The sequence below is a fragment of the Aythya ferina genome (assembly GCF_964211825.1).
Source record: "Aythya ferina genome assembly, chromosome: 12".
Classification (NCBI taxonomy): domain Eukaryota; kingdom Metazoa; phylum Chordata; class Aves; order Anseriformes; family Anatidae; genus Aythya; species Aythya ferina.
The window spans coordinates 3,937,476-5,070,587 of NC_140308.1; the positions used below are offsets into that span (position 1 = coordinate 3,937,476).

Below are 1,133,112 nucleotides of genomic sequence, written 5' to 3' on the forward strand. Positions count from 1 at the left end.
TCAGATCCAGCTATCGCAATACTCCTGAGCTGCTGGTTATATTCTACATTAGAAAATGCATGTACCATACCACGGAGCTAATTACAAAATCTGCAGGCTGAGATGAATGACAGTTATGTGCCACAGGAAAGAGAAAAGAACATGACGCATCCAAAAATTTAACTTAGAAAAACAAAAAATGTGTATGTGGAGGGAGGAATAAGACATACTAGAAACGTGTAGAATTCATGCAGACATGCATTTTTTTTTTTTTACTCTTTGAACAACTTTTTCTGGTAAGCCAGGTATCTGCCTCTTCAGAAATCCATCTGAGAGCTGTTTGTCATGTAAAAAACATTGGCTATTAATAAATACCATGAAGTGAATCTGTGTTACCATGACTTATCATCCAAACACAGAGATTAAATTCCAGCTTAAAGAAATGGAGGAGTGATTCAGAGGGTGCTGAGTTACCCAGTACACCGAGCTTTATGACACTGTGTTACTGAGGAACTCCTGGTTACTTAAGACCTATTCATTTTTAGGTTGTTCTAAGTTGTGATGTACTGGATATGTCCTATAAATGGGAATATTTTGGAGTCACGCTCAGCTTTATCACATCCAGAGATGTAGGACAGCTGTTTAGTTGGCTGAGGCATTGATGCCAAAAGAGAAACATAAATAACAAAACCACTGCTTTTCAGTAAAGCTGAGGACAGAACTCCAAGAGTTTATCTGCTCATCAGCTTTACTGGAAAACATCTGAATTTTTCAGAGGAACTTTTAAAATTCCATACCCAGTCTGGAAGGAGTCCCTCACAGCCTGACTGACCCAGTAGATGTAGGGTGACACTAAGTTTTCCATGAAATGTAAAGGCATCCTCCACATCACAGTATAGTCATTCTGCAAAGCTTGTATATCTATAAGAACTCTCTGCTGGAAGGCAATGGGACAAATTAGTTATTAGGATTTGCCCCCGCCCCCCCAAATCAATAGATCAGCATACTGAAAGCATGTTCAACAGGCTTGGGAGCCTTGTCTTGTATAGTTTCCCTACAATTTAATCTGCATTTTTGCTTTCTCAGCTGTATTGGCTATGGCTTCTTTTAAAGCTCCAGGAGACCCCATCCTTCTAACTACTGCTCATGTGCTTGTTCTTCACTTGACACTATTTCCTGTCAAAGACCATTTTTTTTTTTCATCAGTGAGGGTTCATGAAGAAAGCTCAAATGGTCTTTTCCAAGGTCAGATTTTAGTCACTCATACAGCAACCTTCCCATCCTGTCCCCTGTTTTATGGATATTCCAGACAGTAGAAATGACTCATCAGACTTCTGGCTCTTGTGAGCATCAGGTCACATGGAGCTTATCCATTTTTCCATTCAGAAAACTGGTGGCTTGTCTGTGCAGGGTGGCTTTTTTCATAATCCAGTAGGAAATAATTGATTTTCTTTATAAAACACCTGCATATTTTGGAAATAATCAAAAAATAATTTACAGACCAGAAGGCTTTGCTAATGTGCTGTGTTTATGTAGGTGCATATCACTGTGTAATATACAATATAAAAGTATTTGCTGGCTTTTGCTCCTGCAAAATCTGAAGGCTGACAGAAATGTGTCTTAACTATAGGGCCTGAACAGTTTTGTTTATTCTCTCTCTTTTTAATATATTTCAATAGGTTTCACACTATATTCAGAACAAACCAGGGAAAATGACTGTAAGCCTAAATCACCAGTGAAGAGAAATGTTAGATCTATTTATTCTGTAAAAACAGATGAAGAAGGAACACCTTAAAGTTTACATTTTGTTAATAACTCATTTTTTCTCACTGTTCTTCAGTTTCTCTTCTGATTCCATAGATATGTCTGTTCATTGATCCCCTCCAACTCTGTCTGTACACAGCTTCATGCACTGTGTTTGCACACAGACAAATTCTACCTCTCCTCCCAGGTATCACTTCTATATTCTTAACAGCGTTGTTTGTAAAATTAATTTCTACTGCTATATGTGGATTTTTCTGATGCTATTTGCTGCAGTGATTATAGCGTAGTAGTGCTTTCCCAATAGAAATGTTTATGGCAAACCATATCACTGTAACTGAAACAATCACTGTTTCGAGTTGTATGAAGAATTGACACATTTTTTGCTGACTTTATTTTCATTTCCCTTCGATACCATCAAAGTCAAATCAAATCAAATCACCCCCAATTTATAACAGCATTTAACACCAACACAGCAGCAACACTCACTACTCACTTGTTTGAAACTGCTCTTTAAAAGACAGTTACATCTCTTTTATTCTCCCTTCCTCCTTTGAATAAAGTGGTAACCATTAAAACAAAAACAAAACCAACATAAGGAATCGAGGATGTGAGGATAATTTCAACAGCTCCTTAGTTTTCTGCCTGAAGATTGGCTTCCCCAGCCTATTAAAAGGAATTGGAGTCTTCCAGTGACATTGTGTGCTCTGGGTCAGACCTGAATTTTCTGGAATACTCCATCTCTGGTGAGTAGGCAGGCTAGATTTGCATGGGGGAGTTTGATTTACTCTGCCTTAACCATATTGTTTGTCAAGTTTAATATTTTTTCTTAGATTTTGATATGTTTGAAGTGTTTATCAGACAAACTTATAAATTAAATTGTATCAGACTTTCAAATGCCAAGACCTTTTGTGTTGTCTCTGCACATGTATAGAGAATAAAATTGCTGCAGTGAGTGATGCTAGAAGACTAGCCAGAATATAGCTTTGATTAATACTTTGAATCCATTCCCAGATTAAATATATATATAGGAAAACATTTAATAATAACCTTTTTCCTGGCTGAGATGATGTGCTTTGCATTTTATTCATTTCCGTTTGGGGGCTACTAGTCTGATTTCTGAAAGTTAGGTTTTGAATGCTGCATTCCTCAAGCCACAGAGATGTGGATGTTATTTTAGTTGATGAGCTAGAGGAAAATGTATTTCCAGCATTACTAGGATGGTTATAGCAGCAACACAAGCTATTATTCACATGGTCAGGTGGTGATGTGGTAAACATGACTATAAGTTACTGTGCAGTAATCCTTTTTGTCAATGCAGTTAGCCTGGAACCATTAAAGAGCCCCTCAAATATAGTATGTATTATTTCACAGCAACTCATCTAAGTTGTATGACTTGTATCAGCACTACAGCTCATCTTGGCTTTATTTTTTTCTAGTGGAAATGCTTAGTGGTATTATGACTTTATACCAAGGCAACCAAGAGAGGGAAGCTTGTGTTCTGTATGTGCTTTACAGGCACTATGTAGCTGGTTAAGGGAGCTCACTAGCACAAGAATCACAATGGGTGGTTTTAAACAAAAGATTGGGTTATTTTATGATGGTGTCGTTACAGCAAAAATGATAATGGTTCACGTATCATAGTTCAAGCAGGGAACCTGTAAGTACAGTGGATAACAGAGGTGAACAAATGCTGTCTTAATGCAGAGCCAAGGTGAAGAGACTTTCCACCCTGAGTCATGAATCAGAGGCCATTTATGGAGCCAGAATATTAGACGTGACAGGTCCTTATCAGAAAGGCAGGGCAGCAAGGCCATCACTTTGGAATATTCTATTGCACATCAGACAGTTTCCTTTATTAGATATCCTGGCTAAGCAGTGTTATTGTGCCCTTTAATAAAGTATGCTGATCGATGTCCCATGGTAGGAATGTTTATGCGTTATTATCTGTATAGCCAGCTGTAACCCAGGTGATTCAGAGGTACCTAGTGCTGGCAGCACACAAACTTTACAACTTCTCTTCCACAGCTTTTGAAATGTTAAAATACTAGACAAATCTAGTGAACACAAGGAGTTCATGGATTTAACATGAAGCTTGAAACACTCGTAAGGAAAACACCTTAACAATATTATTTCTTCACCGATAAGATGCCCAAATCTCTTGCAGTTGAAAAATTACAGAGGATTTAAAAGGCTTCGTGCTCCAGGTTATAAATTGACAGTGAGCCAGTCACAATGAGAAGTTCTGTCTTACAGGGGCACTGAACTACTATTACTTCAAGCTTTCTAAATCTCTGCAACCTGAGTCTTGACAGATGACTGCAAAGAGAAGGCAGAAATGTCACTTGTTCCACCCCCTATCATGGTTTAGTTATTTACTTAAATGCTTCTTATACCATCCTTCTGCAGAGATAGAAGAATAATAAAAATGGAAAAGAAATCTGTCTTGAAAACACGGTGAGGTCCTCCCGAGAATATGCTTCACTGAAGCACAAGGGTGTTTCCTGGGGGAGGAAAAACCATCTGGTAACTACATTGATGGGGAAACCACAGAATGTCGAGCCTGACTACTCTGTTACCCTGAGTCTTCTGCAGCCATTTACTCCGGTCCAAGTGATGCAGCCTCGTTCTGTACCCACCTTGCACTGAGCACAGGCGGCTGATGCTGTTGAAAAGAAGCTAGAAGGGCTTAGGTTGCTTCTTGTGTGATACATCACCTCTGCAGTTTCTCCCTTGGAAACATTGCTCTCCAAACCACAGCCTCTCCCTGAAAGCTATTAGAAGAAATCTGCTGTTAAAATATTGATTTCACTGTAGTAACGACACGGTTATGCTGCACCGATACATTATAGTTCCTGTAAGTCAGTGAGTCCAGGATGTCAGGCTGGGATTCTGGATACGAAGCTGTGTATGTTAAATGTGTCACTGATTTACTGTATAACTGTGCAAATTAAAAGGCTGTCTGTAGTAGGATTTCTCTGCAGGAGGTGATTCAAACTGACGTGTCATAACTTAGATACCAGTGAGATGGGCCAGGACTGTACACAGTTCAGCTGAGGACAGATGTCCAGGTTGTACGTCACCATGACCCCCTTAGGTCACCTCAAATCCTTACAGAGAAAGAAAGCTCAGTGCTTCTGACCAAGATCGAAAGCCACAGATGTTGGGATGGCTGAAAAGGGGGCGAGATTTGTGATTCCTGGCTTACCCTGGCCTAATACAGATACAACAGGGAGTCTCTAGAACAATTCTTTGAGAGAACTGGAGCAGACACACACCCTTTTCTTTTTAAAACACCCCAGCCGTGATCCAGGGTCTCTTGGTTGGCATAAGTGGGAAAAATACTTGTCTAGGAAAAGGGTTTTCATTTTAGGATTGAAACTTGAAGCTTCCTAATTCTCTGTCATTCCACCATGCCTGCCCTTCCTGGGCTTTCAGTCCAGCCCTGCCTGATTCTAATACAAGCAGAAATGAGAAAGAAAGAGTTCCTGGTGCACTTCTTCTGCCCCTTAAATCTTGTGCATTTATGTGATGACCTCATCTATCCAATGTGACAACAGTGACTTATGAGTGCTAATGCCAGTGGAAGGCAAGAACCCCCAGCCTGCAGCAGAGGTAGGAACACTGCTGTTGGGGGCAGCACCGACGAAGGTTAGCTCACTGTGTGCAAGTGCACCCACTGACTGCGCTCTAGGACCCCTTAGAGAAGATAATTTCACCCCAGTGCTTAGGCTGCGATTCAGCTGTGCCCTTTGGTTACGCTACACAGAACCCAAAGGACTTTGAGCTAAAACCAAACAAATGGTGGTTGCATTTTTATATTAATGGACAAGATCTGTAGTAAAGGCAGGTACAAAGGAAGTTTCTAGGAATAAATACTGAATGTAGCTGACTGTCTTGCAAGTCTCCTTATCAGTTCAGTCCTTTCAGATCCCAGTAGGTTTAGTAATAGAACAGACTTTTAAAAGAGTTTTTGCAGATACAAAGACTTTTAAAATTCTTTTCAGGCCTTTTCTTTCCTGAAATTACATCCTCCCCCAACCAGCTTAAATAGGTCCATCAGCTGCAGACCCTAAGCAAGAGCTCAGGTGGAGGTAAACTGTAGTCATTACACTGAAATGAAAGCAGCTGTATGGACTTGCACCAGCTGGGACTGTAGTGAGGTGCTTAGAAATGGTTTCTGTAATTTAAACAGTATCTGGGATAGGAAAAAAAAATAAAAATAAAAAACAATGCTCACTTTTCCCTGGAGATAGCCTAGAAACCCACACTAGGATCATATCATGCTGTAAGTGCAGGGAGCTGTTCTATACTGCATCTCAGCTACAGTCCCTAAAGCACAGAGAGATCTTCAGGCAGGGTCTCTGGTGTGTTGAGTCAACACATTGAAACTCGTGGGCATGCTCAGGGAAGTGTAACTTAATGATGCAAAACTGCCAAGTTTTGCATTTATGAAAAAAGGGAATGCTAATTTAATGAGTGCATGTGTCTCATATAGCTAGTTTTCTCCATTTTTTTTCTATTGATGTTAGTTACATTCTAACTGCTTTCTCAAGCTCATTCTTATTATAAATCCATCAGGATACTTTTTATTTGTAAATGTTTTGCATTTAGCTGCTTCATATGTATACAGAAAACAAATTTAGAACTCTCCTGAGAAAAACGAGCATTATTTTATCTAAAATATTATTTTTCCACATGAATAACTACCCATATGCAACAGCTCAGCTGACTCATGGTTTCAATACTTTCATAAGGGAATCCAATACAGTCCATATGTGTTAGTGTTTCTCAGACATTAATCAAGGCCACTTAAGAAGTATTCTCCCCTAACAAAAAAGAGAAAACACATGGATCAGTCACCTGAAGTCTATTGAGGTTTTCTGGGGGGTAGTGTTGCTGGTGTAGATCATAGGCTGCACAAAGGAGTCGAGGTCATATGAAGGGCTACAAACTGGGACTGTAATGTTTAGCTGGCAATTCTTCTAATGCAGACATTTTTTCAATGAAGTGTCAGTACTATTTTAGGACTCAGTACTTCTGTCTTTTGTTACTGGATTTTCTGGTTGAAAGACCAGGTGTTTTCACGATTTCTTACCTAGCTCCCCATTAGAGGTAAGTGAGATCCTAACTCCTAACCTTTGCACCTTGTCAGGTCTGTTGTTGATCATCAAAATGAGAAAACAGAGGGGCACGAAGTGAAGGGCAAAATAGCTTTCTAACTGTCTGCATTTTTTTTTCTTGATTTCTCTCAGCTTTCTGAAGTTGTTGTTGTTTTTTTCCTTGGGGGAAGGAGGCATCTACAAAATATGAAGTTACTTATGGGTAACTCTCGTGAGCTGGAGACTGAATATTTGGATTAAAGATTTAAGATTTTAGTAAACAATTTAATGAACTGAACAAATAACATATAGATATTTTTCTTCCACATGTCAGTCATCCTAAAACTATGTGAGCATCTTAACTTTTGTTTTTACATGTTAATGACATCTCATTATTCCATTAATGGTCTGCAGTGGGATTACATGTATCTATTTTCTATTGCTGCTTATGCACATTGGCATGTTTCCATGAGTATTAGAAAGTTAAGCTTCGCTTTTCCTAGGAAACATGGAAGAATGAAAGTTTCTTACAAAAAACTTCTCAGTATGCATATATAAATATTTAGTTCTAGTTCATACTTTCTTTCAATTCCTCTAAGTTTTACTATTTTAATTTTCCAGTCACTGATTGAGAGGTTGGTGGAAACAGGTGCTGTTAGATAACAGGGCAGCTCTGCCCAGGATGGGTTTTCTCTAGTGACGTGAATGGATACACTTTTGCTAATTGCTGGAGCTGTGATGGTTTATACTGTTTAAAGAGCTGGCTCTACAGCTTTAGTGAAGCTATCAATATCCTGCAAGTCCTTGGAATCAGCTGATGTTATCTTCATTAGTTATGTCTGTAGAGTATTTCTATTAGGACAAGGTGGAATAAAGTCCCTAACCTCAAATTAAAGAGGCAGAAAAAAACCCAACAATGTATTTTCTTAGTTTTCTTCAGTACTTCTTGCTGAAGAGCGCTCTAGAATCCTGGCTTCATGACAGTGTAAATTCCCTCATGATCTGAGCAAGCGCTTTCCTGACTCAGTGCAAGACCTGATAATCAAAGAGGTTATGGGAAAACCATGGGGATTGAAGTTGATGTTATCCACTTGAAAATATTTTTGAAGTTCTGAAATAATATCTATTAAGAAACATTTGTGCTAAGACATCTTGCATAAGGAGATGGAGGTGTTTGAATATAAAAGTATGACTGCTTCAATTTGGCAATACAATTCATGCTAAAAGACAGTTGTGAAAGAGAACCTGAGCCAGGCAATGACCTCATCTGCTCTGCTATCACTAAAGCAAAGTAACTTGCTACTTTAGAAAATAGAGGGGCTGGTGTGTTTTCCAAGACTATAAAATAACTATGAAATATGGTATTTGATAAATGGTTTCCCAGCATGTAGCTCCTATTTCTTTGATGTTCTTTTCACTGTTACTGTTTAGCAGTTTTGTTTTGTTTTTTTCCATAATGATAAAACTTTTTACTTAATATAAAGTAAATCTTGTGCAGTGATTTACACTTAAGCAAGCACAGAAAAGGGATTAAAAGTCAGGATTAAACTGAAACTGCTGCTTTTGCCATAAAAAGTCCTGTGTGGTTAGGGGCTGCACTACTAGAAATCTCTCTCTTCCTGTTTTGTATTTACAAGTATTGCAACAGGTTGAGGGCCTTGCTATGGCTTGTTACAGGTTTTGCCCAAAGTGGAGGAGAGGTAGTGTTGTGCATTAAAAAGTTTTAGCTGTTGAGCAGAATTTCATCTCAACTTGCAAAAGCTCAAGCCAAGCCTGATGATGTCCCATCCCTGTTTGTACTGGGTTTGATGGAGCTTGATCTTTGAGAAAAATGAGTATGTGTGGTCAAAATGAGTTTTAGTTTACCTGCAAAACAAATTATTGACTTTCTGCAAGAACTCAGACTTGCAGATGTGGGCTCCTTCAGTAAATTGTTCATATATGACTTATTCTTAGTCTTTTATAAAAATAATTTCATGATTGATCAGGATTCAGTGGTACTGTTGTAGAAGTGAGTATGATGTAGGACTTTTTTTTTTTTTTTTTTTTTTTAACTCTTTCAACTCTTCAATTTCTTTACAATGTTTCTCAGATTACCTTTCTTTCCCTTTCCCATGTTTCATGCTGTACTTGCTACAAGCTAACCAGGTAGTTTATTTTGGCCCTGCTGAACTGTGATACGTCTATTTTTGTCTTAGTTGTGAGGCTTCAGACATGCTTTGGGAAAGTACACACCTTATTTCTACTGCATGTTTATCATATGAGTCCTGGTGTGAAGCCACAGGATCTGACAAGATATCCATGGTGATTTCAGTTGATGTTGTATTAGCCCCATGGTATTGTTTGATAGTGTTTTTAAAGCCTTCAGTTAGGTTCATAAAACAGATCATAGAATATTTGTAGCCCAGCCATATAACCTACTTTATGGTGATGGAATAACCTCTTCAAACACTTACTAAATTTATGATGTAGTACAATATTTTGTTGGCTTTCTTTCCAACTTCTGTAAAGTGAGATTTATAGTTTTTTTTTTTTTTTATAATTATTATTTATTTAATCTACTGGTAGTCCTACTTCTCCCCCTTTTTGGCACATGACCAGTTGAGTTGTTGCTTTTCTTCATTCCATTTTTGTCTGCTCGCGTTTCTGTCTAAAAATGCTTTGCAGCCTTGGAGAAATGTTTTTAAAGTATAACTTTGGTTTTAATTAAGGGAAACAAGAAGTATTACAGAAAGTGAAGGAAAAGGTGAATATGTAACAGATGTGAAGAAAAATGTGCTCATCCCTATTTGTCTTTAATTGTTTAGTGTCTCTTCTGAAGGAGTGGGAAGGGTTATTGGTTTGAGAAAAGAATTGCTGTGACTCTGGCTGCCTTTCTGTGAGACCATTAAAGCTCATCTAAGTTAAAATCAGAGATGTTGATATTGAACTTCTTAGGAGTATTCCAAGATGCTTTGACCTTTAGTGTAGCTGCTTTGGGCTAGTTAACAAGTAAGTGACTGTAATGTGAAACAATCTTATTAAAACGTTCAGAACCACCTTTTGATGTTGAACGTAGGCTGAGTGTGCAAAAGCGACCATAGTTCTCTAATGTTAGCAGTGGTGCTCACAAAATTTCTGTGCCTTAATTTAATCTCTGTAATCCCATAGAATATGAAGAGGAGTCAGTCTGATGAATAATTCATTCTTTTACCAGGGTTTGGGCTAAAGAAATTTTAAATTTGCTTTCTATGCAAGAACATCAGAGTAAGATTAAGGCAAACTAACTTTTTCTGGGGTCTGTCAGATTTCGGGTAAAGTTTAGCTTCAGATCAGATCCAATTGGCCTCCAGAAAGTAAATGCTTCCTTCTCTACAGCACTGTATTGGATCAGAAAAGGGCTCGCATCTACTCGTGACATAGACCTACCAGTTGTCTAAGCTCTGATTAGAAGGATACCTAATTTGCTTTGGTGGTGGCTACCTTTAGGAGTTACTTCTCCATCGTGAGAAGTAGGTAATGTTCTAGTGAGGCCTAGCAGAAATTTTGACAGAATGGAAATAAACATTACTGTGAGAAGTGTCAACTGCCAGACTTTACTGTGCAAATCTAGCAGTCTGCTAGGTGAAGTGTTCTGCAGGTCTTGTTTTTGCCAGTTTAGGTTCTTCATTTGACTACTTACTTATAGGTGTTTTGCTGAGGTGATCAGGAACATGTCAAAAAAATAAAACTGCATTAAAAAAAAATTGTGCCATGTAAAGCTGCAGAACTTTGTTTTATGATATGTATTATAAAGTCTTTTTCTAAATGTTCATTTTTTATTTTCAAAAATTATAGAACTGCAAAATACATCCCGTGAGTCAGCACCTTCTGTATCTAAGAATAATTTCAGGGAGAGATGGCAAACTAGATGTGCATGACAGAGCTACATAAAATGCTTCTTAGACTGTAACACAGTGACAGTTCTTCTGTGACAACAAATAAATATTCAGCGTAGAAATTAAGAAAAATGCTTTTGGTGTGTGTGAGGTATGTGTCACGCAACACATACCACCAGCCAAACCATTGTTTTCAAGAATATCTGAAGTATCTAATGTTAGATCTGCCCTACCCTGCTGAATTCATGAAGCAAACAGTCTTCCCTGCAATCCCTCTTTGGGAGAGCATACTAGAAAATACACAGAAAAATACCTGTAACTCTATTCCCGTGGTGCAACATCTGAATTACTCTTCTTGACTACAGTGGGAAAACAATCTTCAGTTTATTGTACATCTCACACACCCTCACTGCTTAGCTTTGCAGCTTTCATTTTTCAGCATCAGTAATCAGACATATCGCAAATTTCTCAGAGCATCTTACTTTTCTCTTTCTTTGGCTCTGTTTTAAGTGGCCACGTTGCACTCACTTACTGAGATGATTTTTACCTGCTACTTTGCAGAAGGTCCCATGCAAGTTGTAAATAAAGAGCAGGCCACAGGGCATTGCGTGATAATTCTACCTTTACCTCCTGAGTAAGGAAACCAACCTAATTAATGGCTTCCTTCCAACTAGAGATGTGCAGAATAGTAATTTGGATACTGGCAAACCAGGGATTTATTGTCAATTCAGAAGACTATGAGTGCCAACTCTGCAGTTCTCTATATCTCAACTTACAACTGGGATCAATACTGCACTTGCAGCTTCCCCTTGTATATTTTATTTATGAAACACATATTTTGAAACTTTTTTTTTTTTCCTGTTGTTTTTAGAGCTACTGCTGCTACCTACTTTGATTTAGGCTAACCAGAATTTATTTTGTTTTCTTTTGAAATTGGGACAGCTGCTAGTGATAACAGGGTGCGTTTAGGAATGTGTGTACCTTTCCTTGTGTGTTGTTAGAGGTACCAGTATATATGTAAATCTGCCAGTCTGAATTTCAGTTAACTTTAAAATTTCTTTCCACCTACTCTGTCAATGCCGTTGTCATGAACACCTACGACATGGCCACCAGAATGGAATAAAGTCTTTGGTGTGCATGAGAATTATGCGTTTGTATACACCTGGAAAATTCCAATAGACTTTCTATGGGCAACTACAATTGATGGTACAGAGGTGCATTTAAACTACAGTCACGGATCTGAATATTGCTTTTTTTTTTTTTTTTTTTTTTCTTCTCCTGGGGTTTGTGTCACCATTTGTATTCAAATGCTCCTGCTCTGTCCCTGGTGTGTTGACCCTTGCAGGTTATGCTTGATGTTGCATTTAATGAGGAAGTATATGTTATTTGATCACAAAAATGGGACATGCTACTTCCAGATCTTCATTGTGTTTTTACACCCACCCCTCTCTACACAGAACAATAATGTAACCACTCTAATGAGCATAGGGGTGAGCTAATACATTCTTGTCTTTGAAATCTAGCATGAGAATGCCTGGTTAACTATGTATAGGCATTGGAAAAAACAGATATTTATTTATTTATTTATTTATTGTATAGAAGCCATGATATATAGTTGTACAGTCACATACAAAATGGCACTTTGAATACAAACAGGAAAATACTTTAAAGGGTGTTTGTCTGTCTTACTACTTAGCTCAGCTTTCACACAAGTGTTACTGATGCCAAAGTATGCAAGTAGGGATCAAGCTGGCATCATCTGTCCATTTGCTTTTTGGGGAAATCTTTCCTGTTTTATGGGAAGAGTACTTTAGAGCCCATATCTAATAGCTGTCACACACAGCAAACCCTATCATTCTGTCTGTGAGCTCAGCTGCCTTCTTGGATGGTTTGCCACTGTAACATGAAAATTAAAGTATGCACTGTATACAGAAAGATCAGATATTTAGAATTATTTGCTATAACTTCTTTTGATGGATAAAGCTTGGTTGCTGTCCTCCATAAAATTGGAGGAGCCTATTTGCTCAGGAGCGGGAGTCGCAGCTACCAAATAAATTGAATGAACCTAACATTATTTATTAGTACCTCTGTTTTGCATTTACTTAATTTATTTATCTCTATTTTATTATATTCATTATATAATAAATATGTATTAATATTACATTTATATTTAGCTCTTTATTTATTTTCAGAAAGCCTCTTGTTTTAAATTATAGATTTGCACTATGGCAATGCAACTGTGGGTGTTTTATTTCCAGGTTGTCCTGGACATAAGTTTGTCTTCTACTAAATACCTGTGAATTTGGTGTGGTTTTGTTTTGTTTTTGGTCTGGTCAGAGTAATAACAGCTGAACAAAATGGAAATTAGGCAAACTTATATTTTTCATTCACTGCAGTTAATGCATCCCAGTTCACTGGATTTCATGATTTACTGGTGACAACGACTGTGTTCAGGCTAATTGCAATATCCCTAGGTCTCAGGACTTCAAGAAAAACAGCTAGAAAATCCTAATTAGGTCTGTGTTTTTACCACCAGACAAAATAATATTTTTTTCTTTTAATTTTTTGGGGTGTTTTCTGTTCTATAAACCATGGAATATCAGTTTAACCATTGCCTAAAAGGTAATGTGATGGAAGCCTGGCTATAGATTTGATATATTGCAGGAAGGCTGCTTACATGAATTGTGAATAAGAGCAACAATTTTTCAAATATATATCGTCAAAGACATTTTCTTTCCAATAACATTGCACATAAAATGTTACAAGTGTAATGGCTATTTTACTTGCGGTTAAAAAGTGCATACAATTGTAATATATCAGCTGTTGTTAAAATGACATCTAGGGATATACGAAGACCTTTTTTTTTTTTTTTTTCCCCCTTATTCTGTTTCAGACTTCTTTGCTACCTTTGTTTCCTGTTAACTGTACTAGTATTAAAGAATTTCTTGAGAGGCACAGTACCTATACACATTTATAAATAGATGTATATATTTATATATACGTATTTGTTCTTGGCAGGATTTAATACTGTATTTAACATTTCTTATTCAATAGGTAGTAACATAGTTGTTTCTCTCTAGTTCAAATATTGGACCTTGCAGTTTCAGTTGCATCTGTTAAATACCAGCATCCTAGCTGGCCTATGGTTGTTCTGAATGGCTGTAGGTTCCTACAAAGTTCTTGGAAAATTCAAAGTTCTTTGAATTATATGGTTGATTCTTGTTGCAGATACAGAGATCACAAAACTTAATCTTAAGTTTTAAGATTAATTTAATTTTTAATCTTAAGGGTGATCTTAATTCAACTTGCACGGCAAAGTCAGTTGCAATAAAATTAATTCTTCAGCTGTGTTTCAAAGATATTCTAATACAGGTTGTTAAAAACTCATGGTCTGACAAAGAAATTTAAAGTGACTTATCGGAAGGATTTCTCTGTCATAAGCAGCTGTTGTGCAATCCTTGATCAGCAGAGGACAAATGCAGAGCTTTCCTTTTTCTAAGGCCAGGATTTCATCTGCAGCATAGGATTTTTGAAATGTGCTTGTCATGCATATTTGAAGTCTTTGATAGGAATACCCGTGCTGAAAAATCCCTCTTAATATACTGTGCATATGGCACACACAAATCATCATGTTCCTTCAACTCATCATTGAATAAGTCATTGCTTAAACTTAATGCCTTATTTTTATAGTTTCTCTGTGGTCCTACACAGGAGTTTGTACTTGCAAAGTGCACACCACAGTTTCTGAAGGATTTGCTAGCTATGTCTACTTTGGACCAAGGCTTTTAGAAGGCAAATCCTTGAGAGCAGGAAGCTGCATTTATTCATTTAGAAATCTGTAAAGCTTCTTATTTACCTTGGGTTTGGATCTGACTCTGAGAAGTGCAGGCTGGGACTACTGCATTGCCTGGAAGATGCTCCTCTAAACTTTCCCTGCTTGACCAGCGATCCTGGGCTAGCAAGTGCAATTCCTTGCACAAGATGACTGCAACTCCATGATCTTGGATGGAAATGCAACTGAGCTTCTGTGACCAGCCTCATTTCAAATTCTAGAAATGAGAAGGCTGAAAGCAAGAGTCTGTTATGAAAGTTAATATATTTGAATATCCCTGCTTTTGCTGAAGTGTCTCCTCTGTCCTTTTGTCTGCATTTCCTGAGCACTTTCATATTGCAGCGTGTGCTTTATCAAGCTCTATTCTGAGCTGCTTACCTCGTTAGGTTTAATGTTTGATTAGTGAGTCATTAAATCCTATAAATCAGGATGCAAAATGTATCCAGTTTTCCTTTGATTTCTAGTTATGATTTGAAAGTTTTCAAATCCTGTGTGACATACATTTGTCATGGTCAGGACAGAAGGAATGGCAGTTGGTAAAAAAAAACAATAATAAAAAAAAATGAATCCTAATCAAATATTTTATAATGCTAATTCACCCAAGATTTGTACACTGAAATGACTAATCTAAAGACTTTGTTACTATTTTTTTTTTTAATACGATACTTGGCAAATTCTAGTCTCAGATGAGCATCTCTTTCTGTTGTGTTGAGACAAAGATTACTTTCAAAGGAATTCAGCTCTGCTAAGAAAGCAGCAGCAGAGATTGCGGTAATGCTAAGCCAGAGAAGTGCCATAGAACAGTTCAAACCTCAAGAATGCTGTCAGTGGTGACTGTTCTTCTCTTCCCTTCCCTCCCTGCATTCCATCTGGTTTTCCTCAAAGTAGTCCATTATCAGCCATTCCTAACATAATCATGCTGAAAGTATGGAAAAGTTTAGCACAGCTATGATCAAAGCCAATGGGGTTCTCTTTCCATAACCAGCCTGTAGGCTACTTTTGATAGTAAAATTATGATGATTGCAACTTCTTTTGACTCAAGCACATGTGTGTGACAGTATTTTAATGGTGAAAACAATCTTGCTGTGTGGGGGAGAGGGCGGGGCAAAGAGAAAAGAGCATCGCTTAGGGATATGGTTTAGTGGAGGACTGTTAGTGTTAGGTCAGAGGTTGGACTCGATCATCTTGAGGTCTCTTCCAACCTAGAAATTCTGTGATCCTGGGATCCTTGTAGCTGGGCGTAGTGCCCTGTGACATGTGCGAGTGTCAGGGCTGTGCAGCAGGACTTGAAGCTGGCTCCCCCAGATGTTCTGGGGAGAGTTCTTGCTGTGATGGACTTCTTGGAGGGATGCTAATTGATTGGAATGTGGGTGTATTGGGAGTCCAGCAAATGAGCTGTTAGTGCTGCATGTACCTGATTTGGTCTACTTGTACCACCTCTCTTCTCCCTATACTCCATGTGTGTGTATATATATATTTCCACACACGCTTCCACTGGATTGCTGCAGGCCTCCTGAGCATTAAAGCAGCAGTCTGAGTTTGGTAGCAATATGTTATTGTGCCTGTGATAACAGCAAATTGGCAGCATCAGCCTTTTTACGGCCTAGTTTAGGCTGCTGTACGGAGCAGGCAAAGTCAATGTAATGTGGTCAAAATATTACAAATGCGTGTTTATTGGAACCATATTGTTGCCCTGACACTGACTTTTTTTTTTCTCTAATAAAAGTGGCTGCCTGTTGGCACTCTGATATTCATTTTGATACCTTCTTTCTTATGGAGCCTTTTTTTAACATTAAGGATTATTTTTCTAACACATGCTCAGATTCCATATTCCTACCTTAATCCTTTCCTTTATCACTCTTGAATGCTAGGGATTGAATAACAGCTACTCTGTTAAGAGACTTGGCCACAAGAGACTGGGATTAATAGAGTCATACTGGTAGGACATTCTCCTGCTCTCTGGAGGCTGAATATCTCTCTCAGACTTTTCAGCTCTGTGTGGCAAACATGAGCTAAAGCAGAGAATGTCTATTAATCTCCTAAATTAAGATTAATTTTGACTTTTTTCACCTTCACTTGTTCCTTTTATGACATTGGTATCTACAATGGAGCGAAGGTATTTCAAAGTAAATTCTTCAGTGAAGTTTTTAGGAGTTCTTTCTTGATGGGAAGTTTGGACTATGGGAAAAGGAGCTAGGGAGATGGCCGAAAGCATTAGGATCTGATTAAAATCACTGCTGGAGAGGAGAAGAGCTCAGGACCTTTCAATTAGGATGTTGGAAACTTTATAATGAGAGCTGGATAGGCAATTCTTTCATATCTGCCTTAAGAAACTGGGTGTTGAAAGATACAAATGTATTGTTGAATAATGAGTTAATAGCACATGGTGTTAATATGAATGTTTCTTTGTTATTATTATCCTCTTACAACTTTTTCCTCTTGGGGGGAGAGGGGGAGGATGGGGATGACGAGACTGTTGGCTAATAAGACATCTGGCTATCTTAAAGCAGTGTTAGCTTTGGGTCATATCAAGGTTGTTTTCTTATTTGATTTTGCTATTGATCTTTCCTTCATACAACTTCTATAACTGTCATGATGTCACTCTTGCATTAAACAGGTTTTCCTGTGGTTTCCCGTGTAAAAACAATAAAGCAGACTAATGAAGGTATAGTCTGGCCCTAAAAAATGATGTGGCAGATGAACCTGTAAGGGAAGCCTTCTAAAATTCAGAATTGCAATGCTAACTGGTATTATAGAGCTGTGCCCTAGCACCTCATGGTACAGAGCAAGTACTGTTAGAGCTCAGTTTCTGCTTGGTTGTTTTCAGGACTCTACGGCAGAGTCCTTTTGCTTAAGGTCAACTGTGGGAAGGGGAGGGCAGGGAAGAATATTTCAAAGCTCCCTCCCATTGCAGGTGGCATTGACAAGAATGCTCTGAGCATGAGCTGGATAAATTTGATAGCTTTCTGAATGGGAGGTTACAGAAGCTTTTCAATTGCCTAGTTTGATGGGGAAGATCCATCTCTTAAAAAATGGAAACTTATTTGCCTGCAACTTTTTTTTTTAATTCTGGGTGTAGGGGTTTTTTCATTTCATCCTCTTCTCCCCTTTTCCATTTTGATACATAGGAGTTTAAATAAAGGGCAAAGAAAATACACCAAATCTAAAAATGAAACTTTAAAAGCTTTCCATGGCAAACCACACTCTTTTTCTTCTTGCTTTAAGTAAAGGACTGCACTAGCATGAAGCTGGCTCATTCTTGCTTTACTCAGAATCCATCATTCGATCAGGAGCTAATGACTCTTTGTTACCCCTTTGGGGTAGTGGCATATTCTATTTACTGTCATCCTTTGTACAGCTAGTGTAGAAGGGAGCAAGAGAGGATGGGATAATCTCTTTGGAAGGCAGCATTTAAAACCTGTCTGGTAGGAGATAATTGCTGCATTCCTGGGGGATTAGCACAGGGAACTTTATTATAGTGGAGTGCAACTGTATCCAGCTATCTTCCACCAGATGAATGTCAGACTATTTTGTTGCAGGAGACCCAGAGCAAGGAATGAAAGAAGTGTGAATAAAGCATGTTTGTGCAGATGAAATGTAGTTTGTGCCATCCTCTCTGCTTCAAAACCGGATAGAGATTTTTCTTGCTGCTGTCCTGCTTCAGAACTGTTTGAGGAACACTTGGGAATGACTGAGGCAGTGTCTATATTGGAGTCAGAGGAGTGACTGCATAGGAGGCACATCTATCTGTCATCTATCTTGCTGAGCAACAAAAGCAGTGTTTCACAGCAGCATGGCTTTTGGACAGGTAGCATCCTCAATCAGAAGTCTGGGTCACCGTGCCTGTGTTGCTTTCCACTGAGCAAGCAAAGTTAAAGATATCTTGGAAGACATTTGCTGCTTCTCTGGCCAGTTTCTGTTGGCATCCCTGGGGATTTGCTGACACACTGAGATATCGGCAGGTGCACCCGAGTCACCCTGAGAAAAGGGTTTTGGATCATCTGAAACCACGTTAGTATCCAAGCAGCTCTCTTACTTCTGCTATGTAGACATACCTTGGCATTTTTCCACAAATGTAGTAGCCGTCAGTGCGTACTGACCTTTTTGGCTTACAAATAAAAACAAGTATTTTCAAATGCACGTGAAGTAACTGGAACTTTCTTATGAAATGAAAAACCCCTTGGACACTGGTGCTGTAAACTAGAGGGGGTTGGTGCATTTTCAGCAATGTAGTTTGTCTATATTTGGATCCTCAGCACAGAATTTGAATTGTTAGCTGATATACTAAGAAACATATAACATGTAGGAGAGACAAAGGAAAGGAAGCTGAAAAGGTAACAAATAAATTCAGGGATTGGCATACATCTAGTAAGCTATAAATACACTGCAAGTTAGTTTGGATGCCAGTTCCTTACATCAGCTAGAAGAACAAGTTGATAGCATATAAATTCTGATGTTTATTTGCTTTTTCAGTTTGTTTTGTACATGGATTATAAAATACTGCAATCATTTTTTTTATTATTTTTTTTGTAAGCCTGAATATTAAATTGCATCACTTCTTTCTATGCAGCACATAGGGTTTAAGTCTCCTGGGCAATGCCGAGTCCTTAGTCTGATTATTTAATCATACTGTGATATAAAGAAAAATACATGTAATTGTACGATCTGTCCTAAAACATCTTCATGCTCTGAAATTGGGAGTTCAGAATAAGAAACTACTTAAAACCTTGCTTTGCAGTTCTTCTTTTGTTCTGGAATGTTGTTTGAGCAATGAAAAGTATTATTTTTTGGCACTTAATTTGCAGTACAGAGCTACTTTAAGAGTAGACTTGATTTCATCTACTTAATGACCTTCACTATATATAACAGTCGAAGAACTGGAAGTTTTGTGATAGCCGCAGGATTCAAGGGTAGAGGAAAAACAGTTTACTAGTTTTGTGAATAATAAAACCAGAGCAGTACCATACTTGGTGTGCAGCATTTTGATTCAGTGGTGAAACAAAACAACAAAATTTTCTATTTCCATTGCAGTTGTGTGAATGTTGTCAATACAGAGCACTGCTAGTAGCTTGTGGGAGTTGTGTTCTTTATTTGCTAAAAGAAAAAATGGGGTTTAAATTTCAGTGTTAATTGGTGTTAGCTGGATGATGGATCTGGAAGAAGATCTTGTTTTGCTGTGGACTTCAGCATCCATAATCCTCAAACTGCTATTCTTTTACATCGTACACAAACTTGTTTTGTGGTGATCCTTGTCAAATGAGATTGCTGCCTCTGAAATTTAACTTAAAAAAAAAAAAAATCTGAACTCATCTTTTCAACTTGATGTTGTTAAGGTAAAAAAAAAAATAATATATATATATATATATATATATATATCTTTGGATAGATTGGGTTATATAAGTAATTTCTTATGCTATTTCTAAAGGAATTTTAAAGAATTGTTGAAAGCGTCTGTCAAGAATAATAATTCTAAATCATCTTCATCCTAGGATCCTTTGAAAATTGTCTTCCATCTTGCTGATGCATTGGGAATTGTCTGTTGTTTAGCAGGCAAGATAAGTCATAACCCAACTTACCGTCATGGCCTGAAAACACCTGGTGTTAGAGTGAAGATTTTATCACAGTCAGGAGGCGAAAAATGAACTGTTTGTGTTAGAGTTACTTTCCTGTCACAGTGTGAATGGTGTTAATAGACAGGGGACTGTAACTACCAAAGGTGTTTTCAGCTAATGTGTCCTAGTGTTGCATTGGTAATAGGAAAGGAATAAGCAGTAAAAACTTCTTATTACATCTTGATTAAGTATATCTTCTTAAAATGCATCAACTTAGTTTGTTATCATATGAGCATAAATGGAGGAAAGCTTTTTGCCTTTCCATGTTTTGAATATATATTTTAACGCACATTCTATCATGTTGGAAGCATTCAGCACTGACGCTAATTTCCTGTGAAACCAAACGATCAGAAAATAGTGAATGATCTAGTAATCAGAATCAGCAAGTGGAGTTTAATTCATTTGCCTGTAGAGTGCTTGCCAACACTGTCGTGTAGAGCTCGCTGCTGTTCCAAGAGCCACTTGTGCTTATAATAATTAGAGTTCCAATGATCTGGAACTGCTTGATTCAGCTAAAGTTTTGGCAGGTGGCTGACACACTGAAGCATATTTAAACACTGTGCTAGCCTTGAAAAAGTTGCTTCAAATTATTTGCAAGCCTGTAATACTGCTGCCATCATCAGAAAAAAAAAAAAAGTGGCCAACCTGTCAGCTATGGATGTATAGCTATCACTTTATGTCATATAAAACATATGAATTACTGATTTGGAGGAAGAAAAGGATGAAGAAAGCTTAATTGGTTAGCTTACATTAAAAATTTTATTCCTATAAATTAAATTGTTCCTCTGTATATTTTGATGTATGATATCTCATGCACACTTAGCAGTATTAGTAAGCCTTCATAACTGTAATTATGTCTGAACATGTGGATGTACCAGGATATATATATATAAACATGGATTTTATTTTTTATATATACGCACACAAAATATGTATCTACCCACGTTTCATTTTTGAATCTTCTCAACTTATATTTTCAGTCTTATTTATCGTAAAATGTCAAGTTTGCCACCAGATGTCAGTTAAGGCCCAAGGAGCTACTGTTTTCTTAGATGTCTAAACTGAAAGGTACTTTTGAGATGGTTTAGTTTAACCTTTGTTTGGAACTGATATAATGAATGCTTCAGGATTTATTTTCTACCTGAATGTTAATTTACTTTTTAGATAAATTATAAGAGAAGTCTTTTTGTCTGTATTGCTCACTGACCCTCCATTTAGCTGATTTTTCCATTGCAGCTGGGTAAAGCTGTCTCATGCATCCTTTGAGGATCTGTTTGAACTTAAGGGGATTTAGCTGGAACTTGTGTGTGTGTGTGTGCACGTGTTAGTTTAGGGATCAGATGGTCACAGCTATTGTCCTTACTGTGAACTGTAGAACCCACAGTTCAGGAAGTCAGTCTGTGATCCTGATGAACTTCAGATGTAGTCCAGGAGTTTGATAAATGTGAAATCATGTTTATGTGCTTGAAGTTCCTGGAGGCTTGTGTCCAGTTAATAATGTTCAACAAATAATAATATTTGTGGTCAGCTTCCAAATCCCAGGGTTAATAAAATATATTACTTGGGAAAGCAATGTGGTGAGCTGAAGTGCAACAAAGTGTATTTCTTTGGGATGAAAATGTCTGTGCCTCTTATGGAGGAGTAGCTGGTATAAGTAGAAGAAAGGGGAGGAAACAGAAGGGAGCCGAGATGAATTGAGGACTGATGTCTTTTCACTGATCTCTTACTGGCTTATTTTATGTGGTCATAAACTTTTTGTCATCACATGAGTACTCACATAAAAATGACTGCTAACAACTCCCATTGACTTCAGTAGGAATTGGGGTTTTAGGCCTTAAATGATCTACCTCCTTTATAAAATTTTGTATAACATTTTTTGATAAATTCTACTGTGTCAAACCATGGTACTGTTTCATTTGTTGTCAACAGCCTTTTGTGATGCTGTTTACTTGTCACAAGTTCTCAGGGGGGCTCCAAGTGCTTTGCATTTTTCATCTGATTCATTTGTTAACAGCAGTAGATGCTTATTTAGGAGAACTATAGACAGAAAAATAATGGAATAAGTTTTTTTCTTTTTTTTTTTTTTTTTTATAACTTGCAAAAGTCAATACAAAGCCAAAATGAAAGTAACTCAAATTACTATGTTTCCACCAAGAAGGGAAAAAAAAACCAACAAACAACTTACAGGAAGTTTTTCATAATAAATGTTGAATTACTAAAAGCCAAAAAGCAGTACAAATAAGGACTTGTTATGCAAAGATGCCTGTTTTGTGGCTTTCTGATATTTGAGTCCTGACATAATGTCTTGAACTAGTGCTATCCACCTGTGTTTTTGTTAGTGTGCAGTAGGAATGTTTTGAGCACCCATTAGCATTGTATCTTTACTAAAAAGTGCCCTGATCTGTGAGGGGACAGGATGCGATTAGTAGAAGTAGTCAGCACTGTAAACAGTGTAAACATTGTGCAGGCAACATTCATTAAATACTAATTGGCACCAGCATATAAACACGTTCTGACCACGTGAGAACTCTGCACCCAATTTTGCTGAAAAGCTTTGCAGAAAAAAAAAAAAATGAATCTTGCTCCCATCAATAACTGGTACACTGTTAAATAGAGTAGACATATCTGATCTTGATAGAAAAGTTATGGTGAAATCCAGTGACTGGAGCTGAAAGATAAAATCAGACACTTCCCAGTGGATGACTTTCCAAAGGGTATGTTAAAGCTCCAGCTGAAGTGAAGGGCAAGATAAAGATGATGCCTGAATGTTCTTGAGCTGTGCCTCAGTAGTGGGCTGAAAGTTCCTTCTACAGTCTTAAGATCAGTGGAAGAAAGCTTGGAATAAATCAGTGTAACGTTTAGGAGCAATACCTCTGCATTGGAGCAGCCCAAGGCTTAGGTCTTCTGGGCTTGGTTCCTATTGCACCGCAGGTTCTCTGTGCAATTTCAGGCAGATTGTTCATTGAGCTGCACTTCAGCCCTTTCCCTGTAAACTGAGTGTTATCATCTCTTGGCACGCTTGGAAAGTGACACAGCCTCCTATGTGCATGTGCATTATTTGCCATATAATCTTAAACACTTGGGTCAGTGGTGACGAGGGAATTGCAGTTGTCCAGACTTGGCATTGGTGCTGATTTTTATCTTCTCCCTTCCTTATGTCCTCTCTACATGTTTTTCTACTCAAATTTTTGTATTGTTGGTATTTTCCCTTTGTCTTACCCTCTGTCCTAACCCTTCCCTCCCTCACTGGGCTGGATAATAGAGAGTTAGTTGACAGATGTGAAGTTAAATACAGGAAAGGTTGTGAAGTACTTACCCAGCTTCTGTTGTGGTAGTGTGTAAGTACCTGAGAGTGCTAGATGGATGCACATAGGCACAAAACCTCACAACATACATACTTGTTCTTGGTATCAGTAACATCTAAGCTTCATTCTCTATAAAGTCTGTTGGACAGCACAGCAGTTTCCTTAGTCTTTTATCCATTCTGTCTTTAGTGCTCTCTGAAGGAGTCACTCTTTGTCAGTGTCACACCACTAAAGGAAGAAAATGTAAATAGTCTTTCTTCAGTAATAACATAAAAATTGGCTAGTAAGAGCCTGAAATGAAGTTTGAAAGCTAATTCTCTGAAGATGAATATTATGACTTTTTTTGTGCACAAAACTTGTGTGTCAGGTTCTGCATTACATGAACTGTTTTGTAATTTTGTAAATAAAGCACCTATGGGCTTTTCAATGTGCAGAAAGGGGGCTGAAATCTTGTCTTCTGCAGTGATTCATCTCAGCCTTAAAATTCAAACGTGAATGCATCCAAGCTGTTCCATGCACTCAGTGCAATAAAACTGGAAGTAAATGTGCATGTAAAAAGTTGCATGTGCACAAATAGTCTGAACCAGATCTCTTTGAATATTCAGCTCTTAACATGTAACATTTAATCACTAAATACTGAGTTTAAATAGAGCTTTTGATGATGATGATGAAATGATTAATAAAGTGGTCTGAAATGCAGTTCAGAGCCTCTCTCTGGGGAGTCTTGCTTTGCCAGTTCTGGCAAGGTGGCCTCCTACAGCAACAGAATCAGAAATGCCAATTCTAATTGAAGTCTTTAATTACATTTCCTGCTTTATTTCAAGGTAACAAGCATTTGAGATTTTTTTTTTCCTCTTCTTTGAATTTTGGTAGTACTGAAAAATGTGTTTAGGCTTCCTGTGAGCCCTTGGCTTTATGAAAATAATAGATGAATATGAAGGAAAAAATTAGTCTCTTCCAGAAATAACTATAGCATTTTACAAGCCTTTTCAAAGCTGTTAGGTCTTGTCAGGCATACTGCAAGTTTGCTTGAATATACTCTTCAAATTTCACTCCATATTAGAGGAAGATTTAAGCAAGTAGAATGGTATAGCTGAAAAGAATAGTACATGCCCAGGCTCTTCAGCCCTCACAGCATGAACCATGCCTTAAATCATAAATCACAGAGAAAGGGCAGAAGGAGATGAAAACAGCTATGCCATTTCTTAGCAAGACAACTTCTTTACTTGTAAAAGGTTAGCACCACCATCATCCTCATCAACACAAGAAACACAAAAAGGGGCTGCTGGAGGGATGTTACCAGGAACAGAAGGGTGGAGAAAATAACTTGCACTGTGCATCAAGAAAACATTGTGCCTGATCACCAGATGCTGGGCAAATGCTGCTTTTCATACAGCCTGCAGATAATGTTCTGGCCTGGTATCTACTAAATGCTTTGATGCACTTAGTCATAATGTCATGTTTATGCCAAATCATTCTGATGAAGCTATTTGGGATTTGTGCAGCTCTAGAGTGAAAATAGTGCAGTAAAAGGCAAGAGACATCTCCCCAAATTGTTTCTCCTCATGTTGCCCACTTAAGCAATATGTGATTAAATGACTCACCTACAGTTGCTTTCCACAGTGCTGTTTTTGCATGCCTGTCTGACCGTTTATTTTTTTTAGCGTACTTTTTTTTAGTGCACATTTAAAAGACTGGAGGGAAGATGGGAGTTCTAATTTTGACAATGAGAGGAATAGACTTTCAATATGGAGTGTGTTCAATGGAAAACTGGTGCTTTTAAATGACAAACATGGAACTGCTTGATAAGTTGCAGCAAGGACCATAGAAGCCCTTCCTCTGGTCTGATATTATAATCTTGTTTCATCCTGGTATTCTCTTTGTGTAGAACTGAAGAGAAAGCAGAAAAGCATCTTTGTTCTGGCCTTGATTTCCTCTGTTTTCTTCTGGTGCACATGAGCTGCTGCAGAATCTGTTGCAGACAGCTGCCACATCTTGTCCTCAGCAGTGGATGTGCTGTGTGCATGAGTATTTGCTCTTGGCTTTCAGTTCTGCTTCTGTCACTCTTGCTTCTGGAGAGGAATACTCAGTGAGGTCAACACTGAGTTGTATAAACTGCTGTATCTGTATCTTGTTATTGTGATTAACCTTTCAGATGGGTTTATTTATTTTTTCTACTGGAATAGTGCAAACAAAGCTGAGACCTTGGTCTAAAGATATGCTGTTCAACACCTTCTGTAATTTATTTTTAAATGCAGTTTATGGTTATGCTAGATGTCACTCTGACAGATTGCTGGTATACACAATATGCAGGTATATTCCCGGAGAACTCCTATTAAATTTGTATTTCACTTGGCCATAGCTTTCAAAGTGAAGACAAAACTTCCTTAAGGAGATCTGACACGTCACCATTGTGATGGCTTTGTTTGTTTTAAGCTGATGGCAATGTTTCTTATACATAACAGGGCCAAATTTGTCTTTCATGTGTCTTTCTACCCTAGAGATGCTACAGCAGACATCTCCTTCAGGCTGTGTTGTCAAAAGACTATGTCTCTTACTTGAGAACCAAAATGGCCTGATTTTCAGAACATATCAGTGCAGCAAGGACATTTGGACACTGAGCATCTGTGAAAAGATTGGGGATTTCTAAAAAATCTTTTTTTTTTTTTTTTTTGGGGGGGGGTTGCATAAACTGTAGCTGAGTGGGTTTTTGTTTGTTTTTAAGGAAAATTTTGTTTTCGCAATAGTGCTGATAACTTCAAAGTCAGTGAACATCCTAAAAATTTAACTTTCATGGAGCCAATAGCTGGTTTTAGAAGCTTTTGTGCATGTTCATTGATTTCAAATATCTCATTTAGAAATATAAATTAGCAATTATAATAAATATATATAGTTTACAGGACTTACAATAACTTTGCTTTTAAAACAATTTTTTCATCTCAAATATATTTCCTAGTTATTTTTTACTTTTCAAGAAACAGTCTTTGAAGTTTTTTAAGACATTAGATTAAATTTAGAATGCCTTTAGATTGGGAGGGGGCAGGCGGTGCAAATCCATTTTCAAAAGGAAACTTTTGAAATGGGGAAGTTTCAGTCTTTATTAGGATTTTAGAAATTCTTTTGAACCCTATCATGTCTGAAAACAACAGTAAAAAGTGAGTTAGTGTTCCAATAGGTATGGATTTCCATGACCAGTGTTTTGGCACGTGATATGGAGAATATGGGGGGTGGGGGAGGACATGACTTGAAATATTACAAAAATACATCTATTCCTTTTCTGAGCAGCATTCCACCTTTTTATTTATTTATTTATGACTGCTTAGGTTTTGGTTTCATTGAAGTGCCAACTGCAGCAGAGTCCCTGGAGTACTTTGTCTCTGTTTTGTTGGTGCTTGTTTTACAAAAACTACTTCTTGCATGACAAAGATGATTTGGGTTAAGGCTATGGAAATTGTGTCCCCAGAGAGGTGGTCACTGGAGGAATTATTTCTTTATTCTTAGCTTGAGAATTTGCTATACACAGCTGCATATGGATAAATGATATTACCAACTTTAATGCTTCCACTGAAAGAAAAAAAAAAATCTAAAGGAAGTTTGCATTCTCACCAGGGAAATAATTAGTGATTGCAGGGGAACATGGTAGCACCTGAAGTGCTACATGCAGCACTATCTGTAAATTGCTGTTTTCTTGTCCTTGCTTTATTCTGCCAAAGGGTGATGCACCAGTTCGATGTCGGAATAATCCTTGATGTGTTTTGTTGTTGTTGCTGCTCTTGCAGCTCTGTCAGGGAGCCCCAGGAGCATGCGGTGGCAGCCAGCTGCCCAGCAGGTGACTTGGCTGCGTTGGCTCAATTGCCTTGATAAAATCTCCTGTCTCCCTGGCATGCCTGTTCTACTGTTTAGTGTGGTGGAACCTTGCTTACTGCCTCTCTAACAGGAATAAGAAATTTTCAAATGGGAATTTGCTTTGGATATGACTAAAAACGTAGCTACCACCTTCTTTCTTCCTTGATGTTTGCAATAAAGAAATAGTCATCGGACAGCAGAGGTTATTTTTATTCACTCTTGTTGCGCTTTCCCTAGAGTTTATGGTTCACTTGTGCTGTATACATAACTCTTCTTCCAACTGTAATGGAAAAGCATCTTTATTTGAGAAGTTTTCTTCGTGAGAACACAATACTCTGTCCTAGGGCAACAGTTGCAAGTTCAAAGTTAACCATGACTTAATAGAAAAGGGGGAGAAAGAGACTGTAGGCTGCTGAGGAGACATTTATACTATGAGTTACAAAAACAAGTATTTTGTAGTTTTCATATTTTTTCCAAAATTCTCACATTGATACCTAGCTTGAACTCTCACAGTCTTTCTCTGTAATGTCTCCGAATATACAGTCTTTCCTAACACTCCTTGCAGCAAATGCTCTCAGTGAGGCTCATATTTCAGCTGTAGCAATGTTCCTTTTGTTGCCCTTGACTAATTCATTCATGCTGTGTTTTCTTGTATCCCCTTTTTTTGCAAAGATCTTTTTCCTTGCCACTGCTCTCTTGCTGTTCCTTCTTTGCCTCTTTCTTTATCGCATTAAATCTCCCAAGTTCACTGTTAGGGCCCTTCACAGCCTGTCTGTGCCCTACTCCTTATCTTAAGGCTGGTATCAAAAGTCAGCTCCCACATCTGATCAGCCTCAGATGCCAGTCCCTATATCCCAGCTGCCAAATATTATGAGCAAACATCTATGTGCCTCTCCCTCATCCTTGGGAAAAGAATACATACAGCAAAGCGATGTCATGATTCTCTTTCAAATTCCTCTCTTAAAAGAAGCTTTTCTTCTAAAACTCTACTTTGTTACAGTACCTTGGAAACTTCTGAGAGTGTTTAGCTTTTGCTGAGACAAACCATTGGTGTATGATGTGGATTTAGTACCAGCTTGGTGTTTAATTCTTTTCCCTTATCTGTTGAAATCCATCTCTTTTCTCATGTGGTAGATCCTTGGCATGGGCCATCTCTTTCTTTTCTGTCTCTGTAGCCTGAAACTTGACATAAGCTATACAGAAATGCAAATAATGTGTGTAATACTGACAGAAATATTTATCCTCTTCATGCTATCTGTAAGCTGATGTCCCTTAAATACCTATAATGTTAGAAGGTAACGATGTTCTTTGCAATGTGAATTTTCTCATGTTCCCTATACTGATATGCTGAATTTCACTGTGTTTCAAGTACTTAATTGCTTTTGGCTCTATTTGAAACCTTAAGTGTAGAACAATTCATCTATGCTGTGCTGTGAAGTTAAAGTTGAATAGCTTTTCTGGGTTTGCTTGTTTTCTGGATGTATAGAGGCAGGCAGAAACTGCTAGATAAGTTCAGGGTGAGAGAAGCCACCTCTGTCTCTGTGCCAACACCAGGCATGTAGTTGTACACAAAAAATGGAAATGATCTGGCTCAACACTGACCCAGGAGGGGCTGAAAAAAAATAATATTACAATTAAAATGAGCAATGGCCACATAAGCTTCCTGCTCTGGTTTGCTAGGAGGTCGTGCGATGCGCAGGCACAGGGATGGTGTGGAAGCAGAGCACCAGCCAGAAGGCAGAGGCTATCTCTCGGCAGCAGCCAGCCCTTGGATTACAGCTATCGTGGGGTTGCAGGCGCAAGTAGGAATGTTAAAACAGCAGAGATACAATGAACAAAAATAGCAGGGTTATGAACTAGGTAGTATATCATCTCCTGCAGTATTCCCAGAATGAAAACTAGCTGGAAATGCCCATCTTAACATTGGTTGTCACTTAGTCCCCTTAACAGAGTAAGGCTACTTGAGAATGAGCCGTATTTCCAGAGTTAATGTATGTGTGAGTTTGTGGCCTAAGAATGCATTTAATATACTGAATACATTTAAAACAATAACAAAGTTGAAGTAGCAGGACTTTGTTATTCCCAAATAGGTTGCCATTATAACAAACTAGCACCTATGCTTCTGGTAGCTTGAGAAGGTGAAAGGGGAGAATATTTGAACGGGGGCTGTAGCTTTTGTGAGAGTGTTTTTTTTTTTTTAAAAAAGATTTTGGCTGTTTATGTAGGTCCTTCAAAACAAATCATAATTTAATATCGTGCCTGTAAAGCTGTCTTAGTCTTGATAAGAAAGATGTTGAAAACAATTCTAAAAAATTGAGAAAAGGTTTATTTTGACACTTTAAAATTCTATTCTGTTGAGTGACAGCTCTTGGAATACATCTTTTAATGCAAGTTTAACTACTGGAAAATGAAATAAATTCAAGTTGAATTGTGTGAATTTAGAACTGAATGGTGGGAGTTTGGAGGCTGAGGAAGGCATATGAAAAGGCTGTTTGGTCTTTGTAGGGAACAGTTCTGGAGAATGGGATGAATCTGATATAAAAGCAGCATGTATCAGACCGGAGACTACTCAAAGAAAAGGGAAATGTAGTTGCCTGTACATAACTGCAGACCTAGAACAGATCCCAAAAGACTGTCCTGTCCATCTTTCCCTATCAGGGTCAAGTACACTTCCGAGATCTGTCACTCTGCAGCTCCAGAGGCAGGCAGACTGTTACAGTACCTTTCTTAATCTGACGAAGTCTTTCCTAGTACCTAATGTGACTCTTTTTTTCTTTTTCCTCCCTACTTTAAATCCATCGCTATTTGTGATGATTTTTGTGGATATGGTTACCATACTTCTCTTCCTTGCTTTTATTTTAAAACTATTTATTTCCCTTTCTGTTTTTATGTCTTCAGCAGCTGCCTTTGTCCTCTGAGGAAAGATGACACACATCTTTGAGGCTCATTGATGATTAGGTATAGATGACCTATATATATGGGTCATTCTTCATCTTCTGAGCTTGTGTAAGACTTCAGAGTAGAAAAAGAGGGTGTGAAGACATAAAAGTCCTGCAATCCTAGATGGAAAAGGATTTTGTGGAGAGGAAGAGTTTCTGCAGCAGAGGAACAAATAGGTGATTGAATATTTAGTTAGGAATTCAATCACTGTATAGATTCTCAGTAGGCCTTAATTATACTCTTCTATGCATGATCCCACATGCTTTCTGCAAGCAAATTTTTATTAAAGTTGGAGAGATCTTTTTTCTTCCCTGAGAATTACAAGTTTAGCCCATTGGCATGCATTGATTTTCTTGTTTAATTCTATGTGTTTTAGGTGTGTATCTGATAGTTAACCTTTTAAACTCTCCTTCTAATGCCCAGATCTGCCCAATTTTTGTAAGGTAAATAAGGACAAAATTGTGCTTTTTAGAGCAACAAGGTAGAATTAATATTTGGTTATTTCTGTGATCACTTGGTTTCTTGTCTTTAAAATAAATAAATACATAAATAAATGAAGTATGTGACTTCTCAGTTTTGCCAGGAAATTCCTAAAATAGGCAGCAGTAAAGTGCATGCAGAACCTTGCTGGCTGTTTTCTGTATGGGCATAAAGGCAACACAATCAGATGAGGAAGCTAAATCCAGTTGCAGAGCCAGAGGAGTATGTTGTATGTTGGAAAGTTCTTGCTGGTCTTCGTACAGGAGTCATGAAGTAGCAGCAAACTCTGCTAAGGATTCCACCTCATGGGGACTGCAAGCCCAGTGCCCAAGTTCCCTGCTATGAATATCTGCGTGAAGCTTGTTGAAAAGCTTTCCTTTGCATTCTTACATAATGCTGGGGAAAAGCGTTTGGAAAGGATCTCTTCAAAGCTATAATACTAAAAATAAATGCTTCTTCTGTATTTTAGCATAGCTTCTATTCCTCCCCCTCCTCCCCAGGATTTGGCCTTACTTCCTGAAAATACTGAGAAAAAATGATAAAAATCCACTCTCTACTTTCCACAGTGATGGAGAGAAATATTTTTTATAATCCCTATACAAATAGGAAAGTGTTCCAAATATGAGAGAGACAACATTTTGCAGCTGAATTTTCAGATCTTTGCTCTCAGTGGAATATGTATAGGATGACAGCGTGCTCATTTGGGGCACAAGATAAAGTGCTGGGTTTGAATAGCATGCTTCCATTTCTGGTATCTGACTTGGATACTGCATTTGACAGTAGAGCAGAAGTAGTAGAAAATAATACCAGAGTTTGTAGAGGTCTGGCACTCTGTGCCATGCAGCAAGTTGCATATCCTGTAGCATTTGCAATCGAAATAATTTGGAAATTATTCACTTAATATTCAAAGAACTGTATATAATTGAATGTATGCAGTAGGATTGTGATTAGAATTGGTTAACTTGCAAAGGATGAATAACAGGAAGGATAAAGGTTTACCTGAGAGGTGCAAAATTGTCTTACAGCACTCACTTCAGAGAAGTGAACTTAAGGATGGGGCAAGGAAAGAAGAGTATTTGTTCAGGTTAAGTGTATGTATCTGGATGCCCTGGAGTAACTGCTGTTGGACACACAAATCTATAGCTCTGGCATCTGGGTTCTGCATTGCTAGCAAAGCATGCTTCTGCTTTTGTACCAGCAGTTGGAGCTTGCAAAGAACACTAATACGGGCAAGTTTGTCAGCTACTCCTTCATTTGCCTTACCTGAATTATTCTCTGCTCCAAGGAGATGTGCTAGTTTAGTTAGTATTGAACCAGCAACTGGTCTTTTTTTCCAGAAGGCTGCAAACTGGAGCTTGAACCAATTAGAGCTAGTTGTTGTTCTGCCCCACAGAAGCAAAGCCACTGCTCGTCAGTTCCTGGTTTGTTAAATCATGCTTTCTGAGACTGATTAGCAGATGTGTATATATACTGCTACATTTCTCTTCTTTTTTTTTCTTTGCTGTTAACTTTTACACATTGCGTTGTTTTTCCTTTCTTGAAATCTGTTTTCATAGGCATAAAAAAGCAATAACAACAACAAAAAAAAAGCCATCTACACCTATAGACAGAACTACTGATTTGTTGACCTGTCCTGAGTTTGCAGTTTTCACTAATATTTTACAGCTTAATTCTGATTACTCATCACTTTGGAGAACAGAAATAAACAATGAAGGGACAAAAAATTTCCTGTAGCTCTTTAACTAATTTCAGTATTAGATACTTAAGGACAGAAGAACAAAGAACAACTTTTTTAAAAATCTCTTTTTTTTTTTTTTTTTTAATCATTAGGTCAAACATCAAAGAGGAGGATAAATAACTTTAATGTGTTTCATAGTTTATTATGTTACCTTTCTAATCTTTGGTAATCATCTTATGAAGCCAGAACAATCAGCTACCTCTATCACAAAACAAAATGGCATTTCCTAGGCTTACATCAAAGCTCATACAGAGGTTTAAAACATGGCCTTTGTGTTCTAGCTACTACTTGGAAGGCACTAAAAGTAGGTCTGTTTTTCTCAGTGGTCTTTCTTGGGTTTATTTATTAATCCAATTCTTATTCTCAAACCTCATGAGACATTTGGCTCTGATAGAAACCTTTTAGCGTATTTGTTCATTCCTTGGGGAAGGTCCTGCTCCACTGTAGGATCAGGCTGGCTCTGACAGATCTGCTTTATTCGTAGTTATAGTCATTGACAATTACCTTGGTAACTGTAACTACAGACTAATTAGGAAGAAGCACTATTAAAACACTAAATAGATAAGCAAACTAGAATTCTTTTAGCTTGTCAAATTGGTCCATTAAATCTGTGTGTGTGTTGTACCTGTAATTGCAAAGCTCCAATTATCATACGCTTAGTGAAAAGAGTGATAAGGTTTTCTGGAGTGGAAAGAGATAAGAGATAAAAGTGAAAAGTTTCCTAATAATAACTTTTAGTAAAAGCTATCAATGGCAAATGTATACTTCTGATAAGAACCAGAAGCAGAGAACTTTTAAATCCTGGTATCTCCAAGCAAACCAAATAAGGGCAAGTAGAAAAAGTTGGAGAGAAACGTCATCACCTCACACAGATCGTTTAAACAATATAAGACACTTCAGTATTCACAACCTACTTGTATTGCTCCTAGTATGTTCTGTTTGGAGGTCTATGCAGCACTGATATCAAGAGACTATGGTCTTTGGTGAAGTTTAGCACTCAGCATGCTAGAGGATGAAGGGTCTGACCCTTCACACTTCTTGCTGTGGAGCACTTTTGACCATAACCATGCCTGGGAGATGGCCAGCTCATAGGGATCATTATAGTTTGTTTTGAAAATGGTGCTTCCTTACTGGTTCTCTTCAAAATCTTTTGAGTGAAGATGGAGACGGATGACCAAATCAGGGAGTTCAGAAATACAGTTCTGAATTCAAGCACTGCTGAAGACTTGAGTTTATGTAGAGGGGGAGGGAAATAGATGTGTTTATATTTCTGCCATAATTCACAGTGGTAGTAAGTTGAATAAAGATATATCTTGTCTTAGTACATTTTGATCTGAATCTTTAAAGAGGAATCTGGAGAGATTTTAGAAAGCCTGGAATCTGTCTGTGAAGGGGTAAAAAGGGGTAGATATGTACTGTGGAATCACTAATTTTGAGAAATACATAAAAGGAAGAGAAGGGTGGCCTTAAGAGCAAGCAAGATTGAAAGAACTGTTTTTACTAAGTAGGATTTAGTGTTTTTTTGTTTATTTGTTTGTTTTGTGAAGTGACAGCTATTTGTGAGAAGGGGGTGGGAAGGAAAAGGATAATTCTTCTCTGAGGGCCCAAGAGGCTTTATCCATTTTAAAACTAATTCTGTACAAAATAAAGGCAAGCAAGCATATGTATTCTAAATGGCACTTCAACCTCTCTCCAAAAAGAAGTCATCAGTGTTCAAATAGGCATCATTACTCTGTGGTGTTGCTTTCTTTCTTTCCTTTTCAGTTAGTGGATTGCAAATGACAAGCCTGTTTTCTAATTGGTTTTAGAGATGTTTGTGAAGTTTTGCATGAAAAGGGAAGCTTTTTTTTTTTTTTCTTCCTAGTTATATCAAAAAGAAAAAAAAAAAGATGCAGATAAAAACCAGGAAAAGTGGAAAAGGGTCATCACTTCTACACTCAGTATGGCTTTGGAAATTTGATTTGAAATGAAGGAATATTCTCTTTTGAATGGTTGAGATAAAACAAAAATGTTTTGCCTCTGAGAAATCAAAATGTTTGTTCCAAGCAAGTGAAGTCTGATGGTCAGGTGGGTAAAATTACACTTCTAATGGCTTCTTAAGCTGAATTATATCCACTCAAGCAGTGGCAGTCAAGCATGATACTGGGGGTTTATAGTTAGAAGAAGAAGGTAGAAGAGAATGCTGGGGAAGGAAGTAAAAACATGCTCTCAGATTCTTGTATTTTTCAATAATTAAATTAGTATACTACTTTTCCAGTTTTTGTTTTGCAGAGCCTCATTCTGAAAGACTTTTTTTAAACTTAAATTTTGTAATGTGTCTTAGGAAGGAATAACAAGGCAGTAAAATGAGGGATACATTGGCAGCAAATCTGCTCTCAAAGAAGGAGGAATCTTTACACTAACATTGTCATTTTCAAAAACAATTAGCTTAGGCTCTGATCTTGAAAACCATGGTTGTTACGATGTAGGGCCTATCTACTAGCTGTAGAGCTGAGGGTTTCTAGATGAAAGTAATCTGACTTCATGAGCTTGTTGCTTAAAGGAGATACTTCAATAGTTGTGCTCCTAAAAACATAGTTCATATACTTGTCTCTCTGTTCTTGTAAATATATGCCAGTTTTTCAAAGGTTATTAGTAAGAAAACAGGTTAAGTACCATTAGAATGTGGAAAATGTGAAACCCTAAATTTCACATTTCCTTAAGTGGCAGGAAGATCTGGTCATGTTGTGATTTATGTTTGACAGACTGCTAACATCCAATCTGACAGGACAGAGGAAAAGGCAATTACTCAGTTTTAAAAAATTTATGATAGCTTTTCAGTAGCTTGGATCACAGCAAATGATTCTTGGGACAATCCAATATCAAATTAATAAATGAAGGATTGAAGTACTGACAGAAGAGGGCAGGGGGTAAGAACCAGCTGAAAATTTTCAACTGTGTGAATACGATCTCAAAGAACACATTTTCCTAATGTCAAAGACAGCCTCCAGAATCATGCTCCTTGAGAAGTTAATTAATATGGGAGAAAGGTACCAAGCTACGACCATTCTGCTACTGCCAAAAATGTATTGGAATCTGTGCTTTATTCCACGTGGAATAAGCTTGCTGAGTTTCAATGTGGGCAGAAACAATCAAGCAATATCCTTCTGTAAAGTTAAGAAGCAGCTTGGGCGGTTGAAAATAGATGATCTTGAAGGTCCCTTCCAACCCAAACCATTCTGTGAAATGCTCTAGCACTTCTTGCTTATGAAAAGCAGCCCAAATAATTTCTGCAAGCTATTGTAAAATAATTTTTATTCTCTCTCTCTCTTTCATTTTGAGCCCTGATATGCCAAACTTTTGGGCAATATGCTTTATTTAACTGAATAACAGCATACCTGTGATTTAAGAGTGGATCATGCGATCTACAAATGCTGGCTACAAATCTGTGTCACTTTGAGCTTATCAGCACTGGAGGAAGCAGTTTGTTTATTTACAATATTTGAAGATGCATTGGGATGAAATATAATAACTTAATAAAAATAATACTTGAGAGGCTGTAAATATCACTGGATTTTATTAGACAGTGTTTATTAAGTGTGACTTAAAAACTAAGCACTGCATCAAAGGTCTGTAGTGACACTAGACGCAAACACTTCTACAGGATAAAATATTTCTTGACCAATTTTAAAAATAAAAAAAAAAGCTTGTTTAAATCCAAGTACATTATGCTTTTTCAAATGGCACTTTTATTTTCTTTTTATTTTTTTTCTCTGGAAGTAAGGGATGGCTTTTGATTGCATAAAGAGGTTTCTTCAGGGAAATCAAACATTCTTGGAGGACTGTAGAATTCCTTTGCTGAGCTACAGATGCAAAAGAAGGGCTTTAGACATTTGTGTCATGTTAAATGTTCACAGCAGGAAGATAGCCAGGTACTTGGACTGACATGATGGATTCCCCTTTCACCTGCTGCCTCTACCTCATTAAACTGCAGTGATTAAGGAGTTATCAAAATTTAATACTTCAAAATGACTGCACAAAAGCAACTTCTTATGGGAAGCGATCTTTTAAAAACTGCCACCTACATACACAATTTCTCCCACAAACCTCTTCCTTTGTGCACCCCTCCCTCCCCTGCATATTCTTCCCTTTAATTTATAGGGAAGTGGTGAAACCTTTAGCCAGCAAGAGCCACTCCTGAGAACAAATATGGGCTCTAAATTATTTGAGCCCATCGGGCATATTGGTTATTAAACTTCATCTGGTGTAAGAGGGCAGATGGATGTGCTGTGTCATTGCCAGTTATATTAATTGCATACTAAAGATTTTCAATTTTTTAGGTAGAAATATGGATTGGAATTATAGCAGGATTATTCAGGTAACTCTGACAAGCTGTAGTGTTAGAGATGTATTAAAACAAATTAACACTTTGGCTTGATCAGGCACTAAATGTTGCCACCTTGCTACTTTTTTTTTTCTCCTTTCCTCCTCCTGTGTAGTCCACACACGTTAGCTAAACCTGACAGAAAACAGATGCTAGAATTTGGTCCTAAATCACCTAATTCTTAGTATTTTTCCATCAGCAGATCTCAGTGAAGTAGATTTGCTCCCACCTTTATTACTTAAGAGGAAATGAAGGAAACCAAGTGACATGCCCAAAACCTCTTGGAAGAGGAGGCTGCAGCATTACCTATAGTCTGCTTATTGTGAATCTCAACCCATTGCAATGTTTACAAAGCTACACTGTTTCCCAGTCGATAACCTGCTGACTGACATGAAAAAGTGCCTTAAGAGAATAGTGTCTGGCCAAGGCTCAGTGCAGATTGTGCCAGCCGGTGGCACGGCCCCTGAACAGTGTTATTCCCGTGTGCCAAGAAGGGCAGCTTGGAGCTCTCTCTGTATCAAGCAGCAAAAGCAAGGGGATTAAAAAGTGGGGAAAAAAAACCTTTGGGGCCTCCAATTTGTCAAGTCTGCCCGCAGCTGACATAATGTGATTTTTTTTTTTCCTGATAGCAGTAGATCCTGTGAATTATGATACAGTGCCTGGCAAAAATCAGCTATACAGCACGGGTACTGATAAAGCTGACAGTTGGTGTAGGATAGAGCTCCTTGATGATGTTCCTTGTGCACTGCAGTTTTACCATTTTGAGGTTGGATGCCTTGTGTGTTTAGGCTTGTAGCATTTTTATTAACTAAATTCCTAGTGGCAAATAATAAAAGAATGGCCTTTCTACCAGAAGAGAGAACTTCCTGTAGGAACTCCAAATGTTAACAAAGCTTATGCAGTCCTGCTTTTATAGGCAGCAAAAGCACGAGCCTTTAGCAATTCACAATGTTAGTAATAGATATCAAACATTGAAGGAAATATTTAAAGATGTAATTTAACAAGATCTAGATTATATTGCAGGAATCCCTCGTTTAAACGAAGCCTTTAAAATTAGTGCTATTAGCACTATTACAGATCTGTATTGTGAGCCTATCTCATAGAGTGCTTGTGTTGTGTGTACACATATGCAATGCAAAGATCTCTGGCCTTAAAAGCTTTTAGCCTGAATATAGGAGAAGAAAAACAGATTGATGTAGGCAGACAGTGGAGAAAAGGAGGCAAGGCATTGGTGTTGGTTAGCCTGATGGATGGTGGTGTCGCTATGTGCTGTTCAGCTACTCTGAAACCCTCTGAGGCATTACAGGAGGGAAGCACTAGGAAAGGATTGTAATGCATGCTCTTCTTTTGACCATGGTTGGTTTGGTTTTCAAGGGTGATATCAGACAAAGTCTGAAACATGTAAATCAGATTAAAGTTGCATTAATGTCTATATTAACTACATTATATGGGTGTCTTTATACTCCAATTTAGAACCCAGTGTAACACATCTAAATTTATGGTCCATGTATATAGAAAAGTGTGCACGTGTATCCTCAAAGATTCCTTTTAAGGAAAATGGAGCAACTGCACAACACTTGCTTTTATTTCTTGAGTTTTGGGGGCAAGAGTTGTTTAATAAAAATTAGTCAATCTGCCTTCCCTCCTCCATCACAGATGTCATTAATCAACTCACAGTTGTGCTTTATATAGATTACTTATTAAAAGGCAATATTTAGGTCTTCACTTCCACTCCTATTTATTAGCATGTCCCATTGGCTGCTCCTGTGTTACATATGTCAAAATCTTATGGCCAGAGGAAATAAAGGGTTATTTAGGTGATGTAGTTACCATTGGAGCACTGTGCTTGCTTGTCAGAAGTTCCTAATATAATTTTCAGTATATAAGAGAAGAGTGTGTGAAAGATGAAGTAGTTAACATTGGTGTTGGTCGGAGATAGCAATGGCTGCAGCATACCTGTGGGATATTTGTGTCATACAGAAGTTTGGTTTTTGTTTGACCTGGTGGGGGCAGAAGCCCTCCCCACTTTCACTGCAATGTCTTAGCTTATGTTAGAAAATGCAAACGATAGCAGAGCCATGATCAGTGAGAATGCTCTTCATTCTATTTTTTACCATATATGTGTGTATCCAAACAGCTTGCACTGTATTAATAAGCAGTGAAAGGCAAAAAAACATCAAGTATCCTGGACAAATAGATATTAGGACAAGATACCCATACTTTCAAGCGCATAGTTGAGGGGTCTGACCTTGTGTAGAATAGTGCACATTCAGTCTCTTGTAGATACTTGCCTTCAGTCTACTTCAGATCCATGATATGACTGCAGGGATAAAGAATTTGCATTGTTTGTGTACAGACACTTTTAACACTACTCTAGAAGCATAGAAAAGTCTTGAAGATAGTAAAAATGACATTATACAACATATTAGGTTACTACGCAACCTCTTTTACCCTTGGAGAAATTGAGCTACTGATTGCTTGTGAAGCCTCTAAAGGTCAACATTGTCCACTGTAGGGTGAATGAATTATTGCAAATGGTGGTCAAAGTGCCTATCAATAGGCTTGTGTATATTCAGTGCTGGTATTGCTGAGCATGTTGCCTACTTGCACATTGCCCGCTTTCACTGTAATTTGTTTTGCTCTGAGCAGAACTGAGGGTGTTGCTTTTAACTGGATATCCCAATGATCTTGGAGCTGCTGACTGTAGACATATGAGTGTTGTAGCTCTTCTGCACAAGAAGGAGCTGTACAGAAACAGTCATGATAATGATGGTATGAATATGCAAGTAGTTCTCAATGCCAGCATCATCATCACAGATGTTCCCATGCATCTGGGGTCCATGCACGATTCATTCATTTTGCACATGTTCCCACTCAACAAGCTTCTCTGAATGTTTTCACCCAATGGGGGATGGCTGATTGTTCAGCCTTTTTGTCATGTTTTTCTCAAGTTTACTCTAGTAACATCTGTGTACAGTCATTATAGACCTGGCGCCTGTTCTGAGTTGGTACTGATTTTTCTCCCATGGTGACAGGCAGTGCTCCTTTTTTCTATCCCATTGAACAGATCTGTAGTAGAAAGCAACTTATGCTGTCAGATTCTGCCTGGCTAAATGTATTTCTCAGAGACTCTGACAAGATAAGTCTTTCAAGAGCTGCAGAGCATTGGCAAAACTGATGACAACACCTATTGTACCAGAAGCCTTAGGCTGTGTTCTGCTGGTGTTGACCTCAGATTTGGCTAGCCAGCTGGACATAATGCAGTGCCATAAAGCATTTTCTTAGCTTGGAGTATGAGAGATGCCCCACCAATCAGATTTCACATCACTTCCTTGTTTTCTAGCATATCCCAAAAAGATGAAAGCAGCTATTGATCAAATAGTTACAGAATACTTCTGGGATTTGGGTCTGACGGAGTCAATCCCTTTTTGGGTAAGGAAAGCCTAGAACCTTTCTTCCCTTTCTTGAGAGTTGATGGATGATTTACCTGTTAAATAATTGTCCAAAATTATTTGCTTCTTCTACCATACCATGTATGTGCAGAAATGAATGATAGCAGAGCTGTCAGTTTAGCATGACCTTGTTCTGCCCATATTTGAATTTCTAAGCACATCATAGGCACCTATGAAATGTTGTGCTTGAGAAGCCAGGTGCCAAATGAACTTATAGTTGCAAGCTCTGGCAGTCATGATAAATACAAGATCTCTACTGTTCACATGGATGCTTACTAAGGTACCTGTCTCCTGCCTTGGCAATGCAGAAAGCAGCTGAAAAGTTCAGAGAAATCTCTATTTGTAGGAGAACATGATTGGAGAAAAGTTATTGAGTATATAGCGTGTTTTGATTATCAAAGTAAGTTTGTAATAGTTTGTTTGGAAAGGAGATTGTTCTTGGCTTGCTCATTCTTGGTGTGTGCTTTTCATGAGCAGTAATTGAGATTAAACATTCTCTAGGGTTGTAAGTAATTTATCTTCTAGTAAACTGATATCTGTTTATATGTTAACATTGCTTACATTATTTATATGTAGATTTGCATCCATGAACTGGAAAATATAATCTTTTATTTCATAAAAAAGTAATTTAATGTTTAAAAATCAATAAAATATTAATTACATATGAAAAGGCTTCTGTAACACAGAACACGTACTGTATATTTTGGCAAATTGTTCATGCTGAATAAATCGTGTAGCAAAGGAAACAAGAATGCATTAGCAAAAAACAAAAACAATGGAAGCTGGCCGTTGTGTGCTTAAACAAGTTGCACGTGTAGATTAATCTTTACTTGAAGACAACAAAGAGAAATTGGTGTACTGCAGTTATCTGCCCTTGCTCCTGAAATGCATCTGATGGCTAAAATTTTCCCAATTGTACTGTATTAGTGCCGTACACAATTGTTTTATTTCTTTTTTTCCGTCTCCCGTTGGAGTGTTTGAGAACTTGAAATTGGGAAACTTTGGCTTCCACAGTACAGCTTTACAGTTCATCACAACTCTAATGATTCAAGCAACAGCGTAATTGGGCAGAATCGGATTAATGTTTTGACAATTAATTTAAGACTTCAGTTCTTGTCGGGCAAAGGACAAGCTCGGCTGGTGTTGGGGAGAGCGTTTTGTTTCATTGACAATGCTGATATTCTCTGTTAACAACAGATTTCATTGCAAGCCATCAGCACACAATTATTCCTAGACTGTACATTAATTTCCGTGTTGAGTCTTGGCGTCACTTAATGTCTTATGTGCTGAACTGAATGACATCTGAAACAAGGAACTGTTTTTGTTAGATAGGTGATCTCCAGGCTGTAAATGCAATACCTTTCAAAGTTGTTTGAATAATATGTGCTCCCTCAAGAAGGAAAAACCTACCTGACTTTCACATGGCTGAGAGAAGTCATGCCTTTTAACTTTGCATTGCTTTTGGTCAAGATGATTTATTCTGAGGAAATACTCTTACCTCATGCACTCTAACCTTTGCAAAGCTCGTTCCATTACACTTTCATAGCCTCTTCTACAGGAATGGTACTTCTCCTTCTAATGTGCTCTGTGGCTTTATAAATGGCAAGGTCATGTCTTTGTAGGATTTGCAACAAAGATGAAAGTTCTCTCAGAGCCTCTTTCCTGAGAGCTAAATCCACCATAAATCCAGGGCTTTCAAGATTTTTCTAAACTGAGAAATGTTGAGCACTTGGATAAAGATCGATCTTTTTTTTTTCTTTTTTTTTTTTCCTTCATTGCAGTAGCTGCAGAAAGGAATATGTATGCAGAGTGTCCATAAATTAAGTATGTTTAGGACTTTCCTATGATTCCCATAATTTTTCTGCAACCACTGTAAATCTGAGCTAATCTGGGTAGTTCTGGTTCTACATGTTCCGTTGGCTGGCTGTTGACTGATTAATTATTAATACCGTGTATGTTTCCTCTGAATATCTCACAGTTGATGATTTTTGCAATATCCTTGAGTACTTCAGATTAGCAACTTCCAGTTCAAGCTTGTGCATGCAAAGCAATTGTAAAATTTATGGATTGAGGCCTGAATATTTGGGCTGAAGCTAACTACATTTTAATAACTTCCAAGTGCTAAGATAATATGCATATTCACTATGCGTAGCTGTCATGGTGTGTCTGTTCCTTATGTTTTCCTTACCTTTCTAAGGGCTTTTAAATCACAGCCCCTTTTGGTGCATACAGTGATGCATGCGTTTAAAGTTATGATAGTGAAGTGAAATGTTTTCCTAGTATTTCTTTTTCTCTATATGTTTAAGAAAATTCTAGTGCAGTACATATTTATGATGCGGGATGACTCCTGCTTATTCCTCTTCCAAAACTATCAGTATATTTCCTCTGTTTCCTCCTTGACTCTCTTGGTATCCAAGGACAGTGATGAACTTCCTTCTGTTAAAAATGATGCTGTTGTATGGCCACATGTGCACACTCACTAACTATATATTGCTTAGAGCAGCTGTGATGGAAGCAGCGTATGTGCTTCTACCAGCTGCACCAGAGCTTTTGTATGGCTACAACAAAGACCGAGTCTCTTCAGATGGAGGCAGGAATTCCTTCATTCATGAGAACACATGTTCTCATGAACATATTAATATATATCATTGAAGCAAAACATTCAGATATTTCCCAATAGGAATACCATTGGGATTCTATGTGCCTGTCATAACATTGATCCAGGCAGTCTGCTCCAATGAATTTGTTAAACAGGTTTTTACATCAGCACATAAAATCAGGAATTTATGGCTTGCCATAAGGCATACAAAGTGAGATTTCAACTCCCTGTGGTGCACAGCACATCGCACATCAGGAATGTCACTATTCCGTGTAGCATCTATTACTCCAACCTGCTGCTAAAATGCAATTCTGGGCTGTGCTTCATGTATTTCAGGAGCTAGGATAAGACAGGAAGATGGATAAACTGCCATAGGCTAATGGCACAGAGGTTGCAAAGCCTATCATTCTCCAAAACTACTTTTTAAATTTTATTTCTGAACATGACCTCTCCTAAAACCACTCTTGATAACCCTAGCTGTTCAGATCCATGGAAACAGAACAAATTAAGTAGGAGAAAAGTCAAAACACACTTAGCACGTAACAAAAAAATAGTGATGGAGTTTAGAAAGCATAACAAGTGATATAATTGATTGTCAGTCTGAAATGAAGTTTTCTTTCATGCAGGGATCAACAAACTATTCTGCAAGCTTGATTTGTTTGTATAGTGCCTACTGTTAGTTCCTATAAGCAGTGCTACTTGAGATTTTCTCTAGTACTTCTCAGCTGAAGGGACCATTTTGGTCCTGAAGAACAGTTCTTGGCCTCATACAGCCAGCAGCAGTTATCTGGAAAGTCCTTGCAGGGTTTCAAAACCTTCTACCAAGACTTCATTTTCCTTTCACCTACTCATGATTACTAATCCCAGTGTTCTCAGTGATAATACCAATTATCCCCAAAATAGACAGTGAGCATGGCTGTATTATAATGCTTTTAGATGTATTGAGTTTGGGTATATTAAACCAGTGATGTGCTTCATAGCAGCTAGAATCGGATAGTCCCATGCAGTTAGTGTTGCTTCAGTTTTCAGTACAACAGGCAAGGTCACGGTCAAAGTGTAGCTTTTGTTATCCTCAAAGATGTTGAGAATCTGATGATGGTGATACTTTAGGGAGGAAAGTCATAAACTCAGTTGTGCAGGTTTTAATTACACATAATTTGTGTTTTTCTGGAAGGCACTGAATCAGTCTTTACATGTATCCAACGAGCCCTTGAATTGACTGCTATTTTGTTGGATGAATTTCAGCCTTGTTTCATTTTCATTTCATGCACCGGTGTACAAATTTCCTATCAGCTTCTTGCCAGAGTAATGCATATGCCATGCCAGAGAACTTGGATGTCAGGGTAGCATAGAAGTAAAATCATTTTTATTGGCTGGGCTTTTGAAATGGATAATGAACTGAAAAGTGTGTTACACCCTGGCCTCTGATACATTTCTCATGTAAGTAGTGACCACAATGAATGAGTTGCTTGCTGGCTAATTGATAGCTGGTATAAGGAGAAGTAGTAGCATCTACTACAATGACTGTTGTTAAATTCTGTACCTTTAAGATATGATCCCTGTCTTTATATCCTCTCATCCACAGAAGATGCCAGTGCATTTTTTTTATACTATACATACACAGTCAGACTTCTCAAGGAGGCTTCTAGTCATTTTCTCTCTAACTGTACCCCCATTTACAGATTTCAGACTTTAGTTCTTCTGTGGAATCCAAATTCACTTTGTAATGAGTGGATAGTGGTAGATAGGGAAGCTGGTTGGATGCTGCCTGACTCTTGCCTAGACTGCAGCTTCTCAGCCTTCTGAGCTCTTGCAGTAACAGAAACTCACCATCTTTCAAGGTGCCCACACATTGTATTTTATGCTGATAATGCCACCCTTCAATGGGACAAGGACAGACCTTGTAGGGAGTGAGAGCTGGATTTTGTGCCATCTCTTAAGTGAGCAGGGGTAAGCAATTGCAATGGTTGGCTTGCTGTAGCTGATCAGGACTCCCATCCAAGCTTTACCAGGCATACCCCTGCCCAGGGAGAGTCGTACCTACCCCTGTTCCACCCTGGGAATACATTTGTCCTGCTATATTTAGTCATCCAACTGTATTCACTACAGAGGCACAGGGAGTTGTGTCTTCTCCTTGTGAGCATGGGCTCCAGTCTCCCACAGTAATGGAGTAATATATGGAAGGGGAAAAAAGTTTCTATTTTAATTCATCATAATTTAACTTCCTTTTCTCATTTATTTTGGCATTGATAAAAAATGGAGGAGAGGCTGCTGTATGGCTGTGTTATTGCTTGGCTCATTTCCAAGAGAAACCTAGCTGATTGAGGTTTCTGTGCTAAAGGCAGCTGGTCTGCCCTGCTCGGGGGGATTTGAATCTAGCCTGCCAGCTTTTGCATGGGTACATGTTCTGCCTCTCAGGCTCTGAGGCCACGTTCCAATTACTCCTTCAGAAGGGCAGATTTAAGAATGAGGGTAGGCACTACTTTATTTATTTAGCTTATTAGCTAAAATCAACAGTTATGATGTTGCTCTGCTGCTTTCTGGCTAGGTGGCACAGAATGTCTTGCCATCAGAACTACCCAATACTTCTTAGTATGGCTAAGAGGCTGCTTTGTACAAGGCAGGCTTAAACAGAAATACAGGGAGAAGAGGGGAGGGAGTACAATGACCAATTAAGCTGAATCCTACCAGTCTTACCTACTCCTGTGGTGTAAGCTACAGCATACAGCTGGAACACTGAAAGTCCAGGACTGTGAGTAGGCAAAACCACTAGTTGTGCTATCTGCTACTGATTACAGATGGATGCTATCTGCTGTATACTGCTAGCTTTTGTAGTGAAACAACCTTTCTGTGTTGAGCGGATGCTTTTGTATATATATTTTTTTCCCTGTAGTTATACTTTGAGATGGAGCAAAAGTGTAGATCTAGAACAGAACAGATGTCATGAAAGGTCAATCAGAACATCACTGGGTAGTATCTAAGTGTCTAAGATTGCTTATGAGGGATTGATGGCTTGTATGTGTCTAATGAAGTTGCATGTAATCAAAGCTTTATCCAAGTTAGCACCCCTTTATGAGAAAGTTCTGTCTGGTGGCATTCTACAAATGGGAACTTATCCACTTCTCAATTCATTGGAGCAGTCACTTCAATGCAGTTTTCAGTATATAGACAAGAAGAGGGACAGAGAAACTCTGGAAAGTGATGTGTGGACAGAGGCTGAGAGCCAGTGTTGTTCAAATTGGTGATTGCAGAAGTTTGGTCCAAATTACTTAAAAATAAGTAGCCCTATGGGAAGAGGAACTAATGAACCCTATTTTGTAAAGCATTTGGGACTCTAGTTGATCTGGAATAATAACTTTTTAATGCTGCATCATGGCCGCACCCTGATCAGACATGAGAGTCCATGCAAGCAGAGCAAATTGTTGGGAGTGCTTCAAATGGTGTTGTCTGGATTTGCCTCTCACTGAAGATGAGGGAAACCTTAAGAGTTGATGAGCTAGTAGTATCTGATAAAGATCTGGATAGCAGTGCAATCTTTTTCTCAGGGCATAATCTGTATAACCTCTCTGTTCCCTGAGATCTATCCTCCATCAAAATTGATTGAAACATAATGGACAGGTTTAAAGGCTGTTTGGTGGAAGACAAAGATGTGTATGTTGTCATATATCTTACTACCTGATCAGATACTAGGCTAAAATCTATAAATCTGAGAAGAGCCATCCTAAATTTAGCAAGTTAGGCATTGTCACAAGGAAGAAGAAGGGATAAATTTGTTTATTCTCTGGAAAATGTTTCAGACATCATTATTCTTGGAACCCTGTAGTTTGCCACATCAAGCGAAGCATCAGTTTCTAGACACCCTGCTGACCACACAAGGAGGAATGCCAAGTCCTTCCCAAACCCAGGACCTTCACACAGCAAACAGATGTGCTGCCTGCAGTGCCGAGCCACTGAGTATAAAGGTTGGATCAGTTTCTAGGAAATTAACATTATTTAGCCTTTAGCAGAGAAATCCCATCCCTGGTACTCTTCTAATAATTTTTCTAGTAGCCTCTGTTTTATTTGAATGTGTTCCCCAGGGTTCCATCTAATTTTTGTATCTGCATAGAATCCATTGTGGAGGATCAAACAGCAGAGTCTGAAAAAGCAAACACGTGAGCATGGGTGATATGGCACAGAAGTGCAGTCTTAACACCATTGCCTACTGCTCTGAGCACAACAAAGTCAATCACTTTCAAAATACAATACAATGACCGTCTGAAGTTTATTCAAGCTGATGCAGTACAAACCCCAGAATGGCCTGAGGTTCTGGTTGGCTCAGATAAGCTTCAGAGAGCATCCAAATGTTTTGATGATTATCAAAAACTCTTGGATCTGCTAGACTGTGCTGGAAAACTTATGAGAAGCTCCCTGCTTTCTTCTGGGATTTTTGCTACTACCTGCTTTAGTCCAGATGTGCCTCTGGAAGGGTCTCAGTAGTGAAGATGAGTGGCATGCTACAAAGAACTAAAATGGACAGAAGCGTCTCATCTCCAAGGAATTTGGCCCTTCTGTTTCTGATTCCAGCTGGGAAGAGATGATAGAAAAATATGTAGAAAGGATGAACAGCCGTTGCCTTTTAGATCTTAGTAACAGCAATTAAAAAAAAAAAAAAAAAGTCTGCGCTTTGTTCTGGTTACAAGACTTAATTTTCCTGAGCTAGTTGTGTGATCTCCTTCTGCCACCTTTATTCCACCTGGTGAAATAAAATCCAGATCCTGGCTAGTGTTCTTACAAAATACTGTAATATTATTGGATGGCGTTAATTTAATTTCTGTTTCTTCACTTGACTCTGGTCAAACCATTGACTTTTTTTGTGTTGATCCTGCCTTTTTGTTATTTGTCACCACTTTCTTCCTCTGATACAATTTTCTTTTCACTGCTAACATTCAGAGAAATTGATAAAGTAGTAGAAAACTAAGTGTTAGAAAGGAACAGCCTTTTAGGAAAGAACACAAATATCATTATCTCATCATGAAGATTCTGTGTGTCATGCTGTATTTGTCTGTGGGAGTTGGGCATGTGCATATTCGCAAGACAGTGGGAAGAAGAAAGTATTCTCCAAAGAAATTATAAATGTTTGAAAGTAGCATTTATCTTTTAAGGCTGTTCACTATATTTTAAAGTAGCCCTTTCATTAGTTAAGTTTATGAGATTTGTCAGCTAAGTGAAGTTTGACACTTAAGAAAAAAAGGAAAACAGTGAGCTGTCCCTGTTGTCTTTCATCCTACATCTCTGCTTTATGAAACGATTTTGATCACCAGATTATCTTGATCCAGTATGTAGCACATCATGCATGGTGATGCTTCACAGCTGTAAGGCTACTGCAGTAAGTGCTGCCTTTGTGCCATACAACTCCTATGTAACACCTACCCAAGGACCTTATGTTGCACTTTCTGAAGCTGATAACCAAACTCCACTGGGAATTTTGGTGTTACACTCTGCAAGTGAAAGATTTGACCCACTCTGAATAGTAACAGACTTCCGTTCATTGCTTTGGATAGGTCAACAAGCTTGCAGATGCACATGTGGTGACTATGTTCCTTTAAAACGAACGCATGTAAATTGGAAGTTTAGGTTGCTGACATGATGTATAAATATCTAATACATTTAGAACAGCTTGCTTGCTTTCCTAAATAGTTTGAAAAAAAAAAAAAAAAATGCTGGGATCTGTTAGCACTAAAATTGTGATGCTCAAGTATAAATATTTGATTAAAAAAACCCTAATAGGCAGTTAATGGATCATATTGCATGTGAGAGAACTCTATTAAAAAAAAAAAAAAAAAAAAGACTAGATCTGAAAATCATAGATCTGAGAAAGAAATCAATTGTTTGCAAGTATGAAACTGAGATGGCTTTACAGTTGGGAGTTTTCCTGGACTTGCTTGTCAGGGACATGATCTTAGAGTCAGGCTTTGTGCTGTAAGCTGAAAAATGCATTATGACATCAGATCCCTGAAACATTATCAACGTCAGACCATGAAGGCAATACAGGAGTCATGTGAGGAAATTCTGAAGAAAGCACTCAGTGAGTAAGCTCCTAGTTTTTTGTCAACAGCCATGCAGGAAAACTGCTTTCATGTTTCTGTTGTATTGAGTCATATGCCAGAAAGCAACTGCTTATTTGTGTGTAGGTTTTTCTTTGGTGAAGTTATGGCTCTTCTTTCTTTGGGCTCCAGAAGCTGGGATCCAGTTCCACCTATGTTGTTCTGCTGATGCCAGCAGAACTGGTAGTGAATATAAGTTTGCAAGTTCTCCTTGGTTTTGATCAATTTGTATATATTTTTTTCAGTTTCTTTTCTGAAAGTCAAGTATCTTTAGCTTTAAAATGAGAAATTGTATTTCTTCTACTGTTATCCCTTCTAAATCTGAAGGGCCTTTGGCCTTAGCTTAATACCTTGTTTCCCACAGGATCAAGCAATTAGGTCAATGGGAGTAGTCAGGGTTCAAAGACAAACTGCCACTTCTAGATCTAAAAATAAATAAATAAATAAGGTGGTTTCTACATTAATTTTTGTTGTTGTTGTTGTTTTTTTTTTATCAGTATTTAACTGTATTTTGGTTATGGGAATACTAATCAGCAATAATATATATTTTAAAAGCAACTTTTAACAAAAATGTGATATCCTTGCTTCAGAGCTTTTGCTGAATTCTTAAAATTATCAGGGTTAAAACATTGTTCACATGGCAAAGGGAAAAATTCAGGGCTTCTCGTCTTTATTTACAGAAAATATGTCTAGAGGTAACATTCACTGGTAGTTTCCATGTTATCTGTGTTGCTTTAAGTAACTCTTGTTGAAAGGGACATGTTGCCTATATCTAACTGTGCACTACAGTCTTTTGTGATGGAATTCTCTTCTTTATTACTTCCATTGTGCACATTACATTACTAGAAGATGACAGACTCAGACTTCACTTTATGTTCTGAACAAATATATGATGAGTGGTTTAGAGACTTTGCTGTGTAAAAGTGATAAGCAGGTAGACTAATAAAGAAGGCAAAGGTGAAGGATGGTAACATGAACAGACATGCTTATGAGTAATAACTGCATTGTGAGAGGTGCTGATGTTAAATCTGATTATTATTATTTATTTTCTTTAAGAAATTCTAATGCATTTCTGTAGATGTTATAACACCATCCTCAAAAATTCAGTTAGGGCTTCTCTGCTTGCTCACTCTCAAGGACTATATATTTTTTAATTTTAGCTCTGCAACAAATCCTCTATCAACTTGAACTGAAATTAACTACCAGAAATAAAATTTCTAATTTAGATTCTTAATTACCTGCCTTCAGGTAGTCTCATGGATCATCAGAGGCTAAGGAAAATCTGTAATGATTGTGCAATAATTTTGGACTGGCAGTACATTAAACAAATGTATTCAGCCACACAGGTTTACTGAAACAGTTACCTTGGGGACAGCTCTCCAAGCTGCCACATACATCTGTAACCTCAAAGACACTCAGATTGTTGCAGATCTCCTCTGGACAAGGACAGATATGTGCCTGCATAAGAATGTATTCAAGGGGAGGCTCTAGTTGCGATGCTTGAATGAAATGCTCTGTAGGTTTTGTTCTGTTAGTGCAGAAGAAAGGCTTTTTTACTAAGCAGAACATTGCCATGTTCAACTATATCAGTCTGCTAACCAGTTGTGCCTGTTCATAGGTCTGAGAGGTAGATAAGGCTTTTATACTGCTTGTCCCTCAAGGAAAAGCTTTTTAATCAGTCTGTCATTTGAGAGACAAATCCTTCTAATTTTGTCCATGCTGATAGTCTCCTTATCTTGAATGGGACAACTTCTACTGATACTGATCTGGAAAGCTTTTTTATTTTATTTTTTTCAACAAGAGAAAGACAGCAACAGTTATCCAGACCTTATTGTATGTGGTTAACTACAGTAGCAAATTACAGTTTCTCTTTCATTTTATTAGCCAACTTTGGATTCTATATATTGAGTATATATGGAAATTCCAGTGACTAATTCTCAGTAATCCAGCAAAACTGTAGAATCAAGGGGATGTTGAATCAACTGCTGCAAGGTAGCCAGTGGAGCTAGCCACCTGACAACAGGAATAACTAGTGGGAGAGCAAGCACTGCACCAGTGCACCAGTGGTAGTGCAGCTGGAGGAGGGTCCCTTCTGTGATAACTCTTCTTGGTTTTCCTAAGTGCTGGTGCATGATGTTGGATGAAGAGTTGGTGTGTATTTTGTCTTTTCAGATTTGGCAAAATATTTAATTGGAAAAGTGATTTTTGTTGTTGTTTGCTGAATCAAAACAAAGATATATATATATATATATATATATATATATATATATATATATATATATATATATATATATAAAATTTTTCCTTTGGAGTGCACTCATTAGCCAGTATCTCTCTGCTTCTTTACTGCTATGGCTTGTTCTGGGTTGTATAAGAGTATCTAGAAAGGAAAAGGCTGGGGTACAGGTTTGTTTTGTTGAGGAATTAAATAAAGCTACAATGAGGTAGGTTACCATATTTCTTTGTCTCTTACATCTCCTGCAAGTGATCAGTTATATGGAATAATCAGTGAAGAAGATTTACCTGTTCCATAATTGGTGTTTTTGCGCTCATTTAGTGAACTACCTTTTAAAACAAGATAGGTGATTAAACCATGTCAGCTTAAGTGAGAGTGTATAATGAGGGTCCAGCTTCTAGGATGTGCTATTAGATGGTGATTAAATATAATCCTGTCATGTAGCCCAACCAGGAGCAAAGCAGCACTGGCGTAATGGTGCTTGCAGGGACAGATTTCCTCACAGCCACTACAGCAAGCTAGCATCTGGTGTGCTGAGACTGCTACCCCTCGTGCTGAACAGCACTCTCTGCTTTTGCTCTGACTCAGCTGTAAGATAACCACACGATGTCCAGCTGAGCTGTCATCAGGGTGGGCGAGCTTACTTTTGGCATTGAAGAGCAGCAGTGTTAGGTTGTGTGCTGTGCAATGACTGTATGCATACAGTTATTGTTCTTTGGTTTAAAACTGCCTGGGACTAGAATTAGCATAGTGGGGAGCTGTTTATAATGATGCTTCCTGACCTCGCTGCAATATAGTAATCGTATAGAAAAATATTTTACTTGCAAATGTTTCCCAATTGAATCTCTCGGTTATGTTCAAATTAAGCTACTGTTCAGTGTGAATGAGGATGACAGAATTTAACCATTACAGAATAAAAAATCTGCCACAATTTACGTTGCACTCCCTACCACTTTCCCACTTCTCTGCAGGAAAATGAGCTTCCCTTGTTACCAAGACTAGTGTGTGCTGAGATATTCCAGCTAAAGCACGTAATGTATGAGTCAGCCTGCGTTAGCCTTGCAACCAAAAGGTTCATTAAAGGCTACAAAATGGTGCTATGTTTCAGGTAAAACCCAAGGGATGAAACAGCAAAACTCTCTTCAGTTTTGTTGAATTCTACTTAGAAGTTTGGGTGCATCTATAGAGTATAAAAAAACAGGCAGAAACCAGGCAAAGGTCACCAAATAATGTGAATCCATTCTTTAATTAGCTTCCATTAGTCAAGTAATTTTAAAGAAACATCACCTAATTTAAAAGTTTATCCCAAGACTGTTGGAGTTGATCAGATTTTTTTCATTGATTTTTAGCAGGCTGAAGTCTGAGTTTTGACTTAATCTGAAAATATGTCCCTGTGAAGCAAGCCATGTTTGCTAATACATGCCAAGTAGCTTTTTAGCTTGTTAATAAAATGAAATATTTCATTTGAACAATAGTTTAATATAATTGAGCAATTATCTGATAATCTGTACATGCTTAATGGGGTAAATGCAAAAGGCAGGTGCAAAAAAAATCCTTCAGTAAATTGAACTAATACAACATTGAATGAACTAATGAGGTGCTATGGGAGTTGTGTTTCAATTAAAAATCTATGAAGTTATAAGCACCTTATGAAAGTTGTTTGTTAGTTTTTCCTGCTTTCAATGGAAGGGAGAACCAGTTAAAAGCTCCTAAAACACATGACTGAGTCTGAAATGAAAGCTGAAAATGTTTTAATGAAGAAATAACAGTTTCTCTTCCAACTGCATTTGGCAATCCTACTTCTTAGCAACCTGCCTGCCCTCACTTACGTTCCACATAGAGCAACTTGGATTTTCTCATAATGCTTTATGAAAGGGCCAACTGTAGACAATGACCAACATACGTCTCAATTCCTACAGGCGCAGTAGAGACTAGCTGTGCCTGAGAAAACCATTAGGTTTATAGACTTTAGGAATGAATAACTCCTGATATGCTTGCAATAAGCTAAGGGGATTGATCTCCAATGGTCTACAAGATATGTGGAGAGTTATTCAGCAATTTGGAACTCCAGAGGCTGCAGCTGAAGCAGCCAAGAGCAGATTTGATTGTCAGCCTTGCAGTTGTCCGATGAAGATATAGATCATTCAGCAGAGTAGTGTTCTACAAATGGGCTATTTGAAGTGAAGTGAAGCAATAGGGAGGACATGCACCAAAGGGAGTGCCATTGGCAGGACTACTGTAACTGCTGTAACTACTATAAGCTTGAACTAAAGTTTTTTTGAAGTTGCAGACAGTTCCATGTGAATTTAATGAATATTAAACCAGATGCCATCGCTATGTTACGATGTTATAACAATGCTTTTATAAATTGTAGTTACACTTCTTGAATTGTGGTACCAATAGAAAATAACACGAACAACACCAATGCCTAGATCTTTCTTCATCTTTCACAGGAACATGCAAAAAGAGGTGGAATTTCTCTTGAACAGCTTGTTCTCCTTATTTTGTTAAATTGAATCTGTTCTTGAAGAGTTTATGGAAATTGGAAAAGAGTTTATGGAAATATGAGAATTCTTCTGTTTTGTTAAAATTTGTGTCATGCTGTTGTATGTGCTAAAACAAAACAAAGCAAAGTGATTCATCCTGGACTTCTAAAAACAGCAAATAAAATTAACAACAACATGCCTCCTCCATGTATAGAAAGCATTAATGAGAGAGAGAGGTGGCCGAGTAATATTGTGGAACTCAATCACCTCCTTTGATTTCTCTGTTTTGCTGGGAAACAGATTCCCAAACAGTAGTAGAATGATATTTGCCTGATATTATACTGGTATGTCCCACAAAATAAATTATTAGATCCTATGTAAATGATTTATTGTGAGGGAATTTCCACAAAAAGGTTAGAAATAGACTTTTAAACCCTCAAAATGAGAGGGACATTGTTCTCTACTAGAATAGTAAAATTACCAATTATGGGATTAATGAGCTTGGAATTTGCTATTATTTTGTTAACCTGAATGCGTATACGTGTCTATTGACATAGAATTATTCTTGACAGGTGAACCTGTAATTTAGCGTATCAGTTTCTTTTTCTTGTTATAAAAATAATGTTTTATACCAGGAGAAAATTATTTGTCATACTCAATGTGTCCAAATATTTGGAAAGTTGCCCAAAACATGAATTAACCAAACACCATACAACATTAGGTTTAATGTAAATTTCATTAGCTGCTCTATAAATTACACAGTGGTTGTTTTTCCCTTATCTACTGGTTTATCCCAGTGAGTGTGTCAGTATGAAAACTGTTTTGATAATGATAAACTATGTTTTGATAATAGACAAGCTATGGAGATAATCAAAAGTTCTGCCTTGGAAAAGAATTAGACTTTGGGCTGGAAATGGTTCCTATTCTGCACAAGCCTACCTTCACACCCACTGAAATCAACAGAAAAGATTCAGCTGACCTTAGTGGCCATTGAGTAATGATCCATATATCTTTCTCAAAATAGCTCAAAATGTACCTTCTCTGAGATCAGTGGCAAAACTCCCAATGTCGTCGTTATGGCCACAGTTTGTCTTTCATTTTGATTTTTTTTTCAGCCTGCATGTAGACACAAATTCAAGAATGAATGAGAAGGTCATGCAGTCATCAACGTTTCATAACTTGTGATGATGTTTTTAAAGATTTAATAATGCATTACATTACAGTTTTTTGTTATTTTTACAAGTGCAACTATTTCAGCAATTTTTAAATATCACTTGGAGGGGGTTGCATTGTTATGCTTAGAATCAACATTTAGTCTTTCTTAATATGTTACATTGCAAAAATAGAGTTCAAAATATCAATCAGTGTTGACATTGTCATTGTAGCAAAATGTTTTAGAGATATCTGCAAGTGGTCTATGAAAATAGGTATTTCAGAGGAAACATAATTCTCTTTGAAGTACTTATTTTAAAGCAAAGACATTATCTGTATTGCAGCCTTGTATGCTTTGGAGTTTTGCATAATTTCTAGCAATCTCAGTGTCTGAGTTCTTCTCCATTATGCATTCCACTGGTTAATTTATGAAGTGTAAGGAATAAAGCTGGTTAAAAATAAATTTACTTTGGTGATAGTTAATCTTTTTCCACAATATGTGCTGTAATTAACATATTAATCTGTAACAAATGCTAAAAGTTTCTTCCTAATCGCTTTGCCATACATTTCATTTGACATTTCAGTTATATTTCACTGGCTTGTCCTATGTGCATAAAGTGATAAAAACATTCAATGAAATTGAGCATATTCATACTAAGAATCTGATTTATTTATTTTTTTTTTTAAGATTAATTTGATTTTTGTAAAAAGTCCCCATAGTTGGGAAGAATGTGATTTACATGAACAAAACTACTATTTGCTAAATGTCATAAGTCAGGAATAGAATACGAACATGGAAATGATTATGTAACACTTTAGGTGCTCTCCAAGCTATCTCAGTATAAGTTAAGTGAAAAACATTACAGAGGCACATTAAGTTGCATCTTTACAGGGAACAAAAAGCTTACAAATCACAAAACCTGCTACATTCTGCAATGAATGAATAAGTGTGCTGGCATCATACCATGCTGTGGGTCAAAATTCTCTCTAAGCACAACAGCCATACACAGTTGAACTTTAGAAGCAGTTTGAGAACTTCAATAGGATTGATTGAGTGATTCATTTTGTTGCAGTGGCAGCAATATTTAGGATTTTTTTCATTTCAGTGGTGGGAATTAAATGTTAACACTGAGATTAATATCTAAGATTTATAGAAGCAAGGTGATTATGAAAATAACTCAGTTTCATCAGTGTTGTATTCTATCAACTCTACTCTCTAATGCCCCAGTGCATTTGGGTAGTTAAATTATTATAGTTACCTTACTGCTTCATTGGACTAGCAGTTTGATGTGCTAGTCGTGGACTCCCTAGTGACAGATAAACCGACGTGGAGAGATGTTGGTGAGATGAACCCTGCCTCTGATAGCTCATAATCTACTATGAAAGAATAGTAGGAACCCCTATGATAGAGTACTGAGGTGGTACTTTTGGCATAATATGCAACGTGATATACCTAAACTAATTTAATTATGAATCAACACTCTCCGAAGCTTCCATAATTGATGTTCCAAATACTGCAGGAGGGAAAAACCTTTTTTATGGGGATTAGAGGCAAAGTATGTCATTACATAGAAGGAACAGGGGGTTAAGGTGCCAAGTTCCCATTAGTGCTCCTGCAAGGAAGAAGGTCCAGAACTTCAGATCCTCAAGATTTCTGTTCATCTGCGACTGAATCCTGGCAGCAAATTCTCTAAGTAAAGGTTGTAATCCTGGGTTATAGAGGGGAAAAAAAAAAACACAAACAACAAACACCATGGCTCCAGACCCTGTCAGAGCACTGACCTGAGAAGTGAAAATTACAGCTCAATACGGATTGTTCCAATTGTGACCCCATTCCCCCTTGTCATTATCCTTTCCTGAATTGTTTCTGCTTGTTGAACTCCTCCTCATATTGCATTTGCCTGTTTGAATCTTCTTTCCAAAATGAAGCTATTTGCATTTGCCTTTTTAACAGGCATAATACTATAGTTTCTTGAATATTTGTCTATTTTACTAGCTTATTGGTAACCCTTCTCTAAAGTCTTCATCAGTTACCTTTCTGTCTTTGGATCTGTTTTTACAGTTTATTGTCAGGCATCCTTAAAGACAATCCTTCTATGGCCAACTCAATATATAATGGCTCTTTGAGTAGGTTTATTAATCTGTTCTTCTTCCTTGTAGTAACCGACTACTGGATGGGAAATGCACATAGGCTATCTCTGGCCCACCAGAAATGTTCAGTCCTCTGTGTGTTCCCCTAAAGCCCTTTTCCTTGAGGAGTGCTACCTGCAGGTACTTGGTTGGGTTAGTCTGGTGTAGAAGGCATCAAGATGCCAAACAATGACGTGGCAAGGCAAAGAACAAGGAGTTATCTGCAGCATAAACTCTTCAAGAACAGATTCAATAATCTATGTCACTGTGTAGGAATTATTGATGAGAAGCTGTACTAGATCTCAGATATATGACATCTTACTGCCTCTATGTATTAGGCCAGTTACCTTGCAAGAGATGGAGACCAGACATGTTAGATGTAACAGATTCTTCAAAGAACTTGTCAGCCATTTCTTGTCAGTTATTTATCCCCAGGCACTTACAAATTAATCCTCTAATATTTTTTTCTGGGCACTGAAGCCAAACTATATGGTCTCCAGTTGCCTATATCCTTCTTTTCACCACTTGTGAAGTTATGTATGATATTTGCCCTTAGTCTTCTGGGGCTTCTTCTCTTCTTTGAAAGCAAGCCTGCTTATGGAAACCAAGTTAATCATTCCATTTTGGCTTTGAGTTGCTGCTGTGGCATGACTGACATTTGATTCAGCACTTCTATGATATTAGCATTTGAGAGCATACAGAAGAAACAGCTTCCTCTTTTTTCCTAGTTAGCATTCAAGGCATGATTGGAGCACAATAGACAGAGATGTCCAGGCTTAGCAGGATTATAATTAGAAGAGAACAAAGAAACTGAGAACAAAGGTGAAAAATAAAAGGGAGGGGTGAGAAATAGAAAAGACCTTAGAGTGTCAAAGAGTAATAAGAATTGGATCTCTTGATTTAAATCATTGACGTGGTTTTTAGGTCATTTTTAGCTTAAGGTCTCGTCTTTCTACCCCATTTTTGTCTTAAACAGAAAAAGGAAGTTTTACCACATAAAGTTGCTACAAAATACAAATGTTGTGATTTCCTTTTTCTAGGATATCGAGGCGTGTTGTATACTTATTTAAATATATGTTTTATAAATATGTGTGTATTTATATAGTATATATACACACCAAAAATCATAGCTGCCCAGTGTAGCACTAAGCCTCCAATCCATGTAGAAATAGATTTTACTTGGGATACTGGCTGTAGCTCATAGTAGTATCTTAACGTGAGATCCCAGTGTTCCTGAATTGTGGTTTAGTTCCTGAAAGAAAAATTCATTACAGCTTAGCACTGGACATCTGGTACAACCCATCTTTGGCAGCATGTTGTTACAAATGTCCTCTAATATTCTGGTTGGAAGATGGCTGCCAATGTACTCGGCATCAGACCAGAGACCAGAAAAATCTAGGTTTTTAAGCCCTCATCTCTTATGTAATATAACACTGTGTGATAAGTGATTTGGCTCTCCCTGCTACAGAGGATGGAAATTATTCTGTAGCTGGGATATTTGTTACACAAATACATTCTAGTGAATTCACCACTGAAAGTCTGCTCTGTTTTTACACTATCAACTTGCAGATTTGGCTGGGTTTTGTTTTGATTTGTTTGTTTGTTTAAAGACCCATTCTCTAGATGAGCTGAAGTAATAAATAACTGCTTTCTATTTTCCAACTTGTTTCATGTATATCAAGAATACGGAGTCACTCTTCTAAACCATAAGTTGACACTTTAAAAACAATAATAATAAAAAAAAGCATGACAGGGTCCTAGGATAAGCACTTGTTTTCTGTTCACCTTTCTCAAACAATCTGTGATTGTTCATACTCCTGTCAGAGGTTCTCTATTCTAAGATGAAGAGCCCTAGTATATTTAACCATGCTAGTACAGAAGCCAATCCATGCCTCTCCATGAGGTGCCTTGTTTTGTACATGCCTAATTCCAGTAACTGAGAAAAAAGGCAGGGAACCAACCTGCAGATTGAGAAGGAGAAGATAAAGGATTGTTGGCAAAATGTCAGTCTACATGCACGGATATGAGTTATGAGAGTATGGCCATAAAGACAATAATCCTTAAAGGAATGAGGTCTTTTTATTGAACAATAGGATAGTTGCAAAGATTTCTGTGCAGCTGGAGTAACTCTTACCCTTGGGGAAGTGCTAAAATGTCTCCTGTGTAGAGACAGAAAATTGATAAAAATTACGATGTGGTCTGGTTCACACACGCACACACACAAAAAAAAAAAAAAAAAAAAAAAAGATGAAAGCCGTGCATAACACAGAAATACAGTGAAAACTGTGTGTCCTTGAAGGTAAGGAGAGGAGGAATATCATTATGTAACTCCTGGGAGGGAAACAACACAACAACAAAACATTCTATTCAATATCTCCTACAGCTGCTCAAATACATACCAGATGATCAGAGAGCAGATGAGTGCATTATAGTATTGCATATTCTTTCAAATGCTGGTTGTACACCAGGAAATGTATGAAAAGGCTGCGCTTCTATAAACAAAAAAACTATAACAAAGAAAGCTAGAAAACTGAGTGGATAGGCTTTTAAGGAAATTAGGTGCACATTTATCAGCATATCTGTATAATGAGTTTGTAATGAGAGGAGAATGAAGTAAAGTAACTGAAATGTGGAGCAGGGGGAAGATTTGCCAGCATTGAGACATGGCTTGCCCTTTTACATGGTTATGCTTTGCACAGTACCTGTGTCACTAGGCAACATTATCATGGGGCTTCAGGCAAGTTAATTCTCATCACCCTCTTAATTCTCATCACAAATACATTGTAGAAAGCCTTCAGGCTGTTTTTCAGAGCATTTTGATTTTATTAGGAACTTGAACCAGGGGTAGCTGGATTCCCTAAACTAGTGAATCTCGATACGAGAAATGATGATGCCCGACAGTGATTACTAAAGGACAACTCTGGAGTGGAATCAGCAATACAAAAAACTTCCATCTAACTATACCAAACAAAAGGATGCTGGATAAATGAAAAGCCAGCACTTTTCAATCAGAGTTCTGAAGGCAAAGGAGGATGAAACGAACAAAATAATTTTGGGTGCAATGAAGCATTCATGTGTGGTATTTGAGGAATTTCTTAACACTGAGTAGTATCAACAGAGTTCTACGTTATCACTTTGATGTATCTGGAAAACGCGTACATGTGGAACTCAACAATTTGTCACATATATTTATACTGAAGTAGACCAGAGATAGGTTACTTAATTTAGCAGAAAGAAGTGGAAATGTGGCAACTCAAAAAGTTTATAACAGAGAATTACATTAGCAAAGAGTATAGTTAGTGGTAGAAAATAAGAAGTGTGGCATTCATAGGTGAAGACAGTTAAGTATCCAAAGTAATTTGAAAAAATACTGCTGCGAGGATTGTAACATCTAATGTATTTCTCTTAGACAAAGCTCTTAACTGTGAAAAAAAATTCTTAGGGGCATATTCATAGCAATTTACATTGGATACACCTCCAATGTTTCAGAAGAACCATGAAATCCTATATCAGCTAAAGAAACTGTCTAAAATAGTACTGAAAGTGATGTCTGAAAAGAAAATAACAACACATCCTGGTATTCAAACACATCCAAATCAAATAATTATTGTGATCAAATATTTAGAAATTTAAGGCTGCTGCTAAAGTATAGCTCATTAAAATGGTGATTATAAAACTGTTTCCTAGATGCAGCTCTAGGATTTGTCTACACATTTTCATGATCTTTTATTGCTCTAACTAAAAACTTTTAATAAATCTCATTGAAAAATGCCACTCCCCCTTAATTACCCATTTTTTTTCCCAGGAAAATAAAATTATAATCAGTGTTATCAGTGACTTAAAAAAAATACTTTAATAAATTCTGCAGTTTTGAATATCTGGAAAAAGTTTTTGGCAGCATTTCAAAGCTCTCAAAGACATTGCCACTTTCACAAAACATTCAGTTTTCAAGAAAAAGCCGTTTATCGTAGGAAACACATTGTATAACAAAGTTGCAATCTCAATTAATACAGGAGATTTTCACTGTGAGTTGAATCCCAAATTTGGAATTATCAGAGAGAGAGGTAATTAAGGATAAAGCTGCTGGAGATAAGTAACTCTTCAGCCATCTTCCAGGTGACATGAAAATGTCTATCCACTACTGCGAGCAATTAGTCTTCTATAACTCGCATGATATGCAGATTAGAAGAGATCTGGTACCACGCTACACAGTGTATATTCAAGTTTTACATCTATACGCACAGTCAACATCACTTTTCAACTTTTGCCTTAGTGTGTCTTTCATTAAAGGTTAGTTCTGGAGATGAGAAAAATAATATATGCTGTTAAATTGTTTATTAGCAGAACTTCACACGGTGGAAGAAATGATTGTTTATTGAAACAAGACCTTCAAGGGACTCTTTAATTATAAAACAGCTTGATATTTTAAAGAAAATGACACAGACAACAGAAAGAACAATTTGCTGTGGGTAGCAGGTTGAGTATAGCTTGGGGCCTATTAATCAGTCATGCATAACAAGTATCCTATAAAGGAATTGGAATAAACATACAGATAATGCTGCTTGTGCTAGAGGATGCAAAGAAACAGTGCCAGGTTTTCAAGTGTACTTAACAGTTGCATCATGTTACATTAAGAGGAGCAAAAGCAGTATGTATCTCACAAAAATAGATAAAATAAAGACATCAGTTCTTCAGATTTGCAGCCTCCTAACAGCAAAATAATTGCAAGTTCTGAAAAAATGGGAGCATATTAACTATGTGCCATTACCAGCTGCAGCCATTGGCATAGTGGCAGCAAGCAAGGGTTTGAAGTGGAGTTTTGTGTTTGGTTTTGTCCGTATCCCTCCACCCCCCCTTTTTTTCCTGGACATCTGACATCTCAAAACTGGAAAGATAGTAACAGAATTTTGTGCTGAAGATTTCTAGGAAGTAAACACAGTAAAGCCATTGCTGTTAGTTTTTAAAAACCATACATCTGTAAGTATGCATAAATGCATAATGATGGTAGAGGATGTTTTCCCATTTAAATTGTCTACAGCAATATAATTAAAATGTATGGAGGGGGCAAGAACTTTCCATGTTTAAATCCTTAGTTTGGGTTATCTAAATAGTTGTTTGTGTGGGACCCAACGGGGTTATTCAGTGGGCAGTGATCAACTTTCAGCTCAGCCCTGCAGAGGCCTGAAGTAACCTGCTCGCTGCCTTTGGGATTCACTAAAAGAGCTTTCCCTTACCCCCAGCACTATTGTGAAAGAGCAAAGCCTTTTGAAAACCATTATCTGTCTGATGATCTTGCCCCAAGAAGAATACATGAGATTACTCTGACAAAAGGGCAGCAATTTTTATTTTTATTTTATATATATATATATATTTATTTATTTATTATGAAGCAGACAAACAGAACAGTAAGGAGGTATGATGGAGAGCTTGTTATCAGACATGATATGAGGTGAGATAACTGGCATAAGACTTCTGGGATTCAAAAGCTACAAATATTTCAGATGAAATAATAACCTAATTTCCCAGCATCAGTACTGTTCTGTTGCATCCATTGAACTGCAGCTTAGCTATGGTTATTGTGGTGTTTGGTATGTAATTATGTTAAGTTTGGCTGTGATAACACGCAGATTTTCCTGCCCTTGTGTCTTCCCACTGGCTGAGTGGCAGGACAGCTGTTATTTACAGCAACAGAAGTGGGGTCTGGTTCACTTGTGATTCCCAAGTGGGAATCTGTGGGCAGACAGCATTCGTATGAGTGTCATTAAGGGAATAGTGGTTGGCCGCCAGCATTATCACAAAAGGGTTAGATGGTGTATCCAAGTCTCTCCACAAAATGCATAGACAATGCAGCAGCGATTCTCCATGTTGCAACAGATGGTAAAGGGTGCAGAGAGCAATGACCTAACATTTTGCAGTGGTAGGATGTATTTCTTCTGGAAATAAATTGGCTGTAGCAATCAGTTAGCTGGGCATCTAGTATAATATATTCAACAGTAAGGAACTGGCCCCTCCAAAGGGCAGTTTGTCCTGTCCTAAAATAAATTAGGTGAAGTGACTCACGCTGACTGCAGAGGAAGGCTGGATAATTAGCTTAGGTTCAATTCTTGGTTTTCAGTTGACCAAAGTTAAGCTGGCCCGGATCCCTCTCACATACTTTTCTGAAGCAAATAGAGGCATAGAAAAGCTTCTAACGGCAGCTCCCCCTTGATTATCAATGTTCACAGGAAAACAGCACTAACATGTTGAGTGAGTTGTGAGGTTCTATGGCTTCAGTGTATACATGCTGGTTGGTAAATGCTGAAAATACCATTTCTGCCTGCAATAACACATCCTTCAATAAGTCAAAGCAGACTAATGCATACATCAACACGTGTAAACAGTGTAACTGCAGGGGATAATAGCATGCATAGATAGTGAGTTACGTGACTAAGTGTAAAAACAAGTAAGTATTTCTCTTCATCCCTCCAGACGCAGTGGTTTTGGTCCATTTCTAGGCCTTTCTAAATTGTGGAGATAGAGACCAGATCACTTGCAGTGGTCTTCACCCTCTGTAAAGCTTGAATTTTAGCCATTCTTTTTTGCAGCATCTCCAAATTAGATGCATTTTACCTCATTAATCACTGCTAGGAAATATCACATTTTATTCACCCTGAACCCAGAGTCTGATCCCCATCATTAACTGCCATCTGCTGCTTTGTGATAAAGTTATCCTCAGGCTTCCTCTATCTGAGTCAGGTAAGAATGTCAAAATGGCATTATTAAAATTGGAAAGACTGTTGTGTCATTAGCACCCCTGCAATCACGGAGCCTGGTTGGAAAATTGGATGGGTTAGGCTGTTTACAATCTGCAGTTTGGTTTTGTTTGTCAGAGCCTGTAGTGACAAGCACCCATGACTTTCAGTCTTCTGCAGAGCTGTGGTTGAGGCCAAGTCCAGTACATGACTGCCAGGGAGGGTGGCACTAGACATTTTAGTGTGAGGTCTAGACACACAAAACAAACCAAAGAGGCTGGTACCATTGCACTTCATGTCCTTGTAGTCTGTTAAATATGTGTTTGGCATTGGTGGTAGCAGACCGCATGGCACAGGGCTTCATTTCAGCCTCCAGAATTTTCTTGAATCCTCTTGCTTCCCTTGGATGCAGAACAGGTGGTTAAAGTCTAATAGCAAAAACAAATAGTCATGGGGTTGCAGCTTAGCCACGGGTCTTGTTCACTAACCTTCCTTCTTGGACTTATTTGGACTTTTTCAGTGAATAGTACAACCTAACACCTATCTACAGCTTGTCTGATAATCCTGAGTGATAGGTGAGTGGCAAAGCTCCAGCAAACACCCTATAGAGAGGGGAAAAAAAAAAAAAAAAAAAAAAAAAGTAATATGTTATGAAATTGCTGATCAAGGGGAGAGAAAAACATTGACAAAATAACCAAAAGCCAACCCCAGAGCAGCACCATCAGTACTGACCTCCTGACAGGAGCACAGGGTGCTGATGTGGCACCTTGCCCCCAAACTGTCCACCAGGGACACAGCAAACCAGGGTCCTTCCCCCCCCCTTCCCCCCCCCTCCCCCCAGTAGGGGGAAGGAGCTCAGATAAAAGTTATTAAATAGCATATTCTACATGTTACACCTTTAATTATGTTATTAATTCCTTCTCCTTTAGTCAAACAGCTTGCATTGTTGTGCAGGTGACATTTTAACTGGGCTAGTCATATCTTTAGCTTGATTTTAATTGGAGTAGCAATAAATTCTTGTGCCTGTGTCTGAGGTATTTTTTGTTTTTGCCCATAGCAAGTTTTTGAATGTAACAATTAAAAAGGCCTTCCTGAGTCCTTCGTTAATGTCTCCTGCTACTGCAAACACAGACACTGTCTTTTTAATAAATTTTCACATTCCCACTTAGAAGTAATTAGGGTTTATGAGGCTTTTCTGAACACCTCTATAAAGAAGGGTTTTATTTTGTTTTTTAAATGCTCATTCCTAACCATGAGCTCTCTTCTGATCAGAGTGGGATAGAGCTTGTCCCTAGAAGGGACATTTGAGGTCTCTCCTAAATTGTCTGAAGTTAGACACCGACATGTGCAGCAGGATCAGACCCCTGGGCAAAGTAAGTGAATGTGTGAAGCAAGAATATCCAGTGCTTTGAGGGCTCAGCGTCAATGCCCTCCTGCAGCAATACCTCCTGAGAGTTAATGAAGATTTGATCTCATCTCGATATATAGCTCCAACACACTGAAACTTCCTTAATAAATTTTAGGGTAGATTTTAGTGTGGAATTACAGTGTAGGTCTCTAGCCATTAAAAAATGAATTATTGTTACCTATGTAACTCAGCAGCGGAGCACCCTGACAGCAATGGCCCGAGCTAATTCCCCCAAAGATTAGTCTCTGCTCCTGGAAGATAAGTGCTCTTGCCTTGTTTCCTTATGTTGGATTTTTATATTGTACCTTTTGTAGCCCTGCACCATTTTCATATGCATGTACCGTACAGTACTCTATCGACAGTATCAGGGAAGGTATTATATCCTAGCTAATTTGGAAAGACTTGGTGAAGGTTATCTCTGCCTCAAGCAAAGGTACTACTGGGCTGAGTATAAAACTGTTGGAATAATTTCTACTGAACACTGCCTTAAACAATTTTGTTTTCCCCCTCCCTCCACGCATGAATCATTTGAGGCCCTTTTTAAAGAAAAAAAAAAATTAACAATTTAGTAGGGAAAAAGAAACTCAAGAAACTGGCTGCTCTTGGCTTGGACTGGCGCACGCTTCGTTGGGTTAGAAACTGGCTGGATAGCCGGGCCCAAAGAGTCGTGGTGAATGGAGCCAAGTCCAGTTGGAGGCCAGTCACTAGTGGCGTCCCCCAGGGCTCGGTGCTGGGGCCGGTCCTCTTTAATATCTTCATCGATGATCTGGACGAGGGCATTGAGTGCACCCTCAGTAAGTTTGCAGATGACACCAAGTTAGGTGCGTGTGTCGATCTGCTTGAGGGTAGGAAAGCTCTGCAGGAGGATCTGGATAGGCTGGACCGATGGGCTGAGGTCAACTGCATGAAGTTTAACAAGGCCAAGTGCCGGGTCCTGCACCTGGGGCGCAATAACCCCAAGCAGAGCTACAGGCTGGGAGAGGAATGGTTGGAAAGCTGCCAGGCAGAGAAGGACCTGGGAGTGATGGTGGACAGTCGGCTGAATATGAGCCAGCAGTGTGCTCAGGTGGCCAAGAAGGCCAACGGCATCCTGGCTTGTATCAGGAACAGCGTGACCAGCAGGGCTAGGGAGGTGATCGTCCCCCTGTACTCAGCTCTGGTGAGGCCGCACCTCGAGTACTGTGTTCAGTTTTGGGCCCCTCGCTACAAGAAGGACATCGAGGTGCTTGAGCGGGTGCAGAGAAGGGCGACGAAGCTGGTGAGGGGCCTGGAGAACAAGTCCTACGAGGAGCGGCTGAGGGAGCTGGGCTTGTTCAGCCTGGAGAAGAGGAGGCTCAGGGGTGACCTTATTGCTCTTTACAGATACCTTAAAGGAGGCTGTAGCGAGGTGGGGGTTGGCCTGTTCTCCCACGTGCCTGGTGACAGGACGAGGGGGAATGGGCTTAAGTTGAGCCAGGGGAGTTTTAGGTTAGATGTTAGGAAGAACTTCTTTACAGAAAGGGTTGTGAGGCATTGGAACAGGCTGCCCAGGGAAGTGGTGGAGTCACCATCCCTGGAAGTCTTCAAAAGACGCTTAGATGTAGAGCTTAGGGATATGGTTTAGTGGAGGGCTGTTAGCGTTAGGTTGGAGGTTGGACTCGATGACCTTGAGGTCTCTTCCAACCTAGAAAATTCTGTGATTCTGTGATTCTGTGAAACTATAATAATACTGAATTGAGAAGTTACTTACAGGTAGTATATCTAGAGACAGACTTTAGTCCGGTTAGATACTTTAAATGCTCAAATTATTAGCTACTATTCATTGCTGGTAAGTTTTGATTTGTAGGTCTTTTATGAGGGATCTGTAATAGGCATCTTGACAATCCAGTTTCAAGCTATTTTGATTGGATGCTCAATCTCCTGCTGCTATTTTTCCTCCCTAAATGGCTAAAGGTTTTACCCTTTTCAGTTTGAAGATGAAATTTAGTTTATACCAACAAGCTGAAGCACTGATTGCTCTGATAGCCATTCCCTTTTTACTTGTTTTTTTTTTTTTTTTTTTTTTTGTTGTTGTTGTTTTAAAGCTGGCAGAAACAAAATAAAAAATGGGCAATTTTTTTTTTTTTTTTTTTTTTTTTTAGAATTCATTTATGATGATTTTTGTAACACAGCTACATGTTTACAGGAAGATAAATGTGAGGGACTCAAACTGAGAAAACATTTATGGCAAATACTTGTTAAAATCCTCACGAATGCACTGCATTTGCAGACATTTAATGATATGTAGGAGAGGTCTCTAACATTCCTATTTTTATGGAAAATCTTTGCTTTTTCTTTCTTTTGATTATGCTATTTTGCCGTCAGTGATGATGTGGTTGCCTGAGTTTTTGGTGTCCTGGTAAGTGACAGATGTGGACTGTCAGCCTGATCTCTTTCATGCTTAGGAGCAGGTTGATTTGGGTGGCACTAAACTTACAAGGTAACATTCCCTTTCCAGAGTTCAGTTCTCTGGAACTGTTTTAAATTTTATGAATTCCTCTTTGAGGAACAAATAATAATGAGAGAGGAAGAGAGAGAAGTTCATCTGTAAAAGGGAGAAGCTCTGCTCATGATTTTGTAAAGCTTGTTCAGATGTAACAACTTCATAGATAGCCAGAAGCTGTATTTTTCTTGAGGAAAAAACACTAAAGTAACTGCCTTCAAAGAAGTAAGTAAATATATTTTCATGACACCTTCCTATTCTAGTAGTCTTCACATTGTTTCAGTAATGACAGCTTCACAGCAGTCTTTCCACCTTTATGTTGTTCCCCACCACCGCCTCCCCCCTCTATTTTTTTAAAGCAGGTTTAAAATTGATAATTGCACCTATCCTGGGATGTTTGTGGTATATTTCATAAAAATGAGATAAATCCAATTAACATAATATGCAGACAAAGCTCATAACATTTGAGTTCAATGCATAAAGGGGCTGCATGATAAAGCTTCTGACTTTTTTTTTTTTTAATAAACAGAAAGGCAAATCATTTGCACAGGGCTGATATCAAAAGAGCAGGACCTGGTGCACAACTTAATTGAACATTTCTTCTTAACTTTACTCAGGGACATGTGACATGAGAATCGTTACTATATTTGGCAGGAAGCCCCACTGATTTCACAGATGAAACCAGTTGCATATATCCAAAGCTTGATGGTTTAGCGAGACAGTGGTAGGTGATTGCTTATTGTACAATCTCACGGGCTCTCTGGGGCAATTAGAAATGCAAACCTGTTACCCTGGCAACTGTGGAATTGGACAGGGCTTGAAATATCAGATCTCTTTGGATAAAGCAGCAGCATTTATAAAATTTCCTCATTCACCTTACTATAGTTGTGCTGTTGAATTGCATCAGATACCCTCTTCTCTGCTGAAAAGACCTCAGATGACTATAGAGCTAATAAATAACAGCAATTGTACAGAATAGAGCTTCCAAAATTTCACTCTATGGACCACTGCTGAGCTGTCAAGTGCCAGCTGACTGCAAGATGGTGGTTCACCCCCTGTATTTCCAGCTGTTAATATTTCACTAAAAGGCAGCTAAAAACATTAAATGTTCTACTAATAACTCCAGAGAACAATAAAATCAACATCAAACATCTAAACTGCTAATGCCAAGCTTGTTCTCTCATTGGTTTTCTTTCTCATCCTCTCTTTTGCTGTGGTCACATGCTCTAAGTTTTGTTGAATTTGGAGGCCTGTCTGCACTCAATCACAATAAAGTCATATTCGCATAGCTGCATGGTTTTGCTGTAAAACTGAAAGTGGGGAATTCTGCCTTGTATGGAGCTGGATCCTTTCTGGAACTCAGTACTGCAGAGGTTGATACCAAAGAATCCAGTTTAGTCTTGGCGTCTGTATTGTTTCTTTAGGTTTGTCCTGATTTCAGCTGGGATGGAGTTAATTTTCTTTGGAGCTGGTACAGTTCTATGTTTTGGATTTAGGATGAGAATAATGCTGGAATCACCCCAATGTTTTGCTTGTTGCAGAGCAGTGCTACTAATAAGTCCAGTCTTTTTGGCTTCTTGTGCTGCTCTGCCACTGAGGAGGCCAGGGGCCAAGTTTTACATAGTCCAAACCACAAAGTTTATGGCGAGTTTATTGAGAATGAAAAAAAAAAAAAAAAAAAGGCCCTAAAATGATAGAAAGAACTAAAGGTAATAAGTAGAATGTAAAGAAGACTGACAAGAGTCTTTTTTCCACATAGAAATAATTTAGTCAGGGAAAAGCACAGCAGGTTCATACAGGTGTCTTCACAAACAGAGGAGATAACAGGAACTACACGTGAGTTAAACACAGAGAATTGTGAAGTAAAATATATATTTTTTTTAATTGTAAGGTGAACACTGCATAGGGAAGCTCTGGATTCCCTATCTTTTTGAACTGTTCAAGGAAAGACTGAATTTCCTTTTTTTGTATGTGTGATAATACTAGTAATTTTATTCAGTACAGTCATGATACTGTAGGGGTTTAAATATAGAAAGATTTGGCAAAAAGTATTCATGTTCTAAACCTTAGCACCAAAATGTATTTCACTCTTCCTCTGATTGTTTAAAAAAAATAGTTTTACTGTGTTCTCAATATTCTCAGTTAATGCTCAATATTATATTTTTATTCAGTCAGCCTACTTTAGAATGTTTTGTCTAATTTTATGAGAATGATTTGGAAGAGTTCACTGAAAAAATGAAAAATATTGATCTTTTTGCTTAAAAAAGGTCTGCATTCTATTGGCTTCCTTGAAGTGCCCTGGTTAGAGAACTTAAACTTCTACTAATCTTGGAGTATCCTGGGTAAGATTTGAGAAATGTCAAAATCATTCTCCACCCCTTAACTAGAATCTATTTCAGAATGTTTGTCTTGGCTTTATGCTACAATAACTATTAAAAGCTCTGATAACTTCTAAAACACTTATTCTCCTTAATTAGAATTCTGGATTCTACTCACCCTCTTTTCCTCTCAACTTTCAGCAGATTTGGCATTTGTGCCCAGCACTGGTTCATAGCCTTAGGAATGAATCCTTCTATGCAGGGAACTTCCTCTTGCCTAATTTTCTTCCTCTGATGGGAAAAGAATTGCCTCCAAACTAAGGTGCTAATTACATCATTGGCTCAGTGACACAATTGCTGACTTATTTTACTTACTCTTCTTAATAACTAGCACTAACTAATGACTTGGCTGCTGTTAAGCTAGGGCTTTGACATTAAGTGGCAGAGTCAGTGAAACAGATCCAGATGCCTGTAGCTATCTAAATCCCTGTAATCTTAAAACTAGATTATACTTTTATCTTCAGAAAGAAGTTTCATGTAATGACATTTACTTTTCTTGCAGATGTCAATGAAAGGGCTAAGAGATTGCATCTCAGCTGCATCATAGTTTCATTTACTTCTTAAAACAAAAAAACTCTTTTTAATTATTTAATATATTTTTCTTTTTTTTTCAGAAGCAGGAGGTTTGTTTGTGTATGAATTTGTGAATTTGAAGATGCAAAAAATTCTGAGGGTGGGTCTTTTTTTTTTTTTTTTTTTGTTCTTGCATTTTATTTGGGGTTTTCTGCTTGTGGAATGTCAGCTAATTAGTTTTTAGGCAAATTAATCTTCAAGTGACTATAGGAGGTGCAAAGTTAATTCTCACTCATTCCTTGTTTCTTTATCACTATCTAATTATTCATGAATGTTGTAGGAGTTATGTTCTAGAAAGGCAACTCAACATGGGGTTAAGCAGTGCCCCAACAGAGGAAGTAGGGTAAAAAATTTACATATTTGACAGGCATACAGCTGCTTTGAGATTGTCATTCTCCAATTTTCATTTCTGTCCTGTTGGTGTTGTAAATTATTAATCAAACAATGATTACCTATACAATCCCCTGAATTTCCAAAGAGCCTTGTTAATATGAACTAAGACATCTGTCGTGCTCAAGAGAAGTTCTGGTCTCGGAGCCAAATTTTCCCTTGCATTATGGTTATGCATACTTGCTTATGAATCGAGGAGTTTGGCACACAGGAAGAAATGTCATTTTGTTGAGAATTAAATAGTACAAGGAAAGACTTGTGATCCTGTTTGGGATAAAGTTTTTTAAAAAAATGGGAAAAAATGCTGGATCAGATGGTCATGAATCTGTACAATACAGAAATAAAGGTAAAGAAATTTCTATAGATACTGTGATCTAAAGGACAAAACTAAAAGCAGATAATGATCATAAAGAATTTTAATAAAAATCTGGGGAAGAATGAGGATATATGGAGATAGTTGAGGACGAAATAGTCAATGAGACTAAAAATATATATGAAGTCTTACAAGAGCACAATTGAATTTCAGGAATATCTAATACAAGAAGCAAATATTTCTGGAGGATTGCCAAAAGAGAAGATAGACTCAGCTGCAATAACTGAAGGAAAGGAGGAGGATGAAGTCACAGAGGTAGGATTGAGAAAGTTTTGCATTATTTCATCTTTTTTATTTGCAGTTACTAGAGTTGTATTTAATCTGCAGGTAGTGAAAGTGGTCAAATGTGTTCAGCGACTAGCAGAAATAAGGCCTGCAACAAAAAGATAGAATACTGCGAGTCAGAAGGGGGAGGGGAAAATGCCTGTAATATTTTCCCCAAAAATTAATGAGAAATAGCTTTGCTGAGTTTTGACAAAAACATGGTATGTTATTTGGTTTCTTTGAACTTCTAGATAAATAAATAGATAGAGATGCCAAGGATAGCCAAAGGATCTAAAATTCAAAAGACAAGCTTTTAAATCTGAATGCAAACCATAATTGCAACATTTGAAACAGAGAAAACTCAGCAATGCAGATTAAACTGACAACCTCTCACCTTGCCACTGTCTTTGTGCAGGACCCTCGAGGTCTTTCTCAGTCCAACAAATTTCAGTGCATTCCCTGTTCACAGCATGTTCCACTTTAAGTCCTTCTGGGACTTGGTGCTCGCTTCTTTCCATCACCTCTAAAGCTTAACTCTGCATCCGTTCCCTACCAACACCAACACACTTGTGTTGCAGGTTTCTTGTTTTCTGCCTGTTTTCCCACCTTATACTCCAGAATCTGCTTTTCCTTATTGATTTTTGCACTTTTGGTTGCTTTACAAGAAGTAACAACTCCTGTTCTTGCCCGAGGGTCTCACCTTGGCCTGGGTCAGGGAGATGTAAGCACAAAGCCTCCTCCCATCCTCCCCACTGCAACCTTCTTAGCAGAACAGAACATACAAAAAAAAAACAAACAGATGCCATCCATCTTATAAACATTTCATTTCTGAGTACATGCTTCCTCCTGCCCTCATGTTTTAGACCACTATGAAACAAGTACTTGGAATGTTGTTTTTTTTTTTTTAAATAGGAAAAAAAAAAAAAAAAAAAAGGCCAAATTAACAACAACAAAAAATCCACTACTTTTTGGTCAAAAAGCTACTGTTTATTAAATGGTTTATATGGTGATAGTTCTGAACCTGATTTTAACTGTAAAAGTCCCAAAGAATCACCACATACTGATTGCTAAAGAAGCCAATGAGTTTGCCCATTGCAATTCCAGGCAAGCAAAGAATATAGGTGTTAATCAAATTGGCAGTTGGTTTAGAAAACAGAGAAGACAATTAGATTTTCAGTTATGGCAGAATAAAAGCTGAGGACCCAGTAATGGGAACAAATATTTACTAAAGTAGGTGACAAGGTAACTCACCTCCTAAAGCTTGTCAGTGTTAGTGAGAACTGCAGACAGGCTGCAGAAACAAAACAGTAAGTATGTACTAACTTTGTGTGCCATTTTATTTTGATCCATCACAGACAGAAATTATTTTTCAAATGGTGTTTGTCCAGCCAATTTCACTACCTCTTCTCTTTTTAAAATCAAAGCACTCTAAGCAATATAACGTACTCTAGGGGGAAGAAAAAAAGAAAGGTAAAAAGAAAGAAAAAAATGGAAGAAAATAGGAGCATAATATCTTGATGATTTCTTAAGAGATCTCTTCTCACAATTATAGGTATCTTACAAAGGAAATTGATGTATCTTCCTTTCTTCTTTGCGTGTTCTTGGTACCACAAGCTGTGCACAGCATGCTTTCAATTAATTTAAACTAACTTTCCATCTGCTCCAACAAATGTAGGATTTGAGTGAAAGACAGTATGATGGAGTGACGTGAAATACGCTAATAGCAAACGCTAATGTGAGAGCCGGTCTTCTGTGGAAAATGTAACACACAGTACACTCTTTTTAGTCCATATTAAAGACTCACTTTAGTGAAAAATGTTTATTGTTTTCAATATTTGCCTAATCAAGATGGGGAACTAAAGCTTTACTGAAGGAGACGGAGTTTTACATTTTACAGAGCATAGTAATTTGAAGAACAGGATGTATCAGATCGATTCCTTTTTAATTGCTACTTTCATCAAGCTTTGTTATGGAATTATTTCAAAGTGTTTCTACATTTAAAACAAAAGAACACAAAAATGCTGAATATGATTAGAGGTTGGAATGCTTTGTCTTTATTATCTGTTCAATCAGAATAGTATGTATTTTGTGAATATTTTGTTTTTCCCTGACAAATTAAAGTTCCAACATTTAAAAGATATTTAAATTAGAAAAGCCAAGCAAAATATACACAATGTCTACATTCAAGTAATGACATGGACTAAATTATAGTAACTATGTACAATAAAAACCTTTTACTATTGAATGTATGCACTTTATAGACATTACTGTAGTCCTTTTTTTTTTTTTTTTTTTTTTTTTTTTTTTTTTACAATTTCTTTTTTTCTTTTAGTATAAGTTAGGAACCTAACTAGTTCTGGCACCCACCTTTCAAGCAATAACCATTTAAAGCCATGTGGTAATTAAATTCTACCTGCAGCACGATTTTGTTCCCTATTGAACCCTTGAGAATAGGGCTATGGCCTTTTTACCAATTTAAATTAGCATGTGAATTTGCAAAGGAGAATTTATTTTGGATCCTGGTTCCTCCTCCCAGTATTTCTCACATTAAGTACTGTACTTTTTAACCCTGGTTTGTCCACTTTGATCAAATAGCCACAAAATTATAGACTTGGTGAGATGCACAGTGAAGCGTGGTGGCAGCATTAGTATGAACAACAGCAAGTGGGAGATAATGAGCTTATTCTTGGTAGTTATTACCTCAAAACCAATACCACTTGCACTTAAAAGTAGAGTTCCATAGAGGATAATTCTATGTAATTTTGTGCAGATCCCCAGGAAACAATGTCATATTTTCATGACAATTATGTGCCCGAGTTCAAACTTGCAGTAAAGGTACCTCTCAGCTGCTGCGGTCTGCAGCTGCCACCTCTTGCCAGGTTAAAATTCCTCAAGCACTGACAGTTTTCTTTAGAGCTGCCCTCAGTCTTGGCAAGGCTGTGCAAGAGCTGACTTGTGGGTGTCCTCAGAGCCTACCTACAGATCAAGCAGTGTAAAAGATACACAGTAGATGAAGGAAAGGGTCCCTCGAAGTGAGAAGTTAAGCACAGAATTTCTTTCCGTGGGAGAATATAAGCACCTAACATCTAATCTCTAGCAGCAGTGTGCCCTCCACACCAGTTTATGGCAATCTGGGGAGACACAGCCTGTCAGAGCTGTTCTATTCTGCAGAAAAGAGTTAAAGATTTCTCAGGGTGAGATGGTATATGAGCAGGAACTGTTTAATTTCCTTTAGATCCCTTTTGGTTTGCCACAAGCAGACCCAAATAAAGAGAAGTGTGTTTGTCAGCTACTTTTCTTTACTTTAGATGTATCAGTTGCTGCAAAGATGGAAGGATATGAGATGTGGAAGGTTCATAAGTCTTTTTTCTGACCAGATGAGACAGGTGAGGAATTGCAAACAGACATGCTTTTGGACATACAATAAAATCATTCTTCACTGATCTTTAGCAAAGTGTTATGTCTCCAAAAGCTTGTCCTTTTTCCTATACAATCTAAGAAAAAGTATTAACTTTCTCTATGGACCTTTCCTCCTTACTATTCTACAGGACAGTTATACACCTACAGAAGATAATGTCCTAGAGAATTTATATGTTCAGCCTGAAACCCTTGTCTGAGAAGTGATTAGACAAGCTTAATTAGAGCTGGCATGACAAAATATGTCAGTAAATCTGCACAATTCTGCCCAGAAAGGCATTTCCAAAGGGCTCTGACTGCTCTGTTAGTCATGCTCATTTTTCAGGTAGTATATACAGCAGTGTGTAATATTTAACCACCATTAAGTGTTTTTCCACTTGGGACTGTTTCATGCACAAGCCAACCATTTAATCAATCTCATTCATTGTTAGATTACAACTGGCGTGACTGCAAAAAAGTGAGAGGAAAGGGGAAAATGAGATGTACTGTTAGAAAACACCATCTAAAAGTGACAGATTAAGCTATTTGAAATGAAGGCAGTGGTAAATAAGTTTGGGGGTGTTTTACTTTATGACTAAATTGGATCATTGACTGAAAAATAATCACTTGGTCCAACAAAGACATAACCTGGAAATGGAATAGAGGCAGAAGTCAACCCGGGGATGAGTAATAGGGTAAGAGATCAAGCATGCAGCAAGGCAGTGGTGATAATACAAGTTATTTAATGCAGGAAACAATGGCAACTAACAGTAATTAGCAGTAATGCAAACACATTTTCCCTTCATAAATTTGGTGTTGGTGTCAGTGTGACTTGCCTGAATGCAGATTCAGGGGAGAACATGGCACTAAAATGCTAACAAGAAACCAGGAAATAATTACTAGAGCATCACTTGTGAAGGGGGAAAAAAAAATCCACGAAGATTAGGAGAAGAAACATCAAAGAGGAATGTATCAGAAAAGATGTGCAGTCTTTTGGTATATGTATTTCTAGGTCTTTCCAGTGGCCAGAAGAATAAAAAATCCTTATGTACTTAACTCTAGAGATCAAGTTGCATATTTTTAGCCTGTTGTTTCCAAATTGTGTTGATAGTCATTACTGAAGGGAAGAAGTCTGTCGTGAGATTAATTGCCCTCCCAAACAGAGTCTCTTACAAGATGAAAATCATGTCAGAAAAGTGTTTTTTTTCCTTTTTGTTTTTTTTTTTTCCCCGTGTCTCATATGAACACTCATGCCTGTATACACAATTGTTGTACCTATGGCCTAACATTAGCAGATCAGTACTCTTTTAGGTTATCCTAATGTTTTATAGCTGTAACAGTTCCCTGCTAAAAATTGTTCCAAGCTGTGATAGAAGAGGGTCTTCACTTAAGAGTTGTTTCAGCATTTCTTTCATTATTAAAAAATGTTATAGTTTTTGCAGGAGTAGGAGGATGCATCCTGATAAATAGCTCAGCTGCTATTTACAATTTTTTTTTTGAATAAAATAATAGATATATTTATAACATAACCTACCTGTTTATGAGGTAAATTAGGATATATTATCTGGCTTTCCTGCTTATTTCTTAGAAGCTTGAGATAAACCATACATGCAACATATGTGAATACATATATAAGTATGTGTGTACTTCCCAATTGTTATCAGGGCTACCTGTATAATGTAAAAATATTTTCAGAGTCAGGTTATTCCATGCAGCATATGAGGGACAATCCAGTTATCAGGTACTCAATATTATTCATTCATGTACTGGCAAATTCTCTCTCACCTACTTGTCCTTAGCAATGTTTATTACATGAAATCATTCAGTGTCCCAGTCATGAAGGGTGTGAAGGATAGGATTCAAGATTAAGTAAAGCTGTTTGTGACTAGAAAGATATGTAAATCTTGAGGCTTCTAGATTAAATTCAGAAGTTAAACTTGTCTAGTATAATCATAAAATGAAAATACACCATCCTACTGTCAAAGTAGTTAAATATTCAGGAGTAAGACTACGGTTAATGGGATATTAGTCATTAACCATTAATCAGAGACAGTTTAGATCAGGCTGGAAGAAATCAAACTATAAATGAGCTCTGAAAAAGCCAGATAAGTTTGGATGACAAAGCTATCAAGTGGACAGGAAGAAAAAAAACTACTCTGGAGCCAGAGAAGACCTGTACCCATGACAGACCCGTGGACTGTAATGAATGAACAAGTCTCTGGCTGATTGATTTACTCAGATGTTAATGAACAGTTTGCTATCAGACAGGTCCACTGTCTCAGTACACCACTGGTCTCCTGGGAGTCATTCATTGATGGGCTTTGGTCTGCCCACGTGGCAGCAAGCTGCAGAGGCTGCTGTATTTCACTGTAATTCTTCCTCCTGTTCAAGAATGCCCTCTTAAAGAGCTTCTTACGGGCAGCTACACTGCCCTGCAGGATGGTTACAGGGGATACGCAAATGTAGTGAAGGTATACATGAAAGTGGTTAAGTCACGGACCTCCTGTTAGCTCCTGGTGAGTTCATGAAAATTCTCCAGAATTGGAAAAAAGAATTGTTCTGCATTTAAGCAATCCAGACACTGTATTCCTTCAGAGCTCCGGTATTGTACAGATGAGTAAGAGCTGTCTTTTTTTTTTTTTTTTTAAAAAGCCTGCACATCATTCCTGTGCCGCTGACTGAATATAGATGTGGTTTAATTTTATAGTAGGCTACTGGTAATACACATTTCTTTATAATGTGGGAATTGATTTAAAACATATAAGACTTTTTGAAATACTTCCTGACATAAAGTTTTAGCTTCCCAGTCTGAAAATGTGGACTATAATTATTAAATGTTTAAGGTACTCCACTGTTACGAGAAATACTTTTGAGTACTATTTACCATTTCTTTTGTTGTAATTTTGTAACAGTTTCCATTATAAAAAAATCAAATCTTTTGTATGTGATTTAAATAATTTAGAGGTAAATATTAAGGTTAAATACCTGGTTTACATAAGGCATGTCACCTGAATTTATAGTCAAGTAAACCATAATTGCAATAAATATATTTTTTTTCCCATATAATATTTTTAAACACTGTTTTTGGTATACTCCAATTCTTATTATTATCATTTTTGTCTTGGTTTCTGAAGACTGGTATTAAATTAGTAAACAGGCTTTCAAGGCTCATGGTAGGTCTTAGATAAGGTGCAAAAACAATGCTAAAATATGCAGTGATAATTGAATGTCAATTTAAGAACATGTTCCCCCTTGAACAGGTGCCTGTTGTTTCCTGTGAACTTGAGGTTATTGTTAATACACTGTTAACAGGATCCCAGGAGTTTCCATGCAGTTCATTTCACACTTGGACGTTGCAATATTTGCAACAATTCACAGAGTTCAGAAATGTCCAGGAGACTGGCAGGGACAGCCAAGCAAAATGCTAATAAGGAAAACAGAATAGAAGCTGGAGCCAGGTTTGACTGTTGCCAGACATCATCGGCACTACACAATGTTGACATGAAAAAAAAAAGAGTTCTTTCATCTCCTATAGCCATAAACCAATGGGGATTTTATTTATTTATTAACAGAGAAATAACAGAATGAAATGGAAGGGAGAGCTTGAAAGAAGCTCATTGTGTTAGGCCAGTGACATCTCTCTCAAATGAATGAGTATTTGTGAATGGGTTTAGCTTCATAACACAGCTATATAACACAATGATCTAACAGTCAGATCAGTGTTTGTCATCCTGCAGAGTAATTTACAGCTCTACAAACTGGGAGGAAAATACTAGAGATTCAAAGGCAATCTGATTTATGGTCATATGCTTTGGTGTAAATGCAGCAGTTGTATAAATGACATATAGGATATAAAGCAGTAGTATGTCAGCCAATTGGATTTCCAAGATCTCAGGTCATTGAAACATCAGATCTTAAAAAAGTCTTAGACTTAGGCTTTTCTTCTGCTTCAAACAGTAAAGTCATGTGATATAATGACTGACCAACCTGCAAAAGACAGGAATCTGAGTAGTCAGAGTTACGATGTTCCCATCAAGATAAATAACAAGACAAAGATTTCTAGGCAAATGGCTTGGGGGCACCATCATCATCATCAAACTTTTGTTTGGCTTTTAATCCAAAGCTCATCCTAGCTTTTGGTATACAACAACAATTTTTAGCACGTTTCTGGAGCAGGACCCTTTGCTTTTAACTGTTTTTATGATGCTATTATAATCAAAAGTGAGTGGCAAGTTTTCAGTCTTGAGTCATGTGACATTCTACTTCTAAACAGGTTAATTTCTGGACTGAGTTTAAAAATAAATAAATAAAATGTTAGCAGGCTCCTTGAATTGCATTTCCTTAGAGAATCAGCATACTTCTTTCATCTCAATTACAAGAAAGACAGCCAGATACATTTCATAAAAGTCTGTTCTATAACTGGTAAATGTCTTCTGACTCACAAGAAATTGGACAGCTCGTAAGAATTGTTCTTGAATCAGCAGCCTTTGGTAAGAACAAACTAACAGGGATCTCCCATAGGGAAAAGATACTACATGACTGAGGTGCTAAACATGCTGAGAATCTTATATTACACTTTCTAGTCCTAAGTTGTTTCAAATGTATTTGTGTAAAGAAAAGATGTGGAGAGCCAAGAGTGGGTCTTCTCAGGAGAAATGACAGCTGAATGTATTGTGGGGATAAGTAATATCTAAATCTAGTCCCTTTTTTAAATTATTATTTTAAGATTTTTTTCCAGATTTTGTAAAGATCTGTATTAGATTTTTTTTCCAGACTTCCTTTGAAACTATAAACAAAACAACGACAACAAAGAAACAATAGAGCCCTCAGCAAAACCTAAATGTAGCAGAAATTCCATCTTCTGGGCTAATGAAGATGACTAGTACAAGCCCATGCTGCCTACAGTCCCCACTTCCACCCCTTTAAAGATATTTGAATCACCCAATTCCCATATTAATTAGTCTGTAGTACAGTTTAATTGCATTGTACTTTTTTTTTTTTTTTCCCAACGAACTGAGCTTTTAATGAGTACTCACTGTTTAATAACAAATTTAAAAAATAGATTATTCTTTTGTGGGAGAGAGTAATGAAATACATCACTTTAAATTTTATATTTGTATATATATAGACACGCATTTATATCAGCTTCATTTGGACATTACAATTATTCCGTTTATGTATCTATCTTTGTTGTAAGTGAGCTACACCTTTGCTAAATAATGGCATTTAAATGTACCTACTGTCTTCCTCTCTCTTCCTCAGTCTAAGCAGGGCAACAGAGGAGGACAAGCTGCAGCAAGAGAATTCTTATTTAAAATTGTTCCATGAAGAAAGTATGTCTTGGATTATATCCACTCAACCCCGGAAGACAGAGCTGCATACGACACACATTTTCATTAGCTTCAGGTACTCAGTGCTCATTTGCTGAAGAACAAAGTACACAGTGCCAAGGAACAGAAATTGAGAGAGCATGAAAGAGCTGCAGCCCACAAGTTGTGTAAATGATGAAGACAACTGCAATTAAAAGTAAGTTTATCATGGACCTGATAAAAGAGTAAGCCCTGATAGGCCTTTAATAAGGTGCCAGGAAAGTGCATCAGTACAAGGGTGGTGACTGGATGTCAGAGGCACAGGACCCAGATGAAAGAACTGTCTTCAGAGAGTGAGAAGGGGGGGGGCGGGGGGGAATAAAACAAAACAAACAAAACAAAAAAAAAAAAAAAAAAAAAAAAAAAACCTTCCAGTAACGCTGTTGTTTCATATGCTGAGGGTCTGTTTGTCTTGTACAAATGCTGACTGGCAACCCAGTGATATGCTGGGCCCGACATGTCCGTCAGGATTAATAACAGGTTTAATGTCTGGCAGGTGTCCTGGGCAGAGTCTGACAACTGCTTGGCAGCCACGCGGCCGTGGGGCTACCTGACCTTTCCAGCCCTGTGCCTGAGTGGCTGAGGCTGTGGTCCCTGCCCCAGGCAGGGTTCAGCTCTCAAGCCAGTGCCCGTGTGAGGTACTGGCACAAGGTGCCTCTGCATCTTGGCTCTTTGGTCACTGTGCTGAGGTGGCTGCACTTGCCAGGAGGCTGAGTCTCCAGTTGGCTCTGACACCAGCATGGTTTTGAACTGTGCCCTCTGACTATTTCTGTGTTTCTACCTTTACATTGCAGTTCTGTCCCTACCGCCAAAAACAGAGTGAGAAGAGGGCACTTTGTGGTCTTGTGGAAGTAAAAACAGAAGAGAATGCAGCTTGATGAGTACACACAGGTCAAAATGCCACCGTCAGCTCTGCCAGCACAATGGTGAGCAGCTGCACTGAGCCCTCGGCAGGGCTGAGTGTGCAGGGTTTTTTAGTCAGCTCAAAGAAAGGATTGCTCTCTAGAGCTGCTATTGTTGAAATTTCTCTGTGCAGCATCCAAAAGTGAGACATTTTCAAATGGATTAATGCATTTTTTACCATTAGTAACAATGGCAAAACTTGCCAGGTACCATGGCTAAGCTTTCTAGCACTGGTCTAGTTCTTACATGATGGAGCTAATAGCCACAGCTTGAACATGTGCACCAGGAAGTCTAAATCTTTCCTCTAAACTTACTGTCTAAAGGAAAAAGGTTTATTGTAGTTACTGCAATATATCATTTCTACTTTGTTTTATTGTTGGACTCTGTCACATTCACTATCATCCCATTATGAAATAAGTATTTTGATCTTGTTCTTTTTGTTTTTGGCAATCCAGTGTATGACAGGCTGAATATCTGTTAATTGGGGCACCTGCTCTCTAGAGGTTTTGCTGGTTTTGTTCGATATGAAGGATGATGACAGTTAAGTTACCTTGGAGATATAGGGAACATTTCAGTGTATATTAGCTTTGGACAACTTAAAAAAAAAAAAAAAAAAAAGTTTACAATTACATAATTATTTTATGTGTTGGGGAGTTTCAGCTCTCAGTGTTCTAGCTGTTTAGCACTGCCAGTGAACTAGGTGGTTCAAATCCCACCAAAAACTAACTCCCTTGGTACCAGCCAAGTCAATAATACATGCTGTAACCCCAAGGCAGGTTATAATCCCTGTTTTATGGCTACTTGGAAGGTGTTTACTGCAGCTGATCAAATAGCACAAAGAATGAGACACAGCTGTTGTTATGTTTTATTTATTTATTTGTGTACAAAGAAGCACTGTTTGATTTGCTGTCATTTCCAAATGCAGGCTAGACTTATTATCTTGCCACTGTCCCTAGCAGATCAATTACAGCAAGTGCAGAGTTGGCAAGATAACTAGAATGGCAAAATTAGCCCCATATAAAATTTGTTCCCTGGTGGCTCCTGGCATGAAGCAAGATAACCAGTGTAAACAACAATGGCTGTATCTATAAAAGTTAAAATTTTAAAAACCTGTTAGTGACATGAAGATTTAATCCAGTCTGTAAGCATAGTCTACTTATGGTTCGTTATCCTTCTGTTAAAGTATGTCTTCAGTTTGGAAAGACAATACAGTGAGAGGTGTTTGTTTTTTCATATGTACCCCAAGAGAAGCTGCTTATGAGTATCCTGGTCCCAGGTCAATTATTCCAGTATTGTAACTGAAGAACACTTTGCAAACAATTTGTTAAATGTAAGAGTCCAGATACAGTTTTTCATTCTGAATTTTCAGCATGCCTGCAGTAAACAAGTACTGTAAATACTTTCACTTTTCAAATTTGGATGGTAAGTCATAAAAAAGTACATCCAGCTACAGTGATGATAGTGAGTATCCCACAATTAAAACACTAACCAGAAAATGAGTCATGAGTTATAAAATATAAAATAATGTTGAAATGTACTGGACTACAGTGACTTACATGCTGTTGTAACTGCAGGAGCAGTGAAGGTCATCAAGCACCAGGAGGTGGCTGAGTAGAGTCTGGCCAGAGGCGTGGCAGTTGAGGAAGAGCATCCCGGTAGTTTTACAGCAGGAACAATGACCCTTGCTTTGTTTCTGCAGGTAAGAAGGTTGTACTGAATCCAGAAGAGGCTGTTCTGATTTACTATTGCAGGCAAAAAAATGTAACTGGATTGAACTGTGCAAAGTTAGCAAGTAACAGTAAGACTGCAATCCAGAAGGTGTGCTGTTAGATGAGGCATAAGGTCAAAAGGGCAATGGAAAACTTCTACCTGACTAAAAACCTTCAGCATTTTCTCTCTCTGTTACTATTTCCTTACTTATGATTTAACTTTATAGTGTTTCAAATGACCCTTTTAAGATAAAAGGCACAGCATTAGTTGAGGACAATGATCTCAACTGACACCAAAGAAGGTGACACTCTTTAGCCATGGCTTTCAGGTAATGACCTTTTGCTCAATTACACTGCAAGTGTCATATACACTGTTTCATCCTCTACTTATTACGGACCACATAAAAAGCCCCCTTTAGATTCAAAGCCTGATAAATGTTAGGCAATAGGCAAAGATACAAAGCAGAAGCCCGTGGAGGTGGATCTCAGGGAAAGCAAACTGCTGTGGCTTGTACTCAAATGTTTCCTTCTAGCACTGCCCTTCCTCCCCTGTGTCCTCTATTCTCAAATGTAGTAAAACCCTTTTTCAGGGATATTCTATCTTTATGCTTCTCTGTCACTTTAGGTAACTTTCTAGAAAAACATTAAAAAAAAAAAAATCAACTCACATGATTTTCAGAAATCCAACAATCTCAGGCTATGTGCAGGAAAAATAATTTCCTGGCAAAAAGGCAATACTGTCATAGTGCTATGATGCAAATTCCCTGCAATATTTTAATTCTGCCTAGCTTTAAGTTCTTTATTCTGGCCTTGGTTCTGGTCTACTATTTATTACGTCACCTGCTGGAAACTTTTGCAATGACTGGGAGCAGCTGGCAGCACAGGAAAAAGCACACAAAGCACCCAGCTTCCTTACCTCTCATAAATAGAGATTGGACAAAAAAGAAAATAGCATCTTATAAACCTTGAGTCCTGCTATTAGGAATGCATGTTAAAGGGACAAACTTCATCAATAAAGCCTGAAGTTCTTGGTACAGAACATTAGAGCAGTGCAAACTTCTGGGGACAACCTGTCCTAGAGCAGCACAGGCTTGAAGGACATATGGGCACTAAATGTTGGACTAAGACTTTATGAGTCAGGGCAGCAAGTAGACCACATCTGCATTCATATCTGCATGATGATACTGCCACAGCACTTAAGCAGGGGGAGGGAGCATATCAGACATGACTACAGACTATGGCAATACTCACTGTTAAATGCCATCGTGTCATCAGCCATGACAGCAGTGAGTACTACTGAATGACAGCAATGCCATCCTTTCTGTAGCTTGCCAATGCGGTTCTTGCCAACTGATATTTGTTCAGCATGTTTCAGTGTTACTATGTGCACTTTTCTGGATATCTCTTCTACGTAAGCTGAAATGATGGTAGTAGGTGGGGAAGGTGAACAGGTGAAGCAGAAAGGAGGTGCAACAAAAATCCATTAAAGCTTCTGCACACAATTCAGACTAGGGACATCTGACCTGGATTTCACTCAGTGTGACTCTTTGTAATGAAAGTGTGGCTTCAGATCGCAAAGCATTACTGTTAGCTGAATAGATGCTGAATAATCTACTACTGCTTTCTTGTATGGTCAAACTTCAATTACATCTGTGACCTCCAGATTTTCACTCTATAAACATGGCATGATGATGATGGAGGCCACAATTCATCTCTTTTGCTTAGAGCAATGTAGGAGCTTCTTGTATTTAGCTCAGGCTACTCCAGTGCTTTGACAGTCACATGGTCGTTTTGTAGTCCTCCTTTCCTGCTATACTGCATCAGCAAGGTCTACGCCCAGACAAAAGTTAAAAGCCCATACATCCTTTATTTGAGCATTTCACAAATAAATTACAAGTTTCTTTGCAACCACGTCAGAAATCAAAACGTTTATTTACACCTCAGAAACAGCAAGCAATTCAGCAACTAGGGCCCAAAGGAACAATTAACTGGAAAAGTAGCTGAATTATTATTATTATTTTTAATCAAACAAAATATTTTCTCCTTGTTTGAGCTTTAAAAAAAAAAAAAAAAAGAAAAAAAAAAAAAAGAAAGGAAAGGAACTCATAAAAACATCTTGTTGATAACAGAGAGAGATAGAGAGATTGTTATGGGGCAAATATGTTTTTACAGGCGGTGTCTGTTTGAAATGGCAGTAACAACACAGCTTGTTTGTACTGAATTCACAATCAGTTCACCAGACTTGCTCTTGCTCTACAGTCCCGGGTGGTGTGTATGCACGTACATACACATAGTCTATCTTTACATTAATTTCTACCCCCAAATGATCAAATACAGCCACTTATTGATGCAGAGAAGGAGTGTAATGGTCAAAGGGTTAATGAAACTTTCCTAAATATTTGTCCTGTCAAAAGCAGAGAAATGCAGAATTCTGGCTCTAAACCCTTCCCTTTCCACTTTTGATGACCAGCTGATATGTAGACAAGAAAAAAGAAAAAAAAAATTAAAAAAAGAGAGTTGGTAAATAATTATAGATATCTTCAAATGATATAAATTTTATTAAGAGGGGACAGCTACAGGTAGCATAAATACAACATGAGAGTTGGAATAAGCCTGGATTTCAGTGTGTGGAGTTTGTTGGTTTTTTGTAATCACTCTGGTTTGGCATACATGTACATAACACAAGCTTTCTCTTAACTCATCTGTGAATCATTGGATTAAACTGCTTATTCCAAGTCCCCATGTTGTATTAGTCTCCATCTGCATATAGTATATATATATATATATATTTATATATGTATGTGTATATCTCTATATATCTACATATATACACACACATAGCAATTGTGCAACTAATAACTTTCCACGGAGAGTGGATGAGTGTATCCATTTCATTTTGACAAATATAAACCAACTAGCATATCTTGATGTGAAAACAGTGTAGTCAATGGGTTATATGGTTTACACAGTTAAATAGTCAGCTATATCTGCTTTAAAGAGAATAGCTGTTATAACTACTACTGAAATACTTTGCTTGTTAACTCTAAATATTATAGATCAGAGTTAATAGAAAATTATTTTTATTTTAGTTATTTCTCATTTTGTCACCATTGGCCAGCATATCTCTCAGACAACTGAGTCTCTAGAGATGCAACAAAGGAAAGATAGGATCAGAGTTTTGTCCTAGACTTGCTGTTCTCAAGCTGACATGACTCTGTTTAACATGATTAATCGTGTTGTTTTTTTTTGTTTTTTTTTTTTTTAACTTTAATTATATGAGTAATTATTAAACCCATTCAGAAAGAAACTTGGCTTTTAGATAAGGTGTAAAATTATTTGTGTACAAAATTCTGCTGTGTCTCAAATGGCTAAGTGCACTATTGAGACAAAACCCAGCATTTTTCTCAGTGTTTCAGCAAGAAGTCTTGCAAAGGAAAGATCAATGATGTGAAAGTTGTTACTATAACATCTTTCCTTTTCTAGTGACAAAACATTTAACATAGGTTCCTATGAACTGATTGTAAGTCCACAATTTAATAAATGAGGATTGTATTACAGTGATACCTTACTTAAATGGCTACACGAGAGACCAGGACAAATTACTTGACTACAGGCCACAGCCACTTCAAATAAAGGTTAAACCAAATTATGCTGGGTTCCTTAGAGACATGTTAAAGTGGTTGGTGAAGGAAGTGAGTCATCTGTGCTTTACTGTTCACAGCAGACCAGTAAAAACAATATGCGGAGAGGTTTAAATTAAAAATTTCATCTAAATACAACTAACTGAAGCTCAAACAAGACTATTAATGGCGTTGCTCTTTAATTTACACCAGTGTAAGTAAGATGAGAATGGGGCTCAGAAAGTGTATTAGCCAGTGTTCCGCTCTTACCTAATTTTCCTTGCTAACCAGTAGGAAATTTTAGCTGTCTTCCCTTTGTTTTAATCTTCAGACCTGCAGTTACTGAACAAAATGTACATTAATAAATGCACATATGCATATCGTGAGCACAAGCATGAGGTGCACAGACAGAGTTCAATTAGCAAGTACACCACAAATGACACCTTCACCTTGCTAATGAACTCCTCTTGCTGATTGTTATACCCACTTTGTGTTTTAACAGCAGATACTCTTTTAAATTGAAATGGTTTTTGCACAAGACATGATGTTTCAAAACCAAAAATATCAAGTTCACTGCCTTTCTGACACCAGACAGCATTGTATGTCTGCAAACATAGGCTGGAATAAACATTGTAGTGACCAAAATAGCTAGGGAGAAATCAGCGTTGTATTATAAAAACAGCAAGCTTGGCTGAACACGTTAAACATAATTAACTAAAAAGAAAAAACAAAAACACCAACTAATTTTGCAACCTCTCTGCTTTTTCACGATAGTGTGAGAAACTAAAAAAAAATGTTACTTTTCCTTTGTTTCAGGTAATGAATAGCATTTTTGAGCTTATTTTCAGGTAAGAAAATTCAGATTCTCATGCGGTTCCTCATTTGTATAATGCCACAGAATGTGACACAGTCACTTGTTAAAGTGTTGGTTCTCAGGTACGGTGGAGAAACATTAACATGGCAGCTTCATCTTCTCTTTGAGTGCTTAGGTAGTCCAGTGATTAGCTCAGTCGGAGGCCTAAAGAGATACACAGTGAAGGCTGGGTGACTTTAATTTGGTTGGAGTGATAAAGTGATAATGGTGATTAAAGCCTTTGACGCATCTTGACTCAGCATTTCAGCCATTGTACTGACTTCTCTACATGTCAAAAGGTTGCAGTATTATCTGAGAAGAAAGATTTATTGTCCTTGGGCACAAATTAGTAGAAAGAGTCTATCCATTGTCAGTGCAGTTCCAGGTAGAAGAATTTTTTCTTTGTTCCTGGTTTTGAATGTCCTTGGGATGATCCACCAAATGCTGTGTGAACCTTGGTGTAAATTAGAAAAGGGTAGCTTTATGTGGTACTTGATAAAAATGACACAAATGGCAATGGGTGTCTCTTCCAGAGGTGGGTTTTGCTTGATAGAAACAGGAAGAAAGCAAGTAGAAAAAGAGTATTTTGGGGGGAGGATATTATCATTTCTTTTATTCAAGATAGAGTTTTCATAGATAAAAGCGGAGAGTGCAGTTCGTCTTTGGGTGCGCTTGGATGAAGTCACTAAATATGTATCCTGAAGATCCAGTAGTGTTAGGCAGTTGTTGATTTATTTTTTTTTCCTTTTGAAAACATTGCCTTTTTTTTTTTTTTTTTATAAGACATGACTGCTGATGATAAAGCAGCAGCACATGATTTTTACAAGGCATGGGCAGAGAAAGAGAACTAGAAGCATGCCCATGTTAATGTTTGAGACCAGGCACTTCCCTTTTAAATGCCTGCAGCTGCATAACAGCCCACTCCTGAAGTTCCTTGCTCAACAGAAACACCCACTAACCTCAAAGCACCACTGTGGAAAGCGAAACACCGAGAGCGTGCTGCAAGAGAAACAAGGTCAGTGGGAGATTTCACTTGGCTAGGACTGCAGGAGTTAAGCTGGAAGAGAAAAACAGATTCTTGTTTGAAGGCAGCTTGTATCTTATCAATAAATTTACAATGATAGGGAAACTCACGGCACAAACTAATTTTTCCTCTGTTGCCATTGTTATTACTCCTTTTGAATAGAAACAAAACAAAAATCTGTTGTCATATTTGGTACAATACAGGAAGTCAGAGAAAAGCTATTGTACAGCAATTTTTAACCACCAACACACATTTAATATCTAGTGTAGCATTATGGAAAACTAAATGTATGTTTGGAGTTTTTAATGTTTCCAAAAAGCTTTACTATTGAAACATATATGTGATGTGGAAGATATGCTCATAATCTCACTGTAGTAAAGACAACATACAGTATGACTCATAAGTACTGTAAAAATGCTAACTAAAGAATGCAGCTGCAAAGTTCTATTGCATAAGGAAGCTTTCTTGTTTAAACTTTAAATAAGCAAGTTTATTAAAATATTCTAAGACACTTACCTTACCCTAGTTACTGGCAAGCTCTAATAAAAGCCACAGTCTGTCACTAGTATACTTGTTGTGTTAAATTTATAAAAATTTGGTGTGAGCTTTGATGGATCATTTACAATTTATCGACAAGATGATCATCTTGATACAGTTAGTTTTTTTCTTTTTTCTTTTTTTTCAGCCTTACATGCTCACAGAATATAAAAGGATTCATATTCCTGTGTAACGAACACCCTTTTTTCCCATGTCTGCAAACAAGTGTGGTAAGTTTATGCACACAAAGAAATGCTCTTGTTACTCTTAACTGGAAACTGTGTGTACATGTGTATGTATGTATATATATATATATTCAAAACTATATATATATGTGAATATATTTATATAATAGGGTATCTGTTTTCCTCCTTGCGCATGTATGTGTGATGACAGCTGCACAGAGGCTGAGAGAGAGACCAGTGCTTCTGAGAAACACCTTGCTTATGCTGTTCTGATCAGCTTCTCATGCAGACATCTACTGACTTAACTGTGTCTGCAGAACTGACAAAAGACTTAAATTTTGTAAATTGCCCCAGCAAATAATTATCTGCAGGAACATAAAGGAAACTGACTTTACCCCCTTTAAAATCAGGCCCAGCATGTCCCACTGCTGTCGATAGCAACCCACACGGAGCCAGTCGCAGCTGACTACTCCCCACTGTCTCATAAATCTGAGCTCGTCTCACCTCCTGGCACTGCTCCCGCTGCAAGGGGAGTCTAAGAGCTGTGTTCCTGGGTGATCTTAAATTTCAAATGGGGCATAAGGAAAGAAGTCCAGATCAGAAACGAGCCAGGAGGACTTGCATTTCCTGTTTGCTGAACCTGAGGTACAAGAAGTGCTGCTGCAGAGCCTTGGGCCTGCTTAATTTGGTGTCAACAAAGAAGCTCTTTTAGTGATATGCTTGCAATAGGCTCTCTCCTTCTGGCTACACCATAAACAGCAAATACAGTAGGTTTAGCCATACAGAATAGTTACAATTCATCTGTGGCTGTATTATTCTGCTTTGTCACTTGCACAGTCCAGATGAATATTTTATAAAAGCTAAACCAGTCCTATAACTCTTCTCTCCATATAAATATATATATATATACATACACTCATACATATACAAATACTAACCCACAGACAAAATATTTTCTGAACAGTTGAATAGCAACAAGTCAACAGTTAGAAAAAAAATGGAGTCAATCTGTTTTCTGCTCCCCGAAGGTCAAGTTTAGATGTCATGGTCTTTTAACATTCAGTGAAAAGTCACATAAACCTTGCATCTTGCAAGAGGAGTCCATTAATAAATGGAAGTTAGGGTAGAGGCTGTCAAACACCAATGTATAGTTGGACAGATTGTGAGGTTGCAAATTAAACAGAATCTGGAGCAACTGAGGCCTAGTAGTGAAGAACAGTAACTGTAAACTGCAGTCTTCAGATCTGACGTTTTCTTTTTTCTTGTTGCCACGGCAACGTGGTAGGACAGCTTCAAATGTCAGGAGTTCTTACAGACCTAAATGATGGGAAATGGGTATGATTATTACTATGCAGATCACAGTACCTTTTAGCTTGCCCTCCCTCTCCCCCCCAAATTACTTATTGAGTAGATGCACATTCATCAGTAATTCGCTATGAATTATCCAGGTTTAGAAACAATTATTTGTGAACACAGAAATCTCCAGGAGGAAATCCCAAAATGTCACTTGGAGCATTCAGAGACCTTTGCAGTGCATTTCAGAAAGATGTAGAGTGGAGGCCTGAACATAAATCTTGAGTCAGGACCTAATTCAGGACCCATCTGACACCTTGTTCAGTTATGTTGGTGCAAAAGTGCAAGTAAAATGCCAGTAAGCCTCCCTTGCGTGTGCACACTGACTAGTAAAGAGCAAACAAACAATATACTTTTTAAGAATAACATTCTAATTTGTGAATATACCAGGGACTAAAAGAGCTGACATAGTTTATTAACGTTGCTACAGAAATGCAAATCTTATCTTTGTTGCCTAACCTTTTGATTGATTTATTTATTTTAAGTGAAGGTAGCACAACTTGAATGATTTTTCCTGTTTTAGATGGGTACCCTGATAATACGAAGCTAGTAAACAAGCTTAGGAAAAAAAAAAAAAAAAAAAAAAAAAAAGAAAGATTAAGGGCTAATCTATCAGTTGTAGATAATGGGTTTCTTTCCTCCAATTTCACTTGGCATCAATAGGACAGTACTGAGTTGCGAATATTTGGCTTTGCAATAGTCATAGAATCATTTAGGTTGGAAAAGCTCTCTAAGATCATCTAGTCCAACCATTAAATAAAAAACATATAAGAATGATATTAACAAAACACATAGCTAAGGTCATCTGGACGTCAGTTTAGAGCTTGCTTGTGGGCTGATGCTGGTCTGGCCCCTCTCAAATGAATTCAATTTCTGACCTTACAGTATTGGTTTACTGGTTGTACTGGATTTGGCTGGGATGGACTTCACTTTCTTCTTAGAGGCTTTTATGGTGGTATGCTTTGGATTTTTGATCAAAAGAGAGTTTATAACAAAGCAACGTTTTAGTTACTGAACAGTATTTGCATGGTGTGAAGGCCTTCTCTGTTTCTCATGCTGCCATGCCAGCTAGTATACTAGAGTGCACAAGAAGTTGGTAGGAACACAGCCAGCACAGATGACCCCAACTGACCACAGGGATATTCCATACGCTATGCCATCACGTTTCTCAATAAAAGCTGGTGGAAAGATGGGGAGAAGGATATCCAGTGTTATGACCTTTGCCCTCCCAGGTAACCATTATGTGTGCTAAGTCCTGCTTTCCTGGAAATGGCTGATAGGAAGGAATACCAGGAATATCTATATAGGATATATATATTCCTATGTATCAGGAATATATAGGAAGGGATGGCAGGAATATCTGCCTGCTGATAGGAAGCAGTGAATGAATTTGCTTTGCTTGTGCTCACAGCTTTTGCTTTACCTGTTGAACTCTCATCATCTCAACCCATGATTTTTCTAGCTTTTACCCTTCTCAGTCTCTTCCGTGTCTCACTGGGGCAGCAATGAGTGAGCAGCTGTGTGGTGCTGAGCTGCCCACTGTGATTAACTCACAACAGTGTAGCAATGGCCTTATGGAGATGCAGGGCTCTGTAACCTGGGCCAAGGTGACTGTGGCATCAAAACACACAGCTGCTATCAAGCATGCACATGAAAACTGACACAAAGGCAGGAAATGTTTGTCTAATGTATATTGCATTTGTACCCTTAAATGATGAAGTATATAATTCTGTTACTATTACAGACACCTACAGAAGAAGCAGTAACATCACGGTCATTAATAGACGTTAGGCTGTGCTCTTTATTTGTTTTTAATTATCTGCTTTTCCTTCAAGGCAACTCAAATTTAATATAATTATTGATAAGGCTGTTTTTACTTTATCTGCTTTTTTCTTGTTATTATTTTGGTATTATTTTAACTGGCTTCAATATTAAATTCCTCCAGCTAGGGGCCTGTCCATATGGGCTGTACAGCAAGACAGACACCTGGATAGCACGCCACAGCCTGCCCTTCCCCTGCAGCATGGCCTCAGTTCTGTTAAACAAAGGTCAGTAAAGCAAATTAAACAAGTATGAGAATCCATAGAGGGAACTGATGGATGGGGCTCACTGAAGTGAGAAGTGCCACTGAGATTTCCAAATAAGATAAAATCTGGAATTGCTTGGGATTGGGATTTTTAGCATGCATTTTAAAGAAAAAGTCTGACCACAAAATTAGGCTCTAGGCTTCTATAGGAATTTTGTAAGCATGACTGCCAGAGTTTGGATATGTTTGGATTAAGGACTGGCTGGGACTAAATTCTCATAAACAACTTGATCTCCTGGGATAGTGAAAAGCAAAAGTTTGGGAGTTTGATTTCACAAACTATCTGAAAAAAATGTATTTCCAAGTCACAATGAAGTTTATTATCATTTAAGGGCATTTGTTCAAGCCTGACTCCAAGTAAATAATACTAGCTTTTGAATCAGCAATGCTCCTCTGAGTCTTTTGGAGGTCCCTGGAGGTCTCCTTGCTGGGGACAGGCACTGGTATGTGATGAATGAACAGCACCTCTTACACTGAATTGCTGTATAATCCATAGGCTGAAACTTTAGAGCAATCTGTCAGCACAAAATTTATAAATATCACACAAATTCAAGCAGCTAGTGACTGCTTCACCAACAGCTTGTAAATAAAGGGCAATATATGTTGATTTATGTGCAGACCTGAAGAAAAGCTTGTATATTTTACATCATATTGACAGATGCAATGAATGTTACTACCTTATCACGCACCTTGCCTTTCCTGAGTAAACTATATATTAAAACTAGTTAGGTCAGCTTTAACTATGAATATGTTTGTTTGTTTGTTTGTTTTACAGTACTAGTTGAAGGCTAGCTTTTCTCACAAATGTAAGCATGCTTTTGATTTTCCCTGCCTGTTTCCCCACTTGCCTCTCCAAACACCGCCCCAATTCCCTTCTCCTTTTCATCCTGAAGCACTGCAGTTCCTGCTTTGACTTTCCTTCTACTGAAATCACTTATCAACCTCATCATCTGACCTGTCAGCTCTCTTTGACACATTCTATCACATGCCTGGAAATCTGATGCTTCCCTCAGCTCCTGTGACTACATCTTCCTGTCATTTTCCTATGAGGTCTGTAATCACTTTTCCTGCACATCTTTGTCTTATTCTTTACATTCCAGGTTTCTGGGGAAATTTTGTTTTCCCCACTTCAATTTCTTCCCTTTCTCTGTGCTACCATTCATACACGTTCACCGATTGCTTCAGGGCTGGCAGTTCAGAGATCTTACTCTTCCTACCTGTTTTTCCATTTAGGCTACAATGTTGACCTCTACCTTTTCAATGTTTAGCAGACAGCTCTTCACAGCTAAAAACTGAGCTCTTAAATCTTTCCCCTAAAGCACTCCCTTCCAGTTATTCTTTTGATTGCTCTGGACAACACTATCATCTTATTCAAACTTAAAAAGTGAGACAAAATGGAGAACATTTTTGTCACAGAATCTTCTTTCTAGGTCTGTGTATTTAGGTTGCATCTTAATCTAGAGGATTCTTTCACACATCATCCCAAATGGCTGTTTCTAGCCATTCAAACAGCTAAATATCCTGCCCAGGCACTCCTCAGCAGGTTTGTAACATGTTTTCACAGCCCTTGTCAAAATCAAGATACTATAGTTCATATCCTGACAGTCTTTTGCTGTACAGAGTATTTTCCTACTCTGCCACTTCAACAACACCTCTGTTACTGTGACTCCTTCATTGCTTCTTCCCTAATGCGTGTCTTTTCATGGATCATCCCCACATGACCACCTTTTCGTATTCATACACTATGACACCAACTTTCATTGACATGTTTTCAAAGAAACCTTTTGGGCTTTCTTTTCTTTTTTTTTTTTTTTTTTTTTTTTTTTTTTCCCCCCCCCAGGCTTTCTTGTGTAATAGGAGTAGCTCCCTGCAAGCATCTGTAAAAAGCTTTCTCCTTAGCATGTGTTTCTTCTGACAGATCTACAAGAATCTTGACATTTAGCAATGGGTGATAAGACTACTATGAATCCAGCTCAGCCATTTCACCAGCCTTAATTAAAGTTGTGTTAAAATAATTTGTTCTAAACGTTGATTGGAGGAATAGTACATATCCTTTGCTTCTGACTTTTAAAACAGCTCCAATATTCAAAATTAGGGGGCTATAAAAGTTATGTAGCTAACCAACTTCAGTACTTCCAGTAAGACTATTCAAGACCAAATCTGTTTTGGTTCTTTCTATTGCAAACAATGGTGAATTTTATATATATATATATATATATTTTTTTTTTTTTTTTTTTTTTTTGCTTGCATCCAATGGTGAAGTTAGACTAACTTTTAGTTTCTGTGGTTAATGTCAAAGTTTGTCGATAAAAATTTACTTTCTAAAAATATTCTGATATAATCTTATAAGGTGCGTTATTGGACATGCATTCTGGCTAGTAATGCCCTTAAAACAAAATCCACAGAAATCAGAAATGACCAAAGTATTGTGCAGAAACCTTAATGATGAATATAAGCAGAGCTATAGAAATCACAGAACTGCTCTAGTATATATTCTCTGCAGATCTGATCAAGTATTGTATTTAAAATGTCTTTATTTTCCCAGCTGGATTGCTCTTGTGCATTATTGTTTTCTATAGAGGAATTGTAGTTTTCTTGTTTGCTTTTCTTTCTTTCTTCTGCCAACAAGGACCAAATGAAAGTTCCAGAAATACACACAGACTGCCAAAGTGTTAGGGCATTCTCATCTCTAAACAACCAACCTAAAGATGACAGGCTTCAAGTGTTTATCCACTGACTTTAATTTTGTTTTGTTTTGACACATTTTCATGCATTTTATATTTACAGTTTGTGTTCAGCAACAGGTTCTTACTATTTAAGGAATATTGTGAGTATAAAATGTGCAAATGCATGCAAGAACATTTGCTGACCCATGCTGACTAGTTCTTTTAGGAACCTAATGTCCTGGTAAGCCTGTACCTGGCAGGTTTAGATCTGTACATTAATTACCATTATGCATAGTAATTATTTTATATTTGTAGTAAAATATAGATTTGTAAAAATCATCACTATATTTTAGCTCATCTCAGCACTCAATTATTGCACACTGTGTGTTAAAACCATGTTTTAAATGAGATTTTCTGTCTACCTACTACAAGTAGGTAGGTTAATGGCTTGCTAGGTTGGACATGATGATCCATGATTCCAACTGTTTTGCTGTATACAGCTGCAGGTATGAAAGCCACAAAGGTGATGTGTACATCGTTGTTCTTTTATTGCCAATAGCCACCTCTCACCCCTTCCATTTAGAGTATCTGGGGAATGCACAAGCAGCATAAAGCTAGCATAACTATATAGAACTTATTTTCTCCAGAACTCACTCTCAGCGCAGTCTCCAATGTGATCATTGCCATTTTTAATCTCACAGGTCTCTGCTCTAGCTCTTCTATTTCTGAGAGAAATGTTCAGCCACGTTCCTTTTAAGATAGTAGTCAAATATGAGGTAAGTGAACTTTACAGCCTTGTTCTTATGTGCTTGCTGTCTGAATTGTTACTATTATGGTTAATTTGTCTCAGATAAGAATTCAGGGCTTGTTATTGTAAATGGATGATGTTGGTTGGCATTAGTACTTTGGAGGATGATTTTTGCTTTTGTTGGTCAAGAAAATGAAAACTGGATGTGTTTATCTGGATGGAGTGTAATAATGCTATAGGAATATAGGTCTAAGTATGCAGTTTAGGGTAGGGAGATTCATAATGTAGTTACCTAAGATGGAACAAAATCCCCCTTCTACTCCCACTAAAGTTGATTGGAAAGTCAAAAGGTTTGAAGTAGGTAGCAGAAGACTCTACAGGACTGATATCTGAATCATCATCTAGGTATCATGGTTTCAGACACTGAATTGCTTCAAAAAAGGAGCAAGCCGCCTAATAAAGACAGTTTCTATAATATCGATTTCTTCAATGACTGCAGCCACCTGTCTACTTCACACTAATTTAATGTTTATTCCCTACTCTGATTCATATGATAAAAGACAATGGAGAAAAAAAATGCACATAACTCTTTAAAACCATGAATGCAGAATGATATTAGAAAAAAAAAGACAGCCTTTAGCATGTAACCTTGTTTACCATGGCTCAGGATCTGGAGAGCTCATGGTCCATCAGAACCCTCCTAATCAGCCAGTAAACAACCTCATTTGCCAAATTACTTCTACTTAGCTCAGAAAATTATTTGTGATTTCCAGACACTTTACCTTTCTGCATTGCAGCCTTAGCTTTCTCTGAACATGTTTGTAAATTAGTGACCCATACCCCTGCTTATTTTAAAGAAACAGAAACAACTTGATTAATCCAAAGCCTTTGAAAGATGTGTACCTTATGAGACCAGACAAGCTCCCTTCTTTCCCCACCGTTACAGATCCTGTGTCTTAAATGGCAGTTTAAACCTTATAAAAATTAAAGGCATTTAGGTTTCATGCTGACCCTCTGTACAGGAGTGAACTTTACCCAAGATGTATTCATCCTGTAATTCTCATTTAACATAGTGGAGAGAGTTAACACAGTTGAAGTCTGGAGTTCAACTCAGGCATGCTCCATTTCCTTAGATTTCCTTTAATTACCCTCTCATCAGAAATATTACATTAATCTCTGCATAATTTAAGGTCTCCATTACATCATGGACTTTATCAAAACCTCGGTAATGTTAAAGGAGTAATGGGAAAATGGAAGAAGAGATCAGAACCATGTTTTTGATTAGACAGTTAATCAACATTCAGATACCTTTTTCCTGGCTTTAGCATCTATAAAAGAGCATTAATTGGATACACAGTTATTAATATAGCCTTCTTGTAGAACTTGCTTAGAAAAATTTAAATTGTTTTCATGTACATCACTGGTTGATTTGTTGTGGGTTGTTTTAAACACCAGAAGTGTCATAGTGTTTGCACCACTTGCCTATAAAGTATATCTTGTACATTTCTGTAAAAATAGTAATTTAATAACTATGTTATACATATATATATATATACACGCTTTTTAGATAATAACTGTGTATGTTCACCTGTAACCTCTTCAGTGGTCCAATGCACTGGCTATGTTTTGGGTTGTGTGCCAAATTTTAGTGGTCACTAGTTTTGACTGTCCTGGAATTGTCTTCTGAAGGAAGAAGGGAATCTTTTCATTGCAACTCTCACTGAATTTGAAAGGCTGAAACAGCTGTCTCCAGACAGATAACACACAACCTTATTCCAGCAGCTAAGAAATCAATTTTTAGTATCAGGAGTAGCAGTAGGTATGCTTGTGGCTAGAGCAAATGCATGAACTCATTGAACAGTAATAACATTGTAAAAAAGGTTTATAAAGAAGAGAGAAGTAAGTGAATTTATCCTTAAAATTTGCAGCTTATAACATCACATAAATGGGAAACAAATTATATATGCGGAGATGATTCCAAAATTCTTAATGCTAGGAAAAACACAGTATGCGTTAGTACTGTGTGTGTGAAATGAGTGTCTTATAATTCTACTCAAAGCTCCAGTAGGCACTCATATATCAATGTCAATATTTAACTTCGGGAGCTAAAATGTCGGCATGTGCTAAGCAATTGGCCAAAATTGGCAAGACTGGGGAGAAACATGCCAATCCAAACTAATCAGCTTGCACAGGGGAATAGGTTGCTCAGGCTGAAGTCGTTTTCAAAGGGTATCTGTTTGACACCAGCAGATGATATTTCCGAGTCTCTCGCACACTGCTAACTCATTTATTATAAAACTATACTGGCAGATCTGGAACAGTGCTGATATACACCAACGCACTCTTCTAACTTCTTGCACTGGCCTTGCTCACTGCTGAATCCTTGTTTCTGCTTCTCCTACTTGTCTTGTACCTACATATACACACCCTATTGGGCTGTTCTTGTGATGTGCAAAATGTACATGCATGTAGGTAATACTAAGACAAAAGTTCAGCAACTAAAAGACTTTGAAATTCAGAAGCATATATTACCCAGTGCAGTGCTATGTTTATGTAATACAATTCATATTTACATGTACTACAGATTTGACATATCTTACTGGGGGTGATGTAATTTCTCTGGTAAAGCAGCTAATAGTGTAGATATTTTATTTTATATTTGACATTGTTACAGATTTTAGTTGATACTTTGCCAGAGTAATGTCACCTTCATTTGACCAACACTAAATAAATTCTCCCTTTCTCTTCTGATTCGTTCAAAACAAAACAATTGCAGAGGTGATTACCTGCAGTCTGGAAATGCATTTTCCAATGCTCTAATATGATAAACTTAGCTGAACAACTGGAAATATTCAGAAAGTGAAATTAATAGGTACAGTTTTGAAACAGTAGCATTGAACAAATCTAATTTCTCATTAATGCATAAAAAATATAAAAAACCCAGCCTTTTAAAGCACAGTATAACTTTAAGCAGTCAGGTCTCAACTTCCATAGGTTAGTTTACTAATAGTTATCAGTAAGTAGAATATATGCATAAATAAGTTCGTAGAATCATAAGGGTTGGAAAAGACCTCCAAGATCATCTGGTCCAACCATCCCCCTACCACCAGTATTACCCACTTAACCATGTCCCTAAGTACCACATCTAACCTTTTATTAAACACCCCACATTTTGTAGTCTATCGCTTTTCCTGGACAGCCTCTATAGATGTCTATTTCAGCAATGTTATTTCTCAGATCTGTAGGTGTACACTAATCCCAACTTACTTCATCAAGTAACATCATCTAACCTTCAGGCCCAATCTAATCTTTCTATTCAGTTTCAATATCACATATCACATTTAAAACTGAACATCAAGCTGTCAGCATGAAGAGCATATTCTGAGGTGTTGGGATGTCACAGAGTGGGGAAATATCCAAGGAAGTAGACACTTAAAAGAAAAAAAAAATCCCATTATGTGTAGTAGCCATTATTGACAGAAAAAAATAATGAAGTGGTAACCAGTTCAGTTCTAGTTTTTAGTCACAGTCCACCCCAGAACAATTCAGATAATTATGTTAAGTTATATATTTAGCTGACTTTAAGTGGTCACTCAGAAATACAAAATATTATAAATCTACGGTTTCTGTTCAGAAAATGAAAACATAAATGTTCCTTTGAATTCATACCACTAAATGGTCTATCAAACCAGTCTCTTTAAATTTTCATTGCATATATACAGAATAACTGTCAGGAACGATATTACAGATTTAAAGGAACTAGCTGTATTTGCTTATTTATTTATTTATTTATTATTTTTTTTTACATCACAATCACACATCTAAACTGTAGTGTTTTTTCAATTGGTATATTTCTGGAACATGTTTGAATGGTTTAAAATGTACAAAACCTGTCACTTCTTACCTAATTAACTCAATAAAACTTAACATAATTAAGTACATTTTAAATATGTTTATGTACAATTTGAGGGTATTTCTACTTGTCATGTATATGACTAGGTATAACATCCTCTGTACAATTATGTATGTGCATATGGACTTCTGTGTTATTTCAAGCCCCATTTACTTTAGGTGGGCTCCCAAAGCCAACTGCACAACAGGTTGCAGAACTGAGTACACCTACACAGAAATTAGAAGACTTGACACAGATGTCTGTGGTACAAGTGAAACTCACATCATGACAATCTTGATTTGACTTCAATCCCTTAACCTTTAAACTCTCCTTCCTTTACTAGAATGTAATCAAGCAAAGTATCTAAAGAGACCAAAAAAAAAAAAAAAAAAAAAAAAAAAAAAGGTATTTTTCTCTTACACACATTCAAGAATGTGTCTCTATTCACTGATAACTTAGCAGTAACAATAATGATGTTAATACAAAAAAAGCACCTGTAACGAAGATAGTAAGTATTAAAGTAATAGAGGGAATTGCTGGTGTCACTAGTTTTAGGAATTGAGATTTATACCTCTGGAACTCACTGATTGTCAGTATTTCCAGTTACTTGGGTATCGTCATTTAGGTACCAGGTTATATACCCACATGGTATGTACTCTAATGGAAGAAAAGAACTTTAATTAGACTTGTGCAAACAAATAACTTTCACAGCAAAACTCTCCCCGGTTTTTGAAATTCTGGCCAATATAAGAATATTTTGCTTCTCAGAAATGGGAAAGTTTCTTCAGCAAAATTTCCTAGTTGTACTAGTTAAATTTTTGTTTTGTTTTAATTATCACTGCTCTGAAACACAGAAAAATGCTAAAGATTAAAATATGCTAAAGCAACCTAAAAGGTTCAGGATAAACATAAATAAATTTACAGGTATATATTGTTCTTAGCAAAGTCACCTTTTGTAACAAGCTCCTCTGAAGCTTCCTCTTTAGAACAGGATTTTTTTTTTTTTTTTTTTTTTTGGGGGGGGGGTGGGGGGGTGGAAGGGAACAAAAATACTACAAAAATAAATACTAGTTGAGCCCTGAAAAACTTAATTACACAATTGTCTAAGACTCAGCCAAGCCATTCACAGTAAAGACTGAAAACTGAATCTGTGGGTAACCAAACTGCACTTGTGAACAGAAAGAGCAATGACCTTAAAGGTCTTTTCCATTTGAAACTTTCTGTGATCTGTCTTAATCTCATGCCATTCAAGAATGTATTGCTTCAGTCTTCAGACATTTGATGTTCCTGCATAAATAACACAGGATGTACTAGAAACACAGATGCTTCCATTGCTTTGGAAAATGAACTGAGTGAACAATAACACTTTAAATCTGCCTGTCCATGTTCAGGACAATTCAAATCTGTCAGCTAATACCATTTAAATTTTTCTAATGGTTTAATACCAAACATGTAATTTACGAGGAAAAAAAATAAAACATTGTCTATTGATACTGTAGCTGCATGCCTCAAACCAGAAAAATATTATGGTAGGGGAGGAGGGGCATTAAAATTGGAAAAGTGAATGTAATTAATAGAAGTTAAATTCAAGATTGTCTTTAAGGCTTCTTTGCAATCACAGTACTGACATCTGTCCAAGTCTCTGTTTTTCAACACACCTGAGGCCTTCCATTCTCAGTTTAACAAATTAATTCCAATGTAGAGACTTCCAGCTCATTTAAAGTCTTCATAGCACTATTTCCCCTCCAGCCTCTCACCTTACTTTCTGTTCATAGTAAATATTTTGCTTAGTAGGTTCAAGTCAATTGGCCAGGTTAACAACGACAAAAAAAAACAACCACAAACCAAACCAAACAAAAACCACATACACACACACAAAAAAAAAAACAACCTTATCTTAGTTGACTGTCAACTACTGATATCGTTTTTTTTTTTTTTTTTTTTTTAACATGAAGTGTTTAAATTTCCATGTGAGAAAAAAAAAAAATAGACTAAGTAAAATATTATTTCTGGTGTGACTGACCTACTAATGAATGCTCCAAAGTCTCCTTGTTCAAGACATGACTGCTGTGTTTTTGAATCTTATTTCAGTACCTTGTTTCAATGAATTTGAATCTAACTTCATCTTTTATGTTTGTAAAATATAAAAGGAAATATGAAATGCAATTATCATTCTATGATTAGCCAATTAAGTGAAATAATTATTGTCAAATTAAAATTCCAGAATTAAAACAGTCCCTTAAATAACAATATAAATATTTTGTCATTGATATAAAGCCTAATCCTGCCAGCTAGAGTAGTTCTTTTGCAGATTTCCATAGGGTTTTTGTTGCTGAGCTCATTATGACAATATACACAGATTTGTTTTTGATATTTTACCTTTTTAACTTGTCATGTTTTCCTCATCACTTGTGCGTAACTCAAATCCTAAAAGTTCTTTAATCTATGTCTTTGACTTGTTCTAACCGAATTTTTCACAGAAACTTTCTCTGACACATCATTCCCAGTGTAGAAAAAGAACAGCTTTACCAACCTCAATATATCTTGTGATGAGATTGCTGTTAAATGTAAAACGTACACTTAACAGTCATTTGTTTTTAAATTGATGAGAATTGAGCAAAATTTGCAGGGACTGCTATTCTCCCTTTTAGGTATGTTTCATTCAAACCTAAATTAAATGTCAGCTACCACTTTGTAGGTTGCAGTAAGGGGCCTGTTTTCTCTCCCTCTCATCATTAGGAAGTTTGTAGATATTCTCTTGTTGAAAATGTTTGGGAGCCTTCCAGAGGTACCGTCTGTACCTCTAGTGTTGTTGAGCCCCTCACTTTGGTTACGTTCAATCTGAACAGAGCTAATTTACCTGTGTCAGTTGAAAATATGAGGAAATGAGTGAGCAGTAAGGAACAACATGGGCAATCTCAGGCTCAGCACCAGTCATGACCCATAACATACGTTTTTTCTCCTGCTTTTCCCTTCCTCAAGTATGATTTTTGTAGTCCTGCTCCCTGACTAGGAACCCAGATCTAGTTTTTGATATCTTCTTCTTCCTCAATCTGAATTACTAAAGTCTAAGTTATATCTGAACAAATTGGTTCTATGTTGGCTGCAGTAGGACCTAGAAATCAACTGTTCATTCAGCATCTTTTAATTCCACCAAACAGTTTATTGTTTTGTTGTGGAAAAGCTGCAGTCTGCCCATATACTTCATTATCTCACATTTCTTACTTCTGATTGACAAGAACTCCTAAAATTTCTCTTGTTATAAGTATATCTGGGCAACTCTCTAGTCTGTATACCATTATCCCTCAATATCCTGAACACAGTAGGCAGCTACAGAATAGGTGAGACTGCTGCTTTTTGCATGCATTACAGTTTTAATCAGGCTCTTCAGTTCTATGCTGAGTTACTTCAGAAATCTGCCACATATGACTTCTTCCATGACTTACAAAAGAGGCACATATTCTAAGTATAGATAATAATTGTACCATTTAAATGATAATACCAAGATGTTTTGTAAAGGGAGGAAATTCATGCAGGGCATTTTTACCATGAACAGCTCTTTCACAGGGCTATCTATCCTCACACCAGATGTCAAATACAAAAAGAAATACTTTGGCATGAATAACAAAGTTCATTTGACTGAAGGATTTACCTCCTAGGAACAAGAGCCTCATAAAACATAAATACTGGGAGCAAAGTGAGCCTCGTAAGGGCTTTTGCAAAAATTAAACCCATAACTTGCCACTAGAAATGGGATATTTCATCTGTTCAATAAGCACTAAAGTTCTCTTTGTTTTTATGGCATCGTAATCTTTGATTACTCTGATAAATATTTGGACTAGACAAAACATTGCAATGGAACTAATCGCAGCTATAAACGAACTGTGTGTAGAAATGAATTGGGAATGCAATGATACCAGCACATTCTATGATTTTATAGAAGTTCAGATACAGAACCACATTATTTAAACTGTCTCGTGGCCCCATTCTTTCACATCTCTCTGTCTCCATCTGCACCTAAGGAAAATGCTTGTTATGCTTGCTGGCTTCGCACAAACATGAATAGATAACTGTACCAGACACGGAGTACTACCCTCCCTCTGCATGACTGGGTGAAACTGAAATACACAACTAAATGGTAGCAAATGTTGGCAAAGAAAAACAATACAGTCCTGTGCTGAAGACTACATCTGGCTATGCTGAAACCTAGCTAGAGAATTCATGCTATCACTTACAACAACTGTGTACAAACATCCTTAGTCTCAAGGAGGAGATCCTTCACCATCCCTTCAACTCACCTGCAGTGTCCCTTTGTTTTGGTTTTATTGCTCAGAGAACAGACTGGTACCAGTAAGTAACACTGAATAAACTGCTGGCAGATTACGTGCACATTCTTACTCCACTCGTTGCTTAAGATTACAGTTCTCTTTCTCAATACTTACTATTACAGCACTCTGAAGGAATATAAGACTTGCCTAGAAAGGCTTGAGGCATGTCTTATTTTTTCACGTTGTTAAGACTATTCAGTGCTACTTAATCTTTTACAGTAGGAGAGGGAATCCCTGTGTCATTCCGAGCACCACGTAGTGCTCAGATGCCAGGGGCCTATATTCCGCCCACAGTTCAGCTGGGGAAGATCTGTAGTCAGAAGATCAACTCAAGAAGCATTTTCCAACACCTAGAACTGCTTTTTATAACTCAATCTAAGGAAAGTGATCAGACCTCTTTGGGGGCTAGAAAACGTCAACATGAATACTTTCAAATGCAAATGCTTTTCTCTACCCGAATATATTCTAAGCAGATTCAATAATGCAAATAAAGTTCAAGCACAAATCGTATCTAAAAATGTTAGCCCAGTGGTGAAAGTCATGCTTAGTGTAGCCCCAGCAACATTTATGAAGTGGTAACAAGAATATATTTGAATCAATGGGCTGCATATTTATATCAATGATGCAATGGTGTCATGTACTGTCACATATTTCTAACATATTACTTCTAACAGCTGAAGTCTGCATTTGTTTCCAGTCGACTAAACTCAGAACAACTGAAGCAAAGCCAATGGAGATACTTCAGATGTCACTGATTGGAACAAAGAACAGGAATTTGCACTTAGCATTTATATAGTCTTTTTCATCTTCAAAGAGCATCACAAACATCAGCTACTTCTAATTCTCTCACAATGACCTTCATGCTAACCTTTTGGGATAAAAGTAATATGTTATAAGAAAACAAAATTGACACTGTGTGTTATCAAGCATACACCAAGCCTCAGATGTGTAAACTATATCTGCCTTGACCTCTACCTCTGCCTCATGGTAGGCTGTACCTCATCAAGAATATATGGCCTCTTACTATGGCTCAGGTAGTATTTCACCATGCAATGCATTCTGCTAACATTAGATGATGGTAATAATCCTTGAATAATAGTTTGCTACAATAGGGGATACAGCAATTCCTTTTTAACAGACATCAAAAAATTGCTGAAAACCGTCACAGGGCAAGGCAGGTACATATCTAGGTTAGACGTCAAAATTCTGTAGCTTTGAATTTCTACTCTGCAGTTATTCTGGGATTTCCTTTTTTTTTTTTTTATTATGATTTTTTATTTTTAATCACCTTCTAATTCAGATTAGGAATTTCATAAGACTTTTAGAAAGCTTTCTCAGAAGCAGCAGAAGCGTCCTCTGTATGCATCAGTTCTCTCTCTCCCCCAACCCAGATGTGCAATTCTGATTATCAATTTTGTCTGTCTCTAAGGCCAGAATCTTGAGTAAGTTCCTTATGTTCCAGTTGCTTGTGCACTTCATACAGAGGAATAGATCGAAGCAGGCAGTACTCATTTTCATGGTGACCCAGAATAGCTATTGTTACAAGAACACCTTTAATCTCCTGTTTCTGATTTTGAATTGAATTCAAGTGGGGAGAGATGAAAGAAAGTGTCTCACAAATCTGTTACTACAGCTGGTACTTCTTAGTTTATCATATGCTAGCTTTAATTCTCTTTGATTCTTAGAATTATTGCTTCTATTTCTTAATTTGACAACCAGGCATTTTTTGCTACTTTGTGAGAGTGAAAAAGCCCTCCCCTCCTACTTTTATGTAGCTACTTCCTCAGGGAAAAAATAAAGTTACTGCATTATGCTATCAATGTATGAATTTAACTTCTCCCTTGGTAAGTTTTCTTATAGAGTGCACAGATAAGCAGCTAAATAACACTTCATTACTTACAGTTAAAGAAAAGACTTACAAAATAAACTGAAGAGTGAAAGAAGGATCAGGGTCATGCTGATATGAAGGGAATCAGTTGCACTGCAGTCCATTCTGGATTTCTTGCAGGAACACACTTGTAATTTCAGTTCTGTGTTGTTAGTCAGAGGTGGTTTTCCAGAATCTGTCACTGAGATTGGGATGTTGTAATTGGCCTTTTTCAGGTTTTGAAGCAGGACGACCTGGGCATGAGTATCTGAAAATGATCAGGAGGTAAGAATTAGCCAAATAGTAGTCACTTGGGTAAGAAGAGGAATCTGTAAACAGTATCAGATATGCCACAGTTACTCCTGGAAATTAAGAAGAAAATGAGAGCACTCTAAGAAAAAGATTAGAGAATTGAACTGAATTGAAGAAAATTGTACTTCTTACATAAAGAAGAGGCAGTTACAGAAATTCTTTCAGGGGCTTACAGCTAATTGCAAACATATTCCAAACCCCATCAAAAGAAAGACTTTCAAGAGTCCCTTTTGTTTAAATATATTATTTGGTCTTCAAATTATTGGCAGAGTTTACTGTGGAAATGAATATAGTAATGAAATGCTAAGGCATGTCATCCCCAAAGCAACACGAGAGGGAAGAACTTATCTATTTGCCAAAGGAAAATTCCCTTCTTGCAAGGAAGCACAGGTGAAACTGTTTAACTGCTTCCACAATTTCACTAAGGCAGCAGTGAAGGGAAATAATGCCCCTTCAGATCCACAGTTCTGCTTCATCTAAGCAACAGTGAGACTTAACAGCTCTTAGTAGCCAGGTGTGCTCTTTTAGGAGGTTTAGCACAGGGTGGTTTCATCACTGGCAAACAGGGAAACAGCAAAGAAAATGACTCCTTCACACTGTCCATGATAACCTTCAGGCAGGCACAGACATTTTTAGTCCTTTCTAAGCAGAATATGAAATGAGTTGCTAAAAGTCCAGAGAACAGCTTTGCTGAAAGAGACATGGGGGACATCAAGCTTAACGTAAGCAGTGTGCCACTGCAACAATTGAGACAAAGTGGATCCTTGGCTGCATCAGTAGGCTCATCACTAGCAGGGATAGGGATGTGATCATCCCACTCAGTGTCAGGCCACTCATGATGTACTGTGTCCAGTTCTGGTCCTCACAATTCTAAAATGCTCTTACTGATGATAATATATATATATATCCAGTACATTTGGGTATTGTATTTGTGAATTCTAAAGTTCAAATACATGAAATCAGCAAGTTTTTCAGTTGTACTGCTAAAGCCCATGCAAAAGATCCATGCTGTCCTATAGCAAAGCTTTGTGCATCCCTTGAAAACAAATTCCATGGAAAAAAAAATATGGTAACCTTTACAAAATTATAGGTCATCAGTAGACATTCTTTAAAGCAATACTAAAAGAGAAAAGTTTGGACGATGTATTAAGAGGAGAAAGAATCTTGTGTCAGACAAAATGCAGACAAACTATTAGTATTTCCCACCAGGCAGCTGGTCCTAGAAAAAAACACTGGACAGCAGCAGTAATGGATTCATCCTGCAGGACTTCCATGCACTGCTGCTGTTGAATTCACATAATGAACAGCCTCGAGGTGATTATACTTTGAGTTAGAGGCAAGAGGACTAAATGCATAAGAAAAATAAATAAATAAATAAATACATAAATAAATAAACTTACTGTTAATCTTGCTGATTCTCCACAATTTTTCTGGGCCGGATTGCTTACTCAGTTCAAATTTAAATGGATCTGTGTTGGGATGAAGGTCTTTGTCTGATGCTCCTAGTACCACTACTCTGAGATCTTTTGCATCATCACAGACTTTTGCCAGTGTTGGATAAAGGGATGGGACATTGTCATTGACATCCTCCAAGGTGATGTGTAAAGTTCCTGTACCTGTAGCAGGAGGGTTACCTAAGCGAAGAAAGAACACAAGTGTTTATTAAATCATACTTCATAAACATTTCTCTTATTCTCTTGGCATGCTTGCCAAGGAAAATAATTTTTATATGTCTTCCTTCTTTTACATGAAAACTACTGTTTCAAGATATGGAAGAGTCACTATTGTAAATTGTTGCTATATTTTCAAAATGCACCCTATCTGTTTCTCTACAGTATGCACAACTATTCTAAGGAAACCTCTGGAAGAATAATATTTTGAAGTCAAAATGAGATTAGGACATGAATAGGTATCTGGAACAGAAGCTGTTCATGGACACATACTGAGAGAATGATAGTGGGAAACATCCCCTACATAGACAGTGTGGTATTAAAAGAACCAATAACAAGACAAATAGGAGGAAAAATGACAGCAGAAGAGAATCAATGGTTGGGACCCATAAACAGACCAGGAGCAGATCATTCCTCAACAGCCCTTAGGCCCAACGTTTACTTATGTTGTGAAGTAAAACCTGCCAGCCTGCAACGCTAGAAAATGAGATCTTTTATTTTCCCAGAGCCATCCTGTGCTAGCAGTGGAGTTTCAAGCTTTCTCGAATTATTTGCCAGCCTGTCTCAGCCCTGACCTGAAAGATCCAGTTTCAGAGGTGAGGATGGTGTTTATTCACCATGGTACCAGGACAAGCCTTTACACTGAGGCTATGACTGACAAACCAGCCATGGCACTGGAAGTGTTTGTAATGGAGACATCTGCCCACTGGGAGCCAGACTGATCCAAGCACCTCATTTCACAGAGGTCAGAGAGGAGCTGACAAGTAATAACTTTCAGTCACTACAGATGTGTGCCATGGTTGAGCCAGTAACCTACTGATTTTGGTCTAAATATCAAAATCGTATTACAGATCCCTTTGCTATCCCATTTGGACTGATCTAAAAGTTTTCCAAAAGGACATTTTTTCCTTCATTATATACCATACTTGCTAATTTCCCACTTTAAATGCGGAACTTACTGAAGAGTTGTTTGTGTTGCTCATTTTACTGGTTTACTATTCAAGATCTGTAATCTCTGCACTTCCCTTACCTATAAACCCCTCAGCAGGTAGAAAGGATTCAAGAGATTGTTCTTAACCTGTAAAGCAGTACTGCAACATGTGACAGTGGTTTTGAGTTTATCATTGAAAGAGGTACACTTTAGCAGCCCACCAAACTATGGAATTACTGCTGCACTGTGAGTGCATAGCAAGGGAGAAGTAAATACTCTGTGGTCTGGATCTGATAAACTCCTAACTGTAACAGAATGCAATTAGTCCTTTCAAATAACAAATGTTACTAATGGTGACACTTCATCTGTTTCATGCACACATAAATGCATAATAAAGGCAGAATTTTCATAGTTCCTTAGCTCCCCCCCATCTCTCACTTTGTCATCAGGAGGTTTAGGGTTGAGTTCTTTTTAATGAAAAAGAAATTATTTTTCACTTTTTATTGGACTAATTGAATTTGCAGAAAGACTCCAATACATTTTTTGTTCTTGATATATTATTAAGTAAAATCATACAGCAGAATGGATGAAAAGACATTCGAGTATTTGAAATATGATCATAAAAGCCAGCCTTTCATGCACTTAATTAAACTGCTGTCTTTAATTTTGAATGCATTATTTCCACACTGGACTGATAATGTCATATGCACTGCCCTTCTTATCTTTCTCTGAAGTCAGTAATATTAAAATCTGCCTTTTGAAATTAAGAAGCCAACAGCATTATGAATGTACTGTTATTTTGTCAAATGCAGATATGGCTGCATTTTTTTCTGCTATGTTAATGTTTCACTATCTTTATATGGCTTATGGGCCAGTCAACTATTACGCACAAATAAGGAGAAAGGAAATTGCTTCTGTCCATTTCAATGACTTATTCTCTGGTTGTTTTATTTCTAATGATTCAAACAAAATCTTTCAGTGATTTATAAAGTCTTCCTAAAGAAAAAATAAGCTAATGTCAAGGTCATAAACTGATGCTTGTTAACATGCATGTCATAAAAAATGCAACAAAAAGTGAATCAAGGAAAAATGGTCACAACATATCCATTGGGAATATATGACTTTTATAAATTTGACAGTAATATGCCTTTGAAATAAGAAACACTCAAAAATCCCATGATCTCTAGACAGCTCTAGTTTTGAAATGAAAGAGTTCCTTAGCATATTTAAATTCTGAAATAAAACTTCTAATTTTTATTGTAAAACTTTAGCTGAAAGGATAATCAAGGCTTAAACCAAGGGCTCAGTCTGATAACCCTTGGAAGCACCTTTTCAAAAGAGCTCAGCTCCCATTTTTGCCACTGAACTGGCTATTCCTACTGAGGCTGAATTCTTTGAACCTGCAGGTACTTAGAATCATTTGGGACAAAGAAAATTTCACATTCCTCCTAAGGCTCCCATAAGTGGCATAGCAGTGAACATACTATAGCATATGAATGAAATCTCATCGTGTTACTCATTACTCACATATGTAAAAGCTGCTAAACAGATTGAAGGATGGCTAGTTTGGATACTGAAAGAAAATCAGAGCTTGGTATTGAATCCTGATTTTAATAATCTAGGTCAAAACTGAGAACCTTAATGAGTAATCTTCAATGAGACTGTAATGCAGGTAAGGTCTTCCAAGTTAGTTAAGGTCTGTGAGACTGAAAATGTGGTTGGGAACACTAAAAATGTACAGATTTGTCTTAGATCATGCTGCAATTGGAAATCTATGATACATTATCTGAATTGCATTAGGACTGTTAATGTCTTCATATCCTAGCATTAGACCACATAAAAAGCTTCTGATAGCAGTCTTCAGTTCGGCAATAGCTACTGCTGTTGTAAGATGCAATGAGCAAAAAATAGACTAAAAAAAGTAGTTCTATTTCATGAGTTAGATACCACCATAGAATATGATGGGATCTATTGTCTGTGGATCAGACTCTGTAATGCAAAGAACTGTTACTAGATGATCTAGACGTTAAATTTAATTTTAGTGCTATCAGCATAAATGACTGTGTTGCTACCTTTACTTTAAAGAACAGTATCAAAAGAAATATTATAGAAAAATATAATATGTATACTTTTATTTAGTTATATTTTAATGAAAAGCTAGGCAGAATCATATCAGAATTATTAATATAATGTCTTGAGATATGAGCCCTCTATAGAAAAACCTGGCCAAGAAATTTGAAAACTAGCGTTAAGCTTTGGTCCAGAAAGTTCCCATAGGAACAATGATGGCATTTAGACATCTAACTACTCAAATGAGGCTGCGAATCAGGTAGTTCGATTCTTAAAAGATACCAATTATGGACAACGATGGCCATGGACTAAGATGACATTTCTCTGAAGTATCAAGACTTGCATAAAATGGCATGTCTAACAAGCAATCATATGGTTGAATGGCTGATGATGCATTTAATCTGAGCATAACATTTTTATGGACATGAAGAGACATTTCACGTTCCCCTTTCTAATTTTCTTACAGAGATGTGATGTTGTTGTATACAGATTTCTAATATGGCTGAACTATGCTTCCTGAAATTAAAGATGATATTTGACCTGTTTTGAAACTGAATTAAGATATTCCTCATCAGTGTATCTTCCAACAACAACTATTTTCATTTACTTGACATGACAACAGAAATACAGAGTTGGCAAACACCACGCAGGAAGTGAGACTTTCAAATATGCCTAGCACAGTAAGAAACTAAACATCTTTAGAAGTCAGGGAAAGTCAAGGGCTTAATTTTTGGGGGTATCCAAAGGAAATGTCATGTGACTAAGGATTGCCTGCATAGCATCCTATTTCATTGCACCTGCATTTCTATCCTACAGTTAGTATCATAAAAGTTTGATAGATGGTTCCATGCTGCATGAGTAAGTCCGCAATCATGTCCAAATGTCTCACCACACTTTATGTAGACATATCTACAGAAGCTTTAAAGTAGTCAGTGAAGATGTTAATAGCTATGTAGCATCAAATCATTTATATGAAAGTTGTTTTTATATGATGTTAACTCAATATGTGACTTTAATGAGAGCATTTTGAGTTCACACATTTGTTTCACTCAATGCTAAGGAAGCCCTGGGAAACATACCACTGGCTGTACCAGCATGTGAGCCATGCCAGCCTGACATTTTCACATGCAATGGTGTTTTCCTCCATTAACCGAGCAATAACAACAACAATAACACTGGGAAAAACTAATTAGGCACTTCACTGTTGGAACAGTTTTCATGTTTAGACCCTACATTCACTTCTAAGAGTAGGGTTGGGCATGCAGTGGTTAAGCATAGACATCCATTTACACTGAATTGCTGGCATGTACTTACAGGAGCCAGATAGAATGATTGTTCTAAATTAGTAGAATATTTGCAAGATGGAAATGTTGTTTAAATGCAACATAAACAAACACACACACAAACAAAATCATGAAAGATTTAGTCCTTTTCTTCCAGCTTTCCTATTTTCAAGTGCCAACATTAGCCTAAATGACCCTGAATACGTTATACAAGCATTCAAAAACATACTCAAAACTTAGAAAATGAACAGTTTGGGACATCTGAAATTACGGTGAATTTAGATTATTCTTGAAAATGAAAAAGCATATTTCTTAAAGCTGTGGAAATGTTCTTAAGTATGTATCCAGGTAAAACAATTACTTGAACAGTGCTACTTAAAATGATATTCTTCGGTTAACAGGCCTCTAAAATCAAATAATTAAACCTATATTATCCATCCTTCATTAAGCTTTGAGTTCTGAATTTTATTTTGTTTTTTAATTCCGAAGTCCCTCTTTGGAATAACCGAGATATATATCTTCTAGAACTGTGTTTTTAAAATATATATATTTTTTAATTTGTAGATTTAAAGGATATTATTAGCTAAACAAATTGGATATAACAACATTTTTTCAGCTAAACTGAATTTCATTTGTGAAAACCAACATGAAAATCTTCAAGAAATATTTTCTCTTTGAGCTTGACTTTTTTTCTCGTTTGACACCAAACTTGATTTGATCTAAAGCAGAACAAGTTGCACAAGGGATAAATAAGTATTATCAAACACAAAAATAATTTTCCACATGCTATGTGAAAGGTAGCCTTTGCTAAATCAGATGAAAGTCAGTTTATACTTGTACATAATACAATTTGTTTAGTGGCGCGGTTAAGAAACAAAGGATTGATAATCAACTACCAAAATCCCAAGACACAAAACATAAAGAGTTAAGGCATAAGAATACATGTTTTTACTTAAGTTTGGAAAGTTCACCTAATGGCATCAAAAGCTAAATATATAAATTATTCTGTTTATAAAACATTAATGTTTTCTATCTTGGTCTTTACAGCAAAACAATATTTATAGAACTGCTTTTACAGAACAATGTTTATTTAAGAATTATTAGGAAAAAAAGGAATTTAATTCAAATTAATATACCTTCTTTTTGAAGAACATTGGAGATCAGGGATTCTGGTGGTATTTATCAAATTTCCAAAGAAGAAAAATCAACCGCTTTAAAGAATCCAGTGGCTACATACATGTAGATCTAAGCCATAGTACTGCTTGAAACTAGAACAGTATTTTAGGAAGAATAGAGCATGAACTGTCCCTTTCTACATGCTCATTATGAATGGTAAAAAGACTTCTGCACTATTTTCTTCTTACTGAATTAAGCTTCCAGAACCATCAAATTAATACATATTATTTATGTCCTTCTATGTCATGATGCAGAAATTACAAGGCCATTTAATTCCTAGAGCAAGTGGTTTGTCCTCTGCCAAATCTGTAGGGTATCCATTGCCACACAGATTTTCTCTCAAGCTGATAGAATGGAAATTATTTATTTTCAATTTTGCTATTTATGGTTTACCATTTAGCAGTATTTTTTAATCTTGCACTATCATTTATTTAACCCGCAAAGACTAATTTTTTTTATTTTTTTATTTTTTCCAGATGCTACTTCTTAGTTGGCTAACAGTTAAATGGATACAGAATGAGAAGGTAGAACTAACTGTTTGAGCAATTACAGTAAGAACAATTTTTCTTCATATCTGAGCAGAAAAAAAGCCTTTGAGAATATGAGTTTTCTAATTTCTGGCACAATTACCTTTCCTCTGACCCATCATGAATAAAGCTTTCTCTCTTTAAACTTCTATAAACCATATTTGAATCATAGTCATATCAAAGGTCAATTTGGAACAACTCTAATGATGTCTACAGAATTTCCTTCATTTTACTCCCATGTAACTAACTACAAATTGCAGGACTGCCTACGATCTCTCCTTGGATGTGTTTTTTTTTCACCAATTTCTCTATTTTCATCTTCATGTATACGGGAAGGAGAAGCTGTTTTGTTGTATTCAATAGGGCAAGAAAAGAGGAGAACAAAGAATGAAAGGAACATTGTAGAAATTTCCGAAGTGTTGGAGGGAGCTATGCATTCAGACTGTGCAGTATGTGGTTAGACTATGTAACATGCTCTCTCTTTAAGTGATTATATTTCAGATATAGACTGTGAGAAATAATGGTTCATGCTTTATAACAATACTGCTATGAAAATTTAACTGAAATTTCTGAGTCTCCTCCCTCATAATTCTCTTTTTCCTCCATATGCTGTTTTTCTAATCAGAAAACGTGTGCATGCCTGGTGATTTGGCAGCAGGTACTCTCTGTGCAGGCATAAATCCCATTCAGAAAGGCATATTCCAATACTTTTTGTGTTCAAGCTGAACTCCATTAATGGTTCAACTAAAGTAAATGGAACCAACAGTGGGAAGATACTAAGATATGGATGTGCTGCTCAGAATCTGACATACTCAGAAACTGGCCTTATAAATGCCACACGCTGACATTTTCTATAAAAGAGGTCCCAAATTTCCCATGAGCTGAAATTTCCTATTTTAAAAATATGCATTGGCATATTGATTTTTTTGATTTATAAAATAAATAATTGCTAAAAGTTGCAATCCTTCATTCATTCAGATAATATATGCAGATCCTATTTTTGAGTAATTACATTTCAAAAGAGCACAGCTCTTTCAGCATATTGAATTGCTACTGACATATGCCATCCGTCTTAAATACTGTTTTCAGCATTCTAATTTCTTTTTCTAATCATGAGTCCATGATGACAAATTAAAACAATATTTTGTGTGCGATTCATATTTTATTGAAATTTAAAATGGCAAGAAAAGGATGAGTATTCAGTTTATTTTCTCTTCTCAATTAATACAGCAATTAAGATAAGGAGTATAAAACTGGCTTAATTGGGTAGCCATGGCAACTAATTGCCTGATTTCTTCAAAAATAGCATGTTTTAGGTGGAATCAATCCGTGGTAATTTAATTACATAAATATGAAGCAAGAAGACAGGTTAGATACATGTAAGGAAAAATTCTGTTTCCAAATTGTTACACATCTTTGTTACTCCATTTTTTTCTAGCTGTTGTCTGTTTCTGTTCATTACCTGTACTACAGAATGAAAATTTTTCCTTTTAACGATTAGGAGTATCAAGAAGAGCACAATGAATGCCTGAAAGTAGTTCATGTGGTACCCAGAAAAAAGGAAAAAAGTGAAAATTAGACTCTGAATCCTTCCTCATTTTCCTTAGAATGGCAAACTGGATACAGTCATGGAACCAAAATTCCCTTTTTAAATATAAATCAATAAATAAATAATGACCAGTGCAACTCGAGGCAAACACTGAAATCACTCCAATCTAGACATAACTTCTTATGGCTTCTTATAACTTATTGTTTCATGTATAGTCCATGAAATAGAGATTACTGCTCCTGAAGCTGATTTCCTGCAGCTCAACCCTCCTGTTGGACATCCTGCCTATACTAGGGATGGCTGCCATGCAAACACTTAAGATGTCAAAAGCTGGGGATGGTGATGGAACACAGGGAGCAAAACACTTTCAGAAAAGAAAAAGGTGGTTTTCACTCCTGGGTTATTGCTGTAAGAAACTCTGCTTACTGCGATTTAGTATATTGAAAGCTGTATCTATTAAAAACTTGAACCTGGCAGAAGCTGGCTCACTGGCAATAGCTGAGAGTTTCTGTCTCAGTGGGAGAACACTGCTAACTTACTTGTGCCCTGCCCAGGTGGCATCAGAAGAGGGAAGTAGAGAACTGTATTTAAGCCAAGTCAGCAAGACTGAGCATTGGTTTTTCAGCATTTTTCACCAGCAGCTTACATACCTGAACAGCATAGGTGGTTTTTCCATGTATTATGCAAACAAAGGTAACCAAGGTTTTTCTTCTAAAGAGATGGAAAAGACTATACAATGGGAACATTAACTAGGATATTGTGCCTCACTACAATAACATTGTTCATTAACTTAAGACTGTTTGAATATATATCGTTATTGCTTCCTCCCTCTTAAAGAAAAGGAGAAACCATAGTTAGCTTTTTTTTTTTCTTTTAGATTTCATACATCTTCCAGATTATTTTTTAGCTTCCCCTCCATAATACTAATGTTTTTCTCCTGCCTTATGTTTTCTAAATTCTAACGTAAACTCTAAGAATGTAGGTGAAAAATGGACCCTTCCTGCAGAGTCTTTTAGCATGACTGACCTTATAAGAAAAACATAGAGACATACACGTATTCTGCTTTATGAGTCCTCCATATACTCCATAATGTGCTACCATGTGTAGGATGACCTTATAACATGGTTACATAGCAGATCTCCTGGAAGGTCTGATGCAAGCAGATTTCTCAAATTGAAATGACTTCTTGCCTTTATTTAATCTATACGAGTTTTACAAATACACTCCCAGTAATTGCACTGTATTGTGGTGATATTGCATTGTTTTTACTGATTAGAATAATGAATTCAATAAATAAAATGATCTCTATTGTTGGCACTTTCGTTAATTGAAAGAAACCTCTGATGTTTTCTAAGTTTGCATAAATATGACTTTGTCCCATTATGAGCTCATTCTCAGATTAAACACAGTTCATGACACTTCAATGTATTAACTCTGCTTCATGATATTTCCTACCATTATTTAATTTCTTCTTTAATAGACCAGAGACTCTATGTCCACACAAGTATTTAATAAAGAGTTTTCAAATTCTAAAGACACTACCTTGACCTTTACTGAAATCAAAAGTACAGAGCAAATTAGGATATTCATTCCAAAAAGTCCTTTTTAACGTAAAATTTCCCTCAATAAAAGGTCAAACTTTATTATCTATAAAATTAATACCGTGTCCATCAAACTTGCTATTACACATTGTTTCACTTGTGTTTCTGAAGGTACAGGAACCTTTAGATGTTTAGAGCAGAAGTAATGTAGTTCATACTTACTTAGCTACATTTCAGTTAATTAGACAATGCTGAAAAAGAGCATCAAGTTCAAAAATAATTTTGTAAACAACCGTATTACTTACTGCAGTAAAATGACTCAATTTAGAGTTGAATGACAGTAAAGAATACTTTTGTGATTTACTGAAAAAAAGATATATGGATTTATATAAAGAACTACCAACCATGAAGCTCCTGGTTTTACTTCTGACAGAAATCTTCAACATTTTACAAATAAGAAAAATGCCCCAGCACTTGTCCCCTGCACTGAAGTGTAATAACCAGAAGCTAGTGTCTGATGAATCCAGTGACAGATTCTCTGTTGACATCAGTGAAATGGTATGAAAAAAGTATCACTGTAAATTTTGTTTTCAGCTGTCATTTCTTCAACTAAAATAGCACCCAAATGGTATGGTCACTTTAAAAACAATGACCATATGTGACAAAAAATGTTAAAAACATTTTTTTATTTCATAAAAAAAATGAAATATGATGGGACAACCGGATCCCTTCTGTAATTATATAAACTCTATATGCTATGAATACAAATATTGTTAAAAATTAGCACATAACTCACAGACGTTTCCACAGTAAGCATCATGTCTGCAATCCCTTATACTATCAATTGACATTAACACTGCTGAAACTCCTGGCAGTACTGTCAGAAACTGAACTTGGGAAGATGTGCAAGCATCTTCCTCTGGCTTTGCCCATTGAGGCTGGAGCTCCAGAGCAGCTCTTGCTCCTACCAGCTCCCCCAGATATCATTATTACATAGTTAGACAAATCAACAGCAATTTTTCCAGTTACCAACCTGCTTCTAAGTTTAATGTGTTCTTTGTTAATTAATCCAGGGCTGATACAGACCACAAGGTTAATACCACCTATTTAAGCACTGCTATTTAATGCTATTTCCACATATGTCTGAGCTACATATAATGAAGTAGTACAATACTCTGAATGATCATTATTAACACCTTAGCATCCCCATACTAAATACACACTTGTGGTTTCTAATTACTTCATTCAAAGAAGTCAATAATGTTCAAGTAGATCAGCTCCTGTGCTAACAGGACGACCAAATTACAAATAAACACAACAGATGCTAGAATTAGATGCTGACCCAGTATCTCAATGGAAGAGGGTTCCTTCCTCTCTAACCCATGTTAAATACCTTCCCTTCTTCTGCTGTTCAGTGCACAGACACCTTTCCCTCCTCTTGTTTTTCCAGAGTTTGAATGTTTCCAGGGAAGCGTTCTGGGACTTAAGGGGTCACCTAGCAGTAAGGCTCCTGGCTTGGAATGGATGAATGAGTGTTACTGCCCTGAGAGCACGATAAAGTTCTACCCAAAAAGTTATGAAAATCCATTTTCATTCAGACCAATTTCCACAGTAAGAAATATTCAACTTTCTGTTCCACATTTTCTCTTGAGGATATTTGACTCCACCTTTAAAAAGGATGCAAATTTGTCCTTCTGATAATGCCAAAAAAATATTATCCTGACTTTTTACTCTTATCCTAAGACATTTCCCAGTGTACCCCATTTTATAGATGCATTTAAAAGATCTTTATTCAATAGCAAGTAAAAACAGAAATAAGTTTAGAACTACATTTTTCTATGAAAATTTCTTAAGACAAATACAGAATCACAGAATTTCTAGGTTGGAAGAGACCTCAAGATCATCGAGTCCAACCTCTGACCTAACGCTAACAGTTCCCACTAAACCATTTCCCTAAGTTCTACATCTAAACGTCTTTTGAAGACTTCCAGGGATGGTGACTCCACCACTTCCCTGGGCAGCCTGTTCCAATGCCTCACAACCCTTTCAGTGAAGAAGTTCTTCCTAACATCTAACCTAAAACTCCCCTGGCTCAACTTAAGCCCATTCCCCCTCATCCTGTCGCCAGGCACGTGGGAGAACAGGCCAACCCCCACCTCGCTACAGCCTCCCTTGAGGTACCCATAGAGAGCGATAAGGTCGCCCCTGAGCCTCCTCTTCTCCAGGCTGAACAAGCCCAGCTCCCTCAGCCGCTCCTCGTAGGACTTGTTCTCCAGGCCCCTCACCAGCTTCGTCGCCCTTCTCTGGACCCACTCAAGCATCTCCATGTCCTTCTTGTAGCGAGGGGCCCAAAACTGGACACAGTACTCGAGGTGCAGCCTCACCAGAGCTGAGTACAGGGGGACGATCACCTCCCTAGCCCTGCTGGTCACACTGTTCCTGATACAAGCCAGGATGCCGTTGGCCTTCTTGGCCACCTGAGCACACTGCTCTATTCATACGTATATGAATAGATAAGTAAATCATCGTGTCAGCAGATTTTTTTTCTTTTATATTGAAGATAATACTTTCTTTTTCCTGTCAGGCCCTGCAAATGTTCCCTGAGTCATGTGGTTACAAAAATATAGAATTACCCTCCTAAAAAGAACATTTTACAATTCATCAGCAGGACTAAACCAGCTGCAGCTGTGAAAAAGTGTTAACATATTAGCTGTTATATTGCAGACAAATCTTTTATTTATTTTGTGCCGTCAGCTCTAGAGATTTGCAGAAATGCTCAGGATTTTCTCTTTCTTTCTGTGCCACTGAAGTCACTTACTGAGTTTTCACTAGATACTTTAATTTTGATTATATTTGACAGAAGGAACTTTAATCCATGTAATATGTAAAAAATACTGCATTTTAACAAGGGCTTTTACTTATGTTTTTATTGCCACTGTCATTTCATAGAATAGAATTCAGCATATCAGGGATGGGTTGTTATTGGTATTTAGGTGCCCGAGGCTTACTAACTACGCAAATATTGTGAAGAAATTAACTCTGAAAAAGATTATTTATAACTTTCCAAGACTGTTCATATACTATTTCCATCTCATATTGAGATCTCAGCACAGGAATATATGTGTGAGACGTAGCCTTAAAGTGGTTCTAAATTTAAAGTTTTTTTTCTGTTTTGCCACAATGACCTCTGATACCGTTAGGTGTCTGCTTACCAAAGTGCTGAATCATATGCTTACTGTTAATGTGCACATTTTGAAGATGAGCTTTCAAACAGGGAAAAAAAAAAAAAAAAAAAAGTCATATACTTTAATGAATACAATCCATAATAGTTACTCACCACTGTCTATTGCCAGAAAGAGAGCAGTGTATATGTTGTCCTGAACATAAGGTGATTCCCGATCCAGGATAGCAGTGGTGCCAATGGTACCATTGGTAGGGTTAATTTCTAGCCAGCCTGCTGGATCCTTATAAACTGAGTACCTATATAAAAAGATAAAAGTCATTAACAAATTATATATCTAGACATAGACTAATTACATTACTACAAAAGAATATGCCTTTGCACTCACTGGCTTTTATGAGGTAGATCTCTTAAGGCTTAAAAAATACAACTTAAACCTTGTGCCTTCCTTTGAGGTGTATCGTTACTGTTAGGCTCATTTGAAAGAGAAAGGTAGAAAAGTTTGAGTCAATGTTTTTGGGTACAGATGCCCCAAAGCTTCGTACAGAAATCAATATTTGAAACATTACATATGACCTGTTTCCTACTAACAATCTTTGGAGTGATACGTAGAGTACCTAAACACTTTCAATGGACTTCTGCAACAACAGGGGTATTTACAAACTTTATAAATTCTCTCACAGTACTTTTCCAGACTCAAAATTCTGTCTGGACTAGCAGTTTTATTTTTTATTGCCTGAGTGTTTTTCATTTTTCTATTAAAATTATTTATCTCGGGCGGGACTGAAGATGCTATAAATGGTGGTGTACAGTATCAAAAAGAGAGGTTTGATTCATTAGATCTAACGCAAGAGCTGGTTACATGCAGACCCCCTAATTTGTACACATTTGATTTGCAGTTTGTAATCCAAAGTTACCTGCTTCTAACGGTTTCATTTAGATGCTCGGAGTCTTGGAACAATTCAACCACATGTGTGTTGTTCAAACAAGGATTTGAAAATGCTGTCTGCCCAGATCCTGTAACATAATTCACTGCTGTGCTTTGTTTGCAGTCATCAGCACAAATATTTAGACCCCACTACTGGAAATATTTAGATTGTGAACTTTATGCACTAAGAACTGCCCTATTAGACTGAAGTAATAAATGTAGGAATGTTCTGATTCTATAATGAGTTAAAGATATTAAGTCATATAACAACACAGAGATGAATGAACTGGCATGAATTCCCTCTCCAATTAAATGTTTATTATTTTAAACAAAACCTCCAATCATATAGTCAATACTTACTATAATAACCTTTTAACCTTTTTTGTAGTGAATTGTTATAGGTCATGAACAGACATAAAATCTACAGATATTTTAAATTGTAAATAATTGACATGAAACCTGTTACTATTTAATGAGTAGGTGCCAAGCCTTTCATGTGAAAGGTGCCAACACCTTTCATGTGAAAGGTGTCCTATGTGATAATGCTGCGAAAAATAATTTATCAGTGCAAATATCTCCCGAGAGAATATTCAAAACTAACAGATTGTTAGAAGGGGAAAAATAAAGTAGGTAAAATGAAATAAAATGGCAATAGGTAGAAGAAAGGAAAATTTGCAGGCCAACAAAGACATGGTCTCATTGAATTCCTACTTCAGAAGCGTGATTTGGTCTCTTGTGTGCTCTGAAAAGGTAAAAATAAGTGGTGGTGAGTTACTAAATCCGCGTAACAAACTGTAACAAACCTTTTGGAGTTCATGAGAAAAAGAGACAAACACTGAAAACAGTTGGCTCCCACAGAAGTCACTCAGAGTTTCTCCACTGTCTTCCCCAGGAGCAGAAATCGTCCCCATAGACGTTATATGAAAAAGAACCAAACACTAAGACTTTCCATCAACCCAACATGTTCTTCCACTTAACTATGTAAATATTAATCAATCCAGAAGCTTTATCTTCTGTAAAAACAAATTGCTAGAATAGTAACAATGCAGATCATTATTTCATTTCACTTCTTTGTTTCTTTTTTATTGTTGTTTTTATAACTTTGCAACAAAGGTATGCACAAAAGTATGGAATCAGGGCAGCCTAAACAATTCGTAGTCTATTGTAAAACTGCGAATTCTCAATTAACCCTGAAACAATTTAAGAAGATTCAACACTTTTAAAGTAATGAGAATTTAAAATGGATTGTATTATCTTCCCTGATTGCTCTACAAAGCACTGATGGCTGTGCAAATAAAAAACTGAATTGTATAACCTGTGATTTGGCACAGGATATTGTGAAAGTAGTACTTTGTCTTTCCTACCACATTTTTTACTTATTGTAAGTACATTGCAGTACAGATGATTATTCTTTTTTTTTTTTTTTTGAGTACTCTGCTAGAAAAAGATTTAGAATAGACTCATTAAGAAAAGCACTATTAAAAAACAAAACAAAACAAAACAAAACAAAAACACAGATATAGAATACAGAGCTTCACTTTTTACGTTTAACTGTAGTGAGACCTATTTGTATGGCAGTATTGAAAATCAGACCATTTTTTAGGTGGTTAAACATAAATGTTTCTGCCTACTTGCACCCACTCAGTTTTTGAAAATCATAAGCACGTTGAGAAGTCTGTATAGATGTGTACAGGACTGTGTTCTCTGGAGTGCCGATTACTGCTTATTCCTGACTTTACATTGCACTAGTGAAATTTAGTGCTGCTTTGTGAGGTTTCTGTGTTCTGTTGTTTAGTTTTAAAACATGTCAACACGTGACAGTCCCCAAGGTTTTATGTGAACACCAGGACACGAGTAAGTGTTGTTGTTTGTCAAGCCTATTTTCTTTGTCATTTCCTTGCACTATGTTCATGCCCTGGCATTATATGTAAGGCAAGTATTGCAAAAGAAGCAGAAAAAAAAAAAAAAAAAAAAAAAAAAACAATAATTCCCTTAGACTGGGATCATCTACTGCAAAACATTAGGTATACATTTCAGATACAGACCTACAAACAGATGCAGAGAGGCTATAGCTGCAGAACAACAGAATACAAATCAAAATATGCAGTTTGCCTATTCAGTGCAGAACTAAAATAAAATAGCATATATATGGAAATAATTTAAAATGTTTAAATGTCATCATCTTCTTCCTGTAATGCAGGTAAATCATTCAGAGAACACCTCCTGGGGTTGCTAGCAGACATGCATGGTGGTTGTGGCTAGCGGCTTGATTAGCACAGAAGACTCTTCACAGAACAGTGTTGATAATATGGACATGGAAATCTAATCAGAGTCACAACCTTGCACTAGACAAAAAAACAATTTCACAGCCAACAGTCAAATAGCTCAGGGGGTCAAAGGAGAGCAGCCAGGCAACTAGGCACAGAGCCAGATGCTGCTTTTGACTTCTAGAGCTTGGTAGATGCCAGACTTTTCCCATGTGGAGTCAAGGGGTCTTGGCTCTTATGTTTTAACAGAAAGAGAAGGAAGGCAAAATGAAGCATTTTGAACATACTGAGTATCACCACAACAGAAAAAATCAGTGCCAAATCTGTGCTGAATGACACATCTGTGCCAGCTTGTTGTGCAGCACTGACAGGAATTAAGGTGAGCGATCTGGAAAGGCTCATTGGGGTGGAGGTTCTCCAGCCTTGTGCATCTGGATATTGCTCAAGTCACCTTCCACAGAGACTCTCTAACCAACAAGATGCAACAGAACAGAAGTGGTACAGCAGTACTGGCCGCATGAAATATCTACCTGATCCTTCAGTTAGGCTTTGTACTGCTGACTGCAGGCATTAAGATGCCACTGTAGTAGACTACTGGGCAAGACTGTTATAGCGTGATTATGACCTGGAGATTTGTACTCCCAAGTCGTGGCGCTGTCACGATGGAATCTGGGAAGTCATTTAATTCAAGCTACACACCCAATTCATAGCGGTAAAATGGTAAGGATGTATTTCTGCCTTGAAGAGCTTTTAAAAGTATAACATCTATAGCTGATTGCTAAAGGACAATGAGAGACATCAAAAGTACTGAGATGCAGAACAGAAAAGAATAATTTGAACAGTTTTCTAAAGATGCGGGGAAATAGTTACTGTCATTTGCAAATTGTAAAGTTGCTTTTTTAAACTATATTTAAAACAGAATTAAACCCAGATGATTCAAAATTCATTCTCTCCTCTGCATACATGTGTATGCATGTATGCGTGTGTATGCTGACTGGTCCTGGGTGAAACTTAAAGCGTCAAAATATTGATAGTAACCATTTTCATAGTGCTTCAATCTGTTCAATCTGATTGGAGGGAGTCTGTATCAGAAATGTAACAAAGCTTATTCAGACATTAGATTTCCAAATCATATTTGCAACTTTTATGGATCCTGGTCCTGCTGACATAAGGAAAAAAAACAGAGTTGAATACACCCAATATTTCCCCTAAAAAGTATAGGCACATTTGTATTTTGAATGAAAAGCATTTACATTATCCAAATTTCTGAATCCACAGCATTTCACCTACAATTAAGTTACATATTGAAGTTACCATATCTCTCTTGCTCCTGCTGGGACTATACCATATAATGACAGTCTCTGATTTTTTTCTATGAGCTCTTCATGAACTACTCAAGTGAAATGATCAGTGGGGAAGGTAACTTGATATTTTCTATGCTTAAGAGCTCAGCATGAGAACTCCCTTTTGTCTCTGAATGAAAAATCCTCTAAATACAGATATTATATAATCTTTAAATCAAGCAAATATGAACTTCATCTCATTATATCAAGTCCACCACCTTTGGAAAAACATTTACAGGTATTTGGGAGAGATCAATGTAGCAATTGCAGCATAAATATACACACCTATATAAAAAGTGTTGTTCTAAGAGAAAGATAAAAAACACTTCTCAAACTGTAAGCATAACATTGCATACCTGGATTAAAACCATGTGGTGCTGCATATGCTATAGTAGAGATGACATGACGTAGAGCTTTAGAGATCAACCTGCACCCCATCATCATGTTCCATCTTTTCCCCTGTGCTAACATTACCTTTTGCTTGCACAAATTATGGCAGTGTATAGCACCAGAAAGAGCACAAAGGAAGCTCAACTGCAACACAGTGATTCTCCAGATGAAATATGCTCTAGACTCGTTTATGATGACACATGTATTTTTTCTGCTATTTGACTGTATGATAACAAAGGTAGTCCAGCTCCTATATGGTTTTAGGTTATAAGCTTTGGGAGAGAAACTTACATGTTGTGTATGTATATTCACAGCCTGGCACAGCAGGGTCTCTAATTGCTATCCCACCATACTGAACACAAACAATAGTAATTCTCTGACATATATTACATCTAATATTCTCTAACTACATTTCTACATTTTCATTTTTTTTTTTCAATGTTTGTGTCAGTAAAGCCATTGGAAGAAATTCTTTGGAGGCATTGTGGGTTTTCCCTTTTTTTTCAGATATTGAAACAACTGTTGATGAAAAAGAAATTATAATTTCAAGATCCAAGTGAATATACAGGTTTACTTTCCTTATAATATCCAGAAAGAAAGCTACTGCCTGAAATTTTCCACTGTAGCCCCTAAGCACTATTTCATACAGGTCAGTCACACGTGATTCATGGTCCTTGTGTTTAGTGTGTTTTCACATCTCCTTTTTGTGTGCTGAACTTGGGCTGGTAGTTTGATGTTCAATTTGGAAACACCTGGATCTGAGCCTGCATGTGAGCATTACACTCTTTGGCATTTCTTTCAACAGTCAGCAACTGTCTGCAGTCTAGCAAGTGCCAATGCCAACCACACAGCCCCAGTGCAGTTGGCACTGGTCTGTCCTAATAGTTTTGAGACTTCTTTTGCAACTCCTTTTAAATGAGTTAGTGTGGCAGTGTTGTCAGAACTATGTAATTACTATTATGGGCACGAGATCACAAAAATTTCAGCATAACTCTGCTATTGCTTAGGGTGTTCTGCAGGCATATCTGAGTAATAATTTAGAGCTAAGCCTTTTTCTCATGATTTATTAGCAATTCACATAAAACTGCCTGAAATAACAAAGGCATGTCAACAGGTAAATGTCTTTGTGTTAGAAGAGATAGGGACAAAAACTAATCAGTATTGTTTTCTGTACATATACAAACTTCACTGCTGTTGGCAAATGAATATGCAATGCTTCCCTGGCACTTTCTAATTCCCATATTCCACACTGCTTTCAACACACTGCTCTGTACCAAAGCATGTAGGCCTTGTGCTTTCCAAGGGGCTACAATGGGCATTTCCCTCAATTATAGACATATTATGCATATATGCAATACCAATATGTATATGTGTCATCAATATGTATATATGACATTAATAGCTCAATGTGCTATTTGCAATAGGTCTATGGTTTGTACACAGTAGATTTGGCTACTAGACAATTCAGATATACATATGACATTTGAATTATCAGTTGGGCATTTTTGTGGGAATTGGTAATAAGTACTCATAATAGCTAATGGAGATTTTTGTTGAATAATGACTATTGTTTCATCATCCAGTGAAAAGGACACCAACACATGCAGACCTACCTAGGGCTAGCAGCACATGCAGCCCTACCAAGTCAGCCAGATGAACTAGCTCTTTAATTTTTGCATTTTCCTTTTCATCCATGTAATATAAATGAACAGAAAAAAAATATATCCTGCATTACAAAATCATAGAATATCTGTAGAGTTGCAAGGGATCCACAAGGATTATCATCCCCAAAGGCCAATACATACACACAAACAAAATAAATCAGATCATGTTTTTTAAGAGTGTTGTGCAAACATTTCTTGAACTCTCCACACCATTACTAGTACCATACTGGGACTGCTAGTAGTAAATTTTAAGCTAGACCAGATACCTGTCTGTACTGGGGACACAATCTAAAACACCATTTCCATCACAGGTAACAAACTAAAAAGCAACTTTGAATTTCAGATCACAGAGAAAACAGAAGCATAAGTATTTCATCACAGAATATTACCAAAACCTACACATTTATTCCTCTCAAAACCTACAGGTGAGGATATACGTGGTATAAGAGAAATGACAAAGGCAACAGTGCTGATATCCTGTTAAAGGTCTCTTTCAGATCTTTCTTAATCAAGTGCATAAACACATGTGTTGATTCCTGATCCTCAAGGCTTTAAAAAAATCTGTTATTCCACAATACCATCACTGACAGTTTTTAAGACCCATTTTGTATCGTAAACCTACCTGTATCTGGTAGGTTTGACATCTACATATCCCTCATAAACATTCTCTATTAAGAGATTTAAGAAGCACACAACAACCTGCAAAAGACACTATTAAAAACTCAGAAAGGAAAAACAACCTAGACTGTCTACTTGTATTTTCCCCATATTTGACTTACACACTGCAAATGGCAGACCAAGCATAGTTAGACATCTTTTCCCATTAAATATATGATCATACAAAATGAATGCCTTTCAATTTGGGTTGAAATGCTGTTACTAAAAGTATGGCTATATGCTAAATGTGCAGTAGTCTGTAAAATATCTCCTGTAGTGCTCTCCTGCAGAGATTCAGGCACGCTCAAATTATTTTGGGTAGGTTCTTTAAAATAAAAAATGTTAAAATAAAAAATGTTAAAATAAAAGAAGCAAATTTAACAGAAATATGCTATTATTGATAAGAATAAATACATCATTAACAAAAAAATAAAACCTGAAGTAAATCACATTTTCTGGCAACATTGTTGAGAAAGGTATTAGGTCAGACGCATTTTTAAACTTACTGAAGATAGAGGATTTATGCAATAGCCATTTTTCAGCTTCATGGAACAGATTTATGGGCTTGTGGACTGTCTGTATTTTTGCAGGGCTGAAAATGTCAACTTAGAGTACAATTTAAAAAAAAATAAATTAAAATCCCCATCAATGTTGTGCCACAAGTCACTCTATGCATTTTTTTGGTCAGAAAATTCATGTTTCTGTGTGATAAACTGGACATATTCCAGGGTGAATTCATTAGCTACGCACCAGTGCATAGCTTAGCTCTGCAGGCTGGGCATGACGATCTCTGTAGTAACTCACTGCAGAAGCTCTTTCCCAGGTGATCTCTATGTGCCTCTTGAGTTTCTAGTTTATGTATGAACATAAGCATGCACATACTTTATTCTAACACTATCTGAATAGCCATGTAGTTCTCTGGCTACAATGCCAATCTGGCACATGAAATAATGTAATAATTCCCTCCCAAGTCCACGCATATCTGTTAGGATGTGGAGTGGACAGGATATACACACTACTAAAATCAGCACTGCTGCACACGACTGATATACATTGCTTTTTAAGGTTTACACATTCATGTTTTCGGTCAGACACTTGATGTTAATATCAGCTTTCCATTGATTCAGTCTCAAGAAAAATTCCTTTCAGCTTGTTCTAAAGAAATGTGTTTATAGAGAACCAAAGCAGGAACACTGTGGTACTATGGGGCTGAGCACACTACTGAAAAAGTTCAGTTTTTCCTAAAACTCCTCCATGCTATGTGAACACAGAATATTCTCTAGAACAAGCTTCCATTTGAGTCTTCTTTCAGTCACCCTTTCAGGTTATAAGTAATATACAGAAATGTATGGCAAGAAAAGGAGACTGCCCAGTGCTTGGGAGGATGACTTGTCTCTCCTACAGCCCTTCTTATGGTATTTGTCTGAACCAAGTAATAAGTGACCGTAAAGTCTGCTGGAAGTGTAAAAACAATTTCTCAGAAATATTGAAGCTGTTAGTTTTTTTTCTGATCTTTACGACTGAAAGTGTGCACCTTTTTAGTTACAACATATTTAAACAGGCAGACAAAATAAAATGGAAACTTTAGATGCTACTTGGTCTACAGCAATATGCCAGTACACCTAGAAATACTGTAACATTCTATTCCAGTTTTAAAAAATAAAATTCCAATTTTTTTTTTTCCATTAAAAATAATAAAAATTAACACACACAAGGGTATTTTCTACAAACAACAAATCTTGGCTGGAATGATAATAAATAACAAAGCAAAACAAAACCACAAAAAATTGCTTACTTAAATCCTTTTTGCAGTTAATTGGGCTGTAACATAAATATAGTTTTATGTGAGTGGGAGGGGTTCATACTGTTGAGATATATCTGTTTGTGGAATTTCCTCTTAACTACATTCAGAGCCAAGTGCAGACCCCACAGAAAGAATTAAGTAGCATACCTCACACAGAAATGTTTTTGTCCTGTTCAAGTAAAAATGAAGTATTGCCAGTACAGGCAAATTGGAGCATATGGGACTTCGCACAGAAGGTCAAATGAGAGAGCTTCAGCTGCTCATCTCTACTGCTAAAGACAGATCAATATATACCCAATATTGTCTCCCGCTACTCACTGAATCAGAGGGAGCACAGTGGAAATAAAGTGTTAGAAATGTTAAGTCTATTCTGCATGAGACTTAAAAGGCAATGAGCTGCTTTGCTTGGACGGTGAGTAGGCTGGGGCTCTCATCTGGTAAATTTTAGCACTGGGAATGGTTCTGTGCCCAAAAGGAACAGTTTGTGGGGTTGCAGCCACAGTACAGACAGTAATTTCTTCTGTTTTCATCTGCAAGGCACTTCTAAATTATGCACCCCACCTCATCATCTGAACAAAAATAATTTTGGCTTTATTTTCCTTGTTACATCAGTGCTTTAGCAGGTTTGCTTTCATCACAATTCTCTATCTACAATGATATGATGAAAACAGAATGAAAAATTAGATGAAATTCAGTTTCTAGTCCCCTGCCACTGAGAAATATGAGCTCAGAAAATGGTTGACTAATTAGTTATTTGTGTGGAAAAAAAATAGAAGTAAAACCCTTGGTAAACATAAAGTAACTGTAGAGTCATTGCAATTATAATAATAATAATAATACACCAAAACCTACAGCAATTAATCAAATGAAATTACTAAAACTGTAATAATGAGGTAGTTAAATAAACTGTTATGAAAAGGAAAACATTTTTGTTATTTTCATTGTACAGTCTTCCAAACACTTCTCTACACCAAGAACTAATATTCAGTGTTTTTTTATTATTAGTAGTAGTAGTATTATTTTCCTTCAGGGCAAAAAAAAAAATCCTAGAAGCTGATGTGTAACAACAACAACAACAAAACAAATGCATTTATGTCTTTTTTAATCAGAAGTGATTAGGGCTATGGTTAAATGAACCCAGAGGCTATAACTATCTGAATTATTCCTAAAGCTTGGGAATAATACACCATATCTGGGACTAACATACCTAGCATAATCAGGTTGTTACTGTTAGAATAATTGTTGACATGCAAATCAGTAAAAGTTTTTTCATTGCAGCAATTGTGCCTCAAAAGCTAATCAACGGGAAGAGCTGGAGGTTCTTTTATACAGTACCTAGAGAAGGTTTTGGCAGTAAAACCCTATCAAGTTTCTGTATATGCCAATTCTTTGCAAGTGTGCTTCCAGCAAAAGCAGTTTCTCCCACTGCAAATCCATTTGCTGCTTTTCTTTCAAGCTGGGGTCCTGGTAGCTCTCAAACATAGGAAAATTTTCCTAAGAGCCCAGCAGATTCACTACTAAAATGTCACTATTGAACACTGCCACGAAGTAGCACATTTCTCCAGATTTAGTGGGAGGTATTTTTTTTCTGAGGGATAGACAGAAAAGAGGTGAGAATTGGCTCACTGCTGTGAAGCATTAGTCTATCTCGATCAATACAACTCCCGTTGCACTGCAGATCATACTGCCAGGAGCCAGGCTGCTCCCAGCAGTGGATTACTCTGACCAGCTTGCCATAAAACCTCAGTTTTTCCCTGGCTAGTACTTCCCAGAATTGTGAAGTGTTCTCCCCAAGAAGCAGGGCAGTGGAGCAACCATTCTAGGTTTGTAGCCTGTGCTTGTGTGATGCTTGGCTGTTCATGAGATCTCCTCCAGTCCCCATCAAAACTGTTAACTCTGGGACCCATCTCATAGGGAAGCAACAGGATTAATGTTTCTGCAAATTAATTTTCAAAAGGAATGCATAACAAATTGGTGAATATACGAATAATCATTTTAGCACAGTTTATGTCCTGTGCCAATCTAAGGCCTTCACAATATCGATGCCATTTAAAGCAGAGGTTAGTGTACCAGGTAACCCCTGTTCATTTGTTTGTTTCATGCTTGCTTGCCTCTTTTGTTGCCCTCTTGTTCCATTTTCCTCATCAGAACTTTTCAAAGAATTACAGGCCAGTATAAATCTAGATGGGATCTAGATCCTAAAGGACTAGGCCATGCCAGAGATGGGGAATAACTCCTTGTCACACTGAAAATAAACAGTAAGCTTTGAACACTGATGGGTCATTTGTCCTATTGCCAGAGAAGCAAGCCATACCAAGGAGGACATTTCTTGAATTGGTTCCAGCAGATTTAGCAGGATGACTTCCTTTGATATTAAACACACACAACTCCCTTTAATTACAACTGTTCATTAGGTAGTGAAGAATATTAACAAACAACACAAATGAAATGAACAATGTCTAAATCTGAATACTTTCAGAACATAAACATGTGGGATCACTGGGACCACGGCCTCTGGCTGTCCTCAAGGCATTCAGAATTATTAATAGTGTGACCTTCCTCTCTTATTGCCTTACTATATGTAGCCATTTTTACCTCTTCAGTGGCAGAGAAAATCTTTGGAAATTTGAAACTATGAATTTGACACAAATTAAAAACAAAATGCTTCCTTGACTTATGTGAGGGATCCTAAATGGGAATTTGAAAGAGGAAAAAATGTGAAGTATTTTTTATCATGCTGGCTAGTAAAAAAAAAAAAAAAAAAGAAAAGAAAAAAAGAAAGAAAAAAAAAAAAAGAAAACTTACTTTTACCCCTCTATCAGAAGACTAAATTATGATCCTCAAAGTGCTAGACAATGCTTGGAATTTTTCCTAGGGAAAAACATGCCCAGTATTTATGACTTATAGCCTTTTTGTTTGTTTTTTGTTTTAATTAAAACCTGGACAAAGGGGGGGGGGAGGGGGGGGGCAAGGAGGAAGAGATGTACTCTTATAGAAGTCATGAAAGTTATGAATTAAGTTTTAGCCAAAACACCGCAATTCCAAATAAAGAAAAAATACTGAATCTTACAAATTGTTATCTCTGATTTGAAAGAGACAGTAAACATTTCTGAATGGACAGCTGCTTAAAAGTCAGAGGCCTTGAAAATGCAGTAGCTCTGTGAAATCTATTCTACCAGAAAAATCTGGATAATGGCCAGAAAAAGCAAATATATTAAAAAGATAGACCTTTTCTAGAAGATAAGTGCCAGACTCACAAACCTCAGCCTTGGAATCAGTGGACAACATTAGTTAAAGTTGTAAAAGAGATGCCACCAAGGAAATGTCTGCCCAGTCTGTCAAGTCAAGGTCAGCAAAGATAATGTCAAAGGCTCCAAGCAACAAAGACAATGAAGCAGAATCTATCTTGGATCCCTCAAACAGGGGTGTGATGTATCTGCTATGAAGAGCATGTAACTACAGAAAAGGACAGACCTGGCAATTAGCATTTACAGAAAAGCTATCACATTGATCATGTGGCAATTTTCTATGCCTAAGTAAATCCATGAAAGATAAAATTCATTATGAAGACCAAATACTTCTAACAAAGTAACTTGGGACCAGATCCTAATTCCATGAAGTTTTTCTTCAAGGAAAAAAAAAATAATTACGTATCCCTTGGCCGTATCAGGTATTGAAGCCAAAACACTTACATAAGACTATTTACTGTGATGAACCAGCACAAACATTTTCACTATTTTTTTCTTAGCTTAGCAACAAAGGACAAAGAGAAAAAGAGACTAGTGTAAGAGAACAAAATTTAACACACAATAAATTGACCATGCAGTAAGTAGCAACTCAGAAAGAAAATCTGTGAAGAAGCTGATACTGCCAGAAAAGTAATCGAAATAGTTTTCTGTGCTGACAGAGCTGGGACATTCCTGAGTTGGCTGAACTTGCACAGGACTCATTTCTAAGATTCAGCTATTTCTAAGGCAAGCACCGTAATGCAGGAGATGATAGGAGAGCAATAATGTTCTGCTGACTTATAAAAGCCTCCACGTGGCTCTGAGTTTCTTGGCAGATTGCAGTTAGGGGCCTGGCAAGAGAAATAGTCCCACTCCAGCTTGTTTGCTCTCCTGTCCCCATTGAGTGCACACCACTGTACCCCCAGCTCTGTTCAAAGTGTGTAAGTAACAGCTAATGAAAGTATGCAGCTGGTGCAGGTTCTCTCTCCAGAAGCTCATTGTGGTGAGATACAACGTAGTTTCTTTGCTAATCATATAAGAGTGTGTTTTCATGTATTTGACAGGCCTAATCTAGAGTGGCAAAGATCCACATTGGAATCCAGACTTCCCCCAAGTAAAAGGAAAACGCTGAACCTGGGAGTAGAGTTGAACCTGATCCAGGCAAAAAAAGCTGGCTTGAATCTTGTTTTTCCTCACATTAGAGCACTGCCTGAGCTATTATTTATAGCCTTTGCTGTATGTAGAGCTGATCCCCAGAAGTGTATTTCATGTTACCAGTTCACAATAACAACTGAATTAATAACTGACACCTCTTAGAGAGGATTTGTTCAACAGGGAGAGAGCTGTGCAAACCCGTGGCAGGCTGCGGCATCACCCCTGGCCTCTCATGTCATCCTCCAGAGCCCCGTGCTGCTCTTGCCACTGCAGGCTCCCATCAGCCCCTGCCACCCACTGATCCCCCTGTGCACACCACTACACAGCCCCATGCACATGCTTTAATTTACACATCTCCCGATTTGTTTTTCTGTACCTGTGGGATGGGTGTCTGACAGTAGAGCTTTATCAGGAAGACTGGACTGCTTCATTAATCCACCTCCTGCACCTGCCACAACATAGATGCCAGCTCAAAAGACCAAAATGCCACCACGTCTCTCCCCTGCCCACCACCAGGGAGCTTGGCAGAAGCAGCAGCGTGCTGCAGATTCAAGTTCCTGCTAATACACAGCACTGGTAGTGGGGAATGAAAGGCTTTTCCTGGCTCAAACCCTTTATGTGAATGTTCTAAATGCTATCTCTAGGGAGAAAATATGTGGAATTCCCAACCTAGTCAAAATCACAGAATCACTCAGGTTGGAAAAGACCTTTAAGCTCATCTAGTCCAACCTTTAACCTAGTAAAAAGTCTACCACTAAACCATTCTACGAAGTTCTACATCTACACATGTCTAGATGACCACCAGGGACAGTGACCCAACCAGCAGCCTATTCCAGTGCTACACAACCCTTTTTCCATAAAGAAATTTCTCCTAATGTCCAATTATATTTTAGAATGAAACAGAATCAAACCTGAATGATCTTAGTTGAGTGCAAACCCAAGAGTTAGTTAAAAATTAGTAAACTTCTTGTTCCCTATTTCATCTGCTAAGCATCTATTATGAAACTTAGATTCTCTAAATGTCAATGCCAGAGGAGGAATTAAGGATGGGGTTATTTTACAAGAAAAGAGTCAGGCTTTTAACAACTTTATTTTAGCAGCCTACATTTTCCTGTGTTTTTTTTTTTTTTTTTTTTTTTTTCCTGAAATCCTAGTGTTAATTCATTAAAAGTATTTTACACGCAAACACAAAATAAATTTGTCCAAGAAGCACTTCTTAAGGAAATTCTATTAGTTATTCACATAGATGTGAGAATCACTCTGCGTGCGCATTACTTTTGGAAAAGTATACAGAAGCACATATGCAACAACTCATGTTAAACTGAAGTCCTAGTGAAAACAACATCCTTAACATTGCTCAGTATCCGACTATGTTTTCAGTTGTGTATTACAATACATGAATATGATGATGCAAATTTCACGTCAATGTCTGTGTGAAAAATATATACAAGGCTGTCTGATGTTCGATTAATGGTCTGAGTTTATCTGGAATAACTGGAAATTCTCAAAGGTTTTTTTCAAATCACTTGAAGAGCCAAGAAATTAATATCTTTGTTTCCATAGAAATAGAAGTCAACTAATTCCAGAAAATATGTCACTCTGGTATTATTATTGCAGCAATTAAGATGTTTTTCCTTTTAGTTCTTTAGTTTAGCTTTGTTTAAAAATAACTGTATTTGTAGTAGGAAAATAGTCTGTCTTGATGCATTTGTATAGTTTTGTAGCCCTGAGGAATTAATACCCACTGAGTTAAAATACTTTCCAACATTGTAGCATTTAATAACAAAGAAGGAAAGGGTAGGTTAGAACTTCAGTAGCATGTCTGATAATGTGAGAATGTAATATTCAAAAAAAAATCACACTACTGTCCAATCCAATAATAGGAAGAAAAAGGCATATTTATTCATGGCTAGTAATAACAAAAATTAAGTTTTCAGTTTTCTCAGCTGATTTTGAATACACTATGCACTTCATGGTGCAGTTCTTACAGAAAAAAATTAATTCTCTTTCATTCTTTTTGTAGTAATATTTTCCTACTGTAATAATTAACTGCTATGTACCAATAAACTGCTAAGTTTTATTTGACTGAGTACACTGAAATATACAAAAAAGTGCAATCCCTTTCCGTCAGAAATGTTCAAGCAATTTGTGATGTCATGTCATAACTTTTCCTTTATTTTAGGCCACTCACTTTGGTTTGCCTAACTCGCTGTCTTTAATGGCCATGACAAATGAAAAGGGAAGTGTGATTTACCTGATCTGATCTCTATGAATCAGGTTCTTAAGCACTCAAGCTGTCCAAATGCACTTTAAAATCCATGGAGCACCCTCCTACCTGTCTGGCCCTCATCACTTTTCAGGATTGTGTATAACCAAGTCTTAGTTGCTTTATTTATAAAGTCATCAAGTCTAGGTTGTTACATTTATTATAGGTTGCTGTGATTATTTTTTTTTTTCTCTTCCTGCTTGTGCCTTCAAGGAATGCCGGAAAAATGAAATACTACTTTTCACTTGTTGAACAAAAACATTGAAAGCCAGATTCCATAGAGTTATATTCTGAATGCTTACTCTGATTGATGCATTGCCTACTACAAGCCTACTTTGTACAGCCCAATTATTCTATCGTGTTCATCATTATAACAGCCGTGTCCCTTCCAGATGTACATTAAGCAACCTGACAAATATGCAGCATTTAAGAGATCTGCTGGACAGTGATGGAGAATTTGAAGAAGTTAGAGGAAAGAGCTTCACATAAGTATTCATTTATGACACAGAAAAAAAGCTTTCATTAGAGGTTATGAGATTAAGCACTGAAAAGACAAGAAATGGAAGAACTACAGTTGTTTGTTTAACCTTAATTTGCCACAGTGATGCTTCTTGACAAAGAAGGACATTTTACCAACAGTCTTTCACTATTTGGTCGTAACTAGTCATAGTTAACTTTGCTTCCACGGCCAAAAGCAACTTTTAAGTTCTCCATTTTGAAGCAACAAGCCTTGAGCCCTATTAATACAAAAAAAATAATAATAAAATAAAATAAAATAAAATAAAATAAAATAAAATAAAATAAAATAAAATAAAATAAATCTTGTTTTAGCCCTGAAGCATAATCAGATAAATTCTGTGGCTGCATTTAGTTTTTATGTATAAAATGCTACTAATGACCCAGGGCTGAACCTCCAGAGAGGCCATGCCTTAGGCAGGTAGAATTCTATTGGAAATTTCTCTTTGGAAAGGAAAAGAAGGAAACATTATTCTGACAGACACATTAAAATAGGTAAATGTGTAAAAATTCTCCAGGGTTTGGAAAATTCAATGAAATGTGGGTTATACAGGTTAGCATCTCCAAGGCAATGCTATGCCAAGTACTACCCAATAGAGCTGCCCCAAGGGATCATATGGATAATAATTATCTAGCTACATGTAGGCAGGCATGTCTCTATAGGCATATTTACCAAGAGCATACTGGTCATAAAGTTAGGAAGAAGTCAGTCCTGAGCAATTCATGTTTGAATCAAGAATGGATCTGCAGGGTTACTGCTGCTTAACAAAGTGCATAATTTCACACTTACTCAGAAGCTATTTTACAGAAATTGGCGTCCTTATTACTAAGTTAATAGAAAAATTCCAGTTGAACTCTACAAGACTTTTTCCTATTACAGTAACATTGCAGAGCTCCATTTAGTAAAAATGAGTGCTTAGGCCTTCTGACAATTTCCTTACTGAACTCAGATTCCACTGTAAAAATTATCATTTGTGAGTCTAAAGATGGTTTTTTTCATTTTTTGAAACAGCCAGACTAGGCATGTTTTGCTGTTCAGTAGTGGTTATAGACATATATCAGAAGCTCTGTGTATTTCAGAAAACTTCTGCTCTGAGATGAAATCCTATACTCAGATTCAGTGGGAATTTTACCACTGAATTCAGCATGTCCATGGTTTACTCTCTCTTTATTCTGGAGACTACAAATTAATGAAATGTAGCCATAACATCAGCATTTTATATCTTCACAGCATGGCAAAAAGCTCTGAAAGAATTATAGTGCTTCCTGTTTCCAATCAGGAACTGAATACCTGACAACACCTGCTCTGGTATCATCTGAGATCTGCACCTGCTTTAAAGAGGGAAGCGCTGAGCTCCACAAGAACAAGAATGGCTTACTTATACGCTTCTGCTTGGTGACAGGAGTCTGGCCTGGATGCGTAATTGGTCTCCTTGGCAAACTTTTGAGTACTTGGTTTCCCAGCTTTTGCCGTGTTATAAAATAACACTGGTCACTGGGGTTACAATCTTAACATATTACCAGTGCAAATAAAACTCTGTAAAGGCACCGCTGAAAACTGTTGCAGCTACATCCAGACATGCAGGCACAATCCAGTTTGGCTGAGTTGTACTCAAGAATTCAATGCCCATAAAACATTAACTGAACTCCTACCACCTCCTTCCCTGTCAACTTGCCTCCTCATACGGCATCCACGGATTTGATGGCCAACTTATTATAATCAAGATACACTTTACTTTTTCCAGAGGCAAAATCCTGCCTTCTTTGAAACCAGAAGAGAACAGTAATGACAAAGTGAGTTATTGTTAGGATATGACTTCCACTGCAAGCATAACTTGTGACTGATATATCCTATTGTTATACTTCTCAAGAAGATCTGCAATATTGTTTAGTCAGTGACATGAAAAATGTGCCCTATAATTTCACAGTTCACAGAGATTCGTTCTGAGTGCTGACATGGTTGAAATCATAATATGGCATAATATTGTTATTCAGGAAAAAGACAGAGAGTCTAATTAAACTCCCCTTAAATGTTACATTTATCCTTATTAATCAAGAATTTTAGATTCTTAAGGTAATATCAAGGGAAGTTAAAATTGGTTTCTGTGGCTTATTTGATTACATGGAAACACAGGTTCTCAATTTTATCATATACAGCTTTAATATCAGCATATTAGGTATAATTTATGCCAACAGAGTAGAGCAGATAGAAAATTTTAGGAATACAATCCTCTGACAAGTCTTGTCAGGAGTGATAAAGGCTGGTTTCTGGTAGATAGGTTCCCTTCAAAACTGTGAATGACTGGATTTAAAATTCCTGAGACACTTGTGTTAGCTTGTCTTTTACAGTTTAATTCATACACTTCTGCTATTTCAGGAACTAATGAAACGAAGAGGGATTAACACCCTCTACATCACCACCACCTTTTTTTTTTTTTTTTCTCCCCTCCCTCAGGAAAGCGATGCTGTTCTTCAGGAGACCTGGCTCACTCAGATTGGGTGAAAATTTGCTCTCTGCTGGGCCTCCATTTATACTAGGAGAGGATAAGGAAAAATAGCTGTTACAGCTACCTGTTCGCATACATTAATCTTTCCCCCAAAACCTTGGCAACAGCTGGGAAGAACAATCCAGTTCTAAGACGTTAGTGTAGATAAACCAGAGAGCATGGGAAGAGAGCATGAGAGCATTTACACCTCCCTGCAAGGCAAAAGAAGCGATATCAAAACTTAGCACCAACTGGTTAGATGGGATCGTTGTTGAACACAATAAACTAAAAATGAAGATATACAAAATCAGAAAAGAAGAGGGCTAACATCTGCCTCTACACAAAGACAGAGAATATCAGTAAGAACAGGGTGAAAAGAAACAACTAGGGGGCCTTTGAGCTGTTTACTAAGAGAAATGCTGGAAGCAACTGAGGACTCCTAGGAACTCCCCAGGGTGTTAAATGGCAGGTGTTGACAGGTTGGCTGTAAAGTAAGCAAGACAGGGAATCCCTATGAGTAACAAAAGAGCTGAATAACAGACTTTGGGAAGCAAACTATCAACACCTGTTCACTACCCTGAGGAAGAGTAGGTCCTATACAGCTCCAATATCAAAGCTGACAAGAGTTCAAAGTGACTTTCCTGAATGGTCAGTGTAAGATGCTGCCCATAGCTCTTATAAGGCCTTTTTTCCAGATTTGGCAGTTCAGCTAAGATCCCAGCAATGGGATTTTACTCTGTTTACTTTTATTCCCTTAAATCTGATCTTGGGAATTCACAATGGTGATTCTGATTTTTATCAGTTGTTTCCACCAAGTTAATTCAGACTCTGTGATCTGTCTGAATAGTGCTGGCCAGCTTCATATCAGCTGAACAGGAAAATCAGGGCCTGATTTTGCTCTTAAGTCACTAGCAACCTTCTAGAGTTAAATCAGTGTGATCACAGGTATAAGAGGAGAATAAAAGAGAGACAGTATGCTCCAGACACAATTTTGCTCCTTTCCCATCTTTATGCAGGCCTAAAGAGTTTTCTGTAGAGGGAAAGAGTGGTATGCTTCGTTTATTAAGCAAAAGGTGGAAGTCCATTTGGTCAAGCAAGGAAAATAAAAGAAAATGTATTACTATTAGGATAATTACACATATACATATCACCATGATTACCAACACTGCTAGTATTAACACATTCAAGAAACAGTTTCAGTAAAAAGACTATTGAGCTAATTACTGATGGGAGAGTACCTAAAATTATAGGTGGTAATTGTGTAGCATGAGAGAATTGGCCAAATTTTGTCTTTTAGAAGTAATTGGATTGCTCCTTTTCTGGCTTTGCTTGCCTGCCCTAATACATACAGTTCTCTAGAATTACGTTTTTCATGTCTCAAAATTTTGCAGGAAAGACAGAAGGGGAAAAAGTTTTGCTTTGAGCAGATTCTCTCTCTACCTGTCTTTCCTTCTAATTTAAAATTGTGAAAGGAAGAAAGAAAGAAAGAAAAAAAAAAAAACAAAACAAAACAAAACACAATTTCCATTGTCCAATATATGGCAACTTCAGATCCAGAGATGTGCTACAAATTCCCAATGGCTGGGTTCAGGCAGGTCATAAATAAAACTGCAGAGCCAACTCAAGATGCTCTTGGGTGTAACTTACAGTGAAAAACTCTGGTGCTGCATGCAGAGAGCATGGCTTAGACATTCATTTATAACAACAGAACTATTCTTCTGTCTGCAGAAGGAAAACAAATCTCCTGTTGTTAGGAATCAAAGACAAGTCCTTCAGACTCTAGGAGACATATTTAACAATGACTAAGTATGTTACTTCATAAGCATTCACTTTTCAGGACTTTCTGTCTTTCATTATATACTACTTCTGCAAATGATTGCAGTGTATCCCAAACAGCAAGTTTCTTGACCTCCATCTGCAATAAAAGTGCTTTTAAAAGGCATGATGTGAAACAAAGTATGTAAAATTGATCCCTCGAATGATTGTGAGGAACATGATTTGAAGTCTCACCCTAGTTCTGATGGGGTTCAGAATCTCTGAAAAAATCCCAGCAAGAGACATGAAATAGACTTCTTGAATTTTCCTTACTATTCAAGGCTTATATATTCACTCATACAAGGGTGGTGATTGGTAGCAACAAGAGAAGTAACAGAAGTAAACCCTCCCCTGCCCGCCCCCCCTCCTTTTTTTCCCCAGTGAATCTTCCTTAGTTTTATCAAGTATTTGAGATTTTGAATAAACTCACTGAACTGATTTTTTTTGAATAAACTCACTGATCCCACTTCAGCATAGTTTCAGCACTATTTTACAGAATTTTAGGCAATCTTTTTTGAGACATTGTACCTTATTCCATGCTTCCAGAAATAATTTATACTATGTGGAGTCAGCTGGAATCAGGTGCAGATAAAAAAATACACACACACACAAGTTGCTTACATACACTGCTTTAGATATTTTTGGCAACCTTTTGTATTCCCATGAAACTTATTGTAGTTTGGGTTCTGTTTCTAAGTTCTCCAGCTCCAAATACTTCATTTTAATTCTACTTAATGAATTAGATATGCTTTAGAGCTATAATAAACTTTTCTTGTGAAGATATCTCTGAAGCACTGAATCAAATTGCTTACTGAGAATAAATACTGCAATAATATATTTACATAAATAATTTAAAATCCAAGAGCACAGTAGGTAATAAAAATATATCGCCACGATAAACCATGAAACCAGAGAATAACACTGCTTTAATTAAAAATTACGAATAAACTGCAGTAAACAACTTATTTACACATAGTTAAAAGTCTAACTACTGAATATCCTGGACTTGTTGAATACAGAAAGGAAAAAATATTTAAACCAATCTCTCCACACAGACAAAATATTGAGGATCGTAACTGTGTTTAATTAAGATCTACTGTTAATAATGGATTTCAGAGAGTAAGACTCTTCTTTTAATTTCCCAAGGTGGAAAATGTTATTAAATTTGGCCTTTAACTTCTCATTGACATGTACACTTGAAACTTCTGATTAAAATTTCAGAGGTTGGGAAGAGGCACCCAAAATTAAACTCTTAAATCTGGCACAAAAATAACAATGATCCCTGATTAAGAAATCAAATTTCAGAAACTTCATTAGTGTTCTAATAATAAATTGTTGGGTTATAATTAAAATGGTGCCTGCTGGATTTCTTTCTTTTTTAATTCTAAAAAAGTTAGAAATGAGAGGAAATTAAATACTTTAAAAATAGGTTAATGAATCTAAGAAATGCGATCCAACTTCAATAAGTTTTTTTTCTTTCTGGCAGTGATCACAGAGGAAAAAATGTTGCTCACCACCCAAATGTATGTGTTCAGGTAAATTCTCTTGTTCTGTCTGCTCCTTCCTTTCTATAACATCCATGGTACAAAGCACACTATACTCATTGCAGCATTTTCACAGGAAATCATAAATCTGGGCATAGTTGGGGAAAAGTCAGTGTTACCCTAGTTTTAAATGGGTATAATTTAGAGTAAGATTAAACTAGATTCCTACATTATTTGGCTGGTCAACATAAGCAAGTGGTTCTTGTTTCCAATAGGATGTTTCTCCCTTGAGTTTCTTTGAAATCTTAGCATCAGTAGGTCAGAGAAGAGCTGACAGTATGAAAGTTCACTGCTAATTGTGTGCAAAACAGATAGCTAGAGCTTGTTACGTGGTTTTGAGTCTAACAAATACTCAGAGTCATATTTTTTTTTCAGTGTAATATATTTTGCCAGCTTGCTTGAGCTTTTAAATGAAATTTCTCAGTCTGCAAAAACACATCAAGCTGAACAATAAGAAGGAAAATTGCTTCAAAAGTACAGCTGTCTTTAGGAATTTTTACAACATAAGCCATATTTATCAAAGAGATAAGTAATTTGAATCTCATTCAAACATGAAGTGTTCAAACTATAAATTCAATCTACATGTGGACAGTGGTACGAAAGTTTTCAATACACTGTTCATGGTTCTTGAAATGCATTTATAATGTTATATCTAGTAGAGTAATTAAATTTCCTGATTACCAATAGCCATCAGCCCCTTCTAACAAGTTTTATATAGAAAACTAACCAAAAAAATAAGGCTGCAATTAGACATATCTCAGTTGTTATAGGCTGAAAATAAAAAAGTAAAATTAGTAATTCTCTTGTTATTTTGTTTGTATGTCTGCACATTTTGAATAGACACATACTTTGTTGTGGGTGATGGACATTGTTCACATTCATTGCCATTCTGATATTCATTGCCTGTTGCAGACACACAACATTGCTTTCTCATTGTCACTGATATTTAGTGTAATGTTTTCTTAAAAATTCTGTTCTGTGTCTGCATGGCCTATATTTTACCAGTATAATCAGAGTAAAGACTCTGATGATGTAATTATTACAGAATGGTCTGAGAATTATGTAAGTTGGCATGCAACCTGCATAAAAGCCCTGGATGTAGGCCCAAACTCTAAACAAACACCTGCCTGTAGGAACTTAAGACAAAAACATTTCTGCCAGACCCAAACCAGTGAGTAGCTTTGGCCTTTATACATGCAATTTCACATGACCCAAATTGTAGATGCTGCTCCCATATACTGCAGACTTCCTTTTTCACTGCTGGTAGCTGTGTTTCAGTTATATTGGTCAGTGTTAAAAGTATCTTCTAAGAATGCTATTTTATGCTTTTCTGTAATTTTATCAGAAGGACATAAAGGTAGTGAAACTAGCCTTGCATTCCACTTTTTCCCAGATTTCCATTATATTTACACTATTTTCTTCTAACTTATACAAGCACTTCCTTTTAAATAGTTTCCATATATAATAATTCTTCATTCCCAACCCAAACTAGCTTATTTCTGTTCTTGCATATCACAGAATCACAGAATCACAGAATTTTCTAGGTTGGAAGAGACCTCAAGGTCATCGAGTCCAACCTCCAACCTAACGCTAACAGCCCTCCACTAAACCATATCCCTACGCTCTACATCTAAGCGTCTTTTGAAGACTTCCAGGGATGGTGACTCCACCACTTCCCTGGGCAGCCTGTTCCAATGCCTCACAACCCTTTCTGTAAAGAAGTTCTTCCTAACATCTAACCTAAAACTCCCCTGGCTCAACTTAAGCCCATTCCCCCTCGTCCTGTCACCAGGCACGTGGGAGAACAGGCCAACCCCCACCTCGCTACAGCCTCCTTTAAGGTATCTGTAAAGAGCAATAAGGTCACCCCTGAGCCTCCTCTTCTCCAGGCTGAACAAGCCCAGCTCCCTCAGCCGCTCCTCGTAGGACTTGTTCTCCAGGCCCCTCACCAGCTTCGTCGCCCTTCTCTGCACCCGCTCAAGCACCTCGATGTCCTTCTTGTAGCGAGGGGCCCAAAACTGGACACAGTACTCGAGGTGCAGAATACATGATACAATACATATGCAGAATACAAAAGAAAATCTTGCTTTTGGTTAAAAACTTTCCAGATTCTAGCTGCACAGATATGAACACACTTCTGAGGAACTTCTTCATAGTTTGTGAGCCAGTAATGGTCAAGCTTTTAGAGCTCCTTTGCAACCAATTGTGAGGTGGGGTGGACTGCAAAAAATGTTTATGTTATGCAGCTGGTTACACACAACACACAAAGCTAACAGAGTTTTCAGTGACTTAATAGTATTTCCTAAAATTTCAGTGGCAATTCAGATAGGAGAAACTCAGCAAAATCAGTTGGTCAAGGAGAGAAATTCAGATAACAGGTTCCAGATTGTTCATTCTGATAACCAAATCCAAATATTTTTCTTGACTTTTTTTTCTTTTCTTTTAGAATTGCAAAATCAACTGTTAGAATAACTATTATGACTCTACTTATCTGCCATGGAAATATGTAAACTTATGGAGAACTTCAATAATTTTTTCTTAAACTGAGTCCCAATCCCAAAAGGCATAAGTATCTTTTCACTACACAAACCACGTTCTGAATAGTGCCGCTGAAGGTCATATTGCTGTATGCAATAGAAATCCCATAGTTTTACCATCCATCAACACAAATCTGTGTGACAACAGTGAAAGAAATAAATCCTTAGAGCAAAAGCTAAAATTAAGAATATCAATGCATTCAGTACACAAATAAATTTAGAAAACAAGGGAAATGACATCTGCTAAAAATCATCCTTCAGATAAACTGATCTGAAGATAAACTGAATGGCAAAACTCAAAATTTCTTTTGATAGAAAGAACTGAAATATTCACACTCCATTAACTAGGTATTTTTTAGGTGATGCAGAGAATTGAAGCTTCTAATTATGTGCCTTGCCTTTTTCCTTCTTTATTGCAGATGACAATGCTCACCTGATAAAATTCACCTTCTCCTCATTTGAATCCAAGATTGTCAGTGCAGTCCTTTACAATGGCATGCTTACCAACATTTATTACTGAAAAAGAACATCTTCAAGATCCTTCTGTAAATCAACATTCCTTTTGTAAAACAGTACCTATGCCAGACCTTCTTAAGGAAATGCAAAATCAATGCTAAATAATCGTGTAATAGTAAGGAAATCTACCTCCACAGTGTAGACTGATGTTACACATTGTTTAGGTAAAGCTTTGAAGTCGTTTTCACAAAGATATTTATGCTTTTATAGATGTACGCTGATATCTAGGGGAAATTAGACTCCCGAACAAAAAACAAAAATTACCTAATGTAGACTTTAACTTTAGTGCCTTATCTGCAGTCCTAGAACGCTAACAAAAGCAGTCTGTAAAGCCAAGTTAGTATTAGGGAAAAAACTGTTGATCTTTCATAAAAAAAAAATAAAAATAAAAACAAATCTGAAAACAAAAGACCAGTAGAGGTGGATCAATTTATAAGACCATGGCATCACTTAATACCCAGTTTTGCTCCTTGTGGCATGGTGCCTGTATAGATTACATTACCATAGTACAGAAATCAGCATTTACTTGCATTGATCTGGGCAAGAACAAGTCCTAGCTTACTGTAGCTTCAGTGTTTCAATGAGAAATATTGTCCCGTAGCCCTTGAACACAGATGTACAATCACTATTTCACTAAGGAACATTATAAATGATCATAAACCAATATAATCAATATGTAAAATAGATGAGTTCTATCCATGTTTTCAATTTTACATGTTTTCTCTGGCTCTCATGAAGGAAAAGGTGTAAACAAGCAGGTTAAAGGTTATTCTGAAACACTATGCTAAGGTATATCTATTACTTGTCACACTTGATTATTCCACTACACTCTCATAGCCTGGAAAACTATTGTCCCCTGTCTAATGCAGTTCTTTGTCTCCATCATACTGAATCTCTTCACTGCAGGAAAAAGAAGGCCACTTCTTCCACTTTTTATTATCTGGAGCCCAAATGACTTTAATTTAACTCTGTACTGACAGACAAATTATTGGGCACAAAAGACACTCACTTTCTAGGGGATGAAAATTAGAGGGTACTGCACTCACCTGATAGTCTGATGTTGCAAAGTATCTGGATCAGTGGCATTTACTGTTAACACGATGCTGCCAATTGGGATGTTTTCTTGTTTTGTCACTGTCATTGGGTTTGGGTGGAAAACAGGGCCTTCATTCACGTCCTTAACAGTGATCTGAACGGTTGCTGTAGAACTGGGGCCATAGGCTATTTCTGGAACCAGTGGGTCTTCATTTTCTACTTTAATCAGCAATGTGTGGAATGCTGAAATCTCATAGTCTAAAGGCTGTAAAACATCATAAATCAGAATAGAAAGAGCAAAGAGAGTGCTTAACACATTTCTTCATTCAATTTCCCACTCAAAGTTTGTGGGAGAAAAAAATTAGCCAGAAAGGGACAACAGCATTTATTGCATCTGATGCTTGGCCAGAGTTTAGTAATAGACATGGCAGTAGTTATAAAATACACTGAAGATAATTTCTGCCTTTATATTTATATACCATTCATTTATATTACCATTCATGTGAAGGAAAAGGGAAATATAATGTGAAAACCAGAAAGTTCACCATGCTTTGAGATTAACAGACGTATCATGGGCTCCTAGAAATTTTCATAATTCCTCTATTTCATCACGCTGAAGAATTCATACTGTTATACTATTCAGCTGTTATTTTTTAACAGCTTCATTTGAGCTTTATTATTTGCAAGTTGACCAGTTGCACTTAATGAAAGATCGAGATGTCTCTGTATCCAAGAGCATATATTTTTCTGTCATACCTCAAACATACAGTTCTTACATGTACGTGCTTATTTATGATATTATATGCATTTTTCAAACAGAGCAGAGTTACACTTAATAGGTATATATGATAAATAACATAAGGCTCTTTTTTCAACTCCTACATTAAAACCAAACCCCCTGCCATGGAAAAATACTCCATTACTCTTTAGAATTGAAAATGCATTTTCTGAGGCATTCTCAAACAGAGAATATTCTGGTACAAGCAGCAACCAGGATTATTATTATTTTTTATTTTTTTTTAAATACAGGATTATCTTCAACTATCTTCATACAAAGACAGGTAGTGGGTTTTTTTGTTTGTTTGTTTTTTTATGATACTTTAGAAATGTGGAATCAAAGGCAGCACTCTAGTTCAGTTTGAAGCCACATTCCTTACTTCCCTGGTATTTGTATATGTGTCCTCTGAGTACAAAATGTGGCACTCAAATTCTAATTGTGCTCTCAGTCACAAAAAAAACAGCACTGTAAAGTCTCACTATTAATTAATTGTGATGGTTCCGAAAAAACTAGCTGTTACTTAAGGACAAAGGCAGTGTAGTTAGCATCATGCAGGTTGTTATCATTAAAGAAGCAAGGTTATTGTAACAGAAAGGGAGTTATACATATTGGTTTAAGGAAACAAGTGCTGGTAGCCAAGTATGTATTTTTGAGTAATTTATCCTTGCTGTGCCTTCTCCAATGTAGTAAATCCAGGGGATGTAACTTACAGTAATAATGCAGTATAATAGCAAATTATCCTTACTTTGACAACAGAGAGCATTCCCTCATTAGTCTCGGGATTGGTATGGATTTCAAAACTCTGGCCTGGATTTCCATTAATAATGGTGTAGACAGCTCTCCACGCTCCAGTTGCGGGGTCATCTCGGTCACCAACAGTTAAGTTTACTATTACACCTGTGACTCCTTCTTTTACTGTGGCCTGAAACTAGAAAAAAAAATGGAGAGGAAATTGTTAATATTTTCAATTAATGACCACGCAGATGAGATATACAAGCCAGCATTAATTATTTATCACAACAGGAGAAAGATGTAATCCTTGAGTAAAACTGAATGTTATTGGCTCTAAATAATACATTATCACCCATGAAATATAAGGTAGCACACGTTACTACTCTACATTCAATAAAGAGCAGATAAATAGAAATGTGATAGTAATCAAGCGTTAGAAAATTCTGACCACAGACAGTTCATCTCATATTACTGGAAAAGTGAACCCTGAAAATATATACAGGGTTGCATGGATGCATGTGCTGTCAGAAAGGGAACTACCCTCAAAGCTATGCACCATAGGAAGCTATCTAATACAGCCCATTCTTGTCCCTTAATGTAATTTTTTTTTTTTTTTTTAAATAATCCAGTCTTGCATTTCAGACTATTATTTTTATAAAGTTCCACATCCTAACTAATTGTTCACTATACTGTTATCAATATGTAAAACGGTTTTCACAAAAAGTGTCCACATGCCATTTTGGGCAGGCGGGTGGGTTTGCTCTAAGACACTAAAATAATTGAACATGCTATCACTTTGTCTGTATAACTTTATGTCAGTGTTACTTTCTCTTTTTAGTGGAAGAATTTTTTATGACCTTGTGAAGTTTGTTGCATTGCTGTCTTATTCAGCTGGCCAAACCCTATATGAGAAAATTCTAATTTACTGTCCAGCCAAACAGTGTATAACATCAATCTTATTTATGTAGGAAAAAAAAAAAAAAAAAAAAAAAAACAAACAAACATTAAGAAAACCATTCAAAAAGCTTGTAAGGGTCAGACTTAATAACACTCCTCACCTTTCAAATACTTACAGTTGACATGCTAAAAGGATTGTATGTAAGAGTGATAAGATAATACCTGCTTTAGAGCTGGATAAACCAGAATGATAACATACCTAATCCTCAGAAGAGCTGAACATCGGCAGTACTATTTTGGTTTATTAGGGAATCTTAGCATTTCTGGGGATTAAGCCTTCAAAAGTTCAAAATTACAAACCTTAATGACGCGAATAGGTTTTGATATACCTCCACTACTGAAAAGCTACATTGTCAGTGGCAATGCTTGATATATCAATCAAGAGCAAAAATCACTCCAGCGACTTCAGGACCTGAATAGACAGATGTTCTTGTCCTGTCTTAAGACCACATCGTCATAACACTACAGAAGATTTTGTGAGAATGTGAGAAAATGGTATTTTACTAATATAGAGATTTCAAAATCTGGGCATATAGTAGGTAAAATATATTTCCTGATAGTAAATTACAGAGGAGACAACTACATCTGCTGTTATCTTTTTTTTTTTTTTTAATAATTTATTTCTTCCAACAAATTTGACTTATATTTGTAAGCCCTTTTTCAATTTGCGTGCATTCAATTCAAGTTATCCAGCCTCAAATCTGATTTTATAAAAGGATGACATTAATGATTGGCTATCTCCTTCCTCTTTGGTACATTTAACAAAGAATTTAAAGGTTCTTTTGATTTTGATAGTTAATATGTAACAGGTTGTGATTGAGCTTTGTTTTGGACAGATCATTAAGCTCATTTGCAGTTTAATTAACGTTAAATGATAATATAACAATATTTTCTCCTGCTTTGAAGTGAATCAAGAGAAATGCTCTATTCAGGATGTTGAAAATAACAGAGGAATTATTACAAAGATTGTATTCCCTCCTGTTCAGCAAAAAACATTGTCACTGGAACACATACTTGGATACCTTTTAATCTAACTGAAAATAAATGATTAGTCTGATATTTTTGTATTATTTCTTACTGTCTCAGTTTGATCATGTATAAAACACATCAGCCGACCCATAATGGTCAGAATTTTTCTCAACAAGTGTTCGATACCAAATAATTCCTATTAAACTATGTAAAATGGTGCCAAGGTTTCAAGGAAGTGAAAAGTAAAGAATCTAACTCTTATCTTATCTGCTCCTAATTCATATTGATCCTTCATGAAAGTCTTGTCCTTAGGCCACTAGTCTGATTCAACTAAGTGTTCAATACTCCCTCCATCACCTGGCGAACAGTTAGACCTGTTAGGGTTAAATATTTTAAAATCTGTCTTATCTTATTTAGATGAATAATTATGAAGCCAGTGAGATAAATTTAGTATGCTTCATCCACCAGTGACAAACTGTGATGGAAAAGGTTGCTGTGGTGTGCCACCTATCTCAAAAAAATATTTAATGTCATTTTAAGGATATCTAATTCAAAGGTATCTCAGCTGGGGTTGGCTCTCTTCTGCACTCTTATTTTCTCCTTATTTAGGAAGGGCTCTCAGAAGCTTCAGTTGCAGTGAATTAGCAATGCAGAAAGGGCACGTACACTTGCTAGGGGCATAAAACTGCAGAGCTTCTGACACCTGCAGATCAAGGAAATGACAACGTCTATGGGCAAAGGCTGTGCCAAGATGGATAATTCCAAGCATAGTGGTACTTTCGCCCCTAGCATTCCCTACATTTTAGAAATGACCATATAAACGCAGGGGGTATTTGAAGCTGTCTGGAACATTAGACTAAATTCTGTTCAAGATGGATGAAAAAGCAGAATGATCAAATCACAGAAGTTGTCATATGGGTCTACTCTAAATTTATAACATGAAAAGTGTAATAAATCACAGATTTGTGATTGCAAAAGCTAAATATCTACTGTGAAACATAGAGGCTCAGAAAAATACAGGGCATATGATCTAGAAAGTGAACTCTCTTGCCTGTTAATGTCACCTTTATATAAAAAATAAGCTTCTTGTTATTTAGAAAAATCTGTTGTATTTATATGAGGTCCCTTTCAAAAACATAAGGCAAGAAGGAAATTTTAAAACCATTAAAGGACAAAAAAAAAGGAATTAAATTTGCAGATAGGGAAAAGATAACCACAGGTTCATCATATTTCAACATGAAAGCTTTACATTCTCAAAGCACAGTGCTTAACTGGGAGATGCTGATCCAATGCTCTAAAATAAAACCCCACAGGGGCTAACACAAATAATTGGATCACGAATTAATTGATTTTACTCTTTTTAAATATCTGCACATCCCCTAAGCACCGCTATAAATTAAGAATAAAATAGATGAGTTCAGAACTTTATTTAACTGCCATAATCTGGACCCATATTAAAAATAATAATTTGGAAGGCCTTGGGACAGAGCTACATTTGGCTGGAAGGAGCTATGTTCACAACCAAGCATTTGAATATGTAAGGTTAACTTGCTCTGTGAGTGATATGCCACATTGCCATTTAATTGTCATTTATTGTCATTTAAACATTTAATTTTGATATTAATAAAAAATATAATTATGTTTATCATTAATACAGACTACAAGTTCTAGTCACTGTGTCATATTTGGAGGTTTATCCAATTTCTTATCCAACAGTCTTATTTAAAGCTTCCATAACAAGTGAGGGTTTTTTTACTGAGCAGAGAACAGAGTACAGAACAACAAATGCACTTAACTGCGTCAGAATCACCTCAGTGTTTGTTGTCCAGCAATGACATGAGCATGCAGGAATAACCTTAATGCCCTTATGAAGTCACTAAAAAACGTCTGCCTCAGAGTGGACTGCTGACATAACCTAAATTAAAGAGCTGCCACAAGCAGCAAACACAACGTGAGATATACGTGTCTGGGATTGGTGATCGCTACTCCATGGCTCATTAGGATTCTACACGCTGTGATTCCCAGTCAAGAACAACCAAATTAAAACTGCACATCAGTTTGCATTAATCAGGGTAACATTCCAGTTGAAGGTATTCTGTGTTATCATCATCTGTTTGTTTCCCCATTTATATATCACAAAAGATGAGAAATAATGGGATATGTTAATTCACACAGCTCCATTACAAACTCCCCTAGGAAATTGTATTATTGTATTTGTCCTTCTTCACTGAAGACCACCTTTTACAACCACATTTTTCTATCTACTTTCTTGAAAATACAAGAACAAGCTTAAGAAATCTTTTGCAATCTGTTTGCTGTTTGTCTTTACTTCTTTTACTTCACATGCTGTCACTCAGCATGTGTGCACCTTAGTGGCCAATATTTTGTTGTTAATAAAATAATGTATTTTTTGTAGCTCTGTATCTGGAATATCTCCAAAGACAAATAGATTTTTAGAGTAATCACAAAGGTTTGCATATTCAAGCAATCAGGAATTAGGATGTTATGTCACTAATGTGGAATTTCTTGTGAAATTCACTGGGACACAAAGCCCAGCTTGCTGGCTAACAATAAAGCAAGTAATCTGGTGCTCAGAGCTCATCAGACTTCAGACGTGAGGCAGGTGAAATAAATACTAGCTGGAAATACTTACCATAACATTTAAGCATCGAACAAAGTGATTCTGATGATTCTTCAGTCACCTTTTCAGCACAATGACCACATGTGCTGCCCTAGTATTGGGGGCTCCAGGTGGGCCATAAAACAGAAAACCTGACTGACTGCAGCCAACCTGAACTCTTCACACCAGCAATTTTATTTTTAATTTTGTGGCCAGGGCAAATTGTAATTTAGTAGTACATTCTCCCTAATCTCTTCTACAGATTTTGAAGGTATTTTCTCTCTCTTTAAACTGTGCATAGCCTTTACCATATGGACTCGAATAGCTGCTGTACCTTGCTGCAGAGATAGCTGTATTAATGTAATGGATTAAATTGATGTAATCTGTACATGGAGCAATGCATGAAGCACTTTGGAAGCCACTTAGGTGAAAGATACCCTGTAAATATAAAGCATTATCATAGCATGACAAGAATTTGATGGTGTAAACTACATGCAAAACACAAATTAAAGCTATGAGTCACCTGAACAGTCTTTAGTAATTGTCATTTTCTTACTGCTATAATGCGGGCTTGTAGGCATTACATTATTTCTTAACTTAAAGTGTGTCTTTTAGTTTATTCTGTATTTTTTCTAAGTACATAATATTCTCCATCTCCTTAGTGAAATTACAGAAAGAATTCAATTGTAGCTTAGAAAAAATCTTTCTGAACATATGAAATTGACCGTAATCATTTTGGATGCATTTTCCCTTTTTACTTCGGAATTAATTTCACAGGCTATGCAATGTAAATGCTGTGTGATCTTTCAAGGCACAGGCCAGTTACTTTACAAAACAGAAGTACTTCTCAATAATGAAACACCAAATGGATATTTGTGTTCACTGTATGCTGCCACCTGCAAAAACAGCAACAAATCCAAAGGATTAATTAGATAAATGGAAGGCCAGAGATTAAATTCTGCTCTCCGTAATATGGCTATAATTTCTGCAGGTTCTATAAATTTGTGCCTTGTTATTGAAAAACACAAAGATGCTTAGCAATGCTGATATTATATGCATGAATGATGAAAGGAAAGGCAAGAGGGTTTCAGCATGACTTTATCTTGTTTTGCTGCTCATCAGTCTGCTTGGAAAAGCACTGCTAAGAAGTCCAAGTAATGCAGCAAACAAAGAAACAAAACTCATTAATCAGGCTGTTTCCCCATGCTCCATGTACAAATCCTTCTGTGAGCAGCCTTCCACGTAATGAAGCCAAGCCATCTCCAGGACTCGGTTGGATCTCTTGAAGAACTCTCTAGGTATTAGGACTCATGGTGGTGTAGGGCAGGAACAGAACACAAGTGTAACAGGGTAAAATAGATGGATGGATGACCTGCCGGGTGCAGCAGGAATTGCCTGTTAATTTGCCAAAGTGGCCATGCGAAGAGCTTTTTATTTCTCTTGCAGACATCATAAATCTTAGAAAACTTTGAGAGATTTATAGAGTAAGATACTCATAAAATTCACAAATGAATGAATAGAATTTTCCTTTCTGCTTCTTTCCCCACAACAGTGGCTCAAATCTCTTTCAGAGATGATGCTGTATTCCTATCCCCTCATTTACATGCTTGCAGTAGAATAAAAGGCCTTTCAGAGACTGTAAGTGATTGTGAAGGACACTTGGAAATAGCTACTTTGGGGAGTTGTTTTGAAGACCTTTGCTTACACAAAATTTTGACTACTTCTCAATCCACCTCTTGAAGCTGGAATGAAGGCAAAAAGAGAATTCTAACGTATTTTAATCATATGTTGAATGCCTGCATCAAAGCCTATTACCTAATGGGAATACACCAAATGTAGTACAGAGGTCTAAAGATTCAAAAGGAAGGCATTTATTATTATTATTGTTATTATTATTAGCATATGTAAAACATTTAGAAAGGATTCATTCTCTTTTTTTCCACTTATAAATACAACATGCATTAATTTATTTATAGAATAATTCAAATATCCTTAAATGCAATGAATACTTCTAGAATGATGGTCAGATCACAGAAAATACTCTTTCTCCAGGTGGACAGAAAGGTGACTATAATATTTACTACACTTTAGGTACTTTTGAGAACAAGCCAAAGCAATAGTGACGTTCTTTTCTTATTCGCCAAATAATCTCCTCCCACACCCCTCTAGAAAGAACAAACCTTATATTTAAAACAACAGCATCAGAGAAAATGATGATCTGACCAAGCCTGAAAGAGCAAACTACACCTATTCACCTGGTTCAGCAACAGTGTTACCTAGGGACCAGTGAGAAATTTGCTTTTCACGTTTGAGACCACTTGTGATGTATTCAGCCAACCTAGCTAAGTATTATTTCCTCCTAATTGCTCTCTCCATCAAGAGCAGTGGAAAGCCTATCTTCTTTCTAAGATCCTGGATGTATTTTTTAGATAAAATGACCATAGCTGGATTTTTCTTTCAGTCTCTTCCACTGCATTTTAGGAGCAGAAAGATTTTACAAGAATTCCCCCATCAATCCACATAGAGTTCTTGCTGAGGCTAATGACGGTCAGAGAGGACATGGCGATTTTTTCTCAAGAAGGTAGTTATTCATTGTGCCAGCTTACAGCTGATCACAACCCATGCTGCCAACAACAGATGTTTTGACAGTGGTTAAGCTTCTTCACGTGATCTTTGGTGCGCAGTGCCTAACAGCACCATTCAAAGCAACTGGTATCTCTAGAATATTTTAGCAGTGAATTTCGTCAATTCCCCAAACTTCTGGCATTTCAGGTTGTGCCAACTGATGGGGATGAGATGCCCTAGATTTACAAGCCCCTCCAGCTGAGAGCCGACTGAAGTTAGTCCGATTTGAAAACTCTCTTTTGGAAGCAGATAAGAACTCTGCAAAGTTTCACACTGTGCCAGTGGAGGCAGGAGGTACAGATGGAAGTTTACAGGCAGTTTTATCTGCAGTGATACAGAATTTGTCTGAATTTTAAAAACGAAATCTCTAGCCAGCATTTTGTTTTCTGAGGAAAACTGGGTGCGGAAAGGAGAATTTAGGCCAACACTCCGTGTTTCAGTCCATCTGAACACAAGTGTTCCAAGACTACCAGCAAAATAATGAATGAAGTCTACCACACACAGTTTCTTCTACTGCATATGCATTACTTTCTGATAGAAAGTAATTCTGGTAGATTGTCTAGCCTACATCCTGTTTACACAATATACACTGAATATGAATATTACTGCTATATCAAAAAGGAGGTGTATAAATGTATACAAGGAGAATAGTTCAGAGATCACAGACATAAGTGAATTTTCATGATTAATAGTCTCTCTTCTGTTTTTTCCTTCCATAGCAGAAACATCTTGATCTTATTTTGAACATCCAGGAAAACAGTGTTCTTGTTAGTTAATCTGACAAGGGAACAGCTAGGTCCTGGGGTCTCCAGCCGCATTAGAACAACAACAACAAGTTTTTTCCAAGATCAAGAAGAGAGAATAACAGAAATAAATGCAACCTATCGGACTAATAACTATGGAGTGATCTGAGCCTCCCCATACAGTACTGTGATGTGAGCTTTCAAAAGGCAGTTTGAGAGAAGTTCATTTGCAGCTGAGGTGGCCTGCTTTGAAAACACATGAGATTTAAGCATATATTGAGACCTACAGTGCTGAAGAGTGATTGAAGCATGGAGCAGACAGCTACGCAGTTTGGCTCTGAAGAGATGTGGAAAAGGTCAGGAAGAAAGCAAAGATATGCTAAATGGATTCATTGCCTTCTGCTTTAAGGTTACCCACGGTCTCCATCTCCCACTGCCCAGCTCTTTCTGCCAATGCTCATTTCATCTCTTCTTGAAAGAAAAATATTTGTAAAAAAGAAAAGCGAAACATTACTTTTGTAAGTGCCCATTGTGTGCCTATTTCCTGTCTAGAATGTTGCAGACAGAACATTGAGAGCTCTTTCATTTTTTCACCTGCAATTTATGTACACCTAACCATACATTCTCTGTACACACAGCCTTCTTAAACACAAACACCTTTTCAACCTCAGCTGGATAAGTGTTGCTGTAAATAAATAAGTGCCATTTGGTTCTTTTTATTAATACAGAAGATAAAGAATGAACTAAGGATTTTTATATACCCTGATACTGAACTCTCTCTTAAGCTACTGAATAGCTCTCTAAGCTATTTGGACAAGGTGAACAACTACAAGTTTGATGGCAGTGCGTCTCACTTTATGTGTCTGAACACCAAGAATTAAAAGGGAAGTTAAGACAGGTCAAGGCACCACGTGTGCTTTGGACAGAAAGCTGCGCATACCATGAAGCTTATGTACAGTGGATCAAGCCTACCAGAACGATCATGTATGGGCTGCAGGGATTACCTGAACATTAACAGCAAATGGCCTGTACCAGTGGCATGGCACATCATGATTATCATGCCTGTAAAGACCATCACTGCAGTGTGTTCATAGAATGTAAGGAAAATCAGCACAAATCTGCTCCACAGTTAGTCTGAACATATGCAGAAAGTCCAGTGCATCTAGACAGCAAGTAATCACTGAAGCTGACTTGCTGGAATGTCCAGACTTTATACAATGTCTTCATCGAGACACAGCTAACATGGCAGCATGCTCAAAAATCCTTGAGAAGTGGTGTAAGCCCTCTAATTTCAAGCAAATCAAGTTTCTATTGCAAATAAAAGCAATTCCCAGGAAACACAGGTGACACCAATAAGAGAAACAAGCATTTGATAATATCATTGGTTTACATAAAAAAAATAAATACATCTTTTCCATGAGGATCAATGCTCATTAAGTCAGTACACGTATGAAGAAAATTAGTTTATTAAGCATCTGTGCTATTACTCTCTCTTAAGACTGCTTCTCCTTCTTCTGTAGCAAGTATCTACATAATATGCTAATACATCTGCATCAAAATTGCCACACTGAACTCTTCCCAAAGAGAGCAAGCAAGCACACCAGTAATTAACTGGATCCTAACGCAAATTTCTAGATACAGATTTTTCAACTGAGCTTGCCAGTTCTGAGGGAAGTAATTTTAAGGGACAATAAATATCACTTAATTCCTACACACAGCTGTATGACACACTGTAAGCAGCCACCCTTTCTTCACTTGGAAGTGAGAAAAATGCTGTGTTAGCAGGTAGCTTGAAACATATACTATTTCTTGCTTCTGAGTAAGCTCATAATTAGAGTTGAAACATGAAGAATTATTTCAGTGGAGCTGTAAACTCCAACAGGAGGAAAAATCTATTTGAGGTTAGAACAAAATCTTTTTTAATCTGGCTAATGCTACTTTTGTGCTGATGCTGATCATTATATTTATTACAAAACTGTGCGACATTCCAAAGCGTTGACACCTGACTTCACTTAGTAGAAAAGCAATCACTTTCAGATATTCTTCTTGGTGATTAATATGTAGATACCTAATTTTTAGTGAATTAAACCATGTTGTATCAATTTGGTGGTCTTTAGGATTTATAATCAAGCCCTGATGACATCTGATTAATGCCAGCGTAGGCTCCCTGAACCTTACAATATTCTTGTTCCTTTGGAGCTCAGATCATGGCAGGCTGATTACCCCCCCTGATTATCCTGAGTAACTGGGGTCAGAGGTTAGCTAGCACCATAGAACACATTTAATTCAATCAATTTAGTTAGTGAAGCAGTTAGGAAAAAATTATTCCAATTGCTGTACCACTGCATTAGAAAATTTGCCCAGGATTCCTGTGCTCCAACTGATGAGCATTTTTGCTTAATTTCTAATTTAATATTCTGCTGGGATTTGCAGCTTCAATTACTTGTGATATTTTCACTCATAAAGTCAGGGACATTGAGCTTTGTAGGTGAAAGAAAAACCAGAGGAGGAAGAGATTCCTGTATTAACTGGTATAACAAACATCCTCACAGACACACACACGCTTTCATCGCTCAGAGCATTTTTCCCTGTAACACATGCTAGAGGTGGCTCAGAGAAAACCTCTTAGTTCTCTCCATTTGTCCCTCCTGCCACTGCCAGATTTTAGTTCTTCTTTTGCCTTTGGTAGATTTTTAATATTGTTTAGCTGAGTCCCACTTCATTTTTCTTCCATGCAGAGGCTTTGATTACTTATGTTATGCCACGGTCCTACACTAAGGCTGCCCAGCACCCTTGTGTGTGTGCCCTAATGGAAGCAGTGCACACTGTGCCTGGGATGAACTATAAAAGAGATCCCTTACTAGTCCCTGAAAGCCTTAGGCACTTCTCACATGAATACAAAGGCCCAGCAGATCGGTTTGACTCCTACTGGTTAGTTTTACATCCTATGTAACGATCCTGATGATCACTGATATTCTTTATTCTGAGTCCAGAGGCTGCTGCCACAGCCGCTGTCTCTGCTTTCTGACACACAGATGGGTTGGTTAACACAGTTTCAGTGGACTAATGATGATGGAGAGCTTCCATCACACTTAGAAATGTGTTGGAGCACATCACTCGCTCACTCCCGCAGCAGTGAAGACAAGAGGCTGCAGTTGCACGAACTCTGCATCAACCATGATATACTCAAACTTCTTTTTCTGTGAATAGGGCCCAAAGTGCTGTCCTAGATAACACAGAGCAATATGGGAACATGGTATTGCCATTGCTAGTAATAGCCCTAAGTTGTGAGTTTGCAAGGCCACAGGACAGAGGTTGGTCAGGCTTGCTCTGTAGGAACCGTTCACCAACTGCCTGCAACTTTGTTTTCTTTGGACTTAAATTGGACCCACCACCTTTAAGACTCAGAGGAACCAGGAAAAGGTGAGCATACAGAGCATATAAAGCAGTAGAAACCAAGAAGCATGTGTGACAATTTTATAACTGTATTACTATCATTACTGACACTTTTTCTGCACAGAGGATTTTTTTTTCCAGTTGTCATTAGATCTGGATTAATAATGGCTGTTGGGATCGGATAGCCTTGGATTAGTTTTCAATTATGCTAACAATAAAATTTTGGCCAAAGTGGACTTCCCTTTGCCCAACAACAAGATTTTGAGGGTAACACTACAACACCAGGGTTAGCTGTTACTGGACATGCTCCTTTAGAAATTAAAGCAGCTTTCCTGAGTAGGATCCTTTAATAAAGGAAACGAAGTCTTAAGACTCCCTTTTCCCTGCAAGCAGCAGAAAGCTGCAGTTTAATCTTCTGCTTGCCCATGGAGAGGATCCATTTTCTGTATGTTCCTTTGGGGTTCTTTGGAATGAAAAATGCTATATACTTATAAAGCATTAACGAAACTTGCTCAGAACTAACTCTGGAATTGATGAATCTCCTCCTAGGCCCCTCTGCACATTTGCCCACGGCAGAAAGCCTGACTCAGCTGTCAAACTCCCTTAGCTGAAGAGAAACCCAAAATAGGAACTATGGGCTAATTGCAGGTTAGAAGTTAGGTATATTAGCAGAATCGCATGGAGAAGATCACAGTGTGCCTAGCTATGACACAAAGGTCCCTAGCCAGTGCTTATACATTCTTATTTGTATATGAAATATCCTCAGTTGGTTACATAACAAAACCCAAAATAACTAAAAAGAAAACATCTGGATGATTTAATCAATTTCTCTGTATTAAACACAAAACCACACATATAAGAAGAAAATAAACAGCTGCATCCAAGTGCTCAAAATCCATACACTCTTCCCCTCCTGTGGTGAGGATGAAAGAAGAAGAAACCACATATGGCAGATGTTAGTTTTGTCACTTACTCTGCTACTGGAAAAGAATTGTGGACAATAAAGGCAATTTAATGTTGTGAAAACAGCAAAACTGCATGAAGATGTGTAAGAAAAAGTATAGTGTGCAAGACAGAAGCAGGAAATCTTCCATCTGCTCAGCACTGGGAAGCCCCAGCTGTAGTACTGCACCCGCTTCCTGCCCACACTACAGAAGGCAAAGAGCAATTGGAGAGCAGGCAGACTTCTCACACTCCTGGCCTTGAACTAACCTGCATAGCAAAAATACACACGGGGCTGCTGTAGAGAAGGGAATTGTCTATGTGCCACCTTCATAGTGGAAAAGGCCAAGAAGCAATGGGCTTCAGTGGAGGCAAGAAAAATTGCCATTACAGATGAGTCAAAACTTCAGGGTAGCTGAAGTACTGATATAGATTGCTGGAGGACCACGGAGACTGAACTTTCAAAGCTCTTGAAGGGAAAATAAGATATACAAATACTAGAAATTGTACAGATAGGAGGACAGAATGTCATTATATCTTGAGATCCTTTCCCCTGCAGATTTCATGATAGGACCAAGTCCAAAATCCAAAGCAGAAAGGGGAACGAAGCACTTTTCATAGCTTTCTAACATTTTAAATGCAGATATACTCATTAACTTCCATGAAGCTAACTTGATTGCTAAAATAAAATAAAATAAAATAAAAGTCTTTGCCCCAAACCAAGTGATAGGAAGGAAATCCTTCACTGAGTTCCCAGTCTCAAGCTCCTCACCATGCAGGACTCTTCAGCACAATGGATTTAGGGCTGACTGCTAGAGGTACAGTATCTAGCTACAAAATCACATTTGCCCTCCCTTCTGCAGATAAAAGATGAAAATTATACTTCTGACATTTGCCTTCCTATCTTGTACCATTCTCTTTTGGCAAGAAAACACAAGGAAAAAGGAGAGGAAAATAATTATGATCTCAGCTTAGGGAAGGATTGAAAGGGAACCAGATACCCAAATTTAATTGTTTTGAGATTGTCTGCAATGTGGTCACTGTAAATATCTGCTCCAATTATAACTCCTCCCCTCTTACTACGGAATTAACAACTCTGTCTTAGCAGTTGCATGGGGACAAACTGCTCCTGCCACTACAGAGACATCTTCTAAAGAAAATCATGCTTCTTTACAAACCTCAACCATTACTTCATGATGTTCAAGAATTGTCTGGCAAAGAAGTATTTAAAGGTCTGCATTTAAATTCCAGAGCAACTATGAAATGAAGAAAGCAGATTGATTCACATTCTGTTCCACTACTCCCTTTGCCAAAGTGATTTTTATCAGGGAAAAATAAAAACAAACCAAGAAAAAAAAAATATCTGAGCCTGAGAATTCTGTTGTCAACTACAAAACCATCGAAAATTTTTACAGCTCACTTACAATATAAACTCTTAGAAACACAGTTTACAGAAGAAATGCTGCCAGCACCCCCAGGGCATATTATCCACTCTTTCCTCACATGGAATTAGTGCAAAATATCACCCTTACATTGCCCACAAACATTGCCAACAAATAAGAATGGCAATAGGCTGAGAGCACACTGTCTGGGATTTTTATACTCATTTTTTCCCATGGCAACGTGTCTGTTTCATGTGCTTTTAAGCTTCCATAATTTTATTCCATCTAATCTCTGCACTGCCTTGTTTTGTTTGTTTATCACTTCCAGGGAGCACCTGCCATGCTTGTACACTGCCACAAGACAAATAAGACACATTTTTGTCACTGGTTGGGGCAAGCCGATGTGTGTTCCTTTGCTACAAATTTCACTACAATTATGCCCAACCTCCTCACCTCTCCTTCTTACTTGTCATTATCTGCTCCTTCCTTCCTTGTTTGTTTTCCCCAACTTTTTGCTAAGAAATTGCATTGCTTCCAGTGGCATTGTAAATGCCAACCAAAAAGATTAAACACAGCTGAGTGCCACCTCATTCTGTCAGAGAGAACAGATAGTGTCTTCAGAGTCCACCTGCCAGCCTTCAACGTAGAAGGCAAGGGAGTTTTGCAATCAGATCCTGGGGTGTTCCAGTGCCTAGGTTTTGCTGAATAGGCTTGAAGAGATGGGATTTAAATTGTACTGAGGATATTAGTCTAAAGTGAATGAAGTGGAGAGTATACTTCTCGTTTATATCCCCAGAGTGATAAATGTGAGAGTGTAATTTTTTTTATTTTTTTTTTCTGAGGCAAAGAAAATGGGAAACCAACACGGATTTCAGACACATGAGAAATAGCTTATGAATTTAGATGATAGTTCAGCAGAAATAAATTGTACATCTGTTCATTCATTTTAATAAAGCAGGGAAATGACACACTGCTGGAGCCCTCTGAGAACACTGGTATTTTTAAATTATTATCCTATAATAGTAGCATTAACATTTGTAATGCTGGCCATACTTTATGATTTTAAGAAAAATAAATTTATGGAATAAGTGAGCTTCAACCTATATCCTGGACTCTGGGCATTGAAAAGCGAATAAGGTGCTCCCTGAACACTTACAAATTAGTCAGCAAAGACATGACAATAGCTTTACTATGTAACACAGATAATCCTCTGTGTAAGTGTTGACAAACCATGCTTATTATTTCTGAATAAATAATTCAGATGTGCAACATGCAGCTGAACGCATTTATTTCTGCTGACTAGTGCCTAGTTTGTTTGCATTTATAGACAGCTACAGTCTAGTACTTGCCTTTAAAGGGAGTCTTTTACAGAAACAAACTAGATGCTTTTCTTGGCTGCATGTATGCATGGAAACATGCACTACCTTCTGTTAAATACAGGCAGAAACACTTCTTTTCTCTTGCACCTCCCATAACAAAAAATGGGAAGTGGAAAAGGTTATGGGTTGACTACAATTACTTCATTGCTTCCATGTTACCATTATTTCCAAGGATGACATGCTAATTTAAGAAACAAACAAGTGACACTGCAGGAAATGTCACTTTAAAAAAAAAAAATTAATGTTTTGATATTTCAAATTGATTACCAGGGGGAATAATAAATTAATAGTTCAATAGTAGCTTTCATGTTTCCTTTAAAAGCACAGTTAGTAATATCATTAAAATTTCCTTTTAATCAATTGCATTAAAGCAATTGCTACTAGAGGAAAGAGAATCTAAAATTGATTAGTTGCTCACATATTGCCTTATCAATCAACTGTGATGATCTTCATCCAAGAAAAGGGAAAACAGGCAATCCTGACATCCTCGAAAAGTGGTGAACTTCAGCTGAAATCACATCAAGATCTTAGAGCTCTTTTTATGATCCATCCTATACAGTTATCTGCTCACATCGCAAATGAGCAAAGGATGCATGCTTAAATATTTAATGTTCCTAAAGCAAACTCTTCACAGAGGCTATGCTGGATCTCCATATTGTTAAGAGAGTTATCTTACTACTAACATCTATATCTCTATCTACCAGCCTGTGAGTGTGTTTGTGTGCTCTGTATTGCTCACTGCATTTCCAGCAGGCAGTCCAAAAACAACCTCAATGGGTGGCCTAGGTAAACAAGACTTATCATAATTTGGTTCTCTGGTGAATACAGAAGAACTGAAAAAAAGAAATACCTCTGGGACACAGAAGACCCCTGGGCGAACACTTACCATTGACAGAAACTGTACAGATTTATTGATTGGAACTGTATTTTAATCATGTGGCTGGAGGAAAGAAAACAGTTCCTAGAGACTACCAGTCAGCCCCAGCATGGGGCACGATAAAACTGTTTCTGCCATTAATATCAGACAGTGGCTATGTTCGAATAAAAGGACATTACAGTTCAACATCTGCAGGCAAAGTTGGATTTATTTACTCATGGCTTCAATTATTATTTAAGATAGAAAACTTGAAAAGGTCAGAGCTGCTAACTTAGAAAACATGCCCTTCATTTGTCTTCAAACATACACTTTTTTTCTTAGCCTAGATCAACACCAAATCAATTAATCAACTACAGTGTTCTCTGTTTTTAAATGTGAGTTATTTTCAAGTAGACAAGTAAAACCAAACCAAATTTCATTTTTGATTTAATCCACATTAGCAAATGCAATTTTAGGGTGTGAAAGCATCTGGTCTTTGGTTTAGGTAGAAAAACACCTGTGGACCTTTGTTTCTATATACACATGCATACATATAAAATCCAGATTTATATTATAGCCTAATCCTGTATTCACATCTCTATAGAACACTGAATGGGAGCCATAGCTTGGATACAGGCAGCTAAGACTATCAATACAACAGATAAATCTTTTTCCTCAGTATGATTTCAGCAACAGACAGCTGTTTGTTTAGATATAAGCTTATTTAGTAGGATTCATTTTTCTTATGTATGTTTTGCAAGTTCCTCAAATAACCACCTAGTTTTTTCAAACTTTTTTTTGAACCAAAAGATTTCTTTCAACCCCTGAAACTTGTTGAGGACAGCAGCACTCTCCTTACCATCAGTCTTTCTAAATGAAGAAGAATCATTGATCTAAGAATATCTGACAGTACAACATAACGTATGGGCACTGTTGGCCTCAGTGACTGAAGACGGTCAAAACAAATGAGCTGAGGAGGAGCAAATAAAGCATAAAAGAAAAAAAATGAGATGATGCGGGGAAGCAGACAGTGATGGCACTCAATTTATAGAAGGAAGACAAAGAGTGTACATAGACTTTTGCGAGTCATAAGCAAACAATCAGGTTAGGTCATGGAAACAGAAAGGTGGTTCCCAAGGGGAAGCAGGCAGTGAGAGGATGAAGAAGAATTCATGGGCGGGGAGTAAGATCTTACAGAAATTAAAGGAGAAAAACAATGAAGACAGAAGGTCACACGATGACAAAGGACAGAAACATAGCATTTTAAGAAATATTACAGGAACAGCTTTCCATATCAAAAGACAGTGGGGAAAGTGACAAAAATAAGGAAGAGAGAGAAAAGAGGTGTCACGCTTATCAAAGAGCAGTCAATGGATACATCACTGAAATTAGCCTTGGTGGAGCTGAAGTGGGAACTGGAAACAAGAGCAGAAATGTATTTAAGGGATACTAGATGTTCAAGCTCTGAGAGTCAATGACAGATTCAAGGACTTCGGAGAAGGAAAAACTAAAGGTAATTATTAAAATTCAGAGAAGGTTAATTACAGTTCGCTAACCAAATAGCAGGCTTGAAAATAAGAAAGACCAAAAGAGAAGAGCTGTCTGTTTGTTTGTTTTTAAGACACTGATGAAGCAGGAAACGTGAATTTTGAAGGATGATATAAAAACATGATAAATTTCAGCACTAGGCAAATTAGATATCAAGAAGACTAGGCAAGTAAGTAGCTGGAGATATTCCAAAATATGCAGAGAATTGATTAATAAAAAAAAATCTCTGAAAAGCTTCATCAACCTATGTGGAATCAGAGAATGGAAGTTAAGACAAATTAACAAGGACTGACCACAGAGCAACAGCATTGAAGGGAAACATAGGGTCAGGTAACCAACGTGGATTCAGGGAATTTTCATAATGGGGTCAAAGTCTAGAACAGGAAAGCGAGGATAAAGTTAATACTTTGTGTAGTGCTGAGATTATACATTTTCTTGTGACATATGGAGTGGGAACACAGGGGAAAACATTTGTAAAAACAAATAAATATTAAGTGACTGTTAGACAGCCGGCTAGAGAAAGGGCTACCCTTTAAGCAAATAAGCATCTGGGACTCTAAGGCAAACAAGTCCTGGAAATAAGCCAAAGTAGAAAGTACAAGGGTATGAATAAATTACACTCCTGAACCATTTTCCTCAACAGAGACTATAACTGCAGAGTTCTGTATGAATCTCCTAATCTGTTTTTTTTTCTTAAAAGTATCAACACCATTTTCATTCCAGTAACTTCAAGAGACGATCAGCCCTATAGAATTTTATTGCTTTCTAAATGAGTCTCTTTCATAGGCACTTACTAACAATTTTACTTGAATAAATGTACAGCTCCTTTTAGCATGTTGATTTTTATCGGTTCACTATTTTAATGTTCCACAGCAGAAGGAAAAAAGATATTTTGTCTAAATAATCCTGACATTTTGATTCGTATGCACAGATGGTTAGCAAATTTTGTAGTGGCCAAATCAGTTTTAGTGTTGCTGACAAAAAAATCTTAAAATCTCACTTGTCAGTGAAGAAATTGATAAACTGATCACAAAACTCTCTAGTGGAATGACCTACACAGTCATATAGCTGTTATTTTTGTATGAATATACTTCAGTTTTATAAATCCCTTCTGTTCATATAAATGACTACTATGATACCAGCTCGCACATATTGTGTAATTGCTATTAAATAGGGTTTTGTCTGCTGCAAATTGAATATGTTTAGATCTATAGTGTGTTATCTTGTTTAATCCTACTTTTAAAATAGAACTCCTACAGATGCTAGAGGCATATTAACAGTGTGGGTTTCCTAACTCATAGGATTAGAGTGATTTTGCCACACATCTAACAATATTTCTATGTTTTGCTCCTTGGATCAGCTGTGTTGTGTCAAACAAGGAGATTTAGAGTTACTACTGCCTAGGCTGAATATGAGTGATGTAATGATGGTTTAGGAGCCACCCTGAAATGAATATATCAAGTATGAAAAACCACTGTCCTTGCACGCAGAATTTAGGATTTCAGTCAACTGACTGTTACACAGGCTAATGACATCTCCACATACAGAACTCAAAAGTCATTTTGAGAAAAAAAAAAAAAAAAAAAAAAAGATGCAAATTTTCACATCTTATCTGAAAAATATTAGTGTGAGTTTCCTTTGAGTGCTCTGCCTGCACTCGGTGTTGAAGGTGGAACTCCCTGGACAGTTCATGAGGGACAATATGCTATAAAACTGGACAACAGTGAAATTAAGCTAAATTTCCAGGGAGTGCTTGAGCAGCACATTCATTAAAAACAAGAACAACAACAAAAAAAAAAACACAAGAACATTTAATTTCTCAGGCTAAAAACTCCATTTTTAGACTTTATGATAAAACCTCAATCTCTAGAAAACAGTCCTAATTTAATTTGAAGGTAACTGCAAAATTCCAGCTGAACAGAAAATGTTTAATTGGAAAATCACATAGACATTCCTAGCAATGACGGATAACTTTTTTGAAGAAATGATCCAAGCCTAAGCATAGAAACATTATGTTATCTTTGTTTAGCTTGTGCGACTCTCAAGAGCCTTTCCCTGAACCTTCCTTCCTCATTGATTTCTACTTTTTCTAATTCTACCATCCGGTTACTTATCCAAACTTATATTTGTGCTAAATGTAGTCAAAACCCTTACTGCTACTGTTTGCTTTGTAATTCAGAACTTAATATCTATGGTAAAGTTCACACTTCACAGACCACATTGAGAAAGCATATTAACCTTCACTTCTTGCAGAAGAGAGCGATAAATTGTGGCTTTATGGCTTTTTTGTTGCTCACACTGTTTGGATATTTGCTGTTAGCAGAAGCAGATGGAGAAAGTCTTCAGAGGATAGTCAGCACTGGAATGGTTTTGCGGTGAGAATTTACCAGCTGTAGTAAGAACTGCTGTTATTACCACTGAGTTGATGCTGACCTTCTGAGTATAACCAAAGGGTTACAAAAGGCAAGGACTCACGCAGACATTCACATCAGGACTGCTCAGATCAGCTGATCATAGCAAATCAATGAAACTAAACAAAGGGCAGGGAAGGAACAGGGGATGAAGGAAAAAAAAAAAAAAAAAGATTGGCAAAAATACAAGTTTACTATGTGAGCTCATTGGAGATCAAGAATGCTGGGAAAAAATCAGATCTGGAGAAGCAGTGAAGTGCCTTTCTGTTCCTCCCCAATTTCACACTGTTTGAATGATCATTTCTATTCATAGAACCTTTCCTGTACTTATACAAGTGTTTCTCAGTTGCTTTCAGATTATAAAGCAGGCACTCTGTTGTTTTATGTACCTCTGAAATGTGTTTATCTGGAGATTAAATAGACAACTTCATGTATTTCATGACCTTGGTGGAGAGAAACAAAGCAATGAACTCACCCCTCACAAGCAAAGATAAATGTAGAAGTCTGTTGCCTACTGCTATGCAGTGTATCCAGCTCTAATTATGTGATAAGTGGATGGACTCAGTGTTAAACATATTTTGCAGAAGTTCTTGAACAAAGTGCTTACACTGGTTATGCAGATAGCTCACTGAAAGCCACATGAATACAAATTATTATGCACACAGTTTGAATCTGGATGAGTACAGGAAATACTGGTCTTCTGAACACTTTTTTTTTCTTACCAACCTTAAATTTCAGTCAATGCACAGCATAAACATTTGTTTTTCTTCCTCTCTCAAATTATTCCATTCCTACTTGTAATGCTACAGTAGAGTGTTTGTTTTAAGGTCATTGGTAATTCAATCCTGAATGGTGCTGAGCATTTCTTGTTACGTGAGAAACCTCAAACCAGCTAATTCTGATAAGAAGTGACACTCAATATTGAATAAGAAGAAAAAGAAATAGCAAAAAGGTAATTTAATTATCCAGATAGCCAGACTGTTTAAATAAATCTTCCAGATGTCCTTAGATTGGTACCACCACAACACAACCCAGAAATATTAACGTTTTTCTCGATCACAGGCATTTTTCCAAGTTATTTGAAAGTGATTAGGTTTAGAAAGAAGATAAACATTTGGGATCTTAATTACATTGAGAATCAAAGCAATCTATGCTCCTAACACCAGCTTTTAAAATTCTAATGGGACTTAGGTGTCTTTACATCCATTTTTTAAATCTAGCAAGCTTTTCTCTTTGGCATCTAAAATTATTCTATAAATGAGATCAAAATGCCCGGGTTATTTCAAGACTTAGATTCCTAAACTGCTTATGTGATTTTGGAAGAATTTTGCATCTCACAACAGTGGAGAAAACTGAATGCCTTGGACGTTAACACATGAATGAGCAATGCCCAATTACTAACCATGTAGAAGTGGTGCAGTTTATAGAACTGTAGAATGTAAATTTCAAATATTATTTTTGCAGTGAGAACAGAAAGCTCAGTCTTCATTTACAAAAATAAAAAAAATAAAAAATAAAAAAAATTAACAAAACACATTTAGATGCTTGTTTCCTTTCACATGGATATGATAAATAGCTTTCCACTTGACTAATAGATATTTTCCAAACTAAATTACTACATACTTTGCAAATGAATTCTAGTAGAAACACATTTACATCTTCATCTTTGTCTTTGTTTAAACATGAAAGAACACAAGTCGGTTATGGGACAACTTCATCTCTTCTGATTTCAACTAATGTCCTGAGTTACTATTTATGGGAGAAAAATGAATGTCACAGGTTTAACAGAAGAATTATTTTTTTCTTTTATTAAATAATAATATGTTCTGAACTACAGGTCTTCTCCATGCATAGCCCTCTTTACACATGAATAAAAAAGACATGAAGGGCATAATTTGCCCTCCATATCTGAGGACAACAGAAGATGCAATGATCTTAAGTTCTGGCAAAAGAAGCTAAAATCAGACTACGCATTTTCTTTTACTGTTAAGATTTGAACAGAAACAGATAGAGAAATCTTTTGATTCTCAGTCTCTGTATGTTTTAAGAACAGGTGAGACAGACAAATAACAAGGATGACGTAGGAATATCAATCCTGCCTTGATCCTATTTCCTCTGTTTTCCATTATCAGAGAAATTTTCTTTTAATTCTACTCTTTATATGTGAAAAATACACCAGGTAGTGTCTTTCACCTGTTTTCTGGAGGACTCTTGGACACCTGGGCTTCAGCAATGTTAAGTGTGTTGGTTGGCTGCTCCAAGAGTATGACAAGCAAGTAAAACTGAATGAAAAAGCTAGTGCAAATATTTATGTACCATAGGGGGTTTCTGAAGGGTAAGGTACACTTCAGGAGACTTGCTAGCTGTATTTACAGCTCTAGAAAACACGAGGATGGCCTTGTTCTAAAGCTGTTCTTTATGCCAGAGTTTACTGACATTGGTAGAGCTTTGTCCTGGTCTGTTGAGTTTCTATACGGTTTCTGCTTTCTGCATACATAAATTCTCAGCCCAAAAATGGGAGCCAAACAGAAATTCCAACATGCATTTTGTCCATCTGATTTTACTAAAACGGTTTTATCCATTCTACTAAACTATTTTTTTTTTTTTTTTTTTTTGACAAAGCAGTACTGGGGACAGTTTGCTCCAACTTGAACACGCTGCTAGAATTTAAAGCTGATTCTCATATCATTTAGGCCACAGCACAATTCTATGTCTTAACTATTAGCCTGGCAACTGCTTCTTGGATGTTAGGAAGAACTTCTTTACCGAAAGGGTTGTTAGACATTGGAACAGGCTGCCCAGGGAAGTGGTGGAGTCACCATCCCTGGAAGTCTTTAAAAGACGTTTAGATGTAGAGCTTAGGGATATGGTTTAGTGGGGACTGTTAGCGTTAGGTCAGAGGTTGGACTCGATGATCTTGAGGTCTCTTCCAACCTAGAAATTCTGTTATTCTGTGATTCTTTTCATCTGTTCAGGTCTGCTCAAGTACCTCAGCTCAGTCATCTGGCCTTCCAATACCTAGCATGAGAGAATGGTATGTGAAACAGGAAAAAGCCAGGCCAACTTGTTCTCACCACCTTGCTGAGCCACGCTGGCAGTTCCTACTGTCTTTTCCTTGCATTCAGTCTGGCTTACATGCTCACTTCCCTTCCAACAGAAAAGTAAAAGAAAGTTAAAGAGGGCTGGTACCTTGTCATGCTCCTGAACTGTGTGTTAGTCAAAGCACAGCACACTTGCTACGTTTTTGCACACAGGTATAACTCTTGCTAGTGATTTCTCCAAAACACATGTAAGGGTCTAGAGGAGAAAGTTGAAAGGGGAATCATGTACCATTTACAGAATTGTTAGTGTCCAAACATAGGGTCCTTCTCAATGATGAAAAACTCAAAGGAAGGAGATTATTTAGGAGTCCCAAAGGGCAACATTTTCCCTGTAAAACAAGATAAGACAAGGGCTGACTTCCAGATCTCCAAAAAAGGGAAAACAAGATTTATTGTTTTCAAATGAGCAAACTAAATGGACAGATCTGGCCTGTGTTTCTACGGTATGTATAGCATGGAAAACAACAACATTAAGTAATTTTCTAGAGGACGTATGGAAAAGAAAGCCAGGAGGAACCTCAGTAGTACTTTTAACTCAGTATTTGGTCTTCAACGTGATCTAGCTAATACCAAGAATCAAGACAGGGGCTCTCAAAGCTACAAGCGTGTTTCTCAACTGCCTGAGTTGAAAAATAAATCTCTCCAGATGGTGCTCTGAAAGTCTCATATCCTCTTCGAACCATGAGCAGACGGAGATACATATTGTACTCCAGGGGCTGTTTTACCCCAGTGGGTAGCACAACTGAATCAGAAGATAGTGCTGGAAGTCATCATAAATCACGGTGACAAGCAACCTATTCGCTTACAGGTCTCTACAGGAATTGATGAATCATTTATTAAAGCACACATTAGTCAGTTATTACTCTTTTATAAACCATTAGTCAGTAGGTATTCAAATGTGAGCAAATCATATTTTTCATTTAAGACTCACAGCATCACTATATCTCAAATATCACTGTAGTGATGTTTTGTCAAATTATACAAATTTCATTGTGTTCACAGGAGGCAAGCTTCCTTATTTAACTGGAAAAATCACTTAACTGGAAAGATCATTTTGCATGACATTAGAAAAAAAGAAAAAAAGAAAAAAAAAAAAAAAACAAAAAAAAACCAAACAACTACATTCATAGATCCCTAAAATTTAAAATAGTAAAAATCTTACTCTCCCGGTAGAATTCTTTGTATTTTACATGCTTTTTCCCAGAAATGGATCAAGTTGATGGTGAGGATGGAAGAAGAAGAAAGAGGAACTGTCTTAAGAATGAGACTATACCCTGGCCAAATGAAGCCTCTCTTTCTAATGTGCTAATGAGAATGCTTTGACAGGTCCTGCTACTTGGCCAAGTATGACATGGGATATGCTGCTGTCCCAAATCTGTGGTGAAGAACAGATATGAGAATTACGTGGACTATAGAAGAATTGTCCCTTTAACCCACATCACTGCATTCTTCTCTCCAGTCCCTGAAAACATCTGCTAAGGAAAGGCAATATATCTTATATTAAAGAAAAGATATTGTACTACTAAAGAAGAACGATGGAATCCTCTTCCTTTGGAAATCATGACAGCAGCCGTGAGAGAAAGGCAAAGGAATTCAGTGGAATTCCATGTTTGAGCATATATACTGGTCAGGAGTTGAAGAAGAAGCAGATTTTTTTCTTTTTTCTTTTTTTTTTTTTTTTTTTTGGAGGAGGAGGAGGAAGAAGAGACAAAGTATATATCACTGTCATGTTGCAACAAGCCAGGTTTTCCTCCATTGTGTCTCGGGGAAGGACTGGCCAGAAAAATACCTACAGCAACAGATGCAATAGAAGTATTTGCCAGCTTGTGCCTTCCAGCTTATGCTACGTTGTTCATCCTTCATCCCTCTTCAACCACAGTGACATTAGCTTTAGACTAAAATCCTGGTTTTGCAGGAACACAACACTGCAGCTGCCTGACCCAAGTTGTTAAAGGCATACAAGAAAATCATTTTTTCTTAATTTGTTAGGTTTAAAAATAATACCAGCACCACTAGCATTCACTCAGTCTAATTCATTCCTGTGCAGTTTGAATATCCACGAGTACACAAACCAGATGTCAAATTTTCCAGAATGATTAATTCCTGCTCCACGTTTTGCTGCATTACTTCCTTTTAAAGAAGTAGTCCCTTGCTACTAAACAAAAGTTCAGCCTAAGGCCTTAACTTGTTGGAAAGGAAATGCCAAATTGTGATACAAAATACATGTTGTATAGAGTAATTACTCAAAATTTTCATTTAGAAACTCTTTCATATTAAAGAAATAGGATAGCAAATTAAAAAACAAACAAACAAACAAAAACAAACAAAACAAAAACACTTTACAAATATCTCTATTTTCATTTTCTGTAATTTAAACCTGGCGTGATGTCCTTCCTGGCCATTGCGATGTTTTAAATGGTAGACCCGGTTACCTCACTCAAGGATTTTTGGAGGAGTTTTTAAAACATTGCTTTTTAGGCATTAAAGATGAAATTATTTAAACCCCTGGAGGAAGCAGGGTAGAGTTTGCAAGTCTGAATGGATTTTTGCACTGCTCAGAGCCTATTATGAACAGTAGGGGTAAGTATATACGTGAAATAGAACAAGGCAGATATTTTGAGAGATGTGTATAGTGATGGGGCAGTAACAAAATAATTAACTGGGCTGAATCTCATGGAGCAACGTCTAATACATTAACCCATCAAAGTACCTGACACATACTTATAATCTCAAGGGCTTTAACAATTCCTCTGAAGTTAATGGAAGTGCTTTGCTGGATCACAGCCAGGTTGCTCAACTTCTGTAGTTATGCCCTAAAGCACCATCAGTGATTTTTTCCCTAAGCACAAAGGCCACAATTGCATCAGAATGGTATGGTTGTGGTATACTGGGGAAAAATAATAGCAGATGGAAGAACAGATTCACTAGCCAAACATTTCCTCTTCCAGCAAAACTTGAATAAACCCAATAGAGGCTCCTGCAAAGCTGTGTACAGCAGCAAAGGAGCATTTAGACCTTTCTGAAAACATAAAATAAAACCCATTAATGTGCATTTTGAATAAGTGTATAAGGTCCTGGCCTCCAATGAATAAATATAGTACATACGAGTACATGGAAAAGTACCACCGATTAGGTGTAGATCCATAAACTTGTTTCAAAGATACACAATACAGTCATAGGCTTTGTAAGAAAAAAAAGAGGAAGAGATCACTCCAGTGTCAAGAGATGAAACTTATCCTCAATTGACAAAGACATGTTCAAGCATGGCTGAGATTGCCTTGAACTGAGGACTCAAAGATATATCTTTTAAAACATGCAGGGCTTCTTGGAAAAAGAATATATAGAAATACATAAATTTTCAACTTAGGAGGCTTGAAAAATCATCAACCTTTTGGCTTAGCATTAATGTTACTGAAATAATATATTTTTGAGGTATGTATAGCAACACATTCCACAAAACATTTAGTCCAGAACCTGTACTGCCTTGCATTGTACTAATACAGTGTCCAGATCTTTGTTTAAAGGTTGGTGAAAAATATTTAGAATAAAATCCAGTTGGTACAACTTTATTGTCCTTTACTGTGTTGTATCAGTAATGAATTTGACCCTGTGTTTACAGATGAAGAGAATGCATTGAAAACTTCACTTAATCAAGCTACATCAAAAGCATATAACAAATAAAAGCAGAGCTATTCTAGGCAGAAATTATACTTTCAGAAGAAAACACGGGTCAGTAAATATTCATTTGTTTTATAAAATGGAAAAAGGGACTGAGATGAAGTATCTTTAAAGAGAAGGCTGAGAAAATACAGCAATACTATATAAACTAAATGCTAGAGAAGCCAATCTCTGTATATTAAAAAAAAAAAAAAATCAAACCTTCAGATTTACTGTATTTGAGATTTCTACTTCAAAAGTTATCTTGTAGAATATGTCTTGTTCTTTCAAGTCTTCTTCAAATCAATGGTATCACAGCATGTGGTACACAACTAGCATATAAATACAATAGCTAAGTACTTTAAGAAAGTGGCATTAGCTTTATTAATAGACACTATCCCTCCCCTTACACTACATATTTTAATAGAGCATATGTTCAAAAGGGGTCCAATACCATATGCCTAAAGACTGAGTTTTCCTGCCTTATTCATGAAATAAGAATAAGAATCAGCAAGGTAGAGTGAAGACTGATGAGGTCATTAACATCTCTAAATAGTAGTTAAAGGTTCAAAACCATGTTATACTGTAGATATATATATATATATATATAAAATAAATGTCATCTGTATAGGAAAATTTGCATGTCATATAAATTGTAAGAAAGACATACAAGACCAGACTTTTCAAAGACAATGCTATCTCTCATATGAATTGTTTCTAAAATGACCCAGCCAGCCTTCTAAGGGTGTAGATTACCTTTTACTATCATTAACTGGAATGAATTTATAAACATTTCTGAATTTCCACAGAAATAGATACCATCTAACAGTAGATTAAGGGCCTAACTAGGCACCCAAGATTTTAACATTAGCCTGAATTACCAAAGAAAAATATTAAAGATATATAAAACATACAAAAAACACGATATATAATTGAAGCAGATTTCTTGGTTTGGATAAGGCACGTGTAGTACTTTTCAGGTGGCTGTAATGGTCTTGCCAAAGCAAGTAATTATAGCTATTGCCATTCCTTAGCAAAAGCTAACATTCCTGCTGGCAAAATTGTCATTGTTTCTTATTTCTTACTCTTTTTAGCTTAAAAAAAAAAAAAAATATATATATATATATAATAATAATAATCTCATCCCTTCTTTTTTAATCTTATCCAATTTGCATTTATAAAAGAAGTAATTATTCAAGTAAAATTGCAGTAATTTATTTCAATATAATCTGTTGTCAAACTGCTAAAATTAGGCCAGAAGGAAAAAAAACATATATATATATATATATAAATGAAAAAAAAAAAAAAAAAAAAAAAAACAACACAAAAAAAAACAAACAACACAGAAAAAAAGAAGAAAAACCTAAAGAAAAACCAAGACTTTTACAACAGATTCTCATTTTCTTTTTCTAAAATTACCTGAAAATCAGCATCCCTAGTGCTTACTTCTCATCTTTTGGGAATATTCCTTAAAACTCGCACAGCTTCAGGAAAACTTTATAGCAGAATCCAAACCAGCTGCTATTAGGTAAAACTTCAGACACTCTAATTTTCTCCAGATACCAGAAGAACAAAAAAAAAAAAAAAAAAAACAAACAAACAAACAAACAAAAAAACCCCATACTAATAATAAATGTAGGTGAGGGAAAAGAATAGTGTGTGAAGGGCAGGAAATTGGGTGGATGCTTTCCCTGAAGCCAGAAACTTGGCTGTAGCAGAGCCACACAATCCTGCAGGCAGTGAATATTTTTTGTTACAAGCTTCTTAGTATTGTTCAGTGGAATTCAACTTGCAGGGAAAAACAACAACAACAACAACAAACTTTCCTTGAAAAATTTCACCTGTAGGTTGAATTTAATGCTTTCAGGACTGGATTTTTTGTTACAGAACTGACAAGACTAGCTTTCTCACAGGTGAAGTGGGTGAAGTGCTGAAGTCAGGACAAAAGACATTGCTTTCATCCATGTTCCCTATCATTAAAAGCCCTAAGCTAGTATGCAGGCTGGAGGGAGAGCTCTGTTTTCCTCATAGGAACAAAACAAGAAAATTACCATTAGCAAACTTATTGTACAGGTTTTCATCCCATTAGCCAAGCTCTCAATTATATCCCTTGACATAATTTTTTACCTTGTGGTTGCACTTTAGAAATGATGCATACCAATTTATTAATGTAAAAGAACAGCTCTTGGAAAGTCCATCACATTTAGCTAAAAAACGTCTAAGTATTTTCCTTTTCCATTAAGGAACATTTCTGTATTACTTACAATTACAGGCAACAGTTTGTAGAACACAGATGGCAAACTCTTACCTCCTTCTTGGTAAATTCTGGTGCATGGTCATTTTTGTCATCAATAAGAATAGTGGCAGTTGCTGTTTCAGTTAGCCCCACATCAAGACCTCCCATATCCTTAGCTCCTATAACCAGCTCGTATTTGGGGGTTTCCATAGTCTGAAAAATAACAGAAAAGGAAAGGGTTCAAGAAACCAAATAATTACATAGAACTTTTACTTCACATTAAAATTAACAAAATCTGAAACTTAATTTGGTCTGACAAAACATAGCATAGAAATGAATATGATGACATAGTTCAGGTTTTAGCAAAGCAGAAGCAAAACCTTCTCTGAACTTCAGCTGCTAGGATGGAAACCTTATTTAGAATATAATAGGAAGGAAGACAAGTAAATATTGGTAAACAGTACATAACCTATCCTGATATTCAGGAAGATTAGTAAAGAGGGAAGAAATTAAAATACACCTGCTCTTTCAGAGTAAGCTTTCACTTCGTTGCACCAGTATCCAGCAGTTTACCTCCTCAGTATTATGATGGATATATAATTAAATACTGATGTCACGATCTACATATACATTCATTTCATTCATTTTATTTATTAAATTTCATTCATTCTGCATAATAGCATTTAGAATGGTCATCTAAATTTGCTTCTCTGTAAGAAACAGGGAAGTAGTTTCTAAAACAGGCAACAAGTGCCTGTTATTCTACGTAACAAACGTGAACAGTAATGTTAACAATTTTACATATGTTTAGCCACCTTTTGTGTTATGGTTACTGATCTGATTGTCTACTTCTTGTGCAGCTAGACAGAGCTAACTGCACAGGTCCAGAGGAAAAGCAACCTTGAAAAACAGCCATGACTTTGAAAAAAAATAATTACGGAAATATTACAGCATATGTAATTCACCTCTCTCACATTAAACATGAAGTACATCTGTATGCTCACTGGACAACTGAGTATTAGTACATTCGATCAAAGGGAGTTATTAGCCTCAGAACCTGCTCTCATGGAGCTCATAGAGAGTTTTGACATGGATTTCACTGGAGACAAGACTGGGTACCTAATGAAAATGACTATTTTCCACATTTGTATGGCCATCTCATATGGAACCATCTGCACAAAAACCGTATGTGCTGCATCATCAATGGAGTACACAGATGGGAAAGTGCTGCAGTCACCTTTAAAGCTATATGGTAAGGATCACCAGTGCTCGGGTGGTTTTTTAAAACTTCCTTGAAAAACAAGTCTGGAGCTCAGGAGCAAAGCTAAGTAACAGTACCTGAAAGGGTAGCTAGGGCACCACAGCTCAAGTGCTTTTTTAACCTCAGACTAGCTCTATCAGCCACCTGTGCATACAAGAATCAAGGCTGAACATCTTTGACATCATTCATCTATGTCCTTCAGCTAACAGTCTTCCAGAGAATTAACATGCAAGGAGAAAACTGGTGTGAAATTCCATATAGCAACACCGTGATCTGTCTGCCACCCATACACTGCCTTATAAAGCAGAATCAAAGAAGCTGGAGTAGGGCTTATCCCACAGCAGAGAACCTCTCACTGTTTAAAATTTAGAAAATAGTTAATTTTCATCTCTACAATAGCAAGCTCTAACCAAAGGTTAGCAACCTCTGGGCCACACAGTCTGCTCCACAGCTAACTGATTGGAAAGTATTCACTAAATGGCGCTTTGTATATTCTCGTGGGTACATCACAGCATCTTTCTTGGAGCATGTCTAAAAGGGGGGCTCTAATTGCTTAGTATATGTACTTCAATCCTGAAGCATTTATAGGTCAGAACAAAAGCAACCAGGTCAGTTCCTCATCTGATCACCTATTATGAAGCAATATATTTGCATGTGAAATCAATGAGTTGAGTCAGAAGACATGTTTAGTTCAAAGAACATATGGACTACTAGAAAATTGGGTGCCATTGCCACTAAGAGGATCCTAAGAAAAGTATTTCCTTAAGTCTTACAACATTGTTCCATGAAATTCATCTCAGAAGGCAGCAAACTCAGAACAGGATTTTGATTTATATCATAGGAGAAATATACACAAAGAAAAATTACTGACATTTTTCAAACACAAATTCAAGTTATAGAGTGGAACAAGATTTACAGTTTTCATATATTTCTTTTCTAAAATGTTTTCAAAGTATTGAAAACTGCATGGAGCCTCTCTCCCCTCCCCTAACTGTAACTTTTTCATTATTTTCATTAGCAAGTTGTTTTTATTGCATGGAAAACTTGCAAAGCTATTTACTGCTTCATGTTTATAAACCTTTTGTTCAAAAAGAGGCCCATTTTTACTCACAAATTGGCCTTTCTTCCGTTGAAAACTGTCCCATTTTCTGTTGAAAGCAAGCCCATTTATGCTAGAAATTGTGTCTACTGCAGCAGAAATTTCTGTGACAGGAGTCCAATGTTTAAGCTTGCAATGGAATGTGAAAAACATCGAATTTTGAGTAGTATTTCATATCATTATGAATACTTCACACTTTCCTGCTATGCAGCACTTTCTACATCTAGTTCTGTCACCAAATATTTGCTTTGTTATAGAAAGCAACTCTTAACACGTCCAAACCCATGAGCAGAGGTTTGTTCCCATCAGATGTTCTCTTTAGACTTGGAGATGCACGTAAAGGCCTTTTCAACATTTCTCATGCTTCTAGCCCAGTTAATTCAGTTCAGTCACTAGCAGCAATTACTTGGATTGTGTGATTTATCACAATACTGGTAAATCCTGGGACATGGGATTGGGGATCTGTGTTCCTCAGCAGGTGATGCTATGGAGGGCCCAGACCTGTGTGGGGCCCACCAGGGCCAAGCAGCAGCAGGAGCCTGGCAGCTCCTGGTCACTTCCCTCTCCCTGTGCCTGCTCCTGCCTCCTGAGAAATGAGTGCCTGTGGAGGGGGTGTGTGGAGGAGAAAAGCAGCCCTCCTTCACCTCCACCCTTTCCTCCCTCCTCCATCCCCACTACACTGTGTGGTCCAGGGAGAAATACAGCACACCACTAACAGGGGAGGATTTGGGGACCCACAGTTGCACAGACTGCTGCTGCACCCTGACATTGCCTGTCACTAAACCCAGGCCTCACATTTTCTCCAAGCAGTGACCTAGCCTCTAGAACACACTCCCGCAAAAACAATCCAATTAACGCTGTTTGGATAATGAGACATTAGCAACATAAATATGCATCAACTTTCAAGAAAGTGGATCTACAGCTAAAAAGGAAAATAGATTATATTGAATAAACAAACATTAAGTTGCTTTTTGTGTGGCTTAGTATTTATCAGCTGTGACTGTGTGGAGGGTAACACTGTTGAGAGAGTTTGTATAATTACAGCAGGAGATCCATTCCTTTCCCCATAAATTTTCACTGCAGTCATTTAGCCACGGCAGGGGTGATGCTGGCAAATTCTTTGGATTGCCAAGGAGGTGAGTTGTGTCTTGAGTGCTTTTCTTTGGAGGTCCACCCACTGCCATTCTCACCAGTGCTAACACTGGTATCAGATTGCACTCCCCTGCTGCCTTGACATAGCTGGATCAGCACCGGTGAGCATCAAGATGCCAGAAAGGCACTTTTTTAGATTTTCAGATTCCTGACAAAGCCAGCAGGATCTAATCACAACAGAGAAAAATAAACAGTTCAGTGTAGATACATGCAATTAGAATAAACCGGATGATAACTGGTAGGTAGTGGAGAATGGAACCAGATAATTATGATTTTCTGCCAAGGTTTAAGCTTTTAATATTTCCTACAGATACGAGAAAAAAACTATGTGACTTCAGAGATGCAAGCCATAGGTAGTGCTTCACACCACCGGCAGTAACAGTCCAAATCTTGATATGTGTTATTAAGATCACAAAAAGCAGCACCGAGGTGAGGAACATACATGTAAACCATATTGTGGCATCATTCTTTAACAAAGAAATCTATCCAAGCAGTGAATAATTTGTTGTTCACCTAAACTTGATGGCCATGGTAACTACATTTATGTGTGAGAGGAGGAAGAGCAACTGTAGTTTGCTATTCTACACCATCAAAAAAAGTACACAAATTTTTCAAACCTCCTGAAGCTCCTAAACCAAATGAATGAATGCATTTGCAGCTTTGCACCATTTCACTGGGGTTATGGACTCAGCATTTTGAAAATCAAGACCTTTATTTATGTGCCTAACATATAATGAAATGCTTAACTTCTGAAGTCCAAACATTTTGGTCAAATGTTTTATTTGAAAATGAAGAAAAGCAGAGTAAGAAACGCAGATTCACAAGAAACTGTCCCAGAAATTGTCTCTCCAGCATTTCCTCCTGGCTGGAGACCTTCATAAGAGACCTACAGATTGCACGTACAGAAAAGAGCAGACAGCTCTCAACAGTGTCACAATACCACAGACTTCATTTGGCACTACAACACATCACCTAAAAAAATAAGGGGAGAATAGGAATTCCCAAATTCACATGAAATAGTTGCTAAGATCAAAACAAACACTGTTTAGAAAACAAACTTTGTACAGAATATTCAAAACACCTGTAGGGGTTTTAAGTGTATTTACAAGCTATCTTAATGCCTACTGCCAATAGAGTTTTGTATTATTTTGTGGATATTAGTATTTTCTATAGCAGTGCAACAAGGCCTCAACGCCTCTGTTTATAATTCTGTTTATAAACTACTTATTCATGCATATTAATATATCAGCAGTATGCTACCATATCATAGTTGTTACTAATGCCTTTATAATATAATGCTAACCAGAAAGAAAAATTCTTTGAATTTAAATAATTTCAGTTAATGCTAAATAAATGCTTGTGTTCACTTAAGATGATAATTGCATGTAGTATGCACTGAATACATCCTATTAAGACATAATCAATCTTCTTGTTGAGTAACAATATCAACATTCAATCTAACACTGAGTATGCTGTCAGGATTTTGACAAATGTAGAATAAAAAAATGAAGTAATGTGACTATTAACAGCTCTAACAGACATAACGCTTTTATAATCATAATATCAGTATTTATTTTAAATGCCAATTGCTGCTGTGTAAAAAGGGCACTGTAGACAGACTTTGCATTCAGAGCATGAATTACAGTTAGATGAATACAAAAACGAAAACAAATTTGTAATGTTAATTCTCTTTAGCTCACCAATTTACAATTTTTTCAAATAATAAAGGAAGGTCTACAGTTTAATCACTGTAATAAGGTACTTCTGTTATGAAGAAAATCAATATCTGTTTACTACCCATGGGAGAGATATAGTTCATACGCATATCTGGGAGCAAAAAGATGAGTAAATTTTCTCTTTCAGCAATTGTTCTTAAAAAATAAAATAAATTGTTCCAAAATGCTTAATACAGATACCTTCCTGTATCTAAGGCCAGAGATATTTGTCTCCCATCAGGAGGAAACCTGTAACTATTTAATATAAAGGACATAGAGTATAAGAACTTCAATTCTTTACAATGCTGACCTAACTACAGGCCTAATATATATGGGTATGTTTGTTATATTTAGTGTAGAAATACAGGAACTACATGTGTATGTTTCCAATATTTTCTGTATAGTTATCAATTTTGACCCAAATCATGTATATGCAAATTAAGCTTTAGAGTTGCCACTGAATTTGCATCATTTTGGAGAAGGCAGCCAACTGTGATGGGGTGACAGGCTTTCTTTTGAGAAATATTAGAGGCCTGCAGAGAAAAACTATTTGTTTACTGCTCATTCACGTATCCATCCTGGCTCTTGGAGACAAACACCACAGTATTTATGCAGATACCAACTCCACTTTAGGAATCATCCTTACATTGAGAATGTTACTGATCAGGAATCTCTCTAATTTCTAGGACAAAAATGATTGAAGCTCCATTTACTCTGAAATTTCCATTTGAATTACTGCTGTCAGTTAGGCTATGCCTGAAAATATACCCTGGGAAGAGAGCAAGTATTCAGTATTCTGAACAAAATCCTTAATTGCTGTAAAAGGTATTAACACCACTGAAATCAGTACCTATACATTGACTTTTACCATATTTTCCTAAGTATAATCTGTCTGGAACAGGCTGTCATGTTGAACTGCAGCAACCACTCACTACATGCCCATGGCTAGTGAAAAAAAACATTTTCCATGTCCACAGCACTAGAAGTATAAAGTACTATAGCAAATCTGAATAGCATTACAGAGTAAGAATAACAGTGTCCCAAGGAAGCTAATCTCAAATGTCACTAAATATATACTTTATTATTATTTTATTTTATTTTAAACACCAACTGTTTCAGCTTTCCTTCTGGACTACTGCACATATATTTTTTCCCCCCAGGAGAAAAAAAATATATATATATATATATTTTCCTCACAATTAAACTGTGCTGCTGAAAGCTTTCATTCCAGTGTGAAAGCATCAATTATTATACAACTTCTCTTGCTGATTTTAGACCCTTTAATCAATCTATTATTATATACTTGGAGGTATTGGGAATACAACTACCACACTCATCTCACCTAAGCCTTCTGTCAACAGCCAGTAATAGCAGTAACAAGTGCCCCTCCCCAATACTAGGTCTGAATTAAAAAGTAGCAAACTACATTACAGTCCTTTTGCAACTATACGACCTGAAAAACACAAGCACTCCTTTTGCATTTACGTGTCATTAACACTATTTACATGTTATTAACACTGTCCTTATTTCTTTGCTCTTCCAAAGATTGTCGTGAGTTTAAAGAACATGTATAATTGTGCTTGCTAAATCCAAGTTTCTCCAGGCTCTGTGTTAACATGGCAGCCCAGCTCACCGCCTCAAGGCTCAATGGAGTTTGGTACCTTCCCCAGAGCCACAGGCATAGCTTTTAGGAGATGGAGGATGTAATTTGGATATTATAATCAGAGAGCAATTCACATACAGAATTTGAGCAGGAAGCCTGTCCTTGTTGGAGCAGCCTTTCAGTTATCCATAACGTCCTGTGGTGCTGACTTTTCACAAAGTGACATGCTGCCCTAATGCTCTTTCCCATTTGCTGCATACCCAAAGGCCAGCATTCCCCTAAGGGGACAACTGAGTGACATTCACAGTGCTCTAACCAAAAGAACCCCTCACCCTTCCTGCACACCAAGTGCCAAGTGTTCTGCTACCCTTTAATGTAGGATCAAACCTGTACTGAAACCATGGTATATCTATTCCTCACTGACTGTACACCTACCAATCCTTACACACTTGATGCTGGATAGAAAACATTATACACTTTCACATTAATTAAGAAACTATTGATGAAGCAGGTGACAAACAGTTTCTCTGATGTTTAATGCTTTACAAGCCTTAGTGTCTTCGTTATTCAACACTGTAATATTGCTAATATTCCCAAATTTCCAAGGATTTTTTAATGAAAAAGCAGAACATATGATCACAAAAGTTAAGTCCGACTGGCAGATGTAGGAGCCACCATTTATTGTAATCCTTATTAATACACTTTTAAGGTAATATTGAAACTACTATAAAAATTCTGCCAACTTAATTATTTTTTCCAGAGTGCATCAAAACTGCTTTCTCAGAATGAAGTGTCTGCATCAGTGCACCCCACCAGAAGGAGGAGGGGAGGAAAGATCCTGTTCTCCTGTATGAACAAGGACTTCAACCTGACCATCCCACCTGCTTCAGAAAGAACCAAGCCTCAAGCTAGCTATCAGCAGCACTCAAAATAAGAATTCCATTCTGGATTACAGATATTTCTCTCAACAAAGTGGTTTTTGTTTGCCAAATAGGCATGTTTCTGTAACACATTCATTTTGACAAATCAATAAATTCCCTAAAAAATTGTTCTCCTGTAACACCCAAACAGCTCTATTTGTAGTGTTATATATTTCATTTTAACAGTCACAATTTATGATTCAAATAATCTGCAGACCAAAATATATTTGCTAAAAAAAAGTTCAAATAATTTTCAGCCATTAACATATTAGAGTCGTACAATCTGTTTGCAGACAATTTGCAAAGAGAAAGAAGGGCAAAGTTGTTCTAATAAATTGTAGTTGCATATTATTTAATCACTCTTAGTCCCTGCCACATGTAAAAATAAGCATAAAAGGAGAGGCAGATTTCCCCAACACCGTAACCTATCATGGTTATCAGTAGAGACAGCTTTTCAAATACCTCTGTATTAAAATACCTCTGCCAAGAGGATTCTGTAAGCATACGAAGAGTGCTAAGGTCACGTAATAAAGGTCAATACACAGAGATGAGTTAAGGCTGTCTGCTGTAACTTTAAGAAGAAAAAATCAGGAGCAAATCCCAAAGTATCAAGCCCAAGAAGACCCTCAGCCCAGCATAAATCATCACATCTGCACTGTCTTTAAATAGGCCACCCAAGATTATTTCCACATTTTTATTAATCTGTAACTGTTTATGAATAACTGCACATGTATGCTTTCATACCACAACATAAGATTCTGTGTTACTTGTAAAACTGTTGGGTTACTACAGAGTTGCATTCAAAACAACACAGAACTAAGTGCATGAGGGTGCCTTCCAAATCATTATGGCATCAAGAGCATGAGAGCACATACACATAAAATATACGCTTTAAAAAAAGAGCCCCTAGATTCCTCAAACTGTGATACTGAAGGAAATATTTCCTTCCTTTTTGCAGGTATAATCACATTAGAATTTGGGAAATCTTCATCAGTAACAGCAACAGGGTGTCTGTGCCTGTGCTTGTGGAACACAGGGCTGGGGACTAATGAGAAGTTCTAAGCATTTAACCCATGGTGAGGAAATCAATTCATGGTATAAATATTTCATACAACAGCAATAACATGCAGCTGGTCAGCACTCCCCTCTGTTTACAGGAAACAAATTGCTTTCCTAAATTGTGTGGACAGCAGCCAACATCAGTTATCAGTGATCTTGTTGGTAAACATACATTGTACCTGCAGCCCTGAAACACAGGAATCCTTCACTGAACAAAGAAACAAAAGGACCTGTGAAGAATGCTTATCAGTGCTTGAACCAGTTCCTCCTTGAAACTGAATCTGGTTGAAGAATCCCGGCCTTAGGAGGAGGATACTCAAGAGTTCCAGGAAGTAAATACTGCCTTTCACAAGTGTGTCAAGAAAAAAAAAAAAAAAAAAAAAAAAAAAAAAAAAAAAAAAAAAAAAGCACGAGTTTTTTTCAGTCTGACCTTTATATCCCTAAAGTATCAATAAGAGAGCCTGAACAAGACAAAGGTAAAATCTGAAGCTGTGTTCAGCCTAAGCACTGTCCCGGCACATTTCTTTCCTCACAAAATCACCTCTGAACCAAGCAACACAGCAGTAATGAAGCTGAAATCCTGGACAGTAGGTGCCTTTGTACTCCCAGGATGCTCTTACTGGCACACATTTCTGCAGGAACACAGTGCAAGAAACTAAGTGAAACATAACGCTGATTATTTTATGATCCATCACCATTGAATAGTCTATCATCTTGTTAAAGATGAATTTAGATTAACAAAGTTTATACCACTGAGATCTGCCTGGGTGCCAATGCAATACTTGTGCTAATCTAGTTTGTCATTCTGAGACATCGCAGATCCATACAATGCCTTTCTTCACCTTTTCATCAAACATCACATCCTATATGGATATTCTGGCAAGTCAAGTCCATTTAAAAGCATCCAGCTGAATAGCAATCCTAGAGAAGGCTGCCCACCACGTGCCATGCATGGTTTGCGTACACTGTTGTGTCTGCACTGATTAGCAAATACCTTTTGGAGTGGATTTTCCCATTGTTCATGCTTACTACACTTCAGTTTGCATCATGGAGAGGTCTTGGAGTGTGGCAGCTAGATTGCTTTCAGCTGAAATTCAACTGGAAAATGTGCCCCAGGAGCCATGCTCCCAGCCACCAGTGTGATTGAGCCTAGGGGACAAGAATAGAGCTGTCTCAAGTTAAAAACTGCAGAACACAGCATGGATGTCAGGTCCTCAGCTTCAACTGTTTAGTTCTACGGATCTGCTTCTTCTGGTCTGTTCTATCTGCTTATGCAGAAAAATAGCATTCCAGTCCACAACAGACAAGACTGCTAGCCTTTAAGTAAGGAGCCAGTACCAGAAAGGTCATACTCCAGAGACCAGGTGAGCAGACAACAGCAGGGGCAAAAACCAACAGATCCCACAAAGTTCCAAGGGCAGTCAAGAGATTACGGTGGTATGGATCATCTCATAAAGCATCTGGTGGTACTTGCTACAAAGGCTTTTCAAGTAGATGCTTCATCCTTACCCCCAAACAGCATGTCTAGATCTACAAAAGCTTAACATTTTTACTATACCCAGCTTATTCTGAAGTACGAGAACGTGTTAAGGTCTGTGACTGACCACTGGGAAACAGGTTTCTTGAGGATCTTTACACAGCAGCTGAACGTGGAAGTTTTCCTTCAGTTTCAATTTATAATCACCTAAACCAATATTCTCCACCTTGGTAACAAAAGATAATAAGTTTTATGCAACCTCCCTAATGCTAAATCTTTACGTAATCCGTTATCAAATGAATCAAAATGAAGCTTACTGGGTTAATGTCAGAAATCACATTCTTACAAATTAGGTGCACTTAGGCTGTATTTCCCTCCATAAACATTCCAATTCCCACAACAGAAAGCAATGTTATAAAGGTCAGGATGGAAATTGTGTTTCTACTGTGTAATCTGCTTTGCAAATTTGTACCGGTGGTCAAAATGCCCAGAAAACTCAATTACTGACTTGCTATGACAACCGTACATCAGCAGGCCTAGATGGACAGAGGTTATTTCTAAAATTATTACCCTAATGCAAAAAGCATATCCTATAATTCCAGTTGTACAACCTTTGCCTGATGTTTATATTGTTAAATATTAACAGAAGCACTGTCTATTATTTCAGGCATATTGTTAGGGACATAATATTCTAGTTAAATAGATGCATTCTAAGTTGGAGTTAGAGGGTAAAAAACCCTCCACGTCTGTTTGAGACATTTAAACACGGTATTCCAATCAAAATAGTCATCAAATGTTAGTTTTAATCACTATTATCATTTTCCCTTTAACTTTAATTTTTTATGCAAATCTTATTTTACTTTAGTGTTCTATTGCCAGTAATAATTCCAGGTAGCTTTTGAAATAAAGGACCCTGCTGAGAGTGTAATGAATCAGTAAATGATACCAGTTTTGCCCATGGACAAAAACAATTCTAGTGGCTGCATTTACACTCTCATTGGGTTATAGCTGCAGAATATAAATTGATCTAATTCTAAATCATCCAAGGGAAAATGATGTAAAATGGATTTCAATTACACTATTGCTGTTTTACAAAATGGCTTATCACACTATGGGGTGGAAAAGCAACCCCTCCATAGGATTTACTTTCTGATGAAAGGCGTAAAAAAAGAATTTTCCATTTAAAATTTCTCCAGTTTCGTTTTTTTCTTACTTAATCCTAAGTATCTTTTTATCAGCTTTCTTTCTTGATAAAAATAATTACATGCCTTATTTGGAATTCCTACACTTTCTGCATTGGTTAGTAAGTTTTATTTTTGTAAACCTTTCATAATCCTACTTATATCTTCTCAGAGCATCCACAAATAAAAAAAAAAAAAAATCTTAGCCAAGCTCCCCTCCCCCTCCAAGTCAGACTGTTTTCTTGCAGCCAAACCAAGATGGTTATTCTCCCTCTCAGACTAAATGTCTGATACTCTTTCAGTGCATTGTGCAGATTTTCCACTATAGCACAGCTGCTATTGATAAATAATATTAACTGCTAAAGTTTGCTTGTCTTACAATTTTGTGTCTGTGCACCAGAACTATACACAGCTTCTTTCTGTAAACCAATCATCAAGAGCTTTACACATTCACCGTAAAAGAAATAAGAGATTTCTAATTCATATGTTTTATTAGCATACCAAGATAAAATCTACTTATAGTATGAATTGAATGTAGCGACCCAGGGGAAAATCAAAAGAAAATAAACAAAAAAGTGTGGGAAGATCATACATGTAGAAGAATTTTCATTTCAAGGATTTTGCAAGACTGAATAAATGCATAGCTCTGATTTTAAATAAAAAAATCTCACAAAAAGGCATATAAATCAGAATCCTGGCACATACCTGACATAAAATACGGGACACAGTGCTCCAATAATAAGAAATATTATAGGGATATAAACTTGCCTTCTCATTTGTACAGTCAAGCAGTTGCATGTTCTTTTAAATGTTTAGCAGTGTAATTTTCTGGCACAAAACCTGGCTGAAGACTTTATTTCACAGAAATAAATTTTGCTTTATAGGAAGTACATTATATTTTTATTTGCTGTAATGCCATGGCACTCATTAAAATTTTTGTCTGAATTAATTGTTCTCAAAAAGTAAGTAAGTGGCTAATTTTGTCTGCTTCCCCCTGATCTCCCAGTCACCACAAAACACTGATGGAATGTTCCTGAGGATCTGCCATCCTGGCCTTCCCATTCAAGGAAATATTCTGCCAGAAGGTCTAAGCTGTGGCAGACCAGGGGCACCTCTCCAGAAAAATTAGTGGGAAAGTTCCCTTCAGCTTTCAGCAGGTCTCAGTGACACGTTCCCATGGGAAGCAGAGTGCACAACTATCTCCTCAGGGAGAAACACTCAGTGATCCAATTTCATTTTAATCATTTGATCATTTAAATCAGGATATTGCACTGGCAAAGGACCAAAGAAATCTTATGCTGCTTTAATAATGAGACATTCAATTAAAATTTTTAATATTGCCTTTTTGTAACCAGTTTAGATCATATGTAATTTAGCAAAATCTACAGATTTGGTATAAATAAGGTTAAAATGAACTAAGACTGCAAAGCATATTATACACTAAATATTGTACCAAAATATCCTTCATTCATGCTACTCAATGCCAGAAATTACCAGGAGGCCTGGTTTTATATGCAACTTTCCTTCATGAGGAGTCACACTAAACACACCAAAGAAAGAGGAAAGAAAAAAAAGTGATTTGAAGAATTAAGAAAGAAATATAGATAAGTGTTAAAGATTAAGTGAACTCTGCTGCTTTGTATTAAGCTAGAACAAACTTCATTTAAGTGAATGAGTTGTACCTGCATGGAGAGACAGAGGGCAGGTGAGTATATGAAGTAGGATATAAGTGGATGTGGGACTAAGGAGAGGTCAAGGAACTACTTGTGAAGAGTTTTGCAAACTTGAAGTGCCATTTCCAGACAGTTCTTGTAGACTAAAAACAACAAAATCAGCAAAGAAGATAATGGGATCGGAGGCACTGCTAGCAGGAAAATAAAGAGGAGGAAGGAGTACTTGTCTCCCTTAAGGAACTGGGAGGAGAAATCTGTACCATTATTATAAGAGTATTTCAAGGCTAGAAATTGATAAGTAGTAGCTGTATCTGTGGATCTAAGAAGCACTACCATGCTTATATTAGCCATGGGAAGCACAGGGAGTTTTCAAAACAACAGCCCTGTCCTGCTCCCCTTGTTTCTTGCTATGAAGGGGAAGGATTAGTAGCCTGCTACTCATCCAGCAGCATATTGTGCTCCATGTGTCTATGGCACGCTCTTAACCTGTTCATTTTGGTTGTCTCAGCTCTGCCAAATCCCCATCCATCTGTTCGGGAGAGGTACATGTGCAGTGCCTGCTTACTGCCTGTGCCTGGAGGCCTGATCCAAGTAGTGTGGATGTCTGAAGGGATCCATACATCCTTGTATTCCCCAGCATGGTATTTTAATGTAATTCATATGTCAGAAGACAAATACAGAGCTATAGTACAGATAAATTCAGGCTATACTCCAAATGTTTTGATAAACAAGTTTGCCCACAAGCAAAGGAAGAGCTTTTAATAGCGTGAAACAAACTGGATTGCACTGCAACCAACATCCTTTCAGTGCAGTGCATCCTAGACACATGTAGACAAATATAATTTTGTATGACTGTTTGGCACATCATCAAGATTTGTGATAACACCAAATAAATGACTGAGGCACCTTTTCAGCTCTCTACAGATTAGCATTTTCTGTGTCTTGAATGAATACCAGAGAAATGCGTGAATCCCACAGTTCATATTTAAGGATGTCCTTCAACAGCTTTTAGAACCAATGGTACATTTGATAAGCTCAGCCAGATCAAGATCTAATTCCTGACATTTCTGCAGGTCAGAGACTACAAGAAGTAGTCAATCTGGAATGTCCTGCAACCTTTACTGAATCTAAGAATCTTCTACATAATTAATTTGTATGCATAAATCTCCTACTGAAGCCAACAAAAGAGTCAGAGTTGCGGGATCAGGTTCATGTGGAACTACTTCAAAACAGTTTTGTAAAAGAAATTTGAAGTGGGCATGGCAACTGTAAATCTAATGGGATTTAAATATAATTAATATTGAATACTAAAAATTAGGGTGTATAATCATAGTGACAATTCAAGCTTAACAAGAGCAAAATGGTAATAAAACTCGTCCAAGCAATATCCCTCTCTTTCTCTCTCCCCCACCCCTCTCAATGGAAGTGTTTCAAACTACGATTTAATACAAATCCACTATTTGAACTAAGATTAACAAATATTAGTCTCGTTATAAATTTTAATATTATTTGCATAAACCTTATTGAGAGAAAACGAAAAGGAACAGAGAATTTTCAAATGCATAAGAAACAAATGCAAAATAGTAGTATTTAATTTTCTACTGCCTTAAAAGCCTATGTAGGTCATTGAGTTAAACAGATTTCTAAAGGTAAAAAACGCTGAGTTAACATTACAAAAAGTGGAACTGATTGGAAGGCAGGCTAGAAGGCATGTAGTGAAATAATTAGCTTAATAAACAGATGAAGACGACACTGAAAATGACTGCCTTTGTCAAATGTTCAGTATCAGAAGCCTAGTAAGATCCTGTTTATTGAAGCAGGAATGCAATTATTAGTGAAAATACAAAACAAACTTTATGTGAGTTATGTATTAATTTACTAAAGCAGAACTATTGTACACAGATGAAAGTAAAACAGAAAAAAAAATCAACATCTATCTTTCTCTCTCAGGGAATTTAAAAGCTGGTAATAGATTATCAAGGCAGAATTCAGCTATCTTCCACTATCCTCCCTCTCCTCCAGCTTTGTCTTCTCTGCATCTACCCCAGTTCTAAAAATATTTCAAAGGCACTGAATGAGAAACTCACACATTCAGCTGTGCTTCCTGTCAGGAGGGATATCACAATGGGAGACAAAATTGAGCAAGGTTCTCTCTCCATGGGAGCAAAACTGCCTGCAGTTCTCCAGGCTTGATGGGGAAATGCTGAATGAAATGCATGATTCTTGGCCAACAGTAATATATGCAACGTGTTAAAAACTGTAAGGTCTGAATGTGCCCTGGAGTACAGTGTGTCCCAGGATGGATGTGTTACACTTTCTTGGGACTTAGAAATGCAGATGAGTTCAACTACTGTGATCAAGAAAAACAAAATCCCTAACAATACTCAGGAGAGGAGCACTTTAAAGGAAAACAGTACCGCAACAAAAAAAAGGAAAAAAAGAGAGGAAAAAAGAGAGAATTTAAAAGTGCTTTTCTAATGTGAATTACAAAGCGTTTCTTTCTTTTTTTTTTTTTTTAAAAGTTACATTGTTTCACCAACATTTCTGAGATATGCTCCCATAGAATCTAAGCATTTTAACACAAAGTAGCTGAGATCTTCTATCAATATTCAAAATGCCCAGCTGACCACACCTGTTAGACACAATACAACTCCTACAAAAGCACTTATATTAAAGAATGTCAGATCATATCCTTTGTTTGTCTAGAGATGCCCTGTTTGCCATAAGTCAAAGCCTGTAAGAAATCCATGCTTATGATGCACCATTAATTCCTATATAGGTGGTTGTATGGGTTCAAGCCATTGAACATAATAGAAACAACAAACATTGGTTAAGGATCTTCAAATCTTCAAATACAACAAGGATTTCATCCTTAGAAGTGTCTTTTTTTTTTTTTTTTTTTTTTTTTATACATGTATATATGAGTTCTTTATCTAAGCCTTGCACCAAAGTAAGGATGAAGCTACTAAACAGTGTACTATTTAAACCTGTGTTGGAGCAATACGCTCCTGTTACAGCGTACTGACATCTATTTAGCATGCAGTATAATAGTAAGTATAATGATACCAAAATGCAACTTTACATGACAATCTTGATGTCCACCGAAAATATCCATTAACTGGATCTAGCAACGCACTGCAGACAGGTTAATTGAAACAATGATAAATGACACGACCGCGGTCAGGCTGAGAATCACTCATGGACTTGGAAGCAGACTGAGACTTCCAGTTCCTAGTCTTTAACTCCAACCACTTCCTCTCCGTTAGTTATAGATGAAAAGATTAAGACTCCCTCCCAATTTCTATAATGATTTGTACACTTTCCTTGCTTCAGATGGCTGATGTGCATATCCCTCATGTTATTCCCTGGCCATACTAATTGACCAGCTCAGCTGCCTAGCTGAAAATCTGCACTCCACAAATACAGCACTACAGTAAAAGAAAACAGCACGTGTCCTAATCTCTACCAGGCAAGGTTTCTGTGATTCAATGTTTTTTGTTTGTTTGTTTTAATATTATAATCTTTGCTGAGTGTTCCAATTAAAACAAAAGTTTAATTGCTTTAGGAGACAGTGGGAAGGGAAGGGCTTCAGGTCAGGTCAGTTGCTGACTACTTTTTTCAGAGTGACTCTAATTGGAATATTTGCCTCCAAATTTTAAAGGGAATAGGCTGTGGGGATATTTCCATAGATAGTTTGTTTTATGTATATCCTTGTTTATTAAATTTTCTGAAGAATCAACATTCATATACTCATTTTCCTGAGACTAACTTCAAATCCTCTAAGCTCCTAGGAAGTACTTAGTTTCTACCATTTAATCACTACCTTTTATTTGATGTGACAGGGCTCTGTAATGGTCACGTGAAGTCTGATATATAAGTGTTCAGATGGACGAACATTTTTTATTTTTTTACCTCATGACCTCATCTTTTTAGCTGGGGAACAACAACTGAGCTTCACTGCTAAAAAAAAAAAAAAAAAAAAAAAATTAAAAAAAAAAAGCCACTTGTAAAGTTTGCCCCGAGTTTCTCATTTCTCAGTGGCCAAAAGATATAACTTTTTTTTTTTTTTTTTTTTTCCTGAAGAAGACATAAAAACAGTCTAATATTAAATAGATCGAGGCTGAAAGATTATCAAGCACACTTGAAAAATATTGTGTGTCAACCTTGGAAGTCATAAGGAAGGATCTCTTATTCATGCTACTGTAAGCTCTGCATACCTTCCAATTCTTTATACAGAAAGCTTAATGGCCATGGATTATTTGCCTCATTGGTTATGGTGCTAGGAAATAAAACAATGGGAAATATTCATTACAATACTTTCCTATATTGAACTTCCACTTGGTTGAAGTATTAAAACAAGCTGCAAGGAAAATTAAACCTCAGAAAGAAATGGCAGGTGTATTTATGAATGCAAAGGACAAACTAAAGGCTCTGCTTCTCTTGGTTTGCAGTGGTTATACTGTAAGGGCTCTGTGCTGTAGGCTTACTCTTTTCTCTAACAGCTTTTCATTCATTTTCATTACTAGGTGGCAGCCTAATAACAGAAACTGGGAGCATGTGGGAGGTGAGAACAAAAAGGAAAAGAAAAAAAATTAAAAAAAAAAAAAAGGAAAAAAATCATCATAGGCAGTATTTCAAGAAGAATGATGCTGAGCTACATACTATATTTTTGATGTGTAATTGTAGAATTACAATATACGTTTAACTACTGTAATTACTATCTTATGATTAGGTTAACTTCTTCTGTCCATCCATGCAGTAGTTTGTGTTGGCAAATTTGAAGGCATTAATAATTTGAAGCTCAATACACACTGACTAAAGGCTAATCTCAAAAAAAAAAATAAAATATCAAGGGAGCAAAAGCTGTGTCTTAGTCCTATTGTGCCAAAAATTTAGCTTTAACATTTGGCAGTTAGCATAGATTGTAAATGACAACATACAGGCAAAAATTAAATGGCAGGCCATGATTGGAGACACTTGAAACAATGTCCTTGGTGGATTTCTTCCTATTATATTCCCAATATCTTCAGAAAGCAGACAGATTAGACCATTTTTGGGTAGGGGTATCACACAGCCTTTTACTTTTCATACAGCCATATATGCCAACTACAGAGACACAATTCCTCTTTCCTTTTGTCTATGTCTGATGGAAATATTACAATTTCCCACTACTTTATCTGAGTAGCAAATTGTGTGAAGTTCTGTGCTCTGACTGGTACCAATGACAAGCTGTTAAGCAAGGCAGCCACTTCTCTGCCAAATACCTCTGCCCCAGTTATCTGATATCTGTTAGATGTGTCAAAAAGACTTGAGGGAAAAAACATTGGAGAATCCTTTAGGCTTTGCTCACATTTGTGAGTCCAAGCTGAAAACAGTGCAGTGAGTCCCAACACCATTTCACCATCATTTTCTAAATGGCATCATAAGACCAATGTGAGAGGCTTCTATATACATTCCTCCATTCAATACAACCAGATATTTGAAATGGGGTAATTATATTAACTGGTTAGAGCCATCTAACCAGCATTATGAGTTCTGCTTTCTTCAAAACACAGACAAAAGTCAGGACAGTGTTCATTTTGTCTTACCTGCTAAGATCAATGGGAAGGAAATTTTAAAGGCAAAACTACGATTCTGGAAATCTGTCACCGGCACTGCTGTGTTACCAAAAATACTTCTACCACCAACCTAGGCTTCGAAGGGATGTACACAGTCATTTTTATTCATATCTGCAATTTGTCCAGGCAGACCTTTATCTTGTTCCAATAAAAATCAGTGTAAAGCTGCATCTCATCCACCTATAAAAGGATTACAACCCAGCCATCTCACCAGCACAGACATTACAGCTTCCCATTCAAAATGAAGAAGGTGAAAGAATAAACACCTCTACAAGTCAAAAGGAAGTGCATTAAAGCCAGTAGTGTTTGAAGCTCTCAAACAGGACAGAAGAAGAATTTCTCAAGAGCAATGCATGTGCCTTTCTCATGGCCTGCAAGACCAATTCAGAATTCATTGTCCATTAGTAGACCTGAAAATTGGGCAGATTTTCATACAGAAGGGAAGAATTAACTACCTATCACTAAGAAATGAAAGTAGAGCGAATTCTGGGCAGTAATCAGCCCAGATGCTGGACTGACAATGAGCACAACCACAGCAGAAGTCCATATCTGTAAACAATTGGCTCATTACTGCTTTTCCAATACCCTTTATCTGCAATGACAGAGTATACAATAGGCATTAACCAGCAAGAATTCAGAATCACAGTCTCAGCAGTATGAACTTGCACAGCCTACCGAGAAGCAAGGAAATCACACTGGGTTATACCAGGGGAGGATCTGGCTCTCCTGTCCTCATCTTTCAGGAAGTGCTGCTGTTTCTTCAGCGTGAGTGACCAGCCATGCCAGGACCAACAGATCCAGTGCTCAGACTACTCTCTAGCTGCTTATATTCATTTCTAGCCCTGGTCTCAGGGGTATATTTATGACAACCATAGGAAAAAAATCATTAAAAACTAGTCTACTGTGACAGCTAACTTTCCTATCTGTTTGATTACTTCTTTCATTCTTTCCACACTAATGGAGGTCTTTTTTTTTTATTTTCCTCCCACTTGTACTATGCATATTAGGTGACAAAGCCAAGCCCAAAAACCAAATATAGGAAATTAAGATATGTAATTTGTGATAAAAATTTCCAACATATTTTGACAAAAACAATATCAAGGTGTCACCTGAAACCGTACACATATATGAATGTATGGTATTATTTTATTGTGGATAAAGATCATAGATTCATCAATTGGTAATAGTTTACTACATGGAATCAATAGTCTAAAACTTGCAGAAATGTCCCTAATCCTTAATAAGTAGTTAAAAATAGGCTTTGAGTGACTTCTTAGAAGAACTTCACATTAGATACTGCAGGATATTGACAGTTCATTAGACAAATAGTCAACAATTACTTTTTTTTTTTTTTTTTTTTTTTTTTTTTACATTTTTATGGATACTGCTTTCTTCTGTCAGTAAGACATGGCTGCAATTGAAAAATACTGCTCTAGGTCAACACTGACCTGAATCCACATATCCACATCATTCAGTAAAACTGATAAATAAGGCCACTGAAAATATAATACCTTAAACCCTGGTTAGTACATTTGATGACTGCCTCATTAATAACACAGCAAAAATACTTCAGGGACTTTATGGCGGTTAGAATTGATGATTACATCCTTTTTTAGATTTAAGGCTGGCAAGAAAGTGCCATCAGAGATCTAGGAAATGTAATAGGGACTTAGCCTTCCTTGCTTCTTCCTGAAGATAAGGTTACTTCTTTCCCAGCACTTTTTACATTTCATTTTAAAAATAAATTAATATTTTTAAAGGCCAAGCTTGTGGTTTCATTTTTCACTTTGACAGCTCCTGAAATGCAGATAGATTTTCTATCATATAGAATATTTCCCATGGTTTAGTTTAGTATTCTTTTGTTTTAGTGGCAGACAGCAAATCAGTGACTTTTCAAATGACCCTGTAAAAATACAGGATTGGGAAATAAAGTTATCCCAGCTGAACATTTAGCCAGGAACATCATCCTCTAAGCCAGTTTTTTGCTCGTTTTCTTCCTCTTGGGCAATTCCTTTTAATCTGTTATAGCAAGAGGTTTAACAGCTTAGAATCCTTTTGGAAAATCCTGGTGACATTTTTAACAGTGAAAATAAGTAGCACTTAAATTCAAAGACTTCACGTAAGTCCTTTCCCTTACTAATTTCTCCTGTTTGGAAATAAAAATAAAATCAGATGAATATGTCACATCTGTAAATACAGACTCCTGTAGATAAACCTTTCAGATGGGTCAAGTTAGGACATGCATGCATGCTTGCATATCACTTCAAATATAACAAGCATCCTAATGCATCAGCCTGGAGAAGTCTGAATATGCTGTCTAGATAGTAGCTTTTATATTTTCAAAAGTATATTATTTAATTTGCCACTGAAAAGGATATTATGCTTTCATTTTAAGAAAGAGTATGTGGTTTTAAAAGACCTTTTACCTTCCAACTGCCTGGATGACCCCTACATGCCCATAGGAAGCTTTAGGTATTGCTGAGAGAAACCACAACCCTGTTGAGATATTGAATTTCCACTTGTTTTTCTAGAGCTGTAGGTAAGGATTCTACTTCCCAAAGGATGAAAAGCTTGTCTATATAGTGCATATAAAAGAATAATTAAAGGCGACACAGTCAGGATTGTCCAGCATGTACATTAAAGCATTAGCACAAATACGATAGCTAGGCAGAATGTACATTGTCTTGCTCTAGAAATTTGCTTTAAAGTTTTGTAATTCTCATTTTAAAGTAACTACTAAACTACAGTATGTGGCTTATTAAACCATAATTGAAATTTGTTCTTTTAAAATAATGTTGAAATTATTAATCCATCATAGGTTCATTTGTTTTATATAAAGCATGTATTACTGCTCTTCTAAAGTATTTTTGTCTAACATTTCTTCAAGAGGAACTGGAAAAGGCCCACGTATGTATCCAACAGTTCTCAGTGTGATTTATTTTTGAGAAACTAACACCATATGGGCTCTAACAGCCTACACTATAATGGCATTGGACACCAGCTTATTTGTCTGTGCTGTTTTGTAGACACAGAGGACATGAGGTGAATGTAAAATCTGACTGTAAGGTATCAAAGTGATGGAGCATTAGCCAGTAAAAGAGAAAATTTTTCATCAAACTGATGATTGACTAGATATGTATTTTCCTACAGACATTTTACATCGTATAATGAAACCGTAATATGAGCATATATTATTCCTTGTCCTCATTAGAGATTTAAACAAGCTGTAAAAACACAAAGTATAGGCCACAACATGCACAGCAGAGCTCAGTGGGTGATTTATTATCATCTTAAATAGAAGCAGAATTGGACTTGACACTGCAAACTTTGATTCACCTGCATCAAGACAACTGTATGCCACTAATTTTGACATTAAGTAATACTCAGAATATAAATTAGTAGTAGAACATTATTTTCCAACTGTTTCAATTTATTCTATAGCAACAGGCATGTCATGACAAGATAGAAATTAATTAAAAAAATCCAAAAATATCAAGCCAGTGTCTGATGTATCAATTCTAAAGCCATTCAGTTGTGTTCTGTAGCTGAAAGGCTGGAATTTGATATAGCTAGATTAAACAAAAGAAACACAAATCAATTGGTATGAGGTGCAATACTGAAAAATGTATGTAGCAGCAGGAAAAAAAAAAAAAATGAAGCACAATTTACACGTTTCCTCAGGTCACAAAGAAAATTTTTGGAGTTGCCATGGAAGATGATTCAAATATCCTGATTTCCAGGACATGACTACAATTACAAATCTGTCCATCTTGGAATACCGTATGATTCCTAACACAAAACAACATTTTATTTAGTAAAAGCATCCAGTCCTTTACCCTGTCCTAAGCAAAGACTAAAATAAGGCATGAATATTGGCAGTCTAGGCTTGTATTTGGGAGAAGGAGGTTAAGGAAGAAAAGAGCTTTTAAAGGAATTGTCATGTATTTACTTTGGTGAATATACAGCTCAGATATTAACTTGAGAGCACAACCAAAGAGAATAATGAAATTTCTCTTTCATCAGAAGGCACCTTTTCAACTGTTGCTGAACGTCATGTGCTTAGAAACATGGAATTACAATACAGGTAGCACATGTAGGATTCAGCATGGAAGACTGACATTGTGCACAGATGTCAAGGCTGAAAATCTTTTGATACATCTGCAACATTACAGCTTTAACATAGAAAAGAAAATAAGTCAAACAGGATTTCCCCTCTCATGGGCTGCTTGTACAGCTAAACCTGCATGTATCTGGGAAGATCTGTCCATTGCCACCAAAGTACAGTAGACACTTTTGGGGATTTCCTTTTTATTCCTCCTTCAGAAACATTTGGGTTATGAGGGGTTATTTGGCTTAGACTAATAACAGTCTTTTTGACAAGTGATCTCACACTTTGGCACTAGCAATAAATGAACAGGCAGTTCTGGATCTGGATACATTAATAGTTTCTGAGACTAGAACTGACTGAAAAGTCTGTCTACCCAGATTTCCATCACAGGTGGAACAGATGATGTTCCCCAGTTCAGGTAAAGCTAGCTGACTGCTTTGGACTCTATTTGGTTTTGAAGATCTTAGACTGACACCATCAGCTACCATTAGGCAATGAATAACAGTCACTCTGATTTCTTCTTGGGAAGAAAGAAGAAAAAAAAAAAAAAAGATTTGTATAAAAGCCAAGCATTGACAGTTAAAGAGATTCACAAAGTAGATTGAATTGTAACTGAAAATATCAAACTTAAGTCCCTTACCCTTCAAAAATAATATTCCCTTTCATATCTGTGCCTGTGAGTTTCAAAACACTGCCACCTCATTCCATCAATCTTCTTCCTCCATTTTCTTCCCTTCTACTTGAACTCAGTAACATCTGTCACTCTCCTCTGATAACAAATTCTTCTGATTTACTTTCTCTTAATTTATTCACTTTTTTAAAAGGGCACAATAAACAATCATAGCTATCTAAAGACCAAAATCAAGGATAATGAAAATTCGGTCACTAGCAAACTGCATTCTATTACTGACCTAATAATGAAAGACTTTAAAATATGATAAACCTTCTGCTAGGACTTAAGATTAAACAGATATAATGCCTGCCTCATTTAGGTCATTTGGTCTATCATTTATTTTAAATTATGTGAGAAATAAATTAAACATTTCATGGGCTAAGCTGTCAGCAATTCCTTAATGTTAAATGTAACCATGCACTCCTCACTCTGAAAGCACAGGTTGTGAGGCCGCACTCAGGTTATTCCACGTTTACCATTAAATTTAAGGGGAAGAGGGACAGGTTGGGTTTTAGTAACATTCATATACAGGCAAAATACCTTGGCTAGCAGTACAGTATAGCCAGTGGCTTCTGCAACAGCACTTTATGTATCTTTACAAAATTATGATATTGTCATATAATACCTCAATTATAAACACTTTGCAGAAGAACTGGACATCAAACTAATGCCTAGCTGCATTGGCTATGCATCCTTCAAGGAGGAATCTGACACCAATTATTGATCCTACCCTGAATATTGTTCCTGTCCCTGTTGGCACTGTTGGTATTTTTGGAAAGAATTTCTTTTCTGTTCTGCAACCTGCCAATGTGTCTGATTCACCAAAATACCTTGGGATACATCTAACTTGACAACAGAGCCCAGCACAAAGTGATCCCAGAGGGTGTTATTACATGGCAAAGGGCAGCAAGAGATGCTTGACTGGTGTCCTGTAAGGACTAGAGATGTTAATATAGCCCTCCATTGGACCTAATCAGCTCTGTCAGCAGAGCTAATTAGCGGCAGTTCACCAATGTGCTGATGTAGCTACACCATTTCCAGGCCCAGCATTAACTTGCTCATTACTTGCTCAAAGCTGCATGAAGCTTCAGCAGAATCTCCACTACTCCTAAGTTGGCTATTCGAATAGAATATAATTGTCAATCTACAGAAATTCAACTTTTTTCTTTTCTCTCTCTTGCCCTTTAAATATTTTGGCCTACTGAGGCTTTACAGAAGGTGACTCTGAACAAGTTGATTTTAAGTGGACAAAAACGTACTTAAGAAAACTAAAAGCAGCACCACTAGCAGCTTCCCAAAATCCCACATCCAACCACAGGCTAGGAGTTATCTCCTGAGGCTACTGTATAATGCAATCTTATTTCAGGCTGGCCTGACTTACTAAACTACCCAGCAGAAGCCAACTAAATTATGGCTTTAGATCATTTATCCCACACAATTCCCACCCTGCCACTGCTCCTGATGAATCTGTGCCTCCATTAGAAAGTGCAGCTTACCATCACTGGTGTCTTAGTGACTTTCCAAATCAGCTGCAGCTGCACTGGGCTGTATCTAACATCAGGGACTATTGGTCACTACCTGATTGCTTTGTGGATTCAGAATTTCTTGTTGATAAAAGTCATCTGCTGCAACATACTTCAAGCAAATAAAAACACGCTTGAAATAAGAAACAGGAAAAAGAGGTTGAAAAATAAGAAATAAGTTGATACTTTTCCACCCTCTTAACAGATACCAGCTTGCCATGGTCAGAAGAGCCTCTATTCTCTATTGCTATTCTCACTTTAATGGGGAAAAAAAATGAAATTTCCTTTAACACAAAGTATGGGTGGAAAGACTGGCTGCTCTAAGGAATAGAAGACTAGTGGATGTAAAAGTACATATATACAAACCATTCTCAGAAATTCCGAGGAACTATAAAACTGCCAGGAAAAGAAGTGTAGTCAAAGCAACCTCGTTCTCCCTCTCTGGTTTATCCTCCTCTTACTTGGAGGACGTAGCTAAGAAAAAAGCTAATCTTTTTTTTTTTTTCTTTTTTCTTTTTTTTCCCCTAAGAGTTGTCTTGTAAGAACAAGACTTAGAACTCAGTTTAAAGAGACATGGGGGCCTCTTAAAAATGAATAGAGAGATTAAAAAAAAAAAAAAAAAAAAAAAAGGACATTACATAGGGTTTTGAGCACTTGTGCAAATATACACAGGAGTTCTCACTATTACCCAAAGCACAAGACAAACACTGAGCAATCTTCCATGCAATTTAGTTGTTATAATTCCATGCTTACAAGCAGCCAATCTGCACATCATTGCTAACATCTCTCTAAAGACACTCTATAAGCTTTCCCTTGGTGCTACAAGATACCGGCTTCGTAACAAAAAATTCTGTAAGACTGGAAGGCAATTACACCAAAATTATTTTAGTGCAACCCAAGACAAATCTGAGGCTTGACATATGGAAGAAGAGTGTATGGGGGAGATCACAGGGGGGACAAATACTTAAAACTAGTGCATTAACTTACTGAACTTTCTATCTCTTGCTCTTATGTCCCTCTCTATTTAAATGATTTTCTATTGAATTGCTCAGCAGTGCCTCCCCATTATGGTCTGAATATGTATAGACACAGCAGGTGGTTTAAAAATAGCTGCAAGTGTCTCTGAAAAAATATGTGGAATGTATTCAGCTTGTTTAGGGAGAATTTTAATGACACCTACAGCAATTTACAGTTGACAAATTTTTATGTTTCTGTGGTGCAGAAATACCCAAAATGAATTATCTTGTTTATCACTGGGAAAAGGACAGTAATGAAACATGCTAATTTAGAAGGCAAAATTAAATTCCAGTCAAGGCAGTATTCAAATAGGTGCCTTCCCAATTACATTTGTTACACCTTGGAATAACAGTCTCCAATATTAAAGGCAGAAAGGTAACAGAGGTTAGGCCAAACAGACTTAAATATGCTCTGCACAAGACCACTGCTGCGAAAGCCTGGGTGTGTGCTTTAGACTGCCTGTATAACATCTCAGTAGGCTTTTGCCCATTACACGGCAAAAGGAATTTTCTCCGTGGGATACCAAGGAATAGCTGTGTCACCAAATAAAAAGGCACACGTTCACAAAACCAGATCCTCAGCTTAAACTGCTGGATTCCTAAAAATGTGTATTGGAATAATAAATGTCCTCTTCCTATAACATATTTGATAGCATACTCCCTGTCCTCCACACCCTCTCCCCCCCCCCAAAAAAAAAAAAAGGAAAAAAAAAAAAACACAATCACCACACAACACACACACACACAAACAAACAACAACAAAAAAAAAAAAAAAAAAAAAAAAAACAGCCAACCAAAAAACGCTTTTCTAAAATTTCATTTATTCAAAAGAAATACAGTAGTACCAATTCTAGTTTGGAATATTTCTTTATGCCCTTATGATGATACCACTTGCAAACAGTAAACTATAAATACTATTTCACTTCTAAATGCTTTAATTAGGACCTCAAGGGTTTAATTCCAAGGAATTGTGGTATTAAACCATTTTAGGAGAAGGTGATGTCTCACTCTGTTGAGACATTTATTGCTTTGGATCTGCAGTCCCTCCTGTGGCCACCAATCATCATTTCTAATTATCACTTCAAATCATACAAAGTATATCCCCTGCTATGCACAGAAGGCAGGTGGGTGAGTGGAAATCTATTATAAAAACAGGCCTCTGGGGAATGAGAATTACACTATGCTTTTTTTCTTGGTTTTCAAAAAGTAGTGCTGTAAGTTACAGCCCCTCTTCCAGAATAACTTTAAAGCTTCAGGGGCTTCCCTGTGACATGACTAACCACCTAACAGCAAGAAGTGGTTGATATAACACAGAAAGTATGTGTTTCAAAGTAGTAAAGAAGTAGTAGAGCACCAATTACTACAGGATGACATACATGATAAAATGCCTCCAGGACAACACAGTTGTATATCTATAAAGTCATCCTGGAAGAAAAAAAAAAAAAAAATATATATATATATATATATACACACATATATATATGTATGTATATAACAGCTCACTTCTGGGTTCTCACACATTCTGGGTCTGAAATGCAGATCTCAGTACATAAAGGATCGACCAGAACTCGTTGTTTGCTTAAGTTTAACTAATAGTTTTGACAGAGGTAAGTTAACAAGCAGATAAGTTTCTTATGTATTACTGCTGCCATCCCAGTTAGTATCTATCATTTAGCACTGGGAAGAGGCTCTCATGCTTTCTCCTGAAATGACCCTGCTTATGTGAGGCATTACTCAGTGTGTCAGGGGATGTGCTACAGTACCCCTCCTCTGTTAATGTCCTCCTCAGCATGTTCTAAAATCTGGTCTTCCAGGCTTCTACTACTATCATCCATCACATTGACAAAGTCTGGGGTTTCACTGTGCCTATCATACCCAATGTCTATCATACATGCCTATCAATTTTTTAAAGGAAGGGTTAAGGAGTTTTTATATTGTGTTCATACTGTTATGTGATACGTTGGGTTCCTGGTCCATGACTGCGAGTCCTATGCACCAGTATTATGCACAGTAAAACAGTCCCCAAAGTGGAAGAATGACCTATGGCAAGGTTGTTGAAGGTCTAGGTAAGACGTAGTAATAAGAACTGCAATAAAAACACCTTTGAGATATGCTTCTCAGCTTTAATGGAGATTTAGACTGGACAATGTGATTTGCCTTTGCTGATCATCAGTTAAAAGACAGTGTCTTCTGAAGGCATCTCCTATTGCTCTGCTGGATACATTAGGTTGACTAATGAAGCCTTGCTGCTGTTTTGGAGCCCTGTAGGAACACACATTTGAATGCAGCACAGTTGTCAAGGATGGAGCAGCTTAGCTCCCTGCCGTAATATGTCGTCTAGTAAGGTTTCTTAGTTCAGTAATGGTGGATAGTGTACAGAACTGAGATGAACTAAATCTTACATTTCTCTTCATCATCTCTCTGATGTATTTATTTTTATTTAATATCTCTTCACTTAAGTGCTGGAATGCTCTTTTTCTGAAGTGCTAGTAGTGTAATACAAGATAAGCTGAATGGACCAAAGCTATTCCTCCTGGCACCAAAAAGAACAAGGAGCCTTCATATGTCTCAATATAGACATATGAAGGCATAATAAAGAGCTGTCTTAGTTGTAGATATGAAAACAGAAATATTACAGGTCAGTAGTATGCTACATCTTCAAAAAGTATTTACAGGAACAGTCTTTTCATCTAAAAGTTTTATACTAAATAGAAAAGGGATGCAGATGGTGAGCAGGAAAAATATAGTATTTTACCATTTGTAGGTCAGGGATGGAAATAGGATAAGAAAATAAGGTTACTTCAATATTTCTTTTAAAATTCTAGTCTCAGTTCCTCTACCCTCTTTTAAAGACAGAATTAAAATACCAAGACCTTTTGGGTGGGCAGGAAAAAAGGGCAAGAGAGGAAATATATGCAGTTTCAATCAGAGTTTCTATAGGACCCTTAAGGGGAAAATCACCAAATAATATCCAGAAATCTAATCGGGAAAGCAAAACGAATCCATAAAAATGAAATTGGAGAGGAGATGGACATAGTTCAGAGAACCTTATAGTTCAGAGTTCCTTATATACTACCTTTACTCAAGGATGAGTCAGCTAGGCATTAAGGTAGAGACAAAGCTATCAATCTCTGAACTGCATCATATTAGAATACTACCTGTAGCAGCTAGAATAAGGTCCAGGATGTACAGTGGGTGAGTAGTTAGAGGCTTGGGTTTTTTTTGTAAAAAAAAAAAAAAAAAAAAAAAAAAAAAAAAAAAAAAGCTTTTCTAGGTGAAAGAGATTAAAAAACAACTTGAAAAAAAAAAGAAAAAAGCTTCCCTTGAGCACTGTGTGGTATTGGCGGCGATCAATTTTGCTCTTCCTCCAGCAACTTTCACTGCCTTCTCAAACTGTAACAAACTCACACAGACCTCCCAGGAATTCTCTTTTTCTCCATAATGACTGAGGCTTGGCTGGAAATCCGCTCCCTGCTCCGTTTGGGTGTTTCCTGTTGTTTTGTGCATGAGAGGCTCTCAGCTTGCAGTGTCTCTCTTATGCCTGCAGTCCTGATACCTGTTCCCAAATGAGCGTACTTTGCTGCTCTCCCCAGAGAAAGAAAAACTGTCACTGTTCTCCTCCTGCTGCCACGTTCCCCCACCCCACTTCCCCTGGATTGCAATCTGCAGGAGACAAGACAAGGCAATCAGACAGCACCCCTTCAGCTACCAATCTAACGCATTCAATCATACTCTTCCCAGCCAAGAATAAGCAAATACAGCAGAAATACTTCCCATCCAAAGGAGTCTATTAAGAACCGTAAGACTGCTGGAAGAAGGAACTAAGGATGAGAGGGGAAAAAATGTCAGTGTGAAAAGCAGTGTTAAAGCTGATTGGCATGCATGAAGCCACCAGCGATCTTCCCAGTTTTTTTCAAGTACAACTTAACATGCTGATCAGGTCTACCTTGAGCATGTGATGTCAAGAAATATTCCATTTGTTTCAAGAAATGTTTTTCCATTTTTACTGTAGCAAAATACCAGGATCTCCAAAGTATAAGATACAATCTTTGTTTTCATTATAACCAGTTAGTACATTTCTTATTAAATGTTTCTTATCAGGAAACACTGATCCTTCAAACCATAATTTTTATTTGGAAAGCACTGGTTTCAATGAAATATGTACCAAGAACTTAGTTCAACACCAGTACAGTCTCAGTAAAGACAGACTGAGGTTTAAGTCCTTATATTGAAGACCCCGAGAATGCTTTCCAAGTGAGTATTCTAACCATGGTGGCGCTTTTTTTTTTTTTTTAAACAGTCTCCATTTCATCCTTATAGTCATTCAGATATCCTTTGAAAACTAAACAGGATAAGAAAGGTGTGCTCTGTTTAATCAAACTTTTCTTAAAATTTCTAATCTAAAATTTCTTATTCGTTTCCTAATTAAACTTATGTTGTCTTTCAGGCCTCCTGTAAGGTTTAAAAGCTTCAAAGTCATAGTAGGAACCACTGCATTCTGATGAGGATCTTTAAATCTCACACCCTATAACACATAAGAGTCCAACATAAATCACACTTTAAGTCACTATACTGCCAGATGGAACCCATTTGTATAGTGCTTGGAAGACAAGGACCTTCATTGCGTTTGAGCGTTGCTTCTTATTAGTTACAGGTCATTCAGTCACAAGATGTTTCTAACACCTAACACAAACCAATTATGACAGCACATTCTGTGCAAGGATGAAAGTGTTACAGTCTTGCTGCTGAGTGGCAAGCATTGCTAAAGGGGCTCTGATTAATATGCAATTCAGCCTGATTTGATTTGTGCACAGCAGAGCAGCCCTTGTTTCAGCATGTGGAAAGTAGGATGCAGAATCTCCTGAGCAGTTCTTATTTTTGAATGTGACAGAAGTGTACAGCACTCCTGAAAGGCAGAACACAGACGGACTCTATTCTGTTTGATATGCTGTCTTATGTCTGTTTTTACTGCATTTAAAAATTCCATTTCATTATGTTCATAAAAGCTGAATCTATCACACTGCTGAGTCTAACAGCTGTGTTGCATATAGATATTGATACCCACAGGCAAAACTCTTTTATGGGACATCTCATGGGATCAGATAGAGAAGCTCCAAATGTTTCAACTGAGCAATAGCTGGGATGACAAATAAATATTTGAGACATACAGACATGTACTCAGACTTTTCACTTTTGATTTCTAAATAAAGTCTATAAAATATGTAGCTATGCCTAGAAATGAATGCCCTGTACCACACACACTGAAACTTATTACCTGCCTTTAACAACAATACCATCACCTATTTAAGCAGACAACTTAATCTATATCTGTATCAGTGCCACAAAAGATTAGGTTTAATATTTATTACCCTTCCTAAACCACATCTAAAACACCCACAGCTGTTGATGCCTACTGCATGAGGAACTATTTGTGTGGAATTTCTAACCCAGCTAAAGCGTGAGCTAAAACTGCACAAAAAGCTTTCTCTTGTAAGTTTTGAAGCCCAATTTTCTAGTTACAGAAACTCATTTTCAAAATGGTGGTCTAACTTGTGCAGGTGCAACTTTTACTGTCAAACAAGTGGAAAATATATTCCAAGGTACTGAGCTCTTCATTGGTGTTGACTTCTTGTATTGCTTAAGTACAAAACCGAACTGTTAAAGCAAAAAATAATGCAAGAAGCCACTATTTTTGTTGCATATTAATCATGCCATTAAGCACCTGCAAGGCATTTAAAAAGAGAAAATGAACACTCACAGGGGCTAATTTAGAAACAGAGTAATTCTAGATATGCTCATTTCTACTTGTATACTTTTAATTGTGATTTAAGTGAATTCTATGAATTCAAGCTTTCTAGCTGATTTTGGACTAGGCATTTTATATTCTTAGGCTTAACCTTCCCCACCTATGGAACTTGTGCAATAATAATTAGCTTTGCCCTCAAAGGCACTGAGAGGCATTCCAACTATGGGACAAGAACTTGGGAAATCTGGAATCAGAGGGGTCACAAACAGAATCAATTGGAAGCAGCGAACCATCAATAGGTAACATAGAAAAGCAGCTGTGATTTCAGCTTAGCTGCTCTTTTTGCCCTTTTATGTTAGATTTGGTGGTTATTTCTTTTATAATGTATTGCTGCAGCAAAAGACTGGAAATGAGTAATAAGAGTAATTTGCTGTGTACATTGCAAGACAATACAAGTTATACTTCCAGTGTCTAACAGAGAGCATCACAGGGAGAGCGCACACAGATCTGGCCATAAGCTAAATCTACGGAAAGGTTAAAGGAAAATGCCAAAACTGCAAGTGGTTCAGTCATTCAAAAAGAGACAGGCAGCAAAGTTCAAAACCTTGTGCGGGTGAGGGCAAGGGAAAGCATGACTCCAGGCTATGTAATTGCAGGGCAAAGGCACTGAGGAGGTCATGGCTGGAGCAGAGGGGAGAATGAGCGTACATAAAAGCTAGAAAGGTTGGGCAAGTACCCAAAGAGGGTCCAAACAACACAGACTATTTTGAATGAAGTACTGTTGCAGAGCATTAGAAGTTGATGGAAGTGTCACTATCCTGACTCCTTTACAGTAATCAGTCTGATTTCTTAATCAGATCCAAGTCTGGTTTCAACATACATGTTTGACCTGTGTAATTTGAGGTTGAATTTTTAGCTGCCACATCCCAATCTGATGGCTCAGTTACCACTGAAGGACAGACTTCCTGGCTGGCATCCCTGGGTGACCCAGTGACACTCAGAAAGCACAAAACCCACAAGGGATGCATGCTCCCATGTCCTTTAATACCAGCAGGGCTACAGCTGACACCAACTAAAGCACCCCTTGGCTTTCTGGGAGAGAGTCAACTGGGAACATGAGTGAGACCTCACACCAGAAAGTGTCTCAATGCAGTATTTTTCAGCATTATGATCTTCAGAAATTCAGCCTTCACACTTCTGTGGGGTCCCTAATTGGAACCTGTTTATTGAGGATTTTTTCTTTCACAACTCTCTCTCCCTCCCCCCCCCCTATTTTTTCTTTGTTTCTTTCTTTAGTGGCGAAATACCTGCACGCTATTCCTCCAATTTCATCTCAAAACTAAAAAACAATAAACCAAACTTATTTCTAGTGTTAACTTGCTCTACTCTCCTGATTGTTAACATATATCCTTGGGTTTTCAAGAATAGCAACAGACTGATGCGATGTTTTTTGTTCAGCTCACGTCTAGGAATGAGCTACTTCACAAACTAAATATTTTGATGCAGTTGTAACTAATGAGGTGACAGTTATTTTAATTTTGCATATGATTTTGCCTGTTGCAACTAAATGTCTTTAAAATACCCTGCTAATGACACTAGTATTACTGATGAAAATAATATGCACATCTTTAGCTCAATGAAAGTTTTCACATTGTTAATACATTAAAAATCAGTATTAATGAATAAAAAATAATATATCTGGCTGAAAGCCAAATGTTCTGATTCAAGCCCAAGCACCATTTAGAGCTAATTAGCAATGTTTAATGTGATGAAACGTGTGTTTCTCACAGCTAACGACTGACTTGGGCTTTCATTTAGAATACCTCTATATTGTAGAGTCAACACAGGGAATGGTCAGGCAAGGAAGGTGAGCAGCAGCTTATCACCAGCATTTGCGGTTCAGGATTAGGCAAATGGTTTCAGAGACATTAAAAGTACTTTTAGATTACTGAATGAGAATCAAAACGCCCTTTGGAAAATACCATGTTCAGCATAAAATCTACCTTTAATTTATTTTCAAGGGCTTTAAAACATTCCAAATTTCATTCCAATATATATATAAAAAAATACAAAATTGAATAATTTAACAATATGTTAAATATGTGGTCCATAAAAGCCTCTATATGGGCCAAATGTACATTTTGCAAATATTTTCTTGAACAGCTTAAGTTGAGCCTATATTGAAGTAATGCTGAAAGTCAGACCCTAAAGCAATACACTGTTTTTATACGTTTACTAAATACCAGGAGGTAAAACAAGTGCTATGATCATATCATTGTATCTACAAAGTATATTTAATTTTTGTTTGCAGGCTAGGTCTTGACCTCCTTACACTAGTGTAAATGTCATTTAATTGCTGTTTTTGACTTAAAAGGCTTAATGTGAGTGAAAAAAAAATGAATTATGTAAAGTATCCCCTAGATGGAGCAAGTTAGCAAGGGCCATGCATATGCAGTCATGGGCATTCAACTGCACTGCCACACTCAGATTTGCAAATGATTACTTCATAACCAAGTTTTAATGAAGGACAATCATTCTGCAGTCCTTAAGCATATGCCTGCTCATATTCAGTGTCAGTCATCTAGAAAAACCCTCAGTACATTTCTGTCTTGAAAATGGGATACAGATTCTTCTTTCTCAATAGAACTACAAAATTTGCCTAAAACAAGCTCTGCACCCATGAGATATTTTCTTCTTCTTAGCACTATAGACAGAGCCTTATATACAGCTGCAAGAGAGCGATGTTAGTTTTTCCAATGCTTTTTTTACTAGCCTTAAAGGTCTAAAGTTCAAACCTCAGAATGAAGGTTCAAACAGAGGCTGAGGTACCACTTTCACTTCTAACAACTAAATGTTCTGAGGACAGAATATCATTTTCAACATCTTCAGTACTTAGCTCTAGGGAAAACAAAATATAAAAATCATGGCTGTATGTAAAGCAATTAGATTTATTTGTCAATTATAAAAATAGGTTTACAAGTCACCAGGGAATATCAACAATAATGAATGCCCCATAAAGCTCTGCGAATAACTATAGATACCTATGATCTTGACCCTTCTATTATTTAGACTTATTTTTCCTTCTGATTATATGACCTGATAAAATTAATGATGCTTCACCTTTTTACTAAACTTCCCATGCTTAAAATTACTTCTAAAAAAATATTTTGTCTCCTGTGTTTTGTTTCTTGTACAGACCAAAGTTAACAAGAAATCAAATGGCCCAGTTAAAATCAGGCCATGCAGAAAAGTTTTTGGAAAGTAGGAAGTATCTGGGACAGATCAAGAATTCTCTTTTTTAGTGCAGTCAAATAAAAACCCTTGCATTTCATAAGCATACCCATCTAACACTACGGAGAATGCTTATTTGAAAAGCCTCATGAGAATTTACAAGCTTGTAAAGTGTTTCTGCTCAACTTGCCTCTGTTTTTTTTTTTTTTTTTTTTTTTTTTCCCCAAAATACTATAAATACATCATAAAATCTCAGATGGCAAAAGTAATGGATTAAAAATAGTAGCTGAGTATTTTCACGAAATGGGCACTGTTTCCCAACATTTCAGTTCAGCAAATAAGCATTTCAATAACCTAAGTAATTAATAGAATGAAATAATAAAAAACAGCAGTTTCTACAGGGCATAATATTTATTTCTAAAATGAAAGATACGTATTAACTTGTGGAGAAGTGCAATAGCAAACACGAATCAGTGGAGCACTGGTTACAAGAAAAACATGATATATAAGACTTCACCTTCATGTACCCTGTTTTTTGTGAATGCTAAAAGCCATGAGCCAACACGTAAAATCTGTTTCTGCTTTCCTCTGCCCAAGACCCATTAGTTTCAGTGACTGTCCATACCACCTGCACTCATGCAGCATCATGCTGTCTGCACTTGAGGCTCTGCATTCACAAATGGACCAAATGGTTACAAGTCTACTACAAATTTAATGCTAGTCTCTGCTGCTGAATGCCAATATCTTTATTCCTTATTCTTCTGAAAACCTGTAATACAAGCCTCGTCTCCACTAGAGAGAAAAAGGTTGCTTTAATTATTTAGTATAAATAGGTCAAAATTTTACTAATGAAAAGCATTTTGTGTTTTTCACCTAGCACAGCAGCATAAAAAGGGTCTGCCACCACCTTTAAGTAGGTATGTCCAAAACTCAAATTTCAGCAGAGCTTTTTTCTTCTGTCTTTGCCTCCTGTATTACCTAAATTAGGCAACACACTAGCTTTTCCACCAATAATGTCCCAGAAAACTACATGTATTCTTTATGTAACAAGTTCAGTTTAAGAATTATTCAGACTACACTGTACAATATTTATTAGTTTTACTTCCTTGTTTCAGTCTTGTTTCACAGATCTCAAATTATGACCAAAATTTCAGGTGCATATACGTGCATTTTATGCTGAAATAATACCACTCCTATGCTGTGCACATGTTTGCATAACTACTGCCATCTTGAGTCAAGCTTGTAGATTCCTGCAGAGGCAGATAAATTCATCTACAAGGGAATTTCTTGGATTTGGATTTTCACTACAGTCGTCTTAAGGGCAAGCAATGTTGAATACGCTTTCTTGTTTTACTTTAAGCCACTCTGACATGTTTTATATATTAACTTAATCTTACTGATTTAGTAAATTTAGAGGGTATTCTTATCTAACTATTGTATGAAATGTAAAGCACACCTGATTTCCAGTAGTTGCAACAACCAAAACAACATTTGCAACAACCAAAACTAAATAACTAGGGGCTTTCTGCACTTGAGGAGTGTGATGGTTTAATATAAATGAGCGCTACTCATAGAATAAAACATCAAAAATAAACATAAAGCAAACATACAATTACATAAAGTATGACCTAAAATCTTTACATATTTGAAAATAATAGGTATTGCTTCAGTTGTCATTGTGTGTACTGTTTTTCAAGACCATACAACAATCACTCAAGCCTAAGCAGAAAATAAATCCCAAGTCTAGGAAGAAATTCAGCTCATTCTGACAGCTCGGTTAGACCTCAACCTAAGATTCACGGGTAAAAACCACAGTCAAAGAGGTCTTTACCTATTCAGAACAGTCCATATATGTTCCACAGAAAATGCCATTATTGTCCATACTGCTCTTCAACCACTCAAATAGCTCTTCACAATAAACAAAGATACAGAAACATTTTCAGACTGCTCCTATAGAAATAGGATCTTTTTAAGGAGACACAACACTAGAGTAGTCCTACCTCTGTTTAAGATTGTAATATAATATAGTCATGGCTTCCATGTATGATGCTTACAAACCAATTGTATACAAAGAAATAGCAACAAAAAAGAAGGCATTGATCTGCTAGGGTCCGTATCCACTTGATTTAAACCTGACATTTAATAATTTCCCATTTGTTGAGGAATCCAAGATTTGAAAGACCTCATTTGGTAGGAAAATAAACATACTATACCCATGAACAGGAAATCCATATCTAAGCCTGTGATCTGTAGTAAGCATTAAATACGCTTTTTCTAGGTAAATGATTTTCAAAGCTTTTCTGTTATTTCCTTATGTGCTAACATGCGTGTAAAAGGAACAGGTCAAGTGAACTACAGGTTACAGAGTAGAGTGTCTTCAGATGAAACACCTATTTGAATTTGCAAGAACCTAACATTCTGCATATCAAAAACAGATTAACTGAAAATGGATTTTGATACGATTAAAGGGGAAGTAATAAAATGTATTGCTGTCTTCCTCTTTCCATTAGCTCATTTTATATCCTTCATATCCTTTGTATTTGAAGTGCATGTCTTTGAGGAACATTTTTATGTAAATTATATTTTTAAAATATTACTTCCTCATTACTGATACCAGGTATATTGATATTATCTCTCTATTGCCATTTACTTTCCATGCAATAGCTAGGATTAAGCCAATACAAATGAATGTGACTTTCTGGTTGTCTAAAATGAGGTTCTTAAATCTTTCTTTAGCCACCTATGTGGAAAATAGTCTAATTTCAAAGGTGTTGATCAGTCCCACCTCTTGGCAAAGTCAGTATTTTTGAAATGGATCCTTTTTTTTTATTGATTAAATACGGAGGAGGCCATCTAATTTCACCCATCTCTATTCTCACTATATTAGGAAATGCTTCACTGATTATTTTTTTTTATTTTTTTTTAAAGAGGTAAAAAAAAAGAATTCCTGAATGCAATACTCAAATATTTATATGTAAAAATATGCAGAGATTTCAGAAAAGCTTGCACCTTGCTAAAGTTCAAAGTCTGGGACTACAACCAAATTATTTGTGTCCATTTAGAGTGAGCAGATGTGAACAAGTGTAGTATGTCTATGAACAAATCTGGAAACATGATTTTTGAGCTAACTGCCTGAAGCAATTTCTGAAGCAATTTTCTACAGAAGAGAAGAAGCTTGGATGACTCACAAAGTCTAAAACAATATGGATAAAATAACACTTCAAACCCTTTCTTGTTTCCATTCTTCTGCCACGCTTATATGTGTTGATTTGCATTTTTTTTCTGAAGCACTCAATTTATATCTTTTAAAAGACTTCAAAAGTCTGATGCTATCTAGAGAGATAGAGGAAAGTTTGTGCTAACTTTAAATAGCACCTTATTATATGAACATCTGGATATGCAGAAATGAACTGTTCTTCACTAAAGTTGTCAGAGTTCTTCAGAAATAGCACAAATGTATTTCACCTGTTTACTTTTCCATTGCATTCACCGGTATATCCCACACATCTGATGAACACTGATATCTACTGATTGCTCTATACTGTATATTCTTTAAATGCTTTTGTATGCCTTCTAAAAAAACATTCCTTTTGGATAACTCATTCTATGTTTTTGAAACCTTAAACACAGCAAAGTTATGCATGAAGATTGAAAATTACGTATTTCTAATTCCACGCTAGAAAATTTCTCAATTTACATCAAAATGCATCTTTAAGAAATACCTCTAAATGTAGGAAAGGAAGTATCTTGAACCATGAGTACTTTGCCCATGAAGGGTGTTTTTTGGTTTTTTGTTTTGTTTTTTTTTAAAAAAGCATATACATAAGTGTTGTTGAGTTCTTTTCCTATTCCACTCCAAATTTATACATTTGATAAGTTATATAGGATATTTATTTCATAGTTTACTCAGCAAATGGTCCTGGTTATTTTTCTTTATCTGTTTTCCTTCCTTTACCCATAAATAAAATAGATACAAGTGAACTACCCAAAATTCTAACTCAACATGCTATTTTTTGTGCTTCACTGTCTTCAATAAATTTACCTCTCTCTCCTTCTCTTCACAGGCCGTTTGCCCCATAGTTTTGCTCAGATGTATTCCAGGGTGGTGAATTGACCAATGTTTTATTACAGCATTAATACATTTCCAGCTCCTCATGGTTTCTTTATATGTATTTTTTATTTAGCTTCACTGATGTTGAAAACTTTAAAAAATATAGATTATTTTCTAAAATATATGTTGTTTGTTGAGAAAGAAATTCATCAGAAGGTGGGAGCCACTGAAAAGATATTATTTACCACACTAGAGCTTTAGAAGAAAAAGGCAAATAAGTAGAAACAGAAAATAGCTTTACGATAAATAGTCAAAAGCCAATCTTTTTTATTCTGTCATCATCCATCCAGTTATTATTTTTAGATATAAATTTCTAATGCACCAGCTACCATAATATTCTGTTGCCAAACACACGAGGATTAGCAGAGAAATAAATCAGCGTGCCACCAGCACAGGAGTTTCTGGTCCTCCCAAAGAGACAATTATACCTAAGAAAGATTGTTTCCAAAGATGGATTACCCAGAAAAAGGTAGATGGGTAGACAGGCAATTTGAGGTTTTCCTTACTACAGAGAAAGACTGAACAAAGAGATAAATCTTAGTTGTGCTTCTCTTCGTCAGCCTCTGCCAACATCAGCATGCATTTCACTGTAGAATTTTGGAAGAGAAATGCAGAAATGGATGGGTTTTGTATTATAGTTAGGTCCCAGCCAAGCAACTTGAGAAGGGTATTCAACTACAAAAGAAATAAAATAAAATGGAATAGCAATAGCAGCTAGATGTGCTCTTAATTCATTTTATTTAGGAACCAGATGGATGTAGACAGTAGCAGGAGAAATGTTTATGAATCTTTTACAAATAGACAAAAAAAAAAAGTCATAAATTATGTGACTGATTGAGGATTTTTGGAGATGAAGCATTGCCTTTTATCTGGCTAAGCATGTGGTTACTCTTTTCTGTTATGACAGAGATTGCTATTAGATAATATAATCCACGTACCACAGAAATAAAAGCTCTGTGTTCTTCCAAGTTTCAGATGTCCTCTGAGTTGAAGGCCAAAAGGAAGAAGAAAATCCTAGAATTATTTTCAACTGCAAACTTGAATTCATGTGACTGAGATTTTGCATATATATAGCCATACATTTCCAGATGTTTTTACAATAGTGAATCTGCAGAACAGTATTCTGGGGATAGGAAATGATTACGCAAAGCAGAATTTCTCTTTTTTTCACCAACTTTTCCTGTGAAGCTTTTATAAGGTAGTTAATAAGAGTAGTCACCTACTCCTTATGCCCAAGAGGAGTGGGATCATGATATCTAATTTATGTTCTTATGCATGGTCATTCTGGATCAACATATCTCCATCAGCGAAAAGAAACGGGCGTTTGTAATGGACCACAAAACATGCTGAGATCCAAATCCCCTTTCCTCATTGACTATAAAGGAGCACATCTTGTTTGAAAGCCTAAACTAGGTACAGTGAATCTCTCACAAATTGAACTACTTGCCACTCATTTTCTTCTCTGCTCATTACTGTTAGAATTCTTACACAAGTGATTATTCATTTCTCAGCCTTTACCTCCTATTTGCAACATGAATACTTATTCACCTAGAAGTCTCAAATCAGGTACCATATCTTTGTGTGATTACTCTTATGCCCATATATGAATAGGAAATATATTTATAGGCAAAATGCTGTAACACACTTTCCCAGCTTTCTTCAATATTATTAACTGGCTAAAAAACATGCTTAAAATGATATAAAATATTCTAGTATGTTTTCCACAGTGCATTGTATGATTTGTTTTAAAGATACTGTCTATTATTTTCTGAGATAGGCTGTGCAGAAAATAGGAAAGTGTTTAGAAAGTTACCTTTCTTACTACTATTTATTGAAACTTAGAATATTCTATTTGATCCATTACACTTATCAGTCATAGTCTGAATTATGCTATATAATTTATCTTCTCTGGATAGGATTGAAAAAGACAGGCTTTGGTCCAACTAAAGCACAAGGCATCTTCTGCTTATCCATTTCCTCAAAATGTCATCTAAATTCTTAATTTATATTCCAAAATCTGTGTCAGTTTTCTGTCTTCTATCTTCATGAAACAAAAATTACACATTTCTTCTATCATTTCAGAAGTGATGAAAAGAAAAACATATCTATTTTATCTATTGGAAACTAATATCCTCTGTTTAATTTAAGCCCACTCTGTTCAAATAGGAGTAACTTACCAAGTCACTAAGATCATAGAATTATAAAATACAGTATATAAACAGTATATATAAAATACTGTATATTCTGAGTTGGAAGGGACCCAACAAGTATCGTCACATCCAACTCCTGGCTCCACACAGGACCACCCAGAAAAATCAGCCCATATATATGTTGGAGAGTTCAAATCCTTCCTGAACTCTGACAGGCTTGCTATCATGACCACTTCCCCAGGGAGCCGGTTCCAGAGCTTTACCACCTTTCTAAGTGAAAGAGAGAAAAAAACAAACAAACAAACAAAAACAAAACACCTTGGCCTCCACAGAATAACTCTGACATGTCACCTCACATAAACTCTTTGCCTCATTTGGAGGCTGATAATCTGAATATGAAATATAAAGTATGGGGAAACATAACAACTAGTTATGTTTCTATATATAGAAACATATATATCCTTTCTATATATAGAAAACATATATATGTTTTCTATATGTATACTATGTTATAACAACATAGGAAACACTGATACTAGTGGGAAGTACCTAACAAGGAAGAAGTTTCTACTGAAACTTTTTGAACACAGGTATTCAGTATCCAGCTTTTCCAACCCAGAAAGAAAAACAGGACCTGCTTGACAGCTGAAAAAAATAAATACTGCTGATTTACACAGCTTTAATTCTTGATTTTGTTTTTAAAAGACTACACCCTCTTTAAAATCAAGCTGTGACCCTCCATTTTGTAGCTATTTTAATAAAAGCTTGATTTAATTGTATCTATACCTTTCAATGTGATGCAACTGCTCTTTCATGCTGATGCATGACAGCCACAACACAGTCCTATCACATTTTCCAATTAAGGACAAGCCACTAATAAAAATCTCTCAAAGAATTCTCAATGGAAAAAAAAAAAAAAAAAAAAAACAAAAAACAAAACAAAACAAAAAAAAAACAGCCGAAGACCTCCCAAACATTATGCATATATACTTACACAGATTTACATATATATAAATGGATACGTACATGGACAGTTCACAATTATTAGATTAAGGATCTGTTAGCTGCCAAGAAACACATTTTCAGTCAAGTCCTTTTCCCTACTTCATGGCACCCAAAGAGAAATGAATTTGAAAGAATTCCTATCACCTAAAAACAGTTCTTAGTGTAGTCTCACCCATCCCTTAATGAATTAGGCAAGATAGAAAATTCACTGCAAGCTTGAGGCTATTGCTAGTGGAATTTTCTACTATGTAAGAAACAAATCCCTTTTCTTATTCCCTGGTGAAGAACGGCCATATTGTTTGTAATGACAGAGCACTGAGAGCATTTTATTTTATTTTATTTTCAAGATGGAAAGTGCCTTCAATTGTGTCATTCTGTACTTGGGAGGAAATCAATGCCCTTTACAGAGAGCTGGAGTCCTGTACAGTGAATTCTGAGTGGTGGTACAATCTGGGATACATTACAACTGGTGCCCAGCAAGGTAGGTGTTTTCCAGCCTTATTTGCTGTTCTTCTGTTGGATGAAATGGAGCATTATTCTTGAAGGTTTTGTTTTGTTGCTCATTTGTTTCGATTTAATTTTTTAAAACAGTGCTGCACCAAAATTTTCAAATGTAAGCTTCATGTTGGATTTCTAAATAAGCCTCCAGGCATTACACATGCTTGAAAGAAGGAACAATTCACATCAATAAGACTATCTACATACATGACATAAATCACAAATCCAGGGGAGGATTACCGGTGTAAGTGAGCTAAGGGAACGGCTCACTCATTCTTTTCACTGCTGTTTCACATCCTGGTCCCCCACTCAGCCACATGGCTTCATCCCCATTTCCCCCATGACAGCATGGGGAGACTTCAGGCATTTCTATGAGCTCATTCAACTCAGGAATCCAGCAAGCTTCTGTTACTGGATCAGTTTCTTGCTCAGTTAGTAAACGTGCTGATGGGAAGGTGGTTGGGCAGGCAGTCACATTACCTTTTCATGACAGGGACCTGGCAGATCAGCCCACCTTGTCTCACCATTAAGCTGTTGCTGCAAGCACAGAAAAACACAACAGTTTCCAAAACTTCCTAACTGGACTGGGACCTTTTGAGTTCTCTTAGAAAAACAGGTTTGAAAAACAATCTACTTGGAAGTGCTGAAATTTTCTAACTGAACCACACAGCTTACTTCTCTGAACCTCTTACAACCATCTCTTTAGCCACATTGCTAAAAGCAATGCTTTTACCTATTGTTATCTGAAAGTGCTACCTTAAAAAGTGAAGAGACGACAGGGTACAGAACCTGGTGATTATTTTTCCTTTGAGTCAAGAAGATGAAGCCTTAATGCTGTAATTTGGTTATGGTGAGAAATCAGAAGTCCAGGAAAAAGCCTTGCTATCTCTAATTCCCCTGTTTAGCTGTACAGTTGCCTTGGGCCTGCTGCAAAGTCTGCCCCAAGAATCAAGGGAGATGACTTTTCACTTACCTTGAAAAAGGCTAAATCAGACTTACATTACCATCAGCACAGCTTTTACTATCTTTCTTTTGTATTCTCAAACATTTAATGATATTAGTGGAAATCTTTGGACTTCTAGATACTAGAAGGTACACTTCCAATACATTTCTCTGAAAAACGTCTCGTATTTCAGCATTTAACATCTACCACTTGCAATTCATTTAAAAGATAGAAATACTTTAGGGAGTTCTACAGGAATTTTGTCTCTTTAGTTTGTCTCTAAGTTTTATAGTTCTTCAAGGACACGTTAACAAAAGTGCAGACAGATGATTCAGAAATTTCTAAAACAACGGAGATTAAAGGAAAGAAAGGTAATACATGCAACAGAATTTCTGCCACTTCTTATGGGTGAAACAGCATTTTGGTGTCTCAGAACCACCTTTTTCCTCAAGTCACTCTTCCTGCCCAAGAGTTTCATGCATGCAGTTAAGTGCCAATGCTGAAGTAAATGTCAAAGTAGCAACTGCCTCAATCCTGAAATTTTTCTGATAATCCCACACAGTCTTTTTATTACTATGCAGACCTATTTACTCTCTAAAGTGCAGCTTCCACTGAACTATTACCTAGATAGCTATTTAGAGCTGCATTCCTGTACCTTCTGGTGTTTCACTGTCTGGTGACATCTGAATCAGATGTCAAAAAAACATTTATGTCAATCCAGAAATAATGCTTAAGTGAGATATTAGAGCAAACACCTACATTTGATCCCTATAGGCTGGCTCAATCTGTCTCAGCATTGAAAGCTACCGTCTATGATGGTCATGGCATGCGTGCCATTGTCCTCTGTGAAATTTAGATTAAGTTATTAATAGGAGAAACTCAAAGGCCTGAAAGCTGAAAATGAAAGTATATTGGAAGAAAATTTAATTATGATCTTTTAGTTCATTAACAGACTGTGGAATGAGTGTAAATGAACTTACACAGCTATAGAGAATTGTGCCTCCCATAAGACTATGACTTCATAACTTTCCTTCAACATTTTTAAAAGTGAAATTCAGCAGTAAACTTAAACTGAACTGAGACAGCATATGTAATTTTTACAGTTTAGTTACTGCTAATACCAAATATTAATTTATCCCAACAAGCAGGTAACTATTAGCAACAAACACAACATGAATGTATGCAAAGGTGCTGAGGAACAACAAAAAAAGGTAAAAATCATTACGTTTATCTTACTACTTTTAATTCTTGCCTCAAATGTTTTACTTGTTTAACCTTCTTTAGAACTTACCAGTACAGCTGCCAACTGTTTAAAATATCTGCAAATGATTAATTTAGTAAAATATTATGGAGACACTGAACAACTTCTGTACACACACTAGAAGAATTCCATTCCTCTCTGAAAACTGCAATCAAAAATAATTTCCAATTAAAATACTTTCTGTCAAAAAGAAGAAAATTAATTTAAATTTTAGCTGTAGGACGAAAGGAGAACGAGCAACGTCACGTTTCATTTTCTTCAGCCTGTCACTTCAATTCTCTTTTGAGGAAGACTTATTTTCAGATGATATAATTACAATCCCGAAATGGCAGTTTTAAATATACATGACAGATGTTTATTAAATTGAAGTACATTTGGAATAAAATTTCCTTTCCTCCTCTTCGCTGAAGAAGCAAAGGCCAGATTCTAGGGTCTCTCTTTGTTACAGTCCCTTAAATCTGAAATATTTTTATGATTGTCAATGGAATTATCCTACATTTTAAAGATTAGAACTCCTCTTCCCTCCACTACCACCTCACGTATCCCACTTCATTTGCAGTGTGCATGTTGCTTGGCCTGTCTAAGCATGCTTTCAGACTTTACACAAGGCAAAATCCTAGTATTAATACTACGACAAGTTGTGGTCCATTTTTCTAAAAATTATTCAGTAAGTATTGTCAGGCAACGTAGTCTAAAAACATATGTAGTATTTCAAAAAAAAAAAAAAAGCCAACATTCATAAATACTGCTCCACAATACCATCAACACACAAGGGAGAATTCATCTTTTAGATGGAGGTATCTATTTAAAAATAGCAGTACAATATGGCACTAACTTAAAGTATTTACAAATCACTTTTCTAAGTGAGCAGTATCTTTACTTCGGAATGATTTATGTATGTGGTCCTGAAGGCATCAGCTTATACTTGTTCTGCAGGAAGAATGATACTTTATAGATTTCCTCTCAAGAAAATCAACACCCCCCCAGGTTTTTTTTATTATTTTTATTTATTTATTTATTTATTTATTATTATTTATTTTTGCCTTGAAAAACAAAATTCCATGCTATTCCATTCCATTCCATGGACCAAATTAAAGATGTCAAAAGTAAAACAGAAAAAAGTAATAAGCAAAACTGAATTATATGCATAAAAGGCAGAATTCTTATACTGGCAGAATTCAGTGGTCATCCAGCAAGAGAAAAAAGAAAAACATATCATATAGAGAACTTTCATAACCATACCAAAAAAAGAACATAATGCATATAAAGACTAGCCCTTCAGTAGTAAGTTGACCTTTTTTCTACAGTAATCAACCATGTGAGTACGTAGCTTCATTTAAGCTTTAGATTATGAGCTTCTGAAATGTTTGTATATACATAATATAGGAGGTGGTTTTGTTGTGTGCTTTGGGGGTTTTGTTGCCTTTTTAAAAAAAAAAAAAAAACAAAAAACAAAAAACTTTGAATACAGTTCTATATTTAGATGCTGACAACTAAATAGAGAAATGCTACCTAATGCTTCACAGAGACCAAAATAATACAATTACGCTGTGAGGAAAAGCTAAAAATACATTTATAAATTCATGTTACTTTTTAATTATATGCTCCAGAAAAAGGATAGATACAACTTCGAGAGAGAGTATTTTCTGATTGATGGTATTAAGATAAAATCTTAAAAAAAGAAAAAAAAAAAAAAAGTTTTAATCAGTTTTTCCTACATACAGTCTAAAAACACATGAAATACAATGGGGTCATGGAATCTAGACCCAAACTAGTTTTATAGCTAGATTCTTCTGGATAATAATTCTTAATCTAAGAATTTTCTTAGTCTTCTCTTGGGAACATGACCATTGTGTAATCTTAATTTCTGGCACTCGATAATACTCTCCCTTGCCAGGATGTTAATACAGACGCAAATATTTTTTTGTGAATTTACAAATACAATTTTTATAAATTGACAATATAGAAGCTAGGTGCTACCTGGGTATTTCTTGTAGAGAAATTACTAAGCATTCTAAAAGTAATAGTATTTGGTGCAAAAATCAAACTTAAGATTTGATAAAAACGGAAGTATTTTTTTCAAGCAGATTTTTTTTTTTAATGGCAGTATATCACTACTTTTACAACAAAGAGTTCATATTACAGATATAGCAAAACCAGTCTACAAACTAGAGATATTTGTAGAAAAAAAGGGTTTGTTAAGATAGACAGACACTTCTACCTTTTGTAGAAAGGTATTCCTTTAATATTCCTCAGCCCTAAGAAAAGACTGAAAGACATGGGAAGTGTGCATATTTCAGATTTGCCTCATCTTTTGGCCCTTCTATTCTCTTTTTTAAGCTGACATTGACACAGACATCTACAAAACACATGGTATGACACTAATCTGGATATTGTTTTATTATCTTCTTTTGTAGACGAACTTCAGCTACCATTGGACCCTCTGTACTTGTAATACATCCCAGCATTTAGCAGCAATTTACCATCTCTTTCTGCAAAATCTGTTACTTTAAGTTTTTTGTTTGTTTGTTTTTAAAGGTACACCACTTTTTTTCTCCTCTCTTAGTCATTTGACATACTGGGATTTTAGTATCTGAACATTTATAGACCTAATATTCCTTTCCATTTTTTAAATAAAGAAACTCTACCCAAAAAGATAACATACATCAGTTATCAGCCTCTATTCAAAGTACTTGGGAAGCTGTTATCATGCTTTGTGCCACTCTTAGTAAATGCCTTGAAGATATTTTAAAATATTTCTGCAATGTATCAGAGTCAGAGAAACTCATGATATTTAGATGAGTGGCACGTCCAGAGGATCAGCAAATCTGCCACAGATATCAACACCAAAAACTCTAAGCCAAACATGAAACAGTGCAGAAAACTGCACATTTGAAAAATCATATTCACATCTTCTTCTGGAAAATACTGAGCTTTCCCAGAAAGCAAGTTATTTTAGGAGTACGTTTTTTCAAAATATGCTTGGAGTCATCAATAGATGAGAGTAGTTGAGAAACACCTGTTTTTCCAACTATGGCAGATAATGCACGATCAGAGGAATGAAACGCCAGTAGCCTACCAAAGAATTAAATCCAAGATCCTCAAGAAGAGCTGGGCATATTCTTTTTCTTCCCTTAGCATCAGCCATATTTTCAGGAATCAGAAAACATAGTATAAGGAAAGCATTAACTAAGGGTTAAAAAAAAAAAAAAAAGCCTTTTCTATCATGTATTCTAAGTGGAAAAGAAAGAAATGTTAGATATTGCGATATATGTCACTTAAAAAAAAAAAGTAGAAACTGAGGTCCGGCTATAAGGTAAAGGTGTGCAAGTAGGAATTCTGTCAAAGACAAGACAAAATGATACAATTATTCTAACTCAGAGCTGGTAGGCTCCAAGGTATACATTTTCCTACAATCACTGTAAATATGAATATTTTAGAGGTTAATACGAAGATCAAATGTGGAATGCATTTGCTGAAAAGATTAATATCTTTTCATTAAAACTGAGGGTGCACTGTTAGTTCAGCATTTGCATTTAGATCGAGTAAGTAATAAGTATATTGACTGCTTAAGACACATATCTCAAAATGGAAAATATGGATGAAGTGGATAGTGTCCATTGGCAGAAGTGGAGAAGGTCTTTCTGTTTTCTACTGGTCTGCCTTCAGAGAACTTAAGCCCTATCAACAAGAACACTGATTTACTTATCACAGCAAAACTGATTGAATACTGTAAAGAACATTTATGCAAGCATTCATCCTTCGTGCAACCAGTGTATTGGTGAATATGTATCAGCAGACTGGCATTGACTTGAAAAATTGTAAGTCAACGTACAGTCATTCATAAATGTGTGGGCAGGAATGGGTATCTGCTAGGTGTTACAGACTTCTGTTGTTGCAGTTGTTGTTTAAAGCTTAGAGTCATCCAGAAAAGTGAGAGCCTCAGCCTGCTATTACATGATTACAAGTAGGCTACATAAACATCAGCAGGACAGGCTAGTGTAACTCCAGGTTTCTCATGGTTTATAGCATAAAGCTATCAGCTCCATCTTTTCAAGTAATAAAGAGAGGGACAGGTATATATGATGCAAATAATGATATTTAGATGCATCAAGACTGATTCAAAAGGTTAAAAATATAGGAAATGCTTGCTGGAGTGGTGCCATGGCTTTGTGCAGGCACACTGAGTGTCAGTCTCATTGGAGAACTCACATTTATTTAACTGACTCCAGCCCTGAGTTTCCCAGAATCACAGAATACTTGAATTATTTTTCTTGAGAAGAGTTTTTAAAAAACATATATAACAGCATATAGTCCAGCACAAAGCAGATATCTCAAACTATTTTTTTTTTAAACTTTAAACCAAATTAAACACAGCAGTTCCTATCAAAAGCATATTACTCCTCAGTGAGAAGTAAATTCACTTAACTGTGGTGACAACGGTCTTATAGTACTATAGCCATGCAAAATTTATACTAATCATACAGGTATTTTCCTACAGACCAAGGGTCTGTAACTGGCAAAACAGCATTGTGGGTAAGCAGAAAAACTGATTACTGTTCCATAAAAGAAATTTAAGAGCTGGTTCTACATTTTACAAGTGTTTTCTCCTCCTATGAACAAGAAGTGTTATTTTTCTTTCACTGCAGGGAAGTGTCACTTTGAAATGGACTCTCCATTCCTAAAATCCAAAACTCAGGACACTTTCTCAAGATTACTTTCATTTTGACCCCCCCCCCCCCCCCCCCCTACACACACAGACACCTTTTTTTTTTTTCTCTATTTGGGATCATTTAGACCACACTCTTTGGTAGAGGGCACCCTTATCTGAATCTATGAATCAAATGTGCTCTCCAATGGATATCTGGAGGTATAATTTGCCCCCTAACACTCTTCAATCTTTATCTCTGACACATTCAAGGATGCCTACCTAGCTCTCGCAAGAATAAAATGCTCATTAATCTTCAAAAATATGTCCTTACCTGCCTTCTGAAAATGAAAATGGATGTTCTTGAATAAACTAACAGAGATTTGATGCAAACCGTGAGGATCATGCACTTTTGGAAAAATTTTGAATGTGAAAAAATTACAAATGAATATAAGTTGGTAGATTCAGGCCATATAAATCCTGCATGGTGCTGAGTTTTTCTTTGAAGGCTTGAAGCACTCTCAGCTTCCCTCAGCAGATGTCAATAGGAATCAAAAGCACTCAGAAGTTGATATAATGTGGGATTCTTACATACACTTTTTCTGCATATTAGAGAGTATGACCTTGTTGTTTAACACTTTTGTAGGTGATATTATACAATGGAAATAACTTCAAAGCAACCACTGTCACCTATCTGTGCTAATTTAAACTTCTATTCAAACTTGTTAAGCAATCAAAAACCACGTCCAATTACTAGTAGAGTTGCTGGAAAATTCTAATTCATGAAAACTGGATCTGGCTGAAAGATGTATTTTCTCACTTTACAAAATTTTGAAACTATGTCTTATCTTACGTATCTTCTAAATAATTAGAACAAAACAAACAATTAAAACAAAAAAATAAAATAGCTAGGTTGAAGATCTGCAAATGGACATGCAACCCAAAGAAAAGACCTGAGAATACTTTTCTATTTCTAGATAGTATAGAAAGAAAGCAACCCTAAAACGAGTGAAATGACTTTCACATTACATATTCCTTCTGCTGCCTTATGCATGTAACAACATTCATAAAGTGTATGAAGTCACTTACCACACCTGAAAGCATTATCAAGACACCTAATAACTGTTAAGTCACAGAGAAAGAAATTTCAAAGGGTTGTAGAAATTAAACAAAATTCATTTTGAACTGATCCTCTACAGCTAAAAGAACAGGTGCAGCCTGAGGTTCACCAGAAAGAAGTTCATCTTTTTTCTTCCCTTTAATTCTTTTATTTTTTTCTGAAAAAGCATCTATTTAGAATTCACTTTCAATCCTCAAATATTACCAGAAAAAAAAAAAAGAAAAAAAAGCTTGACTTGATTTTTATCTCCTTATATTTATTGTTAGTCTAGATGTTTACTTATGAATGCTGAGATTCTCCCATATATATTTAATCAGAAATAAAAACTGAGGCCCACACTTCACTCTACTTTTGGGTAAATACCTTTGTTTTGATTCTTTGCACTGAAACAAGAATTTCTGAGGCTGTGTCATGTCAACTCCTATGAAAACACTGAAGCATAACAAAGTAATATGGGCTGTAGAGTATGTTCAAACCTACCAGATAGTGAGACGTAGATACAAGGCATCTTGCACTACACAATAAACCCAGTTTCCTGTTTTCTCTGATACACAAACATGAAACTGATTATACTATAAATAAACAAATAAGCAACAAAAACACAACACAAAACTTACATGCTGCTAGTTTATCTTAAATTTCCCAAAAGCATCAAAATCCAAGTGGTGGTCAAAATTACAAAAAGAGATGTAGAACTTGCAACTGTAATCGGTGTTTTAGCATAATTTAAAACAGTTTATATCAACCTCTGGTGCCTATAGATGTGATTAATGCAAAACAATTTTCTCCTTCTCTATGTCCATATCCTTGAGAAACTTCTACTTTAATGCAGCTTCTCATTTGGTGTCTAAGGCTAATACAGTTTTAAACAGTACATGTCCTAGGAAGAACTGAAGATAATCCCCTTTTGACTAGTAATAGCTTTTTTTTATGATTCATACGGAAAATAAATACAGCTAGCAAAAGACAGAAAAATTAGTAGTTTTTGTAAATTTTTTAGTTTAAGTAAAATCTAGGAGAAGCTGATGGTTTGAATTGGCAGTCACAATGCTTCAGGTTCACCAGAACCTATTTTTTCAGATTCTGAAACTGGAATTCCCCAGCATAAATCTTCCCCCATGGAAAAACTATGTTCATCTTCATGAGCTACACCTGCAAACAATGCTGACTAAAATCACAATCATCAAAAAGGAGCAGCTGAGTTGTTCACATTCATTTGCTTTTCCAAGGAGTCAATGGAAAACTTAAACAACTTGCTGTTCTACGTTTGCATCTATCCTAGCATAATACGTTATATCCTGAGACACTGACTAGAAGTATTTATAGTAGCAAGATTATGTTGGTAACCAGAATTGTTCAGAACAGGATCATTAGGCCATTTGTCCCTAAAAATTATTATTCTGATTTAAAATAGGTGATGTACATCTTTGCATATGAATGGTAAACTTTAGAGATCCAAAAAGGGAGGTATGTCTACTAGTTCCTATACACGCAGGAAGGGGCAGAAATGGCTGAACCCACAAAGATGACAGAAGACAACACAGCATCTTGAAGAAATAAGAAACTTGCTTTTTAGCAAGTCATTCACTTGACAAGTCAGTATTAGACTGGTCTTTAACAGCAGATTTTTTTTTTTTTTTTTTTTTTTGTTGTTGTTAAAATTTTATACAGCTCACTCTACATTTTGACTCATAAACAATTCAGCATGTGTTGCAACAATAACAATTACTTTGCAGTTTCAATGGGACAGCAGTTTGCCTTGTCACCTTCAAAGTAAAGGTAACAAGTTGACTACTATTACAAATCACGAGGAACTCAGATCTTACTCTCTGAATATACTACCGAGCTGTAATATCTGTTCGATTGTGGCCAGACTTCTTGTATGGAGACAGCATCATTATTTCATGAATCACCAGTGACCTTTGGAAGATACTAGGAAAAGCAGGCATGTTCATTCCCTTCCATTGATTTTCTAATTTTGAGTAAATTGGTTTAATCTGGGGAACGGTTATCTATTAGGAATAAAAATACCTAAAGTGACTTTAGAAAACAGTATAAAGCTTTTGAACTGAAACAATGAAGTTAGAAGGGAAATCTGAGGCAAGAAGGTAGTGATTATATACATCTTAATTTGCGCATGATTCTGTGGCCAGTCACACAAGTTATGAAAGAACCGAAATTCCTCTGAACTTAAAAGACCTAAAGGCCTAAACCTTAGTTTTATTGCAACGTGTGTCTGGAATATGTATTTGTTTTACCCATGAACTGTCTGATGTTGGAAAAAAAATGCAGAAAAATGAGTCACCTAAAATGTGTATGTGGTATAGGTATTGTTTTCACATGGTTAAAATAAGACATAACATGCTGAATATTGACAACATTGGATAGTCCTGTATCTAACCAACATAAAAGACCAGTTCAGTAAATCAGCATATACACTCAAAATAAAACAAGGTTGAAGAGTGACAAGTTAAGATCTTTTGGATTTCCCTGAAGCAGACTGCAAGGAAAGAACCTGGTCGCCTCGAGGAACCTAAGAGCACACAGCCCTACATAACTGAGGAAAGTGGTTATGTACAGAATAACTCTTCAGGTCATCACTATAATGGTTTCCAGATTTCATACGTGGTGATAACATCTAAATTTAGTTTATTGCCTTCTGAATCTGAGATTATCATACGTAAGTTTTCTTTATTATCTGTTCATGCTCTCATTATGTTAATGATCAACAATAAATGTAGTAGATTTTTGCGTGATAGTAGCTCACCTCCAAGACACATGCAGACAATCTGTCCCTTTACTATTCCTTTCTTGTATTTTCATGGGGTAATAAGTATTGGTACTAAGTTAATTATTCCAATAAATCTTCTCATTAAAAACAAAATTCTAGAAAAAAGATTTAAAGCACTGAACTGTAACAATCTCATAGCAAGCTACACACACTATTAGGTCTTTTTTGTTTTTAATTTGCTTTTTTTGTTGTTTGCTGCCAAACAGTCAGTTGGTAACTCTAGTTTGACTTCCATTTATTCCTGGGATCTTCGCTCTCATCAACCAACACCAGAAGTCTTGTCCAACAATGAACTATTAGATTTATAAATAGTGATCACAGAACATACCTTCTTATGCCAAAATAAGAAATTAACAGAAATCTATAAAAGACTCCTCAAAGTTGATCATTCCAACCCCCAACCCCAACAATACTCCTGAACATTTCCTAATATCATAGGAGATTATAGACGTGAACATTAAAATATCTGGTGATAGGAAACTTACCTCACGATCCAACATTGAAGGTGACACCACTGTGACAATATCTCCCTTCTCTGGATCTATATAGAACATGTTTGGAGATGGTTTGGTGGGTGTCTGTTTGATGATGTTATATCGCAGAAGAGCATTGTCTGTGCTAGAGTCATCAGCATCAAATGCTGTCATACGCATCACAGTTGTTCCTAAGGGAAAGATGGACAGACAATGTAGTTAGCGAGAACACTTAAAATTATGCTGCCTTCACCTGTGAGAACCAGGTGGGTACAAAATAATTATCTCATCAAGACCATTAAATAGTTTCACATGATACTTAGTCTGTAATTGCAATTTTCCTTTTTTTTTTTTATTACTACTGAGCTAACAACAAAAAGTTGTTAGTGCTTCTGGTTTGCAGCTGACAAATTACTAACCAAAAACTTTGTTGCTATCCGCATTAATAACATTACACTGGGTGAAGTGCAGATGCATCTTCTATGCTTTAGATTCTACAGGTAGAAAGTCTACAAGATATCCATGATTCGGCAATGCTGAAATAAGAGAAAGATCTCTGTACTTTGAATTCTTGCACAGTTTCAAAACTGGCTGGACATTTTAATCCTTCTGTCAGTATGACAAATTTTATCATGAATAAAGCCTACATTATTCTAATTTTGATTTGAACATACTTATGGGATTATTGCATCATTCTTAATATAAAACACCCACCTTTATTGCCAGACTATCCTTATTGTGATGAAGTTGCTTTTAATATGAAAATGCTATAGCGTACACTTCTGCTATAGAGAGCAACAGGGTGAATGCTGCTGATTGCACAGATTCTTAAATAATTTACAGAGGAAAAACCTTAATACTCTTCTACTTCACAGTTAATACAGAGGCAACTGAGGTGCTGCCAATTCTCTGGTTACCTAATGGAGCACATACTCCCACATCATGGGATCAAGTATTTTGCCCTCTCTTGGATAGGAGCACCAGACGATGACAAAATTAAAATGCTATCATAGCATCATTTATTTGCTTTGTGAAGTAATTTGGGAACAAAGGAAAGGAAATAATTCGACATCTGTGATATTCACTCCTAGACCATTAAAACTTATTCAGTTCATTTCTAGGTATAAATATAATTTTATGTATTTTTTTAATATAACTAAAAGCAATATGTCATCACACCAAAACTAAAGCATTTCTGGTAATATTTTCCTGAACAAAGAATAGAACCCTAACAAACAAAAAAGTTGTGATCAAATCAGTGAACTAGTTCCTACGGTGGATCAAAATTAAGTAACAAATTACTGCAAAAGTTATTAGCAAATTTTAAACCAACAAGGGAATATAAGAAGGTATCTGTTCCTTTGCCTCAAAACCTCAACCAAAACAATTTATCAAATTCTATCAACTATCCAATTTGCACTTACATTACTTAAGCAGTGAAACTGTATCATGTAATGTTTGAACCACAAAGTTAATTATAATTCTTTGCTAGAGTTCAATTCTTATATAGCGTCTAACTCTTTACTCCCCATAGACTTTCAATAGACAAGTATTATTCTAAAATGTCATGAGGAATCATAAGAATGGCTTCAGTTGGAATGTAACTTAAAGATTGTCCAACTCCAACCCCCTTGCCACAGGCAGGGATGCCACCCACTAGATCAGATTGGCCTGGAATACATTTGAAATACATTTTCACTTCATGCTGGGTCTGTAAGATTTGTCCTCAGTATCCATACAGACTTTGCAAAGTAACTACAAGGGATTAAAACCCTCTAGTACAGACAAGGCCTAAGACATTACATTGGAAGTGCCTGCAGAACAGAAATAAATATGTAACATTCGTGTATGGTAATAAGCAGTGAGCTTTTATTCTTTGTGAAGGTCTTCAAGCACAGATTACTTAAAATCAAATAAAAATGAAGTATTGCAGTAAAAATAAAAACAACTAATCTACAGGCTGACATAATTGCTTCACTCACTGTTAAACAACCACAACTGGCTTGTTTAGATGTTTCTTTTTTTCTTTTGCTGCATTTCTCAAAGTATTGCCTCTTGTTGTAGTGACCTTGAATACAAGCTCTCAAAGGTTTTGCTTCATTGCTACTTCAGGCAGAGTTACCCCCCTGAGAAATATAACAGAGATCTGACAGCATGTTGGTTTTATTCACCAGTGATTAAAGGTCAGACAGCTCAAAAAGAAGCTTACCACTGGATGCCATGCCATGTTTTCCAATATTACAAGATGATCCTAGCCCTGCTATTTTCAACTACTTTGAGACTTTTTCAGAAGCAAAAAGAAAAAACATCTTTCTGTTTTGAAGGATAAATATTCAACCTCTTTTTAAAAGTACAAGAAACTTGTGACACACTGTGCTATTTTTTAGGTATTTATTGTATTTGAAGAAGATTATTTATATTCATGTTAGATAACGTTTCATGAAGATCATCCAAGTCGCAAGACTTCACTGAAATAAATAAGAGTTAGGGCAAGACTTCAAGAGATCTTAGAGTGCTCAAAAAGTGTTTCACTCAAAATGAAATTCAATGGTAGTCAGTACATGACTCATCCTTGAAAAATGCAATTTAATGGGATGCTATGTTCAAGTACATCAGACTATATTTTTAAATGAATTTAAATTTCTACCATTAGTCATCTATTAGAGGAGTTATGTTCAGCAGAGATTCAAACCTGATTCAAATACATACTCAGGTGGAAATCCTATTTATACAGTTGTCCTAGACAGTTTTACTGAAATATTTCTAATGATGAGTGTAGAAGGCACATACAGATTTTAAGATCTGATGTAAATCCCCAAATCGCTAGTTATTCTGGCATAAAACTGGCTTGATACAATGGCTGAATCTGATTCTGATTTGCCAGCTGCAGTTCTTTAACCTTTCTATTCTCTGGACATGATCTTGTTCTGTGTAATCTGTTCTGCTGCAAAAAGATAAAAAAAATTCTAGTAAGTCAGAAGAACAGAATTTCACATTCATTTTGCACAGAGATGCTAGTGCCAGTAGGGCAGGTGTTGAGAATATGATCCATTTGTTTTTATCTTGCCTCTGCCAAAGATTTTGAGATACTGCTAACTAGTTAACATCAAGGTAATGTGTATGCTTAAGCAAAAGTTATTCTACTCTCACAAGTTCATATAATAGATGCAAAAATCCACATAAAAATTGTCTTTAGATGTCATTATACATTAGTACAGTCTGTATAAAACTTTATCTGTTTTCTGTTTGTGAACATCAATAAAAAGAACTACCTCTCTTTAAACACCACCTATATAAACTCATCACCACAACCACCAGGGAAGCTGCTTAATACTGCTACTGAAAACAGCAAGGAAACCTTGCACTGAGTTGAAAACTGGTGCTAGGCTTCTGCAGCCACGCTGAGAATGGCTTGTACTCAGAAACATATCCCTGTGCATACTCACAAGTATGTTTGCAAACTAACCAGAGTTCACTGTCCATTCATCTCAAAGCACAGTGGTACCTCCTGTGTATTCTACTCCATTAAAACAAAACAAGTAAACCCACCTCTCATATAAAAAAAAAGTTATAATGGGTATTTGTTATTGATGCCTCAAAATCACAGCAGTGTTAAACCAGGAGCTAAATCATATTCCAAGAACCTGTTGTAGAAGTCTCATAACTGTATTTCCAGATAAGAGCTAGCCTCAGTTGGGGTGTACACTGAGAGTACAAATGTGACCATACATTTAGGATGGGGCCACCACAAAGACTATGTTTAGAGATTTGATTCCTAAAAATGCAGTCACACTAACTTTTATTTTAAAAGGTTCTACCTCATACATCCGGTCCAAAAGAGTTTAAATCAAGATGCATGCCTCCTCAGTTTTACTCCTTCATCATAAAGTTTTATTCTTCATAAAAGATTCATTTCCCCAGACCCATAAACTGACTACTTCTAATTCAGTGTCATTTTATAAATACTTCCATTCCTGGCATCAATCAAATGCAGCTGGCTTTCAAACCACAAAACAACAGCTTGCTACATTATCATGTTAAACAATATATATTAACTTATCAAGCTGAGGAACAAATGTCTGCAAAATCAGCAACTTTATAGTTCTGCTGATGATGTGCAGATAGTCATTGAAGCAGTCTCTCTCAGTGAAGGTATAGTTATGCTGTGTTGTATTTCAATATTCATGCGTTATTTGCCACACCTTATGTGCAGTTTCACTGTTACCATAATCACTCAAAGCCTGTGCTTGCACCTCCCAGAGCTGCTCATCGATCAGGAATATCCACTAGCCAAGTCATTGCTCCAGAGGCTGCAGCTATCAATCTGTTGATTGCTCATTTGGCCTGTAAGTTGGCTTGGAAATATTGGCGAAAAGCTCCCTTTAGACATTAAGAAGTAAAGCACAATGCTTACACAATTTTGTGGTAATCGGAGCAGATGGTTTCTTGGGAAAGGCTCTCTGGCATTTTGTTATTTACTTTGTAATAACCTTTTTCTTCCTTTCCTCCCCTCCTCCCCCACCCCCCCCCCTTTTTTTTTTTTGAATTTCAAGATGCCAAGAGGATGCTAGGGACAGTTCAGCTGATGGATGAGATTACTACTAACAGCCTGAGCCCCTTTTTTATTATTTATTTTTATTTTCTTCTTCTGGGTGGCCTTATGACTTTGTGTCCAACTCCTTTTCCAGTTCTGGCATAGAGGGCAACTGTTCTACATCCTGTTCCCAACTGTCTGGCAAAGGATTCATCAGGTGTAACTGAGTGTTACACTGATGCACATTGTGATTTATGAAATTTTGTAGAGTTTTACTGAGCAATACAAGCATTTTTATTTCTGTCTTTCAACGTGACTCAGGTAACATTCATTCACTCTTGTTATATTTAAGTGCAATTTATTGCTATTAAAATAAATTTACAAAAAGGACTGAAGTTTAGTGGACGTTAGACCTATTTCTAGCTTGATCAAATATGTGAACAAGTGTCTTTACATAAACCCTTAGAAAAAGACTCTGAATTTGAATAGAACATTAAAATATTCAACTTAAGGACTGAACAATTTTGAGTTAGTGCTTAAAAACTTCCTTTAAAAAGTAGATTTTTTTGTTTGTTTCCACTGTATGTTCAGTTCTGTCTTCTGCACGTACTGCAGAAAGAGTCCAATTTCATAATTAACATGACCAGTTCACTGAATTCTATTTCCATCTTCTTCAAAAGTTCAGGTGTACCTCTGTATACTGAAAATAACCAGTTCCACAAAGGTATGCTTTTGAGAAATAAAGCTATTTTAGCCCAAGAAGAACAAAGAGAAGTGGGAAGAAAAAGGAAGAAAACAAAATGGTTACTAACATCTCTAGAACACTTTATTGCTGTATAAAAAAAGACCAAAACACCAACTCAGAAAATGGAGCAAAGGAGGAAACACTTCTATACTCATCATAACTAATTACATGTTTAACTGTCATTTTGTACTTTAAAGACAACAAGCCCCAGGGAAGCAAAACAAATATAAGAATAAAGGTCTATTATGTCTCCAATCAAATGCATTTGAATTGCAACTACAATTATTAACTTATGCGTGTTATTAAAAACTTGAAGGCTTTGCTCAATAGAGAAGACATTTAGTAAGAATTAATGACTTCGGTCTTTTAGCTTATTTCAGATTTATATAGGACAATAATTTCCTATCCTGCAGGATTTTTTCACATCATCTGTTTAGATGTCTGGCAAATGCAGGATATATATTCACTTTTTAAACTAGAGTTTAGATAGCATCACTGATCAGCACAGTGGGCATGCCAACATATTGCAGCCAGCAGGACTGGAGAGATGCACTGGTGAAATATCAGTGGTGGAATGAATTACTAACTGCTGTCGATACACAGAAGAAATTTCAGTGATGTTAAATAGAGATGAAGAACTGTTAAGGATTGCTACTATCTATAGAGAGTTAATGTGTCCAGGAAGCATGTAAATTGAGGTAGAACTAATGGGAGATTTCTAGCTGAACATTATGACAAAACAGTGAAGTAATATGGGCAGGTCAACCATTAGCAATACCAACAATAATTTTCTCATGAGATATACAGCTAGAAAGTACAGACAGAAAAAGCCATAGGTAGCAGAAATTATTCACTGCTGCCCTTTTTTTTTTTTTTTTTTTTTTTTTGAGACAGAGAGAGAGAACATTTTCTATGTCTCTAGATATATCATAGGGTATAGCATTCTGTGACTGAAAACAATGTTAAGAGCTTTAGTGTATTTGCAGCTCCAGGCGAGATACTGACATATGAAATGTCAGTAAATGAATTTGTGTTAGCTGAAGTTACGTGACATGGATGATACTCTGGTATATTTTGCTTTGTCTCTCCATTGTTATGGATGTATCTCTCTTCAGCATAAAATAATTGAGAGAAAATGCTGAAAATAGTTAGCCCAACCAAGGATACCAAAATTATATATGAGATCCCTATCACAGATCTTGCACTGCACAAAATACAGAAGACCTGGTCCCTGATCAGGATAACCTACATATTAGATCATGTGCACTCTTCTTCCAGAGGAAGAAAAAAAATAATAAAAGAGGCATGTAGTCTTTTTATTTATCTGATGAACTACAGGTACCATGAAATCTGCATTTACCTAAGGAGTAACATTAGTTAGGTTTCATTTCCTATCTCTTATTGTCTGAAGGCTCATCTGGATGGCTAAGATGAAATGTTAGAAGAGCTAAAGTCACTCATTCCCTTAGCAAGTCCATTAATAGAATTGTTTTTTTCTTCTTTTCACCTTTTATTTTCACGAGACTTCCATGAATTAAAAAGACCTCTACAAAGCAATTTATGCCTACAAGAAAATTAGTGAAAATAGAATGATGAATTGGGAAGCTTTGAGGTACCGACTGCCAGCCGGCCAGTGCACTTGCTAAAAAGATAACTCATTCAGATGACTCCTTGCTTTTATGTGCCAGTTTATTTTCATCAGGTTTCTATATTCAAAATCAAAAATCAAAGCTATTTGCCAGCTACCAGTCCATCACGGGAAAGCAAAAGCCTGGTTTCTCCTCTGTGTCACGTGTACTGCTTATTAAGCTTCCCACCTATCTGAGCATTCACAGGTACAGAAGTAACAAAAGAAATATTCATCTGTGGTGACATGTCTATAGAAGGCTCTTGAGTATCAGGAGCAAGACTGGTTGGTGGAAACATTCTCTTCGTATTTCAGAGTATGTGTTGAGCTCCTCAATTTTTAAAAATATTAACTTTGCACATATTAAAAATAAAGAGGTTTAATATTTTAACACACAGGATTCCTGAGACAGGGGAAAGTGTCATGATGCATTTCTGAACCAAGTTTACCCTTGCTCTAATACAAATATAAATCTTCATATAACAGGACCAAAGGAAGTAGAGAGGAACAGTGACTGCTGTGCTGCTGTTAGAGACCCTTCACCAAACAACACCTACCTACAGCTCTGTCTTCCACTGAGCAGTTTGCCCCAGTTCCCCCCAGCATCATTGTTACACCTTCAGGAAATAAGCATTCCTTGCTCAAACATAAGTAAGTCATCACACTCAATTGCTTGCAGACTCTTCAGATGGACTGGGAATTACAAATTTATCTGACATTTGCTGAAGGAGGGCTTAGAACAATAAAGCTGTAGATGGGGAAAAAAAAAGAAACACCAATCCCCTTCCTCTGAATATGAACAGGCTGTAGATTTATGCAAACCACCATTTGCTGAACCAGAGATATTTCCTTAACTAAGATTCTGCCTAAACTAAGGATCAGCATTAAAAACACAGCACTCTCATGTCTGCTTCCATTTTGACCAGTACAGTCTATTAAGAAAAGGCATGAATTACTTCTTGGATCATGACCATAAGCCATAAAAAGTCCCACTGTTCTAATATTCTAACTGCCAATTCATAACATAATCTTGTATGTCAGATAACATAATTCATAAAGCAATATAACACATTCTCTTGAAGTAAATGGTTTAATGTAAAAGATGATATGCACTGAACATCTCACAGCAGGTGAATATGACAGAACAGTGATTTACGTGCAAAAGAATAGCTATCCAGCACACAGTGCAAGATTCAGTCATAGACACACACAGAGAAAAGGGAGGACCCACATTCCCCCTGGAGTTTGGCTAGCATTAGAAGTCAATCGTAAGATCACAGGAAATAAAGACCATATGAGACATTAAAATATCATTGAATTCAGTCCCCTAAAAACAATGCCGGACCATTCTTGAAAAGATACAGAATATCAGCTTTTTTTCTTTTCTGAAAACCTCAAACAAAGAAATTTCTACAATCCCTACGTGACTTATCACCATGATGACTGTATTTGGTGTACATCTGCCAGAAAGCCAGCTCAAGCCCTAAGGTAGTCTAAAATAGCCAGCTACACTCTAACCTGTCACTGCACAAGTGGAGACAGAACGTTAAGCCCTTTCCAAACCTTTTACAAAACTATCATAGGTAAAATGTCTGAAACCCAGAACCTTCTGCCTAGAGTGACCTCATTTACTCAGCCCTTTGATCTGAACTGTTTGACAGCTGAAATATTTTGTCAGAGATGCTCACAACTCACATGATTCACCATGCTGCTTTCCCACTTCCGTATGAAATTGGAATTGCCTGCAATCGTTCAAATTTGATTTCAGGCATATACAAGCTGTTTAAATGCAGATGCAAACTTTATAGTCTAGAACAGCTAAGCACAGAGCTTACTAAAATATACATTCTGCTAAGCTTTCATTTATCTCTGTTTTATAATCCAAATGTTTTCTTTTAGCTTTACTCTTCCTTTACTTTAATAGTTTCCCATTCTTCTACTCTTCCCTGTTTATCAGGGAGGTGTAGTACTGGCCAGAGCAACTCAAGTTTCTAATAGACAGCAATTTTTAAAGTAACAAATTATATAAAGTCTGATATAAATTTCATACCCAGAAACACCCATGAGAAACAATCTTTTGAATGTGGTAGAAAGCTTTCCCTAAACCTCAAGACAGAAAATAAACTAGATAAAATTAATCATTTAACTTTCTTTCAAAAGAGAAGTTAATATCCCGTTTTTCCCAGCCTGCAATCAGGGAGGAATTCTTAATCAAGATATATGAAGAAAAGAAAATAGATGTTTCAGAGACTTAGTTTAGTAAAAAAGGACTGACAGTTATTTGTATTCTCAACTTCTCAGAGAGATCTAGCCATTATTCACTTTCCTAGCCATCATTCACATTTTCGCCTTGTCTCCATTCAGTCCTGTTAAGAGTTAGCATTCTGAATTTCTATAGGAAAGACTAGAAGAACAAACACAGGCTCTTCTCTCAGTCCTTATTAAGCAGAACATACTAATTGGAAACCTAGTTCACGTTCAGCTGTCCATTAAGCTATGAAAGCTTCTGAATTTGAAGACCTGGCAGCACTTCCCAGCTCCTTGATCCAGCCATATTGTAAACTCACCACCCTTCTGCAGCACCAGGATCCTTTGGAAAGGAAATTTGGCTGCACTGGTAAAGAGGAAGCAGCAATGTGTGTTAATATGACCATCAATATGGACTACTGGTCACCATGGACAAGACATATTACATTTTTGTTTGTTTGTTTGTTTGTTTGTTTGTGTGTGGGAGGGGAGGATTTGCTTATTTGTTTTTAAATAGAGGAATTCAACACCGAAAACTGCTCCAATGTTTGTCAGTTATGTTTGCTTTTAAGCTAGAACTATCTGTAAGGCAGCAGTGAAACCAGTTAAACAAAATTAATGGAAATGAAAGAGATCAGTGTCAAATCTAGTTTTTAAACCAGTAGTATATTAAAATCTAATAACACTGAAAATAAAGAGGCAATGAGAATATTTTTCATTTCAACATAATTTCATTTTTTTCAAAATGAAAGAAAACTGTAATATGTTGACAGTAACTGTCTTTAAAAAAAAAAAAAAAAAAAAAAAAAAGCTGTAAAAATATGTTTTGTGTGGCATGTGTAATAAGAAACCAAAGCTTCCTGGTTGTGCATGTTCTGCATTAAGCCTTGTTCAACAACAACAAAATGGAGACATTTTTTCTAAGAAGGGAGTATTTCCACAGATTTCAGCAGCCCTTTGATCAGTGCCACACTTGATAGATAGAAAATCTCATTCTTCCAATTACTTTTGTAAAGGAATTTACTGGCTTCTTAAAACTATCTTATAAGAAAGACAGCAATTATACTCCTGTCCCAGTGGGCTTTAATCAAAAACATGTCATTACACTACAGAAACCACTTTAGACTATTCTGCTACATCTAAGTAAGGTATACTGGCATCCTTCCTGATTAAAAGGTAGTATTATTATATTTTAATATGATCTCTCAGTGCAAGGTCAGTTTTCCGTGACTGGAAATGCTTTTTGGGACAGTGGTCCAGAATTTCTGTTGATTTAAATCAGCCCAACTCTACTAAAGCAAAGATTCATATTAGGTGAGGCTACAGAATACAGGAACGACCTTGAAACACTATTTTTGGAATACACAGTATTACACTGCTTTTATTCCTTTTTTTTTTTTTTTTTTTTTTTTTTTTACCTTCCTAATTTCTCACTTCAGTATATGTGAAATGGAAGAGAACAGCTAAAGGATGATCAGTGCCTTTTCTATACCTGTGCTACAATAGACCCCTTTCTTTCTTACTACCATTCACTTATATAAAAATCTGTTTTCTCACATGGATAATGAAAATACACCAACATCCACTTTAGTCACTGCCATCTTCATTTCTTACCTGCAATTAATATGAACTGGTTATCCATTAATTTCATGTTACAAAACAGGGATATAACGGAAGCACCCATCTTATTCTTGATTCTGTCACTGTGATTCTCATCAGCTACATCAATCTAAAATTAATCTATATAACCCAAGGGTGCTTCAGTATTATAAAAGTATCAGTCTGAATGAAAACAGAATCAGACCTCATAATGAAGGGGGCAAATCTTGCATCATTTCTGGCTTTTCTGTAGAACTGGAGTGCACACTTATTCTCACAGAATCACAGAATCACAGAATTTTCTAGGTTGGAAGAGACCTCAAGGTCATCGAGTCCAACCTCCAACCTAACGCTAACAGCCCTCCACTAAACCATATCCCTAAGCTCTACATCTAAGCGTCTTTTGAAGACTTCCAGGGATGGTGACTCCACCACTTCCCTGGGCAGCCTGTTCCAATGCCTCACAACCCTTTCTGTAAAGAAGTTCTTCCTAACATCTAACCTAAAACTCCCCTGGCTCAACTTAAGCCCATTCCCCCTCGTCCTGTCACCAGGCACGTGGGAGAACAGGCCAACCCCCACCTCGCTACAGCCTCCTTTAAGGTATCTGTAAAGAGCAATAAGGTCACCCCTGAGCCTCCTCTTCTCCAGGCTGAACAAGCCCAGCTCCCTCAGCCGCTCCTCGTAGGACTTGTTCTCCAGGCCCCTCACCAGCTTCGTCGCCCTTCTCTGCACCCGCTCAAGCACCTCGATGTCCTTCTTGTAGCGAGGGGCCCAAAACTGAACACAGTACTCGAGGTGCGGCCTCACCAGAGCTGAGTACAGGGGGACGATCACCTCCCTAGCCCTGCTGGTCACGCTGTTCCTAATACAAGCCAGGATGCCGTTGGCCTTCTTGGCCACCTGAGCACACTGCTGGCTCATATTCAGCCGACTGTCCACCATCACTCCCAGGTCCTTCTCTGCCTGGCAGCTTTCCAACCATTCCTCTCCCAGCCTGTAGCTCTGCTTGGGGTTATTGCGCCCCAGGTGCAGGACCCGGCACTTGGCCTTGTTAAACTTCATGCAGTTGACCTCAGCCCATCGGTCCAGCCTATCCAGATCCTCCTGCAGAGCTTTCCTACCCTCAAGCAGATCGACACACGCACCTAACTTGGTGTCATCTGCAAACTTACTGAGGGTGCACTCAATGCCCTCGTCCAGATCATCGATGAAGATATTAAAGAGGACCGGCCCCAGCACCGAGCCCTGGGGGACGCCACTAGTGACTGGCCTCCAACTGGACTTGGCTCCATTCACCACGACTCTTTGGGCCCGGCTATCCAGCCAGTTTCTAACCCAACGAAGCGTGCGCCAGTCCAAGCCAAGAGCAGCCAGTTTCTTGAGGAGAATGCTGTGGGAGACGGTGTCAAAAGCCTTGCTGAAGTCAAGGTAGACCACATCCACAGCCTTTCCCTCATCCACCCAGCGCGTCACTCTGTCATAGAAGGAGATCAGGTTCGTCAGGCATGACCTGCCTTTCTAATGTCATCTTTCTAATTTCATCTTTGCATTGATTTCAAAGTCAAGTCCTAGCTATCTGATCTATTAAACATCTGAAAGTCCCCCCCCACCCCCCCAAGGGATGTGTTTCTGTCTTAATACAGGAGCTTCTAAGGTGAGTTTCTTTTTATTTCCCCTCCTACAGATATACTACTAGATAAATTTGACTGGTCTCCCAGTGTCTATTGAAGTTAGTACAGTTACTCAAAATCATCCTGACCAGATAATATTTCATAATGAACTTCTCCCCTGATAAATTGCAATAAATGAATTAGGCAACTATTCCCTGTTCTTTGTCCAGAGAATTGTATTAATTCCACTGAACTTTTCTAGATAAATCATATCAAAGATGCAATAATTCCTGCTATGACTACAAACAAAAGTGGAGTATTTGATTGTAAGGTCTTGAATTTAGTATTGAACAAATCCATAGAGGATTTTAAGGCATACCTTGGGAAGATATCCTTTACTCTTAAGAATGATTCATTCCTTCCCATACATTCTTCTGAATGAAGTTCAGTAGCTTCTCACAGTAAAGAAGCCCATACACAGCAAGGATAAACACAATCAGTTATTCTGGAAAGCTACACTTTGAATTGGTCAGCCTTTAAATCAAGTCCATAGCTTCAACTCATTTCCTAAGAGCGTTCCAGAAAAGTAGCTGTTAGAATGTTTTTCAGCCATTTACTCATCTTGAGATTGGAATATCTGCATACAGAAATCTTTGCAGCTCCACTAAAAGTCCTCTTTTTGGTTAAATTTTAATTTAAAGCCACTGATAGCTGAATTCAATATATGATACAAATACTGTAAGAGTATGCTGTATGATTTTAAAGCAGATCTTAGAAACTACCTTATAAATCACAGGTTTCAAAAATCTATACACACTATGTAACGAGAATAGAGTTTTGTGCATGTCATATTTTCAATAGTGGCCTTGATATTCTTTCCAGAATTACATCATTAATTAAGCCTCTAAGCACAGCAAATTTGGGCTTAGTATGATTCATTTCACTCATTTACAACCATTTTTTAGGCCAGGTACCTAAGTCTTCTACACTTTTTAATAATTCCTGGAGATGTACTGGCAATTTTGGATGAAATTTATTCCATTACAAACTGAATATTTAAGAAAGGGGAGGTGAAGCATCTTTAGAAGTGATTACTAACTCTGGAGAAAATCTAACCTCAGAAAAGATATCTCCCAGGTCCTTAAAATATGAAATCAATCCTATTAATTCTGTCCATCAATGAAGATGTAGAAAACAGGGATAGATCAAAATGATTCTCCTGTACTTTCCTCCTAGTATCACACACTCCAAAGAGACTCTTTCCCACTTCATGACTACTTATGGAATAAAGAAAAACATGCTTGTATGAAATGTATCAGAAGCCATGCCCTAGCTTTGTGCTGGACAGCTTTCCAGTCTGCACTGACTCTTGACCCTCAAAAAGTGGAGGTCTGCAAAGATTAACAGAAGGCCATGGTACTCACTTCCTTAAAATTGATGCATCATGTTAAGAAAGAACCTCAAGCAACAAATCAAGTTATTTTAACTTTGTGTGTAATTGATTTAGTATTAAAAGGACTACATTATGTCCCTGCAGAGAAAATATGGGTATGGAAAAGGCTCTGTATGTCATAAAACATCTAAATATTGACGTGGAACTCCTTAATGTAAAATTAATAATTAAGCACAGAACAGCTCACTATATATCACTGCCAGGAATAGGACAGCTACAGATCATAAAGGGTTGGTGAGTTACGTGCAAACATGGCGCCACCAAGTCATAGGCTTAAGTATATTTATCTGTAAGCACCTACACATTCTTTCTTAGGCCTAGAGAAAACAAGTCAGAGGTATATTGCGACAAGAGGGAAGACTAAGAAACAGATTTCAAATGACACCACACTTTGCATTTCCACCAAGATCATTTACACAGCCTCCAGCTTGACCACACTTGAATCTTAAGTGGTTCATAGGGTTTGCAGTGAACTGAATTCAACTAGCTACTAAAACCCCCTAATTGAATAAGCCGTTTTCCATACTCTCTCCATCATGTCTCGGCTCTCTGAGGACAAAAGTGGGTTTGTTCCTCAGCTCTCCAAGCTGGCTGGCAAAGATCTAACTAAAGTCCAGAAGCTATAAACCATATCTGCAGTGAGCTGATAAGCTCTCCTGCTGCCATGACATTAATTGCTATACAGTTTTGAAGCTGAGCTTCATTTCTTACAGGGAGCTTTATATGAACGTGGCAACATAGCCTTTCGTCTTGGCACAAGTGTGGGGCAGCTTGGAGTGCAGATGGATGAAGCTGTGTCTGTGGGTATCCACACTGGCAACTTTTTTCCTGTATTGTGGTACTGTGTAGACCTGCTTGAATCCTAAACTATTTCTGCATATAGGCAGACCTGCATACTGCTTTCTGGGCTTAACACAGCCAGAAATGGGCAATATTGCAGCTAGAAATGGGCATAATATTATATGACCAACTAATGCAGTCACCCCTGTATACTTTCTTGTACAAAGCAGATCATTTTTTCTCCCCAAACATCTGATTTCAGTTGGTATAATTAATGTTTGCAAGGACAGCAAATGCTAGTGGGAGCCATCACAGGTGAGTGTCTACTCCACCCCTCTCCTTCCCCTACTAGAATTAAATGCACAAGCTACTGGGACATGAGAGCAGACAGAAGTGGCCCTAATCTGGGTTCTCTGTTGATTTTGACAATTTCCAGAGCTGAAACTGTTAATAGCAATATACAGACAAGTTTAAAGGCAATCTGTAAATAACATTTTTTCAAAGATATGCAATTTTTTTTTTTCTTGTATACCTAGAAGCCCTGGTGCACGGTATATGGAATACTCACAATTTTAGTAGGCATCAACCCTCAGAATCAAATATTTAATTTGTTTGGATTTCTTCCATGAAAATCCTGAGTTAGAAAAATCAAGGAAGAAATGCTTTACTTGATAGCCTTTGTGCTTCTGTGATTTGTTTTTTTTTCACTAACTTAAAAGAAATCTTAATTTCTATGGATGTGAACTGTAAATTTTCCAGCTAGTCAACTAAGTCAGGGTCAGTATTGAGTCATAGTTTTTGTCTCTTAGATGACTTCTAATATCTTTTTGACACTACCATACACTCCCCAATATGCTGATGATCTCATCCAGCTATTACACCTACAATGGGTGTAATAATATATATATATATATAAAATAAAATATAGGGCAGAGTACCAAAGAATTGCCACTACAGATATAGTCCTGTAACTTCCTTGACTTTTATCCAGAAAAGTAACTTCCAAACCACCCCTTGAACTTGACACCCACTAAAAAAACTCACAAGAAAACTTACTTTGATAAATTTAAATTATGTCTGTTATATACAACAAAATAACTACCTACAACAATTTTAAGCAAGCCATAGTGACTTATATCCGCAGATTATGTATTAAATTTGGAAAATTGTAGCTTAAATTGTACATTCACGATAAATCTTGAAAAACTTAAGCAGAGATAGGGATTCCAACGGAACATACCAATTTTGTTAAAGCAAGTAAAAGGCATGATATTTTATAAGAGTTTCTCAGTTATACTGTAAAACAGAATATCAATAAAATTTAAAAAATAAAGAACAAGTCGTGTATATTCAATGCAAGCACTGACTTTTCAAACTAAAATCTGGTGACAATACAGTTATATTGTCAAAAATACAGAAATATATATATATAGTTATTGTATATCCAGTTGTACCCCCAGCTTTCTGTGCAATATTAAAAATATAATGGTCTCAGACACTTGATTTGTTCCTATATATATATTTTCTGAATTCTCCAGACTTTCCTGGTTAATAAAACTAATAATTAAAATATACACGAATACTTGCCTGAAATAGAATATATTTAATAACATAGAAGACTTTGTAAGGTGACATTACTTCTTTATATTAAATACCAGGGATAATTTCTGCCCTTTGATTGCTTGTAGTTTGAGACTAGAAGGAACTAGTACCATAAGGCACAGTAGAAACTTAGACACATTCAGTCTCATGTTAAAAACACCTCAGAATGAAAAAGTTCCTCTAATGTTCCATACAGCTTTTGTATTTAATAAATACAGAACTTCTGTATTACATTACTGCCTTCATGGTATGCTATTCTCTCAGCTTCATGTACCATGAAATACTGTAGCATACTAACCGATACTTTATCTGCTGGAGTAAAATATAGCAAGAACAACTGAAATTGAAGTTGATAAACTATCTACAAAGGAGAAGCTCCCAGAAGCATGTCCTATGCCAACTTCACTATAGGCTGACTTCTTTCTACTCATTTGCAACATTTTCAAGAACAATTATACGTCCTTCAGTCTATGAGTTTATGAAGAAAACTGCTTTTATTCATGAAAAATTAGAATTATAAAATGGTTACTTTGATGGCAACAGTAATGCTAGAATATTTACATTATTTGCACTGACATTTTGCATATGGAAATAACATAAAGCAGTTTCTAGCAAAATAATGAATCTGCCAACTTCAGACTGGAATAGGTTCATCCTGGTGCCTAAAAACACAGTCTGAGACAAAACTTTTTTCTCCCCACTCCTATCTGTGAATCTGCTGGTAGTGCTGAAAGTAAGAGTTTTGCTAGAAGCAACATTCACACCTGGGTTCTCTACTAAATAAAATGAAAAGAGCTGCCATTGTCTACTTAGACCCTATCCATAAATCAGGTTTTACCTTTGCAAAATTAGCAGATAGTACAGAATGCAGAAAAGCACAGTTTTGTTTATTTGTTTGTTTGTTTGTTTTCCTAGCTCAGCACTCTTAGTAGTAGTTCATAATATTATTCTGTTGCATCCTACCTGCAAAACAACCTGGTTATGCTAGTTTCAGAGTGATTTTATCACATCTACATGTAGAAAACTAAGTTGATAAAAGTTCTGTTGGCATTTCAGTTACGAACCTATGGTGTGGGTGTGTATACTACCTGAGATCCATATACAGATACTTCATGCTGCTTCAAACAATTGCATTCCCATGTGCAGGCAAAAAGTTATATCATGAATAATTTCATGTAATTGAATGTACTCTTCAAATTTGATTTAAAAATATTCATTTTAAAATAATGCTTTCCCCACTGATATAGCAAGGTCTGGGCACTGGCATCATGAAGGCAATGCTTCAACAGGATTTAAATGGAAATGGTTCAAAAGGGCAAAAGGGCACCAGTGCACAGTAGTTGGAAAGTAATCAGCAAAAAGTAGGTAAGGATATTTTTCATCCTCTAGTTGTGTGCGTGTTTCTAAAGCAGTTAGATCTTTGTAGATATCTACAAATTAGTTTATTAGATTATAAATTAAGCACAGCACAGATGTTTATAAGCTATAATTAAAATCAAACCAGTGACCCTCAATTAAACATTTATGAAACATCTATACATAACTTGTTAACCATGTATAAGGCATTTAGATGGGAATAGAGTATAAATGATGACTTTCAATTTTGCAGGCAAACTTTACAAAGTATTTTCATTATTTCTTCTCTCCTAGTTTCTGCATGTAGAGACACTCTGATACTGGATATGTGGCAACTTCTTGCAAGTTTTGATTTCTTGATATTGGCAATGACGCTGTGAATAATAGTGCAGGTGCACTACATGCTCATAAAAGTGAATGAAAGCTTTAAGAACTGACAGTATATACATTCTTAAAACTAGAATCTAAATGTACTGCTGTGAAGCAGAGATAAATTTTAATATACGTACAATTATAACTGACTGTGTGGTTTTCTTTGGCAATTTCATTTTGAATAATACTATTTAAATATGTAATGTAGATAATTGTACATATTGCACAAAGATATAAGTGGTAATACATACATGTTAGATGTATAGATCTGGAAAAATGTCATACCTAAACTAAAAGTAACTTCATTTTAATCTGCTTATCTCAGTGCTAATGAAATTCAAACATAAATTCTTTTCATTGACATTTTCACCTGAGTTATCCACATTGATTTGGATCGACTCAAATAATACAAAAAAAGAAGCTTACCACCATTTCTTAGCTCTGGTAGCCAGTGTCCTCCCCGTGTCCGGCTTCTTGTGCATGTCTTAAGATGCTGATAACTGATTACACAATCTCCTAAAGTCCTACAGAAAAACATACCTACAAAGTGCAACATGCTTCCCCCCCCCCCCCTTGTCTTGTAAAAAAGAAACAACGCTAATGTATTTAGTGTTCTATTGACAATAAGACAAAATATACTTGTCCAGTGATGGAAAGAGCAGTTGTAAAATTTGAAGGTAACACTGCAAGGTTTCCTTTCATGCTCTTTTGAAACATGCCAGTACTACTCTGGACAGGTTAGACTAAAGATTTCAACCATGTTTTACACAAATCCTCAACTACTCATCTTAACATCAATTAAAAATCACTTTTTTCCCCCTTTTCTTTCTGTTGCAGATTTTGGGAATAAGACTGAGACCTCAAACTAATTTCACGTTGATTACCAGTAAGGCATCAAAGTTTTTCCACTATTGACACACTGACCTCTTGATACAGTTTTTCACCTGTGAGCCTGAAGATAAGATTACAGAGACAATCAAGTATCTGAGAAATTCAGGTCTTCACGATTTCACTTTCCTAGGTATATATAATATTATCCTAACCACAAGCTACTGCTCATCATACAAGTTTGTCCAGGACCTGAATTCTTACCTAATCAGCCAGCTATGGTAATTAAAAAGAAAGAAAGAAAAGCATATGCTTTTTAAAGTAATCAGTGAAGATATAGTATTACTACTGCTCCTGTTTTGCTGCATACACCAAAAGCAATTAGAATTAATGAAAAACAATATACTAGGAATGCATCACAATTATTACACAGAAGGAACTGAACATCATTTCTCCTCCTGCTCTGAAAATACTTTCACTGAAATCACTGAAAATTGAAATGTGACATTAGAATAAATAAATATATCCTTTATGCAAAAAGGATGTATTTTTGCAATTCTACTGTACAGAAGTGACAGTATTCCTTCTTTATAGGGTATATTCAATTAGAAAATTTGAAAAATATACAAATACATAAGGCAATCAGACACGAATAACTATGAAATGCAAGATATTGACTTTTATGTTCAAAGGCACCTTAGAAAGTATCATAAGTAAAATTTCCATTTAATGTTTTGATTCCTAAACATAGTAACAGAGAAGCAATTACAGAAGACTAACCACAAATGGAGTTTAAAGAGAAAAAAAAAAACTGATTCCTCCAATTTGTTTCATGTAGGCAAATAGACAAAACCTAAACAAAAGATTTAAAGATCCCTCCTCCCTCCATAGGAAAACAGCTTCATTTGCATAATCTCCTACACATCTAATCTTCCTTTTGACACTGTTGAATGTTTTCCTGAACAGCAAATTCCTTACAGCCACAAAAAAAGTTCTTCTATACTCAGTAATGAAACATTTTTTTAAACCACAAAATGAGGACTTGCAGAGCAAATATCCCTGGCATCCTACTGTAAGACAACATTAATTCCTTCCTTTAAACAGAATCCATATAAATAACATTTATGCTTTTGTAATAAAGCAAGAAAGATTTCACAAGATAGGGATACTTGTGCTTATGACTAACCACCTGACAACATTGTTAAGATCAGTTGAAACTGTGAAAATGAGTCATTTGCAATCTCTATATACTTCCTGTCCTAAATGGAACAGATAAAAAGGACCTTGAACAGAAATCAGAGAAAAGATGACATCAGACAATTAATTTTACCTTGAGCAGCAGTCTATGTGAAACATGACCCCAAATACTTCACTAATTTGTGCTGCTAACAAAAGGTATTACTACCCATCTCACAACACTTACACAGTGTTGTGATGTTCAGACCTGGGCAATTTGTAGGGGAGCACAGCATCATACCTGCTACTAGAAGAGAACAGGATTTGCCAGTTATACCTCCCTCATCTGTACTAGATACTACCTACTTGCCAGCAATGCAGGGGTACCAAAAAAAAAAAAAAAAAAAAAAAAAAAAAAAAAGAAAAAAGAAAAAAAGTCAAAGCAAATGAAACTTGGTATATTACAGAAGGGAAAGAACTTTCAATGTTGTGACAGTAGAAGACCATTCCTCTTGTATACTCAGAAAGCTTTGGTAGATCTTTCAATTTCTAACTTAACAATTCCAACCACTTTCTAGGGAACTTATGAATAACAGGGTGATCATCATATTCCTAGAGTTATAGTAGAAATGAGTGATCTCCATCAAGAATTCTTCTGATGGCAATATTACAGGAAAAGATGGCGAGGAGATGGAAAATTACATTTTGATTCATCAACAGCTGCAGCATTACCTTTACAGAAAGACTATAGGCAAGTACAATGCAGTGCTAAGCAATCAGTCCGAAGAACTCCTAGACCTATGCCCAAGACCTCCTACTACACCAGAGAAAGTCAGAGGGCACTATGGATGTATGTTCAAGCAGATGTAACCAAATGGAACTGTAAGATTGGAAACTAAGGGAGACAACCTAGAAAATGTAATAATGCTGTTGATTCTGAAAGTGAAAATTTTTCATCCTTGCATGTTTTTAGAGGTTATTTCATCACATAAAAAAAGGAATGAATGAAAAGCTGTTGTTAGTGATCAATTCAAAGAGCGTGCAGAGTCATACTGCTCTATGAATCACCGCACTTTAATGTACTGCACAACTGGTTAGTGGTCTCTTATTGTTCTTCTGGAGACTTGCATAAAATTAAAAATGTTTATTTTGTTATGTACAACCTATACAGAGAGTGCAGGCTAGACGTATTACAAGGAGAAACAGACCTCTTGAAATACATCAGCACAAGACCAACAGATAATAAAACTGCCATCATCTTTTCTGTCCTTGGATATACTGAAACCTGCCTTGTCAGGCTTCAACCACCTTCAAATGTTAAGTAACTACACAATTTTAAGGTCCTAAATTTAAATCTGCATTAGCAAGCGAGCTGTCTCCCAAGTACTTTCTACATAAATATTTCACCGACAGTGACACTTCTGTCATGTATAAGTCTTTCTCTGAACAGAGGATGTGATGAGAGGTGCTGTCTTAGGATCCAGTTCTTTGAAAACTAGACTATATTTTATTCCACATTAACACAGCATAATTATTGAATGTTACTACTGCTGACATCAATAATATTGCCACAAACTAATCATAATTTTCAGTTTCCCCATTTCTGATTTGTTTTATAGTTTATTTTGCAACTACACAAGTTTAAAAAGACTTGTTAAAAAAAGTCATAGAAACAGAAGACAGAAAACCAATCAGATGGTCAAGTTCAAGCCTATGTCATTATGCTGTTATGTGCACCAGGTTACACATGTAGGAACAAGAATGTTTATTTTAAAGGTATTTCCAATAATCTATTTTTGCTGACACAAAGTCCAGATTTTTCTGTGCCTCTTTTCTCCCCTCTACAACAGGCTGCAGTGACCAGAAGGAAGTGCATTTATGAAGTCTGAGACTCACCAGAAATGTTGCAGCCCCACAGTACAGACTGTGCTTTATACTCAGCTTCTGCTTGAAACCATAAGAAATACTTCTTTTTGTCTATACTGTTCTTCTTCAGATCAATGATGTTCAACTGCATTTTAATTGCAAAACTGTAAAACAATGTATTGTTCTTCTGTATATGCAATACAAACTGCTCTAAGAAACACATATGAGAAATGAGGCTCATTCTGAGCCTCAATCAAACATATGATCTAAAAGGGCTGATTCAGCTTTTCTTCCAAACAATGCAGAAGAAACATACTTGATTCTCAGTTATATCAAGCTAAAACTAACAGCCTTTCAGGAAACGAGGGCAGAGATGAAGATGCTCTACGTGGTTTTTAATTTCCCCAGTCAAAGGCAGGCTTATTGAAAACAACCTCCATTCAGCCAAGTGTCTCATCAGTCGCTCTTGTGCTGTATCACAACTTGTATTGCCTCTTTACACCATTAAAACATTCCTTGTACTGACAGTAATAGTGATAGCTATACCTACAGGATCTTCCACAGTTAAATTCACTGAACAGCTCTGAACCCTATACCAGGTATCTCATCGAACTTAAGAGGTCCGCTATAGAATGCATAGGCAATGAAATTTCCACTGAATTCCAAAGCAAACAAACCACCTTTCTTCTCAGAAAAACAGTACTGGCTTTATCTGACCAACTAATCTAATTAGAAGAAAACAAACAAGCTTTGAGGCACAAATCTCTTACTTCAAGGATACTTTTCAAATGAGTTTGGTGCCCCAAAGCTGTCTTGTTTTCTGTTTTGTTGGGCAAAAAAAAGTACTGTTTTCACCTTACAGATATACCCTACTCACGCTCTTAGACAATCATGAGCACAATGCACTGTGCAAGAGGCTTATTCTGAAGCCTTTAGCCAAACATGTCCTGTCTTTCAGCTGTAAACTAGGCAGAATATATCCTATGTGGTCATGGTGGAATGTAGCAGCAAAATAAATAGACTGTTTCTAGTTCACACTAAATAATGGCATGCCTGTGCCACCGAGATGGAACTTGCAGCCCAAACCCAGACAGAAGAAAGGGCTTTTGACTGCAATACTCTTCTAAACCACAGGCACTACGGGAGCTGCTTGCACAGCCAACCAGCAGCCCATGCCATTGCTGGCCTTCGTTTCCCCTGTGCAGCAAAGATTTTGGCACACAGAGGAGCACTGCACTGCACAGAGCTCTATGGAGGTTCTATGGTTAAAACAACTGAAATTACATTTTGATTTCATATATAACATGAGATAAGAAACATTTGATTAACTGCTGGTTATTCTTTGTAATCTTCCTGTTTAGCTTTTATCAAGACTCATTTAATTGCATCTGCATGAAAAAAATCACACAAAGTATAGGGCATGAATAAATATTTTACTAATCTCAACCTTTTTTGTTTGTAAACTTACACAAGAATAGTACTGTGTTTCAGAGAGGAAATCTACATAATATCATGTGCGATAAACCTCTGAAGATGAAAAACAACTGATATTTGTTACATTTCCTACTTTGTCCTTGGAAAACCTGCCTGTATAACAGTACTATATATATATAAATAATATTTCTGAGGCTGACTAACTAGTTTGTTTCCAGTAAAATGACTTTCCCTTGAGAGGAACATTAAGATTTCTTTAATGCAATCTTCATCCATTACCATTGATTATAGTTTCATTAAATATGAAAACGAGGATTTACTCTTTGCAACAGATATCACTTTCTGCATAAGAGAGTAAACATTTTCCTCTGTATGCTTTGCTCTGAGAGCGAAGCATGAACAAATATTTTATTTATGTACTATTTTGAAGGAAGAAATTGCCTGTAGCAAAAAAACTAAGCACAGCTCACTGACAAAATACCCGCTTCTTGGATGAGGATGGAGCAACAATAATAAAGTCTGGGACACAAAGCACTTGCAACCCAGGTACCCTCTGTAGCACCAAGGTGTTAAATGCAACTAAATATTCATTAGTGCGATAAGATGATGAATTACACTAATCCTTACTTGTGCATGAATCAATACATTTTTGAAAAGGCTGTTTTAAGACACAAAGATATTTCAGTCACAGTGTATAGCTAACCGTTCAGTCAGTTTGGTAATAAGAATGAGCTCTGGCAAGTGCAATGGCTTAACCTGAAACATGCATGGAATACCTATAAATTAAGAGAAAACAGCAGAGAAATTACATATTAACGTGTTAATAGCACGTGAACAGCACTAAAAATATTATTAGTTTTCTTGGAACGTTATTTTTTGGAAATGTCTAAGTTAATTATGTCTTTGAAAAAAAGAAGGATTTCAAGAATCTTCTAGAACTGAGAAAACATCACAAGAACACATATTACTTACTCTAATTAATACACTGTTCTATAATCAATATTTAGTACGTGAAACTTTGAAGTGCTAAGTTCCAGGTACAAAGGCAACCATTCTGACATACTATCTGAGTTGCCCACCATCAGGTGAACAGGTCTGGCTTCTTTAAATCAGTTTACTCCCATGGTGTAAGGAGATATTTTGAAGATCACATTCAAATTCTCCCTCTACAACTTTTGCCCACATTGTAAGTAGACAAATTCACCAAATACTTGCTGTAAAGTATATTCCCAGCTTCTCCATTTATCAAGGAGATTTTTTAAAGGGCTGATCTATAACCCGAGGGATCAATTTGGGCAAAAGCACATCGGATCAATAAAGTAAGGAAGAAAAAGCAAAAGGAAGACAGGAAACTGAGAGAAATAGGAAGACATTACTTTTAACAGGCACTGCATACAACCCCTTGCAAACAAGAGCTATTCTCATGAGCAGGCAGTCTCGCTCTTGGCTGCTCTCTAAACCAAGAAAGAGCACACATTTAATACTCATGCAGCTTGTTACCTTTGCATCGAAGTGCCAGACATCGGTTTCTCTCTTAGGGCTAAGCACATTTCCATTGGTATACATATAACTGCTCAGCAGTTTATTAAGGGGCAATACGTTCAAATACATCAGAATATATTCCCATCTCTTGCAAGAATAATAATTTACATGGTACAATACTGATTTAACACCCAGCCTCTTTACTGTAAATACTTTGACTCTCCACAAGAGGAAGGCCATTTCCTTCATGCTTTGGTCAAAGCCTAAACAAAACCCTTGAGAATTAGCTGGACACAGGAAGCAGTGATACCAGATAGATTATTGTGTCCACTGTCATGCATTTGTAATTAATATTTATGAATTCATTTTAAAGGAGGTAGCTATGTATCACCTATGATACATGCCCCTGGGGTAGCCAGTGCTGAGGCAGGCAGACCAGCAGTCACTCTAAGGTGACTCTGGGAGCCAGATTCTAAACAAAGGTTTTGTCTCACCTTAGATGTCACAGACATTGTGCTGGGGTCTCTCTAGAACTTCCTAGCATAGCCAGAGGGTATTTCAGTTTGCCACTGATGTAAAAAGCTGGTATTTTATCCTCAGTATCCTATGGGATAAAGAAGCTATACAAACTTGAAAACATACAGCAAGAAGTTAATTTCGTTCAATGCCATATAATAAACTGCACTTGAAAGAAAGTGAAATCATCCTGTCAAAAAGAATACAGGTTGTCAATCTACAGCATGTCTTTGAAAACAGACTGTAATAAGCATTGTGAAAAAGCATCCCATCAGGAGGACTGTCTGTGATTAAAAACATTGCAACGGTATCTTTGAAATTCCTCTTTATTCAGAAAAGAGGAGCCCTATAGAACACTCAATACCAACATCAGTGGGCAAGATTTAGTTGCATTCTCAAGACCTTGTTCTCAACCATCTCCTGTTTTCAAAAGAATTATAAGAACAGTGAAGAAACCTTGTTAAGTACCAAGCCCCAAAGTGTTAGTTGTAGATATTCAAGAAGTGGTCATGAGCCCTCTGTCTACTACTGTGCATGGAAAATACTTTTCTTTGTTTGTCATTTGACATCTAGAGCACATGGATGGCCCCTACTCTGCTAACCTTAAGTGTTCCAATAGAAAGGTGAAAAACAGACAAAAAAAGTAGAGTGATTTTTATTTTCTTGCAGTAGGCCTATACTCACTTAGAACAGTCTATGCTTTCTTTATAACTTTTGATCAGCATAAAATAAGAGAAATATTCAGGTGATACAATCAAGGGTTTATGACAGCATCAACACTGAAGTCAGCCCAGGGCATTCCTACATTTACTACTTTGGGAGCAGAACTCTAATGAAAAGCGTGTAACTTCAAGATGTTAGTGAAAAAACAATAAAACCAAAAGAAATCCCATCACAAAACTGAAATGCCAAATATTTTATCAATTTACTGAACAATACAAAATAAGCACTGTTTATACTATGAAGATACAGAGGTAGGTGAAGACAACCCAAGACTTTCATAAGTGATTTTATTCAATTTCTTATAGAGTATCTACAGAATAATCAAAGTCATAAAAAATTACCATATCAGTTGAGTGTACCAAAACACTGAGTCTCAAGATCTCCCTTCAAAACACTTAATTTGTGCGCCTTCACCTTTTGCATTTTGCATCTCTTACTTGATCAAAGAATAGCTATATGAACACTATGCTGATGAGAAGTGCATACCCCTTCCGAGCTTTAGTTAGAGTCCACTGCTGGAAAACTGTCACTCATGTTATCTGTTATCGTTAATACTCCACAGTGTATTCTTTGCTTTTGGTGCTCTATTCCTGGGCACAAGTCCCCCTAGACTATCCCCTACTATCAGAAACAGAACCCGCAGGAAGGAAAATGGTTCTGTATTAAAAAAAAAAAAAAAAAAAAAAAAAAGACAGAAGCAAATGGGGAAAAATGTGAGTTATTGCAATGACTAATAGCACAGTAGGTGTTATATTAAAAAAGGTGTAGTATGAAATGAGATAATAAAAAACAGGTTAGTATAAATTCATCCCCAGTGAATCATAAGTTTAAAACATTTGCAGAAACAAACAAATGGAATTACAATATAAAATCCCAATTATTTAGAATTGAGATGAGTATCCTCCTGCCTTATATATTTACAAAAGAACTACAGAACTGCTGAAAAAGCTTTTAAAATATCAAGTAATGAGAAAAATCATTTTCTCATAATAAAATCCTTGACAAACAAGTTGTTATCGCATAACAAAAAAATCGCCTATTAAAACTTCCTAACTGCTAAAACTTCATGCATTGAAAGTTAACCCTGGCAAGAGGCATAGAAAATCTCATTGCTGCTAAAAGATTCCAGTTAGAAATTTGGATGGAAAAGCTAGCACTGGGGAAGTGTTGACTTCATGCTATGTTCTTTCCTGTTCTCATACTCACTTACTGGCTAACATTTGAACATATGGTTCCACGTTTCTTTTATTTTTATGGGAGTAAACATTCTGTGACAGCTTTTTCACTATTTCATATAACTACAAACTTGCATGGGGTACTGTTGAATTTTGAATTGGCTCCGGAACTTACATTGCTAGACAAAGTCTACATTTGTGAACAAAACTGTCTTAATTCTTTGGATTTTGTTTGTTGCAGAAGATGGCAACATCAGGAAGTGATGTTTCATTTATCCTAGTATACTAAGAAATTGAGAAAAAGCCTTCCCAGTATGTAATATTTTCCTCTCAAATGCCGTGAAGTGTTTGTTGTGAAACCTATCCTAGAATTCAAGGTCGTTGGCTGAGATATGAATAGTTAGGTAGCTCACATCAGTGACAAGTCTTATGGCCTTTTTGCAGCCTTTCACTCTTCTATAATCAGCTCTCCTGTGTCTTCTCTAAACCAGTTAAGTGGTCAGCATGCAGTCAAAATTTGCAAGGTGAATCCATCCTCCATGGCCTCCTGCCATCAGCAATTAGCACAGTATTCTCTAAAATGATAGTTTCCTATTACTCTCTATATAATCCTTGCAATTATGAGCTTGCTAATGTGACTGAGAATTTATTCTTGGACACATTACATTCATGTAATCATTTATATTATTGGCACATGAACTAGCTATATGTCATTAAAAAAAATACTAAATGGCAGGTGTGTATGGCTGTCATTTATTCATTTTTTTCTGCATCTCATCTGTCAAAATATCAAAATTAAGTTATAATAGATATAGATTATTTTTAACAATAAGAACTATCACCTTCCCCTCCTTCTCCCTCCAAGAACTAGAGGCAGAAACCACATTTAGCATCAAGTTTACCCAAGCATCAAGTTTACCCAAGTCTTAAAATTGTTGAAGTGATGCTGAGGAAGCCCTAGGAAAGAATGAAGTGAAATATCAGTGTCAAGACAATGACTTTTTTCAATGAAGTCCATATAGCAGTGTTGATTCTGTATTGCACTGGATAACAGCTACTGAACCAGAGAGGAACCTAAAGAATACAGTGTCTGTTTCCAAACAAATATCCACAAAGTTCTGCTGTTGGAAAGCTACAGAAGCAGAGTTCTTAGCTCTTTTGACATATGTTATAAAAAAATGAGTTAAAGATCACAAGAAAATGTCATGAAGGAATGTCTCTTGGCAAAGCATCTAATCTTCCCTAACATAATCCTTACAGATTCATCTTGAAATGCCAGAGGAAGATCTGGATATGAAACTTTTGTTCCAGTTCCACATTCCCAGTTTTTCCACAGTGGTTACATCCCAGCTCAGAAACAAGAGAATTAACCTAATCAAACTCTACCCATGGAAAAGTTAGACATGCAGTCTAATGTAATAATACATGTTCCTGTTAAAATCAAGGAGAGTGAGAGTCCCCGTTGGAGTACAGTTCATCTGCTGCCACAAAACCTCTTTGAGGATGAAGTGAATAGTTCTGAAAAAGCAGACAGTAGCTAATTTTTTATTCATCTTCTGCTCAGGAAGATTATTGCTATGATAATTCTGTTCTGGGTGAGGTTTCCACCATTCACAAACACCAGCAAGGAATCTTTGCAGTACCTGCCCTTGCTTAATTTGATCCCTGTGCGTACACCAACCATTCTGAGTCCCTCTAATCCCTCCTTAGATCATCTCTATTTCTCTCTCACTTAACAATGAAGTCAGTCTTGAGAGGTATAAGGCAACCTCCTCAAAAAGCTGAGTTTCTTTCCTTTTCTTTCCTTCTACAGAGTAAAATGGATGCACTTCAGCACCTCGAAGGATCTGCGAGCCTTCTGGGGAAAATGAGAAAAGTGCAGGAAAATAAATTGTTGGGATTTGAGACTATAAAGCCTCCTCAGTGGTAAAAGCAACGAAAAGATGTCACTCAACAGCAGGACAAGGCTTTAGATTTTGCTGATAATTTAGATATTGCTGAACTTTGTCTGTTTACAAATCCTGAAAGAAACAGACACTAAATTCCATTAGCAATCTGGTAGTTTGAGCATTTCAACTGAGTTAAAGAGATATAGAGAAAGGTGAAAAGCAAAGAAATCAAACAATCAGACAGAAGGAAAAAAAAATCTGAAATCGTAAGCAACTTTTAAACCCACATAATATGCCACTCCTTAATGATATTTGCATATATAGCACCTAGTGTGATTTATAAAGGAACCTATTTCTTAATGAAGGTGTGGCCCACAGCTAGGTCTTCTAAACAGAATAAAAGATCTTCCTCTACCCTGCAGTGTCCTTCAGCTTTATCTGTCTTATTGTTTTGATATATCACAGCTACTTAGAAAGGTAACAGTGTCTGTGCCAAAGCAAAATAACATCTGTACAGTTAGTCATGAAGGTGATATGCCAAAAGACACAAAAACCTCCAGCACACACAGAAAGAAAGCACAGCACGAGACAGGCTACAAAACCTCCACAAAAAGCAGTCAGCACTGGATTCTGCAAGAATCCTGAATCAATGAAATGAACCCTCGGTCTCTATACAAATAAAAAAGGTGAGATTCAAACTGTTTAGCAAAACATGTTCTGAGGTAAAAAAAATAAAAAATACAAGTAAATCTGAAGCTAACAATGCAGGCAAGATAAAGAGCAAAGACTCCTTTCCATATAAAGGGGTATTCTGCATTTAAAGTTTACGTCCACATACATTATATGTATTCTCTACATGCATCTTCAACTCCCAGAAGACTTCACCTATTGTGATTGCTGGAAGTTTTTTAATTCCCATTCTTAAAAACTAGAGAAGAACACTGCCATTATTTGATACCTGCAACCTCCTCTCATAACAGGAGTTAAATGTGGATTTGTTCTTGAAAGTTTTACTTCAGAAGGTCCCCCACGAGTTTAACATCTGCTGGCAGCACACTGCATGAGAGGTCTGTGCTAAACTCACAAGTAAAATAGCTCCTATTTTATGTGAAGGGTTCGTAACCCTGCCTAATAAACTTACCCAAAGGAGATAAAGGCGTAAGATTCCCTAAAATCAATGAGAGATGCATCCCAGAAAAATACTATGTACAATTGTATATTGACCCTATTTTATTACTATGTTCAATTCATATTGTGTTTCTTGTTTATTAGGATATCATGAGAACACAGTACTAAATGTAATAATTAAGTATGTTTTCAGGGAGTAGCAGCTCCCCCTGCTCTGAAGAAATCTGAAACCAACTCATAATCAGAAAGCCAGAGGCCATAAGCATATGCACATAGCTTAGCAACTTTCAGTATCATGGCCACTACAAGTGTTTCAGCAAAGCTTTAACTAGCTTGCATGTAGCAAACTGTTATATGCTTGATTAAAATGTAAGCAAAGAGCAAGTCTGCCATCTCTTTGAGACGTCTTTCAATTATTATTCCATGAAGAAAATGTAAGTTCAGCCAAGGTTGCTGCTTCAAGGGAAACTAATATTGTCCAAAAAGTTTACTAAATCAATTGCAGATATTCACTTGATCAGCAGTCTAATGAAATCTGAGGCAAAACATACATGTAGCTTATGCTATGCTATGGCTTAGACTACTTGAAGGACCCATGAAAATCCACAAGCAAATAATTTAACCAAATGATTTTAAAGGAGAGCTGAACACCACTGTTTTATCAGAAGTGTTTTCCTCCAACTAAACTAATAAAGAATGGAGAAAGAAAGATCTATTAAAATAATATTTATTATTTGACCACACTAATTTAAGGTATATTAAACGCATGGCTCAGGAATAATGCTGTTACAGTAAAACTGAAATAGTTTAGCAACAATTTCAGCATTTCAAATCATGCATCCTAAGCAGACCGTAGAAAATTATCATTGTACTATTAAAATAAAACATGCTGCAAAGTGATTTGAGCATTATGGATGAAAAGCAGTTTTCAAAATAAGCATACATCCTGAAAAGATATCCTTAAATCAGAAAAGCTGTGAAAAGCTCTGATATTACCTTGTTATTAAAGGTGTTTCTCATGAGTTCGTATGATTTTGTGATTTGCCTTTATTTTCCTACTGGAGTTCCAGTTCAATCTACAATTTCATGCCAAATATTAAGTAATTATGAAACAATTACACCCCACTGCTTCTGAATCTCTCTGTCCTTCAGATAACTGCTAATTTAGCACAGAAATGGCACATTAGAATGCTGGACCTAGTGGCTGTGGTCATATCTTGATTTACAAAGTCTTGGAAGGGAAAGTACAATTTGACGCTGCAACAGAGAACTGCATGGTGATTCCGTGCTTGCCTGCTCCTAACACTGAACAAAGAACATTTCTATAGGATCTGAAATAAGGGCAAAATATTTTAGGAGCTATATTCCCTTCAAACAGCCTTTATGCACACTCCCTGTCACAAATAGTATGTTCTGTTGCAACTTGGCAATTAGCGTATCACTTCAGCTTAGTTTCACAAAAAATACTGCTGATGGTGCTGAGGGAGACTGTGCTCATAATACAATACTGTCCTGAGATGAACCAGGAGCATGTGTGTCCAAACAGGGAATAGACCATATTTCTATCTCTCATTTCTATTACAAATGGCAAATTAACAGGTCTGGCCTGCTCTTGGACGTGATGTTGACTGAGACCATGGACTTGCAGCACACTTCTAACTCAAATGCACATAACTTGATCCTGTGGTTTCCTGGACAGGACTTCTGGGCACTTATGACTTTGTAGCCATAGAATAGAATGAGTCATATTGCTTTGAAAAAACATGTTATCATCATCAAGTTTTAATAAATTCTCTACAGTATCACTTGACAATTGCCTGATAGTTTGAATTACTCCCCATTTCATGTGTTTGCAGGGAATTACCAGCCAATATTTTCCGTAGCTTAATAGATCCTCCTCTTAGTCCTTTTCCCATTTTTTTAATATACTCTCCAACATATAGTTGTCTGTTACACATTTAATTGGTATCTTTGCAACTTTTATTTAATTGCTTATGACTTCTCAGCTACCACAGTGCCCTTTTTCATGTAATAACAGACAGCAAGGAATGTCAGAAAAGCTGTGAATTTTCAAGGCTTACTGATTTTTTTTTTTCTCCTGTAAATCTATTCCTTATGATAAAAGAAGCAGTATACATCTGTTCTGCAATAGAGAACTCATTATCTTTTGGGGCTTCTATTAACTACAAGCTGTGCAACATATTATTTTTTTTTTTTATATACATATAAAAAGATTGGTCATTTGCAAGTGAAGTAGGGGATCTGCTGTACACATTTAGCCACAGATTTCCTCTGAAATTTCTACAGTTAGAACCAAACCCTAAAAAGTTAAGAAGTTAAGAACTGAAGGGAAGAAAAAAAAAAAAAACAAAAAACACCACCACCAAAAAAAAAAAAAAAATTAAAGTATTTTGACTAAGATGAAAATATTGCAATTGCAGTGGAAAAAAGACTAACATTTTGAATAACTGGGTCAATTACCCTGAACATAGAAATGATGTGGCATCATAGCAGCAATCTGCCAAATTCCACTGGCGATGTATAGTGCTATGTCAGCAGTCCAGAAGCTAAATATTTCTGCTAATTTATGAGACACCTTAACAACACAAAGTCTATATTAGATTAGTAAATGTAACACAGTATCCAACATCCTTTGCAGAAAATAATGTACCAGATTCATATATACACACACATATATATAAAAGAACAGAACCACTAAAAAGATTACAGCATGCTTCAGTTGAATGCAATTTGCTAGCTGCAATTAATAAAAGTGTTAATGAGACATAGGAATTAAGAAAAAGGTATGCTTAGATAGCAGAAACCCATAATCATAAATATATAGATTCTCTTCTGCTTTGCCTTTTTTTTCTTTGATTTCTCACCTAAAGTATGTAAGACATAAAACAACATAGCAAGTTTCAATACTAGAGCTTTCAACGTATTTACTATAGAGGAATAGTGTCACCTTCAGTAGTTCTTGAAAATCATTAGTAGGTGTCTCCCAGACTCTCTAGAGGCCTATTTTACAAGATATTTTAATTATTCCTAAACTACTCTTAACAGAAATTAGCACATCAAAGCAATGGGAAACCAACAAGAAAAAATTCCCTTTGTAGAAGTCCTGGAGTTCACGTATTGAGCTTTTGTGATTGTAAAAAGTTTCCATTTCTGTAAAAGCATTGTAAAATGAGGACACAAAGATAGAGTAAGAAAGTAAAAATTTTCCTAGCTACGTAAAATTCAATTAAATGAAAGATTTCTTCAAAACTCCCAATGTTTTTACAGATTGGCTGCTGCAATGTAGTTTTTCAAAGTACATACTCAAAATCAACATCAAATTGGCTTGTTAGATTAATCTAGCTTCCATTCAAATCAACAGTTATGCTAAATAAAAACCTCAGTTAGGAATAAAATCCTAAGAGGACGTCCAGATTTTATATTCTCAGTGCATAGCTCTTCGTTACATTAATGGGCCATAAATAAAGTGATATTTAATGGCATCACATTTGAACTCCATCTTTAACAAGCACTCTGTTTGTGATACAGTGAAAGAAGTTGGACCCCCAGTATTTTGATTTTAAGAAGAGTTCCAGGATAAGCTAACACATTAAAATTAAGAAATGAGAAATAGTCAATTATAATCAGCCACTTTATAACTCCACTCCATAAAATACAACTCCCAATAATTCCTCTTTTCCAATGCCACAGCTGAAAGTCTTGTTAACTGAGATCTCAAGGAAAAAGAGTTCCAGATCATTGGGCATTTTATGTCACTTTAATGTTTAGGGAGGCAGCTGAGGAAATACCTTAGCTTATGCTTACATTCCCATATTCATAGTAGACAGAATTTATAGTCTAAATGAAGGATCAGGTTTCTTTTCAAATGGATACCTGCAATATTGTTTCCAAGGCATGAAGAACAATTAAACTAAGTTAAAATATTAATTCCATTATGCATTTAACTTCACGTTGAATCAACTGTAGAGATAAATACATTTGCTGACTTGTTTGCCAAGTTAACTGTCTGCAGGGAAGAAGATTAACACAGAAGACAGGCTGTGAAACAGATTCATTCTAGGACTTCTGGATTTTAAGATTATATTGGCCATTTCATTTTATGCAAAATGTAAACATATTTGCAATTACTACTAAGAAAAAAGTAAGTACTCATAAGATATGATTAATATGTCATGCTACTGTATGAAGACATGTAGTTGCATTTTTGCTTTTACTTGACACTCAAATTAGTCTATGGTAAAAATTGTCACTAATCTTGTCATCCAAATGAACTGAGATTAGCAGGGCTGATAAACGACTGCTTTCTTATTCATTCATTTGAAGAAGAAGAAAAAAAAAAAAAAAAACGAACAAACCATACAACTAAGAAGCTGACAAACACTAATTTTTTCTTCCTCTCATGAGAAGAAACACGAGTTTGATGGCTGATGCCTATTTAGAAGTCATCATTACTTTTGAGTCTGATGTACATGTTAATGAAATAACTCTGTTTAGATTTGATTTTACTCCATGGCTAGATTGTGACAGATAGATAACAACTTACAGCAGCATCAACAAAACAGTGTCATCATCATCAGATAAGGAACTTGTAGAAAGATTTGTTATTGTCTGCTGTAAAACTCACTAATCCCAAGTTAAGCAATTTCATGAAAGATGACTGCATGAAGACTCATCTTCCCAGTGGGTGCAAACTGCCACAGCCCAATGTGAAAAGTTGGGAAGATTGCCCAGCTGTCCTACTGAAATAACATCCCTGGCACAACACACTGCACACCGAAGACAACTCCTACAAGTGCACTTTATCTTAAACGATAAGAAAAATAAAATCTATGCTACTTAGACTGTGAAATTTTCACCTACCACCTTTTGCAGGCACAATAATGCAAGCACTTAGCATAATGATCAAAATATCAAATCCTACAAGCATTTCAAAGTTATGCTTAAAATTCCATTTTGGGATTGAGTGAAACCTTCCATAGAAAAAAAACTTGTAGTGAGTGAGGACTCTTGAGAGAAGAAATGGCCCTGAAGTTTACTTCTATTCCATTTACCATTACTCATTGCTGGAGTAGTAGCATTAAAGACTATCAAAATTGCCTCCAAAATGAGTAGAGCTGAAAAGCTATAAGAAAAAGTTTGTTAATTTTTATCCTGCTTCTCTCAGACCCGATATACCCTTCCAACTTGAGATGAGTGATGAGAGTACCCTTCTGAAGGGCCCTTCCACCTCCTCTTCCTGAAAATGAAAACTTCCAGAGTGCCACCAGAGTCAGTCCTCTGACTTTGCTGTAGCAGTGCTGCAGAGAGCACAAGCAAGGCTCTGCCAGGGCAATCTTCTGTCTCCTGTCCACAAGACCAGAGATTTTTTCCATCCCCTATGACTTCTGGCTTTTTGTTATTGTTGTTGGGTCCCACCCTAATTAATATCCTGTCCAACAACAGCTACCCTCTTCTAAGTCTAGGCCTAGGCTTCTGTAGCATCTAAAAGACAAGGGCCTTTGGAAAGCAAATTTAAGAGGACATGCAGAGCTGATTAAGTCACAGCTATTAAGCTGGAGATCTTCACAGATACTTGAATTTTGTCTAAGTGTAAAGGACAGTATTAGCAACACAATTTTAAAGAGGAAGCCAACCCAGAAACAGTACCCTGTCTCCAAATTACCAATTATCATTACAAAATGTTATCTCACTGACAGTGGTAGTGTAAATTTATGAAAGAACCAACATGCAGCTTGTGCAGCAGAATACATGATCTTGTGCGACTTTATTTCTGTTCTACTTTCCAGTTATTACTGCATGCCTGAATATTCATAATCTGTCTAATTCTTCATCCCCTCCTCTTCCCTCATTTATACCTTGCTTTTCTCTTTAGAGTTATACATAATGGAAGCTACATGGAGGTCTTGGACCTACGAATTTTACTCTGAATTAAGAAGTTATACTACATGCTTCCAATATTCTGCCAGATTACAATTCCAGGTGAAAATAAATGAATAAATAGGTACCATGTTAACAGTTATTTGAGCTTTGTAATAGGAAGAAATGGGGCCAGCTAATTTTACTGAACAGTTTGACTTGTTCATAAATTCCCAAATGGCCAAGTATACAAGGAGAAGCTTGTTCCTTAATATAAATTAATTACATTATCAACTCACTCCTTATTGAGTGTTTTTATTGTGCCATCTCTAGAGAATTGTTATTTATAAACAGACATTGTAGATAGAGAATTTGAGTCAGTACCTGAATTATACTTCCAGTCTATTAACCCATCTGTGGCAAATAACAGAAAAAAAGTTTTTTAAAATCAAGACCTATGTGATTAGCTTAAAGCAAATGAATAATACATGCTATGGTCTTTATTGGGGCTATAATGGCTAATGTTAAGCAGGAAAAGACAAGTTAATTTTATTTTTTAAAAATCACTCTCAATCCCTGGGGTTTGATTCATTGTACATCTCTTTCCCTTCACATCACCTACTTTTTGCAGCAAATGAGAGGGGACCTATAAAAAAGAGTTTACAACTGTGTAAATAGAAAATGAAATGAAGTAATAGGCACATGGACTGAAGACTGACAAATACTGAGCAACTAATGGAAATTGGGGCCTTTTCTAAGCATTTCTGGGGCATTTTCTTTCATTTAAAGCTAAAGCCAGTGAAAATTATCAATTTAAAACCGGCTCTGATCTGCTTAAAATATTTCAGTCCTTATTGTTATGGAATGGTTTGTCACTGTTGAAACTAAGAAAGTACTATTCAAATAAGATAATTCTTTTCATGAAATGAAAGAAAAAAAGTTAAATAGAAACATTTACCATAGTTGAATCAACACTTTTTCTCTTTTTTCATTTAAAAGAATATTTTTATAAATGTAATGTTTAAAAACCAAACCTGCAATTCAAAATACAAAGGAAAATACTTGTTTCACCTTTCCACTGTCCTGTTTTAAGCTAAAATTAGTACTCAAATTTGATTAAAAAAAAAAAAAAAAAAAAAAAAAGTGGAAGTTTTAGTGAACCAGAACTACAAATATGAGATCTCACCTGCTGTGTACCCAGGTAATGCACCATGATTGACCATGGCTTCTAGTAATAGCATTGAATTAAGCACACATGAGTAAGTAAGATGAATCAAGAACAAATAGAAGGAATTTGAGAAAATTTCCATTTCTTTGTTTCACTAGCCTTTTCTGTAGCAGAATATGCTCATTACCAGAATTAAAATATCTATGACATAGTAGCACATTATTTAAGTCTGTATAACCAACCTAATAATTACCCTTAAACACATATACAAGAGACATCTATACAATGAAGATGTATTTCAACATAAATGTTAATTTGACTTAAGAGAGTTGCCTGGTGTTAACCTGATGACATTCATCTTAAAAGCATTTGGTTATCTAGAGTGATAGAGTATACTGATGACAAAACATTTAATATACTTAAATCACATTAACTCACTAGAGGATTAATCACCCTTTAGAGACACCTATTTCTTCACACTGACTCTAGAGGGAAGTATAGGACCAAGCTATAATACACTTATTCATTAGATGAATGCTCCTACTTCTCCTATTTTACACCTCTATTTTTCTGTTTTATTTTGAAGATGGTTGCAGAGATATGTTGATGCATGACTCAACCACCTTCCACATTTTAAGTTCCTGTTGGTTTTTGTTGTTGTTTGCTCTTGGTTTCTTGTAGATATTGACTGCATTTGGGAGCTTGACACAATCTTTTAAACATTTTGACAATTGAACTTTTAGAGTATTGAGTTCTCATGGCAAAGCTCCCAGTGTATTTACCAGACCCAGTATTTCACCTTGAAAAGAATTAAATTTTAAAAGAAAAATGAAATCCAAACTTCTACGATTCTATGAACATCCTTTATGCTTCAACAGAACTACTATTTCAATGGTATTGTGTGCCAACATGACTATTGTTTCTTAGTGACTACTTTATAAAAAGCAAGAAACATTAGTAATTTGTACAATCACATATAAAGAATTACATCTTTCTCCAATAAGTAGAGAATTATGAATTTGCTATATGTTTTTGAAAAATTCTGCATGTTTTACATATTAGAAGTTGCTAAGAAAATATTAGGTTCAACATTATTTATCATTTAGAAAATGATTTACATTATTTAAATATTCATGTAGCTTTTAGCATTTTAGGACTAAGGAGTTCTGAACACTAAGCATTTCATTACTTCTAATATTTCAGCTAGTTATTTATGGTATGACACTAGGGAAATTCCTGGAGGGGTTGCTATTATATATTAATAAAAGAAAATGTAACACAAACTCCCTTTTAAATCTAAGAACATTTTTCTAGAACCAGTTAAGTATCCCTCAATGATCCCTTTGTCATAGGCACATCCTTTCATTATTAAAAGATTTGGAACCATTCTTCATTGGAGCTCTCCCAATATATTTTTGTTTATAAATCCCAAGAATTCATTCTATCCACAAGATAACATGATTGCTAGCAGAGAACCAATGAAACTTTTTTTTTTCCCCTTCTCTATACTGAGCACTTCTTTTTAAGACACAAACAGGAATGGTAAAGCATGAGTTCAATACTGAAATACTCTCTTGAAGACTGCACTACTAAATATTTCTTTTTCATTGTTGGGTTCATAAAGTTATTCATAACAGAAAACTGTACTTGAAACCAATATGACACACTGACTGCTTTTAGCTTTGAAATATAAAATTTTGCAAAAATTCAGTATATGTGCATGGGGTCAAGAAAGAAAATCAGGTTTTAGTGCCAATCTCATTAGATCCTATCATTTTACTGATTTTTTTATTTTTTTTTTTTTTTATTCCTAGCATTGGCCCTGAGGCAGCTTTTCTGTGGCTATGTGAAGCCTTGCTTCAAACAGAAGCTGACCATCCTGCCATGCAGCTACATATGATGTGTGAACTCAGGCACCAAGAGACAAACTGTAGCAAAACTGCAGCAAAACTAAAAAGTTTCAATCAGGTTTGCTTGTATTTCCCTAATGAACACAAGAAAAAATCTTAAGAGATGCAATGACTGAGTTTTGCAAACTGTTAACTTTATTATTTTCTTAGTACCTAAAATCATCATGCAGTGATACTTATCGTACTTAGCTTTGAATAGCCAGAGTTTGACCTCAAAACCAGGAGATTAAAATGAATTAATAAACAGGAGTATTAAAATCCATTTAATTTCTAGTCTCTTGGGCAAATTAGGGTTATATTTTTAAGCTTTTTGCTGCAGTGTAAAAGTTTTGCAAGACTCTTTATTCAGATGTATTCTCTTACTTACAGAACAATAACTTAAAAATATGCAATAACTTGCAGCTCTCTAGTATATCATAAATTTTGGATACATTTGTCTTTTCTAATAGTGTATTGAATTTCCAAGAAATGTAAATAGAAACAACAAAGGATGAATGCTATTTGAAAAATAGTTGTCTTACAACATAGGCAGGATGTTATAGTTGCTTCATTTCACCCCAAAGCAGGAACTCCAGAGTTACATAAGCTCTTAAAGCAAACTGCTGTAGAAGCTAAGACTGTGCATAAGCCCTTTGCTGACCTGTGGCAACAGGACAGATTTCATCAATGGAAAACACTGGCTTCCCTGTTGCATTAACTGCAGCAGATAACTTTTATGAGCAATAAAATCCATGAACATGGTCAAAACATTCAAAATTTGAATAATAATTGAACAGCTCCGTCTGGCATTTGCACAGCTATTTATTTCAACTAAAACTGCATTCCATTCAAAAACATGTCTGCCTTTTAGAAACTGTTCAGGGAATCTGGTTTAAATTATTTCTATTTCTGAAGGCCCAAGATCTATTTTCTTCCATAAGGTTTTTCATACCAGTCTATACAATGATCTAACTATAAAGTTGACTCTGCTTTGAGAAGGGCTGGGCCAGACAACCTCCAGAGATCCTTCCTCCTTCGTTATTCTGTGACTATATAGAGTAATCCATCCTTTACAGTTATTCACTCCAAATGACAAATCACAGCTTGACCTCACTTACAAACTCCTAAGTGCTTTTCCAATCTATACCAACAAATGGCCATTCTCAAATATATAGTACTTCACTGCACCAGCTGTGCTACACACCAGAGGTTTTCTCCAGGCATTGTTTTAAATAGCAGAATCTGAACCCGAGCTTGCTTGAAGAGCAGAGCAATGGTAAGAATAGCACTGATAAGAATTTCAAATTTATTTCAAACTAGCTACTCACAGAGTCACTGAAGAAGTTTATACTCCCTCACTAACAGAAACTTTAACCCAAAGTCTAGTGGGGCTTCATTTCCCTACCTTATTTCTATCAAACTTACAGCTGATGCTCTCTTTGTCAACTGTCTCTGTTAACATCCTAGAGAATAAACAAACCCATGCGACCTACAAAGAGGCAACTTTCATGCTCCATAATCAGTTTAAAAACTCCCTGAGATATTGCAGAGTTATTTGTCCAACTCTGAAAGGAATTTCCAAAACTTGGAATATAATGTTATTTAACAAATATTAAATCTAAACTATACAGTAGAATTTTATGAATTAAGATGTAAATGTACATACATACTCCAGGTACATGATGAGTAAATCTAAGTATCATCATTCACCTAACAAAGCCTAAAGAATATATCTCCATAGCAACTCGTAGTTGCCAACTGTTGCAGTCATCTCCAACCATGCAAGAAAATAGTTAATTAGAAAGTAAGACTTACGTTCTTGAAAAATAACTTGAAAAATCAAAAGTAGGAGAGTAATGACTTCTGCATCTTATACAAGTGGTCTCCCAGATTAATCTTAAAAGCCCAAGTAATATATTTAAAAGTAAAAATACACAGCTGGAGGTGCTCATCATGCTTCAGAAAAATTTGGAACTGCTATCTCAGACCAGTTTTCACTGGATCCAATCCCAGGAGTGATTTGCAAGAAAACAAACTACATGTACGTACGTACATATGACGAGGGGGTTTCAAAAAATGTCGTCTACCAGCACATAGAAATATGTACTACTTGACAGCTTACAAGCAATAAAATTCTTACCGTGTAACATACCACTGACAAGGTTACCACTCACATCAAAGCTGAGACTTTCAAAGCAACCTCATATATCCAAGATGCTCACTTGACAAAATTCCTTACACGTTTTAAAAACTTAACCCAAATTTATATCCTTTAAGAAATGTATCTTCTGGGTCTTGCAGTTTAACACATGAGAAAATACACAGTGTATGAGACGCAAAAAGAAATCAACAGATCTGTAAAGAAAAATTGTTTAAACTCTTGATTTCTACACATTTAAGCTTGTGCCCTCAGAACTCAGAAGCGCTTTGCCTCAACGAGGACCATGACAGAAGCCAAGCAGGGGCAGAGAGATGAGAAAACATGCTGATCTGGTATGTAAAAAGCATCCCATATTTCCCACAGCCAAATGGGAAAAAGATACTATACAGATCAAAGAGAAGCCACAAAATTTAGCTTGTTTGGAGTAGCATAAAAACAGCAACCATGACAGGCCCCATCAACTCTTTCTCAGAGATACCAGTTGTTACAAGCATTTAAGTAATAGTTCTTCTGAAGCAGAAGCAAACAGACAGTGAGGGGAGTGTCTGGTTTTTCAGTTTTCACTTTTTTTTTTTTTTTTTTTTTTTTTTTTGTGCCCAGGAAAAAAGAAAAATCTGCAAAAATAGCATGAGGTGGTTTTTTTTTTTCAGTCTTCTTTTCTTAAGATGCTATTTTCAACTGGCAATTTTTTTTTTTCAGCTGCAATTTTTGACCAGGACTCTCATTTCTTAAAAAGTCTTCCACCTATGCTTTAAGAAGCAATCACATCCTTGAGGAAGATGTAAGAATTTTTTAGCTACTGCATTAGAGCAAATGCCAACTAAATAGCAGAAGTCATATGAAGTCTGCAGGCAAATGCACATATGGATCCTAAATGTATCTACAAACCAAATCCTGCCATTTGACTAGAAATCATTAGAAGTGAAATGACTTTCAGATTTCCTCAGAAATTTGACATAAATTATTTGGGGATACCATGTACAGAGTTGCGAAGCAAGCACAGTTCTCACCTCGCATGTTACCTTCAGCTTCCAATTTTGTTTGGACCAGGATCATAAAGAACAGAAATCAAAAACAAAAGTGATTCTTTTTTCATGAAACATTTTGTGCCCCTTCTTTCCATGCGCTAATAAAAATTAAGATGGCTGTCTGCACTGCAGACTGACTGATCCTACCAGGAAAAACTCTCAAGGAGAAGGAACTTTAAGGGCATCCAACAACAATCACAACTATGCCTGCAGCCAAGACTCTCCCAACCAGCCATATTTCACTCTTTCTTGCATTCTGAAGATCTACCAGATAGATCCAGGGAAAAAGCATGCTTTAGCAAGGACTTAACAAAATAAGGTGTGAATAAAACTGCAAAAAGTTTTACTGAGCACAAGGACTGGAGCACAAGTCCTCACTTTGCAGCATCAAGCCATTAAAATTCTTGACAGCAGCACACGTTCCTGGCTTGCCAATGGCCCACTTTCATGCAGCCTATTTTTGCTCAGAAAAACTTCTGAAAATCCTGAATATTAAACCTTTCTTCAAGCTATAATGATCATGGAGATTAGCTCTGATCAGCAGTTTTAGGCCATATGTAAATTTGATATCCCTAGGCATAGTAGCAAACCATGAAATACCCTTCTTTTTCCTTCGGCTGGCAGTAATAAGACGACTGCTCCACAGCCCCTCATTAATATTGGTCCACACCATCTACTTAGCATTCAACAGGTCGTAATTCCTAGACCTTGTCAGGGACTAGCCTACAGCTAAGGTACACCAGATTTGCAAGAGAAAACATAATTTAAGCCCTGAAATCAGCTACAACAACAACAAAAGCCTTTTACCTTATTCTGTTTCTCTTAATCCTTCCCCCCCCACCCCCCTCAATGTTTTCCAGTTCTTTGGCTGCTGCAGACCAAGTAAATTTATTACTATTTAAGTATGCTCACCCTCACCATTCTCACAGCCATGCTTATGAAAATGACAAAATTCAAAAGCCAGGGGAGACATTTTTCCTCTACCGTAGCCCACATGGTTTAAAACCCCACAACAGGCCAACCGAATAAAAAAAAAAAAAAAAAAAAAAAAAAAAAATACTATTCATGACAAAATATAACACAACTTTTTATGCAATATTATATTTAATAGAGGCATGGTAGGAATGAATGAACTTTTTCCCTGTTACAGCCCATGCATAAGCATAGCATCTGTCTGTGGGTGAGGCCTGAGAAAACAATCACAGCCTTTGTCAGGAAACTTGATTTATCTTCATTTAGGAAAAAGATATTTACAGTCAATAAACCACACAGAACAAAGGTTTCTTGGCAAACAGTTTCCCACATTACAGTGCATGGCAGAAGGTGGTATAACAAGCAGCTCTGAATGCCTCTGTGCAGGGGCTTTTTGAAATGGCATGGACTTCCTTATTCATGCTATTTGGAAGGGTATGCTGCTAATACTGTAATTGCTGTTTTAATCTATATAGGAATTGATGAAAGCATTCTAAATCTTGATGCCCTTCCACTACACTTACAAGTTTTAAGTAGCTACTTGTAAATAAACTGATAGTCAAATTGTAAGCTAGAAACCATTAGGAGTAGAAAACTAAAAGTTTTGGTTACTTCCAAAAGGATTATTCAGTTTGAAGAAAAAAAAAAAAAAAGAAGAAGAAAAAAAAGCGTTAAAACTTTATTCAATTGCAATGAAGCCTGAAGCTCACAATTTCAACCTTCACTTCTTGGATACAGCTGTAGTAATGAGAAAATAAGAGCCCAAAGGATGGATAAACTACATTATCTTAACTAGCAAAGGCAAGCCTTCAAAATATGAAATTGGAAAGGAAAAGCTATACTATTAACGTTTTTGCCCTGGCTAAAAAAAATAGATCAATTTTCAACTCTTCAGTTCTTATTTAGTAAGCCTGCAGCACATACCAAACCTGTTGAAAGTGTAACCTCCCAGAATTAAACTGCCAAATAAATATGATCACAAGCAGCCCAACAGGTAAGCCTACCTTTTTGTCTTATGATTTTAAGTATTGTAGATTTTTATTAACAGGAACTATGATATAGTTAAGCTTAAAAATCAAGAAGGCAAAGCTGTTTAAATTAAAAAACAAGAGTTTGCAAAGTAATGTTTGCAAGCGTGTCCAAACAGTAATATATGCAATTTCATGTTACATTACTCTGTCTGCTAAAACATGCTGATGTGCTTCTGTTGCTTTTGTTTTCCATAGCTATGGTCTCCCTGCTGCAGTTGGATGCTGAGCTCCTATACCAAGTCCTATTCTCAGATTTGGGGACCTCTTGTTCCATCACCTTAAGAAAGTCACTATAACAAGAACAGTACCACCTATTGTAACTTTTTTTTTTTTTTTTTAACTCCATCATAAACTTCATTTGCTGAACTTTTTTTTTTTTTTTTTTTTTCTCCCTTATATGACTACTCCTTCAAAATATGACCACTCTTAAGTTACCAGAAATTCTCATAGTGACTTTGGGGGTATTCAGCTTTCTATGCAATAAGATTTGGATGAACAGTCCTCAACGTTATTTGACTACTGCAGGATTTGACAAATGAAAATCTTAAACTGCTTTTATTTAGGTGCTGCTACTAATGTTACGACACCTGAGTATAACACAGATCCTGGTCACCAAGTAGCTGGATATCATTTTTCCTCAGTTTAAGGAGTTGATCTTCAGTCTCTTAGTGTAAGAATCCAAAGCAAGTTCAATTCAAACAGATCAGCAGGATGTTTCCCTGTCTTGTTCTCCCTGGCTGCATTCCAGGGCTCTCAAAACCAGCCCAATCCTGCAAACGTTTACAATTCTTCTGAGTGTAGCACTTACATAGCCTGTGGGAGTAAGAACCTAATCTTGCATATAGAAAGGAACTGTATATTGTTTAATAGTTTGATTTGCTATTATATGCTATTGCATAAGTTTTATTTTAGTATCATGCAACTGCTGTGATTGCACTTTTATAATTGGTACTGTACCCCAAAGGAGAACTTTTTGAAAAGTAAGTGCTACCTAGGTGCTGAATCAGAGAATTTACTACAAGAGCTTTGGGTAGCAATACTTAAGTTATGAAGCTTCCTAGAAAGGGTTCTGCAGGTGCTATACAATTCAGACTACAAGATCAATGACGTTAATTAATGGTTCATGCAACATAATATGAAATAAAAGGAAGGTAAGTGAATTTAATTTCTGAAGAAAAGTCCTGGGCAGAATCCAACTCAGACACTGTCGCCCTTCTGAAATTTGTGTATATTTTATTAACAGATTCAGGCTTACATTATTGCCACATTCTGAATCAAACAAAGGTGTAGTAATGTAGCAAAAATTATTTTTGCCATGCTAAATAGATACGATTGAAAACTTCTTCACCAAAACTCTGGTATTTCTAGTACACTGTTTTGTAGTAATAAGAAGCCAGCATCAATTTATTTGACATTCCTACACCCATTGATTTAACTATACCAGATTTCAGCAGACAGAAAAAATTGTCATTTGACAGAACACGAAGAGATCTTTCATTAGCACTCCCTTTAACCTAAATGTCTCAGATGCCTCCCAAACTTCTCAGATACACCGCAGTAGCACAGCACTGATGGCAAGAAATGACAGATAAAGAACATTCAAATGACTACATCTTCAAAATTAGAAACTGTTTTAAAGAAAGAGACCATTTCTATAATTGCTGACGTAAAAGAGAATGTTTATTCAAAAGAATGTTATTTAAACAAGTGTCATGGAATTTTGATTGTAAAAACATACTGAGACACTCACAATGGTTTCAACTCCCAGAGGAGTTGTTTAACACCACAGATGATAGATTATAGCTTTGAACAACTGATTAGTGTATTTTCATTTGAGAAAATTAAAACAGGTTTGACAAACTGAATTTGCAGGGTTGTTTTTTTTGTTTTTTTTTTTTTTTTTTTTTTTTTGCTTTTGTCCTTGTCCCACATCAACACACCTTCCACATACCCCCAGCCAGGGGAAGTATATCTTACCTCCCTCTGCAAGATCAAGTGTAATCTGGCCTATTAAACCCTAAACCAGTGAGGCCAAGAAATACTGTTGGTGTGTGTACTTAATTAAAATTTTTATCCCTGCTGAAAAGAACTTGAAAGGTGATTTGTGTCCTGAGCTAAAAGGGAGCTGATATCTGTTCCTGAAAACTGTTTGGAAAGTAGGTGCTAAACCCTGCTGTACTGACACGACCAGTTGACTATTGTAACAATTGTGCGTCCCATCTTCTGAGTTATTTACTAGGATGGGGTACACACTTCCAGGTAATAAAGTTCCATATACTTTTGGCCAATATTAGGAAATGAATTAATTTTGGAACAAGACTGTAACAAAGAAAAACTTAGCAGCAGGTCTACCTAAACCAGAGCTGGTTAGGTAGTTAGTGTCTTCAGGAAGAAACAGGTGTATCGGAACATTGCCACGTAAGTTAATGGATGTGAAGACCATGTGAACTATTCCACAGGTTTCAATTTTCTTACACCATGACTTGATTTATAGTGTTATAGAGACATAACGGTAGTAAGAATCAAAACAAATGCTCTTAGCATTATTGCTCTTAACAAACGTGAAGAAAACTTTTTAGAGCTATTCTTGTACTGAAACACGTAGCTTTGTTGCTATGCTGTTACTACTGAGACATTTTGAAAGACTGGGTCAGTTCTCCAGAATTTGTATATAAAGAAAATCAGAAAAACAATTCATAGTGTTAAAAGTCAACCATGTGAAATTGTTCCACTGACATTTTCTTATCAATTGCTTTGAGATGATTATAAAGTTGAATTAATTTAGATGCATTTATGCAATTTTCTTCAAGAACTTGAATACTTTTGCTTTTATTGTAATTGCAGAACAGAGCCAAATTTCAAACTCTCAAAAGATTTTTTTTCAAATAGACCATCATCTGTTATCCCAGTAACTCATAATTACGAAATAGACATAATATATAAACAGTGGCTTCAAAAGTTTTATTTCTGGCATATGATCAATAGAAGAAATCTTAGTGTGGTAGAGTTTTGAAACTTCATTTGTAGCAACTGTGAAGGCAACTTTTTTTTTTTTTTTTTTTTTTTAAGCATAAGTGCTCCTGAAAACCATTTGTAATCCATTGGTGAATACAGTCTAAATTATAACGTGTCCCTGTGTCCCTTCTATCCAACTGGTTCAAACTTGAAGTGAATATACTTAGGTTATGTACCTAGCTATGAGACAGCTTCAGAGTAATTCTCTGTGTTTTGGTCTTGCAGAAATTAGTGCTTCTTAAAATGTCAGATGAAATTAAAACTCAAGTTCTTGATTGAAAAGTGATTCTTAAAAATATGTTTGTTTTCCCCCCACCCTCTAGATTTAGAGTTTTATAAAATAGTCTAACTTATATCTATGTAAAAACTGTAAGATATCCTTCTGATAACAATTGCAATAATGATTATCATGTTTTACTGCTGTATGTTTGAATCACAACACTGATGAGCTACATTGGGTATTCCAAAAATCATTGCCTTGGATATGTAACATTTTCTCAGATCCATATTTAAAATATATTTATCTTCACTACTCTGAGACTTCACCTTCAATCTATCACACTTGTGTATGATTTTAACTCACTCATGTGCTCTTTGCTTATCTTATACTGACATGATTTTTTTTAATATTTTTTTTTTAAGAAAGCCAATCATAATCTTTTCAACCTTACCAAAACATTCTCAGGGAACAAAAAGATTATTTTAAAATACATGTATTATCTTACTAAATTTCAAGCAATTTAGTAGTGCTTAGTAGTGCTTACTAACAGTACCAGATTTCTAATAATAAATGTGTTTTCCCATCTTTTTTTTTTTTTTTGAAAGTTGTGTGATATACCTAAGACAAGATAACTATTTTGAATATTTCTATGAAGAAAAATAACAGTGTAAAGTCATGAATTTTTCTGTACTTTATACTGTCCAATCACTCTTACTAAAGTTATTTTTCATGTATCACAATTGTCTGTACTACTGTACAACTGTCCTTTGACCTCTTGGGAATACAGACTACAGACTGCAATTTAAACCCCAAGGGGGCATGAAATTAAGGGAGAAACATGGAAGAAAAAAAAAAAAAAAAAAAAAAAAAGAGGTTAAAACAAAACAAAACAAAAGTTTAAAATATAGGGAAGCTCTCTCCTCTCTCTTTTAAAGACATGATCTGTTAGTAGCTTTCAAATAATACTGGGAAAAATATAATCAAATTAACCTGCAAGGCAATAAATAATCCTGCAATTTCATGTTTTCTATTCAGCTACGTGACTTTTTCACAATAAAGGTGGTATAGATCTGTCTATTGGCTGCTCCTGGCATTGTATACTAAGGCAATCAAACCCTGCCTGCACTGACAATTTACAGGCCTTTTTCCATTCAGCACTTGGAGTAGTGACCACACCATGGCATTACTGTCAAAGGAAATGATGCCCCATTGTTATAAAACCTGGTAACACAACTCCAGGATTTACATCCAGCTGCGTGAGAGGACAGGGAAGTGGGGGTAGGGTTTCAGCTACCGTATCTACTGCCATCAGTCTCCAAATCATATAACAATTTTATGGCACATGATTGCAAGCTGCGAAGATTTAACACCCTTTTCACACACCTCAAAGGGCTTGAACAAAATACAGCAGTGTGGCCACTGACAGTCCGCTAACTTAAAGCACAACTCACCACATCGCCTGCAGGGCTGCTGGCCTGCAAATAGATGATGGGCAATATCCAGAAATGGTGCTTTAGGATTGTATCTACACAAACTGAGGTTTTATACCACTAGTAAAGCCTATCAAGAGAGCTGTGGCATCATTCTGCTCTCCAGTATGCCACAGAGCTGTGTATTTTTTTAATTATTATTATTTTTTTTTTCATATATATTTTCCTGGCAGTACAGTACCTTTCAGTTAGTCAATTCTAAGGATAAGGTCATCTCAAGTGCCCAAGCTGCTTAAACCTTTCAAACCCACCCTTTCCTTTTCTGAGAGGTATATATTAGCAGATGCAAGAGCAAGGGGAAACTTTACTAATGCATAAATTTCCCTTTGCAAAGAATTACAAATTGAATTACACTAATACACTTGAGACCTAGTTTTTCAGTAACCAGAAAGGACTCCAGCACTTAAAAAAAAAAAAGTTATTTCAGAAACATGCTTATTTTTATTCAACGAACCTAGGCTATAACACAAAAAGAGCCGAGCCAGCTAACCATCTTCGCTTTCATTGTTATGTGCCTGCCAGTATATTACAGAGGATATTTTACTATGTGAAGTGTCCAATGTAAAGAGACCATAATGCGTTTATAACCTTTAGCATCAGTCACTAATGCTGATCTGGCTGTATGGCTGTAAGAGTAATTTTTGGTATATCATCGCATAACTACAGGAAAGGTTTCACCAAAGTTACTTTAGCAGGAGAGGCAGTGAGCAAATCAGTTGTGCATAAAAATAAGAAGTCAAAGGGAACTTTCTGTCTGGGGCTGAAGGGGAGTGGCTTGTTTCTGGTCCTTACAAACAATGGCAGCCACTGTGGCTTGCACAGCCAAGGTGATCTGGAGCCTTTTCTGACTCTCACCTATTTCTGCCAGAAAACAAAAATAATTGAACCCTGGAGTGAACTGCAGACTCCTGCTTCCAGACGCTCACACCAGACACTCAGTTCGAGTGAACTGCTAATTGCTACACTTGAGATTATTTAAATTTACTCAGAAGGTGCTGGTTTAACCACACTGGCACTGCTGGGCAACCTGTTAATGACTGGATAATACTTCAATGGGTTGATCCTCTCAAGTTCCTCCAAAAACACACAGGGGTGTTAGTTTAGATGTACATCCTTCTCTGCTACAGTACAACTACATGTTATTTATAGATACAGAACATCTTTTGTTTTCTTTGTATATAGACATTTTTATACATAGACAATAACTAGAATACCAGGATCCCTAAGCTAAGTCTAACTATTTCATGTCCATTATATTTACAGGCTAGATTACAAAAAGCTTCACAGACACAAGTACATATTTATTGAAAGGCAAATGATTAATCCTAAGAAAAGATTGCTAGTTTGTGGTTAACATTTAAAGTATGCATAAAACTACCCACATTGGTACACAGAACATACAATCCTTTTTAATATACTTTTCTCATAATCATCTACTGAGGGAGATGGGATGCTAGGCTTTAGATGTAACTCAGCATAGCAGTTTGTATCTCTAAAGATAGATTTTTTTATATTCTGTTTCCTTTAAATCAGAGGCTTCCTAGGCCAGAATCTAATTAAATACCATAATACAGAATAACTAAGCCATTTAGGAAGTTTTTCACCCTGGATAAATCAAATTCCTTGAACCAATTTATACTTTTGTTTTCTACAACAGCTCATAGTAATAAGTTTCATAATTAACTGTGTGACATTTCAAACCTCCACTAAAATCAAAGTATTTCTGCAAGAGACATTGCTCTGAATCAAAAAAGCTCAAGTTCAAGTATTTAACTTGGAGATAGTTTTGAGGTGGATTTTACTGAGACATTCCAGCTTTGCAGCTCAGATCTATACATACTTCTAAATTCTCTACTGCTGATTTTAGCAAAACTATGAATATTTTAAAATGAAATAATGATCTCGGACATTATATACCTTAAGCAGCTAGCAGGCAGAAAATGAGATTGAATTGATAGGTCTTCAGAACCTGTTAAAGCACCACCCATAAGTGGGGTTGCAATGTACACTCACGTTTGCAGCAGTTCTGTTAATCAGAGGCAAAGCCAAAGTGGCTCAAAGACAAGCTTTTTTTTTCCTCTCTCAAGAATATGTACCACTGAACCATTTTTTAGCTCTGGGTTACACACAGGATGTAAAGCTAAACCATACCTTTACAAGCTTTTCCCCAGTATTTTCTTCTTGTAAATGAACAAATGGAAAAACAAACAAACAAACAAACAAAAACACCTTCTTTTATTTACCTTAGGTGGAAAAAAAAAAAAAGTAACTTGGATCAAGCCAGTACAATAAATACACAGTGAGATAAGTACTTTCTTCAGGGCTAGCAGATCATGCCCACCCTGTTGAGACCAAGACATGGTCTAGTAGGCATGCTATTAAAGATTTAATTTATGGTATGGTGAGATTCCTATAAATAAAAATCACAACAAAAATCACAACAAAGAGCCAATAATAGTTTCTATTCTAGTACCAAAATGCATCAGTATTGCCATACCATACAAAGTAGTTCTACAAGGAATATATACAAGCCTCCATCACACAAAAGTTAAATGTATGTTTGATATTTGCCTTGGTAAGCACGGTAGAATTTTTTGTAGCTGCATACCCTAAAGAGTTTATTACAATCCCTCATATCAAAAGAAATACCAATAAGTGATTGCAATTATTTGATTCTCCTTATACATTGTAAGCACTAAACCATTTTTGCTGTGTCTTGAACTCACTTTTTCACTGTTTTAAGATCATCATTAGTGTCAGCAGTACTTCAAGTACATGCTTTTACTTAGAACTACACTTTGAGATGTATCAAAATGTGGCTCTTTCCTTTGATTACATTTCCTGCAATTCTTATTCAAACATTCTATATTTTACTCTCATTATGGTCATGAACTCTATCTTCACTCAAACTGCTTTTCAAGTATTTGCTCCTGAATACTCTGCTGTGGAAAGCATTTTGTTTGGCAAAATAGTTTTACACAGTATGTTTGCATTCCTTTAAATCAATTGCAGATTTTCTGTGTGGAACTCTCCAAACCTTTGAAAATCTCCCTGTCATACTTTGAGTAAAATTCAAAGTGCAAATCATCAGCACAATACATATATACAATCCATTCTTCTTCAGATTTACAACATCAAATGATGCTTAGTTCTTATTTAAAGAGGTGTTGATATTTACACTGTTTTTGTTTTTATGCTATTTAAGTTTTTATATCCTGAACTACCCCTCCAAATTCATCTTCCAGAAAGAGCATCATCTTTATTTTCGAAATGGTTGCAATGTGTATAAAACCACACAAATAAGTGTATGCATATGCACAATTTGGTAACTTATTCTGACAAAAATGATTGAAGTAAGAAGAAATACCATCTTACCGTAATGCAGATGGAATCAGAAGGCACTGGAGAACTTCAGATGTTACTTAAGACAAAAAGACTTTTTTGCTTTACTATTCTCTTCTGATGGCTCTTTGTGAAAGTTCTTAAAAACACCCCTGTGGGTTTCCCCCCAATATTACTGAATTTACACATCACAAGAAAGAAGTGGTCCTGGAGAGCTCACCAAATTCAACGCAATTTGTCATTTTAAAGCTTTGGTAACCTTACCTCATAAATCAGAAGGCATATCAAGGAATTAAAAACCACAGGCCAGAAAAGACTACTGCATCTGCAATGTATTGAGGATGACTACTGGCACATAAGAGACAAAGGAAGAGGTTTTATGTTATATATCCTCACCATTTTGCTAAGCCAGACTTCCTGGAGTTTACCTTTCCTGGTATCTTTTGATTCTCATCTATTATATCCAATCTCATTTTCATTCATAAGTGTACTAAACTGCTAGTTAGTTGAATTATCAAAAGAATATACTAGCAGGTCGCTCTCAATAAGAAGCCACCATCTTAAGAACCAGTTTTTATTTATCCAAATCATAGCCATGTCCTATTAAAAGCCCACAGCTGTCAACAGTACTTAGTATTACAGACCCTTCCTCATACTTTATCAATTTTTACAAATAATTATTTTGTGATAATGAACATCCCTCTAGGCTACTATTCTTAGTTCCTTCTGTTTGCCTCTTTGAAGGTTTTTAAACATTCCTTTATTTCCAGCAATTATTTGTAGACATCTATCAGTCCTGCTTTGGGGCTCTTCAGCTGAAATGCAATGTATTCAGGCTATTGTTCATTGCTGAAAACTTTTTTTTTTTTTAAATGCAATTCTTGAGCAATTTTTCCAACCACTTCAGTTAAGATTTTACCCTGTTGGGCTTGCAGCATATTGTTACAAGTCACATAATGTCAAATGTGTTTAAAATAATTTCTGCTAAATGCCTCTAGCAAGTGAAATGAGATGGCTGCCATGTTCATTTAACCAGCTTTCTCTTTTCATTCTTTAAGGAGTGAGACATACCCAAATGCTTCTGCTTATATAATCCATAAAATAAGTCATTCATTAATTCACTGAATCTGCAGTAGGGCACAGACCCTAGAGTTGGGAGCTTGATAGACCAGAGATCAATAGGAAATAAACTGGGTCATAACTTAGAAAACAAAAAGGTGAGAAATCAGCAGTACAGTTACCACAAAACCCATTACAGTCAGTAAAAAACACACCATAGTTGTCAATGATTCAGGCTCATCTATTATTTCCCTGATGCAATAGATGCTGAATTCAGTACCCTGTTTGAAATTAGAGAATACAGTAACCAACAGAAGTAAAAATAAAATAAAAATAAAAGCCTATTTCTCTAGTAGATATTTTTTTTTTTTCACCTAAAAAATACATAGCCATCAACTTTGTTGTTTGTTCAGGAAAAGAATACCTTAAAAATCTAAAACTATCTTTAGTAAATTTAAACATATATTTGAGTGTACATTTGTTAGAGTGTGACTAAGGTACTTTCAGGAATTTCACAGTTTTCCATGAAAACCAATTACCCATAACTACCTATATCATGGAATCACTCCATGAAAATATATCAATAAATATATTACTATATCAGCTACCATTCAAATACATTAATCAGAAAATAAGTTAAAAGTTATGGCAAGCCCTAGCTTGATTTTTTTTTTTTTTTTTTTTTTTTTAAGTGTAATGAATATAATATTTTGTATTCTCTATGCCCAGGCATTTGCATCTGCCATAAAGTGATGCCATACATATCCTAACTAACAAAATAACCAGTGGTGATTACTGTCAGTTCAAAAAATCACACAAACAAAAGGTGAATCAAAACAATGAGCGAGTCCAGAGAAGAGCGATGAAGCTGGTGAGGGGTCTGGAGAACAAGTCCTACGAGGAGCGGCTGAGGGAGCTGGGCTTGTTCAGCCTGGAGAAAAGGAGGCTCAGGGGCGACCTTATTGCTCTCTACCTTAAAGGAGGCTGTAGCGAGGTGGGGGTTGGTCTGTTCTCCCACATGCCTGGTGACAGGACGAGGGAGAATGGGCTAAAGTTGTTCCACAGGAGGTTTAGGTTGGATATTAGGAAATACCTCTTTACCGAAAGGGTTGTTAGGCATTGGAATGGTCTGCCCAGGGAAGTGGTTGAGTCACCATCCCTGGAGGTCTTTAAAAGACGTTTAGATGTAGAGCTTAGTGATATGGTTTAGTGGAGGACTGGTTAGTGTTATGTCAGAGGTTGGACTAGGTGATCTTGAGGTCTCTTCCAACCTAGAAATTCTGTGATTCTGTGAAAAGCACGGCCTTAGCAACACAGATAACATCTTAAAACACCACCAAAACACATCTGCACTGGGACAATACACAAAATTCATTTAATTTATGAATAATTAAAAAAAAAATACATACTGTTTCCATGCGTTCTTGTGATTTTTCTACTTGTAACTAGTTTCAGTGGCAACAAAAAAGAAGATTCTTAAAAGGGGCATAGCACAATATTTCACTGTTCTCCCGTAAATTTAACTTAGAGAATTTTAAGCTTGTAAAAGATAATGTATGATTTTTTAGAAAAATTGAGACAATCATCACTTTAGCATTACTATTGATATAGTGATCACTGCAAAAGCAAGTTTGTGTCTTTCCATAATTAAGGAACTAAACTTTCAAATAACTAAGGAGAAATGGTATTTCAGGAAACAAAAAGATAGAACATATCTTAGAGCAACATGAAGGAAGTCCAACATAAAGCTTAATTTGAATATTAAAATGAAGATTTATGAATTTAAATTTCCAATACTCTCTCCAAAATTAATTTATTAGTAGTTCTCCAATATTTCCAATAAATATTTCCAGTGAGTGATAAACAACGTACATGTTTAAATTTAATAAAATTAAAATACATGGAAATAAATATATGGAAAGCCACTAGAAAATTCCAGGGTTTGTGAATGCTAAAATTATGGCCCCACAAGAAAACACACAGGAACCCAGCAATGAATGACTTAAAGCAAAATAATCCCTAAATCCCATCTGAATCCCTTACCAAGGCATCAAAATCTTTCAGACAAGTTTCACAGCATGTATCTTTGCCTATATAATTACATATCTCTAATCACTGAATTATTGGAACCCATGGACACTTACTTGACCCAGTGATCTTAAATACAGAACCAAGATACTTATGTATATTAGTGATTTTTCAGTAAAAAAAAAAAAAAAAAAAAAAAAACAGCAACAACAAAAAAACACTTTTCAATTAATGGGTTTGATTTATAGCTGGAATGAAGATGCCTGTGATAGGAATTCAGGTTATACATAGTACACAAACCCTTTCTTTTAAAAGTTTCAGAGAAGAAACACAACAATACAATATTAATACAATAAGAAGGAATCAAGAATCATACATGCAAACGCATGAACATAAAGGTTTCTATCAAGCTGTGCAGTGGAACTATTGATTGGGAGCAGCACAACAGCAGAACCTGATGAATAAATTTAAGATACATGCCATAAAGTTTGGAGAAGTATGGAAAACAGATGTAAACAACATAAAATTGTTGTTGAGCAGACGCCATAGCTCTGTGTACAGAGCTATGACAGATTCTTGCTGATATTGATTACACAGGTTCATTTTTGCACAAAATAATTTTACAAATATTGGTATTCCTGACACACAAAAAAAAAATGAGCTTATGAAGTTTAACAGGATGAATACCTGGGGGAAAGAGAGAGAGGATAACAAAAAAAGATGAAGTTGAGCAAAATTATTTAAACTTTGATTAACTGGTAAGACAATGATGATGTCAAATGTTACATGGACAAATATCAAGAAGAAGCAAGAGAAAATGGATTATGGAATTAAAGAATTCAGTGGTAGTTGGACTGAGGAACACACATACTGAATTAGAAGCAGAAATTTCAATAAAAGGAAAAAAAAAAAAAAGCAAGAATTGTTGATGAGCAAAAACAGAACTGCCAATTAAAAAAAAAAAAAATCCTTAGCAGTGAAAAGAAGTTTTGTATATAGGTTGAGGAAAGAAAGAACATCCAGCAAATACCAAACAAATATTGTCCCATAGCTTGGAATTAAATCACAGCTAAATATTACACAACATATTGTCTGTGAAGTGTGCCTAGCACATACGAGGACTAAGCTTCTGCTTTGATGCAGAGAAATGAGACCACTGGAAGGGTTGCAGAAGCACACAGCTCATACATTAGAGGCTTAAACACTGCAGAGTTTGAGCTGTTTCACATCATTTTCTGTTGTTGAAATGCTGGATTTGGGAGCATTGAATTTAGTAGAACTACACCACCTGCATCAGTGGTCTAGGAATGTTTATTTAAGTAGGTATAACAAAAAGAAGTTGTAGTATGAATGAGAAAATAAAGTAGTGTTCCACACTATTGGATGATTTATGCTTAGAAATTTCAGAGAAAATTGATAGTAATGTATCCTAAGTTTATGATGAAACTAGTTACAACACAAGGAGAATGGAAGTAGAACAGTGTAAGGAAGTTTTTTTTGAATTCTTAGTAAGCAATCAATATCTGAAGTAAATCAAGAATGTGATAGAGAACTACAGTAGGAAAGAGAGAATGTTCCAAATGGCAGCCATAATTATAAAATATGAAGCATGTTCCTTGCTTGAATGAAGAAATAGTCTAAGTTGCCTTGTTGGTTTGTTGTGTACTTGTCACAACGAAAGTAAACTTTATATGAAACGTGATTTTTTTTTTTGATCACAGCTACAGTTGATCAAACAATAGCAATTATATGCAGAAATGCTAAACTCACTAAAAAGTCAACATGATTTCTAGGAACTGCATAAATAATAAAGTATGAACAAAGTATGACACCTAGTTCTAGTCCTATCAACATACAATACAAGGAATTGAAAGGGAATATCTATCCCCATTCAGAGTAAGCAAAGCACGTCACCACATTAAGCTTCCATGACTATTAAATATTCACAAAATTGTATGTATTTGAATCCAGATTTCATTTCAGTATGCCTATACAGATATATGACTGGCATGGACTTACCAGTAGGGGATCCCTCCATGACGTGACCAACATAAGGTCCTTCTTTGAACATTGGTCTGTTATCATTCTGATCAATAACGGAAATATCTAGGCGGACTGGCCCATCAATGACTTTTCCACTTAAATCTGTGACCTCAACTTCCAGCTGTATTAAAAAAAAAAAAAAAAAAGAAAAAAGGAGGGAAGTTGTTCATTATCACAGTGAACAAAGAGTAAGAAAAAAAGCTCCCATCAGTACTGTGGTAACAGACCTTGCCAGGGTTACCACTTCCAGCCCATTCACTTGGACTAGGGTCACAGCAGGTTTTAAATCTAAGCAAATGACAGATGTACATTCACATCAGGATATCTTTTCATAGATTGAAAATACCATATTCCCTGAAGAATGAAATGGGTAGAGTGTAAGGAAAAAAGACTCCCAAATTTGATACTAATCATGGGAAGATTTGCTTATAATTTGTTCCTTTACTTTTCTCAACCACATTTAAAGAGTACAAGTATGGAACTATCATAGTATAATTGACATATCTTCTAATGTGCTGTTAAGAACTTTCTTTTTCTTTTCTTTTTTTTTTTTTTTTTTAAAGGCAAGAGTGCCTTAGTGCCTTGGACATTAAATACATTTTCTCAGTGATCATGGCATGAGGTATTATGTTAGATATTTTTGATAGTTCATTTTTTTTTTAATAAGGTATAAAAGGACAAAACATATGCAGTTTTATATAAACAGGTATATATGCACACACACCCCCTCACATCCTGGTGTACAAAAACATCTGCTGGGCAAAAAGCCACATATTTTTTTTTTTACTTCCCAAAACCTGGAAAGCAAGATTAGATCATGCATATCTCAATCTTCTTTTGATGGAAAAAATCAGAATTAGTTACTAAAAACTTAGTCATTAGGGCAAACCATACTAAAACTTCTTATACATGATGACAAAAAGGGTCAGTTTAGATTGCAGCTGCATTCTATACTTGCAATTCTCTCTTCACCATGACATCGGTAAAAACAGTAATAAGTGTATCAGAGAGACAGTTATCATTTGCACCCACTCTACCCATCCCTAAACCCAACTCTTCAATGGAGTTAAGCCAGCCAGAAAATGGACTTGGGCACAGATGTTAACATCATTTTCTTCTGTTCCCCCCCCCCCCCCCCCCGAGAAAGTGGTAGTAGCAGGGGCTGAAGTCTCTGAGCACTTCGTTTATTCTGCTTATTTATTTCTGTTTATTTATTTATTATAAGACATTGCCACGTCTTATATCTCTAAGTTATTTATAAATTGGTGATAAGTCCTACCAGGAATTAGGTCAGAATTCTAATTCCTTATAACAATGGATGTTTATCATCACATCTATGTCGTTTGTTACACTTATGAATTCTACTTTCATAGCTAAACTTGCAGGATATAAGTAGGAGTATTCATGTTGTAAGCAAGATGTCTCATTGCACTATTTGTAAGTAGTGTCACAGTCCATTTTAGCATCTACTTACTTTGCTCATCCTCATTTCTCAAGTAATTTCTCTTGCAAGCCTTTCCAAATGTTATTTTTTTACTAGATAAAAATGATATTTTTTACTAGATTTGTTGGCTTAACAGCCAATAAATGCTCTGACATGAAGACAACTGACTCATGGCATCAGCACAGCTGAAGTGTTACAGGGGAACATGCCCCTTCACATTTGAGGCCTTGAAGAACATTGGACTCTGAAGCCAATGTAATAATTTTAGGATCGTGTATGATGTGAGGAGAACTAGAAAGGAAAAGGCAGTGTTACTTCTGAACTACATTAAAGCTAGATAAAACTTTAGATACAGTTATAAACTGCTGACAGAAAGATTTATCTAAGTAAATGTTGACTCATCAAAACTATGTTAATTGCTTTGGGGAATGAAAGAATAGAAATATTTCTCTGTGAAATTCCAGCAAATTCACTTTCAAATTCAAGATAACTTGCTCTTAATCTCTCTCTCAATATTAAGTAGATACATTGCTCACTGGACAGAACAAAGGCTTTCCTAGGTTTAAAATAACTACATCAGCTGCTTTCACAGAAATTGCAAGTGATCTAAAGCAAAGCTTGATCTAACATTTGTCTGTTTCCTTAACCTGTGGAAGTCTGTGGGAAGAGAATAGGAGACACAATAAATCTATTGCAGTTATTAATAAGTATCATTAAGTCCACTGGTTCTGAGTCCTCCTTGCCGAAACTATTCCAGTAACATGTCCACAGAAAGTGTTACATGTTGTCTGCTTCATTTTATTAAGATGACAGAAGACTTCATTTTTATTAGTCTCTGCACAGTAAATTGTAGGTCCTAACCATTCTGTAGAAAACATTAAAAGCCTGCAGCACCTAATCACAACCACCTGTCTTTACCTGGCTGATACACAAAAAAATGCTTGCCTAGATCATGTCTTACACAAACCATACCCCCAAAACAAAACAAACAACAAAAGCACCAGGGAAAATATACTTTACCTTAAGAAAACAAAAAGCACATGCAATGGAAAGTAGTATTTAAGAAAAAGACAATACTGGCACAGAAAACATTACCTTAAACAGGCTGTAAATAAAACCAGTGGAAAATTAGATTGTGTCTAACTATCAGAAGAGTGAGATTTCAGTCTTTCAATAAAAAAAAAAAAAAAAAAAAAAAAAACTAGATAGGCTTTTCTGTTTTTAATATAAAACTTGACTGATGTATGACAGATACTGCACTCTTTCTTTTGATAGCAACAGACTGTAATTTAACATTCAGAAAGTATCTAAGTTCCTGCCTGATTACAACAACATAACTTGAAAGAAAAATGGTAAGCATAAATAGATTTGGGCAAACTGACAAAAAAAAAAAAAAAAAAAAGCCTGCAGAGCTCTGTAGCTAGGTATTATGTGAAAACCTGATAAGACTGACTATGCTTCTCATGTTTCAACTTAAAAGTTGGGAAATTACATTCATAAGGATAAAGTTACATTCATCATAATCTAACCAACCATATTTTCAGGAATTCCAAAGGCTAAATCCCAATCTCATTTCTGACAAAAGAATACACACAAACTACAAAGGATAGTCAAGGGTTCATAAGAACCTCATGCTTCACAACAAAAATTGCCATGATAGTATATAAAGCAGACCTTGGCCATTGCTGTTAAGATAACTGAGAAACACTGATAAAATTAAGCACACCAATAAAACAAGAAGAAGCAATGTAACACTGAAAACTGCAGGCAGGAACAGATTTTAGCCTGTTTGTCCACTCAAACTCATAAGGATTTAATCGGAAGTTTAGTAAGCTTTTCTAAGCTGTTCAAACCTCTTTTAAGTATTCTCTTGTAATTTATATAGACTTGATTTCTTTCCACTACGGTAGTCAGCAATAACATTTACAGGAAAAGATTACCAATCTCAACCTTACCATTACTTCAAGCAGTTTCAAAGGTTTCTCTTCACAGGACGGTTGTTTCCGTTCATTTATTGCTTTTGGTGAAATGATTCTGGATAGCCACATTCCTTCTTTGCATATAAATGTCTGTTTTTACTTTGCAGCCAGCCAGCCAATGGCCCACACCAAATTATATCATAAATTTAAAGCTTTTCATAAAGTAAACCTGGAATACCTTTTAGAGCTCAATTATCTTCAAAGTCTAATGCAGGTTCTTTAGTCATTAACTGCTTTCTAATTTTAATTTCCAATTTGTTGCTGATAAGAATGTTTCTTACAGATTTCTTCCAGTTGGCTCAACAGATGGTTTTGCTACGTGGTCCTTGCATCTGGCTTTACCCCCCAAAAAAATAAATTCAGTTGTTTGAGTATGCAAAACCAGCAGCTTTCCAGAATGGCACAGTCCACCCCAGGGCAAGGAACACCCAAACAGCCGGGTGTCTCTGTGAGGAGAAGCCGTAGCTGCCTCACACTGTTTCCGGATGGTTCCAGATGGTTCCAGATGGTTCCGGAAGGTTCCACGGTGGCCCCACCTCAGGGTGCAGCTGAGCCCCTTAGCAACAAAGGTAGCACCCCAGGGAGAGGGTAGTTAAGAAAGAGCAAAAAACACTGCCCAGGTGCTTTGGTTTTCTCTCAGCCAACCAATTTTTCATGTTGCTTCCCTCACCCATTGCATTAAGGAGGGGAACAGGGAGCACAGCTGGGTGGGCCTCTGGCTGCCAATGAGGGGCAGCCACCACAGCAGGAAAAGCAGGCCAGAAAATGGTGAGGTGGACAGAGGAAACGTGCGTCATCCTGCACCTAAAAAATCTCACAGAAGTACTGTGTCATTACAAATACTACTGTACCACTGCCTGCCCAGGTCTCAATTATTATGAGGTATATATTTATAGAGACCACTCCTGGCTCTATTTGTTCCTCCCTTGGTTAGAATTACCATTGAGAATACCTGTTAGGGTAGTTTATCATCAGTTCCTAGGTGTGGATTGACAACAGGAAAAGCCTCATGGATTTAGGGACCTTTCATAAAAGCAATTTTCAGGAAAGAAAACAGAGTTGGCTTTCTCTGGGTCATAAAATGTAGCAAAGAAATTCTCTTTACACTGAGAAGTTGCATTCAAAATTTGTTGTAATTACCTAGAACAACTCAGAGAAGACAATAATTTAGACACATTACAATTAAATTTTCCTGCTATTAAGAATATGAATAAAATATTAGCTGATTATTATATGGCACAAAGGGAGACAAAGATATAAAACCCAACATGCGGTGTTTCTAATAGATATGGATAATTTTATCTCAAGCTACTGGATGACGGTATTAATTACCTCAGCAAGGTTGTGTGGATGATGGAAAAAAGATAGCAGTTATCTGTAAGGGAAGACTTGGGTCTCACATTCAGAGCTAGATCCTGCATGTGAATTAGCCAGCCCTAGCATACCTGCCCTATTACACGAAGTGCTTAAGTTCCTCTCAGAAAATACAGATTTCATTGCAAAACTTCCATGTTTTTCAATATGACTCTCTATAAAGTCTTTAAAGAATTCCAGTAACGTAAATTTCACTAAAAAAATAACTAAAACAGCAACTGAGTCTTCTGTGAATGCTCAATTTTTTTCTATGCAAACAATAGTAAATTGGGCAATGCCTAGACTGTACCTCATACAGTCTACAAGTTGAAGAAAGCAATAGTGCCTGAATTTACAGTGGGAACAGATTCCAAATTCATATAATTTCATTCTATTGTTATTTTTTTTTAACTTCAGTTAACAAAAGAAGAATATAAATCAAAGCCAATATCCAAAAAATAAAATAATTTTTTTCTTTCAGAACAATTGTAGGAATTTTAGTATACAGTACATGATTTGAAAGGTTTTCACTTTAATGCATTCTCCAAAACTGTATGTTTAAAAGTAGATGATTTTATGGTAGCATGATTATCCAATTCTACTCAGCAAAATGTCTGAACCATTAAAGTCCAAAAAGAAGGGAAAGATAGTTTTGAAAATAAGTGGGCTCATATGAGTAGTAGATTCCTCAACACATCTTTAATTAATATTTCTTTATATCACACCATAAACTTCGCAATGATGTGTCAAACTGTAACAGTGGGTTCAGTTCAGTATTCCCCAGATTAGGTCATTGATCAACCTTAACAATGACCTTGCTAAAATAGAGCTTTCACTGACCTATCTTACACTTGAAATTACCCAACAGTTATTTCATAGTTTCCATTTTCTTAGCACAACTACCTCTTAACTGTGTGCATTAATTAAACAAAAATTCCAACAAAACTCAAATTCTGTCTCCCAAAAGAATGACAAAGGATGAATTCTTCATTAGGCAAGTGTCACTTTGTCTTCTTTGATCACATTAGATACAAGGCGTTGGAGACATATTTATAGAAGCTTTGTGAAAAGGAAGAGGAATTTAATATTATAAACAGCCAGAGACTTCTCCCACTTGTTTAAAATGTAGTGCTCTTAATATTTTTAATCATCATTCACATAAGGAGCACAACTGCAGAGTCACACTATTTCGGTTTGTGAACTGTAAAATAGCAAGTAATTCCAAACAAAGAAACAGGGAATAAATATTTAACTTTATTCTTTCTGAGATTTTACTTTTCTAAATTTCCTGGAACTTGAACCTCATTAAGAAAAACAAAACTACAGGAACAGTATGTACATGTATTTACTTACTTTACTAGACTTGTAAGAAAGTGTGGGTTAGTTTATTTACTCACACCTGTGCAGAGCTCTTCACTGGGGAAGTAAGAGCAAAACAAACTGGAATGACTGGTCTAATCCTTCATAACAAGACCATAGAACAACAGAAGGAAAGGGTAAAGCAAGGATGTTTCATGAAATTGTGCTGTATATATGTTGGAAGTTTGATGTCATTTGATAGCAAAACTTTTTTTTGCAGGAAGTGCAGGTGTGTCCAGAGAAGCCTCGAGCAAAGTTACCCCAAAAAATAAACTAATAATAATAATGAACAGAGGTGAGAAAATACAACAAACTGCATTTTCAAAGTTCATACAGCTGTTACTAATAACAACCTTTAACTTTTCAAATCTGAGTTGTACTTGAACTTGTCCATAGAGGGGTTTACCTATATGTGGCTATAAGTAACAATGAGATTTCCACGTCATTTCAAATGTTTTTCTTGAAGCAAAACCAGCCCAAGTCAAAAAAGTTTCATTAATTAAATAACTTACTGTCTATTTTCCACATTTACTCATAGCATATATTTGTAATGTGAATATCTTACTGTCTATTCTTCCCTAGAAATTGGAAGCAAAATGACTTTGCTTTTTCCACTTTCTGTTCAGTAAAGGCTGACCTCCAAAAGCACATTGTATGTGAACCTCCCTTTTCCTTGAGATAACATCAGAAATCCTCCATCTCTCTGAAACAGCTGGCATTGAGCAGCTCAGATCTTCCTTAGTGCCAGTTTGAAAACAAATCTAGTGACAATGGGACTTGGAGTTTTCCAGGTTCTTTATTCCATACTGGCAGTACCACTGCCTGTCTTCTAGCACCAATACTCTTGTTTTGCAGTTCACTTTACAGAATATGCCTAGAAGATGCCATCAGTGAAAAACACTCATTGCTGCAAAATGAAGCTAAAATGCTATATATACATTTTAGTGTTTTGGTTTTTTTTTGTTTGTTTGTTTTTAATATAGTAAATTCTTTCATAGCACTAAACTAAGCAATGAATTCACTATCTAATTGAATGTATATACTGTTATGCTATTAGTGTCACAGTAAATGTATTTTTTTCCCACAGCTGTGTCTCTCTAAATCACAATATTGCTAGAAAGGTGCTATTTTCTTGTAGAACTTAAGTCCTGATTTTTTTCTCTTCTGTCAGCATGAAAAGGTCCCTTTCCTGTGAACAAGATCACAAAACAGGAAAACAGAAAATAAAAAAAAAAAAAAAAAAAATATATATATATATATATATATACACACAGATGACGATAGCATAAACCTTAGAGAAAAGAATACATTAAGTATTTATAGAAAATAGATACTTAAGCTATTAAGTATCTAAAGTATCTATTAGTAGATACTTAATACTAGAGAAAGCTTATATCAAAATGAACTCTGTCTTTTCTACAGGGCAACACTAAATCCAATTTCAAATTTTATAAAATTTGCAGCTCATTAAAAATAATAATAATGTTGTAGAAATTTTCTTGCATGTTAATGAAGAAAAAGAAAATGAAATGGATAACAATCTGATATCTTTACCACCTATTCCTCAGGGTAGTTTATAAACACTAAAAGCAAAACTGATCATCAAGAAGTAGATGCTATTTTCAATTATTTGCATCAGCCCGGAGCAGACAAATTGTGAGTTCTTGTAACTTAAACTTTAAGATTTCATATTTTTAAGATTTAAATATTTGTAAGAAGCAATTATTTGCACATGCCAGATTCCTTCTTATGTTCATGGAATATTTAGTTTTATGTACAAGATCAAACACTAGTAACCAGCAATTTTCAAAGCTTTCGTCCATTTTATGCCCTAGATTCACCCCTCATAAAATCCAATTACTCTGATGAACGTCACTGTCTAGGGACACTACAATCCCAACAGTTGAATTGCATAGGGGAAAACTGGGTTTTACTGGTTAGCTATGCAAAAGTCACAGTGAACAAAGGAATTGGAAGCAGAGAAAGGAAGATACTGATACTATCACAAAATTCTCTACTTTGTTGTGGAAAGCCTGACCTCAAAATCACTGTCACCATTTTACAAGTGAATGGAAATGAGGTATTAGGTGCTTAAATTGGTCATAACTATCCTGATTAGTTATGATATAACTGATGGGACCAACTGACGCAATATAACAGAGCATTTCAAAGGAAAATCAATTATATGTATAATATAGGCAAAAGATGGGAGAGGAAACAGATGAAATGATTTCATGAAAACCATACACCAGGCAAAATTTAAATCAAGCTTGCTTCCAGGTTTTTTGATCTCCAAATACAAGACTGATAGTGAAATTCTATCTCTTGCTGAGCAAGTGATGTAAAATTAGATTTACAAAGGTTATTAAGCTACCAACATGTGCACAGTGTGATTTTCAAAGTGCATTACAAGACTGGGTAATATATCCTATTAAAATCAAAACACCTTTGAAAGAGCTTTGAAAACCTAATTGTCCTCTCAGTGTCTCATTTTTCCCCCATTAAGCACTTTTCTACAGCTGTATAGACACAAAACAACTGAAAATACTTTTGTGTCCTCACAACAGAAAGCTGCTGCACATTTTTAAGGGACTCTCATACACCTACAAAAATAGAATTAAAATTACTTCTGAAACATACTTCCTGTTAAATATTGTCTGGGAGTTATGAAATTAGAATGTCTACTCCAAAAATAACCTCAGTGAGCAAATGAGAAGGACATGCCTCGAATCTGTGGAGCAATACAGCTCTTCAAACAAAGGCATGTGCACTTCACACAGAGCAAAAGTATTATGGATGATTACATAAAAACTAATTAAAATCTTCCCATATCACAAGAGAACACATGTTGAGCCACTTGAAAATGGGGGGGGGAGGGAGGAAGGGGAGGAAGTAGAGGGGAATATCAGGATTCACAAAGCAATCAAGTCTAATCACCACAAAAACAAACAAACAAACAAAAACGCGGTAAAGGAAATCAAAAAAGAAAACAACAAAAAAAAAGGAAGTAGTACTGAGAAAAAGGATTAAAACAAACTGCCAGAATTTTTAGGCTCTATGCTGTACCACAAAAGCAAAAAATACACATATGTAAGAAAAGATGAAAAATGGCTTTGCACTTTTAAATAGCTCCTAGCAGTATTCCAGCACTGTTCGTACTGCTTGAAAATCACTCTAAACAGCATGTAAGAAGTGGCAAGAGTGTAATGAATTTCATCTCTCAGAAGGATTCAAGAAGCAACAGGGTCAGAGAGAGTCCATAACTAATCAGACCAACAACAAAAAGCCAAGATCTAAAAAACTGGGGTGACAAGAAAAGTGACTTATTTAGTCATAAGAAATAAAGGCCAGTGTAAATGTCAGGTATATATCACACACATATTTTACTTTGTTATTATTGCTTAAAATATCTGTTCCTACAAATAGGTAAGAAAAGGTCTTAGAAGTCAAGGATCACTCAACTTCTACCCACCTAATGTACGTGTAACTAGGTTTATCTATCTCAAAGCAACAAACCAGGCTTACAAGAGCACCTGTAGGAACTGTACTCGAGGGCACCCAGCATGCTGCTGCCTTGCTGCCCAGCTTCCTGGCTCTGTCAGTGTTCCTGGGATGATGTCTCATCTTCACACTGTCAGTTTTGTCAAGTGATAAACTGCAGCCAGGAGTCCTTAAAAGCCCTAAGAAGGGAGTAAGTGTGCTTGGCCTCTAAGTGTCACCGAAGAGAAAAAACTTGGTAAGTTGGAAACAATATTTTCCCAGTGAACCATTTTTTTTCCCTTCTGAGAAATTTGCTTATTCTGCAAATAAAATTGCTCCTCTCTTCAAAATTTAAAACAGTATCAGCATATCTTATACTGTAGTTGCCACACCTTTGCAAGATGGAATTATGTTGTCTTTTTAAATTTCACCTTAAAGGTTAGTCTGTAGAAATCAGATCAAGAGAACTAGATGAAATTTCTTTGTATCTATATCTATAGATGACTGTACTGAAAAGTGTAAGAGTCATACATTATGAAACCCTTTCAAACTGCATATCAAAAACAAACAAACAAACAAAAACCTTCACAGAGAGTCTTTGCTGAGAAATGTTGTGTTATGAGGCAAAACATCTGCCACTCCCTTTTGCAGCACCCTGACTGCCATCATAAGGAACTCTTAAGCACCCTGTGTCTGCACATATACAGTCAGTTTCGGTATGGTTTTTATTATTATTTTTTACTCCACTGCTAAATCTCATTCAACTTGTCTGTCAGTCTCTGGCAGCCTCTCGTCTACTCAATGCAACTGCACTAGCAACCAGAGCCTGCCTGTTTAAACACAGAGGTGAACAAACTTCCACCGAGCACAGATCTCTTCCCTCACCACGTTCTTTCCTGGTAAACGTTGTATGCTTTGCTGACTCTTTCTGCTAAGCTGAAGATAATATATTTCAGTGCTGATGATAGAAGCTTTGGGTGTTGGAAATGCCATCTACATGATTCGCTATCTACTCTATGTTTGGTTACATAAATCATGTAAAAGCAAATATATTGAAATTCCTCCAAATCATCATAAGAGATTGTATGCTCTGTTACATTAGGAATGCTGAATTTTGACATCTGATTGGTTAAATATATCATAGGAATATTCACAGTGAGCACTCCTTTCATTTCCCTCCTGTATTCTTTGCCTGGCCTTAGCAGTTACAATGATATACGAGCACTGAAGTTAACAAAGCACTGTTTATCTTTTCCTGTTATTCTGAACTAAATGAGTTTTTGCTGATTTTGTCTACAGTCAGCTTTATTGAATTTCACATAATGCCAGGTTGTTTTTTCCAAGAGGATGTCTATGGCAGATACTTTTATAATTCAGACAGTTGATCTTCCTGGTAATATCTAAATGGATTAGCACATCCCAGATGACAAATATTTAGCAGCTTCTCTGTTTCAAGTAAAACAGCATAGCTGTTTCTTCTACTTTGCCAAAGATGGCAAGGTATGTATTTCATATAAAGAAGAAAGGAAATACCTGAATGGTTTCCACATGTTATTTTAGTAGAGATGTTGGCAGATACATACATAATAAAAGATATGCCAAGGGCAGCCTGATCTGAAATAAAATGTTGTTTCTAATTACCTGTTTTCTCTCTCTAAACCTAATCTTTGTAACTTAACATGTTGGACCATCTTTCTACATTAATTGTCAATAAGAAAGATTTAGTCAATGAGCCTCAGATTAGCTAAATTAACACAGTAATGGTCCCTTTCAGCAGTCAAACAGTTCTAATGTAGTTCCCAAATGATCAACAAGGGTCTGTTATACAGTGACACATCAAAAGACAGAATTTATTTCATGTACATCTATTTTTATTGCTTACATTTAGCCCAGGAACTCCATGCAATGCTTCACTGATCTTCAGCTCTGATGACAGCATCATCTGGTAAAACTATTAATCTTAAAGAAAAAATCACAAGTACCAGTGCAACTTCCTGGATTTTGTTGTTGTTGTTGTTTATTATTATTATTTTTTTTTTGTGTGTGTGTGTATTTGGCTTTAGATATCTCAGTTAGCTGAGATACCCAACTCAACTCTGAACATTGGGTATGTTAATAAAGGCATCCTGTTAGTAAACTATCTGCTCTATCAGCACTGTCCCTTACTTCTGAGCTTTCACTTCATATTTTATAACATCAGGTAAAATATCATGCGGAACAGCAAATCCTCTGTTAGTACTACATCTTCATAAAGATAAATCTCAAAATAAATCTAAAGACCTCTAACCTATTGCCCTTCACTACGTTTCAGTACTTTCTCTGTGCTATACTTCTCTGCCTATTCTGGTTTTGGATTTAAATGAGACCTCCCTTTTTCTCTCCCTCGTGCTTTTCCTAAATTACAAATTATGACAACAGCGTGTTGAGATTTTCCAAATTCCAATACTCATAATGTATTTTTATTTATTTATTTATTTATTAAAGTATAAGAATGAAACACTAAAACATTTTTTTCAAGGAAAATGATTATGTTGCAGATTGCATTTTTTACACTGCTTGATGCAACTGAAAAAGACATATGCATAGTACAAGAACACTTACATATTGACAAAAGGAGAATTGGAGAGTTGATGTTATTGCAACAAAAACAAAGCCCGGATATAGTCAGTCACAAAAATTATGAAATGCCTTTTGCACCAAAATTGCAAATGCAAAAGGCGTTTTTGAACTATCGCAATCAGCAAGACTTTTTTTTTCTTGTACCCTCAAAATAAATGATCATAAAAGGAATAAGCATACAGAACTCATTACAGAAACCTGTTGCAGTGAAGTTTGCTTCTCCTATTGCAATGCTGTAACTGAAATAAGAAAAGTAACCAGTGTAGATACTCAATTAACAGAACACCAGGAGTGAATTAAAGTTATAGCAAAAATAAAATAATGCCCTATTACGTACTAATAACAATCAAATAAAGGCAACTGTAATTTCCAAGAAACAAGTTTACCACAATAGAACTGGAAAATTGAATGCACAGTAGAAATATTCCATCGTTCTGACCTGTTTAAATCTACTGAGGTACACCATTTTTTGCAAGACTTAGATGACCTAGAACAGGAAGCCCTTGTACAGACCCACTGAATTTTATGCTCCAAAGTAATATTATGAGTTCTTGCATATTTCAACCTTCCTTTATATAGTGCCAAAGTGTCATTGCACTCACAAAGTGGTGAGCATTCATTCTGTGGCTATTTTACTCCATTTACTCCCTTTGAGCCTAGCTGCATCGATTCAGAGACTGTACAGCACAGTACAGATCTTTTCTAAAAATAACAGGCCTGTCTATGTTAAAATCTTGAAAAAGATGTGTATATTAATTTGTATGTTAAAACTTGAAAAAAAAAAGATATGTCAACAATACAATATGATTTTCACAAAACATATTTATTATGTCTATAAGTATTCTACATATATCTATTTAATGATAGCTTAGAAGTGTCACCATTGTTACTAATGTCATGGCAGATAGCCTCAGTGAGTATAATAATTTCTTATTGTACAAGTTCCTGTCTAAAAGCAGAAAAATAAGTTTGTACCTAGTATTCTTCCCCATAATCTGACATAATCTGTGACTAAATCTAATCTTGTCTCTATTCCACCTTGTCTCTATTCCATTGTTACTATAACCTTCTAGTTTTTAAGTTAATGCATGCAACACACAACTATAGGACTTGATTGTAGAAAACAAACAAACAACAAACAATTAGTTACAAAAATCATAAAGGTTCTTCATTCAGTTTTCCCACACCACCAAGAAGTGTTCTCCTTTGACTTGGCAAAGTCACTTTTTGTCAATATATTGCTGGTTGAAATATAAGATAATTTCTTTTATTTAGATTAGCTTATTTATAAATCCGTCACTATTAAGTAAGTTGCTAGCTCAATATAAAACACATACAGAACCTCTGTCCAATCAATACCAAAAGTTTGATTTTTGAGCTCCAATCAGCAGCAATCCATCAGCAATACGGACTCTATTGAAGATTGTAAAACTATTCTGTTTGCAACTGAAGTGTCTTGAAGAACCAAAGGTTTGTCATTATGACACAAAATAAATATAGCATCTGGATAAACAATGTGACTAAAACTGTACAGCAACCATATCTATAAGGAGTACGATATATTAAGAAACATGGAACAAACAATAGATCACTTTTTCTTGCCATATAAAAAGGTGTTCAGTAAACACAGATAATGAAGACATTAATGAAAAAAATGTTGAAAGAATTGATGTCACAGAAATGAGTTTATGTTTTGGAAGAAACCCAATGGAAATGCAGAATCAACCTGCAAAAACAACTTAAAATTTTTTGATCTACCTAGGAAAGCAGTACGATCTCCAAATAGTTTCTCAAATGTAAAGTAGGCCAAGAATAATTATTTTAGAAGATCTCTGTTCCACTTTATGTCAAAGAAGGGAATGAAAATACAATAAAACATCCTAGCAAGGTGGTTGATGCCTCAAACCTGTCAGTGTTCAGGAGGCATTTGGACAATGCCTTTAATAAAATGGTTTAACTTTTGATTAGTCCTGAACTGATCAGAGAGCTGGACTCAATGGTCTTTATAGGTCCCTTCTAACTGAACTATTCTATTCTATAATAAATTCTCCAGTAGGTTGTTAATTTTTCTCTATGTTCAGTATTTTACAAATTCGGTTGTGTCTCACAATCTTTCAAATTCAAAAACAAGGCTGTAGGATCACATAACTGTTCATTAGGTGGCACTATATATTCTTCTACAAATACCTTACGTAACATTAAATGGACACAGCTGAGAGAGAGATGAGTGGACTGAATTTAGTCATCTGCCGTAATTTTACTACACATACTGCTTAAAAAGAATTACCCCTTATGAGAAGAAAAATGAGCTTCACACTAATGAATTCAAAGTGTAAACTTTAACCACAGCAAACATGCCTGACAGAAATGTATTTTAAGTAATCAGACCCTCATTTCTCCCTCTAAAAGGTCAAATAAATAAGCATGTCTGTATAAATAAGCATGTCTGTAGATTGCCTCTTCAGGAAGGAACCAAATTTGTACAAGACCAAGATTCTCTTGCAGGGGAAAAAAAAAAAAAAAAAAAGAGAAGGATGCCCGTCTGTTTAGTAGAATGCTGGAGAAATTCTTATAAAAATGCATACTACTAAACACAATATTCATACCTCATCAAACCCTGACATGTTCTGGAATATGTTAGTGCCAGACTGTGTCACTTCAACTGAGTTTGACAGCAGGTAAATTACATTGTGCAAGAGTTTAACTAAAATGAAGTTGCTTACCAAAACTATCTTGATCTAGATAGGATATTCAATGTTAGAAAAATATCCTATTATTAATGAAATAACAGAAAGAAAACTGACATTAAGTTTATTTTTCTGCTTTATGTTCTGCTTTAACTAGCAGAAGGTCATAGAAAGCAGAAACGAATAAATTTGTGGAAACTTTTTTTTTTTTTTTTTAACCTTTTCCTCTTCTCTCTTTTCGGAACCACATTTATCATTTAAAATTATCCATCAAAAACTGTAATTGAATGCCTTTCAGCCCTTAGATTTTGAATACAGCTTTGAATAGCTGTGCTGACTGATCACTTCAATCACATGGCATTTCTGGTACGCTCTGACTTGACCTTCCCAATAAACATTTAAAGAACTGGAATAAGTCATTTCCAGATCAAAGCTTCATGAAAGCATATGGTAGTATGACTATCCTATCCAATAGCATGACTATTATTTTCATCTATAAATATTCATATGAATACCAAGTTTCTTAAACTCAGATTACTAGAAAACAGCTGCATGAGCAACCACTGCTATTATCACAGCAAACCTAGTGTTTGCTATACAAATACATGTTTGACCTTCCATATAGCTAATTTGGGTCATTTTGGATTATAATTATTTGGATAATATCCATATAATATTTAGTAATAGATGCATTTAGGTAAATTAACAGACAATCCAGTAAGTTAGAAATAGGCTCACATTGAAATATATCATGCAAAAACCTATTTCCAGTTGCCAACAGCTGAGAAGACCTCCTTCTGCCCCCCCAAATTTCTTTTATAGGTGATTATGTTGCTGGAAATGTTTTAAAACTGCTAGCCACTTTAAAAATACATATATAAATATATAATAGACGAAAGTAATAAAAGCAGCAAGTTCTTAACTATAATGCTATTATTGTAAGTCCTTTTATAGTTAATTACTTTTTCAATAGTTTTTATTTTTAGTCACTTACTGGTTTTGTCATTGATGTTGATTCAACATAAACCAACTCTGTCACACTTCAGTATTTTCTGAAGAATGCAAACTATCTATGCTTCTGTGATCTTGTTGCTGTAGCTTTGTATCCTGATCACAAGTAGTAAGATTAGTGAATAATATGACACTTGGTCAGCCTGCAGGTATGCAGCCAGAAAGGAACAGTATTTTTAAAATCCTCCCACAGAAAGGAAATTAATACCAGTGTTCTTTTTATGTTGTTGTTGTGGTGTGTTTTTTGTTGTTGTTGTTTTTGTCACACAGGAGACATTGCTATTTTTTTCTTGTCATAATGAAAACTTCATTTGTATAAGTTAGTATGTTAGTATCTAGAGATCAAGAAGCCTAATAAAAGCTGTATCATAATCAAAGAATGACAAGAGTGTGGGGATTTTCCATTTACCAAGGTGATGAAGAATACAATAGCCTAAGAAAAAATTCTCTAATTTTCATTCAATTTTCACATCACACATTCTGTGACTTAAGAATTTTTAGTTTCCCTTACCAGGCCAGGTTTCTGCACACACCTGTTCCCTTCAAGTAAATCTGTATACAATTATCAGCAACATTTTGTAGACTTATTTCTTGTTCCTTCTACCAACAACCACAAAAGCTCATTTACCTTATGCAGAATGTAATTAGTTGGTATCGTATTTATTTGACAGCTTTCTCATTTTCTCAGTTCTATGTAATTTGACAGGGACCATTACAGATCCGTAACTAGTCTTTCAGAATGACTTTCACAAGGTTAGCTCACTTATTAATTGACCCTTGGTAATGGTAATTTAAGAAGCATATTAATCTCATCTGTCAGTTCTACCACATACTAGATGTATAAAATAATTTGTCTTTTGCAAGGAGCCTTGCAACAGAAATGAAGTGTCTAAATTTTTAATTAATATGCATTTTCTTTCAACAAATGAGATTGGAGTGAAAGGAGACTTCTTTTCAGTGGTTTTCTTTATTCTGCTTTAAAGCTCCTGCATTTTCTTATTATGAAGATAAACACTATTTCACCAGTCAACAAAGCCTATGATCTAAATAATCTTCTACAAAGGACATTCTGTTATTCTCAACACAGATCCCCGAGACTTAAAAATGTGTGAACAAAGCATTCACCACTTCAACAGCAGTGTTACTTATTACTGCATATACTGATTAAAGGTTTCTTGTACTTAAGGAGATTTAATTCACTAAGAATATTAAACAAAAGATTACTATTTAGAAATTGAAAAACTTCAACCAGTATCAGATCCTTGAAGTTGTAATCTTTTTAAATCTGTTTTTCTAATGCATCATATGTTGAGCAGAGCCTACAGTTTAGCTCTAAGAAAGGGTTATATAAAATTGTTAATCCAAAGTACTAGTAGGGGCTATGGGTAAGTTCTCCTTTATTTCATTCATTTAGTAAATAATGGGAACACCTAACAGCAAGGGGAAGGGAGGGAAGTACTGTGAAAAAAAAAAAAAAAAAAAGAAAGAAAAAAAAAAAAAACAACACCTGTGCCCGTAGCAGGTGACTATCTGCACTTTGTAATACACGGTTGTAATACACGGATGAAGTGCAGTTCTCCACACTTCAAAAAGGCACAATGCGCACAATTCTCATTAAGGTTAGCACAGGTTTGAAGTGGAACAGTAATCCTATAGTCTTCCTTTAAAAACAGAGAAGTCAAGGAAGTACAAGGTAAAAGGTGAGGTCTTCCTCCACCCTGTTTCTATGTCTGCTTTTGAGACCAAAGAATGAAGAGACTTTCTGAAGGATAACTTCACAAAGAGGAGACCCTTATGCTGTAAATCCAGGAAGGCTGTACCAAGAAGGCAGGTCAAGCCAATATTTGTGCACCACCTTACAATCTTTTACAGAGACTGCTATGTTTTGCTTCATACTCACAGTAGATTGCTACCATTACCACATAACAGCAATGCAAAATCCTCTCTGCTCTACAGGATATAAAACTATTACTAATACCAGAGACTCTACTATATAGACACCTTGCAAAATTAAACACAGAGGACAGGCCATAGCTATCAGCATGTTCCACAGCATACTCAAGGAGGGCCTTCAGGAAGTAGGAAAATCAGGAGGTTGCTGAATGTGGCTAATTGCCCCAGGTGATTGCATTCAAGTCCTGTGGCTGGGGGTGATGGACTCAACACCATGAAAATCCACCTCACTGGTGCTTGTGTTTTCTAGGGTAGGAATGGGAAGCAAATGTAGATGACACAATTTCCCACAAGACTCCACATGTGACTTACTCCCCACTAATGAAGACTATCTATTATTTAGATTAATTCAGCTTCACAGTGGAGAAACAGATGTAAGACCAAACTGTTACCAAACATGTTGATAAATGTTACCATGCTTAAACTCCAATTGGTTCCACATGAATTCAGATCAGGACAGCAATTTCTCAAGAAGCAATCACTTGTATGTTTAGAAAATGAAATAAATATTTCATATAAATACTTGATAAAAGATATAAGCAATAATACTATGAAATGTTTTAGTGAAGCTTATCCCACTGGAATATTCAAGCTTTTAACAATTTTGATTATTAAAATCTAGAGGCTACTAGGCCAAAACCACAGCTCTGTCTTTACCACAGCTCTGTCTTTACAGAATTTTACAAGTATGCGATTATCTCTTTCCTCACAGACATCATGCTGGATTTTGTTGGCATGTATTTCAGGCACTTAAAAAAAAATGCTAACCATCTTATTTATTGGCTATATCGTCACAATGTCTCCCCCACTGTTATAGTCTATTGAATAAATACGTATTCAAGCAATATTTAGAAAAAAACAAATTACGCACTTGACAGTATACAGTGTCTCCTTCAGAATCATTAGTGTCAATCATATGAGTACAATTTTAAGTGCTATTGAAATGCTTGCTACTTAAACAATTGATCATCATATGGAACCAATCCAATCCTAATACAGCCATAAGTATATACAGTACCAGCAACTCATCTCCTACATTAGCATCTGTATTTTTAACAATATAGTAAGAATGTACTAGAAAACCAATGCCTATTTATTCACTCATAATTAACACAAGCAACTCAATAAGTTTTTAATTTTTTAAACTTTGGAAACTATGATTTTTGATGAAGACAACAGTTTTTAGTGTACACAAAGAATGCTCCTTCAGGAAAGGATATGGACCCTGTATGCAGATGACAGAAGTCAGGAAAATCAAACCAGACTGTCAAATTGTTAATAAAAGTATCTTATCTTGCTGCCTGTGATTCCTAGAATTCAGCGACATCAGCTGAACTGCATTGACTTTTGCCAGCTGAACATTTGCATCTCATTTGAAGATCTGAGTCTAAAATGTTTCTGAAGACTTGTTAATGTCACAGAACTTGTTACAGAGAGAGCATGCTTTCCACTCTGTGGCATTGTATGCTCCTACCAGCTTATAATACAGCAGCAAAGATTAGAGATGACCTCGACCATGTATTACACTTCTCCACTGTTATTACAAGATTGGCAAAGTACACTGTAATCAGTAACACTTCTGCTGCTGAAAGAGTTATTGACAGCTGGAGTATCCTGCTTGTTACCATTTTTGACAGTAAGTGGAGAAACTAACCAAATCATCAAACCAAACACATTCTTAACACTTTCCTTTATAACTTCTAAATCCCTAACATCCATATTGTATCTTCAACTAAGTTACTCTAGATTGGTATCTGTAATAAAGAAAAGAAAAATGAATAAAAAAAAAGGAAGGAAGGACTCCTAGATTTTCAGTGAAATCCCTTTCATACATTGAAAGGTTTCTGTGAGTAACAAAAACATACTTTGCTGTTTGTTCATTTTTTATCTTCCATAGTGGTTATTGTTGTTATTTTCTGATGATTACTCATCTTTTATATTTGACAGGAAACCCATGTGCCCAAACAACTTACTTCACTTCATATTAGAGAGAGTAATGCAAACAGAGTACAAAAAGACAAACAATAAAAGTACTCACACACACACACACCCTGCTGATTAAGTGTTTAATTTCTGATTGAACAAAGTAGGAACATTTCAGTACAGGAGGCAAAATCTCTTGAAAAAAGGCTGCTTCTGCAACTCAGAAAACAAGAACATCCTATATGCTTCCTACAAAAGGTTGACATGCTATAGGGATATCCATCATCTTAATGGTTCTCACAAAATAGTAAAAAAAAAAAAAAAAAAAAAGAACACCTTTATACTTACGTTTTGCAGACCTAAGGGGATTGCATTGCACTTTATGAAAACCTTCATTAATATGAAAGGAATCCATAGTTGCAAACTTGTACACATCTTCACTAGAATAAATAATTATTCTCAATAGTATGACACATGGTGTTAGTGTCCAAACAACCGGAGCACAGAGTCAGGGGTGGGCCAATCTGGGAGATCTACAGAGCCAAAAGTCGATGCTGAGGACCTGACACCTGTGCTCCACACCTCTCCCACTAACCTCCCTCTGATTATGAGCATTTGCAGCCCAAGCATGGAAAGTTCTCTGAACTACATCTTCCAGTTTGCTTTCATTCAAAAGGACTCCAGGTCAGGATCTCCAAACCTATTGGGAGGATTAATTTCTAAACATCCCTCCTGATCTGAACTAAAAGCTAATGAAAAGAGACTATCAGATTAACTTCACAGTCTCACCTACGTAGTCATTCTGCAACCTGTGCACTTTCCTCAAAGTCCCATGCAACTTGTCACCAGCTGTACCTCCACTGGCAGATCCAGTTCTGGATAATGCCTGCTGCTGACCTCACTTACTCATATTAAAAGACAAACCCATGGTATGAAACGTTTGCATCCTTTCTGAAGAGTAGTTATGGAGGAAACATTACACATAAGGAAGTTGTTTGTCCTTCATGGAGATGAAACTCCAATCAAAAATAGGCTGTTATGTAGACAGGGCCTAATTTATGCTTTTCTGTATAGCCAGAATGAAAGGAGCCCCCACAAGAACCTGAATAGTGAACTTTATCTGTGTGCAAGTCAGAATCAGGCTTTTAATATTATTTTTGCTTTGCTGTTTTTAAAAATTTCCAGGAGAAAAAATAATAATCATTGCACTTTTTTTTTTTTTTTTTTTCATACAAAATGCACATTCTGAATAGACACTAGCTGACATGAAAAAAGAAAGAGCAAAAGTACACAACACAATTACATAAACCTTTTATGAGAATGGAAGCTTCAGGAAGATGTAAAAATCAGCAAGGAATATACCTAGATTAAATGGAATTATCAGTTATGCTGTCTGAAAATGAAGTGGGTACAAGTCTGATAGGCCTGCAGTTACAATCTTGTAGGTTGCTTGGTAATGGGCATTGAAAAATAAGTCTAAAAATCTGTTAAACATCTTCCGCAGTTTGCAGAGTAAGACCGTTTCAAGATGCTTATTGTAATGAAATGTTTAATAGTATTTTTATCTTTTATTGGAATATGGAAGTGCTGTGCATATATGCAGAGATTAAAAATGAATAGGGCAGAGAATGGGATAAGCAGGGAAAAGGGACAGATTTGTAAAAACCCAACCATGACTTTCTAATGAGCCAAGCCAATTTTGTAAACTAACCTTTAAAATGCAAATTGCACTCATTCCTTCAGTAAACTGTCAGCACAGAATCTAAAAATGTAAAGAATAACATTTCTAAAGACTGCTGACTAAATTCTATGCTCTCTATTTTCACGTTATTTCACCTTATTGCTGCTTATTATTTCTATTATGGTAATAGCAGGAATAAATTGAGATGCTTACTTGGATGAGCAGCATATAAACTAAACTATATGGTTAGAGACAGGCCCCAATTCATAAGCTCAAAATCTAAATTTAAGATAGCCTCGCAACTGTGAAGACATCACAGTGTTGTTGTTTAAATTAAAATACAATCTCTGTGGCAAATTTTGCTGTAATCGTTCAGAACCAAACTATGCTGTACTACCTGGACACTGCCAAGATTTAAGCTGGGAAGAATGAATGTTTAAAATCTTAATACTATCAACTAAGTCCTCTGTAGATGTCATGGATGGCTTTTCCTAGATCCTGATAGATCTTTACGTAGGTATTTCATCATCAACATGGGAAACACTAAAGGCAAGGTAGCTAGAAGTGAACCATCATAACATAGAAATCAATCAATAATTGAAAGACCCAAAGAGAACTTGGAAGTAGCATTCAGAAATTCAAAACTAGCAGTACCCTCAAAATCTAATGATTACTTCACATACCAAAAAATCTGTGATATTAGCTACAAGTCTAGCAGTGGCCAGACATCAGAAAAGAGAAACAAAGGCATAGAATGATGGCAGCACAAGAGCAAATGACAATTAAAACAAACAAACAAACAAAAAACTTTATTTTGGACTGTCAGGGAAGTTTCTAACAAGAGCAGCAAGGGTCTGAGTCAGCTTTTCAATGGGAACTTGAGTGTAAAAAAACAGAGTGATGATGGAGTTGAATCAGTTTATGCCACAAACTGTAATGAGATGAGTCATCGTATATGAGATCCCTTTCAGTGCCTTTCTAAGGCCTAGGATCCTTCTGGGGTTCTTCTCACTTTTTCTATACTTTCCCTTCTTTTTGCAAAGAGGTGGTAGAACACAGGGAAAATGCAAAACGAGTTTGCACTCTTTTTAATCTTTTTTTTTTTTTTTTTTTTTATATTATAATTGAAGAAGAAAACTATTGTTCAACATATATCTGGCCACCATCATGGTCAATGATTGACTCTGAATACTTTGCTCTAGACAGCTCTTCTTTTTCCATTGTCAGTTTTTTAATTTCAATTAAATTCCTGTATTTTACAAATGCAGAACATTTGCTAAAAGTGGTAGTGGTAGTTAAAACACAAATACCATAAATCTTTTCAAAATTAATGAAGATGAATAGCTAAAATGACCAAATGCCAATTGTACTCACTGAAAGCAGTAACAAAGCTAGCTTGGACTGCAGTAAAACAGGATTTAACCTTGTGTATCCGATCTGAAAATACTGTTTACTATATTTTGCTTGTACCATATGGAATGTAGATATAAAAACTTCGCTCCCACTCCAGAGCAATCAGCCTTGACTACAGCCACACCTAACATCTTTGCACAAACAGATGGCAAGTCTCTTAATATTTCATGGCACTGCCCCTCATAATCATGGCTTTTGTACAAATAAACAAATCACACATTACACAGCACTTTCCATCTCACAATAAAATAAATAAATAAATGGTAACATTTCACATAAGTTTAGTAGATAGCAGAGCAGAAAATTAGGATTTTTATTATTTATTTATTTTTAAATATACAACATACATTTACAACCTACATGAATTTGGTGACTTTTCCATATAAAGCCTTTGGTGAATATGCTTTTTACATTATAAATGTATAATTGAATGATAATTATTAAAGTAATAGCTACAATGTCTAATGCACTATTTGTTAACACTTGGTAATTGACCCCTTAGATTGTTTAACACTCTCACTTCGCTAAGGTTATTTAATTATAAATGGAATCTATTATCTAGTATTAAGCAGCATATCAAGTATCATTATCTGATTAGTGAAGAGTGATTATTTACAAAAAATATTAGATAGTATTTCAATGAACAAGATAAATATTTAAGGCATACATGTATGTTCTGCAAATTAAGCTTAAGCAAAGCTAAAGGTCTACCCAAGTAGGCACAAGTAATTGGACAGTATAATAGCAAACCACTCACTAATTTTGATGACTTTTCCCTTTCAACTGACTTCAAAGATATTAAACAATTTTCCAATCAAAAGCCATTTTCCTTTAAATTTAAGATTTTACCATGACTCAAAGAAATAAAACTGGAGATGAAGAACCAGATTCATCTTTCAATATTATCTATTAATTCATCTCTCACAGCTATGAATTATATAGAATATAATCCAAAGACCGTAATACCCAAGGGAAGTTATTCTTTTTCTATTATTTTGCTACACTGTTTGCTAATCTAAATCCCATTGAAAACACTGGAGTCTCCTTAGTGACATGCTGAATTTGGTTTATAGTCTTGCTTCATCAAAACAAGCAGCCACAGGAAAATGGACAGAATTCTTGAGATAAGAACCGGAGATTTTTATCATTGATGCTATTGCCACTTGGAACTGCAAAAGTCAATTAACAAAAAAACATTTTACATCACCTCATGTATCTTTCTGTTCTATAGAGAATCCATATGGAAAGACCCTTTACGAGACTTCTGTGTAGTTTCCTCAAGCTCTTCACATAGCCTTGGTATATTCTGACCTGTCGTGAGTGCCACCGATTTAAAAAATTTCTATTTAAACTGTAAGAAACACTTCTAAAAGGGCAAGAGAAGTAAAATCTGGATCCAGGATGGAAATTTCTAGACAGGGAAAGCTATGTAACTGGGCTACTATATCTTTTATGGTGTTGCTTCCCTACTCCCCTCTTTTCCTTTTCTAGCCACAGAGTAAAAATAGGAGTCTATGAAAATGCCTCTTGTCAGAAAGTGCTCAACTACCTGTGAAGTTCTTCAGCAACAGTAGCACTCAAAGCTATTGTTACAGTATGACACACACACACATTTTCTTTTCAGAGTGAAAGAAAGTAGGTCTCTCTAAAACAAGCTGTGAGTAATTACTTCTCGAGGTCCTATTCATAAAAAAAAATAAATCTGTTTTATAGTCAGGTCACATTTATTCCACATATGTTTTTGTGTGCAATTCAAGTTGATTTGTTCTATTCACAAAGAGGGAAAAGAATATTCTTTTCCTAGTAAAGACCAGAACATTGCTGGGGTCAGGTCGATGCTCCCTTACTCCCTTAGTAAAAAGTAACAAAAATTACTGAGAGAAATTTAGTATCAGAATAGCTTTGTGAGCTACCTGCTAATTGAAGCACCATGGTTCATGAGCACATGAGCACGTTTCACCCCTATTCAATGGCTCATCTCAGGACCACCAGCTACTGAGCTCTTGTTGCTAAGAAACAGTACTCAGTTATATTTGAAACATATATTATGAAAAGGTGCTGCTTTTCTTTGGGAAATGAATGTATTGCCAGATTGACAGGCATGGAAACAGGCTGAGCAGTATGCATTGCTTCTTTCAGTGTTCCACAACATAGCCGACCATGCTACCTGATTGATGTGTTTAAAAATGTGAAAAGCCTGTTCAGTTGTTGTCAGTATGCTAAGACAGCTAAAACTGTACTGCACCGATTAGATTCAGCCTTTATTATAAAGATATTTATTCCCATTAAGCTAGGAATTGAAACTCAGAATCATCATCTAAGAAAATAATGAATTAATACATAACTATGAAATACACATAAACATATATCATATCTCCGTGTACACACACACACATATATGAGATAGTAATAACATGCTGCTTCTGTTTTGGAGCAGACTTACACTCACGACAATTTCCTCACTGAAGAAAATTATTTCAGTTGGACCATACTGTTGCTCCCAACGACAAAGAATTTAAATGACACATTCACACCTTCCTCTCCCTTTAAGCAAGCCTCTTTGGCTTTTATCAGAAATGAAGTATGCACAACTGCAGATGAATATTAAAGTTTGTTTGTTGCACAGTTTGTTGAAAGACCTAATTTCTCCTAGGTATAAACAAGCAAACAAATGAATATATACATTCATAATCTTTTAAAGAGCTTCTCTTGACTCTAAGATTTCAAGACTACAATGCAATTTCTGCCGTGAGATTACTTTTTGTCAGCACATTGCTTGTAGTCATAAAACACACTCATCAGAAAGGGTTAATTAATCTTAAAAAGACACACAAGTTGAATTTCTTTTCAACAACACATTAAGCTACTACTCATTGAAATACAATTGAAAAATAAGACTATCATCTTTTCAACTTAACTGAATCCCTCTAAAATTATTTTTTGTAAGAATTTTGTATTCATTTTCTTGTGGATTATCAAATATCTTGTCCTTCAGTCACAACAAAAGTTAGTAGGTCAACAACGTTAATTTACCATATTGTGGTAACTCCTAAGGCATTAATATTTATAAGAAGCCTTTTCCAATGGAAAGTTATTCAGCACATTACCTTTTTAAATAATAATTAGGGCTGAATTGCTACCCTCATGAGCTAGTGATGTCTTTGGTAATTCAGAAGATATGATAACTGCTAGATCCTATTATGCTGAATGTTATTGAAGAACCTGTATACCCTAAGTGCATTTGATTCAATTTTCAGCTCATAGGAGCCCGCTTCATATTATGTAGTGACAGAGCAATAAGGTCTGTCAAAGAGTTGCATATATTTAGGTGTTAAAATCAGGAACATTCACTGGCACTATATGATATAATATCTTCTGTGATGCTCTTCAAATAATGTGGGTTTGAACAAAATGAATGTTCTGAAGAATAATAGTACCAGAAAATGGAGTTAGAATTTGCTGTCATAAGCAAATTTTAGCATAAGTGAAATAAATTTTCAATTGATGCAAAGAGTCATTCTAACTTCCTCAATCTTCTCTTGAAACTGTGGTTCTGCTTCTATGATGCATCAATGACCCTTTACAGCAGTTTCACAATGTGAAAGATAAGAGTGGCCATGAAAATAATTTAGATTTAATTTAGGAATACTTAACATTACCCTGTCATGTGAAGTCATTTCTTTTTAAACTATGATGTCTATCAAATTCCTTGCTGATATGATACAAGTCCATGAAAAAAATGTCTTCAAATTCTCATTTATTATACACCTCAGATATTTTCATTCCAAAATATGTATGTTTTCCTGTAAACTTATATGGATCAAGAAGTACAGAAAAATATAACTGGAAACAAAAAACAAATACTTTGCATTAAAAGCTCTAAACTATTAAGAAATCACTTTTGCTAATCTTAGGGGAAGAAAAAAAAAAAGCAATGGCACAAAATTATGGCCTGTTTATTTCAAGTCGTGTTAGAATGATACCAATGTTTGAAGGAAAAAATATTATTGTGCCCATGAACACACCAATTTTTGTATTTTGCAAGCATATACTGTCAGTAAATGCACAAAACAAAAACAAAAACAAAAACAAAAAACACTTGAAATTATATACTTTCTCCTTGCAACATATAGATCTTTTTCTACCAAATAATTCAGCATTTCATATTGCTTTCATATTGCAGTAACCACCTTATGGAAGGTGGAAAAGATTAACCTATAAAATTTTATACATATTTTTTATTTCAGTGTTACTAATTCTTGGAATTATGATTTTCCCATTCAGGCCCACAGGCTGTGCATGTTTGTTCAGTTTGTTTGCTTTTTATGCAAATAGGTAAAGGTAATCATAAACAAACAGTTGTTCAAAAGAAAATGAATTTCAAAAATACAAAAATACAAGAAAGCAAAGAATTTAAAACTTTCTAAAAACTTACTGCCACTGCCTTAAACCTGCTTTTTAAAATTTCAAAATACGATCATTGTTGTATACATTTTTATTTATTCAAAAAAGATTACATAAAGTGAAAAAAAAAAAAAAAAAGAATAAAATAATTATCAGATTGCTTTATGTTCAAAACTTTGAAAACTATTAGGACATAAATACTAGCATGAGGCTAGATGATGTATTAATCTAACTGAGGCTAGATTCTGTAAACATACAGTTTTCATATTTTTCAGGTAGACAAAATTTGAAATGATACTATTCCTCTAAAAATAAAATATAATTTTAAGCTTTAAAAATACATTTCAAAGAAATGCTTCACTTGAAAGGTCTACTTGGAATATAGTATTTGAGTTTCCAAATCACACTTCCGTAAAAAGTAAAAGTACTGTTTCCCATAGAAAAGTTATATTTTAGATTCAAATCTCCAAATATCCAACTAACCCACTAATCTTGGCTGAGCTATCCCTCAACCACAACATAAGGCATAAACAGGCATTTCTGGGGAAGTTATTGACATGTAAAAGCAAATTTTATTAATATCGTGAACAATCTTGTACGTGAAATAAATGCTATCTCAAGTAATTGATAACTCAACCAAAGTTGGGTGAATCAAGTCATGAAAGAGCAATCGACTTTAAATGATATCATCTAGAACCACTACAGTAATTAAAACAATAAAAATTACCAAACTAGATTCCAAATAAGTTTGTACAGTTACACAAGGAGTACCTGATTTAAGGTTAAACCTCTATTTTAAAAATTTAAGCTAATCAGACCTTGACTGCAGAAGTAGTTATGTCCAGTTGGAAAGACAAGAATCTTTTACTCTCTGTTGAGCTAACTTTAATGTCCCTGTCTTCTCTGCGCATACACACGGTACCATATGTTTGTTCATCAAATTCTCCTCTTTCAACCATTCAATACAACATGTAACCAGAACTATTGATTTATTTACCATAAAAAAGTGTATATATAATTCTAGCAATTTGTTTCTCAATATAGTAAGAAATAATGCACGAAAACGTGAAATATTCTAAATCACTCAGGTTTGTAAGATTTCACAATGCCTCAAAAAAAAAAAAAAAAAAAAAAAAAAAAAAAAAAGCCTCTTGGATAATACATTATGTTTCCTATTTCTATCCAATGTATAGGGATATAGTTTTCTTCTGCCAACAACTTAATCCATGCCTTAAACTTTGATTCCCCTTCTTTGTTTCTCTTCCACAAGTACAACTAAGCTTCCTAAAATTCATCAACTGAACTTTCTTTAATCACTCTATATTTATGTTTGAATGAAATTCCCTTCAAATAAAAGTTCTTCTGCCAACAACTTAATCCATGCCTTAAACTTTGATTCCCCTTCTTTGTTTCTCTTCCACAAGTACAACTAAGCTTCCTAAAATTCATCAACTGAACTTTCTTTAATCACTCTATATTTATGTTTGAATGAAATTCCCTTCAAATAAAAGATATCCACTGTGCAGTTTCAACAAAAGCTCAGCATGTTAATGAGGTTACCTAATGAGCTTAAAATGGTTAGCTTTGGTACAAAAGATAAGACTTGCTGAGATATACCTCAGCACACTTACCAAATAAATGATTTCGTATTGCAGTACAGTTTATTTTCAAGATAAATATGTATACGTATATATACATATTTAGACAGAGAGTTTACCAGAACTTCCAAACCAAGAACATAATAATAATAAAAAAATATCCCCAAGCTGAAATAAACTGATTACTGTCAAAGTCTATGTTCTTACAACCTACAAAGTAACAACCTTGGATTTCAACAGGGGATGAAACATCGGGGCTCCAGTCCCCAACTGCTTTTAAAGCTGCAAGCAAAACACACATGTGACTCGTTACTATGAGATTTTCTATTGTAATATTCTCTTATAAAGATAAGAGAGAAATATGCAGTCACAAAAAATGTAGGTGATAACAAACAAACAGTGCAAAGATAGATCTCTTTTGCAAAAGATTTGGGAAATTTCAATTTTTATTTATTTATATTACTGAAAGTGAAAATAAAATCCAAATTTCAAATTTATAAAAGAAATTATTAAGGTATGCCTACCCACAGCAGGTGGGATTGGAACTAGATATTTGTAAGGTCCATTTCAATCCAAACCTTTCTATGATTCTATGAAAATACTTCAACTGCTTTAAAATAATAGCCAACTAACTAACTAACTAGATAGATAAATAAATAAATGAACATTGAGGTTGGGAAGAAAGAGCTGAGCTGGATCTTAGGAGACTTTTGTCACTTACCTCCAGTATGTCAAATAAGTATGAGCTCTATTTTGAGATTGACAAAGTGTGTGAATTTTCTAAACAAGTGCACATTTCAGACAGCAATCTAAGATAACTTTATTATTTTTGATTTACATTTATACCTGCCCTTAAAGAAGTCACTAACACACCACCTCTGACCAAAATGGCACCTTCAAAGAATTTATGATATCCTCCAAAAATGACATGGATTTACAGAAGTATTTTGGTTCTGCAATATTGTGAGGTGTGTTCCTTAACAAATGTCCGAGTTCGGTTTCCCTTGACACCTTCTATTACTGCTGTGGTAATTCAATGTTAAAATTGTAGGCCACAGCAGTAAGAAAACGTCTACAGAAACTACTCCTTACTTTAAAGAGGTAAATGCATTTCAGTCTATCAATGGCATTATGGTTTGTTCCTCAAGGGTAAAAAATTGTGTCCTCAGAAAAGCTGTACACCCTTGTAGAGCTATAATTGTGGCTCTAAGAGTCTTTCCAGGTAAGTTCCTGCCTTCAAAAACTCCACTTCAAAACTCCATGAGGATTATTTTTTCTTAACCTGTTAGGACTAAAATTAAGATTCTTTAATTCCAGAAAGTATTTAATTCTTAGAATAAATTCCAGCAGATAGATCAAGAGCAGAAGACAGGAATATCTTAAATTCATCAGCATTGAGAAGAATTTTGCCATCACCTAGGCTTACACTGTTGATTTGCATAGTGAGAGATGTCTGCAAAGAATTTTTGCTAGTGGCAGAAGAACCTAAGTGGTAGAAGTCTCTAAGAAGGATTGTCTTCCATCCTTCCAGGAAAATGCAAAATAATGCAAACATGCCATTTTAATTTATACAGGTCTGTCTTACTATACTAAAAATAACTTCTATAGAGAAGGTTTGTATTAAATTGCATCTCACCAAATACATACATTACAACAATCCAGTATAATTCAGAAGAAAAGAAATGTTAATCATCACCACTTGTGATGTGACTATGCAAATACCACAAAACATATATTCTTTTATTTTATTTATTTATTTATTTATTTAACATTTCTCCTTTATTTCTTCTTATCTGGGACTTGATCATAGAGACCATGGACAAACAAAGCATCTCAGTTCAGCTCAACTTTTAAAACTACTTCTATTTGTATTATTAAAGATGTTTTTGAGAGACCTATAATAACCATTATGGAGGTGAAAGTAAGGATGATCCACATCATAATTTCAAAACGACAATTTTGTTTTCATGTTGCTGTAGTATTTTTTGTGATTTAATAATAATACACAAGATCACAAGGACAGGTTTGCTGTGGCTAAGGCTTCAACTGCACAAAAATATAAAAATCAGAAAAATAAGAGCAAAAAGACTATTTCCCAAGCCACAGCATCCCAATACTTGGCTATCACAGCAGGAGCCACTGTGTTACTGAGACAGACTATTAGTCTCTCTCACAATCTGAGATATACATGTAAATGATCCATAAGAGAATTAATTCTGTTTCTATCTAATTAAAATAAAAATAAAATAAAATAATTGTGACAACAAAGAAACTAAAACATAAGTTGAATGTATTTGGAACTTTTTCTTTTAAAGCTTCTGAAAAAGGATGGGAGAGCTAAAGAAGCTGAGAAGCATCAGGATCCCCAAAGTGTGATGGAAGGGAAACTTTTACTGCTTGGTGGAAGCAGATGGCAAAAAGTGGGAACTTCTTAGCAACTGCTTCTTATACCTCACTGCTTCATCAAATGTGAGCCAAGCAATTGGCTCATTCTCTTGAAGTTCACTGAAGATCTTCCCATAAGGGATTTATTGGCAGCTTGGATATTACTTCAAGTTTGTTGTAAACCACCTGGTTTAATCTTAAAATCAAAGTGTTTCATTTACAAAACTTTTTTAAAGTTCTTCTGAGTCCATAGCAGCTAAGTATATTTCACATCCCATCTGCTGTCGTTCTTCTTTTTTCCTCCTCACAAGAAACTATTCTGGTAACAATCACACTTGGCAGAAGTTGAAGCTGGGAAATGCAATAAATGAATATTCTAGAAAATACAGAAATTATGATGGTCATATCTATTTCCCTGCAAAAGCCCAAGAGTATTACACTCATGACTGTGTCATGCCAATATCAGTAGTATGGTTTACTAGAATGTAAATCAGATCAACATGAGTATGAGTAAAATGAGAGAAAGCTTTCTTTCAAGAAAAGAAAAGAGGTTTTCTATCAAATTATACCACAATCAGGAAGTTTAAAAGATAAATTTGGACAGAAACATCTTCAGGAATCTATATTAAGGATTTTCTGATATCATTTGAAAGTACTAAAACTTGCTTTAAAATATTCCTTAGAGACTTGTGAAAGAGCAGAAGTGAAAAAATCATCATGGAAAAGTAGTGGCAAAATTAAAAGACCATTTATTTTTCAAGTTTTCCAAAATAACCTAATTTTCTGGTTGCAATTATTTCTAGATATTAATGTTTTTTTCTTTAAGAAGCTGCCCTTCCTTATCAGTGGTTTAATTCTGTTTACGAGGCATTTATTCTTGTTGGAAATATTCCCCTCCTTAGACAAGTAGTCAGCAATACAGAAAATTAGTGTAGAAAATACACAACAAAGAAATACACGGCTCTACACAGACACACACATCCTCAGTCAACACTTAGAGATCTAAGCCATAGTCATGGAATTTCATTGTTTTTTTTGTTTGTTTGTTTTGTTTTGTTTTGTTTTGTGTTTTTTTTTTTTTTTTCATGTTCTTTTTATGATATTGGGCCACACTTTGAATGCACAGAATGCAACTAGATTACTGTTGACACCGAGGTTGAAGATTTTAGCAGCAAAGTGAAAAAAATCAATGAATATAAATTGAAAAGGGGCATCTTCAGTCTTTGAAGATGTTTAGACAATAACTGTTACAGAGCAGTGAAGAAAAGGTATACTGCTTATAGACTAAAACTTTAAGTATTACAGTAGCAGAGGTATTCAGAGCAATATCCTAGATACACATAGTGACCATGTGCCTACAAAGAGCAAATAAACCAAGATGCTCTCAATTACAGGTTAATATCTTATGTCACAGATATACAGATTTAAGAGCTGTAGCTCTGAGAGAAGCTGATCAAAATTGTCACAAAAGTATTACAGAAGTAAAACCAAAAAATGAAAAATATTTGATCAAGTAGTTATAAGGATGAGAGAAAAACGAAAAAAAAAAAAAAAAAATACATATGAATACAGATAGTTTAGGATAGCAAAATTCCACTTCAAGCATTATCAATATTTATTTATTTATTATATATTTAGTAATCTAAATATTCTAAATTTAGCACTTGCAGGGGAAGCAGGCGATCAGGCCCAGTCAGCATGGCTTTATGAAAGGCAGGTCATGCCTGACGAACCTGATCTCTTTCTATGACAGAGTGACGCGCTGGGTGGATGAGGGAAAGGCTGTGGATGTGGTCTACCTTGACTTCAGCAAGGCTTTTGACACCGTCTCCCACAGCATTCTCCTCAAGAAACTGGCTGCTCTTGGCTTGGACTGGCGCACGCTTCGTTGGGTTAGAAACTGGCTGGATAGCCGGGCCCAAAGAGTCGTGGTGAATGGAGCCAAGTCCAGTTGGAGGCCAGTCACTAGTGGCGTCCCCCAGGGCTCGGTGCTGGGGCCGGTCCTCTTTAATATCTTCATCGATGATCTGGACGAGGGCATCGAGTGCACCCTCAGTAAGTTCGCAGATGACACCAAGTTAGGTGCGTGTGTCGATCTGCTTGAGGGTAGGAAAGCTCTGCAGGAGGATCTGGATAGGCTGCACCGATGGGCTGAGGTCAACTGCATGAAGTTCAACAAGGCCAAGTGCCGGGTCCTGCACCTGGGGCGCAATAACCCCAAGCAGAGCTACAGGCTGGGAGAGGAATGGTTGGAGACCTGCCAGGCAGAGAAGGACCTGGGAGTGATGGTGGATAGTCGGCTGAATATGAGCCAGCAGTGTGCTCAGGTGGCCAAGAAGGCCAACGGCATCCTGGCTTGTATCAGGAACAGCGTGACCAGCAGGGCTAGGGAGGTGATCGTCCCCCTGTACTCAGCTCTGGTGAGGCCGCACCTCGAGTACTGTGTTCAGTTTTGGGCCCCTCGCTACAAGAAGGACATGGAGGTGCTTGAGCGGGTGCAGAGAAGGGCGACGAAGCTGGTGAGGGGCCTGGAGAACAAGTCCTACGAGGAGCGGCTGAGGGAGCTGGGCTTGTTCAGCCTGGAGAAGAGGAGGCTCAGGGGTGACCTTATCGCTCTTTTTAGGTACCTCAAGGGAGGCTGTAGCGAGGTGGGGGTTGGCCTGTTCTCCCACGTGCCTGGTGACAGGACGAGGGGGAATGGGCTTAAGTTGAGCCAGGGGAGTTTTAGGTTAGATGTTAGGAAGAACTTCTTCACTGAAAGGGTTGTGAGGCATTGGAACAGGCTGCCCAGGGAAGTGGTGGAGTCACCATCCCTGGAAGTCTTCAAAAGACGTTTAGATGTAGAGCTTAGGGATATGGTTTAGTGGAGGGCTGTTAGCGTTAGGTCAGAGGTTGGACTCAATGATCTTGAGGTCTCTTCCAACCTAGAAAATTCTGTGATTCTGTGATTCTGTGATAATCATATATATAATCATTTATTTATTTAAATAACAGCAGAATGGTACATTTTGGAACATTATATTCTTTGACAGTTCATTATGCCGTATTTTGGACTACTTCAATTTGCCATACAAAGTGATGTTCATATTCTACAATGTTATAACAAATGAAAAGGTAGCAAACATTTTATTTCCACGTTCTATGTTCTTCAGCTGCATGCAATCTCTGGCATGCCTTTCTTCCTAATTCCTTGATAATTTTCTGGAAATGGCTGGTCAAATATATGCATTTACTGTAATGATTCCTTAAATTGTTTAAGTCAAAGCTCAACTAAATTTTAGAGAGAATGAAATTCTAGGACATATACTATACTGTAACTGACCTATTTTGGTATAGAATTGGACTACCCTTTTTTGCCTTTAATATCTTAGATACATTTTACCTCTTACGTGTATAACTGGAAGCATTAATTATTAATTCCTCCCCACAAGACTGGATGTTAAGTTGCATAGTATAATCAATCTCAGTAAAATTTCAAACACACAGACTTTAAAGTATTACCAGAACTCTTTTGTTCTTAATATAACATATATATATATATGTTATATATATATATATATTATATACTATATATATATGTATATATATATATATATATATATATATATAACCCTTTCCTTAAGTCTCCCACAAGCTTCATAATGTGATCACAATATTTTCATTTCAGTGATCTCTACTGGGTTCTGCGACTGCTGCTCCTACCTAAAGGTATTTTCAATGTTAATTTTACTGCCACTGACAAAAAGTTGTTTTATGGTTTTTTTTGTTTGTTTGTTTGTTTTTCTTTAGGTTCTAACTACGATGATGTCCTTACTTAAAATTGACAAATATAATCTCTCAAACTTCCAATGACCATAAAATACTTTAGCTTCAATTATTTACATACTTTAACTAAAAGCTCCCTGACACATCAACATATTCATAAAAATCAGAAGTGGACTTCTTATGATTGAGATTTTTTTCCTTTATGTTAAATATCCATATAAATACAAAAAGTAGAAAGCTCTATTGCTCCCCTTCTCCCCTGTGCTTTATTTATTTAAAAGACGCACATAAAAAGACACAGTTTTCACTGTCTGTCCTCTCAGATTAGACTACAGTTCAGAAGAAAGCCTATACTGTTCCCAAGAGATAGTTTACATGCTGGGACCTCTGGAAGTTAGTCATTGTACACACAGAAAACACAATTTTAAATACATGAAGAGTCCAAGAGTATAATTAGAACGAGCTTTAATCAAAGCCTAGTGCAGATGGAATGAAACTGAGTACACTCTCCTTAAAGGCTTTAAAAATGGATTACCACGTAGACATCAACTCTACAGAGGTCAGGTATTTCACTGCCCCACATGCTGGGTACCAAATCAGCCAGGGACTTGAAGTAAAACTGCCCTACTTTTTCTTTAAATTGAGCAGACAGAAGATACTTGAAGACTGGTAAGGACAGAAGTTAACTTTTATTAGAATGCACTATGACCCAGTAAAATGTATCTCTTTAAATAAATAAATAACAGATGTGCTGGTTGTGATGAATTAAAAATATTTGAATACAGATCTACTCTCTGCTTACAGTGCCCAGTTTTAGTACTCAGAGAAAGGAAACCTCATTGTACCTTCTAAACTATGACAGCTTTTTCATGTTGGTCTTTACTCATTTCTTTGGGCCAGTTTTTAGTGTTAAGCAAAACCATATCATGAAAGCACTTCTCAGCTTTAGGAAAATCATGATTTTTTTTTTTTTTGTTTGTTTTTGTTTTTAGCTTGTTGCTTATATTAGATTATTGCCCTGCTGTGTGATAGCATCTAAAGAAACGGTAGTATAACTCACTTGTGTTTTCTGAAAATTAAAATTTCTGATACCAAAGTAATTAATTTCTACAGGGAGAACTGTTTAACAAAAAGATTAATGAAAAATGTTGCAGAAGACAAAATGCTGTTAGGCAGCTGCAATGTCACATTTCCTCTCATTGGAATTGTTTTAAATGACTATCCTATCTATTAGTGAAACATCCTGTCTTTTTCAGGTTGTTTAGCTTTAAAAACATATAGGATTCAGGAAACTGCTGGCCTACAATGAAAAAGATAATGGAATAAAGCATTAACCTACTTAAAACTGATGAAAAGCAGTCAGTAATTCTACTACATCATTTCCTAACCATAACAAGCTTTTTCAAATACAGCATTATTTGTGCATCCATATATTTAGAATAACATTTATCTCTCTTGCATTAATCTGGTCATACCAAAATGTCTGATTTGTACATGGAACCACAGTTCTAGAGAACAAGCATTCAATATAATTGCATTCAGTGTATTTGCACATGACTAAATGAGTCATGCAGGAAAAGGAAAAAATAAGTGAGTAAACAAATAAAACCCTAAATAACTCACTTATTTCTATGCAACTACTTCACTGTGTTGTAGAAAAGTAACATTTAGAAAATATCTGCACAGAGGACATCAGTACAATTTCTATTAACTTTAATGTAAAGTTCCTTATGTATTTTACAGTGAAAGAATATCTTTTTAGTTTTTGAGTAATATAAATTAGACCTTTCTTCTGTCTAAAGGTATGACCTCTTTTGCCACAAAGTTAGCTAGACAACCTGCCACTTTACTCCTTGACAAATTAGCTCATTGTTTTCCCATTGACTGCTCAGATACTATACTTTTACCACAAACACATGTTCATGTGTCCATATGTTTATCAAAGTGTCGGTGCTAAAGTTCATCTGTCGAATTTTAAAAAATCTGAATCAAAGGGTAAAATAAGGGAAAAATCATATTTTAAGTCAGTCAAAAGAATATATGCCAGAAACTTTGGAAACTGTAACAGGCTTTATGGATAATTGGAAGTTTAATGCTAAAACTATGATAACCCATCATATGTGATAAGAGTAAGAGAAAAGTTTCATTTTTAAAAGGTACAGTATCACTTACACTTATGCTTCCTGACCCGTTAACGTCAGCTGCTCTGTCTGAGTTCAACACCATTCATCTTTTCCTAGGTATACATCATTCTTGTCAATATCAGAGAGAGTTTGGGCTTGGTTAGGGAGAAAATAGCGGGATGGCTGCTAGTAAATAACCACAAAATGAAATTTAAGAGCAACATGAGTTCAGGGATCATGGCATTCCAGCTACTGTAGTGAATCAGATTTAAAGGTCTTATATTAGAATATAGTACCATTGGAAAATAAAACAAAACAAACAAACAAAAAAAAAACAAACAATAAAAATGAGTGCGACAGATAGAGAGACATAGGAGGATTCATTGCATTAGCAATTGACCATATGGTAGAGGTTCTTGAGTGTTTCATGTTTCATAAAAATGCACTAAGCAATGAAGAAGAAAACCGATTTTTGGTGACCATCTGGTAACAGACTGACCCCATCCTTTCTGCAGTACTGACAACTCATGAGGAAGAGGTTATCCCTCTGACTTAGCTGAAGCTACCTGTAACATCCCACTGACAGTACTCGAATAACACAGTCACAGTGCATGTCCTAGAAAAAATCTTGAAATAATCTTTGCTATTCAAGAGGATAAAATGCTTCTATGGATCTGACATGTAAACAGAGAAAGCTCAAAAATTTATATTATCTTTCTTCCAAATAAGATTTCTATCTGACTTTGAAAACAAATGGGTTTCCACAACAAACAGCTTGGAAATTTCCAACATCTTACAAAAAGATTTTAAAAGCAATACATACAAAGCAAATTAAGTCAGGATATCTCTGTCACAGAAAAGCTGAAAGAGATGTCAAGACTGAGAAGACGAGGACATGGATGAGAGATATAGTATGCAAGGACAAAATAAGTTTGTAATTATAATGGAGGAAGACCCCAAAGTCTAGTACATTGAAAGGGTATATGGAGCAAGCAGAAAAGATGACGGTTTACCAGCTTGATTGGCAGGAGGATGTTTGTGTTGTCTATATTGACAAAGAAGAGGGAAGATGAAATGATTATTCCTGAATCGGCAGTAAGACATCCAGAAGGGCATGTCAAAGAAAGGTTTTGATATAAGACTCCATCAAGAGAGAGGTCAGCATAGAGATGGAGCTGTCAGTGTATATATAGGCAAAGGAGCAGACAAGAGGTACAGAGACAAAAGAAAGTGAAGACTTCTCAGGGAAAATCCCCCAGAAAAGAGATTCATCAGAAGAGATGCTGACAGAACAGCCAGAGATAGGACAAACCAGAAAAAGATGGATTCATGAAAGATGAGGAGCCTGAGATTTCCTGACTGAAGTATGCTGGACAAAGTCAAAAATGGTATCCTTTTTGTCAGGTTAGCTAGATTATTATTATTTTTTTATATTCTACCGGCAGTCTGGTGAAATCAACCCTTTCCTTAACAAAGGTTGGAAACATTGTATGTGACGTTTACTTTGTGATATAATAAACATAGTTATTATTTTTTTTTTTTTTTTAATAAACATATTTCTATGTGTCTACTCAAAACAAAGACTTTCAGTGATATGAAGACAATTACAGTGCATTTCCAAAGTGCCAATATGAGGCACAGTAATTGAAAGCACCATTTAAATAACAATAATACAGATATGAAACATGTACCCATAGTTTATAACAACATGATGTGCTCTATACCATTAACTTTTAATTAACTCCAATTTTGCCACAATTAAACTCAATTAGAGCAGAATGTCTGACACTGCAATTAGCTGTATATAAACACCCCAGTTGGTGTCACATTGAATTAATGTCTCCTGATGGTGGATTCTCTTTCCAAGGATAATGGATTTACCACCATCAGACTGTTAATTGGACCTGGCACCTCATGTATTGTATGTATTTGAGACATAACACCAGAACTTAGTTTCCTGCACAATTGTACTTGTCAGATCTACAGATTTCAAATGCAACTAGCCAAATTTGTTATCACTCTGTACATTCTGTAATAAGTCCCATGTAGAAAACATCTAAAAACTTTAATATCTCACAATTTTACATTCACATTTCTACTCATCCAGCAACAATAAAAATTATTATATATCATTCATGTTGAAAAAATACCATAATGTATCTAGAAAAAGAAATCATATCTATTAATAAGCACCACATTTAGCACAATACATCATTGTTTATTAGCAAAGTTTATTCTGAATGATCTATTTCTTCTGTTCTTGCTCATATTAGAATCTCAATCTTATCTCATGAACAGTGCTACTGAGATTATTAGGTTTTGTCTTAATATATTACAGCCTCAGTGGAAAGCAGCTAGCCAATGATTAGTCTTAGTTCAATATAAGACTATTGATGCAATTATACTCCCCAAAAGATAGATATTACTAAGACAACACCTATCACTTCACTTTCAACCTCACCACTGTAGAGAAATGCATGAGCTAAAGCACATGAGTCATAGAATAAGACAGCACTTACTACTAGTAAGTGTGCTTGTATCTGACTTTAAGAGTAGAATCTGTGATTTGCTGTGACAGCATGAGTAAAGAAAGAAAACCACTCCTTGCATCTTTAAGAAAACTGATATTTAAATCATCTGAATTTCCTAGATACTGTTTGAAAAAAGTTACAAATGAAGCAAAAACACAAAAGACAAAGCAAACTGAAATATTGGCTTCACAACATGAAAAGAAAAAAAAAAAAAAAAAGAGCATACTTAACCTTAAAAAAGCTGTAAAAATAGAGCCATATAAAAAAATGAAGATAATCTACCACATCTTTTGAAGAGCTGAATCTTGTTTTAAGAGATTTTTGGCATCTAGTGGTGAAGTCAATGGGCAGTAGAATTACTTAAATAAGGTGTATGTATATTGAGAGTGATACGTTTCACCTCCAATTTGCAAAGAACCTCTGGCTTCCTTTCCTACTATCCTTCCTTTCCTACCTAAGCTTTATTCTTCTGTGAGATAAGTAAATAGCCTGCACAGAAGCTGGTAACTTCTACATGCTATTTGCACAGAACAAGTTTTGTGTTATAAAAAGGAAAACATTCTCATTAATAACCAGCTTTAATAATTCTGTCTCACAAGGATGCTTATAAGCTTCATACATATCTCCTGCCATTCTCTGTGAAAAGATAAAAGAAAATTGACCTGGTGGATGTGACTTACCTTACTCATATACTTTTCAAAAGTCTGGGGATTCAGAGCAGAACATATAATTGGTGGAAATCATACCCAAATCACACAGTTGTCATAAAATATCATAACTTATGGTGTTAAATAACAAAAAATAAAATTGACTAACTAATATCAGTACATCATTTTTTCACATCATCCAAATGACAGTATCAGCAGGAACAAAATATCCTTCAACATAGGTGCAGCTTTGTTTTACACTACTAATGCTATATGAAGAATAGCATTTACTAAATCACAAACTGCATCTTTGGAGATTAGAATGTGCTATGGATTTCTGTAGGATATAGTGATTAAACTGTGCATGTTTTTCAAGAATTGCTGAGATGTAAAGCTCAGGTTCTGTGGTCACATTGGCCTATAACATTGGATAATCATATATATGGATGAAAAAGTTCAAATGATAATGATGGAGATGCAATAAGTGATAAAAATATGTTCAGAAAGGCTCCAATGAATATTCAAATAAGCTCACAGCAAAACATAATGAAGGAAAAACTCATAGCAGGGTAACAACACACTGCCACTATTAGGAATGAACATGCTTATAAAGCCCTTGGCATTTTATCTGTCACTGAGGAAGGTACAGGTTAAGTCTCAAATGCAAATATGTATGCCTGAAGTATGCCCTGAGACTGTTACAGCAAAGCATGTATCAGTGCTCTGTAAATACTAATTGCAATTGAATGTACAATGTCCACGCTGTTGTTTTAAATGCTTTGAGCAGAGTCCATTGGAAAAAATAATATTAAGAAAAAAAAAATATGCTACATTTATGGTACTTATTTGTAATTATTTTCACTGAGTCACATCTTCAGTATTTTCAAAAATCAATGGAATTTCCTTCCCCTGTGAGCTGAAAAAACTATTTTTTTTTTTTTTTTGCTTATTAATTGCTATTATTGTCATGATTTGATTTAAAAACAGGTAAAAGTTATTGAAAACAGTATTTATTCCCAATACAAACCCATGTCAAAAGCCTGTAATCTGACTGCTATACTTCTGGGAAATGACTTGGAGGATAAGAAAGATGATTTTGCCTTTAATTGTAATTTTAATTCAGAATTCAACTAATCAATTCACTAATTTCACCCACCAGAATTTAGGAGACAGCTTCCTTTCTATATTTCAGCATGGTTAGATCAGCCAGAATAAACCAGGGAAAAGATTTATACACTTGCTTCTACAAGTTCGGAGCATGTGGTAGAGGTAGTAAGCACAGTATTGATCAAAGCTACCAATAATGAAATAGAGTGAAATTAAATGCACATCCTCAAATACACCAATTCCTTTAAAGCATTTTCTTTAATAAATATATTACCAATATCAATTCCAAATAGGTCTGATAGGAACTAAGTACCAGTATCAGTAGATGACTTGGTACCTTAAAAATAACATTGAAAATTAATTTTGCAATTTAAAACCTGACAAAATGCAGTGTATTTTTCCAGTTGATATATTGTTAATATAGTAAAGGTTACAAATGCAGTTACACTCTCCTGCTTCTGTACTGCCACAAACGTGTTCTGCAAAGCTGAATGACAAGCAAATTACATGTTTGGAGAATCAGTTTGCTGGCTCATAAAGCCCATAAACATAGCAGATTGGGCTTTAATTTATTGGTTTCATGTCCAGCAGATCCACAATTCAATAAGGTCAGTGTCATTAGACATGCCCTGCAGAGCATAGCCAGCACATGATACAAATAATCATATGCCAAGATTTGAACTTAGAAACACTCTAGTCCTGACAAGTACCAAAATTGCTGCTTTTTCTTTAAGTCACCATTGGAAGCTCTACATATCTAATATTGAGACCAAAATTGCAGCCTTCACTGAGGAGAAGCGTCAACTGCTGGGAATAAGGCCTTCAGACCTGCAAATCCCTAGACTGGTGAAGGAAACTCTGTTCCTCTGTACACAGTGAGCATGGCTGTCCCACTGATCATTGGGAAAATAGAAGCTCATATGAAATGACTAATTAGGACAGTATTCTTCCATGCCAAATGTTTTCTGTCCTGTTTAGAGAAGAAAATGTAAAATAAAGTTCCATGGAATCTTGAGCATATATAACATATTTAGAACAATTTCTTTTACTCCATTTTGTCCTCGTTCCCTGTTCCTTAGCAGCAAGTTAAGGAAAAAAAAAAAAAAAATCAAGTTATTTTACAAACTGTTTTAGAAAACAAGAAAAACTGGTAGTTTAAAACTGTCAAGATTTTCCTCCCTCTTAACAATTTGTAAGTAGTACACCATAATCCTGTTATTTAAATCTATTAAATCTTCTAAAACTAACATAAATACAACAGCAGTACACTGCTTTATTTGTTCACATCCACATATAAAATCTGTAACCTGTATTCATATCACCTGTGTACACATAATACATTTAAGAAATAAATATATAATCACAGAGCCTCAAATAGATAATAGGTATTTTTAATGCACTGCATTCAGATATCTGAATTACCATTATGTAAAATAAATACTAAGGATAATGGTAGAGCAGAGGTTGGGAAGAATTCTGCAAAGATGAACTCTCTCTATTTTGCAAATATAATCCACAAATACAAACTCATAGCAGGGTTTGCTAACAACAAAAGCTAGAAGAAATTATAATTAATATTACTCCAAGACTCTCATGCATATAACAGTTTCAAGCAGAGATTTTCTGGCTCCATATCACCTTCTCCAATATTTTACCCATGTGTTTTCCCACTCAGAAGCCTGCAGTGCCAACTGGACAATATTTATGATCATCTTCATTTTAGTGTCAGGCTTCAGGAAAGATCCAAGCAGAATATTTACCAGCCCCTATTCCTGCTGCCAGCAGCCTAGCAAGTTTAGATGAAATATTTCGAATATGGTAGAAATGCTCTCAACAAGCACTGCCCTTTTGGATGCATGGTGTAAACAGGAAGCAATTCTCAAGACCCTGGTGACAGTATGGAAATGTCCTAGAATTTTATATCTCTCAAAAACATAGACCTGAATTTTTCAAAACCCATCAACTCTTATGTATATTATGTATATATTAGATGAGAAAAAAAAAAAAAAAAAAAAAAAAAGAAGAAAGAAATAATTTCCATATGGAGTAGCACCTTCAAAAGGATCAGGATTACAGTTTCTGCATCCACCCTTGCAAACTTTAATTGAGTCACACACCTGCACAATGAGTTTTGCCAGTAGCTACTGACACCCATTTTATCCTTTAAAGAAAATTTAGAATGAAAGCCCCTCAAAACAGGAAGATCCATCATGGTGTTCTACATGTACTGATATATGCATCTTAAATCAGCTGATAAAATAATTAAACTAAAGCTGTGTCTTGTTAATGAGCTACTAGAAAATAAAAAATAAGCAAACAAAATCACCTCCACAACAAAATAAAACAACAACAAAAAATCACCACCACCAAAAGCCTCCAGGACATTCACCAAATATACCTTGGTTTTAAGGAAAATATGTAATTAAAAAATTATTTGTAATTACATGAGTAAACCAGGATGAATACAGCAAGACTTTCTTCATTTCCATGTCAACAAAACGATGCCAACTAATATTTCCATAATGTTAGAAGCCTTTTCATACAGTTCTTTATTTACAGCTGTAGTCCAATACAACTCTCTCACTCATTTGCTATTATGCATTGAAATAGATCTAAAGGAGGAAAAATGTGAACACAGAATTGCTTGTTTTCATGAAAGTTTTCACCACAAAAGACTAATAATGGGAAAATGGAGATTCTTACAGCTCTGCCTGCAGTAGGTAGCAATGCCAACTCTTACATTTTTATGAGTTTCATTACAGTCGGTGGTTTTCTTAGAGCTCCACCTATTGAGTCCTGTCATATTTTAATTTTAAAGAGAGAAATACGTAACTGCCAAAGAGAGTTTGAAAGATCAGGTACATGGGTCAAAAAAAGCCCAGAAGCCATATTAAAGGGAACTCAATACATCAGTATAAAATCCTCATGCAAACTTTGAAGATCTGACATGTATATTTTAAATTCTTGGGAGGGGTAATGCTTCAGATGGTGAAAGTAGGATGCCTACAGCTCAGAGTGACTAAAGTCTCCACAGATAACTCCAAAATGCTGTAATTACAAAAGACTGATAGTGCACATTTGTGTTTATGCACAAATACCTACTTGTGCCTAAGTAGGTATTTAATCAAAGTACAGCAGAAAACCATAGTGCAGTTGTAGTTTTAAAGTGAGTGGGTAGATAAACGATTCTCTTTGTTATTGGCAAATGTTATCAGTCAGACCTATATTCACAAAACTTGCATTTTCTTACACTTCATTTCTTGCAAACACTACAGAGTTCATGTGTGATGCAATAAGGGAATGGATTCTGTTTATGTTCATGCAGCATCAGTCAATTTGTTAACCCAGGTCAAACTGCACGGCCGAATTATGCAGTTAGTTATACCCATGGCACACTACTTGAGACTAGTCAATTGCCACCAAACATTAGCCGATATACTTGCCAAAAAAAAAAAAAATAATAATAAAAAAACCACCACCACCAAATTAAAAAAAAAAAGGGGGGGGGGGGGAGGGGAGGGGAGGGGGGAGAGATGGATTCTAGTTTCACTTCCACAGTTCAAAACATAAAATGTTCTTACCACCCACCCAGAACCGGTCATCCTGCCTTATCTGTGGGACTGCAGTGGACTTAAAATCTCGCAAAGAGCTTTGAAGATGACAAGGGGAAGTGGCTTCTGGACTGCAGTCATCAAACTTTTTTAAAATTTCTTTTTACAATCCACAGATATTTTTTCATTATTTCACTAATGAAGACCCCATGGTCCATAGTGCCATTTTTCCTCAAAGTCTCTGGCAGACATTGAAGAAATATAATAAAAATCCTGAGTATGTCATTGTAAGGGCTTTATCAAACAATTGCATCACATTATGGCTCCTAAACATTGGTGCAAGAAAGAGCAGATGAAGAAAGATTGGCTTTTGAAAGCAGCTTAACTGCACATATTCGAATATTTCATAAACGAAATGCTAGTCTTTTCCAGGCAACCATATACTTAAATTAATACATTTAACCTGACTGAAGAGATACACAAACTAAAAATCATTAAAATGTAAATAAAACTCCTTTTTCCATCAAATTCCTTATCATTACACAAACTACCTAGGCTGTTTCACTAGAATTTTAGAAAAGGCAGCTAGCAAGTAATCCAAAGTTCAGGGTTTCCAGAACACAGGTTTCTAAAGGAATTTATTTATGAACACACCGGATTAGAATGGGCAAAGCAGAAAACTTTTGCAAAGACAGTGGAAAGGTTCTGTGAAATAGCAAAACAAATTTATGCTTAGATGATGGTTATGCATACCCCTAGCAATGCAATTTATAAAGAGTCTAAAACAGGTCAGTATGTCTGAATAAGGAAATGCAGAGAGTTTAGAAAAAATGTAAGTGAATGACATAAAACATCAAGACAGACAGGGGGAGTAGAAAGGTTATGGAATGAAGTTAAAAGTGCAAGGGAAAAAAAAGACCCAAAAAGGTGGAAAATGAAAAGAAGATTGCAGGAGAGGATAAGAGAGGTAATATGATTTTCTTCAGGTACATAAAGAACAAGAGGTCAGAAAGGAGACAGAAGGTCCTCTAGCTGCAGAGAAAAAAAAATATTGACATAAAAATATAATGAATTCAAATAAAGAAAGACAGAAAGACAGAAAGACAGAAAGAGGAAACGTGATTTTTGATGGGATGGGGAAACAATGTAGATTAATAATGAATATTCTCATTTTAGAATGTGCTCAGTTTCAAAATACACACTGTTTCTGTATGCTTAACAAAGGATCTAGAACCTCACAACTTGTGCACTTATTCCAGGAAAATAAACAAGAAATAAAAACCCAGCAATAGATTAAACTGAACACACACACACACACACACACACACACACAAAACACATATATCTCCCCATTCACAGACACAAGATTAATAGTTCCTGCTTAAACAATGGTTAGCTAGAACAATACCAATGCACCAAAATAGGCCCAAGAGAAGTTTCTGAGAAGAAAAAGATTTCCTAAGCAAGTTGTTTGTCTTGTTCCAACCAAAAAAAGAATACTCCCATTTTTCCTCTAGACTGCACCTTTGCAAACACGAGTGTAAACAGGTATGTCTGAATACACAGCAGAGAAAATGGGCAAATGCTGCAGCATTGGGGTACACAAAGTGTGTGTGTGTGGGGGGGGGGGGGGGGCTGGGGGAGGGAGGGGGGGGGGCGGTACAGATCTAAGCTGCAGGAGCTCACCTAGTCCTTCTCTCCACTCCACACAGACTTGAGGGGCCCTGGCCAGAGATACAGCATGTCAGCAGTCCCTCAAAAAATGCTGCCACATCCATCGCTGCATGAGGCTGCAAGCAATAATCTGTGTTTGCAAAGCAATGCACACTCCTTCCCTTTGCTGTAGGAAAACATAAGGTTCGGAGAAATAGCAGTGGTGCCTTTCCAGGTATTTATGCCAAGTACTTCTAGGCTCACCTAGAACAGTGAGCCTTCTGCAAGAACTTTTGACAGTTGCTATAATACAAGTAGACAAGGAAAAGAAACAAACAGATCATACTAAAGAGTGAAGCAGTATCATGATGACTTTTAAATGCCTTACAACACAATTAATAGAAACTGGCAACAATGGTTTCACAGACTATTAACATTACATGACAAAAATATTATTAGTCTTCTCTTGTGTAACTGAACACATCATTATTCTTTTCAGGAATGGCGTTCTATTTCCAAGCAGTAGTCATAAAAAAAAAAGGGGGGGGGGCAAATAAACAAAACCAAACATGAAACCAAAATTTGTCTAATTTGTTACTGTTTCAGTAAACTCCAATCATTCTTTATTTCTTACTGCTGTGCATTTCCACCTCCTACTCTTCAATAAGAAAACACTAATTTTACCTGATGTTTGGAATTTGAGTTATTTTTAGCATGGAGATCGAAGCCCACTACCTTCTCTTTGCAGTTATAGGGTATAAACAAACCTTTGCTGATTTTTCCCTTTAGACTTCATTCTGTTCCTCCTACAAATGGCATGACAGTGCTGTTGAACAGCAGGAATGACAAAGCCATGCAAGCAGTTAGATCTAAGAATAAAGCATATGCCCTCTAACAAAACCAACTGTTGACTTTTGTGTGCTTTCCACAATAAGTGATATGAGGATGCCAGTGATTTCTGAAATGAATCACAGTACCCTGCTGATATCTCATAACATTTAGATCTGCAGTATGTATTGAATAGACTATTTACAGTAAAAATGAACAAGATATGGTAAATTGGAGAGTTTATACAAAATAAATATCTTATTCCCCCAAGACAAAATGGCAGAATATACATAAAAACAACATGAATTTTAACTAGACTTTCTGTCAGGTTTTCATTTCATCCAATAAAAAAATAATAATAAAATTGTGAAGAAAGGAGATATTCTCAGTATCTTGACATCCCACTTACATCCCAGCTGTGTAAGCAACTATTTAAATCTTAGTTTTACAAAATATGATTCTGTGTAAAATGTATATGCACAAATACTTGATGTATGCACACAGTTATGATGATCACCTTGTTTTTCATCTTAGTGAACAACAAATGCCAAAAGTTCCCAATTAAATCAGGAGTCTGCCCATACAGATCTCACTGAATGATGTAGTCTGCTGCTGGGTTTTCTCAGTGCTGCATTTTCAAGTTAAATGAAAGTAAAATTTCCTAAAGCACAATCTTTCATTTTAGAATCTCTCTCTCTATAATAAAGGTTAAAAAAATATGAATTATATTAAAAAAATAATAATGCAAATTTTCCTCAAGTTTAGGGCATTCTCTCTACATGTCTTCTTTGTCTAAATCCATTTGATACAGAAGAACAGGACACACCATTTTTTGACTAATTCATCACTCTTACTTTTTAGATGAAAAGTATTTTTTTAGGTTGACAGATTAATTTACTTCAGTCTCTTCTAATACAAGTGAAAGCAGTGCTAAGTCCTGAGCAATCATGTCAGAAGCAAAGACCAATACTAGTTCAGTACTGTGAGAATGAAGAACAAGTTCCATAAGATGTATAGTCCTCTGTAATATAATGCCATTTTAGGGGCTGAATACTTTTTTAGCAAATACAGAAGCCAACAGCAGATCTTTAATAAGGCAAAGAGACAAACAGGCAGAAACTCAAATCAAGCACCATAAATCCATGGAGCTCCACAAACTGCAGAACTTTCATTGCCACAAGCACACTAGTACAACCTAGCCCACTGCCAACAGTGGTGAAACTTCGCTGCTCTGAAACTTTGGGCTGTAGTGAAAGCTCTAGAAAGAAGCATGAACACAGGGCAACATTTTGCCCAAGGCAGACCTTCAACTTCCTTCATTCTTCAAGAAGTAGAAGGGATTCTGATATAAAAGCAGAGTTGATTTCTTCTTCCTACATGAAAATGCCTATACTGGAATAATAGTAGTGTAACTGAGCTTCAATTGTGAATTGATCAATTTCTAATGGTAATTTGGAAGCTAAGCCAACACAGGTTTTTAGAAATTGCAGCCTGTGACTGCTAAGTGAACACAAGTGCAAGTGCTGAGATGTAAATCTCTGCAAAGTTAAGATTATCATGCCTACCTCAGGATACAGAGCAGCCTGCAGTCCCTTCATGTGTAGCTATGAAAGAAGGAATTCAATGTTTTTCAAGATGCAGCCCCCTTTTTTTTTATTTTATTTATTTTTTTTTTTAATTTTTATTTTTTTCCCTAAGATCCTACCTAGAGAAATTCTTATTTCTAGCATTCACAGTGATGAATTTTCCTCTTCTGTACAGAGCTGATCAGCTTGCTTACTGAAGAATCCACATAGGGACAGCTAAACTTCAAGCAGTGCTGCCTGGTAACAACCTAATGGCACTTTCTCAGCCAGTGTTCATTTCCCTTTCTGTAGTTTGACTATGAAATTAGTCCAAAACTGTCATCTCTGAGTTTACTCGCAACACGTGAACACTTTGCTGAATATACACATACAAGCGTATTATAAACTTATATTTTTTCTTTATATTGACATCTTATGAACTCTTTATGTATACTTATATAATGTAAGCTACAGAGATCATTTTCACTTCCAGAATTTTTAGCTGTATGTCAGTTGATCTAACTAGAGCCTATTTATACAAATAAGTTTCTAGCTAATTAATAATCAAATTCAATAGCTACACAAGAACTGCTCCATTTTATTATTATTTTTTTTTCCAAGTGAAATCTTTTCTCATTGCCAAATGATCAAGATTCTTCCCTGACAAGTTTGTACTCTGCCACGATTCCATGTTTTTTGGATGTAACACGTGTAGTTTGGGAGCACCATTATATTATTATGTTTTCTCTGTGTATCATTTACGTTTTAATTAAGTCAAACACATTTGACTGAAATTTACATCCCCACAAGACCAAAACCCTTCCTCCCATGGAATGCTGAGTGCCTTCTCCTTTTCAGGAAATTACTGGGAGATGACGGAGGTCTGACCTTTCCCCGCAATAATTGGTTTCAGCTCAAGACAGAGCAGATCACTTAAATTTCATACAATTCTGCCAGTGCAGATAACCAAGATAAAAACATAGTTTAGACCTGTCTTGAAATTAGAAGCAAATCTGTGGTTTTCATTCTCAAAGGGAGAGAGAGACACACTTGTGTGTGCTATCTATCTCCATGCTGCATATTGCAGAGATTTAGTATCAGGGTACGTTACATCATTCTGAAAAGGATGTGGCTGCAGTATACTCAACTTAAACACAAGAAAAACTAATTTTTCTGTACACGATAAATTACAGTTGTTTACTTCTAGGTTTTTATACCGCTTTCATTATATGCAAAAATACATTCAAGTACTTGAACATCTTTGTCAGAAAATACTCCTAGGCACCTGACTGAGCCAGTTTTCCTCAAACCTCTGAAGCATTTCCATTTTTTTGTTCCTTATGAAGCACAGAAATAGAATCCAGTAGGACTGCAAGCATCTCTGTAAATGTTTGTCTCAGTCACAGAAACAGCAGTCTCATGTAACTTGAACTGATGCAGTTCACGCTAAAGATTTGGTTGCTGTTCATTGGTCTGAATCCTTCAGCCTGTTCTCAGTCTACTTGTTATCCAATGTATAGACACAGTAATACATAGGGAACAGTCCTAATTTACTTTTCAGTACTGTTAACATAACTTTTCTGAATATCTCAGTCTAACAGTTGCAAGGCATCCTTTCATAGAAGTGTGATGTGTCATTATATATAAAAAAAAAAAAAAAAAAAAGCTGAAAACTGATTTCTCACCTCTGCTTGTGAAGTATTTTCTAAAGCAAATAAAGCTCTTCACTTAAAAAAATAATTAAAACTAACTCTTCATTAACAGTTCAAATTACTTATGTAAATTTGTTCACAGCTCTAATTTGCACACTGTCGCTGAATGGTTTTATCAAACTTCATTTTGTGTTTGCAAAGGATCGCTTTCTGATCGTTTCCCTTCCACACACCCTGCAGTTATGAAAAAGCCCACCAATGATGGCACCATCCTTTAGCATCTTGACACCTGACTGAAAGCCAACCATTGACTAGATGGCACATTGCCACTGATGCTTAACAGGACTGGATTTTACTGTTGCAAGGATCACATGGTGATGGGAAGTGATAGGAAATGAGTTTATACAGCTTCAGTCTTTGTCCTGTACTTGGACATACCTAGGAAAGAAGGAATGCCTAACCAAAATCTCATATATGAACTGTAAAAACATTAATGGATTCCTATCCCTATATCTTTTGGACATATCCAACCTTCGAATAAAGACCCAAACATAGTTCTTTATCTAGTTCTTCTTAGTAATTTTTGTCATCTCAATCATGGTAATCTGCTTGTACTTTCATGCAAGCACTTTGCCTGTGAACATATAGTATTTGTGCAAATGTGAGGCTTGGAAAAACTCCACATTTTCAATTAACAAGTTACCCCATAACCTCTGTTTCTCAGCCAGTCTTCACTGGCTTCATATTTGAACCTTTGTTTCCCAATTCACTAGCCTTTTCTTTCAATGCTTAACACAGCTAGACTTCCAAATTCATTGGAATCCTTCAGTTCTGTCATCAGACATTAGCATGACTGAATTCTTTTGATATTGCCTAAAGATGCAGCTGAAAGTCAATAAAATTCCTGTACTTTTGGAATCAGAAAAGACAGCAGAACTGAAGTGTGCCAGGAATTTCCTGGACTATTAGAAATTTTTGGACGTACCTCAGTGATTTGAACCAGAAAATCCGTCCTCCCTAAATTTCTGTATTTGTTTTAAATACCTGCAATTTTTAATATTAGATAAACAATCTTACATTCCCTGAAATTTCCAACCAGTTTTATTCATTCAAGTCTTGATAGAAAACTAAGGACATTATTTTTGATAGCATATTTGTAAACGGAATGCCTTTTTCTTATATTAAGTAGGGGCTCTATGTGACATGCTTGTCTCAACAAACCAGAAATAATTCAATAATATAACTATAGTCTGCCTAAGTCCTTTCTTCAGACCATTATTTAGTAGTTGCACCAACAGGCAATTAACCCTAAAATAAAACTACTCAGTGTAAATCCATTCCTTTCTCTGATCCATTTCTCTGATTCCAAAAGAAAAAGAATTTCCACAAACTTTTCTAAAACAATTTATCTTAGCTGGCATAGTAACATCCTTACATCCTCTTATCCTCTTGCACTTCCTCATAAAGAGCTTTCATTTAAAATTGCTGCTAGCAGACATTCTCCAGCCTTTAAGAAGGCACCCCACAAAGCTAAAGGGACAAACATACCAGAAGAATCTACCAATTTCCACTGGCAAATAGGATTTCATTACCATGATTTCATATACATGAGAAAAAAAAAAATTACTTATGGCTAATTTCACTGTAGTGGCTTTTGGACTTCTGCTGTCACATCCAGCCTCCTCTGATAGTTTCATTTTCTCAACAGAAATCAGCACATTTTCAAAGATGCAAGTGGTTGGGTCATATTTGCTATGACAATTAATTACCCTTGACATTAATATTTCAGTGGAATTTCATATCCTTGTCCACTTTTGAACAACTTGACTAATTTCATTAAAAAAAAAAATAATAATAATAATAAATGAATCAAATAAGTCTGTATTGGGAAGGGAGCTAGAGGCTCAGGTCGTTAATGCATCTGCCTTCTATTCCTCTCCCAGCTTTAATTTCTTCTGCTATTAAAGAAGTAAACTCTTCTCAACACACAAGTACCATGCAACTCAGCTGTAGCAGATAGACTTTAGCAGGCCCCAACTCTCAGATTTTTCACTCTTTGAAATTTTTTCTATCCTTTACTAAAAATAAAATAATTGAAACAAACAGTGGAAAGTGGCAATTAACTCACACAATCAATGGTTTTCTGAGTGGAATTCAGTTGCCGTATAATTTAATCACTTTTCTCTTGTAATGAATTATCATAGGAAAAAGTCCTACAAGCTTTTCAATATTCCTCCAGGATAAACAAGACAGCAAAAACTACTCTTGAACCTTCAATGGTAGAAAGAACAACATTTTTTGTAATAGATTAAATACCCTTAGATCATTTATAGTGCTTTGTGGTACGTGGATGTGTAAAAGCTGCAAAGTTCTATGAAATACTGTGATCACCAAAGCTCAATTTTGTGCCCTATTAACATCTGCTTTAATTCTCATCCCTTGAGTGTATATGCACTAAGAATAGGAAATAAATCAGTGCTAATACACAGCAGCCTTCTGTGTAGCTGGAATGATTCAAACAAATTTAATTTTTTCATCCTTGCCCCATCACTGATTACTTACTTGATAGTAAGATGGCTTGCAAAGAACTTGCACTTTTTCATGGAGATCTATTCTTTTCTTCTTTGCCTTTTGCTTTGAAATAAATCTTTCAGGAAATCAATACTTTGTGGGTAGGGGAAGGAAGTTAATTTTTTTTTCAAAAAACTTGACAAAAATCAGTCTTTTTGGTAATTCATCTTTCAATGTATCAAGGAAATCAAGGAGAAAATCCCACTGCCTTCCTGACACCATGAAACATCTTTATTGGAAAACAACAGGCTGGATTCAAAGACAGACTAAATCAAGTTGAGGGTTCTCCTTCTGCAGAACTTTTCAGCTACATTTTGCACAACAGGATGCCAGTGAGCATGCTGAGCAGAGTGCTATATAACAGGTTAGGAAGCACTACAACCTATTAGGATATACATTTGCATTGCTCTGGATAATCTGCTACACTGCACTATTTGTATATAATTTGCATTGCTTCAAAAAGACTTCTCTAGGGAAATGTTTTTTGTCTTAATTTAAGTGTATGCTTTGCCAGATCAGATAGGAGGGCCATTTGTGGTTTGATGCATTAGGCTGAAAAGACTACTATGATTTTCCAGTAAAAAAAAAAAATCAAGGTTTATACTCAATACATTAAGGTAGAAAGCCACTATGATAAAATAGGAAACAGCTGGAAAATGAAGATGAGGAACAGTATTATAAAGAGAAACTGCAACATTTCTCTTTTAAGAAAGACAGCAGTGGCTACCATAAATCCTATGCAAGTGGTTAACATACATTTCACTGTAAACCCAGATGAGAAATAGATGTTTAAGTGTTGAAAATCAACATATGGTACATTTTAGCAATGCTTTTTGGGCAAGCATGACTAGTCATCAAACTAGTAAACTCTTCCAGAGTAGGAGAGAAACAGCACTGAAAGCAAAAGTAGTAATTACTACACAGCAGAAGACAAAACTAAGAGGTTGGGGACAGCAATCAGAAATGTCAGCAGACCCCAAGCCCCTCATAGGCTGGAGCAGTACACACTCCCTTCTGCATGATGATACAGAGATCAGATCTGCTATGCTGGGGCAGAAGTGGCAATGAACAAATCTACTGAGCATTTTGAATCCAGCTTCTCATCTATATTGAAATGCCAAGACACAATTTAACTGAGTGCACATTTCCAGAGTGAGATAAAAAACATGAATTGACAGATCCTCTATTTATACTACGCAATTCAAGACATCATGATGCAGTTATTTTACAGATTTCCAAGATCACTTGCTGTATTTCAGTGAGGAGAAACATTGCTTTTATTGACAAGGAAAGGAATCCTTTATAAAATCTTTGTTGAAGACACGTTTGACAATGTATCTGCTGACATTAACAGGATCTTCTGCAGCTCAATTAAAAATATCCATTACTACAAAATAGAGATGAATAGTATATTCCATTGACAACTTGACAACCAAAAGTAGAAAGTATAACCAGATAGTACCTCAGAGGCAACTTCCCAAAATAACTTCTTTTGTCCAAACATAATTTTGTATTCACAAATCATATGCGTACATGAATTTCAGACAGTAGTTCTACTGAAGAAAAGTGACAGAAATACATGCAGAAAGCAGAGCAGAGTTTTGATTGCATGTAAAAAGACACACATTTACGATTTCCAAAGGATAAACGGTTCTTCTGGAAATTTTTTAGCACGGTGTCTCACAGTTTAGGCTTCAGTAACTGCAGTCTTTTTCAACAGCTAATACGCATTCAAAAGTATGTATTACCAACAGAGAGGCAAAGACCCTATTGCTATGAGTACTCACCTCATAATTGGCAATTGCTTCTCTGTCAAGGGCTCGGGTCACAGAGACATCCCCACTGATCTCGTTGATTCTAAAAATTCCTTTTGGGTCTTGATCTACTCCCTTACCAGAGAGTCGAAACTTTGCTCCCTCAGTCCCTTCACTCCTGATGACCTGCATGGCAGAAAACAAGAAGTTACAGGCCACATTATAAAAATAAAATAAAATAAAATAAAATAAAATAAAATAAAATATAAAATAAAATAAAATAAAATAAAATAAAATAAAATAAAATAAAATAAAATAAAATAAAATAAAATAAAATAAAATAAAATAAAATAAAATAAAATATCATTCTAAACCCACATAAGCAATTTCAATCTTTATCCTAATGTTGAGGCACATTCCCAGCCAACAATATGAAAATATAAAATATGGTTTCAGTCATTCAGAAAACACTGCAATTCTTGTGTTAAACCATGGAAAAGCTAGTCAGGTCCTTAGACAGTTGCTATCTTATCTTCACTGTCTTCTATTTCACTACTTAAAATTTCTATTATTCCGTTGCTACTGTATTCACTCCATGTCTAGCATTTGACATTTTATTTAATTCTTTTTCTTTTTTTTTTTCCCATTTAAATTGATAAACTAGCTGCGAACAAATCCTACAAGTGAAAAAAAAAAAAAAAAAGACATTCCACCAAATGGCATAAAGCATACTTATTTCACAACTCTTATCATATCAGATAGCCATCACACATTATTTTCCAATTAGTCATCCCTTTTTATTAGCAATCTTAGTAATTTCAAAATAGATGACTTTGGGGATTTTTTCCCCCCTTTCTCATTCTCATCTATACTCTTCCTTTCCCAGGATTTTAAACCAAGGAAAAATCTCCTCACAGAAATATCTGGGTATCCTGCCCAGAACTCTGCTTAGTCACACAGTTGGAATTCCTCCACTTTCCAAATGCATGAATACTTATATACATATGCGTGTAGTGAAAACTCCTGGTTACCATCACTATCTTGTTTCCCATATGAAAAAATCCCTAAAAATCCAATTTCAAGGCTGTCTTACATTACTGACAGTAGCATATGTAAACTTGCATAGCTACACAATGTTTCTTATAAACTACATGCTTTGCAAATTTGTACTTGCACACCAGAATCTAGAAGGATTATAAATTAATCTTGCCCTTTAAGGCTGACAGTCTTGCCAAGCCATTCTTTCCCACTGCTGTTTCATGTTCTTTTGTTTCTAGAAATTTTATATTGTTAATGTTTCCGCAGAAACATTAAGTCAAGTATTTATATGCTAGTCTAAATCACAGCTCAGGAATCGGAAGGAACAAGGGGCATTAGAAATCTGGACCTGTGCCAATTTTGCAATAATCAATATGCGGGGTGTTTAATAATGTCCCTGAGAAAATACACACTTGTTGCCCTATTGCTGTGGGTTCAGCAACACCGGTTAGCAGATTACTGAGCAGGGAGATTTTGACTAAACTCCATAATCATTATTCCTTTATTTTAATTGAGGAAAAAAATAGCCACAAGTTATGAAATAGAAAACCAGCATTTTCAGAGATAAAGTTTCAACTTTCAAACCCTTTGGGAAATAGAGAAATTTCAAAGTAAAAAATTGTTTCACTTTTTTATCCCCTTCCTCCTCCTAGTCAGAAATGCTAATTGATTAAATTTTCTCCTTGTGTATATTTGAGCATGTCATGACAAAACACAGAGGCAGACAACACTGCAAGTGACAAAAGGGCAAACTAACTTTGTGCTTCAGGTTCTGTGATGAAGCTAAAACTTAATGGCTGAAAGCTACCCAATATTCAATACATATTTTGACCAATCTCTGGTTTTGCTCGTTTGTTACATCAGGTTTAAAAGTATGGTTTTCTATTTCCTTATTATGCTTATGATTTTGCAGTGTCATGACCACTGCTGACTTTTGTAGGGAAAAGCTGAATTGCTTGTCCTTTGTCCTGATTTCTGAGACTTCTTTTAATAAGTGCTCCTTTACATATAATATAAGAAGAGTGGTTTGAAAGGCACCATTTCAGCCACAGACCAGCACAAAAATCTAATTCAGAGATGTTTGCACAAGAGTCCTATCCCACCACAGCGGTCTAACATTTCCTAACTGTTCATCACAAATTTGAGACATAGGATAGGCCAAAACCCCAGCTGCAAGAAGCCATAGAAAGAAAGCACAACTCATGGACATTACTGATATTCTGCAAGGGAATTTATAAGACAAATTCCAGATAATTATGTACAGATCCTTCTTCACACTAGATAGAAAGGCAGAAGAGTAATAATAATAGCAGTAAGAAGCATCCCTACAAGCCTGACTGGAGGGAAAACTTACTCTTTCCTCCAAATCTGACAAAGACCTTAATCTTGAATTTGCTAGCAATACATCCCAATGTGGTACCTGAAAGATTTGTTCCCCCTGGAGCTACATTGCATCCCATATCTCATCCCAACCTTAACTGCAACCGTTCCTCAGCATACAGTGTACGGGGTCAGTGAAGTTACCAGAAAGCAGAGTTTTTTTTTTTTTGTTGTTTTTTTTTTTTTTGTCTAAATGACAGGATGTGTCCGCTGAACCTTTTTAAAGCTTCAGGAAGCAGGCACAGTCCTGATTCAAGCATGTGCAGAGGCTTCTCTCCTATCTATTTAGTCAGTTAGGCATCTAGTTATTGCACAGCAACTCATGCTTGATGGAATATTAAGAAACCCAGGTTAGAGATGCTCCATATACCACTGCATCACTTGCTCTGATGCAACGGTGGTAATTTAAAAAGTAATTTTCAGTATGATATTTTTGAAATGTTTAATTAGCCACAAGAGGGAGCTACATACTCCCAGGAATGTAAAGAAGAACATTAACATCTCCTAATTAAGAAGCTTATATAATGGCTGCATAGTTCAAAGAAAGTGCATTTCCCAGTTCACACTAAGCTCAGTACAATGAAAAGTTTAATACAAATCAGGCTTAATTTGCCATATGGTTTGGTGCTTCAGCAAGAGCAAGGAAGAAAGAACAGGAGGATTGTCTGACATCTCCTCTGGCAAGACTGCTATTCTGAATGCCATCTAAAACACAGCACTGTTGGTATGAAAATTTCCTAGGTTACAACATATTACACAACAATGCTCTCCCAATCTACAGGCAAGGCCAAATTATTTCTGCTGGAATGTTTGCTTTGGGACGTTGTTTCTACATTTCTAAAAAAGCTCAGTTTCCACAGTTGCTACCACCTACAGACAGAAATGCTTATCTCCATTTCTTTTTTTTTTTCACAGCTTTAGGACCTTCAGTGCTTCAGTGCAGGTTCTAATATTGAAAACATCTGCACCGTATGACAGTAGCTATGTGTTGCATATAAAACCTCTTAATTCAAGGATGACGAGAATGCCTCTCACTCCTAATGCCTCACCATTAGAAGTGTTCACAGTCAGGCTGGGTGGGGCTTTGAGCAACCTGGGTTAGTGCCTGTGGCAGGGTGTTGGACTAGCTGATCTTCAAAGGTCCCTTCCAAACCAAACCAACATGGGCAGATGGGGTAGACAGAATAATTGCTTACCAAACATCCCACAATAATACAGACTTGTGAAGGCTACTTCCTCCCCCAGGACCCAAAGAACAGCACAGATGCACTTAGATATGCCTCATTTCCCCACCTCAACAAGGGTTAACAGCATTTTCCCATGTGAAGGGTGCACTGGAGAATAAACATACTGAAAACTGACATGATCCACACTAGCCTTGTCAGAACCCCTTCTATAGCACTGAAGACAGAACAGCATTCTTTTTGAAAAATCAAAACAAAATAAAAAAAGGCAGAGATGAGTATAGGGCTCAACTAAGAGACACTTTCAAGAAAACAGAGCGTTACTTAGCTGACGGGATCTGTTTTTGCTGAACCATAGCCAAAACATATTTACCAAGTGTTGTTTTCCACCTGACATTATGTATCCCTTCCAGCTAAACTCATTTCAGCATTCTGATCCCCCTATTGTTACAGGTACACCACAACAGTAAACCAGTGTTCTCAAGAGAAGAAGAGAAATAGAAGTACAAAAACCACACTACCCCCAGAGACACTTTACAGTTCTGCAGCCGTAGTAATTGCGTCCTTAACAGCACCATCTGAGTTCACCAGCCTCAGTAGGTGTTTGCTGCAATCAGTTCTGTAATTTCTTAGTTCTTGGCACTGTCTGAATTAGAAGTACAATATATTAGTTTCAATTTTAATTCAAAAATGATTGCCACCTTCAGAGAGGTACATTTGGTTCCAGTCCTAATACTTTTCACTTTGGAGTGTTAAACTGCCTCCAGCATGTTTTTTAGTTTTGTGGTTTTTTTGGTTGGTTTTCATGGTCATGTTTTTCTCACCTTCTCCTTCTTCTAGGAAGCAAAATTATCCACGGAATATTTAGCACTGAACTATTTTTTTCTTTAATCACTGTACTCCAGAAGAGCAAAACCATGGTTTAAGGCCCATTGTTTAGACAACACACAAATATTCGAACAGACACTTCCTGTCCTGCCATACCGAAAACCACTCTTTACAGCTGGAGGCTCCTTCTGCTCTGTGCTCTGACTCAAATAATCTTTCAATCAAGACAAACGCAAAATATTTTTATTATTATGCAACCCCCCTAACCTACAGAACCTTCTTCTATATCTACTACTTCACTACTATAAGATAAACATACAAAAACTGTGGTTTTAAAGCAATTCAAATAAATTTGCTGGATTTAATAATTTATTAGTTTATTGGTTTTTAATACATGTGTCTTCATTAATTGAGGATCAGATCATCTAGTTTATCTTGGCAACCTAGTTCTGCTCTTTGTCAAAGGGAGACGTATTGGCCAAATCAGACCTTCCCTCTGACTCGGGCCTAAATGCAGAACTCATTCAATACCTGGGTGATGCTAAAGAACTTTCAGGTGATTTATTGACATACCTAAAGGTAACAGAAATTAAGTTTCTCCACATGACTCTGTCCATTGTTCATGATAATTAGGGATAAAACAAACACACTATAAATGACAGCATATATTTTATGTTACACTTTTCTCTTGTTCACAAAGCAAGCCTTGCTGTTAAGGTCCACAATAACTGCCTTTCACAATCACCAAACTTAAAAAATAATTATTAGCTGAAATGCATCTGAACAAATACCTATTCAGTATGTTCTCCGAGAAACAAGCTAGGTTGGTGTAGACTAGCCTGAACAATATTTGCAAAACTCAAGTAAACAGCAGAATGAGCCATCAGCAATTAAAGATGCTCATGTAATACAGTAGCGGAGGCAATATTACAGCCCTGAATTTCAAAATAGTTCCAGATCAGGTTTCAGTCACCAGTCTATGTGCGAGGCAAGATTTTCAAAGCTGTATAAATCTTCTAGACCATGCACTGTAACCCCGACGCTTAAAACAGCATATCAGCTAATCACTCAAATTCTAATATTTGTGCTTGCACTAGAGCAGCACTTTTGAAACCACAAGCAGGGAATGAAAAAGGAAATGTGACCAGCCATGGGAATACACAACACGGACCCAACCTCCAGTGATAACTGAAGTAGGAAAACAGTCAAGGTGAAGGTTTTGGTTTGTAAGCTGGAGAAAACAACAGCAAACAGTGCTTCTGTATCATCATCTACAAAATATTGGCTTGATGCTGTTGACAGTCCTAAGTAGAATATATAAATTAGAATATATACATATATATTTTCTAGAGAAAGCAAGATGTATATGTATATGAAAGATTTAACTCATAAAAGAAAGCCATAATTCAGTTATTTAACTTCAAAATCCCATGTCAGGTTCCAAAGACTCAGTTTTAACTGGGAGAAACGTATTACCAAAAAATGTTTGGATTTTTGCACTTAAAAGTACAAAGGTGACTATTGGGCAAAAGTACTACTACAAGGCTAGCAATTATTTCTTATTCATACTCTTTTGTATTAGACCTCTTAACACAGAGATTACAGAGAAAAAAAAAGTTCTTCAAACAAGACAACGTATTATTGTAAAATGCATCTGTAAACTGAAGCCTTTTTAATAGCTATATAATTTTTTTGAAGTATTGAGCACTAGGTGTTCAAATACCTCAAACGTGGAAAATTTTACACCATCACAGATGCAATGTGGGAATGAAAAAAAAACAAAACAAAACAAAACAGAAGTCGAAACTGAAATTAATTGTGAAAATGAAAAATCATACAATGATATTCTCAAGATAACAGGGTTGTTTTTTTTAACATTTTAACTATGAGCTTTGTCATTGAAAACATTACAGGAAGTGTCACATTTAGGAACACCATTGTGAGAATTAAAGTTCGAAGTTTTAACATATTTTTGATGCATGTTTGCAAGACTGATTTGGAGCTACAAATCGTACAAACATTCCTTGCCTGAAGCAATCTAAAAAAATGAATACTCTTATCAGGTAACATATTTAGAACTTCAGGTACATGAAGAAAATAGAACTTGTAGTGCTTGAAATGCAGATGGCACATCTGAATATTTTGTTGCACTGGGGCTGTGCTTCAAGAAGTTACTATACCAACTTTTATTTTGTTAAAGCAGTGAAAATGCAAGGTTTTAGTCCCTATAACACAAACAATTCCACTTCTGAAATTTGCGAAGGTTAATAAATTCCACAGATGAAAATTTCAACATCATGTTGTAATGTATAAAAAGTATACAGTATATGAACAATTGGTGAATTTCATCACCAATGCTCATTTTTAGCATTCTTTTCAGAATAGTCAACACAAATAGGACATTTCATCTTCAACCAAAATATATCTTCTAAACATAATGGATTTTGATCATAATTATGCATAGACTTTTACAAAATTCAGATCAATTTTGTAGCAGGATGCACAAGCACACAAATGAAACACAATCAGTTTATGTATGTGGAAGCCCTGTGTCGCAGTGGTTCCCTTTCATCTGAGGTTCACTGTTGTAGTTCTACACCAATGTAACAATTTACCCTGAAGAATAGCGATAGCACTGGGGCCTGCAGACTTCATCTACCAAATCTGAGGATTTGAACAATATGGACTACTACCAGTAAGCATTTGCTTTCAGACAGAAGTAAATTAAGTCTATGAACATATAATGATTTGTGTTATCTTTTGTAGCAGGTAATCCTTCAACTTTTTTTGCTCTTAATTTATAAAGAGCAAGAAGATGCATTACAAATAATTTTCACTTCCCCTTTTTCCTAAGTAGTAGTTGATTTCAGATAAGTATCTGCAAACTCTAGAATCAGCACACAATAATTTCCTCCTACTGGCAGCACAGAATTTATGAACACAGGTTTTTGTAATCTCAAAGGAGAATTACCTGGAAGTATTGCTTGTCACAGAAGGACTGGTTATTTCTGTGGCTGATTTGGCCTATCAGTAGGCATTTAATCAGCATATTTTAATTAATGCTTAGGTTACTAACTTGTAACACACCCTCTTAGCTGAAAGCATTTGAGGATCACCATATTTTGAGTGACAACTAGCTGAAGAATCTACAAAGCTCTAGTTGTTAGGAAAAGTCTGACTGACTACAATACATGAAGAAAATCTCAAAGAATGTCCTTTAAAAAATAATAAAATGATTATTTACATTTATTAAGGGGGTTTATTGCAAACCTATCATTGATCTAAAAAGGCAGAAATGCAGAGACAATGTTTAATGGTTTCTAATTGCAGAAATTCACGACAATGGACAAAATGCATAACATGTAACCAGCACATATGGAGCAGCAAAGTCTTCAAGGAATAGGAGAAAAGAGAATATAGTCAATTTACAGTAACTGTTTCCAGGTATTTCACAGTACTGTCTATTCCCAGTAAGATCAAAGTCTTCATTTTATTACTCAAGGCCACTTTTGCAGCATCCAGAAAATCATAAGGCTGTCTGATCTAGCACTGGACTGGAAGAAACACAGCACCATTTTGGCTGTACCGTGTCCTGGCTAAAATAAACTGCTGATAAGGTCTAGAGAAGTCTGTCCTGGGCTGAATGGGGAATCTTAAAAACAAAACAAAACAAAGCAAAAAACACTAGTCACTTTCTTTCCCTGCAGCTACAATTACTACCCACAGATTGAGCTACAAATGTTATCTTTAGATCCATGCACGCAGCAAAGAAAGAAATCAAGATCTGGATTAAGTGGGAACTTCCAGCCGGGTGGAATAATTGGAATTGCAAAATGAGACACTGAGGTTGCAGAGCCAACCTGAAGAATCGAATAGAAGTAATAAAGCGAGAAAAATGGAGTTGGTGAGAATGATTCACTTAAAAAACAGTCTTGAAAATTAAAATTCATTTTAAGTTGAAGAAATTTGTTGGAAGATTGTGTCTAATTTTATTTTGCTTTAACTAACAACCTGTGGAGTCTAGACTTCTAAGAATACTTTGCGGTTAAGTTGAACATAGAGGAATAAGTAGTCTATCAAGAGCATTTAGTTTTTTTAAATTGAAGATATTAAAAAGCAATATTATGATGAAGAGCATTTTAAAAAATTTTGTTCCATTATATGAAGTCAATGTAATACTTCTGGATGCTTTAAGAACCTGCTTAGCACCCAATTCCCATTTGTAGCAAACAACCCACAGATCTAATTATAGATTTTTCTCAGCCACTAGTTCCCTAGGAAACAAATCCATGGCTCATGCCTTGTGCATGGAAGGTCATAGTATAAAGATAAATATTTTTCTGTGTATAGAAACTCATCTAGAGGTCACAGGTCTGCATCTCAGCAGACGATGGTGCTTCTGTCAAGGACAGACAGCAGCTACGTTTGACGGATATCTCAAATATTTAAAACTTTAAACACTTTAATCTGATGAAGCACTTAATGATTTTATTAGTTACAATGCTCTATGGCTCTTTTTACCGTAAACAAAGGATTTAAATTTTCATTTTCTGAACTCATTCCCATTTTTATCAATGGGTCCACCTCACTTTTTATCTTAAATGTTCAACAGCCAGAGGTGAATGCAAAACAGCTGGTATGTAGCTACAACTGATTAGAACTGAAAGGCAGAAATTTAATTTCAAGCCATGAAAGGTAAATATGATTTGAATTTTCAGATATTGACTCAAAGTTAACAGATGTCATCACAAACTATTACAACATTTCTACCTACATGCATGCAAAGCTGCAGTAGTTTTATAAAAAGGCGTAAACATTGCTACTCAACTTTTGATCTGATTCTAATGCATTGCCAAAAAAAAAAAAAAAAAAATACAGACAAAGCATAATTCCCAGATATGTGTGAATAAAAACTAAACCCAGATATGTGTGAATATAAAACTTGAACAGAGGTGAAGTAGAATGAATTTGAGGGTGGCAGAGGGAAGCTTTTTCAGATTTATCCTCCTCATTTATAACACAAAAATACTATTCAACTCCATCCTGAGCCATTTACAATGACAGCTTGGAAGTTAAACAGTCTTACTCACACTAGTATAATATTCAGCCTGACTTAAGGTCACATAAAGGCTTTAGGCTAAGTCAAAGTGTCTTCAATCTGTGGAAAATGAGAAGGAAGCCTGCACTGTCAGCACGTCTCAGGTAACATGCAACAATCCATGCCAATCCAAACCCTACAGAGGTCTTGTTCCACTTGTGTCTGTGGACAGGCTGCCACCACGGTCCAAGCCATCAGCTAATACCACAAGCCTGGACAGCTTTGCACCTTAGATTGCAGAATGGTTAGATGGATGCCAAAATATTTGATTCTCAGAAACGTTTTTGGATCCTTACTTTGTTCTTTTAAATGTACATTCTTTCCCACACTTTTTTTTTTATTCCCTCCATTTTTGTTCCTTATTCACTTTTGCAGATGCTACCAACTGTGCTACATTGCCTTTGCTTCTTTAGCTGTAGTAGACTGAATTCTCATTAGCTAAAACTGGAAAAAAAAAATCCATGTGGCTGGTGAAATTGCTACCACAAATTTGCATTTCAAATCTTTTAATGACTGTTAGCCTTAAACTGGTCTTTCACTGCTGAGTGAGGGTTACCCACTTTATTGGGCAAAGCACTGCAGACATGATTACATAGCCAGGGAGCACTTACTCTAATCTGGGCTCTGCACACATCACGTTCATTCAAAAAACAGGCTGGCAGCTTCAGAAAGTGCAGGTTTTTCCAGCAGCATAGCAGGTACCTCACTCACCAAGACCCAGGAAGTCCCATGTTAAGTTTGCTCCCCATTTCTGGGCACTTAATTCCTTCATGCTCTCTACTATCTCTAAAGGACACCCTAACTTTCATGTGTTGGTATTTTCCAGATGGGGCTGAAAAGCATTTTAACAACACCAGTATTTGATTGGCCTACTTTTAATAGTAAAAACATTACCTGAAAGTGGTTTTGCTAGCAGTTTCATAGGTGACTTTGCCTTCAGACTCATTTCAGAACTCGGTGTTCTGAAGTAATTATTTATTTATTTATTTATTTTTGACAGTGACAGTGTCACCAAAGTATGGTAAGACACTCCCTTCAGTCTCCTGTTATCTTTTCAATAAAGTTTGCTCTTCTCCTATTCCTTCCTTCCTCCTATATTCCATGATAAAGACTCAAAATCCTCAATACATTTCAGAAATGTTTTAAACTTACAGTTAAAAAAGCTACCACTAACTTGAGTTCACTTTCTCATTTTAAAGAGGTCAGCTTTTAACTTTACTGATTGCTTGACTCTTGCTAGAATTAGAAACGTAATGCATTAAAACTATGGATTCCAATGCATAAACAACTTGATGGAGTTGTAATTAGTGACAGGGTTACATTAGTCTGTTAAGAAGCTTTCAGATGACTATCCAATAATTGCAATACAGTCTTAAATATATATCACTCTTCGTGAAATCATGCTGCGGAATTATGGAATCAATCACGATGAAATTAGCTAAAAAGAACACAATTTCAAAACTAGTCATTGTCAAGATGCAGAACTTCAGACTTTGTTACACTTCTAAAAGCTTGAGGATCTTTAGTCGTGGAACAATTAATCTTCAATAATACTTATGATGCATTGTTGTCTGCCATCTCAGTTATTATCTTCCAGATATATTATTACTGCCTTCAAGAAGTCAGCATTAAAAATTATCTAAGTCTAATGTTCATTCACTGTGCTACAAAGACATACATTTTCAGTGAATAGCAATACCTGGAACACCTTTCTGAAATAAGGCCTCCATATGACAACTCAGAACACTGGACTAACAACAAAAAAACAAATATCCTACCACCACTACCCACCCACCCCACAAAAAAAGAAAAAAAATCCATTCATTGGGAAAAGCTGCCTAATGAGAGGCCAGCAAAGCATCTCTAGCCTGGGAATCAGGCTACTGCATCTCTCTGTTGCTACTGCAACCTGTCCTGTAATCACAGATCTGCACAAATGACTTTTCCAGATCTTTTCGGTCTTAAACAAGAATTGTAATAATATTTCATGAGTACAAGAAGAAATTATATCTCTGAAATCATGATAAAAAATAGGCACTATTTATAAGCTTGCACTCTTATATAGCCGAGTCCAATATTCCATTCAAGTTATTCAATGCTGAATTTTCTACTCCCTGGCTGAGAATTTTGAGCTATCATAGGAAATGAAACTTTATTATACACAACTCAGTTTATCAAAAATCTCTTCTTTAAGTAATTTTGTGAATGGTTAGAAAGCAAACAGTCAAAAGAGAAGCTGTTTTTGCTGCACTTATAGACATACAAGAAAACAGCAAGTCCTAAGCTGTGAAAAGTATATCAAAAATCAAAACACAAGCACCCATGAGTGCTCTTTAATGTTATTTTCCCACCTCTCTCTTTTCCTTTATCTGTTTTTTTTTTTTTTTTTTTTTTTTTTTTTTATTACTGTAATCCATTATAAAGTTGGTTTCAGTTTGACATTATATGACACACCATAGCCATCCTTATGATGCATGATGCACCTTCATGAACTATTAAAGTTAAGAGAAAATCTCGACTAGTTTCTGACCATTCAGGTCCTCATTGCTTAGGCTGTGTTTGGAGATATAACACAGAAGTGGCAGTAGCCAGTGCTAACATTAAATACTCAAAAGAAAGCTACTTTGAGAAGTCTGATTGCTTCTAAGGTGAAACAAAGTTAGTTTACTGGAGATTTTTTCCATTCATTCCATAGGAGTTTCATTTCTACCTAACAGTTTTCAATACAAGTTGCTGAGCCTCAAGATGCAATGTGCTAAACGTACAATAATGTAAGGTGGCCGGCTGTTTGTAGAGCACCATTCTGTAACGTTTACATATGTTTTTTGTATGGTGCTTGACAGAAATGCATCATGTCTTTGGAACTGTACTTTTAACAGTTACTGCTAAACTTCCAAACCCCCACAGATGAAGGATATTACACATTACCAGTAATTAACATGGAATCAATATGGTTCCTTTTACTGGCACCCAACAAGAACTTTATCTTCATGTATACATTGTAAAAAGGTCTTCAAGTGTTCATAATTTTTATAAGAGCTCTTTCCAACAAAATCACAGACAATAAAATATTACTGATGTTCATTTGCATCAAGATGCTTCAGCATACCTGATTGGGCACTCCAATACAAAACTATTTAATTCAATTTTGCAACAACACCAATTATTCAAACTTCATTTCCACAGAAAATAATCACTCTAGGTTAGTGTAATAATTCATTCATCAAATTTTATAATTTCCTTCTTAGAAATACTAGAAGCTAAGCCATAAAATTTAATTATGTATAACATCTATATTTTCTGACTCAGCAAGCCAAAAGCTGTCTTCATTCCAACCAAGGATGTCTTTTAGTCTTTTCTCCTATTGACGCTTATATAAATATGTATGCATAAACACATGCATATGTGTGTACAAAAATTGGTAACTATTCATTATGTAAATATATAGTTCAATGTATGTGTATGCAAACATTAATGTTCTTTCAGTGGTTTCACTTCCGCCTAGAATAGTTGGCAAGAGAAATTACAGTCACCTAAAGGCTTACAGGTACAAGTCAAATACATGCTCGTCATTTGCAGGTACAGATATGAATCATTACTTCAGTTCATTATACTAAAACAAACTACATATCAATACTTGCTGTACTGCTGGATGAAATGCCTTAAACTTAAAAGAAGTAAAGCAGAAAGCAGCAGCAATGTCTTTTTTGGGTTACCATGGCTTTTGGTCTGTGGAAAAAGGCCCAAATTTGTAACAGGAAATGCAAATACTATTAATTAACCTTCTAACATATGGAGATCTATTACAATGACAATACTTACCAAGTTTTTCTTAATTATCCAAATTACAACTGACTTTTCCCTAATGGCAAACAAACATTAACCTGCATTCATCTAATGACTCATTTAGAAAGACAACTCCATATATATTTTTTTTAATTTCCTACAGAAATCATTTTTTAAAAATCTAACTGCTTTCAAGGATATTGGAAAGAACTGCACAACTGCTTGCTTTTAGCTTTAACACATGACTGTAAGATTATAAAGATTTATTGATAGCTCTTTGAGAATAAATAACAACCCACAGCAAAAAACATGGTGTTAATTTTGTTGAGTGATTAATTACATTGCATTTGAAGTGTTAGGTGATCTCTTTGATTAAGAAACCTTATGTAAGAATTCACCCAAATCAATATCTTGTTGACCTCCACAAGCAAAAATCACCTCTAAGAGATAACATAGATTCTTCAAAATATTTCCCTGTTTCCAAAGGAATTTGATAAATCAAGATCTTTCTGGTTTCCTCAGCCTCTATTTAAAAAACAAAACAAAACAAAAAACTCATACACAACAAAATGAAGCTATAATTCTCACATCCAATTTGCAAAAGACTCCAACAACAAAAATTAAATGATTAAATGTACCAATTCACAATTTAGTAAAACCTTGAGTAACATTTTATTTTTCTTTAAGAATATACATGTTAAGCTTTGGATGTTATAACCTATAATTATTAGAGACAGGTTTAAACTGAGTTGCTCTGCCTATATATGAAACATTCCCAAAGTTTAAGATGACCTTTATAGGAAGCTCTAAATTGAAACCTGTAAAGTACTCTTCTTTCTTTTGAGAAAACAACTTTCTAAGCAGCCTAACAAGTGTTACTGTTATCATGTACACCACTGTAATAAATAAATAAATAGATTTAAGTCTTTCACCAGCTTCAAAAACATTTTTTGATCACTTATCTCTGTTTTCAATTCATATATGATTGAGCTTTTCAATCTTCTGTGAAACTGAGTCCACCAATATATAGTTTGTGTCTTCTCATAACATATATGCTTACAAAAAAGACAATATTTCATGATATCATAGCCTGCAGACTAGAAATAAAATATCATAAACCATTAATGTAATAATTATATTTTCAGACTCACATCAATGGTTATTAACAAATATTAGCATTCAAGGAGAACCTATATACTACAAATTCTGCTCATGAGTTTGAATGAAAATTATTTTTGAGAGGAAAGAACTGGAAGGTAAATATACACGAAGTCCTATAATAAAAGGTTTGATTTTGCCCAGTGTTTGCCTGAAGCAAAGAATAAAAATAATCTAGGCAATAGAAATAGATTGAATTATTTTTTTAAGGCACCAGTACATTTGATAAATTTGCTAGTGAGTATCAGCCCATGAATTTATCAGTTATCAACAAATAAATCTAAATTATCACTATTATACAATTAAAACTTTTTTTTCTTTTTTTTTCAAATGGAAACAAACACATGCACACAAAAACATTCTTAGGCTTTTTAATCCACTTGTAACTAAATGCGTAGAAGACTTTTTTCCCCACCTGTAATAGTATTATCTTTATTATCTTTTCTATGCGTGAAAAATTAGATGATTTCCAGTCACATACAATTACCTATCATAACATTGTTCAATGTCAAAAAAAAGGAGAAAAAAAAAAAAGATAGATAGATAATGGTAAGATTTTGTGAAAGTTTGAGTAGTTAAATTATTAAACTGTTAGATATGGAAGTTTGGTGGATAATGGCTATGCATTCTACAACTTGCAGAATGTAAATGTAGCGATTAGTATGGAAAAAAAAATAAGTTTAACGCTTTAGTTGAGATGGGAGAAAAAAGAAATAGACAAATTAATTCAAGAAGTCTTCATATTCAATAAAGTAGAGCTAGAAAAGTAAAGTAGGATGTTTGTATAAAGTATTCTAAATGTTAGAAAGGAATTTGCACTCATGTAGCAATGAGGTCTTGCCTGTAGCAGGACTTAGAAGTCAAGGAGGTTCTGTTGCATCCACCAGAAGAAGCTAAAGCAATTTTAAACCTGTCTTAAAAAAAAAGCTGTCTAGTAGAGATGAATCTGTTATAGTGTGGCTCTGTGACTTTTAGAGGAACATCAAGATCCAACAGAAAAGCTGTAACAATCTGTGCTCTGGTAACATCTGGCACAACAGGGCCTTGGAGCAGCCTCTAGTGGCTCCAGTCTGTGTGCATGGCTTCCTGGCTCCCATCATCAGAAATACAATGTTGGTGTTTGAATCTGGAAGGTGCTCTGCATTGAGTAAATGTTTTGTGTGTGTGTGTTTGTTTTTTTTTTTGTTGTTGTTGTTGTGTGGGTTTTTTTTTGTTTGTTTGTTTTGTTTGTTTGTTTGTTTGTTTGTTTTTGGTAGGTCCTTTAATTAACTAAAATCAACATTCTTTTGCACTATGTGCAACAAACAATCCATCTTAAAGTCACGGAACTAAAATAGAAATCAGAGATGTAGGTGTCCAGAACTATTTTAAACTGGCAAAATATAAATATCCCACCAGGACCTTCTCCACCTGTACTGTGGAGTGAGAGGATTCAGCTATGCTGTGCTCTAAGCAGCCACTACTACTCTGGGCCTTGGTTTTGCCTTATTCAAGCAATAGCTGAAACTGCAGCCTTGGGATTACAGCCATAACAGGCCACTGGCTCACAGCTGATACACAGAAAGGAGAATCCACATTTTAAAAGGAAACAGAAGTTAATTTCAAGGCTATTTCCACTTCATACTAACCGCCACTTTCTGATACTGATTTTATTAAGTGATAATCTATAAACACCTATGGCCACATCTGGCTTCAGTTACATGGGTGTAGCTCCAAAATATACCAAGGTTTCATAGACGTTTCTTCAACTGAATGTTAACAAATAGCACAAGCCATAGTTTATCATTTCATATGGGATTAGATTATTTCCATATTTATATGATTTAGAACTAATGAAAGGGTTAACAGTTTCATATGTAATTAATTGTGGTCTCCCTCTATTTAAGTGTAGTTCCAGAACAACTAAAGCATCTAGTGATAACACATACAAAGCATGTTATTCAAATAGTGCACCTGCTTTTATTCTTATTGTCTACTTGATACAGAAACAATCATATTGCACTCTCAGGCAAAACGAACTGAATTTATCTAGAATTTTAGTGAATCTTACAAAATAGAATCAAAATATTTGGAGAGCCTCTGGATAATTTGCTGGTGCATATAACAATGAAGGCACAAGAGCACGTCACGCTTCATAAGGAATTCAGAAATAAAGCATATGTGATTTTCTCTTCTAATTTAAGTGAAATACAGGGCTGGCAAACAAGCTGTAGGGATAAATAATAAGGTAAAACAAACCTTTAGATTAATGAAGCAGGTTAGTTTCCCCAGGATCAGACCTTCTTGTTTAATTTTTACTGAAAATTAAGGCTGCAGGCATATGATCACTTTTCTCAAATACATATATATATATATATATATATATAATGATATTAGTAACTATTTGTTTTTCACAAATTAGGCAGCAACACATCATGAAGTTAGACAAAATAATTTAACAAGGTCTACTAATTTTATTAATAATGAAAATCACCTTAATACATATGCTTCTATGGGCACGGTTATTGTGTCTAGGATAGAGGAAGATCTGAAAACAGCCCCAGGTTTATCAAATAATATGAAGAGCACAGAATGTTTTGAAACTGATATTTAGAAAGAACAGTCAATTCTTTTCAATTATAAATCATTCATTTTAACTTCAGCCAAAGAAATCAATAGGCAAGAAAACAGAACTCTTGTCAATTAGGACTACTTCACTAGATCTATCATTTTGGCATATCTTAGCAATTTTCAGTCGGCAACACAGTGTATCAGCATTAAACCAAATTTGCAGACCAGTTGGACAATTTAAACGTGACATGATGTTCAGAAATTTAATCCTGTAAAACCCTCAATTTAAACAGTTAAGACAAGGGATAGATCCTCATTAGAACCAAAGGTCTGAGGAGTGATCAGTCATTTGCTTGCACTATTGTCTTGTTACAGTTTTGATATTTTACTCCAAAACGCAGGAACCATAAGTGTTTTAAAACTTGACCTTTAGCATACCTGTCTACCATATACTAATGAAAAAACTGCTAGCATACAATGGTATTTAGCTGATGTCAGACATCATATTCTGTATACTTAAATTGTTTCCTATTGCGGCAGTATATTTCACTGAAACATATGTATGTATATATATATATATTACAGTCCTCTCATTCATAACACACAGCATCTGCTTGCCCCTCGCCTCTCTGAGTAATAGCACATTGTAGAGGAAGAAGTGGAACTGAAGCCTTAAATCATCCAACTGAAAAGCCAAGCTTCAAATGACCCTAAACTCCAGGGTCAACTCCTGCATGCGTTATGGGTAACTCATTAGGACAATTTTACCTAAAGGCACTATATATGTCAGCGTGACATCATAGGTATAAATAGCAGTAGGAACCAAATGAAATTACAGTAGCCTTAAATAGGAAAGCACTTTTATCCCAACTAAGTCATAGTAAACACTATGGACTTCCTCCTAAGTGATTCTAGAAACCACACAGCATTCAGCAGCATCTAGAACTTTTCAACAGGTTTTTGGTGGACTTCTCAAGGAGTTATACTAGGTGCAAGTTGCAGTGGTTCTTACCAGCCATTGCATTTTTCTACCTATTTCAATAATCAGACATTATAATCTTTTCTTTTACATTACAGTAGAGCTGGAGGTGCCCAAATGCTCACAAAACATCAGAAGAAGTAACTGTTTTAACTCCACTCTCTAACTGCAGATTATACACCTTCACAGTGAAGGAAATGAGGCACCTAAATTTCACTGACAATGTGTGCCTCAGTAACTTAAATCTCATTGCTTTCAGAAATAGCTTTTTATTTCTAACATTGCCTACATACTTTGGAAATGTGGAATGACTCTATAAATAATAAAGCAATATTTGAACACAAATAATGAGTCAGACATTCCTCACCCTTTCTCTCTGCTTTCTCGATACATTTGCGTGATAGAAATTGTTTTTAGAACAAAAGCTTAAACTTGAGATGGCTTGTGAGAATATAGAACAGCAAAGGAGGCACTTGTACAGCCACTCAAATCTTTTTGCAGACTGTTATCTGCAAAAAGAGCAGTAAAATAAAATGTAATTCAAAGACTGATCATGCATACTGCATTATTCAAGAATGGTCATGGGTCAGCTCATATAATCGGTCATAATGACCAATAACATGCTGTACCAACAGCAGAGCAAAAACAATCAGGTATAATAGCAACAAGAATACCCTTTATTTTTGGCATCCACAAGATCTTGTTACATTATATATTACAGTACCACAATCTTTGAAAAAAATCAGGGATTTTTATTATTATTATTATTTGGTATTTTCATTCTATCCATGACCTGGTAGTCTATGGAAGTTCCTTAGTTCTTCAGCAGGAAAAAAAAAAAATATATATATATTATTCTTAGTGTGTTTCCTCCACACTATCTCAAATCCTAGAATACTATCATATTTATCCTTAGTTATTTATTTTCCAGCATGTCCTGTTCTATTTCAGCTCCTGATTTTTTACCCCTGATTATCTGCATTGTCCTTCCCAGAAGCTTAAGTCTACTGAACCCTTCTTAAGGCTGCATGAGAAGAACACAAAATTAATCTATTTGTCCTCTGGTCACTATTAAGGATTGAGCTGACATTTTCAGAGAGCAATCCACAATGGTTACAGAATTGCTCCCAAATTTTTTATGAACTTAATCTGAAGTTATCAATAAAGACGATCGTTCAGTACTGTTAAATCCTTCTGCAGATCTTCCTTTTGTTGTTGTTGTTGTTGTTTTTCCTTGTTTATTCTACACCCATTTATTTATTTTGACACTTCAGTCTGACATGCTCCTTCAGAGTCCTGTCCACTTCTTTCACGGAGAATATCTGCAGTGTGACACAGCCTTCCCTTGCAGGGAACACTAAAATGTTTTTGCTGGTAGTTTATTCAGCTTTAGGAATCATTTCACAAAACTATGCTTACTCTCCCATTTTAACAGGACTTTTACTTTTCAAGGGATGTTGGGATTTTGAGAAACTCTCCTACAGTCTTTCTGAATAACCAAAGGAAGGACATTTGTTTATGTTAACTTCTGGTCAAAAATTTATAAAAAAAAAAAAAAAAAAAAAAATCTCCTGATATTAAATTCATGGCTGAAACCATATACTGCTACTTAATCATTTTCAACTAAATAATTTCTCCAGCCTTTCTACTCCTTACTTTCTTACTTTCAAAGTTACTGCAAAAGGGTTCACATGGTTCATGACATAAGCAGCAGGGAGCCCCTGCTTGAGAAAATGAAGGACAAAAAAATGGCAGCCTCAGTGCATTTTGCCTCTAGCCCTTGATTTAATAAGCTGAGAGGAAAATTTCAGTCTAATTCCAAAAATATAATTAACACTGACAGTCTAATAAGAATTTTAGAAAACTGTTCTTTTGAGAAGCATGTGAAGAACAAATTATTTCTGGCTCTTACTTCTGCTGCAAGTAAATATTGCACTAGAATTCAGAAACATAGTATTGTACACATCTTCATCTGATATAAATTACATACAGAAATTATGATTAGTGAATTTGCTTAATTGGTTCCCAAAATTAAAAGACTGCTTGGGATTGGAAAGTTTTCTACATAATGAAACACGGTCAAAGTCTACTTGCTTGTCAATGAAAAAATGAGCTGGAGGATGCATCAGCAGCTAACATGTTCAGAGCTCAGAGCAGGTGACTGTGAACTACACCTGTATCTTTTCATCTGCAAATTTTCAAATCACCAAACTTTGTGGAATCTTACTTTAAAAAATAAAATTAAATTAAAAAAATAAAAAATAAACAACCCAACTCAGTCAATATTCTTCTACTTAAAAAGTGTATCCTTCTTCATCAGTCATCCCCTGAAGGAAACAATATGCCCATTTTTTAAGATTTCTCATTAACAATTATTATTTTTTTTTCCCAAAGCGTTATTGACTGTATCATGATTAGGTGTTTTTTTTTTTTTTTTTCTTTTCTGAAGGAGATAACATTAAATAATAATTACTGTAAGGTCCTCACATATATATATATAAATTGCTAAAATTCAGTAATAGCACTATATTCTTTTTTCAAAAAAATTAATAATCCACATATAATAGATTCTATTAATTCAAATTAATTTTCATGTTCCAGTGACCCTTAGCAAATTCACACTAGAAAGCCCAACAGCACAGTATTAATGGCGAAGTTGATTTATTATGTTTTCCTATTTACACAATTTCAGCATGCTCTGTATCGCTCATTAATTTTTATTGGTGATAATATTCACATAGATCTGTAAAGTTTTTCCCTTACATAGTCTGTGAACTCCTCATCGCATTGGTCTTTGAATGAGCCTGATGTAACCATTAATCCAACCCACAATAGCTCTTCAGTAACATTTAAGGGCTTATGTGTCAAGTAGAAAAGAATCTGTTTAAGAATGGCAAAACACCTGCTTTTATTATTCTGGTGTCCTAAAAAAAAAAAAAAAAACAAAAAACAAAACAAAAAAAACAAACAAACAAACAAAAAAAAACCCACCATACTACTTAGGTGATCAAACTATCTCATCCCTTTTAAGCTTATTGCGTAGTTTCAAACTTGACAATAAATAAATAAATAAAAATCCAAAGTTCCTAAAAGTTCTATGAAAATTACAGCCACTTACATGACAAAAAGACATGCTAACAGCTGTAAAGACAAAAGAAGAGTTTTTGTTTTGCACATGCATATTCATTGGCCAGTCTGGCTAGGTGTAGCTCCAGGATGTGCTTTCTCTCACCCAGTTTGAAATGACAGAAAGTAGAAAATAACACCAGTGGTGCTGTGGGACGACTTAGGGTCATTGTGCTTGAGGTGTTATCATGGGTAAGAGGACCTGGGTTTATTGCAGGAAATGAATATTTGCAGGAAACCAGCCTTTACTGCTTCAACTGTTCATGAAAATACTTGTCATATATTGTACATCAGGTCTGGACATGAATTTGTTAAATTAATATAGCCCCTGAATTCAACTTGCATCCACATAAAGCTATATCCACATTTCCTCTTCTTTTTGCAAATCTAATAAGTAAAAAATACATTAAGACACATGTTATTGGATTACAGGGATCACTACTACTTTCAATTTCTGGACATCATTGTTGTACAGACTTTTATTACCAAAATCCATTCTCATCTCCAGCAAGTTCAAATGAAAATATAAGTTCAATAATTTATTCCGTGTGTTGTAGAAATGAAAAGCAGAACTTCTGAAGCAGTGTGAAAATACTTATGATACAGAAAAGATAGACAAATTTAAACCTTGATTAAAATAACATTTTCCAAAGGTACTTTAACAATATTTCCTATAAATATGATTAAAGCAAAACTGCAGTTTATTGCTTCCAACAAGCTTGCCTTCTCCCTACAGTCTCCCAAGATGATTGCCCTGACCAAAAGTCCTTTCCACCTACATGGGAGTTGCTAGTTGCACCATTCTTAAGGTCAGACATCATTGTACAATGATACAGAAAAGCACTTGGTATGCGTTGAACAAATTGTTACTCCGTTGGAAGCGCTGACTGGTAAAGGCAAGCTTATAAAGCCTGAGCATCTCAGCTTAAACTGCAATTTACACTACATGAAATTGTTAATGTGTTTGCAAAACCTGCAATTGTTTTAAGAGATATTTCAATTCTTAGTTAGCATTTGTATAAATAATCCATTTCATTCAGCTGTTCTTCAGAAATATGAGAAAGGAGTAGAATAGAATCTGGAGGAACAACAATGCTAATGATACTTGTTGGCATAAGAGCAGACGAAAGTGATACACTTTCCTATAGAATTAATGTGTTCAGAGCAGCATTTTATAGATGAAAACTGGGCAAAAGAGCACATACAAAACAAATAGCATTGACCAAGAAGAAAGTACATCAGAGCCTGAGTGTGTGTGTGTGCCTGTACTCATTTGTTGCTATGCATTTCTGAGTATGTATGTGCATATAAATCTAAAATGGAGAGCTTGATTCCTGTATTTAAATTCTAAATATAGAATTTCCAGCAATTACATGACTTCATAAACAGTCTCAGAAAACTTAAAGAATATGATAGTAAAACAAAAATCAATGCTCTTTCTAATCTAATTAAAGAATATTGGAAAGCAGGTTAATCCATAAGTACAGTTGACTGAATTTTCATTTGCTTTTGTTTAAGCAATGTTTCAATGGCAGAAAGTAATTTTTCTCATTTTGACTGATTTTTAAGAAAGTAAAGTGGTCAGACTAGAATATTCTTTTCAAAAGATGGGCAAAAGGAAATTGAAGATTTTAATTCAACAATGGATTGGTGATTACAATGAAGTAATTCATGCTTTTTATGTATTTGACCCTGAAAGAAAAATAGGTCAATAGAGCAGAGTAACATTTACTTCAAAATGACATATTATTAACCATGATAAAAGACATCAGCTAGTCTTTAAATAAGGTAAGGGAAAAAAAAGTTTGCTCATTACACACTTAAAGCTACAAAGATACAAAAGTCATTTCATCCCTGTACGCTATAAATGACAGTTCATTTCTCAATTTCACAAATAGGGTTGCAAGCTAAGTGATAAAACTGATTAAACAGAAAGGTTAAAAAAGAAAGTTCCGTTTAGAGGGCAGCTGGGAAAGAGTAAAAAAAGTCTTGGGAAGGAATAGGAAAAATGTTTATTGAACTGAAATATACCTGCCGTCATATATATCAGCATCACACTCTTTCACCTACCATATTGATCTGTTACTATGCAGCAGTATAAATGTGAGAGAAAAACATGCAATTGAAAAATTGTCTATGTGTAATATATCCAAGAGCAAAGCAAGAGGTTACAATTAGTCATCACTGAAGAGATCCAGCAGTTAGTCAGAGGGAAGAAAATGACTACTGTTGTGTGTGTGACAGCTGTTTACTCCACCTTACATGAGCCATATGCAATGCATACTGTTTTTCCTTCTGGAAATACTTTACCAGTCATCTTTCCTAATGCCACTTTAACAACCCACATGTAGTAATATCAAATTTGTCAACAGTCCAGTCTACAAAATGTCTTTTATAAAGTCTTTCCTTAATGCAAGTACTAAGGATGACAGTATGATAGTCTTAAGTTTGTAGGTTGCCAGGGATAAGTTTTCTTCCTAAAATTTAATTCATGCAGATATTGCTCTGTATTCGACTATTGACTTACTAGTTGCATAATAGGAAACCAAAGAAATAACTTGGAATGAAACAGGAAAATGATTGGATAGAGAAAGAACAGTACTCAGGTAACAAGATGATCACATCCTAAGCTGTCTGGAAATTCACAGCTATCAAATATAATTCTGTAATTCTCTGAAATATCTTTACTGATTTACAGGAAGCTCCATGGCACTGCTCTCTCTACTGACTTCCGTATTCTGCAGAACTCACCTCCTTGCTAGTAATATATATTAACACAGCACACTGCTATGTAATGCTGGTTAAGTCTGTTTGTTTTACTCCTTAAAAGGAAACATTACTATAAGTGGATTTGAAGGGAGCAATTTTACAAATTAAAGGTACCAAGCAAACAGAAATCCTTACTCAGAAGATTAACTTACTAAGAAATAACTTACTCAGCATCCCCACATGGGGCTTTCTGGCTGCTCCCTGTTCAAGGTGTGCTCAGTAAAACCTCGTACAGAATCACACCCTAAACACGAGCATTAAAACACAAATCTGAGAATTTATTTGAGTCAAGAAAGTTAGAAAGGGGATGGATTTTTGAGTCTCGAGAAAGCTTATTTTGTTTTTGTAAAGAAGAGTATAATTACCCATTTAAGGAAAAAAAAAATATGGAAAGGCATGTAATATTGGGCATCATTAAAATCATTGGGCAGAGATGAAATAGCCGTTGTATTTAAAAACAATCCAAACACATTTTCCTTAAAAGTGAATCTAAAATTCAGTTAATGTATGAATGAAAAATTAGTTGTCAGTGTTTTATTTTATCTCAGTTATTTTACATAGGTAATTTACAGGCAAAGACTGACTTTTTTCCCCTCTATCTTCATCTGCAACACAGTTTAAGATATCAACTTCAGAGATCAAAGTTAACACAAACAATGTGACAGTTAAACTGTAGTATACTTCGCTGAACAGCTTCAGAGAATAAATTCTCCTCTCTTTGGTGCTCTACTTAAGGTCATTAGCATGATTTATTACAGAGCAGGAAATTAGGTACTGGATATTTCAATATTGGGTAGAAAGTGTAATTCCATCGTTGCCATAGAACTGCTATATCTCCAACAAACTTGTAACCATAGTAACTAGATTAGAAAGCATCCCTCAAATAGTTAAAAATTCTTTTATCCATATCAACGACACCAAACACTGCAAAATGATGGTAAATTCTTATTATTTTCCAGTTTTCCAATGCATCTGCTGCTCAAGTTTGACTCTTCTAAAATTTCTTAAGTAAACAAGGGAAGTTTGAAGAGAGACCTTTCAGAAAACTAGATAAATTTGAAGTGCTGTTTTCACGTAATGATTTGTTGGGATACCAAATACATATCCTTTAAAGAAAATTAATTTACTGTAGCTTAATAATTCATGAACTTGCATCAAAAGCCCTTTAATTTAATGGACTGCTGTTTGTTCATTTACATTCATTGCTGAGGTAGGCTGATATTTTTCCACGAAGTACAGAAGTGTGCTATCCCTTCAAGAAAGCCACAATCGTCATCTCCAATGGTCCATTTTGGTCCAGCTCAGCAGCTCAACTGTTACACATTTCCTCCAGTTCTAGTGTTCTTGAAAACCTCTTGCTATCTGTTTTTTCATGACCTTAAGCAGGCATATTATACAATTTTGACTGTATATTTATCAAACTTTGTATTCTCCTACTTAGAATACTGGTGAAAATTAATTCTTCCATGGGGACCAGAAGCTTTTTTCCTGATCTTCAGCCAAAATTGTACATCTATTTGCTAATATGCCAGTATTTTCCTTTGCCTTAAAACACTACCATCACTCTAAATATAAATAAAACACTCACTGTACTAAGCTGAACAAACTTATCTCAGATGTATATATTTCTGCCCAATCTAATTATACTAGTAACATAACTGGATATTTTTCCTCTAATTTTAATCTTTTTCCTAGCTGGAAGTTTATTTATTAAGAGTGACTTTATTACCTAAGAGCTGTTCACTGATATCAGATTTTTTCCCCTTTTCTGCACAACTTTCTTCCACTCTGTTTGCTGCTAGTTTATGGATCCTCATCTGTGGATGTGTCTTTTCCTGCGCAGATTGATAGACACATTTCTTCTGTACACTTTAGAAGATTGTTCTCCTTATGTGCCATCAAACCTTGATGTAAGAAGCCAGAACAATTTGTACCTGAGCAATTCCACTCTCTGAAAGAGGCCCTCACCCTGCAATGCTTCCCCGGAGTCAATCATTCCAGCATCTCCCTGATGGCACCGCTTTTTCAGCTGTCACATCCTAAATATTCTTGCCTCCTGGAGAAGGCAGAATTCTTGGTGATAACCACCTCCCCTTTTCTGAGCATACTCTTTGGCACAGTCTGATCATTTAGATCTGATGTGGCAATCATTTGAACACAGCAAAATGGACATAATTTGAACACAACAAAAGTCCAGTGGATTTTTCCTACACAGCTCAGACCAACTTCTAGATCTATAGTAGGGAATGCATTCTCTTGTTTCTGCATCATTTTTTGTAACTGATAAAGATTCAGAAAAAGAACTGATACTTGGAGTTTACCAGCTGGGGTGTTGGTAAGGAATCACACAGATTTCTCTTGGTGTTGGAAAGGCATTTAGTGGCATCTCTGTTCTGCACATTATTCTGTTCTCTGTCAGTGTACACCATTACCTTTCAGACCTGGACAACAATCCTAGCTATCTCCTTTCCCTCACTATCCCTGCCTCATCCCCCATTTTCTGCCTAATCTGCCTGTAAAAAAAATCCTCTTCTTAATTCAGCTCTTATTTCACTGGCTGATCTTGTTCCCTGTTGTCTTTTACATGTCCTTCTGTAATCTACGATACGTCTCTCTAGGTTTTCTTCAAAGATTTGTAGATCATGATAATCTCTCCCTTGTCACTTCTATCACCTTCTTTTCAAACTTTTGACTCAAGTTTGGCATTTTTTCCAGCTTCATCTTTAGTACTTAACACTTCTCTTCTGTGAGGCATATAATTTATCATATACAAAAAGCCTCAATCAGATATCCACTCAGAAATAATAAGCTTCCAGCAGCTTTTCCATCCAGTTATCTTCAGTTTCCTCTCCTCTTCAGGTTTTTCTATGTTTTCACTTGCCTTAAATTCACAAATTGGAGGAGGAAAAAAAGAAAAAAAAAAAAAAAAAGGAAAAAAAAAGAACACAACTCCTCGTAGATATTAAGAGATTTCTCTTCTGTTTGATTGCCTGCATTACCTTTTTCTTGAGCTTATGACAGTTCTGCCATCTAATTGTCATTTGGCAGCTATCCGTCCATTAGCACAGATGAAAAGCAGGGAGTATATATACACTCTCTGATATTAAGCATCTGAACAGTCCTGCCTCACCCCCTTTGTCTTCTAAAAGACAAAACAAACAGCCAAGCAACGAAGAAACACATTTTCTTACTGGCAAAACCCAAAGTTTTGCATTTTCTTTGTTCAGAAATTGTTTGCTAGAGAATCTCCAGGGTTCTTCTCTGTTGTTTTCCAGCCTTCACTGACCATTAAAAGTCCAGCCAATTTTTGCCAGCCCACTCATGGCTTCCATATCTTTTGTTAAAATAATTAAAATACTCATTATAATGAAGGGCATTCCTTTAAATTAAAGAACAGAATCACGGATTCATGATATATCAATCAATAAATCCATAGCAAATCATTCTGGGCTTATTAACACTCTCACTTTGCAGATGCCCTTCTCTCTAAAGATCTGTGTGAAGAGCTGGAACATGCCAACTGTCCTCACAATTACCTTCTGGCACTTTGAGCTCTGTGTTAGTGCAAAGATTAAACTTCAAAAAGGACCATCATGCAGTTCATCATCACAGTTAAAGTGTGTCTGGAGAGTGTCATCAAACAGATGCATAGAACCACCACTCTTAAGTTAATTGTAGAATACAATTAGTATTATTTAGTGCACTCACAAATAACCTATCACCATAATTAAGGATAATCCTGCACCCCACTGTTTTGTACTTCATTTGACTTGATGTGGACAAATAAACCGGAAGAGTAACATATGGAGAGAGACTAAAAATTGAATATCATATCCCTCTGCTTTATCAGCAAGAGCTAAACCAAACACATCAATAACAGTCAACAGTTGTAGCCTGGGCCATCTGGACACAGAAACCCATGTTACCAAGACTGTATTAAAATATTTTAATCTCCCTGTTCTCCCTCAAGAATGAAGAATAATATGAAGTTCAGATTTTGCTAAAACCTGAGATTTCTTTACCTATGAGCACAGCACATCTATGATAGTTTTTAACCTAATAGATACCCTAACCAACCTTATGCCTAAGTGGATATGATAGAAAGCCCGTAACAGCAAAGAAAACAGCCTCTACACTTGAATTTCCTTGTTATGCCAAGTACTTATTTGAACTTTTTAAATTAAAACAATCCAATTTTCCACTTGTCCAGTGCAATATCTCCTTCCTGAGTTATTTCACTAAATCCTAATGAATAAGGTCCTCTGAAATCACCATGATTTTCTTTTTTATGCTATTGTTTCCTAATTATGAAATATATACTTTTTCTCCCCCTGCTCTTCTATTTTTGCACATCTGCCCTGCACCCAGCCAAGTGCTAATAAGCAGCTCAACTGCTGGCAGCTGCTGCAATCACTTCCAAACAACCTTATGCATTTTCAGGCAACACAATTTTAGCATGAGTTAGGAAATAGAAGGCAGCCAGGACAGAGGAATAAATTAGATTGGTAATTTTCCAAAATAAATGGAAGAAAGAGAAAACAGTCAGGGTGCAACTGGAAACCTAACTTTTATGTGGACATCCAAACTGCACCACAAGAATCAAACAGAACTACTCATATCTGAAATTATCACTATCCTGACTAAATAAAGTGTGGGAAAGCTTTTATTTTCTGATGAGCAGAAAGTGTAACAAAGATAAGAACAAAACAAACGTCGTAATTGTTTTTCACACAGCAAAGTGTATAGTTATTCCCTCCACCCCAACACATTATTGCATTAGAATTCTTAGTTCCTAAATGTGTTTATTGCTATGTTTTATCACCTGAAGAATTTCATATTTCCAGAAGATACATTCCTTTAAATGTTTAAGTCAGAAATAAGCCTGACATGTTAAATACGTTCATGCCATTCCAATTAGAAATTACAGTGGCATGTTGCACTTCAATCTCACAACAGGTGGAGCAATATGAAGATCCAACGTTACATCACTGGAAACGCCACACAGAGCTGCTCCAGACCCTGAAACAGTGCTGACATCTCCTGCACCCAGGGACCTTCTGACCCTCTAGCAGGTGATGGAGTCTCCAGGCATATTTGGATACCTGCCACTATGTTACCATAAGGAAAGAATGCAAAACATCTGTTATCCTTTTTTTGTAGTCTCTCTCAGACACCAGACATGGCAGAAAGCAATTTTCTGAAATAGAAATTATTCTGAAAATGGCTGCATTGAGTTGGAACTAATTCATTTTTCCTCACTATAACGCTTGACCAACTGAGTCAGCTGTGTTCGTCCTTACAGGAAGCAAGTTCAATATACATGTACGTTTTTATTATAGCCAAACTGTATATTCCTTCTCTAAATTTTACTCTTTAGTTTCCCTTTGAGATTTTGCCAATGGAGATGGAGACATAGCAATATGGGTTATGAAAATACAATACATATATACAGTATTTATGTCTGTAAACTTATGGGTTGCTCTGTATCCTATAGCTCATACAAACAGGGTGCCTGACTATGTCTGAATAAAACATGAAATGCCCCGCAGTGCATACTGAAACAAAATTTTGCTGAAGTTTGGAAGCGTTTGTTTAAATGCTACAAACTTCCTTAGGTACGGTCTTTTCATAAACCTCTATATTTTGTATATATATATATATATATATATGAGGCTAAGCAGTACAGAAAGAACAGGGTTCTCATAGAAAAATTGTCACAGTTCAGCTTGAGTTGACCCTGGCTCCTGGCTGAGTCAACCATGGCTCACAGGAATTTGAGCATGAACCCCCGTCACGGTGGAGCTCAGAAGGACATTGTTCACTGCCTTGGACAGACGAGGTGAGCCCCTGAGGTGTGAGAATTTTCCATTCCCTTCACAGCAAGCCTACACAAATCCTCAGCCCTGACTGCTGGCAGTTACATGACAAAAGTATGGTCCAGAATGTGCTTTTTCTTCCCTTTCATTTTTTAAATTCTATCATAACATGCAAATTAGCCTAGTTAGAAGCTTGGGATCAGCATTCTTTGTTAGTTTTCTCTTCCTCCAAGCACTACAGAAACCATAGCTAAAAAATATGCCTGCAATGTCCCCTTCACAGTGCTTACAACAAAATAGAGAGACAGAAAAGTTCAAGAGAAATTCATACACATCAGTAGCTATAATTCATCAGCCCATGCAGTACCTTGTTGAGGCTTCTAATGGCAAGCCCCAAAATAATGTGGAAGAGGGAAGTAATTGTGATTCTTTTGCCTCACAGGAGTGTGCAGAATTCTTGTAAATTCATGAAGCTACATACAATTCACAATAAACACCTAAAGTTAAATGAGAAAGATGATCAACCTTTTCTGCAAGTTGTGGCTGAAATGAGTACATGAATTGGGTGTCTAAGGTTCTCTAGACTACTACAGACTTCATCGTGCAGCTTATAAAACAATTATTTTAGGTCTTTATTTTCAGCATTGACTTCTACTGAATTTTTTATTTAAGGAACAATAGACTGTCTTTCCTACCATCAGTATGTCTGAGACTCTAAACCTTTTTATTTATGCTTTATTAAGCATTCAGTTGCAAATTACTGCAGTTGACCTAGAATGTTTTATTCCCTTATTTTAAATATCTCTGAAAGTTTTGTCTCACTCATCACTTATTCACTCTATGTTACTCCTTGCAACAGACTATAGCCAAAATAGTCATCTAGATACCTAAATTGGAAATATACTGGGGAAAAAAAAAATATATATATATATACATATATATGTAAAGACTTTTTAAATTGATGACAGCTCAAAGTATTTCAAGGTGCTGATCATTTGCAGTTCCTATAATTTAAACATCAGTTGAGAATAGGTGTCTCAGGGCCTTTGAAAAACAGACTGCCAGATGCTTTTATACTTCTGTGTTTGTACCTCATCTACCGCATCTAACGTGTGATCCCTAACTAGCATTTCAAGAATGATAACAAATAAAGATGACAAGATGCTAGGAATACATTTAAGTACAAACAATATCAGATTCATCTCATTCTGTTTAAGGAACCTCCATTACCAGGACTATCATCCTAAACTACTAATAAAAATACTTAATGGAGGCAATTCTAGAGGCAACTCAGACCACTTGAGATCTAAAACTTTAAAGTAATCACAGGCAGTAGGGGAAGAAGGAGAGTGAAGGGGAAAAATAATCAATAAGAAAAACAAAAATGACTGCAGATCTGTGTATAAGTAACCTTCTAATTCTCTCACTCCTTTAAAACTGTGCAACAGAAATCTTAAAAATTAACTATTTATCACTAGTATATTAAACAACAATATCAAGTTATTGATCATTAATTCTCAAACACTGAAACATGAAGGGAAAAGTTGAGAAATATCTTTAAATAAATTATTCAGAGTGAAAGGGTGAAAAAATCTTCAGAGATTATTCTTTCTTTGTACTGAACGGAAAACAATCTTTTCTAATTATTCAAGTAACTGATTAGGTACCAGCTAGGAAGATTACACATTCCAGAGAAAAATTTTGCCCTCAATCTGTGCATATAGCTCTAGTAATCCCACTGGTAGGAATTGCGAACATACTCTACAGCTATATAGGCCATTATGCCATTGTCATACCTACTAAAATCAGAGCAATGCATAGGATTCCTGTTTCAGAATTGCCATTGTGCAAAATATATTAATATAATTACAACTTATGTTGCCTAAGTAGCCATTTTAATAGTTATTTTCTTTTTCAATTTGAATGATTTTGTATTCTAGCTGTATATCTGAAGTTCTGGAAAAGGGGTTCACAGAATCACGGAATCATCTCGGTTGGAAGAGACCTTCAAGATCACCTAGTCCAACCTCTGACCTAACACTAACCAGTCCTCCACTAAACCATCTCTAAAACATCACTCCACTAAACCAAGCTCTACATCTAAACGTCTTTTAAAGATCTCCAGGGATGGTGACTCAACCACTTCCCTGGGCAGACCATTCCAATGCCTAATAACCCTTTCGGTAAAGAGGTATTTCCTAATATCCAACCTAAACCTCCCGTGGAGCAACTTTAGCCCATTTTCCCTCAACCTGTCCTGCCAGGCATGTGGGAGAACAGACCAACCCCCACCTCGCTACAACCTCCTTTAAGGTACCTATAGAGAGGTACCCTGAGCCTCCTTTTCTCCAGGCTGAACAATCCCAGCTCCCTCAGCCAATCCTTGTAAGACTTGTTCTCCAGGCCCCTCACCAGCTTCGTTGCCCTTCTCTGGAATCTCTTGTGCACCTCCACATCCTTCTTGTAGTGAGGGGCCCAAAACTGAACACAGTACTTGAGGTGCAGCCTCACCAGAGCCAAGTACAGGGGGACAACCACTTCCCTAGACCTGCTGGCCACACTGCTTCTTATAGAAGCCAGGATGCTGTTGGTCTTCTTGGCCACCTGAGCACACTGCTGGCTCATATTCAGCCGACTATCAACCAGTGTTCCCAGATTCTTTGCCAGGCAGCTTTCCAACCACTCATCTCCCAGCCTTTAGCTCTGCTTGGGGTTGTTGTGCCCCAGGTGCAGGACCCAGCACTTGGCCTTGTAGAACTTCATACAGTTGGCCTCAGCCCATCGGTGCAGCCTATCCAGATCCTCCTGCAGAGCTTTCCTACCCTTGAGCAGATTGACACACACACCTAACTTGGTGTCATCTGCAAACTTACTGAGGGTGCACTTGATCCCCTCATCCAGATCGTTGATAAAGAGGACTGGCCCCAGTACTGAGCCCTGGGGGACACCACTAGTGACCGGCCTCCAGCTGGATTTGACTTCATTCACCACGATTCTTTGGGCCCCGCTATCCAGCCAGTTTTTAACCCAGTGAAGCGTGCGCCAGTCCAAGCCGTGAGCAGCCAGTTTCTTGAGGAGAATGTTGTGGGGAATGGTGTCAAAGGCCTTACTGAAGTCAAGGTAGACCACATCCACAGCCTTTCCCTCATCCACCAAGCACGTCACTTTATCATCAAAGGAGAACAGGGTCGTCAAGCAGGACCTGCCTTTCATAAACCCATGCTGACTGGGCCTGATCGCCCTGCAACTGCCACATAATGACACACAAGATAATCTGCTCCATGAGCTTCCCTGGCACCGAGGTCAAACCAACAGGCCAATAGTTCCCTGGGTCTACCCTCCGGCCCTTCTTGTAGATGGGTGTCACATTTTCTAGCCACCAAACGTGTTGTTGGAACTCTCATTCATAAAACCTTCCTGCAGACACAAGAGAAACTTTCCTCTTTTTCAGACCTTTGCAAACAAACAAACAAACAAACAAAACAAAACAAAAACACAAACAAACAAAAAAATCAAACTGAAAATGTCTGCAAAAACTTGCTTAGTCTTTGGATGCTAGAAATGAATTTAAGGACATGAACTTAGGACATTTTTCTATTTCATGACTTCTGAATTCCTACCAAGTGTTAAGAATAGACACAAGATAATCCACACTATGCAGTAGGATATTCTTCATGGCATTTCTGGCCTAGATTTCAGCCCCAGCCTCACACGTAGATACACAGTAACCTCTGTTGCAGATAGCAGTCTCAATTAATACTTTTTTACTAGAATGTATGCTATTAAGGTCTCCCATGAATACAAAGCCATGTTCACCTGTCTATACAATATCCATTCTGTTCAGCTTTAAGCTTCTTAATTTTGTCTGGGATATTACTACCAATTTGATAGGCATCACAACATTTTAAGAGAAATACATTGATTACTTAACATAAAAAATTGACTCTATTATTTGATGACTTACCTTGCCAACAGATCTGGGGAATGGTGGTCTTTGATTTTCTGGAATTAATATCGGAGTTGCCAAAATAGCCCTTTTTTGTCTTGGAATTCCAAGGTTGCTTTCTATCTTAAAAATTTCCTAAAAAAGAAAAAGACCAAGTACAATGACTTTCAAAATAGCATTTGTTATTTCCAATCCCTATATCTTCAGGTAAAATGAACATGAACTGCCATGTTCTAAATTTTATATTATGTGTTTTCCAGTGATTAGTGATAACATATCAAACTATTTAAAACTGTTGATTTATTCCACTTATGACAATAACAGTGGACAGGCCGTATTCATTTTGTATTCCTACTGACTAGTTTTAAACTTAAGTGTGTCTACCTTCCTAACAAGAGGACTGCTTAACTCATAAATCTTAGACAAGGTTTGGCTTCCCTCAAATACTTCCATACGACCTTTAAAAAGCCACACTTTAAATGTTTTAGATAATTTTTCCATTATCACATTTCAAGTCACCTCTATAGTCAGCCATTTCTCAGTCCACACTTCAGGTCAAACAGAACTTACAGGTGATTTGCTGAGACTGTCCCCAGATAGTGATCTCTCAAAAAGGACCAAAAACTTGTAAGTTAAAAAGCAATGGGCACCAAAACTCAGTGCAACACAGAATATCAGACAGTGGGTTTCTTTTACATAGTGAAAACTTCATGCTACTGTATCTGAAAGAACAGTAATAGAAGTGGTTTATACACATGCCTGCTCTTTTCCCATTGCATTTTCTGAGGTATTTAGTTCCAGCTGAGCTTCAGGCAATTCAGCACGTTATGAGCTACACCTAACTCTTCAGAGTGGCCTCTAGCCCTTGGAAAACTCTGTCCATCACACCTCTGCCTTCCCTCCCCATCATTTCTCAGTGCACAAACTGCAGCTTTCCGGAGGCCATTTTCTTCATTTTTGCTTCATCCTCCAGCCTCCACAAACCTCTTCTCCAAGCACACTCAGCAGCTACCGAGGTCAAAGACAGCCTCTTCCCATCTCCCAGAGCTCTCACCTTGACTCAGACACCTTTCTTAAAAAAGATAATAATAAAAAAGTGCACCAATTTGTACTGTGTTGGGAATTAATTTTGAAACTGGAAAAGGTTTAGATCACTACAATTTGTTCAGGTTGTCATGACAATTTTGCAAAACAAATCATAGGGTGAAAGAAATGTCTAATTTCAATAAGGTAGTTACATCCTACCATACACTTTTCTCCCCTTTCTTAATACAATAATTTTTCAGTCAGTTCTGGAATCCAAGTTTTTGTTTTAATAGCTGCTACTTTATAACCTAAGGACAGCTTCATCTCTATGCTATATTTTTATAAAACTGCAAAGATGAATGAGGTTTCTTGATAGCATGATCTGAACATCAGTCAAGAACTCCACAGGCTGCTCTGCTGCCACCTGCATAGATGCCTTCCATCTAGTGAGTATATCACAGCCAGAACACTGATTTACATCTACTAGCTTTAGTGTGACTTTGCAAATTTGATGACAAGCAGCAGCTAGGGAAACAAGCCTACAACTGTCAGCTTTAGACACAGTAAAGTCAAAGAGCAGTGAGAACCATGCAGAGAATCCCTTCTCACGATTTTGCCAATTTTCATAACCTTTTGAGGCTCACCCTGATTTGGAGTTCCCATCTCTCCCAAAGGCTTTGCCACTTCTCTGTAATCTTTTGGTCTGAAGGTCACTTGGGTCCCTATTTTTGTCTTTCAAAAGAACTTTCCCCAATAAAAATTCATGAGAAAGTTCAAGGCAAAAACATTTGAAGTGTCAAATAAAAAGGAAAGAGCTGAATTCTGTCCAAAGGCAAATGCACAGAGCAGCTTTCAAAATCACTTACGCTATAAGCACAGCAGTTTGGCTGGCATGGATCTGTGACGCTGCTAAGGACAGGAGGAAAAATGACTACTGGTATATCTGAGAAGGAATATCAGTTCCTTAGATCAACTGCAGCAGTGCTAAAATGATCACACTTCTGACTTATGCTAACTACTACATTGATGGTTTCTCTTCAGCTCACAAAAATGTACGGGTAACCTCCCAGATGCATTGTCATTGGAAATGAGTATGACACGTATTTAGATCCTTGTATCACGTTTATTCCTATACTAGTTCATAATGTTTTCCCCATTTCTGAAGAGGGAAACAGAAGATTTTGCTTAATGCCAAGCAGATGGCAACTGATGGCTTTATCCTCAACCAGTATATACGACAGAAACCAAGAAATTTGAAAGTGCATGTGCATTTAACACCTGATTCAACAGTCAAAACACTGAAAAGATTCCCATCCAAAGGAGGATATTTTGCATACATAAGCATTTTTACTGAATTCACTTACAATTTCTTAAAGAAGCAAATCACAAGGCATATGAAATCACTCCAAAAGGAGTTGGAAGTTTTGCTTCATATCAAGCTAGAATTACAGGAGCCTCCTTTTGGCCTTTGACTGAAGTGAAGCCCACACAGTTTTCTGTGATCTTTGCTGGACCTAGCTCATCAGAGACTACAGCGTCTACCACATCTTTCTAGCATCAATGGCTCCAGACAAGTGCTTCTGTGCCTGGAGTCTGGAGTCATCAGTCTGGAGAGCCCACAAACATGGGGTTCAACCAGCACCTGAAGAGACAATGGCTGTGATGGCCGACTGCTTCTCCTACTCCTGCTGCTTTGTGCGACAAACAGAAGCCTAAGAAAGGTGTGCTTCCAAAAACATCCATCCATAAGAAAAGGTTTAAAGAAAATATATATGTCATAATAAGTATAGGCCTTTCTAAGAAGAGTGCAGCAGAAATATAAATTCCGTTTCTCTGATTGCAATTAAAAAAAAAAAAAAAAGTGGTAGGAGAAAAATCCTCCCAGGTTCTTTATTTTCACTGTTTAATTGCCCTGTCAGGCCTATGCTGCTATTTTCCTGATTATCATCTAACTATCATTTCATTGTCCAATTCAAAATTTCATAACTAGTTTTTAGACCTATTTTTCATTTTATTAAATTCCCTTTCTAGACACGGAATCAGTACTTTTAACAGCAATAGTTCATAACTCAACAAGGCAACACTGTTCACTGATTCACTGGTAACAAATCTCAATTCCCTATTCAAGTTAAGGAAGCAACAAAGCCACCTCATTTTGCTAACATTTAGCTTAGTGAAAGGTGTCAGTCTGCCCAACCTGTGATGCTACACAAGTATGAATTTCTTCAGTTCCCTTGAGAACTCTCCAGTCTGTTGTTTGTTTATTGATTGTTTGGTGTTTTTTTTTTTTGTTTTTTTTTTCTCTCCCTTTCTTCTCGCAAGGGGTTCTTGGGGTCATTGCACTTCTTGAATATTTGAATGAATGGCCTAGTCACTATCCAGTAGCAGGCACCATTAGTCTTAGCAAAGAAAATTTCATTAGAACTTGTCATGGGAATAAGGTGGCTGAATACTTATCGATTCGTCACAAAAAGTGTTGGAAACATCACTGGAGTAGCAATTTGTAACCCACGATGGTGACCAGAAAAGTGGCCGAGTTTCTTGCCATTTTGTTGGTTTTATATGCTAAGCTTGATGGTATTAAATGGGATCAATCCCAAGTACTACTCCAAAAATAAACAAAAGTAAATGGGTGCTCACTGCAAACGAAATTAATCTGAAATGGCAATTGGGATGTGGTATTCAGTGGTGTATCAGTCTTTCTACTAATAAGACTGCTTAAGATGACAGAAAATAAAATTGCACGCAGATCAACTTAAAAAATATTTTTATACAATTCTCAGCTGGCATTTCAGACTTGTGCTGCAATTCTTACTTAATGTCTCATAAGTTCATTATAAGTGAATTCTATCAGATTATTGTTATTATCAACAGTATTAACAGCAGAATTAATAGTTAATGATTTCTCAAATAAATACATCAAAAATATTTTCTCATATTTTTAACAATACAAAAAACTAAGAAATATGCTGAACTTTACTTGCAATTCAAAGAACAACTGCTTACCACCAGTAAATCATTAAATCAAATAAAACTGAGAATTGTTAAGGTCAATAACATATACAGAAACATCTGCTCAAAAGTAGTCTGTCCTCAATACTCATAAATGTCATGCTAAAAAAAATCACACTTTATAATTTAAAAGAACAAATACGGCCAAAATCTAGCATGCTAAGGAGATTCAGTTACCTCAGAACTTCCAGCATGGCCAGATATGACATCTGAGTAATGGAAATTGCTACGGTAACTTGATTTAAGTGGGGGGGGGAGGTATTTCTACCGCTCTGATTGCTACCTAACAGCAGATCCTTAGTCTAGCCAATATACCCTTAACTTCATAGGTGCTTCATAGTCTCAGACTACAGCTTTGCTACTGTAGATTCATTTAGCTGTGTTATATGTATTTTTATAGGATGGAAGTTACTTTATCTTCAGAGGAGTCAATAATAATAAAATTATTATTTATTTATTTTTTTAAACATTTGGTAATGTGTAAATCACAGCTATTTTAATGCTAATTTGTTCTGATGTATTTTTGTAATGTGTATGTGACAAATAATGTAAACTATCATGGAGACAAATCTGAACTTTTGTTTTATGAAATGATACATTCTATTGAACCTCTGCAGCATCTTTTGTGGTGGAAAAGCCCCGTCTCTATTCAAGTATAAGTTTCATTTATCTTCACACCTGCCTTATTCTATGTCAGGGGAAAGGTTTTCTAGGATCATAATGGACTGACTGCCGTTAACTTTCCTTTCTGTACACATTAACCATAGGAGTTACCTGTTCTGAGAAAAATACAGAACTGGCAATCAAGCATTTATTTATTTATTTCAAATTAACATTCCAGACTTTTCTTGTCGTCATTTAGTGGGTGTTATTTGCATTTTGAACCATATGTGAATCACCCCCTCTTTCAGAAAATCTCATACCAGTTCCACACTGCTCATTAAATATAATGAGATACCCCTTATACACAAGCAACCAAACAAGCTCTGACTGACTGCATCTGTCAAAAACATTGCAAATATGGGCTTACAGAAAAAGACAACGGCTGACCTTATGCCTCTGTCTTCACCAAGGTACATTAACAACACATCACTTATCACCATTAAAAATACCCTTCTCCCCACCTCTACTGTGCTTACACCAGTTGCAAAGCAAACAAAGAAGAGTGATTTTATAGCATGCCAAAAAATAAAAAATTGTGAAACATGTCCCAAAACCTTCAGCACCTTAAGTAAATGTAACTGAAATACAGAAAACACTTGCTGATGCCTTTGCCAAGGCATCCGGCCTGAAGAAAGTGTCCTATTACAAAACTTTACCTTTGAAAACAGGTGGTAGGTTTTTGTTTGTTTTCTCTGCATTTTGTTTTGCTTTTAATGAAAGTATCGCCTGTTGAAGTAAGATACCAAACTGCTATTGAAAATAGTACTAGACACATGCTGGAGTTCTGAAGCAATTTAAACCTTTCAGAAAACTGATCCTTTTGAGAATTAACCAAAACCACATGGAAAATTTATTGCACAGCATGGACACAAAGCCTTAACTTCCTACTTTTCATATTCCTACCCACTGAACAGACTCCTTTCTTCACTCATATTGGAAGACTCATAATATAAGAGCTTCCCTTTAACTCCATCAAGCTTCAGGCATGATGAAAACACCCTAATCTCCAGAGTGAGAAGGAGAAAAAACATATAGAAAACACATCTTGATTCTAAGGCATGATAAATGAATCAAAGATGAACTGTCTTGGGGCACTAGCCTATAAAAGACCACAAAATCTGTACATCAGTAGCAGACAATTGATACAAATACAAATTTGGAACAGGACGAGCAGCCATGAGCAAGCTGTTTCATGTTTCAGTACTGGGATATAGGGACAATTCCTAATAAAGAAATTTTAGTTCTCACAAAAAAATTAGTCCTATTCATAGCAGTTGTTGTCCCACCTTGGAAAAACAGCTTTCTATCTGTTGCTTCAGGGCAGTGAGATATAAGTATGTGGAAGAAAACTAACACATTTTATACCCATGTTCTGGATTGCTCAAATGCTATGAAATTCACTGCATTATAACAGTGCTGCACAAAAGCAATTTCATCATACACTAAAGCAATAATACTGTGTGCTAAAATCATGTATGCTGTTTAATAGATCTAGTGGCTGCAGTCCTGGTCCCATATCTGAATGGGTGCATAAAACACACTTCTTCCTATCCCCTCCAAGGCTCCAAGCTGTGATTACAGTCTTTTCAGTCTTGCTACCTCAACAAACAAAATTTTCAAGCTCTATCACCACGTATTCTTTGCTGTTGTTCAGTTTCTTCATTATCCCCACTCCACCAACAAAACAACCCATAATCTGATTCAAAACATTGATTATTTACTTTGTTATTCTTTAAACTCTGCATGATCCTTCTATATTTCCTGAACACCTCCCACAATCCCAGATAACACCCCTCACTTTCTCTTGCTCCAGGTATCAGTGTCATTCTATGAGTCTTGTTTTCTTTTGGAAAATGCTCATCCTTTAACATTCATTTTGAAATTGTTTCTCTTGAAACTTGATCATACAACTTTACCCAAATGAAGTTATCTAAAATTTGTATTTTTGTTTAACGGAATGCCTTTTTTATTTTATGTACATGTATACTTTTAGGCATTTTTCTTCAGCAATATCCTTCTGGTCATTACACCTCCAAAGCTTTCCTATTTCACCTATTTCCTATTTCTTTATCAAATAACCAGTTCCAGTCCCTCACAGAAAGCATATCCAGTATCAAAAGTTCTGAAATCCTTGTAGGTTTGGGAACACTTTTTGCACAGGTTCTTCAACTCATTCAAGGAAAGAATGCAGCGGCCCCTCATGATGCCTTTTATTTTAACCCCTGTCTTTCTCATTAGAAGCTGACAAGACATGCATGAAGTACTGCAGCAAAGAATAGATTTATATGTACTATATATCATGCAGGAGCTGGAGAAATCCCACCATAATACACACTGAACCCAATTTTCTCCTGCCATTTTTCCATCCCATAAAATTCTCGGAGGGGAAAATGAACTTTTTGGCCCTTGGTCTGCAATTTCACAAAACTCAGAAAATTTTTCACAAATTATATGTGCTACAACCATACTTTGTACATTTTAGCAGCTTAAACTCTGCAACTGCAGGCGGTTGGACACACCCAGATCAATCACTTTCTTTGCACAGCAGATTACATATAGAAGATGTGGTCATGTGTATTGCAAAAATCTGCCAGTTACCTTATGCTGAAAAATAAGACACGTTTTATTCAGAATCTGAGAGGTCTGTTTCTTCTTGAAGTAATCAAGGACTATTTATCTGGAAGGGAGTTTCAACACTTTTCTTTCCGTTAGTATTGGTACATTCCTTCATGTAATGTAATGCTGCAATGCCCACAGCAATTTCTTCCTCCTCTCCATTAGATCAGGTTTATATTGACTACTAGCAAAAATAATATATTATATGAGATTGCAGTGCAGGAATGAATTATTTTGAGATCATAGATCTGCACAACAAAACTCAAAAAAAAAAAAAAAGCCTGGATATATTCTATTTGACTTTACTATGCATGCATGGTGCTCTACAAAGCTGGCATTCTTGTGCTTTCCAATACAGGAGCTGCCAGACTGACAAATGGAGTGGTAGTCTGTGATGAAGACAAAATGCCCACTTAGATCCAAGCTAAGGCAAAAATTCTCATTCACCAAACTAGATTTGAAATTTGGTCGAAATGTTAGTACATTAATCCACTTCACAGCTTGGTCCAGCTACTCAGACCAAATTAATTAACAAGCATTAACTGAGTGCAAAGAGCCAAAATGGTAGTGTATTAATCCACTTCACAATTTGGGTTGTATTTTTATTCTTCAATACAAACGAATTAACAGACAGTAAGTGTCCGATATCAGAAGCTTAATTCTGTTCTGTGATACAAGTAAGAGACTGTGGAGTAGTGTCTTTTAGACACTTATTCTTACTCCCTAAACTCCTGTGTTCTTTGTTCCCACTATAATGGTGTGATTAAATTCACAGGACAATGCCCATACTTCATGAGAAAAAGAAAAAAAAAGTAATAATAATAATTAAAAAAAAAAATCAAATGGCAACAGTTACAGGTTACTGAAGTTTGCAGTTGCTTCTCCCCGCCCCCCCCCCCCCCCCCCCCGGATTATAACAGCTGAAACTAAAGTCAAGTGCAGCTTTACAATACATGAGATGTGACACTGATAGTGCAATACCATATATCATTCAAATTCATATGTTTGGATCTGAGCATTTTGCCCTAGCAACCTGCAGCCATAGTAGCATACAAATATTCCCTCCTTCATACCTGTTGACTTTTAACTACATATCTCCATGGGATAAGAACAGTCACCACCTACACAAAACACCAAGTAAACAGGTCTTATTCAAGTTTCCTGGCCAAGAGGAGACAGATCCAACCTTCCCGCATGCCACCTGTTCTGCAACGTCACTGCTACTTCTACTAACTTGTTTTTGTAGGGTTGACTGTTGGTTACCTGCTGTGGGTTTCTGGTCAGTGGGACACAGCATCCAAGAATGTTAAAAATAAATAATACTCTCACAAGTTTTAGAGTAGGGTGAGAACACTCCATAGCCCTTTATCAACTACAGAGTAGTGACTGAATACAGACAGACAGTCCATTGTTCAAAGTAATGACAGGGAACAGAGAAGATATATAGAATCAGCATTTTCCGTTTTAACAGTTGCCTCCAGAGACTTTCCAGTGGATCACATTATTTCAGCACTTACACCCCACAGATCTAAAAACTCCATTCAGATCGCAATTTCTAATCCAGTGTCTTTCTGAGAAGGGATGCATTCATAAGCCTGAGCACTGGCTAAAGCAGAATATTATACATCTAATATCTACTTTGCTTGCAAACATTTTGTTCATATTTCATATTTGTTCAGTCTTATCAAGTAAGTTCTACTTTTATCTAACACAACATCTTATTCCAAAAGCAGTGAAGTCATTCAGTGAGACCTGTGATGTCTGCCGCCTTTGCTGACATACTGGAATCTAAACAGAAGAATTCCAGAATTAAAAACCTGAGTACTCACAGCTTGAGCTAAATCAGCAAAATCTCTCTACTCCTCATAATTATCCATCATGCAGCTAGCCCCAGAAGAACCTTGAATGGGCTGTATTTAAATAGCACTGTGAATTCATAAAATAAATTCTTCAGTTCTTGTCACACATGCCAAGTACAAATGTCCTACTTTAAAAAGTGACTGAAAACCCATTGTGTACATCAGATTATGCACAGCATGTTGCATTTATAAAGTGCAGAGTTTCCAAAGAATGTAAAAAAAAAATACTAATTCTACGCTGTTATTCAACTTTCTTTGCACCATTCCCTTTGGTATATGAATGTAGCACTACAGCAAAATCAAGCTATCAGCTTAGTGCTTAAGGTTGTGATTGCTATTTCCTGAACATTTCAAAGTGGAGTGAAACACAATATCAGAGTCTCTTAACTTAAAATAGTTCTATTTCGCTGAATTTATCTAATAGAGGTTAATAAATTACAGCATTGATAATTGGATACATTTTTGGCCCTGTCTCAGTTTACAAACTGTCCACTAACAGACCTTGAAATCTGTGAATAAATACATTATCTACCATGATATGCAAGTTTCTCAGATGAGTAATTTTTGATCTTCAGATTGCTCAGGCAGTTGCTTGGAAACATTTGTCTGTATTAGATACACAAGCCATGTGGTATTATTTTTCTTTTCAGATTGGAGGGCTTCTGTGAATAAGCAACAGAGCATGAAATGCAAATTTCATGATATAAAATTCAAAACTTGCTTTTGGCAAGGATTTGATTTATTACATTTACAGCACAAGATGAAAACAAAAAGGTTATCTTGGTGATCTGAAAGACTTGACAGGGCAAATAATGTCTGTGCCACTTGGAAAACTAGTGACATACTATACAAAAGCAAAAAACATAAGCATTAAAAATAAAGGAAGAGCAAGAATCAGTGGAGAGAGTGGCCTAGGGATCTTACTTGGCTAAGACATCATTCACAGAAACATGAAGAAAATAAAGAACAGGTTGAAACTTTGGAAGAGTCTTGCTATAATATCAGATAGAACCTATGCAGTAATTCCTTTACTAGTTATCTATATAGAAATTATTAATTTATCTCCTATTGATCAGTACTTTCCAGGGATTACTATTTTCACTCTTGTATAGATAGTTATTTGCCTTTTTCTGAACTTTGAGCAAAGAAAAAGAAACAAGAAGTCCTGCTCATATTGTTCATAACAACCATGCCTCATTCAATAATGCTGAAAAAGTATTTCCTGGTATTTCATTGTAGATGGTATACAAACTTAATAGATTTTATTATTATTATTATTATTATTATTTTCTGCTAATGTGATCAGTATGAGAAACATTGAAATTCACACCTTTTTGGTTTTGTATTTGCCTAAGCGTTTCTGCTCCAGTAGCAATGATTCCTATTCTCTACTGAAACAAGTGATTTATAAAAGCAAAATCATTCATTCAAAACTAAATATAGAGTTTTGCTAGCAGAGGCTGCTTCTTGCCATTGGAGAGAACCAAATATGGTGAAACTATGTTACTGAGCACACTCTCAAACTACCTCAGGCTACTGCTGCAAACCATAAAGTCTACATTCAAAATATGGCCAAAGTTGCAAAGACCAAACATAATAAACCCTGAAGGAGAAAAGACAATTAAAACGATGGAGAGAAACTTAGAAAACGACAGTAATCATCATTATTTCAGTAAATATTTAAACCCAAGCTGTAAGGACTGAGGGGCAATCAACCCATTTGCAAAGAAGAAAATATATCTGAGTTTTCTCCAGACTTTATAATGTGATAGCCAAGGTCTCATCTCACCGCCAATTAGGCAAAGACAGACAAAATTCCTGGTACTCTCCATCAAGCCAGCAGCTCTGCAGGAGGCCAATGCCAGTGAGCGCCAAAGGAAGCAAGTGTGCCTAACAGCTGAAGCCTGACATCAGTGCAAAATATTTGTGCCACCCATGATTTAAAACAGGCTTAGTTTTGGGAGGACTGTGACTAACCCATGATTAAGTTCAAATCCTTCTGCTAGCAGAAACAGCACTGGGTGAATGTGAAATATGTATGCACAGCCGCTGCTTACTGTTTAACAGCCTATCTCATAAATCCAAGTAAAGGCATTCCACAAAAACAGCCAGAAGTGTTGTCACTCTGTCAGCATTTCTCTCCATATTCAGCTGAATGCCAGTGTTATTAATGAAGTATTAAAATACTGAATATGAATTTGATTAGAAAACAAAGGTATAAATTTTGATTTTAGCAAAAACAACCTCTTCTATAAACCCAAATTTCTCCACCACATGCATCCAATTGTGTAAAAACTTACACATCCTTTAAATAAGAGTCAGTTTTCACTTTTTTCTCCTGCCTTTCTCTAACATGCATTTCAGTCAGATCATGCTCATTCATTTTCAATAGTATATTGCTCCCTTCATAGCTGCATACAGAAACTTGGTGTAAGGAGTATGAGCTTATAAACTGCCATCCTTTGCCTGTCTTTTAAATAAGGCAGAAAAAGAAAGAAAGAAAAGAACCAACATCCTGAGCTAAGATTAAAAGCTGCATTCATATTAAAGAATGGTGTCTTTTTACCATTGAAACTGAAGCTGTAGATTATTCTGAGCTGATAAAGTACTACAGTGGGCAAAGAACTTTCTTATAATGAACACTGCTGTAAAACAATTTATCTACAAGAAAGGAAACAAGTTTGCATAATCCATTTATGGTTGGTTCGGCTTTAGTGGAATTTGTTATATAAATATATCTTACCCTGGGGAATTGTTTTGCCAAAATAACTAATGAAAGCATTTGAGAAACTTAACACTGATAATTAATAGGATTTTTCAGTATCACAACGGACAATGACGTCTTCCTATGTAAATTAACTGTCTCACCAGTGAAGAGACAAAAACTTGGCAGACTCTAAGAGCCAAATACATCAGAAAATGAAAAATGAATTAACTTAGCACTTACAAAAATGCTAAGTAGATTATATGTTTTAACTGATCATCAAAAGGTGTTTTATAGTACTTTCTTCACAAACATTCCTTGTTTGTGTCTCAGTAATTATCACTTTAGAAATCTTAATTAATAGTTCATCAATTGTTCGGCTGGCATTTCTAATATTCTGCTATCATCCTGGAGTGTTTGACTAAACATAATCAAGTACCATTATGTTGTTACACACTTTGCTAGCAATCAGAAGTTATGTTTTAAGTTTAGGTGTCAATATTAAATCATCAAGAAAGATTACCACAGGTAACTCTCTCACAATCTCATCAGCAATGCCTTGCCAACTACAACCCTGTAGAGACTTAAAATTTACAGTGCACCTTACCTGCTTTTGTGGTCACATAATTATTTTTATTATGCTTTGTGGCAACGTTGGCTGCCAAAAAAGGTTGTCCTAAAATCCCAGTGTGACAAAAATCAATTTTCAGATGCAAATGAGGGTGCCATAGGTGACATTTTTCATACCCAATAAATTGCTTGTCTGTGGCTTTGAACTAATGGCCACATAAACAAGAGAGATTGGTGCCAAGGTATTGCATTATAATCTTAGCGAAGTTTTATGAGACTCGTGCTACAGGCTCCAAAGAGAAACTGATATTGAGAAAGGGGTGTGAACAATTTGAGGAAACCTGTAAGAATAGATACAGCTTTTTTGTTATTATTATTATTTTCCATTTGTTTGTTGTTGTTGCAGCTGCTGCTGTTGGTTTTGAGTTCTGATTTCCCGCCTACTATCTACTTATAATAAAAAAGTCAGTGTCCTCTATGACATCTGTCCACCACATTTATCTTATTATTATCTCCCAGCCATCCTCTTCACTAACCCCTAACTCTTTTCTCAGTTTCTCTCCTATAAAATTTGTCCAAATGGGATTCCTTCTTGTTACTCCTTTCTAATTCTGGCAACACTGTGCTCCTTGAACAGTATGATGAGCCACTAAGGTGGCCCACAAAACTTTGATGTGCACTTCTAAAGCATCATGCCTGAAAGAAAACATGAAAACACAATTTATCAATGCTGTAGGACTCTTTACAGCAAATAAATGCAGAGAAGAGCTCGATTAAAGCTGCTGACGTGAACGTCAGGGTACTGACGCAAAATCATCATCTCAGTGACATCTCACCAAGGTCTCAGAGATCCACGTCCCCTTCAGTCACTGGGACTATGTGAGACTTCAGTTGAAGTCTGCAGTTTCAGATTGTTTTCTTCACAGATACAAGGATTAGAACAAGATTACTCCAAGACAGCTTGTTTTCTTTTTCTTCTTTCCTTTTCCTCTGAATCAAATGCACTTCAATTTTTGTATTTAATAATGAAGGAATATAGATTAGTTGTGTTCTACTAAATCTGTACTTGCACTGCAAATACATTTAAACTTTACAGCTCTAGAAATCCAATGCATCTAGGCATTTGTTCTGTACTAATACAAGGAATACACTGAAACTAGCATTACCTTTAAAACAGCAAAAACTTTAAGTGACCTTGTTGCACATGTCAGTTGTGGCTATGCTTCAAAAACACAAGTTTGCGTTTGCATAAAACACCTGCAATGTTTTATAGGCTTGTCTGAGGCTTAGTTTAGATAATTATGAAGTTTTAGAGCTTGCAAATTTATGCTGGAAGTCCTGAGAGACATTTACTCTTGCAATACAAATAGAATCACAATAAAAACAGTACTTTTATGATATGTTGATGGTATTGTTTCCAACTGTAGCTAAAATGAAAGATATGATTACATAACAGCTTTTCAAACCTCTTCAAAAGAGGTGAGTAAAGTTCAACTCAAAAGATTTGGAGGCTTTAATCTTGAAATAAAGATCAATCTTTCTGTTATTTCACCTTTTTCTCAAGTTAGGAAAATATGAACAGTACTAAAAAGACAAAGAATTTAATCCTGCTTGAGATTTGTCCCATGTATATCCAGCTGCTAGACTGGGATAATAATTGGGATGTACATTTTAAAAATACCTGTTAGCCTCTCATCCTGTTTTACTCAATAACTAATACTATTGCTACTGCTGTTACTTAGTTTTTGTTTTCAGTTCTGTTTATTTTGGGGCAGAAAGGAGAAAAAGGTATTCTCTTCTGCTCCATGTCTAGCTCTCCTCCTGAAAAATCAGAGCTCCCTCTGAAGTCAAGAAGTCACAGCACCTTGACTTTGCCTGTCAGCATCTTCAGCACAACAGGGAAGCAGAGCCGGCTCCTAATACTGTGCAGACATAGCTTGGAAAATACAGTTTTAAACTTTTGTTTATGCCTCTTGTCTGGTTGGCCAAATATCATTAGTGTATTCCCCGGAGATGAGAGTTTATTTCTATTGCCAGAGCAACCCCTGGCAAGGCGTGCATATGGAATTCAGGGCAGAATGCCATGACCATCTCCACCCTGTTCTGAAAAGAGAAATTATGATGGAAGATATGAAACGCACTGTTCCCTGCCTTTTAAGGTCACCAAAGAAATTTACTTCACAAGCTAGCTAATATATCTAGCTTCTCTGTCAAATGGCCTCCCCATCTTTCTACTTCTTCAGTCTTGTAACCCATGCCAACATTTAGAAAGCAAGTCTTTAATTCTAAAAGTCTGCTAGTGATTTAGGTGGCCAAATTCCCTGATTAGATTAACAACTCTTTGCACTACTGCTGGTAATGGAGATAGTTCCTAACAGTAAATTCCAAGGCAGTGGGGAATTACCTTCTAGTAAATCTACACCACAGCAAAGTACCATGGTTTCTTCATCCTCTACAACCACAGCAAAGTCTGCACACATAACAGATGGGCATTGGTTACTGGAGAGCACAATTTTACCCTGTTTTACAGTTCTTCCAGTCTGAGAGCACCAATCTATATGTGTTAAACAACAATAAAATAGAAATTGGAATAATATAAATTTTTAAAAGAACCCAATACGCAAGGGAAAACATCTTAGCTAGAGGATTTATTCATTGACAATGAAGTCAAAAGATTTACAAGCATATTTAGAGAAAATTCTGCTGAGTAGTTCTACAGTTCTGAGCTCCTTTTCTATTGTCCAAATGGATTCATTTGTATAATAAATTAATTTAAAAATAGAAGCTATAATACAGCATAGTTTTATGAACTCTCACTAAATACATTTAGAATTTAGTTCCCTTTGGCTCAGTCTACGTTGTGTTCCACATATAAACATTACAGACTTAAATATACTGGGATAAATGAACTTAGACTTGTTAAGAGGTTTCCATAAACAACTGTCTATTATGTCACTTCTCCAGATAGTCTGTGCTTTGTTGATGGTTACTGTCAGAACAGACTATTCCAAGTTCTCTGTAGTTAGCGTGAAACAGTCACTAAGGAAAACCTTTCATAATTAGAACAAGGCAGGTACTAAACCCATTCCTTGGCTTATCTATGTATTTGTAGCTGGAGTTCATTAACTTGTCAGCACTGATTCCTTTTGAATAGGAAAGTGAAACGAAAAAACTATGTGCAAATCAATATCCACTGTTAAGTCATGTTCCTGTTAACACAGTGTCAGATATGAAATAATGAGAATTAAAAAGAAACTTTCTGGCATAAAAACATGCTTAATATGCTTTAAAACAAAATAAAAGAACTACTACAGTGAATGACTTAAGCTAATTGTTGTTTCATGATAAAAGTTAAGGCACGTTAAAGGTTAAAGAAAGGCTTTGAAAACCTACTGTTATTTTCAGGTATAATTTAAAATGGCATTAAGCTTAACAATAAATGGAAGAAGCATTTAAAAATTTATAATTTATGCTCATTAGTTGGCACAAAAGCTGTGTAGCATATCTATATATATATCTATAGAGAGAGAGATATCTGCTAAAAGGACTTCCATACCACAAGTCCAGTGGCATATTTTCAGAAAATACATTTCATTTGCGTAAAAGTGCACCATTATCAGAAAGGGACTATAAGTAACTCTTTATGGACATGTAAAATGATAATAACAGAGGTATTAAAAGCACAGAAAAAATTGTTGGAGATAAGCATAAGGTAAAGGCAGGTAAAGATCGTACATCCTACGTGTATATTCTGAATTGCTTATTACCTTTCCAGAGAAAAGCAAAGTCAGTGAGCTCTGCAGAGCAGTCTGCAGGCCACACAAGTCCCTCAAGATGCTGCTGCCTGTCCCCCTGAAACTGAGCTCAAACTCAACTCCATTCTAAACCATCTACTTGTTAAATCAATAACACAGTGAGACGGCCTTAACTTCAAAATTGTGAGGTCTCTGCCTGCAAACAGTGAAAAGTCCTTATTACCTTTTATCTAAACACCTTACCTTTCAATAATGAAAGAGCATTTTATACACAGAAGTTGGAGGCAGTATTATTTAACAATGGAAACTGTCAATACTATAACACTTTTTCTCTTTGTCCAACCTCTATTTTGTCTGGTTCTTTGGGCATATCTTCTACAACATTCATAAACAATGTCTTACAAGTCACAGTCTTTGTCAGTCTTTCTATACTGCCACAGAAAAACCAAGGAGAAATAATGCAAATCCAATCTGTCTTTGCTCTCTCCCTTGATTCTCCTAAACACATACTCTAACACTGAAAACTGGAGTTTTATCTTCCTGTTGTCTAGAACCAAGATTAATTTCTCTCACCTTATTTTCTCATTTTATAGTCTTAAAGACTGAAGGTCAATAAAGTCACTTATCTAATTCACAATTGTTCTGAAACACATTTTCAATTAAAAAAAAAAAAAAAAAAAAAAAAACAAGAAGTGTGAAATCCTTTAAAGAACTGCTTGATCAAAAAAACAAACAAACACACAACAAAACATTAATATCATAAGGATTCAGCTGAAGGCACAAGTGTCATTTAAAATGTCTGAAGAAATTCATTTTCCTATCTTATAGACCAGCAAGATGACTGGCATACTGTGGCTGTCCACTAACATTGCATGCAATTAATATTATATGTATATATCAACATGATTCTAATAGCATCCAATAGAAATGACTATACTGAATGACAGTCCCACTAATACACTCAGTTTTCCTGGCAATGGAACAACATGGATGCATTAACAATTAACATCAAGGTCACCCTCAAATAAATTTTGATTTGGACACTTCTCATGGCAGATTTATGAGTAAATTCAAAGCTCATTAAAGTCAGTGGAATGACTCCTATTGACTTAATGGAGTTTGCATTTGGTGTACGGCTTTCTATGATTTCCTGATTAATTACACGGTTTTGTGAATAGTCATGCCTAAAATCAACCCTGTAACTTAAAGCTTCAAGCCTCACCTCGCATATACATGGAATTTTGTCAGCTGTGAGTTTTAGTGTTACACGAGTCAAATCTTCGCCAGATCTGACTTTAACCTGAAGTTTTAACATCTCCTCCTCTTACTCAGTTCCCAATTTTTGAGGGTCAACATGAAGCATGTCACACTTGTCTGATTTCAATGATCCACTATTATAGTAATAATGTTTCTATGGACTTAGCTAGAAATTAAATACATGTGAACAGTTCCAATAAACCTCTCAGTATGGAGGTTCAGTGTAGGATATAATTGATGGCAATAAATGAGACAGTCTATAATTGATAAAATCTCTGTTGACTGAGCCAGTACCAAAACAAATAATAAATATGCATTTCCTAAATCAGGAACTCAGTCTAAGTATTTTTAATTCTATCAGTCAATTCTGCTGCAAAGTACTGTTAGAATTCACACATGCCACATCAAACACAGAACACCAGTGAAACAATCATAATCTAAGGCATGTGTTTATAGCTTATATCAGCAACGGCAGTAAGAATAGAATATCCAGTCTGAATATTCTTGTTGCCAGATGCTACTATGCTGGAGCATATTCAGCTGAGTACACCTGGTCCCACTAGTGGTTTTGTCTACCAGCAATGTCTTCCAGCAGTCATGAATTTCATCTCATACAGGAGTGGCTGACTTTTCATTTCATCTTAGGGGAAAAAAAAAGTCACAGCTGAGAAAATATTCTTCCCCTCCAGATAGAACAAACTACAACATGTAGTATTTGCCAGCAAATCAGGAATTTTGAATTTACTGAAACCTTTGTTAGTGAGTTCAAAGATATCTGAGCCAAACTGATATGCTTCATGAGAGCACTAAAATGCCCATTTCATAGGGGCTGACAGACTATTTCATCACTACACTCCTGTGTTTGTAGGAAACCCTCTGCATTTTGATACAGCTTTATATTTAAAGTATTCACAGCGCAATCAAAATCAGATTTCTTGTGAGCATTTCTTTTTTGGGAAGGTCAAGACTACGTCAGGTGGTACTAAGATATACTACAGTCAATGCACGTATAAGGTGTTCAGCATCTCCTAGGATAGTCCAACACTTCACAGGATTATATACTTGAAATCTTTATAGCAAAAAATAATTATGCCAATACTTGAGAATTAAATTTTTATACAGTCTTTCATATATTTATAAAATTTACAGTCACCTTTCTTTTGGGTGATTAGAAAATACATCTTTATATGGCACAACAGTTTTCAATAATATATATATATATATATATATATATATATATATAAAAGCTCGCAAGAGGGCCAGTACAATAAGAGCTAGATCCAGCTCTTATTTTAAAAGGATTACAGTACATTCCATATCTTTAAAAGATGCATATGCTATACCCATGATTCATTTTTTTCCCAAACCACAGGCTAATTCTAGAGATAGAAAAGAAAGAAAAGACAAAATGATTTCAAGATTTCTGCTCAGTTCAAACATATGTTAAGTGATTCAACAAATATTGAACACCATCAACCACAACGGTATTTGCTGACTTACAGGTAAAGTAGAGTGTATCTGTTTGTAGTGGTAGTCTGAACAGTTGCTGACAATGACTTTCTGTTGCTAAAACTTAGATCAAACCATTTTACCAGAACAATTACTAAAATTATTTTAACAAATCTATTTCCATCACTCACCAGCAAGCTTCTTGTTTACTGCTATGCAACAAATGACAGTCGTAGCAAGGATCTGTTAGGAAACTAGAGGTAAAATTCAGTCTCTCTTTTCCTATCTCTGTTTGCCAGTTAGGTTAGGGTAAGAATCTTCCTTTCCATAGCAATAAAATATACCAAGGAATTTTAGTGGCACCAAAAGTATCTGCAGCAACCAACTACTGGCCATAGCAGGACTACTGGCCACTTCAAATTGTTCTGCTTTCCCTTCCATTCTCTTCTTGTGTAATTACTATCCCTATATACCCTCTCAGTAAGAGGAGGAGATATACACACAACTAAAACTATTTTTTCTAAGATAGATCAACTGCTTAATGCAAAGGTTATGCAGCTTGATTTGGTGGTGAAATAAGAAGTGAGCAGCTGCATGATTAATAACTCCAAGATGACTGCACACATTAACAGAGTTGTTTATTATACAAAGATATCAAATTATATTAAACTTTAACTCTGTCATTCTTATGCTGAATATTTCTTTAACTTTCCCAGTTATTCTAGAGACAAGAGAAATCTAGCTTTAAAGTAAGATATATAGGAATATTCTTAAAAACAACAGTTACAATGATCAACAAATAAGGAATTTCAGGTCCAAAAGCAGCCATCTGTCCTTGTGGTGGTAGAATAAATTATTGGAGGAGGAAAAATGTAGATTTTTATCCTGTGATGCCCCATTAAATGCTTAAGATGTGTGCTGAGATAGGTGCTACTATAATAAACATAATAAATGGTCCTTCAGGTTTGTGAAAACCAGCATGGAACTATTGGGGCAATCATTAGGGATGATTATTGATGTCTCAGATGGAGAGAAATGACTAAACTCATATTCCAGAAATCATCCTTTCATGTGAATAATTTCTCCTATTATGGCTCTATTTCAAATCCACCTTGTTTCTGTAAGCTGATGGAAAAGCTTGTAGTGGGAAAATATCTGCAATATTTTGTGTCTCTGACACAAAAAACAGAACCTTGAGTTTAGTTTGAACACAACTGAGTTTAATTTCCTCTCAGAATTGTCTCTGCTCCTTAATAAATCTGAGGTATCACTGGTGAAACTGGGATAGTTGTCATACATTGCCTTCATCATTCCTGCATGATGAGAGAACATGGAAGAATGGAGATATTTTCTTCTGTACCAGAAGTCTCACTTTTTTCTTTTTCTTTTTTCTCTTTTTTTCTTTTTTTTGGTAACATTTCTGATTCATTATAATTTTGAAGACATTAAGGATATCATGGCAACTTTAGCACAATATGGAAATCACCACATCCTTTTTCCAGGGCTCCTGTTTAAAAATGACTCTATTGATATCTTGATGTGAAAAGATTATGAAATATGTATTAACAATATAAGAAAATATCTCTATACTTGAATGCAAATACCTCTTTTTTGCAGATGTATGTATACAGACATGCACACACACACTTTCTGTGTACGCCATGGTTATGCATTAAGGACCTTACAGGATGAAAGCTGCTTTATAAATTCATGAAATTACACATCCTAAGAGACATCTACTTATCCTTTATGATCTTGCTTAATGTTTCACTAAATCATGGTTAGCCTGTTGCCTTCCCTCTTATATTCTCATTTACTACTGTCCTGGTTGCAGCAGGGATAGAGCTAATTTTCTTCCCAATAGCTAGCATGGTGCTGTGTTTTAAATTTGGGATGAGAATAATGCTGATAATACCCCAATTTTTTAGTAGCTGCTGAGCAGCGCTTACACTAATCATGAACTTTTTGGCTTCCCATTCTGTCCAGCCAGCGAAGAGGCTGGGGGTGCAGCAGGAGCTGAGAGGGAACAGCACCAGTACAGCTGACCCCAACTAGCCATGAGGATATTGCACAGCACAGGACGTTGTGCTGAACAATTACATGGGGTGGCTGGCTGGGGGATGTTGCTGCTGCTAAGGGTCTGGCTGGGTATCAGTCAACAGGTGGTAAGCAATTGCACTGTGCATTACTTGTTCTGTCCTATTCAACCCATGAGTTTAACCTTTTTATTTCCCTGACTCTCTCCCCCATCTCACTGGGTGGAGGGAGTGAACAGCTTTGTGGTTCTTAGCTGCCTGCCAGGTTAAACCACAACAGCTGCAATGATTTTTTTTCTAAATGCTTCTTTAAAATGTTCCCCACACCTCTGGCACAATTTCTCCACAACTTCATCAATAATCTCTGGAGATTAACACAAAAAAATAGGAATCGTTTTCTCCATATCATCTGAATACTTTCAGGCTGGATTCAGAAGAGTAACTTGAAAAAATATGTATATGTCAGTACATGAAGATTTATCACTCTTGCACAAAATTTAGTGGATTTTGGACAGTTAGCATCCTTGATCTAAAAAAAAAAAAAAAAAACAACCTAATTCAATTCAAAAGGTCTTCATGCAAATCATCTACCATTCAAACCCTCATAAAAATGTTTTAGTGGTAAGAGGTAGATAGGTATTTTCTTGGCACCGTGTGCCAGGGTGAATTTTAATTCAGATAGAAGACTTAAACAATCTTTGAATAATCTCTCTCACTGAGATTTATGGTGTTTTGCCATTAAGTCTTATGGATGAAGGATAAGACCCAAGTGTGTGTTAAAAGAAAATAAAATTGATTCCTTTCCAGAACTGCATTTGGTTTTAAGCTTCCAAAAAATAAAATAAAAATAAATAAATTTATGCCGGATACACAGCAAGCAATAGTAAAAAGGGCCTGTGGAAGATACCTGTTACTGCAGTGAGAACAGAAAGGCTAAATGCAATTCAGTGCTAAAAGGAGATACATGTATGATTTTAGATGCTTTTAATAAGAAAGTGTTCATTTAGAATATTTTTGCTTCTCATTTTTCATTAGTCCATTAATAATTTGGAAAAATTAACAAGGATTGGATTTGTTTCCAGAATCACCTCATTTCACCTTTGAATTCCTGTTAGCCATATTTTGTACTTGTCCTAGATCTGTTTGCTATTGGCAAGCAAAAGTCCCTTTTCCAGGGCAAATGCACCCCTAGATCATGTAAAATCAGAGAAATTATTCACAGAGGAAAGCACTGAACATTCACAGAAGCTAACAGCTTCTTGTTTCACAGTCAATTATTCATATTTCTAGTCTATAAGACCATTTTTCTCTCCTTAAATAACCAAGTACATCTCATTTACATGCTGAAGTTGTGCACTGAGGGAAAGGGAAGGAAAGCTAGCCCACATGTTTGATCTAAGCATTTATACATACATTGAATAAACTTACAAGACACATTTTAGCCAAATAAGGAATGTTAAGTTAATGAAAACCACCAGTGGCTCATGTTCTTTACAGTATTTACTTGGGTATTCAACACAATATGTAATTGTTGCTATGGCAACTGCCACATCTCTTGGCACCATGATAATTCTCAGATAAATGGATCTTTGTCAGAGCAAATTCCAAAGCCAGTGCATACGCAACCTGCATTTCTTTGGTGGTGGGAATTTGCAGAGTTAAGTCAGAAGGATAAATTCAGCCCAGGCCTGAGGGAAAGCACAAGCCTATCGAAAGAGGTGAGGCTCTGCTGCAGAGCTGAGTAAAGGGGGAGTGTGGTTATAGATGAAAAACCACGACCCATGTGCACTGTGCCATGGGATTTGCAGGGTCACTCAGCAACAGTCAAGGAAAGAGGTGCAGAAATCACATCCATAAGGCACAGTCAAACAAAACTCCTGCTCTGAGGGTTTGATCTAAAGTCTGCTGGAATCTGATTATTTCAGCAGGTTCTGGATCAGGCTGAAGGATAAAAATGGAATTTTTATAGAAAATAGCTCATTTCAGTGGCTAAGGAGATTTCTTATATAAAAGGAGTTCTTTGTTGTTTCCCAACAACAAGTGGTGCACAGAGGATTTTTATAAAAATATAGCCAAAAAGGCAGCTAAATGATACTACAGAATGACCCATTGATGAGAACAAGCTCTTGCTTTCACTGACATTAATTAAGATGTATTCTGTGAAACCTGCAATGTAGCACTGCAGACTTAAAAATAAATAAATAAAATTACTAGCATCCTTTCATTGATGATTAAAGCAGAGAAAAAGCCACTTACCAAAAAATCACCAATGTCCAGGTATCAAATTCTAAAATTAATTACAGCTCAGTATTTAATGCATGAAGTCCAAGTCAATCAGTGTTTGCAATGTCATAAAGAACAAATATAAAAGTAGTAATAGAAAGTTGATCATTTAACGGCTAATAGGCAAATGTTACTATGTTAAGTTTTCTAGCAAACTGAGAACAAAAGCAAGAAGTGGGATTTTCATTTGTTTGCTCTTTAAGAAAACCATGTTTATATGCATTAAGGAAATCCTCATGTCCAAAGGGAAAGTATCTCCACAGATTTTCTGAAAGTAATTTTATTCTACATACTGTTTTGAACAGTGTAATAACTCATAAGTGGGTTGTACATATCGATGTACCCATGTGACTTACTCTATTTTGTGTCTTAAAATGAAAACAAAACATTGTATTTTATTTATGCAATGCATTACTTTTTGCAGCGACTGCTGTATGCAGATCTAATAATATGAAACTCTTCTAGCCTGTTTGTCAATATCTCATATGTGATTCCATCTTCATACTTCTGCAGTCATTTTCAACCTATTTGAAACTCTATTCTGAACTGAAAGAAAAAAAAAAAAAATGCTAATATACATTAATAGGAATGATTGCTCACTATAGCGGAGCAGTTGATTTTTGATCTTATTTTCTAAATAAATGATTGAACTGCCAGATGACAAAACTCAACCCCTCACTAACTTGTGTATTTTTTCCATGAGCGAATCCTGGTTCATAATAAGACTATTAGACTATTGATCCTTTATCATCTAAGGCAGAAAACTATGCATGTAGGTTTTAAAGCTCAAGGCACTTTTTATCTCATATCAATAAAATTTGCAATCCTTATATTGCAGGGATAAAGCAGAGAGTAAGACACAAACAAGAAATGCTAACATTTAGATCCAAGGAGTTTAGTTTCATTATTTCTGTTTGATACAGAAACAGAGGAAACAGAGGCATAGACTTAAAGAAACTTGCACAAATATCGAGGCAGTGACTTAGTAGGAAACAGAATTCAGGTCTGCAAGACAGCAGGGGAAGTTCTCAGACAGGCTGCCACTCCCATCCCCACTATAATAAACATATCATGGCACTGATGTTGGGAAAACAATGCTTGGACAAAAGGAAAAGTACAAGCAACCTATCTGTCTAGCCTCTCACTGTTACAAAGTGGACTGGACAGAGTAGCAGGACTGCAGCAACTTCATTTCCTTCAATCTGAGCTGCTGCTGGAGACGACTTTAAGCTTCCGTCGTCTACAGCATGCTGTCTCAGGGTGCACTCCTCCCTCTTATATCTTCTTTTCTTTCTCCTTTTCCATCTAGTGCCTGAAAAGTGTCCTGAGGGTTTGACAGTTTTTATTTAATCATTTCATCCTTCTGTATGGACAACTGCTGAGCACCATACAGTGAAGTTACTACCAGCCTAGAATTTCTGAATATCTGCCTGCCCTCTTATCTGCTTTGGTGCCAGCCTCTTGATATCTAGCTCCCCCCATTCAGTGTCTGTGATGCAGTAACAAATAAAAGTTCTAAATAACTCCCTTTGCTGTGGAAAAATAAAGGCTGCATTTGCCATCACACAAAAAAAGCCTATCTGCAGAGAAAGATCATTTCCAAAGGTTTTCTTCCAGCTCCTAGTGTACTAGGAGTATAGTTATTAAATCCAGCATTAGTCCTTCTCCCTCTCCATAATCTAACAAACACCCATTTTATTTAGCCTTGGAGGACACAATTCAATTCCCAGCTTGCTGCATTTCTCAACCCACAATCTTTTATGGGACTCTACAAAAGATTAGCTATACTTTGTCTTTCACAAACCCAGACTCTAAATAAATAAATAAAACCCCTAATGTCTGGTTAAACGTTCAGATGTGATGAAATTTCCAACTACTATTCCTACAAAACAAAGCAGGGACAAGGCACTGGATGAGGTATAATTTTGAACAATAACTACTGCCACTCATCAGTTCTGTCAGTTTGTTCCCTACCAGGGTTCTGTGAGTGATTTATTTTTTCCATTAGAGATCTGAACCCTATCAATTCTATGAATTATTCAGAATGAGCCAAAAGTTCATTTTGGGAATCCTGGATGAATAAAAACATTTCCATAACTTTTTTTTTTTTTTTTTTTAATCTCACAAAGCACTCAAGTTCTGGTGGTGTGAAAGGGGAATTAAAGAAACACAGGGCAATGCAGAGCATAAGCACAGACTGTGTGTATGCCTCATCAGTGCTGCCCCAAGCTGAAGCTAAGTGAACTTCATTTCTTCCACCGACTGCCCAAGGGTGCAAGTACACACACACGTGTTACTACAGAGAAGATGACACCCTGTAATGCTACTCCCTCCATGGGCCCATGACAACTCTTCTGTTCAGTCATATACCACATACCTCTCAAAACTGACAGTGGCTTTTTGAGAATTTTCCCCTCTGTTAAGACAGGGGGAACCCAATATATTTAGACAAAAATATAGCAGGAATAGACACTAAAAGCTGGGTGTAGAAATCTATTTGCAATCTAACACACAGACTTTGGTTCTTCTGACACTAGATCTTGCACAAGATTCTTTGATCAGAGAGCAACTGTTGGATGATGATGCTGAGGAGCCATCTATCTCCTCATATTGTAGTCAAGGCCATCCTATGATTGAAAGCTTCAGGCTCTGCAGGGCCAATATGTCTCTGGTAGAAGAGTAAGAAAACATAACTTTTAGACTAAAAAAGCAGAATTACACAGTAAGTGGTATTTGAACAGCCACCAATTGTGTTATGGCCACAGAGGTAGTTTAAAGTTAATCACTGATTAACTGATCAGTAAGGCTAACTACAATCTTACCACATCTTCAGTGGGAAAGGATCACATCCTTCAACCACTAGAATACCAAAACCTTTTCTGTGCATTCCATATATCAGCTGTAAATACTTCCAATATTCCTCTAAAATATGGTTGGTAGCAACCACCCTTCAAAGTTTTAGGAACTGTGCTGTCTCTTTCCAGGCTCAGACTGCCAGTCAGCACATTAGAGATCATTGTTGTCAGTCATTTCCAAACATGTTGGGAATCTGCAATTAGAAACATTAACAATGGGATTTCACAGATGTAGGTTACAGGCTTTCAGAAAAGAAAAGGCAGTTGCTGGCAGTGAGGAAATATTTAACTACTTATCCCCTAATTAAACAAGGTACTGTACTCTAAGTACTGAATGCTAAGCAATGCTCTAACACGTGCTTATCTTAACCCTACAAAATTATGCTGAAATACTAAGGCTCCATCTGAGCACTTCTTAGCCAAGACACCCTGCCTAAACAGATGGAGCAGTTCTGCTGTTTCCATGCTGATACATTCAGACTGTAAAAGTAGAAGATTAAGTTCAAATTTATCATAAAATCACTTCAGATAGGATGCTGCAATCTTTATATCCTTCTTAAGTATGACAAATAGAAAGACAAGACTGTTATGTTTAAAATAGGCAAACAGCTGAAATGATTGCTAAAAAACATCTATTTAACAGTTACAGAATGCTGGTTGAGGTCAGAGTAGGACAGCCAGTCCCAAAGACCTGCATGTTGTCTTGAAGTAGGGGATGATCTTCATTACATGGATTTCCCAGGACACATTAACACATTTAACTCCCAAAGGCACTGCAGACACCAAGGATCAACATACTATAAAAAGCAAACTTCCAGTTATGAGCTGAATATCAAAATCCATAAATAAGTGATGAATGCAGGTAGAGATGATGTTATGAGATTACTCTGAGTAGCCACCTATGAGGGAAGACCAGAAAGTAGCAGAATATACCAGATCTAGACTGGTTTTCTCTCTCCAGAACAACTCAAAGTGGTTGTAACAGAACCCAGGAGTGGGACCAAATTAGATTTGACTTCATCTGGTAATAACTTTCAACACTACATATTAATGAATATTGCTGGAACTTTCTGAGGAGAGACTACCCAGACCCTGAATAGGGCATAAAGAGAAAACGTCACTGATAAAGCTGTGCTGTAGTCAGTGCAAATACACATCTTAATTCCTACTCAGGGAGGCTATCTCCTGTTGAAGACATGGAAAGGCTGCTTCTCTAAGTAAACCAGAATAAAAACTCCAGAATATGATTCTCAGAGAATCAGATCTTTGCAGAGAAAACAACCCCATGGACTCTGGATCTCTAGTCAGGGATGTTTCAAACTCCTACACAGTTTCATTGACTTCTCACTGGAGAATGAGAAACCCCATTTTGAAACTGCTCCTAAGCATCAAAATGTGAAGTGAAAATAAAATCATTTTCACATTCTTATGAGTGCACCAGAAGGAAAATGTCCTGCTAGTTTGAGACAAAGGACAGCCAAATGCCCAGCTCCTCCAAGTGTACTTTTTCTATTCTGAATTCAACAGTGCATGGTCCTGAATCCACAGCTCCAAGTAAGACAGTCTCTCAAGTATGACTTTGTTAAAATTGAACTTTGTGAAGATATGGCATATTTAAATAAAATTAAATTCCCTCTAAGTGTTCTGATCAGCTTTCTGCACAGTTACATATTCTGATACTTTTCCCCTGCTGGCAATCTATATTCACATCTTGTGCTGCTTAAAGTGCAGATCAAAACCTTTCCTCAGCCACAGACTTTGAGAAGTTTGTTCAACCTTTCCCCTAAAGCTAAATTGTTTTAATGGAAGACTTAAGTTATATTAAGCCATTGTTGGAAATATAATGAAAATGCTGGAAGCTGAAAGTCTAAATACCAAAATAGGACAATAGATCAGTCATTCTCATCATGGCTGCTTTATACTTCCTTGAAATTATAGGTTTGTAAGGGTACCAGGCTTAATTGTGTAGTAAGTCACTGTCTTGCCTGCCTCTTACTAAATGCCATGACACAGAAATGAAGGCTATCTCACATTTCTTTTTGCTACTCTCAGGGGTGTGAAGTAAACATTTCAATCAATTTGTGAAGCACTTTTCCCCATATTATGAGGTTAGTATTACACTGAAATTCCAAAGTGGAAAAGAATGGATGCAGCATTCACTGGGAAGAGTGGAACAAAAATCAGCAGTGCAAACAGACAGAGGGTAAATATGGATTGTTACCTGCATGCACACATTTATGTAATATAACACATAGTAGTATCAGATAAGCAGACCTATGTGAAAATTTAATTTCCACAGCATGGAATTCTTTCCCATGTCCCTAGACTTGCAGGGAACATGAAAGTTCTGTAAATTCTAAATTACATATTCAGAAGTATGACTTTTCCATTTTCAGTTATTGCCAAACTTGTTATCTAGCATAATGTTCACCAGAAGAACCAGACAATTTTGATAATCAGGCTCTTTTATACAAATCATTTCTTTATGAATATTTGGTATTTACAACTGAGGATGTAAAGTATCTTTCAAAACATGGAAAATTAATATTTTATTAAGTTAAACTAAGTGCTAAAGTGTTACAACAATGCCCGGATGGAATTTTGATCTCTCTGCTAGCAGATTGAAACTGCTTACAGTCCTCAATGACACACGTCAATGTAAATATCTAACAGTAGCTTCTTGGCATTTTCTTCTAGTCCTTTTTATTAATCTTACCTTTAATGCACCACGTTTTTCATTTGCTCCAACAATCAAAACTTCTGCCATATCCTCTGCATGCTCAGACCGTGCGTGGACAAACAAGGCTCTGCCAGCTTCTGATACATTCTTTAGTGCAACTAGAGACCCATCATGTTCCACCTTAAAGTCTGGGTTAGAAACTTCGAAGTTCAATTTGTTATTCCCCTCGCAGTCATCAAACACCACTGCGGAAGGAAAAAAAAAAAAAAAAAAAAAAAAAGAAAAACCACAAGTTTAAGTATCCACTTTGGAACACAGACTTCAAACAATTTTATGTTATTGGCTTGTCTACCAGGAAGAAATGGCTCCAATCTATGGGAAAACTCTCAAAGCTTTATATTTGTATGGTTATTATTTCAGAGACAACATTATGAATATGCAATTGCAGAAGGATAAGCAGATTTACTAGGTTAGTTGGGGAAGGAAGAGAGAAACTAGACATTTTGGACATAAGTATTTTCTGATCACTTAAAAGTACAAAATGCACACCTAATTCTACAAATCAGGTGGCAGCAGCAGAGACCTTGCTATTCTCCTCAATGTAACAAGGGAGCTTTAAAGGCTCTTCTACTGCCAAAGTGGTTTCAGATAACCCAATTTTGTTTTCTTTATTTTTGGGATTGGTTGTTTACAGAATATTCAACTTTATATTCTACTGCAAAAGTGTTACATAGTGGAAAAATCAACCTACAACATTTCTTATTAACTACTGGGATCGTGACATAGTAAACAAGCTGCACTACTAAGCTAAGGAGAACTCTCAATTAAACAACAGCTGTCAAAAGCCCTGTTTTACTTTACATAGAATATTTAAAGTATTTATGAAGGTTGACATAGAGAGAAAAACATCCCTGAAGATAAAAATCTGAGGTTTTGCCTCTAGTTCCTTCTCTGAGTCCAGTAGATTTACTTTGCACAAAATACTGGAATAAACATTGCTATAACTACTAGCCATATGATTAAGAGGTGTTCACCACAAACTTTTAATTGCTAAGTAAACTTTTCCTGGTTTGACATCTCTGAAAGATATATTTGCATGTGTGTTGATTTTTTTTTTTCTTCCCAGACAATCTGTTCTATATTTCATACCTGTTCCTTAAGTTACTGCTGCTACAGTCTTTTCGCTTATCTGTATGCTCTTGCTATTTTATTTTTACATTTCATTTCTATTGGATCTTTAAAAACTGCATTACAGACAGGGATAGAGACTATAGAAGAACAAAGACAATATGGTTTTACTGAAAATAAAGCACTTTTTATAATTGTTTAAATTCATTGTATAAATTATCTTGTTGTATTTGATAATTATTTTTAAAGAAAAAAAAAAAATCCTATATTCTCTCATGACCTCACCAAAACCTAGGCTATTCCAGACTGTGTAATTGCTATAAGTGAGTTAAAACACAAACTGAATCTCACAAGGGATGGCCACAAAACACTCTTTGAACAATTTCACACACAAAAAAAAATCCTCTTCATTCACACCTCTGCAAGTCAAATCAAATTTTGCATCCATTTCCAGACAGGCCAACTTGAAACCAGAGCTGCCAGAGAACCTTGTGGAGAACCTCCCTATCTGGGCATTCACTGGGACTGAATTCCAGAGTAGAACCACCACAGGGGAAAAGGAACTGTTGCTGGTTACAGAATTTGAATGCAACTGTGTTTTATGATGAATATCGATGAGAAAGGTTAAAAAAAAAAAAAAAAAAAAAAAAAAAAAAAAAAAAAAAAGCCCAAAATTCAAAATAAGGTGTAGAATGTAAGATTTGTGACATTGTTTAAGTATTTAAGTGTTTAAGTAAGCAGCCAGCTGCTCTCTCACTCCCCTCCTCAACTGGATAGGGAGAAAATAAGATGAAAAAGCCCATGGGTCAAGATAAAGCCACAAAGATCATTTAGCAATTGCCATCACAAGCCAAACAGACTCAACTTGAGGAAAAACAGTTTAATTTATGGATGATTAAACTAGATTTAGATGGTAAAAAGCAAAGACAAAACTAAATCCTCTCTTTCCCCACCCCTTTTTCCTGAGACTCAGCCCACTCCTTCACTCCCAGCTCCTCCCCTCCCCTCAGCAGCACAAAGGACTGGGGCTGTGGTCTATACCTAACATTTTATCTCTGACCTCGTCTCGTCCTCATGTTTTCCCCTGCTCCAGCACAGGCTCTCCGTGGCCCGCAGCTTCCTTCAGGACTCAGCCACCTGCTCCACTGCGGTTTCCCCATGGGCTGCAGGGGAATACCTGCTTGGAGCACCACCTCCTTTATCTCCTCCTTTGCCCTTGGGGTTCACATTGCTTTTTCTCACACTTTTTTTCCCTCATCTCTCACTGCCAGGCAGGATTTTTTGCTCTTAAATACGCTGTCGCTGAGGCGCCACTGGTGTCGCTGAAGGACTCAGGCGCGCTGAGGGGGGGCTGCCACAGAACTTTCTGGAAATGGCTGGAGGTGGCTGAGGCCTGCCTCGGGCAGCGCAGGTCTCACCTCACTGAGAGGCCTCTGCAGCGCCTGAACATGGGCACCCTGTACTCTGACAAAGAAATTCAGTGCCTGCAGTGTGATTTTTAAAAGAACTTTATGTTGTGAACCTGTAAATTCAAGCCTGACTACCCTTTTACTGTGAAGTATCCAAACCTTAATGTCACCAAGCGTCTTTTAGAAAAACGATCCCAATACCTGAAGGATCTGGTCTTCACAAGGTTTGGGCTTGCTTACGTATTTTTAATGAAAGCTTGCTCCCATTTCCTCAGATTTACTTGAGGGCAAGAGTACTATCCTTGGATTCACAGTGGGATATCAAACCAGAATTTCATCAGCCCATTTGCCATTTCATTGAATTTTGCTGAAAGCAAGAGAGATTATAAATAAAAAAGAAACAAAAAGCTCTTTTTCCCCTCAGATACTGTAGTCCCTCCAGACAAATCTATCTCAGTCTGTCACGTCGCAGACCTCGGCTTGCAAAGTCTTATGTTGCAGTAAAAGCTGGGGGCAGGCAGGGTGCGAACCACAGAATTTCGGAGCAGCAGCACTTTGAAACAATTTCCCAGTGCTCAGACCAGGCTGGCATCTGTGCTGCCCAAAGAGCCGCAGCTGCTCTCTGAAGCCAGGAACTGCTTGCAGAAAGGGTCCTGTGATCACAGAAGGGTTTTGATAGAAGGTTCTCTATTGGTAAGGCCTCCCCGGAGTAAAACTACGGATTGCAATTGATGATGGTGACATGACAGGCGTTTTAACAGATTCTCTGCAATCTCCTAAAGCTATCAACCCACAAAGAGACAAAGTTTCCCTGTCACCACAAATATGGGAAATTGAAATTTTCTATACTAATCACTGTATAGATTACAGCCTTGATAAATTATGAGTGGATTATCTTTTAACTTATCCTTCTCCTCCCATTAAAAAACAATGAAACATGGCTTTGCGAAGCTACCTTGTTTTACTGAATAAATATGTACTTCTCATAAGCCAAAGCTGCTAGCACGTATAAATATATATATATTAATTTTTATTAATAGTTTACAACTGGGAAAAAATGGGCATCTGTGGCAAATTCATAGCAGGAGCAGAAAGACTCCTACTAAAACTTAAATAAAAGAAAAGCCTAACGACTGTAGCAGAGTAATCACTGGAGGAAAAAAAAAAAAAAAAAAAAAAAAAAAGTCAGAGTTCAGCTCTATAATATCACCCAGCCAAACACCACATTCAGAAGGAAGCCATGCTGTGTTATGTTTCTAAAAGAGGGGTGAAGTTGGCTGGGAATACAATTCTCCCACTTTGCTGCTCAGCACTCAGAATTCTTGAGGTTCCAACATTGCTGCCATATGTATGCATTGCAGAAGTTCAAAGACCACATGCAGATTTGACACATTGAATTAGGAGAGATACTTGAATTTATATTTTATGTTTACTTGGACTTATGAATTTGACACTTTCAGACCTTTTATATTTTGCTCACCTATTGGCCCTACTTTATGAAACTGCACTTTTTCCATCAAAGGGCTGAGGTAAAGTTCCTTGAAAGTGGGAAACTTTTCTTACCATATCTCATCCAAAAGCACTCATGCTTTCAATTCCCAAATCTACCATAGAAACAAGGGTATTTGACGAGGTTAATAGCAAAGAGAGGGAAAGAAAATGAAAGGGCTATGAGAAGTACTGATATGTAGGAGAGAAATTAGAAGTGGGTGGAAGGAGATGAAGTGATCATAAGGATAGAGAACACTGAAGATTATATGGACCAGGGGCCAACAGAGATGAAGTTGAAGCAAATTGTTAAGAGAGTTGAAGAGAAATGTAGCCTTAGATAAAATCTCTAGTCTGAAGTTAGAGGCAAATGAGAACTTTATCAGAATGATGATGCCTCCTGGACTGGGATGACTGGGGAATGTTGTATGAGGTTGTGTTACATTCCCAGTAATTCTCACAATGCCCCTCACCAGGAACATTTGCTTCCTTAAACTCATGTGGATTCTGGGGAAAAAAAAAAAAAAAAAAAAGTCAATTCAGAGTCAATTCACTGGCCTATCTAAGTGTTCAGAAGTGCTAGGTTTTAGGAAGAAAATATGGATATCTCTTTTCAGAAATAAAACATCCCATTACAAACAGTTCTTTCAATAAGAACTTTTCAGATTATTTAAGTAGTGCCCTAATACCAAAAATTAAGAACAGTTACCAAGGTCTACAATAGCAGGATGGATAGTACATGCCCAAAGGAGTCTGCTATGCTTCAATGAAAGAAGATACCAAACCCTCTGGCAGTCTTTCTAAAATGAAAAGGCTGTATCCCAGCATAAAACATTTCACTGCCTCACAACCATGATAATGGTTATTTATGATGGATTATGATGTTCATGATGCTCGTGCACTTATCACAGAGATTAGGTATGAGGAAAGCCATGAGATGGGTAACTAACATTATTCATACTACCCAGCTGCAGTATAACAGATGGGATGAACGGTAGCCTGTTGACTGTCCACACGCACTCACATACTGAATCTTCCCACAACCTCTTACACACACTGTGTTAGAGCTTAAGGAGTTTAGATTGTAAGCTCTTCAGAAAAAAAGACCACTTGCAACTCAGGGTGCTATAGAATTACAAATAAATAAATTAAATAAATAAATAAATAAATAAATAAATAAAAGGAGTTGTTCAGCTATAGTTATAAACTAGAATTTTGGAAATGCTATACCAGGCATGACCACAAAATGATTGTGTCTCATTGTCAAGAACTCAATGGCCAATTAAAAAAATGATCTAATATTTATTTACATGAAAGCAGAATTCTTAATTTATTGATGCATATATGACTCTTCTGATGTTCCTAGTCATGCTCCAGCTGCCAAATGAACATCTTTATTGTGCTTAATATGCCATATGGTATGAGACAGGCTCCAAAACTCCATACAAGCAGAATGAAAATACTGCCAAGCATCTCCCAATGAAAAACAACATGCATGTCACTCATCATCCTCTGTTCATTTCTCAGCCTCCTATACTAGACTTTTACTCCTTTCTGTAAGAAGGCACTCTCACATACAAACTGTACAGAGTATTTTTGTCCACCATTATTAACAATACCTGCATGCATCCCAAGGCTTTAATCACTGACTTTGAGTTTATCATTATCAAGGCAACTGCTGGAAAAAGGATTCTTGTGTAAAACCACAAGTCCATTATCGTAATGATTGGGAATGGAAGCTGTGATTGGAAATATTACCTATAATAGACCTCAGCAAGAAATTTCAAGTTCCTAATATTCATCAGTTCAGTACATCCCACCTTGCTGTTATGATGTGCTACATATGTGAGGTTTCTACACAACTGTGATATTTATGATAATGAACCACAAATGTTTTAACACCATTTTAAAACATTGAAAGGTTAACAGTTGGATCTCTAGTAAACTACGTAAAAAGATTAAAAAAAAAAAAAAAAAAAAAAAAAAAAAAAAAAGCTAAAATAGATTTCTTATATACAAAAGCATCTTAAGCTGATATATTCCTCTTTCAGTCTTCTTTTTTCAGTCTTCTTTTTTCAGAATTTAATTCTCAGAAGTTTAATTTGTTTTGAACAGAAGTACAGAATCCATAATTTTCTCTGACAATCTCTACAGATATTTGAATAATTAAATATATGTATTTATAAACATAGAGAAACATCCTCTGTATATCTCTATATATGTGTACACATTTTTATGTTAGCTAATGATAGCTAGCAACAAAACAGCTCTTCAGTGAGGAAATTTCACACTGAAAATACATATCAAACACAGAAACTTAATTATTATAGTAATGAAGGTTAGGGTCCTTTGTGTAAATACAGTCTAGCCATGTTCAAGTCAGTGGGAGTTATAGCATCAACAGAATTTTATCCTGTGTATTTTTTTTTTTTAATCTGTTTTAACAAGTATCTTTAGATCATATTGAAATGACAAGTTGTTTTCTTCTATGGGAAGCTGTACCTGTGAGAGGTCTAAAGAGACGAGATAAGCACATTAGAGCTGCACAAAGGCAAGCTAACTTTCCAGCCCAGCAGGGAACCCTTGTCTGTTCTAAAAAGTCTTCCCTGCTCAAAGATATTAGCAAAATACAACAGTTAAACACATAGGAACCAGCAAAGCTGAGCTTCATTAACTGCAACGAGAAAAGTGATTGTTGAAGCAAAAGTGATTGAGTGCTGTTGTATATATATTAAAAAAAAAAAAAAAAAAAAAAAATCATGAAGTGCCATAACCTACCAAAGCTCTTGTTAGCCATAAATAATGGTGTTGACTGAAAGAAGCAGGCAAGCAACTAAGGAGATGGTAATAACAGGCCACCCCATGACAGTGTTAGCCGTGCTGCTGAATGCCTGACTGGTGCAGGGTGTCACACAGCAGCCTAACACCAAGTAATAGAAACGTGAAGTGTTATGAGCCTTCAAGAGATCAGTTAGCCTGTCAGTGTAGATAGGATGAAATCTCCCTGGAACCAAAACATCTGGACAACCTAAATCCATTCAAGATTAGCGAAGGCAACTGTTAGAACAGATTATGACAAAGGCAGCTCAGAAACAAAGAAGTCCTGCTTTTCAAGCCAGCAATATTGTCAATTAGGAGAAACAGCTTTTCTCCTTCCTTTGAGAGGCCTTCAAAAAGAATCTCTGGAACATGGGTTCTGGCAGGGAGCCCACAGCCTGTTTATTTCTGCTGTTTTTCTTCAAAAATACCTGAACAGGAAAAGAAGAAAGAGCTGAAAGAGAAAAATTTTGCCCCACAATACTTCTGGAAGCGGACTATATTCCAGAAAAAACAGTGTCAATAGTTCATTCCAATCTTTTGAACCAAAATCATTTCATAGCACATAAATCAATCAGAATATTTATTCACTTGCACTGGACATTGAGCAATGGAAACGGTATGTTTGGCACAGAAACACTGTTTTAGAAAGCCACTACTTTAACTCCACCACCAGATTTTGGGAACAAGCAACAGTAAAGCAAGTTTCCTTCCACGCAACAAGCACCCATCATGGAGAAGCTGCAGGTTTACTTTAGAAAATCCATCTTCAGACTTAAGTTTTACATAGCCAGTTCCTTTACATTGAAATCTAAGCTAAAAATTATCAGGCAACAGGAACCACCTTTTATGGTGATGCTGAATTCCTTGGGTGACTTATTCCAGACTTATTTTGAAAAGTAAAGCATACCACAATTTTGTGTGTTAGCCCTAATCTCAATCATCCTAACTCTGGCACGTTTAGCAAAGATTTACCATCACTATGGTTTATATATATATAATTGGAAATTAGGGAAAGAAAAAAAAAAACTGAGCAAAGCAGCAACTTTTAGAAAATTGGGACACATTTTTTCCTTAAAAAGTGAGTTAATCATTATTTAATATCTAAATGTTCTTTAGAAATAATGGGGTTGTGGCTTAGACAAGCTGCACACAAGACTAAAAGACTTCTTCACGTACACAAAAAAATCTGACTGAATATTTAATAAAATTAATAAAATTAATTTTATGAAAACTTTTTGCATTTTTTTGTTTGTTTTGTTTTAATGGTTTGATGTTAAGTTCTAGCTCTGCAACAGAATTATTTAAAAAAATCAATGCTGGGCTGTTATCTTCCACTGTGTGTTTATGTTTTCATGTTTATGATTCTTTTGTATCTATGTAATTTCTTTATATGCCTTCTGAAATAAATTATAATGATGAGTTATTTAGCATATAGATAGTCAAAATCTGTGGAGACATAAGCAACAGTTCATCAAAATATTACAAGGATTGCTGAACACACAAATGTGCATCTATATTCAACTTCTTTGAAGAACAAAAACTAAACAGCAGACTTGATCCTTGCACACCCTGATTACCTAACCTGGCAAAAATAAAAAGAAAAAACAAATTGATTACCTAAATTGGCAAACATCTCCATGCAATTTGTGTGTGATGATGAGATTTGAGCACAGTCTTGTTAAAATGTGCAAATTAGGCCAACAGTTCATCCAGTAGGCACTAGGGCATATGTATCTGCTCTTCAGAAAACACCCTTTCAACAGTATGTACTGTAGCTATTAATAGTAACTATTATTTTTTTTTCTGCATTGTAAAAATACACGGGAAGAATATACCACCAACAGCAGATAAGGTTCTCATAGATCAACAGGAGGTATTTCACCTGGAAACCAGCCACCACCAATAAAAGGTGTAACGTTTTTGCTAGAATAATCATGTCAGTCCCTTCCCTCTCCCCATGTTACCTGGCTACCACTGACAGTCCTTGCAGAGCTGGAAAAATTATTAACACTTTGAAATTCTGTAGTGCACTTCAACTGAGCTATAAGTGATACTAGACTAAAGGCTTCCTCTGCTTTTGGGTAATGGGTATTACGTGTGATTCCAGAATGAGCAGCTCCCTCCCCACTGAAGTGCCACCTTAGCAGTGTTCTGCTCCATCCTTGCCTCCTGCTATACCCAGCCCTGCATTCTGACATCTTTTCTCATGTCACCAAGCTCTCTGCCTCTCTTCTAGCACAGCACAACGCTGCTTGGCTAGTTATTGGTATGGCATCAGGTACCCTGAGTTAGAGCTGAACAACCACAAACAGCACAACTCATACCAGCCCAGCATAGAAGCAAAATTTATGTTGCTGGGGACTTCAGTGAGTATTTTCACAGAGCACAGAATGCTGTATGAGAAAAATGACTCCAGCAACACCAAAGTCAAGAATTGCCATCTTTTTAAGAAGGATTCTGGCCCTGCTAATTCTTGCCTTTTCCACCATGCTCACTCTTTTCTTCCTCTCAGCCAGAACACCCCACAATCGCATCTCATGTTCTTCAGCAAATTCACTTCTACCAACAGGACTCCATCAGCAATCTCTAGCTCCTTGAAATTATGGAAAAATACAAACACTACAACTCAAACTGAAGGCACTTCTCCCCCGAGGCAGACTTCACCAGCTCACATTGCATGATACCTTCACATATTTTTTTGCTGCCTGTTGTCTCATTTAGGGCAAAAATCTAATCAAGTGGAAGGAGTTGTAATGAGTTGTTCTCAGCTGGAAGTTATCTCAACTTATTCATTACAATGTAGACATGTTATTGACTGATCACTTAGGTCAGTGGCTGCGTTATAAAGTCATGGTAATACTACAGCTTCGGCTCTAAGCCCTGGAGAAAAATTACTGTTTCAACAAAAAATATGATGTCAGTGAACGTGTTTGAAGAAAAAAATAAAAAATGAAACTTAAGATGTTATATCACAGCCATTGATCTTCTGAGCGCAACACATAGTTCAGTGTAAATGGAGCTGTTGTCTCTTTGGAAATGCAGAGGACACTTATACTGATATTACATTTGTGTAGCTAGTCTCAGAGGAGCTGTCAGATCTCTGGAGGAACGTGACATCTCACTGCTAAGACAGTGTTGATTCCAAACAGTCCAAATGACCCCAAATCCAGGAGCAATATGTAGGAAAGATTCTTTTTAACTTTGTTAGTTTCAATGAAAGGGTTTCCCATCACAATGCAAATGATCAATACTTTTCCATCTTCGCAGGGTTACATCACATTTTGCTGAGAATCCCAAGAGAACATACAATGAAATTATTTTCACAGGCTGAGTCCAGGACACACGCAGACAGAATCAAAGACATTCAAATGTATTCAATACGCTGTGGTTCAGCAAATTACTGTGAGAAATTTGTCGATAGAAAATTAATTGCATCCTATAGCAAAAGGAAGGTGGGACAGAAGTCTGAGTTCATGCAGAAATTCCCAGTGGGATATAATGGATATTTTCCTTCAAATGTTCTCTGAGTAAAGCTTTAAGAGGCAGTGTACTCCTGACCATGCATATTGGCTTCAGCACAAATATACATTTGATCTTTGAACAGTCACCCTAAATGCTACCCAAACCAAGCTTCTTGATATATGCAGTTTATTGAAAACTAATCAGTTGAGGTTATATTCAGCAGAAGAAACAGGGTCCCAGGAGATTTAACTATGTAAATAAATTGCTGCCAGCAGATGTCAAAAAGTAACAACAAGCAATCACTCACAGGAAATAACTACAGCACCAACCAGCACAAAAATACCTTATTTACACCAGTATGTTTTTAAAATGTCTCCAAAGCCACAAATTTATTTAGTAAAGGTTTTCAGTTAACTAGACAATTAGCTGCAGGTCACAGGGATTTTTTCCCTCAAGTTCACAATTAAAACTGTTTGCCTTCAAGGTCGGTTTGTTATAATTACACTGATCTATCATTTTTTAATGTGATCTGTCATAACTTATTTCCTCTCCTTTATTTATTTTATTTTTAAATTCTTATGGCACGTGCTTTTGTCAATATTCAGCTGGCTTTCTATAAGCCTTAAGTGAATCGCTGGAATTCTGATACACTGTTAGATGAACAGAAGATTCACTAAATTGTGCAGATATTTACATTTAGCTGAAGTTTGGGCCATCATTAAGAAGCCTACTAAATGTCAGAAATGAAATACTGGGTCTCATTGGAGAATGTCTGCTTTGTCTGTTTCTTCAGTTGGAAGTACAAGTACCTCTGATTTGGAAGAAGAAACTACTATCTTTCATCCCATAGTCAATCCGTGGCAGCCACTCACACCATTGTACACCTGTTTTTTGGAGATGGGTAGAGGAAAAAAAAGGTACTGCTTAATCTTTCTCTCTAACTGTAGCGGTATGTTGAGACAAAAAGTCAAAGTCCAAGAGCTTTTCATTAAACGTGCTATCAATACGAAGTGCTTTTTACACAGATACTGTCCAGAGGCAGAATTGCCTTCATCTTCTCAATCTTGGGTCTTGGTTTCACCTTCCGTGTGAAATAAATTCACACTAATCTGTAATGCAAGAGTGAGTTGCACAGGCTGCTTCCTAACCTCAAGACTGAACTTCAGAATCAACTTCACCTTTAACTACAGGCACTAACTTCAACCCTAAGAAATAAAACTAGTGGTCACGCATGCTAGCAAATGTTACAAAACCAGAAATACCTGGATGTCTATTTACAACTGCCCTTCTCTTGGAATCATAACTATGATAAAAGTCTTTCTTGGCATACAGTAATGTTTTCTTAAAAGGCATCCCTAGGAATAAAGGTTTCAGCTTGTGCCGTGTGCAACTAATTTCCAAATAGCACTCAGTGGTAGGAGTTTGTTTCTGAAATAGAGAATGACGCATCATTTACAATGCATAAAAGGAAACAAGAGTGAGTAATAAATCCACTGTGTAATATTTTCCTTTCAAAATGGATTCTGTAGGTTGCCAGCCTATTTTCCCAGCTGCTGAATGAGTAATACCATGCCTGAAAAAGTGCTCAAGCCATTTATTCAGTGGATAGTTCAACTTTCCCAGGGAAACTGGAACTGGAACTGGAACAAAGTTCTTCATTTACATGGGTAAGCCTTGTGCCGCCTTACCTTCTCTATCAATGATCTTGACAGAGAAATAACAATTTTCTTGCAGTGTTTTCAACCGAGTTCTTTCAACTGAGTTCCCTCCATATTCTTTTTTTAAAGAGTCACCAGTAAAAAGGTTTTTTTGGTTGGTTTTTTCCAATAAATGCATAAATAATAGACTTAAGCTCCTTTTCAGTCCTTAGTCTAAAAGCTATGTTATTAAAATACAGCCCTTGGACACAGTTTACAAATAGCTTTTGAGACTACCTTCAAAAATCTAAATTACGTATCGGTTTGCAAAATTAGTTGATGGTTAAACTTCTGTTTTACTCGAGTATCAACCCAATTCAAACACACAGCCCATTCCATAAACCATGGAAAACCAACCTCCTAACTGCAGCCTATAAAGTACAAAACTTCTATGCGATTAACCGGGAAAGCCACCTCTCAAAACTCTGCTGGATTTTAAACTTGCTCAATTTATTGTTATCTCTTTCAAACAATACCAGAGCCGGACTAATGGTTACAGAACCAAATAACCTTGGTTTGAATTTTGACTCTCACACTATGATCAGACAAGTAGCACTGCTGAGAACAATGTAATTAAAATTGCACCATGTAATCTTGCTCTACACAGTCATTCCCAGAACACTTTCTATTCACATCAAACACAGGCTTTTATACTTTAAAGAAAGACAGTCTTTGGCATCTTCCACAAAAGAACTGACCTGAGGGAAAGTAAATTCTGTCAGTCAAGATCATTTAAAAGCAATGTGAAAGTTGTTTACATAGATAAACCAAGGAACGAGCATCAGACTACTGAAGTTTCTGCCTCTCTTTACTAAGTAAAAATTAAACAACAACAACAACAAAGAATAGGTAGCATATAAAACTCAAAATTATTCAAGAAGCTAGGTGATACTGTTATTTGCGTTCACTTCTTAAAAGGGTGGTGTTGCTACATGGAGGCTCACATTTAAACAAGTGGCATTGCATATGAAGGAAATGATAGAGGAAACTTGTGTTAATTACTTAACAAATTCTACATTTCAAATATACACTGAGTGGTAGTGCCATGTGGCTGCTTGCTGGTTTCTAAATGTGGATATCCACTTTCATGTAAACGCTGTGTACATAATATTACCAGCACATAGTTAGCATCAGCGTGACCACAAGCTAAGGTTGAAATTAATGCCGTGTTTGATTCCAAGCCTTTTTGTCAGCTTTAAGAGTATGGATTAAGCCAATAGTCGACAGTTTCTACACAAAGCTGCAACCAGTCAATAGAATTTTTCATTATTTTAAACTCCATAGTCAACAAAAAGAGGTGTAATGAAAAGCTACCTGAGCCAGCATTCCAGACATGAACACCCACAACGGGCCTGTTTGCTGAACGAAAGCCTAACACTAAAAATGAAAACAGAAATCCCTAGTGTGGAGATTAAGGACACCAGAATACCTCTAGTGAACAATATTTCTTATATTTCTTATCAGCGTCATATTTATTTTCATATAGTAATCATGCTGAGACAGATCAGACAAGATGCTGGCTTACCACACAGTAATTACAATACTGACTTAGTATGGACCAATTTAAATACTCTCTATGATTTAATAAATTACATAGTTATTTCCTATGACTGTGAATTCTATGTAGCAACATAATTGTCAACACAACAAAATTGCCAGTCATTCAGTGGAAAGTCTACATCTACTCATTCAATTCCTTTCCAAAAAAAATAGTATTTACTGTAATTATTTTTTTTCCCTAATTCAAATAGATGAAAAATGCACAATTTCTAATATTTTTTTTTTCTCTTAGACTTGGTATGGTTGTCATTAATTGCAAATACTCTGATGACTGCACTGGGGATTAAAGATATAGATTTCCTAAACTACTGCCTTTGTAGTGTTAGAATGCGGAAATGTTAGCATATTTGTTTGAATAACTGTCGCTTTTATTTCACATTAGAATAACTGTAATGATTACAATGCTTAGCAAGTTTGAAGTGATAAGATAATAATCAGTCAATCTTTACTTTGCTTCTGGTTATAAACCCATTTAAAAAAATCACTAAATCGGTGCATTTTTCCAGCTCACGTCCCCTTCCAAAGCATTAGTCTCTTGTGATACAATAAAGTGCCATTGTTCCAAACACTGATATATCCTTTGTGTTGTACTTTGCTCATGGCTACAACCATGATAAACAGAATTTGTTTGGTAAATGTCATTTGCCAAAAGTTTTCAAGGGACATGGTATAATACATTTTTACACATGGACACTTAGCAGCTTTGTAGTATTTCTATTTGAGAATTGAGGCATAAATAAAGAGTTATGCCATGTCAGAAAATGCCTATAAGACATTTATAGATCTAGGAACAGAAAGGTTATCAGAAATGCCTTATCATATAACAATAAACATAGTATCATCGGCTCCCCTGACTAGTAAGCATCCAGCAAGATATTTATTATTAACTCCTCTGACTAGTGAGTTAACTTTATTGTTTGAAGTTTAAATGAACTCTGGAGCTAATTAAACTTAGTTCAGTGCTTCTGGAGGCTGTACGTTTGCATTTTAGCTCATGCTTCATTCTGGAATAAACAGTTGCCATTCACTCATCAACAGATGGATCACATTCAAAAGCTGACAAATTCCAGGGAATTGAGAATACAGAAATACCATCCTTACAGTTCCCAAGAAAACGAGAATGGTTACATAATGCATGTAAATACAATGCACAGAAGCAGTTCTGAGTACGTGCTGAGAGCCCTGCTGAGACTCCAAGAACATGATCAAACCAGTGTCAACATGGTTTCCACAATGCAGCTTTGGCGAGGATTCCAGTAACAAAGATTGGTTTTACAACACCACACTCATCTTAAACATTTCAAAGTAATGGATGTAATTATTCACTAGGATCATTTAACAATAGACTAGAACTTGCATCAATGAATATTAACTAAAAACAAAATTAGTTCTCAAGTACTAAAGGCTTTGTGTATTCAGCCTGCTAGACAACTTTCATTCCCTCCCTTCTCTTTCTCTCTTCCCCAGCCCCCCACTGCTTTGCATAAATACTCTATTATTATGAACTCCTGCTTTCTTGAAACTAATGAGATATTATTGTATGGGCAATGCCTGCTGTTGTATTTCAATGTAGAGTGATATAGGTGCACTGTTAACATCATGCTTTTGAGTTGTTCATCTTGTATTATTTTAGGAATGCAAATTCTTAATCATCACCTCTGAGACCTTTCTTTTCCAAACCTCATTATTAAAATTTCTTTGTAAAGCTGAAGGCTAAACAAAAACAGATTTTAGTACAGCCCTGTCACATGTCCGTTGATGTTATGAAGTTGATGTTATGAAGTTGGGCCAGTGAAGTCTAGAACAAGCACATTCTTCACCATGGAAGCTTTCATAGAAGACAAAACTGTAGCCAGAGTGCTGGCATAAACAGGACAGCCCTACTATTCATTTCCTATACACTGAAGAGTTAACATAGATATATCCCGATTCCAACACAGGAGAACATTTCTCTACAGAAGGAATCAGAGCCCAGCAGCCCTGGCACATGGAAAGTTGGTTAGCTGACCAATGAGGACAACTAATTAAGAAATAAAGTATGTACCTTTTACATTCACCTATATCTTTGGCTGTCTTTGCAGACCAACCCTTTATACTGTTTGTGTACTCAGTCTCTATGCTACTGTGCATGGCCCACATCTTGAGAGCAAAAGACGGAGCAAGTTCAGAGAATGAATGCGCTCAGTTCTTCAAGGAAATGTTTCTCCTACGGTGATTTATGCCTTGCATGCCTGCCTGCCACCAGCTCCTCTGCTGATGCTGCCTTTCCATAGAAAGATCCTATATATTAACTGACAATACATTATACTGCTCAACTTAGTTACTCTTCCAGAGTTGTTTACCGTGTCTACATTCAACCTCTGGTTTTCCAAAACACCAGACTAGAAACATTATTTCATTATTGCATTTGCTTGCTGTTCCAGAAGGAGAATCTATATTTCTGTTTTGTTGTGTTTTGCTTTTTTGTTTTGTTTTGTTTTTCTTCCAAGTATCTATAAAACCTTCCTTTTTATATTAGAAAATAAACCAAATTTATCCCAACTTGGTATACGAGGAGTTCTAGGTTCTGTAACTGTGAATTGCTCTTTTGAAATCACAACTACCAGCCACTTCCAGAGCTAGTGCAAGAACTCAGTCTGGCCACAGGGCTTTGCCAGCTGGCCATGGGTCTGTCTAGGTCGCTACTCACATATAATGGTCTGAATCAGCATACTTTGTGAAGTTGCACAGCCCAGAACTGCAGACATTTTGACAGAACCATTTTGTTTGGGAAGAAATACAGAACCACAAGGGTGGTTGATAGGCATTTGTAAAATAGGCTCAGAAAGTTAACTACCACCTGAAAGAACCATTTGACAATAGACAATGTTACAAAGACTGTCACTCTCAGAAACAGCAAAGCTTTCCGTAGGCAAAGGCATGTTAAATTTATTTCAGTCTCTCTACAGAAGCAGCCAGTTTTTTATTTGCACTGAAATGGATTTTGGCTACTGATATTGAAAAATCATTTGTTCAGAGTGCACACTGTGGCCTACAGAAATCAGGCACAGCTACAGAAACTACCTGAGAAAGTTCATCTCAAGGGCAAGCACATATATAAGTGTTGAAAATGTTAGACTGGGATGCTCAAATTGGTACTTAGGATTAAATAAGGATATTTAAAATTCAGCAGTACCAACATGAGCATCCAAATGTTGAATATGGACAATAACTAGACACTAATGTTTGGAAACTGGACACCTAGTGCCTTTAATTATTAGGAGTGGAATAAAATGTACCTGGACATATTTTTTTTATTTACACTACTATCCAGAAGAGAACTTAATTAGACAGCAATGCATGCAAAGAAAGAACGTTAAAGTGAACAGAAAATGTGATTATCTACTTTGGTGATTCAAAATCTGTTTTAAGATATTCTGTGGAAAAAAAACATTGCCATCATACCGCTCCCTGCTTGCAGGTGTCATAGATCAATTCATTCTCCAATGCTGGAGATTTCCTAGTTATAGAAAAACATTTCAGGACATAGCAAAGTGTTTTTCTTTACAGGGCTTTGGCATCAATACAATTTTTAACAGTCTTCAGCCTGATCCCCCACTGTTGGATATAAGTGAAAATGTTGCAGTGAGAGGTTTTATTGAAATGTTTGTACACTCATCCCAAAACTAGTTGCATTTTTAAGTTAAATTCACCAAAATATTTTGAATTTTTTTTTTTTTTTTTTTAAGCCATGCTAAATACCATACGTTTCTAAGATAGGATTTTTTTTTTTTTTTTAATGAAAATATGCTTTTTCCTCATCCAATTGCTTCTCAGAACATTAGATTTCCATGTAGTGAGTTTGAACCCTTCTCCATCCTGGGTTAATTGCGTTAGTTGTAACTGTTTATCATACTTTGCATTCCAGATAAATTCTCATTTTCTTTGCTGAAGGTCTCTCATGTTGTATTATCTACATTCTCTAAGAAATGGCTCAAAGGTGAGTTCTCACTCCCAATGCAGGAAGAACGCTGTCTTAATGCTAATAGGAGAAGTGCTTTCTACCTCCATGACAGCAAAGGAGAGAGCACATGAATCTGACAGCACTGGTTCGGGTGTTCACACAAGCTTCAAATACCAGGGTCCTACTCCCATCCCCAGCTAGACATTACTTATATGACACAGACCAGTCTCTCGACAGACATCACTTCTTCTCCAGTTAGTGTAAGCAATACCATCAATACTGTACCATCAACAGGAGAAAACAAGAATCAACAATCAGAGTCTATAACATTATGCAGTGTTATGGGTAAGAGGCAAATGGATAAGGAATTTACATACTCAAAAATGATACTTTTCATTTGAGTGAATTCTCAAATTCCATAGGACAGATAGGGGATTTCATTAGTGGGAAGTGTTTGATTCCACACAACAGGAAAAAAAAAAAATCCAAAACATGTGCTCCAATTGTTGAGCTCCTGGAGAAAGATAAGACTAAGACTATCTACATTTGGCAGAGACAACCTTTGAGGTCTTGTTTGTTTTTCTCCTCTCTCTATTATTCCAAATGCAATTTTTTCACTTCAAGTCAAACAGAATAATCCATTAATATTAAGAGGATTTTATTTTTATTTAAGCAAGAACAAAACAAACAAAAACAAATGAAAACACAGAATTTTTAATATTAAAGGATTTTTAGACCAAAAAGTAATAGTCACAGGTCTGAAAGGTTCATTATGAGGACTGACCCCAAGAAACTAATGTAACAATACCACCTAAGAGTTATATCAGAAAGAGATTTTGAGTATTTTTAGATAAACAATGAGATTAAAGAGGTTTAAAAACTACAAAACAATCAGTTCCCCCGTTTAAAAAAAATAAAAAATAAAAAAATAAAAATTAAAAAATAAAAAAAAGAAACCCTACCATCCAAACAGTAAAACCACATAGCTTTCTTTTCTTTTTTTAAAAATTTCTTTTCTTGAATGAAGTACTGTGAGGTAGTGAGGCAAACCAGATAAATGATCATTTTTTCCTTTTTTTTTTTCTTTATTTTTAATGGACCCAATATCCATCCCATGCAGAAACAAACACTGGTGCTGTGTAAATTAATTGCTTGCTTATTAAAATAATATCACATTCCCAAAGGCACAGAAGGGAATTAGGGATTTCTCTTTTCAGATGCCACCTCCTCCATAAATCTTAAATCTTTATACATAATTAATTAAAAACTGATGCAGTGCATAGCTCACCATTATATATGTATACACAAACATTTCTCATTAAGGTTACAAATTTTATGATTGCAGCTGCTGCATGTCATATAAGATCTTTTTATACGCACCTCCAATAAAACAATCTATGTTACAGGTTGACATTGTTCCACTCCCTCCCCCTCCCCCAGCAAATATATATATTTATGCTATTCCTTTAAGGCAGCATTTACCTGAAAAGTATGAATTTAAAATGCAGCATTTTAAGAAAGTCCAAAAAAGACACTCCTTAGCAAACATCAGAGCAGAGCAAATAATTCAGAATAATCATTTATTTATTGGGTTTGCCATTTATTTTTCTATTCACTATAGATTGCTAAATTCTTATATGTAAATTATTCATGAATTTCTGCCAATGCTTCTTCCATTTAAATTACTATGAAAATGCAGTTGCGATTATTCAGATTTCAACATGGGCTCTGTCAGTTTTTTGGAGCACTGGTTGTGTTCCATGATTGGTTGCAACTTGCCAATTTGGAATATGTTTCAAGCATTACACTTGAGTACACAGTTCAAAATTTACTTTGTCAGGTCTATACTTGCAATTTGTGCTCTGAATATAATGTTTTCTGACATTTCCATACGGACAAAAGCTCTAGTGGAGACGCAGCTATATTTTGCTTCAATGGATGTTTCAGTGTCATTATTTTAGTTATTTTCAGTGCCAACGCCATTACTAAAATACACAGGAAAGAAAGGAGAGTTCTTGGACATTATCTGCCTGTATTTTCGACCATTTATAAAGGTGCTGCTGTTGCCTGAGGCAGGAGGGCTCTTGCTGCCAATCCCAGCTGGTTGCTGCGCAAGCTGTCCTTAAGCTGGACATGCAACACATCATGGGTAACCCAACAGCTCACAGCTAAAGAGTCCAAAAGAGACAGAAAGATACGACAGGGACCAGCCCCTTCTAAATAGCAGGTTCAGGGCATAGAGGTTGAATCTATGAATCTAATACCAGGAGGGGGTGCTCTGCTGTTGGCTGCAGCACCCTGGCATCCCATTGGGTTACCTCTGCCAGAAGTCCCTCTTCTCTAGAACCTGGGGCTCTTGCACGCCCACATGAGGAAGCCCGCACTGCTGCCACTACAGATCACGTGCCAAAAAGAGGCCGTGAAACTTACAGACAGAGATACATCAGTACCAAAGCAAAAGCTGAGTCCCCCTGTTGTGAGTTCCAGGGTTTCTTGCTCTTTGGTTGCGTTACTATTGGGGGTTTTTGGTCTTTTTTTTTTTCCTCCCCAAGATTTCTCCCAAGTGTTTCACTGTATCAGGTTCAAACTCAAGTGAAAGAGTGAAAGAAAAAAGTTTTTCACCTCAACATTAACACAATTGAAGATTGTCATGACTTTAGGCCTCTTCCATCTCAAACTCTGCAAAGCTTCTTGTCAATCTACATCAGCACCTTTATTACTGAACCATTTTTTCCCATCCACAAGCGTGGCCTGACTACTGCCTAGTTAAACACAGGGCAGAAGGTGGAACAGGAAGAAAAAAAAAAAGGGCCACAAAAAACATTGCAAGCTGCAAAATTCACCATTCTTTCAAACTTTTAAAAGTTTACTTTTCCCATCACTTTTTCAGAAGATGTATCTTGGAAGAGAAAGACTATAATTGAGTCTGCCGGTGTTAGTAGTAATGCATTTTACATTAGAGAGCCTGATCTTGCTTCACAAGGTTGAACAATATTTGCAAGCCAGTAAAGCCACACCGCTTACTGTAATACATTCGTCTCTCTTCAAAACAGTAAACGCCAGCAGTGATGGAGAGGGCACTCAATTGAAAAGATCCAAATAAGAAAGTATCGTCTTGTGAAATAAGGGTAGATTATGCACTGTGTTCAGACTGCTTATTTCAGGAATGAAGTTTATGTAAGAAATGCACCTTTATAATGATAGGAATGAAAAACACTGAGAGAAATAGTAAAATAATCTAAAAATTAAATCAAATGTAATCTCAAATATCAACCTAAAATTATGTTAGTAATTGTAGCTGTGGTTTATAAACAAAGCATTTAATAAGAGGATGTATTTTGTATATAAGTTTTTCTTTGATGTCCCTAGGCAGCACATCAAAGAAGGGAAGATAGCATGCTCATTCTCTAGGGATGATTCTCAAAAAATCATCCTGCTGCAGAACCGAGACCTGTAAAAACTATACTGGGGACACATTTTGTCACTCTTCTCAGCAGAACAAATGTGTGTAGGCAGGTTCAGTATATTGCCTTCAATGAAGATTTGATCAAATTGCAGCTGTCTGATAATTGCCTTTTGGTACAAAGATGAGCATGCATGCTACTGAGCTGGGGAATTAGTCATCCCTCTTCAGAAACATCCACAGGAACGTGGGATGTCATTGAGAGAATTACCAAGTGAGGTCTCTTACTGGGACCGCTCAGAGTTGGTAGAGATTCCCAAAACACTGCGTCCTGATTTGCAGCAGAAATCGGGCTTGAAGCCATAGCATATGAAAGCAAAACAGAGGAAGAAATATGCATCTCATACAACTTCAAACAAGAGACGCTGCTTCTTTCAGCAGAACCAACCTTTTATTTTTACTTGCTTTTATAGGAGTATTTTAATGGTACTTGAAGGATCAACCTGAATGCTTTTGCAGCCCAGATAATAAATAGAGGAACAGAAGTAAATCAGTTAAATTAAAAAAAAAAAAAAAAAAAAGTAATCTAGATGGTGCTCTGCAAAAATTTGTGCAAGCCACTGATGCCGCAGAAAATTGATTTTCCCACAGGTTCTGCAGCTTTGCATTGCCTTTTGAAGTACAGAAGCTATATATGTTTCACTACGTATATTTCTCTGAACTAGAGCCCATAACGGTTTTATATTTTGCTGAACATTTTCCAGCTGATTAATGTTATGTTTACCAAACTATAAATATAGGATGATGTTGCCTTCTTGAAGAAGTAATTTAACTATTTGCCTCTATTTTTGAAAATTGTTTTTGCTGTGTTTTTAAATAAATGCCTTAAACATAAAACTAAAAATAAATCTTTACATTATATTTTATGTACAGACTTTCTTTTTAATAATGAGTGGTATCAAAATAGCTGTAACCATCTTATGTACAAACACAACTTAGATATTAACCAAACAATATGTGCTGAAGTTTTCAATACAACATTAGCTAGGTATTTAATAAAGCAGAAAATTACATTGTCATGTAATCAGATGGCATGAGAGGTCTTTTTAAATGGAGTTTGAAGTTCAGCTTCACCCCATGCTTTCTAGGAAATGTCTGCTTTACTGTCATCATTGAAATAAACACAGCTTCAAGTTTTTGTTCACTTGTTGCTTTAGAGGGGAGATTCAGAACAAATGGTTCTTCATCTGTCTATAGCTTTTAGCCTGAACATTTATGCTTTTCCCCTGTAAAGAGGAAACAAATACTTGCCTGTTGTAAGTTCTTTTGCCTCCACTGACAGAACTAATTAGAAATCTGAGCTCAAGCCTATTAATGCAAAGGGGCTCTTGCATTGATCTCAGAAGGTTTTGTTAGGTTCTAATTTGAAGATATTTTGTAGAATTGATATGCAACTATACCAGCATACTGGTCTTTACGGAAATACTGTTCCTTCTCACCTTTCTTTATTTTCATAATTATATATTGCCCAAAGATTCTGGAGAAGATGGAGAGCTTTCCTGTGCCAGGTGCAAGATACACGTGTAGTAGACAACATCCCCCCTTAGCCACAGTGCTGTATAGATTCCTCAGCATTTTGTGAAGCCCTGGAAATGCCATTCTTCAAATACAGGTGACATCATCCTGGTGTAAGGAAATGTCTTTGCTAATGATTTTACGGATTCAAACCAGGGCTTCTTTCCAAAACTCATTACATAACAACTAATTTCTCATATCTCATCTTGACGTTTTTTACATAGCTCAGTACTTTTCCCCTGTGCTAAGCATTCCCCATTTTATGTGGTGTACAGATTATAAACAATGCTGAAATTAATTTGTATCTCATACATTCAGCTTCACCCTGACTTAATCATTCTGCTGTGTGTTTACTTAGATAAATGCCTGACAATGTTATTGACACTTCAAAGAAAATAAGCCATCTCCTTTATGCACGTACGTCAGCACCGCTCACATTCACCAAAAAAATGCAGAGAGGGATAAGATCAAAAATAATCCTGGCTTAATCCAAATTCCACTTTCCCAAATTTGCAAGCATTGTAGTGCAAATATTTCACTAAATTATACTATTCTGTCCTCCAAACAGCAAGGAGCCACTAACAAAACACTGATTAGTCAGGCCCCCTTCTGAATGGCATTAAAATGATTTATATTTTTTCCACATCTTTCAACTCTCTCACATTCAAAAGCACGGTTCATTTTAGTATAAGAATAACCTCCATTCCAAACACACTGATGACTCCTGATACTTATTGGGGAAAAAAAATAATTATTTCCATCAGAAATAAAGAATCTTGCAAGGTAATAGAAAATACTTTTTTTTTTTTTTTTTTTCCCCTACTAAATGAATTGATTTTCCTGCATCAACATGTTCAGATCTTACATTTGGACTTAGCAGGGTAAAGAAAACATTCATGTTTCTGTAGAAGTAATAAGGCAGTGCTTCCTTAGCTCCCTTGCTTAGCTCCATAATAAAATTGAAAAACAACAACAAAAGAAGAGAATGATTTTAGGCTATGCTTTTATAAAAGATTGCTAGCAATTGCAGGTGAAACTCCCATCAGTGGAACTTCTCAAATAGTATGTAAACCATGGAACCAATTACAAATATTGGTAATCACAAGAATTTCTCAAATATTTTTCCTATCTTGTGCTTGGATTGGTTTGAAATCTCTTCTGCACAAACCTTCAGATGCACAATTTGTAATGCTAACATGCATTAGTTAATCCATACTCTGCAACTAAATAGTTACATAACCTCATATAATTTTGTATTAAAAATGTGAAGCATTTCTGCAAATGTCTCCTTTGTGACAAATACTAACACTGTAGTTTCCATTTGAAACTTCTCCGCATATTTATTATAGAGTTAATAAATTTTTAGTAAAGAGTTAGTGGTGTTCCCATGAATCTGTGGTCAGGTAGACTGGCAGGAACATCTTTCTTCTCTAGTTCCTCCATGATGCTAAACCAATAAGTATCTGAATTTATAAACAACTCAAGTTATGTGTCCTGATTACCAATAGCTGAAGAAATGATAGCTGTCTTTCCCCAATCTGAACACTTTAAGGAAATATGTACATCCTCTGTAGTTCCTCTGGCACACACTGGAAAGACCTGAGCAAGGTGATGGGATCTCATGTAAAGTCCTGATATATTAAATAAATGCTGAAGCAGTTAGGCACGTACTCCCCTCAGTTGCAGGCACAGATGTCTATTTGGGTACCTAATGGATCATCAGTGTGTTTGCTTACCATAATTGTTTGTGTACTTTTGAGACCAATATGCACTTGAGTGTGTGTGAAGTTCTGCAAATCTGGGCCTGATTGTTTTGACTTTAAAAGTAGAGCCCCTCTTTTCTCCTGAATAGCTAAATAATAGCCTTACATGCAAGAAACTAGAGCTTCCAGATAAGGCTGAAAGGCCATTTATCTTCCCGAATGTTGCTGGAAGTGTTAATTTAGGTAGTTAAAAACACACTAGCTTGCCACATTTGTGTAACACCTTCAACAATGTATAAGGTGTCATTAAAACCAGGAAACAGCCAATTTGGATCTTAAAGACCAGCTTTAAAGATTCCACAATCCCACCTAATTAATGTTAACAGAGGAAACAAAACTCATTGATTTCCATCTAGAATCACAAAAGAAAAAGCAAGCACTTATGGACTTTTAATACAGATTCTGCAAAACCAAAGCAAAACAAAAAATCCCAACCTCTGAGCTGTCAATTAGTTACTGTGCTCTTCCATTGTGAGCTTTTCTCTAAGTTATACATTACAAAAGCATAAATGATAGCTTCATGACTATATTTTCTATAAACTTGACAGCTGCCTTCAACACAATGTTGTTGACTTGAGCTTGCATTTAATAAAGTCTCCTTTCTATATTACTGTGAGCAGCATATTATAGTCCATCTTTAACACTTTTCTTTCCTCATTGACAACTCTTTTCTGATAGTTTAGGCCTTACCAGCAAATACTTGCTTTGTTAAATGTTCTTCATACCTACCTATGCTGGCCAAAGAATCATGCTTGGTGGCTATAGAGAGTACTCCCCAAAAGCAATATTATTTGGGTCTCAGGAGCAGAAAACTGTATTATTTCAACAGAATTCAAAAACAGCATGCCACACAAGGCACGAAGCTAAGTAACTCAATAACTGTGCTGAAAAGTGAAAGATTTATTTGTCATGGAGCATTCAACAAAATACTCCCAATGCTCCATATGGTCAGCAAGCTACCCATGCACAGCATCATTCTCTGAGAAAGAGACAATCCTCACAAAAAAGGAAAGAGCAAAGGAAAGCTCTCATCAAAATAATTCCAGCGGGGCTGAGATAGCACTTCAATACATAAAAAATATATTTGTCTGTTCAACAAACTTTTCCACTGACCATTTTCCAAACAATGAGTTGAAAGTGAATTCATGGGCTCTTCCACTCCTCTAGCCCTAAGAAAGGCTACTGAAGCCTGTCTCAATAACTGCAGTCTACCATACTTTTTGTTGTTGTTGTTGTTATTATTCTGATGGGGAAAAAAAAAAAAAAATGTAAAAGGGAGGAATTCCTTGGTAAATTATACTAGTGAATGGGAAACAAAAGGGGCTTTTGAGGTATAATTCTTTCCCAGTGAGGCAAGGACACAAATAGTTATACAAAACACTTCATACTCTACCTTGATTATACTGCAAACAAAGAAAAAAAATATTGCATCATTTCACTGAGTATGCTACTACCAAGCTCACATATATCTGAAATTCTTGGCCAACGCTAAGGCCACTTTTCCTTTGAAGTATTATCACAACTGAAGCATAAATTATTCAAGCAGGGTTTTCAAAAGTGTCTGAAATGACATAACTTATCTTCTGTTCCTTACGCACTGTGAATAGTGACACAAAGACAAGGGAGAACAGTATTTGGGGAGTTACTTGAGGCAAAACAGAGGGAGAAGACAGAAACTGGAGAAATATGAGTACAGAAGCTAAGACATAAGAGTAAGACCAGATGCTCATAGTGAAGGATTATATTAGGCACAAGCACTCACAGACTCTCCTCAGTATCAAGAACCAGGTGTGGGCCCTAAACAAGTTTTGGCATGATATCTCAAGGCTTAGTTCCTTTAAGTCTCAACACACGTTCAGACTTCACACTCCTGTTTCTGCACTTTCAACTTCAGCAGCAAACAGTTCACCTAGTGGAAATGCTAGCCTCTCCCTCAGGCTTGGACAACTCTAGCAAGGCTCTGAAATCGCTGACAATATATACATAGCACTGCACCACGTCCACAAAGAGAAGAGTAACTGACAATATAGCTGTCACAGCATCCTATAGCATCCCATTGTTTTATCAAACCAGCCACTTTGCAAAAATTAAAAATAAAAATGGAAATAAAATCTTCTTTATATAGAGTAGTGATGGTTTTAAGGTTTTCCCCTCCATGCAGAGGTTTCCATGCATTTGGACCAATCACTACTATACTGTGGGAACAGAGTTGTGAGAACTTCCATTTCCCTACAAGCTTAAGATTTACTTCAATTTACAGAAAAGGTGCCTCTTTGGCCTTTTTTATAGACTACAAAATAGCAAGATAGTTTTGAAGTAATAGCCGCTATTAGGAGAAAAAATAAGAAATAAAATAATTTTTTATCCTTTGAGAAATAACTTTAAGGTCAAATCCTCCTAACCTATGTAAGGCAAATCCTTCTCTTAACATATCAAGGACATGACGGTTAGGTTTCTCAGCTTTCTTCCTCTAGCCTACAAAATGATACAACTAGGAAAATAAATCCTTCCATCTGACTTTTATAATCTTAGGTAGGAAGAACACTTCTGTCTTTCAGGAATTCATTCTGGGAAAGAATGCAAGGCTGTATGTTATAAAGTAGAGTAAGAAAATAAAGTCAAATATTTGAACAGTTAATTTCATTCCACCCAAAGCAATTATTCCATAAAATATATTGCTAGAGGAAAGCATAAAATGTCAGTGTGATACTGCAAAAAGTACAAAGTATGTATAAATAACCAAGCAACTAAGGGGTCTGTGTCCCTTTATTAGCATTATTATTTTTGGTGCATGCATTCAAGTTTAAAAAGTACTGTCTAGAAGATGCTGCCAAATGAAGGGAGGGCATAGTAATGAAGATCATACATGCAACTGTTTGTTCACTTTTTAGTAGGGAAAAGATGCTTATTAGTTTTAGAAAAAAAGTCACTTTGGTGACTAACTCACCTTTGAAAGAGAAATATAAACATATAATGGCCTGTTTCTGTACCATTTCATCAATTGGACTTTTCCTGTTGACTTCCTGTTCAGGTTCCCCATTGGATTCACAAACGAAAGCATTTATATCCCTTCACTAGGGTAGAAGTGGTCAGTCAAATCCTTCCCCCCACCACAGAAGGTGGCTCAACCCAGATTTTGAGCAAATGGAGTTAACATTCTTGTTGAGGCCTGATGCTTTTGAAAGGGAAGTTTTCTGACCATTTTCAACAGCTTGACTTAAAAGCTGGAAATAAGAAATAGGTTTGAAAATGCATAAGATGGACTGAATCTACATCTGGAAGTTTTTAGGAGTTTCATTCTCCACTGATTGTACAGGAAATACAAAAATTGAAGTGAAGCAGAGCAGGAATTTGAGCTATGCAGGAAGCCCTCCACCACATTTGCTACATGACCTACAGAACATTAATGAACGGGCCCCCCTGTGACAGACTGCTACTGAGACAGAGATAACATGTACACCTTTGAGGAAAAGGATTGTGGAAGAAAAGTAGCTGAAATTAGGCATAACTGTAGTATCTGTCTTCTGAAGAAAGATCTCTCATAGCCAGGGCTTAGAAGTACAGAACTAGATTCCACAGGCCTAGTTACACACATAGCACAACGGCACCACTGTAAGGCCTCAACTTTGCTGCTGAGTCCACAAAGGAAAAAAACTGAAAAAGTTAACACGGAAATGACTTCAAAAGCTTAAGATACTGTAGTGGGTTTACGTGGCAAGGTTTTGGTAGCAGGGAGCCATAGGGGTGGTTTCTGTGAGAAAGATCTAGAAGCTGCCCCATGTTTGGGAAGGGCCCCATTGTTTTCCAGATCCGAGCCAATAAGCGATGTTGTTTTGTGCCTCTGTGAGAGCATATTTAAGACAGGGAAAAAACGCTGCACCAGACAGCAGCTGGGAGAGTCAAGGGAGTGAGAAACAGCCTGCAGGTGCCAAGGTCAGTGTAGAGGGAGGGGGAGAGGTGCTCCAGGCGCCGGAGCAGAAGTCCCCTGCGGCCTGTGGTGAGGACCATGGTGAAGCAGGATGTCCCCCTGCAGCCCATGGAGTACCACGATGGAGCAGGGTTCCATGCTGCAGCCTGTGGAGGAGACCACGGTGGAGCAGGTGGCCCTGCACCGACGGAGGCTGCCGCCTGTGGAAGACCCCTGCCGGAGCAGATTCCAGGCCAGACCTGTAGCCCATGGAGAGGAGACCACGCAGGAGCAGGTGATCTGGCAGGAGCTGCTGCCCGTAGGGGAGCCAGGTTGGAGCAGTTTTCTCCTGAGGGATGGACCCCGTGGTACGGACCCATATCTGGAGCAGTTCTGGAAGAGCTGCTGCCTGTGGGAAGCCCACGCCGGATCAGTTCATCAAGGACTGCATCCCGTGGGTGGGACCCCACAGCAGAGGGGACAAGAGTGACCGAGAAGGAGCGGCAGAGAAGAAGTGCTGTAGACTGACCATAACCCCCATTCCCCGTTCCCCTGTGCCGCTCGGGGGGAGGAGGTGGAAGAGGGTGGATGGGGGGGGAAGGTGCTTTTGGTTTGCTTTTTCCTTTGTTTTCTCACTTCTCTCGCTTGTTAGTTGTAGGCAATAAATCTTACTATCTCCTTATGCCGAGTCTGTTTTGCCCGTTACAATAACTATTGCGTGATTTTCTCGTCCTTATCTCAATCCTTGAGCCCTTTTTCACATATTTTCTCCCCATTCCTCTTTGAGGAGGGGGAGTGAGAGAGCGGCTGTGGTGGAGCTCGGCTGCCCACTCGAGCGGAACCACGACAGATACCCAGACAAATTCCACTCTGTAACTCAAAAAAACCCCGCCTGCTTAGGTTGATATGGCAGTACTGCAATGCAACCATTGCCCTCATTCAGTTTTGTGCTCAATACAGTTCCCAGGGCTGCAACTCTAAAACAGACAGTGCAAAGCAGAAAGATAACTGAAGGTATTCTGTCAAAATGAGATTGCTCCAGTGGCCACTCTTTAAAGTCTCCCACATTTGTATTAAACAAAATACAGCTAGCTCAATGTTTTAGAGTTACTTAAATTTTAACCAAGGTAGGCCTTAACTACAATACTAACTGAGATAAAGGTATTTCTGCTCTGAGAGATTGTATCAGGGCAGTTAATCTTTGAAATATTGATAACTGCATATCAATTTTTCCAGATGCTTGAGGACATTTCAACATTGACGGCAAAATATAATTACAAGAAATTCTGTACAGACCCAGCCTCCAGGAAGATGACAAAATGATTCATACAGGTCCATTAAGCATGTTCTCTGCCCTTCTCACCACGTATGGTCCTGAGTAGTGGACATAGTATGAAACAGCCCAGATTAATAGCTTTTTCAGTGAACAAATTACTTCTACATCCACAGTTAGGTCAGGAATTGAATCACAAAAGATGTGTTATGCTACAGGAAAAATTCTTACCCCTTGCTCCAAGGCTGACTAACCTGATCTACACAGTGATGTAAGTGTTGTGGTTAACAGTGAAGAGGAAAAAAAAAAGGTCAATTAGCATGGAGTCAATGATGCCTGATGTCATACTTCTCCTACAACTTCAGCGTAGCAGACGCAGTATTTAACCATACAGGCTGGAAATAAAAAGCAAAAGCTATACAAAAGCTTTAAAGGCTCTGATAGTTTTCAGGTGACACTCTCAAAACTCTTTGATGTTACCATAGCCTTTACCTGTACCTTTGCACAAGAAAAAAAAAAAAAAAAAAAAAAAAAGAATATATATATATATATATATTCAACAGTTCATCTTCCCAGGAAACAGTGGAATATCCTTGCTAACTTTCCATCAAAGAACATTCACAAAATGGTAGCACTTATTTTACTCTCTCTTCCATTGGGAACTCGTGTTATTCAAAATCACAAAGTTCCTTGGCAAAGGCAGGAAGGGTACGGGAAGATCCCCAAGCTGGATGTGGAGTATTGTGCTCTTTGGAGCTCCATACCTGGATAAACTAGGAAAAGACCTAATGGTGGAACACCTGGAATGTCTACTGCTCATATCAGACAACCACCTTCTGACAGCCAGCACAAAACTGTAACTAGATTTGGCCACTATTGAATAGTTGGCTGAGTTACAGAATTCATCAAGAACCTCAATTCCTTTAATACTTTGGGCAAACAAACAGAACTTTCCCCAATGTGCATAAATTGGAATTGGAGACAACACCAGAAGATACAGAGGAGGAACACATTATTGCAATCAAATCAAGAATATATTAGAAAGAAAAAAAAATTGTTGCCTGTGGTGCTTTGGATCTTCAGTATCTATAACCTCTAACAGGGCCTCTCTACAGATGACAACCCATCGCAACTTCCAGACCCTGACTGTAGACCCAGATCCAGCAGCGACTCCCTCACAGCCAGCTGAGGCAGCACTTATGAGGAATAATGGTTAACGTGTCTGTTCAGCAGTTGGCCTGTTTATCACTAGGCATTGAACACTAAAAACGCCACAGCTGAGACCATAGCATGAAGATCTTTAGTATACTACAAACAACCTACCCGAGTAGACATTAATCAGACTGCACAAGTATAGAAAGCTGATTAGACTAACAATTCCTCTCTAAGGCTCCATGATTAAAGCAGAATGAAAATACATATACAGTCAAAGACACACAAGAGGATACTGAATACACTGTAGGTATCAGCACTGTTAAGACTATATTTTGTAGCAGCCATAACAGCTTCTTGAGCTGCTTTTTAATGCCGTGTAGTTGTGTCATAAAAAAAATACAAGAATTTGAATGCCCCAGAGTTTTCCCTGGACTTTTATATGGGGCTTGATGGAAACCCCATACAGACCTTACATGTGTTAGCAGTGAAGCTGCGTTTGAACTGATTTCCTGCCAATGCACCTAAGAACAGCCTTGTTTCAAGACTGTGCTAAATACTGTTTTCTGAACATAAAGCAGTAGCTTCTGGCATTCACCTCAAGTAAACAGAGCTTCAACCAGCACTTGCAATTTTTGATACAATTGTCCCAGCTGAATTTCCCAAGAGAGCTCCCTCATCTGGAAGCTTATAATTTGTGATTCTGTGAATTAGTAAGTAGCAAAGCAAATATAAATTCACAAGGTGTTTTCAGTCACGCTCCCCCATTTGGCAGATGTTATAATGTATCCCAAATTGGATTTACTCTCACACTGCACTACTTTACCTCTCTCTTCCATTAAGCATTCTTTCCACCCACCCCAAATCTTTCTTAACATTTCCTTTTATCAGCTCCTTTTAAAGTTTTTTTCTCCTGCTGTTACTGGCCAAAAGACAGACTGTTAAAATTCATTCACTACTCAAAATATTTAAATTACAAAAACCCAGATTTCTATTGTGCTGTTTTCTTCATACTATTTAATTCCAGAACGTGTTCTGGGATACAAACAATGCACTTCACATAAATGAAACAAGGTACAGGAATGGCAAATGTACAATTTAGAATTTTGTGTTTTCATTGAAACACGTATAGATTAAATATAGTTATTGGCTATTGCAGTATTGCCTCCTTCAACTATCATGTCACTAGCAAAAGGATAAGAACATGAACATAACTTTTTTTAAAAACATATATAAGCCAAAGAAATAATATCACTGTATACACACCATTTAAGATGTTTTAGAAACTAAACTAAGTTTGCAAAACATGACATATTTTGCTGTTTTTATTGTAATACTGGAAATACAACATTTTACAAAGAGTGCAAATTAAATTAGCCTTAATGTCATATACAACACGTACCAACTTTAAGTGCTTTTCTCTCACTGACTTTGGTTATATAATCCTAGAAGAAAATACATGCTTTTAAAAATGCCTGTTTGGGCTTTAAGCTGTTGTAGGGTTCATTTTTAAATGAGGAAAAAGACAGGTTAGTAGACTGAGTCATCCTTTTAAAAGTTTCTTAATTTGTCTATAATTTACAAAAAGTCCTGGTGCTCTTTATGCTCTTAAATATAATTTCTTCTCAATTCAAAAGAAATGAATTATCGGAATGCAAGAGAAGCGCTGACATCAACTTGTAAGCCATTATCTTTCATGTAAATGTAACCTGATTAAAAATGGAAAATTGGCAGGTTTTGTTCGCAACTCTGCTCTGCAGTCTTTGGGTGTGGAAGTGTTTATTTGTCCAAATGTGTATAGCAGGAGAAGGTCAAAGACTCAAAGTCAAAATTACCCAAGTTTTGCAGTTGGTGAAACAAAAGGATTGTCTTTCTCTCTAGGGAAGTACATATTTTCAAGAAACAAATAGATCCTTGATGTTTAAGTTGTTCCATATACTTGATTATTTCTTTGAGTCCAGAAAAGTTTGATGCAAGCCTGAAGAGCATTCAGCAGAAACCAATCTGTTTCTTAATATAAATGTTTATTTAAAATAAAAAGTATTTTCAGATGCTCTGGTGTGCCCAGTAAATAAAACAATTCTGCAAAGGATAAGTCATCATCTGTCCCATACACAGTCACACCTATATGAATTTTGAATTTTCAAAATAAGCACTTTGTGTAGATATGTAACTATTCTACTGTTTGGTAACTATTACTGAAAAGAACCTAGCCTGAACTTGTATTTAAATATATGTGATATATTGCAACACATCTGAAAAAAATTATATGATTCTATCATGACTGTGCTGTTACCATGTCTTTCTATTTAGCAACCAATAAGCAACAAAAACACGTTACAAAACTTCAAGTTTAATTCTTTCAAATGGAGCTGGAGATGCACACTGATACATTTATGTAAATAGAGCAATACTGATGCTATGAGTAATTAGGGGAAAATGCAAAGGGAAATCTATTTTTGTATATAGATTTAAAACTAAAAAATCATTTGTGTTTTAAAATAAAGTCTGTGAGGTCTGTTGTGCCATTGATTTTTGAGTAGAAGTCTCTGTTTAATTCAACAGGGGAGTTCTGCTTAAAAATAAAAAGCTACAGCATGCCTGCTATATTTAGGGCCAGCTGATGTAAATCAGAGCAACATTGATTATAATAGACATATCCTGATTTACTCCAGCTGAAAATTTGGCCTTTGAAAGCTGATGGTAATCATTTGTATGTGCTACAGAAGTATAATGTAAAAAGAAAAATTCTGAGATTGCTTTATTCAAATATCAGCAGGTAAACTATCACTGTAGAATATAATTTGCTTCTAAGTAAAATTAACAACAAATGAAAGTTGCCTTTACAAAAAAAAAATAATATATATATATATATATATATATATAGCTGTCACTGTGGCTGCTTGTTTCCATATTGATTCTATGTGATGTTCTATTACAAGTCTGATCAGAACAGCAAAAAAACATATGTTCAGTTTACTATATTTTCAATCTGCTGATAATAGCAGATTGAAAAAATATGACTCAAAAACCTTTAAAAAATTTAGTGAAGCAGAATAAACTAGACCTAATTTTTGATTATTAAGAAAAATCTTCATTATCAGAACACATGCATGTTTTTATTTTGGCATCAGTGTAAAAGAGTATGTGTTTTGACAAAGGTGTGACTGTAATGTATATATAATACACTGTAGTTAAAGCCTGGATATTTTTCCGTTATTTTCAGTTCATTCTGAAGAGGTTGTCCCCCACACAGACTCTGCTTTGGCTTCATGCTTGTAAGACCATTTTAACTTCCAGAAGGATATTGATAAAATGAGGTAGTCAGTGAGGAGCAAAAGAATGACTGAGGATTGCAAGGCATGCCTTTTACAGTGACAGCTCAGGAACAGCAATCAGTTTAGTTTATAGGGCTTGCCAAAGAAATGTTTACAGGTTGACTTGATCACGAGCTCTAAGTAGCAATACAGGGAGTAAGATGGACGCTCCACTTTGCTTTGGAAAACAAAATAAAGTAAGATACGTGCAAGGGTTGAAATTGAATTTCTTCTCAGCTCGCCAATACCGGCTTTTTTGTTGTTGTTGTTGTTTTTTAAGTAACAAAAATGCCAGGGTCAAATGAACCACTTCAAGGAAACCACCTGATGTGTGAATACAGTAGGTAGAATGAAGTGATCTTAGGGGTCCCCTCTATGGATATGTAATTGTTAAGTTTCCTCCAAAGTAAGATGTTAATTAGTGAAAATACAAACATGTTTGTTGACCTTACAATGTAATGAAAGACATTCATTTCTAATTACAAATTGGAAATACATATCTCATTAAAACATGAAAGAGAAGGAAAGCAGAATTGCAAAAACAAATCCATTTCCTTCAACTTACACTTGTTTAAACAAAGACAAAAGTGTAAACATCAACATACATCTTACTTTAACTAACCCAAACCTGAAATTCCCACTGCAATATAGCTTAATCCTATTGGCCAGGGAGTATAATGAGGTAACAAGAATATACTTACCCAACCAGCACAGACAAAACGTAAAATAGGAATTAAATGTTTCACCAAGAATTGCAACAGTAAAATTGGCCCATTTGATAAAAAATTGGCAAGATATGTTGTGTGAAGAGATGCTTTAAAAATAAATTTAACATAAGTTTACTGGGGTCATGTTCTGCATTTCATTGCAATATTTTCCTCCCTTCCAAAGGCAGTATTTTACTGGGTCTTCACTGAAATCACAAGTGTAATAGCCAGATACTTCTCTGATCACACCATTCGGACTCTCCATAAATCCCAACCACTTTACTGCAATAAGAAAGAACATTATTTCCTAGAAGGTTTCAATAAACTGAACAGATGCATACTACAGGATACATACTACAGCCTTGGAAAGGGAGTGGTTTCTGCTTTGAAGTGAAAAAGGTTTTGATAAATTGATTGAGAGAAAATCTTTAACCTTTAATCACAAGTCTAATTTATTGGGCAATTCTAGTAGTCATGTTTGCCTGTTTTTATGACCTTCAGCAGTAGCTGTCTTTTTGGCATGAAGGGGGAGTACAGTTGACAATCATCTTTAGCAACTTGTAGTAGTTCAGGGCATTTTCATTTGCATGAAGCACAAGCTAAATTGTAAGTTTCTTTTGCTGTAGCAAAGACCTGAGTCTCACTGCAATTAAGTATCTGCTACTAAACTACTTAATGAGTATTCTGACTTCATAGTTTTAATTAATGGAAGTCAGTTGTAAGAGAAGGTACAAGGTAAGCTCCTTGCCAAGGGCTCATCTTTGCTTCAGATCAATGGAAGCAGAAGAAACTACTAATTTCAGAGTAGGAAGTACGACAGTATTTTCAAAATCATTCCAAGAACCTTAGTTAAGGCTTCTATTCTCTTGTAGACAGGCGATTTTGAATGTTAAAACTAAGACACAGAAAAAGAAAAAAAAAAATAAAAGAAATAAATACTTAAAAAAAAAAAATGAGATTGATAATAAACACTTGATATGCTTCCCTTAGTCTTCTAAAAGTGCATTTTCAAAATACATTGTTATTCTACACTTTGACATAGCATTGCAACCTGAATAAATAGAGGTACATATTTAGTTAACACCATCCATTCTGTCCAAATACTTCATAAGATACTTTCTAATAGTTGAATTAGGTAAGTATCATAACTATTCTACCATGGAAGGATTAATCTTCAAGAAAATTTCCAGAATGAAGATATGGACATTTTATATAGAATGAGATATAACCAAAATAAGCACTTAATCCATATCAGTTTTTGTTTCATGATCAACTCAGTTCCAACAGATGACCTTATAACTGCACGAGAAAAAAAACTTGGATGCAAATGAAAACCCAAATAACTAAAGTAAAAGACCAGGGTATTATTATTATTATTATTATTATTTTTTAAAGATAGCTAACATACAGTAAGAGAAAAATAAATTTAGAATAATAGAATTATTTAGAAAATAATTTTTATTAGAAAATAATAGAATTAATTTTCTCATTCTCCTGGAAAGCCTCAGAACTGTACCAGCAGTATTTTAAGACAACTTTAAAATGCATTCTGTGATATTACAAGTTACTGTTTGAAAGAGATAGTGGAGTCTTTTCTAGGCTAAATGGTTTTACAGTGCATTATGCAATGATTAGAACTGATTGGCACTTAATTAGGGAGTGTTACTGATTGATTATTGATTCATCATTGGGAGATTTCACATCTCTTTTCTATTTTAATGTTAAATTTCACCCTTGAACAAGGTTATTGGCACTACATAATCTCATCTCAGATACAAAAATAGATTTTAATTAAATAATTACTCAATATTAAGAGTATTGAATAGAAGCATATCCCTGCTCCTTTTATATTTTCATTCAACGAGATGATTCAGATCTATATTGAGATAGCATATTTTCTAGGCTTCTGAATCAGAAAGATGAGAAATCAAAATGAAAAAAATGCATTTAACATGTTTTTGTGATTTTGATTTGTGTCAGTCTATTACTGCAATTTTGCTGTATACAACATCTAGACTACTTTAACTAGATATTTACCCAAATACCTGGCTTAAAAATATTGGCAAAAAGTCCCAGCAATTGGTGAGTTGAGATTTAAACTTCAAATTAATATGGGAAGAGTTCCCTTCTACTTTTATTTTTAACGTAAATGGAGAGTGCTTTTTTCTCAGGGATCTCAATATCATTGTCATACAAATAATAAAAATTGATTGTATGAGCAGAGGCTCCCAAAACACAAATACATACACAGTTAAGTGAAAATGATACTGTTGTTCTTGAACCAATCCACCAAAACCATGATCTCTTGACATTCATCTAGCTAAGCAGATAAAGGATAACAGAATATAAGATGAATATTCTTATAACAGAATATATTTTTATAAATATATATTTTTATAAAAATAATATATTTTTATAACAGAATATAAGCTCATTCATGGTGTATCTGATGCACAATATGCCTCCCTTAGTCACTCTAAAATGGCTTATTTATTGAGAACAACAATTATAGCACCAAACAAAATTATATCCAAGAGGTGTACTGTACTTTCTACTACAGTGAAGTACAAACGTTGCTGGTAGGTAAAAAGCGCTTTCTCATTCCTTCTGTGTGAAGAACTAAACTCAATTTCCAGAGATGAGCATAAAAGCCACTTGTTTTGGAGGTGTTGTTGAGGAGACAAGGGGAAAAGCTGCAAATAGTAATATCCTTCCCTTAGAAGAAAGTTATGAAATTTTAAACCTACCAGCAAATTCTCATTATTTAAAGAAGAAAAAGGAAAAGGAACTTCTTGCCCTAAAATAAGTAAAAAAAAAAAAAAAAAAAAAAAAAAAGCTGTTTTTGTCTATCAAGCATGGCCACCTCATTTGTCCAGTACTTTCTTACTCTCAGAGTACCATAAATGCTAAAATATTGGACCTTATTTCTGTATATAAGCATGATAGTCAAATATTCATTTAAATAAAGTAGAAAATGTAACACCCTCATTTTTGTTAGACATTTCTTCATAATTTTTAAGTTATGGAGCTGAAAAAAAAAAAAAAGTTTCAACCAAATTATCCTCCGGCATGTAGTGAACTAAAACAGGTTACAAACCTGTCCAGCAAGCAATAAATATCTTAGAGTCACTGAAGTTTCATGTGGTACTAGCAAGTGAAGTGTTGGATTTGGATCTCATCCTTTAAGATGCCATCAAGTATTATTTGCCCAATTTAATAGAATGCTCAAATCCATGTATTATATAAGTACACTAATAATCCTTTTGAAGTCAAAGGACCTATCCATGCATTGAATATTTAATGTCAAGCAAAGTGATCAAGTACATATTTAACGTCAAACACATGGGCCCTCGGAGTATGAAAAAGGACTACTCATTAGCTTCAGTTATTTGGGTAAATTGGATGATGGATTAAGAACTCATTCCTAGCCAGGTATCCAGCCTTCCAATTTTATTGTCCCAGCCTTTTTACAGACACTAATTCATGGGAACATAAGTAACTTTGTGCCTAGTTTTGCTTGTCCGGCATACTATCTATCAATCTTAGTTGACTTTCCAAACAGTCTAATATCTTCTTCTATTTTAAAAAATAATACATCTGGCATGTGATGATTCCACACTGGAAATATTACTCACTTCTACTCATTTAATTAAAATCCCCACGTTCTTTGCAATTTTCTCTTGGATTTTATCATCTACTCACATTAATAAACAATAGTAACTAGGTCACCATTATATACTGCTTTAATTAAAATCCTGTTTTCTTTAGGATCACTACTGTTGGCTACCAAATTACTTTCAGCCAAGTAACTCAAAAAAAAAAAAAAAAAAAAAAAAAAAAAAAAAAAAAAAAAAAAGCACGTGTGGGTAAATGCACTATGAAATGAATTCTTGACACATAAAAGTCAAAATATTATGAATCCCGTGTCTTGAAGACACTATTTAACCTACTCTTAAAGATATATCCTAATATATTCTAAGATCACCTCTTAGAAACTCTTCTCCTCCATTCCCTCCCCAAGCTTTCAAAGGAAAAAACACATTTTGATTAATATATATAGATATTTAAATATATATGTAGCCTTTACTCTTCCTCAAAGTTTTCCAAGCCTTTGATCTTTGAAGAGCTCTGAAATAACGATTTCAAGAAATGCTTCTTCCCCGAGGATAAAGTATAAATTCTTTTTTTTTTTTTCTGACTACATTATATTCAATAATACAAATAAAAGTCAAAAAATAGTTGCAACTTCTGTGGACTGCACAAGTTTAAAATGTAGAACCCAACATGTGCATCTTGATCCACAATGAAAGAGCAATTGCTACTGAGAGAAAGACAATATTTAAAACTATTACTTGATGATAGTACCTGAAGTGCTATATTAAGGGCCTGACTCAAAATCTTCTGAAATCAAAGGAATGTCTTCCACTGTTTAAAGTAGAATTTGGGCCAGGTCTTTTCCTGGTTTTCTAAAGAATTATATTTAAGCATCACTTGTAATGGGGAACAATAAATACAAATAAAATACCCTCATTATATAGCTGCTCAGTGTGCACATGGGGGCACAGGAAATATTATCCTGAATTCAACCTACAGAGGGGCAAAGCATGTATTGTACCTTACATGGTAAAGGGAAAAATTATATGTGTTCAGGCAGTAGTTACAGCAGTAGCACACTTGATGGAGGAAGACAGTAATCATGCTTTTTATAGCTCTGATACAACGGCATCTGGAATATTGCACTCCCTTGCATGGAGTTATTGACAAGTCACTGAGGAGAAATACAAATAATCAAGGGGTTAGAAATATTGATCTAAGGTAATGACTGAGAGAGACAAATATATCAGGCTTGGCTAAGAGAAAACAAAAGCTGGGATCTGATAACTGTACAAACAGATGAAAAGGGCAGCTTTCCAGAAAGGTAAAGGCATTATTTAGGTCCTTCACAGAAGGATCGGCAACAGTAATGGGGGAGGGAGCCTCCTCAATCTCATTCCTTTCAGAAACAAATTTATTCCTTTGCTAGTAATGGAAACGCATAGAAGAAAAACTCACGGGTAGCTAACAAGTAACTCAAAACCAACTGGGCTGTGCACAGAGCTGCCCTATGGCTTTTTCCTTGTCTGCAAAACCACTTGACTTTGTAATTAGGCTGAACACTTCTGGGCAGAGCACTGCATAGTGTAGTCTTTATCTTAACTGATGTTCTGGTTATAAATAATGCACTAAGCTACTTAACAACTGACTTATCGGGCAGCTTTAGGCTGGCAGCATGTAACTGCAGTAGAGTTTGGGCTGTACAGAAGAGCAGAACTCTGATGGCACATCTGTAACATTAGGGTTTCAGTTTGGTGAAAGGCTAATTAGGATACTTTCTGAAATCTATATGAACACCTGTTTTATTACTATACCAGCAATCTGTAAATTCTCCAGTTATGCAAATTTTCTTACAGTGAGAAAATCAGTGGAAGAAAAGCATTAACAAAAAATAGCTCACTAAATAAATAGCCCTCAAAAAAGCCAGCAATTTTCATCATATTTCTAAACGGGGATTGTCTTTAAGTTATGAAATCATGGAAATATTAGTGTGTAGTCAATTTTCCAGTGTTTGTTAACATTATTATGATAAATAATGTATATACAAGTTGAGATACTAATATAAAATATACAAGTTACCACAAAAAGGAAAAGGTCATATGAACAGAATATGAGCAATGCTAACACAACACAGAAAATTGCTGTTTCTTTATTGCACTCCAAGACTGTGAATATCTATTTATTTCCAAGCTTGCTTTTAGCTACAAAGCTGTAATATAGGCTTTAGACATGAATTCTGGGACTTGCATTAGGCAATGAACTTGTCAAATGGAACACTTCTTTTCAAGTTAGTGAAATATTTCAGAACTCGCCTATTTTCAGATCATAAGAAATAAGGATTCAAGGAGCTTGGGGAGCTCAGTGAGAAACAAAGAAATAAGTACTTAAATTTCTCTTGAAAAACTCAAATTCCTTGAATTTTATGGAAAACTGGTGGTCTAGATGTCACATGGCCAAGTTATAGGCCTAACTAAAAATCTATCAAGACAACAGAGCCCAAATGCACAAGAAAACTGTCTATGTAGATTGTCCGTTGTCCAAAGAGTAGTTTTCAAATGTACCAGACATGGAACTGAGTTTGCAGTTTGATGAAGTGACTGTCAAGTGAAGCCAAGCGTTCCAGCTCCAGGCAACGCGTTGACTATTCCTGCTTGAGATTCAGCCTCTTAAAAAATAAATAAATAAATAAATAAATAAATAAATAAATAAATAAAGACTAAAGCAATAACTTCACTAACTATACAGATTTTGCTTTTGAGATGACTAACTTTGATTTAAAATAATACATCTATTAATTCAATATCTCCTTCATGCACTATCCAAATCTTTGCAGGCTTCCTGGAACATGAGTGTACTCAACACCCATACTAACACATATTACGTTCTCTTTTACCCTCAAGAAAAAAAAAAAAAAAAAAAAAAAGAGGAAAAATAAAAACTACTAGGACTTTTAAGTCCTCTGTATCCCCCCAGAAATAGTTTTATATTTCCACAAGGCCCAGGTAAATAGCTTGAGTCCACTGGAATAATTCCCCTCACTAATACTTATTTACATAAAATCTAGCTAAAGTTATGTATTTAGTATGATGATTAAGCACAGAAAGAAGAAAAAAAAACATCTCTCCAGTCCATACAGTCAATGGACTTTCTGCAACCTGAGCATGGTCTTCAGCCAAGGCAAAGAGTTAAGGGCCCAAATGAGCTGAAACTGTGTTCAACCTTGATTCCTCAGCCACGTGCTATTCTCATAGGCTTGGTGTGGTTTGTACAAACTCAATATATTACCTGTAATACATAAACCCCACATGCTTCATCTTGAAAGCTTACTTTCTTGAAGTATTAGTTTTAGTACTAAAAAAGGAATGCCTTTAATTGTACAACAATGGAAGGATTTAAAGCAAAGCTCTGAATAATTGAACTTTATCCTCCTGCAAACAAGAGAGCTGACACAATGTATTCAGTATTATAAATCCTGCTGTGCTGCCAAAGTTATAATAAGGCATCCTTAGAGGAGTGCCTAATGAAGGGGGAAAATACAAGCTTTTTTTTTTTTTTTTTAATGTGAATTCATAAATTTTCTCAGAATCGTGACTAAACAGGAAGGTACTACATGCAGGAAGATATTTTAACATAAAATAAGTGATCACAGCTTTCAATATAGGCTTTCAACATAGGTATTATAGCACAGCTTTTAACACAGTCTGAACTGTATGGAAAATAGCTTTGGTCAAAGTGATTTGTCACTATTGGATCTGTTTAAATAACTCAGAAAAATACCTCTTGGTAACTCTGAAGTCTATAGATAATGTTACTTTTGTTGCATGGTTTTGAGGGTTAAGCTGCTGGGAGTAACCCTAAAGCATTAAGAAAACACATTAATGAAATTCAGAGAAACCTTATTTCCCTTTCTGAATGTGAGAATATTGTGGCAGTTGTGTTTTTTTGTTTGTTTGTTTGTTTTTTGGCTGTTGTTTTTTCTTTTATTTGGGGGAGGGAGTGGCTTTTTATTTTTTGTGAAGGTGTAAAGGCCCTTGGTCACCAACCTAACTCTTAACAGTGGAACAAGTAAGCAAGCAGCAAACACTCTGGAGCAACAGTAAATGAGTTTTTTCCCCATTATTTTTACCCATTTGATACACAAAATGTTCCCTCGTTCTTGTTATCTAGTAGAAAAGAAACACAAGAATTTGCAATACATTCACAGTTATTCCTATGTCTGGGTGCCTCAACTTCATGTTTCAGTTTAATTACCCACAAAAAATATTTATTGACTAATATATCTGTCTGTTATGAGCAATTAATTAATCTGAGTATTCTATCTAGGGCCCAGCATGCCTGAAAAATAACTCTGCACTGAAAGGCAAAGAAAATAAGAATTTCAGGTAGTTCCAGGCAGAAGCTAACCCAACTTTGGCTTTGTATTTTATTATTATTGTTAGGCCATATAATCAAATGACTGACTCTGTTTCCAGATAAAATGAAATTCATGAGAGCGTGAAGCTTTCAAAACTGTGTGTGAAAGTGCACTGGTTTGCATGTTGTACAATAATCCTCTATTCATCACTGAAAGCTACACAGAAAAGATATCTTATGCAGCAGCAGGAGTTAGATACCGAATACTAAGATAAAGCATAATACTTAAAGCAGGCTTACAACTCTTACTGTATTGGAAAAAAGAAAGGTGAGGACTGCCATAGCTTCTGTGGAATCTAACAAGCATATTGTCCTCTACTCTGAATGACAGTAATGAATTAAATCATGGTTAGATAATGAATTGCTTCCTTCCGGGTCTAAGGAATAAATCCTACTTGATCACAATAATTCCAATGCCACGTATATTTACACACAAATTTTCAATGATCAGAAAACTGAGGGCAGCAGAATTACATACAGCCAGGGTATTTATTTAATGGGGTATAATTTAGTTTTGTTTTTTGTTGTTGTTGTTGTTGTTGTTTTGTTTTTTCAAGCTTTCACTTAAAAAAAATAAAAATACTCAATCCCATAATAGAGATTTTTAGTGGTTAATTCTGCCTTAGGAAGAGCTAAACCTTTCACACTTGAGCAAAGCTAAGAATAGATCCCTTGCAAGCTGGGTTTATCAGAAGCTAATCTGAACTGCTGAAATTCTGAACGTATCAAAATGCTCTCTCCAAAAGGCCAGCTGTTCCCTCTGGCTTCACAGGGGCTGCTCAAATACTAAGCCATGTGGGATACAGCCCTTGGTCAGCAAGGTTAGACTTGCTGCCAAATTGCAGTAAAAAACTTTTACCTAAGTCTTCAACATCAGCAGAAACATTTAACGATCTTCCAGAAAAGCTTTGAGATGCATCAAATTTGAAACACTAAGTAGGAAAACAATATTTGTACTTTTTTAGTGTACCTTTACGAAGATGACTGTGTGCAAAACATCACAAGAAGGAAATCCAACATATATCCAATGAATTCTTGTTTCCTGATTCTAATCCACCACTTTATTCTTGGCTATAATGGACTTTTGCTATAGCTTCCAGGGGAAGAGGATTTGAGTTTTATAAATGCAATTACTAAAGAAAGTCTGTAGAAATTATCAGAGAGCTCTAAAATGAGAGTACAAACATCCTACTTGATAAAAGTGAGTGCAGTGCCACTGTTTTCAATAGTATTTCACCAGTTAATAATAGATATGGCTATCCCATACACAACTAATGTTTTGGTTGGGGCTTAGATGGGTAGGAGTGGAGAAGGCTGTGGAAGTGGAAGGAGTGGAGAAGATAACACTCCCCCACTTCCACCCCACCCCCCAAAAAAAAAAAAAAAAAAAAAAAAACAGAAAGAAAGAAATCCAACAACAAAAACATCAGTTCATCACCATAAAAATAAATGTTAATTAAAGCACTGAGTTGACATCCTGGTCAAAAATAAAAACATTGAATAAAAAGTAAAAAGCATTCTAAGAATATATTTTAATCCTTATTCCTTTGAGACCAATAGCCTCGAAACAGTATTTCTGCAGCAATGACAAAAATCATTCTCAATAACTATATCAAACTATGATTCTGGATAATTTTCTAGGAAAAAAATGACTATAAAAATAACTTCATTAATACTGGCACAGTTTGCAGCCCTGAGCAATACGTTTCACTTATACCGTGCGAATAAGATCACAAGGTTGTGGGTTGTTTTTTTTTTTGTTTGTTTTTCTCTCTGTGAACTGGAGTGTACTGCCTCAAAAAAATAAAAGACTTGAATATGGTGGTAGATATCACAAGCTTGTGATATTTTGAAGTAATCATGTTAAAAATGTATAAGTTCCACAATGTATTGGGCTATTGACTCAATTCTTTACAGAGTTTAAAATACTCAGGTGAGCAAAAGCTCATGAAACACAAATATAGGCCATGTTATTATTCCTAAACACCAGGTCTAACATAAAAGACCCCTAAATAAAAACAAGTTGGCATGAGCGATATCAAGTATTATAGTAGTAGCAACAGCATCAGGCATATCAAAGGATTTAATAAATCATAAACAGATTGATAAGCTGTTTGTTACACTACCACAAAGCATTCATCTGATAAATTTAACTTTGACATTTTAGATAGTACAAAGATACAAAAATATATTGTGACCCCATTTTGTATAAAAATGCCTTTCATCTAATCTCACTTCATGAATGGACATAGATAAAAAGCACCAATCTATCATGTATTTCTTTAGAACTGTTTTTAATTTGGAGATTTGGAATTGAATGTCTGTGGACAGACACTTGTGAAGTGTTTCCAGTAAAAGATAACAAAATACGTCAAACTCTACAAAAGAGTTTGTGAGAATCTGTCAGGGGGACATTTTGAAGCACTGGTGTCATAAAGGTGAAGGCCCCAGCGGAGTTCAGCTCAAACAGCTATGTCCTGTGCTAACCCATTAAAAAGAATTGCTCTAATTAAAAACAAATTAAGTCAGACTGTCCAAAACCAACACTCTGAAATTCAAGACATGCTTTCATTGTCCTTAGGGAATGTCCAATGTAAAATATTGAATGGTTTTGTAATGTATTCAGCAAGAAAGCCCTCAATATTTAAACAGAGCTGTGAAGAAGTGGTCTACCTCACCTAGAGGGACTTCCACCATTTGTTTGCCTCAAAGAGGCCATTTCCCACAAAATCTGCTGCCATATGAAGTAGAATAGTCTTCTGGAAATAGAAGCTTTTCTTCCTGTAGCTTCCTGGGTTTGACAGCCTTCTCTGTTGCAGCGGACAGAAGTTGACAGATTGTAGGGAGCAGCATAAGAAAAGCAAAGCATTGCCTGGTGGCTGTAAAGAGTTGGATCTGGAGCTGCCTTAATGTTTACCTTCACGTCACGCCCAGCACACGGAGACCTCAGCTATTTCTGTGTGTTACCACTTACCATAACAAATCATAATCTAGGTCACTAGGCCTCAACAAATACAGATGTGACAAGAGATGGACCAAATTTTGTGATTACAATCAACACTTTACAGAAGTAACAGAGCTAATCTGGCCTGAAAATACTGTTCCGAGATCTGCTTGGAGAATGAATTTTGCTCCCTCTGCTTAAGATCTGAAGACTGGCTTGTGAAGCCAGCAGTTTGTCTTTCTTCCAATTATTTCAATTATTATAATATGCTTCCACATCAAAAAATTTTATCCTGTTAATATTCTGAGAGCAACATGGCTATAACAATAATATTCTTCATAAAACCTCTGACAGATATGTTGCCAATATGACTTAACTGAAGCAGGACTCAGATTAAAGTACATACACTGGAGTATTTCTATGTAAGAGCAACTCCTGTAGCATCTGGCTAAAATAGCCATGTACCTTTTGGAACTGTTCTGAACCATCATGATCCCTGAACTGTCACAGCTTTTGTGACCAGAAAATGGTCAAAAGTGCTTAGTGCTTCAAGAGCACTCTCCACCAGAGGAGAAGTTTGTTTGTATGCACGAATAAAAGGTTTCAGATTTAACACAGGAACCTGACCTGGCAGCATAACATTGCACTGCACACCACAGCTCACGTTGGCCCAACATTTACAGATCAAATTCTGAGTACCAAAGTATTAACAGTGATGCTCATCAAAAATAAAACCAAATCCCACCAAATCTGGCTTCTTTCATATTAACCAATTCCAAAAGAATACCTGATTACCTTAAGGAAAAAAAAAATAAATAAGTTAAAATTCTGCTGTTCTATCATGGCAGTTTTGAAACATTTATAAACCCAGACTGTGTGTTCTAATCCCAGTGGCTGGCATAACAGCCCGAGGATCCTAGGCTGTCAGGAACAACAAACTGCCAACAAGAAACACATCCTGTAAAACACTGCCTTGGTAGTTTATTTAAATTTGAATCAGTATCTCTGTTGTTGGCACATAACATTAGTCATGACTTAAACCATTAGTAACAGAACACTCGTCCCCACCTAGCACACAATGCAATAACAAATGTGACTACCGTATCAGCAGGGAGCAGGCTTTTTTATCAGTTTATTTTTAAAAAGCTAGTTGTTTGAAAAAAAAAATAAAATAAAATCAGGAAAAACTAAATAGAACGTGCAGCAATTTTCAGCTGGTTATCTAACTCGGTGCAACAGCAGAAACCAGAGTATTAGAGGTTATGGTGTGCCTGTTGCATTGATCTTCATGCCAGCAGAGTTGGCATGGTGCAAGAGCATCCAGTACATGATAAACTACAATGTATTTCATAATGGGATGGTTTGCATTAAAAAGGGAAAACAGTGGAGGCTTGCTGGGTGTAGGCCATGGCATGCAATTTTTACTGTCTTGGGGGCAGCATGATTTATGGTACACTAGCAGACAGTGGTTTATATCTAGCTGTACCAGCTGCATTTAATAACCTTAACTGTCCCTTTTCCCGACGGGAAAGCACCCCCAAGCCAGCAGTGCCCTCAGCAGGGGATTACTGTGTTCATACCTATAAGAAACTGATGCACTCCAGCTTGAAACACTGGCAGAATCCAGCCTGTCATAATGAGGATCGAGTAAACCAAAGTAAATGCATGGAAACATAGACCTCTTCTACTTAATTTAGGCCTATAAAAAATCTCTAACAGGAGCTGAGTCACTGTAAGGCCCCTCCATAGTCACTGGGTGGGTCACCTCCATAGATTGTGATATTGTAGTTCTCAGGAAGGCTAAATTGCTCCAACAGTGCCTGTTTCTCTGCATTGATAACAATAGTCACCTACTAGACTCCTGATACACCTCACACTGTCATCTCAAATAAGTGCTAGAGAAAGGTGGGATGAAACTATGCATCTGTACACTTATTTCATTTGCTAACAATTTCCCCAGTATCAACATCCAAGGTCCAGTCATGCCTTCAGGTGCAGAGATTTAGTAGAGAGAGGACTAGCCTAAAAAGCTTATGCCTCAACTGGAAGACATTTAGCAGCCTTCCAAAATATACAACCTCTCCTGCTTTACAACAATCTTAGGGACTACATGACAAATGAAAAAAAAAAAGTAACATTTTTAATAATGAAAATATTAGCTTTCATATTCATCAAAGGCTGAATGTAAACTGCATTTTTAACATCTTTAACATCCCTTTTAATCAAATACTCCCGCACAGCAGCAGCAGCAAGACCAAATGATTTGAAGATTTGTAACAATTCTCACTCAGAATCACAGCAGTATGTGTTTTTCAATGGCACAAAAATAAATTCTTCAAAGAAAGCTTGGTACTCTTCCATGCAAATGTGAAGCTAATATTTACAGCAGTTTGAGTTCAGATTTTTCCTCCTTTCACTCTTCTTTTCCCTCCCTTGTATTTGGAATGTATTTCTCCTGATCCAATTACCTCCATCTCTGGCTTACCAGACTGCTAACCACAGTTTACATGCTGCTTTGACGTCGTACCCTGGCATGCTTATCAGGTTTCTTACAATCCCTGAACAAAACTAAGGAGCTCACCCAAACTCCCTCTGTTTTCTCTGCCTCAGGGTCCCGTTTTGGCTCAATGCTCGCTTTTGAACCTGGCCTTAAACTTGTAAAAAACAAACCACTTGAAACCAGAAAGCAACCATGAATGTGGCTTTACTATGAGAAGTATTTTCTTGGCTCTTTTCTCAAATATTCCAGCTGTAACACTTCTGTTTTTTCTGCTTGCATCTTTCAACAAACACCTTTGATTTAGCAAAATGCATTCAAGAAAGAAAATAATATACTGGACAAACTGGGAAGCATACGTTGTACACATCATTCACGAGGACAGAATGCTGGCTAATTGTTTTTGGGTGGTTTGGTTCTTGCACAATGTAGATGCACTAAATTTTACATATGCTCAAGTGTTTACAAGCAAAATAAAATAAAAAGCAGACAATTAAGATATCAAATATTTAGCTGCTTGGAATTGGAAAAAAAAAAAAAAAAAAAAGTAGATATTTGAGGCTTTAAGTATTTCTAACTGAAATTAAGTGTTGATAAGGAATAACTGTTTTCCCCTAACGTGCAATAGTCTGTTGAAAGATAATGAGCAAAGGATAGTTAGTAGTTAGTAAACAGCAAATTTGATCACAACAGACCTGTTAATTTGGAACAGACTCAAATACATAAATAAATACACGTTTATTTTCAGGCTGAATTTTAAGCGTCCTGAGATTTTTATTAATAAATCTGCAGGCAATGTCTATGTCCCCTAAGGTTTCCGGGTACTTTCTACTATGTTTATTAGAGAATAATTACCAGTTACTTTTAATGGCTTACATTCACAGCTTTGTAGAAACTTGAGCTTTCATATAGTATCAGAATGAAAACTGCAACTGAGCCATTCAAAAGCAGTTGTTACAATTGCTTCAGAAACCTAGATCAATTTAAAACATGTAGTTCTTTTTTGAACTAATAGGTCAGTCTATGCAGAAATATTGTAAGTATGGTGCAAATATCCAGTGAAGGTGACAGGCAGAGAAACCAGAAAAAGCTGCAAAAAATATTTCACTTCATGAAAATGGAATGAAAAAATGAATCTTGAAATACATATTCAAAGAAAATATATTAAAATCTAATCCAACACAAGTGAACTGAAAAGCATGTTTTACCATGTTCATAATCATCTGTTTTGACAAAAACACACTGTGGTGACTGTTTAATATGCACAGCATATGCTCAACCCTTTTTGGAAAGAAAAAAAAAGTAAATCTGTGGATAATTGCCTTAAGTATACCCTGGAAACAATGATTAAGGATAAAAGCAAGACAGGAATCAGATACACCAACCTGAAAGTTATGAGCTAGCTTCTTGGTTCCACAATTTCTCTAGATCATTTTTGCTGCTCCCCCTTAAATATCTTATAAATACTTTTCTCACAAAAAGTCTTTATGCATCACACACTGTTTAATGAACCACCAGATTCTTTATATATCATTACAGGCTCTTTACTCCAGAAAGTTGACTGCTCCCACTGTTACCATGAAATACAAGACATTTCCCATTTAAGCCATAGATGTTTTCCATCTTTGTGTACCCTGGACAATCACTTAGGTGCCTTTTTTTTTTTTTTTTTTTTTTTTTAAATATGCTTTTGCTGTGCACTGGCCTTGGAGTGATTTTGCCATGCATTCCTAAGAGAACAAGTTTCTCAAGCCTTACAATTCTGTGTACAAGTGTTGCTGGGCTCCATCTGCAATTGCAGCCCAGAGGCTGCCCTTTCCCCTCCTGGATTAGATGAGTGCACAATCTAGCAGTAGAAACTGCTTCCACAGTTTGTCAGTTGTCTTGCAATCCAGTAACCTCAAAGATCGATATGTCAGCACACAGCTTGTTCGTGTTGTTTCTAGACGTTGATTTATTTGCATGTTCAACCAATTCTTTTCTTGGAAGTGTATCATATTAGAGTGATTTCTGTCACTACGCTTGACATGCTGCCTGGGCAGAAGGCTCCATGCTTCTATCACAGAATGATTTATCAAGGGAACCAGTCAATGTGGTGTCAGAGTTCAGCCTGATTTCCCATTGCTTTCACCAAAGTCTTTCCTGTTCTTCCCTAGTCCCATGCAGGCTTTGTATAACTTTTTTCCCAGAAATCCAGGTGACAGTCTACAACACTCATCACAACAAGTTTCAGCATGTGCTGGAAACACTACAAATAAACAAATGTTATGTCAAGAAAGCTAGCAGCATGTGCAAGAGTTAGGAGGTCCACTTGGGAGAAAATCATTTCACATCTGCTTCAAAACCAATTTCAGAAGCATAGCATGTCTCTTAATTAGTACATATCACAGTATGTTCCAATATCTTTTATTGCCCTCCACTCCACACCCTAGATGAATCAGTAGAAGGAGGGACAGAAAGTCTCTCTAGACAAACTGCCAGTTGAAGCATGACTTGGAAAAAGCGGTCAAGATGTTATTCAGCCTCCAACTATCCCATTGCAAAAAGATGCCTTTCAGTTGACTGTGCAATGTCAAATTGCCTCACATGAATCACAGAGGAGAAATTATATATGACCTTTATCCTCATGCTCAGTCTTCTCTATCCCACAGCTTTTTATTATAATTTAGCACAATTATTTAGAATGATTTCACAGCAATATGAAGGCAACATTTTCATACAACCTTCTGAAAGGCATCTAAGATATAAATTAATTTCATGGACACTAATTTCTCTGAGCCCTCAAAATAAAACGTAACTAAGAAAGCTCCACTGACAAATAGGATGCAACTGTGCAATTACTGAACATTTTTACAAGGAAGAAAAAAGCTGAGTTTTCATGTAAATTTACCTTTCATATTTTGAGCATTTAATAGCATGAATTTACTCTTCATTTAATGATACAAAGTTTTTTTTTTAGCATTTTGGAATCATATTTTATTGAAGGAGATTAACAGGCCCACAGGTCTGGGGCAGACATTACCCGATGCCACAAGAAACTAAGCTGTTTTTACCTGAGCCTGAACTTTAAAACATACTGAAGCCTTTAGATGCTGTATCTACGCTGGCCAATAAACCAAGCCACATACACAATATACTATTTTATTTAAACAGTCTCCTACCACTGCCAAATCAAAAACAGCTTTCACCCAAATAAAAATGTTTCTTAACAATGAGTAATACCACTTTACTGAATTCCAGCTGTCCTCCTACACTAGTTGAACCATACACTGCAGAAGATTTGTTTTTACAGAAAGAAAATGGGCATTTTTATTTTTACTAGGGGAAAAAAAAAAAAAAAAAAAAAAAAACACTTTTCCTTCTTGAGTTGAAGAGTGTTTTGCTCATTGTATTTTTTTGTTATCAAAGATAAAATTAAATGCAACCTCAATAAAACTACAAAAAATATCTGGGTAAAAATTAAGTGTTGGATATGAAAAGTTAAGAAAACTAATATATGGAACACAAATGCTTAAACAACCTTAACTGTACCTACACACTTTTCCAGCTATAACAAGTCCATTAAGGAACATTAATTTTAATAATTACATGCTATAATCTGACAGTCATAAGTAGTTTAGTAATACTTTAAAGGTTTTATTAGTAAGTACATATATATTTTTAAACTAACGCTATTGACAAATTCTTTGGGGGCAGGAGTGGATTGCGACATATTTAGAGATGTACAGTTCAAGACTCTCATAAGCATGATCAACATCCCAATACACAGGAAGAAAGATATTCTTCTAGAGAGGAAAACAATTCTTGGAAGGTTTACAGTACACATAAAAATTAAACTTCCTAACACAGCAATAACTTCTATAACCAACTGAGTATTTTGAATGAGGATAAATGACTAAGTAATTAAGTAGGCACACAGCAGAGAGAGCACGGTTTGAAAAACCTCTGGACTATAAAAACGTACATGAGCTTCTGCTTAGTCTAGTTCTTCTCCCTGGCAATGTCGAGCACTCTCAACAATGGGCTAAATCTGAATTCTGTTCTAAAGCCTGATAATGATGACAAACACAAAATAAAAGAAAAAAAAAGGATAAAAAAAAACATTCTTCGCAACTTTGAAATTTTCCATAAATTCCAACAACATCAGCAGTTTTCTACACATTTTGTAATAAAGTGTCAGAAAAGTCTTGCAAAATCTTTGCATTCAGTTTTGCTGACCTTGAGTCTGCATCTCCACATTTGCAGATGCCCAGTGTTAATGCAAATGGCAAACATCTAGCAGAAGTCATGAAATAAACGGACATTTTGAAACCTGATTTCGTCCTTCCAACCTTCAAATGGAGTTAGAATGCTCAACATTCCACTAGTCAACTTGAAAACAGATACTAAGTAGTCTTTTTGATTAAAACCAGCCAAAACAGCAATAGCCATACAGTTCATCCTGCGTTAAGATTTCTAAAAATAAATACATAAAAGAAAATAAATTTGAAATTTCTAAGTTATCAGAAGACAGTTATACACCCTGAATTAACAAATAAAACAGATACAGCCATTGCAACAATCCCCAGAAGATGGCTTTCATTTACAAGGATTAGAAATTAAATACTAGCTTAGAGAAGGATGCTACTGAATTTATATTATGTAAGAATGGAGAATTCTCAAAAACAAGATTGACTTATCAGAATTGCAGAACAGACATATGAAGGGGGAAAGAGAACTTGAACTCTGTCCATTTGTAATTATTATACATACAGGTTTTTGTCAGCATACTTAGTGTGTTGACAGACTAAGAATTACAGAGTCTATCTTGATTAAATTGGTTCTATACTGTAGCTAATTCTAATTCAATGCCCTTACAAATACAGATCAGTCTCAAAACCTGCTGCAAGCATCTAAACTTGTTCATTACATAGATAAGGACCTGTAGCAGCTATGAAAAGTCAACCAATTCTTCAGTAAGGCTGTTCACAGGAGAAGAGATCAACTGCCTCGCACACCTGCATAGCTCAGACTTTCCCTGCTTCACAGTGAACCGGGCACGGATATTGTTGATCCGCATATTAGAAGCCTACCAAACATGTCTGGGATGTACTGGCATTGCCATACATGCTCATATCAACTGCTTCATTTGTATTTTAAAGTTAAGACTTTGTTCAGGAGTCTCAGGAGGCTTGAGGGCTGGTAATTTAATAGGGCTCTGGAGAGCATAGTCATTTCAAATTAGGTCTCCTCCATGCAGACTGAGCTGGCAGAGACATTGGGAGCCCTTATAAATGAGCAGTCCAAGAACAGGGCTCAAAGGAGACAATAACACCTCACTGCAAAGCGCTGCTCTTAATTAGAGTGTGCTGGGAGGGAGGAACAAAAAATTATTCTTAGCATGACTTTAGTCTAAGTCTTCAAACACTGAGTTATATTCAGCAATAAATTCCACACAGTATCATCTATTACTCATAAACTAACATTATACTTTTTGCAGAGACTGGTGAGTTTTGTTCCTAATAGACAGCCAACAAGAATGGCAATTAAAGTGAACCAAAGCAGTGATGGGTACATGTTACAAACAAAACGCTCTCTTTGATCCTCCAGGTTGAAAGGCCTTCTGAAAAACCTTTATCTCATGAGGAGACAAGGAATGTTTTAGAACCTTTTGACTTTTCTGATACGAGCCTTGCAACTTTTTTTGAGCCAGATTTTAATGATTCTTTGTAATTAGTAACACTAAAGTAGAAGTTGATTGACAGGCTACCAGCAAGCTGTTTATACAGTGGGCAATCAGGAAAATTATGGCAATGTTTGAGATGTTTGTTTAACTCTCTGTGCAAACACAACACAATCTGACATAACCTACACTGCCTCAGAGCTGTATTGCAAACAGCAGGAACACAAAAGATGTGCTACTCACAGCTAGCAAGGCCACCTTCTTGTGGGCTTTGCAAAGGACATTCACCAGGATAGGCACCAAGGTACGGGAAATCAGTCACCTTCCACATGGGCAAAATGTGGAAGCATGCATCTCATCCTTGCTGCAATCACTGCACAGTCTAACCTGGCACTAAGGTTCACTGGGATCAAACCTTAAAATTTATGCTCAAAGCAGCTGTCATATCAAAAGACCAAAATCACAGAGGATCAAACACCTAAAGCCTGCTTTCCTCCTAAAGTACATTGCAATAGCTTACAGCTATGGCATCTCCACGCCCGGTAATGTGCCCTTCTTCTCTTAAACCTCTCAAAGCTCACACAAATATTTTAGAGTAGGTCTTTTTCTCTCCATGCACCCTAAAAGGAGATAAGTATAAAATAGAATGAATTTTCTTTTTTTTTTTTTTTTTTTTTTTTCTCCTCCATTCTGTAGAGATAAAAAAGTGTGTGTGTGTGTTTGGGGGGGGGGGAGGGGGAGAAATATGGTAGAAAAAATAATGGTAAAAAAGAAAAAAGTTATCAGAGTGATGGCGTATGAATGAAGTCCTGTTTCACCAGCAAATATCTGGAACATAACAGAAATCTACTCAGCACTTGCAAATATTTAATATTCTTCAGCTTTCCCATCACAGCACCCAAATAACTTGCAAATTTGAGTTTAATCAATCTCCTAACACACTTGTAAAGAAAGGAAGTATTCTGATTCCACATTTATGTGAAAAGGAATACCTAGGCCCAGATCATCAGTAGTACTTTAACACTTTTTGAGCACCTTGGTTCAAATGACCTACCCACATAAAATCTGTGGCAGCTGGGGTATAAAGAAGTAAAAATCATCGTAGTTCTGAGTAAGTGTCTAGTCCCTAAATTGATATTTCTTAGGCACTTCCTAATGCTCTGACCATAAGGAGTTTGGACAAGGATCTTGTGTATTTTTCTCTACAGTTTTGCTCCTTTTTACCATAGGATAATAGCTTTTGGTCACTGGGATTTTGATCCAACTCATCAAAATTCAGTAGGATTTGACTTCCCAAAGGCTTACCTTATGTTTGATCTATCTCTATGCTTTATGATTTCAAGAGGAGCATTACTCAATATGGTGTAAGGGGGGAAGAGAAGCAGACCTATCAAAACAGCCATATCATACAAAAGCAAACGTTATTTTCACTTAATTTCTCCCCACTGCTTAATAGCTTGACTTTTGTATACCAGTATTTCACAGTTATAATATGAAGACAGCTACAGCATAATGTGTTTTCTTCTAAGAGGTCATCATTATATTAGCAGTATTTGATGCATTTGACCACTGCACTTTTTTTCTTTTTCTTTTTTTTTTTTTTAAGAGATAAGAATGTATGTACAATTTTCCTATAATTTATTGGCATCAAGAAAATCTATTTAATTTTTGCTTTCAGAAGAACATCTGCAAGTGATTGGCATAACTCAAGGAACCTTTGCAGCTGCAACTTTCCCCAAGAGTAGAGCAGAAAGCCATGTTTATCAAGATGCATGAGTAGGATTAAAAAAGAACAAAAACAAAAATCTAAACAAAAAATCCCCCAAAGTACAAAACAGTTAATTATTGAAAGTAAATGTTTCATGATCTGTGTATGGCACCCAGAGCTGAATAGATCGTTAGCTAAACTCCCCGTCAGCATTCCACATAAGAATATGTTTTCCTCATAAGCACTTGCTTAAGTTTGCCAGCAGTCTCAGTGACTTAACTGGAAGTACTTATATGCATCGTGCAATAAGCAGGAACAAGGAAAAGCAGTGATTTTTCCAGGGTTTTAACTTCATAATCATATGCATTTCCAACAGTCTTATAACCTTCCCTACACTCCAACTTTTACCACTTTAAAATTTTTCCCTCTATACTTCTATCCTCAACAACAACAACAAACACTCCATCTAGCAAATGCTGCTAAGAGGTTCATCCAAAGCCCTCAACGCCACTTAGTATGGCTCCTATTTTCTGCTTGTGCTTCCCTGCCGCAGCCTAATTATGTGCATTCTCACACCTGGCTTGGGAGCACACATGGGTCAGGGATCACCCAATGTGCAGCCACCCTGGTTGTAAGAGTAAGAGAATTTAATGGTACAAACGCAGGTAGTTCAGTGCCAACTGGCCCTCATGCCATTGAGCAGTCCCAGGCACATTCAATTTACTACTGTAAGATGTAGCTGTTGAGCATTAAGGAGCAACATGGACAAGACTTTGCGAATTGCTGGCTCCCATTCACACACCACATACACTGTGCTGCATGAATGCTACCCGTAAATGAGCTGACAGCTGAAGATCAGCATACAGAGAAACCAGCTAAATGCAAGTCCAGGTAGAAAACATTTCCGTGAAGAGCCCACAGAGGAAGGAATACAACAGCTGGTGCTGACACCAACTCCATACCGTTCAGATCTGACCCATAACGTTCAGGCCATTTTTAGTATGATGGGCTGAAAGCGAGCATAGGAGCCTACAGGTCCCTTCAGCATCAGCCTTCTGCCTTGGTAGCAATAGGTGTGCACAGGGCAAAGTGCCACCAAGCAATCCCAAGAAACAATCTTACTCAAAACTCCCAAGCACCGAGTGCGCTATCCATGTTTATCCTTCAAGAGCACATTGTTTTAAAATTAAAATAATTCATTTTATAAAGCACTGTAGAGCCTGGAAAAGATACTAATCTCCATTTTTCTCCAGCAGTGATCTACTAAGGTTCTCCTCTATTTATCTCCAGCAGTGATCTACCAAGGTTTTCGCTAACTGAAAACAGATGTAGGAGAGTATTCCCTGCCTCAGATGTCATATTACTTCTAGCAGGTAGAATTATTTACCAGCTACAGAGTGTTTCTGTATGTGGCATAAATGGGATGCAATTTCAATAATGGACAATTTTAAAACAGGTTTTGCATCTCATATAATTTTAGAACAAGAGGGAAGTGCTGTTTGCTGAAACCTTCTGGTCAGATCTATTTGCTTTTTTTCTGGGCTGTAGGTGGGCTGGCACTTGGATCATTTGGGCTCGAGGAAGCGTGGGATGGCAGGGACCTTCACTTCCCCCACTGTACTAATTTCCAAAGACTGAAATAAACATAAAAGAAGTGCAGCTCACAAAAGGTGTTTCAATACACAGAATGAGTTCAAAAGCCTCCTGGAGGTAGAGTCTTCCTGAACTGAGAAGCTACAGTACCAAAGGAGCTCTTTTAATTGAATATATCTTAAGTATCTGCTGGGGGACACTTTACTGGATCCTGGCTGTTCCTGGAATTCTCAAAATGAGGCCATGAACAGAAACTGGTTAAAGAGCAACAAACGCTGGAATTTCTTTCATACGAAAGAAAGAAATAAAAATAATCTTCATGGATATGGCACATAAATTAGGCCCTGAAAACCACACCGTCTTCCTCACTGATCTCATTTTTCATAAGTGTCATTACAACATTAATTATCTGTATTGATTAGACATTGCATTCACTGTAATCTAAGGTCATTTTGCATTGCCACATAGCCTATACATGGCTGCTGCATAATGTTCTTGTGAAAATTTAACATTAACCAGTGAACTGAGTATTAGATTAATAAAGGACCCAATTCAAAGCATCAAAAGATACATACAATGGTTTTCAGAGTGCTATCTAACTCCGCAAAAAAAAAAAAAAAAAAAAAAAAAAAAAATTATACGTGCCTCCCTAAGAAACCTAGCTCCAACTACCCCAAAACAAAAGCAATCAAGCTCATTAGTTAGTCCACCTTTGTGAAAAGCAGCCCTGGGCTGCTGGGACTCAACACCAGGTCAGCAGTGACCAGCCTGCACTCAGGCTGTGGTCTGCTCAGAAGAGCAACAGGCAGAAGCTCAGCCATACGTGAAGCTGAAATGCAGCAATGTATTTGCAAATCACAGAGCAGGGTTAAAGGAACTAAATACATTATACGTGAAATGAGTAAATAAATCCCAAGAAATGGAATTAAGATGAGCATTAATCAGAAGGGTGTTGAGCACGGCATGTGCATGGACCAGTTCATAGGAATCTCGCTAATTGCCTTTCAAAGGCCACTTTATCCTATTAAGATTATCCTCAGGAGGCTCGAGACATTGAGGGCGGGGGGGGGGAAGGCTGAAAAACCTGGCCACATTTATCATGTTTAGAAACAAACAGAAATTGATTTTTATTTATCTTATGAAGCAAAACGTCTGTTATCTTTCTCTCCTGATATTTAATCCTTTTTTCCCTCTAGCAATATAAATAATGAGACACACCAATTAAGCTGAGGGTAACCTTCTAGGCAATGAGAGATAAATACCACGACAACAACTTCAGTAAGCAGTACGTGAAATTTCTCTTGTGCACAAGTATTGATGCAGATTACATGACAGTTTAGACTTACTGCTATGACCAAGCGAGGTATAAATTATGACAAGTCTACATGGATTACAGATGATTTGAAGCAAATCAAAGACATTAACTTTAATAAGGTGCTTTGTCTCTCTTAAATGCCACTCTTACTTGCTGTAACAGCAGCCACTAAAAATCAATGATCAGAGACCTCTGTATGCAACAGAGCTGTTAACCTCTGGAACTTCAGCTAAAGGAACCCATGCATGCAGGACCACAAACCCACCTTGCAGATTCCTCCTCTAACTCACAGCACCAGCAAGAACTCCGTGTTCCTCCAAACACAATGCTTCGCATTCCTCAGGTGAAAGGGAGCCTGACACTGACGAAGAGGAAAGATGATGTGTTCTAAATTATTTTATTTTGTTTTGGTTTTGTTGTTGTTGTTTGATTTTTTTGTTTGGTTTTGTTTGTGTTTTTTTTTTGTTTGTTTGTTTGTTTTTTTGTTGTTGTTCTTCTTCTTCTTGTTTTTGGGTTTTTTTTTGTGTTTGTTTTTTTTTTGTTTGTTGTTTTTTTTTCTTTGCTTTATATTTTCAGAAGAAAGGTCAACTAAATTTGCAATTAAAAGTATTTTTTTTAATTTACAAGTTCTCTTTCCTATTTCTTTCCTAAAAGCTATAATTTGAGAATGCAGTACCCAATATATTGCTACATATAGCAGAACGACATGCAGAGCAGAGCTAAAATACAACCACAAAAGAGACTGAAAATTGAATCAAAATGCTTATTACACTTTCAATAACAAGGCAATAGCTTGAACTGAGCCTCAGCCAGCTCTCAGTAAAATCAATGAGAATTGTTTCATTGAATTCAAAGGATGTATGATTAGGTCCTCACAGAATTATATGCAATACTATATGCAAAATTGTAAAGAGTTTCAGGATGACATCTAAAAGCTTATTTTCCTTCTGGAATTCTGCAATGAAGCTACTGTAAAAAAAAATAATACATAATTCAGAATAGTGGAAAGATTATTATAAAGGGTTATTAATATAGCTCAGAGATTTTGGATAATAAGAATGAAATCCCTCATGCCATACCGACTTATACCAAACACGCTAATGCTGTTTAAGACTTCAAAAAACCTGTTCCAAATTTCAAAATGGAATCCCTAATGCAGTAAAAACTGTAACAGCATCATTTTGCAGAGGGGGCAGTGAGAAAAGGTTTTAAATCTCCTCAAGATAAATTTTAACTGAAAATTTAGTTTTTCATGAAGTGTTCCAGGACAAGGCAAGAAAGTGTTTCCTAACCTAATTTTCCAATTTTACTTTCAGGCTTGCACTGTTATTGATAATATCCATCACAATTCTCAGTCTTCCCATGAGGCTAGTGGAAATATCTGAGTAAGTGCTGACTCACACACCTCAGCACCTCCCTGTCAAAGTTAATCTGAAATTGATTTTACTTTCCAAAAGGTAAAACAGAACTGCATGCAGTCAGCTACAAATGGCATTCAACATATCTGTGTTCAGCATTTTCTACAGTTCTTCTAAAGTTGCATGAGAATACCACGGTAGTTTTCTACCAAACCCTTGGAAGCTCCAGATCAAAATACAGTCAATAATAATTCTACCCTTCTTTAGCAAAAATACATTTTTCCCTACCTTGTTTCAGTTCCTGTAACCTTTCTAAGTAGTTTTCTTTTAACACAAAATTGGGCAGGAATTACACAGAATGGTGTATTTACATTCATTACCAAACGTTAGACTTTGACAGAGTTCAGTTTTGAAAGTAGAACTGGCAAATGCCATTTCTAGTTTGAGCATGGTAGAAAAGGAACTTTAAACTGACGTTAATTAATTAGAAACAAATGTGATTCTGATATTCAAAAAGTCTTCTTTAGAAATTATTTGTTCATCCTGCTGTTATGATTAGAAAAGAATATGCTGACTAATGTAAGGAAAAGAACAGGAAGCCTACTTAAAATTCCCAGGGAACTGATATATTTGATTGAAGACAACATTTTATTAGATTTAAGAAACACCCACAATTTTGTGGGTGCATCTATGTGTCTTATTACAGAACTACATAACCAAGGAAAAGCAGTACACAACCACACCTGGTGACCTAGCAGAACATGCATGTTATTCTCAGAAACTAAAATAACCCCTCAATTAATCCCTATCACTAATCAATATCTCACCACCATGATATCACTAAACAAACATTAATTCTATGATAACAGGTCCACAAGTTTTGAGGGAAGATATTGTTTTCCCATACGAAGTCTCTGAAATACAGCTGAGGAAACATGTCCTAAATTCACTGATATCACAGAAATCAGCCATTATCACTTTGAGTGGAGGTCTTTGGCTTTGTTCTGAGGAGAGATTAAAAAAAAAGTGACCAACTGAAATACCAACTGTTCACATCTCTTGCTCTCATGCAAGCTGGCAGGCCAAGATAAAATGGCTCCATAACCTCCTTTGCTTTTTAGGGCAGTGCTGTGTCGTAAGCCAGATGGCAAATAAATCAGAGTATAGCTTTCCTTTAATCTATTAACGAACATGAAGTAGATGATGCACAAAGAAAGAGATGCTTGGGATCCTTCAAGGGCATCCATGTTGCTTTTCTCATTTCATAGCAACCTCTAAGTTATTAATTTCTCTGCAAAATTCCTGTTGTCATTTATCACTAATAATGATCACTGCAGGGCATTCCAGAGAGGAAATGCACTCTCGTGGTCTATGGAAATCAATTTACTGACGCCCTTAGAACTATACAAATAATTTATTTTTGGTTCATCTCCCAAGCAGGAGGTATTGAGGGAAAGGGTTCCACTAGAACTGAACTCAAAAGAAAAATCATTTTCTTACCAAAATGAAAAAAAAAAGTCTTTCAGTGCAAGTGAAAATATTCCCAATGACAAATAAAGGCTGGGTTTTTAATAAATGTAGGAAAAATAAGAAGTTCTAGAATAAGATTATAAGGTGGAAGAGAAAGAGTGGTTGATGTTCTCCATGTACCCAGTAGCTCCAGTATTCACCAGGATCCAGTTCAGCTGCTCTCCTTGCCCAGAGGTTCTGGAGCTTGCACTGCCCCCACTGCTTTTTACACAAGTTTCCTAACTAACAATCTATGTCAGCCCCTTTTGTTGAAACCATTTCAGTTGTATCCAATTAATCATTGCAGGGGGAAAAGAAAAAAGATAATCATAGCAATGATACTTTAGCATGGAGCTTGAATATCCATAGAAAATCTAGAGGTACTTTTTCTCTGCTTGTTGAAGCTGACGTTTCAATATTTCCACAGTTTGAAATCACTATACACAAGTATTCTCCAGCACACATCAAAAGCAGGTTCCAGTTCCCTGAATACTTATTAAAATATCTATAAATATACTTATTTTAAAAATCACTAATGCTTCTCATGGCTTTAATATTTTCTTTTTGAAAAGCATTAGAAAAGCATAAGTACTCAGGTGAGCAAGGGCTGAAAGAGCAACCTTCCCTCGTGTGGAAAACTATCAGCCTCCAGAGGCACTTCTTTGTTCAATCCACTTGTAATTAATCCATTTAATGTACAACAGTTCCAATAGAAGGAAGAGGCAACAGAAGGGTAAAGCAAGGAATATGTGTGTAGTTAAAAGATTTCACTCTCCTATGTGGTCCAATAGCACATGTAAATCCTAGTAAAATCTCCTCTCCTCAGGAAATCCTAGATGAGAAAACACTACCTGGTACCTAAGATTTTGAAGACCATCACAAACATGTCACAGAGAAATGCAAAGAGATGAGAGAACGGGAAGGAGAAGAAAAGCAGAGGTTTGCTCTCTAGCATGCTATATTTGCCTGAGTCTTGCTTTGAAGGCTCTACTGAATTTGTTGCTGTTGTTGCTTTTGGTTTTACAACCCAAAGAGGCAGGAGAGGCACACAGTGCCGTTCTCTCCTGCACACAGCACTCATTGGCTGAGTCCCACGCACAGCTGGCTCAGCATACGTTGTCACTCAGCACATCTCACAGCTACTCCCTCCAGCAGTCACAAGTTGTGCCAGGAGAGGTTTAGCTTGGAAGAATTTATTCACGGACAAGGTGGTCAAGCACTGGAATGGGCTGCCCGGGAAAGTGGCGGAGTCCCCATCCCTGGAGGTGTTTAAGAGATGTGTGGATGTGGCACTAAGTGTCATGGTTTAGTGGTGGGACTCAGGAGGTCAGACTGACTTGGTGATCTTGAAGGTCTTTTCCCACCTAGATGATTCTATGATTTTTGGTAATGTTGTTTTCGTCTCGATGGGCTCTTTAATTATCCTTTCTAGTCACCATCTTTCTGTTGTAATTTGGAGTGCTTATTTCCATTAGGAGATATCTTCCAGATGGTTCTCTCCCATCATTCCTAAACTTTCCTAAACTGGCAATGCCCTATTAAATTCATGCAGACATTTCCACAGGTGACAAACTAAAAGCAGTGGTTGTGACTTGGTTTTCTGAATCCCCAGAGCTCTAGGGACAATACTGTATTACAGGCCTGGCATTAGAGACCAGTATGAGCAGTAAAGCTAGCCAGAGAATGTGATTTTATGCCCTTTACTTGTAACCTACCATAACCTGGTTGCATTAAGCCTGGCCTTTGATCTCGATAAGCAAATATTTACATCTTTATGAAACTTTTAAATGTCAGTTCTTATGGGGGCTGTGGCAGCTGTTCTAGCAAGGGCTGTTCCCCACCCAGCCCAGGGGCAGCCACTGCTCATTTCCCACCACCTTCCTCAGCAGGAGCCCTGCCAGCAGCCACCAACCTGATTTCCTGGGGCTCTTGCCCATGTACCATGGGCAGCGGGGGTGCAGCACCAGCTTTCTCCACCTGTTTTTAGAGTTCATTCTTGTCCAGAGCTTCACTATATTTAAGAGGTCATTACCAGGTAATATAAAAGACCAGTGGATCTAAATTTTTTAAGTTACTAAAATCCAGGCCCACTTGCATCTAGGAAAAAGACAAGTCTGGGCACAGATTTATGCGTGAAAACCAAACTTTAGCAAAAGCAGCACCCATCTGGGAAAACTGTATTTCTTGCTGTAGATATGGTTCAGATCATAATCGCTCCAAATTATTTCCTTTGACACAGAAAACACAAACAGTAGAAAACTTGTATGCCTTTTATTTTGTGTGGCTGCACAGGTAACAGTCACCTTACAGTTCTGCTGTAGTCCAGTCCTTCAAGAACGGCAAACATTTTGCATAAGCAAAACCTTCCACTGAAGCTACCAGAGCTAAAGCATATTCTTACATTGAAGTAGAATTGAATTTCAGTATAAAGCATAGAGAGAGCTTAAGTACCTTGCTAATCAGAATCTAAAGCATAGCTAAGGTACCAGAAAGAGTTAAATCAAGTATGTCCAGCACTTGTTCAATTACAAGTAATTTCATTTCAATTAATTATCAGCGCTAACTGTAGTTAGTATCATACAATTCTGGGAAGTGATGCTGACGTATAAAAACAGTAGTAAGTAGTCAATGACTAATATTTCTAGGAGCATTAAAACTAATAGATTTATTATGCAAGTGTTAAAGCTTCTATACTTCAGTTTCTTCTAACTTTATTGGAGAAGCTATTAAAGACAGAGTGTCTCAAAGAATAAAAGTGCCAGAAGTAATAATCTCATTTTTAATAAAGTTTCTTATTTTGATTTACAGTCAGCAGAAGCTGCTATTCTATTATGCCATTATGCCTCTGCCTACCTGCATAAGATCTCTCAGACATTTCTCAGAAGAAACACCAAATCTTACAGAACATTTGGAGCATTGTATTTTCTTATTAATCAGAGGAGTGAACTGATTGGCTCCATTATTTAAGATCATTTTACAGAATTTCCTGCGACACAAACCTTATTCTTAAGAATTAGAAGTAAGCTCTTTGGTTATATATCACACTGTATAACTCCCAGAATACTGATCTCTTTTCCTTAGAGCATTGTAAAAATACCTATTTCCTATTTTCTTCTGCCTACAGAACATTTAATTTGATTCTCCACAGACGAACCAGGCTGAATACTACCTTTACCTGGAAGAGCCAAGATTGATAACAAATAAAACAAGCAACCCCCCGACATGCAAAACAAACAAACTCACAATAGTAAATAAACAATCAAACTCTTTTTCTTAGGCAACTGGGTTCATGGCCTTCCTTGCAGCCACAATGAACCTCAGGGAAGCTTCCTGACCACAACACTCAGTAGCTGCCTTCCTACCCTCTGCATCATTTTTTGCATGTGGCTTCATGCCGGAACACAAATTCCTGAATTCCTGGAGAGGAATTAAAGAAACTCCCAGTGCTTTCATCACAGCTGCCTGGTCCTTCATGTCTAAGGGAGCTCTTTGGTCAACAGGGTCACAGCTGCACATTGGTTCCTCTCTTCCAGTGGGCAATCTCTTGCAAACACTTTACCGTCCTCCCTCAAGCACTGTGATAGCAGAGGAAGCCTCTCCTCACATGAAAAAAAAAGCAATTATTGGAACTGTGCTGCTCCCCACAGCAAAACAGACGTACCACCACGTGCGCAACAGCTCTTCAAGGCAACTTTTAACTATAAGTAGGTCTGCTAACTGTGAGGTTTAGGAGTCTTGAAATATTATACTCCAGGAAATTAGTACAAGTTCTCATTCATTCTTTCTCTTCCTCAGCATATCTGGCATACAGCATAAGGCAGCACAGAAATAATGCATCTTTTTAATGGAAGCTATCCATAACACAAAGCATCGTGAAACGTAACATCAGGAAACACAATTAAAGATAGATTCACACAGTTCATGCTTCACCTGTCAAATGAGCAGCAAAATAAAGGAACCATAGGCAATGAAAACAAAAATATTTTAGGTCACATAAAAGCAACTTCTAATCTTGACATTCAAATCTGGAACATTACTGGAACATTAAAAACACTCATTTAAAGTATTCTTATGTTTACAGCTTCAATTCAGTTCCATGAAAAGGAGCTAAAGTTGACTGAATGATGCTCTGAATGGTATTAAAAGACAAAGGAAACCTGGAAAATATTCTTAAGCACCTTTCTACAATGACAAAATCTCCAAAATGTATAATGAGCTGTCATGCCAAAACTCATGGACTATTGTAGCTAAAATTAACCCAAAATTCATACATACTTGTGACTGTTCATGGTGCTCTATTCCACTGGTCAAAAATGATATTCTTCTGCAGAGGCTAGTGTAAAATTCCCCATTTCACATTCCAGCAGTACAGTGGCATCAACTGTCCCATGCAAGCCTTGCACAGGGTGTCCGTTCCTGCTTCCCACCCCACCTTGCTCTTTTGAGACTCAGCAGGATGGAGCACTTGGCCCAGTGTGTAATCCACAAATGCTGACTGCTCTTACTCCCCTCTGAACCATACGGTGAGGGACAGCAGACAGAAGAGTGAAAAGAAGCAATTCAGGAGTGGGCACCTGAAGTTTCCTGAATTAAGTTTCCTGTGGAAACATGAAGGCTTTGTCATCAATACATCAACATTTTCTCCATAGTTTATGTAGCATCCTTTATTCTGAACCTGGCAGAAGGACTGCAATGCCCGAGATGTGGTAAAACTGAAAACACTTCTCCTACCTTTCAGTCAACAGTGCAGGATTTTTTATTTTATTTTATTTTTGTTTTTTAGTTTTTAAGTTGCTTTTGAGTACCAGAAAGTGGGTACAGGGAGCCAAGCACACCAACATTGCATTGGTGGCCACACTTTTACTTCTGGAAAATAAACATTATCTGAAGAATTTTTTTCTTTATAGTTCCTTGAATTCCTTCAATTTACCTCCCACTGTATATATTCTTCAAAGTTGAAGCTATATTTTTGTATAGGTTGGTGTTAATGTTAATGTAAGAGGTCAAATTATAGTGGTCTCCCTACTGTTTTATTGTAGGAGTTGAGAGCTGGCACTGTAATTAAAATTCCAGCTAAATAAAGCCTGCAGGATTCCTACTTGTAAACCAAGCACTTTGGTTTTCTAGCACACCAGCATGTTTTCTGTTGCCACTAGTTCACTACCACACAAAAGAAGTTAAACAAAATCCACGTGCCTGAATGTATTCTACAAACAACACTTCTTATCAGTATGGTAGGCAGAGAATATACATGTACATAGATTCTAGTTACAGAATATATTAAAAAAAAAAAAAAAAAGGAAATAAAAAAGCAACTTTTTTTTTTTTTTATATATATAATCTCCTCTGCAGTATTTTGGCCAAAATTGTCAGACAGGACAACAGCCTGTAATATAAACCTAGATCCTGCTGAAAGGAGGATCACAGCTGATGAAAAGGAATATAAGAGTGAATTGCAATTTGCCCTTCAGAAAACTAAACCTGAACTCCTGGTTACAGAATGGTGCCATACATCAATTAGATCAATTATCATTTACTTCAATCTGACATACTTTTAGTTCTGGAACTTGCTAGCAAGCATTTTGCAAATATGTCAAATACATACTGACGGTTGCTACAACTTCAGTGCAGAATTTCTCTTTTGCTGTCTGCTACCTGTAAACTGCTTTAGTGTTACCTCTGTTGTGCTGCTCTCTTTAAAAGCACCTTAGTTCTTGAGAGAGAGAGAAAGTGGCACTCATTTTTAGAGAGGAAACAATCCAAGCTAATATTGAAAGCAGAGCCCCTGTCTAAAGAGCAGCATCCCAGATTTCTAAAGGCATTATCTTTTAGGCCCTCCCAGTGCTCCCAGTTTTATTTCCACCTTTTTTAAAAAAGGATTCTTTGCTACAGGAATTTCAGATTTTTGATCACTTTCAGTCTGGCTTTCTTAAGGCAATTTCTTATTTCAGTAAATCCTACCAGCAAACACTTTAATTAATATTCAGAGCACAGAACATGACATGCACTTACTCCACTATCTACAGCTGTACTTGTCTGCCCAGTAAGAAGTAGTCAGTACCAGGCATACAAACATGCACACAAAATCACTCCAAAATGACCACAGTTTTCAGAATCAATCCATAAAAAGTTCCTTTCTCTTATCTAGAGAAAATGTTCTGGTGGTTAAGCAGAACTGAGACAGAAGACAAAATCAAAACCACCAGCCTCCAGCTAAAATAAATAAATAAATAAAGCACTCAATCTAATAAATTTCTGAAAGACTTCATGAGTTTATTGCCAATGTTACTTAGAGAGAGACAGAGATGGAGAGACCACATGCCACAGAAAAGGTATGTAAAAAGGAGATGCATCCATTAAAGCAGACAGTAGCCAACATGTGCAGACAGATTGCTCTGTCAAGGAAAGACTGCTTTAAATAGTCAAAGGGAAAGAAAAACTGCAAGTTGAAGCCTGAGCATAATCACAATACAAAAGTTATCATTTGATTTGGATTAGCAGAGAGAAATTCTAAAAACTAAAATTAATCATGAAATATGCCTGCAATCATTTTCAAGAATACTTGCATGCTTTAAGATATGATTAACTTAAATAGGATTCTATGTTTAAAGAAAGATTTAACCTCTCTTACTTCCATTAATTCTTGCCAAGTGTTCACACTGCACTTTGAAGCACAATGGAACAGGTTAGCCATCTTTTGCATGGTGCTTTTCTAAGATGCTCAAATTTAAAGCTGTCAGAAATGCAGTTTGTGGAAATATGAAGCTAATTAAAACAGAAGAGCAGGAACATTTCAGCATGCAATCATTCATGCTATGTCTGTTTGTCAGATGCAAGCAGCATCCTCCTGATAAAGATGGGCTGATGCTGAAGGTGAAGCACAACCCCAGCTCCAATGTCCAGATGTCACACATCCCTACCCCTCATTTCCTCAGGAGGATTGACCTGATGAATTTTGTCAGCCCTAAGCAGCATTTCATGTCAGACTACTTGCTTGCTGCGTTATGCCAAGATACTTACATTTCGTTAGAAGATTTTAGCCTTCCAGCATGTTCATACAGCTGAACGAGGCTGCCTCTTGGCCTGCATTGTTTTTTGGTTAGGGAGCAATAATTTAGTTAATGTAATTTTTGTTTTGGAAGTGCCAACTGGAATCGAACAGAAAAAGTCTTCCATTAAAGCACCTAGGGACATTATTAATACAGGGTTTGCACTGCTCTGAGCAATGGACCCATCCTGCTAATACTGAGCAGTTGGTCATTGATTTAGATTATTAGAAGAACAGCTGGCTTGCTTCAGCCAACCAAAGCAGACACATATTTCAAAAAGTATTCTCTGCAATTCATGGAAAATCTCCATGAAAATAAATAAATAAATAAGCAAATCTGATCTCAAACCAAGTAATCTGCTACTTTTACCTTCCAAATATAAGTGCAGTTAATAAAGCATTACTGTAAACACCTCCCGCCCCCCCCCCCCCCCCCCCCCTTTATTTTTTTTTAAACCCAGGGTTACATGGCTTTTCTGACCAAAACAGACAAGACTTTTTCTGGGTTTAGTTTTTCATTTTCTCTACCTTGGAATAATGATAAAGACTTGATAATGGCAAGAGGAGGTTTCACCAACACATATGGCTTTTCCTCCATCACTCTTCTAGAGCAGACTACATCCATTTGAGATTTTGACTTAGCATGGAAGACATTTCTCAGAGACTAATTATTTTTTCCACATTGTCATCTAATATCTTACCCTCTTGCAAGAAAAAAAAATAGTTTAATTAAATGCATATGCATAAAAATCAAAGTATATTTTTGAAACAATAACCTTCAGATCCTGTTCATAAGCTACAAGTACTGTTTGGAAGGCAACTCTCTGGTCACCCATTTTGTTTTGTTTGTTTGATTTTAAATTGTTTTTGCTTTAGTCATGTGTGAAAGGAGTATAAGAGATGACGGTGTTAAGTTGAAACATTGCTCTGCATGCATCTATTCAGAAACATTCCCAAGGTGTTCTATATTAATACTCTTACAATAACAATACCTATTTGCAGTACTTATGCAGAAAAATTTCTCATTATGTTTGTGTAAGAGTTAGGCAATACTGAAATTTTGGTAACAGGAACTTGGCTTCCTGCAGCTATTTAAAGGGGAACAGCATGATTAAGGGATATCCCTAATGTCTGGCTTCAAATCCTGACTAATATTTCCATCCACATGGCATAACACTGAGTCCCAGAAGCCTGGACTTAATCATGCATTCAAGTGAGGCTCTGGTATTCAAGTTCTATGCATTGCCACACGCACATTGAGATGCATTTTGGAGTATAAACAACATTTGGCTTTCTGGTTAGAAAGGTTGACAGGCATATTACTATAGAACCTGCTAACGCACGTCCAGCACAAGAATTATTTTTCAACATTTTGTAAAGAAGTACAAGACATGCTACAGAGATATATATATATATATACACACACACACACACCTGATTGTTTCCCAAAAGTCTAGACAGTTTTGCCTGCATTAAATTACTAAGCCAAAAACCTTACCTCACTCAAACTTGTCATTTTGCAAGCTGCAACTACCACCTTTAGTTCTAATTACCTAAAACCTGGCATGTTCAGAGTGAAGAGCCAACTCTGGTGTAAAAACCTCATGTTAAAACTCTGTAGAGGATCTGGCAAATTACAGTATATTGAATTAGGCTGCCAACATTGGCTCTATACAAGTTGCAGAAAAAGTGAAGCAGGGGAGATGAAAAATGTGATAACTGTATGGATCAGAGTAAATAGAGAGTAACAATGTAATATCAATAGACTATTTCTGCAACCGGTTCACACTGTCTGTAAAGTCAAATGGCACGGTAAACAGTGGGAATAGTGGATGTGATAAATCACAGATCTCACACAGCCCTCATCTATTTATCTGAGAATCTGTATGAAATGTTTCGATGTGAGCATGATCAGCGCTATGATCCATGTACACACCTGATGTTGTAACAGTAGGAATGGTCTTCTCTGATCTCTTCCACAGGCATTACTCAATTCAAACAAGGGAAATCTGTTGGAGGCTTCAGCCTTGCTAAACAGCAAAGTATTCAAGTATTCAGCCTTCAAGTATTAATGATAAGCAGACTAATGTATTTCCCACCATATTAGTAAATAAAGATTTTCTATAACTGAATAGAAATGTCTTTGTTCAAATCCACAGAATGAAAAAGCACACAAATGCAAACAGACAAAAGCTGTGATCTTGAAACAGCTCAAGCTCTGAAACATGCAATCTATCATGTAAGAGACAGAAGAGGTCAGCCATTAATTAACATCCAAATTAAAGCTTTTCAAGTAAGGGTCAAAAATTCTTTTGTTTTGACATTTAAATCACTGACAATGTATTCCCCAGTTTAGTATGCACAACACATCACCTAATGCCTTATGTTAATTGCCTCAATTTTTCAAGTGTATTATTTGATTTATTGTCAATTAAAAGTACCCCCAAAAGCCCAGACACATGTATGTTAAGTATAAACATGATTAATGTAACACGGTTACATTTCCACGTTTGATAGGTCTGATTAGGAACTTTCTATCAGCCTGCCATGACAGAGCATTGTCACTACCCGTGACCTGTCAGCATTGCTGAAGACAAGCTTGCTGATGAGAAAGTATATTGATGGCCACAAATGTTTCAGAAAGGTAAAACCTGCAATTAATGCTGTCAATTATCACCTTATCAAGAACCTAACAATCTTTGTGATCTCCTCTATTTAATTGCAGAAGACAGTCTTAGGTATAAACTAAAAGAGCTACAAAGAAGAAAAATCCAGTAATGTTATTGCCTGTTAAAGCAACAGTTATGTGGAAAGACTCTTCCGTATTTCCAGAGAGTGGCTGTATGAATCCTCTCCTAACACATCAAGGGACCATCTGGTTTTAAGAAGGTGGCACTTGGGGAAAAGAACTGGGCAGTTCACAAGCAGGTGAGAAGTGCTTGGTTTTGTGTGTGGTCATAGAAAACACAAGGGACATGGACAGAAGGTGGTCTGATGAGGAAAAGAAAACGTCCATCGTAAAATACAACAAACGAAATTAGGATAATGAATTGTCTGAGTAATGCTAGAGGGTGCTGTTAAGTGAGATGTAATGATAAATCAATAAAAAAGCAGTTCAATCTGAGAACAATGGGATAAAAGATAACAAATAGCAATAGGAGCCCAGTGAAATTAATGGGAAGGAAGGCATGCATACACAACCGGGCTGATATATATCTGTTACAGTCAGCTTATACATTGGTTTTGGTAAGAATCAGTACAAGTGAAAATAAGAAAAGATAAAATTCTGTACCCTTGCTTTGGGTTTATCCTCCCACCAGTAAACATAAAATATAATTAATATTGCCATATTTAAAAGTAATAAATACATAAAAACCTGCCATAACCTATATTAAATTGCTAGGGAGATGCTGACAATGAACTGTACAGTAGGTCCTTGCTTAATTTGGAAAAAAAAAAAAAAAAAGAAAGAAAAAAAAAAGACTTTTATAGCACTTCAGAAAAGAATTAAGAAGATCCTTTCCTTTCCTTATTGAGGACTACAAAAGCAATCACTGCTATAGACCTGCTTTGCATATTCACTCTATTAATTTACATAGCCCTGGAAAGCCTCACATTCCAATGCAACCGCTAAATTATGCTGCTCTTGGGTAATGGGTATAAAAAGATGCAAGAGCATGCAAAGTGTATTCAAACAGACAATTAAAAATATCAATTCTGTTGACAGCTAAAATGAAGAAACTGTGCAGAGGTTTAATACCACTGCATGAAGGACATACTATTTACAAGTGATTGAATTAACTAGAATCATGCATCGACAATCTGCCTTTGTTGAACATTACATATTAGGCCAATTTAGTGTCTGCTTATTAAAATAATTTAATTTCCAAGATTGTTTCCAGGCATTTCTAGATCTCCTCCTGTTCTTTCCTTCTTACTTTAATGATGGCATCTTAATTAACTTGCCAGTTTCACACCAGTGCAGTTTGCTGGTTCACCACAGAGCTGACCAGTCAACACTGGCTTAGTTAATTTATCCTTTACTTGTTTAGCAGAGCAAGCCCAAATCAGCAGGAGATCTGGCCAGACATGCAACAGCCTCAAAATTCAGAAGCAAATAAAGAATACAACAAAGGTTATTTTCATTCAGGTTAACACTAACTAGTTAATATTGTTTTTCCTTGCATAAGTTTTCAGCATTGGAGGCTTACTGGCAGCATCAGCACAGGAAAGACATGAACCTGGTAAAGCTGGTCCAGAGGAAGGCCATGAGTATGATCATAGGGCTGGAGCACTTCTCCTATAAAGAGCTCCTATGGAACACCTCTCCCTCTCCACCTGGGAGAGCTGGGGATTCTATTCAACCGTTCTCTGAATCTATGATTAAATGCAATGTACAAATTTTTATTTTAACAATGTAGGAATGTTTAAATCCAATCAAACCACGTTTATCAATGCCTGAAAGCAATCTTGGGAGTTAACAATTTAGAGCAAAATTACCTAAAGAAATTGGAAGTTTGAAATCTGTCTTCTAAACTGTATAATCTTACAGTTCTGAATAGCATTTCTGTTTTGGTTTTGTTTTAAATTTAGCGGTATTTTAAAATCCGTATGCAAATATATTGTACCTTAATCCAAACAAGCATAACAGTGCACATATATCAATATGTTGTAATAGTATCTGGAGGCAACCGAGATGGGAAACATACATTTAATGAGTAACATAGCTTTGCATGTCTTGGTTTCACTAGACTGTCACTATGCGCTGCCTTATATGATCTAGATACTGTATTTAGATAGTAGTACTGCTATCTCACGTGGCATATCTAGAAATATTCATGATTTAGCAGCAAGCAACCAAGCATAACTAAGGAACTATTAGTAATATACATATCATGTGCAAATGTGGATGCGTTTGAAAGTTATGAAAATGACAGCAATGTCCCAAAGCCACAGAAATGAACAAGTTGTATGACTTGCTTATAAAAAAAATATTTGAAGGAACTAAAACCAGGACTCAAAGACAGTTAAGTCTCCTTTAGCTAATGCTTTAAGCATACAGCAGCAGCTTGGATGTGACACCTGGGCATTGGAAGTATTATTGAATAATCCATTTGTACAATACATGTAGTAAAAAGTTTCTGTCACTGATGACCTTAAGCATGATCCAGTCTTCTGAATTTCATGGAAAGGATTGGACTTACACTGGCTTTGAAGAGAGGTTGAATTCTAAGATACAAGCTTCTAAACCTGATTTGCAGAGAGGAATTACTAGTGACATTTCCAAGCAATTGCCAATATTATAGGAAAAACTGTAAAAATTTCCAAGGAAATTTACTTTTCAAAAAGTGGATGATTTAAAGTTTTCACAACATTCATATTATCCTAAATATATGTATATATAGTATTTTGTCATCTCTAATACATTAAACCAAGTAAACTCTCTAGAGATATGGGATTAATGCAGGGGAGCACAGGTAGAATCATGGCAATATTCAACACCCTACATACAATAAAAAGCTTTCTGATAAATGGCAGGAGTGACACAAACATATAGGCAATTCTGATTTCTGCACAAGAGTAATATATGAAAATAACATACGGTTCAGAACTGGCTGGTCCTCTGTGAATTCAAATGGCTGTTCAATATAAAAAACCTTTTGCTGGAATCCAGGGATGCATTCTAAATCTTCTGCACATGCAAGCAGCAGAACCTGAAGAAACAAAGGAAATGGACTTTGAACATCCACTCACTCATCCATCATGTTAGCTTCTGGGAATGATACTGGATTTGGGCTCAGTGCTCATAAAACCAAATATTGGGCTCCACATTCATAAAACAAAATATCCATCACATCACACTTCCCCCTTCAAACCTTGCTAAACATAATTTTCATGTAAGCTTTTGCTTTTATATGTGTGCGCTGGCACGGAGATTACAAAACAGTAACTTTGAGGGCTAGGTTCTCAGTCCAGATGATGAATAAAGGATATTATTTGTCTTTATGAAGACATAGGATGCTTTTAGGCTGCTCTTAACAACACAATTGAACCCAGTTCAGTTTACATACGTGCTTAAACTAAGCACTTTTAAGTTGATTTAAATAATTGAATGTAAACTGATTATTTTCTTTTTTTTCCTCGAGTCACATTTAATTTATTTTCCTCATAATCAAAAACTTCTTTACACCAAGGGAAGACTGAATATTAAATGTGTGCATCATATTGGAGACGGATCTAAAGATTAAAGTTAAATACAATTTGTATTACTCTTAGTATATAGTCACCAAACTTCTTTGTCACCACAGGAACACCTTGACAAAGGAGGGAGCTTAAAAGCTAAATAAGATTTGTTGGAAATAGGTATAATGCCAATCTCAGTCTCTGAAGGTTTGTGTTCTATCCCTGAGTACAAAAAACAATCTGAAGTGCTATTTTTCCTGGCAGTTTTTAAATGAGAGCACAGGGGCAAGAACACCTGAGAAAGAGGCAGCAGGAAAAATATACTAAGTAGTTTAAGAGGTTAAAGAGAAAGGCAAAAGGAGAAAAGTTCAAGAGAGTAGGAAAACACAAATCTTTATTTTTCAACTAATATAAACATAGCCTCATTTTCAAAAGTAGTTTCTGCTTCAGAACCTCCAAAGGTGGTTTTCAAATCCTGGCCTTAACCTGGTGTACACAGCACTATGATCTCAAAATTGTTGTGGCTAATGTGCTTCTTGTTGGACATCCAAAAAAAACTCAAAGAGATGGGACACCCATAATGACCAAGGTAAAGAAGGTCAGGATAATGTGGTGGCCCTGAAAGCCACATTTCATGGTTCTACCTCCACAACATTGCTGTCTAGGTAAACTGATTCTAATCCTACAAAGATGCCCTGCAAAGTTTTTAACATCTGTATGTTTCCCTCATACCTGCACCACTTGTAATCCATTCACTTAAACAGAGCAATACATTTCCTGTTCACTCTCTTCATGCACTTCACACTCACCAAGTTTCACATGATCCCATTTATAGAAATCAAAGGCAACAGTACCTAACCTGGTCAGCATTAGTTCTCCTTACTGAAACCAAGCATTGGATCATTTGTTTCATGTCACTGACATATGCTATAAAAGCTTGGCTAAAAGTGCTACAGACTGAGAAATAGCCAGACTATTTCATGACAATTAAGCTGGTAGTATTCAAATGCAGCAGATAGACACCTTTCCTTTCCTCCCTGACCTCTGCTACATTTATCCCTTTGAGGGATTAACCAAGAAAGAAAAGAAAGACTTAAAGTAGTAATACATGAAGCAAGGTGCAATACGCTCGACTATTATTCACTTTTATATGTCCATGTAACTGCTGCCTTTCTTACAAAACCTTGAAAAAGCAGAGTGACTAATCCCTCATTCAGTTATTGAGACTGATATATTGATTTTATTGGAGATTCTGCAGTCTACAGAGGTTGAGAATTGAACTGTGTTCCCCTTCAGTCGTCCAGTACAAGGTATCTGTAAACACAAATGTACTCAGAGCCTCCCCTCAAAATTGTGTATGAATCTTGATTACCTATCATCAAAAATATCCTGGTATGTACTTAAGTGGTCAAATGCACACATTAGTGAGATTTAAACGTGTATTTTCTGCATATATTTTCACTACACAGATGTATTTTTAAAATACTTGTCTCTGACTCATGCTATTACAAAATGAATATGCACAAAAATACAGTCAAGCAAACTATGCTGAAATTTAACTACGAACCTAATTCTTCCCCTAAAGGACTAATGCATCAAATAAGAGGCAAATCATATTGTGATCTCCCAGCATCTGAAGTCTTAAAGTTGAAACTCTTGTCTTATAGAACTATAAATGAAAAGCCTGCTCTGAACATCATCTATGTCAGTTCTCTTCAAGAAGAGAATACGTCTATTTTATCAGATTTGTGACAGTATAAGTTGACTTTGAAATCTGGGCAATCTAAATAGGTCATGAGTGAACTTCTGTAAGCCTGGTACAGAAGCTTCACATAATACTGATGTAGCAAATAGAAAATGACCTTTACTCCCTTTGAAATAATTACAAGACTCAGGCTTGGCCTTGCTGTGAAATGGAACATTTTATTCTACTTGTGCAATTCCAAGCACTTTTTTCTCAACATGTCAAACAAGACATTAGATTTGCCACCACACGGAGAGTTTTTAATTAATTATCTTTTAGAAGCACAAGCATTCTTCTAATTTACTTCTCTTATGAAGAAACTTCTTCTATAGAACTAAATGTCTATCATGTTAATTTCTTTTAAGTTTCTTCGTGTTGTGAGAAAAAGTCTTTAAAAATATCTTGAAAAGAAAAACCAAGCACAGATTTACATTGGAGGCAAAGAGAATATTGTTCAAAGTAGAACACATTCTGAATTTATCACCATGTAGATTTCATATTTTTTTTTTAACACAATGGAAGTGTTTGTGGGCTGATAGCTACCTAGAGAAAGAGCTCAGCTAAATACACTGAAAGTAATGTTTAAAGTGTCATATACATAGAATTTGGAGTATATAAACATTTTTCACATGTACTTAAATATGTACTGGGCAATTAGTACAAAAGGATCCTTCACCCACTGCTAAGAAAAAAAGCTGCATTCTTGAAAGAACATGACCATTATGCAACAAAATTTGCACATGAAAAAGCCTGAGAAGCAAACCAAGGAGTTTTGACCACTCAGACCTGAAACGCCTCTATTCACTGACAAGCAGAATCCAAATTTTTTTATAACCTAATGTTTTTCAGAAATGTACAGAGTGAAGACTCGTTTTTAATATCCTGACTATTTGACTTTCTGAATTTATTACCAGTCACTATAAGGAAATGTCACTAGTTCAGATAACTCCTGTGAAAGTTTGGACACTGGGCTAGAACTACGCATCTGATGAGATATCAAGCCTAAGAAACATCTTTATTATTATATCTTTTTGGTAGTTAATAAAGCAGCAGGCACATGTTTCTGACCTTACTGACCTCAACATTTGCACTGAAAGCTGCTCCCATAGAACATGGGTTAAAAAATCAGAAGAGGACTGCAATTTTATACCATGCCGCAATGGAGATTAATAAAGCCCCTGACGTTAAAGTACCTTTGGGCAATGCTGCATTTCAAAACCCAGAGTTCCTTTACCTCTGTAGTGATGGAAAGTTAATCTTTGTAATGACCTTCCCCAAAATTTCAAATGAATCTGGGAGAGCCTAAGAGAACAATGTATGAAGCAACTCCATTCAGATTTGATTGGCCACTCTCAAAGTGAATTCGCTCACCTTTAACTGTAAAAACTCTCACACCTTCATTAGCCCTACTTGCATTAAATCAACTTTCTATTATTAAAAATGTAACCTTCAGAATATTAATTACATTTCACATATATTCCTACGATGTTAAATTCATTCTAGTGCCAGGTTTTATTTAAACAGAGATGTAACTGGTGCAGACACCTGTGAAAACCATCTGCCCAGCAATGAGTTTTACAAACAAATGCAAACAGATCTCATTTCATGAAGCAGTATTCTATAAGAACACATTCTACTTTTGACTTCAGAAAAGTAACTTTAAATGCAAAAATTAAAAAAATAAGTTAATATAAAAATCCACAAAGGAGTTAAAATCGAAATGACACCTATCTTGAACATTTCCACCCAACATTTCAAAAGGCCCCCAGTTAAAGAGTAATTTCTTTAGAAATTAGATTTATTTTCTTGGAGGGGGATGGGGGGGGTGGGCAGTTTGGTGGGAAAGTAGGGATAGAATTTATTTGTACTTTTTTACTTGTAAAATTATATGAAAATGTATGCACCTGAGCTTTTCTCTGGAAGCATGAGTACTAGATTTTTTTTATTATTATTATTATTTATTTTTTTGCATATGACAACCTGAGATTTCCATATAAAATAGTGATCCTAAGAGCTGAGCACCTAGAGGAAAAAGTAATCTGAATAATGAGAACCTCCAACACCAAATTAAATTGCACATGAAAAACTATTTTTTATCATGGAGATTGAGAACTCTGGATCTTAAAATCCTTTCTATCTTCAGGTGCTGCAATATTAGACCCCCCAAAAATGGATGAGGAGGAAGCTGTCAGAGAAGAAAAAATAATTAAGATGCACACAATTGCAGTGATTTGCAAAGAGATGATGAAATCCTTTCCTACTGAAGTCAGTAAGAGCTATTCACTGATTTCATGATTTTACTCATGATTTACATGAGGGAGCTATTTAAATTAAATTAACAGAGGGATACTTAAACAGCTAAAAAGAGCACTGCTTTAAGTAAGGTTCTTATTCTGCATTATGACTCCAATTAGAGTGCCAGTAGATCCTGAGGCAATCGTTTCTTCAAATCACATACAGACTGGACATGAAGTACTCCTTGTCTTCTGGTACTTTTTAACATCAGTTGGCACAGGGAAAAGCTTGAAAGCCTGAATAACTTTTCCTCTTATTTGCATAATTATTAAAGGTTGTTTTATATATATTATATCAAGGTATGCTGAATTATTTATCTCCGAAAGTGACTAAATTGAATAAAATAGCTATTTTGCAATAATTTGATTTCTAGAGCACAAAGGTTTGGTGATTTTTTTTATTCAATATTTTCACTATGGAAGGAAAGTTTTCACTGTTTCATGCTTTAACCTCTTTTTTTTATCTGAAAAGGGTCTCAGAAAAAAAGTATTCACAATCTCTACCTTTAAATCTGATAGTGAATTCAAGTCATTTTTGTAAGAAATGCTATTAAGATTTGGCACTAAGATTCTTCAAGGATGATAAATATCCTTTTAAAGGGCCTACATATCCATTTACTGCATAGCTCCATCCTAAAAATGAAAGTCACACTTGGAGTACTGAAGGGTGGGCTATGAAAATGCAAATTAGAATTACTTTATTGGCTGAAATGAATTCAGTTCTCCTGTCACTAAGTGGTGTGACTGTGGTAGGCATCCATTAACTAGAAACAAAATATGACAAACTCTTTTGTGAGAGTATCTAGCACAAGAACTTTCTTTTTACGAGCACTTTCCTTGTGAACGTATGTTTATTACGAGCATTTTATCACAAATTCGATAAAAAGTGTGCATCTTCCATGACACTGGAAATCTTGTTAATTTAAGTTATTTGAGAAGTAATTTGCCAGCACTATTGTCTGAACAGACAGCTACTTTCCTTCTGAAAGGAAGGGCCAGAATGAGGAGGAAGATGGCATACCACCATGGAATTATACTTGGGTAAACAAAGCTGCCAGGAAGTGCCTAGAGCTCAAAGATGCGTCACAGTCATTTTGTCCTGTTGAGCTGGGGTGGGGGACCAAGAACATTTTATATTAAGTTTCTTCTGAGGTTCAGGCACACTTGAACACACCTCCATGCTGTGAACACAGCCAACACACTCCGAAGCCAGAGGTCACTGAGAAGCATAGCTCAGCCAGGGGTTGTACCAGTGTCATTGCAGCCATACTGAATGCACAGGGTCCCTGGGTGTTTTCTTACACTGGAGTCCTTACTATTACAACTTGCATCAAAACATGAGCTAGCACTACTCAAGAGCAAGCTTTAATTTAAACAAACAAAAACTAAACAAACAAAAACTAAACAAACAAAAACTAAACAAACAAAAACTAAACAAACAAAAACTAAACAAACAAAAACTAAACAAACAAAAACTAAACAAACAAAAACTAAACAAACAAAAACTAAACAAACAAAAACTAAACAAACAAAAACTAAACAAGACACATATATAGGCCTATATAATTTGGGTCTGTGTATAAAGAACCATCTCTAGTTTTCATCTGTGGCATGAAGGCATAGCATAGTCTCCTGGCCAGATCATTTGATTCTTCTTGTGTTCCACAGTTCTGGCCCCTCATTCTGATAAGCATTTCATAGCTTCCAGAATAAATACTTTCATGGTCAATTTATAGCCATTTATTCCTGTACCAATTTTTGTTTCATAACTTAATTAACCTTTTTTTCCTCTGTAAGTCTTCAACTCGTTAGGCTAGCCAAACCAATTTTTTTTTATTCTGATCCTATAGGAACTGTGCATTCCTTTGATCATCTCAGTAACTTTTCATTGTGCCTGCTCACGTTTGCATATGTGCAAAATTCCAGATGAGGGCTCTCCAAGGCCTGGTAAGCAATGTTCATATTTCCTTAAGCCTTAAATATGTTGCCTAATGCTCCCTAATATTCCACTTCTCCCTTTTAAAGAAGTCTTGTCATTCTTATGGATCACAATCATTCTAAAAATTAACAAACAAAAGAGCTGAAAATTTTGACATCAGTGGAGGTATTGCTTCCATTTAGCTACAACAATGTTAAGAGGCTTTTACAAACAGAATCAGGATTAATCTTTATGAAATACAAATACAGATGCAAACCCTCGTGCATTGTTAAACTTATGCCCTTTCTGGCCAGATGGGAACCACCTCTGCTCACAGATGGCATGCATCTTACAGCACAGAGCCCAGGCTTAACTTTCCCTCTCAATAGAGCTTATTAGCTGAGACTCAGGATTTGCTGTGAGAAAATGGTCTCCAGCTCAAGAAAGATTGTATCCACATGGCTCAGACTGCAGGATAAACTTGCTGTTTCATCTGTATAGACATCTCTGAACATCGCTTGGATTTTTGTAAGTCTGGCAATAACTATCATCCCAGTTCATTAAATACTTTAATGATTAGTAACAGAGGCCAAAATGCATTACTTGTGCTCAAAGTGAATAATATTTTTAATTACTCAATTATTTACCAAGTAAATACCTACCCATCATGATTAATGACACCATTTAACAAATAGAACCCTTCAGACAAAAGAATGGGTTGGGCCCCAAGGTTTTTTTGTTTGTTTATTTTTAGGCGTTATGAAAAGAGTAATCACATTTTTCTGAAACCCTTACAACACTAGAATGAGATTACAACTGGTTAGCCTATTTACAGAAGCTGCATAATAAATTCATTTTACAGGGCACAGAATAATGCAAATGAGTCATTCAATAGCACTTCTGCACTAGTGAAAGAGGCATAAAGAAGAAACATTGAAAGTCAAAGTTCTGTTCTGGTTATACTGCAAGATATGGAATTACCGAAACCTAAACTGCATTACAACAATAACCTGTACAAAGACTGGTTTATGCTGAACATTTTAGTTATTTATCACCTAATGAAGTAAACAGGTTGATCCTATTTTCCAGCAGTAATGACTTCATGAAACACTTAGATGAATGAAAATATCAATCTCTGTTTTAAAAAAAATGAAATAAATTAAGGATTTTAAAAAAAAAAACATATTTATAACCCTTCACATGCAGTTGCACAGGGCAAAGTCATTATTCCATACAGGAGAATGCTGATGTGGTAAAAGCCATTAGAGAAAAAAATATAATCATATACTTCTTATAGCAGATACTGTTGGTTTTTGTTGATGTTGTTTTGTTTTGTTAGAATGTTTAGAACCTATAAGGAACATGATTTAGGTTTAATTTCCCAACAGTGTGATCATTATCAAAAAAGTACAACCTTCCATCCATTGTTCTCTTTATAGTCCACAAAGTTATAAAAATAAAGCAATTATTATTACACCACAAAACTGAACTTACTGTAACATTGAATATCTGTCTTTTGCACTGGTAAGCTAAAACCAAAAATGAACTTGCTAAAAACAATCTTTCAGAGAATAGCGTGGATTTGTGCAATAAGTATGCATGGTGCTGTTACCTTGAAACATTATGACAGCAAGAACCAACCCTCAGAACTGTTAACTTAAAAAATAAAATAAGGTATGAGAAAGTGAAAATGTCTGCTTTTTCAGCTTCAAGAAAACATTTGGTGAACATTTTTTGACCTTCTCCCACACAGTTGCAAACATAACATTTTTTAAAAATGAATACTTTCAAGTAAATCCCTTGATTCCATCAAGGGTATTGGAGAAAAAAAAAAAAAAAAAAGAGAGTTCAACGTCCATAATAAAAATTGAAAAATAGCTACAATGCAAGGACCCCAATGCAAACCTGTCAACTGATTGTGTCTTAAGGAGGAGTTGGACTTGATGATTCTTGTGGGTCCCTTGCAACTCAGAATATTCTATGATTCTGGGAAGAGGACAATACGTTCTGTAAAACCACAAGCTATAGGCAGTCTGTAGCAGCATAACATTATCTGCACATCAAATGGCTGTTGTGTTTTTTGTTTTTTGTTTTTTGTTTTTTTTATTAGAATATTAGCCACCTGAATCTTTCTTTCCATCATGATGCCAACTTGGTCTCTACCTTCTCCTCCACTTCCTATTTTCATTAAACTGGTATGAACATAACCCAGATAACACAGGGTTATCTATCTGATAGATGCAGAAGATTTATAGTATACTTTAACATAATTTCAGCCTAGAACTCATTTCCTAAGCCGATTATTAAAATTATTTACATGCTTCTGCATTTTTCTTGTTCAATGATATGTTTCCCAAGTTATTTTATTTTCATTTTCTAAATATGAGGCATTCCCTATGCCTTTTTATTAGTAGTAGGCTAGCTACCATTTAAATTTTTAATTTATTTTGTAAAATGTTTTAATTTGTTTGGTCCCATTTGTTGCATCATTGTTCATTTGATCAATCAAGGGCCTATGCATTTAGTTACAATAAGCATGAATTTCCAAGCTGCCAGAGTCATACAGAGGTAAAAACAAATCAATAAACAAACAAACAAAAAAATATATGGCAGCGCCAGCTGTTACTTGAGGAGTATTTTTAATGAAACAAAATACAGTTGAAAAGCTAAAAAGCACTTGCACCAACTCTTCTGACTCTAGAGGAAGCATGCCCCAGGGGAGAGACAGCAAGTTGAACATTTTTGAGAACATCACAACAAAGCAAAATATCCAAAGCTTACAGACTCCCTTGTGTTAACAGTGACATTGCATCACGAATGACCTTTCCAAAGAAATAAAGCCCATTACAGCTAGGAACATGATAACTGTTAAAGATCAACACTTAGTAGTCAAAGGAGGAGAAAAATTTAAAAAAAAAAAAAAAAAGGAAATAAAAAGAATTTCACTAGGTGGTAAATTAATTAGAACATAAATAATATGAAACGAAGACCTTGGTCTATAACCCCCTCTCTTATAATTGCTTGCCATTTAAAAGCTGAATGAAATCTTTTATTCAAAAGATACAGCTATTGACCCCACACTTATTAGGAAGTCAAAGAAAATCCTGCTACATGGGGATCTGGTGAGTCCTAGAGAATGCTTTAGTAACAACCTACTGAATATCTATTTATTTTTATTTCTTCATTGTAGAATTTAGTTCAGTTATCAATGAACACTACTAGAATATATAACAGTTAACTTGCAATATATTTCAACCATACAGAACTACTGGACAAAATAAGTATACCCAAATGAACATTGTGATTTTTTTTTTTTCTTTTTTACATGAACTGACAGTCCTGAAACATAAGAACATAACTATGGTTGTATCCCACAAACTCCATAATGAAATGTGTACAATAAACTAACCTTTGCTTTTTAAATCTATAAGTCAATAATTTAGGTTTCTGCAGTAGATAGGAAACAGTATGTTATTGTAGCCTCCCCATTTAACCTCGTATACAGCACTTTGAGTATCTTCCTTAGTTCTACATTTACCTGTATTCACCAAGTCTATCATCTGTTCTACAGGAGATGCCACAAGCAAAAGATACAAGCAACAAACGTAAAACATACTGAAGTTTGTGGGAAAAGTTGAATCTCTGCCTTAAGCTGCAAAAGCAAGATCCACATCTATGCTAATGTGAATATAACGACTAAAAGTATTGTGAGGTCAGATTCACATCCTTGTTCAAAAAATTCCTGGACAGATATCACATAAGAACATGCTTTTACATTCATCTAAAATGAACAGGTAGTATTGTCTAGCAATTTAGAATTGAGGGGATCTGCAGAAGTCTATTTTTCATCATAGATTTAGGCTAAAGACGTTGAGTTAGAAAATGGATTTCTAGTTTATTTGAGCTACATGTAGTAGCCAAAGTATTGAGAATTCCAACACCAGTGCATATGCAGTTGATGATGGAATGTCCTACCATTAGTATTTGTAATAGGGGGTTATTAAACTTGTTTACAAGTTTAGTCAAATGCACCAAAAGGTCTGATTGTATAAGTAGAGCTGTTGAAGTTGTACACAACAATAGGAAGTCTTAAAGAACAAATTCAACTATCCAATAATTTAAAAGCACTTTTCCTTGTGCATAGCAATTTAAAATTACTGGAGCACTTCAACTTTTTTTTCATAAGTGCTTCAGCCTGGAAGTGATTGGGGTTCTGTGCTTGCACAGTATAAAGCAATTTAAAATTATTCAACTGCTTCAATTTTTGTGTAGGTACTTCTATTTGAAAATGATTGGGGTTCTGATCATGTTCTGTATTGAACAATTTTGTATTATTTAAACGCTGATTTATTTATTTAAATCAGCACTTCACATTTGGGACTGAGTTCTAGGAGACTATACTAGAGTATAAGGCAGTTTAAATTATAGAAGCATTTTACATGTTAATGTTTTTCATCTCCTATACAAAAATTTCAGTTTTTAATAGTGAAAGTATGAAGCATTACACTTCAAAATACATCAACATTATATAAAATTAGAATCATAATTTCTTTTTAAAATTTTATAAGACTTTCATAATCAAGGTTATATATGTCTTACTACATACTATGAAACAAGTATTTTAGAAACTACAGACTTACTTCAGTAAATAAAAATAATTTCCAAGGGTAAGAGCAAAGTCTAAAAGAAGTTTTGAGTCCAAAAAAAAAGTGAGGGTTAATTGCCTCAGCATTTCACTTGTTCATCCTCATGTTGAGCAAGTGTTCAGGTCCTTTGCAGTACAGATAGTGTGTTCACCAGGTTCTGGTTCAAGTTTATTCTAAATATTAATTTTTATCAAGTAGAAAATTCAGATTGCAACTTTAAAAATGTAACTTTAAAAATGTCATTCCTCCTTTCATGGGACTGGCATATAGAAACCTGTTTGGATTCCTCTCTCCCCCTCTTTGGTTAATGAAGATATCTTTCTCAATAGTCACAGACATCCTCTGCTCTCAAGCTTTGCCCTTTGACAAGAGAGGAAATTAAGCTGTGATGTTTGAAAAATAGGACTGGAGACATACAAATGGAAAACTAAGAAATACAGCTGACAGACATCACACTATTAGTGAATCCTCTACTTTTTTATTGCCCAGTGTCTTTCACTAATATTGTGCATTCGATATGTTTACATTTACTACTAAACACATGGCAAAAATCCAACACCAGTATTTTTGTACTTTCCACAGGGATATTCAATGAACATGAATGTGGTCTAACCACTGTTTTAAAATGTGACATTCTGGAAGGAAAAATTAGTGACTAATTTCTTCACAAGGCTTGTTTCCATATTTAAGCTTTCACTTTTTAACACAAATCACATATAAGAAATAGAAAAATTTCTCACCAAGAAAGATAACTTCGTATTGCTCTGCACACTCATTGGAAAGGATAGTGGCTAGTCCTTAAACATATTTCATTGGCATGCCTTGCTAATCACAGGTTTTTAATTTTGTGTCTCCAGTTTCAATTACAAGTAAACACTGACATCCTCAATAGCACTACACAGAGCTCCCCTTTATCCACAGTTAATCATGCTCACTGCAGCTATTCCCTAGGCTGAGGTTTCAGAGTTCCTAGCTTCTGCAAATCCTCAGTATTACATCTTTGGATTCAGAAACAAAAATACTAACATGTCTTATCATTCAAAAACATGTGTCCTGGGTTCAGGAAGGACTGTTTTCTGCTCTCCCACTAGTGAGCTGCTGTGCTCCATGTACAGAATTAAGTTGTAAAGCATTGCTAAACTCATTTGAAATATTTTGCTTAAGTAAAACCTCGTATTACTGTAATTAAAGAAGCTGTGAGAAACTGTAATTAGACTGAGTGTCCCACAAATATTAATCAGTAAAGTAATATTCTATTATTAAGAAGCAGCTATGCACAGTAGGAGTTTCTCTTGCGAGAAACAAGATTAGGAACCAAGCCAAAAGCAAGCCAGAAGGCACCACAAATTAGTCTATTTGATGCTTTGTTTTACTTTAGTAATGCTTTCACCTGTAGTTTACTCATTCTTGTACTGCATTTTAGTTAAGAAGGTGTAAGCAGGCTTTGGGCTAAAGTCCTAGACCTGCTCCTTAGCGCCAGTGTGCCCAGTCATTCTCTTAGCCTGGAACGCAGCAGAGGAACTCAGTGCACACCATGGGTAAACCACTTAACCTCCCTAAGTTCCCCCATCTGTAAATGAAAACAATACAATTAACATACTTAGCAGGGAGGTTCTGTCATTTACATAAGTGTTTTGAAGTGATTTGAAATCTTGAGTAAGTACCATATAAATGCTTACAAATATTGGCTGTTTGAGGGACAATCAGTAACAATTTTGAGCATGCAAGAGATAAAAGATTATGTCAAAAGCCTTAGTCTCTGAAACGTGAGGTGTGCTTAGCTTTATGTTGTTCCCCCTGCTCTGCTTATCTGTTTAAAAAAGTGATAGCTTAAACTATTTTTCTCTTTGCAAACTGAATATACTGTGAGGTTCAGACTAGAATCCAAAAGCAGTAAGTGTTAATGTAAGATGCTTACTATGTTCATGTCAAAATTATTTCTAAGTTACACTATCACATACAGGTTCACAACAATATTGTGCAAGACTGCAAAGTTATTTTGGGGAGGAACCTTTAATGCACTGGTTTATAAGCAAATAAGTATATGGACCAGTTAATCAAGTATCTGTCCTTTCCAACTCTGAGTTACTTCACATAGATCAAGATGAAATGATAAACTGAGCTAGTAGACTTTCCCACTGCTGTTAAGAAGAATTATTTTTCAAGCAGCACTTTAAATCACAGATTGTTACCTGAGCTGTTAAAAATAGATTTAAAATTGAGAATTTATCTAAGCTATATCTATTTGCTACATCTAGAATACAACCATTAACTTCCTTCTATATTGCTCTTGCATGTGTTCACCACCTCTAAAGAGAGAGGTTTGCTTTACAAGAGAGATGGAAGAAGAGATCTATAAAGAACAAGGCTTCAAAATTTGAAAGTCGGATTTTTATTTTTTAATTAGGTTGAATAGCTACATTCATATATAGATATGCAAGTCAAGCATTAGCTATTATGATCTTTTCAGTAGAAAATTATAATCAAGCCCAACTCTTAGTTCTCCGTGCCCCAGTGCTCACAGATGTTCTTTATGTATTACTGAAGAAGTGACAAGCAAACACACCATCCACAGCTTCCATAGGACTCTGCCTTTTATACATGATGAAATGAATCTCAACTAGACAGTCATTCTAGTAGTTCATGTATACTGAAATATTACCTTTTTATTTTGCACTTGTTAGTGCCTTGATGACAGCAAATGCTTCATAAGTAACTTGCATGAAATCAATATTAATATACAAAATTGAAAAGCAAAACTCTTACAAGCAGTTTATGCTCAATGTAACCCAGGTATTAAACTCACACAGGACATTTAAAAATTCAAAGTAGCGATCTACATTGTAGAACACAACAAAAACTTTGAAAGACAAAGCCATAATACAAATGAGACAACTATGTTTGCTTCTGCCAAAAATAAAATTGCAAATCCCTTGTATACATTGGCCAGAGAAACAAAAGCCAAGTAGTAAAAGCAACAAATATTACACCAAACACATAGAGAATGAGAAAGTGTTTGGTCACATCTCATGGAAAACACTCATTCTATTCCTTTCTTTCAAAAATAAAGAGAATCCAGAAAGTTAGGCATGGCAGATTTGGCAAAAGTAGGAACATTCCCAAAAAGCAGGAGTTTGCTATGATGTGTTATTCTCCTGTAGTGAGATAAGGGATTTACAATATCTATAAATATGTATAATTCAATTGGTAAAGAACCTAGAGGAAGAACTCATTAGTAAATGTCAATTAGCCCCATGGGGGAAGCAAGCAACAATAGAGATGAGTTGAATGAGAACTGAGAGTTGAGGGGTGCAGAATGTTCTCTTAGAAAGCTCACAGAAGATGCTTCACAACAGTGTTGTGTGCATGATGGTTCTTTATTCAGCACCACCAAATTGCACGGTCAACATCACAGGCTGCATACTTTTCTATCCAATATAAACACACCAGTGTTTCTTGGCACATGATGTGTTTCACTAACAGTTCAGATTGCTTCCATACTCACCAAAAATTGGTAAAAAAAAAAAAAAAAAAAAAAAAAAAAAAAAAGGAATAATTAGTCTTCTTTCATAGCTTGCTCTAGTCAGCTTAGAGGATGGAGAATTCTCCTGCCAACCTACAAGGGCAAAATCCTAACCCTCTTGAAAGCCTCATCTGCAATGAAGCCAAAATCCCATCCCACATATTTTTATTTAAACTCTGTGCCTTTTTACTTGGCAATTTACTTCTTGTCATTAGCTGTCTTCTGTGGCCTAAATTTGGTTTCTCTCTGTTTTGGCTTTAATTTCTGTTCCCTTATCCTACTTCCCAGAGGCTGCCAGGATTATTGGACAGTTCAAAGGGGCACATGTGCATGAATTCCCTTCACAGCTATGACAAAGACAAGAGCATCCATTTTGCACTAAGCAGTGTTCAGTTGCCAGCTATAAAAATGCAGGTGGCCTGTGTGGTTTTAGTAAGGAGTTTTAGAGAGGGGTTCATACAAACGCATACCCAACAGCATGTGTAGGTCAAGTTTCCACTTGAAATTGCACTACGATTGACAGACTACAAGACTAATATACTTTATAACCTTTACCTCCACAACAATGTTAACTCATTCTAAAACTTGGTCCAGTACCACATTAAGAATTGAAGAGCTAGAAATTATTAGTTAACTCATTAGTAGATACCCATCTCTAATTAAATAGAATCATAAGTGTAGTGAGAAATCAGTATGTTGAAAAGGTCTCTCTCTCTCTCTCCAGTTAAAATATCAAGGGAAAAATTCGGTAGGTAGAAAATTTCTACTGAATAATTGATATACATCTTTCTGCCTGTGAAAAGCCTAGGGAAAAAACAATAAAGTCAATATCTTCAAGGTAGGTCAATATTAAAGCACTTTGATAGGAGAGCAGAAAACCGTCTGAGACTAGCTAAGATTAAATTAGGACCAGAAATGAAGATGAATAAGACTTCAAAAAGCAGAAATAAAATAAAACCATCTAATTCACTTAATATGAATGACATTTGTTGTGGTCTCTTATGCACAGCTTAGATAAAATATTCCATAAAAATAATTCTAGAGTGATTTTCCCTCCCTTGGGCAATATTGCTGTTCTAAAGGGGGGGGGGGGGGGGGGGGGTATTCTGGGACACAAATAAACAACAAAATATTTGTCTAGTTTAGAAGTGCTTGGGAAAAAAAAAAAAATGGTCCTAAACTGTCAAAACATTTTGTTACCATTTTTCAACAAAATGAACAGTTAAAAGACTCCCAAATCAGAGTGAATCATGTAATTTTTTATTATTATTTATTTATTTTAACCAAACTGTATGGTTTCATTCATGTTACTTCAATATTATGCTTCTTCACTGCTGCTGCATGGTCTAAAAACCAGTAATTTTGCCTCTCTCATCCCTTGTGACAGGGTACCCATCTGAATGATAATTTGCTACATACTTCTGCCATTCAATGGTACAGGAGAATTAGGGATACCAACAAGGCAAGGCACCTGAGCTGTAGCCTTCAGAGGCCACATTCTTCACACCAAGGAAACACAGATTGCTATTAAAACCAGCATAGAAGAAAAAGGTTGTTTGCTAGTCTAGGATGTATCGACTGTAGACGATATGATCTAAATTAAATAAATTCAATTTTTAATTTTCAAATGGAAGAGGAAATAAAGGTAAAGTTATTTAGAAGATATCAAGAAGAATTTTAGAATTTCATACTAAATATTCATTAGTTCAGCATGGTGTTCTACAGGCACACCCAGCAGGCATAACCAACAGTATAAGGCATTAGTGGGGCATCGCAACACAGGCTGATCAGCTCTGTTCAGAACGAGGATGAAGCGTTAGGCCAGGAGGATAAGAGCAGCAACGTAACTAAGTTGTTTCTAGTGACCAACTCACAACTTTCAGAGTAACACAGACAAAGTCAAGCTCCGCCAAGTTGTGGAGAAACGTTTCCATACACTAGTTAAGGTTATACTGCAGGAAAAAAATATCATGTCTCACAATTTCAAATAAATAAAGTGCTGGGAGAAGAAATGGTAGCAATAAAGATTGAAGAGAAGCATTTCCAAACTCAGAACTGCATTCTGAAGTAGTTCACATGTTAACCAAGCTGCCTACATAGTTTTTCTAAGAAATTGAAAACCAGACTTGTCAACTTTGCATGGCTTCAATGTACTGAATAACACAATAGTTTATTACTAATAGAATTGTTACTAATGAAAACTATCATTTAATTCTTTTATTATTATTTAAACTATAGACTAAGAACTTACAAAGCTACAATAATATCTCCAGTTTACCTGACCTAGTATCTACAAAGCTATATTGTAAGCTACACTTTCATTATGCTTAAGTGATTGCTCACCAAAGCAGATTCTGGCAAGAAGGAGTAAGGCACAAACTCCAAAGGTATTGCGGGGTGCCTTCCTTCTCTATTATCCTCTTTAGTTTGTATTCCCCATTATATTTAGGGTCCCCTGTTGTGCCATAAAGAACAGTGAGTCTACCTTGAGCATAAATTAATGTGAAGCTATTGCAGCAGTTTCTTGCTTCCCCTATGAATTCTCTCAACACACCTGTTTTAGGCATGCACTAATTATTTTGCAGTTACCTGCTGGAAGGAAAAAGGAAGCCTGATAGCAATGAATTGAACTTGCCCTTTGTCCTCTTTCATTGTATCTACCTACAGCAGACAGCACGAAAATGCAACTCAATTAAAGACAGCCCTCTTGTCATAATACACACAGAAGCTCTCCTCACAGCAGAAGCAGGAAAGTTTTGCCATGACACTCCTTGTTGCATTTGACAAGTTTATTCAAAAACAAATATGTCAGTGGGGAGGTCTGTCATTCTAATCCCGTTCTTTATGTGAGAGCTGCTAATGCAATTTCAGCTACCTGAATAGAAGGTCTCTTGCTTCCAGATGTTCCATTGTGCCTTGCAGACAACAAGTGCTATAGAATTGACACCAGAAGTGATGAGCATTTCCCCCATCACCACCATTGATAACTTCCTCTTAGCACAGGGCTTACAGCTGCCTTGTTGATTTCTGTAATTCTGATAGGTATAGTATAAACCAGTATAATGCTATCCTTTTATAGGTCAGTCTGTCGCATAATAGCAACAGAGAGAGGGCAATTGTACTGAACAAGGTGGTAAACTTAAGTTTCTCTTGAGCTATTGAAAGACTATTTAAAAGCTGAAAGAAAAATAACAGATTGATTCAATGAATCAAGACTTGGAGAAAATTGTAGACTATTTGTACTTCAGGATGCAAACCTCAAATTGCAGTGTCAAAGATTAGCCATACTTGTACTGATTGGAGATAAAGCAAACCTGCAGGAAAACCTCTGCAGGGAACACCAGGGTACTGAGGATAAGGAGTTGGAGCGGCCAAGCCAGTGCGAGTGTCACAGCCAGCTGAGGAAAGGAGATAGAAAGATCAAGTAACTTTTGGCAGCAGCCTTAGAAGGTACATGGACATCTCCATTGCCTGCTGGTTTGCAGTAAGGCTAAGTAAAAGAAAATAAAACAAGAAAAATCCTAATAACAAACCAGGTAATAGCTTTTCCTGTTGCATTTGTTAACATTAGCTAACCAATAAGCTGGTTTTATTTCATTAATAATGTATTACTGTTTTCTAATCAGCATAACATGTTTTTATTTTTGTTTTATTTTTTCATCCAGCCTCTGCAAATATTAAAAAAAAATAAGTCTTGATACGACACTACTTGGAGATTTATTTTTTTTAAAATCCCATTTGAAAATAGCAAACAGATGCAAGTAAAGCCATGCACAAGAAAGAATAGTAGAAGAACACAAGTGTTAAGATTTTAACGTAGGGATGCTTTCAATTGAGATCTGCATTTGGCTTTGCTTCTAAATATCAATTTAAATTATTCTGCATGCTGTTTGTTGTCTAATAGAAACATGCTTTCTTCCCACTACTGATGATTTGTGATGTATAAGTAGCTTTTATCTAGACATGAGTCTGTTTGTTTGTTTGTGGTTTTTTGTTTTGTTTTTAAAATGTGAGCTTCTGCTAGGACATAAAGAGCTTTCCTTAAAGCACATAGTGCAGCTATTAAGCTGCTCCACAGGACTACATTTGCAACTCTCTCTAAAGCCAATGGAGGCTGAAGGTGCTCAGTAATTTTCCATGGCTAAGAGACATTTCGGAGAAAGAGCACTGGACCAGAACAAGTCTACCACCTATGCCAAGCACAGTGTGCTTTGCCCAGAGGAACTGTGAACAAAGATACTTGCTATATGGATTGTCATGCCCAGTAAGTGCACCACCCAGAATTTCACTCTACATACAATTACTCAGACATATAAGCAAATCTACATAGCAACATCGATAAGTTTTCTCGTTGCCAAAAACCTTGGAGAAAATAATTTGTTCTACTCATCTTCACAGAATAGAAAACGTGTTATAAAGATCAAGATCAAAATCTGATCTAGGGAGAACAGGAGTCATTGGTATTTAAGACGCGGTATCACCACAGCTTATCCAATTCAACAGTAGCAACCATTTTCTTAAGTGCAGAGATGCATTCATACTCCACGAATGGCTCACACTCAGCAAGATGGAAAGAAATAGTTGTGTCTCAACTTACATAGAAAAAGATTATTTTTCTCTAGGCCATTGAAAAAATTGTCTTATTTTAAAGTACTGTAAGTGATCCCCTTTTCGCTGAAAGAAAAAAAAAAGTAATTGCTTCCAATTTGCTTGTTATCAAAGCATGATGATGCATCCTTTACTTCTGTAAAAATTCATGTAATAGATGTACATAGCCGCTCCTCATCCATATGCCATTTTCTCCTACCTTGTGATTTTTTGGGGAAAAATGACTATAGAACAAGTGCAAAGTGAGCAAAAAATGCAAAGCCATGCAGCGAACAATAATAGAGATGTTCTTCCAGAGACTTGACTGCAGACTGCACCCTCCCTTGTTAAACATGCTAACTAATGTGAGCAAATTAACCACCTGGTTTATATTCAAATTCCTTTTCAAACATAATTCTCTTGCTGTTCCTTTCCATGTTCATCTCCTGTTGAAATAAGAGAAAATCTGCACAACCTTGGAATGTAATTGTTATCAGATGGTAACCTGGTGCTCTACCTATATGAAGTACATTGTTTTCCTAACCACAGAAGGACAGAAGAATTGGCTTACAATTAAGGCACTATGCTCTGTGAAAATTGGGTCAGGTTTCCAGCAGACTCCTTTGTGTTATCAAATGTCTTTTGGAGTGGCTGGCAGACTTGTGACTGACGTCTGTGGGGTTTGGCTTGGGTCCCTCTCTACTTCGAGGAAATGCAGATAGCAGCTGCCTCCTCTGCCTCCCTTCTCCCTTGGTTACCAGGTATTTGGGGGAGGGGGGATTATCAGAGTTACATCTCTTGGCAGTATATAACATCATGTTTCCCAAATCTCAGTCAAGCAAGAAGAATTCCTTGAGGCCATGCCTAGATTTTCTCCCCTTTTCTACAGCACAGAGCACACTGCTTCTATTATAATAAATCACTCTCTGAAAATGGTAACTGACAGAGTAAAAACACTTTGAATAGTAGCATATTTACACCAGATGTGAACATAGGTCACCAGAAAGATGTTCAAATTAAAACAGATGGAGAATCAATGAGGCGGAGAGCTATAGGAAAGCACTTCTGCATGGCAGAAGTAGCAAAGGCGGCTGTGCCTTGACTCTGGAAAGGGAGACACATTCTGAGGCAATATGGAGAAAAAGCTGCCAAGGTCCTCACAATTTCCCTTCTTCTACACTGACACAAGCTGCTTTTGTGCTGAAAACTCATAAAAATGGTTCCAAAACTTATGGAAATCAATGAGAATCTGTCCAGAAATTATAATGGATTTTGAATCTGACATGCAGTGAAATATTTCCTCATAATAAATTTTAAAAAATCACATAAGATCATGAAGTGAGAGTAGTAACTCTCCTGATATGTCATACTGTTTGCCAGGGGATTGCAGTACATACGTAATATAGGCTGTTCAATTTTACACCAATTTGTAGTAAAATTGAGGGTTTTCATGATGCCTTCTACACAGAGTAGAACAGAAAGAATAAATGGATAGAAAATGATAAGAGGTTGTATTATTTTTGTATTGTCTGGCATAATAACTTCAAGTGAGTCATGGATGATATGCACATCTTTATGCTGAAGAGACTACTTCATAGTCATGGTATTTTTATTTATTTTTTTTAAATTATGCACATGGGTATCTATTTCCTGTAGAGAAGTTTTCCCTTGCTAACTTCTGTTTCATAGCAGTGAGTCAGAAAATAGAGCAAAGATGCTTATGCCATCATGTGCTTCCTCTGAGGCTTTGAGAACTTCATTGTATATATGACATTGGTTTGTATCCTTCCTTTCCCTCCCTGCTGTTCAGTTTTACCTACATACTCCCTAAATCAATAGCAGATGCTCTGAAATGACTAAATCACCATGGAACAAGTTTTAATATTGTTGGTACAATTTTACAGGAGATGGGAACGGTTCAAAGAATGAGAACTGGATGAACTAATTGATCTTTTCTTATCTAGGATATACAAACACATTAGTGTTGCTTATGCACACCAATGGTCTGGGCCTTCTTAAGAGTCCCTTAAGCTCTCTTCTCTCCCAGTCCTGTTTCTTCACATGGCCTTAAGAAACAGGATTTGAGAGAACAACTTTGCCTATTTTCATGCACTCACAGCAGGACAAAAAGAAACCATAACATTTAAGGAATAAAGAAGCGATGTCAGAGATTTTTTGTGCTATATGTGATGTAAAAATACTTACTGGATTGACTTTTAAGTAACACTGCTTGGGAAGGGTCCCCCTGGTATAAGGGCAGACTGACAGACGTAGAGAATAAGCACTTGCAAGAACAGTCTTTGAAAGAGGGTCTTGTACTCAACTGAAAAATGAAACACCAGCAGATCCACAGGCAATAAAGTTATTTTTAAAAGTGAAAAATAAGCTTCATGACTTTTTTCCATTCAGATGTCTTTTAAATTAAAATAAACAAACAACCACACATGCACACGATAGACACTTTCTTTACTTAGGCTCTAAACATTTCCCCCACACATCTCTTCTTGCTACTTCCTTTCAATGTGTTTGTTATGAAAATGCCCTATATCAACTTAATTTGATAACTTCCTCCATATCTTCACTGCCTTAAAAATATTCCCTGGATTGACACAGCAATCACATTGGGAAGATATCCATCTGCCTGGAAAGCATTTTGTTTCCACTGAGAGCTTACCTACCCATGCATCCACCACCAGGAATGGCAATCTGCTGAGTTAAAAGGCTGCTATTTAATGTGTGTGCTTACTGCCTGTAGACAGATCCACCCCTTTTTATGTTACAAGACTAGTTACCAACGTACTTTCGCCAGGCTGATCCATGACTTCTCCCACTACTGCCCACTTATGCTGTAGCAATAGGGTTTCCTTTTCCTAGCTCGCTTTTGTAATCCCCATTTTGATTGAAAAAAAAAGTCTTCCTACCCAGCAAACAAAAGCTGTCTGTTAAAGAGAAAAAGATTTCATTTCCACATATTGGGCACCACAGTGATCCCATCTTGCTGCCTGTCTCTTTGGTAAAAGCAGCTAGGAAACGTGGATGAAAAAAGTTATCAGACTGGCAACTTCACTGCTGAGGCAGCTTCCCCAGCCTTTCAAAAGAGAATCCCATCTGACAGCGCTTCTTCTGTACTTGGGATTCGTGCTCACAATAAGGAGACATAATAGCGAGGTGGGAACTGGGTAGCACTGAAGAGAAACTTCTTGAAGGGCTGTGATAAATGATAAAGACACAGCAAAAGAAGGTGAAATCGGAAGTGCTGTTGCTTTTGTGAACTCTGTGGCAAATCACTTGAGTACTATACCTGAAAAGCCAAGTTTCAGATTGCATTTTTAATTTCCCTGCCCTCAAAATTGCTACGTGGTGAGCTTTTCAGTAGACTAAAGTCCTGTGCATCATGTAAAGCTTTTGACTTCCAAGATGACTTTGGATCATTTTAATAATATAGCTATACTATCACAGGGAATATTTCCAAAGAAGCAACTGTAAATCTTCTACAATTCCTAAGATTTCATAGGTTTTAAAGTCAAAAGGAAACAAAATGATCATCTAAGTCTAACCTGCTACATAATAAATGCCAAATATTTTTCCTCAGTAATCTGGATCAAAAACCTGAGCTATGCGCCAAGGATGAGATTTTTTTTTTCTCATTAAATCGCCTACTTAGGGACATAATTTCAACAAGGGATGTAAAAGTATTAGATCAATGTCTTCATTTGATGGAAACCCTAAATAGCCTAAGAAGTAGCTTAGCTTTTTTTATTATTATTATTTCACTTTTTTTTTTTTTTTTTTTTAACTGGGAAAAATTCAGAACACAGCTTTCTTGAAGTGTTTTTCCTTCCCTCAGAATATCAGTTCCACTTCCCAGCCACAGTTAATCTGATCCACTTTAATTAATTGAAACTTTTTCATTCAATCTCATAAATCCCAACTCAGATGCTCTAAGATTGACTATAGGGTCAAGTTACAGAAACATAGCATTATCTCCTCTAATTCAATAAATGGGGGAAGGTTCCTCAGCTTGTAAGCATCATGCCTGGCAAAACAAGCCTTGCTTGTAAGCCTCATAAACCTCTTAAATATCAGCTACCACCTGCACCTGAATTACTTTTCACCTACAGCTCACAGTTCTCAGGTACACTTCTGATTTTCAAAAGCAGCTATCCCATTCCTCTAAATAGATTATGTACAAATTTGATTATAAAAATGTGTATACTTCACATCTTGGATGACAGTATTGTTAGTACATTTTATTTGTGTTTCTTTTCTACTTGTTTGTGAATGAGGCATATTGTAAATCCTCCCACCGTTTAAACACTTCTGTGTGACTGTAAAACTTACATCCCCAGGTTAACTAGGTGTTTATAACCCTGTCTACACATTGGTTTCTAATCAGTGTGGTTACATGGGTAAAAAAAGCTATACTGATCTGCAAAGTTAGCATGCACAGGTATAGTTTAATCCTATAGGGCTATGTCTGACCCAGGAGAAAGATGTTCCACTAAATAAGCACAGTTTGATTGCAACAGGAAAACATTAAATGGAAAAAGAATTGGGCCAAGAATGAGCACTTCTAGAAGTCTCCTCATCACTCTTAAGGTGGGAGTGCGAACAATGGCACTCAAAAATTTAATACATGGCAACAATAGAAAGAAGTGGCACCCATCACCCAGCCTTTCTTGCCGTACACAGGGAATTGTATAATCAAAGGAAAAGCAGAACAATGCACATGCAATCACACACGTCTTACAAAGGCAGGAGAACTGCTCCAGCCCTCCTGCCACTGCAGTTCTAGGAACTGCAGGCTCACCTCCTTTCTTCAAGAGTTTATCCAAACTCTTAATAGAAATACAGAGAACAAAAGCAATGCATGAGTATCTCCTCTGACACCATTTCACTAATTTGATACAAACTATGACACCTGGGTGCCACATCTTAAAATCAGCATGATTTCCTTCAAAACTTAATTGTCATGCAGCATATAACGCACCTTACTCTGGTGTTCCTGGCAGGAGACAACAATATTAGCTATGAAATCTGTAGGTTTCTGCCAAATTCACAAATACTGGCAGCAAAACCTATGGAAAGGCCAGACTGGGCTGTGAAAATGAGGAGTAATTTAATGCAAATGTTCTATAGCACTCCCCAGGCTCCAGGATTAGGGATGTCAAAAAATTTAAGTGCTCCTTCTGGTTATTACTACGGAGAACTGATTATTGCTCACTGTATATAAGGTTTTCTAAAATGATTGTATTTTTCTTAAGTCTTTCATTATTTTGTTCACTAAAGTATATTTTGCTGTGTGCTCAATAATTCCCCCCCACACAAAGTGAACGTTAATTGTTAAGTTCTGATTTTAACCATGATTTTCCTTTCACTTAACTTATTTTTACTCCCTAGTGTAGCAGATAATGGCACATGTTTTAAAAAATAAAAAGATGGGGGGGGAAAAGTACATTTACTAATGTAGGTAAGCATAACTTACATTGGGAGCTAGACTATTTCAAACATACCATCTAATTTTCTCAGAGAAATGTTAAAAAAAAAAAAAAATCTGGAGATTGCTTTTGAAGGTGAAAGTACCTGTGTGTACAAGGTGGTTGGAAGTTACATAAATATATTTGCCCAGACTTCCAAAAGCTGTAAAGAATGTTCATACAGGTGGCTGTGATTCATTGAGATGGATACACCTTACAGTCACATTTCCGTAACAGGAATAATCCTGATTAATTACTGAAAATTTCTGGATTAACAGCTGTGCTCTCATGCACAGCTGAATAGTTCATTAGAGAATTTAATCTAAGTGCAATCTGTCTAAAGAAAAATAAAATATATTGAAGAACTGTAATGAGATAAGCATAGTCAGCATTCTTCTCTTACAAGAAAGGAAGCAAACTTTTACTTATCACTCCCTTCAGGAGGGGGGTTGAATGTAGAGGAGAGTTTGTTTCTTGAATCAATACGGAAAAAAAAAAAAACTGCTAATGAAAATTTTGTCATTCTTTGATTTATAAATATTTACTCATTCAGAATAAAATGCTTAAGTGGCAGCATCCAAGAGCTAATTCTTCACATAAATAATCGAAATAATCTGTCTTGAAAAAACAATGAATTTCATGGAAATACAGCCTGAACTTCCTCAGAAAGACCTTTGGTTTGGTAGATTTTCAATATGCAAGCTGCGTTCAATGGTTGGTAGAAGCTGTGCTCCTGCAATGGAGATTGGTCTACTAAGAAAGTGATGCAACTTTACAGATAAACCATAGTGGTAAAACTCTGATGAGATCCAGAAATGAAATAGTGTGGATACTTCCTGTAAAGTATCACCATTTACTAGTACTTAATCTTCATACGTGCTGAACCTCGGTATTAGACCCATCAAGCATCTGTTTGATATTCAATTCTTTTGGGTAGGTTGGTTTCTTTTTAAGCCACAGCTAAGAATGGTGTTCACTCATTGTTAGTCTTCGGATCTCTAGAGAGAGACACGTCTTTAGTATAACAATTCAGACCTATCATAGGACTGCACATCAGGTAAACATGACCTACACTCCAAAAAAAAAAAAAAAAAGTCTAATCTTTTTCATTGACTGTGAAAATAGTCAAGAGAACTAGGTCAGGCACAGACGTATCTTATTTTAGACTTCACATACATATGAGATTTATAAAATGGAGTAGCCAAAGAAGGGTCACTTATGAAAATCTGGTAAACTTTCTGTCTACATGCATACTTAATAGGATCCACCTGCTCTTGTAATTGATAAAAAGCCACCATCTTTTATCACAGAGAAAACTAATTTCTCCTTTCCCATTACTGCCAGAAAACTATCTTCTATCACTTTTTTAGAAAGGTATGCATTTTTCCCTTCCTTATTTACTGAAAACAGTCATAATGAAACTCAACTGTTTTCTTAAGTGCTTTATTTCTAACAACAACATAATCAAGATAGAGTCACTGCTGGAAAGCTGATGGAATGAAAGTGTTCACTAATCACGGGGTGCATAAGTATATGGGAGATGCTAGGCTATATTTTGGTTGAAAAAAGGGTGATTTACAGTTGTGCACATTCCTCAGAATTGATCCAAGTTCTGTAAGAGATTATTATGGACTAATTTGCTATGCAAGTATTCTCTAACAAGATTACAATTTATTTATTTTTTAAATCAATCCATAGGCAATGAAAGGTTTGCTTGGTACTGAAAGTCTAGGACAGAATGTGAAATTAAGTTTACCACATAAAGACAGTATCAGTTACTGGAATTCAGAGTACAATTAATCAGGTAATTATTGGGAATGATTTTCCCAACCCTTCTCGACTGATGTTGGAAATGCCTGTTGTGGACATCAGCTATGTTGTTCTGCTTTATAAACCCATGTGATTCCAGAGCTGTGCATTAAATATTGTCTTCAGACTTCCTAAAGGTCTCTGGAATTTTCATAGCTCCTAGTATTTCCAGAAATAGAAGTGCAGAGCTCTAGCTAGATAACTGTTTATCCTCTGGCTCTGTGCTTTTCTGTAGTACAACACACTTGAATAGTGTGGCCAAAAATCTTCAGCCCAAAAGGGACCAGTAGAGGAACTGCCTACTTATTTATTCCAAATAAAGCAACCAACTTCCAGAATCTTGGCTATATTATTACTCTGGTGTTTTCTTATAAGTACAACAGTGCAGCTCATTTCAACCCCAAAGCAAAAAACCATTACTGCAAGAGGCTTTTCCCTTGCACCAGACCTCCAGAAAGCAACCTTGTCACAAGGAGCACACGTGCTGCTCAAAGCCAGTAAGAGGGCTGCCTGCGTTCTGCAGCACTCTCAGCACTGTGCCAGCAGCTCTCACTTATGCCCCAGAAGCTTTCAAAATTAGGAATGCTAGGCGTGAATGAAGAAAGGCAGGGTAAATGTTTCCTTGCCTCTCCATGCAGCGCTTCATTTCACCTGACAAGAAAGAAGGTTCATTCCACACAGGTATGGGATGGACAGTGGTTATTCATTTGCACAGATGAATCCTGGTGAATTACATAGATCTACTTTTCCAGAATCTCCTGAGATCACATGAAACCACCAGATGAAAAGACACAGGAAGAGGGGCAGAAATCTTGAATGCTCAAAATGTGTGTTTCTTGCATTTAGTGCCCTGCTGGCAAAGCCAAAGTTTACCCAAGCAGTAGAGAACTGCAGTGGTTCCCCAAGGACCACACATCAGGATAACACTTGTGGGTGCCAGGCTTGAGTGACACAAGAGCCAGCATATCTAGCAGAGTGTAGGCTCCCAGCTCTGCAGAAAGTCCATCAGGAAAGGCTCTATGGAAGTCATTGATTTTTTTTTTTTTTTTCCCCACTCAAACTGCTACTGAATCTGGCTTGATCTCTCTCTTCTATGTCATATATCAGCCATAGTTTCTTATATTTGGATGCTCATCTGTTGCCAATCATCAGGTCATTAAAAGGGGAAAGATGGGAAATGGTAACATGAAATTTTGATGAACATCTGGCAGTAAAAGGTGCTAAGGTGCAGTGTAAAAGATGTAACTGAATGGAGTATAAACCAAAATAAATAGAAGCCAGCCTTTTTTTTTCCTGTGACACCAGCTCTAGAGCAAAGAAACACCAAAAGGTAAAAATCAACTCCTTACACCCAGAACATCTACATTTCATTCTACTGGATTTGCAAACAAGCCTTATTCTGAGTCACTACCCAAAAGTATAGAAAAACTTTTTCTTGCTTAGTAATAAAGAAGTTCAGAAGGTTGTTTTACATTTCAATTTTGCTTCATCAACTTTCCAGCCCTTGGGGGACTCAACCTGAATTGCATGCACATGGAAAATGAGTTAGCCAGCCTGCAGAGTCCCCACAGCATATAAATGCATATTCTTTCATCCATTTTGGACTGCTGTCTGGATAAGCCCATTCAAAAGAATATTCAGGTAAAACAAGCAAATATCAAGAACAACCTGCAAAATTATCAGTATGTTCTAAGAGACTTTTTCCACCAGATATAAACATAAGTATATGAGTGCATTTCATGTATATATACGAGTTTTCTTTTTTGTTAATATATAAAAGACAGATTTGGACAATTATTATTATTATTATTTTAATCTGGACCATATAAAGCAGTAAGATTGCTTTGCATCTTTTGTGCTAGTTCAAACAGTTAGAAAGCAGCCAGATCCTTACAGACACTGATCAGAAGAGAACATCTGATTTCTGAACCAAACGAAGCAGTCAAAACACATGGTCTTTGCTCAGCTGCCAAAACTATAACATCCAGATTTGTGTCCAAATAGAACCCATCATAATGTAATCATTAATCAGTCTGATTTAGAATAATGTTTGCACCAACTGATTACTGCTGTACATTAACATTTATCCTTTAAAATGCGAAAACATATCCCCTAGCATTTGAGACAATGCAACTAATTCTGCCAGTATGCTGGGGTTGGGCAGAAATGCCAGTGACTCATCTCGAAAGGATGGAGTCCTGCCTAAAATAAGTAAATGCATACTTTTTGTATATTCAAGGGCTAAAAGCCACCATTATACTCACAAAACACTGATGATAGGCATCTGTACCCAGTTACACTCTGACTTGCGACATTAAACATCATTTTTCCTGATCCACATGCTGCAAGCATGCACTGAATTTTGCTGCTGACTGGCAGATTGAATTTCCATATGCTGAAGTTCGAGATGAAAGAGAAAACTTCATGCTACGCAATAGCAGGAACTATGGAAATAACTGCCATGCATGTAAAACAATTGGAATTGCACCTGGTGGACGTTATTTGAAATAGGAGTTGATCAGACTTGGTAAAAGGTTGATTCAAGCAACGCGAGACAGGCTGTTGTTTATTCCTTCACAGCATGTCCCAGTGAACATTCAGGTTCAGACTGCAGTGGGAAGTGTCTGTTTGGGGATGTCCCACCTCGCACAGGTAAATATGCCCCAACAAATCCCAAGTGAACATCTGACCAGAGAGGAGGGAAGAAAGCAGAGCACATGGGGAGAACTGTCATGTTTTTTCTGCAAGGGTGCCTACTCCAGCTGCAGGCAGAGCCAGAGCAGCACAGGCAGCAGCTCAGGGCTGCCAGCACAGCACCAGCAATAACACGATGGCACGCAATGTGCCTGAGCCCCCTAAGCTGCCACGTGCATCTCTTGCTGGTGGCACACCAGTAGGCAGTAGAACCATGTTGAGAAGGGGCAAGCAGAGTGCGATGGGATGGTGAAGAAGCAGAAGGCAAAACAGAAGTCCAAATGACTGCACTAAATTTGATCACAGGGGTGACAGGACAATATCTATGTCAAGCCGACCATTCTTCCTGTCACAAACACCATCAGCAAAGGAAGAGATGAAAGCAAATACTTGGTGAAGGAAAAGTATTAGAGGAAATTGAATTAATTCCAGGTATGGGTAGAAGAGGCTCTGCTTTCTGCTTCTCCAGAGCATGGGGACAGGGGACATTTTTCTTGCATTTCTCATTGCCAAACAATTCTCCAAACAGCTGTTTCAGTTCTGTAACTGGACATAATTCCACCTAATACAAAATTGAGCATTTCATTGTTGGCATCAGTGAAGGCCTGGGCCAAGCTACTTTCCAATGAACAAGCCATTCTGTCTACCTGAGCATACAGCCTGGTATGTAAGAGACGATAGAGCAGTGAAGTCAGAAGACACCATAGCGAAGTGCCTACACAACACTGCTCAGCAGCCACAGCCTTCCTATTTGTCTCTAGAATTAGATGCACTTTTCTCCAGACTTGCCTAAGTGTCTTGTCAAGACACTTGATTTGTGTCTTGGCACTCAGAAACAATAAATGAAAATCCTTCCCCCACTGAATTTAAGTAATGCTGAAGTTGCAACGGGAGACAATGAAGCCAACATTCAACATTAATAGCAGAATCCATTCCTCATTACGGCAGGCTGGTTTCACAGGAAAAGAGAATATTGTCATCAAAACATTCTCATTACTTTAAGTGCTCCATCTTCCACAGAGATCCAGATTTACTTCTGCTTTTGCCTAAATTATTTAGTTATTTATACTTTTGCATTCAATCTAACTCCAATATAAAATAAAGACGTGAAGGGGTCTCCTCCACAGGGGCCTTTAGCTTTAACTTTTGAGGATCAGAAGAAAAATTTATTTTGGGGGATTTTTTTTATTTTTATTTTTCAATAATAATAATAATAATAATAAAAAAACATATTGAGGATCATGTGGTTGTTCCCTACAGAGAAATTCTAAGATGGTCTTTCAGCATATGAGCAGTGGACCTCATCTCCAAAATACCTATATCCATACCACAACAACAAAATCAGTGGAAAACCTTATCATCGTAGCCTGTGCAAGGACCCCATGAGAAAATTTCCAGTACAGTTGGCTACGAGCAATTAACTTCAAAAATCCTCTAAGGAGGCATTCTCATTGCTTAGCATCACATTTAGCATGATGGGGTCTCAGGGAAAGATTAAGACAGAACCACAATGTAATTAAATAATTATTTTAAAAGCTCAAGAGCCTTCATACCTCTTACTCCGGGAAAAGGCCACTGTCTTCCTAAACAAAACCACAGTACAAATAGGGAAGCAAAGTTACCCAAGGAACTGAACATGTGCATACTCTCTTCTGGTCACACTTTGACCAGCAGGTCAAATACCTGGGATGTCCAGGACAAAAAATCAGACCGTTTCTTCTATTTATCTGCCTAGTCCATAAAAAAAATAAAAATAAAAAATGCAATTGATATGGGGTTTTCTGCTTCCCATTTTAGGGACTTCCTTTGAAAACTAGTATTCTAAGAAAAATAAAATGAAAGCCTTTCCTTTAACTCTCAATTAACACTCTACAGCTGTAAGTATTGATTTGATGAGTGAAGACACAGATTTAATGGCAAGGAAATCAGATTTTCAAAGAAAAAGTGAACTCCTAACCAGCTTGGGAAGGACAGTGTAATGTGTGTAGATGTGTATGGTCTCAGAGATGAAAAATGTGTGTTAGAAGTTGCACTGCAAAAGTGATTAAAGTAATCAAAGCAATACAGACATACTTAACACAAGAGGATCCTGATATTTTGTTTGGAATATACAAGTCGCATTTCAATAATTATCAGTAGTAAAAAAGAGATTCAGCTACATAAAGTCTAATTACATTCTTAATCAAAACATGAGAAATAAAAAAGGTTACTGGAATACCTTTGAAGTACATCAGGAATAAGAAATAGCATAAGCCCTTTGGTATCATGCTGGTTAATTAAACACCAAAATAAATTAATACTTGTAGTTAGTTTAAAAAAAAAAAGAAAGAAAGAAAGAAAGAAAAAAAAGCCTTCAATCAAGGCTACACGAACCAAGCAAAAACACAGCCTGTAGTCCTGAAGGGTTAAGTTATGCCCCCAGTCAACTACAGTGTGGGTGCAAAGGTGAAATTAGATGCAGAATTTGTTCCTGCAGTGTAGCCATTTGCCCAATTACCAGCTCCACAGAAATGCCTCTGTGCCTCCAGTAGACATTAGTGCTCCTTTGTTTTAAGGAAAACAAACATCCAAGGAGACCTGCTCCTTGCCCTGTGGAGTTTAAAGTCCAGAGGCAAAAAGAGACAAGGGGCAGAAGAATGACAGGATTACAGAGAGCTGGTTCCCCACCACATATCTCTGCAAGTCTATCAAAGTTCAGAAAGCTGAAGTAAACAAAGAACTGCTATTTAAATAAGCCCATAATAAAACCAGGCTGCAGCTCTATCACACCTGCAACTTCTTCATGGATCTGTATCAGCCATTAACTGTCAGTGCTCAAACACCTGTGACAGCTCAGACATTGCTTATGTTATTTTCAGAGCTGTTACAGTCTAAGAAGCATTTACATCACTCTTTCATATCACATCACTTAACTCAATGGCAGAGGTAAAAAGAAACCATCTGTCTGTTTCTTTTTGCATGACCTCATTTGCATGCCATTAATACAATTAATATTATATTGGAATTTATACTAAAGTATTTCTCATCACTCTAGCTAGCAACACTCCAGGAACACTCCAATCTGTAGCCTGCAAGATAATTTCAGGCATAAGCGAATCTGGGGTCACTTCAGAAGCCAACTAAATCAAGAAATAACCGTGTTTGTTGTGAAGTGACAGGTCACTTGAATCCTAACAAGATTATATCAACAGCCAGTTACATTTTTTGTCTGAATACAAGAATCAAATCATTCAAGGGAGCATTATAACACTAATGAAAAAAGATGGTATTGAGAATGAAACGGGTTCCGTTTAATCATGTTTCTACTTTTGGCAACACCACACATTAAGAGGCAATTAAAGTAGCTATAATGTTGTTGGATTTTTATTTATTTTATTTTTGCTGTAACACACTTTGCTTCAGAAACAAATCCAATAAACCGTCTGAAATTATCTTTGAAATTGTGTTCGTAACAGTTACTTTAAACTACAGAAAAGTAATAGTTTCACTAACATCATTTACTTTTTTTTGACATCCCGAGGGAACCTTTATTTTCTGCATTCACACCAGGAGATTGAAGTCCACCTCTGATTAATTCCGAGTGCCAGGTTCTCACCCGTGTTTGTTAAACGTGCTGCTTCACACACTAGGAAGCAAATCCCCTTTCCCCATGAGACCCGTGTTGATTCAGCAGCAGACATTAGGCCAATCTATTGCCTGGGTGACATCTACCTCCAACATATACCAGGACTGCACTGTGATACATTGCACAGTTCTGGTCTCCTCGGTGTTCTTACCAGGTCTCTAGGAGCGTGCAACAGCTCCCATCAAACTCACGCGTCTGAATTTCCCCAGGGAGAAATCATGGAGCAGGATGGAGCCAGACAACCCCCTGTTGTGCCGCCACTGACTTGGGAAGAAGGAAAATCCTGCTCCAGAGCAGAGAATCAACTGATGCCACAGTCAGTGATTCCATGAGCAGCTTTCAAATCAACTGCAAAATTTCTCTACTACTATTAGTTATCTGTAGGAGTTTACTCTTTTCCTAGTCAGAGACCAAACAGTCCTTTCATATTCCTTACAACTATATATTCACTTTGGGGACAATTTCAGGATTTTGATGATCATCCATCATAATTTCTTAATACCAAAATATTAAGGACATGGGTAAACAGAAAACAGCTAACATTTTGCCATCATAACAGTTTGCTCAGGGCCACATACCCAGGCAACTCACAAATATCAGCCACTGCATTGAACTGAAGACACAGCCAAAAATGCGCAAGTTCTTGGCAAGATAAGAACCTTTCACTGGAAATGCAGAAAGGTGACAAAACCGTGCACATGAAGCAGTGTTCATATTACCCAATAGCAAATGCACTGCCAGAGATTGGATAATTTTGCAAGCCATTGTGCTATAAATGGACATTTTAAAATGACTGCTGAGAGAATTGCTCAGCTCAAGGAAATCACCAGAAGTTCTAGTTTAAGAAATAAAGTCATATTACTTTTAGGATCATGTTTAAATTGCTCTAAACCGAATAACCTACTAAGGGAGAAAAAAAAACAATGACAGTATGCTGGTCTCAGAGGAACCTGCTGTCACTTGAAACACCACCTGTGCTACAGTGATAAACCATTAAGAGAAGAACATCTCGTCTTGCTGTTTAACCTGACAAATTAATTGAGAAGGTCTATAGTGTACAACATTGGTATGCCCAAGTTGAACTCTCTGCTTTATCAGCAACACTACATCCCTCTCTTTTACAGGAACTATTTTCTGTTGCAGAAGGAGTAGAGCCAGGTAAACTATGTTACTGGGATCCAGACCATTGCCTGCACTACCATCATTCTGATGGGCCTGGAAGAAATCAGCTGGGTGGATGAAAGAGGCACCAGCAGGTTCTGTAACCTTCAGAGACAGCAGCTCCCTGAGGGGCTTACAAATCAGGGTGCAGCAACACTGCAGGACAGTGGCAAGTAAGAGCCGCACAATCCCAGCCCCAAACTGCTCTGAGCTGGAGAGTTTTTTTCCATTGCAAAGCATGGTCTGGAGTCTATTAAAACCTTTCATAATCACATTTACCACTGAAATACACTTCTAGCCTTCACAGTTAGCCCAACTACATAAAAATGGCATGCATTAAGGGATCATATTTTAGGCGAAACAAGGTTAAATCTGGTGCCAAAAGAAAGATACAGAGCAATTTCCTTTTTATTAACAGAAGATAACAATTTAGAGGCAATCAATTCTAACTCTACTGAGCCCTCAAAATCTTGTCTTGAATAACTATGGCTGGAATTGGAGCTGTTGCTCTGCACAACAGGCAGATGGGTTCAAATCAACCTTCTGATGAATAAATTAAATGCTTCAGACACCAGACTGTCCAATTTCATCCCTCACCACCCCCCCACCTCACACACAGTTTGAACTTCAGGGCAGAGATCATTGAGCTGAATGCTTGGGAAGAAGGATGATGTTTGCTGCTAGAGTGCTAGAGGAAGAAAATTTTGAAAGGGAGAGTAGGTGGCTAGTGTCTCTATATTTACTTACGTAGCTGAAGGGCAAGATATCCCACCTTCACAACCCTCAGTCTCCCACATACAGAACTTTTTTGTTCGTATTTTTAAACACAAAGTTATCATTCATGACGGTCAGGACTATTCGGATTATAAACGCTTTGAAGTAGCAAATCTGTGTTAGACTGTGTCCAGGCACAGAAGGAGAATTAAAACTGACATCTGAGGTGGAGCTGAAGGAGAATTTCTCTATTATAACAGTAACTGCAAGAAGAAATAAATTTTAGTTGGCTTGATTTCTTTTTCTTAAATTGTTAGGATGGCCTATATATAAATGTGTCCAGCAAAGTGGGTACTGTATCCTTGAGGGATATCTTGCCTCTGTCCCAGATCTTTGAGATTCCATTTAGCACTCCAGAATAGCTCACGAAGGCACGCACTGCCAACTACAAACTGTAAGACATTCTCTCTCTTCATTAGCAATGTGATCCTCTTCAGACAGTCAGAGGGGAGAATGCTCATGTACATAGCAATGATCATTTCAGCTAATTAATTTTAGCTGAGATGCTCAAGCTGACAGTTTCTAAAGTTGTGCATCTGTGACTTGGGATGTACTTCCCCAGCAGAGATTCATTTATTCTGAGAATACTTGCCCCAAAGGGTAGATCAGCTTCCCCCTCCCACCCCTTTGCTAGCACTGATAACAGCCTCAGGGCATCAAGGTATCTGGTCCCCCACCCCTAGACCCATGGTTCACTTGTCATCTCATGGTTTATTCCTTGAGGTGCAGCTGCTCCCATTCCATACCAAACCTATCAACAGCCTGCCTGCAGCCGTTGTGCTTCAGCAAGGATGTTCCTTCAGCCCAAGATCAGCCTGCTTAGATGGGATAAGTTACCACCTAATTATTTTACTTATCTATGAGAAACAGTTCAGTCAGGGAAAATGGAAGCGCTATGTTGACCTTTGAAATGGTAGTCAAAATTATTACGATCTCTGTCTCTGAAATAAAATAAATTACAACATTAAAGTTTTTGTTTGTTGGCTGTTTCACTTTGTTTCTTTTTTAAGTAGTGTGATTGTAGTATTGTAATAAAAGCCCTGTTCCAGAGGCTTGTTCAACTTCAGTTATCACCTCAAACAGTGCGACTATTCAGATACTTCAAGGTAGCAATTAGTTCAATGAGGCACACAAGATGCTTACACTTACCAAAGACTTTCCCAGGGTAATAACAGAAGGTAAAGAGAATGACATGCACAACTATTCATAATCAGGAAGGAACAGGCTAAGCATTAATTCAGTAAATTTTGATATGTCTTCCACCTTCACCACCAATATTTAATTGAAATAAGTTACTGCACATGAAGACTGCAGAAAAGATGCATTGCACTACAAAAGGGAAGATCCAGTCTCTAACCATATTTAATTCCAATCTCTAACCATATCTCAGCCTGTTGCAAAACCCACAAAACAGAACAAACCAGTAGCTGACAGTTTTAAATGACATCCTCACTACCAAATAACTTCCAGTACATGACTAAAGATCCACCACTTCAGGTCTATTATAGCATTATCCAGAAATCATCCTATAATGCAAAATAGAAAGACAGTTTTTAGTCTGCTTAGGTGCATTTGTATGCCTTATTTGTGCATGGAATAACCGTGATTGCATTTGTAATTTGGGTAATTGTGCATGCACAACTGGCCAGCTGCATGCAGAATCGCCCGATTTGCACATGCTGCCTTAATTACCACTTGAATTATGACATTTCACAGTTATGTGCATGCAAATATGAGCAGAAAAAAAGACTCATTTCGTAAACAAAGCTCTTTGCACTGGTTTTCAGTCCTTAATCAGTCAAAGTACTTGAGGCCAGTTCTGCTGACTCTTGAAACACTATACGTATCCTGCATTTGGTACAGGGTACTTCTGCTGAAGAAGCTTCTCCCAAATTTAGATAGGCATGGTTAAGAAACTCTGGAAAACAAAGCTATGCAGCATGGCTAGAACTTCACAGCAAGCCACTTCTCACAGCCTCACTCTGTAGGCCTCTAGGCACCCAGGAATACCACAGAAGTGAAGTTACTCTTGCTGAAATGATCTGTGTTGGAGAATATCCACTCTGCTGAAGACTAAAGCAGCAGAAAGAAGTCTGCAACTCAAGAGAAACAGAATGGGAAATAATGCAATAGGAAATAATAGAATTCAAAGATTTCCTGCACAGATGAACAGTAATGGCCAGAAGGGACTGAAACAGGAAAAAAATAAAAATAAATAAATACACAAAATCAGATATATTACCCACTCTTTACAATGGTGGGAAAGCCATTTCATTGGCTAAGCAGTTCATCAGTCAATAAATTTCTATGATTACTAACTATTCAATTATCAATTGTGATTAAAGGAATAGGAAAGGGGAGAATAAATGAACTCTTATTGATTAGCATTCCAACATAGACTAAACATATTCCAGTGACTATTTCTTAAACAAATTATTGCCAAGCGACCTTAAAGCAATAATCAGGGACCAGATTAAAAGGTTGGGTTAGGAGTTCCCCCCCATAACTGTAGGCAATAAAAAGAAGGCATGTTATTTACCGCTGAGCTAGCCATGATTAAGACATTTATATACATGAGAACGGGATGTACAAACACAGCTTTCTGCACGTTACACAAGGGAATTAGTCATCAAGCTAGGGGGTGGAGGGATGGGGGGGGGGGAACAAACCCTATCTATTACTTAACTGCAGTTTTTAGGTAGTATCTGCTTATCACAGTAATCTTCAGTTTTCTACCCTTAAGTACTATAGAATATTTCTATATTCCATTAATATACCAAACATGAATTACGCACAAACCCAATCAGTCACTTTTTCAGTAGGTGGAAGAATTTATATATAGCAATACAGTGGTTTATTTGATGGGGATTGTTTAGAAACTACTATCTGTCAGGCATCTCAACAGCTTTGTCAACCTGCCTTACACTCTCATTCTCCACGGTCCATCTTGCATTCATCTATACTTTGTGATGAGGCTGACAAGGTCTATTTATCAAATATAAAAATATAACTGGACAGAAGCACCCGAGAGATTAGGCCGTCCTCTTCAATCGAGTTACACTTTTTCATGCTACAGTCATTTTCCCTGCTAAAGAAAAATAAGTAAGCCTTCCTGCTCACAATTTATTGTAAGACAAAAATAAAGAAAACCTGTTGGCATAAGAAGATGCTCAGCCTCAGGCGCACGGAGTGCAGAAGATAATTCCCCACCCTGTCAAAGCAGAAAGATCACAGCAGCAGAGCCACGTCCATCCCCGTGTGCTGCACCTCTGCTCTATATCACATTCACACAGCCCTGGGAACAAAGGGGTCTATTTTTGTCACATAAGTAAATAAAATCCAATTAGTTATTTTAAATGCAGCCGGTTGCATCAGAAAATGTTGACTTTCACCATACTGGAGCTGTGAATGCTAAACTTCCTACATGTCCTAGGCTACATTGTTCTCCATATAGACACTCTCATCCCCATTTCTTGGGAAACAAGAGTCATATTCTAAAGTTAGTTCCAGCCAGAGTATCTGTCTCAGCAACACATTATTAACAATGTCTTAAATGAGGAGCATCCTTCATTTTTTATTTGTATCTTTTATTTTTCTGCACAGGCTGAATCACTGCACAATCTGGAAGTCTTCTCTGCTTAGGAATTTATTGTCACGACACTTCAGTGCAACTGGGAAGTAAATTTGACCCTTTTTAAAAAAAAAAAAAAAAAAAAAAAAAAAAAGAGGAAAGTCAGGACACAGATCTTCATGGTCTGCTCAGACTGACAGAAGCCCATCTCAGATGCGATATTTTTCTGTCAGTAGCAAGAGTCCAAATAAATTCATGCCACCAACCCAATAACCTTAGCGTACACCAGTCTAAACCAGTTCTTCAGCCTGAGGTCAGTGATGCAAAGGCTGCCTGCACTGGTCCTTCACCTCTCACCTGCTTACATCTCTTAAGAAGTCCACATTACATTAAAGCTGCTTACTACCAGAATTATAACAATAAGCCTGCACTCCCTTCCACATGCTCCATGAGGTGTGCAAAGCAGATAATAGATGTTAATTGATAAGCCAGTGAGATCAGCTATAGCAAGGCTTTAATTGCTAATTCACACCTGGTCAAGCAAACTGTCAACATGTTAAGGAAAGATGAAACTTCAATTTCCACAATACTGTTGGACATAAACTACTCTTTCCACTTCTTTTCTACACTCTGTAGGCAATTAAGTCAGATTCAAGCAAGTATAAAGATGTTACACAGTATATGAATTTTGAAGTAATCACATTATAGACCCATATAGCCTAATTCTCACATGAGATATAATTCTATCTTTATTCCTTATGTTTTACACACAGGTAGCTAAACAGAATTTCAGGCTCTGGCAGTAATCTGCCAAAAAAAATAAAAAAATAAATATGGGATGCTCAAAGACACAGTACTCCATTTTAGACAAAAATAATGTTCTTCTTACCCCTTACTCAAAACATCCGACAAGAAAAAGAACATTTAACTAAGATACCAAATAAGATACAACACACTTGAAATTATCTCATCCAACTGTGGGTTGTTGTTTCCCTCCACCCCCAATATTTCTTGTAGCTCTCCAGTTTTGTTTAGACTTGTTTTAATTGCAAGTTTTTTCCTATTGAGTCACAGTATGTTGATGCATTTCATTAGTGTTACTAATAACCGTCTGAATAAATAACTCTTTACTGCTTGGTAAACCTAAGGCGCAGCAGGGATACAGCAAGTTTCTATCCACGAGAGAGGGCTGGGCTATTGCTGTATCTTCCAGCTTCTTGGGTAAACATCCTTAAGTCAGCTGCAGTTCCAGGAAGCTTAGTGAACACCTTGCAGCACAGGCAAAACAAAACAAAACAAACAAAAAAAAAAGGATTTTCCACTTTTTCCACCACTTTCCAACTTCCAAGAATGAAAAACCTGCATCTACAGATGGTTTTCCACTGGAGTTTTGCATTTAAATCTCAAACTTGGGTAGCTTTCCATTTTCCCCTTTCTTTTCAAGGATCAGAGGCTACAGAAATATTTTGCACCCCACTGAAACACTGCAGCCTGCATTCCTCTCAGTAGAAATACTGCTGACATTTTAAGGTGAAATAATTCTTCCTTACATTTTTCTCTGGATCACAGCATACCGTTCTGCAGCATGTCCCACTCTTTTTCAAAAATACTCTTTGTTAATAAACATACAAGAATCACCACAATCTATTTCAACTCCCCACCACCACCCATCTTCCACATAAGCACATTTCTTAGCTTCATAAATGTCAGTTACTCCAGACATCCCTTAATTAATATATTGTGTAGAAGCAGAAGTGATCACAGGCCCTCTAGTGTTATGCCCTCAAGCAACTTTGCCAGTACCTATTTGGCAATTTTGTGTAGACAAAAGGGCATCCTAGCTTAGCAAAATGCAGAAACTGATCATCACCACCACCCCAGAAGCCCCACAAAACATTTATCTATTTACTTTGTACACTATTTAAACTTATTACAAATAAAAATAGAGAAGAGAATATCAGGGAAAAAAATATTTCATTACTAGCATAGATTTCATAGCCTCTTGCCCTTTTTTTTTCCAGGTGTTTGAATGAACTCTTCTACAACTCAGCTGTGTCAAGGGAATGTTTCTTATGCAGCACTGGGAATGATGCTGTCCCCCCTAAGGCCTCTCAGCCAGTGCAATGGAAGCACAAATGGATCCAGGAACAGAGCAGAGTTCTTGGATCAAGATTGTTTCTTTTTAAATATACAGTCTTTGATCAAGGTTTAGAGGCTACCTTCTAAATATCCACTCAGAAAAGGAGTAAGGATGAGAGGCACACACAGATCTTTGATTACAATAAGCAGAACAAGCTTGCCTAGAACACTACTGCCACACTGGGGCCTCTTATTTGCTGGTGAGGCACCCTATATACAGAACTTTCCACATTCTTACATTCAAACACACCTATAAATAAGAGAGGGAGGACAGCAAATTACCAATTAAAAGTAAGGAGAGGATTCCAGCAGTACCAAATAAAACTATTTCAATTATGGCAAATAGGTAAGAAAAAAAATGGTGCTGCACATCAGTCCAATGTCAGCAGGATATCATAATTTTTTTTCCCTCCCCAATGCTTTAAAAAAAAAAAAAAAAGTTTTCATATACTTTAGAAAGCCTTCATTTAAATCTATAAAATATACATATATATTTTTGAATTACCTGTGAGTGAAAAGGATTTAATAACTATACTTTGATTTCTGTTTTAGAAAACCACTATGAAGCCTATGTGCATACCTTTTTCCCACTACCACTTTCCACAGTTTGGCTTTCACTGTGAAAATTTACTGTGCTGCTATAAATCTGACATCCACAGGAATAAAAATCTAAATTAAATATTAGGCATTTTTACCAATATGATTTATAAACGTGCTAATCATTTCCTAAAAGGAAGCCTTTATCCTCTGTAGAATAGGATCTGATTATTCTGCATGATCGCTGTCCACTAAGTCTTCAATTATTAGCTTTACACATGGCAGGGAGGGGACACACATGTAACTGTCGCTTACAATTTATTACAATACGTCCTGAAATTAAGTCGATCAATTTATTGTTAATGGACTCCTAAAAGAATTTTTAAGTACATTCCTTAGACATACTGTAGTTCACCAACACTTTCTTTCAGCGTATGATGGATAGTTTCCATTTTAAAATATGACATTTGTTGTAATATAGTTTAAATTACTTTTCTTCCCAGAGCATGTGTTATTCAGAGTTACCATTATGCAGTAGGAAATTGTACATTATGTTGCTGCTTTATCTCCTTTCATGGCTCATGTTACAGTTGCATCCATTCAGGTACGATTACATTGGGTAAAAATGATTTAACATTTGTATTAAGAACAATCCTGTTCAGCAAATTTATTTTAGCTTTTGGTTAATTACTAAAGAGTAGTGAGAATAAGCCCAAACAGCTACAGTATGCAGCCTTTTTAATTAAGTAAATAAAGCATATTTCCTCCAACACAAGTACTCACAGTAAAGCAGATTTATTGCACTGTATTTACGGTCAAAGTTATAGTAATCTTTGTATATTACATAAATTAGTTCTAACATAGGTTAAGCAATTTTTTCCCTAAAAGCCTTGGTTGTAGTATTTCTTTACCTTATGTCTGAATTCTCAGAAGTTTCACAAGCTGAATTTTGGTGACAAACAGGTAATTGTATATTATTACTATACTAGCAACAAGTTTGTCGCATTCAAGGCACTTCCATGTTGTTATAGGAGACTCCAAACAGTGGAATGGATATCCATTCCAAATTCAACTGTTACTCTCCTACCTTCAGTGTAAAGGAAAAGGAATACTCCACCCCCATCAGTTCATATTATAGATATGAACACTGAAAAGTTGTATCATAAATTAGAATCTGTTTGGTTCCCGCTGCCAGTAAGACAGTGAAACGATATTTTATATATACACTGTGTAACCTGTTGGACAAGTACAAAGACGTTTTAATCAGGATGTAATAGGTATTCTTATTCTGTTCATTAAGATAAAGGAATGTTTGGCAGGCAAATGTTTCATTAGGTTGTAATTTGCTTTGATATGCAAATTAACATGTAATTAGTTTTGAATTTCTGAAGAGGTAGCGTCTATGTGCTAGACGTATTTTTCTGTGTTGAACAATGAAATTTCAAGTAGCTTCCAACCTCCTCCCCCCCCCCAAAAAAAAAAATATATATATATATATTCCTATTATTCTATATACTCTTAAAGTCTTCCATATGTTTCCCCTACAGTTGTTTTAGTTCTTAAAAATTTGCTTTTAAAAATGAAAGGATGTCTATTAAAGTTTTGTTTTTTTCTTATTTCAACTCTATTCTGTCATAGTAGGCACTGCGAGACACAATGAAAAGCTGCTGTAAATAAACATGGGTAGAGCACCAGTAGGACAGCTATATCAATTTACGCCAGCTGTGAACCTGACATACATACTGTGAAAAGAGCTTGAGGTTAAGTAGGGTTGCATATTTGAAATGAGAGAATTAAGCTTAAGACACAGAGGTATCTAGGGTTATTAACAAGCAGCAAAGTGAAGCACAATTAATTCTATACTTGCCTTGTTAAAGATATGACTTATAATATAAAACCGGAGCTAAAATTCTAAAATAATCCATCTATTTAGTTCAGCTCTCTGCAATAAATCAGTAGAAATTAGGTAGCGTAGTGAACTATGAAACAAGCCATAACAGTACAGGTCTTGGGAGTTTCCACACGCTCTAAATCATCACACTTGACATCAAGTGACATACTGAGGCCACAGCACCATCAGAAGCTACAATGCAGAGAGCTTGATCCAGTGATGCTGTCACCCAACAATAGTGGTTCCCCACAGAGAGACTGTCCCCAAGACAAAGCAGTTTGATAAATCTGCCTTTTTGGCATGCCAGTGGGTTGGAAGAGCCCCAGCAAGATCTCTGGCAATGTTCCTCAGGACAAATACATCCAAGGCCTGGAAGTCACACCGATGTCTGTCAGGCCGCACGCATTCAACACAGCAGCTGCGTGTCCCTCTAATACACAAGATACCAGCAGCCACTCAGCTACGTTTAGGACTAATTAACGTTTCATCTTTTTAAAGACTTTTTTGTTAGAATAAACAAAATTTTCCCTTAAAAAACTGCACTGCTAACAATTTTGTCAATATTTTCCTTTAAGCAAAAAATCTTCAAAAACACATTAAATAAAATTTACATTAAAAATTGTTAAAGAATTGTCGTGTAGGAGTTGGCAGAAAATATACATTTTTATTTATTTATTTATTTATTTTAAATCCCTGCATCAATTCATGAGCATCTTGATCATTTCAGCATCCCATTTCATTCATTTCCCTTCTGTTCATCACTGAAAGAATTAAACAGTGAAAGAGTTAATTCTATGCCAATAGAAACATCTCACAAAACACCATAATTTCCTATAAGAAGTTTAAGATACACCAACACAGAGTTACTGTAGTTCCAAGCCAAGCTGAAAATCACCTCAAACATTTCATACACAATAGAAAGCCCCAAGATTTCAACTAGCTCCATCATTATTATTTTGGATAGAAATAATTTTTTCTCTCTTCTCAGAAAGGTTTGGGATTGGAGAACTGTGTGGAATTAACTTATTTGCATGCTCCCAGGCAGCACGAAGGTTGCCAGTGCTGTCCTCCTAAGAGCTCCAAACACCACACTAGCACAGCAATCACTTTCCCCTCAGCACAAGTTGTCTCCATGAGGTATTACACTTACAAACAAAAGTGTAACTCTCAAAATCCAGGAGTTTACAGAATCTGTCATCCTGACACTACATACTTCATGTGGCACAACACTGTTTCCCTCAGTGTTTATTTTCCCTTATCTGAAATCAGAAGACATAGATTTAATAAATTTACACCTTATATCAAGGCACAAACTGAACCAAGAGAAGTGATCAAAATTTTTACATTTTTTTCAAAGAAAATAATGGGGAGACATTCACAGGAGATAAGGAATGATTGAAACTGATCTACAAAGATTTAGAAGTGTAATCTGTCATGTTCTGGACAGGTCTGATTTAAAGCCTGTCAGGCTCAATGGAAATACTCCCCTCAACTCCACTACGCTTGGGTGCAAGCCCTTAATCTTTAATCTTAACAAGATCCACAGGCTAGAATTTCAAGCTGGAAATACTTCCTTGGAAATGAGATCACAGTTTTTTAAATGAGTTGCTCCCCAGCTTTTCAAGATATATAACAGACTGACCATCAGCACAGTCTTCAGAAAGACACTGAATGGTGACATAAAGATGTGCTGTGTCCCCATCACAAGATTCAGACAGGAATTGTGATTCAGATCTATAGGCACAGCACAGCAGAGCAGGTCCTCAACTAACATAGTTCATTCTACTCCAACCCCCCTGCAAGTAAAAATTAAAATGTTGGTTGAATTCCATAGCTCTTTGCAGGGAATGGGGAAGAGAAAAAAAAAAAAAAAAAAAAAAAAAGGAAAGGAGTACAGATGAATCTGTCATTTGCAAAGGGGGGAACTACATGAAAAGCAGCAGGCTGGTAGCAGTGGTTACACGTGTAGGATGATACCTGAAGCTTTATGCTCCAAACAAACAGCCCTGTAGCTTCAGCGCAGCAATATGTGAGAAGCTATGCCAAGAGTCTAAAATAACACCAAAATTGTCTCTTTTGTGGCACCTTCCCTTTGATGATCTTCAAGTGCATTGCAAACATGAATTAATCAGTTCTTAAATCACTCTGAGCACAAAAGATGGCTTTGACTGCCTTACAGACAGGGGAAACATGATAAAAGTGTTACAACTGCTTGTGCTGTAGAAGTCATGGTAAGTACCTAATATAACGCTACATTATCAGTGTTTCAGGGGAAAAGGTTTGTGGCAGCCTGCAAGAAGTTAAGGCCCAACACATTAAGGGATGCCATTTAAGAGGTCATTCTTTACTAGCCTACACCTTGTATTTAGTGTTAACCTAATTCTGCTACAACAGAAACATTTAGGAGCTTTCAGCAATGTCACCCTCAAAGTCTTTTGCTCTATTTTATCACAAAGTGCTCTATGGAAATTTTCATTCTCTGGTCATTAGTTTGATCATCTCAAAATACTCGGATAACAGTCTGCCTTTAAAATGGTTTCAGTAGAGCTATTCAGTACCTAGCTATGTGATGAATACTTAGTTTCATAGCTCTAATGTGACTGGTAATTACGCTATCTTTTGCTGTATAACCTTAGCAAACAAGTTTGGGCTGTAATGCACCTGTCAAGCCCATAACTTGTTTCATATGGAGAACCATCTTAGCATGCACTTGCAAAGGAATATATCAGACACTTGATTGACAATGACATAGCTTTCCTTTTAAAGAGACTTTGTAACAGAAGCAGCACTGCAGATAGTTGAATTGAAATTCAAACAAAGGTGATTAGTGATAGGAAATTGCACAATTTTATTTTATTTATTTATTTATTTATTTTTTTTACAGATGTGATCTACTTAGCAAGCAGAGCAATGTTAACTACTGTTAAAATAATAACAAACAAATCCCATTATTAGCTTTCAATAATCCCCACAGATAGAAATCTTATTGGTTTATTCTCATTACTAAGCTGCATTTGAAAATTTGCACTAAAGCAAGAATGTACTTTTTTTAAAAAAAAGTTTCTCACTTCTACTGAAAATTTATATCTTTATTATTGTTGATGATGATGAATAATAGGAGGTGTAAAGCTCCACTTTTATAGGTGCAGAAATCTGAAAAGGAGAGAAGCAAACAGATTTAATAGCATGCTCTAATCTACTTTAAACTTACAGCATAAAGCAATTTTAAAGCAAAACAGGTCCCAATGAATTTCAAAGCATCTTCAGTCAGTCTGCTGGGCAAGTAAAAAAAAAACAAACAAAACAAAACAAAAAAAAAAAAATCAAGACTAGACAGCAACTTGACACTACGATGAAAATATGAAAGTCTCAGGGTCATTTAACTTGGGAAGCTTGTCTCGATGTAAATGCTCTCAGAAACTAATTTACATATGCATCTATAGCATCTCATCATCAGTCTCCCACAAGCATACATATTAGAAAGTGTTTCAGCTGGTTGCTTGGACAACAAAAAGGGATGCAACAAGCCCCTCTATTCTTTGCTAGGTTGCTGTGAAAAAATGATTTCAGTCTCATCACAGACCTGGAAGTTTTAACTGCAGGAAAACTGATGAAGTGAAATTTTAACTGTATGCATCCTGATGAAGTGGAAAAATCTGTATATGTGACTGTCACATCCTAATCTTTACTCTGTTTTCTGCTCACATGGTACATGTATATAATGAAAGGAATGTTCTGCCTTATTGATCTTCAGGCCATAGCTAAGTGCTTTAATGCTTCAAGCATACCAAAGATGTTGCACTTTTTTTCTTCTGTCTCTCTCTTTGTATGCTCATGTTACATTATGCTAACCTCTGCAAAGTGTCTTTCATTACTTGGTATGTTGGTGGGCTTTTCACCTTGAAATTGTTGACGGGAGAATAGAATGCTCTGTGTTGTATTTTTAATCTCTACTCAAATATACATCTTGCTGTTTTTCACCCTGTCAAGTTAATCCCTTGAAAGTATCATAAAATAGCAGTGAGGTACATAACTGCAGAACTGCTCTGTAGCAAGACAGAGCTCAAACGTGCCAAGCATCAGCACTGAAAGTTTTGTCTCCCCCAGAATGGAGAAAGAATCCCTTTGGGCTTTTTGTTTGTCATCTGAAACTGAAAGCTGTCTCAATGATAAGGTGACCTGAAATAGAAAACCTTGCAAATGAAGCACTCTGCCTTTGTGCTTTCTAGGATCAAGTGGTTTTTTGTTTGTTTGCTTTTATTGTACTTTTCTTTACTCACTTCACAGCTATTACTTTCTAGGATTTTAATTATCAACTGTATAGAGTCTACCTAATATTCTTTTTTTCTGCCTTTTACTGCTTCTCCCTCATGCTCTGAAATGTTCATAACCATCTTATTGAAGAGATGTGACTGAAAAGCCTTTGAGAGCACTGGCACACAGAACAGATGATATCACAGGACAGAGATCAGCTGTTCTATTCCCACAAGCATACCTTCAGGAGATCAAAGGAAGTTTTAAGATTATGATCCCTGGATGGATCCATAGAAAGGAGAAGATGAAGGTCACTCTTTCATGAGATGTGTACAGGACACCATTACCCTAGTTCATTCATATCTCACACACACACATTTCACTGCAAAACAAGAAGATTCTTCTCTGATTTGAGGGCCATTGAGCTTTTTGATAAATCAGATTTGAAGAGCATCTAAAGTAACTCCTGTAAAAGAAAACTAATTGTTTAGGTTTCCACAGCCACTCCTATAAAATACAGAGAATTTGGTTAGATGTTACCAAGATATTAATCAAATTTTCATGAAATATGTATTAAGAAATAGAAAAATACTTTAACTTTTTGTATAAGATTGTTCACCACTGATGACACTTATTTATTTACATTCATGTAACTTTAAATTAAATGCAAACTATGCTAAAAATACAACCTGTATCTTCAGAACAACACACATGAAAGGTAAGCCTTGAAATTTTAATGAGCTCTTCCTAACTTTTCTGGACAGTTGACTGTAGCTAAGTTCTCAAGAAAAATGGAACAAGCCACAAATTAATTATTCTGTGTTCTGTGGCAGAGAAGTCATAACTCTATAGAATTAGGGTAATGGCTATTGCAGAGAATGAGATTAAGCAACCATGTGACCAAAAACCAAGTGTCCTTGTCTAGAAATATCAGAATCCCTCCTGTGCAGTCTCAGCTTTGACCTGAGGCTTTATGACAATGAGATGTCATACATAACGTTGATTCAAATTCCATTTGAACAGTTTCTTATTGACTAATATAAAAGCTTCAGCAAAACCAGTTTTAACACAATACTAATTTTAATGTCCTTTAAATCAGGGCCTAGATTTTGTAACGGCTGAATGATTCCTAGAGCAATATTCTCCATTTGAAGCTGATGTTAACAGCAGATAGAAGTTGAACTAGTCAAATAGATTCTCTACTTGATTTTCACTCCAGGCAGTCACTTTGTTCCTCTCTTCAAGGAAGAGCAGTAGGATAAAATTAAAATTGAATTAATAGCAGGCATTATGTGTTAATGCCATCACACTGATATTAACTGGACACTGAGTATAGGAATACATTTTATATGAGGTTCTAATCCATTCCCATAAGACATTTTAATGCTCCTTTCTGTCATTTGCCAGCATATTTGCCTGTATTCACATTCAGTAAAACACTGAAATCTAACGAGAATTTGACAGAGTCTCTAACAGTAAAAAACATGCATAGGGTAGAAGCATTAGGCTTCTATTTCTTGTATTTAAATCTTTCTACAGGAGATAATTAGCTAGGTTTCTTGACTAAGTCTGTCAGTATTTCTACTGACACTTACTGATTTGCTTACAACACAAAAGAATGATGGATTGAGTTTGGCTCAAGTTGGCTCTGACTTCTCACTGAGCCAAGTAACAGTAACATTTTTCTGTGGCAATCCAATTAAGGGAAGAAATGTTTGGGAATACACACTTTGTGTGAACCCATGCGCAAGGCCATGGGGATGCTTCATTTATGTGATCTGAACAACCATTCATGTAGCACATGCTTAGAACTGCTAGAAGGTTTCCATCTCCTCTTGAATGATTTAGACTTGTTAGACCAAACACTTTTGTAGGCATATGCTGATTTGACTGAACCTTTGCCAGGAAAACCTTCCTTGGTTGTACTTCTCTACACAGGTATGGACAAACACCCTCCCAGACAACCAACAAATCAATGGATCAGTTCAAGCTCTACCAGGCTTCTGTTCCTACTGGCTATTCAAGAATGTCTCTATTGATTGTTTCAGAAAAATCCAAAAGCTTTAGAAAAATTTGGGGTCATAACAGTATGCCAAAAGGAAAATCACTAAAATCCAAAAGAAAACCATTAAAATCTCAAATGTTTTCATGAGATAGAAGTATCTCTCATCCAAACCCCCACTAAAGCTACTTTGACCTGAGCTTTATAATTTATGATCAAGAGCTTGCTGCTGAATCTTGTGAGAAGTTACACTTCCCACTCCTGGCCATTATGAAATGATCCTAAAATATGCTTGTTTTATTTAAAACTTAAGGTTAAACATGCATCATGAACACAGAAAATGAAGATTAGGACTCCACTTAAGCCTGCTCTGCTTCTGCTTAGTAAATTAAATATTCATTACTGTCTTAATAACAGCTATCTTTCCTTTCCCATGTAGACAAACATAAAAAAGGTTATTTTGTTTTTTACATAAAATGTTGCAGTGTCATCTGTGTTTATTGCACTATCATTCATGGATGATGCATTAAGACTGTATAGGACATATGCCTACAAAAATTAAAAAAAAAATAAAAATCAGGCAATACAACAGAAATCAAGTTGTTTCCAGACTGCTATTTAAAAGGCTCAATTTTTTACTTCCAAATAAATATTTCTGCTGTCAAAGGAACTAGGATCTTCTGGCTTTGAAATGCTGGTGGTTACTCAAGAACTAGCTTTGTTCTAATAGTCCATTACAATTCATTCAATATTTTTTAATTTTGTTTTTAAATGATAGAGAAATTGTAAGGGAACCTTTTAATTTCAGATTCACAGTCTGATCTGAGGAGTATTTCCTGTTGAAAACATGCCCCAGTGATTTGTCATTCACATATGTTCTAGTATTTTCAAGCTGTAGTGTCACTTCACAGTTGTTTTACATCTATAATCTCTTTTGGGGGAAAAGAAAAAAGAAAAAAAAAGGATGAAAATAATACTGGAGCAGACAAGACCATGTATTGAGGAGGTTACAAAAGAGTTAAGAGGAAAACAAATAATGAAGAAGTTACCAGACAGCTTTTTCATTGCCACTACAGTAAGAAAAGCTTATTTACTTATCCCAACATGTACCTAACAGAACAAAAAAATAAAAATAATTTAAAAAAAATGAACAGTTTTGTCCATCTTCTATGATTCAACAGCAAAGAACCTTTACTCTTCCATTTTGTCGTTGTGATTTGCTTTATAGCGTGCTTTGCTTATCAAGTTTGCATTATCCTTTTATGTTACTGCTCTGTAAAACAAAATGCATTTTGGGGAGAAAGAGACATGGAAAGAGGGAAAAAAAAAAAAAAAAAAAAAAAAAACAGAATGTGAGGTTAGAACTGTGCCATGCAACCATACAGCAGCGCTACATGAACTCTCAAAGAAAGATGAAGGGTTTGCTGTCCGCAGTCTGCATTTGCAGCACCTTCTGAGCATTTCATATTCTTCCAATTTAAGTAACGAAGCCCCAGTTTCCAGTAGTTTCCAGTCTAGAAAGACCTAACTGCATTTTGACTGTCTATCACTAAAAAGAAAAGATTGAACCTTTGACATGAAACCAGTCAGTTTCATCATGGTTTTGTTTGTTTTGTCATTTTTTCCCTCCCCCTTTCACCACCAAACCCAAGGTAAACAAAAATCAGCTAGCCTGCAAAGCAAACATTATTTCCATAGAACCAGGGGCAAACAGAGAATGAAATGAAGTGTTCATAGTTTATCCTCTTTAGTTCACATAGAGCTGCTTCAAAGCTTCTGAGCATCGCAAGCTGATCTGAATTTTGGCATCCCAAAGACAGAGGTACAACACACCTGGAATAATAAACCCAGAGAAAAGCTCTTCAGAGCTGCAATTGCAACACCTGCTCCAATTTTACATCCACAGTCTCTTTTGGAGAGATGACAACAGGGCAGCAGGAAAGAGACCGATACCTAAAAAATTAGGTGTTGCTGCATCCCTGCCTGCCTCTCTGCAAGAGTCATCAGCAGCTCAGCGGAAAGCAGACTGGGGCTCCTCAGAGATCACACAGGGCACAGACACCATTCCCATTTCCCCTGGCTCAGACAAAACATGAGCAGAGCCAGGGTCACCCCCTTGTGCAGTCATTTCGTTACTGCCAGTCCTCTAACATTACAGAGAAATGCCACGTCTTTAGGCTTGCTCCAATTCCAGTCCCTAGAGGGGCCACACCTCATTCAGGATCAGCTGCAAAACCTCTATCTAAAGCAGACAAAACACTTGGAACAGAGATCATCATTTTGTTGAAGGCGTTGCTCACTTTTCAGAGTTTCTTTAATATTCTGTGATACATCCTCTAACTTAGAGCAGCAGCAGTAGTCATCACAGTTCTTGAAGCTCTGTAGAGCAGATTCTTCTGTTACTCACAAGTTCATTTGAGTGTACAAAAAGTGCTTTGGAATCAACACGGTTGCCTCTATTGTAAGAGGTAACTCCAGAATAAGCCTTGAATTGGCACTGTGATGTATTATAGAAAGTGTTGCCAAAATGAGAATATACAAAACAGAATCTATGCTCAGAACACATTTCACAAAGGATATTACACAAAAATCCCTTTAAAGTAAGATTCAGTTTCTATATTTCTGACAGACGTGAATGAATATAACAAACATGGTAGAGAATTATCTGGAATTAGAAAAAGTACACATAGCAGTTTGCAACTTTGGTTTTAGTTAGTTGCAACCCTAGAAAAGTTTTCCATCGTCTAAAACCAGCCTGCTGTAATCATGTCCTTCCCCCCAAATCTTAGAGCATCGTGTCATACCACACAGACCATGCGTGATGAAGGCACGTATCACTAACTTCAAGCGATTAAACAAATTTAACAAAAGAAGATTTCCATTGTCAGAATATGCTCTTGCAGTCTAAGTAAACTTGAGATTTTTGCTTGATTGACTGCTGAAATAGTACAAAAAGAAAAATAGAAGCTAGCAAAACACCGTGAAAAGGGAATTAGGAAATCTAGCTAAAGGGGAGACACAATGCGTAGGGGTCTAAAAAGTGTACTGATGCATAGGAAATTCATAGTCCTAACTCCCATTAGCACTAATTGAATTTACACATTCCAACTCCCATTACCATTAGTACAAGTCATCCCCTGACTCTGGCAGGCAAGCAGACCCTATGAAGTGGAGAGCAGAAACAAATCTTGAAGCAGAAAAGACAGGGAGAAGATTCAAAGCCTGTCTCAGCTCCAAATGCATCTGCTGAACAAAAGCAGCTAATGAGAACAAAAGGGGGTGCAGATAGAAATTTCCTATCAGTCAGTAATATCTCAACTACTTTTCTACACAGCTCTTTGACAGAGTTTGAAATAGGCTGGGTAATTACAAACATGAGAATCAATGGAAATGTAGCCACGGAGAAAACATCACTACATATTTTTTTTCAGGTCGTCTAAACAACTCCAACCTATTTTGACTCCAAAAAGAAACCATCCATCTGTGGATTTCTGGTTTTGATTTTTAAAAGCACCACAAGATACACACACAAATTGCGTTAGATGTAATAGTTCTGACTACCATAACTACATCAGTTCTTAATTGCTCTGAACTGGGGATAAGCACAGGCGGGTCAAATTTGTACAGTTTTCTGAAGTTCACATTTTCATTTTTGTAATATAGGACTAAGCCTGAAAGGCTTCTCTGGCTGCTATTTCCCTTCACACCCTAGATATATTAGCACTTTGAACAAGAGTGACCAAAACAAATAAAAATCAGCCAAACTGAAATTAGAATAAGTCAGCAAAAGTGATTGTGTCTCCGTAAAACTCCAGGATCTGTCGCTGCTGATGACTCAGCAGAAGATCTATGTTTTGCAGAGCCCTGGCATTTTGCAAGCTAGTCCAGATTGAGGCTTTACAAAAACAGTTTCACATTACCCGTTACAAAAGAGATGAGCAGAAAGTGAGAGAGACAAGGACGTGATAGCAAACACGCTGGTAGAAGTTGTTTATAATAGCTATAAACTATGTGGGGAAAACATTGCCCTTCTACATCAGGAAAAGGCAATTTTCAGCCAAGATAATGTAGATGTCATAATAAATCATATGGTAGTATTCACATATCTATTAATCATCTCACAGAACATGTCCCAGTGTCCTACTTTGCCTGTTGTAATGGCAGGGATAACCTTCTAAGAATGACTGTGCTTCTGTTTATAAGAGATTCAGTAGACTGCCAAAGTGACAAACATTTATTCTATGTACTATTGGTCAGGGAATGACAACTGCTGAATATACAGTTTAATAATGTGCCCAAAGCAGAGTACAGATGATAACAATGGCCAGATCAAAAGCAACTCCTGGCTCATTGAATTGAAAAGATGAAAGTAATTTTTTGCATTCAGCCCTTGGGAACAGTGATCAGGATGCTCTATCACCTTCCAGATAGGGGTGAATCCCATTTAGAATTTTAAGATTGGCTATTGCAATTGCTATTGGACTGCAGTATTTCAATTCAGGTGAGATACTTGTGCTTTTAAGGGAAACCTACGCAAGGTTCATTTCCCAATGCCAGAAAGAAAAACTTCACATGCACCGGTTGTGCTGTAACAAGAACCAAAAGAGCTTCAGGTTTACCCCTTTTGGCATATTCCCTCTGGCTTTGCACTGCCCCTTTATGCAGAATTTCAGTGGCCTTTGCAGAAAAGCGTATCTGCTAATGGGGAAAGGACCAGTATCCTGCAGGTACAAAATACACTTCTTACAGGCATGAAGCCCAAAGAAGCAACTTGCTTATCTGTGTTGGAGGATCTACCCAGTGCAACAGCTCATGGGAAGACATTAGGCCATAAAGCCTGTTTGCTTTCTTAGGAGCCCTTTCCTTCTTCAACACAGCTTAATAAAAAGCTTTTTTGAGAGCTAGCGATACTTTTTCTTTTCTCAGGTCTAGCAACAGTTTCGTCTTATATTTAAACAAAACATCCACTCCCATCAGGTAACAGACATCTGCTGCGAGGTGTTTAGGGTCTACCAAGGCACAGGCAACTATACTTCACCAGCCTTTCCAAAATCACATTCCTAATTGCATGCTTAATGACTGGTAAAAATACAGATTTGATGCATAAACAAGCAGCTGCTTCATCTATCTGGAACACATTAAATTAGCTCAATAGCTATCAGAGAAGTCATCTGCCCCAGCAATCCTTGTGCTGAAAGCACAAAACTACAAGCACAAACTACTAGTACCACCGATGTTCACACAAGAAGCAGGAGAGTTTATGTCCCAGTCATATTTCAGTGATGGCAGTTCAAACAGAACTGTTCTGCCCTACAAGCTGAATCCAAGGAGCTTGCACTTGAGGTGAGTAGTCAGGAATGTTGTAAATTCTAGAGAGAATGCGTTTAATTGAAGATTGGCAGAGAGAAGTCTCTAGGATAAAGAATTATGTACAACCAATTAACTAAATTAACATAATAAAGATTCATATTGAAAAAGAGAAAAATTAATAGTCACCATTTCTCAGGTGAGTGCCCTGCTATGAAGCCTAAATGGATCCAAGTCTTAACCTTACCTCAGCAGCCTCGAATCCCCAGCACAATTGCACTGATCACATTTCCTGGCTTTTACACAGGAAGGGCTCAGACCAGCACAGCATCACTACACGGCCCAGTCATGCTGAAATATGCACACAGAGGGAACTAAGCTACAGCATCTGAGAACAGTTGCTTGTGTCTATTTTTAGAAGTAATTTTCTAATCCTATACTGAGTTGCACAGGTAGGTACTCCAGCAATTTGAATATAATCTACCTCAGGCAATAGCAAGGCTGAGAAGTGACCTCCTCCATCCCAGTCAGTCCCAATTAGCCATTGTATGAAGATGCCTTCTTATCTGCTGATATAAGGATACATTCATTTTTGTAGTGTACAAAACTCAGAGTAGGTGTCAAATTAAAAAAAAAAAAAATATCATGGAGGAAGTGTGGAATCAAGCCCTTATGCCAAGGGACAATTCAAAACAGAGCCTCAAAGTTAGAAAAGTGGAAAGACACAAACATAAGTAGTACTCCAGAAGGATGAGAAAGAGGAAAAAGACCACTTATTTCCATGCTAGGTGAATGGAGGTGGAATTCCTAATCCTTTGGCATCAGAATAAGCAACAGACACAGAAACTGTCCATGTACTTGCATGGATTAATACAGACCACTCTTTCCTCAGAAGAGATCCGTTTATCATATCTAACCCAATTTTTGCTTCTAACAAATACAGTTGAGATGGCACTATCAAGGTATTTTTGCACAAAGATTGATGCATCCTGATGGCAGTTGCTCACCTGGAAGGTCTGGCCTCCTAGAGTGCAAGGAGGCAACTTTTCTACCAGCTGCCACATGCTGCATTCTCATATATTAGAACTTAAATTAGCTTAAATAAAGCAATCAGTTGTTAAACTGTCAGAGTCAAGTACCTCCTTTTTTATTTAAGTTTCATGGGAAATATTGGCAGGTTGGAAAAAATAAGGACACCCTTCAGTTGCTCCAGTCCAGGGCTGAACCACCAGGGCTGCACAGGGTTTATGACACTGCAAACAGAGAACATGGCTTTGATCAAGCTGCAAGTTAAATATCTTCTTTCCATGCATAAAGTGCCTGCTTACCACATAAGCGTCAATCCTTAACACTAAATATTAAAGATTAATGTACATGAACACTGACCAAATCCCCAGTGCCTCATTCAGGCAGAATCCCATTGACTTTTTGGTCAACATTTAACAACAGAATGCTAGAGGAAAGACGCTTATGGGCTTTTTGGATGAAAGCGCAGCCAGCCTAGAATGAATCGTGTATGAACATATCATTAACAAATTTTCACATAGTTCATAAATATGCATAAATATTTGGGGCTTGTTCTTTGCCATTCAGAACCTGATCTAAAGTCCTCTAAAGTCAATACAGAGGCTTCCATTAACTTCTCTGGAACTGGGTTTTGCCACCTAAGCTGAAAGGATAATGAAAATGAAAATAAATTATGTGCAGTGAATATTTTTAAGATATGATAAAATTAACAGGAAAAAATGTGTTATTCTGTCAGCTTTAATCTTCAATGTACTTTTTTTTTTTTCCTTGGGAAGTCTCTAGTACTTGTTGCAATCTGTATTTTTCTTAAATTCAAATCCACTGGTTCCCATTACGCATTACAAGGTCACAAATGAAACAGGCTGTCTGCTACAAGGTCCCGTACATTTTGTTGATATGCTCATCTTGCTATGTCAATCAAGAAGTTAGCTCTGCATAAATTCAGCTCTGTTGGGAAAAACAGCTTAAGTGCACTTAAAGGCTAAAGGTAGTAAAATAAACAGTTTGCTAATCCTCCAAATGCAGGGAAAAAAAAAAAAATCTTGACATCCAAGAGCCTCTATCTTCAAGCAATTATAAGGCAAATGCATACACAGGCCTTTGAAGTGCCAACACTTGTGACATTTTATTTGCATAATAAATCTTTCAATAAACTTTTCTTTGCACACGCTACAATAAAGCGTGACGTACAGCTTTGTGATCTGTACCATAGCACCCTGACAATCCCATACTTTTATTTATCACATAGCCCACTCCACATTCATGTATTCACACACTACTTCACTTTCCTGCAGCTTTAGAATGGCATTGGTAGAAGATGACTTACCTATAGCTGAAATGTTGCTGCTCCTAACTTGTGAGCTGTGAAAGCTGTCGCATTTCACAAGCAGTTAGACAAAATATTTGAGTAGGAACTATATGACACAGAAGCTGAGTAGCCAGTCAACTACTTCATAGTTGTAAGCAAATACTAAAAACACTAATCCTGGTAGGTTTTCTGTATTTATACACATATAAATACACACATATAATACAAATGTATCACCTAATATATGATACAAATCACATCACTTGAGATGTTCTAAGTAGTATTTTCCAGAAATTTTGTTTGCTTGAATAAGCCCTCTTTCATAAGGAAGGAGGTGTGCTTTAATTAAATGAACAGAAAAGACTTCCCAAATCATCTCTAGTACTTGATTATTATGAAGCTGTTGTATGGTGAGTTTTCCTTTGGAAACTTTTTTTTTTTTTAATACCAAAAATAGACGTTAGTTTCCATAGTTGATAAATTATGAGATTGCAGCTAAAAAAAAAAAAAAAAAAAAAAAAAAAAAAAATCAGATTCTGGGATAATCTCAACACTTTCATAACTCCCTAGTGAACAGAACATTAAACACACTTGGCTGCTTTGAGTCAGATGGCCAGAGTGTGTTTGACACAATCTTTGAGTCTCTGATGCAGAAGGTGCTTATTGTTTCTCTGTCAATTCTGAAATAAGTTCATTTCATAATATTGTTAAGCTCTTTAAAAATATGCTACTTTAACATCTTTAAACTTCTGTATGAACATCTTGTCACAACTCAGTTCTACAGGAAATACAAGAGAACTACATAGCTCATAAAATATTTTTCCCTTTTCTCAAAATAAAAAAAAAAAATAAATAAATAAATTTGATAGTATGTGTAAGCTGGAAGTGAACAACTTCATATCACATCACATCACTGGTGCTTTTTCACTTCAGTTACACCAGTATTGAATTCCCAGCTGCGGGAATCATAGTTGTGTTTTATAGTAGCAGAAGTTGAAATTTTGTTTTCATGCCACAGAGGGGGAAGCCTTTTTCAGCATACAACCAGGTGCTCTGCATACAGCAGAGCAGGATGGAAATAATGGCATGAAGAGTAAGCAAGGAAAGAAAAAAGGGCAGAACAAGATAGTGTGCAATCCTTGAGAGTCTTACCCTCTGAGGACAGAACATTCTTGAAGGAGCCACAGTTGGGCAGCATTTCCAAATGCAGTATCCCATCCAGTTTAGCTCATCTCATGTGAAATCATCAAGTCTCAAGTCTCACCAGCATCAGGACAGCTAGCAACTCATGCAAAGTAGGGATGTGGTCCAATATTCCCTGAACACTTCACTTACCAAATTTAAACAGACCTGAAATCCTAGGATTCTTCTTTGGATTTCTCTTTCAGAACTCCCCAGCTGCTTCTCCCAAGTGCTTGCACAGACCAAGGAAATTTGATTTTCTGTTTGTAAAATCTCTTGGCAACAGTTTGGTAAGGAATTCTCTTTGTTAGTGAGTTTCCTTACTTGGTTCATGTTTAGCTTCTAAATTATTTGTCAAATAATCCTTTAGCACATTTAATGTGTTTTTATTACTTGTTAAGTTTATCCAAGCACATTCTGACCTCCCCCTTTCAACATACCAAGCAAAATATGGCTCCTGGAGCTCACTGCATAGTAGGAGCTCCACATCTCTTGCTGTTCCCCTTTCCATACAGGTTTCAAATTTTATGTTTCCAGATATAAAGCGGCACACTTGGATTCCTGGAGAAAGATCTAAAACTTAAGAAGTACAGATAATTACAACAAGAAAAAAATCTATCCATGACTTCAAACTAAGTGCACAGATTTAAGACAAGCTCAAAAAAAGCTGACAGACATCTTTCCAATCTGTAGAAAACTTTATCTCTATATGTATTTGTACAATTTTAAGAAGGAACAAATTATGTTTTCTGTAAAGTATAAAGAAGTTAAAGGAGTAAGATAATGGGACTAGTATAAACTGTTTGAATGAGGAGCAGACAAGTCATACTAACATGCTCAGCACTGAAGAAAGAAAATTTCTCAGATAACTAGATTAAAGAATGTTTCTGTCAGGGCTTTCAACAGTCATGTTAGTCATTGAGAGAGTAACTACTGATCTTTGTCTATCCTTCAGACTTTCTCTCATTAAAAAAAATCTTATATATAATGAAACATTTTTCAGTGGGCAAAGCTAAGAAGAACATGCAGCAAATGATCAGCATCTTGTACAGAGACAATGAAGAAACAGGAAATAAACTCATTACAGCGGCAAAGCTTATAAAATTAAATGAAAAGTAAGGACTGATCCCATGCTATGCCCATTCCAGGTGTTCGCATCTATTAGAATCAATATCTGATCTGGACTAATTCCCTCTTATCTATCATATCGAGGCCTGGAAGCTAGTGGATTTTTAGTTTTCTTGTTTATAATCATCATAGCTAGATGTTTTCAAGTAGTTCCATTTGCAGAGACCTTGTACAATAAAGCAACATAAATAGTTAACAAATCTGAGAGAACCATGACACTGTCACACAACCTAGTAACAACAGAATTCCAGATGTTTTGTTTTTTCCTGATTAAGTTACAAAACAGCAATAGACTGCTCTTATCTAGGGTTTTAATAGTGCATTCTAGAGCTTAATGTGGTTTACAAAAGAGGTCAGTATCATTTTCCACATCTTGAGAGGTGGAACAGGAGCGAGCAAATCAAGCACCAGAGGCAACCACTCTTAACTCCTACTGCAGCACTCTAAACCATGTTATATCACTTTGTGAAGACGGTTTAATGAAGCTGGTTGCTAAAATAAGTAGAACACCCTTTTCCTTCAAAGCATTCAAAGAAAACTTCTCAAAAACCCTAACAAAAGGGAACACTGATTTTTTTTTTTTTGGTTCAGACTTCAGGTTTTAAACCAGCTGATGCTTATAACAGCAACATCTTGCTCCATCTCAGCCAAGCAAGAAAAACTGAAAACAGCAGCCTTTCCTCCCTACCTGCTATGCCCCCTTACTTTCCCATCCATGACAAGCAAAATTATACCAGCTTGACTGCCATAGATTCAGCGTAGCATACACTGACATGTTCACACCTGGTATGCAGCATTCAATTAGTCATTCACAGATGCTGAATTTGTGGCAGCAAGGTCAAAAGCCAAGTCTGAGCAGGTATTAGTTGATTTGGCATGCAAACAAACACTGAGCAAAGATGCCAAGAAACCATTGAGATAAATTGTCAAATGAGCAGTTAGACAGGGGGGGAAAAAAGCCTATTAAAGTTCTTGCTGGTGAGAGCACAGCAGAGCTGAGTATTCCTAGTGTGAGCATCAGAAGCAAGCCTGTAAAAGGATTTGCAAAGCATGTGCTTTGTCAACATTTGTTAATAGATGCCATACTGTTACCACTAGAGCTAGGCAAACCACATGCCAAGGCACTCATTTGCAGCTTTTTGTGATGAGGTTATGCCCTGCACTCAGTGCAAGAATTCACCTGTGCCTCAGATGTCCAGAGCTTGTCCTGGGGGACAGAAATCACCACTTCTGTTGGAACAAGCAGGGGATATAAAAACAGAACTGGCTCTTTCCTCCATCCTCAATGTGCCAGCTAGCACACCAGGTAGATACAGATGAGATCAGCTGTATGGAATCAGCCTCTGTGTTGTAAGCAAGCACTGGAAGAAACCCTGGCAGAGAGCTGTCTGAATCTTTATACATTCTACCAGTAGACCCTTTCTATTGCATAGTTTTATGTTGTAGAAGAGGAATTAAAAGAACAAAAATATTTTTGTCTAAATCCTCCACCCCTTACTCCTCTTTCCTATGTCCTCACCTCTTTCCTACTGATTCCTGAGCATTCAGATAACTTCTGTCCAAACGTACTTCTGGCTTGGCACCAAGAATTCTAAGTGCCAAGAAGATCCACCTTATAGTGGGGCAAGTTTTGAGAAGCACCTTGTCTCAAAAACTGCTTTTAACCAAGTAATTGAGGGAAGACAGGCCAAGGATTGCAAGACCCTGAGTAACTGATGAGGTAGGTGGGCTGAAGCCTGTAGTGTAACAGGGCTGACAGACAGGTCTCCCAGCATTGCAGGATGCTCCAAGGGATCAATGAAATCACTCCATAAAGTGCATAATCACCGATTCTTTTTTTTCATCTAGACTGTGCAGTAGAAGAGACAAGCACCACGGCTAAACTCTGAAGTTCAGGCCATATTTTTTCCTGTAGATCATGTGCACATGGCATACTTAGTTTCTTTGGGACAACTGAAATCACTTTTTACTTGGTTATTTCAGTATTTGCATATCTACTGGTGGCATTTATTGGCATGTCTCACCACTATTGTGTGTGTGCCTGAACACATCATTTTCTTCTACAACAGCATAGCATATTGCAGCCTACAAGGCTTATTAGCTTAACTATTGCATTAAATGGGCAAAAGCTATTGCTCTCCCATTGTACCAGTGCAGTCACATTGTAAACCTTTGTCTTTTGTAAACTTAGAGTTCTTCCAGAGGGAAAAGTAGGAGCAGATCACATGCCAAATGACACAGAGAGGTCATATTCATTCATGTATACTGAACCAACTTAGAACCATCTTAAAGCTCTCACTAGAGCAATACAGCACCTGTCACAGCCAACTGGGAATTATGAAATGTAGCAACATTCCCTAAATGTGGCATTTTCCCTCGTTCAGTATACACCCTCTGATATAACTTTGCATCTGATATCAGAGCTCCCTGCAGCATCTGCCAGTGCTGAGCATCCCCACGGCCCTGGGACTTTGACCCAGACCATTATTTTCCAGGTGCTAGCATTAGCTATCTTCCTGCTGCTGTAACAGATGCCTCGCTAGAGAAACAGACCAATAAAGACTTTTTAGTCCAAGAAGCCTCTTCCAGCTTTACAGTAAAATCTTGCACTTTGTATGGGGAGAAACAGATGTTTGAACATTAAAATTGAATTAGCCTAAATAAAGATTATTCTGAGAAAACCAGACCCTTTCACAAGCTACGCAGTAAAGCATACTGCTGTCTTCTTTCACTGAGGGAAGGATATTAGATACATAACTGTGCTAAGGATGGTGGTGGACACGTTTCTCATTACAGCTGTCCGCACAGATACAGCAACTCACCTGAGCACCAGAAACTGCCAGACCACAGTGCTGGTGGAAATGAGCAAGGAAGCTGATGACCCAAGCCAAATACTCTGACAAATTTTCTGCCACAAATTCAGACCTCTACCAGCTCAGCCACTGCTTGTGTTTCACCTGTGTATGTCAGCAGCTCTTTCCCAATGAGCAGCATTGGAACACTCAGATTCTGTAAGAGCTTCTGTAGATATTATCTTTACGAAAACAAAGATTTTTGATTTGTAAGAAAACCCTCCAGCAAAGAACAATAAACAAGTTTTCTCCACTTTCCTTGTTCACAAAGCATATTGTTGCTCCTGAATGAGAAATATGGATCTAATTGTTAATAAATAACTGCAGTTTGTAGCAGACAAGCTGTGGAATGCAATGCCATTTTGCCTCCTGAGTGGTCTTTATTTATAGGATATCCCCACTTCTGCTGCATGTATTTAGATTACAAGCTAATGGAGGCTGACAGCACTAAAAAGCAGTCTGACCTCTGCTATAGTAGCCAGAGATTCATCCCACATCATACAACTGAATAAAGGGTCATGCCTTTAAGTGCCACAGCAGAACATGCAAATGGTAAAAAGCATTTTTATACCAGATTTAAACGGGCGTTTGACAGTAACATTTTATCTGAACCATAAGATTGCACAATGTCTGACAGGAAAGAGCTGAAAAAGCATAGTAGTGAAGCCACTAATGCATAGGATATTTTTGTAAGAATTACAGCAAGGAGAAGAAGTGTTGATTGCGTTTGCTTGGTCTCTCCTCAGACAGTTCAGATACTTACATGAACCACTTAAGTTAGACTTTCTTTTCTATTCATTAGCACTATAACCCCAGGTAGGTATTTGCCTAGTTTTCTCTAGTGCTTCGAAAAACACACAAAAAAAAAAAAAACAAAAAGAATAAATTGTAGAAAGCATCTAGTACTGTTCTCACCCAACATAATCAGTCTCCTGGGCCTTACATGTGAAGGGGGAACTCTAAACTCCCCAGTGAAGGGGTTCAAAGGTCTGTCTCCACAGCTCGATCACCCCTTTTCATGCTCAGAGGGCTTCAAAAAATAAATGAGTCTGTTGCTTAGATTATTCACACAACAGAAGGTGTCAAAATCAGGCACACAGCTTCATGACACTGTGAGAAGAGAGAAGTAGGCTTCTAATTTAGATGCTTTCATTTGCCTACTAACGACTCAATTACCATCAGAAAGCACAGGTATCTAGCTTAGGCTCTTATATCTGGATGGTATAAATACATCTTCTCCTACCTTGCTCTCAAAGCTGCCTTTTATTCACTAATTGGTAAGTGCCAGAAGGTAGCAAAACAGAAAACACCATTAGCAGATCTGCCTGTGAATTAATACTTGCAGCATCATGAGCATGTTCAAAAGATTCAGGTGCAGAGTCAATATCACGAATGTTTCACACTAAATTTGTTCAGACTGATCTAATGCCTCAAACAACTCTCTGGGATTTCCCCTAACATTCATCACTTATATGTATAGTAGTAAGGTTCCTGGGTCAGAGCTTGTTCACACACAGACACAGAAGCAAAAATTGCACATGCCTAGGCTTCCAGTCCAGGATACAACAAATAAATCAGAGAGAGGCACAGTGAGATGGTCCTGATTCACGTTATCTGCAGATGACTCAACAAAGTAGCCACTGATGCATTACAGCAGCAGAGAACTTTACAAAACACTTAAATGAGGACTATAAAATGGTCTTGCAAATAGCTCTCCCCAGGTCAGAATAGCGGCATTGTGAAAGTATTTCCATCATTTTTTACATCACCAGTTGGAAAGAAGAAATAGTTGACATTTCACTAACTAGGAGACATACAGTAATGGGCCAAAAAGGTACCCATAATCAATGAGGATTGATGCTGCCCCTTGTACAAAAAAAATCTAAAAATAAATATGTACAAAGTCACTATGTTATTCAATCTAAATCTCTCCAAGATTGATTGTTGCCTGTTTTTGCAGGCATAAATGAAGGGCTGCTAACAAGCTGAAAAGGCTGCATTACACTCATACATGTAGCTGTACTCGCATTGTGCTTTCCCCGACCATGTTTCGCTTTTTTCCTCTCTCAATGTGATTTACAAGAACTGTTTTGAAAAGATAAGCAATATACTTAATGTTCTGGCTTTCTGATACAGTATTTCTAGATTCTACTGCAATGCAAGAAAAATAAGATAGCCAAAATGTGGAATTATAAAAAGACTCCACACCTGAACTGGTGATATTAAAGCTTTTATTTAACAAAGCCATTGATCCCCTTCAAAACAAAGGCAGGCACAAGGCAAGCCCAAGCCACTTGTTACAGCAAGCTTTAAGTTTAGAATTTGTTTAATGATGCGATTAAATGGGCCCCCTCCACTGTTATACAAACTCTGGAAGAACTTCCTCATTCTTTTCAAAACCAAAGTATTGTAAGAGTACAGTAGAATGTCCTTCACAATACCAACACACACACACTGGTGTAGAGATGCAGCAAAATAAAAAGCCAACATTAGCTTGCTGAGAAAAGAAAGACAAATTCAAAGCCTATCAACCCTAAGTTGCTCTTACATCACAACACAAGGTACAACAGCACTTTGGAAATTATTGAAATTGCAGTTGATGCCATTTGTCATCAAAGAGCCAGAATGAATTATAGGGAATGAAAGACATAAACAGAAATGCTATTAGTTTTTCTTCTGGACATCAGATATCAAAAATGTACTTTCAGTTTGCAGGCATACCAGGGAGTCACTTTTGCAATATACAGTTTCTATTTTTCCCATTTTTAAAAAGGTACATTAAAACCAAAAGCCAATTTCAGTTTGTAAGATAAATATATCCATAAGGAGAAAGGAGCATTTTGCAAGAGCTCTACAAATAGTGAGATTACTGCAGTCACTGACTACTTGGGGCTGGAAGAGGCCACTGGAGGTCAGCTGGTCCAACCTCCTGCTCAAAAAGCAGGGATAGCTTCAAAGTCAGACCACATTGCTCAGGGCTTCATTCAGTTGAGTTTTAAAAAGTCTCCAAAATCTCCCCCGCCTTCCCCAGCACAGGACTGCTGTAATAGCTTCAGCAAAGCTCTCCCAACTGAAGTGAATTAAAAATTCTACAAGGAGAGCTTGGCTGTCTTTAGCTAAAAGGGATTAGGAAAGCAGCCATAACAAAGTTCTTGACATGACAATACTTGGCACGCACGCCGTAGACAAAATAGATGTTTGCCACCTTAACCTGCTTCACTTGCAGGCTTGAAATTAAGCAATTTACAGAGAAACAACTGCTGGTCTTTTCCAGTCTTATCGGCTACAAGGCCCTGGAAAGGCCAGAGTCCCACAACTTTCAGATTCGCACCCCAGAACCTGACAACCCCAGAGGTGTCTCTGCTGTTCCCTACACAGGGAATGTCAGGCACAGCTGCAGCCCAGAAGACCCAGCACATAGAAAAGGGGAATTAAAACAAACATACACACAGTGTGTAAATGCTTTTCATAGCATCAACTATCTCAGCTAGTACCCCCAACAGTCCCTTGGGACATTTGGGAATTTACACAGGGCAGGAACCATTTCCAATAGGCCTTCCTCACGCAGAGAGAGAGGATTTTATAGTATAGACACATACAGCAGCAAGATAGTTGACTAGTGCTAGATCACGCTCCTAAGCATGTGTGTGAATAGCTAATGGTAGCTCAAGAGCTGCTGGAAGAAGCTCCTTCTATCTGGGGAGATTTAATACCAAAGAATTCATTTCTCCTTTTATTGTATCCTAGCCCTTCTCATTCAGAGGATCAGCCTTTTCAAGTGACACAGAAAGATGACAAGTTAATGGTTTAGCATCCTCTTTTTCTTCTCTAAAGCCAAGAACATTTATTCACATTCTGTTTCATCTTCCATCCAAAGGAGACTCAAATCCATACTTTCCTCTTTCCCAGGAGAGGACCCTAATTTGTCAATGTGGATAGAAAAAACTCTTCAAGATGCAGCACCTGTAGCCTGGTGATGATTTGGTTGGATTTGCTGTTTGAAAGAACATCAGATTCCACACAGCTAAGATTCAGTAGCAAGAGAATCCACTGCACACAATCCAGCAGAGATACTGTAAACACTTAGAAATGAACACAAGTACCCTGCATATGCACTTACAGGAACCTCTACATTTCGTAGATGCATTAAAACCTGCAGGACTTAAGTCACAGTTTATGGTACGCTTCCCAGTTTTTAGAATAATAATGGCATACAAAACTATGCAATTGATTAATATGAATTAGATTAAGTAAGAACTAAAGTTTCATCATTTCATTTTTTAGGTAACATACTGAAATACTTAGGTAACATGCCGAAATCCAGGCATACTGAGGCCAAGGCAGTTTTACAGTCAGCCCACTGGGAGCCAGAATGTCATCCACAGTGAATAATAATACAAGATTACTGATATTTAGCATTGTTCAGCATGGGGCCGTAAGTTATTTGCACTTGAACATACATACTGAATAATGTTTTTAAATCAACTTATAGGTAAAACAACTGAATCATTGATTAGAAGTGTCACTTTACTGTAACAGAAAAAAATATGAAGGAATTTTTCTGGTTAAATGTGCCTAGAATTAATAAAAAGTGTGCCTATACAGTCACAGATCTAGTTATTCTGCAACAAATATATTCAGATTCATGGTAGGCACAGATGAAGATGCCGGAAGGGTGACTTTTAATCACTGCTGGAAATAAACAAACATCAAAAGAAAACCAATGCCCCAGACAGAAATAAACTTCATTGTGCTCATGTTCTTAAAGAGTCCTCTTGTGTCCTTACTAGGAAGTGAAAAGGAAAAACAGCCAGCCAGCACCACGGTTAACGGGTTGCCCTCGTCAGGGATCCTTATCGCAAACACAGTGAGAAAAATCCATTCACGTGTCAAATATCATCAACATTATTCTATCCTTGAAATGATATTATTCAGAACAGGCACAGCTTAAACATGAGTAGATAAATGGATTACTGGAATATTGGTGCCCTAAATGGAATTCACAACCCAGAGGAATTGGGAAAAGAGGCGCAGAAGAGAAGGAAAAGATGCTAATGCCATGCGTGCTTCTTCCAGGGCTCTGCGATACCTCTGAGATCTGAATCTGCAGCTGTGTGAATTCCACTGACTTCAGAATTACCACAATCTGCTACAAGTAACACAAAAGTCAGGTTTTTTTTGTTGTTGTTGTTGTTGTTTTTTTTCTAACATCTCTGCTCCTTACATTGCAAATTTTAAAAGGAAATGTTTATAAAGACATATCAGATGGACAGCTACTTGATTGTGTGCATCCAGCTCTACCACCTACAATTGTTTGGATGTCTGCAATACCCTTGGATGAGTAATACCCATGTCAAAAACAGTGAAATTCCTCATGTCAAAGGGATCCTGAGCAGGTGTAACTGATGCTACATCATATTCTTACCCTCACTCATAAAATATACCTGGTGCCCTGGGACACAAAGAGAAAATCTGAGACATGAAACTTGAGAATGGGTGTCTGGGCGGTATTACAGGTTGCAATACAAACCTCTGCAGCCCAAAGGCACAGTTCTGTCTGCTCCCCAGTCCACATGACTACACAGCCTACACATTTCTTTTGAATCTCAAATTAGAATAGGATAGTAAAAGTCAGCTGCAGAGGAGGAGGAAAAAAAAAAAAAAAAAAAAAAAAAAGAAACACCTGTCACCTGATTTTTACTTTGTTTTGAAGTTTTTGTTATTTTTCTTCTGGTACTCAAAGGACAGAAAGGTGATCCTATGTACAACACACTCAAAGCACTGCAAAATTTCCATACAGGAGTGTGGAATAAATAAACAAATAAATGAGAAGTTCTGTGATCTGTTAAGATTGTGTTAATAGGATGCACTTCAGTACCAAATGGCCAGTGTATTTAAGGACTGTGATTTGGTTTAGGATTTCTTCTAAACCCTTGATTTCAGTAAAGTTTTTGTTGTTCTTTTAATACATATGCCACTATTCTTAGTTAAGCAGATTTTACACACTGCTCTGGTCTATTTGTTCAAGGTTTGAATATCTTGTTTTCTACCTATCCTTTGTTCTGACCAGCCATGTTTCCTACTGCACCTACTCCAAAACCAGTACTTCCAGGAAAATTAACTATGACAACTATGGGTAAAATCATGTTTTGTTTATATTTCAGGTACTAAACAGCTGCTAGTAGATATTGCTACCAGATGTTCTAGAATTATATGCAACATTATGCTCAATTTTAACTTTTACAAAATTACAAGCTAATAAAAAATGACACTGCTGTAGTCAAATGATTTATTAAAGGAAAATCCATTAAGTTCCTTTTAAGCTTCACACCCTACTACCCCAAATAACTCGTCATTATATACATCAGTGAACAGATGCAAATGTCTGTACCGTTTTGAGATTTCAGTACTATCCCATACAGTAATTATATATCCAGATGCCTTTTGCTCTAACAGCTTCATGCACATCTGTCCATCTTAACCTGAATGCATGGTGACTGTTCATTTCATGGTTAAACTACCTGCAAGATGACACAAGCCTGGGATTCAGACAGTTCATCTAAGGATCATCTTTTTTGTGCCACACAAATGAGCTTGTACACAAGCTAAGGCACCATCTTATGAATTGAAAGCACCCTGAATCTAAATGACGGGATGAACAAAAACATACAAAAAATTGCAATGTGACATTCAATTCCATTTAGACACCTCACTTCCCAAATAATTTAAAGGGCTGGAGCATTTATTGTTGCGGGGTGGAGTTTTAGAGGGGTTTGCTGTTATGTGTGTGGTGTTTTTTTGTTTTTTTGTTTGTTTGTTTTTTGGTTTTTTTTTTTTTTTTTTTTTTTTTTTTTTTGGGGGGGGGGGGGGAAGACTGTTTTAGATACATGAAGTCCTGTACCCTGATGATAATCATAAAGCACATGCTTTATTTTGTGCAGGCTCCCCAGATTACAGTCACAGAGCAGCACACAATAGGCAGTGCAGCAAACATCTTTTCCTATCCACCACCACAATAAACAGAAGCAACATCAAAGGGGAGTGACAGCCAGTAATTAGAGAACTGAAAACTGCCATGGATTCTTCTATACTAATGAAGCCAGGCACAAAAAGAGTAAAACTAAATAGCTCCTTTCAATCTTCTAACAGGAAAATACACACATTAGCTGATCCACAGAATACTTTAAAAGTTTGTATAAATCTGCAAATGAAACATTCCACCTAATGCTGCCCTCACACAGAGCAGCAGAAGGCCCTCACCAAGTCAAGCAAAAAACTCAACCTGATGCTTGGGAGAGCACCCCAGTAGAGTCAAAGGCACAGTGAAAAAGTCTTTGGACTGTGATCTAAACCAGGGGTGAGTTTATTTAAGTCAGAGCAATTTTCCTGGGATAACATGGGGAAGAGAAATACAAGTGCAGAGTGGCTCCAGCTTAACTCCAGCAGTTAAATATCTTATACTTAAGAGTGTGCGTGCATTACTCCATAAATTCTTTCTACTCTAAGTATGTCATCTGGAGGGGGAAAAAAAGAGACCAAACACCAGAAATAAAAAAGAGAAAGAATGAGGGAGAAGAGATAGAAACCATTATTTATAACTTCAGATATCAAACTCTGAGGCGGCAGTAGCCACACAGTTTACACAGCTGAGCATCTGGCTCTAAATATTTAACTGTTCCAAATTTCAGTGTGCATCCTTGCGTAGCAGAGCTTCTCTGACTAATCACGCTAGAGGTAACCACATCTTAAGTGTGTAGTTCTAAATTGAGTAATATTACCATTAATAACAGTGCCTAATTAAGACATCTATAATGTTTTTAATGAGAAAAATTGAAAGTCCTTCTGGAATTTTTCCAGTCAAATTAATTCTGAGGACTTTAGACGTTATTACAAGTAATGTTACAGGAATGAAAATTAGGTCTAAATTAGGACATGTCACTGTATTTAAAAGAAGGGGGAAAAAAGGAAACATTCCATTCCCTTCTCTATATGCAATTCTCTGTTATAACATCGCACCACAGGGGAAAAGAAAAACACTACTTTGTAGTCTGCTCTAAGTTGTTCTGCATATTGTTACAACTGATGCATCTCCAAGGTCTGCAGATATTTTAACACTTTGCTTTCGGCCTCCTTCCAAATATCTGATCAGTACTCCCTTGGGAACAAAGATTTCCAAAAACCTTAAAAGGGCAATTGTCTTAGTTATGCAGAGCCAAACACTTTTGCCTATCATTTTCACAACTGATGCTTGTTCAAATAAGAACTCCCTCTGTAACTCTGCATGCTTAAGCAGAGAATACTTGTGGTTAAGAATGATCAGATCCAGCCTGTTGTACAGGAAGGAACAAACCCCCATGGTCCAGAATGATGCTCTTTAAGGTAACTACCAGCCTTTAAAGGCTATCAAACCCAGTGAGTCTTTATTTGTACCTCTGATAGGCCGGTCCTTCAAACTACTACATGCACATACCTGCTTTGCCATCACCTTTTCCTTATGACTGCTTTCATCAGGGGTTTATGCTTGCTACTTTCTTACAAGCCTGCTACGTGTCACTTTGAAGACTCAGAAAGACACTGTCCTTGCTCTTCAAAACAGCTCATTTGAGCATTTGCTTTCATTTCAGGCATGTGAGTGTGTGTTCAAAAACAGATGAATTCAAAATATAAGAGCAAATTCGTACCATGCTCTGAATGGATTTTATATGGAGATCTCAGACTTCATTTAAAGGAACTTGAAGCAAAGCTCCAATCTTAAGGCACACACTAAGAGATTAATGAGTTACAAACCAAGCATTACCTTTGCGGCTAAGAGAGGCCACTGTAGTATGACAAAAGCCACAAAGTTTACCTTTGATTTTGCCTGAGCTACATGATGTTTATAATCCTGCATATAAAATTCAGATATACCCTCACATACACAAACATACACGTAGCATTCACGTTATTGGGGTAGAGTAATGCCTTCCCATTTCATTTCACCTCTCTATCGTGAAATGCTTTTCCTTCCAGATCTTTCAGATTTCAAAACCTAAGTTCTGCAATTTGCTGTGCCTTAGTAAACAGAAATACACTAGTGTACATTTCAGGTAGGTCAGCTAATTAGGTTGTTTATCCTTGAGAGCAGAGATTGCACAAATGCTTAGTTTTGAGAGCGTTGTGCTAATGCTGAAGATGTCATTGCTCAGGTAATATTCTGAATGGACTTATAGCTCACAACAAGTAGAGTTATGAGAATAGCAAGGATGTTTAGACACATGTATATTCCCTAAAAGCTTGGGGAGGGTTATCCTCTTTCAAGCCAGTTTTGTTTATAAAACACTGGCTTAATTGAGTTTTAAGGACTCCTCAGAGAAAGAAGATCTGATTTTTATCTTTTGCTAACACCATAGATATTAAAAGCGGGGAAGAAACAAGATGTTTAACTGTTACTGATATTTGACAGATACATACCTTAAATTTTTAGGAACATCACAAACATTGTTCTCAAGAACAATGCCAAAATGATGACAATATTTAAAGAGTAAGCACTGCTTTTTAAGGCCTTGCAATTTAAATGCTGCATTCCACCAAATACTGAGATGTCTGAGAAAAAGAAAAAAAAAAATCTAGTATTGAGCTAATATATATATATCAGGCTGCCATAAATACAAATTCATATTTAAGTTTTACCACTCATATAGGCCAGAATTACTTTATTTCTTGCCTGCTGTTTCACATACAGGAGTCTGATGGGATATTTACTTTAATAATTAATTCTCAGCTGTTAGCTCTAACCTCTACTTTGAAACTTGCTATAAACAAACAAACCCATTTGCAGCAGTCAGCTGTGAAGCATTTGGTGCAAGACTTCCAGTCAATATGTCACCATGGCCACTAAAACAATATTATATATTCCTAGTTAATATGTGACAGTAGACACTATAGGACTGTTATATATTTCAAAGCTGTCCAGGACACTACACATAGAAAAGAGACCACCAATGTGGTCATGCAGGAAAGTTTGGGCGGACCATATTTCTCTCCTGCTCCTCCCTCAGACCATCTCAGAGGGAAGATTGCAAACAGGACCACGAGCGGCTTGCGCAGTGTCGAGTTGTATGAGAAAAATTCAATCTCAGCCCTACTATTGCACTAAAACAGTTGTTGCCCAAACTCAGAAGTAGGTAGGTGAGCACATTCCAGTGAAGGAGAAAGCTGTAGTAATTTGTTCTCTTATGCAGAAAGAGAAGCATTCCTAGAAGACCACCTCCACTCTTCTTTGATCACAGCTAACTGCAGACAGCATGCGGCGAGAACAGGAACCTACTTCTTTCAGCAAGTTTAAAGCATGACAGAAACATGGATCCAGCAATTGTCACACATGCTACTGAGTTGTTCGACATTGTATTGCCTCAAGTACCTATGTTTTCATTCCGTAATTCCTGAATGCCTTTGCACATTAACACCTATCAAGGTGACAAAGGAGGACAAACTGAAAAGAGAGTACAGCCCAACAACTTCTGTGAGTCTGGGCGAGATGGGCTGCCCTTCTGCCAGGACTCATGTTGACCACCATAAAATATTTTTGTGCCTGATGAACATGGTTTGGAGGGTGGGGTATATTAAGTGCAGGAGAAGTAAGAACATGTTCCAATAGAACTCTTCTCTGCTTTTATCCTCAGATTTGTAAGCATGCAACTCAAATTAAATCTTGCTTGTGAGCATTTAATGTAAGTTGTCAAGCAAAGAAAATGATGGAGCACTCCTGAAGAAATAAAAAAAAAAAAGAACAAACAACAACAAAAACCCAACAAATCAGACGGAAAAGTAAAATATTCTTCAAAACCCATTGATCCCTGTGTTATTTTACTTTGTTGACATCAATGCTGTACTGAATGTATTTCAGATTACTGAACAAGAACAAACTGATAACAGCAAAGCTTCCCCTTCGGGTGAAGTCATTCTGTTAACCATAATTCCCCAAGTGCACTAAAAATACATCTTCATTGTCACAAGATGACTGCAACCTATCTTTAAGACAGGCATTAAATGCTGGCAATTGGATATACTGCAGAAATAAAGTAGATAGTTTATATCCTAATTAAAAAATAAAAATTAATCTGTTTACTGTAATTCAAGTTGTAGTCAGTCCTAATAAACTGAAAGAATGCAAGACTCTTCCCAAGGTCCCTCCCCCCCAAAAAGGTATGCTGCTCTGGGCTCTCTGTACCAGGGGCAATAAGCACTGATATAAGTACTGATGGGGGATTTGGGGCTCTTGAGCTGTAATTGCCTCCTCTTTGTTAAAGGCTTCCTATTGGACTGCACGAGCTACTTTTCTTGCGTTGCATTTTAAGTTTTCCCCTCCCTCAAAAAGATGATCATCTTACTTAATTTCCCAACTTCTGTGAGAGATAGTGGCATACAGAAAAACGGGTCGCTTCATTATGTAAGGTTATTCATAGCATGCAGTAATGTAATTCTGCCTTGAAAAATGCATCCACTAGGTATTCTTAACGATAATAAATAGCTGTAAAACACATTTGGGAGGAATACAGATCACTTGTCTTCCCCTTTTGTTATGTTATCCAGTTCAGGGCCTGGTTTCATGCAAGTCTCCTGTAGCTTTGTTTTTTGGAAGAGGTGAGCACCCCAACCTCAGCCCAGTCACCCCAGTAGACGAGTGTCCTGCATCTCTAGATTCTCAGCTCATCCACCTCAGAGCCATGCTCTTATTATATCCTTAAAATTACACACAAGCTCATGGCTTAATTTCTAACTTTTCTGAATGCTAGCACCTTTTGACTAAGAACTTGTTTTCGCAGTTTTTCTTTTATCAGTTTCTGCCACTCTGGAGCCAACATATCAAAATCCCTTCCTGATTGGCCTCCAGCAGTCCATAAACATCTTACAGTAAATCCTGTAGCTGGAGACGTGCTGCTGGTACCTTGCTGGATGTGCTAGACAGCAAAATGAAATAAACGTCTATCATGAGAAACTGTATTAACTTAGCTTCACAGAGCATTTAAAGATTTCTGTTACTTTTGGTTTCCCTTGATTTATGAAGCAGTTGAAAACTTCTGAAGTTTCCTGCCAAGCAGAGTTATTGCTCCCTGCCACCATCCCCAGCTCTAGAGCAACTGGCCTGGCAGATGTACTCAGAAACTCTGGAAAGCCTGTCCCTCCAGGACAGCCTGACAGCCAATAACTGACCAAGAAAACAGAGTTGCCTCTTCATGTTAGCACACACTTTAGTTTAAACAGTATTCTAGAGAGATTTCTTACTACTAGGATTCAAAGCCCTTTGCAAATGTGGAAAATGAGGCAGAGGCATGCTCACTAGATCTTACAAAATCTTGGGTAGCAGAACCTCATCTTTCTAGTTGTTATTCAAACACAGGTCCCCAGACTGATGCTGCAAACTGAGAGGAGGCTAAAAGAATTTCAGCAGATAAAATAGGCTAATGAGCATGTGAAAAGAAGCCAAAAGGATTTCAGTAGATAAGACAGGCTAAGGGATATGTACTATACCTTCCACTACATATTGTGCGCACACAAAAACAAAACCAGTTCCTGATAGAAACAGGAAACACATTTCAAGAACCAACTGAATGTGAATCTGCAGTTTAAGCAGAAGCTTATGAGTCTGCGCTGAGACAAGAGGTAAGCCAGCAGTGATGAGGAAGACTCGCTAATTTTCATCCCCATGACCCCCAGCGACCACTACCAGAAAACACTGCGCAAGTGTGGATAGGAGGAATCTATGAAAATTACTCCCTGGAATTAATTTTAATACAAAGAGGGGATAGGTCATGCAGATGTACAGGTGTGTTGAGAGACTTCATGGATATATAACTCTTCAGCACACATAACCAAGGCAAATGCCACATTGGGGTACACACAACTTTGGTGGGACTACCTCCTGTGTCACCCAGTGCTGAATAAACATGCCTACTTTACAATCTTACTGATTGTGGAGTTTGCTTTCTGCATGTCACAACCTTGATAATCATCCCATACATGTGTGTGTGTGGATATACTATATATGGAGACTATTTCCACTATGTTTCCTTTTAGTATTATAGACACAATTCAATGTTGAACACATTAGGGACTGCTATTGGCAGCAAACAAAAGGTTAACGTTTTCCAAAGTGCACTTACAAGACTATTCTGACATTTCAGAAGTCAAGAGGAACTATTATTAGCTGTGTCTAATAATATTGCAATTTCCCACCCATGGAATCTGTGTGCAATCCTCCATTGAATTGGCAGCCTTTGGTAGTATCACTGCCACAGGATTTGAACCAGGCAAGTCTCAAAAACATTGCCATAGCACTGTGTAGCCAGCCTGAAAATATCTTCACCACTCTAGGGAGATGAGTGATCCCTTTGGAATTGGTTTTTGGAACTGTAAACTAATGAATCACTAACAGCTTTAAAGTAGACAAAATGTATTGCAACACAGCATGTAGTGCCGCAGAACTGAAGGAAATCTGTTTACAGTGCTTCAACAGACACTTGAAATCAAGATGCTCAAGAAGGATGAGGCTGTTAAGAGAAAAACAAAGCTCCAAGTGCTGTGAGCACGGTTATCCCTACCAGGGCCAGCAGCCACCAGGGGTACCAGCCAGCACGGCACAGCAAGCAGCAGCTCAAATGAGAGGGTCCACATGGAAACTCGAGGAAGAGCCCTCTTCTGGGTCTGTTGGGCATGTGCTTCAGTGATAAGCACAAAGATCAGAAATTCCTTCTATCATTCAGCGACACTCACTGCCTAGATAAGCCCAGCCAGAGCTGCCTGGAAACCTCGTCAGCAAGATTTATGCTATATTTGGTAACAGGACAAGGCTGACCCCAAACTCCGTATTCAAGCCAAGGGACAGCCTCACACATGTGGCTGGTGGGAAAAGGCACTGTTATACAGTTTAAATTCCTAGTGAAGCAGCACAGTCTGCAGGGAGAGGCTCAAAAAAAAAAAAAAAAAAAAAAAAAAAAAAAAGTCCATGGAGATGTTGCTGGGTGGGGAAGGGCAAAGCTTGAGATTCTCAACCTAAGGATGCGCCACAGCTTTTGCTTAAGAAAGTTCCCTGCCCTACTTTTGTCCAGCTGAAATGGGGCTGTTAGACAAATAAGATGTCTTCAGCCAGGAAGAGACTAACTTTGAAGGGAACATAACTTTGAATGGAACAGTAAAAACCCTTGCCTGGAAAAGACGTCAAGTTTGATGTTCAAGTGGTTATCCAGGGTCTAATTACATATTTACAACAAAGAGTTACTGCAAATACCAAGGGACTCCTTGCTTGAAGGATGCTCTCTACCCATTAAGCTGCAATCACACTTTCTTGCCTCCCTCCCTTTTAGCAAGAAGCTTTGCCAATAGCACTGAACAAAACCACAGAGATTTGTTTACAGGTGCTAACACAGCTAGCTGATCAGATAGTTCAGCGATTCACAACAGAACCTATGGAAGAAGGGCAAATTAAAAGACATGCTGATTATTATTTAAGCAGATTGCTCAAGATTTGCTATTAAGGAAATTCATGTAACCACAGCCACAGAAAGTGACTGCACCACGAACCAGGAAATAAGAAAGTGGGATGAGAAGGGAAGAGTGTTTCTCCCTTCTGTACTGGACTTGACCAGCATATATCAGACAGAAGCTTATTACAAATAAATCAAGGAGGAACTACTGTTACCATTTACTTAAGCTTCTGACCCCAGAAATAAATCCTAATTCCAGTGCCCCAGACACAAGGTAGACATAGAAATACCATGCTGGAGATGCATCCCCTACCCCAGCTGCTGCATGGCCTTCCCTGTCTCCCCCAAAGAGGCATAAGAGAAAAGCTAACCCTGATCTCTTAGTTCAAAACCCACCCCCACCCCAAGAGCCTGGCACAAAAAACACCACATCTCTTGCTTGCAGGCTGGGAAAGAGGTACTGCACATACTTCTTCGGCTTTTAAAACAAAGGAATGTGCTCAGAAGTCAGCAACAGTTTTAAGAGTAAGAAGAGGGGGGGGGATTTTTAGTTCCCATCGTATTTTGAGCCATATTGAGAGCTGCGCACATTTCCCAGAGCAGTCCCGGAACGGGGAGCAGCAGTGTAAGAGGCCTGGCATGCCCCTGACTCAACCACAATGCTATTTTAACAAACCCAGCCCTTCCAGGAAGGGTGAGCTCAGGGCACGGCCAAACCCTGCCGGCAGCACTAACTGAACGGGCATGGGCACACCAGAGAGCACTCACAGAATTACTCACTTTTTAAAGCTGCTCAGAGCAGTACTAAGAGGAGGCTGCACCCAAACTATGAAAGCTGCCAGCTAGGGGCACCACATGTCTTTTTTTGGGGATGTAGCAGACCTGAACTGCAGGCCAGTCCCTGAACTGGAGAAAATCAAAGTTGACTTCAACCCCAGCTCCATTGGAGCTTGCACGCATCGTCCTGGGAACAGCAGGCATACAACAACAGTTCTCAGCTCCAGAAACCCCTGTGCTACCAAGGCTGCCAAAGCAGAAATAACACTAGCTTGCTCACAATCATCGCATTTTTTCTTCTACATATGCCAAGTAACTATTTTTCTATCTTTGTTTTATTTTCAATATTTTAAAAGGTCAAAAGTATTTACACACTCCTGTGTTCTCTCTTCTTTATCAAGGCTTAAACTGAAGCACTGCCAGATGAATCGTGAGTCATGCAAACACCACAGGAATACAGTGTCAGAAGCAGAGCCATTGTACATGAATTGTATGCTCAGTTGTCAGGAGAGTTTTTTCCCCCGTTTTGAGCATGGAAGAACCTGTAGGAAACTAATGGCTAGTTTGCAGATATGCCTAAAGTCATGTTCTCTTCTCTTTAATCTTTGCTCTTCAGCTGGCCTCCAAGAGATGTCAGAAAATAAGTAAAACAGGATCATACATAACAGTGGGCCCATAATACTTGTTTCAGCAACAGACATTGCCTACTCTGAGCTTTTCCTGGGATCTGGCTCTCTTTGTATTTATTGCCAGAAAGCCGTAACAGAGCTAAACCGTTCCAGGTCCTCCAACCTTTCCTTCTTCTCCCTTATCTCTGGGACGTGCTCAGTTTTTGTTTTGCAGTTAAAAAGTATGCTTGTGTTAGACAGGACGTGTGGGAAAAGACTTGCTACACATAAACTTTTCAGACAGCTGAAGGAGAATTGACATACAAATAGTTTAAGAAACTGCAAGGTGCTGTCCAGCAATGAAGGTTGTTTTAGCCTCAGACCTTATCCCTGTTTGTCAGCTGTTCTCTTCCCATTCCGTCCCCATTCAACTAGTCAATTAGCAGAAAGACAATGCCTAAGTTTTATTTCATCTGTGCCTGTAACAAGTTAACAAGTTTCCCGAAGCATTGGTAGAATTGATTTAATGATTATGGACACAACAGTGTGAACATCGCAGACTAAAAAATATCATCTATTAAGACAGAGCATAAAGCAAAAAAAAAAAAAAAAAAAAAAAAAAAACACATAAAATGTAGAGGAGGTGAGTTCTGTGGCTGGGTAGCTAATGAATGCTCAGAGCTGGGAAGCAGATGCAGAGTGAAAAAGGATTAAATTTCCTGCCTCTCATAAATCAGCATGCTGATACATACACAAAGACATATAAAATGGAGTAGAAGTACTGCTGTTTCTTGATGCCAACAGCTTCAGATCCAGATACAAGTGTCAGCCTAAATGAACGAGCATCAGGTAAGATTGCTGGATTTCCATGTCTTCATTTAAACAGAGTCACACTGAATGCTGCACCCTATTCCATTATATACCTTTTAACTACATAATAAGCATAAAAGGTTATTTTCAAAATCATAGCAGCTGCAAAAAATTACAAGACATGGAATTCTTTTTTCTCCTCCCTTTTGCCTTCCTCTTCCCTTCCAGTTGTTATGTTAAGGTTTGTTCTTCTGTTAGCCAAGGAACAGGACAAGAAATGGAGCAGCTACATCAGGAAGTTTATTAGTAGTAACTATCCCAGCACTTCTGGCTCTCTAAGAGATCACCAGCTTCATACCATTAATGGAAGAGAGAAATTAAATCCACCAACAGAAGTGCAACTAGAACTAGACTACCTTCAAGAAAGGAGGAGAGCCTTAATAGGTCGAAGTCCCAAAGTAGGTTTGCGTAACTGGCAGTCTCCAGTGGCAATAGTAGTTTCCATTTCATTTTGGTTAATCTGAATTTACCAAGGAATGCACGGGGTTAGTACACAAGTACAGGCAGCACAACGCTCAGTTACTTACCAGGTTACTACATGTTACAATTTAATGCTGTACCACCTCTAGGCAATCTGCAGATTACTCAGGGAAAATAAGCAGGGCCTATGCAGGATGACAAAGGAATGCGACTCTCCTTAGGTACATCTGTTTTTCCTCATGCTGCAGGAAAACCCCTATCATCTTCTCATCTATCACCAAAAGAGAAACATCTCTAAGGATGTTCTACAAGCACCAAAAAGAACAAGGATGGACTTTCCAAAAGGGCCCACTGAGGCTTATCTAAAGGACAAGTTCAAACATGGCAGTAAAAATTATTAATCCTTTAAATGGCCAGTTTCTCCCATCACCAGAACTTCTGGAAGAAAAACTAAAAGCACTCGGACCATCTGAATTTTTTTTTGGAGCAGAAGAAGTGTAATTTGAACAAGGATATCACAGGTATGCTGATGCTTGCAGCCAGCCCGGAGGTAAGGGAGGGAGAGCTGCTCATGCTATTCACATTCACTTTTTCCTTTTCATAAAAAAAAAATCAAAGTCAAGAACAAGTTGGAAAAGCAGCGTTGTTCAGGTTAAACGTGAGTTCTGGCAGACAACCAAGTTGATTTCTATTTTAGCCAAACTCCTTCAGCAGCCCTTACGGGTGTGTTATCACTGTTTAGTTCCCACACAGAATAAATAAGAAACAGGTTCTCTGCTTGTATGCCTTTGGCTCATGAAAGAACAAATGCTTTGAAAGTTACATTCTTCAGAAGAAAAGTGTGAAAAGATTGAATCCTTATTTCAGAGGGACACTACCAAACAGGAGGAGGCATCTGTTTCACAAAGTCGGAGATTAGTCCATGCAAGTCTACTTTCTCTTGCTTTGGGCTTGCAGGAAATGGCATCTCCCCTAGTCCAAGGGGCACAATGAGCCTTTAGGATAGCAACACCACACTTCCCGGAGGAAGACACCAAAGTGGAACAGCCACAACAGCTCACCACCTACCAGCACAGCCTAGGCTTCTGGTAGCTCTGCCTCCTCCAGTCTGTGGAAGGGAGGGAAGATGGGAACATCATCCCATTGATACCATTGTACCATCACCTTACATCAGACAGGAACACACACAGGCAGGTGCTCAGGAATACTCTGCCACTGAGACCACATCTCACATTGGGGTGGAAATATCCAACAGAGAATTTTGCCAGCAGCCATCATGTAAAACCCAGTAATAAGCAAATACACTTTTTCCTTATGCCTAGAAGAGCTCTGTGCAGTCAGCTAAACACTTCCTTTTTATAATCCTTCTACATGTAAAAATATTAACTGTATAGAGATAGACGGGTTTTTGGCAAATCATAACTAATTATATTCTTGAGAGTTAAGCAGAATTATTAAAATCATATCATGTGCACCAGCTTCTGATTGGCCTAAAGACTGAATTTATTCTGGGCTCCCTCCAATCAGAATTAATCTTTCGATAGTACAATGAGCTGTCACTACTGAATCAACACCAGCAGCAAAAATGACAGCAGCCTACATCATTACTCAACTAAGATAATAGAACTAAAGTCATTGGAACAGGCAGATGTTGGAGGCTGTCTCCCATTTCAGAATAATGTTCCTGTTGTAACTCAGCATTTATTTTAGGGAAGCAAGGATAAATTCATTATTATTTGCAGGGTGTACAGATATAACAGTAATAGAAGCCATGTAAGCTTCCCAATATGAACACGGTAGAAATGCACGTGGCATCAATACTAACCATCCCTCACCTCGATGACACAAAGCAGGGTGATGCAATCAATCCACGTCTGCTGAAGACCTGCTCCTGTGCTAGCGTGCACAACAGTGTTTTGTTATGGCAAACTCAGAAAAGTCAAGTCAAGAGATGGGCACGACCAGGAGTCGTTCCCACATGACACATTTCATGCTTTATTCGCAGCAACCTTATCACTGTTCCCTGTAGCATGTCATATCTGAAATCATCATCTAAAATGCTGTGTGCCAGATTGCAATAATCAGCATCCCCGCTGCACAGAATGCTGCACTTCTGCTCTGATAACCAAACTGCACAGAGCCAACAACTAGGAAAAACTACTGATGACATTTAAAGCTGGAAATCATATTCTGCTTAATCATTTCTAAATGAGACCTTTTAATTAAAATAAATAAGAAGAAAATAATAATTCAAAAAATAGAAGCAAATGTCAGACCCTTATCTATTTCAGAACAGTAGTGTAAATGGGTTTAAAAAGCTGTGCTTCCCAGTACTGCTGGGCTCTAAGGACCATCCTTACATCTTCGTCCCATGGAATAATATCTCCTGCAGTGATATTACCATGTATTAAGAAAAAGTGACTGAGCATGGGTCTAACTACTTTGGTATTCAGATCAGAGTTCTATATTAGTAAATTAGCAGGGTTATCGATATTCATAAGGCAGGATTTATAGAGTTCATAGTCCAGTTAGTTCAATGAGATCATGAATTATGAAAACAGAATCACAGAATCACAGAATCACAGAATTTTCTAGGTTGGAAGAGACCTCAAGGTCATCGAGTCCAACCTCCAACCTAACGCTAACAGCCCTCCACTAAACCATATCCCTAAGCTCTACATCTAAGCGTCTTTTGAAGACTTCCAGGGATGGTGACTCCACCACTTCCCTGGGCAGCCTGTTCCAATGCCTCACAACCCTTTCTGTAAAGAAGTTCTTCCTAACATCTAACCTAAAACTCCCCTGGCTCAACTTAAGCCCATTCCCCCTCGTCCTGTCACCAGGCACGTGGGAGAACAGGCCAACCCCCACCTCTCTACAGCCTCCTTTAAGGTATCTGTAAAGAGCAATAAGGTCACCCCTGAGCCTCCTCTTCTCCAGGCTGAACAAGCCCAGCTCCCTCAGCCGCTCCTCGTAGGACTTGTTCTCCAGGCCCCTCACCAGCTTCGTCGCCCTTCTCTGCACCCGCTCAAGCACCTCGATGTCCTTCTTGTAGCGAGGGGCCCAAAACTGAACACAGTACACAAGACATTTTCAAAAAGAATAAAGCCACTTAGCCTGACACCGAATACAACCATCAGGTAGCAGGGTAATAGAAATATCCAGAAGTTGAATCTGATTTTCATGTATTGTTCTATTTTAATTTCATTCTCATTTGTCTTTGCCCACAGTTTTTTCATGTTGCATTTCACCTGGATAAGAATGGTAGATAACATCCATGCCTTCCTGGCACTTGTAAGGCCAGTTATCTTATCTTGGCTGAAGGTCAAGCTGAACACCTTTTAATTTGACCAGTTATCTAACTACTGGACAGCTCAGGCCCACAGCTGAAATACCCATTCTTGCCACGTAGCATGGTTGGAGTTGCTCAGCTTCCTCTGACAGAGCTCAGAAACAATGGGTTTAATGGGGAGGGAAATGCCCATCCAATTCTAATGGCTAATTCCATTTCCTTTCACTTAGAGAGCAAGGTACCAGATGCTCTGGATTTCCTGCTTTGTTAACTGCAGAGCAGCGTTACCTGCAGCTCTCACATTTTGATATAGATGTTTGTTGTTCGATAAAACGTGGCTCCCCAGGGGAAACATAGGGCTGTCTCTAGAGAAGTGTGTAAGTACCTTATTTGGCAGTAGAGGAACTCAAAGCCAGCAAACTTGTCGGGAAAAATGAAAGATTTTTGGAATACTAGTCCTAGGATTTTCGGTTGCCCAAGCAATTAACAAAAATTGGTTCAAAGTCAAAATGCATCTATTACATTTTAAAGATCACCTTAAGTTAAGAAAACTATAACAGTCTGAAGAAGGGACCACTCTATGTGATTTTCTCCCATCCTTGTACACCATCTGTAAAAGCTATCGGTCATATTCCTAACTCACGCATGCTGAGCTAATTTCCTAGTGGATCCAAATGAATTAACAGTAGCTAATTTCTGCCTTTGTACACTGACTATAATGAAAGCCAATGGCATTTATTCAACTCCAAATGGGTTCAAAATCCCCCACATTTGACTCTACTCAGAGAGACTCTTCCTTTAAGATGCTTTGAACAGAAACCCTTCTTACAATTCCAAGTTATGCCAAGACGATGAAAAGAAATTGATTGTCTATAAAGCAGATGAGCCAATTATCAGGGTGCTAAGTATGTTCTAAAATACCTTTTGCTCCACAGTGATTGAAACAAAACTCAATGCACTAACAACGATTTGGTAGTTGTTAGTGCATCCTTGCCAACTTTGCACTGGAGCAGATAAGGAGCACCCACACTTGTTGTCAGGGGGCGAAACAATGGGTAACCTTTAACAATAATCTTCAGGACAGAAGTAATAAGAGATGAAAAAAAGCTTACAGGCATATTCGTTTGCTGATGGGCATCTCTCACATCCTAAAGTGAAGATGTAGACCTGCAATTTGCTCCATCTTCATGCATATTTCTTTGCATGCAGCCACATTAAAAGTGCTGTGACAGCTTAATGGCCTAGAACCTTTGGTTTTCAGCATTTTAAGTCCTTGTTACACACAAGGTCCATCTGCAGTGACTACTGATTTGCCAAAAATTTCTTCAAACTCCTAGAAACACACTTTGTCCGTACTGTTGTTAGCACATAACTTCCAAACACACAAATTATTTACTCTTCATGAGATACCAGACTGCAAAGTCCTTGGGAATTAAATAAATGCTAGCTTTTGGAAACGTTTATTGCTGCTACCAACAAGGAATTAAACATTAGTTGTTCACAGCAAGAGAACAAAAGAGGCTAGACTGAAAGAGATAGCTACTGTTAGTTTTTGTTTTGTTTGTTAGTTTTTCTTTAAGTCACAGTTTTGAGAGTAGAACCTTTATCAAAAGAAGTCTGAGGAACCTTAGATGAGAAAAAACGATGAGTTCCAGAGGGCTGTATATTGACACCCAATTTTGAGATGCTTCAAAAGCTTGAAGGTGGGTGTTCAACTCCCTAGAAACAGGGCTGCTTAAAGATACCAAGACACATCCATACATGGATGTTCATAGATATCTGAAGTTATTTAAATATCTGAATCAGCTTTTTCCAGTGGTTAGAGATACCGATAGACTGCTGTGTGCTGAAAAGATTCACTCCATCCCTCTTTTAATAGCTCATATTTATTTTAGCCTGTTCTTAGAACTGTTTTAACCAGCTCCATCAAACCAAATCTTAAATTTCTTCTTCCTTTTTTTTTTTTTTTAGCCAAGCAAATTAATGGTGCAAACCATAGTTGAATATTGAATACTGAATAAGTTAGCAATGGAATGAGTCCCCTATATACAAAACAGTAAGGTTTTTAAAGAATCAGATTCTTCCATTTGACAGAGAATACAGTCCACATCACGAGTCAACACTAAAACAAGCAGTAGGCAAATTTCCAAGACTTTTGAATAATGAAACAGTGGTTAATAAAGCAAGCCTTATTTTTCACTCCTCTTTGGCTTTTAATATCCTACTGATTTGTATACACTAACACTGTTCTAGCTGCAGGCCATACAAAGTGACACAAAAACACAGTCTCCCAGCTGGGCTGGTCCCATTTGTATGGTGATTAGGAACCCACAAATATCATCCAGAGCTAACAGGGAAGATCTGTTGGCCACCTAGGTCTTCTGAGGACGTTATCTTTCTCTGTCTCTCCTCCCCAGCAGACATGGTAGATTGTCTTTTTGTCCACACAGAAGAAAGACTACTGGTTAGACTACTAGTGATACACACACAAAAAGTATATTTGGTGTTAGCATCTGTCAAAGAAGGAATGAAGAAGTGATTTCCATGAAACCAGTGAAGCCGCAGCACCATCCAATAGCCCCATGTTTCTGCCTGAGGTCCCAAACAGAGCCCCCTCCTCCCCAAAGGCTTAAAGGCCAAACCCACACCCAGTACACGGGTACAAGCCAGCAGCTAGAGGCAAGAGATGTGGCTCCAAGCAGCGATGCAGGAAGAGCATAACACTAACAGCTGTTATGTAGCTTGCCTTCACATACTAAAAGAATGGAGAGAGCCTACTTAACTAGCCAATAGCAGGAAGAAAATGAAAGACAGAACATCTCTTCTTGAATATTTGCCACTGTTACTATCTACATAGATCTAACAGCTCCTGTTGCTCTGGTCTATTGAGCTGTCTTTTAGAAATGCTCCTTTCTTACTTGGCAAGTTACTAAGAATAAAGTCAACATGCCCCGACGGATTATAGCACAAGTATGTTATATACAGTAGAATAACCTTTTTCAGTTTTTGATTATCAGAAAGAGAAACCAGGTCCCAACATTTTGCTCGAGCAACCTCAGGAGTAGAGAAATAGTAGCTCAGGTAGTACACAAAAAAAGTAAGTTTAACTGCAATGCTGTAACTCACAGCATTTTCATGACTAGTTTCCACTCACCTATTACATCAAATCCCCCTTGCTTAGCAGTAAAGAGTCTGGTCAGGTCCTGTGTAAGAATGTCTTTAAAAGGTTAGAGCTGTTGCCTAACATCAGACTAATTCACCAGGGGCCAAGCTTCCCTTCAAGGCAATATTTGACAAATAGTACAGCAGGACTGCTGGAATGGTTCTGTGTTTTGGGAGACACCATCTTTTGAATGAGGTATGCAAGAGGAAGATGTTTGACTACATAGCCAAAAAAAAAAAAAAAAGGCCCTGACGCTGTCAGGAGTAAGTGTGAGCCTGCTCACAAAATGCTCATCAGTACAAATAATTCTACACAGTAATTGGCAATGAAGTTTCTCTAACATTTTTAAAGCATCTTTTTAAAAGCTCAGGTATAGCACAAGGACTATAGGACTCTTTCCCTCTAGAATTCTGAGATTATAATCCTATTTAAACTAAACAAGCACCAACAAGATACAACAGGGAAAGTCTGGTCAGAATTTGAGCATAGTAATTAATGTTTTTTAAACAGACTTTGTGAGCAAGACTTTTTTTTTTTTCCCCCCTGAAGCTGATAAATTTCTTTTGCTTTTAGCACATTGGTGTTGACTTTCAAGCTGTACATGGAGCCCTCTTCTGGAGAAATTTGAAAAAATAAAAGCTTTAGGATACAGCAATGTGGTCTGTGCATTTGTGGAGAGTTTTAGGACTAATTGTCCCTATTTGCTATAAAGATGAGCTTGTAAAATTTACACACTTTGTCCAATTCACTTAGTTCTAGCCCAATAGAACATGACAGTTACTATTAAGGCTATGAAAAATTATTTTTTCCTCATCTTGTGTGCTTTATTTAAAAAAAATTCTCGGATTCATCTGCCTGCATGTAATGCATAACATACAGAAGCAAACCTGTGAACAACTTTTGTTTTAGAATATTTGTGTACGTGGGCCTTAAAAACCATCCTTTGGGGAAAACAAAAAACCCTCTGACTCGATAGATTTAGAAATCTGTAGGTATTTACTGCTTAGTGTACATTTTATAGTGAACTGCACAAGCTACCAGAGTACACTCAGTTTTTATTGTCAACTTCAGATCAATAAAGCTGCATATTATAGATACGCTTTCTAGTTTTAAAGGTGATCATGAATTAAAGGGTTCCTTGAAACATATCTTATTCAGCTACTCCAAGTAATGTTCAGTTTTCCTCTTGGTGAAAACAGGATAAATGGTAGTAGTGTAGACTAGGTCTTTGCAAAAGGAAAAAAACATTTATCACCCACCTGTTTAGTACAACTTTTAATCAACAAAGCAGCCCACTAAATGTTTGAACAAAAAAAGTGATTCCCCATTAATATCCTCATCCTTTTAATGCTTCGAAAGATTTTTTCCTATATTTAATAAATTCAGTTGAATTAAATGTAGACTAAGAACACACAAACTAGAAGTTACCAGTTTTATAAATATCTTTCAATTATAATACCTTTCATTTATTTCAGTTCATGCTCTCAGTCTCAACAATTTGAGACTTTTTCTATACTCTAAACTTTGCTATCATTACTTTGAAATGAAGTTCTTCCTATCCTCTACTTCCACAGAAAGTATTACATTACTAGATTGCTACTGCTTAGAAATCATTTTATCAAAATTGAGCTTTGCTGGTTCCACTAGCATTGTATTATAGGAGACATTATTGCTACTGCTGAGGAAGGAGAAAAAAAAAAAAAAAAAAAAAAAAAGAAAACTCATGAAAAATCCCAAAATGTGTTACAACCACTACACAGCCAGATGGCTGCATTTGTTTAATATGTTGTTTCTCACATTCTTCTGTTTACTTTTCCTGTCACATGAAAGTTGTGCATGTGGTGTGTCAAAGAGAAAAGCTGAGCAGCGTTTCAGTAATTCCCCTTTTTCATTCCCTAGAATGCCATCAACTTCAGTTCATACTTTAACCTGTCAATACTCAACATCCTCACTCCTGAAGACGGATGTATGAATGCTTGCTTATTACAACTCTAATTCATTTACTCTTAGACACAGTACATAAAGTAATCCTGGAGGTGTGTTAAATCACCAGACACAGACGTTGCTAGATAAAGTTATGTATGCTAGTAAAGAAGCGGGGTGCCGTTTAAACAGAAATGCAGAGCTATGCCAAAGTACCACAAGCTCATCCCTGCTGTGTGCTCGGACTTGCCTCAGCCTGGGAAGAGAAGAAATGCTGAAGTATTGCTAAAAGTTGTCAATGAAGCATGCAGTTATGCTGTTTCCAGAATCAGGTGGGGTAGGGGTGATTCTGCTATGAGGTTTAACAGGCCTTAGAAGTCTGCTACAGAAAATGGGCTAAAGAAAAGGGACTGGAGTCACAGAGAATGCCAAGCAAACTGCAGTTCATCAGATGGCAGGTCTCGAGCCCAGGGGCACCAGCTCGGTCTATCCGCCTGTTGCCTCTACCCGCTCTCCCCCTAGCTCCCTGAGCATTGCCTCCCACTGGCAGCTGTGCCAGCTCAGGCTGGATCTCAGCCCACTTTGACAACTTCTCTGCTGCAGAAGCCCCGTGGACACCCTAGCCTGTCCAAGAGGCACTCTGCCCTGCCTGGAGCCAGACAGCAGGGCTGGCGAGCTGCCTACTGGGGAGCCCCCTGCAAGCCCACACAGCCCCAGCTGCTGGGGACACCCCACAAGGGACACCATATACATCCCCTGCACCTCAAACACACCCTTCGTCAGTGCTTGCAGGCACCATGCCTATGGCCCAGATCAGTAGCTTTCATTTATTATATTTCTCTAAAGGAGGAAGTTGCCCTGAACCCTCCCAAATGCCTGTGTGCTTGCTCACAAGTCCCCAGCCACCAAGTCTCCTGTCCTGCAACTTCAGCCACCCCATTAATGCTTCTCCCCTTTATCAGGTTCAGTCAGGACACAAATATCCCAGCCTTGACCCACAGCATGTACGTGTTAGTTCACATGACTGCTGCTTACACTCTTGGTGTGTCTCCTGTCAGCAGTAAAGCTCTCCCAACGGTCAGCCCTCACCATTTTCCTTATCCTCCTATTTGGAAAATGAAACTAAATTCTTTCCAGAGATTGCAGTCACACAAACACAAGTGCACAGACTCAGCGTCCCAAGCACTAGTTTGGCTCTAAAACCTACCAACCCCCTAAGGGTTAACAAAACCACTCAATCACAAGTCAAAAAGGAATTAACTTTTATCTCTACTCAGCGCACAGGATGCCAGTGCTACCGCCACTAAATGCAAGAGTTTTCAAAGCTCCTAAGACAAAAGAAAGAAAGATGCATTTGTGCTGGACAACAAAGGATTCTCAAACCTCCCCAGAGCTTCTAAAAAGTAAACCTTGAAACAGCAGCAAGAGGAAAAGGGAGCAAACAGAAGGTATAGAGAAGTCAAAGCCCAGCGAGTCCCTTTGCTTTGACAGACAGCGGCAGCAGGGCTTTAGCAGCTCCGTGTTTTCAAGGCTGGGTGTTTTTTCCTCTGCTTTCTGGCAGAGGGGGATCTATTACATTTAATAAGAGAAAGGCTACATAGCAAGTCACTAACCGAGTATTACACATCTATCAGGAGAGGGTACGGAGAAGGGAGCCTTTTGCAAGGTCTGATTTTATTTTTCCTCCGCATTCCCCCCCTCCCGTTTTTAAAAAGCAATAAATAATGTGAGCTGCCTATAACAGCCTATATGCCTACTACCCGGCAAAAGCCACAGAGGAAAAAGGCAAATCAAAGTTGCAGCATTTGATATGACAGAAAATATTGCTGCTGCAGCTGCTACTGAGACACTTGAAAGATTCCTCCCCTCCCTCCCCCCCGAAAGGAAACAAAAAAATGCTATATATCAGACAGCAAATTTGTTGTAATTGTAAATCAGGGAACTATGAGATTCTACATTCCTAGCAACTGGCTTGCAGCAGAGATCTTGCATCTTTCAACAGTAATTCAAGCAATGTATAATTACTCAGAAATCAGACCTGAATTACAAATACTTCCAAATCCAAATGCACAAGAGAAGGAATATGAAAGAAAGCAAGTGGAAAAAAATACACATTTCTTACCTGGGACAGCAGAAAAGACAGAGTAAGTTGAGTTTTGTGCTGCATTTTGCCAGACTAGAAGGTACCAGAGGCTTTTTCATTCATGCACTCGGCTGCACTGAGCATATTTTCACTGTGAAACAGCCTTTGAGAAGAGACTCTGCCTTGAGAGCCAGCCAACTTCCCAAATAGATCAGCAGCATCATCACTAAAGCATTGGATAGAGTCTGATGACCAGAACCAATGGCTTTACAAGGATGATTTCTTCACAAAGCATCCCCATTTTGCATCACACATATTGGGCAAGCACCTCTCACAAACACAGCACCTTTAGAAAGCATTTTGCTTTGGTGTATGTGTGCTTAGTTTCAGTCTAACAAATCACGCCTTACAGATCTCAATAGTACTTTCCTTTTTAGAGAATCAAATTGCACAGAGAAAAATAAGAGCAACTCAGAGCACCACTGCAAAGACATTCTCTTTATTAAAATGTTAATAAGGCGTATTTTATTTTCAAGAAAAAAAAAAAAAAAAAAAAAAAACTGCAGTTTTAGTTACTTCCAAGCCTCAGAAGAACATAGTGAATTTTTTCAGTGCACCAGAAATACAGATTATATTTTCTGTTTTCCCCTCAATCTCACAAATCACAATGAATACATCAATTCTAGCCTGCAGAAAAAAAATCCATCATGAGGCAATAGATTTTTATTAACTGCTCAGGTAATTGCAGAACTGGCTTTTGATTCAATGAACTTGAATCTAGGACAAAGTTTCTAAGGTGCATAACCTTCAATGACAAAAAACTTTTCTTGTCTGGACCTGGTGTTTCAAGAACCTGCTTTTTCTGGATTGGTTGTGTTGCAACCAAGCAAGTAGCACCAGGCAGATAGACCAAAGATTGAGAACAAATTCCCCACACACTCTGCATTTCCAGCTCCACCTCTCCTGCCACTCCCCATTATCAGAACAATCCTATTCTTTTTTGACTTGTTTTCTTGCAGTCACCAGGGTTATTTAGCAGTCCCCTTTCCTCATCTTCAGCAGGCTCTCAAGTCTCATCTCTGTTGACTGCCACTTTTCCCTTACTTGCTCATCAGGCAGAGCCGTCTGCCACGATGCTCTGCTCTGCCCCACCACAGGTGACTACTGAACCGGTGAAGATGAGCAGAGACATGGGGAGCAGAAGGCAGGTAGCCAGATGGGAAGGGATATGCATTCAAAGAAGCTGCCAAACACTTTGAGTTCCTCAGCATCAGCAGGAGCTTCCTGCAGTGAATAACGTGGTTTGATAGCTTCCAAAACTGCTGCTAGTCTACTGCTTGCAGCTCACGTCTTTCACTTATGGACTAGACAAAAACCAAAAGGAAAATACTGTCTTTTACATCTAGACCCTCATATACAACAAACACTTTGCTCCAGTACCTTTAGTCATACCTAAGGATCAATTAATACTCAAAACAGATCACAATTAAAACCAAACTTAGCAGGAATTACTGTTAGCAGTTATAACACTCTATATAACTTCAAAAGGTTCATCACATACATGTTAAAAAAAAAAAAAAATTCCATCCCTTTTTTCATTAAGAGCTTTTTTTTTTTTTTTCTCCAGACGGCTAAAGAAAAAATCGTACAGATCTTTAGGATTAAAAAATATAAATAAGTGACTGATCATCTCCCATAGCTCCTTCAAAGTCTCAGCTTTCCCCAAATTGTAAATCCCAGCCTCAAGGGAAGCACCCTGTAATTTTCTGAAGGTTGTGGGGTCTATACAGGGCACAGCCTGCAGAGGGCCACACCAGCAGTACCATTGCACACCACACAGCCCGTATGGGAGCAGTGGGATTTGGACAATGCCTTAAACCCCATAAACTGGGGTCACACAGCTGAGTGAGTTTCCAGATCAACCAGAAGTAGGTGGTGACTGAGTGGAACAAAAGCGTATCTACATCCTGTTACACAGGAAAAAGGACTCATTTAAAAAATAATAATGGGGGAAAAAAAAAAAAAAAATTAAGCCATGAGGTAGATAATTCGTTCCAAGATAAAAACCTGCAGTAACACAGGATTTGAGCTGATAGTAACATTTAATTTCCACATAAGGTACCTCACAGACAAAGGGCCACCCTGTGAAGGGGGACAAGAGGGGAATTGCAGGCCTGAGCCCTTCCCACAATGCTCCAGCCCTAAGGAGCCATGCTGGACCCATCACCTTCCTCCTCAGAGGGGCGGGCCAGCACAGCAGCCATGTTGTGTGACTCTGGGCAGAGCTTCACACCCTGAGGGACCTGGCCATAGCCTCCAGCCCTCAGCCCAAATACCAAAGGAACCGCACACTGTACCTTTGTAGCCCCCAAAACAGCAAATATCCTTTACCAACATAAATAATAATAATAATAATTCATTAACCTCTTACCTCCAGTTCCACTCAGCTTGTTCTCCAGCCGCAGTCTGAAACCTCTACCTCCTGCCTTTTCCCCTCTCCTCGCTACCCCCGGAGAAATGATTAACTACTTCTGGAGGGGCAATTAATCTCCCTCAGTAGTTAACTTTTCACAGGCTGCTGCCAACCCCAACAGGGCAGGTGTGTAAGGCAGCAGCATCTTTCTCCAGGGCTCACCTATGCAGGGCTTAGCCACTTTTGGGGAAAGACCCCTAGAGCAGCGCTGGTGTGAGGTGAAATCCAGCACGGGGTGGTCCTGGGTGATGAGAGGGTGCAGGTGGGGGTTATTAGGGGCCTCTAGCCCCCCAAAATCAGCCCTTGAGGGCCAGGGCAAGGGTTTGGCCCACTGCAGGTGGACTCGCAGCAGAAGCAGGATGATCTTGACTAATTCTCATTAGATTATTAATGAAAAGCTGGTGGGTTATAAATTAGAAAGTAAGAGGTGCTTTCTTGCTTTTTTTCTAAGCCTTAGAAAACAGGAGGGGGTTCAAAACCTTCATAATATTTCTGCTGAGTGCCCTAGAAGGCAAGGATACTGATAATAGAGCAGAAAGTTTGCTTTCTAATTTATTTTTTTTTCTTTATAATGCGTGTCCTATTTTATAAGAAAAAGGTTGATAAAATGTTTATGGATTAATTGGGAGGAATGTGGGGGGAAGGAAGAAGGCAGCATAGGGTTTAGGGCATGGTCAGAGTACAGGCTCTAGGGTTCAGCTTATTCCTTCTTAGGACAAGCAGTGCTTGTTGTGCCTGCTGTCTGCTGATGTAAATTGTGAGGTAATTTTAAGAAATAGCTGAAATGGGTTTTGGTTTGTGAGAGAAGCAAGTTCTTGCTAAGGCATTTTTGATCCAAGCCTAAATTAACTGATAGATGTAATGTGCTCTTCAGTCTTTATATATAAGATGGCATCCTTTTCACTTATAAAATCTTAAGCTATATAACACCTCAGGTCACTTTTCTTTCCATAATATACTCTGGCAGTAGAGGCCAATGCTGAGCTGGGACTACTATGAACAGTACTAATTGCCGGCAACGCATTAGGTGTTGCCAGAGATAGACCCATTAGTGGATGAGGGAAGGACTCTATGGAGTGGTATACCTCCATGCTGCCAGAAATACCTTTTGACCTTCAGAAGATTTGTCCTTGTTCCAGTTTGTACATCCCGAGGGTTGGCTGCCACGAATCTATCAGAACAGTTTAAGTTTAATGTTGTGTTAATGTGAGTCACATAAGAAACCTGGATGTAGGAGAGAGGGACTAATTTCCTCTGCCATAGCTCTGGTAATCTATATACTTCTGGCTTCCATACCATACTGCAGCTTCTGACTCCTTGAATCCTGGAAAAAAGACTATATTCCCGGGCAGAAACCAGAAGTGTGTAAACTTGAGTGGCATGTCTCAAGGACAAAAAGGGCACACCGCCAATGTGAGAGCATAATACAGTCCAAGACAACTTGATCCTCATATGATCAGAAATTTCCCCTGAGGACCAGTATTGTTGAATTTCTTCTAGGGAAGATGGGTCAAGTACATAGTGGAACAGAAATTCAGTCAAGCAAATGAATTCAAGAGTAAGTTTAGCTGCAGCATATTTGACATTGACCTTATTATTAGGAAAAAACATGCTGGTTAGGGCTTTCTGAAATCCTGCTGGGTTCACTCCAAGAACTGCCAGAGAACAGAAGAAAACAAGTCTGACCTGCTGCGTCCATCAGGTTTGGCAATGCCATGCCTGCGGAGCTGCTACCACTTCCTGAGGCCAAGAAGTTGTACTAAATATACCTGGCAAGAGCTAGACTCTGTACCAGAAGTGAAATCCCATCTTGTGCCTGAGGTTCTCCAGTAGCAAGAAATGAAGGAAGTGGCAGCAGTAATTTATTCTGGAAGACAGAGATTCGGAAGGCTACAACAGAGGTGAATTAATTGAGCAGTTAATGAATATGTTTCCAGTCACCGTGGTTTTCTGCTTGGCAGTTCTGCCAAAGTAGGTTTGGGTGGCAAACTCAGTCTAAAAGCAGCTGGAGTGTCTTTGAGAAAGCTTCACAAAAACACCAAAAGAGGAGTTTTGCAGTTTGAAAGTGAGCCCACGGCTTTTTATTGCGTACCCAACCCAGTACCTCCATAATACCTCAAACTTCTACTGCTGTTTCTTACACCAGGGGCTTATTGGCAACAGGAAGTTCGGCATTAATGTAGCTTTCTTTAAAACCTGTGGGACTGCTGAATGCTTTGTCTGCTGCTGTTTCCTTACATACCAGCCCAAACTCTAGAATAGTAAATGAGTTTTGTTTTCATACATGCTAACAGGCAACTAGAACAGAATGATACTTCAGTGAGAAGAAATAGGGTGTGTTTCATAGTCAGGAGGGGGATAAAAACAGTTGGTGAGTCAGACAGGAATCGCACATTTTAGAGAAATCCTGAAGAGATCAGCACACCCTTTTCTCTCCAAAAATAAATAAAATAATCCCTGTTTATCATGACTATGAGAGCTATTTCTTTAGCTCTTAAAGTAGAAAGTCATATTATCTTTTCTTTTTACATTTCTGAGCCCTTTAAGCATAAAGAAAAAATCCATGTTCAACTTCTAAAATTGAGTTGCTGTAAAATGTTCTAGAGTAATAATTTGCAATGCTGTACTGTAATGTTGTATGCACCTGTAAAATATATGTTTTCATGTCTTAAACCTTTTCTTCTGGAACTAGAATTGAGTATTAAGAACTACCTGCACTGCTACTTACCCAGCTAGTATGTTTCGAACCAGGAACTGCTAGTAAAATGCCTGGTATGTTGAGTTGATAAGGGGTAGGCACACAGTTCTGCACTTTATAAAAACCACTACATGAAAATTACTATAATTCTGATTGCATATACATGTATGCATATGTGTATAAATACACATATATACCCAAAAGCCTTCAGGTTAGCATCCTTCAGGCTTGTCTTCTCTATCCCAGGCCAAAAAGAAAAATAAATAAAATTTCTGACTTTAAAATAAAGAAAAAAAGATAACTAATCTAACCCTTCCTTGAGAAGCAAGCCATTCCTTAATGTACCCTTCATCTGAACTAAGCTGGGTGGGAGTAAGGAGAGCTTTAGGTATGTGTTGGGTGGGATGTTCCACAGGGTCTGCTTCATGGAAGTGACTTTGTTTCTCTCACTTTCTCTCAGCTGATCTCTGTGGGCCCAACTCCTCAGCTGACATCCAGCATCTAATTCTGGCTTTTGGAGTGGTGGCAGGTATTTTCTCATATCTGTTATGGAATTGTGCCTAGCAGCTGCATAATTGCAACTGAGCTTGCACTGTAACTTTGCCCCAGCTGTGAAGCTCCCAGGCAATTTGGCTTAGTGGTTATCCTATATCCGTACCTCTGGACAGGTAGTTGAATTATGCCTCCCCTATTTACCTACTTTTCAGAAATACGAGGTTTCCTGACATAAATTAACACATTTGGAACACAACATATAGCAAATTATTCCTGCAATGCTGCTGCAGGAAAACTGAGACACAGGATGCAAAGGGAACTGATTAAGACCATAAAGGTGGTCAAAACTGGGCCACTCGATAAATGCTTTAGACACTGGCCCTTCCATCTATTGAAAGAACCATTCAGCCTTCCTTTGGGGATCCGGGAGCTTCCTCGTTTATTGTACAAAAGCAAAGCTAAAACACAATTTAAAGGAAAAGATCTTCATTGGCTGGGTTATTTCCATTCCCCACATGGGCCTCTCCCTCTTCATTTGACCACCACTCCTTTGCCCTCCCTCTGTAAGCATGTTTGTATGTTTATATCTGGCCTAAGTACAGGTGTTCTGGAAGCAATTACAGCTCTGTTGGAGCAGAATATGACGCATGGTAGCTCATCAGTGCTTTGCCCATACTAAAGGAATGACTCCTCATTTCCCTTCTGACCTCACCTATTGTCTAGGAAATGAATAGGAGTGAGAAAACTTGTTTTGGCAACAGGATCTGTATTTTCCAAGCCTCTGTTATACTGAATTGTGCTCAGAATTGTTGTTTTTTTTTTTTTAAAAAAAAAAAAAAGGTACAAAGGAGCTTATTCTCTTTTTTTTTTTTTTTTTTTTTTTTTTAGCAATGTACAAAGTCAAAGTTATTATTTAAAAATCCACGGTGCAAGTTTGTTAGAAAAGTTACTCTTTTAAACACACACACACACACAAATCCACAGGAAACACAGGAGAAAAAGCAAGTTATCATTGCCAGAGTTCTTCTAAGACATATCCAAACTCAAGATATTCATCATGAGTTATGGGAAAGTTAATATTGTAGGAATAAATTAACCACAGAATTTTAATGGCTTTATTGTGTGACAGTTTCTAAAGCCCAACCAAATATCAGCTAGGAAATTCAAATGTGAGAGATGTGCTCTTAATTCCCACAGTTATGGATTTTTTTTAAATCCCTTCTTATGATATAAGGGTCATTTTAAATATTCTACCATGAATATACGGCTTACTTATGGGTAGCACATTTCACCATTCTCATCCAGCCAGAAGCCAGCTTAATCTTTCATCTTTTCACAGAGGAACAGCAGATGCATAAGTATATTTTAGGGGGAATAATATAGTTGGGAGAGAGGGAGAATGTGTAAGTCTGAATATCTCTGTGCACAGGACATCAGCTGACACATAGGCCCAAAGCTGCTAAACCTCCTGACTTTGGGCATACCAGCTTTCATTGTATGTGATAAGAGATGTGCACAGCTCTGTTTCCTGGCTTTTTCGGCTACTCTGCACTGGCCAGTGCTGCTCTGTATTTCACATAACGCAGCTGCAAAGCCCCTCCATCAGAATCACAATTGTATCTGCCCTGGGCAGGGCAGCAACCAAAGTGGCTTGAGTTAAAAATGGGGTCAGATACTAGGGTTCTGTGTCCTAACAGCTGCTCCAGAAAAAAGACAAGGTTGTAGGAAGAGAGACATAAGCAAAACTTCCCTTATAAAATATAAAGACATATTTATGAGGACCTTGACCTGAAAGAACACACTGGGCAGCCTGAACAAGCTTTGGGTATGCCAAAGGATATCCTTGTCCCACTGAACTCCAAATGCCAAAGATTTCAGCTGTATCAGGATTTCACCCTCCATCCTTAAACTCTTTCTTCCCCATTTATATTCACAACCTTTTCTTTATGCAACTGTCATGGCTTTTAGGCAGATAAATATCTTACATGCTTCTCAAGGGTGTCATATGCTATTTAGTATTTTCCCTCTGGTATCAGCACCTGTTAAGCATGGAAATAAAGTGATTAGTCTTACATGTTTGGCTTCAAAAATTGATTTTGGATATGTCTCCATATTATTGGCAGATTTGCCAATTAAAATAATGATTTTGCCTTCAATAATAAGTTTTCTGAGTTTTGAATAGTAGGAACTGCACCGAGAAGTTTTGTGGGTTTGCCTTTCTCTTGGAATTTTCTAGATCTATCAATTCTTTTGTGACAAAGCTGTCTGATATTATGTAGCCTTAAAGGAAATTTGTCTCTGTAGATCTAGACATGACTTTAAAAAGTCCTTTTGATGCAAGGGAAAAATACATTTGAAAACTGAATGTTCTTTAAATAACCAGAAAGATGTATTTATTTATATATTTATTTTAAATCTGAAAATGTCCTGTTACTTTAACCAATCTAAGAGGGCCTGAATAACAGGTTGGATAAAAAGAAGCACTATACCACTATGCAATTACTTTAGAACTAAGCTAGTGGCATCTCAAAGAGCAGCTAAAATCAGCTAGGTGCAATTTTAATAGGTCACTGATGACCTTTAAATTAGTTGAGCGTTGCATTGTAATAATGTATACAAATATAATTATGAATATAATAATACAATTATTAGTGAACATATTAAAATGATCCTCAAGAATGCACGTTGATCCAGAACTCAACCTAAATCATGGGATCCCTCTTGCCCTCTTGCATCCTGAAGGTGCAGTGTGCCTGATGCATCTTACGACTCCATAAGGAGCAATAAGTCCCAGACAGGCTGCTCCGTATACACCAAAAACATCTGATTCCTGGGCTGCTTTTTTACATGCCTTTGAAATATTGTATATTATGCATGAGCTCTTGGTTCGCAATGTATCTTGAGATCTCTTTGTATTTTGTTGTTTGTCTTCAATTTTGTATCTTTCTTATGTAAAATTCATTAAGCCTTTGTAAATATGAAGAAAAAAAACTGTGCCTTTTGCTTTCCCCCTTGGGATTCTAGAAGGTTACCTTGCTTCATGTGCAGCTATAATTTCTCTCTTGGGCTTAGTTTTTAATACAGTTTTTAGTTTGTAACCCCAAGAAGGGGTCAGTCTATGGTGTTTTGCTAAGTCCAGCTCCAAAGTGAAATGAATAATGTCCTTTGAATTAAGGAATTCTCTAGCACTAGAACAGAATATACTCATATTATTTTGCCTTGGTAAGCTTGTGTCCAGAAAGTTACTGTCCTTTTTGCTGAGTACGTCCCTCAAAGGAGGTGAAATCGGGTTGCTGTGGGTCATTCTGGAGATCTGAGGCACTGCGGTCTCTTGTCAGCTAGAGCGTGGGTTGGAAATGTGCTTTGGTTGATACAGGAAGAAAGCACTTAGCTTTGAGAAATGGAATGCTGTGAGAATTACCCACATCCAGGTATTTAATTCCCTATTTTTTCCTATGTGTTCAGTCAAAGTAGGACTTTGGTAAATCTAAGAAAACCTACTGGTCATGCTTGGTAAAAAAAATAGCATTACACATTCTCTTGCCTGTCATATAGCCAGTATCCACAGGTTGATGCTCTCCTGGGAGCTGCAATCAACTGGCACATATTAGAGCAGCTCTGGGCATGTTCTGCTCTAAGCTGAACCCAGCACAGACAAGCCAATAGATCAAAGAAGACACAGTCAGCTCCACAAAACCTTTTTCCTGATGCTGTGGTTAACAGCAGATCAGGAAATCCCCTGGGCTGCAAATAGTTGGAAGCTGGAAAAGCTCTCAAGGGAAAGATCATATGAGAGTGACTTGTTCCTGCTTTCTTAAGTGTCTGTTTATGGCCACTGTTTCCACTGATCCCCTCTGAGACACAAGCGTAAATGCATTCTTAAAAAAAATAATAACTGTCTAAGAAGGTGAGGGGGCGTGGTAAAAAGAAGTGAAGTGTTGGTGACACTGGTGTAGTCATCTCTGCACAGTGATGGTGATTATAGCGGCTGGGGACTCATCATTTTGGGATGGAGAGAAGACAGGATTGGCTCATGCAGGCAGCATTCTGTCCTCATGGAAGAGCCTAGAAGTATTCTTTAGAAATAGAGATATTTTCTAAGAAGCATTTTTTCCCCCTCATGTAGGGAATAAAATACCTATCTTTCTGGCACCAGTTTCAATCTGGTGAAAACAAAATCACTTCCTGAGTGCTTACTTGCAGTGATAGCTGTCTGTTTCCAAAAAATGGCCAGCATTAGGTCCCCAGACGCATGCACCACATCCTGTGTAGTCAGTTGGTGTTGCTTCGGCCCTAGGGACAGGAACTTCTATGCACCACGGTTTGGGGATGTAGCAAAGATAAGATGCTGAGAGATGGCAATTTTCCACTTTTCAGAGAGTCTCAAAGAGATTCAACAGCATCCAGGCAACAAGAGCTCTTATGAGAAAGCTCAGGTGAACGTGTCTCAAGTACACATCCAGGAATGGCTCAGGTGGGTGGCTCAGTGTGGGGACAGTCACTGGTCTCTTCCCAGCATCTAAACTTCTCTGGGAACACAGGGAGAAAACTCTTTGTGTCCCACCCTTATTGGGAGCCCAGCATATTCAGGGTGCTGCAAAAAGGACATTTCATAATAAAACATATAGCTTAAGGTATTGGCTCCATGCCTAAACACAGCCTACTCAAGAGAGATGCTAAAATTTTGTGCTATGGCAAAGAAGTTGTTTTTTCAAGCTTTTTGCATCTTTTTATATCTTATTTGTATTTCTTTCTTTTAAGTAAAGAGGGATTAAAATAAAACTCCAGGCCAGAATGTACAAACTGAAGTACTGCTTTATTTTTGGAAGAGAGCTTGTGGGAATGCTGACTCAGATATTAGAGTCGGTGCTTCCCTGGTTTCCCTCCCTTTGACACTAAAATTTAAGTAGTTAAGTGAGATACCGTGAGCTGAAGGGGCACAGATGAGTTTGCTAGCCAGTGTCTAGGGGGTGCACCTTGGATAAGACAGTTCAGTGTATGCAAATAAGGTAATTAACCCTTTCAATTTATTGAACCCTGATAGCCAGGGATGAAAAATAATAGCAATCAAATGTTATTAAACATGCTAAGTGCTTTAACAGATAATCACATACAATCAAGCTCCAATAATAAGAAATAAATTTTACCTATGATTACAACCAAGTCAAAACAGTCAAAATAGATGCAAAAGGAGATAATAAACTCAGCAGGAAAAAAAAATAAATCAAAATATCTTCTTATGTCAAGATCGAATGTAGTTTACTAAATAAGTGAATTGACTGACTATATAAAAAGTGATAAAAGCTGCTTTCTGAAGTGAGCAATCAGATTGTATGCTCTTTGGGAAACATCATTATATATCTACATAACACCTTTTCAAAGCATGTAGTTATAATGTTGCCAGGGTGCCATCAGCCTTAAAGCAGAAAACAATAGTTGTTGAAGAACTTCCAGAAAAACAGCTTTTAAGCATGGAAAGCTGAGAAGATATAGTTTTAATCACAGATCAAGTTAAGAAGGAAGAAAATAATGAAACAGAATTCCAGTGTAGACAGAATGCTGCTTCAACATTTAAAATCAGTTGCAAAGAATAGCTGCAGACAATGTTTCAGCTTTATACTTTATTCAAAAGGTGTCAGTACATAAATTAGAAGGCCTATTAAATTAGAAGACCTATTCTGCCATGACAGGACATTGGCTCAGAAATACAGAAGAAGAAAATATCAATACTATTTTCTCCGTAATAAACAGAAGTAAACAGAGGGGCACTTGTTGATCACTAACTTAGAGCAACTTCAGGTGGGTGTTGTTTTTGTGCCTCTATGCAGCCAGCTAACAGGGGAGCTGATCCAGCTGTTTTGGAGCTTTGAGCTGAAGTGATGGAGGGAAAGCCATGCAGGCTGTAGTGGAAGTAGAGCTGAAGCCAAAGGACAGGTTGAGCTCCTCAGAACCCATTACTCCAACTGGTAAAAAAAGAGTTTAATTTCTCTCTGCAAACTCTGCCTCACTATGAACTCTTCTGCACAATGTCATTATTTGGACTGTGATGGAAAAAGAGAGGCAGGAAAATATGTAATGTAATGTTGTTCTTTCAAAGATAGCATGCATTTCTGACCTAATGTTGCTGGTGTATTGGGCATTTATAAAATACTGGGTGGGGGATTTTCCAACAGAGTATTTGCAGAAATTTGCCAATTCTGTGTGAGCTGCTGTGCCAGTGTCCACAGCCACTGCCTCCTTCAACCATCTTTCACCAGCATAATCCAAAGCTGCAGCAAAAAAAAAAAAAAAAAAAAAAAAAAAAAGAAGGCTTTGGACAGCCTGCCCCTGCATTTATGCAAAACACTTGCATACTGTAAACCTATTAAGGAAAATAGAAAAAAAGTCTCTTGTAAACTGAGGAAAAAGCCCTAGAGGTCTAACCGAGCCTGCTAGTGACACTAACCCTAAAGAGAAACCACTTTTTTATTGATTAACCATGGAGCAGTCAGGAGGCAGAGTGCTAATATGTCCTGAGGGCACTGATTAAAGAAATCAGTGTTGTCACATATTTATGCCAGATTTTGTTTGTTGCCATACCTCTTATTTTATATGGATTCCACAAAAGCCTACTGAGCCACTGCTGCTTCAAACACCTATTGCTGAACACGAATCTTGCCTGAGTTCATGTGGTGTCATGGGTTTTAGCAGCAGTGAGTTCAGTCACGCTTAGCTCCTTGCTCTGACAGTTTGTAGGGAATTTATCCCAAACCATTTCTTCCACACCAAGAAATGCATTAACCTTAGTCAGCAAGTAAGATACTGTCTGAGACGACAGGTTGCATTGTTTCTTACTCTTTGCAATGAAACGAATAGCATGAAAACACTTTTAGGTTGATTCATTTTTCAGGCCCTTTACAATATGTACGCAGCTGCTTCAGTTGACAGAACTGCCCGAGTAATATAAAGCATCTGAACATTGCATCTTTATCTCCATGCTGGTCTAGCAGTCAAAAATATTTTTAGTCCCCACAAGAGAATTCAAGCAGGTGTTATTTGTCTACAGTTATGGCACCTACAGAAGTTCCTTCTTACTTTCTGAATTTGCTTAGGCAATTCATAACTTCGGTAGATTTGGTCAGCTCGTAGCACCAACCGTTACCCATGTGAGTAATGCAGACCTTCTGGTTTCATGCAATATTTTGTCTCTTCCTACACTGAAAAAGCTCATGGATTTCATTCCTGTGAATGTAATTTTTTATCAGAGATGTTCAGGCAAGAGGCAAGCTTTAACAGTGATTTTGGGAGGAACTGTACCACAGCTGATGCTTTGCATTTCATGAGATTCCCTGGGTATCCAGATGAACAGAAGACAGACAATGTACAATAGCACCATCTGGTGACTCCCAGTAATCATACTGTTGCCCCCAACTCCCAGAGACAGGATCCATTACAAAAAGAAAGAAAAATAAGTATACATACATTTCTAAAAAGGAGCAGAATTCAGTAAGAAATTGTTTTAAGGTAGAGCCAGTCACCTCCATGTGTTCAATTTTCATATTGCTTGTAAAGATAACAACAAAGAAGATGGTTCCTAATGGATTTGGGGGATCTATTCTTAGTTAAGAATAATTACTGTGTAATCTTCTATCTCTATTCTAGCAGATTCCAATATTTAACAAAATGTTCAAAAATTGACTCAAAACCCGAGAAAAACATACTTGGCAAGTGTTTAATAATTAAGCATTCTGCACTTCGCAATTCAATAAAGTGGATCATGCTTATAATTTCATTGCAATTTCTTTGGGCAAAGACTGTTTCCTATATGTTAATCTGCAGCCTCTGGATGGAAGAGGCAGATGGGGGAACGTTGTTTAGTGGGGCCTCTGAAAGACAGTGAAGTAATCACAAATATTTCTGAAATAATTACAAAGCTAATTCCTCCTGACCATCGCCAGGAAAGATATCCTTAATGAGTTTAGAAAATCTTCAAAATTCTTTAGTTTAATTTCTTTCCTTGCTAGCCCAGTCTGTGAGCTGAATTTTGCACTACTCAAACCCCAGGTTTCTGCTATATGATTAGAGACATGCTATGTGATTAGAGGCTGCATGTGAGTAGAGACAACATCTAAGCAATAAGTTGATGCTTGGGTAACAGTCTGTCTTCAGAAACAGAAAAGACTGAAAGGTTTCCTGTAGAGCACGGGTGAAGCATGAAGAAGTCAAGGTGCTTCTTTGCATAGTTATGTGGTTGGTTATCATTAAAAAAAGCAGTTGCAGGAGAAATATTGAAGAAAAAGGTTCAACTTGCTGTGACTGCAGCCGTGTTTATCTTTTTCTAACAAATATCTGGAATAGTCAAGCACAATAAAAATTTCTGCAGAGCTAAAGCCAAAGGAGAAGGATTGGGAATTTAAGTAGCGGTCCTGGAGCTGATGAGAAGTCACTGGAGAGTGAAGACAGTAATTACAGGGTCACTGTATGTCTTATGGGTCCGACTGATACCCTTAATGCGTTTTTCTGCTGCACATGGATCCCAGAAGATTTCCATTTCTCCATTCAAGTCAGCTTGGATGTAAGTTTGGTTCTGTGCCTTGAATTCTTCACTGAAGGCACTGCATGGTTTTACCTTGGCTAGAAATGGTCTCTTCATATGTGTTTTTCTGTATTCAGTCTTGTTGAAAGATGCATATGAAGGGACAATCTTACTGGAGAATATTTTCCATTTATGCATGTCTCGAAACTGTAAAGAAACCATTTTGAGCTGTCTTATGTGGTTAAGAATAAATTATCATCCTTTTGATTTGCTGTATATATACCTAGTATTGAAATGACCTGCAGCCTGCAGGAGCTAAGGTTTTTACTATAACGTAACGTGTACTGCTTTTATTTATTCATGAAGAGGGAACAATCCACTCTCTTACTATATATGTATGTATATTTTTTTAACGAGGATATAAATTGGAAATGTCCAGAGCATGGGACAGGAAACTATTGACTGAATGCCAAGCGTCTTTCCAAATCAAAATAAATAAGAACTAATAATCCTTGTTGTGCTTGTCAGCTGTAGCCTAGTTAATGATATGATGATAAAAATAAACAAGCTCTTTCTCAAATTGGCTGTAGCACACTATGGAACTTATAATGCACCACTTGTGATTGGCCTTTCCTGCTGATTTCTCCATTTCTTGGGCAACAGAGCTCCTTCCATGTTATATGCCATCTGAAATACCAATTCCAGAGACTAACTAGGTCTTAGTGCACTCTATAAAACTGGCAGATGTGCATGTATGTGAAAGTTGTGAACATTGTTACATCCACTGAGGGCTTGAGCCATCCAAATCTTTTGCAAGTTCCATCTCTCAGAGAATTTAGATAGAAAATGCTTGTGCAGATGGAGAAGATTTCTTCAAGAAGACAGAACTTTTTTTTTGTTCTGTAATGTCATCCTTGGTGAGCTCTTGACTTCTTGTTTGGGATCCATGAAACGTCATTTTGAATACAGAGAACCATTTCAGGATGATTTATTGCATCAAAACAATTGGCACAAGCAGAGGAATGTATTCTGGTTACTACTTTTTTTCTGGTCCCATGTGTGCTCCTATCCCTCATGTTCCTTTGCTAAATACACAGGGGAATAAGTATGTAGGTGTAAATATGTATTATTTATTTGTTGAGCTGAGAGTGCGATCTGACACACAGATGATTTGCAGCATTTCCCACATCTTACTATAGGCAATGCATGCAATATAAGAATAAGCATTATTTTGTTCTCTTTAACAAATGGCTAGATTTTAGGAGAAAGTACAGCAAGTATTTGTGAATACAAAGCACTAGCCCCTCATATTGCCTCCCTCCCTCAATACACATTCACAGTGTCATGTCAGCATCCAGAGCACTGGGATGTTGGAAGAGAAATGCACAACCAGCAAATTACTGCTCCTCACATACAGAGAACAAGACAGGCCTGGCAATGCTGCGGTGGTTATTTCTGCTACAATTTTTACCTTTTTTTTTTTTTTTTAGAAGTCTTTTGAAAATCAGCTTGCATCTTTAGTTACTTAAATATTTAAACATACAGAGGTTCCAGTTCCCAAGAGGGTTTTGTTCTCTCCACTTGTGAAACTCATTGTATTTTCTGTCATTTTTAAGTAGCATATTGATATCCTCAGAAATCCTAACTGTGCTTATGACTGGAAGGAGAAGCAACCTCCCAGGTATTATTTGAACACCAGGACCGAAAGTTGTGCCTGGTAAGATGCTCGTACGGACAACTCTAACATGCTTCTGCATTGACATGCAGCTGGTCTGCAATGTGGGCTGTGCAGTGCCCTCAAACGCGCACAGGCATGTCAATGCCTTGTTCCGATGATTCATGGAAGGTGTTAACATCCACTGCATCTCGCACTGAGTGCTAATGTAAGCCCGTACGTTTCTATAATCACTTAACACTGGAGCAGTTCTTAATGTTTCGGTATAATACTCCTCATCAATTCAGACCTGTTTTTCAGATGTTTGTTCTTTATATTCCACTTTCTGCACCTAGTGACAGGGTTGGGAAACTGCTGTTTGCATGGGGAGAGGACTGTTTAGGAATTCAGCCTGTTACATTTGAAAATAGGGCTCTCAATTACTGTATGTTCCAGCTCAATTTACTTTTGTGATCTTCAAATTGTAAATCATTTTTTGCCAGGTGCTTTTTAAAGAATGGAATTTTAAATGTTGGGGAAAAAGTGAAGGAACAGAGATCAATTTATTCTTGGTATAGTTTTCTTGTCATGTCCTAAACCCTTAAAAATGAGGGTTTCAGTGTGGTCAGAGACAGAAACATATCACAAAAGGAGTTTCTCAGGCTTATAAGCCATTCACTGAAAGTCAAAAGTTTATTGAAGGGTAGGTGAAATTTAAAGTTGTTTCCTCTAAAGTGTTATTAACATTTGACGGACACTGATAGATGTTACTAAAACATCTTTGAAAGGCAAAGGAATAATTCAGCCAACAGTTCCACTGATTTTGCTTTCTGATATATCCCGTCATAAAATTAATATCCCTTTGATGGATTTTTTTCAAGAATAGAGCACTATATCTGAAGAAGAGAAGGAAAATATTTCCTGCAGTATTTCGTCGTTGATCAAGAGCTTGCAAGAAGGAAAAAGTCACTGTGCTGGGATGTAATGAAATAATACTGACCTGGATTTAATTATTACAAATAGGCAAAGGTTACCTGGATGACTTTAAAAGAATGTTGACAACCAATTTCATGGTATTATGTTACTATATTTTAACTCTGTGAAGCCTTTAGATCTTCGTTCTTTCCTCCTGCAATTATACAGAATGTTCTCATGCTAACTTGGAATTTTGTAATGCACTTTTCCATCCTAAATCTCAAAATGCCTTTAAAAAGTAACAATATGACCTTTTTTTTTTTTTTTTTTTTTTTTTTTTTTTCCCTGAGGAACAGAGAAATTAAATAATTTGCCAGGCTGCAAACTACATTTATGGTAAACTATGAATCTAATCCCGACACCTTCCATAATAACGGTCTTTTGCCAATTGAAATGGTCACAGTAATCCCATTTGGGGTACCTTTGGAAATAAATGGGATATTGCTACAGCCAAACTCCTGGTCCTTGCAGAGATAAATAAATAACTTGGATCTGACAGGGTATCTTGCCAGTTCTTTGGCTATAAACCCAGTTCAACTGCACTTCAGTCAAGTAGTCTCAGTAGGGCAGAAATCATGGACAGGCTCTGCCTGAAATGCCCAGAGCCATGGCATGGGTTACTTTCCTCATTTAAACAGGAAAATTTGTGAGTTTGTTATTGAAGAACTCCATAGTTGCTTTTAAATCGTTTCCTGCTCCTGAAAAACTATTAAGTAAAAAATTTGGTCTCTTTTTCCTTTGTGTAGTGTCATTTTTTATCTCAGTCCTGCTGTTGACTCTGGGCAGCTAAACTTTTGTATGAGGCTGTTCTGAAACTGCTTTTGCATAAGTATCTCCCTTAGCTTCAATCTCTGCCCTTTTTCTTCTGAATTATTTAGTAGTGCAGATAACTTATTGGCATAAATCTGTCACCTTCGTCAAGAGTTTATCTACCTCTTTTCTACAATAATTCCCCATGTCTAGCTAATCTTTCCTTTTGACTCACGTTCCCCAAACCTTTGAACCCTTATTTTTTGTCGTTGCTGCAGCTCTACCAACTCAATCTCTGCTGAGAGCATCTTATATTTCAAGGACCAAAATTGCTCATAAAATGTTAATGGTGTCTATCTTGTTTCCCCATAATGCTAAAATAACTATAATGTTCTGTGGGCTTGTCTACCCAGAGAAACTAGTGCACAGTAAAGCAAGGTTTGAATTTATAGCTCCTCACTTCACACATAGACACTTTAAGGGCATACTGAGTAGCGGATGAATTCTTCCACTATTCAAAGTGAAGTAAGCCACCGTGAACTTGAATGTGCTTGGGACTTTAGAAAGTAGTAATTAGGGCAGAGCAAATCCATAACAGCTCACTACCTCCTGTAGCAGAGAAGCCCTGTATTCTTAGGCAGCTCTTCCCTGTCTCTGAGAAGGATTTTCTTGTGGTTGTACTAGCGTGGAAGAGGGCTTTGTCCAAGTCCTCCACGCACCTCCGTTGGGTGGACACCAAATAACTTAATGTAAGCTGATTGAAAATTTACTTTCAAATTAAAGTTTATTTAAATTGGAAGCCTGGTTTGCAGAGAACTAATGTGCATATTAATGAATTCATGCTTATGCTTCCTTTGAAAAGGCTTTTCTTGGGAGGGCAGAGTAGGAAAAGACATGCAAGAATATTTTCATTGTTTTTTTTTGTTGTAACCCAAAACACTGAGGTTTTAGCTGCAACTCAAAATTTCCCATGAGAACTGTGACAAAATTTGAATATTTTTCATTTTCAGCCGTATTTTTAATTAAAAGGTCACATTTTTCCAAGCAGCTCAAGCTTTACCATCTCTATGCCTCAGTTTTCTGTCTGTCATTGGGGATTATAATTCTTTTCTATCTTTTTTTTTCCCCTGTCTGTTTAGATTATAAAATGCCTCTTACTGTGTGTTGATGCAGAGCCTCACAGAATGGGATCCTGAACTTGGCTGGTATATAAAGTTGCTACTATAATGCAAATCAATATTAAGAAATGAGCATCAACCTCCCTTCCGTTTCACCTTTTACATTTCACATGTTTCAGTCAATATGCTCTTGAAATTGTTGCTGGACTTTCTCTACTCTGATAAATAACACAGTAGTTTACTATATCTTCTACAATGATCCTTAAGTCCTCACCAGGATCAATGTCTCCTAAGAGTATAGCCTTATAATTATTTTCTGTCCCCTGCTGCATTACCTTATACTTTCCCACTGGAAAGAGTATCACATATTTGCTTGCACATAAGCCTAATTAATTTCCTCAAATTATTTTTAATTTGTTGGCTTTGTTCCATCACATTTGTTGCCCTTCTTCCCTGATACCAATAAATTTATTCTCTTTTGAAAATACAACTGCTGCCAAGTTTACGTATGTAATATAAAAAGTAGTCCCTAAATCATCCTTAATGGGACCAATCCTATTGCCTCACTTACCCTTTTGAAACATTGCTTATGACATTTCTTGTCACTCAGCAGCCTTTTTTTTGGAGCCAGATGAACAGTGTTCTCCCCACTTACCAGGTACGGTGGCTTTGTAGATTAACCTTTTGTGTGGTATGGCTTCTAAATTTGCATAATTTATATCGTCTGCTTCACCTCTGTCTGCGATGCGGCTAATGTACGCAGCAATTTCACACACATCCCTCATGGGAGTGAGGCAGGAGACTGCCATGTGTGCCAAGTTCAGCTGCACAGCCCCATGATCGTCCTGTGGGGCAGCCCTTAATTTCACATGAAGATAGCAAATGGTGGAAATATTGCTGCACCTCGTTACTAAAGAAAGCAGAAAATAAAAATTCAGAAGAGGTACTGCCGATGTTTAGGGAAGAGTTTGCTTTGCTTTCTTTTCCAAGGGAGAGGAGAAGGGAGGATGAACAGTTCCATGACAGATTAAAGGAAAGAAAACAAGGCATAGCACAAACCATGCTTCAGTGCTGAGCACACTTTCAAATGGAAGATTTTAAAGATAATTTGAGAGGATTTTCATCATTGCACTAGTTGAACATTTGTCAAGATGCCGCAGCAGGTTGACCTTTCCTTGCTGCCTAAGAGACCTGAACCAGAAAGACCTGATATCTCATGAACTCATCAGGTATCTCACAGAGCTCTTGAGATTGACAGGCCTTTTTGCATCCACACAATTAAGCTGGAGCATCTTTGTTCTTCAGTGCTATCAGGTCTAGCCTTGTGAGCTTCTTCCAGCTGAAATACAGAGTTTTCACAGAAGGAAACTGGAACATAGGTAGGAGGTAATCTTTGAAAAAGAGGAAAAGAATCAATTAATAAACTCTCCTGAATTTGCTCCAGCTCTAGTTTTGCAGCAGCATCTTTGGAAACACAGCCATCTATGAGCAGTCAGAACTCCCCAGACAGCACGAGATCGTTCAGTGTGTGAATTATAGACATCAGCCTTGAGAATATAAATGATGGTCGGGAACAAGAGGGCAACTACAGAGTGGTAATCATTCCAACTTCAAAGTTAACTCAGTACTATATTGCTTCATTACAGGGCAACAAATCAGCAGAGAGATCTGATTAATCCTTGATGTAACTTCCTTGACATGCCCTGGTTGTTAAAACATGCTGTCTTTCTCTAACACCTTCATGCTGTTTCAACAACAAACATATGAATAGCTACTACAGCACACAGACATCAGAAAAGCCAAGTGATGTATATTATAAACTCATCCTTAGAAAGCAATGAGTCAAGATGACAAAATGTCCTAACACACTAGGAAAATACACTTACCTAATCAGTTCATCTCCATTTATCAATAAACTGATATGACACTATATATGCTAGACCATAACACAGAAAACACATTTGTTCTGAATTTGGTGATTGATAACTTTTTAATGGCAACCATTTAAATGCAACTAGCTAGGTGCGGTTGTTCCTGCCTGGAACAACAGCAGATATAGAAGCTGTTCTGTTGTATCTGCTAGGAGTCTGAAAATCTCTAAAAGGTAAATGCTTGTCCAGAAATGTACAAGATAAAAGCAAAATCTGCATGTGCAGTGACTACAAATCACAAAATAAATATTCTGATAGATTAGTAGGTAAGGAGACAGGCTCACAGTATATATAAGAACTAATATATGTACAGATATAGAGATATACAGATACAAAGATATATAGCTATATGGCTGCACAGATATACAGATATATAAATATATAGATCTATACATGGAATGAATTAAATGCACAATGCAGTTCCTATAAATCTGGAAGAGTAGTCAAGTAGTAGTCAATCGTAGCGTACTGACCTGTAGCCCCTGCAGCCAGCAACAAAAGCACAGAGGTGATTATTTGTCAGAAATGCTCTCTGGGGTTGTAAAATGTATTTTGCGTAATACAGCAATGGGGGAGCCTGGGGTCATGGGGAGAGTGAAGAGTGGGCTTTGTAATGAACTTTAAAAAAAGAAGCATTCTCAGAGCTTCATCTTTGTATATCCTGTCACGTAGATCGGTGTTTTCCCTTCATGCATTCCAACCCCAGCTGTCAAACTGAAGTGTGTACACATGCACCCACATACACACACACAAACAAAAACCAGCTCACTCTGAAAATCCCTTTTAACACTGTTTCTCCTTCTTAATAATCTCTCCACCTCTGTGAAAAGTCTCACTTTGGGATAATCTCATTATGGGGTATCCCCTTGACAGGTTAATCTTCTCAGCTACCCAGCTACCTCCCGAAGATCTTGTCATCTTTTAATCTGGAATACAATCGGATAACATCTACAGATCAATATCTTCTTTGTAGTCATATTCCAAAGGCTATGAGAGCTGTTCCTCCATGCGGTTCAAATGCCTCATTAAAGATTTCTCAAACTGTAAAACCCTTCCAGAGATATCATGCTTTCATTTGCTATACATCCAGTATAATGTTCCTTAATTCAGTCAAGTGTTTTAATGTCTGTCACAGTGACTGTTCCTTCCTTAAAGCCCATATAGTTCTTTAAAATAAACTTAACAGCTCCTACACATTTTGAAAAAGCAGTATATTGATTTGAACAAGCTTTAAGTGAATTATATCAGAGCATTTCTTATGATGCACTGTCATATTTACTGCACGTTTCAGCATGAATATGCTATCTTCTCATTAGCTTTATGTCTCTTGTGACATTAAATTAAAATGATTCGCTGAACTCTGATTTTCCATTTTTGCATTCAGTTCCTAACATAATTGCTTTTCAACATTTTATTGTTGTTGTGTGGTTTTGGGTTTTGTTGATTTTTTTTTCTGTAGTAGGATGATTCACATATACATGTATTAAGATCTCTGATATTATATTCAGAAAAAAATGTAAGGTTACCTGTTGAACATTTTTTGCTTTGTGCATATTGTTAATCATTAAGATTTCTGATGCATTCGCAGAAGTTTGAATGTGCTTCTTTTCTAAAAAGCACCAATAAAGGGATTATATAGGCCATTGGGTTCATAACCCTTACTGTTGCTGAGTGCTATTTTTTACATTGATGAATTCTGCTTGCCAAGAAGCAGTGAATAAATGAATTAGACAGTTCCTTCTGGAGGCAAACATCCTGGTGACAAAAAGAAAGAACAGAGCATCTCAGGAAGGCATGTGGAAAAAACTATCCAAAGGTATATGAAGAAGTGAGACTAACACTGAATGCACTTCACTCACAAAGGAGGAAAGAAAAAAAAATGATTTGCCATTTTGCTCTTTTGTAAGCTTCAGTGATTAAGAGTCTGAAAATATACCTGGTCTCCATTTACACAGCAAGGTGTTTATTAGTTTGTCAGATCTCACATAGGCAGAAGCTAATTTGCTTCTGTATGGTATGCTGTAATTATATCACTGAATAGTTGTTTTAAGTATTCCCGTTTTAATTTCTTCCTCTTTGATATAGTCATTTAATTACAACACAGCACGATTGATTAATTGCAATTACAGTATTTTCTTACTGAGAACTCACCTACAAAGTACAGTAGGATACTAGAGAGTGTGAGGGAAAGCTGCAGGATTTAGTTTGTAAGGCAAACAGAATAGATGCAGAGATAACCTGTTTTCTTTAGATAGAAATACAGCATGTGCTATACTGGTGAGGTGATGCTGCATTTAGTTCCCTGCTTCCACCTCTGTTTAATACCTGGTGGGAAAAGAACCTCTAATATTTCCCTGTGCCCACTTTTCAAAGCTCTCTTAATGGCCCTGATCCAAAACTCACAGAATTCAATGAAAAGACTTCTCTCAACTTCAGAAGCCTTTGGACTGAGCTAGGTACAAGCTCGTCTTTCTTTCTGATCTGCAAGTTACCTCAAACCTTTGAGGGCACTAAAGATAGTCGCAGTAATTGAATCAGCGCGGACTCCTCACCTCTGCTCGCTGCTTGGGTTATGCTGAAGTAGCCAGCGCTGGCTCTGCCCAAGAGAGCTGATGGAAGTCAGAAGCTGTCAGATGATGCCCAAATTGCCTTGCTACCTTTGTCTCAATAATTTTTCCAATAAACTCAAAGGTTAGAGACAGGCTAATAGCCAGTGAGACAATCAGTGTCAACAGAAAGCTTCTTCAGTGAGGGTCTGATAGCAGTTAAAGAAGTGCAAGAGAGACAAAAGGACACAGATGTTGCGATGCTGACTACCACAAAGCTTGACTTCTGGGGACCCTCAGGAATCCACACAGCCCTGTGTTTGGTCAGAGGCTGGCAGTAAGACGAGCAGGTTAGCCTGTGTGCAGCTCTGAGCTAATGCAGTGGTATTCCTGTCATCCTCCAGCTGAAGAAGAGGGGTAGGGGTTAGGTGGGGTACTGAGCTGCACTCCAAGCCCCAAGTGCATAGGCACTCCATGCCGTAAGCCCAACCACACACAATTGTTTTTGGGGAAGGGGATTGCAGACTCAGAGTGACTCCAGGTCACCCTCATCACCCTTAGGGGTAGATACAGCCCACTGTGCCCCCTCCTCCTATGTATAGATATTAGTGCACCTAAGGAGAGAGGAAGGGGAGTGGGGAGCTGCAGCCTTTAACCCAAACACTTCAATTCTGCCAAAGTCTTTTCTACATCTCAATACCCTTTTGAGGATCTTAGCCTTCAAGACTTAGTTTCTCAAGCAATTTACTGTGATGATCAGTAAAACAATATAGGAGTATTCTTTAACTCACCGTGAAAAGGTTGAGCTTTAAATCTAATGAAATTTAATTACAGCATTAATGTTATACAGATACTGATTTCAATTCAGAGCACCAGAGTCGGAGGGAGCATCTCAAGAATTAACTCTGTCCTAACTTACCCTGCTCTATGTGGTGGATATTCTCCGTAGACAAGAAGGGAAGTATTCTAGTGCTAAATTCATGGTTAAGATGCTGCTTTGACATATCCCTGAATAGTGCACTCAGCAGAGTTCAAACAGCTCGACATTCAAAATTAATACCATAAATATGACCCTAAAAATGTCTGGAGTTCTAAAGTAGTGGGCCATTAACTTTTATAGTGTCGACCTATTCACTCTTACATCAGTTTAATTAGTGTACAACATAAGATATAAGGGTAAATATCACATGGACAAGCACAATAATCATTGTTGGCTTCAAACAGATAAACTTTTTGATGAGCTGCAAAGCATTAATACAACCACCTACACATTGCCCACACATACCCATGGCAACAAACATACATCAACATAAAGCAGAAAAAAAAGCTGCAACCTTTCAAAGTTTTAATATTCATCATCTGAGGCTAGTGTGATTACATTTGCATGCCTTTGCTGCCTTTTTTTCCCCCAAGGACAAAACGAGAGAGAGAAAAAAAGAAGCTTAGAAATCTAAGAGAAAGTGCTTTGAAGCCTCAGAACGGTTTTGATCATACGTCCAAAATGAATCAACAGTTACTTAATGCAAGTGTGTGTTATAGGACATTGCCTATGCCCTCTGTAAATAAATCAAGATGGACATTAATCGATATGTGAATGTGCACAGAAAAGCAACTGGTGGCACTACAGCCTGCTGCCTGGACAAGTGATCTGCCACCAAATGGAGGCAAAGTGTCATAAATTCAATGCAGCTGAGAATCTTTTTCACTCTCTTGAAAGAGGAAGGTCTTTACTATTTGTGTATCTATTATTCTTCAATGGTAAAACAAAACATCTGATAAATGGTGACTCTGAATTTCTATAAAATATTGTTTTCTTTCCATACATGTGTATTGACTTTTTTTTTTTTTTTCTTGGCGTGGGCCCAAATCCACTTCTTGGATGCAGCAAGTTTTATATTTCCTTCTGCTTTTTCCATTCTATTTCTGTGGCATTTATCTGAGTCTTTGGACCTTCTCTTCAGATTGTTTTTACAGCAGCAGAAAGGGGCTCAAACTTCCCAGAAGCCCAGCCCTCCCTGCAAAACACTGAATGCTTTCTGCTCAGTGAGATGAGAACATCCAATATCCTGCAGAACCTGTCTATGTGAATGGGTCTTCGGGGCAACATCCAAAGGGTTATGAGCTTCTGTTGTTGTGTGGTTTTTCTTTTGTAATAGGTTGTGAAATGGGTCCTGACATTGTTTCAGCTGTGACATTGTAGCTTGAATTGGAACCAGTGGCCTATGAGATTCATCATTAACATCAGTTCAACAACATCCTTTCTTGCTCTCCTCTGCAAAATTTTATGAACTCGACCACCCTATCTCAGAGAAGACACGATGTGCAGATATAGGTAATAAAAGTGATTAGCAGTCTAGAGAGGCTTCTATTTAGAGGGAGGCAGAAAAAAAAAAAAAAAAAGAATAGGCCATCTAATCTAGAAGCAAGAGAAACCCCATGGACGGGACCCAGCGAGATATATTCAGTGGGATAGGAAAAATACATCTGTTACCACTGTTTATCCTCTCACTTAATGAAGTCGCAATCAATTGATCTGAAAGGCAACAAATTAACAGCTGATAAAAAATTAAAAGAAAACAGCATGATCCATAGCAGCACTAGCCAAAATGAAATATCAATCTAAAACCAGATTAGATATGCAAATAATGTGGATGTAGATAGTTACAATACAGAGAAACACAATTGATTTTATTCATATGAAGTAAAAATTACTGTGATATAGGTCATAAGTCAACTGCCACTAATAAGGTTTAGAAGAACTTTCCCTAGGATCATTTTCTTCTGGACTAGGCAGACTAAAGAGCCAATAACTCCTATTTTCTTCCAGCAATTACAGCCGTGCTTTTCACTGTAGATATATAGTTATGTTGGAGGCCAGAACGAGGTTTGCATATACACTCAGTATACAAGACAATGTCTGGAAACAAATAGCTCTGTGTACAGTGGAACCAAAAAAAGCTTCATGCAGCTGTCTCAAATCAGAGCTGCTGTGAATTCTCTTTTAATAATGCCACTTTCCCCATCTGATACTAATGGATTTTCTCTTTTTTCTCCTTCCAAAAAGTTAAACATCCTAGGAAAATCATTCTTAGGCACTAGTCATACATGGTAACCCTATCTCAATGAGAATATTAATAAAGTCTCTCTATTCTTCCAGTTTGTCCACGGAAAACTTACAGGTTCCTAATACCTATCCGAATAGTCAATATTTAAAAGAGACCAATAGATTGAAACATATAAAGAGCATAATTACATAAGCATTACAATCAGAAAGCAAGACAGAAACATTTATATAGGAAGTGCACTGCAGCCCAACCACTTACCTTCTTCCCCTCCTATCTCCCCCCCTCCCCCCCCCCCCCCAAAAAAAAAAAAAAAAAAGCATTTAGGAATAGCAGACTGCAAAGAGCAATCATGCCAGCCACAGGTTGGCAATCACATCTTCTCCAAACAGCAATCATGGCTCCTACTGATGGACAACAACATGTGAGAAACTGTCATTTTGATATTTAAAATCTGTGGAGTGTAAAGCACCGACTGTCAGTCTCAGCTGGTGGGATCTGAGTTTCTGGAGAAGCAACTACAGGAATTACTGGATCTGAAATGGATCCTACCAGTCAAAATGCTCTTTTTTTTTTCTTTTTTTTTTTCCCCTAACTTATTTGTCTATGCTGCAGACTGTATAGCTCATTTATTTACATGACACAGTACTTCAGCGAACAACATTTGGACTTCAAAATTGTATTTTCTTTTCTCCCAAGCTCTTCTTCCCAGGTATTTCTTAACTCTGGAGGAACAAAAAGGTGTATTCTTGCTTTCAGTTCTAAGAGCTCAAAGAAAAGTTGTCTAAGGCCACTTGTCAGGAGAGAAAGACTGTGTTAGCACCATCTTTCCTGTCCTCTTCCTATATATAGTACTGCTATAATGGTGGTAATGTGATCAGTGATGCTGAAGAAGGATTAAGGGCTTGACCTAGTCAGACTTTATGGTTTTCCAGCTGGCAGTGAGAAATTACTTCCTGTGTTCCCAGTGCCAAAGAATGACTTAACTGGAGGAATTGGATTTTATTATTTTTTTTTCTTCTTTTAAAATAGACAGAAGGAGGGGGCCCTGATGTCTTTATGAGAAGAACAGAACAGCAAAAATCTTAATGGATTGTCCAGCACAAAATGTCCATGGGATGAATGAGGCCCTTAAAACATCATGGCTTGGGCTGAAATATTGCCAGGCTTTTGAGTAGTTTCAAGACTTTGCTTTCTATCTGAACTTTAAATCAATTGTCCCATTCATTTCAAAATCAAATTTCAAAGTATATGGGATAATGTAACTTTTTGACTTCATTGATATTTATAATTGTTGCGGAAAAATATAGGGGAAATTTTAAATGTACTTTTTTTTAAATAGACATCTTGAAATGTCAAGAAAACTGATAACACATTGACATAACTAGTAAGGATTTTATGTGAACAATCTGGGGTTCACTGTTAACACTGAACAGCAAGAGCCTTTCTTGCCCAGAAAACAGTAAATTTTCTTACGTTCTATTGCACTCCAAAGAAAGTAAACTGGTGTCTACACAGAAGAAGAAAAGTTGTCATGAAATAAAACACTGATGTTAAAATACAGCTGGCGACAACATCCAAAGATGCAGCACATTCTTGCAATGAACCAAATTCTGTTTTCTTCATCAACCAGGAACAGTGTCTGAGAATTGACCTGGTATTTCTAATGACAGAGGAGGTACAGTCATTACATGAATTGCTAAAAGCCTGATTCAGCAATTTGTGATTTAGAATAGGCTAATGGACCATAAAACAAGGAAAAGGTGTTCCTTGTTAAGTGGCACCTACTTATTCCAGCTGGAGGTTCTCCATTAAATTCCATGAGCTTTGAGTCAGGAGCTGTGTGCTTCTACATGGTTCTCTCTGAAGCAGTTCTAAACCCATCTATCTCAAAGGACACCATTTGGCATATTTGAAGAGACTTTAGCCATTTTTGAAACTAAAAAAATATTTATTTTTTTTTTGGATACTCAACATCCAGGAGAAATCAGTCAACCTGCACATTTTCTCTGATTTGGGTATTGGTTAACACAAATGTAGCACAGCTTGTAGTGTGGCCTTGAATGTGCTCTAGGTCATGCTGTACCGGCACAACAACCATGGTCAAGGATACCTGAGGACACGCAGTCCTGCTTCAGCATGCCACTGATAACCAGCCGTAGGCAATGCGAAGCGAAATCGGCCTTTGCCTTCTCTGCCAGGGCACGCATGTCCAAGATGTGCCCCAGTCCTGCCACAGAGCCACAGCTGAAACCTCTGCAGAGGTGCCAGCTGCAGCCGTTGGTGCTCCAGGTTGTAGTCTGTTGCTGCTAAGTCAGTGTCCTTTAGCTACCACAAACTTCAGCTGCTCTGATTCTCCTTTAGAGAAATATACGTACATTCTCTAACTGTATTTTGATGCTACTATCCAAAAATTTGGCTGAGGGGCTTTTCAGGGCCTTTTGTTGTAGTTGTTGTTCTGTTTCTCAAAGATCTACTGACAAAGCCCTTTACTGAGCACAGCACTGGTTAGTAATTCATGAGTTTCAGGGAAATCTTTCGTGTTTCCATGATGAAGAGCATTTCTGCTGCTGGAAGGAAAGCTGATCTGGAGCATAGACCCATCTGTTCCTTAATAAAGTTTAGAGGCAATATTCCATTTCTACCTGGAAGGCAAGCCTAGAGACAGAAAATAATGATTTTTGATGAGGTATTTAGATAACTATCACAGACTCCTGCTTCTTATAGTCAGTTGTATCTACTACTGCTATTCTTTATGCTTTAGTGGTTTGGACTTGTGACAGAAAATTCATCTTTGGGAAGATATATCTGTGAGAGCCACGGCACATAAGATTGATCAACTTCAGCTGCTGCTCTGCTGTGTTCAGTTCTTTTTCTGGATATATAGTCAGTGAGATAGGCGGTCAATTTTTTCCCTTTTTTTTAGAGCACAGATTACTTCCTGCTCTTGAGGCATAAAAAGACGATGATAATATACAAGGACACTGGACACTATCCAGAATCTGTACTGGAGAAGATGGTGGAGTGCCTCCATGCATCCATTACGGGTCACCTAGGAGGAAAGCGGGCTGCCAACTCTGCAGACTTTTCTGCATAGTAAATCTGAATTTTCAGGTTCTAAATAAATATGAAGTTCATTCCACTGAGTGACAGGAATGGAAAAGTAATCACTATAAGAAAGGGAAAAGATAAAATTCTGTCGCTCTATGGTGCCTTTCATGTGAGGATTTTACTCATGTTAATGAGGCCTTGTAACATTATAGTGATATTGGATTTCTTATGAAGGGTGAATTCAGGCTTTCCAGAGCTGTGCACCATAAAGTCACAGTGCTGGGGGCAAAAGTGGAGTTTGGGCAACAGTTTAGCAGTCCAGAGATTGTGGTCTTTTAAACTAACCACTGAATCATCTTGATTTAAGGGAAGGAAAAAAAGCAACTTCCCGAGGCTCTGTCACATTGCTGTGCATGCCAGCCTCCCAGCTGCAGTGGGAATTATGCAGAAGTAGCCAAAGTGGGGAAAGGACCAAGCCTGTTTCACCTCCCTCTAATTAATCTTTTGAAGGGGCTCAGAGGTTGGGGCTGTACCATGGTAGGAGGGTTGGTGCTCCCTGGCACATCAGATGTGGTCAGCACCCACAGGGACGGTTACCACAATTAATGCATACTACAGACAAGCTCGGTTTTCTCTTTTCCAGCCCTATTAAGAGAGGGACACTGCAAAATATAATTGCTCACGCCAGTACCTCTTTTGCCTGCAGTTTTCATTCATGAAGCTTTATTCTTCTCTTTGTCCTCCTCCTTCCAGCTGACAGAGCCAGGACACCCTCACTGCACCTCACAAACAGTATGAGACTAATTATAGAGGTTTTTTTCAGACTGGATCTTAGCAAGTTTAAGTGGAAGACAAAATATTTAGTTTCTACAAATTAATGAGGACAACAGAGCACACATCCTTTGTATGTCAATTAGCAACATATGGTGTAAGGCTTGCAAAACAATCAAATGATCAAACAATAATGAAATGAAAGAATGTAGCAGTTTCTCCCATTCTCTTATTAGCTAAATATAGCACGAGGCTTTTTTTTTTTTTTTTTTTTTTTTTTACAGATTTTCCAAGCATATTGTGGAACACCTGCAAGTACATAGGTATTGTTTTATCAGGATGAACAGCAGGTACTTTTTCTATATAAACCATTATGTTTAATTTCTTTTAAACAGTTAAAATTGCATTAAAAAATAATAAAGACATCAGAGAGCTTGTAGTTGTTTTTCATAAAAACGATAGGATAGGCCATGGAAGAGATTTCTTAAAACCTTCTGCCTAGATTTGGTGTTGGTGATGGCTGGTTGTTTTTTTGTTTGTTTGTTTTTTGTGCACCCACAAAGCATTGTGGTTCTTTTTGTTGGTGGTGGTGATTGGTTGGTTTTTGGGTTTTTTTTTGTACATTCAGGAGCAGCAAGTAAAGATGGGAAGGGGCTGGGGTGCACCTATCTGTTGCAGCACCTCTGGGAGTTCTCCATTCCCTGTAGAGGGATCATGTCCCTGGTGAACTATAGCTGTTTCTGAAGAAGAAATTTGGGTTAAACTTGACTGGAGTCTGTCTGTCTTGCCCTCCTTTAACAGCTAGTACAGACCAGGCTGTTGGGAGCCTAGGGGAAGTGAGGAAATGAGGGGAAGAGGAAGAAATATTCACTTGTTGCGGTTTCTGTCTGTCTCTCAGGCAACGTCCTTCTCTTTCATATTCTCACTTCAGATTCTGGCTCATGAACCCAAAAGAGGCAAACTTTTTTGTTAACATTTCTGAAAATCTGGCCGTTTATTTAAATGTGAAATATAAATTAGGACTTGTATTGAAATCTCGCTCTAAAGCCTTGGGTAGCTTTGTTATATGAAACCTTTATTAGTTTCACACTACAAGCTATCTGTAGAAAAATCTCCCTATTACTACATATAGCTATGCTCTTTGTAGATAATATATGTACATCCTTAGATCCTGATTTTCTAAGGTTATAAATCCAATACTCAGAAGCACAGCAGCAAATCTAGTACTTGAAAACACACTTTACTGTTGATGATGATGAAAAATACTATTCACTGGTTTCAGCAGCAGAACAGGCTTCTTGATCCATTTTACCTAGATGCCTAAATTGTAAAGTAAGATTATCTGTCTGCAGAAATACATGCAGGACAATGTCAAGGGATTGAATAGAAGGCCAAATGGGGATTACTGGGCCATGGAGGTCAGGAGGATGAGAAGATAGCTGAAATATAAAAGAAGGTTTGTGGGTGCACAAAACCATTACCAACAAGAAAGGAATATTGTGGTTTTGGGTGCCAGGCAGATGATAACAAAAATTTTACATCTAAGCATTTAGAGATCTTAAAGAAAAAAGTAGAAGGGGGAAGCAGTGTTACAATAAACACAGCTAACAATGGCTAATTTCCCCAGAACTGGATATCTCACCAAGCATCCCTTCCCAAACCATCTCCATGGCCCCTGTCTCTCCCTCTGCTGAATCCTGTTCAGCAGGGGCAAGAGAGGAGGTCAGAGAAAGCCAGGGTGTTCCTGGAAGCATACCAGAGGGAGGGAAAGCAGAGGAGGAAGTCCAGTATAGGAAAAAAATGGAACAACTTAATATCCTGGAAAAGCATCAGATTATAAAAATAATAAAGTAATAAATCAACTGTTCTTTTGGGGGATTAGTTATGAAAAGCTGCAGGTTGACAGTGAGAATAGTTTGGAGTAGCAAACTAATAATTTCAACCATGGTTTCTATAAAATGAATCACGGTGTTATCTGGACTTTATTCTTTCACACCATATACAGATTCTGAGCTAAGACAGCACAAGAGCAAGAAGAAAAAAAAAAAAACTCACTACTGAGCTATAATATACTGCATACATTAAATTACGAAAGAGGCAGGCATGTGGCAACCACAGGAATGGCACTGCAAGGAGAAGTGAAGGAGAGGAGATGGCGGTGCCACACAGCTGCTGTCATGGGCTCTGGGGACCGTCACCACGGGTCTGCTCGGCATGGCCAGGAAGGTACAGCATCTGTGGACCGAAGAGATGTCAAGATCAAGGGCAATGTGACCACTGATGCTGTGCCTCTATGGCCAATGAGAACTATGCTTTTGATGCAAGGATATCCATCACAGAATAACGTCTTTGTGGAGAGAAAGCCAGCTAGTTTTCTTAGCTGCTCAAGGTCAAGTCCAGATAGGGAATATAATACTGCCCTTGACTGTACTGTAAAGGGAAAATTACTTTGGTGCTTTGTCATAGAGTTCATCCATTTCCAATAAGTAATCTTAGTTTAAAATAACGCATAAGTTGTGGAGTGAGGAGTGAGCCCAAGTGGGTTTTTGTGCCCTACCCATTGAAAAGTAAACTGACAGGAGCTCACTTATATAGGCCACCAACTATCTATTTAATTATAATAGCTTACATTCTTCACCTACAGAGCTGGATTTGAAACAGTGATCAAAGGATTTATAACTCATACCAATAGCATAAAACAAATATTCTGGATTGGTTTAGCTCGCACAAGTGATTAAACATTCCTCTTTAAGCAATGTGATTTCTTCTTTCTCTCTTGTAGAATCAGAAATAAAAAAATCCTTTCCTCTTTGTTATACCATGAAATCTCCCTTTTCTAATGAGTGTATGAACCAGTCATTTCGCTCTTAATAGGCCACTTACTGAATTTGATGGAGGACATAATTAAATGTGACAGATATTCGCATACATCTATCTTAAAACTAGCACTCAAAGATTATAAAAGCCATAATATTCTCTTAATGAAATATAGCAGAACACGAGAAAAACACATTACAATGTATCTGAAAACAATTGCAAAATTTAGAGATAAACACTGTTAACACTTGATAAGTCTTTACAGTGTTGGTATGTACACCAAACATAACAGAAGCAAACAAAAACAACAACAAAAAAAACCTGTTTGAAGTAGATGAAAGCTGGAGATAAATTTGTTTGGCATCCAAACAAAAGAGAATGAGTTTGTGGGTCCAAGAGAATATATGCATTATAACTACTGAAGCAAGAGAGAGGCTTTTTATACCTTATAAGGAAAATGCCAAGGAAAATACATTTAAATAAACCCTTTCAAAACTTCAGTGCTGAATTTCAGTGGCTGTTAGAGTCCAACCTCATATTCCTAGATGGTGTTAAAAGGCAAGACGCCTGGATCAATAGCTCCTGGCACTTCTATTCAGTCTTAGTCCTGCTCTATCCACCCAGCTGTGTTCTTGGTACTTACACTTAGCCCACTTAACTAAAGGACAAGGAGATGTTATGGAAGGTGGGGAAGTAATTATAAAAGCTTTCAGAAGCCATGAAAATTGGATGATTTTGAGAGTGCATGAGATGACAGAAAAGCACCTGTGTGTAGATGTGATCTGAAGCCAGTGTGATGTGAAGGGAGCACCAGGAAAGGGCGGTGCTCCCACTCCTCACTTGGCAGAGCATCAGCACTACATGAATATTGTTGAGTGGCAGTTCTAGAAAAGTTTAAGCAACTAAACCCTCGTGACAGGTTAAAGATACCTGAAAAGAAAATAGTCACAGAAAAAAAAAGCTTTGAAAACGCCCAGGAAAATGGATGTGAAGCGGAAAGTTTCCTTACCAGGAAAGAAAGTGCTGAGAACCCAAGAACCCAATTTAGAGTTTAGTCTACTTGTAATATATATTACAGTGCAAAGCTGAGATGATTCAGTGGCTGATGAGTTTCTGAATCTTTCTTTGAAAGTGTGAAACACTCCTGAGCCCGAAGCCACTCCGTTTAGGCAGCAGTGCCTGGCTAGGAGAGGCTGGCAGACTCCCGTGAGATGCAACTAGGCAAAGTGTGGGCATAGCTGAAGTACAGCAAGGGAAAAGAAAATAACTGTTTATTGTGGGTGAACACTTCATGTTGACTGTAAATAAAAGTAGTATTACTGCTTATTATTCATATATAAATATATGAATATATTCTGGCAATATTTCCTTTCCATTTCATTTGACTGTGAGTCAGAGTTGCCTACTTTGTCCTGAGACCTGTTGTGGGCAAGATGGGGGAACAGGCAAGGGCACTGGGTAGCCTTGCTACCAGGTCTCAGGCACAGAAAATACAGACTTTAGCCTATAGTGACCCATACATGCTGAACAGATCGCAATAGTATAGTGTGATGCTGTGGGCTCGCCTGGGACTCTGCTCCAGGATGGGAAGGGATTCCACTTCAAATTTATGCTCATTGGAAAATACATGCTTGCCTTCCCACGGGGAAGGGACAAGTTTAAGTATTGCTATGACTGCTGTCTTGTTTGACAGCATTTCATGTTGCTGACTGCCTCAGTTCAGAAACCATGCTGGGATCCAAATAATCTGAAGGGGAATAACCTCCCTGTCTTGTGTAGGGACAATTCTGCTCAGACAAAATTACATTCCACCACCCCTTAACCTTATTTTCAAGAAATCCCTGTTTACATGGGATTTGGATTTAAATGTTCCTCGGGTGGAAAAAAAAAAAAGGGGGGGGGGGGGGGGGGGAAAGGGGAGAGAGGGGGGATAAAAATAAACAAAAACAAATTGTTCTTGGAGACTGGTTCTAGAGCAGATAATCTCTCCTATTCCTCCTCTGCCTCTGAGGATGAGCCCCTTTTAGGAATCTCTCTAGCTCTAAATGGATTGATGAGCAGCTTCTGCCAGAGTCAAGTATTTGCCCCACAGCTCTGCATCAAGAGCTCAATAAGAGGTTCTAGTGCAACAGTTGAATTCTGTCGTGCAAGGTGTCGGTACATGCCCTCTCGGATGATTACTGTCATTAGAACCCAAAACTCAGCCTCATAAACAGAAATTAGCATTTCCGAGCAAAGCGGTGCCTGGCAGTTGCAGGCCTCCTTCCAGCAGCAGAGTTCGCAGAGCTGAGTGAGATGCCTGAATTCCCTCTGGGGTGAATGGAAAGGATTAAGTGCCTCAGAATGAGATTCAGAGCAGGCAGAAAGTAAAGCAGGGAACACTTATGCGTGCCTTAGGAAATACTAAAGAGAGGGGTGTAGTTGAAATCCTCCATATATCCTGGGTTTAGCATTGACCCACATCCAGGAGATAGGAGAGGCTGTGAAAATGGGATTCAGAGCCCATAACCCCTTTCCAGAATTAATTTGTCACTGAGTAAAAGACTTCTGTTTGCTGTTGATGCCAGGGTCGGAGGCCAGCTGGAGTGGGAAGTGGAGGCAGCAACCACAGCCACCTTTTGTAATAGCTTAGTAGCTAAAACACATTCCTGGGAAGCTGGGAACCTGCATCTGCAATCCTGTTCAGTTTTGAAGAGGTAAAAGTATATCTTTCCCTTTCCAGGAGGGTGTGTGTTAACCTCAGAGGCTGTTTTCCCTTTCTTCTTTTGGAATAACTGTACAGCAAAGATTGCAGGATTCATGGGGCCAGAGACAGAGAAGGAAAAGAAAGCCAGGCATGGCAAGGAGAAATGAACACTGTGATCCCTCCTCCAGTGACCTGCAGTGCTTCCCAACATGTGTCATAAGGGGATATAATCCACACCCTTCTCCTCCTTGTATCTGCATCATTAATGGGAATATTTAGCAGGGCCCTTGGCAGGCATGATTTTCAGTCTCTCACCTTCCTCTCACAACTGCCTTTTGTCAGGCAAAAAAGCAGGACTTCAAAGCTCCCCACTTTCTCCAGCATCCAGAACAATTTATATCAGCTGCTTTATAGACTCAGATAAATAAGATCAGCTGCATTTCTTCTGCTTACTTAATCTATTGCTTTTGGGTTTTTGTTTTCAAGTAAAATATCAGGATATTTTGGCATGAGCTATTTTTAGAAAGTCTTAGCTGCATGTTCTGTTCGCTGCTCTCCAGAAGGTTTTTTCCACCACAGTTAGCTCTGAACCTTGCACAGAGGCTTTACTAGTAATGATGAACCCTTCTGGTGGATTGTGGCAAATGCATATATTTTTTCAACATCCTATTGTCTCAACATCCTGTTGTCTTATTGTCTTAACTGGTGGCATCCCAAATCACTCTCCATACCAAAATTGCCCCTACAACCAATGGTTAGCCATTGGGTTAAATAAATTGGGTTAAATAAAGATACCTAATCTTGCCTCAGTGATACTGTCTTTGCTGTTCCCCAGTCACACTAGTCTCATACCAGTTTCAGCAATACATTGCTGGACCTGCAGTTTGTTTTGCTAGTTCCCCCAGAAGTCTGGGATGGAAGTTATTTCAGTCCTCTTCCTGTGGATGCATTAAGCTTTTTACTTTAAAGGAATCTTAAAAATGCAAACAAACAGTAATGGGGAAAAATAAAGCTTTTTGGTCTTCTTGAATAGAAGGGATTTTTTTTTTCCTTTCAACATTCTGATATGAGGAGGTTAATGTGTCACTATAAAAGAAATGTGGCACTCTGCTGTTCTCTCACAGAATACATTACTTAAATTCTCACTATGAATTTACATCTTTTTTTTCTGAAATGTAGTTTGGCACTTAGTGGGAAATGAATCTTAAATATTTTGAAAGTATAATTTAACATCTCAGCAAAACCCTGAATTGTGAATTGTGCTTTATAGAAACTTTAAGGGCTAGCTGAAGCTGACATTAAAAAGAATAGAGAATTACATTTTTACATGGCGCTTTAGCTACAGATGAGTCTCCTACAGTTATTACACACTTTGTTTATCCAATTATATAGCTGGGCTATAGTCTTTATAGATTTTTTTAGGGTGATTTATTTTGAATGACTTTTCATTCTTTGTTTAAATATACATTAACATATATGAAAAGTTGTATGTTATATAAATAATTTTGAACTAAATCACAGAAAAAATCCAGTAACTAATCCCAGTACCACACTCTAGAAAGACAGATATGTATGATGTATAATTGTTCTTCTATATGATTTATTATTTCTGGATGCACATGTGAACCATGGAGGCCAACTCTATGAGACTTGAAACAGAACTGGTGTTGGACTTATTATTCTCTGCTGCTCCCATCCAATTTGTTAGAAATAAATTTGCCCTTCTGCTTATATCAATTTTACATCAGTGTAAATTTATGCTCACATCGATCAATCAATTCTATTTCACTTGAATTTGTCAGAAATTAGGGAGGCTCTGAGTAAGGAAAGCCCAAAACATTCAGAGGAAAAATAAATAAATAAATAAATAAATAAGTAAAATAAAAAAAAGAGGCAGTTTTGCTTGGTAGAGAGCCATTACTGGATGTCTTCAAGCCATTGTTCCAGTGCATGAAAAAGCCCCCTGCAAAACCACTCATTCATCTTATATTTCTTTTTACAGTGAAAGAATATCAGCTTGTCCTGGGGCTCTACATCTTCAGATGGACTTGAATGCAGTGCAAAAGCACAGCTCTTGTAAGCACTTCAGGAGCCCAGAGAAGTGGACGCACTGGGGCACATTGAGCTTGGCAGTGTACCTGAATGGAGTGCTCGCCCGCACCTCGTGCTTCCTTGATGGTCAGTGCTTGGCATTAAGTGTGAACATTATGTTTCCTCCTGAAGGCCTGATCCAATATATATTAAGTCAATGGGAATCTTTCTTCCAGCCTCAATGAATGTTGCTCTTGGAAAGGTGCCCATTTTAAACTCTGGTTCTGACAGCGTGTTGTGCATGCACTGGGAGAGATTGTATTTTAGCGACCTTCCTTCCGGATTAATCCTTCCCTCTGGACTAATCCATTGTCTTATTCTTTGATTCATTTACATCTTAATGGTCATCCTGGTCTTGTTTGCAAACAAGAAAAAAAAAAAATAGCCTGAAAAATTACATGAATGCTCATTTTTTAAAACTGGGAAATTGATGTGTACACGTAACTGCTGAGAATACCAACTTGCATTTCCCGTTAAATCCAGTTAGAATACGCTACATAATAATTACACATTGTGAACAGAAAAAATCAAATCCTGTTATTTTTCATTATGTTCAGTATCTTGTTCTTGTTCTGAGAAACAGTGAATAGGATAATCTGATTGGCCTTCAGTCTAGCATCTTTTATTCAGTAAGTTAACTTCATCTTGTTTTTCTGTTATAAAAATGAATGATTTTTGTATGTCTTCTTTTATTTAAACTCCACCTATTTTCATCCCTCTTTTTTTTTTTTTTTTTTGGTGGGGGGGGAAGGGGAGCTTTTCCTTGGATTCAGTCTATATTTGTACATTTGCAGTTTCTTTTTTTGAAACAAGAATGCCAAAATTAAATGCATGACATATACAAGGTCACTGGGAGTCTTGTACTTCTCTATCATAGTCTTGCCCCTGGGTTGGTCTGCGTATGCTGACTCAGGACATTTTCCTTTCACAGGCTGGCTTTGTCCCTATTTATTTCCTCTAATCAGACTGAGTCAAGCATATGCTCTTCATGCTCCCTTCTGCTGGAACTCTCTCCTCTCTAGGATTGTTTTGGCTGAGGCTTTATTAGGTTTTTAGATCTATGTTTCTTGCCCTCTTGTTCAAATCTGCTTTTGGGCTTTTGTTTTTTATGCTTGTCTCCCATCAGTCCTTTTAAAATGAGTAAGTGTCAGAGCTCTGTGATTTATTTTTATTCTTGCCATCAGTTTCTGCTAACAGAATGACCTACTCAATAACATGGTCCTTTGCTTGACTTTCTTTCTTTCCCACCGTAAGAAATAAATGCTCTAGAGAATGTTTGGAGATTGGGCAGTAAGAGCAAGAGGGAAGTAGGGAATCCAAGAGCCCCCAGAAGGAAAGAGGAAACATCCAAAAGAAGTGAATTTCAGCTGCAGACTGATTTCTGAGGATCCTATTTTTCAGCTAAATAAACAAAATAAAACTAGGGGTAGAGGGAAGGAAAGGGGGTTGAGGGAAATGTGAGAAGTCCTAGAGGGGAAGGGAAGTCTTTATGTTCAGGATAATTCTGAGCTTAAGTTAAATGTTAATTGGGAGCAGGAGACAATGAGGAAAATCAGATCATGAGAAAATAGAACAAAAAACTGACCAGGTTAAATGTGAAGAAACGCAAATGAAAAAGTTATTCTAAAAATGAAAAGCAGAGAAGCCATATGCTTTAAAATGCCCTTCTGCTGGCCATCCTGGTAGATTAAAAAAAAAAAAAATTAAAATCAGACCATATGAAATTTCCTATCAGAAGAAAAATCCCAGATCCATCACTCTGGATAGATCACACCACATTAAAGCCAGACACCTGGCTGTAGGAAGCAATTTGATCTTGTGGTGGGACCAAGAAGTCCAGCAACCCAGGACTGAGCTGAGGCACCCAGCGTTTGTACGCTCAAAATCTCAGGCTCCCAGAGGACCTGTGTTACAGGTATCTTGCTGGGTCCAAGGCCTGCAGTCCCAGACAGGGCTTTCTTCAGACAGGGGGCTGCTCCTATGGGTGCCTCAGTACCTCAGCATGCAGCCAAGGATCTGCCAGCAGGCTGGGGAAAACACATCTGCACTCTGGCAGAAAGGAGCCAAACCCATGTGCATATTTATGAAACCTTGTTCATTTTGGCAAATAGGCCTTTTCTGATGAAAAATAAATAAATAAAATCAGTCCAAGTGATTTTCAAGCAAAATCTTCAGTTATCTTTATTTGTTTATTTGTTTATTTTCTTCTGACCAGTGCAGTAAGAAGCAGGAAGGTGAGAAAGGCTCTGATAATATGTGTTGCTATTCCTCATCATCTCCAGACCACGACAATTAATGAACTGCACTTTCTTATGCTGTGAAAATATAATGGGCATTTATGAATTTTGAGCTCAGAACAGCAGGGAGTAGAGAATGAGTTTATTGCAAAGCAAGAACTCAGACATATCTGCCTTCCCTACCCAATTCTTGTAAGATGTGTGCACTTGAGATCTGGAAGAATTTTGTTATACCAAGGGGGCAGTTGTCAAAGAGAGAAGATCAGTTTGCCACGCCATCTGCATGAACAAATGTCTATGTATGGTCTTTGATGCCCATATGCAAGTAGCAGCTATTCACATGCAAGACATCTGAGTAAAGCACTCCAAAATACTCAGAAATTAAAGTTACAATTCAGTTTATCTTGTCCATGTTATGGGCAGTTTTGATGATTTCTCCATTGATACCAGTGGACATACTCACAGGCTGAGTACTCACTAATCTAAGCTGAAGTTATACACTCAGACTCATGGAGAGCAAACACATCAAAAAGCTGTTTGCCTTCCCTAGGGTTTAATCTTGCTGTCATGGATGTCCTGACTTGTGAAGCACATCACAGCATGTCGAGAAACAGCCGAGGTACAAGTATGGAATCCAGGTAGACAGCAATACCCTGGACTGCTGTTTTCATATGCAGTTTACGAGCCAAATCTGGCCACCTGCATTTTGCTCAGCATTTTAGCTTGTGAATAGAGAATATTTGCAGCTGGGTAATTAAATCTATTTGTACTTATATGCATATGCATGTTTTGCAGGTAGAAGTTACACATCTATTTTGCAAAATGTAACCTCTGATGTAAAGAGGAGATGGAAGTAGTTATAAAAGAAAATGCTATTTCCATATCAAAATGCAGTTTTCTTCAAAAAAATTCACTTGGATTTTTGAGAAGATTTGGCCCCAGATATTTCAGCAAAAGCATAAGTAACTAGTGACTATTAGCACACATCCTTTAAATATGTTTGTGAAGACACACAGCGATATGTTTCGCATCTACTGTTTCCACAGTACTGGGGACTTAGCTCTCAGCAATAGAAAAACTGGTGTTCTCCTGGCATTTTTTTCTGAACCCCTAGCCAATTATATTTTTTCTTTCTTTTTTTTTTTTTTCTTTCCTTTTTTTTTTTTTTTTTTTTTTTTTTGTTAAATGTAATGGATATAAAATTCAGACAGCATTCACATCTGCACAACTACAAAGAACCTATTCTGTTCTGTGACACTAAGATGTGTACCACAGAGGAAATCAGCTACAATGATCTAATGAACCTAAAATCTGTAAATCTATTAAACTGTGAACAACAGAAAACTCAGCGCAGGGTATCTGTTTGCCTGGTCTGCTATATAAAAGTATCTCTGTTAATGGGCATCATTCTCAAATGGGAAACACACTTGTTAGCAATGCAGGAAATTCAATTGTGAAACCAATCATGGTATATTGTACTATCTATAAAAACAGTGGCAACCAGAAAAGCCATTTTATCCCAGGTTTTGACATAGTTTTAATTCACAGTTGATTTATAACATGATCATGAAGACCTGAAAGTCCATGCACCAGGTTTCAGCCTGGGGAGAACTTTGCTTTTAATACTTTACATTAAATATTGTTTATTGTTGGCCTATTCTAAAGTTATAGAGTAGCAAGGACAAAATAAAACAAAAGTTGGTGTCTTTTGGCAGTTTTGTGGCAGTTCTGAGCATCTTCTGAGCAGAGACAACAAATTACCTCCTACTGACAAGCTGAACTACCCTAACCTATAAATGAAATGAGGGAAGATTTGGCATTGTCTTTGTTTGTTTTTCAAGGTATGTTTTTTTTTTTAAAGGATTTACAGTTTAAACCCGTGAGTAGTGCTTATGCCTCTTTTGAAGTCCAGAATGTGTCAGCTGAACATAGGCAATAATTTATAACACAATCTCACCACTTCTGTACCTTTGCACCTCTTTATCCCCTTGACGTTGGCATTACAGCGAGCCGCACCTTGGTGTCCCTCAGGCTGTCCCATGCCCACCAGGAGCACATGTGATTAGAAAGGCACCATGTCAGCAGACAGAATTCAGGAAGCCTCCAGAAATTAGAGCCTACTGAGCAGGTCCCCTGTGCACCTCACTAATGCCTCTCCTTCCTTTATCCCAGCACCCCTAAAGCAGCACAGAAGCTGTGGGCTGCCCTCCCACCACCCATCTCTTGATGGCTACCTCCTGTCACTGATGGCATCATGTCAACAGCCCTTTGCTGAGGAGCTGGAGGTGTACACAAACCTTTTCATGCTTTTCCTGGCGTCTGGGAGAAGCACAATGTCAGGTCCACAGAGCACAGGGATTAATCATAAATCTGCCCAAAAGACATCAGGTGCTGCCTGAGATGTGCAGCCTCCAGACAGTAACAGGCTGGCAACAAGGAGGGAGAGATAATTAATGCCTGTTTTCACCCATGCTATCTGGCCAAAGTGAGTGAAACGGTACTGTCCATCACATGTCCAGCTTTGCTACACACCCTTTACCCTCTTATAAGAAACAAAAAGATCTGGAAGCTAACACTCAGTAAGACAAATCCATTTGCATCCCTGGTGATCCACAGGGCTCTGATTTTTATATTAATGACCAACTGCTTAAAGTCCATTCTTTTTTTGTTATTAGTGCCTGACCATGGTGTGATTACCCATTACTGAGGCAATCGCTTGGTTCTTTGTATTCAGCAAGCAGCACGGGTTAGAAGATGAAGAGATTGCTTTTCACATTTACCAGTTGTGAAGTTTCTCCACATTAAATACTTGACTTTAAAGTAAATTTATAATCTTCATTCCTTCATGACCACAAATAAGAATTCTACACATTTTCCCCATTAATTACTGTTTTTCATTTTTTGATGTAGATCTAAACATTTAGAATACCACTTATGAAAGCCCGATGAATGAGTATGAATGGATGACTAATCCTTGTAAACATGCAGTTTGCATGTTGTATCAGCAAATGCAAGTTAGGCAGCCCAACCTAGTACCTGGGCCAAAAAATGCTGTCACTGTACCCTCCCAGCATGGCCACAAGCAAATTGTGGAGACACAGATCCAAAAAACTGACACAGAGGCTTTAGCAGCATGGAAAGGGTCAAAGGTTGAGAGCTTTGCTAATGCCCTTTGTAAAGGGTAAATTCAAGCCCAGACCATACCCTTCATATAAGGTGCAATGTGAGCTGCAGGGAAGATTCCAAGCACTGAATTTTAGTTGCTCACCTTTTGATATATTGATGTTTTCTTTCAGCCTTTCTCCACTGTTGTAGAGATGCATCAGTTAATCAGCTGGAGGATGGAAGATTTGGATTTAAACCTCAACATAGTGGTATTGCAACAGCATAGCTGGTAAGGAGAGGACCACAATGGTTATTTGTATATGGTGGGTATTATAAATTATGTCATGGGACATCCAAGAACATTTCTGGAGCTGAGCCCCATGCTTCTCCGTCTTTGGTCCATCAGTCTGCAGGAGGGGGAGAGCATCACAGATCTACTTTTTGGCTACATGACCAAAAAGTTGCTTCTCACTTTGCTCATGTTTCACTTCCTAAGAGCTGTGTAGAAGGATTTAGAGCTGCCTGAGTAGCCTGTGATATTCTCACTGTAGCTTGAAATTCAACTTAATACTGACTCTTTCAGAGGAGGTTTGACAGAGAAAGGCAGTATCTTGGACCAGAGTATTTGCACTAAAACCCTTGAAGATCAATGAGCCAGAGTGATCAGACAGTTCCAGTTGTTTTGGAGAACTGCATTTATCTTCCAAGCCAGCCTTAAAATTTGGATTTCATACATTATTCAAAGTCCAGCTGCACCCAGTCTTTATGTATTTCTTATTGCATGTAAAGTCTCCTCATTGCTTTTATTGCCACTGTAATAATAAAGTAAGCTTTTTTACATGCACAGTAGGAGCTCCAAAGCTGTACATATTAAGCAAACATTTTGGATCAAGTCAGTTCTGTGTAAACCAGACACTGATGTGTCCAAATGGAAATGTCTCTCCTGCAGGAGCTCCCAGGAGGCAGGAAATTAGACGTATAGGCTGCCCTGTGCCTAACGCAGACAAGCCTTGTAACACTGAGCACACATTTTCATGGTCGTGTTCCTATGCATGTAGCAACAAATATTTTCTTTAACAAAATGGTGGTTTACAAACTGTCAGAATGTGTGTATGTACAACATGGGGCTCTGGGATTATTTTCCTCTGCTTGGCAGCTCTGTTGGATCAAGGCTTTAGGGCAAATATATGAAATTATTGTTATTCATAGTTATATAATGCACGCATATGTATGTCTATATTTAAATGTATAAACACACATATTTTAGTTAGTATTCAATGTCAATAATTCACCTTTCTAAGCTGTGAGGTATTCTTTAAGCAGACCACAATTTTGATGGTAAATGCCTGCTCACAAGCATACTGCAGGAACCAAAACTTCATCAACTGCTGGAGCAAAAACTTCCAAAGGAGGCAGCACAGAAATGAGAGGTTTGCAACTCATTTGCAGAATTGAGAACTTGGAGGCAAGTTGCTCTCACTGCAGCAAATTTTGGTGCCATTTGGGCTGGGTCAGGTGTTACACTTAGGACAGGGCTCTGCAGGTGTGTGATGTAGTGAGGTGGGGGTTGGCCTGTTCTCCCACGTGCCTGGTGACAGGACGAGGGGGAATGGGCTTAAGTTGAGCCAGGGGAGTTTTAGGTTAGATGTTAGGAAGAACTTCTTCACTGAAAGGGTTGTGAGGCACTGGAACAGGCTGCCCAGGGAAGTGGTGGAGTCACCATCCCTGGAAGTCTTCAAAAGACGCTTAGATGTAGAGCTTAGGGATATGGTTTAGTGGAGGGCTGTTAGCGTTAGGTCAGAGGTTGGATTCGATGACCTTGAGGTCTCTTCCAACCTAGAAAATTCTGTGATTCTGTGTCTGCAGCCTGTGTGGCTGCTTTCTGCGGTGTCCCCACCTGTGCCTTGGCCACTCATTGGCTCTGACCATCTCCCACCTTGCTGCTTCCCCTTCTCCAGCACACAGTGCTGCTCTCACAGGGAAGCAGTTTGCCTCCCTCTGACCAGGGAAGGATATGCGGCCTTCATCTCTTCTAAGAGTCACATCCTTTCGGTGGAACAAAATCTGCAATGCCCAGCCTGGTGCCAGCAAAGCAGCGTAGAGGTAACAACAACCATGTGTGGGTGCTGGGAGAGGGGCAGCACAAAGGGCTAGCTTTTCTCTCTTCTTAATGATGATAACTGTGTTTTGGTCTATTTTTTTGCAGTAAATATATTGCCTTAGTGTTCCTCATGCCTTTGCTTTGCTTTATGTTCCTTCTGGAGTAATGCAGTCCCAAAGGTTTTTGAAAGCTTGAGCCTGAGCTATCAATATCTGTGCTACACCTAACCAGAGAAAGGAGGAGATGGATGGGAAAATCAGTTGTGCTGCTTCTCAGGTGTGGTTTTGTGAGCTCAGAGTAACTCAGGCCTCTGATAGGGTTTCTCTGGCTTTATATTGGTGTAACTAAGAATGCTGCCTGGTTTGCTGTGGTTAGGGGAATAGAAAGATGTGAGTTAAATGAGGCTACAGAACTTCTGTGGCTGTGTTTTATTCATTTGCTGTTAGCTTGCAATGATTCTTCTTTTGTGTGTGTTTTCTTTGTTTTCTCCCTGCAGCTTGTTTACTTGCCAACACTTGGGAATTTTGTTTTTACAAGGTGTTTATGGTGTTAGCTTTAAGGCATATATTTAAGCATCTGAAACGTTTTAGGTTTTTAAAGTTTGAGGTAAATACGATATTACTCTGCCATGTACAACATGTAAATATCTACTCTATGAACACTTTAAAGTACTCAGAACTCAAGTCCCATTCATCCAAACAAATGTGTTGCTTTCAGTATGAATGGAGTAGGACTAAATATATAATGGCTGCATAAATGAACATAGGTTTGAAAACACCCTCCTCTCTAGGCAGCAACTTAAGCCTGGTGTCCAGGTGGGTTGGTTCAAGTGCTGTGCAGTTGCTGTGGTGCATATTTGTAGGGTGTGGGACAAATTAGAGTCTCAAGAGACTGAGATTGACTTCTTTACTCTGCCACAATCTGCTTTAATTCTCTGTGTGCCTCAGTTCAGGCAAAAGGAGTTCACTGTTGCTGATGGAAGTTGAGATAAAGGCACTGGAAACTGTGAAAGCCTCGAATTGGAGGTACCGGGGCTGTGTCAGTGGAGGTGTGTGCTGTTCTGCTAATCTTCTGCCTGTAAAGCCTGCAGAGAAGAGGCAAGCTTTATGCTGAATGAGCGTGACAGGGTCATGCAGGACTATGTGCACCTCAGGGACCAAGTTTCAGAAAAGAGTTTCAGGTTTTTATCAGCATTCTCTGCAGCTGAAATGCAAACAGAATTGTTTAAAGAGCTCCAACAGTGCCATACAGACGACTGTCCTGGGGAAACAGGCTAGTTGTTAGACCATCACCAGTGTAAGCTTATTGACCACAAAGTTGTGTAGACAATAAGCACGGAAAATGTAAGTCTGAAACTGAAAAACCTCTGGAAAGTGTCTTTGTGAACAAGTAGGTTCTCAGAGGATGTTTGCCACCTCTCTATCGATCTGTTGATGTAAGTCACAATGACCATCCTGCTTGTAAGAAAAGGATTGCTTCCCTCGGAACTTCTATTTGATAAAGAATGTAATCATTGCTTCCTAACAGTGCCAAAAACCATACACAGCGTCTCCACACGCAGCAGGTCTGAAAGCCCTGGATGGGAGGGGTGTGTCCTCGGTTAATTGTTGCTGTCTGGATTATTAAAGTATTTGCTATGTGTCAAGCTTCACCTCGCTTGCTGGTCTCATCTTGCCCTCTAGGCAGAGTTTGATGTAGGCAGGAACAGGGTGCTCAGCATTGAGGAGGAGACAGCAGCCTCCAGATAGGTGCATGGTACGAGGGGAGATGCTCAGCTGCAGCCTGTTTTTCCCATTCAGCTCCTTACCAGGCCACTGCTGTATTTACGGCTGCTGTCCTTGTGAAGTGGTGGTTTTGTTCTGCTGAGAATTGCTCTGGTGAGCTCCTGCCTCTGGCTGCCCTCGACTCACGTTATGGCTCCAGGAAGGCAAGAACCCAACTGCAAAACCATCCAGACTTCATTATTTATTAAAGCTGGGAAAAACAAGTTACCCAAGTCATAAATACATGGGTAACATCGCTTAATCCTGTGAAGGCAGTATTCTTATCACAAAAGGTTCAAGCACAAATAAATTGTTTCTGGGCCCAGTAACACATTTACAAAGTTGACCAAAACTACCAGCAGCATTAAGATGAAGATGAAGTGCTTTTAGAGCATGAAATAGTGTTGCTGAGGGTAGTCTTGAAATAAGCACTGTTACTCTTGGTGCTAAGTATGCTTAACAGGTACGGCGAGGCACAGACTTCACGTAATGTCACAAACAAAAACCAAAAGTGTGCACTGCCTGATAGTGATATATTGCATGCGATGAGTTGAATGAATCTTTTGTACTGCAGTTGTGCAACTGATTGCATGCCCTGAGGGGTTGTTTTCCCAGCTCCTGTTGGGAAATGATTCATCCCCTTGAAACTGGGAGTTTGTATTCCCTTCTCTGGATGGCTGCACCGGTTGTTTTGCTTCTGTGCAAGCAAATTATTAAGATCACTGATATAAGAGTGGAGATTAGAAGAACACCACCCTGGTTTCGAGTAATCCTAAGATTAATGTACTGCCCTTGTAATGACTGTTTGCAGCAGACGTATGTTAGTGTATTGCCTTCCTGTTAAAGGCACTGTAGTCACAGTTTGATGGATTGTTACCTGTCTCCTGTATGCTGCAAAACAATGAGAAAGCTTGTGCAGATTTGAGTTTAATTGCTTCTCACACTGGTGGGTTTGTTTCCTTTTATTTTTAGGGGATAAGGGTCAGAAACCCATATGTATGTAGGTTTAAAAACCTCTTGGGGGGGCGGGGGGGGAATAATCTGCATCTCTTCTTTTAGATCACACTCTAATCCCTTTGCCTGTTATGATTACAGCAGACTTCAGAAGGTTTTCCACCAATTATAGTCTTATTTCTGGATACTATCCGTACAGCTTAGAAGGGTACTTTTTTGTCTTCCTCTCTCCCACAATACAGCAGCTGCACAGAAAACAGATGGCACAGAGTCAATCCAGTTGAAATTAATGGAGTCAGGCTATCCACACAAATCTTTGCAATGAAAAAGAAGAAATACTTTCTTCTGTGAGTTGTGTACAAGATGTATGTTTGTAAAGGAATTTAGTTCACAGAAGGACAAACTGTAACAAGTGAAGAGGAAAGCCTGCTTTTTAAAACAAAACTCAAATATCAGTATGTTGAGAGTGGTTTCACTGTCTTAATAAAAATAGCCTATTTGTAGTTAAGGATGGAATAATATTTCTGTTCATACAAAGTTTTGCTTAAACAACTGCATGCAATGATACAACATGTAGCTCAGTTTTGCATGCAGATTAGTAATGAATTTGCAGCTGGACTTTTTTGAACCCATGGATCTTCTTAAAAAAAAAAAATCAAAATTGCATGAATAAGCATTTGTACATTGGTGTTTATAGTCTGTGTCCATAAAAACCTGGTTGCACAGGGGAGCAGATTTACAAAGGTCTTCTGATGTCTACTGGGAGTTTCAAAACCACTTAAGCAATTAGGCTCTGAATACCTTTACAACTGGTACAAATTAGGTGACTAACTTCTGCAGGTGCTTTTGCAAATCCCACTAGGCTCATATATGCATAAATAGGTGTCTAAACAATGTTTATATGTTTGCTCCATAGTCCCTAAACCTTTCGGTGACATATTTTGTTCCTTCCTCTGAGTAACCGAATTGTCTCCTTGCTGTGAGTAATCCACTTGTCAGGAGTTAATGCCGTGTCTTGCAGCTGCTCTGTGCAGGTGGGGTCACGGCTGGTGTTGAGCCAAGAGAGCTCATTCTCCTTCTTCTGTTGCTGCTTCTTGGGAAAAGTCCAGGAAGGCACTGCACGTACAGAAGGAACAAGCATGCTTGCTGCAGTGCACCTGTGTTTGGCACCAGGGAATGGTAGCCTGGGTTTCTAGGAATGGTTTGTTAAATACGTGATCGTAGAGTGTGGTGGATGTATGCTAGCCAGCTCAGTTAACGCTGTGTCAGGAGGAGTGCTGGGTGGATGTGTTAGAGACTCCTTGCTGAAGGAATGTGTCACAATCTGGTTGTATTAAATATATCTGTGTTGAGGCTGGAGTCTTACGCTGTTGTGATAAGACAAAATGACAAGTGTACTCTAAGCAACAATTTTACATATTTTCAACAACTGTAGTTTTTTTATTCTTCATGATAATCAGACAGTTGGAAGAAGAAATGGCAAATAGGGTATGATGAGGATTTAAAAGCATTGGAAGAAGAGTATCAGAAGATACTGATTAGCGATGAGATGTGGCAGGTTATGTATGAATAAAACAAGCTGCCTAGGATTACAGCAGAATCCTGTTGTCAAAGGTGTAAGCTCTTTACAAACAAAGCATCAGCAAGCCTAATGCAGACCTCGCTTCTGAAGTGAAGAGGAGAAGCACCGGGGTCACAAGCAGCAGTCAGACTCGCATTTTCTGCCTCTTTGACTGGGGCGACATTACATGGCATGTGGCCTTTATTTGTGTTATGTTTGGGCTTATGCACTGACATTCCTGTTTCTGCGAAAGGCACGTCTAGTTAAGTATTGTCATTTCATGTATAAGTGTCAGCTGGAGAAGAGGGAGGAAAAGAAACTTCCTAAAAGTGAGCCCATTAGCAGAAAAGGGGAAACTACTATCAGCTAATACCAGGGTGAAGTCTTGAGATTGCCAGCCAAACCATCAGGTGTTTTACACATACATTTTCCTGCATGAAACACTTTATTCTCTTCTACTTCAAGGCTCAAACAGCCTTTTGGGATTTATAGCATTTATTTAAAAACAGCAAACATTTTCATTATTTCCACACTGTTCAGGGACTATAATTTACTTAATGCTAGGAACAATCACATTTCTCAGGGACTCCTGTGAAATGTCACCTCTAAAGGATGGCTCCCTTGTTGGTAGAAGTGAAAGCCCCATTTGTAGTTTTCATTTTTATTTTGATTTAATTCTCAAACGATTCAACTTTCACACCATGCATGAGTGATTAAATTCATTTCACTTGTCAGAAGAGAAAAACTTTCATAATTAAAATCTAAAACAAGGATGGCCTTTTGCTTGCTGACCACGTACTCCACATCTGTTTTATTTCTTTCTTTTATGGTTGGCTCCATTGGCTTTTGTTCTGGACATAGTCTGGGGCTGGGTATTTTCTTCCTTCCTGAGTTGTTATCAATGGACAACCTTCAATAATTTGTCAGAGCTTTGGAAGCATATCAATGGAAGGGACAGATGTGCCTTGGATAAAAATCCTCACTGTCCACATGAAGACAGCCCACTCTTGTTTATAAGGCTAGTACACTGGGAGGTGATACCATGTGTAGGTCTCAAAGGTGAGATAATGTGCAGCTGTTCCTCAGTATTATCCTGGCATGAGAACCTATGCAAATGTTTTTTGTAATTCTACCTAAAACCAGAGCTTTTGTAGCAAGGTGGTCCTGGCGTGTTTATTTTGTCCATCTTTGGTTGATCTCCACCAGTCCTGCAGGGGGCCTCTGTCATGCAGATCCGTCCCCTAATTGAGCTACCTAGCCATTTTACACAAGCCAGCAATCAGCTACTACGTGATAATAACTTGAACTTCTTTCCTGTGCTGTGGACGGTCAACAGGCAGAGAAGATAAAGGTGAAAAGTTCTATTCCAACCAACCAGCTAGAGAGCAAAGAACTAATTCAGTTGCTGTTTAAATTGGCCTAGGGTTCAGGGCTAGAGCAAGGCAGCAGACAAGTCTGGTAGTGGGAGGAGCAGCAAAATGGTTGTGGTTCCACTACCTGCTTTGCCCATGGCAGAGCAGAGCTGGTTGCTTTCTTTCTCCATGCAGGCAAATCTCTGGTGGGGAGGGTCTGTAACATTTCAAAATGTACCTGGAAAAAGCATACTGAAGTCTTCTTCCAAAAGTTGGGCTGGTTTTCATTAAGAATCTATGCACTATTATTCTCTAAACGTACTTGCCACTAAAACCTTATGCAAATAATTATTACAGCTAAGCCATGGTCATAATTTCCATTTCACTGAGGTCAGTTGTGCTACATTTTTAGGATTAGTTGCTAGTGGTATAAATGTCTTACATTCATCTTTGAGGGTGCTTGCTTTAAATTAAATATAGAGCTGGGATATGTGTATCTGCTTTAGGCTTGCTAGTTGCTAATGTGCTCCTTTTAATCAAAATCCATTACCTTTCATTTGGCACAAAGGATTAACCCTTAAGTGGCTCTGGGGATGCTGTTCAGTTAAAATAGCACTGATAAAGTCAGTGCTATGTAGCATTTATGCTTTCCTCTTGAAATAAATGGTCCCTGGGAAGTTCTGAACCGGGCAAGCCAACAAGCGTAGCAATTCACAGGTTAATTATATTCGGTCTCTTCCAAATGTGTCTTTAAAAAGATTACTTCTTTTTTCCAGGCTGTTTGAAACTTTTCTTAATGCTGGATCTAACCTGTGCGCTACCTGGTAATGTTTTCCCTGCTGCCAGGTACATGTCTTTAAAAGACATTGAAACACAGATGAGGGTGGGCTTATGTTAACATAAATTTATCTTACAGTTGTCCAAGGTAGAAAAAAGTTTGAGGAAAATCAGAAGTTTCAGTTGCTGCAGAAAGTGAAGGAGAAAACAGATCTAATTTTAAACTGGGTCTAATGCATACTGGAAAAGAATTGTACTTTTAATTAAGTTTGTCAGCATGTTATGCACGGCTGAAGCTTAAGGAAACATTATGGGAGTATGGAAATGTAGGCCTGCAGTAGGCAGTATTTTATCTGGGGCATCTGAGAGGAGAAACGTAGTACGTAATCAACCATTATGTAATGAACCTAGAGTTAGCAAGACAATATCCATTGGTCTAATTAAAGAGTTCTCCCCACCAACCTTTCTTTACTAATAACCATCAGAGCCATCAGTCTCTCTTTTTTTTTTTTTTTTTTTTTTTTTAAATAAACTGCTGCGGTAACTCCAGCACTTCTAGGATGTAGAAAATGTGTTATTTATCACAAGCATAGTTGCAAATTTACCGGTAAACTTAGATTAATTTATATAACAGATTTATGAGACTCATGCTACCAAATTAGTTGCCTGGGACTACTAAATCCGAATTGCCATCCAAGGAAGCCCTGTGTGGTGACTGATAGCCTCTCTGGTCATGCATTTTATATGTATGTTTGTTTTGGTGGTTTTCCATGTCTCAGCAGGTTTTATTCTGTCTGTACCAATATCAGACCTGGTATGAGCAGTCAGCTGGTGCCTTTGGAAGCCAAAGTGAAGCAGTATTGAAGTGCTTTCAGCACTCAAAACAGGCTGAGATCAGATTCAGTGAGCCTGGAGAAGAGGGGGAGGGGAATGATGAAACTACAGCAAATGATGGGTAATCCATTTAGTAATAATCTAAATATTTGAGTAAATATTGAGGAAGGAAATGAAATGTCCAATTTTGTGCCTTCTTCGAGTCCTTCTTTACAAAGAAATGTCCCAGTACATCAGGCTGTGAGGTGGTCTGGGCAAAGGGCAGCTTCCACCCTGCTTTCAGCAGCTGAGTGGCTGCTTAGCCCTCCTGACCTAAAAAGGTCACGCTTTTACCTAGTTCTACCTTAGAACTAGGTAAAGTTCTAAGTCTTGTTTGTGTTCTAAACTTGAGCATGTTGTTTCTTCTTTGTGCATGAACAAACAAGAACTTTTGTCTTGTTCCTGGTAAATCTGCTTAAGCATTGATTTCTCTCCATCAAAGAGAATTGAAGCAATTCATTGTTCTGACAAGCATCTCCTTACCAATTTTTCAAGCAGTTTCCCTGCTTGCTTTTAATATTACGATCTTCCCTCAACATTTCTTTAATCATGATACTTTGTCTCTCCCCTCCACAAAGTTAGCAAACATGGTCGTGTGTGCCCCCCCCCTTTTCATATCCTATCAGCCAAGTAGATCCTGCTGGAGTGGGACAGGAGACATGGTAGACAGGTCTTGGTGCTCCCCCTTGCTGAGACAGGGTTTCCATATATGAAGACTTTGCTTTATTAATGTTGGTTTCTCATCGAGGAAACAAGCAGATATCCAGTCTGAAAAGCAACGAAATTTCTTGCAACTGAAGGAGGTTTGCCAGAGTTTTTGCCAAGGAACAGAATTTTATCTGAGATTTTTACTGTTGCTGACAATTAACAGAATCCTGAAATCTTCTTTTACTTGATCAGAGTCAGCTTGCAAACATTTATTTTCTGTGTACCATCCTCAATATGCCACAGCAGTCATTAACCTACATAAATTAACTGCATCCTCAAAACATATAAACAAGCTAATTTTAAGCATCCTCTACATCTGTATGAAATGCATTTTGTGTGCTAAAACATTAAAATATGTAATGGTGAGAAGAATGGTGTTTGAGTGCTTTTAATCTTCAAAGAGTTTAACAAATATTAGTTGATTTGGTAATTTAATAAGTGATATTAACGTGCAAATGCAAGACTCACCGTATATTTTGATTTGGCTTCAATGATTCAGGATTTTCATTTCTTTTCTCCAAATAATGTCAGCGTAAAGATTAATTATTTGAGCAGCTAAACTAGTTCGTACACTCACTTATGATTGCAACTCTGAGCTGCAAATGTTATTACAATAATAAAAAAAACCCTCAAAGTATTTCAAAATGAAGAGTTGTTTACTTCTTAATTTCTGGATTGGATGGTCAATAAATAAGATGGCTGATAAACAAACAATTGTTAGAGAAGTCCTGCACTGGAGTGTTACACTAGCTGTCATGCTAAATTACATTTCCAAATGACACATCTTCCATTTGATGCTTATGGAACAAATTAGGCAGAAAAGCACTTCATATTCCTAAATACTTTTAGCCACTGGGCTTTTCAAGGTTAAATAGACAACATACATGATCTTTGAAGTAGCAAATGGTCCTACTAAAAATCCATTAATATGCACATTAGCAAAAATTTGACAGGACCTCATGGCAGTTCTTGGTGATAACTAACAAGGGATGTTTCACAGGACCGATCAGACTTCCATGAGGTTCACTTTGTTAATTATTTGTAACTTTGAGTGCAGTGATAAAAGCATGCTAATAGGCCATAGAAGCCTTTTTCTTTCCCCTGGCCTAATTAAGGACAAATTCATCTTTTTTGGCAAGACAGTACAGTGGCATGTCTTCAAAAAGGTCCTTTTAACTTCCTTTACTTCTCACTCTGATTCACCTAATAATAATTATCAATGAAGAAGCAAGCTACTGATTGTGAAGAGTTGAATAGCATTAGATGTCTAATCAATAAATATTATCTTTATTTGCAACAGCCAGCAAAAATGCAAGCGTTGTGAGACTCTTAAATATCTAGCAAATGGATTGTGATCTGCCATAAGCTGTCATTGGACTACTGGCCTCATTGGCCTACAGAAACTTATGCTGGCAATGGGTTTTCCCACTGATTTTGTGGGCCAAGCATGCAGTGAGTACTTCTGCATAATCATCTTTTTAAAAAACTTAGCTGTTTATATAGAGCTTTGATGTTTGATGGTTTTGGCTTGAGGAAACACCTGAGCTGATGTGTTCTGGCTCCTAAATAGACTGGATGCTCACTACAGCTGAGGTTTTCTGTAAGCTTTGCTTTTTTTCAGAAAAGCACTTCAACATATGCTCAGGTTTAAGCTTCAGGATGATGTTTCTGTCCTACAAAGCACTTAAGCAAGTAAGTAAATTTCAGGATAACAGTAACCTTGCAGTAAATAGACGCATGCTTTTAAAGAGGCAGGCCAATATTTTTGTCTTTATTTCCTTTGGCTTCTAGTTGTAGATCACCCAACACTTCCATCATAACAGGAGCAGTGCTGTTTCAATCCCATCACTGCCCTTCCCATGAGGTTTCACTGGAAAAAAAAAAACAGTCTGGAGGTGGCTCCCCATGTAGATCTGGAGTAAAATGCAGTAATTTTGCAGATGTGAGTCATAAAGCTTTAATTTCCAACATGTGTTTAGCACTGGTGGCTCCTGTCAGTCCTGAAGCAGTATGCAGTGGTTCAGACTGGATCAGCATGATCTACCTCTGAGCTGCTCATTTCTTAACCAGGCTGGTGCTCAGGACACCCTGGGATCTCTTTCTTTTTTTCTTCGGTTCTTTGCACGATGCTCCCATCCACCCTCCCTAAATTAATATTTCCCATATGCACAGCAATTTCAGTCACTGAAATCTTCAGGGTACTTTAAACAATCTGAAAGTTGCTTTCACTACCAGAAGCGTTAGTGCTACTCTTATCTTAACAAGTGCTTCGGATGTTTAGCAGCTCTGCTGCTGCCTGCTTCTCAGAGTCATACTTCCTATTTGCCATCTCCACAAGAAGGTGCTTCGTCATGTTTGCTCTGCGGCACCATCCCCTTAGAGATCTTCAATTGTGTACTTGACCGTCACATCACTCAGAAGAGATCGGGCTTTTTATTGTGCCTCTCACAAGGCTTTCTGGGGCATCGTGTTACCCCCTTTTATACATCAGTTTAGCCTCTGCTCTTCCCTCATTAAACATTGCATGAGCACGTCTTCACTGAAGAACATAATGGCTCTTTTAAGCTGTTGTTTCCTTCTCCTTCAGAATCACAGTTAAGTCTATTTGGGTTCTTGTCCACTTACTTTGCCTGAATACTGAAAGGTTTTCTTTTTTTCCTTCACATAGTCGCTATGGAGCATCATTAGAAATTTTAGCATTGCTTAAACTTGAAGAAAAAAAGAAGAGAGATTCGTGACTGTGCTTCTGCACAACAGGCCATGACATTCTACGTAATCAGCCTCTTTCAATATGTACAAAAAATAATTTCCATTATGCCTTAAAAACAGCACCTCCTTGAATCAAACTGAGACAGTGAAATTACTATAAATGGAAATATGATATTAAATGTCTGGAAACCACCTTCACAGGTTATTCGGGTATCAAAGAGATAAAAATAAGAGGAACAATAGAGTATTGATGAGGAAATTATTAGTAATGGCTTAAAAATGTAATCAAGTCCAGAGCTTGTCTTGAAATAGGACAGTGTCAGTACCTTACTTAGGTGTGAGTGGAGAGTGGATCCGTTGGGCACACAAAGGACTAGAAGTGCTGTTTTTGTGCCAGCTTCTGTCACCAACCTGCTGTCTGAGTTTAGCAGTCTTTTGGCTCTGCTTTCCCTGGGCATGAAGACAAGCTGCAGACCTCCAGATTCATGGGGATGATAATTTACAACCAAGCTACCATTTGCAAGTTTGCAGCTTGGTTGCAAGTGTTCTCACATAGGTGGCTGTACAGGTGGCATATTTCACCATTGCTTGTAAAAACCTCATAACTTTAAGTGTATTTTTTCCTGAAATGAGGAGCTGTTTCCACCCGCCCTGCTGTTTCGATGGACAGCTGAGGCATTCAGGGACTGTGGAGCACCCAAAAATCCTTTATCAGAATAAGGAACCAAACCCATGTTGCTATCCCAATGGTACACCATGTGTGCTGTTTTAGCAAAGGAAGAGAGTTTCAGAGAGGAAAGTGCATCTGCCAAAAATGGTAGACTGGTTGTTTCAGCCATCCTTTGTCACCCTCCCACATAATCAGAGCTGGATCCCTTCTCTCTTTGAAGCTGGCTAATGTGGTTTATCGTATAAAACCCATTTACTCAGGCTATATGCGGGAGGAAGAAGGGTGAACTTCCCCATAATGCTCATGAAACACTTTGATATCTTAGCCTGGAAGGCACCATAGAAGTGCAATGGATTATTATTAATGAATTAACTAAATGATTAATTTAGTTAAAAGCTAAATTATTTAATTATTCATTAAATTAGCCCCAGATGTGACAGCAGCAATGAGACAAGCACTCAGTCTGCAAAGCAATAACACAACTCACATTAAAAAGTTGTTTTCTCCATTATTTAATGAATTAAAGCTTTGGTTATAAACAAGTCATCCAACAGCCTTTTCGGTCATGGTACAACTGATGCCTCTCTGGTGCATCGTTACAGATGATAGCAGTGTGAGATTGGAGACAAGATGAGGTCGTTCCTAATGAAGAAGAACTTAACCTTTTTGATAGTGGGATGTCTAAAACTAATTAATCCTATTCTTAGAAACTCTGAGGTGGATAAAGGCGTGTCATTTAACAGAAACTTCCCTCTGGAGAACAACTGTGGGCTTACCAGAACTGTAGAGGTTTTCCAGAACTTGAGAAAATTTTTTAATATCACATGTGTGAGGAAATGAAGCCAGATTCATTTCCGGTGAGTGGCTTCACTGACATCGAATACACCAAGAAGGAATTTTGGATTGCTTATTTTTCATCTGCACAACTAATATGACCTTTTAGCATGTCACTCCCCACACAACCAGATCTATTTGAAAGGCAAAATGAGGATGGGATGTTTTTTGCTGTTCTTGTTTTACTTCTCTGGAGTAAGAGAAGCTTTCAAAATACTGGCATACCAAGCAAATGGCTTCAGCACCTGTGTAGGTTGGATTACACAGTAGGTCTAGCAGCAACCAGTGGGAGTGTAGTGTGTGCAAAGCCTGTGACGCTAAAATTCATTGAGGAATTTTCTATGAAATGTGTTTGTTTCTTATTTGCAATGGCTTAGGGATATTTCTGAACAAAGACACTCCACCAAAATTTAATGAGTACTTAATTGAACTAGCTTCCCTACATCTTTAAGCCTCCCAAACACCTCTAGTCTGTCCTTAAACACAGCTCTTTTTTCTCAGAGACTGCACGGGCTGGCCCAGGTAGGTGTCTGATCTTGACCTGGGCAATCAGAAATAGTGAGGCAGCCAGTCTGGACAGAGAAATATATCCTCCCCTTCAGTGGCATCCAGGTTCCTTCCAGTGCAGTGATTTTTATTATTTTTTTTTTTTTCTGCTTAGCCTTGCCTGCCTTTTTCATTCTCTTTTGCAGACACGTGAATGCTAGCAGACACTGCCATTATCATCTTACAAGGCAGAAGTCAAGCTGCATTTGTGGAAGAGCTGTTTAGCAAGTTTCGTGAACTCTTGCAATTTAGATTATCAATCAACCACTGGAGTCTTAGGCCTCAATTCGGCAATGTCCCAGGCATACAATTAAATCTATCATGCTTACTTGGCCTATTGAAGTCTGCTGGCAGGCACAAGGTTTAAGTTATGTATGTCCTTGAAGAATTAGACCTCTTATTCTCTTGTAGCACTTCAGATAGAATAGTTGGAAGCCATATTTCTTGTCAGGTTTGCTGTATCTCCACCTGTAAAACAGCTGTCTGCATAAGGCCTTGTATTTTATGATTATTAATAATTCTAGCTTGTGCTACAAAAATATAAGAAACTTCAGCATTTTTTTCAGCTCAGTACTTAAATTCTTGAATTAGACTTTGAGACATCTTGTTTCACACATACTGCAGAGGCGGAGAGTGGAGACAAGTTGTCATGCATGAATGAAGATGCTGGGAATTAGATGAAAGATTTTCCCACCTCCTAATAAAAGTCAAAAATGAGTCATCTGAAATAGAGGAAATTAACAGTGGCCAGTAATTTGAGTACTGCTTTGCTGATGCTTGATGTTGGCTATTCTTATGAAAAATATGACCCAAGAAATCCATGTGAAATACCAGACAGCCAGAGAGACTTGATGAGAGCCACTTTTTTAGGCCAAAACTTTGAAACAGAAGTCTCTCTGTTCTTCTCTTCCTCAGATCCATGGTTCCTTAACTTTAAAAAAAAAATCTTCAGAAAGATTTTTCTCAGACTCTTCCTAAAACAAGAGTTGACAGATTTCAGAACATCTATTTTGTAAAATAAGAAAGAAAAGTGGGCTCAGGTTAGTGGCCATTAACATGTCAGCTAGATAAATCAGAAGGCTTCTACTAAGGATCTTAATAATAATAATAAAAATTCCGCTTGGGACAATGAAAAGTGGGAAAATAATCACCAGTAGACTTTTATTTCCCCCAGGTTTCAGGGGGGAACTATGAAAATGTTAATTCACAGAGGCACTTAGAAAGACATTGCTTAAATTTATCTATTTTGGCTGACAAAAACTTACTTTAAACTAATTTACACTATCCATCATGAAGTATCACTTCAAATGAAAAGATTTAGATTTTAACATAGGACCGTAAACTCCCAAGGACTTTTGGACAGTGAACAATGAGTTCAACCATCCTATCAAGAAGCTGGTGTGATCTGCAGTCTCCAGAGAACACTTATCCCACTAGTTATTGCTGCAGGGAGATCCTGTAAGACTACTGGGTTTGATAAAGCACAGATCTCAAATGGTGATAACAGGAGTTGACTTGGGACCAGCAAAGAGACAGATTCTGTAAAGTTTTTATTAGTGTCTTGTGGTAGAAAATAAGTTGTTTCTCTTCCTTTATAAGAAGGAAGAGGCCACATGGTTTGTCTTTCAGTGGCCATAGCAGGGTAGATCTAACGCCTTATTCAGGTACAATTTGTCAATGAAACTTCCATTGAAGGAAGCAATGAGCTTCCTACCTAACCTGCTTCCTAAACCATTGTTGTCCTGTGGATCAAGAGGAGAGTACCAGTAGCAGGGTGTTCTTTCCCCCCTTTGCTGGAAGACTTACAATGTACAGAAGAATTCCTATTCTGATGCCTTTTAAATAGGATTCCTGCAAAAGAGTTGCAGAACATTTTGCATGTGAATCTCCATTCAGCTCATTTTACAACTGAGCTGCTTTGCAAGTGGGGAAAGAAATCCCCAATTTCATTTCAAGTTGGGAATTTTCAGACATGTAGGCTTCGGTCTCTTTAATGGAGAGAGCTAAAAGATGACATAATCATATATTAACGACAATAAGCTACTTACTGTCTCTGTGACACTGGAACTTGGCTCTGGGGAGGCAGTCAAAGCATCATCTATTTGAAGGGGCAAAGGTGAGGCATTGCACTGCTGTTTTTATGAATATTTCATGTCTTAGAGCAGTAACCTGTCTATTCCCATTGCAGATGCCTACTTACACTTTAAACAAAACAGAGTGTAGCTACAAGCAGATGTACGTTTGTTTAAATTTTCCTTTGTACATCGGTGTGAATTTGCTGAAATTGCATGGGCAGAAAGTGGAAACAATGTATGATGTAGAGGAAGAAGGGCAGAGATGAGACCTCAAGGGTTTAAGAGCAATTTTTGTGTGCTCCCCACAAAAGAGAGAAAATCATACAAAGAAATTATTAAAAAAATAAAATAAAAAATAAAATAAAAAACTCATCCGCTGCCCGTGCTTTGCACCTGGGCTATGCTGGCTGCATCAGTGGGACTGATCTTGCAATGTCCTGCCACAGGATGCACGTCTTCCACACGATGCTGGAGGAGAAGAGCTGTCCTCATGTGCTGTCTGTGATACACAGACAACTTTTATTCAACACATCAAAGTCAATGGTAGTATGTGTGCCTGTAACAGCAATTGCCCTTTCTGCGACTCTTACTGTTTCATTTACTCAGCAGTTTCAAGGCCCGACTGTTTCTTTGGAAGATATCACTGGGAAAAAAATATAATATATATATATATATCCCAAGTCTTTTTCAATAGCATTTTATTTCTCATATACTAGTGTTAACCTGTAGCAGAGTTCCCTGGAATTATCATTGATAGAGGCCTATGGATAAACTTTAAATTTTGTTCCCTGGCATTTTCCAGACTCTTTCTACAGTATCAAGTGGTGGTGGCTTTGCAGTAAAAGTGAAAATTGCATGTAGTTTTTTAGTATTAAGGTAATGACAACTTTGAGCAAATTTTTTATTTCACAAACTTTCACAGCCAACGACCTCCAAAAGTAACAATATCCCAGCATATTATTCTATGTGCTTGTACTGCAAGAGGAACGTAGGTAGCTCTGAGGAGAAGCATCTAAATGCCGTGTGTAGTAATTTGACACACAACTGCCATTAGCAATAATGGGAATTATATGTCTGATGATCCATCACGCAGAGCAAAGAAAATTCAGCCCTGGGGGTTTGCTCTGCAGTGTTCAAAAGTGCAACACAGAATATAGAGACAAGACTAAGAGGCTTGTTTCTCATCTCATGCCCATAAAGAGATGCGAAGGACTTTTTTTTTTTTTTTTTTTTTTAAGGAAAAAAATCCCTTCTTTTTTTAATTGATAGCATAAAGTAAGGCATTTATAAGCTTGACTGTTTAAGCACACACTTTGAACCCAGCTGCTTGTAGCCGGGTGATTAAGGACCCTTCTTGCTCTCAACCTCAGGACTAGACACTTAAAGGGTCAAGAGCTCTGCTTGCTGGCTTGCTTCCCTCTTGAAATAAGCAGGAAAAGCTGTGTAAATGGCATGAAGGCCCAGAAGAGCTTTGGCTGTGCTTGTCTCCCTGGTGTTATTTGAAGAGCTACCTCAGCATTGGAGCTGATCTAAAAGCTAAAACAAAAACACAGTTTTTATTGAAGTTTATCCAGCTATTTTTAATTATTCATTTATTAAAATCACAGAAGTAAAAGTTTTCTGTGATAATTTTGATGTTTTAATTTCTTTTAATTGATTTTTTTTAAAGAATAAGTTTCCTAACCCAATCTAAGAAAGACCTATCTTATAAAATTTGTCACATATACATCTAAAAGGAGAGGCAACAAATTCCTCAAGAGAGATGACTCCAGTGGGAAAACAAGGCAGTGCCAAGTGGATGAGGACAAAATCAGGGCCAAAGTGATTCATTAGACTGCTAAAGCCAGCTGGGACACTAGATCTCTGGCTTCTCATGTAGCATAGGATGTAGAAGTGTACATGTATATCATTCTTGTCTATTGACCCAAGAGGACATTGCATATTGAAAACTTCTTCCTCCGTTCCTCATTCTTATTTAAGGCATTTCCCCTGAAAAGACAAATTCTGGGCAAAAAGGTCAGCCTCTTCACTCCAGGCTCTGTCTGTCCATGTCAGCAACAAGCTTTCATCCTCCTTATGAGCAACCAGTGATGGAAATCAAGAATAAGTACAGCTGAAGTGTTGGACCCTAGCTTTCAGTCTTGTCTCTCTCACAATAACCTGAGCTGAAACGAGTTAAATTTGTAGGAGTCTGCTTAAAAAATAGTGAATTGGTGATCTGGGAACCTTGTTTGACCTAAAATTCCTTTGCTATTTGTAAATGTGTAAAGAGACAAAAGGGGAGAAGAAAAGAGGAGAAATCAATGTGAGTTTTGGATCCAAAGTGGAGTCTGCAGATCTGACACACAAAGATGCTTTTGAGTTGGAAACGGGGCACATCTGATATCAAGGTTTGAGGGAGTTAAAAGTGACACATAGGAGACAAGTATTACCTTTGTTTCATGCTACCTATTTCACCTTCCTGAAGTGTTTTCCCTTCTAGCTTTCTTCTCTCCTCTTGTGACTACCTGCAGAAATAAGTTACGTGAAAGATGAGCTGAAGAACTGTTCTTAGGTATAAAGTTTTCTTACAGTTTGCTGTAGCTCCTCACCATGCCCATCTGAAGGCATCTATGTAGTGTGACATTTCAAAAGGAATAGAAGAGCAGCCATGGGATGCTGGCAGAAGAGATTTGGCTTGTTAAAGCTCCTTCTCTTGCCTTCCCCTCCCCCCCAGAGAGTAGAATTGTCTCCTGAAGTGGGAAGAATTGTGTTTGGTGCATTTAAGAACAGTGGAAAAAGCATTAAAAATGCATGATCTGGTTCAGCACTAATGGTTTTGGTTGGATTAGAAGCAAAGTATGGACAAAGTAGCCTAATAGCTTTTTTCAGCTGCAGTTTTCATGGTCCTAAAAATACATTTCATGTAAATAATTCACTGCCCTGTATTCACAGTCAGTTCCCATCTCTCCCTCTTATAGCACACACCTGTACCTTTTTAATAAGTGAGGTTAGCTAAGTCATTGTACCTCCAACTCATCTTTCTTTATTTTTTATGTATTTTGTGATCCGAGAAAGTCCTTTCAAAAAAATCTTGCTTAATCTTTTAGTTATGCATGTCCCGGTGTTTTATAGTCACACCAGACAATGGAAGGATAGATACTTTTAGTATAAATGCAGAATCCTGTGCTCAGTGATACACCTAATGTGATGATGCAATGATGGAGGCTACATGCAAGTAACACAATTACAGGCTCTGCAATGAAGTACTCATTTGTCTGTACAAGTTCCTCACTTTCACACACAGTGCCACATGTGCAATATAATACACTGTAGTTTATGCTCTAGCTAGGAAAAATAGAGTTCAGATGTTAAAATAAGAAATCTGCATTATTTTTTTTTTTTACTTTTTGTGCCACTTTCTGATTGACAGCTGCTCAGGAAAGTGTTTCTCTGGGCTGTGTTTGTTTGTATTTTCCAGATAGAAGTGTATACTGTATCTCTTAAGACCTTGTATTGTCTGTCACTTCCATTTTACTCAATCATGTACCTGTCGCTTTTGCTAAAACATGACTCTCATTTTTATGTGGGCTGTTTTTCTCTCTTCCAACATGCCTTGAAAGTTAGCTTTTCTGAAATCATAGACTGCATCTCCAGAACCAGGCTTAAATCTGCTCCAGCAATCAACTGCAGGTGCAATTTTGTGAGTACAACCAATTGCAGGAGGAAATTATAGAACTTAAAGATCAAGCATCTCCCTGATTTGTAAGCACAAATAGCAAGTATAAATGAAGTCGATGGAAACTGTAAGTGCACAAAGCTTTTCAGTGTAAGGCCGTTGTTTGCACCCACAAATTAGATGATAAGAAATCAAATCCTACTATTCGCACTGTCAGTTGATTGCAGGATTGATGCAGGAGCCTGAGATGAAGTCCCTCTAAAAATGTGACCCTTCAAGTTGCTTGTGCTTTTTCCAATAAATACAAGATTTTTCATGCACTGTTAGATAATGTCTGATTTGGATAGTATTCAGTGGATGGTATCTCTTGCTTCATATTTAAAAAATAATAATTGAAAAATGGGGAAACAAAGATACAAAGAAGCTGCTAGCAGGGAGGGGCATTTTTATAGGGTTCAGCCCTATGTAAGCTGTTATGTTCTGGAAAATCTCATTTATGAGAGTAAGATCACAGGTTCTGGGATGAGAACTGGGCAAGGAATACACCCTGTCCATCTGCCATTCCTTTCCTTAGGTGCTAGGTATTGTTTCTTGGGCAAAGCCTCTCTCCTGTTACATCTCTGTACCTGTACAAGCCCCATCTATGTGTGGCTAGGTGGTAACAGAAATCATAGTAGGTAGAAGCTGTAAGTCATTGCACAACCTCTGTGCCATCTCATGTATGTTTCTTTAAAAAAAATAAAATAAAATGTAAAATGTCTTGTATAGATCTGCTCTTGGGTTATAGGTTAAGCTCTAACCCAGTCATGTGTCCTGTACCACTGGAGCCTCTTACACTTTGGACTAAAAGGTAATCATTTACTACTGGCTATCCAGAATTTTATATCAATATATCTCGGGGGTTTCCTAATATACACTTAGTAGTTTGAACTCAACCATAATTACACCCTTATTATCTTCATAAGCTTTACTTATCTCATTATCAACTCCTTCCTATGTTGGAGGTCAGTAGCATATCCCTTTTATTAGCCATCTAATCTTTTTACCCAGTAGCTCTATTCTCATTGATTCATTTACTATATTTCTCTGCGGCTAATATTTCTGACATTTCAGACTAACCTCTCCCCTTGCCTTTTACTCTGTCCAAAGTAATCTGTACCCCTATAGATTTTGAGTTCATTACTGTCCACTTTAGGAGTACTGGAGGTCGCCATTAAAATCTTTATGGTTTTGCCTTTAGAGCCATGCACTGTCACATCACTGCAGTTTGCTGGTGCTGCCTGTTCCTAGTGCAGGACATAACTGGGGAAGACTATCATAATACTGTTTGCAAAGAGATGGGCAAAATGCCGTGGTGATGACAATAAATAAAAGGAATCCATTCCCATTACAGTAGCAAAACTACTCTGAAATTGCCATTCTTATAAAACAATATTTTTGCTCACTTATTTCACCTATATTTGCTGTTGTGTACCAGTTTTTTAGAAATAGCATTTATTGATTTTGCTTTCCCTTTGAGATATAATTAACATTTTGGAGGCTTAGGTTTCTTATTCCCTTTCCATCATGTTGTCATTAGCACGTGATCCCTTTCAACTAGGGTCCTTGTTCATGTTTCTGACCAGGTTTGTCTCCAAATTTCAATTTCTGTGTGGGAAAGAAAGCATGTTTTTGACAAATCTTTCAACGGCTTTCCTGAAGAAATTACTTCTTGCTTGCTAACTTTTCTTAATGACCCTCTTTGGATTTAAAGAAAACTATTTTTTTTAACAAGGTGACACTTAAGCATTCTGAATGTACTCCAGCTCTTGGCAGTCTTAAGCGTACAGCTGAATGCATGCTAAGTCTAGCAAGGATAATTACACCAGCTGTGACCTTTTTGAACAAGTATTTGGACCAAAGCAGATTTCAGTCACTTCTGATTGACTTAGAGCTTACTTGAATTTGCATTCTCCAAACTTCAAATATCACCTTCCAGGTCCCATGGTTATACTCTGCAGGGTGCGTGTATGCTATCAGAGGTGTTATCATTTGATATTTGTTCCTCTTTATGATGTGTGGTGACTCAGGGGAAGTTTTACAGCAGACTGGACGATGTGTTCATTGCAGCTTTGGGCTCCTGTGGCTGTGACAGGCTGTGAAAAAATGTCCCAGAGGTGAGCGCTTGGTTCCTGCCCTTGGGCTAGGGAGGAATGAAGTCAACATGTGGCACTTCAGCAGCGCAGCAGTTCTCCATTTAATGCTTTGTGCTATGTGACTCAGCTCTTAGGAGTATAAAGGAAAGAGAAAAATGAATACAGATTAATAATTACTGGCTTTGGCATGGATTTTCAAATATATATATTTTCTATTGGAAAGCTCTCTCTTCTCTTTAGAAAATCAGAATATCATTGGTTTTGCTGAGATTCTCCTGTAATCTGAAGTATAATTTTAAATTTTCTTAATGTTGCTGGTGTTTTTTTTTCCATCTGTAATGTTACGCTTGACCTCCATTTATTATTAGAGGACAGATGTTTAAGGTAGCTTGTATGATGATGTCCTGCATCATATTTAACAAGATTTTTGTGTCTGTTTTAGGGGATACACCCCTGAGCCTGCCTGCTGAATAGTAGGATCAGTTAATGCAGCTTTATTTCTAATTATGTCCAGTGAGCAATCAGTGCAGACTTCTCACAGAGTGCACATGAATAATTTTTAGTTATTTATTTAGGAGTAGCTCCTGTTTGTAATTATGCTTGCATGAGGTATAGTGGTATTCTTTATTATTTTCACCTTTTAGAATTCCTTGCTTGCACTGGATAACCTTTTTGGCTTCTGTACCATGGGGTGGACAGAGCTGGCAGCATTCCGTTGCCTGGATTGGTTGCTTTCCACCAGACAATTTCACTGTTGACCAAACAATATGCTCATTTAGATCAGAAAGGCACTTTTATTGTGAAAGCTAAATAACTGTCATAGTGGAGACATATAACTTCAGGCTGCTGCAAAGATCCTGCCTGTCAAAAGGACTCTGTAGGCTTTTAGTAGCCTTTCTGGAAGGCTATGGGTAAGCTCAGGTGGCGGTGTCCAGCGCTGTTGCTTTTGCATGAAATAGAGCCAGATTATGCAGGAATCAGTGTCTTGAAAAAGAAGCTCATCAGGGGCAGCACTGTGGCTGGGTAAGCCATATCCAAGAGGATTAAAGAGGTGAAACCTCTACCAGCTCTCTGATTATCTGCCACTGATTAAGACGAGGATGGTGCATTCAAGGTAATATAGTCCCACCCCTAACACCCATGTCTAACTGGGACTGGGAAAGCAAGCTGCTTCCCTTCAGAAGTCCTTTTTTGGGCCATCCATGATAAGCAGACTCTCTTGCAATATCAGCACAGCTCAGTTACGTCAGGAGGTAGTGCAGCCCACTAGGAGCAAATTTACAGAGTAAAAGGATTTTGTTTCCAGTTAGCTCTAATTTGTCCATGTTGACTGCCTGCCTGTTAGTGCTGGGAGTACACCATGTGCCTCTGGATCACATCATCCAGCGTTGTTTCAGCCCAGCATTTACATCCTCAGGGCTGCTCCATGACGTGAACCAAACCCCAGTGGGGATGATCGAGAGGTGCAGTTCAACAGTGCGCTGCTGATCTGCCATAAAATGCTAGCTTAGAGGTACCCTCTCTTGTACTGGAAACGAAGCATTGAAAGTGCTTTTAAAAGAACCTACAGTCTATACACATCTGTCTCACCTGAACCCTTCTCTTTGTCTCTGATAAGTCACTTGTGTTCAGATCCAGCCCATCAAATACTGGGGCTTCCTGTATGCTGTTAAGCTTTGCTGATGTTTTTCTGCTTTTCCTGGCTGTGAGCTTGGCCAGAGCTGGTTCTGCTGCTCGGCAGGGGCTCGAGGTGGAGTCTCCCATCCAATTACCCAGAGCTTGTCTCCTAACAGCCCTTAAGTGGTTGCTGAAGGATGGTTCATCTTAAATCATTCTTTCTGTTGGCTCTTTGCTCTGCACCAGTCTCTTGTTTGTTTAAACCAATATAGCCACATATAAAACACTGACAGCACATGCTCAATGTACTGGTAATAGAGTGCATCCTTTCAACAGCTTGTCCTCTTCAACAATCCTTATTTTTGTGTGCTGCTGTTTCTGGTGATATCTTGCAGATAGGGATTTTGCTCACAGGGAGACATTAGGCTGAGCGTTCCTGTAAATCCCACCCTAACTATGCATTTGGCATAATCATGTTATTTTAAAAGAAGGTAAAAGCAAATAGATGGGATGTAATATCCCATTAGCTAATAATGCATGCTCCACTGAGCTGGATTCATTTTCCGCACAGGTTATACAGAGTGCTCTAGGCATTTTGGCCAAGTTCTTCCCTGGCACTACTGTTTTAACACACCAATGTGCTGTACTCGATCCAGTCTGTGGAGGTGGGACAAAAAGATGTGACAATTCCCAGATGTGTGAACCCTGCAGCAGCTGTCCCACCGCAGGTGGTTTGACCCAGCAACACCACGTGTAATATAGTAGCATGTTAAAGGCTCCAAACAAAACTGCTTTTTGCTTTTGAGCAAAAGAAATGCCCAGCGTGAAACAAATTACTTCAGGAACATGGATGCAGACAGGTTTGCACCTAGGAGACTGCAGCACAAAGGCCAAACACTTCATTGATTCAAAGGGTCTGGAAGCAAAGGAGAATGCTGCTAACAGGGAAGAAGGAAAAAAGAAACAATTTCAGCATCTGTACTGAGTCATGAGTGTGTGTGGAGTGTTTTGGGGTCTCCCTCTATGGGAAAATAGAGAGAAGACAGCCCTGCAGCCAGCACCAGCTCAGAGCCCCTGGGTGCTGCGGTGCCTCTTCCTCCTGCACAGAGGGAGCCCAGCCCCTCTGAGGACCTGGGACACCAAGTCTTTCTGTCACCTGCAATCTAGATATCTCAGATGGTCACACAAATATAGGTGGAATAGTAATCTTCCTCTTTTTCATCTTTGGGGGGGAATTGAGGTACTCATGGAGCGTTCTGTTCCTGCAGAGGAAATTAGAAGAGTGGGAGGAAGATCCATGTTCGCTGTCACGCCTATGTATCTGATGCTATTCCCTTATTGATAGTGTCATATGGGCCCCATCCAGGTATTATCACTAGAAGGGCTTTGGCTATGGTGGGAGAGTTTTCTAGATGTTGGTGTTATCAATAGAATATCCTGAAAAACTCTCTTGCAAATATATCTTCAAACTGTGGAGTGTTGTTTTGTTTTTTGTTTTTTGTTTTTTCTTGGATAAAACCCAGGGCTCATTCTTCTAAGCTATAAATTCTTCAGTGCAAGGATTTTTGTTTTATGTCTAAAATTTACCTTGTGCCACTGAATGCTCAGTCCAAACCAAGTAATATATTACCATACAAAAGCATCATTTACATTTGATCAAGATTCCTTTTATTCTCTCTCAGAAAATTCAGATATCTGAAAACCAGACTGGGGTACATCACACAGTGCTGATGGTCTGAAGGCTGCTGGCCCAGCCCAGCCAGAGCCCAGTATTCTGCCCTCGACGTCCCACCTACCAACACGTCGTGTTCCTTGAGAGGCACAAAGGTGCTCTGGAGTCTGTATCAGTTAGATGTTAGCTGCAGAATACGACCAGTGTGAAAAATCAAGGCAAATCATGCAGAAAAACACCCATTGAGGAAAAAAAAAATGACAGCGAGGAAATCTCAAAGGTACAAGTCCTGATGATCTTTTGAATTCCTGCACTCTGCATGGTATTAAGGATCATTAAAATGAAAACAGTCTGCCATTACAGCCAGGAAAGGAATGTATACCGCTTTTATGATAATACTACGAAGCTACATAGAAGTTCATGAAATATGGATGTGCTTATATGCAACATGCTCTAACTTAAATTTGTAATGCTAAGTAAAGTAACTATCTGCAAAACACACATTCATTCAGAACAGTCAAGTGGTGAAGTCTTAATTTGATTTACCACAGGTTAGCACTGTATTATTTTCCTGTTGTTGTGGCATTTTTCTCTTGTTCTGCGCAAAGTTTTGATAGATTGGAGGTCACTGAGGCTCAGTCCTTGGTCGTTCTCTGTTTCTCCCTGTTCTTAACAGCTATCTTTTCTGTTAGGTTTCTGTTTAAATCTTGAATTCTTTACTTTAGAAGCTGCAGCTAAGTTTTACATGCATATTGTATATTTGAACATGCAGATTACATGGGATTATTACTCTGATTATTTTATATACCCATATTTTTACATTTTAAAATCTTTGCATGCTCAGACATCAACAACGAGAGGTACAGCACTGTTTAAATACACAGAAAATTAATTTCCATTGCAAAGAGTTTACAAAACAAGGCTACACATTTAGCTTTGCACACAGTAGACTTCAATAACTCCTTCCAACATGTGAACTTCGGCATGCCTATAAACATTTGTGGGGCTGCAGCCTATAGACTAGATGTGCTAAATAAAGGAGATCACTGTGGGGGGAAAAAAAAACATCCTGAACTCATAGAGGGTTAGGGCAGGGATTAAGAGACTCTGGATTTAACTTTTTAATACACATTTATATGGATGAATTATGGCTTCAGGTTGCAGCTGTTGTGAATTGTCAAGTGTACAAATTCACTAAAACAACACAGAGTATAAGGAGGCATGTTATGGGAAAAAAATGAACTGTAGGAGATTTAATAAAAATAATGGAGCTCTAGCTATATAAGACTTCTCTATTTCTCATTATTATTATATAATTGCTTTAAAGTGTCATGTTTTTGGAAAGGCAAGAAATAGCAACTATTCAAATGACCAAGAGAGAACCAGACAGATCCTGCTGCGTCGGTGAACCTGACCCAAGGCACGCTGAGTGCTGCCGTTGGCATTCCCAGCATTTGGCTCACTTCCCTCAGCAGCAGGAGCTGCGGCTTGAAGATACATTTGCAATCCAACCACTGCTTGGTTAAACAAGTCGACATCACAAAGGTTTAATGCAGAATGCTGCATCTCCACCTGAGTGGCTGGAACATGGGGTGTTGCCCAGGCTGATAGTTGCATTTGGTGGGGATTCGATGTATTTTTAGGAATTGTATGCCAGTACTATGTCACATTTCCCTAGCAGAGGTTCTCTGCAGCACAGCATGCAGTCATTGTGCAGCCCCGTGGATTGGGAGATGCTTAAAAAGGTTATGGTGAACCCTGTGGCTCTTCCAGTTGCTGGGGGATTTAGCGTGTGGGAAGTTACTAACAGATGGACCTCATGGGGTGCTCAGCTTTGCTTCTACTGATGTTTCTTTTCATTGTCAATAGAAGATATATTAAAGCTTTAGAATGTAGTGTCGTTCTCATTGCAGAGTTTCTGATGGAGGTTTCTCTTGAAGGACTTAAACCCACATCTCTTCTTTGCTCCACCAGGATCCTGGGGCCAAGTCTTTCCCTAGCAGAGGATGGTGTGTCATTGTATGGACAGGAGCTGACGAGGGCAAGTCAAAGATAAACTCTGTTCCTGCAGTGTGGTACATTTATAAACACTTCTTTTCCTTGCAGCATTTAGGACAAGTGTTGAACAGTCTATTTTTTCTTGTGTTTATTTTTTGAAGTCTGTTTCTCCCCAGGAAGTTGAATGTATGAGTAAGAGTTTGATATTATCTGCCCCTTGCTGTGGAAAATGTCAAAGACATGTCATGACAAATGCCACTGCTCTCCTGTTTCATAGGCAGGAGCATCAGTTGCCAGTCACACAAACTGGTGGTGTATATTACCAAGGAAGTATGGCTGGCTTTTACCCAAATCCGTATTTGTGGAAGAAAAAATGCCTGTGCGTTCCCTTTGTGGCAGAAATGAAAACCAAGATCAATGACTTACTCTTCTTAAGTCTTACGTGCAAGGTAAAACTAATCTTTCACTCTGTGATAATGTCAAATAGAGAGAAATATACACCTAGTGAGGTCATGGTCAGTTCAGGAAAAATACGTTAAAGAATAAATCGCCTGCATTTTCTCTGTGTGTGGTGGGAATGGTGGTGTGTTTTTTTGTTTTTTTAAAGAAATTAAGTGGATGATTACAGTGTTTGGATTACATATAATGAAGATGAAAAAAAGGTGAAAAAATTATTTATTTTTAATCAATGTGGTATTTCTATTCTTTGTTTCCTGGCTGTTTTCAGCTCTTTGAAAGCAAGCTACTTCTGGCTTGTTCAACACATTGATTTAAATTTTGTCAGCTGCATTTTGCAGTACAGCCCCATAGGTTTCCTGGTATTTACAGCAGTGTGAGGATGAAATATTCATGGAGCTGCTCTGGAGAAAATGGAAACGGGTTACTGTGCTCTCAAGTGTAGGAGAAGAATTTCTCAGATCAAGTATCTGCTGGTTGACAAATGCAGTTGACCACAGATTACGAAAGGTACTCTAAGGAGTTTATCAGAAAAATTGGGAAGCCATGCTGAAGGAGCAAATTGCTGGTGCTGGATGAGAGATGGATCTTCCAGAGCTTTAACTACAGCAAACAGTTTGTGGAGAAGCACAAGATGCAGCTCCTAGATATGGAGTCAAGGTCAGGGGCAGAGTCAAGCACTGTTGCTGTCCTCCATGATAGAGATGACCATGGTGGCAGGTATGGGGCTACCTCAGGCCATGTTTCCCCATAGTGGCCCCATCAGAGGCAGTAAGGACACTGCTGAGCAGATGCACATAAGTAATATAGTGGGATAAGTATTCCCTGTATTTAATTTAGGCTTTTAAGTAATTCCTTAAGATTATCATTGGGCAAGATCTCCTTTCTTGGTCCTAGTAAATAGCACAACACATTCATTTGGGTATCCTAAGTCAACAAAATCCTGATTTTGTTGCTGAAAAATATTTAAAGAAAGGTAATAGGTGGCTGAAATGAACACTTTGCTTTCTGTGTATAGTTTTCTGTGTGTAGATCTGTTCTTCCAGGCTTGTGCACCCAAGGTTGAAATCTGGATCCCTCAGAGAGGAGGTTTGCCAAACCATTGTTAGCTTGATTGACTCTTTATTAAAATTACAAAACTGGTCATTAGAGGAAAAGCAGTACTTACAATCCATCTACATTTTATAACAGGCTGACTCCAGAGCCTCTCAAAATCCTAGTTGGAAAAGATGAGCAAAGGAAGCTGGCTGCAAGCATGATCACATGGAGTCCGTGCTGGCTGAAGGACAAACAGTGGTGTATCAGTTTTGGAGAGGGAGATTCATTAGAAGTACTTCAGGGATTGGTGTTAAGCCTTGTTCTATTTAATGAACTGGAAGATGGGGTAAACAGCAGATTAATGCAAGGTTTTGCTAAATCATGAAGGTTTGCATCACTGTGGAAAATAGAATAAATGGTAAATTGAACAGGGGAAGGATAAATATTAAATAAATAAATAATCTGAGAAGTAAATAAACAGTGTGGTGGAAAAGGGGACTTAGAAAGGAGAAATGGCCTCAGGCAATCACAGAAAGTATGATATTGCCATGCAGAGAGGGAGCACAGAAAAGCCAGCCCTGTTTGGTGCTGTTTGTGCAGGTGCATCAAGTCCCATCACAGGTAGCTGATTCTCCTAAAGCCACAAAAGAGGCCACCATTAAAATATTTAGGACACTTTGTCCCGAAGGCTGGAATTTTCATAAACATGCTGTACTTGCCAAAGCCTGCTTCCAGTGAGGATCCTGGGAGCTTTGCCATTGATTTCAATGGCAGTAGATTTGGGCCGTTGCTGAGACCTTTCTAAAATTGAACCTTAAGATACAAAAGATGTTGACAAGTTAATTTGGCTTCAGAGGTAGGTAGGCAGAATGATTAGAGTGATTCATTTAGAAGACAATATTAAAATAATTGACTACATGTTGGCTGCACGGATGTTTGGCTAGATAATTGCCTAAGCATCAGTTATCTGTGGGTAGCACCAAAAACTGGAATTAAACACAGATCAGGAAGGCTGAGGGTGGGGGGCAGCATAAAAACTGGAGTGAAAAGCAACTAGGTGAAATAAAGGTTGAAATTCAAAGTCCTTTCTCAGGATGAAGGTCAGCTGAGAATTATTCTTAAAAAAATAAAATAATAAAAAAAAATGGTAGGTCTAAAATACTGTGAACACAGTACATGAGATAATATAGAGATGCCTAAGTGGACTCTTTCTGTTCTCAATTATTGTATAGAAATTGATTGTAAATATATATGGGACCAGACATTAGAATGTGTTTTGTTTGAGACATGACAAAGATTTTTCTTCCACAGAAACAAAGGAATAACTTCACTTTCTTATATCTTTCAGAGTGTTTACTTTTTTCTAAATCACTACTGTTACTCTGCCATAATAGAGACAGAAGGCAGGCTCAGTTTCTTTTTGTGAAGTGGAGATGTCTGAGGACAAGAATGTGCAGAGACATCCTCATGTGTTTGAGATTTTGGGACTGATTTCTCTCCAACAGATTTCCTCTAAAGAGATATCATCCCTCATGGAAAATAACTAGGTGTTATTTGTCAGTACAGCAGGAAATGCTGTTTAGGAGGATCTGAATGCAGGTGTTTAATTTAGCTTTCATCTGGGGGTCTGCTAATGGACACGTTGTTAAATATGGCATTTTACATTTCCCTGCAAACCACACTGCACTGCTGAAAACTTTTCTGGGCTGATTGTCATTAATGCCTACCGGTATGAAAGGGCTCTGGAGTAAATGATGCTCTTCCTGACATATGATAAATGGTATAAAGCTATGTCAGATGTTGCTTCCATCAAACCCATCATATAAAGGTTATTTGAGGACATCAGAGGGTAATTTCCTGAGTTTCATTAGGAACTAAACTAGGGTGGTATGACGCTAAGGCTTTGAAAATATTTAAATCTAAGTCAAGGGGAATTCTAGATGTCTTGTTCCTCCGATACCTACTTCCAGTATATTATATATCCTTATTTGATGTTACATATTTCATATCCTCACCCCAACCCAAATACAGTGAAATTTGCAATGCAAAAAAGGTCACTGTGTTACTACAAATGAAAAAATAACTACTGCATTTGTTAGCCCTAATCTATGATCTCGCCTGTGAAATATTTTATTCATAAATGTGTATCTGCAAACCTAAAGGTAGCATCTACATAAAATAGAATAATTAACAGCTATACAAAAAATATTGGAGGATAAAGAGGGGAAATAAATCTTTTCACTGATATTCTGAATTATAGAAAACATTTTTCAATCAACTCTTGTAAATAAATTCCTTGGCAGTGAGGTGAGCAGTAGATTTAATAGGCTTGCTGTATTTCTGTAGAGATACAGTAAGTCTGGGAATGAAGAGGGAGGCAGAGTAAACAATTCAGTGTTGCCACCTTCAAGCACTCCAAGAATTTTTGATTCCACTCTAAAATAAACATTTCTTTGCAACTTCTCTTTTCAGAAATGAATGAAGAGAAGTAGGCAATGTTATTTACCTAATAGGAAAGTGTTCAACAATGTTTTTCATTTCTTTGTGATATTCACCAAACATTAATATTTTTTTCCATAATCATAACATGCTTTCCTTTTTCATTCAATGTTGGGCACTGGAGAGGAAAATATCTTGATTATTGTCAGATCTATACTATTGCCAGAGAGCTGACAAAATGGAGGACCAACAGGAAAACATGAAAATTGACACTAAGGAAAAATCATTCATAAACCATGAAAGAAGCGAGTAGGGACAGACCTCAGACTCTGGAGATACTTGGCATATGAACTGTTTTGTGGTGCTTGGGAGGGGAGGGATTTGTATTGCTCCAGGTGAAATCCACACTGCATCTGGGCCAGAGAAGACTGGAGAAATTATAACTTCTAACATTATATCATTAATATAATTCTAAGCAGTTTTCTCTGAACAATTACAAACCTTGCATTCCTATGCAGTCATAAAATCCTAAATTGCCTGAATTTTAACCTATAATCCCATGACTCCTAGAGCAAAGACTTAATTAATAAAAATTAAATAAAATCACTTCAATTGTTACAAGACTTGGAATAAAGTCCCTAAAGCTGATAGAAGAGGTTGGGCAACACTAAGCAGAGGTTATAGTCCCTTTTTCTCAATTAAACTCATCTTATGTTTTTTAAAGTGTGGTCTCTACTGTGTTTCCAAGCAGTGGCAAGACCCTTGGGGCATGTAGCAGAAACTTTTGGTCCGTGGGTCTGTTGCCCATGTTCTGAGCTGACTACCAGGTATGGGACAACACTAGCCCAGGGCAAACTTAAGCTAATACTAAATGTGTGGGGGCAAAATATAGTTTTATGCTCAGGCAGCTGCAAATACTCTGTAAAGGAAATATCCTGTGTGGTGCGGTCAAAGCAGAACTTCACTGTGTACTCCTGCAATATTCCATGTATGTACATATATGTATAGAAAAACATATGGATGATGGTGGAATCTAAATGAACCGCCAGTAAAACATTTTAAAATAATTAAATGGTTTAGATATTTCTCAAATATTTTTGGAGAGATTCCAGTGCACATGTGCCAGAGCCAGTACCCTATCTCCTCCCATAACCCTTCCATGCCAGAAACTTTATAGTGCAACATATTTATTCTGAAATCAAATTCACAGCTTGCTAAACTTTCTTTGTGTGTTCAGAATGCGCCCAAAGAATGAATTTATCAGAAATAATTAATGTTTTTATAGACAAGACTGATTGCTGCAGCATCGCATTTCAGCACTAGTATATGTAATTGTGAATCATTTCCTAGAGGTATCATGCAGAAGATGCCGTTTTGAGTAGTGTAGTGCCCATGGAATGTAAGATTAATGCTTGTATAGTACATGAATACATGTAAGGACTCACTATCTTTTTTTCTTTTCTAACCTTGTTGATGTCGTGAATATCAATTTACATCTCTTTCCCCCCCCCCCATTTTTTTTTTTTGAGATAATTTAACACTCCATTTAGTCATCCTTGGTAATGCAAATCATATCAATTCTGCTGCCAGACTACAAGGTGATCTCCATTGTATCTCTTGGAAATGAGAGATCAATTTTTCTTCATTTATTTTTATTAAAAGAAGAATTTTCTTTTTAAGCCCTTTGATAAGAAACAACTGAGAATTCCAGGAATTTCAGTCACGGAGTGAAGTTGTAACCACATGAAAGCATTACCCTTTACTCCTCGGTTCTTCTGTCTGTTTCCTTTCCATCCTTCTCTCTCAGGGTATCTGCATAATGTGACTAAGGATACAGTAATAATTACAGCTGCACCCAAGGAACATACAGAGCAGTACTGGTGCCTTGTAGGAAGCAGCAATGCTCTTTTGAACCTTTTTAATGTGAGCAAAAGAGAACCCGGTGTCTAGGCTAACTCCCAGATCTATATGAAATGTCCTAAAATCTATTCATGGGTTGGGCATGGGCAGCCCTCTCCCACCTGCCATGGAGCTTTCTGGTTTCTCAGATCATCATCCAAATCCACAGAGGTATTGACATCTTCTGGGCAACATGTCCCTTAGCGTTTCATTCATCTGAGCCATAGTTCACATTAACACAAGGCTGTAAGGTATTAGGTGCTGTAAGAAGAATGTTTTTCAAATGGAAAAAGATAAGAAGCTATGCACTTGTTTTTGTCTTGTTTTTTTTGTTTGTTTGTTTTGTTGTGTGTTTTTGTTTTGTTTTGTTTTCATAGGTATGATTCTTATTGATAACAGTTGCAGATATTGTGTGCTCATGTGTATTCAGTTCATGCCTCGGGCTTGTCTTACCGTTAAAGCACATTGTGTCTCAGAACCAGGAAATTCAAAATGGAATTTCAATATTGTCTTATACCACTGGTAATCAGGATCAGCCAATTTAATAATCACCATTGCTTAAAGCCTCTGAGGTCCTTTGTGGGCTCTGAGCAGCCCCACAATATGGGGAGGTGTTGGGGCTGGGCCTGCTAATCAAAGCACCAAAGCTGTTCCTGCCTGGTGGAGCTGTGGTGCATACTTTGATTCGTGTCTTCCCCTCCTTCTGACTACACACCTGTGCATCCTAAACTGGTCTTGGCAGAGTTAAAAATATATCTCTGATTTATTTTTATTTTCATCATGCAAGTGCAAAAAGGAGAGATGATAGATCCTGTAAATGAGGAAACATCTCAAGGACTTGTACCTTTATGGCATGCATCTGATGAAAATGTCCGCAGTGTTTCAGAGGGGGCAATACATGGAAATGTAGGGTATTTTCATATTTTATATGTCAGGTGCAAAAAGAACCACAAAGCTATTTGACTGTGCGTTCAGGCCAAATGTTTTTTTCTTCTAGAAAAGATCATTTGTTTCGGTCTGTCTGGGGTGGGCTTGCACTCAGATGTGGTATAAGGTCTGACACATGGTGCCTGATAACATAGTGACTTTTCTGCCTGACATGCAAGGCAGGTTGCATTTATGAAAATAAATACATAAAATCCAGAAGGAAATTACAGCATATCGGAGCTGAGTAATGAACAGTTTTTCCTGCTTCTTCAGGAAAGCTTGGAGGAGACAGACAGCTGGGGACTGCCCTGAAAGCCACCCATCCCATGCTGCATGGCCACATTTGAACTGCAAGCCAGGGTGGTCCAGGTCCCTAGTACTGGGTTGGGGCAGCAGAAAGCAAGGCCAGAGACCTACTGTATAAAGCAGGAATCTTGGCTTCTCATGGTACCTACTGGTTTTTGAAGCAAGTAAATTAATGATTTTTAGTAGTTTTATTTATTTTTGTTTGTTTTGGTAGGCTTTTTTTTTATTCTTCAGAGGTTCACTAGTTGATCACTGTTGTATAAAGACAGGTCAGTTTAATTTGCAGAATGAAATGCTTGCAATGGGAAATTGTCTTTCCCAGAAAATTAATATCCTTCGATTCCTGTGTGTGTGTCTTACTGAGAAATTCATTGTGTAGAGCTGTCCATACCACTTTTTCCCTTTGAAGGAAGTTTCCTGGGGACTTGTACCTGGAAGCACAATTCTGCATAAGAACAGGAATGTGCAGAGGGAGGGGGCAGCTGCCACAGCTCCCCTGGGAGCAGATCTTGTCAGTCTGTGAAGAAGAACGCCTGGCCAGGGCCTCATGTGGAAACAGTAAGGGCAAAAGCTACCATTTTCAAGGATAAAGGTACTAAAAGAAAACAGAGTTGCCATACAGTGAATTGACACCGAAATACAAAGTCATATCACGTACTGAGGTGTTAGCAGAACTCGCTTTCTAGGGACATTTTGGTGGGGGGGTCAATCTGAGGATGCCGTTTTGTTGCAAAGCTCCAGCAGAAATCCCTTGCCCCAGCTTTGCAGAGCAAAAGCTGATAGCCTTGTTCTTGCACTGTGAGAGGTGGAGGGCACCCATGTGTGGAGGGTGGGCTTTGAAGTCCTGCTGGTGGTGGTCTTCAAAGTCTCAGAAGGGCTCCTGATCCTTTGTGCCCCTGGATTTGTCACTCAGTTTTGTAAAATAACAGCACTCCTGATTTTCCAGTAGCGAAATTCTGGTTTCGCTCAGATACAAATGGCTGAGAAATTTTTGCTCTGAAGGAAAAGATACCAAAAATATTCTTGTAAAATTCTTGTTTCCATGGTTAAAAACCTGTAATTATTTTAAATGCTTAATGGTAGATCAGTGTCTACATGGGTGACTGTTCACTTGTGTTTGCCCTGTAAATTTATCCTCTTAGTACATGTGTGTGTGTGAGTGAATTTATAAGTGTTTAAAATATATATATGATGGAAAAAATATATATTTATCTATTAGAAGTTACTTGTTCTTCTGTCTATTCAAATGTCTTGCTGCCAGCTGCCTGCATCAAAGGAAGCGAACAGCTGAAACATTACAGCAGTCTAATTTTATGTCTGTTTATTAGACGCTGCTTCTTTGCTGTGTACTTTCTAAAAGAGTTTATTGTCCACAAGGGCTCTTTTAAAGGGAGGCTTGGATACTGGGGACCTTAAAAGTGATGAAACTTAAATGCAAATCCATTTACCTTTTTTTCCATGCAGTATATCCTACTACCTGCACTCTAAAATGCAGAAGGTAACTGTTATGGCACCCTATTTTTTAATCCAGTGTTGATTCCTTTGTGTTAACTTTCTTGTATTTACCATTTCCAAATAAGATGTAAATTGCAGGTTATAGAAATCACCCAAAGGCAGTTGTTTCTTCCAGGTAGAGTAGGATTTAGCGTGCTTGGTCAGTGCTGTGTTGGTAATTTTGCTTTCATTTCATCTTTGCTCAAGGGCCTATTCCTGAATAATGATGATGTCCCTGGATTTGAAAACATAGCTACGGGAGGGGAGGTACTGATAGGAAAATCGAGGATGGGTATGTGATGCTATGATGGGAAAAATATTTCCTCTTCAGAGCAACAGGGTAACAAATGTGTTTTGGGTATGTCTTTTGACTCTTTGTGACTAATCTCTACAATTAGAAATAAACACTGCATCCATGTGAAGAGATTCAGTCCTTGATTCAGAAAAATGCTTTTAACAGCCTGGGCTTAGCTCTAAGCATGTGCTTAGCTCCAAGCTTGCCCTCACTGCTGCTGGGATCATGGCAAGCCACCTTCTTAAGTGCTTTGACTGATGGCAGAAATAATCATTCTGTGATGCTCAGTCTTGTTGGCAAAAACTTCTACCCGTTTGGGGGATTTGCATAATGGATTCCTAGGGCCATCTTTTCAGTTTCGACAACATTAATTAGGAAAAAGGCACATCAATAGTAGAGCTTATCTGCATTTGTGGTGCTTGGTCAGGCCATTCACATTGAGGGTGGTCTTTAGGCTTGGGCAGGTAGGAAGCAATATCTACTCAGCTCTTTCCAGGTGATTTTTTTGCAAATGATTTTCCATGCCTTGCATCACCTCCATGGTGCTTTTAATCAAAAGCCCCATCAAGGCAACCTTCTTGTGCAGTCATGGGAATGTGCTGAGGCAAGCAAAACACTGTATATCTACCCAAAGCGCCATTCTTTTCATTCCAGGTAGCTGCAAGCGTAGTGTTGATGCTTCATAAAATTCTGACATCCTGGAAGGGGAGTCCTAGATCTGTTTTATATGCTGTAGTAAAGGTGATCTTTGGAAATTGTTTGTTGAATAACTCCGCAATCTGCCGTACATCATTTTTATCGACGATAAGGAAGATGTCTTCAGTATGGCTTGCCTTGGAGAAGAAGGTGGTGAGATGTTGAGTTGGCTGAAAAGTTATATTCTGCATTACAGACCTCACTGGCTATTGCAGAAAGAAAATGCTCCTACTGATACCCCTGGGTATTGTCTGCAGAGTTTATCGACATCCCCCAGTGCTGTGCAGGCTGGTGGCACATAACTCTGCAAGATCCAGGAGGCCCCTGCTCTCGCGCTAGGGCTTCTTATTTTTCAGTGCCGTTTGGTGGTAGTTTGCTGTGAATTACTGACTTCTGTTAGCAGTCTGGCTACAGGGATGGATGTGTGCAGGTCTTCAACCTTCAAGCTCAGAATTGTGCCGCTGCCTACTAAATATGGTTAGGGTGTTTTTATGATAGCTGCAAATTGTAGACTATTAGGGGAGAATGATTGGTTTTATGAGCGAAGCAGGATCTCTCTCATCTGGTGTATGTGCTGTGTCATAAAGGGGTCACCTATCTCGTGTGGGATTTACGTGGGCAACTGCCCGCTACATTACTGAGAGGGGAAAGATATTACAGGATATTATGAGAAGCATTTTACAGATTAAAATGTGAAGTGTATGCAGCTACTAACCAGGAGTACTTTGCAAATTGTCTCTTTCCCTAATCAGTTTGTGTCCATTGAAATCACACAAAACAATTAAAAATGAATCATTGTCAAGACAAATGTCTTCTTTCCCCTTCACATAGGTCTTCATGGCTTTTTATAGTTTTTTCTCCTGGAGTTTTCCACCTTGGAATAAAAAGTATTCTTTCAGCCCTGGACACAAGGAATATGCATACATACCAGATTTGTCACATTTCTGTAGATCTCTAGGGTTACAACCTGAGTGCCAACACCTAAATAGAGCTGTTTTATGCTTGTAAAAGGAATTGAAAGATGAGATCATCTGCCACTAGGAAAATGAGGACTTAATGACTCCGAAGATCATTTTAAAATTTGTCTTGTTCAGTACTTGGGCTCATAACTGCACTTCCTAGCTACCTCAGGCTGTATGCTCTGTACTGTTAAATGCTGAAGTTTTCTCCCTTTAGTTATTATGCGATAGAGGCATCGCTGTGACTGGAGCCTTTTAGAAGCTCCTGTTACAGGGCAGCTGCCATAACCTCACTTCTAACACATCTCAGCTATTTTCATCTTTTTCTTTGGATAACCCTGGAAAGAGAGCATACTTGAATCTTGAGAGCCCACAGCATTTGTCATACCTGCATTTCATTTAATACCTAGTACTTTCTCGAGACATTTGCTTTCAGAGGCATTTTCTTCCTATTTGTAGGTTTGATGGATTTCCAGCTTTTCCCATCCATTACAGAAAATGTGAATTAACCTTGAGTTTGAAGATTCATAGTTTGGTCGTTACAATATCCACAGCTTAGAGATCAGTCTTGTGTGAGCAGGTGAACGCAGCTGCCTACATCCCAATTCATGATAGTGTTTTCCTATACCTGTTGCCACTGGTTATCTCCTTCCTGACAAAATAGGTTGGATGGGCATGTGCCCTGTATGCCTTTTCCTTCCAGTTCCGATAAGGATTGAATTGATGGTAGCTTTCAGCAGTTTGGGGCTTTATTATTCTGTCTGCTTTGTGACACTGGCTGTTTCAGTCTTTCCTTGGATGCTGGCTCTGCTACCACCACAAGTAAATAATGAACTGTCATTAGACCACACAGTGCCCATCCAGACCCTTCCACGGAACTGAATAAAAATATATCCTCTAGCTTTACTCCTTAAACCCCTGCTAAAAGAAGTCAGGTGTTTCTCCCCCCCCCCAACATATCAGCACAGGAGAGAGAATGGAGTGAAATTTTATATTCAGATTTTCCAAAGTCCAGCAAAGGATCAGTGACCACTTGAGTGGGACAGTGGGGCTTTTTGAGATGGAGTATGTGCAAGCCCTAACTAGAAGTATGCACCCAGAAATGGGGATTGTTTCCCTGGTGGAAAGAGAGGAGCACCCACCCACTGATGGTCCTGCTGAGCCAGGCCAGTGCTGCCGTAGCCGGCTGCCCACTGCTGTCAGGAGCAATGTGAAAAGTTAAAAAGGCAAAAACTTATGGCAGTACTTAGTAAGTCCCAGGTTATTTTCTTGGCGTATTAAGAGACCCGTGTGTCAGATTTTATATTGTTGTGAGCACCACAAGCATATTTAATGTGCTGCACACAAAGCAGTGATATTCTGTATTTAATAAATGTGTGTATGCGTCTGAGTATTGATGTACGGCACCCGGTGGTGCGAGGAGCAGCCTTTTTTTGCAAATGAGGCCACCTGTTCCTCCTTTCCTGATTTGACAGGTTTTAGTCTCTTCACTGCAAGTGGGCGGACAGTTGGGTTTGATTTACTGAGTACTCTCCTCTGGTGTGATTGCAGCATAATTATATTGATAATCAGCCCCATTTGTGGTCAAAATGTTTTCCGGCACACGCGTACACACATCTACTGACACACACGTGCACGCATCCTGGATCATAACACATTTTAAAAAAATGTGTCTCACTTTTTGTTCAGAATGGTTAGGTTACGTGATAAATATAGATTGATTTTTGAGAGCATGTAGCTGTTACTCAATTGACCCAAGTGTGTGTGGTATATGACAAAATTTACAGTTATTCCGTGCAGGTATTTTGTCACATAAGACTGATCCTTGTTAGAGAAGCAGGGAAAAAAAATGGATAATTGATTTTTTTCTTATTTTGATTTGCAGGTTCACTTGAAAAATGAGAAGGAGATAAAATGGGGGTTTCGGGGGGGAATGCTACATGAGTGAAGAATATAAATTTTACCACCAAAAGACTAATCAAAAATCATTCTGGTGCAAATACAGTTTTTCACTCACCTGAAAACAAATTCTTCTATTTGTTTAGGCTTTGGCTGTTCTTGTTATTTTTGAGCTTCAAAGTATAAACATATAGTTGGAAATACCATTTCATTTTTAGTATGTATCATTTAAAATATTTTTAATTTTTTAATAGGCTTTTTCTTTCTATAAATGTATTACATTTGACAAACTCATAGATTATCAATTGACCAGGTATTTTTACTGGGGAAAAAAAAAATTGTTCCAAGCACTTAGTCTAGTTTTAAAATAGACATAGTAGCTTACCATCAATGTCCACATAATGTGTGTCTTTTCAAGTGTACTTAAAACAACATGAGTGCTTAATGCCTTGAAAATTGGGAGGAATCAGGACAGTGTTTGTGCTGGGTTATTCACACCTTTAACAAATGCAAAAATGCAGAGATGATGAGCATTTTATCTGCTCGAAAGATGTAGCTTGTGGGTGAAGGTGAGGACCAGTGGTGGTTCCCGTAGCTGCTTCTAAGTGGAGCTAACCTGGCCCAGAACCCTTACCCTCCTGTGGGCACAACTGGACCTGCCAGTGGTGGAGGCAGCATCCTCCTGCCTTCTCCTTGTGCTTAGCTTTGGGCTAATGCCTCTGAACCTTCAGCAACACCGGTGCCAAACTTGCATGTGTTGTAACTTCATCAGGACTGACAGTTTCTCTGGGATCATGGTATTTCTCTGTCTACCCAGATGCTGTAAAAGCTCATTACTGCAAAGCATCCCTTGCCCTCACAGTGCTTGAAGATGACCGCGCCGCGCCAAGCTGAGTGTGTGGGCTCCAGGGGTTACCCTGCAGTCTGCCAGACTAGGACAGCCCGGTGGCTGTTTTATCCTGACAGCCTTGAAAAACAGGAAAATCTCTCCCTAAATTAATTGTTGTAGCAAAGGCTCCCTCTGCCTTCAGCTCTGCAGTTCTCTCTGTGAGGAAATGCCAGGAGGAAGGGGAGGAGGGGACTTTCTCACCAAGAAAGTCTTCATGAGCCTCCTTGGCTCGTTCCCACAGCCTTGGCAGATCGGGAGCCAAGGCAAGTTATGATTGCCTTTTTTCTTTTTCCTCTTTTTTTTTTTTTTTCTTCAGACTGAAAAGAGTTGCCTAACAAAAATAAACAGTAGGAAGTAACAAGGAAAAATGGTGAGGTTTGCGGCAGGTGGCCAAAGCCGGGGTAGCAGGAGCTGTTCCAGAGAAAGTTGTGCCTTTCCCTCTGTCCTCTACTGGGAAGAGCCAAGAGTGCAGAGTTAGCCATAGGTAAATTTCCTGCATGGTGCTTTGGGTTAAAGTGTATTTAATAGCAAAAATAAATCCCAGTTAGCTTGAGTTTTTACTGCCATTCTACCATCTTTTCCCACTCCTTTTCCTTCCCATTTCATTGGTGATATCCCAAAAAATACCTGCCTTGGTGATGTGATAGCATCAATTTCTGTGACATCTCTGAACCTTGTGACATCACTACCTAGAACATTTTCAGCAAGAGAGACAGGGCTAGGATGATGAGACAGGGCTAGGATGATTTGCCAAAGTGGAAAATTTAATTTTATTGTTGACTACACTGAAACCTGGATGTTCTAGAATTCCAGTTTTGCCTTTACTTTCTTTCTCTGAAGATAATTGTATGTTGTGCATTGCAGTACACCGGCAAACACTGCTGATAATAACAGACCTGACACCTGTAATTAATGTCCTAACTGGTACTGTCTTGTATGTGATCCTGCCCAACTTGACAGAGGGCTAATTCATCAGAACAGCAGGAAAAGCTAGTTTCATTATTTACATACAGGAGAAGGCAAGCAATAGCTAGAGAGAAAGGGCAGAAAGGAAACATGGCAGGCAGAAATACCTACTGTCTTGTTCAGAAGTGATCTTAAAGATGACATGTATCAATAATAAAATAAAAATAGCCATTTCGTATTGATTTTCTGGTGTTTTTTTATTCTTAAATAACCCAAGCAAATATATATATATATACACATGAATTTAGTTTGTTTATTGTTGGTGGTGGTTTTTTTTTGGTAAACAGAAAGGTAAAAAATTCATTTCAGCTCAAAAACAAGTTTTTCTTCCCTTATCTGTAAAGAAGATTTTTTAATAACTTAAAAGTATCTTTAAATAAAATGCATTGTGAAAGACAGCAGTTCAAATAAGCTCAACATTTTTTACGTATAAAATGCTAAAAGCTGTTTGCAGAGACAGATTTGTCTGACTTGAGGTCACATTTTCAGTGGTGATGGAACCAAAATTCATCAAAGTCTAGTTATAAGTCAAGTCTTCAATTAGTGTTTCGTTACCCTAAAATGATAGGAAAACTCTGGGAAGGCTGGAGAGTATTCAGTGTGTGCATGCATTTGTGTGTATTTATGTGGATATTTAATAGGGTAGGTCTTTATCTTTAAAATTCCTATTTGAGCAGAGATTTAACTAGACCTTTGGCTTCTTCATGCTGTGAAAAAGAAGTGTGTTAAGGTTTTATTGGTGAAACGTGTGCGTTCAAAGCAGAGCATGGCATTTTAAAATCCCTTGGGAACCTTGTTTGATCGGTTTCTCCCTGATAATGTTTGTGTTGCTCTTCTGTAGCTCTCTTGTTGTTTCCTTGCTTTGACTGTCATTTTATCTACTCACCAAAGAAATTTTTATCTATTTATTTTTACGAACCTGTGCCAGCAAATTTATCTATTAGGATAATTGGACTAGAGAATGAAAGAGCAGGAGATTTCCCCTCTAGGCAATTGAACTTTAGTTAAACTTAGGTGAAATTATGGAAAGAAACAGGCTCCTTTCTGGCTTTTGTGCTGTGTGAGCTGGAGGTGGGCGTCATTTCTTGCCTTTGTCAGCCTTGCTTTTGTGTGTGTCACCCTTCTTGGTACAATCCAGCTGACACGCTGCAGAGCAACAGCTCCAGGAAGCAGTGAGTGTCTGTAGTGGGTGGAAGTGGATGGGCACTGGCAATGGTAGAGCTGCAAGGATGGACTAGATTCATAATCCACACTGTTTCATTTCACCATAGTAGCGATAAATGAATGACTAAAAGTGTTTGCTGCCTTTCCCATAAAGAAGGATAATTTTAACCCATCCACCTCCACCCACAGAGATTCATCCATCATTGGTGACTTCAGTTGGGTATGATCAGTTCAGACTGTGCAGCCTTGGAGAGCTGCCGTTTGTTCAGATAAGGGCAGACCTCCTCGAGAAGCAGCTTGCTGCCCTCACCTCCTTTGCTCCTGTTCCTTACCAAGTACATCCAGTTCAAAATCTCCCAGCTGTCATTTGAAGCTGTGCTGCAAAATGGGCTTTTACTTTGCCTGGGAGATGTCCTCTCCCTTGGCTGTCACAGATGGTTTCTTCTGAAGGGAAGCAGCTGCCAAGTAGATGTCACAAATGCCTGGAAAAGCCCCAAAGTGCCCCTTCTTGGGAGCCAGCCTCCAGCTGCTGAAATTTGCCCCAGAGGCGGGGGTGAAAACCAGGCACATCTTTTCAGAACTAAGCTGGTTTCTTTTTGCTTTCTCTCACCTGCAAACACTCACAGATACACTCAAACTCAATGTATATTTTCACACACTCACACACACAAACCACTGGCATACATCAAGCCCTGCTCTTTTCAGCACTAGCTCTCTACCATATTCTTCATTCCCCTTTTAAAGATGAAACATATATTTTTAATCTGAAAAACAAAACAACAACAACAAAACACAGTATTTTATCCTGAGTTTGGAGGAAAGGCAAAGGTTGTTATTTCCAATTAGTTGTTGTTTGCCCATTAGCAATTCCAACTTGGATAGGCTCTTCTGTGTAGTATCAGGTGAAGTGTAATATCTAAGCAGAGGAGGCTCAGATAAGAAAAAAAGCTGCAGAACTTAGATGTTTTCCTGTCACTGTTGTTTTAGAGTGTTATATTATTCCTGTTGTGTTATGTATAACATGGATCAGAAGAACAGATCGTGGGAAAGTTTTCCTTCCAGCTGTAACGCAGCGAACAAATTGCCAAAAGCTATACCTATGCTCTGAGCTTAATGTTAAAGAAGAGGTTATTTTTTAGAAGTTTTACCCAGCAAAAGCAAACTTTAGCAGTACAGTGGTGCACTGGTGAGCTGACTGCATACGTTGGAAGCATTTTCATAGCAAGTGCAGCTGAGTGTGCCCTTGCTGAACCTTCCTGCCCAGCCAAAACCTCTTCCACTGGAGTTAGGCAGCAAGGAGCAGTTCCATTCTGCTCACAAATCTTCTTCTAGTGTTTATGGAACTGTGGACTTTCTGGAGAAAATCTATGGAAATGTTTTGTCTAGGGATCGTGCTAAGTTCTCCATTTTCCCATTTGCTGCTTGTCTCAGCACAGCCAAGGTGGAGCACCTGGATTTTTTACCATGGCACAGACAGCCCAATGGGCCACAGCAGCAGCATGGTGGGAAGTGCAACTGCAGCACCTCTTGGTGTGCTTATCTCATATCATTATCTCAGGGGTCCCTCGTAGTTGTGGTTTAACCTGACAGGAAGTTGGGCACCTCCCAGCTGCTTGCCCAGGTGGGATGGGGGAGAGAATCAGAAAAGTAAAAGTGCAAGAACTCATGGGTCAAGGTAAAGTGAGCATACTAGGTAAACCAAAAGCCACACATGCCAGCAAAGCAAGCCAAGGAATTCATTCACTACTTTCCATCAGCAGGCAGGTGCTCAGCCACATCCAGGAAAGCAGAGCTCATCACACTTAATGGTTTCCTGGGAAGAAATACACCATCACTCTGAACATTGCCTTCTTCTCCATGTTTACCCCAGCTTTTATTGCATGCTATAGGACATCCCTTTAGCCAGCCTGGGCCACCTGTCCCAGCTGTGTCCCCTCCCAGCTGCTGGTGCACCCCCAGCCCCCTCGCTGGCAGGGCAGCACGAGAGGCAGGTATGTCCTTGGTTCTGCTGAAAACATCAGTGTGTTACCACCACTACTTTCATCAAAAATCCAAAGTGCAGCATTGTGTGAGCCTCTACAAAGAAAACTAACTAAAACTCCCAGCCAAAACCATAACAGTCGTATAAACTGTCATTTTGGGTTCTGCACCTGGGATGCAGCTGGGGAAGGTAAGTTGGGATTTGGGAAAAGCACTAGCAAGAAAGAGACAGCAAAACTAGAAGTGTGTTTCGTAGGTTTCTGTAATGCCTATCAGCACAACAGTGGGCTGATAAATAGCTTGTAAGAAAAAAATAATAACGCAAAAATGGCAAAGAGCGTGTGCATATCCATACAGCACCTGTTTCTTCCTGCTGTTGCAGACAGTCTAATAGAAGCTAGTGCATCTCCTTCAACCTCTGTCTCTAGCAGGCAAACAGAGATGCTAGCTGTGCTGAAATGGAGAGCTGGGTCCTGATCTCACTTCAGTGGCAGCTGGTGGTGTGTGATGTCAGCCTTTGCAGGCTCAACGCAGATGAATATGAGTCCATCAGATTTAGACACTGGGTTCAAAAACTAAGAGCTGCTGGCTGTTTCAGAATTGAAGTTCATCTTCACAGTCATATTGACGTCAACCTAGCAATCTTCCCTAGCAAGAAATAGATACCGTCAAAAAATAAAGTTCTTTACTGATAAATTAAACCAGATATTCAAGTGATTTTTGGCAAAATATATGAGGATTTTTATACACTGCTGTTATATTAGAAGGTGTGATTTTTATTTTTTTCCCTTCATGCTCCTAAGTGTCAGAGCTGGGCTAGCAAAAATTGAAATATAGATGAAGCTTAAGCATGCAAGTTGTATTTTACCATTATTCCTCAGACTGTGAGTATGGCAGATACAAGAGCACTTCACTTCCACAAGTAGCAGACAAAATGAAACATCCATTTACTTTTCATGCACAGAAATGGTAATAGCAGTTGGAGAAAGGAGATGACAATTTATTTTGAACACCAGTCATTGCACGGTGGTTATAACAGGACTGCTCCACAGCTGTGCTGCAGCCAGCAGGTTTTAGAGTGGAAATTTTGCCTCTCTGTATGCCTTAGGCTTGACTCTAGGTTTGTGAAATACATCAAAAAATGGTCTGGGACAGTTTCTGGGCCAGGTCCTCAAGCATGAAATGTCTTTTCTCTAACCCACTATTGTGTCTCTTCTGGAGCTGCAGGTTGTAAGAGCCATGCTTTCCCATTGCTAACTGGAACCAGTTCAGTGTTAAATTGTTCAGCCTGCATGTCCATCAGGTTCCTCTCCTTTGTTTTTGAAGGTTGTGATTCAGCAAGATATTGGCATATATTTGAATTCAACCAGGTGATTTATTTTGAATGAAATATAATAATAATAATAATTACACTTTCCATCCTAAAAGTGAAGCCTGTATTTTATTGCTGTATCAGATTCCAACCTGAATTCTGATGTCCAATGCATACAGCAAAATCTTTGAATGGAGCCAGAAGCTTGATCTTAACTGTTTAGCTCTCTTATTATGAGTCAGTTCTTAAGTTTCTTGTTTAGTATTGAGTCAGACCAAATCCTCCCTGAGCTCTGCTGGAGCTTTGTCCAAATTTGAGGACCTGCTCATGAGGATTTCCCATTTTGTTCCCTCATCTTCCCCTATTACACCCTGTGTTTCCTGCGCCCCTCTCTGCAGCCCAGGCTGGGAGCTGCCATCCCAACATGCCAACCATCTTCACTGTCTTCAAAACCTCTTCCCAGCATTGCTGCTGGGAAGCTTGGCAGCTCTGACCAGTCCTTGAGGGGAGGAAAAAAATGTGAGAGAAGGTAAAGAAAAGAAGGCAGAGCTATATATTGTATGATCTTTGGCAGCCCTGGGTTTTGTGGTTGTCTCCTGTTGCTGGAAGATGCTCCGGGCAGGGACTAGGTCTCCCTAGACTAGGTCTTCCTCTCCTCACAGCAAGGAAGAATCCAAATTCCAGGTGGCATCCTGCCTCTGGAGGAACCTCCAGAGCTTTTCAGTTTGTCAATAAACTTGCTGCAGCCTTAACCCCTGAATGAAGGGAGGTCCCCATGACGCTGCCAAGACAGAAAGCTGTGGATGACCCTGGTCAGGCCCCTCTACTTTTGCTGGGCTTCTGTACTACCTGAGCCGATTTAGGTATTTGGGATGCAAACAATTCCAAGCTGGGACTGTCCCTATGCATCCACACGGTGCCAAGCAGACTGAAGTGACTCTGTGTTTCCAGGCACTCGGCAGGAAAAAACTAATGAGGTCCTGAGTTAATACAGGAAGATCAGGTGTTATAGTCGATGTAAAAAGAGAATACAGCTTGTGCAGAATAATTCTACATGGAAGTCCTATTTATTTATTTTTTATGTCTGCAAGAGCCATAAGCCACAGCTGAAAAACAGTCACTTCTGTGGGAAAATAAATAAATAAAAATAGCTATTTTTATAGCACATGGTTGTTTTGGACAGGATATGAAGAATATTACATCTGATTGAAAATATAACAGCAGCAGAGGTGGGAAGGATGTAATTACTCAAATTGTAGCTTGGCCAGAACACCACAAATATCTCGGATAAAGTGCCACCAGGTTGTCGGTTCCTTTCAGTGCCTGGGACATGTATCTAACAGCTCGTCCAGAGACAGCATCTCCCCCAGCACAGCTAGTTCTCTGCCAAAGGACAAGTGTAATCACCTCAATTGCTTAGCCCGTTTCATGCAATACTTTCCTTTTTGCTTAATAGCCTCCTTTCCCAAAGCTGTCTAAACCCAAGCCTATTACCTTACAAAAGCTGCCCAAAACAGTGTGACTGGAGGGATCAATGACACCCTTAAATTCCTGTGACACGCATGGGTTTTAAATCCTCATTTGTTCCATTGGGTGGAAACATGTTTCAGAAGAGGTGAGCAGTAGCAATGTGTATGTATTAATGTTACAAAGTGCCTCCACGGGGACGCCTGTGCAACCAGCAAAAGAGCCACAAGGCCTTCCTCTCCCCTCTGGCTGTGCTGGGACTGAGGAACTCCAGTATTTGGGCACTAGTTAGGAGATGTTTCTTCAGTCAGGCAACCAGTCCTGAGGCTATGAACAGTAATCAGAGGAGGATGAGTGAGGAAAAGCACCAAGGGGGTAAAAAGAAGAAAGTTTCTTACAGCTATTTCTCACTCCTGTCATCATACGGATTCTGGAGGGGTCTTCTTAACAATCCCTGGACCACAGGGTGGGTGCACCTCCATTTTCTCCCTTAGAGATTGGAAGGTCATTTGCAATAAGAAATAATCCTTTGAATTTCATAGGCTACTTTTCACACACCCAGTCTGTGTATGGCTACTTCTCCCTGGCTTCTCCTTCTGGTGGTGTATTCATGTCAACAGGCCCTCTTTGAGGGAGTAAGGGTTTGCAGGAGTAAGCTGACAAACCCATTCCGAGAGAAAAAAGAAAAAAAAAATCTTTTTCCTTCTTTTCTTGCTAGAAGTAATTTGTGGCTCTATATTTGAAAGCTGCTTTTTGCTGAATATATAATTACTGTAATCCAGAAATGGTCTCCAAAGCACCACAAAGCTGTATTTAAAATATATGTTAATCTTTACATCGCATATGGCCTTCTTGTTTCCTGCTTTTACAATTCCTTTCACTTCTAAGGATCTCTTAATTTACACGTCTGTGAAAACAGAATCAATTCCCCCATACACACTGTTGCATATTCTTTGGAGAGAATATATTGATTGAAAAACCTTCTACCAGTTTTATTAATCTCAGGCAATATTAACTACATACAGTTGTAGGTACCAGTTGTATATGTGGAAAACTCACAAAATAACAATATCAATAATGTTTTGCAACAGAAAAAATCATTTTATAAATAATGAATGTGTCATATTGAATTCTACAGGTATCTGGGGCACTTTTTTTTTTTTTACTTTTACAGGTCCTGTGTCCAATTTTGTTGACACGAATATAAATAAAAAATAAATCCATTGCATTCGATGCAGTTACATTCATGCTAGAACCAATATAAGAGTCTTAGAGTAGTCATTTGTCAAATGAGAAAGTAGGACATAGCATAAGTGCCATCTGTGGCAAGTGATTCATAAGACAAGAATGCAGCATAATCAGTTAAATAAATACTACCCTTGTGTTTTGTACTCTAAATGGACCTTACTCTAGCACAAATCATAGTGCAAGGTCAAAGCAATTGCAGGGACATGTGGAATTTGTTATTCTGATTCTTAGAACTATGTGGAATTAACTCTGCTTTAAGCTGGAGCAAAGCCAGAGGCTTGCAACTATTCTTTTCCACATACGACAGGAACTTAATTTCTGCCTGGAGGGACAGGACACGAGAAGCTGGAGCAGGTCTTAATGAATCAGTTGAACTGAAGCTGTGAGTTTTTGAGAGAAGACACCTAGCAGCTAGTGCTAACCTGTAACTTGGCCATGCCAGGTCACCATGGGGCCCTGGTGAGTGCACAGTGGAGAGGTTGGCTCCCTGTGGATGGCCAACGGGACAATTCCTCTTGACGTGGGATGAGCAGTGGGGATATATAAAGGCTTCTGTACAAACATAGCTTAAACCTGGTCTGAGCTCTTGGAGCAAACCTACCTAGGTTTGTGAGACATGTGGACCAGGCACCTGCAGCTACTTTCCCACCTGCTGGGCAGAGATGTGACCATACCCCGTGCATTCAGCAGGCAGCAAGGTGGGCAAGAAAAAAACAGTGTTTGAATGTTATGTAGCAAATGAAGAGGACTTGTGAGTAAAAATATTTCACCCATGTTCCCCCTTTTCTTTAAAACTCGGATTTTTTAAGGAGTTTGTTTTTGTGTTCTCTGTTTAAGAGGAAAAATTTATATTTCTTGCAATCATAACTCCAACAGAGGCGTGCTATCCTTCATAGGCAGGACAAAAACTAACGCAATAAATACTTTAGCAATGAGTCAGTCATTTAAACAGTTACTTTAAAAGCTATGGGATTGTTGTGTTGAAAGACAGCACATACCACATATATTTTATTTTTTCCTCACTTTATTATTTGAATCATCTTAGGCCGTAAAGGTCACTGCCAAGATTAGTATTCAGCATCACCAAACTCTAGTGAAACAAAGACCCTGCTCAAAAGGGGACCAAAATGTCAAGTAACGAGAATGAAAAAAGGATCAGTAGGAAAAAGGTGCTGTGACTTGTCCCAGGGTTGTGAAGTGTGTGGGCAGCAGAGCGAGGAAGAGACCTGGTGTCCTGTGGCTGATAGCTGTGATTTTTCTTCCAGATTACATGGCCTCTCAGTTGTGTTTTCTACTTAGATCGGTTTCTTTGCCCTTTAGCTATTGTCACACTCAGACCCAGCACCATTTCTGACTGCAGTGGACTTGAGCCAGAAGGAAAGTGCTCTTTAGTTATTAGTGTCAGATGAATATCTGAAGACAGGGTGCTTTAGTTCAGCACCCCTGAGCTTCAGTCCTTCAGCAGTGCCTTGGGTTGGGTGTGCCACTTTGGACCAGCTCTGTCCTCATTTTGATGTGGTTAATCACAGCTAAAATGACTCAGGCTCATACGTGCAAACAAGGCTGGGACCCAACGGATCTCCCCCTGAATTTCTAGAACTCCTTGTTCTTGCTTGTTCCAATAATAATAAAAGAAAAAAGCCTTTCTTTGGTGGCATTTTGGCTTTCTGCTGCTGTGAATCATTGAGAGGTATGTAATAACAGGAGGAAACTTTTCAAAACTTACTGGCACTGGAAAGAGGCAAATGTTTATTTTAATCTAGCTTGCTTACATTTTCCTCTTTCTTTTACAATTCCATTTGTAAAAAGCAATGTAAATTAGTTACATAGTCTTAAGCATGCAAAGAAGATGGGCTTTTAGAAACTATAGAAGGTACAGTTTTACTAAAATATGAAATACTAACTCAAACTCTAGTACTTGAGCACTGTGTGAAGGACAAAGGATGTTAAAAACATTACAAATGCACTAGCTTAATTTTTCAGTTTGTGATGGATTAGCTTTAACATGCATTTTAATTTGTAGCTGGATTTTATCAGCTGTAGACAAAGTTTGATAATCTCTTCTTGTTTAATTAGCAGAATCCTCTTAGGAGGGAGAAATGCACAGACAATAATAATTCTGTATATTTTATGACAATTTCACACTGACAACCTGAAATATCTTCCTTTAAAACAAACTGATGTGGAATTCTTTCACACGTCTTTGCCCTACCTTCTCTGTTTGTAGTAGATGTATGTGTGTATATGGAAGGAAAAAGAGAGAGGGAGCTCACACGATAAAATGTTTCCTCTGCGTAAAGAGCCAAGAGAACGTGTAAATAGTCTGCATAAATAACAGCCGGTTCCTTAGAAACCAAGAGGCACACTCGTATAGAGGCTCGGCTCTGTTACACTCCTTGAAATATGAAGCAACTCGTTAACATTGAGGTTTTACTCTGGCTTTTCCCCAACATCATCCCTGGATGAGATCTGAATCCAGCCTTTCGTTTCCATGCAGAGCTGGGCATTTGCTGTTTTTCCAGAGAGAAATCCTTTCTCTGGGACGGGGGCTGGACTTTTCTGCTGATACAAAGGCAAGACATTTTCTTGCCTTTTCTAAAATTTCACCCACTACATCCATCCTTTTCACACTGTTCTGGTTTGCCATGCTTTGTGCAGAGCCCTTCAAGCTGCTCATGAATATCTGTGGGACTCTCTCCATCAGCACCTGGGGTAGATGAGTTACCTCCAAACCAGGGGAGTGCACATCTGTTTTGGCACAAGGACAGTGAAGTTTGTATCAGCAGGTTCACAAGGTTAGCTTGAGCCTCTGGAAACCTGGGCTGCTGTAGGGAAGGGAACCACCCCATCCCCAGAGGAGCTGGTGCACCTCAGGAGTTCCGACAGCAGCATCCCCAGAGTGTACTAGAGAGCAGAGGAGATGCCCAGAGCTCTCTTCTCCAAATCCCATAGAGGCCAGGGAAGTGGTCTGGTAGCCGTACTGTCCCGCTGGGCTCCCAGCACTATAACACAGCCTCTGCTGGCCATGGTCAGCCCTTTCCCTTCCACTGGGAACTGTTCCTTGAGTCAGACGGTGTGTAAGGCCAACAGGAGCAAGGGCAAGTTTGCTTTGTCATATACGTATGCACACAAACCATAGAAACCTGACATAAATATTTCAGTGCATATTTTACACCGCAAGGATTTTTAGGTCAGACTTTAAAAGGACTGAATTTTTTTTTTTTTCACTTGTGCTTTCCTTTGACTCTGCTTTTAAAAATCAAAGTCTTCCTCTCTGATTCCAGCAAGGCCTAATGGTAAATTAATGTTGTTGTGATAACTTGGGCTGTGCCTTTGGAACATATCAGAATACTCTTTTATTACAGCTCAATCCAAAAAGGGCTCTCCATCCCCAGCTCCGTGAGGCTGTTTTCCCATTCTGCCCTGCCAGTTTCCAGGCTGGAATCAGTGAGTTCTGCTACATAGCCACTACTGGCAAAGGTATGGGTATGGCTTCAGCTTGTTGTCCTGACCTTTGGAGGAAGCAGCAGTGCACTGACGTTTGTGTTGGTTTATGCCTCCTGCAATCAAATTTCAATTAAAATTCATATATATAGGGCTCCATCTGAGCACCCTGCCCCGAATTATGACAAATTCTTGATGAACCAGCACCAAATGGACCAGACTGTGCTTTCACCTGGCTTCCAGGCTGCCCTGACAATCAGGAATCTCCTTGATTTGACCCTCCCTGAATGTATTATTTTGGTCATGAAAATCCCAGAGCTACCTTAAAAAGCTGCTGTGTTTCAGATGGGGTCTGTGTGGGAATATTCAAGACTTCAGTGATGCAAAGCAAGAGGGCTGCTCTCCATGTTGATGAGACCGCTGGTGTTCCCCATGGGGAGCTTGGGTCTTAATGATGTGTAAGAGTGGCTGCTGGATTGGAGAGAGGCTTGAGAGCAGCCAGCCACAGAGATGCCTCCATCCTCCTCCTTGCAGCAGGATGCCCCATGTCGCCGTGAGCTGCTGTGCTGGAAATTCATGAAGAAATTCTCTTGATTAATTAGCTGTTAAGGCCTGGTTCCCCTATATTATCTGATTCACACCAATTCCTCTACCTTCTGTTCTCCAGAATTTCACCTTTTGAAGTAACTTTTTTGTAAAGCAATATTCTGTATGCTTAGGCTCATTGGACTGGGATCACACTTCTTCTTCAGCTCCTCACATCTCATGATTATTCTTTTCAGAATAAATATATACATATATTGCTGCATTTCCATGCTTAATCTCAGCAGGAAACTTCACATTAAAGCATCTTCAGGTAATTACTACCCAGCCCTTCCTGCAGCAGCATTTCTGACATAGGACACATCTTCCCGCATGACAATACCCAGATCAAAGAGCACTGCAGTATTGTTTTACCTTTTGGTGATGTGCACATTAATGCTGCATCGGGCCAACGCCTGAAGGAAGATCTTGCCCCGTGTTAAGAGACCCCAAATCAGAGCATAATTTGCCACTTGAATGGTGATTTATCACTGCCCATGGGTTGCTGAAGAGCCAAAGGAAGGGTCTGCCTATAGGAATCTCAGCTGAAGGGGCTGAAGCTGAGGAGGGAGGGTTGCAGTAAAATATAAATGATAGCAAGTGAACTTGCTTTTATTGGGCAGAATGGAGTTTATTCGCTTCTTGTACATACCAAACAAAAGAGTTTGCCCTCTCTTTTTTTATTCCTCTCTATTCTGCTTCTTTCCTGCTTCATGCAGGATGTTTGCAATATTGACTTGTTAAGGCTCCCTGGGCTGTTTTTAGGCAGCTTGCTGTTGTTTTACCTGTTTTGCTGCTGGCTGTAGTAGCAAAAGAAGTTCAGGGCTTTATTTGTAGAAATAGAATGAATCTGTGTGCAAGCTAGATAGAAAACCCAAGATTTCTGCTTCCATTAAATCACATCCTGCCTTGCCCATCAGTAAATATTATTACTATTTCTATTATTATTACTATTAAAATGTTGAGGCTATCAAGCAGTGTTTTGCAGTGCAAGCATTAGGAGGCACAGCTGAGCTCGTCTGACTTGATCCAGCAGAGGCAATGCATGCATACTAATGATTTCATTGCCTTATTTGTCTCCCGATATATTTTAAAAGGTAAATTAATGTTCTTCTACCTGATCTTTAACGGACACCTTACATCCTCCATTAGGAACTCATCCACTTTCCTAAACTATTGCACACATCAGTCACTAGGAATGGATAGAAATTTGCTGGTGCAGGAAACCATAGACTTCAGAGCTGCAGATTACTTTGATAATGGGAATTCTTCTCTTTTCACGCCTATGCATGCAGCTAGGATAGTATTTATATTCAGATGATGAGCTTCAGTTGAAATATTTCTGGAATAATTAAGAATTCAAACAAAAATAGTTGCACACCCCCCTTTTTATTTGTCAGCACTCATATAGAAGGCTCTGTCTTTTACTAGTGTAAATAAAGTGAATGATTGATGCTCCCTTGACATTTAGGGGCTGTCTTAAATGCAGTGCTAACATTTTCTCAATATAGCAACTTTTCAGAGAGAGATTTTATTTTGCACAACAAAAATATTTTTCCTGCTTTGCCTTGTGCACCTTCTCATCTCCACAGGCACTGTAACCACCTTCCCCAGGAGGAACAGCCAACTGCAGCAGCTGCAACTTGCAGACACAGCTGTGATAGAATACCCGATCTATACTGTTCAGAATAAAGATCTCTGTTTTTGTGAGTGGTAAATCGTAGGAAAACACCATGTGAGGACAGCTTTGTGGTCCATCAAATCCATTACCTGCTCCAGCAAAGGCCACCACCAGCTGATGCTAAGAGTCCTCCAGATGTGCATTTCTGTAGCATGTCTCCAAGGAGCTGTTCTTCCCTGTCGTCCTCATGGTCTGATGGCAGGTATGTCCTTTTTCAGATGGCTCAAGACCACAAAGACTTCTGCTTTTTGCTGTGGTTCCCCATGTCTTGTGCCTCAAGAGCGAACGTGGGAGGAAAGGCTGCAAGCTGGTTAGCTCCCACGTTGGCTGCTTACTGTTGGGCCGCTTTACATGTAATGATAAGCCACTGGGCTGTCAAGTCACAGCCATTGCCTAGATTAATACGGGATGCATGTTTTTAGCAGAAAAGTCTTGCCCTACCTGTCTTTGTTTTCACATCCACATTCAGAAAATGAAGATAAGAATCCCCAATTCCCTCTGGAGAGAAGAGCACGAGGTGTTTATTTATGTGTCAAGCCTGGGAAACACAGACTAGCAAATATTTATTGTAATTTTGCTCAGGAGGAAGGAAGGGGACCTGAGGTGGTTACAAGAGGAAAGCGCTGCTTCCAGTCCAGCTAATGAATGCCAAAGCCCAGGTCCCTGTCAGCTGCTGCTGCTCCATGGCAACTTTTATTGCTCCTTTATTTAAAGTTCCAGAAATCTGAGCTTTGAAAGGGCAGAGTAAGAGATGGCCCATGCCGGAAAGAGCTTGCAGTTTAACTGAGCAAGAGATGGAAAGCCAAAGGGCAAGGGAAGGCAGGTGGGATGGCATGCCTGCAATGCAAAGCCCACATCTGCAATTTTGCCAACAGTGCCAGGCACTGGGCCAGGCTCTTCCCCCAGAAAGACACTGTGCCAGAGACACGTGGCATGGGATTGTCCTGGTCAGTGCATTGAGGGCGATGCTGTGCTGTTGCTGGGAAAGCTGAATCCAAGTTGCTGAACTGTTCTTAAAACCCAACCCAGAGCCCTTTGGAGCCAAGGAGGGCTTTCACACAGATTTTAAATGGCATTCCATCCAGCCCTCACTGGATAATTTCACTGACTAATTTAGTCATTTAACATCTTCAAATTAAGTATAAATGAAAAAGAAAAAGTCAAAGCAGGAGGAAAAAAATGGTTAGTTGTCAACTACCACTTTTAGAGCGTAATATTTCTGACAGTAAGTGTAAGTTTCTCCATGGACAAAAGATTTCATGATTTATTGAGCCATTTATTAATTAGAAGATTACAGCAAGTCTGCTTCCCAGTAGCAAAAAAATAGACTTCGGAGTTAATTATAAATGCTGTAAAAGGGTGTAAGAAGATTCATAATCCAGCTCACTCTTTCTTCCACTTCAAGTTATCTACAAAAACATTTAATATAAGTTGAACTTTAAACCTACTAAATCCTCTTCTGCAAAAAGGCCTTAAATATATGTAAAGGCTACTGTGACCTTTCTTGGCCAGGTCAGATCTAAATGTGTGCAATACCATCCAAGCATTAAAATCTCTCTGCATCTTAGCTGCCCTCCTCCGCCTTCACTGTACCTGAGCAGGGCACCTCGCAGAGACCTTTCCATCCTGATGCCTACAGAAGCTCTTCTATCCATTCTCCGTGACATGTCCTCCGTGATTCACATCTGTTTCTCTTTGCTCTTTAAGGACCAGCTGCCTGACCTTACAGCCTCGTTAGAAGGCTTTGCAATTCCTGATACCTATCCCTCCAACATGCTCACTTTTGTGAAACAAGAAAATCTGATTCTTATCTTTTGCTAAGAGTTTTGTTTCTGTTTCCCACAGGACTTTTTTTTTTTTTATCAGCTTAATAGCCACAAGCTCTCTCTTTGCACTTGATAATCCCTTTGATCTTCTTCACTCATTGCTCAGCAGAGTGCCACAAGGATGGTACTACCTTTAATCTTTCTTGCCATTGATCAGTAATATTTCTGTCCGCTGCTTCCCTGTGATTCCTTTGCTGAAATTGCCATTGCATTCCCTTTACGTTTTCTTGGAGGAAGTGTCATAACATACATGTAGGTAGTGCTTCAGGAGAAGATCACAGTTCTTGGAAGAAGAAGAGTGTTCAAGTAGAAAGGTTAGGGACAGTAGTAAATACATTGGATGTTTTACATGTACGTGCTGTGGTATTTTATCTAGACAATGAAAAAAAATTAGTCTGATCTGTTTCTCCAGGGCTTGTGGCTGAAGCTATATCCTATTACAAGGCAAGTATGATGTTTCCAAGAGCAAATCCTAACAAATTCAACTTGAAATCCAAGGACACCTAGCTTTCCTGACGCTTCTTGAAGTAAGTCATTGCCAAGAACAGATTAGATGATGATGTTCACCGATGATAACAGAGGCAAAGTAAAACCAAACCTTTTTTCCACACTTACATCATTTAACACCACCAGCAAAAATAAAAATAAAAAAAAAAAAAAAACATATGCTGTGAAGAAAGTGAGACCAACATGACTCAGAGATTCACAAAAGGTAGGCATCAGATCAAAGAGGAATATTTTGCATATGTTCATTATTCTGGGTATAATTACACTTCACTACAAATGTGCTTCACCCACCACATATTGCCTATAGATTTTTGGTCTTCTAGGTAGGAAGAAGACAGATTTGGTTTTGCCCATTGTAAGTATCAGGAGTCCTTGCAAAACTGTAATTCAAATGTGAGTCAGAATTTTGAGCACTCCAAGGAACGAACTACAATTACAGACTTTTATGAAAGTAAGATTGTACTCCAGCAGTGGGACAAATGACTTTATGTTAATCTGATAATTGTTAAAAAAAAAAAGATATAGTCTGGGGCAGTGGATTCAGCACACAGCTGGTTACAATGGCATGCTGTACTCTGCAGGAGATGGGAAAGGGGGGACTCCCAGACCCCATTTAAATAAATAAAATATCTTTCTGCTTATTTGGATTCCAAGCGAGCAGGAGCCATTGCTGCTCCATTTACATGACTGAAGGTCTTGCTTTCCCAGAGGAAGGAGTTTCTTCCTTGCAGCCTTGTGTTTGGACTTATTTTGTAACCAGCAGCAAAGCCACGTTCCTCTATTAGATCAGAGGCTGCTGGTGCTGATGTGCCAGGTTTTGTGATGTATAGCGGAGTGTCATCTGCACAGAGAGAAATTCTGCTTTCCACTCCCTCTGTATTTATACCTTGTATCTGTGAGTTATTGCATATTTTCCTGGCCAAGGTCTTGATTGCCAGAGAAAAGAGTAATGGGCATAAAGGAAAATCTCCATCCAGCTTCTGCCTGGGACCTGGAAGGTGGCTGTTCAAAACATCCACCCAGGTCATGCAGAAGTGAAGTGAGAACAGATCTTAATATACTACATAAATTCACCTCTTAATCCTAGATGGTGCAGATCTGTGAAGCTGGAAAGCCTTCTTACTCCTGACCCTCTCCCTGGTGTGATTGCCCAGACTTCTGTGAATGAGCCATCCCTAGCCTAAAGGGAAGGGGGAGGGGGATCTGCTGAGGTCATTCCAAAACTGGAAATGTGCCGAGTCCCAGTGCAGCACCATCACTGCTGGTTTATGTAACAGTTCTGTATTTTCACATAATATTGCATAATATCAAATGCCTAATTATGTAAAATGTGAGAATGTAGATGGGAGCTTGATACAGGGATCCTGTAAGGTGATGTTTGCCATTGGCGGAGCACAGCCAGAAAGGGCTGGGAGGAGCCAGAGATGCAATTGAAAGGGGACCAACATCTTTCTGTCCTGATAAGTAAAGTTTAACATCCTCTGATCTTACAGCTTATTTTCTCTGGCCTGGAGCAGTGCTGGGAGGTTTGGCCAGGACATCTTATCAGGAAGGGGCCAAAGGCAGAGGTGGTACAGGAGCAACTCTGGACCTGTATGTTCCTCAGCTTGGAGAAAATAGTGGGGTTTAAAGGGAGCCCAGAAGCCCAGCTGGGACCTGAAAAGTGCAATCCCACCACATTTACAGACTATAGACACGGTGTCAGAGGCTACCCAGCTGTCAGCAGCCCCATTTGATCACTGTCAGCCCCATGGGGACCCGCTGCGCTGCCCACCGTGGCAGGCAGCCCCGCTGCAGGCAGGAGTGCGATCGGCTGTTTTGCGAAGCTGCAGGGTTCACTTTTAGCATCATTTGCTGTTTCTTGAATTATTTACTGCAATTATGCTGCTGATCCACAGAGGCATTGCTGCTGCACATCATATCCAGATGTCTGCAAATGCACTCCCAGGGCCAGATCCCAATTTTAGCTACATCTGCAAAATATTCTCCTCTGGACTTGAGGCCCTATTTCTGTTCCTGCAACTAAGCAGACCTCTGGCTTGCAGAGCTAAATACTGTTCCTCTGGGAAAAAAAAAAAACTCAGTGAGGGGCCAGATTTTACCTGTACAAGCTGAAAAGAAGGCAAGCTTCCTCAGCATCTCCAAAAAATACAGGAGTCAGAGAGCTGGTGCCAGGACAGAGGCAAGGGTGAAGCTCCTTTGCACCAAGGACACTGCAGCTGTGCAGCTCTGCCCCATCCTTCTCCTGTGTGCATGGGAAAGCCCTGATACTGCAAATCCTGAACAAGACTTTGGGAGCACATGGGAGCTGCAAATGGTCTTTGCAGTGTGGAAAATTCAAGTCACCTAGTGGCAATCTATTAAAGGGCAGAAACCTGGAGTTTTAGTAAAATCTGAGCGGTGACACGCGTGAAGACTAACCCATCACCAGGACACGTTGTAATCCTGCCTGCAGTTCCTCATCTAAATGATGATTACTTTGGTAAGCATACCTAAAATGATGGATCTGTTTAGTGGCAACTACGAGTTGTTTTCCAGGAGCCTGGTGCCAGGCTTGCTTTGTGCTGGTTATTGCCACTCCGGCCAGGCTGAGGGATGGAGCTGTCTCTCTTAGCCAAAAGCCGCTCCCCAGGCAAACTGACCCCCCAGCATATGCCACAGGAGGCTTTGATTTATTTGGCAGTTGTGAGTTGTTTAGAACCTGGTTTTGTTAAGATTTTTGGGCTGATGTTTATTTCCCTGTTCTCCAAATAATTTGGCTCATAGGCCCATTTCACCTGTAGGTGGGAAACAAGTAAATATCAGAAAATCCATAAAGCATGCGAGATAGGGAACTAGTCCTGCTTCTTCTCACAGCCCTCTTTGCTTCCCAGATTAAGCAACTGATGTGTTATGAAGCTGTGCCTGTAGGAGCACAGTCGGTTTTGCTGGCATGAGGGAGTTTTTGCGACAGGCTCACATCTCTATTTATTGCTGGTGTTATTACTGACACCAGTAGCAGTTTTATGTATACAGCACCTCCCAGCAGAGCATTTGGGGCCTGGTGCAACTTGTTTTCAAAGCAATGCAGGAGGTTTAACAACATGGGATTCAAATCCATGCTGCTTGTAAAAGGTATAATTATGGTATGGTGTGTTTATTAATAATAAAAGTCGTGGTGGGTAGCTTTCTGGCTGAACTGCTGTGAGAAACGGGATGCTTCCACTATCTCTCAGCGGGCCTTCCCATCCCAGACAGCAATACTCTAATTAACTTTTGTCAAGTGGTTCATTGAATCTAGCAAAATGGAGCGATCCAGAGGTGCCTACAGATCTGTCAGCTGCTACCTGAAAAATGGCTTTCTGTTCTCCACAAGGAAGGGCTTGGAAAACACTTGCTAATGATCAGTTTTCTAAATTCAGTGTGTCCTGGGACAACAGAGGCGCAGGAACTGATGGATAACTTGGGGGAATGGAGCAAAACCCAGGACTCTGTCAGCATCCATAAATGAAAGAGCTGAAAGAGCCAGAGCGGAGTAAGGAAAAAAAAAAAAAAAAAGGGAAAACCTTCCCCAACTGCAATCCTTTGTGTGCCTGAATAAGGAACATTTATGCAGAAGGTGGTAATAGAGTTTTTCTTGAGGTGGGAAATAATGACAAAATCTGGGGACTGAAATATTTAGTGTCCATTTGAGGAAGAGTAAAAAATCAGCATTACAGCTTTCCTGGAGCCTGCATGCATGTGTAAAATCAAACCCCCTCTGCTTGAATCATAAATTTCTATCTCCCTCATCTCTCCTCTCTCTCTCAAATTCAGAGATTTTAATACAAGAAAAGACTGTTATGATCCTTTTCTCTGGCTTGGAGAAGGATCTGAAGGGAGCTGATTTCCAGGCGTGCCCTTCCCACCCCTGCAGGCTCTCCCTGAGATGGGATCTGCCTGTCCCAGGGTCTGGCAGCCCCCTGCTCTTGGTGAGGGATACCCATGCACCCAGCTGCTGGACCGACACCTTGGATTGCAGGCTTGTCAGGACAGGAGGCACGATGTTTTCTAATCTGTGAACTGCCTGGCACATTTTTAGCACAGTAAGGATAATAATCACATTTCCAAAGCATGTTCTCCAGGCACAAAATGATTTTGGTGCCTAATGTGGGACCTGGCTGTTTCCAGCCACACTTTAGATCTTGAAGACCCCACATAGGGATTGTGTTCCAGCACCTTTAGGGCTGAAATACTCAATACTTTCCAACACTAAATCAGGAGGCAGAAACTTGGCATTTCTATGCTGAGGCTCAACCCAGTAAATGTCCTCAGAGCCTCCCGTTTGGGGCCCAGACACACCTCAGCATCTGCGATTGCGTCCCTTCACTGCACCCCGGGGTGTTTCTGCATGCCTGTCTGTAATACAGCACCTCCCCTCTACGAAAGAGGTAAGATTTCAGCTCCCCTCTGTCTGATTCCCAAATCTGTTTTTGTTTTTTGTTTTTGTTTTTGTTTTTGTTTTTCCAGGAAAGAATGAGGTCTCAGTCAGCCCTATTTCCATGCAGTGGAAAACTTCAGTATCATTGCATGCAAATACATTTTTATATTGGCAGGTGTCCTGCTGGCTGTATATGCATGTATGTGTGTATATATATAAAAATTGCATTTCTTTGTATATGTGTGCATATATAGGAATATGAAATGTAGATTTTCTTTCAGCTTTCCATCTTGTTATTAGCTCCACAAAATGCACCCATAACACCATACGTAAAACTGCATAATTTGGTCGTGCTGAATACTTTTGACTTCATTTCAATCTGAGATTCTGGGCTACAATGCAGAAGTTCATGAGATCATAAAATCTGACTCCTAAAATTGTGCCCGACAGTGAAACTACTAACTACTCAGTTTACACATGCAAGCATTATAATTACAGGTTTTGTAAGGTAAATTTGAACATGAATGCTTGCTTACATTTTAAACACAGAGACATGTAAACATTAATTACATGGTTTTTAAAGATAGCCATTTATTTTCTTAGCTTACAAACTAAAGGGGCAGATTTGGAAAGTCACTCTGCCTAAAAACTTGAGCTGCTGTTGACATAATGTAGTTTTTGCTACATATTGTATTTTCCAGTGATAATATAATCAACATAAATTTGAGCCACCGTAAATGTACAGCTGAAGATAGAATTTAAAATTGTTGTCTGTTTGGGAGGATGCACAAGTTATTTGATTTTTGGACAGCATTTAATGTATAGCTTAGAACAGGTGCTTTCTTTTTGTTTAATTTAAGCCTAAGTCTTTGAACAGTATTTCAAGAATTGTTGTTGACTTTTGAACTATATTGCCTTGTGGAATCATAATATTAATTTATACAAACTGTAAACCTGTGTTGTTTCCAAATTTGCAATTCATCATTCAACTCTGCTTGAATAAATCATACAGGTTTTAATATGTAAAAATGCCTTTTGCTGTCATGCTCCATTGCAACTTCTTGTTTAACCTGGTTATTTCTCAGGGTGGATTTTTATTCCTGCCATAATTGTTTCTAATTGAATGTGATTTGCTGCCACTGTTCTGCACAGGCTGGCTGCCCGTCAGCACAAGTTATACATTTTTCATTGCTGACCTGAAAAAAATGAGGCAGAATTTGACATATCCGTGCAACAGAGCCATGAGGGTTTATGCACCCTGAATTGTGTGGTGACACGAATGTGATCCAGCTCAGATGTGTGAAGATGTCTGTCCCTCTGCTTATCTAGCTAAAGCACACCACGAGGTCTTCAGCATCAGAGGGCTCCCAAGGTGCTTGGTCAGGCCCATGCTCCTTCTGCAAGGACAGGCAACACATCCCTCAGTGAGGTTTATGTGGATGAGCCTCTGCTCTGCTTGCCTTGGCTCTGCTCTAGTCGTGTTACAAAGGCAGGATCAGAGGAGGAAAATGAAACACAAATGCTGCATTATTAAAGCAAACCACTGGGTTTGCTCTTCCCCCTGCAGAACAGAAATTCCTCTGGGGAATTTAATGGACTTAGCATTTCTTGTGGGTTTTTCAGAGGTGTCCCTTGGCTGCTCTGTCCCTTGGGATGTGACCTCTGCCTGGCTGGCTGGAGAGCCACAGACCCCCAGCCTCATGCTGGCACCTGGAGATGAATGATTTGAATTGATCAGCTGCCCAAATTTGCCTTTCTTTCCTCCTTTGCTTTGTGGGATGCTCTCGTGCTAATGTTTTGGAGATCTGGAGCATTCTCCCTGCAATGCCAGCAGCCTCTGTGCCTGCGGTATGTAAATTTGTTGCCTCCAGAACTGATTCTGTGTGAAGTTGTGGCTCAGGACTATTATCATTATTTAATGTCACTTTTGCAGCAGCGTAATAGTAAAGCTTTTTATAAAAATATATTATCATTCTAAACTTTGTTGTTAGCAAGACAAAGCAGAAATAACAGTACGCTGGGTTCAGCCATCAATATAGAGGGTATATCATCAATCAAATCCATAAAGCTTTTAAGCTGTCTGGTTTTAAATTAAGGTTTACAATGCATTACAATGGGATATTTAAAACTGTGTACGCATTTTATCAGCTTCTTGTGACTCTATAAATGCTTTCTGATTAGTAGGTCTAAACACAGTGGACTTGATTCAAAGCTGACTTTCACAATTAATTCCATTTATTTTGCAGGACATTACTCCTATTGTAGAGGGAGGACTCAAGGCTCCGTTTTCAGTTCTAGTCAAAGTCAAAATTAAATTGGAACTGACGTCAACACTCAGTAAAATCTAACAAGACTAAGTAAAACTGATAAATTAGAAGTCTGCCATTTCATGAAGACTTTGGGCAGGATGTGGCATTGTGGTGGTGAAAGGGAAATATGTAAAAAGGAGTGATATCTATAAGTGAATGCATGGCTAGTGTGCATGTTATCCATTACAGCAGTGCTTATATGTCTCAAACAGGGTCGTGACTGCACAGTGTTAAATGCCATTTGGGTACATCAGGGAGACATTAATGTGCTGTAAAGATCTCGCAATCATAGACAACACAGAAAAGGATGGAAAGGGAAACAGATGCAAAACGACTTGTCTGCATTCAGACAGCCATTCAGCAGGAGAACTGTGATTACAACCAAGTCTCCTCATTTACAGTCTGGTGCTTTGAATTCAACCAGCCAAAATCCCCATTCCTTTCCTTATCATACCTGCACCACCTGGCTGACAGCCATCTAGGAGAAGCCATGATTTGCTTGTAAGAGGAGATGCATCATTGCCAGTGGCAGGAGGGGCTTCGTCTGAGGTGGCAGAAGGTCCTATCTAATCCTGCTCCCACCCTCTAGACTGAAGTGTTTAGTATGTAAGAAGAGTTTGGTTTCTAGCCTTAGTCTTTCCCAGTAAGCCTGTCAAGAAGGATGTCTACCAGTGAAGTACGGTGATCTACACAAAGACAAGAACAAAGAGATGAACCAGGATATAGAGTCTGTAGGTACCAACATAAGTGTCATAGAACTTAAATCTGGTGCTTGAAAAATGGCTTTTCTTCCTCCATTTTCCTTTCAGAACTTAACACCCCACTGACGAGCCTGTCTGGGATTCAGTAGAAGGACTGTAGACAAAAAAGAGCAGAGGAGTAAAGAACATGCAGAGGGATGAGGATGGAAGGGAGGCTTGGAGTGGAAGAGGAGCGTGGATGCAGACAGGTGACGTGAGAGAAGCCCTGGTGGGAATGGAGTAGATGAGTGGTTTTGGGTTGCAACATGACCGTATTGCCTCTGAAGTCTTCTTTGGCACTGTCAGACTTTAAAAAGAAAAAACTTCAAACTTTCATATTCAACCCACATCATATTAATGGTTATTTGAGTCATTCTCACAATATGCACAACGGCAGGAGAAATCAGAGACATAGATCAAAAGCTCAGATCAAACCTACATATTCTCTATCTTCACAATCTTAATAAAGGTTGTGGTCAAGTCAGGAGCTGGCTTTTAACTGTAACTATACGACACTGACAACTAAATGAGCGGGAAATGAAAAGCCAGCTTAATTGTTGCCTGTTGTTATTGTCAAAATGACCGGCTAATTAAATATTTATTGTTTACTGGTTTCAAGCATACATTTGGCATGTTGGGATACTGTGTAATCAGTAGATCATACATTTCCCTAGAACAAAATAGTAGCCTCACAAAAGCCTGTTGTGAGGATTAGCTGGCTAATGGGCTCGACTCACCCCCCTGAGCACCGAGGGTGCAATTTGCAATTGCAGCTCTACGCTCCCAGCTGGAAGTGCTTCATGCTCCCAGCACATCTCCCAGCGGGGGGATGCAGCTCCGCATCTCCCGCCTGGGCTCTCTTGGAGCCCTGCCAGCGAATGCTGCCCGCGAGGAGCTCCGATTCAGTACATCTGGCCCCGTCCACCCTTCCTTTCTCTGCCCTCTCCTCCTGCCCAGCCACATCCAGCTCCTGTGCTGGTGGTTCCTGGGGTGCCCAGAGGAATGGGGTGCTATTCATCTCCCCTCCCTTGCAGGGCCCTGGGAAACCTTTCCAGGAATGAGGGATGTCTTAGACTCCAGAGAGCAGAATGTTTTCTGCTTCAGCTACAAACCATTGCTTTTTTCCATCAGCAGGGAAAAAGAGATCCTGCAGGAGCTCACACTCCTGCCAAGCCTTAGATGAATAGCAGTCCTTTGGGGTACAACGCTGAGGTTTGAAAAATGAAGGGAAGGCAAAGACCTGCAAACATGCCCAAAGTCTTAAGATGCTCCTGGTGCTGCCCAGGTGCAAATGCAGCTTTCCAGGAGTTGTATTTTAGTGTGAAGGAGTAAGAAACATCTGCACCACAGCATGCCCCAAATGGATGGCCGTGGTCAGGTGTCCAACAGCGGAAATGCTCCTGGGAGCCCCTCTGTGGCTGCAGCACTGCCAGCTGCTGTGGGGAGGGGGCAAGCATGCTCATGGACTGCACAGCGAAAAACAACCCATGCCCAGGCTCTCAATGGAGCCCTTTCTTCTGATTTCCACCCCCAGGCAACCCGGTTGTGTCTCAGCAGGCTGTCAGCCTCGCTGGCACCTGCCTAATGGCAAGGAGACGAGGGGCAGTGGGCAAAGGGAGAGCCAGGCCACCCGCTCCCAGCCGGCAAATGTTTCAGGGATGACTGCCAAGCTGCAAGCGAACGAGGCTCATGAGCACCCGTGGGCCTGGAGACATCTCTGTTAGGAAGGAGGAGAATTGCAGCAAGCAAAGCCAGTAGGAAGGAGGGAAAGTTTGCAAAATGGAGAGCAGGCTCATTGCAGGGAGAATCGCTCAGCTCTTTCACAAGCAACCAGGCCTCTTTAGTAGCAAAATACAAACAAAAAAAAAAAGCAAAAGCTGGCATTCACAATTTCTCAATTAAAATGTAATTTACACCCTGCACTGTCTCTCTGATAAAAGCATTCTTTGCTTACCCAAGTGTGAAACAGTATTTACAGAAACATTTTGTGGCTTAATATGCTGTCCTGATGTTACAGGCGTCGGTATGCGCCCGGCCACAAACACTGGTTTGTTACCAAAGGGAGCTGCCCTTCATCAGCTCCAGGCTGGCATCTGGGCACCATCAGGAACAGAACTGCCCCAAAACCAATCTTGTTGCCCCGGGCTCCCTTGGCATCCTAGGAAATAAAAATACACTGCTATAAAATGCTCCCAAGTTAGGGCTGAGCTCACTGGGTAGGCTGAGAGCTCCTCTAGGAGCTTTCTGTTTCAGCAGCAGCCTCTGCATGTACTCAGTTCTGGGGACTTTTTCTGAGTGCAGAGGGGGTTTGAGCCTGAAATGGAGTTTTACTGGGCTGGGGGGACTGAGCAGAGGCCAGAGCTGGGGTGCTCACATAGAGGTATGTGTGGAGGATGAGGTCTGTGCTGAGGGATGCTTTATTCTCCAGCAGCTACTTAAAGGTGAGGAAAGATGTGCAGAAAGGGGGTAGCACTTTGCTACATCATCTCAGATCTTTCCAATTTGCTTGTCCAGCTCTTCCAGTCCTAGATAGCTCTAGGGAGTTTTTTGTGTAAATAGGACTGGAATAGCTTTCTGATGCTTACCTTTTTGGCATGAGGTCTTTCAATGCAACAATTTGATTTCCTGTACAGAATCACATACTCCTTGCAATAGCTTCATTAGAGTATTCTGGTTGTATTAACCCTTTCCTTTTTTCCAAGTTACCAAGATGCATTCAAGGGCAATGAAGATGCTCTCTGTGTTTAGGACAAATATCTGCATGGAAGTTAAGGGAAATCTTATAACAAGAACCCCACTTCCATTAATTGGTTCCCTAATCCAGTGAAGCATTAGTCTTATGTCTAATTTGAAGCATTTGATCTCTACAATCAAAATCGCTGGCTCTGATCCGAAGCCAATCAAACCATCAGCAGCTTTGCCATTGATTTACATGGATGAGATCCAAAAGAGCTATGCACATGTTAAAATTAAACACATCCTTAATTGACTGGCCAGGGGCTGTATTTAGATCTCCTTAAATCACCTGTGCGAAACAGATCCCTGCAAATACTTGTAACAAAAGTTAGAGCAAAAATGTAGGTATCTCCCCCCAAAATGTTACCTATGCCATACAAACTGACCATGTCTTCCTGCATGTTGGCTCCTCTTCCTAATCCATTTCCTAAATTAGAAAACTCTAGCCACTGTGACCTGGGCTGTGTCAGACTGAGAAATATTTGGGACCAAAACCTCTCCTTGGCTCCCATGGTCCTGGGAGGTCAACAGCCTCTCCTTGCTACAGTGACAATGTGGTGGTGAACTTCTGCAGGACTACAGCAACCACAAGATGTGTCGCTGCAGTTGGTGGTGAAGTCAGGGGGATTTGAGGGTCGTTTTGCACAATAGGGTCTGCTGGCATAAAGCTTCTGTCTGGAACATCTGGTACAAATCTTGCCCTGAATTTATCATCGGAATTCAGAGCAGGAACTCCATACTGAGCTCATCCTTCTTATTTTTAAGCAATTCACACATAGTTATGCTAGGACATTTGCTCTAAATGCACCTCTCAGTCCCAGGGAAAAGTAGGATTCCTCAGGACCTGCACAGGGGATTCAGTCCTGACCCAGAAGATCTCTAATTCCTCAAGAGCAATATGTTACAACAGCTGCCTAAAAATTATTCTAGACTAGAAAAACCCCAGATTAGGCAATTAAACAGGCAAAATACCTCCAGTCATGAAGAAATTTAATGATTGTTGAGTTGGGGGCTCTTTGTGCTTTTTTCCCTATTTTTTTTTAAATTATTATTATTATCAGAATGGATTAGCTCTACATACTCTTATCTTATTTGCAAGCTGAAGAATTATAGATAGTAATTGGATAATCTCTCAATTATCCCTAGTGACTTAATTATCATCATTAACTGCATTTATTTCACTAATTTGGAGGATTTCTTTGGGGGTTTCATTCTCCAGGCCTATTAGTTTGACTGATAATGGGGAATACTGCCAATACTAAGGCAGAGTTCTACAATTATTTAAAAAATAATGGGTCATTTCTTACAAAACACAAGAAAAAAGAAAATCCCATTCTATTTCAGGGATATGTCTAAAATCAGAACTTTCAGCTATTGCTCAGTACATTTCCGATTATGTAAATTACAAAGTTTCATCTCTATTGCATTGAGTTTCTGAATTTGCAGTAAAATTTGTGTTATACTACAGCAAGAAATGGCTATTGTAAATTGAAAGTCAATGCAAACAGCAAACATAATGCCTGAAGGAGAGAGTGTCACAATCTGAAATTTAGGAGGTAATGCAACTTCTTTGTCTGACTTGTGCACTTATATTTGAGCATAATTAAAAAGCCCTGGAAGTGAAACTAATTCCTGCAGCTTTATACCAGGAGATGGATCTCCCAACTAATGAAAGGATCTCATCCACATCTCATCCACGTAGTCTCCATAGCGATGGCAAGTGCAGGGGGCTTTGAGCCCAGTCTTGCTGCTGCTGAGTTACAGAGGATGGCTTACACTTGGTATCCAGTGCTGCTATCCTTAATATTTACGTACACACATGACACATGATCCAGCACTGGCAAACAATCAATGACATTTCCTATTTCTTTCCACCCCAATTTTCCTTTTTTTTTTTTTTTAATGAGCCTGAAGCAGAAGAATATAACTGTTGGAAATTGCTTTACATTAGTTGATTATCTCTGGCTAAGTTGAGAGCATTTGGCCTCGCTTATTTGAAATAATTTAACAGGAGAACCCCATGGAGGGTGGTAATTTACAGGGGATAGTCTCAATTGTGATATGTACATATTGTGAGCAAAGGGTGGGGGAACTGCCAAATATATTTAGATAAATCTTTGAACTGCTGCTTGTTATTCCAGGCCATATCTCATTTCAGCAGATCAAATGCTGTTAAAGTCGCCAACACTCTCACTTTTGAAACAAAATCACACAATGCACTTTGTCTAGTCGTAGCCATGCAACCTAAATTTTCAATGTAGCCTACAAATGAATTGAAATGTGCTATATATGCGTATGTATTTACACAGCTTATGTGAGGTACTCTGCTGTAGGTGCAGAGGGCTGCTTTCCCTGCAAGTTCTCCAGGTAATTTCCTGATGCTCTCTCTTCACACTGCCCTGTGCTGTTGGTCACCGTGCCAACACCTCCCACCCCCAGCACCACCAGCCACCTTCGCTGTCTGCTCTGGGATCCCTGCAGGAGCAGGTTACAAGCACTTGTAAGCACTTACAAACTCTGCACGGCAGGTTACAAGCACTTGCTACTGATGCAGCTTTTGATTAACTTGAGTTTCAATTATTTTTCTTTTAAATCATAATCGGTGCAGTGCTATGCTATTTCAAGAACCAAATACCCGTTTTATACCTACATATTGTCCTTTGGGTATGACACAGGAGGAGAATACTCACACTTCTGCCAATAGCATTCTCATGTGCAAGTAATTGGTTTTCCCAGGGTTATTTATTTAGACTACTATTTGATACCAGACTGCAATTTTGTTGTCTTCAGTACATGTAAGAGTATTTTTTTACTGTTAATTGTCCTTTGAATTCTATTCTCTCACTCAAACTAGAGCCAGAAGACCAAGACCAGTCATAGATCAAATGGCAATATCTGCTGTAAACCCATGTAAGCCAATGGATTATACAAGCAGAGAATCCGGGTTCAAATATATTAGAGAAGGAGAGAAATAAATCTTACCTGCGCTGAGAGACTGCATTAGCTTATTGTGTTTGTAAGACTTTGAAAAAACCTAATACAGATTCCTGTAGTGGATGAGCACAGGGAGCTCCATCCTTTCCTATGCGCATTTGGCAAGCCCAACCACTACAAAGTCAAGCTTCTTTGTGCTTTTATTTTTCTGCCTTACTAGGCAGTGAGTTTGCTCACATGGAAGTTAACTTGTTAAACCATGCTTCATCTCAAAGTGAAGGGAGCTCAAAGGAAAGCAGCCTGATTTCAATGTGGAACAGTGATGTAAAAATTTAATGTAGTTTAGCTAGTGGGCTTTTAAATCAAATCTCTGTTTAACACCCTTCCTGAGTGTCCCCTGAATAGATAGGGGACAAATGTAGACAAAACTTGCTGCATTTTCTTTCATTCAATAGAAAACACAAGGCATGAGGTAAGAAATGAGGCAGAATTTTAGCTGGAGGCACTAGGAGATGCCCACCCATGCTGCAGCTCATCATTTCAGCTCATTTCAATGTTTCCAGAACAAAATTTTCCCCATAGGCAGACCTGCAGATATCCCTGCTCAGTCTCCTGACACCCAGCTTCTCACTCAGACCTGGAGCAATTTGATAAGGTGAGAAGCTCAGCTCTCCGCTAAGATGCTTCTGGCTTTTCTCATTGCAGAGAAAAGCCTGAAGGCATGAAGTGGGGATATCTGGGAGGCTCAAAAGCCAGATAGCAAAATAAACCTCTTGCCTCCAATATTGACACTCAAAGCCTTTTCTCACGATACTGAGAAACGAGGGCGGTGTCATGATTTTTGGGGAGACCTGAGTACTTGTGATTAACCATGCTGTTCATCCCTGGAGAAGGAGCCACTGAATCCCATAAAATGTAGTAGCCTCAGTGGGAAATCAGAGGCAGAAAGCAGGAGGAACAAGGATAGCATATTCCAGCCATTTCCTTGCTGTTGCTGCTACATGGGGTTACTGCACTGGAGGATTGTATTTAAATCCACAAAAAGGTTTTCAATTTAAAAATAAAAAAATAAAAATATTCAGGTTTTGTAAAGTTCAGCCTTCAGTGTAATCTTTCTGTGACTTAGAAATGTAATTATAAAGCCAATTGACAGCGCCCTTTAAAATATGTCATGTAGGAAAATTAATTTTAGGATTTTTTTTTCTAATTTCACTGTCACAGCTTGGGCAAGAGCAAAGCTTCTGAAGAACCCAGGGAGCTTCTCTTATAGGAAGGGGGAATAGTGAGGCAATGACACACAATCCCCTTGTGTTCCTCTCTTTCTGCACCTCACTTTGACATGGTGCTGGATCACAGGTCGGGTGTTCTGTCTTCCCAGGCCTTGCAGCCAGCACTGACCATGGAGTGGGACTAACCTGCTCCGTTTATCACACCAGAGAGGCAGTGTCTAGGTGACAGCACACAAGCCCTTTGGAATTAGGGGCTGCCTGGGGTGGAGGCAGGGATGTGCAGGTCTCCTGTGTGCTCCTCCCTCCAGCCTCGCCTGGTTCCTATGACCCGAGCGCAGCCTGAATTAAGTTGCTGCAATGCGAGTTACACAAACACAGACTAATATAATTTGTCACAATTAGGGGTTGATTGGATGTTTTCATTCAGGGTGATCCGGGCCAAACTGTTACAAATGACCTCTTCGCCACAGAGCACAGAAGAGCTTTGCAGGGAATATCTGCTATAAATACTGGGAAATGTTCACCGGGTCATGGCTGGGAGCCCTCTCCCCCACCCTGGTGAGTGCCCTAAAATCCACGTCCCCTTCAAAGCTCCCACAAGAGCAGACACTGCCCCTTCCCACCCAGGCAGCCCATCAGCCCTTCCTCCCCTTCTCACAGCTGCAGAAAGCCACCAGTCCCCAAAGCACGTGTCCAGGCTGCTGCAGCACGTGGGGCCGCCAAAGCTCAGGAAAGAACAAGAAAATGGAGCTGGAGGTAGGGCTAGGTTCCACAAAACATAGCTAAGCTTTCAGGTTGTCTTGCTTTTTTGGCAGCCAGGGCAGGAAGCATCTCTCTCACCTTGGCACTCTGCATCACGCGCGAAACAAGTGCTGATAATGACAGGATGACCGCTCGGCTTTCCTCCACTTGCAAACAGTTGGTGGTAATGATGTTCATTATGCATTCAATAGGCTATTTTACAATATGAAGTCATTTAGAAAAGGATAATTAGTCCACAGCTTGCTTTTCATTTTATTTAATTTTCTTTACTTCTGTTTAGAAAAAAATATATATATATGTAGGGATGGTGTTATTTTTTCAGCAAGTAAAATGGAGCTGTTTGATTTATGCTCACTTACAAGAGATATTGTGAAAATGGTGCCTTGTTTTTTGCTGAATGATTTCTTGCAATAGAGCATCCAAAAGCACATTTTAATCTCAATGTATGCTTTGCTATTGTATCAAATTATGAAAAGCAGGCATGGGAGGCTGCTCAGTGAAGAATCTTCTTTTCCATTAATTTGGATGTGTTAAGTGCACTATCAGAAGCCAAAAATATTCTTATAAAAATAAGACTGTGAAATGGGGTTTCTTCCTAGGACATCAGTCAGCTACCAGAGTTGCTAAAATTAAACAGGGGTGAAAGAGTAATATCTCCAGTTAACAGCTTGTTTTGGTTGTGTCTGTTTGTTTGATCCTATGGGGCAAGAATCTTACAGACCTAACAGAGCAGAAGATTCGGGGCTCTGAATCCTTTCTTGCACTCCCAAATTCCTTTTGCTTCTGTTACAACAGCCCAAAACAGAGCAGTCCCTGTTAAAAAGGCATTCAGGCACAAACCGACTTTTCAGTGAGCCAGCCCGTGAAATGACAATCATTATGCTCTAGGATGATATAAATATATTAACTTACATATTGGCAGCTGCAGTGCAATGAGCTGATTGCCCAGGGAAGATGCTTCGTTATGTTGTCCTGCCATTGGGAAATAATGCATGCACCCCGGCTGCATCACGCAGGGCAGCCTGTGGTGCCATCCCTGGAGATGTTGCTGCTCCCCGCATTGCTGCAGCCCCCATTTGGAGACAAAGTCCACCTACATTGGGGTCCTCACCCCCTTTTTGTGGGATTCACTTCATGGTCAGGCAGTAGAGGGCTCTGAAGGCAACTGGAGCTGAAAGGTTTTCTATTTAAGGGAAATGAAATCCGTATGTTTGGGAAAAGATAACTGGAACTGCTTTGGTGCATGGAATCGCTTTCAGGTGACTGACCTATTTATTGAGAGCCCAAATGTGATTTTAGATAAGTAGTCCCTTGAGTCTCCGGCCAACCACCACATTAGGAACTTCCTAAAGGTGATGTCTCCTGTACAGTTAGAGTCAATAAGGCATGAAAGAAATAAGATGTGAAACACTGTAATGTATGAAATACGAATTACACAGCAGCCTTGGATTACAGCAAGTCCAGCTGAAACGCCTGGTTCTCCCCTTTACTTTTATTTCAATTAATATTCCTCAAGCAACAGCAAAGATCGATTTGAAGTAGAGAGCACAGAGAGTCATGGGAGCTTCATTAGCATGCAAATCTGAGTGAATTCATTAGCCCTGCAACTGATGCTGATGCTCCTGGAAACTAGTAAAAGAGTAAAGTCTGCAGAAGTAAATCAGGCCGTGCTAATGAGCCTGTTAATAAAGCTTTTGTAAGCCTTTTCCAGAGCCAAAGTGACAAAGCACACTGTCAACATTAAACCTCTGGTACTGTGCCTTAGATGAGGGACACTTTTTTTTTTCTTTAGTGCTGGGGAAGAAAGCAGAGAACCGTAGCAAAGGTAGAGAATGAGACAAAAGCAGTTACAATATTTCCTCATCAGAGATAAAACTATTGTGTGGTTGCAGAAAAAAGACAGCATGACAAATGCAAGTGTGCAAATAAGATCCATTTGACTGAAATTATATTTTAAAGAAAAACAGGAGACCAAATTTTTCATAATGGGCCTTTCACCTTCCGGCTGTATGTTCTCATTTTCCCTGCGCCTTATTAGGCATAATTTCAGGATTGCATTTTGTCTCATCTCCTGCTAATCATGCAGCAATGTTTACAGCATGAATGTGGTGCCATTGCAGCACCTCCTCACTGTGCAGGTGCTTTGTGTTAAAAAACATTGCCTCTGGCCAGCTCTGGGGCTCTGCCACTTTCCTTACAGGTCTGAAAAGAGCCATTGGGGACAGCCTCTGGTTGAGATATGCTGGGCCAGGGCCAATCTGAGGGGCTCAGACAGACCCAGACCCCTAAATTAGGGGCTGCGTGGTGCAGAAAAGTGCTGGGGCCCAGCTGAGTCCGTGGCTGCTGGTGCAGAAGGTAAGGGGAGCAGACAGCTACAAGCAGTACGTAGTCTCAAGACAGTGCTGTGCTTTCTTCTGATAGAAGCAGTGCCCAGGAGGGGAGCTCTTTGTCATTAACAGCCTGAAAAACACATCTCAGTCCATACGGCGTGATGTGCACCCCTTCCTGTGCTGGTTTTAGACCCTTGTGGTCACAGCTGTGGTTTGGATATGTAACATAGTAGGCTACGTTTAATCTGAAGATCTAAGCTTCTCCTCTGTACCGAAGTATCTCCTCCTCTACCTCCCATTTTGCAACTGCTTCGGGATGGACAAAGTTAAAGATCTCTTCCCTGTGATCACACCAAGGCTGTAAGTTCTCCAGGTGGGAAATACAACACAGTGCCCCAGCCAGGGGACTTGCTGTGACCGGCCAGGCACCGAGCGATGCAAGCAGCCACCTCCCCCTCGCCCTTGCATCAGCTTCACGTGGCGTCAACATCCACAGCACACAAAAAGGCTGCCAGTTTGCTGGGCTCCGAGGCAGAGATAAGCGGGAGGCTGGTTAGAAATCTACTTGGTTTCTTTTTGCAGCAACCTCTTTGTGTAAAAGAGCTTGATACAGGGGGGAACCGCTTGCTGCTTTCTCATCAAGTGGGAGAAGAAGTGCTTTTATACGCAGACTGATGGAAAACTACCGGAATGCTTTTCAGTTTCCCTCTCTAACCTTTAGTGCTTTCTGGTGCCTTAAAGGGAACAAAACATCAGTCTGGAAAAAGGGGGAAAATATATCAAAATGTATTTGGAGATAATGGCAAGTAATACAATAGACAATGCAGCTGGGCAATAAAAAGGGAGGCAAGGGGAAAGCATCGAAAATACCTCGAGAGAGTGGAAGGAAAAAATACGGGAGAGAGGAAAGGTAAAAGCAAGGAAATTAAGAAAAAAAGAAAACAAGAAAAAAAAAAAAAAAAGCACTTGCATAATGGGATGACAAAGGACAAAGAGGGAAGGAAGGGAAGATAGAGCAAGAGCGGTGGAAGAAAAATGACAAGGAGGCACACAGTGAATGATGGAGCAGGGTCACGGGCAGGCATGAGCAGGGAGGAGAAATGGAGTGGAAAGGAAGTGAAGGGAAGTGTGGAGTAGCGGCGATGCTGCTGACCTGTTTTTCTTTTAGCTGCAGAGTCGTGGCAAGTGTTTGCGTTAATAATGCTAATGCTTGGTTACTTGAGGGGAGACGGAGCAGGGCAGACGGTGTCAGGATGCTGTTTGATCAGCACCATGGGATGAGCTGTGCTGAGCCTCTTGCACAGCTTCCTCAGACCCAAGGGGAGGGAAGGCACTGAGAAGTAAAGGATTCCAAGCTCTGGGGTAAGACCCACTGGGCTGGCAGCAAACCTGGGGCTTGCACGGCTTCCTTCAGTGCTCATCACCTGCCCACCTGCCAGAAGGTATATGGCTTATTGCCCTTCACCTCCTGGTGGCTGAATTTGATTTGGTATAATGTAGGAGATCTTTCTGCCCTGTTTTCACACCCAAGTTCAGCCAAGTATCTTGTCCTGCCTGTAATCTCATAAGCACAATGTCATAACGCTTGCACTAAGCCACATTTCTCAGCCTGCTGCATTTTTACATTGCACAGCAATCACAGCTCTCAATGTGCCACGTTTGAGGTGCAATCTCACTGGTGCCTCACATACCAACTACACCATCTGTTTTGATTCCTCTTTCTTTTGTATTACATCACAGCATCATGTTTTCTTTCTTTTTTTTCTTTTTTTTTTTTTTTTTTCTTTTTGCTGCAGCTGCAAAAGCTTTGGGAACGTTCCTATAATAACTCCCTACAGCTTGGTTTAGCAGATATTTGGGCTCTTTCATTATTACTTGCCAAATTACATTTGGTTATCAACATGCATTATATCTGCTGTCAATTAGCTGTTATCTAACACCGTGAAATGACTTAACTCCTTCAGTGTTTTGCAAGATCTGTCCCGACCAGCACACCGCTCAGCTTATATCAGCTTGCAAAGATCCAGGCAATTTTGTCACACTTATTTTTTTACTAGCACTCATTACGGCTAAAGGTCAGTTGTGTTTCCATTGTAAGCCTAGGGATAACGGCATGATCTGGCAAACTCTTTCTCGTGTAAAGTTAACAGGACTATTTGCATAAAAATCCTTACTCAAGGAGTAATTTGCAGGATCACACCTTTAAAAACCTCGCCTTAGGAGTAAGGCAAAAGCTGGAACCTGGAACAGCAATCTTCCGAAGCTGTATTTTATCAGAGAAAACGATGAAAATTTAATGAGGAGAAAAAAGATACTTAATGGCTGTAGGTAGTGTAATTTCAGCCATAAAAATGGGATCGTCTTGTAAGGCACCGTGCTGTGGCCTTTCAAATCAATGCTAACACTGATAACAGCCTCGGTGGAAGGGGGGTGAAGATCTACAAGCTGTCGAGCAAAAGTCCCAGCCTGGTGGCATGTGGCAGGTCTGTAACTCTCAGCCTGATGGACTGCTTAGGTGAGTGACTGGGGCTTTGTCCTCTGCAAAATCTGTGCTTGGCTGCAAAGTCTTTGCAAGATGGTCCTTCACAAACAAAGAGAGAAACCCAACTGAAATGCATGATGGCCTTGGAACCAGGGCCAAAGCTCCTTGCATCTCTGGAGGCTTTTCCTCTGCTCTCACAGCAAATGCTTCAAGTGTTTCACCAGCTCAGTTGTTTATAATTCAGGAGACTCCCTGGACTCAAAGCTGCTAGCCTTGAAGATCTGTTTACATTTTAAAACATATTCTGAAGTTGAAGCTGTGGGACAATCAAGAGAAGTTAGGTAGGCCAAACAACAAAAAAAAGGAATCAAAAAAGTTCTTTAGTAAGTCTTGGGTGAATATTTCCATGTATTTTCTTGAACAGCCCAAGTGACCCATTCTAGCCTTCACATCCCAGGTTACACCTGAGAAAGGCAGCAGCACTTTCCATCCACAGATGGATTTGGCCCTTGGAGTGGAAATATTAGTCCTGGACAAAAGCACTGCTTTATTTTCCCAGTGTACCAAAATTAGAGAACCCCCTAGTGCTAAATAATTTTGTTCTGCCTCGCTGTGAAAATTCCCAGTGTTCAATAGCCCTCCACAAGTTCTCATTTTATCCCCGTAGTGCAGTGCTCCTGTGGTTATATGTCAGCTGCAGCAGTGGTAAACATGTACACACTACTCATTTAAGAGCTTTTAAAAGACTTCTTACTGTGCCCAGAAATTACACCTGTGCTTTCTTACTTATCCATGCTGTCGCCTTTGTTTCTCGGGCTATATTAAGCCCTTTTTTTTTTTTTCCTCCCCTTTGAAAGAGTGGGAGAGTATAAACATCTTTAAGTTCTGGCTTTCTCTCCATCAAACAAGTTGTGCAGAGGGACAGAGCCAGTGAATCTGAACAGAGGGAAAAAGGATGGCTGCGGTGCAGTAGGGCTGGCAGAAGACGTCTGCCCCTCCTGAAGACACTTGACTTTTCAGGAGCTCCGTGCTGCTGGCTGAAATCCTTGGCAGCTGCAGTGCTTCACTTCCCTGAGACAGAGACCTGTGATATTCCGACTGTGCCTTCTATATCTAGAGATGATGGAGAGAGACAGAGCGCAGGGCACTCTGAGGAGCTGCAGTGGCTACGGGGAAGGTATATGCAAGGGTGCAATGAGGCATTAGCCTCTAATGAACTTTTCCATCAGAGGGGAATCTTTTAATGTTAAAGATGATTAGTTAGAACCAAGAATGAGAGGAGATGTGGTAAGTAGCATAAAATGCCATATCTAAAAGATTGTTTGATCTGTTTGCGTTGCACTGCTAGAATAAAGGAACCGAAATAGAGGTTCTGCAAACAGCAGTGGTCAAATTCTCCACGGTCTCATTTGTCCAAGATTTTATGTGGGAACTCTAACTGATACAAAAGGACAAAAAAAAAAAAATACTAAAATATCTCCAATAAGATAATTGTACTTGGGATGATGTGAAGTTGATCTGTGAAGCTCTCTAATGACTAAAAAAATAAACCAAAGACTCTTGAGGTAAAGCGGTGTTGTAGGGTAAATTTGGCACCTCTTGTCTTATGGTGACACAAGTGCTAATAGTGAATTTTCACTCCCCCATCAGACCCAACTCATCCCTGAGGACATGAATACATTTTTCTTCATGCTGCCATTAATGCTCACACATAGCTGTTCTCTATAACCCTAACTGGATCCTCGTAAGAATTTTCAAGACAAAAATGCCCATTTTTAATTAAAGAAATGGTCCTATTTTTTCTAGTACTGCTTGGATAATTGGTTCAGAGCATGATTTAACATACTTCGGGCAGGAAAACTTGTGACTGAACTTTAAAGTTCACTGAGTTAATCTGATCTAGCCCATCCCAGTGGCTCTCCTGTAAGAGTCCCTGAACATATGTGGTGGTGGTTGCTGTCTGGTCTGGATTCCAGCCTCAGCAAGTTACCATCTTCCATAGATTTTTATGTATATTTTTAATGGGGATAGATCTAACTTTTTCCCACTGTGTGCCCAGTTTGCAAAGACTTCCTTGGGCTTTATGGTAAAACATCTGCTTACATGCCTCTGTCAAGAACCTACTCCAATACAATTAAAAATAATAAAGCTCTTGCTCTGTATTTCACAAATATTAGAATCATGCCTTGAAAACAGCTGCAATAATTATATTTACTTGTTAAGAAAAGCCTTCTGAACCCCACCTCCATTCATTGCAGCTTTTGAACCTCTGACTCCTCCTGTTGGGAGTTATCAGCACATCTCCTCTCGAGCTCAGATCCTGCTTCTCCACACTGCAAGTGAAATTATCTCTGTATGTCTGCACCCATAAAGTGAAGTGCACTTGTGCTTCCAACTTCCACAGAGTGTCAGACAGTTAGTTGTGGTACTGCTCCTATTAACGCCTGCAATTAGCACTGACAAAAGTGCTGTTCCACAGCTCCCTGAAACTGCTCTTCTTTGATTGGTATTTTAGAAAATCCCAGTGCAGTATAATATCTCCCTGGTAGTCGTGTTTCAACAGAACAGTGAAGTTAGTGAGGCATGACAGTGCTCTTTTTTTCTAAACTTATACTGAACATCCTTAATCAAGCTTTGCTTTTTTAAAAATAATGGGTCTAATTCTCTTTAGGCGTATGGTGTATTCATGCTTGTGTAATTCCATCAGGCCATATCCTCAGCTCCTGTAAGTTGGCAGAGCTCGTTTGATTTCACTTAAATTCCAGGCAGATCGGTAATAGCTGAAGATTTGGGCTGCTGATTTCCAAACTATTCCTGATACATTCCAGTTTGAGAAGATAATGTGTCCCAAGTTGTTTTTTTTTTCTGTGTGTGTTTTGTTTTGTTCTGTTTTTGCCATTAAATCCATTAAAATAATTCCACACTCTCTACCTCATTTACATCAAAAATTGTACAAAATAAATCCAAGCTGTTTTGTTTATTTGTGTGTTTGTTTTTCTGAAGTACTGAGCTCTCTCCATTGCTGTTGATCCTGATATAAAGCTCTATAAAGCTCACACATCCAGCAGCTCCTGGAAGCATTGGCACGTCTCCCTAAAGGACCATTAGGAGAGCCAGGCCAATTTTTTGTTTCATGTTGGTTGTTTTTGTTTGTTTTGTATGTTTTGTTGTAGTTTTCTAAATTAGATATCATCTGCCAATCTGGAGACATATAACATGCAGCCATGACTAGATTACTATGTCTGGAGATCTTCCAAAAGGAACACATGTAGATGCTTATATCTACCACAGCCCAACAGAGACAGCAGCCTCAGCCTCTTCACTTACAGGGTCCTGAAATGAAGTAGTTGTGTTGTGTTTTTCTTTTTTCCTTCATTCATTCCTGTGTTCAGTAATCATATATCTGCTGGTAGCAGCCAGCATTTATGGTTCTGGGAATAGCAACAGGCAGGTAACAAAAGTGAAGAGGACAGAGTCAGCTTGTTCATTCTTGGTGTTGTCAAATTTGTCTTTAGTAAGATCCTGGTCAATCTGAAATGCAAGAAAGATGTGAACCAAGAAAGAAATGTGTTGAAGGGCTGCTGGTTGCAAGTCTGTTCCCAGGATCACAGAGCACATATTTATACTGGTGATGCAGTAGCTTGTCTGATATTAGACTGACGTTTAAATTAGGTACAGACTCGGTGATAACTCTGGTTCCACCTGGGACTTCTGAGTGCAGTGCAGGGCAAAAAAATAATGATGTCTGTAGCAGTAGATAGAGATGTTGTTACTAACTTTGGTAGAGCAATGGGTAAAACATTACACAGGCTGACAGATGAGAGATTTTGTTGGGTTCAGATGCAAGAATAAGGAAAACAAGACTTGAAATGAACTTCCTTTGATACAAGCTGTCACGCAGGAAGCTTCCAAACACCTGTAAAATCACTATGTGATTCCCATTGGTGGCTGCAGCCGGTACTTCAACATAAAGATATGAACTGTGGCAGCTGAGCTGTAGCTCTTCAATAAGCTTTTGATAAACTTGGATTTTCACAGATCATGAATTTATAGTGTGCAAACTTTTTCAGAAGTAAAGTGCCTAAATGTTGGTCTTGCATTCAGAGACATAACTTGTGATCTTATTGTACCACACTGGACATACATTCCTGCAAAAAGTACCAAGATACCAGCCAATATATTTTTTGGGACTTCCACATAATGATCTTCCATAGAGGGAATCACTTCAGCATTCTGACATTCCGAAAGCTGTAAAATCAGTTGCCACAAAATGTTTCGTTCTTCCCAGTTGTGCTTTGATGTCTTCATTGTCCAGAGCCTCCAGAAACAGGATATTTCTCTGATTCAATTAAAACACACTCTGCTTTCTAAGCTCTTCATTTCTGTATTGTGTTTGGGGCTTGGCTGCACAAGTCAGAAGAATTTCATGTCATCCCTTTTGGAGGACATACCCTGGCATTTCAAATGTCTCCCTTCCTGTAGGATTATTGCCATCATTTATCATCCGGTATAGGCTGTACACTTGATGGTATGAATCCTTGCTCCTGACCCTGCCAATGACATTAATAGAGAGAACAACACACTTTTGTGCAATTGTTTCCTCTCAAATGCTATTCAGCCTCTGATAATGATTTGGATGAGTAAATCGGCACAATTTTGTGGAGGGCTGGACTTCTGCCAGTTGTGACTTGCTGATTTTTCAAGCATTTACAATACTGATGTTTTTCTCCCCCAGCACTAAGCCTTTCCCAGGATGAGTCGAGCCCTGGAGAGGACAGCTGAGTCCCTGCTGCCACACCCACCCTGCCATGCTCTCCATTGGGGAGGGTACAAGAGAGATAAGGGTTCAAATCAACACCTATCAACTGTGGGAAAGCTGACACAGCATCCTTCCTCCATCCTCTTCCCAAAGCTTTTGATATTATTTTCAATTTTGATATGGTTGCTAACCTACATAAGAGCAGGACCAACTATGACTATAAACTCATGACCGCTTTTTAGTTAGCTTCAGCTCAATTCAGATATTACATCCTGAGGTGTAAGTCAGAACTGAGTTACACTGAAATAAACTAGCTTGTGTTAGGGGAAAAAAAAAAAAAAAAAAAAATAGCTCTAAATTGCCCTGCGGCTCACCAAAGTGCTCATCAGTTCTTCTTTCCAGGAGGGCAGGAATTCTCCAGGGCATTAACTGTTTTCTGTTGTGAATAGGATATATTTGCTGAAATTTGGTGGATTTCAATATGTTGGTTTGTGAAATCAAGTGCAGAAGGACAGTGCCCTTCTTCTGCCTACAGTACATGGCAGTTGAACTCATAGAAATAAGAGTTCTTGAAAAATGCATGGTGAATCTACATAATTAAAAATCTTTCCTGCTGGGGGTTAATGATTTGGGTAGATTAACTTGATAATGTAATGTGAAATGTCGAAATCAAGAGTGTGCATCCTGAATACTGGTGCAGCTCTGCAATGGGAGACAATTCTAAGTAAATAACCAGAGAAACTATTTTGCAATTAAATTAAAGATGTTTCCAAACTACTGTACTTTGCTATAAAAAATCATCATCTTGAAAAGTCAAGTTTCATTTATTTTAATTAGTGCTGTCATGAAGTATTCCATTTGGCACACGCTGACTAACAAGCCCTTTTCCAGACACCAATTTGAAATGCGTGCATCAGAAAAATGATTGCTGCCTGTTCGTGTGATGTCTTCTGGGCCAGTCCTCAGGTAGCTGGGATCTGTCTCACCCCACCCAGGTCATTGCAGCACCGTGATTGGAATGAGGTGCAAGCAAAGGCTTTCTTCCCCTGCATCTGCCTCCCGAGAGGTGATGGAAAGGCTGCTGACATCAGTCAGAGAATTTTTGCTGTCTTAAAAAAAAAAAAAGCCAGGCTCAAAGCTGTGTGTGCCGGGCTGAATCTCCACTCCCCATCACCATTCTCACACTGGAGTTATTTAACAGGAGAGGGATTGGTATCAAATTGATGGGAAGCCAAAGTGGTCTTGATCCTCCTTGGAGACTTACTGTTGAATTGCATTATATATAAGCAGAGAAGCTTTTTTATTATTAATGGGATAGAAAATCAGAACCTTCAAGGAAAATTATATAACTTCTATTAAGATGGACGAGTTGGGGCTAAGCCCACTTATTTGCAACAAAAATGTACTCTGCAACTCCTGGAAAAGTGCTTTGTCCTCCCCAGGGAAGACCTCACCTGGAAAAAATGCCAGGGGAAATGCCACAAACTCCTTCTGGGGCAGCATCCCAGCCTGGACAGTTGGGTGGGCAATGGCCACATATCTGTGGGCACCAGGCTGCCGTGGGGGTAATCTGCACCAGGGTGGGCAACGTGGGGCTGCCAGGAGCCAACCTCCCCCGTGGTTTTTTGCATAAATTCCCCTCTCTGTTGTCTGACTTGTTTTCAGATCTGCCAAGTAATGCAGTTCCTTCTGCATGTCCAATGAGGGGATTATTTCGCAGGCTTAAATCTCGCTCCTAAAAAAAAAAAAAAAAAAGTACACTGATAAATACCTGTTGTCTACATGGGGAGGCTGGTAAGGAATAAGCCGAAGCGTTAGTGTGAAGGGCACTGTCAATTCTGTAGCAATGCCTCTTATTTCACAGGGCTAACGTCACAACCGGAGTGCTCAAAGCAGTCTTTGTGCAGCACAAGGTATCCTCTGGGGAGCAAGTGAAGAGCAGCTATTCTGAGCTGCCCCCTTATTTAGGTAAGCCACATACATAAAATCTGATTATTCCCTTTTAATTTCATCCTATTGCTCATAGCTAAAGCCCCTTGTTACGCCTTAATTTATCCCTTCTCTCTGTTAACACCCTTCAAATATTTCCAGGCTCTTTCCCCTTCCTTGCCATTTAGCCACGCTTTAATCTCACCTATTTATTCATTCATCATAAATCAATCTCTCCTGCCCCCTAATCAGCTCAGCACTGCTGCTCTGCTCGGAGCTCCCTCTGGTTTGCAGGCTGCTGGTGAGCAGGATGGGGAGCCCAGCAGCAGCACCATGCAGGATGGTGCTGAGCATCCACCCCACAGTGCTTGCTCTCCCCTTGCTGCCCCTCCTGCACTCCTGGCACCTCCAAATGCAAAATCCAGGGTTGTTTTCTTCCTGCTGGCAGCCTCACATATCTTTTCCCCATTACTGTCATTTCAGGAGGAATACGGGCATCGCAGAATGGCTTTGTCTGGATAATAATAATTTTAATTTCCTCATTCAGAAGCTCCTCTTATCTTCTACCTGCGCGTAACTGATTGAGCGATAAGGACATTCCCTCTCTCCTTCTCACCTCATAATAAGCACCAGCACATCTCTGCCAGTTTGAAACTTAGCAAGTGTGCACTCTGCACCTTCAAGTGGGTCCTAATCCAAACATTATATGGCTGAAAGCATTCGAGTGCTTAAAGGATGCTCAGCTTTTTCCCTGCTCCCCAGGGGTAACACACACAGATGTACTCAGCAGCAGGTCCCTCCCCTGCATCTCGTACAGCAGCAGCATGACCTCTAAACAGTCTCCATCTACACAGACTCCTGCATCTGATTTCCTCTCCACTGTTAATCTGAGGTCTTTGTGAAAACTATTGCTGTTAGGTTGTCTTTTGCTGGTGTTATTCCCATGCTGAACGTTTCTAACGCTCTCAGCAACTTTCATCTTGGCACCTCAGAGTCAGCTCTGTAGCCCCTTTACTTTGAATTATGCCAACCTACAAAATCATCCCTTCAGGTATGTCTGTATCTTTCTTCATGTTGGCATTCAGTAGAGGTGATGGGTGGGCTCGTGGCCAGCTAGGGCAACAGGAGCAAACAGTGTCAGATTTGAACCCCAGAGGTTTATTTTGCCAGCAGGCAATGGGGAGTGTGTGGCTGGAGGCAAGGGTGTGTGTTGCTGGGACTGCTCTGAACAGAGCTTCAAGCACTCGACCACCTGTAGAAGTGGCAAGCTGGACTGGGTGATTGCTCTGGCCTCTCCTAGTCCTGTGTTTTTACCCCTTCCCACCTCAATTTGCTTATGTTTTGCCCCATTCTGACTCTCCCGCACATCAGAGCTCACATCACAGCAGTGCTCCTGCCCAGGTTCTCCCTGCTCTCTGCCTCCAGTGCCAGCCCTCCCAGCCCCGTTAGCTCAGCTCCCTCCTTCCCTGCCCACCTCACTTTCCACTTGGTTTAATGGAGTGAAATCCCGATGAAGTCAGAAACAACTACTGCAGCTGACGTTTCCCTGGTTTCTCACACAAATCTGAAAAATGTACTGGATTGGAGGCTCCTACCCTGCACTTAAAACGAGTTGTTTCTCCAGGTGTTAGTATCGCTGTCTTCTGCACCAGGGTTGCATGAGCTGATTTCGTTTCTTCCTCAGCAAAGACGGACTGAACTATTCATGGCAATGTCAGAGATCAGAGGGAAAAAGAAAGAGCTAAAATGAGTGGGGTGCAGAACCGGGGCAGTGGGAAGGAGGCTTGGCGATAAAAGAAATTGGTGAGATGACAGCGAGATGAGATGTGATATAAGCCCTCCCCATACCTAGTATTTTTATATGTACACTCAAAACATATTTCAGGGATTGAGAGTGTTTTCTCCTTTCTGGAGATCTATTTTGTCATTACTTTAGCTGACAGCAGCTGGGGAGAATGAAACACTTTGGTTAGCCTCAAACACCTGGCTAAGTTTCCCTAGGTTGAAGCACAGCAATGTTTTATTACAGCTGACACCAATCAAGGCAAATGGACAAAAGTGAGCATTTTGATTTTGGGATCCATGAAAGAAGGGGATAAGTGAAGTGAATTTGGACTTGCTGGACGAAGGAAGGGGTAAGTAAATTTCACAAAGCGGTTTATCTTATCAACACCATTTGCTTTGGGGATGATGCTTTTTACAAGCAATTCTGCAGTTTCTGCAAAGCCATTGTGCCAGGGTCAGTGCTTGGTACCACCTCTGCCCCTGGGGTTTTACAATGCAGCCAAGGTCATGGGAAACAGGGGTTACGGGGGGGAAAAAAATGAAACAGAGAAGCTGTCCATCACAAATGATTGAGCACTTGTGAGTCTGGCCCCAAAAGGATTAAATTATGGTATGTTTGCTCTGAGAAAGCACCACAACAAGTCATCGTCCCATCACACTAACTAGCACACAGTGACAGAAAGTCACCATGAATATACTGTCCAAAGGTAAGAGAAATAAACCTTGTCCTTTCAGCAGGTCCTTCCCCAGCCCCTGTTGCTCTAAATCACCTCAGAACATCCTCGTGAAGCACTGAGCCCGAGGAAAACATTACAAGGCAGCAGTGATCAGCCTCGATGGACAGCCACAACAGCACGATAACAGCCCTTCAGCCATCAACGCGTCCTTAAAGGCATCACTGGGCAGGGGATTTTTAAAGCAAGATGTGATGAGACTGAGCTCAGTTCTATGGCAGCAAAGCCCCTGCCATCAGAGGAGCAACCCCAGATTAACATCGGTGGGAATCAGCCCTGCAGCGCCAACAGGGAGCCACAACGGGGCTGGAGCAAGCATCTGTGTTGACTTGCTCATGTGAAGAGGAGCGGGAAATGTTTGCAATGAAATGTGAAACTGTTTGAAATTCACAGTTTGTCACAGCCCATTGTGAATTCTAGAACAGGCCTTTTTTTCAAAGGAATTTTTTTGTGATGGCATATTAAGAAAAAACAGGCCACTTTCTAGTAAAAATGGCGAGGGAAGCAAGCCTGCTCCTGAGTGATGCTTTGATAATATGAGCCCATTTTCCATGGCTTTGGCATTAAAAATACAGAGAAGTACACACTGTCCAAAATCTGCACAGAAAACAACCGTGTTGTCAAAGCTGTGAACAAAGGGAAATGGAAGAAAAGAGGAGAAACTCATTTATATCCTTCTTCAGGAGAACACTACCTAGATATTTGCTTGTGTTAGGGTATCTCAGGACCACGTATTTGTGCACTGGGGAAGGAAAGTCCTGAGGGCTACACCCAGGTCACAGCAGGTTTCAGTGCTCTGACCTAGCATTAAGCTGGTTGGTTTCTGTCAAAGAATTACACCGGTTTTCCTGTTTGCTCCTGTGGTATTAATAGCAGCAAATCAAGTTGCCAGCAATCCCCACGCCTTGTGCATCCGAACCAACCCCACATTGCTGTGCTACCGTGATTGAAGTATGGGGATTTGTTTGGGAGGATAAAGCAAAACCTTGCTTTGTTTTCCTGCTGTCCTAAATTTCACCCAAGTAGCTTCGCCTCAGCGCTTTGAACTTTGCATAGCTCTTTAAAATTATAATAGGGGGGAAAAAATGAAGGAAAAAAAAAAAAAAAAGCGTGTTTTTTGTTTGTTTGTTTGTTTTTTTGTCCCAAAAGCAGGAGAGGGCCTTGCTAGAGCTTAACCCCTGAGCCACCCAGACAGTGTGGGGCAGGGGATGCGGGAGGCACGGGGCACTCCTCGGGTCCTGCCGGTGTTTGCGTGACTGAACAGTGACATCCAGCGGTCACCGAGTTCCGCTGTCTTGTCCCGGTGCAAGCCCAGACAGACCTCGGAGCATCAAATAATCTCCAAATCATCCCGCTTTTTCCTCGGTTTTATAACCCCCGCGTGTTTGCAGTATAGAGAATATTGTTCATAATTAAGCTGCGATAAATGTAAAAATAAATCAAAACCCTGTTAAACACTGAATCGCAGAAACTTTTCCTTCTAGTGGTTATTGCCCTAAACAGAAAAATAAGCAGTTTTCATCTCAAGTTTAACATTGCAGACATATCTTCTCATGATAATTTGGTTTTCAAAAAAAGTCTAACTGTGAAGTTTAATGATACCACATGAAGCAGCTTGTCAGTTCATATTTATATTCAAATCTGAGCCTTCACAGTTCCCAGTGTGTTTCTTTAGTATTTTGTTGAAGATATTCTGACAGTCTTTCTCAAAACTGTCTCTGGGAGAAGCAGCATGAAAACCTGCAAGGAAACAAAAAGCTTCCTACACTTCTGGCTCGGGGTTTTGATGCTCGAGGAGGAGACTTCTATCTCCCACCCATGCGTGAGGCTGAGGCTCGGAGGCTCAGACACTTGGCTGCCGCAGCGCAGCCCTTCTGGCTGTGCCTTTCATGTCCTACGAGTGATGGGCAAAGGACCGGAGAAGTCTCCTGAGGTTAAATAGATGGAAATTCGCAGCATGGGAAGCTGCAGCCACCAGCACCTCTCAATCCTCCCGTAGAGGTCAGGTGCCAGTCCAGGGGCTCCCCTCTGCTCTTTCAGTCTCCCCATCCTGGCTGCAAGCCCAGCTGGTTGTGTATAGGAAGAGGAAGAGGAATTTGGCTGTGGGTTTCCTCACGCTGCTCTCAGCACTGAGATGGATGCATTCTCCAGCCTCCTGCCTTCCAGGACCTGCCTTAGCACAGGTAGCAGAGCCTGAGCCATTACTCATCATCTGCTGCTTGGCGGTGAAGAATGGAGGTCACTTCCCTGCTGACAGGGCTTGGAGAGAGGAGGTCTTCCTCCTGCCCTCGTCCTGGGTGGGGGCACGTCACCCAGCCCAGACTGGCTGCTTTGTTTAAAGGATTTCTGTCTGCTCAAAAGCCACACGCACTCCAAATGGCTCCCCTGTTGCTCTCCAAACCCCTTCACCTCCTCAGCTGGTGCAGAAGGAAAAAAGCCAAGTGGAAGCAGTGGATGTGCCCAATAGGACAGGGGCATCCCAACACATGGCTGTGTGAAATACTGAGGGATGGGAAGGGAAAAGCTGGGGCTGAGCCCTGCCTCCCGTACACAGATCCTCCTGCCTAGAGCCTCCACGCGAACCCCACAGCTTGCTGGGGAGCTTGGGAACCTTCTTAGCCCACCCTGCACACAGAGGAGCTCACCCCATGTCCCTCTGGTGCTAGCATCAGCCCCACTGCCAGGATCCAGATGTATTTCTTTGTAATATAAGTAATGGAGGATCTAAAATGACTGCAGCTGCTATTGCATTAAAAAAAAAAAAAAAAAAAAAAAAAAATGCCTGCTACCGCTGGGGTTTTGACATTAGATGTTCTTTTCAGTCTCTCCTTAGCTGACAGCTGTTTCACAGTCTCATGTCCACTGCAGAAACAAAAGCAACCTTTAATCCCAGTAAGCCAGCCTGAGCAACCTCCCTCGCAGCACCTCCTGGTCTGTGGGTGTTAATTTGTCCTGGTTTTCCTCTTCATCCATGACCTTGGGCAATCCTTTTGCTTCCTCCTCCACTTTGCTGTGTAACAGCGGGTTGGGACTCACAGAGGTGCAGGCAGCGACACCATGGGCACCACACACAGGGGTCTGGGCATCAACCCCCTCCTGCACCCCATGTCCTTGGCCCACCAGTGCCGCCCACCCCTGGGCTACACAAGCATAGCTGCTACATCCTGCAGCCCCAACCGCAGGTGCCACGCACTAATTCCTGATCAGCTTTTAATGATCCCAAACCCCTGCACTGACTCAGGCGATGGCTAAATTTATCCCAAGGTTAGGGTGACTCTGCTGTACCAAAATCTATTTAAAGTCAAAGCAAGCACCTCATAATAACAAGTTATTATACAACTCCAGAGACTAGGCAGCTTCCCATATTCTTTTTTTTTTTTTTAATGTAAAAGGTAACATATTTTCATATTTTGTGCGTGCTAATTGTTGGGAACACTGTCAGATGGTTCAGCAAATTGAAAATGACAACATCAACCTGTTCAATCCATTAAAATCTCTCCAGGATCGTAAGGGACATTGTCAGCCAAGTAATGCTGGCATCCCCGTGGTAAAGCCATCTTGCTCCTTATTAATGACTGGCTTCACAAACGAGCAGATTTTCTCATTGTGTACTGCTCCAACACAATATCCAGGAGGGGCACAGGCACAAGGTGAGGAAACCCAGAGGTTAAAAGAGAAGACTTTCATCCCAGTGCAGACTTAATGAAGAGAATGGATGAATAAAATTTAAATAGGTCCCAGGCCACCCAGCCAAGATAAAAAGTTGGGAATAGCTTTCTCCTTGTCCAAGGACCAGTGCGGGAGTTTGGAGGGACTATGGTGCCAAATTTGGACCAGCCTTTTAAATAAGAGAAGTAATAACCTTTTGAAAAACTCCTGAGTCACATCTTCAGGAGAAGATAAGGGAAACATACACTCCAAACCCACAGTTATTCAGATGTGGGCAGTCATCATGGGGAGTCAGGTGTTTAATACCTTGACCTGGACCCTAGCTTCTTTGTGCAGAAACACAAGCCAGCTCCAGTCCAAAGAGCTGTAGAGATAAGTTAGTGCAGCGCTATGCCCAAGCCAATATACTGTGGTATTTATTTCCACTAGTATTTATTACCTTGGCCGTGGTATTTCCCAAAAGAAGAAAGCAGCTGTGTAAAACTTCCAGACCAGAATTTCTGCCTAGCCGGGACTGAAGGCAGAGAAAACTTGCATCTGTTTTCATCCACCTGACAGACACTTACAAAATCATTTTGCTTTTGAATACATTGCTGCAAAACTGTTAGTTCATGTGAGCCTTGCAAGCCATCCAAAATCTGAGCAGAAGGACCTTGGGATCCTGCCCAGCTCATGGTAAGCAAGGTCCAATTCTCCTCAAAGGACAGCAGCACCAGCTGAATGTCACAGAACAAGTAACAGATCATTGTCCTGGTACTGACTTACCTCTAATGCTAAAATAATTATTTTCACCTCCATGGTATTTGCTGCACTCTTTTTCTCTAAGATGCTCTTGTGGGTATGAAAATCTAATGGGATGGATCATTGATGGAGAGAGAGCATTAATTTTAAATCATTGTGGAATAATGGCTACAACACAGGAGAGGGACACAGTGTTGTTATTTAAGAGCAAAATTACCATTGTTTTGAGGTTTAGGTCTGTGGAATGTGCCCCAGGAATTGCACTTTTTCTCCTTCAGTATCTCAGCTACTTCATGCTAGTGGCTCATAAGCTAAGCTGCTGCTCTGGGAGCATCGCAGACTATTAGTATTTCTTTATCTTTCATTTATGCCATCTTGTTTGCTCTCCTGGGCTGCTCTAAAGCAGGCTGACATTGCCAAAGAGATTTACTGCGTGTACTTTGTATACACTTTAATTAGGTCTCCATTCAAGTCTCTCACCTGACACTTACATAAGAAATCACTCATAAAGTACTAACACGGTACGGAAATCAATACGTGTCTTAAACGCGCGGTGACTTTCAGGGAAATTAAGTGCCTCCAGTTACTCAGGTGGTGTCCACCTCTGCTCCATGACATGGAGACATATGGGTTTGCTTCGAGGGTTTTAATGCAGCCCAGTTCGGTGTCTTTTGGTTAAGTAGAGGCACGAGTGGCCCCAGGAGCAGGGTCTCGGCTCAGCACATCCCACTTGGACTCACAGCACCTAAAGCCAAGGAGGTGTACACAAATTAAAGCTTTGGCATGAGGTTGTTTCTTTTTGTCACTTCAATCTTGTTTTTATTAGACATCCTGACAGTGCCAGGCTTCAGACATCAATGTCACTGGTGGCTGAAACATGCCACGGTTTTATTGCTGTCACTTCAATTTTTGCTTGTGTTTCTAATAGAAATCTAAATGATGAGGCATTTAACTTTCCTGCACCAACATGAGGAGGAAAAGAACACAACCGCCTATAATAACAACTGGAACTCTGGAAATGGCAGTTTTTGAGAGGGGATTTTCTTTTGACCGTTAGTTTATACAACATTGTTTGTGGGTTTTATGTGTGTGTGTTGTTTTTTGTTTTTTTTTTTTCCTGGGTGAGAAGGGCCTCCCATTTGCTGGGAAGATTACTTCCAGAGAGCAGGAGGGATTATTGTTTTGTTCAGGGGTGAACACTGCTTGTGGCAGCTTTGGAGCTGTTTGCCCTCATGCACGCTGTCCAAGATCATTGCTGCCAGCAAGGCTAAGAGGCAGTGCATGCCTCTGAGAGAGTTTTCAGCCTGATGCCTGCTTATTCATCTTGAAAAATATATAGATATATGGCCTATGTAAACACATACTTGCAATAGATGGACCCTACAGGAGTATACCTGACAGGTATTTATTTATTTATTTATTACAGCAGGGGCCAACTTTGAGAGTGTAAATCCTAAAATCTGGAGAACGTTGGGAGATTCCCATTCTTACAGTTCAAAAGGAAGAAATCCCTTTGCACACAAGCACATCCCATAGATAATCTCATGCTGGAAATTAATTTGTAGGCAGTGTAATCGTTCCATTAATAAGATTAATGCCAGGTACAGCTCTATAGATTATTGAAAAGACAAAGCAGCCTGATCCATGCAATTAGAATGAGATACCTGCATTAATTAGGACCCTTACCCGACAGTAATGGTTACATCAAACAGCTCAAGGAACTGAATCTCCTCTTCCAGTCTCATAATTCTTCCTGGTTTGTGCTGTCAATAGCTTTGTCAGTTTTCCTTTATCAAAGGCATTCAGGAAGAATAATAGTATTGTTCTGACATGCAAGTGTAAAATCCATCCTTTCTCCACCCTGGTTCTGATACAAGTGAAAATCTAAAATTCAGCATCAGTTTTTGTGTTGGTCTACTTGAAATACGGAACACTCCAGCTATGTGGTTGGTGTGAAATAGGGCAGCGCTGGCTCGCCTTCTTCAGGCACTGTACACTTGTCCTCTTCAGCTGAAAGCAGAAGCCACCAATGCAGATTTCTGCACATTTTCCTCCATTTGGTGAACAGAGGAAGTCAAATACCAACCAAGGCAGGAGACAGCATACTTCCATAATCCAGAAAGTCTCCTAAGATATTACAGAGCAAAGCCAAATAACACCATGCAAGCACAGGATGCTGGTCAGGCCCATGTCATGATGATGCTCAGAGCTTTATCCTGCAGCAAGGCATCCTGCCTGCCCCACAGCAGCCACGTATTCCCCCACTTAATGCCAACACCTGCAAAGGTCTGGATTCAGTGCACAAGTATAGACAAGATCACCAGCAACCAGTCAGTGTTAGCTTGCTTGTGTACCTCTGGGACATGTCACCTTTTCTCCACGGGGTTTGCAGTCATGCACAAGTCTTTGTTTGCCCTAGTCTGTGACATTAATAGGAGGGTTTCTGTTGTGCAGCTAAGTTAAGCACCAGAGTGCCACGTCACCCTAACAACCATCCTTGGGAAAGGAAATCACTCTGTTCTGCTCTGTTATACTCATTCCCAATTACAAGCCAAGTATCTCAGTCATGAATGTCAAAACAGATACTATCTGGTTAAATGATACAAGATAGGTGCAGTTAAGCCATGAGCTGTCATGCACCCAGAAGTGATTGGCAGGAAAGCTGTCTCCTGATGGTACAGGGGAATTAGCTTAATACTTAAGGTGAAGTGCTGTCTGCTTAGCAGAGCCCCTGTTGTTCCCCATTGGGAATAATGCTGGCAGTGGTACTTCTACCACGCTTTTTTTTTTTCTTTATTTTAAGAAAAAATACCATACTTATGTATCTCTTTTAAAATGTGTTGGACCTTCTAACCTGCTGTGATTAATTTCCAAAAAGCAAAGCTACATAAAGACATGCAATTATTTTGTTTTTGTTTTTGTTTTTTATCTCTGCACCTCATTAAGCACCTTGTGTTCAAAATCACCAGTGCCTTTTAGGGGACTGGTGCCCTAACAGCACAACCCACAAATGGTGCAATGCTCCTTCAATTCCCTCATGACAGTTTTGTCCACTGGTGGCTATGCCCAGCTGTGAGATTAATGTGTCATTCTCGTTATGTCAGGATTACTGGCACGCTGTTCTGATCGTTTTGCTGAGCTACGGGAGCTGCTGGGCAGAGCTGGATCGTCTCCAATAGAGATGAAAGGAAGTATCAGACGAGCTGGAGTTGGGGATCTGTACTTGAGATTTCACTGCTGAAGCCCTCAGAGTCACCTGCTTCATTTTTCGAGGTGCTGGAATCATTTCAGCTTTGTCCTCCACTGTGAAGGAACAAAGGCTTCAGGTCCTCATTCAGGAAAAAAGCCTTCACCATGATCCTCAGCTCAACTTTGTGCTCCAGGGTTTGTTCGAGAGATAACATGCCTAAGAGCACTTTCCAAACTTGGGCAGCTCTGAGCAAGGTGTTTCTGGACATGACGTAGCTTCAGGACCAGAGAAAGCCCTGTGAGTCCCATGAGCATGTGGGGGAGCACACTGATCGCTCAGGAGGGAACCGTGGTGCAGATGAGCCTGGGATTTGTAGGCTTAAGCACCGTTAACTGATTCCATTCACAAAGGCTGCAAAGGAGGGGATGTACTTTAAAAAAGTACATTTTACATTTGCATTAACGTTTTTGAAATGTTCTCGCTCTGCATAAATTTGTCATGACTGAAAATTATGTTAAACATAAGCACAGCAAAATCACACAGCCAGGCTTCCCTCTGCCTTGCACACTCCACCAGACTTTGCTTGCTGCATGCACAAGCCAGGAGCCCTTTCAGCCCGAGTCTGTGATCAGTGAACCAACCCTGAAAAGTAATTCCAGGCTTGAAAGGGGGAGATGCTCTCATTTCACTCCCATATCCACAGAGTTTTACTTCTTTCTCTTTTTTTCCCCTGGTGTTTTACTCCAATGGGGTTGTTTTTATTGCAAAGAATTATATACTTGATAAAAGGAAATCTTGGGGCAGTCTGAAAGATATCTGAGGAAGTCTCGAATGTTGCCAGAAGGCCTGGGAAGGAACAATTTAGCTGGCAGATAAATTGGTGCAATAAGTGACCTGACATTTCTTTCTTGTTCGACCATGTTGTACAGTGAAAATTGACAAAATCTCGTTCCAATTGAAAATATTTTATCCTGGTTGTGTAGATGGTTAATCCTGAAAACGACCCAGATTTTCCATCCCATAGCAGAAGAGCTCAGCTGTGGCTGTGTGCTTGTTATTCCCAGCTGGCTGGTGTTATTATTCGGCTACTCTCATTTTGGGCTATTGTTCTAGTTCACCTTAAACCAGCTGCACTAAAAGCATCTTTGGGAATGGCAGTGGCACCATTTTCTGGGCAGTTGAGGACTCCAAAGCATGACAGCCAAATAGGCAGATGGAGTCAATCTGCAGAAGTCAGCTCAAAATCAATAAGACGATACATTTCAGGTGAGAAGATGCTGAACGGTTATTTTAAAATGCTTTGGGACTAGACAAAATGTACTTCCCATCTCGTTCATGTATAATAAGTCATTGGCACTTTCTGCATGATTGAATTTCATTTCCATCTGTGTTGTATACTAACGTTCACCTGTACTTGTTTTTTGTTTGGTTGGTTGTTGGTTTTTTTCAGGGGGTGGGGTGGGTGTTTTTTCAGTCTGCAGCTGATTTTGAAGGGTTTTAAAAATAAAACAATATCAGCACACAGAGGGCAACTGGAGCAAATAGTACGCTGCGATGTGCATCCCATTAAAGAGCTTTGCTTGTAAAGAGAACCATCCTTTTGGGGAAGATGGACAAAACGCACCATGCCAGAGGGAAGCCACAGAAGTTTGCTGTAGCATGTAGGTGCTCTGCAATCCTGCCAGCTCACCTGAGGGTGCAGAAGCAAACCCAGCTGGTGCCATCACTGGAAACTCCACTCCAGTAAGATGTGCTCTGTAAGCACCTGCATAACCCTACATTATTTTGGAGGAAAAAATAATGTCAGCTCACTCCCACAGTAACTTAGCTAGCTCCAATATCAATGATTAATGAAGAAAGCACTAACAAGCTAAGTAAAGAGAAAATGCATGGATTTTTTTAAGTTTCTTCAGGTTCATTTGTCAAATATATATGCAGTAGGGGCAAGCAGACATCTGACTGAAGTTATAGGTTTTTTTGTAGGTCTTTTCCAGACCATGAATCAAGCCTGGTGTACCCCGGGTCTCCTTTAGGAGCCAAGTGCAATGGTGTGAAGCAGAAGGGCTGCCAGGGTGCAGGCTTGGAGGGCTTGTTGTCAGGGCATCATGAGGACAATGACAGGCTTTCTTCTCCTCGGGAAAGGGCATGGACTGAGCAGGACCCTGCAGCTCCCATGGCTCGTCTTACACATCCAGCACGTGAGGTTCAGAGCTCTGGTCTGAGCTCAAGAGATGGGGAAGATCTTGGGTCTCATCTCATGCTGTGCATTTACAATCCAAATACCTTCATCTTTTCCAAGCTCTCTGCTGCAGACCTGATTTCCTTGTTTATTATCAGCTTTTACATTGCTAACAAACAAAAGTCAGCCCATGACTGGCAACCCCCTACCACCTGCATCTGTTAGTCCCACGCTTTTCCAGTGGCACTCTCCACTAAACATAAATCTGTCAGTCTCCAAGTTCACTAATAATTTCAATGCATAATTAGTATTACAATGAAGGGAAAAAAAAGTAGCACGAGGATATACATTTTGCCTCCAGGAATTCCTCCATCTGTTGATAGGCCTAGCAGGGTGTGATGCTCAGCCTCTACAGATTTCAAATTAAGGGTTTGCCAAGATACTTAACTGAGTTAAAGGCAAATCAAACACAACAGCTTTAGGAAATTACAGCAACCACCCCATTGTTTGACTTCCACAGTCTCTATTTCAAGCTTCCTGGTTCTTAAGCAAAGCAAGATTCAGCTTATTATTTTAACAGTGTGAGAAACAGAGCACTGGTTACAGGGGGGACGACTGGTCTTTTGAGATCTGAGGGGCCACATTGCATCTGTGCATGCCCAGCATACCCTCATGTAATCAGCTAGATGTGTTCAAGCACTTTTTAACCAACACGTGGATCCCACTTCTGGAAATTACTTACAAAACTTTTTTTAAAACATTCCAGCTGATACAAGTCAACAGTAATAATATAATTTACATTGTATTGCATGTCATAAATACAAGGTGGCATAAGTTGTCCAAGAGTGATAAAAAGAAAATAATGCCTTTTCCTACATAGTTAATAACACAAGAAATAGTGTACGGATGAATTAGTAGTCACTAACATGCAGGTAGGTGAGCAATTTCCTAAATACAATATTGATTTTACAGATTAACAACATTTTCAGAGCTTGTGTGTGGCCAAGAGTTTTCGCCAGATGTCCAAATACCTAGCTGTGTAGCCAGAATAAAAACTTAAATAAGAATCTGAGTTGAAGTAAATGTCCTATTTCCTACCCTCTAATCCTGTTTCAAGCTCTGGGAGTCCCGCCGTATTCGGCACTGGTTGGTAGTCAACAAGCAAATAAAGCCTATGTTGGATTAGTGGATTTTATTCCCCCCTTAGGACCTGACATTTTTTCTTTTCTTTAATGTTCAGACTGAAACACTTACTGCATAATAACAACAACCTGAGTCAGATGCAAGATGCATAACTGTGAAAAATATGTTCATTGCGTCTCGTGAAGCCTGCCAGTTTGGGAAGGAGAGAGCCTGGCTTACGCTCAAGGTTTTGGGATTGTATCATAATTTTGAATGGAGCCCAGGATGCAGCTGAAATGGCAGAGTCAAAGAGCCAGAGGACTTTCTGATATTAAAAACACTACTGGAAAAATATGAAATGGACAAAGAAAAAATCAATCAGATGAAGGCTGTAATTAGCCCATGTGTGCTCCTTGCAAGAATGGCTGCACTGTGCTCTTGGTGCACACAGGACAGAACTAATGCCAGCTCTGCTTGCTCTCCTCATGCTTCCTTGCTCAGCAGCTTCCCTGTTCAAGAGGGGTAACACTGTTAAAATCAAGCCTATAGCCAATCCTTTTTTATAATCTCTCTTTTGAATGACAGACCCCTGACTTGGATCAGTATGTCCAAAGACATCATTGTGGTTTTGCTTCCGAGTTGGCTGATGGGAGCAAATGCTTCATTTCTGCACTCCGTGGGTGGTTCGAGCCAAGCTCATCTTGATGGCAAGCAATATGCAGTTCTGAAATAAATGTCCCTTCATTCAATTATATAGGAAATAATTACAGATGTGTAAAACCATTTAATGGAGACATGCAGAGATCAGCATATATTAATGCAGACTGTGTCTTTATCCTGACACAGGAGGAAAGTTCACCTAAGCTCCACCTCCCTTGCCACCTTGTCTCTAACTGTGCCCAAAAGCATGTTTCCAGGACAGAGTACAAATGGGAAGGAATCAGTGATATTGTCCAGATGTAAACTCATGACCCCCAGCAGTCTTTCATCACATTCAGTGATGGAGCCAGACTGAGGGACTGGAAAGCCCAGAGTCTTCTCCCTAGGGAGTTCTGCTATGGACTCAGTGCTCTCTGGACTTGCCACGCTTTTTTTTTTTTTGATGAGGAAAGACCTTTTCCCAATGACCAGGAAATGGTTGCTTATTTACACCTACCTGCCCGTTATGTTCTCCATAGGTCTGTTCTATTTGAGCCATTTCTCCAGCTGTGCAAATCTTTCATTATTACTTTCCTATTCCTCCTCATACTTGATGGGTCAGCAGCACTTTAAAATGGTAATGCTGGCCTGTCCTTGAGTTTGCAAAGTGCTGCAGTCAGCGGGATGCTCCAGCAGAAACCTCTTCTGCTCCCCAACAAGCAGCAGTGCCCTACAGTTTGAACCAGCCTTTGGATATCAGAGATGTGAAAGTCCTAAGGCTGGATGCTAGCCCAAGTCTCTTCAATAGCAGCCCAGCATGAGCCCAGATGAGCTGTCAAGCTGGCTGATGATACTGTTTTAAATACATGATAATATATTTTTCTAATTTAATCTCTGAAATGGAAGTGCACATTTCAGCTCATGATTTCCAACTTATCTTCTATTTCCTTTCAGCTTTTCAATGTTTCTGAAATGCCTTATGCTACAGGCAAAACACACTGATTATGATGGGGCTTTTCTTTTAGCAGCTGCCACTGAGCAATGTCACACATGGAGAAAATGGGATGTCGACTCTGCCCAGTTGTGTCAAGCATTTAGAAAGAAGAGAGGAAAAAGACTGCATGGTAAGAAACAGGTGGCAACTGTTGCTGTTGAATCCAGCTCTATGGAAGGGTATGGGAGGGATCCTTTTAAGAACTTAGACCTAGTGAAGCTCTACAAGGTAAATAATCCAATAAAAATCAGCCCATCAAAAAGGTATGATGAGTTAGGCACAATGATTAGCTGAGCTTTGCCTTTATGTTATCCATGCAAATGTATCTCTGTATCTTCAAGAAAGAGGGGGAAGACTGGAAGAAATTAATTTCCATAACATGTCTGAAAGATGTACGTCCAAACCCTTGTTTGTGTGAATGTAGCCAATTCCACCCCCTCCTTAATAGAGAACATTTTTTCTGGTCCAAAGTACAAGTGAGGCACCAGAATTTACAGTAGAGACACTGAAATTGAAGTAAGTCCGTATACCTGCCCATTTGCACAATGTAGCCTTCCAAAACTACTGCTGATGTATACATTTGCTAGTCCCATTATAACACCCAGACAGATGATTGCTGTTGGTATGAGAGCTGGGGGGACTTAATAATGATGTAAATGTGTTGTGCGAGGGATAATAACGGACGCAAGGGATGCGAGGCTTTCTGTTCAAGTGTGTTCTCTGCCTATAGATGTACAAGATATTGTATTTGTATCCGAACTGGGAAAAAACAGAGCAAGACATGTAGTTACTTGTTGCTTCCAAGTAACAGCTGTTCTGAGCAGTGCATCGCTGCCTTTTTGCTACAGAGGGACATTGCACTCTGTGAGGTCAACCCTGATTAGAAGGAGCTTGTGACAGCCCAGGGAAAAGCCTCCATCAGACCAAAACCTCACTTTTTCAAGGTAACCCTCTCTTTACCATCACTCTGTGCTCTCGCCTCTGTTATGGAGAAAACCCTTTCCCCTTAACGGGGGTCTGAGCCCAGCAGGTGAATGGCCAGGGAAGAGGGAGCCATCAAAGCCAGCAGCCGCAAGTGACTTTCTTCCTGCAACAACAATTTCACTGCTGATAGGGGGCATTGATTTTCAATAGATTCATTACCCTCAGCCTGTTCGGAGCAGGGAGCTGGAATTTCTCGGTCTAATCACGTGGCCAGAGGTTTGACATTTCTCAGCTGCAAAGATGGGGCTGGGAAAATCGTGAAAGACAGCACTGCTGGAGGAAGCAAAGCTAGGGAGAAACACTAACCAGAAGTTCTTGAGCCACCTGGTGGAGCTGGGCACCTCCGCCAGTGGCCTCAGGGACCCAGATGGCACCACGATGTGGGCTGGCACACCTGCAAATGCTGCCAGAGCCATGGCTTCCAGCTCGCTCCCGCCCTCCACAAGGGCACTGCCACCTGGCAGAGCCAGGACGCAGCTGCTTTCCTGCAGCCATTGCTCTCTCTTGGCCACCACTCCGCCAGACCCTGCCTGTTCGGTCCTTTGAGCCGAAAAATGCCACTGGCTTACAGAGAAGAGCACTGAGAGGCAGTTTTTGAACCAGCACAGCTGCACTCTTTGCCCATGCAACACATTTTGGAGGAGTGAGAGGCAGTGTGTGCTCCCAAAATGTCATATTCCACAGTGTGTTTTTTTTTTCCCCTGCAACCCTTTTTCACAGCAAATCAGACATTTCCAGTTGGGGGGCTGGAAAAACAATAGCTGGAGGATGGATCCTGCAGGACGGCCACCCACCAGCCTCTGCCCACCATGCAGTCCCATCCCCTCTGTCCTGCTTTAACCATGGCGTGAGCTTTCGTCCCCTGAAACATTGCTGCCTTCAAAACCACACAGTGGCTCTCATTTAGTGCTGGTGCTCTGTGCACAGGTTTTCATGTTTGCTGCGGGGAAGCAGGGATTATTTCTATTCCGAGCAAGAAAGGCAGGCGCAGCTGACGCAGAGCGGACAAAAGGCGCGATGAAAACACGAGGTAGTGCTGGGGAGGGAGGGGGGCGAGGAAGCACTCGCTTTCAATTAGGTGCCCCATTTTGTTCACGGGGTGGGCAGACATTGTAATCTGAACTGTTTGGTGGGAAGACAGTGATTGTGCAGGACCAGAGCCCTCTGCGAGGATGATCATATCTCGGCACGAAAGCAGAAGAGAGGGGTACTTTCAAGCAGCTGTTGAACAATGAAATCCTATTAACGGCTGGCAGAGCACCACTGCATCCATGCTCTGACAGACAGACACACTTTCAAGTCAGCTTCATTGTCTGGGAGATGTTCGTCATGCATGTGGCTCAGACCTTCCCCCAGACTCCTCTTGCATTAGCGAGAGCGAGGGATGAGGCTTCCTCACTTGTTTTCAGCGATGTGGAGTGGGTTCGACCCATAGGGTAGGATTTAAGAGTCTGTTCTTGCAAATCTGGTTGAAATCCTAATAGCATGTTCATTAGCAGAGTTCATGTGTTCTCTGAGTTGTTGAAGACAATTCTTGAGATGTGCAAATGTGTTTCTTATGCTTTTCTATTTGTAGTTCCTCCATTGTGGTATTTTTGGGGATTTAATTTCCACCGTAGGATGCCCATGGACACCACACCTGTACGGTTTGTTGGGCTATACTATGGGTCTTGTCACTCACATCACTTCAGTAGTGCATCTCCTATTGGCTGGGCTGCAACACTGCACTCTGAGGATGGAGCTTCCCTAACTTTAAATGTCTGCAGTGACTGTGCTCTTCCCAAAGTTGCTCAGATCAACTATATCTTAGAAGTAACCCCCACTCCCTATTTACTGTAGAGAGTTTCTGGCCAAGGGCTCTGTGGTGAAGCACTGGCAAACACGCTCAGTTAGGCAGGATGAGTCCATGCTGCCCAGTTCAGCTTGGGAATGCTCTGCAAATACAATAATTTCCACTGACTAAGGTTAGGTTTTCATCAGACATACCCTTGTGGCAAAAGCATCTAACTGTAAGGATGCACAAATCAATTTGGAGCAGCATAACCCGTAAAAACTACTTACCAGTGTCATGTCATCTTGAATTTGAGCCTTTTTGTGAATTTTCTGATGCCTTACAAGAGCTACACTAACACTGCAATGGTTTTGCCTGTAAGTTTGTCCAAAAAATTTGTGGAAACTAAATACCTCCGAAACTGTACTCCCAGTCCAATTTGACTGATGTCAGCTACAAGGTCCAGAATGTGCATGAGCATGCAAAGTGGAGCAGCCTTGGTGTGATTTCTGGTGGAACCAAACTGAAATGAGATTCTGCCTCCACCAAAGTCAATAATGCCTCAGTGTCCAGGAGTTCCCTGAGATTATTTCTTTACACAGCGAGTGGACATTGCCAACTGAGCTCTTTGAAAATGTAAACTCTTCCCCATCATGCTTTATTTCATGATTATCTTGAGTGCCTGTAAACCTATTGCCTTAATTTTAATAAGATTTCACAGAGTTCAGTATAAATACCTTCTATCCATCACCATATTAGAAGAAACAGAAACAATAATAACTTAATTATCTCTTATGCAGAAACTAATTATAACTCTCTGGATTCATAATCAATACTTTAAAGCTGTTCTATCTCAGAGAACAGTTTGTCAATATTTTATATACTGTTAATAATTCATGGTTTTATTACATAAGCAAACAGGAATCTAACTCCAGAAGGGCTCAGCACAGGAGGAAATGGCACAAGAGAAAAATGAAGCACAAGAATGCAAAGCCTTGAGGAATTAAGAGAAGTGGAGATGGACAAACTCACTACCAGCCTGCTTCTCAAACGGACCTGCAAGGTTCACAGGACAGAGCTGGCTAGAAGAAAGGAAGAACATGCCAAACATCAAGAGGATCGGTTAGAAGGTAGATTGGCATTTTTCAAACAGCAAGATTAAATCAGTGTCATTTATTAATATCCCTCTTTTGTAAACATGAAACACTCATCCCTTGTTGCTACCATGCTGCTCCATTGCCCCTGTGCCTGGTCCCTAGTCACCCAGGATAACAACCAGGGATAAAATGCAGTTTACAACTAACCCCCTACAGTGATCAGCTCTGGAGATACAAAACCTGCCTAAAATCAATGGGACACAAGAAAGAACCACCTCCGTGACATTTAAAAAAAAAAAAAAAAAAAAAGTGGATGATTTATGATGACATAAATGGCATTTGAAAGAGCTCATCATCACCTTCCGAGAGGAGAGAACCCAAGGGAAACGTAGGGAAAGAGTGCTCTTTAGGTCAGCCTGACATTTATTGTCCCATGCATAGGAAAACATTTTTTCACTGAAAATAGGATGTTACAGTCATGAGGACTTGGAAGCAAAATGGGAAAACTGTTGGCTGTGATCCTGCGCAATTGGGGACAGCTGCCTCTGCTAGTGAGCTACTGCACACGCCATAGGAGAACAGAGAGCCCACTGCAAAGACATATTCTTGTAGACCCTGTACAGAGACATGATAAAATATGGCTTTTGCCACCAAAAGAGCAAAGTCTAAGCAGGTGCAGCAGGAAATCAAGGCTTAGCATTACTTCTTTATTGAAGAGAAACCACAGCAGAGAAGCTGTACATGTTCATATTGGCACGGGAAGCGTGCAGCTCTCAGCTCATAAGTGCCACCGCAGCTTCTTGCACACAAAAGCATCCTTTCTGTCAGTTTGTTTTACTTTAATGAGTGCAGAATGGGACTGCTCTCCACTTTTTCTTTCTCTTTGAATTTGTATTGCACTTCATTAGGAACAGGTTTTATATGTCTGTAGTGCATCCATGGACAAAGTGGTTCTTGTTGTACGCTTGTCATTTTTTGATTATGTTATTCTTTTTATATCATTATCAACTTTTATAAGTGTCTGTAAAAATAGTTGTAGGGAAGCGAAAGTCTTCAGAGTAAGTAAATGGACATTGTGCTAAATGAGTTATGCCTTTGATGCTATTATCTCTAAATCAGCATAGATTATTCAGGCTGGGGGCTTTTAGAATCATAAGTGGTTGAGATCATTTCTTAGTTCATCATCCTATTACACGTAATGAGAAAATACTTCTAAATATGAAGATTACTCTGCCAAAAGATCCCTTGTGAGTGATTCCCCAAGCACTAACAGTATTTATTAACTCTTTTCTTTCTGCATGGGAAGGACTGAGAAAAACTCAAAGTCCTCAAGGATTACCCTGAAACATTCAGCAACTCTGAATTTGCTATCACTCTCCTGGGACTCTTTTGGCTCTGTGTTCCTGTCTCTAACAGCATTTTCTTGGTTTCCACCTCTGCAGTTGCTTTTCTGTAATATGTAAATTCAGCTGCTGGTGCTGAACCTGGAATGCGATAAAGCCTTTTAAACTCCATTTCATTATTTTTGAGTGGTTCTGTTTATGCTGGTTTTAAGTTTCCATTCCATCAAACACAAGTTTTACTGTTTCTCCACCCAATGATTTCTACATGCAACGTGACAAAATGACGGGCCCCCTTCTGCTCCCGGAGTGGGGAAGATCCTCAGCATACACATGATTAACTGCCCTCTCCTTCCTTTATTTTTCCACACTGCCACTGACTCGTTTCCTTATTGCATGGGTAGAGTTATTAGTTTTACTTATTGAGCTACGTGTATCTAAGAACCCATTTAATGCACAGTTTCATGAGGCAGTTTTCATGGAATATAAAATCCATATTCCAGCTCTCAAAGGTATTCCTTTTACGTTGCACCAAGTAATACACAGCTCTGTAAAATACACCTTCTTTTTCTGCAGAGCGAGGAGAGATTTCAGCATACCCCACCTGTCAGCTAATCCCACCTGAAGAATGCCATTGCCCTGGCTGAGTTTGGTCCCAAACACACATAAAACAGCTTTAACAACTAAAGATGAAGCAAACATAAATATATATCTTGCTCTACATTAACACATGTAAGGAGCAATTGCTAATTCCAACTTCTGCTCAGCTTTGCCCTTGTTTTCTTTCTCCTTCTGCCTGAACTTCCAGAATTGCCTGAGCTGGTCTAATCATTTAGTGCAATTCAGGGGGCTGTGGGGTCTTTTTCAGTCTCTACATCTGCTAAGAGCACATGATGTTTGCAAATGCTTTATTTCAAAACTCTTTGGATTGCTTTATGGGCAGGTGTCAGTCTGACTGGTGACAAAGGGCTCTTTGGTGGCAGTTTATGACAAACTTTTTTTGTATCATCACAAGAGTTGGAAGAGCCTCTTGTTAACCCATGTCACACCATAAGCCAGAGGTTTACTGTCTGTAATCATTTACTCACATAAAACTTGGGTAGCAAGAAGTTACAAAAAAGGAAGACCAAGACCTATGTGAAGGGTGAATTGTTTTACAATTGCCTCCTGCCTGATCTTTACACTTTCCTCTGCAGTATTTCATGTTGACTGCTGGCAGAGACGAGGTACTGGGTTAAAAGGCCCCCACGCCCAAGCCAGTAAGACCAAGAGGAATTTTTGATGTCAGCATGAGTTACCTTCATAAAATATACATCCCAGCTATTTGTCCAGGCTTTCAGTATGGAATAGTTTTCCATTATTCTCTAACTGTAGATCCATTATTACAGCTAGAGTAAACCATAAAATGTCCAAAAACATCACTGGAACTGTCAGGGTATCCCAGAAGATCTTTTCCATCACAGTTTTGCACACACATGTATATGTGATTATGTGATAATGAGGCTTATACATTATGAAAGGCAGTTTTTAAATTATTTTTTAAATACATCTGTCTTACTTCATGCAGCCTTTTTGCTCTGTCTTTGAAATTCTGTTCAGTGATATCCCTCTTTTTTTTTTCTTTGCTTTGGCAGGGATGGATAAAGTAACAGGGCTATACATCTAGGCTGCCTTCACACGTGGTCAGAGTTCAAGCCGTGCTCATGTTACCGTACGTGTCATTGCTTTTATTCATTACTGCGTGGGCAGAAGCCACCATGCTGACATCACATTAGTCAGAACAGCTAACGAAGTGACGCTGGGCTGGGATGTAATGTTCGTTTAGGCAACTAATGCTCAGGGCACATGCCTCCAGCCCCATGGCTGTAAGCAGGAGCTGAAAGCCCTTGGTGAGCTCCACAGCTGCTGTGCTTTTGGCCAAATCACGCTTCTTTTCATGGCCTTTAAAAGTGTGGTTTGGGGGGCATTTGAGCCTTGCTCTAGCAAGATGTGAGTGTGGAGCAGAGGCTAGTATGGGAGGTTTGGGGGTAAACGTGCTCCCAAGTGAGGTCCAAGACAAACCCTAGAGCTTCACCTACACCTTTGTAGGGACAAAGAAGATCAGACACCCTGCCTGCTGGAGGGACTCATTGAGAGACTTGTTGATCAGGCCTGCTGTGGATTGCTGTGTTGTATGGATGTTATCTTTGTGAGTACAGTGCGTTGTATAGGGTCCTGGAGCTTGGTGTTCTCTTCTTGTGTAGAAACCATCTGCCTAAACAGAAACTCTCCTTTTTGCTGAACTGCACAGATATGTTGATGGTGGTTGTAACAGAAGAGATTGCTGGGTGGGATGGAGCAGAGCATAGTCCTGTTACATCCCTTCAAAGGATCTTTTCAAGCACATTAACCTAGTCTTGAGATTTTTTTTTCATTTTTCAAACATTAGTGTTTACTTCCAAATTTAAAATGTTAAATGAATTTGCCACTTTCAGCTGCATTTTAGAGCCAGCACTATTTTTCTTTTCCTGTATCTTGAAGTCCCCTCCCCATAAAGCACTTTTTTAAGTAAAGGTCTGGCTATCTCTCTTCCAGAAAAAATGAATTTTATAATTTCAGAATGTCTTGTCTAATGATCATTATCCAGCCACTTAAAATAAGGTCTTTTGGGACAGATGACTTCATCACTAAGAAGATTTTAATTTGATTTTTCTACTTCTATTCTTTAAAATTCTTTTAAAGAAAAGCAAAGGCTGCTTTTTAGTACAGATATGCTCCCAACATGTGCTGTCAAAGTCTGTACTTGCCATCCTTTCGGTGGGAATAGCAGCTTTAGAAATGTTTATATATTATCAAAATTAGGTTCCAAAATGAGCTACAGTATCTATATAAAAGGAAATAATATTATTTTAGAGAAACTAATTGGAAACTTGTTTTTAGCTAAAGTAGTTATTATTTCCATTATGGTGAGCTGGAAGGAGATGAAATTCACCTTTATCTTTCCTAGCCTGGTGTCTCAAATAATTTATTCAAACTGAAATTAAAACCTGACAAAGTCCCAGGGAGGCATTTCACACCAGTTAAAGATTATTCTTCTGTAAAAGAACTTTTGTTCCAAAATTTCATTATGTTGTTACAAATGTATTTATTATAAAAGGGTGATACATAAATCAAAAGCTATCTGTTCTTATGTATCCTCTCTTAACAAAAAAAAAAAAAAAAAGCCCTGAAGTTGTGTTGTTTTGTTGTGTTTTTTGTTTTCAGGAATGTTAAGTTTCAAGTTAACTATTGTTTCATACACTGGGGAGGGTGTGCTACAGCCCATGGAAAAATGCTGCAGGAAAGCAGACACCCTCTGCAAGTGTTCAGCACCAACTGGAGCATCACTAGCCCTAGTGCATGTAAGGCTGAGTCCAGCGAGGCACATACAAGAAAGGAAGAGCATAAAATTAGGCAGAAAACTCAAATTGCTTTATGCTGCTTTTATTCTACCATGTGAACCTTCATGTGTGTGCCCAACACTCAGGGAAAACATGCATGCCCTTCGTAGCTTTGCATGGGAGAAGGAAATGAGGGATTGCGAGCCTGCATGTTGCATGGTTAAAAAACAGCACAAAATAGCAGCTGATAGTGATATCTGCTAAAGGCTATGCACATAGGTGTTATTCTTGGGTGGGTTTAAAGCTGTGAGTCCTGACTCCTGTGAAAAGTGCCCTGTGTGGTCTGTGCAGCCCGAGGCCAATGCAAAGCAAATCAGCAAGGTGCGCAGCACCGCAACGGTGCTGGGCAAGCAGTAGGTGCTTGTGAAAGCAACGGGGTGAGAAATTGTTCCCTGCTCTAATAACTACGGGATATTAAGAGGAGTAGGTTCACAGGGGTGTGGGCCACTTTTCAGATTTAGGAGAAATTTTCCAGAAGTGTAAAATGATAATTCCATGAGGAAAAGGTGGTTAATAATTTTCCCTGCTAATTCAAATGCACAAAAGTTAATTGCAGCTTGGCAGCCTGAGATATACAAATTAGAGTTTAATTCTGCTAATCCTCACTTTAAGTTGCAGGGTATTGAATACAAATATGATCGTTTCGTGAAGGGACAAATCCTGTCTCTGCTGAAGCCAGCGGGAGACTTGCCATGAACTTGAGAAGGGGCTGGATTCAGCCCCTGGGTGAGCTCTGTGTGTAGGAGTGAACTGGCCCAGATGAAGGGGAACCTGTGGGATTTTTCCCTCAGCATATGGGCCCAGAATTACTCAGACTCTCAAACCCTGCCAAACTTCCCCAGCCCTGCTGCGCTTCCCAATTTGTACAGCTGGTTTTGGCTACACAGGCACCCTGTGGGAGAAGCTGGGTTTTCTGCCCTTCTCCGTTCCCCTCTTCACTGTCTGACCAATTAAATAGATAATGCCATAAGTTCCTCAAATCATGGGCTGTAATGCAAACTAGGCTGTTTCCCAGAGGAATCTTTTCCCATTCAGCCCAGAGCAGTCTGCTTTCCCAAGCTCGCTGCATGCTGTTGCCTCCACATGTTGTCTCACACATCTGATTTTTAGCCCATACAAAGCTTCAGTCCTTTCCTCTGCAGACTAAACTTGAAGGGATTCTATGAAAGTCACCAAATGTGCCACCAGAGGCAAGATGTTGGGCTTTGAGAGGGGTGAAAACCTGGCTGTAGTATAAGGCATGAGGCTGTGCCTTGCGGCGGAGGACAGCTTGGGTTTGGAGCCCTACATCTGGGTCACGATGTGCTCTGGGGCTCCCTGAGCACCTCAAATATGAGGATAAAGTTATTTGTCCATCTGTGTGATGTATCCTCCTGCCTGTGTAGTTGAGAATCGTGGCTAAAGGTTGATAAGTGAACAGGACTTAATTTCTTATGGAGTGATACCTTTGGGCCAAGCACCTTTCCATGATTTAATTTGAATTCATGGCTACAAATGGCACTAGATGAATAGCAAGAAGATAGCCCAATCAGAAATGGGTATTGCTTGAAAATACCCATTTGGCTTGAAGTATTGCATAAAAATCAATCCAGGATCTCTACGGAGTTGAATATCAGTCTCCAAATATCTGATGTGAGCCAAACCTCCTCATTTTGAGTTCAGTTATCACTGACACTTCAGCTATTATTCATCAATTTAGGAGGAAAAGCGGAACCCAGATCATTTGCAAAACCTGTATGGTATTTCCAAACACTTTTCCTGCCTTCCTGGTGATAATTATTATACACTGCTGTAATTAAGCAGATAAATTTACATCTCCCATCATCAGAGGATGGAGTAGCAGCCCAGATTTATCTGCCTGGATTGCTTCCCTCAGTCACTGCTCATACTGCTGAAGCTGCAGCAGTATTTTCTCCTCAGACCTGCAAAAATGCAGCAGCAGAGATGCTCTGTGATTCCAACTGAAATAATTTTGATGTCACAAAAAATGTCATTAAAACTACTGCAGTCTTTTAATAAGCTTCTTCTTGGGAGGATGGATTTTCAGCCTCTTCATGTCAGCACACTAAAGAGCAACTACAGCGGAGCTTGGTGCCAGTGTCCCCATTACAAATCTGTTTCTCAAGGGTTTATAATTACAACGTGCCCATAAAATTTTACTCTTGTCTGAAACCCAAGATATAGTTTCTCAGATGGGGACGAAATATTACTTGCTGAACTTGGTTTAAATCAATTTTGAGTTTCAAGAATCCAAAAATAATAAGGTCTGTGGGTTTTATATGCTTTTTCTGTGGTTCTATAACTCAGAAAGAAATCACTTTGTAGAATAAAGTGTCATGTTTGTTTATAAAGCAGAGCAGGGGAAAAATAGATAAAAGTTCAGACTTTTTATAGCAGCTACTGAAAATCTTAAGAAAATAATTTTCTCAGACAATTTCCCTATAGTGTCTCCCACCCAAGCCTTGTCCTGACTGGGTATGATAATACTCATTGTAGGAACTCAGCGGGGTTGTGGGTCCCATCCTTGTAGAACTGTACAGCTATTCTAAGCAGCTGGAGAAATAAGGGATGCTATTGCCTACATCAACGCTTGTTCACTGAGGTTGCTGCAGTGAGGGTTAGCTGTCATAAGGATTGCTAATAAAAACACCGATAGGCAACTCCTGCACAACTGGGAGTTCCAGCTTATATCAGCATTGCCAAATGTCTTGCAATACTCAGCCTTTGACTTTTATCAATAAAGAAAATAATACCGCTGCTGAACTGAAATAGTAATGGCACAAGCAAGCACAGAAAAGACAGAAAACAAACCCTGTAAATCTTAGTGTAATATTTTTAATTTCATTTGGAATTCACAATCAAGTCAATTTTATCCACTTAAGTATCATTCCGTCTGTCTTTGTCAGCTCTCCCCTATTAGACAAAATGTTCCACTTTTTGATATTCTACCTCTCTATCAAATTGACAGGGTCATTTTTCACACGGCAAGCTGGGATTAGGGTGATATTAAACCATTTTGCATACAACAACTAAAATCGTGCTGCAACAACAAGAGAAAAACTGTTTTCTTGGTGTTGTTTATGATGCCCTTTCAAGGCTATTTTGGTGGGCTCCTGAATACCTGCAGATTTGCTAGCCACGTGGGACTCTGACATGATACTGCAGGTCTGGAAGTCATGTTCGGAGACTTAATGATAATATTCTATTTTTCCCATTAGCAGCTTTTGGCATAAAGGTGCAAGGCAGATAGTGTAGGGTAACCTGAGAGCCCACTAACAGGCAGTACAGGTGTAGCTCCAAAGTCTGGCAGAAGTCTTTGCCGCAGGTGAGATTTTTCATTCCATTTTTTGGGGAGGTGAGGGAAGTGTTTTTAATTACTTCAGTTAAATTATTATTTTTATGCCTAGTACTATGACTTCCTTCAAGTCTGTCCATACACACAATATTATCTGTTTTTGGGGGGTGTTATTTCCACCAAATATTCTTTCTTTTGGTAGCTACTTCCATCGTGAGATATATCATGCAATATTTCATTCTCACAAAATGACGGAACAAATGATTTAAAACAAACAAAAAAAAAATCACCTTAGCAAGGAACATGTTTGTAAGTGCATTTTGTTCTTCCTTCAACTTCAGGCTTTTAGTATTACTGATTCAGATCCCATATGTAAAGCAATATATCGAGTACGTGCGTGGGTATAAGAGGAAGTATGCATATTTTCCACAACTGGCTGACATCCAAATGTATTCCTAAATCCTAAAGAAATTCTGCCCATGAGTCATCCTTGTAGTGCGGTGTAGGAGTGTGCAACTGAGTGGGAAGGGTGGGCTCTAATGAAGAGCATACAGCACTATGCAGAGAGACTTGATAATAAACATCATTATGAAGGTTTACACCAATTTAATGGTTGTCCAGGACTTTAAAAGCGTTGTTTCTATGACAGTCCTGAAAATCCTAGAAGAGATCTTGAATGTAAGACAGATGTTTGGGTAACATATCCTAAGCTTTCCGTTTTCATATCATGCTTGGTTTCCTACCCAGCTCTGCAATTCATTTCAGCCATGGCTCTAGCAAGAGGTGATAGCTGGTTCTAAAACCCTTTACAGAGATTTCACTCTATTTTGGCTGAAACCAATGACTAGGACTTGGAGGATTTGCAGGGGAAAAAAAAAAAAAAAAAAGGCAATGCCACAAAATTACTCACTTGGTATAGCCCCATGGCATAGTGCAATCAATATACCATGAAACTTCACTGTTTACTTATTGTCTCTTTTCTCTTCAACCTTTTCTTTTAAAATGTCATGGCAAGCTAAGTAGTTTCATTTTTCTGAGTGAGCTTTTAAAAATACATTTTTCTTCCATTATAGGAGATTCCTCATGACCTCTTCAGTGCCTTTTTTCTTCTGCAGTTCAGTTGGCAAGCAAAACAGATGGTCACCTATGCTAAAAGAGATTCTCACTGGCCTTTTTGCCAGTAGAGCCCTAAGCCAGTGGCTTTTCCCATTGTTTTACATTAGCACTCCATTGCTTTTATTTTCCTTAGAGGATCTGCAGTTTCCTAGCTGGTATTGCAAAAGGTCATGGCGGCGCATCCGTTTATCTCGTCTCTGTTCTACAAGACTTTTTAGACAGGGCTTTTTTTGCCTCTCTCATCTATATGTAGCTTTACAATGAAAAGTTAACTTGGATCCCATAAATTGGGTTACTTTCAAATAAGTTTCAGATGGTTATCGGGACTGTAGGGGACATATTGAAAAAGAAAAGGCTTTTTTATGGGTTTGTCCAGGGGCATCCAGGACTCATAAAACTTTATGTTAAACATCAGGCTCAATCTTCCCAATATTACAGTGATGAAGAACTAGCTTGAAATCAATTTATTGATCCCTAAAAAGGCAGATATAGAAGGTTATTAAAGTTAACATTTCAGTACATGCAAAATCTGTTATTGAGCTTGTTAACATTCACATGCTGCTTAACAGTAGCTACAAAAAGAAGGCAGCAGCCACCTCCCTTCTGAAAGAGCTGCTTATGGGCAAGAATTCAGCATTAGCCCTGTTTTGGTAGGTGTCACATCTAGACTGGAGCCATTGAGAGGTACCAGTGGATGTTTAGTTCCTTGAAGAACTAAGTCATGTGCTTAGCCCGTGTTTCAGAATTTGTACTCATTTTTTTTCAGCTTTGGCATCTACAGTTGAACCAGGGACCTACCTATGTTCTGAACTATTTGGTTACTTCCTTTTCCTATGCACTTGCAAGAGAAGATATGAAGGTTCACAGTGTTTGAAAATCAGCCATGAGCTGAAGCATGGGTTTAAGAACTGTTGAGTGTGCAGCTATGTATATTTACATGAATGCATTTTACTTTACAGATGTAAGTGAAATCTTCTGCAGTCAAAGAAAGAAGTTTCCCGTGGTCCTTCATTTTGAATCCATTAGTTTTCAATAAATTATTCACTTGCAGAGTATATGTCACAGTGGGTTTGCGTTTGTCACATCACCTCAATTTTTCTAATGAGTTGCTAATGAGAGGTCAATTACTTATGGAAATTAGGAAAACATTCATTGAGGAACTTTACGGAGGTAAAGTGTGCTACCTCATAATGTTATGATATAAATCATTATAGCTTTAATGAATATTTTACCCTTTTTCATGTTCCAGCTTATTCCCTACCTTGCAAAATGGCCTCAAGATGGTTTTGAAATGAACACAAGTGACTCTCCTGAAAATGTTATCATAGTGTGGTTACTAACAGCTGCAGAACACCTCACTTCTTCCTTTTTGTTATTGAACATTTGTTCATGCATCGATATCTTGCTGTCAAACCTTCAGTTTGATACCATGGGGGAAAATGGCCATCCTGTAAAGCACCTGGCCAGCAGGATTGTACCTGGACGGGTATGTGCAAAGTGGCCTCCTGACCTCTCTTTTCGATGAGCAGCACTGCAGGAAAGCGTCCACATTCTGCAGCACTTCATACCCCAGTGACACAGAGCTCTACCCATTCCTTTTTAGTGAAAAATCTTCAGGAATCAGTGGCAGGTAAGTTTAAATGCACAATTCAACCTCTTCTCGTGCAGCTATTTTGCACTTTTAAGGTTTTGAATGAACAGCAGAGAAACACAGGGACACGGGCAAAAAGGATTCAAGGGACCAAGACGAATTGTGGTTTCTTGCAGAATCATGCAATTAAATGTAGAGGCCAGGGGTATAATTCACTGCTGAAATTCAGCTTTCTGCTGTCGTAAGTTATTATTTCAGAGCAGAAGCTGAAATGGCCAGAGAGGGGAAAGTGTACAAGCAGAAGTATAATTGGACTTCAGTATTTCATATTGACACCCTGAGATTTCCACAGCTAAGCACTGTTTCAGAGTCCAGCCAGGGTAACACTGCAGTGAACAAACGTAAGATCTCCCATATTCGGCCCATTAGATTATTCCATTTCCCCTGCAGGCACTGTAAATCAAAAGCCAAAGACACCCTGTTATATGCTACAAGACAGTTTTGTTGGCCTTTCTTTCCAAACACATTCTGAACACACATGTTTTTTTATGTGGGTCTCATTCATTTCAGCTTTACCATCTCAAATACTGACTTAAATTGGGGGAGAGAAGGAAAGAGAAATAAATAAATAAAACAGGCCTTGAAACCAAGCAGTTATCCACAGAGAAGGAAAGTGGCAGCTAGTTAAATCAAAAAATAATGTCCATGTGATGCATTCATTTTCACAGTATCTAAAGAATTACAAGGCCTGTGTCCATTGAACCAGGCCCAGACTGTATGCAGGTGAAAATCTTGCATTTATTTGAATTAGGAATGCTCAAAGACCATCATTTTAGTGCAAAGAAATCCCATTTGATTATTAAAGAATAAATCAGCTGGTCCAAAGTACAGTTCTGCCATTTTAATACCAACTTGAGTAGCACTCACATTTACACCTTTAATCCCTTCCCTTCTTCTCGGAAGGATAAACATGTTAACAACAAGGAGGTGTCCAACTACTAATCAAAAGCAATAGAATACCACCAGATCTGATCTATGATGAAATAAGGAAGAAATGAGGGTGAATCTAGGTGAATCTAAGTACCTTCTCCTCGTATCAGAGCCTCTACATTGTTTTCAAGAGCTTTTTTTTTTTTTTTTTTTTTTTTTTTTTTGGTAGGCAGTGATGAAAGGCTGAGAACAAAGTGAGTAAAATTTCCTTTTACTGCTTAAAAATTCTCAGCTGGTTTGCTATATCAAAAAGCTGTCTCTTTAAACAAATCACACGGTTAAAAATGCCAAGTTATAATTCAGCAACTAACTCAGAAAATGACAATTTAATCAATCAGAACCAACCCTCCTGAAAAAGGAAGAAAAAAGAATCAAAAAAAATCTTCAGGCTTTCATGCGGTGTGAGTGGTTGAAACTATAAAAAGGTTCAATCACTGTAGAACAAGCCTGCAGCATCAATGTTTATTAAAGTCAGGGGAGCCATTTATTGACCTGGGAAATAGCAAACCACCAGCAGCACTGCCAGATTGCATTTTTACAGTTAACAAACGGAAGGTTGATATTTTCCTTTTCTCTTTTAATTGTGATTCCATCAAATCCAAAGAGTTAAATGCATCTTGATTTTTAAAGGAAAGCAAAGAGGAGCATTCTCTGCACTGATCTCCAGTCAATCTCTCTGCTCTGAGTCCTAGCAATGGGAGATGTTAAATTATTTTAACACAAGATCAAATTTTTAGGTTTATCTGCATGCCAGAAGAATGACAGGCTGGTGTCTGCTCCCCCCTGCACTTTAGGTGATGGTAGAAGATGAGGAGCTACCATTATCAAGATGCTTCTTTCTGTAATCAAATGGAATTATTGTATTTATTCACATAAAGGTCACCCTGCCACTGAGACAGCCAAAAGCACTTAGAATTAATTGTCTTCTCCCAAACTGACAACAGGCACTTTTTTTTTTGGATAAAAACACAGCTTGGTTGTTCTGGGGATTTTGTAACTCTGTTTTGCTACAAGCATTTATTTTTTTTTTCAAGTCACACCTTTTTGTGCTGCATAAATTGTAAGCTATGTAAGGCTATTAAAAGGAAAGCATCAGCAATGTGAATCGTGCTTAAGCATCTGTGCTACCCAAATTACACGAGCTGAGCTTCTGCTTCATTCTTTGCCCAGCCATGAAAAACCCTGGGGTTAGCTGAGGAACATTCGGTGTGTGTCAGCTACCACCTAAACCAGTGCCAACCCCAGAAAAGGGGACTTCAAATGCTATGAGGATGAGTCAGGGCAGCTGGAGCTGCCACACCGCACACTGAGGCTGAGAGCTGTAACAAACCCGTGTGTCCTCTGTGGGTTAGGTACAAAGCGGATGGGCAGGCAGGTTATACATGCATGCATCAAAGGTAATAAATATTGGAACAAATCCCCGGCCACCCAGGACCTTTGGACTTGTCGATGTGCTGCATGCATTAGCAGCTCACGGCTTGGTGGGAGCGAGGGAGATAAAAACCAAATCCCCAAACCCTGTGTCTGCTGCTTTGGGAATTTCACACTGCTTCTGTGCAGAGCACAGGGCACGGAGCTGTGTGTCTGATTCCACCCCGTCACACACAGCATTTCACACTTCTCTTTCAGGTTTGCAAACACACCTGCGGCAGCTCTCCTTCTCATTTTCGTTTCCTCATTCATAGAGAAAAACACATAATATCCTCGCTTAAAACACAGTGGAGGAGTTTGACACAAATTAATGACTCACCTGTCATACTATAAGGATTTTGATATTTGTGGGGGGGGGGGGGGGGGGGCGGAAGGCTTTGAGTATTTTGAGACATGTGAAAAGGTGCTTCACGATTCAAAGGCAGCTCATAAAAAGTCAAGTCAACTGATGGGTTGGTGTAAGGTCTGAGATAGCAGTTTCGTGTTAAAATCACAATACTGCAAAAATATGAATAAATAAAAGGTTACAGAAAGTGTAACCCACAAGTTCCCTCAGATTAGACCCATTGGCATGAAATTAGTTCACAACTGTCACTTGTGTTGTTTCAAGGGAGATTACTTCTTAAATAACGTTAACGGCAACTTTGATTTGACTTCTGTAATTACTGGAGAGAGAAGGGACTGCGTTTCCTAGGAAGAAAGATCTTTTATCTGTCTGCTTAATGCATAATCTTTGATGAGATGGAGCTCCTTTCCCCTGAGTTATTTCCCTGAGCATTTTTTTTTTTTTTTCTAAAAGAAGAAGATTTTCAGGTTGAAAACAGAGCTGCCATGTCAGAGCTGGGGGAGAGCTGTCTAATTGTCATTTACAATGACCCTTGTATCTTTTCTAAAGAGAGCATCCCTTCTACCTTGTCTCCTCACCCTCGCTCTGTCTAACAAGCAGGCATCTTTACAGGGCTGGATTCTTCTCCGGCCTGCCTCCACCACCACCAGTAAATCATAAACATTTCTCCTATAATCAATGGAGTGTCTTCAGATTTACCAGACAGTATAATCTGGTCCATGAGACAGCTGATTGTTATCTATAACCTCCCCATCCAATTCTAGTGATGGCAGATGTAATCCAAAAATTTCCTTTAGGCTTTTTTACTGCCGAAATAGATCAAATTCTGTGGCAGCCTCTTTACAATCTCCACTTTTCTAAATAAACATCACACAGCCCGTACTGCGTTTACAGCAAAACACTTCTCCCTGTCTGCCTGAACGCATCGAGGCGGGCTGTCAGCTGATATTCTGGCACACAAGACAACCAGCAGCAGCATCTTTGTGCAAGTCCATGGTGCAGCGCTTAGACTCCAACCATTCATGGGCTACCAGAGGGCTGAGACTGTAAATCCCAAGCTCTTGCTCACCAGGAAGAACACAGAATGATCCTTATGTTTAGGTGACTTCAAAACCGCCTTGCACTGTTTCCTCCCTACCCCCTGCTAGATACTACATTCCTGGAAGCCGTTTAAAATTATTCGATTACAAAGATTAAAGAGTTGGTAGTGTCACATGAAAGGCATCATACAACAGGTATATGCCATGGCTGCATCCACAAAATATTGTAAGCAGAGGCTGCAGGGACTGACAAAACCTTGTTATGCTGGCAGGACAGGGCAATGCACAAGGACTTAGAAATAGCTGTTGCAAAGGGCACCAAGCGAACCAGGCATAGCCACTGCTCAGTGGCTGGAGACGTACTGGTGGGTGCACAGTAATGTATTTAGGAGTCATCTGAAGTACGTTTCCAGACTATAAATTAATGGAAACTACTCAGAAAATAATAAATAAATAAATAAATATGGGTAACATTGAAAACTATGTGATTAAACACAGGGTTCCAATGTACAATGATCAACAAAAAGCAAATACTTTATTAGAATGCATGGCAAAGAGAAAATAAGACCAAAAGTTGGGAGCTAATGGAGGTACTGTGCTGTTGTATTAACCAACAGGGTTCCCTTATTGTTTTTTTTTAACTAAGATACAAGTATAGTCATTCTTTGATGCACATTTGTATTTGGAAAACTGCTAAATTCTTCCAGGTTTCTATTGATGAGAAGCGCTGGTAATGTTAGTGATGGAGTGAATAGAAAAAGATCTAAATGTGGTGAGACTTAATGAGGCCAGAGAGTTCCCAAACTCAGAGAGACTTTCTCTTTGGGGCCTGGAGTTTCAGAGCACCTCCCAACTCATTTACAGAGCCTCAAAATGAAGGTGTTTTGCCAATATGAAAATTAAATTCAGTGTTATGGCTCACCCTTGAAGTGGTTGTGGCTCTGAATGTGCTTCATTCATGTTTGTGGGCATTTTAACCCATTGGGCTTAACTGTGTAATAAATATACCTGGATTTGTATAATTCCTCCTCCTCTCCCACTGTAATCAAGCTTTGCTCTTCATTTTATGCTTTTATGGGTGCTATTAGATCATAAATCTTTAAAAGTTCTTCAAGCTCGCTTTGACCTGCATCCTGCATGTATGGGAACTTCTCTTCCTCGATTGCATTTCTGAGCACACCAGTTCATTACAGTTTTGAACACTGAACTCTCACTCTTACTACTTTACTGCCTGCTTTATGTGCCAAATGTCAAAACAGGCATCAGAAATCTGATTTATGAGGATGTATACAAAAATTGTGGTTCCTGCTTGTGACTGGGAATCAACTGGCAATTTCCTACCAGGATTTCTGTTTAAGATACCAGGGCCCAGTCTGGCAGCCTAAAGATGGCACTGCCAAGCTTGAATTCAAAAATCATTATCCAGGACTCACAGAACCTTGAAACTTCTTGTAGTATCTTTGAACTTACTTGCTTTCCAGTTTTAACCACATTTGACTAACCTGTGGGTTTTTTGCAAGTAAAAGTCAATGCTTATTTTCAAAAATTGGAAGCTGAACAAATCGAGCAGTCTCCAAATGCCAATATGTAAAATATTTGATAATCTCTTTCCTTTTCTGTTATAAACATCAGAAAAGTATGGATCAACCCCTAAGCCTCCAGAGCGCACAAACGTTGATAAGAAATCTAAGCTTCCCCTACTAATTTGCCATTTTCCATCGATTTATACCCTGCTCACGGAGGCACTCCCCCTCACCCCATACACACAGCTCTATACAGCGAAGCTGCTGCTTTTTAATCGCTGCTTTTACACCAGCCGTGCCCCCTGACGGCCCCCGCAGGCCCCGCCGCTCCTCGGGACTGGGCCGGGCCCCGATCGCGGAGGGTGGAGCCGAGCCGAGCCGCCGCCGCCTCCTCCCGCGGCTCCCCCCCGGCCTGCGCGGCCGCGGCGCTACTCGAGCTCGGGGATCCAGCGCGGCCTAGTGCCAGCGCCGCGGCCGCCATGGCCGGGGAGGTGAAGACGAAGCTGTCCAAGAACCTGCTGCGCATGAAGGTGAGGCGGGGGGCGGCGGGCAGGGAGGGGAGGAGAAGGGGAGGCATGGGGCCCGAGCTGAGGGGGGGGGGGACGAGGAGATGGCGGCCGGGCCGGGCCTGAGCTGCGGGTCCGCCCTCCGGGCCGCCCGCCGCCGTGGCTGTCCCTGCGGGGGGTGTGGGGACCCGCAATTGGGTGCCCCTTGCAGGCTCTGGGGACTTTTTCCCTTCCTGTATGTGGCCACGCGGCTTCTGCCCTGTTCTGACACAGGCACGAGTGTCTCTCCTGTGTCTTGTACTCTGCACGTGGCTTTGTTTGCTTTTTCTTTGCAGCTTTTTGCTCGAGCTTCACTAGCAAGAGGCTGCTTTAACGAGCTGCCCCAGACAGGGTTTCATTTTTTGTCTGTTTCCACTGATAACCAACAAAGTGCCCAAGCACAACGTCTGGCCCTTTACCACCTTCCTCCATCTTTTCCCAGTCACAAACACAAGGGCCATCTGCTTACTGGGTTCTGGTGCACGTTGCATAACACAACGCCTAATTCAATAAAGTACATTCTCCTGTGAGGGATGAGTCTTTAATGTTGGAAAACAGACACTAGAAAGTGTCTACACAAAAAGACAAAAAAAAAAAAAAAAGTCTTTTTTTAATGTTAATACTCATTACTTTTTTATAAGTGATTAGCCTTTGTGGCTTCTTGTTTGTGGTGTTTTATTTAACATGCGGGTTTTTTTCACCTATTTATGTGGGACCATGTTTCAGAAACTGCCTGAAAGGTTTTAGCTCCATATAAAGTGGGCTCTGTTACAGTAAGATTGTGGAGTATTTACCACAATTAATAGGTACTGCTAATGAAAGGCTAACATTTGTACACAGGGGAAACAAAATGCATCCTGCCTTGCTCCCAAAGGTAAGTAAATGATGGGCTTAGTTAACCAGCAGCACAGGACAGAGCAAGACTCCCTTAACCTAGATTGCAGCATCATTGATTTTTGTTACTTTTTTGTAATACTCTCTTCTTAGGTGAAACTTATGCTGCTGGTTTTTGCCAGTTTATTAACCCTCCAGAGATTTCAAAGGCTAGTTTTTAGATTTCCTTCCTTGGAAGGCTGTGGGGAACCAGACTGTGAATGTGGTGCTGTGACATTTGCAGATTTAGAGTCCAGGCAGTAGTAACCAGCTTAGAAGAGATGAGTAGGTTTTGAAAAGGTCATACACAGATCATGTGCTTAGCACTTTCATGCTGCAAAACCTGTTTACAAATGTTTTAATTAATCTTTTAGCAGCTGCCTCCACGAGTAGTGATAAGATTTATCATAACAATTTAGTAGGCAGGTGAAGGGGCACCCAGAGGTGGCATGTGGTCAGTGGTAGTGTTGTGAAAACCTTTTTCACCAAGATCCAGACTACACACACCTCTTGATGTCAAATGGTGGCTCATGCTTTTAGTTCCTATACCATTTGATCCAGGTCCCATTGCTTGGGGGAACTTACCTAAATAACCATGCAGTTACTGCCTTACATACTCTGCATCTACCATGGTTGGTATATTTTTAATTCATTCACGTGTGTTTACATTTCTGATAAATACAATCACATTTTTTTTTCATCCAGCTATTCCTGTAGTAATCGTGAGGAACATAATCTTTAAAATGTAATGTGGAATGATTATTTAATTGTGTGCTTGTAGCAAAATTTCTCCTGTTGAGTTTTCTGACTGGCTAACCAATTTCCTTGAGCAATATGGTTTTCCACATGATAGATTCCCTTATTTTCCTCAACTAGATACTGTAATTTTAATTGGAAAGCTTTGACATATTTTGGGTCGACTCAGAAAACAAAAGTCAAGTTTTCTTTCATTAAAGATCTTGTACAAATTGATACAAATAGAAATATAAAAGGAAAATGAGACACTATTGGCTTATATGTCAGGGTTTGGTTTGGTTTGCATGGACATTTTGTAAAGACTGAGAAAATGTGGGTGTGTACACATAATATATATTACATACATGTATTACCTATGTACTTTAAATAATCTCAGTAATTTAGGATTTTTGTGGGAGGGAAGTGTGTAGTGATGTCTTCTTGGGCCTTATCCCCAAGTCAAGCCCACTGTAGCTGGGACCAAAGCTATGACCGAGTCTCTGCTAATGTTTGAAAGACAGAAGAGCCCCACTGGCATGTTATCTGTCAGCCTGCAGGCTTATCTAAATACAGAAATGATGCTGCTTTAAACGAAAGGAGTACGATTAGTTGATATAAAACTCCTCTGCAGTGTTGTGCCTACAGGTTTGCTTTGATTGCCACAAAGCAATTTTTGTACAGAAGTGTGTATAAACAGCACTGGTCGCCTTGTCTCTTGCTGTGAATTATATCGGTATAAATGTGCACCTCTGTCAGAGGCAGTTACTGAAACACTTTCTGTAGGCCCAGAGGAGGGTCCCAGCTCCTAGGGATGTGAGAATGTAAGGATCGCTCCTGTAAAGTCGTGAAGAGTTCTGTTTTCTCCCCTGTGCCTGGAGAAGTGAGTTAACCTTGTCAATACTTTTAAATTGTCAGTCAGTTCAGGCATCAGATGTGATACAAATGGAAGTATAAGGGATGTTGCACGTATCTCAGGTCTGTGGTTTTGCACTCTCAGCAATTTGTCATGGGCCATGACAAATGCCCTCTTCTATTCCCAGCTGCAAGAGAGGTTACAGCTCCTATCTGCCTGTTCCCATTCCCTGGCAAAGGCTATCACAGACACAGCAATTGGCAGGAACGTCCTTGTATTAGGCAGAATTAGCTGTCTTACCCTAAAGTAATTTATTGATCTCAGCTACCTTGGCAGGCTGTTCCTGAGTTAGCAGGTGTTTACCATACTGCTCGACTAGTAGTTTGGTGGGTCATCAATGAGAAGTTAAGAGTTGGTAACATCTTCCTTTAACACAGTTGGATGCAGAAGATGTCATAGCCTCACTTACTTATTTCAAAGGCAAGTTCTAGCCTGCTGGGTTACAAACACAAACTAGTTTGTAATACGAAATCTGAGAAAAGAAGATGGTTGAAAATACAGAAGTTTCAGAAAGTCACCAACTGGTATGACCAACATTTAGGTCACAGCTCCATTTAGGTCACAGTACTGTTTGTGTGTGTGGGGGGGGGGGGGGGGGGTTCAGATATACTGCAAAATCTTTAATTAGCATTACATTCTCTCTGGCCTTTGCTGAAACAGTAGAAATATCTTGGCTAAATTGTGGATTTGTGACATCTCAGATCCATCAAAATTTTCTTTTTATCTAGGTGCAGACGTGGCTGACTGTTGACTTCCAGTCAGTCCAGATTGTTGTGATGCACAGATGTTAACTTTTCCTTTGTCCGTTTGCCCAAACACAGATTAAGCCCAGAGAAGATCACAAAAAGCATTTAATTCTTATATCAACTGTTAAGTATGTAATGGATAATTATGATTATGTAATTATTGCCTGTACAGAACATACTCAAAAGAGACTGAAGTTGTGCGCTTTTGTCTTTATTTTCAGTTCATGCAAAGGGGTTTGGATTCACAAACTAAAAAACAACTAGAAGAGGAAGAAAAGAAGATAATTAGTGAAGAACACTGGTATCTTGATTTACCAGACCTAAAGGAGAAAGAGTAAGCTTGTACTCTTGTATCACCGTTGCATTGTTGTGGGGTGGGAACAGAATTTGTTTTTTTCCCTTTAGCAGAAATATTACTGATAATTATTAACAGAATAAAAAAGAAAAATAGTGACAGACTGGCATTACAGCTTGTTATATTTTCAGGGACATTGCTAAGATTGCCAAGTCCAGTTTGACCTACTTTCACTTCTTGCACGCTTTGTCTTCTTTCACTCGCATTTTCTTCTAGATGCATGTAATTAGTTTCTTTCAGGCAGGGACCAATCCATTCATTGCTGCTTTTGCCATTCATTTGAAAAAAGAAGTTTGAAACTTTGTGTTAGTAAATTGTGCTTCAGTCACATGTGTAGGTCCATTCAGGACCACGTCTTCTTGAGTCCAGCTCACTTCAAGTCCTGTTTTTGAAGTAGAAGAGATAATGGATGAAGCAAAAATAAAGGAAGGCTTAGCTAATAGGGAAGCAAATGTCCATTCCCACTATTTGGAAAGGCACTTTAAATAGCAAGGGAACTACTTTAAAAATAGTTTGACTTTTGTCCTTTAAAAAGAGAACAAAAATTCTATTGAGTAAGAATGTATATAATTTATAAAAGCTGGGATCCAGAGAATTAACTGTAGTTGAATAAGGTCATTCATAAACTATTTTCCATGACTGTTAGTAGATATGACAAAAAGGTATTTGAGCTTCAGTTGCAGCAAGGAAGGCTCAGGTTTGATATTGGAAGGTTTTTTAACAATGAGGCTATTGAAGCACGCGAATAGATGGCCTAAGAAGACTGTTTTCTTCGTCACTGGAAGTCTTTTGAGGACAGGCCAGTTAGACTTGTGCTGTTCATAGTTCATGTTTAGCTGATCCTACCTTGAGGTAGGAGAATGAGCTTGATTTCTTCAGCATGATTTCCTATGCCTGTAGGAGTTTGTTTTAAATGAGAGATGAAGAGGTAGAGAGAAGGGATGCATGTGTGTGAGAGGAAAAGAAGGATGGAACAGTTCAAGGAAGTACTTTTATCTAACATGAGTGTTATGGACGCCTCGGAGTCATGTTTCTTTTCTTTCCAGGCTCATTGAAGGGAGGAAGAAAGAGGAAATCTTTCTCTGCTGAACAAAGAATTACACAGTGGTTTATATCCTGACAGACTCAACTAATTCCAGGTCTAACATCACAATGAAAAATTAATTAGAAGCTTTTGCTGGTATAGTAATGCCACCTGGAGAGTGATATTTATGTGGTATTTTTATTCTGGCAAAAGCATTAATGTAGGTGGAATCTTACCAGCAAAGAGTGCTTTCTGTCAGGAGAGTTAATTTTGCTTGTGGAACTGGCACAGCTTTGCTGGCAAACAGTATTTCTTTGCACTCCAAGCTCCTTGCATTGAAAGATTTATCAGAGCAATTAAGCTTCAGAAAGTAGTTGATGGTATAAAATACACTGTGGTTTTGTTTATTTGTGTGGGGGAAGACAGCAAATGCTTTTTGCATTTGTTTAATTTGATTATATTAAAGTGCACTGTTTGACAAATGCTGGGTTTGGGTTTTCATGCAGGAGCTTTATAATAGAAGAGAGAAGCTTTATGCCATGTGAGGATCTACTTTATGGCAGAATGTCCTTCAAAGGATTCAATCCGGAAATTGAGGTACTATTTAAATGTTCTCTTTTGAGGTGGTCTCACATTAGGATTGAAACCCTTGGGAACAGGGATTTTAGTGTTCACCCTCCATGCTGCCTGGCCTTTGCAGCACCTTCAGTAAATTCTCTCATGTGCAAGAAAACTGCAATTCTAACCAAAATGTTGATCAATGTAGCATCTGGTAAGTAGAAACCTTTTATCTCTGTGGGTTGATGGTCAGTAATTACATAATTCCTGCAGACATTTCCTTCCTTGAGCTGAGAAGACTGTCCCACAGCTTACCAAAACAATAGCTCTCTGTTCCTCCTGCCATTTAATTCAGAGCCCAATATTACAAATATTCAACCCTGTTTATTCAGCACTTACTCATATAAGTAGGGTCTTGAAATTCCAAAGTAAAAATTCTGGGCAAGAGAGTCTTTCATTTCTTTCTGGCATGATTCATGCTGATAGAACTAGTAATTATTGAAATGGTAATAAAAATGTTACTGCTGAACTGAAACAAGAGGATGAAAGTACAAAGACAAAGAGATGTGAGGAAGGCTATGCAAGGTGATTTAATGGGGCATTCTTTTAGTTATTTTAAACTTGCTTTCACTGTGACTTGGCATATAATTGCTTCATGGTTTTTATTATCGTTTATTGTAAATTCTTGCAGATATTTTTCAACTGTAACAAAACCATTCCAAAGACTATGTGCTGACATCACAATGAAAAAATAATTAGGATCTAACTGTCTGGTCTCCTCAAGATGTCTGCCATGCATTTGAGGGTGCTTGGATAGAACAGTTCACTGAATACCCTGTTTATATCTTGTCTTTTTTTCTCAAAGGCAAACTCTTAAGCTCATCTTAGCATTGAAGAGGCATGTTTCCTTTTCTTACAGCCCTGTGCTTTAGCCTGAACAGAATACAGCAAATGAGGAAAATGGGGATTAAAACTGATCCTTAACTTTTATGTACTTTTCCTGCCAGTGAATTTCAGCATAGTTGACATTGTGTCAGGGTTATATGTTTAAGCTATTTCTTACTTCATTTTCAGAAGTTAATGGTCCAAATGAACTCTAAAAGCAAGAAAGAAGAAATTGAAGTGGATGATAAAATGGAGGCTGATGTGTCAGATGAAGAAATGGCCAGAAGGTACACTATCCCTAGCCAGTATTGATTATATCTTAAAGTATGTGATATATTAGGTATTATGTGCAGGAGAAGAAACAAAAAAACAACAACAAAAAGCATTTAATACTTCAGTGATTTCTCAGGAATTTTGGTGTTTGTTCAGTGAAATCTCTATCACTTTGGGGGTTAAAATCTCCTAGATGTTTTCTGCCTTTTGATATCCCTATATTCCATTCTAATACCTCCTAGCTCCAGATTACTAACAAACTTAAGCTGTCAAAATGAGCAGTAATTTAATCCGTGATCATGTAGTACTTGTGCTTCTTAAACGTCTAATGACAGGCTTTTTATACTAGTTGAATTGTTGATTAGATTTGTGATTTCCTGCATTGAACTTGCACTGATTTCAGTAAAAGCTGACAATTTTTAATTATCTTTACAGATATGAAACATTAGTGGGAACAATAGGGAAGAAATTCTTGAAAAAAAGAGACCAGCGTGTTCTTCGTGATGAAGATGAAGATGAGAATAGTAACTCAAGACCTAAGAAAGCCAAGAAAATGTTCTTAAAACCTCAGGATTAATGTCAGCTGCACAACTGGAGCTGATAGAAATGTTATCTACCAAATATAGTACCATGAACCGAAGATTGTTTTGAGTTTTTGCTATTTAATGTAAAGGATAGCATTGTAAATCTGAGTCTGTTCTCATTGAAATTTCTGCCATCCACATGACGAACATTTTTAAAAGTGGATGTGTATATAATGGATGTCATACATCCTTTCCTCTCTGAGCAGCTTTTAACGTGTGGGGCATTAAGCCCATCAGTCATTTTTAATGTTGTGTATAACGAGGATGAGTGTCAACGTGCAATCAAGAGCAACAGTATTTACATTTTATGATAACATCTAAAAGAAATATTTGCAGTGAAGAGTAGCTTTGTCCAATCCAGTAAGGCAGTTCAGCTTTCACTGCTATTTTTATTATGAAAATGAAAACCTTTGCTCTCCACAATTTGAAAAAAGTCAGCAGAAACATGCATCTCTTTTTTTTAACTGTTCTACAAATAAGCTGGGAAAAGAACAGATACAAAATCCATTTTGTTGAATTTTCTGTTTTCTATAAAGCTTATTTAAAAATAGAGGGGTTTGTAGCAAAAAAATTTTTTTTTCTAGAGCAAGCCAAATATTGGGCAACGTTTACAGTTTGACAGTTGAGCAGATTGTGAGTCTTAATTTCTATCTTCCAAAAGAAGTTTGCTAATCTTGTCTCTTTTTCAGCCAAAAAATTCCAATCTTATAATTATCTAGGTCTTGTCATAAAAGCATAATAACAGCTTGAAAAACATGTTTAAAAAGTGAATAAAAACTGATTTTTTGTGTGTTTAATGATTGTGGTTTAGCTAATTTAATGTAAAAAAAAATGATACTTAATACAATCAGAAGAAATCCTGTTTTGTGCTGACCACAGATGTCCCAATGTATTAATTGACTGAGTTAACTTTTCCTGTTCAGCATGTAGTGAAGCCATCTGAAGTAGTGTTTAGACAGAAACACCATGGCCTTTAGTCACTTAGTGCCCTGAACTTACTGAAAAAGGTGACTGTGGTCTTGTCTAAATTCATAGCAGTTCTTTGTATTCTAGTTTTCAACGAGTTCTATTAATTTTCTCAGCTAGATATCTAAATTGCTCATCCTTAATGCTGGCTCTCTGAAGAAAGATTTTGTTAAATTGAAGCAAGACATGAAACTCAACATAAAGACAGAGGCTGTGTCTGCTGTAATGCATGTATGCTACATGAACTATAATTCATATACCAAGAACAGCTCATTAGATATTCAAGATGGATCACACATGGAAAGAAATACAGTTTTAACCTAGTAAGAGCCTTGTTCAGGTAGAAAGCCTGATTCATGATCTGAGATAGTTTTTCAGAGCTAATTAAATGCTACTGGTTCAATTACTTAAAATTTGATCATATATTATCACTAGTTGAAAAGAAGTTAATGACGACGAGACATTTCTTTTCCCATGGAAGATGTGACCTGAGTTAAGAAATGATTTATTATTGGTCATCACAAGAAAAACTCAGAATATATCCCATTATTCTTATTAGTAGGAAAATCATTTCCCTCTATGTGAATACATTTCTTCAATGGAGAAAGAATTTCTGCAAAGCTGCGTGGGATGGTTCAGGGAGAAAACCACCAGTAACCACGAGGTGTCACTACACTTGCACTTCCCTGAGAGAAAGTGGATTGGAGAATGTTTCGGTGACATCATGTACGGAGATTTTGGGTAATTTCAGTAACTACTAGCAGTTCAGATGAACTCTGTGAAGTCTTGCTTGGTCGAGGCTCTGTGCAGAGAGTTCTGTTGTATTGCAGTTTTGTTAAATCTGATGGGATAATTTTGTACAGCTGAAGTGTGTTCTGCCATACGCTGGTCCTTATATTTTAAAGGTACCTAAGTGCCCAAAGTTACAAGGATTTAGAGTTGTGATGGGGTCTTCTGAAATGCCCATCTCTATTTTCAGCTTTGGCGTGTGTGCGTTTAAATTGGGCTCTAGCTTCCTAGCCAAGGTAGAAACATTCTGCTGTATAAAATTAGTGTTTAAACTACTCTTGACAGAGATACAAGTGTAGTGGTGAAATATTCATAATGCAAACCGACATTAATTCAAGCTTTCTTGGCTCTGATAAGTCTCAAATGCAGATCTGTTTTCATGGACAACTTCCTAAGCAGTAGAATTTTAAAAGCTACAGGTTTCTAAATGAAAAGTATTTTTTTTCTTAGAGCACAAAAGCAAGTTGGGATTTTTGTTCAAGCTTAAAAAATAAAACACCACCCGCAAAATTTAGTGGATAAAGAGTTGCCAGACACCAGAAGCGTTTGTGTCTGTTACACTAAGGTAGCTATTAGAGCGAACAAGCAGTGTGTTGTAGTTTGTGCTCGCTGACAGCTCAGCGTTAAGTCTAAGCATGCCTCCTGACAGGTGGAATCTTTGTCCCTCCCTTTGACAGGCTGACAGTGCTTGTTTCTGTAATGACTGCTGATGTTGGAAATGTGCGAATGGAACAGCATCTTTCTTGTTGATGCTTCTTCTTTTGTTACTTTTATTCTGCTTTGAATTGGATCTTGAAGACTACTGGACCAGAGTCCAACTGCAGTGAGACATGCTGTGTTTCCCCTTTAGTAATGCATGAGCTGCTTAAACTTTGATTCTTTGGGGAGGGGGAAGGCTGTGCAGTGGTGCCATGGAGTTTGAACTGCGTTTCTTCCGTTGTGTGTCGTGTTTTCTAATAAGACTCCATTATACAATTACACAATTGTGGATGGCTGTCGTTGCCATTGGGCATTGTGTGTCTGTAATGGGCAGCTGGGCTGGGATTCTGGGAGATGGTCCAGAATTGAGACTTAAAAAGAAATTTTCTGCTCTTTTTGTTAATTGGAATGCAATACTTGTAAATTTTATTTGGAATTATAAAGGTCCTGGGTGGGGGGTTCTATATGTGTGCTCTGCTTCATTCGAACAACAGTCTGCAACTAAATCTGCACGGTAGCTTGGGCTCTCATTAAACCTTTCTTAAAGAGAGAACATTAATAAATAAGGCGTAGTAGTGGTGAAGGATGTCAAACTGTCGTGCAGCTTTGAGATCAGTGTTTTACTTCTGCATGTGGATGCAAGTTTCTCTGAGAGCTGATGTTTTAAGGACTTCATTGTTGTTGTGTTTTTTTTATTATTATTTTTAGTCTAGGAGAGCATCTGTCTTCTCCAATAATGCCTTGCTAATGGAACCCCAATATGAGGCCTCTGGGTTTGATTTTGTTTGCTGTTTACACCATTCTCATCTCAAACCTTTGAGACATTTTGGGTCTAACATTCACACCTTAATATCTTCGGGCTTTCATCATCAGCTTTTGGGCAGCTTCAGTTAAACTGTGAAACTGTTCCTGTGCGTGTTAACACTTCTTTGTGTGATTTGATGCTGCACAATGAGGACCTGGTTATAACTGTTGCACAGAGAGGAAAAACCCATCTCAGGGAGTAATTACCAACAGACGGAGTCAGAGAGAAGGTTAAAGCTTCAGATGTTGGCAGCCCCATAGATCTTTGGTAAGAACAGAGTACTAGAAAGGGGTACCTGGGTTGAGTCCCATCTTTCCAGGCACAGTTAAAAATGTCATTACGAATCCATAGGGCTCTGCTCCAGGAACCTTTGCACACCACAACCTGAGCAATTACCTGGGAGCAATAGTAGGACCATCTCTAGAGAAATACAGAGGCAGAATAACCTGTTCACGGCTGTCCTCAAGACAAGAGGCAGCAGTACCAGGAAACAGCTGTAGTTCATTGCATATGATTATGGTTTGGTGACCTGGGTTGAATGCAGATGGGAATTTCTGTCAGCTAAAATGGAGGTGGTAAGTGTCTCCAAGCTCAGAGTGTTCCTTGGGGTCTTGAGGAACAGCTTGTTTTGATCAATCATTTAGAAAGGAATAAAAACCCTTAATGAGACCTTAATATGATACAGTAATAAGAACACATTATAGAACAACGTCCTTAGTTCCGTTGCTTATAGAAAAAACTGTGTTCCCACCTCAGTAAGAACTTTCAGAATCCTCAATCACCTCCCACTTGGTCCTTGGTTCCTTGTCCCTGTGCAGGCACATATGCACCCAGGCCATCGGGTGTCACCACCACTGATGAGCAGGGAAGAGCCAGCACACCCCAGGGCCAGCCCGGAGCTGTTGGCTGCTCAGCCCAGCAGTGGTGGAGTTGGCTATGGGGACTCCTCTTCAATCTACAAGTTCTCTTTCCTGGAACTTGTAGGAATTTACCATCTCCAATTCCACTGTAAAATTTGTTCAGTATCAGTGTGTTTGGCTCAAGAAGTTTGTGGTGGGGAGGGCTGACCAGCAGATGATAGCACGATTGCACAGACCTCATTTACTCAGCTAACGGTGCGTAAAAGAATCATGCAGTTTCTTGGGGGGAGGCTCAATTTACAGTGACTCTGTTTTTATTTTCCTTTATTTTCAAATACACACAGTATTTGTGAGATTTTTGATCAGATAATGTCTTTGAGCAAAAATATACACCATCAGTGAAAGGAATGAGCGTTTTACCGATACTATTATCATAGATGGGGGAGAAAAAGTAGAGAAAGGGTGTTTTTCAGTATTGCTGCTACTCTTTCATGCACTTGAGAGCATTTCCCCTTTCTTAGTGGTTTACTTGGTCAGGCTTTTTGCAGAAAAGCGTGGTGGGGAAAACAATTTTTTTTTTATGTGGAAATGCAATTGTAAAATAACTTTTAAAGGAACGAGTTTGTTTAGATTTGGTTGGCACCTGGATATATATATTTTTCAATTCAATACAGATGAAGAAACTAACTTGTGACACTAAAAATCTTGCGCTAAGTGTTAATCATTTAGGATAGTCATATGGACTCCCATATTTGCTACACAAAGAGGTAGCAGGGTAGAATTAAGGCTAAAGTGGGGTGGGCTTCCTTGTTCTTTCACCTTTGTTATACAAATACCTTGCAATACTAAAAATATTAAATTTCTACCCCATTTGGGATAGAACTAAATCTAAGGTAGTTGAGACATTTAAGCACCATTCACCCCTTTATAGGGTGCTTACTTTTAAGAAGCAAAGAGTGTTGGGTACATCCTCAGAATCCATCAGCCACAATAATGCTGCAACACATACAGTTTGCATCAATTGAAAAACACCTACATACCAAAAATTACCTTGGGCAGTTTACTGCCGTAATGACAAAAGGGATGCACATGATGATAATTTTCATTTCGTACTATATTTTCACCTAAGGATGATGGTGGAAGAATTACACCTCCTAATGTTCCTTTCAAAGATGGCAATATTGTTCAACCTATATTAAAGGTAATGAGATGAGCAGTGAGTGGTTAGATCTTGTGAAAAATGAAGTTTTAAATGCATACTTCATTGTCTAAAAGCTCACAGATGACTTTTTTCCTGTAATGACCATAGAAAATGTGTTGGCAGCATATCACAATGAATAATCCTTACTCCTATTTATGTGCTATAGGCACTCCAAAATTACCCAGACATATTTCTTACCCAAGTTTATAACCAGATTCAAATCAGTCTCTACATTTGTGCCAAAAATTGAACTGCAGTCATCTCACAGAAAATAATTCTATCTACCTGACAGACGAGTCTTAAATCCCTGATTTTCTCCTTTCCCCAGAGTGAAATTCACTTTAATCTGGTATTAATGTATTTTTCCTTCAGTCGCCTGCAAGAGAATCCCATAATCTCGCCGTAGTGATTGCGCAGACCATGGAAGATACAGTACACATGTAGCATTCTCGTAGGTTTTTCCAGTCGTCTAGATTGTGTAAAATCCTTTGACATTAATTGGGATAAGTTTTCTCTCTAACGTGATGTTGAACTTCTCTTTCAGTGTCTTCTCCACCTCTTCATCTTTAAGGGTTATAAATTCCACCAGATCCATGTTTTCCTTGTAATTGTACGTGGTCTCTGTGAGCGTCCACCCGATGAGCGCTCGAAAGCCATCAGTGGTTTGGAGTGTGCAAATAGACTTCTTCGTAAAGAGGGAATCTGGAGATGTCTGAAGGTACGTACACTGGAAACGGAAATCTTCCACTGTCCGTGGTTCAAGACTGAACATATACACTTTCCGACACTCTTTTTTCTCTAGAAGATCAGAATTTGAGAAATTTTGATTGGGGATATATTGTTTCCGTCTCATTTTCTCAAGGTACCAGGTGGCATTTTTTTCTGTGAAACGAAAGACACCAGGTGCCTGGGGCTGGTCTTTCCCTGACACAAGCTCCATCGGCTGCCACATTTGATAGGATACACCAAAGCCTCCATCAACAATGTAGGCTTTCTCATCAATAACTACCTTCACTAGGAGATGGGTCATGATGTTGGCATATGCATTTTCGTGTGGGTTGAACACGTACGCTCCCAGAAAGCTGGCGTCATACCCCAGGCATTTCAGGACCCAGCCTAGCAGCTGGTTGTTTTCCATGCACCAGCCACCACGCTTCCTCCGCACGATTTTGTTATAAACGTGCTCCAACTCCAAAGTAATTTTCTCCCCACAATGGATGCTGAGGTTTTCAAATGGAACAGCACGGATGTGGTGCTGGAATATATCTGTTAGGGTTTCCAGATCTTGATTTTCAAGGGAACCTTTATACCCGGTTCTTGCAAAATATTCTTCAAGGTTCATGTCTCCTGTAAAGGAAGGAAATGCATTTTGGTTTTGTTTCTTTACATCAATGATTTACAATGCTGTGAAGAACTGCCCAGGCTGCTGCCAGCAAAGATGCTTTAATCTACTGAACCTCATCAGAGAGGTTTTTAAAGGTAACAAGTATTCATATCAAACAGTTCCCAGTGCACAGAAGAGCAGTGCATGTCGGGGTTTGCTTTTGGTCTTAGTCATCCCTATGGCAAACAGCTGATGCAATTGCAGCTTATATATGCAATGGCTGCGAAACAGGGATTTGCTGTATTTGCTGGGTTAAGAAGCAAGGTAAGATCACACTAGGGAGTGTTCAGAACATTTCATGAAAAACAGTCTAAATCCACTGTTCAATGAAAGGAGTGCCAGTAGGGGAAGCAGTGTTGTCTGCCAGTTGGAGGCAGAATAATTTGAGCCAGGATTCACATGTTCTTTTCATGAGTGCGCCACTGGCCTGTGATCATAAATGAATGGCTTGTTCACCGCATGTCTCTTCTGCCTCTGACAAAAAGTGAAAATGATACTCCCTGCACATTTTGTAAAGTGTCAAGTTTTATTCGGATAATTACAGCTGAAAAAAACCTCTGACCTATTCAAGAGTTGCGGACCACTGTGTCTCTTGTCTGCTCTGAGTGTTGCTAAAACTCATTTTGGTGTTGGAATAACAAAGGTGAGTGACCTAAAAGACAAAGAGCACATCTTCTATTCCCCACTGTGCCAGCGTCTCTTACGGTGTCATAAAAGTGGACGGTGGGTGCCTTACAGCTCTCTAGTCCTGGTCTTTTCCAAAACTCACTTTATTCCTGCAAAAGCAGACATAACCAAGCATTTACTGAAGCCTGATACATTGCATCCCTGGTCTGTCCTGCCTCTAGCAATGCCTGCCTCCTGGCCTGGCTTGGTGAGATTCCTCATGAGCAAAATTGCTGATGAGAAACTATTCAGCATGCTTTCTGCCTTCTAATACCATGGAAAGTCATGCCGGTGATCTGGTTTTCACGATGGCCCATCGCAGTCTGCCAGCCATCATTATGAGTCGGCCGCTCTGTAGGTATCTGATAAGATACTGTTCGTAAAATATGTTGTAGATTGCTTGGATATAGGGCTGGAGATAAAATGTTTTGAAGGCTTCAACCTTTACAAAGAAAGCACTAAGTATTTCAGCAATCCAGAGTTACTGCAAATATTTAGCTTCTTGACAGCCCACAAAGCTACTTGAAAATCTTTTGTGCATACAGTAAGCTGAGGTTTAGACACTTAATATTAGTGACTCAGGAAGTCTATTGTATTCAAATAAATTCAGCAGTGAACCACCGAACGTTTAGTGCAAGCTAGAATTTCTCAAGGTGATTTTCAGTGACAGATTTATGATGTGCATATGGATGTTATAGAAGCAGCTGTCCAAAGTGAATGGAGAGCCCCATCAAAAACTGCATGTTATCTTCTACAAAGGGAATTTAGCTTCCAGTGATATTTAAGTGCATTGTTGGAGGATATTCCAATGTAATCCTTGTTAAGTAGAACATAAACTTCTGGGACTTTCTCCTTTTGATTTGCAGAATCTAAGTCTATGTGATCCTACACAGTCAGATTGTGAACATGAAGTAGATCACACCAGCATAAAGTTGTATCTTGAGTTTATAATATTTGTAATTTCTCTCTGCAGTTCCATAATACGATTGATCTATGTTAGATCTTAAGTGTAAGAGATGAAAGTTACAGTTCTTTTGAATTGTGAACAGATCAGATGAAAAGCTAGCTTTTAAAAGGTAATCCTACAAATGTGGCTATGATTTATGCATTGAAAAGCGTCAGCGAAAGAACTTCCAAGGATTATTTCTAAATGTCCAAATAAAGGTGTTCATGCAAAAAATATTTCTTACTAGGACTACGCACATTATCAGCATTTCTGCTGTTAAAATACATGTCTGCCTACGTCTATCTTAATGCATCAGCACATGGGCTTTCTGGGGTAGGCAAAACACAATCTGTAACTTCATTTTTTTCTTATTTGTTTTTTAAAGGCCTGTAATTTTATTTCCAAAAATCAGAATCTATTGATTATTAAATTGCTTTTTTCTTCCTTTGCATGTGCAATATTTTTAAATGAATTAAAAATCCAAAGAAAAGGCTATAGTTCTGAATTTGTATCTATTACTGCATCTAAACAAAAGTGAACCTCGTAGTCAAGTGAATATCCACCTGAAGAGCAGTAAGACATAAGAATTGAAATTACATTGTTTTGTTCTCTTCAGGAGTCCATGTTTAGCAGGCAATATTTTAGCTCTGTATCTACATATTTTTAAAGATTTATCCTAAAGAGAATTTTGCTTGTTATTCCCAATGACCTTTACCATCATAGAGAAACCATTTTTTGTTTGTTTTAACAAAATAGACTTACCTCTTAAAATAACCTTATTTGTTTATGTTTGCAGCTTCTGGGTTGCTTATTACTGGAGCAGCAGTCGGTACAGCCAGAAGTGAATACAAATTTCGAGGGCCGTCTTCCTCTTTAAGCTCTGCTGTCCCTCACTCCTGAATCTTAAACGCCAAGAAAGGGCAGAGTCCACCCAAAGTGAATGCACATTTTTGGACTTCACTGATCCATGAGCAAATTAAACTTTGTTTCTTCTCTGTTAGTAGAAGTTTGTTTTCCGCTGGTTGAGACCAGACCGAACTTGTTTTCCATGCAACATAATTTCCGTAGATATTTACAATGGCTCTGATTTTTTTATAATTGCATTATTGTTAGTTGGCAAGTTAGCACTTTGTGGGGGAGTATAGTCTTCTGCTTCCTTCTGGGTACACTGCATTGCCAAAGAACTTCAGTCTCTGTTTTCCCAAACTCTGCAGATGTACAAAATGACCTCTCTTTGCTCACAAAGGAACTTTCTGATCTGTTCAAAGCCTCCACTGGAGCAGGTAGTTACTTTGGAGCTGCAATACCTAATGAACACCATGACAAATATTTATTTGCACAATGTTGTGTGAGAACAGAGTAATCCATTGCCTTTCCAAAACTTGGCCTTCTGCATCCTCACATTGTGTAGCTGTTTGATTCGCTCCTTGTCAAGCATGTCTCCTTCACTTGATAGAAGTGGAAAGCTGAGGGTCCCTTTGGGGAAGACAGAGAGTCTGTTGGGCTCTATCTGTGGAAGCAACTGATTTTTAGGCACACTGGCTGCCCCATCACTTGCTGTTGTTGACTGACATAAGTATCCGTCTTTTTCCTGGCTGAGGACCAATGTCGTTCTGTCACCCTCTCATTATGCATCCTGTGCAGTACCTGCCACAAGCCTCATATAGGTAAAAAGTCTGTCATGTTACACCCAACGTGCTGTGAAACCATGCAGCTGGCATGTCCTAACTTCCCAGTGCTCTCTTTTGCATCTCCAGGATTTCTTCTTCCATGTAGTTTTTGTGCAGAATACTACTTGCAATAAATATAAAGCAGTTTAGCTATAATACTGTCATGCCTGTTTGATGTCAAGTTGTCAAGGAGAGTTAGGCCCCAAAAGTTTAGATTATGTTTTTCAAAGGTTGATCTAATTTTGATTGTTTCAAAAAGTCTAATTTTTAAGAACTGATGAAACATCTCAGCTCGTGTTGATTTTATTTCAGTTTCAGAGGCACAGAAAAATCATGCTAAAAGGAGCTAAAATTGGGCACTCAGGACTGGAGAGTTTCGATTTGGTTTGTTTGTTTGTTTGTTTGTTTTTAAGTGCCTTTGCATAAATAGCTGACTTCAAGCCAATTTCTAGTAAGGGAACAGGACTCAAGTCTCTCAAGTTATTTCATCAGCAGTTAATCAGTACCTAATTGTGCCTTGTTTTGAGACAGTCTTAACTTTTTAGGAAGTCTTTGATGTCCAACTTCAGCTTGAGTCTCTATTTCAGACTGCTAAAGAAATTCAATAATTTGTAAAACTGTGTTGAGAAGATTGGAAATAATACCAAAAAATGTTACAAATCTCTTGTGTGAAATGATAATACAGACTTTTTTCTTTGTGGCACGTGAGATCCAAAGAGGTGGAACAAAATTTCAGGGAGACAAAATGCAATTTCCATATGAGAAGATTAAAGGTGTTGAGATGTTTCAGTTTCTAAAGGAGAAGTTTAAGAAAAAGTACAAAATCAGCATAGGCAGTTAATTAACAATATACTCAAATTTACCAAGCTTTGTGTTCATCTGATTAGCCCAACTTTAGAATCAGATTAACTCTATTAATGTGAATTTTAGAAGGTTTATATTGGAAATTTAAAGACCCATCTAGCACTATTTAGAATTAGATCATATCCACTATATTAGGTGGCAAGCCACGAACGTTTACGGGTACCAGTTTGTTTTCTAGCACTATATTGAATTTTTCTTTCAGTGTCTTCTCAACCTCTTCATCTGTAAGAGTTGTGATCTGCAGGAGGTCCGTGTCCTCCATGTAGTTGTACTTCATCTCCGTGAAGGTCCACCCAACTAAGGCATAAATCCCTTCAGTGGTCTGGAGGGTGCAGATTGACTTCTTCCGAAGTATGTTATCTGGAGACACTTGTAGGTATGTGTTTAGCTCCTGGAAGTCATCTATATGGCGTGGCTTAAGAGTGAATGAATATATTTTTCTGATATTGCCCATTTCTGTTGTATTAGCGGGAGGGACGCTTTGCTCAGAAATATAATGCTTCCTTTTGACTTTCTCAAAGTACCAGATGCCGTTGTCTTCCCTGAAGCGGAAGATGCCAGGGATCTGGGGTTGATCCTTCCCAGAAATCAGCATCACTGGCTGCCATGCCTGATAGGCACCGCCAAAGCCAGCATCTACGATGTAGGAGCTTCCCTTGATCTCCACCTTCAGCAGGATATGATTTATGTGAGCAGTGTATGCCTTCTCTGCTGGATCATAACTATTTCCTCCAAGAATACAAATGTCATATCCTATTCCTTGCAAGGCCCAAAATAAAAGGTAGTTGCTTTCCAGGCACCATCCACCACGTTTCTTTCTCACGATCTTATTGTAAATAGATTGTAAATCCAGCTCAATGGTCTCCCCACAATGCATGCTGAGGTTTTCAAAGGGAATCGCCTGGATGTGATGCTGGAAGATGGCTGTTAAGGTTTGCAAGTCTGCATCCTTGTGGGAGCCATCGTAAGAAATTCTTGCAAAATACTCTTGAATGTTCATTTTGCCTGTGTGAGCAGGAAAATAGCCAGTTACTGTTGTGCAGCTCTCAAGGGGTTCACTCCTATTTCTGCAGCACAGGTTAACCAGCCTGCAAATGTAGCTGAGGCCATTTCAGTGAAGATTTGAAAGAAAGCTGTGCCTTTGGTAGGAGATCACGCAGGTCTAACCTGCATTCTATCATCTCTATTTCTTAAGAAAGAGGTGAGGATAGGAGCAGGTAACAGTAAAGCTTTATATCTCAGATACTGTCTTCAACCCAGGTGGGTAACTTTGCTATAGGAAAACACAGACAGCACATAATAATCTCTGGCCCCAGATGAGGGTCTGCGTGGCAAAAATTTTATAAAACTAGCAAACAACAGGTTTGCAAACAGCTGTTAGCCCACATCAGCATAAAATTCACAGCTTTTTTTTTTTTTTTTCTTTTTTTCCTGTTTCTTTTATAGTAACAGGCAAGCAATTCTTTATCACACAGAAAATTCAACTGCAAATTTTTACATTCATGGTTTCAGCTAACTGGGATTAACTTCTCAGCATGTCAGCATTTCAGCCAAGCTTCTATGTGAAGTAGATTGTTGTTTTCTTAATCTCTTTAGTTTCCCTGTGGAGTTCAGACAGTGCTTTGACCCGGGCTTTTGAAAGGAAGAGATTGTTAATTTTTCTAACCTACAGGTCAAGGGAATTGATAATTATTAAGAATGCCTTCAAGGCATATCCAGTGGCTTTTGGTTTCTTCTACTCTCTCTTACAAATCAAAGACCTTAGCCTCAGCTCAAATTATTGTATGTATTTTGTGTCTTCATGTCAGTGATCCCCTTTCTTTTCATTAGCATAAAGTGACTGTCATTGGTACTGGCTGCATGGCTGACATGCAAAAGAGTCCCTGTAACACTTCTAATCCACTGACTCATCTGGTATCTGCAAGGATTTGTTTTGCCTTTAATTTAGATTTAATTTGGCTCTTTTTTTCCATGCAAGGAGATATATATTTTTTATTATTATTGTTATTTTTTAACCAAAACAATTTACAATCTGCTAAGGACTGTATGAAGTTCCAAAAGGTCTGTGAATTTTTTTCTCCTTGAAATCAGTCACACATTCCCTGGGAGGATTTCCCAAAAATGTATTGATGTAGATGATGAAGGAGAGGTTACCCCGCCACAACTATTCTCAGCTTTGGTCCACCTGCCTCCCCAACCCCCCAGCAGTGACAGCAGCTCAATCCAGTGTCTGGGAGTGCAAGGAGCTTTTGAAAATCCCACCTCAGATATGTAAGTGGAAATACCCTTGTCCAGGAAGGTAAGCACATCAGAAGACCTAATCTCTAGACTTTAACCCCAACTGTGATGCCAGCAGCATAACTCACTTGATTTAGTTGTATTGCTGCTGATTTGTACTAGTACCAACAGTCTGACTGTGTGACAGGAAAATATGATAAAATTAAGTACTATCATAATAAGGGAGTAAGAAATAAACATTTTAATTTCAAACGGACCAGCAAAGCTACATGAAAAAGCAGTAATGCAATTTGATACTGTTGTTTTGTTTTTTTTTCTATCCCTTTATAAGGACAAGGGCACTCATCTCTGGCAGGATCTCCTTGGAAACACTATTTGTAGAAAGCCATGCCCCCTGATAGATGCAGACACACGTTCTTGTACACTGCCAAGGCCATCCTGTGGTGCTCTGCCCCGTTTTTCTCTCTATTCCCATTTTCAGCCATTCTGCACAGCCAGATAGAAACATCTCTTTCTCACAACGGTGCCAAGCTTCACGTCTTTGGCCAAAAGGGGCCCGAGCAAGTCCCTTAGCCTGGCAGGCCTCATAAGCTTGACATTTTCTTTTGGGCAAGTGCCCATCCATCCATGCTCCTGGCCAGTAGCCAAAGCCCTGGTGCGCTCCCTGTAGCTCATCTCCTGGGTCGGGCTCCCTGAGGGCCCTGGTGCAGGGACAGCACAGTGTATAAGCAGCCCTTCTGCCAGCCGTGGGCACCTTCCCAGGGGGTGTACACAGCAAAGCTTTGCGAAAATGGGCTTGGGGAAATGCATAGCCCGTGCCTCAGTTTCCCCAGCTCATAACCTCATCGATTTAATAGAAGCTTGTAATAGAGAGAAGCCTGTGGTTGCTGACAAAATAGGCTCTGATCTCTACTAATACTGAAATAGGTATAAGAAGGATAAGGCTGCAGTACAAAACCACGAGTGCTAGTGAATATAGGCAGGTAACAGCCACGTAAACTGCTGTTCCCTCTCTTGGCCTCCCGGAGGCAGCTTTTTCTTCCCAGCACAACTGTGACCACCCCAGCAGGATTGTAACAGAGCACAAGCCCTTGCCCAGGGGATGGTTTGCATCCCGAACTGGGCTGCCAAATAAATCTTTTCACCCCAGCTCAGACCTGGGTCTGGTTTGCTTTTGCTCACACAGCAGCCGAGTTCCATTTGTGTGTGTTCACAGGAGCAGCTCAGTGGGCAGCGGGATGCTGGCAGGAGTTGTGCCTATCTGCAAGCCTCCCTGGGGATCACTGAATCCTTTCATAATTCACCTCAGTGGTAGGAACAGTTCTTCACTGCTAGAATTCAAGAGAGACTTCCAAGGTAGGATCCTCTTGCACATGCCTCTACGATTTGTTTGATTTTAAGCTGCATTGCAAGACAGGAGCCGGCTTTTTCATATACTCTGGCTCAGCATAAAACAAAGTTAGTCTCAAGTGCTTGATCTTTGTACTTTGACAATGGCCTCACAATGCTACGCGTGGTGTCAACCCCGGGGTTGCTGTAATTTATACCTTGCTAACATTCCTATAGTGCCTAAGCTCACGGTATGCAGACACACAGGGGTGGGCTTTTCCAGCTGGTCTGACCTGCAGCTATGCACTGGAGTTAGAGCTCAGACAGACGGGTTCTTACCTCTATGCCAGGAGCCGCAGGCTTTCTGGGCTGGCTTGCTCCAAAGTTCCCAGGAATGATTGCACCGGGCACTGCTGCCCTTAAAGAACCAGGCTGCCTTTTGCTGCCTGGCAGGGGCAGGATTTTCCTCCAGCAGAACTGGGACAGGATAGCAGATGGTTTTGTCTTTTGTCCTATTTTATGTTCTGGTGGCCTTATTGCTTTCGTTGTTTTGACATGTGCATAGAAAGTCCTGTCGTGCAATTAACTGCGGTAGGAGCTATACAAAAAGCCAGCACATGATGCATTCCCCAAATTGCTTACAATGTTGAGTAGGCTTAAACCACCCACGTTACTGATTGAGAGCTGAAGCTTTCCAGGAACACAAAGAGCAGTACAGCACAGGTAGCACCTTGTGCAAGTGGCTGTCACCCCTTAGATCAGCCTGATGCTTCAATCTCTGGGGCATCTTGCTGGTTGCACCCACGCTGAAGCTGCAAAGCAAGCATGCAAATTTTGGTACAGCTGTAACATCGGTGACACTGACATGGCCTGGTTCCCTGTAGGAAGCGATTTAGGACTATGAGCTACTAATCCAAGCCAAGCAAGTCACTGATAAATTGGCAGGGGGTGGCAACTATAGGATTAATCGCAGAGCACCGAGTCATTCTTGGCGGCTGGTGCCGGCCCCCCAAGCAGCAAGGCCCAGTTTACCAAGGCCTTCAGCTGTCCGAGCCCCTGCAAGCCCTGTCTTCAGTCAGTGAGGATGCTACTGCCCAAGCACAGCACTCCCGGAGCCCGCTATGCCTTTAAGGATTTGCCTCTGAAGTCTGTGATAAGGAAAAAAGCAAGCTAGTGAAATCTGAGCTGAAGAGCCTCTTTTTTTCCTCCTGGCAGAGCTGCATGTGATTTCTCAGGGCCGGAGGTGCTGAGCTGTGCCAATGGGCCGCAGCCAGGGCATGCACCCTGGGGGCTGAGTCAGCTGAAAGGACAGCGTTTTTTTTCCTATTACTGGTTGCCCTTTGCGTGCTGCATCTCTGCAGCGATGAGCTAAGCCCCCTACCCCTTCCCCTGAGACAACAAAACAGCCCAGAGCATGAGAAGAGGCCAGGCACGGGGTGCTTCCCAGGCCTGGGTTTCCACAGAGGCCTTGCAGCTGCTGCCCGCGCCTCCATGCAACCTGCCTGTGCTTTCAGGCTGCCTCCATCCCACAGCTCTGACTCAGCCACCAGGCACTGTGGGGGTAAATACATCAGCTTTGTGCAGCTTCCAGACCAGCAAGATCCTGGGACCAGCAAGATCCTGGGACCAGCAAGATCCTGGGCACAAACATTTAATTTCTCCATAGGCTGGGGGAGGCCCATGTGCTATAAGGGACCAACACATGGAACCAAGCACACACAGATGCGTTTTGGGAAGATGTAGACTTGGGGAACTAGCTGTGTTGCTAAGAAATGCATTTAGAAGGTGCAGAATAGCAGCTGCTTTTATTAACTGTAAATTTCTAGTTATAGGAAGCTGCACACGTTTCATAACAAACAAAAAAAAAAAGGGACATTGAGTCCTTGTATTCTTAAAAGCCTTGGCTGCAAAACATCAGCATATGCAAATAATCAGGACAACTGCAGTGATTAATGATTTTTTTACTTTTTTTACTTAGAAAATAAAGGTTGCAGTATGGGTGGGAAAAAAAAAAAAAAAAAAAAGAAAATTTCACAATTTTTTTTATATGTAATTCTAATTCACTTACATGATTTACTTAATTGTAAGTGCATAGTTGTAATGCTTCTGTGATTTGTACATAAAGGAACATCAAGCATCATCTCAAAGGGCAAAGTGATTACATTTGTGTAATTTCTCATACTAAAAATCTTAGCCTTTAGGTATCTGATTAAGATTCATCGTTTTTCCTTATATCAATATAATTAGTACCACTGCAAACGCATTCTCAGTCAAGCAGATATGTTTTGGAAAAATAACTCTGAGCACTTGTTTAAATTCAGTCAAAATAACCGACGTGCAATAACATTTGGAGTAGGAGCAATGCTCTTGTGCAAGGAGAGTGCATTCCCAGCAGTCCTCTGCTGGGTGGTTACAAACAAAATCCATGGGCGATGCTTTCAGTTTGAAGAAATTCTGCTTTTTGGTTATGTCACTGGAAGAACAGGAGGCATGTAAAGTCTGAAACAAGGCAAAATTGTCTCCTAGCATTTCTCATCACTGGTTTTAGGCCATAAAAAGCCCCTTGGTACTGGAGGGACTGTCTGACTGCTATGTGAGAGGGTGCTAGGAGTGCAAAAGCACAATGGAGAGGCTTATGGCTTACTGTAGCAAATGGCACTGGATGCCTTTATTTTTCTGGCTATTACATTTCAAAAAATAGCATAGTATTCATTTAAGATGTGGGTATGATTTTCCCCAGGTGGCAGAGCAAAGTAATAAGGAAAGGGACATAGTGCTCCATCGCCCTGCCCTGCTGCTCTGGTATCGTGGGAAAAGCTTTTAAGAGATGAAAGGAGCAGGGAATGGGCAGCGTCTGCTGCCAGCTAAGCACAAACAGAAGGGGAGCGATTTGATTGAGTGAGGAAGAAATTATTTGTACCCAAACCAAGGAGAGATGCAGGAACAGTTGTGAAAATCAATTTATTTTCCAGATTCATGCTAATCTGTTCTGCCTTACATTGGGGTAGATGGAAAGAGAAAGCTTAACCTTTAGATGCTTGTCAGAAAAGAGGGGGGAGAATTGCATGTAATGCCACTAGATTGAATTATAATTCAGACAGTGACTTAAAACAGAGACAACCTGCTTGTATTGATGGGTACAAATTTCTTATCTAGTGTTATATTGAATTTCTCTTTCAGTGTTTTCTCCATTTCTTCGTCTGCAAGGATTCTGATTTCCACCAGATCCATGTTATCCTTATAATTGTACTTTATCTCAGTAAGTTTCCAGCCAACCAGTGCCCGGACCCCGTCGGCAGTCTGCAGGCTGCAGATGGACTTCGTAACAAAGAGCGAGTCTGGCGCAGTCTGCAGGTGCAGGTTGCGGGCTCTGAACTCTTCTATGTCTCGTGGCTGGAGGGTGAAGAGATAAACTCGCCGGCAGACTTCTTTGTCCACATTATGAGATGTGGAGACGCTTTGGTTGGGAACACACTGTTTCCTTTTCACCTTCTCAAGGTACCAGATCCCATTCTCTTCCAGAAAGCGGAAGATGCCAGGAGTCTGAGGCTGATCTTTCCCCGAAATCAGCTCCATTGGCTGCCACATCTGGTAGGCCATCCCAAAACCACCATCCACGATGTAGGATTTGTCAGAAAGCACAACTTTTAGCAGCAGATGGTCGATGTCATCAGCATACGCATCATACTCGGGGACATAAACCTTTGATCCCAGAAGGGTGACGTCATACCCTAGGGTTTTCAGGACCCAAGATAAGAGGTGGTTGTTCTCCATGCACCAGCCCCCGCGTTTCTTCTTCACTATCTTGTCGTAAGTGGCTGCCAGGTCCAGCTCGATGCTTTCCCCGCAGTGGATGCTGAGGTTCTCAAAAGGGACTGCTCGGATGTGGTGCTGGAATATTTCCGTCAAGGTCTCCAGGTCCGGTTTGTCGTAGGAGCCCCGGTAAGAAATTCTGGCAAAATACTCTTTGATGTCCATGCTGCCTCTGAGAGAATGGTGAAAAAAATACCACAGCTTGTGTCAGAAGTAATGCAAGGTTCTTCCCTGTCTGTTATAACAGGGCTGTCATCAGAATGAGCAACCTGCTCAGAAGAGGAGCAGGGTTTGACAAATGGTCCTATCAAAGGCAGCTGAGTGCAAGTATTAGCACTGAGGGAAGCCAATGGGACACTGCTGATGAGCACAAATGTTATTTTTAATTGTTTCTTTTACAGCTGTGACAAGAGGCTCCAGCTGTGCTAAGCACATTTCAGCAGAGAGTTCCTGCCCAGCAAAGCTACAAATCTCCGTAGGAAGGAACAAAAACAGTAACAGCTCTGTTTCCCCACTAGAAATTACGGGAACTGAGACTCTCCAGCTCTGAACTGCTTTACTTGTGGTTTGACTCAGCAAAGCAGAAGCAGAAACCCTCCCTCCCCTGCAGAGCAATCTAGAGCCTCCTCTGCAACTGCATCTGAAATAAACCCACCCATCCGTGGAGTTTCCTCCGTTATTTGGGCAGGCTGGCAGAGGCCGGTCACACCTGAGTCTGCTCAGTGCTGGCGGTAGCAGATGTGACCTGGAGCACAGAATTGTTTCTACAGTCACAGAGGCAGAAGAAGATGTAGGAGATTTTTAGTTTGTCTGCTGGGATCCGCTCCCTGAGCAGAGCTCAGCTCCCTGGCCCTGTTCCTCCACCCTGCACCAGTAGTGGGAGGAAACCAAAGTTTGGGCCAAAAATACAAATTTCAGGGGCCCCATATTTTCTGACATCAGTCTCTTTGGGGATGTACTTGCACTCATAGTCATGTTTCAGGGAGGCAGAGGTCTCCTGGGCAGCAGGCGTTGCCCTCCCTGTCCCATCTGCAGCAGGTTTAGCAGGATGCTGTTTTTCATGAGCACAAGGGAAGAAACAGCCCAAGGATCTGAGCCCTTGGTGTAGGGTGGCAAGAAATGGGATTTTAAGGTGGCCAAATATCTTTCTTATTCCACCCTGGGCACCAGTGCATTTCAGATGGCTCTGAGCACAGAGCAGTGTTGTTCAGATCATTGGCCTGAAACGTCCCAAAATGTTCTCAAAGTAACTGTGTGTGGTTCTTAAGATAAAGCCATAAGAAAAAACTCTGACCATTCCAGCAGGATTCAGTTCTTCATATGATGAAGAAAGCGTGCACTGAATTGTATGGGAATTTTATATAGTTTCAGTATATAAAGAAAGCAATGAAAATACAAGTTCACCATTTCTCATAATGTTGTGGCAGGAACAGAGGGGGTTCCCAGAGTGGCTACCCACATTTAAGACACAAATGATCAGAAACCTGTAATTATTGTATCATGATCACCACCACATCTAAGAGATTTTAAGCACAGGCCTGAATTATCAAACACCAGGTAAAGAGTATCTGATCATTATTCTGTGCCTTCTCTTTCTTCCATTTCTGCCTTGTTCCCAAGCTTTTCCCCAAAGAATCACAACTGCAACTCTGTTAATTTTTGGAGATGGACTTTGCAGAAACTTAGTTCTTGCAGTGGGAACAGAAAGCTAGCTTCACTGGCAATGAGCATCCCTTCCCCCTCCTTTTTACTTCCTTTCCTTCACTTTGCCAAAGTAGGTGAAACCTCTGTATTGTATGAAACCTTTGTGGGTTTTTTTTGGCTTTCTGTGTTTCATGTAGTTGTTTATAAGGCCTTTTCAATAGCTGTAACTGAAATATGTTAGATGGCACCAATGTCCGAGCTGTTTGAGGCTGATAACCAAGTAAATAAAGCAGCATATCTAGTACACTGACGTAAAAAGAGGCATCTCTAGCTGAACGTTTCTCTCTCTGCTGTTACACAACCTAGACATTTTCTGCTGTGTTTTGTCTTCAGTCATATTTAACTTCCTGGTTATGAAGTACTCAGTTGCCAAAACTGAAGGTTGAAAAAAAGGTCTTACCTGGAAAATCAGTTCAACCACGAACGGATCTCCTGGGGGGGATTTGTTAAAGGTAAAGTAAGCAGCGTGGTCCTCTGTCCTTTACCTGGTGCAGGCAGGGGTCAAAGACTGTCCTCCAGCTGCTTTCCAGGGGAATGTCTTTTCTCTCAACTTGCTTCCACCCGCCTCTGTCAGATTGCAAAAGCTGAAAGAAAAAAAAAAAAAAAAAAAAAAAAAGAAAAGGGTGGAGCACAAGAGCCTTAGTGAGCGAACAAAACCAACAGCACTGACTCAACCCGCATTCAAAACCTGGTTGTTATTAGAGTGTTTTCACTCGCTTCTTGCTGCCTGCAGTGGCCAGTTCGAGCTGTAACAGAAAATGACAAAAAGCTAGCCGGATGTACGTGGGTGATACAGAGCTTCGCCAGGTATTGGGTTACTGGTTGTTCAGGAACTTGGGGAATATTTCTTGTAGGCATTGAGCCTGAGAAGTTTTTTCCACTCTGAAAAGCAGCAAAATTTCTGCACAGCACCCCTCTCCTCTGTCAGCATGCACAAGAGCTTCAGCCTTTGCTTAATTCATGCTTTATAATTTATATGCTTGGTTTTTTGGTTGGTTTGTTTGTGGGTTTTTTTCAGTAAATTTCCTGGAGTGTAAGGAAAAGCTGGGCCAGTGGTGTGTCTGCCTTGATCCTGGCCCAGAAGTAGCACCTGAGGATGCCATCCATGGTGGTGAAGATGCCTCTGGCAAAGTGATGATATGAAGTGCCAGCCCACAGGTAGCTCTCTGTGTGAATCATACTACTTTTCTCTCTGCATGTTTTGCTTACCCTTTTCCGAGATAAATCTTATTAATTCTCTGATATAAACAGATTCTTCTGTGTTAATTCCCTAACAGTCCTTCACATTTAGTATCACCAGCGAGTTTCATTCAAACACAGATTTGTTGGGATAATTAGCAGAGATAATAAATCAGACCAAATAGAGAGGCCTGTGGTAACCCATGACACAGCTCCACTGCCATATCAAAATTTGGCTCTTTATCATACCATCGGCGTCCAGTGTTTGGCCCCACAAACAGAATTGATGCCCAAAGCGAGAGACACTCGAGGGAATGGATTACTTGCCTTTCTTGGGCTCCTCTGGGCAGGTCCAACTTGGTGAAAAGAGAAAGCCTATATTCCTAGCCAGATCTTGCTGTGCATGGAATAATCCATTCTCTTCTCACAGGCTTCATTTTGACAAAGAGGAGCCAAAAGCCAGGCGGGCAGACCCATGGCGCTTGTGGGAACCACACTGAGAAGAAGCCCACACTCCCCAGAGCCCCAGGGACTCCAGATGGTGACAAAAGCACCATGTTCCCTTGGGCAAACATGGGGGTATGGGATCTGTAGGAGATAACACTGGGTTCCTGAGAAGACACAAGTGTTTCCTACCCAAGCAGGTACAACCCATTTCTTCTCATACTTTGATACCCAGTTTTCCTCAGCATGTTTTCCCTACAACGTACCCCTGATGGAACAGTTTCTTCCCACGTCTTTCAAATTCTCAGCTCAGCTCACTATCCCATGCCTTTGTTCCTGCATCACTCCTTTTTGCTCCCCACTCTCCACCTTTTGCTCCTCAAGCCATTAAAGCCAAGAAGTCTCATCCTCCCCGGGTGCACCAAGGCTGTCAGAGGGCAAAGCTCACTCAGTGAGACCTGAAGGTAAGGGAAAGCTCATCGTGACCCAGAAGCTGTGCCAGAGTCTGTTTGCATTTCAGCTCTGTGCCAAATCATAGTGGTTCATTTCAGGCTTGGCAGGGCAATAAACTGCAATAACTGCTGATGGGCAAGGCGCCTGGACGTGCCGCACATCTCCACCTGAGCCCATCCCGAAAAATGGCAAAGGGCAAAGCCCAGCCCGGGTCAGGGGGAGCGCGTGGCCAGCAGCGACCTGTAACACATTGTCCCGGAGCTGGCAGGAGGCAAAGCTCGCTGAGCTTCTTCCAGAAGAACATCAATGTAATTGCACTCGGCTTTTATTTATTTATTCATTTAAACAGCCGACAGCATTTAATTTATTACTGAAATCCTTCTCTCCTCCTGACTCTCCTTAGAGGCTGCAGCAAATAGTCCTCCCTCCCCCCTTTAACAGAGCATTATGTGCTGCAGTGTTTGCTTGGAGAAATAAAAGCATATGGTGCCCTGTTTGGGGGAACGGTGTGCAGTCGAGTGTCTGCTCAGTGTTAAACAGCTCCCACTACAGTGCCCTCTGTGATGAGCTGCATAACGAAACAGGGATTTTTATCACCTATTAGCTGGATGCTTAATATAGAAATTATGAGGTGTTCTGTTTAACTAGTTGCTTTTGGTGGGGAGAAGAGAAGAGATGTTTAAAAGATAATAGTTTTTAAACTAATAAAACATTTGACATGTTTTAAATGGAATAAAATCTTAAATTCTTACACAAGTTCTGATTCTTCCATCCTGCTGAACTCTGGGTGGCTGGAAAAGAAAATGCTGCACACCCTGAGCAGAGCAGCAGGCCCCATCCTACCATTTCCAAAGGGATTTTAATAGATGTAAGCTGCTCTAATACGCAAGTAGTAAATAATATTCATGGCCTATAAACATATTCATAATGGTAGGACTCTTGTGCTTTATATTCATTGCCTTCCTTATGTAATTATAGATATCAAGCAGCTGTGGCTACATATCTTTCCGATTTGCGTCCACAGCATCCATCACGTGCAGTTTGGGGGATGTAATAAGTCCTCCCCCAGCAAAAGGATGGGTCCGATGAGAGCGGTGCCTTCAGCCCATGGCATTAGGGAAGGGAGTAGCTCTGTGGACATTGCATGGCTTTTTCTCAGCAAGAAAAAGATGAGATCTCAGGTTTAGTGTTCCCACTATCCGAGGCATCTTTCTGAGGGCTGTTGAGAGTAAAAAATTATCTCTTCTCTTTATCTTTACCCTGCCAATATGAGGTTTTTCACACAAGCCAACACCAAGTATGCTAATGCAGACCAAGGAGACCGCTTTGGTCTGTGGGGCCTTTCAGTCCAGAGGGTTTCAGCATAAATCTCTTAAATGTAAGTGGTCGTAATTCAGTTAAATTCCATTAGAAGGGGAACAATCAGCTTTTCTACATGAATGGCTTTATCTCATGGAGGGTTTGAAGCAACAACACACAAAAAAAAAGTGTATTTTAAGTAGCTGCTTTGATGAAAAATATGTCCATACATCTGGCTTTTATTTTTCCATGAGTTGTGACTGCTGTGGTGGACAGGTCAGAGCGGGTCCTTGTCCATGTCTGTTCCCAGCACCGCAGGGACACCGTTCGGTTCCACATGCTTCTGCAACCCCAGTGCCAGGCTCCAGGGAGGATACTGGGAAGCACAAGTTTTCCTCCATTTCACAAGCAGTAATCACACCCTCAGTGCTCTGCTGTCTTCTCCATCTTGTATTCCACCTCCCTCAGAGTTGCCAGTGTCATCGTCAAACTGAAAATTCTGAGGAGAATCTGGAAATGAGGAGTAGTGGAGAGAGCTGAAGGGAGGATGAAGAAGACAAGGAGAGTGAGATGGTGTGAATGCACAAATGCTGCTTGTCCTGGAAGCTGGAGAAAGGGGCAGGAGGAGCAGCCAACAGCCAGCTTAGCCACCTGGGAGCTTTCTGTGTCTGATGCTTCAATGCCTGACTTACCCAGGGCTGCTGTGACAAGTGACCTCTTTACCAGATATTTGGGGCAACCTTTGCAGAACCTCTTTTGGCTCAGTGGCCTTGTCCCCACTACCTCCTCCATGAGATGCTGTCTTACCTGGGCTCACGTTCTGTTCTTTTTGTATACCTGGTACATCCACAATCCCCATGGCCACCAACCCCACTGGTTTTTCCTTCTGAATGGTCCGGTTGAAGAAGAGCTGATCAGCAGTTAGCATCGACCTTCTCAGGGGTCTGGGCTGTGCAGGTCCTCAACCTGTAACCAAAATAACCAAAACTCACTCTGCCACTCTCAGACACGTTGTTCTCATGCAGCACTCCTGCCAAAGCTGAGCAGAGGGACACTGAGTCTGATGGAGGACATTGTGCTGAAGGCTGTTGGCCATCCAGAGATGTTTGGTGGCCATGACATAGGACGGAGCAGCGAGCTTGTGTTTCCCTTGGGCAACACCAGGCTGTTTGTGCTCACCTTCCCACAGCAGTGAGACCCCTGGCTCTGGCCGGGAGCTGCTGAGCATCCTGAGCTGGTGCAGCGGCCACGCTGGTGGAAGTGCAGGTGGTAGCACCTCAGTGGGCTGCCACTTTAGTTCTGCAGTGCTGGGAAGGTGGGAAGGAGCTCGTGCAAGGCCAGGCAAACCCCAGCACTTTCCCCATTGCATTTTTGGAGCAATGCTGTTATCAAGCTTGCATCCCTCTCCTCCATGCCAGCTTTTCCCTCACCACAGTCCCCAAAAGCACTGCTGAAAATGTTCCTTACCGCTAGGGAGGCAAGTAAGCACCAGCAGGGTCACGTGTGAGCAGTTCCAGAGAAGAAACACATCTCAGCAGGATGTGAAACCAGTGCTGCTCCCAGCTGGGGCACAGCCAGCTGCAGCCACCCAAGACGGGCACCCTGCCGGCAGGTGGGAGGTGAGCCATCCCCACCGTCACTCTCAGCAAAATGGTGGGAGGCTTTTCCCCTCCCTTCCTTAATGCTCAAACCACGGTGTTATCACACAGCAGCACTGCTTCCGGCTCCGCTTAGCAGAGCTGAGCAGAAAGCAGCAGGACCTCCCCAAAACCATCAGGAGGTCAGGGCTGCCCCTGGGCTGCGGGTGCCGAGATGTTAGTTCTGCAACTTCAGCTTTGCAAGAAGTGCACGAGCTCCCTCTCTCCATCTCTCCACATCTGAACACTGCATCCGCTGCCTTGAAAATATTCCAAAATCAATATGCAATATGCACCCAGAGCACTTTTGGAGACCCAGGGTGTTAATCTTTCTCTCTTCATTTCAACTTCCCATCAAGAAACTGGATATATTCCATTTTCCTGGCTTTTTGTCCAGGCATATACTCCCAAGATTAACCAGATAATAATTGCCGTCACATTAAGCTGTGTCTGCCCAAGGGAAGTGTGACAGAGTAATGTGCAATGGGCCTCGGCATTGCAGGCTGGACCTCGAGACGGTTTCATTTCACATTTTCTAATGGGAGCCTCCGGTCACACTATCAAAGCCCATGTGGGATATTTCTTCATGCACCCCTCTGTTACAGACCAGGCAAAATGGGCATCACAGCAGAGCCCGCGAACAAAGGAGATGTTATATGGGGTGATACTCAGCCCCTAGGGACAGGCTTATAATTCTGTTTAATTTCACCCCGTTTGCACTGTTATAAATAGCTGCTAGGCAATAGCAAGGCAATGCATTTTCCTATGCAAGGTCAGAAAGGCCTTGTGAAAATAAACAAATTAAATTGGTCAATATAAAAACTAACATAAGACATCACTTTAAAATTAGTCAGCTGATCACCTGCAAAAATCCCATACTGTTGCTAAAAATATATATATAAATAGGCTGTGTGCAGGGCACGTGTTGTTCCATCTGCTTAGACATGGCCCACCTGCACAAAGAGGATCTGCAAGTCAACAGCCTTGATCATTATCAGGCACATGAATGACTGCCTTTTCAAACCTGTGTACCATAGGCAAAGAATATTTTTGCAAGGTATTTCAAGAGGAAAATATTGGCAGCTAATCCACAAGTACACTGAATAAAGAAGAGGCATTTACCTGAAGGAATATTGTGGGGAAAAACATTTCCATGAGTGGGATAAAGCAATATGAAGAACATTTCAAAGGGAAATATTCCTTAATTTGCCTAAACAGAAAATATCTTGGCTCTATAATTTCTATGTTCTCCATATAATGATCTAATTTATATTACAGGAAAATTTATATATCTCTCTATATATACACACATTCATACATATATTAAATCTGAAAAAGAAAATCTTTCTCCATGTGCCTAAATGCAGCAGCAGACACCATTTACAAGCAGTTATTTATCTTCTGGCAACAAAACTACCAAGCCCTGTCCTCAGCAGGGTAAAACTGGCATTATTCCGCTGAAGCCCACATAGCAATGCTGCTTGCCTTCACCTGACTTCGAGCCTGCTCCTCACAAAGCTTCTCCAAAATAAAGCTGTTGTTTCAGTGAAAAAGCTCTCACTGACTTCAGTGGGATTTAGGATCAGCCCTATTTCAGGCAATCAGCCTGGAAACAAGCAATTTGAGGAACAATTACACGAGTTCTGTCATTCCTGCTACTCGGATATTTTATTTTTTGGAGAGGTAGGTGGGAGGGAAACCTTTTATCTCAGTGAAGAGTAGGAAACAGAGAGGTATAGTGACAGCAAAGAAAAAAAAAAAAAACATCTGCACCTTCAGAAAACACATATTCATCACAATGCACTAATAGGAATCACAGAAATCACACACGTTTGCAATGACAATGCCTTCCCTCCACCCCGCTGCTGAATCAGGAGCGCAAGCAGGGAAAAATCAGAGAGATGCTCGGGGTTGGCAGCACTCCCACACACTCACCCGTGCTGTTTTGGCTGTGGCAAGGAGAGTCTGGAAGTTGGGGGAAGATTCAGAAGCAAGGAGCTGGTCCTGCAGGGCCCCTCCACACCGATCCTTGGCATCCAGTAGTCCCACCATGAACACAATCAGTGGAAGTCATGTGCACGGCGCTGGGTGTTTGCAGAGAGACAGATCTTTCCTGGAGTAAAAGCACAAGGTGATGGAGTAGAGGTTACTGTGGCAACCTGCAGCTCCTGCCTTTTCTCCCTGCTACGCTCAGGAGCCATGCTGGGGGACACTGGTGTTACGGGCTCAGCCGCTTTGGATGGCACAGACACATCCCTGGCACCAGCTCTGGCTCTGCTCTGCTGCTCCAAGTCCCTTACCCACAACAGCATTATTTTTCCCAGCAAGGACAGTTTGATCCTTGACCATCTGAACTGGTGAATGGCCTTTCCTGGGGGATGATGAACCTGCTTTAAGTGGCATCGATCCTGTATGTGCCAAAGCATCTGATGCACTTGAATTTGTCTCTCCCTTATGCATACACCTAAGGCATATTCTCCAGTGGCACCCGAGATGGGTGGGAATGTATATTAGGCTTTCAGCTAATAATTAAAAGCCTGAACCTGCCTGGCTGCTGGGGACTCATGGGAGGGCCTCTGAAATTGGCTGGGAGCTTCCTTCCCAACTTTTATTAAAAGCTCTCCTGAATGTTTCATCAGAAGAAATTTGACTGCATATTTACGTGGCCACAAATCTACCTGGTTTAAAGCCGCAAAATCAATGCTCTAAGTGCATTGCTTATCACTCTAGGTGGCTGTTCCGCTAACCTGACCATCGTGGTTTTCATCCCTTTGCACAGTGAAGGTACGGATGAGGAACAGCCCGAGGATTAACAGGAAGCCTTTGCTTTACTCCCTTTACTCCTTTTCTCGGTACCACATGGCATAGCTGAGGGAGGTCTGCAGAACTGGAGGACCATGCTCAGACTGCTCATCAGGCAGCCAAAACCAGTAGAAAACAGCTTTATAAAATAATAAAATAAAATAAAATAAAATAAAATAAAATAAAATAAAATAAAATAAAATAAAATAAAATAAAATAAAATAAAATAAGAATCATGTCATTGCTCTCCCTCCGTTTGCTTTCCTCCAGCGCTGGGCCCTTGCTCGGGAGGAGCTGCGGATGCGCTGTGTGCTCCTGCCGTTGACGAGGTTTCATCTTGCTCTCCTCTCCCTGGGGAGCGGCATGTGCTTTTGGAAGCTACACACCATTTTATTAGTTCTATTCCCAGGTGCAAAAACGTCAAGCTGCTTTTATACGAACACGCTGCAATTTAGTACCAATGGCAAACTCTGCAGAAAGAGTGAGAAATGCAGACCTAGCCCGGATCCCTGTGGAAACCCACCCGCAACCGTTCCCAGCACTGGGAACTGGCTCTGCAGCATCCCTGCTACACTTTAATTCGCACCATCTCCCCCGTTTGTATCCCACCTCATTTCCTGCCCTTGGTTAATGATCTGATTTTGTGCGTTACGCGTTCAGAATGCTCCCTGGCAATAAATGTTTTATTTTTTCGCTCATAGCACCTTTGTGAAATATTTATGATCACTAGATGTCACTGTAATTTTACTCTGTCTCCAACCCTACTGAACCAGTGTGATTCCCCATGCTCTCGCGTGCTCGCTTTAAAAACCTCTTGAAGAATATATTAGTGATGAGACAAACCCCCAGCTGCTTTCCCAGTTTGGGTTTTCCTGTGGTGGAAGGCAGAGTGTGCCTTGCTTCAGGCTTTGCCTGAGCTTCCCCTAGCACTGTAGATAATCACACACGTGTTAGAAGCCCAGAAATGTCTATAAAAGCATTTTGCCTCTTTCATTTGCCTTTAAAGACTTTTACGGAATATGTTTCTTCAAGGTCAACAAAAGTCCACACTCCCTATTTCCCTAAACTGTTCCTTCTATGATTTCTCTGTTGTACAGTATATGGCAATGTAATTATTATAGGCATAGACATGCATGGGATTTTTATTTATTTTTAATTGGAAACCTCAATGCTGTGGAGTGGGAACACCTATGCATTAACCCTTTGTCTCCACCCGGTGAGGTTACCCAGCTCAGCAGGAGGACACATTCATTCCATATGCCAGGTCCCACTGGGGAACATGCCAAAAGCAGGACTTTCAAGAAAAATCTGTTATCCGGTGTACAGCGCAAAGGCTCCTGATGCAGCGCTGGTTCCAAGGAACCAAAGCTCTTTGCTGGCATCTTTTGGTGAGCAAGGAGAAGGGACGCGAGAGTCAGGGTGTCCTAGCTGCAGCACGGGTCTCACCACCTCCAAGGCAGATAAATCTAGTTTTTTCTCTTTAGTTAACAAAGAAATGTGGGGAGGAGTGGGAGGAATTCAAATTTTGCTGGAGGAGGAATCTCTGTCACAGCTGTGAGGACTGGAGTGGATGAGCACCATGCAGGGCAGCACAGGGAAGACTCACAGCAAGCAAAATTCCTGCCCTTTTGCCCAAATTGTGCTGTCTGTCCAGCACCATTAATCCCAACATCTCAGACACCCTAATACATTGTGTTCTGCTACTGACTCTGTCTCGCTTTTGATGAGCTTTTCTATTCAGGATTCATTAAAAAGAGCTTAAATGAGTAACGAAGCTTCTGGACAAGCACTTTGTGTGTGTGTGTGTGTGTGTGTGTGTGTGTGTGGAGCCATCAGAGAAGCTTGCTTTCTTGATTCCCCTGAGGTCAAGTTCCTTTCATCTTCTCTGCCAGCCACAGCATAAAACCCTAAATTTCCTTTGAATTCTGTTGATTAGTTGGAGCGATGGAGTGCTCTCTTTAGAAACTCTCCACTGCAAATCTAGCCCAACATGACGGACCACATTCTGCCTAATGAGTAACAGCAGCACACAAACCAGGGGCTAAAGGGAGTTTTGAAAATATTGCCACTGAATTAAGACAAATGTTAGGGCTACGGTACTAATCCTGAGAATGAGCTCATATCGACGTGTATGTGTTAGGTGAGTGACAGGTAGACAGGAGTAGCTCTTTATTAATTGGAGACCCATTAGTCCTGGCTTAAAGCTGATGCAGAGCCAGCAGCACTGCATGGAGCAGGAGGAGTGTTTTTGGGTGTGTTGGGTGCAGCCCCCCAGTCTTGCAGGATGCACTGGCAATGACACCAGCTCTCTCATGGGGTTCCTCTGCCAGGAACAATGCTGGAAGGGCTTTCATCAAGGTAACTGATAAAAAAAGGGTGAGGAAGAATAGATAAATATACCGACTAAAGCAGCTAACTAAAGTAAATGACATCCTGGATTATTTTTTTGTGTTTATAGCTGTCTCTTCCTAAGGAATTGCATGAATTTCCTTATTTGTTTTGAAAGGTTATAAATTATCTAGGAACCTGACTGTGTGTACATAAAAAGTGTTGAAACAGTTCAATTAAAGGTGTGACAGCTTTAAGCCCCATTAAACGTGGGCAGCTCCCTACACATAAAATCACTTGCCAGGCCACTGGCGTACTTCTATGTAATTTGAGTCAATCAGGAGTTCTTTCAACATAACCCAACATAAATCATTATCAATACTAAATGAGGGATTGCATATTAAGAGCTTACACCCATTTCTTTTTATCAGTTTTAAAACAGGTTAACATTACATGGAACACAGTTCCAAAACAGACTGAAGTTATGTGAAACACCCTTATGAAAGCATTAGTGTAAATCATATTTTTTAAACAGATTTAATCATTGTTTACCCAGCAGTACCACAGAAGACTAACTCGAACAATACAGTGCTATGAATTCATAGCACAGATTAGTTAAAGCAGATGGTAAGCCCGTGTGGATGCACTCCGTCAGAAAAAATTCAGCCATAATTGGATTTATTTTAATTCACTTATACTTTGACAACAGGAGAAATGCTAGTAAAGTTCCTCATGCAGACAAGCCCTGAGGTTAGGGCTTTCAGGGAGCTGCTGCTTTCCTTGCTCATAACCCCTTTTTGAAAATTGGACTTTAATGCAAAAATAACATTTAGCCTATTTTAAATACTAGTCAATCCCAGTCCAAAGACCTTTATTGATGGTCGGATCTCGGTGCCTCCCTTCACTCCAAGTAGCACTTTATGCAAGTGGCCCCAATGAGACGATGACACCCATGGACAGCTCCTCACTTCTCCACGTGTTCTTGCATGGGCTGGTGTGGGAGGGCACACTGTGTACGTCCAAAAGCCTAGATGTTACCTGGAATGGCACCCGGTCTGTGCTTCTGATCTGGGTTCTTCTTGAAAAGGTCAAGAACTGCTTTTTCCTCTTAGAAAGGGGCTGGAGATCTGAGTCCTGACTTGCTTGCTTGTGTGCATCCTTCAATCTTGGAGGATGCACACAGCAGCAGGGAGACTTCTGCCCCAGCCAGAGATGGGGGAAGGAGCTCACTTCCCTCTGAGCTGAGCTGTTACGGGTGTAAATAGAGCTCCTAATTGTCAGCATATTTTCTGCAAACACATAATAAACACAACTCTCATCTCCTTCCAGATTATATGTACATGTAAGGGGCACCCACGTTACTAGCTGGATGACATGCAGAAACCTGCCAACCACATCATCACAAACCTCAATTTCCCTCATAATCTCCCTAAACTTCTTGCTTTCAAATTGTACCAGCAAACCACCAGCTGCTGGCCAGCTGGATGGCCATGGAGGCACTGCAGCAGCAGGAGGCATGTGGGGAGGAGTGACCCAGCTCTGGATACACCTCAAGTGCGTTTATTCCAACGCACTTAATTGACATTAGCTCTTGTTTGTTTTCTTTTGTTTGGATTTTTTCTTCTTGTGGTTATTCTATGTGTTAATGGCAAGGAGGAGACATAATGGTTGGGTGAGGCAGATTCATTTCTGAACTTGTTTTTTTTTTTCAAGCCTTTCCTCACCTATATTTAACCATGTGCCTCTGGTATATATTGGCAGTAGCTTGCTGTTCTTGCTGGCTGCACAACCATATATTTAAACTTAAATCAGATTAGCATTTCTTGTCTCAATACCAGCTACACTTGGGGAAAAAAAAAAAAATATATATATATATATATGTATTTAGACATATATGTACAAAAATATATATACATATTTTGTAATACATATATATATGTGTATATATATATACATACACTCCAACACCCCACCTCCTATTATCCAGCTACACAAAATATTTATTTTTGTATTTCCTAATTAACACACTATAACATATTACTTTCTTTGCAATTAGCTTTTCAAAATATTCTGAACTGGCCTAAATTTCTGTCATGAGACATCTGCAAACTAGTCTTAAATTTCAGTAACAAATATGCTGGGCAGATCTTCCACTTATTGTCCCAAATGTCAAGACACAAAAGTTTGAGCAGTCCACAGCAGGCACATGGATGTGGGGCCTAAACAAGTCCTGGTGTCAAAGGGTCTAGGGTGTTTTTGTGTGGTGTTTTGTTTTGTTTTGTTTTTTAGAAATATATTTAAAATAGGCTTTATGATGAATAGCTCAGCTCTAAGCAGTTAACTGAATACTGAATAAAATGTCAGCCATGGAGAGTCTCTGTCTGAAACCCTCAGTTTCTCCCCCAGCCATAAAAGCTGTCAGGCAAATTCTCCTCTATTTCATCATAAACTAATGTGCCTTTTTGGAAATTAATTTGTTTTTGCTTGGTCTGATTGCAATCATTACTTGTATTCTTGAGAGTTCGCAAACATGCTTGAATTAAATTATGGGACTGGTCACATAATTACATCCCGTACAGTTTTAATTCATTCGTTGTTCCATTTTAACATCCTAGTTTTGTGCACAGCATGCTTAAACGTCCAGAGCAACGCTATTCCCACCCCTTATGCCACTGTGAATTCCCAGCAGCCACTAGATGTCACCACGATTTTACTTGCTTTCTAGTCTTTACCCAGGTGGTAAGGTTAAGAACACGGGAAAACAATTACTCATTAATAACTACAACAACGTCAACAAAAAATAGTATGTTATAATGAACACAGAGGTTAGAAAGAGGGAAAAGTGACCCAGATTCCTGCTTTTGTGCATGCCCTCTGTGAGAGTACCCATCCTGTACACATGGATATGACTTTGTCTCTTGAAGGCAGAGTGGTAATTTGATATCTTGATGACTGAATTTCTCAGCTAGGCATCAAGGTAAAATTATTTTTGTTAATACCTCTTCCCCAGACCTATTTAATTTTCCAGCCTTGCTAGGTTTAAAATTATTGTCCCTGCTTGGTAATCCTGATGGAGAGAATCACAGAATCACAGAATCACAACCAATCTAGGTTGGAAGAGACCTCAAGGTCATCGAGTCCAACCTCTGACCTAACGCTAACAGTCCCCACTAAACCATTTCCCTAAGCTCTACATCTAAACGTCTTTTGAAGACTTCCAGGGATGGTGACTCCACCACTTCCCTGGGCAGCCTGTTCCAGTGCCTCACAACCCTTTCAGTGAAGAAGTTCTAACAGACAGCTGCATCACCTGGGCAGTGAAGTGGACAAGGGAAGATGTGGTGACGAGATGAACCAAATGGCTCCACAAGCAAACAAAGAAGCAAAACCACTTCTGAGAATCCCTCTGTCTCCAAAACACATGAAGCTGTAGGAAAACAAAAGACTGCAGGGATTGGTGCAGCTGATACTCATTTTCATTAAACTTCACTGATTATTAACTTGCTATTCATAATCTGGAGGATTAGGATTAGAAATTGTGCACCTAGTCCCATGAAACTCTATCTCTCATCTCACGGGCACAAAGTCACAGAATCACAGTATCACAGAACTGTAGGGGTTAGAAGGGACCTCGAAAGATCATCACGTCCAACCCCCCTGCCAAAGCAGTTTCCTTAGAGCAGGCTGCCCAGGTTGGAGTCCAGACAGGCCTTGAATATCTCCAGAGAAGGAGAAGTCACATAAATGCAGTGCAGTGTGAGATTTTGGTGGCCTACCTCAGGCTCGGTGAGGGCTGGAGCCTGACTGTGATATACCAGCCTCACTGTGTGCCAGTGTAAAAATGCAGAAAACCTCCCCAGCTGTGTGTTCAGCCACACAATGTACAAAGCAAGCTGCCTGTGCAAATCCTGCCAGCTAAGGGGTGCAGCCTCCCATGGCGGCAAGCACAGCCCCTGACGGAGGACACCTAAAAATCCATATTTGCGTTTGGTGATACTCTCTTTCTCTGTAACATTAAGGAACTTGTGCTATTTATGTGTCAGTCCATTAGCAAGTGAACTTAAGGTCTGCTTTGTAATATATTCAGCTACTGAATTGAGCAGAATTCTTTGCATTTTCCAAAATGCTGACAGGCATTTTCTTGAACTCCATGGACTCCAACCGTTATTTTTGCAGGCACAGTTATTTTATCAGTCCTACCTCTCTGGCTTCACATCAGCACAGCACCAGTGCCTCGTGCTTCTCTTTGGCTGTTAAACTCTCCTTTCAGCTCATGTCTTCAATCAGACCATCCTTGTGCTGTTCTACTTCTTTAGGCCCGAGAAGATATTGTGAAATCACGTCCCCCTCACTTGCCCAAAAGTCCAGCAACATAAAAGTCCTTCAGAAGGGCCTGAGGCTAACACCTCATCTCCTAAATCATGCAGTAATTTGGCAGACCCCCGTGAGACTGCTTGACTTTGGATATGCTCTGAAAGGCATAAATTACTGTAAATAATGGGTCCCTTTTTTAATACATTTCCTTCAGATTTTCTGAAGTCAGCCTTTAACAGGAATGACAGTGATCTTCCTCTGTCCACCCCAGTTACACCCTGTTTCTTCTCCTGGAGATAAAGGTATATCTCCCCATAGCAATAATGACCCGAGATGTCTATGTTTGCTTAAAGGATCATCCTGTGCCTCCTACAGCACATATTCTTTCAATCTAAAGTCTGCTGTCTTCCAAGAAAAGTCAAACAAAACAGACTTTACAGACCTCTCTGAAGCAAGCTTTTTAAGTCCAGGGTTATTTTCATTTTTGCTTCAGGACACATAATATATTTAATACAAAAGAAAATATGACTGGCTCAGAACTTCAGCCAAAGATGACAAGTCCAAAAATATCTCAGCTTGGAAATATTCCTACCCAGGTTGTTAGGTTTGGTTTATGATCACTTCTTTCAGCCGTGCTGCTATACTTGGAATTAATTGCAGCTCGTGTTCTTTCTATAGAGAAAAGGATGAAACAGATTATGCATTTTATCACTACTTCTTGCACAAATATAAAAAGAGCAAAGGTTGCTTATTTTAATTTCTTTCATGCAAGTATGTCTGTAACTGTCACTTTGTTACTTGCTACTGATTATGAAGTTGATGCAGGTTATCTTTAATTTTGCCATTCCCTTAGGAAGTTTCCTTTTTCTAGGATTAAGAAATTCATTTAAATTTCAAATTACCTTCTTTACAAAATATCTTCAGTTCACTCTGGTAGTAAAACACACATAATACCCAGAAGAACTGGCCAGATCTCACTTCCATGAGAAACACAAAAAGAAGTGCAGATCTATGTAGGTCAAAGTTTCTTATGCCTCATTTTCTGTAATTGTCTCTTCTCTTTTCTTTCTTCCCAACAGATAAAAAGATTTTCAACAGATAAAAGATCCTCCTGGCAGTCAGGGGAGGTGATCCTGCACCCTGTATACCCTGCCCCTGGCTGCAGCTGGGGTAACCTCTACCTCAGACCTCACTGGAAGCTCCAGCAGATGATCACTCCAGGAATCTGTTATGAAGTCTAATTCACAACCAACACTTCAAAAAACCACAATTGTAACGATCAAAAGCAGGCATTTCCTTCTCTACTAGATCACCTAGTCAAAAGCCCAGTGTCTCAATGCCAGGTGCATAAAAGCATTTGGGGGTCCAAATATCCATGAGAGCTCCAATCCCTTTGACAATTTGGCAACCCTAAAGAAAGTGCCAATGTGACCAATGGATGTGGCGGGGGGAGCTGCTGCAGAGGAACTAATGCTGCCGTTAATAATGCTATGGAGCAATGGCATCTTGCTATTTCTCAGTCTTGTTAGCTTAATATCACTTATTTAACTTGCCTGTTTGCATTAAATCCAACACCTTGGATGCCTTGACGTATTTTATAATACTTTCTTGCTTTTGCATTTGATGGTCCTATTTGTGATTCAGCATATCGTACCTAAGTAATCAATATTCTGTCTGGATGGACATTTTATTTATCAACAGAGCCACCGCATGAATTCAGTTTGTTTCGTGGAGGTCAAACACTTTTCATTGTCTCCATGAGCCAAAGAAAATTGAAAGATTTAAACTCCCTTTGAATTCATTTGATTAACTCAGGGAAAATACCTCACGTTTTTTTCCAACTCAGAAGCAGAATTGTCTCCTTTAACAATCTACCTCATTTTGACACATTGATCTCAGCATAATGGCTAACACCAAGTGTTCAGGTATAAACTAGAAGATGAAGGAAGCTGTAAAAGAGTTATGAATGATGCTGCTATCAGTTCTTATCAGCACATTCTCACCTTCTCTGGGTAGGTTTAAAAACAAACAAGCAAACGCATAAAATCAGTAAAATCTGTATAATTAGCTATGGGACAATTTGGGAGTTGCACCTTTGTGGCAAGAAGCACCTATACTGTATCAGTAAATGTTAAATCAGTGTTGTGTACTTACAGCAGAATCACCCTCTCAGCTGGACAAAATTCAGCCTGCACAAGCGTGTGCAATGCCACCACTTCCACCATGCTGCTGCAAAAAGCAAGAGGAAGTCCATTACTCTTCAGACATGAGGAGGAAAAGAGAAGATGAAGGCCAGATTTCAGCTCCTTTGCACCTCCTATAAACAACTCTGTGGTGCCCCAGCTTGCTGGGCTGACAGACACAGAGAAACCCAATGACTAAACCAACTATTAATGAAAATAATATCCCAGACCACTCTCATGTTATTTCTGTTGAGTCCTATGAGCTTTTTTAAATTTGTAAAGTTTTAGTCACATTTTTAAAATCATTAAAGTTATCCAAGCCTCTCCCACATAAAGTTGTACTGTTTAAAATAAAAGCATGGCTTAAAACCCATTTAGTTAAACAGGGATATCCCTATACAGACACACACATATTAGCTTTGGTGATTTGTTCCTAGTTATTAGATTTTATTCAAAGTTGGTTTAAAATTAATTAAACTAAGCCACTCCTTCAGGATGTTACAACTTGCACTTTAACTAAACTAACTTAAAGTGGAAAATGGTGTGAGGTTAGGAAAGTGCGGGGGTAAGAAAGATGTGAAGAGGCAGCAAGAGCTGCTGTACTCTCAGCACACAAGGGCAGATCCAAGCAGACCTCACCTGTGCAGGAGAGGAATTTAAGAAACCCATCGCACTGCAGCCCCTACAGCAGCCCCTGCAGCAGCCCTGATGCTCCCTGTGGCTCACCTCTTGCTCCAGTCGTCTTAGATGTTTCCTCCCTCTCCTCATCTGTCTCCCTCGTGGACTAAACAAACCCCATTCTAGCCACAGATTCTGATAAGGATTCTTTTGAAAACTTGACTTGTGTCTGTTGTGTTTTTTTTTTTTTGTTGTTGTTGTTGTTTTTTGTTTGTTTGTTTGTTTTTTTGTTTTTTTTTTTTTTCTCTTGGCTCTTTGTTCCCTCTCTCTTTCATGATGTGCAGCTGAGCTGGCCATGTCTTTGCCTCTAAATCACTGCCTTGCCTGAAACTTTACTTGCTGCTCATTGAGAACAGTGTTTCAACTTTTAATACGTTCACCTTACTGATTTTTTTTTACCCTGTATTTCCTCTACTGGTTTATATAGGAACATTATAGGCACAGCACTGAAAGTCCTGTGAAGATAAAGACAGATGAACACATTCTGCAACTCCATATAGGAAATAAATAAGATTGGCTTGAAATTACTTGTTCTCAGAATGCTGTTTAGCAATGCATGATCCTGTAGGCATTTATATATTGTTTAATAAGGCTTCTGATTTGTTCCAGGAGCATGGCTGGTAACAATGAGGAAGAAAAAGGGAATACAAGAGGAAAGCAATGAAGGTGAGCACTCCAGCAGAGTTGGGAGCTGTAGGGTGAGGAAATGCAGTGGATGACCCTCCATGGTCCCCTCATATTTGCAGTGTTATTCTTCAGGTCCCACTCCATTCAGACTCAAGCAGTGCTTTCATGTCCAGAGCACTGCTGTGTTTTGACCTTTGGACCCAGCAGGCATGTGAATCCCTGAAATGCTATTCCATATCACCCACCTCTGAGCTTCTTTCAGCTCTCTGCTTGCTCAAACCTTTGCATGCCTCATTGGCATCTCTAAATATTTACATGCGGCAGCAGTGATTTTGGCGATGGCTAACACGGCAACTCGCATTTGTAGCATCTGTTGGGGTGTTTGTTTTCGTTCCTGTGCTGCAGTGGTTGAGTGAGACAGGGCTGGCGAAGAGCAAGCCACTTCCTTGTGGCCATCTCAAACAGCTTTCATAGTACCTCAGAAAATAAGGGTGCTGGGTCTTTCCTCAATGGGGAAGCGAAACAAGCTGTCAGCTTTCATGCCTCCGTTGCAACAGTGCGTGACCCCACTGGCAAACGGTTCTGGTGGTCTTGCTGGAGGGTGGAAGCTGTAGCTATCAAATGCACTTGCCAGCACCGCAGCAGTAGCAGGAGGTTGCCGCAAGGTCAGGATGGAAGTGCCAAATGGGTGCAGCAGAGTGGCAGCCGGCAGCCAGAGATACTGCAGGAACAGCAACGGCTGCGCAGGAGCTGGCCCCAGGCTCTCTGCAAACAGCACCACTTTGCAGGGCTTTTTCTGTCCTTAGACAACTTGAGTGAATGGGTTCAATTCCTACACGACCGCCACGTAATAACAATGTGTTTACTACCAGCCGTCTGACCCAGAGGTGCTTGGCAGCGCAGTGCAGGAATAGCAGGGCTTTGCCTTCTGTCAGACCCCGAGCTAAAAGGAGACAATGTGCCCCGATCCAACTTGGCCAGGGAAAGGCTCGTGAGGCACTCACAGCAGCCCTGGCCGGTCAGCTACTTGGCTCTCGAGTCCTACAATAGCTGCCTGGGTTTCTGGCCACCTGGTTTTGTGCTGCTCAGATAAGAAGTCTGGCTTGTGATCAAGGAGGGGGGAAAACAAACTAGAGAGGGCCACAGCTACTTGTGGGTGCTGATGAGTTGCGTCCCAGCAAGCAGAGCAAGGTGACCTTCATCTTAGGCGCCTCAATGGTGCTCTGACAACATTTAGGAATGTTTTTTTTAAGGGAAGATCTTTTACTGTGTTGAAATAAAGCCTTTCACTGAACGCTTAAAAAACATCTCCTGGTGAGCTGACTCATGGCTCCATGAATCATCGTACATTCAATCAATCATTGACTTCTTTTTCTATTTTTTTTTTTTAAATAGCTATTGATGTTGTATGTTATTAGTTTCTTGGCACCTTTTTCTAGGCTTTCATCAAAGCAAAATGCTGATGCAATTAGCAAAGGATATCAATTTATGCAGCAATTCACATTATCCCTCAAAGCTTCATTAGCCTCAGAAGCTAAGGCACTGGAGAGAAAATTTGGGGAAGTGCTCTGCTACCTTCTGCAGCTCAGCCCATCTGCGCTGCCGCAGAGCTCCCGTACTATGCTCCCCTCCATGGCTGGTGAAGGGAGACATGGCAACACCCAGCCCCATGGCACAGGGCACTGAGGAGCACGACAGCGACCGGGTCCTGCCCCATCCACCCCAGCTCAACCTGAGGACCTACCCCTGTATTTTGCACAGGCCCAAGCTGTTCTGCAGGGCTGGATATACTTCTATACCCAGTCCCAGGGTCTCTGGGAGTTTTTTGTTTTGTTTTGGTTTGGTTTGGTTTTGTGTGTGTGTGTGTGAGGAAAACCAGAAAAAAGTATCAGATTTTCTGTCCTACAGACACCCTGTAGCCTCTGCCCATGGGTGATGCTCTGCTGCTATGCTAGTGTGCTCTGACCTCCCCATGCTTCTCCTCTTGTTCCCTACAAACACTCCTGAGGTCAACAAGGCATCGTAATTGCTCCATTATTTCAAAGAAAAGCCAACGACGTCAGCAGGAAGCGTCTGCTGGTCGGATGGAAAACTCACTTAGCTGCCCTTTTGCCAGGAAGGCAATTTGGTCTTTACGACTCTGAACACAGCCATCTCTTTATACCTGTTTCACTGCATTTGCCATCAAACATTTGATCTCCAGATTTCTTTTTTTTTTTTTATTTTAAATTTCAGCTGAATAATTTTTATTATGTTGAGCCACACAGTCATCTGCCTCTCCACAGCTCTGAATACAAGCCTTGCCCTTGACTGCACAGCACAATGAAAACCTTTAGGTCACAGCTTTTAGAACACTTGATACTCTTTCTTCTTTATGGAAAGAATAAATAATGTTGACCTCCCTGTTAGTGTACAGCGAAAACAGAATGGGAAAAAAAAAAAAAAAAAAAAAAGGCTATCAGCAGCTCCAGGTGCATGTCAAACCAACTGGTATTGGGTTTGGAGGATCCTAAATCCATTGACTACCTTGCATGGCTTGACAAAAAAAATTAACTCATCTTCCAATTAGCTGAATAATTAAAGTGTTTCAGCAGATCTCCAGATACAGCCCATAGATAGACTTACTGGTAAAGTAAGGTGAAAAAAATATTTCCCTTTCCCTCTGCATCGGTGCTGGAGCTGGTCTTAACAAATCCCAGCAGCTACTGCCCTGGGAAGCTACTGCTTCCCCTGGGAAGCAAAATTTTGGGGGCAGAGGCTGGGGCACAGCTCAGGCTGTGGCTGGCAGTAGGGCATCCTTCCAGTCTTGGCATCTTCAGGAGCTGTAAACATGTTTTAGTCACACACAAGTAATTTGGCTCAACAAAAGGCAACTGCTGGATGCCTATGCCAGCAGGCCACATCACACTGTTTAGTGATCTGTAGTATGTGTAAGTATCTACGGATTTGTGGAAAATTACAAAAAGGGACAGCATTTAAGCCACTGACCCGCTCATGTTTGGTATAAATGCAGTACTGGAGTGTCCCAGAGAGAAACTTGGCTGAATGTGCTTTTGTACAGACCCAGTCCTGAGGATGGTCAGCAGCGCCTCACCTGCCTCAAGTAGCCTCACTATGGCATGGGAGCATGAACACGTCTGTGCTAGGTTGCCTCACTTTCTGAAAGCGCCCCATCCTTCTGAACTAGGGTCATTTGCATTTTACACAAACAGCTGTGCAGCTGGAGGTAAAAGAGAGTGCAGACACAGGATAAAGGTTAAGCAGCCTTGTTCTCCAGCTGCCTTCTGCTGGAGCTGCAGTCCATATGGCCAGAAGCTGGCAACAATATTCATTTGATGATGACCTTATTGAATGGATGGGGGTGGTAAATGCGTGCCTCTGAGAAGAGGCCATCTCATTTCTCGGAGCTCACATCATGGTCTGCAGGATCACAGTCAATTTCTTATGCCTTCCTGGGTTGGGAAGTCCCTGGTCAGAGAAAAATGAACTGAGAATAACTTTGTTTTCTTGCCCACTCTTTGACTAGTGGCCTCCCTTTCAAGAGATCCAATGAAAACAAAAAGAAAATGGTATATATGCGCTGACATGGAGATGTCTCATACGTCCCATTGAAACAGTAAATGTGTTCTGAGACAAAGCCTATATCTTATTTATTATTCACTTCCACATCTTTAAACATTCTAGTAATTTTCCAAGATGAAAGAGATTTTTAAAAAAATCAATTATTTGTGCTATTTTACATGTCTACAACAGCATGAATTACTGTCTTTTTAATTTTTTTTAGCAGCTTGGAAAACAGCAGGAATTAACAGAGGGTTTTTTGACTGAAGCAGTCCATGCAAATTGACTGCATTACCCAGTTTTCTTCTGGCTTCATGCTTGAAAGTGCAGGCAAGCCTAACCAATAAAATAAAAAAATATTAAAAAAAAAAAGTTATTGCTATGCTGGGGGTGAGAACAGTGTGGTGACAGAGGCATTAGCATGGGACTTTGGGGAAGCGCACGCAGTTCCAGCTCTCGCAACAGGCGTATTATGTGAGCTCAGGTACAGCTCATACAGCCAAACATTAGATGCAGCCAGACAGATGCAGATCAGCATCCCGTAGGGATCATGGGCAGGAACTGGGCATTCATAGCTCGGAGACTCCGAATTGTAGGCTCGCAAGTCACCTTAACATATTTCCTATTTTTAGCATGTACAAACCTTTAATTTATGTAGATCTTAAATTTAATTAGAAAACTACCTAGAGGAGCAGTCAGAAGGAACACAGTGTGCTCTGGTGGAAACAGTGGCCTCCACAACTATTTAATGTCTGTGGCATGGTCAGATCATCCCTTGATCTTCCTGGGGTTAGACCTATAGGACTGCCAAAGTCCCTACAAGAAAGTAAATCCCACTCCCAGCACCTTGCAGGGGAAACACTGGATCTGCTGTTCACTTTTCTGAATCTTCACAGCCAGGATAGATCTAAGGAGAGAAAAACTTCCCCATACCTTTCATTAGCAAACAGATGGCCAGCCATCCTTCGCTGACCACCACATGGCCATCTTCATAGACATCCCTCACTTCTGGCCAACCACACTTTTGCCTTGCTGAAGCCAAGTGGCATTTCTGCGGAAAGAAGAGGATGCCAGGCACTACAAGGATGTGATCATGCTGTAATTTCCACCCTATCTGCCTTTTCAGCTATTTTTCCATGACAGATGGCAGATTGCGACACAACTATAGCATCTCCTGCCTAACTGCAGAACAACTTGTCCTTCTGGCTGCATAAACTCTGTCATTGTGCAAGTCCTCTGTGGCAGCTGCTGTGAAGTCACGGGATATTAAGAGGCTGTCATTCATATTTCTCCGAAACTCTGCAGAACTGATAAAAAATTATGTTTCTGGAGAAGATCAAGTCACTTGAAAGAACAAAAGGCAGTGATGGGTAACCAGGGAACCACAAAGACAATGTGATGTCCTTAAGAGAAAGTCAGTCTTCCCAAAGTGCTTAATTGCCTTCAAAGAACAGGCTACATGTGAGAACATCTACAAAAAAAGTATCTATTAATGACTGAACTCACAACAAAGTCCTGTGTAAGGGACAATCCTCACTGAGAAATGCAAAAGAGCCACCAGAGATGAGAGTTTCATGGGGGCAAGAAGACAAATTTGAAGGGGTAATCCTGGTCCGACAAAGACCCCAGAGAAAATGAAGTTATGCTACAGCTAATTAAAAGACATGGCCGGGCAGTCACCTAGATGAGCAGCCAGTTAATCCAAATATCCTGTGAATTCCACTCTAGGTGTTTCTGGCAGTAAGCAGTTACTCGGGGTGGGAATATCAGTTGGATCCACTCAGAGCATTTAGGACAGCAGGTAAATTAAATGGTTGGCATTTCTTGCTTTCCCTTACCCAGAAAGAAAACTTGCAGAGGTAATTTCTGTTGAAACCAATTAAAGCTTTAAGTCAGGACGCTGTGTACGGCACACCTGATTGCAAACACCTCCACAGCTCATTCAAATTGGCTCCTACTGCTTTTATCACTAGGTTTATGTTCAATGAGTGAACAAACACCAATTCTTTTAAAAAGAAAAAGAAGCCCAGGCTCATTTATTTCACGCTAGATCCTATAGACCCATGCAGATGGTGAAAATTAACTTCTGCCAGTCTGACTCTGTAATACCAGCAACTGGACACACGTCCAGTCCCAAAAATGCCTATAAAGGGGACAACGTTGTTCATATAAAAACTGCAAATTAATCTTGCTGCAAAATGCATGACACTGAAGCTGCCAAGACAGGGACCTTCCCTGCTGTTGGAAGCTGGCAGATTACACAGCACCTTACGTAAACCAGTAAGAAGAGGTTTGCAGTGCCAAGTCAAGCTTTGGTGCCCCCCTGCCCACCTGGGCTGAGCTCTCCGAGCATGGGCCACTGTGGGAAGGGAACACAGAGGAGAAGTCCTGAAGCTAATGTGCTTGCTGTGCTTGGCTTTCTCGGTGCCTCCATAGCTCCTGCAGCACATCGGGATGCGTCTCCTCACTCCTCATCCCTGTTTTCACCTGTACCACTCACAGATGGAACCACCTCGTCCCTCCCTCTCAGCAATGTATGTTGAGGTAACATCCCCAACAGTACCCCCAGATGCAGCTCCATCATCAAAATCCCTACTTTTCTCCTGGTGGTTACCTCCACCCAGCTGCAGTCTGATTTTCCTCTTCATCCACCACTACCATGTCAAAAAAGCTCCGTCACCTGGTCATCTCCCTGTTAAATCTTACAGCAGTGATATTCTTAGTGCTAAAGAGACTGTAGTGCAACATCAGAGGAAATGTTTGTGTTAGGCAAAACTGTGATTTTTTTTCTGGATTCTGTAGATATATTTTTTTCAGTATTCTGCATCTTTCCTCACAGCCCAAAGACTCTTTGCATGTGAGAGGATTTGTTTCTGAAATTCAGGTTAAATACACTGTAAATATTTAGCAAAGTGTAGTAAGTTATCTAGTTAATATGCTGGCAAAGAGCTGCTGGCTGTGATTGCTGTCTGAACAGAGTTATCTGAGCGGCTAGAGCCAAGCAGGCAGGAGCAGGTTTTGCTGCTGGAAGCAGTGTTATTACCAAAGAGTGTTTGCCAGCAAGGACCCCACGTTCTCCCTGAGCACCAACACAGAGGTGCCAGCTACGCCACCCTATGTAGCCAAAAAAAAGAAAAAAAAAAAAAAAAAAGACTATTTGGTTGTGTCCCAACAACCACTGGTTCCAAGTCATCCCTGTCTATCAATAAAACAGATAAGGAACTAAGAAGAGGTTTGTCTGGTTTAGGCTGGAAGTGGGTAGAAAGCTGCGAGCAGGAAAAATTAGCAACCGTCCCTGCTGCCTAAAGGGACTTGGATTGTCAAAGTTGTCCTTGACTCAAGCAGAGAGCAAATAGCTTGAAGATATGCAGGGGTCACAAGAGAAACTAACAGGTATTGCAGCTTCCCAAAAGATACCAGGGATATTTGGCATGGAGAGACTTTTCAGTGTTAAAAACTGAATTACCCTACCAGGAACTCATTACATGCAGAAACTTCCATTAAGAACCAGAGACAATTCAGGTTACACCAGAGCTTCAAGAAGTTAAAGAAAGCAAGCCTGAAAAGCTCTCATTTCTCTCTGGAGGTGTTTTCTTTATCTCTAGGGGCTCTTGTAACTGTGGTGTGCATTGGACGCAGCTCCTGGCCTGGTGCACATGTCCAGGGACTCCGGAGGTGTTTCTGCCAAGCTGCATGCGTGCCTGTGACATACTAAAAGAAGACATCTAACTGTCCATTCCTCTTGAGAGATCCAACATTCCTCTTCACTCCCAGTAACTCCTCTCCTGGAGAGAAATGCCCTCTGGTCCCACTTCTGCCCTTCCTAGCTGCCACGAGCTGTGCCAGAGCCCCACCAGTCCCGCAGTGGCTGTCCATCCTTGCTAATAGCAGCACCACTTCCACTAGGTGCTGCACCACTGCACGCCAAATAGATCTGGACTTTTCCAAATCTTCCTAGATTAAGACTATTCAGAGGCTCTGGAAAACCAGTTCGCCCAGCAGCATTTGTGACCCCAGGAATAGGAGCCCATCAGACCTCAATGTGCAAGCAACCACAGGCAAAGCCTATTTCGTCAGCCCTATTTTCTCTCCTTACCCAAATGTACCCAGAACAGGCTGTCCTCTTCAGCTAACCGAGCAGTATGAAGAAAGAAGAGAAAGCTGAAAGCAATCCTTATGCCAACTTCCAGGGTATAGCAGGATGTTGTGCAAATGTTTACAAGGAAGATTAAGAGGCACCTGGCACTCCTAAACCAATTCCTCTTAAGTTGTTGCCCTAACCATTATCTGTAGGTGCTGGGTATTTGCATTGCAGTCAGATACAATAAAGGCTGCAAGAGATGCCTCTCAGCTCAGCCAGCCAGGAAACATCCCCACGATCCTTTCCTCATGAGCAAAAGGAAAGTCATCAATAATCTCTGGTCATTGATACCTTGAAAGAAAGACAGCAGGATGCTGACACTGCATATTGCAAATAAAAGCATCAGGTAACTTACAGGAGAATGTCCACATTTCCTCCCTTCCTCACAGACGAAATCTCCCTCATTTTGCAATCCTTTCAAGGGACTTCAAAGCAAACAAACAAACAAACAAACAAAAAAAAAAAAAAAACACCTCTGCATTGGTGAGGCCACAACCTCTCCCAGATCAGAATTTGTCTTTGCATCCAGTGCATAAATCGAGCTTGCTAGAGTAGAGCTTTAGGCTCTACCTGGTACATGGCACATCCATCACATTGCCCTTGGTCATGCTTAGGCACCCTTTGCTGCCTGATGCTTGGATTCAGCTGACGCTACTGGAGCTCGGCTGCTGTGCTGCTGTCCCTTGGACACAGCCATTCATTATGGAGCACATGGGTCTGTCACCACGTCCCATTTGCTTCTCCACACCATATGTTAAACCAGTAGGCTGAGCAGAATCATTTATCTTCTTGTTTTCTGCATCTACCCTTTTTTATTATTATCATTAGCCTTTTCCTGTCCTTGAGAATACTTGAAAAATGCAGAAGGAGCAATGGCATTGCCCAAAGGGATGTTTCCAAGTCACTGCTGGTAAATAGGTGTCGGTGGTTTTTCTTTGGATTTGGGACTTGTTTTTTCCTCTTAAGAACTGTTTTCCACTCAGATATCTAAGGCAACACATTTGCAATCATACTGACAACTTTTGGAGTGAAAGGATATACACAGCACTGTATTATTGCATGAATATATAATTCTGAATAGACTATGAAGAGCCAACACCCAGTATGAACTTTCAACACAATTTTCCATGATAAAACATTTTTGAAAATGCAAAGTTTTTAAGCCTCTTATTCCCTTGATTCATCTATGCCCAGCATGCAACATGATTACATTGTTGTATATACATTAAAACACAATAACTATATCATATTTGCTCTGATTTCCCCTATTCACCTTTTTAATTAAATTAGCTGTTTAAGGATTTCATTCTTCAGGCATGAATTGAGTTTGTTTGCAAAATTTAAGGCATTAAGATGCTTTCTAAGATAGGCAGAAGCCATAACAAAGATTTCTAACCACTCTTCTGAAAAGGTAGAATTCTCCCACACACAAACAGAATAAATCACCCCTGGGCCACTCTCAGTCAGATGCACATCTTCTTCTTTACCTTGTTTGCTTTGTTCTCTGTGTTCTCTGTATCATACAGGCACCAGAGATTTCCACATAGGCTGGTGGATCCGTGTCAGCACTTATTGCTGACTGTGCATGCCCACAGGAAACCTGGGAGAGACAATGCCTCCTACTCTCCCAGATTGCTGTAATGGAAATTACTATGGCCAAAGGGCAATACATTTTTTTTTTTCTCCATTATGACAAGAATAGTGTGATTTCTTTCCTGCAGACAGAAAGAGAGCAAATAAGCAGGCGCGGCCAGAGTTGTGTGGGCTTAGTGTGGGAGCACTGATGTGCGTTGTCCCACAGCCAACATCCCCTCCCTGCTCCCAGGCATGCAGAAACAAAAGACCAGGTTCTCCCATTAGCACCCAAAGCCAAAAAGGTGTTGGGTGCTTCACGTCAAGCTTGGAGCATCGCTGAGCTGCTGCCCTCTCCTTGCTGTCACCCCCCAGCGACAGAACAGGTCACCCCAAACCAGGGTTCTGTGGGATGGTGTGCTACAAGACCAAGTAACACAAGAAAGGCTTTGAAGTAAGCCATTTTATGACTGTTCACGGTTTCTTAAATAACACTTTTTAAAGTCAAGTGTTGAAGAAGGTGGTGGAGAAGGTGTGGAAGAAGGTGGGTAGGTTATCATGACCCGGAGCATGACACATAAACAGAGCTGAACTTGCTCAAACCCATTTCCTGAGCCGTGCTTCCTTCCTTCCTGCTTTCACTCTGTATTTGTACTAATCACTAACATTTTGTTTTCTTTAGATCTTTCCTTCTCACAGCCCCTGATCTTTGCTACATCTTTCACCTCTTATTTTTGAAGTTTGAAATGTGCTTTTAAGCCACGAGGACAAAGTCCCAAGCCCAGCTGGGCTGTTGGGGTGTGAGGAAACAAGGAAACATAGGTGGAACATGAAACTCAAACAGAAAACCGGCAAATTAAGAGGCAACTTCTGAGAAGCTCTGTAGGAAGAGCTATATACTTTTCTCACCCATGGTAGCTGGCAAAATCAAAATGCTCCTCTCAGGATTAGTTTCCAGTTCATTCAGTGCTCTTTCCAAAGGTAAAGGCAACAAGATAAACAGGTATTTAGACTTGGATTGTTTAACCTACATACTCCAGGCATTAAACCTATGGAGACTGCCTGTATTACTGTAATTACAGGATGTTAAATCCAGATTCATTAGTTAAGGTCACAGAGACCTATCAGCATGCTTAAAACCCGATTATCCTATTAAACATATTTAATATATGTCTTCTGTCATGGAATGCTTGTGACGTTTGATTTATGATATGTGCATGCTTTAAAAACAACTACATTTCTTACTACAGTAAAAGCCCACTGCCCCCAAGGTTGCCACAATACATGTATACATGAATAGAAATGGCCCTAATCCTCAGGTTGGATGTCAAATTCAAAGGCTAGTGAAATACTGCCTACGAAGGTGTCTGCATACCAGGGAGCAGTACGCTAGCTGACAAGTTTCTGCAGGAATGATTACACCTCAGGCATCTCAAGATTCAATGTGCTGGGTGTTTCCTGGCAGCGGCAGTACTTTTCATTTATTTATCCTAGTATTTTAAGCAATGGAAAAGGAGAAGAAGAAAAAAAAAAGAAAAGAAAAAGAACTCTTCCTGTTAATTTCCATGCCACTTTGCAAGAGCCAAAATCTTTTGTTTGAACACTTTTTCTTTGAAGCCTGCATGAGTTTTATTTCAAAGGAAGTCTTTCCGAGCATTCCTAGAAATACGATGACTCCATGCTGCTTAGTTGTTGCATCATTTAGCAAATCCAGCTGGCTTCTAAAACTCAGCCATAAAAAAAGGCTAAATAGGCTGTATTTTTCCCAGAAAGGATCCCAGATCCAGTCTTTTTAGGAGATACTGCCAAACTCATATTTTTATCCCAAACATGCTGTAGATATGACTGGTGTTCCCAATGACTCACCTACACAGATGGGTGCTGATAGCCAGTTGTGAACTCCGAATCAAGTGAAGGAAAAGTGACCTATTCTAGTTGTATCTGCAATTCTGTGCCCAGACTAGCTGATTTACAGCAAAAATATTTTTTGTGGGTATGTTTTTATAATATATAGATCTCAGAGTTCCCTGTAAACATACTCTTGACACAAAGAATACGTACAAGTCATTATGATTTTTCTTACACACCTATAAGCAAAAATATCCTCATACATGGCAGGGCACTCACTCATAGGAACTTGGAAGTTTTCCTCTCTCCTCTCAGGATATCAAGGAGTCAAACTGTCAAAATCTGGAATTTTCTCTAACATTCACATACGTCTTCTGGTATGAAGTCATTCTAGCAATCACGTAGTCCAAATTTAAATCATTCAGTTTAAAAGCAACTAAGCTTTTGATCATGCTCATAATATCAGAAAAAGTGACTGTTGCCTTTGTCCCCTCTTTGCCTGTGTTTGGCCTCTACTAATGAAAAGTTGGCTTTATTATAGATAGATGCTATACTATATTGACGGCTTTGGCCTGAACAACAAAGCTGTGCATAAATGTTACCAAGGTACCCAGCAGAAAGTATGCCAATGTGTAGCAGCAGGAAGGTCTGCTCACCCCTATTCTACAGGGCTTAAAAGCAGATTCGGGATTCACTCCTGTCCTCGTGTGACCCGTAGTGACACAGAGTTTCCTGTTCTGTGGAATAAAACACCCGTTTTCTCCAACCGCAACCCCCTTTTGGACCCCCATTTGAACTCCATAACTCCACAATACTTTCACTGCTGCTTTCCTTACCTCCAGCCGTGTGGACAGTCTTGCACATCAGAGCTTCTGAAGACTTGGAGATGGTCCTTCAGCAGGTGGCCACCAAAACTTGTCCATCGTGGCTTTCTCCCAGAACATAATCACAAAAAAATGCCTGGTATTTCACTGCTCTTCCCCAGCTTGCAATGCAAAGCGAGAAGCACACATCAGGTACAGCTGTCATCAGGAGGCCCATAAAGAAGGCAAAGGGAACCAGAATAAAGAAGTTATAAAAACAAATGACTTTATAACCCACCTTTTGGTTCACCAAAGATACACATCTTAAAATCAATTGCTCACATTAAGCAAGAACAGATGTGAGCCAGAGTAATAAACACAGACTAAGAAAGTGGGAGCCAGGGATTTGCTTGCTAAGAAGTGTCAGATAGCATTCACTTCTCGGTCACAACCTGCATTCCAGAGGCTGGAGCTGAGGGATGAGTATAAAATCTGCTCTTTAATCATGATTTCTGAAGCACATAACCCCTTTTAAACTGTGCATGTACATGTCTTTAATATATACACACTTGATTAGTAAGAGACATTTTAGAGTATTATTTATTAGCCCCTCTGAAGTGCTACAGCCAAATTCTTCAGTTTTCAGATGCTTTTCATTAGACTTGTCTTTGAAAAGTAGTTCCAAGTTATGGTGATTAATTTTTTTAATACATCATCTTCTACTGCTAGAACTAAACATACTCTCCTCCCACCTCAAATTTGTTTTGTGTTAGATCAGCTTTTTTAGGAAGTGAAGGTGAAACACCCAGACACTGATCCTTGCAAACAGGAGTTAGCATCATCTGTAATACTGAGAGAAGCATGTTGGCCACAAACTCCCATAATTTACTCTCCTGTTCTCCCAGCCATCAGACTTCTTCAGTATGGATTATTCACAATGTAAGTCATAGGCAAAAGAAACTCACCTCTAATACTATAACCCATTAAATGATGGGTAATTCAGTAACATGTTACAACAGAATTGTCTTTAAAACACGAAGTAGGATCCCTATACAAGTGAAAAAAGGAAAAATCTTTGATACCGTAATTATTTGAGATTTGCTAAAATATCTTTGTAGTTAGATGAAGAGGTGTAAAATGGCTATTTAGAATGTAAGTTTCCTGGGAAACAAAAGTTAAAATAATTTTTAAAAATAAACAGATCTCCCACATAAATGCCTAGTTTAACTTGTCTGCAATGTACAAGATAATGTTCCTATTAAGGAAGTGAAAGGGAGAAAACTTTACATTTTATAACCACTGCCAAATAATGCAGCAGTGATTAAAGACTGTTGTGAAGATTGCCACATAAAACAAACTGGCTGCTAAGAGGAATTCAGGTTGTATAATGTTTGTTGGCACCTAAGGGCAAAATTCCAGCCCACCTAAGTTATAGCTAAGCTGCAGATGAAGTGAAAAACAACCACCTCCAGCCATGATGGAGACAACCTGTGAGGCAGTAGTTCCCTCACCTGAAGGTAGCCAGACCACAGAGGCTGCCTCCCTGAGTGCTGTGAGCAGCCCTGGAGGGCTCTCCACACCCAATGCCCCCCACCTCCACACCCATCTTTCCTTCCAGCTCAGAACAAGCTGTCTTTGAACCATTTGGGATTGCTTTCCGTTCTAGAAAGGGGCACTGACTGCTGTGCTGTCCCTCTTCCCCAGAGATGATGTCCTGCTGCCTTCCTCCTTGTTGCTCTCCTGCAGGAACAGGATCGGCCCCAGCAGGGAGGGGAGCAGCCTCTCTGGCTGTAGTGCTCATCCCCAAAAGGGCTAAGTGTCAAAATCAGAACAAAAGTCAGAACAATCCAGCTTCTAAACATTTTTTCTTTAATTATTTTTATTATGCAATTTTGCTGACAAATTAAAGGTTTTGTGAAGTAAGTAAGAAATAAATGGGCATGGAAATTGAAATAGTCTCAGACTTCCTGGGTGAAAAACATTTCTAGCCTCGTTTTCCTTAAAGAATGTCAAAATCTAATAGACACTGACACACCCACAAAGCCTCAGCTGCAAAAACAATAACAGAATATACAGGACAGGATTTCCAAAGTGGAATTCTCCATAAACCCAAAACTGAATAAAGAATTGTACAAAAAACAGCAGTGAGATCAGAGTTTACTAGTGATTACAAATAAAGTACAAGCATATACAAGACAAAACACAGAATGACCAGGACAATGATATCAGATTAGCAGCCAATATACTTACTATCATTTTTTATAATACTGTGGGAAGGAAATGGTTGACTGCTTGTCGAAGATCAGTCTTTGTTCATTTTTCCCCACCAAATTTATGTTGATTGGTACAGCAAAGAGGATACATCAGACATAATTATACTTCACAAAAGTTGGGGTTAAAAAAAGGATCAATCATTTCTCAGGTCCAACAGGAAAAGAGCCAGGAAAAAAAAAGTACTGGGCTGAAGCTACATTGAGAAGTGTTCACATTAAACATTTATAAGTGATAGGAATAAGCAGCTTCTTCTAATGTTTAAGAAGGGTGTGCATTCTTGTGGATTCAAAGATCTATTCAGAAAAACACACAGGTTAGACACCTGTCCATGCGTCAGTAGTGCCTTTTGAAGCAGACAGGAACTATACAACCTCATGACATATCTCACACCAAAGGCAGGATATCAGGACATCAGGGAAACATCGCAGCTCTTCCAAATAGGCCATGCCTGGGGATAATTTCCCATTTCTGATTATTTACCACTTTTCCTGAACACTATTCTTAACAAAAAGATTTCCCTCTACTCACGGGGCAGCACAAATACAGTTTACCAAAAACGGTACAATAAATAACAGTATGTTAAAGTAGAGTTTTTCCCTCCATTTATCTCATTAAGCGTGACAAATGCTAATGGATACCTTAGAGATTCTTGTTTTCAGCCTCCAGTGTTCTCAGTGCCCTTGGGACAGACTCATTGCTCATCAACTTCCTAATGAAAAAGTCATATAACCAGAAAGGAAAGTAGCAGAAGATGCAGAGGAACATGTAAGCCCCTCTGCCAGGGGTGTACAAGCCATGAGGCCGCCTGGCCAGCAAGGCGTGCAGGATGGAGCTCAGCACCGGGGAGAGGTCAGCGTTGCAGTACGCAGGCATCTGTGGGAGGTAGCTCTTCAGCCCCAGCAGGTAGTCCTCACCGTAGTCCTGCCTCACGTCTGCTGGAAGGTGCTCCACCAGCTCCTTTTCTAGCTTGGCCCACAGCTCGGATGTGCCTTGTATACCTGCAGCAGCAATGGCATGGGATAGCAAGTGAGTTTGAGGTTAAGTGAAATTAATCCATGAGTAGTAGCTGATAAGCTGTTCCCACCACCAAGCCCAGGCTCAGTTCTAAACTGGAGGAATGAAGAACATACAAAGCTCCTGGTTAGTTACAACTGCTCTTACCAAGAAAAGAAAAATAATGAAGCACAGACTAGACAAGGAGCATGGGGTTCTGTTGCCAGCTCTACTCAAAAAGGCCTCAGTATCTTTTTTCCCCTCCCTTTCCATTCTGTCCTCACTCATTTTATGGGTATTTCTAATCAGTATTTGTTAATATATGTCTTTGACAGTAGAAAAAAGTGGGCAAACTAAAACAGAGCAATGGGGGAGAAAGAGGAGGATTTGGAAGAGTACTCAGCAGGAGGGGAGCAGGGCAAGGAGAAGAGAGGAAATCTCAGAAATTATGTATAATAACGTCAAGAGCAAGTAAGTGACCTGGAAGGGAACAACATTCAATTAAAAAATGTATATCTTAATTTCCATAGTCAACATGAGGAATGGAAAAGAGTTTGTGAATCATTCAAGCCTCTGCTTGAGGATCCTGGAATTCAGGAAAAGAGACAAAGCATAAACCATCCAAAATGTCAAACACCAACCTGTTCTGAAGCCTGATGGCTGGATGGCAGCAACTTTGATTCCCCATTTGGAAAGTTCCTGCCTCATTACTCCAGAAAACATGGACAGAGCTGCCTTTGATGCACCATACGCAGCATACCTCGGTAGCGGAATGCCTCCTGCAGGAGCAATATAAACATGATAAAGCTCAATGTCTGCTCTTTTCAAGCCTTTATTTTGGTGATTTAGATAGAAGATTATAGCACAACCAGAATTATGTGGCTCTCACTGAGGTTAGAGACAAGTCAGTGAGGGAATCGTTTCTTCCTAGAGGTTAAAAAAAGTGTGAGTTGTAAATTAGCACTTGCTTAGAGCAGTTATGATCAGTAACACCTTGTAAGATACTTTCTATGGCAGAAAACATGAAGTGTATTGCATCCGAGGGTAAAAATTGCTGCAAATTATGAAGTTCCCACTTCAAAATAACACTTATCTTAATGCGTGTGAACCTTGAAAGAAAACATTTCAATATAGGGGAATTTTCTGGTAAGCCACTGGTGCCATTTGTTGGGTTTTGTACTGCAGCAAGCCATGTACCACAGGAGCTTCATACACACAGAATCTTTCCTTTGAAGATGTCAGGCCAAACATATGTTATTTTTTTCTTCTGTATGCATCTGAAAAAGTTTTAGTTTCAATTGGTTTGAGCTAATTGAATCACATATGCTTTCCCTCTGAGGTCAGACTAACCTCCTGTCCAGTTAAATTAGCTCTACACAGGCAGGAATAGGCTCAGCACAAGACCTCCAACTTTTCTGCTAATGTTTTACCAAAGGACCCTCAGACCACATGTTAAGAGGAAGCTATTTACTCAATTCAGAACATATGTGTGAACATCTATAATTTAAGCAATGTCATTATCAGCTCCTGTAATAGCAAATTATTTAGCACAGAGAAGCTCTGTTTATCCCTGCAAGACAGCTTGGGGACCCACACCAAGAATTAAGATATCTGCCTCAAAACACCTAAAATGCAAGCTTCACTTGGGTGCTTAAAGAAAACAGAGGTCTGTCCTCTGTCCATGCTTGTGAGGTATGGTGGACAGATCAGTACTAGAATGAGTCCCTCTCATAAGTCAGTCCTGATTTATTTAAGTATTGGCAGTGAACAATAAACACAGGTGTACAGGTACAAAAACCTTCTTGGGACTTAAAAACAGAAGATGGCAGTGTCAAAACTAGGCTGATACTACATCCTCAACATAAGCCATGAGCACAAAGTAACACCTGTACAAGCCACCTTGGCAATACAGCAGGATTCAAGTGGACACCACCTGCACAGAAAAGACATCCAAACAGACAGGAAAAAGGGAAATCTGGGAAGCAGATGATACAGTAATTCCTTATGATGTCTTTCAAAAAAAGAAAGACCTTCCATCATCACAACATCCTGGTTCTAGTAGGTCTCATTTTCAAAGGAGCATTTTTGCTCCTCAGCTGTTGGCTAACAGATACTGTCATTACTTCTGTTCCTACATCAGTCTCTCAGCTGTCCTCCTAGAATAGAAGGCTATGTCACAAAGGCGTACATATTTAGTAAATACAGGATCAAATTTATAGGGTAAAACTGAAAAGCATAACACACTTAATATTTTCATCAATAAAATCACTTCTTAGCAAAGTGATAATCCTAAAAACATGTTAGGATAAAGTATTTTTAAAAGTATTTTGGTAATCTTACTGAAGAAATATAAATACACATTCTTTGCTGCCCAAAGGAAACTTCTAATACTTGTTATTAGCAGTTACAAATGGTCTCTGCTTACAAATGGCAAACATCATGAACTTACACAAAACACATTTACACTCCAATGGAAGAATACCTGGTTTTACATAAATCAGATGGCGTTCGGATATCTCCACAGTATGGTTTGGTTTGCAAACTGAGGTGTTTGTAAATTTCTGCTGGAATGTGTTCCCAAATCAACACAGTTGTTTGTAGTTTTTTGTTTTTAAACCAACTATCTTCCTGGAAAAAATCAGAGCTATCCCTCACTGCACCTAGAATACAAGACCTGAATTTTATGTTCTTTACAGAGCAGTGTATTTTTAACCATATTAAACTTTTTTAAGGACTGATTTCTGGAAACAGTCTCCCAACGCAAAACCTGCACTTATTATCTAGATCCTAACTCCACAGGCGTATTTACAGACGAGACTGACCACACCTTCATCAGCATTTACGCAAGAAAGTTGATTGCTTTTCCTGTTGCACCAGAAACTTATCTGGCGCTTTAGCTCAGCTCACCTGCCATGCTGGACATGTTAACCAGCCTCCCCTGGGATTTCCGAAGTAATGGTAGGAAGGTCTTGGACACCTCCACGGCCCCGAAGAAGTTCACCTCCATGCACTGCCTGTACACGCTCATGGGGAGCAGCTCGCCATCAGCAGGGAAGCCCAGGATGCCCGCATTGTTCACAACTCCCCAGAGCCCTGGGAAGAGAAGAAAGCACATAGCTGTTATAACAGCAGGATACCAGCTTCATTAAGGTTAAAGTGATGAGCTGGATGGTGCCTCCAGATGAAAGCAGAGATGATCTGTAGCTATAGATACACAGTACCCCCTCCCCAAGCAGTCATCACTGTTTTTCCTGTGTCTACAAAAGCAGGAGCCATCAAAGCAAATTCCCTGACTGCCCACAGACATACACAAGACAGAATGGGGCCAACATGTCTTGTAAATATGTACATTAGTACCCCCATATATCAACATAAAAGCTGTACCTGTATTTTGCACCTTCTCTGAGACTTGTAGATAGGCTTCCTTGACTTGGGTGGGATTGGTTATATCCAGCTGCAGGAGAGAGAGCCTCTGGGAACAGGTCTGCCTCAGGTCCTCAGCTCCAGGGCCATCCTTATTCAAAACCCCAGCAAACACAATGAAACCTAAGTTATCCAGGTACTTAGCCAGTGCATGTCCAATCCCAGTGTCACTTCCTAGAAGAAACAAAAAGACACGTGAAAAGTCAGTCTGCCCCAGACCATCATCATCATTAAAACAGAAGGATTGGAAATGCACACAGATGTAACCAAAAAGAGGATGAAAGGAAGACACAAACATATAAGAGTAGGAAGAGTGGTTTTGACTCATAGGTTGGAGAAGCGTTGGAGAAGCTGGTCCTTTGCCTGTTTGGCAAAAGCTGGCAGACTTCCTCTGCTCAGAGCTGAGGGCATCAGCTCATGCTCCCATCGAGAGATCCTAACACTTACTCCATGCGTACAGAAGAAATAAAACCACAGACCGGTTTAAATATAAACATTCAGGCTGAAAACTGATAATAAAAGTATCTAGGGGAAAAAAAAAAAGAAAAAAGGAAAAACACTTTAATGTGAAATCTCAGCTGGACAAAGCAATTACAGGGCATTGGAATTGACAGAAATTCACTTGCATCTTATTCTTTCTAGCATCAGACTTATTCCCAACCATTATCTTGCAAACTTTTTTATTTACCTATAAAGCAATGACCTGCCAGATACACGAAGCACCACTAAAGCAAGTACACAGCAACAACCACAATCATGATCACTCAATTTCTTCCACCAAGGAAGAATGATGAATATTTAACAAACCAGTCTGTTGATTCACAGGTTTTCATGTTGCCTTTGACACGGTATTTTGCTGCCACTACCTTAAGAAACTTGTAAGGATTTCCTGATGTGTTTTGTAACTATATTCTCCATTCTGCCCATCTACAGAGGAGCTTCTTACCAAGGGAGGAAGCACCTCACCCATCTTCCTACCAAGACTCCCAGTGAAGTGACATAGGACTCTGAAGACAGAAAGGGAATTTATAGGGACACTGCTGCAGCAGTTTTGCAGGGGACAAGATCAGGAGGGAAATGAAAAGGTTAAGGGTGGATGCAATTTTCACATCATGAAGAGGAGATGTAACAGCATGTCCCACACTACTGCACTGCATCCTCCTCTGCTGCAAAAGTCCATGTGCTGACATGCACTATCTGTGGAATTATGCCAGGGTTTAGCTACCTCCTATAATAGCCATTTCTTGCATAAATGCTCAACTTCCAAACTCATCTGCAGCATAGGTGGAAGCCTGAATGTGGTACAAAGAGCTGGAACTTTTGTCAGCTTTTTTTTTTTTTTTTTTTTAACCATTTCTCCATTTGTGGAAAGGCCACAAGACTCCCTATGTAACATTACCAGAAAGGTAAAGGGTTAATTTATGACTCCAGCACATGCAGAGGGATATTATAATCATCATTGGCAGGCCAGCTCCTGCACCCAAAATCCTTAGTCAATAGAATTTGATTGCCAAATTCATCTTAATCCATGCTAGATCTTCACTTCTTGGTTTTGTCTTCTATCTGGGACTTTAGCCCTGACAGATGAAAAAATTCCAGGTGACTTGAGAAAAATATGTACTTAATGCCTCAATCAATAAGTGCAAGATGTTGAAACAAATTACTCATGCTCTGTTTAATCCCTTCTTTAAAAAAAATGCTTTGGGGCACTTTTGAAATCTGCAGTTTGTTGAAGATGCACCAGACCACAGTATACATCACGCTTCACTTCTTACAGCCCTTGCCTGGAAGAGAAGAAATGAACAATCCTACATTCTTGGAATTCCCTAGAAAACATGAGGAGGCCTGCAAAGATCCTAAAGACATGATGGATTTCTGGGCATGGGGGTGGGGTGTCTTTCTTTCCCTTCTAGTGAGAAGCAGATTTCTGAATCAAATCCTTCCCCTTTTGTCCTTCCCAGTAAGAGAAGACATGAAACTACATCCCCCATAAGAAAAAGCCATACAACACAGCTTTAACTGAGAAAGTGGCAGAGGGCTTAAGAACCAGGGACAGATGTAGCAGCCCTGAGAAGAATAAATCAATGTTTATTTGTGCCTGCTGCTGGGTTCATCCCCAGCTTTTATCAAAATCAAACCTGATTTGAGTTCCAGACCTGTTATTGACGTCCAGAGAAACCACCTTTCAACTCAAAGTTCAAACTGCATAATCTTCTTTCAGCTTTAGTTAAGTCTCCTGTACAGAATTAGACTTCCTCCCCACATGTAAAATGACTATCTGCGAACCATTCAAAGATTTATTGAAGAAAGACAAATCAGTACCGACTACAACCGAGTCATTGCTGAAAATCCATTAGCAGCTCAACACTAAGCATCAGAGACCCCAAATCACACACCAGGAATGGAAAGACCAAGGTAACTGAAGGAGTTTGCTCCAACAAACACAAAATACATGAAGCAAGAATTTTTCAGTCCCTGCTACTTTGCCTCTTCATGATGGCTTCATTTTTAGAGATGCTGGCTGTCGAGCCCATCAAACCACGGAAAGCACCTGCATGCTCAGGACCGTGTTTGAGGACAACAAAGCACTCGCTCCCAGCAGGAAGATCAATAGAAACGTTTCATCAACAACTTTCAGATGGCTCACACACCCACAGTTACTCATGCGAAAAAGCTTTTTGACAACTGGGCAGTTTTCCCTAGTTGTGGTGTGGTGCTCCACTGAATTAATAATAAATAATTTTTTTATATAAATAAATAATGCATAGCAGCAGCTGTACAAGGGCCACCCAAAGAGGATCAGAACAATGTATGACAAAGCCCAGACAGATGAGCAGAGGTTTCCATGCCCTGGCCATAGGCAGCCGTCTCATGAGCGATAGATACGTGGCAGCTGCTCCAAGCACAGCAGCATTCCTCTACTGTGCAGGGCTGAAACAGGGGACAGAGGTGGGGAAATCACCACTTCCCATGAAATGCCTGCCTCAGGACTTCTCTAAATTGGAGACAAATGACAACAAAATTGATGGAAAGGAGCCCTGCACCTGTGTGCACGCTGCCACACACACCTTGCTGTCAGTAGGAGGATGAGGGCTGCAGACAGAGCAATTTAGCAGAGAAATGTGTTGAGTAAAACCTTCATTTCATTGATGGAGCGTTTGATTGATTGCATACCAGCCTGGAATCAAAGAGCAATTGAGAAGAGCCTCTTCAGATGTGTCAGCTGCCAGAGGTGTCCAAACTTGCATTTCTTCAGGACAGTTGCAGCACAGGTACAAAGAAAACATTCACTTGCTGCAATGTAACTCAGTGTTCTTCACTCCCCGGTATTGCCCTAACTCCAGTTCTCTGGAATAATTAAGCTCCAAAAGAAGAGGTTATTTGGATTTTCGGTTTCTCCCAAAGAACCACTGAAGAGCAGGCTTGCACTCGGGCATCCTCCTGCCTTTTTTAAGTGTGAGCCCAGTGCCTGCCTGGTGGAGAGGCACAGAGACTCTCCCTTCCCATGCGTGATGGTGTCCTTCCCGGACACCTGCCCAGAAAAACCCTGCTGACAGCAAGGAGAGAGCTTGCTGCTCATCCTCTCCTCCCTTAAGTTTTGTGTTTAATCCCCATAGTAATGCCTGCTAGAGAGATTTAAATCATTTCCATGAAGCAAAATGAGATGCTGCAATAATTAGCTATATAATCCAAAGCAACTTAACTCAGCTTTTCAGAGGGGAAAATGGAAAATAAAACAACAAAGAAAAGAACAAGTTAGTGCAAGAACGAGTAGGTAGGCACTCCAATTCAAAGGTTTGATTAACACAGCAACATTTAAAGTTTCAGAAGAAACAGGAGAAAAGCCATAAAACTACAAAAATGCCATCCCTGCAAACCAAAAGTGGATTTTGAGTAGATCAGAATGTTAATACAGAGAGTGAATTCATTAGCTCTGAACTTTCATTTCCAGTGAGAAAAATTACTCACTCCCAAACGATTTCATACCTCATTTCAAAGAGATGGCACCAACCTGGTGTCTTGAAATATAGGCATGATATACACAGCGTGTACTATGTAAATGCGCACATCAAAAGATAACTGTATGCCAGTACCTATTGCAGTAAATTCAAGTAAACAAAAGTAATGTATGAGTGTAGTAGGCTGAGGGCTTCCAGAAATTAATGTCTCTCCTAAAAAATTAGACCATCATAAGTATTCTTGTGCTTTTTTTCCCAACCAGTTATTTTCACAAGCATATCCAAAAAGCTACTTGTAAAGATTAAATGAGACACTTAAAAAAAAATGGCATCTATTAAGATGCTTTTCTACTTAATTTCAGAGCACTTCTTCACCAGGGAAAGGGAAAAAAATAATAATAATAAAAAAAGACATTTCTGGAAAAGCAAATAAATCAAGAAAAGAAAAAAGCAAACCCCTGGGAGCACACGTTTCATAGATTCCTGACCCGAGAACACAAAGTTTTCCAACACACCTCTGAGAAAAGCCCAGTCTTTGCTTCCCACAGCACCTTACCTGTGACAAGCACGGCTTTGTCACCCACGGGCAGTGGCGTCGTGCCACCCAGGTACATGGAGGAGACGAGGCACACACCGCAGAACACCAGCAGCCCCCCGTAAGCCCCCAGCACACTCCCACACAGCAACCCCAGCAAGGCAGGCAGAAGGCTCCAGAGCAGCATGCTGCCTTTCTCCACCAGGCTCCTCTTGGCCATGCGAAGCACAGTGGCCCCAAAAAGTACAGTGACACCCATACAGAGCCATCCTAAAGGGCTGGCAGCAAGAGCATCCATCGCCTGGGCAAGAAGCAAGCACAAGCAGCCCACCTCACCTCTGCAGAGCAAAGCAGGTGCTGCTCGCTGCAGCCTGGTTATATAGGAGCAGGGCCAGGGGGTGGGGCGAGAGAGGGGACTCCGTTTAAAGGTTTGACATAATCTCACTTACCCTTGGCATCTGCAAGGAGCAGGAGCCTTCTGGTTTTCCTTACCTTTTATTCCTTCTGCCTGACAGCTCCACCTTCTGAATAATGTGCTGGCTGGGTAATGATTGACAGCAGCGGGAATGGACATGATGTAGGAACGAAGCACTGGCTTTAGGATAAGATTTAACCACTGTATGTTTCATATGCTTAAAATACATTTTTCCAGAGAGGTTTAAAAAAAAAAAAAAAAAAACTGCTTTCTTTTCAGGAACTGTTGGAATGCCCTCATTAAAAACTTTGGGTGTAGTTTCAGAGGACTTGGTTTTGATGGGCAGTGACAAAAATGAGCACCTGGATGAGGGGATGAGGTTATTTGCTTTGTAGGGCAGCCTGGTCAGTGTCATGCTTCATCACAAGTGACAGTGCTGGGCCACCCTCCTCTTTCAACAGAAAGCCAAAAATGACTTTCCCTGCTTTAGTGCACACCTGGGTATTTACCCGTTACTCAGAGGGTACCTATGGCTTGCTGGCATTCAGAGGTGTTCAGGTGGCAGGGAAAATGGGAATGGGTGACTGCTGGCCTGTCATTGAGGGCAGTTTGCTAAACAATGACATTTAACACACCTGAGGTGGACTCCTCAGCTGACCACCAGTGGTGACATTAACCTCTGTTTAGGCAGGAATTACTGGTTCAATACCCAGAGCAAATTGAAAACAAAAGTGATCAATTAATTGTATTTGAGAGATCTATCACCTCCCTGGTGTACTCTGAGGGTTATTTAAACAAGAAGGAATGAGTGCTTTAACATCCAGCTGGCTAAAAGGCTTGAGATGCATTTTAGGCATGTTTAACTCTAAAAATCCCTGCTAATTGGTTTGAGACCACAGCAAGCTAACGTGCTGTAGCTGTTTTTCAGACAGAAAATATACTGCTACCCACTTCTGTTTAGACAGCCACGGGGAGATTGAAGTGCAGGGTGCACGCCTAGCACGGGATACAGGCGCACTTCCATTCCAATCTTCTTTCTGGGTTTTATGGGGTGGTAAATCTGTTGACTCTGAATTTTTACAGCCAGTAAAAATGTTTACATACCTCTATATGTCGTTTACATTAGAGGTGAGGTCACTTTCTTAAAGGCACATTACCCCAGAGGTCTGCTTGTCACTCATTACGTTGGGAACATTCGTTCATCCTTTCCCTTGCAGCAACACTAGCACAAAAAGTGCAAACTATTTCCTCTTGTTTTTGCCGTTTACTGCTTCTGCTTTTATTTGCGTGATGCTCCTGAGGTCAGTTACACCCTGCCCTCTGCTAAAGCATCTTTGTGAAGATTTCCTTGGAGAATTTTACTTTCTCTCACTGTTTGGTCTTTACTGCGTGATTGAGATGGTCACAGACGTGTTGGCATTTAAAGCATCAGCTCTCACAGAGGAGGACACAGTGAGCTGGAGGCTGTGGATAGTGGGAAAAGGGGCAGGAGAGACCACCTCCAGCCCACCCTCGCCATATGTCCCATCAGCCCACAGGGACACCAGTCCTCATCCCCACATTTTGGTCCCCATTTGAGCCTTCTCCTCTGCCCCATGCACCCTTGCAAAGTCCCCCAGTGAAATGCATATGTGCACCCACACACACATACTCCCGGCTGGAGGGCAAGGATGTGTGGACTGCCAAGGATGCCACATGTAGGCTGTACATGCACCTGGTGCTGTGTGCTGACACAACACCCATCTGTGTCCACCAATGTGCAGGGCAGCCATGAGAAGGGCTGGTGCAGGCTGCTCTGTGTCTGAATTCGTGCTGAATTTATACATTGAATACTAAATATAAGCACTGAAGGCTCGGGGGCAGTTTTTAATGAGAGGCTTACCATGTGCTCAGCCTGCAGCGTGTGAATAAAATTACATGTGAATACACACCGTGAAATGGGCTGATAGTGGAAAGGAGGGCACGATCTACAAATGGCTAAAAAACGCTAACTTGGAGTAACCACCTCGTGTACGCTCAGCACGTCCTCCAACACCAGCAGAGACAGATTGCTGCTTGAGGATTTCTCAGTACAATTTTGCAATGAGATAAGTTTTATCATCCCGTGCCCACCATCCATCTTAAGAAAGCATCCACTCTCCTCTCCTCCACTTCGGTATGTCTCCAGTCCTCACTGCTGTACATTAGCACAAGCCTGCAATTGAGCTTACATTCTTTTCTATTTCTCTGGGCTGTGCCTACTCACGCTGTGAATATTCATCCTTATCTCTCCTCTTTCTTGATAGTTCTGCTGGCAAACACGGGGCTCCTCCAAATTATCAGGATGTTCCTTCAGTAAAAGGTCCGAGTTACAAGAAGGATGGATTTGGGCTAATTAATTTTGAGCTAAGCTTGACCTTCTTCCTTCATCAGGATATTTGTCTTCCTTCCCAGCTTTTCTAAACCATCAGACAACAACTCAGTGTCTTGTCTCTTTACACCCTGGCAATCTACATATTCTATACTGAAGTCTAAACACTGCTTCCATGGTCATGACAAACAGCAGAAGAGGAATGATTCAGACCAGCCTGCTGGATGAACTGTCCTGCCATGCAGTTACAATAACCTTTGAAGGTCAATTAAAACAATGGCAAAAGAAGATGCAACATGAATGGCCAGTATCTACAGAATTTCTTGAGTCTGAATCTAGCTTGTTTTTCACTGAACCCTACAATTATGGCATCTTTCACCCTGTTGTATTCAGAAGACTTTCCCTAGGACAGAAAAAAGACACCTCTCCAGTTTGTGAGATCTTCATCATTGCAAGCCTATGTTTGGATTCACATATTCCTCTGAAATGTGGTCAAGTTGGTCCTGTCCGTGACTTCTTTGAAGTGCACCACTGAGCATTTTTTCTGTTCTAGCCTAGTAATGAGCATTCTTCTGTCTTTACCTTGCATGGCTCCATTTCTGGTTCAGAAGTGTTCCTGTTGGGTTTTGGTTTATGCCTGCATGGCTGTCAAGCATAGCAGCAGCTTCCAGCTCGACGATGAGGTCTTCGTGTCCCTGTAACCTTTTCTTGCATCGATTGTCATTTCTTTGGATGTTTCTCATGTGCTTCCTTTGTACTTTCCAGTAATGCATTCATCAACATTTCTCCTTTCAGCACTTTCCCTTCACCCAGAGGTACCACGTGCCTCATCCAATATTTGTTTTCTGTTGATATTTTTCTGTCCCAGCTGCAACATAAATTACATTGTCTGCAAGCATCTCTGCCCAGTCTCTGTTTCCTTTCTCTCTGCCAGTCACATAATTGTCTTTCAGATCAGGCTGGAAGTTCACACAGAGCCCTTCAGTTTTCCATTTTGCTCTGTTTTGTTTGCTGATGCAGCCTTTTTGTGTTTCAGCTGTGCAATTCAATGACTGCTGCTCCTGAGAGACCATGCTTCATGTGCCTTTGTAAGTAAGGGAACTGCGTTTCAAGTTCTGCGGGCTGGTTTTTGGCTGCAAGGTTTTTCCTGGAAAACATAATTTCAGCAGAAAATAGACTGGAATTTGTTTCACCAAATGAATCATTAACCAAGATAGGAAAGTGTTTCTCAGAAGTAAATACATATATAAATAGCAAAAATATGAAATTATTTACTTTGACTACAGTTTCTGAGTACATATCTTCGAACATTTGGATTTTGGTGGACTTAATGGCTACACTAGCACTTGTCAGGCTTTACGTCCTAGATGCAGAAGTTATTGACCTTGCAAACACAAAACTCATTTGGGCAAACAGACTTTGCACTTACAAATACCACTGAACTCCTATACAAAGGTTGAGATAATCCTTTGCCTTCAGCAATTTATCTATTCATGCACTCAACTTGCAGCACATGAATTGTCCCAGTAAAGACAGCAAAACTATTCATCTGCCTAAAGCTAGGAATGTAGCCAAGTACCTTTGTGAATTAAGGTCTCTGAAAACACAGACATGTACTGAATAAGTGCAAAAAAAAAGGGTTATGTGCAGCTGAAAATTACATCTAACCTCTTCTCTATTGTCAAACTACTTCATTAATAGACACTTAGAGAAAATAATTCTTGTAGAACAAAGTATGTATCTATTGAGGAAAAGTATAAAATATGTATTTACCTCTAAGTTATTGGAGATTTTGTCTTTAGAAATAGAGTAATTGTAAAGACCGGGAATTCAGAGATAAACAGTAGTTCCTGAAGATCACTTGGCAGTGAAGAAAGAGTTGCAGCTCACTATTTCTCAATATTCAACTCTAATAAAAGCTAATAATGATAATAATACTAAGAATAATTATAATAAGTTCCTCAGCTAAATCTCCTGTTACTTTCTCAAGCATTAGAACCTTGGAATCAAGGAACTTGTACCCATGGTCAAATGGGACCTATAAATCCGTTTGGCAGGTACTCATACAATGCATACCTTAGTTATAAGACCCTCAAGAGAAATAATTGCAGTCTTCATTTCTCATGTGAATTCAATGCCTGCAGCAGCTATACCTGTGGACTAGGTCTTGTAATAACGTGCCATATGAAATGAACCCTTGGGCTGTAAGTGCTGACTTGCTATTTACATGAACTCTAATCACCCTTTTTAAATTTTCTGCAATAGACAAAACATCTTAAATTAGAGAAATAATTAAGATTATGAGCAATCCTCTCTGTATTTGCAAGGGATGTTTTCTTCTGTTTCTTTCAGGAACAGTTGAAAGTGGATTGCACTCTTTCCAAAATAAGTCATTTTTTTATCAACCTAATTGTCACTATCTTCCAAAAAGAGGATGGAATCAAAAAAAAATAAAAATAAAAAAGCAATTAGGTACTCTTCAGGAAGTTAGCCAGGAATCGTCTTTATGTTATCCTCATGAGAAAATACATTTGTCTGCCTTTCTTCTGTCATCCACTGACACAAAACAGCTTTCATAGAACCACTGGTGTTAGAGAAAAAAAGGTAGCAGTTTATCTTAACCCACTTCTCTGACAGAAACAGACTCTTCCTTAAAATCTCCTTTGGTACGCTGAGAGTACAATTCCAGCCCTGCCTTGTACTGAGCATAGCACAGTCTTACCTCAGTACAATAAAGATGTAAGCTATAGTCTGGGATGGAAAATTAATTTGTTTTTCCAGCAAGATTTTTATTATATCAACACTGTTACCTTTCCTTTCCTTCAGCACTGCCTCTCTGAATTTAATGGAAGCATCTGTGTTCCCAGAATGCAAAGGATTTCCACAATTTCCTAGCCCACAGTCTGTTCATTTCTTTGGTGATGCTTTCTGAAATGCAACAACAATTTTCCTTGCCTTTCTTCTAGATGGTTTCATAACCATAGGTCAAACAGACCTTATCCACATCAGCAAAAAATACTTCTTGCATCTTTTTTCTGCAACGTTTCCTTCTGAATGTCTCCAAACAGCAGCATGTGTGGAGAAACTTCTGTTATACATCCAAACTTTTTTTCCATAATTTTCAATAGTAGATGACAAAACACTTTCAAATATTTGGGTATTATCCATGCAAAAGTCACGCAATTTTTGTCATAGTTAAACTCATAATTAGCGACGTGAAAAGGAAGGCACACAGAAAATTAGGCATACGTACTAATCAGAAGTCTGATTAAAGCATGCGTAGACAAATTGAGTAGCTAAGACAGGTAATGTTAGTGATGGAGATGCAGACTTCAGCAATCCCAGCTGATCAGGGCCTCCAGGTACTCATGGTAGACAATTAGTTTCCATTGCCATCTGGGCCCTATAGCACCCTTAGAGATATCTAACCAAATTTAACTTACAGCTAGCATAAACATATCTGTGCTGCATGCATTTTATCATACCTTTAAGAGTAATCCAGGCATGGACCAACATTGTCCAAAGCAAGATTTTGACAAAAAAAGATTTTCAACTCCAAGTCAATCAGCACTCCTTTCTACACCACACCCCCACCCCAGAAAAGAGTCCCCACAAAGTAGGGGGATTTACTACGTCACCAACACAACTTGCCATTCATAGTAGATAGTGACAACATTATGAATAAATCATTCTTGTTTGTACCCTCAAGTTACTCAGTTCTGAGCATGGATTCTGTGAAGGGGATGAAAGGAAAGAAGTGGTAGCAAGTCTCAATTGTCAGGTGGGTTATTAAATATGCACACGTCTGGTGCACCTTCCCTTCCATCTGCAAACTCCTAAAAACATCTCTCCCCTCCTAAAAAGAAATTAACACATTTTTAGATTTTCCTCACAGTCTTATCAGCTAGTCTTTGAAATGCAAACTGAAATGAAATGAGATGAAAAATGAAAGATGATTCAAAAAGCATTAAGTGATCAGCCATGACGGAATGTCACCTGCCCTAAATGCATTCTGTTTTCTGCCACTTGAAGGACAAGTCCCTTGCTTTTGAAACGTGAAGCCATGTATTTTTCCTGTTGAGGAATCACGACCTCAGTCTGTGTTTAATCAATGACTTACATTACTGCTTTGATTGGATGTGTTTGCTGTGTACTAAATGTCACCAATTTCTCCTTCAATGCAGTTGATCCGAAGGGCATCCCCGCGGCTTTTCGGCAATGCCTGTGCTGCTGGCAAACTGCTGCAATCTCATTTGAGTGCTGCTGACAAAACCAGCTTTCTGTCAGGAGTGACTCAGGGATGGATGATCCTCCCATGGAGCAAGGGGGGCAAACGAGGTGACATCACAAGGTCATTTTCAGGATCTGTGAGGGGGTTGATGGTGCTATGGCAGGTACCATTTCAGTTAAATTGTTTTTTTTTTCTTTCAGCAAGCGGCTGACTATGGAAAGCCTGTATACTCAGTGTAATTTGTTGTTGTTTTGTTTCCCTTTATTATATTGTCTATCTTAGACATTTTATATCATGCAGTAACCTTAACCCCTGACTCAAAAATTATCTAGATGTAATCTCTAATCCCATTAAAATCACTGTGACTATTCACACATATAAAATTAGATAGATGATCAAATAGCTTCCTGAACAAGCATCCAAGTACTCACTAGGTCTAAACATTTCCTGAGAGCCTGAGCCCACAGACACTTATGTACGTTCTTAAATACAAACATAGCTACCATGCTCAAGTAACTGACATAAATGTTCATACACATAAACATACCCGCAGAATTAGACCTGTTGTAAAGCCCCTTTCCATCTCAGTTTGAGACATCTACATGCCGATAGATTTGTGAAAATGAACACACACCATAAAACTATTTACTTCAATTTCTAGGTGAAACAATTTTCAAGTGCAATTTCTATGAACTTTTACAAGTTTTTTACTCAATATTAAAATATTGCCAAGCCCCAGGTGGAGTCTGGGCACAGATTCCACGGGAGTAAGTACACACACATACTTTAAACAAATCATCTCTTGCAGGGGATTCCTTCCTGAGCTGTGCTTACTTTGTAATTTGTTTTATTAATACTGTAAACTGTCACTTGGCTTTTAATTTTTATTTCAAAACTGCTTTTTAACAATGTACACGACAGCCCTGGGGCAAGCCTCTCTCATGGATGAGCACATGCACACTTTGCTTGAATCACTAAGGGCTATGCACATGTAGCTTCAAAGGCAGATTTGGGACCTATAACTTTAATTCATCCACCAAATGGAGCTCCAAAATCCATTAAGGAAAAATAACTAGTAACCATCTGTCTTTATTCATCAGACTGAAAGCAGTCAATCAAACCTAGTGGACATTTTTACTTTCTTCTTTCTCACTCAACAGCTTTGAACACAGATGCAGCCTTTCCATAATTAAGCTGAGCACAGTAGCTCCTAGACCGATTAATTCTGGAGAGCTTGTCAAAAATGTCAGATGGCATACAGGTTCTGTATCTTGTCCCTGGATTTATAAATATCAGATTCTGGATACAATTATTAAAATGAACAGCTATCTATAGCCCACACTGTTGACCTATCACGATGACAGCAGTGTTAGGAGAACCTGTTCTCCATGACAAAGTATATTTTTTTAATTTGCTGCAGCTCAGGACATCACCTCTGCAGCTGAACAAATGTCCCTGGGAACAGAACTGAAGCACAGGATGCAAATCACCCCCAGAAGGCCACCACTTTTACTCCCTGCTGAGCCACATTTTCACTACTGACTGAAGGGCAAAAATCTGTAAAGTCGTGGACGGTATTTTGAACATGAAGAACCTAAAGGTGTTTCCATTTAGAGAATTTATATTCTAACAAGCTGGAATATAATTAGATAGTTCACACCCAATAACTGTTCCAGATAAGTTTTTAAGGAAGTTCTCAGACATATGAGATGGTTTCTATTAACTTTAAGGGGGCGAGCACAAATATCCAAGGCAGCTTTTAGATCTCGATTACTATTAATAATGAGCTCATATGTGTTTTCAATTTCCCTTTTTCTGAGTTATAGCATTTTAAAGCGGAAAGTACCTCCAATTCTTAAGGATTTTATGTTACTTGTTAAATATTCTGGTTTTTCAATTTAACTTTATGATAAAATCTATGGGCTAAAACCAGGATTTAAAAGTGCCAGCCTAGGAGCAATTTTTGCTTCCCTTAAATTGGGTTTTTATCTTATTTTTAAATAAAGTAAAAACTCGGATCAAATCTATTTTGGTGATGTTAAATTAGAATTCCAGTATCATATAAAAGTGTAAAAGTTCTTATCTTTTTATCTAGTGGCAAGAGTTGATTACTATTACTGTTGATTAAACACCATAGTTTGAAAACTAGTTGTACAAAACAAGGAGAGACTGTTCCAGAGAACACCACTACATGTCTTTGGAAAGGAGAAAAGAAATGTGCTTTCAAAGTAGTCAGGAAAACTAGACCAGTACTGATAGAAATGAGCAGATACTGGCAGAACTTCAGGAGCCAACTTCTGCACATGGAATCTATTTGCGTAATTAGGAAGATAATTTTGGTTCCATGTGTCTAATTAGTGATAACTGGCTCATCCATCCCCATAGATGTATTCAAACTGGCAAACAGAGACAAGGCACCCACCTGTACTCAGAAAAGTGGGCAAGTATTAGATAACCTTTACACCTCTAGATATCAGACTCTACAGCAGAAAATAGACAGAAAAGAGTTATTTTGAAGAAAAAAAGTATGCTGGCATGATCTGTCTTTAAATGGTGCTTCTTTCCCTTAGGAACATTTGAACACTTAACTATCATAAATGTTCTACAAGGCAAGATAGAATTATTGTTCCTACTGTACACATGAATGAACAGAGGCAAAGAAAGGTCATTCCCTAATTAGTCAAAAAATCATAGATTAAACCTTCAGTATCATAGCACTCAGTCCTGCACCCTGCTGCTAGAATGCCTTCCCTTTAATTTCTCCTGTGACATTTCCCAGTTCTCCGTTTAGTAACTGCTACGTGGCAGCCAGATAGCCTAACCACAGAGCTGCTCCCTTTGTGCTAGAAGCGATGCAAGTAGGAAGTGAAACGGACAGTTTCTTCACCCCAAATGTTACCAACTAAATTCACAGGAAAGTGCAGGTGTTGGGCACAGACACTGAAGTATAGATTGAGTCAGTAGTGATCAACTTGACAGGCTCTTGATTACAAGTAACCTAAAGAGCATCAAATACTGTTTTATAGACATCGTAACAGAATTTTAAGGTCAGCAGTGAATCACACTGTAGATGCTTACACAGGGTTTCTTTGGAAAATGACAGAAACATAAGCAAAAGTAGGAAGCTGAAAAAAATAAGAAGTGGGCAGTGGAGACTGGAATTGCAGACTCATCAGAAGAGGGTGTTAGCATCTCTCTGCTGAAGCCGAGAGAAGTGTAGACAATAAAGACACACATGTGTAAAGGGACAGATACAAGTGAAGAAAAACAGTTTTTATGAAGAAAGCCAAGGCTAAACCATAGCCCAGGACTGTACAATAACACATCTGAACAATGGGGCTCTGCTCTACGTATTGTCTATTAAAATCAGAGTACACGTTTACAGTAATGCTAGCCAGAAAGTTAAGAGAAAAATACAAAGACTTGTAATAAAAAGGAAAGAATTTGAAACAATTATTTTCATCCATTCTTATGAATGCAATTATATACTTTTGTGTCATGTTGTTACAAAGTCTCTCTGCACAAAGTTCCATTTTACTAAAATGCCAGAGAACATGTAAAGCTTTTATAAAATCAGTATTTATAATGAAAGATGATGAATTATAATGAAAGAAGATGAAGCCTGATCTGAATGGTATTAAAGACTTACATTACATTTAGTATGTCACCTGCAAGAGTACAGCTCATCTACTAAAACTGGATAGCTCCATCACCAAGCAGCTTCAGAAAGTGTAACTGCAATGTGAAAATCACAGCTCAAAGGCTGCAAGTGCAGCCACAGAATACATGCAACAGAGGGAAATATATATATATATATATTTTATTTCAAACTTTCTTAAGAGTGCTGTTTTGCAGCCCTCCAGCATGATGTGGTAAGTGGGCTATAGCCACCATGAATGAAGTATATTCTATAGTATTTACATACATAGGTATACTTTAGCCATGATTTTTGTACTCTTTTCACTCCACAAAAGAGGAAAATAAAAGTTCATACTCCATAGCACCTTCATCCCAAGATATCAGGCCATGACGTTAACTTCAGCTATTATGGCCAGAAGCAACCAGTGGGTAACTTGTTAAAGAAATCTAATAACTCCAATAATCTAATAATTCTAGTTTTAATAAGTACAAAGTATGGAACACACAAATGATGTGATTTTACAAAAAGATTACATATAAAAACTGGATTCAGTGGCAGCAGAGATGCTTTCTTAAAGCACAGTCTACAGGCATTGGAGGCCTGCCTCCTTATTCAGTCCTGGTTGGACTGCTTTATGTCATGTTTATCTTACCAGAGATAATAAGGGAAATAAATTTGCTATCTAAATGGGGGCATTGCTTCTAGCCTGCTTTCAAAAGGGCCATTCCAACTTTGAAATTCTTTCCCAAGTTAGTAAACTTTAGAACACAATGAGAAGGCCATCCCTGACAAAAAAATAAAATAAATGTGGAACGGCAGAAGCAGTGTGATCCTTTTGCAAACACAACACAGGGAGAGTTTGGCTGCATAATGTATTCTCATTAACACTTACAAACTGTGACTCATTTTGTGTTGTTTTTCTTTAAATTACAGTTATGGAAGGCATTTTCTCCATAAGCAGATAAAACATCTTGGAAGGTGAGATGATCCTGACTGATAAGTTACAATGTGTGTGCTACTTATGTGTGGTTAACTGCCTGATTTAGTTTATGCCTGTTCCTAGCACAGATTACCTTAATTTATGAGGTTATGAAAAAGAGCCAGGACCAAAACTACACAAGAAACACAAACAGTGAAGTCTTCTGGTTTTTCCATTAACCATACGGCACTCAAGGGATTCTCACTGGTCATTCAAACTGCTTTCCCAAGATTTTCCAGAGTATTTTTAAAGGCAATGTCAGTAACAGCTTGGGAAAAGAATTTTACTAGATAATGCCTTCCTTTTAAAAGTGTTAAAATGATGACTGCTAAAACAGACATTCTTATGATAATAATAATTGTGAGTTGTTAAAGCTGAAAATGTAAATTGATTAAGCAATTTTCCTCTATAACGTTTTGTTCAGATAGTGTATAAAGAATTCCTTTACAACATTTTTTATTATTGCTATTTTTTTGTAACTTCAAGATTGCATATTAGATGGGCAAAAATTTCATTATATGCAACATCCAGTTTCTAGAACATGTCATTCTTCTACATCATTCAGAAGAACATTTCAATTTATACAACTTGTCCATAATGCATCTGATGTTTTATTCTTATGCATTCCTAGAATGAATGACAAATTAAGCTCATGTATGTCCTGGAATTAATCCAGCATTGTCAACCAGCACAAATCCTGTTTCAACTAGCTGGATATTCTCTGAAAGATAAAGAAGAAATACATTAAGTACAAAGCCCAGTCAGAATTCCTTTGCTACAAAAATCAAACAAAAATTCATATCTTTCAATCCCACGCGTATTCAGGTCTTGCTTTTCCCTGAAAAGTAGAAAAAAAATCAAAATTAGTTATAACCAGATGCTGCACCCACAATTTCTGTTAAGTGGAATGAAAACTAAGAGCAAAAATACCTTGCAGAAAATAACAGTGTTACAGCTCTTGCACACTCCCAGTTGAATAGTTCCCACTTTGAACATATCTTTCACGTTACCATTCTAGGATAAAACATGTCCGAATAAGACTTTTGAACAAGATAAATTCATTTTATAACTAGCTTGTCTTTGAAATCTTAGTAACCGTGCCCCACTGTAGAGTAAGGGGATTTACCTTGTTTTGACAGAGTCTACAACCTTCAGAATTTTGGGTTCTGAACAAATCCATTTCAAAGGCACGGCTTTGTGCCAGAACCACTTAATTTGGACTAGCTCAGAATGAAGTAATATATCAGGTCATGATAAAACGTTTACAAATTCTGAATTCTACTATCATTAATTTCATGGTACAGATAAATCACACGGATGCATAAGAAAACTGTTATTGTAAATACCAAGTTGCCATTAAGTAATGCTTACAGAGGTTATCTAATTTAAATACAGCTGAAGCAAAAAAGAGATTGCATCCTTTTTTGAAGTTGTTTTCCTTTACTTTACTTAGATGTTCAACTTCTTACCTGATCATTCCTCTGCAAAATAATGTTATTTTTGCAATGTTTTCAAGGTAATTACAGAACTAAAATGGGCAGTATCATTTCTGATGCCAGTGCCTGTCCTACTATTACAAGTGCCAGAGAAGTGGAAGACCACTACTTAGACCTAGAACACAGTATCATGAAAATGAAAGCACCAAGTACTACAACATTTCCTCAGTAAATACAGCTTCCCCTGAGAATCCTACTGAAATGCTAGAACAAACTCATGCTTTGGAGTTCCTTCTGACACATCTCTTCTCATCCTCAGCACTGATACCTGCAGATTTGTTATTCACAGATAGGAAATTAACCCAGTACAAGACACAGATTAAAGAACATATTTTACCTCCAGTTTGTTCTACATACAGTATAGCACATGATTAGCTGCTTGTGAAGCTGAAATATCCTTTAGATCCCCCAAATGATCAAAGTAGTACATTTCCAACCATCAGCTGGATGTTCAATTATTAGTGTCAATGATTCATAGCAGACTGACATCTTGTTTTTGCTAGCTAAGTACGTAAAACTTCTGCAAACCTACAGATAGCGGAATTAAATTAGAATTTACTACAACAGGGAAGCCATACATCATTATCAGTGTGGTAAATCAGGGCAGCTGGATGCACTTGAATCACACTTGAAAACTAATCGGACAATTACTGAAACGTAAGTGTATAATGCTGTTCCAAAAGGAGTTGCCCATTTAACTTAGGAGAAGACTTGCTTTAAGTGACTGAATCAAACACATTCAGAATTTCATCCCAAAACCTGTCCTCCCTTACTCTGAAAGCAAAAACATCTGTGAAAGTCTTTTCAATAATATTTTGCTAGCCTTTTCATCAGATGTTTATTAATGCACTAAAGCATATAATCTTTTCAGGTACAAAGGGGCTCAATACTTCAGCCCTTAGAGTCCTGTGTACTTCCTTTGCATTACAGAAATTATTCATGAAGTAAAGGTTCAGGATAGGCTAAAATTTTGCCCTTTTACCTATGGGGCACCTCAGTGATACTGGATAACATGCTTTTGCACTGTTAAATACTGATGTTTGTAACCTATTTTAATTATATGAATACCACTGGTATTTCATCAGATTCTAAGGTAATCATCTATGCTTTAAGAATCCTTGCAAAAATAATCGAAGACATTTTCATCATCTTTTATAATAATGACTTTTCATATATATATAAACTGATGCAGTAAAGATGACCACAGTGAAACCCTGCTATAAAATTCAAGATAGTCATGGCATAACCGCCTAGGTTATGTCATTCTGATCTGTGAACAGCTGTCCGGAGGGAAAGTTGATTTCCGTCTTCCTATTGTTTCCTGATTCAGCACACATACACTGCATGAAACACCAAGATGGTAATTAAGCTGTAATGACTGTTACCATGACTCCAAATATAATGCTGATATTAACGATGTCAGATACTTGTGATACATCAACGCTATGGTACAACAGCACCCTCTCTCAGGGTGACTGCCATTAGCGTCGAAATCCTTTTCCTTTCTCAATGTGGAACAGATAGTCTAAGTTTTTCTATTACTGGAACAGGAAAAAGAAACTATAATACTTGGCTTGTCATCTCCACATCACCAACAGTATGGCACTTTCCACAAGCAATATTGATGGGGAACAGATATCCTAAGAAGTCACTGATAACCCCTTCTGAATGTCTATCTTGCATACTTTCCAAAACTCTTGAAGCCCTATACAACGGGTCTCCTGCTTTATCAATATTTGCATAGCACCTCCAAATTGAGCTTCAGAAACACAAATGAAACAAGCACAGTGAAAAAGGGCTTCATTAGAGGACACAAATCGATTTTCTGAAGTTCACTCAGAAAACCCCTATCTGAGCCAAGAACTCAGACTAGCATTTTTATTCATAACCCTGCTCTCCTTTAAAAATATTCCTTTCTAATCTAAATAGAATGCTTAATCCTAATTTTGAACATTCCTGTTCTCTCTACTCCTGTTCTTCTCACAACATGGATGTTGTTTTAGTCTTGTTAGTACTGCTCTAACCAAATGTTTTTGCACATCTTAGTAAGACCTCCGATGCAGCTTGTTTAGATCTAGTTTTGAGTCTTGTGCTTCTCTCCCACCCTGCTGGTTCAATGAAAAAAAAAAAAAAAAAAAAGGCAGAATTAAATAAAAAAGGCAGAATTAAATAATACCAAAAAGAAATCAATTGAGTAATATAAAAACAGTAGACTAAGGTTTATTTCCACAGATGAAATACTACTGCTTCCTGAGATGGTACTGTTGGCATGTTATATTTTGATGACAAAAGTAATTTTACTGGTTAAGTATTTTAAGTTGCAAACAGAATCTGATGAAGTAACATACAATAAAAGAAGAATAAATGAGTTCATTACTCAAGCTTTCCACCTTATGTGGCTCCCTACAGATGCTTATTTAGTTCTGTGTAGTTGCTGATTTAAGGAGTTCTTTGCAGTCCATTTCAGCTTCATTTCATCTAAGGTTATGGCAGATAACACCCTATTTACACTGCAAATGGTTCTATCCTGACATATCTTGTCCTAGCCTGTAATTGCACATATCAATACAATCTCTTCAATCGACTGCAACATAGTTTGATTCTCTGCATGCTGGGATATATGCAAGACGTGCTATAGCATGGCACCAGCTCTAAATGTCTAGTTCTTTAAAGTGAAAATGGTAGTGGAGCCCAGCATTGCAGGTTAGAGAAAAAAAAGGAAGGAAGGAAGGAAGGAAGGAAGGAAGGAAGGAAGGAAGGAAGGAAGGAAGGAAGGAAGGAAGGAAGGAAGGAAGGAAGGAAGGAAGGAAGGAAGGAAGGAAGGAAGGAAGGAAGGAAGGAAGGAAGGAAGGAAGGAAGGAAGGAAGGAAGGAAGGAAGGAAGGAAGGAAGGAAGGAAGGAAGGAAGGAAGGAAGGAAGGAAGGAAGGAAGGAAGGAAGGAAGGAAGGAAGAAGTTAAAAAGGCTGGATAAGCATTCCATCATACAAAAAGTAGAAGTGGAATTCTATTTATTTGATGGTAATATACAATTTAAGATAGATTCAGAAAGTCCATTAAAATGTTAGGGAAAAACAGAGTCTTATAGGAAATTATTGAGATAGCATGAACAAATAGATTGTGCAAAATCTGATCTGTGTCAAGTTTTAAAGTCAAATCTGTCACTGTAAAGTGAGGAATGACTGTTTCCTACTATGTTTTGAAGACCAACTAAATTAATAAATAAATAATTAAATGAGTTCATTATCATGATAGTCATTTAAATTTCACAATATCTTAACCACAGCTTTCTTATATTCATAATATTTACACTAATTATAACATAATCTGACACAATTCTTTCACTGTACATAACTAGGCAGAAAACAAGAAAAAGCAGAATGCAGATGAAGAGAGAGGTCTCAATCCTACAAGCTGTCCAGCACAGACATATCACAAAGCCCAGGGGACAAACTGTCATACTGAAGTTAACCTATTCAAATGCAAGGATTTACCCACACAACATGGAGAGCAAGGTCAGAGACACAGTTCAGGTAGCTCCAGGATTCTCATATTTAGTATAAGGATATATAAATGATTTTTGTTATTGTTTCTGAGCTAGAATTCTTATGCCTTTACGAATACACTGCAAGCTATTTTAATGGATGATTCAAGGCTGCCTCAAGACCCACTCTTCTGTACCTACAGACAGCAGACAGGGAATTATACCATCAGATATGACTGAAGGATGCCCTCCAAGCCAGACATTCCACACATCTACATAGATGCAGCACTTCTGCATAGTCAGGTTGTTCACAGGCTGACCACAACTGATAAGCGTGTGACATGCAAGTCATTTGCTCTGCTCACATGCAACATTTGCTCTATGCCTGAAATTGCTATTTAAGAGCCACAGAGGTTCACTGGCTCAAAATAATTGCTAAAAAAAAATATTTAGCGCTCACAGTATTCTTTTCAGAATCTGCTTAGTTTTAATTCTTGCCATTCGTCAATCAAAATAAAACACAGCATATTTTGTCTACTTCTCTCAAGGTTTTGCAAAATGGAAACTCATATATTTTAAGTAGTTTTGACAGTGAATTCACTTTTTGAGTTCTTTTTGACATTCCCCAGGTGACTCACACTGCTTTGAAAGAAAAGGGGAAAATACTACAAAACAGACTTTGAAAGTGTAATTCTATGTTGTTTTCCTATTACTGCTCTCTCTTGTAGGCAGCTTGCACTGGATTTCTGATGCTTAACTCGGGAGCAATTCTGTTGAAGTCAGTCACCATTACACATTGCTTCCCTACTAGCAAAAACATTTCAGCCTATCCATGAGATTAACACTCTTCTGTTAGCATGCTATACAATACAGGCTTGTGATAGATGAACGTTAGAGCAACTACATGTATTAGTTATTATTTAGCCTTTGTGCAGCACAGATTGCACTGTGAGAATCTGGGATAACTAGCACGACATCAAGCTGTCCCATTTCTTACTCAACTCTATGAGAAATAAAGTTCTTCCAGATTGATGACAATATAACAATAATGAGAACCTGTGTGCTCCAGAGGAGAAAGAGATTTATGTATCAAAGTTTTGTTCTCTAATGAAATCATCTTCCAAAAATAACTGTAAGGTCTTACATTACACTTTCCAAAATGTGAAGCAAGCCTGGGGAGGCTCTGTCACCAGGTACTTTTAACACACTTCAGTGAAAATGAGCTCCAGAAGCAGGACACATCTCAAACAGGTTCATGGCCCCAGGACACCACGAATACACAGCTCTCCTGAAGGTCGCAACCTGTTCGAGGGTGGCCGAGGTATCATCTTCACACCACTGTCAGTAGCAGCACGGCCAGAGAGGAGTTGGGCTAACTGGTGCTGTTTTGGCTCTCAAGCAGTACACAGAAAGATACTGGGTTAAACAGGCAAAATATATATATATATGATTTTTTTTTAAAAGATTTCCAGTGGTAGGCATGTGATAGAAACCAGCATTTATTAATGGGCTCCTGGTGAGGTTGTAATTACAGTTCTTTTTTACACCACAGAGGCACCTAAAGGCTTCGTGCACACTCAGAGCATCAGGACTAAAAGAAAACAACAATTAAAAATGAGGGAGAGAGAAAGTTAGTTCTATTTTTATTCCCAAGTATAAACAGTGGAACGTGACAGCGCGACAAGCCTCAGGCTTCAAAGATAACTGGAGATTCTGAATCTTAATGCGCCTCACAGCAAACACCAAGCTCTGCTCAAGTATCGCTGGGGAAGGAAGGGAGGAAAGCAGTATCTAAGGGGGCACAGACTGATACAGCACGGCGCACACCATGACACAAACCCAACGCCCACCGCCCCATTCCCCCCCGGGTCTCCCTGCGCTCTTGGCCGCCATTTTGTGGCCCGGCGCGGGAACTCCATTTCCCGTGGAGCCCGGCGGTCCCGCGGGGAGGCGGCGCGGAGCAGGGCCGGGGCCGGGGCTGAGGTACGGGGCTGGCAGGGCCTCGGAGCGGCCTCACCCGCAGCGACCACCGCGGCCAAACGGGCAGGGCACGGCCGCGGAAAGCCGGGGAGGGAAGGCTGAGGGCGTCCCCGGAGCTTCCCAGCTGTGGAGTCGCTGCGTTTTCACGACAGGCAGCGCTGCTCCAGCTATAAGCTGGCTTGGGAGCAATGCCAGTTTCCGCCTTGCCTGGCAGATGGTGGAAGGAAGGGCCTGAATCAAAGCACGACCTATAGCTGGGAATAACCAAAGACGTTAGAGCTCAGATTGGTTTTAACGTGCTTTTTTACTATGTGTTTTATAGGTCGATTTCCTTCAACAGCACCAAAGGCAAGAGGATGGAGGCAGAAAATGTTGCCAAGGAAACGGTCCTAATTACTGGAGGAGGTGGCTATTTTGGCTTCCGGTTAGTGCATTAAATAGTTATTACATACAAGAATAAATGTAATAGAGCGCTGTTGGGGAGGCAACAGAATCCGTCTGTGAAAGGAAACCTACAGGATTTGGGGCTTGAGCTTTCTCACCTGGTTCACCCCATCGACTGATGGTTCCTATTGGGGTCTCGTTTTTCAACAAACATAAACTGCTTCTGAATGTTTTAAGCAAATACATTATTCTGTTTCCACATGATTACAAGACAGTTAGTCTCAATATTTAATCAGTCTGGGCAACTTTGTAACAGGAATTTACATTTTTATCCTCAAAATATGTAGGGAACGGAAGGAGAGAAATGCCTGGGTTCTTCCAAAAAGCAGTTAAAAACACCAGTTAGTGGTGTTGTGTTTTTTTCCCTTATTGTTGTTTCCCCACTTTATGTTTTTTCTTTTGTTTTCTTTTCCTCTAAGTAAAGAGGGAGCCAGAATAAATTAAAAAAATATATTAGAATAGTTAATAGGCTTCTCTTACCTCCAGGTGAAATGTTTCATGCATTACTGTGTTATGTATATAACATGTGGTTTCTGTCCTGTTTTAGTTTAGGTTGTGCCATATACCAAATGGGAGTGGATGTGATTCTCTTTGATGTCACGAAGCCACTTCAAGCAGTGCCAGAGGGAATAAAGTTTATGCGAGGGGATGTCTGCTGTCTGTCTGAAGTGGAAGAGGCTCTTAAAGATGTAATCTGCGTATTCCATATCGCTTCCTATGGAATGTCTGGCAGGGAGCAGCTGAACCGAAAACTTATAGAAGATGTTAACGTGAAAGGAACAGAAAATGTCATCCAGGCCTGCAAGAGCACAGGAGTGTCAAGTCTGGTTTATACAAGTACATATAATGTGATATTTGGAGGCCAGATTATAGAAAATGGGGATGAATCTCTGCCTTATCTACCTCTTCACCTTCATCCAGATCACTACTCCCGGACCAAATCTTTAGCTGAAATGAAGGTGCTGGAGGCAAATGGTGCTGAGCTTGGAAATGGGAAAGGTGTATTAAGGACTTGTGCTCTCCGACCAGCAGGTATCTATGGGCCAGGAGAGCAAAGACATCTTCCAAGAATAGTTAGTTACATTGAAAGGGGACTGTTTAAATTTGTATATGGAGACCCTCTCAGTTTAGTAGAATTTGTACATGTAGATAATCTTGTTCAGGCTCACATCCTTGCCTTTGAGGCCCTCAAAGCCACCAAAAAGCACATAGCTGCAGGCCAAGCCTATTTTATTTCAGATGGCAGGCCAGTAAATAACTTCGAATTTTTCCGACCATTAGTAGAAGGGCTGGGTTATAAATTCCCAACCTGCCGCCTTCCTCTCTCCCTTGTCTATTTTTTTGCATTCCTTACTGAAATAGTTCATTTTCTTGTAGGTCATGTTTATAATTTTCAGCCTCTCCTCACCCGCACAGAAGTTTACAAAACTGGTGTCACACATTATTTTAGCATGGAGAAAGCCAGGAAAGAGCTGGGGTATGAGCCTCAAAAATACAGCCTGAATGAAGTGGTTGAGTGGTTTAAATCTCAGGGCTGTGGACCAAAGCCAAGAAAGTATGCCATTACGAAGCTTGTTAGGAATGGAGGATTGCTCTTGTTGATTGCCGTGGTGGTTGCATGGTTTCCATCTGCAGTTACATTTTCACACTGAAAGATGAAACACTGAATATTATGGAATATGGGGGACGGAATTTAGTTATGTTGAGTACTCGTTAGTGTTGACAGGTATTAAAAAAAAAACACATTGGTGCTATTCAGGTAAATATTTTTAACATTTCTAGCCCTAAGGAATGGAACTGCTAAGTAAAAAAGATGTAATTTTTATACAAAATTCCTCTTCAAAGTGAAATTGATCAGATCACTAACAAGACAAAGCTTAGTCCTCCTGCGAAAACAGCATTTTATTGTCTGTTACAGTGGTACACTTAGACTGACCCTTCCTCCCCAACAATATTATACTCTGCCCCTTTATTCCTAACAAGTTTCTGCTACATGATCCAGAGGAGAATAAACTTACTCTTTGATCACATTCCAAAACCAAATTCTGCTTTCCAGCTTGGATGTATATACGCCTGACCAAGAATTTGCCTTAGTTGCTTGATTAACTGTTTAAGTGGTAGACAATAAATGAATGTTTTGGGGTTTGTTTCACTTTAAAAAAAAAAATAAATAAATTCTGATGTACTTCTCTAAATAAACTCTGGTATCTAATGACACTTCTGGAAAATGTTGAATTGTTAATAAAATGACAGCAAAGTGCTTGAAGCAACACAGCTCTGTAGATACTTCAAACTACAATATTCCTGTTTAAAATGAGTTATCTGAAGTGCATTCATAAGAAACAGCTATGGTTTTTCCCAGCATTACTGAATGGTTAAACAAAACAATTATCTAAAGGACATCAGGTAAGTGATCACACTCATGTTCCATTGCTTATAAAGTCTTTTTAGCCTTTAATAATATTTCTTTAGCACCTGATAGCATTTGAAGAGAACATCACCTTTGAAGCAGGATGATAAACGCTCTGCAGAGAAAGTCAGGATTTTGTGAAGTTTTAAGAATAGAAAATACTTTGCTAGAAATAGTAATGATCTGTACTTAACTCCCTCATCTCTTTCAGTTTAACAATAGAAGAGATGCTGAGAAACTTCACATCGAAATGTTAAATCACAAAGTTGTGTTCCCTTAACTGATAAGCATTACAGTTTCTCAGTATTTCTAGATAAGTACACAGTCCTTCAGGAAGTTCACACTTTTCCCTAGTCTTTCCATTTTAATAGCTGAAACTACACTATCTTAATTTTATGCTAGTTCCAGTAACTTCAGCTCTGGATTTAAATAGGGAAACAAAGAGCTGAAAGACTCAAAAAAATAAAAATGGCTAAAAAGGGAAACCAAGCTACAAGTACGCGGCCACCTGTGTTTAGAAGATGGAGATATTTTCAGTTAATGCTGACTGAAGCCAGCATTCTTTGAATGTTGAGTTTGTTTCCTCAGTTAAATTTTGTAATCACTGATAATTAGATGCTTAGTTTTACTTGAAATCTGTTTGGTTTTCTTTTTCCTCCTTAATTCCTCCACCACTGTGCATACCATAAAAGAAAATTTAATAGTTAACTTGAGGGACAACTGAAGACGATGGCGTTTCAGTGTTCCACCATGCTGATGGCAGAAGGGCCACTTACCAGAAGCTGTTAATATATATAGTCATAGTTTGCAGGAAGAAGAATCTCGTTTTACTAAAAGATGGAAAAATAAAGGTAGTTGTGATCTCATGAAAGCATTGGACTGCTGTTATCTTCCCAGCAGGCCCTGTTTTTCAAGTGAAGACCACCTGGTTTGTCTCCTTCAAGTACCCTGGTTTTGACATAATGTTATCAGAAATAGATTAAGAGATTTTAATGCTAGCAGAAGCAATAGACAAAAGAAAATGTACAAGAAAGTGCACAGGCCTGTTGCATGGCATGAAATACCAATATTATGGTTCTGATTGTTGTAAAAAGCAGACCTTTTTAAGATGTAGAACAGAACTCCTGTGCCACAGAGGAATTTCTTCTGCTATTTGCAATAGCTTGGGGAGGGGAGCGCAAACACAAATACCAAAACTGAAGCAGCAAATCCTCCCGCAGAAGCTGAGCAAAACACGTGAAGGTCTTCATTTTCCTGGAGTCAAGGACAGAACTTCTCATTGATAACGGAGTAAGAGGCGTTATTGTGTCCTAACTGCCCATGACTTATGCTTGAGCACGGGATACTAAATCAGGCCTAGTTCAGAGAAACAAGCAGGCGCTTGGCAATGGTTATCCCAGACAAAAAAAAAAAAAAAAAAAAAAAAAAAAAGGAGAATCCAGACTACAGAAGAGATGAAGGATACTCTTCCTCTTTTACTTTCCAAAATGAAAAGAGGAAACGTCTGGCTTAAAGGAGTTTAAAATTGCTTGAGTTATGTACATGCAAAGCCAGTCACAGCGCTCTATTTCAAGTATTTTTCAATGAGAAATCTCTCCCCTCCTTCCTGTTTTTTTTTTTTGTTTGTTTGTTTGTTTTTTGTATTTTTTTTTTGTGTTTGTTTTGGTTTGGTTTGTTGTTGTTGTTGTTTTTTGTTTTGTTTTTTTTTTTACTACTTTTGCATGAGCAGCTGAGTAAACTAAGGTAATTCACTTGTGTCTGTTTCGAAGTTGTCATCAATGATTTGTTTTCCTCGAGGTTAATTACCAGAAGAACACCTAAAAACTGAAAAAGCAGAATTGAAAATTTGCTACTCCTCACCATTATTTAATGAAGGTAAAAAGAACGCTGCTGATGTTTTAAGTGAACAGTTTAAGAACACCAATTTTCACAAATGAATAGGTGAAGATGACCATTTGGCTTGTCTAACAGCCTCCTAGATGACTTAGGCTACCAATACCTCATATTGATTGCTACTCAACATGCATACATTTTTTAATAAAAGACTGATAAAATTTTTCTTCCCAAGACTGCCAAGATACAAATAAATAAATATTAAAGACGTCATGCCTGCCCCCAGCAACACTTACACCCATACCATTACGGTGACCTCGTGAGCAGAAAGGGAACATGCATTCCAAATTACTACAAGCTTCATCTTTGCCTTGGTTATGCTTTATTGTTTGAGTTGATACAAATCTGATACTCACTACAATCAAAGTTAGTATCTGCCTACTCCTGGAAAAGGTCGGTTAGGAGTTGAAAGTTAAATGTGATCTTCAACCTTTTCCTTCTGCAGTGCTCGTTTGTATCCAGATGAAGTGCAACAACGATGACTTCTATGGAAGCAATCAAAGTCAGTTCATCTTAAAAACACAGAGATGCCGTTCTTCCAACCTCCAACATAACACACCATAACTCTAACACACCACTTTTCAGTAACACACTCATACCGACTCAAATGGCTGGAGATTTTAAGTCATGAAATTCAATAAACAATGCTTAAATGAAGAAGCATCTGGCATCATTTACATCACCGCTATCAAAAGTTATTTATTAAAAATAAAATAATTTAAGGATTTAAAATAGTTTCTGTAAGAATGTAACAATACAACAGATATTGTTAACTTCAAAAATTTATAAATGTTTTCCCTTCTAGATTATAAAATTAGCACACACACTCAATCCTAGTTTTATATTAAAACAGCTGCAACTGTGAAAAAGTTGCTAGAGTCTGCCCTGACAAAGAATTGAGAGGTGGGGCTTCAGAGTTAAAACACAATGCAAGAGAAGAGTTAGTACACAGCCTGGCCCAATTCACACATCAACCAAACAGCTAACACAGTATTTTCTTTCTGAATACAACCTAGCGTTTATACTCAGAGGGAAAAAAAAAAAAAAAAGCCTTACTGTAAAATGAAATGGATTTTCATAAATACTGAGTACCACCTCGTAACTTTTGACATTACATACGTGACATAACACACACACAGCTTTCTGAAGGACTGTAAAAGGTGCTATTTCTTAAGCATTTGGACAACAGCAGCACAAGGAACTCATACGTTCATCACACAATGACTGTTCTGTGTCAGGAACATGCAAAATGAAAGTAGTCAAGACAAATGACCCACGTGGGCAATCTGGCTATGTCTGCTCTGGAAATGAGCTAAAAAAAATAAATTCACAACAACCTGGAGCTCTAGGCTTTGATCTCCCTCAGCCTGAGCATCTTACAGTCTCTTATTTTTTGTAATCAGTATAAGCCCAGCTGGTATTCAGCTGTCTACAGATACTGTCCCAACTGAAGTAAGAGCTTCAGGACCTTCCAAACAGGGCTTTGGGCCCCCTTGTCTGATCAATACTGACAACATTCTTGAAACATTAAAAGAGACACACACAGGCTGCTGAATGAAATATATAGCACAGGGACTGATCATGTAACAAAACAAAATGCATCCCAGATCATGCTACAAGATGTGTGCGCACCAAAAGTCCTCACCTTCCAGCAACAGCAACTGGTCAGCCCATCACGCATGGATACTGCAGAGAAGCACAGCTTTACACAGCAGTCTAAGTTACTGCTGTACCTTCAAAATCCACAATTGATGATTTATTTTTCGTCCGCCCCCCCCCCCTTTTTTTTTTTTTTTTTTTTCCTTTGGCATCCATCTAATCCTTGAAAAGACCAAGCAGAGCTGGGGACTGAAGGGATTTCAGGCAGGAAGAAGCCTAGAATTACCTTTAACTTTATCCTCTTCTCTTTTCCAGTTCACTGATTGGTATTAATTTCTCCAGGAAAAAAAAAATCTGCAGAAGCCACCGCACTGTAGGACACTATTACAGCACTTTCATCTCAAGGTAAGTGAGACAAGACTATTCAGAGTAACTAAAACCTCAGAGGAGTTCCTCAAACCATCGCTGGTGAATGCGCTATGGCATCAATTAAGTGCATCTTGAAACAACAGAAGTCATAGCATGAGGAGCAACAGCAACTGAGAACTGCTGAGGCAGCTTCATCAGGCAATGAATCCCAAAACCAAGCAGGTTTTCTGTGATCAGAAATACACCATGATGTATGCAACATTTTATGATTCAGGCAGTCATTTAGACATAACTCCTGTGCACACACATGAAAGGTAAACTCATGCACGCAGACAGTAAAACTCCACCCATGTAGACAGAAGGAAACTAGGAATTCAATAGTAGTAACATAGTACTATCTCAAATTAGGACAACTGGTTTTAAATATGCCATTCAAGGACTTTCACTCTGCTCTTGCAACAAAACACACTTGCTAATCTAACGAGTTTTCTCATCTGTAGCTCGATGCTCTTCAATTGATTAAAGCTGTAAGAATGACTGTGTATACTGTCATTCTTGGATTAGATACATTTTGGGAAAATGGTCTACACATTTACAGAACACTATCATTTGATGCTACCATCTAACTAGGATTGCAAGATTAAAAATGGACAGTTCATTAAAAAAATCATTTCTAAGCACATTAGCAGCTGAAAGGGTTTGCAAAATGAAAGTATACCAAAGCAAATGCTTTTCAGATTTGAAATACCTTTCCGTTCTGCAAACAGGTATTTCCTACCACATATATTAAAACCTTTCCTTCCAGTGCCTTAAGTTAGGAATATAAATTCAGAGGGGCTGCAAACACAGGTTCGCACATTGTTCCTTTCCTAAACTTTTCAAGAAGAAACAACTACAGTCACAGAAGATATTTGGTTTCAACAAAGTTAACATTATTTGGTACTCAAAAAGAGAACAGAAAACTTATAACAAGACAATACAGTATGAGCTATTAGCTGCCCAAAATACTTTATACAGTATCGAAAGTACAATCTTCTGTAACATACATTAAAAAAAAAATGCTGGTGCAAAAGTGCTTTTACAGCATTTAATAAATTAAAAAACTCACTACCAGTTAATCTTAAGGAGCCAGGTTATTAACGTGGTGAGGTTCCATGCATGTAAATTGTTATGAATGTCTTATCTACAGCCTGTGTACACAAATAAAATAAATGATTTAAACTTGTGCTTCAGGTATTGATAAGAAGTGAAGTCTATGCAATTACCCACCCTCCAATTTTAAAAATCTTGAATACACAGAAGTCTGGCCTGCACAGAGGGTATGTTTTGTACAGAATATAAATTATTAGGAATTTAAACAGTTTTTCTTATAACAAGAAATTATTAAGGAAACCCATCTTTTCTCCTCCTCCTCTTCTATTCATTCAGCTTGATGAGATCTGCATGGAGTAGGATGACCAGGATAAATTAATATCTCCTCCTGAATTGCTCCATAAAGCATCCATCAAAGAATGATTGCTTTAAGAGTAGAATTTGCTGTTACTGACTTTCTTCTCCTTTAATCTTAAGGGAAAAGAAAAAAAAAAAGAAAAAAAGAAAAAAGAATGAAAAGTCAAGTTTACTAGGAATTTCTCAGAAGAAAGCAGTTTACTACATTCATTTTACTTAGACACAAATGGCGAGTAACATATCGGCAACAAGTATTGTTTTTCCTGCAATAAATGTGAATAAGCCAGTGATTCACACAGCTGTTCAGCACACATAGAAAGGTTAAAATATTTAAAGAAAAGTCTTCCTCCCATCCCATCAGCTCAGAAAGGAAAAAAGATCTACTTGACTGGTACAAGAATCTTCTGTCTCCCTCACAATGCAAAGGTAGCAGCAAAGGAGACAGACCCTTCTCTTAAGCTTTGGATAGTGCATTGACACTTAACTGACAGTTCTGTGCTCTTAACAACTAACTCCTGCTTTTATCTTTTGCAGTTTGTCTGTCTGGAAGTGTGCTTTCTTCCCACACATTTAATATGTTAATAGCACTGCCAAGGACATAATTCCAATATTGTAGGAGTAAGGTGGCTTGTTTATTTGACAATACAGGCTATTTGGCTGTGCGTATTTCCAGGCTTTTCTCCTAGAAAGCAAGAGAAAAGAACATAACCTCACAGGATTACATGTTTCACTGTGATCCCTAAAACCAGGATTTCACTGAGCAGGTATTTCATTGAGTCTGCTGGCCTCTAGTGGCTTGCAGCCCAGCCTCACTTGAGATATCCTCATCCTACTCCAGTCACTCTTTAGATGCTTATTTTAATAAATCTGAGACTTCCTTACCATAAATCATGTTTGGACAGAGCTGCCTTGGGAAGGAGAATGATTATCAACCTACCTGCGGTTGCATGTCTCTTGATATATCTGTAGTTTGTGCTCATTCACATTAAATTCTTTTAATATAGCATCTCTGTTAGGATTCCTTAAATTCACATGGGTGTCATAAAGGAACAGCTGATTATTAAGCTCCTCCTGGCGTTTCCGAAGTTGCCGACATGAGGAATAAAGCTCTTCTTCACTTTCCTTCAAAAGAATATTGGAAAACAATGTACAGTGTAAGACAGAACCAACAGAGTTTGGGTGGTTATTTTGTTTTTCTAAACACATTCCATTGGTTTTCTAAAATTAGTTTTGCATGATGATTCTGATGATTCTGCAACATTTATGGAAATAAACTAAGTAACTAAGAACATAGTGAAAAAAAAAACCCTTAGGCCCATTATCTAAGGCACCACACTGTCTAGTAGGGGCATCAGGGACATTCCAGGAGTCATGAAGTGTCTGTATCTGAAACATATGTTGGAATATTTTTCCACACACAAAGTATGCCAGCATGTTAAGGAAAGGACAGCAAACGATGTATCACTGTGGGACATCAGATTATAAATTTTTAAAAGACTTTTTTTTTTTTTAAATCTTATTTTTGACTGCTCCACCATATTTGTGTAAGGTGACATATTCCTGGCGCTTTCTTATTGAAATCTAGGCTGCAAGTGGAAATACTGACTAGTAAATAGGATCTCTAATATTATCAAGTGTCAGACGATCAAGAAAGGACACATCCTTTGTTTCTGTGGAGCTATGACAACCTGCAACAGAACTGGCTAAGTATTTCAAGTATAATTTGCAGCCATCTGAATTTCTCTTGTTGAATGTGGCTCACAGGAGAACATCACAAAATTATCCACAAGCATAAAACAATCATCATGATTCCCTTAATGACTTCAAATTGCTTTAATATTTCAAAACTTTGGATGCACAAGCTGTCTCCTTTATTGAGTTACTAGTGGGGAATAGTATTGGCAGGAACAAAGTCTTAATTTTTACATCAGCAGCAAAACAAGATGCACATCCTACAAGAAATGACATGGAATCAATAAACATAACAAATCTAAGCATTTTCAGAGATGGCATATTAATAAGAATGCCTCTTTTAGCACTCAGTACAGATCTAGGGAAGCTGTCATGTTTAGCAAACACCCATAGGGTTTCAACAGGTAGAGCAACCAGATCCTTTCCTAACCTTTCTTTCTCCTCCCAAAGCATACTCCTACAGCTCCCTGGTATGGCTTGAAGCAAACGGAGCAGCCTCAGTGCTATGCTACTGATTAAGTTTTAAAAAGCTTCCCCTGCAAGAATAGGAATGAAACTTTGCATTCCCAAATTGCAGAAGGAATAAGCAGATTGCTAATTACCAATTTGCAGGTGTAATTGTCGAGATGCATATGTACTACGATTTGTGCAAAGCTAGACTTTAAAATGCTGTTTAATGTCCACTGTAATTAGGAAGTGCTAAAGTGGTACACATACTTTCTGAAGCGAGTAAATCAGATTTCAGACACAGAAGACATGCTTCTAAACGTGACAACAGCAGCAATGTAACAGAATTTCTGCAGGATCAGGAAGACAGTCAACTTGGACAAAAACTACGTAAGGCCCCATAAATGATTCACACATGTGAATGCTTACTTCGCAATATTCTTGCTTCTTTATTCCTAAAGAATTTTCTCAGCCATCTGTAATTCCCCTTTATATCTTTGTATTTCATCTCCAAGAGTATGCAGATGTATATAAACAGGCTCTGTATATAAACAGGCCTGTTATTAAATTATACCATTTTATGGAGGGTCATTATTTAAAAAAAAAAAAAAAAAAAAAAAAAAAGCAGAACAGATGGATACAAGCTTGATCTTTCCTGATGCTTCTTGAATGACCTGGCAGAAGCTCTAGAAGTTGATTAACCATGGCAAATCTTGGTTTGCTGCAGACTGCCAAACTAAAGGAAAATTTTTTGAAAGTTCTCCTGCAACTGCATTATCACCCAAAGATATCAAAAAGCGTGAAAATACAGAGCTGTGCTTCATCTTCATTTGGCTTAAGCAGAAGGGGCTTCAAGAGTGTGAAATGTGCTACTGTCAAAGGACTTGGTGCTGACAGACTGGGAGACATACTGCTGCTACGAGCAACACTTCAAGAGATACTCCTGCCCCAGGCAAAGAATGATCTGAATTTCTGAGGAGGAATTAGCAATGTATCTACGCATCATGCCCATGCTCGACAGTTTTGGCAATAGCAAGTTGTTACCAGTTTACTCAAAGGAGGCAAAACAAAAACATGTAAGCTTATCTGGCCTCCTGTATCAGACTTGTATCCATGGAATATGAACATTTCAAATGTTATCTTCAAAGGACATATATCTCTTTTCTTTATACACACCCTTCGTCTCAGTTCCCAGCCTTCTTCTCTCCTAACTCTTTGCTAACCACCAGAAGAAAGCTACCATGGCTACAAAAACTGTGATTACACACAGTCATTTTACATCACGTGTCCATAAGGTGGATTTACAAAAGTCTTGACAAAGGACATTTGGAAAAGAGGCTGCCATTTGTCTGTGAGGAATGTGACTGAGAATTCAAACATTTCCATTTCAGTATGTGTAACTACAGGCACAAATCTCTCCAGAGACATAAAGACTTACTGTTAGCTGAATCTGATAGTTTAATCAGGAAACATAACGTACACTGGTGTGAACCATAGCATAAGCCTAAATGGTTGTGAATGACTACAAATAAGTTCCACTTTCTTTCCCCCCTCTTCTGAATCAGAAGGGTACTGGAAAACACCGTGAAATCCTCACTTCCCAGAAGTACCATAAAATTTCATCACTTGTCTTCTATGCCATTGTGTTTAATAAAATATTATAATAAAATAAAAAATGAATATATAGTTATAATTGCATATGTATTTAGTTTATTGTAGTTACTGTATATTAATATAAAAAGCAAATAGCATAATATACTGTTGAGGTATGGAGACAGTCTGAGAATAAACCTGCTTTAAATTAGCATATAAAGCACCACCTCTGGAGCACCAACAAATGCTCTTCACAGATCAGCCACTTTAATGCCTGGCTTCATAAGCAAGGGATGCATCATCATCATTTTTTCCTTATGTGCATGAAAATACTAGTACTTCAATCAGTTGTTTTACGGAGGCTTAAGGGAAGGAGATTAGAGCTTCAGTAGGAACCAGGATATATCTTCCATTTGTTGGGTTATTTACGTTAATGACATACTGGGAGAAGTAAATTTATCTTCTCTTCTTAAAGAGATTTTTTTTTTTAATGCAGGACCTTTAAAAAGAATTCCAAGAAGCTAAGGCCTGAATTTAGCTAGCTTTGCACAGCATCAGGTAGTTAACATTGGAAGACAATGACCATGCTTGTAAAGGAAAAAAAAATAGAAGCAATTAGTCTTTGTTTCTGCATTATTTCTTTTAACAAGTGAGTAATCTGTGTCCTCCCCAGAGGAGAGTAACTCAATTTGCATCCTTGGTCTTCCCCAGTACCTAAAGAAGTATCAGACTATACCACAGCAGAAAACTAAATCCTCACTTCCCGGTTTCCACAAAGAACTGGTAACACAAGCTCTAAGTGCACAAAACAAACGAATAGTTCTCACCAGAACTTGTTGCATTTCACAATGAATCAGAAGCGAGGCTAGCTCTATGTCTTCACTGTAACCATTCTTGAGAGGAACTGATCTAAAACCTGTGGAAAACAAAAAACATACACAAAGGAGAACTAGAATCAAGGCAAATGGTTACCTGCAGTCATCAAAATGGTGCAAACAGTCCTAACAACTAAGAGATCCTTCTCTGCTCAAATGCTCCATTGCTGAGAGCAGGCTTTGCTATGTGAATTACAGAGAAGCAAACGACAATAACGGCCAAAATGAAAAACACAAGATTTCACATGTTCTTGAAAACTAAAGCCAGTTGCAGAGAGAATCAGAAAACCTACTTCTGCATATGTCCACATCTAAGGCAATTAATAAAACACATCCACTGACACCAAAACAGAATCTTCCCACATTTTACTCAGAGCACATAACCCTGTTGCTGAGATGGAGTCCATGGTTGTGGAGGAAGACAACGCATGGTGAAGACAGTTGAAGACATATAAGTGATATTAGTAAGGAGATAGGTGTAATACCAAAAGTAGTGATCTTGTTACTTTCTTCTGAAAAGCAACACAAACTAGAGAGGAAGAAAGAACCTTTATTGGAATCTCCCACTTTCAGAACAAAGAAGTTAGAATTAAACCTCTGGGTCTACAGGTACACAAGAAACTTGTGTTTAACTTCCTCAGAGTCACAGCACACTATCAGTAGTAATTTTAACATCTTTGTTGTGTTTTTTGCTGTTGCAAATTTTTCTATGTTTTACTATCTCAAAACAAATCAGAAAGTGAGAGGAGGATTATTTTAAATACTTGCACACTACACGCCCCACATCATAACAAACAACTAAAGGAGCAGATCAAAAGCGCAATTCTCCTTTGGCATGTCATAGTTGCTACTGACAGCAAAATCACAATACAACAATGCTGAACCACATTTTTCTGACTTAGCCCCATATTACACCTCCCATTCTTACCTGTTTTGATTCCTTTGATAGGAAAAGTGGCATGTGCTAAGAAATTAGGGTCACTGAACATATCCTCCTCATAAACAACAAAGCGCAGAAACGCTAGATTGGGATCATAAATTTCAAATTTCACTTGCTCTGGACACGGCGCCCAAACTGGATTAAGGCCATTGTCATCTGTAATGAAAAGGAAACATTTGCTGTATGAAGCAATAAATTCACTTCATTCATACATGGGTATGTATCCCTGGACATTTTCTGGGAATACAAAGGCCCAAAAATCCTATTTACCATCTGTCTCATGTTGTAACCTCGCTTCAGACAGTTTGTATTTGTTTATTTGTGGGGGGAGATAGGAGGAAGCTTGGCAGGGATGGAAATCCACAAAGAAAGGCTATTATTCGTCTTTAAATATACAAAATCTCCTTGGATGTGTACGTGTAAAAAAAGCTAATTCATTGCTCATATTCATGAGCCTCATGCTCCATATCAGTAAAAGCATGGGAAGTACTGGAAAGACTGATGTATAATTGCTCAATTCTCATACTCATTTCTGGAAGACCAAGTAACTTGTCATGTGCAATACTGCCGGGAATTTTGCTGTCTAAGGTCTTGGTCACTCCCCACAAAAATTTAAAATCATAAGCCTCTTCTCTAAAGTACTGAAGAGCCACAACACATGTTTTGCTCTTTATTCTGTATTTATCTTCCACTCCTGTCTAAGCTGTAAGTTTCAGTGGCCCGGATAATTAGATTCAAAGCCTTTTGTCTACCAGAGGAACACTGCTACATCCAGATATATTAAATCGTGAAAAGACAACCAGTCAGTTTATTAAAGATTGTTCTGTGTTATCTTCTTACATTTAAAATTCCAATAATCAATTTTTACTTGGCTGTTGGTGAGATATTGTCCCATTTCAGTGCACTTAAATGCACTTAAACTCCTCTACAGACAAACACACCTTATCCAGAACTCACCAGGAGCAAGCTTTGATCAAACTTCTGCTTTTCAGGTTATACTACTTTACAGCCATATATACCCAAGCTGTCTCTGATGGGATGCCAGTCTTCAAACCCAAATTTAAATAAACACAGTCTGGATCTCAGAGCAGTAACTCCCCACTGGGACCAGAGTTTGGGCAAACGATTGTAACTGTAGGAGGCACTTTCAAGACAGCAATTTTTTATTTATTTATTTTTTAAAAACATGCAGATTATGCAAACTTGTCCATAGGCAAAAATTAAAACAATCATGACTTTCTACAAACTAATGGTTGAGGTTTTTTGAAAAATCTCTGATATACATTTGAGTTTCCCAAATTAACTGGCACTGAGGCAACCAGGAAAACAGTAATGTATGACTCACCAGCCAAGAGCAACAGTTACCTAATTCCTCCCCATACAGGTTGCTGACCAACTACAGACATTGTAAATTCATGACCATCACCTACTCATTTTATTGAAGTGCACTCAGAGCATAACCATGTCCCCACAACACAGAAAACCTCAGATACTCACTCACAACTGTCGTCTTGAATTTGTTGTTATCATATTCAGCCCCACAAATTTCTACCTCTACAAAGGGACAAGCAATGCTTCTACCAGGCTTAGGAAGATGGCGAGCCCCCAAAACCTGCAAAAGAAACTATGTTATAACCACCTCCAAAGGAAACTTCACACCATTATTTGTGTGGAAGGTAGCCTACAGAACTGAACGCGAATTCACTAGAGAAAAAAAAATAAACCCAAAAGAACATGATAAATCTCTTGAATATGTTCACATGTATTAAACTATCTGTGCCACCAATAATAATATCCTCCCGTTCTTTGGGTGACTCAGTGATTTATGCAATGGCTGACACTCATTGAACAGAGCATGCAGCTACAGATCAAGTTCATAACACAAGTTTATTCATCTTTCCTCAGCCTTTATCTACTTTAAGAAACTCCTGCTTTACAGTGATGACCCCTGTTTACCTTGTCTCTAAACTCTGGTGAAAAGCAGTTAATGTATTTCTTCCTTCTCAGAAAACATACTTTTAAAGGACATCTCTCTTATTGAATAGCAACTGAGAACAGAAACAAGTTCAATTCACATTTGGCACTAGAAGACAATATATTATAATTTTTAGGTCATAAATCCCCATCTCTCTATGAGTCAGTGTACTAAATACTATTATGAATGGGAAAAAAAATCAGTTTAATATCTTTTGTGTTTAGTTTCTTTATTTCATTATAAACGTCTTTCATCCACACTGGAAATTTCTGACCTAGTTAGTCTGCTGCTAACCAATCTCCAATAGGACATTTCTATTAAGAAGTCATTAGGTGGGAAATTCACATTAGTCTATTTTATTAACAATTATATAAAATTATCCTAGGATTGTGCTTTCAATCCTATACCACGTGCTTCATTAGCATAATAAAGATAGCGTTTCCTGTCAGAAACCAGTGGAATTACTTTTATTCTCCAACATTGACAATAAAAAACAGTATTTTGACAATCTGTCAGGTCTTACTATGAAACATAATAGCTTTATTTTTAGTTGTATAGATATTTATGACTTGTAAAAAACATAATTTACAAAGGAGATTTACCCTCACTGTCATAATCATCTGCAATTTCCTCCTCGATTCATTTGGCATTGGGTCATATTCTTCATTTCGCATGCTTTCTGGCTGCAGAACATAGCCAGTGCGTCCATTAAGTGAAAACAAGGCATGGTTCAATTGCATGTATTTATCTAGGGAGAGAGTTAAACAGTCATAACAGAAGTAAAAAACATTTGAATAAAGCTAAGGAACTACCAGAATAATGGCTCTTCTGTGCAGTTCCTCCTGGTTGCCACTATCTCAGAAAGAGCTGGAAAGGTAAGTTGGAAGACTCAGTTCCCTTCAGTAACTATATTTGACTGGTCATTTCTCACCAATTTTAATCCAAATAAATTCATCTCCATTCACAATTAGTTTCTTATCAGTGTGTCATAAGCTAGCTGGCCCTTATTTGGAAGTTGCGTACAGCTTTCCTTGCGGATGAACAGTTCATCCACCTGAACTTCAGAGTAACTATCTCTGCTTGCTTATCATGAAGAGATAAAGGTAGAATAAACCTTTCAGAGGTAACAAGTGGGTTAGTCTGGCTCAGCGACAGGGAGACTGATTTGGGTGGACCAGCTCTAGCAAGGGATTCGCATACACAAGCTAACTTTAGTTTCTGCATCTCCCTTCTTGCTGTGAATTACAAATCAATAGAATAGCAACAGTGATTAGAATGGCAGAGAGTCCATAAAGAGGCTCATTAATGGTAAAATGGAAGGCAGATCAAACCCTTTTTCAAAGGGAATATTACCTGGAGTTTGGAAGTTAAGAGCCACCATCTGAGAGCCACAAAGCCAGAGGCGAAATGGGTCATAGTTCGATGAGTCAACCCTCTGCCCTTTAGGATAGACACGCGTCAGTCCCTTCAGGTTGTATTTCAGCAACTCTACTGGCTTTTGCTTAACAATATTTTCTGCCTTGGTTTCCACGAAAGAACGGATTTCTTTGAAATCAGGATTTTCTACAGAAGCGAGGGAGGAAAAGAAGAGTCATTACATTAGTAAAGGAAGAAGGAAGTCGACATTTATGCTGTATTTCTACTAACATTTTGGTTCACTTTGTTTTGCTTTGTCCTTTAATGCAGCAATTTCCACTGTTTTAATGCAGACACGGCAAATTGGTTGAACACCAGGTCTGAAAGTTAAAATTGCCTGCCTGCCTCATGTTTTGCAGCAGGGCAGATAGTCTGTAGTCATGCTCTCATCTCATCATTGCTAATAATGCACTTCTGACCACTGCAAGACATATTTAAATGAGACATCTTTTCCTAGGTTTAAATGGAGAGAAGAAAGGGTGAGCCAGGGTTACCCAATGCCTCAAACAATGACTGTAATTATAATGTCTTAACCATACTGACAGCTTATTAAAAATGTTTGCAAAGAAGCTTAAGGAAGAAGGGCACATTTCCTGGCTTCTCTGGAATAAGAAGTACACATTTCAGTGTCAGATTCTACACCCACACTTACACAGACCCCAGTTTTCATTTATATTATGAAACTATTCCCAATAGCTTACATAAATGGCAAATACACCATTCTTGTAGCTTATATAAATGGCAAATGCATAACAAATCCATTTTGAGGGTTCTTACAAACAAATTGCAAGTGTTCAGTCAGACTTTTTAGTCTTCAAAAAAGTCAACTGACACATAAATAGTGAACTTCCCTATGAAAGTTATATTGAGATGTCTTTAGTCAACTAGAAATTTGTGACAGTTGCAGGATCTCTTCTTTTAAAGCCTCCTTTCTAATGGAAATTCACAAACATTGAGAAGCTTTCTAGTCCTTACCGTGATTTTACTGACAGCAAATATGCAATGCTATGGGAAATGAAAGCCTGAATAGTTTCACAATTGTTCTTGTCTCCTCATTTATGGTCTCTTGTTTCTCTGTCTCATATGACTAATTTGTTCCACATTTGGTACCACACTTAAGCCTTAGCAGGTTGAGATGTACGTTCAAAACAATTCTGATAAACCATAGGCTTTTACCTGACATTTTACAGTACGAATATCATCACGTTCCCCAGTGTGCAATTCAAATTGCCACTGAATACTCTCCATGGGTGAGAATATTTTTTTTCCCCATAGAGAAAGGATAGATCTTATCTTCAGTCCTCTAATTTCAACTAACATCTGTACAGATTAGTAGAAAAGTTAAAATTCAGGTGTAATATTAAAGAAAATACCTAAATTGTCCTTGGTTTTGCTTGTTGGCTTGCAGTAGATTACCAGATCAGATAATTCAATAGCAATCAATTGATTCTTTTCCCAGTATTTCCTCCTGTTCTCCTGTAAAATTTAACATTTTAGATTACAGATAACACTGGGTATTATGGTACAGTAACTCCAGGGTATACTCTAACAAAAAGGACAAAGTTGATCCATTCCTCTTCACCCAAATTCCTATTTGATACTTAGAACACCTACATAAATGTTGTGTACCCAATCACAGAACAGATTAATGAGTGTGTGTTTGTTTCTTAAAGGAAATGTTTCTGAGTTTCCTTGAATCAGTTCTACTCAGGAGCTTGGCAACCATGGTTTACTGTAAGAAACTAATAATTTGTTTCTATTCTGTTTTAGATATATTCATGACTCTATACCTCATGTAAATGCAAATGTATGAAGTAAAAAAAATGTTAAATGTAGTGAAGTTTCTCAATATTTATTACCTTGAGCAGGTCTTAGGTCTTGTTACTAATTCCCAAACAGCTAAACTTAAACCCTATGAGTATCATTCCTGGAATTTTGTATTTACACATCAAACCAACAGTGTTGTATATGGTAAGTCATGTGCAATCGTATAGGCATCATCACTAATAAACCTAGTAGCTACTTCCCTCTTTGTAAGCACCTGCTATGTGGAAGCTGAGCCAAGGTCTTTGCAACCAGAGGCTGGAAGCCACTGAAATCAGCAAGACATTCCCCGAATGGAGACATTTTGGCTGGAGGCTTTTCAGACATAAGAAGCAATTACAGGATAGCACATGTTAGAAGAGCCCCATACTGAACAGCTATTAGCTTTGGTACAAGAGGTTATGAAGCAGCAGCAATTAGGAGGTCTTCCAAAAGAATTCCCTCAACAAAATGAACTGAAGAGGAAGGAAAAAACAGAGAAGCTGATGGGTTTCTACAGTGTTTCAATGAACCAGAGATTATACATCGAAGTCCAAGAAAAGCAAAGAGGAATATAGCATTAACACTTGAAATAGGCTGGGGAAAAAACCGCAAACACAGACTTCATGGTACTTAGTGATAAATCAGTTTCCCAGATATTGCACAACAGAATGTGGTGCTCCAAATACAAAGAAGCACTTCAAAATGCTGTGAGCTCATCTTTAGACATGACCCTCTAGAGATACCCAAACGGGAGAGCTAGCAATGAACAACAATTCCTAGGAGCATGGCAGGTGTTAATAGAGATGACAAGGTATATGAAGCTCAGATATTTTTACTTTTTATATACAATGTACACAGCCCAAAAATAAAGTGAAACCATGTCTGTATCATACTGCAGCATTGTGGTGACTCACTATGCTTTTTCCTTCCCCAGAATTCAGACTGTTAATTCTACTGGCAAAAAAGGCTTTTCCTTGTCTTTTTCCCCTCCCCATGCTGCAGACTATAACGTGAGCTTTCAAGAGGCCAAACTGAGAAAAGCCTCCTGACTGACAGAAACAAATTTTAAACCACCTTTGAAGACAGGCTGTTTAATACTTCTTTTACTGTACGGAGGGAAAGAAAGCTGGCAAGCTCCTGAAGAGCCATTGATGTGCTATAAAAAAACATTCAATTTAGAGACATTTCTTCTAGGTCGTGTTTCTCTTTTTCTCATTTTTTTTTCTAAATGAAAGCCCTGCAATAATGACTACATCTCTCTTCCTCCAACAATACACCAACAGTTCCTGTTGCTTCTTCCCTTGCTGAATTTGCTGTCTCCTCTTCTTGAGATACCAACTTGCTTGCCATAAATAGGATTTTGATGACCTTCAGAATATTACTACTCCAGAGGAAGGATAAACAACACAAGCCAACATGATACTGAAACATATTTTGCATTGTTCATGCCACCCACTTAGTAATAAAAAGTGAATAAAAGCAAGAAAGGAAAAAGTACACCTAAGCATAGTCAACAGAAGGGCACTTTGATCATGTCAGAAACTTAAATATCAAAAAAGAGAAGAGCAAAGTAAATTAATACTTCAGGGCAGGAACAGCAATTCTTGAAGAATGTCCTTCAGTGGCAGTAGTAGTACAGGTACACCAATTAGGTTATTAGTTACAAATAAAGTATTTGCCTAAACAATTACCTATTCAATTCTACTAACTCTGCTTTGCAGTGAATGCAAAGATGCAAAGGTGCAACAAAGACAGTACTCTGCTGAAAAACTCCTGTTAACACAAAACCAAAACGTTTTCTGATGACTGGCACTCTGCTATCTTGGGTACTATTCCCAAAAGGGTTCAGAGAACAAGATTGACAGCATCAGTAAAACGAACAGGCAAACAGTAACTTGCAAGAGAGTCTAGGATCAGGTCTTAGCAAGGTTTAGCAATATATGGTAGCTAAAAAATAAACAGTGTTGTAAACTTATAACAGTACATTATAAAATACCAGGTATACTTTTTTTTTTTATTATCAATACCAGGTGCGTGCATACATATAGTTATTTATTAATCAATACCTCTTCTGCAGTTTTCCACGTGATTTCACGGATACTTTGGTACCATTCAAAGAGTTCTTCTACTTTATCAGTTGCAAACTCAACACACGGATCTTCTGGATTCTTAGGTTCCAGAATGAAGACAAAAGGCTTTTTGTGTTTCCCTTGTGGCATTTTCACTGTTAAGCAACACAGTAGCAAGAATTTTATACTAAAATCTAGAAGTAGAAGCTGCCCTTGATCTGTTACAACAGCTAATAGTCAAGTTCTGGCCATCGTAATAAAGGTCTTACAGGGCTGAACAGTTAGTATTAACAAGTTTAATCATATTAATTGTATTACCTGTAGTAATACAAATATTCTTCAAAAACAGATCTTTTATAGTAAAAACAATAAAACTTTCTCAATACAGAAAGCCCACGTGTAAGGATCAGAAAATACATACCAACGTTGTATGTATTGAGTACCAGGATACCACGACATAGAGAGCCTAATGGATTGTCCTCGATGATCTGTGAAAAACATGAGTTAAATCTGACCCTCAGTCTTCAAGTGCATTTAAAGAATATTAACAAATATTAAATACACACCATGAAATCTACTCTCAGTTTCACTAAAAGCAGGCCCACTGTAATATTTAAAAGCCTACTTCCATATCAAGAATTTCTTGTTCTGAGAAACAGATGAGAACTTCTGTACTGAGAGTCAAAATGAGGACTGCAACTTCTGCCATGACACAACCACTTATTTTTCAGGTCTGCTTAACGCTACTATCATCAGAACAAAAAAATCTAATAAACATATTTTCCTCCAAAGGCTCCTGGCAAATCATTAGAAGTACTTAACATAAACAACAGAATAATGTAACATTTTATTTCTAATACTCCAAAATGTTAAAACAAGTATCTTTGTCTTCTTGTCATAAATAGATCTTCGTTCAAGACTCTGGACTAGATTTTCTTAGACCCATTTGACAATCAGTATAAACGTTAGTTATGCATCAAAACATGATCCTTGACTGTGAATATGAGAATGATGTGTTTGTGCACATGTTTTTTCTATTTGCAAATATCTAGGGAGTAATCACACAGGCAAACTAGTTTCAGGCACATTACTGTTTAGATAAGCTATCTGAAAAATCTATACCGGTATGATTTTCATTAGCATGAAACCATTATAACCTCTTAAAACCCAAGCAAATCAGCTGTCTCCCTAAGTAGTTTTCCTTGATGGAAGTCCTGACAAAAATACTCAACAGCATAGAGAACAGTGAAGAATGCATTCATTTCTTTATTCTGCATTCCCTCAAACACAGCATGCAGAGTCCTAGTATAAACTAGATTAGCATAAACTAGATTTCCACTTCCAGAGGGCAGCATATTATAGGGAAACATGGCAGACAAACCTTAAACTTTAGACAAGCTTCAAACCTCACCTGGCTTTCAAGCTCAGCAGAGTTATCAGATGACATGTCTTCAACATAGTTAGATGGAAAATAGTGTTGGACTTTTTCTCCATAATCCCCCTTCCACCTAAATTAAATAAAAAAAAAATACATAGAGAAAAAGAAATTAAAGAGCTTCAACAGGCCATTAATGAAGCAATTGGTCACTGATACCACTAGCTTCTCTAGCTGGCAGTCACCAAAATATAAGTGATGAAGTAGCTAAAATCTCTAACAAAGTGATCATTAACTGTAGTAACAGATCATTTCAGAGGGATTACAGTTACTGTAAACTGCCATTAATGACTTAAGAGGCTTTTCCCCCTCCAGTACTAAAAACACTATTATGTGGTTGATTGCACTGCAGAAACTACAGGGAAATATTAGGTTTCCAAGCTTTCTAAGCAATTTGCAAGCCAGCTAAGAAAGAAAATCTTTTCTGAAAGGAAACCATACAGATAACTAAAAAAAAGTGGATTTGATTCCTGAGAAGTACCAAGCAGACAAAATGATGCACAACAATGATGATAATGGTAAAAGATGTGTGATTTCCCAGAACAGACAAGTGTTCAGGAAGTATTCATGTAGCAAAGGAAAAATACTGGATACGCTGGGATATGAAGGTTCTACATAGTGAGGTTAGTGCTACAGAGCAGAACAATGAAAAAGACAAGAAAAGAGACTTGAATTTGAGGTTTTTGGTTTTGTTTAATATACTAGAATTAAGATTTGTAGGACTATAGTTAATAAGCAGCAAACAGTTTTTTAAAAACCTACTACCCAAAGCTTAATTTATTTTTCTCCCATCTAGTAAGTCACTAGAAGTTTTCCTATGAGGAATTTTGTCCTTACCAGCCTCCAGTTTCCTTTGTGACATTATGAATTAGAGCTCCTCGACAGAAACTCAATTCATCACTTCTTTTGGCTCTGTAGTCATACAAGGCTTTCACTGTTCTCTGAGGCTTTAAGAGAAGCAAAACAAAGGGGTCATCTATAGGGGGACGGGTCATAAAATGATCAAGAATGCAATTTTATTTATTTATTTTTTTTTATAAAGGGTGAGGAGGATAGAATCAGATATTTATTTTTTTTAAAGCTTAGAAATTGCAATACTAAAGTTCCAGAGTGACATCTATTGGTGGAAGCAAGTAATGCTACTTAACTGCTATTCTTTCCATGCCAGCTTGTAAAATAAAAATTATTAAAAAAAAAAAAAAAAAGAGTACACCAACATAATTACTGTAGAAAAAAATAAAATTAAAAATAAAATTAAAAAGTGAAATATCAATCAACTATCCTCATCACATGTATTCATATGCATCTGTAGATTTCGATGTAGAAGCATGTAGACTTCGATGCAGTCTAAAAGCCTCCACTTCCAAACCACATCAGCTATCCTTCTGGTCATACTTCCTTTAGGAAGACATCTAGTTTCAGCAGACCAAGCAATTGTTTTATCTTGAATTTCCTACCACTTGAATTGATGGTAAATGGTACCAACGTAAATGGCAGCAGCAATATAAATTCATTAGCCAAAAAAAGATTATTTTTTTTTTAATTACAGTCACAGAATTTACTAGCAGGTGAACTTCTATGAGAATCTACAAGTCGAACGCCCTAACAATAAGTAGAGAAGTAGCTGTTTGCTGTGTCACTTGTTATTTAATTTTGGGAGCATGCCCAGATAAGCACAGCTGATAAACCATAACACTTCCACAAACTCAATAGCAGGAAGTACCCAAATTCCCAATATGGGTGAATCAATACAGGATTTGCACGCAGAAAGTATGTAGGTACAAATTTAGAAGAGATACTAAAAAAAAGTCACACTTTAAAAGTTCTGCTGTCTAGTCCTCCGTAAATCAAGCACCCTAACATTTTCAATTAACCTTTTTGTTACTACTAACAGGAAGTCAATGAACAATTCTCATCATTTTCAGAAGTCTAAGAGAAAATGTGAAGGCCATCTCTCCTTAAGCATACCACTGTAGGGTTGATTTCACTGGGTTCCACATACATCTTGACATCATAAAGCGAATTTATATCTTTTTCCTAAAAATGGGAAAAAAAGAAAAAAGATACATTATAGGAATCAAAAATTAGATAACTAATGTTAATAGAACAAGAAAATTTTGCTGAAACCACCTTTCTGACAATACATAAGCAAATAGGAGAGGAGGAAAGCCAGAAACCTATGATAAGCTCATTACTACAGTTGAACACAGCTGAACATGAGTTTGTTATTTAACTTGTCTGCACCTCAGTTTAATGAACAGTTAATACAATGAAACAGCAATGCCTCACCAAGTTTTCTCTTAATCAAATAGTTTTGAGATTGTGAGTACCATTCTGGGCACAACAGTGGAAGACAATACCCAAGCTCACAATTTCTGTGTTAAAGTACTTTAGTTCCAACAGTGGTTTCACTGTGAGATAGAAACTCTAAGACAAGAAAAGTGGTTTTAATATACAGTCATATTTATTCTTTTATTGGCATCTGCATGATCAATTTAAGATCTCTGCCCACTCCAGTAACAGAAGAGAGGGACAACCGTGCTATTGTCAAAAACTTGTTTCAGCAGAGCTACACCTCAATTTCACAGACTGCGTAAGCTCCCCTGAAGGACATCTATCATAGCTAGAACCACACCCAGCTCGACCAAGTCTAAATCTGGGACTCAAAGGTCCATCACTCACCGTGCTGTAGCGCTCCAGCAGCTCTTCAGTCACCGGGTAACGCAATTTCATTTTCCTGTACAGAGGGTGCTTCTCGTAGTATGTTACAAGCTCCACTAAACTCTCAAAATAGGCCGAGGTTCCAAGCACAAAATGGGGACCTTCTTGCCGAATTCGGAAGTGCTTCACCTTCCCCTCAGCTCTGTGAAACAAGTACAATTGCTGTAGAAGATATTGGTACTTGGCATAGTGAAAGCATCAGCACTGCAAACTAGACCAGAAGAGCTTCGTGCATCTTAATCATATGAAGTTGTTTCTCTCTCTTCCAAAGCATCTTTTATTCAAATCAAATTCCATTTGCCTGCTTGAATTCACAAAAAGACATTCTCACTTTTCTACAATGTGCAGGGCCTTGGGACAAATCCATGTTTTTGCCTAGATTAAGTTTCCCTATTTTTTTCCCCGCTACACATGGGTATTCTGTCACTTTCATACTAACTTAAATGTCTTGAATCAGACAGAATCCCTCTGGAATCCACTGCTGCTGATCTGCTCCTGTCCCTAAGCAACAAGACAAACTCGCTTCAAATGTGATTTGATTTGAAGGCACAATGGAGAATGCCATAAGTCTATACATTTTATTAATGTTGTTACAGGAACCACAGTTTCAAAAATATTTTCCCTGGCAATAAAAGCCTACAAGTAAATAGAAAATAGCTTCATTTTGACAGATAACAAATTAACTTTGGTCAGTTATATGACAGGGCAGCATTTCCAGAGGATAAAGGCCTCGAATTGCTGCTGAACTAGCACCAAAAGGAACTTCAAATAGCACCCTGCAGCAGGGAGCATCAAAGAAATGAAGACAGGTCACACGCAGTTCTGTATACGAAGAAAGGGACAGTTGGTGCCCAAATGCTCTTTATAATAGCATAAAGGTTTATTCCAGTCATACACTTAGGTTGTACGATTTCTTAAGGACTTTTTACTACGTATGGACCTACTATGTAAATTAACTGTACTAATTACTCAAAATTTGATGGCATGAATTTTATGACTCCAAAAAGCCCATAGTATTTTTAAATGAGAAAAAAACAGAACACTGTTGGGCTACGAGGTAATGTATTCATATCCATCTTTTCTTACCTGAAAGTCATGGCAAACGAATCAGGCTCATCTCTCTTTCTAATCAGAAAGGCTCCATCTCGAGGGATTCGCATCAGCATGTCTTCTGCCTCTCCCCGACTCAAGTTGCTATAGTACCAACTACAACAGTCAAAAATCAAAATGGACAAGGATTACAAAGCTTGTCAAATGTCATTCAGTAACAATAACAGTGTTTACTAGCGATAGAATTAACATTACTAATGATAGAATGTTATATATATAATGCTATATATATAACATTATAATTAGGTAACGTTACTAATGATAGAATCTCAAACACTATGAGAAAAAATAAGTCATTTAATATTTATTTTATATTCAGACAGGCTGAGAGTTGGAGTTGTTCAGCTTAGAGAACGGAAGAGAAGGCTCGGTGGAGACCTTGTACAGGCCTTCTGGTACCTAAAGGGGTGCTGCAGGCAAAAGGAGGAAAGATTCTTTATTGGGGAATGCAGTGATAGGACAAGGGTAATGGTTTTAAACTAAAAAGGGGAGGCTGAGATTAGATACAAGGAGGAAATTCTTCATTATTAGGATGGTGAGGCACTGGTTGTCCAGAGCAGCTGTGGATGCCCCATCCCTGGAGGTGTTCAAGACCCTGCTGGATGCGGCCCACCTAGCGAAAGGTGGGCAGGAGGGCTGGAACTAGACAATCTTTAAGGTCTCTTCCAGCCCAAACCATTCTATCATTCTACAATCTAAATTCTTTCACTAAGATCTTAATTATATCTTTCACTGTAAGGACAGACCTAACGTACCTTCAGTGTAGCTGTGACCAGTACAATGCCAGTACATCTCCACCTTATACATACATACAGGAAAGCCAAACCCTTAAATTGTACCCTTCTCTCATGCTGCCTTCATAAGTTATCTGTGGACACACAGCGACTCCCAGATCAAAAGGGGAAGAAAAGAAACTTAAGGTCACAGATTTCTATTTCTCAAGCAAAAAACATTTTCTTTTTTTTCTGATTGCAGAGAAAACAGAACAAAGGGCAATGACTAGAGTGCTCTGCCAACAAACAAGAGCAAGCTCTGCCCAGGATCTATGTCAGGCAAATAGCAGCTGGAAATAAACACCAAGCTATACTACTCCCAAACAGCATGGGGTCAAGTAAGCCTAACCAACTCTGACGGGGGTCAGTTGGAAGTGGGGATCAGGGAAAAGTAACTCAGTTTGGGCTCACTGCCCCAGTAATAGAAGTTTTCAGATGGCACAGACCATGACCACTTAGTTGACAGGTCACACTCAACTACTAAATATCTAACCCAGCCCACTGGGTACTGTAAAACTCTGAGCAGAGAATGAAGGAATTGCACACTTCCACAGCATCACAGTTCTCACTGATTGTTCTAGCTGTTTCTAGTAAATTGCTTTCCAGGTGACTGCTCTCTGTTTTACCATGTTCTCACAAAATCAGCGCTCTTACTCAGCATCCTTCAGGGAAGCTTATACCTCTGATATCCACAAACAAGCAGCACTCAGGTGTGCTCCTGAATCTGGGGAATTTTCTATGCAAAAATCCAAGACCATCAAAAAAACCAAAAATATTCTGTATCATAACAGCCCTGGTGCTTGCCTTCTGCTGTACGTACTCTTTATTTTCGTGTGGACTGGGATTAGGCACAGCATCCGTCAGACGCAGTTCAAATTCAGCACATCTCAAGTGGGCCTCTTTGTAGTGTTGAATGAGATCATAGATGCTATCAAAAGTGAGGTTGTCTGTCAGGTAGTATTTCACAGTGTCCCCATCACTTGAAGAACGGATACGGCAGTGCTGGACTCTACCTGACCTCCTGAAGATGTGAAGAGGGGGATAAGGAAAAGAAAGGTATTTGACAGGTTTTATTCTTTTAAGTGTTTCCTCAAGCATTCCTGGTTAACTATGTGGTAAGCAAGAAATCTTTACTATCTCTTAAAATAACTGAAGTAACAACAGCAACAAAAATGCTGACCAGTGATAATTACAGTCCCCAAAAAATTATTTTTCAACCCACAATGGCTCAAAAGGTGACAAACACTTACTCCCTTCAAAGTTTGTTCTGACAACAACAACAAAAAGAACACACAACACATCATGGAAAAATCCATTTCACCCCCAGGGGACTCTTTCATTGAAAAGATCGACCTCTGCTGATAAAGGTAAACGTACGAGAAAATGGTTGTGGAAAGCGTGGATCAGTGTGAAAAACAGTAATTTATCCTAAAACTAAAAAATCTAATTTTGGCCCACTCACTGAGGAAATAACAAAGCATACATCCTGACAGAGTGGAAAAAGGAAAAAGACATAACAGGGAGTCCCCTCTTGACAACTGTAACACTTCAAATAAAGTCTACTTTGCAAAAACGCACTATTCAGTGCACAGAAGCTCTATTTAGAAGGTAGTGTCTCAATCCCATGAATACCATTCTAGTAAATATAAACACCCTATTCCTATTTACTCTCGGCTACACATGCACATTTACAAAATGCATATATTTTTACGCAATGCCATAAGATAAACAAAACCCATGTACAGTTTTTATGATGATCACCATACCAGAATGACAAGGTGCAATCGTTAGGGAAAGCCTCACTTTCCCTAACTAGGAACGTCCCATCCTTGCCACCCATTTCAGCACAATATTCCTGGAGCAGCTTCTCAGCAGTTGTTCTCCCCTCTTTCATTTTCCCATGGAACCACTTCTCTTTTAAGTGCAGTTCAGTACGCTTTACCTCCTAGACCAGAAAATAAGAATTTTTATTGTCCACTTCCAACTTTATGATTGTAATACAAAGTACTTCCTATTGATATAACAAGCTTCTGTTTCAGGATTTCAGCTCTTCTCAGATCTAATTCTCCTTCCACAAGCAATCTGATCGCCTTCATAGGCACACTTGACAATTCAAGTCACTCATTCAAGTCATTCAAGCCACTTCTTTGGATCAGTGACCAACTTAATCCTTATTTAAATATGTAATCAACATACTGAGAAATACGTTGATAAAGTGAAAGAACACAGAAGTGCAAATGCTATTTTATATTTTCAAAGCAAAGCACACTACTGCAAAATCATGAAGTTTCTATTCCACTTTTTCCTGGAATCACCTCTGTTACATTTGCTTACACGTTAATGATTTTAATAACATTACTATGTAGGTGAATAGATAAAAGGTTTTGTTTGTGCAGAGATCTCTCTGAACTATGCACATACGCGTTAGAAATGAGAGTATGCATGGAAAACAGAAAAAGTCAGAACAAGAAACCATGCTGAACATAGCTGAGTCTCATGCTTCTTTTTTACCAAGCATGACAGACAAGCAATACACACCTGTGACAAACACTTTGCATGTGTGAAATGAATAGCATGCACTACTGTACACTGTGTAAAAGGTACACTGTATTAGTACACAACAAACCTTAGTTCATCAGACTGCCTAGTCAGAGAACAGCAATACTTAGCCAAAGGCACATAAGAACTTCAATTGTCAGTGGGCACATCAGCATTAGCGTTTAACCACCAAAATCATATTTAATTCTCCTTGTACTCACCTTTGTATGTCCTCCATTAGCCAAAGGGAAAAAAGATATTTTATTTAAAATAGGGTTAGATGGAGTACCTCAGCAAAGACCCCTTTTTAAAAAAATTATTTGCAGGTACATGTATTATCTGATACAGACCCTCTACAATTTCTGTAACATCAGCATAAAAATATGCATCTGTAAACACTGAAATAATCTGAGAGATTAAAAAGAACACACTTAAGTGATAAAAAGTAGCCATCACCTTTGATGAATCTTCATCAGCATTCTGTTCTATATCATCACTGAATGAAAGCTTTTCATCAGCAATAGCACAGTAGTGCCGAGTCCATTTCTAGAAGTTGAGAGAGATTAAAACCATTAACAAAACAGAGTCAAACTCACTAATTACAATTTCCAACTAAGTGTAACACTAAACAAAATGCCTTCTCCTCACTCACATTTCACGAACTGAGGATATTACACAAATATTGAGAAAATTCATGTACATATTACACAGCATAGTAGTAAACTTTAGCAGATGTCGCATAAACAATACCTGTTCTATTGTGTCCCACATGTAAAGTTCTCCTTGTTGCTTTTTTTCTTCTTTCTTATCTTCTGGGTTCACATCAATGTCTCCTTTCGGCCCTAGTTTTTTGTGCTAAAAAGAAAAAAAAATTAAACAGCACATTCATACACTCATAGAGGATTATATATAAAATTGATCGTACAGTCTCAGTGCATTCAGTATTACTGGAGTTATTTCCCTTCATTGCCCAGCTTTCTTCTGTTATTGCCATAACAGCAGCTGTTCCACAAAGCTTTATGTAACCTTGGTAGAATTTATCTCAAAAATGTTTCTCTCTTTATCTCTTGATAAAGATTTAAAAAGATAGTACAGATATAATTCAAGCAATGAAGAAACAGCTAGTCTGATAAGAGCTCACAATTCCTTACAGGACAGAAAGCTTGAAGTGACACTTGCATAACAAGAAATAAGGACAAGACGATAAACATTCTGCAGACAGCAGGACATAAGGAGAACCATAAGGAACCAAAAAAAAATACCAAAAAAAAATCAAGAACAGAAGAGGAATTAAAATGAAGGCGAATTCACTCTCCTAAAAGAAGAATGATCAAACATGATATCTTGTATGAGAAGAGGGGTGAGTTCTACTTTCTTCTTCTCCTTGCTTTCTAAGTCCTAGTTTAGAGAGAACACTACAACTGAAGTGTAGCAACAGAAGAGGCAAACCCAGGAAAGACCTGGGTACTGCTACACAATTAAGCCCAGATCTGTCTAGCAGAAGGTAGGTTACTGCACAGATGACACCAGTGCTTGTAGTGGAGGTGAGACAGTTCTCAACTAATTGCTGCTGAAGTTCATGGGGTTTTTGTGCAGCACATAATTTGGCTGACAGAGAAATACAAGCCAGAGTCCTTGAGAAGCATTTTGCATTAAATCGTACTATGTCCTCAGTTACAATGAAAAATGATGATGCAACATTTTAGACCATCCTAATGCAGCAATGAAAAGCTTATGACAGGGCATGCCAGGGAAGAGCAGACAGCAAGTGAAAATAGCCCACAAAGCTAATCCTTGTAGAAAAGGTTGAATAGATGAAATTGCAATAGCTGGACTATTCTAAATGAAGACTAAAAAAAGGAAGCAGGCTAGCTACAGCATAAAGAGCAAAATAGATAAGAATAGTTTTTGTTGCAACTTCTATGATTTTATTATAGTAAGACCATTCCTTCTCTAAAAGTACATTAGAAACATTTGTAAGTGATCAGTGTGCTTTCATACACACCAGTTTTCAATTAACTACAGGCTGAAACAATACAACACAGGCTATGTTGAAGGGCAAGGCTCAGCAATTGGAAGTGCTCACAAAAAGCAGTGGCTCAAGGGGCTAAAGAACATCAAACACTTAAACCGCAGTTAATCATAGAATCATAGAATATCCTGATGATAGGATTAATCCTCTCATAGCTAGTAGTTTTCAAATACATTCAATTCTGTGTCTCCTATAGGAAGATTTCAATCTGACAGGCCTATCTGAAAAATCCCACAGGCCCCTAAAGCAGGACTCAACTTGGTTTGCCAACTTTTTCCAGACAAAAGCCAAATACCACAACTAGCTTACTGGCAGGCGTGGATCTATTTACAAAGATTCTTTACTGCTCTTTTAGACAAGAAGGGATGATATGGATGTTCTCTTCTGCAAAATCACAGCAGTTTGTAGTTCTTTTTAAACCAGATCTGTCATGTTATTATTCACATGCCTATACAATTTCCCTTCTATGCTCTACATCATAACAATAGACAGTTTAGAGAAAGGAAGAAAGAAAAAAAAATAAGCAGAGATTTGAATTCTCTGCTTCCTGATCTTCTGCACCTCGCAGTGGCGTGCTATCATTTCCAGTCCTACATAAAGAACTGTATGCTTATATACATCTAGATGCATCTATTCATCATTGTTTCTTCTGTTCAGCAGTTCAATCCATGTGAGGTAGTACTACCGCAAGAGACAGAAAACAGAAGCATAGGTAAAAGCAATTATTGTACTATCATGAACAGTCCCCAGATTATCCACCTAATTTTGCCCTTCAATAAGTTCTACTGCAGTTTCAATCCAAGTCTTCTTTCAGTTTTCTGCCTGATGCACAAGAGTGCCAAGTAAAGCATCTGTATTGCCCAGCAGGTAAGACACCCTCACAGTGACTGCCTTCTAACAAAAGCACCACAGTCTTTCCAAAGTGGTTTACTAAATTGTGTATGTAAATCACACCGAGTGAGTAAATGCCAATCAATTTTTGCAGTTCACCAAGTAAGCAGTCCTGACAGCTTAAGTCAGCAGTCTGCAAGTGCTTTGAGTTTTACTTGAAGGACAGACATCCTCTGAAAAAACAGTTATCATTAATCCTACTTTCTATTCAAGAACATACTTTTAATATTTCTTAGCCAGTCACTAATTGTGTAAGAAGCCTATGAAGAGCATCTGCAGCACTGACATTTCAGGAGCTGGAAGACCTTTAGAAAAGAGCTGACATTCCATCTGGCACTTGAATTAGCAACATTTATTGCAAAGAAAACCAACAGCAAGTATTTTAATAGGTATCTTTATGGAACTCCATACAATATTATGAATTTTAACTAGTACACACTTCTAGCATGGGGTTTCTTGTCTCTTCAACAGAAACCAACAGTTAAGTTGTGAAGCCAGCTGACAACTTCAGCTCTTGTTTTTATACTTTATCTACAAGCACACAACACAAGCCTACCTTGATGATGATTTTTTCTTTCAGCTGGGTTGGTGATGGTAGCTGATCTGCACTGGCTTCAACTGGTTTAGTTAAAAGCTGATCCCCGAACACCTCCTTGAACACTCTGGCCATGTATCGCTGCTGTTCCACACTACAGTGCTCTTCAATTGACAGAATGACTGGGTATCTTTGAAGAAAACAAAAGAAAATCAAGACATTCAGTTTCTTTTTGATTCAACTGACAAGGCAAGGAAAACACCACATTCCCTCAACCCCTAGATCAAAGAAAGTATTTGAAGCAAGCACAAAGAAAAAAGGAATAGATGCACAACAGATAAAGTCAGAAGGGACCTGTGGAGGCCATCTAGCCCAAATCCCTTCTTTGGGAAGGTCCAATTCATAAGTTAGATCAGGTTGCTCAGAGATATGTCAAGCCAAGTTTTGAATATCTGCAAGGACAAAGATTCCTTTAGTGTTTTGGGAACAGTTTCAGTGTTAAGTGTTCTCGCTCCCAATTGTTGGCTAATACTTTTTATGTTAAGGACATCTCAGCACAAGGTTTGGAAGGGCAAAGCAGAGAGGCAGATTAAAATTCATGTTATCAGTTCAGGATTCTCTCCTAAGACCTCCCTACAACATGACTATCAACCCAATAGATACATTGCTTGTCACTTGTAGTTTGTTTTGATCTTTTTTAAAAAAAAAAAAATAATTATTAATTAATTAATTAAAAAAAAAAAAAAAAGTCATACTGTTCAGGATTTGACGTTTCACACTTCAGTTCAGTAAAAGAAGACAAGTGAGGAGACAGGAATCCCTTTTAAGGTATTAACTTCCCCAGCAGTAAATTGTTATGTAGCAGCATCTTTTCTCAAAGACAAATCAATTAAAAACTCGTGTTGTGCAATAATGAAAACCAGGATGACATAATTTCATTGTTTCTTTTATCTTTAAATCACAGAGAAAAAAGTTCAGGAAGGTCTAAGCATTCAAAAACAGGCTTAAGAAATATAAATCAAAGCTTACTCAGATGCAACAAAGGCATGATCTTTGATTGCTTGTACTACATCATCAAATTTGATCTTTGTTGTCCGTGTCCATCCATGGTAAATAATGGGTTTCCCATCAGGACCATCCCAGCAGTCCACTAGGAAAGACAAGCAGTGGAAAAATCAAGACACCAAGTAGTTACTTAACTCTAATAAAAGGAATACAATGTACATTCAGTTCTTCAGAGCGTTTCATACATGGATTCATATATTCATTTCTAATAAAATATTCTTAGATGAATTTGTCTATCTTACGGAGGAAATTATATTGTTCTTACTGAAGTGAACTTAAGTAAATTACAGTATAATTTTTTCCCAAAGCATTATTATGTGGGAATCTGGAAAGAATTCAAGCAGCTAAAACTTGTTTACAAGTTTACATTAATTTTCCATGTAGAAATACATTCTAACAAGTTGGTTGCATATCTATTTTTCTGATTCTAACCCTGAAACTCTGAGACACCTTTTGAAACACCCAAACTGAATGGAGTCTCTTGTTAATTGTTACAAATGTAAACCAGGAACTAGCTTAATAAGAAAGTGGTCAACAACATGAAATTCAAGTCAAACCTTTTAATAAAGAACACAGACACTGGGTTGAAGCATACAGACTTAGTAGAGAACAATGACACAAAGACATCAACTGATTTACATGCAAGTTAAACAGGATGACAAATAGCACCAAATTACAAAAATCTGAGACTTAGGCTTGTCTGTATTATGACGAAGGCAAATAAGCTTTTCACCTATCTACACTGCACAAGTAATTCAAATTTAAATCTTATGCTTTCATATAGCAGATCAAAGATTGAATTGTTTGTGTACAGTGAGAGAGTCAGACAGAACTTCTTGGAATTCCCAGGGAACAAGGACCAGAGCAAGCAAACAGAGCAATAATGAGGCATAACAAAAACTATTTAGGGAATCAGGGTTTTCATATGACTAACTAAAATTTAAAAAAAAAAAAAAAAAAGAAACAAACTAGTTCTTCATTTCGGTTCTTTTTTCTTTCTTGGTAAACAGGGGAAACCCTGCTTATATGAAGAGTATGTTATAAACCACTCCACAAGTTCATTACTCACACTCAATACATCGGCATCCCATTCTAAGGCACCTGATGTAAGCTTCTGTGGAGGATTCACTTCGAAGCTGGTCTCCTGTCAGATATCTAAGGGATAAAAGAAAATTGTAAGAGAAGACAGGCGACCAGTTTCAATTATTTCCCACTCACTCACTGGGCAAAATGTTTTCTCCTGTTATGAAGGCTGTATGTTGACTGGTTGGTTTTTTTTCCAAACTTGCTATGGAAGAACTGGGCTCTGCAGAACCAGATACTATCAGATTTTTGAATAGACAAAATTATAGAAGGTTAATTTTCAATCAATCAACTCTGACAGGTTCCTGTAGAAAAAAACATAAGCTCTGCACATATGCATAGCTGATCACGTTGAGACATAATCACAGTGGAGGGATGAGTATTTGGAGTGATACCACACCCTATACTTCAAGTTATCTAGCAGCTATATCCATATCCACTTCATTTCATTCCCTGCAGTATTTAATTTGTTCACCTCTCCTTACTCTCTTTACATGCTCTTTCTTTTTATTACAATGCTAGATGAGAAAAATTCCCATTCATCTGAAGAAAGTTCAACTCAACACCACATAGGATTTGACTTTAGCTAAAGAGCTTGCACACCATTTATTATCAACGAAAAGGGCTGGATGCCTTAGGCACAAACTATGGAAATAAGCAGCTAAGTTACTAAGCATAGAACACTTCCAGATTGTCTTCCAGACAAAGACAATGAATAGCCAAGCCCTGATCAGCAGGTATGCTAATTTAAAGTCCCCATATTCTTTTCCTGCTCAGTAACAAACCTTTTCTGCTTTTTGACATTGTAAACTGTCAACATATCTATCAATAGTGCATACCACCACTACGTCCTTTCCCAACACAACAAACCCACTGCCCCTTAGATCACACTAGCAGCATGGGATCTTCCCACAGGACAAGTTGGATCCTTACAGCATTCTTACGTTCAGGTACAACTGATGTTGAAATAGGCTTAGCAAACACTGCTGGTGCTTGGAAAAAAGAGAAGCTCCTTCAGTAACTTTGATTTCTGAAAACATAGAGGCTGGAACAGTTTGAAGTTGAGACTAATTTTTCTAACATAACTCGGAGTTTGAGGGTGTGGGGTTTTTTTGTTTTGTTTTTTTGGTTTTTTTTGTTTGTTTGTTTTGTTTTTTGCAGCAGAGCTTATTAAGTCTCAAAGTCTACGTAAGATTAAGAGAAGGGGAGAAAGGAAATCCACATGCTGTTTTTGCCACATTTACATCACACTTCAGGAAGACTTCACATATCCAGACAGTATATTTCTGGATATTATAATTTAAAATGTTTTACTTTCTCCTAACATGTGCCAGGTCTGTTTGAACAGAGATAGATAATGGGACTTCTGATAACTTACGTGTTATGAGAGGAAGAAATCCAGTAATGGGACAAAGGATTATTCATGTCCTGCACATCTATTGAATCATATTTCTCATCCCAAATACTGTTTTCTTTTGCAAAAAGGTAAGTGAGGAACTAAAATGCAAAGAGAGAGACCGAATTTAAATGTTTTAATCATACAAGAACATAAGAAACCCAACAATGTAGCAGGAATATGCCAGAGGATCTGTCAACCAATAAACAAACTAGGAACTAGCAGCAAAAGAAAAAAATCCATGAGAAACCATTACAAAGCATCATCAGTTTACCTCATCAACAAAGAGGAAGGGTTCAGCAGTTTCTCTCATAGTGTCATCTATAAATTTGGTCATTCGTTCTCGGACTTTACTCAGATCTTGTGCCCAAGACTCCTTCAGATAACAAAGTAGAAAACAAATTTAGATGTGGTGATATGCTATATAAAATCTGACAAAGAACAGAACCCTACAGCTGTGATTAAAGCTTCCATTTCAGATAGCTTACTGACAGTATATTTCTTTGTACTCACATCTTAAGAGTTTCCTCTACGATGTTGAAGAGGGAAAAAATAGCTGAGTACCTTTATATAGATTGAAGGCCCACAAGATCCACACACTATGTATGTACATATATGCATGCACGCACACAGGAAAAAGCTGGCCTCCTTGAAATATATGCCTTAACTATATTCTGTTCACACATCTAAGTGCAATCTGAATGTACTTTTAACACAGTGAAATAAGGAGAAAAAGAAATTAGCAATCTTATACAGGAAGCATAGATCTCACTTTTCATTCATATTTGCAAACCTGCAGTTCATCAGCACCTAACAAATATAACACTAGCTAAAAGGTATAGGAGGCAAAGAACTGCAATGTGGACAAATTCCAACAGCAGTCTTAGACCCACTCCATTATATCCTTTGTGAAAGTATAGCCTTAAAGATTGGCCTATATATCAAATTATGATTTTTCTTCCACAGTGTCTGTGCTAAATAAGATAACAGAAGGCCATGAAGACAGTTCCAGTACCCGCTTCCACCCTTATCTGCTTGCTGGTATGGAACATCAGACTGGCCCATTCAAGAAGAAAATTACCTTTGACTCGAATGCAGGCAGTCAGCTCAGCTTTTTACATACAAGCTGATAAAATGGGGCCATGGCCAAGGTATTACCCCTAGCTGTATCTATGGTGACAGCTGTAACTAGGCCAGGCTATCATGCAGGGTTTATTTCCAACCTTGTCTGTTTATCTACATGACAAAACGAAGACCTGCTGAAACATTATTTACTTTTTCCTGCCTCTCTTCTTCTGGTGCACCTTCAGAGACTTTTATATGGATGAAAAATAATAGTTTTTGTGAACTTCAACAGCGGCAAATAAGAAGAAATCTTTCCAAGACCTAGTAACCTAGTATCATAGCTGACATCAATCACATTCTGTGTCATATCTTTTTCTATATATATTTTTTTAAGGAGCACATAATATTATGAGACAGCAAAAAGAGCTCAAAATTTCTGTAACATTCCCACCTGCTGCTCATGTAGCAGGAATCTCTGAAAGTCATGGAGATGAACTGCTGAAGCATCTGGGCGGTCAGTATTTCTTTAAAAAAATAAAGAGAGAAAGGAAAAGTGAATCTAAAGAAACAACAGAGAAAGTGTCATCAGATGTCATAGAAGAAAATGTCAGGATTTTGTATCTTGCATTTACAGTATAAATGTGCTGCCGCCAGGAAGAAACTTTTTATAACTTCAGTGGAATTGAGATGAGGCTTGTAATATTGTATTACCTAATCACTGTAATTTGAGCCTTTAAATAAAACCTCCTAGAGTCCTGATACAATTTTGATAATGATTCATTGGGAAAAATACCAAATCTCTGTTCATTGATCTGTAGCAAATGAACAGCATTCACTTCACAGGTGTTCTCTTAAGTTTATTTGAGGAACATGGAGAGACTGTTCTTTTGAATTATCACCAAGCCACACATCCACAGATGATTCCCTTCCATGTATTATCTACCACAGTAGATTGCCTGAGTAAAACTTCTTGAAGAAAGATGCAAAAATGCAGCCACACCAACAAAAAAGCAGCACAGCTGCTTTCCGTTTTGTAGGACACAAATGTTGCATCATCTGGTACCAATAAGGCATTTATAACCTTGCACATCCTTGAGAAATCTGTGGTTTAAAGCAGTCTCACCAGTTTAATTTACACAGCGTGACCAAGGGCTAGGGAAATGCATGGTACACTTAGAACAAACTTTTAAAACAACTTCCTTCATCTGTGGTGATATTCAAAGCTACGATAAACTGGTTTAATTTGTGGTCAAAATAGTAGCAGCAGCACCTGAGACCTCCCTTTTCACTCTGTACACATTTTACTAAATTTTCAAAGTCCACCAAGTGAAATTTGTAGAAACTGTGTTTCTACAGTGTTCCGCTCGAGTCCAGGCAAAGCCTGTGCACCACATCACTCCAGTTTCAAGTTTTTCCATCAAATTGTCCTTCACTAGTTCTGTTCCGCACTTGGTAAAATCTAAACATGTCAATTTGGTTGTTTGAGTCCATGCCATTTTTCTTCTAGTCAGATGGTAAAAAACATTCAAACAACATCCAGAACTTATTCCCATGATAACTTCAGCTTTCTGAATGCAATAAGATCTATAATTTCTTTTCACTTACTAAAGCATAAGAACAAGAGCCAGTGATGTAATTAGAAAGTCCTGCAGCACTGCTACCATATGTGTACTATTTGGAAAAATAATACAAGAGCCTTACCCAAGAATGAACACAGAGGAATCCTTTTTGAATTCATCGAGAATCTTTAAAAAGAAAAAAAGGGGTGGCAGACAAGATTAAAAAAAAGAAATAAAAGAACATGCAATTTTCCATCTCATGACGACTACTGGTTTGGACAAGGAAAAAACATGCACTTCCACTCTAGAAAAGCTGCATGCAAGTTGACAAGATACATTTTGAATTAAACACAGTAGGAAAAAAAACTGCAAAGGGTGGCGATTGCATGTCAAGCCTTCCAATGTAAAGGCACATAATTCTCAGGCAAAATGCTTGCCATTGATAAGACTGAGTTTTCTGTGGAGGTTTTATTGTTTGATAGCTCACAAACATTGGAATTATGTATCTTCCATCATATTTATGCATTTGAATGTAAACTCTAAATTGCTCCCAGCTTGGAGCAGCCTAGTTACAGATCACAGGAAACTTATCAACTGCCCCATAGCAGTTGTTGAGCAAATTGAGGAGTTTCTTTGAAATGATCCACAAGTGGCGATAACATGAGTTTAAGGAAGTCAGATAACCTCTTTATTTTGTGTTTTACTCTTCAACCTTCTGCTTAAGATAAATTTCTAGACTTTCATAATCAAAAATAAAACCTTATCAGTACATGGAGATTAATAATTACTTCACAACAATTTCAGCATCACTTTTAAGCAGCACAAGAAAGCACTACTGCCAAAAGAATCAACATTGGCTTTCACTATCGAAGTTTCCATTTCAACAACTGCAAGTTAAGTTAACAATATGCATGTCATCAATAAAGATATGTACGCAAGTAATTTCAAAGCATCTGTTTTCACACAGTTACAAACAGTTCCTAATTTTCAGAGTCACTAAACACATGCAGGTTCCAACTTCATGAATCTTTGCAATTAATACAAGGAAACAGTAGTCAGGCAGTTAATCCACTGCATTTATTTTTCACAAGCACTGTCTGAAGCACATCATGCTCTGGACTCAGCGCTTGTCATCTCTGAGCATGAGACACAAGAACAATAGCTGTTACTTGATGTTCAGGATATACCCCAGTAGTTTACAGAATGTTCCTTGTAATGCAAGATTAATACAAGTATGAAAAAATATTGCTTCTACCAGCAAACAGATCAACCAAACCAAATGTAAAGACATTCTAGATACTAAACAAACTCACAAGAAAAATTCTTCCTAGAAACCCCATTATATCTGTGCATATTTTTGCTACCAATATACAAGAAACAACGTGAATGACTTTTTCATCCTCTTCAGCCAATTGTTGATGGTGACTGTTAACTTGACATCAAGCACAGTACTATAGCCTTTCTGTTACAAGAATGAGGAAAGACAAAAATGCTAATAAAAAAACAGCATTCACTCTTTATTCTGATCAGTTTAACATTATGAAGACTAATTATAAAAAAAGCTTACCGATCTCTGTTGTTCAAACATGATTTTCTTGTAGAACAAATGAAATTGTTCAAAACTAAGTTCTTCTTTGTGAGCACCTATTTCCTACAATAGAAAGTAGCACATAGTGAATTTAGAATTCCCTGAAATGCATTTGCACAGCATAGAAGTTACTTCTAGCAGCCACCCTCTCACATGTTCAGTTCTACTCTGACTTCATTTGTTCTATGTTTGAGGATTATTTCCTTTTTCTTTTTTTTTTTGTTTAAGAACACAAACAAGTAAATAGGCTCTTGGTTCGTGACACAGTACTCCTAAGCCCACATCTTTGGCATTTCTGTTGCTGGAGCAACAGAAGCAAAAATGTATGCTTTAAGGGTGGCGAATTACAAAGCAGGAAAAGGTGGGGATATTTAAAATTCCTGTAGGAATGGAAAGGACCTTCAGAAGCTAATAGTATTACCATAAATTGGAAGAAATAAATTATTACTTTGATCATATTGCAAAAGAATTCTTATATATGAATTTTATCTTCAATATCCAACAGTTTCCTGTGCACTTGTACAGACAGTATCAGCACCAGAGCTCCAAGCCCAGTGCTAACTTTAGGCAATCCTACAATGAAAAGTAGGAACATTTATGTCTCTATTTTCTTAAAGTCTTACATACTGGCAAAATCAAACTTAGAAAATCAGTATAATTTATTTAACTGTACATGGTAGCAAACAAAAATACATGTAGTAACCTGAACAGAAATATCAACACCTATCAGATAACACAAAACAGATAGAATTTATCAGGTAATTACCGCAAATTTATCCTTCAAGAACTTCATGCTGCTCACTTTGAAATTTACTTGGGGAAGGACAGTTTTCAGCTCTCTAAGACTAATACTGGAAAAAAAGAAAAGATAGAGAAAAAAAAAAAAAACACACAACTTTGTTGTAATAAACCAGCTACTATAGATAATACTAAATATCTATAGATATGGATTTTTTTTTAAATCAACAAAAAACTGTTACTACTGAAACATTTTGGATAGGACTCATCTCTCATAATTACTAACTCCTATAAACTTAACACCTACATGTAAGCAAGCTAGACACATTTTCTAGTTAGTGGGGAGAAACAGGCATGTCAACTATTTGGGGCATTAAGCTTTTAAACAATACAGTGATGTATATAAATACATCAAGTATTTCACAGAATCACAGAACGCAATACATAGATACAAAGCTACACTTATTGCTGCAACACCGGCCACACCACTCGAATCATGTCCAGTGTATACGTCAGATATTTTTTTGTTGATGGAAGACTATATTAGAAACAAAACTGTAAATAGCTCCATCTGAAAAACTCAATTTCCTTCACATCTTCCCATTCTTTCAATCTCAGACGTTTCTCTCATCAGCCTTCACTTCTGTAGCTATGGCTTCCTTCAGTACAACTTCAGAGCAGATCACAATACATCATGTACTTATCCTCCAAGAGTAAATGGGAGGTAGGGCCATGCTATGATAATTCTTGCATGAACAAAACGAGGGTTGATTTCTATAGGAGCCGGCTGCCTAAATGCTTTAAATGTGCAGTTGGTATAGGTGAGGCAATCCAACAGCTCACTGCTGTTACAAGAAGCAACCTCTCTGTTTGCTCCTGTTGTTATGGTCCCATTGCTTCCATAGGCCACAGCGTGGACACTCAAACCTTCTACTAACCTGATTCAACTTTCTAGACCAGCAAAAAAAATAAGGCAAAAAGGAGAACTAGTCTTCAAGTCTTCCACCAGCTTCATGAGCTTGTTCAGCTCACCTTGTGTCCAAATTAGCGTCATACCCAGAATAAGGAAAGAGTCTTGAGTGCCTGAATAGAAGCACGTAAAGATGGTGGAAGAAAAGGGCAGAGTGAGACTTCCCCCATTGAGTGGCACCAAGCTGGTAGAACAATTTGGTCATCCCCTGCAGCAACTTTTCAGTGGCCTGCTCTTCTACTTATCTTTAGATAGCAAAGAACAAAAATTAGGTCTCATGCTAGGACTGAGTCTCAAACACTGAGTAGGTACTACTGTGAGGCCTCAATGAGAAAGACACGGCATTAAAGAGGGACATGTGAGGGGCACAGGGACAAGTCCTAGACTGGAAGGTGAGGGGAATAAAAACCCACAGCTGCAAAGAAAACCAGGGAAAAGACAAGAGAACATAGGCACAACATCTGTGGGTGCTATGGCCAATGCCCACAAGACATTAGCCTTGTTTTCTTGGGTACTGTTGGCACTGCATTCAGGTGCTCTGCCTTGACCTCCAGTGCAATTCATAAGCCATTAACTCTGTGCAAATAAACAGGATCAGAACAGAGTCACCCGAAAGCAACAAAAGCAATTAGCACCTCGACAAAAGTAACACTTCTGTTCTACAGCATCCATACAAGCACCTGCCCTGTGGGAGATTCTCATCTCCATTGTGTAGAGAGGGAAAGAGGAAAAGCAAGAAGGAACTTAGCCAAAATCCACGCCAAAGCCAGATTAGAGTTCAGGAAATTCCTGGCTTTCCACCCTGTCGCCAGACCTCTGGAAAAAAAAGCACTCCTTTTAGGAGGAAGAAGGAGCACTCTGCTCATACCCCAAACACCAAAAACAAGCAATTTCCTCTGGCAAGACAAACACAAGCCAAAACAAAGAGCTGGGACTTCATTACCCCTGGCAAAAATTCAACCTGTGAAGCAGGACTTGCCTGGAAGCCCAACCTTTACAATTACCCTCCCTAGAAACTGCAGCACTAAACAAAACCTAAACAAAAACGAAGTCCACCTCAAATTCCTTTCCTGAAGTTTTCTAAAAGCCTGGATCATCTACCAAGAGAACAAATCACTGCATTCTCCACAGCACAAAACCCCGAGATCCTAAGCAGACTGCTTTGTACCAATGAAACAACCCTTAAACACCCCAGGGAACCTCTTCAGCAGACATATCACCAGCTCCAGCTTCTGTGCCTTTAACATTTGCTTTTGCTTCATGGTCCTCTCCCCCAGACACCTTCATAGTATGGCTAGTTTTACAAAACGCATCAGCAGGTGTAAGCCAACACCTCTTTGTTGTAAAGGACGATATTTGGCTTTTCATCGTTCTAGCCATCTTTGGAAACACTGCTCACACTGAAGCAAGCCACACAACAGCGCAGGCTGTCTGCAGAAGGGTGTTATTTCCTGCCGTAACAGTCTTATTCGCACAGTGAAACGTTGTGCTTCATTTTGCTTTCAGGAAAAGGCCTAAATGAGAGGAAACACACGTTCTTTTCCACACTGAATTACACCTTAGAAAAAAAAAAAAAAAAAACAGAACACTACAAAGAACAAAATCATGATAAAGTAATATATGTGGGGAAAAGGAGGGTAACATTCTTCACAGTTTTGCACGTTTTCTGGCAACTCTAACCAGAGGTGTGCAGATGAATTCATTTAGAAAGTCTCCTTTGTTATGCAAAAGCTACAAAATCTACTTCACACATGAAGCTGAAACAAGCTACTGAAATCCAAACATACAAAGCAACGCAGCACATGAGAGCCTACAACCCATATGTGGTTGGTTTTTTGTTGTTTTTTGTTTGTTTGCCTTTTTAGACACGAGAAGCATCAGCTCAGAGGTAATTCTTTGGCTTTGGCCTATTCAAATATAGGGCAAAAACACAAACCCAGATAGCCAAGCCAATTGCACGAAATTGTATTCAATGCAGCAAGCCCTCAAAAAAGAAAAAAGGCAAAAAAAAAAAAAAAAAAAAAAAAACAAACACCCCACACAACCCGCAACCAGAGATTTTTGCCCTTACTCTGAACAACTAACTAGGCTTCCTTGTACAGCTATGCTCAAGAGTATATTTGTTTCCCACTGTTAAAGTAACTCTTTCACACATTACCCTGTTGTACCAATAGTCTTCCTCCTGTCCCCTAATACACTCAGGCATCTCTTATCTCTTCTTCCCCTAAATATTCTGTTCTGTTCTCATTGCAGCTCTGACCCCTGCAGGAAAGTATTCATGTTATTGCTGGGACAACCCTGTCTCTGGATATATCCGGTGTTGGTGCCGTGACTAGTTTCAAACTAAATACCACAAATATTAGTCATGGTTAAACCCCATCAGGATCGAAACCAGGTAAGGCTAACCATCTGAACACTGACCCCGGACCTTTAGCAGCACACATTGAAATCTGCTTACACGGCTCCATTGTTATGAGTGCCCAAACAAGCTTTTAAAAGCTGGTTCTGGTCTGTCTACATTAGGCCACGGTTGCTCCAATGCAAACATGCTTCAGCAATGAGTGAAGAACTTGTGGCGAATCTGCACAGGAAAGCTGACAGCAGGTTATACAAACCACTCTGCTGGGGTCCAACTTGCCCCCAGAAAGTATTGAAGGGCAAATGCTGCTGCAAAGCAAGCAGCCTAACAAACCTGAATCTCTGCACTAAGACTGGGAGAACGCAACCACCTTTCTTTATACTGGCAGAGTAAATCTACACTAACAGCAGAGTATTTATTTCTCATCACTTGTTTCCTCATATTACATAATGAATATAAGTGAATGTTATGAACATGCTACATTTAGCAAAAGGCAAAACACGTTGTTAAAGCAAGAGCAAATACCATTTTCAGAGGTCTCATATTTTATATCTCAGGCAAATTAGTAGTTATTTCTCCTCATTCCGTGTTACAGTCTGCAATGAAAGTTCACTAAAAACAAACTGAACATAAAAAGCGAGCCTCTTACCTATTTCTTCTAGTCTGATCAACAGAATAGATCTGCTTTCTCAGCCAGCTTGAGGAAAAGGAGAAAAAAATGAGAGAAAAGAATTTGAGAATTATTAAAAAAGATCAATTAAATATCAAAATCCAGAGACGAAATTCAACAGAAGTATTTAAAAATCAGAACATACGTCACTAAGTAAAGCAAACATATTTCCAGCATAGCATCTAAGTATTCAATCAGTTTTATAACCCTAGTTGTAAATACATACTATTCTGCTGCTTAATATTGCATTTTAAGGCCACATAAACAACACAGGAAAGGGAAGGGTGTGCACAGCACAAAGGAATAAACAACCAGAAACAGTAAAAATGTAAATTGATACAGTGGGCCAAGACTTCAGCTAATCTAGAGTTACTCCGCCACGTCAATGATCTACGTCAGCTGAGGCTGGTGACTGAAAGATCTTATATGCATAAAAATTAAAAAAGAGGGGGAAGGGAGGGAGGGCTTAGGGAATTTTTAAGAAAATCCTGATTAAAATGCATGTCAGTTTTAGGTACAGAGCAAAATACTATTAGCAGTATTAATAGTAAATATATACATGCAGTTTTGATCTAAAGGATGATCACAGCGCGCCAGTATTAAGCTTATCTTCATTTCTCTACAGAAATCACTTTGTCCACTGCACAAACATAGCCTGAAACCTAGTAGCACTTTGTATAACAGCTCTCTGCAATACCACACAATACATGCATATAAAGGCAGAAGGAAGTGAAGAATACTTTCTCCCCAGCTGAAATTACAAGTAGGTAAAGACAACATCAATGTCAATATCAAAGTTGAAAAAGTCAGGTAGACTTCAAGGACAGGGAATATATCCTTTGTATCCTTAAAACAGGTAATAGCAGTGACTCACCCCCAACACAAAAGTCAGCAGTGATGAAAAGCAATCAAGTACAGAGACAGTGTTAAAAGCTTGTCAACAAAATTGGCATTCTGAACATTAGCAGTTTTGAGCACAACATCTTCAGAAGCATTAAGGGTGCATTTTCACCATCATATTGCTGTCTGCTAAAAAGTAACTGTTTAAAATGTTCATTTTTATCCTGGCTCTCCCAGGTGAGCTGATCACATCACCATACGGTGCAATGCTGTCAACAGGCAAAACTGTAAATGTGCACATGGGAATCATGGGGACACAGAAGCTGAAACATGGACATCTACCAGATCAAGCCTTTTGTGACTGCATAAGACATTTGAATTTTCCAAGAACTCAACACAGATCAGATGACCTTGATATTGCATTCAGAGATGTTGTTTTTCTGTGGTACATAGAAGAAGGCAAACTGCAAGTTCACAGCAGTGTATGAGAAGTGCAGTTCCAGAACATGTAGATAGCCAAATAGACATGGAGAGTTTCCGTAGGAGCTTTCTGTATCACACACAAACTGGCTAGTAGTAACTGGCAGGTAGCACTTGTTGCACTTCAATAATTTCTTTGGCATTTTCCACTTTACATTCCAAAGAGATGTCAAGTCTCACAAAGTGAAAATATTCCTACGTACCTCTCCATGATTGCAGGTGTGGGAGCACTCATGACTTCTTGATACAAGATATTCAAGCCACACAACCATTTATCAGCATCATCTTTAGAATCAGCTGAAAAAAAATAATATGCTGTGAGAAACATATAAAAGTAGGACATAACTTGTGATGTCTCTAGATAAACGCTAGTACACAGAGATGCTGGTTAACCTTTCTCCTTGATAGATCTCATTGCATAAGTCCATGTTGTTAATTCTAGAACTAGTAGCACAGTGTAAATTTGAGGGTGAGAGGATCAGTCATGGAAACTCTGACAGAACATCTGCTTCCCAGATTAGGTAAATTTCAGCATCTCACCAGAAAGATTATGAAACTGTTGCTGAGTTCTTACCGTAACATAATCAAATTTCGTTTTCTCCCCAGGGACCTAGATCAAGAGCAACTTGAAGCACACAGAAAAGTGAATTCAGTGTGTCATAGCATAAACCTAGCTTGTGATATTCCAAGCAACCTACAAGAAAGTTGTAAAGCGCTAGCTTCTGATGAACACAACTACCTCCTCTTTTCATAATCACGCCTCTAAACACAGATTGTCCCAGACTACGCTTAGGCAAGAGGAACAGAAAGGAAGCAATGTATGAAATTAATGTAGCTTATATAGAGAATCATAGAATCATTTAAGTTGGAAAAGACCTCTAAGATAACACATCCTAATACAAGGTAAATTTTAAAAAGGTCTACGCAGCTTAACACTGTATCTCAGGTGCATATGCCTTCCAACCTCACAAGCTGGTTTACGTTTATAGCTAGTTTGCCTTTCCATTTCCCAAAACAGAAGAGTCCTCTACATCAGTTAACATGATCACATGTGTAACATTTCAGCCCTACAGAAGCATGATCATGGACTGTGTTCTGGATACAGCCTTCCCTGAGAAATGCCAATTAAACCATTCTGAGGGCCTTGAATGAGATGCTGTCTTTACAGCATTCAGTTGGACAAAGTCCATTATCTTTATCAAGCTGGTTCTGAAATTTCATGAAGGCATTCTTCAATTATAACAGCTCTTAAAAAAATACTTTCACACAGGAGCTCTAATTTGTGCAAAATCTTTAACTAACTTCAAAGTAAAACGGTTTCTCAAAATATGAAGATTACGTTTTATTTAAATGTATTTTCAAACAATGCTTTATCCTCCAAGGATAAAACTAGAACCCAGCCTCAGCTCCCCATGGAAATGATTTTCAATTAGCTACAATTTCAGAAAGAACATCCACTACCAGTGCCAAACCAATTCTTCTCCCAAGACAATTCTGGCCTTTATGACAGCCACCATTCCCTTCTAAGTAGGGACCATTTTATATTGTTTAAAAAAAAAAAACAGAGTGCTCTAACAAGGAAAAGGATTTCCCCCTTAATTGAAAGTTATATCAGTCGTGCTGTTCTCAGTTCAGCATTATGACAATATACCTCAACATACTGAGTGTTTTCAAAGTACTGGCAGAAATCTGGTTTTGAGAACTGCCATGGAGGCAGGGTGGGGGGTGTTGGAGGAAATCAATCTGAAATACCTGGCACAGCTGCACTTATTCAAACTTTTCAGACCTCATCCAGCAATGGTAAAACTTGATCTGAAGTTAAAAATCTATTACACCGGATTAGTGACAAACGGTCTTTAATTACCTGTGTATTGGACTGTAAAACCAGGCTTCCAGTTCTGTGATCTATAGACAATTAATTCCCACATATACATGAAACATTTGCTAGCTCCCTAGGAGTACATAATTCCTACATTAAATAAATAAATAAAAACTAATGCTAGTGTTACAGTGCCTAGGAAGTGATATATTGATAAACACATACTAAGAGACATGATATTAATTAGTGCTTAAATAGCTGTTGCCTTCTAATGAGCAACAAGCATTCATCTTCTTAAAACACAGAGCTGTTGACCTGTACAGTGCAGGACAGACTGCAGCAAGTGACTCATGTATTACATCCACAAGTTATACAACTGTTCTGTTTGGACAATGTAAGGAAAAAGTCTCACACAATACACTATTTGACAGCAAAATGTTACAAATGGAGCAGTTCAAAGACATTAAGGGCTGGCTGAGTAAAAGGTCTCGGGTTTTGTACATTTGGCGCACTCCTGAACTGCCAAGGGCAAAAAAATCACAGTATTCTTTACATTACTATTTCATCAGTGTATTTGATTGTTCAATTGCTAGGTTTAAAGAGGAAACAAAGAAGAAAAAGGTTTACCTGCTAAACTTAAGGTGTTGAGGACAAACTGGGTACCATAAAAAACAGTAAAGCAGTGTTCTTCTCTGTGCCTTGCTTTGCAACGCTCAAAGTCCTTTGAATTCTTTCCTGGGCGAATTTCTTTTATTTCCATCAGATCCACTAAAAGGAAAAAACAGTAAGTCAGTCAGTACAACTGCACTTGAGTTCCAGCAGAGCCTGAAACAACAAAACTAAAAACTCAAAGCACATACATGTATATAATCCGTACATATGTAGTTATAAATTTTTATAGGGCAAGAAATGAAAATTGCACCAGCCTGCAATCCACAACTAAACGACTCATTGTATTACTGACTAATACACAACAGCAGAGAAGGACCCAAAAAAGAAGAAAAGTAACTTGTCATTTCATCATTTTTATCATTTGATTATCACTGACTAGCCACGGGCAGTTTGTATGCGTAGTCCCTTTGGGTTACAGAAGATATGTTTTCATAAATGGAATTTACACTAAGAAATTTCCAATTGCCATGCCAACCATTCAGAGACAAAAGAACAATACAACTTCTAGCTTACCCACCTAAAAAGAATGAGTTAGATCTTAGATAGTCAACTAGCACCCCAGTACAGCCACTGACACTCATATGAAGGAATATTTAAAGAAAGTATATTTGGCACCCTCCAGAAAGTAAAGAGAAAATGCAGCCCAATAATTAATTTTTTTTTTTGAGCCTTCTCCTGGACAACTCCAAGCAGACCTCTTGTCATTTAATATAATCTCTTGCAGCACTTTCAATGTGCTGCTTTCTACAGAACACAGGCACTCATAGCCAAACGGCAGTGACACACGAGCACACATCTCAAGCCAGCTCCCTTTTTGTCAAGCCCTTTTCATACCGCCTGCATAAGAGCAGTGAGACAGCACTGAAATAGAAATATGTGCAGTCTCAAGATAAGATACTTATTAGAAAACTGAGGAAGTGGTTTTGCTCTGCCTGTGGACCAGACAAATAAACAGCTCTTCCCACTTCTGGACAGTCCTGACTTACAGAATGAAGAGTGAAGAAAAACATTTCACGGCTGCTCTTGAAATGTGTTTATCAGAGCCAGCAAGATCCAAGGAAAATAACTGAGGGTTTCTGTTCGTGCATTTAAGAACACCACAAGATTAAAACTAAGTGTAAAATGAGCACCTCGTCACAGTTAATAATGCACAATGAACAAGCAACTCAGCTGCTAACAGGGTGTGAGGAGCTGAATGCTGGTTAGATCTTGGGCCCGCGTACCATTGGGTTTCTATGAAACTAATGTGGAAAGGAGGGAGACACTAGCAAGGATGTTTATCAAATTAATTCATCTAGGAAGTTTTTATTCTTTACAAAGAATTCCAAACCAAACTTTCCACCTGATGCTCCTTATTCCTTGTCATTAAACAATTTGTCTTGGGAAAACAGGGCTTCAAAGGTCAACTTGAACTTTTCCTAGAACACAAACATCTTTCTTGAACTTGTTTTTCCTAATGTGATTATCTTCAAGATAGAGCGCATCTAACATCTCAACCGCCATGGTTCAGTCACTCTCCCAAACCATGAAACCATCTCCTAAGATCTGCATATCTAGATGGACAAGGCCTCTAAATTTAAGCGTAAACTTTTAAAATAAATTAATGACAGAACAACAAATGAACTACAGCCTAATGGTGGCTCACATCCTCTGACAAACCCAGAGCGTCACTTAGATCCCTAGCAGTGTATCTGGATATCCATCCCAAAATGCCAGCATCTGAAAAAGAAGGTGTAAGCCCAGCAATCCACGTTAGTACCAGCAGAGAAGGATCAGGCTGCAGAAATAGAAAATACCTAAGTGGGTAAGCTGCAATAAATGACACAGGACTGTACACCACACTGGCTCATGCTAGTTACAGGCAATTATAACACCAGCCATCTCTTCCTTCCCTTCACCCAACAAGTTTATACTGAGAAACGCAGGTGTAACTTGAAAGTGAAGCCTACCTTTCATTTCACACTCCCATAAATCCATGTATATCAAACACCACACGACAAAGACCCCCTCAAAGCGTAAACTATAAGCAGCGATAAGAGATTTCACAACCTGCACTGCTGTTGTCACTTCGAGTGGCTCTTACCTCATACTGACCTCTGAAACAAACACACAGCCTTGCCTAATGTCTTCCCTCAGTTACATGTACGCTCGCTACACTTCATTTCCTTGACTTATAACCTTTCAACCCTACCATCCCATTCCCACATGGGAATACACGTGTATACACACATCCACACTCAAGGACTTTTGCACACCCAGATTTCACAGTGGTAACTGCTATTCTTATGTTCCTGTTTTACTCATGCTGCTTTACAGACCGGACCATGAGTCTTAGTCTTACACTAAGCTCTGCTGGCCCCCCAAGTACACTACAATCACCCTCCATGCAGTGCCCATGGCATCTGGAAGAGCTGATCCCAACTGAACTGGGAAAGGAAGAGCCAGGAAAAGCTGCAACATGTTTCGGGCTCAGATTAGTAAATCAACTGCACCAACTCAGCCGTTACTCAGCTGTTACACAGTTACTGTGACCTTTTTATAATAAAATCAAAATGCAGCTTCATGCCTGTGCCAGAACGACCAGCACAGTGCCTCGGCCACTCCATCTTCTTACCGCCTTGATGTTCTGGAGCCTATCTACTCTATTCCACATAAAAATCACAGAGCCATTTGCTCACCTGACTTCATGGACAGATATTCCCGGGGCCTGATACATCTGAAGAAAGCACAGATCTGGACATACACATGTTGAAAAGTGTAAAATCAAGTAAAGCAGTCTTGTGAGTGTGGTTTCCATAGAACTGTACAAAATTACTGCATTTCCCAAGGAAACATAAATCAAATATGCTCTGTAGAGAAGCTGACTCTAGCTTCTCTAGCTGACCCAGCAGGATGAGGAGGATGCTCCCAATGTATTCATTAAGGTGCTGAAGATGATGACACTGGTGACAATCAGGAAAACCTACAATGCTAGTTTACATTTCATCCATTCTTTTATGTGGTTATTTCCATGAGTTAAAAGAATCTTCTTGGCAGTCTCATCAGTCATCTATTAATTCTGACAACTCCCTCGAGCAGACTTTAACTAGACCAGACCCCAAGGCACCTTTCATTACTATCCTGTCTCAGGCTCTGATCTGGGTGTGCAGTTTTCACTACCTTCCTGGCACTTTAGAGCCTGCAGCCGCTGAACTTCTGCTCTTGAGATGTGGTGTGCAAATCAGTTAATTCAATGGATCATTACACCACTACACGGCTACTTCCCAAAGACTGCACAGATTGGAAAGCAGTGAGTAATTTAGAGTGCCTGCTAGAGCTCTTTACTGCCATAAACTTCACAATAAACCTTTGATCCTCAGCATCTCCACTGATCTCCATTCAAATAACTTGGCAGCAGAAATCACATTCAGTCCCAACGTTTTAACTGTGAATCCCCGTTACCTTCCCTTCAGGAGGCAGATGGCAAAACACAACTTGGATTCCACTACAGCTGGTGCTGGGCAAGCTCAGCAGAAGACAAGACGTAAGGCAAGTGCAGCTAGTGAACGAACAGAACTGCAGAAAACACAACATTGCTGCATACAACAACGCTGCTGATCATTCCGCCTCTGCCCCAGCGCTCACCCACCACCCATCGTCTGCAGGGAGCAGCCAAGCAGACAACTGGATGAAGGAAAAGCCCCTGCTTAAAACCAGCCAACACCAACAGCAGAACAGCAATATGTTAGCTGGAAGTGCCCATGTAAATTGACTGTTGTCAGGCATGCTTGCATAGATAGACTTTACCAAAGTCAGATAATTTGATGCTGTAAAGTCAAGAGAACTGTGTATAAATGGGATAAGCCTTACAGGCTGACAATCTAGCAAGGTATCCTTGGCAGAAGAGTCATGACTAGCAGTGTTAAAGTTCATCTGGGACTAGCAGTATGGAGTAGAGTCCTGTAAGATAAGGCTCCTGATTGCAAGTCCAAAGGCTGCAGGAGATTTTCATTGTCTGTAGCCACAAAGAACGGTCAGATCAGTTATGTACATAGTGGAGCAGGAGAATAAAAAGTTTACAGAGAGATTCAAAGGATGCTTGTAGTGTCGGAAATCAGGCCATGATCATTATTTACTTCATTAGGTATTTTCAGTAGCAGTCCCCAGAAGTCTTACAGAGAAGCTACTGGCAACGTTTCAGAAAGGAAAATAAGGGACTGATCATCCAAATGGTGCGGACCGAGACACAGAGGTGGGCATTGTCTACATGAGTGTCTTCACATTTTCATGCGTGTATATAGTTACATTCTGCACAAAGACTTCAAAACCAGTTTTTGAAACCTACATCCCTCCTAAAAAAAAAAAAAAGAAAAAAAAAAAAAATTTGCATTACAAAATATTCCAAAGAGGGTTTCATTTCAGAAAGGCAGAAACTGCCTCCTGCAACACAGACTATGTGCAAATGAGCCCCCAGTGAATGAAGAAAGCCTTCAGTCTCCTTTTGCAAATGCACTTCACAGCGGTTTGTAAGGACAATGGCTTTAGTCTCACCTCTGCAGAATTAAAGATTAACTATACAAGGTGTGTCTTAACAGCCTGTTTTATTCAAAACAGCAGTGAAACACGGATCAAGTGCAACTCTAAAGGGAAAAAGGTGAGGCTTGTCTCAGAGAAAGGCAAAGTCATATGAAGGCAAAAATCTGCAGCAGGTGAGAACAGAGGTGGTATGGAAAGTGATCCAGCTCGTACAAACGGTGAAATTTAATCAGACATTCAGTGGCCCAAGGAAGTCATTACAGGTAAGCCACAAAAATATCTGCAGAGTTACAAGGATGCAACGTGAGAAATGGTGCGGTGCATCTTGAGAAAGCACACGTGGCTGCCTTTCCAAGGGGTCCTCTGGGACTGAGCCGCGTGACTGGCAAAAGCTGTAGCTTGGTGTACCACTTAAACCAGCAGGCTTTTAAGTAATCAGACCACACAGAGCTGCCATGCACAGTAACAACAAATTGCCATCTTATCAATTACAGCTATCTTTTGAATTGACAACTTCTCACTAGACTGCTCAGCAAAGCAGTGACATATTATGGCCCTTCCCAGTTTGAAGGGCACTAAATTGAAGGGGCCTTAAACCTCAAAGGGCTATTGGTTTCATATTAGAAATTAAAAAGCACCTTCAGAAAATGAGGTTAGGGTAAAGTTTATATACGTGCCCATAAAACTTTACATTCTACTTCCCAAAACAAAACAAGAAAGTTGCCACACAAAACTTTGACTTTGGGGAAAATCTACTGGAGCATCCACATCTTCCCCTCACTTTCATCAACCACTTTCATGGTGCTCAGGTCTGCAAAGTGCTCTAGATTGGATCCTCATTTCACTGGCTAGCCACGTCAGGAAGTCTGGTCACTGTAAGTTAGCGTTAAACACTGCAAAAGTGAGCTGCTGAAGTGAAGACATGATTTGAAAACAGCTAAAGGCTACACACATTCTTTTTTTCATTTAACCACAAAAAACAGGCTCTAAATACTCAGCTGAAGACTTACACAAAGATCCCCTGGTAAGAACTGAAACACACTAGTTTCAAAACAGAAAAGGGTGAATTGTAGTGTCCCTTTGAAAAGATATTCTGCAAAGAGTAAGAAGTAGATTCACTTTTGCAATGACACGTTAACAGTTTACAGAATACAAAATAGAAAGAAAAAGACAGAATAAGGACCTGGAGTGTTCAATGTGAGTTAAGTTTATTTCTTCTGTTTATTTATGATTGCCTGAGACAGTCAGAAAATTCAGACAGGAAAAAAAATGATAGCAATTATTTAAAAAAAAAAAAAAAAAGTCACTACTAGAAAGGTCAAGCTATCTGAGCATTAGCAAGGTCAAGTCTGACATTCAAGTCAAAAGGAGCAGGTATTTCTCAGCAGAATACATAGATATTCATTACTTGTCCCAGAAAGGTACAAATGCTATAGAAGTTTGTATCATTTTTTCCAAAGACAAAGAAATAAAGTTTTCCACAAGAGAGAAAGTTCATACTGACATTCAAATTTAAATATTTAAATTACTTAGATGTTTAATTTCATGGGAAAAAAATCCCTCAGCTAAGTTTAAGAATGTAAGCCACTTTCATAAACAGTCTCTTAGGTGCTTGGGTTTTAATTTAAAAAAAATAAAATAAGAATGAAATTCCTAATGCATCTGGCAGCTGAAAGGATGCCCAGAACCACAATGTGCTCTCTTCAGCAGGTCATTCTAGCTAGGATTTTAAAAGTAAAATCAGAAAAATTTAATTTAGGGGATAACATGCTGCAGGATAACATTCACAAAATACAAAAAGATCTCAATAAATAAATACCCTGTTAGCTACAACATCACCACCTGTGACAACACATCTAAGATTGCCATTACATTAGTTACACGTCCCTGCATTTTACCTCTCCCTGCAAACTGTGTGTGGACTGATCGGCTCCTAGTATCTACATGACTAGGTTATAGATGCTCTGCCGCTCCAATGAGTTTCGATCATTATCCAGGTGCAACGTTTTGCAGTAATGTGGTTTCTACTTGGCAGCGTAACAGTCTGAAAACACACGGTGCAACCTTGCAGATCGAGAAAAAACAGAATCAAAACTTGTGAGTGCTGTTACATGTACAATGTGCACTTGCTAAGTTAGTTCTTTGTTTCTTGCACTCCCTTTCTTAATATATCCCTGGAAGATGAAAATTACACTTGTACTTACAGATTTTTAAGATGACTAATTCTGTACAAATCTCTTGAGCAGGAAGTAAATCTCAAGTGATTTTTAACAGTTTCTGATAATTCTTTCTACTTTCATACGTCAGACACATTATTAGTAACACTAAATGAATCTAAGAAGGCAAATGTATTTAAGAAGTGGGCCACAGTCATTTTGTTCACAAACTCTGGAAAAAATTGCAGGAAAGAAGCAGAAGAGAGATAACATGAAATTAGCCACTCTAGTTAATCCTAAAATAAAATGTTAGGCACTATCAGTCATATCTTTTGATTAAAAATGAAAAAAGGTATATTAGTGCAGCAGGACTATCTTATACCTCTGGACTGAAGAAAAAAGAAACAGTTACTACATGTTATACTGAAGCATACCCATTAGCATTAAAAGCCTCAATTTTAACAGGCTCAGGCCCTGTGCTTCATAATTTTGCCACTTCGTTAAAAAGAAAAAAAAGTAATCAAAAAAGAGAAATTATCTACAGAAATATGTATGCTTGCATTACAGAGAAGCAGACATTTACACAGTCAGCGAAGGCACCACACACTTCTCAGAGCACAATTCTCCTGGCTGTGAATCATCACTTAACACCCAGATTGATGGAAGAGTATGCAGAAACTTGCATATTTTCCCATGACTAATCAGACTCCAGTCACCACAGACTTTCCCTTAATTCTCCTTGAAGACTTGACATCTGACAAAGAACGAGGTATCTGTTACAGCTCACCTTCCTGAAGACCTACAACGTGCCAAGTGCTTGCTCTACCAGCTTAGATACCATAACATCTGTGGGGCTTAGTCTACTCATGTGCATATAAACTTCTATATCATGATACAAGAAAATTTGGGAAATGTTGTTTGGTAGCACTGGAGTGTACTCTAAGTCAGCAGATGCAGGTGCCCCAGTCATGTCTCTTAGCAGAGGACAGACTTCAGCAGTTCCTGCTCGCAGCTCCTTCCCCTCCGCCTTTCCCTGCTGTCCAGCAGTTCCCCCACCACTGTCTCAGCTCCAACAGGACAGTTGTTTGTGGGCCGTGTGGTATCCTAGCAAAGAAACAGCACAGCAGAGCCGCTGACATGGAGGCAGAAGTGATCCCCAGAAGCCACCATGAGTACAACATCGAGCCGTCGCAGGCTGGCTATGCAGTAGAAGTGGGGAGAAATAGCAGAGGGTGTGACCCAGGGGCCACTGCACAGCCCCATGCAGTTGTAAAGGGCTCATATGCAATAAAAATACACAGCAGAACCATAGGAAGTGACATGCTGAGCAACACATTGCAGTAAGTTACACTCGTACTTGTGTAAGTCACGGCTTCACAGCCAGGCATACAGCACACATTGTCTCCAAGAGGAAAATCCATCGCAAATTAAACAATGCCTTCCATACCAGGAAACCTAAGCTTCCTTTTTTGGTGTGTTGATAAAGCAAACATTAGTTTAGTTCTGTTCTAGTTACCAAGACAAGTACTTCTTAAATTGCAAACCCATGAACTTCCAATGGTCAGTAACAGCCACGGGTAAATAAATGCTCCACAGCCACGTCCTGCTGGGTCCCACCTGGACTAGGACAGCACTAGAAGGAGAACACATTTCCCTACCACATGCTTTCCCCGCTATACAATTGTGGTTACCAAATTTCTTCTCTAGAAACGGGCAGCTTCTCAATCAGGCTGTGGAGGGAGTGGCTGGGGACTGTGGTCAACCCTTGATTTCTAGGAGGCTTGCTTATTTTTCCTGGAAATAGAAGGAAAAGTCCCCTTGACCCCACGAACGCTGCATCCGAGTCACCAGCCTTTCATCAAGCCAGCGTATCTACAAGGCAGTACTTCTGCAGTGCTTACCAAACCTACTTCTTGTTCATGAAAGGACCAGACTTCTACTGAAAAAATGGCAGGGGCTCCACTGCAATAAAAGGTAGGGTGCGTACAATGAAATACAAATGAAATTCTGAGCACCATGAGCAGCCCCATGGCCCACCTAGCAAACACCGGGTTATCTTTATAGCTTAAAATGATGGAGGACAAGGCAGAATAGAGGGAAATGCCATTTGTAAGCAGAAGGCAGAAGAAGCAGCCCCGACATTTTGTAGCCAGTACCTACAAGTGTTTCCCTTGGATGATCTTAGAGCTATTAGGGCATCTAAAATGTCTCTCTGTATAGAACAATAGCAAGATGACTAAAAGAAGCCCAAGCATGGGTGAACACAGTCAGATCTAGCTCAGATCTGCTTCCCTCAATTATTTGCATAGCTCTCTGCAGACCCACGTAAGGATGCACATGTTGTTGGCATTAATTTTAATACTCTAATGAAATCCTGCGTGCTAAACATCTGTGATTAAAACTCTGTGAAAAGCTGCACTGCTCCCCTCTACCTATTTTGGTTTTGTACAATGGGTTGTGTTGGACCCAGGCGAACCCAGGGAAGGCAGATACAAGGTATTCTGCAATCTTAGTAGATGACATTAAAAAAACAGCAGCACCGGGAACCTTCCTGGCCTCCACTATACCTAGAAAATGCTCTGGTACAGGCAGCCCCTCTCCTTCCATCATTCATCTTTCCCTTTCATTTAGAAGGAAACTTGGAGCTCTCATAAAATGGAAAATGTAGACAAATTTTATTTACTTTTTTTCTTGAAAGGTGCTCAAGTACTAGACTATTCAGACATTACAGGCTGAAAAGAAAGACACCCCAAAGTCACTTAATCTGTTTGGTCCTACAGCGTGTTATATTTTACACATTGTAAGCAGAATCACCTGAGACCCAAGAAACAGATTGTACAAGAGGATCCGAGTTTTCTTTCACAGAACAAAATCTACTGTCTTCAGCAAGTCTGATTGGCTTGGAGAAGTTCAACAGCTACCTTGTCCTCCTGAAAATGGAGATAGCACCCAAGAACTCCCTTGGCTTGAGGAACTCTTGGCAGCAAAGCTGTAGAGGAAAGAAAGACTGTGCATGCACAGGTTACTCAACCCATCAGGACAACTCGGAGAAAGAAGTGTGCACAGCCACTATCTGGTTGCTCCTTCCCCTCTTGCAGGTGGGCAGGGAGGACTGGCACAAACAGAGGAGCTGGTACTCAATGCTCCCTATCCCCCTTGAGGCACAACAATGAGATCCCCACACGGTGTGTTTTGCACTGTCCAATTTGTAAAGCTAGAACAAAGCACCAGCTAAAATAAGACCCTTAGTTTGCAAAATTAAGGATGTAGCAGCACTCCCAGACTGAAGTAAATCCCAAGCAAAAACAAAGTGACCAAGGCCCTCAGTTGCTTTGTTAAAGTCAGCGGACTCTGGGACATGCATTAGCTGAAAATTTGGCTCCTTGATCTACTGTTGAAACTGTGTATCCTTGCTAAAGGACACAAACAACCTGTACTATTTCACTGGGAGTTAAATACAGAAGTTTCTCACTAGTTCCTTTTTGCTAGAAAATCCCTTCTGTATATGGTGACTCAGGTCTTTTGGAAGGTCAAAGTAAAATCTCCAGTACTCAGGCATTGCATGGTCAGAGCCACACGATGGAGATGGGAGAGCATTTAAACCAGCTGTCCTTGCCTCTGTACATCCACACTTGTTAGAGGCCAAAGGCCTGGAACCAGGGGCTTTCTAAAGAAAGGTAGCTCCATTTTAACTTACTCATCTGGAGAAAGACATCTGCACTGAGCAGGAAACAGCCATAATTTTAGCACCTCTTTCACCCTGTTCTGACCATAAAGGCTGACAGCTTTTAAAAGAAAGGAACCCTTCCATGGGTAATGCAATTTAAAGTACATCGTACTGCCACACAGAGAGCCGTGGCATTGCACAAACATTTCTATCAGCATAGATAACCCTACATCTCCCTTGCACAGATCCATTTATTCCAAAACAAAGGGTTTTTTTTGTTGTTGTTTTAGTATTAATGTGAGGCTTAACTTAAATCCTTTCCCAAACAACATTAACCAAACTTGAAAAATGTCCTTGTAATATCCTCAGGGTTCATCCATACCAGGCACTGAGCAGAACCACCTCTGCCCATTTGTTCAGCTGTCTCCAGCGACTTGGACTTGCTGAACCATCCGGTTTTGAGTAGTACCATAATTTTAGCAGCACAGGAACATGGCCCCAGAGAACACAGTACAGATGGATACACTAATCATTTAACACGTCACTGTATATTAGATGTCTGTAAGGTATAAAAACCAACAGCAGTATGAAAGCTTACCAGCTATAGATACAGTAAGCAACTCTTGGGAAAATTAATATCTGCTGTCTTATTTCGAGCTAGACCCCACAAAGCATAAAAATAATTTAAGATAATTGTGTCTGAAAGAACAGCAAAGCATTTTTGTACCAACCTTACAGAAGAGCAATATTTATCATCACTGTATCTGCAGGCACAAGCCACTGCTTAAGGATCTATGTAAAAAAAAATGTCACAACTCCAAAAACAACTCCCCGTTTTAAAACAGCTCTCTTAAGGAAGTCTAACGACTACATTTGTGTGTTCCCAAACAAGCTTTCATTACAGTGAATGAAAGTTTAAAAAAAAAAAAAATGACACCTGCATCTCTGCCTCACTTCAGGACGTCTCAGATTTTTCCCACCGTAAATAACACAAAGTACTTCTTTCAGAGACCACACTACTTCACTGAAATCAATGCAGAAGTCTCCTTGATATCCATCCTCGTAACACAGCAGGTGTCTTTCAGCAGTTTATGCTATCAATTTTTTAAGATATTTACTCGTCTCCTCACAATCAAAAGAGCTTTGCATCCCTGCAGTGTAGAGCATTGACCGGCCTACACTATGAGCTGCTCTGGCTTAGAGGAATTTGAGAGCCCTTTACATATTTACAGTTCAACAGCAAGAAATTCAGCATTGTGATACCCCAAACTCACAACACTAGGCAGAGCAGTTAACAGAGAGAGAGGGGAAAAAAAAGTTCTTATTTTCCAAAGGAAAGGTATTAGGATACAACATAAAAACAGGTCTCCATCCTCTCTATGAGCTCTTTTTGCATCCAAAACTTAAGAGCTCTCCTTGCTATCTGATTTATGAACACAATTCCCCCAGCAGGTGCAAACGTTCAGTTCTGTGCCTCCTCTAAAGAGCAGGTGCCAAATGAGTTAAAATTGCACACACAACGATCTTCACTCTCTCACCCATGATCAATATTAATTCTTATTGGACTGTAGCACATGGAAATAGCAACCATTAAGATCACATCACAAACGTGTATTGAACAGAAATCTTCTGGATGATTAAAGCACAGAATATTAAGCCACAATATAATACTTGAGATCATACTACCATATCCTTCGCCACTAAATATATATTTTTCAAATGTGTAAGCCTTCTTAGTTCTTATTTTTCACAAAGTCAATACAACCCACCAGTGAATATTTGGGATATTCATACATACATTTAGATACTCTCAAGTGAAAATGATTTTTCTCCCATCACAAAGTTGGTAGCAACTTTTTAGCACAGCTCCAGGGAAATAAAAATTCTTATTCTCCTGTTATTGGTACTCAAGAAGCCCATCCATTTGATTACTACATATGAAAAGTTCAAATCCATGTTTTTTCTACTTTTCAAGCAAAAGGGAAGCCCAAGTGTCAGTCAAAAGGAGTAATAATAAAATTTAAAAAAAAAAAAAAAAAAAAGATTTCCTTCCTCTTCAGTAGAAACACTGTCAGCAAGTTAAAGCTGCAGCGACTTTCATTTCAAGCAGATCAGATAGAATTTACCATGAACCAGAACAACACAACAGCAGTTCACATCATATTCTGAAACAATGCCTGAAAATACATCTTGTTTTTGAGAGGGTTCTTTGCTTTGTAAGACAACAGAACAATATTTTGCATATTCATGCTTTGGAGTCTTGACATATTCTCATACCTGAAGTTTCCATTCAGTATTTCCACTTAAATATTCCTGAATTTAAATATACTGCTAAAATACTTGAATTTTCAGGGAGAAAGGCAGATGGCCTTTGGATAAATTGCAGGTCTATAGCTGAATTCCCTGTCCTGGTAACAAGTGCCAGTGTATCCGGAGGCAAGTCATTATCCTGCTGGATCACCCACGTATAAGGGTCAAATAAAATATTCACCTTTCTTCAAAAGGGTCAAAATCTATACACAGAGCAAGAAATTTAATTATCAGTATGTATTCCTACATACACACGGGATGCTTTGATAAGACTGCAAGTCATGCACTGAAAAAAGCTGGCCCCAAAACCTGGAATGCTCTGGAATACAGACCAGGCTGCTTTAAGTTTAGTCACTTTGTGCAAGTGGCTGTGTTATAGTCTTTAACTACATGATCCCATGTTATTTTTTGCCAGAGGACTCTGAGGCCTCATTAATCCAGCAAGTGGTTATTTTCTATTTTGTTTTAATCTCATTGTTCTGTGCGTCACCCCAGGCTTTACTTGTAAGGTTTATTCAAGCCATGCTCTCATAACTGAATTACTCCCCTCCACACCGGACTTTTTTTGGCACACCTCATTTTGGGATCTGAGCATATCATACTCGCATTCACCCTCATCATTGTAGGAAGGAATAATTATCCTAATTTTACATGACTAACCAGGGCACAGCGAAAGGATGATCCAGAGAACCTGTTAATTAGGGTGTGCAGATCCGATTGCTTTTTCCCAGAACACTATGTATGACCACATTTTCACCACCAATTATAAAAACATTCTCCAGACGAGCAGTCTTTCATTCCACTGCACTAGATTTCCTGTTGCAGGCGCAGTCTTTGCAAAGAACAAGACGGGAACTGGTGGAAATACCAAATAGAAATTTAATGCTCCTAAGTAGCTTGAAGTGAAGTTGCACAGACAATTCAAAAATCACGCATCTTCTCAGTGCTTGTCTTTGCAGCCTTACAGATCAATGTGTTTTTAGCTTACAGTGGATTTATAACAAAAAAAAAAAATATCGAAAAATCAATAGACGAACTCCATTCTTTCTCCTCAATTTCTTTCACCACACAATGCAGATTTTTCTTCCCACTGAAATTCACATATGACTGTCAAGCCTCCAGAAAAGTAAGAGGCCGCAGGGAGAAATATCTGCTTATTCTTCACACCTATGGCCCCTTATCCCCCCACACACTTAATTTAGCCTCAGTCTCTCTCATGTTCCTAACCCCTCTTCCTTCTCTCAGGCATCGATCAACTTATTTCTCACCTAAATTTCAGTCTCTGCTCAGTAAGTTCTAGTCTCACCTCTGAGATTCCCTGTGCTGTAATTATTCCCCCACTACAGTGTACTGGCTCAGCCTTCACTTCTTCACCTCGAAACTCCAAGTTCTTATCACAATTTCAATTCCTAAATTCAACTCCAAACTTCTTGTATTAGCTGAGGGCAACCAGTAAGTGTCAACTCAGACAGATTGTCCAATCCCTTCATAGAAGACAAACACCATTTAGCAACAGCACATAAAATCATGCCCACAAAAATAAAGTTATCAAATGCTCATATGCAACACCTGTAATTACATTATAGAAATGGGAACTGTACAAGCCCCCAAAACTGCAGGTTGAACTTGGTTGACATCAGCCACGTTCAGTAAGAACTGAAAACAAGTTTCACTTTACTCTTGTACCATGGCTTTTGCAGTGCTACGTAGCTTTAAATTCCCCTTCTATTTCCCCACCTAGTTATAAATAGTGGATTTTACCAGTTCAGATATAGGCTAGAGACACTATCAACTCAGGACCTTCAAACAATCTCATATCTCACAGCTTCATCTTCCTAAGTCATTCGTACTTTCCAATAATGATCCTAAGTAATGATTTCTAACCTGAAACAACAATTTCCTTAAGAATATGGGACATTTACTTCAGTTTCCTTGTATTTGGGTGTTTTGATTTTGGGGAGAGAAGGGCAAAAAAGTACTAATTGTTTGGATCTACAAGACATCTCAGTGCTTAATGATGGAAAACAGTTCTCACTCAGTAACACAATTCATAGAACACAAGCATCATCACATTCAAGGATGAAAACTTTGAGAGCAGGGTTTAGGGAAAAAGAACGTTAACCACATGCAAGGGTTAGGTATCTAACTAAGGAGCTGCAGAAGATTCTTCACCTGCATTGCCCCAATTCACCGTATTCTTGGCAAGTTACCAGACTATTTTCAGCCAAAAGCTTCATTATGTTAACAAAGGCTCATTAAATCAATATTCAACAATTACATTAATTTATTAAGTAACTCCAAGTTCAGGTACGCTTTGAAAATACTCACAGAAACCTTCAATCTTGTCAGCTGTCTTGCTCCATGCCACCTGCCTGGTTTCCATTATGACTTGTATAGTCCTCCTTTCTGGACTGCTCTTCTTAAGACTGAATACTGTCATGACAGTTCCCAGCTCCAAGGTCCTTTTGATCTGGCTTTTCTCATACTCCGGCAGCACCCCATAGTCTATATTCTTTCTGGACATGTTTGTTGTTTTTTTATATCAAACTTTTACAGTTTTCGGTGTGCTGAAAAAAGGCAGAAAAGGGGAAAAAATCAGTATTTAAAACAGCTTTTTTATTTCCTTATAATTATGTTTGTATAAATTAGAGATACATAATAGCTTTAGGTAATAGACCGCCCATTTAAATGCATGGCATATACATGGTGAACGTTAAGGATAAAATGGCAAGGGGCCTGGCAAAGGAGGAACAGTCTTCACAAAGAGAGGTACCAGTGACACTTAAATCTATTTTCTATTAAACATCAAGAGCCAGGTGGAGCTGCCACTGCTCAATTCCTCTGCAAGACCAACGCCCCTCTTCCAGCTGTACCGTGACACTAACTGCTCCTGCAGCCTACTCACACAGCTGTACCCAGCACTCCAAAACAATATAAAGCAAGCTACGTTCCGTTTAGCCCAAATACATAAAATCACATTCAAGGATATAATTCCATGTATTCTCTTATGCAAGCACATGTTCAGTAGCATAGATACACCCAGCATTACAAATACAGACTTTCACCTTTAAAAGCTCACTAATATGACATAGAAGTGTGTGACATAAACATGAAGGGGAAAAAAAATAAAAGGAGACCGGGAAGAAATAGCAAACAGAATTCTACCCAAGTAATTGGACAAAAGAACAATAACTACGAAGAGTACAAAACATAGAAATGCCAGTATAAATAACACCTAGGTTCTAACAAATAAATCCTTTACGTTCCAGAGTATTTAAGAATAAACAAAACTAAAGAACACGCTGGAAGCATGAAAACGTGTTCAAAGTAAAGCAGAACCCTATTATACACCTCTTCTAAATGAGCAATATTCACCATCTCTGTAGCATTTTCTGATGTGTTTTCTATCCCCTCTCCTAACTAATATTAGCAGAGGGGATAGAAACATAGTGTAAAAGCAATTATACTGCACAGATTGTTTTCACGACACCTGTTTATTTCACTCACCAAGACTCCAGCTTTTTCGCAGGTATAACCAGTGCCCAAGGAAGGATTACTTCCTGGGACAGTTAAACAAACAGCTTGTGAACAGTTAGCCAGAAAGGGTACCAAGTACAATTATAAATCGAATCCGCCTCTGCCACATCGAGCAGGTTTTCTTTACTTAAGTGTATCACTGACACATTATACATGCACATCAAATGTGCAATGCAAGTTTAATGCATCACATATTCTGTCTAAATGCACTTTAAACAACAACAAAAAAAATAGCAACAAAAAGTTCATAGCACTAGGAAGCAAAAAAGAATCTCTGAAGTCCGCAAATAGCAAATACTGGTTTCTCCCCAGGAAAGAGTAACTGTTACTGGTAGATCCAATGTAGAATAGACTCCCTTAAACAAAGTACAAACCCTAATTATATTTATCTTGATTTGAAGACTTCAGGAGTCTCATAAGGCATCAGAAAAAGAATCACTTCAAGCCTACTGAGATCCTTTCAAGTATCAGATCAGCTTTTACTTACCATTTTATAGGGAACTAAATATCATTAAGTCTTTGCTCATGCATATTTTTTTCTGACAGAGACAGAAGTAGCTCTTTTCAGAAATCACCATTCCTATAAAAGTTTCTTCATTGTTTTCAGGTACTTATAGACTTATGCCCAATAAAAACTTAATGAATTCTATGTTATGCTGAAGTTAAATCTTTAACTCTGGAAACTGAGGGCAATTTAATTTCTGCAACTGTAAAAAATATCTGGAAATCAATTTTGTCCTTAGTATTAACAATCAAGCTATTGATATGGAAAAAGAGGTCTGAAGCACAATCAAAATCATCCTCCTCTCCCCCATTTTTTTTTTTTTATATTCACAATACTATCACCAGACAGTCAAAATACCATCCCTACTGCATCCCAGCTGCAGCAAGTTCGTTGCTCTTCTTGCCCCAACTTATCACAGAAGCATCAACTTGCTGCTTGATGAGAATTCCCAAATCTGAGGAGCCTCAAGGGCTCTGTAGCCCATGTAGCTGTCGTCTTCATATTACACCAGGAAGAGCTGTGAAAAAATGCTGATGATTAAGGCCTAGCTGTCCAATGACAAGGTAACACCAGATGCAGTAACATCAGCTTGCGTAAACTCTTACAGCACATGACCTACACGAGAATTTAAACCAGGTGACTGTCTTGTTTAGAACAGTAAAGAAAGTGAAGGGAAAATATGAGTTAAATACAAATACTGGAAGAAACCTTGGCAATGTCTAAAGTACATCAGCTTACGCACTTCTAACACTCCATGGCTATGCCTCTCCTAACAGAGTCTGTTTTTCCTCACCGGTATTTGCATGCATACACTCAGAGCACATCTTGGCACAAAACGGGCAAAAGAGAGACATGCATGCAGCAACTCTCATAAATATTAGCAAGTTTCCATGCTCTGGTCCCGCCCACATCAAACAGCTAATTACAAGCTTGATTACTTCTCAGCAAGCTTATTTACAAACAGAGTGCCCTGGAACCTGCTTTTTCATCCATGCACAAAGAAGGAAGTGATATCATTTTCGCCCAAGATACCATTTTGCCCATTTTGCTGCCAATCTTTCCCCTTTACCCCATCCCTGAGCAGGACAGGTTTAAGTGAACAGCTGAATGTCCCTGCAGCAGGCACGCTGAGCCACCAGGCACAGCATCCCCTTGGGCTCTCTTCCTCTCCCCTCAGTCCACTACTCTCCATCACAAGCAGTTTCAGTTTCCGTGTTGATAACTAATTTGACCATGCCACTTCTCGCTTCCCCTTCGTAACTTCTTCCAGCCCTCCTCCCCCTCGCCCCATGTCACGGGCTCCTGACATGCTCTTCACTCTCTTTTCTGCTCTTTCTCATTAATACCACAAAGCCGTCTTTCAACATCGTGTCACCAACTGCTTTCAGTCCCATCTGTCAGACTTTGAAGCTGCCCGGTGCAATCTTTCCAATCCCTTTTAAAATTCTACCACTTCAGTAAACACTTTTTTTTTTCTCAAGCTAACAGAAAAGCAAACAACAGTCCCTCCTTACCTGCAGCGAGGCCTCTTCTGCATAGCCCACACTGAACCTGAAGTTCCTCTAGAGCAGGAACCATGCCTTACTCCCTGTTTTGCAAAGCATTGTACAGGTTATATCATGTTTAATATCTATGAGCTTGTTACTGTGTAAGAAAAGGGTACTTTGTTTTCCTACTGGTACTGAAAAATATATGTATGTACATGTCAATCCTACAACTGAGAACTTTGGACAACTTTTAAGGGTTGTAAGCAATGGCGTATTTTAGTCAGAATGTAACGGATCCTTTTTGACCCCCCGGGACCAGTCAGATTAACATAGAAATTATCACGGCCTTGCATCTCACAAGATAGCCACAGTCATCTCGTCTTACATTTGTTTTTTCTGTTATTACAGTGACTTATAATAACAGAAGTGCAAGGAGCAAAAAATAAAGTTACAAATCTTTGAACGGTGCCTGGCTTTCAAAAAGGAGAAAGCAAATAAAAGAAACCTAGTGTTCTCATTTTGCTCCCTCATTAAGAATTGTAGTGAAACAAATATGTTGTGATTGGAACAACATTTAACCATTTCAGTAATACTGCACAGCAACAATAAAACTCAACAATAAAACTCAACTTGTAAATGGATATTTTTTTTCAGGAGAATATAACAAAACATACATATGCTGAGCCTGTTGCAGTACAAGTTGTAGCTGTAAAATGAAGCATACCTTACAGCAACATCAAAAAGAATTTCTAAATATAGCTGCTTAATAAAAGGCGATGAAGCATTTTTGAGAGCTCAGTCCCCTACTGCAAAGGAACTGCCTTTCAGAGGTGGCTTCTTAAACAGTTTCCGCTGAATATAATATACTGGACTTCCCCTTTTAAAGTAGCTCTTCCTTCTTAAAAGAGAGTGAATGCTGTTTTTAGTCTACCTTACATTCTAAGCCAGGTTCTAAACTTACTCTGAAACAATACTGCAGCTGAGGATACCTACTTCATCAGTAAACAGGTGAAAAAATATCACAGCATTTTGTCAACCTACATGACCATTCCTTTATCGTTCCAGCTACCTGTTCCAGTTTGGGAGTAACTTGGAAGGAACACCACAGGAAGCTTCCTAGCGGTGAAACACACCAGACCTCCCAGAAGAGCTCAAGGAAGCCCTTCATTGCCTTTTCAGTATTGAGAGTCTTCTTAGACCCACACATGGGTGCCCCCAAGCCTTCTTACACTCATCACTGCACAAATATTTGAATCTACGATATTTCGGTCCATTCACTCAGCAGAATGCCATTATAACCCCATCAACACAGTATCTGGATACCTCTACACCAGAGGAGCACGAGCTACAGGACACCTTTGAGTGAAATAAAAGCATCGCTGCTCTTCTACAGAACTACTGACGCCTAAAGCAGGGAGGTCCAGCATCATTCAAATGATTCAACGAGTGATCCAGTCATCATGTAAACATGCCACAAACTGTAGTTTAGACACAGATACATTACTTTACTTTTGACTGTAAGCACCACAGGTGTGAAAATATTGGTATCCTGTATGCCACGCAGAATTGGGATCATTTGTTACTTTTTGCGTTGTGACACAGGAGCAATTTCTACATTGTCTTTTACCAAAGAACCTGAATACTTTGAACTAAAGTCGGAAAGGCTCATTGCAAGGAAACAAGTGAACACAGACATGGAAATCGACCATTTCCGTCCACCCCCAAAGCTGCATATTTAGTTTTCCTTCATTACAGTACTCCTGAATTTCAAAAGCAAACCCTTTCTGAAGATCATCTACAGTTCTTGCCTAGCAGACATCTGATAGAGCAGGGAAAGAGAGGAAAAACTGAGAAAAGTCAAATCACAAAGGTACAGGTTGGCAAAGAACATCTCAGATGAACACTGCTGAACCCCCACTCTTAGCTCCGACCTTAGGACACAGCAGGTGCCTTCCTGCACCAGGTGGCCCAAGAAGTGCAATCTGAAGGCAGACCCTGGTCAGTTGCTGTTTTCCCCCACGCTCTGTGCACCAAAACCTCAATTTCTACAAGACCTGCTGCATCCTTGGCCCCTCACTCTGCCTTCAGGTGCATTTCGGACACCGCCTCACCACAGCACCACCAGCACGGGTACCCACGGCTCCACTAATTAACAGCAATCAACGCACGGCTCTTCGCAGGGGGGCTTCCCTCCTCACCCCTGGACCCCCATCAGACACCCACCACGGCTGAGAAGGTTTCCTCCTTCCCTCCTTCCCTAGCCAGCCTGCAGCAGACAGCGTCCAGCCGCAAGGTGCAGGCAGGCAGCGTCCCCTCTGCCAACCTCCCCCTGACCCCTTCGCCCCAAAGCCTCCTCCCTGCCCTCGCCCACCTCCTCTCCGCCCTCCTCTCCCCTCCCCGCGGCCGCCCGCCCCCTCACCTGCCGCGGGGAGCAGCCCCCCGCCGCCACCACAGCCACCACAGCCGCCCTGCCCACCCCGAGCCCACCTGCTGGAGGGGCCGGTGGCTGTCCGGGAGGTGGCGGTGCCGGTGTCGGTGTCGCCGCGCCCCGCCGGGGCTCCCACTTCTGCTTCTGCCCGAAGCGGGAAGAGGCGGGGCGCCGCCGGCCACCTACTGGCGTACTGCCCCTCAGGGCGTCCCCTGCCTGCCTGAGGAGAAGGAGAAGGGGCTCGGTCCCGTCTCTCCTCGCCCCCCGTGCTTCCACCTCCCCCGGGGACCAGCTCCCTGCTGCCGCCTCCCCTCAGGGCCGTGCCCTTGTCCCCTTCAGCCGCCCCTGTCCCCCTCGCCGTGCCCCCGTTCGAGGCCTTGTTGCCGAAGCCCCTGTGAGAAGCAGGTGCTTGTGTGCCCTAGGTGATCATTAACCCATCACAGTTTTCATGAAGCGCTCAAAGCTCCGTGCAATTCCTGCTCGCGATGATCTTTCGAGCCTGCGGTAGCAGGAAGCCGCAGAAGCAGGGATATGAAGTTGACGCACTCGGCTGCTCCTCAAACAAACCAAAAAAAAATGCCTAGGAAGCAAAACTAGAGATGGCACAGTGTTTGCAAGGAACGGATCTCCCCTTTCTGCCCATACAGAGGAAGTTGTGGACAATTTGGCAAGGGCCACGCCATGTTGCTGTGGCAAAATCCATATTCCACGTGCTGCTTTCCAAACACAGGTTAAGTCTATTAGAGAGAGCTCTTCAGCTGCTGTCCTTCCAACCCTGGTAGCTGGCAAAAAAAAAAAAAAGGATTGAAAAGGACATGCCTCTTAGCAGTCAGACTTGGAATCAGATCTAATCTACTGACAAGAGAAATGTTTTCAAGAATTTCTGTCAGCTTCATAAATGGTTGAACAGTAGTCAAACACTATCTTACTCAGTAAAACTTATTAATAATTCTACCCTATGCATGCCAAAGCTACTGAAGCAATCTAATATCTGGAATGGGGTATCAACAAGAAGTTCTACAACACCAAAAGCAATGCTACAAAAATGCTTAGCTCAGAAAGAGAAAGAAAAAAAATGTTCCTTGTATCCAGCAAAAGCTGTAAGGAGCAATTTGGGAAACTCTTCCCAAAGACAAGCTAACAAATACTTGCCATAGGTAAAAGCATCAAAAGATTTCAAATGAGTATGACTCAGGACCAGAAACTGATGAATGCATTCGAAACACCACCACCACAAAAGGAAAAAAAAAAAAAATAAAGTAAAACCTGATTATCTGTGAAAGGATTCTTTTAAATGCAAAATAAAAATGTGACAATTATAATCTTGTCATTGTTCACTGTTTCATGAGCCATCTTGCTGTAGACTCTTCAGATTTTTCCAGGTGCCAGACCTGGGAAATGTTTCTTTATAATATGTGATGTAGTTACAAGTTCACAGAACATCTTACAGGAGACATGACACTAAAAGAATGAGAATAGCAGAATATGTATCAATCATATCAACATGTCTCCCAAAGTTTGTTTTTAGCTCTTGATCATTAAAACCTGGAGTGTTTTATATTGAAGCTGCCTTTGAAATTATATGAATGGCAACAGAATGCTAGCATCAAGTGGCCAACTTCCCCAGCTGCAAAAGCTGAATACCAGAACATTCATACGACCCAAGCCACAAGGCACATACCATACACCACAGAGAGCTACAGGGTGCGGGTGATCCCAGGCATTTTACAGGCAGGAGATAACAGAATTCTTTGAATCCCATCTGTCAGAATCAGTGTTAATCTGGATACGTTGGCAGTGAATCTAAGTTTCAGCAAATATCAGCCTCAGCAGCCCCTCCTTCTACTGCTTCACTAGTACCAAGTCTCCTCACCAGTCATATGGCATAGCTGCAGCAGAGGAACCACCCTTGAGCAACCCACAAGCCACAAAGGCACGGAGTTGACCATCTTTATGATATTCAGAGTCTTTGCTGCAGAAGTTAAGCAGGGCTGCAAAACATACCAGACTTAGGTCTAGACATACTTCGGTGTGGTTGAGCCTCAGTGGTGCCCTGGAAGACTAAAACCTACCAATTCAAAACATTTCTGGCACAACCTTAGGTTTCACTGATAAAACTTTCTTGAAGCTGGAGAGTTGTGAGACAGTCAAAGGAAATATGTATGTGGAAGAAAATCAGCTTCAGTGGAGATCATAACACTGAATTCCAAAAATTGCTGATTGTAACAAAATCTTGGACATATAGATGGGATAACCAATCCTCATAAACAAAACAAAACAAAACAAACAAACAAACAAACAAACAAAAACACTATAAGAGTGACTCAGAAACATCAGCTATTGCTCAGCACATCCAGTACACTAGAAGTAAGAGTACTCAGATTCCCTCACAATCACAGCAGAAGATTCAAAGTCACTGTCAGAATCAGCAGCTCCTGCCATCCAACTTTCAAACCTTGAAAGTGGGACCTCCCAAGTGGACAACAGAATTCCCTGTAAAGAGTATGGACCTTGCAGTCACAGATAATTATCAGGTGGCATGGTCAGTCCTTGTTTTTTGTAACAAAAAAAAAAATTGTTTATACATGTGGGCTGGGAAGAGTTGTGGGGAAATTTGTCCTTTGAGTTGAAGAGTCTGACCCCAGAAAAGCCTGTGTGTTTAAAAGGTTAACCACTATAATATTTTTTTTTTTTTCAGCTTAACCTTCTTTTGATAATTTAAAAAGGTTCTTCACATTGTTAAATATAACCAAAATTCATACTGTAAGATCCAAAGAGAGTTTTCAGTTGTGAGTACATTTTTTCATGTCAGTCATAAATCCCCCAAAAAAGTGAATTTATAGGGTTGACATTGACACTTTCTTAATTACAGCATTAGTAGCTTCAACCCTGTCTTATTGTCATATTTGGTAATGAAGTGTTGATTACTTCCCTGAAGAATAAACAAGGCACAAAAGAGGATCACAGGCCTGGCAAGACAGCCTCATGGATAGAATAAATAATGGTCACAAAACTGGTGCTGTTTCCTCACAGGAGCTACAAAGAAAATAAAGCTTTTGTGTAGAGGATAAAAGTTGAATAGCTTTATCCCATCAATCCCCACTTGTAAGAAATACTAAAGAGCCATTGGGCATGAGGAACAAATATTTTAGAGACTGTCACTGATAAGAGTATCTAGTCTAAGTATTTGCTCACCATCAGAGTACTTCAACTCCTTGGCAGGAGTGCATAGCCTCAGCTAGATTTTCTGGTTTGAGCTGCAAAACCTATAAGCAGAGGTTTTTTCATAGAGAAAAGTTATTTTTCAAGCTTTTCTTTTATGAACTTTTCCTCTGCAGGACTCTGAAACAGACTCTAAACCTGTTGCCAAGAGAACTTGCACACCACCATACCAGGATTACACGTCAATCCAATTCCCTGTCAGAAAGCAAGTGCCAGTTTGTGAGAGGAGAAATCTGTGATCACTAAGGACTGGCTTGTTCTTTTATAGCTCCTCTTCATAAAGTCATCTATTTTGTCCAAGTTCTTCCCTGGCCATACAAAATGAAGTTGTTTAAGTACAGGGCCTAGTAACCAAGGCTAGTTCTAAACTGGAGGTTGCTTGCAGTGGCCTAGCAGGCATTGCCCAGCTGGCCTGTTCTAGAACCTTCAGCTATGGCAGGAAGCCTTGATCAAGTTGTAATCATCACCTTTAGTGTCTCAAAGCACCTTTGTAGCTGAATCCGATCTCAGAATATTGTCCAGCTGCAGGAGCACAACTCAAGCAATGAACTTTCCAGGTGAGCCAGCCTCAAACATGTTCATGCCATCTGACAATACAACAGCCTCAGCACATCTTCACAACATAGAGGGGTTTGGACTCCTTGCGAAGTGTATTTATTTAAAAAAAAAAAAAAAAGTGTTCTAGTGTTTACTTGGCTTCATTCTTATCATATTTTCTTTTTAATCTTGGTAAATTATTGTCACAGTCGCAATATTTAAAGTAAATATTGATTTAAAATAAACTAAAGTAGCTAACAGAAAACCTTACATGAAGGAACGGATGCTGTGCGTGTAAGTGGCAGTCCTGTTGCCTGCTGTGATGTTTGCCTGAGTCCTAAAACATTCAACCACTTCTCACTTAACTCACCTTGTCCCTTGTTACTTGCAGACACCATGTTTAAAAAAAACATGAAAAATTACTGTCCTAAAAACTTGGTAGAATAATACCCCTTGGCATTTCTGAAACAATTTTCATTTATACATGTCAAAACAATTTTAAAAAGGAATAGAAATCATCATTTCATCATTTCACATTTTCAAAGGAATCAAGGCCCACCCGGAGAGTGAGGAGGTTTACCAGAGATCTCACAGCAGCAGCAAGCCTAGGGCAGAACGTCTTCCAGGTTTAATACTAGTGACCCGTTTTAGGAATGCTAATTCCTCATAGCAAAACTAGCTATTCCAGGAAAAAAAAAGAAAAAAGAAAAAAAAAAAAAAAACACTTTTCATTTCTCAGAACAACATTTTTTTTAAAAAAGTTTCAGTTTAGCAGAAACTCTTGTCATGTGATTTGGGATGATCAATCAAAAACTAAAAATAGATGTGAGAACATGTGAATTAAATGTGGTTTTTCTGTACACATAATAGCTAGCTAACTGTTCACTCAGTGTCTTGGACTGGTTTTGCCAGCTGTGCATAACACCAGTGTATTTATAGGGCCTGCAGTTACACCTTCAGATGAAACATGAAGTACTACAGTCACTGCATCCACAGCAGCACAATGCCAGCAGCTCTTCACCAGCACCACTGAGAGAGAGCAATTCTGCCTTACCAAGGCCTCAGCAGAACAAAGCTGCAGGAGACTCAGCAGGGAACCAGGTAAACTTTCCGTCTATGCTTTTTAAGCCAATCAAATGAAAATCCTTCAGAAAAAGACTGTGACTGCAGGTGAACAACAACAAGAAAAAGCATTTGGCAATATTTTTCAACTAGGTGAATTGCCACTCAGCAAGAAAAAGTCCAGATCTTCCCTCTAGTTATCTTCCAGCCTTTCATTTTTCCCCACTGCAGAGCAGCACCACAGGTGAGCTCAGGAGAGCAAAGCACTCTGTTATGATGTGCTGTAGCCTCCTGCTCTCACTCGTCATCCCTTCAAGCTCAGAGAGGTGGAAAGATGCACGACTTCAGGCAGGCCAGGCACGGCGATGAGCAAGGCTAGACTGGAGCGTTTCACCACTGCTCTGAACTGAAGTCACAGGTGCCGTGGTGGGACCATACAGCGTGCTGTGACGACGGGAGGAACAAACCGAGCACTGCTGCAACGTGCTCTCTCACTGATCACTTCCCATTTTCCTCTCATTCTGCTAAGTACTTCTTAACATTGGCTTAGCTGCTGTGGGTGGAAGTTCTTCTGGGACCATTAGACAGATGTAGCCCTAGTCTTTTTCTACTCTACACATGGCTGATTGCAGGGATTTATTATAGTCTAAGGCCTTCCCTCCAGGCACACAGGAAGGGAGGAGAAGTTTCTTGCATCAGTGCTCACTCATGCAAAGATCAGCTTTAATCCGTCACACGCTGCACCAGAAAAGTTTAGAAAAGCCCTCTGGCATTAGAATTAACTGAGGACAGAGCGAGCACACTGGTCCTGTTTACAGATAAGCATGCAATCATGTAAAACACACATCAAAATTTCACTGAAATGAAAACACGATTGAAAAACTAATGAGGTACTTGAGAGGTTTTTTTCTGAATAGGGGTAGGATGAGAGACACTCCTGGGATATGCATTGCAGGCGCCTGTGCCTTGGAAGAGAGTCCATCTGGTGTATCTCTGTGATCAGCATGTTTGCATAGAATGCAAATTGTTACTGCAACTGCTGTTATCTTTATGCACTGTAGTTATAACTGAATGAGTCACATAAAAGGGTCAAAACCTTCTGTTCTACTTTTTATGATAAACATCTTTTTAACATACAGCGTTAGAGATCCTGTGCGTCAACAGATCAAGGTAGGAGTTGGTACTGAGTGAGACCCTGGCATAGGGGCCCAGTCTTATTAACATATTTATTAACAATTTTTAAAAAACAGGGTAAAAAAAAGGAGAAAACATAGATGTGTCTATTAACTATTAAAAGCCTGAATAAATTAGAGATTCAGGATAGGCTGCTTAAGTTTTCTTGTTTCTCAAGCTGCCCTCGAGCCTGCAGAACAAATGGGAGTAGCTGTGTTAGGGTCTACTGTGTACTCCGCTCCCAGGCTGGCAGGTGGCAAAGATGTGATATTGCAGCCTGTGCAAATTTGCTGGGGCCCACGTTCTGTTATAATGGTCTCCTGAGTACCCGTGCTGAGTAAATTTAACTTTGCATCTTCAGAAGAACTTCTGTTTGCAAAATTTTTCAGCAATTCAAACAGATATCATCCATCATGTGACACGCTCCATTTCTCAAATACAAGTTTTCACATATAGGTAGAGTCATACTATTTTACTTATTTTAAAAACTTTATGTAAGACACTTTGCACATCTCCCACCAGATTTCATTTGTGCAACAGAATTCAGATACTTCACAATACATTTGTAAGTACCAGCTACCAAAACCTTCTCAGTTAACAACATTTGACTGAAAATCTAATTTATATTTTGTGTAAGGTCTCTTAAGAACAACCATTAGATTTGCACTTTTACAACAGAGGGAAAAACATGAGAAAATAACCTTCAAGGGAAAATTTCTCTCATTTATTAGGAGACAAATCTAGAATAAATGAAGAATCTAAGAATGTGAATTTGCAAATGCTTATTTAGCCTGATCTCCAAATTGGAATGAATTAAAAATAGGTCAGTTATTTTCTAGCCTTAGAAATTTCACACACGCATAGACTGATTCCTCCACTTTCTTTCCTTAGACTGGACTAGTAATTTTAAGACACAACTCCCTCTTTCAAGGAAAATGTCTTTTACATTTCCTGTATGATTAAGACAGTCCTTTTATTCTGGAGCTAAGCTACAAAAAACATTTACTTTACGTGAGGGAAGGCAAAAACTAGAACACGGAGGGCTCTGCCAGGTAATTTAAACCCAACTGTCTTCACTCCAGAACCTTTCTGCCACACATCAGGAATTATTTGACCCCATTTCTGTGAAGGATATCTGCCCTGCTGAGTCTCAAAGGCCGCAATACAGAGCTTACCTTTAATCCTGTGCAGAATAATGAATGATATACTGCTGAGATTAGCTAGGCAGTGTCAAACGGAGGTTTCTTCCTCTTTGTGCTCTGATTCCACCTGGGTAAAAGCTTACTGTTAAGACCCCTTAAGCACACAAAATCTCACCAACCTGAGCCTTTTGTTTAATATAAAATTAAATAAATAATAACAATTAGAAAAAAATCTGTCACCTGTGATGACAGTCTCTTCTCCTTCTAAAGGGCAGATTTTGTTACGGCTGTTGCTAGCAGAAAAAAAAAAAAAAAAAAAAAAAAAAAAAAAGGAAGTTAAAAGAAGGAAAGTGGAACACATGAAGTGTGTCACTTTTCACCAGCAAGACTCTCTCCTCTTTCACCGTCTTTATGAGCTGAGCTCTTTCATGACAGGTCACTACCATCACATATTAATAACACATTAATAATGCCCCAGCCTGTGATAAATGCAACAGTTGTCACAGTTTTTGTTTTGTCTCAGGTAAATTTTGAATTCTTTGCTCTCTGGTTTCTAAGCCTTTGGGATGCCCTCTCTTCCTGTTTTTAAAATTTGTCTGCAACCAAGGGAATTCATAATTTACTTTTTTAAGAAATGTTGAGAGTATCACGGACCCTAGCAATTCCAACAACTGGGCTTTAAGTAAAACATTTAATACCTTTAATCCTCAGAAGAAAAAAAAAAAAAAAAAAAAAAAACACATGAAAATTGAAAGCACACATTTCTGGTTCGAGATATGCTGTCTGGAAAAAAATGGTTTACACGTAGAACATAGGATTTTAAGATTAGAGCAGAAGACAACACCTAGCTTGTTACCCCAGTGGGAAATAGATTAAAATAGGATGGAAATAGATTATCAGTCAATGCTTGAAAGTTTTGACCATTTTTTATTCTACTGAAAATAATGAAATTGTTGAAGCTGAATAATACTAGTTTTCTAGTAATTTATATGCAAAGAGTAGTCATACTTTACAGCTTTATAAATCAACAAATGTACATAAATCTATTTGTAAAGAAATAAGTTTTTAAACAGATTAAAACAGAATCCAAATATTTGTATCAAACCAATGTTCATATAGGCTGAAACAGATATTTTTGAGGTATTTTATGAAAACAAAGTATGACACCATTTGACTAAAACTAAAATACACAAAACTGGGGGGGAGGAAAAAGCATGCAGAAATATAACAGGAGATGTAGCTCCTTACAGGGCTCCCCTAAAAAAAAAAAAAAAAAAAAAAAAAAAGTAACAAAAACCTGATCCCCGCAGGTGACAGGCACCAGCTTTCACGGGTCTGGCAGCACAGATGGAGGCAGAGTGCAGAGCTGCTGCCTTGATGACAAAAGCCATCAGAGGGAAGAGGAGACCTTGGGTACTCCTGTGGAAGGAAAGACTCAGTCACAAAGCAAAGACAAGAGCTAAAGTTGCTTTCTGACAGTTTCTGTAGTCTAACAACAGCCAGACTTGTAGCTCTTGGCATTGCATTAGCAGTGCTGCTGCAGAAAGGATATGTTTTGCTAAGAAAATAGCCAAATGAAAGTTACAGCAGAAGAAAATCTTTACTAACAGGGAAAAACAAAATGTTTTCAGCCTCTTCCGGCAGTGGACACCAGACAGTTGCTTTGGTGCTGGGGAGGAGACCAGAGAAGGGAGTCAGAAAAGACCCAAACAGGAGAAATAGATGCTTTTTGACTTGCCTGCTTGTAAAGAGCAGCTTGCTACCCCCTGAAAATAGAGATGAGGCAAATGGAAAAGCAAGGTGTTGCCAGACTGTGGGTAATTTTTTCTGTGTTTTCTTTTTTCTTTTTCTTTCAAAGAGAGGAAATAATGTGTGCAGAGCAGCAGTGGTTCATAGTGGGTCAGTCAGGAAGTCTGGGGCTGGGTATTTAGAAGACAGATATTTTTATTTCACGTTGTTCTCAGAGAACAGAAGTATGCAAGAAAATATTTTCTTAGCTAAAAATGCAAAATTAGCGTTCACGTATAGTTAGCTAAGCTATCAATGGACTTCATGGTTCACAATGAAGAATGCAATTTGGAGTCGAAGGTTTTGCAACTGCAGCTGCAGTTATTATAGAAATGCACAGGGGTTTTAGCTAAAGCCAGCACTCTGTTGTAACGCAGCAGAGGTAATAGCAGGCAACAGGACAGGAAAGTAATCGGAGATTATTAACTCTGTTCCCACAGGTAAAGAGCCGAGGCGTAATCGGTTTAAAGCTGAAGTTTCATGTACATCTTCATCCAGCACTTGTAATGAAAAGAGGCAGTCCCTCCTGCTTCTGCCTCCTGCCAGCTCTACCCCGACTGCTCCCTGCCGCTGGCACAAGTGTTTGTGCAGCTGCTCTGCAAGCACCACCGGAGAACAAAAACATATTGATCTGCCAAAACAAAAACAAGAAGCAAAAAGGGAAGCAATTCAGGGTTGGCCCATGCAGATAACGAGAGGGCAAAGGTATCTGAAAACACACAAGTCCAAAACCGACATTACGAATACTGCAAGTAATGGAAAAGAGAGAATCAGCCATATGTCTTTAAGTTAAGAAATGGCTTTTAATCTGGCCTTTCGTGATCATTACCTACTAACAGTAAACTAGCTGATAAACTTTACTGCTGTAGATGTTCAGGAAAAATGAATGCAGCAAAAACACTCAGAAGCTCACAGCAATAGTCCCTGAGCAGTACGGTTGGCTGAAATACCTGGAACTCAATCTGCATGCTGCATGGGTTAGGTACATCTAGCTTCTGATGAGGAAGCTGAAAAATTGGCTTTGTAGTTAGGCAAAGCAATGTGTATTTTAAAATTTGACTATGCAAAATCCAGCCTAGCTAGTGACTGATTCTTACAGTGATGAAGACAAAAGGATCAAGTGATCCAGTGATCAAGACGTCTATGAATACCTACAAATAAATTAAGACATTCACCACTGATTTACCAAAAAAAAAAAAAAGAGTAAGCAATTTGTCAATGATACATTTGATACATTTAAAAAAAAAAATAAAGAGCATAAAGATCATTTTGCAAACAATGGGGATAGGCTGGCTGTACTAGGGTGTAATGAAGATGTTCTTTAATCAGTCTTCCCTCCAAGCGGAGAAGGCCAGCAGTCTTTCTGGATATGTCTTAGCTGAGAACAGACAAGGAAAAACTGGTCATGCCCCTCGTACAGAAGTTCTGGGCTACTGCAGTGGGAAAAAAATCCCAGCCAGGGTGACAATCCTAGATAATCTTACAGGAAATCCTTTTTAAAGAAATTACAGACACATTTTAGAAGCTGATTTGCAACAATTTGTTCAAAAAAAAAAAAAAAAAAAAAAAGTACCCTAAAATCCCAGAGGCAGGCACTCTTTATTTCGGTACGGTTTGTTATGGGCCCCTGAGAACAAAGAGCACGATCAGGACATAACTAAGGCAGTGCTGTGGTTTTGTAGCATCAGGTCAGAATTCAAACCCCGTCTGACGTGCTGCCGTTGTGTGACCACTGTCGGGCCATTTATGTTCACATGAGAGCGGCAGTGGCTCATTTGCTTGTCCCTGCAGCTCGGGGCGGAAGTCGGTGTATCTAAACAAAACTCTTGCAAAGCGCCCAGCAGAAAGCAGGGAATGCTATGGAAATCAGCTAGCAGTTCATTTTCTTTCCTCGTTTGAACCAGTTTTGGACTGTGAGTATGATGGGGGGCCATATGGCAGAGGGGACAGGGAAAGCTTTCCACCTACACGGAACAATGCTGCATGGGCACCTCGAGACAACAGTAGTACCCACGTAGACTGTGAGCCTTTTTCTACGGACTCAAAACATTGCATTACAATGTCACCTTCTCCCAAACCTCTGCATGTGTGCAAAGGGGGCTGCAGAGGTGCAGGTTTGCATTTTGGGGCAGAATTCCCCCTGGGACCACAGCTGCAGCTGTGTTCACCCCTCCTCAACCCCACAGCTGCTCCTCGATGCCACTGAGCCAGCTGCTTGTATTTCAAAACTAAATCTGAGTGGGTGTAGCACTGAAAAATTAATCTGTAATTCTGAGGCCAACATGCCTTCAATACTTACCTAAATTTCTGGTTTCTCAGCCACCATATGATGGAATCGCGTTTGCCTGAGAAGAAATGTATTTAAAAACATCACTTGTTTATGTCAATTTCAATGTTGTTTTTACCGGTTTTCTGAAAACAAAGGATGATGTAATAAAAAGAAAGTCAATATTACAGCACTGGGGTTTGAAATTAGTGTGATAAATTGAATTTTAAAACAATACTGGCCTTCTCATGTACTTACAGATGATAAAACATAACAGGGGGGATGATTTGCAGGTGCTGCCATTGAGAATATAACACAGAAGGAGGCTTCCAAAGTAATATTCCTGTTTATATATCTCACATTACAACTATATGTCCCTTCCATTGCCTTTCCTCAGGAAGAAAAGTTATGGTTTGTGTACTGTAAGCCTGAGTCAGCAAACTTGCTCCAGCTCCAGCCCCCCCATAGCTGTCAGTTCTGGCTCTTGGGACCATCTCCTTTAGCTGTGCCCCTGGGAGAGCAGTCCCCTTTCTACAGGGCTGGTGGTTGTCTTATTACAGTTGTATGAGTTTGGCTTTCTGAGCAGACGAGGACAAAAAATAATAAGAATAATAATAGGAAAACATCAGGGCACTGCACAAGTATTTTGCAACCAAGCCAGTAAAACTAAAACGCACAGCTAATATTACCCGCTGACACCCCTGTATGCTGTGGGCCAAAGTCCCATGTTTGTCTGCGTGGGCAGTGCAGGTGTGCCTCCCCTTGTGCCACTGTCACCTTTGCTGTCTCCTGCCTTTGCATTACTCAGACCCATGAAGTTGTCCCCAAGGTGGTGACAATATCACGTGTGCTGCTTGTTACACATGCCGGGATCCGTACCCTTTCTTGTAGCGCTGCCTTTGCCATCCTTTTCATGACAAACCGAGGCTGGCTCGATGAGCACTGACACCCTAGGCATTTCGATCTCCAAGGCTGTTACTGATGCTGTGCATTTCTAGGAGCAGTGAAGTTCAGGTCAGGGGGGGAGAGGGGAGACACGACTGCTTTTCTCATCGCTGGGGGCTGCAGGACAGACAGACTGGACTAACACAAGCATGTGGCTTTATTTCCATGCCCTGCAGCGCACACTGCTTACGACTGACACTGACATACAGGCAGGATCCCGTGCTGAAAACAACCCCTCCTCAGCAGCTGATCTGTCTTCCTGCTGTGTCCAGTCATCTCATTTCTGCTGTGCTGCTCCTTCCGCGGTACCACGATGCCACTCACTGCCTGCAGCCTGTACTAGCAGACTTTCTGCGCTAGTAGAAATGTTGCTACCTCAGCACAAGCTTGCAAGCCTCTGGCTTGGCTTCTAAGCACCTTTCTTCATACTGCACACCCACTGTATCTTTACAACTGGTTTCTTTCAAAGTGGGAACAGAATTTAGCAGCTAAATCTACCTGCACCAGCAAAGCCACCTCCAGACACCCCAACAACCACCAGCACAAGGTCTGCTCCAGCCCTCTGACACCTACAAAACCTTACAGCAACCACCAAAAGCAGCTTGCTTTCTTTACAGAGCAGTCCTTCATCCACCCACATGGATGAAATTGCACGGAGAGGTCAGACACATTCACCCCACCTTCACCAGTTCTCTCTGCTCTCCCCAAGGGTCGGACCCCTCCACCTGCCTCTCTCCAGGTGCAGAGCAGAGCCAACCAGGTGCACATACCAAGGCTGTTAGCTGCTGAAAGGGTTGCTCCAGCAGTTATATGTTTATTAAGCCAACATCTTCAGGTGGAGAAACCTCTTCTGGAGCTGGTCTGCATCACTCCACAGCTTTCTGGTTGCTCGGTTTCAGGGGCTCTGGAAAACCTGGTTACTCTGAGCACCCCAAGGGACACAGAAGTGTCCCTTTGTGCAGAGAAGCTTGGCTGCCCCTGGAAAAAACACACAGGGAGAAGCAGTTTCCCTTTTCCCTCACCATGAGCAGCATTTCCCTTGTGCTGACACGGCATTCGCACAGTGACCCGGATCAGGAACTAATCCAGATTAACACCAGCCTTTTTTTTTTTTTTTTTTTTTCTCTTCCCTGGCACCACGAAGCAAGGGCTGCCTTCCTTCTGCCTTATATTTTGTACAACGGTGCCATTACAGTGCTTTTTAGGCTTCAAAATCTTGCCTTGCTCTGTTTCTCAGTGATTTGGCCACTGTTTATCATTTAATTCATCCACACAGGCTACTTAATGCTTAATGATCTTTCAAGATAGTTTACAGCAAGGATGGATTAAAGATCAACTTCGCTATTAGCTCAGCTGTTCTAGGCTGCCAGCTTGACTTTCTCCCAGAGACAGTTTAGCAGCTAATCTTCTCAAATCTGCTCTTGCAGACATAACCTATCTTTGAATATGGCCCATATCCCATGATACAGTCATTTTTGTCTTCTGCAGGCTATGTTACTAGCTCTTTTACAACAGGTTTTCTGTAATCGCTCCAGGAACGCACACACTGATGTGCATCCCACTGTAAATATTCTCCTGGGATTTAGCAATGGGGAGGTGAAAAATAAGGACAACCTGGTGCTAAAATTCAGCTCAGCAATGAACGCAGAGCTGCTCAGCTACAGCTGGAAATGGATGCAGGATATTGAGATATTTAAACGTTCAGAAAACCTGAGTTTCTCATAGCCGAGAAGCGGGCTGGATTCAGGCTTTCCCAAGAGTTAGCTCTATAATTTGGTACTTAAATGAAATATGGCATTTAGTAGTAACAGCGGGAAGAAGGCCTTAATGCAAACAAAGTCTTTACTATTACCTAAAGGTCTGAATTCAAAGCAGGGCTCGAGGCTGTGTTTTATCTTCAGGATGAGCAAGGCTTTCCTAGGAAATGGGCTCTTAGGCGATCTAACGATGGGCATTTTGAGAACCTTGCATGGAGAGCCTCAGCGGAGAGCAAAACATCGTCGTGAACCCCAAAAGTGCCGAACAGGGAGCAGCTGCGGGCGAGCACAGCTTGCCCTGCTGGGTGCCCGTCCCAATCCCTTCCAAAAGCCCGGCTTTGTGCCTGAACGCGGCGCTGCCCGGGCGGGGGCAGCAGAGATCGCGCTGAGCACCGAGCCCCGGAGCTCCTGGGGCCGGCAGAGGTCGGGTTCCCTGCTCGACAGGGGCAGCAGAAAAGGGAAATGGTGATGTCTGAGAATCTGCCTTGAGATAGAAGCACGCTGCTTGTCCTCTCGCCCTGTTTCCACCCGGCAACTAGCTGGGTTTGAGCGGAAAGTTTCCCTTTCTTTGCAGAACTGCAGATTTCCAGTCTGCCTAAATGGGATAAATAAATGTTCGTTAACACGTGGAAGCAGAAAACACCAGCAGGAGGCATTGGGGAGGCTTTCTCTTGGGCAGCGCTGCTCACCCTGCCTGCACTGTAGGGCAGCAACGCAGGATAGTGATGCAGAGCAATGATGGAAAGCAGCAATACAGGGCAGTGATGCAGAGCAATAATGGAAGGCAGTAACTTGGTGGCATTCGGCGATGATTTTAGGAAGGAAATGGTGCTGCTCAGCACCCCGTTAGGCCAAACCCCAGCTGAAACTCCTTTCTTGCAGAGCTGAGCAGCTGCCAGGAGGTGGAGCAGCGCACCAGCTGCCAGCTGCTCCTGCTGAGCACCCGGAGCTTTGAGCTCCCCCCGCGCACCCCAACTCCATCCAGGCTGATGCTGAGCCTCCGTCCAAGGTCAGCTGCCTGCTGACGAGCGCCGGCAAATCAAGCAGAAAGCGCTGATGATAATGTCGCTCATTACCGACCGCGTGCTGGAGGTGGTGCTCGGGAAGGGCCACCCGCTCCCATACATCACTAGGTAACGGGGCTGCTCGGGGTGCACTCGGGCTCCCAGCGCAGAGCTGCGGAGATAACGCCCTGCTTTGCTGTGTCAGGGCCCGTGCGGTGCTCGCCGCCTTGTCTTTGGGAAGCCCACTTCATCCCGAGGCTTCAGAGGGCTCTGTTTGACCGTACTCGATTGAGTGGATAACCCCAAGATGAAGAGGCAGCTACATGTACTCTTCTCTGAGCTGCCTCTTGACTCTGTAATCTTCTTTTCCCCTAAAAATGAAGCCTTCATCTCTTCCTACAAGGCCTCCTTTTACCTCCAAGCCCAAGATACATTGCCAAAGATCCCCTGTGTCTGCTGGGGACAGCGTGGGTCTTGCTCCACCCTGAAGATGAATGCAAGTGTCTTGGGAAGCCAAGCCTGCTGCAGAAACTGGTGGGACAAAGCACCCAAACATAAAGCCCGTGTGTCTGATGGCAGCACAGGCAAGCACGGGCTGATGTTTTAAACTGGTCAAAGACAAGCGCTGTGATTTGGTTTCCTTTGGACCACTCCGCCTTGAAAGAGCTGCTCTAATCTTGGTGTAATTTTCTTAAAGGAAAACTGAGAAATTGCAAGATTTCAGTGTTGCAGAAACAACATTTTCCACTTAAAAACAAGCAACATGGGAAAATTCCCAAGCAGGTCTCAACAATAAGGCTGAAGTACTGACAAGCATAAACCTGTGATGTCCTTCCATGCCTGTGGTCTATTTAAGCTATAAATCCTGTCTGTTATGCGCAGGGATGGCTGTTGAACATCTTGATAAGAGAGGTGTGATTTGTCTGTAAATACACCATACAATGATGTTTTTTAATATTTGGTGTAATAAAGCCTTCTCCTGCAAATATTGTCATTGGTTACCTCACCGATACGTAACTTTCTGTTGGCATATCTTTCACAGTAAGGTTATAATAACATCACTCTTTGGCATCTCTGCCAGATACTCAACTCTTTATTTTCTGTTCTGTCATATAAGCTGAGTAACTTATACGCCTGTTCTCTGCAAAAGGTGGTTATTATATGTTTGAAGAAAGAGATTTGACAATACCTGCCTTGTAAGAAATACCAGCGAAGTAGTACAGAGTAAAGGCAAAGGAAAAAGCTATAAATCAAAAGGTGACAAGGCAGTTTTCAGATGGAAGATTAGAACATTGTTAAGGGTTCCACAAACAAATATGGTGAATTATAGACAAAAATCCACTTTCTCGCATTTGTCCCCTGTTGTGGCAGTCCTTTTATGGACACAAATCCCACTGAAGTCATATCATGTCTATAAACTAAATTCCAAAATTAATCCATAAGGAGAATCTGTCATGGAAATGCTTATTATTAGTTTGATTTGTACAAGATGTATAGATATGATTTCAAATAAAAGCAACATTATGGAAAAAATTACGTCAATTGCCGTTTTGTCTGAATAAGGAGTGCACAGTATGAATACTCTCCCAAAATAACACATCTGCAGTGATCTAAGCGGAGCTTGCCTAACACTCCCTGCACTGTATTTTTTTACACAGGTAATTTCATGTGAATGCTTAACCACCACTCTGAAACGACACCAGTCCCCAGGCGCTGACAAATGTATGCCTTGCTCCGCCTGGCAGGGCAGCGATGGGCCCTGGCCTGACACCAGCGCTGCTCTTTGATCCATACAAAGATGCAAGGAGATGCATTTTATCTGATGGAGCGCAAGCACTTTGCATTTAGCAACTGCACAGAAATGTGCCATCGCAGGTCTGCCTCCTGCCACGCAGGCCAGCAGCCAAACACACAACGTGGAGAGCTTAAATAAGGCAGCAACAGCAGGTGACAGAAAGCCCATTTGGAAGGGGACATTCCTTGTCCCAGAGCAGTTCTCTTAGAAAGGAAAAGGCACTGTCACATCGTGCCAGGGAGGGGAACGTGGCTGGTGCTATTTTGAAGCAGCCACTCTGGTACAGGGCTGGTGGAAAGGGCTGAACTCCTTCCTGCTGGCTCCACTGACCTACTTGCACACTGCATGAATAGGGTTAGGCTATTGTTAATTCCATGCTGAAAATTAAAATGGTTGGGCAGGGACTGCAGCAACTATCACATGGCTGATGAACCCCATGGAACACGGTACTGCCCCATGGCAGTGACTCCTGGACGATACCACATTTCAGAAGGATGTTTTGGGCACAGCTAGCAGGAACACAGCCATTGTCTGAATCGAGCGTAATCATTCAAATTATTTGATGAGATCAAACAGATTTCCTTATTATCACGCACAGTACTTTACCAAATGCAGAGTTTTTAACTTTATCTCACAAATCGCAAAAAAATGAAAGGCATTTTCATGCTGACGATCCAAGCAGTCATGTGCCGCTGTGTGAGCAAGGCTGAGCGAATGAGACTGTCAGCAGGATGAGCACACCGGCAAATTCAGCTTTTCCAACAGCCTGGCTGCGTGTCACAAATCACACGAGCTATACAGCCCCGCCATACGTCACACACCACTCTGCGCTGGCAGGGCTCTCGCGAATCTTCTCTGCCTTTATTTCATCTCATCTGGGCCAGGAAATGCTCAGCTAAATCTGTACTGAGCCACTGCTGCCTGGGTTTTGAATGGTCATCACCCATACGTGGAAGAGAAATAAATTAATGAGTTAACCACTCTTTTGGACTTTTAATGAGTTTCTAATGCCTGCACTATATGACTAACAACTGTTTCAGAAGCTGGGATTTGGTATGATATTTGCTTAGACTTTGATTCTATACAGGTTTGGTTTTGTGCTGTTTTTTTTTGCACAATATCTGGTTTCTCATACATTGGCCAACCCAGAAAAACAGCTATCATCAAAACGACCCCCAGTAACCAGCAAGAAAATTGACCCCAGTGGTTGCAGCTAGTAAGTCAAGGATCTTTTATCTCCCTCTTTCACCCAGAATTAGATCCTGGCACCCTAATTCACACGCAACACAGCCCGTCTCCACAGTGAGTCGCAATCAAGTCAACTCTTTCTTTGCAGCACAAAGGAAATCACATTTCTTTGAAACACCGAGGAAATCTGAATGTGTGTTCCTGTTTAGCATGATTAAGGTGTCACATAGCACTCCCACGCACCCCGACACAGAGAACTTCTTGCCGGCTGCTGATGTCAAAGCAAATCAGCTGAAAACACTGAGGGCTTCTGAGAACCACAATTAGGACATGCCAGGCAGGCTGCAAGGAGCTGTGCAGCTTCATGTGGCCTGGGCAGCCTTGTGGGCACTGGGGACAACACAGAAGCATCCCACCCCCCCCAGCAGGCCTGTGGGATATGCATCGAGCACATCTTTGGCAGTGTGGGGATTTCTGCATGTGAAAAGCTTGTTATAAAACACGATACATAACAGCACCTGTACCTGTGGAAAACCACAGCATTCAGGAGCATCCCCAAGGCGTGTACCCTTCTTGGCTTGTGCTCTGTCTCAGTCCTGGTCAGCTCAGACATCTCACTTTTTGCCAGGCCCAGCTCTCTTCACCCTGATGGTCCCAGCTGCCATCCTCTTGATTGCCTTCAGCTCTTCCTTCTGTGTATTTTTGCCTGTGCCCTGTGGTTTGTCCACTATTAACATTAATAATTTAGGGAATTGTCTACTTCTGCTGAAATCAATTCCTGTGCTACTGCAGCTAAGTGCTGGGCTGGGCCTAGGCCCAAGAAATGCTGTGACAGGGCCCAAACAAAACAAACAAAATGAAATGAAAGCAGAGGAGAAGAGGATCTCCATCATTCTTCACCCCACAAATTTAGGAGGGGATGCCCAAAGCCTAAGAAACATGAGCACCAAATTCCAGCTGAAATCCCTTCCTTTTTAAAGCTCCCCCATGGGAGGGTTGTGGCCCTGCTGCTGGAAGAAGTCAGCACCACAGCAGGAGCCCCACAAGGCCCACGCTAAATCCCAATGCAAAGCTACTTAGACACAGGCAGTGGGGCTGAATCAGTGAAAAACACAGCACTCTGTGCCTCCACTGTGTTCACCTAGTGGCTGAGCAAAACTGTGAAGGACAAAGTGTTTGTGCGATGCCATTGATCCAAGGGGCTCCTCCTAGGCCCCCGTGACTCCTCCATCCCTCTGCTAATGCCCATCCCCAGTGCTCACACCAGCCTGGTGCACACCTCATTTTTACATGTGTTCACCATCCCGATGGCAGCTCGCTTCCTTGGAAAGGAGAGGAGGAAAAGCTCTCTGTGCCTCATGGCTTAATCCAGTGGGGACTGAGTTCTCCTTGTTCTCATTTCCTTGCTGTCATCTCACGGTTACATTGCTGATGGCCACACATGAGGAAACCATCAATGGCAGAGGGCATGGGCTCTGTGAGGGAGCAGAATAACAGAACAACTAAATAACTCAGTGATTGAGAGACCAGGAATGCAGACAGCATGGCTTAAAGCTGAGACGGTAAGGTCACCTGTGATACAACATCACGGCAGCTAACTCATCCACGCCACTGAGCCATGCAGCTGGCTGCTTTGCCCTTCCCACTCTGCCAATTCCCTGAACAGCATTTAGCAGAAGGATTTCTATTTTGATCCAAGTGGCCGATTTCTGCCCCTAAACACAGGCTGCAGCTATCGCCCAGCAGCAGCAGGCATTTGCCAGCCATCAGCGAACACGTGCAAGGCTCTGAGAGGAGGTGCCAGCACCCACGAGGGCACCCAGCCCCACCGCCCCTAATCTCCCTGGCTGGGAGCACAAGGAGGACACCAGTGGGCAAATCCCAGCTCCTTCACCTGGCCAGCAGACACACAGGGGCTGTATGGACACTAAAAATCCCTGCCTCCACCTGCTTCCTCTCCAAGGGCTCTGCTGAGTCCCTTTGCTCACCACACCTCCAGCTCTGGGGTTCAAATCACTTCCTTAACTCCAGCAATCACAAATTCCTGGTGGCACCTGACAGGGATGCGGGGATGCACTTCCCTTCCCCACAGGTTTTTGGAGTCCCAGGGCTCCGGGAAGGAATGCAGTGCCAATTGTGACGGGGCATGGACAGAAGCCAGAGCCGCGCGCCGCAGTCACGTAATTAAATAACAAAAATGGATTAGGCAATCTCTGTGCTTCATGTTGACAAGCTTGAAGGGAAGAACAGAACATGTAATCACATGAGGGGGGGGATCTTTCTTGCTTTATTTTGAAAGAAAGACAACATTACAGCATATAAGATGTGGAAGAGCATGCGCTAATTATGCTGCCCTGGATATTTCTCTCTTGCAGGTTGGAGAACAAGGCTGGGATTGAAGCCCAAGGGAGGAAAGGACTGGAGGAACTGACATTCACTGACAATTAAGCACCCAGCTCATTTAGTCCTTATTCACTAACTTTTGCCCCTCTGTTTGGCTAACCTGAACACAAGTTGCTCTCTCTCATTAGCAACCGGCAATCAGAAGTCACCTGTGATGCTGATTTACTCCAGAAATAGACAGATATCTACACGGTCTCCTTAACGACAGCTCAGCCTAAGCAAAGGGCACAAATTCACACCCTGCTACCAGGAGACATTTAGGGCTTCCCCCTTTCCATTTGTTCTGCAGTGCTGTTCCTGCTGTGCCACCGGGTTTGCAGGGCTGCGTGCCCACAGGCACTGCAGGCACTAACCCAGGGCAGAGGCTGCCCGGAGGCACAAAGAACACCCCAGGACCTTCTTCAGGCTTCCTTGGCCAAAGGTGCCAGCCAGGGCTGGAGTAAAATTGGAGCAAAGAGATCATCTGACCCATACGTGAGGTTTTTTAGCTGAATTGCTTCACTGGCTGAGCAGGCAACTAGGCATCTAGTTATCCAGCTATCCATTTCCAGACCCAAGGATGTAATTTGATGACTCACCAGCGTTCAGGTACCAGTGATGACAGCTGAAGAGTTTTTCCCCAAACAACCCATTTTAGAGATGTAATTAGTTTAGATCCTGTTAAAAAATCTGCTCCCGATTTTTGTCTCTACAGTGCTAGAGACATCAATATCAAGTAACGCCTTCTGCAGCAGTGACCTGGGTTACCCTGCTTTTGGGAGACATCCAGAGAAACGCGGCTCTTCACTTTTTGAATCACCCTTCCAAAGCGATCTGCAGATAGAGCCTGAGAAGTGACAACCCCAGACTGCTAACAAACATCCTCAGGCTTTAGCAAACAGGCTCCTAAGCTCAATGAGATCAGGCCAGCATCTTTGGTTCAGCAAAGCCCTCCTGGCACGTGCAGGACTGCAGGTATCCTAAGCTGTGATGGGATTCCTGGCAGAGGAGCAGCGAGGCATTTTGCCCTATTTAGGAAATGGCTGGGAACATTATAGGTGACACTATTCGCTGGCGGTGTCATTTGCCCTGACACCTTTCCAGTGGGAATGCGGCTCGTCGCAGCCGAGCCGTGTGTGGCGTTGCCTTATTTACTCTCCTGGGGTGGCATGAATCAGAGTTGAAAAGTGCAGCGTGCCGGAGCCAGCCCGCGCTCCCCCGATGCGCGAGGATGAGTCACGCAGCGGGGAGATTCTGCCAGGGTCCCTCCTGGGCGACCCGGCGCTGCTCAACGCGCTGGAAAATCCACGGATAAAAACAGCCCCGGTGACGCACAGGCGCCACGCAGCCTCCCCGTGCCTTTTTGGGAAGCTCCCGAAACACCGACGTTTCCTCCTGATCAATAAGCTGGCTGGGAGCTGAAGCAGCCCAGAAAGATGTGGTTTCTTGCTGCATGTTCCCTGCTGTTTCCCTCCGGGAAGGTGGCAGCCCCCAGCACAGGCAGGGGAAGGATTTCTCCTCCACTTCTATTTAAAACAGGCTCTCCTGCAAGACCTCGTCCTTGCAGAGAAGGTGATGCACGACGAGGAAGGGCTTTTGTTTTTGGAGCAGTTTGCTTTGCCAGGCAGGCCTGCAGTTAGCGCTTTCCCATCTGCAGTAAATAAGTCCATGTGCAAAACATCCCATTCCAACCTCCCCCGGCCGATTTCCTTTCTCCTCGTGTTCTCCTTTCTCCCTCCTCACTAAATACCACTCGTGGGGTTGTTGCAGGATTCAGAGAGCAAAACCAAGCTGCTTTCTGTAGCGTGCCAGCCTGGCTGTTCAGAATGGGGTTTTCTGGCCTCAAAATCCATAACTCAGCTATTCCAGTGCTTATCGCTGCTGAGCCTCCAGTTACTGCAGCGATCGCAGTGAGGTCACCGTTTTCCTCAAAGATGATTTCCATGCTATTGTCCTGACTCGGACTACAAAGAAAAGGCACTAACAGGAATATTTCCAGATAAAAATCTCATTAATTTCAACCACAGGCAGCCATGAGTCACTTCCCCTTGGCTACACTCATCTCTTGTGACCAGAAACCGTGCAGTGGAGATCTGGTCCTGTGTAAAATTCATAATTATTTTGAAAGGATATCAATAATTAGGCTAAAAAAAAAAAGTCAAGCCTAAAAAAAATCTTCATTTTCTCCAGAGATTTTCTGTCTGTTAATCCCCCTTGTTCCTATCACAGCTATATAATAAAAGCGAATCATTTCACTGCAAAACTGTTGAATATTTCTTTTAAAACACATTCTGGATTTCTAGCAGAGGGCTGGCTTATCCTGGATCTGCCTCTGAGTAAATCGTGTCCTTCTTCTGCCAAAAAATAAACTGGCTTTAAGCTGATGCTCACCCTTGTCACTCATTCAGTGAGCCCACGGTCAGGTTCACCTCCCCGTGCCATGCCAGGTGGGCTTGCCATGCCGTGCCGTGCCATGCCAAGCTTTTCCTTTCCTTCCCTTTCAAACCCCCGGCTCAACTCGGCTGCGCTGCCGGCAGCAGCGCGGCTCGGAGCCTGATTAATTGCAGACCCCGAAGCCTGAAAGCCAGCAGTTTCTCACATGCCAGCAGATGTTGCTCTTTGAGAAAAAAAATCTTCTTTTTTTTTTTTTTTCTTCTCTGAAATAACAACAGCTTGTCCGAGGTCCAGAACCCCATCTACTAAAACAAAAGCCAGAGGAGCACCTCGCTGTGTTGCCAGGCAGAGTTCTTCCATCGGGGTCGCACGGGGCTGCCTACTGCCTGGCTGGAAGCGATGCGGGGGCATCATTTGCCCTGGCAAATCATCCAAGCTTTTAAGCCTGCGCTTAAAATCCACTTAAAAAACAAAAACAAACAAAAATCCCAGAGTGCTTAATATCCACTCGGACCTGCCTTAAAAGACACTAAAAAAGAACCTCCTCCACAGCCTTCGGTGGGCTCTGGGTTACACTTGCTCACTGGGGGTGACGGCCCAGCGGGACAGACCCCGTCAGCACCCTTTGAACAACTGCCTTTGGTGCTGGACTGGGCTTTGGGCTGGGTTTGGCAAAGCCCCTGGGAGCAGGGAGAGCACTGCCCAGGCCACAGCAGGGCTTCAGCTGAGCACAGAGCTGGCGGCGAGGCTTTGTGCAGAGCCAAACCCCTCTCCTTGCTTCAGCCACTTCTCTTCAGCCCGGGGTTCACTCTGGTGACTAATGACTGCTGTCGGCTGCAAGCAGTGGATTCCGAGGCGATAACCAAGCTTTAGGAAGTTTCTCACTTGCACTGACAAAAAGGGGGAAAAAAGGGGTGGGTGGGGGCAGGCTTCCCACAGCATGTGAGCCCGGTGTTAGAATAACAGCCCCCCCAAAATGAAGCAGCTTCACTCATGAGCAGGCAGAGGCCAGCAACTCTGAGCCTCCATGAAGACCTTGGAGTCCATCACCACTCAAAGGGGACAGGACGTGAATCCTGGTGATGGCCAGGGGTGGACCTGCTGTGTCCCCACTCCTCTGCTGGTGGCAGCCATCCCTCCTCATCCTCGGGAAGCCCCGGAGCTGCTGGGACAACAACAGGGACAAAGGATGGAAAATTTTCCCAAGTAACTTCCAGGGTGCTGGCAGGAGTCTAGGAAGCACAGGGCAGTGCACAGGGTGCCTGGCTGAGAGGAGGACAGGGAGGAGGAGGAGGAGGAGGAAGGCCGCAGGCCGTGTGCTGGCGCGCGGGGCTGCCTGGCGCTCGGGCGGGTTTCCTTGGCAGCTGCAAGCTCAGGGCGCTCACCATACCTAAGTGAAGATTTTGTCACCATGGCAACATTGATGTCATCGGCTTTGCGGCGGAGAGCAGCGCTAACCTCAAGTGCAACTTTTTTTTTTTCCTTTTTTTCTTTCCTCTTCCCGTTTTGGGGCTTTTTATTTATTTAATTCAGGAGGAGCTGAGGGTGCAGCCAGCGCGTGGGGGCGATGCCGCGGGAACCCCACCAGCCCCTGGTCCTACCACGCAGCATCTGGGGGTGCTGGAGACCCTGCCACCAGGGCAGGGACAGTGGTGGGATGGTCCCCACATGGGGACAAGGCCAGCAGGTGCTGATGCTTTTACCAGACATCACACCAAGCCACCAGAGAGCTGGCAGATCTGCTCCATTACCACTACCCAGCAGACACTCAGCCTCCTGGTTTAAACATCAGAGGGTCTACACATCTCAAAATCCATAAGAAAGCAATTTTCCATAGTGCTGGCACTCATTGCCATTCAGGCACAGCTCTGCTGTGCTCTGCCCAGTTGTCATCACCTTGCACAGCTCTGGGTGTGTGGGCTTGGGATATTTGGCCAGCCCCAGCGCTGCCCGTCCCATCCAGTGGGGATGGAGAAAGCACTGCGTGGGAGATCAGAGAACCACATGAAATCCCAGTAAGTGGACTCATTTTGCAATGTTTCTTCTCTCTTGTGAGTAAACAACAATGAACTGGGACTTGCATCTTTCTAGCATTATGATGCTTAAACCCAAATTCAAAGCATTCCTGATAAATGTGTTCATACAGCCTCCAAGGTTCACAAAACAGTGCAACGCTGACTCTTAGTGCAGCAATATGTAACAAAACCTAGCTCCAAGGTCTCAAAGCACCTGGCAAATGAGTCAGTAACATTAGTTATCCTTAATGTCATCATAATTGGTAAAACATGAAAATAAAACTATCCCAAAGCCAAGGTTTTTGTATTTTAAATATGATATACTGCATACCAAAGATGCTAGCAACACTTCTATTAAAGTGAGAAAATCAACTCCTCATTCAAAGCAAACTTTTCCTTGCTGTCCCCCTTTCCCTAAGAACTTCACATAATTTAATGCAAAAACATTGGTTTTATAGTAAAAGCGTATGTAAGAATGGGAGATTTTGGGTGGGAGAGACTGTTAAGATTTTAACATTTATCTGCAGTCAACAATTCAACTTCAAATGTATGCTGTGTTACAATTAAAGGATTTATGCTTTGATATTATAGCCCAGCTGGAACAAGAATTAACAAGAAGCTGGTTACTATATCAACTGCTAGATCTGTGAAGCAAACTCATCAATTTAGGTGTTCAGACCAAGTCAATGCTAGTAGTGAAGTGAAAAGGAGCTATGAGCTATATTCTGGTATACAGACCTTTGTTTTATCTTTGCAAAGATTCGTAGAAAAAGGACATATATTTACATTGGCAGTGCTATATTGACGAGAGTTCTTTCATGACCACTGGGTCACGGTGAGATTTGTGTACATATATGTTTAAAATCTGATAGGGCCTATTTTATAAATACAAATATATTACACTATTTGTTCCACCTGGCAGGTGAAAAGCATGAAAGTGAGATCACCTGAAAAACAAAATCAGGTATGAAGCTAGCAGGAAAAACACCCACATTTTTAATATTACTGGCAAAAAGGATATTCCAAGATCTGTTTTTAATAAAAATGGCTCATCTCAAATATTTACTTATGATATTCCCCAGTCAATAGAAAAGAGAATGGAAAAAAAAATGGATGTTAACATCCACTTAAAACAAGTATTTTGAAGCTTGTACTATATTTAGTTGGCAAAAAGCATTAAAAATTCAAGAGAGCCATAGAGTTGACTGATCCTTTCTAATGGGTACATCTGGCTGGCTTCACAGAGGCTGGGAGAGGTCAGCTTTGCCTTTAGCGTGAGAACAGTAGTACCTCTATGGCCTTATTGCTTGGAGATGTATAGAAAGTTTCAAGGAGCTCTTTTCCAGACTAGAAGTCCTTGTGTACAACACACGGGTTTACTCATGCTCACGGCCATCAGGGAGCAGCAATCCCACAGACAAACAGGTTCAGCTCTGGCTGTTGCTTAGTAGACAGTGGCCACAGGCCGCGCTGGCCTCCACTTTGGTCTTTTAATCTCACCATTACCATTCCTTACCCTTATTATACCATTACTGCATTTAGGGATTCCTAGCAAAGAGTTCGGGCCCCACACAGATCTGCCAACAAGCGTTTTCCTGCCCGCTCCAACACCTTCACACTGTATTTCCAAGAGGACTTCTACCTCAACTTGAGGAGGCTTGATACACTTTGGGAGACATGTGGGGCAAAGAATAACAGAGAGACTTTTTGTGCCCAGTGCCCCCAGTGCAGGGTGAAGGCCTGCTCAAACCCTGGAGGCATGGCTGACCTGCTCTGGGGTCACACAGACACCCTCAGGAGACCGGGATGCCCACAGACCACAAGAATCAGCCCTGAGGGCACCTCAGATGCTCAACACCCACCCTGGGGCCACCATCTACCACATCTGCCCGTGAGGTCCCACAGCTAGCACGAGGCTGAGAGCCTCAGGCCCTCAGGGCATGGAGATGGCCTAGAATGGCCCTTTCGTAAAAGGACTGCACAAACGTGACACACCAAGCTCTTACCTGGTAAAAATAGATGCAGCAACTCTTCAAGTCACCAGCTGTCAGGCTGCCTGCGCTTTCCTCAAGCGAATCTGTGATGAATTATCAGGATTTTAGACCTCTGAGGAGTGATCTAGTACACACCCAGTTGGGAAACTGGAAGTAACCGGTGCTCTGTAAGATTCAGCTCTGCATTTGGTCTTCCAGAACTCCACACGTAGCTGTGAGCAGCAGGGGAAGCAACAGGAAGGTAGTACAACTGCAGGTTTTTAATGAGAACGTGAGAAAATTGCCACTGGAACAAGGTAGTGCTGCTGCTTTGTGCTCTTTGGACTTGCTTCAAAGCTACCACACTAGTTTGGGTTGAAAGCCAAACCCCTGCTATTCGCGGTCCCTGGAAAGACAAGCTGCCGTAACCTCCCAAATGAAATTGGGCAGCTTGTTAATGGCTCGTATTATCAACAAGCTACAGCAGAAAGGAAGGCAGAAAAGCATCATTATCCAGGAGGAACTGCCAGGGCACCCTACAAACCCAAATGTTCTGCTAGAAAAAAACTCAGAAAAACCTTTCTGAGTGCAAGCTCAGATATAGCATCTCTTATTACACCGCATCTAACCCTCCCATTTTGTAACCGATACGAGAACCCCTTTTCCAATGCAATCATTAGAAATTTCTAATGACGTCGCTCAGTAATTGATGCTGGCTGGATGCCAAAGGCACCTGGCTGGGCACAGAGATGCCTACTGCAAAGCGAGACAGACCACATGCATCACTTTAACAGCAGATCGATCATCTGCTAGCTAGCTGCAATTCTTTTTCTCAGAAAAAAACAGATGTAACACAACCCAACCTTTTTCTTTTTTTCTTTTTTTCTTTTTTTTTTTATTTTTTTAAGAGGGATCATTCCCCTGAGGAGCCTTTTCACAGAAATCCCAATTACTCTCCCCATTTAGGAGAGTGCTGTAGTTGATCCCCCAGAAGGGAGAGCCCTGGGGAGCAGCAGGTTATGGCTGGCAGCAGGAACCCATGTCCAACCATTGCCTGCTGCAAAACGCATTCGTCTCACCACAGCCAATGCTCTCCTCCTTTGGGCAAAGTCTCAGTTCTTCCTCCAGCATCACCGGGGTATTTCTGTTTATTCAGGATCCAGAAAAGCTTTTTAAGGTCCCTGAGGTGTCAGGACTGCTTGTCCTGCTGCGGAGGACAATCCACATGTGGCAGTAAGTACCCAAGGGGAAAAGCACTCAAACAGACCGACAGCCTCACCATGGTGTTGCATTATTTCAGAGGGAAAAGCTGAAGTCACAGCTCATGGTCTTTATTAAGGGCCATCCTTCGAGCATTTCTTACCTTGGCTGGGAACACACTCCAAAATGCCGGTGTTTCTCCATGTCCTAAGGTCTGTTTTGTGGAGTAGGACAGAAATATGGATAGATATAGGAGAATATGAACCAGGTAACATAGGCAATGAAAGTGGCTCTTGAAACCAGTTCCAGCAGCTCTTCTAAGTGGGGCCTGATTGGATTTTGTGCTGGCACCCAGCACACACACAGGAGCGCTTTATCACGGACAGAGAGCAAATCACAAGCGCAGCACCCCACTGGGACACTGCCCTGTGAAATGCCTCAACACACAGAAACCCCTCTGCAGCCTGGAAATGCCCCAACCTCTCCAGTACTGCCTACGTTACAATGAGCACATGTGGCTCCTGACGACACCATCCTTGGGCAAGCTGTTGTCCTCCAGCTCCAGCTCTCCCTCCTACAGCATCCCCAACTCACCAGGCTGGTGAAAGTTTCCTTCAAAGAAAGCACAAAGCACGCAGCTAAAAGATAGTCACTTACAGTTTATTTTTGCCTGAAATTATTTCACATCTCTTTGTACACAGCTACAGAACAGTAGTAGTAAACCATTGGTAAAAGCAACAGTGCTAAGGAAAATGTTGGCATAATTTTTCTTCCTTTTTATTTTTTTTTTCTTCTTTCTTCCCATACTGTATCTGCATACAGTTTGGGATTTGAAGGGGAAAAAAAAACCTGGCACACTACATGAGTTAAGACTCAATTTCCATTTCATTTATTTAAAAAAAGAAAAAAAAAAAAAAGAAAAAAAGAACATGATTTGGGTAGGGGTTGTCTACATAGCAACAAAGTTTAAAAACAAAAACAAAAACAAAGCTTGGCTTCCATTGAATAAGATTAAATATATATATATTTATATATAAAAAATTACATTGGCTGTATGTGAAACCTTGAGGTGCTGAAGAATAAAATAAAGGTGTTAAAACAGAGGAAAAACTTGTTTTTGTTTTTTTCTTTTTAAATAAGCAGCTCTGTACAATGAAGGCTCATTATGAAAAAAAAAAAGTCAACAGCATAGTTATAAAAGAAACCACAATTTTTAAAAAATCATCTTCTAAGCAATTGTGGAAGAAAATTTGAAAAAACGTAGCAGTCACATTTACAGACAGGTCAGAGCTATCAGATCAGCGACAAGGCTATGTTTGCAGCCTCCCCAGAGGAACATGCAGAACAATGCGTGCACAGAACAGGTAGGGGGAGGGAGGGAAGGGCGGAGAAGAGGAAAAAGCAAAAAAAAAAAAAAAAAAAAAAAAAAAAAAAAAAAAAAGGGCAAAAAAATAAAAAGCTTATGCACAAAATGGAGGGAGAGCTTTTTTTTTCACTTTTTGAAATATCGGACGTAAACAGAAAACAACAGAGGCAATTTGTAAAATCGACAGCTTTGTTATTACCCCTTGGCAAAATAAGTGACAAATTTTCCCTATCACCCATGGTTAAATCTGATGTGGTTTAAAAGACTTAAAGAAAGTTTTCCAGACTTCGGAAGGAAATCTCATTTTTATTAATCCCTGCAACCCCTCCCCCAACAACCATACCTATGATAGATATTTTCCTTCCTATTTAATAACATCTGAGGCATTTTGAAATCAAAAAGACAAGCGATGAATGTGGTGACAGAGAGGGAGTATAATACAGTCTGCATTACTAAAAGGCAATTCTTTGAGGACATTTCCTTTAAAAAAAATAATAATAACAACAAGACAGCAAACTAGTTTATACAGTACTATACGCAAAAAAGGGTAAAAGAATTAACAATTCATAAATAAAAGACAGGTCCCAGACCTGTTATTTGTGAACCATTTTCTTAAATAGGTGCATTATGTAAATCTTATGTACAACAAAATTACTTTGCATAACAACTGAGAGGACACAGGGTGAGGGGGGGTGAAAATCAGATCGCTTTTGGTTTTCTTCTCTTGAGATTTTTGTAAGTTTGATTTTCTGGAGCAAAACTGGTCAAAGAGGAGTTCGGACTGTGCCAGCCAAGGAAACCCAGGTAAATAATGACAAATGAATATATTTTTTTCTCCACACGGCATAAAACACAAAGGCAAAGAAAATCCACAAAGGTGTTTTTTTTCCTCTTTATATTCCTCTTGCTGCTACAAAGTCCTCTTTTTTCCTCTTTTATCTTTTTTTTTTTTAATTCTCTCCTTTTCAATTTAAATTATGTTGATTCCGAAATCACAAAGCTGCAAGAATTCGGCCAGGTCCAGGCCTTCCCTGTCCCCTGACACACACAATTCCTCCACCTCATACCACGACTCCTACCACCAAGTCCCAGCACTCACTGCTCTACAGGTATTAGCCAAAAGTTATTTTTTTCCGGTTTGTTTTTCTTTGTTTGTTTTAAAAATCTTTTCCTTCCTGTCAGAAGCAAAAGAGAGAGTTGGAGGCAGGGAGAGTTCACCACGCTTCGGTGTAGCGAACATCCACTTCTTTCAGGTTGGGCAGTTTAGCCTGCATGGGGAGGGAGAAAAAAGAATTAATTACATGCTTTCAGGACATAGGCTCTGTTACAACTGACAAAAACCATGATAAGATCCCAGTCTTTATTTTTTCTACAAATGCTTATCAAAAGGTGTTTGTCAAGCTGCAGTCGTGACGGCAACGGACTCAAATTGCAGCAGCCTCCACACTATGGCATTGCCTGATTTCTCCCTCCATTTATTAAACAAGTTTAGAGAGTGCTAGCAACTTCTGGTGCCTTTGTGGTCTCAGTTCCACAAACTCCAACACATTTGGACTCATTGTTTCCAAATTAGCCCACACGAAACAGGTGGCAATCAAATTTTTGCTCTCTTCCTACTTGTCGGTCCCGTTTTCATGCTCTCTGACCATAATCATACAGCTAATTCTCCAAACCCAAACATATTTAATTAGGCTAGGGCATAATTGAGAAGTTGAAAGTTTCTAGGAGTCGTTATTACCTCACTCCTTGATTTATGTGCACGCATATTTTGATAAGAGCTAGTCATAATCCTACAGACACTGCCAGCAAATAATTTTTCAGTTAGGCAATAATGACTTCAGTAGTGGGTGTTTATTTATTGTCTGGTTCAGCCCGCCTGGTACATATGTGGGTGTCTGTGTGTGTGCAAGCGTGTTTAGTGGGGCGGGAGCAGGAGTGAGGAGGAAATGGCATCACTGCCTTGTGCCCCGAATGCTGCTGCAGACCGAGGGGAGAAGAAGGGGAGATTTGTATCAAAAACAAATTCTTTGAAGGCTGAGCTGTTCTCAACAGACTTATAACCACGCGCCCCAGGGTGAGAAACTACTCCCCTCCCTTTGAACGTGCACGCTGCTCTAAAAAATGGCCACTACGATTCATCTCGATGAAAGAGGTGAGAAGGGAAAATGTGACGCGTGCCCTTCTCAGCTTTTTTAATCCTGTGCAATCAACACAACTTTGCTCATCGCCAGTTCTGCTGTCTGCCCTGGCAAGTCACTGTCTTGTGTTACTGCTGAGGACTGTTCATGCAACACCGGAGCAGAGGGAACCGGTTTGGAAAATGTGAGCTTCAGCCTCAAGTTAGTGGCAAAAGGGCTCGGAAGCAGGCGTAGGACTGGAGGATCCTTTCAATACACTCGATTTCAGAGCCCTGGGCCAAATGCAGCATTGACCTTGATTGTCTGCGAATGCTTGGGGCCTGATACAAGCTCCATTGTGTGAACCCATCTGCAAGCCAGCTGTTAATTCCAAGGACGACTTCTTTGCATATACAATTGTGACACAAGTTTTGAAAACTTGATCTTGAAAAATCTCTGCTAGCAGCATTGCAACTGAGTCCCTGGGGGAGCCCTGGCTCCACAGCCAGAACTGAAGATATACATTTGCAGTGAATTTTGAAAGCAGAGCAGTTTCAGAACTTGCCACGAGTTTGAAACTCAACCCAAGGTTGTGACCTTTTTGAGTAAACCTGGCACAATCTAAGGTTTCAACACACGACAACATAATGTGGAGTTTCATCTTGAGCACTTAGGTTTACAAGGTAAGACTCTGGGGGGAGATGTGACTCACACAACACCAGAGTGAAGAAAAAGTCCATGTGAAGTTGCACAAGCCAACACATCTCAGTCAGTCTTTGTCTGAAACCACCTGGGGCCATTCCCCTCCCACAGCTCCGTTCTCATTCTTTACCATTTTGCTGAAGTGGCTGTAAATTCACAGTACAAATGGTAACACCAGGCATCTTACATATCAAGCTCAAGGGAACTGGGCATTTGTGCAGGTGTTTCTGTTTAAAGCACAGTTCTAGTCCAAGAGGTGTCAAGATAAACTTGCACCTTTCCCAACGCCCTTAATTCTTCCTTGGCGTCATGAACCAAAGCTCTGTAATGCTGTTCATCCACATTACTTCTGGTCCTGCTAACGGTACAAGACATGGCTTTGGAGGCATGCTCTCCCTGTTTGTGCATCCTCATGGGTAGCAACCACTGTGCTCCTGTTCATGAAACCTTCACTGCTGATAGCTCCATCAAAAAAAGGACCTGACTTCATTTCTGATTCCACCTCATGCTCATCCACTCAATAGACTAAACACTTCCTGAGTCCATCAGAGCCAACAACCTCAGAAAGATGCATCAGCCATTATCCTCCCAAAATAATCCACACCTCTTCAGGTGACTGTCACGTTACTCACACTGCAGGGCCAGTGCTCTCTGCACTGGGCACTACCACTGTGCATTTGCTAAATCTGCAAACCCTCTTGGGCCAGCTAGTTTTCTCATCTTTAGCAGGTGTAACTCAGAAATACCTTGAGATCTTCGTAGGTATCTGCTGAAAGTTTGGTGCTGTTCATATTTAAACTACACAGGCTCTTCATGGCTAAAAGAGAAAACACACATACACACATATTTAGGATCATGCTGCGTTTTCTTGAAATATCAGGCTTATAGTAGGCTAAAGCATAAACAAGACATGACTATGTGCTGCAGTCTCAGGAAAAAGCTGAATAGTGTAAAATATAGAGCTACAAATGCATAAACAGCTGTTTGGGCCCTCATCCAGGAAAAAGTCCCTATTTAGGAAGGGCCATTAAGCATATGCTTAAGTCCACTGACTTCAAAGGAGTTCAGGCAACTTCTCATAATCAGTTTCCTGCACATTATTCTGAGCAATGCTTGTTCTCAGTGCTTTGCTTGTTGTATGCAGGGGGCATGCTGAACCAGCAGCCCTTCTCCCCCTGACCTATTTCCATTTTGGGCTCCAGCACTTAGCAGAATAGTTTCCTAAGAGGAGCTGTAACTACTGGCCTGTCTGGCATGTCTGTGTAAGATCAAGCCTGTTAAAGGAGCCCTTTAAACCCAACAGGCGAGGTTTATAATACACTGTTGGACGTAGGAAGAGGCTCATTGTGGCACATCACGCAGCGCTCAGTGCAGAGGGGAATCCTGAATGCTGCTTACATGGCCCTGCACTGCCTTGCCCTACTTAGCTCTGATATGAAACCAAACGAGAACGGCCAGAGTTTAGCATCCTCAAAAAGAAGGAGCAAGACATGTCAGAAAATATGGAACCTGCTGCACACAGCTGCTTATCTCACTAAAAAGCTGCTGTGTGGCTCTGCAATCTTCCTCTCCGTCACCACAAGCGCAGGCTCCTGCACAGAGCAGGGAGCGTGAAAAAGGCTGGGAAGTCCCAGGGTGATGGGTCACGATGTGAGATTGAGACAAACGACACCGGTACAGTTAGAGGCAAGAGGGAGAGTACGGTCTGGGACAGAACATAATTTAAAAAAATTAAAAGAATGCTTGAAGCATTAAGGCAGGCTCAGGTGGCAGCCAAACTCGAGCCAGACTCGAGCAGGCAAGGAGGAGGATGGTTTAAATCTCAGCACGACTATGGCCTGTCCTACGTCACTGTGGTAGCCAAGAACGAAATCTGCTGTGTGAACCATGTGAATTCCTCCAAACCCACACCGTTACCCTCCATAGCATGAGTTGGTCACTTACAGCTAAGCGCCAGCAGCCCGGCGTCCGTGACGGGCGTCTCGCACAGGTTGAGCACTTGCAGCATCGTGAGGTGTTCCGACAGAAGCCGCAGCCCCGCATCCCCGAACTGTGGGGGCAAGCAAAGCTGCCTTCACAAAAGTGCACCAACTGCACTGTGCAAACAGCGCACGTTTAGGACAGGGCTTGCAGGTTGTAAATAATTTTGTGGGTTTGAGTACAGGTCTCCTTACTCACTACCCAGCGCTTATCCACAGGCCACTGGTTAATGAGAACAGCGCCTTTGATGTCTGCACTGCATATGAGGGCTCCCACCCAGGCTATACAAGATGGCTATGGCAGTCTCAGCCAGCTCCCAACCACATCACAAAAAGCACACAATGCAAGTGGTATTAATTAGCTATTTTGGTCGCAAGAACAATGTACTATTGATTGGTAATTGTTCTATTGACCCACTTCATTTCTGCTGTTTCTAAATTCTGGATTAATGGAAACCAGGATATCACAAAATAAAATGGAATCTAAACTTTTTTTTTTTTTTTTTTTTTAATAATACAAAAAGCAGTCTCTTTGTCTAGTGAAAATAAATTGATTTTGATCAAAAAGCATCAGAGTTTTCAGATCCAGAAGTTATACTGCTAGGACAAATCCACAGGAGATAGAATCTGCTTGCTAGTTTCCAGACTATCTACTTCTTATTCCCCAAACAAAAAGAGGAAAAATTCTGGGATACAAAAATAGTTGGAAGAAAAACAAGACAAGATATTTACATGACATTTTAGTGAAAAAAGTACTGCTTCTTGTGGTTGTGCTGGGAACTATCATATTTTTAGTGAGCACTACGAATAGGTGCTAACAGAAAATAGAGAAAAAACTCTTCAGTGGAGAACCTCAGAGACCAAAACCAGCAGGCAAATGTGGAAGAAAAAATTTACTTTAAAAGCTCTTTCAATTAACTGCTGAATGATTTATTCAGTTTAGTTGGCCTCGTTTTGCTTACAAAATAACCGCATTCTCATTATAGTTTCCTTATACGTATTCATTATTTTAGTTTATTTTGATGCTGTTTTTAAAGAAATTCTGGTTGATGAGCACTCAAAGCAATTCACTACCTACATACACTGCATAGACTGCATGTTTTGCTTGACCAGTTAAGCTGCACAGTGTCTTTTTCTTTGTCCTAAAGGGGTGAAAGCATAAGCTCTTCTCAGATGAACAGTGGCACATGTACTGTAAAGTACACAGCATCAACAATGCCTAACTGGAACTTCCAACCCAAGCTAAATGCCATCCTTCTTAAATTAAAAATTAAAAAAGAAAATCAGTTCCCAAGATGAACGAGACCATAGAAAGGCCCTGTAAAAATAGCATGCCGACAAGCTCATTCTATGCAAGCCTTTTCACACATTCTTCTCATGCTGACGTAACATGAAATTTCAGAATTAGTCAGCATGGGTTCCTGCTCTGAGTTTCAGTCTGCAAAGCACTTACCTGAGTTGACCACAGGTTCAGCTGCTTGAGTGAAGGCAGTTTAATGAGGTGCTCGGCACAAGCACTTGTTACATTGGTAAAGGCCAGGCTGAGATTTTCCAAATTTCCAAAAGATCCCGAGCTTAGCAAGCGGGCCAGGTCTGCATCCTGCAAGCAAACACCAGATTGATAAGCAAGATTATCAACTCCTCAGGCTGCAATCATCTGCAGTGGTGTCATTGATACTGCTAACCAGCAAGGGTTGCACAATTCTACCACTTGTTTACAGTAACAGAGAACCACACAGAGAAGTTTCTGTTTGTTGGCAAGCAGCTGAGCTCTTGTGGCAGCATTGCTTCACACACCCTGGGAAAAACGCATCCAGACAGTAGAACATGAATTTTCTTTCCTTTTGTATCCTTAAGAGACACCAAGGCTTCAGTTTCAAAGCTCATGGTGAAGATGGGCCGTTTAACTTAATGCAGATTTCACAGCAAATTCTAGATCCAAACGGTGCTCGGACCTGTTACCCATTTCAGTGAAGTTACTCTGGGTTTTCACTGCTCTTATCTGCAACAGTGATGAGTTTCTTTCAGACATCAGTGTGTAAGATCTAGAATTGCAAATTGTGAAGTCTGCTTTTTTAATGCAAAATCTGGTCCCCGAATCTATGTTTAGATTCAACTGTGCATTCCAAATCTGTGCACCAGTATAGATCTGACAGCCTGCTGCTTGCACTGGGTTTGGAAACTGGCGTGCAGACCCAAGAGCAGAAATGTGCCCTTGCTTGTGTAAACTCCAGTCATGTTGACAGAGTGGAAGGGCTCCCCTCTTGACCTATCAAAACCACTGTGCTACGTGGTAAACATTTATCAAGTGTTTAAAGACTTAAAGTGTTCAATATGGAAAGACAAAGCTTGTTTTTCTATTAATGAGATTAACTTACTGTGGACTTGGATGGCAGTGTTAACCTTGTGGGACCACCTTTTCTTTGCTGTAAGAGAGAAGATATTTTAGTCAAAGAGGTTGCCATTCTACATTTCAGACCAACTGAAGTACAGGGAGCTTTTCACCAGAACAAACCCTGCTCCAATTTCAAAGCTCCCAGCAAGACCTTCCACCTCTTCCCTGCTTTTTCTGCATTGACTGGTTTATTTTCTGAGCGTGCTAGATGCAGGCCTGTTGCTACCCAGGGGACTGCCACTAACCACAGCTAGCAGTCTCCGTGCCATGGGTCAGCATTTTGTCTGACTCGGCCAGCCTTTATTCCCTTACTTTCACTTTAAAGGAAGCAGCCTTAAAATGCTGGGCTCCGAGAGCAAAGGGGGATGTGACCGTGCAGCTGATAAAATCATTTGCTTGACTTTAAAAAGGCATATTCTTTTCAGGCTGGGAGCAAGAGGATTGTAGAAGAGAAATGCAAATGTGGAAAGGAGAAGAGGAAGACTGTAGGTATGTCTGCAGAGGTGAAAAAGTGCTAATGAGAGCAGATTTATCTTCAAGCTGTAGACCCTGTCTTTAAAATCAGGAAAAATTCATTTTCTCATGGGCTCTGCAATCCAGACCTAAAGAACACTTCGGTGAAATGTGTATGTCTAAGCATTAAGAAATGCTGGCCAGCCCCAGAACTATTTGCTACTCATATGTCAAAAGGTGGCAGAATTTGACAAGCTGACTTACAAGATTTTAAGGCAGCAAGATTTCACCTTTATTCTTCCATGCAGATTCTAAGCAGGTTATTGAATATCACTCAGAAACATAGTATGGGATTAGACACATCAGTGAATATCATGCAGCATATACATTCACAGCAAGATCCTTTAAATACTGCTCCCATCCTGTTGTTAGCCAGGAATTTCACACCCTGCTTGTCTTTCTTTTGTACCTCCATTTCTGGAGAGTACAGACCACAATGTGCTATGGCAATACTGCATGCAGGGTGACATACCAGCTCTTTTAACTCCCTCTGCCTGTCACACAGCTGTTCATACATTCTCTTTCCCACGTCTGTGCTTTCCAGGGTAGAGATGATCTGGAGCTGCGTGTCATTATTATCGATGATGTTGTATTCCAGCATCAAACACAAAATCTAGCAACAGAATGAAAGAAGAATGGTCACTGCAGTGCTTAAATTATTTTTTTTTCCACAAATATCCTAATTATCATGGGCATGCTACTTTAAATTACCAGGTAAGTTTTTAGAGCATGCATTATACAGGCTAGATTAGAGGATCTTAGCAACATTTACTGACTTCTCAACACAAGAAACACATTTTTTATTGGTAAAGAATGAACTCCAATCTCTGAAAGTCACCCTATCTATCCTGTCTTCCATTAGCGCTCATTCCTTCTGACTGAGAGGTGCAATTACTTTGCATCAGTCCTGGAAGATGGCTTCATGCCACAGCCCTCATCAGAGCAGGTACAATTGATCCAGTATTTCCCAGGTACCGGCAGGACTGCAGAGTGGCAGACTCGGGGTATTATGCATGAACAGCAGAGCTGTGCAGCCAGCCAAGTGCTGGATTTTCTGTCCCTAAGTGCTGGGCTTTCTGTGCAAGCAGAACTCAAGTGAGGTGCACCCGGTCTATGAGGCAGATGGGGAAAGAATGAGGGGAAGGATGCTGGGAGCTGGCTGCTGCAGCCAGGACACCCTCCAGCTCATGGGGAACACATCTGACTCGCCCCAGGAGCAAGGCAGACTCTGGGAGACAACTCCAGTGGGACACAACCTGCCCCCTCCATGCTGCCTTTCATTTTCAGCTCCATATCATATCAATGAAATTATGGAGGGAATAAAAACTTTGCATTTTCATTTTATTTTATAATGAAAAAATCAAGTAACATTATACTGCAAAAATTGCAACTCCTTCCACCTATTTAATCACCCTCTGTTTCTCTTTAAAATGTAAGACGGCATTTATCAAGAAACCTCTCTGAAGAAACCCAGAAAAATAATATTTGCTATTAATGCAAGAAAAATAACCTATCCTAAGCACTAAAAAAATGCATTTTAATACAAGCAAATATTTTTTATAAATGTACTTTCACAGCACTGCTGATTTTGCAAGTGGCAAGGCAAGCATTAAGCATTGAGTCATGGAAAGGTCTCACTGCCTTGCACCCTGACCCCTCGGTACAGCCTGTACATTCATTGCCATTTATTTCCCACCACAGTCTCTCCAACTGAATTACAGCAAACAATCTCTCGGTCCAAAAATTCTTGCAGCCACCTCTCATGTAATTCACACTCTCGTCTGCAGAGCAACAATATTTCATTCCACTTAATCAAGGGGAACACAACTACCCGCTACTGGTGTTTGATATGACGCAGACCTGAACTCAGCTTCTCTGGTTCCACTAGATCTAATTCTGGGAAAGGCAGTGTGAAACTGAATCTGAGCGCTGCTCGTAAACCTGTATGACTATGTATGCTTAGGGCTTACCTCTACCATCGTCTGGTTACCCCTCAGAGCCAGCAGCATGCAAGGTCCTAATTTATTTTCAGCCAGTGAAAGCAGGAACTTCTTTGTTTTATAGCAGGATCCCATTAAAATATGAACCTATTTGAGAAACAAAGAGCTAAAATTAGGGACGTGAGCCTAAGAAAAACATGCATTTAGAAGAGACAACATTATGCAGTCAAACAAATTTAAGTATTTGCAACAAACCTAAAGAAAATGAGGGCTTTGTTACTATTATGGCCGCAGTCTCTTGGTAGCTTTGTTGCTGATTGGAAGTGACTTTTTGAACAAGGCCAAAAAGCACATCTTTCCTTTCACTTTGCCCTGAAAGGGGCAACATCTTTCCTTTCAGGGCAATTCTCCTAAAACTCCCTTGAGTCCTCTAGCTGTCAAGTGTCCTGCAGACACTCTCCCAGCTCCAGAAAGCACTGGATGGTATCACACAGTGACACCTATGGCACGAATGCACTTGTACAAATCAAATACGAGTCTCTTGTCACAAAAAAGGTTGGCAATACCCTTTCCCATTTAAATGCCCCAGATATAACTGCAGAGAATTTCGGGTTCCTATCCGAAAATCTTATTTTATGGCCCAGGCTGATCCACCGGCTTGCTGGCAGAGCACTATGTGACAATTTGTAGTTTTTAGTCACCTAAGCAGTAAGAGGTCCACCATGCAGACTCTAAACCAGTATCACCCTACAATACGCTTGTAAATATGTTCCCTGGTCCACAGTATTGCATGGGTTATGCTCAATAGTGCTGAAAATATCATACCCATTCTATGACGGGGTCAATTCTATAGAGATCATGTGCTACCACGCAATTCTTTTTCCTTGTGGCTTTGCTGCCAGCAAGGCCTTTAGAATACAAAATCTTTGTTTCTTAAGTATCCACCTGCTCAGATGACCTTTAAAAAGGTGAGCTTCAAGCCAAATGAGATTTTATTTCATACAGTTATCATTATTAAGCTTTTTCGGAGGTTTTCTTGAGAGATGGAAAATACTGATGCTAAGATTAGTGTAAGACCCCTCTTGGAACAAGATGTTTTTCAAACATTATGGTTAGCCATTAGCAGCTCTTTAAGTATTTATGGACTTCCCTGCAAAGGGCACAAGAGTACTGCATATTCATGTATGTTAGCATTGCACTTTTTCATACACCTCATCTCCTGATGCTCATAAACATCATGGACCACAAAAGCTCTTGTGAGAAAGTATTTCGTTTTGTAGACATTTTCTTTCCAAATACAAGAAGACACAGAAGCGGTGAAGACACACGAACCCTTTTGTGAACAGTCTTTGTCCATTCTATTTCACAGATATTGGATCAATCTCAATTTAAGTTAAGAGTACAGACATGCATGTTCTACAGGTCCCAAAATGTTCAGCCTACAGGAGACGCTTGAAGCATACATCCCCATGAAAGCCACTTCACTGTATGCCAACAGCCAACATCAACATGTTTTTCCCCTAGCCAAGAGAAGGAAGTAGACATTCCCATTTTATTTGATACATGGAGAATTAAGACACAGTGAGACCTATGTGACTTGATCCAGGTGGTATAGGAAAACAGTGCCAGCATCAGGGGTTCAAATCTGTTATTTTCTTTCTTGTCCTTCTACGAGTTAAAAGCCAAAGTTCAAAAAAGGAAAGTTAACCAAATTCTGACTGCAAGCAATGGGTTTGGCACCATAAAGATTTAGGTTTCCCAGTGAATACTTGTGGCTTACAGAACCATGAATTAGGTATTTTTTTGGGAAAAAAACAAAAACAAAAACATGTAAAGCTTCTTATCTCCAGCTATGCATTACCTACTTACTGAAGAGAAGTTACTAAACTCACATTATTGCAGACACGTACCATACTGGCAAACAGCTCTCCGTCATCATCACATGCCACTCCTCCAGGGCTGTAGAGCTGGAACCAGCCGTCTTTGCCAGCCCGCACACTCAGCAAACATGAGTGGACCTGCCAAAAGAGAAGACATTGGGAAGGTTACAGTTTCTGCCAATAACCACCAATGTCTCCCACACTGGACGAACAGAGGTAACTGCAAAACTGGGGATGTTGGAAGTTTCATGGTTAATACCCCAATTGACACATCAGCAAGTCTTTACTCACAAAATCTGTTTTTTGTGTTATAAAGGAGGAGGGAAATTATATCAGTGCTAACTGCATGTCATTTTTCATTCCCTGTACAGAAATCAAACACAAAATGGCTCTAATCTAGAACAGTTCTTTTCACTTGAGAAAAAAAAAAAAAAAAAAAAAAAAAAGAAAAGAAAAAACAGCAAAAGAAGAAGAAAAAAAAACAACTCAAATTTCAGAGCTTCTGCTGTTTTCCCCCCGTCCTCTCAGCATGTGTCTATACTTCCGACATGATCTGAATACGAAATGCAGAGGCTGATGGCTTGCTCATTCCAATCACGAAAAACTCTTATTAGTCTTGCTGTAACAAGACTTGACCAGAGTCTGGGTGAAAGAAGCCAACACAGAAAATGCAACAGGGACACATAAGGTAGAAGATGCACAGAAGAACTGGCATCACCGTAGAGATAACTATATCTAGTCCTACATCTTAACAGAGGAGTCACCATTAAGCTTTTTTTTTCTCTTTTTTTTTTTCCTCACTGAATAGACACAGACATTCTGATTTAATTTTTGAGGAGGTCAGAGGGGAGGTAAAGTCCATGCCCCCTTACTTGGGGACTTAATGATAGTGACAGATGAAATCCTGGTGCCATTCTGAAAAATAAAGCCTTTCTTATTCAGCAAGGGTGACTACTGCTCACAAAGGCTGAAACAATGAAAACCATGAGCTCCGGGCAATGATGACAACACAGGCTCCTCACCGACAGTTCGGGGGAGCTTTCTCCTCTTTATGCTGGCACAAAAATATGAATGTGGATGAGAGGTCCCCTCTGAGTCAGCCAGAGCTGATTATGTTAAACACATTACATGTGCAGCTATGAAGCAGTCAGCCACCGTGAGGCTATGCTACAGCTATGTACTCGTTCCAGTAACGTACCTCCTACCCCCTTTCTCCTGCTAATTTATGAGAATTATGGTCATTTGCACAAAATGTAACTGAAACACAGTTAAATAAACCCTGCTTTTTTGTAAGCTGCATGGATCCATGGATTTTGCTTCCCTTCTTTTCATATGGAAGACAAAAAGCTAGGAGAGAATCAAGAAACTGGGGAAATCTTGCTGGTTGCAGTTTACTGAAGAATAAGGACATCAACTGAGCTCAGACAAGGTCACAACACATAAGGGAAGGAACCATTGATACTAAAACAGTATATCCTGAGTGGCTACTAACCCCTCTGAGACTCAAGAGCAGCAAAACTACACTGTGTTTTGAAACAAACTGCTTAAGGAAGGATCAAGCATACTCGCAATCCCTCCAATTAATGCTCTGTGAAAATGGGCACTGAACTCACTTCTTGTCTCGGGTCTTCTGCAAATCTCTGAATCACATATTTCAGCTCCCTAAAACAAAAAAAGAAAAGAAAAAAAAGAAATGTAAAAGGACAAGAAAAAGCAGCTGCTGGTTGCAGTATTCACACAAGTGTCACAGTTCTCTTGGATTACACTTTAAAAGATGCACACTAAAGAGAAACAAGTTGAACTGCTTCCACAGGAAGGAAATAGGAGGTCTAAAAGTGATTACCAAGGACACAGTCTATTCAAAACAGACTAGAAAAGCTTTCAGAGATGTGCAGTGACAAACTGGTTTGTAAATTCTATCAGCATCTAGTGCCTTTGGTCCTTGGGCTCCTGCTGTCGCAGTAAATTACAAAGAAAACTACATCTTTATATTGTTAACAGAACATGCTCACAGCCCCACACAGATAAAAAACCTCAGAGACACCATATTGAATAATGCATCGCTGCTGTTATTGACTAGTACAAGTATTTTAAGTAATCACTCCCCTTAACGAAACAAACAAGCACCAACTTACTTTGTGAATTTCTCATGTGCAAGCGCCCTGAAATTCAAAACAAAATATCATGAGGATTTGTGAGGAGGAAAGGGGAAAAAGAAATAAAGAAGAAAAAAAAAAACACTTTTCATTTCTTTCCAGATAATAAGAGGATTTGCTAAGCAACTGCAGCACACAAGACAAAAAGAATAATCTTTCCAGAAAAGATCAGGTAAAGTCTCCTTCGTTAACCTAGGGGGAAAAAATGAAGAAAAAATAGCACTCTGATTGAATCTTGTGGCTCTTCCTGCATTCTGCCTTAAACAAGCATCCAAGGCTAACATCAGTGGGAGCTTCGGGGTCAGAAGAAACCAAGTGAGAGACTTACAATGCAGCTATATAATTATGAACAGAATTTTGGTTACCTCCAACAGCCAGGTGAATTCTTTAATTGCAATGCAATCAAAGTATGTTCAAACCTAATTAATATCATACATCAGCAAAGCAATTAATGGTCATTCTGTGAAGTGACTTGCATCATGGTATGGCTTACACCTCCCCCAGGACTCGAGTTTGACTTAGGTAAATGATGCCTCTGTTGCCTATTTCCAAGCTCTTGCTGTAGCCCAGGTAACCTGGCACAGAGGATTAGACCTCTGTGATTCAAGACACCAGGTCATTAGGGGATGTGATAAGCTAGCAAATTGTACAATTATAGGTTGTAATGTTTGTCCGTGGAGGTCTGCATTTTATAAACACTACTGCTCATTAATAGGTTTCCGAGGGAGCCTGGCTGATCCGTAGGGTAGCTTCTTCATTTAATGCAAAATACAAACGATACGAGTCTCTGTGACGCCAGTGAAGCATCCTCCTCCACTAAATCTCTCACTTTACTCTCCTCCTCACCAGCTTCCCTTCCTTTCTTGTCTGCCTGTCTCTAGTGAACCACTTTTCTCTTTTAGATCATCTTAGAGAAGTGGGGAAGGAAGATGAAGGTGAGGAAGACTTTGGGTGCCTCTATCTGTAAAAGTCAACTCTGAATCCCACCTCAATAACTGGGGGCACAAAGCCACTATTACAGTCAGGTTTTACCTGACCTTGTTTCACCATAAAACAACATTAACAAGAATTATCAGTAAATACTAAGACAGGGCAAACTTACTCCTTCGGAAACGGGATAGGTTGAAGCAAGCTGGCCAGGGCTGGTCTCCAGTCATCATAGTCTGACCTGAAAGAGGAACATTTTATTAACAGGATAGCATGCACAGAATATGGTTTGTCAACAGCTAGTTCGAGAAGTCAAAAGCTTTTTACTGCAGGCATCAACAACTCTTTTGCTTTATTGAGATACTCCAAAGAGCTACGGTGACATTTCCTGTTCCATTTTCAGCACATTCTCCACAGGGACACAATAAATCTGGTATTTACAATGAGAGGCCTTCTTTATGTCAACTTAAAGACATTTGCTGTTTATGAAACCTGTTGACATTTAATCACTAAGTAATACTTCCATCTAGGTTGGTACAGCAATTACCAGGCCATTGCTATTTACAGCTCTATTCTGCATTTAATTGGAATTTATTTTCCTTTGCTAGAAGGCATCGGTCTAGTTGTAGAAAGAAAGATAAGTCCCCATTTTTGACCCACACCTAACAAATACAATTCCACAGGCTGATTTAGAAAATAATTGCGCGGCATCCATCTGACACTTTTTTTTGCTGTACCTTGCTTAACTTTTCCAGAGATTGCTGTGCACATTCACAATTCATTCACAAATCCCTGAATTATGAGTGGAAGAGGACAGATGAGGATACCACTGCAGAGAGCTCAGCGTACCCTGTGAGAGGTGGCTCCTCTCAGTTGTGTTCGCTGCCAGCTGATGCCCTGTTCTATTCTCTGCTGTCAATATACGGCGCTGCCCTCCTAGGAGGAGCCACCAGAAGGGGATGTTCACATGAACTAGGGTAAAGAGAACATCCTTTAGCAGCTTTGCAGCCTGCACGGGTCGCTGCAAAGCACCCTGGCAGTGCATTGTCTTGATCTGCCTGCACGTCGTGGCTGCTCCAGTGCCTGCAGCACAGCCAGTCCAGCTCCTCACGTAGGAAAGACACCTCACAAGAGGCCACCCTGCTCCTTCAAACAAGCTCAGCCAGCCAGCAATCAGTTAGTACTAATTAACCGCAGTAACAACACACTGCACAGCAGGCACGACCATCGTACATGTAAGTTGAGCGAAGCAAAGAACAGAGAGGAGAAGTGAATCCAGCAAGTCAGCACCAGAACCGGGAACAGAACCCAGCAAGATGGTGCGAAAAACTTTGGAGTGTCTGTACAAGACAATGTGTAGGATCCTACAGTCTCCTTTTACTGCTGTTACCCTTTGGATTTTAGTTTCAAAAGCTGGATTATTGGCTGCAGCTTACTGCAAACTTGGCACACAAGTCTGATGTTTCGTTAGGAAGGAACGAAGTGTAATGTTCCCAAACGGACAGCACTACTGATAGCATTAGAAACAGGCAACATATGCACAGGAACTGTTCCAAAATGATGCATTTTTTGCAAAGACAAGGTTCTAAATGGATGCATTTCCAGAAGTCTCACCCACTTTCTGAACCACGTAAGAGAGTGGTTTCCATAAACTGAGAGAGGTTAACACACACCATGTGGGACAGCTCACCAGGGTATGCTCATGGACACAATGAAACTGGGTGTGCCTGAGCAGAGTATTCTTAAGAAGCAGTTAAAAAAATTTTAATTAATAATTATCATTTAACAATCCATCAGAGAAGTAATTATCACTTGCCGAAAAGTGGTATGACTCCAGGTTACAAAAATATCTCAATAACCAATATAACTCAATATAATATCTCAAAGTAACCAACCCACAAGAACTAGGAGCTGGTAGTAGCTTCGGATATTAAAATACAGATGAACGCTGTACAAAATCCATGGGATGGGTTAGTAGCTCTTTTTCCACACTACTGTGCAGAAGTCCCAAGTTCAATGTGGACGCTTTGATTTCCCATGCCATATGCAGCTACGTGCCATTCGGTAGGTACTTCAGCAAACAGCCCTGCCCTTTTCACAGGTGTGTTACCAGACAATCCTAGCATGTACTTTCCCAGCTGTTTCCTTCCTGAAACTCCCCTGCCAACAGGCCAAGAACCACAACACCGTGTTGAGTTCAGGGAGATGTCTGTTCCCCCACCTGCACTGATTAAACAACCACAAAAGAGCTCAGTCAGGTACGAGGCTGGAGTTTAAAGGCAGGCAGGCTGGCAATGGAGGATGTACAGGCCAGGCAAAAACCTCAGCGTTGGTTCTCCTCAAAACATAAAGCAAATAACATTTGAGAGTCTTGGCTATGCTCCCTGATGAATATACCTTGTTGATTTTCCTCTCCTTTTGTTTAGCATTTGAAGCACAAAACATATCATGTGTCAAGCTACAATAACACAAAAAAGAAACTTCATGCCCATGCCATTCATTTTAAAAGCCATTGAGCCTAATTTTTGCCTCCATCAAAAATTGTGTTCTGTTTGGTAAGTGCAAGAACATAGTTCACAGTTTGTGCAAATGGTCTCTAGGTTCAGCTGAACACTGAGCTCATGCATGGACCTCAGTGCCTGCCTCTGTGTCCTCAAAGAGCCGAGGAACCTAATGAGCACAATCTTTGTTATTATTGTTATTATTATTATGCACATTCTTTGGAAATTCCTCCTAAACCAGCGCCTGATTTTACTCTAAAAATGACAGGTTTTTGTTGCTCGATGCAGCGGAAATAACTTCAAGAGCAGTATTCAGAGCAGAGAGGCCCAAATGTCGAAAGGCTGAGTGAGAAAACTGAAAGGTGCTCAAGGTGTTTCGCATCACGTGAGATAAAGCAGTCACAAATCTTCCGTAGCAGAGCCTTAAAAGCTGAAACCCACTTCGAGGCTTAGTTCCCGCGACATCTCAGGTTAAGTGTTACACCACCAAAATTCCTCCTTGAGCAATCTGGAGAGTTATCATTAGTAATAATGTGAACCAATCAATTTTTCATGGCTGCTCTTCAAAGGAAATTGCAATGGGAAGAAAAAAAAAGCTGCCTTGTAATAGCCCAACACCAAGCAAAACACTGCAGAGAGAATTGGACTGATGAAAGCTGGGGGTTATGTGCTGCAGCCATTTGTGAAGCAAGGTCTGCGAGAGGGCAGCAAAAACAGATCATCGCCTCTTTTCCTGGGAGGAGAAGAGAGAAAGAAAGCTGTCTCCTATGAAATATATAGAGCTCGGTCACATGAGTGGGACCTGAACATAAGATCTACGCAACCTGTAATCCCTTCAATCTGCGCTAGGAAACATGAAACAAACACAGCACAAGAATAAAACTAAACTACTTATTAAAAGCCTACGGTGTTTCTCCTCCTCCCACCTCTTCCCTTTTCAAAAACACTTTCTTTCTGTCTGCGCTCATCTCATCTGCGCTCTTCTTTCATTTCAGACGGCTGCCTTTTTATTATTTTTTTTTTTGCTCCGTTTGGAGCTCGTGCATGAGCTGGGAGCACCTGAAGCAGGCAGAGAGAGGCAGAGGGATCAGCTCTGGCTGCAGGTAACCGGGAGCCTGACAACGTGGCCGTGCTTGTTGTGGCCACCACCTTGGCCAGCCGTAGTATCGCAAAAATAATTCCCCCTCCGCAGTGGATTTGCCTTTGGGCCACGGTTGCCGTTGGCCCGTCCACATAATACATTTTCCTACCCAAGGATCACCTTTCACCAAAATGAAAACCTGCCCATATGTCATGTGCGGCACAAACAATCCAAAACATATTAGCAGCCCAGGGCAACCCTGATAAACACGACACAAGAGAATCCACTGGGGATATGCAGAGCATGCCCCTGACCTATTGGGGAATGCAGGGAAGGCAGGGGAAGCTCCAGTGGATGCTGGCGTTTGGAAAGCTGTTGGTCTTATCGCCGAGAGACCGTGAGCCCCAAACCCTCTTTGTTTTTAGAGCGTAATAAAGAAGCAACGAACGACTGCTCAGAAATAGTTCATTTCTCCAGACCAAGTGGCTTGACAAGATCAAACATCTTTTAGGCAACTCCACCAGATAATACGAAGATGACCAAGTCCCCCGACTTGGGGTTTTGAAGAAGCAAATTTAGCACCACCGATTCCCTAATGCACGGCGACATTAACATGCAAGTAAGGAGCTGGACAGTGCTGAGCAGCTCTCAGATCCTCTAATTCAATCTGATGAACAGAAAGATTTCAATTAATTTAGTGCATTTTCTACGCACCAATTTCAGCCTTGTGGCATTCAGGAGGCACTGGCTGGCATGAATAACCCTCACAGAGTCCAGGATGCATTAGGGAATATTGACACAGAAGTTTGATCCACTCCTGAGCACAGGACAAAAATATCATGTTCTGCTGTTCTGTCTCTCCTCTCAAATCTGCCCAGACATCTTAAAGTGGACATCTGCCAACATTTTAAAATCTACGACTTTCTGTTTTCCTTTCGTATGCAATAGTTGTGTTTTGTTGCTCAACTACAGTAGAAAAAGGGTCAGAGATATTCTTGGTGCTTTGGAAATGACCACGCAGACGAATTTTCTAACCTGCACGTTTAGCCTTCTGTGCAAGGAGGGAGTCTTACAGTGATCATTAAATGATCGCTGCTACGCTTTAATCGATATTAGAAGCTTTTTATTCACAAGTATGTATTGTGTAGGAGTTAGGTGAACAATAAAATGTCCTCTGCTGAAGATAACTGTTAAGAACTCATATTTGCTAGACTTTCAATAATTAAAATCTGCCTAAATAAATTACTCCCCGCTGCCCTAAGTTAATTATGTAAAAAAGATATCATTGTTGGTGACTCTTGTTTTGATGATGATATTGAGTCAGACACCTAAAAGAACAATTAAATTCAATGCTAAGCAACTTATTTATGTTTGGCTTACCACTGATATTAATAAGAACATTATTTTAGTGACTGCCTGCTGAGAGCTCAGCTCCTGGATAGCTGTTGTTTTTATAATGAATGTTTTCTTCCTATTGGCATGAACTCCAATTCTCTTTATTCACATTCTCCATTTTTCAAAGTACAGTAACAGTATTTAGAGCATCAGAAAGACTTTGTTCAAGAAGAGCTTAAGCATGCTAACAGTGCGCATCACAGCGGGATTATCTGGCATTTTTGTCAGTAATACTAGCCCTTCTACAGTGCTTTCCCAACACTGGTTGTTTATTAAAACATTTTTCAGCATCTTTACCTACATTTACAAGTAAGGCAAATGAGGCACAAAAAGAAGCAACTTGTCTTAAGATCTCCCAGTATGCCAGTGGCAGGATCAGGAGCAGAACTAATTTCTGCAGCAATGCTTTTGGGAGCCAAAAAAATAAAATAAAAATCAGGGAGTAAACAGGAAAAGAAGTGAACCCAATTCAGTGGAGCTACAACAATATATACCAGCTATGGCTCTGCCTTAGAAACTGTCCTATATTTTCATAGGTTGTGATTTCTAAAGCTGGGTGTGGACTTTGGCAAGGCAATCCAAGGGAAGTTGCACCAATTGTGTAGTATCACTGCTCCTGCACTGTATGAGTCTTGTGGGCTTTGCCCTTCAGAATTACCAGTGTACAATCTGAAAAAGGGCACAAAGCTGTTCTGCCCTACAACCTGTGCAATAGCAATAACAGATTCCTATATTCACTTTTGCTGTTGAAGAACTTGATTAAAAATTTAAAAAAAGAAAGCAAACATCAAAAAAAGTTATTTTAAAGTATTGAGTGAACTAAGAAATAATTTCTTTGTGCAAGAACTAATATGGAAATGGAGACCTGGCATATCAAACTTACAAAGTTTAGGGAGACCGTGAGGAAGAACATGCCCGTTTGTGAATTTGTTTATAAGTGTGTCAGCTGCATGATGAAACCAAAACCGTCAATGTTTAATGAGTCAGCACCCAAGCCAGCATCAGGACTGAGAGAGTTCATAGTGTTTATGGAAAACATCTAGAGTCAAGGGGACAGGAATAAATACACCACATGTTTAATGCAGCACCTGGGTGCATGAAGACTTAGAAGCCATCAGATAAAGCAAAGCCAGATACTGTGCTATTCTAATGCAAACATTTTTTTAAGGGGAGAGGAGGCTAGGCAAGGGGAAAAAAATCATCCTTCAGCAACTTCCCACTCAAGAATGTAATAGGAACAGTATCTTGGATTCACTTACACTGCCTCCAATTCTGGGTGTGTATGAATGTATTTGCAAGACAGCACAGGAGTGAGTAAAGGAATTATGTTGAAATTGGCATTATATACTCTGAAAACACTGAAAACATGGGGAAAAACTTTCACAAAATCCTCCATCATGGCACTTCAAGCAGTTCCTAGAGAGTGAATACTCAAGCTGGCATTTGACTTCAGCATGGCAAATGCTCACAGTTTACAGAGGAGGCCAAATTTAACCCACTATCGTGTAATCTAAAAAATATCAACTATCACTTCATTAAGCATTACATTTTTTAATAGTCATTAGTTTGCCCACAGACATATGCAACCCAGTAACAGAGCTAGCTGTCAAAGGCCACAAAAGTGTTTCGGGTTGGTTTAGTACACTTCATTAACACACGGTTCTATTACAAGCTTCTATCCTGCAGTCTACCTTTTGTGTTACCCCTTCACTTCATTTATTTATCCAGGAGACAAAGAAGCTTTCCCTAAAGAATTTCTTATTCTACATTCCTCTTGGAGATATTCAGAGGATCTGCCTCCCAGGAAACCGTGGAGCCATCATATGCTAAAGGTTATCTGAGCAATGGTTCATTAATCCAGGTTTGCTGTATGAAAGCAATCAGTCAACAGAGGATCCATTGTAACTGAAGTAAATCTGAGCAAGTCCTAAAACTTCTACAGACATTTGCAGGGAGAACACTTAAGTGAAAGGCACTGGCCTCATCTACCTCCTGCTGAAGCCAGGGGAGCAGTGCTGCCTACCACTGCACCAGCAACGGACCTGTCTTTTCTAGCTTTGTCTCAGGCAATCCCAAGAGCTCTTGGGAGACAAATAGATTTTTTATTTTTTTTCCGGTGGCTAAGAACAAAAGAGAAACCACTGGCAACAATATCCTGTCTTCTGTAATATGCCCGAGGCTCACTGTACAAATCAGCTTTCCCTTTTCATCTTCCTAAAGCTATTTATAGTATGTATTGGCAGTGCCAGATGTCTCTTTCAGAGGCTGGCCTCCAGTGCTGGAGATGGATTTATAACCGTGTGCTTGCTGGTCACAGATGTTTGACGACACCAGGCCTGTGGGAAAAGCCCCCCCCCATCATTAGGATGACATTGTTCAAAGAGCTGTTTAACACAGTTACTCACAGCATCTTGAGTATTTCGACATAGCAGCCGAGGATCCTGTCTGCCTGGGCGCTGAGCTCGATGCTCATGGTGCTGCAGGTGGGACTGACCATCAAGCAGTCGATCAGGTTGGGCTCGCTGTCATTGCCCACGTTGGCTGTCATCTTCTGGTTAGCCGTGTTGTTGCGCTCCACTTCCACGTGGATCTCGTTCGAAGTGACGATGACTGGTTTGAGCCGCGATTCAGTCAAGGTGGCCTCTTGAGAGACCAGGTCGGGACTCGTGTGAAGAAGGCGGAGGGGGAGATTAGGCTTTCGGTCACACTGCTGCTGGCAGCCATTCCGAATTTCCTTCAGGCTTGGCGAATTGTCTCGGCTGAATTTTAAAAATAAACAAACAATTTTGATAACCAGACATAACAGCAGAAAGCAGGAGGGAGAGGGCAACACTGAGAAACCAACATCTTTTGCAATTTCCCACCACGTTTCACCCCAGCCCACTGATTGCTTTCTCCCGGGTAATCAGATTATTGAAATCAATTAAAAATATTAAAGGCACCGACAGGACTGTTCTGCAGCCCCTACTCTGCAAACATTTCAGCTTTTCATTAGTCTAATTGACACGCCAGTTTAGTACAAAGGTGAACTTTCCCATCCAAGTTGTGCAAAGCTGTAACAGGATCCATGCCCAAGTATGTATCTGGCTACAGTACATGCCCAGACATTTGTCTGCAGCCCTCGTGTCTGGAATTTCTGTTGGACACTAAGCAGCCCCCGTCCGTGCTCTACCATGAGGAAAGTCAGATAGTCATAAACAAACAGGAAACATAACAGAAGGGAACCCTCGGTGTCTACTGGAAACTGGCTCGTGTGTCAGGAACTGCAGCATCTATTTTGTGGTAGGTCGGGAATCCGATTTTCCATGATAATGGAGACAGCATCATGAAACCAGCTCAGGTTCAAAGCTATAGATACACGGGGATCTCCACACAACCCCCTTCTTCAGGATCTTACCATTCCCTTTGATTTAGGTGTAACACCCACTTCATGTGCCAGAAAGAGAGTAAAACTGAGGCTGCTCTGGGTAGTGCTCAGTTCCCAGAGGCTGCTGTGGAGCACTCTCACCTTCTGCTGTTCTAAAGAGCAAAACTCTCATCTTCTGCTATTCTAAAAGGCCAGCTACAGCTGCAGCCTGCCTCAGAGGAACATCTCAATAGTGGCCAAGGTCTGCACACAGCTGGCTGCTGCGCTGCATCCCCAAAGTTCCTGCAGCTTGCAGCACTTCAGTTCTGGAAGCGCTGAGCTCCTGTGGCACCTGCACTGCCATTGTTCAAGCACAGGAGCTAAAGCTGTGCAGTGATGACATGCCAGCCTCACTGCCATGGAGCATGTCACTGTGAGTCCAAGTGAATGGGGATTCGGCATCTTCTTGTCCTCAGATTTCCAAACATGCAAAGCGTAACAAATTCAGTCACATACCTACAAAAACACGCATGTGACCGTACAGAACACCCACATGTAACGCTAGCAATGGGTGGAGCAAGAATGAAGACATGCTCTTGCATACCCACACCCATGCTCATGCCGATCTTGTTTACAGCCTGAATGAAAACTCTTTGACGCCACGAGTTTGGGAGTAACATGTGGTGAACTAAGAATTCATACTGACCTGTTGATAAATTCCTCATAACATGAATAAATGGCTGCTAAGCAGACAGCCACGAGATTTGGCAGGACTCTGGGATGGGGACATTGTCCAGTCGGACCATGCATGCTGAAAAACAAAAGCCAAGACAACATCACTGCAATGAAGATTTCTGTGGGCAAAAACAGTCAGACAGAACAAGGTGCCAGAACTGGATAGACAGCCTCAGGGAATCTTCAGACAGGCCATAACAGAGCATTTTAACCCTGTAAATCCCTTCCAAATAGTCCTACTTCAGAAGGAGGCTGAGCTGTGTCCTCACTTTACATGACGTAGTACCCCTGAAAGCTCACATGTGATCATTGCAGGGTCTGAAGTTGATGGGAATCTCTCTGTAGAGGCTCTGAGTCTCAGTGCATAAAAGGCATGTACACACAGATGTGTCCATTCACCTCCAGGATGAAACACAGAAATCCCCAGCCATATTTAAGAATAAGCTAAAAAAACCCTTCAGCAACATCTCCTCATGGCCACCTCTCACTTATTTGCTGTTTGCCAGTACCAAAAAGCACCAGCTACTCTACCAGCTAACTACAGACGTGAGCAGGGCTGGGAGAAGTAATGTAAGGAAGTGTGCACACAGGACTGGAAAACACACTGTAAAACTGAATGTAACCAACCTGTGGATAAACTTCTTCACCACCTCCATTCCAGCATTCAGCTCATTCAAAGCCAGAATGTACTCCTGAGTAAACAGACGCAACCGAGGGCATTTCCCAAAATCCTGTCCAAAAAGGAGAGACTCAGTGAAGACGGTGAAACATGCCTGCAATGTACATTGAAACTGTGGGTTTTCAAAAGAAATCAATTCAAACACAGCTGAATTCACTCTCTTGTTATGCTGACAGCTTCAGGAGCACAATACCACTGCATGCTGAAGTAATGTGCTACTCACTAATAATGGCATGATTTACAATCTCCTCTTTCCCCCCAGACCCATTTCAAAACAAAAGGCATGTTCAGTGTTCCTACCTGCAGTTATTTTTCTTTCATATGTTTAATTTTGTACCTTTACTTTGAAATGCATTTTTTATTATTGTACATTTTTGCTTCCACTCATAACTGCAGTTTCTTAGAAGAGCGACTCAAACCTGAATTTTTACTTCAATATTTGACATTGTACCTACTCTGCTTTTAGAGAAAATCTTTTTTGACATGTGACGATTAAATGATCAGTTATAAAACCACAGGTCAGTTCTTTCTCTGTTGTACTCCAGGTACAACATGAATTTGACTGGTAAGCTCCACAGTTGCTTGCTTCCAGAGGAAGGCACCTGCTCTCTGAAATCCAGCATCTCCTCGCCTTACCTGCTATTTTGAGATGCGGAAGGAATACAATCTGCTGTCTGGTGAATGCTATTCCACAGCACATTCCTGCTAATTTACACAGGTGTAACCTTTCAGAGGTTGGACTCGATGATCTTGAGGTCTCTTCCAACCTAGAAATTCTGTGATTCTGTGATTCTTATTATGCAGGTGTTACAGAGCTACAAAACTACACTTCCAAGTGGTGAACAAGGCCTGTGAGTACAGCAATCCCTCCCCATTATCCCTCAAGGAAGAGGAAGTCATCCTGAAGAAATTAATGGCAACCAAAATCTTAAAGAAATGCTGCAAGTGGTAATGAACGAGGGCACTGTGAAAGGGAAGACACGCTCTCGAAGTGCTGAATTCTTCCTTCCTTATTTTGATTTCAGGCACTGCTATCGCACAACCTATATTAACATCTCATCAGCTGTACAACTAGGAAAAATCACCAAAAATGTGAATACAGCCCTAGACAGAACCATGTTCCCTTCAAGCCTAGAGTCACTCTTTGCCAATATGACCCAGGAAAAAGACTGTCGGCGATTCCATTACAATTCACATCACCGAACATCCAACAGCTCCTTCTAGCAGGTGCAAATGCACTTGGTTCAACAGCATGAGACCGCACATGCTTCGTATATCCCCTGGTGCCATTTAACTTCATGGAAACTCCTTGCAAAATAGCTCGTGCAGTTACAATTCATTTTTTTCAACCTGTGTAAGTGTCCTAACTGAAATTAGAACAAAAGCCCAAGAGATCATAAAGAGCACGTCACTGCTGACAGCTTTAAAATAAAATACCTCCAAAAATAATAGAATGACCTGTCACTGTAACACGTACAAAACAAGGCACGCTATCAATATTGTTTACTCCTAAAGGATAAAGCAATAGTGCTTGTACTCAAACATTTGGGCTGAGCCCACAACCAGCTGTGATCAAAAGGCAGGGAGAGGCTGCCGAGTGCTCCCAGCACAACTCAGCACGTGATAAGCTCCAGTCCTGCACGTACTCGGTGCTATCAGCAACACAATGAGCTATCCTCCATCATTTGAAACTTCAAAATGACAGATAAATGAAACACTCTTTCTCCGTTTGGTAAGTGGGAAACTGTGGAACAGGACTGGCCATGAACTTATCAAAGACCCCAGAGGAAATTAGTGGCAGAGGTTGGAACAGACAGCTAGGTTTCCTGCTCTAAGCACACTAAATTGCACGTGGCCTCCTAAGGTTATGAAGTTTACTGCCAACAGCACTGTCCCCCTGAAGGATTACTTTATTTACATGCACACACACACATTCTCTAAAAGACTATTCAGTACAAAAATCCCCGGAGAGCAGTAAAGTGCCCAAATCCACTCTAATTAATATATGACACCGTAAATTCTCTGACTACACACTGCGGTACAGACATGTTGATTTTCAATCTGCAAATGTTAAGTACAGTAAATATACCCAATTCTCTGAAGCTAACCAAATACAAGCATTACACTATGCATTTAGATTTTACTTGAGACCCCTCAAGAGCTCTGGATTCTTTAAAAAAAAATTACCCTGAACTCCAAGAATAACATTTACAGAATATTTCATTGAACACTACAGAATATTCAAAAATGTTTACATGTCTGGAGAGCACAGGCACGGAGCCAGGAATACGACCTTTTCGCCATCTTAGGCTTTCTAGCTAGTTCTGTAAACTCGAGGAGTTAAATAATAATAACGTTATAAAAATAAGAAATAAGAACTGTTTTCTACTGGATTCATGCTGGATACAGGAGGACAGCGGATGGTTTCTAACATTATACCAGTTGGTGAAAAGAAGTTGCTTGTCTTGCTACAGAGGGATGAGACTCATCCTTGAGATCACAGTTAAGTCAACTGCCTTAAATATTTTATTCTATTTATTTGCTACTCTTTGCCACAGCTTTGTGATGTAAAAAGTTTCTTTCACTCACCATGTTGTGTTTGAGAATCCTCTGTACCACTGGCGTGAACACTTCTATCACAACCATCGACCGCGGGCGCTCTCGGCAGTGCTGTAAGGAGCAACAGGTCATTTTGTGAGCTGCAGGAATTATCAAAATGGGTCTCCCCTGGCTTCACACCCTGTGCACAGATTACCCCTAGAGTAATAAAATCCAAGGGCTAATTAATCTTTCCTGGGAATAGGATACTGTTCTGTCCTACAGATTTGCTGGTGTCTAATAAAAAATTATAATGGAAGCTCATGAACTGTGCAAATTGTTTTCCCTACTGCTTATTCTTCAGGAAACTCACTGGAATTTAACAGTTTTTGGGATATATCCCAATATATCAGTCAGAGTAATTCAAGCAGGAAAGGACTTTAGGAGCTCATCTGTCCCAACCCTTGCTCAAGGCAGGGCCAATTGTGAAGACACCATAGTCTACTCATTAGCCTTGCCCACTCAAGTTCTGTAATCTCTGAGGAGGGAGAGTTCATAACCTGTAAAAACAAATTTGCATGCTGCTACTATACACAGCCCATCCCACACCTTTAGAGGTAAATAAGTAGCTATCTCTGATGGAGACCAAAAGGAAAAAAAAAATGTAAGTGCCCATATAGCTTGGAGGATGAGAGGCTGGTGAGCAACATGGAGTCTTGGAGGTATTGGAATCTGAGACTAGGAATGGCCCTAAGGCTGGCTTATCAAAGTGAAATAAAGTCAGAATTCTTTCTTGAAGTCTGACAATTGCTGCAGGAGTAACTGCTGACAGGTAACTCCGGGTGGGAATTTTAAGCAACATCCAGGCTGTTTTATAAATGTACATCCAGTCTTCAGCAAGCAGATTAAAGCAGCCTTGAAACTGAAATGCAAAGAGACCTAGAGAAAAAGTAGTACTTTCAAATCCAGAAGCTTTGCACTCCAAAGCACTTGAAACTGTACAGAAAAGATGCACAATGCAGCAGAAGCCTGGATTTTCCAGGAAAGAGGATGGGTCCTTACGATCTTTCCACTACCACTACCCCATGACATAAAACCATTACGGCTGAGTTATGCATCACATTACCAACACATCTGAACCCAGTGACTCCAACGATTTTTGCATTAGCTAAATAGAACATACAGTAGGGCATTTCATGTACCCAGGCTGGGGTGGGGTTGTCTGAAGATCTTAACTCTCATGGATTATCAATACTGTGCAGTCTGGTGTGTGAAGAGTATGTATCTATTTATCATAATGGTGCTGTCAACTATTCCATTATCACCAGCTGTTGACCAAAAGAGGAGATCAATTTGGGCATGAGGCAAGGAGTTAAAGAAAAAAGCAACAATCCCCTCAAAGAACTACAGTCATATACAGCGATTAGATTTTAGAAACCTGCTTTGATACCTTGCAGAAGAATTCACAGAGGTCAGGAGGAGGATGGTTGTTTTCCAGCAAAGGTGCAATTGCCTTTAAAAAAATGAAATAAAATAAAGAGAAAAAAAAAATAATTAGAAGGTTGCAACTAGAGTAAGAGTTCTGCAGGGAAACATTTTTCTTGCAAAAAGAAAGGTCACTACTTTTAAAAATGGACAAAAGCATCAGGATAGAAATTAGAGGTGGGCTGTGTGTTTTACACAGAAGCTTAAGCATACCCTTGCTGTGAATCCTCTGAAAAGTTTTGCTTTTAACTATATCAGTGTAAATTCATAAAACACAGCAAAGGAGTAAAATTTTTATAATGGTTTCAATGAAAACAGGAGCAGTAGAACAGTTATTCGGTATGTAATATAGCAAGGACAAATCTGCTTCACTGCTTTGGTAATAACATCTCTCTAAAGGGAAAAAAAAAAAAATAGAAAACCACCAAACAAATACATGTCTTTTATATAAGAGTTCAAGCTCACATACAGCTGATAACTCATGAAAAGAAATACAGCACTGTGTTTACCTGGAAGGCCTCTATTTATCAAAATCAAGAATGTAACTTTTTGGAAGTTGAGATCAACAATTCCTTCTTTGCTACTATGCCAACCGATGTGGTTTATGCTCAGTAAATACATTAGAGGTCATACCTGCCACTGACAGTGTAATGAACTTATGTTGTTGTTACTTCCTTTGTAATTTAGGAAATGGTACTAGAACAATGTATTCTCTCTACGTGATGGTGCCTCGGGCTTTTCCAATCTCGAGCTAAAGGGATTCCCAGTACCCATTTAAAAGTAAGGCTCTAAGCAGCAGCTAGGACATTTTGTATTAAGCAATTGAACACCAGATATTTTATCTGGATGGCATCTGGAGCTTTACTAAGGCAGCCTCTTCTGATTTTTGCTCTCCCTCTCATCTCCTTAAGGCCTTCAGCCCCAGTCAGTCTGCCCAAAATAAGCATGTTTCACAACAGCTGCTTTCACACACGAGCAGGTTAATGTTAATGTGAATTTTACCAATGAAACCCAGGCTACCAGCCTACAAAAAACGGGCTTTTTTGTTCAGCCCTGACCCTGCTAAATGGAGGGAATAGCCACAGCAGACACTGTCAAGGGGGTCAAGGCTCTGCCTGTACAGTCAGTATGGAGAAGTGGCAGCGTGAAGCAGCCTGCGTTTGCCTTCTGTGGAACCTGCTGCCTCGCATCGCCCAGTGACGGGCGACTGATCCCCTACCAGGAAGGGACGAGTTGTAATATTGATCTGGTCCAGTGACATCTAGATAGTGAAGGTGGTGTGGTCTGCGCAGCAAATCACTGTGTGCCTCTGCAACACAACACAAGCACACAGCAACAGCAGTACCTCCTAATAGCACAGGTTGGCTGTACAATGGCAGTGAGCTTTGATGCCCAGAAACCTCTGATTCCTTAACGGCTGGGGCACAACCTGCAGAAGGGCAGGACTGACCCGAAGCAGCCTTCACTCAGGATCACTGAATTATTTAGGCTGAAGGGACCTTTGGAGGCCACCTGGTCCAACCTTCCTGCTCACAGCAGGGCTACCTGACATCTTTTATTAAAAAAATCCTTCCCCAAAACAACCAGCTTTCACTGGAAGCCTGAACTTTCCTTGGCACTAGAGAAAAATGAAAGCTACAGCAGATCTCAAAGAAAAGTAAAGGCCATTTCGGAAACTTACCTCCAGCTAAAAGGGTATCTTAAACAGCAGCTACACACAGTTCACACCTACGGGCAGCTACACGCTGCCTTGTGTTGCAGAAGGATTCATAGGGACATGATACGATCAGGTGATGGGGAAGTTCTAGATCTGACTGCTGGGAAAAGCTCCTGGAAATTGCCAGCGACTGAAATTAAATTATAGTGATGGGGTAGCAATTTCCACCTCTCTGATAAATTGTTGAGATTTTGTGTTTTCTTGCACAAGGAAGAAGGTAGCTATTTGACACACTTCTATGTCTAAATAAACGCAACCTACAGAAGATAAAAAAAAGTTGAGAGAGTATTTCTACAAACCAAGTCAGCAGGGGGTTAAACTGCAGTGACACATACACATATCCGCACTTACAAAAACAATCCCTTGCTCACATACCATCAGAGATGGAGACATTCTGTATATGGCAGCATTAGCCCCTCAGGAAACTACTAAGCCTAAGGGTTTTATAGGGCACATCTGGAAATGATGTTTTTTGACTATTTAAAGTACATATATAACATTGCACTGTGTAGCCCAGTAAGGAGGCCATTTTGGAAACAGATTAACCCTACATATGCTGTACTGTTTCATGTAACTTGGTGAGGAAACTATCATAATTCTTCTAGGAAGCAAGGGAAGAGAAACAATAAACTATGCAAAAACCAATAGGCCAAACTGGTTTGATCCAGCCCAAATTCATCAGCATTGGTACAAGTGCTTTCATATCTGCCCAACTTCAGTAGGGCACAGGCTTAAGCACTGAGAGGAGTGTTACTGAACCATACGGATTTGTTCCCAGATTCTGACAGAAAGTTACTCACCACAATAATGCTCTCATGGTCTTGAGTGGTTAAGTTGTTGTTCTGCAAGAGTCAAACAGAAGAAATGGATGAGCAAACAGTTCTGAGCTGGCACAGCAGCATACACTGTACTCTCAGCTACCACAGACACTCATAGAAAGGCTCAAGACTGCCTTTATTTATTTTTAGAATAAAATTAATCAAATTAAAATCATTCTCTTAAAGAAGGTCTTACACGATCTGCTATGAGGGGTTGTGGAAGCTTCAATTTCTTCCTCAATACCGTCAGATTCAAGTCACCCCAGCCACGAAAGCTAAGCACACAAACACCAGGATGCCAGAGCAGGATTCAATTAACTGGAAAACTAAAGCTAGCGATAGAGTTCTTAAAATTGTTTTCTGTAGCCAGGCTGTATGTTTCTAAGAAAATTAATAAAAGAACGGTTGCATTGCTGTATACCATTTTTGGTAGTAAAACAACTGCTGCAGTTTTCCTTAAGTTCCTTCTTCTAAAATGGAATCAGTAAAAGCCTACTGGAAGTCACTGGTTTTCACTAGTAAAGTGCTTTTGGCTTTCTCAGCAGCCCGATCCATCCTGAGGTTACAGAGCCTAGTGCAAGACAGACAGCTGGCAACTTCATTGCTTATCCCAAATCTTTGCACTTCATAATTTGGACGTCAAAAACCTGTTTAGCATTCAATTTCCTGTCCACAAAAAAGTTAACTATCTGAAATAGATGTAAAAAAGAAGAATAGATATCTCTGAAGAAGGAAAATATTTTTCTTTGACAGAGCTGGTAATAACAGAAAGCTGCACTATGAATTTATTGGTAGATACATTTGTTGGCCTTGTACAAGGATGATCAGTCTTGCAAACAAAGCCAGTAGAACAGAAGTCAAGGGAAGTTTTACTACTGACTCGAAATAAGACTTGAGTCAGACCCATAACAAATTTACCACGAATAACCGAACAAAACCCCATAGCCTCAAGAGAAATGTTTTTTTGTTTTGTTTCCAGACATCTACCTAACATGGGTCAAATTCTTCTCTTCCCTAAAAAGTACAAATTCCACTCAAGTCAGCAGAAGTCACGAGCAGATTTAAAGAAAAAATTTTGAAAGCCAAGTTAAAATAAAACCCACCCACAAACTTTTAACCATTTGTCTCTCGTCTAAAGGTGACACTGTCTTGCAGGAGCACGGCTGGGATCATACCTCTGAGAGCAGTTTAGAGACGATCTCCAGTGGGGCTTGGTGAATGGAATCGTCCTGAAGCGGAGACGTCAGCGCCATGTCCACCAGCGTCCTGATCTCCTTCAACACCACCTCCCAGCGGCTGGGGTTACTGAGCACCTTCTTGTACTTGTAAATCTTTTTCTGCAAGGAAAACGGAAGGGTCACGTTGACAGCACTGTAAGCCCCTTGAAAAACTGCCTTGGACACGTGCCTCCTACACACAACCAGCAAGTGGGTTGCTTTGTACTCTGGGTTTCGTCTTTTCTGTTTGCTAAAAAGCTGTACGTAACACATTGAAATGGAAAAGAAAACCTCGTATCTGTAACTACAAATGCAATGAAAAAACATAGCTCCTTTTTATCTTAAAAAGAAGTTTTTAAACTCCAGAGCACCTTTCTTTCCATCACCTCGTCCTGCAAACACCCAACTCCTCAGGCTAATAACAGACACTCGCTATCGCGCTGTTTCCAAAGCTGTAGGACCTTTTAAAGAGAGTTAGTCAGAGGGGTCGGAGGGATCAAAACATCATTCCACAGATGTTTCACTCCACAATGCCGATTGGTGAATTCACATTCAGAATGAATTACAATTAAGAGTAAAAAAAAAAAAAATCGAACTGCTCCACAGGCGGTTTGGGCTTTTCCCCCCCTGTTCTTGAAGGATGCTAAGAAGTTGTGTCGTGACTCCCCAGCTGCGACAGAAACACGCCTGCCGAGTCTCTAAATCTCCCTTGTAGTAGTGTTTCAGTGCTCGGATGAGCACTGCTTGCTGCCCAACACCACCACCCTCACCCCTGCTGCTTCCCCCACCGGCGCTGCCCGCAGCAGCTGGGGAGCAGAAGGCACCTCTTACCTCCTCGGCAGCCACGTCGCCAAACGGCTGGCACAGGCTGCTCGCCAGTATAAATAGCAGTCCCTAGAGGAAAGCCACCCCCCCCGAATTCCCAGAGGTGGCCTGTTGAAACTCTAGAAGTCCAAGGAACCGATGAGGGGAGTTACAGCACCAACACAAAATGCCCAGAGCAGCTTGCCAAAGCCCCGTCCTCCAGGCACCATGCCGGGAGGGAGCTGCAGGGTTTTGGCTAGCCGATGGGTCCCTTCACTCATCTCTGCCTGCCCAACTCACCCCGCGATGAACGGGAAGTCTGGGTACATCTCGGGTTTATTGAACGACACCAGCTGGGCACTAAATATGGATTTGCCTTTCTTGAGAAATCCCAGAAACTGCCCATTTCACACAGCTTGCAGATTCAGCTGCGCCATCTGAGCTGAATGCCATCAGTGCAATAAAGGCAGGGGACTTTGCAAAGGGTTGGTCTGCTTTGTTTTGGTGTGGGTTTTTTCGCTTTGTTTAATTCTGTTTTGGAGCTTTGCTGCTCCACGCACTTCCCCTTTCACTCGTGCAGGGCAGCTGCCACCAGGCAGGCTGGCTCACTGCTTCCCCAGCAGATCTCATGCTCAACAAAAAACACAGTCACCTCCGTACCCTGTCTGAAATATTGTGAACAGTTCATAAAAACACATATTCTAGATGCTCTGGGTTTTTCTGTGCTGCTGGGGAGGGGAGAAGAGGGTAGCACTGGGCTGACGTGTAAAGGCTGATAAAACAATGCAATTATCTTTTAAATTAAATCCAAGAAAGTACAAAAGCACACTGGCAGTAGTTCACACTTTCACTGCATTTTAAGCCACTGACAAGGTAGAGGAACAGCAGCACAGGCTGCAGACACTACCAGATGTGTTTTGGATTTCAGAACAGAGCAGAAACCTTTGTCCATTGAAGCTCCTTGGGGCAGGGCAAGCACATAGGCGGTTTTAAGCTACCAGCACTACTTCCATTACCATCACAGATTTCTTGGAGCCTTGAATCACAGAGGAGCTTGAATCATAGAGAGTTTAATTTTTGTTTGTTCATGCCATGCCTCTTTTTAGGGTCTTTTTCTTAGACCCACTCCAGCATGAAGCAAAGTCCATGGTGCAAAGCCAAGCAGCCCGCTTTGTCACCTGAAGCAGCTCCTCTCTGACTGAGGCCACTACACAAAGCCAGCTCCACAGATCTGTTTTCCATGCAGAAATGTCCTCCTTGGTCCTGTACTAGGAAGAAATCAAGCTCGAAGCAGAATTCAAAGCTAGATAAGTGGGGCAGGGGGGCAGTGGTTACTGTGCATCGCCTGCTGTGGGCTGCCCCGCTCCCGGGTGTGACAGCGTGGCTGGGGACAGCAGCTCCTGCAGCCAAGAGGACAGCTGCTGAAAGCAAGCTGCCGGCCCCACAGCAGGACCTGAGCACAAATCTCTTCCCTCCGCCGCCAAATCCCCCCTTGCTTGGGGGTGGGAGGAGCGAGGGAGGCCTCCTTTCCCTTTTAGAGATCACCATGAAAAATTAAAGCTCCGTTGATGCTGACGCACATAAGAGGGAAGCCAGAAGGAGCTGTGCTGCGCCAGGGAGACCTCCAAAAGCTCAGAGCAGCAGTCAGCGGCTCAAAGGCAGCACCCAGGGAAGCCACCTTCGCACGCACTGTGCCTGTCGCTGCCAAAAAAAAAAAAAGCAGACTTAGCAGTCCCTGCTTCCACCTTTCAGCACAACGGGGTGTGCTGTGCTGGTGCACCAAGCTGCAGCCTTCCAGGGAAGTTGCCCGAGTTTCGAGTGATGGTGGGAAAGCAGCTGGAAATAAATAAATAAGTCGGGACGCCGTCCCCGGGAGGGCTGAACTCTGCTGTCCTGAACCTTTGCCCATGGTTACTGTGCTGTTTTTCTCGGCAGAACGTTTTTCACCGTTGAGTGCCTTGCTGAAAGCCTCAATTAAAGCCTGAACCCTATCAGTCGGATACAGAAGCAATTTGCTTTGTATCAGCAAGCACTTGGCCAGCACCGAGCCATCTGCTCCATTCTACCTGCGCCGGCTCCGGAGCAAGCAGAAACGATCCCTCGGGAGCCTAAAACAAAGCTGCCGGGTAATGACCCATGCTGGAGGATCAGCACGTGGACATGTGCAAGGACCTTGTTCCCCCGAACATGGCTGTAAAAGATGCCTTCAGTTCTGCACAAGAAAAATGCTGGGCTGGGAATCCAGCCTCATGCAGATTTCGCTAACAGCAGTGGCTCCCGAGACCATTCCTGCGAGTGACAACACCACGTGCCAGCGTGGAGTTTGACCCTTCTAGTTACTGACCAGCCAGAACCACGCAGCTAACGTCATCCCAAAAATCTCGCTGTGCTGACTCTTAAAACAAAACCGGTAAGGTTAGTAAGTACCAAGAAGCAGCAAGGGGAATAAGCGAGACTGACAGGGCATCCTTCGTTCTCAAGACACTCTCATTAATTAAGTCTTGCAGAAACCCAAAGATCTAAGTCTTAGTCCTCTTTCAGAGGAGGAGGAATTGAAGATAAAATGAGAAAAATTACTTTTGCAGTGTTATTAAGCAAGCATGTGACAAGAATCTGTAGGCAGTGGCTTTTGCCATCAGTGCTCAGAAGCTCATGAACATTGCTGTGAACAGAAAGTTCAGACAGGTCTACGGTAGAGGAAACTTTCAGCTTTTTTTAAATGACATCTCTGTACATTACCCTACCCCATAATGGCTTCATCTGGTAGCTCTTGCTCATTCAGCACCTCTCTGGACAAGAATGGAAATACTGATAGAGCTGACATCTAAAAAAGTGGTCTCTAATGCACCAAAATGGAAGGCACGGCACGACTGCGCCTTTCTGGACCTTAACAAGACCTTGCTCAAAGAACATCTTTGAGCAGCCTGAGTACTTGATCCAAAAACAGTGAGTTGAAGTTGGCCTTCTCCCTGACCAAATTTCACTCTGCTTTGCCACCAGTGGCCAGCAAACATTCTGTATTCTTGAGAACCAGCCTTCCCCTCAGCTACAACTGCCATCGTTACACTAAAATAAATTGCCAGCCCGAACCCAGAGCAGCCAGTTAAATTCTGGTTCTCTGCTCTTTGGTCCTTTTCATCCCAACATTGCTTCTTTTGTGGTCAAGCTTGAGCTAGTGCAGGAACATGCATGACTTGGAGGGCTGCACGTGCCAGCAGCTGTTTATTCCTCGCCAAGCACTGAGGGCAGCTCCAGCAGAAGGGCAAGGTTGCCCTCCCGCCCAGCGGTCCTCCCCAGCTCCGCGAGGGGATGCCTGAGCCAAGCTGGTGCTACAGTTTGGTTTTGATGGAGCTTCAGTAAAATGGAGGTAGCTCTTGCTAGACATAAGTAGACAGCGGGGGAAAAAAAAAAACACCGAGCAGCCACTGGAACTGTTTTCTCCACCACTGCAAAACTTTTTGTTAAAATGCTATGTACCAAGAAACAGGAAAGTTGCTTGCAATGTCCCGTGCACGTCTGGCATGTCCTACACAAGTCAGGAGCTGTACCATGTATTCTTGAGCACCACCTGCTGGCATCTTGTCTATTAAATCATTGCCTTCGTGACAACAAAGATGGCATCCCCAGGACTCAGCTAGGTCCCTGTTCTAACACAGGCAGTGCTCAAGGTATTCTGAAAAATGGGTGAGAATAACTTGCTGCTAACAGATGCTTCCCTGTTAGCCAGGGATAGGCTGGCATCACCAGGTGGATCCATGGAAAGCCTTTCAGTGTTTACCAGTACGAAGATAAAAGGCAACTTGACTAAGTCTACAAGAAGTGCCATTCCAGGCAAAGGGCTGGGGCCAGGACCGGTGCATATAAATGCTGGCAAAGTGGGGACGTGCTCATGCTGCAGCCAACTCCTCCTGACCTTCAGAAGGTTTTGCTAGGCAAATCCCTGATCCTCCCTCAGTGGAGGTCTACATAACACTTCATTTCCTGTCAATCCATATTAAAAAATTCCAAAGAAATCACCAATATTTATGGCACTGAGATCAGCACCCATGAATCTTGGCCCTGACCACACCAAGTGACAGACTCTGCCCCGAGCAGCTCATGGTCTTGATGACTACAGGCAGGAAGGAGAAGCAGAGCAAGAAAGCCGAGATGATTTCCTTGCGGTACATGGCAGCTCAGGACCAGAGCAGGACTGAGCCTCCTGACTCTCAGGCCTCAGCTCAATTGCTAGCTGAGGGCACATTTAACTAACAGCACCACCAACGTACACAGGGCAAGCAGGCCGAACACTGAGATCCCATCGCTGTGTTTCCCATCATCTCCCCGCAAGCCTTTTTTAAAGCCTACATTCATTAACCTCTTTATTTTGCATTGGTGTCTAGCACCTCGCTCCAGGTATCGGTTAACCCGGCCACCCAAACCGGCGCCGTGTCGAAGCTGCCGGAGTTCAGTGGGTTCAGGAGCAGTGACGTGGGCTGAGCTGTTACTAATACACAGGCTAGAACCACTGAACAGGCACTTCCCACCAGCACGAAGCTTGTCCTTTGCTCAGATACCACTGGGAAAACACCACTGGAGGACTGAAAGAATGCTGAAATAAACAAAAGTTGAAAAGGACGCAGCACAGGTTGAGTTTCTGCTTGGGCCCAGAGAGGCGCAATGAGGCTGGGAGACCTGGGGGTTTGCAGGGCAGCCCCTCACTCACCCACCTGCACAACACCAGGCACCTGAGACAGTAATGCACTAGAGAACTTGCTCCCAAATGCTATAATATAATGCTATATTACATATACATTCACCTTCTTTGCTCAAATCTGTCCCCTGGCTGGCCGTACTCCTGGGCTTGTGCTCTATGGTGTGTTCTAGACCACTGCAATGACACCCTTCAACAAAGGTGGGTGGAAAGGAGGAGAAGGAGAGGATATTCTATGCAAGGGAGAAGAAAAAATAAAATAAAATAAAATAAAATAAAATAAAATAAAATAAAATAAAATAAAATAAAATAAAATAAAATAAAATAAAATAAAATAAAATAAAATAAAATAAAATAAAATAAAATAAAATAAAATAAAATAAAATAAAAACACCTGGCAAGCAGGTTGTAAATTTATAGACTCTGCTGAAGACAAACCTGCATGCAAACACAGTGTATCTACTTCCAAAAATTGAAGGCAACTCAAAAATTGTGGCTTCCTTCTAGCCCCCTAAGTGGGGAAGGAAGGGGTTCTCTGGTGGACCCGCTGCCAAGCAGAGAGACCAGGCTTTGCTTTTGCCCGTCTCTTGCTTTTTTCTCTAGTCCCTGCCCTTTGGTCACCAAGATTCAGGAGCGCAGCTGGCGGATCCAAACCCAGATCTCCCCTAGCTGTGCATTCAAGATGCCGTTTGCCAGCTAGAAAACGCAAAAGGCCAACTGCGGCCCCAGCTGCACAGAGCATGGGCTAATGCGGTTACTCTCGTAATCAGACCTGTCCACAGGGGAGACGTTTTTTGGCAGGGCTGACTCCGATGCATTCCCCGAAACCCTCCATCCCTGCTTCCATTTCCTTTTGGCAAACGCTCCCATTCTTCAGGCCCCGGTTCCAGCATCAGCTTTACACTTCAGGTTGGCAAAACATCAGCTCTCATCCTGCACACAGCAACTGCTGTTCCGTATTTTCCATATCAGAGCCAAGCTGGGGTTTGTTTTTAATGTTGCTTTGGCTATGCGGAATTTCACTATGACTGCAGATACACTTCGAGCAGAAGCACAAGCCACACCTTGCTCGTGAAAAACACTGGTAGAGACACAGCTGCGGTCTTGGGTTGCAAATCCCATGCAACGTCTCCCCAGAAGAAGAAACGTTTTAAGATACGTTGACCATGTGGGGTTTGGGATGGTGTTTCTTTTGGTTTTAAGCTTAAGTCGCACAACACCTTTTTCTCCTGTTGTTGGGCAGGGGGAAAGTCTTCGTTGCAGCTGATGACCACAGAAACTGGAAAGCTCTGCCCTGGGTGCATGCTGGTGGGGTTACAAACCCCTCCGGGGCTGTTTTAAACCATTCTGCAGAATGAGTGAGAAAACCTCCACTGAGAGGTTGCTGGAGTTGCAGAATCAGGGCAGGAGCCAGACACCCTGCTTCATTTACAGAGCTCTGACAGCCTCTGAGTCACCGTCAGAGAAGGTTTCAGACATGCTCAGGCACAACTCTCTCCTCCTCCTCCTGTAGGGCCTCGCCGCTGCCTGCTGCAGCACTTTTGGCCCTTTTTGCCAGCGCAGCAACTGCTTAGCGTGGACACTGCCTGGGCATCGGCACCTCTGGGCGCTGCTGGCACAACCCGCGGTTTCCAAAGGGGCGCAAGCCTGACATGCATGAGCTGGAGTCAGCAAAATCACGTTCCATTATATAAATAAATAAATAAATATTGCTGGATGAAAAGCAGGAATATGTGTGCACCGTTCAATTCCACACTCTCCAAAACCCTTAATGGACTAACTGCATTGCAGTGCACGGGGAAAAAACAGCATTAAACTCTAGCAGGAACTGTATGACTGTGGAGTTCAGCATTGAATCAGAGAAAGCAGAAGCCACAAAGCACCGTGACATGAACTGCTACGTAGGTGCAGTCCTGGCTTCGTACAGACCTAGCATTAGTGACTGCGTTACAGGATGCACCTGACACCAAGCCGAAGTGCTCCGGGTTTCCCGTACCTACATATCTGTGCGCTTTATACCCCACATATGACGGCTGTGGCTGTGGAGCCCGGTCCTGACATCCACTGGCTCTCAGGCTGCAGCAGGAATAAATGACTTTGCCACCGCAGAGATGAGATAGTGAGTAGGGGAAAAAAAAAAAAGAAAAGAAAAAAAAAAAAGGAAAAAAAAGAACATGCACAATCTTATCGTCACTGCACTTTGACCAGGTCTGCCAGAGAAAAAGCCGTGCACAAGGCCACCGTGGAGAACGGCCAGGCAGCGTACCTGCTGTGCAGAAAGCCATCCTGCCGACAGTGCACCCTTCTGATCCCACTCGGGCATGAGAGCTGTTCATCGGCAGTAAAAGGGGACACTGCCTCATCTGCAAGGCTGCGGAATGTCCGCCAGTCCTTTTAGGCACGGAGGGACTCTGATGGGAAGGACTTGCCACCTGAGAAACCACCCCGAATTAGGATTAAGCAGCTGGCTAATGGTAGGAGCTGTTAATAAAAGATAACCTCTGAAAGAGAATCTAGTCCAATTCTGTTTTCTGGGAAATGCCAGTCAGCTTAGGTAGCACCGAGTGGCGTACAGAGCAATTATTTCTTACCAGATATGCAAACCAGATTAAAAAGCCACGTCATCCCTTTTCCTTAGTACTCTGCTGCTAGCAGTGGGCACCCTCGCCTTCTGCCCTCCTCCCCGCTCGCCAGTCAGCAAAACCTTCTAAATGGACGTTTACCCACCTGCTTCACTCTCTCCTCCTTGGCAAATGCATTATTTTGCTGAGTTTCCAGCACTTCAGAGCCATAAATGGCTTTGAGATTGACTTCTCTCTCATGTGCACCTGCATCATCAATGTCGTCAGCAAGAGAGATGTGCAGGGCTCAAGGAGCGTTTGTGTCAGAGAGCTGCTGCAGAGCCTTGGGGAGAGCACAGGCACTGGGTACTGATGTGAGGCTTGCAAGCATCTTAAAAGGGACTTTGGGAAAGCAGGGTGTTTCTGCCTGCAGATCGCAGGGCTTTGGAGCTCTGAATTTCCCAGTTTCTCACAGGGAGATGCCAGATTTCAGAGCAGCATCCGCACCTCAGACAGTGCCATCGCTCTGTTCCACATCTTTACGTCCCATCTCACTGCACCAAATCAGCACACAACGCCAAAGCCACTGCAGCTTTTTAGCCTACTGAAACACCACCAAATCCCTGCTATTTGCTCTTCTTTCCCACTATACAAACGCTGCACGATGTGCAAATCCAACCAAGACCCGCAGCGTTCAGCTCTCTGACCCCACGCTGACATCCTCGCAGAGCATCCCGCATTGCTGGGGTGCCACCAGCACCGCCGTGCTTCAGGGACGGGCTGACACACACAAGGCACTGACAACCACCCCGCTGCCCTCGGTGCATCTTGCCTGATGGAGTATTCCCATCTCAAATCCTACAGCAGAGAGCGGTGAGGCAAAGGTTTCTGAATGAAGACAGGGGAACGAAAGGAGTACTTTTACTAGCATTGTTTTCTGCTGTTTTTTTCTAATTTTGAAACAATCACTATTTCTAGGGTGAGGGAAAAATACGGCAGTGTGACAGACACACTGGGCATTTGACTTGTAGCAGATGATACAGGCTGTGACACTCGCAACGTTCAGAGGTTTTGTGGATATTAGCAGCAATTTTATAACCCTCTAAGAGAACGTATTACGCATACTCTGATGCTCTGGACGCACAGTAATTATACTGGAATAAATAAACAAGTAAGAAAAAAAGCCATACAAGGCAGGAAAGAGAAATCTAAAACAACACCTCCATCTCCTTTGCTCCTTCAGGCTCCTGTAAGTCTTCTCCAGACACCCATGAAGTAATTGGCAAGAGTCCTCATAACATCAATAATGCAGAACTGGGTCCCAGAGCAGCAGCTTAACAAGGCACTTAGTACGTGCCAACTCCCCAAGTTAGGCTTTCACACCCAATGCGTCGTGCAAGAAGGATAATTACACTCCTGGGAAAGACTACGAGCGCTGTGCTCATACGAGATCTCCGGAACACCAGATTTTTACCTTGCCTCTGCAGCTACGAACCTTACCGAGAGATTCATTTTGGTGCAGCCCTACATTAGGGCAGCTACAGAGGAGTTGTAATTTGGTGAAATCAGTGGTCACCGTGACCCGGAAGTCTCGAATTGCAAAAAATTAGTCATATGGTCAGCCCTGGAATAATGCTGAAGAGCAATTTGTCAGGACGAAAAATGAGGATTCCTCTTGGCCAGTAGTGCAGCATTCCTGAGTAGCAACATACTCCAGCAATTGTAGTTACTCCTCCTCAGAGCCGAGACCTATGCACACAATAACAACCTGACCTGTTTATTCAGCTGTTTTTGACACCCCTCTATCTTCAGGCCTAATATTAGTTTGAATAGGATAGCATCCAAGTCTAGCAGGGAAAATTTAGAGCTGGTCCTGACTTAGCTAAGGCAAGAAAATATCTAGTTTCTACTCAGATTTCACCACTGGCCGATTAATTGGCCGAAGTCCTGCCTCCCTAAAAAAGCCTCTTTTGGCAGTGCAGGAGGCAGCTGGGGGTACACAAGTGGGTGCGTAGGGCTGGGCGAGGGCAGAGCAGCAGCTCGGATCCAGGCTAGCATCTCAGCATGGTGCCAAGAGCCTCTTTCGGCCAGATGAAGTGCCGTGCCGTGTTCAAAATGCTCAAAACAATAAACTGCTCTACCTGCTTAAAACACCGCTAATGATTTATAACGAGAAGAAATGTCTACATCCAATTCTGTCAGCATCGTGTCTGTTCTTCATCTCTGTTTTCCCTTCCCCAAGCGAGAGCCGTGCCCTTCTGCTGCTGACAGCAGGGTTACCTCCAGCAGACCGCGGTCCCAGAAACAAGAGGCAAGGCCAAGAGTTTTTCAAGTGACGCCTGGTAACACATGGCCTGAGGCTGATCAAATGTGCATGGGAAAACGAGGGAGCCAACAGACTTCATGTGCTCATGGAAATGTCCTAAGCCAAAAGTAGTGGGGGAGAAGAGTTAACAGCAAAAAATCAACGTGATTTAACTAAAGGGCTGCGTGTATGATGAGATTCCCATGGGTAGCTCCTGACTGGCAGTGGGGTTTTTCAGACCACAGACCAACCACTCCCCAAAGGGTGAGGGGATGGCACCGGAGAGCCCCATGCAGGCATCACATCACAGCTACACCTCACCTCACCTTTCCACCGAAGTGTAAAGGCAACAGCCAAGCACTTGTGGCCTGCCTTTTGTTTGTCAGAGCCAGAAGCTCGCTCCTTTAAAGCTCACGAGTAGTCAAGCCCACAATGCTTTTAAAGCCCCGAGGCTTTGAAAGGCAAACCTTAATTCCACAGCTTAGGTTCCCATCAATATATCATTGACTCATACACAGACACAAAAGGGAAAAGAAAAGAAAAAAAAAAAAGCAGTCATCAGCCTAATTGTATATGAATTATTTGTTGCTTCACCTCCAAATAACAGAAAATGTGAAGTTCTGTGTTCTGCTAAAATACCTGAGGTTTTTGGCTAAAGAAAGCAAAGAAATAGCCAAGACAATTACAGTTGTGTGTGCTCCCTAAAAGCCAAAGACAGGGTCTGAAGTCCAGCAGACACTACCCCAAAGAGCTGCTGAGTGTGTCGATGAGCATTATTTTCGCTATGAAGCACAGCACAGGGTTCCTGAGTTGTCACAGGGTATCAAAGCTTCTTCTCTCAGATCGTAAATCAGGTGATTAAACACAAACGACAGACGTGGGCATTTTCAGCCATAACTGATGTGATCCTTTTCCCGATCTCATAGTTTTAAGGCATGATTTACTGACATTTAAGTCTCTAAATTTTAATGCCATCATTTAGATTCTATATAAGCCCCACTCCTGTATCAGCACTATTTTTAATCATTACCATGGTGACAAAACCGTAAAGGTGCTTTTACACAAGGAGGGCTTTGCCACACTTTTGAGAACAGTTTCTCTTAATTTTATGTACTTTTAAAGCACAGAATACCCCCCTCTGAACTTTCCCTGTTAGATACAGACACTCACACATAGCTGGGCAAATCACCTACTGTAAAAAAAATACTCTCTGTTAATGGACAGGGAATTCATAACCTGGACATGGTAAAAACCAGAAAGGGTCTAATTATTCAGGTCAAGTGTGACTTTATATGACAAGCAATCCCTTTGCAATTAACAGGGCCGCTTGTGCATTGAAGTATCTATTTCCCGAAGACACAGATCAAGCAATCCCTCAGGGAACCAGAGAAATATTAATTCAAAATTAAAGTTATTGAGCGAGGGCCAACAATTCTTGTTTTAGCATTCACTGCAAAATGTTTGCAAATCCCAAATGACAGCATTGTTCCAGTTCCCAATTCATGGGAATCAAAACACGGAGTCTGTGTAGAAAATGAATTTAAAACAAGGGTAATGTGTTTGTTGGTGGCGAATGCGTACGCACACGGGGCTGTACAAGCGAGGGCACAAGCAGGCGGTGGAGGGAGGTGGCTGTTCCCCTCCGCTCAGCACTTGGGAGACCACACGTGAGCTCTGTGGTCAGTCTAGGGCCTCTCAGCTGGGCTGTCCACGCTCTGAGCAACCTCATTCAACTCCAAAGTACGCCCTGCAATGAGTGGGAAGGAAGGGGATGTGGGTGGTGAGAGGACCAGATGATGTTCAGTGGTCCTTTCCAAGCTGATCTACTCTACAATTAACACGTTTTCCCTGTCCCTGCTAGCAGATGGGTAAAATCCCTGATCAAGCAGCATTACTCATGAGAGGACAACCGAGAAGTGGTTAATAGCATCAGTAGGAAAGACAAGATATAGGCAAGCCTTTCGAGAAGATCCAGGTCATAGGCACACAAAGCTCCCAGCCTGAGTCATACTTCACGCTTTACTGCAGCCCTAGGTCTATTCTCTCTGCACTGGGTCGATTCAGGACATTCCCCCAAAGCCTTCAGCTGCCATGTTTCATTGCTGCATCATTCAGCTAACCAGAAAACACAAGCAATGCATCTCCTAACGCAGGCGGTGTTCAGGGTTTACTATCAAGCATGCTAAAAAGGCCCCGTGTAACCTTTAGGTTACAGGCAAAAGGTTTGTGTTTCCCCCAGGCAAATGCAAATCTGTACTTGTAGGGCCCTTCACAGGAGAAGACCTCAACACCTCCTGGGAAGACCTCAAGGAGGTTGAATTCCCTAGCAGGGTGGTACTAACCTAGTCAAGAGGTCTTTCCATGACCGCACTGTAGTAGGGCTCAATGTTGTCTAAAGGGGATGGTACTTCTGTGTGCCACATGTCATACAAGCACACAGGAACAGGCCTTACCCAAAAAACATTGACATATAAATGGGCAACGAAGCAGACAGATACTGTCAGGGGTACATGGATGGGTATTTGTATGTGTCCCAAAATTACAAGGTCCAGCACCCATCAAAGCCAAGCTTGGCTGTAGTCATCCCCTACACAAATGGCTGGTTATCACCCCATCTAGCCTAGATCCACAACGGGCAATGAACTGCACGTGTTATCATCTTTTGTGTATCCCCAGAAAGTGTTGTTATCTTTATTGATACACTGCTATGACTTATCAGCTTCCAAGTACCAAAGATTATGTATCATGGTTCCAAACCAACCTCCCTGGTTGAAAGGAATGCTTCCTACCCGACGGATTAATGATTTGTTTATGTATGAGGATTTGGACGGTCGTTTACATGTTCTGTTTATTCTCTGGACAACAACAGTTTGGCTTAGCTATAACCCAAAGGAAATCGGGATCTCTAAAAATAGGCTGAGGTGGCCAATAATCTTTTAGGAGTTGCTGATAGCCAGATTAAACAAGAAATTACGCATAGCCCTTAGTGGGAGGGTTTCAAATGGAAAACCCCAAGAGAAAATGAGCACATAAGGAACAGACTGCCCTGACATCCAGACTGCCTTCAATAAGCACAGCATTCAAGGAGAAAGTCACACCTAAAAAGCTGTGTAAGCATCTTGACAGCTAGTTAGCTGGATGACACATAAAACCTCTTGGAACTGGATCTAAAACATGGATAATTACATGTTGGGTTTTCTCTCAGTTCTGTTTATCTGCAGCATCTCTTTTATTATTCTCTGAGCTGCAGAAAGAAATTATTTTTGATTTTTATTTCAATGTTTGTCTCTTGGAACAAAAATTATTTCCAGGGTGCTGGCTGGCAAATGGAATTCCCACAGTGTGTTAATCCTTAAAACTACGCCACATAAAAGCTCTCACAGACCTCAGCACCTTCGTACAAGGCCAAAGGATCCCCGGTAAGTGCCCGAACCTAAGGAGCTTCCCCAGATGTTTAACAGTACAACAATTCACTAGAGCCAGCTGTTTTCCTGGTAGCTGAGACAACAGGCAGGCCACAACCCAGTCCAACAGCTTGAAGCACAGGAAAAGGAGGCAGAAAGGTATAAACAGAGCCCAGATCTGCTCCCACAACTCTACTGCATGTATTCCTGTTTTAAGACCAAGAGGGTATGCCTGAACCTCTGGGTTCAGCTGGACCCTCAGATGCTTCCACCCCAGCACACAAACAACAGCAAGCTCACCTCTGTGGCGTAGCTGTTCTCCCCCGAGTAACTACTTCAGCTATCTGCACCACTTTGCATCTGTGCTCTGCATCCCCGCAGAAATGTTTTGCCCTATTATTTGCAAGACCACTGGACAAATATATCATTCATCAGCACAACCACCCAATTATAATACAGCTGCGGCGATCGCGCTGCCAGCTGGTGCTTTGTGTAAATGACCCAGTCCAGAAGAATAGACTTCGTGGGGTTTTGTGGGTTCCCTCACTAACTGCTTAATCATCAAACCATGCAAATTTTGGAGCGAGATGAACATCGGCACCTGGCTCTTAAAGTCACAGGCTGCAGTGCTAGGGAAGTGGTAAAAGCTTCAGCAGGGTACACCGTGCTCCTCCGGTCTCTAGAGATGCACTGCTTGTCCTGCCTCTTAGATCTGGCATGGTTTCACTTAAACCTGCCAAATATCCTCCAAAGCAAAGAGCAGAAAGTTGCCAGGTGTTCTTCCTCTCTGCTAAGCAATAAAAGCCATCAAAACTACCTCTGTGTTAGCAAAGAGGAATTTGTTAGTGTAAAGTACCTGGGCAGTGACTAAACCCTGCCGCTGTTCTTATGGGAAAAAGCTACTTGCTATTCTTGGTAAAGGGAAGGTCTTTCGAATCAAGATAATGTTTCACTTGTTTTTCAAAAGTCAACTTAATGGGGGTGGGGAGGGAAGCAAGGAAGCAAAAATAAAATCTACTTTGCAACAAGCTAAATTACTCAGAGTTTCCCAAAATGAGAGGCTTGGTCAGAAGCGTTGGAAAGTTTAAGAAATACTCCTTTAAAAACAACTCCCACAGAGCAAAGCTCCCTCTCCATGACCGAAAGGCATGTGAGCAAGCCAGGTCATTCTGTCCAGGCTTTTTCATCATCGTTAAATTGATGGGGTGGGACCAGGTTGCATCTTTATACGCTCTTCACATTTTTCAGAGCTGTGTTTCCAGCCCCGATCTTGGCCTCGCTGCAGGAGGGAAGTGGGCACATGCCACCGGCACGGCGGTGCCTCAAACATCCTGCCCGGGGACTAGGTTCTGCCTTTCTCTGATCGTCCTCGCCTGCCAGCACAGGAGGGAATTAACAGCCAGACAGAGATAGTGTCTCTGCATGCTTTAAGCTTCAATGCCTCTTTGTTATCCTCAGGAGTTGTGAAGAAATCAAGGCCAGCTAGGCATTGTGTTAATGAGACTGTCAAGAGGCCAAAATAAAGTGCCACACCAGGGCCCAGCCTTCTGCTATCAGCACCGCTGTCCCACGCTGATTTGGGCAGCCGGGAGAACAGGCTGGAGAATATGCCAGTGGTCTGGAAAAGGAGATGTCGACACTTGGCTCCTACTGATAAGAACCTGGACCCACTCGGCACACCATGCTGCCAGCCGCTGGTGGCTATACAAAGCCCACAAACCCTGCAGTTTTGTCACACGACTATTTTCCAACAGCAGTGCTATCAGAAACACCTACAGCCAAACCAGTTTGGTGGGAGGGACTTCCTTATATTTTCACATGTGGTTGCTGTCAGCAGGCTGAAATCTTGATAAGCTACGCAGCCAACCTGGCTGGCTTTACTGAAACCCTGCCGCAGAGAAATCCGGAGCTGCAAAGCCACCGTTTTGTTTCACACTGCCAGGCAGAGGACAACTGCACTCAGCATCTGGCCCCAACTTATTTCCAAACTGCATATTGGATCCATACGGATTCCATCCAAAGGTCAGCAGCTACAGTGTGTGATGAGGAATGTTCTGCTTTGGAGACACAATGTTGTCACTGTGATCCGCTTCCCCTGCCCAGAGCAAGCGGTCCATTGTTCCCACTGAATGAGAGAAAGGGCTTGAGATCTTTGAACTGGAAACTGCCTTTAAATCCAAATCATTTAAAGCATGGATGCAGACTGATGATACTTACAATAAGCGACTCTGAAAGACACTCTTTCTCCATAGTTTTGCAAAAAAATAATAAAAAAAAAAGAAATCAAAAAGCAACCCAAGTATCCCAAGATGGGCTGCAGTCATTCCATAATGTATTAACTTCACAGTACAGAACCAAAACCATCCCATCTCTACACTGCTTCCATGTGAATTTACGTGCTATCTCCTTTTTTGAAACCATCAGATGTTAATAACAATAGGCTACGTAACAAGTGAATGAGTCCAGTCCACTTCATTCACTATATGAACATGTTGGAGCTGCAGAGACATTCTCATTTAGGGTTTGTGGAAGTGAAATGCCATTCATGGCTCTCACAATAGAGGAACAGGGAACGTAAAAAAGCAGTCTTAGAGACATGGAAGGAAGACTGAAAGGTGCAGGACTTACCTTCCACTGCAAAGAATGGAACCACTGATCCCTCAGGTAACTGTTTGCAGCCTGTAATAAAAAAAGTTGCAAATAGAATCATTAGTTTCTATCAGCGTTTCAGATCACTGAGCCAAAACTAAGCAAGTCACCCATGTGTGCCATAAAAGCACCAAGGCTGCGCTCACTGTATTCTTCGAACTTTATGACCTTGGCTAACTTCAACCCCAGCCTCACCAGAGTGAGGGCAACTCCTCACTCAGAGCTACAGTTTGACATTACAACCACTTTATTTTCATGGAAAGCAATGGCACAGAGACCTTGCTGCAGATGCAAAACACTGAACCAAAACCCTACAAAACATGAACCTCCTAGGAAATGGTGTCCAGCCCAAAGACTGTGAAAAATCCTCACTGATTTCAATCAGATCTCTGATGGCTGTAGGGCATTTGCTTTTCCCATTAATCACAGCGAGCAGGGCAAGAAGATGGACTGACATTTCACTCAGGGGTGTTTTTTTTTCCATGTGCCAGCCTCCCCTCTTGTCCTGTTCCTCAGCTGGCCACAAGGCGATCCAAATAACGCCGCGGCTCTGTCAGCGATATTAAAACAGAGGGAAAAGCACAACACAGACGTGCACACACATGCACGGACTGCAGCAACTGCATAAATGTTGCAATAACTGCTCCCAGGGATCTCCCCTTTTTGTCCGTATTAAGCAGAGCTGCCAGAAATTCTCAGTGTGGAGCCAGGTTCGTAGCCAATGAAGGAATAGTTCAGCGCTCCCAAAGGTCAAAAGGCTCGGTATCAAAAAATATAAAAGCATCCACAGTGACGTAAATATGCATGCCTTAACAAGGTGACATAAGTTTGAAATATTTGAGTGGGTAGAGATGCCCTTTGGCTTTTCCAGCTCTATCTCGTCCCTGCCAGTTTTACTCACGATGCAAAATGTTTTACACAATCAGTGAAAATTATAGGATAGCCCATCTAGCCACATTAAAAAACGGTGAGGTTTCTTCACTAGAGAAAAAAAAAACACTCATTTCCTGCAAATTAAAGCATCCCTTCAAGAATTTTTACTCTCCAACACCTTTTTAGACAAATATGCACTGCAGAATGAATTTCACTTCCTGGCAAAGTTCACTGATAACGTCAAGAATACTCGAAGTACAAATATTGCATGCTTACCAAAACTGCGTTTAATCTCAAGGTCAGATACTGATCTCACAGAGGAACAAATTTGGACTGATTTCTCTGAACTAAATGGAGTAAATGCTCTTTTGCATATGCATTACATGATATTTGGTTTTATACAGAGATGAGATTCAATTGCTCCTGTAGCAGATCTCTAGGCAATAAAGCTGAATAAATCTATCACAAAGTCTTGACTGACCACAACGCTTATCAAAAACAAACTTTCCATCTCAAAAAGTATGCTGACTTATCAGAACATGAATTTGCTACAAACTGAAACAAAAAACATAATTTCCTTCCTTTTTTTATGCAATGGAAAATTTTGAAAACATTAAACACTTAGAGAGGGGTTCCTTGGGATATTTGGTTTGCCAATATTTAACAATTTTCTTTCTGCTATTTACCCAGTGTTTTATATACACATGTATGTTAAAATATGTAAGGCAGACCTTTTACCCACGTATGCTAAAGAACTGAATTTCATTTAATATTGTTTATACTGTATTTTATTATAATAAGAAGGTCAAAAAGAAGTTGACACAATAGGACATGAAGAACATTTTTGCCATAATTAAAAAGGCAGAAAGTAAATATGCTTAGGCACTTTCTCCATCTCTCTCTCTTCCTGCTTCCCCTCCCTTCCCCTCTCTTCCTCTCTCTCTCAAAAACATTTCATGGAGAGGAACAAAAACTCTCACAGTGTTTTTTGGATAAATATCCCTGTAGAAGTGAGTGCTCACGATGACTCTAGCTGGAGTTTCAGATCTTGTTACTCATGGGAAAAACCTCTGCCAGCACACAGGGAAAAGACCAGAAGCAGAAGTGGCTGCTGCTGAAGGACAAGACTGTCAATAAGAACAATTGTCAGTGCCAGTAAAACTCAAAAACTGCAGCAGCTGATATTTGGAGCACTCTATCAGGAACTTCAAGTCCATTAACAACTTTGTCAGAAGAATATATGTAGATATTTTTAATCACAGTAACCGAAGTGAGGTCCTAAGCCCACAAGCCTGAACATCCAGCCACTTGCCTTTAAAGAAGGGCTGAAAATATTTGTAGGCTTGAGCCCATATATTATGCAACAGCGCCATTAACAAGTTACACATCCATTACTTTCTTAGAAAAAAAAATCATAAGCAGATTGAGCTTACAGGAGCTATGCTTACTTACTAAGACACTGATATTTAAGTTGATAAAACCCAAAATATTCTAAGGATATGAAGTACTTCTCTCAAACAGGCAAAACACCAACCTGACTTAATCTCTGGTCCGATCATAACGTGGCTTGAGCCAACATCCACATGAAGCTAAAAAAGAGCAAGCACTACAGCACTACATGGGAACTGCTGAGAACCATTAGTAACTGTCCTATTTTTGTGATGTCAGCAACTACAGGCTGTAAGAACACTACAAATATATAGAAAATACTACGTGTAGATAGATCTTGCAACCAACTGGAGCCTTACATAAATTGGATGACAGAAACTATTAATGAGGACAACAGCGTCAGGCAGAGGTAGAGACATCAGGTGACTGCAAATACTGGAGGAGAAAACAAAGAAAGAATGATATAAAAGGCAAAAACAAACCAGCAAAGACTTGTTTCACTTGAAAGCAGTGGTCTACAAAAAGCATTTAAGAATAAAGTTAGCAAAGTGAGGCTGCTCCAAGCAGAGGACCAAGCGTTGTCTATGCACAGGCTACACATTGGCTACTGGAAGGGAGAAGGAATCAAGAAAGCTTGCACCTGGATCTAGGTTGTGAGCTTGAATTGCTCTAAAACTGAATTTGAGCTTTCTTTCAAGATCACTTCCAAGGAAAACAAAGACAACGAAGACCAAGTGAACACAAAACTGGGAAAAACAAACCTTTAGGGAATCCCCGCGCTTCTAGTAGCGATCAGGAGCCAACGGTAAGAAGAACGTAGAAAGCCCGTGGTCATTTCAGCAGCTCCCCACACAGTGTTCAGCACAGATAGGCTGGATTCACGTAACCAGGGCACGGTTATCTCAGGGGAGCTGCCTGCCAGCAGCTCTCCCCCTGGCCGGCAGCAGAGGCTAATCGTGCCAGCGCACCCTTCCGCCCGCTAACCCTGGCGAGCTGCAAAACCACAGCCGTCCGCAGGAAGCACCGGCCCTTGGCAGAGGCCAAGCATCATCCCGTGTTCCTCCCTCTCGTCCAGGCTTGCACGGAGAAGGGCAGCCCTCAGAAACATTTCTTTCTTATGGGAGGAAGGCGGAGTTTTGCAGCTGGGGTGACAGATGACCACCAGGCTCGCTAGGGTGCCCAGCTGCCCACCGTCACACCGATGTACTCAGGGCACTGCACATTTCTGGGGTTTGGGGCAATGAGCACTGAAGTGTAAGGCTGTGGAGGGAACTGCGATTCACCCACAGGAGCTGCCCACACATTTATGGTCTGGTCTGATGTGTGCTCCTGGAGCCCAGCACCTCCACAACACCACCTGCTTCTGCGTACTGCAGCTGAGGGCTTAGCCAGTACAACAAAAAGGAGAGAATGAGACACAAAAGACCTTCAATGGGTTTTTCCCATTTAATGATGTTTTTCTTACTCTCAGCCTTGCCCGCAGAGCACATCAGGTTCTCCACCACTACCTCCAACAGCTCCAAAACCCTGCCAGTGCTCCGCCTGCTGCTGCCCCCAGCAGTCAATGATGCAGCCAGGAGATGTCCAATGTATTTCACCCCAATCTATCTGCAAAACCATCACTTTGGGTCCCCTGGGGGTTCGGTGTGTTCACCCCAGCGAGGCTACAGATTTTGTTCCCAGACAGAAGGGCTTTAGCAGGGATGGCACAAGGTTTGGGGCTTTTTGCACAATCAGGGCCTCCCATTGTTTTCAGACCAGACAGGAGAAAAGCACTTTAGAAAACAGGAATGCATGGCACTAACATCTGCAGAAGATGCAGGAAGATTACAACTACTTGCAGCTTATTTCTTTATTATTCCAAGGAGCAGGAAGAAAACCTGCTTGAAGAATGCCTGCTCTAAGTGGTACTTCTGTGTGGTTCGGGGTTTGGCTTTGTTTTTGCTTTTAAAGATGCTTTGACCCTGGTACTGTGTTCTGAGGGATGTTATATTCCAATTTGGGCATGCAAATATGCACTCAGAAGGGAAAAGCCAACCAGGATCATCTACAGTACCAACTTTACTCACAGGATTCATTTCAACAGTTTCAAAAGGACTGCTCACAGGAGGATAATTGTACAAGAGATTAAATGCCTGCATATACACAGCTTCGGTCAACGTCAGTGCAATGTAATGTGCAAACGCACAGCAAGGGAATTATTTTTTTCTGCACCCAAACTACTTCATTTCTTAGCCAAGAGTAGAAAGACAGTTTATCATTAAAAACAGTGAATTTCTAAAACCTAGTGTGTTTTTTTCTAGCAAAAATAGGAAATCCAACACTTGTTGCATGCCATTATCGCAGCTAATATAAATACTCACAGCTCCACTGATACCAACATGCCTACAGCAACCAGCAACTACAGAAAACTTGTCATTCCCATCACACCACACGCGGCAGGCCACCAAGTTTCCCTAACAGTAAGCTAGCAGCTCAGCATCCCTCGTTACTGCCATGTACGTCACTCAGAAGAGCACAAGAACAGGCTTGTCCACGTGGAAAAAAATTCCCAGATTTCTCCTTACACCAGCATCTTTCACACATGGGATTCTGCCATCTGAAAAGATGTTGCAATAAGTGGATTTAAAGATCCAAATTCTGCTTTTAACTCTTCCAGGGTTTACTCTGTGTTTCTCTCTCTTTCCCTTGCTTGCTCTCTGGTCAGCAGAATGGGATTTTGTTTTGCTTTCCTCCAGCTGATACCCATTACGGGGACCCCTTCCCACATTTGCTGCTTGCAAAATTACACTCCGATTTTTCCCAATTACCTTCAATAGGTTATTCCAGCTATTTTACCATGAGTAGCAGAATCCCCTTCAACAACATGCACACAGCACCCTAAACGCACATCGTGCTTTACTAACACAAAGCAGGAAGACAACAGCACGAAGAGGCTGGTCTATTATTGATACTGAGGAGCTCGCACTTCTTCAAAGGCTAAATTCAGTTTATATTTCCCTGGCCTACAGAGCTTGTGTCCAGTGAAACAGATCCAGCAACATCCCCTCTTGCACCTGCTAGCCTAACTGCAGGAAAGGATGAAGAAAAAATCCACAAGAGCTGAGTGCTTCACGTCGGAAGGGATCAGGGACTGAATCAGCTGGCAGGAGAACATCACGCTGCATCGCACACAAAGATGGCTTCTCGACACGATCCCAGCCCAGATGAAGCCCTTTGCTGCCTGAGAACCAAATAATCCTCCTCTGAAACCCAGGTAGATGCATCCTGTTATCATGATCGGATTTCCTAAGAGGAGCTGCATCACCTCCGGCACTGTTTGTCAGTTCTCATGTGTTAAAATAGGCTGGGATGGGTCAGTGCTGCTATGGGAGGACATTAGGATGATGTAAGGAAAGGTAATGGCACTCTTCCTTCTGACTCATCGCTGTGCAGTAACAAGCCAGAAATAGACCCTGGTGACAGCAGACGGGGGGATGAGAGCTCGAACATGGACTTGAACTCTCTCATGGCATTTATCATGCATGGCACAGACAAACACACGGAGGATGTCCTAACACGACACGCTGACAGATATCCTCTTACGGGACCATTGGGAGCGAATTTCCATTCTGAGGGAAATTCCCGTTGTCCAAAGTTTTCTTCTGCTTCAAATCAGTGAAATAGAAGATGAAATTTTAAACTTCTCTGCAAAATGAAAAATCTGGAAAGCCTGTAATTCATTAACTACTACAATGCTTCATTTTATGTCAAACCGTGTCAATAGTATCCCATGGTTTTAAAGAATTCAGAAAAATAGCACATACAAAACATATAAAATGGAAAATAATCAGAAATATAAATCGGGGGGGGGGGGGGGGGGGGAGGGAGTCAAAAGAGTTCATTTAAACCTTTTCTTGTATTTAAAACTCATTTAGATCGACTCTTCAGGAATGGGGGAGGAGAACAAAACCACAAACAGATTTCACCACAAGTGCACTTCAGAAGAAACATTATTGGGAACGTGTTTTGGACTAGTTTTACTTGTTCCACTATCACACGCTTCCTGATAGCAGGGTCTGACATTACACCAGAGAGTGCTGCTGCTTAGACTAGCAGGGCAGAATGATTTTATAGTAGATTTGAAGACCCAATTTCTCATAAATTTATTGAAGTCTCTTGGAAATCTGAAAATAACTAAAGCATGCAAGGGCTAATTTCTCAGCATCTCCGTTTCCCAGCACCTCGGTGAATAAATCTTTTGGATACTTAAGACTATTTGCCACATATAACAGAGAATTTCTGCTGAACTCAGTTACTACATAAATCCATTTCTTGCATCTTGATTTCTTAAGTATACTTAACATAACTTTCGGTAAAGTTTTGGATTTGTGAGTACGCTTTTCAGCCATATATGGGGAATCTATTTTTATACTTCCTCTGATCTGGCCACATTTGATGAATCCAGACACTACTAGGGACTAAATCATACTAAAGACATTTTCAATGTTTGTATTTTCAATTATGTTGAAATACCCATAGAGTTATACTGTAATGCGATCCAGTCTGTGCAGACAGTCAACGGTAAACAGAAGAACAGCTCATTCCATTTATCGGTTCCTAGGAGGTTACACAAAGACCAAACTTTTTGAAGAAAATACCAAAACATCCACAATAAGATGCTAATTTCTTACAAATGCAATTATTTGTGGGTTTTGTCTGTTTGTTTGTTTTAAAGAAACACGTGGCAGGCTGCTCCAGATTCAGTTCTGCATGCCCTACCCAAATTCCCTTTAAACTCAGCAGGGAGCTGTGGGTTCCCGTTATCTTCTTTCCTATGAAGGAGGCCAGTAAAGGCAGCCACCAGAAGCTATGGCATAAGACTTAAAAACCGAATTTTGAAAGTCAGATGCAACTATGCTAGCTGTTAAAACAGACAGAAACACAATCGCTAGCACCGCTAAGCGAATTTGTGGAAAAGCAGAGTCAAAATTATCTCAAGAAAAAATCACAATCATCCACCTTGACAAATGAGTTTCTCTCTAATTAATTCAATTAATGGATTAGGCAAGGAAGATTTCATCAGTAATGAAGACCCTAATCTAGCTGTTGGGAAACCGTGGTTTGTCTGCCTGCCTTCCTCGGTGTCACGCACTGGAGAGGCTTTTCAAACCACAGAACCAGGACTCTGGTGGACTTGCAGCAGCCTGTCTGACATTCAGACTCCCTACACTCCCTGGAAACGCCTAAAATCAGTAAGACATTTTGAGCCACAGAGATGTGCTAGGCGCCAAGCAGAGACATGTACACATGCATTGTGTGCAACAGGCCACATGTCTGTGCTCCAAGGATACGTGAAAAGATGCACAAATGCCACCTATGCAGCAGCAGAGCCCATGCCCATGAGGTTACATGTGCTCAGGTCATCCCAAACTTACTTGAGCTGCAGTGGGAGAATGGCTGCAGCCTCCATTTGCAGGGCTGCAAAACGCCAGATTACATCAGGGAGGTAAATGAAAAGGAGCTCCAGAAATATACTCCACAAAGGATGTGGCCATGAATATTTCCAAGTACACTTCTACCCATTCCTGAGTGACGGTGTATTTGCTATGTTGAAAATCATCAAAACCTCATGATATTTTTATGACATTCCAAAGCTGTTCCAAACCCCAAGCACAGGAACCACGTGAAGGGCTGAAGTCAGGTTCTGTGCTCTCTGAGCCACTGGTAAACAGCACTGCACACAAATGGGCCCATCAGCCTGTCTGAAATGAAGGCAAAGGAGAGCTGGAGTAATAATAGCACAACCCAGTCTTACTCGTATTGCTTTCCCAACTCAGAGTCAACTTTGTTTCATGCTCCTACAGACATCTGTGCTATGCAGAACACAGGTCAGCTCAGCACCTAGCCCCAGGCTGCTAAATGATGCCACTCGGATTATTTCCTCATTAACTGCAGATCCAGCCAGTTCAGAAGAGCTTTGTTGAAGCCCTCCCTGCATACAGATGGTGCCATGTGCTCTGTGGCTCTACGGGGCCTCCAGCCACCCATTCACCGACGAGAAATAATGAAATGCTGGACTCTGTACCATGGTTCTCCCAGACAAACCATCCAGCAGACTTGGTCATCACAGTCATTGACTATGCTATCACGTGTCATTCACTACAGTCCCATTTTTTAACCCATTGAACTACATTTCCTGCAAAACCAATACAGTGAAAGTGTGCACACCCAAACATGCAAGATCCATTATGATCAATCTTTTGGAGTTGTCCAGAGCTTTCCATGAAAAATATCCTATGCAACTTTTCATGAGTTATCCACAGTTTAAACTGATCTTTCCTTCACATTTTCTGCAGGAATCGCTCACACAGCCTATTCACAATCCTGGCTATACAAAGTGCATATACACAACCATAACTGTATTCAACTGACAAAAAACAAATTCCCAACGGATAACAGCGATCAGTTTGTCTTTGTAGTAATGCTGAGAACCACTGTATGAGCTGAGCTGGAGTCAATTTAGTTTTTTTCAACTTATGAATGCTTATAATCTGTCTGGGGGCAATCAGCTGGGTTTTCAGTTATTTTTCTTTTCCTACTCCAAACTAGCTTCAGAGGTTGGGGCTGTGGAGTGCACTTCTGTCACTAATGACCTGCGAAGTCCTACAAAGCCTCACAAGTGGATAAAGAAATCTGGAATAGCGTAAACGCAGTGTCTTCTGTTGGAAAACAGCACTTAGAGAACTACCAGATGTAGATACCCATACAAATGCACACCCTCAGTTGAAACCTTTCAGTGAAGGCCAGATATCTTTTTTAAAAGATACCTGTTAGTTCCAGTGCCGGCTATGGCTTTCCTATACAAATTGGAGGATGATCTTTTTGACTTGTTTCATGCAGGAATAAATGTATAAATAGACTTGTTCCAGGCCCAAATTAATGCACCTTTCCACAGAGCACTATTTTGATGCATAAAACCATCAAGAAGATTAAATCATTGTGCCCTACAATTCTTGTTCTGACTGTCAAGCTACCTGGACAGTTTTAGAGGTATCACTCTGAGCAAATTTGCAGGCAGGTAGATAACTTGACAGCACTAAGTTCTCTGCCTTTTCTGAGTCCAGTCAATTAGGACTAGATATCCTGAATGGCAAATAAAAATTCAAGGAGATTCATAGTTAGAAAATTAGATTTGTAGTCCTGTGTTTACCGTACCTGCAGTAAGACAGTACCCCCCGGGATTGTGAGCTGTAAACAGTACTTAGGGGCGTTCTCCCAGGACAGCAGTTGAACATCTTCAATAGCACTGTAGGAAATGGAGTTTTCCATGTACCCAGTTGGCTGCAGAAAAACAAAAGAGAGAGGAAAAAAATGTTTACTTAGTCACCAGAAGTTTCACAATTTCAAAGAACAGCACTATCAGAATTACTCCTGATGCTGAAAATATCTGCAATAATCTAATTGTAAAACAAAATACCCACACTGACAATTCAGCAGAGAGATCAGTCCAGCCACTGTCATCCAACTTGTTCGTGTATTAAGAACACCCACATAAAAACAAACCCAGGCCAGACTCAGGTGCATGAAATACCAAAACGCCAAACTGAATTGGTTTTGGATCCAAAATCAATGGAACCTAATTTCAAGTTGAGCTGAGCTACGAAGGTGCCTGGTCATACACTTGAAATCAATGTGAAAAGAAGCATCTCAATCCTACAGACAGAAAGAAGTATATTGTACTTAGGTGGTTTTATTCCACATTCTCCTTCTTCTCTCTGGCTGCCCTCATCTCTTAAACTCGTAAGCAGAAGCAGAGCAACCAGACCTACTCATCACAGCCCATACACAAGTACCACTCTCCTGCAGAGACTGCTGATGGCCAGTTTCAAGCGAAAGTTACAATTAAAACATAAATAAGTAACTGCGCATTGCAATTACATGTACAAGGTAAATTGATAGTAGCAAGGAAACCAAGTTAAACACGAAACTCGTCATTAGCAACCCCGTAACTTGCAGGCATTACAGAAGTACAATTATATCTGAAGTGGAGATAAGCTGAAATAATGCATATACACGAGCAAACATAAAATTATGTCCTAAACATGAGCAAATACACAGATCCATGTGTGTACCTATTGAGAATGCATAAATACACTGCACATTATGCAAGTCTTCACGTAGTTGAAGTAGCTGCAGCATTTAAGAGAAGTCACTTATTTTGCTGTGCTGTCGTGTAAGCCAACTGATCAGTCTTGCTGTGGCAGAGTAACTATTTTTCTCTACAAGCGCTGATTAATCCCACCATGTGGATAAGCCCTCACGTTGGCCACATCTTGAGAGAGAATGGGGCTCGTTACGCTTGTGAATAATTTTCTTACCATTACTGGTTTGCATCTAACTGAAACTTCTCAAACTTACTCCCACTGTGCCCAGTACATAAGTTATTTTTAGCTGCCAGTCTTGAAATAAAGAAAGCAAGGGAGGAACCACGTCTACTTCGGGGCAAACAGGGCCACCTCCGAACATCACAACACAGGATTCCTGGGGGCGAGTGTGAAATAAGCAAATGGCATTTGGAAGGTCTCTGCTTTCTCTTGGTACAGCTTTCTTCCATAAGTTAAGTGGGTGGTGCATCTGGAAGTCCTACCTTTATGCTACACACTTCGTACGTGGCCATAAGGCCATCAGCAGCATCGGCCTAAACGCAACGGGGCCCTGTCATGCGGCCTCCATGCTTCAAAGAGCCGGTCGCCTTTTCAGCCAGAATATTCAGCAAGCCTAGGAACTACAGGAAGGTTTATTTTCCACGAGGCCTCGCTGAAAACGAATTTCAGTGTCTCCTTAACGAAACCCTTGTTATGCAGGAAGTATGATAAACTTCTGCTTATTCATTTACCCACAATATTGTTCTACACTAGTGACTGGAATCCCAGTGGCTTAATGCTGATACTGTACGTCACGCGTTGCCTACTGGAGAGTAATTATCTTGTTCTCACAGGAAGCCGAAGGCCCAGGATCCTTCAGTAATCAGCATTACAACACTCAGGGAAAAATATGAAAACAGCCAGCACAAAATCTAGTATACTCGGGAGGCAGAGTTATCAAAAACATGCTCTGAAAGACTGGAGAGGGGAGAAATCCAGGACTAGTAAATGCAAATATAAAATTAAGTGAATCAAAGCAATTTAAATGTCTCTCTCAAGAAGGTGCTGACTGCCCTTAATACCCTCCATTAACTTCAAAGAGGACGTGAAGAACTCTCACAGGATCTGTTCCCAAGAGAAGCCTCCTCTGTACCTTGAAGTGTCCATTCAAACAGGGAAGACGACCGATCCCGTTCAACTGCAGCTCTTACAAATGACTTCATCCCAGACATAAATCCTGCATAAACTTTTCTTTAAGGAGAAGGGAATAACACTGAGCTCTGCAGTCTGCAAAGGGTGAGAAGACTGCCTAACCTATAAGGTGAATTACAGAGGTGGCTAACTCCTCCAGATGAAAGCATTAGACCATTGGGGTGGTTTACACAGCACTCTTATGATCCCACCTCCAAACTTTCTACCCAGCCACACCTCACACAAAGCCTCACTACAATTGTTGCCCATCCTATTCAAAAACCCAAAAGCCCAAACCTCCTTTAATCCCCATAAGCACTGCCATATGCATTGTTTCTGTTTACCTTTCAAACACCGTGCTCTGGAAAGTGAGGTATTTTCAGAGCTGGTGATTTCAGAGTTCAAACACACTGCAGACAGTTTCACCTCTGCTTTGCAATAGAAAGTCTAGAGCTAGTGATTTGTTACTGCACAGAGCTCCTGAAATGATGCTTGTAGATACTGTTGAACACAGAGGATCATGCTCATACATTAGGGCTGTGCAGAAATGCCGTGAAGAGACGCCAAAATGGGATGGGAGGCTTCCTAGCACTGCAAGGGGCTCCTGAGATGCTCGGTGCAGAGACCAGTGCAGCGGCTCCGTGGAGGCCACCCCCAATGTCGGTGTCCTTTCCCTAATCCCTGGGCACACACAGATGCAGGACAGTGGTGTTCCCTCATTGTGTTTTCACAAGACCAAGCACGGTTCAGCCGTTTATCAGGAAATGGCCTGAGGTAAAACCACAGCCTGAGTCACTGGTTCCTCTTAAGACACAGGCGATTTTGACATTCAGGTATGTGAATGTCAATCACCATGAATCATTGTGGTTGATAAATAAGCACTGCAAGCCTCAAAGCCTCTCATTTTTCCAGTAGGTCTTGCTTGCACAACCCCCCAGAAGCTGCATCCTCACCCACAGCTTGCTCCATGGGGAATTCAAATCATACATGCAAGACCAGAAATGCGTATTCACACATTTGAGAATATCTAAAAAAGAAGTGAGACTGACCCTTGATGGGTCAGCACAAAGCATCTGGCATCAGTCCTGGTTTTATGCAACATCCTCACCTCCGCACACCCGTTTTGCCTCTGCCCGTACAAATACTTGTTTGGCTGTAGTGTCAGGCTGATCAGGGCACTGATCCTGCTTTTGCCAAAATACCTTTTGTCTGGTTCATGCCGATTTCTAACATGAAACAGAAACTGCTATGTTAACACAATGTAGGGGGCAGCATATCATGGGGCAGGGAGTGAGCAGTGAGGACCAGAGTATTGCAGTCTAATTATCGGCATGAGACATTTCACAGCCCAAAACCACAGCATCTTTGAGAAGTAATATATCATGTTCAGCTGAAAATGCCTTTATTCAAGAAAATAATAATTCTTAATTTTATAGCTGCCATTTTTGAAGGGAGATTTATATTTCTTGGCAAAGCCTGAAATCTATCAAATGAGGCAAGATAATGCACTCTTCTCATTCACTCTACAAAATTAATCCTGACTTCGGAAACTTTGGCCTGAGAATCTACGTGTGTCAGTTTACAGATTTACAGTCACAGCTTTAACTTCTGGCTAACTATTTGCTGTTGAAAATGCTCTGGAAAACTGTAAGAGACTCATAAATGAAAAAGAAATGTATTACAACAAACAAAAACCCTAAGTTAAGGAAACATTTTCTCTTCACATTAGCCTTTAGCCTGCTAGCGAAATATGCAACTTTTCCATTGGGAAATCAGGTATGTTTTAAACTCAGTGAGAACTTTGCCTTTTTTTTCAATTCTGCAAAGATTTATTAATCATACAGCTTTGAAACAACTTGGGTCCAGAATAGCCACACACCAAAACCTACTATAAATCAAACCTTGGGGGAATCCAGCACTCCCAAAACTGGAAGAACATTTCGGCTCACGCATAAGGCTAGTTTTCTCTTAGCATTTCTGGGAAAAGTCAGCAGCAGCAGACTACTCAATAATGCAAAAATCTGCCCACTTGTTTCCATGGGAAATTCTAAAAGGGAAAGAATAAACATGACGTCCATTGTTAATATGAGGCTTGTAGGCACTTACTCATATAATAATGTACTAAACCTTCAGCTGCATATTTTCCAAAGAAAGCATCTAGAAAAGATGAGTTCTACAAATATAGATGGTTATTTGCATTAAAACATATTTGGACTGACAACTCCCACCGACATAACAATAATAAAGAATGATTTTCCCAATTAAATACTCCAGCTGGTGGGAGGAAATGGGGCTGTTCCAGCCCCTTGCTCTTCCACTCTCAGGTGCTTATTTCTCTCTTGGCTGCTTTTAAGAAGAAGTATGCTGCTGTGTCCCAGGATGATGAGTGCACTACTGCATATAAGTTTGCCATACCCAAACAAGACTTGAACAACATGTAGGAAGAGTTGATTGCTCTCAAAACTTTGATGGGAGTGGAGACTCTTCAGTCTGCACACTGAAGGATAATGGACTCTCTAAAATGCTGAAAACAATGGATGATTTGAAATAAATCTCTGTTAGGAGACGTCCACAGCTCCAGAGAACACCCCTGCAAATGTAGCTATTTCAGATAAGAGCAATTAACATCTTTGTTCATTAACTATATAACCTATCAGAAGACATTTATCAAGTTAGGCAATTAGTAGTACTATGCCATAATACGCAGCACAGTACGATTTGTCTCACTCTTGATTTGGAAGAATTTACTGCCATGTACACTTGTCAGAATGACTTGAAAGAACTTAAAGTCAATGATAACCTCATGGAGATGAATGTAATAGAAAAACTGACAGAAAGGCTACCAGTGGTGAGACACCCAGCTCTGTCCTAAAGCTGCACAAAGGAATTTTGGAGCTTCCTTGGAACAACGTTCTCACCTACTGTACTTCCCAGACCCCTGACCTGCCTCCATCATCACCATTCCCCTCCCAACCTCACTGACAAGTTGAAGGTTTTGTGCGTTACCCCATAAAAAGAGACCTCACTTGTTCCATGCATTGGGAGCAGGAACACAATGGGGACAAGGGTGGCCAATCCAGGGACCCCTGTGGAAGGGGCCTCTCTTTGGGGTCGATCTCTATTCTTTCTGCTTGCAGTCCTTCTTTTCCTACCTGTCTAAAAGTGCAGTAGGGATGCCTGTTAGGGTTTTGGTTGGTTTTGGAGCTTTTTCATAAATGGAAACCCACGTGAACATGGTGGTCCAAATCCTCAGGGCGCAGTGGTCAAATCCTCTACCCATCTCCGTCAGCTGAAGCCAAGGGTACACTAGCACAACACTAACTACAGGAAAAAGAGGAAGGGATCTTCCTACCACGTTTATTTTTGTGTGGGTGACTCTGTGTATAAACACCCATGCATGTATGTGTGTGTGTAAATGTACACACATACACCTGTCTTTCTGTATAGCTACACAGAGATAATAAAACACAGTAAAAACACATCCTATCCCTGTTTCTCTAAACAATAATACAGCAGCAATTGTCATATGGCCAGTGCAAACCAGCTCAATGTTAGTGATAACATTTAACTGAGAGAGGCCAGATCCTCAACTGAGCCATCACCCCAAAGACTTCAGTGGAACTTCACGGATTGATACCAGCTGGGAATCTAACTCATAAATTCAACAGAAATTCAACCAAATCGAGCTTTGCAGCTAGATTTTTGCAGCTTCTTTCCTCTAAATATTTAAGACAACCGGGACTGAAGGCTGTTGCATTAATTAACCTTACAAAACTGATAAAAATGTAAGAGCTGCCAGGAAGAAACAGATTAGCCCAGGCTGTGCAGAAAAAATATAAATTCCAATCTGCAGTGGGTCTGAAGTTTCCATCCTATGTAGCTACAGAAAACGGACAGGACAGAACTGTTCATTTTAGAGCTGAGAAGAAAAAAAATGGTGTTGCCCATGCTAAGATACATGATCAAGAAAATCACAGAAATCAGAGCAGCTGGCAAAGGGAAGAACTTCAAATTAATTCAGATCTGAAGCAAGTTTAAAGTACAGAACAGAAGTTCATCATTAAGAAGGGAAAATAAGGTCATATTATGGGATACGTACCATGACAGGTGAGTCAAACAAGCGGGGAAAAAAGCATTAATTATGTTAACTGAAATGCATATAGAATTTTTTTAATGAGAAGATTCTTCTCTTTCACTGTCAAAGCCAGCTGAAGAACCACTTTTAAGTGCTCAGTTTATTTTACCAACAGAACTATTCGAGTTTCCGGGAGGAAAATAAGACGTGTATCTTGAAGGCTTTCTGAAGACGCCTATTATCACGATGGCCCTATCAAAGAGTCCATAAAAAAAAAATCAACCTTTTTTCTTTGTGGCAAGCTCAGCATGGCAAAGGGAACACCACTGGCACTTCTAGCAATACTGAATGCTTATTATTCTCAGTGCTGGAGTCTGAAAAGCTCTCGGTGTCTTGCAAAGAGGGATGAGAGCCTGCTGTAAGCTGCACCTGACCCACTGCGGGGCTGGAGGCTGACCACAGCTTGTCACCGGGATGGCCAGATCCTGGCACGGCTGCCCCAGGCCAGTGAGCCAAGCTGTGTTTGGTGCACCCTCCTGGGCTCAGCAGGAGTTTGACAGTCGTGAGCAGGACTCACTGGCCACGTGGACCACCTCTCCTCTTCAGGCATGTGCGGCAGCCTTCAAAGCCCCGCTGGCTTCAGGGGGGCCAGAGCAGTTTGCAGCTCAGAGAGGGCACAGTGACAAAAAGGGATTGCTCATCACCTAGGAATGTCTTCCTATATTGCACAGGCTGCCTGGACTGCATTTCTGAAATGCTTTGCAGTTACATAGTATCCCCAATCAAAGGAAAGCAAAGCACTAATAACTCCAGATATTAGCCTCGTGGTGAACTTAGGAAAATTGAAAAGAGGAATCATCATCCCCCGCTTACCAACCTGGAAGAAAATCTCGGCTAAGGTTGCAGCTGCACCATGTTCTTGATCATGCCCTAGGTGACATAAGAACTCTGCGATGTGGGAAAAGAGCTCAGACTTCCTGAGTCTGACCATGTGAACCGGCTCTGAAGCCATCCTCCTCCTCCTCCTCCTCCAAAATTGCACAACCGACCCGTGAGAAGCGCTGTTCTTTAACAGGATCACATTTGCTATCCCTCAGCATTAATCACAGCTATTTCACCCTCCCGAGGAGGAAGCACTCAGCAATTTTGACAAGATGGATGGGCTCTTTTTCTACCTTCCTTGAAATTACTTCAGGGAGGAGGGGACAGGACCAGCCACCACGCAGCAGGGACGTACCTTTCCAGAGTTGCATGGACTTATTGCAGAAGACTGTATGCACACATTCTTCTGCAGAACAAATGTTAGAGAAATATGGGAAAATCCCTAATTTTTGCCCAGAACATGAAGCATCTAGTGACTGCTAAGCAGATCTTTGCTAAGTCACCATAGCAACTATGATGTGACAGAAAACAAAACTGCATCCACAAACCGCTCTCAAGTCAAGGCTGCTCCCTGTTCTCAATTCTCTTTCAGTAAGTTAGCCTTGTCACACGCTATGAAACGTTTCAAACGCTGACAAACCAGAGAGAGGAAAAGCACCGGGTGTAAGGATTTCAGGCCAAGCCAGCCATGATCGGCGCTAAGCAAAAACGCCAGCTTTTGATGACTATTTTAACCAGGGACAGCCCTGAGAGCTGGAAATGAAAGTTCATCAGCTGATTTCAAACACAAAGCTGGTCCCTGGGAAAAAAATAACAGTCTGTTAAGTAACTGGAAATGTGGCCACACTGACCCATACTACGAACAGAAAATCTCTGCTCGGTCGTGTTTTTCAGAACTGGCCTCACTGATGAGAAACCACTGGTCTAGGTAACAGCAGTCACACGTTTGTCACATATTGTGCTTGCACACACAGTGGTTTTTGCTCTTGGTTTGCAGATCTCCAAGGGCCTGTTGTTCATTATCTCTAGTAGGTCAACAAAAGGTGAAGAAGGAAACCACATCTGTTATCACTAGGGTCACGTCCGCTGTGCAAGGATCTGCACCTCCCATGGAAAATTTTAGCTGAAAACTCGAAAGGCCTCGGGCAGCTGCAAGGGAAGCAAGGCATTCGTCTATATTGCCTGCAAGTACAAGGTCCAACCTGGAAGGTGTTCCCAGTGTGAAATGCTCAACTGGTGGAGAAGCTGAGTTACCAGGATCCCACGTCCCATCAGAAATGTAGGATTTGACTCCTGGGCTCTGCCATCCTGAAAGCCCTCACCACCTTCCTAGTGCACATCCTAGCTCATTTCTTACTAAACTTTATTTACAAGACCTAGAAATTAAACCTTTGCAAAACTAAACATAGCATAAATGTGCCATGTATTAAGTTCTTGTTCTTCACATCAACAAGCATTCACCAACACCACTTATCACATCCATGCCTTTTACCCAGACACCAGAGCTGAAGGTTTTCCAGTAACATTTTTTTCCTTTTCTTTTTAACACACCTTTAACCCTGTAGCCCCCAGGACACCACAGCCAATCTCAACCTAATAGACAAGGGTAAGACGGGGATTGCAGTAGCCCAGCTACGCTTCTGAATTCCCAGCAGGGGATGCCTGATGCAGAAAAAGGATGGGCAGGCCTAGGGTTCCCAGCAAAATAATAGCACAGCTGCTTGCTCTGTGTTAGATATGAGAAAGCACACAATGGAGAGAGACAAATACTCTGTCATGGCTAGTCTCACTAAACCCTCTGCTGCTAGGGGGAAAAAAATGGGGACCTCCTGAGGACAGGCAATGGCCACTTGAAATCGCCTTCTCCTTCCCTTGCTCCAGGAGGAGGTAAGAAAACACAGCAAAACTTCCAGTGCTTTGCTTCATGTCTCGTTGTTAACAGTAATTCGGACACCTCTACGTAATTTTAAGCAATACCCAGCTCTCGTGTCTGCGGTGGTGATTTCCTCTGGGTTTTGGGTCTCTCCCAGAATGACGCCCGGGCACGAAGGGAAAGCAAAGAGCTGCTCCTCTGCAAGAAGCCTCTTGCAAAGCTGTGCCCCACCCGCAGCCTCCTCCACCTTCATCTTCCTCATTGTTTAACGAGTGGCCGGCTGTTTGCACTGCAAGGGAGTGCTGCTGTTCAAACAGAGCTGCCTGAAGCATGTGCGGCACCGCCGTGGAAGGGAGATGGTGAGGGAACAGAGAGGGAGAGGGCGACTGCAGGGAAATATCAGAGCAAATATTTGAGGAAAGCGTTGGTTGGCTGGTAAACATGCAATGTAGAGAACCTAAATCACCTCCCTGAGCTCCTTCGCAATGCAAAAGGTTACACTGAAGTATTTAGTGACACTTTCTCTTTATTTTAAAAATAACTAAATAAATTAAATATTTAGCTAAAATAATAAAGATGTTGTGCTCGCAAAGGATGCAGCGGTATGAAACTGGCATATCCAGCTGGCAAATGTTTTGTTTCAATACAACATTTATTAGCCTAGCTCGTTGTTTCTCAAGGTAATTAAGGAAGAGAGCCTAAAGGGAAGCACGAGTACCTGTTATCAGCATCTCAGCAGACAGACTTTGAGGGGAAAAACAAAGAGCAACACTACCATCACGCTCCATGAAACAGCAAAGCCACTCATCCGGGCAGCTCTTTGCAGGCAGGAGAATTCCAAGGAACTGCAACAGTCTCCCAAGGGATCGTGATGAGCACGGCTCCAAAGAGACACATTTCCAGAGAAGCCTTGTTTATTAGAAACTAATTCATCATGCGCTGTTCTCTCCTATGCTGTTTTTTTGGAAGACTAAACTGCCTTAAGTCCTCCAATAGCATTTTCTGCCCAAATTAAACAGTTCAGCCCTGAACATGATGCACTCACGTATTTCCTCTGCATCCCTTTATAAGGGACTCACATGTGGGCAACAAAACAGGACTGTGTCCTCCCTGCCCCTGCTTCAGGAGCCCAGGGACAGCTTGGGTACTGGACTAGGCTGATTCCCCCCCTTCCCATTTCAAATCAAAATTTGCTTTAAAATAATTCCACCCTTTGAAACAAGCTAAATCACCAGGTTGTGTTGGCCTAATGGCTGCATATTTCACTCCCACCCTTGGCAATTAATTTTTGGTTCTCAAGTTCAAATACACTGTCAAGTCAGCCTTCCTGTACCCAGCTCTGCAGCAACATCCTTGCCCTCTGTCAAAATTACTTTATTAATTTATTTGCTGTCTCTAAAGGAAATAGCTCATTTTTATAAAGCCTTAAATATTGCGACCACAGCTTTTGAGATTGAGTTTTCCACCCAGGGAGGATCGGGCAAGAGAAGCATGCCATTGCCGAGCTTTGACCTCAGCAACCAACCAGTTGTTATTATTAGTCCAAGAAACTTCAACCAAGGAAATCTGAACGGCCCTCAGTGAACCATCTGCCCAAAGTTAAACGAGCTGCAGATTTTCCAGCAGAAAGCCAACGCTACCAAAGTACTTGAACGTGTGTTGGTGAATCTGAATCCAAACCACCACGGACTTGCAGCCACCGCTGAGCATTACGATTTGGGCTCCAACCCCTGATGACAGTATGACTTGCTGCTTCTCTCTGGCATTTTGGTTTCAGCGGAACACAAAAGCTTCCAAATTAGAGGTGCGTTTGAACTCTGTACCTGAACACACATCAAGGCTGCTGACCACTTCTGCTTGCATCAGCTTTACCCAAGGCAGGGATGGAAAAAAGGATAACCATTCCTGCCCTCCCCTCTGTAATTAAAATCCACAAATACGCCGCGTCGCTGGATGGCATCGCCGCTGCACAGCCATGGGCATAACGGTGACAGAGGAAAAATCCTGCTGCCGGGAACCCCCGTTGGGTCCTCCCCGGCTCAGAGCAGCTCTGGGCTGCACACTTTGTTCCCTCTGCAAGTAGAGGGCTGAGGACACAACAGACTGGCCCTAAAACCAGCCACCGGCAGGGGTTTGTTTCTCAGTTTTCACTTTCTTAACATTTTCTTTGATAAAACTCAACTGTAACTAAATGTGGCTGAACAAAACCCTTTGTGAACTTACTGTTGATATCGGCTTTCTTCCCTCTAATTGTTTTGGCTACCTGGTACTGCAGCACTAACACAATGTCACAGCACCTATTTTGTTTGCAACTATGGAGAAAAATCTGGCTTATCAGAAAAAACACCAGAGCAGAATTAGTAGGAAGGGCTGACCACTGAAACTGCATTAACTTCATTTTCCTACCTACACCTTCCCGGGTAACATTTACAGAAGAATGCTTAATATAGAGATTGTTTATCAATTGTTTCCTCAGAGATAAAGGAACAGGTTAAATATAAAGCATCTTAAAATAAGGTACAGCACCAATGTTACCCTTTGAAAAAGGCCCAAGTGACCAGCAAGCTCCAACTAGAGGTTATCAAGGCATTTTAGGAAGTAGTACTACTGGAAAGAAAACATAAAGCTTGCATAATAAAGTAACCTCTCCCTTTTTCTCTGGCCTTCATCCTACTGAGAAAAACCTTTTTTCTTTTTGCTTTTAAAAGTTCTTAAAATGAATAACTTTGAATTCCAAAACTAACACTTTCCTTGTTTCCCTGGAAAAAAACAAAAAACAAACAAAAAAAACCAAACAAACAAAAACAAACAAACAAACAAACAAAAAAAAAAAAAAAAAAAAAAAAAAACAGACCACCTCTTCCTGGAAATGAATAAAGCAGACACCAAAATCAAATTCAACATTTGGAAAATAAATGCTGCAGCACAATATTTCCAAATACTCCAAGATTTTGCAAGATTTTGGATCTCCGAATCCAAATCAAAAACTCAGAGAACAACCAAGGGAATGTGCCTCTCTGGTGCAGAGCTAAGTCCAGAACCCAAACCTCCAGTTCTGCTCATTGCACAACAAAAAGTTCAGACTCTCCTCTGGGGTGCCGATATAAAGTTTCAGTGTGACCTGTATCCCTACACCTCTGCAGCCAGTCCTAAAAGCTGCTGCCAATACGTCTCTCAAAGCGCAGATCAAAGGCTTTACTGTACATCCAGAGTCACTCCCGTGATGCAAGGATTAGGCATGAAGAAAGAGAGCGTCATATTTTCAAAGGCGCAACTGCCTATAAGCGTATCTCGTGCATATCAGAGCACTAGGAGCACAGCCACACAAGCCAGTGCCAGACACGCCACACCTCTAAATTCTTGTCCTGTCTCCCTTTTTTTTTTTATCTCATCTCTCTGAACACGCTGCCTCTACATGCCCAGTTACGAGGAAGACATACCTAGTCATCAACCTCTCGGTTCTTTTATTTGCATTAGTCTTTTCATCAATATTTTCAGTTCCTTTCCAGCATATCATTCATTCGGGAGGTTATTACGGGGAGCTGAAAACACAATGTTCCAGCCTGCTGCCGTGACCTCTGCAGGAGCCAGCGATGCAGCAGTAATGCCTCAGTGGCAGCAGCTGTACTGTAGATGTCACTGAATTCTAACAGCACTCCTTGAAACGCAGCCTGCCCGGGTAATCCTGGCAGTAATCTAGCATTAGATTAAATGCATTGTTGTCAGATGAGAAGTATTACGGGCCTCTAAATATACAGCTGGATATGCACACAATATTAAATAGCATTGCACACAGAGCACTGTCTTCAGGATGAATAGGAGCCCGGGTGCTTTCAAAAACAAAGGCTGCATCGTGAAGCACCAAGTTGGTTATTTCGGAGGCCACGCGAGGCTTCACTGATGTCAGCGAAGGCAGACTTAACTCTGCCCTTCAATAGCCCGAGCAAGTCATCAGGAAAACTGTGGGAGCACCTCCTTTAGAAGGCCAGGTCCTGCACACGCGTTTTGAGTCAAGCAGCCCGTGGTTGCAACAGCCTTCGTCATACGAGTACGGAGCTGAGATTCGGCCCCTGCTCTTGTCATCTGGTCCCTCACACTTTCTGGAGCAGAATGAAGAGCTAGCGAGCTGCGAGTTATGAGTCAATGCAAAACTCACTGGATGAGGTCTGAAGACCTCAGACTAGACAATCACAACGTTTCTTCTCAGGCGTTAAAAATTGTGGTCTTTGACTAAATGCCACACTGCTCTAGAAGGAAAAAAAAAATCACACTAGAGCAAAAGAGAATGGCAGCTTCCTAAGGACTAAGAGCTGCAGGCTGAAACCTGTTGGAATATTCTGATGCAGTTCACGTTTGCTGAGGGTCTAGGGTAAAAAATAAATAAATACATGTAAACCCCACAATGACTTAAACTTTCTGGAATTTATTTTTCCTTGACACTCTGCATCACACAACTGCTCTCTGCAGCACCTCATTAGGAGGCCTTGGAGATGACAATTCTGCAGCAATCTCTGATGCCTTATCGGACCTTTCCCAGCCAGGGACGACTCCAGCTGCTACCCAAGTCAGACACAGAAGATCAGCAGTTTCCCAGCCATTAGTCGAGGTTGTGCCTCCTTCCTCAAGATCTTAGTCGTCTCCTGAACCATTTTAATCAATTTATGACTCTGCTTAATATGCACTGACATCATTTGGGGACAGAAATCCGCAGCCCAGTCACCAACACATCTTTAAGACGGCACAGACTGAACCAGGCCGGGAAGGAGATGTCTCTGGTGGTGCCGTATGTGACTAATCTGAGGCTGACACTGTTGCCTTGAGCTGTTACCAGGCCTAATGCTCTCTACAAAGCAGAGCATCAAACGTGTGAATTCAGAGTACAGACGGGATTCAAGAGGCTAAAAGACGTCCCTCTGAGTTATGTAAATAAAAAAGTAGAGTTGCATGCAACTGCATTATGGAAAACAAGCACACAATCTGCATCCTCTTCTTCTCCTGAATGGCCCCAAAATGCTCAAGGGATGTCATTTAAACTGTACTTGAAACCTGAGAGTTCAGTGTGCTGAACTGAGTCCCCATTTCCACAATTCCCATGAGCAATCCAATCAAGCCTAGGAAAATCCAGCCTACAGTCAATCAGACGCCGAGACCCGAAATCAGGTGCCCCGGTTTCTATACAATGTTCCAGTCCTCGTGTCTCACCCTGCTGCCCAGGAACCAAGCCCAGCCAGCTGACTGCCCAAAAAAATGACTTTCCGGTGGGAAAAGCCCTTCTGACCGAACTGGCTCAGCTGGCCAGGCTCGCGCACACCCTGCTGACAGACGGTGCTACCCAAGCGCAGATCCTGCTGTGCCCACGCTTTGAGCCTCACAGAAAAATCTGGCAGATTGCAGGAGCTCTGAGCTTTCAGATCAAGGGGCTTCTAGCAAAATTTAAGCGGGGTTTTGCAGAACGAGCAAACAGCAGCAGCAGAAGTCAGCCCGCGCAGCACAAACAGGCGTCCTACCTTCTCCCTAGTGCCCAGACACACTGCAAAGCCTTACACAAAACTCCAACCCCATGCCTTATAAAACTCCTAAAATTCACTGTGAAATGTTACAGCCTTTTCTTTTTTTTAAATATTAATTAGTGCTGTCTAATGCACTGGAGACTCAAAGCTCATAGTAATCACAGCTGAGGACATGCACTCGCTCGGCTGCTTTCACCGAGGTTCTGCAGTTCACAAAGCACAAAACCTCGCCAAGTAAACCTGTTAGTTTTTACAAGTTTCTTCTCTCACTATATTTATGTCAAACAATAGGAAGAGATGAGTCCGGCACCACCCAACAGAAACGGTAAAGCAAAACACCGAACCAACCAAAACAAAAAAGCAAATTAAAAAATCTCTCTGATTTTTTTTTTTTTTTTTTTTTTCCTCCTAGCAACACACATTGTCAGCAAACGGAAGAGTAAATTTAAAAATCCAGTGGGACTGATCAGAAATTACACCTTCTCAGACGCTGGCAGGAATTCATCAGAAAGTTGCAACAATCTCTCCTCTATCAGAAGAAGGTAATCTAGGACAACTTTCTACTGCCGCTGTTCAAATACAAGCCTTAAATTCCTGAACAGGGCAAGAACACTAAAAAACTGAAATCACTGATCTGGCAAACGTAACAGCAGGTCTTTTGTGCTCTCACTCTACAATGCTGCTCACTCATATCTGCAGAAACTGAAAAATCACTGCACGGTGTAGAGGAACAGCCCAGAAAATAGCCCCCTGCTTACTGCTTGAATCCTCTTCTGTTAAAAGTGCGTTTGTATTACGTTCAATAACGACTTCTGTGTCTGCAGAATCAGGCTCCCTGTTCAATTAGGAGCTAATTATTTCAATACTGCAAAGCAGAAAACCGAGTCACTTTTCCAGCTCTACTCAACTTCTTTATAAATTATTCTCAAAGAGCAAATGAGATTTCTCATTCCATTTGTACTCCAACACGACCAAAACTTACCCCTTCCAGCTCAGAGCCTTTAACACTCTTTCATTTTAGGCACTATTAGGAATAAAAGGACGCCACTACTTCATCCGGCAGTCAGGCAAGCTTTTGAAGCTGCATGTCCACAATGTCAGAAGACAAGTAACTGCAGAACTTAATTTGTGCAGCCAAGCAACTCCTTAAAATCAGCAGGGAGAACTCCAGCAACACCCAGGCAGGATCTCGGTTCTCTGAATTACATGCCAGAAAATAATCCTGCCTCTAACCAAAACGTGCCTGTTCACAGGGGCGAGAGCCTGAGACAGCGACCTTAAACACACAAGAGAGGAGTTTAACATCCACTCTCCACATGCTTAAAAAGAATAGGAAAAGAAGTGCCGCGTGCTTTTCAGATTTCACTGTACTTTTTTGGACGGTCTTTCTGAACGCTCACTTCTTAGGCTCGGGTTTGCTGTGCTTGGCAGTGCCTTTTGTGTCTTTTGCAACACTGCACACACACAAATGGCCTGTGGTTTCATGCTTTGCTTCCCATTTAAAACTAACACTTTAACAGTAGCTTTATTTTTGTTAAATAAAAGATTTTTTTTTCTGAATTCTGACATCAATTTCTCTAAATTTTTTAAACTGACACCCCTCATCTTTAGAAGTAGCATTTTGTCTTTGCCCCTTTGATTCACCAACCCTCACTTGTGCTCCTCCTCACCTTTCTGTGCTGTGCTCACCAGAAGCCATGAGAGCAGAGAACAGGATTTCACTTTGGGACAGTCAGCTTTGATGCCAGATATATTTTGCTTTGGAGACCCCCAAACTGCAAAGAAATGAGTTTAAATAAAGAATACGTGATCGCACAGAGACACCACTGCAAAATTTTTACATAGAAGAAGCCCGGTACTTCATACAGCTGCAATCCATCCTCCCCATGCAGGCAATGTGGGGAGGATGCAATGTCCCAGCCAGGGCTACTCCAGCAAACACAAGGAATGTATTTGGGCACTACTGCAACCTCACAAACACCTATCTGATGCCAGGGAGAGACAGACCTTTAAAAACACCAAACCTGAAAAATCAGCAGCTCTCTAACTGCACGGCAATGCAGAGGAGCTGATCAGCTGCTGCACAGGACCAGCATCGTTCTGCCTTTCTGGCAGCTTTGCCCCAGCTTCCAGCAAGCTGTCCTGCTGATTTTAACAGGTTGCTTTGACCTTTGAGGCTCTGGATGGTTTCTAGGTTTTGTACACCTTCCGTTAGGCCGTGCCATAGCCTATACCACCGGCTACCCACAGGCTTTCTTGCTTAGCTCGTCTGGAAATGTCTCCGACGCAAAATCTGCCTTCTCTCTTCACAGAGTTTCTTTTAATCTTGGCCAAAGGAAACCAAATACGTCAAATATAAAAAATAAAAGCAGACGGCCCAAACCCATTTGCTGTCACACAGACACCTGCTCTGCCCTTGTTTTGTATCAAATAGCAAAAAGAGCACAGCCGGAAACTCAAAGAATTGGTGAAAACAAAATCATTTCACCCATCAGATGCTCTATCACAAAGTAGCAGGCAACAGCTGAGTTTAGTTTGTTTTCTAGAACTGCTCTATTAACTCGGTAGAAGTAAGGCCAGCACCACTCCTACGCGGTACGGCGCGGGGTTACACTATCTGTCATTTTTAGAAAGCAGCCAGCCTGCAAGCTCCCCAAGCTAACAGGCACGGCTAACCTGAGCTTCTTGAATAAAACCGCCCCGGCACGCAGCAAGAGCACTGTGTGCTGGAGGAATAAGGGGGAAACACATCCCCTGGGATGGAGGCACTGCTCCTGCTCTTACCCTGGAAGCTCCTGTTGCAAACACACCAGCGCAGCTTTGCAAACTGACAGCTGGCCATCAGCGAGCAGAAGGAAAGCTGTATCACCCAGTCTCACTCTCCTTGTCTATCCCACTTCATTTCTTTGTGCTAAAGTCCTGGAACATGGCAAATACAAAGCCACCACATATTTGCCTTTGTAGGAAAGAGACTGGTAATAGCTACTCTCCAGCACAACTGCAGTTGGCATGGGCTGTCGGTTACTAGCAAAGGCAGAACGAAGGCCAAAAAAAATTGGGTCAGGAGTGTTAAAGCTCCTCTGACCTTGCCTGCTGCCTCCAGCGAGCAAGGGACGGGATACGCTGCGGTGGGACACCTCGCTATTGATATCCAGTTCCACAGATAAGCAAAGATTTGCTCCTGGGAGCGGATGAACAAACTACACCAGACACATTTCAGAGCAACGTGCAAACGGCACTGATCCCCACCCAAAACCCCCTTTTGATTTCAATTTCAGAAAAAGACCAGCTTACTCACTGCAAAACTGTGTTGCAGCTAAAAACCACTCTCCACTTAGACAAGCAAAGCCTTGCCTCACCATATGTGGGATTATCTACCTACGTCACATAGCTGTAGGTCAGAGAAGCCACTATTTCGCCAGCCACATTCTGAAAAAAGGTGTAAGAAAGAAGCCGCTGCTGCAGAAACTGCAACGTGACCGCCTTTGCTCCCTCAACTACCCTACTGCCAGCTTGAGATGGAAACGTTACAGGCAGCAGAGGAAGCAAATTCCTACAGAAAATCAGGAGACCTCGCTTCCCCTCAAGGCTCAGTCCCCATCAGGTTGGATGTTGCTTGAGTTGCTTGCTGCTTTACGCCCCAGGTTCCCCATCTTCAAATACGAAGGAATTTTCTTTGTGAGGCACTTTGAGATCCACAGATGAAAGGCATGACAGCAGAACTAGGTCAGACAATTATGATGTGTACAATTATCTCTGCAATTTACATGGCTGGAAAGTGTAATTAAAAATCTAGCTTGCTTTTCTCAAAGATTCTGTTCAGAATCAGGCAGCGTGGTTTTAATTCCAAAACCTAAGATGTACACTTACACTTTGATTCACAGTCACACAACGTTTAAAGTAAATGCTGCAGTTTAGAAGAAAGCAGAGAACAAATCTAGGGATTAGCTAGCAGTTGCGTCATTTCCTATGACCTATCTATTACTTTACCAAAACTCTTTAAAGAAAAAAAAAAAAACAACAACAACAAAAAAAAACAACCAACACCGACACAAACTTCCTGTACTCTAACCACTGAATGAGCAAGCACGGTTACACTTCAAGAGATCCTCTAAGTAGCTGTACTATTGCACAAGCCGCTGCATACAACACCTAAAAACCGAGTCCCAAGCTGCCGGTTTCCTTCAGAGCTGCCTCACCATAAATCTAAAAATACGGCTGCACGTACCAGGCGGGCTGCTCCCAACGGTTTCCCTTGAAAAACGTAAGCAAGCCTGCTGGCTTTGCAGCGGAATGCAGCGATAATGCAGCGCACACATTTCTGTCTTTCTCTTCTCATGGAACCGAATCCCACGTTTTCTCCACCCCCGATTTCAATTACCAGTCGACACAGCGCAAAAAAACACCATCCCGTTTGGCAGCATCTGGCACCCTTTCAGAGAGCATCAGTGGAGAAGCTCAGAAACGAGCGGCACGGGACCTCTTCGAGGTGGTCCTGCCACTGTGGGGAAACTCAGCTTTCCACCCCTCTGCCCTCGCTGGGCACAGATGACATCAGTCTGCGAGGCTGGCCATGCAGCTCCTTCCCCAGCCCTAATTTCAGCCTCAGGAACGTACCAGCCACTCGTAACCAAAATTATCGGGCTCCATCTCCAACACGGCAGCCAACACTGCCTTTGAAGTGGAAACTGAAGCCCAGGGCTCTTTTGCTGTGTAAGTATAGTGCAGATAAACACAGGCAACCTCGGCTCCTGGAAGAGGGGAAAGGAGCGAGGGAAGCAATACGCGGCTGACATCTGAGTCGTCTCAGCACTTGGTCTCTCCTCCTCGCATACCTTAGCACAGGACGGATCTGGGGGAGTGCTGGTATGTTTGCAAAGGGCTCTGGTTGCTCGCTGGAGGTATGACGGATGGAGACTGGCAGCTTCTTCTCAGGAAGTGACCGAGAAATGCAGATGCCCTCAGAGCAGATGTCACTTTGCCTGTGCCGCTGTGGATGGGGTCCCCTCTGGCTGCTCCTAATCCCCTGCTCCCCAAATTGCAGAAGGACAAAACACAACAAATGGCTCAAAGACTGATGTCACCATCCTCTTTTTTTTTAATCTCATTTTAGCAGTGGCAGCATGGTACAAAGCATGTTTCTAGACAACAGGGGAAAAAAGAAATAAGGAAATCTCATTGAATTCTCCCAGAAGTTATTCATTTCAGTTGGCTGAATTTACCAGAAAAAAAAAAAAATAATAATAATAATAAAGTAATATTCACCCAAACCTCTTTTTCTTGTCTGTTCTATAGGCAAAAGCTAAGGCAAGGACATTTTAAGGCTAGTTATATGCTGAAAATATGGGAAAGTGGACACAGATAACTGCCCAATCTACTACTACCAGGGTTAATGCTGGTCTGGCTGATCTCCAACTGCATCAACATGATACACTCAAAATGTTAAGGCTACGCAAAAGTCGCTGTTGGAGCCCTCAATGCTAAGCGTTTTTTCCTCCTCTATCTCAACTATGTCAGCTGTTACTGGAATTTATTGGTTAAATGGCAGCAGAAGACCATTTAAGTAAAAAGGAGCAACATAACCACAAGGGAATTTATTTTATGATTTGCAACGAGGTGCAAATCCTGGCAACCACTTTAAACAATCAGAGCAAACCTAATTTCCCTTCACTGCAAGGACAGAGAGTATATAAATTCATAACAAACGGAAAAAGGTCTGGCTTCTGATCTACATGAACTTTCCTGGTAGCAACTGATGAGTTACGCTACAATCCCTGCCTTTTTGACAGGGGAACTAAGGCACAGAACTGTCACCTCTGTTCTTACACAGCAAACCATGAGAAAGGCTTAAAGGATGCTTCACCCAGAGGTGCCCAAGATGCTGTGATTTCTGCCTCTGAGCTTTATACAAATGGGCTTTTATAACGTATATAAATGGCCCTGCACTATGCAGGTAACTGAACCACATCCACTGACTACTGTTCCACAAGAAGTTATACAGCTCTGTAAGACTTCTGTCCCCTCTTCTCTCTTCCCTATCTGAACTCCACTAAACTCTAACATTAAACCAAAGTGAAGTTGACAGAACAAGGCTTTCCTCAAAGGTCTGGCACAGGGGAAAGGAAAAATAACCTGTTAGAGATGCATTCGTATCCACTGACTGCACAAACCATCTCTGCAATCCTCTTTGTGCATTTGGCTTCTGTCAGAGAACAAAATAGGGCAAATAGAAAAGCAGTCTCTTCAGAAGGCAGAGCACTCTCCCAATACTGTTTATGGAGTGCCTCTTGTTTAAATGTTTATTTGCATTGATAAATTTAGATGGGTTTTAAACACAAATGCTCCCTTACTCATGTTGATCTTTCATGGAGACCACTGGTTACATCTGTTAGTGTTTAGACAAGAAACAACAACAAAAAATTTGCAGCTCTTGCAAACATGGGTAACCAACACATTATCATGTGTGTGACTGTGGTGAGCTGATGCATTCCTTGCGGAGCAGATGAAAAGGCAGCAGGCAACAACCCGAAAGCACCATGCGAGACCAGCTGCTCCAACGTCACCACGTCTCCACCGTCTCAGGGGAGCTCAGCAGCTTCCCTGTGTGGCCCAGCCCAGTCAGCAGGCAATAAAGGTGATCCTCTGCTCACACAGCCCAGAAAGTGCTCTCTGAACATCTCCTGCTGGCTCAGGGCAGGCACGGCGACATTGGTCTCCTGCCGCTTATGCCAATGGCTGGCTGGCCAAGGCGGAGGCACGGCATCAGTAGGCCTTATCGGGGAAGTTTGCAGGAACGCTGCTGTCACGCCCTGGCGAGTTACTCAGAAAGCTACCCAAAGCCATAAACATTGATTTTAATTCAAGGAAAAGGATAGATCAGAAAGGACTTTTGTGCTGAAGGAAATCATCACAGCAGTGCCTACACCCAGGACTCCAGCTTCTGCTAGAGCTTTACACCTGTACCAAAAAGACCAGTCTCAGAAGCAAAACTGGGAAGGACCAGCACCCACCAAGCCCAGAGGTGCAGTGAGGAACTGAACACAATCATCTCCATGCACATCTGAGCTGGTGGATTCAATGATGTACCCCACAAGGACAGGGCACAGTCCCACCATCCCACTCGGGCCTACAAAGACCAGCCACCAGCAGACTGTCCCAGACACGCCTCTGAGGAAAGAGAAGACCAAAATGGTTTAAAAAAAGAGAAAAATAAGGGAAGAATAAACAAGGGCAGAAACCTGTCATCCTCTACTCATTGCTAGGAAGTCGAGGCAGAGGCTGGCCTGCGAGCAGGCCTGAAGGCAGACATCCCGAGATGGTTGCTGAGGAACACAGGCATCATTCATAAACGCGGCTGTTCCAATAAAGGGCCTCAAAAGTGTGGCCACTGTATATTTACACAGTTGCTTTATCTACTGTAGTTAACACGGCATGTTTGCCTCGGTTTTTAAAAGGACAAAGTACCCATAGGTAGGAGCACTACAGTGAAGATTAAATAAATAAATAGAAACCCCAAGCAAAGCTTGTGAAGAACAGGTCTTCCCCACCTAACGGAGGAAAACAGACCTGCAGAACAAGCAGAGCCGGGGTCTACAGGTCTAAACCATGTGCCAAATCCCACCCATCCGTCCTGAGAAATGACCCCACTTCCTGCAAAGGTTTGTGCCTGAAACACCAGTGATACACATTTATGTCTAGCTCAACATTTTTGGGATGCTTCTATCATGAACCGCTGCCGTCCTAAGAGTTCAACGTCAAGAGGGGAGAAATTATCTGAAGGTCAGCGCTGCCCGTAAGTAAACAACGGAAGAGAGACCCGCACCAGGAGGCACAGACACGTATGAGGGTTCCCGCTTGCACGCAGCTGCTGCCTCTAACAAAAATCGATTGCTGCTTGATGGGAAATGGCTGTGTCGCTGGTCTGAGGGCTAGTTGGTAAATGCACAGCATGGGTGTTGCTTCCTGCTCTACTCGTCGTAAAAGTTGTTGATTGGAGATTATTTTTGTTGTTGTCCTTGCTGTCAACCTCTAGCAAAATGTTAACTAAGTTTTCTGTGCGAAAGATAAACGGGTACAAATTCCATATGTTAAAAATCCCAGTAGGAACTGCATGGCATGGACAAAGAACAATCGAATGAGCAACAAGTGTGACGGAGAGAGAGATTACACAACTCGGGACATCAGCTTTCTAGGCCTGCAGGTAACCAAAACCTCATCTCAACTCGTAGAATTAACTTCAGTAAGAGAAACTATCTTTAGCCTGTTAAGAAGAAAAAGACGACAAAGTATAAAAAAAAAAAAAAAAAAAAAAAAAAAAAAAAAAAAAAAAAAAAAGGTGTAGAGTGTGTGTGCATATGAAGAAGAAACTAGAAAACAGGGTAAACAGCCAGCTACTTTGTTCATTCAGTCTTCTAAAACAAAGACGAAAAACTCAAACAGAAAGCTGAAAGACTCATTTGTATTTCGTGCACAGAGCTGTGTTCCACTCTCTGATCTATCAAATACTTAAGATATGACCAAGTTTCTTACAATCAAACATTTCTGGAATTTCCCATTAATTCTCGGTGACATCTGTGCTCATTTCAGCCTAAAGGAGTAGCCATGTAGGAACCAGATGCCTGCAGTCCCCATCACAATCAATTTAGCAGCAGATACATGGCTTGTCTGAAAAAGGTTCGTGAGTTATCTTAACCCAGTCACCCAAAACTGGAAGCACCTAACCAACCCGCCACTTCCAGAGCTTATCTTTCCACATATCAGTTTCCCCTCAATTAGGCCAGGCTATTAAAACTAAACTGTGAAAGGAGCTATTCATTAAAGTTTTGTCACATCCTTGGATGAAAATGCCCAAAGCAGATGTGAGGAGTTACAAGAGCTGCACTCACAACCCAAAGTAAACAATCAGGGTACATTTGCACGTAGCCGGGGAGATTCCCCCTCCTACCTCCCTTCATGCTCCACCGCTCCCTTTACAGAGGACGGCAGCTGTTAGCAAAACAATGAAGGAAACTAGAGTACAAGAATATTTACACCATGAACGTAAGATCAGATCTCAGCAAGCAATTTTCCCTCTTACTTTTACAGGCTAAGTATTCGTGCTTATATACACATACATGCTCAAAGATTCTGAAGGAAGAGAGGATCTTCAGCATAATTTCCATCCTTACAGTCATAAAAGCACAGATCACTCTCAGTCAAGTATTATTAGAAATGAATAGATGTTCAAGTTCAGCTTGTAATTACTATTTATACACCAAACAGTAAAATGATGATAGGCTCCACCCAACTCCCGTACCAGTAGCACGTGATAATGGAGGCCACACACCCCGTGTGAGCGCAAAATACTGAGTAATTCTTCCAAAAGTTATTTCTAATGCACTTTGCCCAGAGTCAACGTTCTGACCCTGATAAGTCAGAGGAAACGGTATAAACATTTGTTGGAATCACAAGTGCACTGTAATAAGTGTATTTTACCTTAGGATATATTGTACCACCCTACTTGCTCGAAAACATGCCTGTAACACTTAAAATGCTCCTAAAACACAAACCTTTTAACAACTGGCAAAAATTACAGTCACAGACTGACAGACTCAAGCAAATGATGTTTCCAGCAATCACGGATTATTTCTGCTCACTCTCTTTACTTGCTGCTTTGCAGGTTGTTGGGCTCTGAACACGCAGCCTGTACAAGATGGCAAACTGCTCCAAAGGGCTGACAGTCCTGGCAAACGCTCTTTTTTCCCCCTTCTAGCTCCAGCAACTTACTCACACCACACTGTCACACTTGGTAAATGCTCTCCATTAAACACAGCTGTCTGAACAAAGACCACACGTCAAGGAGCTGGCAGACCTAATAGCACACTATAGGAGAAATACAGCGATGATCAAGAAAAACAAGATAGGTCCCCACAATACGTCCAAGGGCATTTTGTAGAGAACAGACAACACGTTTGGTCATTGAGTAGCTCCTACCACAAAGGCACAGAACGCTGTCTCTCCCTCCAAATTCTCCAAGATTATTTTTTTTTTCCTTTCCATGGGTAACCCACATGCAAAGTCATCATTAAAGAGAGTTTCTTTTGAAACAGAACCTGCTGCTGGAACAAAGTATCGGGCAGATAATGTGAATAGCTGTACTTAGCACACATAGCACAACCAGAGGCCTTCTCACCTTGGGTGCACATCCAACCTTTCCCATTCCTTCCACTGAGAAGTAGGGGAGTTCACGTTAGTGTTGGGCTGGAGTAGAACACAGTCCATATGCTAAAAGAGAAGTACCATCCCTGAAAAAGCCATGGTTCACTGTCCATAAACAACCTCCATGAGAATCAAAGAGCCCTGCGTATACATGGGCAGCCACACGCTGCAGCGGCCAAATTCATCTCCCCTGCTATGAACTCACTGATGGCATGTGACATGAAGAAAGCAGAGCAGGAGGAATTAACTTCATAGGAAGTGATGCAGAGTGGTATTTTGAATGTAACTGATGGAGGAGTTTAATAGTCCCAGCACATGAGTTTGCTGGCAGATCAATTACACAGCTTGTGACCTTCATCAGCCCAGACTTTTATCAAAATCCATTTTATGAGAATGTCAGAATGCCATACCACATTGCAGCATTCACATCGTTTCTCTTTCCTTCTCTCACAAAAAAAATTAGAAAACTTCATACAGTGCTGAAAAGACTCAATGGAGTTGGACTCGATCTTCGTGGGTCCCTTCCAACTTGGGATATTCTGTAATTCCAAGACTGTGAATACTTCTACAGTCCAGCAGATACTCAAATATGAAAAACTAATTTTCTCCTTATATTTCAATGGAAAGGTTCCTCAGAGTTCCCAGGAGATGAATCAGCCATACGCAGCAGTGCATCAAAGAAGCCTGAGAAGTTTGTTCACTTGCTTAGATAGGGTCAAAGACACAGTAAAACATTCCCTGCCTGAGCCTATCTTTACCAGTGTGCTTAGGCCATGGGTGGTCCTTCAGAAGCTGATTTGTCTATCTGCAGCAATTAACAGTTCTAGTCTGCATCTTTGGTTTTCCACTCATCAGAGAGCCCTACCCAGTGAGGCAGCTGTTCCTGGCAGCAGATACTGGCACTGAAAGCAAAAATACAGATGCCAATTTCTCAGCTCAGTGAAAGACTGTATGAGTAAAGCCAAATAAATTGAGCTGTCTCTCTCTGAACGTTCCAGTGTGAGGTCTCTTCCCACCATGGGTGTATTGCCACCAAGCAAACCTTAGCAAAGTACTTGTAGAAAATAAGTGAAGTCATTTCGTCATGGACCAAACTTACAATATTGCCTCCTGATAAGGGGCAATATTCCCTTTTAGAATTTAATTCCCTTTTTATGTGGACCAGCAAAGGACACCTTGTGGTTGGGGCCTATGACAGGCCACCTGATCAAGGGGAGCCTGTTGACGAGGCCTTCTTGCTTCAGCTGCAAGCTGAAATCCCTGCTGGGGGACTTCAACCACATGGATGTCTGCTGGGAAAGCTGCATGCAAGGCACATGCAAAACAAGGAGGTGATCAGAGACAGCCAGCATGGCTTCACCAAGGACAAATCATGCCTGAGCAGTCTGGTGGCCCTGATCAGAAGGGACAGGATCACCTCTCCTATGAAGAAAGGCTTTGAGAGCTGTGAATCTTCAGCCTGGAGAAGAGAAGGCTCTGGGGAGACCTTACAGTGGCCTTCCAGTAACTGAAGGGGGCTTATAAAAAAGATGGAGAACAACTTTTTACACAGGCAGATAGTTATAGGACAAGGGGGAACAGTTTTAAACTAAAAGAGGGGACATTTAGATTATATATAATGATAAGTATTTCTTATATTCTTATTTCTTATTTAATAATATATTACATTCAGAGAGTGATCTAGAGGGTGGTATCCCTGCCTAAGGCGGGGGGTTGGAGCTAGATGATCTTCAAGTTCCCTTCCAGTCTAAATCATTCTACGATTCCATGCGACTTGCAGTAATTGATACTGATTGATGAAGAAAATAGGTTAGTTTGGGGCCTCAGCTCAAAATATCTGCAGATCCTATCTGCCTAGCACTGAACAACGATTTGGGGAAATGTGACCAGAAGGAAAATCTTCCTTCTCAACTTGCGCTTACTGGCCAGCCGTCTACCTACTTATGGTAAAAACTCCCTAACCCTTTGCAGTTCATGACCCTAGGCTTAGAAAGGTAATAGAGTATCTGTTGGCAAATCAATGAGCTCAAACATCATCGTGTTTGTGTTAGACTTCCGTGTTAATGAAACTTTGCTGGTCCCAGTCTAAGTACTCTCAGTGGAATTCATGATGACGAGCAATTGGTTACCGAATGATGCATGGTGGAAAGCAATACCTCTTCATAAAGTACTGTCTTCTGGTTCTGTAATGGTTACTGCCACTGTAGAAATTGGAAGCACAGTCCTCTTTTAAAAAGAAATAGAGCTGGTTAGCAGTGCCTGTCAATATACTTGTTAAGGAAATTTGAGATTTTAATACTAAAATTTTAGCTTTATGTACGAAAGGCTAGTACAATATGTCAGTTCGCAGGCATTACATAGGGTATTTTAGGATAAATCTATGACTGGTGCTGTGATTCATAACTACAGATGCAGGCAGAATCTGATTTTCTCCTCTGCAGTCCTCAGTTCTTGGCCTGATATGAGCTCAGCCTTAGCAGGCAGAAAAGATACAAGGATACAAGGTCACTGACCCACCTTTACATTTTACTTTCGTAACTCAAGACCTGGCAAAATTCCAACCCATAAAGCCGAACTAACATCAACAAGTTAATCTTCTGTAATTGCAGCGTTGCCTCCAAAATTAGTATATTACCTGATGAAGGAATAAAAAAAAAAAAAAAAACTTCTCACACGCACACAGGTTGCACCACGCCTTTCCCAGCAGCAGGGTTTGGGGAGGAGATGTACATTTTAATGTACTTGGAATTTCAGCATGCAGTTGAAGAGGCATGCCTTTCTGCAGCAGACTGGTAGGTGGCTTGCCAGCTCCACAGCCCTCCTTGCCATGTGTCTCAATGGCAAATGGCTGAAGTGAGAGAGCAGCGAGTAGAAATTCCCCACTTCAGTTTTCAGTCATCCCTGCTTAGATGACTTTTTTTTTTTTTAATTGGGAGAATTCAAGTTTTCATTCCCCAAATCCCCAGTAATAAAGCTGCAGTTATCACAGCACACTAGTTAATCTATAATCTTTACAGGAACAGTGTGGCAAGAACATACACCTATACTGAAGTTCATAAGGTTGAATTTGTCCAAACACAGCCAGAACAGGATGACTGCGAGGGTAATCAAAGCCCTGTCCCTGCTGAAAGGCTTAGGGCTGGAATTCACTGGGCTGATTAAATTGGTTTTATTTTGAAAGAGAATTCGGTGCTTGGAAAACGAACATGATAGAGCTGCTTCTCCAGATTACATGAGCCAGCACAACATAAAATAAAGCCCTGGCTGAGAAGCCAACCTTGAAGTTCTTTATTTAACCTACAATCAGTGAAGATGGGCTATTTCTCCCAGGCAGAGTCGTGACCTAACACCTTCCCTCCTCCTCCACCCCATTTCTGCTTTACCACTGCCCCCTCAGCCAGGCTAGTTCAATCCTTTGCAAGCCTGGAAGGTAAATGGGATTAGGGAAGAGAGCCAGGCCAAAAATAATCCCCCTTCTTTTTTCTCAGCTCTGATGAATTTCTTCATCTTGCTCGCCAGGCTGCCTGTAAACAGCTGGACCACCCAAGCAAAGGACAGCGTGGGGGTGGGAATGACCGGACAGGAGGACCAAAGAGCTCAAGCCAGCGCTCACAGGGACAATGTGTTAGCTTTTGCCAGTGCCGTGCTGGAACAGCTCTGCACCAGCTCAGAAACACCCTGCTCCTACCACACTGCCCTCCTCTAGCAAGGACGAAACCCCCCAGACTCACACACATCCTCTTCTAAAAGCTTATTCCATTTTACTTTTAATCCCAATCTCATTTCTTTGCACACACTTACACTAGAGAAGATTTGTTCCTATTTATAGTCCAGTATTCTTTTACCAAGCACGTTATTTTCAAGCATTTCATTTGGCTTCACAAGACATGCTCAGCTGGTTAGCCAAGAAAGAGCAGAAGGGCTGTGACCTGCATCATCCATCCTTGCACTGCGTTGAGAATGGCCAGGGGTATTTTCCCCTGAGCAGATTCAGAGAATGTATTGCCAAATACATACGCACTGGATTTCTATAGGATCAAGCCCAGCTATGCAAAACTGCTGAGCAGCTCCCAGCTCCCAATGGCAGCATTACAGACACTGGTTCCCACAAATGGCTCAGCTGCCATGAACAGACACAAATTAAAACAAGCACTATGGGGCAACCTTTGTTACAAACAACTTCATATTTTACAGCTTCCATTGAAAGTTGGTTGAAAGTTAACTAAGGATTTCACCACTTACTCGAGCTGACCAATCCGACACAATACAGTCTATGAATAATTTCAGCTGCGCTTTCACACTATCCAAAATATGGAATAATTCCCCAATTCTGAAAACTCCCTCTCCTCCTTTCATTTAGTCTCTTTTAAAGAAGATCAATTGAAAAATAGAGAAGAAATACAAAGGCACCAAGCCCAGCTGTGTGCAGAGGCCTGGGCAGGAAGCAGCATCGGGGCACCCCATGCCACTCCGTGCCTGCAGCCTGCTGCTGCTCACAGCCCTGGTGAGCTTTGCTTAGGTAAATGATGAAAAGCAAATCAAAGCCACGACCAGAGCCTTGAGTCTGTACAAAATGATCTTTGTCAGGAGGCTGTGGAAACCATGTGGAAAAGCGGTTGTTTTGCTCCATGGCCAGGCCTGGCTGTGGAAGAATTTCAAGCAGCCACAATCTGTTTCTGAATTTTATCCTTTCTAAGCCCAACAAAAGCCAAGTACACAGGACCTGTGCTACTCCAGTGATAAAGACAAGTACAAACTCTGCCCAAGTATCTCTGCGTTAGTCAACACAGTTCAAACCCCAAGCAGCACGGCGAGGTACAAGGCCCCGTTTCATGGCTGTTGGAGCAGGTACTTGTGAAAACAAGAATTGTGGAGGAACCTCAGCCCGTACCTGTCCATGTTATAAGACAGACCTGCCCTGGCTCCCTGCAGCCAGGTACCTGCACATATTACTTGCTGGTATTTCATGAGGACTGCTCGCACACAGTTTCAAGCGTAGCAAAGGAAACCGCTCTCCTCACGCTGCCGATGCTTATCTCTGTCCAAACCAAAAACACAGCATTAAATATAACTGTTGTTCAAAGGCTCGTTTTAGCATCCAACAATCGGAACAGTTTTAAAACACTTGTCTTACATCAAACTATTTTAGCCGAGAGCAGCTCTCAAACTTTAGCAGCACGAATTACAGTTTCATGAATAGCTGAGATGCACATACATGCCTCTCTGTTCACAGCTAGACAGCCAAGTTTAAAAAGTGCAAAAAGAAGAGCACATCCAGCAATTGTTTCCATTCAGAATGCCTTTTGTGATCCAAAAGGGGGGAGGGAGGATGGAAGAGATGGGGTTTCCAAATAAGGATGCTGATCTGGAGGCCAAATTTCAGAAACACTGAGCAATCTGTAGTGTTCCTCACCAGCATCTCCATCGGGCTCCGCGCTACTGAAAAAAAAAAGGACATCTGTACAAAACTAACTTCAGCTTTTGGCAAAGATTAACCAGCTTTAGGGACACTCAAACCATGACCTAGGACACTTTATCTGCCATCCTATATTAGCATATTGAGACACGCTTGGTTTCAAAAGTCACTGCACTTGTGTATTTGTATAGAAGCCTTTGCATTATTAAGCAGAGAACCCTGAATGCATACACGCAACTGTTGCCTGCTGACCCGCAATGAACTCGCAGACATGTTGATTTTATCTGGTTAACAGATTAGGTTTGCACTGACAGATGGACAATGCTACTGTTAAATTAATTAAAAATGAATACTATTAATGCTGGATGAGCATGAAACAAATTACCTCTGAGGTAAAACACTTCCAAATAGGGGGAAAAGGAAAGCAGTTAATAAGGGTAGACAATAATAGCTCCTGGTTCACCTTTAAATATACTTACTTGTAAGTTCTACCTTTTTCCTTCTGTTTTTCCTGTTGGTTCTTTACTTTTACTAGTAAACCAATTTATTTACTCACAGTAATTTTATATAATTTTATTTATTGATAATCAATACATTTACTAATGTTTTTAGTAGCCTATACTCCTGTATTATCAATTTTATTTGGGTTAGCTAAATGCTAGTGTACTTACATTTAGAGAACGTAATGGCAAGCCAAATCATTTTGAATGTAGCTTTCATTGAATATAATGTACTGGTCAAGATTTAGAGAACTATTAAAAATACAACCAATCACTCCATTTTCCACCATTAGCTTTGTGTTAGCAAAAAAAATCAAATTACTATCTCCTTCCGTTTTTCCTAACTGGCATCTTACAAAGCCCATAGATCACTTAAGTTCTCATTCCCATTCTCCCTACATTTGAGGCAGAAGATTTAGGCTTCTGGGTAACATGCAGCTGGTAAATTTTTCTGACATCACTACCCACACAATTTTGTGAGTGTGCCCACTGAACCATTGTTTGCAAGCGAGTCTTCAAAATTACTAACCAGGGTATAAATTCTCAAGTGCCAGGAAGTCAAACTGAGCTACTCATTTCTTAGTATCCACATTTCAATTAGTTGCAAATACCACACCAGCAGCAAACCAGTGTTTCAATTTCTGCTGGCATATAACTTTACAAACTCGTTCTAGTGTTTGGATTTTTAAAAAGTAACCTCTCCATTGCATAAATCAGATATTGACATTTTCCTTATCCAAAGATAAGCTGGGAGATAGAGGGAATAAAAAGATTAAAATATTTTATGATCTGTTATTTTAAATCTCAACTGCAAGATCAATTGCTGCTGCATTTATCAGTTTTGAATTTTTATATCCATCAGCAAAAGATTATAAATGTAGCGACAGAAGAAAACTGTATCTCAACAAAGATAACCAAACACTAGAAATCTGATATGCACCTCAAGCCTACAATGTAAAGAAACTAAAGAATAAAATTTTCCAGTGGTCATGTAGGGGAAAGAAAAAAAAAAAAAAAAGAAAGAAAGAAAGAAAAAGGATCATTAGAGAAAACCTAAACAAATCTACTCCAAGAAACAAGGGCCCAAGTTATTAAAAAGGCCCCAGATGGATATTCTTGCTGACTTCAGTGGCAGCACTTCCATGCATAAACTTTGGCCGAACGTATAAAGGGCTGTCAGAGGGCAGATGCATTTTACTGTTTATGATGATCGAGATAAACTGGCAACGGATTTAGAGTTCTGTGTATTTTGGCCCCAGCTGTAAACCTAGCTGGATTATAAGGTTTCGGGTTCAAGGTGGTAAAAGACCTTATAGCCCACAGGCTGCAAGAGAAGGTAGTGAGGAGGCAGAGAATAGTAAGCAGAACGTGGGTAACAGCATGAAGTGCAGCAGTTTGGACAGCCAAACCCTCATAAAACTTTCTCTATCGGGATGTTCATTGAAATCTAAAGGCACACTCAATTTCCACAGCAGCACAAGTGATAGACTGCCAGGCTCTGGCATCACCTGAATAGCTACAACACAACCGGCTCTTAATAGGTCCACGTATGATACTGGTATTCTAGGTTTCTGCTCAAAATGGCTCAAATTTAGCACACGAGGCAGCACAGCATTTAATTAAACACATTTAAATTACTGACAGGGCTTTTTTTTTAATTGCAATTCAAGTAATTATTTTGCCTGGAGTTTGTATAAAATCCTTCTTTCACTTTTCTGCTGGGAGGGCAGGGCAGGTGGAGGAAAGGCGAGATCTCCCATCTTGCCTGTTTCTGGAACACTTTTTTCCCAGGCTGCCGCCTTTCATTCACTTTCTTTGGCTTACAGCGCTACTTCCCCACTTTGTAGCCACGGTCCCTGAGCTGTATCAGCTCTTGGCCCAAGTGTTGGCCCAAGTGGCCCAAGGCAAAATGTTGGAAATCTCAACATGGGACAGGCTCTGCTGGCACCAGCAGGCTGGGAAGGTGTCCAAAGCACTTGTCACGTAGGCTCTTCCTCTGTCCCCTGCAGCTGCTGAGCTGCTTATGAACTTTGTTGTGCCGCACTTTGAAAAAAGCAAGAGAGAAGCCGTTGAACAACCACTTTGAACATGAAGAAGCCATCCGGCATTGTGCTGAACACTGCTTAATAACAAAGCCCGATTGCAGCCCGGTTGTCACAACAGCATTCAGACTAGCAACTGGGTTTCAAAGGTGAACTTGAACAGCAGATACGAGCAGGTGAAAGGCGTCACGGTGATGTCACCACCCTATTGCACCACACGCCGGGCCCAACAAAGTAACAATGCAGCTCACGTCCTTCGGTCACGGCTGGACCAAGTCTTGCATCCAAGGATATGTTGTTCTTTGGCCTCTGAGCTAAGTCCTCCGATGAGAATATCGATAGTTGCTGTGAAACCACGGTTATCTGGCATTTTGTTTGAATTTTTAGACAGCACAAATACCTGGGGACAGGTGCACAAAGAGTCAGAGCTGGGGTGTGTGCGGCACCTAGCTTCCAGCTCTGCCCAAAAGTGCCTGTGTGCAGAAAAGGCATCCCTGGAGAGAACAAACCCTGCATCAGGTGAGACCTGAGACGCGCAGACACAAAACCACAATGATATCCCTACTGTGAAATCAGTTAATTCACTTGCACCCGTGATGCTTTAACATCTTTTGGGTAGTTGCAAGAAGAAAGCTTAAGAAAAAAAAAAAAAAAAAAAAAAAGAAACAGAAAAAAAAATCCCAAACATGTAATTCAGTCTTAAATAAAACACCAACTTCCCAGGATCCTGAGACACACTAGAAGCCAGACAGACAGTATCAATGCCAGTAGAGATCAATACTCCCACAAAATAGTGTTATGCTGTGCCTAGAAAGCAGAGGGAGCAGTAATAGATATCTAACACAAAAACACCCAACCCTTCAAGAATAGCTGTGCGAGCAGTAGCAACGACTGTACCATACGTACAAGTAATTACTGTCAGGACTCCATCTGGATCCGAAGTTTGGCGACTGTTTTACTAGCAGAAGAATCCCCAAGTTGAAACTGAATTTTGAGCTATGAGCCAGTGCCTCCCTGAAATTCTCCTTTCTCCTTCCCGTACAACCACAGCCCCAGTGTAAGGGTGTTTTTTTGGTTTCACATTCTCATGCAGCAGGAGAATTCTGATTCACCCAAGAAATTTTAATTCAGAGGTAGAAGCAGTAGTATTTTTAGCACAAACAATGCCACTTTTCAGTTCTGAACTATCCTATGGCAGCCTTTTTGTATTCACAAGAAATATAAGAAGATAAAAATAAAAGCAAATAAACATGAGATCTAGGCTTTGCTCTCTCAGACCCTGACAAAAAAGCAGAAGCAAGCCCCATACGGCTTTAAAGCCAGGGCTTTCAGGTGAAAACATGGAGATTCAGGTTCAAGCTTTGTTCTGTCCAATTTCCTGTCTTTTATAAAGGTCTTATTAGTGCACAAATGAGATCATGCAGGAGGAGCTAATTAACTGTACTTTCCCACTGCCGCTCACCCTGCAGTCACTTACCTATGTAGAAATGTCCTCAGAACAGAGGATCAAAACCCAGGCTCCTTCAATCAGCAAATTACCCTGCCCAAACTATAGCCTCTTATTTTAGAGGACATCTTTCCCACTACCAACTGCTAGGACTGCTCCCCATTACTCACTGGCTGAAGGGGAACATAAGAAAGCCCTACCCAACTAAAGGGAAAAAAAAAATAAAGAAAAGTGGCAACAGAAATCAAGGTCCAAAAAAAATAAGTTTTCAGGTACAAATAGACTTTTATCCCACTCCAGTTGTAAGGTACTTATTCCACCTTTAGCAGCAAAACCATCTTCAAGGCCAGCATTACAATTCCCCTGCCATAACCTGGTAACTGTGCAGCACGGAGGCAAAGGAGCAGTCCAAACTTAATGAAAGAATTTAAACAGCAAATGAAAATTTATCATTTTGCTTTTATGTTTCTATTCCCAGCATGGAGCTTGTAGTTTGGAGTGGCAGGTTTCAAGCGAATATGGCAATGTTGACCAAGAGAAGCTGTTTTTAATACAAATTATTAACTGCTGCTTTTTTTTTTTTTTTTTTTTTTAATTGCCTTTTCCTCCCTGAAATTAGCTTGGGAACAGCTGACTTCATTATTACATTTAGGCTCGGACTGTTTCTGAAGGCAGGAACACGCCAAGGTCTGTAAAGCAAACAGAAATGAAGCTACAGTTCCACCTGCGACTCTGTCATACTCGTGAGCTCAAGACGTAACTCAAGTTTCGTCTGAAGCCCGTACGGCTGGTAACTCATCAACCACTTCCTGCTGAGCCAGCCTCTCTGCTCGGCCAGTTCCCGGCCCGGCGCCCGATGTTTCACGCTGCAGTCACTCCTTGCTCCGCTCCAGCACTACGGCAGCAGCACCGACGTGACGACCACACCGACGACAAGCCCAAAGAGGCAGCGGATGATTAATACTCTCATAACCTCTTGTGCAAAGAGCTGATGGCGTTTTACAAGGAAAAACTCAGGTAGAAAGAGAAAATAAATGCATTTCTGAAGACTGCTCATGGGGTCAGCTACGAAGCAAAAATTTCTCATTTATCACTCAGCAAAAGAGAAACTTGTTATCATCCGACATCTGAACATTACTCATGTCGCCGGAGATCTACTGCAAATGACCAAAAGTAAACACTCAAAGGTTTCATGCTCAAGCAGAACTGATAACTGATTAACTTGAAATAGATTAATTAGAAAGGTGAACAGAGCGCTGCCTATTTTTGAGGAACTGTGATTAATTCTTCTCATGTACTGAGGGTTTGATACGAAGTTATTTTTCCTCATGCATTTCAACAATTCCTTCTTTACCCCTCTGGCACTGTTCTTCATTGGAATCATACCCAATTTCTGCTTCATCTAAAATTAAATCAAATAGGAAATAATGTACATGTGTGTCTGTTATAGACCCTTCAGCGCCTGAGGAGTACGAGCAGGAGTTAAACACAATCAGCAAGGCTGGAGCTTGTCGGGACCAGATTCCCTCCGCCTGAGCATTGCCCGGACAAAAGGTTTGGTTAGGAGGAGACCACGCTGCCCAGGAAGCTCCAGCTGAAAGAAGTCAGGATTTGGATGGTGGATGGACAAATCCAGGACTGCAGGGCAAAGCTGTTTGGTTTTCAGCCGCCCACCAAGTTACCGTGCAGGTCAATACCTATGAATCACATTCTGAGATGTCACAAAAACCTGCTCAGAAATCAATACCACACAGGGATACGGTACCCCTGAGAAGGATTTAGCAGTCTTGTGTTTACTCCTCATCACAAAAAAAGTTGCTCTGTTTTTATTTCAAAGGTTGGTTTACTAACTATAACCGTATCCTACAGTGGCACAAGACGGTGTTGGCTTTTCCAGTAAAAACAGGGATAACTGGGAGTATCTTCCGTTCTCATCAGAGAATCATCCTAGAAGTTGAAACGCTTGCTTATTTATTTGGCACAAACATTCTTATCCAAGGACACATATTCTTCTACGAGGAAACAACCAACCTCAAAACACGACTGGAAAAATGCAATGTCAACATCATATTGTTTCCTGAACTGTTCTATATTAGGTAATACACTATTTTCATCTAGGATACACCTAAATTGTGTAATTACCACAGTACCTCGCCTAAAAATGGGAAGACGCCCACCCGAGGTCTATTGCTGTTCCAAGATGAAGGAAAGAAAAGAGCAAGCATATTTGGCCAACACTGCTACCATCTTGATGGCTTTTTCATGACGTAAAAATAGCACAAAAGCAAATGGCAAGCACTCAGACTAGAGCCTGGAAGTGAACGTGAAAGAAAAGCTGTATTTGATGGCATCAAAAAAGCATACTGTGGAGGAGAACGCAGATGAAAATAAAAGGGAAATACTACACGAGGCCATTGTATCAGACTGATCCATCACACAGGGCTAAGAAAAAATGCTCCATGTGACCCATTGCGTACACTGACCAAGAGATCACTGATTGCTTTGACCTCAAAGCATCTGACAGAAGCCACCCTTGTGCATCAACAGCCAACAGTGCATAGGAGACCTGCTCCAAGACAGGGCTCACCAACACATCATGGCTTAGGGAACACAAACACAACCCTATGAAACATTCCCACTGACAGCTCTGTACTGAAATCAAGTAGCCCTATCTCAGAAGCATATGAAAATCTCAAGGGCTTCAGAGACGACCAAATAAGTTATTTCTAGCATGCAGGTCTGCCTCGCATTAATCTGTTGTTGCATTAGTTGAACAACAAAAGCACGCCAGAGCTGCCAAATCTGAAAAACACACACTACGGAAAGCCAAAGTCTTAGCAGAATGATTTTGTGGGAGGCCGAGGGATTATGAAACAATTCCAGTTTTGAGATCTTCCCAACAGCCCCAAAACCATTTAACAAACAAGTTAGATTTTTAACTGTCTGTAAAAGGAGGTTGTCCAATGTACAGAACATACCTAAATGCATTGTGTATGTAGAGCGTCTGTGTAAACAAAACCGTGTCATTCACAAGCAGATAAAAAGAGGGTTTTATTTTAAAAAGTCCTGTCTCCCTGTCATTGCAACTTGCGCGCTCGAAATCCCATCTGCATGGCTTCCATGGTAACTCTGCAGCACTGCTCATTTTTACATATAATGATCCAGCCACAAAAAGAGCAGCCACTCGAAGCTTAGTCTAAGGCCAGTCTCAAAAGCAATGGGGGGATTAAAAAAAAATTAAAAGCTAAAACCCAGAACCAGACAACTTAATATTGGTCTTTATATTGTACAGCATTATCAGTTAAAACCGTAATGCTCCTTCAAAACAAAACAACAGCAAAACAGCTTATGGAGTTAATTATCTCTTCTCTTCTGCTTGTCAATACAGAGGAATACAGCCTGCTGCTAAGGTCCTCGGTCACCTGCCGCATGTAGCAGGACAGCAGCAGGACAGGGCACCACGCAACGCGCAGGACTTCATCCTTTCGCCCCTCCGGTCTGAATCCTCGTGTACCAAAGGCTCTTAGTCTGGGGTCATGCAATGGGCTTTTCAGGACAGGCAGCACCTGGGTGAACCCAGCACAGTTTCCACGATACTTCGTTTACGGCATGCAGGGAGGTGAAATGGCCTTGGGCACAGGTAAACTACAAAAGGAGTTACGCTTCTGCTGCTGTTTATGTCTCCCCATTTGAAATACTTAATTGTTTTAAATGGCCTCTTGGTTGCACGTTGGGTTCAAACTTTGGTCATTATACTCAGGTAATGAATCAAATTCCCAAACCACGTTGTTCTTGGCATGTGTTTTTGCATAATTAATTCTCTTGTAAAGAGTACGCTACCCCACGGAGCCCTTCTGGTTGTAACATAAATGCTGCTTGCCTGTTTTTTCCAAACGAGGGTTTTTGTCTTTGACAGTTTTCAACGCAGGTCATCCACCAGGATCACCTCAATTAAGAAGCGTGCTTTAAAAGCAAGGTCAGGCGAATTTATTGAGAGCAGTCCATCATTCACTGACACCAACATCGCTGTTCGCTACACTAAATCACTTCTCAGCTTTTTGACTGAAGTTTAGTGTAGAACTGGATTTATAATTCTTCCATTAAAAAAATAAGGCCAAGACTTGTACGACACTGCTCCAAAGTAGCCCTGGGAACATGGAATAATTTCTGCTCCCCAGCAGCTAGCCTTCAAGTGTTTAGTTAAGAGAAATAGCATGTCTTAGGTATTTTTTATTTCAACTCAGAAAAGCAACTCTCAAAAAGGAGTCCGACCAATAGATATGGGGCAGAGCACCTGGCAGAGCACTAATGTCACCGCTCAGTGTCCCTGTTAACATTCCTCAGATCTGCCCAGGAGAAAAATCACCGTGCATGTTACCAGCCTGTAGCAGCAATCACTGAAAGACACCCCTTTTGGTGGCATCTCTATAACCCATATATAAAAATGGGACAAGCACTCCCAAACAACGCTGTCAGTAACAGCTGGGAAGCTGCTGAGTACTGAAAGCTTCTGGTCGCTACCAAAGCAGGTTGGACTCGAAGTGGGACACAGTTCAAAAGTTCTGTTAGTTACTAATTTCCTCATTTCTCCAAGTGTTCACACAGTTTCGAACTGACTCTTTAAATACGTAGGTAGAGAGGTAGTCTCAGTGTAACCAGAGTCCCCGGAGAGTATCAACGCTCTATAAAGGCCTAATTTGAGGCCCTACTAAATGGCCGCCCTTTGGACACTAACCAATTAAACCTGTGGAGGAGGAATTACTCTCAGCAGCCACCGAAGTCAGCTGACAGTAACAGCATTTTCACAGACTAGTTTAATTAGACAGCTAGCTTTAAACTGTTCAAGCAAGCTGAACTCTATCCCAAGTCTTTCATCTTGTACCAACAGTTTGGCTGAAGTCCACAGCCCAAGGAAAGAATGATGGGAAGAAGAGAAGACCAAATATTCTTCTCGCAGAGATATCAAGAATGCACTCAGAGATTTACATTTATGCTGTAAGCTGTTTCCTTGCACTGCCCTGCAGTATCCACTAACAAGGCACTGAAGGCAGTAAATCCTGATTTCCATAGACTTTCCTTACCTCTTTTTTTTTTATTATACTGGCAATCACAACTTGAAAAAAGAAATATGTAGAAGAGTTCTATCAGGGCAGATAAGCAGAAGTCATTAATTGCACAAAAAAACATTTTTTGATGACAGACCTGCTTAGGGCAAAATAAGCCAGTCTTCATTGGGTAGTTGGGCAACAGGCAGAAGTTTCCAAAGCCTGAACCAAGAGGGCTGCAAGGAGGTTTGATTTCTAGCCTAGTAATGCTAGAAAACATTGGGTAATGGAGAAAAGCAATCAACTCTGCTGCAGGCTTCTGAACCCATGATTAGCAGCGCTAGCATTGAACGTAAACCGAAGCCACATGCACAGGACCTGCAGGTCTGTACAACAGCCAGAAAGGAGAGAGGGAGGGAGGGAAGCGCGGCGATCACATTTCAGCCCTTAAGCATCTCATCTCATTGACCCTCTGTGTCTGATTCCAAGCTCAAATACAATTCTGACGTCCAAGGTGTCACCCTATCTCCAATTAATCAAAGGAGAGTCCTGTTTAAGTAGCCCCTTTGCAGGAATCCCATGGCCTGGCTTGGAATTTGATCTGTCATAGCTGTCAACAGATCCACGTCTTGCTTCTCTCTTGCTTTTGTTTTTCTCAAAGGCAGCTCAGTAAGCCTGGAATGAAACATGCACGGACAAAGCAGAGGGATGCAGGGGCCTTTCTGCAGGAACTAAGCAGCGTTTTTTTGCTGTGACTAGCTCACCCAGGTGTTGCAGACAGGACTGCTAAAGGTATGTTAAATGCTCTGAAGTTACCACTTAACAACACATGACTCTCAAAAATTGAAGGAACTCGAAGCTTAATTAAACCTGACAGTCAAAATAAATACCTACCAGGCTCTACTTCAAGAAGCCTGGTGTTTTCTGATCTTGGATTTTTTAATTGTTTACCAGTCCATCAACAAAGCTTCCCGCAGTGCCCCCATGAGCATAAAGGATCTGATCTTTAAACAAACTGCCTGGAGAGACCGGCCTGATAAGCGGTGAAGAAATAATTATGCCATTCAGAAATCAATTTAGTCTCGGGAAGAAATGTATTGCAGCAATTATCTTAAACATGGGGTGAAGTCCATGCAAAATCACTGAGCCAGATTTGAACACAGCGCTGTTTCAGAGAAGTATCAGGAAGCTGACAGTACTGTCATCTCTGCACAAGAGAAGAGTGAGACTGACGCATCTTTTTCAGTGATTTTTCATCAAAACATGCCTAACTGTGTAGACTGAGATCTCATGCTCCCAGATAGCTGTAGCTTTCAAAAAAACACCTTTAGGAAATCGATGCCCAGCCTTCTCAACGCACACCTAACCTTTGTCCTGTCATTCACTGCCGTGCATCTTAGATAAACACCATTTCTTTCCTTGCAGGGTACGCCCATCACATGCACGCTGCTAAAACAAAACCTTCACAGCCTGAAGTTATGAGAAATGATTTGAATTTTTTTCTGTACCAGAAAAGCAAGAACTCCCCCACTTTTCCCCAAATAATCTTCTACCCAAAATATCTCAGACTGATCTAAAAATGAACATTGTGCAAATCACCACAGCGTTTTGTGGTCTCCTCCTGCAAAACACAGAGGGCTTCTCGTAAGGGCCGGGTACCCTCAACTCCCACCCACTCACAGAGGAATTTGAGAGACTTAAATTTTGCAGTTTAAACCAAGAACAGGTCTGGCTAGGAATTAACCCTATAGGAAGCGAAATAATAAGAATTCCTCAGATCAGCCACATCCTTAAGGCAACTATGTGGCTGCACAAGCCAAGCAGGTGCACGGGAGAGGGGAACGCAGGGCAGCCCCAGGCTGACAGCCCTGCTGCTCCCAGCATGGACAGAGGAGCTTCTCAGGAGCTTCTACCAGTCTCCAGCCCGGACACTCTGTGGCAAAAACCCAGCAGGAACCAAAGATGTGAAAGGTTTTTATTCTTCTGTTGTCTCAGAATCACCACAACAGGGCAAAAGAGGGAGTGTTTGGGCCTGCTTCTGATCAGCCAGCGGAATGAGTAATGAGATAAAATGCAGCCCTCTGTCTCCAAGCTCACTGTAGCCTCAGCGTCAATTTGCAGAAGTCCACCTAATTAAGCCCTCCTAATGAAGGTCCTGAGCACCGCCAAGCCTCCAGCTGAGGTGCAAGGCAAAGCAGAACAGAGCTGTCTGTGGCTCGGCCCAGGGAGCACCCAGAGCTGTGTCGAGGAGAAGGCTGCAACTAAGACCGGCATTAAGCTCTTGGTTTGAATCCACTTCCCGGCTCTCTTGACCAATAAACCTTTCACCTTGCACGTCTCCCACAAGAGTTCACGAAGCAGACAGCTGAGGCCTACGAAACGAGAACTGGCCGCCAGGACGAACCCACTTCCCCCCGCCCCGCATCTCCCACTTGCAAAACGCGCTTGCCAAACCCACCCTCGGCCTGTCACCGCTCTTGTTTTTTTTTTTTTCAAGCTGTCCGCTCAGACCATAATCCCACACTTCTACACCGTGTTTTTGACTGGGTTTGAAAATTTCAGTTCTCTCTTGCAGTGCCGTGTTTTTGTTTGTAACGTCTGTGTTGATGACCCTATGGAAACGCTTTCTGTTTTGCGAAAAACAAAGGAGAAGCCTGAGTGAAGAACTTTGAACTGGCTCGTACCTGAGAAAAAGCTTAACAGCTCCCCAACCTCACTTTCCTATGTTTGTTTTGGGGGTGGGTTACTCTTTATTGTTGTTGTTGTTTTCTTGTTTGTTTGTTTTTTGGTTTTGATTTGCTTTCCTTTTTCCAACATTAGCTATTAAGTGATTATATGTGGAGAACTTGCCTACATTTTACAGATGGTGAAACCAAGATACTGAACGTTTATGTGAAGCCATTTTTATAGCCAAGAACTTGAACCTTGCAGCTGCCAGGCTGCTCCGTCTCCCATTTTTCTCACCTTTCTCATCTCCAGGAGGCTCAGCACACATCTGAGGGAGGCCCCGAAGCCAAAAATACCTCTCCTTACCGTATCTATCACGGTGCAACTGTGAGCCCCTAGCACAGCTCTCAGTGTGTCCCCCAGGGAAGCCCTCGCCTGGCAGCACCTCACCATCCTGCTCCCTCAGAGAACTGCTGGTCCAGTAGCATCAACCTACCGGGAATTACAGAGTTAAATTCAGTTAAAACAGGACATTCCCCTCCGCAAAGCTGATTAATGTGCTGAAAACCCAAAGCCAAGACACTAGGAACGGGAAGTGGAATTACCGAATGTGCGTCACTGAGTTTAGGTTCCCCTTTTCTCCTGTTGTTGAATTACTGCAGCTTGCATGCTTTCAGGGCAAAAACTTGAGCTACAGCATGAAAGACCTTCTCCAAATCCACTGAGCTGAAGAACTGCCATCATTTTTGCTGGGATTTCACTAATCGGTTGGTTCCATGAAAAGAAAAAAAGCTTGCTGTGGCCAGTAAAGAGCAACACTCTGCAGCATTTTAATAAGTTAAGCCATTATAACTTGCTCAGCAGAAACGTCAAGAGGTTTTGTTTGCTTAAAAGGAAACAGTTAAAGTAGCTGTTACAGTATTTGCAGTGACTCTTTCCCCAGACTCAGGGCTATTAATGACTGTAATTCTGACTAGAGTGTGATTTAGCAATAGTCACGTTGACCCCGTACAGCGTATCATGGGACCATACAGCTTCAAAGCACTCAGCAAATATTAACCTGGTTATTCCCGAGGACACAGAATTTTTATTTCTCTTTTTCAGGTGAGGAAACTGAGACAGAAAGGAAAAGGGTACCACACTGAAGCATCAAAAGACAGAAAGACAGAACTAGTTCTGGGAAATATTAAAGCCCTAGCTGATGCAGTATATGTTCGGTAATAAAAATGTCCTGTTTTGATTGCAGCACAACGACTTGCTTAAATCAGTCTTGATATTTCAGTGCTACTCACATTGTGTATGGCTTGTGCAAACCAATACTAAAGGTCAGTGTATTTAACAGCTACATAAAGTTAACATTGTTTATTGAATGCTACTGGCCTAATGGAATAAAAAAGAAAAACACACACACACACACACAACACAAATAAAGACACAAGGATTTGCTCAGGATGACCACAAGTACAGCAAAACCCTGTTCAGAGGGAGAGAGAATGAATGCCCTCGATTCTTTAAATAATGCAGTGCCACTGGGTGCCTGCAACTCTGGTCACAGCAAGTTTCCCACGTGCAGGAAAATTCTTCCCGAGGAAAAAATGGCTTCATTTTCAGAAGGTCCCAGTCTCAATGTTTATCATTCCTCTGCTGCTGTTTGAAAGACCCAGACAAACAGAGCAAAAATCTGACTCACTGAAACGGAGAAAACGTCACAACTGACATGATGTTTATCCTGCGAGTTCGAGCAACTTCTCCAACTAGACGAAGAACTGCTCCAACCGCTTGCATCCCTTGTAGTGGTTCCTCCTAGCTGGGTAATTTCAGGTACACGCCACACTGGCTTTTCTTACTCTCCCTTCAACATGGGGAAGGTATGTTATTAATTTCCCCTTAGCTGTAACCAGGGGTGGTTCAATTCATTCCCTGAGGGACATAAATGCAGACTTACCAGTACAACTCTTTAGGAAATAGTCAACGACAACGCTAATGAAATGTAAGCGACGCTTGTCTGGTACCACACGGCAACTAGCACTAACATATTCGTCGAGCAGGCTGAAAACCTGCTTTCTGCAATTTATCTCTGACCTCTAAGGATAAAGGAACAATGAACAAGCAGCAACAAGAAAGTTATATGACTTAGCAACTGACAAGAGAGGTGTTCTAGCAGTCTTCAGAATCAGAGACAGGGATGCTGACTGACGCTGACCTATTTTCCTGGCCTTTATTACATATTCTTACATACTGAGTGGGAAAACAATAATGTCCGTAAGGTACAAACAGAGGATCACAGAACACCTTCAACTCTGTAGAAGAAAAGCCACCCACAACTAAGAAATATGTTTTTATTATAGTTTTTTGGTCAATGAAACTAAAAAGAGAGAAGGCTGAATGACACACTACAGTTAAACACTAACCCTTATTTTGCAGTAGCATGTAGTTAAACACTTTACTTCGTGTTTGTACAAGGATTTGAAGATATAAACCTGTCACCAAGTATTAGAAACATCATTTCTCAAAAAAACTTCAGTACTGGTGGGGAAGGTTTGGAACAATTCAGAAAAATTCCTTGAGCATTTCCAGACGGGAATATCCTTTTAAGAACAGCCCATCGTTTTTTTTTTTTTCTTTTAAATCTTTGTACAACTAAAACATACCTTGACCTGAAAAATCTTGATCGCCAAAGGTGTCTGTACTAAAGACAACTGGCTTGCTACGTTAAAAAAGACGGGTTTAACTTTTTTTTTTTTTTTTTTTTTTGCCCCCAGTATTCACTCAGGTTGTTTAATTTGTACTCCAGAAGTTCTTCCTCCACATACTGCTTTGCCACTGATTTTGGATTTGGTTTTGGACACAAGCACGTGGTTTAACTTCCCCATCAAAGATATACCAGCAACACTGCCCGATCATAATGAATGTGTTGTTGGATGGTTTTTGTTTTGTTTTGAGAAAAATAGAATATTTTTGAAGCACTACACCACTGATTTGCACCATCTTATTTGAGGCATTTTGTTGGAGGACGGAATTTTGAAGGGAAATAGACTCCTACAGGTAAGGAAGGAGCCCAGCACTTTCAGAGACAGTTCCCTGACAGGATCAGACCCACACAGTGCTTCTCACCTCCACCACCTCCAGTCAGCAGAGGTGGAGCCAAGCCTCACGTACCACACTAGCGAAGGCTCTCCAGGTCATTAAGAGAAGTTAACCATGCTGTGATTTATCAGATCCACTGGGGTAGCAGCCCGCGGTGGCTATCTTAACAAGTGGCAGAACTACATCTGACAATCTTAATGAGTACTAATAAATGTTCCTTTGTTCGACACCACACCAGCAAGCAGTTTGTCACTTGATATGTACCGTATGCAAAACTTTTGGAAACATTTCAGCAATATTCCTCCTTGAAAATTATACTTCCCAACAGAAAACCAAAGCACTCTCCAATAATTACAACTGTTAGAAATCATGCCCTTCAGTGTATACACTGCTCAGACACTAAGTAAAAGTCTTCTTTAGAACTGAAGTCTCAAGATTTAATCCAAAGGCCAGCATAGCCAATTCAAACCTCCCCCAATTTAATTAGGCTTTGCATCAGACTTCTACACTGCAATTGTGCATGGCTGTAGCTCAGGATGAAGGCAGAAGGATCCCGTAAGCATTTACCATCACAAATAGCTCTGTCATGATGAAAAGAGTGTTTGCCAAATCACTTCCTAGTGCACATCTACCTGGCTTGAGAGCTTCTTGGCTCCAATTCTGCACATTGCAGAGCTCTCAGTTTCCAATAGGATTTCAGAGTATGCAGTATTTTGCATTACCAAGACCTATGTGCGCTAGCTGTTGATTCCTCTGGATCTTAAACTCATTTTTAGAATGCTTGATACCTGCTGTTTCCTTCCCACTTGGGACTGCTGGAAAGCACAGTCTGAAATTAGAACACATCTACAGCAAGCTGATTTTCTAAACACATATCCCAAATAAAAATAAAAACAAAATATAAACATTAAAACTCCAATAAAATGAAACCATTTTCTCATCATTTCAGAAGAGTCTTTTGTCTCCCCTATAAACTCATCGCCTTCATATTTTCAGTTTATATTTCTATAATTTGAAACATGTTGCTTTTGTTTGGCAGGCTTTACAAATGCAATTTGGTATGCCATCAGTCACATACACAGACTGGGGCTTCCTAGCGGGTTGCTGTTCTTACTTGTATTACTTAAATTACTTTCTATTTGACCTGAACACCATGCAAAATGGTATTAAAACAATATTGCTTTAGTAAAACTATAAGTGAAACTCTCCAAAATGCCTGCATTGTTTGTTGTTTTTTTTTTTGTTTGTTTGTTTTTTTGTCTACTACAAGTAATTCATATGGTGGTAGCACAGCTTTTTAAACATCCAAGCACATTCTCGTTATGTTCTGCAGACGAACTGGGCACGTTAAAATGGACTGACCTGGGAGTACTCCTGCTAGAGCATGGTGAAGCTTTCTGTTGGTACCTCTACAACCAGCAAGACGTTCACTTGTTTATGCTGAATCAAAGCAAGCAAACTGCTTACAGTCACTGCAAAACTCTCAGCAGAGTGAATTCGATTAGCATGCATTTGGGTTGACAGGTTAGGACAAACACCTCCAGCTTCTCAAAAAAAATCAGAGAAAAAAAAAAAAAAAGTTTTCATTTCCCTTTTGGTTTCTCTTTTGCATTCAAAGCCTAGAGCAGCCTCCTCGTTATCCCGTCCGTGACCCCCACGCTGCGTGGTGGTGGCTCTGCAGGCAGAGGCCGGCTAAGCAGGGTATCAGTGTTACAGTTTACTATCACCGAGATGACTGCATGTGTAAGAAGCGCATTCTTCCCATCACTGCGCTTACTCCATAAGGAAACCAGCGAGGGCACCAGGCCAAAGTCTGGTAGTTAAGCAGACACACTATCAGGTTTCCCACATTCAAAAATCTCGCTGCCAGGGAAGCATGAAAACTGCTTCCTACAGCCTGGGTGGCAGAAGGAAAATTAAGCAAAACCTAGGCAAGACTATTATTCTGCTGATCTGCACGGGGCTTTTAAGATTTTTATCTGGCTGAAGCCCAGCTCTCAAAACACAGGAGCTTCCTCTTATCACCCAGCAGCTCTTTCATTTTCAGTCTCAGTTCTTTTATCATTGTCCCCTGACAGAGCTTTATCTCCAACCGCCCCTTTTTCCAAGCCCCTAAGATCTCCCAAGCAGTTTTTATCTGTCTGCAAACACACGTATGAAGGGTGCACCCGCTGCAGCCTCTCTCCTTGCATCTCCGCTAAGCTGGCTCCAGCAAGAAGCTCCAAGCAAGGAAGGAAAACTCCCCATGACCCTGGCACACAGCTCTGGCTCCGGCAGACTGCTCCCTAGTTCCCCAGCCTCCAGGGCAGAGCACAAAACCCACCTGCACGTTCTTCCTGGCAGAACAAAGGCAGGGACCCAGGCTCACGCATCCCTTACGTAGGGTAAGTGACGAAGCTCTCAGAGCTCAGGTTGAGGGTGCTACAAGAAGTTAACAGCAGCACAGGACCGGACTGAGTCAGGAACCAGATTCCTGGTCCCGAGCCAGCGAGCTCGCCTGGTCAGCCCTTCCAGAAAGGTCACTCTTCAAAACAACCAGGTCCAGCCCTGTGCAGGGAGCCAATAAACAGAGTACAGAGGCTCTGACATGGAGTTCAGATGAGGTCCACACTCGGGGGAAATACTCGTTGCACAGTGCACAAACAAGGGAAACTCAGGGTGAGCGGCCAGTCCAGGCCTGATGTTCCAGAGAGAAAGCAAAACAGCCCTGCACATCCAAGGGATGAGCACCAAACATGGCATCGCGCAGGAAACATAAAGCTGTGTGTATACAAAAGCTCTGCTGAGTGATGAGACGTGCTAGGGCTGAAATCGGTCTTTTTTAGGGCATTTCTCTGCAAAAGATCTCATTTACTGTCGTCCCTGGTATTCACTGTTGCATAATATGTTCTTAATTGCATGTACAATTACTGCCACAGAGCCAGCGAAAGCGGCAGTGAACATTTACCTCGGGTTAGAGGGTTCACCAGGAAAACCATGCATCAGCTCTGTGCACATGGCTGTTCTGGCTACTCCTGAAAGGTAAATTATGTGCTCTCTGGCCCCAAGGCAGAATCTGTTACTTACCCGTGTCATGTTCGTGCAGAATCCAGCCAGAAAGACACAAACTGGCTCGAAGACCAGAGGGAACAAAAGTGATTAATAAAAACAAAGGAAGTAATCACACTGGTCCAGATACTGAGCAGTACAATCAGGCAAGTACACATTCCCAACTGTATTTCTATCAGATACAGTCATTGCTACTCCCTTGTTGAAAAGAGCTTTTTTTCCTGAGCAGTCACATAGCCATACACAACGGCAGCGGGAAGGCCAAGAACGTGAATTCTGTACCCACACCATCAGCTCTGACCCCTAATGTTTTAGGGTGGGCTTGGTGTGGTAAGAGTGATTGAAGTATTTGTGATGATTTAAACACATTTTGGTGGTCAACTCTTGTGAGGCTGATTGCTCAGCCCAGGTAAGATTTTCTAAAGCATCCTCTCCAGGAAAAAACAGAGTGGGAAACAAGAGGCCAGCACAGGGTGTGCTGGAAACTCTCCTTCCCCACCCCAAGCCAGCAGTGTCTGCATCGCCTCCAGACTCCTGCAACCACCTGTGACCACTGCCTGTGCTAAGGAGGATCAGCCACAACAGGAGACCAAGAAGATCACGCACATCCGAGGACACAGTGCAAAGCCTAAGTCAAAGGAAAGCTTCACGTCAGTTTCAATGGGAGTTGAGTTTAGCAAAGGGCTGGACGACAGACATGGTTTAATTTAACTTACCTGAACCTGGCCGAGCAGAAGACAAAAGCCAAGAATTAAAACAGCAAGTCTCAGACCTGCCCATGTTCTGCCACAAATGGGTCTGATACTTTTCATCTCCTTGTGCCCAGCAACAGCACTGCTGTTAGGATAACATCACTCTCCCGACACTTTTTTTCCATGTAAGCTGCCCTGCTGTCACTACAACCTTAAACAACACGAGGTGGCCCGCTCAGTCACGCTTTATTTGCAGGACAGGCCAACTTCTGTGGCGTGCTTAAATGCAATGGAGACACGTGCTTGCACAAGAGAAGACACATGAGGATTAGTTTATCCTAGAGCTTACTTCTGATGATTTGGGGGTTGCTGTTTCTTTTCCTATTGATAACTTCTAAGACATTTGGGCAGAAACAATTGCAGAAGAGCACTACAAAATATTTCCTCTGGTTGCTATCTAAGTGTTGACACGATGCACGCCTCCAAAGAAACTCCTTCCCAGCGTGGCCGTAGCGCACATCCTGGCCCAACAATAGGAATCGCGGCAGAGGATCGCGGTGCTGGCAAACATCACGGCTGCTTGAAGAGGCACCGCGTCCCAAGTAACGCAGTTGCTTCAGCTGCACGGATGTCGCACAAGCCGTCTGTTTAAATATTGCAAAGTGGTAATCTCCTGCTTTTGCTACTTTGAAACTGAGGAGGCAAAGGAAAATATTTGAATGTGCAGTCCTGAGGTCAGAGCTAAAGTTTGATTTGGGTTGGTTTGGATTAAGGAGAAACGTCCAAGAACAACTCACTGATTTACTTTATTTCAGGACTTGGCACACAGATTGGAGCACGTTCAAAATGCAACTCCACTGCGCCAGAAAATGCTACAGAAAGAGCAGAGATAGGAGACATCTGGACTGTGTTAGGAACTTAGAGCCATAAAGTCCTTTAAAAATATTCTGTTCATGTTGGGACTTCTCTTGTTTTTGTTTCGAGCAATCCAAATGTTAAAACCGTGTTTCAAATTAAAAGTTAAAAAATAAAATCAACAACACCCCCAAATTCTCCCTCCCCCAAGACGGGTGACCTAAGCCAATTACAAAAGTAAAAACAAGGTTTTAATGATCTCAGATAAAATCCTACAGTGAAAGTGGGAATTTCCAATAATATTGCACCAATGCAAACTTCTCCAGCAAGGAGGTCAGCAAACATATCCTACAAAACGTGGCCTCCTACCGTTTAATAGTACATTTAGCATTACCCAGAGGTGCAACCTATCCAGCATATGCTGAAAATAGTAGCACTACCTGAAAGGCTTCCTCCTGTCTAAGATGTCATGGCCTCAGTTCTAGGATAGAAGTGAAAAAACACCTTTTAAAATGGTCATTTAATTGTTTCCAGCTTAATTCCATGTGTTCGGCAGCAGATCACTTTGGAGCTACTTGCATACAGTGCAGCTGCTGTATTTAGGGAAGGCCCTTACAAAAATCAACAAAGGAGAAGGATTTGGGAAAAGATGTTGCAAATTCTTGGTATTTAACACAAAACGATAAGAAACACAGGACAAACTATCCACAGAGAGCTCCATCAGAAAAATAAACTCATCTCAAACCCCTCCAGTGGATGTTGCCTAACTAATTAACCCCCGGAACAAACCCATGCAGGGAGAAGGCACCGCCTGTCCCACGGGAGGTCCCACGCCAGTGGCAGAGCTGGAGCTCCTGGCTCCACTGCCACTGCCGAGATGCTGTCCCTGTGGAAATGGCTGAGTTTTGTCATTTTACCTGCCTCGGGTCACTCAGCTGTTCTGGTTTGCCACACTGCTGCTCCCACGTGTACCTGCAGGCCAGCGAAGCGCCGAGGTGCAGAGCACCAAGATGCTCGCCAGGCCCCACGTGGGCAATGCACACGCCTGTGCGAAGCACACATCTGGCTAGCAGGAGAGGAATTCTGCATGGAAATTGTGCTTCCCAAAGCTCATTGTATGTGAGAAAGAATTTATCTTACCTTAAAGTAAGTACCTTTCATTAAAAGGCAGCCCTGCCCCAACCTGCCCTTCAATTCAAGCTCAATCAGGATGCTTCCGAGCGAATAACAAGTGAGCACGGAACATCAGAAGAGTCTGCACAGCCGTATTTTACGCTATGACCAAAGTCAAGGCTCAAAAAAAAAAAAATTCAAACAGGGTTGAGTGTAAAGTCCTCCATCTCCCACAGTGAAAGCTGCTAAGGGTGGTTCCATTTAAACAAGGTGCTACCTTCCACTTGTTGGAGATATGTGTTTTTTTAGGCAGCCAGTATTTCACTTGCTCCATACCCTTGATTATTTTTACCAATTAATAGGACAGAGTATCCCATTCTTCCAAGTACATGCCTTGGCACAGCGAGGACTGTTCTGCCTTCAGCAACATGCATCATTTCCGGCAGCCCAGCTCCAGGAATAGAAAACCAAGGGAAGCGAGGCAGCCAGATAAACAAATGGGTTGAATACCTGAAAACCCTGGAGATACTCTAGCTATTGTCATTTACACCTCACCTCCTCTGAGGCATTCAGGCAATATTCAAAGTAGATTAAAAGAAAGGAATTCAGGGGCTTCTTGGAAGTAAGAATAATGCACTGAATTATGCTCACGAGCAAGCAATCCGGTGACTAAATCCTGCAAAGGCCATTTGTGCCTGCACCAAGGCTTGCTGCCTGCACTCCACTTGTTCAAAGCTTGATGACACACCTCACTGAAGATCTTTAGTTGTGTTGTTCAAAAATTCCTTGGTATTTTTTATTTTGTAGGTGTGATGCCTCTTCTCCCATCTGCAATAATTTGCAACTGCAACATTTAAGTGTGACTTCTACCAAACCTGTATCACAACATTTCAGGTGCTGTGCAGGAGATAAAATTGTCAACTCTCATTCAAATATTTTATTTCAACAGACAAAGAGTAACAGGAGTACAGAAATGACCAGAAATTACCTGCTAAGGACTGCCTGTTAGAGGAACATCTCTGCAAGCAATTAACCTCAGCTGTGACTGCCCTGCAAACAAATCTAGGGAGGGAAGTTCTCCTAACCTAACGGAGCTGGGCCAAACAGAAAACCAGCCCCCCAGTTCAACAGCAAGCAAGCCGTCCTCGCTGCAGATAATATTCCTGTCTGAGTTATCACGTGAAAAGTGGAAAAGCCAAATCGAGGAGGACTGATGCAGGCCTCAGCTATAAAATCCAGATTTCATTTCCTATCGTTCCCCTCCCCCAGGAGCTCAGGGGTGTTTAGATTCTGGGCTGTGGTTTAAGTCCATCTGTGTTCTTCAAGTATAAACATCTTCATTGAAACCAGACTCATCCTGCACAGCCATTCATTTAGTGAGCTCATCTGTGAGAGACACGGACTGGCACATTTCTATGACAACCAAAAAAAAAAAAGTAGCAGCTCGGCACAAATTAAACAGCTTTTTTAAGCCTCCCCATTGTTCTTGAGGCTGCTTTCTCCTCCTCTAGCATCTATAGTCATCTCCGATGTAGTGCCCAGAACATCAGCTCTCCATGAAACGGCCCTCTATCCATAGGGAAAGAGGCTTTTTGTTTGTTTTTAAAAGCTTTGGATTAACTCTTGATAAGAAATAGCAGAAGTTCTGTTTTCTCGCCACCAAGAACAAGACAAACCCCAAAACAAACGTCTTCTTTCAAAAACCATCACTCCTTCATTTGCTGGATCTCAATTTGGCTTTATCGGGGCACATGGAGGTTACTTCAGCATATGCCAGTTGCGCTCAGCTGTTTCTCTTCCCATCTAGTAAGACCAGATAAAAATCAGCAGGGAAAAAATAAGAGCATCTTCCCTTCAGAAGGGTTTCGTACCATGATATACAGAAATATAGACAATTGTGCCTCTCTGTGCAGCCAAGATGCAGGCTTCAGCTCAGACAACCGGTACACTTTCTAAAAGCACTGCTTATTTGCAATTTCACACACTGAAGCAATTCAGCACCAGATAAATAAAGCAGCTCTTTCTCTGACATACCCTGCCAGTCAATGCCGAATTCACATTGTACTTATGTTTGTTATTGCATCCTCTCAAATCAGGGCCTGCCAGCTTACACAATTCCCTAATTATAAGTAGTTAAGATTGTTTTTACTAGTAGGGTACAGATGCCAAATCACTCCTAGTGATTCCCAACAAAAGAGAAAGATGCTATGAGTAAAAACAATGGAATGGACTCCCAGGATCGAGATGTGCCAAGTCACAAATCATGCCAGAAAAATATCTTTATTTTTTTTTCAAATCCCATTCTCTCTACCTACATTTTTTTCGGATTTAGTTTTAACCTAAGCTTTGCTGAAATTGGTAACTGGTTGGGTCAGCTGCTAAGCCTCGTTGTGTTCACCACGTGCCATATGACCGCAGAACTAATAAATCACAGGAATAAAGAGGTTTTTTTAAACTCACAGAAACCTCAAGCGCAACTTTGTCTACTATGGTCAGTTTTTTCTCTTGGCATCATTAAAGGTTTCCCAGTCAAACAGAGACTGTACCCATCAACTCAACGATTTTCATCTTGACAGTGTTTTGACTTGATCTTTTACTCACAAGTCATTTTGTTTAATTTGCTTCAGACATTTCTCCGCACACGACTCAGAGCAGTGATACACCGCCAGGCAAAGCACTGAAATGTTCCCAAAGGCACAGATGAGGGAAAACTCAGTTATTAGTGGATTTAAAGGTACTTCTCATTACTTAACCAGCCTGCCACAGACAAAGAACATAGCTAGAGAGTTATGGCTGTTCATGGTAAACGCGATGTTGAGTCAGGCACACGAAGTCACTGTGACCTCCAGGTGGGATTGGGTGCGAGCAAGCCACCAGGTGCTGGAGTCCAGCCCTAAGGTCCCAGTGCTTCTCCCAGAGCTCTCAAAACACGGAGCTGCTGAAAAGGGCATCTCTCCTAAGCCAGCTCTTCTTGGTCATGGATCAGATCAGCAGCCCAAAGATGCAATCAGCTTCAGAATGATACATTCAGAAATTCAATCAAGATGTGGGAAACTCGATCTTTGACTCATTTTCTAACCAAAAAAAAAAAAAAAGTGCAAGTTTTTTTTGACAAGCAGCTATTACAGTGTTAAACTGTGTGTTCCTGTGCAATGTTTCCCATGTCATAAAACTAATACAGGGATTAAAAACTCAGGCTGAAGCAGCGTCTTAGGAAGCCATGTGATAAACTACAGCAAATGCCATGGGACTCATTATGTGCTAGCTTTACCTGGAACGGGCAACACAGTCAGAAACACGGGCACTTAGGGAACACCACAGTTAGGGTACCTCTGATCTGAGGTCTGAGATACCACCCAAGGTAAGGATGTTTCCCTAAGGGCAGCACATCCCCTTCTCCAGCGTGAATCTGCAAGCGCTGGGCTGCACTGTTTGTTTTCTGCTGCCTACACAACGCGTTGGATCTGCCTGCTAGGAACACGTTACTATCTGCAGGAGCGTGTTTCCCAGCCACACATATGCTGCCACCCGCTCCGGAACAGGCGAAGACCACACAGTATCATGTTGCATTTCCAGCTCTCTGCAGGGGTATCCTATGCCACGCAGTCTCTCGTGAATACAGAGATATGCCACTTCTTCTGAGACCAATGCAATCATCGCAGATGGTTATCAGTTATAAACAGGAAGCATCCATCCTTCTGCAGCTCGTCACTGAAGCAACCAGCAGCAAACAGTCCCCTCCTCGTCTCCACTGCTCACTTCTGTACACTCAGAAACACATCTTTACACTGCTGCCTCCACCCCTGCAGCTGACAGGGCAGCAAGAAAAAGTTGAGGCTGCACTGTAACAGGTTTGGCATGGAGAACACGCCACGCCATCCATGTAAGCTCTTTTTACAAAGGTTAAGACTTACACAAAGGCAGGGAGCTCCTGCTTTTACCTATAGAGATGAGACTTCCAGCTCCCTGACGAGGAAATGAGGTGATGTGACATGAAGCAGCTCGTGAATCTCTTCAATTAGTGCATTATGCACAATGGAGACTTCCAGGGAATTATCTGCAACCACAGCAGTGCCTCATTCCCACCACCGTGGCCCTGAGCATGACTCACTTCCATTCCCATCCTCTTGCTGCAGGCAGAGAGCTAAGGACTGTTCTCAGCCTTCGTTAGTCAGGCAAGGTTTAGAATCAAATGCCGGAGCTACCTGCGCAAAACTTGAATAAAGTAAGGTTACTTTACTTCCTGCAACTGTTTGAGCATTGTTATCTTCAGCTCTCCGCTCTCCACGATGATTAGGGCTCATGCTGGAGGAGATAACATTTCCATCCCACCTTCGTCAGGGAGCAACTAAAGAGAGTGCCGTCCTCCACATGGGAGTACAGCCGAGAGAATAACAAACAGTGCCAAGATAACCTGTGGCTCCTGAGCTGCAGGAGGCCTGCAAGCAGCACGTCCCCAGCACTGAGCTATGTCTGCAACCAGCAGCAAAGCCATCCTGGCCCAGCACTGCCATGAATCCTACGCTGAGGGAGGAAACAGGCCAGCAAGGAAGAAGAGGACTTCAGGAGTTCATCCCGGGACCCAGACGCATGGCCAAGCACAGCACCATTCGGCAGCAAGACCCCAGGGCACCGCTGCCATTTCCACACAAGCCTTTTCTAGAAAGTCAAGGGGAAGTGGAAAGGGGAGGAAGAGTTTTGAGATATGCGATATGCATCTTAGTGCTCTCAGTCATATGAGAGGGCAGGAAGGTCGGCTGCTTATGCCATGGGGCCCTCCTGCACCGCCAGTCTCTTTCTTGCCATTTTAAGCCAGTTTAGGACAGATTTCACCCTTAATGAACTGGTCTGGGGGCCACAGGGGTGTGAGTGAGGCTGATCTCACACACCTAGGGTCACTGTAATTTACAGCTAGAAGTATTTTTGCCAGAAGAGGAACAACCCCTGTGTTACAACACCATTTAAACTTGAGAAAGCCTTTGGTGAATACAGCTTGCAGCCTGTGCGTGCTTCACGTGATCTGCACACCAGGAACACCGGAATTTTAGGCCAGGAGGGTGTCATTGACTAATGGGGATTCTCCTTTCCCTCTGGAGTATAGGTTTATAAAGGAAAAAGATCATGTTCTCCAGGCAAGTTTATACAAAATGATTCATCTCTGGCCAGCTGCAGTCAAGACATCTGCTTGCTTTCATTTCGCTACGGGGAGATTCTCCCCCAACACCTCCAAAGGAGGCCAAGGCATAAAAAAAAAAACTTCATCAATTTACAAAATGAGACTGAAGGTGGCAGGTAAGTGACAGAGAGGCCCCGGGGCTCCTCTGCCCCACTGACAGTGTTCCTGAGAAATAGGGCACTGATAAAGGGCTGCTCCACCAGTGGCCTGCCCGCTTCCACACTGAGCCTGCGCCCCATGGCCTGCACCCAGGCCTGCCCTAAGGCTCCTTTGCTCTGAGAACCCCTCATGGGATCACGCAGACGGTCCTCCCGTGGTCAAATAAAGTTTGTGAACCCAGGCCTTTATAGCTTTTCCATATTAATCTGCACTCTGGGCATATATCCAATTAAGGCCTCACGTATAGATCACTGGGTTACTAGCTGGCTTGCGTGCTCGGGGGGAGGGGAAATAACAAGCTCATGACTGCATAATTTAACGCTGCCCGTGCTTTCACTTTTACATGCACAAGTCTTTCTGAATCTAGCCTTACCATAAATAAAGAGTAATAACATTTGCCGAAGAGAAGCTCGGGCCCCTACGTGCTGGAACACACAGGAGCTAATGCTGAATGCATTTACATTAAGGCTAACTCCGGCACGAGGAAGACAAGGTCTTTTCACAAGCATGCTACAAAAACAGGAAGCAAAGGGGAAAACTTTGCAGTGTTTGGAAACAGCAGAACACTGTTTGTACAGGCTTTTCTTACAAATGCAAAAAATAAAAATAAAAATCTGGTAACGTGCAATCTGAGCACAGCAAGAGCCTCAGATCAGACGCAAGGGTCTCAAGACAGCAGCTCTCAGAAGATCTACAGGTACAGACTGTACAGGCAGGGAGATGCACAGGGTACTTTATTTTTCCCATTTCTGCTAAGAAAGTCTGACAAGTAGAGAGACACAACCTCCCAAACGCTTGACGTTAAAGCCAGATAATGTAACACAACATTGCATCTTTATCTCGGCTCGAGCGGGTGTGATAAGTGAGCAGGCACTAGGAAACGCGCGCTCCACCACACTTAAATGCTCCCATTATTTTCTGAACTGCACTGAAAAAGGAAGACGGGTGGCAGGGGCCTTGCCTGCCCTGGGAGGCCATCCCTGCAGCGTAGGAAGCAGCTACACCATGGACTTCACCCCGGCACCATGAGTCAACAAGGTCCAGTGGCAGCCGGCACCAACACGGTGACTTCCCCCTGCAGCTGCAGGGCACAGAGCCCATCCCCACCTGAAGCTGCTCCAATGAACAAACGTCCTGCAGTGACCCAGCCTTGCTTCCCCTGCTCCTTTCAAGCCACTCAGTAGCACCGGTAAATGCACACAGCCTGCACAACATATGGGTGATGTGTAAGGGCTGTAAGTCCTGCCCCAGGTTTAACAAACCCAAAAGAAACACCTTGGGTTCAGACCAACAGAGGATGTGTCCTGGACTCGAGCGAGCACCAGGCAGGGCTCGGTACTTTCCCATGTCTTCCATCTCCACAAGGGAGCAGCTTCATACACGGTCAACTCCCACGGCAGATTTGATTTCACCAGATTTAAAGTACATTAGTCAATCCGAGTCACCGGGGACATTTGAAATAACTTGCAATAAATCAGACAAGATTAATTTCAAGGGAGGCAGTGACGTAGCACTGCAAGAAGCATGGAGCTAGAGTTAGAAGAGAAGCCATGAGGAATATTTCTCAATGCCAGTGAGCATGGAGGCACTGCAGTCTTCACGCATACACCGGGATCCAAAGGCAGAGCGGTTGCCCAGAAGGGGTATGTCAATATTTAATACCAAAGTGCATGTCTGGTCCTGCTCACTTCATTTCATTTCAAGCTTTTCCAGCTTTGTTTCCTGATTCATTCACAGCAATCACAAAAGATGAATTATCTAACCTTAGAAAATGTGTTTTCAGGCAGACGAGACATGCTGACTGTGTCCGTACTTTCACCTTCGGTAACAAAGTTCTGTGCCAGGAGAACTTTTATGTTTTCTTCAATATCCACATTACTTGGTTACAAAGTAGATGTGATTTTCGGTGCCAGGACTCCGCTCAAGCCACTTGCTCCTGAGGAGAGCAGAAAGAGCCTCTTCTGCACCCCTGGATGTCAGGCTACTCTTTAGTTACGGATTTGAAAATTTTCCTCAAAAGCAATTGTAATAGCAGTGACTAAAAAATGATGGATCTAAAAGAACCGCAGAGAGTTGAAAGAAAAACTAAACAAAGTAATGACTAATAATTGGCGCTTCTGGAACATCTTTCACCAATGCTCCTCAATTCCATACACCAGGAAAGAAAACCGTGTTTCGAAACAGACCGGGCTGGGAACACTACTTTGAGCCCTTACTACACAGCTGGAGTTGCTATTTCTTCTGGAAGAGATATGTGAAGAAACATCAATCCTCCTGCACTGAAGGAGTAAGCTGGAGCTCCCTTTCCAACCCTGTAATCATGCCACCACAACCTCCTTACTACAGGTAGCAGTTTACACCGGTTCCATGCTTTTTCCCCTGGTTTAAACAATGACAGAATGATGTCTGTAACACGATGGCTTTTTTCTCTCTCCCCAGATGTACAAACGACCCTCCCTGTTCTGTGTTACTCTCAGATAAGGCATACAATTGTTTCACTGAACTTGATGCATCTTCCACACGGAAGCACCAGGCAGCCCGTGTCCCAGCTGTGGCCACTTGGCTACCGAGCAGCAGGGCAAGGACATGGGTGGACCTCGCTCAGTAAAGTCCGTCAGAGCAGATGGAAACCTCCTACACTGCAGAAGGAAATGCTGCTGCTCCTGAAAGCAACACCGGGCCTTACGCAGCTGGAGTGCCCCCACCTCTCTGACCAAGGCAGGAAGGAGCTGTGCAGGTGACAGACCCGTAACCACAGCCGGGCACCCTGGCGCCAGAGCATCCTCTGAGCTTTGTGCTCAGCTCTCCAGTACTGCCCAGTCCAGCATCAGAAGAAGCAGCACAGAGGAACCTCTCCTCATCCAGATGTCTCTTCAAGCCGCCAGCAACAACACTACACTCAGATCCCCAACCAGAATAACCCCATAGCTACAGCAGAAAAACCTGCAGCGCTGCACCAGTGTATGCCATTGGGGCCTGGTGCATTGTGTAAGTGCCCCTGTAACTTTCTACTTTCAGTTTCCTACCTTCTTATGGTTTACATTGTAGCAGAGAGAAACATGATGTTTTGTGATGCCCCTGCAATCACGTTCTTCTCCAGTGGCTCCCAAATCTAAGTGCTCAACCTCAGAACGTTTGACTACCAAATGCACGGCGTGGAAGGGAGGGAGAACTGCAGATCTTTTTTCCAAAACAGATCACATCACCGTGATTCTACAGTTAACTTCACAAGACCACTCTCGTACTGAAAGCTTCAGTTCAGTCAACGTTTCCAGACTTACTCTTTACTTCTGCAATCAACCTTAATTGCCCCTAAAGCAAGAGCAAAACTGGAACTGCCAGCAGGGACCACTGGGAGAACACACAAACATGCAGACAGCAGAAAGGAGACCTGAACCGGCTGTGATGGGCTCCCAGCAGACACTCACTTTGCAGGAAGGCTGCAAGGTAGCACGGGGAGAGACACCGGGCCACATCCTGCTGTCACTCTCCCACACCTCCCCTGGTTTTTAATGGCATTTACAACCATTAAGCAAATGAGCAGCTATCAACGTCAGAGGAGACAGTGTGTCCTGGTGGCCAGAGACACGTCACTCAGCTCCAGCCCTGCCCAATTTATGAGCACTACAGCAAGGTGCTTGAGTCAACACAACCAGGAGATGCGCCCGATGCCTGCTGTCTGACTGGAGACACCCCGGGGAACCACGGGCACGCTCCTCGCGAGGAGCTGCAGGTTGAGGAGCTGCAGGTTGAGCGTGAACCTCGAGGGCAGGCATGTCGGACAGTGCAATCCGTGCTCCTCTGTCTCTGCTTTCCCCACGCACGAAGACCTGGACCAGAAAGCCCTCTGAGACGGCTGAACCACAGCTAAGGCAAAATCCAAAGACTCACAGAATGAAACAATTACACCACATCCCCAAATCGTATTTTCTGATTGTCTTAAAGGCCAAAAATAATCCTTCCTTTTTTTTTTTTTTTGTTGCTGTTGTTCACAGAAGGTCAAACAGACATTCATATTTTTGGAAGGAAACATATACACCCTTAGTATTTTCATTAAAAATTTAGATTCCACTGGGCAAGTTCCAGAAGTGTTTTGGGGTTTGTTGTGTTGGTTTTTTTTCAAAGCAGTTTCTACTTTACTATTAATAATGTCCATGCCTGAAAATGGATAGCGAAGTCATTCCAGTTTTATTTTAGCTGCTTGCATGGGTAAAGCAAAAACACAGCCTGCTGACAATACTCACTAACTGTATTACAATTGCAAATAAAATCTCCATGGTACAAGAGAACCCCATTGCAACAGGAACCAGGCTGGTAAGAGACACCTGCCAATCTCCAAAGTAATATTCGAAAAGCCAAAACAGACACAGATTAGGAGGAAAGGAGCACTGCCATCTAAAAGAACAGCATCACAACTTCAGGGCTGAGAAAATTCCACCCTGTGTCATTTGAAGTGTACTGTTAGGAACACACCATGGGCATCTTCGAGAAATTTAGAAAGAGTTTTATTTTAAAAATCATCAAAAATGTCTACCTGCATATGCATTTCCCTAATTTACATGCTCATTTAGATGTTAATTATCTATAAACAAATAAGGAATATGATTACTTTTTTGTTTACAGGAATACTTGCCTTATGTTTGGGTTGATATCACCAGAAATCTGATCCAGAAAATATGCATACATGTTTGTAGACATGCATTCTTCAAAAATAAGTAAAACTGATTTATAAGAGAAAAAAATATTTCTTATTATCCATTGCAGACACAGTTTCTCTTCAGGCCCAAGAAAAATACATACAACCATGTATTCTAAAAAAAATTAATCTCAAATTCTGCTTCACCTCAGCTTTCTTCAGGCAAGGCTTACTGCGCCACATGTGATACACTTGTAAACAAAATCTTTCAAAACCTAAAGCCATTCCTGTGTGATTTAAAACCTGAGTTTAGAATTTTTCAAAAGGAGAAAAAGATCTTGTTTTATTCAGCACTTCCTTAAGCACTGGAAATCCAAGAAGCAGAAGCCCGTTAGTGATAGCTTCAAGCATCCAACATCCCCATTCCTAGTACCGTGCAACTAGCTCAGCAGTCAGGCATATGAGAAGCATTGGATACATTTTTTATTTGTCCTTTTTAAGCCCTGGTTATTACTTTTCTCGTCAATGAGAGTGAAAGCAATTCTTCCCTGTTAAATTTTTCATGCAATGAGAAAGCCACGCAATCTCTCCGTTACAGGAACAAGAACTTGAGGGACACTGCAGCATATGCTGAGAAGTGCAAAAGCCCTTTCCGCAGAACTAAGCAATAACTCCGAGCAGGCAACAGAAGAGGAAAAAAAAAAACCACACTTCAAGGGCCCATACAAGGCTTATCCAACTGACATCCCCACTTTGTGTTGCCTCCAAAGTGAAAATGTCCAGAGAAGTGAGCATCAAGCCAGCAGCATCCTCCTAGGCCTGCAAGGAGCCGGGCAGTCACCCACATGCAAGCTTGAGCCAGGACCAGGCACCACCGCTGCCTAAGAAGGGAACTGAGATGGACTTTCTGTCTGGGGGCCTGCTGCTTAAATGGTGAAACAAACCTGACTCTGCCAGTAATTACATCTGCTGATCCATCATGACCCTGCTGGCTAATTAAATGTTAACCCGCTGCAGCAAAGTGCGTGCTTGTCCCCAGCTCTGGAGGACACGAAGGTCCAGAAGCAGCAGGTGGTCCATCCCAGCCTAAAACGCTGCTGTCCTCCAGGGCTATCAGACTATGCAGAGCAGCCCTCAGCTGCAATTTCTCTGTCCTCAGACACAGTTTTCACGGTAGAAGAGAGTCGTGGCAGAATAACTTCCCACCAGGACGCCACTGTCCGCACGTTGGCATCGAACGGGTGAAATACAACCGCAGCCCTGTCTCACGGGGGGATTTCCAGCAAGGCTGTCCTGTAAAAGCACCAATCACCCAAATGCAGGCTGCTTGACATCCAGGGATCCTTCGGCCAAGGAAAAAAAACCCGGGCCTCATTTTGCAGCGAGCTGTGCGAGCCTGGGGTTGAGTAGTCCGCGGCCCCCTGCCTGAGCCACCCGGGGAGCTGCAGCGAGCCCCCAGCTCCCCAAGCGTGACATCCCGTACCAGCAAGGAGTGGTAATCCCCCTCCTCAGATTACCCCGCTGAAGTCGACAGAGCGAGACCAAGAATGGACGTGACCGAGCGTACTTCCAGTTCGTGTTTTAGTCACTGCGATTTGACGGGCTTCTTAGGCTCAATTAGTAACAGGCACGCTTAAATCCAGAAAAACAGATGCCTTTTTTTCCCCAAGTTACTCCAAAAAAGGGAAAAAGACTGAAAATTATGTACAAATACACTGAAATCTCACATTGAATTGGAAGGAAATGGTGTTTGCCATGAGCTCATGCCCTAGATCCTGCCACCTGGCACCTCACCTGCTCCTGCTTTCCCCACTCCGCTGGCCCTGTCCCATCAGTCATGGGACAGCCCAAGAGGGGAAGTCAAGAAATGACTGCAAGCACTGAAACACCAATACTGGTAACTTTGAGAGTCCATAGACCCTGACACAGGACCCCCTCCTCCCAAACCTGGAGAGTATTTTTAAATTCTCCTCATTTTCAAGCCTGGGAAGTGAAGGCCCTTTAGTTCAGCATCTGGTTCTGACTTCATGTTTTTCTCTGCAACCACAAGAGCTAAACTTCACTCACCACTGACGTGCTCGGTTATAATGTATGCTTTTCAATTGTCTTTTCCCTTTCCTGGTATTGCCCCTGCATTCTTAAATATTGTGCAAAACAGGAAAATTTTACGCAATGATTTAATAATACATTGTTTTTGGCAGCAATTCCAGCCTACCATGTTTCCCTCTCTCTTCTTCCTCAACGTTTTGGTGGAACTATGCACTGAAACAGATCAGTTCTCCAACCCTGTATAAGGAAGACAACAAATCTGCAAAAAACTCAAATCTGCAAAAAATTCAAGTGCTCCCCCATCCAGTTGACACAGTGTTTCTCAATGTGATCCTGAGGAAAGGTTATGTTACTGAGGGCACATCCGTGATCCGTGCACGATGCTCTGTGGGGATTATACACGCTAAGGTATCGATCATCTTCTGCCATGCAATTGTTTACAGAGTTAAGCACTACATATCTGCAAACACTTGCAGACACAGAACAAAACTGAATCAACTAGCTGTGCTCAAAACACTAATAAACAAGCCACAATCTACCCATGCAACCCACAATCTGATTACTTCTAAAGACTCCAAAATGCTTGAACTACTTGAGGTAGATCTCTTCTTTCATAAATCCTATGTGGGGAGTGGAACAAACCCTATTAATACAGTTGTGCTTACTAATGCAGAAGACACAAGGAAATGAGAGAAGCCATTTTACTGTATCATGTTAAAACTCGCCTGTTATTTAGGAACTTCACATGTATAAACAAATTACCCGCAATAAATTAAACAGCTCCAAAAATCACTCCTCCCTATAAGCTCCCTGATAAGCCTCCCAGTTGTTTTTTTTTTTTCCCCTCCAAAAATGTTCTTCGACATACACAATTCTACCAATGATCTGGGTGGGACCAAGGCTTCAGCCTCTGTTTTCCAACTGGTAACAATGCAAACCTGAGCCTGCAAACTGGAACGTCAATGTGGATCGGAGTCTCCTCTGGCAAGCTACACATCCTTAGCATGGTCCACACATCCTTTCCTAGAAGAATCCCTGGGCTTCGACGACCCAGCAGACTCTCTCTGTCTCTAGCTATGATGCTCCACTACAAAACAAACAAAGATGATCTCACAGCTCCACCAAGACCCAGCCCTGCGAGGGATGCTGAGCTCCTCCGGTCCCTGCTGATGCGGGATGAGGTCCCCATCGGGTACCAGAGGCGATTCCCCCAGGGCACTATTACCACCGTGTAGTGGCGAGCACCACATCGTTAGTCCCCAGCCAAAAAGAAAAGTGTGGCAGAAGTATTTCTGAGTGTCCTCTTTGTTTATGCTCCTAAACATGTAAAATTTACTGGCTGGGTGTTAACACTAATAGCCTTAAGAGCTCTTGCTCTATCAATGAATATAGCTTCTGTTTTCATATTTTATGTAAGCTCCGTGACATATAAACACGTACCTTAACACTACTGACTTAGAAATATGCTTTTTAACCACTGTAGGAACTATATACTCAAAAGTATATTTGATAGGCATTAAACAACTTCAAAGAAATACCATTTTAGGTTTTCTTATGCCTAGCTACAGTCTAAGACAGCAATAAAGCAAGTTTCTTACAGTGGAGTATTATTCCATTAAATCACCAAGTCCTCAGAAAAATCTGGGTTTTGGTAGTGCAGACACATGCCTGGCTTTACCACGGAAACAGGTTCTCAACTTCAGCAGCACAGATAACATGCAGCAATTTGCAGCAAATTTTAAATTACCATGGGTTGTATGCAAACGGCAGGATTTGATGCCTTTTCTGGTATGCCTGAAGAAAATACCTGATGGATAGCAACAAGGTAAACCTGAACAGGGAAAAGCACGTACACCCAAACCTGTAACACTTCCTGTCAAATGAAAACAACCATGTGTAGTACAAAACAAGGAGAAATATTATCTTAAAACAGTACGTTAGCATTCTGCTGTTACAATGGATTGAAAAAAAATATCTTAAATTGCTTTGTTTTTTATGCATTCACATTTATTTACATGGATAATGATGGTAGGCCCATCAAGCTAGTTTCAACTCACATTCCTGAAGTCCCATCAATAGCACAAGGCTTGAAGTCAGCACTTGGTTGACTGACTGAACAGGCTGTTTACTCTTTTTTTGTTACTATTCTAGCTAATTCATTATAATTCTATTTTGAATCTGGATAACACAACAATATTCCTTTTCCAGGAAAGCTTTAAAAAAAAAAAATCTCCTTATAAGATTGTTTTGAAACTTCAGAGTTCTGCATAATACTTCCCACTTGAGCTAATTGTTTTTCAAGGGAAATTTAATTTTTAAAAGTGTGTTTTTCCAACTAATGGGAACCTGTGCTAAAGTAAACAATGAGTCTGGCTTGATAGGAATTTTTGCTCTATCTTTACAACAAGAAGGAAGGAAAGACATGTAATAGCATGCTGAAACACATGCAAGTAGCAAAATTGTTGAATTTTAAAAAACAATTAGAAGACAATTTTCTACTCCACTTCTCCTATTTGAAACACATCAGCCTGCCCTGCCTCATTTAATATTGATTGTGTCTCTAGAAGAAAACATAACTGCAGTCCCCTAACCCACTTATGTTCTTGTGTCAAGTACGTTTCTCATTAGCTACCTTGTCAATACGCTGCTGTCCTCATGCATCATCTTTGCACAGAAGAAAAGTATAAAGGCACTCAAATCTTTTCAGGATTGTTACTAGCGTGAACACAACACCACATTACATTCAACGTACCTGTCAAGGGGAAACCAAGAAACGTGGAATGGGCCTGAAAAGTCAAAGTTACACCTCCTTGAGGGATATTAATGAGTAACTTCATGGTTTCAATTACGTCTTATCTTCCCGGACGGGAATTAGAGAGGTCATCCCTAGCCAGCAAAAATGAATCGCTTATTTTTTCCTTCCTTGTCCGCTGCTGATACGTACGTATCATAAGTCTTTCTAGTAAGCCAGTACTTTAAAACCCCTTATCCTAAACATCAGCTCCCAGCTGGGGCAAGAGAAAGAATGGAAGAGAAAAGCAGTGCAGAGACATGAAATGGACAAGAGAGGAAGATATCGGTTCAGTTTCGCCTGCCAGCTTTAAACTACTGAAAATTTCTGAAGATAGCCATACCTTATTCTTCACAACAACAACAACAAAAGAAAAAGGGAAAAAAATCATAAAAGAAATATGAAATTGGATTTTATTACTTTGTTTTTATTATCACTGCCCTTCAAGCTGTGCAAGGACAGATCTTAGTAAAAAAAAAAAAAAAATAGCAAGGGCAATACATTTGGGTTTGGTAAGTGTTTGTAAAATAAACATTATTCTTCCCATGGGGAAGAAAGTCAGATACATCCCCAAGCAAGCTGTTTTCTGGCAAACAAAGTTTGTAAGTATCAAAATTTCCTACTGGGACTTTGGCATTTAAATTAAAAAAAAAAAGAAAAAAAAAAACATATCTGTATTTACTTGCACTAAAAAATACATCTTGACTAGGCTTTTATTTTGGTGCTGGTTAAGGGTGAGTCTACTGGTAAAACTATAGTGGTGAAACTGTAGTATTTTTAAGTATCCAGCTCCTTGAGAAATGAGAAACATGAAGAAAACGATGGAAACAACATGTAAATGAGATAAAGACCCAACACCTACAGTATGGGACTCCACAAGTTAACATGCTCCCATTTGTAAGCTCAGCACATACACCAATCTGCAACACAACTGTTACTATTCTTTTTTGATGAGCTTGGGCTTGTTTTAATTGAAAGTCACTTGTGGTCATGGAAAAAAAAAGCATTTTGTAAAGATTTTTTTCCTCCCTAAAGTTTACTAAAATATGATGGCCTGAGCACTTGTTCCATTGCGTTCTTACGTGGTGGTGCTTCCTCTACGGAAAGCTGTTTTGTCAGGTACAAAACATGTACCTACCTAATCGAACATGGAAAGTAGTTACATCTTGCAAAAATAACCTGTAGGTAGGGTCTCATTATTCACATTTTTATGTGGGCACATACCGTGTCTACCAGTGGAAAACACTGCAGAGGAATAATCCATACACAAAGTAATGCTAGCTCCTACCTCGCAGCCCAGGCATGGACATGTAGGAGCTTGCATGGAGAAGACTTCATGTCAAAGACACGTTTCAAGTGACGTTAAAAAGGAAAGAAAATGCCTAGAATCACCAAATCACCTATCCACTGTACTCACAGAGATGATTTCCCAGATCTGGATTTAGCTGTCATTACAACTTTTGCTTTCAAATGCAAAACAAAGTGATGTTATTTTCCTGTTCAATTTTATTCATGTTATATAGAATGCAGTAAAACTCGTCACGCCAGGGGATTTGCGAAGAGATGATGTGAAGATTAATTAGCAGCTGCTCATAAAGCACCCTGACTGTGGAAAGCCCTACGTGTAAAAATGACCTTGTTATCAAAGTTGCTGAGTGCGCCCAGTGCTCACTGTCAATGGAAGGTAGGGATATTTTCCTACAGCCCTTGAAAACCAAATGAGTTACATTTAAATACCTGCCTTTGGCTTCGAGAGGTTTTGGCATTCTGCCTGTCCCCCACTTCCTTAGGGGGGACCGCATATTTTGCGTAAGTCGCACCTTTTCACCTCCAGAAAAAAGAAGAAGATCTAGGGATCGCGGAGCCAGGAGATACCTGCTACGCACACCCGCGCATACGTTCAGGCAACAAGTGAACACGGATCGTACCCTCGTCCCCTAATTACTGCCTGGAAACCAAAGACTGCGTGCCACATAATAAAGCATAACAAAGCACGGGTATTTCTGTGAACAACGCTATCTGTGTGGTGAGTTAGCGCTGGAAAAAAAATTGATAAGGCGCAAGACCAAGCACGAAGAGCCCTGCTCAACAAAATGGAGCCTGCACTGGTGCACACAGTGTTTTGGTATCTACTTGCTACTTATGTGCCTAAAATAATTAGGAATGACATCGCGTTAATTAAAAGCACCACCCTATGGGACTTGGGAAATGTTTTCAGGGGCGATTTCTCGGGTGACAGCTCCACCAGAGAGCAGAGTTTGGCGTCTCCTGCACGAATACAACTTCATGCCTAAGTATTGCCACACTGCAGAGATTAATGTCTGAAGCACAATCACGCCTCGCTCTGCCGGTATCCTTCTCTGCTCAGAAATCATCAGCCACGGATACTGCCGGGAAAACGCCTCATCCCCACCAATATTCAACTTCCCCTCCGCGCCGATGGCACCTCGATAAAATGAAGCGCTGCGAGAACGACCAGCGCTCGTGCCTTTGCAGGGCTCCCTCCTGCCTTCGCACAGCAGCTCCAGCAGGGAAGGGAAAATATTCCCTCGGAAACACCCTCGGCAGCCCGGGGGGAAGCGGGACGTGGGGATGTCATTGTGGCACTGAAGGAGCTGCGTGAGGATGGGCAGCTGGCCTACCTGCAGGATGAAGGGGCTGCTGCTGATGGCCTGCATGGGCACCCCATGGCACTGCGTGGTGTCGGGGGACATGGACATGGCATGGTGTGGGGTCAGGGGACACTGCCATAGCACCCCATGACACGATGCCGGGGGACACAGCCACTGGGCATGATGAAACCCAGCTCTGTGCGCTGGCCGAGACCCATTCAGCCACCCCATTAACAGAAAACCCCACAAAAGCCAGCCCACGCTCCGGTGCCACGCGTGCCCTACATGTCACTGCACGACAAGCTAAACGAGGAGGGTACAGGCACAACCGTGCGATGTCCCGTAGCAAGGCCGGAATGAAACCATTGAGAAACCCGAGGCATTTACCCGTAAATCCCCGAAGGGCCGATGGCAGCCCGGTTACAGGAACCAGCGTGCGGCGCGCTCCGTGCACTGCCAGGGCGCAGAGCCTGGGCGCAGCCGGTCCCAGCTGCGCAACCCCGACCCAAACCTACCCGTTCTCACCCCAAAGCCTTATTCCCTTCCCTAACTCACCGTGGCCGAGGCGACGCCGGTGTCCGCCAGGGTCAAGTGGTGCGGCTCCCAGCGGCGCAGGAACTTGGAGGTGAGGATCTTGCTGAGAAACGTCCGGGGGTGCCGGATGGCGCACACCTGGATGTCCCCCTCCTGCAGCAGCTTGTACCTCATGCCGTTGCAGTGCAGCGGGGGCCGGCGGCAGGGAGCGGCGCCCATTTTGGGGCCCCCCTCGGGCCCGGGTACGTCGGGGGGAGGCGGCCCCTTGCCCTCCTCCTGCTGCTGCTGCTGCTGCTGCCCGCGGTCGCCGCTGCCCCCGCCGGGGCCGCCGCTGCGATCCATGGGCAGCGCGGGGTGGCGGCGCCCGGCCCCGCGGAGGCGGGGGGGTGGGGGGAGAAGGAGAGAGATCCGAGGAGGCGGCGAGGTCAGGGAATTAAATAAAAAAGGAAAAAAAATAGGGAAAAAATGGGGGGGAGAGGGGAGAAAAGGGGAAAAAATGAAAGAAAGAAAAAAGGAAAAGGGGAAATTTGAAAAAAAAAATTGGGGGAAAATAGGGGGAGTGTGGGAAAAGGGGAGAAAAGGATGGGAAAAAGAGGGGAAAAAAGGGAAAAGGGGGAAAAAGGTGGGGGGAAAAAAGAAAAGAGAAAAAAAAAAAAAAAAAAGGGAAAAAAAATCGCCGTGGGGGAAGGGATCCGCACACACCGCGGGGGTTAAAGGGAGAAGGGCAGCGGCCGAGCCCCGGCCTCAGAGTCGGCGGTCCGCCCCCCGGCGGGTCCCCCGGCGGCTCGCACGGCGCCACATCCACGCTGCCGGCCGGGAGAGAGCGGGGCGGGGGCGGCGGTGGTCCCGGCGGGGGCTGCTGCTGCTGCTGGTAGTGGTGGTGGTAGTGCTGCTGCTGCTGCTGCTGGTGGCGGTGGCGGTGCTGGCGGCGGGGGCTGCGGGGCGTCCGGCCGCGGCTCCTTCCTTCCCCCCGGGGCGGGCGCGCGCGTGCATGTAGGTGGGTGCGTGGGTGCCCGCGCGTGGCCGGGCGGTGCGGGGCGGGCTGGGGCGCGCGGGGAGGTCTCTGCCTGTGCGTGTGTGTGTGTGAGAGAGGGGTGTGGATGTGTGTGTGTGTGTGTGTGTGTGTGCGTGCGGTGTGTGTGTGTCTGTGTGTGCTGGCCCCGCGCGCCGCCGCCGCCGCGGGAGGAGGAGGAGGAGGAGGCGGCGGGAGGCTGCCGGCAGCGCTCGCCCCGCTCGCCGGAGCGGCTCCGGGCTCAGCCCATTGGCTGCGGGGGGGTCACGTGCGGCCCGCGCTGACGTCAATGGCCGCGGAGCCGCCGAGGGCAGCGGCAGCAGCAGCAGCAGCAGGAGCAGAAGCGGCGGTGGCCGCGCGAGGTGCGCGGGAAGCGGCGCGCGCTGCTGCTGCCCCCGCCCCTCCCTGCTTCGCCTCAGAGGGGCCGCGCCGTGGCCGCCGACCCCGATCGGGGACAGGGACGAAGAGGAGGAGGAGGAGGAGGAGGAGGAGGAGGAGGAGGAGGAGGAAGAGGCCGGGGGGAGCCGCCCGGGAAGGGCGGAGGTGCCTGGCCACACACCTGCGCGCCTCACCGCGGCCGCCCGCCCTCCGCCATGAGGGGAAGCCCCGCGCGGCGCGGGCTGTGAGGAGCGCGTTGGGGAATAAACGCGTTTTCTCTCTTTTTTTCTCTCCCGGTACTCCGTTTTCTCGCAGCCCCCGCGCTGGCAGCAGCCCAGGGACGGGGCCGTGGACCTCAGGGGGGGTCCGGTGGCTTCGCTCCGGGGCGATCACCTCAGAAAAAGGGCGGCAGAGCCCCGCAGCGCCGCTCCCCTCAGGCAGCCCGGCGGGGCCGGGGTCAACGGTGTCCGTAGCAGGCGTTGTCCTCCGGTAACCCGGCATCACAGCAGCGGCATTCCCCCAAAAAAAAATAAATGGGGGGAAAAATAACTCCCTTCCTGGACTTCTGAACGGCTTAGCGGCTCGGTGATGCTGTGTGCAACATGGATGCCCTATCAGGAGATATCCTATCACTTACACTCAGTTTTTATCTCCTAGGTACTCACAGAACTCGGATCTTGTTTGCAGTTTCCCAGTTGGAACCGACACATTAGGACCAATAAAAAAACAAATTACGTTTTATGCAATCCATACACATGTTATTAAACTGCGGAACACACTGCGCTGGGTATTGCCGGGGTCACGAATTGGGGAGGAATTTACTGGGCTGTTTTACGCGATGCTAGCAAAACATTTGGAGCAAGTATAAACCTTCGTGCTGAGAGGTTTAAACTCATCCCCAGTGTAGGGAGGTTGGGAAAGGGAAGGAGTGCTGGGTGGTGAGCAGATGATCACACGGCGTGTACCTGCCGCTGGGCTTCTGGCAGCAGCTCCCAGAGCACTCCTCAAAGGAGAGGTCACGATGCCAAGCAAGGTGCCAGCAGCGGAGCCCGGAGCCCGCCCCAAACTCTTTCATCTGAAACTCACGTTCACACTGCGAGTCACACAAATCGCTGGAGAGGCGAGCTGCAACTGGAAGGGTTTGGAAGCTTTTTGCCATAAAGCCTTTTGTACTGGCTGCTGTCAAAGACGACACCTGACTGGATGGACTGCAATTCCTGCGAGCATCGCACGTGTTGTTATAAAGCTATTGTGTTAAATAGGTTGGCATTTGACAGCAGAACTGCTGGTTAAACACTTTCAGGAGGGAAGAGGGTTGTAATCTATCAATTACTCACAAACTCTAGGGATACTTTTGTTGAACGTTACTATCAAAATTATTTATAAAAAGCTAGGAAGTCGCCAGAGTACTCTTAAGTACCAGTTTATAGAAGGATGCACGGAATTACACAATTTGGCTAAGGTTAGAAGAAAGGCACTCATTTAATGACATGAACGATACAACCAACAGGAAGACAAACATCTCTTTTATAGAGATTCACTTTGTCAGTATCTAAGAGCCCCGGTAATTACCTCCTGCACCAAACACTGCGGGCAGTTCCCACAGAGCTCTGTTTCCATATACCGGGGGGGGGGGGGGGGGGGTGAACGACATGCACTTTTACAATGAAATCAAATCAGACCTACTCATATATGTCAGTATGTGTGGATCTGCAATAATAATTTAAAAAATCTAAATTCTGAAAGGACAGCTTTGCTTAAGTGTAAGCTTTTTACAGCAGGCACTGTCTGTTTCTTGGAGTTCCTTGAATGCCCGGTACAAGGGAGACCTCTTCTTGTTTGACCCGAGGCACTGTTCTGGTACAAACAATAATAGTGTCAACAGCAGGACTATTCGCACACACTCACCTGCACCAACACGTTGATCAGCCAGAACTGCAACCAACGTGGCTATTTTGGTGAAAGTTCATGCAAGCTAGCCACCTGCTCAAACCACTGCTTTAAATCTACCATAGCTGTCGTCTCTGACAGCTGTGTGCCAACGGGAAGATGATATGTAAAGAGTCTGGTGTTTTAAAGTGAATTTCCTGGTAGATTAGAGCAGATGTTTTCAACTTGTGTTCCACAGAAGCTAACAAATAAAGCAAGGGTGGTCGACAGCAGCCAGCCTGGAAGGATCCAAGCCCCCACTGGAGATCCACAGTTCAGAAGTGTTGAAATCCACTGGGGTATTGCAAAAGCACGGCACCACCGCTAGCAAGTCAAGGACAGAGGTCTGAATCCTCAGCAGTGCTGCGCGTTTGCAGCTCGCACTGAATCCACGCTGTCAGGCTGCAGGTGTTCTCTCTGGAGGAAACTCAGCACAGGGCGATAAGATCAAGGTATGAAATCTCACATTGTCTGCCAGAATGGGGCAACCAAAATCCCTGTCTGGACAAGTGAAATCAAAACACGCTGCTCACTGCGCAGCTTGCTGCAACACACGTTAGCCATCCAAGCTGCAGCCAAGGGTTGCGATGAGACCCAAGGCTGAACATGTTAAAACTAACACCACTTCTCATTTCCCTTATAAACTGTATCAAGCCAAAGCTGGATGGATTGTGCTCCAGCTTTGTGCCTTTCCAAATTCCCTCTTCTGGCTCCATGCAGCCCCACAGACATCTCAGGTATACACGTACAGCAGTATTGCAAAGTGAAGTTTGGGGGTCACTGTATTTTTTGTATTTCTCCCAACAATCCATGTTTTATGAGCAAATCCAGTCCGAAGTTTACTGTGAATGTGGGACATCTTTCATTTATGTAATAAACACTGAGCACGTCATTCATAATAGTGTATCAGTAGAAGTGTACCTCTACAGGTGTTTATGGGCATGCTATCAGTTTTGAATAATTCAAAAGTTTGTGAGTTTTTCTTTGAAATACTTCATCTCGGTGCTAATCAGCCTCACTAGCTGTCACACAGTTTAAGGCAGGCAGACTTCTGGATCAGCAACAGAGGAATAGAATTGGACTCTTTTTTTTCCATTCTCAAAATTAATTCAGTTGTGATCTGTACTATTCAGAATTCATCTCCTCAGCTGTACGCTTGTAAAACCAGGAACGCCCGTTTGCAAGTTTCAGCTGTGTCTCCAGTCCTAAAAAAGAACTTTTCATGCATTTCCAGTATTTGGTCTCTTGCCTGTCTCCAGCCCATCAGGTGTTCTGCTGAGGTCCCGTGTGGGTGCCGAAACAGAAGCACTGGCCTGAGTTACCTTCTTAAGCTTGGTAACACCCGTCCATACGCATGTGCTAGAACAAAAACTGTGATATTCTGAAGGAAAAGACGACGGGCAATTTGTGAGTACTGCTCAGTGCCAATAAGGCAGGTTGAGCAGCAGTGGGGGGCTTGGAAAACCCACGAGAAAACCACTTGAGGTGCCAAAACATAGGCAGGGAAAAAACTATTGCCCAAAGGGACCTTCTATGAGAGTAAATCCATGCAGTGGCATTGCATGACAAGCTAAATGAGGGGAGTAAAGGAGCAACTGTGGCAAGGGCCAGATATAAATACTGAGATGCTTTAGCAGGGGATGCACTTAAGAGGGGAGAGAGCACTCTCCCCAGAGAGGATTAGCTGGATTTGTAGTATGCTTTCAAAGGGAAAACAAGAAAAAGGAATAAAATAAGCCTGTGCTCCACCTTTGCATTATTCCTAATTTATTTCACAGATTATGGTATTAACAGATGTTTTGGCAAGCTCTTTCCCCAGTCCAACCAAAGAGGGAAGAAGAAAAAATCTGCTTTTATTGTCTCACTGAATTTTTTTGTTAGAGGCTGGAAGGGCCTGCCACATTCATAATTTCTGTTAAAAACAAAAAACACACACAATACAACAATCAAAAAAAAAAAAGTTGCTATTGTCTGCTCAACATGTTCCTGAGAGTTGTCTGCACAGAGATGGAAGATAGTTTCTCCAAGCAGAGAAGCAAGCACCAGGAATTCCCAACTTGTGTTCAATGTCCGTTTAGACTCTTACGCAGTAGCTGTCCCTCTTACATTTGAACCCTTGATGCATATTAGAGATAATGCAGCTTTCTGCCCTTAGTCACAGAGGTGCTGTGTGGATTATGGAATTCTTTAGTCAATGCTTGCAAATTGCCACTGTTGACTCAGAGCAAATTCCTGCTATCAGACTCACTAGTCAGCTCATTTTCATAACAATGCTGTATTGTTAAAAAATACTTTAAAACCATTCTTCAGTGAAACTGGGGAATACAACAAATCCAAGCAAACATATGAAACATAAAAGAGATGCTGTATCAATATCGCTAAAAGTCCTGCATTTGAAGTTTAAGTTAATCACCACAGTGGCATTAGGGAGATACGGGTGAGTCATAAAACTTTGAGAAACAGAATTGTTTCCCAAAAGGATTGATGGACATTTAAAACCTAACTAGATAAAGATTAAAGGAACCCACCCCGCAAGGAGCAGTTCTGCAGTTGCCCCTAAGGGAAGGATGGGCTTGATTAGGATGCCATTGACCACAGATGCATAAAATTAAGATTGCATTTGGAAGCATCTCTTTCTTTTTGCCAAATCTCTCACCACCCACTTCTTCTGAGCCTAACCTTAACATTGGAGGACACTTCTACAGATGAAGTCATAAGAGGACAGTCAGACTCCGGGAATGTGACATCTCTGACGTTCAGATTTTGACTCCTCTCGGGTTCACTCAGTCTCTGTGTCCTTGTTTTCCCAGCTGATGGACATCACACGGTGGGGCTAACCGCATGCCGCACAGGCTGATGACAAACACGTCTTTGATTCCTCACTGACACAATGCACACTTTTGAGTGCATGATGCAGAAATCATACTTTTTTTCTGCCTGTCATCATCAGATGCTCTGGTACAAGGGTATGTAGGATGAAGCTGGTGGTATCAATTGCTAGAAGGAGCCTGCCATCTGCTGATCTGAACGGCACTCCAGTCTAGCTTTTACCTGATCTGATATTAGTAGGACAGAGCTCTGAACAAAGCAGGTAAAAAGTCTGAGCAGAACCAGCATTAACAGACTTGCTGTGGTAAAGGAATTTATTTAAGTGGAAAGAGGAAGTCTCGAGTCTATAACCTCATGTCTAAGTCTGAAGCAGACAAACAGAAACAAAGAGGCAACTAAAATAAACAGACGAGTAGATAGGAAGGAAATCAGCAGAAGGTACAAAAAGAGGAGGAAGAGCCTGAAATTTCTTCTCTGCTTTGCTGCACCCGGTCAGAAAATGAGCCAAGATGTCAGCCCTCGTTCCCCTGCATTCACCCTTCTAAGTGACAGCGGCCTTACGTGGTAAACTTCTTCCTTTTGAGCTCTTACCTTCTTCCAGGGCCACCCACATGGCCAGGCACGAAAAAGCCCTGGAAAAACAAAAGCTCCCAACAAAATTCACCAGGCTGCTGCCTCTTTTTTCCTTTAAGATGCACGTAAAAAACTTTCATTTGGCATGACCATGGAGAAATCACCATTTCCATTAAACCGTCTGCATTACTGTTACCTGATCTTCCCACCCCCGGCTAATTCTATTTCATCCATAGTTCACATCCTACCAGCCACACCAAGCTGAGTGCTTGTCAGTCCAGAGTGCACTATTAGGTCTCAGCCCTCATAAAACATCACTGTAATAAAAATAAGCATTAAAAGTCAAAGGGAAAAGGGATATGATACAGAGCTGCAAGCTTGTTACAGTAAGGTGAAGTTTCCCCAAAACAGAGGAAGAACAACTAAGAAAGAAAAAGGTAGTCTACAGATTAGGGAAGTGTATCTTCAGTCACGGAACCAACACTCTGGGGAAGTGAAATTAGAAGTGGATGAAGCACTGAAAGACTTGGATGTTTTCAAAAGCCCACTGGAGAGAAGAGAAAAAAAAAAAAAAAAGGAAAAAAGAAAAAAAAAAAAGAAAAAGCAGAATGGGAAAGTGTCAAAAGTATTACCAGGATTAATATCCATAGATTCTCCAGAGAAGAGGTGTCATAAGAGGAAGAATGAGAACGTAAAATAACATCCTTAATTGTTATTTTTCTTATTAAATTCCTGTGTTATGAGTGTTTCAACACAACGTTGCACAAAAGGCAGCTGAGACTCTCCCACTTGTCCTCAGTCCTTTCCTAACATCACATGCCACGTGCAGGGTTCAGCAGCAAAGAATAAACTCCCATCCAACGACAGGGCACATCATCCAGTGCTTGTGGCTTTGAAAATATATCTAAGGCAGTCCTTGGCCTAACAAGTTTGAGAAAACAAATGCAAAGGACAGAGGGAAGCAGCAATTTAACACACTCCTGTTTTTCACAGTTTAGAGATTCCCAGGTACAACTAAAGAAATCAGCTGTTTGGGTATGCTTTGGTAATTATACACCTTTTAATTCTTATCAGCAGAGTTTCTTGGAAGTATAATATCCTTGGAGTCTTTGCAGTCTAAGGGGAAAATTAGAAGTCTCAGTGATTTGTCTAGGACAGTCCCCAGCTGACATGCAACAGAGCAGAGCAAGATGATGACAAATCCAGAGCATTATATGAAAAGAACAGATGGTCAGTAATGGTGGATTTCACCCACACGGACAGACTGTACTATACACCTAGAAGAAATGCAACAGACATCATGACCAGAAAAAAAAAAAAAAAGAGCTTAAAAAATATATGTATATAATATAATAATATAATAATGTATATAATATACATTATATAATATAATAATATAATAATGTATATAATATACATTATATAATATAATAATATAATAATGTATATAATATAATAATATAATATATAATAATATATGTATAGTTTTGGTAGCGCCCAAGGCTGTATTGACCACAGAAAGCAGGGTTTCTGAGCAACCACACTATTGCAAAAGTGTTTTCTATGATATACCAATTTGATTTCCAGTGTATAAGGCCATTTTTTCGCAATACAGAAAAGATCAGCTACAAGGAACACGTGTTGGTTAAGGTTTTCCTTGATGCTGTGTAAAGCTGTAAGACACAGATGCAGAGCGAGACGCTCGGAAAGGATCCCCTGTCTGGCACCGGCTCCTGAAGCCGTCAGTAGGACGTTGTGAGCACTCTGGCTGGTGCAGCTGTTGGTGGAAAACAACCCGTGGATCGGTTAATTTAACTCCATCAGCAAATTGCAGCGGTGCAGGTATCAATTTACATCAATTAGCACAGCCACGCAGTGGATGGGAGGATCGGGAGGAGCTGCAGGAGTCAGGCCTGTAAGGCGTGCAGCACCGAGCCGGGTCAGCAGCACAAGTGGTACGAAGGCGCTGTGGGTATCAGGTCGTGCTCGTGAGTATGGCCAGCCTGGCTTTGGCCTCATCTGTTCTGCTGCCAGGAGCAAAGATCAGAGCAGTTCTAAGCACTACCCAATTTCTGACAGCGAAACAAGAACTAAAGAAAATGTTGGGTGAAGTCGGCAGGGCTGATGCTCTGTGTAGAAAGGTGCAAGCAGGGATCACGGGGTTGGCTTAGCACTGAATGGTTTGGAGACATCCTACTATCACTGATAGCTCGGTGTGAGCATCCAGAGGCAGGTGAACCCCGTGGCTCAAGGATGTCTGGGGAGATTACAGTTAGCTTAGCAGCACTGCTGAATGAAAAACTGCACGTGGGCTAGGAAAGAAAGTCCAGCTAGAGGGTTCCTCCAGGCAGCTGTTTCAGCTAACTTCTCCCGTTAAATGGTGGGGTTAACTGAGCACCAGCCCTTAATGAACCTCGGCGTTTCCTAATGCCCTGCGCTCTGAGGGCAGCGGGCATTCAGGAGCACAGCTATTTAATGCATTTGGAGCCACGTAGCTGGGTTCTGGGAATAATTCTTCCCGTCATTGTGCACAGGGACTACAGCAACCATTTCCTAAAGCACAAAGGATGCAAGCAGCTGGGAAGGGAGCCATTTTAAGGTCAAAGAATGAGCTTTCTGCTAATGGATCTGAGCACCTGTAAATGAAAATCCAAAGGAGAGTTATGGAAATCATGGCAGGCTGATTGGTTTCCTTTTGTAGTTTTTTTTTTTTTTAGAAAGAAAAAAGGAAGACAGAGGCTGCCCAGAGCAATCAGAGGAGGGAATTTAGGGATGCAGTTCCTGGAATCATTCATTGCCTGGGAAGAGGGGAGGATTTCAGGAAAGGCTGCTGCCCTGTTTTCACACCGATGTGGATTACGAAACTGTGTGGGTTCACACTTGCCATGCAGCTGCAGTTGCCTGTCTTAGGCTAAGCCAATTAGTCCGAAAGAGCAAATAAAGAGAGATCACCTTTAATATGCGGCGCTGCCACTGCTTCCAAAATACTTTCCTGTGGGCACTGAAGCGATGTTTTCATTCATCCACCAGTAAAAACGCAGCCTTAACCCATCTGCCTGTGCCTCTGTGTATATATCTGGGTAATTTAATAAGTGCTGCTGGGTGTTGATTTACGTCATTGTATCTCTATATAAGCATGTCTCTGTGAGCATGCTGTCGGTTGTCTGTGAGCGCTCATTGTTCCTGGTGTGTGTGTGTATGTCTGTGTGCCTCTCTCTCTGCCTGAATGTGGTTTTGTTTAAAATTTTTCCCTAGAAAAAACAAGGAGTCAGACGTTTCATGAGGTTGTTAGTGAAAACCGAGGAAAGGAAGGAGGAGACTGTAAGGGATAATTTACTGAGAAAAAGGGGTAGATTTGGATACAGTTAATCATCTGCCTCAGCATTCACCAGAGAAGATGGGGGAGTTCATTCCAGACATTAAAATGTCTCAGGGGAGGATCGTATAGATCATGCTAGAAGAGAGATAGAAACAGTAAATTACCTAAAGGCTGACAAAGCAATGGAGCCAGATGTCATCTGATCCCAAAGCAAGAATAAAAGCAGGGAGAGAGAGAAGCTTCCCAAGGTATGCCCAGGATTCCCTTGGAAATTTGGGGTAGAGATTGGGAAAATTACTTCTAACCCCACTGGTGAGGCAGATCTCTGGAATACTGCATTAATTTTGAACCCATAACCTGGTTCCAGCTCTAATTCCGGCTCGCAGAGGAAAGGCATTATTCTGAGTCAGAATGCAGAACAAAAGAACATTAGAATCGAAATAAGCACAGTTTCCCAACATGCCAGCATCCCTTGAAAAATAAGCCTCAATAATGGCCCAGGAACACTTTCATAACATAAGTCTCCTCGAACCGACAGCAGAAGGGCTCCTACAGATTTTCCAGCTCCGGTGCCCAGATCGCGTTGCACATACAGCTTGTTTTCCTGCACTTAAACAATCGTGGGCCTGACTCACCGCCCCTTCGCCGCGGTGCTGGGCCAGCTGGGCTGCAGCATAAACAACCCACCTCGGTGGCACCTCACCAGGGTAAACACGGGGGAGCAGCCGCCGCCGAGCCCTGCACGCTGACGTTCTCCGTCTCAGAGAAGAGAAAGGGGATTCCTGTTTCAGAAGGTGCTACACATCCTAAGACCACAGGAAACTTAAGGATTTTCTGGATGTTCGCTGGATGTGTCCTCATATACCAGGAAAAAAAACAGGAATTTTCAGCAGCGGTGCTCTAAGGACAGTGATCCTGCTCACACCCAACCCGTACTGGCCTCTGTTAACCAGATTTTGTGAACACACAAACGTTTGCAAAGTGCTGGGTATGTTACCCGTGTCCTCCGTGACACTTTGGCTGTGATTCAGTGTAGTACCTGAGGTACCAGGGACATTTTCTACAAATCCTCTGCAGAGGGACTGACTTGCCTGCTCGGTACAACTCTTCCCCGCCGTGCTATTAGACACGAAGAACATCAGCTCTGGCTGTTACATGCATTTCCTAGAAGAGGTAAAAGAAACAGAGGAAATTAGGTCTAATATCCCCGCATACAATTCTTCAGATGAAAGTTGCCTAACAAAAATATTTCCTGCAATAAAACACTACCCTCCTTTGTACAGAGCAAAGAATGGCTCGGATTTTGAGGCAGCTGGATACTTGCTAGCTTCCCTATAAAAATTCACACTGAATCCGTAAACATTTGACGATCCTGGCCACACTTGTCCTTTTCAAGAAGTTTTCCCCACCGCCCCAGATAGGTTTTCCCAAATGAATACAAAGTGATTTCTCATTACAGCACACCGTCAGCAGCACCCCTACGTGCTCCTCCAGCCTGCTGCCCATCCCGCTGCTGGTGCTGACCCCGCAGGACGACCACCAGCGGGACCAGGAGCGGCCACGGGACCCGTCTGCCATAAAACCCAGCTGGCCATTCCCCGCTCGGTGCCTTAGGATGGGATGTGTCAGCCAGGGCTATTGTTTTTAACAGGAAGCAAGTTCGGCCGCCTCTGTAATTTAGATTGTGGGCAATAAGCAGGGGTGTGGTGTGCAAAGCAAACAGCACAGGATTAACAGCTCCTTGCGCCAGGGCTGCGGCCCCCTGCATCTTGTCCCTCGGTGGAGAGGGCTTCTCCCAGGGACCACAGCCAGGAGCTGCCACCCGAGCAGCCTCCGGGTTTCCAAGCGGATGGCAAAGATAAGAGCACAGACCCACTCTCTGACAGACCTTTAGAGGCTACTCATCTTGAAATGAGATTACAAGAGAAAATTAAGAACAGCCTTCTCCTTTCAATAGGTCTTTAAAAACAATAACCAGGCTTTACTGTAAATTCATTTATTTACCCTCAGCATGCCAATTCCCAAGCTGATATCTCCTCTGTGTACCGGGGATATATATAGATCGAAATGTGGCAAGAACACAGAAAGATTTTATTTATTTTGCGTAAGGACAGCAACGTGGGGATTTTTTTTTTTTCCAGGAAGAAGTCACATCAGAGCGTTTGTTAAAGAAATACTAAGAGGTAAATAAAATTATATTTAGTTCGTAGGAGGTGACAAACACTAGCCAGGTTGACTAGTGCCTGGCTGGAATTCAGTCAGAAACCACTGTCAAACAGAGTACAAAAATACAGGAAGCAGAAGAGAGAGCGTGCATTCAGGTTGGGCCTTGGCCTTGCTGCAGTGGGCAGCATTTAGCTGTTCATTGCCAGCATTTTTCCAAACTAGCTCTGGACGCAAGCAGAGGTATCCACAGTCAAACCCTGGCCTGCGTGCTGTTGATGTTGCCTGAACCACCTGATCTGGATCTCCAGAAGAACAGCCCCACAACCCCTTACTTTGGATGTTTCACACTACACAGAGGGCCGTTAGCGGCAAACACAAAAACCACGTCCCACCCTGCAGGACCACCACCTCCGGGGCTCCACATACATCCTGTACCGCACTGCAGCCAGGCACAGACATCATGCACAGGGCAGGTGGATGGAGCACAGGCTGACAGAGGAAAGGTGGAGGTGAGTTTCCTTGTAAAAAAGCCTGAGATGAAGCCGGCCTGGACATCAACACAGTGACTTCAGCCCTCAAGTCGAGGATGAGGTCGCCACGAGCATCCAGATCCCTGCATCCAGACCTTCTGGGAGATGTCACATGCAGGGCTGAGCTCTGTGCTGATGCCCTAGATCTCTCCAGCAAGCAAACCCATTTTAATTCACTCCTAAGGCAGACGCGCCTCCTCTCACCTCTCTCCCAGTCCTCCTCGCAGCTGGGTCATCCCTCCCCACAGGGCTGTGTGGGGAGCACCAGTCTTCCCTGACACAGCAGCTCATTACCCTGCCAGACTGCAAGGAGAATTGGCTGCTAGGGATGGAGCAAGTGTGTTTGGGGAGATTTTTTAACCTCTTCTTGCCTTGTTGTGTGTATTAAACCCCCCAAACTCACTTAGGCAGACAGCAAAATTGCCTCCTTTGTTCAGCAGGACATCTAACCAGAATGACCGGAACATAACTGGAGTTATTAACATTTGTAAGCATCTGCAGCCACTTCTGTGCTGTCCATCAAATGAACATATAATTACCAAGTGATTCCCCTACTTCTTGGATGTTGAGTTATTAAGTGAAAGCAAAAAATTATACTGCTCACCTGAGATAAAAGAGCCGGGGAAAGCAGCCGGCCTTACATTAGGCTTTGCTATGCTAACAGTGCTGGCTGCAGTCAGAGTTCCTTCTCTAAGCACTTGAGCACTGTAAAGTGCTTGAGGAGACGCCACCTTCGCCTAGAGAGAGATCTGGGGCAAGATTTTGGAAGAAAGGTTTGCATATGAGTAGCGTGATCACTGCTGGAATGCCAGTTTCCTGCTAGACACACTCACCAGTTTCATGATCAGGGGCTCTGTAACAAAAGAAGATTGACCTGCAGAGCCCCAGCGCTTCACACCACAAAGTGGTGGGGCAATGCCACCTCCAGAAGGAAGATGAGTCACCAGGAAAGAAGGATGGAGCTCCAGGGAGCTCCTCCTCAGCACAGGCCTGCAAACACACCAGAATAATTTGCATTCCACAGCTTGCTTTGCAGAATCCACAGATAAAAATCAGGCTTGGCATGGCTGGGATAACCGAGCAGCCGAACAATGGGCCAGCTGGGGAAGCAGGTACTGGGCCAAACACAAGCAGGCGAGTCGCTTCGGGCCAGGTGGTTACTGGGGCACTGCCCGCGGGGAGGTGAGCACCAAGTAAGCTCAGGTTTGACTGCACGGTGTGTAAACGCAAACACAGGCGGTGTCAGCAGCCCGGCTGCTCCCAGAGCCCGGTTGGGTTTGCCCTATGGTCCAGCACGTGGCTGGGCTGGCTGCAGGACAGGACAGGGGCTGTCCTCGCATCCTGCCCCTTCCCCGGGCTCTGGGCCTTCAGCAGCACCGCACGGCCTGGCTGCCTCGACCTTGCAAAGGGACAGAAGGGGAGTGTGTCCCCGCCAGCTTCACGCCAAGCTGAGGGCTCTGATGAGACTTCCCTGTCCCTGCAGCCATCAGACATGTGGCCAGGCCTGCTCATACTGAAAGAGCACCGGAGGAAGTGGGATTTGGCTCCGTGTGCGAGCAGCGGGGAGCCGGATGAGCTTGGTCTGCAGTACACGACCAAGGCCGTGCGGGTCTGCAACACCCCGGCCTCCCTGCCCAGGAACCTCTGGCCCTGGCTGCCTCAGCTCTGGCGAGCAGGCTGGGGTTGGGCCAGGGCTACCTGCTAACACCAGAAAGGATGGTGCATGGGGCTGCAACACGCTGCCCACCCCCTGCTTTGGGACCGAGGCCACCTCCGCCTGTGACAGTGGCCACACGGGGACTTGTTCCCCACCCAGCAGCTGCTGTGGGTTCCCCTGTGGCCGGGGTGAGGCTGGCTCCTCTCTGGACACAGCCACGATGCTGATGGGGCAGAACAGCCCCACTGCCGTGGGGCAGGGATTGCTGAGGGTTGGTGTGAGAGCTGCAAGGCTTGGGAGCCACCTGGGCTCCTCCATGGTCCCCCGGGCATGCTCCAGGACTGGCACATGGGGACATTGGGGCGCTCCGAGCCCCACAACACAACCCATCAACAAAAACGGCACTCGGGAACGACTTATCTCCATGGTAAGAGGAAGTTTACATACGGTTTGCATAATACTTTGGGTGCGAAGTCTCAGAGGAGGTGCTGGTGTCATTTGTCACCAACTAGCCCTGTGAACGCAAATTGAAGTGTGTGAATCTGCTGAAGAGGCTCCTCGAAATTTGTGAGGGAATTGATGTGGCCTTCCTCTAACAGAAGCACGGGGGAATACAGCCGAGGCTCCCCTCCCTGGGGGGTGTTGCACAACATTTCTGCTGAGGAGCACAGGAGGATTAAGATGACTGGAAAAGCAAAGAGAAGGAGCAGGGAGCACTACGGTGCTGGAGCAGTTTCATCTTGTTCATACTTCCTCCTCCCAGCAGCATCACTGTGCACTGGAGCATTAAAGGCGAGATTTCTTTGCATCTTGTTGGGCCCTGTGGCAAAGGGAGATATCACAGAATCACAGAATCACAGAATTTTCTAGGTTGGAAGAGACCTCAAGGTCATCGAGTCCAACCTCCAACCTAACGCTAACAGCCCTCCACTAAACCATATCCCTAAGCTCTACATCTAAACGTCTTTTGAAGACTTCCAAGGATGGTGACTCCACCACTTCCCTGGGCAGCCTGTTCCAGTGCCTCACAACCCTTTCAGTGAAGAAGTTCTTCCTAACATCTAGCCTAAAACTCCCCTGGCTCAACTTAAACCCATTCCCCCTCGTCCTGTCACCAGGCACGTGGGAGAACAGGCCAACCCCCACCTCGCTACAGCCTCCCTTGAGGTACCTAAAAAGAGCGATAAGGTCGCCCCTGAGCCTCCTCTTCTCCAGGCTGAACAAGCCCAGCTCCCTCAGCCGCTCCTCGTAGGACTTGTTCTCCAGGCCCCTCACCAGCTTCGTCGCCCTTCTCTGCACCCGCTCAAGCACCTCGATGTCCTTCTTGTAGTGAGGGGCCCAAAACTGAACACAGTACTCGAGGTGCGGCCTCACCAGAGCTGAGTACAGGGGGACGATCACCTCCCTAGCCCTGCTGGTCACGCTGTTCCTAATACAAGCCAGGATGCCGTTGGCCTTCTTGGCCACCTGAGCACACTGCTGGCTCATATTCAGCCGACTGTCCACCATCACTCCCAGGTCCTTCTCTGCCTGGCAGCTCTCCAACCATTCCTCTCCCAGCCTGTAGCTCTGCTTGGGGTTATTGCGCCCCAGGTGCAGGACCCGGCACTTGGCCTTGTTGAACTTCATGCAGTTGGCCTCAGCCCATCGGTCCAGCCTATCCAGATCCTCCTGCAGAGCTTTCCTACCCTCAAGCAGATCGACACATGCACCTAACTTGGTGTCATCTGCGAACTTACTGAGGGTGCACTCGATGCCCTCGTCCAGATCATCGATGAAGATATTAAAGAGGACCGGCCCCAGCACCGAGCCCTGGGGGACGCCACTAGTGACTGGCCTCCAACTGGACTTGGCTCCATTCACCACGACTCTTTGGGCCCGGCTATCCAGCCAGTTTCTAACCCAACGAAGCGTGCGCCAGTCCAAGCCAAGAGCAGCCAGTTTCTTGAGGAGAATGCTGTGGGAGACGGTGTCAAAAGCCTTGCTGAAGTCAAGGTAGACCACATCCACAGCCTTTCCCTCATCCACCCAGCGCGTCACTCTGTCATAGAAGGTCACTCTGTCTGCCCCAGCAGCTAGGGGCGAGTTTCTGAGCAGAAGTGCAAGAAATTATGCTTACCTCACTGAAGAAGGAGTCAGCTTCTCAGTCAGCTGGCAGCAAGCTGGTCTGTATGTGAGAAGCTCTGAACAGTCCTTCCAATCATGAGGGCACCGGCTGCCTGTGTGGGCAGCCTTTCCTCCGTTTCCCTGCTCTCCACCCCATGGTGGTGGCTCCGCTCCCCAGGTAACTTCTGGAGTCCCTGAACACGGCTAAGGAGAGCTGAAGAGCTCAACCACGACAGGTCAGCGCCCTGGGCCAGCAGGCTGTGATACTGCAGTTCGGTTTTCTCCCGTCTAGAAGCAGGGAACAGGACAGACACATCCTCCAAGGCATGAGCTGACTCTGAAGTCAAGAGGACAGGTGATAATCTTCAGCGCCTTCCTGGCTCCTCGAAGGATCTGCCCCTCTCTAGCCCGCAAGTCACTTGGTGACAAGAGTGAGGAGCGGAGCTGAGGCCACCAGTGACATTTGTCTGGCATGGAGGAGATTGAAACTGCCACAGCTTCTAGTTTCTAGCCATTCTCTGTTTGTAGGAAAATAAATGGTCAGGGTTTGAGGCCTACAGTATAAATAGAAACAGATCGTATTTATGGGAAAGAGGATATCATATTTTTAGGTAATATTTGTGATTTTGGTGACATTCATGATTTATTACGACTGCAGTGCAGAAACACTAAATCTGCTTTGTGCTTTGGACAAATCACTTAATCATTCTGATTCATGCCATCCAGAGCTAACGAGAAGAGTCTCTTACGCTAAACTTATCGCACATGCGAGCTTTGTTTTGCCAGCCAGGACCGTGCCAGGAAAAAGCAAATACCAACAGATTATAGGCAATGGTAGCGGGTGTAGCAATAAGGATGATCTTGATAATTACGTACCTCCAAGAGAGAGGAGAAACTTGTTTTGACTTGCAAATGGAATAAACCTGTCATAGCTGTGATAGGAGTCACCCAGGCTGGCAAGAAGCAGGTTCTTTTTTTCAGGTCTCTTTAATAAACGGGTACAGTGGAGGAGTGGTGGAAGAGACTGTGAGAAACCCTGCTGGTAAGGCACTTCCCTGGTCCTCCAAACGCTCAGACATCCCGACCTGCTGTGCTTTAACTGAGTGCCATTCCAGGCCCACACAACTCTCCCTTGGCCATCAGTCTGCTACACTCACGGGGGGCTCTGCAAGGCAGACCAGGAACTTTGCAAACCCAAAACGTGACCATAGCTCCGTGTATGTGCAGGACTGGGGACTTTGCAATCTTGCTGCCACATACAGACATCAAACCCAAGAGCAACACCTGCGTCAGCACAAGTCGGAAGCAGGATGTGGGTTAGCCAAAGAAATTTTGCAGAAGATTCCTTCCTTCCAGATTTCTCTAGAAAATCACACAATATAGATGCCACGGCTATAACGACGGCTGCTCCTTCTGTTAAACTACATTATTCTGCAGTTCCCCAACTCCAGTAATTGTTGAATTCAGTCACAGAGCTAGAAAGGACATTGTTCTATTTACTTAATCACCAGTCCACAGAACTGAACGGCCCACAGAAGTCCTGCAGGAAGATGCTCTCTGGGCACACTGCAAATAGTGGATGAAATGGAAACACCAAAAATGCCCAGTTCAAGTCACTTCTACATGTAGGAAAGCAGAAGAATATCATACCTTCCCTTTCAAACTCAGAAGGCTGATTGCCTACTCAAAAGTAGGGAGCAGCCGTGCTATGCCTAACCTATTCCCAGCAGCTAGTAAGGCAAGGAAAAGTTCATCTCTCGGACTTTTATAACAATACATTTGTACAGCAAAGCAAATCCAAAGAGTGTCTGCCATCTCAAAGGAAGGTCTGGTGCCTTTGTAGTTACAGCAGCTCCAACGAACAGGTTAGGCTAAGGAAAAAAGAGCCCAGAAAGTTGGAGCGGGCAGTTAATAGTAGGTAAAAAGAAATTGAATAATGTCCTGGAATAATGTCCTGCCATGCCAATCACCAGCTCAATACCTGCAGGGTGCAAAGCGCCATCCAGCAGGGCAACAAGAGTTCGGAAATGCTGGGAACACACTGAGTGGTGGTGCGCTTGGTTCTGATACTACGTCTCTGAATGGAGACAAACTGAACGTGCCTGTGTTTAGAGCCACTCGTCTGGCTTATGAAGTTATTTCTGTGCGGGGCTGTAACGAGCACTGCACAGTTCTCTGCACAGGGATTGTTTAACCTTAGCCAACCTCCCATACCCGAAAGGTTCATTTCAGAACGTTCTTCTTCGGCCCTTTCCTCGTGTCATTTCTTAACATGGAGGTTACACAATTATTCAGCTGCAAACCAGCTTTGTTTCCATTTTAGCTTGCACAACCTTCTTGTTCTCTTTAAACAAGAACAAGGTAGTGGCTTTTCTTTTTTTTTTTTTTTTTCTCTCCCAACTTTCATTGAAATATTAATAATAAGCCGGAAAATTCCAGGGAGCAGTTCTAAAAATGAGCAGGCTGGATTACTGCACATCAAAGGGAGGCAGGATTTGCTAACTCTTTCGCTTTACATGCGTGTGATTCACAGACCGCTTTATGAAAATGGAAGAATGATTTAGGAATCACTCAGGTCCTGACAAAAAATAAACTAATAGTAACAACCTAATTTCCATGAAAATGGGCTGGTCTCCAAAGCATCTGCCGAGACCAGACAGCATTGTGCTTGCAGCTTTTGTTTGCTCTTCAAAGCAGGTAGAGCCGGGAATGTTCCCATGCCTCATGGCAAGCTCTAAGATGTGGTATGAGACTTTCAGAAGAGGGAATTTCGCATTTCTGCCTGAATATTTCACACTGCAACAGCAAGGAGAGCAGCACAGCACAGCTGAAATGAGGAGACGGACTGAGAGGCAGCAAATGGATTCTGCAGCATTATTGTGCGAGGTGGGGAACTGAGGGCAACCCAAAGCACTGGGAAAGAAGTTAAGTCTTAACTGCAAACGAGCAAGACTTGCACGAAGAAGGATCTCCCTGTCCAAACCTTTTGCAGAGGTGTATCAGGTCCAAGAGCATCGCCCCTGGCTCCCCGAGCAGCCGATGGACACAGCCAGGCCCACAGCCAGGAGGACAGGCGAGAGCGGCCTTCTGCTCTGTGCAGGTGGGATGGGAGAAGCACGATGCACCTCGTAGGGGCTGGCCTCCTGGCTCAGGTGGCTTTTAGCACTTCAAAGCCTTCAGAGCCTTTTCTTTGTGACTCCTACCCCAAGGGAAACAGTCAAGCAGGGCGTACAGAGAATCAGCAAAACCCCTCCTGCCCAGGCATCCTGAAAGGGATCCTTACTGCCTGCCCTGCCAGCAAATCACGCTGGGTGGCCCTTAAGGGCTTTCCTACTCCCGAGGCAGGATTAGGGAAGGCAAGAGCAGGGCAGGCTGTGGGAAATGTCAGGGCCCCGCTGCCGGGTAGCTGAGCCCTGAGCTTGGCCGCGTCCCTGGGCGCAGGTAGGAAGGGAGCCAAGCGCTGCCACCTGCGGCGAGCTGCCACTTTCCCGGGTGGCAAAGTTCAAACACGCTGGGACAGAGCCCTACAGGACAGGGTGCACCCACGGGAGCGAGGGGAACGCACCCAGCCCCTCTCCCATCAGAGCAACCCAGCCAAAAAGCAGCCGGAGATCGCAGCCGCACAGGCAGCAGGGTGGGGAAGAGGGCTGCGAGGAGGGGAGGCCGCTCTTCTCTCCGGGACAGAAAACATCAAAGATGCCCTGAAAAATTAAAAGCTTCTGGACAGACGCTCTCGGTGTGTTTAAAAAAGCACAGCGGGTCAGTTTCAGAGCTCTCTTTCCAAAGGCCTTTCCTGAACACAAAGGGGAAAACACGCGGTATATGCAATGGAAAAACACTGCATGCCTGGCATTTAATATTTTTCACCTGTGACCCAGGACTGATGTCTTTTTAACTCCCTGATTTAATCCAACAACAAGTCTCAGGAAGAAAAAACCTTTCAGAGTTTGGAAAGGAGTTGGAAAAAACTAAAGTCACGCTCAACACTTCCCCTTCCCTGGAGAGATAGGAGTACTGCTTGCCCTTTCCTGACGATAAGCATATCCTGGTGGTTAAAAATACATTTGCTCTTACCGTAAATTCTCCATTAGCCAACTCCTTCAGCCCAGCCCACGGTGTTGGGGTTCATGATTCCTCTGAGACCACGTGTGACAGAGCCAGGCCCGTGTGAGTCCAAATACGCTGGAGAAAAAGCAAAAACAACCGGTCGGATCCTGCGGCCACTGCCTTCACCTGGAGCTGCCATCAAGATCTGTTGAGTGGCAACAACGTTCAGCTGAGTTACCTGCTCCTTCCCCAGGTCCCTGGGGACTTTGCAGTAGTTTTGACTCTGACTTTACAGCAACTTGCAGACAGGAGGTAAAGGGCTATTGAGTTTGGAGCAGCAATTCATTCTTCAGTTAATTCCACTGCTTCCAGTGGTCGCTGTGCCAAAGCACTGAGCTGGCGGCACAAAGAGCAGTGGACGCAGGGCTCGCTGCTCCTTTTGGGATGCTGGGGCCAGCAGCTGCTTACCTGCTCTGCAGAACGCCGTGGCAGCTTCCCCTCCTTCCACACTGCCTTCCTTCTCTTCTTCAACTGGAAACAGCACCTGGTGGAGCCTGCTCAGACCCCTGGGCTCTGCAGAGGCCACAGGTGGCACCTCCTGGCAAGGAGGAACCTCCTGGGAAGAGCCTGGCTCCGCAGGGCTGGGGATGCTCCCCCAGCAGCATCACAGCTCCTAACCCTTGCTAGGGAGAGAGCTGGGGGGACACTGCTCAGGGCAGTAGAAGTCCCTTTGTGCTGCTGTGCTCCCAGCAGTGGGTGACCGAGCTTGCCTGGGGCACAGACATCACAGGGGGCCCAGGGCAGCTTCACTCCCCGGCACTGAGCGCCTCGGCTGAACAGCCCCACTAAATAAACTGCGTCTGGATGTATTTTGAGCCACTTTAGAAAGATAAAAAATAAAATGAAGGGGATAAAGAGGAAGAAATGGAAATTTCAAGTTATACCTCTGCAGTGCGCAAAAGGTAAAGGGAGCCAAGCAGCAATCCTCTGTTAGGATTCCAGGCCGTGGAATAAAGATAAATCCAAGTTCACCCTCGTCTCTTTGTTTCCAAGAAGCAGTAAGACAGAGGAGATATGGCAGAGCCCATCTACGCAGCCATAACCATGGGAACACCAGCAACAAAGGTAAATCAACATTAGATTCCCTATCATCAGCCCGTGTTTACAGTGGAGGCCTCAGGCTCTCTGCACCACACTGGCTGGCGGTTCAGGACCTGTGCTCCGCTTTGGGATGGCTTGTGCACTGAACAGCAAACACCCACCTCTCCCTCCTATTCCCCACTGTCTTTTTTAGTGCTCACAGCACCCGTTTTTGCACTTTCGGAGCCATGGAACTGCCATCCCACCCCGCTCCCCCAGCCAAAGCCACCCCAAACCTTGGCTTTTCTTTGCATCCATCTGGCCGTGCCTCGATGTCTTTTTATTTTAAAAAATGGTACATGGAGCTTGGTGAAATCATGGCTTTTCCTGAAGACCAGAGGTACTGGAGTAGGGCTCCCTCCTCTTAAACAGCCCAAACCCCTTGCTCCAGCTCTGTTGGACCACAAGCAGAGGCAGTGGCAGACACACGCTTGAAGGGAAAAGCCCTACACGAAGGAAGCTGCTTGGCACCTTACAACGCCTGGGTCTTGTCTCTGACCTCAGGAGGTTACACGCACACGCCACAGCATATGAGGGTCGCCAAGTATCTGGCAGCCCTGGAACGAGCTCCAGGTACCTGCCCTTGGGAGCAGTTGTGCTTCAGCTCCTTTGGTCCTGGCTTTAAAGGTCACGTGAAAGCAGCAGTACTTGGGAGGAGTAACGAAGGTGACTGCAGAAGAGAAGAGAGACCTTCAAACAACTCTCCGAGCTTTTCCAGGTGAGCAGAAGCTTCTTCCCACTTGCATTTCCCCTGGCGTGGCCATCACCAAGACTCGCAGCCGTGGGCATTTATTGCCTGGACAGAGCCCAGAGGAATGGCTCCCGCCCCCCTCGAGTTCCCTTGCCTTTCCTCCTCCATTGATTTCCTTTGGGTTTTCCCCTTTGATTAAACTTTTGGCATGTAGGTATGTTTAATAATAAGACAGATAACTCATGGGAGATGATATTTATAAAATCCACTGCATTTTTTTTCATTCTTCATAAGACCTTGAGAAAAAAAATCCTGAATTGCGTTTTTCCTTTCCTTTAAAAATAGAAACAACAAAAAACTGATATGAAGCAGTTAACAAGTTTTCAAACCATCAATGTTTTATTTGGTTAGTTTATTAAACACCTTTAAGACAATTAATTTTGGTCTGTACCCTTCTATAAAATAATTCAAGTTCTGAACAAACCTCCAATACATAAAGCAAAGTTACTTTACCATACGCAAATTTCAGATCAAAATACAACACTCTGTTTTCTTACATTTATAAAACCCGGTCAAATACAAACAACATTAAAAAAGATAAAACACTTTCACTGATCCTTGGTACAATATTACAGCACAATTTGCACAGTGGCAACTAAGTCCCCAAAGCACAATTCAAATACTTTAAAAAGGGAACCTCCCTTTAGTCACCCAACGTTATACTGAACACGTAAACAAAGCAAGTGCTACTTAATCCAGGAAAATTCTCACGTCCCTTTTTGTATCATGTGCGAGCCACAAAGCAATTCTGCAAGCAAGGTTACCGGGAAGGAACCCAACCATTTCTCTGCTTTGCTGTTACAATTTTATGTGCGACTACTCCATGAAAATAAATGGATGGAGGTGGACCAGACTCTGCACTGGGCAACTTATGGCAACTAAAGTAAACCAAGAAACGTGTATTTTTCTAATAACAGATCATAAAGCTCTTAAAAAAAAATAAAATCGATACCAAATTATCTGTGGGTACAATTTGAGTAACTGCCTTTTTCTTCACTTTCAAGACATCGAATACAGACAGAGTGTTTTCAATTGTTGAGAGTTTGTTCCATTGCAAAACCCAGTGTTTCAACAACAGGTCAAAGTGCCATTAAAATTGCACATTTTTCTTCTGTTCTGAGGATACGTGGTAGCATGCAATGTTCATTTGTTACTAGGCCTAAAAGCTTGCACTTAACACTAACCTATGAGCGACGTGGGGTCTCTTATCAAACTGAAACAACAGCGAAAAATAAAACGCGTACAGAAAAGGATAAAACTGAGGCATCGGTTGACAAACATTCCTTGGAAATTTCTACTCAGCAAGCCTTACGATAACACCTCGAGAACAGAAAGTAAAATCAGAGCAATAATGGAAGGGTCCGATGTATCCAACTCGGGTTATACTTTGCATAGGCAGTCAAGGCAATTGCACAAACGCTGTAGTGCAACTCAGAAGGTAGTTTTGCCCAGTTCTCTAAGCCCCTTCGTTGTCCCCAGCCCTCCCCCCCGCCTTAAAACACTAATTTTACTTACAATTCAATAGAAAGCTCTACTAATTTAGTTTCAGTTAGCGTGAAAATGTGTACACAATTAAATGCAAAAAATAGAATAATGGATCTAGCTTCTCTCTCCTCCCTCCCCCAAACTCACATCGTATCCCGTAGGACACCGTACATGTTCTGAAGCTTTCCCTATCCGTTAATGTTGGTATTAGCCCAACAAACGAAGGAGAACTGCATACTGCATAAATAGCACATATTTAATAATGACTGTGTAAACAATATAGGATGGAAAAAAAAATGAAAACAACCTAGTGAGGTACAGCAAGAACTTTATTTGCTAACTTAGTCTTTTAAGTGCAATTGAAACACTGCGCACTGCCCTTCTCAAAAAAGTCTCTCCATAATTAAGCTACGCTACGAGGATTATTCCCGTAAAGCTACATACCCATGTTGTAACTCATCGTATTGACTTAATGCAAATATTTGTGGGGGAAAATTAATTTACAGGGTTAATTAAATCTTTGTAGTATTCAAAAGGAACGATAGTAAAGGGATCCGCCATGGAAAATGTGGTAATATATGTTTTAAAAATATTTCCAATAATTTAAACACAAAACAGTAAGTATATTTTGAAAAATGCATAGAAACCCTGTTAATATAAAAATCCCCACTAAAATTACACAACTAAGCAATTTTAATCTAAATATTTTATGTGCTTTTCCTATAAAGGCCACTTTGACATACAAATACAAAAAAATTTACATTTCTCCCCAAAATAAATAATTTGCTTCTCAATTAAAAATACTGAATATGGAAGCATAACAAACTTCTTGCAGGCCAACTGCTTATCTGCAGTGGCTACTTCTGAAGAAGAAAATCTCCAAATATTGTCAATTACCAAAAGAAATAAAAAAACACCTTCAGACTTTGTTCTGCCTAGCTCTAAGAAAAGCCTGGGGTTAGGGATGGCGAAGTCTGAATCCCTCACACTGTATGTGCCAGGGAGGGAATAGACACAGACATCTGAAGAGAAATTTGCCATTTCTCTCCTGTGCATACACTGAAATCTTTTGAAATCAGGGAAATAAATAAAGGTTAACCTGAATTAAAAGAAAGACAAACTAGGACGTGGAGTTAGGAAGGAGAAGCAGTATGAGGTACACTGTGGATTAAATTAAATGACAAATATAAGTAAACTACTCAGAAGAAGGCATTATAAATGTGAGAAGACAAGATAAACGGGTAGAGGAGAGCAACTCACAGGACATAGACCTGGGGGGAAAAAGTTTATTGATGTTAATAGTATCTAGCAGGGGCACGAAGAGGAACACAAGGAACAAACTTCACTGGAAAAATGACACAATGGGGGAACAATGAATCTTCAACAACTGTCCTGACCACATGGGCATTTATCCCTGAATTGCAATGGAAGCAGCAAAATCAAGCACGTGTACACACGCACAAGCAGTGGAAATGAAAACTTACACTGAATTTGAGACATCACAGTTATGCATCCCTGTAAGCACCAGACCCACAACTGATCATGGGGACATAAGCAAGACCTAGACCTACCTGGAGGGGCACAGCCCACCCCAAATGCCTAAAGCACTCTAGAGCAAAGAGATGCAAACGCTGTGAAGTGGCCCCTGACTTACCCTAGTGGGTAAACTGCACTGGTGGATTTACAAGACAAGTTCCAACCAGCAACAACATGGCACTGACAGGGGGGATACACTTTGACACCACTTAGTTCAGACAAAACACCTAACAAGCTGGACCGAGAAGGCAGGGGAAGGAGGAGTAAAACCAGTGAACAAGAGCTGCATACAAGATTCCTGGGCAGCCATTTAGTACAAGTTCTCCTAACCTTGGATCAAGGACTGGATTAGGAAGGACACAAGAATGGTGTACCCTCTGTACCATAAGGAATCCAGCTCTGGAGCTCTATATTGCATAGTTTGATTGAAGACAGAGTGCTTGCTTCTTAGTTTTCACTCTAAGAAAAGACATAGGACAGAGTGTTCCAAGGCCTGGCCCTCAGTGAAGAAAAAAAAAAAGCAAAGACTCAATTCCCACACAGAACAGAAAGACACACAGAAAACGTATGCATATAAAAAGCCTGGAACAGTAAGCACATCTGTAATGCAGAATTTGAAGCATGACAGCTGGATGATGGGAGTAAACCGAGCTGTCAAGCTGCATAGAGTGATGGTAAACATGACCAGGTGAGTGTTTCTACCGTATCACTGACTTATTTGTGTAGAAAAGGCGACGATATATTCTGACAATATGCTGATAATCATCAGTACCTTACATTTGACAGAAGGCTGAACCTTCATGAGAGCGGTAGCAATATGCTCAGGAAAAGCCTGACATCCCAACACCCTCCTGCTGCTTGGCTCACGGAATACTGGTTTCATGACTTTGTTAATCAAGGCAGTTGTTATTTTGTTTTCCTATGCTAAAAGAGAAGATTGGTATAGTACAAATTTATACTAAGTAAGTTAGCCATCATTCACAAATGGATTTTAATTCTTTAGTCCAACCCTGCAAGATTCATGGTACTCAATAAACAAGGTTTATAGAGAGAAAACTCTGAAGGTAGAGCATCTAATTTGAATAAATTTTACTTAAATTTTGCCTTCAAAAGAAAGATCTCAAATTATCAGGCTCCAACTTCAGATTCCTAAACATTAAGTAAGCAAACTGGGAGGCAACTACACATTTCTGTTTACTACAGAAAAATAAAAGGGAGGGTGGAAAACCAGGCAGCCAGGAGCTCCCTGGATAGTTGGGCCTACACTTGTCCTATCCCGCAGAAAAGGCTCCAGAGCCTCCAACACTTCGATTTAAATCCAATGTGTTGGTCTAGTGTACTTAAGTACAATAAAACACCACATTGGGTCTCTGATAGCAGTCAGCCCACAAACTTTACGGGCAGCAGGGACATCTCCTCAGCCCTGCTGCTGCGGAGCAGCCGCAAGGCTCAGGCTGCACGCAGGCTGTGTGCAGACCTGGGAATGGTGCTCCTCGTCAGCCTTCCCGAAAATAAGGGGATCAGGGGTGTGGAGGCTCAGTAGGGCTCCCTGTGTCTCTTGTTTTCTGGCTGTTTCCCTGCGTGCTGCAGGGAACGCAGCAGCTCCTCACGAAGGCCACCAGCCTGTGGCTCCTGGACAAGGCCAGCCCGGGCAAGCTGGGGTTGCCTGGAGCACAGCACCCAACTGAGGCTGTCTCTCGACTTTTCAGGAGTTAAAAGGCTTTTAGATTAACAACTGAGGAATGTTACACCCATGGGACTGTGAAGCCTCTGCAAAGACAAGGAACTTGACGCTGAAGATAGGCCAGGTTCACAGAGATCTCCCCTGATTCTTTCTGCTGCTTCTGACCTCCACAGAACCAAAATCTTTCAGCGATGTGAAGATATCAAATCACAAAGCTGAGCTGATGATAGGGATTCAACAAAAATACAGAGACCACTACAAGGGCAACAACAAGGTTCCTACCCAGGACTAAAATTCAGCTCTTTCCTTCACGGCTCACATCTACAAGAGCCTCCTCAGACCACCAGACTGGGGCCGCTCGATGGCCACCCCACAGCAGCATTTGGTGGCTCCTCTTCTACCTCCCAACCGTGGTTGAGCCTTCTGGGGTGACGAGGACATTGCCAGCCATTTGCATGCCTCAAACGAGGGCTGAGCACATCAAATTTGAGGCAAAAATCCTACCTCAGGCCTGGCCCAACAACATCCAGATGCTCCAACAGCCGCATAGGTCAGCATGTCCCAAAGTGGGAACAACACAGCCAGGTCCTGGGATCTAGCCCAAGAAGATTAATATTTACTGAATAGCCACCATGATGCCAATAGAAGGCTCTGGAATTAGTAGCTAATTGGTACGGCCTGCAGGGACATGAATAGCTCCTTGTTTTATCCCTACTATTTGTGCGTGGCCAGTACAATATTTGCTACGTTCAATTCAAAGTTAGTATGAGCTGCTACTTAACATTTTAGAGGAAGATTTCCTTGTGAAGCATTTCTTTTTGTTGTTGTTGTTGCCTTTATAAAGGCAGAAAAAAGGCAGCATTTTTCCCAATTACATTTTTTTATTATTAAGGCTATTAGGAAGCTGTCTATGAAAAGGGATTTTTTTTTTTTTTGAAGGACTGAATACTCAAAACAAAAACCAGAACAAACACGAGCTGATTATCAGCTCACATTGGTACTTTAATAAGTCAAGCACAGTGTAAGGAATTCAAAAATATGTCAAAATAGCACCTTTAGAATCAGAAAAAAAAGCACATATATATATTTTTAATTCTTTAAACTGATGAAAAACCTACATACTTGAAGGTCCCAAAGAAAATGACCAAAATATAATCTCAGGTGCAGAAAATGTGTTTATTTGGACACTTTCTCATTTATTTATACAGTAAATGGGGAATTGCATGTAAGGAAGTCCAAATTTGACCTTACAGATAAGTCAGTGAATCTCTCTATTGAGAAAATGGATCAAGTTCACAGGCAAAACAGTGCAGAGTAGAAGCAGAGAAAAAAAAACATCTAATCTGTCTTTAAAAAGTAGACCTCTACATTTTAGTTTTTTTCCTATTTAAAAATCACCAGGACAGTCTTTCAATTGCTAGCTCATTTACAAGTATAACAGTTACTTTCAAGTAATATAATTTTTTATTTACTTTTACAGCAGCTGCAGGTCAACCTTGGTCTTTTTGTACAGAAACATGCATTTAAAATGAAATTAAAGTAAACTGTCCTTGGACAATGGCATCATTCTGCCCTGCTTCTTGTCTGGTTTTATTTTTTATTGAAGGACAAAATGTAATTTAAAAAAAATGATTTGACAAAGTGCAAAAAAAAATGAGGTAGCTGGGAATAGGGGCTTCCCCCCATGCATGGACCAAAAGGCAGACTTCCAGCCACAAATAACATACACGGGAGCGTGCTACACGTGTTCTACGTACAGGATTGCTTACAGCTGCTCAGGTGATCTTTAACCTGCAGACACCTCAGTTTTACAAGCTTGATGAAATGTCATTTCATCATCTATTAAGCACTCTCCCCACATGCACTGAGTGGCGTTAAAGGATGCTAAGATGTACAAGAAGCCAGTGCACAGGAAGATCAAGTTTGCATGGACTTCCTCCGACCTACAGCAGTGAAAGCATTGGATTCAGAAGTAAATTTGGGGCAAGAGTGAAATCTAAGTCCTGCAGGTAAGAGCAAATGCCAAAAAAATATGAGGCCAGAAAGCAGTATTATGCAGCAAGGTACGCCCAGCATCTTTTGGTTTAACAGGGCTTCAGGTGAGCAAATTCTCATCCTTGAGACTTTCCTGACTTGAGACTTCACCTGAAGACAGGCAACATCCCAGCCATGCTTCCGCACCCCAAAGGCAGCAAGGGGCAGCAATTATACCAGCTCTGTGCCAAAAACGGCCTCTTGCCCAATGAGATGCAAACAGCAAGGCCATGCACAGTAAAAGGAGAGTCTTGCCACTATACAAGTAATTTTCCTCCCCAGTTACACTGTGATATTAAAGACACCTCCTTGAAGTCTACCAGAACACAGCTTGTTGTTTAAATAAGTTAAATTAAGGTATTGACATATAACCATAAATTGCAAAATATAGTCTCAGACCCCTAAATACAAAAAGCAATTACAAGAAGTAAATCATTAGGTTTGGGAAGTTAGTGAGGACAAAAACAAAAAAGCCTAAAATTGACTTAACAGCTGTTTCCCCAACTAAACAACAGCTAGAACAATCTCAGTCGCTGCAGGCAATCCAGAAGAGTCCTTTGGACTAGTTTAAGACCAGTTCTGAAAGATTATGAGAAAACATTTCTTAAGAGGCTACCCCTTGGTTTCCTATCAGCACAAAACTTTAACAAGATCTTCAGCTGCTCTGTTCAACATGAGCACCTTGCCAGATACTCCCAGTGTATTTTTTTCACTTATTCCAATAATTAAATACACTTTGCTTTTTCTGAAATAGTGAAAAACATGACAAGAAAGATCATGCTTTCCTACAATTACCTGTAAATTCACAGAACAGAGCTGCCTAGCTGAAACTTTAGCACATGAGATCATTAAGTTGGGAAATTCAGTAACAGCCAGTGATGTCTTTTTAGCTAATTTCCTATCACATAAAGAAATTTATACTTTCCAAAATGGCTCTTGCTCTTTATCAAGTGCAATATTGTTCCACATTTTTTTTCCTATTCTGAAATTCATGCAGGTGACAGCAGATTTCAGAAAAACAAAAATTATACTCATAAAAGCAGCCCACTGTACAGCCTGCTTAAATGAGCCTCTTCAGGCTCTGATTGGGTTTAAAAATACAAACGACAGAAACTTGTCCTTGACAAAACCAGAGGATGTCTTCGCATTGACTGAAAAGGAAAGGAGGAAAGGCAAAGAAAAATCAAGGGCATTAGATGGTGATTCAGAAGCACCTAGCATTAAAAAATTACATGTTCAGGTTTTAATCAATAAAATAATAGATGTTACTTACATTGGGGATGCTTCTTTCTATCCTATTATTGTAATCAAATCCATCAGCTTTTACAAGGGCTCAGTACTGTCTCATTTCATTATGAAAATTCAAGGGCATAGGTAGGCAATGGCATTGAGCATGTTCATTTACTGATGTGCTCTGGCAGGTGTGTATCATTTACACAAAACCCTGCAGAAATACCGGGCAACAAGCTTTAACCTTTTACATTGAAAAGTTCCAGTCTTACAGCTCATTTTTCAAGACATTCAATAGATTATTTCAACTAACCTTCAAGTATTATTCCTAAACAATCTGACTCTGTGTTATGATTATTTTTGTAACTTGTAAGCAGCTATCCTGAACAAGCTATTTTAAAAACTATCTTTTCAGATTTTGTATTATTGACAAACTTACAACATAATCACCTGTTGGTAGCAATTTATAGTTTAATGTTCCTATTACCGTTAGTACATTTTAGCAAGTGTTTATCTGATTAGGCACTTAGAATGGTTTTAATGTATTCTTTCAGATCACTTGTTAATCAAGAATTGAGACAACTGATTACCAGAGTGTACAGCAACACGCAGGTTACCAAGAGTCACACAGGACACAGCTGATCAAACATATTACCTTAAAGCTTCATTGCAATCCTTCCTATGGTAATAAATTTCTCGGGAAGAAAAAAAAAGGATGCTTGAGAGCAGATATTCAACCTATCAATAAACTTCAGAGTACAGATGTGATCTCTAAAGAAAGTGAGCAGCGCTTCACCCAAATCTTACTGTTTTTACAGTGGTATCTCCCAGTCAGCTTCTGCTAGCTCAGCTTCCCAATGTCAAGTGATGACACAGACCTCCGTACTTTTCTTTCCAAAGCAGTGTGCCACGGAAGTGCAGACCCCACCAATCCAGCTCTCGACTCCAGTAACAAACAAGGAAGGGCAATAGAAAATGGCAAATGCCTGAAGGCTACAGTACTAGTGACTGCAACGCAGGCCTTAACTCATCCCTCAGCAGTAAGAGAAAATACTCCAAGTTAACATGGAATCAGTAGCCTCTACCTGAAAAACAAGCATGTACATATTTAACACAGCCCCTGGAAAAGCTGTTTAATTACTCCAAAAATGAGAACACAACCCCCAAAACCTTAGGGGCAGGTAGGATCCATACTCTACAGCAAATAAACTCTTGGGAAGTATCACTCTGAGTGGCACAAAAACATCCCTTCAGTAAAATCTTCAGTATGCCTGCGTCCCTGGTTATATTCACATTTTCTGGGACACAACTTTCCTTCTGCAGATAAGATTAATTCAAACGAATTGTACTTTATCTAAATATGTATAATTTTATATACTAAAACCTATTGTCAGCTGCCATTCATTATATACTTGCATGGCACTAGTGCTCCAATAAAGAGCAGCGTGTCCATATGCATCACATGGAGTGATGGCACAAGGCAGCTGTGAAGAGTAACACAAATCTGCAGAACAGTATTACACAAAAATTAAAAGATTTACAGTGTTTTAAGTAACATTCATTAAAAAAAAAAAAAAAAAAAAGTAGTGATTCTTTTTTTTTTTTTTTTTTAACACAGTGAATTTTAAGCATTCTGTGTTTTAACAGAAGAGTTGAATTACTGTTATATACAGAGGAAACCACAAGTTTGGCACTTGGAACAACTTGTGTTTGTTATTGCATCCTGCACTTTGCATGGCAAATGCGCATTACCCAAAACCAAGCAGGCTGTACAGACACTGTATTTATCGAGCTGACCAGAGGAACTGCAGTCAAAGCAGGGAAAACATTCCCTAAACCCCTCAATTTTTACACTTTTGCATTTACCAAGTCATGCAGGCACAAGAAATACTGGAGGGAAAAAAAAAAAAAAAAAAAAAAGAAAGAAATTAAGCTGCCTGATGCTTTCTGGAAGGAGAGTTGATAAAAAACAAAGCCAGGCACTTTGGTCGCTTTAGTGAAAACACGTATTTTTCAAACATATTTTGAGCAAGAATTCTGAATCAGAAGGCAGAGTGCGACTTGCAAGTCTTGTGCTGTCAAAATCAAAAGGGCTATGACCTGCCTGCAGTTATTAGTGAGCTGGCTCGTAAATTTGCCTTTATTTTCAGATTCACTACTGTCCTTTTGTTTAATTACATATTAATTTGGGTTCAATTCACAGATGATGTACTTCAAAGCTACTGAAAAATCAAGTGACCAGGATCAGCTGAGTCAATACAGCATTTTCAAAAATCTAAAACTCTAGGGATTGCTGACAAACTATTTAAAGACAGACAGACCGACCCTGCTGTACTACAACAGAAGATTTCAGGATGTCCCTTTCTCAGGTTAGAAGGAGAAGGAGAGTTTGGAATCCAGTGCTGACTACTTAGGAGCACGAATGGCTCGACAGAGGCCAGGTGAGGAAGAGAAAGCCTGCCTGCTGCATACCTCCCTCACCTCTGTAGGCTGAAGCCTCGTGTTTATGGCGTTCTTTCTTTTTTCCACTTGTGCAGTCCAACTGTTGTGCTTTACCCTTAGGTCAGCAGTTCTAGAGCCTTTCCAAAACCAACCTGTTGTACACGGAGAAAAGGAGGAAAAAATCTTTTGGGGGAAATTGTGGTGGGAGTTGGAGTGATGGGAAGAAAACCACTGCTATTCCCATCTTCTGCGACCTCCATCCCATAATTGAGAAACTGGGAAAAAGGGTGCCTACAAACCTGATCCCCAGAAGCCAGCCAGCAGCACAGGCTGCTGGTTAAGAAAAACATTCAAGAAGTAATCTGTGAAGGAACTGGCTGGACTGAAGAATGCTGATTTGTGAGCTGGAAGGAATTAAGTTGGAGCAGCTATTGAGGCTACCATGCCAAGCAAGGACTACTTAAGCAAGTTGCTAAGCTGCCAAAACATCTGCAACCACCTGGATTGCAAACTGAGAAAGTTCAGGAGTTGCTTCACGCATGGTTCAGCCATCACATGCAGGGTACATAGCTGCCAGGAAAGCAGAGATGGCTGGGCAGCAGTGTCAAACCCAGACCAACACCCTGCACACTCGGCACCTCTGGAATCAAATCCTCTACCAAAGCAAACCACCTTCCACCTCACACCGAGACCAGCCACCCAGCTCAGACACCACCACCTGCACAACAGAGCTCTCCTGGGGAAAAGCAGAGCCTGGGCTTTGAAGCCCAGCTCCAGACCAGGCAGGGATCTCACATCCCAAGAGAGGCACTCATCACCGAGCTCGCCGATTAGAGCTGGAAAGACCCTGAAAGATGAAGGGGTCTTGCCAAAGGGGTGGCTTCCCCTTGCTGCCCTTCTCCTTCACCCCACCCTCCTCTGCGCCGAGCCCCATGCGCCACCAGCTCTCAGCTCACCAATGCAACACAAAAATCTCGTTCATCCTGCTTGAAGCAAGGCCAAGGAAGCCAGGTCGGAGATCTGAGGAGTGCCCGAATCTTTGACTTGTGCCTGCACATGAAGCTCAAGGTGACAGCATCTCTAGAGGCTTGGTCCCTGACCTCCAACCACAGAGAAAGCAATGTGCTAAGAAATTAAGTTTGTAACTGTTTCAGGTGAGGAGACTTGAGCTTCTTGGTCAAATCTAGCTGAGTAAGGGAGAACATTTGCAACACATTCTGGTTACCAGCAGAATTGCTTGCTTTATTTACACTAAAAAAAAAAAAAAAAAAAAAGAACAAATACCTACTGTAATCCTACTGTAAGTGTAAACATCTTGTTCATAACTTTAACCGCAAAACACTGCTAATGTATATATGATTTGGATTTATTTTGTGCATTTATTACTTAGGTTTTCTGGACACTAAATGCCCACTAGTGTACTAGGGAGCTAGGGACTCAAGAGATAGCAGCCAGCACTAGTCTAAATAACATTTCTGAGAGTTTTCTAAGCCACTTAGAAAAACTAAGTTCAAAAGTGAAACAGATGCTTAGAAACATTCAATCTCATCACTTTTGGATATAGGATCTCGGCACTTTGTCTAAGGAAAAATTAACGTAAAATTTTTGGAAAAGGGAAGTTTTACAGATAAGCTAACAGCACTTGATTCATTTCACAAGACAGCTGACGATGGAAATAGTGGTTCACATTTCTGTAGTAAAGCATTTATATAAATTTAAAATCTAAAGACATATATATATACACACACCAAGTTTACTGCAATGCATAAATATATAAACGTTTTAATACGCCAACTAATATAGGTCAGAAAACTGATGTATGTAATTCAAGTTTTGCAGCACTTCAGCACTGTAAAAAATAAAAAAAATAAATAATTGTCAAGGGATTGACTGCTGCCCTCTCTTGTTGATTTATTTTCACCCCTTCTCTCAGAATCAGAGTAATTCCAGCTACACATCAGCACTGTGGAAGGACTGAGCAGGAGTAAGTTTCAGAATGTCTCTTCAAGGAACATTTAGTTAAATACAGCTATTGTACTAGTCTGGGGTTGTTCTTCAGCAGACCTAAGATGATTCAGTAAAAATGACACAGGTTTACACTAACAACTGAGGGCAGAGATTGGCTTGTCTGAGGTCCACAAAATTGCAGAGTGGAAAGTATTTTATGTAGTTATAATACTGGTTATACAAAAACTCTTTTTCTGAAGGGCAGGAAGCCTCATTTCTATTTCCACCTCTCTCGCTTTATTCCTTTTAAATAAATATAGATTGCATCCCACCCATCACAAACAACAGTGACATTAAAAAGTGAGGTAAAGTGTTCTACCAGCCGATTTTTACTATGAACAAAAGTCAGTTAAGTATCACTACCGATGTGAACAAGACTTGCTAAGAAATAAAATGCAAGATACTAAATTCTTCACTATAACCACACCATAAAACCCAGCTTTCAAAGTCAAACAGCAGGAAACGAGACTCTGCACCCTAGCATGGAAATTATTAGTAAACCAACTTTTGATCCCAATTTAAAATAGCTGTACTGATTTTCCTTAACTGATAGTCCAAAAAAAAAAAAAAAAAAATTCCTTGTCATATTTTACCTTTGTTCCAACAGAGATAAAATGCATCTTCCTATAATCCTCAATCTTAAAAAACATTTTCCTAGTTTTCACGTGATCTGAAGTAAAAAGGAACATAACCTATTTTCTTTAATTTCTCAAGTTTTGTTGTCTTTTACCAAGAGCAGCAATTGTCATGAACTGTTCCAAACGCCACTTCCCTTTACTTCAAGAAAACAGCCTCTAAAATCCATGCAGGAACACATGCCGCCCATCTGTACACCAGTTCACCAGGCTATTCAAATGACAGCGTAGAAAAAAGTTTACTTCTCTACAGTATACTGTATCCATTTTAGATTAGTCCATTTTAAATATATTAAAAATATTTTTAGGAATGAAAACATTGCAAATGAATGAAAAACGTATGTACACACCTCCACCATTTTTAGGCACAGACCTTAACTTTTGAGGAAGGACTAGAAGTAAAAGGTGCAACAACCAACGTCTCCGGCGGCATTACAGTCAAACAACAGTCCTTGCAGTATACCAGGGAGGTTGGTTTTCATATAGCTTCTGCGTATTATAGCTATCCAGTCCGAGATAGCACATTTATTCTTATCAGTTCCCCTCAGGGGAAACGCACCTTAGATCTTTTTTTTTGCTTTTCAATAACCTTTGCCAAAGGAATACCAATTCACACCAGTTCCAGACACAGCAAACCTCCTTCAATAACACGCTTTAGAGTCCAAACGGTTACGACTGAAGGTGTTTCCTTGATTCCCGTTTTTTCCCCCCTCTTCTTTTTAATGTATACGTAAGTTATTTGTCCCCGAAACAAGAACTGAGACTCAAGCTTTTTAAGCATTTAAAACAAAAACAGTTACCATACCAAAGCACAGCATACAGTGTAAGTTTCAGTTGTAATTTCTCAGCTTTTCCTTTATATAGAGCTATATTATGGTGGACTGCGCAGAATTCTTCCAGTCTCCTCCACTGGCAGCATACAGATCACGGAGAAGGTACACGAATGCGGAATAATCCCTGCTGAAGCTGCAGTCGGAAGAGCTTGCAGTTTGCGATCCGCAAAGCTGCACAGCCAGTACGGCGAAGGTCCGATGGAAATAGTGGCTTAGTGCGCTGCCAGGTTCCCGTGCTTCTTTTAAATTCTCTAACATAGTCATAATTTGTACCTAGATCCACACACACAAAAATAAAATGCTTAAAACATACAGTACCCACCAGCACACTTCACCTCTAAGGCAAACACAAGAGCATGCACAGGACTACAAATCAGGTTCTAGATATGTGCCTCAAATTATTCTCAAAAGCAAAAGGTGACATTTCTTATCTAATTAAACCCACCGCACCAGGAATTTTGCTGTTTCACATTTCTGTAGAAAGCCCTGTTTTACACACAGGCATGAAAACATGCAGTCTTCCAAATGTCTTTCCCAGTATGCAGCCAGATACTGAAAGCTGTGAGGAGGAGCACTGAATATGCTCATTTGCACACCTGTGTATCTATCACCTTGTGTAGCCACTATCCCATGCAGGTGAACCACAGGATGAGGTCCCAAAACACAAAACCACCTGCCTACCACCGCAAAGGGAGGATAAACAGCCCCAGGCACTAACATTTTTGCTTCTGTTTAGATGAAGTAACATACTCTTGATCTCTTCTGATCTTCAGACAGATAACCAACCAAATTATAATGCCAAATTTGTTTTTTAGGTCCAATGTACAAAACAAACCTGTACAGTTCTGTACAACTAGCAGAACTTCCCTGAAGACAAGGATAACTTAACAGGACGTAATCTAAAATTACAGAGGACTGAAGTGAACTCCTACATTTTCATTCTAAAAAAAAATCAGTCTTATTAGCGCCAAGTATTTAAAAAACTGGAAGAAGACAAGCAACACAAGTTATGAGTTCTAGTTCTGACCTGTATCAAGATCCCCAATCACGTAAATGCTGGCTCCAATGGGCACAGCTCCATACACGAAAGAAGAACTAGTTGGGATACATAGGTTCTGGTCATTTAGATAAATCCACCTGTAAGAAAATAAAAATAAACTGGTATGTGATTTTTATCCAACACACAAAAAAAAATCCAGGTTCATTTTCCAACTGCCATCTTTGAATCAAAACCAGAGTGTACAAGTTAATTATTTTTATGTAAAAATTGATGTAAAATTGTCTAGTTCAAGACAGACCTGGTTCTTCCTAGCTAGGAAAACCAATTGGTACTACTATTTAGGTAATTTTGGATACTTTATCTTGAATTTACTGTATTTCAGAATTACTTCACTCATCTGTGTAATCTAATCCAAAATAAATTCTTCTTGCAGATGTCCAGTGTGAAAGAAAAGCAGGCATGTAAGAGCCTTTTTTCCACCAGCAGCTACAACAGTCAATTTTCCCTACAACGAAAATTCTAGTTAATTTTGTCTTCAAACCAGCAAAATCATAAAAACGTGTAAATCTTAACAGTCTATAGCAGGGGAAATACCATGTTGCCACAGTGAGTCCTCGTTACAAAGGAATGCCTTCCCCCATACAATTCCCTAACTTCTTTAACTGCACTTTATCAGCAACGTGAAATTCCCTGGCCAGGAGGAAGAACATAGCACTCGACAATGCTTCATTTTAAACAAGGCATAAGAGATTGGAACTCAAACTGGTAAGGGAATTGGGGAACGAAATGTTCATTTCTTGGAAGTGAAAGAGAACTTCCCAATCACACATCAGGCTCTTTTCAAGCACTTCCTAGCTCGTTCTGTAATCCTACAGCTCCCCTGTGTTCACATTAAGAACACCCTCATTTCAACACATCAGCCTGAACTTCCTGCCACATGAAGAGCAGGTTTCTAAGTTGAAGCCTCTGGAAGCCAGGTATGTACCCCGTCACCCCTGAGAGACACGGGTTTATAAAGGTGTCCCATTTCTCTAGAGTTGTCAGCACCCTCTCCATGGTTTTGAAATCAATTTCTACAGATGCTGCTGCACTTTTGCAGACGCTGTCATAGTTATGATTGTTAGATCCTGAAGACACACAAATCAATGTTATTTTAGGTGACTGCTCCCGGATCTTTTATTAAGTAATTTACAGAAAACAGGAGAGTTTGAAAAGCCTTTGACAGCAGTACCATCCATTTGCAATGCCACACCTGGTTAATTTGAGGGAAAAGTCAGGAAATATTCTCATGGATATTGCTGGCCTTGGAAAATTCTGTCTCATCCTCACTCATGATTCAGAAGCAAGCCTCTTTCCTGGCACTGAAAGGGAAGCTGCTACATATTAATTGTCTTGGAAGGATCGATTTTAACGGCCAAATTAAAGGATGAGCTGCCCATTATTATTTTATTGTCTATGCTATACACTGAACACTACAATGCTGCAGAAAGGAATGGAAACGTTTGTAGCTGTCACAGAGGAACACAAATGAGCAATGAAGAGAGGAAATCTTTTGCAGTGACTCAAGAACTCTGTTACACAGCAAAACGCTTTTTAGCATATTTCACTAGCTTTCTTTCTTGACTATGGGAAGAGGACATGTTCAATATTTTTATTTTTAGTAGCAAGGTACCTAGAATTATGAAAACTGAATTAAGCAGTAGAGAAATGGAAGAGGAAGATTATTATTTTTTTAGTTGCAAATAGAATACTACGTCAAGGAAGGAAAAGTACAACACTAGATGGGTTAGGCTAGCTACTCATCAAGTGTGGAAATCACGTGAACTTTGGGGATTTGGCTGCACCAGACAATCAAAGCTCTGGAGTTTAAAAAGCGCAGGACCCAACCGTTTTACTACCGCACATCAAGAAATATTAAAGTATCTGCAGTTGCTTGTGAAAATTCCTTCTCAGCCTTTCTTAACACACACACTTTAAAAACAGCCCCAACTTTTCAGGAACGCTTACAGCAGTTTTAGCAGTTAAAACTAGGAAGGAACAAAGACAGGAAGGGCAAGGGGTCACGTTTCATCAGAGCTTGACTACGCTCCAGCTCCATGTGGGCTGTGCCTACTGTTGGAACAGTATGGAAAAAACACCATACAAGAAATTCACAGTCTTCAGGAATTCGAAAACACTCCTTGGAACACAGCTCTTACGTACTTCTCCAGGACGGCTCTGCTCAAACGGAATCCGAGAGCGGCAGAGGCGCGTAACCACGGGCAAAAACAATTACTGTGAAACTGAAATATGCTTCCACAGAAATTAAAAAAAAAAAAGGGGGGGGTGTGGAGGAATCCTGATTTCTTCCAGTCTTAAAGGGATACAACCAAAAAAATTAATTTAACTGCTGTATGTGCTAAGCGGGGTGGTAACTTATTTCCAAATGAGAAGTAAATAGAGGCACAATACAGACCCAGTGCATTCGCACACGTCACCTTCAGCTCCTAGCAGCAGTGAAAGGAAGCCTACAAATGAATGAAAACCTCTTCTGTGCTCTGCTTATCTGACAGCACTATCAGTCAGACAGTTTTCTCATGACATTTGCATAAGCATTTCCTTCTAATGAGATTCCTGCATACCATATGGACCAACCTCTCTAATACTACAAGTTTGTTTGGTTTACTATTTACATACCGCTGAAAGCATTTTCTTATTTCTATGATGTTCCGGAAGCAAAAGGAATTCGTTTTTTTAGCCAACTACTGCTACAGAACAAGCATCTCACTTTTATTCCCCTAGATATCTGCAAATTTTGATAATTCTTTTGAACTAGGGGCTAGTAAGAATTAAAAATAATAATAATTTCAAAACAAAACAAAAACCACTAAACTACCCCACTCACAGAGAACCAGTGGTTACACTCAAGGACAGGGCTCCACCAGCACCTCTGACATACACGTTGCTCATCTCTCACATTTTTTTAAAATCAATTCTTATCCTGAGCTGTATTTTTAAAATAAGTATGCAATGTACACAAAGCTCAGTTCATAACCCTTAAAAAAAAAAAGTCTACATCCTCAAAAAACCCTGCGGCCCAATTGTATATATTTCCTATCCACAGTTTACTTAAATTCACTCATGCACAAGGCTGACAAAACATTTATTAACTGAAAAACTTCAGTTACAGAAGTACTTCAAATATTATGAGAATTACTTCATTACCCACTCCACATTTCATGTATGCTAGTATTCCATCTCACTTCATTTATTTTATTGCTTGTTTATACAGTATAGTTTAACAGGATTTTTAATGTTGGTGGTTTTTTTTTTGTTTTGTTTTGTTTTTGGCTCATGTGAAGATCTCGGCATATTTCAGTCTTTAGGGAAGTGTGTGTCATGGGGAAGAATAACAATTCTGAAAGACTGCACACAATGAATTATTCTGGACTAAGTTACTGTCCAAGTAAGCAATATCAAACAAGTTAAGCCTCAGTCCTTTAATCCAATTGAAAACAGATTTATACCAGTTTATATACTGATATAAGTGCAAATGCTTACCTAAAACCCATAACTCAGATCCCCATGGACTCAGGATGCCTAGGATAACTCTATATCCTTTCCTCTTAGGTACTGAGGGCTGTGTCACACATATGAAAAAATGATGCAAATCATGCACGTGTGTATGGCTGCACAGAACTGAACCAGCAGTACCCGATAGCTGAACTCAGTGCAAAAAGCTCTTTCCACTCAAAAAGGGATCAAACATGACAGAGTTCTGAAGTTACTTAAACACAGCTGGAAAAGCCTGTAGTTTATTAGGAAATATGCAATACCAGTATGCAGCTATTCAAAAAGCTGCTCTGAATTTGGTTTTGAGAGCTTTCTGGATATACACTGTTAGAATTCATACGCTGAGCTTTTGGCCCACTGTTACTAAATAATCTTCCAAACACATTCCTCTTTTCCACAGACTTTTGTCAATCATATACACACACAGTCTGTGGTGGTATTTCAGGTTTGATCAGACAGCTCCAGTATTATTTCTTCATTGTAACTAGAAGAGGAATACACTATTTGGAGTTTCAAGGTGCTTCATCCTGACTTCTTGAAGCTGCTGATTTGCAGGCTAATTACTACTATTTGTTTCAGAAACTATCACAGAAGAAATAAATGCACTTTGCAATAATAAATTAATCATCTTATAAGACACGCATAAGATTAAGATAAAGAATCAGTCTTTGCATACGTCACGTTAACTATACACTATGGAACTGGGACGAAGACATCGTCCACCTTTGGTAAAACGTATAGCATCACTTCTGCTTTATTCGGAGTAATGATGCACAGCACAGCACATGATACCCTGTGCAAGTGGAACTGCTTAACTGATCAAACACACACCCCAGTATTTAACATATGGTTTTCACAGATTTAAGAGAAGCACATAATTTAAGCTTTCATGCTTCCCTCCAAATAAAGTGATTTAGATTTGTTTTCTGCGCTTACTGAATCAGCTGAGGAAACACCCTCATGTTTTCCAGAGAGTCAACTTGCCTTCATTTGGTATTCATTTCATATTTGCAAAACACTATTATAATGAAATTATTATAATATTCCAGATTCAATCTTACTTCAAAGGCCAGTGCCAGACAATAGTGTATTCTGTCTTGGCATTTGGCAGGCAGAACAATTTGCTAACTTCACTTTGAAGCAAAGTCCCTTTACGACTATTTTCTCTCTTCCCCAGGCAAGCACAGCTCAGGCTTCTCAGGCACTGCCATGGCTTCAGCGAGTGGCACTCATCCTGCCCAGCACTCAGGCAGTGTCTGAAATTAAGGATAAGTGCTAGTCCCTGCTAGCTAATGCTATAAAACAGCGTGGTAACACAGCACCCTCTCCTGGTTAAGTGCCATCACTTCTCACTCCGGGGGATGAAAACGGGCTCTTCCAAAACCAGAGGACAGAAGCAGATTGCTGCGGAGCAGCACAGGGAGCTGGCACCCAGCTGGTAACCAGCCTGGTCTCCCAAGCAGTGCTTGGAGCTCATGCACAAGTTTATGCCAGGTTGAACTTTTAAGATTGAATTCTGTGTGTTGGCAAGGCAGAAAGACGAAGCAAAGCAGCCCTCAACATGTGCCTCTGCAAGCAGCAAAGCAGTCACATTACCTGCTGCTACCTCACCTCCCTCTGTGCCAGCACAGCCCTCGTGGCACTCACAGGACAGATGAGGTCCTAGATCAAGAGCTGAAGTGCCTGGATTTGTATTACAGTGATACATGAAGCCTGTAACACCTCTGGGATGCCACACCAAGCAAACCCAGAGAAATGCACTATTAGAAATGCTGCCTTACAGATACCTGCAGACAGCAGGTGGCACCACCAACTCACCTGCACTGGGCCAGAAACTGCAAACTTTTTCAAGCTTCACTTTACCTGTGAGCTTAGACTGCACCAACCAGAGCACTGGTAAGAAATCATGAACTATGTATCACCTTCTGAACTATATACCACCTCTTGCCCAAAAGCTTATTAGCCTTTAGCATTTCCCCACACCAAGGGAACAGAAAACACTAGGGAGCATCAGCAGCATTAACTTCTCTTATCTGTCTGCTTCCTATAACCACCTTGAAGAGCATTTCTTCTCCAGCTTCTTTTGATTATAGCTAGTTTGGACATCATTTAAAATAACACAGAAGACCCCTTCAAACAAAAAATTAAAACCTCTTTACATTCACACCTTAGAATAAAATTATATAATAAACTTCCAACTACTATTTCATTTTTGTGTGCTTTTATACAGGTGACAGACATAAAAAAGCCTTTATCTTGTAATACAGACTTAGTAATCTCCACAGTCAACATCTTTGAGATTTCTGACAGTAAAGTCTTACTGCAATTCAGCAGAATAAAAAAGCAAAGTTGTCCAATTTACTGTTACATGCAAGAAGAAAACACTGGAAGTACCAAAGCTTGTCAATTATGACTGAAGCATATGCATACAGCTATAATTAGTTACCTTTTAAACTCGTCATGATAAAATTCAGATTTGCATGTCACCATCTCGCTGGCTTGACTGTCATCACGACTCCTGACCCCACCAAATACATAAAGCTCAGAGGCAACTCCGCAGGCCACTGCCCCAAATCTGCAAATCCAAATAAGAAAGGAGGAAAAAAAAAAAAACACAACCAAAAGATATATCAAAACCATTTAATCCATCTGAATTTTCTCATTTTTTTACATACATGTATATAGCTAAAAACATATTTTTATCAAAATATTTTATATTCGACAAAGTTGGATGAGTCATTAATATAAAATTATGAGCATCTACTTCAGACCATGTAAATGAACAAAACAACAAGTACAATTCTGAAGCTCCAGCTGAACTACAATTTCTACTTTGTTTTGCATCAGGATAGTGTTGCTTGTAACACGAGAAGCGTATTCCTACAGAATCCATATCTATTGCTTGGATACTTATCTTTACTCAGCCACATCTTGGCATTACAATCACAGGCCACCATGATCAGAAAGACAGTGTGAAATTCACAGGGCTTTCTAACGGCAATATTTAGGGATTTGTCAAAGGAGTAAAGGTAAGTACTTCTAATCAGAGCATCAGCACGTTGGTGTTAAAAAGTCTGTACATGATATGAAGCATAAACTGATATAACACTGATGACATGAACTGTCAACTCTTCCTTTATTTAAATAAGTAAATAACCAAATGCTTTTGTGACTGTTCTGGAGGTTTCTGACTGAATATACTCTTGCAATCTAGTTCTCCCCCTCCTCCTGCCCTCCGTTTTTACCCACCTTCTCTCCTTCAGAGGACAGATTGCTGTCCACTGCTGAGTCCTAGGATCATAACACTCAACAGATTCAAAGAGCTTTCCATAGGAGCCTCCACCCATTGCATAGATTTTCTTCTTCATAGCTGCATAGCAGCCAATCTCGAAGATTAAAAAAGAAAAAAGTACACCTAAGATTACATGCAAACACACAATGTCAAGAGCTCAAAGTGAACTATATACACACGCAAACACACACACACGTATTTGGGTTACCTGTACTGTACGTCAAACAATGCTGTACATAGAAGTTTTCAGCCACAGTTTTAATATATAAATAAAGTTGCTCATTTCATTTTGAGGATTATTTGTTACATTTTCTACTTGAAACAAAGGGTTAAAATACATAGGTTGGTTTAAACTGTTTAACAGCAAGTGATGCGATAGTATTCAATGTAGTTCTTACCTTTCTAACCATAGTCAAGTCTGGCTGCTTGGTCCAGGTACGGCTATAAATATCATAGCTCTCCATAGAGATTAGCTCCCTTTCACCATCCTCACCTCCCAGAATATACAGAATTCCATCAATCTCTACCACACCAAAATTATGTCGTGCCTAAGGAATAAAGTCAACACTGTAACTGCTGTTGTGAATAAATCAATACAATTTTTTTTCTCTTATCTGTCAGCAAAGTGATACTGGCATTATTTGTGTTTTAATTTATTTACTAAAAGTTAAGGTTCAATCTCACAACAAACATTATTAAACTCTCCAATTAAACAACACAAAGGGTAGTCAAACAGCAGCAAAGGCAGAAGGGACTCTGCAGAAATCTAAGAACAGAGCTTGGCCATATTTCAGTTTGCATAGTAGCGGCCTCCAAGATGAAGCTGCTGCTTTCAAGTCTCTACAGTAGCAAAATCTGGACCCACGATCTGTGAGAAGGCAGCCCTTCTGTTTTGTAAACAGCACAGATACCTTCGCTGTCTTACTCATAGTAAACAAGAAACATAATGCATCACAACTACAAACGTGGATTTCCTCTGAGCACAACTACAGGTCCTCGCCAATAAGAGGAAAGGAAAATCCTGTGGCAAACAACAATTTTGTAACAAACAACCTGTGCTGATTTAAGGAAATAAAATATGCAGGCACATTAAAAATAACAAATGCAAATAATAAACTGTTCCTTTTTGATGGGATGCAAATATGAAGAAGGAAATATTAACTCAAAACTTAAATACAACTGTGCAAGCCAACTTCTGCATGTTGACCTGCCCTCTGTCTCTTCTGCACAGCCCAATCCCTTTACCCCTGTAAGAGTTCTCTTGCATACAAGGGAAACTTATGCATATTCATAGAAGGTCAGTCTACACAGAGCATTAAGCATACTGCTTCAGTGTGGAATTCCTGAGGTTCAGCTTTACAGCTAGCTGTTCACCAGGTTTTCCAGACCCTGCCGTCATTATCGAACCACAAGAAACCACAAGATATAAGTAGAAAGCAATCTGTAGCATGGCTTTGAATGCATAAAATGCAAATGACAGGAGACTCAGAATAAAATTTTGCAAAGCAACAGAACATTTTGCCAAAGTAAAAAAAAAAAAAAATTAAATTAAATTCCAACAGTTAAGTAAGGAGCTTGCCTCATTCATCGGTGGCAAGGAACTCCATGAATTGGTATCTGGATCATATTTCTCTCCAGAGCTTAGCGTTCCTTTGTTTTCATCTTGACCACCAAGTACAAATAAAAATCCTTCTGTAAAACAAAATATGATGTGATGTTAAAAACAGGATTCACACCTGCACACTGAGCAAGACAACATGACTGGTGAGCTGTATCCTAGACTTTGCTAAGAGGTTCAGACCAGTCACAGGTCAAACTCTGGGCTGGAGAAGGTAAAAACGCTTATTTATACTTGTACTTAAGTCTACTACTGCAGATACTATTCAATATATTCAGTGATGCAACAACTAGAATCTACTTGAAACATGAAATACTCCTGGAGAGACAGATGAATAGGTTCCCACAAAATATTGTGCGAATGGTCATTTTAAGACACTCAGATGACAGAAAGTTTCACAGAATAAAGTCATGTTTTGGCCAGACAAAGGGGAAGCATGAAATAAACCCAGTGCAACCAATCTTAAAATAAAAGAATTATTATAAACGGTATCTCGCATTTTGAGGCAGGGTAAGTTTTCATAACATTGGCTTGACAAACACAAAGTTCCCCTTTACCTGCTGACAATACTCCATGATTGATCCTTGGAATACTCATAGGAGCAAGTTCAATCCAGAGCTGCCTATTGGGGTCATAAAGAGGACACATGCACCGCATCACTGAGGTTGGTTTCCGTGATCTGAACACAAGGTGAGGAACAAACAAACAAAACTGAGACACGGTTTTATAAGTTCACTGTTAACCACTGTGTCTGAAACTTTTCTGTTCAGAGCAACATACATTCATAAAGTATGGCATTTACCTGGTAAGGAGAAAATCCCCAAACCAAATGCAAGTTTTACTTTTGTACAAACTGATGACATAAAAAGCAGGAGCACCTCATTCATATTACATCTGCACATACTTTTATGAAGAACTTTGCTTGAACTGAGAAGAACTGATGGGGATTTTCAGTAATGTCTCAGAAAAGTGAGAGTGCAACCTGATATGCAAAACCTTAAATATCTGAGTGCTTTATTTCACTTCTATAAAGAGCTAACTTTTAGAGTGCTAAACTTTAACTGGACAAAACCATCTCCTGCACTGCATGGGTAAAGAAAAAGCAAAGAAAGGGATTGCGTGGAAAACAAATTTTCACCTGGCATCTCAGATACATTGATAATGTTCTTTGGAACCACAGCTACTATAAGCAAAACAGTTAAAGCACACATTCATTGTTATTCAGGTTTACTATAGATGCTTTTCACATCATTAGAAAAGAGTTTCTCCAATGTTGTGTGCTTATTTTGAGTAAAATCTATTCAGTTAAAAAAACAGCCAATGTTTTCTAAACATACATGACCTACTCTAAGTCTACCCCATGTAGAATTTCAGAAAATTATCACAAAATATTTATTGCTGAATCATTCACGAAGGTATTTTAGGTGTGGCTGACCAACTCAAGACCAAGCTCAAATGAAATACTAATAAGCACATTAGGTGTATAGAAAACATGCTGTGTTTTCAGATGCCCTGTGGATGCTGGATGGTTGGATTTGGCCATTTGTGACAACCTGCAATGCCTCTTAGTACTTACACTCTTTCCTCTCCACCGACAGTGACGATACACTCTGAGTAGCCCCGGGGCTTGAAGGAGGCCAGCATTGCCTCTCCCTGCTGCGGTGGCGTGAGCGGAATATTGTTGCATTCTTTGACAATCTCCCGTACCAGCGGTTCGCTCATCATCTGCTCCCGTAAGTACGCTGCATCCAGGCCTGACACCCACACTGCTGACATGACATCCTTCATGTGAACCTACAGAAAGAGGCAAATGCAACGATATTCCCCAGACCTTACAGAACAGCACCAAGGCACCTGTACATACAGGTACTTCTGTACCTATCAAAAGCTTTAAAGAGTATTTTTGATATTGGGAAGTAGTAGCAAAATCTACAGCAATGCTATTAAGTCTTTGAATTTTCACTACAAATGAGCTGCTTGTTCTCTGTCTCTCTGAGATCAAGATTATGTTATTAAATGCCAAAAGTGTCTTTTTTTTTTTCTTCTTAGTGTCTATGAAATAATAAAGACAGCAGATAATACATCATCAACACAGCTTTCACCTTTTACAACCATGCTGTCTGCATTTTTGGCAAAATTCAACTCTAATTCAAGAACTACATTATCCATGAAAGAAGCATACCCAGAAAACAAGGTTTAGAAGGAGCAGCTGAGAGAACCAGGACTGTTTAGGATTGAGAAGAGGCTGAGGAGAGACCTCATTGCTTTCTACAGCTACCTGAAAGGAGGCTGTAGGGAGAAGGGTGTCAGTCTCTTTTCTCAGGTGACAAGCGATAGGATGCAAGCCAACATTCTCAAGTTGTGCTGGGGAGCTTTAGATTGGACATTAGGAAGAATAATTTCCGCATGGCAAGGGTGCTTCAGCATTGGAACAGGCTGCCCAGGGAAGTGGCAGAGTCACCATCACTGGAGGTATATACGAGATGTGGTGCTTAGGGACATGGTTTAGTGAAGGGCTTGGCAGTGCTTGGTTAATGGTCTTGATGATCTTATGGGTCATTTCCAACCTAAACGGTTCTATTTTAAGCTCCCACCAATTAGAGTAAGCAAAGTGATTTGAATTACATTTGAAAAAATAAACCTTTTGATTTCCTGACCTTTCTTGATTCTGAATCATGAGAAATCCACCTAATAACCGCTTCAAAGACGTATTTTTCGTTTCCAACATTGAGCTTTTCCATTGACAGTACTTCTTTCAGTTTTTGAGGAGTCAGTTCCAAGAATTCCTCCGTGCTGCTGACATCTCGAAAATGAGTTTCCAGATACTCTGAGGCAAGGTAGTGAACATGATGCAAACAATAGTGCAGTGCAAAGTCCCGAATACCAATACAGTTCTCAGCAGCTATGCAGCCTTCTAAAAACTCACAGCAGAGAGTTTTTAAGTCTGTAAGCAACAGGAGATCAGCTGCCTGTACCACATCTTGGATTGTTTCTTCATTTAGCCTGATCTGCAAGAATTAATTTAGAAGTTATCGCTATCACTCATTTGCTTCATGACATGTCTGCATTCATTACACTCATTCTCAGTGGCTGGAAAATGGGAGTATTAAAGGGTATAAAAATTATGAGAAATCACTACGACTACTGCATGTTTATAAACCAACAAAAAAATGGAAAGGCATTAGCTTGACTGAAGGTGTCAAGCAGAACTTTGCACCTCAGGGAACTACAAAATTGCTAATCTAATCTGAGAACCTAAAATGAATTTTGTTGCAATAAATGAATAACTTTTACAAATGCATATCCAGAAAAGAATTCCAAGCTATATTGGCCTTTTTGGTTTATGCTGAAACTTAAAACTAGTTCAGCAATCACTGTCTGGTTCTGAAAAAACTGGACACACCAACTTTAATTCCTGCTAAGGTGACTGGAACAAAGATCTGAATGGGTACACAGCCAGCAAGAGGCCAGAGAACTGGGCATGAGGATGCCTGCTGTACTGTAATACCGGTCAGTGATGGGGTCTCAGCCTCCATTGCTATCACTCCAGTTTTCTTTTACAGTAGTAAAAGACTGTGTGCTTTAAAGCTGGTTACTGAAGTTAGCCACCCTTTTAATACCAGCACTTAACACTGAATCTTCTAGTCCTTTCCCCCATAGCACGGGAGAACTGCAGATTTCAGTCTTTATTTCACATACAGAGCCCATGTGTGGGCTTCTTCTGCCTTGCAGAAGTTGTTTCAGTATTAAACTTTATAGTGAGATTTCCGATTGCTATTCTGACAGATAAGCCTATTTTAAAACTCAGGTTATTTTTCCAAACAATTCAATTTTCATCTAGCACATTATAATATCGTACCTGGCCACTGAAGATGTAATCTAGTATCTCTTTCATGATATCAACAGATATCCCTTCAAGTTCAATCTTATACGTTGAGCCATCGTCCTTAGGAGGATTGTAATTCAACTTCGTTCTAAGAGGAGAGGAGAAAATGAATCAATAAATAAAAAACACTCGTGACCTGGGCATACTATTTATTTCTACAGAAATCAACAGTAAACAAGCTATAGATCACTTCAGATGAAACAGGAATGTTAAAACCTTACCATATAATTTGAAAATTGCCTCTCTTGAATTAGCATGAAAAGGCTATATGCACAGTTTCTAATATTGCTCATCACATTTCCAAACAGAACAAATATGTTAGCCTTGCAAACTATTCATGCATCAGAGAGCCAAAGTAATTTTCCCATGGCTCATTCATGGCAAACATTCATAAACATCACTTAGAACTTCAAAAAGAATGGCAGTTCTGCTGAGAGGTGAAGCAAGAATTTGCTTTGGTAAAGGTTGAAAAAAAACAAAAACAAAAAAACAACACTTGAACAAAACAAACAACCAACCAACCATTGGAATGAGCATACGTGATCAGAATATACACTGGCAGCACAAATATTTTGACTGCATTACCTTTTTGTGTAGTTTATGATGTTATCAGCCTAATGCTATGCCTGGCTCTAACTGAACTGTGTGCTCACAGTTCTAGGAAGCAGCCCGTGTTGTGCTCTGCCAGGCTTTAAATATTCATCGACACCAGTGGACACTGTACTCAGGAGCAATTTCTTTAAAAATACCAGGAACAGTTCGATGTGCTTTTGAACAGAACGGAGAAGTGGGGCAGGAAGGAGGAGGAAATAACAGCAACGCAGCCAAGTTTGCTTTCCATCAGTTGTAAGTACAAGCACTTCTTCCAGGAAAGACAACTAGGAGTTCAAAAGGGAACCAGTCTAGTAAACACAGTCCCAAGAGCTGAAAGCTCATTTTGAACTTTATTTTCACACTTTAGGCAACCAAGAATACATTATAAAGACCAGAAAAGTTGTTTCACTGCCTGTATATATATACCCACACGTTTACATAAACCCTTTAAAAGCATTTCTATTTTCATTTGAATATTTTCTTATATACAGTATGTTTCTTAATGTGAAAAGCTGTGGCTTTACTAAGCTGAAGACATCTTAATTTGTCACCATCCTCCACTATCCACACTCATACTACATAAATACTTAAATAGGACTTAGCTAAGGGCCAGATTCTGCTTCACTTACTCACACTCGGGATAAATTAGTTTCTCACAAGATACAACTCACATCGAATAAAATCCTAGTCTATAAGGAGCTATTTTTAAGTGTGAATAAGGGCGGTAATTTTAGCCCTTGAGTTAATCATATTTGTGGTCTTGTTCTCACAGAGCTCCGTCACGAGTCACGCTGCTCCCATTCACACGGTCGGCTGCAAGAGGGCTGAAGCTGAGCCGCTTCGTTCCGTGTTTGTGCAGCACCTAGCATGAGGTGGAATACAAATAACAGGACAACACCAGGATTTGGATTAGTGAATTGCTGATTTCCTAACACTTGGAATGTGATGAGGAGAACCAGACTGGTTCTGGGGTTCTGTGAGGCCCCAGGTGACTTCTGACACGGCATGCGGTGTGAAAGCAGGCGCTGGTTTGTGAGCTGCCAGCTGAAGTCCTGCAGAGCAAAACCAGGCTGGAGCACCGCTGTGCAGCTCACGCCCCCACCTGGAATCGGCTTTTGTCATCCCCACGAGCTCCAGGTGATAAAACAGCACACACACACACAGAACCGAGGTGTCCTTACACAGATTTTCAGGTCTACCCAGAGTACCTCCATTTTACCTATGCCAATTACACTCGAGTTGGGGGTTTCTGCCACACAGAACGTGGGCCAGCCACACATCATGGGTTTTGAACCAAGCACAAGGTGTATAATAAACACATTGCATGCCAGGGCTAATGGGGAGATTAGGGAAAGGACTGGTGCTATTTATCACTAACTTTCATCTCTGCATCACCTGCACACACCCAAGCTAAATCACCTCATTGCACGGACTTTACATGGACGCCTCCTAGTAACAAGAGAGCGTTGCTAAGAGTTTTTGGGTCTTATCAGGCTGGATGTTCTAATTACCGTGTACCTTCCAGGCCACAGCTGTTATTAACCTGAGAAGAAACAAACCAATCACCGACGCTTGCCCAAAATAAACTCAAAGCAGAAAAAATAAGCTTGTGAGCACATCGATTGATTCCAAAGTTACAGGTACTTGTATGTAGGCAAATATTCACTGTATGCAAATGCATCCCACTCACTTTCGGGTAAGCTTTCTTCCTATCACGTGTCCTGAGAAGCGGTAGTTATCCGTCTGTCTCATAGCCCTCATTTGCTAGCTACCAAACTACTGGGTTATCTATTTTGGTGCAGAGATGTCTGAGCTGTGACATAAGAACCACTCCCAAAGAGCAGCTGGAGGTGCTCCTTGTTCCTTGTGTCGGTGCTGCGAGACAGCTGCTGCCTGATGGGGAGAGTGGAGGGGAGAAAAAGATAAATATAAAAAAATTAAAGGATGGATTGTAACCAGGCTTGGGCTGGAAAAGGCTAAGATGGAAAAGAGTCTAGTGTGGAAGTGTGGTAAGAAAGCTGAAGGAGGAGAACGAAGGAGGGGGTATGTAAGAGGAAGGAATGGAGACAGACGTGCCTCCTCTTGCATCACGCAGCATCGGCTGTCACCTGCACCCACTTCCACACCTCAGCAGCAGAAGCAGTGTGGGTATCCCTGGCATAGCCTATGCAACCACCGGAACGAGAAATGTTTCCAAACATGTTTGTTCCCAGTTCAGGTGCAGAGTGGACAGCACGTTGTGAAACGCTTAACCCTGATTCTCTATCAAATTTTGCTCTAGAAGAAAAAAGTTCCACACCATGCTCGAACAGAGGTTTCTAGCCTGTCAGTACATCAGGCAGAGGGACCTTTTCTTTCCCTGTTGTGCTCTTTTCCACAGTGATTCACTCAGCCCAGGACTTGTGCAGCTGAAACCTGGAAATGGTATTCAGCAAATGAAGGTGCAGAGATGTGTCCGGCCAGATGTGGCTGCTTCTAATACATGTGTGAGAGCTTCCTACTAAGGACAGCATTTCTAATTACTCTAAAAGCATTCTAATTTGCCAAACCACAGCAGAAAAGACTGCCTCAGTCTTCCTCAACTCAGATGAAAGACCAGAACATCAAGGTTTAGAAGGAAATAAAAGCCCACAGCCAAGCAGAAAACCCATTATGCAGGAGCAGAGCACACCTGAGATGCATACCGAGCTGGGGGAAAACAAGGCCAGGCAACTTCTTAGTCCTATTTTCTTAAGTAATTTCATTTTGAGCAGCTCGACTCCATACAAGTTTTAAAACCGTGTGTGTCCATGTCCCTCATCATCGTAAGTTGAAATTGCTCCTGGTAATGTAAACAAGGAGTTCAACAAATCCACAACATCCACCCCAACCTCTTGTACCTGTAGGAGAGCTGCTTGGCATGTACCATACCTCGAGCAGGTGGCACCCAAACAACTGGTTTTATGCTGTGTTTTGATGTTGTGTGTCTGCCTTAGACAAATTTAGAATCTGTTCTTCCACATCACTTAAGGAATACAATCCTAATGAGTCATCTCAAATGTCACTGCATAACGCAGAATAAGGAGAAAAATTCCAATACCTCTTCTGTATACGTAAGCAACAACATAAGCAAGGTAAATCGTTAAAATGAAAACAAGGTCTTAAGAACGAGTTTTGGTATCGCTAGGAATTACAGCTCACATCTAAGAGCATAAAACAGATTTAAAACATTAAAATAAAACCAGGTAAATTGAAAACTGTCCACAGTTCTCAGTAAAATTAAGACAGATCTTCCAACATAACTCTCATAAAAACAAACACACACACACAAAGGAAACCACAGCCATACTTTGAACCTTACAGCCAAGTCTCTCTAACAGCACTGCTGTGGGACACTTAACATAAATGAGAAGAACATTTAAGAGGGGACCTTGTTTTTCTGACCTTTTACCAATGACCTGAGGGGGTGGAGGGGAATAGCAATACTAACAAAAGGTAATAATAGAAATAAACCAACAAACAACATGAAAGACAAAACAAAGGATTCAGCCACCACCACCAAAACTTGCTCTCTGGAGCCAGTCACCATTCTGTAGGAGTATTTTATCGTTATAACCTCTGCCTTATCTGTGAACTGTTATGAAAAGATAACAGATACATTTCTACAGCTGTGACAGATTATATAGAGACCAGCTGTATTCTTGGAACACTTTCATGCGGGTATACAGGTACCTAAACATAACAAAACTTCTGCAGACTGAGCCCTCCAAAGAGCATGCTCTAGATCACATTCACCTCAAGTAGGCTAAAGATATTTATGGTGAAGAACAATTGGAAAATTTGGGAAACAAAGCCGGTTGCTTTGCTTTTGATGCTTCACAATGAGAAAAGACCAGAGGTTAAAACAAAACCTCTGCCTGCTTTGACATCATTGCACTGCTAACAACGCAGTTCCATTGACCTGCTTACAAAGCTATCAGAAACAAAATTTCAGGAGGCAAGAGGGAAATGCTCTTCTTTTTGAAAGCAGCTGTCTTTCCAAATTAATGATTTTGCTCCAGATTAGCCATAAGGACTAGTCTACACTACACAAGCTCTGCCAATATTTTTATACTAATGTATTTTGGTATTAAAGTGGCAAAACTATCATTCTAGACCAAAGGGTAATAAAATCAGTTTTTGCTGACGTATCCTTTATCTGCAGCAGTGTTTTGACCTTCTCCAGACAGCATTTTAAAACAAAGCTATATTTCTAACAACAGTTTCTGGCAAAGACACACACCAAACTTAGAACATGCTCACAGCTATGACTCAGTCCCGAGTCAGAGCAGGATCGCTACCAGACACCAAAAAACACCAAAAATGTCAAGCTAGTACTTTAAGGTTTTGCATCAGTAAGGAGAAAATTTTAAAATTCTGGTTTCAATGCTAACATAAGGTCAATTCAGCCTCCTCCTGATCCAGGTTTCCTTATGCGGGTTGAGTCTTCAGACTACGAGCTTATCACGTTAAATCTGAGTCCCACCTAAACTTCACCAATACAGCGGCCAATTCCATTTTATTTCTCTGCCTTTATATCTGCAACATTTTCCACCCATTGAGGCTGATTTTTCTGCATGAAAAATATATTAATAATTATGCTATTAAATAGGTCAGACAAAAACATGATGCAGCAGTTCACTCCACCCACCGCCATCCTCCAATACGGTATTTTACAACCAAATCAGAAGGTTCTCTTTGAGGTTGCACCCTGGCCTTTAGCAGTGCACATAAAAGACTGTCTTCACCACACCCTGTAGAGAGTGCCAGCTCTCAGGCTGTTTTGGCTGTGCCTGCTGTATGTCTCTCTTTTTAAGATTATCTGTAACTGCAACTTCTGGTCTCAAGGTGAAGTAGTCCACCCAACAGCTCAGCATAATAATCTGCAGAAGTTGCTTCAGAAGCTGCTTCCCTTGGCTCAAGCATAACGACAGCTAGAAATAACTTAAACTTTTTATAGATGGAAAGATTAGGTCAAGAATTTAAAGCTTTTTTTTTCTTAATGGGGGGAGGAAAAAGGAATAAAGCAATTCCTTCGACAGCAGCACAGGAGACGTGTTCAAGGCTCATGGGCTTCCCTCAATGAAGAGCTTGTTTACTCTAAAACCTGGAGTTATTCCGACTACACTGAGCTCATCCAGCGCTAGGCTGTAATCTCCGCTGGAGATCTCCCCTCAACCAGCATTTCTTGCCTAAACACGCGAGCCAGGCCTAAGTAGACAGAACACACACTTGACTAACAGTCTCCAAGAAGGGCCTCTTGGAGCTTCTCAGCCACAAAAAGTACGGGACACTTTCCATCTGTTGGGTTTTCCAGCCAACACTTGGTGTTTGGGACACAAACCAGCCAGCTGAGCTCACAAAGAAGTCGAGCACAACGTGGCGGAGCTGGCCGCAGGCACCAAGGCCTCGCGCCATGCTGGCGGCATGAGGCAAAACCAGGCCTCAGTGGTGTGCGCAGCCCGCACAGCTCCCCAGCCCTCACCTGGCCCATCATGTACCTTCCTGCAGCAGCGATACCTTTAACAACGTGGGATTTCTGTGCCAAGGAGTTTAGGAAGGTCATCTGTTTGTTATTAAGATGTAGAAAGAGAGATTTAGCCCCCATTCCTCAGCCGGCAGCAGGCTAGCTCAGTGCAGTACTCATCAAGGCTCCTCTTCAGTGAATGACATCAGTTCCATATTTCTGCCATTTTTGTGCTCCACACAGTGCTTGAGCTCACTCACTAACAGGTGATTCATGAGATTCCATTCCACACCAGCTGAAACGAAGAGCTAGCTCCCCAAACAGCAGTGGTGTATCTGCCAGGCCACAGCTTGGAGCTAGGACCAACTTGCTTGAAGAGCAAAGGAAGACATTTCTGGGATATTGTTTTAAACCAAGAACTCAACTGTACCTTACTTCAAGATGTTTGCTTTCAAATTCGCACTGCTTTTAAGCTTGTTAAAAATGCCTTTTTTTTTTCTTTTGAAGGACCAAGTAAAATACCTTACCCACACCATTAAAATTATCATTAAATATCTAAGACACATAACACTATGTATTATGTCTCTAGTAACATAAACACTCCTGTGGCTTCCTGAAATCTTATTTGCAGGATACCAATGAACCTGCTGAGAAAATTTGATTTATTCAGGTGTTCATACCTCACTTATCCTGAGAGCACATGGGAGAAAAAGTAAGTACAAAGTAGAATGGACAAAGTTCGAAGCACACAAGTAATACTGCAGGACAGCCAGAAGCTGCGAGGAGCACTGCCCATCTCTGAGAATCCACCTGAGGAAAGCAGCAGCACTCCAAGCACGCCAGAAGCTGGAAAACTGAGTTCTGCAAGGCTGTAATGAAAAGCAACAACACGGTCAAGAGAGAAAAGGAAACAGAAGCATGGATTTCACCAGCACAGAAGGAAGAGCCAAGAGTCTACAATTCAAAGGACTAGATGTGTCCACGAACACTAACAATGCTTGTAGCAGACAGCTTAAAGTCACTCAGGAGATGTAAAACCAACATGCCTGAGGACATAAACCAGCCACTAACTACATGGTATTAAGAAGTTATTTCCTTGATAGGCAACAGGTAGTTTCAGAGCTGGCCATAACAGCTATTTTTGTTTGCTTGTTTTCTTGGAAATATTAAGCAGTGGCAAAGATGTAACAGGGGAAGATAGATAGGGGAGACTCCAGCATGACAGTGCATAGGTGGCACTATGCTCAGCAGCATGACGGAGGGGGAAAGCTTTGTACTATACCTGCAATAAAAGGTCTAGACAGAGCAAAGCAACAAACTCCTTAAGACCATCAGTTACTTTTCACATGTCAGTCCACACAAAGAAAACGTTCCTTCAGTAGTTGTAGCTGAGACCAATGCAAACAGAACACAAAGGAAGATGCGTCCAGACTCAACTCCAGATTTTCCTTCCTGCACAGGAAGAGCTTCAGAACACCCTGTCCCAACCACAGAGTATGTTTTAAAGGACACCAGAAAAACGGTTAATAAAAAAGCCCTTTTAACAACAAAATTGCTTTGTTTGGCAAAAGTTCAAAAGCTAACACGGGCACAAAAGCAACCTGCCCCACCTCCTTTAACTCGCCCCTCAAACTGTGCATGTATAGGAACAGTGCGTCTCCAAACACGAAGACCAAGAAGCGTCCTCTCAAGGCTCCTTAGTAAACAGCGTGCTCCGATTTCCTGCTCTCCCTCTGCCTGACGTGCAGCAGCAGCCCAGCTGTATTGTCTGCCTGTTTTCAGCTGGGAAGAGCCTTACTGTTTCCTCCCTCTAGGCCATCTTTAGGGGCTTGTTGGAGCAGGAAGGTAATTAACAACTCCCCACTCAAGCCTGGCATAGCACTTTTCAAAATCCTTTTTACAGCATAATCTCCTCACATACCTTTATCACTGTTGCCCCCAACTACCTGTCCAAACATAATGCATATTTAGGTGCTTTTTTCGTTGTGCCAGACAGGAAGTTTCTGGACATGGTTGTGATTTTGATTTATTGCTTCTCAGAGTTTGAGACTTACAACTCGGGTATCACTAAAGCATCACAGGGGATGTTTTAGTGTCACTTGGAAAGAAGTGTAGCCTGATCTGAAAAACAGCTTTAAAAGTTTGGGAGGAAAACCTGGCACAATTTGTTCCTACCTTCCTGTAAGAGTTCAAACTGTCAGGGCAGCCTCTGAAGTCCCCAGGAAAGTGACAGAAACCAACCTCTTGTAAGAAGGCTTGACTACAGCATGGCTTTACGCCACTGCTTGTAGCACCATGCTGACAGAAGGGGCAGGCGGACAGCTGAAAACTTAGAACAAGCACAGAGCAATTCAGCTGAACCAGCGCTGGAGAGAACGGGCTCCTGATCACCAAACACCTCCCAGCCTCAGCAGTCATTTATTTTAGTTCCAAACTGGAAGAGTTTTAAAGGACTATGAAAGGTCCCCACGAATGTCCACTAAAACCAAACAGGTAGCAGGCAAGGCACAACAGGAGCAACTGGCACACGTCGGCCTCCACCTCACACGGCTCTGCGACGCCGGTACCAAAAGCTGCCACCTCAGCCTCTCCTGCGCAGACACGCCTGTGCACGAAGCAGCCCGAGCAGGCTGCCTGCCCGCAGACCTCGCTACTCCCAGCACGAGCAGCGCAGGCGCTGGTGACGGAGGACAGGTCGCGGCACTGCTCCGCTGGAAGCTGTCTCAGCGCTGGCAGGTTACGGCTTGGGGTCGGGGAAGGGTCTTGCAAGGTCTGCTTCAGCGGGTTGAGCAGCGCAGGTAAGAAGATGGAACTGCTGTCATGTAATTCTGGTCAATATCAATCCACAGAAAGCATTTATAAGCAAATGGAACGTAACGTGTACTTGATCTTACATCTTTATTTTGGTCCGGCTATATTATGCTCATCTGGAAAAAGATGAGAATACAGTTACTGCTCCGTTATTAAGTCAGAAAAGCCTCGAGGAACAGCACAGCGTGCGTGCACCCATCCGCAATCTGTTCACACAGATGTGTGAAAGCCAAAGATGAAACTTGCTGAGATAACTACAGCAACAAAAAAGTAATTTTAAATACAGCACTTAATTGAGACAGCGGAACCACCGCTGCGTGACAGAGCAAAGCCTACCCAGGAACTTGGGTCCCGATACCCTCTGCTAACGCAGCTCTCACTGCACCCCGATGCACAGGCAAACAGACGGCAAGCCAGCAAAATACTGAGAGCTGCAAGTTTCAGCTGGCCATGAACCGCTCATGCCAGACAGTGACAGAGCTGCTCGGATGAGAACATCTGCTGCTACCGCTGAGGATACCAGGAATACTTGGACCAGACCTATCCTATAAAAGGTTTGTGGATATATGCTACAACTTACGCCACGCTTACTGGTGTGAGCATAGTTTATTCTGTCAAAAGCACTCTGATGCCAGTGTAATTTACACTAGGGTCACAAACTAAACAAATTAAACCAAAGAAAAGCGTCTTGCGCAATACAACTGTAGCTATGTTACAGCTCCTGCCAGGACAAAAACTGTTAAAAAAAAAAAAAAAAAACAGTAAAGTGCAGAGCTGTTGCTGGGTAGTTGCAGCAGAGAAAATCAAGAGCTAACCTGGCTCAAATTTAACTTCTCTGGGATGCAGAGCAGTCTCTCTGAGCCAAACCACGCTTTGTCCTATGGCAGTCTCTTCATCAGGAATCCTCATTTTCTCAGGCTCAGGAACATACCACAAGATGTTAGAGATACGCAGGAAGACTTTTTTTTTCTTTAGTTATTTTCTTTAATAAATGCCAGAATTTGCTCCAGGAGCACACTAAAGGATGAAGCAAACCTGTACATACAAGGCAATTCTGTAGGAATTCACACAACCACCCGAGACCTCGCTGCCCCTAGGAGAGCTACAAGCAACTGGGCATTCAGCAGCTGAGGCAAGACCTTAAGCTACCACAGGAATTAGAAGCCTTACTGGTCCCAGGCACTGAAAACTCATTCATGAGGCTGGCATTTTTTCCCTGCACTCTCAGAAGCTAGGGTATGGACAAGAAGGACAAGACCAGGAAAACATCTGTGCATCTTCCTTCCTCTTCCCACTGCAGCTGCCACCGCTGAGCCGCATGGACAGCCCAGTTGCCAAACACCTGGAGGGATTCCACACCACCACAATTTATAAGTGCCCCACTCGTAACGCTCTGCCAAACAACTTCCATGCAAAACCCAAACCAAGCAATGCTCCTCTCTCCGTGGCTACACAAATCCTTCAGCATACACAGGCTCCGCTCACACCCAGCCACCCCCTCACAACGTCCATGCCTACTTATTTTCCTGCTCACGCCCTAAACGAAGCGTTCATGCAAACCATACACAACTTCGGAACCTGCCCACCAACTTGCCCACAGCCACAACACTTAATGACATAGCCAGATACAGAAAATGCAGCACCAACTAATAATTACAGTGCTTTGCTGCTAAGTTCGACATATCCATTCGTTTTTCTTCCAAATTTTACTTCTGAAATGAGTTGCTGGATTTTCTGAGCTTTATATTGATTTGAGTTGCTTGAGAAATTCCAATCGACATTTGGAGACTGTGACAGACTCTGGTACCAGAGCGTGCTTTGGAATCATCTCACCTTTCAATACCAGGACATAAAATTCCTGAGTCTCTTTATATAGAAATGTAAATCAATCATTTTATTAAAAAAAAATAATAATATACGGGACTTGCAGAAAGTAGGTACCGTAGAGACACATTTTATCTCTAGAGCGACTGAAACATTAATTTTAGCTGAAACCACAATGCTCCAACACTGGCAACCTACCCGACCGATTCCAGCCAATGCGAAGACCAGCTGGAACATGAAAGAGATGCTGGAGTGATGAAAAGAGGCAGCACAGGTGGAAATTAGGCTCTGCAAACGTAGGTAAGCCAAACACTTCTCTTTATGTGCTGCAGAAGAATTAGGCACATGTATTTTTGGTTCTTTGTATCTTGCAAGCCCAAGGACAAGAGATGAGTAAGCTTAAAAAAAGATAAAAACCACCACAAAATCATACTTAAGTATTAATGCATGTAACCTACTTTCACACATAGTTAATGAGGTCCTTCATGGGATTTGAATCTGAACAATTTTGAGTTATATATATAAAAAAAAAAAAAAAGCCGCAACTCTAATGACTACAAGTTTTGTTGTTGTTGTTAATGCAGTTAGGTCTGACTCTGACTCCTCACACACACCTCACTTGTGTTTCCCAGCATGTTTTTCAGAGATGAACAACAAAATGCAATACATGATGAAAATCTGTTAAAAGTACTTTCCCATCAAATGGCATCTTTTAACTGCACAGTCTTTTTTTGCAGTAAAAAAAAAACCAGCAGTACAGATATACATGAAACATGCAGTTGCCGTAGAACAATTTTTCCAACAACGCAGCCTCTTTCCATCTAAAGCAAGCCTCCCAAGCCTTAATTTTGGATAGGGCATTGGGTCATCTCAAACGTGATGAACAACAGCCTAAAAAAGATCCAGGCATTCGATGAGTACTGAGTCAACTGCTCATCCTTATGTCATGCCTTTGATTTGCCTCTCAACACAGCCTTCCACAATTGCTTCTCAAGAGCAGCGCTGGAAAAAAAACAATTATGAGTATGCAAACTCCTCGGTGTGTTTCTTGGAAATCTTCCTTCTCTGAGCATTGGATGCTGTTTGATTTCTGAGCCCTGCCAGCTCCTTGCTGTAGGTGGGAAGCGCTGCTCCTTCAGCTCTGTCCAGGCTCGACATCCTTCACAGAAGTTAACCACCAACTTCACCTGCCATTTATTTATAGTTTATCCCCGAGAACACCGAGGCCCTGTTATAATTGCCATCGCACTGCCTAAAAGCACACAAAACCACGGAATCCGAGGTGTGCAGCCGCTCAGCCTCCCAGCCCCAGCACACGCAGGTGCTGTGAGGACTCGGCAGGCTGCAGGAAGCGCTCCTGCAGGCTGGTGCTAACGCAGCTCCCTATTCCTGGCCATATTAAACACCTCGGCCGCCCGCAGGACACACACAGGAGCCCTACAGTTACCCCCGCTGCTCCTTCGGGCTGCGCCCGGCTGCTTTTTGGGGCGTTTTGCGCTGTCTCAGCGCCCTGCCCGGAGCCCCCCGGCGGCAGCGGGGCTCCCACGGAGCCGAGCCGTACCTGATGTAGGGGCTGGCGGCCGCCAGGATGTTCTTCTGCACCGGGATCTCCTCGCCCTCCAGCACCAGGTGCGCGTCGCAGAAGCGGCTCTCCTCGCGGAACGAGCTGAGGGCCCGCAGTAACCGAGCGGGGTGCTGGGGATCCGACACGGCGCTCGGCCCCGACATGGTGCCGTGCCGTGCCGTGCCGGGTCGAGCCGAACCGGGCCGGGCCGTGCCGCCTCCCTCAGCGCCCGGGCACCATGGCGGCCCGCCCGCCCTGACATCATCTCCCCGCGCCGCCCTGACGGGGCGGGGGCTGCCGCGGCCCGGCCCCGGCCCTCAGCGCCTCACGGGTCCCCCCTCAGCGCCTGGGGGGGGGGTTTGTTCCCCCGAGCCCACCGCCGGTTCTGTACAAGTTACTCTCTCCGAGTTCAAACGTGGTTAAAATCACTTAAAAAAAAAATCACTTTTTTTTTTTTTTTTCACGGGTTGGAGGTGAAAATGAGGCGTGTTAGCATAAGGAGAAGTAAGAAAATGGGAATGAAATGAGGTGAGATTCGCTCGCAGAGTGCCACTGCAGCTGGCAACGGGCCCTCTTCGGGCGAAGATTTTCGTCAGAAGGATTCTTCACGAGGTTTTAGGCCGAGTATTTAACGGGCTTAATTGCACATTAGGAGATAACTTGATTCCGTGTGCTGCTTTTTTTTTTTTTTTTGTCTTTAACAGCATCCAAAATTTAAGTAGTGAAACTCGATTTGCAGCGAGCGAATGTGCTGTAAAAGCGGTGATGTTCTGGATCAGTCAGTGCTGCCAGGCGGGGGCAAGCAGAAGTTCGCCGCAGCCCCCTGCTCTGACGGGTAAATAAAATTCGGGTTTCTCACTGTGAAGCACCCCACTGCAACCACTCCTGGGGCTCCACTTTGGGGGAGAAATGTGTTTTCTGAGGGCCTGACTTGGTATAGCTGGGGTGGGCTGCATGCTTTTTACTACTTGCATTACTTTAAGTCAGTTTCTTTGATGTCAATCACGGTATTTAAAAAATACATGTTTTTGAAATGGGGACAACTTAACATTTTATTTTATAGTTCATTCTAAATCAGCTCAATCCCATCTCCAAGTTATTTCAATGCTGGAAAAAGTAGAGTAAAGGTATCTGGAAATGTCCCTGTAGGAAAGAGACATGAATGGCTCTACAAAGGCACCATTGTCCTCCCAGAGCTAGACACAGTGCTATTTTGTTCTCCAGATGGAGATTTCAGCCAGGACATCTGCACATGTAGACCCCAGTAAGTCAGAGCTCTGCACCAAGCACTTCCTTGTGAAGACTGTGAACCTTTGAGCCAGTGTCTGCCGTTCAGCCCTTGCCAAAGTGCTTTCTGACTGGAGAGGGGTCCCAGAGAAGAGTACCATGCTCTAGCATTGTTGGGCAGCTTTCAACAGGAATCTTAGAAGCAGCAGAAAATGCATTTCACATCCTGTGTGATGGCATTAAAAAATCTATGAGAAACGCCAGCACCTTTGCATCACTTAGTTTTTAATACTACATACCTATCTTAAAGTATTAGAAGGCCACTTCTTCTGGCTTGGGTATAATTATCCAGACTGTCAAATGTCCTTATTCTGAGTAAGTACAGTGGAATGCAGAAATGTGGAAGCGATGCAGAGGAAGGCACATCCCCGGATCTCTTGGAGAGTATTGAAAACAGCGAGCACTGCATCCTGTGCTGCTGGTGAAAGATGTGTTTTGCTGCTTGTTATTAATACTTTGGTAATTGCATACCCAAGGGAGCAGTGGTTTAAATTATTGTGAAAGCTGCCATTGAGTGGCTTGGTTATTTAAAAAGAAAAACACTGGTTTGTGTCTGTGCCTCCTGCACAGACTATTATGTAGGAAAACATAGTTGTATTTCTGGTTTTTAACTTGTCCTAGTAAACAGTGCTTCTGCTTCCTCCTGCTGTGTATGTGGGGCAATGGGCAAGGTGTAACAGATAATATCCACTTTCAGAGAACAAATTAATTATTATGTTTTGTTATTTGTTCCATTTAATGAAGCTCACTGATAAAAAAAAAAAAGCAACAACAACAACAAACCACTCCTACCAACTAGAGGGCCATTTGTAACATCTTTCAAGTAACTATGTGTGTATACTGATGGCCTGATTCTTTTGCTCAACTGTTTTTTTCCTTTAAAGGAGCGATCTATCCATACTATTTTTATATGAAATCACTGTGTGTAGGTTCTTTTTATGCCATTACAATAACTCCACTAATTTTACTGGGCTGATTTTTGACTTAATTGGTACAAAAGAAGAATCAAATCTTTCTGTTCCTCAAGACTTCATTCACAGTAAAGGATGTCAGGGGAGCAAACCAAATGACAGACTCATTACCATGTGCCACGTTACCACAACAAAAAAACCACAAGCCATGCAGCCGCTTGGCAAAGCACGTATGCATTCCCCCTTGCTAGTGTCAGCCCAGAAATGATACTGTATATTACTGTACACATGCTAAATGTTTCATTACTATTCCAACTCCTAAAAACAGTCTCAAAGAAATTTGTGATTAGCTATATGGTCTGATCCATATTGCCTGGATCCATACGTAGGAGGATCTGGATCAAACACTGAGACCGGCAAATCCAAATTTACATCACTCTTTTTGTCTTCAGGTTGACTACAAACCTGACAAATCCTGTGCAATGTAGACCAAGTGAGTATGGCACACTTTAAAAAATCACATCCAAGACAAATTTGTACAGTTTATTTTCTACCGTACTTCTACATGAATATAAATAAAACGTGCTTTCTTACACTATAGATAACCTGTCTGATTTGGTTTTATGATAAATATCCCCTATCATATCTTCTCTGCTAGTATGAATTAGCTCCCTAGAAATCAAGTAACTCCTGTATTCAGGAGAACTCATGATCATCTGAAAGCTTAACTCTATGAATTCTCAGATGAAATTCTGGAGACAGGCAAAGGAGTTGTCTAATAATGGTTAGACTTTTTATTTATGGTCACCTTTTAATTCCAGAAATATTTGTGGAGACTTGTGAAATATGAACATATACAGAATAAAAGAAACAGCATCACCCTTAACTGGTATTTTCCCAACATCCAAAGTCAGTCTGCCATTTCAATACTGCTTCTGTGTTATTTACAAAAATGGAATTCAATTTCTTATTTAGATTATAAAATTTATTAAATAGTAGGGGCAATATGCCTAGTAAACACTGAAGGTGACTATTTTTTGCAGACACATCTCACTGAGCTGTTTATTTCCATTTTCTGGAATTTGTAAACCTTTGAATAGCCCAAAGTGCTTACGTACACTCTACATCTGACCACAGTGATGTTTTTCACATTAAGATTAGGCTGTATATTCTATATGTACTGTAAACACATAGGCAAAGGGAGTTGGTACAGAGCAAGCAAGAACTGCAGGTGATGTTAGTTCAATTGCTGCTCTGCTGTAAATATCTTACGTAATCATGAACAAGTCACCAAAGCCCAGGTGCTCATGTGATGGGGAGACAGAAAATAACAATGATTTCATTCTGCTTCCTACCTGTCAAACACAGTGAGTAGCAGGGACACTGAGAATAGGTACACAAAAGAAAGAGATACCCAAGTAGTTTGGTGACATGTACAGACCAGATGCACACCTAAAACAGGTGGAGGTATACCTAGTTTTCTCCATCAGTAAAGATACACTTTTAATCAGTAAATACACTTTTACCTAAACAAATTAGTGAATGTGTATATCTGAGTTCTGCTAGAAATACACTGCTCTTATCCATACACATACTATTAGTAACAGATTATTAGCAATATTAATAAATATTACATTTCTGTTTATCTTTTAGACAACGTAGTCATCTAATTACATGAAATGTCACGTCAGATATTCTCAAGGAAACAGGATTTGAAAACAAACTGCTTATAACATTAAGATTGAATAACACTGAAGTATAAATGAATGCTACATAAAATATTCAAGTTACTTGGTTTCATCATCATAAAAAGGAAAAATACACCAAGGAATTATTAGCAAAGCAGTTTTTTTTTTTTAGGTTCTAAATTAGGAAGTTGTAGCACCTGAATGTAATACTTAACTTTGGTTACAGCGGAGTTTAAGAAATCAAGCACCAAGAAAATGCATTGCTATGAATTAATATAATAGTATCATAGCAGATAGTTTAACGTGAGGTTTTCTAGCAGAAGACAACTTTCATCATGAACTACAGTCTTGAAACAATCCATGAAAATTTCATGAGCTGTAGATATATGTTATTTATCCCCTATATCACATTAAAAATACTGTACTTCATTTGCTCAGAAAGCTGTATTCCACTTAAATAAAACTACCTTTGTCTCCTATTCCTTCCCCCACAACAGTAGCACTTTTTAAAGACTGATCATTCTTCTTTTGGAATAGTTATATGCCAGTTGTGCATATCATTATTTGTAATAAAAGTCATTGCTATCTCTTAAAAGGGATTATATATAGTTATTTAAGATAATGTATATAGTCATTTCTTGCCATAATATAGTTGCTCCTGAATGACAAAAGGGGTATTATTCCACATTCAGTAGAGGGTTGTCTCGGTCTGTGTAATAGGATAAATAGCGTTTTACTCAGTCTCAGTCTTCAAAGCTTTCTCTGGTATAAACATTCCATGCAGGTCCAGGTGCATTTCCACGTTTACTCTGGCTCGGCCCAGTTCTTTGAATGTTTTAGCATCCAAGATGAGTAGGAAGGGTGCCTCCTTTGGATCAGATGTCACAACACAGGTCAAAACAACACCTGTGACATACAAATGGAGAATTAGAAGCACATACTAATTACACCTAGCAGAAAAGATAACACTATCAGGAAATTAGTGTTGTTTCTTAAGAATCTGAGAACACAAACTGAAGGTGCTTATGACACGAAGAAGTCTGACTGAGAGAGCTAAAGGACTAATGAATGGTTCTCTGTGCTTTTTCCTAGTCTGCCTGCAGTTCATTAGGACGAAAACAAACAAACACCGAATTATGTCCTTGACAATCTTGTTGGGCAGCTGAGCAGTGAAACCTGGGACACATCCTTTCAGCTATTTATCATTTGCCTTTGCACGAAATTGCCTCAGAACACAACTGGATCGAGATTACAGGGATACTTGCAGTGCCACTTCATGTTCTCATCTGGTAACAATGACTTCTGACTGCTTCAGCTTCTCCTAATGATAAAGCCAGTTCCAGTTGGCTCTCTGGACAGTCCTAAGCATTAATTTCATTGTTTATGGGCAGATTGGGACTTCATGCAAGCTGATTTTGCTCTATTGTTTGTTTTTCATTTTCTTTTATCTGCAGGAGCAAAATGGGTGGTACCAATTTTAATCTGTCTGTGGAAGCATCAGCCCAGCTTTCTTGTCATGACTGACAACAATGAAACTTTTAAGATTTAATACAAAACTTGTGTAAATCCAACTTTCAGAATGTTGTTACAATTTTACCATCATCCTCTTCTCTTGCATCGGGGCTGGGAACAAAAATGGGCTCAGATGGCCAGCAGTGGTCAGCTCTCCAGTGCAGCATTTCCTTTGTTTGGACATTCAGTTTTGCAATCTGAATCATTGTGGACAGAAAAGAAAAATGTCAGTGACCCAGACAATGGTTTATTCCAAAGGTACATCATGAACAGACTGCAGGCATGGGGGAGCAACGCTAAGAGTTGAGGAGCAATGAGGGATGTGGCATCACAGAAAGGAAATACTTGGAAAATGTTAAACTTTGGAGTTGTGTTTAGTGGCTGCATAAGCATAAAATGATCTTTTAATTTTATAAAGACTATTTTACTTCAGCAGTGTTAAAAGAGACACAGATACCATTTCATTAGATTACAATTGCATAGGGGCTTTAAGTGTTTTACAAACACAAATAGGTCATAAGATCTATTTACTCTGCATCATGGGTAAATATTACTCTCACTATACAGACGAAGAGTGCATGGCACTGAACATGTAAGTGACTTTCCCGAAATTACTGCAGTTCTGTTGTAAAGCAGGAAACAGGATTTAAACCTTCCAATTTCTAATCCTGTGAATTATTTTCCTTTTGTTGTGACCTCAATATTTATCAAGGCCTTCTATTGTTAACTAGGATATATATGCCAGAACAAAGGCTATTAGTAGTGATGTAAAGGTTAAACCAATGGGCAAGAATGCCACACAGATACTGGTACTAACTGAAGGAACAGCGTGCAGATTTTATCTCATTAATGGGTCAAGTGCCTGACCAAACCAGCTTCCAGAGGGGACACGTGACATTTTCACCTCAGTTCTATTAAGGGCTTTTCTCTACCCATCCAGATACAGTTTTCTTCTTTTCTCTTTTGATGTTTAGTCAGAAAAATAACTTCATACAAAAATGAAATATTCAGGCACTGGAGGAAGAATCTTCTATCCAAGGTGACAGCAGTTTTGCTTACAGACTTTACAGAAGGATCATATGTGGTTGTTGCTGTGTCTACATTCATTAAAGACTAACTGATGTGAAAAAAATCTAACATCTTCTATATTGCTATTTATATTTGACAAGCAGGGATTATCTGCACTGGAAATCACAAACTTGCATATTTGCGTGAGCTACTGTCAGATGTGCTGCAATAAATTTTCTTGCATCATGCAGAAATCCAGCTTTATTTTGTAATCATTTGTGGTAATTATATAGAAGAACCCACAGCGATCTCAATTTGCTCTCAGAACAGTAATTATAAAGAGTGAGTTGACTGTACAATACTCTTACCTTCAGCTAGTAGTACTTTGCATCTTAATCTATTTGTTTTCTAGGCTGTCTCCTGAAAGGCTGGCATCATGTGTACACAAAGAATGCATTTACTATCCTCTAACACTCAACTAGTTCTCTAGCAAAAGGTAAAGCTTTCCGAAAAAATTGATATTGCTACAACTTCTTTTTTGTTTGTTTGTTTGATTTTTTTTTTGTTGTTGTTAGTATTCTTAAGGGGAAAATATTTATTACAGATGTGTGTCTGCCTAGTACTCTTCTTCCTTTCCCTTACTGTCTTTGGAGCTTTTGGTACATTACTGAAGTTCAACCTAGTTTAGCAGAAAAATGAGGGCCTCAGTAACTATAGTGTTCAGAAGACTTGGTGGAAATAAAAAGCTGGATGAGGAAGCCTGAGTTTATTAATACTTCATAAGGGGAACAGTACTACATGAGCTTACCCATAGGAGAATTTAGGCGTTCCATATTTCTCCGCATGTGAATGACTCACCAATGGGAAAGGTTTTGACAGAAACCAATTCGCTGTTGAATGCAATCTCAAGTCATACCCATAAGAAAGTGTTTGTTTGTTCTTTATTGTTCCCACAGTTTGGCCCAGGGAGGCTGTTTTAATCATACAAGTAAGCTAATGATGTCCAGCTTTTCATCTCCCTGCTTTCAGGTGTTGAAGTTTACAAACATAGTACACAACTGCAGTGTTGTTGCTTAGAAGTTTTAACTTGAGGTTGAAAAAAGGTTCTGCTGTCTGGAAAACCAAGGTTTAACAGTTTCAGTCCTGGCCTCAGAACCATACACTTGCATGTATGAATGCAGATGAGGCTATATTTTGGGCCAGACTAATAAAGCATGGTTTACTAATAACCGTTTAAATTTGATTTGTGTTACATAAATACATTTCCTGACTTCGTACATGTTAATGATACCTTTGTAGGAACTGGACTCCACTGGACTTCCGTTGCATAGACGTACGTGTATTTTTTGCCATTATATCCATAGTTGATGTGAGGCAGTTCTATCCCTAGGTATAACAAAGGTCAAGACTTAGGAACAAAAGAAGAAATATATTTCAAATGTACATTTACATGTGCCAATTTTCAGGAAATGTTACTCTATGAAAAATTTTGACAGGATTTTAAACAGGTGTTGCATATATTTTGTATGTCTGAACTTTTAAAAAGCCAAAGATGTATATTAACAGAGCACAATTAAGCCAGGGTTGTTGGTTCAAGAATGACAATTTTTCATTCTTAGGGATTCATTATATTGGATTTTTTTTTCATAAATACATCAATCAGAAGTGAACATTTGAGATATAATCAGACACTGCCATTCAAAGAAATGACTTTCACTTTAAGTAAATGTATACATATACATTTTACATATTCCTGTTAACACACATACACATACACACACACACTCAAGTTTAAAAATCCACTTTCAAAGGTATACTTCATAAAATACATAACTAAAGTTACTGCTTATAACAGACCAATTTTACTCCTTATAACAGGTAGATTTGCGAGCCATATTAGTCACTGTAAGATCAGACTTGGGACCCTAAAATAACTGTTAGACTTTATTAAAATGAGCTGTTAAGCATTATTAGAATGCACCTATGTGTAAGTGTGTAAGAGAAAGTATTTGTGTAATGGATATGCCTCACCTTCACATAATATTTCAGGTTGGCAATAGATGCTGCCATCTTTCTCTTTTACAGCAGTTGCGGAAGTTGGAAGTGTGACTAAATTAGAACCTACTTCTGCATCCTGAAAGAGACATATGCTGAAAATGTAATGTGCTTCTATGAATATGCTTCTAATTTAGACCTTTCATCAGGTTTGATATTAATATAGACAACTAGGGGGTTAAACAAGTATTACAGCTACAATAAGTTCCTTCATAATGGCATTTATTCTGTAACATTAGATACTGACCTTTTCATTAAAAATCTTAATATATCATCGTGTAACCATTTTGGATTACACTGAGCATTTAGAAAGATTTAGATACACATGGTTATGTTCCAGAAACACAATAAATAGATTATGTAGATTGCAAATTTAATTAATGAAGATGGGTTTTAAAGAATTAGGTAGGAAATTCCCACTAAAAGTCACCAAAGGTTAGTTTTTTTGCATCTGCTATTAATCAAATGCAAAAATAAGTGTGATCCATTCATGTTTTTAATGCTATTGCTGAATTTTTAAGATTGCAGGGTAGGTAGGATAGCTGGCGTGATCCAGCACATCCTTTGCTATTGCTACATGACTGTTTTTGAGACAAGAAATAAAGCAAGATTCTAAGATGTAGATGGAAAAAGTATTATCCATTCTAAATGTATCAAGCAGAAACTTGCCCAAGTTGCTGGGCAGTATAAAATCTTCCCTGCAAGCAGTGATGTAAAATTATGTTTTAAATTAAACTGAAAGATAAGATCATTCTTCTTTCTGGTAAACTCAAACTTAAATTAAATCTTCTAATTTTAATAAAACTATTGCAACAGTGGAGAATGTGAATATATTGTATATAGGCTTCCAGTAAAGTGGAAGAAACAGATTGTGCAAAACCTTATGCATGCCTTTCTAGCCAACAGTTAGGTTGGTATACCTGCTTATATTTGATAGCATGTTACAAGTAGTTGCACAGGTATGGAAATTATATATGCTCAAAAGCCTTTTTCTCCATAAAGAAAGACATCAGGACCTAGATCCACATAACTGTATGTCCAACTGCTCCTTGCCATTTCTCACAGTATATAAACAAAACAAAACAAAACTCCTGCACACTTTGTGAATATGTTATTTTTAAAGAATCAGAATTTTGCACAAAAGGGCTGGCAACTAATAATTCACCCATTTTTCTAGTTGATAAATTTTAAATTATTGATCAAAGAACAAGTTAAAAAATCATTTTCTTCCTACCTTGTCATACTGCAGAGGAACAACAAATCGCTTGCAGGTTGGGATGGAGGTAAGCTTGTTGTTCTCTTCAAAGTCTTTACTCAGTTTTTTTAAGTAAAACATGTCATATAAGCTATTGTCTGTGTAGGCAATAATATCAAAAATAATGTGGCCATCCTCTTCATAAGCATTTACATGGTGATAAAGCACCAGAGCATCCGTATAAAACTTGGTGGATACATCTTTTTTAGTCTTCCTGTCTACGAAGTGAAACCATGTCTGAAAGGCAGCAAACATTATTTAAAACCATTACTGAATGATCAACAAACAGTTATTTAGGAAAATGTTTTCCAACAGGTAGCCATCTACATTCTAAAGCACTGTCTGTCTCTACTGAAGCATATTAAGAATTCCAGATTTGCTGCTAGGAGGCAAGAACTTCCAACCTAAAGACCAAAAAAATTCAGGAGTAAAATAAGTGTACAAGTGCTCTAAACTCATTTCAGTGTTGCAAATTACTGTTTGGACTAGGCTGAGGATAGAAGTTTTCCAGTAAACCTGAAAAATCCCCTGGCCCGTTTTTAATTTAAATAACTTTGTCTTAGTTCAGAGTTTGTACTATTCTTTGCTGGTCCACTTGACCCTGGCATGCTCCACTTGTTCAGGGACACAAAATGTGGAAATAAGATCCTCAGAACACACTTTCTTTCCCCCCTCAGTTGCCACAATGAATTCAGGTTTCTCCACCAATCTGGCTCTCATACGTGATGCAATAGATCTAGAGCAGACTTCACCCACACTATACAGCGTTCTTTTTGGAGCAGGAGCAATTCTGTGTTGGGGATGATAGTGCATTTTTAATTTTCTCTCCTGGCACACATTATTTCTAACAATGCCCAACTATCCTCTTTCTCAAGCACTTCAGCATCAGTATTTATTTGTGAAACTTTGGAGATGGGAGAAAATATTAAAAAATGCGACTTCTAATAAAAAATGTGAAACATGAAAATCAGTTGTTGAAGAAAAAAAAAGGTTATTACTTAAATTAATGAACCAGATGAAAGACAGAACAATGTGGAAGAGATTGCTGGCCTGGCTGACTCCATTGCTCAGCATTAGAAAAAATACCTTATCATCCTTATGGAAGGCAAGGCAGGAAGCCCAGTTCACACCTCGGATGTAAGCAGTTGCCATTTTGACAATATCCAGTTTCAATGGCTGCTCTATGAACACAATATAGTTTTCTGTGATTCCAAAGCTATGGTAGTAGCTTGGGTGGAGCAGCGAGCGAGAAGGGATGGAGCATACCACTTCCATGTGTTTAAAACAAGATTTATTCTTTTCTGTTTCTGAACATAAATGATAAAAAATAAGATTACATTTACAATAAATTCCAATTCAATCTTGTGCTTGGATTTTTCCCACATAAGGAGTAGGTAAGTATAGGTTCCTCTCAGTTTTATTTGCATTTTCCTGTTTAGAAAATGGCTTGTTTCCTTCTGCAGAATTAACATAGAAGGTTGCATTTGAGTGAAGCAGCACAGTACCACAATGCCAGATCCATTCAGACAGAGACCTCTTGTCTCAGTATTTGACTCCACTGATAAACATTTTCAGAAGTTCCTGAAGGAGAAAGCTGTTCAATTAAATCAGCAGCTTTACATGGGGTTTCAAAGGCCCCCATGGTTTTGAACTTATTTTTATAGAGATGTTCCTGTTCAATCTATAGTGACTTTGTTTGAGCCCCAGCTAGGAATAACAAACATCTTTCAACTATGGAAAGTCTCTTGGTTGTTCACACATGAGGACAGACATCACATTAGCAGCTGGTTTTAAACCATGCATTGCCTTGAAGGAAAAAGAGCAAGTGATTTGCACTGTGAACAATGGATAATATTTCAGCAAGCCCTAATGTAGGCCAGGTTAGAGAGGAAATAACTTCATATTAGGTACTATTTGGTTTTATGCTTCCCTATAATAACTGTATAAGTATTTTAAGTATTCATTTATCAAGAAAAATGAATTTTACTACTTCAAACTGTAGAATACTACCTGACAGACAAAATTTTTTTCTGTTCACACTCCCTCTACACAAGGTATAGAAATTCTTGTAGAAGAATTAGTTCACTGTAGTGAATATCTAGTGATAATCAAAGTAGAATTCTTTTAAAAGCAAACTCTAAAAGCAACGATCTTCAGACTGAAACATCCTGTTTATATAGTATTCAAGATGAACCTTTGTAATAACATATATTCAGACAGGCTAAGCAGTTAACACTAAGTTCACACTACATTAAAATTAAAAAAATAAGCATTGTATGTTTCTGGAAGAGCTGTATTGTCTCCCTTTGACCTCACAAGAAAAGAATCTGCCAACATGTTTCTAAAAAATACTGACAAAAGACAGATCTTACCTGGCACAGAGGAAGTAATCTTAAATAAAAGGTATTTTGTTTTCCCTTTGTCAACAATTGAAGTACCCATGTTGAGAATATTTCCAGCACTGTCGTAGTGTGGATGAGAAGTTGCCACATTTACAGCTATATATTTGTTGTAGTCAACCTGGAAAATGATACAATAGGAGATTTTAGAGATGCATAGGGGTATTTAAATTAATCATAGCTAACACCCCCAATCCACCAGCCTTTCAACACTGGTAGCCTTCCACTGATGCCACCCAAATGCCTTGAAATTTCAACACTTCAGTCAAATGAGTTATGCAAGTACTCAAATGATTTCCTAATTCAAGGCTAAAACAAGGTACAAAATCTGAATTACATTCAGATCTTCCTTGAAGCCACATAAGACAACAGGAGGATTGGCTAAAGAAGCTACTCCACAGATGCCCATTTCTTCCTGAAAGCAGTTTATTTAATAGCACTATGAGACTAGCAGTTTCTGGAGTAAAAAGATTTGTATTCAATTTAGAGCTTGGGAATTGTACTTAAACTTTAATGCATGATAGGAAAACTCAATGCATATTTCAATATGTCAAGATTTGCTTTTAATAATATCTTGCATGAGGTGTTGAAAAGTCATCATATATAAATGACCTACTGAATTATTAATTATGTAAATCACTTGATAACTACAGATACATAATAATGGGAATCATCCAAAATAATCACATCATAAGCACAATATATGGTATTTTGTCTGCAATTGCGTACAATTATGAAATTGCCCAAAGCCCAGCTTTTCCCTAAACTGCCTGTGATTTATTTTTGAACTCCTGAGTTCTCAAATGAACTGGTATCTTCACCATTTCACTTTACCATGATTTCAAAAAAGTATTCTGTGCTAGTAAGGAAATAGTAGAAGGAGAAATGTATCTTTCCAACTTCGTGTACTGATTCTTACAAATCAGCCTGAAACCGAATTTGTTAGAAGGAACCAGAGTGACACACAGCCATTTAATACCTTCTCTAGAGTCTCCAGAGTCTGTGGATTAATTTTTCTGATGAAGTTAGTCTCACTGGTAGCATAATAATCATCCCCAGATTTCATAATGTTGATCAGGCAGTTGTCTGTGAACTCAGGAATGGTGTGAGACAAGTATGAGAATGCCCTGCAGAGAGGAAAGTTTCATATTGGTTCATTAGACAAGCTGCAGCTGTACTTGCTTTTACCCCATACGAAGCAGAAGTCACCCTGTGCAGTGCGGGCTGTGCACAGTAGCAGGTTAATGGAGCTGGGTCTGTCTCTCCCCTGCTGTGTCCTCTTCTGGCAGCTTTTCCACTGCCTCAGTGGACAGCGTGAAAGGTAGAGGAGATGAAGTTCTTCAACACCATTAGCCTGGGGGAGGATTAAGGACATGTATGTATGAAACTGTTTTTCCATGCACAAATGGACATTCAGGTCCAGTCCTGCCGACAGCTGTGAGATAGCCACTGCTTTATCAAGATGGGCTAATTACACGCTCTCCTGTGCATACCTCATGAGAATTTGGCCTAACAGTTTCTACCTAAAAGCTATTAGGTTTTTCAGGGTGTGCCCTCATAAAATAACTTGATTTATGTACTCGCTGATGGTATATTTTTGTTGCCAGCATTATCCCTTATCACAATTGTGATTTCAAAGTAGATCTGATTTCACATATAGGCTTCTGTGACAGTTCTCCTTACTAGTGTAGGATTTTATCATAGTCATTTGAAACCATGACAACGTTGCTCCTATCCCTTATAGACTTAAAATGCCAGTGTTATCCTATTACTGTAGAAAGAAGAAAAAAAGCATCTTCTGTCAGAGTAACAACTCACAATGTATCAAAGTTATAGTTATTTTGCAATAACTATCCATGTTTATGGTCTTACCAAGCATGTAATTTGAGGTCATTAGATGTAGTTCAGCCAGGAATAAAAGATGGATGAACTACTTGCATTTGCCATATAAAGGCAATTTTACAGGCTCATAAATAGCCTGTCATCCTTTCTAGCACTATGAAAGTAGCTATTGCAATGACCCCAAGCGGTTGTGATTTTGAACATAAGGTTAGCTCAGGTCTTTGGGTGCAGTACTTCAAAGCACTGCCTGTGACTCAAGAAACAATTGAAAATTTTCTTCACTTTCTTTTTGGGAGCTGGGAGTGTAGAAATGGCCTTTAATACAGCAGGTTTTTATTTATTTATTTATTTCAGTCATGGACGATTTTCATCTTTCTGCAGAATAAATTTTGAATTAATACTTTCCCCATCTCTTCATCTTTTCCTTTCTTTCTTGCTGCTTCGCCCCTTACAGAATATCAATTTAATAAAATTCCATGAAACACATGGAAAATATTTGTTTTTTCAAAATTACAATGAAATCTACTTGCACTAGTGAATAAAACAGACAATATTACTGATGAAGTGGATTTAGAATATTTGCCTTAGACTAACCCATAGAGTGTATGTTTCTGGCTGTATCCTCCTGGCCTTGTCAGTAGCTGGTAATTGTAAATTTACAAAACAGATTTCATGTTTGTATATATGCGTCAAGGGTAAACAGAAAGACATCTGTGCTGGAGAGAGAGGTAGATAGCAGAATCTTGTTGGAAAAAGCATTGCTTACTTGGCAAATATGTTTTTGCATGGATCTGGATAAGCCATAGTTCCAAATTCAGACACCACGATTCGGTTTGCTTCTATATTGCAGTTGTATGAGTCACTTCGGAGATACTTACTTCTGTAGTAGACTTCACCTGACAAAGGTCAGACAGGTTTCAATCATTTCATACTGAGCTCTTTTGAAAATTACCACAGACAAAGCCAGAGAAAGAACCTGTCAAGCAAATATCCTTTAGCAAAGAAAAGCTCGCTGTGGCAGACTCACCAGCCACATAACACCTACGTGTACTATTTTTTTTGCAGGGTTATAGCCAGACACCTGGAACATTTTAATGATAATCAAACTTAAAAGAGAATTAGCAATGTAAAACACCGAGATTTGGCTTGTTGAGCTTTTTGTAAACTGACATGCCATAACTTACCATTTTTAAATGTAAAGCTATGCAGCAGAGCCAAGCCATCAAACCAGTGGTTATATTTAGTGTCCCCTATTGTGTGCATCCCTGGGCCATTTCGGAGAAGTATCCCTTGCAACCAAGTGGGCAACTGACCTGCAAACAAAAATGACATTTCAGTATTCATTCATTTAGGGAAGGGGCATGCTACAGGACAGTTTTCCTAAGGGCATAGGCTTCAAATAGGCAGATGGACTATAGGGCTAAGTCCAGATTTGTAATAGCATATGATTACGTTTGAGTTTTGGCTAACTAAAATATGACCTGATCAATAGTGTGGCACTAGTAATATTCTGCATAAATACCAATATATGAGATTACCACATGAACAAGAGATTGCTGGAATGTAATTTGCTAAAAAACAGGAAGTAAATAAAGTTGGACCTTTCTTCCTTGCACTCAGATATTAAAGTGATGTGTATAAACCCTTTTATTCATGCCAGGAAAAGCTAGAGCTTATCAGAAATAAACATATTTTATAGGATATATGACTTGTACTGCCCTTCAGTATATCAATTTAAGCTTTAGGCTAAATGAATTCCAGTAAAAAGTTCTTTAATTAAATTACATAGCATATTGTAGTGTCATTTTGGGAGTGCATTTGTGACATTAGTCATAATGTTGGGGTTTTGAACACAAAGAGTGGGTAGAAATATTATACTGAAAATGTGTAAGTATTATTAAGGTTTGAATACAAAACGTTCCTCATCAAATCCCTGCGGGAAATACATTAGCTATCATTTGACATAGAGAATAACAACAATTAAAGAATGTCTTTAGGGTTAAAGAGCTGAGCAGAAGCATATCAGATATGAAATTAAAACCTTCACTTGCTTCTTTGTGTGTATGTCTCCTGAGGGAATATTTATGATCACATACTATACTCCTTTTCCACACAATCTCTGCAGTGAACACTGTCTCTACATAAAGAAGCTGCTCAGAAATTTAATTCTCCTTACAGTCCAATTTGTGACCCCATGTCAAATATGTCTTTAATAATTCTACCTTTAATAATTCTACCTTTGCAACAGATAGAAATGTCCACCCATTAAAATATTCAATTTTGTCAAAGTTGATGCAATTGTGGAGAAGTAGTGATGGTTTTGTTGTAAGGCTTTCTGAGATCCTAAAGGGGCTTTGACCACTTTCCAAGAGAACAATTCCTGAATTTTGACCATTGTAGGTAAGGGAGGCAAGGACGTTTGCCATTTCTTCAAATAAATGACATTAAGCATAAACCATCCAAATGCAAGGAAGGATATACAGTAAAAGCCAGCTTTGCATAAATATATTGTCAGTCAGGATAGCTGACTAATATTGTGTGCCACAATACTCACACAACTTCATTACAGTTACAGATCTGGAATACATTAAGAAGAGAAAAAATGTTGACACAATGGATTTGCATTTTATCATTATTATTGCATTTTGCAAGAGTTTTGAAAACCAAACACTGGGTAAATGTTTGTGACTAGCAAATGAAAAGACTGCTTCGGAGGAAACAGATTTAGAAAGAAACTAAATATTCAAGGTAGATACATATTTTTTGCTTGGCTGATTACTAAGCATTAATTACTAAACAAATTTAGTCTATTTATATGCCTCAAATGCAAGTGTTTCTCTTGTTGTCACTTCCCTTTCTAGTTTTCTGTTGTTTGCAAATAGAAGGTTGTAGATTCTGCATTTTCTCCAGAACTATTGACAACTGCAGTATGGTGAGTGTAGTCTTATGTGCTCCTACCCTCTTACCAATGTCATTTAAGACTGGAAATCTATACAGTAAGCCTGAACTGCTGGTCATGCACCAGCAAACCTTTTGGTAACACTGAGTTGAGGCTAACTGCATGTGTTTTGCTGCAACCAGTCTTTCCTTCCCTCCAGCAAAAATATAATACTTCTGCTGCATTTCAGGTCTTGTGGGATCACTTCTGTTTCGGGGCCCATCATTCAGGAAAAGCAGATATTTCTGTAATTCACTGAACGTCTTGCAGCTTCTAGGGCTAAAAAATTTGTTTAGTTATTATTCCTGTCTATCAGAATAAAGATGCCCAAGAAGTTGCAGGACAAGCCAACAAAATAATTTCCCTTCAATAGGTAATCAGGGAAAAAAGTGATCTTCTGTTTAAAGCACTACAAAACTGATGCAAATTCTCTAAGTCTTGGCATAATTCAGTGTAAATTCTGGCATACTTCCAGTACCAAAAGCAGGGAGCAAATTGGCATCTACTGAGGTTTTCAGATCAAAATTTATCTTAGTGGGACTTAAATATAACAGTGGGTACTGATCAGCATCCTAAAGTGCCTAAGTAGCTTTAAAAATGTGTGCCTTGTATCTTTTTTGCCTCATGCTTTTACCTAAAGCGGCAATAATGATACTTTTCTGTACTGTGTGAGGACATGAACTAACACAGTAAAATCTCCAAATATTTGGAAGATTATTAAGAATCAGAGCAATCAAGCCTTGTGTGATCACATGGCTGCACAGTCTTTAGGACAGTAAGAGCTAAATTATTTCTGACGTCAGTAATACGGGGTCATATTTACAATGTACTTATTGAGTAACAAGGAGCCAAAACGTAGGCAGAGCTCAGGGCTAGCTAAATATTTGAAGAGGTCTGGGTTCTCTTTAATTTTCATTAGTGGTAAATACTGATTCATCATTACCAATGAAGTAATATTTTGTATACTTAATTTTATTTACTGAACTATTCAGTCTTTGTTTAAATAAACCATTCCATAGTGTAGATCAGGTATGGTCAATAGTTTTGTTTGCAAACAACTTGAAATGTTTTCAATAGAAAGATTTTATTACGAGTGACAAAAATTAGAAAGGCATAAAATCACCTCAAATTAAAACAATGCACTTTGACTTGAAACACAATCTTTTTCAGTTCAGCCATCAAAATGAACAACAGCAACATCATGCAAGTTGTAATTGCCTGCTTTTATATAGCCTACCTGGGAACTGACTTTAAAATTGGCATTAGATGCCTGCTATTTCTTAGACTATATGCTACAAAAGACACAGCATACATCTATTGAATTGGGGTTCTCAGCAACAAACATCTCCTACAGCTGTAGGAAAAAACTCTTTGCCTCCCTCTTCTGTAGTGTAAAACAAGGAGTAAAAATGTTAAGTTGATCAAGCATTCATCCCTAGAAAGCCACTTTAAGCTATCTTGCTGGAGGACACTGCATTTTTTACTGGAGTGCCTTCTGAACCATCTTTTTAACAGCACACAGTGGCATGTGTTACTGCTGCTTATCTATTTAGAATTACTATTGCTAAAGTGTCCCAGTTTTAGCAATCCTCTCCAGGATGCAAGGAACGGCTGAAAGAACAGCGAGAGGGTAGCGAAGGGTTATGGCGAAGAGAAAATGAAAGTCTAAACAGAGCCATGGGGGAGGGGGTGTCACCAGATTAAATTCTGAGTCTTGTCCCTCACTGCCGACTTCAGTGAACCCTGTTCAAACAGACTTTCTGGAAAAATACACAGAAATACCCATAAAGGAAGAAAAATCCCCCAGTCAGGGGCACAAATAAGATCTGAGTTCAGTCCTTTAAACAAAGTTCGCTGACATTTCTCCCTTTCTCGGTTTCCTCCTTCCGTGCTGTTTCGGGTGAACAAGTGTTTCAATGTTTACAAATTTGAAAACACCAAAATAACCACGTGTATTTGAAGAGATTTGCATTCACTTACCTTGCACCTCGGCTTTTATGGGCTCTGGATGTTCTTCTTTGTTTTTACTAAATATCGTTTCCATCTCTCATGTAATCAAACGGTTTCTGTGTCCTCTACCCAGCTGTTCCTGCAGGCGTAGCAGTCCCCTCCTGTCTGGGCTAAGAAAAGCTCTTTCCTGTTACATAGAAGGATAAGGTCAAAGTGTAACTCGAGCTAGTGGCTAGTGGCTTATAGATCGATTTATAATAGTTGATCTTTAATCCTTAACACATACACTATAATACTTGCACGTTCTCCTTAACTCTTTCACTAATTCAACGGAAGAAAAATGTAACCTGCCTTTTTGCTCTCTGTGAACCTACCTCAAGCAGCCACACACACCAGAGGAGTCAGGTAAAATGAATCTGAAGCATCACCTTCAACACTGCAGAGAAAGTTTTAGATATTTTATAGGGTGTTTGCCCCAGCTGGCAGGAGCAGAGACAAAAATAGAAGAAATGTCTACCCACCATTCTGAATATGGCTTTTTGGAACTGACAAACATGTGGGGTGTCATCATTTTCTTTCCATGCTGTGAAATTTAAACTGGGCTATTCTATTAATTAACAAAATACCATCACTGAATGGCCATGTGCTTTTTTCATTATATACAAGCTGAGTGTGATCTGAGTGGCACACCTTTGAATTAAACATCTTTTTACAAATAAATATTGTAACATATTGTCCCATATGTGACCTGATTCCACCTCGTTATTGGCTTCTTGGAGTCTCTGTGAAAGTATGGCAGGAATAATTAAAAAGAAGGGGGATTTTTAACTTCATGCATTTGTTTCGAGATAAGGTACTTAACTGAGTTCAACGTTGCTAATTTTAAAATCCTCTAGGAAAAGAATTATTTCAATATAAAGCATGTGATTGCAGAACAAGTCACAGGCTCCATTGAACATGAAGGATAAAAAGATTCTTTGCACAATCATATATTATGCAATTTCATATGGGGTTACCCTAAAATCCGATTTTTTCGGCTAAATCACTGTTGTTCCCAAAATGTTTTAACATCCATTAAGTCTCACGGATCATTCATAAATATCCATATTCATTTTACTGAAAACACAATTTGCGCTGTGGTGACTGCTGTGACTCACTTGTTATACACATATATTGCTCCTCTCATCCTTACCACCGTTTTTGATGACTTATCTTGGGAAATCATCAAGACAGCATGCCTTTGTCTCCATTTGGACAGCACTAACAGAAACGGGTGACTCCAAAAATAAGAAGCCAGATAAAAAAGAAAATAGGAGGGTTGGATTTGTTGGAGTCAGTAGTATCTTGAGGTCTCTTCCAACCTAGAAATTCTGTGATTCTGTGATTCTGTGATTAATAAAGAAACAGCGTGTTTGAAACAGGAGGCTGTAGGAGACAGAAGTGTCAAAGTCCCCACACGTACACACATGCTGACATACATACATAAATATCTACATGTATATAGACACACATGCATTTGTGTGCTTTTATAGAGAGATGTAGACTTACTTGTATATGAAAAGCCAGCTAAGGGATTTTTTCAGCAATGCTGGAGGGTGAAGAGGATCTGGCAAGAAAGCAAAGCTAATTCTGCTTCCCCTAAGCCACAGGGACATTTTGCCTGTCCCTGGTATTATGCTCTTGTTTAGTATGTTCTCTTCAGCACATCTTCCGCAGCTCTTAATGCTCTGGTTTTAATTGTTTGACCTGTGCCTCATAGAAACAGACGTTGTGTGAGTCGTCTGATCTGTAGCAGTGCTATTTACGTACAGCAAGCAAGCAATAAAAGGATTACTGCAAAACATTTTTGCCCTTCTTTACCCTGCTTATGTAGTTTAAGATTCAGCTAACATAAGATAACTGGAAACCTCGTTAAAAGTTACTTTAAGGGAAGAACAAGGAGGTATTGAACACCCTTTGAAATCATCCTGAGTGTTTTCAGTTAGCTAATTTCAGGTGTCTGCCTGTAAGTTTTGTCTGACATTTTGTACAACTTAATAGAGAGGCCTTGCAAAGTTCTTTTTTTCCTGCTTGTCTGTGAAAAATATTTATTCATCAGAGAACACACACTATTTTTTTTTGTCTCAGGGATGCTAATAATAGATGACCAGTTCAGTAAGATATGCAGAAATTAATTTTCTTGCTAACTGTGCAATTTTTCCCTTTTTACCTTGAAATGGATTAATATCAAAGTATTTATTTAAAATTATAATTGTCTGAGGAAGTAGATGTGGAGTGGGTGACTCCTCTGATTTTATTATTTCACAAAGTTTCTTTCTCCTTTGTAGAAACATGCTTGATGGGAAAGCATAGAGGAGGTTACAAAATTCCATGTTCCAGAGAACACGAAGAGACATCTTTTCTACTCCTCCTTATTATTCTCATTTATTTTGGTATTCCATGAGAAAGAAGAAGTTCAGTTTTACCAGCAGGACCTTCCCTAAGAGCTGTAGTTCTTTGTCAGCACAAAACTGTGTATCTTTATGATGAATCTGAGGCTCTTCCCTGTTAATGTTTTCATGTCTGCTTTCTGGCTTTGGCTCAAACTTCCTATACAGAACAAAATAAAGAAGAGGTTAGAAAAGGGAGCTGCTGCCTTTCCCAGGCCTACAGGAAATACAGACTTTTCTGGCTTTAGAAGAGACTACCAGAATCTCTCTGATCTTGGGTTTACCAGACACATTATAACTCATACATATAATGTTTACCAGAAGGGTATAAATTCAGGGAGATTGTGCTGTCTGTATGAAGAACAGACAGTTTTCTGTAGTGTTAGATTTTTGCCATGTTATTGAAGCCATTTAATTGGATAGTTTGCAATGAAGAAGTGAGAGCAGAGTTGTTCACAACTTAGAGAGGAAGGAAAAGAGCTGTAATATAAAATCATGAGTGTAGTCTAAAGGCATCTATCAGTCTGACTGTAAGAAGCGGTCACATTAGAACAGTATCTACAGTGCCTCAGCACCTTCAAACACTCCATGTTCAAGGGAAACAAAGTTTTCCACAGCAGAATAGCATTGTAAGTCTTGTTGCCTTCTTGTAAATTTGCAACCGTGCTTACTTTCTGTGTGTATAAATAACTACGCATTGAGCACAGCTCAAACTGCTAGTTAATTAAGCTTCTGGTATAACAGTAATGTAACAGCCAGGTGTCTACCTTTGTACTTCTGGTTTCCTTACACAAGTAGATCATTGCCTCATAAATCAGAGAGACACCAATATTATTCCTTATCTCCATACTGAAATATAAGTACTTACTTAATTTACTTTTATCTCAACCTTTCCATTATAAAATTCAGGTTATAATTAAAACCCATTAACAGAGGTCAAATTACCTGAATATGTCTTTAGGCGGCACTAAGAACTTCCAGCTATCAACTGTTATCCATTATTACCGAATAAAGATTTCAACAGTAAAACTGATAGGAACCTGGAGTTGTTCTTGCTGAACTCATACTGACTGCTATCTCACCGTACCAGGAGATGTAAGCTCCAACAGTTATCTTTATTAAATACTGTCTTATTGACATGATCTCATTTCAGAAGAAATATGGAAAATTCCTCAGCACCACTGAGGAATAATTCTCTTGCACTGTCCAAGTACAATTACCAAAACAAACCATCAATATGACTTGTTGACATTTAAATAACAATAGTTTCTGTATATTATTATGAACAGGTTTTGTTTGGATCAAACCTGCTTTGATCAAATACTGTTTTGATCAGTATCATTTGGTTCAAAGTAATTATTTATGTGGTTTTGGTGAATTTTGGGGGGGTGAGATTTCAGTAAATAACCCTTCCTTGATTAACATTCTTACGTGGCACACGTTTCCTCTTCTTGCCTGTAGTCACACTTCTGCTGTGGGCAGCAATAAAGCACAGGAGCCAGCTGGGAGAGGGGGTGGTGTTTGGGCATCCACTCTCTGACAAGGGAGAAAAGTCAAACTACAAGCCCAAAGGCAGACTCTTCTACAGGGACACTTCCTAGGCAAGACCCTCAGTAACTTACCCAGACATCTACTGTGCCAGAAGGTAACCATACACATCCCATAAACAGAAATTATGTCCAACCCAGCAACTCCTGAATGCAGTCCTACTAATCCGTATCCTGACCCTATCATTCCAGATATGGATTTCTACATTAATCATTGCTCCCTATAAAGATAAGAATTGTTTTCTCTGTTTTTCTAAACAAGATAACATCACAATTGCAACTCGGCAGGACTCACTGGTAAGTTCACTGTATTGCCACATGGACAATTAGGCATTAGAACAGCAACAAAACCAAACCCCTTGTATTCAGCAAACAACTGGGTCTCACTAAAAGGACAAGCAGCCCAGGACAGCAGCAAGGAAGAAAGCCTGACAGTGACCCCCCTGCCTTAAACCAGTTGACAGATGGTCTTTTCTAAAGCAGTCTTTAGAGACAGAAGATGTATGTGTACCTAGGGGCTTTTCCCCATCCCTTTCCAGGCAGTCTGCTCTGTACTCAGGACTTCCTATTTGGGTAATAATGAAGCAGATCTTCTCAAGAAGCAGTTTTGCACACAGTGGATACGCATGGGACACATCGAAATGGGAACTCACAACCTTGGCTCAAGTTAGCGATACCTGAAAATCATCTTTCTTCTAGCTCAAAGCTAGAGCAATGTAAAACAAATTTCCATGTATATGATTGTGCACTTCACAGAACAGAGATACAGTTCTATTCCTGATAAAATCTATACATTACATTCGGTAATATTCAGGAATGTGAAGATGGAAATATCCTATAGAGAGTAAATTTACTTGCTCTTCCTCAAGGCAAATGAACAAGAGCCAAAATGAACAGGGGTGTGATTTATTCCTTCCTATTGGCAACTCTTCAATTCTTTAACTCTTTAAATCAAAGATTATGAGTACTTTGAGATTTGGCTACCAAACCTGAGACAGTCTTCAAGGGTTCAATTCTTAGGAGTAGTGAAGACCACCTAGAAGATTTCCTTACAGAATCTCAATGCAAGCCATTTTTTTTTATTATTATTAACATCTATTTGTGTGTGTTTGTGTCATTAATAAAATATGCTTCTGTTTTCTTTTACCTCAACAGCTTCTACTTCCAACAGCAACAACAACAAATTAATAAACCTTAAAGCGTCCTTTGAAAACTAGGAATAAATCATTCATCATTGCCTTTTGTGATGTTTTATGTAGCGCAATGCTTTGCCAAAGAAACTTTCTCTTTATGGCCACCATCTGGTGTAACTCATAAGGGCAAGTTAGGACTCTGAGAAATCTGCAGGGCCCCCTGTAACATTTCTGGGAAAAATAAAAGACTTATTCCAACAGGCGCACCAGAGTTCACAAACAAAGGACTTATTCATAGCTTTATCACAGCTTGGAGTGAGGGTGTGAAAATATTGAGAAACCTTTGTCACTAATTTCTAGTCAAAGCTTGCAAAGCACAATTGCTTTGCAAAGCACAATTGCCTTGCAAGCCCTATTTCTGCGGGTGAATATGTTTTAGTTTAAGTCACTGGTACATAACACGTGCTTTAAGGGTGGTTGCTACATCAGCTGTTCAGGCAGCCAGCTATAGCTGAACAGAAATGAACTAGTCTTGGATATATGTGAGGGGCTCAAAGTTCCTTAAAAACAAAACAAAACAAAGCAAAACAAAGCAAAACACTTTAAGTAACATCTTAAACTATTTAAACTCTTTAAATTCTTAAATTTAATAGCCAGTTACACAAAGGCAAGCAGCAAAAAATAATGATAATAAATAAACCATTATCCGGTGAAGCTCCCATGTGGACTTCTGGCATAAGAAAACTAATTAAAAATGTGCTTCTGTTGAAGAAGAATAAAAAAAAATAAAAGAAAAAAGTTTCCTACAAAATGGTAAATTCAAGCAGCACTATCTGAAATCGAGCCATTTTTCAGTTCTGAGTGAAAAGGGCTTTCAGGAATTTTCTCTCTTCCTGAGGACCCTGGTTGCTAATTTTGATGGTTTAAAAGCAGTATTTTCTTTTCTGTAAATGCTTTTCTTTTCCTTGTGGTAAACAGAATAAACTGACAGCCTGCTTTAGTGACACTAAAAGGTATGAAGTCAACAAACTGAAAGAGGAAAACTATTTCATACCCCATCTGCTGCAGGCAGTTGAAGAGTTACATGGAGCAACTGTAGATTAGGAAAAAAGAAATCACAGTGCTCTAGAAATTGCTAACTGTAGGCTCACTTGGAGAGCTTGGCTTCATTTGTAGACATTTCCAAACATTTGTTGTCCTTCTGGGGGCCTGTTTCAAAATCCATCAAAGCCAGAGACAAGGCTTCCATTAACTTCAACGGCTTTGGAGCAGATCCACAGAGGACAGCCTGTGGCACCTCCAGCTCTGGCACTTTTAGCAGTATGTTCATGTATTCAGATTTCCAGCTGAAGAGAGAGAACTGGATAATGTTACAGAATCAATCCATCACACAAGTCAATGGCACTTACTGGAAATACTCAGTATCACTGAGTCAGATACTTTTATGTACAGTCTCCTTCTTCATACCTATGCTTTCAGAAACAGGCTGTGTTTCTCATATATAAGAAGCCAAAACAGAAGGGCTTTCTGCTGGCTTCTCCAAAGCCAGGCAAGTCAGCATGGCCCAAGAAGAAGCAAGCAATCTGAAGGAAACATCATGAAAATATGCAGTGGTAAACTCTGACCAACAGCTGTCCTCAACTCTGACTTTTGCAATACTGTGGGAGGTCCCAGAATGACACCTCTGAGGTTCTGTATGCAGCCCGAAAGGGATTGTTAATCTGTGGGCAAAATCCACAACATGTTATCAACTGTTTCAGCAGAACCAGCTGATAACCATAGTTACAGGGTCTCTTCCAGGAAAGGGAGGGTTGCCTGGGCACTGCCTGGGCCAGATCCATCAGATAATCAGAGTACGGACCGGCCATCCTCAGAGGTGGCAAATCCAGGCTGAATGTTCATATCTCAGCTGCTGCATCAGCCCTCGCTATTAATCAGACAGAAATTGCTGTGGGATCTGGTCCAAGGGTTCCATAGCTGAGATAAGTCTATTATCAAGTTCAGTGGGAGGGGGGACATCTAGCACAGTTACTGTCCTTCCATCACAGGGCATTTTCTTCCCCTTTCCTCTACTCCTCTGCAATTGTCCTGCCCATTAAATAATTACCCATGATTTTTTTCTTGAACACGTGATCATAATTCTGCTTTATCCAGCTGAGCAAGGTGACTGACTATGAAGTGGAGGTCAAGAGAGGCTTGGGACTGAAGACAATTCTTAAATGTTTACTGGATGGAGTGCACATACTTTACCCTGTCAGAAAGCTTTAGATAGTTAGAGCAGGGCTGGCATACTCTGAGCTAAGTGCATTACCTTCAGGTCAATAGTGCAATGCTGCTGGCATTTCTGCAGTGCGGGAATTCAAGCAAGGATCACTGCATCTCTGTGATGCAGCTCCTGGCTCACTGAGCCACGTCCAAATATAAATGCATGTTCATTCAGTGTCGAGTTGTGGTGATGTAAATTAATAATAGTTGCATCAAATTCAGTGGAGGTAATGCCAAGGGCATGAGGATCACAACAGCTACAGATCCTTATTTGTACTGTGCTTCTGCTAATCCAGTGGCCTTGTAAGCCTGGCAGGTATCTTCTGTAAGAAAGTTCAGAAGTACTTAGGGATTTCAGCTCCAAAATGCTGCTGGACTGGCTTCACAAAGTCCATCAGCAGAACTTTGCAATGTCCGCATATGGCTTCCAACTAGCTCTGATGATGAAGGCAGTACTTCCACCATTTCCAAATCACTGTATTAACTTCTAGCTTTGTCTTCTACCTCCAAGCAGGAATAAGTGAAATAGCTCTGTAGAGTTAAGCAGCTTAGCTCTTAAGGGAAGATGGGAGCATTTCACATGGGGTGGGTAATTCTAAACAGACACAACACTTCAAAATACATCCTCCTTGGAACAGCTGAGATTAACCTCAGGATGTGTAAACAGGTGGCCAGGATGAATGATACAATAATTACAGGCATCACATTGAGAAGCACCTCAAATAATCACACTGAAACAATAATAATTATTAGAAACGAAGTAATCCAAAACAATTAAATGTATCTAGAGGAACACCATGTGTTTTCCCATATCATGATTCCTTGTGTTTCTGACTTCCCTCATCCTTCTCTCATTCTTACTGTTGTATCTCTTTGTTGTTGTAAAGACATCCAGCTTTAATGCTCACACAATGACTCCTTTGATGGAGGAGCTT

At 39.3% G+C, this 1,133,112-nt stretch overlaps 12 protein-coding genes and 7 long non-coding RNA genes across 32 annotated transcripts; 8 read left to right on the forward strand and 11 right to left on the reverse strand.

Moving 5' to 3' along the window:
- Positions 1-84,824: 84,824 nt before the first annotated feature.
- On the reverse strand, positions 84,825-572,217 carry CDH13 (cadherin 13). 3 transcript variants are annotated; one of them, XM_084533251.1, is made up of 14 exons: positions 571,682-572,217; positions 479,622-479,733; positions 405,811-406,019; positions 377,028-377,144; positions 343,385-343,537; positions 288,292-288,436; positions 230,860-231,038; positions 176,865-177,005; positions 147,984-148,166; positions 146,472-146,725; positions 120,467-120,609; positions 107,783-108,016; positions 106,123-106,338; positions 84,825-90,447 (listed from the first exon to the last, which is right to left on the reverse strand). In XM_084533251.1, exons 3-14 carry the CDS (start codon positions 405,859-405,861, stop codon positions 90,440-90,442), a joined length of 1,824 nt encoding a protein of 607 aa, XP_084389377.1. In that variant the 5' UTR covers positions 405,862-406,019; positions 479,622-479,733; positions 571,682-572,217; the 3' UTR covers positions 84,825-90,439. The 3 variants fall into 3 exon arrangements, with proteins under 3 accessions (XP_084389377.1, XP_084389376.1, XP_084389378.1); XM_084533250.1 differs by lacking the exon at positions 571,682-572,217 and adding an exon at positions 569,290-569,456; XM_084533252.1 differs by lacking the exons at positions 343,385-343,537; positions 377,028-377,144; positions 405,811-406,019; positions 479,622-479,733; positions 571,682-572,217 and adding an exon at positions 291,715-292,254.
- On the forward strand, positions 89,092-116,915 carry LOC311443228. The gene is made up of 4 exons (XR_014697131.1): positions 89,092-89,175; positions 92,429-92,531; positions 95,937-96,011; positions 113,989-116,915. It is a non-coding gene; the product is annotated as an uncharacterized lncRNA (long non-coding RNA).
- A 41,908-nt stretch (positions 572,218-614,125) lies between the features above and the next one.
- Positions 614,126-700,292, forward strand: LOC311443229. 3 transcript variants are annotated; one of them, XR_014697132.1, is made up of 7 exons: positions 614,126-614,328; positions 676,348-676,438; positions 677,220-677,359; positions 687,012-687,166; positions 696,247-696,350; positions 698,341-698,446; positions 698,832-700,292. It is a non-coding gene; the product is annotated as an uncharacterized lncRNA (long non-coding RNA). The 3 variants fall into 3 exon arrangements; XR_014697133.1 differs by lacking the exon at positions 687,012-687,166; XR_014697134.1 differs by lacking the exons at positions 614,126-614,328; positions 676,348-676,438; positions 687,012-687,166 and adding an exon at positions 619,847-619,955.
- A 7,284-nt stretch (positions 700,293-707,576) lies between these two features.
- Positions 707,577-716,728, forward strand: LOC311443492. The gene is made up of 4 exons (XR_014697288.1): positions 707,577-707,696; positions 711,396-711,505; positions 712,213-712,308; positions 713,925-716,728. It is a non-coding gene; the product is annotated as an uncharacterized lncRNA (long non-coding RNA).
- Positions 716,729-731,577: 14,849 nt separating this feature from the next.
- On the forward strand, positions 731,578-739,595 carry MPHOSPH6 (M-phase phosphoprotein 6). The gene is made up of 5 exons (XM_084533256.1): positions 731,578-731,837; positions 735,341-735,453; positions 737,005-737,095; positions 738,131-738,228; positions 738,650-739,595. The coding sequence occupies exons 1-5, from the start codon at positions 731,787-731,789 to the stop codon at positions 738,789-738,791; spliced, it is 495 nt and encodes a 164-aa protein (XP_084389382.1). The 5' UTR covers positions 731,578-731,786; the 3' UTR covers positions 738,792-739,595.
- Positions 739,596-743,430: 3,835 nt separating this feature from the next.
- On the reverse strand, positions 743,431-748,735 carry LOC311443232 (arylamine N-acetyltransferase, pineal gland isozyme NAT-10). Its single transcript, XM_084533255.1, has 2 exons — positions 747,877-748,735; positions 743,431-745,465 (listed from the first exon to the last, which is right to left on the reverse strand). The coding sequence occupies exon 2, from the start codon at positions 745,458-745,460 to the stop codon at positions 744,588-744,590; it is 873 nt and encodes a 290-aa protein (XP_084389381.1). The 5' UTR covers positions 745,461-745,465; positions 747,877-748,735; the 3' UTR covers positions 743,431-744,587.
- A 1,008-nt stretch (positions 748,736-749,743) lies between these two features.
- Positions 749,744-756,005, reverse strand: LOC311443230 (arylamine N-acetyltransferase, liver isozyme-like). The gene is made up of 2 exons (XM_084533253.1): positions 753,555-756,005; positions 749,744-750,653 (listed from the first exon to the last, which is right to left on the reverse strand). Exon 2 carries the CDS (start codon positions 750,646-750,648, stop codon positions 749,761-749,763), a length of 888 nt encoding a protein of 295 aa, XP_084389379.1. The 5' UTR covers positions 750,649-750,653; positions 753,555-756,005; the 3' UTR covers positions 749,744-749,760.
- A 152-nt stretch (positions 756,006-756,157) lies between these two features.
- Positions 756,158-759,316, reverse strand: LOC311443231 (arylamine N-acetyltransferase, pineal gland isozyme NAT-3). Its single transcript, XM_084533254.1, has 2 exons — positions 759,133-759,316; positions 756,158-757,200 (listed from the first exon to the last, which is right to left on the reverse strand). The coding sequence occupies exon 2, from the start codon at positions 757,191-757,193 to the stop codon at positions 756,321-756,323; it is 873 nt and encodes a 290-aa protein (XP_084389380.1). The 5' UTR covers positions 757,194-757,200; positions 759,133-759,316; the 3' UTR covers positions 756,158-756,320.
- Positions 759,317-760,430: 1,114 nt separating this feature from the next.
- Positions 760,431-766,776, forward strand: LOC311443234. Its single transcript, XR_014697135.1, has 2 exons — positions 760,431-760,555; positions 766,524-766,776. It is a non-coding gene; the product is annotated as an uncharacterized lncRNA (long non-coding RNA).
- Positions 766,777-790,742: 23,966 nt separating this feature from the next.
- On the reverse strand, positions 790,743-800,406 carry HSD17B2 (hydroxysteroid 17-beta dehydrogenase 2). 2 transcript variants are annotated; one of them, XM_084533258.1, is made up of 5 exons: positions 800,278-800,406; positions 795,253-795,465; positions 794,776-794,961; positions 792,510-792,647; positions 790,743-791,873 (listed from the first exon to the last, which is right to left on the reverse strand). In XM_084533258.1, the coding sequence occupies exons 1-5, from the start codon at positions 800,357-800,359 to the stop codon at positions 791,515-791,517; spliced, it is 978 nt and encodes a 325-aa protein (XP_084389384.1). In that variant the 5' UTR covers positions 800,360-800,406; the 3' UTR covers positions 790,743-791,514. The 2 variants fall into 2 exon arrangements, with proteins under 2 accessions (XP_084389384.1, XP_084389383.1); XM_084533257.1 differs by lacking the exon at positions 800,278-800,406 and adding an exon at positions 799,807-800,132.
- Positions 800,407-818,128: 17,722 nt separating this feature from the next.
- Positions 818,129-821,071, forward strand: SDR42E1 (short chain dehydrogenase/reductase family 42E, member 1). 2 transcript variants are annotated; one of them, XM_084533354.1, is made up of 3 exons: positions 818,129-818,360; positions 818,680-818,781; positions 819,349-821,071. In XM_084533354.1, the coding sequence occupies exons 1-3, from the start codon at positions 818,206-818,208 to the stop codon at positions 820,451-820,453; spliced, it is 1,362 nt and encodes a 453-aa protein (XP_084389480.1). In that variant the 5' UTR covers positions 818,129-818,205; the 3' UTR covers positions 820,454-821,071. The 2 variants fall into 2 exon arrangements, with proteins under 2 accessions (XP_084389480.1, XP_084389481.1); XM_084533355.1 differs by lacking the exon at positions 818,129-818,360 and adding an exon at positions 818,369-818,454.
- Positions 821,072-825,982: 4,911 nt separating this feature from the next.
- Positions 825,983-895,705, reverse strand: PLCG2 (phospholipase C gamma 2). Of its 5 annotated transcripts, XM_084533260.1 has the most exons (34): positions 895,655-895,705; positions 895,448-895,541; positions 882,650-882,888; positions 867,629-867,769; positions 865,386-865,479; positions 863,842-863,889; positions 859,892-859,976; positions 859,105-859,188; positions 857,680-857,723; positions 856,430-856,502; positions 855,188-855,289; positions 854,896-855,014; positions 853,504-853,589; positions 852,399-852,519; positions 851,391-851,559; positions 848,662-848,766; positions 848,368-848,457; positions 847,140-847,318; positions 846,194-846,394; positions 844,577-844,696; positions 843,452-843,632; positions 842,738-842,806; positions 841,607-841,716; positions 840,746-840,842; positions 839,756-839,822; positions 839,332-839,489; positions 836,833-836,935; positions 835,397-835,606; positions 834,646-834,791; positions 833,566-833,680; positions 832,057-832,224; positions 831,081-831,169; positions 827,459-827,643; positions 825,983-826,635 (listed from the first exon to the last, which is right to left on the reverse strand). In XM_084533260.1, the coding sequence occupies exons 3-34, from the start codon at positions 882,843-882,845 to the stop codon at positions 826,593-826,595; spliced, it is 3,798 nt and encodes a 1,265-aa protein (XP_084389386.1). In that variant the 5' UTR covers positions 882,846-882,888; positions 895,448-895,541; positions 895,655-895,705; the 3' UTR covers positions 825,983-826,592. The 5 variants fall into 5 exon arrangements, with proteins under 5 accessions (XP_084389386.1, XP_084389388.1, XP_084389385.1 ...); XM_084533262.1 differs by lacking the exon at positions 895,655-895,705 and having other exon boundaries at positions 895,448-895,551; XM_084533259.1 differs by lacking the exons at positions 895,448-895,541; positions 895,655-895,705 and adding an exon at positions 888,338-888,469.
- Positions 895,706-897,079: 1,374 nt separating this feature from the next.
- Positions 897,080-901,482, reverse strand: LOC311443237 (uncharacterized protein). Of its 2 annotated transcripts, XM_084533264.1 has the most exons (4): positions 900,621-901,074; positions 900,348-900,462; positions 899,502-899,547; positions 897,080-897,833 (listed from the first exon to the last, which is right to left on the reverse strand). In XM_084533264.1, the coding sequence occupies exons 1-4, from the start codon at positions 900,687-900,689 to the stop codon at positions 897,548-897,550; spliced, it is 516 nt and encodes a 171-aa protein (XP_084389390.1). In that variant the 5' UTR covers positions 900,690-901,074; the 3' UTR covers positions 897,080-897,547. The 2 variants fall into 2 exon arrangements, 1 of the variants encoding a protein (XP_084389390.1); XR_014697136.1 differs by lacking the exons at positions 900,348-900,462; positions 900,621-901,074 and adding an exon at positions 901,436-901,482.
- Positions 901,483-917,773: 16,291 nt separating this feature from the next.
- On the reverse strand, positions 917,774-1,044,486 carry CMIP (c-Maf inducing protein). 2 transcript variants are annotated; one of them, XM_084533898.1, is made up of 21 exons: positions 1,044,031-1,044,486; positions 975,484-975,609; positions 966,004-966,054; positions 949,567-949,728; positions 948,374-948,415; positions 945,822-945,884; positions 944,423-944,503; positions 941,782-941,885; positions 941,126-941,230; positions 939,479-939,832; positions 932,272-932,337; positions 931,149-931,175; positions 930,627-930,675; positions 929,044-929,151; positions 927,164-927,280; positions 925,666-925,806; positions 924,664-924,711; positions 923,739-923,885; positions 922,251-922,356; positions 921,053-921,123; positions 917,774-918,755 (listed from the first exon to the last, which is right to left on the reverse strand). In XM_084533898.1, exons 1-21 carry the CDS (start codon positions 1,044,349-1,044,351, stop codon positions 918,702-918,704), a joined length of 2,343 nt encoding a protein of 780 aa, XP_084390024.1. In that variant the 5' UTR covers positions 1,044,352-1,044,486; the 3' UTR covers positions 917,774-918,701. The 2 variants fall into 2 exon arrangements, with proteins under 2 accessions (XP_084390024.1, XP_084390025.1); XM_084533899.1 differs by lacking the exon at positions 1,044,031-1,044,486 and adding an exon at positions 982,556-982,820.
- On the forward strand, positions 1,043,969-1,046,134 carry LOC311443594. The gene is made up of 2 exons (XR_014697341.1): positions 1,043,969-1,044,100; positions 1,046,057-1,046,134. It is a non-coding gene; the product is annotated as an uncharacterized lncRNA (long non-coding RNA).
- Positions 1,046,135-1,054,770: 8,636 nt separating this feature from the next.
- Positions 1,054,771-1,055,646, reverse strand: LOC311443663. Its single transcript, XR_014697389.1, has 2 exons — positions 1,055,507-1,055,646; positions 1,054,771-1,055,213 (listed from the first exon to the last, which is right to left on the reverse strand). It is a non-coding gene; the product is annotated as an uncharacterized lncRNA (long non-coding RNA).
- An 11,117-nt stretch (positions 1,055,647-1,066,763) lies between these two features.
- GAN (gigaxonin) lies at positions 1,066,764-1,106,192 on the reverse strand. Its single transcript, XM_084533902.1, has 11 exons — positions 1,105,956-1,106,192; positions 1,093,654-1,093,768; positions 1,092,452-1,092,802; positions 1,091,371-1,091,588; positions 1,090,352-1,090,473; positions 1,089,756-1,089,868; positions 1,088,575-1,088,724; positions 1,088,134-1,088,270; positions 1,087,331-1,087,459; positions 1,081,360-1,081,469; positions 1,066,764-1,080,605 (listed from the first exon to the last, which is right to left on the reverse strand). Exons 1-11 carry the CDS (start codon positions 1,106,120-1,106,122, stop codon positions 1,080,424-1,080,426), a joined length of 1,794 nt encoding a protein of 597 aa, XP_084390028.1. The 5' UTR covers positions 1,106,123-1,106,192; the 3' UTR covers positions 1,066,764-1,080,423.
- Positions 1,106,193-1,106,243: 51 nt separating this feature from the next.
- On the forward strand, positions 1,106,244-1,111,410 carry LOC311443601. Of its 2 annotated transcripts, XR_014697353.1 has the most exons (4): positions 1,106,244-1,106,486; positions 1,106,663-1,106,793; positions 1,108,609-1,108,649; positions 1,110,937-1,111,410. It is a non-coding gene; the product is annotated as an uncharacterized lncRNA (long non-coding RNA). The 2 variants fall into 2 exon arrangements; XR_014697354.1 differs by lacking the exon at positions 1,108,609-1,108,649 and having other exon boundaries at positions 1,106,267-1,106,486.
- Positions 1,108,928-1,125,003, reverse strand: BCO1 (beta-carotene oxygenase 1). The gene is made up of 11 exons (XM_084533903.1): positions 1,124,834-1,125,003; positions 1,121,100-1,121,228; positions 1,120,682-1,120,811; positions 1,119,053-1,119,200; positions 1,118,047-1,118,194; positions 1,116,761-1,116,981; positions 1,115,654-1,115,911; positions 1,114,396-1,114,498; positions 1,113,656-1,113,750; positions 1,111,442-1,111,553; positions 1,108,928-1,110,750 (listed from the first exon to the last, which is right to left on the reverse strand). The coding sequence occupies exons 1-11, from the start codon at positions 1,124,895-1,124,897 to the stop codon at positions 1,110,578-1,110,580; spliced, it is 1,581 nt and encodes a 526-aa protein (XP_084390029.1). The 5' UTR covers positions 1,124,898-1,125,003; the 3' UTR covers positions 1,108,928-1,110,577.
- Positions 1,125,004-1,133,112: the final 8,109 nt, after the last annotated feature.

What these genes read in the sequence shown, in the direction of transcription:
- CDH13 (XM_084533250.1), bottom strand. Translation starts at nt 569,334, where the DNA reads ATGCAGCACAAAACTCAACTTACTCTGTCTTTTCTGCTGTCCCAG. An exon ending in CAGAATTTACCAAGAAGGAG is followed by an intron (nt 148,167 to 176,864) that starts GTAAGAGTTTGC and finishes TTTTTTTTCTAG; the next exon opens with TTTCAGGCCACAGTAAAAGA. An exon ending in TTGCAACATCAGACTATCAG is followed by an intron (nt 120,610 to 146,471) that starts GTGAGTGCAGTA and finishes CTTTTTATATAG; the next exon opens with GTACTCAGTTTATAAGGATC.
- MPHOSPH6 (XM_084533256.1), top strand. Translation starts at nt 731,787, where the DNA reads ATGGCCGGGGAGGTGAAGACGAAGCTGTCCAAGAACCTGCTGCGCATG. An exon ending in AGAACCTGCTGCGCATGAAG is followed by an intron (nt 731,838 to 735,340) that starts GTGAGGCGGGGG and finishes CTTTATTTTCAG; the next exon opens with TTCATGCAAAGGGGTTTGGA. An exon ending in GATGAAGAAATGGCCAGAAG is followed by an intron (nt 738,229 to 738,649) that starts GTACACTATCCC and finishes TTATCTTTACAG; the next exon opens with ATATGAAACATTAGTGGGAA.
- LOC311443232 (XM_084533255.1), bottom strand. Translation starts at nt 745,460, where the DNA reads ATGAACCTTGAAGAATATTTTGCAAGAACCGGGTATAAAGGTTCCCTT.
- LOC311443230 (XM_084533253.1), bottom strand. Translation starts at nt 750,648, where the DNA reads ATGAACATTCAAGAGTATTTTGCAAGAATTTCTTACGATGGCTCCCAC.
- LOC311443231 (XM_084533254.1), bottom strand. Translation starts at nt 757,193, where the DNA reads ATGGACATCAAAGAGTATTTTGCCAGAATTTCTTACCGGGGCTCCTAC.
- HSD17B2 (XM_084533257.1), bottom strand. Translation starts at nt 800,083, where the DNA reads ATGGATGCTCTTGCTGCCAGCCCTTTAGGATGGCTCTGTATGGGTGTC. An exon ending in AGAGAAGGTGCAAAATACAG is followed by an intron (nt 794,962 to 795,252) that starts GTACAGCTTTTA and finishes TTCTCTTCCCAG; the next exon opens with GGCTCTGGGGAGTTGTGAAC. An exon ending in TAACATGTCCAGCATGGCAG is followed by an intron (nt 792,648 to 794,775) that starts GTGAGCTGAGCT and finishes TTGCTCCTGCAG; the next exon opens with GAGGCATTCCGCTACCGAGG.
- SDR42E1 (XM_084533354.1), top strand. Translation starts at nt 818,206, where the DNA reads ATGACACAAACCCAACGCCCACCGCCCCATTCCCCCCCGGGTCTCCCT. An exon ending in GGGCCGGGGCCGGGGCTGAG is followed by an intron (nt 818,361 to 818,679) that starts GTACGGGGCTGG and finishes TGTGTTTTATAG; the next exon opens with GTCGATTTCCTTCAACAGCA. An exon ending in GGTGGCTATTTTGGCTTCCG is followed by an intron (nt 818,782 to 819,348) that starts GTTAGTGCATTA and finishes GTCCTGTTTTAG; the next exon opens with TTTAGGTTGTGCCATATACC.
- PLCG2 (XM_084533260.1), bottom strand. Translation starts at nt 882,845, where the DNA reads ATGTCCAGAAAGAATATAGACTATGGGGTGCTGCCGGAGTATGAGAAA. An exon ending in CCTTCCTCTTTGTTGATGAG is followed by an intron (nt 855,015 to 855,187) that starts GTAAACTGATGA and finishes TTTGCATTTTAG; the next exon opens with TTCCTCACTTACCTTTTTGC. An exon ending in CATGCCTTTGTTGCATCTGA is followed by an intron (nt 851,560 to 852,398) that starts GTAAGCTTTGAT and finishes TTTTCTTCAAAG; the next exon opens with ATACCCAGTCATTCTGTCAA.
- LOC311443237 (XM_084533264.1), bottom strand. Translation starts at nt 900,689, where the DNA reads ATGACTGGACACAGCAGGAAGACAGATCAGCTGCTGAGGAGGGGTTGT. An exon ending in AGGCAGCGCTACAAGAAAGG is followed by an intron (nt 899,548 to 900,347) that starts GTACGGATCCCG and finishes ATTTCTTCTCAG; the next exon opens with GCAAACGCGATTCCATCATA. An exon ending in CTGAGAAACCAGAAATTTAG is followed by an intron (nt 897,834 to 899,501) that starts GTAAGTATTGAA and finishes TTGTTTTGGCAG; the next exon opens with ATCAATATGTTTTTGTTCTC.
- CMIP (XM_084533898.1), bottom strand. Translation starts at nt 1,044,351, where the DNA reads ATGGATCGCAGCGGCGGCCCCGGCGGGGGCAGCGGCGACCGCGGGCAG. An exon ending in GGGGTACTGTCTTACTGCAG is followed by an intron (nt 966,055 to 975,483) that starts GTACGGTAAACA and finishes TTTTTATTACAG; the next exon opens with GCTGCAAACAGTTACCTGAG. An exon ending in CACTGCCATCCAAGTCCACA is followed by an intron (nt 923,886 to 924,663) that starts GTAAGTTAATCT and finishes GTTTGCTTGCAG; the next exon opens with GATGCAGACCTGGCCCGCTT.
- GAN (XM_084533902.1), bottom strand. Translation starts at nt 1,106,122, where the DNA reads ATGTCGGGGCCGAGCGCCGTGTCGGATCCCCAGCACCCCGCTCGGTTA. An exon ending in ATTACATCTTCAGTGGCCAG is followed by an intron (nt 1,092,803 to 1,093,653) that starts GTACGATATTAT and finishes TAATTCTTGCAG; the next exon opens with ATCAGGCTAAATGAAGAAAC. An exon ending in GTCGGTGGAGAGGAAAGAGT is followed by an intron (nt 1,090,474 to 1,091,370) that starts GTAAGTACTAAG and finishes CCTTGTGTTCAG; the next exon opens with ATCACGGAAACCAACCTCAG.
- BCO1 (XM_084533903.1), bottom strand. Translation starts at nt 1,124,897, where the DNA reads ATGGAAACGATATTTAGTAAAAACAAAGAAGAACATCCAGAGCCCATA. An exon ending in CTCTGGAGACTCTAGAGAAG is followed by an intron (nt 1,118,195 to 1,119,052) that starts GTATTAAATGGC and finishes ATCATTTTCCAG; the next exon opens with GTTGACTACAACAAATATAT. An exon ending in GGAGTCCAGTTCCTACAAAG is followed by an intron (nt 1,111,554 to 1,113,655) that starts GTATCATTAACA and finishes ACAATGATTCAG; the next exon opens with ATTGCAAAACTGAATGTCCA.